Source organism: Chelonia mydas, chromosome 9 (assembly GCF_015237465.2).
Source record: "Chelonia mydas isolate rCheMyd1 chromosome 9, rCheMyd1.pri.v2, whole genome shotgun sequence".
Lineage (NCBI taxonomy): Eukaryota > Metazoa > Chordata > Testudines > Cheloniidae > Chelonia > Chelonia mydas.
In genome coordinates this window covers 72,384,181-73,435,365 of record NC_057855.1, presented here as the reverse complement: position 1 = coordinate 73,435,365, position 1,051,185 = coordinate 72,384,181, and the positions used below count along the sequence as shown (strand labels likewise).

Here is a 1,051,185-nt window from a genome sequence, read left to right as displayed (position 1 = left end):
CTTTCCAATCTGGAGGGTTCAGTAGGCCAGCCTTCTCCTGTCAGTGTCTGCCTGCTGTGAGGGAAGAGATGCTGGTCCCCTTCTCCCAACTCCTTCCCAGTTGATTGGGTGAGTGATGAGTCTTGCCCTGCCCTCTCAGCAAGGCTTCAGTTCCTTAAAAGGTACAGGATTCCTTCCCCAAGCACCATTCATTCCCAGGACCATTAGGTCTCTCTCTGTATCTACTGGACCCTTTCAAACGCTTAAAGGAGTCGTTCCAGGTGGCAGGGTGGTGCTATAGCCCTCCATGGCAGACTACCCATCACACCTTTCTTCTGTTCATTGCAGAAGGAGAGAGTTTAGAGTCTGGGACTTCCTAGACTGTGGTATTACAGACACAATGACCAGATTCAGGCCTGGTGTAAGCAGGTGTGACTCCATTAAAACAAGGCCTGAATCTGACCCAGTATCCCTTTCTGGACAATAGACTATGGCAAGACATTATATAGACCAACAGGTTGAGAATATTTATAGAACACTATATTTAAAATTGGTCAAATTATGCAAAGGGAAATACTTGTAAAAATTACAGTAACTAAAATGAGAGAAAATACAATTAACATTTTGATTTGTCTAGGAGAGCATTTATACCATAGAAGGCATATGTGTAATAATTTACAGAAACAGTTTGAATCACATCATCTTTGCCACTGAACATATTCAGATGCCTGTCTGCATGTTCTCCCTCTCCCTGGTTCAAAGCAAGATTGAAAATCCTGATTTGACATCAAAGACAAGGCTCTTCTGTAAATTAGTCATTTTGATTGGACTATCCATGGTTGCCAAGGGAACTCTTTTTCCTCAATGTTTACCTAATATAAAGAATAACACAATGGGGATATTTTCCCATTGTCCTGGAGACCTTCCTAAAGGGTGTGCACAGAATGCCCTGGGCATTCACACAAATGGTCCTGCTGGCTGAAAAGTTTAGTTTTCAGTACCTTACCAGAACATTCAAATGAATGCTGAACCCCAGGTAACAGCACTGGATTTCTGAAAGCAGAATGTTTCTTTCAGGTGAGACACTGATTTCAAAGAGAAGGGCTTTGTGGGGGTCAGCCTACCTGACTCTGCAATGGAGAATATCGCAAAGAATCCTTTAATCTGCCTCTGGACTGAGTTTCAAATACTGTTTCATGATATATAATAAATGTGAAATTCACATTTCATGTTACTGATTTTTTTTTAAGTGCTGAAACCTTCTTATGAATCATCATAATATTCTGGAGCAACATTTTTTAAATTATAAGGGGGTAGCCGTGTTAGTCTGTATCCACAAAAACAACGTGGAGTCCAGTGGCACCTTAAAGACTAAGATTTATTTAAGCATAAGCTTTCGTGGGTAAACACCTCACTTCTTCAGATGCATGGAGTGAAAGTTACAGATGCAGACATAAATATACTGACACATGAAGAGAAGGGAGTTGGTTCTCCACTTGTGAGGTAACTCCCTTCTCTTCATGTGTCAGTATATTTATATCTGCATCTGTAACTTTCACTCCATGCATCTGAAGAAGTGAGGTTTTTACCCACAAAAGCTTATGCTCAAATAAATCTCTTAATCTTTAAGGTGCCACCGGACTCCTTGTTATTTTTTAAAGTAGTTGCTTAAGTTAAGTAACCATTGCTTTTTTGACAGACATTATGGTATTTAAAACAAAACTGACTGCCAGCTATATTTGCTACCTGGCACACTTTGCCCACCACTCCAATATTTTAAATTGAAATAAAAAGTTGTAAGTCATGAGAGCAGGCCACAACATACCACATTTCTTGTGCACCCAGCACTCATTTTTTCACATGGGTGTATGAGGAAAGCAAGATTGGACCAAGACTAATTAGCCTTTATTTTGTTTAAATTAGTGATGCAAAGGGAAGCCTGGTGCCTAATGGCTGTGTTCTACACTGCTGCCTGGGGAACCCAGATTTCACTGGCATTCCTGGTCTTTCATTTTCCAGATGGCAGGGACTGGGAGCACTGCAGAAGTAGTATGCTCCCCCCTGAACCAAGGGAGTATTTCAGGTTATTTCACATCAACTCCACATGTTTTGGGGCTTTTAAAATAATTATAATAATTATTATTTATATTACATTAGTGCCCGGTGCCTTAGATGAGTTCAGGGCCCCAATTAGGCCATGTGCTGACCATGCTCATAGTAAGAAAGTCCCTGCCTTATAGAGTTAAAACAAAAACTATATGACAAGACAAAAGAAAAGTGCTATTATCTCCATCTTACAGATGAGGGACTGAGACACAGAGATTAAGTGATTTGGCTGAGATCACACAGGAAATCAATAGCAGAGCTAGGAACTGAACCCAGATCACCTGAGTCCAAACCCTGTGCCGTAAGCACAAAACAAATCTTTCTTTCAAGGGGATCCAGCCCAGTATTCCCTAGCCTGAAGGAAAGGTATATAAAATTAGTATGGGCCACATATACCAAGGCCCTTCTTAACCACATCCATAATATTTGCACATGCAGCTATTTGCGAACTAACACATCATTTGTTTGTACAACATGCACTCTTGTATTGACCAGTTTCAAATTATTCAAATCAAGGAGCTACATATAGTGGCTTGCTCACTTAGATAATGTGAGAATCTGGCCAATGTAGTATACACGTGCTGGCAGAGTAGTGCTGTAGATGATTAAGACTCAGAGAAATAAGCCTGCTGCTTTGATATTTTTAGAGAGTGCCACTTAACCACGATATAGTACTCTATTTTTGAAACCTTTTTTTTCCTGACAAACCCTGCAAAGAATAACTCTGGGTTGTTAGTTTAGAAGAGCTCTTAAGCAGTAATGCAGGTGACATATTTTAACATGCTACAGGAGCCCTTTGAAAGACTTAATTCTGTTCCTTTCAATCTATTCTCGTGATTAAGCAAGAGACTGGGAGAGCTGCATTCTGTTCTCTTCTCTGCCAGTGATTCTGTAAATGGGAAATTTTCTAACCACTTTTTGGTCATCTGAGTTGTCTGAAAATCTCATCATATGTTAAGGTACAGGAGGCATCTGGATTCTTAAACATCAGCTGGGTAGCCAGCCACTGGAATTTTCAGAACCCCTCCCCTCAGTGCATCCATGCCATTCTCTGAACACTATTTTGTCTCTGGGCAAAGTGCTCCAGGCTAGAGTACTCAGACAACTTCCTTGTTTGTGCCTAGCCATAAGCTTTGAAAATTGCCTCGCTAGTCAGCTTCCTCTTGTATTTACAGGTGGACAGTCAAATGGTTGTTTGCACCCACAGAAGTTTTTAAAAATGTAGGTGTAACCCTATGCTTTTGGCTCCCCCATCATCGGCTTGAAATGCTTTGACAGACTTGGATAAATGCACAAGATAGGTACAGAGTATTATCAATAAATATTAATCATGATGCAAGTAAAATTGACATTGTAGGTGTTTGTGTCAATTTCAAGTTTTAGGTGGGCGATTCCAGCTAATCACCTTTGAAGGTATTTCTCCATAGGACATTCGGATGACTGTGTCTGTTGGAGACATGTTACTGGCAAGGAATGTCCCCAGAATAACAAGCAGGATTCATCTACTTTGTAGTCAAATGGTGGTTTGGAATTAAGCTTTTAATTTTAACAGTTCCTTTTGAGGACTTTAAGATTACAGAAAATGTTTTATAGAATCATAGAAATGTAGGACTTCAAGGGACCTCAGCAGATCATCCAGTCTAGTCCCCTGCACTGAGGCAGAACTAAATAATTACCTAGACCTAAATATTACCTAAATATTGTCTAACCTGTTCTTAAAAACCTCCAATGATGGAGATTCCACAACCTCCCCAGAAAATTTGTTCCAGTGTTTAACTATCCTTACAGTTGGGAAATTTTTCCTAATGTCTAACCTAAATCTCCCTTGCTGCAATTTAAGCCCATTACTTCTTGCCCAGTCCTCAGTGAATAAGGAGACCAATTTGTCAACCTCCTCTTTATAGCAATCTTTTACATACTGGAAGAGTGTTATGTCTCCCCCACCCCATCTTCTCTTCTCTAGACTAACCAACCCCATTTTTTCCCCCAATTCTTCCCTGTAGACCATGTTTTCTAGACTTTAAATCATTTTTGTTGCTCTCCTCTGAACTTTCTCCAATTTGTCTACATCTTTCCCAAAGTGTGGTACCCAGAACTGGACACGATACTCCAGTTGAGGCCTTATCAGTACTGAGTAGAGTGGAAGAATTATTTCTCATGTCTTGTTTACAACAGATCCCAGAATGATCACTTTTTTCTTTGCAACAGTAATAAGTTGTTTACTCATATTTAGTTTGTGATTTACTATAACCCCAGATCCTCTTTCTGAAGTATTCCTTCCTCAGCAGTCATTTCCCATATGGTATTTGTGCAATCGATTATTCCTTCCTAAGTGTAGTACTTTGCATTTGCCCTTATTTGTGATGATATATTTACAGCTTTTAAACTGAAGCAAAAGATTTTTATTAGACTTCTAAAAACTTTATCCAATAGTTTTTCCCCTCAAGATTTGTTTAAGAGTTTGGAAACAAATTAGTGTAAGCTAAGTTTGCTCCAGTTAACTTTCAGGGCTGAGAGAAGTAAGTTGAACAGTCAAATTCACATAGACTTTACACCATATTAAACAGACATCAATCCTGGTAGTAGGTCCTTGAGGTGGAAAGTGTGACAGGTGGGAAGTTGTGGAGGAGCAAAATTATCAAAACATCTCTTTTTCCTGGGGTAGGGGTGGCCATGGGCCAGTGCTACCCAAATAATGTGTGGCAACTGCTAGGAAGAGGCTCATTACCAAAGCATCTTGGATGTGCTGATTTAAGGTCTGATCGAGTGATTACTGAAGTGAAAGGAAAGACTGCCACTGATTTCCGTGGTCATTGGGTCAGGCCCTTAGAGGCTGCTGAGGAGTGCTCTATTTGTCGGATCCCCAGCTACAAACTAAATCTGCCCAGACAGAAAGAAAACCCCAAGAAATAGCGGTAATGGAAGCAACACTACTTGCTCTCCCTCTTGATGGCTGCCCCTAGGATGAAGGGGCCTAACTGTTACAAGGAGACAGTGTACATATCCATGTGCTACCATTAGTAAGACTGGCCCTTCAGGTTTAATGTCTGTGCGCCAAATGTCTTAACTATGCACACCAGAAAACGTGCAGGAAAACTTAATGCTGTTGCTGCAGCTCACAGCACAAGGCATTTGCCTCAATCCTGTTTCCACGACTCAGAAGCACTCAGCACTTTTCAGGATCGTGCGCTATATGAATACTGTATGGCTATATAACAACTGCCTTTTATATATTTTGCCCACCCCCACCCCCGCATTTATCTCTGTAGGATTTGATCCCTCACCAGTGAAATAAAAGGGAGTTTTGACTTCAGTAAGAGCAGGAGCAGGCCCTATGTCCTCTAGTCTAAGAAGCTAGATTCCAAGTGGTAGATTCTATTGATGTGCATATCATTAAACAGCATTTTGGCCACATCTACACTATGAGCCGGGGCGTGATTCCCAGCTCATGTACATATAATTATGTTAGATCTCACTGAGCTAGCTCAAGTATAAATGATAGCATAGCCACAATAGCATGGGCAGTGGCACTGGCAGCATGGCAAGTACGTACCCATCAGTTTCAAGGCAGGTTGTATTCAGCACGGCTAAGCTATGCCATTGTTGTCACTGCTTATCCTACTGTGGTTATATTACTATTTATACTTGCACCAGCTCAATGAGAGCTAGTAGAAGTATGAGTAGGTGAGCTGGGAGTCACACCCCTAGCTTGTAGCATAGATGTACTCTCGGTGCGTGCTACAACACTGCCTGTCTGTTGGATCTCTATTTATAAAAGTTTACATGCTGTTTTTCTTAATGTCAAAACTATTTATATTTTCATTCTAAAATGTACATTACAATTATAATGAAATATGTATCCCACTGGGGAAGTGCATCAAAAGATATATCAGAAATTAGTTGATTAATTTGCATTAAATTAGCATATTTCAAAATTTATCAGACTGACACTTTTCCATGGCTCAAAATAAAATTGATGGGATTTTTTTGAAATGGAAAATCATATTCGGAGTTTCAGAATAAAACAATATCTGAATTTATGTGATTTTTTCCAAGATATTAAATGAACAGACAAACTAGAAAGACCATCTCCCTAATTTAGTTTTGTACAACTCCCTCCACTCCCATTTTTATGTATAGCCTGGCAAAAAAGTAGCAAAACTGGAAACAAATTACTCTTTTTAAAACAGATTATAAGGCTCTTTATATAAAAGGGGAGAAAGAATAATATTTTTCATCTCAAATACAGTTTAGTTTCACTATGATGCAATTGGAAATAGACAATACAAACCGCGAAATTGTAGTGTATTACAAGTGCTACCGTAACTTTAATTAGAAGACACATAATATGATACATAAATTAGGAAAACTTGGCAACTCATCAGAAAGGGCTGAAGCCAGCACTTAAACAAAACACTATCATAAAAATTGTAATTCTATATGCCTGAGTCTGGAAATACAATGGTGAATGAATATAGAGATAATAGCTGGCACTGATGAATGTTAACACTTTTTATGGATAGATTAAATTACAGTCATTTCAAATAATTTTTCCAACATTTTCAACTGACTTAAAAGAAAGAAAAAAAGAAAGAGGATTGTGTGGTCATTTCCTTTCATCCAAAATGTAAGAAATTCTTAAATGTCTATCTTACATGCTAAAAAAATATTAATGGCTCTCAGGCTAACCTTTGGGGAACTTGAATGAGGCATCAACGTAGAAAAGGCATGTGGCACATTGAAATATGTTGCTGAGTTTTTTACTCAAACTTGATCCATATGACACAGGAGAGAAAGAGAGTGCTTGTAACAAGGAGCTATTGATCCTGCTTGGGAGCGTTAAGTGGGTTCTGCTGACTCACTGAGCCAGGTAGCTCATTACCCTACCAAGATATAATAAGGAATGTGGCAGTAGTTCTTTAGTGAGAGGGGATCGAGAATAACAACTGAGTGAGCAGTCAAGTGGGAGGAATCTTTGTCTCAGTCAAGCCCAGGCAGAAGGATTGAGCTAAATTTTGTGATCTTATTTTTAATTTCTGTGCTAATTAAATCAAATCAAACCCTGTGTAGAAGCGAGCTTGGACTCTACATGTTGTCTGAACTGTATTTGAGAGCAGGTTAGGAATGGTGCCTCTGAACAGTAGTCACCAGAGTCAGTAAATAGCCCTGCCATGCAGCAGGCCCATGATAGCCTTTGTTACCTTCTCCCATGTTGGGTAATTGAAAGCAGGAAATGAATATCAGTTTCTTAACTACACACTTCTTTGTTTCCCCTTTATTGAAGCACCTGGTCACAGTGCTAACCCTGTGAAGAAAGGCTTTTTAGCTGAAAGTGACTGCTGCTGCTACTGCACTCTAAGCTAAATAAAACTCCAGGGGACTCCCTTCCTCCCCCCACCCCTTTCAGAGAAATCCTTTGTGTTCCAAAGATGTGGATTCTGCTGGGAAACTAATAGAGAATTGTCAAGGTTTCTTCCCCACTCTGAACTCTAGGGTACAGATGTGGGGACCTGCATGAAAAACCCCTTAAGCTTATATTTACCAGCTTAGGTTAAAACTTCCCAAAGGTGCAAACTATTTTACCTTTTGCCCTTGGACTTTATTGCTGCCACCACTAGCGTCTAATAAATATATAACAGGGAAAGAGCCCGCTTGGAAACATCTTTCCCCCCCGACAAATCCTCCCAAACCCTACACCCCCTTTCCTGGGGAAGGCTTGATAAAAATCCTCACCAATTTGCACAGGTGAACACAGACCCAAACCCTTGGATCTTAAGAACAATGAAAAAGCAATCAGGTTCTTAAAAGAAGAATTTTAATTAAAGAAAAGGTAAAAGAATCACCTCTGTAAAATCAGGATGGTAAATACCTTACAGGGTAATCAGATTCAAAACATAGAGAATCCCTCTAGGCAAAACCTTAAGTTACAAAAAGACACAAAAACAGGAATCTACATCCCATTCAGCACAGCTTATTTTATCAGCCATTTAAACAAAACAGAATCTAACGCATATCTAGCTAGATTACTTACTAAGTTCTAAGACTCCATTCCTTTTCCATTCCCGGCAAAAGCATCACACAGACAGAGCAAACCTTTGTTTCTCCCCCCCTCCAGCTTTGAAAGTATCTTGTCTCCTCACTGGTCATTTTTGTCAGGTGCCAGCAAGGTTATCCTAGCTTCTTAACCCTTTACAGGTGAAAGGGTTTTTCCTCTGGCCAGGAGGGATTTTAGAGGTGTTTACCCTTCCCTTTATATTTATGGCAAGAATATTAAAAATAAAAAAGAGTGGGAATAAGTGGCTCAGGGAATTGGTAATGGACATGTAATAGGGCTGTAAGTGCAAGGCCAGGTCTGACTAGCACCCCCTGTTACAGGGTCTTGTCTTGATAAGTTTACCATTCTAGTCCTTGTAGTCACTAGAAAGAATGTCCAAGCATGCGACTAGGCAGAGAGCAGTATCTGCTAGGAGAAGAGACTAGAAATAAATAAGGATGGCTGTTGCTCAGTCTGAAGGTAGACCTGGGGAAGAGCAGGGAGCCTCCATGTGGAGATCTGACAGGAAACAGCTATGGTGTTAGATCTCTCCTGGCAAGGACCTGGGAAAGTAGCCTGAGTCTGGCTATGGTCAGAAACTGGTGAGTGTGCCAAGGACTGCCTGGAACTATTGCAGACCCCTGAAGCCAAAAGGAGTGACATGACTATTCCCAGACCTTAGTGGGATGTCTGTGGAGGATCCTTGGGCAGCTGAGGCCTAAAAAGAGTGTTGTGAACCTGACACAGGAAATGAAAGGACTACTTCTGGGCTGTGAAGAACTATGGGGACGCCTGACATAAGGCTGGAAGGGCTATATACAGGTCCTAGTTTGAGGGCTGTGGACGTCTGAGGACAAGCTGCGGATGGCAACTGATTCTATAAAACAGACCTCTGAAGAGATTTTATTTTGGGGCTCTAGTCATGTGGAAGGACAGGAAGCGAGGGGAGAGAAATTAAGATGACTTTGTAAAAGAAACAGTCTTAGCTCTTGGCCACTAGTTCATATTTACTTTCAGCTGATGTAGATAATGTTGTTACCATGTTAAGCAGGGCTAGTCAATTATTTTTTCTCAAGTCCAAATTCTTGGTCAAGGTATAGTCAAGGTCCAGACTCCAGAGAAACATATTTCAAACTGTAATAATAATAATAAATATTATTATTTATTAAAGTAAATAAAACATTTTGTGGCCCATTCAAAAGTGTCTGGCTATCCGGATTTGGCCCACGGTCTGCCTATTGACTACCCCTGGTGTAAAGCCTTGTGGTTATCTGGGTGAGTTTTGAAAAGAGAAGAAAGAATTAACATTACCTGTTTTAGAACAAAACTATCACTACCTCTAAGAGACGAGAGTGCATAGAATGGTGTGAAACTAAAGCAGCAAGCTATGGTTGAAGAATTTGGATGAGGGGAATAGCTGCTCAGCAGTGAAACAAAACAGAAAGGTGCTTGGGTAAGAGAGCAAACGGGAAAGAATGTAGTCCTCTTAATAGCCTGTTTGGATTTAGAACTGGTAAATTCTGGCAGGAAGGCAGAGGGAAAACTCTAAACACTCAATTCTACCACTATCTTTCTCAGCAGTGTTGCAAATGGTTCCCAGGTTACCTTAACCTGTTAAGAAAAGTTCTAATTCTGCATTTAAACCAGAAGATTCAGCTGGCAGCCACTTATAGAAATATTAACACAGTGAGGAGTACCAGCAGTGAGCATGACACAAGGTTGAGATACATGACTAGAGCAAGGGCAGATTAGCAGGTACAAGGAGCCTGTGAGATAACTTTTTACCAACCTAAAGATTATTTACTGCCACATCTTGTCAAGTGACTACTGAATCTGCGTGTCTACATTTCTGAATACTCCACTGAAACAACAAAAATCTCCACTTTAGTAATCTGCTGGGAGAACTTTGTAGGCCAGAGCTCATGCAAAGCAGGGAACAAGCCATGCTGATAGCCTAGGAAAGCTGCCAGTTGCTAAGCAAATGTCTATTCATCCAACAACCCATTTTTGGCCTGACTAGATGTGACTAATGTTTGAGTATAAAGTGGAGGCAAAAATCTTTGGAGGCTTAACTGAGGCACCACAAAGACCCAGTGGTCAATGATTGGAGGATAAGCCAGAACAAAGCAGGAGGCCATCTCAGAGGTGCTTTGAGAGAGACTATAAATACTGCTGTGAACAGCTACTTGGAGACATGAGACACAGAGGTTTGGTCTGAGAGGGCAGGGAAGCAGTGTAGATGGCATAGTTAGGACTCTTTTTGTGCACCTAACACACAAATCTCAGACTTCACTTGCCAGCTGACGCTTATTGCCATCTAAATAATTCCATCAGAAGTCTTTGCAAGACAAAATAGCTGTTTAATTTTGAAGCCACAACTATAATATGGTTTTGAAGTTACTTTACCAAGCTTTGCAACTGACTGACGCAGACCAGGGTGAAAGAACTGAATGTAATTTTCTCTTCATGCTTCTGCAAAAGAACCCTTCTTTACATCAAGGGCCAGATTGTGCTCTCCTGAGTGCAGGGACTGCTGCCAGTTTGTTTCCTGCCCTCAAAGTAGGTTTACAAGGTAGTGTCAAAATCAGTCCCTAATGTTGTCACATGGCCCAAATTCTATAGCCAATATTGGGGGCGATGCTGGGTGTTTCCATTAGGAGGAAGATTTGATAATGAGTCAGGTATCCCTGGTGAAATCCTGTTTATTTACAAAGACTGTACTCAGAGTCCTGTTTTCCTGAACACAGTAGGAACAGACAACAACAGGCAGTTTCTTTTGTTACTGTTCCCAAACCTGCCTTTCCAGCCAGTCCTGTGCCCCAAGGAGCTCTGTCCATACTCCCTCTCAGGGCCATGCTCACGACTGCATTTCTCACTGTCTGCTAGCATTCTGGTTACTTTCTGCCCCTGACACCCATACAGACAGACAAAGCTGCCACCAACCAATGCCCCAGCCCCTGCATTTGCAACTGGTCCTCAAAGAAACCCTTCTTATTCTCCCTGAGTTAGTTCTTGCTCAGGCCCTCCCATGTGGCCCAGTACCCTGGGCAGTGGCCTCTATTGTTTCAGCTATCTAATTCCATAAGAGAATAATTGCTTTTTCCATTTAGCATGATTGAAGTGTGGCTTGCACCCCCATCATCTTTAACAAGGCCTATGATTGCCTATAGATCAAAGTAATGTCTTCTGGCAGCCATTAACATCTTCCAGAATAATACTATTTTCAGACTAACAAACTCCTTGCTCATTATTTAGGAAAGAAAAGGACTGAGGCTTTGATTACTTGGGAGTAACTAGGGAGTTTCCTGTTAATAGTTAGAAGCATTATTAATGTTGTCATTAGTTAATAATTGCAATTGCCTTTTCTGAAGTAATCTGATTGGTTAATCAAATCCAGTGACAGACAATTTACTGATTGCAAATGTTTAAAGTCCTGAGGCTAGGTTAAATGATTCTTGTGTAGTAAATTTACTGATTTTGTGCAAAACCAAAGGGATTAATACTTTCCATTCATTTACGGCAAAGGTAAATGGCATTTATGTTCAAAAATGAATATTGCAATTGATGATAAACAGGAACTGCTGTTAATAACAATGCTGTAAACTTTTTCCTACAGAGAAAAAAGTTAATGGTCAATCAGTATTTAAAATTCAGATTTTAAGGCCAGAAGGAGCCATTATGATTATCTAGTCTGATCTCCTACATAACACGGCAATAGACCCTCACACAGTAGTTCCAAACCAATAACTTCTGTTTTGTTCTAGCATATCTTTTAGAAAGAGATCCAGTCTGCACTTTAATAACTCCCACTTTCACCACCACCAGCACTTTGATCCTGGGACTTCCAGTACCATAAGCAAGAACCCTACCCCCATGTGTAGGCCAACAGGTAAACTAGAGTATGTGAGTGAATCCTTTCCACAGATTTATTTTGTTAACCTAGTTTGGCAACCATCTGCTACTCAAAATAAGTGTGCACATGCTTAGCTGCCCTGGGGGATAGCAATGATGCAAGCTTCATAAATCTCCATGTAACTGGCCTCTAACTCTGGTAAGACTGATAATTGTATAACTGTATGAAATCCAACTCCAGGTTAGTTCCTAGTAGATTAATACCTACATTGTACTTGGCTAGGTTGCAATTTAAAGTAAGAGAGGTGTAGCGGGGTAGTCACCCCGCTCCAGTGTGGAAGGCTTTAAAAACAGTCCTGGGAAAGGGCTGCCCTGGGGAACCAATCAGGAGCAGGCTTGAGGCAGCCAATCAGGGCTGGGCTGGGAGTATAAGAAGGCCTTGGAGGGCAAAGGACTTAGCTGCCTAGGTTGGGAATAGGGTACTTGAAGCAGAACAGAGCTGGGGAAGGCAAGAAGAGCGGGGGATCTCCAGCCGGAGGCCTTGATAAAGGCCTATGCAGGTACTGGGGCTGGGAGGCACAGCCTGGGAATAGGCGAAGGCAGCTTGTCCAACCCCCTAGCCAATGATAAGTGGCCATTACAGACTGCAGTTTGCCCCAGTGAGAGGGGGCTAGATGATGACTGGCAGTAGTCACTAAGGCAAGATGGGCTGACAGGGTTGGGGTTCCCCTGGGAGGGGAGACCCAGAGTGAGGGGGTACTGGGCAGAACCCCAAGGGTAAGGGGGACTGGGGTCTGGGAGGGACACGGGGGCCTGAAGCAGGCGAGACACTGGCCAGCAGAAGGGGCAGCGAGGCTGGAAAAGAGCTAATTACCACACAACTAGCAGGAGGTGCCGCACCAGTGAAAATCTGTGATATGTTACTGGGGGGCGGGGAACATCTGGGAACAAAGCTCTTCCTTCTTCTGCTCAAAGCAGAGGGAGTGCTCTTCTCTCCTCTCCCTTTCTCTGGCTTGGGCTCCCACTTTCTCATTGAATGAGAACTCATGGGGAAAAGGACTTAGGTGGAAGCAGAGGACAAAGTTGTCAGTTTAGATACTGCTTCTCCAAAAATTAATAGGGAGGATGAGAGTCCAAAGAAAGTAACAATTGATTGGAGAAGAGGATATTTGTTCCTTGTTTGCTTCGCTATGTAACAATTCTGCCATGTATTATTGGTAATAACAAAGGCTGGGTTCAAATAGGTAGGGACCGCTCTTAAAACTGACAGACACCCACACAATCTCTGGGATCAATAAATACCTTTCTTGGCATCCTTACTAGGCAATGCTGCCCCAGTGGCAAACATTGAATCTGCGTATGAAGCAATGAAAGCTTTATAAGGGAGGGGGAAGGGAACACAGCAACAATGTATTATAACTTCTGACAGATAATTTCTTGTCTCCATTTTTTCTCCATCCTAACAATTTGTATCTGCTTTAACCACTACACACATTAGAAATCTTAACAGAGTGTCAAATCCCAATTAAAAAGGAAAGCATGTGTAAAATGAATTGGCTTTAAAAAAAATCCACTAAAAATCTAAATTCCACCCAACCTCCCTACCCACTAAAAAGTTATATTCTTTGATGATTTTTAACTTACTTTACCTTCACAATGTTTATCTTATCTTTGGTTTTAAGCTAAAAGCAAGAAAGCCCTATGGCAAGCAGCCATCAGATTGTGTCACATAGAAACGCCGGACCAGAGACTGAAGGACCAGACCAGGAGATCTAGTTAAAGTAGACTAGGAGTTCAGAAAGCAAATACTATCATAGAAAGTGGAAAGACTTTCTGGTGGCCTGGAATGTGATAACTTGGCCCTTTTACCAAATCTGTCTTGCTTGCCTTTTATTATTTGTATGGTACAAATATATGTCCAGACACTATAAGTGACAATAATTCTGTCTGAACTAGTGTAAATTAAGGTGAAAATTGAATCTAAATTGGATGGACTTGTGACTCAGTTTCCCAACTTTTACCCCCAACAGACCAAGAATTAAAGAACTAACCCTGCTCCCATTGAAATAAATGGAAATATTCAAAGGCTGCACATGGGTAGATAAAGTCCCATGGAAAAATCTAGTAGATAGAGGAGTTCAGGAGAACTGGCCATTTCTTAAGGAGACAATATTAAAGACAACTGCAAACTATCCTGATGCCAAGGAAAGATAGGAAGAGTGCTACATGGTCAATATGGCTCCATCCAGAGATCTTTGACCTGAAAATCAAAAAGGAATCCTATAAAAATGGACATAGACAAATTGCTAAGAAGGATTACGAAATCACAAGCATGCAGGGATAAAAGCACAACCGTGGAAGAAAAATCAGAAAGGCTAAGGCACAAAATGAGTTACACCTAGCAAGGACCAAGTTCTTGCTAGGTGTATAAGGCAATAAGAAGTTCTTTAAATACATCTGAAGCCAGAGAAGGCTGAAGGAAAATACAGGTCCTCTACTTAGCGGGGAAGGAAAACTAGAAGACTAAGGTGTTTAATGCTAATTTTGCTTCAGTCTTCACTAAAAAGGTTAATGGTGATCAGACACTCAATACAATTAATATTAACAACAAGCAGAAAAGAATGCAAGCCAAAATAGGCAAAGAACAGGTTTAAAAGTATTTAGATAAATGTGATGTACTCAAGTCAGCAGAGCCTGATGAAATTCGTTCTAGAATACTTAAAGAACTAACTGAAGCGATCTTGGAACGGTTAACAATTATCTTTGAGTACTCATGGAGGATAGGTGAAGTCCCAGAGAACAAGAGAAGGGCAAACATAGTACTTATCTTCAGAATGGGGAACAAAGAGGACCCAGCAAATTATAGACTGGTCAGCCTAACTTCGATACTTGGAAAGATACTGGCACAAATGATTAAACAATCAATTTATAAGTATCTAGAGGATAATAGGGTTATAAGGAATAGACAGCATGGATTTATCGAGAACAAATCATGCCAAACCAACCTAATTTCCTTCTTTGACAAGTTTACTGGCTTAGTGGATGCGGGGGAAGCCGTAGACTTATATATCTTGATTTTAGTAAAGCTTTTGAGACAGTCCGATATGACATTCTCAGAAGCAATTGGGAAAATGTGCTCTTGATGAAATTACTATAAAGTGGGTCCACAACTGGCTGAAAGACCATGCTCAAAGAGTAGTAATCAACAGTTCTCTGTCAAACTGGGAGGACGTATCCAGTGGGATTACATAGGGGTCAGTCCTGGGTCTGGTACTAGTCAAAATTTTCATTAATGACTTTGATAATGAAGTGGAGAGTATGCTTATAAAATCTGTGAATGACACCAACCTTGGAGGGGTTGCAAGCACATTTTAGGACAGGATTAGAATTCAACCAACCTTGACAACTTCCAACTGCAAAGGTAGTTAAACACCAGAACAAGTTACCAAAGAAGGTTGTTGAACCTCCATCATTAGAGGTTTTTAAGAACAGGTTAGACAAACATCTGTCAGAAATGTTCTAGATAATTCTTAATCCTGCCTCAGTGCAGGGGACTGAACTAGATGGCCTGTCAAGGTTCCCTTCCAGCCCTACATTTCTATGATTCTATAAAGAGAGTCATAATCCAGCCTTAACCTTTAGTTTGTAAATTCATGGTAACATAAGGTAAAAGTATTTTGATTAAACAAGCATGCCTGCTAACCCCAATATTGTCAACTCGCATGATTTCACCATAACTCCAGCAATTTGGGGGGCATTTTTAACATGTTTTATGAAAGGCTGCCCACTCACAAATTTTCCCTTATTCAAAATGGCCACCATCCCCTATTACTGTCAATGCGGCTGAAGCCAGCAAGATGGCCACCGTTTCCCTACAACCTATCTTCATGTGGAAGTAAGGCTGACCTTAATAAACCTGGCTGCTACCTCCCACTGTTTTCAGGGAGACTGAAGGCATGCAAGCAGGCAAAATGGCTGCCACTGTATGGTTCAGTAGGCTAGACAGGACTCGGACTGTGAGGAGCAGCAGAGACTCTTAAGGGTAGATGGTAAGAATGAGAGGGAGCTAGGAGGCAGATTTTGGGGTTGCAGGGTAATGAGGTTCAGGAAAATAAGTGCCCTCCTAGCAGCCAGGAAAAGCAAACAGAGCTTGAGTCCTGGGATTTTGGAGTCTGCAGGAGGAGCTCTCACAATGACACAAGAAGCTCCTCCAAAGCCATGTTTTCCAGGGCTGGTCAGAGCTCTGTGAAGGAGCTTCAGGGCTATGGACACAGACCTGCCCTGACACTGAGCCTGGCCTTCGGGTATGTCCCTAGAGCAAAGAGTGGGTCCCAGGGCAGCAGGAGGCAGGGGAACGGGGAAACCAGGGAAGTAGTTCATCTGAGAGCTGGGCAGAGGAGAAGCCCTGGGACAGCAGAAGGCAAAGTGGGGAGACAGGAAAATGGGGCTGTTGGGCCCAAGGTAAGTCCTGGGGCAGTAGAAAGTAGAGAAGTGTTGCTGTGAGATCAAGATAGTAATAAGAAATAGATGGCACTTTCTTATCTTAGGGGTGAGGAAAAGCTAAGTGGAGTCTCCATGTGAATAGCTAGGGAGAGGTGTGCAGAGGAGAGTTAAAAAGTCAAAAGACTGACTTAAAAATGTTTCCTTTCTTTAAAAAAAATTTTTTAGGTCAATCTCATGATTCTTGAGGGTCTGACTTATTTTTGATCTTGTGAGGTTGACAACACTATGGGGTCAATTCTCTGGTAAGCCACAAAAAATGCAACATGATTTTTTTTTCTTCATAGCACAAGTTTTATGGCTCTCTAATACCAAAGATAGCTTTCTGCCCTTCCAGATCTGACACATTCAACTCCTCAAGAGTTATGGGGAGCAGAAAAGATACTGCAGTAAAGAGTAAAGAATGGCACAAAATAGGTCAGGACTGAGCCAAAGGAATAACTCAGCTATAATCCGTTTTTTTTAAAAAGAACATTTTTCCAAAAAGCACTATGTAAGATGGAGCAGAGGCTACAGCCATGAATGTCACATGATAAGAAAGCATTATTGATAGCCGAGAGGCCAACACTGTTATGTCATTACAGCATTGGCTTTATATTTGAATTATTAGAGTAAATAAATATCTTATTTATAAAATGTCTTCATGTATATCATTACATAACACCTTTTCAATAAAACTGAAACAGGGCATTCATGATTACACGAAACTTTAAACAAACATATATCTATATTTGTCATAACAGCTATGAAATAAAGTGCTTGAGATTTGCATGGAATAATTTATTTTATAAAATATGGTCTAATTCCTATAGAGTGATTATCAGGACAACTACTACCAGATGAAATACAGGAGAAATATAAATGAATAGTGTGGGTGTCGTTTTAACGAACTACTGAACTGCATGCAAGCATAATGCTTAATTGGAATGTTATCACCTGCCATGAAATCTACAAGAACATTTAACTAATTAAAGATGTGACCATGAAGACACAAAGAAAAATGTTAACTTCATTAATGACATCATACATACAAGACAGTGTTCTCAAATCAAGGGTGTACCAGTATCCCTGGAGAGATGAGAGGGTCTGAAACTTCTAGACAGGCCTGTGCACTTTGGCCTCTTCACTAAGATTGCTACCAAGGGTGCCAGTGGTGATCTCTGTTTCAAATCCCTTAATCCACTCAGACTCCAATGCAGGCATCACTTGAATAATAATTATCCCATAAACATGACCTAGATATACCTAAGATGTAAAAAGTATTTTCTTGATTTCTCTTTGTTGGTTTGCTATGCTCAGCCTTGAAAAGAAATGTGATGATAGAAGGCACTATTTCTTTTAAATCTGTAGTAGGAAGCAGTGCAAGGCTGATCTGGGAAAGGTTCTTGGAGGAAGCTTTGCAATGAGGTAGACTGAGAGTAACTTTAGGGATAATACTGTTTTCCTTATTTTAACCATTGTTTGTTCAGTGTTAGAAGAAAATGACTCTTCAGCCTTGTGTACATATCATTGCCCATTTCAGGGTTTCTTGCACCATCCCCTGATGCATCCGGTGCTAATATTCTGAACTAGCTGGACCATTGGTGTAATATGATAGGGCACTCCTCTGTTAAAAGTTGCTACAACCAAGTTTTAACCATGGTTACTGAAATGGTGCTGAATATGGCTTTGCCTTGGCTACACTTGCAGCTCAGCCACGTTCAGCTGAATCCATTACTGAAACCTAGTGTCAGCAGTGGGTCACTTTTGTGATATAGCTCTTTCTGTAGTTTGTTTTCCATTCTCACAGGACATGGTGTCAAAAGTCGAGACTTTTGGAACCAGCAAAATAAGAGAGAGAGAAAATGCCAGAGTTCACCCTTCACAGGAATGTCAGCAAATAAGCCCATGAGATGGCTTGAAGGAGCACTTCACCAGGTTCTGAACCACAGTGAAGCTTATCACTGTGGCAGAGTTCAGGTCAGCTCATTAATTTATGCAATGGAGATTGAAGTTCAAATGATTTGTAAATATTTTCTCTTTTCTGAGGAATGAGATAATAACAATGTCATTACTCTTAAAAATTTTAAGCATTTCATTCCAATGAATAGTATGTAAACTAGCATGCTTGTATCAATGGTTGTAGAAACCCAGAGAAAGGGTGGAATCCTTTATAAAGACTTTATATGAACAAAAAGAACATGGTGATTTTGGCATCGCTAAGGAAGATGGCATAAGAGATTATCTAGTAGAGAGGATTTCAAACAAGACACTTTCAGAAAAATTACAGGTATGTCTGAGCTAGCACAAGAATGGGTGGTGCATAGCAATATGAGTTAATGAAAATGCCAGTCACCCAGGAAAAAAGCAGCAGCAGAACAGCGCAAGAATTCCCACGGGGGAAGCTGAAAGTAGCATTTTAAAAAAATGCCTTTGAGGGCTTGATCCAAAGCCTACTAAAGTGAATGGAAAGAGGTCCATTGACTTTGATAGGCTTTAGATCAGACCCTCAAGTCCTTAGGAAGAAATACATGTCAGGTGTGGCAAGGAAGAACACAGGGGAGACAACATCTCTCAGACCGTGGAAGCATGTGTAGGAAATGTAAGATAAAAGGACATTGGGAGTGTCTGTCACATTACAGAAATCAGGGAGACAGTCCAAGCAAGGGTGAGTAATGCTTATTTCCTGCAAACTCTTGTCCAAAGACACCATTCACACACAAGCATGAACTGTTAATCTAAAGTTTTGCAACAGTGCTTTTAAACTGAAAAATGATTCAGGGCAGAGTGACTGATTTGTGCTTTTAAACTGAAAGATGAGTCAGGGCAGAGTGACTGATTTGTAAAAAGACTTTTAAAGAGATGCCACCCTAGTCCCAAACTGGAGCAGCCTGGGATAGCATTTAATAGCCCAAAGGTACATTTATGCTGCTGGGTCATTCTAATTCTGTACTAGGTACACAGACAAGTAGAATGTGTTTAATATCTTTGTCCCCTGTATATAGCTTTCTAGATGGAACCAATGCTATTGAAAGTAGACTTGCAAAACTGATAGAGGAAGTTGAAATAGTGCTCAGTGAAAATGTCCTGCTTGAAGGGCAGATTCTATTGAAAGAAACATCTGTACCCTATGCACTCAATACACATTGTAAAGTGCCAATCCCACTGCTTCCAAAAGTGAAGGAAGAATTGAAGGGGGTGGAAAAGAATGATATAATTGAACAAATTAGTGAACTAAGAGTGGTGTGCCCCTCTGGTGACTATTAATGAAAAAAAAACAGGCATTTCTATGTCTGCATAGACCTAAAGAAGCTCCCTGAAAAAATAAGGAGAGAAAGCTATAGTCTTTCCACTGTGTAAGATACAGGGGCCAGATCATCAGTTTGGGTAAATTAGCATAGCTCTATTGAAGTCCCTGTGCACACACCCCTCCCCCAAAAGAAAACAAAACAAAAGCTCTACAAGGGCAAAAAGAATGCAGGCAGGAGTCCAGCAGCAGAGTGGCGGCTATCCAATTTATTGCACTGAATGCAGCATGTATGATTACTTACTTCATGGGCAGGTGGTATACAAGTGCACGCAGTGCAAGCTGCTCTTGGCCCTCAGAGACACCGTACGGCTCATGAGGCCAGAGTGGCTTAACTGGAGGAGTTAAGGAGACAGATGAGACTTTCAGGAACACAATAGAGTGGTCCCACCCCAACTCTGACAGCCTCTGTGCTGTTAAGGAGGATGAAAGTCTCGGGGAAGGAGAGCATCAGTCTGGAGCAGAGAGAAACTATCCTACAGTGGGGACCCTCCTTTCGGATGATGTCATGGAATCCTCTTGCACTGAGGATATCCCTCCAGGGGATTGAACTGAGGTTACTAGGAAGAGCCAAGTAATAGTAATAGGGGATTTGATTATAAGAAATATAGACATCTGGGTTTGTGATGACCAGGAGAACCACATGGTTAATTGCTTGCTGGGCGCGAAGCCTGCAGATCTCACTAGATATCTAGACTCAGACTTATGTGCAGTGCAGATGAGGAGCTGGTCATGGTTAAGGGTATGTTTTAGTCATGGGTATTTTTAATAAAAGTCATGGACAGGTCACGGGCAGTAAACAAAAATTCACAGCCTGTGACTTATCCATGACTTGTACTATATACGCCTGACTAAATAATGGGTGGGGGGGCGGCTCAGGGGCGCCACAGGTGGGGGGAGGCAGCCTAGGGAGTGCCATGGGTGCGGGGGGGGGGGGGCGGCAGCCTGGGGGGATGCCACGAGTGCGATGGGGGTGTGGCCCGGGGACGCCATGGGTGTTGGGGGAGGGCAGGCAGTGGTGTGTGGCCTGGGACCCCCATTGGTGGTGGGAGGAGTGTGGGTGTTGACAGGGCTGGCAAGCTCTCTGTCTGACTCCACACCTCCCTGGAAGCGTCAAGATCCTACTCCCTCAGCTCCTAGGCGGAGGCGTGGCCAGGCAACTCTGTGCGCTGCCTCCGCCCTGAGCACAGTCTCCACAGCTCCCATTGGCCAGGAATCGATTTAGATAATGGCATAGAGAGTACACTTATAAAGTTTGTGGATGATACCAAGTTGGGAGGGGCTGCAAGTGCTTTGGAGGATAGGATTAAAATTCAAAATGATCTGGACAAACTGGAGAAATGGTCTGAAGTAAATAGGATGAAATTCAAGAAGGAAAAATGCAAAGTACTCCACTTAGGAAAGAACAATCATTTGTACACATACAAAATGGGAAATGACTGTCTAGGAAGGAGTACTGCAGAAAGGGATCTGGGGATCACAAGCTAAATATGAGTCAACAGTGCAATGCTGTTGCAAAAAAGCAAACATATTATTCTGGGATGTATTAGCAGGAGTATTGTAAGCAAGACACAAGAAGTAATTCTTCCTCTCTACTCCATGCTGATTAGGCCTCAAATGGAGTTTTGTGTCCAGTTCTGGGCGCCACATTTCAGGAAAGATGTGGACAAATTGCAGAAAGTCCAGAGAAGAGCAATAAAAATGATTAAAGTTCTAGAAAACATGACCTATGAGGGAAGATTGAAAAAATTGGGTTTGTTTAGTCTGGAGTAGAGAAGACTGAGAGGGGACATGATAACAGTTTTCAAATACATAAAAGGTTGTTACAAGGAGGAGGGAGAAAATCTATTCTTCTTAACCTCTGAGGATAGGACAAGAAGCAATGGTCTTAAATTACGGCAAGGGCGGTGTAGGTTGGACATTAGGAAAAACTTCCTAACTGTCAGAGTGGTTAAGCACTGGAATAAATTGCCTAGGGAGGTTGTGTAATCTCCATCATTGGGGATTTTTAAGAGTAGGTTGGACAAACACCTGTCAGAGATGGTCTAGATAATACTTAGTCCTGTCTGGAGTGCAGGGGACTGGACTAGATGACCTCTCGAGGTCCCTTCCAGTTTTATGATTCTATGATTTTTAAACTAAGGACTGGGGAAAGCTGACAGGTACAGAGGAGCACTCAGTTTGGGTGGAAACATCCCTTAGGGATGAATTTATTAAGGAATGGGGGGGATTCCCTATCCTAATAAAGAGGATAAGAAAGAAAGTAAAGTACAGGTAGGAGCTAGTGAGGAGTAATCAAATGTAAGAGAGTCCCACTTACATATAACACATGAAGGCAAGCAACAGCATATCGATAAATTGTACAGGTGTTTATAAATAAATGGTAGATGTCTAAATGCTAAGATAGGTGAATTAGAATGCCTGACATTAAATGAGAATATTGATATAATTGGCATAGAGGAAGCTGGTGAAACGAATATAATCAGTGGGACATGATAAGATCAGGTTACAAAATATATAGGTATTAGGGCTGTCAATTAATCATAGTTAACTCATGTGATTAACTCAAAAATTAATTGTGATTAAAAAAATTAATTGTGATTAATCGCAGTTTTAATCGCACTGTTAAGCAATAGAATACCAAGTGACATTTATTAAATATTTTTGGATGTTTTTCTACATTTTCAAATATATTGATTTCAATTACAACACGGAATACACAGTGTTCAGTACTCACTTTATATTATTATAACTAATATTTGCACCTTAAAATGATAAAAGAAATAGTATTTTTCAGTTCACTTCATACAAGTACTGTAGGGCAATCTCTTTATCGTGAAAGTGCAATTTACAAAAGTAGATTTTTTTTGTTACATAACTGCACTTAAAAACAAAACAATGTGAAACTTTAGCACCAACAAGCCCACTCAGCCGTACTTTTTGTTCAGCCAATCGTGAAGACAAATAAGATAGTTTATATTTATGGGACATAATGCTGCCTGCTTATTATTTACCATGCCACTTGAAAGTGAGAACAGGTGTTTGCACTTTTGTAGCCAGCATTGCAAGGTATTTACATGCCAGATATGCTAAACATTCATATATCCCGTCATGCTTCAGCCACCATTTCAGACGACATGCTTCCATGCTGATGACGCTCGTTAAAAAAATAACGTGTTAATTTAAATTTGTGACTGAACTCTTTGGGGGAGAATTGTATGTCTCCTGCTCTGTTTTACCTGAATTCTGCCATATATTTCATGTTATAGCAGTCTCGGATGATGACCCAGCACATGTTGTTTGTTTTAAGAACACTTTCACTGCAGGTTTGACAAAACGCAAAGAACGTCCTGTGACGGGATGCGACCCACTACTGTGGAGTCTCCTGCTGGATGTCCCGGGGATCAGCTCTGCTAACCAGTGCACCCTCTTCTGGTGGTGCCTTGCCCGCCATCACCTCCACACCTGGACCCGTGCTTTCCCAAAGACTGTGGCATCCTCTTCAGGACACAGCTCTACAGCTGTGTCACACTCAGTTCTCCCCCGCTTCTGGTGGAATGGCAGTCCACTGTCCAGCCACTTCCTGGGTGGGGATTGGGTGAAAGCGGAGTAACCCAGGCCCGCCCACTACTCTGGGTCCCGGCCCGGGGACCCTGTAGATGTCAGCCATGTGCTATGCCCTTACAGCCCTGCAGTCTACTTCCCTGGGCCACTTCCCCACAGCCCCAGCACATTCTCTGTCCTTATCTTAGGGCCTCAGCATGCCAGCGGTCAGCCGGGAGCTTGCTCTTGCTCCCCTGATCCTGTCTAGCACTGCTCTGTCCAACATGCTAGCTGTGTTCCACCTGCAAGGCAGCCAGACTCCTCCCTTGTTGAGCTCCAGGGAGTGACTGACCTGATCTGCCCTGCTGCTCTCCTTATATGGGTTTGCCTGGCCCTGATTGGCTGCTCCCTGCAGCCCCTCTCCAATAGGCTGTCCCCTGCACAGTCTCCTTAGGGTCCTCTCCAATTAGCTGCCTGTTGCACGGCCTCCCTAGGGTTCTATTAACCTTTTATAGGATAGCGTGGGGCAGATGCCCCATCACAGGCAGTAATCATAAAATCATAGAATATCAGAGTTGGAAGGGACCTCAGGAGGTCATCTAGTCCAACCCCCTGCTCAAAGCAGAACCAATCCCCAATTTTTGCCCCCGATCCCTAAATGGACCCCTCAAGGATTGAACTCACAACCCTGAGTTTAGCAGGCCAATGCTCAAACCACTGAGCTATCTCTTCCCCTTAAAGCTAGCTACTGCACTCGACCCAAGGTTTAAGAATCTGAAGTGCCTTCCAAAATCTGAGAGGGACTAGGTTTGGAGCATGCTTTCAGAAGTCTTAAAAGAGCAACACTCTGCTGCGGAAACTACAAAACCCAAACCACCAAAATAGAAAATCGACCAGATGCTGGGGGCATCTGACTCATGATGAAAATGAACATGCACTGGTTCGCACTGCTGTGGATCATTACTGAGCAGAACCGATCATCACCATGGATGCATGTCTTCTGGAATGGTGGTTGAAGCATGAAGAGACATATGAATCATTAGGGCATTTGGCATGTAAATATCTTGTGACTACAATAGTACCATGTGAATGCCTGTTCTCGCTTTCAGGTGACAGTGTAACCAAGAAGTGGGCAGCATTATTTCCTGCAAATCTAAACAAACTTCTTTGTCTTCACAATTGGCTGAACAAGAAGTAGGACTGAATGGACTTGTAGGCTCAAAAGTTTTACATTGTTTTAGTTTTGAATGCAGGTTTTTTTTTACATAATTCTACATTTGTAAATTCCACTTTCATGATAAAGAGATTGCGCTACACTACTAGCCATGGGGGAACTGAAAAATACTATTTGTTTTTTACAATGCAAATATTTGTAATTAAAAATAAATATAAAGTGAGCACTTTACACTTTGTATACTGTGTTGTAATTGAAATAAATGTATTTGAAAACGTAGAAAACATCCAAACTATTTAAATAAATGGTATTCTTTTCTTGTTTAACAGTGTGATTAATAGCGCGATTAATCATGATTAATATTTTTAATTGCTTGACAGCCCTAATAGGAGTGAGAATGAGAGTAGGTTGCATTGGTGTGTGTGTATCACTATATGTGAAAGGAGTTGAGGCAAATACAGTAAAAATCTTAAATTAATGAATTAAATGTACTACAGAATCTCTATGGAGAGCAATTCCATGCTTGAATAAGAGTATAGCAGTAGGAATATACTACCGATCCCGACTATGAAATGCTCAGGGAGATTAGAGAGGCTGCAAAGGCAGAAAATGCAGTAATAATGGGGGATTTCAACTACCTTCATATTGACTGAGTATGTCACCTCTGGAAATGATGCAGAGATAAAATTTCTAGACAGCATTAATGACTGCTTCTTGGAGCAGCTTGTCCTGGAATTCACAAGGGAAGAGGTAATTCTTGATTTAGTCCTAAGTGGAGCACAGGATCTGGATCTAGAGGGTGGATATAGCTGAAATGCTCAGTTTTAGCAACCATAATGCAATTAAATTTAACATCCTTGTAAGAGAAAAAGTGCCAAAGAAACCCACCACAGTAGCATTTAACCTCAAAAAGGGGAACTGCACAAAAATGAGGGAGCTAGTTAAATGGAAATTCAAAGGAACAGTCTCAAGGGTTAAATGGCTGCAAACTGCTTGGAGACTATTTAAAAACACCACAATAGAGGCTCAAACGAAATATATATCCCAAATCAAAACACCAGTAAGAGGACCAAAAAAATGCCACTATGGTGAATCAGCAGAGTAAAAGAGGCAGTTAGAGGCAAAAAGGTGTCCTTTAAAAAACGGAGGTCAAATCCTACTGAGGAAAATAGAAAGGACCATACATTCTGGCAAGTCAAGTGTAAAAGTATAGTAAGGCAGGCCAAGAGAGAATTTTAAGAACTAGCTAAGGACACAAAGACTAACAGCAATTTTTTTTAAGTACATCAGATGCAGCAAGTCTGCCAAACAGTCAGTGAGGCTACTAGACAATTGAGGTGCTAAAGGAGCACTCAAGCAAGACAAGGGTCATCGCGGAAAAGATAAATGAATTGTTTCCATTGGTCTTCACTGCAGATGATGCTGAGGAGATCTGCACACCCTGAGCTATTCTTTTTAGGTGAGAAATCTGAGGAACTGTCCCAGATTCAGGTGTCAGTACAGGAAGTTTTGGAACAAACGGATAAATTAAACAGTAATAAGTCACCAGGACCAGATAGTATTCACCCAAGAGTTCTGAAGGAAGTCAAATATGGAATTTCAGAGCTATTAACTGTGGTATGTACCCTATTGCTTAAATCAGCCTCTATACCAGATGACTGGAGGGTAGCTGATTTTTAAAAAAGGCACCAGAGATGACTTATAGACTGGTAAGCCTTCAGTACTAAGCAAATTGGGTGAAACTATAGTAAAGAACAGAATTCCCAGACACTTAGCTAAACATGATAATTTCGGGAAGAGTCACATGGCTTTTTAAAAAGGAAATCATGCCTCACCAGTCTATTAGATTTCTCCGAGGGAGTCAACAAGCATGTGGACAAGGGTGGTCCAGTCAATCCAGTGTACTTGGACTTTCAGAAAGCCTTTAACAAGGTCTTTCACCAAAGGCTCTTAAGCAAAGCAGGCAGTTATGGGATAAAGAGGGAAGGTCGTCTCATGGATCAGGAACTGGTTAAAAGTTAGGAAACAAGGGTAGGAATAAATGGTCAGTTTTCATAATGGAGAGAGGTAAGCAGCAGGGCACCCCAAAGATTTTTACTAGGACCTGTGTTGTTAAACATATTCAAAAATGATCTGGAAAAGGGTGAACAGTGGAAAAATTTGCAGATGATACAAAATTACTTAAATAGTTAAATCCAAAGCCGATTGCAAAGAGTTACAAAAGGATCACATTAAACTGGGTGACTGGGCGACAAAATAGCAGATAAATTTCAATGGTGATAACTGCAAAATAATGCAGATTGGAAAATATAATCCCAACTATACATACAAAATGATGGGGTCCAAATTAGCTGTTACCACTCAAGAAAGATCTGAGTCATCATGGCTAGTTCACTGAAAACATCTGCTCAATATGCAGGAGCAGTCAATAAAGCTAATAATGTTAGAAACCATTCGGAAAGCAATAGATAATAAAACAGAAAATATCATAATGCAACTATATAAATCCATGGTACACCCACACCTTGAATACTGCATGCAGTTCTGGTCACCCTATCTCAAAAAAAAAAAAAAAAGAAGATATAGTAGAATTGGACAAGATGCAGAGAAGGGCAACAAAAATGATTAGGAGGATGGAACAGCTTTCAATATAAGGAGAGATTAAAAAGCCTGGGACAGTTCATTTTAGAAAAGAGATGACTAAGCGGGGGAGGTATGACAGAGGTTTATATAATCATGCATGGTGTGGAGAAAGTGAATAAGAAAGTCTTATTCACCCCTTCACAGAACACTAGAACTAGGGGTCACCTGATAAGATTAATAAGCAGCACGTTTAACACAAACAAAAAGAAGTACTCACAGTTAACCTGTGGAACTCAGTGCCACAGGATGTTGTGAAGACCAAAACTATAACTGGGTTCAAAAAAGAATTAGCTAAATTCATGACTGATAGGTCCATCAATGGCTATTAGTCAAGATGGTCAGGGATGCAATTATGCCCTGGGTGTTCCCAATTCTCCAGAAATATCTTGCACTGGCCACTCTCAGAGACAGGATACTGGGCTGGATGGACTGACCCAGTATGGCCGTTTTTCAGGTTTTTAACTCAATGGGATGGAGTATCTTTGGAGAGAATACGATTTTCCTTATGCTAACAAAGCTTCTTGTTCCAGATCTTTGAGAAGAGGGCTGGAGCTTAGAGAAGAACTCAGAGGTGAGGTGTACCTTTCTTTGACTCTTCCTGGAGCCTAAGCTAGTCCCCACCTAGACAGTGTGGCAGTACCTCAGTATATCTCAGTATATCTCAGACATAGCATGCACCCATTCAACCACATGGATGTGGGAATTTGCTTTATGAGATACTGTAACAGTGTTGAAGACACACCGGTGTGGTGCCTCCTGCTGGTCATTTTGGAATTAGCTCATCTGCCTCAGGCCCCTGTGTCCTTCCCAGACCCCGGTACCCCTTACCCTGGGGTTCTGCCCACTGCAGTATCCCCACACACTTTGTCTCCCCTCCCAGGGAAACACCCAACCCTCTACACCCACCTTGCCTCAGTAGCTCCTGCCGGTCGTCATCTAGCCCCCTCTCATTGGGCAAACTGCAGCCTGTAAAGGCTACTCATCATTGGCAAGGGGGTCGGACCAGCCTATTCCCGGGCTGCACCTCCCAGCCCCAGTACCTGCATAGGCTTTTATCAAGGCCCCAGCCTGGGGAGTTGCCAGGCTGGAGCTCCTCTTGCCCTTCCCCAGCACCGCTCTGTTCAAGTACCCTATTCCCAGACATCTAAGTCCTTTTCCCTCTAAGAAAATGTCTACACTATGAAATTAGGTCGATTTTATAGAAGTTGATTTTTAGAAATTGATTTTTATACAGTCGATTGTGTATGTCCCCACTAACCGCATTAATTTGGCGGAGTGTGTCCTCAATACTGTGGCTAGCATCAACTTACGGAGCGGTGCACTGACGGTAGCTATCCCACAGTTCCTGCAATGTCCGCTGCCCATTGGAATTCTGGGTTAAACTCCCAATGCTTGATGGGGCAAAAATATTGTCGAGGGTGGTTTTGGGTACATGTCGTCAGTTGCCCCTTCCTCCCTCCCTCTGTGAAAGCAATGGCAGACAATCGTTTCACGCCTTTTTTCCTGGGTTACCCATGCAGACGCCATACCACGGCAAGCATGGAGCCCGCTCAGCTCACCGCTGCTGTTGTGAGCGTTGTAAACACCTTGCGCATTATCCTGGAGTATGTGCAGAACCGGGCTAAGAGACGCCAGCACGAGGACGATTGTGATGAGGACATGGACACAGACATTCCTGAAAGCATAGGCTGTGGCAATTGGGACATCATGGCAGCAGTGGGACTGGTTGATACAGTGGAACGCCGATTCTGGGCCCAGCAAACAAGCACAGACTGGTGGGACCGCATAGTGTTGCAGATATGGGATGATTCACAGTGGCTGCGAAACCTTCACATTAGTAAGGCCACTTTCCTTGAACTTTGTGAGTTGCTTTCTCCCGTCCTGAAGTGCAGGAATACCAAGATGAGAGCTGCCCTGACAGTTGAGAAATGAGTGGCGATAGCCCTGTGGAAGCTTGCAACGCCTGACTGCTACCGGTCAGTCAGGAATCAATTTGGAGTGGGCAAGTATACTGTGGGGACTGCTGTGATCCAAGTAACCAATGCAATCACTGCTATTCTGCTATCAAGGGTATTGACTCTGGGAAATGTGCAGGTCATACTGGACGGCTTTGCTGCAAAGGGGTTCCCTAACTGTGGTGGGGTGATAGATGGAACACATATCCCTATCTTGGCACTGGACCACCTCGCCAACCAGTACGTAAACCGCAAGGGGTACTTCTCAATGGTGCTGCAAGCACTGGTGGATCACAAGGGACGTTTCACCGACATCAACGTGGGATGGCCAGGAAAGGTGCATGACGCTCAGCTCTTTAGGAACTCTGGACTGTTTGAGAAGTTGCAAGAAGGGACTTACTTCCCAGACCAGAAAATTACCACTGGGGATGTTGAAATGCCAATAGTTATCCTTGGGGACCCAGCCTACCCCTTGCTCCCATGGCTCATGAAGCTGTACACAGGCAGCCTGGACAGTAGTAAGGAGCAGTTCAACTATCGGCTGAGCAAGTGCAGAATGGTGGTAGAATGTGCCTTTGGACGTTTAAAAGCTCGCTGGCACTGTTTGCTGGCTAGGTTAGACCTCAGCGCAACCAACATTCCCATTGTTATTGCTGCTTGCTGTGTGCTTCATAATAGCTGCGAGAGAAAGGGAGAAGGCATTTATGGTGGGGTGGCAGGTTGAGGCAAATCGCCTGGCGGCCGATTTTGAGCAGCCAGACACCAGGGCAATTAGAAGAGCACAGCTAGGCGCGCTGTGCATCAGAGAAGCTTTGAAAACCAGTTTCATGACTGGCCAGGCTACGGTGTGACAGTTGTGTGTGCTTCTCCTTGCTGCAAACCCGCCCCCTTTGTTGATTTTAATTCCCTGTAAGCCAACCACCCTCCCCCCTTCGATCACAGGTGGCAAAGGAAATAAAGTAACTATTGTTTTGAAACCATGCATTCTTTCTTTAAAAATTTTTTAAAAAGTGAGATAACTGACAAGGTAGCCCGGGTGGGGTGGAGTGCAGGAGGAGGGAAGGACAAGGCCACATTGTTTATTGTAGCCACACTACAAATCAAAACTGTTTGAATGACAGCCTTCTCTTTCTAGGGCCGTCCTCTGGAGTGGAGTGGCTGAGTGCCCGGAGCCTCCCCCTCCCGCATTCTTAGGTGGCAAAATGAGAACGGATTCACCACTTGCCTGCTACGCATTCTCCTCCTCCTCCTCCTCCTCTACAAAATCCTCCTCCCTGTTGCATGAGACTTCCCCCTTGCAGGTGTCCATGGACAGTGGTGAGGTAGTGGTAGGGTCCCCCCCTAGAATGCCATGCAGCTGATCATAGAAGCGGCATGTATGGGGCTCTGACCCGGAATGACCATTTGCCTCCTTTGTCTTTTGGTAGGCTTGCCTGAGTCCTTGACTTTCATGCAGCATTGCTGTGTGTCCCTGGTGTATCCTCTCTCCACCATGCCCTGTGTGATTTTGGCATATATTATTAGCATTTCTTCTTTTTGATCGGAGTTCGGCCTGCACAGATTCTTCTCCTCATACAGCAATCAGATCCAGTGTCTCCCTTTTGGTCCATGCTGGAGCTCGTTTGCGATTCTGGGGGGTCTGCAAGTCACCCGTGCTGCTGAGCTCGCCACGCTGACCAAACAGGAAATGAAATTCAAAATTTCCCGGGGCTTTTCCTGTGTACCTGGCTAGTACATCGGAGTTGAAAGTGCTGCCCAGAGCGGTCACATTGGAGCACTCTGGGATAGCTCCTGGAGGCCAATACCAGCAAGGTCGATTTTAGCTCTACTCTCCTCACCGGGGAGGAGTACAGAAGTTGGTTTTAAGAGCCCTTTAGGTCGACAGAACGGGGTTTGTTGTGTAGACGCATTCATTTTAAAATCAACCTAACGTGGCTAAATTTGACCTAACCACATAGTGTAGACCAGGGCTAAGGTTGGAGAGAGACTCTGACCCAGCTCCTCCCTTAGGCCTTCTTATACTCCCAGCCCAGCCCTGATTGGCTGCCTGAAGGCCACTCCTGATTGGCTCCCCTAGGCAGCCCATTCCCAGGGCTGTTTTTAATCCCTTCCACAACGGAGCAGGGTGACTGCCCCGCTACAGATACAAAGGGCCTGAGAAGCACCATTTGGCACATCTGAGTGAGGTGAATCCATGATTGAGACCTCTTACCTTTATCCTTTTTAAAAGGTACCAAAACTTTACCATTATTCCTCTCTCCAATAAAAGGTAAATGAATTAACTGATAGTTCCAGTGCTACCTCTTGGCTGTTTTTATTAGAATTAATGGATTATGGTTAAAAAAGAAAAGAAAAGAAAAGAACGGACCCCAACATGGTAGGCTGGCATTCCTTCACTATAGAAAGGAGAGACTCAGAGGGAGAAGGGTACTGGCCCTGAATGTGGCCAGAAAAAAGATGTTTCTTTAGATAGTGAGTTTTACCTTGGTAAGACTCCCTCTACTGTGTTTGACATTCTGAATTACATGATTATATATTATAAGATTCTAGCAACATTTTGTATTGTAAAGATGGAGATGCTCAGTATTTTGCCAGATGCCAAGTGATATTACGATATTTCTATCTTCTCTTTAATTTGAACGACAGTCAGCATATTTACAATAAAGCCAAGACAATCTGTTATCAAGTTACAGTAGAGATATTTTCCCTTATGAAGATCCCAGAGCTGATTGGAATCAAGCTCCATAAAGCTGTGAGTCTGGAATAACATGAGCCTCGATTGCTCTCAGAACACTATAATTTTATATCAGTCTAATAAGTAGATCATTGGGTATAGGTTTTTGTAAGTAAGTATATACATACTGCACCATTTCCTGATTCAGTGTGCTCCACTGTGTTGCAGGCTGTGTGCAGTGGGGGAGGTGCTAGAGCTGATCAAGCAGTGTAATTTTATACATTACTGAATCAGTGCAGGAGAAACCTGGAGGGACAAAGCATCATCTCGTCTTTGGACTGCACTGTAAAATCCTACAGCTCTCTCATCCCAGCCATGCTCTGATAGATTTCCCCAGTCTTTTTCTGATTTTGGTGTGAATGATAAAGTGATCTGATGATGGCTCTCGTTATGGAACCTATTAGCAAGTGGACCCCCAAGCAAGTAGTGGATTGGATGAAAGGTACGATCATTTATTACCATGTATTATCTATGCTTTGACTCTATGAAATTTACATTTCTTCTTCTGTATTTTTTATTTTGTCAAGAGTTAGTTGAGTTCTAAAAATCCATATGCTGTTTGATACAACTGTTCTCAGAGCTATGACTGAACACAGACCTGGTATGAGCTGCAAAACATGCTGTTGGAATCTCTGCTGAGAACTGAGTAGTGATCTAATGCATTTGTGGATAAATGCAAGCATAACTACAGTGTTTGTGCCTTAAGACTCCATTATGCATTGCAGTGTAATGATATTATGTTTGGGTGTCTTTAAATTTTTCCTGATTAGCTTTGTTTTGCTCATATCAGGTGACTTCATGCAGTGGTTGTGCATGTATGCAGCACTCGTGTGTAGTTTTTAGGGTGATACACAGAGAAAGCAAGGTACCAGTGACCGAACTATGGAATTCTGATTCTTTTATTATATCCTGATTTGTGCAGGCTTCCCGGCTACTCTTGTTAGTATCTCTATGTTTTGTATAATGCATATGCTTCTCTGACAATCACTAGTACCGTGGACAGTGCAGTCTTTGCCATATATGGAGAGAGCAAGAGGAAATGAGAAGGGCTGCTTGTCTGTGCACAGTTTAGAAGAGTTTCCCCAGCAAGATAACTTGACAGGGATCATGATTTCCCTGCACATTTGTAGTTTCATAAACACAGAAATAAGATGTGAAATGTTTTCTTTTGTGGTGCTCTGCTGTGTTGAAAACAGATTGATTTGGATGGAAGAGTGAAGAATTGTTCATGATAAGTGTTTTAAATTTCTCCTGATTAGGAAAAAGTGTATTTACATAGCACAGACATTACCATAGTTGTACAGTTTCTAATGAGGTGTTGGTCTCACAGACCAGCTAATTTCAGCTATAAAATGCTCTCCCATTATGTACGGGAAATAGGTGCAATTTTTATGGTTAAGGTATCTGTGAATATATGTTTTCTGTAATGGGATTTTAAATATACTATAGGGTTAAACTGGATGGCGATAGTTTTCTTTAAAGCCTTCACATTCATAATGAATCTGTGACTGGCTTTGATTTAATGATGCTGAAATATATCTTCACACTTAACTGAAACTGGGCTAAGTGCTCGTCACTTATCTTACAGTTGTAAACACCCTACTCTCTCTACAGCCATACAGTATCATAAGGCAGATGGCATCTATGGAAATGCATGTAGTTTGTTTCTCAGGTGTCTTCAGCTCAGGCTAGTTGAGAGGCTAATTATCATAAATCAGTCAGCAAGGATGAATCTTGAAATCACCCGATATATGATTGATAGCCATGCCCAATTACGTTAATTAAAATCATACGCTGCTGCTGGTGAGAGGAAGAACCAGATTATATAGATCTTTGCCGGTATTTAAATGGTTAAAAAGTCACAGAGAATGTTATGGTATCTAAAATTATGAGTTAGACTGTAATGTAATACAACTGGTAATATTTAAATAATACTTGTTGCTGCATTTCAGAATATTCCCTGTTACCTCTTCATGCTTTTGATATAATCTGACTACATCTTGAGTAACAGACTATGATAGTAGCATCAGCAACTTTTACCACAATGAGCAAATAGTTTTAGTGCATACAAACAGGAGATTTTTTTTAATGTGTTTTTCAGATGTTCACCATGTAGTCTCCCAATATTAAATTGCCTGTTTGATGGGGGACATTTTATATATTTTAAAACCTGCTATGACTGCCAGTATTTTTATATATAGACTGCATGTCACATATCACATAAGAAACACTGGGATATCCTCATGTAACATTTGCCTGGTTTTGTGAATTCAAATATAAATAAGAATAGTGCACCAATGACTGAAATGTGTATAGAACTGAGGGATTTTATTTAGTAATATGAGTGCTGTGTGCATGAAGACAATGCAAGCTACGCGTATATTATTTCCAAACAAATATTACACTACCATATTTTACCTTAATATTTTCCCTGTGCAAATATGTGCTTCAGATATTATTGAACGCCTCATGTAGTCAAAGAAAAAGGTTCTAACAAATAGAATATCATAGCTGACAATGTAATATGGTAACAATTAGTTCAAAATCATCTGGAAATCCCTAACTTCACTACAATTGAGTTCATCATTGTCACTGTTGCATTGTAGCTTCTTTGTATGCTGTGTAGCAGTTTCACTAGCTATAGTTATTCTGCTAAATAGATTTTAATACATTAGTCAGGATGAAGCTGCAGACTGCTAGTGGCGTTCAAGTGATACGTAACTTATCCATATGAATCACCCAAACTGAAGGATTTACCTCAGAAAATGCTCACATGACAAAACCTGACAAGACAACTTAGCTACTTATATTGTTACATATTCTGCACCTCTTGCTTAAATATATTTATTTAAAAAGGACCAGAAATTAGAATTTGTAACAAGGACCGAGATGTGGAATTTAACTATTACTAGTACCCCAGACTGATATTGTACATCTCCTGGACAAAAGGACAGTGCAGCCTGGCTCCCAGTTCCATGAAACCACATCATAACTACTCCTATTATAACACCATCTCTCCGTGACATTTGCAGCAAAATCACTGTGTTCTGAAGGTAGAATTTAACCTGAACTACAGAAAGCAACACATTACAACTGTAGCATTTTAACAGTGTTCAGTAATCAGACCCTGTAAAAATGTACCCCACGTGCCCTTTAAAATACATTCTCAATTAATTTAAATATTAAAGAGACAAGGTGGGTTAGAAATTCAAGCTTTTGAGCTTACACAGAGCTCTTCTTGAGGTCTGGGGTCTGTGTAACCTCAAAAGCTTGTCTCGCTCACTAACAGAAGTTGGTCCAATAGAAGATATTACCTCACCCACCTTATCTTGCTAATATCCTGGGACCAACATGGCTACAACAACACTGAATACAACAGTGTTAAATATTAAAGGTTGTTAGTCACAACACATTTCACAGTAAGGTGACCACAGTAAGAGGCATTTTTTAACTTGTGTCTTTTATAACTTTTTTTTTTTAAATCAGCTAATAAATTTTGCAAACTAATTTGTGCTATCAGCAACATCAGAGTAATGTAAGAGGTCATGGAAGAAAGCCACAAAATTGATGTTAATATTTTGAGACACTTGAATACCCACAGTGCATCTCACTCTATGTCATATTGTTGTAAGAGGTAGCCATACCCTGAATTCCAACCCAAGGACAATCCTTCTTTTCCTTCCCCTTAAGAGGCATTACTTGCTACAATGTATAAATTAATGGCCTCTCAGGAACAGCATTATAATAAGGTGGCATCTTGTATTTATACAAGGATTCTTCCTTAGGAACAGATTCAATAACAGACTGTCTTGATTTCACATTGTGGACACCCAGGGAAGGCTGTGAAAGATTTGAGAAACTGATTTTTGAAGCTTGTTCTGGATCTGGCAATGAGGACTCTGGATAGCTTTGTATTATTGAATTTGTCTTTAGGATACACAAAAATATTCTGAGAGAATTAACAAATAGATTGTAGAAGTAGTGGCTTTAAAGAAAAAGAGGTGTTTTCAAAGAAGGATTGGTATGTGTGATTTTGAAAAAAATATTTTTTGGTATTTGTAGTGAGTTTTTTCTACTACTCTTGATTCAATTATTTCCGTATTTCACTTTCTTTTTTCTCACACAAATCACTGATGCTTTATTTATCCTGATGTATATCCTCTTCTTACCACAGGCAAATACTTCCATTGGAATAATATATCTCTGTGGACTGAAAACATTAATATAAGAGGGTGATCTTTACCTCATTTTATTTAAATTCTTTGGTTGCAATGTTGGGTAAAATATTTTCCACAAGTATTGTAGAATGTAAAATATGTTAAACAACTTGTTTTCATAATTGTTCTCATGTATTTTCTTCTGTTTAGCTATGTGAAAACTGAGCATATTAAAATGAGTACTCGGTGGCAAAGTGTACCTTAATGTTTACCTTAATGTAATGCTACTACCTGGAGGCTTCTAATGCATTTTAACCTATTAACCATCAGCATCTCTGTTTACTGTACAATCCAATGAAGCTTTGCAGTTAAGTCCACATTTTATCAAAAGTGCAGTTCGAAACTGAAAAATCACCCATTTTCAGATGTATGTAAATAGCACAATGAAAGACTATGAGGAGTCCTTGTGGCACCTTAGAGACTAACAAATTTATTTGGGCATAAGCTTTTGTGGGCTAGTGGGTTCTAGCCCACGAAAGCTTATGCCCAAATAAATTTGTTAGTCTCTAAGGTGCCACAAGGACTCCTTGTTGTTTTTGCTGATACAGACTAACACGGCTACCACTCTGAAACCTGTCACAATGAAAGACTGACACTAGCCCTGTACAGAAAACAGTTTTGGTGTCTCCAAGTTATACTTCTGAATCTCTATTGCACTTACAACTATAAAATTCAGGCTGCTTAATTTTAAATTTTTAAATAAAATACAAAAGGGTTTTATTACCTAGATTTTAAAATAACAGCTCTGAGGCTTACTGTGCTTCCTGAATTAAGTAGTTTGCATTAGTTTCTTTAAAACGTTTTTGAATCTAATTGGCATATTGTACAAATAAATTGAAGCTTCTACACAACAATCCACTGTTTTCATAAAACAAAAACACAGATAGTTGAGGCTCTGAGGAGAATGGGATGTTATTAAACAGCTGGAAATTAAAATAGGAAATCAGCTATTTCTTAAGTGTACCTTTAGCAATAACTTCACATGGAGTCAGTTATTCAAAGTCCTGCTGATTGAAAGTAATGTTTGTCTGCCAAAACAGCCTGCAGTAGAGGTTTCTTTCATAATGAATGCTCAGATATAAATATCATTTCACAAATGCAACCAATTTTTTTCCTTAAACTCTTGAATTTCTCCATTCTCCACAGGAGATGCAGACATGAAAAAAATAAAAATTAATTCAGTTGGTAAACTGATTAACTGTGCTGCATTGATCCTGTTCAGAATAATTATATGTTTATCTGAAGGGTTTTCCTTAGCATGTAATTCCCTGATTTCAAGCTGGCTCATAAATGAGAGAGGAAAGATGGGAGGGAGGGGTGAAGAGCAGGGATGCTGATGACGTGACTGTGCTTGTTAACATTCACATCACACAGGGATCTGGCAAACCCCTTTTCAGTCTTTTTGCTTTTCATTAAATCACTACCTGCTTGTAGTAACATGTCAGAAACAGTGAGCCTCCCACATTTACCAAATGCAATATGTAAAATCTTAAAGCATATTGGAGGTACTCTGCTAAATATTATGATCTGTCACAAAAGCAGCCTTGCATGCACTGAGCTGGATGATACTTAGCCTTTCCCCACTAAATCCCATATTTCAAGAACTCTACTTCAAGAAACACAATCTGAAACTTGAGTATATAACTTTGGTGCACATATTATTTACAAAAATGTGGGGTTCACCCCATTCTTCAATTCATCCTGTAGACAAACAGATCTGGAAAAGAAGAGAGCACCCACAAGCACAGACTTCCTTAGAATTAGTGCTGGATTTTCAAGTAGAAACTAAAATAAGTGTCTCATCATTGCCCTTGCAGGCTCACCAATTCCAAAAGTGAAACAATCAATCAATTTATTGTTATGACTCCCAAGGAACCTCTGGGATAACCAAGTCCCACTATTTACCCATTTCAATTTCTGACTCATCATTGGAAAAATTTGAGTTGAGCCAGAACTGTCCAAAATTCCTGTCTGACTCCTCCTAAGGCCTGGGCTACACTGGGGGGTGGGGTGGGGGTTTGAACTAAGATACGCAACTTCAGATACGCTATTTGCGTAGCTGAAGTCGAAGTATCTTAGTTCAACTTACCTGGTCATCCTCACGGCAGCGAGTCGACCACGGCAGCTCCCCCATCGACTCCGCTTACTCCTCCTGCTGAGGTGGAGAACAGGCGTCGATTCAGGGATCGATTTATCACGTCTAGATGAGACACGATAAATTGATCCCTGATAGATTGATCACTACCCGCTGATCCGGGTGGTTTAAAAACTGGTTTAAAACTGCATCTAATGATTTTTGGCAATAATCCTTCTGCAACAACTAATCCAGTAAATGTTGCTAAGGATCCCTATGTTTTCTTGCCAATCATAACAGTAAGTTTTTAAAATTATTATTATAGTGAAATCACAGCAAGGTTGGTCACTATAAATACAAGACTCTGATGAGTAATCTGGCCTCATTGCTAAATTCTTCGTTTTCGTAGAACAATTAAAGTAGAGTTTCTGATTATCAGTGAATTGAACCAAAGCACAAATGCTTTCTCTTTTTTAAGAATTGGTTTACTGAATGGGAGAAGCTGAAGAGTACAGATGGTTGTCCTATATATACAGTAGGTGTAGGCATTGATTGGGACTACCTGCCCTGGGTTATAGAATACCGTCACAGAATTACAAATCATAGTAATGAAGATGGAAAATACCCAATATACCACCTAAATTGACCTTTACCAGTGCAGGATTATTTCCTACAACACACCTACAGAAGTTTTTGACAGTTGTTTAAAAATCAGAATCAGGTAAGATAATTAAAGAAAAGCAATATCTATTATGATTTGAGGACTAGGTTTATCCTCCAGTGGAAATCCCTCCACCCTCCTGTTGACAGAACTAGGGGATTGAATAGTAGAAAGTGAAAAGGGGATGCAGGAGTCTGAGGGTCAAGCCCAAGATCATAATAGAAAGTGGTAGGGACTATGGGCAAAACTGCTGAGAACTAAATATTCACCCATCAAAGAAAAAGGATTATGAACTTTGTATTGCGACAAGAAGGTGGGATTTAAGGTGAAATTCAATCTTGGACAAAGGGCCTGCCCTAAGACTATGCACCACCTAATCCCTCAGACTAGGCCTTGTGCTGGCCCTCTGCACATGTATGAACTTCATCCTTAATACATAAAATGCCAGGCCCAAACCAGATCTTTCATGGTCTTTCCTTCCAGAATGTCAGTATGAAAGGACATTCCCAAATGCAGTGGCAAGGCACTCAGTTTGAAATAGCTGGATGATGGGGGGAACAGCCTGAGGAGGAGAAAATATAAAACAATCCAGATTAATAAAATTTTGAGACTATAATCTGGAAATTCAGCCCACAGCTCCTTAGGAAAAGAAGTCTTGAAATGTTTTCCCCAAAGAATTTTTGATGTGCAGGTAAGTGAGTTATCCCTCCAGGATGAATAAAAATGGGTGGGGTGGTCTGAGGAACATCAATGTATTTTAATTCTCCCTCTTCTAAATTTTTCTGTTTAATTTTTGGTTTTCAGTGTGTCTAAAAGTCATTGGCCAAAATGTCAGAGAGATATGTAATGGTTTTGTAACATTTTACTCTCAGGAGATTGAAAACATTGGTATTCTGTATTAAATAGAAATTAGAGCACTAAAAATTTTTATATATGTGTGCATGGTGCTTATTCATCATTGGTACTGTACATGAATAGATACTACACATAGCATTGAGACTACTTAAAACTCCAGTTAAAGCCTAACAAAATCATGGAGAAAATATTCAAAAGCAAAATCAATACACTGTGCTAAATGCCTTAAGAAATAAACTCTTAATGTCTTGTTATAAGAAGCTAAAATGACAGCCTTTCTGATATCAGAAGGCAGGGCATTCTCTGCAGACACTGAGCAACAGAAACAAAAATATACCCATTCTACTCCTACTAACCCTGTGACCAAAAGCCCTGTTACTTTTAATCTAAAAGATTAAAGGTACAGAGTGTGTCAGAAGACTGACAAGATAATTAAGACTCAGTACATTCAAGGCTTTAAATATTAAAAGCATCACTTTGAATTCAAGTCTATATAACAGCAGGCAGGCAGTGAGACAGCAAAACAGCTGGTCGACTGAATCCCCTCCTCCCCTCTCCACCTTCCCTAAGAACACACAGCCGCATTCTGCACTATCCTTCCCTCTGAGTCGTGACAAGCGGATCATTCAAGACTGACTGGGGCATTCTTAGTGCTGCATCCATGTTTAAATTCAGAGCAATTTTCCATGTTGTTGAGATGTTTCTGCACCTATATCACACCACCATTCTTTTCTAGGACCTAGAAAATAGAAACTACTTTGTGTACCTCCCCAGAGCAAACTGTAAATTTGCACTAAAGAAATGTAAACATAAAGAAATGTAGCACTAGCAAATTAAATGCTCCCTAAACAGTACCGGCAGATTTACTGCTAAATTCTCTAATTTCCTCATTTTGTAAAACATAAATTCAGATTATTTACAGTAAAATGCGACTGTCTGCAGAGAGGAGTATGAGTTGATGGAATATGCCTCTATTAACAGTTGCCAAATGTTACTCACTTTTAGTAGGTTATTATCTATAATTAAAAATATCTGTCCATTGTTTGGAATCTGAACAGACATCTGAATAGGCAGCCAGATCCATGATTAGCATGCATCTCTAGAATAACTTGTTTTTCGCTCTGTAATCTTACCCCGCACATGACTCATGTTATACATGACACATCTCCTTCCTTACAATTTTGGTCACTTTGGATAGTACAGCAGAGTCCTAAAAGGCCACCTCTCTGCACCTCTCCCTGTTGCACTGTTACTTTAGGTGGAGAAATTGGGTTCAGAATTCAAACTTGGACCTTGAAAACCATACTAAATAAGGCAGCTCATACTCAAGGAAGTACAGAGGGATCCACAGTAGCATACACTGCTATCTGGCATATAGAGTGGTAGAGAATGAGAGTATCACACTAACGCGCTTTCATCGGCATAGTGTTAGAGACACTATCTTCCCCCTCTAACCCATGACTCTGAGTCACTAACAGATTTTGTTCCTTTCTTTACAACTGGGTGGGAGAATGTTTTGGCAGGAATGAGATTGGCAGAGGTACAGTAACATTCAGAATCTACATGTAACACCTGACAGTTATTTTTAGAATAGGTTTATAACAGTCTGATTCTCAGAGGAGGAGGTGTAAGAGAAAGTGGGTGCTTTTATAGTTTAATAGTACAGTATTTCTGGTTACTTGGTTTGTAAGTCAGTATTAGAAACAAGATGCTCTACAGGAGAACTCCATTCTGAGTGGCATTTGTACCAATGTGCATGCCAGAAAAGCCCTGAACAAATAGGGGAGTGTGAGGCAATTCTGACTACCTCAGATCTCATGGAGAAGTTGTCTCCAATTCATCCTCAGGAGTAGACCCTCACAGTATTTTTCAGGTACATAGACTCTGGTTCATGGTGTATGATCCACGTGGCTTGGCGTGTAAATGTCTTAACCCAAGTGAAAGCTTTATATACCTTCTCCTGACAGAAATAATCAATCTGCATGTGCAGTGATAGGGGATATTTGATGCTTGTGCATAAGACATGGCTGTGCACAATAAACACTGCTATTCAGTACCAATATATGACAGTGTGGGAGTAAAACTGAATAATCTTAGAATTTGGCCTGAGGTATCTTGCTGGGTAATTCAACACCACACTGAACCTAACAGCAAAAAAATTCAAAGATAAGAAATAGTATTAACAATGTTCCCTTCTAACTCCAGTCTTGTTAATGACCCCTGACGTACGGAGCCTGCAGGAGTGGGACCTGAAGTTCTGTTCACAGCTACTAAATATCTCTTCTGAAGTTTCAGCTTTTTAATTGAGTCTGAGACTTTTCTTGGTTCCAGGTGTGCAAAGATGGGGCTTCCATGAGCAATAGTACAGGATAAAGAGAGTGTGACAAATTGTAAGGCTATGTTTGTGAAGTGCTAGAGTGATGTACCAAAATAAAATTATTCCTGATTAATCAATTCCCCACAGGTGCATCCAGAAGCCAATACAATGCTTGATATGGTTTTCTATTCAAATTCTCAACCAACTGCTTTCTAATAAGTATGAGTTATAAAAGAGATATAGCACTTCCTAGCTATTCTTTGAATGGTTTATTGAAATGAAAACTCATTGTACAGTGACTTTACAGAATAGATTCAGACTCATAGACAGAACAGCCTTTACTCTAGTCTTCTGTGCACGGTGGAGAGATCTGCCTCTTTCACTCTTAATGTCATCTGGGGATTGGCTAATTTCTTGTAGGTTTGGGGAGTCACAGGGATATTATTCTGGGAAAGGAGATTCTGGTCACTCAGAGGTGAAGCCAGGTCAGGATTCCTGCCTGGAAATTGTTCTGCTTGGCTTTGCCTTCCTCTTGACTTATTATTTTTTGCTTTAAGATGTGTAAAAACATAAAAAGAAGCACTTAGCTCAAAGTGTTGTGCTTATGAATTTCACATGGCAGCAGTGTATTGGCCATCTTTGAATTTTGACTCATTCACAAATTCTGGCTTTTAAACTCTTGAATTTTTAGTTTATTATTCTTATAAAGGTGTAATAGGTGTTTCTACAAGTCTATCAAAATCTCCTTGCCATTCTTGTACAATTTTACATCTGCTCATTGTTGTGATACCTGTGTCATCCTCTGTAGTTCCAGTATATCAAAAATAGGTACATGAATGTCATCCAACCATTAGAAATGTTGAAGACTCCTTTGTAGTGGCAGGAGTTGTCTTTTGTGAAGATAACTATCTATCTAGATTCTTATATGGCCCTCTTCACTGCAGAAAGTGCAAATTATGTACAAATTATCTTCCTGTTGAAGACCTCTAAGCTAGTTTCATTGTCTGCACAAAGCTTACTTTTCACTGAATGGTACTGTGCTGGTTGGGTGTGACACACTGCAATCAGCCTCATAATAATAAGAGGCAAAACTGAGGTCCATTGTTGCTTATTAGCAGTTGACCATTTCAACAGATCTCTCAATTATGCGTCATCCTTGAAAGGACCACGTAGATGTACTTCCAAGGATTCTCAGACTATGACCACAGATGCAGTTCCACCATATTCCTTTTTCTCTCAGATGAACAAGGTTTGACATCTTTTCCATGGTGTAATCCAATCCCTCAAATCTAAATTTGGGCAATTTCTTCCATGTGTACCACTCCACAGCATCCATCCTAAAGCTAGTCCATTATCTGATGTCTTAAAGGTGATGAAATAACCCTGATAACAGATGTCTTTCTGACAGGATAGATCCACTGGCTATTATTACATATCTTGAGAGAAATTGAGGATTGGCAATGTAATCCTCTAAAGAAACAAAAAGTATTTTCTGTTCCTCAGTCAGATCAGTGGTTACCACTGCCCAGACTTACAGTGGCTAGTTAGAGCGTACATATTTAGGCAGTTAACCACTCAGGCTGCAGGTAGAGGGAAAGGACCAAATTCATTCTAGACAATTATTTCCCCATATCTCTGCCTCTGTTTCCATAAGGATTTTCATTATACAGATGTGTTTTATGAGAAGGTATGGCATTCAGACTTTCAATTCTACTGAAATCAATTATATATACCTCCTTTATATTATGCATTTCACTGTAACACAGGGGTTCTCAAACTGGGGGTTAGGACCTCTGAGGGGGTCACGAGGTTATTACATGGGGGATCACGAACTGTCAGCCTCCACCCAAACCCCACTTTGCCACCAGTATTTATAATGGTGTTATATATAAGTGTTTTTAATTTATAAGGGGGGTCGCACTCAGAGGCTTGCTACGTGAAAGGGGTCACCAGTACGAAAGTTTGAGAATCACTGCTGTAATAAAAATTTGTGAACAACTTTGGGCAGGGAGAAAAAAAACAATTTTCTGAGTCTGAAAGTAGAAAAGCAGTCACCTTGAACAAGCAGCTAACTTACTCAAAATACTAAGAGACTGGTTATGGAACCATTATGGCTCATTGGGTAGCCATAAGCTAAAAAATATAAGGATGTTCTACTGTAAAGCAGTCTTTGCTCAGACAAAAAATGAGCAGTATGTGTCCGTTACAGAGAAGCTGGTGATACAGAGAAAAGAGGGTAGCATCCATTGTGGAGTTCTCTACACTTGTACAACTAAAAAACTTTAATTTTTTCCTACTTACAAATCATGGGCAGAATCTATTTCCCCTGTAATGCAACTGAAATCAACTGCAGTTACACTAGCGATGAATTTGGCCCATTCTCTTTTTAGTTATTCAGAAAACCATTTTCCATTTGGGTTAAAAAAAAGTGAACTCTAATGGGCAATAGTGGCCGTCAGCCTGCAGCCTCCAATATTATACTAGACCTGCCACAATTACCACTTGAAGCAGAAGTATGCCACATATCTCCCACTTCATTACCCTCACCATATCTCCTCCCAGCTTCTCCTGTCCTCTGTTGCTTATTCAGGCTATTCTCAGCCAGTCTGTTTCTTGCCCTTATTTCTTGATCAGGTGGGAATTGAGCATGAATTCAGAGACTAGTCCTTGCTTTGTTTAGTACTCTGGCCTTGTGTTTCCAGGTGAGTGGAGTGCTCTAATGGTTTGCAGATATGCAGCATTCTGGTACCACCAAAAGAACTAGAGAGAAATAAGGAATGAGGAGAGATGAGCAAGCAAATTCAGTGAGATCAAGGCAGAAAAGAAGTAAAGTAAGAGTAACAAGATCCTTTTCTGTCTCTCTAATGTTCTCCAGCCAGGCTCTTGCCTTGCATGACCATTATTACCACCATATAAACTTTACATTCACTTGAGTATGAAATTCATTTGATACAATCTAAATAACACAAAGCTCAGCTGCTGTGCCCTGCTATCTATCTTTCAGATGCAAATATCTTAGCTATCACAAAACATTTTGTTTTTTAAAAAAAAAAAAGAGAAAAAAGACATTCATATTAAGCATTAGCAGTCTGCAAAACTCATTCATTTTAAATGACATTATCAGCAAGTTTTGCTCTCGTGCTTGGCAAACCATTGATAGTTCTGTATCTCACAAATGACTGATTAAATGAAAATTATTTTTATACAAATAAATTTGCATCTGGGCTGTTATTTCTATAGCATCAAAATTCATTAGAGTGGGCTGAAACCACCACCTGTTTTTGGATTCCAAGGGCCTCCATTGTGAAGCTTTGCCAACTTTGTGATGTATTTGTAGCACAGCCTCACCGACTGTGCTACAAATCACTGTGGATATTAATGATGTGTCTGACTTCTGCTCCATGGGGTCCAAATCTGGCCCCATTGAAAGCAATGGGAGATTTGCCATTGACTTCATTGGGGCTAGGTTTCACCCTTGGTGTCTATTTGTGCACCCCTGAGAGTAGGCAGGAATGTGTGGCAGTGGGCATGTGGCTCAATAGAATACAGAACAGGAAAAACACATATAGGCATCTTCTATGGATTACCCTGCATAGGAGAGTGGGAACGGAACATCCCTGAGCTAATCTTCAGGGTACCCTAAGTCATAGGCCACTGTGGGAGAATTTTACCTGTTCAGATTTCAGCTGGGTTACATTGAAAAACTCCTTAGTTATTCACAAGACAATTTTATGACTCAGAAAGAACATGTACAATATACAAGTAGAGGAGAAGCCATCTTAGATTTTCTATTCACTGGTAAGGAGAACTAATAGAGAAAGTGAGAATAATGGGAAGCTTGAAACCGTGAGCTACTTGAATTCTGAATAGTAAGGAATGGGATCACTGACTATAGCAATTCATAGGTATTATATTTCAAGAAAGCAATTTTTGGGAAATGTAGAAATCTAGTGAGTAAGTTGCAATGGGAAGATATTAAAAATTCACCAACTGCAATAATACAAAAGGACCAAGAGAAATTAGAAACATTGACAGAAAATACCAAAGTTACATTCTCATTAATAAAAAGCAGCTGGAATACTGTGTCCAGTTTTGAGCACAAACTGGAAAGAGTCCAGAGGAGAGCAACAAAAATGATAAGAGATTAAGAAAACATGACCTATGATGAAAGGTTGAAAGAGCCGGCCATGCTTAGAGAAAACTGGTGGGGGAGGGAGAGAGAACATAGCAATCTTCACATATGTAACAGGCTGCCATAAAGAGGACAGTGATCAGTTGTTCTCTATCTCCAGTAGAGGTAGGACAAGAAGTAATTGGCTTAGTTTCAGTAAGGGAGGGTTTAAGTTAGATATTAGGGAAAACGTTCTAACTATAAGGATAATTAAGCTGGAACAAGTTACCTAGAGAGGTTGTGGAATCCTCATCACTAAAGGTTTGTAAAAACAGGTTAGACAAATAATCCTACCTCAGTATGAGGGTATGAACTAGATACTTCTTGAGGTCTCTTCTAAAATTCTTCAGTCTGAAAAATATTTACTCAGTGGAAAGGAAGAAGTCTGCTGACCTAAGAATGACAATGAGCAACAATGAGTTTGCAGTTGAATATGTCTGCAAAAATGTATTTTGGTATTAATGCGCAGATACATGGAATCACAGGGCATGGATGTAATAATTTCTGTCTATAAGAATCTAGAAACAAATTGGCAAATTATAAGTGATCAAGGACTAGAGCAACTGTCCTATAAGGAAAAATTTAAAAGCTAATTATACAGAGTTTGGATGAACAATGATTAAGAAGTTACCTGTCACTAGTTTACAAATGTCTAAATAAAGTAAATACTGAGGGTAAAGATACATGATTATGAGTAGTGGAAAGGGACTATGTTGACTGAATGCCAATGAGATATATCAAATTGTGGAACAGTTTTCCAAGGGAAGTGGTAGAAACCCCACCACTTGGATCTTTGGTTGGACAAAACACTGGTAAAGGAAACCATCCTGCATTGACAGGGAGATAGATTAGATATTCTAATTTGTCTTTTCCATCTCTTGCTTTTATAATTTTATGACGTATAGAAAATTATTTTTGGGCATTCATCAACATCAATATTTTTTTCATAAGTACAATGTAAATATCCAACTCATCATTATTAGCTTTCAGCAAGTGGAGAATGCTTTAACTAGTGACTAAATTGCTGAAATAATAATTTGTTTGGTAGAAGTGTTTTATTTGAATCTCTTAATCTCCATGATGTCAAATGTTGCTTAGGACACAAATCAAACTCTACTATCCCTGTCTATCCTGGGTCACTCTTTGCATGATCTCTTTATTGTTAAGTACCATAAGTTTTCCCTCTCTAAGTACTGCTCGGTAGAGAGATTATTTTGGTCAGCTCCTTTTATGTGTTCCTCCAGCTACCCAATGTGGCACATCTGCCATGGCAGACATTCTGGCTTCATTCTTAACGTGTATCTCAGATATTTCCATCTTCTTTTCTGGATAATTTTAGAGATAAGAAGTTGAACTCTGATAAATCTCAGCATTTTTTATAAATTCATTTAATTTAAAATGTAGTATTTTAATGTTGTGTTTGCTTTTGAAAGCATTTAGACATATATCTATATCTTTGATGGATTTTCAGCTTTCACAGCCAATATTAAAGTGGAAATAACATTTGAGTTGAAGTTTCATAGTTTAGTTTTTAAGCTGTAGATTTTTGATGATCAAATTTTGTTTAAGTTGGTGGAGGTAGCTACAACATTATTTGTAAAATTATTTTCTTATGGATATCCCTACTGGTGTGCATATTAGTGCCAGAGTATGTGAATTGGCACACATCCTGTATTTCTTTGCCTTCCACCTAAAACGTGGGTTAGGAGTTGCTGGAGTTTTCATTAGCTAGCTTTTTTTTTTTTTTTTTTTTTTTAATAACTTACGAAGCCTGTCTTTTGTGCAATGCTGAACAGTCTTTCAGTCTTTGCTTGCATGTTGTTTGAGTGGTCATTTAGAAGAGCTATGTGATCAGCAAAATCAAAAGCTTCTAGTATGTTAAGCTCTGTGATGCTTATGTTGTATTCATCTACACTTGTTCTCATAATGAAGTAAATATCAATGCCCAACAGGAGGGGTGAGAGAATGCATCAGTATTATATTAAACGGTTCATTCTAGTCTGTGTTTACTTTATATCAAGGTGCAGTTTGCACAATTAAAGCCTTGGTAAAGTTAATTATTTCTACTGGAATACCATAACACTTCAAGATGTTCCAGTGAATCATGATGAATCTACAGTGTTTCACAGTTCTGATTTTGGGAACCAATGCCATACTTGCCCATTGCTTTCTCCATTCCATTGTTGTCATCCTCAATCTTGGCCATGAGTCCCCCCATTATTAAGAAAACATCATGCTTGGGAATATTGTCAAGCAGAATTTGTAGGCAATTGTAAAACTGATCTTTGATTTCATCACCAGAGTTGTCTTTTGGTGCATAACACTGTATAATTGTCATTTTTATGTATTATGTTTAAAACCTAGCTTGGAGCAGTTGGCTGTTAATTGGCTCTCAGTCAAAGTGTTTTTTCAGCTTTGGAAATCATAATTAATGCTACTCCCTTTCAGTGGTAACCATTTTGCCTCCTCGAATATGTTATCACTTTATTTTCATTTATGAATATATTTTTATCAACTCCTGGCCCACTGACTTCTCCTTACTCCAAGGATTTCAAGATTATATTAATCCATTTCTTTCACCTCCTGCAAAGCTTTTGTCATTGCAGCCATTGTTCTAATGTTCCAGAAACCTACTTTTATAGTTTGTTTTACCTTCAGCAAAGATCTTCTCAGCCTTGACCTGATTGCTTGCACAAAGATACATCATTCCTGCTGAGACAGAGTCCATTACTTTGGCCTGCTGTTTCTCAGAAGGGCTAACTTGTTGTGTTTCTATAACTTCTTTGAAAAATGACTATAGGCATAGTTCTCAGGGTCTTTGGAGCACATGAACATTCCCACCACAACAAGGTGCAGTCCCCATGGAAAGACATGTTTGATACATGATATTTTGCTGGGTTTTAGTCATTAATAGCTGCAGTGAATGTGTGTTGCTCTCTCTTGGCATAAATTCTTTCTCAGCATCAATGTTTTAAATCCCAGATTTGAGGTCCAACTCGGATTTCATTTAGACTTCTGTAAATTAGGAGTTATTCTACTAGCGCTACTGGTGTTAAGTAAGAGTAGAAACTCCCCTTAATATCTGGTAGAAGTTTACAGGATGAAATCAAATTCTGTTGTTTTCCCCAAAGAAACAGAGGATGTTCCCAGCCTCACTGTATAGGGGTATTTGTTTTACCATTTGTTGTCTTTCTTGCATTACTTGATACTCTCTGAGCTGAGAGAGCCACATCTCTTTCAGTATCAATAAATAGCATAATAAATGGCATATATTATCCTGTAGGTTCAATGAAAACATATTAAAGCTAGCTCTGCAGATACCAACTCTGTAGGCTGCAAACTAATCAGGGTTTCTAAGTTACATACTAAAAATAAGGAGGAGACCATATAGGTAACCTTAGTTTACTTTGTTTCAGCCTGAAGGTCAAGGCATACCACTTTTTATTTCCTATAGGTAATTTTACTCTGTAATAACTTAATTTGCAAGTTTATAAGGCCAAATTCTGCCCTCGGACGAATTCGTCTGACTTCCATTGAAGTCAATTAATGTTGTGTGTGTATCTGAGAACAGAATTTGGCCCTCTTTGAGGTCCATTTGGTATGCTCTAGGCCAGGTGTTTCCCAAGAAATTTTTTGGTGGCCTCAGAGTGCAGCCACCAACTCTTGCTGGTGGCCGCTCTGACAATTTTTCCTAAAATACTTAATTAACTTTAGGGAAAACAAATAAATATGCACGTATACATGTCCAAATCATTGTAATTTATTAATATAGGTTTTTATTGCAGAATCAATAATAAAAATAATGTACAGTTGTCTCTATTCTTTACTGGACCTAAACAGAATAGAAACAAATAATATGCTTTGCGTGTTCTTGTCTTTTTGTTGTTGTTTGTTTTGCTTTTGGGGTTGCTTTTTTTAGACTTGCTAGCAAGGAAGTTTCTGTGAAAAGTGTTATTTGTATGTTTGTTAACTCTGCTTTGCTTCTCCACCCTGCCCCCCCAACACCGCCCTAGAAGCTGTGGCCACAAGAAAAGCCCCTGGTGGCCTCAGATGGCCACGGAGGCGGCATTTGAGAAACACTGCTTCTAAGCATTGACAATCTTTGTCAGTATCATTCCTGAAAGATGCGGATTATCTGAGATTCTTACTTCTATTGTACTTATAAAGATTATGCATGCATCATCATCTATCTTGCCTGCAATCTGAGTGACAGTCAATCGCACTTGTACAATAAACTAGCAGGAAACCAAGACAATCTGTTATCAAATTTTCCATGGTGATAGAAAATTTTAGAACTAATTGAGATCAAGCTCACAACACTGAGGCTTGCATACAGTTAGTTGGACTTGGTCTCTGATCATCAACCTAGTGAGTAGATAGTTATGCATGTGTAAAAATTGGGGAATATGTAGTATATCAGTCTTGATTCAGAAGATTCAGTATATGTTAGAGGCTCTGTGCCATGGATGAGCTGGTAGAACTGATCAAGCAGTGTAATTAGGAGAAACCTGGAGGGACAAAGCCTTATCTTGCCTTTGAGATGAGAGAATTTACAATGCAGCCCAGCCATGCTGTGATAGATTTTCTGCTTTTGATGTGAATGATAAAGTGATCTAATGACGGCTGTTGTTATGGAACCTGCTAGCAAGTGAATGTCCAAACAAGTGTCAGACTGGATGAAAGGTATTCTTGTTTGGAGTATTTATCTTCTGTTTTGCCTCTGTGCAATTTATGCTTTCAGCTTTTGTATTTTAACTAGTTGATTCTGTTCTAAAACTCAATAAACTGTTTCAGCTTGGCAGGATGTTAACATGAGCAATGCAAAATATTCTAGGAATCCCAGTTTAGGAAGAAGTAGTAATCGAATATAGTTAGGGGTAAATGCAGGTGTAATTGCTGATAACATTTAAACAGGGGGCATGCCATTGCAAAAGGCATTGTTTTAAAAAAGTGAAACAGATGCTAGTAGCTTATATACAGATGTTAATGTTTGGTGTCAGCACTGTTTTGCTTAAGTCTTATATAATAAAGTGGAAATGCATTAATCTTGAAGTAGTGATAACTTCGGGTAAATATAATGGTGATCACTGTAGGTGCTTTAGAGAGTTGTGTTGATGATGCAGTCGGTGACAGTTTACCCTCTGAGTACATACTAAACCAACACCTCAGCACAGTCTTTGTGTTGCTGAAAGTGCAATCTCATTTAAATGACCTAAAATCATGGTTCTAATAGTATGCTGTCATAAACAGCACACAAGAACTCTTACTAGAAAATGATGTTAATATTTGTGCTCTCATCAAATTCCTACTCTTTGTGCTTCCCTAAATTTTCACCTCCTTTTCAGCTGGAAAAGGTAGTTTGCACTCCTGTTCTCAGAGGCTGCATTGTGTTGCTGTCTCCTGTTAAACAGCTGTCACATTTCAGCCCAGAGTTGGCTGCATTTCAGTTGAGGATAAAGTTATTCTTGTGTAGATTTTTAATAAAAGGTTTTAAAACCTTTTGAGATCCTTGGAAATGAAAAGGTCTATGTGAATGTACAACTATTATCATCATCCTGCTGGCTGCTAGGTTGTTTTCTTTTGTATATACATACTCAGGGACAGAGTGACAGTCAAGCCATGTAGGGGGCTCTTGTTTCCATGCACTGTGCTGTAGTGAGCAACACTGGTGTTTGTACGTTTCCTTAAGTTTGTGCACAGAGCTGCCCCCTGGCTGGAGGCACAACCACCTCTTTATTACCCTACAGAGCTGATACTCCCACCTTCTCTGATCAACTATCACATTCCAACTGCCACAGAATCTTTGCATTCCAACATTCCATCTAGTTCTCACAAGGCCCAGTGATGACTGAACTGGGTGATATGCTGAACAAAAAGAGCTCTCAGTCATGCTTGTAGCTGTTTCCCTCACTTCACACTGACTCAACAGACATTTTAGGCTTCAGAGTGATACAGAGTGACATTCCTGGAATCTTATTATATAGATAGTAACAATAACAGAAAAGGGGGACAGGGATTCAGAGTAAAAATGGGGGAATGACAACTGGTAACAGAAATACCACTACAACTGGCACTACATGAAAATTATCAAAATTTCATTTCTGGCACTTGCACAAGAACTGAATCACCATCACCATCCCACAGTACATGGAAACTGCTTCAGGAAATTAGAAGGGCTGTCTCTCTGACAATAGCTTCATTGTGGAAATAATGTCTTCAGGATAAAAGGAAATATTTCTGTACACACTTACAGATCACTAAATAAAGGAGAAATCTGGAGTATATTTATTCACCTATTCTGCTATGTCAAGATTTTGATTGATGAAAATTAAAATAATGATCTTGATTATTATTTAGTACTATAAAATGGTCCATATGAAGGGAGAAATTTGATTAGCTAACAAAGGTTGAGACATCTGGTATAACCATATGGGTTGGGAATCATCAGCTAATTGTTACAAAAATATAACAAAAACATCATTTTATGACTGCACTGAAGTCCTTCAGGAAGAGAAGTCATATTAGCTACCTGCACAACAGAAGTTTCCCAACCTTCTCTGTGATATCTCACATTTCACTGCAAGTGTGTGACCAGTGCAGTTATACTGCTTGTCATATTCAGTGCTGCACACGTTTTTAAACATTCAAATTAGGGAAAAATCTATATATCTGTTAGCAGAAGTTATTTACAGAATGTTCATTACTATGGGGCATAGTTGTTGAGAGGCAAATGACTTTCAAACCCTAATTTGAACTATTTACTATTTAACAAGAATTGAACTGATACTTTTGGACTTGCATTGGCATATAATCCATAGTGGATATGTTCAGGTGCACATTTGCCGGATGGAAAGAGGTTAGCAGTTAGCTAATGAATGAAAAAATTTTGTAAGTGCGTGGGAAGATGAAAGGCAGGATAGTCCAGCTGATAGGATACTGGAGTAGAAATCCAGACATCTGGGCTTGATTCCTAGCCTTGCCCGTGATCTGCTGTGTGGGCTTGGGCAAGTCATTTCCCCCTAAAGATCTTACAAGGGGCCCAGATCCATCAAGGGACTTAGGTGCCTAAATCCTAGATTTAGACACTACTGTGATCCACAAAACCCCACTCAGCTGCCACCTAACTTTGTATGCACCTAATTTCTGCCTCTGGGCATCCACACCGTTGCCTCAGGCAGGTGCTTGGACACCTATCTCACACCTAAGCCCCAATGTAACCCTCAACTCCTGTGAACGTAGCTTGTGGCCCACCTATCTCACCTGTGGGCCCAACTGGGCATGTCTAACTCCACATAAAATGGCTGGAGGCCTCTCATATAAGATTTAGCCCACGGGATAGAACGCTCACCCAGGATGTGGGAGACTCTTCTTTAATTCCTTTCCCTGACTGATAAGAAGGTATTTGAACATGGGTTTCCCATCTCTCGGGAGAGTACCCTAACCACCGGACTATATGACATTCTGATGAGAGTTTCTGACTCTGTGCTGTTGAAGTCATGTCTACTTTGTATTAAATAATTACATACATTGGCTAGAACATGAAAATGACTCTATAACCCAGTGGTTAGGGCACTCACTAGAGATGTGGGAAACCCCCCCAAATGCCTTCTCCTCATCAGGCAGAAGGGGGAATGAAGCCAGGATCTCCCACCTCTTCAGTGAGTCCCCTAGCCACTGGGCTAAAGATTATATGGGAGGTGTGAAGGTTCCTTCCCCACTCTGAACTCTAGGGTACAGATGTGGGGACCTGCATGAAAAACCCCCTAGGATTATTTTTACCAGCTTAGGTTAAAACTTCCCCAAGGTACAAACTATTTTACCTTTGTCCTTGGACTTTATTGCTGCCACCACCAAGCGTCTAACAGATATATGACAGGGAAAGAGCCCACTTGGAAACATCTTTCCCCCCAAAATCCTCCCCAAACCCTACACCCCCTTTCCTGGGGAAGGCTTGATAAAAATCCTCACCAATTTGCATAGGTGAATACAGACCCAAACCCTTGGATCTTAAGAACAATGAAAAAAACAATCAGGTTCTTAAAAGAAGAATTTTAATAGAAGAAAAAGTAAAAGAATCACCTCTGTAAAATCAGGATGGTGAATACCTTACAGGGTAATCAGATTCAAAACAGAGAATTCCTCTAGGCAAAACCTTAAGTTACAAAAAGACACCAAAACAGGAATATACTTTCCATTCATCACAGCTATTGTATCAGCCATTTAAACAAAACAGAATCTAAACGCATATCTAGCTAGATTACTTACTAAGTTCTAAGACTCCATTCCTTTTCTGTTCCCGGCAAAAGCATCACACAGACAGAGAGAGCCTCTGTTTCTCCCCCCTTCCAACTTTTGAAAATATCTTGTCTCCTCATTGGTCATTTTTGTCAGGTGCCAGCGAGGTTATCCTAGCTTCTTAACCCTTTACAGGTGAAAGGGTTTTTCCTCTGGCCAGGAGGGATTTTAAAGGTGTTTACCCTTCCCTTTATATTTATGACAGGAGGCCACTGCTGCCACCTTCCCACCCATTTTGTGTGTTGTTAGCAGGGCTGTCCATAGGGGGGAGCAGGGCCTGGGACAAATCAGCCCCCACGAGCTTGGGGGCCCTGCTCTGCATCGGTGGCTGGGCAGAGCCCTCTTTGCACAGGGCTAGCAGCCAGGACCCCAGTCATGTGGGGCTGGCAGCCAGGAGCCCGGGGATGCTGCAGCACCCCCCCGAACGCCTAGTTTTCACACCTGTGTCTTACGGGACTGACTGCGCTGGCCAATCACACCAGCCCACGGCGCCCCTCAAAGCATAGGGCCAGGAGCGATCGCCCTAATTTGCCCTACCCAAGGTACGGCTCTGATTGTTAGGCATGCACCACTGCCTTTCTTGCAAGAAACTACGTAGGTGCATAAGGCGCCTGACTCCTGGAGAGGGTTCCCTGATGTGGATCCCAGCCAGAGAATGTCAGGGCTTAGGATACACCTCTCTCCTTGCATCTGCTAAGGGCTAGCTTTGGTGACTCCCCGCCATTCCCCGGGCGGGCAGGCGGGTGCTCTCTCTCTCATTCTCTCTCTCACTCTCATAGGGAGTCTAAGACAGGATTTGTGGATTCTCCTGGATGGCTAGATGCCTAAAAGTTAGGCATGGCAATGCTGAGCCGTCCAACATCTAAGTCCCTTTGTGGATCTGGGCCATGGACTGTCTCTTACTATGTGCTCATTACTGTACATACACAATGATGCCTTCCTTGATCATGACTGGGGCCTTTAGGAACTACAGTGTACTACTACTACTAATACAGTTGATGGCTTTTTGCCTAACACTGCCATATTTGGTAAGGCATAAGATTAATACTCCATTCTGTAAAACTAAAACATTTTCACAATTTATTCAATAAATCTGACTTGCTGGAGACCTTCTTTATTCTATAAATTTACAGAAAGAAGCCTTGGGCTGGATAGCATTACTGACATTGAGAATGCCTGCTGCCTCTCAGGTAGCTGTCAGTTCGGCATAAGAAAGATGCTAATTATCCTAAGCGCAGGTCACTCAGTGAGTTAAAAATCAGAAATTGCTAGATACAGGTAAGACACCAGCGCCCACTGATTTAAACTGAAATATCACACTGGAGAGGTATGTGGATGGGAAAAAATGTGCGAGGATAAATCCTTATGGTCAATATTTAATATTGCTGTCATGTCAGAGTTGAAATTATAGTACCATGTATAAAGGGTTCAACAAACACTTAGATTTGTATCTAGAGGAGGTTGAAGAGTAGGATAAAAAACAAGAATGTGGGATTAAGAGAAAACAAAAAAGGAAATGTTGGGATAAATGTCCTCTTTCTTGTCCTAAAAATGTCAGATCTTTATACTAAGTAAAATGGATAAGAAATATACACACACTTTTTAATATCATCCATATGAAAAAGACCTACAAAATGAATCAGAGATTTAACCAGAAATATTCTAGGAAATAATTCTAAAACTATAGAATTTGGGAGAATAACATTTCTATAGCTTGTTTTAAAACTTTATAGAATTTTTATCATATAACTTTCTGTTAAACTCTGTGGGAGATATAAAAAAAACCTATAGAAAGGTTGTTTTCATTCTAAGACTTCTCCATAGTAGTAATTATTTGTGATTTTACACCTGTGTAACTCCTTTGACTTTAAATGAATTGATTCTCTTTTTATTGGTTATGTAGCTAAAGTCAGTCAACAATAATCTTTCCATAATTTTTTTAAGGATTTTCACCTTGAAATTCCAGTAAGAATGACTTAACCTGTAATTGAAAAAAGCATTGTTGTTTTTAAAACTGTGGAGTACTTATTATTAGAGACAGATAAATCAAACTAAATCTTCTCTCATAATATAGATTACATCCAGATGGTGGACTAACATGTACCTTATACAGTAACTATCACTCTTTATTCTGATAACTTGTTTGTTTTTTTAAAAGATCTTACTATACACTACAGAGATCATTTAAATTATCTAGTTATTCCTCCCTTCTCTCCGCCACCCTCACTTAGGGAGTTGTGATTAATGTTTGTAACCTGATGAGACTAAACTCGTTCAGGCAAGGACTGTAATTTGCAACACTGAGCAAAGCAGCCCTTGCAAATAATAATTAATAATGTAACACTTATAAATGCTGAGTCTGAATATTAAACTCATTTGTTTTTCATAAGGTATAATTGATAAATTTAGCAAATATTCCCAAACTTGATTCTATTTGCCAAGACTAATTGTTTTACACTTGTCCATACTGAACTATGACTGGTAACCCAATCATGTGAACAATCCACACTGCTGAATCTAGTTACAAGGGACACAATGCTCCACACCGACACTAAACGACCAGAAGGGGACAATCTAATCGATAGCTTTACTGACTTTCTAAATTCACCATAGCAGCATGAAATTGGCAGAAGGCAAGACTTACTGAACATGAGGAGACAGTCTCCACGGGAAAATCATGTCCAAAACATGGCTTGTGCATACACAGCATCCCTTCCTCAATATCTACCATACCTACCCCTTACTGGCAGTACACCTGGCTGCAGGGGACTCACAAAACACCTATTTCTTTGTGATCCTTGTAATGGGGTTCACATGTCATGCATTACAATTACATACTATCTGAAGTGGTATGAAGTGCAATGGTGTCCATTTTTCTCACATGGGCTGAAGTTTATCCCTATGCCCATGAGCCACTCAGGTCTCATTTAAGCCCTATTTTGAAGGCTTAAATATAAATTTCACTTGTTCAGAGTAAAGTAAATAAAAAGAAAGGAAACTCTTGCAGGAACTGCAGCTCCAAACTTCTAGGCTGGCACTATGAACAACCAATACCCAAAGTCGAGACACTGTTGGCAGCTAATTAAAAAACTTAGTTGTTACATACAGTAAATGAAAAAAGCGATCTATAGGTTACTCAGTTTAAATGTTAGCTAGTGATTGCCAGTATTATTACTGAGTTCTTTTACATGGGAATGTGATTGAATGGAAAAATTGCTGCAACTTTTTTCAATTGACTGTAGGAATTCTGAAGTTTTCCCCTCTTCCTCTCCTTCTCCTCCTCCTACTAACGACCCCACAGAAGCCTCTTCCTTTTGATGATCACAATTCCTTCTTGAAGCCACTAATTCAGTACCCTATTTCAGAGTTCTGAATGTGTTTTACAGTTAAATGTAATCTGCAGTGTTAGGAATTATTACTTTACAAGAATTACATCTTTTATTTATAAAAAGGCATTGCTCCTTTGAGGCAGAACCACCATTATATTCTAATTCACTGTTTATATGGAACAGAGAATAGTTAACATTTATATACCTACTGGCACTACAAATACATAAAGACATGCCAAATCCTGAAGTCCTTACTCATGTCTAATCATAAACTTAACTCTTACGTCGCACTTTCCATCCAGGGGTCTCAAAGCATACTGCAAAGGATGGTAAGTTTTGTTCCTGCTGAAGTCACTGCCTGAAGGAAGACTTTAGGATTTTACCCCAACTCCTTTTAATATGCATGAAGATGCATATCCTTACCCTTGACAACGCCCTGGCTGGGATGATTTAGTTGGGGTTGGTCCTGCTTTGAGCAGGGGGTTGGACTAGATGACATCCTAAGGTCTCTTCCAACCCTAATCTTCTATGATTCTAAGATACTAACACAAACACAGAAGAGGAACAGATAAATTTACCTTCCTGACACATTAAAATATCTGACTCCCCCACCCCCAAATGTACTATACTAACATAGCCATCTTTAAAAACTTGCTAGTTGCCTTAGATAACTAAATAAGTATTGCCCAAGTATTTGCAGTATCCAGAAGGTGAAAATGTAAGGAAGTATACAGAATGCTACAAGTACTGAGATACCCTGATCTAAGCAACTGGCAGATTTTTAAGGTCAACCACCATAGGTGCATCCCTTGGGTTCATATGGTAAGGTACCGATTTGGCACTTGGTGCTGAAAAGCTTGGCCAACTTGTCTTTAAAAATATATAATGATGTTTAAAGCTGCAAAATAAAATAAAATAAAAGTAACCGATAGGACTGTATATTGACTTGATTCATGAACACAGTTTTCATCTATATCATTGGGAGGTCAGCTGCATCATGAGGGTCACAATGTCTAATCAGAACACATAGGGTCATCCTGTCAGTTTGCCTTCATTAATGTGCCAGCAAGATTTGCAGGCATGTCCGTTTGCATGCACAAAACACCACATTTATATATGCAGTCCAGGTAGTGAAGCTGTGGTTCAACTCTGAAAGTGACATGGGAGGTGTGGGACAAGAAGTTCCATAGTTTGTGTGTCTCATTGATTCCACATACATTTGCTCAGTTTACAAAAGAAGATAGTCACTCCTGCCAATTCACAAGAAAAGCTGGGGTCTTTACTTGATGTTGGCTGGGGTCCAGCTCCCTCCCTTGGTTGCACTTAAATGAAGGTGCAGTCTGATTATTAGGCCCGGGCCCAGGGTTAGGACTGTGAAGCTTCTCTCCTGTCTCAGCTTCACCCAGCACTCCTCCTTAGACAAAGCAGGCAAGTGTTCTTAATTTGCCTGACTGGCTATATGTCCTCCTCTTGGCCCTTCTAGCCAATGGAAGACCCAGTGTTGTTGGTTCCTGAGCCTGAGTTGCTTTTCAAGGCAGGAGAGTGTCTGGATATTGATGAAAGAAAATTTGGTATACACTATCACACATGCCCTCAGCAACTTCTGTGCTACCCATTTACCCTCAGTGAGCCTAGGAACTGACCTAAACAGCATAGCTATCACTTAGATATCTAATTTAAAATTAAGTTATATATTCTACCTAGTATTAACATTCTTAATATTGTGTGGAAATTTGAAATGCTGTTTGTATCTACCACTCCACAGAGCTGTTACATCTTTCCTCACGCAGCAACACAGGAAGTAGGTGAGTCCTTGACTGTCCCCACAGCACACCTGGCAGTGTAATTACGCCAGTGTGCCAGGAAGTATATGTTGTTGCAGCTTACTCCCTTCTCTGAGCAGCAGGGAGTCCAGGAGGGAGACTGACTTGGGCTCAATCTCCCTGCCAATCTGGTCCAAGGATAGCACAACGTTATGGTACCCCTTATGGGCTAGACTATAATGTTACAATTCAACCCTCAGCAAGATGCTTTTATGGCAAAAAATTTACTTCCCCTTCCTGTCTCCCCAGTAAATTCCTCTGTAGGGCTACTCATAGAGTAAGGTACAAACCAGCATGAGAAAGGTATCAAAATCTGGTTCTTTCAGATTATTCCACTTTTTCATTTTTTGGTCACTCACTGCAAGTTCATGTCAATTATAAAATATTTGAATCAATAAAGCTTGTATTTAACTAAGGTAAACATTTGTTTTTATAGAAACTGTCATTGTTGGAGTGCATATATTTGCCAGAATCATTGTACAATTATGCTCTTAGATTGTATATGTGATGTAAATATTTACATACTAACTCAAGGAAGTAAAAGGAATAAACTTTTACTTATATATGCACCTAGTTTACATTAAAAATGATTACAACATGCACATGATGCAAGGTATTGCATTTACTCATTCAAATGAAAACCAACCAAGTACTAAAGTAGGGCTGTTGGTGGACAAGTGATCTCTGTAGTAATGGCCTCTCTGAATCATCATGGAATTCCCCATGTTCAAGGATTTACTCTCTAATTTATTCGTATGAGTAAGCTTGACAAACAGCCCAACTAATTATACTATGACATCTATATTCTTATGAAATATATTTATTTAAAGGGGCTTAGTTTACACACTGGAGTTTGTAGTTTATGATTATAACATATGCACAGAGGGAATCCAAACAGCTATAATTGTGTGAGTCAATTTACATATGTTAGAGAGACACTCAGGTTCAAAGCTCAAAATAGTTGTATTAAAACATTAATTTTCTGTATCACTAATATTACCTTGGATTATTACCTGTAAAGAATTGTACATATCTGATTTACTTTTCAAATGCTGCATGTTTAGTTTTTGCATGTCACTTAACTTGGAGAATGAAAACAGTTTGAGCGGATTCCTTTTGCTGCAGTGTTTGGCCTGGAAATACTGCAGGGGAATGTTTACATGCAAACTAACTATTTTCATTAGCATTAAAAAAATGGAAACATTTCTGTTCATCTTAGGTTTTGCCGAAGTTTGTTTTAATGAAACCTAAATATGGAGACTGAAATGGCCTGACCGTGTTAGTCTGTCATTTTTATCTACTTATTTTAAATAGGGTTGTGTGAAAATTATTCCTAGGAGTCTGATATAGTCTCCTACTCACATTGCAGATTAGCTTTAGAGGGAAAAATTGCTTCCAGCACTTTTCCATGAATTATTAGTAAATAGGAGTCTTATAGATCCCTACTTATAATAATCCAACAGTCTAAAATGGATCCTAGTTTCTAAAACAGAAAAGCCAAGTTAGATTTCTGGGTATTACACTGAATATGACAGCAAAAAGTATAGATTTCTGCTTTTAAAAATCTTCATTTGACTAGGGGTATATGACAGAATGTAGGCAATAAATCAACTGTATGAATCTTTCACAATAAATGTATCTAATATGTCAAAGCTCTTAAGAACACGGTTATTGACTATCGATGTCTGCAAGATAATAAATTATTGCTCTGACATAGCAATTTCCATCTGAAGATCTCAAAGTCCTTCATAAATATTAATGAATTCAGCATCGCACCAGCACTGTAGTACAGATACAACTTTGTATTTTACAGTAATCACTACTTAGCATTGCTACTGGCAAAAAGTGGGGACAACAAAGAATGGACCCCAACCCATCTTCTAAAAAAGATGTCATCACATAGTGAAGTTAAATCAGCAGTTCATTAATATTCATACATATTCAAGCAAAAATATACTGGAATAGACAGAGATAATCAATACATCCATACAGAAAACCAGTTTTAATAATATAGACTCTGATTCTTCCCTTAACTTCCATCAGTGTAAATCAAGAGAAATTCCATTTATGTCAATAGATTTATACTGGAGCACACTAGTATAGTCAAGAGAAGAATGACCCATAACCTCATTCTGAAACAGAAGAATTTCTCTCTCTCTCTCTCTCGTTAGAGATAAATGAAATTGCACTTTTAATTCCTTGTGCTTCAGAGTTAAACGTCATTTAGTCCCAGACCATGTCATAACTGTATCACTGACAGATTGACAGAGCCAGAAGAGTACCCAGAAGTCACCTACTACAGGACAGGCCCAACAAAGAAAATAACAGAATGCCACTAGCCATCATCTTCAGCCCCCAACTAAAACCTCTCCAACGCATCATCAAGGATCTACAACCTATCCTGAAGGTTTCAGAGTAACAGCCATGTTAGTTTGTATTCGCAAAAAGAAAAGGAGTACTTGTGGCACCTTAGCGATTAACCAATTTATTTGAGCATAAGCTTTCGTGAGCTACAGCTCACTTCATCGGATGCATACTGTGGAAAATACAGAAGATGTTTTTTATACACACAAACCATGAAAAAATGGGTGTTCATCACTACAAAAGGTTTTCTCTCCCCCCCCCACCCTACTCTCCCGCTGGTAACAGCTTATCTAAAGTGATCACTCTCCTTACAATGTGTATGATAATCAAGGTGGGCCATTTCCAGCACAAATCCAGGGTCTAACAAGAACGTCTGAGGAACCGGGGGGGATAAACAAGGGGAAATAGGTTACTTTTTATAATGACTCAACCATTCCCAGTCTCTATTCAAGCCTAAGTTAATTGTATCCAATTTGCAAATTAATTCCAATTCAGCAGTCTCCCATTGGAGTCTGTTTTCGAAGTTTTTTTGTTGAAGGATAGTCACTTTGAGATCAGAAATCGAGTGACCAGAGAGATTGAAGTGTTCTCCGACTGATTTTTGAATGTTATAATTCTTGACATCTGATTTGTCTCCATTTATTATTTTATGTAGAGACTGTCCAGTTTGCCCAATGTACATGGCAGAGGGGCATTGCTGGCACATGATGGCATATATCACATTGGTGGATGTGCAGGTGAACGAGCCTTTGATAGTGTGGCTGATGTGATTAGGCCCTGTGATGGTGTCCCCTGAATAGATATGTGGGCAGAGTTGGCAACGGGCTTTGTTGCAAGGATAGGTTCCTGGGTCAGTGGTTCTGTTGTGTGGTATGTGGTTGCTGGTGAGGACGACCTGAAGGACGACCCATCACTCTCACAGATCTTGGGAGACAGGCCAGTCCTTGCTTACAGACAGCCCCCAAACCTGAAGCAAATACTCACCAGCAACCACACAACAAAACCACTAACCCAGGAACCTATCCTTGCAACAAAGCCCGTTGCCAACTGTGTCCACATATCTATTCAGGGGACACCATTATAGGGCCTAATCACATCAGCCACCCTATCAGAGGCTCGTTCACCTGCACATCTACCAATGTGATATATGCCATCATGTGCCAGCAATGCCCCTCTGCCATGTACATTGGTCAAACTGGACAGTCTCTACATAAAAGAATAAATGGACACAAATCAGATGTCAAGAATTATAACATTCATAAACCAGTCGGAGAACACTTCAACCTCTCTGGTCACTCGATTAAAAGACCTAATAGTTGCAATATTACAACAAAAAGACTTCAAAAACAGACTCCAACGAGAGACTGCTGAATTGGAATTAATTTGCAAACTGGATATAATTAACTTAGGCTTGAATAGAGACTGGGAGTGGATGGGTCATTACACAAAGTAAAACTATTTCCCCTCGTTTATTTCCCCTCCTACTGTTCTTGTCAACTGCTGGAAATGGCCCACCTTGATTATCACTACAAAAGGTTCCCATCTCCCCCCCCCCGTCCAGCCCCGCTGGTAATAGCTCATCTTAAGTGATCACTCTCCTTACAGTGCGTATGATAACACCCATTGTTTCATGTTCTCTGTGTATATAAATCTCCCCACTGTATTTTCCACTGAATGCATCCGATGAAGTGAGCTGTAGCTCATGAAAGCTTATGCTCAAATAAATTTGTTAGTCTCTAAGGTGCCACAAGTACTCCTTTTCTTTTTTGTGAATACAGACTAACACGGCTGCTACTCTAAAATGTATCATTTAGTTTCATAGGCTGAGTAGTCCATTCAGAATCAGGACTACTTACATAATAAGATACTACTCCGTGTTAGTAAGGCAGACAGTATCTGGTTCTCAGTGATTAAGTCTGTAGCAGGCTGGCAGAGTGTGCCTGAATTTTTGCACCCTGTTAAAAGGCGTTCATCTTGCTGGGAAAGGGTTAAGTGAATTCTGCAGACTTACTGAGGCAGAAGACGTGCTGCCATGGGGCAGTCAGGATGCTGTGCTGAGGTACAGACTTCTGAGTGTTTATCTCTTTCTTCCTGTGTATCTCTGGATATCTGTAGGTTTCCGTGGCTGTAATCCAGTGACTGCCTGTTTTGTAGGGAGGCAGACCCTGCCCCATAGGGAATGATCAGGAGAGACTCCTTGAAGCTGATTTCCTTTCACTTGATACTGGTTTTTCACAACTACAAACTATTTATTTCAGGGAGATGACTCCTGGTTTCCTCTCATATAAGGAGAATCAAGCCCCTTTAGTCTAAATTTGCAGTTTTCAGTCCCATCTGTAAAAATAACACACATGAAAGGACTTTTTGGTGCTTAGTTATTTAAAAACACACTCTACATAAATATCTGTATATAGAAATCATAAAAATCTGCTTTTCTTTTGAGTCTAATAATGGAAACAATTTTCCAAATACAAATATATTTTCAGCATATGCTGCATTTCTCCAGTCTCCACAGGAGATGTGGACATGATACAAATAAAAGTTAATTCAGTTAGTAATCTGATTAACTGTGCTGCACTGATTCTGTTTTGAATAATTATAAATTTAGTTGAAGGGTTTTCCTTAGAATGTAATTCCCTGGTTTCAAGCTGGCTGGAGAAGGGGAGGGAAAGCAGGATGGAGAGCAGGGCCGCTGATGATGCAAGAGGGCTTGTTAACATTCACATCACACAGGGCTCTGGCAAACCCCTTTCAATCTTTTTGCTTTTCATTAAATCACTACCTGCTTTGTAGCAGCATGTCTCGAACAGTGATTCTCCCACATTTACATAACATAAATGCTAGCACTGTGCTAAGTATCATTGTTTGATTGACATACATGCACCCTTCTTCAATGTTAGCTTTTTTTAAAACAATCACATTGGCCTAAGACACTTCAGGGTGCGGCGGGGGGGGGGGACGGACGACATCAAATACAAAACCAACAGACAATTCTAGAACATGGTGTTTGAACCGCCTATTCATTTGGAAAGGAACCATCAGGTCTGTGGCAGATATAGTGCATGGGTTTGCACTATCTTTGGGGTCGACTGTTTTATGTATGGTTATGTTCTACTCCATGTGGGGGCGGACTACCACAGCTCCACCAGGAACTAAAAACAATGGGTGGTGATTAAGGCAAATCAGACAGATTGTAAGCCACACCCCCCCTCCCCCAAGAGAGGTACTAGCTCCCGGGGAGGCTTGCGTATACTAGTTCAAACTGAATTCTCCATAGACCAAACAGAGGAAGAAAGGACCTTTAGATAAATAGCCTGAGTTAAAACTGACTCAGGGCCTTTTTTCTGATCCAGCAAATGGAGAGGACCTGCTGTCCGAAGCGGGGTTCCCAATTTTTGCAGAAGTGTTGGAAGGACTTTGGCTTACTGGGGCTCCTAGGACTGACAGGTGAACTCTGGTAAGCTCGTAGCACACGTATAGGAACATTTATTGGTTATGTTTTCTCTGTAATGCTTTTACCTGATCAATAAATGTGCTTGCTTAGAAAGAGCTGTGTTTATGACTGCTGGAAATATACTCTTCATAGCTAGGACCCTACCAAATTCATGGTCCATTTTGGTCAATTTCATAGCCAGAGGGATTTAAAATCGGTCAGTTTCACATTTTCAGATGTTTATATCTTAAATGTCAGGGTGTTGTAACAGTGGGGTCTCGACCCAAAAGGGGGCTATGGGGGAGATCACAAAGCAGTTGTGTGTGTGTGGGGGGGGTCACTTCTGCACTGCAGAAGTAGTAGTGAGAGAGAGAGAAGGGAAGGTTAGAGCCACTCTGCAGGTAACAAAGAAACTGATGCCTAAAACAGCCAGGAAGGAGGAACTACCCCCACCACCACCACCACTCCCCTATGACTGCCTGATGGTCTGTGACAACGTAAATGACCCTAAGCCAGGTGGGAGAGAAAATTCTGCTTACCTTGGCTCAGTGTATGGGGAACAAAAGGCCATCCCAATGAGGGGGTGGGGGAAGGGTCAGTACTCTTCCTCCTCCCCACAGAGAAGTTGAGGTTATGCCACAGGGATTCCGAAGCCACAGCCTTCAAGAAGATGGGGGCAGAGAAGGGTCTTTCTGATTTACTTTGTTACCCTCCAAAATGCATTGGTTTACAATGGTGATGATTTTCACAAATAAAATGCAAAGCTCAAACAGATACAAAATAAAAGGAATATGCCTCAACAGGTGTAAGCGCATTACACCATGTGGGGAAGGAGTCAAGTAAGTTTAGGCATCACAATATAGAGAATCACCGCAAAATGAAGAACCAGCTGCCCACCATTTATCCATAGTATCACATTCCTATGGGGGATCATAGGATACCAAATCCAGCTAGAGGGTTGGTAGTTCTTCCATCTTCTAAAGGTGAACTTCTTCTCAGCAGTATGTTGAATCTCCAGCTAGAAAATCTTCATATATGGGCAACATACTTCCTTAGCCATTGCAAGACACCAAGAACAACTGCTGTTGGGATATAGAGCAAGGGTGCCCAAAGTTACCGACCCTCTGAGCCACATATCACAATCTTCAGAAGTTCGAGAGCCAGGGCTGAAGCCCTGAACCTCCCCCGCTGCTGCCAGATGCAATGTATGGGGGAAGGCACATGGGTCACATCCCCCTCCCCCGATTTTTGCCAGGGTTTGCTGGCTCAGTCACATGGTGCCGCTGGGCCCCATCCCTGCATGGCAACTGCTGGAGCTGTCAAGTTGGGAGCTATGGCTAAAATAGCAGTCCTTCCCTGCAGCTTCCGGCTGTTTGCACCTGCCTCTCCACACAGAGCTAACCCCTGGAAGCTGCAGGGAGTGGCCACTGAGGGTAAGAGGTGGGGCGTGCCTGCAGGGGCATGACTGAAGCTGTTGGGGGTGCCAAACCTTTAAATTGTGCCCCTCCACTCTCCGCAGGCACCAGTCATCTCTGGCAGAAGCACCTAGCCTCCCCTCCCCACCTCAAAGGGCAGAAGCCTCAAGCTCCCCCCTCTCCCCAGTCTGGAAGGCAGAGAATTAGGAGGCTGTGGGGGGCTCTGCGAGCTGCACTTTAACTGTAAAAGAGCTGCATGTGGCTCTCGAGCTGCAGTTTGTCCACCCCATATATAGAGATTCTCTGGAAGATCAAGATATTCTCATTGCAAAAATTGGTTTTAAGATAATGGATTTAAAACAAGCATCAGAGAAAAGGGATCTCAGAAAATATAATTATATAGAATGTTAATATATCCTATCTCCATCAAGGAGCTGAAAATAATTGCTTATTATACATCCACAGTGGATTGGCAGTTTTAGATCTAGAACTGTGTGTGTGCATGCAGTAGTAATTAACAGAATAATTTTTGTGGTATGTTATTAAACAGAGTAAAGGAATATTTTCTATTTTCCCATTCATATATTAGGATCTTCATATGTAATCTTACAACATGAGAATTAAAGGCCACTACTTTAGTACCATTCTGTGTACAAAGATATTTATTGTGTATTCTAGGACATTAATGTTCTAATTGTAAAATTCACTGCTTTATTTCCTTCTAGTCCTGTACTGTATAAATCTCTCAGAATAGCAAATTTGACATATACTGTGTACTGTGCATTTACTGCAGATACATAGTTTGCTTACTTATATCCCCTGCAAATTTACTCTGTCTGTGCTTTTCACACAGTTTATATTTAATTAACCTATGAAATCGAGAGAAGTCGGGTCTTTTACATGCTAATCTAAACCAATGTCACAAAATCTAGCTCTCATTTTTTTGAATTTACACCCAAGAAAGCATGTACAGTTTTTTGTTTGTTATTCCTCTCTTTTTTTGTCTTTGTTTGTGATAAGCATACTGGGGAAGATATTGCCATTTCACAAAGATTACAACAGACTGGACTGGTCATGTGACTACCTCCATGAGTCATAGGAGAACTCCAGGCAATCCTCTGTGTGTCTTCTCCTTTTTCTTTATAATACCTTCAATCACAGAATAGATTTTATGGGAATTTCCATCATCTCTCTCTCTCGTTTCTGTTTTTTCTGGCTGATGTCATTTGAGATGGCCCTGTGCAGATAGGTTCTTAACAGCAAGTCAGGGATGGGAGGAAGGAAAGCTATTTTGTTTTTTGACGGTTTTGTGCTACTTTTCTTCTCTGCTACTAATAATTAGCATATGGTATATACACAGAGTGTATGATTCATACAGTTTTTCACTGTGTTGTTTGAATTTGAGTTTCCAACCCAGAATTTACAGGTTTTAAAAGTTCCATCACTAGAGGAAAAGTAAGCAACAGACAGACAAAACCCAGAAATGAACAAATACTTTAATATATAGCCCCCGTTTGATGCAGGTGCATTACTTCTAATGGGAATATTGTGCCTGAATGAAAAAAGTATATTGCTTGTACAATATAGTACTTATAACAGCTGCATGAAAATTGCTGTTGACACGAATAATGTAGTATTCTTTAAATTATGCACAGCAGGGTCATTATAAAATTGGGTTTAGTGTGCCAGAGGAGAGACTTGTCAAATGCATTACCTTTCCCCCCAAAACATAAAACAGGTATTATCATGTGTCAGGTAATTACTAAAGAGAGTTTATTTTCTTCTGAACATTAGAAATGGGGAAAAATTGCACTGGTTGGCATATATATCACAAAATATTAATTATAGATCTGTTGCTGTAACATTTCACCTTTTACTGCATCCAAAGGTAAATTATAACACAAAGTTGATTCTATTAAGCATAGGTTTCAGAGTAGCAGCCGTGTTAGTCTGTATTCACAAAAAGAAAAGGAGTACTAGTGGCACCTTAGAGACTAACCAATTTATTTGAGCATAAGCTTTCGTGAGCTACAGCTCACTTCATCGGATGCATCTGATGAAGTGAGCTGTAGCTCACGAAAGCTTATGCTCAAATAAATTGGTTAGTCTCTAAGGTGCCACTAGTACTCCTTTTCTTCTATTAAGCATAATTTTTTTTAACATACATGCTCATCTGAGGCCCCCATCTCTCATTGTTTATCGTCTCATAGGACTTGGACATTAAAAAAGTTTCTCGCTTTCACTTATATAAATAACATCGGACCCAGAGGGCAATAGGGGTAAAGTGTTTCCCAGAGGTATATACAATTCCTGAAACTCTGGCATATTACAGAAAGGGAAACACGAATGGAACTATGTATCACCAAACTACTTAATTTTACACAAGGACAATTTTTTTTTAAACTGTTGTTCTTGGAGACTGTCAAGTGTATATATTTCTAACTTATCCTTTAAAATGCAAATAGATGCTTACGTTATGAACACCTGCTCAGGAACAATACAGTCTGACATGCCAGAAATTGTCTTCTGAATCTCTTTGCTGGTTTGCTCATATACTAATGCAGACAGTTGTGGCTATCTCCCTGCATAGCTTGTTTCAGGCTGACAATTGGCAACTTCATGTGAACCTCACTGCACTCCTTTATCTTCTGGCTCGTCAGTTCAAAAATAGTTGCAGGACACTTCTTTTCTAAATAGTTAGGGTCTTCTGCACCAAATTACCTCACCATTTGTCAAGACCAGATGTGCACATTGGCCCTCCTTGTATCTTTCTTGTACCCTGGTCACACCAGTAGGTATTCTCAAACAGGGGTTCTCAAACTTCATTGCACAGTGACCCCCTTCAGACAACAAAAATTACTACATGACCCCAACTGCCCTAGGTTGGAGGGCAATTCCAAAGCCTGGTGGGGCCAAAACTGAAGCCTAAGGGCTTCTGCCCCAGGCGGGGAGCCTGTCACCTGAGCCTCCCACCACCCAGGGCTGAAGCCCTTTGGCTTTGGCCCCAGGCAGTGCGGGCCAGGCTTTGGCCCTGGACGGTGGGGCTTGGGCTTTGGCCCCAGCTCTTGGGCCTCAGCATATCTAATGCCAGCCCTGGCGACCCCAGTAGAATGAGGTCGTGACCCATTTTGGGGTCCCAACCCACAGTCTGAGAAATGCTGGTATAGTGAATAGCATATTTTAAAGTAGCGTTAGGCAAAAAACAAACGGTCTCTAAAAAGCACTATCAGGGGGAAAATATGATGCTGCCGTCTCCTTTAGCTACATCTTACTTTCATTGTGACATTCCCCCTGCATGGTTGTTGTACTAGTCTCGCACACAGCAATCTTGCAATAATGGCAACACACACTCAGGGCTTATTTTCACTCCTGTGTTAACTCGAATTATCTACACTCAAGTTTACTCCTCTCACGTTAACCTAGCTCAAGAGAGAGCTCTCACACTGCAAAACTACACTTCAGCTGCACAGAGTAGCTGAGTTTTCACTGCATTACTAGCTCAAAAGTCAGCAGCACTGGAGCTTCAACCCACAACTCCTTCATGGGACAGCCAGCTTGAGTTTAAAGCATCGCTTAATTCGAGCTAGAGATTTGTGTGTGTGAATGGGATTCAGGGCAACACTCAAGTTATACTTTGAGCTAACAATGCAGTGAAGATGCAGCATACCAGAGCTCCATTTCTTGTGTCTATTGCACTTCTTTCACTTGAACCAATTATATGTTTAATCCTTTCCTGCATATCTTATTGGGCAATAAGGCCTAAAAGTCACCAGCAACTTTCAGGTTTACACCCATATGGAGGTCAACTGTATAAAGACTGCTCCCTACACAGGAAATGTTGAGATTGCCCACTGACTACTCTTGGTGACAGGAGCCATCTGACCCTTCTCATCAGCAAGAGAAATTGGGTAGAATATGCCATCACACTGGCAGACCTCAGAGTGTCTATGATGGATGGGACTTATTTAAAGAGAATCCTTTTCCAGAGAGTTTCACTGAAGTTCAAATGCACAGTTCCAAGAATTGCACATGATTACCTGTTTTGGATAACAGTTTTTACTGTATAATATATGTGATCCAGGATGACTTCAGACTCAGAAGAACTGAGCACCTACATATGTTGTACTTTGCTTCCCAAACTAAATTTAAGTGCCTAATATGTACAAATATTTAACAATCATAATCAAAACTGTTTTACTATTTTACCTACCAAGTATCTTTATTATAGTTAATACATATTTTCATTCCCCATCTCCTATGCTTTCCTAATTTTTCTCATTTGCTTTACATTTAATTTTGGAAATACCTCAAAGCCAGATTCATTGGATGTATAAACTATACCCCTCTACAAGAGATAGTTCTCCTTTTCACTAGAGGGCATCACCTCACTGGTGGTGAGCTTGTGGTGACTGAGGTTATCTGCTTGGGAAATTAAAGCAGTTTTCAGTTATAACTTGGACCACCATGGACACCACATTGATGAGAGCAGCTGAGTTATTATTTCGGTTACACCATTCCCATCCATGTTTGCTGCCATCTTGGAAGGACATCCTCAACAAAGAGGGGGTTACAGCTTATTTCTACTTCTGCAACCTCTTTCCCAGACAGACTTTTCACTGCCAAGAAGTCAGGCTGAATCTGACCTTATTTTTTAAATAATCTTGTACCTTCAAAACCTTTCTAAAGAAACCACTGGTTACATAAATGCTGTAGATCTAAAATTTAAAGTATAAAATGATGAAGGATTTTTTTTAAAAAAAAACACAGCTTAGAAAACAGTGTCTTTAAAAATTTCAGTAGTTCTTGAGCAGTCAGTCAATTTGTCTTGACAACTCTTGCGGTCACATTTAGTTTATCCCCACAGATGTATTATTCTGTGGCAAAAGAAATTATATTTGCCTTATCTACTAACTTCTGGTTTCCCCATTCATGTGAATAACATCAAAACTAGCGTAATAAAAAACAGTCTGGAATAAAATGTTTGTTCTGCCCTGAAGGGCTGCCTGAAAGATCACCTGATGGACAGAGAGGAATCACTGAGTATAAAAACTTCTGACAGCTCTGACCTTCTTACAGCAGTCTTAAAAACTGGAGGTACCTTACCTTGCTTCATGCTCATGCCAAAGAATATTCAGGGGAATAGATATATCTGCATTTGGGCTTTTTCTGTGATTCTCCACACAACATACGGTGCCCCCAGAGAGAGGCAGAAGACAAATGGATATTCATAAAAACTAGCTCTAAATGACTATCACAATCCAATTCAAACTCATGGAGGCAGAATGCGCTATGCCAGGTTTAACCTTCGCCTCCCCCCCCCCCAACACACACACATTGTCATAGCCTTCAGATCCTCTTTTTAAAGAGAAACACATATAACCACATCATGTCTAATACTATAGCTGTTAATTCCTCATGTTTTAAAAACAAACTCCACTACGTTTTAAAGTTAGAACAATCTGAATCCAAACAGTCAGACTTGTAGCAAGAAAGAAAAAAAGAATGGGTGGAAAATGTGGGAAACACCCATTGCAGGGTCCCCCCGAAGTACTGTAACCTATAGTTCACATTTATAAACTAAACTGTTTATTTCAAAGCTCATACACTTTAAAAACTTATCTAAAATACTAAACAGCAAAACACATTGGAGACATCTTTTCAAGGCCCAAGAAGCTTGTTTTTAGCCCAGATGCAGTGGGTTCATACTGAACATCTACCACTACTCACTCTCTTTGAACATGGCAGCCTTTGCTATTACCCTTACGTTTACCTCAGCTCGCTCCCACATCCAAAAGATGGAATGTTCCCCTGAGAAGAGCAAGCACACGCAAGTGTATGTTATGCAGAGCAACATTACCTCAGACACCTCGTCATGTACAGGAAGCTTCAACAAACAATAGTGGAGCCTATCCACAATCCCCAGGCATGGGCCTAGTTTGCAAGGGCCCTGTTGGGGCAACACTAGGGTTACCAACTTTCTAATAGCAAGGAACACCCTTGCCCCGCCTTTTCCCCAAGGCTGTACTCCTCTCCCGCTCATTCTCCGAGGCCCCGCCCCCACTCACTCCAGCTCCCCTCCCTCCATTGCTCACTCTCCCCCACCCTCACTCACTTTCACTGGGCTGGGGCAGGTGGTTGGGATGAGGAGGCTCCAGCTGGGGGTGCAGGCTCCAGGGTGGGAAAAGGAATGAGGGGTTCAGGGTGTGGGAGGGGGCTCTGGGCTGGGGCAGGGGGTGAGGGCTCCGGCTGGGGGTGCAGACTCTAGGGTGGAGCTGGGGACGAGGGGTTTCGAGTGCAGGGGGGGCTCCGGGCTGGGGCCAAGAGGTTTGGAGTATGGGAGCAGGCTCAGGGCTGGGGCAGGGGGTTGGAGCACAGGATGGGGTGTGGGTTCTGGGAGGGAATTTGGGTGCAGAAGGGAGCTCAGGGCTGGGGTAGAGGTTTGGGGTGCGGGAGGGTGTGCAGGCTCTGGGAGGGGGCTCAGGGCGGGGTGCAGGAGGGGCTGCAGGCTCCAGGAGGGGGCTCAGGGCTGAGGTAGGGAGTTGGGGTGCAGGAAGGGGTTCAGGCTCTGGCCAGGCAGCCCTTACCTCAGGCGGTTCCTGGTTGGTGGCACAGCGGGGCTAAGGCATGCTCCCTGCCTGCCCTGGCTCTGCACTGCTCCCGGAAGTGGCCGCCATGTCCGGCCCCTAGGTGGAGGCATGGCCAGGTGGCTCTGCGTGCTGCCTGCAGGCGCCGCCCCTGCAGTTCCCATTGGCCGTGGTTCCCAGACAATGGGAGCTGCAGAGCCGCCGATGGGGACAGAGCAGCACACAGAGCTTCCCTGATCGTCCCTGCACTTACAGGTCACAGGGACATGCTGGCTACTTTCTGGGAGCTGTGTAGAGCCCCCAGAGTAGGCAGGGAGCCTGCCTTAGGCCTACTGCACCGCCGACCGGACTTTAAATGGCCTGGTCAGTGGTGCTGACTGGAGCCACCAGGGTCACTTTTCAACTGGGCGGTCTAGTCGAAAACCGGACCCCTGGCAATACAGTTCTCTACATGTCAGAGGTAGATAAAGAGAATTTGTATTCCAATCTTTTTCTGAGTTTCTCTCTATACTCTGTCATAAAACACTTAGATTTTTAGTGTGTGCTAGGGAAGGCCCCATGGTTTTGTATATACTGATACCAGTGGCATAGGGAAATGTAAAAGAGATCCTGGGTCCTAAATTGAGATTCATAGGAAAAAAGACTTCAGTCCAGGGTTTTACTGTAGCTTTCTCTGAAATGCTTCCAGTCCAAGGGATGGGCTCCAACTCAACTAAAGTATAACCATGTCACACAAAATGATTAGAGTTTTGGGAAAGTACTTAAACGAGAAGCTGGGACAGTAGAGTGATTAGGAGCACTCAATTCAAACAAATACCTCTGCTAGGGATATCAGTGATACTAAGGAACACATCTAAACATAAAACAAGAAATATCTCTATACCAGCAGCTTGTGTTGGTGAAAGAGACAAAACTTTCAAGCTATACATGTTGGTCCATTAAAAGATATTACCTCGCCCACCTTGTCTCTCTAATATCTTGGGACCAACATGGCTACAACACTATCTCTGCAAACAACATATATACCTATATGAGAATCTCAATAGCAAAAATAGGTGAACCAGAATGCCTGGCAGTGGAACCTACTGAGCATTTCTGAAACACAGGAGAATGGCAATCGATGAGATACTGTCAGACTTCACTGTAAATGATACAGGAAGGCCAGATTACACCACCGCGTTGGGACTGCAGTAATATACCTAAAAGATTATATAGAATTAAAAGAGATAAAATTTTTAAGTGGAAAACAGCACATATGGCTACAAAGACAAAAATCTACAATTATACCAGTAGTGTTATATATTACTAGTCACTGTATCGCAAAAATGATAGAGTGCACGATATTGAGGGAGATCAAAGAGGCAACTAGATCTAATAAAGCAGTAATAGTGGATGACTTCAACTGCCCATATAGAGACTGGTCAAGTATCTCATCAGGGTGTGATTTAGAGAAATAATTTCTCAGCACTTTAAACTATTGCTTCTTTGAAATGCCAGTTCTGTAGCACACAGAATAAGAGGCTACTCACAGCTTAGTCCTAAATTACATTTAGGAATTCATTTAAGAACTATATTTGATCCACTAAGTACAAGTGTCTGCAGTATAATTTACATCATCATCATCATCTGACTAATCAGACCAAAAACTGAAAACCAGGGCTGAAATTTTAAAAACACCTAAATATTTTAGGGGGCTTACGTCCCATTGAAAGTCAATATAGCTATGCTGATTTACACAAGGTAAGGATCTAGGGTAAAATTTCCAAAACCATCTAAGGGTACGTCTACTGAGGGATAAAAGACACCTGGCATGGCCACGGCTGGCCAAGTCAGTTGATTCACGCTCATGGGCTCAGGCTGCAGTGCTAACAATTTCTGTGTAGATATTTGGGCTGGAGCCTGAGCTCCGGGATGCTTGGATGCATAAACAGGGGACTCTCAAGTAGGAGTAGAGGTTATTTTACTTCTGTATTTGGCACAGGGGCAAGCACTGCTGCATGTGTCTCAGGTAATGGAAGCTGGGGGAGGTTAACTTCCCCTCCCCACAAACCTTCACTAATGCTCCCTGCCACAGCCCCGGGGCTGGGCCGTGGCAGGGTTCAGAGCTCCTCTGAGCAGTCCAAGCTCAGGACTTGGCTCTGGCTGGCTGGCCGGGGCTAAGTGGGCCAGCTAGGGTTCGGGGCTGCTCCGGACTGCTCCAGCGGGTCAGCTGGGGTTCAGAGCTGCTCCAGGTGCAGGCGGGCCGGCTGGGGTTTAGGGCTGCTCCGGACGTCACCTGGGGTTCAGGGTTCTGCTGGCGGGCTGGCCAGCGAGAGCAAGGGGACAGACGGGGCAGAGTAGGGGCCAGGCCTTGGGTAGAAGGGGTCGGGCAGTGGGCTAGGCTCCCCAAACAGGGGGTGCACGTGCCACCCAAACACTTCTGGAATATTGTGTCCAGTTCCAGTGTGCACAATTCAAGAAGGATGTTGATAAATTGGAGAGGGTTCACAGAAGAGCCATGCGAATGATGAAAGGATTAGAAAACCTCCCTTGTAATGATAAACTGAATAGATTGAGCTCTTTGAGTCTAACAAAGATTGTTAAGGGGTGGCTTGATTACAGTCTACAAGTATCTACATAGGGAACAAGTATTTAATAATGGGCTCTTCAATCCACCAGAGAAAGATATAACGTGTTCCTGCGAGGTTGGAGGGTCCCAGAGCTCAGGCTCCAGGCCGAGTCCAAATGTCTACAGAGCAATTTTTCAGCCCCAGACCCCGAGACCTGTGAGCCGGAGTCAGCTGACCTGGGCCAGCCATAGGTGTTTTATCCCTGTGTAGACATACCCTTGGTGACTTCAGAGCCTAAGTTCCCTTGAATTTCACTTTTGAAAATAGGACTTAGGTGTTTTTGAAAATTTTACCTCAATTATCTTTTGTTTAGTTTTAGGCATGAAGAGCATCTTGCAGGCTTTCTGCTAGATTAAAAAAATTAAAAAGTGTAATTCCTTGAAGTACCTGATCTAGGGGATGGAAACTTGAAATTTGGCAAGGACATAGTCTCCTGAAAATATTGAGATCTTCCAGTACACATGTCTTTTGAATTCACAGAGGCAGGGAACAAAGTGTATTGACTTAAGATTGAAAATTGGTGAATTTTAAATCATTTTGATTTCTTTTGCATTTGTACTTTCTTGTTATTTTCATAAAGAAACATTGATTCTCATTGGTTGCTAACCATTAAAACATGTTTTGTAACTAAACATAGTCTTTACACTATATTTGGTACTTTTTTTTTTTTGCTAACCAGGAGGATATACTATATTAATAAGCTATTTAATTGCTTTAATAAATGTGTAACACACATTTATTAAGATTCTTAATTTTTTTATTGTTAGAAAATTGTAAATTATACTTTTCTTATTTAATAGATGATTAATTTGTTTATTCATGATTTGTGTCAAGCTGTATCTGGCTGGATATTAAAACTCAATTAAAATGCACAAAAACATTTTCAAACTGTTTTTATGAATTAAATAAAAGTATCTTAAATGTGCTGGATACATAAGAAAAAAGTAAGTTTATCAAAACATTACTTGCAGTTAAACTGTTTTATTAAACAAAGGAAATATTATTTGTAGTTAGCGAATTGAACTGATTGTTTCTGGTCATCGTGTCCTTCAAGATTTTAGGACTAGTAGATCTTATTTTTTCACACCTACTTTTTATACATTAAAGCACATTAGGGAACCTTCAGTGAGCATCAGCAGGGTCTACATGGACAAATTGATGGACAACACATTAGTGTGCTTTAGAAATCACACCCCTGTAGAGCGAATTACCCCATGATGTAGACAAATCCTTAGTTATTTAACTGAGCTGGTTGAATAAATTGAAATGAAGAAAATATTCTCTCTGTATCTGCATAAGAAGCTACTGCTGCCAAAAACTGGTTGAGCACTTCAACAAACTCTGATTCCAGGTGCTTAGCCAGTGAATTCTACCAGTTCAGTGGGGTGACTTTCTTTAAAACTTGACAGCAAGTAAGTACTACTTGAATATTATTATAATTGTTTAAAAAAACAAAAAGTAATAAGTTTAGGTCTTAATATAGGTTCTCATAATTTCTGATTTAAATAGATCTATTTTAAAAAGAAAAATCTATTTAATTCAAATTTTAAAAATCTGATTTTTAGTGTTTTAATCATCAGTTTTTATCTACCCTCACAAGGACTTACTGCAACCACTGACTAAGAGGTGAAAGTTATTACTGGCACCAGTAATATTTACATAAAATATTAGAGGTAAGTGTGGAAACCTGCAGCAAAGGAGAAGGAGAAGGTAGAGCTGACAGAATCTACATTGGTCTTTTCTGTCAGCATTCCAGGTTAAGTGTACAGATGTAAAGTCTTAAGCTCAGTAGAGAACAGACTCATTGTGCTGTATTCTCTTTGCAGACTACAAAAAAAAAAAAAAGAATGCATACTGGGTTTTCAAACCTATTTCTTATCGTAGATGCTCTGCACACATTTTAGCAAAATTCAACTATTAACCCTCATTTGTATCCTTCAATCAGCTTTAGCATATTGCATCATTTTAGGTAGCTTTCATAGGTTATTTAAATTCAACCCAATAAGTTACATACTGCTACAGCTTGCAACAGCTCTGTCACATCATAATGGCTCAGCTGTTAGTTTCAGAATGTAGGTAATGACTAGCAATCAGTAATTTGATCAGTGCTCTGTGCATGAAGTGCATTTTATAAATGTCTTTCTAGTAGTATCATGTATTTATACTATACCAGCTGTTAACATATCAAATTATCTGATCATTCAAATTGAGTGGTAAATAACTGAAACAGAGCATTCTAGATCACTTGATAAGCTAGGCACAAGCAAAACAATATGCTAAAAATTGTAATAGGACTAAATGTAAAGGCATCTATCGAAGAACAAAGAACATAGGCCATACGTATACAATGAGGGATTGTATCTTGGGAAGCAGTGACTCTGAAAAAGAGTTGGGGTCATTGTGGATCGTCAGCTGAACATGAGCTCCCACTTTGATGCTGTGGCCAAAAGTGCTAATGCAATCCGTGGATGCATAAACGGGACTGTCGAGTAGGAGTAGAGAGATTATTTTGCTTCTGTATTTCACAGAATCATAGGACTGGAAGGGACCTCAAGAGGTCATCTAGTCCAGTCCCCTGCACTCATGGCAGGACTAAGTATTAACCATTCCTGACAGGTATTTCTCTAACCTGCTCTTAAAAATCTCCAATGAAGGAGATTCCACAACATCCCTAGGCCATTTATTCCAGTGCTTAACCACTCTGACAGTTAGGAAGTTTTTCCTAATGTCCAACCTAAACATCCCTTGCTGCAATTTAAGACCATTGCTATCCTCAGAGGTTAAAAAGAACAATTTTTCTCCCTCCTCCTTGGAGCAAACTTTTATGTACTTGAAAACTCTTATGTCCCCTCTCAGTCTTTTCTTCTCCAGACTAAACAAACCCAATTTTTTCAATTTTCCCTCATAGGTCATGTTTTCTTCTCTGGACTTTCTCCAGTTTGTCCACATCTTTCCTGAAATGTGGTGCCCAGAACTGGACACACTACTCCAAATGAGGCCTAATCATCACAGAGTAGAGCAGAAGAATTACTTCTCTTGCTTACAACACTTCTGCTAATACATCCCAGAATGACTGGGGGGGAGGGGGTTGTGACAGGGTACACTATTGACTCATTTAGCTTGTGGTCTACTATGACCCCCAGATTCCTTTCTGCAGTACTCCTTCCTAGTACTCCATTTCCCATTTTGTTTGTGGAGTACTCTGCATTTGTCCTTATTGAATTTCATCCTATTTACTTCAGACCATTTCTCCAGTTTATCCAGCTCATTTTGAATTTTTATCCTATCCTCCAAACCACTCGCAGCCCCTCCCAGCTTGGTATCATCTGCAAACTTTACAAGTTTACTCTCTATGCCATTATCTAAATCATGGATGGAGATATTGAACAGAACCGGACCCAGAACTGATCCCTGCAGGACCCCACTCGTTATGCCCTTCCAGCATGACTGTGAACCACTGATAAACCATTCCCAGAGAGTAGTTATCAACCAATTATGCACCCACCTTATAGTAGTTCCATCGAGGTTGGATTTCCCTAGTTTGTTTATGAGGTCACGGGAGACAATATCAAAAGCTTTACTAAAATAAAAATATACCACATCAACCACTTCCCCCCTATTCACAACGTTTGTTATCCTGTCAAAGAAAGCTATCAGGTTGGTTTGACACAATTTGTTCTTGACAAATCCATGCTGTCTGTTACTTATCACCTTATTATCGTTTAGATGTCTGCAAATTGATTGCTTGATTATTGGCTCCATTATCTTTTCGGGTACAGAATTTAAGATGACTGGTCTGTAATTCCCTGGGTTGTCCTTATTTCCCTTTTTATAGATGGGCACTATATTTGCCCTTTTCCAGTCTTCCAGAATCTCTCCTGTCTTCCATGACTTTCCAAAGATAATTGCTAATGGCTCAGAGATCTCTTCAGTCAGCTCCTTGAGTGTTCTAGATGCACTTCATCAGGCCCTGGTGACTTGAAGACATTTAATTTGTCTAAGTAATTTTTAACTTGTTCTTTCCCTATTTTAGCCTCTTCTGATCCTACCTAATTTTCACTGGCATTCATTATGTTAGATATCTAATCACCACCAACCTTCTTGGTGAAAACTGAAGCAATGAAGTCATTAAGCACCTCTTTGGCACTGGTCAAGCACTGCTGGAATACTCTGACTAGTTCTGGTGTGCACAATTCCAGAAGGATGTTGATAAATTGGAGGGGGTTCACATAAGAGCCACGAGAACGATTAAAGGATTAGAAAACGTGCCTTATAATGACAGACTCAAAGAGCTCAATCTATTTAGCTTAACAGAGAGAAGGTCAAGGGTGACTTGATTACAGCCGAAAAGTATCTATATGGGGAGCAAGTATTTAATAATGGGCTCTTTAACATGTAACATGTACCAGTGGCTGGAAATTGAAGCTAGACAAATTCAGAGTGGAAATAAAGCATAAATTTTTTAACAGTGAGGGTATTTAACCATTGGAACAGTCTACCATGGATCATAGTGGATTCTCCATCATTGACAATTTTAAAATCAAGACTGGATATTTTTCTAAAAGAGATGTTCTAGGAATTATTTTGGCCTGTATTATACAGGAAGTCAGACTAGATTGCAGTAGTTCCTTCTGGCCTTGGAATCTATAAATCTATTAAATGAACTGTATTTTTTAGTCATCAAATACCTGGCCAAATTTGTGTGTCAAAAATTCCTGCTCAGAATAAGAACTCTTTTAATTCTTGGATTTTTGTTTTCTTTAGTGAAACTGCTCAACGTTTAAAGGTCAGATTAGCCTGATTTAAATGAAAGTGACATAGTAACCTTATTTTTCAATTGCTTTTTATTACTCTGCCCAATGATTTGAGATACTATTTATAATGTAACAAACAATCATGTTGCTTTATCACATCATTCTATAAATAATTCAACAAACTGAAGAGGGGGAGGAGAGGTAGATGGACACAGACAAGGATAACTTAAAAGGAGTGATGTACTAAAAGTATCACTAGCTTTAGCACTTTGCAAGTTCTGACTAGTTAACCACACACTTCATTTCTGTTATTTTCTTCCACCACAATTAATTGCCTGAGGAAATCTTTCTAGACATCAAAATTTCAACATATTTTTGGTCTGTGAAGAGAATGTCACTTAAGTGGTTGCATTTCATAACAACCAACACAGGTTAGTAAATTCAGAATACGTATGTCATACTGTTCCAAAACAAGGTGGAGCTCAAGCTCTGAAGCCTCAGAGTGGGGGTTGGAGCTCCAGCCCAGGCAGCAACTTGAAAACACTGTTTATACAGCAATTTTCAGCACACTTGTGTGAGCCCTACCAGCCCAAATCTGCAGGTTCAAGCTGAAGACTCACCCTCTGTCCTGAACCTCAGTCTGGTGGGAGCTAGGAAGATTGCAGAACTGCACTGAGAGATTTTGCCTCTGCCGGTTGAAGAATGTGAAAAACCTCTTTGCTGCCCTCCAGACCCTGGCCCATTACTTCTCCTGATGACAGGCACTCTCCTTCAGGCTTCTGAGCAGATGCCTGATCTCCTGTCTTTCACTGGAGGAGCCACCGGGCTTTGTGCGGGAGACCCTCTAGGCTGCATGTGAATGGTTAAGAGTCCTGGAGGAGGTGCTGAGCAATGTAATGGATAAAGCAGCACTGTGTAGTATAACACTGCAGCCCTGTATCTTTGACCACAGGCCCACTTGGGATATTGCTCTAAGCCGAGTCTCTAGGAGGGGATCTGAGTGCAGAGCAGAATGACATTCTCGGCCCTGGTCTCCGTATTCCAGTCTGGTTGCTAGGCAGCATGGAGCGAGGCTATAGGGACACTGTCCATGAAGTTGACTGCTCTGCTGTCCTATCATAGCAAACTCCGGTAGAGAAAAGGATTTATGGTGCAGGTCCTTAGGGTGATACAGCTGCCACCATTCTGGATATATAGAAAAGGTACTGCTGCTCCAGGAGGGAAACGGTGGGGATTCAAGGTGGGACAGAGGTAGCCAGATTAGGGATATGGAGAAACACCAGAGGGAAGCCAGCAATAAGGACCTATGGGAAAGCTGAGGGGAGAAGTAATAGACTTGAGGGAATAATCAGTGCTGGCCAGAAAACAACAATGCTGTTTCACAAAAAATGACTGCTGTCAAAATTTGTTTTTGTTCCAGTGCAGAACAAAACTGAAACCTTCAGAAATCTTTTTTTTTTTAGGGGGGAAGTGGGGAGGGGAAGAGAGAGAGAGAAACCCAGCCCGGAATTGGCTAGTGGCTAGGAAACTTGTCTGTGATGTGGGAGACCCACATAAGTGCCCTATGTCCTGGAGCTATTGGCTTTTCTGGGGTGGGTTCACCAGATACACATATTAGGGCATTGGGTTATTTGCATAACATCTCCAGATTACCATACATTCAGCCTTCATAGGTATGCAGACTGTAAAGCCACTGCTCCTTGGTGTTTGTAGATACTGTATTTTGCTCTCAGACAACCACACATGAAGTATAAAAGCTAAAGGACCTTCTGCTGGTTTGGCTCTAGAACTGATTCACAACTAAGACTGGTTAGGTGCAATGGACCTAATGTGTTAGAAAGTCAGGAGGGTAAGTCAATGGAGAAGCCAAATAGAAGTTATATTGGACTGGGAAACCTCACAACTGAATGGAGAGGTTAGCATCTCTATCTTCTGAAAACTCATTAAAGCTAATAAGTAAGACCCTGCTTGTTTGCAGGTGTAATACAGTTCTACAATGAAGCTAAACATGGTATCTCAAATTGCCTTATGTAAATGTGGGAAAGCAAAAAATATGTTTTTGCAGCTGCCTTAAAAATGACATCTTGAAGCTTTTTATGCCTTTTTTATTGCTAAGAACTCTAAATATTGTAATGCTGTCATTAAGCAAACTTGTAAACAAATGCAGTTTTGCTTCCAAACCTTAAAAAAAAAATACCCCACCCCAAACCTACACAAAACAAACAAGAACTGGCAAGTGCTAACTTGTCTTGCACCTGTTTTTCAGCAGCTACATAACCTACAAGAAAACAAATTAGGGACCAAGTACTCTTAATTAAAATAACGTCAATGAAAGCAGTTTGGTGAAAGCTGTTTGCATGGGGGATTCCTCCCCAAATGAAAGACTAAACTTTATGGACAATTAACAGCGAATTATGATGCACGTCCATGTCATTTTGAATTTAAGTTTTTTTAAAAAAGACAAGCTTGACTGATTAAAATAGAGATGGATATCTTCTCTTCCTGTCTATCTTTCATAAGTGTCTCAGAAACAAAACATGAGAAAGCTAAAGCAATGTGGTACACTTGCACAAGATACGTACCACTGAAGAATTACATTTTATTAATTTTTACTGTCCCTTCTTGGACCACCTTCTGCTATATATAGCTGGACAAAACGATTACATTTGTAGAGACAGCCTATGAAGCAGAAAAGGCATAACACAAGATAACAAACAATATGCTTCAAAAGGCCCAAATTCAATGAAGTTCTTAACTACATACTTAACTATTTTGCTGAAATGGAATCCAAGTGAATCCATATGCAGGCCAGAAGGACTAGAAGATCGCACCTGGAAAAGTGCAGCATTATGGAAGCACTACGGAATAAAAGCAGATCAGAGAAACAGTCCAAAATAATTCCTGATATTTCAGTACAGTAAAAAAAAGTTACGAATTTTTGATTCGTAATTTTATGAGCTAAGATCATTCTCCTATGCAAAATATAAATTGCCTGATTCTCCTCTCATTTGCACCAGTGTAACAGAATTGACTCAAGTGGTGTTACTCTTGATTTACAAGAGGATGAGTGAGTAGAGAACCAGGGCTTAAAGCAGTCATCTTGCAAATACACATATAATTTTATGTTGGTGAGTAGTCTCATTGAGTTCAATGGGAATATTCACCTGTGTACATTTCTGCAGTATTGGGGCCAGAGTTTGCAAAATAAATATTTGGTCTTATAATGATGTGAAGCCAGTAAATGCTAATAAGTTAGAAAAGGCTGTACAGTTTAAATGATCAACTTATCCTGCAGTTATGAAATCCATACAGATACCTATACATTGACTCAGAATAATTAGGGGGCATAAACACAGACATGGAAATGCTGAATTGGTGAGGTACAGTAATTTAATCTATTTCTTACTGTATTTTCCAGCTGGAATAATAATATAGAGGGCCCATACATAGGCTCTGAACACCCTGACAGTTATTTGACATCACAAAAACAAATACAAATTTCTATCTGAAAACTTCTAACAACTAGCAGCTCTAAATGCAAATATTAATACCCCAAGATACGTGGCCATTTTTCTAGGTATCACTTCTTGATATGGCTGATCTACTACTTTGCTAATTAAGCTTTTTTGCATGCATGGGTTAGGGATTTCTGGGTTTTAAAAAGTGGTAACAATTAATCTATACTTACATTGATAAAAACAGTTAATAGAAATATTAATGAAAAAAATACAGCCAACAAACTTGAAGAGAAAATGTAGAACTAAAAATCTGTCAGATTTTTAAAATTTGCTACAGCATTCAAATGAATTATTAATGTACAGTTTATGTATTGGGGATGCACAAAGCCCTTGGTAACATGTTACCATGTTAGCCCTTGGTAACATGTTAACATGTTAGACTTAAGCCACTTTGAGGCAAAACTTCTTAAGAACCTTGCCAATCCTCTGTTTTAGAATTAGTCTGTTCTACTTCTGTGAGCCAAATTCTGCTCCCTTTATTCACGTGGTTAGGTGTAAGAACACAGACAAACAGTATCAACTGATGGCCAGATTGTCCCAACCTTACTCAAATTGATTTCAGTGGAACTACTCATGGAACAAGATACTGCTTAGTGTAAGTAAGCATGGCAGAATCTGGCCCATGGATATTAAACACATTTTCACTACCAATTTAGAATGCCTCTGGGTAACTTAAATGAATAAAAATAAATAATAATAATAGATTTATACAGCACTATAGACACAAATAAGAGACAGTTGAGTAGACCCTCAGCTACTGTAAATCTACATAGCTCCACTGAAGTAATTTACCCCAGTTGAGGATTTAGCTTGGTATTTTTAGGGCACCTGCTGCCTTCATATCTAAGCTATCCAGCAGAGCACTTAGGCACATGTATAATATTAAGCACGTGTGTAGTAATATTGATGTCAATGAGGTTACTCAGGACATGCTTAAGTGCTTTGCTGGATCGGGGTGATCCAACTCCCAACTCCTGCACTCGCCACACAAGTGGACACCTGTAGTCAAGGGGCTCAGTGTGGCACACACCTTACAGGATCAGAGCCTAAGTGAAGTACAAAAATAGAGTTCATAACAAAAATGCATTATGTCTCATTTTTTCATGAACAGTAGCATATGGATTTAAGGAAGATGTAATAAGCCAAGTGTAACCTACTGAGAGAGAACATTAGAAAAAAAGGGATGGAGTTGAGGAAGGAGATTAACACAACATAAAATCTTGAAGTAATCTGAATGCTGGTTTCCATTTTTTTAAAAAAAAGGATATTTGTTTTGTAAATTAGTGCCTGGGTTTCACTGTTGGAAAATCTACTTGAAAGAAGTGGGTCTATAGAAAGCTTTTTATATTTGTTTTGATGAAGAGAGAAATTATCTACAGATTGGTATTCGTCATACAGACAGACCAATCTCATTTGCTCAATAATGACTTTAAATTTATGACTAAATGAGAGCAACTCACTGGCATAATATTGTGACAAGAATCATTCCATCTGGGTTACAACAGCTTTGTGCAGCAGGGCTGAGATAATGATGCAGAGAGAAAATTACTAATCTAATTCTTTATTCTCAGTCAGATAATGAAAAACTTTGTTTCTGTTAATGTGGAAATAGCGTTTTATGAACAGACTGGTACTTTGGCTTTGATATACTGTGCAGATATTTTAATTAACTCAGATTGATTGTAATATTAAACTATTTCTTTGTGTTTTGGAGAAGACAAGGAAGTTCACATTTTGTTCTTTTTAAACAACATATTAAACCTGCATGGAGGCAGTGACAGGGGAAGCTATTATGGGTCAGATTTTGAGACACTTGCCTTCATTCAGCTGCAAATAATTGAGGGCATAAAATTACACCTATAATTATCTGTGACCATAAAGACGAGATCCAGCTAAGGCCAGGCTGAAAAAATTGACCCAGTTACATATTCCATAATTCACAGCTATGAGATGTTGGTTTATAAACCCTAGGAAAGGAAGCAAATTAATCCTAACAGTGTCTTATTTAATTTGACCTTTTAAATAGCGTATTCTTTTCTAAAATGACTTTTTAGAAAATCTTTTATCTCTACAAGTTGGCTATTTACTCATGAACTATATTGGGTCAGATTTCTTTCTATTTCTATGTAAGTAAAGTCGGAGGCAAAAGGAGAGGGGGTGGGAGAGGAGAGAAAGAGAATGTGAACATTATTCAGGTGACATAGCCACTTTAAAATATAAATAGAAGTATCTATAGCTTAGCCTTAAACGCTGTAGAAAATTTGAAACAGACCTGTACAGAATGCAGCATACATCTGTGTATGTATTTATATATATATATATACACACACACACACACACACAAAATTCTGATAGATGACATAATTAATCAGATTCATCACTTCATAACAGTCTTTTCAACAAGAAACACTATTTCATATATGAACTGCAAAGTGATATTTTCACATTTGGGTGGAATGGAGTCATTGATATATTCTATGGCAGACCATCAGTATTTAGACAACCAAATCAGTACTTAGGTTATTCTTCATATTGCTAAAATCACACAATCCATTCTCATTTCACATACACACAAATATAGCTAAAGAAATATTTTGCTCATTACTCTGTGGAAAACATGCAACTAGAGGTGAATATTGTTGAAATGGACGAAGAAAAATGGGTTATTTAAGACCACCGTATTTCGGAAAATCACCAGTTGTAAGTTAATGATGTTACTGTTGTTAAAAAAAAAAAAAAAGACTGTGGCTTAAACAGCTTTCTTAAACTACAGTAGGAATTGTGACTAGTAGCAATGCTAAACAAGAAGCTTTGGGTTCTAATTTAGGACTAAACCATAAAGTTTGGCAAATGACTGCACCTTAAGCAGGGGATGAGGGCACAGTCTGGCTTGCCAGTGGAAAGGGTATACCTCTTTAAGGGCAGAGAGACAATGACAGTTGCTGCAGAGGTAGAGCGGGTCACCATAGGGATGTTGACTCATCCCGCCAGGTGACCAGAAGAGAGGGGAGATTACATAGACGCAGGTAGATAGTGAAATAATCATGGCGTTATCTTCACTGTACACTTTTATATGCCGATACTCCCAGACACTTAATAATAAAGTTGCGGCCGAATTAAACCACATCCAGTGTCTCCTGTCGTTCTTCTGGTATAACTGGACAACATGCAGGTGTCACTGTGTTGCAAAGATAGCCCAGAGAAGCTCAGAATGGTCTTTAGGTGACAGAATAGAACACTCATTATATGGGGAAATGGTTGGCTTCTCTTTTTCCCTGTGTCCCATGGATGGCTTTCAAGTGCACAGCACTTTAGAGGATATGTATGAAGTTACTGATATGGAACTGCCTATGTAAGTGAGAAAACATATGGAAAGTATGGGAGCAACTATCTAAAAGCTCCATGTAAAAGCAATTGATAACTACAAAATTGCTCGTTTCACTGCATGAAAAACATTATTGCCTTGAACTTAAAGTCCTTTCTCTGCAGTTTCCTTGACAAAGGGAAAAATATCAAAAACTGTCTGTTTAAATGTATATTATTTTTTTCTCCAAAGTTTCCTTGCAAAGCTAGTAAACGAAGTAAGTAACTACTCCATCTTTGGTTTGATGTAACTGCTGACACAATATAAATGTTGAATAAGCACTCAGGAGGCAGGCTGGCTGGAGAGGAGGTCCAAACACTTACTAAATGCTTGAGCACTCAACTCAGTCTGTGTCTACGCAGTGTTTTACAAAAATCCTATAACAAATCTAATTTACACTGGGCACGCTCAGAGGCTTAACACAGTAATAGCCCAGTCAGAGTAGCATGGGAGTGACATTTCATTTTCATAATCATGCCTGTATTAATAACTTGCTACATATCCTTACAATTTTGGTTTCCCAAAACAGGAACTTTTTGAGTTGGTGCTGAGATATATATACCCTTTTGATGTGTTGTGATGCTGCCACACTGTTTGAATACACCAAACTCAAAACCAAGAAGCTGGATTTTCACTCTGTTACTACAAACAGCGCTGGTCCAAGTGGGTTTGTATTTGCTCCATGCTGTTCACCCATCTTCAGTACATCTATGTACTATAATATTTTATCTTGTAGTTTTTTACTCTTCATCTCTAATGCTGCAGTACAGACCCTGTTCTGATATGCTAGGAAGATGAAACTGAAATTGCAGCTCTTTTTTCCCTTCCTTTCTGTATGTTCCTCTGTCAGCTCTCTTGTGCAGTCTGTTTTTCCCCAATTTGTGTGAAAGCAAATGAAACCATATGTAAATGAAGTAAATAAATGTCAGTCTTCATTGCTTCCTACTTCAGTGCACATTGGGAAAAAAATTATTGTTTTAAAACCACATACCAAATGATGTGATGCGTAGAGACTCTCTTGTTTGGAGTCCAGCAGGTGTCCCAAATGTAAGTCTCCATGTCCAAGTAATGTTATAATTAGAACTAGAAGCTCTCTGGGTGAGGCACTGTCTTTTTCTAGTTCTGTTTGTACAGCACAATGGGGTCCTGACTTCGTTGGCCTGCAAGCACTACCATAAATGTTAAATAATAAGTAGATGTTGGCAAACTATCACAATAGAGAGAAAATACAAAACAGAAATGGATATCAATACAACTAGTCAGATAATGTTGAGCTGCTACAAGGGAAGCATGAGCAACCTACTGTAGGACATCAGATCCCTTTAAGATCCCAGCTCTCTGGCAGGTAGAAAGACTCAGAAAAAGCTACAGAAGGAACAATACTTGCAGGAGAAAACTCTAAGGCATATTAACTATTCTCCACTGGTCCCTTGCTGGGACACCAGGCCCCAACAGCCTCTCCACTCCCCAGTCTTGTGAAGCCCCTTTCTAGTGGCCAGTCCTTTAAAACTCCAGCTTTCCACGAAGCAGGACTCAGCAGCAGCCTCATAGGTCTAAAAGTCCTTTTATGGTTTTAGTCCTCTGTGACTTTTTACCAGTAAACTGACATCAGCAGAACTACCAATATGCACCTGGAGACTATTCATGGACCACATACAGGGGTAAGGATAAGGTGTAGCCTACCTAATAATACCGGTAGTCACTGGTACTGTAGCTCTATTGCAAATAACGTTACAAGTTCTGTTTAACTGAATATATAGGCAGTTAGAGTCCAGAAAAGAAATGTGTTAGTTGGGATGCAATTCTTTTTAGAATCTGATTGTATGACTGGGTGAAGATTATTCCTTGCCTGATTCTCTCTAACTGGAATAACCGATTAGGATCAGACATGCATACAGGATACCCATATAAAATAAAAAGCAGTCCATGGTGTCAAAGACATTAGTGTGAAGTAAGGATATGTAAAAACAAAAATGTAAGCTATAAAAGGGACAGGTTGGGCAGTTTAAATTATAAGCATAAATATGTCAGAAAAAGGCATTTTATTTTGTCCATACTTTAAAATTTAAAAATAATAAAAAAGGCCAAAATATAAATTCAGCAAAACCATAACATTAAAAGACATACAGAGCTACATTGCTTTTATTTTTTATTCCTTCTTCCCCCCTGCCACTTCCAGCCCCGCACCCTTTTTTATTTAATATACTGTAAGATCTTTGGGTCAGGGGCTTTTTCTTCTTTTATGTCTGTAAAGCACCAACTGCAATTTGGATGCAAGATAAACAAACAATATATGAAAATCACCACGTGCTGTGCACAAATCGTATTCTAATGTAGGGAAATATTACCTGCAGCATAACAAGATCTTCCGCTTTCATCACAAAAGAATGTCTCCTACTGTGAGATCAATCTGCTTCCTTGCTACCAAGCCTCATGGATCCCAAAATTCCACGTCTCGGTGTTACTGCAGAGCCTGTAGATAGAACGTGTGCATGTTGGTACTTAAGGTTTCCATAAGGATGCTACTATTACATCACCACAGATCAAACACATGATAGTAGAAGCCTGTTTGAGTCTAGTAGCTATGGCTTCTACCTTGTTTTCACTAACATGTATGAATATTAGGCAATATCATTTTCAAGTAGACCCTTCCACTATCCCATTCAGTCTTAATGATTATCTTATAAAACACTTGAAATGGGCATTTTGCCAAATTGGAGACCAAACTGGCCCCAGGATTGAGAGGATAGGGTGACATAAAGCTATCTTTATGTGACCCAGATGTACTGAGCACCGCTCCAGTGCGCTATAAGTTAAACTACTAGGCAAGTCTTGTCCATACATTTTTACAGATCTGGGTATTTATTTATTTTTTAAAACACAATTATATCAGGTGTGCAGTTGCATATTTTTTTAATGGATTTAAAATATATTCAATATTATTAAATCATTTAAAACATTTTGACTGTAAAATAAGGGGTGTTTTGCTTAAAAATAACATGACCTTTATATATGTTATGACTTTCATTTTTCCCCAGGTGAGAACAATTCCCTTGCTAAACAACTCAATATTAATTGAAATAATCTGTCATGATGTTTCTTTTTGGAAAAAAAATTAAAACTTTTGCATTTTTTTTTTTTGCTATGCCATTTCTGGTCACCTTTGCTTATTGTAAATATAATCCCCTCCATAAATATTTTGTACACAATATACAATAAAGAGATATACCATAGTGCATTATGTCCCAATAGCTTCCCACTATTTGAAAATCTGAGAGCCCAAAGAAACTATTCTTCTGTTTTTTAACTAATCTGGTTACAAATAGTCTAATTAAACTGGTTTAACACAAAATATTTTAAAAACATTATAGGTGATGTAGAGTTTCATTTTTCTTCCCTATAAAAAAGGTGCATTCAGTGTTCAAGGTATTTTACTCCCCTGTGATGTACATACTGTATTATCTCATCTTGCAGTTGGGAAAACTGAGGCAGGGAGTTTATGTGGTCTGAAGTCACAGGTAGCTAGAGTCAGGATTAGAACTGAGAAGTTCCTTACTCCCAGCCCAAAGCTGACACCATGATCTATGTGTCTCCCCTGACAGAAAGTTATATAAAATTCAAAGAGAAACAATTGGGGGTATAGATCAGCACCTTTCTTGCTATATTAATAACATTGCAGTTATTATTGAGAGGAGGTTGTGTATTGATTTCTTAAAAACAGTGTTCTGAGTTTGCCACTTTATGCCAAAAATTCTAGAAAACACTTGTGCATCCATTTGATATTTTTAGCCTTAGGTTATTTTCCTCCCTCTTGTAAGACTTAAAGTATTCATTTTTTTTTAAATAGCTAAAAAAGTTCTAAACATTTTGAAAAGCTTTCTAATTAAACAATTATTCCTTTGGAGTTACAATAGACTCTGCAATGAATCTCTAATTAGGAACTTAAAAAAAAATGTACCACCCAGGAGGTTATGTAGATTACTTTGGTAATGTTTGTAATGTGCGATAGAAGATTAAAAGCACTATATAAATGCTAAATATTAGCATGTATTATATTCACTGTCTTAGGACAATACACTACGAAACAGCTATTTAAACACAGATCTGGTCATGATAGCCATTTACTGCTCTTCAGAGTAATGTACTAACAAGACCTACTTATGAAATGTTTCATGCACATATGATGGATCTGATGAACAGTCTCTTCTAAGTGATTGGGGTCATTCATGCAGTGAGGGTGACAATGTTAAAAACACCTGCATTCTAACAACATTTTAAAACATCATTTTAAACTCATTTCTGGCAAAATTTCACCTTATTTTTAAACTCCTTTCTAAATATTGTGTTTTATAAGGTTAAAAGAATAATACAAAACAAACATATTTCCTTTTAATTCTACTATGAATAGTACCATCACGAACAAGACCAGAAAAAGTGGTGCTTATACTGTCTCATTTGGTGTAGTCCCTTACAGACACAGCGGTAATTAACACAGAACCCCAGGAAGGATTTTCTAAACAATAGGCCTTTATTTCAGTACAGTCACAACTTACATTGCATGGACCACAATTGAATCCAGGAAGGCTGTACTTCCTGCTGTTAACCACTTGCAAGCATATTGAAAGCACAGTTCACCACAGCACTTAGAGGAAAAGAAAATTTATAATTTGTCAGCATAAAATGTAGAGAAGATATGTATAAACTAGTGTAGTAGTTTAGTTAAATAATACCCCTGCCAACCCTAGGTTTTCCCCAGACTAATTAAGGAAAATTCCCTCTGATTGGCTATCCCTTCCCACTCACCCACCTCCTGGAGAGTCACCCACAGCTGCTACAGGGGCAGATAGACACTCAACACAGAGCTCCACCTCCTAGCAGGGTAAAGAAAGGGCTGAACCTAGTAAAGAAGGGAATCCTTTGATCTCAGAGCCTGCAAGCAGCTTCTGTTACCCAGCTGGTTCTGTAACTATTCACGTGCCCCATACCTCTGACCTCTTTCTGCCTTCCAGTGCCTCAAGTACCTTTTGGGTTCTCTTTGCCCATCCCCTGACACCAAACCCCAGCTCCCTCTCTTATCTCAGAGTCTTCCGGGAGGAGTCTTGACTGCCTAACCTCCCCCCTGGCTTCAGGGTTCATTGTCTGACTACCTACCTCTGCATCTGCAGTTAGGGTGACCAGATGTCCCAATTTTATAGGGACTGTCCTGATTTTTGGATCTTTTTCTTATATAGTTTCTTATTACCCCACACCTGCTATCCTGATTTTTCAGACTTGCTGTCTGGTCACCCTATCTGCAGTTGTGCGGTGGGTGGTGAGGCTGCTCCTTCCCCTTATCCACAGGAAGGAGGGAGAGTGTTTGCACACCCCAGAATAGGAGGGGATGCAGGCTCAGATCCACAAAGATATTTAGGCTCTTCACTTCCACATTGCACACCCCCCAGCCCCATTCACAAACAGTTCCATAGGGGTGCATATGAGGGAGGGGTTTGCTAGTGCTGGTGGCAGGGAATTCTCCAGTTTTAGGGAGGGGAGAAACGCTGCCAGGAGTACTAGGAGCCATTGAACCAAACTGTAAATCCTGTATATGATAGAAACCACTTGAAGCCAGGGGGTGCGGCTGCATACCCAGCACCTCTGAACACTCCATAATGTTGGAGGAACTGGGAAGTATTATACTCCCTGACCGGCATGCTGTTTTAAACTGCAGCATTTTATTAAAATACTTGTCAGAATCTGTCATCCACCAGCAGCTTGCACAAGCCCCATTGCTGGAGAGATTTCCAGGAGCACCAAACTCTGCTGTAGACATGTCCCCCTCTCCCCTCTGTAGCAGAGTTCCAAACCTTAAAGAGACCATATGCTGGCGAATGTAGCCTAGTGTTCCAACTAATTCTTACACCAAAAAGTAGTCTACATTTATACTGAACCTTATAGAGTGTTAATGGTACAAAGGGATCAGTCTGCAAATGAGGCTGGGCCCTGCCTGGTGGTGGGAACTGAGTCCCTACCCTGTAGATCATGGCTTGCACCTGGTATCTGTGTAGGGGAGGCCTGTGACCCCGGAGCACTGGAGATGGGGGGCATTCCCTGAAGTTTAGAGTACAAGGGGTGATATTGAGGATTGTGCCTTTAAGGGCTGAGCTTTTCAGACAAAGTTGTGGGTGGGGGGAGGTCTTATGCACAATTGGAATGGGACACAGAGATCTTTTGCAAGCACCTGAAGCATTAATGATCACTGAACACCATGTGGAGCCTTGGGTCCCTTCTAGAAGTCTCTGCAGTGGAAGGGGAAATTGGGGCATCAGAAGGTAAGTGGTGGAGATTGGTATGGGGTTAGAGATACTTGGTGGGAATTGAGAAGGGCAGCACAGGCCTATGAGTGGAACTGAGGTGTATGAGAGAGAGTGTGTAGAGGAGTGGGTCAGGCACATCAAAATTCAGAATGGCAACACAGACACGTGGAACACCTGAAGAGGATGTTCGGAGGTATATGGAGGGAATCAAATGTTGGGGGTACCTGGCACCAGTCACTTCCAGATGGGGGTGGAGGACTCTGTAGGCCTCACCCCCCAAATGTAGAGGCCTTGTTGGTAAAGTCTAAGGACCTCCAGTGTGAAAAGAGTAGAGCAGTGGTTCTCAACCAGGGATACGTGTACTCCTGGAGGTACACAGAGGTCTTTCAGGGGGTACATCAACTCATCTAGATATTTGCTGAGATTTACAACAGGCTACATAAAAAGCACTAGCAAAGTCAGTGTAAACTAAAATTTTATACAGACAATGACTTGTTTATATTGTTCTACATACTACACACTGAAATTTAAGTACAATATTTATATTCCAATTGATTTATTTTATAATTATATGTTAAAAATGAGAAAGTAAACAAACTTTCAATTATAGTGTGCTGTGACATTTTTGTATTTTTATGTCTGATTCTGTAAGCAAGTAGTTTTTAAGTGAGATGAAACTTGGGGGGTATGCAAGACAAATCAGACTCCTGAAAGGGGTACAGTAGTCTGGAAAGGTTGAGAACCCCTGGAGTAGAGAGCAAGGACTTTGTGGAAACTGGAAAGTTGGGGATTTTGGAAGGATGATTGTCTGGCCAAGGACTGGGGAGCCAGGCATTAGAACTGGGGGACCAGGTATTGCAGGAGAACTAGTGACATGAGAAGCAGGGAGTGCTCAGGACTAGGCGCAGGAATTAACTGGGGGTGCTTACTAGGAAGAATGGGGCTTTACTGAACACTTGGAATCCCCATCCTTCCTCTAGGCTTTACCTGTAAAGGATAGGTCATATGGCTGTGCTTTTCCTCCCTGTGTGTAGCTTGGGATTTGGTTTGCCGGAAGTAATGGCTGAACTGTGCATTGGGGTGATGGGATATATGCACAGAATTAATGGGAGTGAAATAAGTGTGTGTGCACACATGAAATGAATGGGGAGAGTGGAGTAAGGAGAGTGGGAGCATAGGTAAGGTGTAGGTGTCAGGATGGGGGTATAATATGAGTGGCTATACGTGTTCAGTATGTGCATGCTGAATGAGTGGCTGGGTGGGTCAGTGTGGAGTGGATAGGTGTAAGTAATGGAGTAGTGGGTAGTATGTGTGGAATAAGCATGTGTGTGGAAAGGCAGGATGGAATAAAAGCAGGTGTGGAATGAATGCATGGAGTGGGCATGAGAAGGACAAATAAGTAATGTGTCTGCCAGTTGATGAAAATGTATGCATCAAATGTATGTAACTTTTTTTGTTTGCAAACACTGGCAGGTAGAAAACAAACCCATAGAGTCAGCCAGCCATGTCCCTTTCCCAGGGACAACTATATGTATCAAGCAAAGCACATCAGTTGAGTAAACACTAGAAATTTAACAACAAAAAACCCCTAACATCTATTTTGGAGTTTCTGACCTAACCCCCACAGCCTGATTTCCAAGCCCTGCCTTCTTCCAGGCAGTCTCATCCTCTTCTTCCCAAAGCAGCTGATTATGTGTTCCCACTCTGGAGCACCTGTGTAAACTTGAGTTTTTATTAACCTCAGTAATTCTGTTTGACTTGGACAAAGTGGTCTCTGTACTATGTCACAGGATCATCTCTCTTTAGCCATCAGATTAGTTAGATAACATGTTTACTGAATCATACTCTCGAGTTCAATAAAATAATAAATTACACATGGTTTGTAAATTTATGAATATGTTTGCTGCACAGCACCTCCTAGGGAGAGGAGTGATGCGGGGATTAACTGAAACTGGAAAAGTGCCCACCCATTTTTCCCGTCATCACCTTCTATAGTCTCTTAAATCTAAGCTGCATCGAATTCAGTTAGGATTTTTGTGATGAATGTCTCTGCAAAGAGGTAAAAGCTTTTTTGGCTCCCTTGCTGCCAGCCAGTTGGGTTTCTGGCAGGAGGGTGTCCTTTTGGAACAAATTTCATGATCACTTTTCACTGAAAATCTAATGTGAGTGCTGGTAAATGTAGGAGTGTTTGCACTGTAGGTTTGAGGGAATTGAGACATTTCATTAGGGATAGAATCTCTGACAATAGCTTGTTAAGAATTCAATTAAAATCTTTACCTTGGATAAATTTGAATGTTGTTGAGCTACAACATGCTGCCACTCACCAAGACATAATGGTGGGAAAAGGTTCTTCTTTACAAGCCAGTAATGTTTACAAATTGTTCTCTTTCCTTTTTTAACTTTTTTTAAATCCTCTATCAAAATAAAAGAAAACAATGTTCTGCAGAAAAAATGTTTGTTTAAAGTAAGTGGGCTATTAATAGGCAGCAGTATGTGTTACTGTGACTGCAGCAAGTGATACAGATATTCCTGGGCTGAATCAGACTTTGTACATATGCCAAGAATGACTTGAGGAGAAGATATGCCTGAACACCTACCTATTTGTGGTACACCATTGTTATTTGGTATCTGCTGTGTTATAGAGGCATTGGTCAGGACTCTTCAGATAAGATTGAGTCAGGATTTCAATTACTAATCCTATTTTTTGCTTTTGATTTGATAACTTCTCTTACCTTTTGGATTTGTTTACAAACTGGAATGCTTAGATTAGGGCAAGAGAAGAACTTTTCCTGAGAATTTGGAAAATGTAGGATAAAAGATGTTTATATACTACCCTATCAAAACTTAGGTGTGAATGTTAATACTTTCCCCCATCTGATGATATTTTGGCCTACATGTTCTCTGCAGTAGTAAGTTTTAAGGGGGTCTGAATGTCACAGAGGTGCGGACAGGTTTAATTCATGGGGTAATTTCAAGAACAGAATTATCAAGGAACATTTGTCTTCCAACACTGGTGGTATGGGTTGCCAGCAACTGATCTAGGGAAAGACCAGGAATTTAAAGACTAATCAGATATGGTCAGACTGATGGTATGACAAGGTACTCTTAGTAGCATCTGGGTCACCTGGATTTGTTGAAGTACTGGGAAGAGCAAATGGAAGCCAATTATACATTTTCTGTTGGGGGGGGATTGTGAGCACCTGGGTGGTAATCGCTGAGCTCATCAGGTAATTGGGAGGATATAGGTGGGAGGAGCCAGCAGCAACAGCAGCTCAGTAAGAAGCTCTGAGGTGAGCCTGGGTTGAGGGAATCCTCCCCTTGCTGTAAGCCTGCATTAGTCTTTGTTTACCACATATCCCAGAAGAAAATTCTGGAGCATTCTGCAGGAAGTCATCAGTGCTCATAGTAATTATCAGTAATGTCATCAGTGGCTGAAAACAAAATTGAAAGCAGATGATATAGAGGTTAAAAAAAAATCTATGAATTAGCCTGTTTTAGGATTTTATTCCTCATGTGTATTCTTTTAGGGCTCCTGATTGCATAGTTATAAAAACAAATTGTGTGCTGTTTTTACTTAACCACTGAAGGGAAAAATTCCTGCAACAGAATTTTAAAAGTCTAGAATAAAAATGCATGAACAATACCCATAATCCTCTAAAACTCCTATGCTCTTTGGTGTTAATTTATAAAAGCGGGAGGAAAAAAAAGAGGGAGGTTGTAAGTCTTCCTGCAAACCATGATTTCAGTTTCTGACTCCCACTCTAACTACAGCAGGTTTTCAGATCTGAGGGCACCAGACAGGGAGCTCTTCTTTGAAACTCAAAGGGATAGCTTTACAGCAGTGATGTGCCTTGAAACTGGAACATTTATTCACAGATCAATGGGTGGCATTACTTGAGAGAAGCTAGCAGCCTTGCAGTCTTATTGCTGTCGGTGTGTTTTGATGTTAGACTCGAGGAGATTTGTCTGACACTTGAAAGGAGACTTGGGAGGAAAAAAGAGAAAAATAAGATCAAACAAAAGCTTTAATTTACATATTGACTAAATAGCAATTTTCAGTGCATACACATTGCTGATTTTATTAGTGAACTCAGCTCCACTAAGGCATTGTCTACAACACACACACCTTGTATCTCTTTACCTGTATAATTAAGACAACATAACCACTGCAGTGTGGTATTAGTGTTATACGAGTATATCTATATAGTGGTAAAAAAGTGTTTTTACTCGTACAGCATATTCCTGAATGGGAATAAGCTTATACCTACCTGTCTAAGTGCTTTTACACTGATATAACTCTGCCCACATTAAGGGTTGGACTAGCATAACGGTTTCATTAAAATAAATCACACTCCTAACCAAAATAGTTATAACAGTTCAAAAGCTTTGGGTGAACCAGGTCTTAGGCTACTCAGATATTACATGTGGTGTAACTGGTCAGCATTTGTCTTGAAACAACCCTTTCAGTCAGGGATTGGACTGAAGTAAGGGCAGTTATGCAGAATTTAAGCATGATTTTTTTTTAAAAAAAGCTGTTATGAAAATCTCCAAAATGTGACTGAATACAGTGCTTTCATACTGAGTCTGTAGCCATCCAGCTTGAAACAATAGCTCTTAGAAAGGTGGAGACTACCCAGTTTGTCTCAATAAAAAGTACTAACTCTGAAGCCTTGTGAACCCATGTTAAATCTCAGTGTTAACTATATCTAATGATCATTTTAGTCATAAAAAATCCAGCTATTCTGGGATTGTGAGTGGAGTTAGAGATTGTAAACAAAGTATAGGTAGCATACTGTGATGCAAATAGTTATATAAATCATCCATGTGTGCTCACATGATAGGGACTCCTGATTCATCAGTTCTTAAAACACAGGCCTCCACCACCTGAATTAAAGGAGAACTCCTTTAGTTTACCATACTAGTAGGTTTCACATCCTCCCCATGGGCTAGTCTCTAGAGCACAATTTTACTCAGTGATGGTCACAAAGCCAGTACATTTCAGTACCACTACTACCAACCCCTAGCTGACTTACTCTTTCCACTTATATAAATTCATTTGGAGTGGAATCTCACTAATGTAAAAATGTTCATGCTCTTATGTAGACTAGAAATTTATCTTGAACAGCATCATTCTATCAGTACTATCTCTCTTTCATCTAGATACTTGTCCTCAGAATCTCCCGTAAGTTAAAAGATGACAATGCTTTCTCTGTCTTCCTTCCCTGCCATCATGTGGTACAATGTCAGAATCTTTGTATAGTATCAACTTTGCATCATGCGACTTGCGTTATCATTTTAGTATTGATTATGGCTGATTGTGATGTAAGTGAAAAATGTGCTTCTTTCATGAACATAAAGAAAAGGAGTACTTGTGGCATCTTAGAGACTAACAAATTTATTTGAGCATAAGCTTTTGTGAGCTACAGCTCACTTCATCAGATACTCCTTTTCTTTTTGCGAATACAGACTAACACGGCTGCTACTCTGAAATCTTTCATGAACATAGTTACATAATAGATGTTTAAAGTCATATTCTGAAATGAACTTTACAGATATTCTCTTAGAGCTAGATCGAGAATAGAAAGATCTTTTGGAATTGATCCAAGACCAGATTTGTGTCAATTAAGGAATAAAATTTGCGTATTCAACATAACACAACATTTCTACTTGCCATGTAAATTATATACTTCCCTGTAAGGAAAATAATGTACATATCTGTGGGGTTGGGGTTTTTCCGTCTCTTAGTATGTTTAAATCCCTTTTGTTGGCTGGAATCATAACCCAATTTTCGTCTCTAGATTTTTGTTTGCCTGTTTCGTGCTGGGGGGAAAATGCATAAATTATTAGTTTTATTTAATTCAAATAAAATTGTACTGTTGGTACTGTTTAATAGAGACACTTAATTGGGACATGTGTTTGGTAAATTATTTCCTGTATTATATCTCTAAATTTTACCCCGTAGTTCAAAAACCATTTGAAGTAAATTTCTAAATGTATAAAGACGAAAGCATTTAGGAAGAAGTTTAGGTAATACAATACAGAAAACTGCTTAGTGACTTGCATGGAGACAAACACAGATCAGAAAACAAGTGGTTGTGGACTTCATACCTATTTTAGGTATGAAATGTACCTGTGTACCAAGATATATAACTGGGCACATTTGATTAATAAATGTTTTAAAATAAATAACTCTAATTAAAAATGTGTATAAAGCAAGCAGCATAGCTGAGGGTCTGATCCAAAGCATGCTGAAGTCAATGGAAAGACTCCCATTGACTTTGGTGGGCTTATGAAATCTGATCCTCAAAGATCACTCAAAGATACACACCTTCGTATCTGAATGAGAACTGAGCCCAACATATTGAGAGAAAGTGAAAGAGAATGGAAGATGGGAAAAGTACCTATTCTTTTATAGGAAAATCCTGTAGAATTTAACAGGGAAGAAATCAGTACGATTCTGTAGAAATTAATCTTCCATCCCATGTAACTTAATAGGGAATTATATCTTTCTATAGAATATTTGAACAAACATATAGAATTGGATAGAGATTTACGTCCTGCTATAGAATTCCATACATTCCTTTAAATATTCTAATTAAAAATAGGACTCTTCCATACAGTAAAGGTGAGTGAATCTTCCCCTCCTGAACAAAATCCGTGATTTTTGTGTCTCACAAGCTTCATTGTGTCATCACTTTGATGAAGTAGGAGCTGTGGCGGAATAGGTAAAGCACAGAGTGGGGGGAACAAAACATTCACAGATTGAGAATCCGCAGGTATAGACAATACAAACTCCACAGATGTTAGCAGTGCAGATTAGCCTTCATGGGGCCAAAGATGACAAATATTGATGATCCCTACCCCACTTACCAACTCAACCTAAAAGAAAATTTGTGAAAAAACACTTCTATAGTCTGCTGGCACCATGGTTGGCAAAGGGTTAAACCTGTGAGTGTATGTGAGAATATTATGTATTGCAGTGTCAAATCAGAGTCTGCAGGCCTAACACTTAGAAAAAACCATATTTTTACTTGTATGGAATTAGTGAGACTAAGCAAACATGGAATCCCATGATGCCGTTGTTGCAGAGTCACTTTTAAGAGCAGACCAGCATTTTAGTTATTCACTAGGTTCCAGGTGCTAAAAAGATTTAATCCTGTTACGTTCAGAAGCACAAACCTTCTCACATTTATATGTGAAGGACAGAATGCATCCAGTGATAAATATGTAACCAGAAAGCCTTTCTAGTTTTCTAAAATAATACTACTAGGTGTTATCAGTCTATTCCTTTATAGTAAATAATTTCACTTCTAATCTTGCAGACTTTTTGTGTAAATTTGTTTTTGAGTGATCTATAACTTGCTTCCAGAAAAGTCAAGTGAAAGGTAGTTTAGCAGAGTCTGAACAACTGTACCCTATGCTGCTTGATGCATACAGCAACCGTCCAAATTTGACAGACTTGCTTTACAATATTTTAACTGGTATCTAGAGGAGCTTTGTGAAGTAAGGAATTGGAAGTCTGAAGGACAGATGCTGACCTATATGTATTCTGAAATTTGCTCCTGGTTAGTAGATGATGGAGATGTCTTAATGGCTTTTTGATTCTAAAGGAGTTATTCATGCTCCAATTTTTTTCTCCTCTGTTCGTGCTAGGCAATGTAGCATAAGTATTCTATGAGCAGGGCTTTTCAGCAAACACAAGTATTTTATTAAATGTAGGTGTGTTTGGAGCAGGACTTCATTGTAAGAGATGAAACAACTCTACATTTTGTTCTGTTTTATCTGTGGTTTTTAAAATATTTATAAGACACATATAAATTTACCTAGAATTATTTTAAATTAAATTTTAAAGGAATATGGTATTGTGTATTTAAGCAGCATATTTATCAGTGAAGGTAACATGGAGAAAAGGATTGTAAATCTTTTTAATTTTTGAGGGTTTTGGACAGTCAGGCAGTTCTTGAGAACATTTTCATTGGCAATATAATTTTTTTTTCTTTTTAGGAATATTTTAATAGAGATTTGTTCTATAATAAATTGAATCTCCTTTCAAGTCTCTTGTGGAAAAAGTACTTTCGATAAGCCTTTCACAATAGTTTTTCATTTCTTGAAGGATCATGTTTGTATATTTTTTAAAAAAGAAACAACCCTTTAGATGTCTGATGATCAATATATCTTTAGATTATCTAGAGCTGTATGCATTTGCCTTGTCGTATTTACCTTTTCAGCATGTAAGGGTCCTGGGGACTTGCTCTGAGTTTTGTACAACACTAAGAAAACTCTTTGCTAAATAAGCATTTCTGTACATCTTTTCTTCTGCCTATGTCCTTTTTGTAATGTCAGTACAATACCAGGAAAGTGTCCACTCTAAGTAAAATTTGTATCTGTTTTAACCAAGGGAAAATATAATGAATTTATTTGCATTGCGATGTGGAAACTTGGGTAGTTTCACTATGCCACAGCTTGGGCAAACCTTTCTTTGGTTTTGATCTGTGTGGATTTTCCCCAATTTTTACTTTGAGTGTCAGGTTTGAACAAACTCAAAATCTCAATTGAGTTCCATACGTTTTCTCATGAATGTTGTGAAAATGCAAACTTCACAGGACTTCAGTATAACACTATAATTTGGTTGCTACCTATACTGAGGTTGAAAGCTTTATAATTCTTAGTGGACCCTTTCTCAAAAAAGGTCTGAATATAAGACTTGTAATGGAATAAGAGACCAGATGAATTCCATATAGCTTTGGGTGTATAGCTTTGTCAACACGTCACATCTCTCTGTTCATTGTACCTGATCCGTTATAGGAAGGGAGGAGTATTCTGTATATTTTGGCTTGACCCTGTAGGTTTCAGAGATTCTGGGATAATAACTTATGAATATGTAGTTACTTCTGTCATTTCATTTTCTGAAAGTGCTCCTATCTAAAACTTAAGATACAAAGCGTAAACAATTTATGAAAAAATATATTCATATCAGTCACCCTAGGACTAATGTCCATATAAAAACCTTCCTGCTCCACCCACATTAAAGTTCTCCCACCACCCTACTTGCTCTCAGTCAAGCCATCTCCAGGGAAATCCTGAGAAAATTGATGGCTTTTGATAATGAAAACAGGACATTTGGAATGTTAGGGGCTTTTGTTGAAAACATGATATTAAAAATTATTTTAAGGTGATGTCTGCTCTTTTAATTACAGTGCACATTTGGAGCGCAGAGCAGATGGCTTACTGAGCCCAGCAGTATGTTGACTGAACTTGAATGGCTGCATTTTTCAGAAAATTCTTAAATACTAGAGCCTAAAAATGTTAGGCTTTGATCTGAATTCCTGGAATGTGAAAAGGTGAAAAAATCCTCAATAGCCATAATGTACATGTGTCCTGAAAGGCTGTTTTAGTCCTGAGCTAAATTGATTTCTGCCTCCACACAACTGTGTTTCTAACTCAAGCATACTAATTTGCTGCAGGCCTTCTATGCACCAGTTATTTCACTTGACTGTTATTATTGTGGTTAAAGACTGTTTTCATAGCAGCATTACCACTGCTCCACTCCAAAGTCTCTAGGATTTATATTTATTAGGACTTACTGTAGGAATTTTTATTTTGTGCTACTGGAAACAATATTACATTTCCTTTGTTTATAAGATTTGTAACACAAGGCACCATCAGTCTTAGATAAATCATTTATACCAATCTGGAAAACACTGCTAACATACCACAGTATGTTAATAGCTCTTTACAAAATAATACTTTTGAGTTCTACCACCTCAATAGCCCTGGATATAAGGTACCCAATATTTCTGTCAGTGTAAATATTTCATACAAATCTTTTGAGTGCCTAGTTACAGACTCGTTTACTGTGGCCCTTAACTTTCACAGAATGTAAGAATGTACAATTTATTTTTATGAACATACATTATACCGCATTGTATTTCCATAGGGCATTGAAGAAATGTTAATTTTACTGGTATCAATTAGTTGTTTTAAAATCAAAACAGGATAGAATAATTATGTTATGTGGTTTTCTTGGAAAAGCTTTATTGGTTTCTTGTAACAATGTTAGCAGTGCAGTATTGTATTTTCCACAAGGTAAAATTATTATAAATTTATATGCATCACTAGATTACTGATTGTCTCCTCCTTTTACATTTAGACATGAGAACTACAAAGCTTAATGACCATGAACAAAATTTTCTTCTTGAAATGTAACTGTAATGTTTGCCTACGTGAATAAATATAAATATGTACAATGGGGACAAAACATACTGATCGATATAAAGGCTATAGGCAGTTTTATAATAGTACTTACAAAAATCATCTGTACGCTGTAGGATCTACAATCGTAACTTGATTAGCTGTAAGTAAAGAATTCTGGTCAGATCTAATGAAATAATGAGAAATTATAGTTGGAAAATCAGTTCTCTTCGAGGCTTCTGAGAAATTGGGGCGGGGAGCAGATAGCAAAACATCAGGAATTTTGCTATATATAATATATAATATTTATTTAAATGGCACAAGATAGGGTTCCAGTGTAATTGATTTTTCATGGCAGCCTTATATGCCATTTTACTACATGACTGCAGGGCCAACAGACATCAGCAGACAATTTTGGCAAAATCCGCTGACATTTATATCCCAAATTTGTGAAATTTTGCTGGACGTTACTTTTAACTCGTAAGTTATAAAGCATTATACTTTGGAGCATTGTACAATTATGTGTATACAATGTTTCCCTCTATAGTTAGGAGGATCCCGTATAATTTACCAATTTATCATCATATTACATATTACTCCTTTCCGTGCTTTTTTAGATACAGAACTGAGCCTTGATTTGTTTTGAATACAATAACCACTCTTTCATGTTCCCATGAACATGTCTATTTTGTCTATTTATCTTAGAAAAAATTGCAAAGTTGGCTCTGCACACAGTTAGCTACAAGGATGCAGCCATAAATACTGCAGCTGCAGAATGCAGTGGTCCATTATTGATCAATCTGCCACTAAGAAAAGAAAAATATGTTCCTGAAGTGTAAACAGAAATAATCAGTTTGCTAACAATGCAAAAGAGAGGCTGCTTGCCAAGTTGATAAACACCCTTTCTATTAGAAGTCTGGGTAGGATTTTTTTAGACCTGTTACTTCATTAATTTTGTGAGAGGTGGTATGGTAATGTCAAAATCCTTTTATCTGCTTTGCTAGGCACATCTCAAATAAAGCAATAGAAATAATCAAGAAGGATTAACTTGTTTTAAGGCAATTTTTTTTGCTCCACTATATGGTTATAAATTACCAACTATGGGTTTAGGCCACCTGCACATTCCTTCCTCATTGCCAGATCACCCACAAGGGGCATCTAGCCTACTGCGTTAAGGGCTCCCACCTGCAAAATGTTGAACAATCTGATCCTGATCTAGCAATGACTGGTGATTACTCAGCGGAGGCAAATTAAGCATGTGCTTAGGTGGACTGGGGCCAGAGTGCTGAACAACTTGAAGTATCTTGCTCTAAAAGTTGACTGAAATTAAAAGTTGTTTCAAGTACAAAGGTACAGTTTTGAAAAGCATTTTCATAGATAATCTGTCATTCAGTACATTTTCAAATCATCTCCTATCCTTTTTACTTATGCTATTCATGGCTGTATTATATAAATTCAAGCTTTAGAATTATTAAGGAGCACACTGCTTTCAGCAGCTTGAAGAAAGTACTTTTTAAACCAGTAACACATGGTAAAATAAAATGTACAATCTAATATGTGAAGCTAGCTATTGTTTTTTTAGGTAATGTAAACCTTTCAGCTCCTCCCAGAATATAATCCTCATTTTAGGTAGAAGAGCATTGGATTAACTTCTGCTGGCCTGATTGTATACACAGATGTGTTCTTAAGTAGGAGATCTGTATTCCTGGGACAAAACGATATAGCTCTTACTCTCTTGTTTCAAATGCTGCAGATGACTTTACCTTAGCTTAGGTGGGGTACTAATTATAAATCTGCATTTAAATGCTTGCAATTACTTCCCAGGCTCCCACTAAAAAAATAAATTACTATATAATACTTCCAGAAAACATTTTGTTTATCACAGTAACCAGTGTATTATTTGTGACAAGTCTCACACACCTAGTGTCATATTTGAGTGCTTTTGCATGGCTATGTGGACCTGTTTTCAATGATTTTGAGTATTTTAACAAATAAAAGTATAATTTGTATTATTATTTTAAATCGTATGCTGTGATGGAAAGATTAAACTGCAATATAATGTTTTGTCAGTAGGTGCCACTGTGTGAAGAATACTGCAGCACATCTTTAGGGAGTGCTGGGGACAGGCTTTTTTGTATATATTTTTACAATAAAGTTGTTGTTTCTAATGTCCATTTTGCCTCTGTCTTTGTGGCTAACCTGACACATACTAACATTACTAAATAGTGCTGTGTACTATGGACAGTTTTACACAATCATATCACAATGGATGCCTACTTTACAATAGGGTTGCCAGGTGTCCGGCTGGTAGCGTATCAGGACTAAGGCAGGCTCCCTACCTGCCTTGCTTCCACGCAGCTCCTGGAAGTGGCTGGCATCCCCCTGCAGCCCCTAGGCGCAGCTGCGATCAGGGAAGCTCCGCACATTGTCCCTGTGGCCAATGGGAGCTCCATGGGCTGTGCCTGCAGGCACGCGCAGCATGCATGGCACAGAACCGCCTGACCACACCTCCACCTAGGGGCCGGACTTGGCAGCTGCTTCCAGGAACAGGGCGGATCCAGGGCAGGCAGGGAGCCTGTTTTAGGCCCGTTGCGTTACAGACTGGGAGCTGCCTGAGGTAAGTGCCGCCTGGCCAGAGCCCACACCCCAAACCCCCTGCCCCAGCTTGGAACCCCCTCCTGCACCCAAACTCCCTTCTGGAGCCTGCACCCTGAACCCCATCCTGCACGCCAACCCCCTTTCCCAGCCCTGGGCCCCCTCCTGCACCCTGAATCCCTCATTTCTGGCCACACCCCAGAACCCGCACCCCCAGCTGAAGCCCTCACCCCCTCCCACCACCCAATGCCCTACCCCAGCCCAGTGAAAGTGAGGGGGTGGGGCTGGAGTGAGTGGGGGTGGGGCATGGGCAGGGCAAGGGTGTTTAGTTTTGTGCAATTAGAAAGTTGGCAACCCTACTTTACAAAAATCTGGTGCATAATTTCTTGATGTAAAATGTGGAAATTTCATGACCACTTAAATTTGAGGATTCACTGTGTCAAATATTATAGTTCTACGGATCAGTAGCTACCTCTGCATTATCAACTAGAATTAATTCTACACAGAATCATTCAAGTGTTGAAATTCGGAACATTTAAAAAACCCAACATACGATATTCTGAATAACCTTCTCAGTTGGCTTGTGACTCAGACAGCTCATCATTTTAATGAACATACAGTCATCCTGCTAAATGGAGACTGTCTGCTCTTTTGATGAGCACACATACAGTAACTCCTTTTGATGCTGATACTTCTCTTTTCTCTACAAGCATAAATAACCTCCTAAAGCTGAGGACTTAAAATAATATCTAAGAATTCTATATAATCACCATTGTAAATGTCATTTTTCAAACCAGAGTGACTGCTGATTTTGCTGATGAAATTAGAAACTGAGTCTTCATTTTACCCTAGGCAATATATCACTGGCACCAAAATGACCTTTTTACTTCAGTAACCTATTCAGTAGCCAACCAATAGTTTTTCAGAACATATATGTGCTCCTTACTGTTAATCTGATCCTTCACTGTGGGAGTGCTTTGGTTTATGTAGCAATTATTAGCAACAAATGGGTGAGTACATCATGGTAAGAAACGATAAAACATTCAACTACTTTCTGGCACCCATCTTTATGGTTTAGGTTTTCCTCAGGAAAGTCTTAATGAAACTTCAAATAATTTTGGCTAAACTTTCTTTTTTTTTTTTTTTTTTGGTGGATGCGGGGGAGGAGATTAAAACTGTGATACATTCTGCTCCCTATTGGTGTTCATCAAAGCACAGTCTGTCTACTTACCATAGTGGAATCGCATGGCATCCTAAGAGCTATTGTTCTATCCCACACTTTAAAAAAAAAAAATCATTTCTGGCATGGGAAATCCCATATGCTGATGTTATCAAATCCCTTCCTTTACAGAGATCAGCAAGTTACATTGGGTCCCTAACGTTTTACACTGGTTACCAATATGTTCTCAGAAATTAGTATTGCATTTCAAGGAGCATCATCAGTACATCACACAATTCCAGCTATGGGGGGGGGGGGGGGAAGAAATATTCTACAGAACCTCCACATTTTTGGCAACACCAATGTTATGACATCTACCTGAGCAAATAATTACAGTGAGGTGAGAAATGGAAGAATCTAATTGCAACTCAATCCCATCCCATTTTCAACCAAAGTTTGGATCTGAATCGGAGTCCTAACTTCACCAGAGTATATCTCCATTTGAAATTATAGTCATGATTGAATAAACAAACTACAGAGTGGATTTTTTTTTTTGGCAGGGGGCTACTTAGCAGGAATTTAGTTTACTTACTAATCTCTAGGAACCAGTAATGGGGATATTATCCACATTCTCACTAACTGCGAGTGACAAGTCAACTGGTGTTTAGAAAGATTGTAACTCCTGACTGTTGGACTTACTGGAATTTATTGTTCAGTATCTTCTGTTCAGTTTGACTGGAGGATTTTATTTCATTTATTGTTGCTGCAAACAGGATATGGCACATAGAAGCATTTTTTTTTCACTTTAGTGGACTGAGAGCTAAATTAAAATGCTGACAAAAAGAAAACCAGCCAAGTGGTGAGAGGACTGATAAAGTAGGTTGGTTTTAATGGAGAAGTTCAGCAGAGTTAGAAATACTGAAGAAGCAAAAATCTGTGATCTGGCACTTCCCTTTCTCTCACCACAAATGAAAATTAATGTGTATACTTACGGTCTAACATGACTCAATGGCTATAGTGTTCACAAAAATAAGACTTCTAGAAGCTTATCTGCTCACTGTCATTTTATATTTTTGCTTTTAGTTGCTCAGGGTTTTTTTATTGGGGAGGGGGCGAGGGCTAATAAAATGCTTTCAAACAATTTTGCAAATTTACAAATCGTAAAAAGATAGGGCTGGATGTGTACTGATACATCATACCTGCCCAGCTGCTTGAAAATAATCTCCCCCAAAACATCCAGCTTTTCTGGCAGGCTGAGGCTGCCATATTTCATCAGTCTCAGAAAAGCCACTTCCAAAAGTATAAATTCCCAACCCTAGTTATCTTTGATGTCATTGTGATGACACTCTAGCGAGTAATACTTCTGATGTCCCAAAAGCAAGATATCCAGAATCCAAAAAGACAGCACCCGCAATTCTCCAGATAAGGTTTGTTTGGATAATAAAAATATCCACTTGACCCATATATTTTCAATTTTTTCTCTGCTTCTAGAGATATTAAAAGCATTTTTCTAACCCATCCAGCCCGTGTCTGATAGAAAACTGAAAGACTTAAATTCTGTAACTGTTTTTCTGTAAACTCATTGGGTTCTATTATGCCCTGACTTAGATCTGGCTCAACCCGACTGTTCTGTTCACACATTTAGTCTTAAGTCTCTAAATCATACATGTAGCCAATTATTTGAATTAACTTTATTTTTAATTTGATACAGTCTTTTAGAAATTATTTTGCTTCCCTGAAGTCCAGCAGGCAGGGTGAGGGGAGGAAGAATACTTAAAGCAGTTACTATTAATAATATGGTGGAAAGAAGTACAAATTTGCAGAGCCAATGTTTTTCAGATGAATTGCCAGTTTGGAATATTTTTGTTGCGAGCTGGAAACATATATCTGATAACAGAAAACATAGGAAATATTTCTTAAGATCTTTCTATGTACAGTATAGCTATTACTCAAATTATATAACTGTCTCAGGGACATCCAAAACCTTGGGGTAATTAGAGAGTTGGATAACTAAAACAAGGGGGAAGATCTTCAGATGGCATAAATTCTCTTCGTTCCAATGACGATATTTGGATCTACACTGATTTCTACCATCTGAGGAGCTGAACCTAGGTGTGTAAATTAATTTGAGATTTAAAGGAAAAAATATTTTGGACAATCCAGATAATCAAGTTTACCTATATAATCACAATTCTTTCATGTTTGCATATGAGAGGGGCTTTTATATCATCAGTTCCTGTGCTTTCAGGGCTAGATCCTGCACCATTTTAAGTCAATGGTTAAACTCTCATTGACTTCAGTGGGATCAGATCAGGCACATATAGAGATTGCAGTGTCTAACATTACATTTTAACCCAGAGGTAGCTGCCTTACTTCTTTGAGAATTAATGCTACACTTTTTTATGGTATTTTCTTGGTTGGCTATGGGATATGTTCATGGCAGATGTGCAGGATTTATTCTACAGAATAAAGGTGGTGCTATAGCAGTTAGATGCTGTACAAGTGAATGACAAAGGTAAGGCAGAAGGGCATTAGAGACTACTGACTTCATAACCAGGAGTCAAACAGTTGCACTGAAGAGAATTTTCTGTTTCCTTTCTCAACTTTTTAATATTTTTCAATTTTTAGACACAGTTAAGATTGATTTTACAGCATAACTTCCAAACCATTCTAAACCACAGCCATTAAAGAGTTTGCTCCTTCACTTGTTCTAAGATCTAAACATTACCAGCATTATAGGAACGGTTGTTTACAACTGAATACGTGTTTCCTGAATCTTTCTTATAAAGTAAAGAAGATCATCTTCCTAGGACTGGCTCTAGGCACCATCAAAGCAAGCACGTGCTTGGGGCGTGGGGGCAGCACAATTCCAGGGGCGGCATTCCAGCCACCCTTTTTTTGTGGTTGGGCTGTTGCGTGCTCGGAGCTTGGGGTGGCAAATTTTTTGCTTGGGGCAGCAAAAAACCTAGAGCCGGCCCTGCTTGTTGCCACTCTTAGTTTGTGACACACACATGCACTTCTGAGCAAGCAGTGCTGTAATCGAGATGATTTTAGGTTTCATAGCCTCCTTATTTACTACACTTATTACTTTCAAGTCTTCTGTGAACAAGTGCAAATCACTAAATCAAACCACTTCATAATAAAGTATGTGTTCAATGTAGTTACATCTAGCTGCATAGCTAAATCTTGCTCATTTCACTCATACTGGTAGTCCTGTATGTGAGTCACACTAGAAGAAATTGGCCAAAATCTATTGTTTGATATTTCAGCATATTTTACACTTTGTAAGTGAAAAATGTGCATATAATGTGATATTTTACTGAGAATGTGCCTAATTATGTTCCAATTGTTGTTGTAAATATTTTAACACTTAGCATTTACACAGTGATTATTTATATCTTCAAACCGCTGTACAAATACTTAAAATGGAAAGTATTTTATACAGTATCTATCGAAAGTAAGATGAGAAATTATGTTGTCTTCTGCATTTTTGTGTGAAATAAAAAAAAAACACCATTAATCATTTTACTATATGCATAGAATCTAAATATTCCGAAGGAAAGTTTGGTCTGCCTTTAAAATTTGATTGGCCAAATTGTGCTGTCACTGACATGGGTGAAGCTAAGCGAAAGAATTTCTTAATATTTCCAAAGCTGGGAACCTGATTAGTTGCCTTTTTTTAGACAGCCTAGTTACTGTACAATAAGAGAAATAAGGCTAAATTCCATTCTCAATTACACATCTATAGCCCATTGTAACTAATGGGTTTTAGGTGTGTGGCTGAGAGCAGAATATTCATGGAAAAGCCTATTGGCATTCTCTTGCTAATAAACAAATAAGGGAAACACATTTCAAAGCATATAACGTTCATTGATCATGTGACTGTTCTCTGTTGTAGTGATATTATGTTAATTAGTTGTTAGAATTACATTAATTTAGACTGTAGGCAACTCTGTGTTTCAGTGTATTGGACTACTTATTCATGGAGTTGGGTACCATCTACAAAGGCAAGGTAATAGTCTGGGATGATAAAATACTCCAACCAGAGTTGCGGTGTTTGTTTTCCCTAAAACTTTATTTGTGCATGGGTTAATGTGGTCTGGATATTTAATAGGAATTTTTTCAATACATTGTGGGAGGTTGGAAAAAGCAGATTTTGCCAGAAAAAACACCATATTTTTGAATCCATTGAAAACATCATCTGACTTTTTTTTTTTTTTTTTTTTTTTTTTTTACACAATTCTTCTTGTCAACTGATATTTCTACACAATACCTGAGGAGTTAATTATAGGGAAGACTGTCCACTTCAGGAATTTTGAAGTCTATGAAATTGCAGGCTGCACCAGCAAAACAATTTCATGCTGCAGTTTTTTTAAGCAGCAGGCTCCAATTCAAACCATATGGTAAATTCTCTCTGAAAAAGTCAAATCTTCAGCAAAGTATGTAAATAGTGTAGATATACTGATATCTGCTTGCTAGAAATTGGAACCGCACTTAGTTAGCATTCTGGGCTCCTTAAGTAGTGGTTTGATAAAAGAATAAGTTTCTAGGAACCAGAATTGGAATAAGCCCCTATTATGTTGGAAAGCAAACAAAGGGACTACTACAATGGTAACACAAGCAGAAAATTCATCTTTTAAAATGTATGTAAATGATAATGAGTGAAGAAAAACATTTTGATTAAAAAATAGACACATTTTATACGGTCTGTTCTTCCTTCTTTGTTCTCATTTTTTCCACACTTCTTTGCTATTTTCTTGTTTTTTGGAGAAGATTTTTTTTGATTTTTCACTTTCACAATCTCTTGACACATTAAATTACAGATTATGCTAGCATGGACATTGAAAATCTAAATTCTTAAACTTATTTAAGTAAAAGAGGGCAGCCTCGGAATATTTCAGAACAGTGGAGATCAAATTGGCGTAAGAAAAGGCTAATATTTTCTGAATTGATTGTGACAAAAGAGGCTAGAATACCAAGGCCTGCTTCTTCTATGCCCTGGTCTACACTAGGACTTTAGGTCGAATTTAGCAGCTTTAAATTGATGTAAACCTGCACCTGTCCACACGATGAAGCCCTTTATTTCGCCTTAAAGGGCTCTTAAAATTGATTTCCTTACTCCACCCCTGACAAGTGGATTAGCGCTTAAATCGGCCTTGCCGGGTCGAATTTGGGGTACTGTGGACACAATTCGACGGTATTGGCCTCCGGGAGCTATCCCAGAGTGCTCCATTGTGACTGCTCTGGACAGCACTCTCAACTCAGATGCACGATTGTTTGCCGTTGCTCTGACGCAGGGAGGGGCGACTGACGACATGGCTTACAGGGTTGGCTTACAGGGAGCTAAAATCAACAAAGGGGGTGGCTTTACATCAAGGAGTATTTCAGGCAGGACTTCACGGAGGGTTCCAATAAGAAATGGTGCACCTAATTTATTGTTCTTATTGGAACAAGGAGGTTAGTCTGGCCTCTGATTGATACATGGCTAGATTTACCTCGCTGCACCTTCTCTGTGAGTGACTGCAGTGTGGCCTAGAGGAATGAGTCCCCTAGATGGGGGGGCGGGGGGGGTTTGCAAATGAGTACAAAACAAATCTGGTCTATTTCTTGTTTTGATACACTCCATCTATCTTTTACATCTTTGGCTGGCAGCAGACGGTGCAGAAGGACTGCATGCCATCCACATCTCATGGCTGCTCGGCAGAAGATGGTACAATACGACTGCTAGCCATCCTCATCTCTTGCCTGCCCGGCAGAAGATGATGCAATAGGACTGCTAGCAATCCGTATCGCCTGCCTGCTCACCATAAAATGATTCAATAGGACTGACTGCAGGACTAAAGAGAATGACTTGATCAGGTCACTCCAAATTTAGTCACTGCGCCCATGTCTGCCCAGGCGCTCCTGATCGACCTCACAGAGGCGACCAGGAGCACCTCAGACATGACGATGACGACTACCAGTCCTATTGCACCGTCTGCTGCCACAAGGCAATGGGTTGCTGCTGCTGTGTAGCAATGCAGTACCACGTCTGCCAGCACCCAGGAGACATACGGTGACAGTGAGCTGAGCGGGCTCCATGCTTGCCGTGGTATGGCGTCTGCACAGGTAACTCAGGGAAAAAAGGCGCAAAACGATTGTCTGCCCTTGCTTTCACGGAGGGAGGGAGGGAATGGGGGCCTGACGATATGTACCCAGAACCACCCGCGACAATGTTTTAGCCTCATCAGGCATTGGGATCTCAACCCAGAATTCTAGTGGGCAGCGGAGACTGCGGGAACTGTGGGATAGCTACCCACAGTGCAACGCTCCGGAAGTCGACTCTAGCCTCAGTACTGTGGAAGCACTCCGCCGAGTTAATGCACTTAGAGCATTTTCTGTGGGGACACACACACTCGAATATATAAAACCGATTTCTAAAAACCCGACTTCTATAAATTCGACCTAATTTCGTAGTGTAAACATACCCTATTATGAAACCCGGAGGCTCCTTTTAGACACTTGAGATGTCCATAGATTTTAGCTAACTGTTTTCTTACTGGGCTCTGTGTCATAACCAGCGACGACATGTGCCTGCCTAGTCATAACTATGTCAAAGTCTGTCAGAGGGAGAAGGGTGTTTTTGTTTTTTTTTTAATAGCATTGGGGGGAGCTTTCCAGAGTTGAGGAAACTGGTCAGAAGCAAAAGTGAGAGGAGAAGACAGAGTTTACTTAACTTACAGGTTATGTAAGCAAAATAAAATGTTTACAAAACTAAAAAAACAAAATCCAAAGTGGCACTAACCAAAGGTGTGCCAAACACCACCACTCAATCATTTATTTGTATGCTGCACCTCTTATCCATCTCCCTTCATGTTTCATCTGTTTTCCTATTTAAATTTTAAGGTTTCCAGGTCTGAGGCATAGATTAATAGATTTTTAAAGCCAGAAGGGACCCATTATCAGTCTGACCTCCCGTATAACACAGGCCATAGAATTTTCCACATTACCCTACTGAGTCCAATAACTTGTTTGACTAAAGCCTACCTTCCAAAAGAAATTGAGTCTTGTTTTGAAGAGATCAAGAATCGACCACTTCCCTTGGTAGTTCATTCCTATGTACCATCACTTATAAAAATATGTACTTTATTTCAAATTTTAATTTGTCTGCCTTTAACTTCCAGGCATTGGTTCTAGTTATGCCTTTCTCCACTAGATAAAAGAGTCATTTATTATCTGGTATTTTTTCCCTGTGTGGGTGTTTATATACTGTGATCATGTCACCTCTCAGTCTTCTCTCTGATTAACAAAACATATCAAGTTCTTTAAGACTCTCACTGTAAGGCATTTTCTCCAGCCCTTGAATCAATTTCTGTGGCTCTCTTCTGTACCCTCTCCAATTTTTCAACATCCTTTTAAAAATGTGGACTCCAAAATTGTATGCAACAGTCTAGTATACAGGTATCACTAGTGCCGCTCACAAAGGTAAAATCACTACTTCTTAGGGTCGCCAACCCTCCAGGATTCTCCAGGAGTCTGCAGGAATTAAAGATTAATCTTTTAATTAAAGATTGTCATGTGATGAAACCTCCAGGAATATGTTCAACCAAAATTGGCAACCCTACTTCTACTCCTATTGCCATTCCTGGATTTGTACATTCAAGTATCCTATTATCCCTTTTTGCTGCAACATTGTACTGGGAGCTCATGTTCTGTTGCTTGAGTTACTACTTTCCAGAATACAATCTTCCATTCTGGAGGTAAAGTCTGCATTTTTTGTTCCTGGATATACATCCTTGCATTTGACTATATTCAAATGAATTTTGTTTTAATGAGCCTAGCTTAGGAAGCAATCCAGATCACTCTATATGACTGCCCTGTCCTCATGATTATTTACATCTCCACTAACATTTATGGCATCTGCAAATTTCATCAGCAGTGATTTTATAATTACTTCTAGATCAGGTTTTAATTAAGGATAGATTAGAAATAAGGGAGAGGGGAGCTTTGCAGACAGGAAGACTGTTCCTAGGGTAGGGTTGCAACAAGAAGGATATGTAAAAATGAGTGTCTAAAGCAGTGTTGGGCAACCTGTGAGACAGTGTTTACATTGACTGTCCGCAGGCACTGTGACCCGCAGCTCCCAGTGGCCACAGTTCGCTGTTCCCTGCCAATGGGAGCTGTGGGAAGCGGTGCAGGCCTCAGGGACATGCTGGCTGCCACTTCCCACAGCTCCCATTGGCCGGGAATGGCGAACTGTGGCCACTGGGAGTTGCGGACAGCCGTGCCTGCGGACAATCCGTGTAAACAAACTCTCTCACAGCCGGCCAGTGGATTATCCTGATGGGCTGCGTGAGGCCCACGGGCTGCAGGTTTCCCACCACTGGTCTAAAGGGAGCAGTAAGAAGAGAGGATTGAGAAGATCATAGTGGGAGGAAAAGAAAATTTAGATTGGTGTTACAAATAGACAAATGTGTATGGCCTTGACGGTAAGAATAAGGAATTTGAATCTGATGCAGTAAGAGACAAAAAGCTTAAATAGATCACGTCGATATTGGAGAGGAAAGCGACTTCAGTGGCAGTATTTTAGACAGACTGTGGAGCAGAGAAGTAATTAGATAACAAACTTGCTCTTTTCTGACACATACTCACATATATAAACTTTATGTAAGCAGCACTTTAGTAAATATGTGAAAAAAAAAAAGAGGCTTCAAAAGTTTGTAGCTCTTGAAGTCCATCTTGTTTCCCTGCTTCATTGTTGGTAGTTTGAAAATATTTTGCAAGTCTTTGTGCATTTTGATTCTATTATTCTGTAGGCAGCATTAGATTATTTGTTCCCCAATAATGAAGGAATACCATCTCCTGTTGGTGGCTTCATCAGCTTATTCTTTACCCTTATGAGTTTGGTAGGTGGTGAAAGGGTAGCTATTTTCATCTCTGAATTTGAATCACATAATGTAGTATATCGATTCAAAATAATTTAAACTAACATACACCTATAACTTATTATCTTACTGATCATCTCATTCTCATTTTTTTTCTTTTTATAAGTTAAAGTAGTGTGAAAGCATACAAACATTTCCCCTGATTTTTGCAAAGAAACTGAGTAATTACATTCTATTCACAACAAAATAGGAAAGCTTTCTGCATTGTTTGGAAAATAGTTTCCTAGAGGTGACGTTTGCATAATGTCTCTGTAATGTTGTCACTCCAACAGGAATCCCCTGGCTTTGTTTTGGAAGTTAATTAGTCTGGCCAGGGAATGAGTCAGACTGAATTGTATTGTTGAGTGTGAATGCTGGTTATACAATTTCAATTCATACTAATGGTTTCTCTTAGTCTTATGGTGAAAACAATTACCATTTGATGTTTTAATCATGAACTTAAAGCTGTGAAATCTGAACTTAATAAATACTTTATATAAAATAACATTATTAAAAGAAAAAAATCTATACAAAGAAATAGCCTGCAGGTAACTGTGATGTATTATAACTGTCCATATTGTGCACTCAGTTACTTCAATGCCTGCACTGGAGTGAGGTCTTTGCGGAGGTTGAAAAAAGATTACACTTCTGAAGTGTTCATAATATGAAGTAGTGGGGAGAGTTTGTTGAAGATTATTGAAGTTGGATGAAAATATTTTGCAGCTAATAGGAAGAAATCTTTTAAAGATACCTACTTACATTAAAAAGCAACAGTCCTCAAACTAGTGGGGACAAGCATTGTGCTTTGAACCATGGATCTGAAGATTGTGCAATTGGGATAAGAGAGTGGACCATAAATAAATAGAGTATGCTTTTGTGATTTATTTTTTCCACTCCTGAAAAAAAGCCCTGTGGAAGCCTTTTTTTACTGTACTGGATGGCTTCGGATTGTAAAAACTGTCAGCAGGAGGTTGCTGACTAAAAGCGGAAAATGGAACACTTTGGAGGTTTCCTCACAGAATGCAGATTTTTTTTTGAAGCAAAATGCAGACAATCCTTATAGGAAGATTTTGCTCACATTAATAATGATTCCCACAACTGAGGCTCTCTCAGTTATTATCAGAAGATTTATTATTTCTCTGATATTTGTTCAGAGATGTTTTACTTTTCATTGTGTAGTGTTTCTTTTTTTGAATTTGTCATTTTCTCCCTGGTATTGATGCCAGCTACCAGCTGTGATTCTAATTACAAGGATTTTTTGGTGTGTACGAGTACATTATTAGAATTGATTTGAATACACTACATGTATCCAAGACATGTTTGTGTTCTCTAGAAAGCTGAACATCTCATTATGTGATATCATTAATATGCATATTACTCAAGTGTTTCTATACCAGTAATTGCTGAACTTTCTTTTTACCCACTGAAAGTTTCTCGTCAACATGTAACTTGAAATATTTGGGCCCGAATCCCTACAAACAGTTGCCTGCAAGAGTTACTTTACACAATCCCCTCCATAATGAACTCACGTGCATAAAGTTATTCATGAACATAGGCGTTTGCAAGACTGAGGTCTTGTGGAGAATCAATACCTTTTAAAAATCCTAACCTACATTGAAGAATAATGCAAAGTGCAGAGTAGTCTAATGTACCTTTAAAATAAGCAAATTAAACACTTTTATACTGTATATTGCTCTCTGTACTTGACATTGTCTCTCTTTCCAGTTAGACTGAATCGCTTGGATGCCATTGGAGCAATTTGGGATATATGGAACATTCCCATATGCTATAAAATAAAAACAGATGTTGATAGTTTTTTAAAAGGCTTATTAAAAACTTCATCATCAACAATTGTCATGGGCAAACTTCTGATTAATGTAATCCCAGAATCCTTACTCAATCCTTACTGTGTATACTGAGGATCAGAGGGATATTTTCTGGCTAATTTATTTGAAGGACATGATCTAAGTTCTCTCTTTTTTATATATGTTAACATACAATCATGCAAATTCTTCTACTGGGAAATATGCACATAAGTCAAGGGGTGCCCTATTCAAGTGTCCAATTGATTTAGGAGCTTAAATACCATTTCAAAAGTGACTTAGGCATTTAAGAGAGTCAATGAGACTTATGATCACATATAGAAAGCTACTAACAGGTCACCAGAAGGGGGTAGTACTCCAGGGAGAATACGGGGAGTTTGCTCATATAAGTTAATTCAATGATATTGTGTTGCCTCATAAATGGACAGCATGTTTTAATTGTTCTCGTAAAGACGGCACCAGTCATATGCTTGTAGCTGCGCACCTGATAGACATTGCTTCCAGTATTTGTATATAACTTACCCTTTTATTATAGTCTTTCCAATTGTGCATTTAATAAATATATAGTACTTTTTTATTCTTATTCCATACAAACACACATTAAAGGAATGTTAAGGTTGCAGAGTCACACACTGCAGTGTTAGGGGATGTCAGAAAGAAGGATGTATATGCAATGTTATTTTTGCCCCCCACATATGTCTAGTCAGTTTTTTAACTACATGGGGTGGGTGGGTGTGTGTGTGTGTATAATTTTACATTTTCACAGGGCCTCTGCCTCACTCATTATGGAAGATGAGGCTGCTGTTGGAGAATCAGGAAAATTCAGAGAAAATTTTCAAATTATCTTTCACCTTCACCTGCCCCCTGGCACTTCTTGTTTCCTTCAGGCAGTATGAGTGTTTTAGAACCCCAAATAGGCTGTTCTTGCAAGGTGTTCAGCCTAAAGAAGGCAGAAAGTGTTAGTAATATCCTGAGAGAGCCTAATCCTTCAAGATTTTCAAACCCGTTTTATGAACTCAGAAGGTTTAGATACGCATCTAAACCAAACCTTTTGATTAATTTCCCCCTGTTATTATGTAGGGTTCTTAATATTCAGAGCAGGCAGTGTTCAGAGAACATAATGAATGCTCTAGTTTCTGGTGGGGTGGGAAGATGGGAGAGTTAGAGCTTTTTGTTGAAGAATGATATGAGGAAATGTTAGACATGCAAAGATCATGTCATTATAGAGTAAAAAGGGCCAGGACCTGGAATACTGCTTTCCACAATACTTGTCTTAGGGTATGTCTACGTTGTCAGAGTTACAGCACCGGCAGTTACAGTGCTGCTCAGAGAGCGCCGAAGGGAAACCGCTGTTATGTGTTCACACTGTCAGCTGCCTGCAGAATAGCATGTTCACACTTGTGGCACTTGCAGCGATATTCGGAGTGGTGCACTCTGGGCAGCTATCCCACAGAGCATCTCTTCCTCTTCTGCCGCTAAGAGTTGTGGGAAGTCGGAGGGGGTTGTGGGGCACCCTGGGTCCTGTCCCAATGCCCCCTGATCCATTGCTTCGCATCCTAGCAATCCCTGTGCTTCCGTCCACATATGGCACCATCTTTGAATGGTTTGTGTACTGTGTGCTCTGACTCTTTGGTCCTCAGGATCCATTCCTGCACTGTTGACCAGAATGCTGCTCGCTCTAACCAACATGTCATGAGTGGCAGTAGAGTTATTCCTTAAACTAGAAAGGCAAGAGGAGTACGACATTGATCTCGCCACGCGTACTAGCTACAACACGAGATCACTTGTGGCATTCATGGAGGTGCTGACCACAGTGGAATGCCGCTTTTGGGCTCAGGGAAACGAGCTCTGAGTGGTGGGATTACAGCATCATGCACGTCTGGGATGATTAGCAGTGGCTGCAGAACTTCTGGATAATGAAAGCCATCATTACACTGTCCCATGAATGAAAGCCATCACATTCATGGGACAGTGTGATGAGCTTGCCCCATCCCTGTGGCACAAGGACATGAGAATGAGATCTGCTCTGCCATTGGAGAAGTGCATGGCGATTGCACTGTGGAAGCTGGCTACTCCAGACTGCTACTGATCGGTCGCTAATCAGTTCGGAGTGGGAAAGTCGACCGTTAGACTCATGTTGATGGAAGTGTGCAGGGTCATTAACTGCATCCTGCTCCGAAAGACCGTGACTCTGGGCAATGTGCATGACATTGTGGATGGCTTTGCACAAATGGGCTTCCCTAACTGTGGAGGGGCGCTAGATGGCACGCACATTCCAATTCTGGCACCAGACCACCTAGCCTCTGAGTACATTAATTGCAAGGGGTATTTCTCAACGGTTCTCCAGGCGCTTGTGGATCACCGTGAACGTTTCACAGAATTAATGTTGGCTGGTCTGGTAAAGTGCATGACTCATGCATCTTTTGGAACACTGGCCTGTTCAGGAAGCTGCAAGCAGGGACTTTCTTCCTGAACCAGAAGATCACCTTAGGGGAAGTCGAAATGCCCATTGCGATCATGAGAGACTCTGCCTACCCCTTAATGCTGTGGCTTATGAAGCTATACACCGGACACCTTGACAGCAGCAAGGAGCGGTTCAACAAAGGCTGAGCGAGTGCAGAATGACTGACTGTGTGTGCTTTTGGCCCATTTAAAGGCCTACTGATGCTCCCTATATGGGAAGCTGGACCTGGCATATTACAATATTCCTATACTTACAGCCGTGTGCTGTATGCTCCATAATTATTGTGAAGGGAAGGGTGAAAGCTTCTCTCAGGGATGGACCGCGGAGGCTCAGTGCCTGGAGGCTGAATTTGAACAGCCAGAGACCAGGGCTATTAAAGGGGCGCAGTGCGGGGCCATAAGGCTCAGGGATGCCTTGAGGCAGCAATTTGAAGCTGAAAGCCACTACTATTTGTTGCTATGCTCAGGAGTGCCATGCTTGTAATGCTAGGAGGCGATTGTGATTGGTGCAGATGATGCAATATGAAGGTTTAAGATAATTGTCTGTTGCTTTGCAGGGCTCTGTTTGCTTTCAATTAATAGAATAAAGATTGCTTTCAAACCAACACAATTTTTTTTATTAAAAAACAACAACTGGAGAAGAGAGTCAAACAAAAAACACATCAGCACAGAGGGGGGTGGGGGAAGGGAAGGTCCCAAGAGGAGGAGAGGTCCTGGGACAGTTAAAGATTTGTGTATGTCCAGGGGTCATATCTAACCTTCTTCTTTGAAGTACAGTGCAGCGGGTACTGTACTTCTGCAGGGCTAAACTGCAGAGGGATGGGTGTTGAGTGCAGTGGTTACTGGGAGTCAGCAGTGCTGGACTGTGACGGGGGTGGAGTGGAATGTCACGGGTACAGACTGGAGCCAGGAACTTGATAAGAGTGTGTTGGTGGTGTCTGGGGGGTGCATGGGAAAGAGTTTTGTGACACTGGCTGCAGGAGAGAGCGGGCACGAAGCTGCTCGGTTTGCAGTGCTAGTATCACCTGGAGCATGTCTGCTTGGCGCTCCATAATGTTTAAGAGCCTCTCTGTGGCTTCATTCTGGTGTGGTGTGTTCTCCTTTTGGTCCCTCTTCTTGCTGTCCTGACACTCCTTCAACTCCTGTTTCTCGGCGGCAGAGTGCATCATAACATCACGCAGAAAGTCCTCCTTAGTCCTTCATAGCCGCTTTCTAATTCTGCGCAGCCATTCAGCTGGCGATAACAAAGAGGGAGGCTGGGCTCCCAAGGTCATCTCAGTGAAACCAAAACGCAATATTTTACAGAAGCAGTATTGTTTGCAACACACAGAACACTGATTCAGTGGTTTAAAACACAGTCACTATTCGCATACCTGACCCCAGGCAAGCACACGTGAGCCGCAAGACCCCCAAAATGGTGAGTAGCCGCAGAGACAGGGTAAACCAGTGTTTCCGGACCCTACTATATACTGGGCACATGGCTCTTGAGGAGAGCCAACACTCGGGGGGGGGGGGGGGAGGCACATGTCCCCACATTTTCCACAGACTGTGTTCATTATGGAAGATATCTTGCTGCTGAGGGTGAGCAGGGAATCAAGGGAGGGTCTTCTCCAAGACTGTGACTTCCACCCTAGCCCTTATGTGGCTTGCCTGTGTGCAGCAGTGGTGTCCCTACCCCCATCCACCCCGTGACGGCAGAGTGGCGTGGGAAAGTTACTGTTAATGGGGCAAAAAACAAGCAGCTCTGCCAAAGAACCTGCGGCAGCAGATTGCCCAGTATCTCCATGAGAGTTTCCTGGAGATCTCTGAGGCAGATTCCCATGAAGTGAGGGAGTCAATCAACAGCCTGTTCCACCACTCAGACTAGGCACGTGGTGGTACGCACATCATACAGACACAAGCCTGCTTTCTGCAACCCTCCTGCCCCCAACAATTCGATTCAGCGATTCCCAAAATCAAATTCACTTATCAGGGGCCTCCTCTCCTGTTTGCGCTTCACCAGCATCTGACAGCTGTGACTGGCTAGCCTCCTCCAAGGTAGAAAAGAGCTTCTGGCTGCTTGCACCTCTGACATCTGAGTCGTCCTCTGCCTCTGGGTCCCCCTCCACATCCTCATCCAAGATTTCCTCCGCCTAGCTCGGTCCACTCTTGACTGCACGCGAGCCACCAACTATCCACAGTGGCCTTCGCAGTGGAGGTGGGGTCGCCGCCGAGTATCACATCCAGTTCTTTGTAGAACTGGCAGCTCGTGGGTGCAGCACCGGAGCAGCGGTTTGCCTCCACGCCTTGTGGTAGGCATTCTGCAGCTCCTTCACTTTGACCCTGCACTGCAGTGTGTCCCAGTCATGGCCACTTCCTGTCATGAAATCTGTCCGTAGGTATCATAATTCCTACGGCTGGAGCACAGCTGGGATTGGACAGACTCCTCTCCCCAAATGCTGATGAGGTCCAGCAGCTCAGCATTGCTTCAAGCAGGAGGTCGCCTGGTGCGTGGAGCAGGTATAGCCACCTGGAAAGATGCACTGAGACCACTGCATGCATCACCGAGCAAACAGGAAGGGACTTTCAAAATTCCAAAGGAATTTACGGGGTGGGGTTGACGGTTGGTCACCTGAGGGCACAGCAGTAGAGTTCAGATCGATGACTAGGGAGGCCAGAACAAGCATTGTGGGTCACCTCCTGGAGGCCAATTGCAGCACTGTAATCAACCAGGGTGTCTACACTGGCACCGTGGCACTGTACCCCCAGTGCAGAAAGCTGTACGCCTCTCGTCGGGGTGTGTGTGTGTTTTTTTTGTTTGTTTGTTTGTTTGTTTTTTTTACAGTGCTGCAACTGCGCGGTTTCTGCTTGGTAGTGTGTACACCTTGGGAGTTACAACGCAGAAAGCTGCTTTAATGTGCCGAAACTTGCCAGTGTAGACAAGACCTCAGATGACACTCAAACATCTAGAGTAGCTCCTCATCTGAATGATGGACATAAACAATTGTCTTGAGTTTATGTGAGAGAAGCAACTTGCACAGGAATTATGAAAAGATCTTACCTGGGAAATTTGTATATTCCTTTAAAAATCCTATCTGAACTTTTATTATTGTGTGTGTATATACACATCCTAATATTTTCGAATGGGATATTTGGACATTAGAGCTGGTTGGATGATGGAAACATCTTTGTGAATAATTATTTGATGGAAAAATGCCTAACTTTTCAAGGAAAATTGCTCACAATAAATAAGCTACAAAGTTCTACTGGGCAGTGAAATATCTTATTTTAAAACCCCTTGATGACTTGCCTCTTGAATTTATATACCCTTGTTATGGTGGATCATATTAAAGAAGTTCTGTATTAATATCACAAATGAATTTGATTCCCTATAGTTTAAATTCAAGGGTATTACTAATTAAGAGGTCTCTTGGTTTTTGGTCTCTTATTTTTACTGTTTCTCTCCCTCTCTGTGCAACTTGCAAGCTGCTAATTGTATTAGTACATCCTAAGACAGAGAGAGACTCAAAGCGATACTTTGTAACAACAGAAACAGTACACAGAGACTCCCCGCCCTTTTGTTGTATTCATCTCGCTTTGTTAACAATTGTGATTAAATAGAGATAGAGGATGTATGTGGATGGATGCTTGGTGTGGATAATAAATGAACGATGAGGGAGGTGCCAGCCTAAGAATCCAGTGTCAATCGGCCGAAGAAGGCGTCAAGTGGAAACAACCAGAGGACCCCCGGAGGGCAGACTGGAATCCACCCAACATCCTCAAGGATGGGAGAACTGAAGAACAAGATAACATCTGGCAGCACAGAGCCGTCAGGAATGTGCCATCTGCTGATTGATTCAGCAACAACATGATGAAGCAATTCCCATAGACTGGCATAGGAATAAATTCCTATAAAAATGGACTCTAGAAACTGAGAACTTTTGGGGTCTGATTCTGCAAACCAACTTCCAAGAGCATCAGATGAGCATCTGACAAGGCCTTGCTCCCTCCTCGTGTCCAGGCCACTTGGCCAGTGGCTTGGCACGAGCAACTCTAAGGCTGGTAACTATGATAACAACCTTGCAGAACCTGTGTGTGTGTGTGTATGAATGAATGTGTGAATAAATATGAAATTGAATGTAATGTTATAGCTATAACTAACTGCTTACTATGATTCTTTCTGTATTCACAATAAATGTGGCATTTTGCCTTATTCCTTTCAATAAGATCCTGCTGGTTTTTATTTTATTGGTATAACACCCTCTCCCCATCTAGGCCCAATCCTGGAGTTCTTATTCAGGCAAAATTCCTGTTTAAGCCACCTAATGCCTAATTTTATTGTTAGTAAATTCCTCTTTGAGGAATCTCCTCCCCATGGGATCATATGTTGCCCTCAGAATCCAGTAAAATGAAAGCTTACATTTTAAGAACACTATGGTGCTTTGGTGAAATTTGGAAAATTGCTTCAGTGTTAGTTTGGGACAGAGGTAGAGATTTCGTTGAGGGAAGTTATTGTCTCTCGATTTTAGCCATAGCACTTGTGTAATGTAGATGTGGACTATGCTGGACTGAAGATTAGTGAGAGAAAAGAGAGTGAAGAACGAGTAATTAAGGTCAGTAACTTTAAGCCACCACAACATAAAAAAGAAGTAATGAAAAATGGAACGTCTCCCAAAATGCAGGTGCACAGTGTGACAGTCTCTTTGCCAAAATGACAGATAGTAGAAGACTGCTGTGAATAGCACCAGCAGCATGAGATTTGTGAGCCATTACTCTCCAAGTACCCATTCATGTCACTAAAAGTGACTAATAAGAACTCATGTTAGCAGTGTGGATGTTTGTTTTTCATACTGACTTTCCTGTTGCTCTGCTTTAGGTGAGTGCACTATGCTGGCTCTTTGTCCCTAAAGCCTCTTACTCCATAGAGCAACAAGATTATATTGAAGGAATGACCTTTGATTGCCCAGAGGAAGTATTTGTGTACCAGGACAACACACATTGAGATGCATACTTTCTTATTCCTGGTGGTGACCTAGTAAAATAATTTGAGGAGTAACTCTTTTGAAATGACACAAGTTTAGACAGGAAATAAATCTTTTCAATGAGCTGTTCTGTGCTTCACAGAAGTATTACTTGTGCTAAATAAATAAGCTGTGATCAGGATGTGACACTATGCCCCATATTCTTCATAGAGATATTGTTATGATATGATTATGGCAAAACTATGATGTATTTTATATCAGATCAGTCATGTGAAATATCACTGAAAAGGTTATAATTTACTGAATATGATTATTCTATTTGTATGCATGTATTGTTTTTGTATCTGAAGTTAGGAATATTGTCTAGGAATCTGTTACAAATGTGTTTACACCTGGGAAACGCCCACTAGACAGAATGCAATCAGTCTGGATGGCCAGTTGGGAAGGGCCATTAGGGAAAACAATAGATCTTTGAAGATGCTAATCAGCCACTGAGCAGTCTTCTGGGGATGCTTCAAACAGCCTCTGAGTTATGGCTGCAGGGTCATGTGATCAAGTCACCTGGGTACTGGACTCCATGATAATTTTTCCACTAACCAGGGGTGGGAACCACACTGGGATACACAGAATTCCCACCATATGCAAAAACTATTTAAGGTCAGGGGAGTGACATCATCATAGTTTGTTCTTCACTAACTCCCCGCCCAAAAAAGAAGGCTGCTGGAAACACCTGAGAAACAAAAGAGACTGAGGTGGGGGGCAGGGGCTGAGCCCAGGCTAGGGGTGTCTGGCTTGTGAAGGGACTATCGGGAGTTTTAAGCTTGCCTTCAAGAATCTCTGCAATCTGCCTAGAGCAACATTTAGAGTGAGAATTTGCTGTTTATAACTAGTTTCTATAGTATATTCAAGTTAGATTGGGTGTTGGTTTTATTTGCTAGGTAATCTGCTTTGGTCTGTTTGCTATCCCTTTTAATCACTTAAAATCTATCTTTTTTTTTAGTTAATAAGCTTGTTTTTGTTTTGTCTAAAATCCAGTGTGTGGAATTCATAACTGGGGGGTAAAAAGCTCTTGCATATCTCTCTCCACATTGAGAGAGGGGGCGAATTTCATGAGTGTACTTTGTACAATTCTCTGTGCAGCGCAAGATGGCATAATTTTGGGTTTGCACTCCAGAGGGGGGTGGGCACTTAAGTAATGGGCTGTTCCTTAGCTGAGCCTTCCCATGCAGAGCTGATCTCAACATATGTGTGTAAAGCTGCAGCTGGGTGTGTCCCTACCTGCATGTGTGCTGGTTAAGTGCAGTTTGAAGCCTGAGGGAGGGCTTGGCTGGCTTGCCTCAGCAATACAGTGTGAAGGGAGACCGCACTGGTGGGTCAGGTGGCCTCAGTGGTACCCCAGTTCCAGGTGGCACTCTGAGGGAAAACCTGTCACACAGGAGTATGTCTGTTAATACAAAAATTAACATTTAGAAAATGATACAATACATAGATGAGCCTTGGAATGACTTGAGTCATGTAAAAGAATCTAATTACAGAATAAATTGGTGAGTAGAGGTCCTTGTTAAATATTATGCAAAGGAAAGATGGCAGGTCATCTAGATTAATTATTATTGGATTTCCCTGCTGGCAATCAGTTGAGCTACCCATTTTTCATTTGTAGATAACAGAGTTCTACTTTGGTAACCAGTTTGTTTAATCTGCTGATGAATCAATTCAGCATTTGGGCATCTACATCTATTTAGGAAACTCTGGCACAGAGAATCTAAAGGAGAAACAAGCATGCTCTTTGCCACTAAGTTATAGCGCCAAGTTTGTCATAATTGTTTCAGGCAATGATTGGCTAATATCAGGATTTTGTATTCCTCTTTTAAACTGCATTTTCACACATTTTTCATTTGTCTTGTCTTGTGCAAACAATAATTTTGAAGCAAATAACTATTCAACACAAGAAAAATCTTTAATAGCTTAGTGGAAGAGTACATGCAGTTTTATTAGGATTTGGTTTAATTAATAGATACATGTAAAGCTGCTTTCTAGCCTCATTCTTTAGGAATGCCAAAAGAAACATTTCTATTTCTTCAAAGCTAGCTCTGAAACTTTAATTTTGTATTTCACATCTTTTATTGATTTTGAATGGAAGACTCGTAAACCACAAGACTCTCTTAAATTTCACTTCCCCAAGGTGTATATATCTATTTGGGGGATTCTTATGTTTAACTTTAACTTTTGATATTTGATATGTTTGTATATGTTAATGAGGTTTGGGTGGCAGTGTGTGGGAGTAAACATGAAATGAGATTAGTACAAGACTTGACAGTATTGTTGAATCTCTAGGCATTTTCAACAGTAGTGCTTCAAGCTACTTTTATCCTAGAGATGAATGGGCATTAAAATCTTGAAAATGAAATATTATCCGTTGTAAAAAAAAAAAAAAGAGTGCTTGCTTTCTACAAATCTTCCAACTGAATCTCCAGTTTGGCTCGCTACTGCTAACATATTATCGGATTGTAACATACTGCCAATGAATGATTTTGGCAGCGCTTCAAAAGGAAATCAGCAGATAAATACTGAAAGGCACATGCAATAAAAGAACAGCTTCAGACAACTGTGAGCTATTGACAGCACCAACCATTTAAGCATGTGTCTGCCATTGGATATTAAAAAAAGCTGCACAGCCTTGGCTTGGAAATAACTGAATTCGCTCATGGAAACCATTCTATAGGAAGGCTTTTGATGTGTATTTGCAGATGGATCACAGCAAGTGCAGTTAATGATTAGCTGTTGGGGGACTGTGCCAATAGTAGTTGAGTTCTTCCCAAATATTTTATACTGCCAGAGATTCATAATTGTATCCTATTGTCTTCCATAAAGATGAAAGGAGGAAAATATGTAGAGTACTTAAGATAGATAGATAGATAGATTGTCATTAAATACAGATTTCTCAGCCTTTTGAGCATTTGGTAGGGTTCACTGATTACTTATAATGTTACATAGCATGGATTTCATAGGGAAGTCTGATACAGAATAGAACTGTTCCCCTCCCTCCCCCCCAGCACTAAACTTAAAGCTTTGCTCCCTGATTTGAGGAGCCCACATTGCAGAATCTCCTAGAATTATATTTCCAGTGGCCCTACTTTCCGACTATGTAGTTACTTTTTGTTGAAGTGAGACTTGTAAGTTTCTGATGATTCTGCATTTGTGTCTAGCTTTCCTTTTATCAGGAATTTACTTTGTCTTTGACTCAGATCATTAGTGCTTGTGTACCCTCTCTGTGATTTATCTCCTTGAGGAAAGGATCAACCTTATTATTGTTACCAAAAAAAATGCTTCCCTTGGAGATGTCTGTGCAGCTATCTGAAATGTACATTAAGTTAAACAAATTATCTTGTTCTCAAAGGAGCAGTCAATGTCACAACTGCATCTCTTTCTGTCTTTCAATGCAGCCAATTACCATGGCAGTAAGTGCCAGTTCCACCCTCTACCAGCTTTAACATTTGGTTCTATGTAAGTTACATTGTCTATGTCTCCTTATCAGTCGAATGTAAAATACGACGGAGGGGAGAATTTTGAGAGAGACAAGGTGAGTAAGATAATATCATTTACTGAACCAGCTTCTGTTAGTGGTAGAGACAAGCGTTCGAGCTTCAGAGCTCTTCTTCCTGTCTGGAAAAGATAACCAGAGCTAAATATAAAGTGGGACAGATTGTTAAGCATAGCAAGTTAACACATGTGGCAAGAAACCGCTTACAATGAAATTGGCAGTTAACACCTCTGTAGTCATAGGGCAGTTAGCAGGTTACAAATTGTTGTAATGAGCCATAAAGCTAATGTCTCTGTTTAGTCTATGAGCTTTATTGTCCAGCAGAGTCATGAATTTAAACTCCCATGCTCATCTTTGGAAGGTGTGGTGCAGATTTCCTGTGAGGATGAGGACTGACAGCTCAGATATGGAGTGACCGCTTTGTGTAAAGTGTTCATCCAAAGGTGTTGTGTTTTTTGTAAACATCTTGGCCACAAGCCTGCTATAGAGTTCACTTGGCTGATGGCTCCAGCCAAGAAAAGGTGTGCGCAGAAATGCAGCAGGGAAATTCCTTTCCACCCCAGGAGCACCTGTTCCAAGTGCCCCAGAGTAAATACACACACATGCTCCAGAATAGCACAATGAAAGTGAAATGAAAATTATTTATTTACAGAGGGATTAAGAAAAACAATGTGGGGACATAGAGGGAGTGGTAAAACAGGGCTACATCCAACATGAGGACCAATAGGCCCAGTGGTACCACAATATGAAAGGGCAGACACTGAGCAGTGTTCAGGAATCCTTAGCAGAGTTCCAGTTCGACAGTGAGTCTCGAGTGCACCTGGTCGTCTTCAGCACCAGTCAACTTTCCCCAACAAATCCCTCCAGTGCCCTCTTGTGCTGCTGTCTGCAAACTCATAAAGAGTGACACCCTCCTGCCATGTTATTCCAGAAGCAAAGTCACAAGCCCCAGTACTCACAGCCCAATACAGCTCTGAGTGACAGTGATATTGGGTCTGGTTCTGTTTTGTCCTTCTTAGATGATTCCTCCACAGCAGGATGCTCCTGCTGACTCCCAGCCTGGGGCATCCCCTGTTGGCCACTCTCCCTTCCAGGCTTTGGGCTGGTTCTTGGCCATTTCACTCTGGTTCTTGCCACTTCACTCTGTGAGGGTCTGCTCACTACAGCTACAGACACCTCCCCTGCACATCTTCTCCCTCTCTGCATTCCCCTCAACAACCATCACTTCCTCTGCCTGGAACAACCATTTTGCTGTACAAGTTCATTCAAGAGTGTAGTGATTGCCTGGTTTCACCCACATAGTTGTTGGGGCATTTGATGCATTGGATGAGGTAGGTCACATGTTGTGGTAGGCATGTGTGGGACCATGAATATTGAAGGGGGTGTGTGGGTAGGGTTGTCAACTTTATATTTCCACAAAACTAAACGCCCTTCCTCTGTCCCCTGCCCTGCCCCTCCTCTGAGGCCCCGCCTCGTCTCCAAGGCCCCATCCCCCGCTCACTCCATTCCCCTCCCTCTGTCGCTTGCTCTCCGCACCCTCACTCGCTCATTTTCACCAGGCTGGCTCTGGGGGTTGGGGTGCAGGAGGGGGTGAGGACTCCAGCTGGGGGTGCAGGCTCTGGGGTGTGGCCGGGGATGAGGGGTTTGGTTGCAGAAGGGGGCTCTGGGCTGGGATCGAGGGGTTCAGAGAGAGGGAGGGGGATCAGGGCTGCGGCAGGGGGTTGAGGCACATGAAGGGTGAGAGCTCCAGTTGGGGGTGCAGGCTCTGGGCAGTGCTTACCTCAGGCAGCTTCTGGAAGCAGCAGGGTTCCCTGCCAATGGGAGCTGTGGAACTGGTGCTTGGGGCAGGGGCAGCATGTGGAGCCCCCTGGCTGCCCCTATGCCTGGGAGTCAGAGGGGAGACATGCCGCTGCTTCCAGGAGCCATGCGGAGCCACTGTGGACCAGACTTTTAATGGTCCGGTCAGCGATGCTAACCAGAGCTGGCAGGGTCCCTGTTCGACCAGGCATTCTGGTCCAAAACCAGACACCTGGCAACCCTAGTTGTGGGGGATATTGGTCATCATAGCAATGGAGATACATCTGCAGGTGTTGCATCTGTTGTTCTGGCAGGTTCTGGTGCCACTTTGAGGTGGTGTGTTGTGGTTTGTGGGGAGCTTGCATCTGATGACGAGCATGGTGAGGTTTAGAGGGTTGTTATGAAGCCCAGAAGAGGGGATTTGTAAGAAATTTTTTTCAGGGTATAGCCCCCATGAAATATAAAGTTGTAGTTGTTTGATGATACCCCATATGGGTTCCAGTGAGGGGTGGTAGGTGACAAGCAGGGTTGTGAGGTCTGTGAGGGGTTCTTTTTCCTGTATTGAAGAAGGTTCTCTCAGGATATTTGGGTGGCACTTTCCAAGATGTGATCTACTTATCTGGTGGAATGTCTTAAAGTGTGTTTCCCCTACTTTTTCCTCGGAGCATATTCTGTGGTTTCTGAGTGCCTGGCTGTAGATTACAGACTTCTTGGTGTATCTGGGGTGGTTACTGAATCTGTGAAGGTAGGATTGATGATCTGTGGGTTTCTTGTATATAATTGTCTGTCGAGTTCCGTTATTGATGCTGGTGTGGGAGTATTCAGAGAGAGTTTGATGAAACTTGCTGAAGTTGTGGTGCAAATCTGTCCAGACGATGAAAATATAATTGATATAGCTCAGGTATATTATTGGTTTTGTGGTGCATTTTTGTAGAAACTTTTCCTCTGAGGTGGACCATGAAGAGATTGACGTTTTGGGGAGCCATCCTAGTACCTGTGGCTGATCTCATGGTTTGGACAAAGTGTGAATTTGTTAAATGTAAAGTTGTTATGGATGAGAATGAATGGATGTGTTTGGGGTGGATATATGAGTATTATTCATCGTCTTGTAGAAGTTTGATGTAGGCAGTGATGACGTCATGGCGAGGGATGTTAGCATATAGGAAGATGACATCTATGGTTGCAAGGATGGTGTTCTGAGGGATGTTAAGAGCAGAGTTTTTGGAGGAAGTAGGTTGTGTCCTGGAGCAAACTGGCCTTGTGTGCAGTGAGTTGTTTGAGAATTGTTTTTATGAGGCCTGATACTCCTTCAGTAAAAGTGTTGTGGCCAGATATGATGGTTCTGTCTGGGTTCCCTTGCCTGTGCCTCTTTTTGGAAATGTGTAGAAGTCCCTGGAGTGAGTTCAGGGGGGGATGAGGTTATAGAGTTTCTCTAGGAGTTGCTTGGGGAAGGATTCGATGATATCCTTAAATTCCTGTGTGAAATGTGCTTTGAAGTCTTCTCTGAGTTCTTTATAGTGGGTGCTGTCAGAGTTGTCTGTTGGCCTTGTTGACAGTCATCACAGTTGATGACTATGGTGGTACCCCCTTTGTCTGCTTGGTTGATGGCTATCTGGTCATTAGATTTCTGGGGCAGTATAGCTATGCTGTCCACAGTGGAGTGATTGTGGTGGATGTGATGTTTAAGGATTTCACAGTTGATTCCCTCCTCCCTCCCTGAAGCAATCAATGTGTGGTTTCATCCATTGGGGTAGGGGGTTGTCCAGTCAGATTTTCTTTTTTTTCTTATGATTGTCTGTGGAGGTGTGGAGGTTGTTGCGGAGTTGGAAAAATAATTCTTTTAGTTCTCCACATGTTAGTATGGCATCCGTTTCTGTGGTAGGGCAGAAGTTCAGTCCCTTGGAGGGTACAGATAATTCTGCTCTTGTTAGAGGTCGTCTTGATAGAATGATGATGATAGGGTGCCATGTATCTGCCCTGTGTTCAGTCCTGATTTCTCCTGGAGGTGGTGTTTTGTGGAGTTGTTTGTAGTTGGTTCCACTTTTTGTTTTTGTGTTGGATGGCTGTCATCAGGGTTGCGGTGTTTTTTGTTTTTGTTTTTTATTTATTTATTTTTGGTTTGGGGTTTTTTTTTTATATTTGTTTTGGGTTTCCTGAATAATCTTTAAGTAGGTTTCCTGATTTCTCCCCCTTCCAACATGCAGGAGGATGTGATGATTTCATGTTTGTTTTTAGCCATTTTGCTTGTGTTTTAGTGGCACTATAGAATTTTTAGCTCTTTTGCTTGTTTTAGTGGCACGGTTCCAAATGTATTCTTAGAAACTGGTTTCTAAACACGTCTCCTTTACTTGGAGATTAAATCAGCATGGAGATCTTTAGTACAGTAACTCTGGTACAGAACCACAGCTGCAGCAACAAAATGTTGCATTAATAACTACTTTTTAACTGCTTTGCATTATTTTCCTTGGCGTGTGTGTGTTTTGTTTTGTTTTTATTTTAGGGTTTATTATGAGGTTAGATATACCAAAGAATGTGATCTATTTTCATTTCCCCAGTAAAATCAACTCCTTTGCATGTAAACTCTATGACTGATCACTCTGTATCTTGAAAAAAATCTATACGTTTTTATCTAAGACCAGGACAGAATCTGTTAATTGTTAAGATTCAGCAGTGCAGGAAAATAAATTAAACCATCTAACATGTAGTTTCCCTATGGCATGCAACCATACCACTTTCGGCTGATACCCCATCAAACTTCGTTGTCTTAGCAGGATTCCAGCCACTTTGCTGGAAAAGTTCCATGGAGTTATTAATTCAATAGGTGGCACTACTCTCTTTGACTCAGTACTGAACTGATGCCTGCACATTGTGCTGGGTCACCCCATCCTGTTGGGTAGAGGGTGCCACTTTCTGGATAACATACAAAAGCTAGGTCTGGAACTCTCCTGTCACTAAGAAGCCTGTCCCAACATTTGAGGAAACGTAATTTCACTGCTGTAATATTTTTAATGAACAATATCCTCTTATTCCAGGACTTGTTTTCACTGGGCTGTGATGATGACTTAAACAGTGATCATTTTTGTTATCTTTTGCATTAGTATGTTTCAGCCTCAGAATGGAAGTCTCCTAACATCACTTCAGTTCGTAAGTTTGTCTGTTAAATCATGAGATGCTGCTCATGGAAAAATGTGTAAATATTTAAAAATATTATATAGAGGCAGGACGTATAATTGCAGATATTCTCCAATGTCTGCAAAGCAAGAAGCACTTTGCCCCGATCCACAAAGGGACTTAGATCCCAGATTTGGGTGCTACTGTAAGTAAAACCTGCTTGCTCTGTAGCCACCTAACCCTGTAGCTGCCTAAACTCACTTGGCGCCTACATTTTCAGAGTAAAAGTTTCCTCGGCACTTAAGTTTCTGCCTCTTGGCTCATGCACTGCTGCCTCAGGCAGGCATCCAGACACGGCTCTCATGTCTAAACCCCATACAGCCTTCAAAGCAGGGGAAGATAAATGGGGGAACATCTATCTATCTTCCCTGCAGGGTCTGATCTGGTAGGCATGAGTAACACTCATAAGAGAATGTCAGGATTCTTTACTGCCAGGGTGATATTTATCTGCATCCTGTCCCTTTAAGGTTATGCCTTGTCCCTTAAAGGGGTTGGAGTGAAAAAGAGAACACAGCATGGGAGCTGGAAGCAGGCCCATTAGGGTTTTTGGTATGCTCTGATAAGACTGACTGGTGTGGGGCCTACATGTGCTCAAAGCATGCCCAACTCCATACAAAATGACTGAGGGGGAAGAGGTAGGAGGAGGACTTCTTATAACCTTTGGTGAGAGTACACACCTGGGATGTGGGCAACACTTCTTCAAATCCTTTGTCCTCATCAAACATCCAGGTGGGTATCCTAATTACTGGGCTAAAGGTTGAAAAGGGAGCCTCTGCTGCTGCCATTTTGTGTGGTGTTGAAGTTAATGCCTGTTAACCTGTTTGCACCAGCTGAGGATCTGGCACTTTGAGTTTTCTAATGAGAAGTCTCAACTTCTGCCTTCTTGCCACTAATACCTACAGGCTGTTATTGTTTCAGTGGTTGTTAGGAGATAATGTCCAGACTTCAGATTAATTGGTCAGCTGTTGAATGTTCTTACGATGTAATATTTCTATCCTGTGTCTTGGTGATTGAGTGTTTAAGTATCCAGTGGAGAGTGGGTGGGTGGAGTCTCTCTGAAACTGGTCTCAGTCAGAACAGTCCAGCTCTCTTCCACAGTTTGTTCTTGTAGTTTATCTCTTAACAGAGAGCAACACTCAGTCTTCAAACTTGCCTGCAGACTCTCATTTGCTATTACCCACGGCACAAGAGGAAATAGCTGTGTCTGGCTGCTCAGAAGTTGCTAGAAGAAAACAAAATAGGTGTGCATGACCAAAATTAATCAATTATGAAGAAAACTAATGTGAAATATTTATTTGTATTTTGAAAAATAAAACCACTTTGGTGTGGCAGAGTACTAAATCACATATGCAACCAAAAGAGTCCAGATACATTAAATATTGATAGTAAAAAAGGTTTTCTGGAGTGCTGTAGCAGTTTGAAAGCATTTAAGTGCAATTGGCACACTTACAAATCATAGGCTATGCTGGACAAATCCGTATATTGTGCCAAACTAAGGCTTTTGAACTTCCCAAGAGAGATGAGTGCTAAATTTGTCTCAGGACAGGCTTCTGTGGAGCTAGTGCATGAATAGCCTTTTTTTTCCCAAGTGAGGTGAATGACCACAGAATATTTTTATCACATCTCCAAGAGAAAATGGAAAGTTGAGAAAAGGAAATGTTCTTGTAAGGTGTTTCTGTTGATAGCTTTGTATCATAAAGATATATATTCAAAATTGGGTCTGTTGAATCAGAATCTAACTTGCTTGTCATTCAACACATTATGTTTCTTCCTCTGAATCTATGTTATGTCTTTACAATTGCGTATGCAGCATTAGTGGCAGCAGATATACTGTTTATCAGTTTTACTGTTAGACAAAAAAGTCATTATTCAGCCATTGCCCCCAAAAGGAATAATCATATATCACAAATGTTCATATTTCAAACTATATTTATGAAAAATGTGGGTAGTAAATAGTGTCAGACACATTTGCCCCTGGGCAGTCTTCCAATCTGAATTAGATATTTACGTATTGACCACATTTTTTCTTTTAGATTTTTGAGAGTTTGTGGTGTGTGTGTGTGTGTGTGTTGGTGGAAGTTCACACTGACAGCTCTGGAGGTATAGACAAGTCTCTTTTCCACAAAACAAGTATGTAGAGAAGCTTGGCAGTGCAAGCTTACCCAGTCATGCTGCCAAAGTGACACAACCTGTTCTAGTGGACTGCCTTTAGAGGCAAGAGTCTCCATGACCACTTACCTCTTAAAGAGACAGACCACTGGACAATTATCTGGTAGTAATGTGTTTTATCATCGTGAGCTGGATTTGAATTGGTAACAAAGAATGAAAATTTCCCATTCTTCACTGTTTTCCTGAACTATCTAATTCATTCCTCCCCCTCATAAAAATGTTAGATTGTTTCTGTGAAACCAGTAGGTAATCATTTAAAGAAAGCAGTTATGATTACAGTAACCTCCATAATGATAGTTCGACTAAACATGGCGCCTTCAAGTGGGAGCTCATTGCTAGATACGTAGTGTTTAGGGAGCAAAAAGGACCCTGCTGCCACTGGGGCATAGACTAGCTGTCATTAGCAGAGCAAAAATGCTAGCATGCTGGGCTGAAGGCATAGAGTTACCAAGAGACACTGATGATGCTAGCAGATAATAAGGTTGGGGGTTTGATACTTCACTTAACAGTGATAGTGAGATGTGCCTTTCCTCCATGAGAGCTGCTGGTGCTCGTGTGTGTGTGTGTGTGTGTGCGCACGTACTGGGATTGTTGCCAGCTCATCGTCCATTGACCGTAAAGGTTCTGGGTAAATACCCCTTGCGCTCATTGGAAGTAGTATGACTGGGAACAGTAACACAATGGTGCTGGTATCAATAAAAACATTTCACTTTCTGTGAATTACTTTCTACAGTAATATTACATTATTACTTTTTTAATTGCTTGACAGCCCTATTAAATAATGATTAATTGTGTGATTAAAAAAATAATTGGGATTAATCACACTGTTAATAATAGAATACTATTTATATAAATATTTTTGGATGTTTTCCACATTTTCAAATATACTGATTTCAGTTACAACACAGAATACAAAGTGTACAGTGCTCACTTCATTTATTTTTTATTATAAATATTTGCACTGTAAAAATAAAAAAATTATTTTTCAGTTAATACAAGTACTGTAGTACAATCTCTTTATCATGAAAGTTGAACTTACAAATGTAGAATTATGTGCAAAAAATAACTGCATTCAAAACTAAAACAGTGTCAAACTTTAGAGCTTACAAGTCCACTCAGTCCTATTTCTTGTTCAGACAGTTGCTCAGACAAACCAGTTTGTTTACATTTGAAGGAGATAATGCTGCCTGCTTCTTGTTTACAATGTCACCTGAAAGTGAGAACAGGCATTCACATAGCACCATTGTAGCCGGCGTTGCAAGATATTTACGTGCCAGATGTGCTAAAGATTCATATGTCCCTTCATCTTTAACCACCATTCCACAGGACATGCTCCCATGCTGATGACACTCGTTAAAATAATAATATGCCTTGAAGGATAAGGGTTTATAAGCCAACCTCTAACAGATGCATGTGAGAAAGAAGCCACTACTATGGAAAGGTTATTCTATAATTGTCCATCATGAAATTTCTTCAAGCTTAATCTGAAGAATCTGGTAGTGGCCACTGTAAAGAGACAGTATTCTGGACTAGATGGACCACTGGTATGCATGGTATGGCAAATTCTGTGCTGCCATGATAATAGATGCAGACAAATACAGATTCTTAGTTTATGGCAGCAAAACATGGCTTCCTGCTTTGAGACATTTATTGCAGTCTGCTCTTTACAGTTAGTGCTGCCAGAGGTGACGTGTGTGTGTGGGTATTGCAGGGGTGAAGTGCCTCCCCAGATTGGCCTACTGGGAGCAGGGAGGGAGAGGGTCTCTGTCCTTCTATCCCTGCGTTTTGCCCCCCCACCCCCACCCCACACACACATACATTCAGCTGCTCTCCCTGGCAGCTGGGCGGGGAGCGGAACGGAGCAGCTTCTGCCTGAGAGAGCCTGGCTAGGAGGTGTGTGTGTATATGAGAGGTTTCAGAGTAGCAGCCGTGTTAGTCTGTAGCCGCAAAAAGAAAAGGAGCACTTGTGGCACCTTAGAGACTAACAAATTTATTTGAGCATAAGCTTTCGTGAGCTACAACTCATTAGCTCACGAAAGCTTATGCTTAAATAAATTTGTTAGTCTCTAAGGTGCCACAAGTGCTCCTTTTCTGTTTGTCTATATGAGAGTGAGCCTCCTAGCCAGGCAATCTCTGGCAGAAGCGGCTCCATCCCACTGGATGGGGTGTGGGGGGAGAGCACAGGGAGACGACAAAGAGCTCCACCCCCCCCCCCCCTTGCAGGTAATGTGGGGTGGGGAGAGCACTGCGGCCCCAGGCTGGGCACATGTCGGGATCACTGGGCAGAGGAGACGTGGGGCAGTCATGTGTCCTCCTCTTTAGCCTACTGGGTAGGCACCGGTCGTCTGTGAGTGCTGCAGAGTGATTATCTGTATAATAAGGTCCAGCAGTATCATTGTGGGTCACTATGAAGCCTAAAATGTCTGAGTCAGTGTGAAACGATCGAGCAGCTACAAGCACGGTTGAGTGCTCTTTTGGTTCAGACTATCAGGTTGAATCTGCGCTGGGTTTTACGGGTCTGTTGCCATCCAATTTTTAAATTCTCAGCCATTTTGCCTTTACAAAGTATACTCCTGTGAAAAGCAAGGCATGTATCTATGCCATGCCAAGAGTCCTATACCATTGTGATATCAGCACGCTTACTCTACAGCTAATTTGCAGGCAACAATTTCATTGGTTGTATGAGGGAGACTGCACAGATGGTGGCTTACTTGGCCCAGCTGCCAGAGTTTTCCAAAACCACCCACACAGCAACGCAAGCTTCAGACACATAACCCCAAGCACACACAGCTCCTCGCTCCAGTCAGTACACACACCTCGTTTGGCACTTGCACTAATCAACATGAATTTCCTAGCACAACATACACGTTCACCCACCACTGCTCTAAACTTGAATGGCAAAGGCATGGGTCCATCACTAGTCTGTTTCATAATTCAGTAAGTTTCTCAACAATGTATATATTCCATTGAATAGCTCATTCTGAAATTCTTCAGGGCAGTTATAAATCTTAACCATAACTTTAATTCTGTATGTGCAGAAAGAAACACCAATCAGCCAAAATATATAACACAGCCTTAGACTCTATAATGCATTTATGGAGTATGCTGTATTTCCCTCTTCATGTGTAATGCTTGGAGATCTACAGCTTTGAATTGTTTAGCTGTCTACAAAAGTCCAACAGATGTATATAATATTTAACTCACATTGGTAAGAGGAAATCTTTTTCTTTCTTCCCCTCCTTCAAATGATTAAAACTAATTATATATAAAACACTTGGTAATTCCCTCTGATTCTTGTTTCACAGCACTCTGCAAACTTTGGAGTTGTTCCACTATGCATGCAAATTGCAAGTCATAAATTCTTAAGCACTTTGCTTCTGTGCAAACACTAAACCCTCTAGTCAAAGTTAATTGCAAACTCAACAGCTTTTGCCTTTGAGTTTGCAAGATCCCACTCTTATTAATGCAGAACCATAGCCACAGCATTACTCACTATGGCCAGATTGTCACAGATATGAAGAAGAGTAAATCAAAGTTAAATAAAATAATATTTGGCAACAGCAGATGGTCTTCTCAGCAGTGGATTCTAGGGATATTTCAAGAAAAAGAGTGTCTGTGTTTGAAATGGCCCTCAATTTGTGGAGAAGTGGGATTCTAGTAACTGGATCTGAACCTATTCAATTGGTTTTGGTTTGATATCAGATGCCATTTGGATGAAGTCCATTATAATAATAATAATAATAATAATTTTTTATTATTATTATAATGTAGTGTTTATGTACAGTGGTTCTCCTTTGAAACCATTGAAAATGCCTTAGATATTTGAATAACATTACCCCAGTATTTGTAACAGTTGCGAGTATTCCTAGGTGTTCCCTATACTTTACATAGTGGTGGATTGTTTATATTGTAGGCGGCCCAACCATCTCTGCCTATAGTTAAGATTGCCTGACACTTCGCATTATAAAACCCTGTTTTCAATTCCTTCTGAAGTTTAACCATTACATCTGAAAATTTGCATGCTGTCTGCCTCAGACTGATTTTTTGTTTGTTTATGGAACATGTAAATAAACATTATTATGATGCATACACCCAAGAGAGAGGGATTATGTTTGCATGAATACCCTTAATTCTGGCATTTCCTACCTTTTGAGTGCTTGACTTAGCAATATCCTTTTACCATCCTGTGTGTTTTTCATGTAAGTGTACGGAGTACCTAAGGTGCTGCAGATGTGCAACATTATCTAGGTATCCAAGCACAGACTGTGCTGCTGAGCAAACAAGCTGCTTCCTTTGGCTGAAGGACTGGTCTGCTCCTTCTGCTACAAGTAGGGTTGCCAGGTGTCCGGTTTTCGACCGGAGCACCAGGTCAAAAAGGGACCCTGGTGGCTTCGGTCAGCACCGCTGACCAGGCTGTTAAAAGTCTGGTTGGCGGCACAGGCAGGCTCCCTACCCAGCTCCACGCGACTCCCTGAAGCTATCAGCATTGCCCTCTGTCTCCAAGGTGGAGCGAAAGCCACGGGGGCTCTGTGTGCTGCCCCACTGCCAGCTCAGCAGCTCCCATTGGCCAGGAACAGCGGCCAATGGAAGCTGAGGGAGTGGCACCTGAAGGCATGGGCAGTGCGCAGAGTCATGTGGTCGCACCTCCGTCTAGGAGCTGGAGGGAGATACCAGCAGCTTCCTGCGAGTAGCCTGAGATAAGCACTGCTTGAAGCCCTCACCCCAACCCCCTGCCCCAACCCTGATATCCCTCCTGCACACGGGCACACACACACCCCGGCCCCACCCCAGAGCCCAAACCCCAGACAGAGCCCTCACCCCTCTTCCTCAGCCTGGATCCCCCTCCCGTACCCTGAACCCCTCATTTCTGGCCCCACCCCAGAGCCCAGACCCCCAGTCCACAGTCTGTACCCCCTCCCACACCCCTGCCCCAGCCCGGAGACCCCTCCTGTACCCCAAACCCCTCATCTCCATCCCCACCCCAGAAGCCCACACCCCCATCCAGAGCCCTCAACCCTTCTCGCACCCCAACCCCTGCCCCAGTCCAGTGCAAATGAGAGAGTGATTGAGGGTGGGGGAGAGGGGGGATGGAGTGAGCGGTGCGCGTGGCCTCGGAGAAGGCAGGCAGGGGGTGGGGCAAGGGTGTTTAGTTTTCTGCATATAGAAAGTTGGCAACCCTAGCTACAAATGCACTAACGGCAAGTTGCCGAGTGCAGCAGGAGTGTACTGCTACTCCTTCTACTCAGTTACTCAGGCTCCATGTAACAGCATTCCTGGTAACATCTATTCATGTGCACTATCTGTAGGGCTGGTCAAAAATGTTCGGTCTTACCTGGTTTTGGATGGAATATTGGTTCTTCAACTAAACATTTCCATGGAAATTGTCTGCTTTAAGCTAAAACTTAGATTTTTTTTTTTCATCAGAAAAACTGAAAATGTGCGGGCTGAAAACCAAAATGTTGGGTTTTGTTGGGCAATTTTCAGCTGAATTTTTTTTATTGAAATTTTCTGTGAGGGAACCCCTCCCAGTTTTCTGCCAGCTGTAACAATCTCACTGCTCACCATCTATATGTGTAGGTTGATGGGAATAGAATGTCAGGGCTCCAGATCTGCAGAATGGAGGAGAGACCCCGCCCCCACCCCCAGATTCTGAGTCCAAATCCTGGAAAATAGAGATTTTTAGAGCTATTTTACCCACTCCGAGTTAAGGTTTTAGTAAATAGAAGTTTTTTACTTCCAATTTTTTTGTTGCACATCATGTGATTAATCATGTTATATTGTAAGCATTACGATTTATTAGTACAATGTGATGACACTGAAAATTGAATATTCCATTTTCCTACAGTTTGTGTCCTCACATTGTATTTGTAATGTGTACTAGCATCTCTTTAGTCAGTACAGAACTCATACTAATAGTTACTTAAGTGCCAAATTCAATAGAAGCCAATTAAATCTGGCCTGAATCAACTGAAACCTGACTTAACAAAGGATAGTCATTATGGAAGCTCAAATAAGCAAATATTGTAGTCAGAAAAGTCATGTTGCCCGCACAGGGCACCTTTCTTAATAAATGCCTCTCCACTTTATGATATAACTATAGGTAAGAAAACCTGCTAATCAACAGTGCTGAAGATTGACACAAAATGCAGCACTTATTCAGTTGTATTTGTTAACCTCTTAGTTGTTAAAACAGGCAGCAGCTTTCTGACAGCTTTGAATTGAAACAGAATTGCAGCTCAGTGAGCAGAAAATGAGAATGCTTTCAAACATAATTATCTAAGTCATTATTTTCTCTGGAAAATGAGAACCTGAATAAAGGTGATTAAGTGATCCAGTGGGGAAGAAACTTAAAGGCAGCACTCATCATTTTTCTAAATGGGATTGTACCAGAGGTAGTCTACTGATTTGATTTTGATCTCAAAGATCTAACAGGTCAAATAAATGTTTCACATCCTTCTACCAAAATCATATAACTGGTGTTAACTTGCGGGGGAATAAATAAATATACGCTAGTAACTTTGCCACTCAAGTTTATAGTTTTATGGTAAGCATAAATGAGGGTGGACGAATGTGCGTGTGTGGTGTTGGGAGATTTGTGTTGATTTGTGCAAGTAACAAATGAGAGGTGTGTGCTGCAGTGAGGGGCTGTGTGTGTTTGGGTTATTGTGTATGCTGGTTTTGAAATGGAGACGTTTGAGCAAGATCATATAGTGCCCTGAATGTGAGAAGGAGCAGTTTTGGTTGAGTGGAAAAGAAGGCAGAGATCATGCTGAAAGATTTAGGAGAAAGTTTGTAGAACGGAAGTTTAGGCAGGAAGGGTAGATAACATATAGTAAGATTTGGGGAACAAAGTGGAGGAAGAGCTAGGGTCATAATAAAAGAAATAGGTGGGGTCACAGGTATGTGTTTGTGTGAGACTGAGGGAGGTGGATGCTTATGAAGTTACAAGGGACAGAAGACTGGGATGGAGGAGAGGGTGGAACTAGAAGTGGGAGACAAGGAGAAAGGGAAAACTTCTAACTGATCGTCACTTCAATTTTGTTTCTTTAATTGAGGAGTTCAAGGACACAGGTGGAAGCTAAAGCAACAGAGGGGCTGTGGAGACTCAAAAGTAGAGAGGATTAATTGTAAATTGGCACAAGAATCATTTAGGGAGTATGTAACTGCCTGGCGGGGCTCTTTGATTGACCTCTGAGGTTATCAGCCATTGAAGACCTACAGGGACATGCTGAATCCTGCTGACTCACCATAGCAGGTGCAACTCATTAAATATCCTGGCTATAAAGGGATTGGGAACAGCGCTTCTGCTCACAGGAATCTAGGTTTTGGGGCTGATTCTAGGAACGGAAAATCTCAGGTGAAGGCATAGGCTGGAGTATGTTTGTGTTGCATTAACCTGTTAACAAAGCCAAATGTTGAGAAGAGGCTGCATTTTGAACTAACCCAGCAAATTCACTGGAGAAAAATGGAAACACCACAGGCTTTCAGAGTGGAATTAAAATTGCATAGAAGGGAATAGAGCAGCCTTGAAAAAACAGAATGAGTGGAAATTGGAAGAAGTTTGTATTGTTACTAGACTCTCCACATGCACTTAGCAGTAGAGCAATAGGAATAGAGGTAGCAACTTCTAGGTGGGAGCAGAGTGATGGACAGTGCGGAATGAGAATGGAACAAAGGAGTCAAACAGAAGAGGGTAGACTTGAAAATAGGGACAATGGAGTTGACAAAAGGGAGCAAAGGCTGAAAGCAGCAGATAGAGAATAGAGATCACAGAATGAATAAGAGGAGAGAGGAGAATGGGAAAATGAGCAATGTTGAGAGAGCTGGTGATTGCTAAAAAGCATTAATACACAATGAATAAAGTACTTGGGGATTTTTTTGCATGAAAGATGCCATTTAGATGTAAGAAATAATTTAATTTGTGCAATTTCCTACATCTCATTTACCAGTTTGGTTGAATTTATCTTGATTATAAACATGTGAACTAAAGAGGCATCAAGTTCTAACAGACCTTATTTAAAAAAAAAAAGTGCTTTTTTCAGCTAGCCTTGTAAATATTTTTACATGACTGATTAAAATTACACTGTCATCATTTCAGGGTAACTGCACCTATATTCCCCTTCCATGGTCCCTCAAGGGTACCCACTTAAAGGTCCCCTGCTCCCCACAATCACCTTACCTGGGTGGAGACCCATGTCTCACTCCTAGGCAGTCTGTCTCTGAATATGAAGCAAGCATCCAGTTTATAACAAAGCAATGCATTTTGAAACTGGCATTGCCTGCCTCAGTTTACCACTAGGTTCAACACAGATGATGGTGAGATATTCGGGAAAATAAGTAACTAGGCGTACGCAAGTACCATATATTGAATGACCAGACAGAGTACATATACCCTGATCCTTGAGGTCTGGTTGAGGTGCAGGATCTGATTGCAGTGCAGGGACTAGGGACAGAAGTGTTTCTCTGCCTACCCAATGCCTGATTTGGCTTCCAACATAAATTAGAGCAGCTTCACGTTTTCTCTAACTTTTGACCGCCTCCAACAGCCCCCAAGGTGCCGCTGCAGCAGTTGGGGATTGCCAAAGCACCGCATGTTCAAGCCATGCCAATGTCCCCCTACCTGAGAGAGCCCCTAAGAGGGTGTGGAGAGGGGTGTATAGCTGGTTCTACGCTCCTGAAGAATTACTCTATGATAGGGGAATCCCTGCTGGGGTACTTAGGCCAGTTTTAAGGTTGCTTTGTGCCATCAGAACATCACAAAGCAGCCACATGAAGGGCAAAGATCTGGCCTATATTGTGCAGGAGGTAAGTTGTCTTATTGAATTCGACAAATAGAAGCAACTGGAAATTCTGTTTCCTTCTATTATGCTTATTTTTTTCAAGCATTGACTTCCAAAGTAGCCCACTTTAAATTAAATGCAACTGTAGCCCCTTTTGGAGCAGCAATTAAATAATGAATCACAGACTACTTCCTGTGCCAGCCGGCTAAGCTAAACATAGAAAAGAAAGCATCTTGAATAAATACTAACCTTCATTAACCCTATTCTGGATATTTTTTCAAATAAATTATCTGAAATGTACTATAAAGCATCATACTTAACATTTTTAATGTGCTGCTTCTGTTGTGAAAACACATCTGCTTGTACCATCATAATAATTATTGCAAAAGGTTTGCTGGGTATTAGATATGTTTTCATTCAAGGACCTCAGAGCATTTTAAAAACTTGAAGCCTCACAATATTCCTGTGAGATAGGTAAGTATCATTATAAAATTTTTATAGATTGGGAGATGCTGGGGGGAAGGAGTGACTTGTGCGAGGTTGCACAGCAAATCAATGGCAGAGAGGAGAACAAACCCAGAAGTCCTGATTCCCAGTCTGCTGCTCAAATTGGTAGAATGCTAGGTTACTCTCAAGATTCAGAAGACACTACTACAGCTCTTTAGGATGGAGCTCCAAACTCAACAACAAACCAGAAAGTTGGCCTCTTGGCTTTTGACATGCAGTTCTGCAACCTTAAACTCCACCGCCTTCCTTAGTTTTCCAAGTCTAGGGTTCTTCATTTTGAAACCAAGCAGGGGGCACCGGGAACTCACAGAATACGGGAGAGTGGGAGGATTGGATCTGCGGTTTTGGCACTTCTTGGGGAAGTGGAGACGCAGGAGCAGGGTGGAGTCTGGGGCTCATGGAACTGCCTGCCCACAGGTAGGGACCCTACTCTTCTGGGTAAGAGCTCAGAGCTGGGATGTGGGGCAGGGAGAGAGCTCAGAGCTGGATCAATATGGGGAGAAATGCTGGGTATGGGGCAGCAAGAGGGGCGTGTGTATGGAGCTCGGTGCAAGGAGTAGAGTGTTGGTCTGGGTGTGAGGGCAGCAAGAAGTGTGTGTGTGTATGTATGTATGTATGTAAGGGAGAAGGAGGAGTGGGGGGAAAGCTTTGAGCCCCCTTAGGAAAATTCTGGTTGTGCCCCAGCATCACCTCTAGAAAAAATAAATGTCCACATAAAATCTGACCTTTTTTGTTTTCAAAAACTTTCTAAAAATGTTTAGTAAAAACAATAGGTAGTTTCATCAGAGAGGCCAAGAACTGTATGGACATAAATGCTAACCCATCATGCTTATAATGACCCAGCCATGCCAGAATTACTATATTGGCAGGGCAGTGAAGAAGACCTTGCAGTCCTACTGCCCATGCTTTACCTGTTTTGTGGAATAATAGAAGACTCCAGGGCTGATAGTCTGGAATTTTCTCAACAGCACTAAATCCATTCCTATTTAAAATAAGGCAATTTATGGACATGCACACCAGTTTCTTTTCTTGTGAAAAGTTTCCTGAAGGTGGGTTTTTTTGCCTTTACCAGTTTGCCTTTATCTAAATTTACCAATACTTCCGAAAATCTGTGCGTTTCCATAAACCAAAAATCAGTAGTGTGAAACAGAGGCCTGATCCTGTCCCCAGTGCAGCCAATGATAAAGTTCGCATTAGCTTCAGTGGTGCAGTATCAAGACCATAGAGAGCAAGGCTCAGAAGGATTATGCTCTCTGATCTATTTCTGATCCTCTGAATGAAATTCTCATTCATCAGTTGGTATTAGGATGACCTAGGGTGACTAGACAGCAAGTGTGAAAAATCGGGATGGGGATGGGGGTGGGGGGTAATAAGAGCCTATATAAGAAAAAGCCCCAAAAATCAGGACTGTCCCTATAAAATCAGGACATCTGGTCACCCTAGTTGGTATACCCACACTGCGGACTCACACAGTGAATTTCTCACACAGACAAATCCAGCTTCAGTGTACGTGGGTGTAGTTCCATTGACTTCCTTGATTTCAGTGTAGTGCCATCCATCCATACACTCATGGCTGAATTCAGCTCTATAGGTTCCAAATGAATAAAGCAAGTAAATAGCATAGCCATTTGCCCCAGAAACTGGAGCTTGTGTTTACTGACCGTTCAACTTGTAATTGTAATTTAGGTTGTCTTAACTGAGAGGCTGCCAGAATCAAATCAAAATGTGTTCACAGTAGATCCAAAATATGGCATAAGTGCCAGGCTTATAGTAGCAAAATGTACCCCCGTATTTTCAAAATATTTGACATGAAAATCTCTCATGGTTTAGGATTGCACCATTGTGACATTTTGGGGATATCACACGCAAAAAACCCGCACAAAACAAATTAAACTTTGGTTTATGATGACTGTTTAAGTGTGTAATTGTCACAGGAACTGAATTATTTAATTTTATTAATGAAAATGTAGAAAATATTAATCTCTTTTGGGTAGAACTTAATGTTAAGTGGCACAATATTGTAATCTTCTATACTGTGGCCGTTTAATCTCTTTTGGGTAGAACTTTAATGTTAAGTGGCACAATATTGTAATCTTCTATACTGTGGCCGTTTACGGTATATCTACACTGCAGTAAAAATCTCATGGCACCAAATCTCAGAACCTGGGTCAATTGACTCGGGTTTATGGAGCTCAGGCTACAGGGCTAAAAATTGCAGTGTAGATGTTCAGGCTCAGGCTGGAGCCTAGGCTCTGAGACCCACCCCACTCACTGGGTTTCACAGCCCAGGCTCCAGCCTGCAATTTTTAGCTCTGCAGCCAGAGCCCCATGAGTCCAAGTCAATTGACCCAGGCCAGTCACATGGGTCTCTTATCGCAGAGTATTTGAATCTTTAGACAAAAATTAGGGCTTCTTTGACAAGGGAGATGGATGTATTTTTTCCCGTTGAATATACTGTCATTGCATTATTTAGGTGCATGGTGTGCTACTTCTATTGGTTGTTTATATATGCCAGTTGAGGATGGAGGGGCTGTGGAATGGATGTTAACAGCAGAAAGTTCCTGCTCTGCCAGTATAAAAAACACAAGTTTTTTTCTTGCTTTGCTGGCTGATTGCAAATGAATTTCTGAGATTTGATTACTGTGGAGTTTCTGGGCCAGAAAAAACAGGCCCATGCTAGAGTCCTGTGCAGGACTATTTTTTTAAATCCCGCTCCCGTCCCGCCCCACAATACCCACTCCCACATTGTTTCTTGCATTTTTATCTTACTCTCACCCACAAAAACCTTAGATCCCCAAATCCCACAAGAGTGACAAATTCCTCCATGCTACTTTAAAATACCCCCCCACACACACACACGTTCGGTTAATATATTAAATGTATAAATGGAATTCAGATACAATTTTTACCACTAAAAGAATAAAACAAATCTTGTAAAATTCCCCCCCCCCCCACAAAACTTTAACTCCTGTTATAATAGACATCAAATCTTTCTATCCCTTATTTAAATTTAAGTATTAAAATCTTTATTTAAAAAAAAAGATTTAGTGGTTTTCCCCAAATCACCGCAATGTTTTTTTTTTGGCCACCCAATCCTGGCCACAACAAAGTACGCTTTCCCCTCTCCCGCTATCATGGCAGTGGGTCCTGCAGGAATCATGGGATCTCGGTCCTGCTGCAGGGCTCTAGCCTACAATTCTGTGGCAGGGCCAAGGGAAGACTCTAATCTCACCCTGGTAGGAGAGATCACCTTGACCTTGTGAAAGATGAGCATAAAAACATACTGTGGCCGGGATTCTGCCCCTCCTATAGCTCCAATGTGCTGCTCTGACATGATATAGTAGCTAAAGACAGCCTGTGAGTGGCCAAAGGAGAATTTCCCCCTTGTGCAGGTACTGCGTTAGGCCTCAGCACTGGGGCATGGTAAGGTGTAGCGCTGCAGTGCATGCAGCTAACTCCATTACAGCTTGTACCGCACTGGCTGTTGTAACTTAGAGTAGCCCTCTGGACTTCCTCAATCATGCCAGAAGCAGCCCAGAGTCAGGACGGAACAAAGGTGGCTTAAAACCTTTCCCTTGGGCTGCATCTTCTGTGATGTGCCTACTGGAGGTATAGGGAATAACCTGATTCCATATTGCCAGTCTCCCTGACCAAATATAGAGCCAGAGTTTACCTGTTGATGTGAGTTAAGTCTAAGATGGCTTTTATTAAGACTTTTCTTTAAAAAACTCACTGTACCAATTATCTTCTTTTTAACATAATTTCTGATAGCTGGTTTGATTTATACTTGAGAGTTGATATTAAGAAGTAAATAATATAATGAAATTTTCTCTCTCCTTTTTATACTATCACAGTGAAAAAGGAGAATATGAATAATACCTCTGTGACGCACTCTATATGATTTTATACAAGTATGCTGATGAGTGTGACTATAATGTAACTAAAATATTCTTCATGCAAAAGGTCTCTTGTAAGGTATCATTACAAATCTTATAATCTACTGAGTGTGGTCATCCTATTTGTATAAATGTATCACTCTTGTATCTGAAACTAGAAATATGAAATATAACTCTGAGGGCCTATTGTAATTATGCAAAGTATGGGCCATTGATGGTGGTTTGGAATCTTTATGGCTCCCATCAACCAGGACAATTGACTGTGGATGGCTCTGTTTGCAGACAGGCCTTCTTGTGAGTCAGGCTGGGAGGAATGAAGGCTTGGGGTCTCACAGGCCATGTGATCATGTCGCCTGAACTGGAATCCATCTTTAACCTGGTGCTCTGAGAAGGAGGGGGTGAGAACCCAGAGAGGGACAAAGGATTCCCGCCTTATGCAAAAGATATATAAGTGGGTGTAACAGAACAAAGGGGGCTGCAGTCATGAGAAATTTCCTAGCTACACCTGAGCTAGAACAAGGACTGTACCAGGGGAAAGGATTGTGCCCAAACTAGAAAGGTGTCCGGTTTATGAAAGAAAATTATTGAAACATCTCTAAGGGTGAGATTTTATCTGTATTCAGTTTTTATTACTGTACTAGACATAGACTTGCGTCTTTTATTTTATTTTGCTTGGTAATTCACTTTGTTCTGTCTGTTACTACTTGGAACCACTTAAATCGTACTTTCTGTATTTAATAAAATCACTTTTTATTTATTAATTAACCCAGAGTATGTATTAATACAGGGAGGGGGGCAAACAGCTGTGCATCTCTCTCTATCAGTGTTATAGAGGGTGAACAATTTATGAGTTTACAGTAAAACAGATTTATTTGGGGTTTGGACCCCATTGGGAGTTGGGCATCTGAGTGTTAGAGACAGGAACACTTCTGTAAGCTGCTTTCAGTTAAGCCTACAGCTGTTAGGGGACGTGGTTCAGACCTGGGTCTGGGTTTGCAGAAGGCTAGCGGGTCTGGTTCAAACCAGGCAAGGCACTGAAGTCCTAAGCTGACAGGGCAGGAAAGCAGGAGCAGAAGTAGGCTTGGGACATCAGGTGGCAACTCCCAGGGGGTTTCTGTGATCCAACCGGTCACAACCTCCAATCCAGATAAGTTATAAAATAGCTTTAAAAATTTATACTGTCGGATGTAATGAGCATCATTTAGCTGACAATAACCCAGCTCATTTCTTCGGTGGCTGGGCCATTTTTCTGGCCGAGCCATGTCAGTCTTTTGGTACAGCTGCTATCTCTGAGGCCTGAAGGGCCCTACTTTGATTCTGAAGTCAGCTAATAGGTAGGTAGCAGTTAGCAACTTTAGGCTTTATATGCTGTAAATTAGTTAAAACCTCTTCATGTGGTTATCAGCTGGTAGACACAGTGGTAGGGATTTGTTATCTATGGACGGAGCCAGTCCTGAGAAGATTCTTTTAAAGCATTTTCACAAAGGAGAAAACAAAACACACACACAACACTTTCTGTAATTCAGTCATGCCTCATAATTTATATGTATTTAATCATTTACATGATCTTCAAAATGTATATGAAACAACCAGCTTATTATGTTTGCTACTAGTAAAATAAGTATATTTATCAATTACGTTTTTAGTAATGAAGATCTGCAACTGTGACCATTTAAAATTATGGTGCAAAATAAATCAGCTAACGCAGCTGGATTCGGTTTCCTGACTTTGAAGTGCTAGGTTTCTTTTTTGGAGTCAATCAAAGTGCAACTTGTAGAACAACAGGTTTTTTTATATCCGTGCTGAGCCAAGCTGTGAAGTATGGTATGCTTTCCAATGATCCATAATTAAAGTGCAGACTGTAACTAAAGCTACCCGACAAATCCTCTTATCCCACCAAAAAAAAAGTGTTTAGGGTCCTGGCTAAAATGAAGATGCAAATTGCCACCTACTCTGCCTATACAAGCCTCTTGGCATAGAAGTACTGGGCTTCCATTTCTGGATAATTAAGAGGCAAGTTGTAACTCACTCTTCGTTAAATCCTCTTAGTGAAGAAGCAGCGTGTGAAATTTTGCTGTGGTCTGTAGAATTAACTACTGTAAACTACATATGTTCTTTGCCTTGCCTTTGCTTGAATTTGCCATGGGCCTGCGGTGTAATTAATTACTTCAACCAGTCCTGCTCATTTAGCCCTTCCCAAGTCTGCAGAGTCCACTAATAGGAGATCTTTGTAACCACCTAATCCATTTCACGCTCATTTCATGAGGATATTAATTTGTGGACTGGAAGCTGCTGTTACAGAAAACATTTCCTTTACAGCTTTGTCACCATGATACTTGCCTAAAAGCTGTTGGTGTTTTCATCCTCTATGATAATATATACGACTGGGGAGGACTGGCTTCTGGCCAACAGGGAGTGGTTATTTGCAGATACATGTTCAGGGAGGTGGAAGCAGCCATGTTTACATTCTAATTCTGTGAGTACCATCACTGGGAGGAAATAGTTCCAATCACAAATGACATTACGCATTTTCATCAAGCCTCAGCCAATCAATAACATCCTGCTTCATTTTGCTAAATGTATTTACTCTCAAGTTATCCCTATTCTGAGCTACTAAAATTACAACATTGCTGCAAACATGCAGCAACTAAAAATACAAATATCAGAGGGGTAGCCGTGTTAGTCTGGATCTGTAAAAGCGGCAAAGAGTCCTGTGGCACCTTATAGACTAACAGACGTATTGGAGCATAAGCTTTCACCCACGAAAGCTTATGCTCCAATACATCTGTTAGTCTATAAGGTGCCACAGGACTCTTTGCCGCTTTAAAAAATACAAATGTTTTAGCACGGGATGGCCAACCTGTGGCTCCGGAGCCACATGTGGATCTTCAGAAGTTAATATGCAGCTCCTTGTATACGTACTGGCTCCGGGGCTGGAGCTACAGGCACCTACTTTCCAATGTGCCAGGGGGTGCTCACTGCTCAACCCCTGGCTCTGCCACGTGCCCTGCCCCCACTCCACCCCTTCCTGCCCCCTCCCCTGAGCCTGACGTACCCTCACTCCTCCCCCTCCCTCTCCAAGCCTCCTGCACGCCATGAAACAGCTGATTGGGAGGCGTGGGGAGGGAGAAGGAGGGGGAGGCACTGATCAGTGGGGCTGCCAGTGGGCGGGAGGTGCTGGGAGCGGAGGGGGGAGGAACTGATGGGGGGCTGCTGACGTATTATTGTGGCTCTTTGGCAATGTACACTGGTAAATTCTGGCTCCTTCTCAGGCTCAGGTTGGCCACTCCTGGTTTAGAAAATATGGAAGCAGCTCCTTTTGAGGTAATAGTTGCAAGACTGAGAATGTGAAACAATTGTTAAGAATAGGAAGAGCCCACCATGCCTGGTTCTCTTTGAAATATATTGATCCAACTTTCCTCCTTTTCTCCTCCTCTTGAAAGAAATCTGTGTTGATTAGCTATTTGTCATTTGCTTTGCTCATCCTCTCATAACTTATTTTATCATGCTTTGCATAAAATAGTTCTGCAAAAGTTTCCCGTTTGATCTATTTTTTTCTTTTTAGAAGGTTCCTTGGATTTTTTTTAACCCCAAAGACAGCATTAGTTATTTTTATTTATTGCTTTCAATCTTTTGTGTGTATCAGTTAGGATTGTGGTCCCAGTTCTGATGATTGTGGTTCCCAACTGCTTGGCCCTGCCTGGAGGTTAGAAGTGTAAGCAGAGTCAGGATGAGCTCCACCCGGACATCTGGTGGTGAGGTGTGGCAAGTTGTGGAAAAGAACTTCAGGGGCTGATCTCATTTGCATAGGCACACCCAGCCCACCTAGAATGAGGTCATAGCTGCCCAAATGGTCACTTTGGCTGCTGTGGGATCCCCAGTGTCTCTGTTATTGGGGCAGGAAGAATAAATTGTTATTACCCTGATTATGGGAATCAAGGACAGTGGAACTGTACTTGGCCTTTTGTTATGATGGAGGGACTCGCCATCAACTAAGAAGCAATCACTAGGCAAGGGACATGGGTTCCAAAACTCTGTGAATTGAGAGAGGCTGGGGACAGGTAATAATACTTGGTGGCATGGGCCCCCTGGTGAGGGCCTTACATGCTAATTGCACTTCCTCCTCTCTCCACTGTGGAATATCAGAGCTAATTTTGATTCCATGAGGAGTCTAGTTACAGGCTGCTGAGCTGAATTCACTTTGGGCTAATGGTGCACCAGCACTGAGGCTCCCCTACTACAAGCTGAAATCACAAAAGAGATAATCTTACGAAGAGCTGAAATCACTGAGTGTTGTGTTAAGTAGTGGGGGAGCCTGAAGATATATGGTGGAGCAGTTTGCGGGATGGCAAGCAGAGCAGAGCGGCTTGTGGAGCAGAGCAGTTTGTGGGACGGCTGGCAGAGCAGAGCATTGCAGTTTGCGGGATGGTGAGCAGAACAGCTGGTGGAGCAGAGCAGAGCAGTTTGTCAGATGCCTAGAGCAGCTCATGGGGAGGCTGGCAGAGTGGAGCCCCATGGAGAGATGGGGCCATCAGCTTTGGACCATGTAAGGTGCCCCTTAGACCCCCTCCCCCCCATCTCCACCCAGGTTGGGAGGTAAAACTCTGCAGATAAACTTTCGAACTCTGGGGCTGCCCTGACCAGGGACAGAGACTTTGGGGTCGTTGGACTTTTGGGACTTTGGGTGATTTTGGGTTGCTGGACTCAAGAACCAAGGGGAAAGGACATGCCCCAATTTGCTTGGGGTGGGTTTTTGCTCATGGGTTGTGTTATGAATCCTGTTGGTGGTGTTTCCCCAACATAATGCCACATTGTTTCTCTCTGTTATTAAAAGACTTTTTGCTACACTCAGACTATGTGCTTGCGAGAGGGGAAGTATTGCCTCTTGGAGGCACCCAGCGGGGGTGGTATATATTTGTCCCAGGTCACTGGGTGGGGGCTTGAGCTGGTTTTGCATTGTGTTATTGGAATGGAACCCCTAGATACTGAACCCGGCCCTTGTTGCTGCCAACTCTGACAGGCAGAAGGGTCACATCAATCTTTTGTGTGTATCAGTTAGGATTGTGGTCCCAGTTCTGATGATTGTGGTTCCCAACTGCTTGGCCCTGCCTGGAGGTTAGAAGTAAGCTAACGGATTTTATAGCATCACAGGATCCAGCATAGTTGAATTAGCTGCACCACACCACATCCTGCTGCAACATGCTGATAGCCTGCCACAATACACCTTTTCTCCTGCTTATGCTGGAGGGTGGAGTTAGGGGCAGCTGCATAGGTTTACACAGTCAGCTTTTCACCAGCATAGATTCCCACTACATCTGTGGAATTCTGTGGGGGAATCACTGGCCGGTTTAGGTTGACTGATTTTTCACAAGTGGCATCAGTATTGTGCTTTTCTGTGCCATCTGAAGGTTCCCATCTGTGGAGAATTGGGAAATATTTGTGTTAACTTTTCTTAGATATCAGGTGCACCTCAGTTTACTTGCATGATATTATGCTGCCTTGACATAGAGTTAAAATCATAGGAGGCTGGAAGGGGGAAACTAACAAGAAGTGAAACAATGGCAAAGATGAGGCAGAGTTCAGAAAATGCCAAGGGTTTTTTGAGGAAACAATGGGGAAGTTTTTGATTGGGGAATACCCCCTGCCTGGCTCCAGCTAGTCTGAGAAGGTGTGTTCCTAGACTAAACCTAGATTCAAAGATGCTGGCCTAAAGAAAAAAGAAGGTGGGGGGAGTTGAGGGCAGAGTGGGTTGTGAGCATGCTGACAGAGACACATACTGGGGGAGAGTCATAGAGAGCATGCCCACCAGCCCAGTTAAATCCATCTCTTCCAGCCAGAGATGGGCTACAGATGGAGTTTACTGGGCTGAGAGAAGCTTAAAAAAGCTGGCAAGGAAAGATTAAGGTGTGAGGTAAGACCCATGTGTCTGTCTGTTTTACCCCTCTGCTCTGCATGTTATGTACTTTTGGGTGAAAGAATAAATGATGATGTTTTTTAATCATTCTAATCAACGGCTGTTACAGCCTTTTGTGTTAACTGCCCTCTAGAGATCCATTCCCAGAGTAGTTGGTTGCAGGGTTCCATTTGTCAGAGAACTGAAGGAAGCCATGTCTGTCACATGAGGGGTGCACTCGAGAGGGACAAAAAATGTGTTTAAGAATGCAGCCTGCTTTGTGACTATGACACACATCTAATAATGAACCATTTCCTAGGCACCAGTAACTTATGCTGTGCCTTCTACATCCTGTGGCATGGTGACCATGACTTACTTCAGACATAAGTCCTTAGAGGAAGGAGACTTTAGAGAACTCATGAATAAGGGATTATTTTCACTATAGAGTTAATTTAGTTATAACTTGGGTGTTGTCCTTAGTGTGTGTCCCATCCCAAACACAAATCCTTAACTCAAGTGTGGTGGTGCTTTTACCTCAAGTTGGCCGGCCTGTCAAGGGGCATAAGTTAACACAATTCTTCAGCTGCTAACCACTCTGTAGTGTGGGCACAGGCTAGCTCCACTCAAGTGCTGTTAGTTCTCTAATGCTTTCCTACAATTCTGCCCCCCATTCCAGCCATGTGCCCAGAAAGGAAAGACAAGTTCTTTCACAACTCACTGGGAAAGATTTCATACAGTGGCTCAGCTTACTGCAGTACAAAGAACCATGGGATGTGCTCCAGGACTCTTAGTGTTGCACCTAAGTCAGTGCTGTGCCAGTGTGGACACAGCAGCTAAAGTGTTGTTTCACAGCGTAAGAGGACTGTTATCCCCTTACTAACATTCAGTGGGGGTGTTTTGGTTGGCTAGCTCCCAGTACTAAAAGGGGAAGGGTCTAAGGGAAACCAGGACCCTGAGAGTCCCCAGGAACAATGGGGAGAGGCCAATGCTCCAGGTCAGCCTGAATGACAGGGCGAGCAGGCTAATCAGGGAGTCAGGAGGCCAGGGAGGTCCTGTCCTCCGTGTGAGCTGGATTGGCCTGGGTCAGACAGAGTGGGGCCGAGCTAAGGACAGAGCAGGGGCCCAAGCTGAGCTGGGGAGCAGAGCTGTGCCAGATCCAGAGGGGCCAGAAAAGCAGCGCAGAGAGAGCAGACTCTGTCCTGGGAGCAGAGCTGCAGCCCCAAAGCCAGAGGCACAGCCCAGAGAGAGCAGACTTGCCCTGGAGGGAGAGCTGCAGCAACCAGAGCCAGAGGGGCCAGAAAAGCAGCCCAGGAAGCAGGTCAGTGCTGGGAGCAGAGTCACAGAAGCAGCCTGCAGAGCAGACCTGCCCTGGGAGCAGAGCTGCAGCAACCAGAGCCAGAGGGGCCAAAGACGCAGCCCAGGGAGCTGGAGGCAGAGCAGCAGCAGTGCAGAGACAGAGTGGTGCAGCTGGAGCTGGGTGCGGTGAGCAGCTGCGGAGAGCGAGGGGGATCCTGGGCAGCGGGCCCAGCACAGGGAGACGCCTCAGCCAAGAGGCTCTGCAGGCCAGGCTTGGATCGTAATCCCGACAGGGTGAGGGCGACACTGGGAAAAAGGGTCCTACCACTTAGAGCCTGAGAGTGTGTGGCCACCACCAGAGCAAGTGTCCAACCCACAGCATCCCTGCGGCACAGCCAGGGCCTGAGAAGAAGGCCTGGGACTTACAAGGAACAGACTGTGAACTGCCCGGACATTCCAGAGACACTGTTCGTGATGTTCCCTGCCACAGAGCGGGTTGATGTGTTTCCTTTAACCTTTCCCATTTTTCCTTATTCTTTTTAAGATTAATTGTTGATTAAATAACTTGCATTTGCTTTAACTTGTATGTAATGGTCAGTGAGTCAGAGAAGTGCCCAGTGCAGAGAGAGTACCCCGGAGTGGGGAAACCCTAGCCCCTGTCCTAGGTGACCACAGCCGGGTTGGGGGTCGAGCCCCCCCAGGAATCCTGGGCCCAGCCTTGTTGGGGTTACGAGGACTCTGCCAGACAGGAGAGTAGAAGGGGAGTCCTCAAGGGCAGGGAGGCCACTGGGTAAAGGAATTGGGAGCGAGGACTGAGATCCTTTCGCTAGCCCACTTCACCGGGGTAGTGCAGAAGCCCAGAAAGTTCCCCACAATGGCGGGACTATTCCCCCCGCTTATAACCGTGTGGCCACTTTCACTCAAGGTAGATAAACTCAAAAGAAGTAACTTAAGGGTAGATAAATCGAGTTAACTCAGCAGTCAATCCATAGCTGCAGTCTGTCTCATCTGTATTATCAGTCAAATAAATAGATTACATTATAAATTTTGGCTTTACAGCTTTATTTAAAGTTTGCAGTGGAGATAATTGTTCTTGGAAAATTTCTACTAGTTAAAATTGTTGTCTTAAATTTGACTCCTCATCTGGCAATGATGGGCTGTCTAGGTTTAGCAGTTTTCACAGTTTTAGGTAGAGGAGGTGTTCTGATATGGATTTAATTTAGGCTAAAGTTTGGTATTCTCATTCAATGGCACCAAAACCTCATGAGCTCTTTTTACAAGATTGCAGCCCAACACTGCAGAAATATCATAAGACCAACTTTATTTGCAAGATTTCTGCCATCTTGGGCCAAAATCTCACAAGTGACTGTTCTTTCAAGACTTCAACTCCTTTTCAACTGGAATTACACCCCTTCTAGTTATTAATCTGATCTGAACCATAATATTGTATATACATGCAATATATATCATTCTTGAAATTGAAAGGGTTTAGATTTCAGATTCTCATTTTAGATTGACTATCTTCTTGTGCTGCTGTAAAAAGCTTCAGTCCTCTGGTGAAAAGTTTAATTGTCTTCGTTTATGAAAATTTGCTATTTCAATGCATCCTACTTGTAACACACAATATTTTTTTGAAGTATTTTACAATCTGTTGACTTTATCCTTTTGTTCTGAATTATACCAGATACTCTCAAAGATTACAGGTCTGGCCCCTTAACTGGCTGAAAATAGAAAGATGAATGCATCTCATGCAGCTGTAAACAAATCCAGATCTATTCAGATTGAAACACTATATACTTTGGTTTTTTATTAGGAAATTCTTGCTAGTTTCTAGTCATTTCCTATAAATATTTAGGCTCATGCAAGGGAAGTTCAGCTCAAACACCAACATATTTACAATCAAGATTCAAAAGACAAATATAAGAATCTAAAACATGCTAATAACACTTCTACATCATGCAGTTTTATTTAGAGGTTTAAACCATGTGAATCTAACGCTGCACTTAAGGTGGTAGGCAATAAAGATTTCTAACCATAATTCCATTTCAATAATGGCAGCCATAACCATTTTCTTTGGCATCAACATATAATATAAACCTGATAGAGTTCAGAATGAAGTACTGGTTTTCCAGAGGCTATCTTGCTTGCCTTTAAGAAGTAGGATAAAACTGGGTCACTGTAAACAGAGCAAAAAAGCGCCTCTCTCTCCATGGAACAGATTCTGGTTGTTTCTTATTTCTTCTGTAATTACTTCATATTGTCTTGATTTACTAATTTCATTCAGTTTATGATAACAACAATAATTACTCCTGGGTTAGGGATTTTTCCTAGCAGTTAATGACTTTTGGAGGAGTCTTGACTCGTAACTAACCAGTCATTAACTGCCAGAACTAACTCCATCAAACTGCTTTAAGTAAAGTATGTAATCTAGAATTACCCAGGCTTTGGGATCTTTTATTTATTATTATTATTTATTATATTTTATCATTTGTGTGGTCATTAGTGACATAACCAGTGGTCTATGACTGTGTGCATTATATCCTTCATATTTCACTGAAATCAGTGGAACCGCATCATCTGTAAGCGAGCATCACGTAGCTAATCATACCAAAATGTTAGCAAAATTGTAGACAAGTAATTATTATAAATAAAATTGCAGGCAGTCTATAAGGACCAAATTCTGGCTATTTGTGCATCTATGGTGCAGATACTACAACAGCTTCCTAATAGCCTCTGAAGATGTATAAGCAAATCTAAGGAATTGTGCATTTGGGGGTGAAGAATATATGAACTGTGTGGATTCCTGTTGCCTCTCCTTGCTGAGGAGAGTCTCACAATTTCTGGCCTACTTGGGCAGCAGGGTTGACGTCTAAGTGTCCTCACGTGAGCTCCTAGATACAGTGGTGAGTGGTAAAATATAAGGATGGATACCTTGTCTAGAGCAGAAGGGCAAAATCTCACTCCCTTTTGGTAAGAACATAGAGTGGGTTTTACTCTCTTTCTGACTTTTAGGGGTTTTTGTAGTAATTGTCAGCAAAGTCAACACAAAGATTTAGTAGTCTGTGGCATCAAAGCATTTATAGTGATGTTGCTTTTTGATCTCTCTGGCAGCTGTTTCTATTATCATACAGCAGAATTTGCCAACTATTGGATTGTTCACCTGCTAATAGAAAACATAAGCTGGGTTTAGACCATCCTGTTAAAGGTTTGTTTTGCCCCAGTGATAACTGGTATTGCAATAGTAAATCCTGCTCAGTGCAAGCAATGCAGGTTCCGATGTCTGTAAGTTCTTGGCTGAGGTGCCAGTGGGCTGAATCTACCATCTGTGGCATTATGACTGAACCCCTCAGCAACTGAATCCCATCTACATTTAACACCGAGCCTCAGTGCAACAGCATCATGAAGACTCAGAAAAATCTGTTAACTGACTGCCCACTTTCCAGCAGGCATGGTGCCATTTTTCTTGGAATTGAAATATGGACAGAAGACTTGCATCTCACCTATATTTCATTGCATGTTTGTGGGAAGGCTGGTGCGGAATCACTTGTAAGTGGCCTGATTCTTGGAAGGCACCAAACTGCAATTTCTTGAGTCAGGTCTCGATGCAGTCAAGCACAACCTTCTCTTGGAATTATGAGGTAGAGAGACAGGCTGAGGCCAGGAGAGGAGAAGCAACCATCAGACCCATCTTATATCTTTAACAAAGGCTTGAATGTAACCTTTCAAGTCTGTTTTCACAAAAACAGCGATGGGATCTTTCAGTTTTTGGGGGGAAGGGAAGGGTGATGGTTTGTTTTAATAAACCAGTCATCTTTCAACTTCTAAGACAATTCTTGTCTCCAAGGACATATAAAGTGCTTCCCACCTCGTATACTGAATGCGTTCTCCCACTCCTTGTGTAACAGGAAGCTGAGAAGAGTGAATAGACCAGTATACATCTCCTGGCTTCCAGTTCTGAAATGGAACTGTCATTTGGGAGTGGACCCGAGGCCCATTGTGCCATGTAACACTCTCCCCCACCACCCGGGTTTTGGAGTGATGGGAGGGAAATGACACGCCTTAACCTTCCCAATTCTTCCTCCTATCCAAATATGACTTTTTAAAAAATACTTTGGTACTTCTCTCACCTGAGGCAGTAGTACAGTGGCTAATGCCATCTCCTTGGCCCCAGGAAGGTGAAAGAGGGAATCAAGGTATGTGGTGGTCAGCTCAGGGAGGAGGAGCGGAAAGTCCATTTACATGAATTCCCCATTGGCAAGGAGATCTACACCTCACTTCTCCTTTCCTCAGGAACCAGGTTCAACCATCCTCAGAACTGGTCAGGTTTGTTTACATTATCATATGGGGTACCAGTTCATTTTATAACAGTGTAAAGAGGGCCCATGATTTTCTTTAGTGAGCCTATGTTTGTGTTGGACCTGACCTGAATCAAAACAATGGATTAAAAATGCCCATAAATTCTGGAGACATCGGGATCCAGGCTATTTCAATTCAATTTACCTTTCTGTTTTGTTTTTTTAAATTTTTGAAAGATTTCAATATCTACTTTCTAAGAAAAGTGTTTGGAGTGTAATCTTAAAATGCCACCTGGGTAAGAAGAAGTGAAAATGGAATAGAGTAGTGCCCAATGTGGCTCTCTCTGAAGAGACAGAGCAGTTGTGTGTTGTGAGTCAGGCGCAGCGTGAGGATACAAGTGTTTGCCTCACAGTTGGCAGAAGCCTTGCCCCTTTAAAATAAATATCATTATGACACAGAGTCAGTGCCAAAGCAGTCTCAACTCTGCCACAATATCTCCTGGAACTTGAAAGCACATAATCAAGTAAATGGGACCTTGGTACGTGCTTGCTTTTAAAATCATGTAGCATTGCTGGCTCATGCCTCAGCTTTCAAATATGGCTGCAGGCTGCTGTTATGGCTCTATCAAAGAGAAAACAAATGTGGCTTCTGAAAGGTTTAAAAACCTTTATTATTACCAAGGGCAAGTGCAGCCCCTTCTGTATTTCATCACTTGTATGGAAAATGCAGCTGGTACAACAGTAGCAGCACTGATCACAAAACTACAGATTAAGATTGCTGTGAAATGTGACTCAGCAAAGGGTATAGACTTGTATCTGAAAATGTGATGCACCCTGTATGTGTCACATTTTTCTTCCAGAGCCAGCTTTAAGATCAGCTCTCATTTCTGGTAAACTTTCTGGAAATGCTATTCATTAATGTCATGATACATCATGGCCCAACAATTCAGAATACCTGTAGCTTCTTCCTCTTGTCATTTTGATTTTAAAAAAGGTAGGACTTCATTCACTTCAGTCTTCATTTTTTCACTTATATAATGCCAGGTAAATCATGTACCTATTAACAAGTGACAGGAAATTGTACAAAGTTGTTTCTTACACAACTTAAAATTGACATTTGTATATATCAGACTATTGAAAACAAATGCTAGATTGTAGGTGGGGCTGGACCCACCCCAACACGTTCCATTATAATCCTGTTTTCAATTGCTTATGACTTTGCCAAACATGGCCATGACAGGGCACTGGAACTGAGAACAGGGAGCTTGTGTTTCTTACACTTCCAATGATGCCTCTGGTGGGCACGGATAGTATGGATGAGGAAGCTAATTCAGATGCAGAGAAGATAAGAGCTAGACCAGAGAGTGGAGGAAGTAGACTGAGACAAGGAGCCTGGGGGTGGGACTAGAGGCTGGCAGGGGGTGGGAGACTGGGAAATGGGCAGCAAAGATTAGAGCTGGCATTGCAAGGGGTTAGGAACCTGTGGGTGGGAGGGAGGAGGAGACCGAGGTCTTGAAGAACTAGGGTCCAGAGAGAGAACTGAGACTGGCTGTGCAAAGAGACTGGGACAGGAATCTGGCATGGGGAGGACACTGAGATTGGATGAGGAGGCTGGGGAGGGCACTGGGTCTGGTTGTCAGTGGAGATGGGGAATGTGGTGGAAACGGAGGGCTGGGAAGGGGGGAAAGAGATCAGATTAAGGGCCAGAGGGGCAACTGGGATTGGCTGGGCAAGGAGATTGAGAATGTGGGGGAGACTTGGACTTTCTGTGGTGGGATTGGAGCTGGAATGAGAAATTGGACTTGTTTTCAAAGAGGACTAATGCACAAAAAGCAAAAGTTTGAAAGATGAAGTTTAGCATGGACATAATCCTCATTGAGGATTTGTGATGTTTCTTTGTTTGGGAAAAACTTATTTTGATTTAATTAATCTTAAAGCCATTTAATATTACAGCTTGAATACTGATTCAGTATTTTTTATTGTTGGGAGGTAAGTACTTAAAGATAGGCACAATGGACCTTATCCACTGGAAGTCTTTCCGTTGACTTCAATGGACTATACATCAGGTCAAATGTTCATGCATTTGTAACTTTGTAAGCATGCACTTAATAAAAATGCATTTTTAAAAAGTCTTTTCTAACCTACTATAGTCTACCCAAATGCCAGCCAATTTATCTCTTCTTGTTCCTCCAATTATCTATTTTTTTAGAAAAAAATTTAACTGAAAACCATTCTAAAGCCTTAAATCAGTTTAAGATTGATCTAATGTTGCAAATTTAAATTGGGGGGAAAAACCCATTAATAACTGAAAAAGGTGTAAACATTCAGTTGTTCCCTAGTACACTTTCCTGAAATGTATTTTATTGAAAATATCTTTTGATTGGAAAACAGTTTTCACTTTATGTAATTGTCACCCATTGGACATTGCTGCCAGATATTATTAGACACTGATCATGTTTAAGGTTGGCTGCAAGAACAAAATGAAAATTAAGATAAAATCAGAAATATGTGCTGAATTCCCCCACTCTAACCAGATGATAGATGATAGACTGCTTTCAGTGACGAAATTAAAATATGTTTAAATTTAGTTTTTCCCTCCTTGAAACCTACTAGTACTTCCTGGATTTCTACAAACATCACAAAATTCACCATTCTGTAAGAACATGCTACAATTGTCCTATGTTACATTGCCCCATGACTTGTACTGGTCTGATAGGCTACATTAAAAGGGGTATTCAATACCTATTTTGGGGCTGAACTTATTATCAAATTGTGGTCCCCCTGAATCAATGGAAACTTTTCCATTGACTTTGATAGCAATAGGGTTAGTCCCTTATTCTGAAAACACCATCATGTGAGTAGTCCCATGGAAGCGCCTAAGTATTTGCACGATTGGATTCTTAATTTTCAATGTAGTGTTACATTTCACCTTAAAATTAAAACAATCAATCAATCAAAAACGTCCTTTTTATGGTTGCTAAACATCCTTTTCACGGCTTGTCTAGACTCTTACTGAGTATGCTCCTGACTTCGGTCATGTCTTGGTAGATTAGTGGTGCTGCATAATCTTAACATATACATTCAGAATAAAGTTAAGATTTATAAAAACACCCTGATTTAGAATAAACACACAATGCAACCATCCTCTTTGTTTCCATGTTACAGAGGCTGGTTTACTTTAAACTGTAATGACAAAAAGTGTGGTGATTTAACAAATGTAGACATTATATTTAATGTTCCATTGAACAATTGGGTATTTCACTGCAGTGGAAAGGCGGCATTGCTAGAATATCTAGGTTGTTTGGTATTTTAGTAAAATAGAGCGTATGGCTGTCTAGACATTTGTGTTCTGCAAAATGTGTTTATTATTGATGATCTCTCTCCTCCCACTGCTGCATTTTGCTTGGATGCTGTAACTGGACTTAGATATTTCCGTGCATCAGTGCTAACTTGGGTAAACCAGAAGCTGTAAATACAGTTCCATTGAGCAGCTTCCCCTCTCTTTAAGCACAGACACTGAATGCAGGGATTTTAATAACAGAACATATCATTTTATAGTCAGTTTTCTGTCTGCAGAATCACCTCCAGTGGGAATTCCTGTTCCTTAAATGTCATACTTTTACTTAGGACTTTGTTTTATAGAGTTGATTTCCCCATCCTTTTCTTCTCAGTCCATCTCCATTGGTGTCCTAGCAGACAACCTAAGGGTTTATTGTCTATAAGAGGACACTCAGGGAAGCTAATCCAAATTAGTTAAAGGTGTGAATTTAAAGTGGATTAGTTAAATCACATTAAACCCCTGTGGATATTTTTATTCAGAATTAAAGTGGCCTTAATTTGATTTTGCTTAACATTAAAATAAATCTAATTTAAGGCAACTATAATTCTGAATAAGAGCATCCACACAGGGGTTTAATGTGGTTTAACTAATCCACTTTAAATTCACACCTTCAGTTAATTTTCCTGAGCGTCCCCCTATGTAGACAACTCCTAATTTCTTTTGTTATGAATTTGCTCCTCCTCTAAGGATTTGAAGATTTACTCCATTCATCTCCTTTGTTTAATGCCTGCAGGAATGACTGCTTAATAAAAAAAAAAAAAGTATTCATTTTAATTGTCTAATTTCATTTTCAAGTTTCAGAGTAACAGCCGTGTTAGTCTGTATTCGTAAAAAGAAAAGGAGTACTTGTGGCACCTTAGAGACTAACCAGTTTATTTGAGCATGAGCTTTCGTGAGCTACAGCTCACTTCATCCGATGAAGTGAGCTGTAGCTCACGAAAGCTCATGCTCAAATAAACTGGTTAGTCTCTAAGGTGCCACAAGTACTCCTTTTCATTTTCAAAGTTCTCTTTAATGCCATCCCCATTAACATTTTCGCCCGTTATTCCTGCAATCTGTTCTGCTCCCTGTTTCCACCCATGTTTCTCACCTGTCATCTCCTATGTATGTTCCTGGTTCATACCTATTTTCATGCTTCCTCATAGCCTTAGAACATGCTCCCTGTTAATCTGTGCGAAGTGCCTTCCACCTCTGCTTTCAAAAATTCCTTATAAACATCTCTATTTAAAGTGTTCCAGCTGAAATACCCTTTCTGCGATTGTTCTGTTTGATTTTATTATACCCCATATGCTGTTAGACTGCAACGTCTTCAGAGCAGGGGCTTATGTTTGGCACATTTCACCTACTGTACAGTGTACAGTCAAGTTTCTAAATGCATTATTTACTGAGCCAGGATATCCCTCTCTTTCATTGGAGCATATCTTCGTTACAGCTAATCTCAGCCTCTGGTTTGTCTCCTGGGCGTAGACAAACCATACTGATTTGCTAGACACTGGGTATAATTTTCAAAGCACCTAATTGATTCAGGAAAGTGAGTCCTATTTTCAAAAGTAAAAGGGCCGTAGGCATCTAAGTGCCTAAGTCACTTTTGAAAATGGCAATCTGGTTCCTAAACCATGCAGGCATTTTTTGAAAAATTTCCTTTGTATCAAAATGTCTATTCTGTAAACCTGGCATCATGCTCATACCTGTCTGAGTTATTGCCATTACATTACATTCCACACTTCCTTCTGAGACCCTGTCTGGCTTTGCTTCCACCATCTGTTTAAGGTCTTCCCTTACAGAAGTCAAAAGCTTATGCTTATAAAAAGGTAGTTTTTGGAATAATTTTTTTCAGTATCCCCATCTTAAGGAACTGTACTTTCCTTCCTGATTTATGTGACCTAAGAATTGTGCATAGGCCTAGTTTATACATAACCCCTAGTGTAGAGAACTAGCTACTGCCTCTCGAGGAGGTGGATTTACTACAGTGATGGAAAAAACCCTTATATTACTGTAGTATCTACACCACAGCAACGTAGCTACAGTGATGCAGCTTTGCTGCTGTGGTGCTTGTAGTGTAGACGTACTCTCAGCTGGAATAAAGAACCCAAAGAATCAAAGGTATTACCACAACCCTGTAACTGTCCAACATGAAAGAGCTTTAAACAAGGTTTCAGGTTTGGTATGCATAGACCTCAGTCTGCTTAGTACCATGGCAAATGCATGGTAAATCCTTTTTAACCTTTTAGTAAAGATACAGAAAAGAAGGAAAAACAGTTAAAATATTTTAAATGTAAAGTGTTAGCTAAGGCTTTCATTTTAACATCCCTTGTTCTCTCCCTTTAGCTGGAGAGTTTTCAGAAGGAAACCAGTGCATTTGACAGTTGCTCAGATGTTAATAACTATCCTTGCTGAATTTCATTTGAGATGGGCTGGAGCTACTAATGTTGCTGTTCAAGTCCAGTCCCATTTCCTAGACAGCAAAACAAGACAAACCCATACAAAGGGAGAAAGAAAAGAATAGCAAAGATAGATGTTACATTTCCTGTCTCTCGTATTGACTCTTTTTTCTTGCAGCCTCACTGCTGGAAAAATATAGGCACAGCACATGGTTTTATCACTCCAAGACCTGGTAAACTTCTACCAGTATAGAGCTGTTTAAAGCATTGCTTTTAGCTGCCTCTCTGGTCACAGGTTACAGCAGTATTGCAAAATACACAGTCTTTTGGTTACGCCAGACTCTTATTTAGACAGAAGGCAAAAGGAGACGGATAGGAAAGAGAAAGAAATAAAGTGGGGAGAGAAAAAGACAAAAGCATGTGTGTCTGTCTGTCTTTCTCACATCCCAAGTTGTGTGTGGGATTTAGCTGGAACCAGTGAAGTGGCAATGTCCCCTGCATCCCTCTCTTTGGCCTGGCTGGGTCAGGACATGTCTAAGGATTAAGATGAATGTAAGGGGACGGTTGCCCCCCTACTAACATTCAGTGGGGGTGTTTTGGTTGGCTAGCTCCCAGTACTAAAAGGGGAAGGGTCTATGGGAAACCAGGACCCTGAGACTGAGAGTCCCCAGGAACAATGGGGAGAGGCCAGTGCTCCAGGTCAGCCTGAATGACAGGGCGAGCAGGCTAATCAGGAGTCAGGAGGCCAGGGAGGTCCCGTCCTCCGTGTGAGCTGGATTTGCCTGCGTCAGACAGAGCGGGGCTGAGCTAAGGACAGAGCAGGGGCCCAAGCTGAGCTGGGGAGCAGAGCTGTGCCAGATCCAGAGGGGCCAGAAAAGCAGCCCAGAGAGAGCAGACCCTGTCCTGGGAGCAGAGCTGCAGCCGCAAAACCAGAGGCACAGCCGAGAGAGAGCAGACTTGCCCTGGGGGGAGAGCTGCAGCAACCAGAGCCAGAGGGGCCAGAAAAGCAGCCCAGGAAGCAGGTCAGTGCTGGGAGCAGAGTCACAGAAGCAGCCTGCAGAGCAGACCTGCCCTGGGAGCAGAGCTGCAGCAACCAGAGCCAGAGGGGCCAAAGACGCAGCCCAGGGAGCTGGAGGCAGAGCAGCAGCAGTGCAGAGACAGAGTGGTGCAGCTGGAGCTGGGTGCGGTGAGCAGCTGTGGAGAGCGAAGGGGACCCTGGGCAGCGGGCCCAGCACAGGGAGACGCCTCAGCCAAGAGGCTCTGCAGGCCAGGCTTGGATCGTAACCCCGACAGGGTGGGGGCGACACTGGGAAGAAGGGTCCTACCACTTAGAGCCTGAGAGCGTGTGGCCACCACCAGAGCAAGTGTCCAACCCACAGCATCCCTACGGCACAGCCAGGGCCTGAGAAGAAGGCCTGGGACTTACAAGGAACAGACTGTGAACTGCCCTGACATTCCAGAGACACTTTTTGTGATGTTCCCTGCCACAGAGCGGAGTGATGTGTTTCCTTTAACCTTTCCCATTTTTCCTTATTCTTTTTAAGATTAATTGTTGATTAAATAACTTGCATTTGCTTTAACTTGTATGTAATGGTTAGTGAGTCAGAGAAGTGCCCAGTGCAGAGAGAGTACCCTGGAGTGGGGACACCCTAGCCCCTGACGTAGGTGACCACAGCAGGGTTGGGGGTCGAGCCCCCCCAGGAATCCTGGGCCCAACTTTGTTGGGGTTACAAGGACTCTGCCAGACAGGAGAGTAGAAGGGGAATCCTCAAGGGCAGGGAGGCCACTGGGTAAAGGAAGTGGGAGCGAGGACTGAGATCCTTTCGCTAGCCCACTTCACCGGGGTAGTGCAGAAGCCAGGAAAGTTCCCCACAATAGCAGGACTATTCCCTCGCTTACATGAAGGTCTGGGGTCACGGGAGACGGGTGTGGCAGTCAGGGAGGGGGCCATATTCTGTTGTAGTCCTCTGATGCCGCAGAAACTGCTCAGACCCACTTTTTTAGTGTTCAGGTTGAATTTTATTCTAAACCTTTCCACCCACACCAGTACAATGCTACATCACAGTTTTAAATCCCTACATCTTTCAGCCCTTCCAGCTCTAGGAAGCTCTTTCATCTTTCCCTGGCCTCCTCTTCCTCATCACAAACATGTCCTTCCTGACTTCTACCAGGTTGTTCAGCTGAGGGCTCATCAGTTGTTTACCTTCCCCAGCCTCTCCTTCTGATTAGCTAATTATTCAATCAGTTGTCACTGGGGGAAATGAGGTGACGGTGATCAGGGTGCTGACCCACCTGTTACATCTCAGCACTCTGTCACACAGCTGTAATGGTAAAACTCGCTGCAGCAGTGTTGGCAGACAGCTTTGTCTGTTGCTAATTTCCCCCAAAAGATTTTGTTTTTTTTATATATATAACCTTTCAGTCTTTTTTGCTGCTTTTCCCATCAGCACTTATTGTGTTAGGTTATTGTGACACTTTCTCACAGCTGAGGCCCAATTATCATAACAGGCCTTTCTTTTGAAACAGCTCTCTTCTTGCTCCCTTGTGTGTGGCTCAAGCAATCACCATTGCCTTAGCTGGAACTAACTAACTTTTTTTTTTTCCCTGTTTCTTCTGCTGTGAAACTCATCCACCTGTCGGACAACTTCTCATACTCACAATTAGTAGTGAACGTGCCTGAGCTAGAATTCTTTTTCCTCTGATTCCACTTCTTTGAGTCAAGGACACAGTGCAGCCCAAGTGCAAGGGAGAGAAAACTTTTTTTTGGTGCAGTTAAAAATAGAGAGGAAGACAGTGCAGCACATTTCAGCACATGGTACTATATCTCATCATGGGCATTAGTCCAATCTTTCAGATGACATGTGCAAAGTTAAACTGTTTTATGCCCTTCACTGATTTTAAAGTGCTGCTAAGAAATATACAGGTCTGTTACAGACTGGAGCCAGGGTGTGAGGCAACAGAACTTCAGAGTACAAGGAGTCAGGAATTGCAATTGTGGGTTTCTTAACGCTGCCCCTAACTCCCTGTGTGACCTTAGGATAATAATTTGATTGTTTTCCCACATACAAAATAGGGATAATACTACCTTCCGTGGGGCATTGAGAGTATTCATAAAATAATGTTCAGAAGGTTCATGGATCATTGCATGGAAGCACTATAGGGCCTAATGCAGCAGTCAGTGAGCATACAAAACACCTGTTTGCTTCCACTTGGCTCCCTTTGGACCAAATTATGTTCTCAATCTACACTGTGTAAGCCTATCATTATTTATTTTATTATTCTCAGCACTGCCATCCCAGTAATGCACAATTTCTTGAAGGAACTAGTGATTACCACAATAATAAAGCAACTAGTTTACCGATAGCTGAATTCTTAATTTTTCTAAAATGCCATGCTCAGAAAAATTCATGTCAGTACAGGATAGAAAAAAATGGAACTCAAACGCCAGTCCCTAGGTGAATGGTTAAAGCAGAGAGCCACCCAGATGGAATTCTTTTTTGTATGCTTGCTACATGCTGTCATGTTATGAGACAGTCTGGTCCTTTGACAGTGAATTTCTGTATTCCTCCATTGTCAGCTGCCATATTGTTTGCACCATTAAGTAAATGTCTTCCAAACCATGCCCCAGGGAGCTATTACAGAGCAGTATGAGTCATAAAAACAGCAGATTTTGCTTTTCTGTCATAGATTGTACCTGGCATAAAGGCACATTTAGTGCAACCAGCTACACAATTTCCTTATCATGACGTGTCACATTTGTTCAGTATTTCCTAGAACAGAGCAAGAACTGTGTGCAAAAAGCAACACCCCCAACCCTACACACCTTTTGGTGACCATTGATTTAATTTTTTTAAATAAATTTGCTTAAACTGCATTCACCTCACTTTTGTTTTCAGCACCTATTTTAGTGACCTAGTTTCCTGGAAGGCTTGTCTGCAAAAAGACAGAGAGGTTTCAGAGTAGCAGCCGTTTTAATCTGTATTCACAAAAAGAAAAGGAGTAAATTGGTTAGTCTCTAAGGTGCCACTAGTACTACTTTTCTTTCTGCAAAAAGAATAAGTTTTAAGCAAATATTCTACTATTAACTGAAAGTTATCCAATCAGGGAACAGAAATATCATGTGACCTATGTTTCCAGTTAAAACAGTTTGAATTTTGAATATTTAATGTTCAGTGCAATATTTGCAGTGAATAGTTTGTGAGCAATCCACAGGCTGAAATACGTTCACATAAAACATTGATCAGATATTTTAGAAAAAGTAACAAAATACATGAGAAATATTATTTGTTTGCAGACATTTCAAGAACAGGAAAAAAAAAGCTTTTTTTGCTACTAATAATTTGTTGTGAACAGTTTACTAACTGTATTTCTCTAGTGCACAAACCCTTCCCTACTTTCCACAAACATGAAAGAACAAATATTGTAAGTCTTGTGCATGCCACATAAAAAATCTGATGTCGCCTAAAATAAACTTTTGTTGAATTTGAATGACAGATTTCATCTAAAGCTTTGTTCAGTAATTACTGTTATTACTGTTCACTAATGGCAGCTACTAGCACTCCTGAACCCAAGGTCATGGTAGCATTTTTACCCAAGATTTCTGGTTTCAGACTTTGCATACCTGTAATTTAGAAAGAGATTTTAAATCGTAAATTAATAGATTCTAAGGCCAGAAAGGACCATTGTGATTATCTAGTCTGAACTTCTTGATAACGCAGGCCATAGAATTTCCCCAAAATAATTACTAGACCATATCTTTTACAAAAACATCTAATTTTGATTTAGAAATGGACAGTAATGGAGACTCATGGTGTTTCGATCAGCCTCTTTCCTAGGAAAATAGTGGAAGGTGTATCTGCTTTCCGTGAACCTGTAACTCCAAGCAAATCCAAAAACCCATAAATAGAACTAGAAGGATTAAGTTTTTGCAGCTGAAACTGTAGCTTTGATTATTGCTCTAAATAGAATTTTTTAGTGATAACTGAAAGTTATTCTAACCTTTGATTCTGTCTATCACAAATTAAGAATAAAGTGTGAGTAGACGTTAAAGCAGTGTCCTGGGAGACCTTTTCCCCATCTGTAAAATGGGAATAATGATACATACCTATCTCATAGAAGTGTTGTTAAGCTTAATTGACTATTATAAACTGGCTAGGGGTCCTCAGATGCATGGCACTATATAACTTTTAAATTATTTTTATCAGTGGTAATAAATATAATTAACTACACGCACTTTTCACTGTTGTGTTTTTCTTCTTCTGCTTGCATTAAAGACAGAAGGTCCCCAAGGAGAGAAAAACAAATCCTACCCACCTTAAACTGCTGTTACCATAGTGCACATTTTTGCTCTTTGTGGGGCAATGTTAAGGTTGCATAATTCTTTCATTATAAATCAGTCTTCAGCTGCCCATTATTTTGATAAACTTTAATTGTTTGTGCTGAAATCTTACCTACCTCAGGTGCATTTTTTATTTTTAAATTTGAGCACAAGATAGTTAAGCCATTTCTATGATGAAGTTAATGGAGAAACAAGTGGCTCTGTCAATAGTTTAACAGGTCTAGGCCCTGATTCAGCAAAGTACTTAGGCATGTTTCTCCTAACTTTAAGCTCATCAGTAGTCCATTTGAATTGAATGGACCTACTCATGTATTAAAGTTATGCTTGTGTGTAAGTACTTTGCTGAATCAGGGCCCTTGTGCCTTCCAGGTATGGAGCAGGAACTTGCAATTTGCAATGAAGATATTGCTAGGGTCAGGAAGGTGCCTTTCACTGTTTCCATGTAAATCCAACTAGAAATCATTTATAAGCCACAGGACACCTCAATTTCTGGCATTTTCTAACCTTTGAGAGCAACTGAACGTTCTCTTAAACTAGTTTTCTGTATGGAATATTATTTATATCCACAATGAAAAAACAACATTTCACTTTGCCTGCCTCCCTGTTCTTCCCCTATGCACACACTTTCTTTCAGTAATGGAGCAAAGTAGCAAGAGATGCCGGTTCAGTAGTAATGTCACACTGAATTTATTTTCCCTATAAAACCACCAATTTAATGAGCATAATAACACACATAATAACATTAAAAAGAAATGTAATTACAAAAAACTAAAATAGGAAGTATTTACAGAAAATACATCACATTTACAAATTATATGAAAGATAGTATATTGCTTCCTTAAAATAGCCTTAGGTAAGATACCATCATAGCACATTTTAATGTTTTTTTTTAGTTGTTATACTGAAAGAAACTATACCTGTCCTTTCCAACTCTCTCGTTTCCCTACATTTCCTCCTTGTGATCTTCAGTGCTCAGAATGCAGGTCAGCAAGCAGGATTATACATAGAGAAAGAAACGTGAAAATGTGCGGTTTGCCTTTAAACAAATTAAATTGCTCATTACACTTAGTTTTCTCTTACAGCTTACTCCACAGGAGGCAAAATCACTGCCCTGTACGATCAAACAAATGGTTTGCTGTATTGCTGAGCTTATGGAAAATATCGCTTTTTCATGATGTACAACATAAACCTGCAATAAGACTGCTTTTATGACAGATTAAATCAATAACGTTCTGTATTCTGAGTCCATCATCTTTTCTTCTATATAGCTTTCAACTGAATAATCACCCTTCTAAAATAGGTTTGATGAAAGCTACCATTTGATTAGCTAAGTGTTCCCATCCATTTACATGTATACACACACACACTGACGATAATTCTGTGTGCATTATTTGATTAGTGACATCTAACCATCATAGCTGAAATTTCAAAAATTGATGATCAGTCTATAAAGATTTTTTTAAAATAATTAAATTTCAATAATAAATCAAAGAAACTGTGATATACTGGCACATTTAGGAGGCAGCTAAATTTGTCAAATATATTATGTCATTAATGATATGCTTAAATTTTGTGTCACCACAGACACATCCATAACAACTTCTCCTGTCTGGTGTCCTTGTTAAAAATTTCACAAGACCAATCATGGAATGTGCAGATGCAGTTCCCTCAGGATCGGCTTGAGGCCTACTGATGTGGCAGTATTGCCAGCAGCCAGTACCTATATTATCCACGCTGTGTGGATAAATTAAGGTCAGTCGCCAGGGCTGTCTCCCATTCACCGTTCACTGGTATTAAGTTTGACTTGAAGTTTTTAAAATTAATGTATATTTGGAAAAGTTCAATATGTTTAAATTACTTAACAGTTACATTTACTGTTAACGTTAAAGATGATTTTTAAAAAAGACTCTGACTCTCAGATCTGCCCCTTTATAACTGCTTGTTTGGGAGGGAAAATTTAAAATTGATTTTAGTCTTTCGGTATTTGAATGCTGGGCTTATCCTCATTTGGTATTTTATTTAGATCTTTGAGGTAAGTTTAAATGTCTGTTTGAGCTGGCTGCCACTGTCCAATTTTCTGAGAAAAATCCATCAATAACTGTCAGGTCTCTTCCTCATATAAACATTATGTAATTGTAGGGCCTCTTCCTCTCTCACTGGTTCCCTTTACTGACAGGGACATCACTACCATCCTGAGTCCTGACCTAACCCAACAAAGGAGCAACAAACTAGACCTAGGAATAGGGCTGCACCTCACACATGCACTACGAAAGAGCAGATAGATGAGGGCTCTGCTCCTAGAGCATATTCCTGGCCATCTTTCTCCCTACCCTCTCCCAGCTCATTAAAATGGGGTGTGGGGGTCACTGGTGAAATTCTACTCTTAGGTAATGTGGGGTAAAAAGGTGTGTTTCAAGTTTAGTATTTTTTATTCTAAAAAATAAAATACTAAAAATGTGTTGTCTAGAGAAACAAGACATGGTAGTCCAAATCTGAATAACCCTCTCAATGTCAATTTAGGAACATGACTCCCACTACTTTAGTCACATGGGGTCTTTGCCATGGGGACACTGTGATTAAAAAAATTCGTTGTTAACTATGACTATTCGGTTAAAGAAAGGAAAAGACAATATTAAATAAAGCAAAACACAAACAAGCAATAATGGTTACCACCGTCACAATCTCTTCTGAATGCTTCTCTGAGGAGAGCTTTAAACACATATTATGCTTCTGGGAGTGGGACTGCCTCTAGTGGGGCACCCTTCTCTTGGTAAGGTTAAGACCAAAGGCTCAGATCCACAAAAGGACTTAGGCATCTAAAGTGGGAATTAGATGCCCAAGTCCAAAATTTAAGCAGTACAGATGTTTTCAGACCCCCAGTTAAACTGCTATCTTACTTTGGAGGTGCCTAATCCCTCAGTGCTTACATTTCCACAGCTGAAGTCCCATAGGTGCCTAAGTTTCTGCATCTGGGAATTGGCACTGCTTCCTCAGTTTAAGTGCCTGGGAGCCTGTCTCATGTCAAACCCCAATGTGATCCTTAGACTGGGTAAAGATAGGCATTTCCCTGCCTATCTTACCTGCAAGGCTCAAGCCGATAAGCATTCTCAAAGCATGCCTAATTTCACACAAAATGGTCAGGGTGTATGTGTGGTGGGCGAGTGGAGGTAGCCTCCCTTAAACCTTTAGCCCAGTGGTTATGGAACTCCTCCTCAGCGTTACAAGGCCGAAGTCCCTCTGTGGGGGTTTTGGCCAAAGTGGATTGAATAATAGTTAATCCTGTTTCAGTGCATCACAGATACTAAAATAGTTTTATAGATAGGCAAAAGAAGAGCTGAGCTCAGGCTAGAAAGGTATCTGGCCTGTGAAAGAAATACCTGGAGTTTTAAGCTGCAATCAAGAGCAGCTTGCCTTCAAGAAACTCTACAATCTCCCTAAAACAACATTTAGGGTGAGAAATTACTACTTATAACCACTTTCTTTAGTGTTAAGATTAGCTTGTGTGTTTGTTTCATTTGCTGGGTAATCTACTTTGATCTGTTTGCTATCCCTTATAATCATGTAAAATCTATCTTTTGTAGTTAATAAACTTGTTTTTGTATTCTCTGAAACCAGTTTGTGGAATTCATAACTGGGGGGCAAAAAGCTGTGCATATCTTCCTCCCAGTGGAGGGAGGGAGCGATCTGTGCAGTGCAAGACAATACTGGGTGTACACTCCAGTTTACACTTGAGTGCTGGGCAGTTCTCTAGCTGAGCCTTCACATGCAGAGCTGATTTCAGTGTCTCTGTTTTTCTGCAACTGGGTGTGTCCCTAGCTGTGTGTGTGCTGGAGGAGGCTTGAGGGCCTGGCTCAGCAGGACAGTGTAAGTGAGTCCAGGCTGGTGGAACAGGCGGGCTCAGTGGTACTCCAGTACATCAGATGGCACGCCGGATGGGGGGGAAACCCATCAGACAACTTTCTCCATCCCATAATGCCATCCCTATCTCATAATTTTCATGCCTTTTTTTTAAAATCGCACACTGTCTGCCATCTCTGAGAGAAGCATGGAGCTTGAACAGCTCTGCACTATTGTCATGAACATTGCAAACATGGGATGAAGAATCCTGTGATATTTGCAGAGCCACAGGACATACCACAATAATGGGGGGATGTGATGATTTCTTCAAGGACAGGTTGGTGAGGGACCTAGTGAAAAACAACTCAAGGTTGTTGGTGGCAATCACGAAGCAGCTGCAGATGGTGCAATGCCACTTTGGGGCCCAAAAATCAAGCACTGACTGGTGGGATGGCATCATAATGGAGGTTGGGATGATGAGCAGTGGCTGCAGAACCTTTGGATGTGAAAGGCTACATTCCTGGATCTGTGTGCCGAGCTCACACCAGCCCTCCGGATCAGGGACACCAGAATGAGAGCTGGATTGATAGCTGAGAGATAAGTGGTGATCACACAGTGAAAACTTGCAACGCTAGGTTGCTAATGTCAGTGGAAAATGTCTTTGGAGTTGAAAAATCCACAGTGGGGGCTGTTGTCATGCAAGTGTATAGGGCCATTAATGGGGACTGGTTAGACTGCTTTGGAGTCAAACAGATCCTGGCTTCGGGCATAGCTGGACCTTCCTGCACTCCACTGCATGTCCCTCCTCCTCACTGTTCACGGCAGGGGTCTCCATCTTGGGCTCCACTGAGGTATCTGCAGTGGTCTGCGGGGTGCTGGTGGGGTCTTCGCCAGCACACACATCACTGTAAAAGTAGCAGGTCTTCAGCTTGGTATCAGATCAACTGTTGGCCCCCCTGCCACAGTTCCTTCACTTTCACACGCTGCTGCTGTTGATGCCTGTTGTACCCCTTCCCCTGCATCCCCTGGGCAATCTTTTCGTAGGTGACCCTGCTTCTATGACTGGTCCATAGCCATGCCTGTGCAGCCTCTTCCTCCACAGATCCAGGAGATCCAACATCTCCTGTCTACTCCAGGTAGGAGAATGTCTAAAGCTTGTAGTCAGCATGGTTGGTTGGGCAGTTGCACACAACAAAGGAGAGTTGCTAAATGAGCTCGCCAAGCTAGGCAATCAGGAAAAGGCATCAGAAAAACATGAGGGCTTTAAAGGAAGGGAATTCTTCCGGGCTGTGTAACCCTGGGCAATGGAGTTCAGAATTGTGACCAGAGCAGTCATTGCCGGTACTGTTGGACAGCTAGCTATTGGAGGACTGTTAGGGTCAATTCAGGACACGCAGTATCTATCGTTGCACTGTGTCGACCATAGTACATCAACCATGGCTTAGCACTGTTCGGGGAGGTGGTGTTACTGCATCACTGCAATGGGGTGCTTATATGGGTAGGAGACAAATTTGACTGTAGACACATGCACAAATAAACTGACGCAAAGCAACATACATTGACCTAACTTGGTGGAGTAGACCAGGCCAAATTTTCAGAGCATTTTTAAGGATGGGGTTTTAACTTTTTCTTCTATTCAGTCCATTTTCTGAGACATCCTTTTAGTTTCATCAGGGTTTAATGCAGCTGAAATTCTGTTTCCAGTAAGTCTAAGCATCCTTATATCATATATAAAGATTTTCCAACACTCAAAATAGTCTTTTTAGGTTTAAAAACTCTAAGAACTATTTAACTTTAAAGAGTCCTCAGAGAACTTTGTTTTATTTTTAACAATTCTTGGAGAGGTGATTCGTGTCTTTCTGTGGTTGGTAAGGAAACTGCTTATGTATTGCAGGATAACTAATTCATTTCCCCACTAAATGTCAATAATTTTATACACAAATGGCTCCTGGTATTGGTAACCAATCTAGCAAGGTTATTCGATTCCATGTTAGTACATAAGGTATCTTTTCATTTATATAACAATGATATTAGGAAGTTCTTATATTAGAAGCTTTGCATTTAGATAAGATTTGCAAATATACATCTCAAAAGAAGTCGGTGCCACCTTTTAAACACTTAGGGAATAAACAAAAGTTTTTTCCAAAATATTTCTCATGTATATGTATTTTTGTTAAATGAAGATTTTAGAGTATTTATAAAAAATTACTTTCAGTTGGGAAATTTTTTAGCATCTTTTTGGTATGTTTACTAAAGACTCTTTTCTTGCAAAAGGGGGGCAAAAAACCCCATTTTTACAACACAGTTTAATTACTTCTGATAACATCTCTATGTTCCTTTTTGTCCTAAACAAAACATCCTTACATTTTTTTTTTAAGTCAGGACTTCTTTCTAAAACAAATATTTTGTGAAGTTTGTTACTTGGGATAAAATCCTGTCTGTACCAACTGATCTCTTACACCAGACTAGTGTGTCTTCAGTTTTTTGACAAGGCTATCATATTGGTTGCCTGCCCTTTGATCAACTGATTTTCATATTTATAATCTACAGTTTATAACATTTACAACTTGCAGTTAAAAATTCCTATCCAATATCTATACAAAGCACAGTTACAATAACTAATACTTATATACGCCTTTCAAAACAGCATAAAAGAAAATCATATATAATGTTAAAGCAAAGTAGAAGTTACAAACTGCATTTCAGAGCCTGCTAAACATTCTTTGGGGTAATAAATATAGTGTTATCTCCCTTTGACACTTGAAGTCAGTACCTAGATGACAAAAAAGCAAATTTCCTAGCAGTTTCTTTAAATTAGCCTGAACATTTCTTTTAACAAACATGTTATCCTCTAAGTATATTGTATATGAAAATACCTATACCTCCTTTATTGAAGGTGCAAGCAAGTTTGTAATGACCTAATATTATCACAATAAATAATAATTTTATGTAATAACCATTCTGGCATCAATACTGAGGTTTTCCACATAGCAAATTTATTTTCATTATTTCATGAATTTTGGACATCAGATCTCCATACTATTTTCAGCTTTTGATTATGAACACTGGCTATACATATACAGACAATATAGCTGTCAGAGGGGATTGATCTGGAGGCCTTTTAGCATCAAAATATATTTTTTTATCTAAGATCTGAAAGATGGTCGATTCTTGACTACTTTGTTTTTGCACTTCAAAAATAGTACGTTTGTTTCTAACTTTCCGGTTTTCTCACTCTGTAGTGTGAGTAGACTCAATCACATATGGTTAAAATAATGTGACCACAACAGCATCCCAAGGCCAGAGGGCAAGGGGCTCCCTGGTATCTGGCAATGAATTTCAGCTGTCTTGACCAGTCTACACCAATTCATTGGTGTCATGATCTGTATTTAAAATGTGCCCTGTAATATATCGTTGGAAAACTAATGACACACTGGTGATTAGTATCATTGTGAAATATACATATTCATACTATATGTGGAGTTATAGATGTTCTCTTATAATGTTTTAAAGTATGTATTTGAAGTAGATAACAGGTTTGCCCAGCTCTTGAATACAAATGAAGCAGGTTTGACCAGTGACAATGGAATTGCAGTTTACACAGAGGGTAAACAGAGCCATGAAAGCTCACAAGGTAGCTACAGAGTCAGTATGTCCAGATCACAAAGGAATGAGTATTTGCTTGTGTGACCAGCCTGGTCATCAGGCAGAGACAATGAAGGCATTAATACAGGCAGGGTAAACAAAGCCATCAGGAGAGCAAGTGGGGAAAGATGGCCACTTAATCTCTATTGGGGATGGAGACAGCACCCCCAGGAAGCCTTCCTCTTGCAGCAGGCTCAATGAACTTTAGTTTTTGAAAAGCATTTCTCACAAAGAGGCCAGAGCTCTTGAGGTCACAGAAGGATGGGTCCTTCAGCCAAGGGGGGTTGAAGTCTCTGGACGTTCATTATAAGCAAGAAATCTGCTTAGGCAAAGATTGTAATTGGCTGAAATTAACTTTTATTCTTAAAAGTGTATTCCTACTTTGGTTTGTTTGTAGCACTTTCTGACCTTTATTCCTTCTGCTTGGTATCACTTAACCTATAACCTTTGTTTAATAATCTTGTTTTACTTCTTACTATAAACCAATCCACAGCTTTGATTAGAATGAAGTGCTAGTTAACTCCAGTGAGGTGGTAAGCTGTTGATGTACTGTTACTTTAAAGAAAACAGCAAACTTAATAATTTCTCTAAGTGTACCAGGAAAGGGCTGCTTTAGGGCAGATGGTTTTGGAGAAATATGGGACTGGGAATGTGTTTGGGATCACCCCTGCGTAAGGTAATTGGGCGATAGAGACTAGAATGAGTCTGTTGTGTTATAGGCAGTTGTTGGGATCTGAGCACTGAATCAGAGCTGCAAAGCATGCAGGTTCTCAGGGGACTGCATGCTTGTTTACTGGCTGTTGGTGTCCGGGCTGTGAGCTACTGCAGCAGAACATTTAGGGCACCCAAGGTTATAGGGCAGGAGGTGCCACAACTCCTCATTAGTCTGGACTGCACCTCAGAGTGTGACAAATAGACATAGAATCATAGAAGATCAGGGTTGGAAGAGACCTCGAGGTTATCTAGTCCAACCCCCTTCTCAAAGCAGGACCAACCCCAACTAAATCATGTTGCTTTGAAGATGACTTTGAGTGGAAGTTGTTGTCTCTTATTGGTAATTCAATAAATATAAGGATTTTGGGAAGTGTCTGCAGTCTGACGTAGTTTGGATTAGGGTTTTTCATTTTAGGAAGAGCAGTAGCTCTTTCTTTTATTTATGGAAGACTCTCCAGGTATGTTTAACATCTAAGCCATACTACAATTGTCTGCATGCATGTATAGATTTCTGGCCTGATTTTTTTGAATTAATTTAGAAGGCCTGGTGTATAATCAGTCTTGCATTTTGACTTTGCAGATTCCTCTTGCTACAATGTGTCTGGATGAGGTCACATTTTTATTTGCTAATAAAATAGTACGCTGTGATCTGGTATGATACTGTATGTGAAACCACTGTATGTGGGGAAACAATGGAGAACATGAGCTGTTTTTGCTGAAAGGCGATATGGAGATGTAGATTTAAACGTCAGATTTCTGCTAATATTTTCAACAGAAGAGCCCTCTAGATCATAACTTTGTTTGTAAATTCTGACCAAATGGTGATGTGATTTCAGGGGAAACGCCTCTTGGTAAGTCAACTTACCCTGATATTTGGTCATGTCTTGGTATTATATCGCACCTTGCAACAATGTTTTATGCTAATAAGTATTGTCTATTAAGATACATGTGGTGCATGGTAAAAATCTGGAAATATGAACTAGAGTTTACTACATGCAATTAGAGCTATTGCTTGAAAGGGCCTGATTAAACAGCCTGATTAATAGACTAGTGGACAGTAATCAATTGCTGGAAGCATTTTAGGAGGTTCATAAAGAAGTGCATTCATCATTCTATTCAGCATGCCTGTGCTGCCACCAAGCAATGCGTGTCTCTGGTTATCATTGCCAAACTGCATCTTCTGATTTCTAAAATAAAACCAATTGCTTAAAAGATGAGTTTGTTGTTTATGGAAAAAAGTGGCACCTAAAAAAATGATACCCAATAGCATGGTATTTATAGTTTTGCATCCCTTTACATGATTACATCATGGAACTGAAGCCTCCTGTAACTTCTTCTTTATTTCTTTTATATTGTGTTAGTTAGAGAGTTCAAAGCATTTCTACAATGACAGATAATGACTCATATTTGTTACTTTGCTTTTTCAGCCACTATTTATGTATGTTTATTTTCTTACCTTCATATACTCCACCTTGATTTTTGTCAGTGCTTTTCCCCTTCTACTTAGTTCACCCATGCTGGTAACACCATGCTTCTGTGGATTCTATAGGACCTGGAAGGTAATGTAGAGAGATACTTTGTCTTTCTTAGATGCCCAGGACCTGCTGGGGTTTTTTGTATTGGCAGGTTTGATGGGTTTTGACCCTGCCTGTTCCATTGTAGGAGGAAGGCATGAGAAGCAAACATCCATTCAACTTAATGGAGAGAACTATGGTAAACTCTGCTGGTTGAAATTGTTTTGTGGACTTTGCGGGGGGAAAAAAAAGATTTGTCTAACATGGGGGCAATGTAGGCCAATGGCAGTGTACCATTCCATCTGGCCGTATTCTAAGTCCAGTCCTTGAGGCAACTCTGATATTTGAACTTTCACTAGATGAGAAATAGGTCTGATTTATATTCCAAGCATTTTACATATGCAGAACAGCTGTCCTGGCCTCAAATTTAAAGCACGTGTTGCTGTGAAACTGTTTTTGGAGGATTGAGAGGTATTTATGCTTAGATTCAGTTATTCATTTCTTGATGGTCTAGGCTTTAGAATACCATGGCTACTACTAAATCCATTACTCTTGCTAGATAAACTCTGAATTTAGAATAGAAACATAATTCTAGGCACATATATTTTCTTAAGTATTTGTGTAATTAAAGAATCTAGGTCTTTGCCAGAGACCTTAACATTGAAGTGTTGCTACGGGAGTTCTGGTAAATGAGTCTGTTGAACTTTAAAGCATTTCTGAACACAGCAGATAGTGACACTGTTGTATAGGCTGAATATGCATGATGGGGTTCTTCCTAACACCGTCTCAGGAACAGAAAGACGATTCAAGTGCAAACTCTATTAGAGAGCCTTAGAAAAGAGATCTCAGGAAGGATATGCCTCTGATTTGGCTTAGCCTTTGGATAGCCTGTTAAGGTCTCTGAAAGCCTACCTTCAGACAGCATTGCCTCCGAATGTTAAATGTTTTCTTTAATAGAATTATCATACTTGAAAATTATACTTCTGGGAGTAATGTAATAGAACTGGCAAATAATATTTTTGAATACTGTGATGTCATTATTGGTTTCCATTAAAATTTAAATTGTTGATTTTTATCCAGGTACCCCAAGTGCCTTTAGGTGAAACTGTGACTCTCCCTGTGTGATACTGAGACAGAAGCAGTTAGCAGCAGCATTGAGCTGGAGCTCTCTTGGTTCATAAGAGAGAGAACTTCTGGCAAGGTGTCCTCCATAAAGGGTCCTCAGTTTTGGAAATGCTTTTCCATCATTTGGAAAGGAAATAACAGTTGGACCTTCAGGACATACTACATTGCCCATCAGCTTACTAAGACACAAGGGTCCTATAAAAGATGATTCATGGAGGAAAGGAATAATTTCTGAGCTTAATTTTTTATTTGGTCATTTTCTTGTTTGTAAGTTAGGTGTAGCTGCTAGTTTTGCTTTTCATTTGATTGTCATTTTAATTTTGGGCTAAGGTGCCTATAGCCCACGGTGGATAATTTTCAATTATATCTAAATCAAAATAAAAATGGTGGAAGTATTACTGGCTGAAAAAAACATATTGGCATCTGGTATTCACCATGCTATAGGTTCAATGGCTCACCTTAGATTTATAAAGCATTTTCATCCTTAAAAATCCCAAAACTGTAGTGTTTCTCAGCACCAAAGCGAATTTGTACGTTGACTGAATTACAGATTTGACATTCTTGGCTATCATTTTCTGAACATATTTCTGTTTTGTTTTTTTAACTAGGCCTTGATGACTGCCTCCAGCAATACATTAAAAATTTTGAAAGGGAAAAAATCAATGGAGAACAGCTGTTGCACATCACTCATCAAGAACTTGAAGAACTGGGAGTCACTCGCATTGGACACCAAGAATTGATTTTAGAAGCAGTTGATCTGCTCTGTGCATTGGTAAGTAGGCTGTTTTTTGGGGACATTCCTTTTAATAATATAGGTTTATGCATCCCCTAACAAAAGCTCAGATAATGAAGGCTGCATCAAATACAGCACCTTCTCCAGTTCCTGCCTTACTTAAATATTGTTCCTTATTACTTCAAAAAAGGATGTATTCACAAAAGCTTCTCTAAGTATAAATGAATTAACCGTTTTCCTTCTGAAAACTTTAAAATTATTTTTAGTCTTTTTCCATAGATTGTCTTTGTCGTCTTCCTTTTAGCTTCTTGAGTGCCGTATTCATGTGCCATGCATGATCAGCACTGGCATCCTTATGGTCCTATGATTGTATGTCATATATGCCCTCATGTTCCACTGAACTTTACCATAGTGCAGTAAACCATGTAGTTCCTGCATGTGCAAGGCATGCCAGCATTCAAGGAGTTAATGCAGAAATTGCAGAGGCAGTGTTAATTAGACTGGAAGATGATTTTAAAATTAATTTTAAACCATTTTTGCAAAAATCACAATAGACTTTACCCTAAACATTAAATACTGACACTGTGTGATCAGGTTACTAGCTTTGTAATAGCACAGTTTTATTGTGCAGAAGAGTCAAGTTTGGAAGCAAACTTATTTTTTGTCTGGTGAAAAGTTACTGAGTTACATACATCCTGTTCAAGTTGTCTGGGTGCCAGTAACGTACTGTCCTTTTTTTCCTCTTAAAATGCCTTCTACCCATTGATAAAATTAAATGCGATGGCACCAATCCTTAAAAAAAACACTACCACCACCACCAAATGTTGTCTGAAGTTGTCCAGGTAAGGCTCAGAGGCAGAGGGACTTGGATACAAGAGAGTATAAATAGTAATTAAAAAGAGGGGGATGTTTTGTATGTAATGAATAGTCTGGGAGCCCAGGCTGCAAATTTTTGGCTGTGTAGCACCTCATGTACAGAAAACAGCTGTTCTTTTGATAGAAGTGTCACTTGGGTACTTATCAAAGCTGGATGTGGAGGTGTAAAGCTGGAGCAAGGTATGCCAGTACGAGATTTTGATGTAGTCTTGATGACAAGTGTCCTAGACATCTTGCTGACGTTCTTCATTACAGTAAAGACTGTACTCCATTTAATAGGTGATTCTGGCACAATTGGATGGTGCTATTAAAATATTTTCATTAGGGCTATCAAACGATTAAAAAAAATAATCAGGATTAATTGTAGTTTTAATTGCACTGTTAATAATAGAATACCATTTTATTTAATTTTTGGGGTGTTTTCTACATTTTCAAATATATTGATTTCAACTACAACATAGAATACAAAGTGAACAGTGCTCACTTTATATTATTATCTGTATTACAAATATTTGCACTGTAAAAAAGAAACAAAAGAAACAGTATTTTTCAATTTACCTCATAGGACTGTAGTGCAATCATTTATCAAGAAAGTGCAACTTACAAATGTATAATTATTTTTTTTAAATAACTACACTCAAAAAAAAAAAGTTAAACTTTAGAGCCTACAAGTCCACTCAATCCTACTTCTTGTTCAGCCTGTCACTAAGACAAACAAGTTTGTTTACATTTACAGGACACAGAAAGTATTAGAATTTCTCCATGTTGTTTCCATCTTAGATATCATTTCAAGGGATAAACATAAATGTTTGATTGATTGGATGCTTAAGTGCCTGTGATTACAATCTAGTTGAATTATCTGCAAGCATAATATAGTTCCAACCAGTAATATTAATTATATATATATATATACACACACACACACACACACACACAACTTTAAAATGACCAATTTCCCAAGCTAAAATGAATTCTAAACAAAACTGAGTGTGAGAAAAAATGTAAACATAAAAATATTAATGATAATTGAATTGTTTAAGAGTGCTTTCATTAGATGTCCAAAATCACATAATTCTTCAACTGTGTAAGAAAGCTTTTTCTGTTAAAAATAAATAGTTAAGAGGGATAGTGGCAATTAAAAATAAAAAAACCCACCCTCCACATATAACAAATCAAAAAATGGGGAAGTTTGAGAGCAATGACTACAAATCAGCAATTATAAAATACAGACAACTGATAAGGGAAGCTAAAAGTGTCAATAAAAATTCAGTGGTGAGCAGGATTAAGGACAACAAGAAGAAATCCTTTAAATATATCAGGAAAAAGTGACATTCTAACAATGATATAGGTCTAATGTGTGCATTATGCAGAAGAGGCTCAATATTCAGTAAATATTTGTGTTCTGTATCGAGAAAGAAGCAATATGATCTATTATCTTATAGTGGTAAGGAAATACTTTAAAATCATTCTGATGGAATAGAAACAGTAACTTTTGAAGTTAAGGATTTTTAAATCTGGCAAGACCAGATAACTTGCTGTATTAAAGGATTAAAGGAATTGGCCCAGGAGCTCTCTGAATCCATTAATATCATGTATTTGTTTTTGTTTGTTTAACAAATTTTGGAACACTGGGAAAATTTAAGTGAACTGAAAAAAACTAATGTTGTGCTAGAATATAAAAAGGATAAATGGGCCAGGATAACTATAGGCTGGTTAGCCTCTCAACTCTCCCAGGCAAAATCATGGAAAAGATAATATGGGATACCATCAGTAAAGAATTAAAGTATTGTAGCATAATTGATGCCATTCCCATGTGATTTTATGGAGAATAAGTCTTGTCAAACAGTATTATTTTTTTTTTGAGATTACATGTTCGGCTGATAAAGGTATTGATATAATATACTTAGCGTTCTATAAGACATGAACATGTGATTTAAAAAGAAAACACCTAGAACTGTACAAAATCAGTGTTTTCCATATTAAATGGATTAAAAATTGATAGATCTCAAAGTATTTTTAAATGGGTGATCATCATCATATTGTGGTGTTTCTTGTGGGGATCCCACAGGGATCTGTTCTTGGTCCAATGCTATTCAGTAGTTTTATCAATGATCTTGAAGAAAATATAAAATTTGCAGATCGCGCGCACATTAGTTTTAAAAAAAGAGGGGGCTAAATAATGATGGGCATAATCAGTGATAAAGACTCATCTGGATCACCTGATAAGGTGGGCTCAATTGAATAACATGCTGGTCATACATCTAGGAAGAAAAAATATAGGTCACGCTTACAAGAAAGGAGATAGTTTCCTGAAGTGCAGTGACAATTGTGATACAGCAAAGCCAGGGAGCAGTGGGAGAGTGGTAGAGGGGAGATATATAAGCCCTACGCTAATTAAAGCATGGTTCCCTGTAGACTAGGGAGGGGTGCTACAGATTAATCGAAGCACCTGTAATCAATTAAGGCCCGGTCAGGAATCTAATAAAACCCCCTGCTTCAGGGAGACAGGAGTGCGAGGAAGGAGAGAGGACTGGAGTTTGGAGGTGTGTTGCTGAGACTTAAAAGACCAGAGGACTGAAGGAAGGGAGACCCTGCCCCAGCAGAGCAGGGAGACTCCCTCCCACAGCGTCAAGGACCAAGGGTAACCCTACTCAAGGGGGAAGAGGGTAAGAAACCCACAGGGTTTGAGAGGGGCTGGAGCTCAGACTGAGGAGCATACCCAGACCCCTTTTCTGCTTCCCTCCTCTACCAACTTCCTGGGACACTAGTGGGGCCCTCGGCGCCCCAAGAGCAGGGGCAAGGGGTGGCTTCCTACCCCCCCCCACACACCAAGAAAAGCGCAGAACCCACCATACCAACATCTGCCATTTTGCCACACAATGAAAATGACTTAGGGGGGTAATAATGGATAACAAGTTGAACATAACCTCCCAGTGTGATGCTGTAGCTGAGGGCAAACATGATCTTTGGATGTGTAATCCAGTAGTAGTGAGGTGATATTACTCCATATAGCATCGGTGGGACCTTTACTGGAATACCAAGTCCAGTTCTGATGTCAACACTTCAAAAAAGATGTTGGAAAAATTGGATGGAGCTCAAGAAAGAGCTACAAGATTGACTTGAGGTCTGATAATAGTGAGAGACTTAAGAAACTCAATCTATTTAAAATGAGGAATCCTTGTGGCACCTTAAAGACTAACAAATGTATTTGGGCATAAGCTTTCGTGGGCTATAACCCACTTCATCAGATACATGGAGTGAAAAATACAGTAGGCAGGTATAAATATACAGCACATAAAAAGATGGGAGTTCCATGGGAGAAAGAATCACACAAGGAGTAAGAGGTTCTATAATGCATCTCTCTGATAAGCCTCAATTCCCCAAGCTTAAACCCTCAGTAATTGTGTTGGCCTTACACGGTATCTTGATTGGCAAACAAAGCAGGTATAGCTACCAGTCCTAGATAGAGAGTTATTTTCTTCTCTTCCGCTCCCAAGTATTTGGTCTGTCAAATGTCCCCCAAAGCAGAGTCTTGGTTACCCTGAGGCCCTCTGGTTCATAAGTCCTTCAAAAGTCTATCAAAGCAGGGTCTTGGCTACCTTGAGACCCTCTGTCTTACAGCATCACAGACCTCTTCAGATGTTAATTGGGGAACTAACTAATTAACTCTGCTTAGCATATATACCTCTTGTTTTCAAAGGAGTCACATGCCCCAGAATTATGCCCTGTTTTTTCTAATTAATATTTTAGAAGCGACTGCAAAACAGAGACCAAAGATCAGTCAATGTTTATCCTCTCATCAATCATTCACTTGAGCTCTTAGCGTGGTGTCATCCAAAAGGGTCATTTTGACCCAGGTAAGCCTGTGCCAAGCTCACTGATAATGTGTTTTTGCATTTTCTTTATTTGGTGATCTGGTCATCGGCTGATATGTTCCGAAGTTTCATATTGAAACACACACATGGATAGAGTCTCAATTAACCATTCAAGTGCAATCTCAGCGCACTCAGTAAATTTCCATATCAACTACCTGATACTTGAATCATAGAATCATAGACTTTAAGGTCAGAAGGGACCATTATGATAGTCTAGTCTGAGCTCCTACACAATGCAGGCCACAGAATCTCACCCACCCACTCCTGTAACAAACCTCTAACTTATGTCTGAGGTATTGAAGTCCTCAAATTGTGGTTTAAAGACTTTGAGGTGCAGAGAATCTTCCAGCAAGTGACCCGTGCCCCACGCTGCAGAGGAAGGCGAAAAACCCACAGGGCCGCTGCCAATCTGCCCCGGAGGAAAATTCCTTCCCGACCCCAAATATGGTGATCAGCTAAACCCTGAGCATGTGGGCAAGACTCACCAGCCAGCCACGCAGGAAAGAATTCTCTGTAGTAACTCAGATCCCACCCCATCTAACATCCCATCACAGGCCATTGGGCATATCTACCACTAATAGTTGAAGATCAATTAATTGCCAAATTATCCCATCATATCATCCCTTCCATAAGCTTATCAAGCTTAGTCTTGAAGCCAGATATGTCTTTTGCCCCCACTGCTCCCCTTGGAAGGCTGTTCCAGAACTTCACTCCTCTGATGGTTAGAAACCTTTGTCTAATTTTAAGTCTAAACTTCCTGATGGCCAGTTTATATCCATTTGTTCATGTGTCCACATTGGTACTGAGCTTAAATAATTCTTTTCCCTCCGTGGTATTTATCCTTCTGATATATTTATAGAGAGCAATCATATCTCCCCTCAGCCTTCTTTTGGTTAGGCTAAACAAGCCAAGCTCTTTGAGTCTCCTTTCATAAAACAGGTTTTCCATTCCTCGGATCATCCTAGTAGCCCTTCTCTGTACCTGTTCCAGTTTGAATTCATCTTTCTTAAACATGGGAGACCAGAACTGCACACAATATTCCAGATGAGGTCTCACCAGTTCCTTGTATAACGATACTAACACCTCCTTATCTCTACTGGAAATACCTTGACTGATGCATCCCAAGACCACATTAGCTTTTTTTCACGGCCATATCACATTGGCGGCTCATAGTCATCCTGTGATCAACCAATACTCCAAGGTCCTTCTCCTCCTCTGTTACTTCCAAGTGATGTGTCCCCAGTTTATAACAAAAATTCTTGTTATTAATCCCTAAATGCATGACCTTGTACTTTTCACTATTAAATTTCATCCTATTACTATTACTCCAGTTTACAAGGTCATCCAGATCTTCCTGTATGATATCCCAGTCCTTCTCTGTATTGGCAATACCTCCTAGCTTCATGTCATCCGCAAACTTTATTAGCACATTCCCGCTTTTTGTGTCAAGATCAATAATAAAAAGATTGGTCCCAAAACCAATCCCTGAGGAACTCCACTAGTAACCTCCTTCCAGCCTGACAGTTCACCTTTCAGTGTGACCCATTGAAGTCTCCCCTTTAACCAGTTCCTTATCCACCTTTCAGTTTTCATATTGATCCCCATCTTTTCCAATTTAGCTAATTATTCCCCATGTGCAACTGTATCTGAAATCGAGGTAAATTAGATTCACTGCGTTTCCTTTGTCTAAAAAATCTGTTACCTTTTCAAAGAAGGAGATCAGGTTGGTTTGACATGATCTACCTTTTGTAAAACCATTATTGTATTTTTGTCCCAATTACCATTGACCTCAATGTCCTTAACTACTTTCTCCTTCAGAATTTTTTCCAAGACCTTGCATACTATAGATGTCAAACTAACAGGCCTGTTGTTACCTGGATCACTTTTTTTTTCTTTTTTAAAAATAGGAACCATGTTAGCAATTCTCCAGTCATACAGTACAACCCCTGAGTTTACAGATTCATTAAAATTTTTGCTAATGGGCTTGCAATTTCATGTGCCAGTTCCTTTAATATTCTTGGATGAAGATTATCTGGGCCCCCTGATTTAGTCCCATTAAGCTGTTCAAGTTTGGCTTCTACCTTGGATGTGGTAATATCTACCTCCATATCCTCCTTCCCATTTGTCATCCTGCCATTATCCCTAAGCTCCTCATTGGCCTCATTAAAGACTGAGGCAAAATATTTGTTTAGATATTGGGCCATGCCTAGATTATCCTTAACCTCCACTCCATCCTCAGTGTTTAGCGGTCCCACTTCTTCTTTCTTTGTTTTCTTCTTATTTATATGGCTATAGAACCTTTTACTATTGGTTTTAATTCCCTTTGCAAGGTCCAACTCTACATGGCTTTTGGCCTTTCTCACTTTATTCCCTACATGTTCTGACCTCAATAAGGTAGCTTTCCTTGCTAATCCCTCCCATCTTCCACTCCTTGTAGGCTTTCTGCTTTTTCTTAATCACCTCTCTAAGGTGCTTGCTTATCCAGCTTGGTCTACAACTCCTCCCTATGAATTTTTTCCCCTTTCTTGGGATCCAGGCTTCTGATAGTTTCTGCAACTTTGACTTGAAGTAATTCCAGGCCTCCTCCACCTTTAGATCCACAAGTTCCTCAGTCCAATCCAGTTCCCTAACTAATTTCCTTAATTTTTTAAAGTTAGCTCTTTTGAAATAAAAAACCCTAGTCACAGATCTATTTTTGTTTATCCTTCCATTTAGTTTGAACTGAATTAGCTCATGATCGCTTGAACCAAGGTTGTCCCCTACAACAATTTCTTCTATGAGGTACTCACTGCTCACCAAAACCAAATCTAAAATGGCATCCCCTCTTGTTGGTTCAGAACTACTTGGTGAAGGAATCCATCAGCTATTGCATCCAGGAAAATCTGAGCCCTGTTATTATTACTAACACTTGTCCTCCAGTCTTTATCTGGAAAGTTAAAGTCTCCCATGATCACACAATTCCCATTAGTATTTACTTCATTAAAAACATTAAAGAGGTCTCTATCCATATCCAGATTGGATCCCGGATCCCAGAATCCTCTAGTAAATTCAGATGTACCAAGCCATACCAAACTCATGTTCACCACATTCATTCGTAACAATCACAGTAATTCATAATAATTTGGCACTGTCCCAACAGAGGACATTCATAATCTTAAAGTTAAAGTGTGATCCACTCTGATTCTGAAAGGTCTACTGTTCAGCTTTATTCATTTGAAAATATTTTCTGGTGACTGCCTGTACATGTATACTGACAAACTCCTGGATGAGGAAATGTCATTTTGTTTCTTCACATCATGTTCCATAAGGAGATGTTTGTCTAGGTAGGTCACAGAGAGATTCAACTGATTTTTTCTCATGTGTCAGAAAAGAGTCAACAATATCCTTGAATTCAGTCAATAGAAAGTAACATTTCTGTTCCCTCTTTATATCTTAATGTAAGAAAGGGAAATAGCTTTTAAATGATTTAATGAATTTTCTTACTAAAACTCATCCAAGCAGCCATATGAATGAAAAACTTGTACTGTGAAACACATTAAAATGTTGATGCTTAACACTACATGAGCTTCAGAAGCCAAAAGCCTCCATTATACACACAGAAATTAATACAGAAATTAATACAAAACTTACACGTTAGGAGGCAGATCACCAATTAGCTGCAGCTATGACAATTTACATTAGTTGAGGATCTGCCCCTAGAAGTTTGGTCACCCAGATACCTAATATCTTCATCCTTCTCCAACAGGAATTTATTGTATTGCTGAAGTTTTAATATTCAGAATTTCAGTTTGGAATTGTGTATTTTGTCTTCCTTCATAACACAAATGTAATTTTGATTTTGTGGATTTTATTTATTCTAACACATCCTCCCTCTTTAGCGCTATAATTTTACGGTGAGAGTGTGATTTTTTTTTTAAAGTGATGGACAAACCTGAAAAGATGTAGTCAGATGAGTATCCCGATGTTGCTCCACTATTTAATCAATCATGTCTGAGCCCTTTTAGTTGAGAAGTCAGGTCAAAACTATTCTGAGAAATAACCGCTTGTGCTTCCTTTTACTACTTCTGCTTAAAGCCAAAGCTAGGAAACAGGCAGGAGAAAATGACAGTTCAATAAAAAGAAAAGGAGGACTTGTGGCACCTTAGAGACTAACCAATTTATTTGAGCATGAGCTTTCGTGAGCTACAGCTCACTTCATCGGATGCATGCATAAGCCGCCACAAACACCAGGAACATTTAGCTTTCTCACTCCTGCTTAAACAAAAAGTATATGGGGCCTGGAACAATGAAAATATCCCCCCTTTCTCCCAGACTCCGATGTGGGTGGGTGGAGGTGGGATGTATGGGCCAACAGGGAAAAGAAAACCCTTGTCTCCTTTAAACTGTTCACACCACTCCCCACCTTGTGGGCATTCAGTGCACTTGTGGTCTTGTGGGGCTGGCTCTCTAGGCTGATTGGTGGGACAAAAGGGTGTAGCAAAGCCTTTTGGCCCCTGTACACTTAATGGAATTATTTATAACCCTTTCTCCAGCCCTGGGCACCATTCTGCACAGGAAGAAAAGCTTCCCCCTGAGGATTAAGGATGGACCTGGTCTTTTGGGCTTTGCTCTTGGCATTGTGCTAGTTGCCTTTTGAGGCCAGGAAATAATTTTTCCTCACTACCAGATTGGCCTAGACACTGTGGCATTTTGGCCTTACTTTTAGGGTCCTGATGGGTAAATTAGGTTGTCAAGTTCACTTTTTTGACAGCTTGGTTGATGCCCAGTACAGGTAATCAATCAATAAGTGTCCAGTTACATGATAAACTGGAATTGGAAGCAGATCAGAGGATGACATCTCCTGAAGAAGGTGGGAATGGGGTTGGTGCCCCTAATGATTGGTACAGTGGAAAGACAACCTCCTCTTCCTTATCCATTACCACTCTGATGAGGCAGGGTGGTGGGATCTCAGAAATGGTGCTGAAACCAGGAGGAACACATTGCAGTAGAATGGACCTGCACTGTATGAATTATTGGCAGATAGTTGCCAGATGTGTTGCTTAATAAAATTGATGCCTAATTAAACCACACTCTTGATGTCTTGTCTTTTTTCATGCAGTGTGTCCAGGACAAATTCAAATCCCCTTATTAGGAGAGTTGGCAGTATATGCTATGCATACCACCACATCACAGTCACATAGTTTTCACTTCATAAATTGTTATCTGAACCTACTAGATTTCACTGCTAGTAGTATTATTTCCAAGTATTTTATATCAAGTAGTCTGTAGTGCATTTTGTAACCCACATATAAAAGGTATTAAATGTGAACAAGAGATTTTACTCAATAAGAAGCTTCTATTATGGGTTATGGGGCAATCTTTAATTCTAATGAACAACTACTGATATGAATTTTTGCCATTCAAGAATGTTATGGGAATGATAGAAAAATGCTTACATAGTCTCTACTGACTTGCCAAATGCCTTTGCTACAATCTACCATCCTTGTTTATTGTAGCTTTTGAGAAATTGTGAATGGTTGGATCAGATGGCCAGCATTGTCTGACAACTCCATTAACATACAGTTGGGCAAGTCTGTGCAAACTGAAGAGACTGATTCTTTCAGCATTGCAAATTGTATTAAGCAAGGGGTGCATCATCCTCCAATCTCTATTTGGCCTTTTCTTTACAGACTTATTATATTAAACAACTTGTAACCTGCCCTTGGGTGTAAAGGTTAGATTTTTCTCATACAAACTCTCTCATGCAGACAAGAGACATTAATCAATGAAGCCGTTGGAAGCTTTTATTAAAGAATTGCTCTTTGCAGATGACTGTGAACTTCTAGCCCACTTAGAGCAAGATAATTACATCTCATTTTGCTGCTATCTCTGTAAATTTTGGCTTGAAAATTAACATTTTAAAACCCGAAGTTATGTACTAACTAGCATCAAACCTTATGTTAAACCATATATCAGAATTAATAGTACAGTGCTCAGCATAGTGACAAAAGTTAATCACCATGGAAATGTCTGCACAAACAGTGTTCTAATAGATAGCTAAAAAGCTAGCTTTGTAATATGCACCTGCTTTTTGAACATGTGTGAAAGCAACATTGACACCTTCATATAAAGATCAAATTGCATAATGCAGCAATACTCTCCATACTACGATAGAACTGAGACATGGGCTTGGTGTAGATTTAATGTTAAAAGTGTTGTACATCTTCTGTATGAGGCATCACATGTGTATACAGTAACAAACGGGTAGCATTAGAAATGTGTTTTGGGTTTTGCACTAGGTGCATGAAGCAAATTAGCATATATTACACTAAACTCTCTTAGTGACCAGGTCTTACAACTCTTTTGGGACCAGAAGGTGTTCCGGCTTGGTCCAGTGTCAACTATTTGGGAAGTATTTTTGAACCAGACAAGTAGCTTCAAAGAACCGGAGGGAGAATGAAAGGCCACCTGCTATACCACATAAAGTTGTGAGGGAGAGTTAAATTCCAACTATATCTCCTAATTAGATCTTTTGGGATGCTGATGTTCTTCCTCAGCCTATGAAATTGGGAAACTGGAAAGTAGCAGGGTACCTAACTAAATCTCGATGTGTAACACACAGGCCAAATGTGTTCTTCTATTGGGTAGTCCATATAGAGCAGTGGTTCCCAAACTTTAACAGCCCGTGAACCCCTTTCACTAAATTGTGAAATCTCCTCATAAAAATGAATATTTCCAGGGATTTAAGTTTAAATTTCCTCTGCACTCCGTGGGGCTCCTGCTGCTGGACCCCATTGACCGCCCCGGTCAACTGAGCTCCACTGAGCTCGGGCTGCAGGTCCTGCTGACCACCGGGGCTCAGGCTGCCAGCCCCAACTGCCCTGCCCCGCTCTCCCTGGGGTTCAGGCTGCCAGCCCCGCGTGGAGTGCTAGGGTTTATGTGGCCGGCTCCCCCGCTGACAGGGGCAGGGCTCGGGCTGCCAGCCCCAACTGCCCTGCCCCGCTTTCCCTGGGCTCGGGCTGTCTGCCCTGCAACTGGGTCCCACCTGCTGTCTCCAATGGCCGGGATCCTCTGGCCGCCATTAGTGAAATTTTTCTGGCGAACCCCCTGTAACATTCTGCGAACCCCTGTTTGGGAACCACTGATATAGAGGAAAAGAGCCTACTGCTGCTACCAACTAAAAGAGGTAATCTTGTAGATTAAGCAATAATCCTGTGCTTTTAGTACTGAAGGTCCAAATTAAATCATTGCTGGCATCTTCTGGGGAACTTCTCCTTAGCCTCACTGGTGTTTGTTTTGAAACCATGTAAGATATGGGTAGCAGCAGCCCACATTACTGGAACCCTATTGCAGGATTGGGGCCTTAATGTTTACATACTACACGTAAATTATCACACATGTTTTTGCCTTAATACACTATTACAGTGTGAGATTGTACACTTCTCTTTGTTCTGTGGTTTCAGTTTAATTGCTGCCTCAATAGAACACCTGTGCATTGATGTATTTTTGTTACGAATTAACAAGAATTTGGGAGCTAAGCTATGCTATGCTATATAGGTTATTATACAGCCTTCGTGACCCTAGTATCTGAATACTGTAAAGGCATAAAGTGTGGACGAGAACACCATCTCCCTAAAAGTGGAAAACTTGTTAACAACCAGTTAAGAGATACCTTGTTAAAAGCAGCCTGAATCAAAATTTCAGGAACTAAATTTTGCAACTTGAGTTATCACTATATAAACAAGAAGTAGGTCAAACAAAAAAGTATAGAGAAGAGACTGAAGGAATGTGGAGTGAGGCCTATTATATAGTACATTATAAGGTAACAAGGTGAGCAGGAGAGAGTGATGGAATTAGAAATGTTGGATCAGATCATCAGCCGCTGTAAATAAAATGAGCTCCATTGAAGTATAGGGAACTATGCTGTTTTATCATGCTGATGATCTGGCCCAATATATGGGGGTTGAACTAAATATTTATGTAGACAGGTAAGGATTTAAAATCATACAGAGGAGCATGGTCTCAAAGGGACAGGATGACATTTTACACTTCAATCATCTGTTTAGGATTTAAATACAAGGCGAATGGTCAAAAGCTACAGCTATGTCAATAATGGCTGGAGGACAATGGAAAATTTGTATTCTGATGGCTCTAATCTGAAATGTCTAGGTACACTTTGCTGTCTATCTTTGAAAACTAAAACTCTCATGACATATGCACAAATACATTACATGATTTTTCTAAATATGCTGCATTGCATGGCTAAAGAGCGTGAATTAAAATAAAGCTCAGAAAAGCATACTTACAAGTGTTATTTCCTGTCATTTATAAATTTAACTACTTACAGGTAAATAGTACCACATTGCTTTTTGAATAATGGTATCTTACACTACCTTGATACTAAAGAACATAGTATATATAATCCTTTAGAAAAGAGAGAAACAGAATTAGAAAAACTAATCAAACCAAAAAAACCCATAACATTTTGTGCATAAAACATTCTTATATTAGACTATCAATTATGAGTACTCCTGTATACTCTTGCTATTTCATTTTTAATTCATGTAATCATCGAGGGACAGATTCTGATCTCAGTAACATCTGTGCATATCTTGAATTACTACATTGACCTTAAAGAGAAAAGGTGGGTGAAGTGATATCTTTTAATACCTTGGAAGTTGGTCCAATAAAAGATATTACCTCACTCCCCTTCTCTCTAATGTCCAGTGACCAATTCTGCTACAAGAACACTGCATACACTGACTTGAGTATAGCTACTCCAAACTAACAGTAATGTAGCAGAGTACAATCTGGCCTTAAAATTCCATGCATCGATAAACATCAGTTCTACTTTATATTCTGTACATCATCCATTCACTGGGCTGTACTGTGGACCATTGATTTTTTTAAAGATGGAATTCTTCATTGATTTCAGTGGGGATTTCTGCTTAAAAGCTGGCAGTGCCCATGCTGTGTGATCCGTAGCTTGCAGTCCGCATTAGTGCGGCATTCCATGCTGTCTCTACTCAGGCACATTGTTCAATATACTAAACAGAAGAGACTCAAAAAATACCTAAATTTATCTTAGACTTATTTAGGGCTAAATTGTGCCTCACAGGTTCAGCTCAGCATTGGCAATGTGGGACACCCAACCAGAACTTTTGCAGTTCCCTGGAAATTCACATTGCAGAGGCATCTCTTCTGCATGCACTCACCCTGGTGTTTGGGCAGCACCCCACCCTTCTCCCTTTTGAATGGCTATCATTAACAGCGAGTGTTGGCTTCCCTCCCATCTATACCATGGCAGGCCCTTGCGCAGGACCATGAGGGGTGTGACACCCTCTTGTGTTCCCCACTTGTTCACCTGCACAGAGACATCTAAAGTCTGGCCTTTAAGTTGTGAGTAATTTAAGGGAGAAGCAGTTTACATGTTTCTCCACTGCCTTGTATCTTGTGGTGTCTGTAATACATGGACGCTCATTCTGATAGAATTTTACATCCACTTTGCAGTTAACAATTATTGCAATAGGTGAAAGGTAATGGGAAAATCAAGCCCTGGGTGGTCTTCTCTGTGTCATCTGTGTATTGCTTAAGATAATAATGTATCGTTTTCAAACCCTAAATTATGTCTGGTTTAAAACTGAAAAGCATCCCTAATATACATGATCATGGAACATATTTCTCCTTTAAAAAAATCTGAACTTCAAAAATCCGGTAACATAGGTACTGACCACTTGTGAGAATCCTACATGTAAAGGTGGAAGGTGAAAATAAGGTAAAGTAAAGGAGGAAATTTAATGGGGGGAGGGGGAATCTGTTTGATACAGTTATGAAGAGCCCATGTGATAATATGCTGATACAGAAGTATACAATCTGTATGTAAGAAAATGAGAGAATTTAAAATACTAGGGTTAGAGTGGTTAGGGGGAATAAATGCATGAGTGAAAGACAGAATGCTTGAAGGAGGTTAGGTGTGCTGGGAGAAATAATAGTGGCACTTTGGCATGGACAACAAAGACCATTTGCGCTGAAGTTAAGTACAGTGAGAGGTGATGAGGTGACCCATGGGCTCAGCTTTGGTTCTTTCTCCATTCTGAACATACAAATCATGAGAGGATTTTATAGGCCTGAAAAACCATGGAGGTATTTTAAATTACTCAGATAACTGGAATGATAGCCAGGGGAAAAAACTAAGGGAATCTGCAAGTTCCTAGAGATGGTGTAGGATTGCTTCCTTATCAGAGCTGGCTGAGCAATCCTTCATAGTCAGGGCCTGCTCTGGACCTAATCACTGGAAATGAGCCAAGTATGATACGTAGGCTTGAAAGTGGAGAGCATGTAGGGCACCGCTTGTAATCTTTGTTAGATGTAAATTGCTAATGAGCCTACGTCCTGGTGGGGACAGTTACATGAAAATATTTGACTTTAAGAAGGAATACAGAGTGTCTTGGGGAAAGGAATTCTATAAAATGTATGAAAATCAGTAGGGGAAAAAATTGGATGTATTTTATCAGCCAGCATAGACTGCCATTAAAATTCATGCGTGTAACGTCTAAGGAAGTGAAAAGATATTGGAGGCCATTATTTTTATGATGCTACAGACAGCCTACATGAGAAAATATAAGCAGTCTATTGAGGAGGAGGATTAGGAGAATCAGAAGTGGAAAAAGAAAATAAATAATACTTAATTGCAAAGAATATTTAATGTAATTAAAATCGACTGTGTATTCATAAACTTCAGCTAAGTGAAAGAAATGATACAGTGAATAATGATTTAATGGCTAGATGGAAACAAAAGTTTAGAAAGTATCAGAAATATATCTAGCAACACTTAATTAGTGGCTTATTAATTCTCTTAATTTTGAGCATTATATTTTTTACAGTGGAAGACCCTATAAAAAGACCACTAGGACCATCAGTTAGTAACAGCTGGCAGTATCTTTAATTTGTACTTTCATTTCCAGTTTTTTTTCCATTTTTAGGATATAGCTGCCAAATTAAATGAAATCCCTTTGCACTCAGCATTTTTTAACAGCCATCTCTTCCTTTGCCATAAATCGTTTTCTAATCTGACCAGTGTAAGGTAACATTGATGTAGTGATTTGCAATAATTACTTCTGCAGTAGCACATATTGAAAATGAAGAATCTGATCCCCATATCTGTTTCCACTCCTCTCCATCATTTCTTCTTCATGAAAATCTATTCTTTAGCATTAAAACTGTTCAAAGCTTTATAGAAACCGAATTCACTCTTTTATGCTCATATCTGGAGTAATACATTTTTCTGTTTTCTAAATATCTTTAAAGTCTTCTCTTTGCTGACATATTCTTTGATCTGAAAATATTGTGAATATTTAAAATCTTGGAAATGTATTTCTTTTAAAATCTGAAATCTAATCAAGTTAAATTTCAGAATAAATCGTTGAATATGTCACTGTAGAGTGGTGGTCACACGCTCTGGCCTGGAAAGGCCTAACACAGCCCTTGGAGAGCGGGGCAGGGGAAAAGCTAGGCTGATTGGCAGAACAGCTGCAGCTGGGGGCCACACCCCAAACAGACCATAGCTGGCCCTTATAAAAGGGCTGTGGGCCAGGCACTGAGAGAGACTCTCTGTAGCTTTTGAGAGGGAAGGACCTGGCCCCAAGGACCTAAGCAGGGTACCTAAGGTGGAGTAGGACTGGGGGCAGGCCAGAGGAGCTGGGGAGGTCAGGCCTGGAAACTCCCCAGCCTGCAGGCCTAGTATTAGGCCCAACAGGTACTGGGGTTGCAGGGGACAGCCCAAGGGTAGAGAGAGGCAGCAGGTCCAAACCCAACCTTGCCTGTGATGAGTGGCTTATACTGCAGTCTGCCCCAGGGCGCGGGGGCTAGCTGGTGACTGGCAGTAGCCTACGACTGAGGCGAGGTAGGGATAGTGGGTGGGGGTTCCCTGGGGAGGGGAGAACCTGCAAGTGAGGGGTTACTACCAGGGGGCAGCACCCGGCGTAAAAGGGGCACTGGGTGTGGGAGGGACATGGGGGCCTGGCGTAAGCAGGGCACTGGCCTGCAGAGGGCGCTCCGATGGCTGGTGAGCTAATTCCCAAGGATGACTAGCAGGAGGCGCCGCCGGGTGAGTCTGAACACTTACAGTCACATACCTGGTGTGGTGGTGTTTTTTTCCCCTAGTCTTCAAAGTTCCTTTTTACTAGCCTAGATTGAAAGCCTCACTTACATATATCAGTGCTAGAAGAGATGGAATCCCATATTTTTACAGTGACAGTAGTAGGACAATAAAACTTACGTAATTTTTATGTCCCAATAGTTTTCTCTATCTTTACAGCAAGAGAAGTCAGGTATTCAATGACTATCCAGAGATGCTTCTTATGGTGTGCCTAATCAATAAACACTGTTAATCATCATGCTTGGAAACTATTTGCAAATATTAGGAAGGGTGTTTCTTTTTTATAGTTGATATATAAATTATTTTAGGCTTACTGTGAAGGCCCTTTTTTTTTTTCCAGACTTTTCAAATAATTCACTTGTTAGTATTGCACAAAAAGAGACATTTATTTAAACATAGGGTTGCTTCTTCTTCCAATACCACCGTCCGACTGTGATACCAATGCTGCCCTTCTGACAACCAGCAGCAGATGTGGGGGTCGGGGGAGAGGTTCTTGGAGCTTGGTTTCGGAGGGGAGGAGAAATCAGTGACCCTTAGTCTGGGTATATTCTAAATGTTACTTGTTTTATTTACAAATAAACACCAGTCCTGGAATGGAGAAACAAACAGCATGCAGGCAATCCCTTCTTCCAGGAATCCCAGCCCAGCTCCAGTGCCCTGTTCCCAGAGAGCAGCTCTGCTTTAGTATTTGAGTAGAGTCAGTTTCTGTGACAGACAGCAAACTTTCCTGCTGCTCACACAGCACCATATCCAAAATCCCCTGCCTCAGAACAAAACCTTGCATAACAAAAACTAATGACGCTACCCCATGTCTTCCCAAGATTGAATATTTGCTTGCACACTTAAGAAAAATAAACTGGAAGAGTATGTGTAGCAGTGCCATGTGGTGATACCAGTTATGACAATATGAAGTGTCTGTTCGTAAGATTTCAAAAAGTGCCTCCAAGGCTTAGAAGACCTTTGTCTTGTTGAGTGTTAGCAAGACTTAGGCTCAATTGTGATAACTGGATCTACACATTTATTTCAATTGTAAACTCAATTACAAAAAGTATATGAAAGTGTATAAGATGTTCTAACAATGTATAATAACAAAAGAAGATGGAAAGTAGGTCAAGTCGCTTTTAATAATATAAAAAGGTAGACTACATTAGTCTCAACAAAAAGGCCACATTAATATAATGTAAGGACTATGTTGAAATTATGTTTGCTAAAACCAAATGATGTGCAACCAGAAATTAATGAATTAAAATTGGTGTGTCGGATATTAAGCCTAATTGGTGGACAGAGTAATGAAGGGATAGGCTATCTTACCCATTACTCCTTTTTTGGGGGTCTTTAAAAGATAGAGAAGAACAGACCGAGCTTTACTAAAGCACGCTTTACCATCCTGGCTGCCACTCCTGCCATTTTTTGGGACCCTGAGCTTTTATTGTTTTCAGTCTGAGAGATGTTTTGATTTCACTGGGCCAGAGAGAGAGATTCAGATGACATCATTACTTCAACTGAACTCCAAACATCATGTGAGATGAAGCAGGATCGGAGTTTAACAGCAGCAGCAACAACTCTAGCTCGTTTTGACTAACATTTTCATTTATTCAAAAGTTCAATTATTTTGATACTATCTAAGAGTCTATTATACAAGGCATTTTAAAATCTTTTTTAGCTAAAGGGAAAGGGAATAAGGGATATTGTTAAAATGAAAATCTTGCTAAATATTTTACTTTTTAAATGTTTTAACTTTTATAGTATTTTATTTTTAATAAAAGGTTAGCGGAGATGTGCCAGAAATTTAAATTTTACTGCTTTTGGGGAGGGGGGGGGTGCACTGGTAGGGGATGCAGAACTCCTCTGGCAGAATGGGGGGAGAGCAAACTCCTCCATTTCCGGGGCCCCGGCAAGGGGCACAGAACTCCTCCTACTCCTGGGTGGGGAGAGCAGACCTCCTTCAGCCCCAGGGCTGCAACGGGGAGAGCACTCTCCCCAACACAGCCCAGAGGCTGGAGAAGTTTGCTTTTCCTGCCACAGCCCAGGGACAGAGCGGGGAGCTCTCTCGCTCTCCCTGCAGTAGCCCAGGAGCAGGACGAGTTCTGCGCCCCTTGCCGATTATTGCAGGGCTTGTGCTCCTGCTTGCCCCCACTTGCGCATGCCCCTGAAGGTTAAAAGGGATGTTTAATTATCTTTGCTATGATACTAAGCAGGCTGAAGATTTTGTAGATTAAACTCCAAGTATTTGGGTTATGTTAACACCTTTGGGCTTATATATTTCATTTAGATCAATACAACAGCCCCTAAGTGCCTAAGTCACTTTTGAAAGCAGGACTTGTCTTTTTGAAAATTTTAGCCTATATGAATTTACTTTTTCTACATAATATCAATTGCCAGAATTTCACTTTTAATATAATTTACTTTTCAAATCAGAAGCTTTTCCAAATTCTTCAATATTTTTTATTGCTAATTCTGTCAGACTTTTGCAGGTCCAATAACATTATAACATCACCCACGTACAAAGAGTTATGGTGTGAATCTTCTCTTTTAATTCTTTTAATTGTTGAATGAAAATTGCGTATGTGTTAAGAACATTTTTGACAAACTAGTGAAAGGCAAATGGATTTCTGTTTTGTATTATATGTGACACATTTGAAAGATTTCCCAGTCTCATAGTCCTTCTTTGAGACAGTTTAAAGAGACACATTCTCTACAAGTGTTAAAGTCTTTCAATAGAGAATGACAGTTTTTCCAAATGAAATTGATGCATTTAAGTAACTGTGAACATGAAGAACCTACACTACCTACAAGTTATGAAGGTGATAAGTCATGTCAAGGAAGAGTAGCCACTTTTGAAAAGAAAATATAAGCTGGACTAACACAATCCATCACTTCATATTATATCCTGTTATGTAGCCTGGTAAAACTCAGTGGGATCTCACTCACTCAGTATGGGTGTCACTCCCATTACTGCTAAGATTTACCTGCACTCATTGATGGGGAATAGCAGACCATAGTGAATGCTTGTCCTGCGTTGCTGCTTTAGAGACGTTCTTGTTAAACCCTGGATTTGTGCTGGAAATGGCCCACCTTGATTATCATACACATTGTAAGGAGAGTGGTCACTTTAGATAAGCTATTACCAGCAGGAGAGTGGGGTGGGGGGGAGGTGTTTTTTCATGCTTTGTGTGTATAAAAAGATCTTCTACACTTTCCACAGTATGTATCTGATGAAGTGAGCTGTAGCTCACGAAAGCTTATGCTCAAATAAATTGGTTAGTCTCTACGGTGCCACAAGTACTCCTTTTCTTTTTGCTTTAGAGCAGGGGTTCTCAACCTTTCTGAGGCCCTCCCCAAACATGCTATAAAAAGTCCACGACCCAACTGTGCCACAATAACTGGTTTTCTGCGTATAAAAACCAGGGCCAGCGTTAAGGGGTAGCAAGCAGGGCAAACGCCCAGGACCCCATGCCACAGGGGGCACCATGAAACTAAGTTGCTCAGGGCCCCAGACTTCAGCCCCATGCAGTGGGACTTCGGCTTTCTGCCCTGGACCCCAGCCAGTCTAACACTGGTCCTGCTTGGCGGATTCCCTGAAACTTGCTTGTGGCCCCTCAGGGGCTTCCAGACCCCTGGTTGAGAACCACTGCTTTAGAGCAATGCTGTAGCAGAAATTTATATAAATGAGTAGGGAAGGGCTGTGTGGTAAAGCCCTGCTGAAAACTTCACATAGGCTGATCCAATATCCGTGTCTAGAGCTGGAGGGAAAAGACTGGATGCATTGAATCCAAAGGCAATGTCTAATGTCTGTATATGTTATAGCTTCTGTGTATGCTTTTGCATATGTTCTGGGGATTTTTGAGGCATTTGTTTTAATATCTGAATTAGGATTTTTAGATGTTTTTGGAAGGTCTAAAAGTAGGTTTGAAAACTTTTTTTTCTTAAGAATTTCAGCTGTTTCAACTGAAATTGCTGATGCAGTAGGCTCCATCTCTGCAGTGTTGGATTAAGGAAACAATGGCCTGGAGTGATGGTGGTCTGGGCATTGATGACTTGTGCTTAGTCTTTTTACAACCACTGCTAGGTTTCACAGGATGGAGATGGTCTCTTCTCCCTCAGGTAAGGGAGGGGGACTGTGAGGATCCTCAAGCTCATGGTCTGCTATTGTATCCACAGCAACACCCAAAGGCTCTTCTAGTGGCTGGATAATTGGGAGCTCTGAGGCCTTACTCTCCTCTAAAGGTACCTCTCACAGGGACCGGAATGGAGGTGCTCCAGAGCCTCTGATTGGAACAGGTACACTATTTAAGCCAGAAAGAGACAAAGGAAGTTGTCTATGCAACAAAGTGGATCCTGGCTTGGTTATGCTACAGACCCTGCCATCTGCTACTTAACTCTCAGCCTCATCCCTGGTTCCTGACTTCAGCTCTGTCCTCTTGCAAGGTCTTGTCCTCAGCCTCATTTTGGTCTCTAAACCCTGTTGCCCTGGTGTCTGACTACTCCAGGTCCAATCTTAGGCTACTCAGCTCTGACCTTCGTCTCCCGTTTCCTGTCTGACCCAAGCTCTGATTTCAGCTCCTGCTCCTGACCCCAGATCTGCCCATTAGCCTGGGGTTCCTGAATACAGCATAGATCACCAGGCCAGACTGCCTATGTCCCAGTCACTGGTACCGATCCTCCACAGACCCTGACAAGGATTGTGTGGAAGCACCACTACCCCCTACTTGATGTTATAAATGTCTGATGGGATCAACAGCCTCACTGCACCACATGCACCGTCATCCTACTGTTTGCTGTCTTTTGTGCTTAAATTTAGTACAGTGTTTCAGATCACCCCTCATTGCACAGTAGAGTAGTGTGCCACATTCAAAAACAGGAAGCTACAGAAGGCAGCCAGTGCCAGCTCCTGCTCCCACCCAAATCCCCATTATCCCTGCCTCAATCTTCTCCAATGCGGGGCAGGGGGTCTCGGATAGCTCTGTGCCATAGGTTCTCGAGTCCTGGGACACATGCAAGCCAGGGCCTGGATCCACAGATCAAAACATAGGCCACAGAGTTTGGAGGGGGCATGGCCCAACCACTTTTGCTGTGTACATTTGTGGCCACACATGCAGTGATCTTGTAACTAGCAGCTGCACACATTACAGCTGGGAGCATGCTGTGGCTGGCACCTGAGTCCCACACGGTGGGGCAGGCCCTCACCGGCCGGCTGTCAGAACTGCAGTGGCTACTCTTAGTGCTGGGGACTGGCTCCGAAGCAAGATGAACCCATCACCTGAGAGTGAGGCTCAACACTAGGGAGGGGGAAGATAAAGAGAGGGATGGGGGAAGCTTGGTCTCCTGGGAGGGGATGATAGTGGGGGCTCTCTCCAGGTCTGAGGCTCTTGGGAGGGTGTATGTGTAGGATGTTATTGGCCAGAGGAGTCGGGCTGTTGGTGGGGAGGGGGCCATTGAGTGGAGAAGAGGAGAATCAGGTGTAGTTGGGGAAATCTGTGCCCTCCTCCCCCCCCCCCCCCACAGACTTTAAATGGTGTTCCACAGCCCCTGAATCAAAGAACCTATGCTTTATCTGCTGCTATTTTGGAGGTATCTTGGAATCTCCTAAAGAAATTTCTCTGAGCCCTGTGGGCCAACTTGAGCTAACACCTGTAATTAATGTCTGTGAATCTCTGTGTTAGCTAGAATGAAGAGTGTATGTTGTAGGAAGGGAGGCACGTATTTCCTTTTTCATTATTTCTCTCTGCCTGGAAGGAGGAAAAAAGAAATACCTGTAATGTTTTGGTGTCCTGTGTCATTAGTTGGTGGATGATATATTGCTACAGTAGTTTGCTTTGTTTTCTGTAGTGATATTGATAGTGGAAGTGATGCATTTGCTAAAGGCTTTCCATAAACAAGACTATGAAAGATTATAGTAGAGCTGGAACAAATATTGGTCACCATGGAGCAAAGCAGTGCTTTATTTTCCATGTTCATATTCCCATACCATATATTTCAGTATTTTGAAATTTGCAGAAGCATTAATGTTCTTATCAGCTCCAGAGGGGAATTGTGAATTTCCTTTACTTTTTGAAAGACATGAAAATGAAAACTTTCTGGCTGTGTTACCTAGAGGGTCTAGCAAAGTACTGTTTGTCCTGAAATGCCTGGGTCCTAGTCTGAATTGTGGTGTATGATTCCAGGCAAGTCGATTGACCTTGTTTAGATCATCCTGGCTTTTGTTATGGCATTGATTGTATTGATTATAGTATTAATTGCTATTCTGTAATGAAAAGCGCATTTACCTAACAGGTCAGCTGCCTTTGTTTGTTATGAGTTCCTACTGTGACATAGGACCCCATGAATATCTGAGGCTACAGCATCTAATCATTTGAGTAAATGTGCTTTTATGCTATAGCGTTGCGACATATGATATTGAAAAAGGAGTGTATCTTTTTCTTTGTTCAATATGCTATAATTAAACAGGTGCCAATAATGTTCTTCCACTCGTGCTATTCTTTTTCTTATTTTTATTTAAAAGAGGAACGGTCCGAATCCTTATCCACGACTCCACTTTGTGCTGCCAGGGCTTTGCAGCCAACAATTCTGATTATGAATGTCAATGTGTATGCCAGAAATATAGCAAATATAGTGGCGCTTTTTATAGCAACTAGTTTAGATAATTGCCTCTTGGCAAATGAAATTTTATGTGAGTACTTTTTCATCTGTGTGATACAGAAATATCATTAAGCCTGGACAGAACAGAAACATCACTCAAGATACAGAGCTATAATTCCAGTTAAGAAAGCACCCGTTTCTGAGGTTTCATGGTGATCTGTTTGCAGTGTATGTGGTCTCTTGATTAGTGAACTAAGGTCTATAGCTGATAAAACTTTAGCAGTTCAGTGTAATGCAGCTTTGGTGCTGTAAGCCCACCTTTCTATTTTTCTTTGTTGGCGGACATAAAACTTGATTACTGTCTGTTGATGCATGTCCAAATTAATTTACTGAGTGCACTTTGCCAGATGTGCACTGACTCATATATAAACCAAGAATTATGTCAATGCTTTAGATAGCCTTTCTTCTTTGATAGTGCTCCTTCTTGTTGGATGCCTGTAAGTATAAAGAGAAGGTGAAGTAGCAGCAGTGAAAAATGATTAAAATGCAGTTTCAGTATTAATAACTATTGTTAAGTTGCATGCTTTATTGGCAGATACATTATTGCATCTTCATGGTTGTTCAATGAATATCAAATAGTGTGCAATTAATGCAGATTGTAAATCATATAATTATATTAATTACAATGAATTTGCCTGAAAACTGGTGGCCTTAGTCATGACGCCTAAAAGTTCAGTGCTGCATTCAATAAAGTATAAAAGTAGAAATCTTTCTGAATGTGCTGCCTTGTCATGCAGAATGAGTTAAATCTCCAACCTTGTGCAGAGCAGAGAAAGAAAATGGAGCAGTGAAGCAACCATATTTATATAGGAGTGGTTCTAAATTCTGAAGTGCTCAAATTACACAATAAAAAAAAATCATTATCTTTTGCCAGAATGTCCAGGTTCCAGAACATCTGTCTGTGCTACAGGTTACTTTTTTTTGTTTTTTGTTTAAATAAATTGGGACTTTTGTGGCTTTTATCAGCGTCCACTATATATTTTGTTAATTGCAATGCTATGTACTGGTAGAATACAATAAAATATTGTTAGATACTAAGTACCTCATTAATTTATCTATGTGGAACAATTTTTATGTTAAAGTTAAAACACTTAGGGCCTGATTCAAAGCCCTTTTAAGTCGATGGGACTCTTACCATTAACTTCAATAGACTTTAGATCAGACCTTTACATTAGATGGGGATCTAAATAATTTAACAGTCATTTCGCAGGCACTAGTGGTATTCTTTTGGTTACTCATGGGAGATAGCCAGACACCTTGTTACAGCACAGGGTGACCAGACAGCAAATGTGATAAATCAGGACAGGGGGTGGGAGATAATAGGAGCCTGTATAAGAAAAAGACCCCAAAATTGGAACTGTCCCTATAAAATTGGGACATCTGGTCACCCTATTACAGTATATATGTGGGAGCTTTATTTAGTTAACAATGCATACTTTTTTATCTCCTCTACCATCCTCCCTCCCCCCCCCCCCCCCCGCCCAATTTTATATAACATGTAGGTATCTGAATTTGGTTACCAGTATACTAGCATCCCTAAATTCCATAATTAGTGAATTCAGTTATTGGTAGTTTAATAAACCAGTGGCTTTTCAGCAATCAAAGGCTCACAATTGGAGTACACAGTGGGTGAAAGTCACTGCATTGAACAGCTCCAGCAAATGGAATATTGATTCAGCCATATGTGTCTATATCACATAGTTAAATGGACTTATTTTTTTCTACTAAGAGGATACAGAACTTGATGTCTGGAACAAAAATAAATAGAGCTGATCTCTTTCCCATTATATCAAAAATAACTCTTCTACTACTAATTGAAAATGTAGTTTTAAAAAGAATATACTTGGTAATAGTATATAGAATATTTCACTTTTTGGTCACCTGTTCAACTCCTTAACCTCCCACCCCCCAAAAAGGTTACCGTATATTGTCTGTCAGGTGGCCTATGAGAAATGAGTTGATGGTTCTTCTTTGAAAGGTTGCAGACTTACTCAGGAATTGCATGTCCAGTACATCGAAGCCAGAGAACTTTTGTTTAGCAGTACCTGTCAGGGTGGACCACATGATCTCTGGCCCTCATAGCCCCTGGCATAGCTATTTTAAGTGTGGTGCCATACTGACTGCCTCAGTTCCTTGTCACCAACCATGGTTTGAGTTGGAGCATTCTGAGTGGTATCTTACCTCACACTTCACTGTCATAGTGCTTTTGTTATGAACTCGTGTGTACAGTTGGCTAGTTCAAGTAGTACCTGGAGTGTTTAGTTAGTTATTTAGTAGTAATTTAGTTCAGCAGGAGTTAGCCTGCTGTGATGTCCTCACTAGGGTTTTAAAAAAAATGGCTCGCCTCTCCCCACAATAGGTCCAGTCCCTCAGAGAACTTTGGAGCTGGTGGAGTCTGTTGTTCCATAGCCAGACTCCGATGTCCCTCTGAGGAGGAAGAGAGATCATTCTCTTCCCTGTGGTCTTCCAAGGAAAAGGACTCTCAAAACAAATTGAGGCCACTCGAAAGCTTGGAGAGATTCTTCTTTCTCCTCCTGTAACAGAAGTGCAGCCCAGCACCAGAAGTCCTTCAGTATGCAGGATAGAGATGGGTCATTTAACTGCTCTCTGGTGCCGAGACAGGAACAAGAGTCACTGTATCATCTCTCTGGTACCCTCCATTGGGCGTCTGTTGAATCCAGTCCAGATGAGAGCAGTGTCAGCACTGACTGTTTCCGCTCCACTGGTGTATTAGGCGGTATCAGATTTGCTCTGATTCTCTGTTCCTGACTCTCCTTTAATTCAGGAGCTGCGGTGATTTATTTTGTGTTCTCAGCACTGCCTGGACTGGTTGCAGAGTATTCACTACTGCCGACACCATCTTCTGCACCACTTAAAAGTCAGAATGCAGACCTGACTTTGGCTTCCTCAGTACTGACGGGCTTGTTGGAACAGATACTGTCTTTGGTACTGATTGCTATTTTTGATGCAGATCACAGCTGCAGCATCAATGCTCATCTTCACGCAGTTACTTTTTCCTTCTTTCCTTTCCACTATGGAGCACATGCCAGAATGGACTGTGTAGCTTTTACTTCCTTATATCATGATCTTTGCTGATAATTATCAATGGTGTGCTGGCATAGTTCTTGAAACAGGATCATATTCTGCTCTCTTTTATATCAGTGTAACCATCACTGACATGAATGGGATTGATCAGTGTAACTGAACACATTTTGGTCTAGAAGTTCTTTAACCTGTGATCTTTCAGCTCCCGTTTTTAGTCTTCGCAGCAATAGCATAAAATTATTTCCAGTTGAAATTGATATATTTTTTTAAATTTAAAGAAAGAAGGGAGAGATACTTCAGAGTTTAGAATCAAGATATATCTCAGGGCTGGTCTACACTACAGCTGTAAGTCGACCTAAGTTACACTACTTCAATTATGTAGATAACGTAATGTAGGTTGACTTACAGCAGTGTCTACACCTCCCTGTGTCCATGGGAGATGCTCTCCCGCCGACTTACCTTACTTTTCTCAGGGAGCTGGAGTAAAGGAGTCGATGAGAGAGCACTCTGCCATCGACTTAGCGGGTCTGGTGAAGACCCCCTAAATCAATACCACTGCATCGATTGCAGCAGTACCGATCTAGCCATAACTATAGACCTAATAATGCTCATGGAAATGCACGAAAATAGTATATACTATTAGTCTTATCTGGAGGCCCTTTTTATTAATGGGAATGGTTTGCTGTTTACAAAACACTAAAGTCAGATTCTTTAAAGTTGCACGCAGTGTAAAATGGCATAATTTGGTTTTAGCAGTGTACATAGAGATGGGCCATATGAGTGGTTTTTTTTCTTTCCTTAATGAAGAGCAGAGCCAATGAGTTTCATTTAATGAATTAATTAACTGATGCACCTGGGTTTTTTGGTGTATTCTGGCACAGTGATCCCAATTTAAGATCAGAATAAATTGAATTGTATGAGTTAGTATATTGGGATTTTCACAACACAATACTTCCTTATGATACTGTAACAGTCATTATAATAATTCCACCAGACAGTTGCTACAAAATGATACATTAAATTGTGTGGTGGTAGGTTTCTGTGATAAAGCCATCTGAAAATTAGGTCATGTTGGGTTCAATTGACTCTTATCTCATTCCTGTGACCAGAGAATATGTGATTAGGATCATTAGTCAATTAAAACACCACTGTGCAGTAATTGCATGAATTATACCTGACATAAGGCTCCCTGAAGCTCACTTTTACTGTTTCTTAGAGTTTTCTACATTTCATTGAGCATTGTCAAAGCCTGCATTTTAATGTAATCATCCTCCCATTTCTGCCATTCAGAAAAGGTGTCAGATTTCATGTACAGATTTCTAGTTCTGAATTTTAGTTTCTGAGTGAATGATCAATGTTGGATGTGGATTTTTTCATTCTGTTTTTGATGGAGGGAATTCTCAAACATCAGAATAAGAGCTCTTACCCAGTTTGTCAGTCTGGGTGTCTTCAGGTCATTCTTATGAATCTGTTGCCATGGTAGTCATTACACAAAGTAAAACTAAGTAAAACTATTTCTCCTTGTTTATTTCCCCTCCTACTGTTCTTGTAAACTGCTGGAAATGGCCCAGCTTGATCATCACTACAAAAGGTTTCTTCCCCCCCACCCTCCGCTCTCCTGCTGGTAATAGCTCACCTTTCCTGATCACTCTTGTTACAGTCTGTATGGTAACACCCATTGTTTCATGTTCTCTGTGTATATAAAATCTCCCCACTGTATTTTCCACTGTATGCATCCAGTGAAGTGAGCTGTAGCTCACAAAAGCTTACGCTCAGATAAATTTGTTAGTCTCTAAGGTGCCACAAGTACTCCTTTTCTTTTTACGGATACAGACTAACACGGCTGCTACTCTGACACCGTTCACCTACGTTGTGTCTTGTATCCTGGTACCGGCACAGCTACGGCACCACTGCAAACATCTTTTTTTAATTTGTCTATTTTGCTAGTTAGTCTTTAATGTTTATCCATATCCTGTTGTGTATTTTGACATTCTTGCAGGGTAGGTCTGGGTGAAAAGAATGCATTCTGTCGCCCAACAATTTGTGTGTTTGGTTTTTTTTTTATATCAGAGCACATTGCAAAAAGCTGACTACCAAGATAAAGTATTCCCTCTCCATTTAGGTTGCAGTCCACCCCAGCAGTTCAAATCCCTTTTCTAACAGTCAACTTTCTGAGGAAGGATGGTCTTGCAGTTAACGAACAGGCCTGGACATCAAGTAAACCTAGCTGAATCTTACAAAACAGTGTTCACAAACATTTGTTTGGATTCCACATGTCTGTTTGGTCCAGACTTCTTTTGTGCTTTTACCCTAGCTATGAAAATTCACACAAACAGGTTTCTGTTCTCACTCATGTTTGGGAAATATTTGTACAAATGTGTCTATTCTCATGCAAACAAGCTATACATTATTAACTGTGCATTAGTATCTGTGTTCCTGGTTTAAAAGTTTGTTTCTGCTCTCTGAGTGGATGATAATGCCACATGACATAGAGGACCAGTCATACACTATACATGATGAATAGTTGAAATTAACAGTGGATAATCAATCAATGTTCTGAAATTTGTTCACAAAAACAGTTTTAAACGGTCCTGAATAGCAAATTAACTTGTAAGAATAAAAGTCTGAATGAATTACAACAAAAAAAAGCTAAATTAATCAGATTATTTGCAGTGAGCAGTTTAACCAGCTGTAGTGTCACATACAAAATGGGAAATGACCGCGTAGGAAGGAGTACTGCGGAAATGGATCTGGGGGTCATAGTGGACCACAAGCTTAATATGAGTCAACAATGTAACTCTGTTGCAAAAGAAGGGAACATAATTCTGGATGTATTAGCAGGAATGTTGTAAGGAAGACACACGAAGTAATTCTTCCTCTCTACTCCATGCTGATTAGGCCTCAACTGGAGCATTGTGTCCATTCAGGAAGGATGTGGACAAATTGGAGAAAGTCCAGAGAAAAGCAACAAAAATTATTAAAGGTCTAGAAAACATGACCTATGAGGGAAGACTGAAAAAATTGGGTTTGTTTAGTCTGGAAAGGAGGAGGGAGAAGAATTGTTGTTCTTAAACTCTAAGGATCGGACAAGAAGCAATGGGTTTAAATTGCAGCAAAGGAGGTGTAGGTTGGAAGTTAGGAAAAATTTCCTAACTGTCAGGGTAGTTACGCACTGGAATAAATTGCCTAGGGAGGTTATGGAATCTCCATCATTGGTTAGACAAACACCTGTCAGGAATTGTCTAGATAATACTTAGTCCTGCCATGAGTGCAGAGGACTGGAATAGATGACCTCTTGAGGTCCCTTCCTGTCCTATGATTCTATCTTATGTCATCCTAAATAAATTAATGTCTTTGACCCTCTATTTCCACCTCTATAAAATGGGAATAATGCATTTATTACTTACCTACCTTGGAGAGAGGCTGTGGGCTTAAATGATTCTTGTGGCTGAAGTGCTTGGAGAGGAAGGACCCTGAAAGGTCAGCTGTTAAATACTCATGATCTACTGGGACAGTTCATCAAGTCCTGACTTGCCTTGATTTTGCTGTGTTCAAGAATTGAGTGAATCAATGCAAGCTGCAGATGTTTCGGCTCAATATTCTGTGGCTTAACTATCTGCTTTAAACATGTTGTGTGATCTATTTTTTTCTTTCTTTCAGAATTATGGTTTAGAGACAGAAAACCTGAGAACACTCTCTCACAAGCTGAATGCCTCAGCCAAAAATCTTCAGAACTTTATAACGGGTAGAAGGAGGAGTGGCCATTATGATGGCAGGGCCTCCAGACGACTGCCAAATGATTTTCTTACCTCTGTTGTTGACCTGATTGGTGCTGCCAAGAACTTGCTAGCCTGGCTGGACAGGTAATTTAGAGCTTTTTAATTCTTACTCCCTCCCCCCCCGCCAAGTAATTCTTTTGCCCTGGTTGTTTCTTTTTCTCTTGCTCTTTTCTCTTTCTCTTGTTCTAATATTAGAATTGTAATTTATAGGTTTTACTTTGTAAATGTTGTTATATACTTGAGTTCCAGGCTGACTAGGCCTGGGTCAGGAGCCAGCTGTGGGATTTTTGGAGTCTCTTTTGGGTCACCCCAGGTTGCCAGGTTGATGGTGACCTCTGTGAAATTAGCAGTTTCAGTCTTGTTCCTAGTGAATGTCACTAGTGAATGTTCCTCGTGAATGACAAAAATTGCCACCACAGATGGCAGGATCATTTCTATTTCAGAAGGGAGTATAAGGGATAAATTAACATAGAAACTGAGTTTCCTTATAACCAGAGCAAAGAGTGGTTCTGACCATTCAGGGCTGATGCAAATTAAGAGGAGTATAGGGAAATTTGACTTGCTGTTATCCTGCTGAATACTTGTTATTGGATAATTTATAAAAGAAATTATACCGCTTGCTTATCCCTGGAAACTCAGAGCTTACTAGTTGACTTTTTGTTAACAGTAGGGGGCAGGTTCATACATTAGTCACTCTTGTCACATTAATTACTGCTTGGTGAGAGAATGCTATGATTTCTCATTGATGAATTAGGAATCAGTTTACAAAGTAACTCTCTGCATGAACTGTGTTTTAAAATATTATGTATGAAATACTATATTTTATGCATACACTGCATTTCTCTCTAGAAGTGAATAGCTTAATTGAAATCTGAAACTATTGTGCATATAAATGAATGACATGACCATTCTTCACAAAGCTTGTTGTGACCCTGATGACCTTCTCTGACCTAATGCTAGCAATCAGGATCTCCTGGGATGTAATCTCATCAGTCCTTATAAGCCAAATGGGTCAGATCTGGACAGTACTTGGAGACTCCAAGGAAAACCCAGGTCCCGCAGGAGTTGGGTTAGTGGCTCAGTAAATGGCACTCATCCCTCTTAGTTAATACTGAATTAAGGCTATAGCTTGCTCTTAAGGAGCAGTGTGCTGCTTGATGTGCTGTCTTTTGGATAAGCCATAAAACTGAGGACTTGACTGCTATACTTATTATATCTGCTCAGTGCTGAGGCATATCAAACATCTAAGGTACTAGAAGCATGCCAGGTACATCCTGTAGTCACACACTGTTCTACATGGGGTTCCTCAGTTTCTGCACAGCCTGCACTGTACATAAATCCGGAGTGTTTCACTCTGTATCTGATCCCCAAAGTGCCTAGTTCTTCATGGTTCGTGGGTTTTTTGTGGAGTTTCTTCCCCCTTCTCTTACCTGGCCCGGAGGAAGGGGATTTGCACTGGAAAGGTGGACGGTTGAAATCCTAGTCTCCTGTTTAGTAGATATATTACTCTACTTGTGCTCATTTGAGAGATCGTGTTGCACTTTCTCCAAAAATAGGGATGTTAACTCTGGTGTCCTGCCCAAAATCCAACTTCAGATAACTTATGTTCTAACTACTTATAGTTATTTCAAATGCATACATTATTCACTTCCCCTCCTAAAAGTTGTTGTTCAGTGTTGCTGGTGCAGAACGGCATGATTATTGTGAGGTGATTGGCATTTCCATGATAAATGAGTTTACCTCTACAACAAATATGTTTTCTAAAGGGCTCTGGGACCCAAAGAAAAGGAAGGGGTATTATAAGCAGCTTCATTTTATATACAATACAATACAATACAAAGAAATTAGCTGACCTGGTTCAGTCTAGTTTAATCAAGTAAAGTTACCAACCCTAACAGTCTGTTTTAAAAGCTGTTTGTCTTGCAAGCAAAAAGCCCAGCTTGAAGTCGCATATTGTCAAATATTTCAAATTGAAATAATCAGAGCAAATACTACAATGACCTGATATTACTGTGTTTTTAAATGGATGTCAAGAATGCCCAGGGCTTTGCATGGGCAGTTTTAGGTGTGACATTTCCTTTAGATGAAATTTTTAAAAAATAAATACTGCTACTAATTTTCAGTTGCTGTGTGACTATAAGATCATTATCATTTTTAGCATCATACCCTCTTTGGTGTAACATCCATTCCAGTAGGTGAAGACAGCAATTTCTGAATTTGTTACCATATGTAAAATACACAGGTTGATGATGACAGCACTGACCAATATGGCAGCTATAGTACAAGTTAACTCACAGAGAATAAAAATCTTAATTCTTTTTAATGTGGTATAGTGACTGTCTAAATCTGACTGACTCTTGAAGTTCCTGTTGGAATTCATTGTTGTACCATTCCAAATTAACAACATCCCAGCTTCTCAACTGCATTATTTAGTGTGGTGTTGAATGTAAATATACATTACAAGAGGTACAGCTCAGTAACACAGATTGATGAGGTCTCCTACAAATTTCTTGTCCCTCTCTGGCAGGTCTCCATTTGTCAGTGTGACAGAATACTCACTGCTGAAAAACAATATTGTTCAACTGTGCCTGGAATTAACAACCATCGTGCAACAGGTAAGAACAGGTTTATTGTGTGCCATACCTAAATCACTTCCACATGGCTGAAGAAATAGTAAAATATTACAAAAATTGTTAGAAATGTGTCACCTCATCAGGAGAATTTGTGTGCGTTTTGGGGAAAGGTGCGGGTGGAGGGAGGAGGTATGTGTGTGCAACATCTCAGTTGCAACTACAGTAATTATTTACCAGTAATATCGGGAAAGAATTTTTGTATTTTAATTGTTTTCAAGGATATTGATGGGTTTTCTCTCCAAAAAGTAAATACAAATTATTGCGGTATCTCCAGTTGATCCTCAGTTCATCTTCACATTTTCCTCCCCCAACATATTCTATTCCCCTCTTTTCCTGATTTCCAGCATATGATTCCTTGCTGTATGCTTTCTTGTTGCTTACCCAACTGATACATATTAGACTTGAAGTTTTTCATCATAAATCAGATGGCCACTAGACCCCTAATCATTTTGTTGTTGTTCTCTGAAGTCCCAGCAATTAGTCAATATATTTCTAATAAGGTGTCTAGAATGTAACACACACTATTGCATATTCCCTGCTAAATGTTGTCAAAGATAAGCTAAAAGTGGATGCATAGACAAGAGCTAGACAAATACAGTAGAAGTATATATTTAGTAAAGTCATTGTAAATGAAACCTGCCAATTCACTTCATTGATATTCATGACCCTTTCATTTGCAATTTGAAGTATTCCTGTGAGCAAGACAAAATTTCCAAGAACGTTCATACAGTGAAAGCATCATGATTACTAATGCAGCATCACCAGAGCAGGCAGAGAGCACAGATAGCAAAGGAGGATGCACATTTTGCCTAGTCCATACCTGATTGGAGAGGGCAAAGCAGCTGCAGAAAATGGTATATAGTTAAAAGATGAGTGTGCCATACTGGCATATGGACAACAAGAGATTGTCACTTGGAGCCTAGTAGTTCAAAAGTGTCTAATCTAAATTAAATAAAATCTGCAGAAAAGATATATTTCTGATGTAAATGTACAGATTTTAGAAAGGGCTCATGTACTCTTAACCTCTGAGATTTATTTAATAAAATGCACTATTGACTTTCTCTCCTTAAAATTCAAATTGATTAAATAAGCAAGAACAGATTTAAAGAGTTGTACTGCTAAAACCACACAAGGAAGTCATCTGACTGGGTGATACAACAGCTTTTCAGACACACTGATAAATTTTGTTGGTACCTGGTTGACATAACCTAGGATGTCATAGCTAGATACAGGAAAGTAAGTGTGTGTTTGTATACAAGAAAAGTTCTACAGTCATTCTGGAAGTGATTAATAAAATGTGGAGATCAACAGTCATTATTTAAGCTTAGAAAATATGTGGATTGCAATGTTGTGCCTTGTTTCCATGGCAATCATATGTTTGCGATTAAATGCTGTTTCCCCTCTGAAAATAATTGGTAACCTCTTGATATACAAGAGCAGCAAGAACACTGAAGCTCTAGAGCAGTGGTCCCCAAACTTTTAACCGGGAGCAGGGACAGGGCTCTGGGAGGGGGGATGTGGATAGGGGTAAGGGGCTGGGGCCACAGCTGGTAGTGGGGGCAGAAACAGACCCTCGGCTGGGAACTGAGGCCTGCAGCCGCAGCCAGGTGTGGAGCCCTGGGCATGGGGCCATCAGCCAGGACCTCAGGCACAGGGCTAGCAGCCGCGGCCAAGAGCAGATCCCTGGGCACAAGGCCAGCAGCCGGGACTGGGGCCAGGAGCAGAGCTGGGTGCTGCTCCCTCTCCACCCCCTGTGGGAGTTGGTCTGGGCCCAGCTGCGCCACCCCAAATGTTCCTCCACACCTCCTAAGGGGGCGTGCCCCACAGATTGAAGACCTCTGCTCTAGAGTAAAGTCTGAGTGCATAAGTCTGATTTAGTGCTCATCTCACTCTTCCTTGGTCTCATTAATTCTCTATTAGCACCAAGGAGGAGGGAGATAGTGGGGAAAAAAGCATTGCACAGATCCACAAAATAATCATAGCTGAATATCTTGCTATTGAGATCTCATGTTGTGTTAATATGTGAAGATGATGCATCAGAAAAACACAATCTTATATAAATATCATAACACACTATTAGGACACAGTGTGGATAATATTTTATGGCTCTCCAGTGACTCAGTAACACTTTATCTTTACAGAGCAGGCTGCCATAGCTCTAGAAAAATGAATCCACCAAATTAATCCAAATCTGTTGACCTGGAAGGCATACTGCAAAGCCTATCTATTTTCTCTAATGTTAGTGAGGGACAAGGGTATAACAGCTCATATTCTTAGGGAAGGAAGGGTATTTATGTATTTTTTTTCAACGTTCTGGTTAGTTAATTTTCCTTTGGGCTTTGTAGGTCCTACTAGATCCAGTATAGTTTTGTTGTTCGTATACAGTAGTAAGATATCTTAAAAGTTGCTTAGAGCCCATGATAGGTGCTTTTCATGTTTATTTTAATTAAAATAAACAAAGTGCTGTTCGAAATAGTATGTTGTTAAAGCACACTAAGGAACTTTTAGTGTACACCAGGAGGGTCTACACAGAACAATTAACGTGCAGCACGTTAGCGTACTTTAGAAATCTCACTCCCATGGTGATCATTACCCCACCCTGTAGTAAAGCCCCTAGATAAGTTAAGTAGATTGAGCTACTTCAGTAACTGGTGTGTGTGTTCCATGTCATGAACCATTCATTTAGCTCATTGTGGAGCCTTCTCCAAGTTGCAGCTTTTACCAAAAAAAAAAAAAAAAAAGGGGGGGGGGGGGGGCTGGATACCAAAACTGGACAAGTATTCTTGTTGTGGTCTCACTGATACAGTATACACTGGTAATATCACTTTTGTACACCTACTTAATATACCCCTATTCTATACATGCAAAAATTTTGTTAACCCTCTTAGCCACAATATCAAAATGGGAACTCCTGTTCAGTTAATTAACAGTGATCCCTAAGTACTTTTTAGAGTCACTGTTTTCCAGGATACAATCCTCTATACCGTAAAAAAATGCCCCACATTCTTTATTCTTAGGTCAGTGACCTTGCCTTTGGCTGTATTAATGCATGCTACTTGATTGTTCCAAGCTTGCGAAGGGTCTAGAGCACTCTCAGTTGCCTGTCCTTATTATTTATCACACAACCAGTCTTTGTCATCTGCAAACTTTATCACCATAATTGTACATTTCTTCCAGATTATTGATTTAAAAAATTGATTAGCGTTTGGCTGAGCATCGATCCTTGTGTGCCCTATGAGGAACCTCCCCCCGCCCCCTACCCCCACCACACACACACACTTGCTGAAGAATCCCCATTAACAATCACATTTTGAAATGAAAAACATTTTGTTCTAAGCATGTGTATTTGTAGATTCAGGACTAAATAGAGTTGTTCATCTTATTTGTAACTTGCCTTTTCTTTTTCTTTCTTTCTTTCAATTCAGTATTTTAATGAATTAGAATGGTGATGGCATGAGGTACTTTGGCAGGGGTATTCTGCATGATGCAAGAGCTGGTTGATACCTTGTTTGAATGTGGACATATAACACTACTACTATTTTGTAGTTCTCTTTACCATTTTATAGAACAGAACTAAATAATGGGTATTCTATGATATAAAAGCCCCAAGTTAAAACTCCACCTTTAAGCATGTCTCTAATCCGTTTTTTGGCAAGAGATAAATGTGACACTTTAGCTATCATTTATTTCCTAAGTAAAATAAATAGACTGAAACCCTGTGCATGTTAAACCTTGTGGTCAAAAAGAAAATAATTCACCATAATATTCTAAGTGTAATGCTCTAAGTGGTCTTAAATGCTTATTTAAACCAGACAGATGTAGAAAAAGCCTTACATTTTAGAAGATATACATATATCCCAATCACTATTAAAAAAAGAACGTCTTTAAATTCTAATATAAACTTCAGTATGCAACATAAGCATAGACTTTTTTTTCTCTAAAATTAATTCATTCTGCTCTACAAAACAGAGAAATTTCAGGTTTACTATACATACAAGTCCTTTAGTCTTTGACCTGAAATAATTGTTTACTCAGAATGAAGCTTACATTGTATTTCTGACACCTAAATTAAAGGAATAATTTTTATTGGAACATTAGCTCTAAAGTGAAACTCTAAGCCTTGCTCTGATCATTTTGTTGTACTGGTACTTGAAGGGTTAAAGGGAGGCAGTATTTAATAAAATGGATAGTCTGTTTGAAGTATGTTTAAACTGGTAGGAAAAAACTGCCTTAGGCATTGCCAGCCACACTAATTGAATACTTTTTGTACCGTAGGAAAAAAAAGCCAGTATGAATACAGAAAAAACATCAAAGGGATACTTGACCATGAAGTGCAAATAGAAATTCTTCTATATCCCTTAGTTCTTTGGTTCTCATCATCTTCCAGTTTTAACCTTTTTTTTTTTCTTGTACTGAAACTAATTTTTTCTCAAAACTGATGGGGGGGGGGGGAGAGGGGAAATAGGGTTGGTATAGCTACATCGCTCAGTGATATGGATTTTTCACACCCCTGAGTGACATGGCTAAACCGAAGTATGTAGTGTAGACCAAGCGTTAGACAGGCCCTCATGGCTGTCCCTACACTTTGCTGGGGTCTGCTGTGGTCCCTGGAGCAGCCCAGAATTGGGCTATCTGTGCTATGGGGTTTCTTTGCTGTGCCTCATAGGTCTCAAGAATCTAGATGAGTAAGAGGTTTTAGCTGTTTGTTATTGGAAAAGAGAAAACGTCAGACTAACCCAATAGAAGAATTCAAAATTTGGAAAGGAAGGAAGTTTTTGATGCTAACAGGTGGAATATTATGTTATTAGCTAAGTTATGGAATATTATCTAGATATTTGGTCTTGATAAAGAATTTAGAACAAATTATTTTGTGTCAGAGCTGGTCAAAAATGTTCATGGAGCAGTCTTCTGTTAGAAAATGAGATTTTTGTGGAAAAACTTCCTCTGGAAACACTGATTTTTGTAGGTCCATAATGACATTTTGCTGTTCCTAAAATTTCTGATGTTCTTATGATGTATTTAGCTTTGTAAACAGAGGGAGTTCAAAGACGAGACACTAAACTGGAGCAAGGCATGGGGCAGTACTAGGCCAGGGAGACCCCGCCCCTCAGCAGTTGCAGGCCTGTTCCAGTGGTGGGACAGTTAAAAGGACACTGGAAGCCCAGGGGCAGGGGGAAAAGGAGTTACAGGCTGTACCAGCAAGTGAGGCTAATACCTGGAGCTATGGGAAGAGTGATTACAGACTTGGTAAGGCACTCTGGAAGCTGTGATCCATATACCCGCCCTCCCCTGCCTCCCGGTTTGAGTTGGGAATCGAAGAACGACCTCAAAGGAGGGGACGTTGTCCCTCTGGCAGACTATGCTGATACTGCAAAAACTGTGACCACACCCCTAAAGGAGCTATAGCCCAGAAGTAAGTAACCCAGGGGCGTGTAACTTGAGATGGACCAACAAGTGGTCCAGACACTGCAACATCTCTTTAGGATCCTGAGTCAGGACCCAGTGGAATGGGAGGGCCCTGCTCCCCCTCACAGTGCTGTCATGACAGAACCCCAATGGCAGAAGAAGGAATACACAGGAGGGAGAGGGTCTCCTGTATATGACTCATCAGGGCCCACTCTAGAACAAGCCTATGGAAAAGAACGGAGGAGCCACTGTGTGATCACTAGACTAGCTGGCTGTTGAATTCACCCACTTCAGGGAGGTATTGAGCTTGATTCTTCTCTGATTGGTTTGACCCTTGTGCAGCTCCATTGAAAATAATGGAGTAATTCGTGATTTATACTCGTGTAACTGAGATGAGGTTCAGTCCCATGTGATTTCTACTTTCTTTGTGCTTCACTTTTAAATGTAGGGAGCCTTCTACTTGCCTGTTGGGAGCAATGCGGAATGCCAGTTTAAGATGACTACTACAGAAAGTAATATGTTGTGTGCTCTCTCTTTGTAACAATCATTTTAAGATGCCTGTCAGTACTGTTTCCCTTCCCCACTTCTGGGCAAGCAAGCAGAAAAGTTCCTGCATTTAAAGGTGTAGCAGATAGAACACAGAATCATGACATTTACATAACTGAATACACCATACTTCCTTCTGAATCTGGTTCTACAGCATAGCTAAATATTGCCTTGACAGCTGACTGGCCATAGCGCTACAAGTTTCAAAACAATATATAGTAAGACAACAGAAATTGTTGAGGGAGAATGAATTTTCCAATTTAATCATCTTGGGTAATATTACAATTCTATTTATAAAGTTTCTGTTGCTTGCTTGCATATAGTGTTGTCGTACTGAGCTCTTTTCATTTCTCAAACAGTACTTGGATTCCCTCCAGAAAAAAAGAGACCCACAAAAGGAAATCTCAGTGAAAAGATGCAAACCAACTGCATGAATGTAATGGTTTGGTTTAAATGCATGGTTTGGCTTAAAATAAGAGCCTCCTAAATTGTTGCTCAGAATTCATAGTGAGCTTTTTTGTAGTTTCAAACTGTGTGGTTGAAATTAAAAAATAATCACTTTCATCTATGTTCACAATTCCTGGTTCAGGCTGGAGCCAGGAGCACATTTAGTAAAGTACAGACCACGACAGGGTGACTGTTTTTGCAGAATTTATGCTCTGACCAAAAGTGGGAAGAGGTAGAATTTTAATGACTGTTTTCATATTCTTTCTAGTCCAGTTTCTTGGCTTAAGAAGCTTGCCTGAGCCTCCCACTACTTAAGTCTTCGTGACGTGCACAGTCATATAAAATCAATGATTCTCATGAGGTTTCTTTCATTTACAGAACTGTAGAGGGCAAAAGCAGTTAAGTTAAGAAAATCACACCAAATTTTCAATAAATATAAAAAATTTAGCAGACCTATTTAAGATATATAAGCAGAGTAAAAATCAAATTTTATAGAAATCATATTGTAAAGTATAGATTTGGGATTGAATGAGAAGTAGGCCATTTTTTTAAAAAGTGCAGTTGATACAAGTCAAAGCAGTTCTCACAGGTGATTGAATCTCACACAGCATTTATGTAATTAACAAAGCAAAATGGTAGATTTCTTTTAAAAATATGTATTCACCATTGCACTTTTAAATGGACAGCACTTTTATTTTCCATAAAAATTCTGTGCAGTTGGTGCAGCCCCATAAAGCCATGTTCAAAACATGTATTTGATTGCCTTCTGTCACACACAAAATTGACAATGTGTGATTATGTCAGGCTGTTGGTTCATTCATAAGCAACGTGCTGACATTTCAACCCAAAGAATATATCATTTAAAGTTTAAGGAAAAGGAAAATGTTATTTAGAAATTTTATGTCTGAGGCAGATGTCTTGGCAGGTATAACTATTTGAAATAACTCTTTGTGTGGAAGTTGAAATAGACTCTTTTGGAATAACTGCATTCACACAAAAGCCTTTGTTGTACCGAAAGGATGTCAGTATGTTTAAGATAGTAAAGTTCAAAGATTCAGTGAATTCAGCCTTCAGTTTTACTGTGCATAAAAAAAACATGCTTGTGACTTCAGCTGGCAAATGGGGGCATCTTCCCCAGGCACATACAATCTTGAAAAATATGTATTTGGTCTCAAACCTTTAACATAGAATTTACAGGCTGCATGAATAAGAATGTAACTTCTCTTGCTACAACCAGCAGTGTCACCACTATAATTAAGGTTGTCCCATTTTTCCCTTTAAATTCTTTATTAGAAGTTAGTGAGTGCAAACACATTTCTGTAGTGTTTTGATTGAAACGTAAAGCTTGAAGCTAAGGTCTATAATGGGGATAAGATTGGTATTTTGTGGAAAGCTGTCATAAGTTACCTAGCTATTGTATTTTTAAGAGAATCAATTGCATATAGCAATTTTTTAAAACTCTGATCTAAAAACTAGACATATAACTTATCTTTTCTTCCTGAAGGATACCAAAGCACTTAATTCCTGATTTTTGACTGGCCCTTGTGTAGGTGCAAAAGGGGAGAGTCCCCAGAGCAGAGGCCAGCCACAGTTGTCATCGCTGCATTTGTAACCCACACGTCTTTTGGGTGTGGTGTTCTGTCGCATCTAGTGGCACCAAGACCACTTAGCGTGAAATGAGTCTGCTCTAGAGCCTTAACGAAGAGTCACTTGGCTTTTAGCTCATGGGGTAGAGGCTCATGTACTAAGCTCCTGAGGTCCCCCGTTCAATCCTGCCCACCAACGACCAGAGTCCGTTGGCATTACACATTCACTAGCAATACAAGCCAACCCAGGAAGGGCAACAGGGAAATATCCCTTTTTACTGCACTTACACCACCCAGGGGAAGGGAGCTCAGGCTCCACCTCCTCCTTAAGGGGTGCAGCGGTATCCCAACATCACCTTCCCACTTGGGAGCTCCATAAAGAGCTGTGCCCCAAAGCAAACTGATTATACGAAGATCCACCAATGAAATACTGCCATCTCTGTCGCAAAATATGGCACAGAGCACAGAAACTCTACACAGCATGTCAGAACAAGAAATGAAAAATAATGTAATTTTCTATGGGGATTTAAAACCTATATTAATACCAACTTGGGAACTGCACAAATTCCTCTTCAGAATAAAGGACACTAATGAATAGTTAATTATGTAGATCTCCCAAGCAAATAACTTTGATTTAAAATATATATATACATTCATTGTTCTAAAAGATGAAAAAGTGACCTTATTTTAGTGTGACGAAGCACAGCTAAAGAAAACTGTTCAGGTCTACTGGGCGTATGCGTAAAATTCTTTTTAAAACCAGCATTTTTCATGGTGTCCATCTGTTCCAGCAAGTCAGTTCATTAATATACATACTTTAAAGGTACATCATTACCTCTGTGAGTCAGAGACGTGGTATATTAAGATATAAGTGTGCATGTGGATATGTACTCCATCCTGCATACTGAATATTTATTAAAGCAAATATAGGTAGTACACACTTGGAAAAAAAATGCTATTGATTCACCAGTGAGTTCCAGCTGCTTTGTGCTGCTCTAGCAAAGCAAAGCAGCCATAAACTCAGTCAAATCATCTAGGCATATTGCTCCTTTGTGACTCCAGAGCATACTGATTAATCTAATCCAACACGGCAAAAAGTATCCACTGTAATTCCAGGTATTCACGTTTTCTGCAACATTAGCCCTTGGGCTGCATTTTTCCATCTTTGGACTGTCACTATTTATTTTTTTTTTTAAGTTTGAGCAAAAGGTCTTGAGACACTTTTTAGTCATAGGAGTGTAGGGAAAAACTAATATTGTCATTGGAAGAGGACTGCAGGAAAAAAATGACTGAATTTTGAAACTTGAAATTTTGCACAATCACACATTGAAGTGTTTGCATTGCTTAATTTGAATAGGGTTGGAGATGGAGATATTGTTATAAGCAACTGAAAAAATAATAGTTAATATACTCACTAGGCAACTGCCGAGTATTTGGGGAGTGAAAGAGGTTATTTATTTGTAAGTATCCTGTCTTCTCTGTGACAGCATGGTGCACATTCTCCCTGCTTGATGTGACCTGTCTAAGGTAGCTGTTTTGCTTCTGGGACAAATTACTTTTAACTTCCCTCATTCATCTTATTGAAAGACACCTAAATCTTGCAAATGTGAAAACCAGCAATGTCACAGATAGGAGAAAATCATAGGCACTGGAAAAAAAATCCCTGGATCCCGTTTCAGGTTTCATTTCATTCTGGCAGTTGTAAGCTTCATTTAGGTTTTTTAAAAAACCAAGCTTTTTCCAGCCGTCGACCTGCAAGACGCATATTTTCACATTACTATACGCCCTATGTACAGGACATTTCTTCAGTTTGTACTGGGACAGGATCATTTTCAATATACACTACTACCCTTTGACCTCTCCACGAACCCACCGAGTGTTTTCCAAAGTCCTTACTGTGGCGGCAGCCCATCTTCGCAAGCATGCGGTCATGATATATCTCTACTTAGATGACTGTCTAATCAAGGCTCACACTAGGGCAGAAGCCGTTGCAGTTACGCACCAGACAATATTGCTCTTCACCAGTCTCGGCCTACAAATAAACTCCCAAAAGCCCACACTGACTCCAGTCCAGAAACTAGACTTAATCGGCATATACGTAAATTATCTAGAAGCAACAGCATCATAACCTCTTCAGAGATTCACTGTTCTAATGAACCTCATCAATACCTCAGTGCACAGCCCAAGGATATCAGCCAGGACCTGTCTTCAGCTACTAGGTCACGTGGCAGCGACCACATATGTGGTGAAACATGCCAGACTACACATATACTGTTTGCAGGGTTGGCTCAAGATGGTGTTCACACCACACAAACACAATCCGAACAAACTTCTGAGTATGCCAATGAAGGTCAAGGACTCATTACAATGGTGGACTCACCCACACAATATCTGTGCTGGTGTCCCTTTCCTTCAACCTCCTCCAGAATTGATAATCACAAGGGATGCCTCTCTACTGAGGTTGGGTACCCACTTAGGCAAGCTCACAGTACAGGGAAGAGGGTCTCCTTCTGAATCAACTCTCCACGTCAATGTACTGGAACGACGCAGTCTGCAATGTCTGTGCACATTTCATGCCTCTGATCAAAGACAAAAACGTACAGATCATGACGGACAATGTAGCCTGCATGTTCCACATAAACAAGCAGGGAGGAGCGAGATCACACTCTCTATGGATGGACTCCATAAAACTCTAGTGCATACAACACAACATAACCATATCAGCCACCTACCTGCTGGGAAATGTTGTACCAATAAAATAAAAACCAGCAGGATCTTATTAAAGGGAAAAAGGCAAAATACCACATTTATTGTGAATACAGAAAGAATCATAGTAAGCAGTTAGTTACAGCTATAACATTCCATTCAATCTCATCTTTATTCACACATTCATTCATATACACACACACACACACACACAGGTTCTGCAAGGTTGTTATCATAGTAAGCAGTTAGTTATAGCTATAACATTCCATTCAATCTCATATTTATTCACACATTCACTCATACACACACACACACACAGGTTCTGCAAAGTTGTTATCATAGTTACCAGCCTTAGAGTTGCTCATGCCAAGCCACTGGCCAGGTGGCCTGGACATGAGGAGGGAGCAGGGCCTTGTCAGATGCTCATCTGATGCTCCTGGAAGTTGGTTTGCAGAATCAGACCCCAAAGTTCTCACTTTTTAGAGTCTATTTTTATAGGAATTTCTTCCTATGCCAGTCTATGGGAATTGCTGCATCATGCTGTTGCTGAATCAATCAGCAGATGGCACATTCCTGACGGCTCCAAGATGTTATCTTGTTCTTTGGTTCTCCCATTCTTGAGGCTGTTGGGTGGATTCCAGTCTGCCCTCCGGGGGTCCTCTGGTTATTTCCACTTGACGCCTTCTTCAGCCGATGGACACTGGATTCTTAGGCTGGCACCTCCCTGATCATTCAGTTATTATCCACACCAAGCATCCATCCACATACATCCTCTATCTCTATTTTAATCACAATTGTTAATACAACAAAAGGGCGGGGAGTCTCTGGGTGCTGTTTCTGTTGTTAGAGTATTGTTTTGAGTCTCTGTGAATTGCTTTGAGAACAGACTCTGTCTTAGAATGTACTAACACAATTAGCAGAATGCAAGTTTCACACACAGAGGGAGAGAAACAGTACCAAAAACCAAGAGACCTCTTAATTAGTAATACCCTGGAATTTAAACTATGGGGAATCAAACTCATTTGTGATTTTAATACAGAACTTCTTTAATATGATCCAACATCAGCCACCTACCTGCTGGGGTCTCAGAATGTCATGGCTGACACATTAAGTCGAAGGTTCTCAAATGACCATAGTGGGAAATCAACACCTGCATTATCCAGAGCATATTTCAATTATGGGGGTTCCCCGCAATAGACCTATTTGCCACAAAACAAAACAAATGTCCAGCTTTTTGCTCCAGCGTGGGTCTTTTGGGATCAGGATTCAGTGACGACGCATTTTTCATACCATGGCACGCACCCCCGCCTATATACCTCACAGGGACTCCACTTGAAGAGAGGGTTACTCAACTTGTGCAGTAACTGAGGTTCTTTGAAATGTGAGCCCCTGTGGGTGCTCCTGTACCCACCTTCCTCTCCTCTACTTCGGAGTTCTAATTAATTCCTCTGCGGTAGAGAAGGAACTGGGGCATGCGGGTGGGCGATGCAGTGCTAGTTAATTGCTGCTGCAGGTCCGAGATGGGGAGAGCGCATGTGTGGCCCAGCCAGTTACTGCTGTCAAAATTATCCAACTAGGGGCGAAGGGTGTACAGTCAGCTAAAGTTGAGAACCCACAGGGACTCACATCTCCAAGCACCTCCATTATTGTACAAGGTGAGTAACCATCTCTTACCTCTACAGTCTGCTCACAAATTTATCTCTATCAACATTCTAAATCACCAGAAGTTTCAAGCAAAGAAAATATTATTTTCCCAAATCATGTTACTGGGCTGAAGTACAGGATGAACAATAGTCGCATCTTGACCAGTGACAGATTTAAGGGCCCACGTTTAGTGAACCATCAATGTTAGTAATAAGGAAGTGGTAATCTCCTCTTTCTAATGGGATACAGCAGTTTGGGCCTACCACTTGTTTACACTGAAGGTCCTTTACACCATCCTCCTAGAGTAAAGGGACCTTGAAGTGGGTGTCAGTGTAGTAAAAGAATAAAGTTTACATTCAAGGAAATATATCTGACTACTTTCAAGAAATTATATGCAGAGCTGATTATGTAGCTGCAGGACTGACTTTTTCTGCTGGAGAATGAAAAATTCAGATGTGTTGCCAGCCATGTTGAGGCATCCCAGGCCCCTTCATGCTTCCCCAGAATCCCTATTGTACTTCAGCTGTGTAGTAGCAAAATTTCTTTCTCTTTCTCAGATTTTATTAAACACTTAAGATACTCTAAAAGAATCTCTTCTAATTTCTGGCTAGGAAATCATAATTAAATGTTATCTATGCCATCTTCATTCCACAATTGCTTCTCTCTCTTTTTGGGGAACCTTAATGAGGTGACATTTTCAAAACTGGTCTAACTACACCGAGGGGAAAAAATTGGTTTTGAAACGTGTATAGTCTTATCTGACCCCAAATGTTTTGCTTGTTCTATCAGTAGGATATAAAATGGTATTTTATGGCTTGTGCAGCATGCCTGTGTCCATATATCTTTATGCCATGCTGTTCAACATTACTATCTAAAACCAATGTCTTCAGCTTCACAAGCTGAGCACGTAACTGCCTGGTATTAATATCGTATGTAACTCTGTTGGGCAGAAATCTGGTTGCTCTGAAGCGTATTGTCATGAAAAGAGAGGTGAAGACAGGGCTGTTTCATTGTTGTGGTGATGGATAATTTGATCTGACCTGCAAATATTCAATATTTTAATTTTTTATAATTAGGGTTTATGTTCTCCCTAAGCTCTATTCTTGGAAATCAAAGTATGTGCTTGGTCTAGTGAAAAACACTTAACAGACCAACCACCTGTAATGGAATACAATCAAAGTGTGAGCTGAGGGAGTAGTAGCCTTTGACCAAGAGTGACAAGTTTCATTATCCTTGCTATGATAAATGAGCTAAGAAGTGTGAATGCATTTCTTACGTATTTAGAAATCTACTGTCAATACAGATTTTGATCTAGATTGTGGTGTTCAGGCATTTGTTAGAGTAACATGGAGCCACTCTGTCACAGGGAGCTTGGGGAGGGATTGCTCTTCAGGGGGCCTGATCCCTGATGTGTGCGCATGTTGCACTAGCCCTTGGGAAGGAGAAGCCTGCTCCTTTCTGTGGGCCCTAAGTGATGGGACTACAACTGTTTTCTGATCGATGAAGAGGCTCCACAAGCCCTTCCTATATAACTGAACAAGAGACAGGAACATTTTGGATCTTTATTTCCTTTTCATATCCAAGATAATCTATTCTCTTCCTGTAAGCAACTCCCATCCACCCCAAAAATAAATAGGTACATTTTATTTACCTCTTTGTGGTCATTTGCAATTATAACATCTTTGCACTGAATAAAGCTGACAGTCCCCTTCTTTCCTATCCATTTACCATTTAAGAGGCAATGCCAAGTAGTTTAATTAGGGTCAGCATTTCACCTACCTTAAAATAAGATGGTGGAGAATTCATGGATTCTATTAGAAAAAAAATCTGTCAACAAGAAATATGAAAACTAATCCCTGTTGTCAATATTTTCAGTGGCAACCTCAATTCCAGTGTGAGCAAATCCTGCTGGCTTTGTAAACCATAACATCTCTGCTGTCAGGGAAATGACAGAGAAATGCAACTCTCTTCTAAATGAAGAGCATCACAAATCCAGGTGCAAGTAATTCCACTGTGCTATGTTTATGGTTGAGTGCATTAAGGATTTTCTTTCTTTTTTTTTTTTTCAGAATAAAATAGGTTACATCAATCATAAGATAGTATGGTTGTGCTACTTTTTGACTTGTAAGAGCAACATTTTCTAAGTAGAGTAAGTGTGTCATCTAAATGTGTGCCCACAACTTTGCCTTCACAAATATTTCTTTTGCAAAAGACAGTTGTTCACACAAACAGTTTTAATATGCACAAACCACATAGAAGATGGAGGGCTAGATTTGGAAGAACAAATATGTTTTCACGCACATTTTATCTTTTCCAGGAGCAAATGATTGAGTTTTAAATGCAAAATTAGAGGCCACTAAAAAGAGTCCCTAAGAGTAATCTATTTTTATGTACTTATTACTGTTATCTCAACAGTGTCACATGTCTTTCCAACATAGTTTGCCTCACTGTATGCTAAACTCAAGCTTAGATACTTACTGTGGTTTGTGAAGAGCTATCTGTGAGACAATCTCTCTATTAAAATGTAGTTCTTGCTAAGAAAAAGGATTGAGAAACCTTTGTGTACCCAAAACTATGGGCAAAAAATTATGGCTTTTTTGAAAAACTGACCTTAGAAGTAATGTGGGGTGGTTTTTATATTGTTACTATAGTATCCATGGTATGAGTTTCTTTGACATAATTAGGTTATAAGGTCGTGGGGGGAGGGGCCATCTTTTTGTTCAGTGTTTGAATAGTGCCTAGCAAGATGTGATCCTAGTCCCTGACAAGGGCTCCTAGCAGCTATGTTAATATAAATAATGAATAACAATAATAATCTGCTTTTGTTTCACAGAAATCTGTAAATATAACTCAAGATGGGATATCTGCCTTTTCACTTGTAAATGTCCAAAAATATAACAAACTTGTTGTGATATGTAATGCATTTGAGCTCAAAGCAGAAGACCCCTGATTGTCAGATATGGTACCTGCAATCTGGTGAAGGTCAAGCAAGACTTAAAAATTAAAATTATATCTATTCCCTGAAACACCTTGTCTTCCCATCATTCAGTCATGCCATCTGGTACATATTTAATAATAAATAAATAAAAAGTGAGCGGGGAAGGGGGTACTCACTGGCTGTGGACCTGACACTATAGTCTTCATTAAAGAAAAAATATTAAAGTCGTCAACTTTTTTTTGCCTGATTGAGAACTTTAGGACTAGGCCATGTCTGTCTAGGTCTAAATGGCCACTAACATTTACATGATGGTGCATTTCTGCGTACATCTCTCTGCTTATATTAATGATCTCTTCTCCCCGATACAGGTGCATAGTTCCCATTACAAAGAACAAAAACTATAGCCCTATAAATAGAATAGATCCCTAAGGTTAATGAGAAGTTACTGCAGTGAAGTTTCCCAGAGAAAACAGAATAACCTTTAGACATTCATGTAAAGCCTGGAGAGATGACTTCGCTCTGTGTGTGTGTGTGTGTGTGTGTGTGAATGAATAGCAAGAGACATATTCTAACAGTGTAAAGTGTTAAATTATTATTAAAAAGAAAAATAATAGTTCATGTGTGTAGGGCTAAGATTTTAAATCTCACGCATTGTTTTTTTTTTCTTTGCTATAGGATTGCACAGTATACGAAACAGAAAATAAAATTCTTCATGTGGTAAGTAATCTTATTGTTCCTGCTTTTAAACTATGTGCAGCTATATACCTCTTCATTTCCAAGACTTACAGTACATTTTTAAATCTAGTGTAGGAAAATAAGGAATTTGGCAGTGGCAAATGGTAATGGATGACACTAGTCGCTAAGTTTTGTAAATTATAAAATCAAAAGGGATCATTATCCTCTAATCTGACCTGTGTAACCCAGGCCATAGGACTTCCCTGAATTTTTGTTTGAACTAGATCATATGTTTCAGAAAAACATGCAATCTTGATTTGATTTTAAAATTTCCATTGGTGGATAATCCACTACAACCCTAGGTAAATTTGTTCCAATAGTTACTTACCTTCACTGTTAAAAATTTGTACCTTATTTCTAGTCTGCATTTGGCTAGCTTCAGCTTCCAGAAATTAGATCTTGTTGTGTTATTTTTGACTCTTGGACTGAAGAGCCCTCGGTTATCGAATTTATATTTCCCTTATAGATCCCTCCCCATATAGATCCTGTGACCATCTCACCCCTTAATTTTCTCTTTGTTAAATTAGACAGATTGAGCTCCTTAAGACTATCGCTGAGAGGTATGTTTTCCAATGCTTTAAACATTCTTGTGGTTCTTCTCTGAACCGTCTTTTTCACCATCATCTTCCTCTGCAGCATGGGCCACGGGGTCACTTGCAGATTTAAACTAGTGTAAATTCTCTGTAACTTGAAGTCTTTAAATCATGATGTGAGGTCTTCAGTTACTTAGCCAGAAGTTAAGGCTCTATTAAAGGAGTGGTTGAGCTAAATTGTGTGGCCTGCAATGTGCAAGAGGTTAAACTAAGGTCAGAAGGCAATATTATGACTCTCTAAAAATCTGTGTCCAATTTATCAACATCCTTCTTGAATTGTGATGCCAAAACTGTGGGCACAGTATTCCAGTAGCAGTTGCACCAGTGCCAAATACAGAGGTAATATAACCTCTCTATTTCTACTTGATATTCCCCTATTTATGCATCTAAGGATCACATTAATCTTTTTGGCCACAGCTCATGTTCAGGTGATTATCCACCAGGACCCTGAAATCCTTTTCAGAGTCACTGCTTCCCAGTGTAGACTCCGCCTTCCCATAAATATGGCTGACATTCTTTGTTCCCTAGATGTGACTTTACATTTGCCTGCATTTCAAATGTGTATTGTTTGCTTGCACCCAGCATCCAGATTGCTCTTTAACAGTGACCTGTCATCTTCAGTATTTACCACTCCTCCAATCTTTGTCATATGCACACTTTATCAGTAATGATGCAATGTTTTCTTCCAGATAATTGATTAAAAAAAAAGTTATAGAATAGGGCCAAGAACTGATCCCTGCCGGACCCACTAGAAATACTCGATAATGATTCGCTATTTACAGTTACATTTTGAGATTTAATAGTTAGCCACTATTTAATCCATTTAATGTGTCTCACTGATTTTTGTATCATTCTATTTTCTTTATCAAAATGTCATGATACCAAGTCAAATGACTTACAATACTCCTAAGTGTTACCTTTATCAGCAAAATTTGTAACCTTCTCAAAAAAAGCTAGTTAGTTTGACAAGGTCTGTTTTCCATAAACCCATGTTGATTGGCATTTATTACATTATCTTCTTTTAATTCTTTATTGAGTCATGTAACAGCCATTCCCATATTTTGCCTGGGACCTATGTCAGGCTGATGGGTCTACAATTATCCAGCTTTTTCCAGTTATCCTTTTTAAATATTGGCACACATTAGTTTTCTTCCAGGCCTCTGGAACTTTCCCAGTGTTCCAAGACTTATTGAAAAGCAATGCTGATGGTCCACACAATTTCGTGGTCAGTTCTTTTAAAACTCTCAGATACAAGTTATTCAGACCTGCTGATTTTAAAATGTCTAGCTTCAGTAAGTGCTGTGTATCACCCTCTGGAGTGACTGTTGAAAAGGAAAGTATTTCATCCACAATATATGATCTGAATATATCCTCTGACTTTTTTCCCAAATACAGAACAGAAATATTTATTGAACAGTTCTGCCTTTTCTGCTTTATTATTGACAGTTCTACCATTTCATTTAATAATGGACCAGTAGCATTCCTATGGTTCTTAACTCTGCTTGCCATAGGTTTCTCTTTGGGTCCTTTTGCTTCCATTGTCAACTTTCTACTATTGCTAGCTTCTGATTTATATTCATCACCATCAACTTCTTTCTTCCGTTTGTTTTATTTATTTATATAAAATTATGAGCTGCTTTCACTTCTCCTGTAAGCCAGGTTTATTGGGTATTTTTCTCCGTTATGGGATCATGCCTGTTTAGGCCTCTAGTAAAATGTTCTGAGACAGTTCCCAATTAACATTGACATTTTTTTGGTTTAAATTCCTTCTCTCAACTGATCTGCTTATACTTGTTTTCAGCTTTATGAATTGACCATTTTAAAGCACCAAGTATATATATTTTGGTTTGGACTTTATTCAGTTTGCACATTGCAAGTGTAACCAAGTCAAAATCACTGGTACATATGCTGCCACTAATTTTTAGTTTTGTGATCAATTCCTCTTTATCTGTCAAGATGAGATCTAATGTAAAAGTCCTCCATGTCCTCATTGTCATACTGGCAGCATGAAATTTACAGCACGTCACTCAGATTGAAGTCTATGGTAGTGCAGCTTTTTTTCCTACCCACATAATGAACAGGTGCTTTATAGATAGATCATCTTATTCTCTAGTGTGATTTAGTGGTGTGTAGCAGACACCAACTAACACTCCATCTTGTAATGTATCAGTTAAAACATTGATCCATAAGCATTCAACATCATTTGTTTCCAAGTTGTCAGGAACTTGGAAACCGGTAATGCCATTTTTGACATAGAGTGCTAGTCCCCCTCCTCTTTTGCCCACTCTTTTCACCCTCCCCTTTTATTGTTAATTTTATGTCTTCCTAACTAGTCTAGCCATCCTGTCTCCATGAAGATTGGTTTCCCTGCTACTGAGATGGAAGCCATTCAAACTTTTCTCTTCCCACAGAAGGTGGACTAATGTTCCACGAAACCAAAATCCTCCACCTGACACTGGTTACCTTGCCAGTGGTTCACTTCCAGAATCTTCTCTCTTAATTCCTGTCCTGGGAGTGAAGGATCTCCAAGAAGATCACTTGGACGTTCTTCTTCAGCACCTTTCTGAGTTCCCTTAAAGTCATCTGTAATCTGTGAGGTATCCTGTGAAGCAGCATCATTAGTATTCATATTCACCATCACCATCAGATTCTTACCTCCCCACACACTTCAGAAGGCTGTCCAATCTTAGTCATGTCTCATGTCTTGGCTCCAGGAAGACAGCACACTGTTCTGTTGTCTGCCTGTCTTTTGCAGAATGTTTTCCCATTCTTCTTGATATAGAATCTCCAACCAGTATTGTCTATATTCTTGAATGGTTGGATATCTCTTTGTGGACATGCTTGATGTTTCCTATAGGTTGGACTGACTAGTCATCCACAGGTGTGCGGCGAACATCTCTCTGTTCCAGTCAAACAGCTGGATCATCAGAGATATCTACTGTAGTTTCCACACTGAGGACACAGTAAGAATTGGAAACTTATGGCTGTTTGGAATTCCTCCTGGTTCTTTTCTCTCTAGTTGTCACAGTCTGCCCATCCTTGTCTGTCTCCAGCCATATAGAATGGTTTAAATGTTCTATTTTAAGTGTTCTGTTTTAAAGGGCTGGAAATAATCAACAGTGTTAACTTGATGTTATTTTCTGGATTGTTTTTAAAAATAAGATAATACCATTTATATAACATTTTTGATACTAGAAGCTCTCAGAACATTTTTATATAACTGCAGCATACAAATGCATATTTTCTTATTAATTTTATGCTGTTTAATACAAAAACATACGTGGAAACAAATTAAAAATAATTAGAGCTGGCTGGATTAGTTAGGAGCAGATAAGAATCAGACTGAACAATTTCCTATTCTTTGAAGCAAATCAAACCCAAACCTTTAGATGTTTTGAAAAGTGTGATCCTAGAACTAATCACCAATACTTAATTTTTGGTGTCAAATCCATTTAGAAGTATCGCACTGCACTGTAGGATAGTGCACTCTGGGGCTTCTGAGCATAGGAGATTTAAACATAGTGTTGTGGAAGCACAGCAGATAATCTGGCACTTTACCTGTTGATACCTTGCCAATTAGCACGTAGAGTACCCCACAGGTTCTACCCAAACAAGTTAATGGCTGGAGGGGTATGGGGGGAAGAGACGTGTGTGAAAGTCTGCTGCTTAAAGAGAGTACATCATCTCCCCTAAAGATGCATGATGCTCTTGTGGTCAAGGGTGCTCTCTCTTTCCTCAAGATATAGGAAAAGAAAAGTTGTAATGGCACAGAAAGAGTTGCATCCTATGGATTAGGGGACATTTTCAGAGGATTTGCAGGCTTTGGTATGCTTTTGAGAGGTTCTAACCAAAAGGTCTGATTTTTTTTTTTTTTAATCCTCTGTTACGTACACTGCTTCCAACCAGAATTAAAGTATGTAGTAAACCATTGATGTGCAGTTAGATTCAGAAATTGTGCAATGACTTCTTAGAAATGAGTTTACTGTTGCAAACCTGTTTCTGGAGGGGGACTTTTAAAAGGACCTGAAGTCTTATGCGGTTTGAAATGTCTCTTTTTGCACGCAATTTGCAATTCCAGCTGCAGGTGCCTTCCAAATATGCTTACTCAGCAGAAATCTTGCACTTGCTGCTTTTGTCACTACTCAGATGGATGCGTGGGCAAGTAGAAAAGAATGCGGAGAAGCCCACAGTCTCAGTATTTACACAGATTATATAATGTCTGCTGCATTTCCACCACCTTGGACTAATTTTCCACAGGTTTTATCTATCTTGGTTAGAATACTGGTCAATCGTGTAAATCCAATCTTTTGTCTTCTACCAGTGGTCAGTACCTGATGAATTGGAGTAAGACACAACAAAAAAGCCACATAATACCCCTAGGCAATTGTGCAGTGCTGTACAATGGTCAAAGGAATTAGCTTTTGCATTGAAATCTGATTTACCCTTATTTTAGTTTGCATAATTACAGTTGTTATAATGGGGTGGCAACACCATTATAGTTAAGGTTAAGATGAACTTGCTGTTTAACAGCTGATTTTTCTGAGTATTCTAAATTCATGTGCTTCCTTGTATTGTCTTGAAAATTGCAGTGCACGAGAGGGGCTGGAGTAAGATTAGTGGCCCAAATGTGGGGTTGTTTGAGCATAGAGTTCCTGAGATACAGCCCACCCTTCCCCTCTCACCCAAAAATCACTGGAGCTAAATGCTAGAATGCAGATCTGTGGAATACAACACAAACAATGGCACAGTCTCTTAGGGTATGTCTGCACCGCAATGTAAGCCCAGGGCATGTAGAATTTGAGTTAACCTCTGGCATGAGCATCTACACTCATTTGTAAATCCAGGTTAGGAATTTTTGACCCCCTGGTTCCCAACCTAAGGCTCCAGCATCTACACTGCATTATGAGGGCTTGAGTCCAACTACTCATATCCCAGATTTCCTAGCACCCTCCTAAAACATGATTGCTCTAGCCCTTTGTTCATGGTGCAGTGTGGGAAAACTTGACTGTCCACCAAACTTGACTGCTCAGAGGACAAAGAAAGTTGGTCCATGGGATACTTTTGGCAGACTCCCAGAGCACAGGTTCAGTACATTGGGAGTGAAGACACATTTAGGCCCGACAGAAGTCTGCTGTGGATTTTAAGAGACTGTTATGATAACATTTAATAGTGTAAGCATAAGTAGAACTGCATATGTGTAAAAATTGCAGAATAATCATGTTTAGTGTTGCATCTGTGTAAGAAATCGTACAGTAATCATGTTTGAGAGAACAAGAAAAGATAAAGTAACTGAAAAGCTAGATTTCAGAGTAGCAGCCGTGTTAGTCTGTATTCGCAAAAAGAAAAGGAAGCTACAGCTCACTTAGCTTATGCTCAAATAAATTGGTTAGTCTCTAAGGTGCCACAAGTACTGCTTTTTTAAAAAGCTAGAAAAGACTGGTTTGAACTAATTCTAAACCTGTACTGACAGACTAATATATATGTGTAAGAAAAGATGACAAAAAGTTATAAATAAGTTTGCATAAAAAACGGAGGTTAAAGCTATTTTGTCCAGTGCTGGAGGCGAATGTGATGAGATCGTCCTGATAAGCTTCCCACTCGTGAGTAATTGATCACTACTCAATGAGTGTTTTGCTTTAATAAATATTTGTTAGATCCATCTGCTGAGTAAGTGAACCCCAATCCAATATTCTGGCAAGCCAGGAAGTTCGCAGATTGGGTTGACAGCCAATATCCCAGGGACCATTACCTAAGGGTATTGAGGGGTTTAAGGCATTTTAAAGAGACAATGGAGTCACTGGTGATCTATGTAGATAATTATCTACATAATGTGGGTCCTCTTAAGGTGGTGGACATGCTAGGAAGCTAGAATCCACTTGAGGTGGCTAATCTGCTGGAAAGCAACTTCCTTAGCTAAGAAAAGGGTAAAAGCTGTGGTGGTTCAGGGTTTGATAGTAGCAGCCAGAGCTTTTGTGAAACAAAATGAAGCAATGAAACTAGAATGTAAAATATAAATATAAAACTGAGAGACAAGGTCGCTGAGCTACAAGTGTGTTAAGTATTCTGAGGCATTGATTGAGAGAGCTCAGGAATGTGAACCTCTCAAGGAGCAGTCTGGTGTTCTGCAAGCACAGCTAGAAGCAGTGCAATTGGAGAGTACAGAACTGACAAGCACTCTTAATCAGACAGTGAAACTTTTGGAAAGAGAGGCATTAATATTGTCTGATGAAACTCTACATCCTTAGAATCCATTTTTCCTTCCTTGAGCAATCTGGACTCTAAAGCTGACCCTATGGAGTTTATAATCATGTCCACAGTCCAAAACAATCAGAGTGCTACACATACAGAGGTGAAGGTTTAAAAACCTTTCACCAGAGGAGATATCAACTATAATGAAAGAAATAGGTCCTTGTCCTAGAAGCAGGGACATAGAGGAAGTGTTAAAGTGGCTTATGAAAAGTAGGGAGCAGGTTGTATTTTGTGAACTGATTAGAGGGGACTGGGAGAGAATTTTGCAGAAAGGAGTTGGCTCTGGGGTTGAGCTGCATATTCCACAGGGCTATATGGGTCAATCCCTGTGTTTCAGATTATCTGAGTTTTATTTGGGTCTGACACAGCAATCGCCAGCGTCAGTGCTGTTAAGCAGAAGCATAAGGAGCCCCCTGCAGAATATGAAGAGTGACTGACTTTTTCTTGCTTATTCTCTAGTCACGAATAATCCAGCCCATGATGATCCAGGCTCCCCAGAGCTTGTTACAGGTGGGCTACTTCCAGAGCGGAGAGAGGCAGTTAAAATAGTGTTTGATTGGGGTTGTCCTAATGTTCAGACTATGGTTGAAAAAGTAGAATGTGATATTCACCATGCCCTGGAGGATAAGAATAAGGACCTAGTGGATGAGGCTAAAGCATTCAGGGTTGAAAGTGGCCAGGAACCCAATTCTGAGGATAGTGCAGGAACCCCTGGGTATCTCGCAGGGGATGTGGCCGAGGGAAAGGAGGAGGCCATGAGCACCCAATGGATTCTCTTTGTGAAGTACAGAGGTGTAATGAGTAGGGTGAGCAGACATCCCATTTTTAAAGGGACAGTCCCATATTTAAGCCTTCCTGCGAGTGTCACAACTATTTTTTAAAAAATGGGCAAATTGTCCCGTATCTTTTGTCTCCCCACCACTGGTACTGGTGGGTCCTGCTGGCCGGATCCCTGCTCACCAGCCTTCCACCTAAGAGTGGTGAGTGCAGGGGTCCAGTGGCTGACAACGGGGGTGGGTGTGCAAGGCTGTGGAGGGGGGGGGAGTACTGTGCGGAGTACCAGCCACTGGTCGGAGTGCTCAGCTCACCTACAACATGGCCAGCAGGCTCCTTCCTTCCCCCATTGCCTCTGGCTGGGCTGGTGCCCTGGGAAAGCCCAAGAACCTCCGGCCCAGTGCACTGGCCAGGAGAAGCTGAGCCCTGCATGTGCCAAAGCCCCACACAAAGCTGGCACGGGGAAGCCTCTCCACCCATCAGCTAAGTTCTGGAGAGGTGGTGGGGAAGCGATTTTCAGCCTGTTCACGCCCCAGCCCTGCAGGTGCCACAGCAGGGGCTTAGCACCCTCTTCACATACGCACTCCTCCCCCAGCCCTGGGCCTGCTGCCAGGGAGCACAGGGCTGCTCTGTTGCCTAGGCACCCTCTCCTCCTGAGGCACATCTCTGGTGGGATTCACTGAAGCTCCTGCAATCAGGTTCCCTGGGACCTGATGCACAATGCATCCTTAGGGCTTAATCCCTTCCTGCCCACCCTGTAGCTGGGGGACAGGAGGCAGCTGGGTTATGTTGGTGGCCAGCAGCAGCCTGAAGGTGTTAGCTGGTTTTCGATACTGTGTGGGCAGGAAGGGACAAGCTGCTTCCAGCCACAGGGAAGGGGCGGGGGAAAGAGATGAGCTCTGCAAAGATATGGGCCAGGTCAGCCCTTCCCCTTCCCCTCCGCTCCTGTAGCTCCCATTCCTTCCCTCCTGCACAGTGCCGAAAGGCTGCTACTGGCCACATTCTGGTGTGAACCCTGGCAGAAAATGGAATGTGACCACATGTGCCCTCTGCCACTACCTGTTGCATCGGGAAGACCACAGTTCCAGGAACAAGGAGTGTGAGAGGTGTACAGGTGTGTGTGTGTGTGTGTGTGTGTGTGTGTGTGTGAACTCTCCCTGTGTGAACCCTAAAGCCTTAAAGATTAGAAGGTAAATAAAAAGAATCAAACTACACAGTGTTTCTTTTTAGCAGAGGCTCAATCAACTTGATGTTAATTTGAACATTTGTACTGCATAATTCTGACTGATTGCCGTTGAACTCGCTTGAATATGAGTAATTTTAGCAGGTATCCCGTATTCAGCATAGGAAAAAATACGGTCATCCTAGTAACAAGGAACTGGGGGAGGAGGTTGCAGAAGCTTCAGGAGCTGACCGTGGGGATGGAGAGCAGTCTGATAGCTAGAACCACTTCCTCCATTCCCCAATAGAGATCGTGAGCCTCCTTCCACTCATCCAGGATTACCTTGGATGACTGGGGACGCCCCATGTGTCATCAGTTATAGTGTTCCTAAGCAAGTTTGCTTGATAGTGGGATGTCTTGTAGAGGGAGTATGTAGAAACTGAGCTTACTGTGCAGACGGGAGGAATTTGGAGGACTCAGATCTAAGGGGGAGTAGGAGGACCCTGTCCTTACAGGAGAATTCAAATGCTTCCAGGCAACATGCTACAACTACAGGTATGCTTAGGCAAAGAATGCCACTGGTGAATACAACGTTCTCTTGAAATGGACCTAGGAAGCCAAACAAACCACTCAGTGGCAAGTACACTATACAGTCAGTAAAAACACCAGTCACACCCACTGAGTCTGTTCCAGCAATTCCCAAGGACCTAGTGATTATACCCAACCTTTAACTACCTCACAACACGCTGGGCTGAACTATGTCTACAACACACAGGATACATCTACACCCAAATTAAAATGTAATTGTAGCATGGATAGGCATACACATGCGAGCTTTAATCGAGCCGGCATGGGTAACAAAAGGAGTGAAGACGTGGCAACATAAGTTTCAGCATAGGCTGGCCACCTGGTACAAGTCAGCTGGGAGCTCTGGTGTACATATTGCAATTGCTAGCCTCTGCTGGGGTCCTTGCTGCCGCATCTTCACTGCTATTGTTATCCATGCTAGTTAGATTAAAGTTAGTGTATACCTGCCCATGCTGCAATTGCACCTTAATTTGAGGGGTAAATGTACCCTCACATAAACACTGAGTAGAACCAAAAGATGCCATACAGGGACAACCTACTCCACAAAAACACGTACCGAAATCAGTCCTTCACATTCTCTTTACCGCCAGCACACACACAACCTGTTGTGCCTTTGTACACCCACTTCAGCCCCCACTAAAACATGCCAAAAATCATTATTAATGCAAAGTTAAGGTTACCCAGCACTGCCTTATGACTTCGTTGAGTGACACCCCAACACACCTATAATACACGTACTAGCACTCTACCCTTACTGATGCCACAAGACACTTCAGGAACAGAGCATATGAAGAATGTAGGATAAAGTCTAACACCTTCTCTTTGCTATGGCAGAATATGGCTGTAAGAACGGGCACTACCTACGCCTGGCCTACACTCAAACACTGAGCCTGCTCCAAACATACCACCCCAGACTTGTTAAATGTTAACACTCCTTCACTTATGCCTTGAGGAAGGGTTCCTTTTGGTATTTTGCCTTTACTTACACCTCACTGCATCCTGGAGACCACTGTCATATCCACAATTAACAGCTGACAATCTCCATTGGCAAGAAAACACCCCGTGGTCTTCTGCTTTAACAATGTACAGAATTCAGTGCAGAAATGAGGCATACTTGATCCTTCAAGATATACAAACACGTCTCTTCATTATCACAGTGACAACTCTGCTAACCTGCTCCAACTAGTAACTCAATTATTCAGTATAGCCGCACCTAACACCATGAATGGCACTTGGAGTGCATGCAGATACATGCTGGAATTCCAATCTGTGGAATACAACACAGTACAAATAATGGCACATTCTCTTAGCCCTGGTCTACACTGGAGGGATGGATATATCTAAGTTATGGAACTTCAGCTACGTGAATAACGTAGCTGAAGTCGACTTACTTAGATTGACTTACCATGGTGTCTTCACCGCGGTGAGTCGACTGCTACCGCTCCCCTGTCGACTCCGCCTGCACCTCTCATGGCGGTGGAGTCCAGGAGTCGACAGGAGAGTGCTCGGGGGTCGATTTATCATGTCTAGACTAGATGCAATAAATCAATCCCTCTGGAGCGATCGCTGCCTGCTGATCCGGCAGGTAGTATAGACATACCCTTTGTTGTTCCTCATGTTGTCTTAATATGGTACCACCCTTACTGAACCATTCTCAGTGGTTATTTCCAGCTCCAGAGGGCAGAGTTAGGTTTATTTTGTGGGGCTGATGTGTACCTTAACTTTGTATGTTCTGGTTTTCAGAGGTTTACATTTGTGCTATGTTAACCGTACATTTCCTGCTTTAAGAGGTTTAAGTATAGGTTCACTTGACATTCTGGAATGGCACAAGGCAGCACTGGGCAACCTTAACTCTGATAAATCTTTTGGACAACTAATTATTATTAGGGCTGTTGATTAATTGCAGTTAACTCACACGATTAACTCAAAAAAATTAGGTTTCAGAGTAACAGCCGTGTTAGTCTGTATTCGCAAAAAGAAAAGGAGTACTTGTGGCACCTTAGAGACTAACCAATTTATTTGAGCATGAGCTTTCGTGAGCTACAGCTCACTTCATCAGATCCACAGTATGCATCCGATGAAGTGAGCTGTAGCTCACGAAAACTCATGCTCAAATAAATTGGTTAGTCTCTAAGGTGCCACAAGTACTCTTTTTCAAAAAAATTAGTCACAATAAAAATATTAATCACGAGTAATCACAGTTTTAATTGCACTGTTAAATAGCATACCAACTGAAATTTATTAAATGTTTTGGATATTTTTCTACATTTTCATATATATTGTATTCTGTGTTATAACTGAAATCAAAGTGTATGTTATTTTTGCTTACAAATATTTGCACTGTAAAAATGATAAACAAAAGAAATAGTATTTTTCAATTCATCTCATACAAGTACTGTAGTGCAATCTTTGTCATGAAAGTGCAACTTACAAATGTAGATTTTTTTTTTTGTTACATGACTGCACTCAAAAGCAAAACAATGTAAAACTTCAGAGCCTACAAGTCCACTCAGTCCTAATTCTTGTTCAGCCAGTTGCGAAGACAAACAAGTTTGTTTATATTTAAGCGAGATAATGCTGCCCTCTTCTTATTTACAATATCACCAGAAAGTGAGAACAGGCATTTGCACACACTTTTGTAGCTGGCATTGCAAGGTATTTATGTGCCAGATATGCTAAACATTCGTATGTCCCTTCATGCTTTGGCCACCATTTCAGAGGACATGCTTCCATGCTGATGATGCTCATTTAAAAAAAGTAAGTGTTAATTAAATTTTGGACTGAACTCCTTGGGGCAGAACTATATGTCCCCTGCTCTGTTTTACTCACATTCTGCCACATATTTCAAGTTATAGCAGTCTCGGATGATGACCTGGCACATGTTGTTCGTTTTAAGAACACTTTCACTGCAGATTTGACACGACGCAAAGAAGGTACCAATGTGAGTTTTCTAAAGATAGCTACAGCACTTGACCCAAGGTTTAAGAATCTGAAGCGCCTTCCAAAATCTGAGAGGGATGAGGTGTGGAGCATGCTTTCAGAAGTCTTAAAAGAGCAACACTCCAATGCGGAAACTACAGAACCTGAACCACCAAAAAAGAAAATCAACTTTCTGCTGGTGGCATCTGACTCAGATAATGAAAACGAACATGTGTCAGTCCGCACTGCTTTGGATTGTTATCGAGCAGAAACCGTCATCAGCATGGACTCATGTCTTCTGGAATGGTGGTTGAAGCATGAAGGGACATGTGAATCTTTAGTGCTTCGCACACATAAATATCTTGCGACACCGTCTACAATAGTGCCAGGAGAACACCTCTTCCCACTTTCAGGTGACGTAAACAAGAAGCTGGCAGTATTATCTCCTGCAAATGTAAACAAACTTGTTTGTCTAAGTGATTGGCTGAACAAGAAGTAGGACTGAGTGGACTTGCAGGCTTTAAAATTTTACATGGTTTTATTTTTGCATGCAAGTTTTTTGTACATAGTTCTCCATTTGTAAGTGCAACTTTCATGATAAAGAAATTGCACTACAGTACTTAGGTGAATTGCAAAATACTATTCCTTTTGTTTTTTACGTTGTGCAAATACTTGTAATCAAAAATAAATATGAAGTGAGCACTGTACACTTTGTATTCTGTGTTGTAATTGAAATCAATATATTTGAAAATGTAGAAAACATCCAAAAATATTTAAATAAATGGTACTCTATTGTTTAACAGTGCGATTAATTGTGCAATTAATCACAATTAATTTTTGTAATTGCTCGACAGTGCTAATTATTATAGATTACAGGTTATAAAACGATGTACAATAGAACATCAGAGTTGCGAACTGACCAGTCAACCACACACCACATTTGGAACCAGCAGTACACAATCAGGCAGCAGCAGGAACACCCCCCCCCCCCCAAAAGGCAAATACAGTAAAGTAATGTGTTTAAATATAAACAACTGAAAAAAAAAAAAAAAGGAAAACCGCTTTATTATTATGCAGAAGAAAAATGTTGCATTTAGTTAATATTCAGCTGTAAACTTTTGAAAGAAAAACCATAACGTTTTGTTCAGAGTTACAAACATTTCATAGTTACGAACAACCTCCATTCCTGAGGTGCTCATAACTCTGAGGTTCTACAGTAGCCTTTTAAAAAATGCAATCATGTTATCTGACTTAGTGACCTTGTGCAGCAATGAATTCCATGGGGTGATGTCCTATATCACTTTCATTTGTTCTACATTTCCCAACCATTCATTTCCTCAACTGATACTTTTTTTTGCATTATAGGCAACATGAAAATGAGGGACTGAAGAGTAGTCACCATAGCTTTCAATATCTGAAGTAAATCCCCTCTAACACTTCTCCTTTCTAGGCTAAATTATCTTAGTTTTTGCAATCTCGCATCATCCATAAACCCTGCCACATCTTAAGTATTTTTGTTGTCCTTCAGCTATAGTTGAAAAAAACAAAGAGGACAGTTTAGATGATGTGGTGGTGTTTTGCAGATGTTGACAGATGCTAAAATTTAGCATGGTTTAGCTTAGGAAAGTAGACCATTACAGGGGTCCCCTCACCCCCAAAACACTTAAGCCCCCATTTGTTTCTCTGCTTCTAAAATGCCATCTCCCTGATCCTTAGGAAGCATCACATGTTCTTTTTTAGTGTGTGGAGGAGAAAAAATACTCTGGAAATATTGTAAATTGAGAGACAGCTAGGCAAGAATGAGAGATGCGGCCCTGGAAGCAAGGGATTAAAATAATTCATTGCAGATAATAAAAGTCAAATACATTACTATCCTATCATTAGGTACATACTTTTATGATATCAAAGAAAATGTGAACATGTCTTATGAACTACAGTATTAGATATTTGTTTGTTTCTTGAATTGTAATCTCTTTAGTATTCAGTTATAATAACTTGGCCTTTGAGGAGGATGCATTAAAGGATAATATCCTGATTTGATAATGGCAGGCCCCCTTTTTTCCTTATGGCTTCACCAGAATAACATCCACAAAATGACAATACCTTTCTAATGAAAATTATAATAAATTTGAATATATAGTTGTTTGTTCTTTAAGCAGCCAATTGAATTCATTTTCTGTATACACTGGCTTTTGCCCATGCATTGTAGGGATATAGTAATTTTGGATTTCTCATCTGGGCTCACAATGTCAGTAAATTATTAGCCTGCAGATGTCCATCCCTTGCTGAATGTAGCTCCTTGCAAAAATATGTAGTGTATAGATAGCCAGATATGCAGTATGGAAAAGTCCTATAAGATTTAGTAGCATGTGATAATTTTTTCCTAGTTTAAAAAAAATAGCTTGTAGAATTCTCTATAGCAGAGAGATAATTATCATTTAAATTCTATGGGATGGTTTAAAATCTTTTCAGAAAAAAATGTATTCTCTTGTTCAATTCAATAGGTTTTTTTAAAGTAATATTAAATTTCTGTGGACCCTATTGTTCTGATCTCAGTGAAATTCTACAGGACTCTTCCATAAGGTGTGCGAAGGCGTTTTTAATTAAGATATTTTTCTTTAAACTGGAAGAAAAAAAAAAAGCAAAGGCATATGTAGATAGAATAAGTCAAGCAGTATGGCAAGAATGAGCCATGAAATGTAATCCGATTACAATCTTCATGCTTATTACTTTGTTGAGGAATAGGACAGGAACATGAAATGATACATAATTCTGATCTTCCGTTCCAGGTGAATAGTTATACATAAAGGTGGAGCTGAAGTGTAAACATTAATTTCAGTGTGCCCTGTCCATCAGTGTGCCCTGACTCTGGGGAGTCAGCAAATTGTTAAATGCAAAAACCAGTACCTTCATTTTTATATGCCTTTTAAATGATAATGCTCAAATTTGCCCTGTTCTTAATGAAAGCTGTGCTAAATCATTCTCTCTTTATTCCCTGTCTTAGTAAAGTGTTTTGGTACTCTGCATATGCCTGACCTAAATCTTAGTATGAATGATATTGTACTAGAGGAAAGACACTAGTCTTACAACAGTTACATTTGAAGCTAGCTTTTCTTTGTTAGCCACGTAACTCCATATTAACATGACCAGAACTAAACCACTCCACCTGGAAATTGAGATGGAATGTGATCATTCAAAAGCAGACATGTGACTGATTTTTTCTAAAGAGGAGATTGTACTGAGGAGTGCACTGGGATGGGAAGGAATCTCTCACAGGGAGCTCAACCTTCCATCTCCAAAGAAGGGTGCACTGACTCCCCTGCCACCCCCTGGGCAGGGCACCCTAACTCACATGATAATTGGACAAGGACTATGCTGTAGCCTGTGCAAGGCAATATGGGGGAGTATCATGGGATTATGGATTGTATAGGGTTGGTGGACAATTGTTAGGTATGTGTTGCATTACAGGGAACAGAAGGGAAGTGTGTCATGTAATAAATAGGGCAAGCAGCCATGGGGGTGCACCATAGGGACTGTGTGGGTATACCAGAGGGCACTGAGGGCATATAATGGGGATGGCGGTGCATCATGGTGTAAAGGGGGCTGACGGCATGGGGGTACATCAAGCCATGGGGCAAAGGGAGCAGAGGGGGTTCACGGAGTGCATCATTGAAGAAGGTATTATGCACCTGAATTGTGTGGGGATAACTGGCTTGGGCCATGTGTTATAACTGTGTGGTAAAATGTACCTGAGTAGTTTTGGTGAAGAGTGTATGGGAGAGCATCATGGTATTGAGGTCAGGTGACATGGTGTATGAGTCTCTTGATGCAATCAAGGGTCAGCAAATCGGGAATGTGGGGTGCATGTGGGTTACATAGTGGAATTAGTGTAAAGTGTCATGACCATAGGGCATTGCAGCATGCAGAGGTTCACATGAGTCTCATGCAGTTTGATGAATGAATCATGGAGGTACAGGCAAGTGCCATGGCTATGGCACATGGTTCAGTAGTGTGCGTGTGGCTGTATTTGTTGAAAATAAAACTGTGTGGAGGACGGTGTATCATGATCAGTGAAACTTGGGTCATGTTCCCTGGATGGGCTATTATTGAGGGGATACCAGGGGAACAGGGAATAGATGAAGTTAGTCTGGAAGCAACTCAACCACATAGAGCAGTGCACAGGGTTTAAATAAATGACCGTACCAATTGAACTTTGCGGTGGTGGATGGTGAGCATTACACAGCTCTCTTGGGGGATATGGCCATACCAGCCAGGAATCTGATCAGGGTGGGGCATCAGAATGTTATAGCTGCAGTGTAAGAAGCAAAAGAGGGAGTTCCCATAGACAATGGAGATAATTTTAAAAGCACACAGGGATGTTTTCAAAGGTGGCCAATGCCTCAAAGGAAAACTGCAACTGGAAATACACTTCACAGTGCAATCTGTTGCTTGCTGTAAAGGAAAATTCCAGTGGCACTATGTAATCCAGTACTCAGGAAGCTCAAAACTCTGCAGAGCAGAGGTGGTATAGTACTTGTAGAGATCAGTACAGCCTGGGAAAGCAGCATAATAATGATAAAGAAGCCATCAGGCAAATTACACATCTGCATAGCTCCAAAGCCACTGAACGAGGCATTGACAAGATGCTACTGTTCACTGCCCACCATTGAAGACATCTTGAAAGAACTTTCCAAAGCAGAATCTTTGCTGTCTGTGATATGAAAAATGGTTTTTGGCGCATAACCCTGGATAAAGAATCCAGCATGCTGACAGCCTTTGCAACACCCATTTGGTTGCTACAGATGGTTGCACATGCAGAAATCCAGCACAGAAGCTATTCTAAAGAAGACTCACCCAAGGGCTGTATGGGATGAAAATAATTGCAGATGATGTCGTCATTGGTACGTGAAGGTAGCAGTGATACAGAAGCCAAGTGAAAATATAGCTGAAAACTACAAGGTTTTCTACAGTGATGCAGGGGCAAGAATATAAAACTCAACCCAGAAAAAATGTAACTCAGTCAGCGTGAGGTGACCATACGTTGAACTCTCAGCAGCGGAACTGCAAGGAGATCCCAACAAGACAAAGGCAGCCAGAGGCATGCTAACTGCAGTGGATGCGAAAGCAGTATAGCCCTTCATAGGAGTGATACATTTTCTGTCCAAGTTCTGTCACACCTGGCTGCAGAAGTGGAATAATCCATTTGTCCACTCACAAGGCAGGATGTTGAGTGGGACCAGTCAGGTCCCCAACCACAAGCATTTGACATGCTGAAACAGATGCTAACGAATGCCCCTGTTCTGAAGTATTACCAGACAGAAGAGCCACTGACACTCCAATATGATGCATCAGAGAAAGTATTCGGTGTAGCTCTTTTGCAGGAGCAGTGGGTAGCTTATGCCAGCAGTCAGAGCCCTGTCAGAGACTGAACAGAGGTATGCCCAAATAGAATAAGAGCTTCTGGCTGTGGTATTTGGAGTGGAATTTTTCCATCAGTTCACCCATGATCAGCTAGTAATAGTGACATCAGACCACAAACCTCTAGAGACGATCAAGGCAAAGCCCCTTCTTTGTGCTCCAAAGAGATTGCAGCACATGTTGATGAACCTGAAGCACTATCAGGTAGAGATAAGATATTGTCCAGGATGATCACTGGTGTTAGCTGACAGCCTGAGCAGGGCGTATAAACCCAGCATCAGCGAGTTGGGAGAAGGGGATCAGGACATAGTGCAGCATGTTAATCGATTTGATCCCCTAGTTTCAACAGCGAAGCTGCTGGAAATCAAAGAGGCAATGGAAAAGAACATCAAAGGACAGGCAGTTAAGAGAGGGATAATAGGAGGGTGGCTAAAAGACAAAAGCCAAGTACCAGTAGGAGCAGAACCATTTTTTCAAATCAAAGATGAGCTGAGTGTGAAGGATGGAATCCTATTCTGAGGACCGAGAATTGAGGTAGTAACCATTACAAAATACTCCAACAAGGGGGAAAACAATGTTTATATGCATAGGAGAATTGATTTTTTTTTTTTTTTTATTTAACTGATATTTGATTCTCTGTCTCCACCTTTATTATGCCACTTTTCCCTCTTTGGCCCTGATTCTGTGAAGTGCACTTGCAGGAATCAGGGCTTTAGACTGCACCCTTTTGTGGCAGGAACTGTCTCATCCTGTTCTGTACAGGGAGGGAGCTACTGAAATAGAATCATTAAACAATATTAATCCAAAACATTACATTTTAAATTTCCAATACTGGTTTCTTTAAAAAGTCATCCTTAAAGGACCATAATCTAAAATAATGGTCTTGGATGTGTGCTGAACCAGTATCACACACAGACAGCTTTGATCTAAAACATGAAAATATACAAGCTTCTATTCCGTCATGTGGCCTAGTGTCTTTTGAGTTCAAAGTATTAGAAAAAAGCAAAACTGCTGAGAAATTCAGGTTTAAAAGTGGCTATTGTAAATGCTCATTAACTGTCTTCTTCATATTATTGCTTACTAGGTTTAAATATTTTCCTTTGTGTTGTAACTAAGTGGATTATCAAACATTTTTAAAGTATACTGTATGTAAATTGTCACAATTTACTTTAGAGGCTATTTAACTTTGTAACATATCAATAATCCACAGGTTAAAACTCCCAAAGTAGGTAATGACTTAGTATAGACTGTAGCTCCAGAGAAATTGTGGATTTTGTCAATCTATGGATTAGGAGTTTCCAAAAACACATCACTTTGATGCTTTTCAGATTGAAAATTCCCTTGGGGATCATTATGTTCTCCTGTATCAAAAATTAATGGGTAGATTTATAATCTCTGATAAATTGTACTGACAGTAGTCTTTACCGGTCTGTCATGTCAGTGATATGAAAGGACTGTAATAGTTTAAATGGCAGTTTCTCATACACACTTGCAATAATGTTTTTCTTCAGTTGAGAACCAAAGCAAAAGAAATTAAATGCTACAAACTTTGAATGGAATGTGAAGTTATGTATTTTTAATAAGGCCAGACAGCATTCTCCCTCCCCACTCCACTCCCAAATTTAATTTGTACACTGAACTCTCCTTTAATGAAGAAATGCTGCTGCCTGCAATTGTAGCCATGGATTGTTCTCACTTTGTGGGATGGATCCATAAATTCAGTAGTGATGGATTCTTCAGTCTCCATCTTATAGCAAGCAGAGTCGGATGTTTTTGATTTGCAGGGCTAAATCTCTAGATAACTCCTCCCTCTTTCCACAAGTTCCATATGGACACTGCCCATGCTCACCATGGAGGCTATCACCCAGGGGATAGCCTCATCTCTGTGGACCTGAAGGAGGTGTATCTCCACATTCTCATCCTTTGGCCACAGACTGCCTCTGAAGTTTGCTTACAGCAGTCTGCACATGCCGTATGAAGTCCTTCATTTTGGCATGGCCACTGACCCCAGGTAGTCACACATCTTGGGCGTAATAGCCTGTGTTAAAGGGGTACATTTGTACCATTTTCCTCAGTGACATTCTGATAGCCCCCTTCCTACAGAAGTCAGTTGGGAATACCCAAGTGATAGTACATATCCTTCAACAACGCGTTCTTATAATCAATCTGGAGGAAAGCCAGCTCGTCACTGCACAGACAATAGCACACCTGGGAGTTTGGCTGGACACCGTGCTCTGCAGGGCCTTTCTCTCCAGAAACAGGCAAACATACAAGATCCTTCACAGTCCACACTCCTGCATGAAGGTTTTACTGTGACTTCTAGGCAGGTTCATTTCATGCATATACCTATTCTTCTGTGCAAAATTTCACTGTCTGCAGTACTACCTACTTACCTTCCCTCTTCACATTTGCAATTTCAACTTACACTGTGAGTCTTCCCTCCACAATAACAGGTCCGTCAGGTGATCGTTACATCCTGGATGATTCATGGACGGTATCTACCTGGCAGAACTATTGAGAGACACCAGCTTACAGGCTGGAGAGATCACACATGGTAAAAGATCAATGGTTACAAACAGAATCTCACTGCACCATAAACTTTTTTGGAACTGTGGGCAATTTGGCTAGCCCTGCAGGCACACACCTTAAACTCCAGACACATACTTTATTCACAGTCAGCATGACTGCCATGGCATATGTAAATGGATGGGGGCGGGACACACAGTTGAGCTTGTTCCAAGTGGAAGCTATAAACTTCTTCAGTTAGGCAAAGAAAACCATTTTGTCAATTAAAACCATGTGTATCAAAATGAAACTGAATGCCACAGTGGATTAGCTCAGCTGCAAAAACAGAGGCGAGGGGGTATGGTGCCTCCACCAGAGGTATTCAACTGTGTATCCCAGACCTCTGGGAAACCAGCTTGGGATCTCTGTGCATCCAGCTCCAATGCCAAGACAAGCAGCTCCTATGCCAGGAGGAGAGATTGTCCGGCCAAGGGAATTGACGCTTTTGCCAGGTATGGCCAAGAGCTCTGCTATATGCATTTCCTCTTTTCCCTAAGATAACACACACCATCTAATAGATGTGAGGGCAACAGACTAAAGAGATTCTGATCGCTCTGCACTGGTGCAGACATCCCTGGTTTTCAGACCTCGGGTATCTCTGTGTCCCCTCCACCAACAGTACGAACCACCCTGGATCTACTATTACAGGGCCACCTCTTCCATTGCAACCTGGCATCTCTCAACCTCGCTCCCTGGTTATTGAGAGGTCACTTAAAAACAATCCTCAAACCTCCTGCCTTAATCAGACCTCCTTCCATTCACAACATAGCTCCATGGGATTTTTTCTAACATTATATGTGTATTCAGGTCCTGTTTTCTAAGCTCTTTCCAAAATGTCACTATATTTCCTAACAATTAAGGTTTCTAGTGGTCATGACTCCTGTGTGAGGGGTATCATTGTTAGGAACCCCCTCTCTGTCCTCCCTCAGAATTGTGTGCATGTGTGGGGGCAGGTATTTCCCCATAATGAAAGGGTGGTACTACAGACAGACCCTTCATCCATCCCTGCAATAATTTTCTTCCACCACGAATCCCAGGAGATTTTGCTCCCGGCTTTTTGCCCAAATCCAGCCCATCCGAAAGAAAGGGTTTGGCACATCTTAGGCTTGTGGAGGGCAATTAAGATCTGCGTTAGAGAACAAAGTCCTTCAGTAAAACTTCTGCTTTGTTTGTTCTAATCCACGACAGGGTTAGGGGACAGAAAACTTCCAGGTGCTCTACATCAAGTTATATTGTGGGGGTGGGGGAAGGTTGGCAGTGCAGGAGGGAATTTCCAAGGCATGTAAAGCTAAGGAATAATTCTCCCCTGCCCCTTCAGGCTTACAGCCCATTCCGCTAAGGCAACAGCAGTCTCGTGGGCAAATGGGTCCAGTGCACCATATGGACAGTTTTGCTGGGTGCATATGTTCACTGAATTTTACAAGACTGATAGTCTTCAGTCAGGTGAAGCAGACTTCAGCAGGCGAGTTCTGCAAGCTGTTGCTCACCCTTAGCCCACCCAACTATTTGATGGCAGGGGTACTGCTACAGAAATCCCATCACTACTAAATTTATGGACCCATCCTCTGAAGTGAGAATGAGAAAATTTGTATCACTTACCAGCAAATTTTTGTTATGGGTAGAACAGGTTCATAAATTCATCCCACTGTGTACCTTTTTTTTATTTCTTCTCTGGGGTGATTGCTCAATAGCACTGTGTTTGTGTTTTTTTTTAGGGAAGAACTGATGGATACCCATATTCTTACAGTTTATCAATGACCTTAAAGGTTATCCCAGTTTATATGTTTGTCAGGTTGGGCAATTCTGCTTCGTAGTTGTTGGGCAGATTTTTTGCTATTGTTAATACGAGAAGGGGTGTTTCATTCAGATATAACAGAAGCTTTGGAAGTGACTTTCTGGAGGGGCTCTTCAGTGAGAGGAGCTATCTGGAAAGTTAGCCAAGCCAATCAAAATATCTGATTCTGCCTCTTGTAGCAGTCTGTATGGAAACTGAAGAACCTATCACTACTGAATGTATGGACCCATCCACCTACCCAGAATGAAAATTTCCAGGTAAGTGAGACAGATTTTTCTCCTTCCTTTGTTGTGGATTAGGGAGAGGTAGGTAGAAAGGAAAGTCCTTTTGTTTGTTCATTTTTAATACATATAAGAACATCTGAATGTAGAGGGAGGTATATCAGTCATATTGTAGTTTAACCAAAATGTCCCTGCCAGAGCTACCAGTTTAATTAACATCCCATTGCTGTATGTCTGGTCTGCAAATATGACAAGTTTGCTAATTATCTATAAATATAAGTGTATTTTAAAACCATAAAGGCCTTCATTTTTTTAAAATGAGTTGTAATTGATTTTGTATTTCAACAAATTAAATAAAAATTAAGTTATTTAATAGAGTATATTTATCTAGCTACATTTTTCCTTTTTAAAATGGTTTGATAAAAATTGACCTATAACCACAGAGAAATTTTACAATGAAATAAAAAGTAGATATGAAATTATATTTAATGTATAATTATATATTTGTTTTGTCAATGAAAAAACATTCAGTAAAAATCTTATCTTATCAGTACATTTTAGCTTTGAGTTGGCAACCATATAAAACCCTACTTAAAACATTCAAGGTCCTTGTTTTTGATTCCCTTTGCTTTTATGGATCCTGTGCATGGTCAGTTGCTAATGTATTCACACTGGCTTCTCTCAGCCTGTTGAAGACTGACTTCATGAGTATGCCAAGCTCCTTTCCATTTTAATTTATATACATTTGAGATCCACAATGGATTTGTTCCCACTCCTGTTGAAGTCAAAGTCAAAATTACAATGGACTGTGAGTATGAGGTTACTGCAGAGTATGAGCAACTGGAATTATTCTGATAAACTGAGGCTTTGTCTACACCAAAAAAATATACCCCTGACCGACACAAGTTTCACCAACAAAAGGTGCTGGTGTGGGCAGCGCTATGATGGTGGGAGAGCATCTGCAGCTGACATAGCTACTGCCACTCATTGGGAGTGTTTAATTATGCTGGTGGGAAAGCTGTCTCCCACCGGCATAGAGCGGTCAGGAGACCTTACAGAGGCACAACTGTGACGCTGTAAGGCTGGTAATGTAGACGTAGCCTAAAGGTTTTACAGATTTTTTTTTTTCTTTATTTCAATGTAAAATGCCAAATTTTACATGGTCATAGCTAGAACAGTGAGAATTTGGAAACCTACACCTGAAGAACAAATTCATTAAAAAGGATAAGGTTGGCAGACTAGCCACAGTTTAATTAAAGTTTAAAACAAATTCACCAAGAAACATAATTAAACATTTAAAATTTCTAAATGCATAGAGTTACTTCAGTCTAGATGCAAAAAGGCTTTCTCTAAACAGTCTTACGCTCAGTTAATATAGAAATGGGCATAGTGTGTGAATATTAGCAACTTTTAGGTTTGCTTTTCATTGCTAACCTGATGTGATGCTATCAGCCTTTGATGTTTCCTCTATATGAGCTTGAATATTCATTGTTTGTCATAAATTACTAGAGAGCTCACTTAAAGGAATATTAACATATTAATTTCTGAAAATTTGAATACATTTTCAATAGCAATTATAGCTCTTGACCCAGATGATATCTACAGTACATAACAATTACAAGTCCAAAGGTGGTGAATGTTTATATGGAGAAGATGAAGGGAAAACATACTTGTGTGCACTGCATCATGCTGAAATGCAAACTAAACTTAAAGGTCTTTTTTCAAAGCACCATAATGAAATAAAACACAAGTCAGGGCATTAGTGACTTTTACATTGATTTTTTTTTTTAAACCCACTTTTACATGAGATCTGAGTGAAAACAAATAATCATTGATCTTTTGAACTGCTTTTTGCTAAGAACTATTTTTAAATCCGAGAACACTTGGGTTTGCATTGAATGTGCAGAATTAAGTGTGTAAAATATTGTGTATACAGAAAGAGGTCAGGCTGAGGCTACTTTGACTATTTATACCATTTCTTTTATAATAGAAAGTCAAGATATTTCATTTTTATATTTTCATTAACTGTATAAAATAATTTGGGGGACAGTAAAATCATAGCTGAGTATAAAGGGAGACTACATTTGAGATACGCTTGTACAAAAATGCATCCTCTGATTAGTATGCTGTTACCTGTCTGTACTTGCTTCGTGGCTCCAATGAAGTCAATGAGAATTTTTCCATTGACTTCAGTAGGGCCAGGATTTCAGTCTGAGTCTCTATGCTGAAATCTGTCTCTTAGAATTATCCCATAGTAACATGTCAGTGCCCTATTAGTGCCAGTGAAGAGCATAGTGGAAGAGAGCTCATACACTATGCAAAGGTGCTAACAGGTCTGGTAACTAGCAAAATGGCCACTTCTGTCAGTATATCACCATTAGAAACCATTGGCTTCAGAGAAATTGCAAAGTATAATCATCCTCAGGTAACTATCCACACATTTTCTGCTTTTGGTACCCATGTGCCCCATGTGTATGAGATTTATTTATTTGGCTAGCAATGTCTGCTGTGGTCATGCCCGTGCAGTCGGTGCCTTCGTACCCCCTATCCAAGGGTATAAAGGGTAGAGTAGGCCCAACCTTCCCTCAGTTCCTTTTCACCATCCCTGGTTCCAAGACAGAACCCTTGGCAGTGTCCAGTTCTCTTTCACACTGTGCAACTTAAATCCTTTTTGTCTATGTAGTTAGTATAGTGCTGAGTGTAGTTTTTCATATTTTTTTCATGTCCATTGGCTCTATTAAAAAAAAAAAAAAGAACTTTTAGTGTTATGGAATTCCCTGGTACTTGAAGCTAGCTGAGATGGCTGAACGCTCCTCTTGTGATGCAGCTATTCCTCTGAACAACAGGCATCCAGAAGTGCCCTGTTTGCCTTGGAGAGGGCCACATATTCAGTATTTGGCTCCATCTGCCATACCATGCTAAGAGGATGCAGAAAGTGAAAAAGTCTCACCTTAGGCTATTTCTCCTGGAGTGATCAATGAAAGCTTCCTCAAAGCGGGAGAGGAAAAGGGTCCTATCAGGCTTCTTCCCTGCATGCACCTGTGAGCAGTGGCTCAACTCTGAGCTCAGTCTTCAAAGAACACATCACTTCCTGAGACCAACAGAGAGTGGGTAAGTCTGCCTCTACTTAGTCATCTGGAAAGGATAGAGAGAAACACCTTTCCCACAGTGTGCACAGGTGTAGATCATGCTCTCTGTGATCTAGTAAAAAGAGGGATAGATTTCCTCAAGGTACTCAACCAAAGGGTTGTTCACAGCCCAGATCAGGTCCTTTTGACATCCTCAGAGAGCCTAGTCACCGAGCAAAAGCACTGTCCCACATGGAGCTCCATACTTCACGTGGTACATTGGTATTAACAGTAGGACAACTGGTGATGTCCTCTATAGAACTTCTGTGCTGAATGGCAGACACTCTTGAGGTACTTATGGAGGTAGCAGAGAAAAAATCCCACAAGCTCGTTGACTACTTATGCATGTCGATGCCTGGAAAATTGTCCATGCCAATTAACGAGGGGTTTTAGAGCCAGTAAGATCTCTTTGGCAAACCCCATCATCTGTGGCTCCTACTTCAAAGAACACAGCCAGGAGCTATCAAGTACCTTAACTGGTTTCAAACATTTCTACACACACCCAGTCCAAGTATCTTGTTAGTAGCCGCTGTACCTGAATAATCCAGAGAGCCAGGGCCACTGAAAACAACTCCAAAGGACAAAGATATAACAAAATTAGTTTTATTTTCAGAAAGAGCTACTCTTCATCAAGTTTACAAATCGATATTGCTAGTTACCATGCACCCCGAGCACAATATCTTCACTGGAACGTAGTGTTGCAATTTGTCTAAAAACTCTGGGTCTTCCACAGAGCCAGATTAACCTTGTGTGGGCCCTGGCACCTGCACTGTACCCATTCTCTGCCCCAAGGCCCCGCCCCCACTCAGCCTTTTCACCCTACGGCCCCGCTTGCTGCTCACATGGGGGGATCGGTGGAGAGGCCAAGTGGAGGCGGGGGCTTGGGGCGGAGTGATGGTCCGGGCACCAGGGCCACCTTTGTTTGTGGATATGGCCCCATTGGCGATCTGATACTGGTCTCTCACCTCTCAAATGAGTTGCATAACCGCTGGGCAACAAAGCTAATTTCTCTGTCTCTCGGCCAACGAGCATTTAATTATTACAAAGTGGAATAGCTCCAATGGAAAAGACCCATCCCAGTATAACCAATAGTGTTGTCATTAGGGCACTCATCTAGTCTGTGGGATACCAAGATATTCAAGTCCCTGGTCTTACTCAGGCAGCAAGCTGAGACCTGGCTGCAGTTGCTGTCTAAGGCAGCAGCTCCCTCCATCCCTGTCCTCCCTTCCCCTGCTCTACGGAAGATGGGGTAAGCGGGGTGCAGGAGCAGGGGGACACCCTGATATTAGGCCCCTCTCTTCTTCCCCTCCCCCCACCACAGCAAGCAAGAGTCTTGGGGAGCAGCTCCAAGGCAGAGAGGGCAGGAGCAGCACATGGCAGTGGGGAGAGGGACAGCTGAACTGCTGGCAATTGATAGCCTGCTGGGCAGCTGCTGCACAGGGAACTTGGGGGAGCTTATAAGGGGGCTGCCTGTCCACCCTGGTTCCAGCCACCCACCAGCTAGCTGCAATGGGCTGCTCTTTTTGCAAGCAGTGGACAAATCAGGCGGGACTTTAGAAGGGAGCATTGCACAACTTTAAACGAGCATGTTCCCTAACTGATCAGCAACTTAACCCAGACAACTTTAAGTTAAGACTTTTAAGTTGCATCCGATGAAGTGAGCTGTAGCTCACGAAAGTTTATGCTCAAATAAATTTGTTAGAGTCTAAGGTGCCACAAGTACTCCTTTTCTTTTTTGCGGATACAGACTAACACGGCTGCTCCTCTGAAACTGACTTTAAGTGAGGAGTTCCTGTATTGTAAGTAGGAAAGGGCGTGTCACAAATCTGAATTAGTGTTTTGGATACCAGACAATTCCACGTAAAATAAAAATACAATTTAATGAAATTAAGATAATTGTAGATACAATTAATTAGTAGTAGAATTTTAGCAATATATACATTTAAGTTAAAAATACTACTTTGAGAATTAAAGCAACAGAGGAGTAAACATGTTTTAATTTTATTTCACAAAACTTAAAATGAAGACCAAAAAAAAAGGCCAACAAAACAGTTCTGTTGGGGAAAAACAAAGTTATGAAGGAAACAATAAATACATATTGTTCCGTTCATCACTTTCACAATTTCAAGGGCAATTTCTCTGGCTGCACCTGATTGGGGATCCTAACTAACTAACTTTTACTCTGTGAAAGCACCTCGCCCACTAAGATGTCAGGCCTGGTTCTTTGAAAGTGCTAAAACAGGAACTCTATTATTTTATTTCATTTCATTTTATTTATTATTGGTGGAGTTGGTAGTTAAGGTTGTCTAACACTTTCTATTGTAAAAGCTTTTCAGTTTGCCAAACTTTAACCATTCAGGCCCAAATTTCCCATGCCAGTCTGGCTCACACTGAATTTTTTAAAAATTTCATATAAAATGCTTCAGCTGTTTCTGAGAACAGAATTAAGGAAAATACTATATTTTGTCCATTTAAAAAAAATTCTTACCATGATTTCAGAAGCTGAAGCACATACATCCTTTGCAGCTGGGAGTTGAAATTTTGCAGGGAGCTCATTCTAGTTTCAGAGATGGGCCTTTTATCGTCCCTATGAAAATCTTCCCAATTTTAGCCAAGTTATAGGCCTATGAAAAAAATCTCAGTTGGCACATGATCAGTAGAGGCTTGTTAGAGTTTGGCAGCAATATTATCCAAAAGGACCACCTGTCAGCCTGAGGCTCCAGGGTCTGAGCAGACCTTTCCTACAATTGCTTTTCCTGGCTGCCTGAGGCCATTGTGGCATTAGGCACAAGAACTGAGAGCAGGGAGATGGACTCTCATGTGCTGTGGTGCCAAGGCAATGTGGAGGAAAAGAAGGAAGCCACCTTACTGGAATGTGAGGGGTGAAGGTGAAAGGGGAGAGGGATAGGAAATAGCAGGGGAAGAGATTTCAGGAGTTATGGGATGGGGCAAATGGAGGGAGACAGTAGCTGGGTGAAGGGGAAGAAAAGGGATAAAGGTGTAGAGGAAAGAACTGAAGCTGAGCTGGGACAGATACAGATAGCTTGGGAGGAGGAGGGTGGTGGTGGATAAGAGTAGGGAGTGGGCCACAAACCAGAGTATGGGGGCAGGAGTGAGGGGTGCTATAGGTGAGTGCTGGGGGCTGAAGTCCTAGGTAGGAGGGGGGGAACAGAAACCACGGGGGCACTGTGACAGAAGAATTATAGCCACTAGAGCCTACTCCCCTACTGAACCTGGAACTGAATCCAAGATTTCTGAATATCAACATTCATTACTCTGTGGTCAGCAAATACTGTGACAACCATTGGCAAAATGTTCAAACTATGCTGGACCACATAAGGTTGTCTGTGCAACCTTAATTCAACACCCCTGTGCATGTGCGTTATGATTATCTTTAGTTACATGATCACATAGGATGTATATAAATGGGTTCAAAAAAGAATTAGGTAAATTCATGAAGCATAGGTTCATGCATGGCTAATGGCCAAGATGGTCAGGGGCACAACCGTATGTTCACAGTGTCCCTATATTTCCAACTCTCAGAAGCATGTGGCATTGGCCATTATCAGTTCTTCCAACTTCTGCAAGAAATGGGGCAAAGGTCTTACAGACAATACATTCACTAGACAAATCTGATTAATTCCTTGGGCATGATCCGCTTCTGGTATTTCTTAACTTTTGAGTGCTTGACTTTACACACAAAAAGCTATATTAAGAATGTTAAGGTTGCAATTATTATTTATATTGTCGTCATACCAATAAGGGAGGGGCAGAGAAATGATATAACCTGCAAGCAAAATGGTCTGGGTGATGATGGCCATATACCTTATTAATTTTTTATTTGTATTGCATATATTTTTATTTGCCCAAGTAGTAAACATAAAGGGAATCCTGTTTGCTTATCATAGATAAATCAATTCACTAATTGCAGTATCCAAAATTTGTTATTTAAATAAGTCACAACTGAGTCACCCAAAAGGTTACAGGCCAGGAAAGCATTCAGTGAGTGTGATCAGAACAGGCAGGAGGAGCTGCTGAGGCTAATGGGGGAGCAAACGGACATGATCAGGCATCTGGTGGAGCTGCAGGAAAGGCAACAAGAGCACAGACTGCCGTTGCATCCATTGTATAACTGCCTGCTCTCCTCCCCAGGTTCCATATCCTCCTCACCCTGACGCCCAAGAACGCGGTGGGGAGGCTCTGGGCACCCAGCCACTCCATTCCAGAGGATGGCCCAAGCAACAAAGCAACAGAAGGCTGTCATTCAAACAGATTTGATTTGTAGTGTGGCTACAATAAGCAATGTGGCCTTGTCCTTTCCTCCTCCTGCACCCCACCCGAACTACATTGTCAGTGATCTCCCTTTATTTATTTAAAAAAAAAAAAAAATGCATGAATTCAAAACAATAGGGACTTTATTTTCTTTGCCAGCTGTGGTCGAAGGGGGTAGGAGGATTGGCTTACAGGGAAGTAAATTCAACAAAGGGGTGGATTTGCAGCAAGGAGAAACACACACAACTGTCACACTGTAGCCTGGCCAGTCATGAAACTGGTTTTCAAAGCCTCTCTGATGCAAAGCATGCCTAGCTGTGCTCTTCTAATCGCCCTGGTGTCTGGCTGTTCAAAACTGGCCACCAGGCAATTTGCCTCCACCTCCCACCCCTCCATAAATGTCTCCCCCTTACTCTCACAGGTATTATGGACCACACAGCAAGCAGCAATAACAATGGGAATATTGGTTGCACTGAGGTCTAACCTAGTCCGCAAACAGTGCCAGTGAGCTTTTAAACATCCAAAGGCACATTTTACCACCATTCTGCACTTGCTCAGCCTATAGTTGAACTGCTCCTTACTGCTGTCCAGGCTGCTTGTGTACGGCTTCATGAGCAAGGGGTAGGCTGGGTCCCCAAGGATAACTATTGACATTTCCGCATCCCCAGTGGTACTTTTCTAGTCTGGGAAGTAAGTCCCTTCTTGCAACTGCTCAAACGGCCCAGAGTTCCTAAAGAGGTGAGCGTCATGCACCTTTCCCGGCCATCCCACGTTGATGTCGGTGAAACATCCCTTGTGATCCACCAGTGCTTGCAGCACCATTGAGGAGTACCCCTTGCGGTTTACGTACTGGTTGGCAAGATGGTCTGGTGCCAAGATAGGGATATGCGTTCTGTCTGTTGCCCCACCACAGTTAGGGAACCCCATTGAAGCAAAGCCATCCACTATGACCTGCACATTTCCCAGAGTCAATACCCTTGCTAGCAGAAGGTCACTGATTGCCTTGGCTACTTGGATCACAGCAGCCCCCACAGTAGATTTGCCCACTCCAAATTGATTCCTGACTGACCGTTAGCAGTCAGGCGTTGCAAGCTTCCACAGGGCTATCACCACTTGCTTCTCAACTGTCAGGGCAGGTCTCATCTTGGTATTCCTGCACTTCAGGGCAGGGGAAAGCAACTCACAAAGTTCAAGGAAAGTGGCCTTACGCATGCGAAAGTTTCACAGCCACTGGGAATCATCCCAAACCCGCAACTATGCGGTCCCACCAGTCTGTGCTTGTTTGCCAGGCCCAGAATCGGCGTTCCACTGTATCAACCTGCCCCACTGCCACCATGATGTCCCAATTGCCACAGTCCATGCTTTCAAGAATGTCTGTGTCCAGCTTCTCCTCACAATCGTCCTCGTGCTGGCGTCTCCTAGCCAGGTTCTGCACATACTGCAGGATAATGTGCGAGGTGTTTACAATGCTCACAACAGTCGCGGTGAGCTGTTTGGGCTCGATGCTTGCCGTGCTATGGCATCTGCATGGGTAATCCAGGAAAAAAGGTGCGAAATGATTGTTTGCCATTGCTTTCAAGGAGGGAAGAAGGGAGGGGAGACTGACGACATATACTCAAAACCACCCCATCAGGCATTGGGAGCTTAACCCAGAATGCCAATGGGCAGCGGGGACTATGGGATAGCTACCCACATTGCACCACTCCATGAGTCGATGCTAGCCACGGTATTGAGAACGCACTCCATCAACCTACTGCGTTTAGTGTGGACATATAAAATTGACTGTATAAAATCGCTTTCTAAAGATCAACTTCTATAAAATCGACCTAATTTCGTAGTGTAGACATACCGCCAGTTTACCAAAAAAGAGAGAAGGGGCCAGATCGTTAGCTTATGTAGGGAAGCACAGCTTTGTTTGAAGTCATTCAAGGATTCCTTGCTTTCTAAGTTAAAGCAATTCTGGATTCACAAAATGAATTGTTACTTAAAATTCTATGCTAATATCAAATCAATATTTAATGAAGCTGACCCTTTGAACAGCATTTAACATCGGTGGTTCAGAATTCCTTTGGCATTTTTCACAACCACAACTTAATTAGCATATCCTATGTCTGTTTGATAGAATGAGATTTATATTTGTTTATAATTTCTATGAATAATCATAGAATCATAGGACTGGAAGGGACCTTGAGAAATCATCTAGTCCAGTCCCCTGCACTCCTGGCAGGACTAAGTATTATCTAGACCATTCCTGACAAGTGTTCGTCTAACCTGCTCTTAAAAATCTCCAATGATGGAAATTCCACAACCTCCTGAGGCAATTTATTCCCGTGCTTAACCACCCTGACAGATAGGAAGTTTTTCCTAATGTCTAACCTAAATATCCCTTGCTGCAATTTAAGCCCATTGCTTCTTGTCCTATCCTCAGAGGTTAAAAACAACAATTCTTCTCCCTCCTCCTTGTAGCAACCGTTTACCTACTTGAAAACTGTTATCATGTCCCCTCTCAGTCTTCTCTTCTCCAGACTAAACAAACCCAATTTTTTCAATCTTTGCTCCTATATTAAAGGTTTTCTGGACCTTTAATTATTTTTGTTTTTCTTCTCTGGACACTCTCCAATTTGTCCATATCCTTCTTGAAATGTGGTGCCCAGAACTCGACACAATACTCCAAATGATGCTTAATCAGCACAGAGTAGAGCAGAAGAATTACTTCTCATGTCTTGCTTACAACACTCTTGCTAATACATCCCAGAGTGATGTTCACCTTTTTTGCAACATACTTAGCTTCTGGTCCACTATGACCCCCAAATCCCTTTCCGCAATACTCCTTTCTAGGAAGTCATTTCCCATTTTGTATGTGTGCAATTGATTGTTCCTTCCTAAATGGAGTACTTTGCATTTGTCCTTCTTGAATTTCATCCTGTTTACTTCAGGCCATTCTCCAGTTTGTCCAGATCATTTTAAATTTTAATCCTATCCTCCAAAGCACTTGCAACCCCTCTCAGCTTTGTCGTATCATCTGCAAACTTTATAAGTATACTCTCTATGCCGTTATCTAAATCGTTGATGAAGATATTGAACAGAACCAGACCCAGCACTGATCCCTGCAGGACCCCACTAGTTATGTCCTTCCAATAAACATAATATTGATGTTTATTTGTAAGCATTTAAAAAATATAACAGTTGTGCAAAATTATGGGGTTTGAACTTTTTTATTTTTATCTATTTAAATGTTTGCAGTTGTGGGAAATTATGGGGGCGATCAGACAATAATTATTTAATGATAGACATTGAGATTCAAAAAGTTAAAGTTTTATAACCATTAAAATATGAACGGTCAACATCACATCAAAATATACAAAGTAAATATCCTTAAAGTTCTCAAGCAGCATTTGTCTGTCTTTGCCTACCTGTAAATTTCAATTATCACTGGAAATATTTTTGTTGATTTGTGTGTGTATCATGAAATTGGCATTTGCTGGAAAAAATCCTTTGAAGCCTAGTCATATGGCATTATTTTCTAAACATGAATTTCTAAGTAACAGATTTATTTCAATTAATTTTTTGGTCTGGGATTTTGATATCTTAACCCTCTAAAATGTTGTTTTTGTCAAATATGCATATGATCATTTAAAGGAAGACTGGTTTTGAAGTTTGTTAAAAATAGTTTCTGAGACATACTTGCTTCTGTGGTCTGTCTAAACTGTGCTAGTTGCTCTAATTCTACAATTTAAAATTTGAATTTAAAATAACTTTTACCAGTTCTTTATCATAAAATAATAAATCATCATATGTAACAGGTACATCAGATAGTTTGTATGTTTAATTTTGGTAGGACAAAGATGAGATGAAAATATATAACTCATTGTCATTTGCTACTGTTGAAGTACATTTCAAACAATGTTTTAAAGCAGTAGTGAATTGTATTAAGTCATATCTGTAGTCTCCGGTTTTAATCTTATGGATGTGATTTAAATTAGCCTGCAATGAAGTATTTTTCTTTTATATACATTAGTTAGCATCACTGACACTAAAATTAATAAAATTTATAAGGTACATTCCTTCTGTAGATTTAGCTACAAATTCTGTGATAAGCTGTGTAGTTGTACCACTGCCCTCTATTGGATGTCATAGCAACTATACTGCTAACACTTCAGGGAGAGTCTCCTCTAACTCTAATAAGGACCTGCCCTTCATCTAGATAGATCTAAGTTCTATTTTTGCTATCTGAGATAAGTTCTGAGTAGCCATAATGTGCAACACTTACAACCATGCAGATCTTCAGTGTCCACAAATTTGTTACTTTATAAACTGTTTTTTCCATTAATCAGTCTGATTGGCTGCAGAAATTACCAACTTTTTAGCTCTTTGTTCTAGTCACAGTGTACGAAGGAAAACAGTTTGGGAAATCATTCATAGTATTTACATTTTGTTCAACAGAAACACAATGTAAAATCCTTTCATGAGAAATAAACTCAAGATATAGAAATCAGACGGCTTCAGCTCAGTTAAATGTTAATTCTAGATGTGTGCTTTTCACTACAAACTTTATGAAATATATCTGCATCAAAGAAAAAGAGATATTACCCTTACTGCTGTGCTTGCTTATACTATGTGTTTTAAAATGAGGAAAGTACAGTGACATCAAGGTACTTCTCTATAGGAGACTGATCTACATTAATAGCTCTACAGCCAAGCTCTACGGTACAACCACATTTGCTCCAACCCCTCAGACAGAGACAAACACCTACAAGATCTCTATCTAGTGTTCTTACAACTACAGTACCCACCTGCTGAAGTGAAGAAACAGATTGACAGAGCCAGAAGAGTACCCAGAAGTTACCTACTACAGGACAGGCCCAACAAAGAAAATAACAGAACGCCACTAGCCATCACCTTCAGCCCCCAACTAAAACCTCTCCAACGCATCATCAAGGATCTACAACCTATCCTGAAGGACGACTCATCACACTCACAGATCTTGAGAGACAGGCCAGTCCTTGCTTACAGACAGCCCCCCAACCTGAAGCAAATACTCACCAGCAACCACACCACACAACAGAACCGCTAACCCAGGAACCTATCCTTGCAAAAAAGCCCATTGCCAGCTGTGTCCACATGTCTATTCAGGGGACACCATCATAGGACCTAATCACATCAGCCACGCTATCAGAGGCTCGTTCACCTGCACATCTACCAGTGTGATATATGTCATCATGTGCCAGCAATGCCCCCCTGCCATGTACATTGGCCAAACTGGATAGTCTCTACGTAAAAGAATAAATGGACACAAATCAGACGTCAAGAATTAAAACATTCAAAAACCAGTCGGAGAACACTTCAGTCTCTTTGGTCACTCGATTACAGACCTAAGAGTGGCAATTCTTCAACAAAAAAACTTCAAAAACAGACTCCAACGAGAGACTGCTGAATTGGAATTAATTTGCAAACTGGATACAATTAATTTAGGCTTGAATAGAGACTGGGAGTGGATGGGTCATTACACAAAGTAAAACGATTTCTCCAAGTTTATCTCCCCTCTCCCCCACAACTGTTCCTCACATATTCTTGTCAACTGCTGGAAATGGCCCACCTTGATTATCACTACAAAAGGTTTTTTTCCACCACCACCCCATCCCCCTGCCGCTCTCCTGCTGGTAATAGCTTACCTCACCTGATCGCTCTTGTTACAGTGTGTATGGTAACACCCATTGTTTCATGTTCTCTGTGTATATAAAATCTCCCCACTGTATTTGCCACTGTATGTATCTGATGAAGTGAGCTATAGCTCACGAAAGCTTATGCTCAAATAAATTTGTTAGTCTCTAAGCCACAAGTACTCCTTTTCTTTTTGCGGATACAGAATAACATGGCTGCTACTCTGAAATCTGTTTTGACAAGTGACTCTGTACAAATGGCATTATCAGGGTCCATTTTTAATGATTTCCATATGCACTCAATTTACAAATAAAATATTTTTCCCTAAGTAATGACCCTGCAAACTCAACTTGGGGCCTGATAGTTAATCTGGGTATTCCCTTTTAGCATATCACTAATAATGAAGGTTCTGCATGCCAAATTATGTCTTTGGTAACACATGTTCATCTCTGACCATCAGTGGGTTTGCACAGGCATATCTTCCTAGAACTTAGAAAACAATTCTATTGATATCATGTGAAAAGGAATAGAAACCAGCTCACTCTGTACTGGTTGTGTTGGTTCTATAGGGTTACAGGACTAAAAAACCAGTAAAAACTAAAATCTGTATATTGTATACGAGTCCAACTAATATATCCAGGGTGAAATCCTGGCCCTATGAAGTCAATCATCAAGATTTCACCCACAGAGAGTATGTCCATTGTGTAAGAGAAGAACATTGTTACATAGTTACTCTTTAGAGTAAAATCATACAATAATATATGCACAGAAATAATATACAATAGCAGAGGATTAATGTTTCTGTTCAGAGAAATTTGCTTTCTTTAATTTGACTAATGAGATAGAGGGGGTGATTGAGTCTGAAGTTGATATGGAATTTTGAGAAGTCGGGACAGGGATGAAATGGGAGCTCTCTGGTATTTGTACAAGGCATAGATCCAGATTTCAGAACTATTATACATATTTTATAAAATAAACAATAGTCAAATTTTGAGTTAAAATTCTGTTTTCTGATGACTGCAGACCACTTCATCTATGTACTTTACTTCACTAGACTCCTTGCATTGAATTATAGCCCCACAAATACCCTATTTTAAAGAGATGCCTCCAGCAGATTGACAATCAATTTGTCCTGACCTGCCAGATCTCATTTGTTATAACCCCCTCAGGAGTTATAGATTTGAACTGAAAGTAAGCAAAATGCAGTTATTACCCATGATGTTGACCGGAAACCTGGTAAAACTCAGAGGTTTCAGCTGAATTTCTGTGAGTTTTTGGTTTCACTTGAAACTGAAACACAAAGCAAACCTTGGGATGGAAACCCCCACTAACCAAAAAAAACCCAACAACAATTAAATCAATCCCCTGTGACCTGAAAGTACATTATCTTGCATAACTCTAGTCATAAAACCATACATGGGACCTCTGAATTAGGGAAGAGGACTGAATCAACTGTATTCAGATTGTGTTTTGTTAAACAAACTTGTTTCCTTAGGTACAGAATTTTAACCTGCGCACATGGCTATTTTTGTATATGTTGCATTCCTTGCATGGCTCAATTTCACAAAAGATACCACATGGTAGAGAGTGTAGGAATGGGGGTCATGACTCTATTTCATCTTCCCTAAACACTTCTGTCTTGTTCATATGAACAAAACAGAAAATTGAGAGGAGACCAGGGAGAAGGGAACTTGGAGTCCAAAAGCTCACTTATAAGTGCTTTAAAAATAAAAATGTACGTGTGAAAAGGGAGGAGAGGGGATAGCCCCAAAACAGCACTTCAAAGTTGTGTAAGTGCTTTTATTTTTATTTTGGGAAAGCAGCCAAGAGAGTAAGAGAGGTACACCTCTACCCTGATATAATGCGGTCCTTGGGAGGCAAAAAATCTCACCGTGTTATAGGTGAGACCGCGTTATATCAAACTTGCTTTGGCCCCCCCTGTTTCTTGTTCCCTGACTGCCCCCTCTAGAGACCCCCATCCCTAATCACCCCCAGGACCCCACCTCCTATCCAACCCCCCTGTTCCCTGACTGCTCCGACCCTATCCACACCTCTCGCCCCCTGACAGGCGCTCACCGGCAGCGGTGGGAAATGGAGCAACACGGCCCCAGCCCGCTCCACTCCGCCACCTCCCAGCCACGGTGCTCTGCTTCCCGCCGCCGGTGAGTGCTGGGAGTTTGGGGAAAGGATGCCCCCCACACTCACCGGAGCTGGGAAGCGGAACGACATGGCCCCAGCCTGCTCTGCTTTCCTTGCCGTGGCCCCAGCTTTGTCACTGGGGGCAGGGGTTGGGGAAAGGTCCTGCACTCACTTGCGTCTGGAAGCAGAGCGCTGAGGCTGGGAGCTGGAGGAGTGGAGCAGGCTGGGGCCGGGCTGCTCTGCTTCCGCCACTGCTGGTGAGTGCCAGGGGGGATCCCTTCCCCCAAGGCCCCTCCCCCGAGCGACACGGCTGGGGCCAGGGCGAGGGAAGCGGAGCGGGCTGCTTCCGGCTCCCCACTAATCCCCGGGCCGCTCTGGGACTGCGGGTCCCTCAAAAGTGCCCCCCCACAGCTCCTGCCTCCCAGACCCTCAGGTGGGGAGGAGTCGTCCCTGACTGCCCCCGAGACCCTCTGCCTGTTATCCAACCCCTAGGCCCTGGCCCAGCACGGCACCCTTAACACACTGCTCAGAGCAGCGTGTCAGAGCTTTACCGCGTTGTATGCGAACCTGCGTTATATTGGGGTAGAAGTGTATATTTATGTAATTTTTGGAGTAGCAGCCGTGTTAGTCTGTATTCGCAAAAAGAAAAGGAGTACTTGTGGCACCTTAGAGACCAATTTATTTGAGCATAAGCTTTCGTGAGCTACAGTAATGTTACTTCAAACGAGAGAGAGAGAGAGAGAGAGAAACTTTTAAAATGCTGAGGCTTGATCAATTCTCAGTGGCTGATTGAAAGTGCATAATGGAAAGGAAAAATTACAAAAGAGAAACCTTGAAACAGCATCTTGGAGGCATGCATCTGCAAAGCAACCCTGAGGGCCAAGTTTTCCCACATTTAGGTAAGTGCTCAGTGAAATGCTATTACCTGGACAGCAGCCATAGTATCAATTCTTAATACCTGATCAAGACACCTACTGATACCATACTGAACAATACCAAGACATCTCTTTCTCTGTGCACAATAACTGCAGATACCTATGGTACCAATCTGAAAGTGGCTATTAGTTAAAAATAAAAACACCCTATGTGACACATGCTGAGTTGTATGTCCAGGGTTTAAAGTGATTTTGAGGAAGTGCTTTTCTTGTCAAGCCCCAGTGATAGGATTTCAATAAATTGTTTATAAGAAAACTAAGTCTTGGACAGCTTAAGTGCATATAGTTTCTCTCTGCAGCAGTTACTGAACTACCTGGAATATCAATTTTTTTCGGACAATTTTGTGGTGATGTTCAATCTAGCTTTCTGTGGTGGCATTAGCCCATCCGGAGAATGTGTCTGTTATTTTAATATAGCGTCATGACTAAAGCACAGGGATCCTAGATCCTATTGCTGGTGGTGTCTGACATGGATTTGAAAAATGACCATGTTCAAGTCACTTTAAATCTGTTTCTCACTCTACAGTGTCATCTCTAAAATGGGGTTAATACTTCTCACTCTCACAATGACTTGTTTGTAAAATGCTCTGAGATTTTTGACTAGAATGTGATATAAGAACAAAGTATCATCATTAATTATAATTTCTTGATGGTAGTTTGGAAAGGTGATCTGTTAGAAATGACAAAATTTGGAGCAAACTTAAGAAACCTTTTCCCCCTCTCTGTTTGCCTTTAATCTCACCTTGTTTTTATCCAAAAGATGCTGCAACAGATGCGGGTACAGTTTGTATTATTGATAGTGCCAGACAGAGCATTATTTACTCTCTCATTATTGTCTCCTGGGTGTTCTCACACAACAAGTCCCATCCTTTGCAGTCCCAGCCTTTGCATCATTTATTATGGGCATCTGGTCTCTCTGTTGTCTGTTGAGCTACTTTAGAGTGGCCAGGTATTTCTTATTATTTTATTTATTGCTCTTTAATATTTTTTCCTGATGTTAAAATTCTCCATTGATTGTAATTAGGTTTCTGTTGCGGTTCAAATACAAGACAGGACAAGCTTTAAGCAAGCAAGCAGGCTGGTCTGCCCACGGACTGGTCTGCCTGTCAGCTTTTCCACCTTCTCCTTTATTTCTCTCTCTCCCCCCGAGCATTACATACTCCAACAGATAAAAGGAATACACTGGCTTTGTATAATATTCTTATTTACCAATTTCTATCTACCGCATTGCTTGCTCTCGGGCCTTGAGCCCAGTCCTGGGAGGCTTCCCACAGTTCATGTCATCTGGGTGAGATTCCAAGGTTCATGCCCTTGAGAGGAGCCGTGTGTGCACTGCTCCTACACAACACTCCGGGTGTGCCCTGAATGTTGCCAAGTGCATGAACCTTGCATGAATGCTACAGGTTTCTGAACTTTGGTGGGGACTTGGTGAGCTATCATCATAATCTTGCTCATGGAGCACTTTTTCCTAACATGTATTCAGTTCTAATGTTTACTTACTAGATTTCTCACCCCACCCCCCCATTAAACATTGGTCAAGAAGAAACCTTAGATGTGTCTCAAACAATGCAAAGGATTCAATGTGAATTGCTTCTGATATCTAGTCTGTATGTGTGGCATAAAAATAATTTTAAAGGGTAGTGGTGGGCTCAATTCTAAACGATAATTGTATAGGGGTACTACAGCATCAAAAAGTCAGGTTGGAACATAGCCACATGGCTAATACATCCATACTACAGATCCCAATGCTTTGATTAAATTTTTATTCTACATGCCAGCCACATATGCATATGTAAAGTATCTGAATACATTTAATGTGTAGGGTATAGGTGTAGTGGACAATGCATATATTCCTCTTCAAGGCCCTGATCCAAAGCCGACTGAAGTCAATGGAAAAATGTGTTTTCTTCAGTGGCCATTTGATAGAGGCTCAAATGCATAGTCAATAGGGAGCTGCATACATACATGTGATTTTGCACATGTTTCAGCTGATACAGAGATCCAAATGCAACATCCAGTACTCCAGAGCTTTACCCTGGTTTCTAAATGAGTAAAGATGAAGTAATTCTGAACACTGTTTATGTATTTAGGCAAAGGAGTTATTCACTGCTTCTTCTGCTTATATATGTAGTGTCAAATGGGATATTAGAATTCATCATGCATTTGAAAATATATGAAGTATAACTTCCCTTAAGGGATTTCACCACCATTTAATGTAATTAAAGTAAATGACAGTGTAGTCCCTGAAGAAAAATGAGAGCACACAACAGAATTCCCACCAGACGAGCATTCTGAAATGCATCTAAATGGATGGTTGCAAATTAAGTACAAATATTTTTAGGCATACTATGTCTGAAAGTAAAATTTAAAAAACATGAAAAAAATATGGGGACAGATCCCTTATTTTGGGCCCTTGTTTCAGGTGTCTGGGTTCTGTTTCCTTCTGTTGTTTTGTTTGACCCGGGACAAATAACTTTCATCCCTTTATCTCACTTCCCCATTCTGTGGAATGACCTCACTATGTTTTTGTATTGTGGAATTGACACCTTAAATAAACACTTGACTTTATAAATTACCCTTCTCATTTGTTGGCCAAAGAAGTAATTAAATTAATGTGTAAAGTAATTACTATTTACATATTTTGCTTTAATTGAATCTGTGTTTAATAATGCCATGTACAGCAACAGGTAAAATCAAGTTTATCAGGCATGTTTGTTAGGGGTGGCCGCTTGAATGAATAAGGTGATTCAAGCGCACGTGCTTAGGTTATTACTTCACAAGAAGATTCCTTTGGGCTTCTGTGCTGTAAATTCATGATCACTTGTTATGGCATTGATAGGAATTTTATTTTCCCTGGCCCTCTCGTAGTTGGCCTTGTGATTAATATAGAACTTCAGCTCTGTGTTCTTGTAACAGTACGAACGAAAAGCTACTGCTGCTCAAATATATATACCATGTAAAGTAAACACAGTGTAAACAATATTGCCTTTGAACTGTGCTTTAATACCAACAGTTTGTCACTTTAACACAAGGGTTTATGATTATTTTTGTTTGCTTTTTCTAGTGTAAAACTTTGTCTGGAATCTGTGACCACATCATTTCTCTCTCATCTGACTCTCTGGTGTCTCAGTCAGCACACCTTGAAGTAGTTCACCTTACTAGCATTATGCCCAGTGAGGGCTTGGTAAGTAAGAATATAGCTAATTCCATTTGAATATTAAACTCAAGCATCTATCCTTTAGAGTGTTGTGTTTTGTTTTGTTTTTACTTGCCAAGAAACCAAAGTGCATTTGTTTTATGCAGTTTCCAGCTCTTTATACTAGTGCAAGCTTCAGCTGATTTCTAGAAGTGGTTTAACTACAGTCTTTATCTGTGTTAAAATAAAATAAAACATCTGCCGTACTTAAAGCACCAGAAATAACCAGAAAACATACTGGCAGCAAAAGCAGAGCATTGTAATCTGTCGTGAGCTGTAATATAGCTGTTTTGGAAACAGCAAAATTATTGATTTTATTTTTATGTATAAAAAATGTTGGGCTCCAATATAGAAGTTAATCAGCTGCACAAAATAAATGTAAGAGATGGTGCTAGAAGTTTAAAGGAAAGTGATCATATTGTTTTTCCTAATATTTAGTTAAAAGGCTTTTATGGATTTTACTTCAAATTTCAGCAAGATTACTTTATTAAGGAAGACCAAAACCAACCAACCAACCAAAAAAACCCTGAAGATTTGTAGACGATATTTACAGAACAGACACTGGGACAGATTCACCCATATGTGCAGCTGCATTGCACCATTCCACAGTTACAAATCAGCTGTAAATCCAGTTTATCTGGTCAGTTAAGCCAGGTCTGTAGCTATCTTGCATCAACAGAGAAGCACAAAAGCAGTCAGAGTATACTAGTGAATCTGGCCACATGTCTCTTTATAGAGATTGTATTATATTTCTCAGTTATAATCCACATTTCTTCCATTTCCGCTAATAATAAAATCTTAGTCTCTCAACATCTTTGCATTTTGAAGCCTGATGCTGAGTAGTAATGATAACCTGCAGATTACATAATGTGATTATTGTGAAGGATGTGGGTCTGGTATATATTCATTTATGAATAATATATGGATATATTGGGTTATGAGAATGTTTGCTATATGGAGTTAATTCACTGTTTGCATGGACTGGTTTAGTTAATAGTAGGGATCTTGGGAATCAAGCAGGAGGGTAAAACAATGAATCCAGATGAAACACCTCCTGGTTAACAGATTAGGAGGTTAAGAAACAATACCTGAGCTATTAGCTGTGAAGATGCTACTTCCAGGCTCCAGCCAAAGTTACACAGCTGTTTTACGAAGGCTGAGACCACACAGTTCAAAAGGATGTAAAACAGTTAAAACTCTGTCAAATCCAGTCCTGCTGTGTAGACACTGAGGCTATAGTCCGAGACCTAGTCTAAGAATGGGAAAATCACAGGCTTCCAAACCCCTCCCCCCCACACCCCCCGCACACACACATGCACAGGACAGGTAAAGGCTAAAGGTCTAACACCTGAGGGGCATGACTCAGAGAGACTTAAGTGCAGCTAGCCCAGTGACCATGACAATTATAATGCCCCAAAAAATTAATTGAAAAACTATATATAGAAGATACCTTATATTGCAATAATGAATTATTGGGAAGGAAACCATACTGGATATAGAAACATTGGCAGCAAGATGAGACCAATTAGCAGACCTCTGGTTGATTTAAGGGTCAGACAGGCTTATCTGACCGCATCTCTTGTGCGAGAAGGCTGCTTATATATCACATGGGTCCAGTTCATGTCCTATCTATAGGAGTGAGCAGGAAAGACCCATGCAGTCTCAAGGTAGGTAATTCTGCTAATTAGTTGAGTCTACTCCAGTATCTGGCTACTAGTTTGCAGGCTAAGCCGCCATTACTTTTTTTGTTAAATGCTTACTTCATGTAGATCTCTTAATGCTACAAAACAGCCATTCAGTTACTCTGTGGCTCCACTGTGCATTACTAGCTTTCTGCTGGGCCAAGATCTACTCTGTGCATTTCAGGCCACCCCTTTCCTTAGGGGGAATTCTTTAACAGCCAAGTTTTTCAAATAAGATTCTTTAAAGTAATAATTTTAACTGGAAGTGTTTTTTGGATACATTGATGATCAGATTGACAGATATGTGCATATTTAATATTTCTCATTCCAAATAAAAATAAAGAACTACACCATTTGGAAGAACTCAGTGTTTTAAATTTTAAAATAAAAAGCATCTCCCCTCATATGGTAATAGTACACAATAGGGAATTTCGGCTGGATAGTTAGAGTTTTAAAGTATCACAAAAATACTTTTTGGTTCATTTTCATTGCAGAAATGTATTTTATAAGAAATTTACATCAGTGAATTGCTGCGGTGTCACAAGTTGATTATTTTCCAGTTGAAGTTAAATAAAAAGCTATTTTAAATAAGTATGATTCTTGTTACCGATGATTTTTGTAGAGGTCAGCATGGACTAACAAATTGGCTTTTTCACTTCTTGAAACCTGAATTCAAATCCTGATTTGGCAGTTTCATTATAATTCCTGTCATTTACCTAAATTACGCAGCCACCTCACAATATTGTAGAATGGTAGTTTCTAGTGAGGAACTGTGCAAGTCCGAATTAACAAATAGCATATTTAAACCAAAATAATGCCAAAGATTTTTTTTTTTTTTTACAAATGTTATAAACAAAAAACACTTCACCCATCACTGAAATGCAGCCTTCTATATGGTGAAATCATTATTGGGCATAACAATACAATACATACTTTAGGTGAGAAGTTGAAGAATTCTGTAATCAAAACAGATAGTGAGAATATAGGTAGGTAAATTGGATGGTTGAGCTTATTTTGCCTAATTCTGAAGGCACTGGAATATTATAGATTTGGAAGTTCCTTGCAAACTTCAACATTCCTGAGTCCATATTCTTATAAAAGATCAGAAAAAAGGAACAGTGAAAGGGCAGAAAGGAAAAATCCTTTACGAAAATATAGGATGAAAAATAGAGTAGAGAATGGATTACAAATTGTTGTTAGAATCTTTAAGTACATGATCACATCATATTTTCCACAGGAGCCCTGTCTCAGTCAATGCACGTATGCATGTGGGTTCCCAGGCACTACTTACTACATACTAACCAAGTTCTGTACTGCAGTGAATTACTAATTTCTTGATGGGCATTTTTATGGCACTCTTCACTGTAGTATCTGTATGCTTCACAGACAGTAATAAGTTTATCTTCACAACACCCTTGTGTGGTAAGGCGGTATTATTATCCCAGTTTTATAGGAAGGGAACTCAGGCACAGAGAGATTAAGGTTAAAATTGTCAAAAGTGTCCATTAATTTTGGATGCCCAGCTTGAGATGCTGAGGGCTTGATTTTGCAGTGTATTTTAAGTTTTTATAGACCTATTTAAAGCACAGCTTCTATTGATTTCAGTTGCAGCTGTGAGTGCTCAGCACTTCTGCAGATCTGACTCCAGGCATCTGAGCACCCAGAAAATTAGTGGTAATCTATGAAAAATATGGTTTGTGAGTTGCTCAGCCTCTCTTAGGACCTCTGTCTCTGAGGCAGAGATGGAATTCTTTTTTCCAAGGTGACTCTGACATTTTGGGGATTCACCCAGACCACTAAGAGTTTGTGTCATTACCTGCCCTGTAACACAGGGTGTTTCTGTGCTGTGCAGCTTTGGCTTAGATTCCTGACACCAGCAGCCTGCTTACAGCACAATGACCTCACCCTGGCTTCCACCAACCTGGTTATTCCTTGCAAGGTGACACCAACAGTTCTTCCAGCCTTGAGTCTCTCCAAAATCATCTCCCCTGCAGTGCTCAGCTCCTCTCACTATAGTTCCTTATCAATTTCCCTGCTCCTTTAAAGAGACAGTACACAGCACCAGTCCAGGCTGAGGATTTTATCCTTCAGTTTGAAACACTGCACTTCTTCTTCGTACGGCTGATGTAGATGTGGAGCAACAACTATAATTTTCTATTTAAATGATTAAGCCAGACAATTGCATGAGGAGTAGCGGAGTGTAACGCTGTGATGCCTCTTTCATATTTGAGAACCAGCCATTGAGTCATTATATGTTCCATTGTCTGTTCTGGGTGACCAAAGTCCCACACTGGAGAGTTTTTAATTTTCCATTTGTGCATCAAGTAGCACTGCCCTGAGATGGCTGTATAATAAAACAAGGTTAAATTAATTAATAAGGAACAGATATTTAAGTGATACCAAGTAGAAGGAATTGAGATAGAGATGGTTACAAACAAACCAAAGTAAAATTATTATTCTAAAACTAAAACCTAGCTTAACAAACCAGAGCTTTTTGTTCAACATAGATTTCTCATGACAATTGTTCTTCCAGCATGGCTGGTCAGTTCTCAGCCAGGGTCCAATACAGACCTTAAAGCGCTTGGTTTCTTTGTCTCTTCAGGTGAAGGATGCCAAAATGGCTTTTTCTCTTTGCTCAGATCCTCAAAGTTTTGTCTCTGTTCTCAAAGACAAGAAGCCCTCCTGAAGCCTCAGCTTGCTATGTCCACCAGAGAACTGATGCCAGGTTAATTTTTGCAGTCTCCTCCCCCAGTAGTTAGGTGGCTGCCTTCCCCATTCGCTAATGTGATGGCTTTAACTTTTATGTAAATGTACTTCTATTGCATCTTCTCAATTTACATAGGAGACCCTTTCAAGCAGGCAGGATCACATTCCTTTGTCTAGGGCAGAGTGACTTATGACATTTTAAGAATATATTTCCAGCACATATTTATAACTTTTCATATATATCATCCATACATACACCACACAGTAATATTAACAGCCCAGTGTGTTACCCAGTTCATATGTGATTCCCTACATGACACCTTGTAGATACAGATTATGACAACAGTGAGTGAGTACACTCAGCTGCTCAGGCCTGCTGAGGCCCAGTGCTAGACACCAGAGAGCCCTCTGCATTGGGGTGCTCTCAAGGACACAGTGATGTTCAACTGTATTAACATGAGACTATCCTTTCTCTTCCTGCAGTCCCCTGCCCCTTTCCCTAAAGGGCTTTCAGCTTCTGCACCAAATGAGACAAGGGTCCTACAGACAACAGCCTCCTTCACAACACAGCCCTGATTTATCCCCAGAGCAGGTCCATGCTGTGCACTGAATGAGGCAGGGGTTGTGGGAAAAATAGCATGTGCTCATGTAATTAAAAGATTGTATCATAATGCACATTCACAAGGAAGCTGAACAAGACTCACAGACTTTAAGGTCAGAAGGGACCATCATGATTATCTAGTGTGACCTCCTGCACATTGCAGGCCCCAGAACCTCACCCACCCACTTCTGTAATAGACTCCTAATCTTTGGCTGAGTTACTGAAGTCCTCAAATTATGGTTTAAAGCAGGGGTGGCCAACCTGTGGCTCAGGAGCCACATGCAGCTCTTCAGAAGTTAATATGCGGCTCCTTGTATAGCACCGACTCCGGGGCTAGAGCTACAAGTGCCAACTTTCCAATGGGTGTTCACTGCTCAACCCCTCACTTGCCACGGGCTCTGCCCCCACTCCACTCCTTTCCTTCCCCTCCCCATAGCCTGCCCTGCCCTCGCTCCTTCCCCTCCCTCCCAGAGTGTCCTGCACACCACGAAACAGCTGATCAGGGGGAGCAAGGAGGGGGAAGCACTGACTGGCCGGGGTGCTGATGTATTACTGTGGATCTTTGGCAATGCACACTGGTAAATTCTGGCTCCTTCTCAGGCTCGGTTAGCCACCCCTGGTTTAAAGACTTCAGGGGTCAATAGGCACTTTAATTCTGGTATTTCCTAACTTTTGAGTACTTGACTTTACAACCTTAATGTTCTTTTAACATAGTTCTTTTAAAAGAAATTTCCTACACTTCTTAAAAAAAGCAAACTGAAAAAGAAGTGTTCTCGTTTGGAGCCATATTGACTCCTGCTGGGTCACCAACGGAGTTGGAGCTTTTAGATCCACAGCATAGACATTTACCACTTGAAATAATGGAGTAACTGTAGTAAGCTCTGTGGGGTTTTTTCCTTCTAAATGATATTTAGCAAGAGAGACTTTTTAATGGATGTGCTTTTTTGTTAATATAAACCTGTTTTTGTAGTATTTTAATACTCTGATGTGTGTAAGGGGAAGAGTATTTTAAAAATATACATATCATAAAATCCCGTTTTGCTAGCTTTTTCTTAGCAAAGGTATTCCTCATATATAATGCAATTGGAGAATGGCTTGGTAGTAATTAACTAGCTAGCACTGTGAAGAAGCTGTCTCTAGTTTCTGGATCAATTTTTTAAAGATGGCATTTGCAATTCCCATTTTAGGAATTATGCATCTAACTGGAGTTCTCCTCCTGCAAACACATTTTTCTTCCCAATTTTCTTGACCACTAAATTGTCAGCAACCTGAAGCCATATTTTACATTGTCAATAAAATTACACCATTGTCTGCTGATTTGGGGCAAAGAGCCAGTCATCTTCTGCCTCTCCCCATGACGGTTTCTTCACTGCCAGCTTCACTTTCTCAGAGGTTAGGGGTCTGTTAGAGGAGTGGGAGGGTGAGGTTTTGTGGCCTGCAATGTGCAGGAGGTCAGACTAGGTGATCATGATGGTTCCGTCTGGCCTTAAAATCCATGAGACTATGAGGGTGGGACCAGGCACTAAAACTGGGACCAGGGAGAGCCTCTCCTATGCTGAGTGACCGCTCCTCTGGCTCGCACCCTGGCAGCATGGAGGAGGAGACTGTCTGATTTGAATAAACAAGGGGAAAAAGCTAGACTGGGAAATGAGTAGATTGGAAAAAGTTGTCTGTTGAGCTTGGGAATGGCTCGGCAATGAAAATGGGATGGGAATCCAGTCAGGGGGAGTGGAGACTGGAAACTGGTGGGGGTGGGGAGGATGTGACTTGTTGATTGGTGGGGGCTGGAACTTGAAGCCTGTGAGGGAAATGACAGAGCGGATTGGAAACACTGAAATTGGATGAGAGTTGGCACTGGGTAGGCAAGGGGAATGGGAGTGGAACCAGGGATGGGGAAGAGACAGAACTAGGACAGGGACGGGTTCAGGGTGGGACACAAGGACTCAAGCTTAGGGAGGACAGGCAGAAGAGACTGTGCCCAAAACAGTAAATTATCCTTCAGAACCTGAAATGGAACCATTAGGAAAGGGATAGATATTATGACATTTTCTATTTTATTATCACTATATAAATCCATGGTACACCCACACCTTGAACACTGCATGCAGTTCTGGTTGTCCCATCTCAAAAAAGATATATTAGAATTGGAAAAGGTATAGAGAAAGGCAACAACAATTATTAAGGGTATGGAACAGCTTCCATATGAAGAGAGATTAAAAAGACTGGGACTTTTCAGCTTGAAAAAGAGACAACTAAGGGGGGATATGAAAGAGGTCTATAAAATCTTGAATGGTGTGAAGAAAGTATATAAGGAAGTGTTATTTACCCTTCATATTACAGAAGAAGTGGGGGTCACCAAATGAAATTAATAGGCAGCAGGTTTAAAACAAACAAAAGGAAGTACTTCTTCACACAACACCCAGGCACCCTGTGGAACTTGTTGCCAGGGGATGTTGTGAAGGCCACAAGTATAACAGGTTTCAAAAAAGAATTTGATAAGTTCATGGAGGATAGGTCAATCAATGGCTATTAGCCAAGGTGTTCAGGGATGTAACCCCATGCTCTGGGTGTCCCTAGTCTGAGTGCCAGAAGCTGAGAGTGGACAGCAGGGCATGATGGATCACTTGATGATTGCCTGTTTGGTTCATTCCCTCTGAAGCACCTGGCATTGGCTGCTGTTGGAAGACAGGATACTGGGCTAGATGAACCATTGGTCTGACCCAGTATGGCTATTCTTATGTAAATGGAAGTCAAGATTCTTGAGTACCACCATTCTTCTACGGGCAACTTGTGGGCTTCATCCTCATCTGTTGCTGGTCAGCACAAAGGATGACAACCTACTATGTTAGCAGTTACTCAGTGAGCTCAGTGTCAGAGGTTTGTGTGGTGGATCCAACCCTGCTGATGACTCATGTGGGTGTCAATATGCTACATGATATTTTTTCCAGTTTTGATATTTTAAAAAACAAACAAACATGGGAAACAATATATACAAAAGCTACATTAAAAGAACATTTTTAAGGTTGCAAAGTCAAGCACCCATAAGTTAGGAAATAGCAGAATTAAGGTTACTTATGCAACCTTAATTTGTCACCCATGTGCATATACATTATGATTTCAAGAGCAGTGTAAGAATGCCTTAGTGTGAATGAGGGCATCATAACAGTTTATATTTTGTTTGTTTATGTTTATATCTATCTATCTCAAGCCCCAAATGAATAGTTGGGAGAAAACCAGATTTTCTGAAAGATTTATCAAGCCTGCTTCTTCATTTTTATTGGATCTGAAATCTCACACCAGCGGCCCCCAACAATCCATCCAGCAAAGGCAGGGAACACCAGACTTAACAATCCTTATAGATCTATGAAAAAACCCAAGCCTAGCAGAAACATATTCTATGGGATTTTAGGCTCTGCTGGAGGGCATGACTTACAGATCTAAATGCTAGTTTTGGAGCATTTTGTTTTCCTGGAGCACAGGTTCAAAGCTATGGAGGATTTGCTCAGTTCTGCATTCCTCAAAGGTTAATAAACTGAACTCCAAGCTGTTTACAGTAGATTTTCAGGCAAAATCTCAACTATAAAGTACTGTCTGCTCTCTGTGGACATTAATGAGCCCATGATGCATTTTGAAAGAACAGGGATTTGCGCCAGTGTCATATGAATATTCCCTTCCTGTTACTGCTGTGAAGCGTCCTCTATTCTGTAAGGATGTGATGCTGCTTCCATTAAAATACATAACAAAACTTCTATTAACTATAATAATGCAGGACTGGGTGCCTTCTGTATGAAATTTATAAAGTGTTTTAAGATGAATGTTTTTCTGTATAAATGTAAAATATTATTGCAGTACACTCAATTTTGGGTTACTGAGTCAATATGGCTGCTTTAAACCTTGCTTACAGTAGAAACATTTTACAAAGAATTTCCACCATTGTTCACACTTCTTCAACTCCAAAAGTATTAGCAAGAGTTACAGTGAGATCTACAAAACAAGCAAGGTCGGGGGGGGGGGGCAGAGGAGGGGGAAGGATGCTTGATGGTTCAATTGCTCAACTATCATATTTCATTAACACTATATTTTGGCATGGGATATATAGGTATTAATTGTAAGAATTTTTTTAGAAATATATTTCTATTTTAACTAGGCTTCTTCATTATGGAATGTGCTTTATGTGGGAACGTCTCAGTGGTAAAACAGTGATAAACTCAATGAAAACAGATGGCCTGTTACATCTAAAGCAAGGTCCAGCTGTTCTGCCTAATTCTACCTATGAATGTCAGTTTAACTAGGTCCTTTTTATTGGGTTTACAACATGTTAACAGAAGGTTTCTCAGCAGTTCTGGAGTCCTTTAAAAAAAGAAGTGCCTGAACACAGGGCAGTCAGGAACCCTCGGAGGGAGCAAGCAGGGGGGCTCCTGCAGGAGGCCCATGGGAGCAAAGAATGACTCCCTGTGGAGACCACTTCTTCCTTGCCTTCTCCCTAACTGTGTTTGGCTCCTGCTTCCCACGTAGGACAGAAAGGAGCCACCTGTCCCAGGACCAGCAGAAGTACTGGAACACCATTGTGGCTCGTTAAAAAAGCACCGGCACAGAATTTCAGTGTGTTATGGCATGATTCAAGCACTGTGTCTAAGAGACCAAAAATTTTGCAGTCATATACAAACTTTCAAATGGAGCTACACTCAGAGCCAAAGGTAGATTATTCTGCTTTTAGTAGATAGTGGAAAGAAAATTCTCTCTGAAAACCTTTTGTTTATCTCTGGCACACTTTAGGATCCACGTTATAAACAGGAAGTTTGGAGGCTTGGGCTAAACATATTTCAGTATCGTTTAAAATTGAATTTAGAAGTTCAATTCTTCCTCTTTACAAAACTTGATTTAAAATAATGCAGCGCAATCCCTAAAGAGTATCGCCTTAAATTGTCCTTTAGAAACAATATATTTCTAAGTCTCAGTGTCATTTTACACTGAAGGGTAAATTGTCTTTTGAAGATCTTCCTACCAGAGAGAGCAGCCGAGAGCTGAATTGAACTATGTATTCACTGCATAACAGGACAGACAAACACTGACAGTCTGCATATCAAGGACAGGGTATTTCATGAAAAATGTTTATAGTACTGCTGATTTGAAGTGCCGTCTTTTAAGTGGAACACATTTGACTTCTACAATACATGCCCCGGACAAAAGAAAGAGACAATTACTACAAAAAGTGCTGGTGTTTTTCAGTGTTCTAGTCAAAACTTTCTCCCCAATGCAAAAATACAGTTGCACCTATCATATTCTACATACCAAAGTATGTAAAAAAAAGAAAAACTGAATAAAAAGAGGAGTCTTTTATGGCTTTACTAAATGAAAGCCCTTGTTGTCATAGGAGTGTAATTTGTAAAGTGTATAAGCTGAAAATGGCTGTGAACTTAAACATTGGACCGTAACAGACCATGAATCCCAGAGATTATTGAACCTGGTGATGTTCTAAACAAAAAGAGCTCTCAACCATGTTTGTAGCTGTTTCTGTCACGGATTCAACAGACATTCTAGCCTTCAGAGAGACATATACAGTGACAATCCTAGAATCTTATTATGTAGATAAATAGGTACCATGTATTACTATACACAAACTTATAAAAATAGATTGTCATGATAAAAGTGTTGTTCTTTGTAGTTTAATTTTATTCACATTTGTATTATTATTTCTGAAGTACAATTTTAAAAATTCTCTTTGTCTTCACATATTGTGATAATAGTTTACAAAAACAGGTGCAAGCTCATTTTTCTTTTGTGGAGACAATGGATCAAAACTTTTTATAATACAGCCTCATTTCAGTGTTTGGGGGTTCATGCATGTAACTCCTCAAGCACAGAGAAGAGCCTGTATTCATTTTTTTTATTCCCAGACTCACCAAGTTAAAGAGAAGTGCAGATATCAAAAGATACATTCTTGTTCTACCTAGCCACACAATTAGTCCAAATTTGTGCAGATTTTGTAGCAAGAACAGTATATGCAAGATATAAAAAAATCAGTCAAACAAATTACATCTCACTCACATGGAATTGATTAGATCTAGGTCATAGGTATGGAAATGTAGAGGTGCAGCAGGCATGTGCATAATGTCTGATGGTTGTATTTGGGAGTTTGACATACAAATTTATTCAAATTCTGGAAGAGCAATTTTTTTTAAAGACCCAGATCCATGAAAATAGAGGATAACAACAAGATTTTGTGATGCCTTACTTAATGTCAGGCAAACATTGGCATGATAAAAACAGTATCTACTAACTTTTAAATCTGCAAGGCTGAATAACTTGTACCTAAGAGTTTCAAAACAATTGGCTGAGGAGCTCTTTGAACTATTGATGCTGATTTTTAATAAATCTTGGCATGCTGGAGAAGTTCCAGAGGAGATATAAGCTAACATTGTGACCATACTTTTTAGGAAAAAGCATAAATAGGATGATCAGGGTAATTATAAGCTAATTAGTCTGACTGATGCTGGGAAATATCATGGAATGACTGATACAGGATTCTATCATAAAGAATTAAAGGATGGTAACATAATTAATGTGAATCAACAGTCAACAAATTTAGGCTAGAAATAAGGCACACACTTTAATAGTAAAGGTAATTTTACTTTTGGAACAGCTTACTTAGGAATGTGATGGATTTCCATCACTGGAAGTCTTTTAAATCAAGATTGGATTCCTTCTTTAAGATGTACTTTAGCTCAACACAAAGTTATGAGTTTGATGCAGAAAATGCTGGGTGATACTTATGCTTTATGTTATGCAGGAGGTTAGCCTGATGATCAGAATGGTAGGGGCTGGCCTTTAAATCTGAGAGTCTGTGGACATAGTTCTGTGGGAAGTAGGTCTTGTCAAACAGATTTTACTGTGTATCATTTTTTGATGAGATTACAATTTTGGTTGATAATGGTGTGTTTAAGTCTATTATGTGTTGACAAAATATACTGAGACTTCTGTAAGACATGTGACTTTAAACTTCCTGATCTGATTTAAAAAAATTAGCAGTATACAAAATCAATGAAGCACTTCCTAAATAGATTAAAAACTGCCTAACTGATATAAAAATAAAGTTGTTAACGGAGAATCATCATAGTGTTTCTAGTTAGGTCTCTCTGGAATCTGTTCTTGGCCCAATGATATTCATGATCTTTTCAATGATCAGAGAGGAAATTATAAAGTCTTTGCTGGTAGGGTTTGCAGATAACACAAATATTAGTAAGGTAGTAAATAATAGTGACAGGTCAGTTATATAGAATGATATGGATTGATGATAAACTGGGTTCATTCAAACAACATGCATTTCATATAGCCAAATTTACAGTCCAACATCTAGGAACAAAGAATGTGGGTCACACATACAGGATGGGGGACTATATCAATAAGCTCGCTTATTGAGCAGGGCATCTCACTGGGAGCACATGACACCAGTGCTCTGGGATCTGTACTGGCAGCCCATTGGTCTCCGGCAGAGGTGATCCGTGGGGGGCATGCTGGGTCATGTGCCCTCCAGATTCGTTGCTTGGTTTGTACTGAGCATGCTCAGTAACACTGCTGAAGCCAGCTGCCCTTACTCTGCACCACCATTATCAGCAGGCACGGGTCATCTCTGGTCTCTGGATGGAGTTTAAGATGTTGGTTTGTGACCTATAAATCACTAAATGACATACAACTGGCCTTCCTGATAGACTGCCTCTCTCCTCAGGCCATACTACTCAGCCACAGTCAGGAGGGTGCACTTGAGCTGGATCTCCCTAGTTATCAAAGAGAAGGGGCAGATGGTAGGGAGTTTTCTGTGAGAGCTCTGAGACTCTGGAACTTGCTCACCCATCATCAGGAAATGGCCGAGGGTATGTCTTCTAGATGATGAAGTGGATAGGTGGCTGGCTGACTGTATTCCTGTGGAAATGATTTCATTTAATTGTATTTACTGTATAATTAATTTTGTTAAGGCACCTAGTGTCTTGGATAGGCATCTTGAGTAAATCTAAATAAATGGAAAAAAATCCTAAAAAGTAGTGACTCTTAAGAGGACTTAAGGATTATAGCGAATAAGCAACTGGATATGAGCTCCCCGTGTGGTGATGTGGCTAAGAGAGCTAATGTGAAATTTGTAAGTAGAAACAGGAGAATATTGAGTAGAAGTATGGTGAAGTTATTACCTTTTTACGTGGCATTGGTCTTTAAATCCTTATTTCGTGTCTTTCTCAAAAGTATGCTTTAGTTCAACCTGATCAACCTTATAGGCTTGATGTAGAAATTAATGGATAAAATTCTGTGTGTTATGCAAATAGTCAGCTTAGAATAGATGATCATAATGGTCCCTTCTGGTCTCTACATCTATAAATCTTTGTAGAAAATGTCAGTTTCCATTAATTATATCAAGACTAAGCTTGGCTTTTAAGCTTTAAATAAGTGCGGTCCAGTAAAAATACATGATGCTATTCATAAAGAAAAAAGAGGAAATAAACTTGTTCTTATTTCCTAAGAAATACAAGAGTATTAGAAGTAGATAGGTTGACCTGTCTGCTCTTGCTTCTGAAGCTATCTATCTAGCTGCCCTTTGTGAGGTGGTGTACTGCCCTTCCAGGTTTCAGGCACAGAAATCGTATGGCCTTGAAGTACTCCATACCAAACTGCTCTCAAGAAAAACAACGCAAAACATTACAATTATATCTACAATACGTATATAGTCAGATTCAACAGAAATTAATAAACTGGGTGACGTAAAAGATTGTCTTCATTACAATGCCTTAAGCTCAACAGCCTGCTGATCTTCTCGTGGAAGGACAATGGGAGGTCAGAGGCACAAACTTCAGAGCCTAGAGGAAGGTGTCTTGTCCAAATAGGTGGAGGGAGTATATCTTTATCTCTTTTAACACTTTCTTTCTTATTTTTCTTTCTATTCTTACTGACAGAAGGAAGCACTAAGCCTTGACCTAATATGTTTTAGTTGCATTTTGTTCTTTAAGAGATCTTTTAAATATAGAACCCCAGAAATAGGAAGAGTTGGCTGTAAACCAGAACCCAGAGTTCCTGGTGTCTGTGGGTACATCTCCCTGGCGATAAAAGCCACACGGCATGGCCACAGCTGGCCTGGGTCAACTGAATCGGGCTTGTGGGGCTTGGGCTGTGGGGCTAAAAATTGCTCTGTAGATGTTTGGGCTGGGGCTCACAGGGTTCCAGAGTTCGGGCTTCAGACCAAGCCTGAACATCCACATAGCACTTTTTCAGCACTGGAGCCAAAGCCCAGTGAGCTCAAGTCAGCTGACCCAGGCCAGCTGTGGATTTTTTATCCCTGTGTAGACACACCTTGTTTGTACAGCTAACCCAGGCAGTGCTAAACCATCCACCAGGGAACTTGCAGTATCATAGCAGTTTTTCTTGGGTACATCAGTGGTCTGCAACCTCTGCTAATAAGGATAGGGGTCTCAAAATCACTTTTTGGAGCCCATCAATTGTCGTCATGTTTTAACAGTATGTTGCAACATGTTGACATTTATGCTGTGATGTTCCAAGGGAAGAATTGGTCTCAGTGAGAACTGATCCTGAAGCAGAATTCCAAATACCAGAGCATTCTTTCTACTTTTTCTGTTTGTCAGTAGCCAAGCAGAGGAGTTGACAGTCTATCACAAACATGAAATGGAAATAGTGTTTCTGTGAATCAGAGTGTTTTGCAGTACCATATCCATATATATTTAACCCAGTTAAATTAACCTATTTCTTTCATTTTTAAAGAAAGTTTAATACAACAGAATATCATCCTTTTTGTGGTGCTCATTTGTAGTTTGAAAGTGAATCCCTAGTTCCTCATCTGACAGTCTTTACTATATTGAGTAATCCTTACTAATGAGATTAATTCTGTTGAAGTCAATAGGACTACATAAATCAGTAAGAATAAGGGCTTGCAATAGTGGATATTGGATAGCAAAGAAACTATAATTGTTAGTCTTCCTAAGCAGGACATTCAATGGAAAAATTGCAGTGTCAGGACCCTAGCATTGAACCCAGGTCTCTCAGATGGTATCTTTAGCCATTGTGCCATGGCAATGCATCAAACTGCTGCCCCAACCAACAGCCTTAGTCCTAAAGGCTTACAGGCCCACAGCAGCCAGGCCTCTGATTGGATGGACAGGCACTACTCTCATTGGGTGCCTGGGCTATATAAACACCCCAACAGGAAGAGGAAACTGTCTGAGTGACAGACCATTGCCTGCTGATTAGACCACCTTGCCATGCTTCTCTGCCTGAGCCAACTTGTTGCTTTGCTGTTTTAAAGAACCATGTTGCCTGACCTCGACTCCCCAACTCACTGACCCAGCCCCTTGGATTGGATCTTCTGGCTGCTGACCCCCATAATGTCACAATGTTGGTGTTGTATAGAGTGGAATAGAATGGTTTTCTAGGTTGATTTTCATACTCTGAAAGAACTTTATGAAGCAGTAATTTTGTTAATGGTAATGCAATAGTAGTGTAATACACCCAATATGGCAGCTATATATTATGCATTCAGCAATAACTTAAAAACATCCTTGAAAACTGGAGCCTATTTATTGGGACTGGAAAGAGGGAATATAGGCTAGAAGGACATACAGGTTATCCCTTTTCAAAAAATGTGAGACAGCTCGTTGAAAATTATCCATCTAAGCTGTTTATCAATGGAAATTTGGAGTTTGACTAAATTAAATATTTTGGCCAAAAAAACCCAACATATTTTAATTCGGGTGTGCTGCTGCAGTGCCTCATGGGACTTGTCCTCAGCTGTCTCATAGTCTCTATGGGCCAGGTTTAGCAGACAGACACAATCTCCTATGATGCACATTGGCCATGTGACTCCCATGATGTGCTGCTTCCCCTCACTAAGAGAGAAGACCATTGTTCATCTTGAGAGATGTAGTCCCAACAGGGAGTCCAGCCTATAGGGAAGATCGGGGATGAGGGGGAGGCATGAGGGCACCCGGACTTACAACTCTTATGAGGCAGTGCAACAACATATTGGAATAAAATTTCTTGCTAAAGTATTCAGATTTTTATTTGTTTGTTTATTTAAACTGGCAAGTCTAAATTTTCGGGGGGGGGGGGGCATTTTTGACCTCCTCTGGTTATGAGGCTTTTAACTTTACTTGGACAGCAGAAGGGACTTCAGAATCCTTCAAAAGAGGATGATTTAACAGCACATTTCTACCTTGTCAGCATTAAAATGAAAGCTGAAGTCTTGGGATGGTATGTGACACTTCTATTAAGAGGCAAGAGTGCTAGCTGCTGAACCTTACTGACACACCAGGCTTTATCTAGTTTTATTTTTTACTGACTCAATAGACCTCTGGAGTATGAGCTATTTAAGTTTAAAGCCTCTCTTTCTGTACTTTACCTAGGTTCTGACAACTTTAGTTCTTTTTTTGAAATTAGTAAAGTAATAAACATCTGTGCATTTCAGATGCCAAAATGAGTCCAGCTTCTTCTATCATGTTAGTTGTTAAATCCTGTCCAAAAGATTTCTTATCTGCTGATGCTGGAATTAATGGAGGTGCATCCAAAGGAAACATGTATTTTTATATTGACTCTTAAGATGTTTTCGTTTTAATTTTGTTTTGCAAATTTTATTCAACCATACTTTGCTCTAATCAGCTGAAATGCCTTTGACTTTAATCCAGAACAAGCGTTCTTCCAACGTCACTAGTTTGTTTACTGCAGTATTAGAGAGCTAGTTTTTTGTCGCAGTAACTACTCACAGATGCTAATTATTCCTTCTCTTGCCATTTCTTTAGGGGATGTATATCAAGTCAACATACGATGGGCTGCATGTAATCACTGGGACTACTGAAAATGTAAGATGCTTTATTCCAATATTACACCTACAGTTCGTAAAAGACATGTATCGACGGTATATTTCACATTATGAAGATTTGTTTTAAATCAAGTCACTTTTTATTAATGCTTTAATTTTTTTAGTATCTTCATTATTATGTAAAAAATATATATACAGCAGATGCTGTTGAATAGCAATGCTGATATCAACAACTTCTAGTTAATAGCAGTGTTTTGCTGAGTGCCAGTCCTGTCCCATTGACTTTAATATTAGTAGGATTTGGATATTGGCAACAGGCGTGCCACTTATTGACAGCTTTTTGACATGTCTTCCCTGGCTGCCGCCCCACAAACCTGTCTGCAGCTGGGAGGGGAGGCTTCAGTGAGGGGGCAGCAGGAGGGAGGACACTGCAGCCCAGCTGCCAAGACTTTCCATGGAGAGCAGGGGTGCTGGGGGCCTGCAGGGCTGCAGGGTACCTCTCCTCGTGCTCTTCGGGTTGTGCCCTGTCCTGGCACCATCTCAGTGCTTCCTTCCTTGGCTGGAGCCCCACAAAGCCCCAGTGTTGCCATTCTGCAACCAGGGTAGGAAGTGCTAGGATGTGCTGAGCACCATCTGTAGGCAGGTTTGGAGGGCTGCAGCCTAAGAAGGCACTTCAAATAATAGCAACTCTTTTCTGAGAACCAACAGGCTGCTAATAAGCAGAATCCACTGTATTTCTTCCTTAAAAGATGTACATCCTTTTAATAGTATCTATTTACTGATTTTAAAACCATTAACATTATATACATAGAAACAAAAAAAAAATGAAGAGCAACAAAGGCCTTAAAAAACCAAAATCCCACACGTTGACCCCACCACACTTCCCTAATGAGCTCGTGTACACAATTTCCCACTTGCAAATTTTTGCTTTTATAGGAGATAAATTTTTCGCACATGATATTGTTCATTGTTGTCATTAATCTTATATAATTTCTGTCATGTCAAAATGTCAGTCTTCTAAATCATGACTAAAGAGATCTTCCACCTGTTCTGGATCAATTTCTATGCATAATCAAAGGCAATTGCTATCAATTTTTAAAGACTCTTTTTATCTCATGTGTTGATAGAAAAGCATGTAGTAAATATAAGTCAGACTCGGTAATTTCTGATTCTATATTTTATAGACTTTATCAAGTTTGGTAGAAATGTCTCTTAGGTCATTTCTTAATGTGTCCAAATACTAACCTGCACTGTTTCTTAAAAAAAATATAATTTTAATATATTATAACTGTCCAAGCACTGTCATCACACACCTGGACTACTGTAATCACCTTCTCTGGCCTTAATGCCTGCATTCTTCCCCCCATCAAGTCCATTCAACAGGCTGCTAAAATCATTTTCCTAGTCTATCATTCTGACTCTCACCCCCTCTCTGTCTTTCACTATGTCAAACACAATTTTTTGTCCCAACTTACAAAGCCCTCCACAACTTAGCTCGCCCCTTGCTATCCTACCTTTTATATTATCATAAGATTGACTCCTGCCTTCGGTTTATTAATGATGTGAGCCTCTGATTCTCCATTTCTCTTACAAGCACCTTCGCATTTTCTCCCATGCTGCTCCTTACAAATGAGAGAAACTCCCAGTCAAAATCGATAAAGCCAGCACATAAGCCTCCTTCATGTCCCTCCTCTAAACCTGCTTCTTCCATGGTGCATCAGGAATGGCTTGGCAGGTGGAGAGTTGTGATTGTTGTTGCTGATTGTCTGAGAATCATTGCACACATCCTCTCTTTTTTAACCCTTTCTCTCCTGCTCCACAACTTGACCCACCATTTGTTGTTTCCACCTATTATGTGTTGTCCTTTCGATTGTAAGCTCTTTGAGGCAGGGACTTTCACTTTCTATGTTTGTACAGCCCATAGCACAGTAGGGCCATAACCAAACACCTAGACAATATGGCATTAAAAAGGTTAAATATTAATAATATATGAAAATATTCTACTTAGTAAACACCATTATATTCAGAGAGTTAGCTAAAACAGAGTGGAGTGTATCACAAACTTTTCATATTAATATTTAGTACATTTCTTACATTGTTAGTTAATTTTCCCAGTGAATCTCTCCTGTGAGTTTTGTGTAAGTTGGCTATTTTTATATAGAGACTTCATGCTAAGAATTTGGCATATGTCTTACTCTATATTTAGTAGTGATGTACTGTAGGCTAGTATTAATGTATATATTAGATCATAATTATTTCTAAACTTAGTAATGATATGCTGTAGACTAGGGTTGCCAAGTCTGACTGAAGCTATTCTGGGAGATGTTTTCCCCAACATGACATAATGTAATTTTATTAAAATATCCTATTAAAATCTCCAAGATTGCTTTCAGTAGTCACTGGGAGATCGATGCTGATTCTGGGAGATTGTAGGCCAATCCTGGAGGGTTGGCAACCCTACTGTAGACTGGTTTCAGAGTAACAGCCGTGTTAGTCTGTATTCGCAAAAAGAAAAGGAGGACTTGTGGCACCTTAGAGACTAACCAATTTATTTGAGCATGAGCTTTCGTGAGCTGTCTCTAAGGTGCCACAAGTCCTCCTTTTCTTTCTACTGTAGACTGGTATTTCCTAAACTACTGAAAAAAGATAAATGAGTATCTCTCTTTTTCACAACTAAGATGAGGCACAAATATATCTTTTCCTGGTCTTTAAGAAGGCCAACTGTAATATGGGGCAGTCACAGGGTGACACTGGCCCTTTAAGAGGGAGCAGCACCAGAGTACCTGTGCCTAGTTAGCTGACCCCAGTTCGGTTTAAAAGCGGGCATCTGGGCCAGAGGAAGATCCAGTGAGAGAGAGACTGTCACCTGGTGAGTCAGAACTAGGAAACTGCAGGGTGTAGAAGCAGCAGGACTTCCAGAATTTTCTGGGAGGGCAGGCAGTGAGTGCCTGGGAAATACTGCAGAAAGCAGGAGCAGCCTAAGAGGCGAGTGAGTGAGAACCTGAGAGGAACTGTTCGTAAAATGGTATCCAGGGAGAAAGGCCTTGGATGATGGTGCTCAGGGAACAGGGCACAGAAGCAGGCCCACCTGCCAGAGTCCCTGGAAAGGGGAGGCAGTGAGAGCCTGAGAGCTAAAGGGGGGGAAAGTCCCTTGGGGACTGTAGCCAAGGATGAGTTGAAAAACTGTTTTTGTTTGCTTTGCCTATGTTTGAGAAATAAAACTCCCCAGAAGAAACTGTGGGCATGCCAGTTGATGCTTTGCCAGCTGAGGAGAAGCCCTGCCTTTTTACAGGCAGTTTATTTGTGAATGTATATCCACCTAACACCTGTTTAGTTGTGCTGCCTCAGACACAACAGGAAGGTTTTGCATGTACATACAATGTCCATGAATGATGCTGAAAAGTGCCAAGCACCTTCAACTGCCAGAATTGGGTAGAACAGACATTCATAACATTACAGAGTCAAAGATGAGAGCATTTGCTGTTTGGCAGCCCTTAATATACTACAATGGTGCTATATATATACTAACATTGCTATGCAATGGTGAATAATTTTCTGTTAAATGTTCTTTTGCTTCCTTGTGTAATCAGAATGGATTGTAAAAATGTGCTAGAACTAGTCTCAGCCAACCTAATCTAATCTAAAGTTTAACAGGCTTTATTAACCACGGCAGAAAAATGACCATTGTTAACTTTTGGAGGAGATATTAGGCAAATGTATACACCTTTCACTCTGTCATACTACATTTGCTAGGATTGACTCATAGAAACTGTATCTTAAACTCTCTACAGAATTAGGTCATAAGAGAAATCTAATTGTGTGTGTGTGTGTAGTGGTATAGATAATTGAAGCAAACAGACATATGCGCAGAAGAAAATTTGACAGGCATAGGCAATAGTGGAAGATACATTTAAAGAAGAGATTTGAAAAGTAGTCAGTGATGCACAGATATAGAAGGAGGTCTGAGGTGGTAGGCACTGCTGAGGAGAAAACTATCATGCTAACAGTGGAAAGATTGTGGGAAAGGGAAAACTGAGACGGGGACTATATGAGAAGGGAGAGTTGGAAAGGAATAGGAAGACAAAAATCTATGGGGGAAAAATAAAAACAAGGCAAGGCAATTTTGAACTCAAAATACAAAAATAGATGGTTAGCTAGTACAGTTATTTGAGGATGGAAGTGGGAATTCCCACTCTTTGGTATATGTGAGAAAGTAGCCTGCAGAATTCTATACATTCTGGAGTCTGAAGAGCTGAGGCCTGTGGAGGGCATTGAGGAGCATATTACATTATCAAGAAGAAAGGAAATGAAGTCATGAACTGGGATTGCGGCAGGGAGGGAATCAGGTCAGTTGTGTATCCAGGCAATGTTGTGAAAATATTGAGGCATATTTACAGATAGAGGAGAATAAGGTAAAGTAGAATACTAAACTAGTTGATGTTTAGTTTAGGGTTGGTAAAGGATAAAAAGGGCGAGACTTGGTGTATGTGTCTGTATGGGAGGGAGGTAGAGAGAGTAGATGGAATTTGTTTTGCTCCTTTTTCCTGAGAGAAGTATTTCTGTTTTTGAGAAATATGACCGAGGGCAGTTGAGATGAAGCCATAGTTTCTTTGCAATAGACAAGCAGAAAAGGTGTATAAGAATGAATTATTTAAGGCATTTAAAGATATGTGAGGGGAAAGCTATCCATGTACTCAAGGTATTTAAAGTTTGAAGATCAAAATAAGATGATTTAGAGAGAAGGTAGACTGAGAAGAGCAGACATGTGAAAACTGAAATTTATGGGACTCCAAAAATCTTTACACAGTTTATGAAGTCACCGACTGAAGACTGATAAAGAGTGCATGATAGGAATGGAACTATTCAAGGAGGGATGCAGGAGATGTTATAACAAAGTAGGATGATTCTGAATTGAATGCTGGAAATTAATTCCTCTCATTTGTCATGGGAAAGGCAGTGATAAAATGACAAGTTGTATGGGTGGAGAAGATTGTTGTTTAATTGCTTACAGAAAGTTCCAAAGAAAATTTTACCTGCAGTAAGCTGTGTGTAGTTCCTTTATGAAGTGAACCATTCCTGATAAAACTGGATTAGGTGGAGGTGAAGTTAAGCTTGCCCTCAGATAGGCACCATTGTATCCTCACTTTGTCCATCAACTGCCATAAAGATATGAGAGAGGTGAGAGGGAATGTTGTAATGAATTAATTAAATCTCATCTTACTGTATTCTCAGCAATATTAGACTCATCAGAAAAAGGTACACAGAGATATAGTTGAATGCTTTTGAAAAACACATCTGTGTAAATCAATGGAACTAATCATGGAATGAGACACTGTTGAACATGACTAAGGATGACAATCTGGCCTGCAATAATTAAGATGAAATCAGAAAAATTTGTAGCTTCCAAATTCCTACCTGTTGCTTACCTCATAATTTATAATTAAAGGTTTCAGAAAGGAGCATGGTTTCAACCATGAAATCCTAATGAATGTGATAGACCTTTCGAATTATGACTGATGAGGAGCCATCTCTCCCGTTGTTCAGTTAGTTAATACTTTAGAATAGCATCAGTCAGAAATCCTTCTGCCGACATACAGCTGTGTAAAGCCCTGAACAACAGTATTCAAACTCTATAGAGCAATTATTGAAGTTATGCCTTACTAGTGCTCAGACTGGAAAAATAAAAATGCTGCTAATAATTAGCTGAAGACAGTAGGGCAAAGGCCAGTGTGGCACACTGTCCCATACCAGTGTAATTCTACACAGCATTGGTTAATTTTTAATGTGACATTAAGTAGTGGATTGTCAGAGAAATCCACAAGAGCAAAGAAAATTGTAGTTTAAAGATTAAATTTTCATTGTTTACCCATAACAGTACTCTGTGTACTGTGCACCTATACCAGTCTCCCCCATTACCGCAGCATAGAGGGTGTGTCAGGAGGATAGTTCTTAGTTGATGTGTGGTCCCTTAGGAAGCAGAGCCAGCTGTTGTCTGAAAGCTGCATGAGACCTGAGGTCAGGGCAGCTTGAGAATCAGGCAGCTATAACCAGCTTCTTCCCCATCCAGGAGCCCTTGGCAAAGGGGAGAAACTGACTCCTAAAATAGGGAGGAAAAGCAACAGAACAAGGAATTAATACAGTGAAAATGAGCAAAGGAAACCTTTGATTGAATATCAGGAAAATTTTCCTAGTGGTGTGAGATTTATTCTAACATTGGATAATCTCCCAAGGGAACTAGTGAAAGCCTCATTGCTTGAATCATTTAAAACTGGACTTAACAAAACTGTAGGAAATTACTGTACTGTGCACTAGTAGGAAGATAGACCAAATGAACTAACTGCACTTCTCCATCTCTATTTTCTATTACTCTGCATTTTATGGATTAATTTTATATTGCTGTTTAATTGCTTGGACCTAAAAATGCTTAGTTAAGCTAAATTCAAAGACTGAGTTTCATGACAAATAAAATTAGAATAGATTTTAGAGCTAAATTGTAGGGTGTAGGGAAATCATACTAAGCTTAAATGATCCCTGTCATTTTGGAATTTTTTAAAGAAAAGCCTTTTATATTTAAAATACATTTGTTAATGTAAAATTAGCAACTTTCTAATAAACAAAAGGCTAAAGAGAAAATTTCTCTGTAAGCAACTTGTTTGTGGTATAATCGGGGGGGGGGGAGGGAAGGGGAAGAAATAGTAATGAAGTTTTCAAATCCTGCTCCTTGTTTCAGCTCTTTCCTCGTGATAGTAGAGTAACTTGCTTCAGACCCTTACACTTCACTAGTTAATGATTTTTCATTAAAATAAGTTTTATATTCACACATACACAAAAGCAAAATATTATTGCCCGTTGGCTGAACAAAGGCAAATTTCAGAGGCCTTGCAGCTGCTCAGTTTCCATTGTTGGAAAGATATTGATATCATAGAGTCTGTATGGTGTAATTTATTTATACAGTGTTCTAATCTACACTGTATGTATGAATTCTATATGCAGTGTTATTATAGCCATATTGGACCCAGAATATTAGAGAGACAAGGTGGGTGAGGTAATAATTTTTTATTCGACCAATTTCTGCTGGTGAGAGAGACGAGCTTTTGAGTTTGCACAGAGAGCAACCTGAAGAAGAGTTCTGTGTAAGCGCGAAAGCCTGTCTCTCTCAACAACAGAAGTTGGTCCAATAAAATATATTACCTCACCCACCTTTTCTCTACATATGAATCCTGTAATTCTTAAACTAAGAAAGACCAAACAGCATGCTGGCAAACTCTGAATCTAACTCTGAATCTAACTAATGGGAGGTCATTATTATTTTGAATAACTTTTAATTTATTTATTACTTGTCAAGTTCCAAAAATTGTACTAGGCACCTCACAAAACAAAGATTTGGACCCTACCTTGAAGAGCATACAGTCTAAATTTGATATGATACAAGAAGTGGGAGTCATCTACAGACAAGGAAGAAGGGCATAAGAGAGGGTAAATGTGACAGTAAGATCACATTGTGACTCAGGAGGTGATTTGTTTTGATGTTTTATTTATATTTTCTCCTCCACACACACACTTCAAAGAGGTGAGACAGCAGAGTTAGTCTTTAGGTGTGATTTAAATAGGGCTTGTCAAGCAGCATTGAGCAGAGAGTCTAAATCAAAGGGACAACATGAAAGAGGGACAACATGAAACTGCAGAACTGGAATTAATTTACAAAATTGACATCATCAAATTAGGCCTGAATAAAGACTGGGAGTGGCTGGGTCACTACAAAAAATCATTTTCCCTCTGTTGATACTCACACCTTCTTGTCAACTGTTGGGAATGGGCCACATCCATCGTAATTTAATTGGCCTCATTAGCACTGACCCCAACACTTGGTAAGGCAACTCCCATCTTTTCATGTGCTGTATATTTATACCTGCCTACTTTTTTTCACGCCATGCATCTGATGAAGTGGGTTATAACCCATGAAATCTTATGCCCAAATAAATGTGTTAGTCTCTAAGGTGCCACAAGGACTCCTCGTTGTTATCCCTGTTAATGAATTTTACTCTAAATTACTGATAAGTTCTCTCAGCCTTTACTTCATCTTAACATAGTATTGGTATCTGAGAATATGTGTAAATACACAAAAACATTGTTGTTAAACAGTTTAGTTTGCCACACACACAACATGCTTGATACTGAACTAAAAAATAAGGAAATGAAAAGTTAAGCAAATACATACTCTCTACTGGCAGTATATAACCTCCACTCACAGGCACACATCTTACCATTACCACTTGTTGAACATCCACAACAACCTTAACTCTGCCCCCTGAGGGTCTCCTTTACCAAACTACCCTCCCATCACACCAGACTACTCCTCAACTTTCTCTTGCTCAATACTCCCTTCACTATATCACCATCCCACTAATTGTGGATGTTTGATGTATCTAATCAGATGTGCTGTAGTCCGGAAGCAGTGAGAAATAAAGGAAAGTGGAGGAGACTCTTATCTAAGGAGACTTTGTAGACTAAAGACTACGTACATGTTACAGAACAGCTGAACACTGTGAAAAAGGTGCCCTGTCCAAATCCACTCCTAAGAATCAGAGAAAGATCCTGGCTCATTTGTTCAGTGACTGCTATTTGGGGTTGACTTTATGTAGCCAATAAGATGTAATAATAAAGGACCGGACAATCTCTGAACATAAAAAGAGATATGTTCCCATTATAACAATACCAAACCTTTAATTTAGTCTAGGTTAGATGGTTTGCCATATCATATGCCTAGACCTAATAAGAGCAGATATTTACTGAAGTAAATAGGAGACTGGACAGCTTCTGAAGCAGTGGCAACAGTGCTGTAAGCTAAGTCAATGAAATATACTTTTGTAAAACAATGGAATTATTAGATGGCGAGTGGTAGTCCGTAGGGCTAATATAGTGGTATTATGCAAGAGGTTTCTGAGCTGGTGAAGTGCTGGTTCAGCAACAAATTGTTGTCAGTCCACAAATTTTCTCCTCAAAGTTTATTTTTGGGGGTTTTTTAGAGCGCATCGATTATAATAATAGCGTTATACTGGAGCGCATTGGTGGCTGCCAGGAGGCAAATTTTGATCTTTAGGCAATCACAGACCTTGCTGAAGCTGATGCCGGCGGGGACTAGCCATCCTTTATTCAGGATAAATGTAAGAAACCTGTAAACTCCTTTCTGGAATAAGATAGTTTGAAACAATAGAAAACAATACCAAAGAGACTAAGCCACATGCAAGGTTGATCAGAACCTGAATTATCTGGGTGGAGAGGTTTTCCCTGGGGGCTGATTGCGAATGCAGGGTCTGTGTGTGTCAGAAGCATCCAGAAAAGAAGGAGAAATTAGCAGAAAGCCAAGAGAGAGTTGCCAGAAACTTCAGGAGACATCCAGAAAAGTACTGGTAACATAGCTCTAGGAGGAAGCCGAGAGAGAGAGAGCTTCTTTTGGGCAGCTGAAAAGAGCCTAGAAATTTTGAGCAAAGAAACTGCCTCCTGTTGTTCATTTCCGCTGTGTTCAGGGTAGCAGGACTTTGTGTACAGTCTTTGTAGAAAATAGGTTTGTACCAAAGAAATACTTGACTCTCTCATCAATTTCTCCTCTTAACAGAAACAACCTGCAAGGCCCTGAATATTGGTTAACTGCTCAGGCCTAAGGGGGGGGGGGAATAGAAATAAAAAATAAATTAATTTACATAACCAAAATCCTCATCTCCCAGCATCTCTTATAACCCATTCCTGTAATAACTAGGTGTGGTGAGTTTTACCTTCTCAATAGTCTTCCACTTTCAAAATATCAGGTAGCTGTTCTAATGGAATATTTTGTTAGTCCCCAGCTATGCTATATTGCTTGCCCTCATCACTTATGGATACTGGATACTCAGATATTATGGTGATAAGCATGTTGTAAAAACTTGAATAGAAAGTCTAAGTTAACAAGCAGTTAACTTTCTGTTTGCTGGAAAGCAAGTATGGCTTCCATATGCTAGCCAATTCCTGTAGTGATCACCGTTTACAAAATTTCCATTTTCACCTTAGATGGATAAAGTCACCCATTATTTTGCAGTATGAGCTTAAATTCTCAACATATACTATAGAGAATACTACAGATACTGAGGTAATGCTATTTTGTTATTTAAGGCAATTGGCAGGGTTATAAGTGATGACTGTAGTATCTTGAGTAGATCCTGTATCTCTTACAATGAGGCCAGCCTAAATGACACAAATACAAAGCCTTTTGTCATGAGAATTCATACTGAATGAAAACCACATGCATATGCACATACAAACTCTGGCAGGTGAATTTCACCACTACAATAATGGAGTTGAATATAATGAATTCTCTCATGTTTCTTAAGATTTAATGTTGCAAAGAGTCCCGGTCTTCTTGCCATCCCCACCAGTTTTCCTCTAGGGAAAAATTGAGAGTGAATGGATATCCCGTAGGATTTAATTAGAAAGGGAGGAAGCCCTGGTTCAAAGAACAAGATCAGTCTACAAAAGCACCCTGGATTATGTGGGGATGGGAACCACCTGAGTGCCTGTGAGCCATTAACTAATGAATAGATAGATCATCAAGAGCTGTATGGAAGGATACTAGTTACTCTAATTGGCAGCACATTGCTGATGGGCATGGGGGGATATAAAACAGCCAAAAGGAGTTAAGAGGGAGAGAATGAGATGGACTGATTAATTGGTGTAGTTTTGAAGACAGACAGGTGTTTCCCCATACTTGGTTAAGTCTGTCTTCTTCCTATCTGAATTCTAATTAGGCTGAAGCATAGGTGAGAAAATTACTCATTTCTTACTTCTTCACTGGGACTTTAGATCCTGCTTAAATGTTCAAGACCACTTTGATTCCTCATTTAGAGCTTATTGCATCATCCAGTGCTTATACTCCTTTTTTCAGTGAGTTGTATCTGTGTTGGCCCCCAAGAAACTGAGGACACAGAACTTCTCTTTTCAGTTGCTTGTGTTCTGACCAGACTATCACAGGTTGGTTTTTATAGGTATTATATTTTGTGAGTCGTTTCTCTGAGTCTTTAGATATTGTGATACAGCATGGCCAGAGGGCAGCAGGAGAGTTGTTTTGTTTTGTTTTGTTTTTTGAAGCAGAAAAGAATTTTATTTGTGTAACACTTACAAGAATCACCAAAAAGGATAAAGCAAAACTATGCAACAAAACAAAAGCAAACACAAGGTATAACACAGCAGCCTTCAGGAGGGAGAAGTGTTCAGGCTAGCCTGGGCCCAGAGCGGGGGCTTCCTCGACACTCGTGGTCTTCCACCCTCCTGAGTTACCTGGTGGCCTAGAGCGGGGGGGCTTCCTCGACACTCATGGTCTTCCACTCCCTCGAGTTACCTAGTGCCACGCCCACTGTCACCGATTATTCCTCTCTTGAGAGTGCCCAACGAGATGGGCACGGCTGCGGGGTGACGGTTTAGGGGTGTGGGGGGACCTACACCCACGTGTGATAGGATCCTTCCTAGGTGACAGTGATGATGGTATCCACAGCGGCAATGGCTGGGGCTGGGGTCTCTCGCTCTTCCCCTCAATCAAAGGGTCAGATGGAGGGAACCGGACGGGGTCACCGAGCAGAGAACCTCGGACAGCGCCCACCGCTCCTCGAAGGCGTCAAGGGAGTCAGTGGACGCCGCCCAGAGGAACTCCGCCAGGATACGTGAATGTACTGAGGATTGGAAAACAGCCCTACAATCGCAGGACACGTCATTAGCCAACCTCCCCTCTCTGGTTTTATAAATGGCTGTTTTAGCTAGGGCTAGGAGGAGGTTAACCAGGAGATCTCGCGATTTTGTGGGGCCACGGATGGGGAGTGTGTAGATAAAAAGGTGAGGGGAAAAGTGTAGCCAAAAGCGTAATAAAATATTCGTGAGGAGCCGGAAAAGGGGCTGCAGCCTGGCATACTCTATATATACGTGCGCCAGGGTTTCCCTCACGTTGCAAAAAGGGCAAGTTTCTGGGATGGGGGTGAACCGCGTCAAAAACACGCCCGTGCTCACAGTTCTGTGAAGGAGCTGCCAACTAATGTCCCCGACGGGCCTCGGGACCAAGGTGGAATACAGGCTGGCCCACCGGGGTTGCTCACCCTCTAAAGGTGGCAGGAGGTCCCGCCACTTTGTATCGGGGCGGGACACCAGGGTGTGGGCGTGAAGGGTGTGAAGTGTGAGTGTGTATAGATATTTCCGTGGCGCGATTTGGAAGCTGACCGGCTGCAGTTCATGCAGCCGGCTCGCAGTGAAAGGGTGAGGGGTTTGTTGGGATCTACGGGGTAGGGGCCCAATTGAAAGGTCCAGCGGGCCTGGGTTAGAGGGTGGGCGGGGTGCGCCCTCGCACAGGGCTCGGTTGAGATAAGCCCGAGCAGCGGGCGTCAAGGCGGCCTTCACCTCCTGAAGTACGCGCCGGGGGTTATGAGGTCTGGAGAGCCCCATGCACCGAGCAAGCATCAGGGGATCCAGCCAGTCTCCCCAGTCGTAGTCCAGGAGGTCTCCGACTCTCATGACTTTCGCCAGGACCAAACTCTGGCGCACCGAGCGGGACTCCGCCACCTGCACATGGAGCTGGGGGTTGTGTAGCAGGGGCTCCGCGAGGAGATCTGCTCCCACGGCGGCCACCACGGACCTGGTAGTTGAAAACAGTTTCCAGGTCCGGAGGAGGTCCTGGTAGAAGACCAGCAGCCCGGAGAGGTCTCGCAGAAAACCTCTCGGACAGAGGTAAAAGAGCTGCCGGTCGTATCGGAGCCCTTGGAAGCGGTGCAGGAAGGCATGCGCCAGTATGCACCACGTCGAACTACCTGCATTATAAAGGAGCCTCTGCAGGGCCTGGAGGCGGAAGACACGGACCTGAGTGTGTAGACACTTCAGGCCCTGCCCTCCGTCCTTCAGGGGTAGATGAAGAACCCCAACAGGGGCCCAGTGCATTCCTGACCAAAAGAACTCTAGAATCGATGTCCGGAGGTTGGTCAGGAAACCCGGGGCCGGGACCAGGGTGTTGAGCCGGTACCAGAGCTTGGACAGGACTAGTTGGTCAAGCACCAGTGCTCTCCCTCGGAGGGAGAGACATCGGAGTAGCCTCGTCCGTTTCCGGAGCCGCTCTATCACCCCGCCTTCTAAATTTTTCCAGTTCTCCGGCGGAGAAGGGTGCGTGGCAGAAAGGTAAACGCCTAGGTAGAGCAGTGGACCCACACTCCACCGAATGGTCTGAAGCGCGGGTGGGAGGGAGCTCACCCGCCGCCAGTCCCCCACCGCCAAGCCAGAGCTCTTGACCCAGTTGACTCGGGCAGAGGAGGCTGTCGAATAGATGGCCTGGCAAGCCTCCACCCGCGCCAAGTCGCCCGAGTCCTGGACCACGAGGAGCACGTCATCGGCGTACGCCAAAAGGACCAGCCACAGCTCCGGCTCCCGTAGCACCAACCCTGTCAACCTCCTTCGGAGGAGACAGAGGAAGGGCTCGATCGCCAGAGCGTACAGCTGGCCCAAGAGGGGGCACCCTTGCCGTACTCCTCACCCGAAGCTGAGCAGTTCGGTCAGGGTCCTGTTGAGCCTAACCAGACACTCCGTGGAAGCGTACAGCACCCGGAGAAAACTCACAAACTGAGGTCCGAATCCAAACGCCTGCAGAGTGCCCAGGAGGTACCCATGGTCCACTCTATCGAACGCCTTCTCCTGATCAAGAGACAGGAGGGCGAACGGCAGACCGTCTCTACGCCCGAGTTCCAAAAGATCTCGGACTAGAAATAGATTGTCAAAAATGCTGCGGCCTGGGTCAGTATAGGTCTGGTCTGGATGGATCACGTCCGCCATCACAGACCCTAGCCGCAGCGAGATTGCTTTCGCTACGATTTTGTAGTCTGTGCTAAGGAGCGAGACGGGACGCCAATTTCGTAAATTGCGGAGGTCCCCCTTCTTCGGCAACAAGGCGAGCACTGCTCGCCTGCACGAAAGAGGGAGGACCCCGCCCTGCAAAGACTCGGCCCAGACAGTGGCTAGGTCTGGGCCAAGGATGTCCCAGAACGCACGGTAGAACTCCACGGTCGGCCCGTCCATGCTCGGAGATTTATTGGTGGGCATGCGACGGAGGGCTTCCGAGAACTCGGCCAGGGTGAGAGGCAGCTCTAGTCGGTCTGTTGCCCACACTGACCGTGGGGCGTTCCTCCCAGAGCACCCTGCAAGCGCCAGGATCGGTAGGATCCGGGGAGAAAAGGCTTGTGTAGAAGTCACGGGCCCTCCCACACATCTCCTCTGGATCCGTGAGGGGGGTGCTGTCTTTTGCTAGAAGGCAGGTGACGTGTTTCTTGGCCCCCCTCGTTTTCTCCAGGGCGTAGAAGAAACGGGAGCCGCGATCCATCTCCCAAAGGAGGCGGATGCGGGATCGAACAAAGGCACCTCGGGCCCGATGGTCCTCCAGGGCCCGGAGCTCCTCCCGCTTCTCCCGGCACGCTCCACAGAGGAACGGGTCCTCGGGGCTGGCGGCCAGACGCCTCTCCATCTCTAAGACCTCCCGTTCCAGTTGCTCTATCGTTGCATTTCTCCGTCGGCTGGTGCCCCGGGTGTAGTCACGGCAGAAGAGCTTGGCACGCACCTTCCCTAGATCCCACCATCGCCGCGCCGAGGGAAAGGCGCGCCGCTGCTCTCGTCAGGCCAGCCAAAACTCCCGGAAGGACGTCACGAAGCCCTCATCCTCCAACAGGCTGTTGTTAAAATGCCAATAGGCCGGGCCCGGCCTCTCTGCGCGGAGGGAGGCTGTTATGGTGGTTAGATGATGGTCGGAAAATGGGGCCGGCCGAATGTTGGAGGAGTGGGCTTGTGAAAGATGGAAACGGGATAAATAAATACGGTCCAGCCGAGAGTGGTGTGACCGATGGGCCTCCACCCGGACAAAGGTGAACGTGGAAGTGTCATCTGGGTGATGATCACGCCAGACGTCCACTAGGGAGTGATGTTCGACTATTCCTCAGAGAATGTTCACAGCGGCCGGGCTCAGCTTGGCCCCTGAGCGGCCCTGTTCCTCGAGGGTGGTGTTAAAGTCCCTTCCCAGGACTAAGCACTCGTGAGAATCTAGGGTGCTGAGAAAGTCGGACACCCGCTGATAGAATTGCGGCCGCTTCGGGCTCGTTGTCGGGGCATAGATGTTAACGAGGTTGACCACGAGCCCCTCCATACGGACTCGGAGATGCAGCAGGTGGCCCGGCACGGCCTCAGTGACCCCTAGCACCTCGGGCCGTAGGTTGGGGGAGAACAGGGTCGCCACTCCAGCTTGTCGAATTGTGAAGTGGCTGAAGTAGACCCCGTCCCCCCACTCCAGCCGCCAGCTGTCCTCAGCGGTCGGATCCATATGGGTCTCCTGCAGGAAAACCACAGAGTACCCCCCTTCCCGAAGGTAAGAGAGCACCTGGGACCTGCGGAGAGCCATCCTACAGCCCCTGGTATTCAAAGTTGCAATAATGAGAGGCGTCATGCGGAGGGCTGGGGGGGGTGGGGGTTCCTTGTTGGCGGGGGTGTTTGCAGCCCCCGGCGGGTCACGCAGCAATCCGTGACCCATCCCGTAAGTGAGTAGATCGTCACGGAAGCTGTGGGCTCGCCCGTAGGCTGCAGCACCGTGCCTTCCTTTCCCTTTACCCTCCTTTATAAGGGCCCTTGTGGCCTGGAGGATTTGATCAAAGTCCCCCCATAGCTGGAGAGCCAGCTGTACCCTGTTGCGGGAGCCACGGATGTCTTCTAAAAACTCTCGCAATGCTTTTCGCAGCTCATGGGGGGGTGGGGTTGCGATTTCTGGGTTATTCCCTGGTGGGGCTCTTGGTGCAGCCTCGTGGTCCGCTGAGGCGGGCAGGCAGGGTGCAGACCACCGACGGTGCGTCTGACAGACTAAAGTTATTAGGTCCGTCTCAAGCCTTGGGATAGAAGAGGATGGCGGAGGGAAAATTGCAGCTCCTAATAGGTCGCGGCAGGAAAATGCAAAGGCTGCTCCTTGGGGGGAATCTGCAAAAAACGGGAAAGAAATAACCCCAGGGGCGGCAATAGCATTGCAGGAGGAGGTGGATTGGGCAGGGACAGGGGTGGGGGTGGGGACGGGGGCAGAGGCGAGGCTCTGGGGTTCGGGAGGCAAGCAACTGAGAGGTGGTGCCTCCCGAACAGATTCGAGGGTTAAGGGGGTGGGGAGGAGGCTCCCAGTGATGCTAGGCGCAGGCTCTGTGGTGGATTTGGCAGCCATGGCATCAGGTGGTGGACCACCTTCTGCAGGGTGCTCTCCCGGGAAGGCGGTTAGGGGGAGGGAGCATGGGGAAAGGGGGACTGGGGTAAGGTTGCCCAGATCGAGGCCAGCCAGCAGTAGGTCATTCTCTCCCTGGGTGACCGGGGTCAAACCTAGGGCCTCGATCTCCTCAGACATGGAGGAGAGGTCGTCTTCTGCCACCCCGGGGATCTCCCCTCTGGCGCCTGCTACGACGGTCGCTTCGGGGTTCGCGGGGGGTTCGGGTGATATTCGGGCAGAAGGGGCTTCCTCAGGGGTCTCGGAGGGGAGGGTCTCCCGTGGGGGGGAGATTCTACCTTCCAGTGCTATTTTGTCTTCCACTCCCAACACCGGCGGATGGATCTCACTCGTGGGCATAGCGGAAGGCTCCGTGTCAGTGCCTCCCTTCCTGGTCTTCCGGGGGGCCTCCGAGTCGGATGGGTGCAGCGGAGCTCGAGCCTTCCGCTTGCCTCGCTTTCCCTGGACTAGGGTCCAGCCCCCCATATCATCGTCTGGGGGCTGGTTAGCAGGGGTCGTGTCGGGGGACAGAGGCGATGGTTCAGGGGCTCGGGGGGGTAACGGTGAGGCAGCATGGGGGGGGCAATTCTCCTTGGGGCGGGCCCTCTCCTATGCCCGGTAATATCTTTGCTGCACCCTCCTCCATAGGCTCTGCTGGATTGTTAACAGCAAGGGCGGGGCTCCCTCGCTCGTCTGGGTGTTGCAGAAGAGGTATCTCTTGGGCCCGGGCAGGAGCAGAGGTGGATCGAGCAGGAGGAGAGGTGGTTTCAGATGTCGGGCGGCCAGATGTGAAATATCTTGGTTTATTATCTAATGCTTACCATCCAAGTCCAAAATGATGGGAGAAAATCTCTGATACGTGCTGCTGCTTCATCTTCAAGTGAGGCACATCCTTTAAGAAAGAGAAGTTTAGGAGCAAACTAACCTTTGTATAAAGCACATTGCTGTCTCTTGGGGAATTGCAGCTTAAAGTGCAGGCTTTTGCAAAGCGATGCCAACAAGCTTTCACTGTCTTCATTAGCTTTTAATGTTTTGGGAGACAAATCCATGAGGAAGATGGAGGTAGATGTAAAAGAAGCACAAAGATGGAGATTTCACACTTAAGGGAGATTTTTGGGGGGTGTTATTTTTCAGCATAGAAATAAAAGGAACATTTTCACTGGAAATGTATCTAGTTCACAACAGTTGTTTCTGTATTTTTATGTAAAACCACGTTAATGTGCATCCCATTGTACAGTCAAGAAATTAATAGCATCAGGCCAACTTCAGTCTTCCTTGGATGGTTCATAAAACATTTAGGAAGTATTTTTAAATTTTTTAGGAGGAACATGTATAGCTAGCTATGCAGAAATGACACAGTTGCACTTTTTAGTACAGAAGGTCAAAATGATCTTTTTATTTTCAGTAAACATTATATTTAATAATATGACTATCAACCGTCTAAGGGAGAAGAATTATTTACAGCAAGGTGCTTGATTGAGGTGTGAAAAGCTGAAAGAATTCGTAATACTTTGAGTAATGAAGTAAGAAGGCTGAAGGTTGCTATCACAGTCATTTTGAAAAATAATTCGGTAACCTCTCTGAACATAGGAATGCAGGGTAAATGAGGAATTAGTGTGCAAGAGTTTTCTACGCCTGCTGTTTTCATTCTGCTTGATGAACAAGAATTCTTGTGATTGAATTAGAACACACCCTTCTTTCCTTCCCCTGAAGTTTCCCCCTTCTGTGTCCTTGAAGATCCCCTTTTCAAAACCCCTAAAGATTCTGATTCCCTCTCTTTCTCCTCTTAGTCCCATGAGCTCCTCCTTTTTCTTCCCTGCCTTTCTAAAGTCTAGTTCACCTCTGTGTGCCCACAGAAGGGGAAAGAGACTGGTGTGCAAGAACAGAAGATGGACACGGAAGTTGGGTGGGTCAGAGGGGAATTCATAGGAAAGACACAACTGCGTTGGAGACACAGAAGAAGGAGTTATAGTGATAAGATCATTAGAGTACTTAACTTCATGCACATACCATGGGGAATACAGTTATGTTTTCTTTAGTTTAAAATATAGTGTAATACGGTGTAATGAACTAAAGTGGTTAATGGGCTTTATTTGGGAGTGCAGGAGGTATTGGAGGACATGAGCACCTGGGCATGGAAAGAGAATGGACAGCAGTGCAATGGAGGAGTTGAATAGAGGAAAAGCAAGGGATGGGGCAGAGATGGAGTGAGGATAGTGAGGGAAGGGTGTGAGCAGGGTGAAGGAAAGTGAGAGGCAGATGGAGAATAAGGGAAGTAGGAATTGGGAGAGAAAGAAAAGGAAGTTGTGAAAGAGGCACTTGTTTGAGTCCAAGAAGAGAACAGCCAAGAACAGATCTATTCTGATGTTAGGAGGCTGATGTCAATATCAAAAGGTTGATTCCTGCCTCTGATCAGCCTACAATGTCTGCCTCCATTGCTCACTTTCAAAAAAGCACCTTTGTGTTTCTCCCACACTGGCGCTCACCTTTGGAAGAAGTTCCCCATAATCATCCACAAAACTAATTCACTATCCTCCTTCAAAACTCTCCTTTGCCATGAGGCCTACAAAATGCTTGACAATAGGTAGGTAGGCTGTTGGTGTGCGGAGTCCACCGCCTAGCATACTGCCCAGTATTGTTTCAGTGTTCTCTTGTACTCTCCTGTTGTTTGTCTGTATCCATTTGTTGTCTCTTGTCATCTACTTAGGCTGTAAATTCTTTGGGGCAGGGGGAAAAGGAGTACTTGTGGCACCTTAGAGACTAAAAAATTTATTTGAGCATAAGCTTTCGTGAGCTACAGCTCACTTCATCGGATGCATTCAGTGGAAAATACAGTGGGGAGATTTATATACATAGAGAACATGAAACAATGGGTGTTACCATACAGACTGTAACCAGAGTGATCACTTAAGGTGAGCTATTACTAGCAGGAGAGTGGGGGGGGGAAACCTTTTGTAGTGATAATCAAGGTGGGCCATTTCCAGCAGTTGACAAGAACATCTGAGGAACAGTGGGAAGTGGGAGGGGGGGATAAACATGGGGAAATAGTTTTACTTTGTGCAATGACCCATCCACTCCCAGTCTCTATTCAAGCCTAAGTTAATTGTATCCAGTTTGCAAATTAATTCCAATTCAGCAGTCTCTCGTTGGAGTCTGTTTTTGAAGTTTTTTTGTTGAAGAATTGCCACTCTTAGATCTGTAATCGAGTGACCAGAGAGATTGAAGTGCTCTCCAACTGGTTTTTGAATGTTATAATCCTTGACGTCTGATTTGTGTCCATTTATTCTTTTACAGAGAGACTGTCCAGTTTGGCCAATGTACATGGCAGAGGGGCATTGCTGGCACATGATGGCATATATCACATTGATAGATGTGCAGGTGAACGAGCCTCTGATAGTGTGGCTGATGTGATTAGGCCCTATGATGGTGTCCCCTGAATAGGTATGTGGGACACAGTTGGCAATGGGCTTTGTTGCAAGGATAGGTTCCTGGGTTAGTGGTTCTGTTGTATGGTGTGTGGTTGCTGGTGAGTATTTGCTTCAGGTTGGGGGGCTGTCTGTAAGCAAGGACTGGCCTGTCTCCCAAGATCTGTGAGAGTGATGAGTCGTCCTTCAGGATAGGTTGTAGATCCTTGATGGTGCATTGGAGAGGTTTTAGTTGGGGGCTGAAGGTGATAGCTAGTGTCGTTCTGTTATTTTCTTTGTTGGGCCTGTCCTGTAGTAGGTGACTTCTGGGTACTCTTCTGGCTCTGTCAATCTGTTTCTTCACTTGAGCAGGTGGGTATTGTAGTTGTAAGAATGCTTGATAGAGATCTTGTAGGTGTTTGCCTCTGTCTGAGGGGTTGGAGCAAATGCAGGGACTATCTTTTTGTTCTGTGCTTGTACTGCGCCTCACACAATAGAGTCCTGGTCCAGGCCTAGGCTCCTAGGCACTATGGTAATACAAATAATACCTAATAATTATGCTGAAATCAAAACAAACACAAGCTATGCAGGGTTTTCTTGGCCATAATATAGACCGTTAAGCTTATCCCAGGCCCAACTTGCTTTTCATCATGGAAAAGGCAGAATAAACAGACTTTGTATAAGAGAACTATGTGAGGTTTTGGGGGATATAATACATACCCCAGTGTGTAAACAGAGCCTGGGTTAACTCAGCAGTCCTCTGCAGCCACTTCTGCATCCCCTGTTATGAAATGGGGGCTATGATACCTCTGTGCTATCTATATAGAGGATTAGTGGACATTTGGATATACATAATCATGTACGTAGCAGCCCTTCATGGAACTCCTGTGAAATACCTCTCCTCACTGGCCATTGCAACTGGAATGAAACTCAATTCCATTGTGTACAGTGGCTGTGGATTTCCCCTGCAAGCCTGCTGTTCAGCCACCTGCTCCCAATGTAGCCCTTATTATGATGGATGAATTTTCAACCTATGTGCCTAACACATCTGTGAGCTAGCACTCGTAAGCCCTAGCAATGCAGCCAAGGTGGATAAGTGGAGAAATAGGACTGTTCCTAGTGCTGTTCAGCTGAAATCATCAGACTTCTCATTTCTGTAGTTTGGGCCATGGCCTGTAATAGTGTATACTTCTAATGTGGCAAATGTCCTAATTCACATAAAATATTTGATATTTCTCCTATTGCTCTGATGCAGTTCCTTTCTCTGATTTATTTTCAGTTAATTCAGTGCATCTGTATGTATTGTTTCACTGTTGTTTCAATATGATCATTCAAGTCAGTGGTTTCTAGTCAAGTATTGTACTGAATTTAAAAAAATCCCTCGTTAGTTAAAATGCCTCAGTGATCCTGTTCTTCTTTCATGTCTCTTTATTCTTTATGACTTGGTGTTTGGTTTGTGAAGCTTGGCTCAGAATTTTTTTTTTTAAGAGTCTGCCTTTCCGAGTTTAAGCTGTGAACCAATTTTCTGTGTCTTCTGGTTTATGATAAACATAATAGCACTGAGATGGCTTCTCAAAGCATTTCCTGTTAGTGATATGCTGTTGGTGGCTGAATGTAGTGCACATTGTCTTTCATGTTCAGAAACTAACTTTGTAGTGAACTAAAAGAAATCATTTGTATATTTCCTTATTAAAGATTTTTTAACAAAAATATACTTTTGAAGGGGAAACGTGTTTCTGATTAAAACAAGGCACAAGCTCTTTAAAAAGAAAAATTGTCAGTAGACCAAGTGAAAACCATAAATATTTTAGAGGCTAATTTCCAATTTGCAAACTGCTGTGTTGCTAGCATAAGGAAGCAGGACACCACTAAGAGTTAGTTCTTTATTTCTGCTAAAAAATGTTTCATGAAATAAAGCAATTTCAAAGACCTTTATTCCCAGCATTTCAGTAAATTGATTTATCATCCCTTTTGAAGGGATCATTGACCCCAAAGCCACAATTTAATTTTAAAAGATAATAAATAACTCAGCTTTTTCAAAGTCAGAAAAAGAACTTAAAAGGAACAAGAGCCAAATCTTAACTTTTACAGCTAATGTTAATTGAAATCTAACAAATTGGGAACAACAGTATTTCTGTCTCTTCCATATCCACCTCCTATTCATTGTGGGTGTAGCAATTTAATGCACAATGACTTTATGGTCTAGAAATGGAGATGAAATACCCTGTACCTGCAAATGTCCTAAAAGCACTTATGAGTGACCCAATAAGTAGACTAATAATACTGTTACCCATTTTGATTTGAGTAGTTAGCCAAAATCCAGGATCTAGCACAATGGTTCTCAGCCAGGGGTACGTGTACCTCTGCGGGCATGCAGAGATCTTCCAAAGGGTATTTTAACTCATTTAGATATTTGCCTTGTTTTACGACAGGCTACATAAAAAGCACCAGCGAAGTCAGTACAAGCTAAAATTTCATACAGACAATGACTTGGTTATGCTGCTCTATATCAGCATGTGGCCCATCAGGGTAATCCACTGGCGGACCACGAGACAGTTTGTTTACATTAACCGTCCGCAGGCACGGCTGCCCACAGTTTCCAGTGGCCACGATTCGCCGTTCCTGGCCAATGGGAGCTGTGGGAAGCAGCGCGGGCCGCAGGGATGTGCGGGCCACAGGGACATGCAAAAGCTCTCTCGCCTAGCAATTTGTTAGGGTCATGCTTCCCAGGGCTTCTCTGGCTGCATCTCAGGCTTTGCTCCTGTCTGTGTGCTTTCGTGGTGCTTCTGCCTCTTTTCTCTCATACTCACAGCTTCAGTCAAATCAGTCCTCTGTTCTTGCTTTTACATTCAGTCCACAGTAAAACCCTTCCATCCATACAGTTCAGATTCCTGAGCGGCCTTGCATACCGTCTGTGTTTTGGGTGGTGGCTCTTATTGTTTCAGCTATCTTTAAACAAAGTGTAATTTAATTATTTTCTTGGGCTTGTCTTCACTACCGGTTTAAGTTGACCTAAGTTACACTACTCAAGCTACATGAATAATGTAGCTGGAGTCAACGTAGCTTAGGTCAACCTACCCCAGTGTCTTCACTGCACTGTGTCAAGGGGAGACGCTCTCTGGTCGACTTCCCTTACTCTTTTTGGAGAGGTGGAGTACCAGGGTCGACCGGAGAGTGCTCTGCCGTTGATTTAGTGGGCCTTCACTAGACCTGCTTAATTGACCCCTGCTTCATCGATTGCAGCAGTGTCAATCTCCCTGTAGTGAAGAACAGCCACTCGTTTTGCCTGAATGGCAGGTGCCTGTTGTATCCACCAGCTCTAGCAAGTTTTTTCCAAACCCTCAACATAACAAGATATAGAAACTGGGATAGTTGAGTACTCCAAGTAATTACTAGATAATGCCTGCCTAGAGATGGATTACATTTTGCCTCAGCATTCAGAAAGTGGGAAGACTGGTTGCCCAGCAGTTAGTGCAGTAAGAAATCATGGTATTCTCTCCTTGGCTGCTATCAACTTGGTATACAAGTTTTTGGTCAAATTTGCTTACAGCCGTTTTCTGTCACCCTTATTAACTCATTGAGTGGCTTCTCATTCCTTTAGTAGTCCCACTGAAACCAGTGCAACTACACGCCGAATAAGCTACTGCCCAGTGTAAGATGCAGAATAAACTCTCTTTCCATTCCACATTTGTAAAATAGAAATATTTACCTACATCTCTCTCCAGGATGTTGTGACCTTAATCCAATAATACTATAAAGTGTTTTAGATCTGAAATATTATATACTAGTGAAAAACAGAAGTCTTAATAAAAACCATAAACTTGTTCTGTCAATATTTTAACAGTGGGCTCCCATAAATATATCCTCTTTTAGTTTGTCTTTAACCTTGTTTAGCCAGCTGTGCATGTGGCTGCAGAGAGGAAGTGTGAAGGACTGGGATATTAATTCATTTGTCTTCCTACTTAAATCATTTTCTTATAACTACAACCAAAAAAGGAAGTACACCATATGACAATCCCTTATTAAGTACACTTCCCTTAAATGATTATTCTTCACTCCTGAAAATTATATCAAGTGTTTTATCAAAAATAACCGTCATAATAATTGCTCATGCCTGTAACTCCCTTGACTGATGAATGGAAATGCCTTTTGTTTATTCACAATAAAAATATAGATTTGATCAGCTTTCGCCACACCCTGCAGTAACACTGAAAAGGTGGCTATAGACAGCAATTTTTTAATCCATGTGCTGAATATGTCACTTAAACCATACAATGTCTACCTTAGTTAGGATGTTTAGTTCACAAGAATTTTACTGAGAAAGCCTGTTATGCCTTCTGGTGACATTAGATCAAAGGCCAGCTTTCTCAGGGAGAAAGGATTGGGATTTCAGTGATGTTTGAAACTCTGTATAAATTATGGATTTTCACATTTTCTGAACTCTTGGCTGCTATTTACCATTACTCTCACTGAGGTCCAAGAGCATGTGACTGTCAACACCTGAAGCATGCAATGGTAAGGAGGGTATGGTAAAATAGGGCAATTTTAAATTGTTGAATGCCAATTAATTTTATTTTAAAAATACTGAAAATTTAGCAAAGCAAGGAATGGTAAGCCAGCTCTTACTAATTGTTTCTCTAACTGCCAACTCAGGGGTGTAACTCCTAGTATTTTAGTGATGGGTTCTTTTCTGTTCCTGTTCCACCTCATGGGACATCATGATTGAGATCAAGAAAAATAATTACAGTTAACAGCCATGGCTATTTTAGTATTAAAGAAAGAAAAAGAAAACTTTAAAAAAAACACAACACAAATGGCAAACTGGTTACTTCCATTACAATGTCTTCTGTACATCTCTCTGTGCAGAGCTTTTTAACAGGGTTTATACTTCTGAGAGTGGGCCTGCATTTCCTGGGGCACTTTTCTTTTGTTAAATGGAGACCAAGGTCTTATTTCCCAAAATTATTGGGAAGCCAGTCTTAGTCTGTCCCTTAGATAACTTAAAATATTTATGAATGGGCAAAATACTTTTGTTTAAGGAAAGGTGGCTCTTGTTAGTTATTAACAAGAACAACCAGACAGTTTATAATTAGGCAAAGCTATTTAATTAAATTCTGTGAAATGGAAGAAAGTATCTAAATCAGTAACTTGGAAGAAGCCATTTGCCATTTAAGGAGCTGTCTTAAAACAGACCAATTAAGGAAATTAAGAATTTTTAATCAAATTAGTTAATTTACCAATATTTAACTTTCTATCATCTCTCCAAGAATACATGCTCTAATCATTTGGTGATTAACAGGAGATTAACATATTTTAAGTTAATTTTATTTCAATATTCCCATAAAATTATTACAAGAGCTTTTAAATCTAATCTTTAAACATTTTACTGTTTACATAGGAATGATATTAGGAGCTCTATTAGGAATTGTGTGTTTATAGAACGTCTTTGCAAGTATGCGTTTCATAAAGGTATTTGCCATTTCAACATTTAAGAAATAAAAGGTTTAAAACATTTCCAACTACACGTGTCCTCTGCACTTTTCTGAATGAAGTTTTTAGAGTTATTATACGTTATTATTTCAACAAGGATATTCCTAGTGTTTTTTAGTAGGTTTACTGAGAAGTTTTTCTGGGAAAGTGAAAAAAGTTCACTTTACTTCTAGATTTACTGCTCTGATAACACAACACTACATTCCTTTTCATAATCAGGGCTCTTCTGAAAATAGCCCATCCCACCTCTTTGTTTTAATTTATGTATTTAATTCAGAAGATCTGGGTCACAACATGCTGGTTTTCTTTGTAGTTTTAGTGTAGTTTTAATGGTAGAATTAATCTTGTTTCTGTTTTAGGGCCTGATTCAGTAAAGCACTTACATGGGTGCTCAAGTCCCTCATTATTTCTCAGAGGACTGAGGCACATACTTAGAACTCACTGGAGTCCCAGTGCTCTGTCCAATCCAGAGCCTGAGTCTATATTTGCTTTATTGTAAACTGCTGGGTTACATTGAAATAAAGATTATGGTCCAGCCCAAAGCAACCAAAGTTATGACAATTAAGGATATTTCATCTTGAAGGTCTAGACTGAAGTAGATGAACTGCTCTTAAATAAGTTTAAGAAAATCACCTATCAGGGCCATTATCCATCACTGAAGAACAGAGTCAAACGCTCGAAGGATACCTTTAATTTCAGATCACCCTTGTCAAATGAAAGGGGCAAATGTATTGATATTTCAGGTTTCATACTGGCTGCAAACCTAAAATTTCAGTGGATTGTTTATTTGGCTAGTTGCTTTGTTTTCTTGGCTATATTTCTGGTGCTCTCCCACATTTTTGGATAACTGTATTGATTTAACAACTCAAGACCTCAGCTGTACCTGCTGGTGCCTGGCACCTTCCATTCAGCTGTGTGCACTCGTACCCATACAGTTTGGGCTGCTTGACACCCTAATCTCATATTTGCAAGAACAGTAATACAACTGCAAGTTAAATTGCATGGGAGGTGGGCAATAGAGTGCACCAGGGCTCAGTGGAGAAGATGATCACTAGTGCAGGGATAGGGAATCTAAAGTACCCAGTCACAATACTAATATGTATACTGTGGTTGGGAAAGGTAACACAGCATCTTATAAATACAATTTACTATTGTTATTAGAATTGAGTTTCCTTGGGTAGGGCCTATTGTATTTTTTTCCCTACTAGTTCTTGGTCCTTCACAGTTGCCAAATTAACTGTTATCTCTTGGCTTTAGTCTCCTGCAGACCAGTGTAAGAAGATCCATGCAGGGGATGAGGTGATCCAGGTCAATCATCAAACTGTGGTGAGTACTTAGTAGATACTGCGGTGTGGGTTTGTTCTGTTCCCAATACTATGAAAAATATTCCACTTAGTGGTTAGCTTTGTGCAATCTAAATTATTTATGCATTTAAAAAAGTTGAAAAAGTAAAAGTTATCCAGAAAATATTAAAGCTGTGGTCTGATTGATTGATCAACTGCTCTTCTAGGTATTGAGATAAATTTGTATATTTCTGTATTTGCTGTATGCTGTCATATTATATAAGGAGATCCAGAAACATATTATCTATAAATATATTCATTGCAAAAACTCTAATTCTTACACTTTGGTTTTCATAATAAATAACCCACTAATTTAATACAACTTTTTAAAAATGGAGTTTAAATTGTTTATAATCTAGTATTTATACTCAAAATGCAGAAGTACTATAAAAGTGAGAAAGTGAATAATCTCTTCCACAGGAGCCAGTGACCAGCAGCTGGCTAAATAACTAACTCAAAAACATCTTCAAAACAAAGCTTTGATTATTCACTCAAGCAGAGAAAAGGGATAAAACACCAAAAGGCCTGGACACCAAGTTCTTACATAAACTTTAGTCTTTCTTTGCAAGTTTTGGGTGAATTCTACTGAGCTCAGACACCTTGCTCCTGGCTGGGAGAGTCAGAAAGCCCTTGTGGCATTCTTGGTCTATCAGAAACTCATCTCCAGCTACTGCTGCCCATTCAACCTCCATTCCTCCCTAAGTTGGCATATTAGGGTTTTAATATCCCCTTTGATCCTAGGTTTGGGCCTGGGAAGAATAAACCTTGCTAGCCTAGCTGGAGCCAGGCAGGTGGCTATTCCCCAATTAATAGCTTCTCCAGTGTTTCCTCAAGGAACCTTGATATCATGTGTGTTAGTACCTGATTTGTCATTGTTTCATATTTCTGTTTTTCCCTTTAACAATCTCCTTTGATTTAACTCCTTGCAGCCAGGCAGGATAATATTAAGCTGGTAATCTGGGGTGCATATGATATTTATAAAAATAGACATAACTCCTCATTCTTACCAGAGGTTAATTGAGTTAGTGCTGCAAATGGCTGCTGGAGTCAGACAACCATCTGCTCTAGGGTTTCCAAGGTTGGCAATTATATGGGTGTGGCCTAATATTGCCTAGTTAAATTAACTATTCCACCTCTGCCATTGACTTGCTGAATGACCCAGTGCAAGTCACTGCGCCTCTATGTTCCCCATTAGTAAAATAAAGATGCTATTTCTCCACCTTTGTAAAGTTTGTTGAGATCTACAGAATAAAAAGTGTTGAGTGTTATTTTTTATTATTAAAAAGTCATAAAATGACCCTGATGTCATGGTGACTCTAGGTCTCTGGATTGCCTTTACCTGGGCTTGACTACAGCACATACAGGATGTGTAATGGAGCAAAGTTAACATTGCTGTTGGTACCTTAACTTTTGCATTTCCTGAATTTTTGTGATTGTAACTGAGCAACCTTAACATTGCAGTAACTCAGTTGTATGTCTTTAGTTAAGTTCAATACATAGATTTCTAATTAGTTAGAACAGCTCATTCCAGTAAATGGGAAGCAGTCTCCAGAAATATCAAAGCCTTCTGTCAAGTACAGTTTGAACAGTTCAAGCTTAATTTTACTAATTAATTCACCATCCACATTTAGGGAAATTCACTAACCATAAATTGGTATAGTTTGGAGTGTTCTCCAGATATGGTATTTTCCTTCCTAATTGGTGGTTGTTACCCTTCATTAACAGATCTGTTTGAGCTTCAGCGTAATGATTTTTTGTGGTGTTTCCTCACTGTATTTCCCTACACAACCAGTCTTTTGTTCCAGTTTAATTTCTGTTCAAATAATCAAAATATGGGTAGCATCCAACTTCTGTTCCAGCCTGATAAGGGCCAAATATGGAGATTCTAGTAAGACCTCCCCATGCTGATTGTTAGTATAGCGTGTCATTCCAGAGACACTTGCCTTTGGAGTCTGTGCCACCAATGTCTCTTTTGATATCATGCTTTCTGCAGTTGCCCAAATTTGAATTTCCATGGGTGCCTATTACAAGAGAGGTGAAGTCAGTCTAAAGAACTAGTTTTGCACTGCTTTAAGTTACTTAATGTACTGGGAAAGGTTTAATCTTCTGTCTTTCATCACTTTACATTCCAATAATAGCTTAAAATTTTTAATAAGCAAATATATTTGGAACAACAAAACGCCACTAAAGATTTCAGTTCAACACCCTGCTGTCCAGGATAAGTTGTATTATATGGAGCAGTCACACACATCTGCCAGCAAGCATACATTGCCTTCCACATTGGTTTATATTTTAAAATACAAAAAAGTTCCAGTTTTACTGTAAAATAGATATTGAATCTGGAAAGGATGATCTCTCTCAGGGCTGATTATATTGCAGTGAGTGTTTAGCAGTGTGTATTGTTCAGTGTGTATTGTGCTTGTTTCCTGGATAATACAATGGGTCTCTGTTTTCTAATTCTTTAATGAATGCTATAGTTAATCATTTCATTCTTTCAATGGATACTAATAAACAAAAGGAATGATAATCAATGGAGTGATGTGAAATAATGTGCACAGCAAAATCTCAGTACAATTTATTTAGTAACTAAATATAGACAGCTAAAATCGTATTCTCTTACTCTGTGCTTCACTGATGTGGAATGGATGATAGTCTTAGGCCATCTCTAAACTAGGATCATTTTTGCTAAAACAGCACTGTAAGTCTGTGTCCATACTTGAGATTTTATTTTTATACTAACATATCCTACAGTTGCTAATACCAATGCCACTCTACTGCTGGGAGCAACATTAGATGTGCTAATGTAGACAAAGGAGCTAGTAGATGCTGGCATTTTAAGCACCAGGGGCCAGATCCTCAGATGGTGTATGTTGGCATAGTTCCATTTTCTTTGGAGGAGCCGATTTACACCAAGTGAGGACTTGTACCCATATCATGTAGACCTACCCTGGACAGTGTTAGACAATAAGATGACTGAAATGTTAATGGCTGTCTGGAGCCTTTTCTGCTCTAGTGCACCCGCTATGGAGTAGTAGCATTGTTAGCAACTATGGGAAATTTTAGCAAAAAAAACTTACTGGTCACTCTTAAACGTTTGACAGTATTTTCTGCTGCTGGATAACCAGTTCTGAGGAAAATGCACACCGGCCTAAATAGGATTCCATATTCCTCAAATAAATTTCTATGACTGAAACCAGATTATTTTGACTCAAATACTTCTCGTTACAGTCCTGAGCAAAAACCTCAAATCCCCTGTTTTAATCTGGTTTGGGATTTTCTCTGAATGGTTTAAAGCAGAGGAGAGGCTCATGGCAAAATTTGAATCTGTATTTCAAATGTCACAAAGTGTGAGGTGGTTTGGATGTGGGATTTTGGATTGGGTCATCTGTATGTAGTTTAAAGAAGCAACAGCTCAGCCCTAGCACTTCTCAAAACCCTGGGTTCTTCTGATGGTTCTGATTTTGGGGAGCAGCTTCCAGGTTCCTGCATTGGAGTAAGGCCAGATTAAGGCAGGGGTTTTAGGGACTGCAGCCCAGGTCCCCGGCTCAAGGGAGGCCCCACAAAAATAAATCACAGGCAGCAATCTCCAACTCTGGGCCACTAAAAGTCCCCAGCTGCAGGGGTGGTGCTTGTGGATCCGGGCAGCGCATGGAGACACACTGTCTCCCTCCCCTCAGGGGCCATAGAGACATGCTAGCAGTCATCCACTTCTGGGAGTAGCGTGGGGCCACAGCATGCAGGCAGCCTGCCTGAGCCCTGCTGCGCCGCTGGCTGGGAGCCACCTGTGGTAAGTGCCTCCTGGCCAGAGCCTGCATCTCACACCTCCTCCTTCACCCCAGCCACCTGCCCCAGATCATAATTCCCCTCCTAAACCCAAACTCCCTCCCAGACCCTGCACCTCCTCCTGCACCGCAGTCCCCTGCTCCAGCTCTCTCCTGCACCAAACTCCCTCCCAGGAAAATGACTTGTATACAGGGGCCCCACAAAATCTAATAGCACTGGGCCCACAGGAGAGTTCAATCAGGGCCGAATTGAGTTGCCTGTTCATGGATTTCCCAGTTGGCTGCAGCATAGGGATAACAACCATTGTTTCACTGCTTTGCTTTTTCTGATTGAGAAAGATAAATCTAGCTGAGCACTCTTGTACTGATCAGTGCTCCTCTCTCTCTCACTTGCTCTACATTATTTCTTCTTTTTGCAGCATTGGCTGCTGTCCCTGGTAGAATCAGGAAGAAGCACTGGCTATCACAGGATACATTTGGCTAGTGATGGGGCTGATCAGGAGAAGAGAACACCTGCTATGCAAACAAGGAGACGTAGGAGAAATTCTGGGATTGCCACATGTACAGGAGTACTAAACTGATGAGAGTACAGGGAGAAAAAAGAGATGATGGAAGGAAAAGACAGAGTTGGGCAGCAAGAGGTAGAGAAGAAAGTGTTAGGGAAAATGAAAGAAGACGAGAGCAGGAAATAAGAGACTGTGTTTTAAGGGATGTCCTTTATTTGGTGCTAGAGGAAGCATGAGTTGACTGTTTTTTTAAAGCTGCTAAGAAGTGTTTGGTCAGATGAAAAATGTTTCTAAGCAATTATTGTACAATATACTCATGTATGCATTCTGACACACGTGATTTTGTGCCAGGAATAAAACATTATAGAGTGCAGTAACTTAAACATGTGCTTTGTCATTTATATTTCAGATAATTCCTTTTTTATCTTTGAAACATGAATGGTCACCTTAATAGGCACGAAACCTCTGTTCATGTTTTTCTGGTGAGAAAAGGAAAGGGGGAGGCCTAGAGAAGAAGAGGATGGACGTGAAGAATAAGAGAATAGTACACATGAAAAAAAATGCGTATTAAAGCAGTTAATGTAAAATTAAGAGGAAAAAAAACAGTGGGGGCGAGAGATGAAAAAAATAGGAAACTTAAGGGAAAACAGAGGGAATAAAAAAAGAAATCCATAATAAGTGATGAGAAGAATGGAGTTACAGTTGACAAAATCCAGCTGTTTTAAACAGTTATAGAAAACATATCATAGAAGGGAAGAGAAAGAAAAGAAGACAGGCTTTTGTTTTCATTTTTTTTATTAGAGCTGATAGAATTATATTTTCTTGATTTCAATTTTGCAAAACAATAAATCTTTATACTTTGTGTGTATATTTATATGTAATTGGTTAATTACATTGTATTAAGAGTTTGTGAAGCATGCACCACTAACATTCCAGGCATTCTTTTTTTATATATTGTCACATATTTAGCTATTTAGGATCCTGAGAGTAGGTACTCTGATATGATGTAAAGTCTGCTGCATTAACTGTAATTGGAAACACAGAAAAAAGAACGAGGAGTACTTCTGGCACCTTAGAGACTAACAAATTTATTTGAGCATAAGCTTTCGTGGGCTAAAACCCACTTCATGCATCCAGTGAAGTGGGTTTTAGCCCACGAAAGCTTATGCTCAAATAAATTTGTTAGTCTCTAAGGTGCCACAAGTACTCCTCGTTCTTTTTGTTGGTACAGACTAACATGGCTACCACTCTGAAACCAGAGGAAAGAGAGATCTCTTTTTGCAATACCATCTGTGATTTATAGTGGATAGTTTTAGACCAACACCATATGTACTCCGAAGCAGACTTTTGTTTGGTACTAGGAATTGTCTGAGCCAGTTCTGAAGATCTGTAGTTGCATATGCAATTATCCATTTTTGTGTGCACAGTGGGTGTATGTGTGTTTTGCATACACATTTATAAACTGCTGAAACTGGGAGAAAAAAATCCACTTCAATAAACTTTCTGTTTTTACTTCTGTTGCATAAGAGTAATGAAGTTAGAATTTCCTCCACTGTTTAAGACACTGGCATAATTTCTTTTAAAGTTTTGTGGCTTTCTAGACCATTAAAATTCTGATGCTAGAAGCTAACTAGAAACAAACAGGACCAAATTCATGCTTGATGTAGTTTTGTTGACCTCACTGGCATTATGCCTGTCATAAATATAAAGGGAAGGGTAAACACCTTTAAAATCCCTCCTGGCCAGAGGAAAAACTCTTTCACCTCTAAAGGGATAAGAAGCTAGGATAACCTCACTGGCACCTGACCGAAATGGCCAATGAGGAGACAAGATACTTTCAAAAGCTGGGGGGGGGGCGCGAGAAACAAAGGCTCTCTCTGTCTGTGTGATGCTTTTGCAGGGGACAGAACAGGAATGGAGTCTTAGAATTTAGTAAGTAATCTAGCTAGATATGCGTTAGATTCTGATTTCTTTAAATGGCTGAGAAAATAAGCTGTACTGAATGGGATGTAGATTCTTGTTTTTGTGTCTTTTTGTAACTTAAGATTTTGCCTAGAGGAATTCTCTATGTTTTGAATCTGATTACCCTGTAAGGTATTTACCATCCTGATTTTACATAGGTGATTCTTTTTACTTTTTCTTCTATTAAAATTCTTCTTTTAAGAATCTGAATGCTTTTTCATTGTTCTTAAGATCCAAGGGTTTGGGTCTGTGTTCACCTATGCAAATTGGTGAGGATTTTTATCAAACCTTCCCCAGGAAAGCGGGGGTAAGGTTTGGGAGGATTTTGGGGGGAAAGAGGTTTCCAAACGGGCTCTTTCCAAATTATATACCAGTTAGATGTTTGGTGGTGGCAGCGATAAAGTCCAAGGGTAAAAGGTAAAATAGTTTGTACCTTGGGGAAGTTTTAACCTAAGCTGGTAAAAGTAAGCTTAGGAGATTTTCATGCAGGTCCCCACATCTGTACCCTAGAGTTTAGAGTGGGGAAGGAACCTTGACAATGCCATAGATGAACTTGGTACTTTTACATTTTTAAAATATTTTTGCAAGACTTCATTGCGACAAACAGGAATAAAATGCATGTATGTAGTGTCCTTCACAGGGATATCCTGGGATGCTTCACATAAACATAACTGACATGGGACTGGATTCTGTCTTTTTAATTAACAGCTGCATTAGATACAGAAAAAATAGGTTTTTTTTTTTTTTTCCAGAAGTGATAGAAACCCTCGTGCTTAAGGGAACTACTAAATTAGGTGGGTTAGGAAGTAACTTCTGCTATGGGTGGGTGTTGTGGGGACTAGCTGCCCTGTAGAGCCCCCTGCTGGCAGAGCATGCAATGGCTGGGGACTCCCTGCCTCACTTTCCTTGCCTGAGGTTTGTCTACTCAGCTTTGCAAACACCAGTGTGTGCTGGAGATGTGGCTTAGTCCTCCGGCCACGTGATAGACAAGTCCCAAACTAAAAAGTCACAAACAAAAAGGTTCTTCTGTCCTATAGGGCTTCTTTTCAGCCCACCCTTTGGGCCCTATTCCTGTCCCTTTTCTGAGCTACCTATACAAGTCTTTCTGGCTCTGGGGTAGAGCACTGGACCCCCAGGCTGGTTCTCCTGGAGGACCCTTTCCCCTGCAGACTGTGGGAGTCATGGCCTTCCACAGGAGCCTACTCACACCCAGAATTCTTTGTACTTTTATAAGGCCCAGGTGTCCCTTAAGATATCACCTGATCCTCCTCAGTCCTGCTGCCTTAGGCTGGAATCAGCTAATTATTTATGGCAGAAGTATGGCTGGCTCCATTTCCTCTTAAATTATTCCATACTTGCTGGTAATGAAGTTTATCCTTCTTTCTTTGGAACTGGTGACTATCAGAGACAGGATACTGGATTAGATAGACCACTGGTTTCAGCCAGTATGTCATTTTCTATGTTCCAGTGCAGAAATATTCAGTATGTGGCAGATGTCCTTTTAGTTTAGATTTGCAGGTTGCAATAGACTGAGCACTTGGCAAACTTGAGGGTCTTTCTGAAGGGCATAGTATAAATTAGTCCCTCCATTCAGTCATCTTATCTCCACTCATTACATAGGGGATATTTTCCTTACCAATTAGAATACTATTCATGGTCCTGGCTGTAAACCTGTCTGCATGCTGAGCAAATCTTCATAATGCTCTCAATTGTGACCCTTCAACTGTCAGATGTATGGTTGTTCATAACAGTAGTGCTTGAATAATATTTACCTAATATTTATCTAATTATTGAATAATTTATCTTAAAATGTCCAGGCTAAAGATATGTAATAATTTGAAACCTTTTGCTACTTTTATGAGTTTAATTATCAGTATCATTATTGGACCTATCTTTAAATCAAATGTGAAAAATGTATAATATGCCTCATAAATTGCTACTTGAAATATTATAGACTGCTGCTCTTGCTTGTTTATTTAGCAGCTCACTTTAATGGCCACTTAAATCAGTACCCTTCAAAGCTATCTATTTTTCCTAATTTGGTTGATATTTTACCCTTCGAGAAAGCTGAGGGACATAGTTACCACAGATGTCTGAAAACTAAAATGACCAGATTTTTTTCATATAATCCTTCTGTGGCGGTTAGCCCTCAGCCTGTGGAAGCTTTATGGAGCCATTTCTACATTTTTAATTTCATTTTTAGGTCCTCAACATAATATCCTCTGGTGTATTTAGCATAAAATATTGCCCACCTTTTCAGATAAGTTCTACATTTTAGCTACAATACTCTGTTTACTATGTCCTAAAAAAGTTGTTTTGTAAGTATGAGTTGATATTCACTGTGTAGCTAGCAAAGGTACCTTTTTTCTTAAACAGTAATATAAATTGCAGCAGAATGATACTTTTTCCCAGAAGAAAAACTATGTAAGGGAAAATCTTAAGAATACAAGAGAGAGAAAGGATACTCAGTGGGTAAGGTCTTTAAGAGCTAGATTGTGCTTTTAAGGGCACAAACCTTACTTTGGTTTACCTACTTTCCCTTTTCATGTTGTAGAGTCCTCCTTATTCCCTTCCTGTGGAAAAGGGGGAGAAGCACTCAGTGTGGGAGACCCTGCCATCTTGGTTAATGAAGCTAATTTGTCAAAGGTCCAAAGGAGGCTAGAGAGACCTTGCTGACCTCTATCAGCTGCCCCTAATTCTCAGACACCCTTCCAATTCAAGTTTAGTGCCAAGTCCTTTTGGTCTGTGAAGCATTCCAGCCAGACGAATCACTCCCCACGCTGCCTCTCCTGTTTGCTTTTGGATGCAACTGTACCTTCTTGTATCTTTAAACCAGTAAGCTCTTTTGGACATGGACTCTGTCTTATCTTTAGAGCACTTTACAACACTTCTGTATAAGTACTGAATAACTCCCCTGATGCAGGTTGTTTTATTCCAGTTTTCAAATTCAGCAATTATTACTAAAATTAATAATTAAGTGTGTCTATTTGAATATTAACAAACAAGAATGCTACTTCCCTCACAGAAATCTGTAAAATAAATAAATAAAACCTACCTGTTACCTTTCAGATGGATTTCTCCCATGGTTCAAATCCTGCATAGATAACAAGTATAAAAATGAATGTAGTGGTTTTTGTCTTGTGCCCTGAAAATATTTATTCACATAATAAAATGACCATATATCTAATTTATTTAATCTTTGTATTTTAATGCACCTATCACTGTGGTAGCTGAGCACAAACACAGTTACATAAAGTACTTGGTAGACTTTTTTGGCACTATCTGTGTAGGACAGTCATTGACAGGAAGCTAATGTAAAGAGGGATGATTTATTACGTTTTATTTTGAAGGTGGTGAGATCTGTGGTCAGTCTGATATCATTGTGGAAGGGAGTTCAGTAGCATAAGCCAGCTGCTAAGAAAACCTAATTTCAAGAACTTGCAAGTCTTACACCCTTTGAACATTTAGCTCCAGTGTCTCGGAATATTTCTGCTTCACTCCAGGCATGACAAAACCCCATGGGAAATCCTCTTCAGAAGCCCTCTGTGAATGCAGCTGCAGAGGAGCGTTCTAGAAAGGGCCTAGAAATCCAGGCCAAATCAGCATGATTTTGCTGATATAGTCAAAGGCACCTACACCCAATCCTAGGCAATTGTCTCAAGCTCCTAACAGGAATAATCTGCATGGGGACTCTGTGAATTTGGTTTTTGCCAGTCTGAATGTAGTTGCCTATTAACGTTGTTTATACAAGGACCCATTTAAGGACATTTCTACACAGAGGCAGAATTTAGCCTTGTGACTGGTTATCGCTGGTATTATTAACCTCTCACTTCATGAGCATCCATGTGAATTTGTGTAGAAAGTGTGAGAATTGCCCAAGTGGGTTGCCATTTTCCCAGCACATGTGATCCCTGCCCCAGTTAACCCACCTCTTTATAATTAGCTCTTCCTGCCCCCACACCCACCCATCATCCACTTCTCTCCCCACCACTCATTCATTCAACTCTTAAAAACATCCCACTTTCTCCTTCAGCCACCCCATATACATGAGGATTTGTAGGTCTGAGCAAGGGGAAATCTTCAGTTCCTCTCTTCTCCCAAGCCCAGAGGAGGAAGGAGGGGCATTAGAGGGTAAAAGGAAGGGAACATGGATACTTGGACACAGGCTAAACAGATAACTTAAGGCCAATTCTGGGAACAAAAGCAATGCTTAAGCTTTCATTAAATGTATATATGAATTCATTCTTCATTATATATTTAGCATTTGTATAAAGTAAGTCTATCTTCTGAATTAAAGTGCCATGATCATGTACCAGCTTCAACATCATTCAGTATCTAATTACCTAATTGTAAAAAAGCCAGGATTTGGTTATTCTTTTTAATAATGGGACCTAATTTCAAGCTGTTGTACCCATATGTATTAAAATTAATAATCTATTTCCTTTCTTGCATAGATGCAATTGAAAAAGCCAGTACATGACCTTCAGAAAAGCTTATTTTTATCTTCTTAGAGCAAGCTCCAACTTCACTGTTAAGTAAATGGAATTTTATCCTTGACTAGTTTGAAGGACAAAACATTCTATTATTTACAAGAGTGTTGCTGAACTTCAAAACCTCAAATAGTACTTTATTACTTTTTTAGATATCCTAAGTTGGCATGAATCAATATGGTCCTTAAAATTACTATTTCCACTAGTAAGCTAGAATAATTTGTTGGTTATAGCTCCGTAAATTCCTATATAATCAATATATTCACTAATACTGGCATGAGCAATTCACCTGGTGAACTGCAGCTTTCATATAGTGCAGAAGTGCATTTGAAGTAAGAACTTGGTTGTTGTGAATACATTATAAAAGGGAAAACTACATATTTTCTTAGTAGTATCTATATATGTGCAAACAGAACTGCCAAGAAAATGTCTGACATCAAGGAACAGTAGAAAGTCCTGTGCCACATTTATCTGTCTCTTTTAACTCAGACCCTAGCTCTTAACCTGCGGTCTCTCTCTCCCTCCCACTTCCATTATGATCCCAAAGTCTTTTGTAAATCTCTTCATTTGTCTTCCCCTTGTTGTGATTACAGGGCCTACAAATTTACCCTAATTGGGAGCTCAACTGTAAAAAGTGAGTGAAAGTTTATAAAACGTCATAAATGTTGATGGGGGACAAGGCGGGAAAGTGCAAAGGCAAGACAAAAGGTCTGAATTAGTCCAAACAAAAAAAGCCTACTGATATAACTCAAGTGTTAAGATCATGCCTGGTAAATAAGAAAAGTATGAAACAGAAAATAGGTGAACCAAAATTGGTGTGTCAGAGAATAGGCCTAATTGGTGAACCAAAAATAATGAGAGGACAGACTGTTCTGCCCATCATTCCCCTTTAGCAGTCCTCAAAAAGAGGTTGGTTACACTGACTGAAAGAAGGGGAAGCAGTGAGCTTCAACACCATGGCTGCCACTGTCTCCTGGGTTCCCAGAACTTTTGTCCTCAGCCTGAGAGATTTCCTGGCCAGCCCAGGCCAGAAAGAGGGACCAAGATGACACTGCCACCTTCACCTGCTCTGGTTAAATCCCAAACACCATCTGGGATGTGAGACTTCATCTCCTCTCTTCCACCTCATGTTTATCCTTTTTCTTCCTTTCTTTATTACTTTTCTTTCTTAACTCACACCTTTTGCCTTCTATCTAATAAGAGTCTGGCTTAGTTGGCCAAGACTGCCTATTTTGCAATATTGCTGTAAGCCTGTGACCAAAGAGACAGCTAAAAGCAATGCTCTAAACAGCCCGATGCTGGTGCAAGTTTGCCAGGTCTCAGAGTGGCTGATCAGACCATATGTTGGGCCTATATTTTTCCAGAAGTTAGGTTGCAAATGAATGTCAACCCCAGAGACAGAACCTGCACTTTTTATCTCCACTGTTCTTTTCTCTCCCCTTTTGTGCATCTCCAGTCCATCTCAATTAACTTCTTCTCTTTTACCCAAAAAGAATATTTATTAACATATTTAATATTAACATATTTCCCCCTTTTTCCTGTTTTAATCTTAATAAAAGGTTAAAAGGATTTTTAATGGTATGTTGGCTACAGTATTAAGCATGTATACCAAACCTTGTTTAAAACGGTTTTTAAAGTTGGACAGTGACTGGGTTATGTTAACACTTTTGACTCTTTTGATCTATATATTCCATCTAAAGTAATACAACACATCTCATGCTCTCTTTTTATACACCTCCCAACTTTTTCCATTTTTTTTCCTGTACTCCTCTCTCTCTTACCCTGTTCCCCTCCGATTTCCATTTACCTTCTCCCTCTCTTCCTTCTCCTGCTTCCTCCTCCATTGCCAGTGTCTTGCTCAATTCAGTTGAAAATTGAGGTCTACATTCTTTCATGAGAGAGGCAGGACAAATCTGAGAGAGTCTACAATAAGTCCCCATCTTTGTTGCAATGCAGAAATGTATTTTCTTCAGATGCTTCTGTGCTCTAAACAAAGATTTCTATAGCCTGCACTTTGTTGGTCTGACCATGTTTGTTAAAACAAAGAGATTTTTTTTAAGGGTTGGGAAAATCCAGTGTTGGAGGATTCAGCAACTGCACCATTAAACTTATTTAGCAGGCCACATGCTTGTAAATAAAATGTGGTGAGAAGACAGGCATCAGATACTGGTTATTCATAAATCCAATAATAACAAATATTTTAGTGATTAGAGGGAGTTTTTTCCATATTGTCACAGATTATAAAACCAGGCCATAGGACTTCGTTGACTTAATTCCTGTTTGAACTACAGCATAACCATTAGAAAAATATCGAATCTTAATTTTAAAATTTGCAGTGAGGGAGAATTTATCACAAACCTTTTTAAATTGTTCCACTGGTTAATTAACCAGCACTATTTAAAATGTTCACCTTTTTTCACATCTAAATTTGCCTAGCTTCAACTTCCAACCATTGGCTGTTATACCTTTGTCTGCTAGATTTAAGTACCTGATATTATCAAATACCTGTTCCCCATCTAGGCACTTGACCATGTCACCCTTTATGATTAACTAAATAGATTGAGCTCCTTGAGTCTTTCACTAAAAGACACATTTTCTTTCAAGGGTCTCTGTGCATTCCCACTTCTGGGACTTAACATCTGTAGCTGTGGAGCTGTGCAGCAAAGCTATGTCCACTGGTAGGTGGCATGTCACATGCACATCTTCAACTCCATCTGTAAAAGGGAGGGCAATGCCCAGCCACCTCAGTTCCTTCACTGCTGCACAGAAAGCTAAGTGGAACTACCTGTCATGACTATAAGCGAGTTAGCCTATCGTGTAATTGTTCTAGTTACGTAATTATTCATAGATGAGTGAGTTAGAATAGTTGGGACTATGTGCTTCAGGTTATCACTGAGGCTGCGTCAGGTCCTGAAATCCATACATGGCTCAAAAGGTGTGCAACCTGCTCAGCCATTTTTCCAGAGACAGACTCTGACTTTCAGCACTTAGGGTGCCTGGGAGAAGCTCATGTAGCGTCCCAGTGCCATGACTTCACTCCTCCATTGAGGAAGGACAGACAGTAGAGACTGCAAATGATCCCTAAACCAATCAATTATATCCTCACTCTCGTCAGGTGAAGTCATCCACTAATCAATCTACTTGAGTCCTGTCAGCATGCCAGATGTGGTCTATACTGCACCAAGGCTCACAGGAACAAGAAATATTTAGTGTATGTATTCCTGCTGGACTGAAGCAATTACCCTGTCCATACCGTCTCTCCCCTTCCCCTGATTCCCAGATTTACAAGGTAGATCAGCAAGGACAGAGCCAATATCATACTATTAGCACTGATGTGGCCTCAGAATTATTGGTACACAAATCTTCTCCAGCATACCAGAGAAATGTCAGTTGGTCTTCCACTGTGCCCAGACCTCTTCTCTTGATGGCAAGGGAGTATATTTATCTGAATCCAGAGACTATCTCATTTAGCTGCATGGGGGATAACTTGCTGACCACGCACCACTTCTGTTCATAGAGTGCTATAGCCCAGAAAGAACTCTACCTTTACAAACTGGACACAGTTTATGTGCTGGGTAACAAGTAAAGGGTTGACCTTATCTTGGGCAGGAGTCCCTGTTGTATTAATGTATCTCTTGCATTTAGAATCACAAGTTTATTCAGTAGCTTCCCTGAAAGGGCATTTAGCAACTATTTCTTCCTATCATAATTTTGTATTCTCTCACTCCATGGACTCCAAGTTTCCTAAGGGAATGACTAATGCCTTTCACATTACTAGAGGACCTTCACCAGTTTGGGATTTTATTCCAGTTTTAATATGGTTCCACCGTCAGAGCCCCTGTCTCAAGCTTCCTCAAATTCAAATGGAATTTTGAATAGCCATCCCTACTTCTGGGAGGTTTAGTCAGCGCAGTGGCATCTCCACACTCAACAGTAGTACATAAAGACATAGTGATCGAGACCTTACCCCTGCTTTATGACTGAGATGGTTGCAGATTTTCATCGGTCACAGTATATTTACTCTCCCCATTTTCTGCCCCAGGCCACATGCTCACCCAGGGGAGTCCTGCCTGCACACCACACATGTGAAAAGATCCCTGTGCTGTTACCTGGGCAGCACTAAATCCTTCAGAAAAATGAACAGGTAGCTTGTTACATACAGGGAGAGGCTGTTAGTAAACTCTTTCCGACTGAATTAAGAGATGTATTGAGCATTGGTCTACTTTAGTCAGAAAACCAGTACCTCTTTAGTTAGACACACTCTACTAGGGCCACAGCTACCTCTGAAGCTTGTCTGAGACAGGTTCCCATTGTAGAGATTTGCAAAGCAAAACATGACGTTTTGTTGATACTTTCACAAAGCATTGCCCATTGGACTTGACACTGCTCTGATGCTCAATTGGGCAAGATGGTGCTACAGTCCATTTTTGCCTTGCACACCGTCCTCTGATGGGGTCACTGCTTGCTAGCATCCCATAAGTGAGAATGCACAAAGACCCTCAAAAAAGAAAGAAGGGTTACTTTCTCATAAATGTTGTTCTTCAAGACTGATCTGTGTGCCTTGACACTACTCACCTGCCTTCCCCCAACCTTGGAGTTCTTTGTATTTCAAGACTTTGTGGGCTAGGGAGAAGGAAGTGATGTGGCGGGGGTAGGGGGGAGGAGAGAAGGTTGCGCTCCTTTATATAGATGGAGATAATGGCATTCCCTTAGCACAAGAGCGCTGCTGCATCCCCCCTCCCAGCAGACACAGGTTTGCTATACATTTCTGCAGCTCAACACTAGAGGTTCTAGGTCCTATAAATGTGAATGCACAGAGGCAACTCTGGAGGAATAGCTATTCATGATAAGTAACCCTTAATTTTCCAATCATTTAATCATTCTCTTGGTTCTTCTCTGAATCCTTTCCAGTGTACAACATCCTTCTTGAATTGTGGACATCAGAACTGGACACAGTATTCCAGAAGTCAAATCAATACCGAGTACAGAGGTAGTATAACCTCTGTACTCCTACTTAATACTCCCCTTTTCATGCATCTATGGATTGCATTAGCTACTGTAGTCATAGGATTGTACTAGAAGCTCATTTTGATGGACATACGATGATTTCTCGCTCTTTCAGGCACTCTGTGCAACTGAGCTATTGTTCAGTTGTTCCTTGGAGGAGTATGGTCCTGGAGTGCCTGGAAGCCCTGGGCTAACTCTCTCGGTACTGGAGAAGAGTTTTTTCTATTCTCATGATCAGCTTTCTACGCCAGAAGAAAGACTCTCCTCTGAATGCATTCTGTCTGACTGCACGGTCAGGGTGGGGATAGGGTGTAATGCTTGGATTAATCTGTCTGATACCGTAATAACAAAGTAAAATAGAAAAAAATATCAGTCTAGTTCTTGCTATTATGATGCTGCTACCTGGATTTTTTTAGCCATTCCCATTCACAGGTTCTGCTTCAGCTTTAGATTTAGTTGGGGATTGGTCCTGCTTTGAGCAGGGGACTGGACTAGATGACCTCCTGAGGTTCCTTCCAACCCTGATATTCTATGATTCTATGATTCAGCTGCATTTACTGAACTTATGCAAATCATGCCCATTTACCAATATGCTTCTGGTCATCTTCTGTTCATTCCCACTGTTACTGTTCTCTGCCTGCTCAGGCCTGAGTGCATCTGCGACTACTGCCATGACTATCTCCTGAAAATATATATCTCCATAATACAAGTGAGGAAAAATTGAGTTGTTGTCTCCTCTCAGCCTGCTCTTGTGGTGGTGTTTTTGCTGTCAGTCCCCTGTCCATTGCTGTGAACTCTTCAGGTCTACTTCCATTGTATGCAGCTTCCAAATCTGAATATTCCTGAAAATATTCTGAATAATAGGACCTCTGATTATGGGAAGGATCTGGCCATCTGTCTCAGAGTCCAAGTTCACACACAATTAGTATTTTATAAACAATCAATATGCAATTATAGTTATGCCTGTTTTACCAATGGGCAGAACTTTCAGCTGCTGCTCATTTTCTTCTTTGCTTATAATGACCGTTGTATGAATGAAAGGAAAAGGTACAGTTAGGAACTGTTCTCACAGTACAAATGAGACAGAAATAGGAATGAATATAGCTGATAATGAACAAAAGGTGGTTGCTAGTGTGCAATTTAGAGCACACAACCTTTTCCCTGTTCTGAACATATTTTTCGTGTACAGCACTGTATCTAACATAGGTTCACAATGTGTGTTTGGTGTGTGATCCAAAATCTCAGAAAAAAGGGAATTAAAAAGTTGGACTTTATTAGTGCATGCAGGTTTCATGCTTACTAGCACCATACTTCGTGCTTTAAATACTCTCTCAGAAAATTTGTGTTTTATGCCTAAAGAAAGGGATATTTGAAAACAGTTAAGAAATTCATTCAAATGGATTTTGTTTGAAAACAGTTGTATTAGCTACATTATGCATATTGGGTTTCTTAAATTTTACTTCTATCGTTTATCTTGAAGATGTACTGAGTTATGCAAAAGTAGCATTCATTGTGTGCCATCTGGCACCACACTCCCTTCGGAGGTTCACCAACTGCTAGTGTGGCCCAGTGTAACAGACCGTAAACGAATAAAGTGATGTAATGAAGCATGACTGCCAAAGTTTAGGGGGCATATTACTTTCTTCTGATTGGTTGTCAGTCATTAGTCTGAGCTCTAGATATTCATTCTGTGCTTTTTATAATAAATAAATGCCACTAAATTCACTAATTCTCAAAGCAGCCCAAACCAAAATAATGTTTTTAAAACAATTTTAGAATACAGTACACTTTTTAATCTCAAAATATTAACAACTTTAGGAAAAAGGTGTTGAGAAGGGAACATAAAGTGCAGTTTTAAACTCTGAACCCAAATAAATAAACATGCTTCACTGGGTTTCTTGTAACTAGTTACAGAAATAGATTTACAAGTCCCATTTCCTGTCTGCACTAGAAGTATTTTTATATAAGAACATAAGAATGGCCAAAGGTCCATCCAGCCCAGTATCCTGTCTACCGACAGTGGCCAATGCTAGGTGCCCCAGAGGGAGTGAACTTAACAGGAAATGATCAAGTGATCTCTCTCCTACCATCCATCTCCACCCTCTGATAAACAGAGGCTAGGGACACCATTCCTTACCCATCCTGGCTAATAGCCATTAATGGACTTAACTTCCATGAATTTATCCAGTTCTCTTTTAAACCCTATTATAGTCCTAGCGTTCACAACCTCCTCAGGCAAGGAGTTCTACAGGTTGACTGTGCGCTGATATGTTTTAAACCTGCTACCCATTAATTTCATTTGGTGGCCCCTAGTTCTTATATTATGGGAACAAGTAAATAACTTTTCCTTATTCACTTTCTCCACACCACTCATGATTTTATATACCTCTATCATATCGCCCCTTAGTCTCCTCTTTTCCAAGCTGAAAAGTCCTAGCCTCTTTAATCTCTCCTCAGATGGGACCCATTCCAAACCCCTAATTTAGTTACCCTTTTCTGAACCTTTTCTAGTGCCAGAATATCTTTTTTGAGCTGAGGGGACCACATCTGTATGCAGTATTCAAGATATGGGTGTACCATGGATTTATATAAGGGCAATAAAATATTCTCTGTCTTATTCTCTAACCCTTTTTTAATGATTCCTAACATCCCGTTTGCTTTTTTGACTGCCGCTGCACACTGCGTGGACGTCTTCAGAGAACTATCCACGATGACTCCAAGATGTTTCTCCTGATTAGTTGTAGCTAAATTAGCCCCCATCATATTGTATGTATAGTTGGGCTTATTTTTTCCAATATGCATTACTTTACATTTATCCACATTAAATTTCATTTGTCATTTTGTTGCCCAATCACTTAGTTTTGTGAGATTTTTGAAGTTCTTTTATCTTTTTTCTATTTATTGCTTTAGATTGTAGTTACTAAAGGACTTATAATGTTTGAACCCAACTCCTATTTTCTCATTTATTAAGAATGTTCTGTTTTGAATAAAGATGGGCCCAAATCAAAGTCCCATATCCAAATACCTTTGAACTTGTGAAACTTCAGATTCAGATATGAGTTGTGTCTTGGGCCCATGTCTAACTTTTAGTGAAACATGAAATGCAGTGAGTATAATGTTTTGTGTTTAGGGGTACATAGGACAAGACAATAGTGGTTGCAGATGAGACAGACGTTTTAACAAGGTGTTATTAATAATATATTTGACAAATAATATATTGCACAAAATGCTCTGCCTAAAGGAAAAGGATGAAGAGTTTTTTCATAGTTGAGGGAAGGCTGGATTTGCTGGCTACTAATTTTTAAACTCACTTGCTGTTCTTCAAGCAAAATATGGTGATATGAGAGAACTCTTAGACCTAGGTATCAAATACATGTTCCATGTTTCTCCCTGCAGGCAAGTGAAATTGACATCCTTCCAGATGGGCACCCAGGGAGCTATTTCGACAAAAAAATCAAAAATTTTCAGCAAAATTCAGCAGAATAGCTGAAAACTTAGTTTTACAAAAAGTGCATTTTTTCCATTAGAAAAACATTTTGAAACAGAATTCCTGAACAACTCTTCATTTGAAAGAAGAAAAAAACCTCTCAAAAGAATGGAAGGAGGATTGATTAGAGGGAGGATGTGTAGAAGTGGTGATGGCGGGGGAAAGTGGCTGCACTGCTCTGCAGTAAGATGGAGGGAGATGGCTATTCTTCATCATTTGAGAGCATTTCTCTGTGGTTGTAGGGAAGTCAAATTTGGACTCCTGCATTCAAAGCAAGGGGGGGCAGCTTTCATGTATTAGCAGGGGACAGGAATCAGGCACCAGTACTCTGGGGAGGCCGGAGATATCTGGGCGGTACAGAGGAATGCTGCAAGCACCTCAAGGAGCCACCCCATTCTCCCCACTAACTGTATTGAAAACTCCACCAAAGAGCCTTCGTGTTCAATGGCAGAAACACCAGTTCTAAATCCCTCTTCCTGCCCCTAAAAAGCCCACTAGTCCTACCCCACTGGCAGAAGGTCAGACCCGCGCTGTGTAAGGCCTGGCCAGTACTCTTATGCATTGTAAAGTCCAGCCAAAGAGCTGAAAATTGCAATGGCAAACGAGACAAACATCAAACCCAAATCCATTTCAAAGATTGGAATACCAGAGGGAACCCACAAACAGCTAGCCACACACTGTATCCCAGCCGAATCCTAAACTCCATCACAAATGGAACAGTAGTTCACCTCTGTGATATGTGGGTCAACTGCACCAGACACATGCTCTCCCAGTATTCTTGGTAACACTCATCCAAATATGGAACACTTTATGGCAATATGTGACAAAACTCAGTCACTAACCAAAAATTGGAGTGCTCCAATCACAAGTTACTGAATGGAACAAAGAATTTGTTTTGTGAAATTGAAAAAAGTCAACAAATTATACTGAAAGTTTTTTTTTTTTAACAAAAAAAATTTGATCAGCTCTAATCAGAAGTATCTGCTGAAATCAGGAGTTACTGTGAAGACTTGTGTGAGATGAAATTGGGCCAAACTGTATAGCCAGCATTCTTTGTGAGCACTAAATTTACATTTATGCTTAAAAGGTGTCTAAAACACTAAAAGTAGCTTAAACCCCTGCACCTGTGTGGAATTTCACTGAAGTCAGTCGGACTCCACGTGGGCACACGGGTCCATATTAGCACATGTTTGCAGAGTTTATAAATTTTATATTCTTTAACTTTTCATGTAAAATCTAATCTTACAAATTTCTTTATTATTAAACCTTTCATAATAAGCCATTGTTTTCTATATTGTGCAGCTTGGGCCTGATCCAAAGCCCGTTCAAGTTCTTCTTGACCAGATTGTCTTGCCTATAGTTTTAAGAATATCTATTATTACTTAGCACTTACATTGTTCTTTATGTTCCGAGCACTGCCTACACTAGCTAATTAATCCTTACAGTAACTGTGAGGTAGCTATATTAGAATTGTCCTCACAAAAACAGCAGTATCTAGAAATAAGGAAAATTAAAGATAGAGCAGCTGTTGTACTGTTCAAAGCAAATAATTTGTCAAGAATGTTTGAAAAAAACCTGTTTCTAAGAAAAGCACATTACTGAATCCCCATTTTGAATTGTATCCTCAGTTTCATGACCCTGTATATCCATATGAAGCAACAACTGAAATAGCTGGGGTGGGAAGGGAGATATTAAGCTGTTCTATTGATCTGACTAAGGAATTTGCTGTAATACCATTACAAGGATCAAAGAAAGAAAAAGTAATATTTTAGGCTAGAATTTAGGTTCAATATCTGCTTTTCTATTCATCCTTCTTGCTAATTAGATTTTAATAGAACACCCTAAAAGCTGCATCCAAAGATATAAACTGTATGTTCCAAATTTCCATTGTGCCAACTCTGTTTACTGACAGTAGCAACAGGATGATCAGTTCTGCCAATAATGCTGAGAAATTCCACCTCTTTATCCATTTCTACTTCAAACCATTCTCAGCATTGGTACCAAAACTTCTCTGAGGCATTGAGCTAGGATTGCTAACTATGTCACAATGTACTCCGCTAAACATTATATTAATAGTTGTACCAGGCCATCCACAGTACTTGCTATTTTTGAATATCATTTTATTTTGAATATAGTCCAGTTACAGATATAATCTCACAGAGATACATCAGGACAGAAAAAACAAAACTTTTAAACATAAAATATGTTTTTAACAATAAGTAAAGAAAATTAAATAACCAAAGAACTGTCTAAAGCATTCCGTTAAATGCTGCCTTCTTTGGTCAGTTTAACAGAAAAATCAATAAAAATGGAAATGTAAAGGCCATTCTGCCTAACCCCAAACATTAAAAAGTCATAATACTTGAATCCACATGATATAAACCGTCTTAAAATCATAATTAAAAATAATAAATTATAGGTTTTTCTGCCTTCTAATTTTTGAGTCTACAGCCCTTCTTCAAAAATTATCATTTCTGGTTCAAATTCAACCTTTAAGCATGCATGAAAATGTGAATCTTTCCCATTGGCTGTTTGGAGGGAGAATTCCATCTGCCCTTTCTTATGCCTGGGATTGAGTGATATCATTCTATCCTTTTCCTTTACCACTATCGTTTCTCCTTTCCTTCCTAGTCTCTCTTCCCTCCCCCCACACCACCTCCTGCGCCACTCACTTTCTCCTTATATGCTCTGCATAATTTCTTGTCATCCACATGTCCCCATATTTTCCCTCCCTTTTTCTCTCAGTATTCTGCCTCTATCACATTCTCCTTCTGTCACCCTTAACTCCCTGTGTCCCACGACACCTTCCTCTTATTCACTTGAACCCGTCTCTGTCTGCCTCCTGTGTTATCTTGCTGACACCCTGTGAGCCAAGAGTGTCTAACTTTTATTCTGTGGAAAGGGTCAAATTCCTTTTTTACTTATGATCAGTGGGCCAGGGAGTAAATTTAGGCCTACATATTTCTCTGTCATCTTGAACCATTTTGAACTTGAGAAAATTATCTAATGGATTCACTCAATGGCTGGGAAAACTGAGGTAAATCATGGCATATTTGTATTGCAGCTTTGCATCAAAACGAAAACGAAGAGTCCTTGGTGTTTTGTTTTTTGTCTGAGTTGATGTTGTATTGAATATACCTGTTGCTTAAAATGCTGTAAATCATGAGGCTTCCATTACAGGCAGCTTCTGTATTTAACTTGCTACATCTATTTTACATAGATAAATATGGCCTTTTTATCATATGTTTACCTAGAACTAACATACAAAGTACAGTTAGGAATTTCCTTCATTTTCCCTTTGGGATTATTTTTTTTCTTTGTAAGGGTCCTTCTTCTAAATACAACTTTTCAAAGTATTTTAGCAATTAAATGGGTGATTACAGACAAATAGGTCATTACAGACATTTCTGCTATAATTTACAATAATATTTTAAGGCAGATTCTTTTAATCGTGGGTTACAGTGGCATGAAGTTCAGATTCCTGGAGTATCGTTCACCATACTCCAAAATGCAGACCAAATAAATTGGTGACACTTATTAATTTTCCATTTGAAAATACTGATATTTTGGCCACAAACTGGATTTTAAGATGGAAGATAAATAACCTTTGCAAACTCGTTTGGTTTGGTTTATTCTATTACACATGTCTGTCAAGTTTTCTTAAAGAGCCTATGAGAGGCACTGGCAGATACATTTTTTTAAAGTCTATTTAAAAAAGGTGTTTTTATACTGCCAGTCTTTGAGTCTTTTAAACTCCCAGCTTCAATGGAAATTGAATTTGCAAATATGCCTTGAATATTTCATTTGAATTCTTAGATTTGTAGTTCCACCAATTTTTGCAAAGCGCTGAACTCTTCTTCTTTTTCTTAGGTCTTGACTGTATGGACAGTAGTGCACTGTAACTGAAGTGTAAATCTACCGCACACTACCTGGCTGCATGTGTGGACCCAGCTACTGCACACTGAAAGTTCCCTAATGCACTCTGCTTTAACATGGGAGTAGATCAAAGTGGACTGTGGAACTTTCAGTGAGTGGTAGCAGGGTCCACATGACCAGTTAGTATATGGCAGGCCAGTGCACTATAGATTTGCACCCATGTTATTGTGCACTGCCCATATAGACAAGCCCATATTCTGTAATTTAGTGAATAGTCTGACACTCTATAACCTTGTGCTGTCATTCAGTAAGCAGGTACTACTGAGAGAGGTGATGATCATTCAGTAGGTGACACTCTTGCCTCTTAATCAGTATCTTAATTAAGACAGAGGTTAGACCACTGTGTTGATGGGTAAGATGCAATAGCAAGGTTCTGACTGTTGTGGTCAATGAAGATTGCATGGTATGTCTACACAGCAAAGAGAAACCCACAACTGGCCCACAACCGCTTACTCAGGCTTGCGAGCCTTGGGCTGCTGTGTAGACTTCTGGGCTTGGGCAGCAGCCTGAGATCTGAGACACTCCCACCTCACAGGGTCCTAGAGACAAGGCCCCAGTCTGAGCCTGGAAGTCTACAGAGCAATGAAACAGCCCCACAGCCCAAGTCCTGTGAGCCCAAGTCAGCAGGCATGGGTGCAGCAGTGGTGTCTACTGCTGTGTAGACATATCCTAGATGTGTTTACCCTGTCTCCTAGTCTAATTCCAACTTAATTAATTAGATTCTCTCTACCTAAATTCATTTTCCTATAGTTTCAGTTGGAAAGATGTTCTTTGCTTTTTGTTCTAAACTTTTGTGTATTTATAAACAACTGCTGTTTTCACCTGAGATAGTTGTGTTTTCATGACTGATAGAGATCCTTGCTGCTGTTTGTGAAGGCTTTGGGATTCTTTCGGATGAATCAATGCAAATCAAATGCAAATGCAAGATCAGCTGGTTAACACTCTTTCTTAATATTCATTGTGCAGCTAATTGCATACTTAAAATTACAGTTCAATGTAGGAAGAACCCTGACTTAATGAAGTAATTGTCACAGTCTTAACATTTGTTGATATGGAGTTTGTTGCATTAATATGAAGTATGTTTAATGAACTGTCAATTTGAGTCCTAATGAGTGTTCAACTTAAAAGTAAAGATAAAACTATAAATGTAGCACCAAACTGCACCATTTGCAGAGCTGTTTCATAGTAGCTCATCTAACAGGACTTTAGCTTCACTTTGGGTACTGGGTATCAATGGAAGAAAGGTAGGAAAAGGAAAGATAAAGTCAAAGGGGAATGGAGGGGTTGGAGGGGAAGGGAGCTGGTGTGAGGGGCAACATGGGATCTTATTACATTATTAAACTGCTTAAGATAGTTGGTGAATTTTACTCTGCTGAATAAAACTGTGCCAGTAAGTTGAGAAGCCATGGAAGGCGGTGTGCATAGATGACTGTACATATCTCTAACACCATCCTCAGAAGAGGCAGGAAATAGTGTTTTACCACTATGTTGCTATATTTGATGTTTTTCTTTAAAGCTCCAACTCTTGGACTATTTTGATTACATTTGATTGCTTTGTAAGAGCTAGGTAATAATAATATAGTATTATATGAGAATTTCAGCTTAAAATTAAAGTGAGTTTCTAGCCCTCGTGGTTGTGGAGAAATGCTTGAAAACATGAACCTTACAGCTCAAAATCCAGAAGGCAAATAACAAGATCAAAATGTATTATTTTTTAAAATCTCATGATTTTTCAGGGCTTAACTCATGAATTTTGATCTCTTAGATTTGGCAATGCTGAGTAAAGAACAGATGGTATTACAGTTCCACATGATAGGAAGCAAGGAGGGAAAAGAGTTCAGAGTTAGAGCACCAGTCAGATCACTCCCAGATCATTTTATCTTCTTTACAATCAAATAAGCAGGGAATCCTCCTGCACTGTTCCTTCCTCCTCTATTTCTTCTAAACCCTTTTCTCCACTCGTTATTAGGCCCCAGAGGGAGGAAAAGAAGAAGACGGACATATTGGAAAAGACCAGGGCTTTGATTATCCCTTCCCCGGTGGTTCAGGCTCAGGTGAATTTCTTGCAGAAAGGATGTGGATGACAGAGCTTTAAGCTCTGCCGTTGAACCCCTTGCTGATGGCAAGGCTGCTCCTGCATCTCAGGAGAGACCTCTGGATCCAGCTATCTCCACATCTCATGGACCTGATACTGGCCATCCTAGAAATCTGACTTCATATGTATAGGAAGTGGGTTTCACTGGGCCCTCTTCCCTCAGTATTATTCCTACTTTTTGCTATTTGTCCAACCTGTAGACAGCAGGCATTTCCCAATAAGCTCCCCACTCTGTCTCTCCTGCCAAACTGTTGGTATTTGCAGATGCAGCTTATTTATGTTCCTTGCCTGTCAGCCAGACCCATCACCCCAGACTGCTGGTAAGCTCAGCATTTTGGGAATTCTCTTCTCCCCACCTCACCCTCCCCTGCATAGTAGCCCTTCTAGCACTATAGTAGTTCCTTTCTTCTCCAGACTGCTACAGTCCTTGGCACTAGCATCAATTCTGCTCACTCTGTCCTCTCTATCTGGGCTTCCAACAATCTCTTGGGTGCTCAAGCAAACTCTGTACCTGCTTTTATGCAAACTTATGACTCTTGGAATTGGGCTTCCCTTTTTTCTGTCAGAGTCTCTCCTCCTGGATGTAGTCTCATTTGCTTTCCCTACAAGTAACAGTGGAAAGACAACTCTCTTGCTCAGTCATCAGCAGTTTGTTGCCTGGGAGTGGAGCCGCAGTATTCAGGTTTTTCAGTTAAATATAGTTAAAATTTAATTTCAACTCAGTCTGACAAATGCCAAACTTCCTTGTTTCTGATAAAGATATACCAAACCCAAAATTCTGGGACTGGAGCATGAAGCAACATCTTGCCTCCCCCAATCTCTCTCCACTCAAAATGTCACAGAAATAGCAGGCAAGACAAGGAAGTGATGATTATGCTAGCTTCTTAGAGGCCCATGGCCTTTATTCTCCTGTTTAATTAACCACTTCTCAAGACGTCCAACCTTTTATCTTGGAGTTCATTTGTTCCAGGCCTAATCCAATCACTTGAGATGAATATGGAAATATGAGTAGTGCTGGTTCCAAGAAAAGACTGCCATGGAGGTTGCAGATTGTTTTCTTGAATAGGAAACCTTCTACTAACATGATGGCTCATTCTATGGTTGTGCTTCTGATCAAAACATCATGAACTGTTCCTCTTCTATAAGGAATATTTTGGATTTTTATATAAGCAGGATTTGAGGGGGCTTTAAGTCAGAGTACTCTGGGTATAAGATTCTGCTATTTTGGCCTTTGAGGGCCCTATTACTGACATGGATTTTATCTTATTTCAAATAGCTTTTCCATTTCTTTCTGTCACAGAGACCTTTACTTAATCCTATCACTCCAAAATGTTCCTTAGTTTTCCAAGTTCTCACAGAACCTCCTGTTGATTCTATAAGCTAGGTTTGTTTCATATTCCTGACTCTGAAAGCGACTTCGTTTATAGTTATTTCTGAAAGGAGGACTGGAGAATTAAGTTCTTTGGTTATTTTTCTTCCTTCCAGTTTTTCTCCAATAAACTCTGAACTCTGGCTTCCTTTGGAGCTTATTTCCACAGTTTTCAGAGTAACAGCCGTGTTAGTCTGTATTCGCAAAAAGAAAAGGAGTACTTGTGGCACCTTAGAGACTAACCTAATTTATTTGAGCATAAGCTTTCGTGAGCTACAGCTCACTTCATCGGATAGCTCACGAAAGCTTATGCTCAAATAAATTGGTTAGTCTCTAAGGTGCCACAAGTACTCCTTTTCTATTTCCACAGTGAACACCGAGTACATCTTATTTGTTTTAGCTACCTTTTTTCCTCAGGACAAGTGTTTACATTCTTTTAGCTGTCAAAAGATTTCAGATATTTTACTTGTATTGTTCCTAAGACTTCAGGAAAGTTAACCAGTTATTCTTTGAAAGTGTTGCCACTGCACTTGTGGGGCTGGTGCCTGGAATCAGCTGACAAGCAGTCTCAGTTTGGACCATTCGCTAACCCCTTCCCCTCCTCCGTCATAGAAGATTCTAAGGTTATAAAACCACTCCAGCCATAGTTGCCCTTCAGTTCCTTCTTAATAGATGATCATGCAGCAAGCTCAGATTGTATGCAGTGGTTTGGTTTGGGATTTTTTGGTCAGTTACTCACCTTTCCTTAATTTCAGAAAGGAGAAAAAGTGACTGTCCGGCATGGGCATCATGTGGATCTGCACAGAACGGTTGCCACACTCCTACTGACAAGAAGGCTCCTTAAGCATGGTCATAAATGTGTAAATCCAGCATTGTCTTTGGAGATTGACTTGTAGGAATGGGCAGACCATCTAATACACCTTTACTGACATGGTGGCTGTTCAGGCCCAGTTGAATAAGTCTGGTGATGTAAGTCCAGCATTAACTTTTGAGATTGGCTCTTCAAAATGGCTCTATGCCTTGCTTAAACAGAGTCCAGGTTCCTGGTATCCTCCGTCTGATTAATTCTGGTGCTGTTGACTCTGAACTGTGAATGAAGTAGTTTGATGATCAGACTAACTAGTAATAAGATCATAAATACATCTGGATCAACCTTGTCCAGTGGTAAGGATTGAGCACCATGGACCATGGTGGTTTGGTGCTCCAAAATAATCATCATGAGTGTCCCTGATCTGATTAATTGAATATGGTGCTGAGGACCCAGCATTACTGACTCAGGAGAATCATATCAAAGTCATTACTGCATACTGCAGTTATACTATTATTGGCAAGTAACCCTTCTTCTGTCTGTTTTGAAGGCTGCCTCAAGGGGACTCTGTCTTCAAAGACTACCATTGCTAGATGGATTAAAGAATGTATTTGTATAGTCTATGAGCAGGCCAACTGCTTTTTAGATGGTGCCACTAGTGGGCAGACTGAGGTGTCTGTCTCTGAGTTGTACAAGGCTGTAACCTGGCCATCTCTGCAAATGTTCATCTCAGTCTCAAATGAATGTGCTGTTTGCACAGGACACCCAAATTAGTAGAAAGATGTTGAAAGTGGCATATTGAAGTACTGCTTGCTACCTTTGTCTTTAATGCTTACTCCTAGAAAGGAAAATGAGAGAGATGTATAACAAAGGGGAATTTCTTGCAGGTAGTTCTGTTTGTTGTGGCTAACTCTTTTCTTTTTCTGTTCCTCATTATTTTCCCATCTGAGGAAGGAGTGGAGTGCTGTTTATTCTTTTCTTTCTCTGTTATGTCTATCCTTATTTCTGCTTTGGAAGTATCGAAGGGAGGGGTCTGAACAGGTCATCTTATATGAAATGTTCCAACTCTCAAATCTTTTGCTTCCTTGCTTCTTAGCAGTGGAGCCTTAATGTCATTTGTTCTTTACAGAAGAAACTATGTCAAACAGAATTACTCATAATTCTTTTCTTCCCTAAAGAATTTTAGCTGAAGGGGAACTCTGATCCCGAAAAGTACCCGAAACAGCTAGTAACCCCTTTAGCATGTTGGGAAGTGGGAAGCTCATAAGTGCAGTAAGTGACTTTGAGATCTGATTTTATTGTCTATGTAATAATAATTATTGATTTAATTGTCATTGGTAGATTCATAGATTATACATGTATAGGTCCATACTCCAAGGAAAAACTAAGGATGGCCACATTGTTGATGGTGGTACAAATGGGAGGAAGTGTGGGAGTAGATTAGTACTTGTGTTTTATCATAGTCCGTTTGAGTTGGTGGCTGGATATCCAACAAGAGACAACTGAGAGAGAAGCAAAAATGTTGGAGGGGAGTGATAAGACACTGGGGAAAGATACGGGATGAGTCAGAGTAGAGATAGTAATTGGAGGACCTTAACCACTCCCATGCCTCCAGAGATGCAGTATAGAAGAGGGGACCCTGGGCACCCACAGAAAGAGAGAGAGAAGAGGAAGGGGACACATTCAAGGAAAGATTGGAGAGGTAGAAGGAGAACCAATTGAGCACAGATTCATGAAAATTAATTGTGACAATCCTATTTAGTTCTTCAAGTAAGTGTTTCCGAACAAATAGGTTCCTTACAAATCTCTCCCATTTTCTCCAGTGCTAAATTTGAAAATGAGGGATTTTAGGTGCACAGAAGTGGCACAACATTTAGATCACAGTATCTTCATATTCACAAATTTTAGTTTTTGGGGAAGCAGTATTTTTAGAGCTGCTATTTTGAGAGTTACATTCCTTTGCCACTTACACCAGCTTTCTGAAGTACTTTCATCCCATGTGTCACACACACACCATCTTATGTTAATATAACAGTCAAATCACTGAATAATTTGGCCTTTTAAGTCTCTTTATTCCATTATTATTCACACTGAATATGTATGAGCCTATAGAATTTGATTCTGAACAGTTTAAATGTGACCCATGAAAGAACCTAAAAGTTTTGCCTGTATTTTACCATTTGTGGGATAGTTTTTCCATGTTTTTATAGGATTTTCCATGTTTTTACTTTTAAACATGCAGAAAATGTTCTAGTTAAAAGTACAAGATGGTTTGAATACTTTTATCCAGCAAGGCTCACATTACTTAAAATCATGGTGTTAATATGATAGCAGTTCTCACTACTGCCACCTCAGTATACCTTGCATGATCCCTGAATTGCCTGTGAAAGCAGCACTGCTGCTTGTATGAGGCTGTCCTGGTACTGGGCTCCCAACCAATGCACCCTGATTTTGGCATCCTTTTCTCCCATTTGTGAAGTGATAATTTCTGCCATCCAATAAAGATGCCATAAAAGGGCAGATCCCCAACCAGTGCTTGGTGATTGAGGTTAGAGTGTTGGCTATAATCATTAACTCTGAACCCTAATGGGAAAATTGAAATGTCAACATTTTTAATACTTTCACTGTTAAGCATCTCAGCAGGAAGACCAGTCCAATCGGGGATTGTGCCTGGTTCTTGATACTGTGGAGGGATTCTGAATAAAATACCTCAGCTTTTGTCTCTTAGTCTTTACCTACTCAGATTTCTTTTTAGGAATGGGAAGAACACAAAGATAGAAAGTTGGTGCACAGTATCATAATATATAGATATGTCTAGCTGAGAGCTTAACAAAGGCTCAGTTATGCTGTGCAAAACAGATACAATACTGTTCTGCTATATTTGGTGATATGAGCTCAGTGGTGGTTCTAATTGCTCTATTCTCATTTATGCAGACAGACAAAATTCAACATCCTCACTGGTCTTTTCTGTTCCATTAGAATCATTTTAATGTTAGCGTTCATTATTGTGTGAATTACCTTTTGTCTGTATTATTAACTGAACATACACCTTAGAAAATCTAGAGGAGTAGCATCCCCTCATAGAATATCAGGGTTAAAAGGGACCTCAGGAGGTCATCTAGTCCAACCCCCTGCTCAAAGCAGGACCAATCCCCAACTAAATCATCTCAGCCAGGGCTTTGTCAAGCCTGACATGAAAAACTTCAAAAGAAGGAGATTCCACCATCTCCCTAGGTAATGCATTCCAGTGCTTCACCACCCTCCTAGTGAAAACGTTTTTCCTAATATCCAACCTAAACCTCCCCCACTGCAACTTGAGACCATTACTCCTCGTTCTGTCATCTGCTACTACTGAGAACAGTCTAGATCCATCCTCTTTGGAACCCCCTTTCAGGTAGTTGAAAGCAGCTATCAAATCCCCCCTCATTCTTCTCTTCCGCAGACTAAACAATCCCAGTTTCCTCAGCCTCTCCTCAGAAGTCATGTGTTCCAGTCCCCTAATCATTTTTGTTGCTCTCCGCTGGACATTTTCCAATTTTTCCACATCCTTCTTGTAGTGTGGGGCCCAAAACTGGACACAGTACTCCAGATGAGGCCTCACCAATGTCGAATAGAGGGGAACGATCAGATCCCTCGATCTGCTGGCAATGCCCCTTCTTATACATCCCAAAATGCCACTGGCCTTCTTGGCAACAAGGGCACACTGTTGACTCATATCCAGCTTCTCGTCCACTGTAACCCCTAGGTCCTTTTCTGCAGAACTGCTGCCTAGCCAAGTGGTCCCTAATCTGTAGCGGTGCATTGGATTCTTCCATCCTAAGTGCAGGACTCTGCACTTGTTCTTGTTGAACCTCATCAGATTTCTTTTGGCCCAATCCTCTAATTTGTCTAGGGCCCTCTGTATTGTATCCCTACCCTCCAGTGTATCTACCTCTCCTCCCAGTTTAGTGTCATCTGCAAACTTGTTGAGGGTGCAGTCCACGCCATCCTTCAGATCATTAATGAAGATATTGAACAAAACTGGCCCCAGGACCGACCCTTGGGGCACTCCACTTGATACCGACTGCCAGCTAGACGTGGAGCCATTGATCACTACCCATTGAGCCTGACAATCTAGCCAGCTTTCTATCCACCTTATAGTCCATTCATCCAGCCCATACTTCTTTAACTCGCTGGCAAGAATACTGTGGGAGACTGTGTGAAAAGCTTTGCTAAAGTCAAGGAATAACATGTCCACTGCTTTTCCCTCATCCACAGAGCCAGTTATCTCGTCATAGAAGCCAATTAGATTAATCAGGCATAACTTGCCCTTGGTGAATCCATGCTGACTGTTCCTGATCACTTTCCTCTTCTCTAAGTGCTTCAGAATTGATTCCTTGAGGACCTGCTCCATGATTTTTCCAGGGACTGAGGTGAGGCTGACTGACTTGTAGTTCCCTGGATCCTCCTCCTTCCCTTTTTTAAAGATGGGCACTACATTAGCCTTTTTCCAGTCGTCCTGGACCTCCCCGGATCGCCATGAGTTTTCAAAGATAATGGCCAATGGCTCTGCAATCACATCCGCCAACTCCTTTAGCACTCTCGGATGCAGCGCATCCGGCCCCATGGTCTTGTGCTCGTCCAGCTTTTCTAAATAGTCCCAAACCACTTCTTTCTTCACAGAGGGCTGGTCACTTCCTCCCCATGCTGTGCTGCCCAGTGCACTAGTCTGAGAGCTGACCTGGGTCGTGAAGACAGAGGCAAAAAAAAGCATTGAGTACATTCGCTTTTTCTACATCCTCTGTCACTAGGTTGCCTCCCTCATTCAGTAAGGGACCCACACTTTCCTTGACTTTCTTCTTGTTGCTAACATACCAGAAGAAACCCTTCTTGTTACTCTTAAGATCTCTTGCTAGCTGCAACTCCAAGTGTGATTTCACTCCTACATGCCTGAGCAATATTTTTATACTCTTCCCTGGTCATTTGTCCAATCTTCCACTTCTTGTAAGCTTCTTTTTTGTGTTTAAGATCAGCAAGGATTTCACTGTTAAGCCAAGGTGGTCGCCTGCCATATTTACTATTCTTTCTACACATTGGGATGGTTTGTCCCTGTAACCTCAATAAGGATTCTTTAAAATACAGCCAGCTCTCCTGGACTCCTTTCCCCCTCATGTTCTTCTCCCAGGGGCTCCTGCCCTTCAGTTCCCTGAGGGAGTCAAAGTCTGCTTTTCTGAAGTCCAGGATCCATATTCTGCTGCTCTTTTCTTCCTTGTGTCAGGATCCTGAAGTAGACCATCTTGTGGTCACTGCCTCCTAAGTTCCCATCCACTTTAGCTTCCCCTACTAATTCTTCCTGGTTTGTGAGAAGCAGGTCAAGAAGAGCTCTTCCCCTAGTTGATTCCTCCAGCACTTGCACCAGGAAATTGTCCCCTACACTATCCAAAAACTTCCTGGATTGTCTGTGCACCGCTGTATTGCTCTCCCAGCAGATGTCAGGATTCAAAGTCTCCCATGAGAACCAGGGTCTGCGATCCAGTAACTTCCATTAGTTGTCGGAAGAAAGCTTCGTCCACCTCATCCCCCTGATCCGGTGGTCTACAGCAGACTCCCACCACGACATCACCCATGTTGCTCACACTTCTAAACTTAATCCAGAGACTCTCAGGTTTTTCTGCAGTTTCATACTGCTCTCTTACATACAATGCAACTCCCCCAAATTTTCTGCCCTGCCTGTCCTTCCTGAACAGTTTATATCCATCCATGACAGTACTCCAGTCATGTGAGTTATCCCACCAAGTCTCTGTTATTCCAATCACATCATAATTCCTTGACTGTGCCAGGACTTCCAGTTCTCCCTGCTTGTTTCCCAGGCTTCTTGCATTTGTGTTTTGGCACTTGAGATCACTCGCTGATCATCCCTCTTTTTCAGTATGAGGCAGGAGCCCTCCTCTCTTGTGCTCTCCTGCTCGTGCTTCCTCCCGGTATCCCATGTCCCCACTTACCTCAGGACTTTGGTCTCCTTCCCCCGGTGAACCTAGTTTAAAGCCCTCCTCACTAGGTTAGCCAGCCTGCTTGCGAAGATGCTCTTCCCTCTCTTCATTAGGTGGAGCCCATCTCTGCCTAGCACTCCTCCTCCTTGGAACACCATCCCATGGTCAAAGAATCCAAAGCCTTCTCTCCGACACCACCTGCGTAGCTATTCGTTGACTTCCACGATTCGACGGTCTCTACCCAGGCCTTTTCCTTCCACGGGGAGGATGGACGAGAACACCACTTCCGCCTCAAACTCCTTTATCCTTCTTCCCAGAGCCACATAGTCTGCAGTGATCTGCTCAAGGTCATTCTTGGCAGTATCATTGGTGCCCACATGGAGAAGCAGGAAGGGGTAGTGATCTGAGGGCTTGATGAGTCTCGGCAGTCTCTCTGTCACATCATGAATCCTAGCTCCTGGCAAGCAGCAGAATTCTCAGTTTTCCTGGTCAGGGCGGCAGATAGATGACTCAGTCCCCCTGAGGAGAGAGTCCCCGACCACCACCACCCGCCTCCTTCTCTTCGGAGCGGTGGTCGTGGAACCCCTATTCCTAGGACAGTGCATCTCATGCCTTCCAATTGGCAGAGTCTCCATCTGTTCCCTTCCGTCAGATGTATCATCTAGTCCACTCTCCACATTAGTACCTGTGGAGAGAACATGAAAATGATTGCTTACCTGTATCTCCGTTGCTGGTACAAGGACGCTCCCCTTTCTTCTGCTGGAGGTCACATGCTGCCAAATTTCTTCATTGTCCTTCTGTCCCTGCTGCACAGCCTGCTGTGAATCTTCAGAATGTTGTGTCCGTAGAAGCATATCCTGACATCTGTCCAGGAAGTCTTCAGTTTCTCTTATGCAACGCAGGGTCGATACTTGTTTCTCCAGACCTTGAACCTTCTCTTCCAATACGGAGACCAGCTTGCACTTTGTACAGACAAAGTCGCTTCTGTCCCTGTGTAGGGATGCATGTCTTTTAAAATGGCACTACACCATAGAAGCTACACAAGGTTTTTTAACGCTGACTACGTTAAAAAAAATGACAAAACCTTTCTCAAGGACCAGTTCTTAGCTAGATTTTCAATGATATTTTTAGTAGTTCAATTTATAATAAAATATCCATATTGCTAAGAGCTTTTTATCATTGTCTACTGATAATGATTGCACATTGTCCTCAATAACATATATTCTCACTGTTTTAATGGGTTTGTCATTAAGATTTCTCCTGCAAATAATTTATCATTAACAAGTTAATTATTTATCATTCTTCTCTAAGGAGCTCATGAAATAAGAGGTTTCTGAATTCTAAAAATATACCCATTTATGAAAATCAAAAGTAATTAGTTTTTCATGACATAACCAGGTGATAATAAAACTAGCCTTTGTCAATTTCTAGGCAATGCACAGAGATATAGCAGTTCATATGGAATTACAGTTAGTTTGCATAGATATCAAGTACAATATCTGGTTTTAAAAAATGTTTAAAATGTCCTTATCTTTATTATTTTTAAAATGTAATTTACTCAAGAGCTCTGTCTACTTTGTAAACTGAGCCCAGTGGTTTAGTTTGCAGGGGTTGAAAGTGAATCAAACAGCTAAAGGGTCACTTGGAAGGTTCGAGTTTGACCTCAAACCACAAAGAGAAATGCCCAGCAACAAACTTGCTTTTTTTGCAATGATCCTCTCTATCCACCCTTGCTCTCACAAGCTCAAAGTCACTCCAACAAGACCCTGACCCTATTCTCTGAAAATAGCCAACACAGTAAGAAGAGGAGACCACATGGCTTTTTGGGGACAGGAAGGAAGTGGCTGTTAGAGAAAGGGAGGGGAGAGTACTATAGGAAGTTTCCTTGCTGTGCAAGCCACCTCCACGCAGGTTGCAGAATTTTTTTGAGCATAGACTGACAGTCACAGACTCAGATGTCCAACCCAATACTCAGTTTGAGTAGCATGAGATTTGATGTGAGTAATTAACACTAACACAGCTCTAGTGTAACTGTGTAGCCAGTTGCTCATTCAAACTTTTGATTCAGTGTTAAAAATGTTCAAGACCAAATAACCAGGCTAAATGATACAATACAAAAAAGAGATATATATACCCTCTTTCTGGGAAGCAATTCGTATCTCACCATGTTCACCTTATGCAGGTGTGCTTCAAAGATCTGTCCTCAAAACCACTTATATTTCAAAGAATCAGAACTGAAAGGGACCTCAAGAGGTCATCTAGTCCAGCCCCCTGCACTGAAGGCAGGACTGCGTATTATCTAGACCATCTCTGACAGGTGTTTGTCCAACCTGCTCTTAAAAATCCCCAATGACGGAGATTGCACAACCTCCCTAGGCAATTTATTCCAGTGCTTAACCACTCTGATAGAAAGTTTTTCCTAATGTCCAACCTACACCGCCCTTGCTGCAATTTAAGACCATTGCTTCTTGTCCTATCCTCAGAGGATAAGAAGAACAATTTTTCTCCCTTCTCCTTGTAACACCCTTTTATGTACTTGAAAACTGTTATCATGTCCCCTCTCAGTCTTCTCTTCTCCAGACTAAACAAACCCAATTTTTTCAATCTTCCCTCATAGGTCATGTTTTCTAGAACTTTAATAAATTTTGTTGCTCTTCTCATTTTGAATTTTAATCCTATTCTCCAAAGCACTTGCAACCCCTCCCAGCTTGGTATCATCCACAAACTTTATAAGTGTACTCTCTATGCTATTATCTAAATCATTGATGAATATATTGAACAGAACAGGACCCAGAACCGATCCCTGTGGGACCCCACTCATTATACCCTCCAGCATGACTGTGAACCACTGATAACTACTCTTTGGGAATGATTTTCCAACCAGTCATGCACACTACCTTATAGTAGCTCCCTCTAGGTTGTATTTCCTTAGTTTGTTTATGAGAAGGTCATGCAAGACAGTATCAAAAGCCTTACTAAAGTCAAGGTATACCACATCTACCACTCCCCCCATCCACAAGGCTTGTTACCCTGTCAAAGAAAGTTATCAGGTTGGTTTGACAAGATTTGTTCTTGACAAATCCATGCTGACTGTTATTTATCACCTCATTATCTTCTAGGTGTTTGCAAATTGATTGCTTAATTATTTGCTCCATTATCTTTCCGGGTACAGAAGTTAAGCTGACTGGTCTGTAATTCCCTGGGTTGTCCTTATTTCCCTTTTTATAGATGGGCACTATATTTTCCCTTTTCTAGTCTTCTGGAATGTCTCCCATCTTCCATGACTTTTCAAAGATAATTGCTAATGGCTCAGATATCTCCTCAGTCAGCTCCTTGAGTATTCTAGGATGCATTTCATCAGGCCCTTGTGATTTGAAGACATCTAACTTGTCTAAGTAATTTTTTACTTGTTTTTTCCCTATTTTAGACTCTGATCCTAACTCATTTTCACTGGCATTCACTATGTTAGACATCCAATCGCCACCAACCTTCTTGGTTTCTTTCAAGTGAGAAAGAACGTTATATGTCACCTTAAGATCCAAACCACCAGTTTTACCAGTTCCTTAGCTTGTTGTTCTGTACTTTCTCTTATCTCTGTTTCAGATACTACATTTTAAATCAGTTGCCCTTGAAGGTACCTGTACTGGGATATAGAACGAATATATCTTGCCTTTGACAATTTGTCTACTTTCTTTACAGTCATTAATATACAATGGTATTCCACCTTTACCTTTATTTCTGTCTTTCCTGAACAGCACATGCCCTTCATTACCTGTATTCCTGTGATGACTGCTATTCCACCATGTTTCCATTATCCCTTTGGTGTCTGATTTCACTTCCTGCACCAGTAGTTCCAGTTCCTCCATTCTGTTACCCAGGCTCCTTCCATTGATGTACAGAAATCTTAGTTGTTTCCACTAGGCCTCGCCCAGATGTTTCACCCTATTAGATGCAGTCATTTTACTGCCAGCATCACCTACCTGACTGTTACTCCTACCCTCTGTTATTCCTTTCTCCATTGTGTATCCTCTTTTACTTGATTTTTCCTCCTGCTCGGAATTAGAATCAGGTGTGAAGATTACACGTGCATCTCCCAACTGTCTCCCCTGAATTCCTAGTTTAAAGCTCTTTTAATAGGTTGTGTCAACCTCCATCCCAGAATTCTATTACCCTCCCTCCTCAGCTAGAGTCCATCCCATGAAAACAATCCTCTGTCCATGAATGTCTCCCAGTGGTCAAACATCCCAAAGCCTTCCTTAGAGCACCACTGCCTGTTGATCATCAGAATCTTGTCTCGCCTTCGCTTTTCTTCTCTAGGGACAGGTAGAATCCAAGTGAAGATCACCTGAGCCTCCATTTGTTTAAATGTCTTCCCCAGCCTGGTGTAGTCTTGATGACTCCTGGCAACCATCTAGTATTAGTAGTATCATTTGTTCCCACATGATGGACAATCAGTGGATTCTTTCCTGCTCCCATTATTATCCTCTTCAGCCTGAGGTCTACATCCTGTATCTTAGGTCCCAGCAGACAACAGCTCTGGTGACAGGCGTATCTGTTCTTTTTTTGTAGGGAGTCCCCAATCACATAGACCTGCCTCTTCCTGGTGTTGGTGTGATTCTCTGGCCTTCCCCTTTCTGTTATTTCTTGCTGCAAGTCATCTAGTCTTCTGTTCTCACTGGCAATCTTCTGAGTCATCCTCTATCCTTCTGGGCTCCATACAATGGCTTTCTTGTAGGACTAGCTGTTCTTCTCTTCGTCTTTGTTCTCCCATCTTCTGTAACTGCTTCCTCTCCCCTTCATTTTCCAACTCAGCGAACCTGTTCCTCAGTTCTGCTTCTCCTTCACTAACCAGTCTTTTCATCTGCCTTGTTCTTGTAGTCAAATGTTTCCACTGGCTGCTTTCTCATCCAGCCATCCAACTCTCACCGTTCTCTTGTTCAGCATGCATCTGCAAGTTTGAGGTTTCCCTTCAGCCTCCTCTCTCCTTCCCTCCATCATCCACTCAAATCCCCTGTGAAACTCAATCATAGTTCCTAGCTGCATATTCAAACTTCTTCTCTTCTATTCCATCAGCTCTATCAGGCAGCACTTCATACAAATGAAGCACCTTTCAGGTACCCTATCCAAAATAATGTACACCCCGTGGCTTCCACATCCAGTCTATTTAATTGTTTCTTCCATTCTTCAGATCACTACCTTTGTAGCTGGCATAGTCTTTCCTCCTGAACTCCTGTTAAGAAGAAAAAAAACACCACCATATCCATCTTTCCACAAACTCCCACTCAAACTCCCTTGTTTTCAACTCTGTTTGCTGGCTCTTGTGCTGCTGACTGGCCAGCTGCCTGCTTTTATAGCCCTGCTGATTAGGGATGCCCTGCCCCTAATCAAGGTTCAGCTGTGATCAAAATGTCTGATTCTTGCACAATACATTGCTCCATATCAGACTTTGCAAACTGAAAGCAAACCAGCAAGCAAACACATTGACAAACTGAAATCCACAATCATTCGGCACAAGTTGGATGTTCTTTATTTTGTGTGTGCATATGTGCGTGTAGAAATTCAACAATACTAAAAGATTGTTTAAAGAAAAAAGAATTACTGCTTTTTCTAGCGAGATAGGAGAGCAGGTAGTCATGCTGAACTGCCTTAATGCTTAGAGCTTCATTTGTGCAGCAGGAATAATGAACTAAGAGGCAAACAGCAAGGTCCTGTGAAGCTAAATGAACACTTAGCAGGTGAGTCATAGAATAGAGAAATGGAAAAGTCTCCAATTTATTATCATTAAAACAAACAACAGCCTGCATTCTAATTTTAAAACACTCAGCACTGTTGACACTGTCAACATGGAAAAATAATCCTATTTTTAGGCCCCCCCTTTGCTGAAATTTGCATGCTGATGTGATCAACATACAGTAGTTTCCAGGTGTATGAGATTATGTGATGATCCATGCTAGCGTGTGCTTTGCTTGCCTTGTAAGATAAGGAGAAGCAAAGTTTAGAGAACAATGTTGTGCAGAAAAAGGTAATTTTGAGTATAGAATAGATGACTATACCAAACATTTTCCTTCAGAGTAAATAATGGTGAGTAAATACTCAAGCTAGCTAAGGAAACTTAGGAGATAATTCTTGAAGCTCTCTCTTTATTTCAAGGATACTGTACAAATATATGAAAACATGGTACAAGAGTCTTTTCTGTAACCTATGTATTTTCTTGGGCCTTAAATATCCCATGGTCTGAGAGTCTAGGTCCTTGCTCTTCAGAAGGTCCCTGCTCTTTTCTGCTGTGTTGTTCAGATACATTCCCCTCCAGCTCTTCCCCTGAAGAATACTCCTAGGATTTTTAAGGAGATTGTTTCTACAGATCTGTTTTTTGATGAGGAACACAACATGTGGCTATCATGGGAATGATAACACTGACAGCGAAGACAACAAGATTGACAGTGTCATGGAATTTGGAGATTTTTAGCCTTTCCTGGGAAGAAAATATGCTCAGAATCTCATTTTCTTCTAAAACGCTTACACTATCTAACAGAAATGATAGAATAACACACTATGGTAAATGTGGAGTGCTATAGTACCTGTTACCCAAGCGTCTCAAACATACATGCATTATGTTCCATAATATCTCTCTGAGGTAGGTAAGTATTGTTACAACTGTTTTACAGATGGGAAACTAAGGCCCAGAGAGATTAACTGACTTTTGATTAGCTTTACACAAGCAGGTTGGTGTCAGAGCTGGGAATAGAACCTGATTTAAAGTTGCGTGTGATAACCTCTAGGCAATATTCTCTACTGATCTAGTCTGTTTGATATTCATTAAGAACTACTAGGAAATAGAAAACCACTTTGGGATTTTTACCCATGAAAGCTTATGCCCAGATAAATCTGTTAGTCTTTAAGGTGCCACCGGACTCCTCGTTGTTTTTGTGGATACAGACTAACACAGCTACCTCTGATAGGAAATAGAAATTCATCAAGGGATATTTACAACACAGTACCAACCTTCAACATGAATGACAATCATATAAATTAATGCCATGCAGGCAAAGGTGCCCAGTACATCAGATATTAGTTACATTTTGTAATGTATTGGAGGAAAAACAATAGCTTATACTGTATATTTGGACCTGAAACCACAGCCCTATATTTGGCTTCATCCAATCTCGTATTTTCATTCCTTTATGATACTTCATGTAGAGGTCCCTGCTGGCAAACAGTGGATATTGATATACTGATATACAAAAAAAAATGTTCTTTACTCGTGGCAGAATTCATGCTTCTTTTACTGCATAAAATCTACTAAAAATTATGTAAACAATACATAAATATTTCAAAAATTCTATAATACACTTTTTTTTTTGCACATTGAGACCATTGTTTACATTATATATAATTTTTTAATCCCTTTTAGCATTTAGCTTTATAGGATGATAGAAGGTATATTCATAAATACAAATTGAAAATTCATAGCTTGTTTTTTAAACTTAAATGCTCAAATGGAAAAGCAGAGAAAAAAATGTATGCAAAATAACCAAGAATCCTGAAAAATATCTCTAAGCAGTTTTCAACAAGAGACACAAGTGAAATCCCTTCAGAGTTAGTGATACTGTTCTTTGTGTTATAATTATCATTTATAATAATTTGGGAACTTCAGTTCCTCTCAGTGGAACTATTGGTAATTCAAACAAATGATATTTTATCTTTAATTAATCCCTCAAAGAAGTCCCATTATTGTTGTCCAATGATATTGTCTCTCCTATCCCCCTGCCCCCGAAAATTAAACAGCTGCAGTTATAACACTGAGGATGCCGTTTGTAATTATTCCATGACTATTATTTCTCTTCCTACAGAGAAATGCAATGATAATTCAGTGGCAAGGATAATTAAAAACTATCAATTTTGTTTAGAAAACAAGAAAAATTATAGAATTACATTAGTATTTTCAAATTTCTCTGGTTACTCTATATCTTTAGGAATAAAATAAGCATTTCATCTCCATTATACAAAATAAGCAAAAAAAAAAAACCTGCATCAGCAGCATCATTTCTGTCCAAGAAAAATCAAATATAATTTATAAATAATGCTCCTATTTGCAAGGAATGGACTGTAATGCAGTTCCATTTTAATAGACCATCTCAGTTTAACACAAGACTTCCTTCACGTTTAAGTAAGTTACGTGGAAATCTTTCAAAGTTCCATTATGGGCTGTCTCCTCAGGTTGGCTGGCAGTTAAAGAACCTTGTAAATGCATTGCGGGAAGACCCAAATGGAGTGATCTTAACCTTGAAGAAACGTCCTCAAAACACCCTGGTTTCTGCTCCTGCACTTCTGAAGAATGTGAGGTGGAAGCCTCTAGCACTTCAGGTAAGAAGGTTGTTGAAACTGTAGTGTTTTGTAGTAAATGCTATCTTTTGTTAAAGAGCAAGGTGGTAGAGTGGTTATTCCTTCCAAACAGAAGCTACAGTTATAACTATAGTACATTTCATAATGACATAATGACTGGTACTGTAAGCCTGTGACAGACTGAGAAAATTAGTGAAATGGTGCTGGGTCACACTCATGGCCCAAAGATCAGCACTCTCGAACAACCAGGCTAATTGTTTTTCCTCCACATCTTTGTATGAGCGGGGACCAAAGGAGTCAAAAGAGACAGAGAACAGCTGCAAACATTAATATATTCAATATATCTAACCGTTCTGACCCAACTCCAACTCAGTTGCTTACTGTCTCCAGCAAAAGCAATACAGCCCTTCCAATTATTCTGCATTTCCATCATATCCCAGCAAGTCTTTTGTAATCTTTTTAAGAGGGGATTCCAATCCCTTTGGATTTCTGACATGGTCTATTTATTTTCCACATTTTTGGCCAACAGGATTATGGTTCATTTGCAGAACCAGTAATACTTTTATGCTTACTTGTTCCATGGAAGCCTGCCAATATGAAAATAAGCAGTTATAAAGAATAATGGTTGGTCTGCTTGTCAGCTTGGTTTTCCTCAACATGCTAAAAGTTTCCTATGCTTTCCCGTGATTTGTAGCTGCAAAACATTGACATATGTGGTAGAAACTGACCCACCAAAAAACTTAAAAGGAAAACTACTAAAGGCAACTTTCCTGAATAAGCAAATGGATATGGCTGCTTATCTCTACCTTTTAAAATTGTAGAAGATTCACTAAGAAGTTTCTGCACTTTTATGATGTGCAAACCAAGTTTGGAGATTTTGCTGGATCATTCAAAAAAAAAAGTGAATAGTTTTCTTAATCCAGTCTGAATAAATAAACTTGTTTATTATGTCCCATATTTCTCTTTCCTTAATCACAACCAAAGAGCGTGTCCTCCCTTCTGCCTCTACATCTTTCCCAACTTTTATTCTCAACAATGATCACATCCTCATTAGCTCTCTAGCTGATCCTCACAGTCTGGAAGCTCTGACATTTGTTCAGTTCCTTTCTCCCTCTCAAAGCTAACACCTGGACTGAGTAACCTGCCCCTAAGAGGGACTTTCTGACACATAAACTATTCAAAACATTGCAGATTTTTCTAACAGTAGGTCACAAAAATCAAACTTTCCTATCCACTAGAATGCTTGAAGACCTAAAGAGAAAGGCAGCTATTCATTTAGTTAATCTGGAACCTTCTTGGACAGCAAAATAGAGTTGACAAGTAGAGATCCCTCCTTTGTGCCAGCACATTAATTATGTTGTTAAAGAACCTGAAAAGAAACAGAACACAGGTCCAAGAAGCTCTGTCAGAATGGAAGTGATCAGTGCTATTAAATATAGCATCCAATTTCCTCTATGTTACAATGGGTTGCTGCATTGTCACCACAGCCATGATAGTTGGATCAATGGGAGCACATTAAGCTAGTTCACTAGTGATCAGTAGTTTCTGCTTTTGTGGTGCGCCTCATTGAGGAAACCAGAATTAAATATTTTATATTATGTTATTCCATGCATTTTCTTCACTTAGGGACCAGCAAGGCATGTTGTATTTATCCTTGTCTCCACTAGACCATGCTTCTCCAATAAGGAGGAAATATTAAAAATGAAGGAAACTGGTAAAATTGTACATTGCTATTTCTCACATTTTTTCCAGAGTAATGCCACTGTTCTTCATGAGTACCCTCTAAGAGCAGATTTTTGTCAAACAAGATGTCTGAAACCATTGAAGCTAGATTTAGCTTTTTTTTTTCCTCCCAGTTTCTTTCTTTTTTTAGGCACTCAGATGCCACAGTGATGAAGACTGTATAAGAGCCTAGATAGATTTCAAGATACCAGTTTTTTATTTCATCTATCTCTTACCGCAAGGAGACACCAAAAAATGCCAGACCTAACTTGTGATATATTTTCCAGGCATTTGATTTATGCACATGCAAATATTTTATCCATGTGTAAATTAGGTAATTGTGCCACCAGAGTAACTTTCCAATCTGAACATAAATGATTACTTTTGTGCACAGATGCAGGCTTTAAGTGCAGAAGTGAATTTTGAGAACAAAATATACGGTACACTGGCTGAAACTGTGGCCCTGTGCACTATTTCTTGTGAATTGACTCTCTCATGAACTGAAGAATTCTTTGTTTTTTAAAGAATACCTTGCTTCCCTCCCGAGATTCACGGAAATTAAATATTATGCAGTGAGATTCTACTGTAGAGGTAATCTCTCTGCCAAGAAACTGTTTAATGGAGACTCATGGTCATGTTAACAGGAATTCAAACAAACCTCAAGGCATAAAAGAGATGATTTGTTTATAGAATCCTGTGACAGATCCAGATGAACACTCTCCCTGTGGACACAAACTGCTGTGAGGGGATCTAGCAGCTGAATCCCTCAGTGTTTTAAGCCTCTGGAGTCTGTACAAAGGCTCTGCCCTGGCCTTGGGCTTCTAGACACACTCTTGAGGTGCAGAGTATCCCTTTATGGGAGCTGTGGCTACGTGGCCCACTGCCTAGCCCCTGGCATCAGTGCTGACTCCTCAGACTCCCTTGTAGCTGAAACTTGCCTTCTCCCAGAGCTCTGTCTGTAAGCATGTTCTGGGCCCATGGTTTATCTCTTCCGGAGGCATGTGGTGGTAGGTGTAACACATATCACACACAGACTTATTTCACACAGGATTCTAAAACAGAGTTCCTCTTTACTAAATCCAAGAAATACACAAATCATCACAGAGCCCTTTTGTCAATCTCACAAAATGAATCCTTTTGGGAATCCTTTTAAGCTACTGTAGTGATTTGCATTTCTATCATGAAACATTATGAAACCATATCATGGATTTACCTACACTTGGCCCAGGTACTACTCCTTTCACAGTGCACAACAGAAAGACAAATATTGCAGTATTACCAACTCTCAAGATTTTCTTGGGAATCTCACAATAACTGATGTTTTTCTTAAAGCCTGAGCTCCTGGAGGCATGTGGTTAAGTGAAAAAAAATCTCTTCTTACATTTTAAAAAAGGAAGTTTGTAGCCCTCGTGGTTGCGGAGAAAAGCTTGCAGACATGAACCAAATTTTTAAAAAAAAAACAAACTTATGATTTCAAATCATATCTAAAGATTTTGGGGAGCTTTACTCAGATTTTTGAATGCTTGAGGTTGGTGACATTGATATTTAATCTACATATTCATTCTCACCAGCTCAAATCATCTCCTTCAGAAATATTTGATGTAACATGTGCATTTACCCCATTTTTGGTCACAGTGGGAGCTGGATCAGGCTCTACATGAATGAGGTAATATTTGGTAGGTTGGCATTAGCTGAACAGCTTACTGGCTAACACTCTTTATGGCTGCAAGTGGTGTAAACCTGCTGCTTGATGCTGATATGAAACTACTCAGAGAAAGAGAAACATTTTTTTTAACTCGTATTGTTGTTTGTTGGTGTCATGCAGCTCTGATGTCTTCTTCCACCTCATAGATTAAGGTTTAGAAGTGGGGGGCTCAGGGTTCCTATCATATTCTGAGGTAGATAATTTCTGTTGCTCCCATACCTCTCTCTCTCTCAGAATTGCCCATGAAGACAATTTTTCCCCATGGCTGTGAGGATGGAAGGCTTTATCAAGAGCTGCTGTTCATGATATCCCATTGTTTATCTAGAAGAGATCAATATAAGTGTATAATTTAGTTGCGTTATTCCCTGAAATACAAACATACCATCTCCATAATTTATAAATCCATGAGACCAGCAAATTAGAGTTCCAGTACAGAATATGAACTTTAATCTCCTATAGGCTGTACCCTTGTTAATCTGCGAAATCACCAGATCAGTTAGTTGTAATGAGTGCTCTTTCTTTCTATGACTAGAACAAGAACTTCATATTCACTGAGATTTCAGACATGCTCTCTTCAGTGAGATAAACATCACCATGCTTCTAATCAGGTTCTGGAGATGATAGATCAGAATAAAACAGTTTCAACATCCATATAAATAAAAAATTACATACCTTCCTCTTGTTCTTTTCCGGAAAAAATATATTATTTGTGGCTCATTCTGCCACCTTCACTCACCTTAGTAGTACCTTACTTCTGAAAGTAATTTCATAGACTCCAATGAGACTATTCACTTCAGTGAGGTTGGTAGGCTTTGGCCCTATATAACTGAATCAATAAAATTATATACATGTAAGTGTATTGGCCCATATTAAACATAAATAAGTCACAGGACATGTCAGAACATCTAAAAATGTTAGAAATGTTAAAACCTTTTTTAACCTAAACTTCCATTAATTTAAAAGTTTTATATTTTATGTTCTCATCACACAGCCACGCTCCCATTGAAATCACTAACAAAATTGCAGGTGAATACATTGGGATCGGAAAGCTGTTCCTTAATTATTAACCACTAGCAAATGGGCTAGATAAAATGAAATGCCACTTAAAAAGTACCCTTTATAATATATAATTTATGCCATATTCTTCTGTTTTCTGTAAGCACCAGAGCCTTTTCATTGAGTAGTACAGTAAAATAAATATTTTCTGTCTATTCTCCCAACTTTTCTAAGGGATAACTACTTATATTTGATGGGTGGAATTGAACCTTGTTGTCTTGTTTATTTCTGTACATCTGCAATAAATAAATGATGTAAAAATTTGTGAGCATTTTTAGTCACCTTTAATGTAATGATCAGTGTAAGAAATCAGTGAAACCAGAGGCCTTGAATTTAAAACTTTTACTTAGACTAAGTATGTGAAAAGTTGAACATTTATAAAATAAACGTTGTGTACTTTTAAGTTCATCAATCAGTGCAGTAGCTATCTCTGTCTAATGAGTCACCCATCACTGTCATATCTGAGTGCCTAACATACTGTTTTCATATTTTCATACTGTTGGTTGTTTACATGTATGAAATGTGTTTATTTTGGGTTCGTGTGACCCTTAACACAGTCCTCACACACAAGTTCTGTTTTGATTGGTTGAGCTTTTAATAAATGTTTGTTTTGTGTAGAGAAACATTATCATGCTAATTTCCCATAGCTTATTCCCACAGCTGTTTTAGCTGTCCTTGTTATAGAATGGCAGGAGGTTCCCAGTACACCAGAACCTTTGCAGTTCTGCATAATGGACACAGAGGGAGATTCTGTACTATCTGCAACCAGTTCTGCATAGGCTGTCATGAAGAGGATTGGGGAAATTGTTCATGATCATACAGATCCAGTAGCCACATACACTCACATACAGGACAAAGGTGGTGATTTTTCTATACGAACCCAGGGTCTGAATTAGCGAACGTGCAGGAGTGTGTGATGCCTTGCCGATGAATTAAAGGGCTGGATTCTGTCTCCCCAACCCTTGTTCATTTTCCAGTTCGCTATTGTTTTATGAGTAGTGGACATGGTAGACATTACATCTTTAATGCACTGAAGAATCCTCCAAGCAAGAGGTATGCTTTTATAAACTGACCACTGGCTTTTGGAGCCAAGAAACCCTAGGCTCTAATTCTGGGTCTTGACACTAACTCTTTCTGTGGCTGTGGCTGATTCATGTGACCTCTCTGACTATGTTCCATTTCTGTTTGGGGCATACTAATACCTCTGACACTCAGAGGTGCTGTAGTGGGATGTTATGGAGAGTAATTAATTATTGGAAAATACTCTGCAGGTCTAAAGAGCTATATAAGAGCTCATTATTTAAAGAATGGATATACTGATGGGGAATTATTAAAAACTCATTGTGGAGATCAGTATTTTCCCCCTGCCAATGACTACATCAGCTTTATTCAATGAAAAAAATCAAAAGATGATTTTCTTAAAACTGCCAACAATGCATATTTAGCCTAGTATCTAAAATCTAAAATGTTTATTTTTCATCATCGTAGTTATTTTATCATAATTATAATGGAATCATATAACTCTTGTCTATTTACATAATGTCATGTGCACATAGTACATCACAGCTGTAAACAATGGCAGTGTTCTTGCCCAAGGAATTCATGGAGTCATTCATACAAAACAATGACAAAAGTGAGGGCAGATAGCACCACAGAGGCATGGACTGTCTCTCGCTGTTTGTATAGAACCTAGTATAATTAGGCTCCAATCTTAGGTAAGGCATCTAGCCAGTGCTTTAATACAAATAATAATTCCTCTTTCAATTTAGTAATACAGATTCTGTAATTAGAATTTAAGAACATAAGAATGGCCATACTGTGTCAGACCTATGGTCCATCTAGCTCAGTATTCTGTCTTCCAACAGTGATAAGTGCTTGATGCTTCAAAGGGAATGAACAGAATGGGGAATTTATTGAGTGATCCATCCCCTGTCATCCAGTCACACCTGCTGTCAGTCAGAGGTTTAGGGACACCCAGAGCACAGGTTTGCATCCCCAACCTGGCTAATAGCCATTCATGGGCCTATCCTCCATGAAATTATCTAATTCTTTTTTGAATCCTGTTATAGTTGTGGCCTTAACAACCTCCCTTGGCAATGAGTTCCACAGGTTGGCTGTGTGTTGTGTGAAGTACTTCCTTATGTTTGTTTTAAACCTGCTGCCTATTAATTTTTTGGGTGACCCCAGGCTCTTGTGTTCTGTGAAGGGGTAAATAACACTTGCTTGTTTGCTTTCTCCCCACCCTTGATGATTTTATAGACCCCTATCATATCCCCCATTTAGTCATCTCTTTTCCAAGTTGAACAGGCCCAGTCTTTTTTAATCTGTCCTCATATGGAAGCTGTCCCGTACTCCTAATAATTTTTGTCACCCGTCTCAGTACTTTTCCAATTCTAATATACCTTTATTGAGATGGTGAGACCAGAACTGCATGCATTATTCAAGGTGTGGACGTACCATGTATTTATATAGTGGCATTATGATTTTTTTCTATCTTAATATCTATCCTTTTCCTAATTGTTCCTAACATGCTGTTAGCTTTTTTGAATGCTGCTGCACATTGAGCAGATATTTTCAGAGAACTATCCACAATGATTCCCAGATCTTTATCTTGAGTGTTAACAGCTAATTTAGACCCAGTCATTTTGTATGTATAGTTGGGATTATGTTTTCCAATATGAATTACTTTGCATTTATCAACATTGCATTTCATCTGCCATTTTGTTGCGCAGTCACCCAATTTGATGAGATTCCTTTGTAATTCTTTGCAGTCTGCTTTGGACTTAACTATCTTGAGTAATTTTGTATCATCTACAAACTTTGCCACCTCATTGTTTACCCCTTTTTCCAGATCATTTATGAATATGTTGAACAGCACAGGTCCCAGTATAGATCGTTGGGGGACCCCACTATTTACCTCTCCACTGTGAAAATTGTTCAATTACCCTTTCTTTCCTTAGTTGACAGTTTTGTTGGTGTTGCACAAAGCATAACTGAGTCCAGCTTACTCTTCCATAGCACTGTTACATTGGTCAAAAAAGATGCAACCCCCTAAATTTTTACCTGATGTTTTTAGACAAACAACATGTAAAATGCAGTTTTGAGATCTTATATTTCTTGACTATAAAACATGAAACAGTGACTTTAGGCCTAAATTGTCCCCAATAGGCATTGATGGTGGAAAGTTCACCTGCAACCCAGTGACGCTCAACAGTGTAGTCTGCAAAGCAGAGAAGGCCAGGCTCCAGCTTTTGTCTTAGGCAGCTTCTGTCAGGACTGCTCCTATAATGCTGCTGCTTGCCATTCTCCCTCACACACCGTTACCTACATACAGGTACAGGGGAATGCAAATTGCACCCATTCTGCCTTCAAGGCTTAATCGAGCCCTAAGTCTTGTGCACTTAAAATGTTTTAAGTGCTGTATAAACAATAAGCATTCTTATTATTTATCATCATTAAGGGTTTTCCCTATATATGAAGGAATATGTGTTTTTAAAAGCAAAAATGCTAGTTTCTCAATTAGCATAACATTTTAAAAATCCACATCTCTCTCATATGTCTAAGAGGAAACCAAAGTTATCAAAACGTGCCTCTTGAGTCTCGGTTTATTTCAGTAAGATCTAAAATTTCACAAACTAATGAAGAATTTGTCTTTGCTTCCACATGTTGTTTCCCTATTTGACCCAAATTTCAGGTGCTTCAGCTCTGTGTTTATCAAGAAAGATAAGACAAATATTTCTCTATTTTTTCACTAAAAATAAACCCTGATAACTTCACTCAGTTTTAAAACAATATTTTATATATATTTTTTTAAATGTAGAGGATTATTTCTAAGTGGAATCATCCTTCCTACTGCAGGCAGTAGGCCCAGCACACAGACCTTGCTGTCAGTTGTGCTTGAAATATAGAACTCCATATTGCAGCCCATTTTCTGACTAGTAAAACTTTCAGCAACAGGGAAAGTTACATAATGAAACTTCTGTGTTACAAATAGTTAGTTCCTATTCTATGTAATATGGTGAGCACTTAGGGATATTCTCTGTCATATGGCTTAATTAGCTGAATATCCTTAACCATATGAATTTGGCTACAGGGTGCCTTTTGTAATGGATAATTTCTGCAATGTTGTAAGAACAGGCTTGGGAGCAATGTGGATGGGCAAATGACAAGTTGATGGTTCTTGTGCAGCTCTCTGAGATTACTTCTCTTTGTATTAGAGGGTTTTTTAATTCACTGTTCAGATACGGTGTCCAGACAGCTTTACTTTGCAATCATATATTCTGTATATTTGCCCAAACTTCTCTCAACCAAGATAAGTAGGCAAAGACAGAAAAAGCAAAGAAAAGCCTATTCTACATAATGTTACTATGCCTGAGAACTCTTGCTAGCAATTGCGTTAACAAGCACAATGCTGATTACCATTTAGAAGTCAGTGTGGACTAGGATGAACCCTGTTCAGCATTGTGTCACTTGACATGACTGTTCTGAGCAGTATTCAGCCCCAGTAACATTTGGTAGTGGAAATTTGACCCAAAGAAGATACTACTACATTAAGCACTGATGCTTGGGTTTTTTCTCTCCAGATGTCCTCATAAATTTCCTCTCCTCCAAACTCTCCCTGTTTTATGATGATGCAAGTGGAGAAATTCTTTCTATGTAATAAATTTTTAAACTGTGGCAGCATAAGACAGGAACTATTTTCATTCAGTGGCTGCCGCAGTGAGTTTAATACAACTTGTCAGGACACTGGTAGTGCCGCAGTCATACTTAGTGTGGCACTGTAGATTATTTTACAATAGAAAATTTATTCTGTCTTCATCGTGAGACAACCTGGGCTGTGATGCCAACTGTAGAAAATGGATGAGGACTAATGGATATACCTCATTAAACGTATCTTAGGTGAAAATATTTTTAGGGAAATCTTGCAACTAATTGAAAGTGGTTGCTTAAAGGAAAGCTCCAGCATAATGAAAATGAATTTTAATTACTGCACATAAGAAAAATAAGGAGTGGTTTCAACTACAGATTTCATTCTGTGTGGGTGGATGGGTGAATATGTGCCACGGTAGGGAAGAGATGGGTTTGCTCTCTTTGGGTTCATAGTTTGGTCTCATTTTTGTTTAAAGCTGAAGCACTGTTAAGCTAGTTATGTTTACTGTTAATTCACAGAGTTTCAATAGTGGTGATAGAATTTATTGAAGACAGTGACTAGATCATCAGCTGATGTGAATTAGCATAACTCAGTTGATATTAGAACACTAATTTACACAAGTTGAGGGGTTGGCTCAGTTTCTATCATTTATTTTATCAGCATAAAAATATAAATGTAGAAAAAAGAACTAATTAAAATAAAAGTTTGTGTTTGTTGAAAGCCACATAGCTACATGGCACCTCAGCAGTGCTTAGAGCCCTAACAGCCAACTGTTTTTTTTAATACTTGCTACACAAGAGGGTGGAAAGGGACCCACTGTTTTAACTTCCATCCTATTGGACATTTGTAACTAGCGAGACTCACAATAAAAAGTAGTTTTATGCCTTAACATTTCCTCTACAGGAAAGCCTTTTTTTCTAATTTTTTATCAGTGGTTTCATAACTGGGTCTGACTCTGTAAATCCTTACTTCTATGTGTAGCTCTTATCCAAGTAGACCCATTCAATTTTCAATGGGACTACTCACATGAGTAGGGTTTACTGGGCCAGGCCCCATATTAATAAAAGTAACAAATAACTTTACAGAAAGAACACCCGTGAGAAAGGATTAGAACACCTTGTGAATATTGCTGAATCATTCCTATGAAGCTGGTAAATATTCATTGATGTAGTACATGACTGAAAAACAGCAGGTATAATTGTAATATTTGCAAGTCCTATGCATTTATAAATCACTTCAATTTTAAGTATATGCCTTTTTATGTGTAAATATGAATTTGGTCCCTAGATTACTTGGCACTGAGAATGCAATGAAATGCAGCAAGTAAATAAAGTAATCAAAGGAAAAAAAGTAAATATTCATGAAGTGCTGGAATAATTGTTTGATTATTTAATTGAAATGTACCAGTAGACTCTGAACATATTCCCAGGAGAAACAAAAAAATTATATTCTCTGTGCAGAAACTCTCTTTAAAAAAACCTGCAAAGAACTTTCCATCTCAAAAGGTTTCAGACACTCAGTCACTCTGTCAAGTAAAAAATAATATTTTTAAAAAACAAATTATCTTACCTTAATAGCCCAGATAGAATTTTTAAAATCTAATCTAGGTCTCACCATTTGTGCTGCTTCTTTTCTTTTTGCTTTAGTTGTGGTATGAAAACTTACAGATTCCATTTGAGTTAAGTTTCACAAATCTTGCTGTAAGTTTGCAAAATTTGAGCATGAATATTTAAAGAAAAACCTAAAAATGAAGTAAAAAAGGAGGGTAGTTTTGTATATCTTTTTGCTAACATAAAATTAATTAATAGGAAAGAAAATGGTTGATTAGGAAGTCTGTACTGAATAGTTTAGTCCTTTGTATTCAATAATACAGCATAGGAAGTAAGTCCTGGCATCAAGCAGTCAGCATTTTTAAAACACAATACAATATGTCAGGTGAGATCCATGGCACTTGGACAGTGGGAACCCAGTCTTTCCCTCCATCTGGGAAAGAATCATTGATCAAAAATTTAAAATGGCCTTCCTGTAGAGGAAGTATCAAGGCATGAAGCTACCTTCTCTTGGGACCTCATGTGTAAATTATCAGAAAACTCACCACTGCCACTCCTCTACATTGGGTAATTTACTCATGAAGGAGTTATGTTTACTCCCTCCAGGGAAGAAACCAGAGATTCAATACCCCACCCTAAGTGTTCATAACCCCCCACAAAAGATAAGGGATAATCTCAAGGTTTTTTTCTCTGCACTACTGGGCTTTACCAGCTTCCTGCTGACCCTACTCTGCAGTGCTCTTGCTATAAGGTGGATGCACAACTGATAGAAAGACTATACTCAAAGAGTCGTTATCAATGGTTCACTATCAAACCATGGGAGGATCTAGTGGGCTCCTGCAGGGGTCACTCCTGAGTCCAGTACTAGTCAATATTTTTACTAATGACTTGGATAGCAAGTAGGCTTATAAAATTTGCAGAGGACACCAAGCTGGGCGTGGTTGCAAGCACTTCGGAGGACAGGATTAGAATTCAAAATGACTTGGAGAATTGGTCTGAAATCAGCAGGATGAAATTCAGTAAAGACAAGTACAAAGTACTACACTTAGGAAGGAAAAATCAAATACACAACTACAAAATGGGGAATAACTGGGTAGGAGGTAGTGCTGCTGAAAAGGATCTGGGGGTTACAGTGGATCACAAATTGAATATAAGTCAACAATGTGATACTGTTGCAAAAAAGGCCAATACCATTCTGGGGTATATTAACAAGAGTATTGTATGTAAGACATGGGAGGTAATTGTTTCGCTCTATTCAGAACTGGTGAGGCCCATGCGTATTGTGACCAATTCTGGGTGGCACACTTTAGGAAAGATGTATATAAACTGGAGAGAGTCCAGAGGAGAGCAACAAAATGATAAAAGGTTTAGAAAACCTAACCTATGAGGAAAGGTTTAAAAATATGGGTATGTTTAGTTTTGAGAAATGAGGACTGATGGGGGACCTGATAATGCTTTGTCAGATCAGGGTATAAATAACTGAACTGACAAAACTGTTTAAATTTGATACAACCACTTGGTTGTAATTATAATTTCCAAGTTTTCTCTCATTTAAATTCCTATACAGTACGTTTTTTCATTGTATAGCAACATATGCTGAGAAGCAAATTCTCATACTATAATTTTCTTTTCAGCAGATTTTATTAAAGTCATATTAGTTACAGGAAGGCAAATTCTCTTTTGGTAGTTCCAGAGATGGAAACACTGATTTCATAGGAAAGAATCAAAGAGTAGTGTGGATCGGGGAAAAAAACCTCTATGGGGGTATCTACATTGAAATCAGGAGTTGTGATTGTAGCTCATGCAGACATACCTTAGCTAACTTTGATCCAGTTAGATCACAGCTAGCGTAATAGCAGCAGCATGGCAGCAGCATGGGTTAGCCTTCTTTATACAAGCCCCCACCAGGATCCCGGGTAGCCCATGCTGCTGCCCATGCTGCCATGGCTACACTGCTGTTGTTACTAGCTAAATCAAACCTAGCTCAGGCATGCCTACACAAGCTGCAGTCACACCTCCTGATTGTAGTACAGGCCTGCCGACAGCAATTCCGGGCCCCAGAGCAGAACAGTCAATGGGCCCCGTAGAAAGGGATGGCTGAGGTTTATGACACTACTTTTTATCCTATTGATAACAAATTAGAACCCAATATATGTAAGTGGTGGCGTTGCTTGATGTAGTTAAATTTTTTTCCAGTTACAGCACCAGTATCAAACAAATTGTGAGCCTAAATATAAGATGTAGAATTTGTTATTTTGAACTATATATTTAAATTAAATAAATACATTATGGATTGAAATTGGAGAGATTCCATCGGAGGGCAACGAAAATGATGAGGGGGCTGGAGCACATGACAAATAAGGAGAGGCTGAGGGAACTGGGTTTATTTAGTCTGCAGAAGAGAAGAATGACGGGGGAGTTGATAGCAGCCTTCAACTACCTGGTATGAAATTAATTCTTTATAGGATACCAAGGATCGCCTACAGTACATATGCTATGGAAGAGGAAGTTGAAATAAAACATACAACACAAATTTTCATTGCTAGGAAAAATATTGGACTTTATCTGATCTTGAGAGGAAAAGTCATTTGTATGCATGTGCTAAATGTGGGGCTTTGTATCTTTGGACAGAGACCAGTCTTCTTGAAAGTGATATACTGAACTGCCTGAAAACAAGCCAAAGATGCCTTCCTGAATATTGTTAGATACTTTTTAAGATACAATTATGTGAGGTGACAATGGCATTTCCCTGAATTGTGTGTGTGCGCCTGCGCTGGCTGGTGGCCAGCGAGCTGCCAGCTGCACTGCTGGGTGCTCCCTTCCGGCACTGCCAGGGCTTCCACATGCCCACCTGGCTGCCTTTGCCACTGCTGGTGTCATAAATATAAAGGGAAGGGTAACCACCTTTCTGTATACAGTGCTATAAAATCTCTCCTGGCCAGAGGAAAATCCTTTCACCTGTAAAGGGTTAAGAAGCTAAGGTAATCCCGCTGGCACCTGACCCAAAATGGCCGGGTCATTCTTTCAAATCTGGAGGGGGGGAACAAAGGGTTTGGGCTGTCTGTGTGATGCTTTTGCCGGGAACAGATCAGGAATGCAAGCCTTACAACTCCTGTAAAGTTAGTAAGTAATCTAGCTAGAAAATGCGTTAGATTTTCTTTTGTTTAATGGCTTGTAAAATAAACTGTGCTGGAGGGAATGTATATTCCTGTTTTTGTGTCTTTTTGTAACTTAAGGTTTTGCCTAGAGGGATTCTCTATGTTTTGAATCTGATTACCCTGTAAAGTATTTACCATCCTGATTTTACAGAGGTGATTCTTTTACCTTTTCTTTAAATAAAATTCTTCTTTTAAGAACCTGATTGATTTTTCATTGTTCTTAAGATCCAAGGGTTTGGGTCTGTGTTCACCTGTACCAATTGGTGAGGATTATATCAAGCCTTCCCCAGGAAAGGGGGTATAGGGCTTGGGGGGGGGGGGATATTTTGGGGGAAGACGTCTCCAAGTGGTCTCTTTCCCTGTTCTTTGTTTAAAATGCTTGGTGGTGGCAGCATACTGTTCAAGGACAAGGCAAAGTTTGTACCTTGGGGAAGTTTTTAACCTAAGCTGGTAAGAATAAGCTTAGGGGGTCTTTCATGCAGGTCCCCACATCTGTACCCTAGAGTTCAGAGTGGGGAAGGAACCTTGACAGCTGGTACCATCCCTCATGCACCTAGGAGTCCTGCGGCCTGCCTGGGCAATTTAAAAGGGCCAGGGGCCCCCGGGCCCTTTTAAATCGCCCAGGCCCCTGGGCAATTCCTCCCTTTGCCTCCCTGCCAGCGGGCCTGCTGTAGCATAGACATATCCGATCAGATTGATTCTTCTCTTGCTTACACAACTTCTAAACCAATATAACCCCATTGATTTCAGTTGAGTTTTTCCTGATTTACACTGAAGTGAGACCAAAATCAGAGTCTATATTTATAGATGGTCTTTTGGAGATGTGGAAGCATGAAAATATTGGCTGTCCATCAGTATTCATGAGTAACCCCACAGTCTCTGCATATGTGTGATGACTTCCTTTATTAACCCATCACTGATAATTATTGAATGTACAACACCTGGAAAGCAGTTCTTCAGAGCAGTCAGTTTTCTAAAGCTAGAAGATCAGTTCTAAAAGTATGGCTCTCGTGGTGTTAATTCTCCTTATGACATAAAAAACCTGATACCTCTTGCAGATAAATATTAATTACATCTGTTTGTCACCAGAGATCCTAGAAATCAGTTTGTCACAGAAAAACACAGAATTTGCATTTTTACAGAGGAAAAAATAAAAACATGTATTAAATATTAACTAAATTTTACTGGAAGTACCAGTGTCACTTATTCAATGCCTGGCTGGGGCTCGGGCGGTCAGCCCTAGGCAGCTCAGGCTGGGACTGAACACCCAAGCTCTGCCAGTGTCAGCTCCAGGTGTCTGGTGATTCATTTAGTACAAAGAGCTCGATAATGGAGACTTTGATAAATGGGGTTCTACTGTATATCAATAAAACATTGTGTTCAACTGATACCTATATATATTGTGGCTAGCGAAGGTAAAGTTCAGCATTTAATTTTAATCATGGAAAAACGTGGATTTTTATGGGGGTTTTTTATCAGAATTTTGGGGGGGTTTTATCACAGAAAATTAGGATCCTTGTTTATCACCTTTCATCCTGAAGGTTCGTAACATACTTCACAATCCTGGAAGAATTATTGATCATAGTGTGTACAAACAAAGCTATTGAAATAATGGTGGAGTAGTAAACATAAAATCTGGTCGTGTTTTAGGCTGCACAGCAGTTGGGGTGGGGGACTTTTTGGCTAAGGACACTGGGTGAAATCCTCACTCTTGTGAAAAGTGTTATAGGATCTTTTATGTTTACTAATGGGGGATGGAATTTTTAGCATATCATTGAAAATACCCCCACAAATGAAACTGCATGGTGTTCAAAATATCTGCATCTGAAAGATTAAGCGCTTAGTCAGGATTCAAAGATGTGGTTCTAGATAATTCTGGTATTCCCCACCTGATTCCTAGATTCACTTGGTTTTCCTTCTAGCCTGCTAGAAAACTAGCTGCATGTATTTAATCACATTTGTGTGTCTTCAAACTGGAGGCTTCCACATAAATAATCTATACAACCTGCCCAAATATATATATATCTCCATGCCCTAAATACATATACAATGGTCAATAGATAGAGATACTATATTGCATCTATGAAAAACACAGTTACAATGAAAATGTATCCTTATATCTAGGAGCCAGTAATTGTTTGATTAAAATATGTCCTTAACTTTTTGTACTTTAAAATTCATTTATATAATATTTACCTTTTTCATAGCCCTTCTTTATTAATTAATTACCTATAGCAACACCCACAGGGTCAGTCTTTGATGCTTCTATATGCAGGTGTCATATAAGGTTAGGACATTAACATAATATCTCAATTCAGCATGATTAGCTCATTCTAACTACTTGTAATGATACCATCCTGTTAATAGTAATATTGCAGGGCGTGGCTCCCAAAACAGATGTGAGAAGACAAGTCATTGCTGATTACTGTGACTGGTAGTAACCTGTACCTTTTTATATTGTGAATAAAAAAATCTAGCTTGGTTTCTCAAATAGTGATTTATATCACAACATCAGCTCAATAATATCACAACTGTGAGTGGGACCTTTGCATTGACATTTGTAATATGGTCAGCCCATTATTTAACATATTGTTTGTTCATTTCTATATTTCCCCTATTTCTGTGTTCTAATATGAGTCAAATTGTATTAGACAAGAGCTTTGTAGTTTACTGTGTTTGCTGGCTTCATGTTACATTTTTGCCCGTGTTAAATCATTTTGCATCATCTATTATCAGTGTATGTGAAACAGGGGCAAGTAGTGTAAGTAGCCAGATGTCCTAATCCTAAAAAATAATATAGTCCTAGAAAAGCTAAAATTAGAAACAGAAAAAACACTTCGAGAAAAAATTACAAGTTTAAAGACTGCAGGTTCCACATTTTTTTTTAATTCCCCTCCCATCTCCAGCATTGCTCTAAATTAACTTTTTGAGAGAGAACTGACAAGAAGAATGCTGACATCTTCTGTCTATCTACATAAAGACTAGTATGAACAATCATAGAGTTTTCTAGAGTATACCACCAGTATTCCTGAACACTGAGCTGGAGGGGCCATTCTTTTAGGGGTGAGAGGGTAGTTCAGTGTCCAAGATAGTGAACTCTTAATTTCTCTGCTGATACTGCCAAAAAGGTTTATCAGTTATGATGGTGGTTTTAGTTACGCGCACATCTGTCCACTAGCAACTGGAGTGAAACCATCAATAGATTACTTGAAGCAGCAATCTGCTAGCAGTAACCAACAATGACTAGTGATCTGGGTTAGCTGTGAATTAATGAATAACCACACAAGTGACTGGTGTGTATTCCATTACCAATCCCTTGAGCCATAAAGTTGTCTCTGAAAAGTTCTGTGTAGTGACACATCTCAATAGTGTACAGATCTATATAATGTGTGTATTTCTCTTCCCTTTTTATACTTTAATAAAAACATTTGCATGAAAACAGTATCTTGGGCTCTATCAATTTCATCCAAAGTGTCTGGGCTCTATGCAGACACAGTGAAGAGCGGTAAGGGAGGTGTAATCCATCTCCCCAGCCCTTAGGCTGGACTAACAGCTGTAGACCTTCCATGCCAATTGCATGGGATACAGAGGCCACTGGATCAACATAAACACAAATCCAGGGATCCTTCTCTGGCTCATCTTGAAATGCCCTTGGACTGCTAAATGGCCTCTCTGCATCAGTATAATGCAGGGGTGGTGCTGAGCCCATTTCTGTGTCATGCAGGAAGTGTGCAGTGCCCTGTATGGGCATGCAGACAGTTGACCTCCCACAGAGACCCCATTCAGAACATTATCTGATACTATCCTTCCAACCAGGGATGAACTTCACTTTTTTTAAATAAGATGTGTACTGGTGGTGTTTCTGCTTATTCCTTAGATTAATTTATATTTCATTAATTGTGGCCTCACAATCAGTTGGCATGGAGCCATAAATGTCACAGACAGGATTATGCTTTCAGATAAGGAATAAGGAGCAGCTGGAGTGGATGGGCCAAAGATCCGGTTTCCATAGGAATCCTGTAGTTATGTCCCAAAGGGAGAGGTAGGAGTGGTAAGAAGTCTTTCCTCCCATCCCCCAATATTATGGTTCTGAACTCTTTCATTTAGCATCCGTATTGTACAGTCTATAATTAAATACAATTAAAGCATGGGATACACTATAGAAATTCCCTCTTCAGATACAGCCAAGAGAAAATCCTATTTGGAAACAACTAGCTTCTGTATATAATTAATTCCATTCCCACTGACAAATCTCAACTTTTGGAGCAACTCCACCCCTTTTAGCAGGGAATAAATACTATACATTAAACTTATGGGTGTTGTGTTCCCACAGGAATAGAGAGGAGAACTATTGAAAGTGCAGAAATATCTGCTTGAATTAGTAATAGGCGGGCCATTTCTCCAGTTTTAAATCAGACAGTCCTGTTTTTTCCCCCCAAGTTTGTCCCCTGTCCAGTACTGGTATAAAACTGTATTTGGTTTTGCCTCGTAAGATGGAGGCTGTCATTTTGAAGAGCATGCCACTCTGCCCCACTGGTGTGACCTTGCACGAACCATGCATGCGAGATCATGACAGCAGGGGTGGGGTCATGAAGACAGGAGAGGGTCAATGCCGTTTTCAGAAGTACCAGAATGTCCAGTGTTCTGGGCATGCACCAGTGGCCACCCTAATTAGTACGGGGGAGTGGTCAGTCGGAGAACATAAACCACGTGCAACTTACTTGTATTTTAATAATGGCTATCCCGCAGTGCAGCACCGGGTGGGTTTAACATACCCCAGTGTTCTAAGTATTCTCTAATCTGTTGCTTGTTGTTTTGAAGTTTAAAGATCATACTTTTTTGACTTACAATTTTTAAAACTTTCCATAAGACATCTTGAACACTAATACAGTGTTAGTCTCTAAGGTGCCACAAGTACTCCTTTTCTTTTTGTGAATACAGACTAACACGGCTGCTACTCTAATACAGATATGTTTGCTTTAGTTCAGCCTCTTCCACCAAATAACTTTGGCCTTGCAATGCTTACAAAAGCAGGGGGAAATTTCAACAAACATCCCTTTTGCAAGAAGCTGTAATTATGGCTAATACAAAAGAGAGAGCAGCCAAGAGAATGGTGATCCCCGCTAAGAAAACACAGTTTACCTTTGTTAAAGCACCACTGAAATGTAGCATGGAAATGATGAGTTTCATTTTTAATTTGTTTGTTTCTCTTTCACAGCCTGTGATTCCAACCAGTCCAACAAGCAGCTCCACAACTCCAACCAGCACAATGGGCATGTCCTCAAAAATTGACAGCTCTGCTCTCCAGGACATTTTCATCCTCTCTCCCATGTCAGGACTTTATGGTCCAAGGTAAATCTCCCAGTGAATCTGAGCATACTCAAGCAATATTAAAACAGAAACAATTTACTCTTTCCTTCCACTTTATGTATAATCAAATATTTCAAGATGTTGTACAAGGCATTTAATTAAAATAAAAAGCTGTAAAGGAGTGGCTATATATAGGAAATGTCATAACTATCATCCTCCATGCAGCCATGAAAGTCTAGCACTATTCTGAATTGCTAGCTAATGTGCAGTAGAATTAAGAGGAAGGAATATGTTAGCCAGGATACCAAAATTCGGAGTGACTTTTGTTTTTAATAATGTCATAGCACCTTTTGTTTCCACTTAAACATCTGACTGGGAGATGACACTAAAACCTGTTTTAGACCCTGGTCCAGAAAAGCACTTAAGCAGGAGCATAGGTTTAATCATGTGAGAAGTCTCATTGACTTTGGTGAGACTACTTATGTCTTACTCAGAGGCTTGCACTTTTAGTAGTGATGTAGTAGTCCCTCAACCCCTGTCTGCCGCCTTTAAGGAGGCAGCCAGATAAGCTCTTTCTGGCTTTTCAGGGATGGCCAGCTGGTATGATTCCTCATCTTTTGTTTTCAGGGGACCAGGAAGGGTAAATCTCCCTTTCCCCATCAACAGAAAATACCTTCAGATAGTACCAGTGCATTCTAAGGCATCTCTCAGCTCTAGAATGAGTTAGAAGCCAGCTCAGTCATTAGCAGAAAGATAAACTTGCAGTGTTGAGGACCCCACTGTTTCTGAATTGGACTGGGCAGGATATCTGATGTTCTGCAGAGGTTTCCTATGGATTGTGAGAACAACAGCTTTACTTTGATGCTCTTCCTGAAGATAGAAGATAGTGGTAATATTGGGAGTAGGTCACCTACCCATGGCTTGAAGAGTGAGAAGCGTGAGAGAGTTAAGTGAACTCTGAAGATGTTGGAGGGTATGGAGTGGACATGACAAACCTGTGTTTTGCGGGGAAGCAACATCTGGGAACATCCTCTCTGACACTGAAACCACTGAGTGCCACACGATGGGAAAGTCAAGTGGAGGCGATAAAGCCTATCAAACACCAAATTGGGAAGATAGATGATGCCATAGTTGCCATTATGGAGGATAATGCTATGACAGGAACTGTTCATGGGAGAACAGTGGCAGAGGGAAATGGAATCACCAGAAACATACATAACTTCAAATTTCTGTGTGGCTTAGTGTTGTGGCATGACATACTGTTTGAAATAAATGTTGTAAGCAAGAGACTCCAAGGTGTTGACCTTGATATATCTGGAGCAATAGAACAACTGGACAAAGCAAAGTCATACCTACAGTCCTACCGATCAGATGAAGGATTTCAAAACGTTCTGAAGAGTGTACAGAAGTTGACAGAGTTCACACTGAAGCTATTTTCCCACCCATTCAAGAATATAAGAGTCACCGAAGAAGAAGACATTTTGATTACGAGGCAGGGGATAATCCCATAAGAGACCCCAAACAATAATTCAAAGTTGAATTCTGTAACCAGGTGCTAGATTGTGCAATACAATCAGTTGAAGAACGTTTCATGCAGCTCAAGGAACACAGCAGTATATTTTGATGTTGTATGATATTCCAAAACTCCTCACTATACCAGAAGAAGACCTATACCATCAATGCAGGGCACTAGAGAGAGTGTTGACACATGATGATATGATCGATATTGATGCGAGTGATTTAGGTGATGAACTGAAAGCCCTTTCAAGATACATTGTTGCTCTGTGCATACTTCTAACACTTCCTGTAACAGTTGCCAGTGGAAAACGCAGCTTCTCCAAGCTGACGTTAATAAAAACACATCTACTCTCCACAATGACACAGGAGAGGCTGGTTGGCCTTGCAACCATTTCAGTAGAGCATGAGCTGGTCCAGACTGTGGACCTTCAGGAAGCGGTTCAAATCTTTGCAACAAAGAAGGCACAGAAAGCACCACTTTGATTATTCAAACAGATAACAATGCCAGTGTTTACTATGCAGACAAGAAAAGTTACATTTGCTGTTCAGGCGGTTGGAAGTTAAGAGTTACTTAAAATTTTTGAACAAGGCATTTTAAGTTGTTAGTTCTTCTTTATTGGGGTAGGTAGCAGAGCAGTACCATGTGAGGAGTAGAACAGGAAGAAGGCAGAATTGAGACTTTTCAAAGTTTTGGCCCAAGTGAGGGAGCATGGGGGCATCATTTGAGCTCCCTGCCTCAGGTGCCAAAATGTTGTGGGCCAGCCCTGCAGGACCTGCCCTTTGAAGGATGGAGTTCTTTAGTAGCAAAATTCATGGAACATTCCATTCACTAAAAGACTCGTAGGCCACTCTGCAATCCTGGGGATCTACAGAAGTTACATATGCTGTGTGTTTTCAGAGGCTTACATCAACAGAACCCCATTGCACCCAGCCCAAAGCATTCCTCTGCGCCCCCCAGTTCAGGGACCACAGCACTATGCAGTGGACTTACCCACCAGGGTAGATGCCAAGTTCAGGAGTGTGGTACTACAATATCTGTTTGACTAACGCAGCTGAAACTCCTCACCCATCATCCAGAGGGGACACTACTTGCCAGTCACCTACAGTAGGATCCACACTGACATACACTTGAAGAAGAAAGAACTACTTACCCTACAGTAACGGGTTATCCAAGATAATGTCAATGTGAATGCCTTGACCCACCCTCCATCCCCACTCTCTGAATCCTCAGCTGTCATAGGAATTGTGAGGAACCTGAGGAAGGGTTGCATCACTCCACCTTTTATGCCCTCACATACGAGCGTGAAGGTGCACATGTTGCACGTATGGCCACAACAGATCCTGCTGTTCAAAATAATTTGATCTCGGGTCTTCGAGGCACCTGCAGATCTTTAGTGGGATTCACACCAACTGCAATATCTTGGAGAAACACGGTTAATGTAGGGTAAAAAACTATTCTTATTCCACAGTGACAATGTTGAGATTTGTTGCCTCTTTAACTTGGTATAAAATTTAAGTACAGGGTCTTTGATGATCAGCACATTAGGAATTTATATTGGAAACAAAGTTTTTTCTTTTATGATTATAGTCAATGCCTATGCTATGTTTTGTAAAAATGAGTACTTCTTGTCCCATAAGTCTGATAAACACGAAAATAATTAGCTGAAATGAATTATTTTGCTTTCAAAGAAAATCGAAAAAAATGGTCAGCACCGCTTTCTATTTTGGCAGCAGGTACAGTCACTTTCTTTTTCAGTTACTGCCAAATAGTGCAAAATATCAAATTTCTCATTCACATAATAAATAGTATCCTAATGACAACGCACCATTGTTTAGAACAGAGTGGGAAGTGGAACGTCCACTTTAGGTCTTCATCATTAAGTGATCCTTTCCCCATATCTCTTTGGATTATTGTTTTATGTCAATATTTTTAGGGATGAAATTGGAATAATGTCTTGTGATGACATCAGCAAATATGGAAAGTCTGGAATGAAAGGCTCCGAGTCACCTAGCTACTTTCTGGAGCATGAAAGTGGGAAGTATTACACATTAATTGAAGATGAGGGCCATCCAGTGGTCTCTGAGTATGAGAGAGGCAGAACCACAGGAGTTCGGAGAAGAGAAAAGACACCAACTCATGGTATGTTTGATTGCTTTGGTCTTCAGAAGTTGACTGGATTAACAAATTGTATCACTTTATTATTTACCAACTCACAATCACTCTGTGACCTGTTTGGGACCAAAAGTTGATAGAAATATGCTTTTGCTTTGAATAGTAACTGGATGTTAGTATTATTAAATGTTCAGGATCAAGGTACAAGATTTTTTTAATACATTATCTACTTCAAAGCCACAAGATTGGGTGTAAAAATTATTTTTAAAAAATTTAATGGATGGGGAGATAGATCTTACTTTTACTTATTAGTCTCTACCTACAATCTCTTGGAGAGATTCCTACCTGCAACTTGCAGAATTACTAAAATATTATGGAATTGCCTGAAAAGGCATTGTAAGAAGATGAAAGCATCTGCAAAATGAAATGTTATCCCTAATTTAACCTTGTATTAAAGTAAATAATCACTTAGTACCTTGAAAGGTATTGTGCGGATTAATTAGTTAATGCTTGCAATGCAATTTCAGATCCTAGGATGGTTAGTGCTAAATATGATTGCAGGATATTGTAACAATAATAAACTCTAGTTTTTATGTAGAAATCAAGTATTGTACATAATACATTGTAAAAGAGTTGCTGAGCTATAAATATATTTGTATCTATTAAAGATGAACATTGATGATCAGTGAACTTTAGAATAACATTACTGAAACATACTGGAAGCCAATTTACTCTTGTATTTGTGGTATTTTTCTTTTCAGTGCAGTAGAGATTATTTTCTTGTTGGGGTCACACATCTTTAAGATGGTATGTGCTGAGCATATTTATAAATAGATACATACTTATATGTAACTTGTAATACTTTGTATTGATTTTTATTTTTGTTTGGTTGAGAGAGTGACAACATTTCCCTGTCATTGTCACCAGTGAAAAGAATTACCCTTTCTGTCAGACAGGGCACTCCCTAAGAGACTGGTTCTGTCCTCTGAGACATGCATACACTTCCCACTGAAGTCAGTCAGCAGCCCATATGAATGTTTGGGGCTCAATTTGATCCTTAGTCTTTTGTTTCACTTGGAATAATTCTAAATAGTTGCACCGATTACTATCAGGAATTAATCACAAGTATCAGGTTTGTCCCTTCTGCTTCAACTTTCTGACCTCCACTTCCCATCATACATTTGAATTATTGTTGAAAGAAATTATGATAAATACTGTAAGAAATGGCTTCTGGCAAACTCATTAAAAGCAGAGTTGGAATCTGTGCAACGTACTTGCATTCCTCTGGGAAACTGTAAAAACACAAGAATCTTCCACTAATGACTTTTTTAGGTGATATATATAACTTTGTAAACCTAAGCACATGCTATTCTTTACCTGATGACAATTTTGCTGCACAGGAACTAACTTTAATAGTAAATAAGGTGTACACTGTGCATCTTGGAGAGGTTCTCTTCTGTGTTGTTTCTCTCCTACTGTACTTATCTTATACTACTTTAGTTTGTGCAGCCCCCATGTAAAGCACTAGCAGAAACTAACAGCAAGGTGCTGAATTTTAAATGAGATTTCGGAAAGATGTATTTCTGGGACTTAATGCTGCCACCTCTTCTTCTCCATAGAAAGCATTAAACCAATGCCACTCATGAAGATAATCCCAAAGTTAATGAAAGAGGAGAGAGGATCCAATATGGCCTGCTTTCCCTAAACTCCTGGCATTCCTGCATGTTTGGGGCTTGGTTGGCTGTTGGGAGGACACAGAGCCTGGATGCAGCCACTCTACATGACTTACTCCCATAGGAAAAAACATTAGAATTGCCAGCGAATTTGTTTTTGGAAATTAAGGGTGCTCACTGGTGAATCTGGTTGATATGTGGCATTTATGTGTAATATATGAACAAAGGACTAATAAGAATATGACCGCATAACTGGCTACACTACAGAAGCAGGATTTTTGCTACAAAGTCAGTGGATACCACAAGCCATCTATGGTTAAGTATAAGAACTGGTTTCTATGCAAGTCTGACTAACTGCACAACTGGTATTTCTAAAAACCTTAAAATGGGACTGGCATATCTCCAGATATGTACACAATCTCTTTAGAGACAGGACTAGGCAGCACAGAATTTACTAGGCTGTTGAGGGCAACCTTGAGAAATTTCTCTTCTTGGACTTTCTCAAAGAGAGCAAATCTGGAAAGCCCTTAAATCCAAGATATTTGGAGGAGAAACTTAAACCTATAGAATACTACTTTTTTAAAAGACATTGTTTCATGTTCTCGTTTTTCCTTCCCTCAGAGAAGTATTTCCATATCTAAGTTAGTCTTCTAGGATAATAGGAAAATATTGATCAAAATGCATCTCCTTTTCTGTCTCACTCTTAATCTTCGGAAAGTGTCTTCACTTGGTTCCTCAAGATATTTCAGAAAATATCTTAGTACTACTCAGATTTTAGACTAGTGGCAGAAGTCCAGATGGAGATTTCAAACAACTTTAAGTTTGGAGATAATTGGACTTGAGGTTTTGATTTGGCTCATTATAAAGATAGGGTTCATTTGCAAAATTAAGTTTTGTATTAGAAATACCGCCCAAAGAATAGGGAACTTGATCTAGGTTTGTAATATTTTGTGAAGTAAACTTACAAGCACTTGAGAAAAGCTTGTTTCATTTGGTGTATTGTTGTAATGTGAGTGAAAAATTCTTGCAGAATTCAGATATGTTCTGATAAAGATTTAAGCATCACATCCAACTTCTCAGTGGAATAAATTCTGTGGTCACAATTTCTGCATAAGTAAATATGCATATGCTATATTTTTTCTAGACTACACAAGTTAAAAAATGAGAGGGGGGGATTTTGTATCGTGCTTTGAGACACTCTGATAGAAGGCAACAGTTAGAGAAGAAAAGAGTATTAGTATCAGTGCCTCTCTTTCTGTTTATGTTGAATCCATACCAGCAATTATTTATAAGCATGATTTTCTCTTACCAATGTAGATAGGGTATATTTTGCCTCTGAAGAGCATGTTACAATCATGTTATAACTCCATTGTATATTATACCTAGAGAAGCAGGTTTAGGTCCTTAGCTGCATCAGTGGTCTTCTGGGTGGAACTGCACAGAGAAGAAGACAAGCCATCTTTGCATTCCCCAATGATTCCTGGAACTACAAAAGTCAGATTGAGGCCTTCTCTAAATTATGCCACACTGCAATGATGATCGTCAAAGGGATTTCAACAGCTGGGACTTGCTGAAGTATATGATGTCATGACCACACCCCTCCCCAGAAATGTTCCCAGTATGCCCCCTACATCAGGACTGGGAGTGGGGAAGAGACATAGCTTGCTACTCTCTGCAATCCAGAGATCTCCCAGGCAAGGGGCATTCAGGTTTCCAAATGCTTTGCATTGCTTTTGTTTCAAGAACAGTCCTCAAAAAAATTCCCAGTCCATGCTAATCAAGTAAACAGTACTAGGGCTTGCCAGCAACAATGGTATTTAAATATGGTGGTAGGTGGCACAGTTTCAACCATAGTATGGACAGGGCCTTAGTTAAATATCATTCTGTTTCCTGATAAGATTGGAGAAACCTTAGTAGATCATTTGTCTCTGTAGCATATTTCCAGTATACTGTACAATCAGACACTATAACCTGCACACTGCTCGAAAGAATAGTCACCACATTAACACTGAAGAGTAAGACTCTTATTAATACATATTAATACTGTTATCATTCAGTTTTTATCATCTCCCTGAGCAAGTAAATCCCACAGGCTTTTACCTTAATATAGAATCAAAGAGAAACCTGAATTGTGTTTGAAATGTGAGCCAGTAATATGGATTTGGCTTGCTTTCATAAACTCATACTGTTCAATGACCTGTAGTTAGAACATCAGGCAATGTGTGTGTGCACGCCAGATTCCAGTACCATTTAAACTTTCTTCTTAAGCTCATGATGGGACCATTGTGTCTGCTTTCCACAGCTTTGAGAAATTGTTTGAAAACTTAGAATGAAAATTTTAAAAAAATAAAAAATAAAGCAGCAGCACAGGAAAAGGCCTTGCAAAGTAAAGAAAAAGTGAAAACAAACAGAAAGCACATTTATATTTACCTCTGGTGCTTGTAGGAGAAATTAGTAAAGCAAGAAGTTTTAAACAAGTGTTGTTAAAAGGAAGCTAAGCTTTCTAGCCCTGAGAAGAACTTTTTAGTTCTATTTTTATAGTGTGTTTTAAATCTCTTGTTTTAAAGAGCCACTTTTGCAAGCTTCAAGAGTTATGATAAATGATTGTGTTTATGCTTTCAAGTTATGGTTTATCTTTGGTGCAATATCTAGAAGCTTGGGACTGTTGCTGGAGCTGAATACCCAGGCTAAAGAGGAAAAAATAATATTTAAAAAATTAAATATATTTTAAATCACTTTCCTAGTTGAATAGTCTGTTCTCAGTGTTTGTGGGGTTCATACAAACTGCAGTTCAGAAATTCCTACAGGGGATTTGCCAAAATACGAATGATGGTCATAATCTAATGCCTATCACAGCTGGTAGATTTAATGAATCTGCCAGAAGTCCCTGCAGATGAGACTTCCTTGATATTTACAGCAAGTGCAAAAGCCAAGCAAGAAAGTAGAAAATCACTTCCCTTCAATTTTCAGAGTAACAGCCGTGTTAGTCTGTATTCGCAAAAAGAAAAGGAGTACTTGTGGCACCTTAGAGACTAACCAATTTATTTGAGCATGAGCTTTCGTGAGCTACAGCTCACTTCATCGGATACATACTGTGGAAATTGCAGAAGACATTATTATATACACAGACACCATGAAACAATACCTCCTCCCACCCCACTCCCTTCAATTTCTCATTTTCAAAACTATTTGTGAAAATACAGCTTAGTACCATGATGAGGCTCTATTCCAGGTACAATATATTTGCCATTTGCTTTTTCTAAGACTTATGGATCATAGTTCTGAACTCTCATGCTGGCAGATAATCTCATCTCTACTTTTGACTGTGTACTAAAAACACACATATGTAGTGAAGTTCAGTGGGTTTTCTTGGTATTAAATTATTCTTTTACAATATCTATTTTACTTGGGTTCAGTAATTTTCCTGTTCAGTAATTTTTCATGATGACAAATGGAGTTGTAGCATTCCTAGATGTTGTTCCTACATGTAATGGGTGAACATGAAGAGGGAGTTCACAGGGTGTGTAAGGATGTATAGTAGAGAAAAGGAATGTGTAAATATTGCAACCCAAAAAAAGACAAGATGGAAGTTTTCTGTACTTCAGTAGCAATAACCTTCTCTGTATTGCTGTTACAATAGCTGTATCTGAGCTATACCTTTACATGCCTTGCTTTGCATTCATTTCATTATAAAACACTCTGCAACCTGGCAATTTCAATGAAATTACAAAACGCATACAATTAACATCTGAGTCATACCCTTTTATACATCAAAATAAGGTAATCATTATATATATACAGGTGGGATGTTCGTAGACACATCTGCAGTATTTTTATGTGGCACTTGTGCCTTTTCTCCCTCTTGTCTTGCAATGGTTTACTCCCAGACCAGAGGACTCAGACCAAGATTTCTCTTTTGTGGGGCTTATTGATTAATTCTTGTAGAGACTGTAATGGAATGCTAACCTATATTATACTGGCACCATGTGTAATATACTTTATCTGTTTGTCATATTGTAGCCATGTTGGTCCCAGGATATGAGAGAGACAACGTAGGCGAAATAATATTTTTTTTACTGGACCAATTTTTGTTGGTGGAAGGGACAAATTTTCGAGCTCCACAGAGTTCTTCAGGTATGGAGAAAGTAGCCAGAGTGTCGGAACTAAATACAAAGTGGGAAAGGTTATTAAGCATAAGGGTTTCACACATGCTGTAGGACACCACTTCAAATAGAGTGGGTAGCTAAGGTTTAGCAGGTAGTATGATATATTCCAAATTGTTGTAATGAACTGTAAAACTGGTGTGTCTTTTTAGTCAATGGTTTTTAGTGTCCAACACAGTTCATAGAATCATAGAATATCAGGGTTGGAAGGGACCTCAGGAGGTCATCTAGTCCAACCCCCTGCTCAAAGCAGGACCGATCCCCGACTAAATCATCCTAGCCAGGGCTTTGTCAAGCCTGACCTTAAAAACTTCTAAGGAAGGAGATTCCACCACCTCCCTAGGCAACGCATTCCAGTGTTTCACCACCCTCCTAGTAAAAAAGTTTTTCCTAATATCCAACCTAAACCTCCCCCACTGCAACTTGAGACCATTACTCCTTGTCCTGTCATCTGCTACCACTGAGAACAGTCTAGATCCATCCTCTTTGGAACCCCCTTTCAGGTAGTTGAAAGCAGCTATCAAATCCCCCCTCATTCTTCTCTTCCGTAGACTAAACATCCCCAGTTCCCTCAGCCTCTCCTCATAAGTCATGTGTTCCAGTCCCCTAATCATTTTTGTTGCTCTCCGCTGGACTCTTTCCAATTTTTCCACATCCTTCTTGTAGTGTGGGGCCCAAAACTGGACACAGTACTCCAGATGAGGCCTCACCAGTGTCAAATAGAGGGAACGATCACGTCCCTCGATCTGCTGGCAATGCCCCTACTTATACATCCCAAAATGCCATTGGCCTTCTTGGCAACAAGAGCACACTGTTGACTCATATCCAGCTTCTCGTCCACTGCAGGTCCTTTTCTGCAGAACTGCTGCCGAGCCATTTGATCCCTAATCTGTAGCGGTGCATTGGATTCTTCCGTCCTAAGTGCAGGACTCTGCACTTGTCCTTGTTGAACCTCATCAGATTTCTTTTGGCCCCATCCTCCAATTTGTCTAGGTCCCTCTATATCCTATCCCTACCCTGCAGCGTATCTACTTCTCCTCCCAGTTTAGTGTCATCTGCAAACTTGCTGAGAGTGCAATCCACACCATCCTCCAGATCATTTATGAAGATATTGAACAAAACCGGCCCCAGGACCGACCCTTGGGGCACTCCACTTGATACCAGCTGCCAACTAGACATGGAGCCATTGATCACTACCTGTTGAGTTATGAATTTAAGTTTCCAGACTTGTCTTTTGAAGGTGCTCTGCAGGTTTCCTTTGAGGACGAAGACTGAGAGGTGAGATATGGAGAGCGATCATCTTGTGAAAAGTGTTCACCCATGGGTGATAGGGTGTTTTTGTGTCTTTTATCATTTTATGTGTGAGTTCATTCGAGAACATAGTGATTTTCTGGTTTCACCCACATAGCTGTAGCTGAGGCATTTGATGCACTAATGCGGTACACCACATGTTATAATAGGCATGTGTAGGACCCATGGATCTTGAAAGGTATGTTGGGGTGGTGTTGATCATCACAGCAGCGGAGATATGTCTGCAGGTTTTGTATCTGTTGTGATGGCAGGATCTGGTGCTGCTTTGAGTTGGTGTGTTCTGGTCTGTGTGAAGCTTGCTTCTGATGATGTGCTTGGTGAGGCTGAAGTGTTGTTTGAAGGCCAGAAGAGGGAGTTCAGGAAACATTTCTTTCATGACATGGCTGCTGGATCTATGGAGATTGTGTGGTGATTTGTGGGGGGTTTTTGTATATAGTCATTTATAGGGTTGTTGAAGCTGATTGTGGTGTCAGGGAAGTTTACACTGGTGAGGGAATGTTCAGAGAGAGTTTGGTGGATGGGTAGCGATTGTTAAAATTGTGGTGGAAATCTATGAGGGAGCTTAGGTTGTCTGTCCAGAGGACGAAAATATCATTGATGTACCTCAGATATATCATTGGTTTGTGGTAAGTTTTTCCAGAAATTCTTCCTTGAAATGGCCTTTGAAGAAGTTGGCATAATGGGGAGCCATCCTAATACCCAAGGCTGTTTCCATGGTTTGGACAAAGTGTTTGTTGTTAAATGTAAAGTTGTTGAGGGTGAGGATGAAATGGATGAGTTTGGCGATGTGTTTGGGGTAGATTTCTGAGCATTGTTCATTATCTTGTGCGTATTTGAGGCAGGCATCGTTCCTGTCATAGTGAGGGATGTTGTTGTGTAGGGAGGTGACATCCATGGTGGCAAAGATGGTGTACGGGCGGGGGGGGGGGTTGTTAACGTTGCAAAGTTTCTGGGGGAAGTTGGTAGTGTCTTGGTGGAAACTGGCCTTTTGTGTAGTAAGTGGTTTGAGGACAGTTTCTATGCCTCCTGATATTTCTTCAATAAGAGTGGCCTGATGTGATGGGTCTGCCGTGGTTCCATTGTTTGTGTATCTTGGGAAACATGTAAAAGGTCCCTGGGGTGAGTTTGTGAGGAAAGAGGTTGTAGTGTTTTTCTTGGAGTTACTGTATCTGAGCATACAACAGATGCATAGAATCTATAAGCTGTGATGCTGGGGTCTGTAAAAGAGTGTCTGCTACGAATAGATTTTTCCCAGGAATGTAAGTTAAATCCATTAACCTTATCAATAGAGATTGGCATCTCAGTAGCGCTTGATCTAGGTCTTTTCTGTTGGTGAGGGCTATAAGTGGTTTATGATCTGTTATCAGTGTAAAAGAATCCAGTCTTCACAGATATTTGTAAAAGTTCTGACATGTCCATACGCTTGCCAGGCACTCATTTTCAATCTGTGCATGTAGTTTTTCTGTTTCTGTGAGCATGCAAGAGAAAAATATAATTGGCTTCCACTTAAATCCTTGTTGCAGCAATATGCCACCTAAACTATAGATGCTTACATCCACCCTGACCATTGTGGGTTTGTTCACATCACAGTACTTGAGAATTGGAGCTGTTGAGATTATTTCCTTCTTGAAGTCAATTTCTTGATGTGACCCCATAGCCGCACTGTGTTGGACTTTAATAGTTCATTCAGTGGTTTTGTCACTATAGAAAGATCTTGTGGGTATTGACCAAGGTAATTTACCCGCCCAGTACATGTCTCGGTTCTAGTATATTTATTGGTGCTTTCAACTCCTGAATTGCTTTTACTTTCTCAGATGTAGGACTGATTCAATGTATTTTTATTGTCTGTCCCAAAAACTCAATTTGGTGTAGACAGAAAACATACTTATCCTTATGTAGCTCCAGTCCAGACTGACTGATTAAATGTTAGAGGTTTTGTTGTGTTCTTTGGTTGATGATCCATTTATCAAAATATTGTCCATGAAAACTACAACTCCATTTGAAAAGGAGTACTTGTGGCACCTTAGAGACTAACCAATTTATTTGAGCTTATGCTCAAATAAATTGGTTAGTCTCTAAGGTGCCACAAGTACTCCTTTTCTTTTTGCGAATACAGATTAACACGGCTGTTACTCTGAAACTCCATTTGAGTTTATTAACGGTTATACCATCTTTCTTTGGAAAATTTCAGGTGCACTGGTAAACCCCAAAGGTAATCTTCAGAAGCAAAATATCCCAAAGGTTGTGATAAATGTTGTCAGTTTAGCACTTCCTTTGGCTAAAGGAATTTCCCAAAATCCACTCGAAGATGATGGAAAGGTATACATAGATGCTGTGGATGCATACCGACCAGTGTCAGAAAAGAGACTGCATCAGTTACAACAAGCAACCATGACAGATACACAACTTCAAGAAGTTCTAAATTACTTTAGGGCCAACTGGCCCAAGTATCTAAAGGAGACTAAGAAAGTGAAACTAACTAAATGTCATTAACAGGCTAACCAGTCAGTATGGTGGCTGGGCATCAGCAAGGACTTAAAGAATAAAAGTTCTGCCATGTTCACATGAAGATATATCAGACCAACACAATGTAAAGATCCTTTAATAACAAAACCTCTACCAGACAGACCTTGGAAAAGATTAGCTGCAGATTTATGTGAATTCAAAGGACATTATTACCAGGTTGCAGTGAACTATTTTTCCAAGTATAGAAATAACATATCTGAAAGACATATGTCTCACAGTGTTATTGAGAAACTGAAGTGCACTTTTGCCATTTCTACCATTACAGAACAACTAGTGAAGGACAACAGACCACAATTCACTGGAGTGGAATTTGTCATTCCAAACTAAATATGATTTTGGTTGTATTATTAGCAGCCCACAGAAGAGGTTGAGAGAGCTGTACAGACAGCCAAGGAAGTCCTACAGCAAGAAGATCCATTCTTTGCTATTTTGAGTTACAGATCATCACTGATAACAGTTACTAGATACAGTCTAGCCCAACTCCAGATGGGAAGACAACTCAGAACTACTGCTTCATCTTTGGAAAATAGTCTATCTCTAAAGTAGCCAGATGTGAACAGAGTAGCCAAATCAGATAAAAAGGCAAAAAGAGCTTATAAACACTTGTACAACAGACATCACTCAGAAAACTGACAGGTCTAGAATATAGTGACAGTGTTTGTGTTCAACGGGATGGGGAAAAAGGATGGAGAATGCCACGTGTTGTAAAGAAAAATAATTGATCACCCAGATCATATGTAATTGAGACCGACAGGGGAGAGTTCAACAGAAACTGTCACATCTATAGTTTGTTCCTCAGAAAGAACAATCAGCAGAGCAAACTCTACAGATGGCGGATGCAGAACAAGAAGATGACTCAAGGATTCCAAACCAGCCACAGCCTGTTGTTGTAACTAATGGACAGACAAATGACCAAATTGTTAGGCATTCAGATGGTGTAATTAGCAACTCAGTACAATTGAGAGACACTAAACTGACTGGTCCATACTGAACTTTTATTGGACCAACTTCTGTTGGTGATCAAGACAAGCTTTTGAGCTGCACAAAGTGTGTCACAGCTAAATACAAGGTTGAACAAATAGTTTAGCTGTGACTCCCTGAATACCTTTCCTGGACCTGAGGAAGAGCTCTGTGTAGCTCAAAAGCTTTTCTGTCTCATCAACAGAAGTTGGTCCAGTAAAAGATATTACCTCATTCACCTTGGGTCTCTAATATTCTGGGACCAACACGGCTTCAAGCAACACTGCATACTTTGTTTGAGCATACAACAGCTATACCTGGCAGTTCATTAAAGGATCTTAAGAAACCAGATGTGTTTCCCTCTGGGTTGGAAGCTCTGTAACCAGTCCATATCTGGTATATGACTCCATGTACAAAGTTTGTTGCCCCTTCTGATGAGAGCCTGTGTGCTAATTCAGACAGGCCTAAATTCTAGAGTCCCACAGCTTCCTTCTGGACCTGTGTAATAATTCAGATAGGGTTTTATTCAAGAGTTCCACGACCCTCCTTCTGGAGCCTGTGTGCTATAAGCCACACAAGTTTCTTCCCCTAGGATCAGGATTCCCTTAACCTTCCTTCTGGGGCTGTGCTAATTCAGGCCAGCTGCAGTCTTAAACCAGCATCTCTCAGCTGGCTATTTTTTCAATTCAGTTCTTCCATCCTTGCATTGGGAAAGCTCAGCAGGAAGCAGTCCTTCTCCTGCTAGCGTCTCTCCTTTTATGAGGGAGGATTCAGCCTATATGCAGCCCTCCTTCCCAGGATTTGTGCCAGCTTTGCTCTCACCCTGTTCTACAAGAGTTCCTGGGACTTTAAAGAAGCCATAGCATGAATTTTCCCCATATAATAATTCCCTCTTTCCCAGTATCTGGCTCTGCCATTCACTAGGCTCTCAAGTACCCCAAAACTCCTGGAACCTTAAAGGGTCATGCTATGGAACATGGGTTGACTCACACCTAGTTTCTACTGCCCTTGAAGGGGACAGACAATCCGTATTACATTTACATTTAAACTTGCCTCTGGTTGTGCCTAATTGCCTCTGGTTGCTCCTTAATTGTCATCTGTCTTGAGTTCCAGGGCTGCAGCCCCATACAATATGCATAAAAAGCATGCTTAACAGCTGCAGGGGCCAAGTTTGAGAGCTGTTTTCTTCTGCATTGATCTTAGTCTAACTCCTTTAATGTAATTATTCTGCAGTTGCTGAATGCTTAGTTGCTGACTCAGCTTATGACTCTGGAAGGTTGTGTAAAGCAGCCTGACTGTCAAAATGCTGCTTTTCTCCACATGCTAGATGGCTTTTCTAGATGCAATTTTCCTTTCACTTTTAGTTTCTCTATTAAGATATATATTATACTTAGGAATAAAAACATGAGTATTGTATTGTTCCTAATATCCCTAGACAATCTGAACCGAATTCAGAATGGAATCTAGGCAGCCTTAACTGGTGTAACATGCACCTTTTTCCAAACCCTATTCCAGCAATATGTATTTTTGCATTCATTCAAACTCCTTCAGACAGACTGATTTATTTACTTTGTGCTAGCTAGTTTTCAGGCCCCTTTGTGCTGCCAACTGACACAAAAGGGCCAGAGCAGATCTGGCCCATGGTCCTGAATGGCCATTTATGTCCTTTTTATAACTCTCTTGGAATTCAGAGTAAACCAAATGTATTCGAATCAGAGAGACTATGGCAGTACTGCTCCACACCAGAATCTTCCGGATAGAAGTTTGGCTTCGCTATGGAGTTTAAGGATTTTCATGGCTTCCTAGCCACAGCTGTTTCATCCAACAAAAGGTTAGAAACAACTGCCCCTCAATGTATAAACTGAAAGAAACTCAAAATTCAACCTTGCATTTTCAAGAGAGGTTTTCCCCATAGGAGAGGACAATCCAGGCCTCTTTTGCAGACCTTCTGCATAGGGCCATTTTTATGTTGTAAACTGGTATGCCACCCATACCAAATAGGAGATCTAACCTAGGTAAAAATGTGGAGGTTTTATAGTAAATTGGTATGCTTTTTGCCCCATAAACAAAAATCTATAAGTATATGACTCAGAAGCATGAGCATGTAATTGTTTTTTCTTGTATTTGTCATGATTTGAGAATCAGCTATAGCAGAGCATGCCCTTTTACACTGTCCGTTTATATCCTATTCTAGCTCATTATTGGAGGATTTTTTCAATAGGTAAATGTCCTTTTTATGGGGAAAAGTATGTCTCACAATTTTAATTGTCTTTAAGTACAGATTTTTGCCCAAAGCATTTTACCTGACATGAGAATTCTAGTATAAAAGTTACAATATTTTAAAAATCTTTCTATATATTGAGTTGACAAAACAACTGTAATCAGACAAAAACGATCACTCTTTCCATCTCTAGTTTAAATTTAAATTTCATTTTGTTTAAACCCACATTGTATATCCTTGAAGTAACAATATAGTTTTACAGTTCTTTTATAGATAAGGGGTAAGCCAAAATAATTAGATCTGAACCCCTTATAATTTCAGACAAGAATCCTGATACAAATTTGATAACAGCTGATATGGTGAAATTTCTTCCATTTTGACTCCAAATTTCATAATATTTCTGTACTCTTGACTCTGAACCCTAGTTATGACTTGTTTACCAGAACAGATCTATATCCAACCACCTCCTCCTGGCCAAACTGTTAAAATCCAAAATGTATGAGACTCCTAAAGTCCCTAAAAAGGGAGTAGGCACATATTTGGAAGGAAGAGGAGAAAAAATTAAACTAAGTATTGTCCGGTTCCATTTTAAAAGCTGTCTAAGGAACAATCAGCTCCTTCATACAGCAGCCTGGTGTCCTGTCTAAATCAGGAAATGTCTGATTTTATTTTTAACTGCAGAGCAGTGCCGTAACACCTTTGTGAATGGCTAATACTAATGTTGGCTGATAACACATGACATACATAAGTGAAGCCTTTTTAAAGTCATAGCTAGGATTGCTATCAATCCAGTATTGACTTCTGGTATTCAGAGAACATTTCAGCATGACTTTTTTTGTACACCTTTACAGTTTTTGCTTTTGTTTGGAGCTTTGTATTCTGAGAATTAGTATGCAAAATCAGCAATTTGTTTTGTTTGAGCTGTGTTTGTCTCCCATCACAAGTTCCTGTCTTTTATGCTGATTGCTCTGTGCTGGTTCGCACTAATGCTCTCCAAATCTCAGCATGGGCTTGCTCAGCAATAAATTGGAAGGTCAGAGTCCTTTCCTCTTTCGCATTCTCTCCAAATCTAAAGAACTTATATTTAGTGAAAACTGAGAGACCATATTGCACAAAGTTTATACACAAGTAGAAATGAGCAGATCTGCGGTTTTATGTTCTGCCAAATCAACACTCACTATTATTTGAATATATTTTGCTATGGGTGCTGTACAGACATTAAAGAGAATAAGGTCCTGCCCTATGATATTTACAGTCTCGTGTGGCAAAGATAATACAATGAGAAATGATAAAATAACATAAGTGTGGAGAGGAAAGAAGAGAAACAAAAAGGAAAGAAATTCTGTTATTGGGAGACTATATAGGGATCCTCATTTTAATTTAGCTTGCCTGCACCTAAGAAATTACAATCTGTCTTTATCAGTATTGTAAAGTACGTGCACATTGTGAGAGAGTTATCTGGTGCTTTGTGGGGTTGGATCCATTACAGGAGGTTTCTGTAGTTTATAAGACTCTTGTGTTGTAGAATGATTAAGGGACTGAATGTGATACAAATAGAGTATGAAAAGATTGTCTTGTTTTGTCTTCCCCCAACCCTATTATATTTGTTTACGCTGCAGGATTTTTCTATTCTAGTTCCTTTCATGCTTTCTTCCTCTCAGTTGAACAGAGCAGCAGAGAATGCTGACACCTGGGAATCAGTTGGGTTGCCTTAACAACAATTAGGTAGAAAACTCAGGGGATAATTGCCCTGATTTACTCTTGCAGGGTTGTGGTAGCCATGTTGATCTCAGGATATTAGCGAGACAAGGTGGGAGAGATATCTTTTATTGGACTAAGTTGTTAAGAAAGCAGAATCTGGGACCAGTCAGAACAGGAGATGGGCCAGAAAAAACAGTTCCTGAGTTTGAGTGTGGGTAATTTATACACTGGAAGCTTCAGGTGGCCTGAACCTGAATGCTGAGCTCCATGTGCTGGGGCTAAACCTGCAGTGTTTTGTGCACATTCTTTTCCATCTCACGGAAGGACAAATAAAACTTTTGTTTAACCCTCGAAAAAGAGAGGTACCTGTGAGTCTGTTTATGAAAGTTAGATCTACCACTGGAGCAGGGGTGGCAGGTTTGTATAATTTTTGGTGGTGCCCAGAACAGGTCCAACTCCATCCACCACCACCACACACACACACACCTTCCTAAGGCTCTGGAAAGGAGTTTGGGTAAAGGAGGGAGTTCAGGGTTCAGGCTCTGGGAGGGAGTTTGGGTGTGGGCTCTGGGATGGAGTTTGGGTGCTGGGTACAGGCTCTGGGCTGGGGCAGTGGGGCTGTGTGTGGGGGGTGGGCTCTGGGAGGGAGTTTGGGTGCAGGAGGGGGTTTGAGGTGCAAGCTCTGGGAGAGAGTTTGGGTGTGGGAGGGGTGCAGGCTCTGGGAGGGGGGTTGGGTGCTGGGTGCAGGCTCTGGACTGGGGCAGAGGGTTCAGGTGTGGGGTGTGGGACTGGGCCGGGGATGAAGAGTTTAGGGTGCAGCAGGCAGGCTGCCCCAGGCCTGGGGCAGGGGGTCAGACAGGAGGACTTCCCTCAGCCCACTCCCCGCCGGCAGCAGCGAGCCGAGGGGGGGGGCCTCTCTGGCCCCCCCAGCATGACACTCACCCAAGCCCCCCCCGGCTGCTGCTCAGGAGGTCCAGCCAGGATAAGTCGCCCCCCAGAGTTGACTCAGAGTTGCCTGCTGAGGTGGGTGAGGGCTGCCATGCACCTCCTCCCTCCACAGGTACAGCAGCCATCTCAGCCTGCCCCCAGTGCTGCTCCCTAAGTTGTAGCTGGCAGCAGCAGCAGCAGCTGTCGAGGGAGCACAGTGCAGAGCTGCAGGGGCAGCCGCCTGCTGCCCAGGGCAGGCAGGGATGGTTGGGGGAAGCACGCAGGGGTGGAAGGCGGGGCTGGGGGAAAGACCTGGCCCTGAACATTGGTAAAACCAAACCCCCCGGGCCCTGAATTTTCTGGAGCCCGGGCACCACGGGCCCATATAATTCACCGCCCCTGCACTGGAGGATTACCTCTGACATATGGTACTAGGTAAGAAATAATAACTATAAAGCATTATCACACAAATTTGACACTGCATTCATAGTTATTATGAATCAGTTTCTAGTCCATTTTACTTTCAGGATCTTATACACTTAGCATAGTGCTGCCATGTTTGAGTTGCAAACCCTGGAAGAGAATGATTATTTGTTTTTTTTAAAATGTTTGCAGTTTGAATGATTTCTTTTAACTTCACAGAAGGATTTTTATTGATCTCGAGTTTTGTAAAAGTTTATTGCTACAAAATCTAAAACTTGCTGTCAAGTCTGGCCTACCTGTATCCTTTTAATTAATTTTGATGGACAATCTTCTTAATCTTGTTCAGTTCTTCTAAGGTGCAGTGCCCAATCCAGTCTTTACAAATGTTGAAAGGCATTACACATAAAACTGAAACCAAAGGTATTTAAGAAAATATAACAGGAAAAATCCAAGTCAGAGAAAATCCAAATAAGAAATACTAAAAATGCCTTTTATTATAATTATATTTTTAAAAAGATGGTTAAGGAAAAGTGCCATTAGAACAATGGAACAAGGTAAATAATATCTTATTATTTATAGGACAGGATTATTATGAAAGAAATCTTCCTATAAAAATAAATTATGTTGTAATATTATAAATTAATGACAGCTTAGTTAATATAGACCATTCAGTGAAGATGTTTCACATATCCATAAATAACAAAGTCCGTTCATCCATCAGTACAGTAGCTATGCACCATAAGTGTTTTTTTTCAGTAATGAACAGTAGAATTGAGGAAATGAGCTACTGGAAACAAGAAAAGAAACTTTTATGTACAGTGTTTTCAGATATGTGATTATTTTAAGAACAAGATAGTTGGGCAATGTTTAATGTTTCAGAAAATAACTTGATTCTGAAACAAGCAGACCACAGAACTAGACTCAGCTTGGCTTTTGGAATGTTTTTTTTCATTCCATGATGTTAGGGGGCTTATTCCTTCACCCACTTACTTCCCTGGTCCTTCTCGCATGAACGGAGAGCAACAATAACCGAAGTCCAAAGGTGCAAACAATTCAACGTTTATTGGGGTGAACTTCCAGCAAGCACGATTCCAGTTTCCTTCCTTAGTGTCCGCCTTCCCAGCTCTGACACCACAGAGCCTTACTTGTGTCCCTGTTCCCATTCCCCCCCTTAGCAAAACATGATTCCAATTTCCCCATGCCCATTCCCTGTTCCCATCCCCCCCTTAGCAAAACATGATTCCAATTCGCCACTCCCGTTCCCTGTTCCCATTTCCCCCCTTACTTCCTGATTGACTGCAGACCATATAGTAAAACTTGAGTTCTGCTTAGCTATACCTTAACCTATCATTTTACTGAAATTTAACTAACCAATCCTAACATATTGTAACATGATTATTTAACCAATTATATCCCACTACCTTAATTAGTTTACACCCAGCAAAATTAATTATACAGCAGACAGAAACAATCACAGAACCAGACAGAGACCATGCAAATAAACAATAGCAAAGTCGGAACTATAATGACAAAGCAATACAGAAGTGAGGATTTCACAACTACATCTATAAAGACATAAGGGTTTCCCAGCTGTGTCTATTGATAAGTGAGTTCTTGCCAGACACGATGCTATCAAACTAAGTTTCCTTTTACATCTTCTAGGCACTTCCCTTTCTCTGGAGGTGATAGGCATTATCAGGACAGGATTGTATTCCTAACAGCCCAATAGCACCTTCTTTCAATGTGACTAGTTTGGAATGTGAGGATGTGACCGGTCGCTTCCCAGCTTACGGCTGCCTCTGCTGCTTAGCCAAAGATCTTAGCCTAAGAACAGGGCCTCAGACTGTCAGTGAGAAAAGGCCTTTACACCGGCAGAGAGTGATTTTGATTCTTTCTTTTATACTTCTAGAACTAGCTAAGTGATAAGAATACACCTAAATTCTTAGAGTATAGGCCTTTACAGACAGGCGTGAATATGTATATCCTAACACATGAGGAGTTGACTCATGATCTAGAGCAGGGGTGGTCAACCTGAGCCTGAGAAGGAGCCAGAATTTACCAATGTACGTTGCCAAAGAGCCACAGTAATACATCAGCAGCCCCCCATCATCTCCCCCATCCCCCGCCAGCTCCCAGAGCCTCCCACCCGCCAGCAGCCCCACTGATCAGCACCTCCCTCTCCCTTCCCGCACCTCCTGATCGGCAGTTTCGTGGCATGCAGGAGGCTCTGGGGGAAGGGGGAGGAGCGAGGGCATAGCAGGCTCAGGGGTGGGGGTGGGAAGGGGTGGAGTGCGGGCAGGGCCTGTGGCAGAGCCAGGGTTTGAGCAGTGAGCACCCCCTGTGGCACATTGGAAAGTTGGCACCTGTAGCTCCAGCCCCAGAGTTGGTGCCTATACAAGGAGCTGCATATTAACTTCTGAAGAGCTGCATGTGGCTCTGGAGCCACAGATTGGCCACCCCTGATCTAGAGGGTGGTTCTGTGTGTTCAATGATGATAATCAAGGTCAAAAAAGATTATCCCCCCGTAGTCAATATTCCTAATTTAATGGCCTTGCTACCATAACTACTACTGGTTCCATAGTATAGAATAAGGCCTACTGGTTCATTCAGCATGGTTGTAGTGCAGATATTACAGTAAAGGTCAGACTAGTGGAAACCATCATTTCTGAATCTCTGTTTTTAACAAGGTGTCCTTTGTTTTCCTCAAGGTGTTTGCAGTTAGTCCACTTTCTATGTAGGTAAAAGATGCCCGCATCAGCCAGCATGTACCTTTCAGAGTCAGATATGTGTTACAAGATTGATGTTACTGTTTTTAGATTGAGAGCTCTGAATTATTGTGGGTGAATCAGTGACCTTTCTAATTTTATCAAAGCATGTTAGCCACTTCAGAAAGCTTTTTTTCCTTCATTCAAAATCATCTGCTTGCTGAGCTGGGAACTCTCTTGCAGGAGATAGCTATACAGCAAAACTCTAATCTCAATTACAATAAGGAATAACTGCACTGAAATCAGTGGAGTTTACATTTAAACCATCATAACAAAAAGCAGAATCTGACCCATGATATTTAAAAGCTTCGGGGAGCTGTAACCTTAATAAATGGATGCTAATAAAACTGGAGGGTGATTTTTTTAACCAGTTTACAGGCATTAATTATTCTATCATACAACAACTTTTTATTAATGAGTTGCAAAAATTAAAATGGTTCCTCTTTGATTGTTTCCAGGTGACTTGAGGCCTGTTTCTATGCCTACAGAGTTCAGCTGGATCGGAGAGTCAAAAGAACCAAACATGTACAAGAGAGGCAGTCGAGGTGAGTACCTTTTCCACTGCTGTGATCCAAGATTTTTCTCTCTGTTCTTTAAAAAAGATGAAAATGTGCATCACAGACACCTGCTATAGTTCTCATGAGTGCCTTGGAGAGTATGGAAGGGTCTACTAACTGTCCTGTTACTTCTGCTTTCCTGAAAATTAAAATAGAATTCTGTCAGTTAAGGCGTTCTATTCTCTTTAATGGTAATAAAAAATAAAATACCTTTCCAAATGCCTGAGTGACTATATGGCTCAGATAATTGCGAATGATATATAAAACTTTAAAATATATTCATTCAGTATGATTCCTTACCCACATTATACATACAAACTGATGTACTTAGAGTCCACTTTGATGACCTAGTCATGAAACTGCAACATCAAGGCTCAGTCTGGTAGTCCCTGAGTGTTCAAGCTGCCACTGATTTCAGTGAGTGTTTTGGAGAAAAAAGGATTCAGGGTTGGGCCTTCGGGAAGAAGGTTGGTGGTAGAAATAGTACCAATAGATAAAAGAATGTATTTGTCACATTTCAGCTTTGATTGGTGGTGGATGAAGCTTGCCGACTGTTCCTCATCTCTCTTAGCTGTTAGTGGTAGGGTGACCAGATATCCCATTTTTAACAGGACAGTCAAATTTTTAAGCCCTCCTGCAGGTGTCCCAAAGTTTCTTAAAAGTGGACAAATTGTCCTATATTTTCTGCTTCCCCGCCATGAGGATCCGTGCTCACCAGCTGCTCACCCACCAGTAGTGAGTGAGGCGGTCCAGTGACTGATGATGCGGGTGGGTGTGCAAGGCTGGTGGTGGAGTGAAGCTGCAGCATGCGGGACTGGGCCCCTCCACCTGCCAGTCTCTCAGCGCAGCCCCTGCTGCATGCGGGCTCTCAGTAGGATTGCCAACTTTCTAATCACACAAAACTGAACACCTTTGCCCTGCTCCCTGCCCTGCCCCTTTCTGAGGCCCCACCCCTGCTCACTCCATCCCCCCTCCATTGCTCGCTCTCCCCCACCCTCACTCACTTTCACCAGGCTGGGGCAGAGGGTTGGGGTGTGGGAGGGGGTGCAGGCTCCAGGGTAGGGCCAGAAATGAAGAGTTTGGAACGCAGGAGGGGGCTCAGGGCAGGGACAGGAGGTTGGGATGAGGGAGGGGGTGAGGGCTATGGGAGGGAGTTTGGGTGCAGGAGTGGGCTCAGGCCTGGGACAGAGGTTGGGGTGTGGGAAGAGGATGTGGGGTGTAGGCTCTGGGAGGGAGTTTGGGTGTGGGAGGGGGCTCAGGGCTGGGGCAAGGGGTTGGGGTGCGGGAGAGGGTGTAGGATGCTGGCTCCGGCCAGTTAGTGCTTACCTCAGGCAGCTCTCAGAAGTGGCGGCATGTTCAGCTCCTAGGTGAAGGGGCCAGGGGGCTCTGCACACTTCCTGGACCCACAGGCGCAACCCCCGCAGCTCCCCTTGGCCATGGTTCCTGGCCAATGGGAGCTGAGGAGCCAGCACTCAGGGCGGGGACAGCACACGGAGTCCCCGTGGCTGCCCCCTGGCCAGAGGGACGTGTTGCCGCTTCTGGGAGCCACATAAGGATGGGAGCCTGCTTTTGCCCCACTGCGCTGCCGACTGGACTTTTAGCAGCCTAGTCAGTGGTGCTGACTTTAGCCACTAGGGTCCCTTTTCGACCATGCATTCCGGTTGAAAACCGGACACCTGGTAACCCTAGCTCTCAACCAGCAGGACCCTGTCCCCTTTCCAAATGGCTCTGGCTGCACACTGCAAGCTGGGGCATCTGATGAGTGCCAGGCAGTGGTTGGTTAGGTGTCATCTCTGCTGCCCACCCATCAGCCCCTTATGTGCTCCCCCTCTTGCTGTTCTCTCCCTGCTTTGCCCCTTCACCCCCTCCTCAGCCCCGCTGTTCCTCCATATCCCCCCAGCGGGGCGCGTCCTGCTCCCAGCGCTGAGCAGAGAACCAGCCCTGGGTTCGAGCGCTCAGCTCAGCTGGCTGGCCGGCTCCTTCCTTCCCCCACTGCCTCTGGCTGGGATGGCACCCTGGGAAAGCCCAAGACCCTCGGGCCCGGTTTGCTGGCCAGGAGGAGCTGAGCCCTGCATGTGCCAAAGCCCTGCGCTAAGCTCTGGAGTGGGGGTGGAAGCAATTTCCAGCCTGGTCCCACCCCGAACCTGTGGGGTCCACAGCAGCCCCCTGGGCAGGGGATTAGCACCCTCTTTGCCCGTCCCCATCCCCACCGCCCTAGGTCCTGTCCCCAGGGAGCGCAGGGCTGCTCCATCCTCTAGGCACCTTCCCCTGCTGAGCCACCTCTCTGGCCAGGCTCTGTGGCTGCTGAAACCTCTGCAGTCAGGTTCTCTGGGCCCTAAGTGTTAACCCCTTCTTGCCCATGCTGTAGCTGGGAAACAGGAGGCGGCTGGGTTATGTTGGTGGCCAGCAGCAGCCTGGCGGTGTTAGTTGCCTTTCGACACTGTGCGGGCAGACAGGGACAAGCAATGGGAGGGGAACTATGATGGAAGTCTGTGGAAGCCTATAGAATGATTATTTCCTCCATGCACAGTTATCTTAAGCTCAGTTACTGTTCTGATTTACTTGTTAACTTTTATTAATTACTGTTGATCCAAGTACAGGAAGCCATACTTTTCCAAAACACTAGAGCTGGGCAGGCATTTCAAAGGTGAATCTGCATCATGAAACACAATGAAAACAAAAATATTTAAAATTTCCTGAAAAACAAAATTAAAAAAATTCATTTGGGGTTGATCGAAACATTTTATTTTGATAAAAATGAAACATTTCATACTGATTTTGACTTTTTTCATTTTATATTATAAATTTAAAAATATTGAAATTAAAAGTCATTTCCAAATGGAAAATAGAAATATTCCATTCTGAAGAGGTTGAAATGGAATATTTTGATCTTATCACAATCCCATTTGTCTGTTGTTCTTTATCAAAATTGACAATTTTTTCCAAAACATGTCATTTTTGACCTATTTGCATTTTCCAGCAGAAAAACATTCCATCAGAAAACTTCTGACCAGCTCTACCAAATACCCTTCTCAAAATCTTGTCGTCAAATGTCTTCATGACCAACATTCTAGAATCCGCTAGGCAGGATTTTGAATCTGTCAGCTATACAAACCTAAAAAAGAACCATCAGAGAACCTCATTGCTAGGTGATGGCACATTTGCTTTCATTAGAGTATCTGTGGGCATATATTATGCTGTACTCTAAAATGTACTGAAAGAGTTAACTAAATTGCATAGCCAAAAAAATTGAAAAAGATGGGGCTCCAGAATCGTGCAGCCAAGAGCTGATAAGGGATTACAGTTTGAGAAAAACTATCGGAGTAGGAGTCTCAGTGGTTCACAGCTTTAATGCACAAAGTCCAGCGTATTTGTTAACTCAAAAAAAAGTCAAGATTTTTTGAGGCTTTGTGCTGTAAATGAAACCGCAGAATCAATTACTGTTGTCTCCATCTGTTTCCAGGGGGAAAGAAACAAGGTAATGTTCACTTGTAGTTACCATGCCATTATAGAACAATGGCTTTATGTGGCCCCCTGTATGCTAGTGAACTCTGACTTAGTAAGGACTGCTTTTCTCAAGAGCAGCAAGCATTTTGGATCAAAGCGCTATGAAAGATTGAGATAATAGCTGTGTTCCATTTACCATGTCTTAGTAAAACACTCTCTAGACAACACCCACGTGAATAAAAGACTGCGGGTTGTAGTCTCCATTTGAAATGTCATATTGCAACACCCATTATTACCCTGTTTAAGGTGCAGCTTTATTTTTGCACAGACGTGTGCTTGAGTGGGTAAGTATAAAAGTGTAGCCTGGTTATATTTTGTGTGTTTGTTTTTTTGTCTTATTCATATTTCTTTTCTTCTTCCTTCAACAACTGATTCGGAGAATTCACTCCTGCGATACCTGAGTGATGACAAGATCTTGGTGATCCAAGAAGAGCCTATGACACAGAAAGACAACAAGAGAGACACAGGCCGCAGGTCAAGGAAAAAGGGCAAAAACACAAGTAGCCCGAACTATCCAATTAGCCCATCTATGTTGACATCTACTGTTAGCGTTAGGCTGGAACCTGGGCAGCAAGATGTCTTGAATTTCTCACTAGCTGAAAGCAACACTGTTCCACTGTATCACGTAAGTTCATAAAAATTTGAAGTTTTAATTCTTTTTTCTTATAGCCATTGGAACTAGGATTGGCATAGCAGAAATATGACCTTATATCTTACAGTATCATGTTGCATGGCAGGGTCCTACAGTTCATTTTTCACATCCATACCATAAGATACAGAGCTCATCTGAAAACCATCTGGATATTATGAAAAAGTTCAGTACATACACAGAACACTTGTCCACTATGGGTAGGTCTACTCAAGCACACAGCATGTAGACTGCAGACAGTGCTCACCCAGCTAGCATGGGTATAAATAGCAGTGTAGAAAGTGAGCCCCAGCTTAGGTGAGTATAGTAGAGATAGGCCAGTACCCTGCATGGATCTCTGCATCCTCAGTAGTGCCTCCCATATCAACTCTACTGTTTTTAGCAGTGTGGTGTCCTGGTGCAAGAGCCTTTCCATGCCACAGTGAAAGACTCTGGCAAAGGGAGGCAATGAACGAAGGCTTTGACAACAGTTCCCTGAATCAAAGGTCACATTCTCCTGTATCTTGATTACGGTTAGTGAGTTGTAAGTTTTAACATGTAAGATGGAGAAGGTAAAGCACAGAGGAGAGTCCAGGGTTTCCTTCAACCAGCTAACGTGAAAAGATATTAATTGCCTTGTCTTCACTAAGATTTTAGCACATTAGTTGACTTCTATCAGTTAACACATATTAAAAACACACCTTTATTCCTTGTGAAGATGAGGCCAGTGTGACTCACTTGGTGGGATCTCTTCATTTCCAAGTGGATTGGCTAAATCCCAGACTCTGCTCCCAGAACAACTGATGCCGAACCAGGAGATCCTCAGTTTGGCCTGTAATCATTAGGTGAATCCAATAATGACTTTTTGCAATATCAGAGAGTGTAAGCCTCACCATGTTCTGAGTTTCTGCAGTCGATACAAGGAGCTCATTGCTTGGACCATGGAAGCATTCTCAACCATGGGAGGTTGAGGGGCATGTCCCCTCACATACACGTTACCTATCTTTTGAGGAAGGAAAAATTGGTCCTAGGATCCCTGATACTAATTGCCTACTCAGGTCATGATTACTTACTGCTGTTAACCTTGTTGGCTGGGTCCCTTTGGACCTGCTCCAAATTGCAGCTCTGCTCTCCTGAGACCCAGTGGTTCAGTCATTCAAGCAGGCTCTTTCTAAAATCTTGGGGTGTAATCGTAGTCCTGTTAAGTTTAACGGAGAAATTTAGATGTATTTAAATGGTGTCCGGATTTCACCCTGGAGTTTAAGTACAAGAAACATATGAATTGTCATGCTGGATCAGACTTGGAGTCCATCTAGTCCAATATCCTGTTAACAACAGTGGCCCGTACCAGGGGCTTCAGAGGAACATATAAGAACTTCAGAGTATGCCCCATAATAGATCTCATGCTTATTTTTTGTAGTCAAAGATTGGCTTACTCCCTATAACATGGGGTTTAATACGCTTTCCACAACATTTTTGTTGCCATTAATTATGGTATATCTGAATATTCTTGATATGTATATGAATGCCCAATCTCTTTTCAAATCTTGTTAAGTTTCTGGATTTAATGATTTCGTGTGGCAATCAGTTCCATGGTCCAATTACACATTGTTTGAAAAAGTATTTCCTTTTATCTGTTTTGAATTTCTCACCTTTTTATGTTATTGACTGTCCCCTTGTTCTTATATTATGGTGCAGGAAGAACAGGGTACTGCTGTTTATAGCCCATTTCAGACGGGTTTCCAGCTTAGCAAAAAAGGCATTTTGGTTCTTAACTGAATTTCTGCAGAATCGGACCAACAATCTGGAAGCCTCAGCCATGTAGATATTGCTCCAATTGTGGTTGTTTTTTTTCCGGAGTTATTTGCTTACTTAATATAGATGCAGAGAAAGTTATCAACTTGTTCTTTAGTCAGGCTGTTCTACATTGGAGGAGGCTAGAACTGAAAAGCCTAACAACCATTTGGATGGGGCTCCCTATTAGGAGATAAGGAGGGAGAAGCCCATTTCAGACTAGTTAGCCCACTATGCAGAAATTCAGTATTCAAGGTAAAACCAAAATCTCCTTTGTTGTACATGTGTCTGAGAGAGAAATTAGTACATATCCAGAGTGGACAACTCTCATCACTGATTTAACCTCACTGACATCAGTGAGGGTATACCAGGGACAAATCTAGCCCTGTGTTAAGTAATGTTGAAAGTGAAGTTACTGTGGCATTATAACTTTTTTTTTTTTTTTGGTAAAACTATTCTCCCAAAACACTATTTTAGTTAATATATTTTTATTTTTATTTAATCTTAACTCCATTACATCTACCTACTTTATCAATTTCCCAATATATTACTCTGAAGTGCTCCAGCAGAGTATTCGGTATTAGTGGACCGTTTTTGTCAGCACAAATAAATACTCTTGCTCACTCAAACTGGGCAAAATGGTTACCTCTGAGACATAATTAAGTTGTTGTGCATTGGATTTAGCTTTGTTACACTTCATTAGTCTTGGTAAACAAAAGACATTTAATTAAGACTATAGTGTCTACATGCACGAATATGCAACTCAAAACGATATTTTTGTTTTCCACTGGAACATGTAATTGTAATCTTAAAATATGTTCTAAGTTGTTAAAAAATATTTAGAACCAGAGTACAAATAGCTTTGTTTATATTTTGTTTTGGGGTGGGTTTTTTGGTTGGGGGAGGGAGGAGGAGAGTGGTTACCACTTCTGCTCAAATGCAAAATTGACCAGGATATTTTTGAGTAATAAAAAATGCTGCTTTTGATGTTTGCAAACAGCTATTTCTACCTGGAAGAAAATGACATCAAGGCCTGACCATGTGTGCTTGGGCCCAAAGAAAATAATATGAAAGATTTTCTAGAAGGCTTTGTATTGTGAGGTTCGACCATTCACTGGGATCCCACCATATTCATTGTATATGTTTCCGTCTACCTCATGGCTTAATGGAAGACTTTGACTGGCCACTATAGAATCATAAAAATGTAGGGCTGGAAGGAACCTCAAGATGTCGTCTAGTCCATCTCCCCATGATGAGGCAGGATTAAGTATACCTAGACCAGTGGTTCTCAACCTACTTATCATTGTGGGCCACATATGCGGCCCACAGTGTGTTGCCTGGGCCACAGGTTGAGAACCATTGCGCCCCTCTATGCCCAGTGCCTGCCCCAACCCAGAGACCCCTCAACAGAGTGGGGCCAGGAGCGGACTCCACTGCAGAGCTGGGCAGCAGAGCAGCCCCAGGCCCCACCATGCGGCAAGGCAGAGCAGCCCCAGCAGCCCTGGGCCCCACAACACCAGGCAGCCCTGGCGGCCTGGACCCCAGTCATGTGGGCCCTGTGGCCTTTAGCACACAGCTGAGAACCACTGACCTAGACCGTCCCTGACAGGTGTTTGTCCAACATATTCTTTAAAACCTCAACTGACAGGGATTCCACAGCCTTTCTTGGTAACTTATTTCTGTACTTTTCTATCCTTAAGGTTAGAAAGTTTTCCTAATATTGAATCTAAATTTCCCTTGCTGCAGATTAAGCTGATTACTTTCCCCAGTGGACATGAAGAACAACAGATCCAGGATCAGATTCGCACTCAGGAATTGGATCCAGTAATGTTACCCAAAGTTCAACAAACTTCCCTGAGGCAGGGTTTTCTTCCCTAGATGGACACTCCAGGACCTTCTATGCAACAGGCACATGATATGATGCTGGACTGGAGCAACTGGCAGAACTGGCACATGCCACTATGGATGCCTTGGCCATACTGACCAATTCCCACTTATCCTTGCCCTATAAGAAAGTCTGACTGTTTGGTTCCTGATAAAGGGCAGCCTAAATCTGTGAATCTGAGGTGATTGGGTCCTATACAATCAGAACCAATAGATACAGAACATTCTTGTAACTTAGTACAAGATACACTTTTGGAAGAAGAGGGAGATACATCCCCTCCAGTTGAATTTCAAAAACAAGAAATTGAATTAGATAGTGGTTCATCTCTGGTCAAGAATGTAGGAGTGTGTTCTCCTTCAGAAAATGCTATTCAGTTCCTTGAACTAGTAGACAGAATAGCGTCAATTTTACAATAACCATCCTGGTTTTCAAAATATTAGGTTCTACAAGAAATAAAATATCTTTGCCAATATTAGAAGGGCTTTGACAACCAGCAAAAGCAGTCTGGTCCAATCCATCTTTGTGTCAGCCAATTTCAAAAAAGGCTGACAAACTATACCAGATTCCATAAACAGGGTTTTCTTGTTTTCATGTTCACCTCCCTCTGATTCACTTGTTGTGGTAGCAGTGGTACAAAGATCTCTTATATTGAAGGGGCAATAAAAATTCTTCAGGTATATTCTCATTACCCAGCATCAGACCAAGGTTTGACATACCAGTCGAGAGCTTTGAAGCAGTCTTAGAAAATGCTATCCATATCTTTAAAGACCATTTGTCTCATATTTACAATGTATGGAAAACAGTTACCTTAGATAGATGCATTTTAGACACAAAGAAGGAAGGTTATACCATTCAGTTTGAATCCCTTCCTCCATACAATCCCCTTCCCCTCTCCTTCATTCTGCAAGAAGATACCCAGAGTAAAATAAAAGCTCTATTACAAGCAGGAGCAACAGAGGAATTCCCAGTAAGTTCCCAAAGCAGGGAATTTTAATACTCATTATTTTCTGATCCCATTGGACGGAGGACTCAAACCACTTCTGGGTCTCAGAAGACTGAATAGATACATCAGAACGTTTCAGTTCAGAATGCTAACCTTTGTAATCAATTATCCCCCTTCCTTTCTACTCTAGTTTGGCTTGCTGCTCTCGATCTCAAGGATGTGTACTTCCTTATTTCTACAAGACCTTCTCATCACAAATATCTTTGTTTTACACTTGGTCAATATCATTTCCAATACAGAGTGTTGCCATTTGACCTCTCCCCTGCACCCAGAGTCTTTACCAATGCCTGTCTCTTGTAGCAGCATATCTGAGGAGACAAGGAATTTTTATTTTCCCATACTTAGATGACTTCTAAAGACTGGCTCCTAAAGACTTCCTCTGAAGAGGAATTGAAAAGTGTCACTCAAATTACTGATTTTCTGTTTGAGAAACTGTCTTCTAATAGATTAAAAGAAGTCTCTCCTATCTCCTTCTCAAAAAATCTCCTTCATTTGGGCAATTCTCAGTTCAAAAAAAGGAAAGATTTCCTCCCAGAGGAAAGGTTCATGAAGCTACACAACAGTATTCAGAAACTTCATGAACCCTCTCAACAACTTATTCGACTAGGTCTCATGGCCTCAGCAATGTATATGATAATCTATGTCAGGCTCAAAATGAGGCCGCTTCAACATTGGGTTTCAAGAAATCTCAAAGCCAGCCTGGGCAGTGTGTTAAAGATACTCACTGTTCTGAGAAAAATATGAATATCTCTAAGGTGATGGCTGAAACCAGCGAATGTTATCAAAGGAGCTTTATTCAACCCTGTTTATCTCCTACGGTGTCAAACTCTTCCAGAATGGCTAGGGAGCACATCTAAAAACAGTTTTTTCATTTGGGGTATTTGGAGGCACCAAGAATCCCTTTTTCATATAAATGTGTTAGAACTGAAAGCTATTAATCTTCCTATCCTTCCTTCCACAATTACAGAATTCAAGTAGCAATAGACAATATGTCTGTAATGTACTACATAAACAAACAATGTTGCCTCGACTCTGCAAGGAGGTAATAAAACTTTGGAACTGGTGTATCTTGTATAACATTTATTTGATTGTTGAGAGTGTGGATCAGATGAGCAGGGATGCTCGCAGATACACAAATGGTTTCCAAAACATTTGGTGATTCAGCACTTTTTTTTAGCTTTAGGTCTTTCTGGCCATAGACCTGCTTTGCTATCAGGTTCAATATCAAGTGCCCTCAAGTTTGTTCAAGATGTGTTCCTCCTCAGTTGGAGAGAGGCCTAATGCATGCCTTTCCTCCATTCCCACTACTATTAAAGGTAGTTAAGAAAACAAAACAGGACTCGGCCAAGAGGATCTTACTTGATTCTGCGTGGCCAAAACAGCATTGGTACCCAGAACCCCAGTCATTTCATCTAATGGTCTGGGCGACAGAAATATGACAGGTTTAGAAAATTCTTGTTCTGTTGAGGTGCAACGTGTTTTAATTCTAGGAAGTAGACCGCTAGAAAATGTTATAGCTTGAAGTGGAAAAAAATGTTATATGGGTGTCTAATAAGGGTTGTCCCAGTCTTGGCTGCTATTCATTACACTTTAAAATATTTATTGCACTTAAAAACTATGGGTTTGTCTGTCTTTCCACGTAAGGTCCATTTAGCAGTGATAGCAGCTTTTCATATTTGTATTGACAGTAAATTTGTTTTCTCACACTCCTTAGTCAAAAGATTTTTTAAAAGTTTATTGAATTTGTACCCGCCACGATGAAACCCAGCTCCTTTAAATTTGTCTCCTCCCTTTGAACCTCTCTGAGTGTTCCTGGTTTCATCTTTCTATAAAGATAGCATACATAATAGCAGTCACATCTGCTAGAAGGATTAGTGAACTACATGCTCTCATGGCCACTCCCCCCTCTCCATACTGTTTTTGTAAGGACAAAGGTCTTTGGGCCTCACTCGATTCCTTTCTACAGTAATTTTGGACTTTCATGTAAATCAGTGTATTAATTTACAAGTATTTTTACCCAAACCATGCACATAAGGGTGAATGCAGGTTACCCAGCTGTATCCATAATGGGCCAAAGCAGAATCCCAGAAACAATTCCATACTTTTTGGAGTTTGAAATTCAGATTTGGTGGCTCAGGAACTTGCCTTGTCATAACCAGTGCTGTAGTGGTCCTCCTGCCTTACCATAGTGATGGTATTTTGATCTATTCTCCTTTTCGCAGTCTTTGACAATCTTTAGGTTACATAGCTCCTGTTGCTCTCTTCCTGCCCAACCCCTGAAATGGAGCTGGTTGGTACTGTAACCAGTATTGTGTTGGTACATTAGCAATTCCCTTTCCCAGCAGCACAGTCCCATGAATGGCAGTGTGGTAGGGAATTACATGAGTTTTACCTGATTATGAGGGGAAATAATTAATTGGCAATGACTTGTTTGAAAAGTTTGCAAGCCGTACAAACCCTGTAAAGCAACCAGGGCTGAGTCAGTAAGGACCCTTGAAATATGCTGTGTTCTTGAGTCATTTATTCTAAACACAAATACCAGAGTGTTCCCAATAAGAGAGCTATCTTATATAATGTCTTGGATTAGCAGGTGTGTTTGTACTGCTGCAATCTGCTCCATGGGAACAGAACTGTGTATCTATGTGACACAGGCCCACTCATACTTATATCTAAAAGCTTATGGCTTTAGGGGTCAGTGTTTATGGAGCAGGGAGGAGTTCCGCATTTCATTCCACTTTGAAGTTCCTTGTGTCCATAGTGTATAGGAATGTGACAGCCATGTTATGGGTTTAAATTAGACGCATGTTATTTGAAAATAGGTTTTTATGTTTTAATATTTCAATAAGCATGTACTGGAAAAAGTCATATGCAGGCTGGTACATCATACTAGATCTGGAAGGCTTTAAGAAAAGCTGTCACTTACAGCAAGTCATTTTAAGTGAATGACCAGAAGTAACTGTCCACTAGAAAGCCTTCATATTCCAGCTGAGTTTCTTTTATTCCTTCCTCTGTCTCTTTACAGTTTGGCCTTTTGGAAATCCCCATTTTCATTATATTCATAGTGAGACATGTTCTGTAGTTAACCAAAGCTGGGCAATAATATAATAAGAAAATACACTGAGTAAATAAGTTTACAGCAGTTGGTTAGAAGCAACTGTGCATTGCATTTGGAAGCCACAATTTCCTAAATTACACAGGTTAAAAATTTAAACAGCTAATTTAACAATGGATATAGAAATCCAAGAGTTAATTCATTTTCACAGTATACGGTTGTGATTTGATACAGCTTGAAACCATGGACAAATAACTGCTTGTCACTAGTATGCATGATAGTCATCTTGTGTGGCTTCAAACCTAAAGGGACTACATCATTTTATAATCCTGCCACACTGTGTCACACAATCTGTTTCATATATAATCTTACCAATTACTAAAATAAAAGGAAAAGCATCCACTGTTTATAAAATGATTATTAGCTAATGGCCTGTAACACTATATAGCAAGCTATAGTGTTAGATGGTTATAGTGGAATATTCTTTTACTTCTAGGGCCAGAACAATAATTGTTTGAGTTATATGTACAGTAAAATGTCCATTTTCAGTATCATAACATTTTTGCTGATTGACTAGCTGTCATTTTTATAGCATGCAGAACTATGAATTCCTGTGGCTTAGCCCCTGCAGCCTGGTCTACCTTAAAAATTAGGTCAGTCCAACTACATTGCTCAGAGGTGTGAAAAATCCACGTCCTCAAGCGACGTTGTTAACGTGATCTAACCCCCCAGTGTAGACAGCACTAGGTTGGTGAAAGAATTTTTCCATTGAGTTAGAACCACAGGGCTCTCCCGGGAACCACAGCATTGAAAGAAGCAGAGTGAGGGGCCGCCGCTCCCAGGAGCCAGTGCCCTGTGCCGGCAGCTCCTCCGGTGCGGCTGTCCCACCTGTAGCCCTGCCCCCATCCCTTCCACACAGCTCTCTTTGTCTCTTGTCTGGGGGCATGAGTGCCACTTGAACACAAGAGTGCAACCAGGGACACGGTCTGCTCCTCTCGCCACTGCAGATCCTGGGACAGCCCTGCGGTTCTACAGATACCAATTTATATCTGCGGATATCTGCATCCACAGATATAAACTTTTATCCACGCAGGGCTCTATGGATTACCTACACCAATGGGAGAACCTCTCTCATCAGCATAGGTAGTGTGTACACTGAAGCGCTACAGTGGCATGGCTGCAGCTTGTTGCTGTAGCATTTCAAATGCAGACAATGGCATGAAATTTATGTTAGACATGGAATTCTGCCACACCTGCTTGGATTCACTATGTGTGAAAACTATCCAGTTCACTCTATCCTGGCCACTTTAAAAGCTTTCAATGGCTTTATTTTAAAATTATTTTAAAAAACCTTTTAGAATGGTAACAAAATTATTTTGCTGTGACTGACATTTTGGATTCATTCCACCTAAGGTGTGAGTCTTCTGAAGGCGTTCATAGCTTTACAAGTCTTGATTTGCATTCTAAAGCATATTTGACATTTCCAAAGCTCACATACTTTTTCAACACAAAACATTTTTAAACATTTAAAAAAGACATGGGGATTCACTCCTTGAGTAAAAAATGGTGGCCTGCATTTTGTACTGCATGGCTACAACAATTTTAAATTCATAAGATGATAAGATAACATTTTGTCAACTGTGAGGTAGAATGGGCTGGAAGAAATTGAGGAAATTATGGGCAATCATACTACATACAGCGCTCAGGTCTATTCATAAGAATCACAGTAAGAACATAAGAATGGCCATACTGGGTCAGACCAAAGGTCCATCTAGTATGGTATCCTATCCTGTCTTCTGACAGTCACCAATGCCAGGTGCCCCCGAGGGAATGAACAGAACAGGTAATTATCAAGTGATCCATCCCGTTGCCCATTCCCAGCTTCTGGCAGACAGAGGCTAGGGACACCATCCCTGCCCATCCTGGCTAATAGCCATTGTTGGACCTATCCTCCATGAATTTATCTAGTTTTTTTTTAATACTGTTATAGTCTTGGCCTTCACAACATCCTCTGGCAAAGAGTTCTACAGGTTGACTGTGTGTTGTGTGAAAAATACTTCCTTTTGTCTGTTTTAAACCTGCTGCCTATTAATTTCATTTGGTCACCCCTAGTTCTTGTGTTATGAGAAGGAATAAATAACACTTCCTTATTTACTTTCTTCACACCAGTCATGATTTTATAGACCTCTATCATATCCCCCTTTAGTCGTCTCTTTTCCAAGCTGACCCAGTCTTATTAATCTATTCTCACATGGCAGCTGTTCCATAACCCTAATAATTTTTGTTACCCTTTTCTGAACCTTTTCCAATCCCAATATATAATATCCACATACAGAACCTGTCATAATGTGAAGAAAATATCTGGAAGATAAACATTCTAGGACTGATATAGGAGTGTAAATCAGCATTATATCAATGTAACTCTCTCCGTGAGGTACTGCCTTCTAGAGACAGAACTTTCCATCACTCAGAGGTATGTACATGAATGAAAATATCCAAGCCATCTGTAGCTCTGTTGATTCCCTCCTGTTGTGATGTTCAGAAGTAATTGAATTCTCTGCTGTATCATATTATGTAGGTTCTTACCAGACAGCATGGTGTGGGTCACCCTGATCTTGCCACCTTGACCACTGACAAGAACCCTGGCAAGAACCTTTTGGTTGACAAAACTGCCTGGAAATATAGCTATCCAAAGGGACCTGAAAACATTTAATGGCATTTTGGTGTCAAAAAGAAAGGGGAAATTACACAAGGTTATATTTCTGAATAGAGGCTTAGTTTCTCTGAGCAAACTGTCTTCTTTCCTTATTGTACAATAATGTTTTGTGAATTTTCCTTCTGCTTTTTAGTATGTATGCTACCCACAGCCATCTATATAATGAGACTTCAGGTTAGCAAGACTTAGCGTTTACAGTAGACTGTATGAAGAACAACCAGATACTGTGACTTTGAGGTTTTACCAAACCAAATTTGTTGTGAAACTAACATGTGCTGCTGGCTTATAAAAATACATAAATCGTTGGTTTTGGATACTGCTAAGTGGTTCTTCTCTCTTTCATTTGTCTCTCTGTCTGTGTTTTCCCTGGTGTCTGAAATGTTTGAAGGTAGCAGGATCAGGCCCTAAATAACATTTAGAAAAAATAGGAAAGGTTACTGAACTCAAAACTGCTGAAGCAATTTTGATCAAATTTACATTCCTGCTTTCCCCCTCCCTTCACCCACGCACACATTCCAAAATCACTTTTAGACAAAGACCCAGATTTAGAAAATTTCAGTCAAGGTAAATATTTTGGAAAGTTGGAATGACAGTGTGATAATGGATACTGTTATGCACCCTTAATGAACATGGGTGATGGCCGGTGTTCGGTATAATAAAATATAGTATGATCAAATAAGAAAACAAGGGACCCAGTATTATTTGGCTACCCCATTACTACCTCCTTACTACATTTACATAGAAGTAAACAAAATTACACTTATTTAACAGTAGCTGTGACTACTAAGCATAGATGTAGTCTTACAAAACTGATAATTACACAGGCCGATCATGCCAGATAGATGTTTACGAAGCTATGTGGAACTGGAACCTAAACATTAAGTGGTTTCGTAAAATGCTGTGAGGATGCAGAGTTAGCTGTATAAAATGGACAGGTAAGTAATATAATATTGTAGGATACCCAGATTATAAAATGGTGCACAGGATTGTGCTAACTGGAATATGTCAGGAAACACTACCACTTCAGTGTAAGTTTAGAATTCTAATTTCAGGGTTTTAACAATGTGTGCTTGGATGGAGGTTTTTTTGTTGGGTTTTTATTTGGGGTTTTTTAGTGTCACTGTATTCCTCCTTCAATAGACCTAATTGATTTCTCTAGATCAGTGCTTTGAGAAGTTTCAGTATCTTTAAAGGAAAACTGCTATGTGAAATAAAATACTTTCTAGTCATTACAGTTAATTAATTATTAATATTAAATGCCTAAAAAATGTTTGAACCACCTGCTATAACAATGACAATGAAAGAGGAAGTTCCCACGTTGACAGTATGACATAGTTTGAAACAGAAAAATGTTGAGCTAATTGTCAAGAACTGTCATCACCCTGGACTTCCTGGAGAGAATTACAAAATGGAGGCAGCACCATTTCTAGCTATGGAGATATTTGAAAAGGGGGCAGGAATTTCTGATTTTTTTCTGAAGAATGATTTTAAATTATATTCTTATTTATTAATTAATTTTATTGATTCTTACAATTCTACCAGGAAAACTAAAAGGAAGGTTTGTCTCAGTGGGAAGTCACTCATTGCGTATCTTAAAGTAGTGATCAGTTCCTTGATTAATTGGATCAGTTTTCAAGATGAGCTAGTTTTGAAGGTCTGAGTACTTCATATTACTTAATTATTTTAAAACTGTTTCATCTCGTTTACGTTAAAGTGGGTTTTAAGAACACACTGGTCATGCTGTGGGTCTGCAGCAAAAAGAGTAGTAATAATGGGACTGGGCTCCAGAGACTGGGAGAAAGCAAAGATATGCTGCAGTACAGAGAAGAATAGTGTGGCATCAAGAAACAGCAAGTAAACAAACAGCAGCAGAAAGAAAAAGGTGCTAGGCAAAAATTTGAAAAGTAAGACAAGGCAAGAGAGACCACAGACAGAAGGTTAACCACAAAGTGAATGAGTACCCTTTAAAACATTTATATTGGAATTGCTGAAGTTTTTTTTCATAGATTCACAGTTTAAGGCCAGAGAGCACCATTATGATCGCCTAGTCTCATCTCCTGCATAACAGAGGCTATAGAATTTCATTGAGTTGTTCTGGCATCAAGCCCCTAAATAAGAAGGTTGAGGGGTCACAAGTTTTCATTTCACAATACAAGATCTGTGCTCAGTATCCACTGAGTAACAATATACGTGTATTTCATAATAAAGAAACCAGCTCCTAAAAAATGAAAACTTCCCATGTTTTTGATTTATATATGTAATGTGTGGAAGATGATTTTGGCTACTGACAGATTTTACGACAGATACTTTCACTATTCTCCCTACACAGTGAAATTGAGAGTATGTCCATTCTAGGATAGAGTCACTGTAAATCAGTGGTTCTCAAACTTTTGTACTGGTGACCCCTATCACATAGCAAGCCTCCTGGTGCGACCCCCCCCCTTATAAATTAAAAACAGCTTTTTATATATTTAACACCATTATAAATGCTGGAGGCAAAGCGGGGTTTTGGGTGGATGCTGACAGCTCCTGACCCCCCATGTAATAACCTTGCGACCCCCTGAGGGGTCCCAACCCCCAGTTTGAGAACCCCTGCTATAAAGAGTACATCAGAAATGCCTTTGTTAATTTTTTAAGTGTGTCACAGTATTAAAATGGTTTAGGGCTTATCATTGTTTCACTGCACTTGCTTAACTTCCAATTTATTTTCTGTCTGCTGACCAAGCAGAACTGTTAATACATGCCCATTAGCACAGAGCTTTTATAGATGAATGGAGTAAAAGCTACAAAACTATTTCTGGAGCTGCCAGAAGCCAATTTGACAAATGGTATACAGTTTAACGGCACATGTTGAGAGCAAAAAACATGTACAGTAAAATAGTTGAACAAAAAAATTAGAATTCGGTCTTGTCTTCACATGTGCAATTTGGGATGTCCCAGCTGCTCCAAACATCTCTTTTGGGTGATGGGAACCCTGAGCACTACCATAATATATATTATAATAATAAGATGGGCTAAGGAAATCACATATTCGTGTGTTCAGCTCCATGTGATTGGAAAAGTGCTGGCCCTTCATTTCTTACTTCCTGTTTCACAAAAGAAGTGAGAACTGTCTCATTGTCAAAGCTTGGGACTGAGAGTCACTTCTAAGTTTTATTTCAAGTTTAATTGGGAACTTGTTTTATGGCCTCAGGTAACCACTTAACCTTTCTGTGCCTTAGTTAAACTCTCTGTAACATGGCTAATACCACTTTCCTAAATTGCTGAGATTTTGAAGTTCATCTATCCACCATATCCCATGTGTTCTAGAAGGTGGTTAGGAGCCTGATCTACTGCCCGCTTAAATTAATTTGAGTTTTTCCAGGCCCTATAACTACAAGGTCATAGAATCATAGAATATCAGGGTTGGAAGGGACTTCAGGAGGTCATCTAGTCCAACCCAATGCTCAAAGCAGGACCAATCCCCAACTAAATCAAAAGGTGACTCTTACTGGCTGTTTTGACTATGAGATGATGATCCTATTTTACATTTGTAGAGCACCATGACTGTGTCAATGAGAGCTTGAATTAGCAGGAGTACAAGCCTTCAGAGATTTGGCTCAATTTAGTAAGGTGGTACCTCCACTCAGCCTGTTCCATAACATAGAGCCCCCTTGCAACTTAGCTAAAAATGTCATTTTATTAATCAGACTCTGCATAAAATTACAAATGCTTAGACGTGAAAGGGAAACAATTTTCACCCTTTATAATATTAGGGAAAGGAAAGAGAAAGAAGTAAAGTGATTAGGGCTAGCTGAATACAATCAACAATCTTTAAATGTCTGCATGCATTCACTTTCTTTTGGAGATCCTGATGACTTGTATGGCAGAAGTGAAAAGTATAATTTTTAATCAATGGCAATTACCGTGATATTATATCTGTAAAATGGTCAGAAGTTTGATCATCATTATCTGTCTAGTGAGAGAAAGCCCTAGACAATGCTAATTCAGAAATATACCCATCCTTGACTTCAAAAGAAAATAGTTTATTTGGACTGAGTTACTTTCTTTTGAGCAACAAAATGGAAGGTCACCTGCTTTGGCCACTTTGCTACAATAATAGAGGTTATTTAGTTTTCCTTATTTTCAGCCCTATATGATGTACCTTGTTTATCAGGCAATGCTAACTTGGAAAAATGCATTGCAACACATAAAATGTGAATCTGCCTTGATCCAAACTTATGCCATATTTTCATAAGTAATTTTGCTGTCTTATTTCATCTTCAAGACATTTAGTGTTCAGTTCTTCTAAAAATCTTTGAAAGAAAGCTCAAAAGGATGTTAAGAGCTTTTGCAGGAGACAAATTTGACCTCAAATGAGGCTGCTAAATTAGAATGTGACTGGGTAGGAAAAGCAGTGTCTTCTTGTTGCTTATCATCCACATCCAGAAGGTTAGCCACCCTCTTCCATAAAGCATTGATGGTAACAGTCCCTGAGTGAATTTGAAATGATTAGGGCAGATTTTTAATCCTTAAAGTCACTATAAATGGATTTTAATTAATCATTGTGAATATGTGTAACCTACACACCTCCTGGATGTGGCGTTCTGTCCCATCTAGTGGCGCTGAGACCATTCAGAGTTATATGAGTTTGCTCTATATCCTTAGCTAACAGTCAGTTGGCTTTTAGCTCATGTGGTAGAGGTTCATGCACTAAGCTCCTAAGGTCCCAGGTTCAATCCCATCCGCCACAACTGGGGTCTGTCGGTGTTAGAAGTGATGGCTCAGCCAGGATTTCAATGGGAAGTCGCTGAAGCTCGGGACGCTTCCAGAATATAGAGGAGCCTAGGCACTTCGTGGCAATCGGGGGTGGTCCCGGACGATTGAAAAAAGGCAAATATAGTGCCCAGATTTTTAAAAGGGAAGAAAGAGAACCTGGGAAACTACAGACTCACTTCAGTCCCCGGCAAAATCATGGAGCAGGTCCTCAAAGAATCCATTTTGAAGCACTTGGAGGAGAGGAAGGTGATCAGGAAAGTCAGCATGGATTCACCTAGGGCAAGTCATGCCTGACCAACCTTCTATCATGAAATAACTGGCTCTGTGGATATGAGGAAAGCATGGATGTGATATATCTTGACTTTAGCAAAGCTTTTGATAACAGTCTCAAGCGGAGTGCCCCAGGGGTCGGTCCTGGGGCTGATTTTGTTCAACATTTTTATTAATGATCTGGATGATGGGGTGAATTGCACCCTCAGCAAGTTCGCAGATGACACTAAGCTGTGATGAGAGGTAGATACGCTGGAGGATAGAGATAGGGTCCAGAGTGACCTAGACAAATTGGAGGATTGGGCCAAAAGAAATCTGATGAGGTTCAACAAGGACAAGTGCAGAGTCCTGCACTTAGGAAGGAAGGAAGGATATAAGTCAGCAGTGCGCCCTTGTTGCCTAGAAGGCCTACGGCATATAGGACTCTATTAGTAGGAGCATTGCCAGCAAATCGAGGGAAGTGATTATTTCCCTCTATTCGGCACTGGTGAGGTCACACCTGGAGTATTGTGTCCAGTTTTGGTCCCCCCACTACAGAAGGGATGTCGACAAATTGGAGAGAGTCCAGAGGAGGGCAACGAAAACGATTATGGGGCTGGGGCACGTGACTTACAAGAAGAGGTTGAGGGAACTGCGGTTATTTAGTCTGCAGAAGAGAAGAGTGAGTGAGTGGGGATTTAATAGCAGACTTCAACTACCCGAAAGGGGGTTCCAAAGAGGATGGAGCTAGGCTGTTCTCAGTGGTGGCAGATGACAGAACAAGTTGCAGTGGGGGAAGTCTAGGTTCTGTTTTAGCATATATTCTTTAGATTCCTTAATGCAACTATTGCAGTCTGAGAAAGCTTTCAGTCTCCACACTCTTAGAATTAAATCTTTTTTAAGCAGAAAAATCTTTTGGTAGCTTTTGATAAATACTCCTTTTTTGTAGGGGGGATAGGTGATAAACTTGTTTTTAAAATTTGATTTAATGTGCTGGGGAAGTCTACATTTTAAAAATGACTGTGGCACCAATTCAGCATAGCACTTAAGCATAGCACTTTGCGTAACTTGAACATTTAAGTAGTCTAATTGCTGAATCGGAGCATTAAGGACTAACTTGAGAATCAGAGAAATACAGTGCAATACAGATTGAGAAAAGATCTTTCGCTTTTTCTCGGTTGAACACAAAACTGTTTTTGTGAATGCCTATAATATGTTGATTTCTTAAATGGTGAGAGAATTCTGTGGCAGATCTGATTTTATAATTGTTCTTTGCTTCCCATCCCAAACTGTACAGCAGTGTTGCTGAGCAGTGCCAACAATTGTTGTATTCCACCCTAGAGGTGGCAAGCATTGTAGAGCCCTTTGGGATGAAAGTGTCTATAGATCTCTGAGCTTTACTGTATATTATGTTAGCAGGCTAATAAAATGTTTAATCGGTTTTATTATTTCCTACCTCAGGCTACAAAAGGCAAGCTGAAAGTGAAAGTATACATTTGAACTTCACTATCTATAAACAGGCTAAAGGGCAGCCATAAGCCACATGAAGTAATCTAAATGTTTGTTAATAATACTTAAATTACAAGTACAGGCACACTATCATTCCCCTGTAGGTCTTATTTTACATATGTACCTAAAAATAAAACCTGACATTGCAAGTGATGGAAGTCTAGACTCTGTAGTTCTTTTAAAATTGTCCTAAACCTTAAAATCGAAGAAAGCAAATGCCAGCTATCATATGGGTCTAACAACAAATTTCAGCTTCATATTTTGTCGACTGATTAATTCATGAAGCATTCGGCAGCAGGGACAGCGTACACAATAAAATTAAGCCGAACTGGGCCCAATACCCAAAAGAAACACAAGTATGACTGCTGCATGTTTGGCTCTTGTTAATCCCATTCACAAAGTAAAACGCATGTTTCTTGCGAGTGTGATTGTGTGCAGGTGCAGTTCAGGGGCTTATTCCATTTGTAACAGTAAGTATCAGCAACATCCCACGTGGCTGAGCTTCCAAGAGCAGTCTTTACTATATGCTTAAGGTTCCCATGTATGGCAATAATTTCTGTTGAAAAGCTCTGCACTCCATTTTCCATGTGTAATATCTCTCTTCCTTCAGCTTGTGTGTTCATTTTACTGCATCTTACCAAGGGACACTAAATTCCACCTGTTAACTTTTCTCTGATCAAGCCACAGCCTGTTCTCGAAATTCTGATGAATATTTCATATGAGCACTATAAAAGTGTCTTTTGGCTTCCATTTACAGATTCAGATAATTTGTTAGGTTTTCAATTAAATGCAAACATCCATGGCTTTCACCAGGGATGAATAATCTTTATTTTTCCTTTCCTCCTCAATCTTTGCAGGGATTTATTTTGATAATATACTCTATTGATAGACTGTGAATTTCACAAAACACTGGTGCATTGCTGAATTTGCTGTAACACAAACATGTCTCTTATCTGTTCCAATCATGTTAAAGAACAGACTTGAGACCAGGTTACAAGTTCTTGTGCCATTTCCAGCTGACCAAAACAACCCAGCCTGGCATGTCTGTTATTTGGGAATGCATTCTTTATCATTGGTCCCTGAAGAAGGGAGTCAAAACTCATGTTTCCAGACCTCAGATGCACATGAATTTGTTTAAAACAGTGTTTCTGGTTATCAGTGACTAAACTAGGCTTTTGCTTACTGTAAAATGAAGTTTAACCATTGCTGGGAAGTATCCTGCCTGTTCTCTCTGTCTTATTTTAGGCATTTTTTCATGATCTGCATATATTCTACTGATTTGGGTAGGCATTGGTGTCCACTCCTCCTTTAACCCTTTTTTAATTATTGTTTCATTTTCCATATCCATACTTATTATTTGAGATAATATCTATTTGTTGCCCATGTACTGTACCAACTTTTCCTACCATGAAAAAATATAGCAGGTAGTAGGGTGGATCATGATGTGATGTTTCAACATAAAAACTATTAAGGGGAGATCTAGATGTGTCACAATGGCTTTGCATGTTAGAATCAGTGGATTGAGGTGAAGAAAATGCAATATAATTCTAGCAATGACCTTCCAAACCAAGTGTTATGAACTCTCAATGCACACCACCCCCTTCATAACGAAGGTTTGAAATACTTTTGAGAGCATATTCTGCCAGAAGTGCAATCTCCAGCCATAAAACAGATGCTTGGAATCTTCAGGTACATCTTAAATCAGAGTAAAAATGGAACAGAGGTGGGAAATTTTCAAGGATCTCCCTAGCCCAGAAAAATATTTATTTATTTTGTGGGAAGTTCTGATGAATAATAGAATGTAATCAAAACCAGGCATATGAGATGATATTTTGTGGTGACAAAGAAAAGTTTGACTCCATTAGAGCAAAATTATTTTAAAATGTTTTAGATGAGTTGCATCCTGATTTCTTCAGATCCCATCTGTATCCCTGTGAGAGACTGTGACGATTGCCATCATCTGGGGCAAATTAATCCCTAGTTTAAGTGTGATAATACTGGATAAGGTTGGAAGCTGTGTGTTCTCAGTGAGGGGTCCTTGGCTGTGTAATGCATTTCCTTCTTTGGTTCACCAAAGCCCTAGTTTGTTGTTATAGATCACATTGTGAATCCCATGTGTTCTTTCATGTTTTTCCTGAGAGGTAGGGGAAAAAGGCTGAGCTAGTGGATGGGGTGAAATAATTTTGGGGGGAGCAGGAGGGTTATGGGAGATAAAGTTATTGGGAATAATTAGTTTGATCCTAAATAGTTGCTATGCTTTAAGTGTGAATTTACCCAGAGAACTGGATGGAGTGCATTTTTAAAAATCAAAAGAAATTAAATATTTCTTTTTTGATGCTTCCATCTGGTGAATCTATTACCTACTGTACACTAACATAATATGTATAAAATATCTGATAATGAGGAATTTTTAAATGATCCTTTTCTTTTGTTCTTTTCTTAATTTCTACGCTAAAAAATAGAAATGTAGCAAAAAGAACTAAGTGCCTCTTTGAATTGTAGATATATGCAACTTGCGGGAAAGTATCTTCCTGTCTCCACCCCAACCCCTCTACATGAGCGAGTAGAAGAAAAACCTCAAAGGCAGCTTTTATTTTTAGCTGAGCATAATACATTTGCCAGTGTTGTATCTTTGATGGGTTAAGCATCAGCTTACTGAACCAGAGAGATATGTAAAGCCTCTGGGACTAAGGCTGCTGCTTCACTTTAGAACAAGTCTACTGTAGAAAATGCTTAGGAGAAAGAACACACAGGTTTCAAAGCAATAAAAAAAGTATTTTTGTAGAGCATGTATTGCCCAAGTCTAGCAGAACAGTGAGTATAATAAAGATGTAGCAAAGCTACATCTGCATCTAAAGCAAAGGACATATCTAGATAGAATATATTGCATTTCAGATTGTCTGTATGGCAGATCAAGATGCTTTTTGCTAGCAAATTTTCATTTCCATAGAATTCTAGTTTTTGTGAGCAGGGAATGGACCATGGAAGATTTCATGCCATCTCCAAGGTTCAGCTCTTTATTTTATGATGGGGTTACTTTTTTATTTCTTAGCATGGACATTTATTTTTTTCATAAAAATCCTTGTAATTTACGTGATGAATGTAAGGGATGTTAATAATTTACAGACGTGTCGGGCAGATTAGAATTCTCACAGGCTTTGACTAGAACACCACAAGCAACTCTAGTTGCTAGGCTCGCATAGAGGAAAATGTAAGGCCTAAATCTCCTCTCACTTATAGTGGTGTAAAGGAGAGGTAAATTCACTGAAATCAATAAAGCGACACTGATGTGAAACTGTTGTGAGGAGAGAATCAGGCCTGTAGCTGCTGTACCAGTCATGAGGCTTTTAACCAGAGGTTGTCCAGAGCAGGGCTGTCTTTTTCATTAGTGTCTTTACAGCATTCAACACAATGGGACTCCTAGCCTGACTGGAGGCATGGTGCGATTCCATATCAATTTACTATTAATAATAATTAATATTGTGGGAAGGAAACAGTTCATTTATTTTGATATAGTAAGGGTATAGTATTTTGATAAGTATAGTAAATGTTATCATTTTTGCAGAACTTTTAATATTTATTAGGCCTGTTGATTCATCTCAGTTAACTCACACAATTAACTCAAAAAAATTAATCGCCATTAAAAAAATTAATCGTGATTAAAAAAATTAATCGCAATTAATTGCAGTTTTAATTTCACTGTTAAACAATAGAATACCAATTTATTAAATATTTTGGATGTTTTTCTACATTTTCATATATATTGTATTCTGTGCTGTAATTGAAATCAAAGTGTATATTATTTTTATTACAAATATTTGCACTGTAAAAATGATAAAAGAAATAATATTTTTCAGCTCACCTCATATAAGTACTGTAGTGCAATCTTTTTGTTGTGAAAGTGCAACTTACAAATGTAGATTTTTTTTTGTTACATAACTGCATTCAAAAAACAAAACAATGTAAAACTTCAGAGCCTACAAGTCCACTCAGTCCTACTTCTTGTTCAGCCAATCGCTAAGACAGATAAGTTTGTTTGCGTTTACAGGAGATAATGCTGCCCTCTTCTTATTTACAATGTCACCAGAAAGTGAGAACAGGCATTTGCATGCCACTTTTGTAGCCAGCATTGCAAGGTATTTACATGCCAGTATGCTAAACATTTGTATGCCCCTTCATGCTTTGGCCATCATTTCAGAGGACATGCTTCCATGCTGATGATGCTCATTAAAAAAATAATGTGTTAATTAAATTTGTGACTGAACTCCTTGGGGGAGAATTGTATTTCCCTTTCTGTGTTTTATCCACATTCTGCCATATATTTCATGTTATAGCAGTCTTGGATCATGACCCAGCACATTGTTCATTTTAAGAACACTTTCACTGCAGATTTGACAAAACACAAAGAAGGTACCGATGTGAGATTTCTAAAGATAACACTTGACCCAAGGTTTAAGAATCTGAAGTGCCTTCCAAAATCTGAGAGGGATGAGGTGTAGAACATGCTTTCAGAAGTCTTAAAAGAGCAATACTCCAATGCAGAAACTACAGAACCTGAACCACCAAAAAAAAAAAAAAAAAATCAACCTTGTGCTGGTGGCGTCTGACTCAGATAATGAAAATGAACATGCGTCAGACTGCACTGCTTTGGATTCTTATCGAGCAGCACCTGTCATCAGCATGGATGCATGTCTTTTGGAATGGTGGTTGAAGCATGAAGGGACATATGACATCTGGCACATAAATATCTTGCAACTCCGGCTACAACAGTGCCATGAGAACCCCTGTTCTCACTGTCAGGTGACATTGTAAACAAGAAAAGGAGTACTTGTGGCACCTTAGAGACTAACCAATTTATTTGAGCATGAGCTTTCGTGAGCTACAGCTACATGCATCCGATGAAGTGAGCTGTAGCTCACGAAAGCTCATGCTCAAATAAATTGGTTAGTCTCTAAGGTGCCACAAGTACTCCTTTTCTTTTTGCGAATACAGACTAACACGGCTGTTACTCTGGAACATTGTAAACAAGAACCATCAGTATTATCTCCTGCAAATGTAAACAAACTTGTTTGAGCGATTGGCTTAACAAGAAGCAGGACTGAGTAGACTTGCAGGCTCTACAATTTCACCTTGTTTTATTTTTGAATACAGTTTTTTTTGTACATAATTCTACATTTATAAGTTGAACTTTCATGATAAAGAGATTGCACTATAGTACTTTCATTAGGTGAATTAAAAAATGCTATTTCTGTTGGTTTTTTTACAGTGCAATACTTGTAATAAAAAATAAACATAAAGTGAGCACTGGACACTTTGTATTCTGTGTTGTAATTTAAATCAATATGTTTGGAAATGTAGAAAACATCCAAAAATATTTAAATAAATGGTATTCTATTATTGTTTAACAGTGTGATTAATCATGATTGATTTTTTTTAATCGCTTGATGGCCCTAATATTCATATTAAAATGTCACTGCCTCCCTATCACCCAAGGGTCTTATCCCACAACCATTAAAGTCAATAGCAAAACTCCCATTAATTTGGATGGTGAGGGATTAGTGCCCTAATCCTCATGGCAGCATGATTTATGCAGGAATGGTGTTCCCATGGGCTTCCTGGTGGCACTGATCCCCAGACTGGCCTCTTTGGAAAGATGGGCGGAGTTCAAAATACAGTGGGGGAACTAGGATGAGCTATTTCTTATTTTCAAAAGATCAGAAATGTAGGACCACAAATAAAAACTGTGCTCGCAGTTGCTCACATAATATGGTCATACAATTAGACAGATTTCTAATTGGTCATTAGTATGTACAAATACCAAATTTCTACATGCTGTTGCCATAATTGCACATGCAAATTAAGTGTACAATTGTACACACACATGTCTGTGAAAATATATTTGGGTGGATGTATGGACATGTGTAATCAGAGCCATTTCTTTATATGGTTAGTAGTTTGTGGGTTAGCAACTGAATCAGAATCCTCTCTTCAGATACAGAAATATAATTTCAGAATCCTCTTAAAATACATGAAAATATAGTGTTAGAAATTTAGAAGCCAGTAAAAAAAGTAGAATCAGTTATGCAAATATCAACACAAATACAAGGGTATACATATAACAGTCACATCCACCATATGTAACATCTATTGATTTATGCATAGTCTTTGTCTTTTAAATGGCAGACGTCAAATGACCAGATATTATGTAGTTTATACCATCAATTCCTTGTTCAAGAACAATCCCTGAGTTTGTTTAGGATCTCTTAAGAGCAAAAATGTAAGTTACAACAATTAAAGTGATTTTCTGCCCCCTTCCCAATATTATTATTGTACAAAAAGTAGGCTTCAATTAGAGAGGCAAAAATTTGGGATTGCAATGAACTAAACATTTTATTTTGTATGTGTTACAGTATTTACAGGACAAACAGCAAGACTTTATAATTACGTGGTCATGTTTAAAAATAAAACTTTAACTTTCAATAAATCAGAGGAAACAAACTGAGCAAACAAAACCAAAGAGAATACGTCCTGATTCAGCATCCGAAAACCTATCAAATTACAGCAAGCACCAATGAAGTACAAGAGGCAACTATCAAAGATAGGTGTAGTAAGCCCTTGTAGATGGGGGCATATTCTTGTGCTTTACTTTAATCCATAGTGTTACCATTGAAGGTCATGGTTCTCTTATTTTCTTTGAAGACTGGCTATTAGTTTTTCCAAAGGTTACCTTGTACCATTGAACTCAATGGGATTTTTGTGATTGCCTTTAGTGGGAGCAGGATCAGAGCCCAGGTCAAGTCTCTGTCTCATAGAATAGAGCTATTTCTAGTTCCATGAATTAGCTGAGCAGTAAGCCCTTTATTCCAAATGGCAGAACTCTATTCTGCTATTATCCTGGCAATAATATCTTTATCTCCCTTCTAATCTTACCTGATTTTGGGACCAGGATGAACCAATGGTGGTGTATACACATTTACAGGCTTACCAGTAAGTTATTGGGTAATTTTGATTAAATTTTCTTGAGCATACAAGATATCTGAATGCACTTTGCAATACACAGAGAAATAATTACAGGTTTCAGAGTAACAGCCGTGTTAGTCTGTATTCGTAAAAAGAAAAAAGAAAGTGAGCTGTAGCTCATGAAAGCTCATGCTCAAATAAACTGGTTAGTCTCTAAGGTGCCACAAGTACTCCTTTTCTTTTTTCTTTTTAGAGAAATAATTGTGCTTCCAAACACACCTTCTTGAGCATCTTCCCAGTTTCTGGACCAGTCTCCTCAAATAAGAATTAAGCTCAGGGGTGAAAGTAATTTAAAGGATTTACTGGGTATGCCGGAGTCCTGAGCAAGGGGTGGGGCCTTAACCGGAAGAGGTGGGGCCTTTAGAGCCCCAGGCCCTTTAAATCGAGATTTAAAGGGCCAGGGACACCGGCTGCGGTAGAAGCAGCTGGGAGCCCCAGGCCCTTTAAATCACCACCGGAGCTACCAGCCCCGGGGGTTGGGGGCCATTTAAAGGGCCCGGGGCTCCGGCTGCCGCTACCACTGTGGAGCCCCAGGCCCTTTAAATCGCTGCCCGAGCCCTGCTGCCAGAGCCCTGGGGTAGCAGCGGCCGCCAAAGGCTCCGGCGGTGATTTAAAGAGCCAGGGACTCCTGGCCGCCGCTACCCGCAGTGGAGCCCCAGGCCCTTTGAATTGCCAAAGGAGCCCCTGGGCTCCCGGCTGCCACTGCGACAACCCCGGACCCTTTAAATCACTGCTGGAGCCCCACTGCCAGAGCCATCGGCGATTTAAAGGGCCTGGGGCTCTGCTGTGGTAGTGGCAGCTGGAGCCCTGGGCCCTTTAAGTCACTGCCCGAGCTCCGCTGCCAGAGCCCTTGGGGTAGCAGCAGCAGCCGAGGGCTCTGGTGGTGATTTAAAGGGCCAGGGGCTCCCAGCCCCGCTACCCACAGCGGAGCCCCAGGCCCTTTAAATTGCTGAAGGAGCCCCGGGGGCTTCCGGCTGCCACCGCTACCTCAGGGCTCCAGCAGCGGGGCTCGGGCGGCGATTTAAAGGGCTCAGGTCTCCGGCCACCGCTACTGCCCAGGCCCTTTAAATCGCTGCCTGGGGAAGCCGGTCCGGTATGGCACCCCGGCTCTTGCCGATACTCCGGACCAGACCGGGCCGGCTTACTTTCACCTCTGATTAAGCTCTGTATTGTATTTTCAGATACGTGTGTGAAGACTTGTGCTCTTAATTAACACTTGGACAAGAATTATCCTAATGTTGGCAGAACAAAAAAATTACAAAATGTCATCTTGTAGTCATTGCGTGAAATTTTGATCTCAGCTACATACCTGCATAACTCTGTTAGAAGAGTTACTCTCAATTTACACTAATGTAAGTGAATTCAGAATCTGATTCATTATTTGAAACTGGATTTTTTTTTAATTGTACACATCTTGGGTTCACTCAACTGCCAGTTAGAAACTCAGCAATTTAAAGCTTAACTGTGTAGATCTTTAATGCAAATAGTATTTGCTTTTTCATGGAATTCTTATCTAAAGCAAGAATGACCTTGCTATACATTTTTAAAATAATTTTCCTTTTTGTAATTGATATGAAAAAACTGGTTGAAAAAAAACATATTTCCTTCCACTACTTCTAAAAACTCATTTCCTTATACTAAGTCTGTGATCAATGGTCAGATCTGAGAGAGAATATGTTAATGCAGAAGGCTATTAGGTACACATGAAGAAGTCCTTGTGGTGTATGTACAGTGTTGCTTATTCCATTCAGGAAATTCTGCTTAATTTTTTCTCTGACCACATATAGCCTTTTGTGGCTTTTTAATGGCCTACGTACTGGTGCACCCACTCCTGAGCAGTAGAAGAGTGGAGTCTCTAGGCCAGGGGTTCTCAAACTTCATTGCACCGCGACCCGCTTCTGACAACAAAAATTACTACATGACCCCACGAGGAGGGACCAAAGCCCGAGCCCTGCCACCCCAGGCAAGGGAGGGGGGCAAAGCCCAAGCCCTACCGCCCCGGGTGGGAGGGCCAAAGTCAAAGCCCAAGGAGTTCAGCCCCAGGCAGGGGGCCTGTAACCTGAGCCCTGCCACCCAGGGCTGAAGCCCTTGGGCTTCAGCTACAGCCCCGGGCCCCAGCAAGTCTAACACCAGCCCTGGCAACCCCATTAAAACGGGGTTGCGACCCACTTTGGGGTCCTGACCCACAGTTTGAGAACCACTGCTCTAGGCTTTAAGAACTAGTAATCTTTAAATACTCAGATGTATACAGATTTGGACCCCAGTCTGCTCTTAACTTTAAGCACATTGAGAACTTTTAGTTGGCCACATAAATCCATTTTTAGGTCCCTAAATACATGTTTTTCAGAGGCACTGAGACTCTGCATGTCCTATTAAAATCAGTGCACATTGTGAGGGCTCAGCACTCATATATTTAGGTGGAAAATGTTGACTTCAGTACTTCTCTAGTACAGCCAGTTTTTAATTAAATTACACTGTTCAAAGCACCAAACATTTTAAAAATAATATTTGATCTTCACTATGAAAAAGATTACAAAGAGTTCAAGGAAATACTTACAGAAATAAAAAAGTATTGTTAATATCAACACATTTCATATTACATTCTGTCTTCTGCATGTCTAAGTTCTGTTACTTTATCCAAAGAATTGGTTAATTATCCTAAGAATTTAATATCTTTAGTCAAACGGGAGCCTGGAACTGCTATGTGTAGGTGCTCTTTGTAATTAAAAAGTGAACTCAATAAATAAATGGATCAATTCACAACAGCAATGAACACTTCTTCTGTGTAAATAGAGGAAGCTGGCTAGCCCTGTACCAAGGGAGAGGAGCAGGTTAACCCTGTCTGAAGAGTGGGGCTGGAAAAGTTCTGTCTGGGAGAGAAGGGGAGGCAGTCAGCCAAGGCTACCTTGGAAAGAATGGGAGCAGATTCACTGGGTAAATATGGGTTAAAAGACTGTTGAAGAGAATCTGTCCATAGGAGGGAGATGAGCAGTTAAGGAAAGAATGTTAGTGGTGTTAGGTTATCAGGTTGACAGCTAGCAAATAGTGTTCAAAATAGCCAACTCACAGGTGATACATACATACATACTGCCCCACTCATGGGCTGACATCCCCCTGGTGAATACAACCTTGGAGGGTCAATTATTCCAGCTCTCTTCTCTTTCAAATTCTAAACGGGGAGTAAAACATTCACTCTAAATCCTTTTGAAATGCATTAACTTGTATCTGGAAACCTGGATCAATCTGACTTGAAACCCCTTGATCCCTCAATGTAAATCTCAGTATTTTTGGACTAAACTCACATAACTGTAATTATTTCCTGGTACAGGTGATACTCTTTCAATTTACTGCCATGATTTACAGATCAAAGTCATACTGCTTAGATCTGATATCAAAAGACACTGTTTAACCTTTTTCAGGGTAACAGCCGTGTTAGTCTGTATTCGCAAAAAGAAAAGGAGTACTTGTGGCATCTTAGAGACTAACAAATTTATTTGAGCATAAGCTTTCGTGAGCTACAGCTCACTTCATCGGATGCATGAAGCTCATTACCCTAGTAAATTACAATTTAGGCTCAATTCTGCCCTTACTGAAGCAAAAGGTTTTATGCCATTGAGTTCAGAGAGAGCAGGATCAGGTCATTACATAATTATTTTAAATGCCAACATTTCTAATGTTAATGCGCTGTCAAAAACTTTTAGTGCACTAATCTTTCTCAAATGATACATTAATATGAAAAATCTGGCTTTTTGTATCTAAGCACTACAAGAACTGTCATTCTACTTTATTGACGAGATCACCCATGTTTGGGATGATTTCGCAAGACATGTGGATCCAGTTGCACTTCACTCCTTGAGTTTGGTCCATTTACTCCATAAGACCTATAGGGCATCTAAAGAGGACTTGATCAAATACCTGTGAGTCTAAACTATATATACTGTTGCTGGTTGGTGAAAGAGAGTCAGAAGCAACTTTGGTCACTCATGACTGAAATAGACAGTGCCTCATTTTTTGAAGGAATCTTCCTTCCTTTCTTCCAGCAATAATCTGACCAACACTTAAGAAATTCACCCTGGATATATTTGACCTGGCTAATTAATGCTCACAAACCTCCCATTCTTGAGCAAACTTGCAGAGAAGCTGAACAAAAGCCACTTTCAAACTCATCTTGCTACAGCAAATATCCTAGAACCAGCACAATTCAGACCAGGACATGGAATGGAAATATCATTGGTGGCACTAATGGACAATTTCTTATATCGGTGGACAAAGAGCAGAGATCAGTTCTCATATTCTTGAACCCCTGCAGCATCTGATACAGAGCATTATGAGATATTGCCTTCCCACTGGAGATAGGTAGCAGGGTTTCAGAGGAATGTGCTAAGATGATCTGAGTCCTTCCTGTAGGCAGATACCCAAGGAGTAGTATGGGAAACTCCACTATTAGACACCCTTATCCCCTCCACACACACTGTTGAGTTTTACAAGGATCAGTTCTCTCTCTGGCTCTATTCATAAGAAAGGTCATACCGGGTCAGATCAAAGGTCCATCTAACCCAATATCCTGTCTTCCAACAGTGGCCAATGCCAGGTGCCCCAGAGGGAATGAACAGAACATGTAATCATCTGCAAATTTAGATCCCATCATTTTATATGTATAGTTGGGATTATGCTTTCCAATGTGCATTACTTTGCATTTATCAACATTGAATTTCATCTGCCATTTTGTTGCCAGTCACCCAGTTTTGAGAGATCCTTTTGTAGCTCTTTGCAGTCTGCCTGGGACTTAATTATCTTGAGTAGTTTTATACCATCTGCAAATTTTGACACCTCACTGTTTACCCCTTTTCCCAGATCATTTATGAATATGTTGAGTAGGACTGGGCCCAGTACAGACCCCTGTGGGACACCACTATTTACCTCTCTCCATTCTGAAAACTGTCGATTTATTCCTACCCTTTGTTTCCTGTCTTTTAACCAGTTACCAGTCCATGAGAGGACCTTCCCTCTTCTTCCATGGCAGCTTACTTTGCTTAAGAGCCTTTAGTGAGGGGCCTTGTCAAAGGCTTTCTGGAAATCTAAGTACACTATATGCACTCGGTCCCCCTTGTCCACATGCTTGTTGCCCCCTCAAAGAATTCTAGTAGATTGGTGATTTCCCTTTACAAAAACCATGTTGACTCTTCCCCAACAAATTATGTTCATCTTCTCCAAGAAGCAGTCATTTAAGGTGTCAAGAAACTTAATCTCTGCATCCCGTCCTGAGGTGACTTGTACCCAGTCAGTATGGGGATAGTTGAAATCTCCCATTATTATTGCGTTTTTTATTATAATAGCCATTTTTATCTCCCTGAGCATTTCACAGTCACAATCACCATCCTGGTCAGATGGTCAGTAATATATCCCTGCTGCTATATTCTTACTATTAGAGCATGGAATTACTATCCATAGAGTTTCTATGGTACAGTATGGTTCATTTAAGATTTTTACTTCATTTGATTCTATACTTTCTTTCACATATAGTGCCATTCACCCACCAGCATGACCTGTTCTGTCCTTCTGATATATTTTGTACCCTGATATTACTGTCCCATTGATGATCCTCATTCCACCAAGTTTCTGTGATGCCTATTATGTCAATATCCTATTTAATGTGAGGCAATCTAGTTCACCCATCTTATTATTTAGACTTCTAGCATTGGTATATAAGCACTTTGAAAACTTGTCACTTTTTAGCTGTCTGCCATTACATGATGTAATTGAATAGGACTTTTTTTCATTTGACTGTTTCTCATCAGATCCTACCTGTATTTTATCATCTTCCATCCTCTCCTCCTTACTAGGACATAGAGAATCTCCATTTATAGATCCTCCCCTAAGGGATGTTGCTGTCTGAACCATGTGCTTCTCCGCACCTGTTGGCTTTCCCCCTGCCCTTAATTTAAAAACTGCTCTACGACCTTTTTAATTTTATTTCAACATCTAAATCCAGCCACTGAGAGAACTGGGGAGATGTTGTGAACCCAAGAGCCAACAATATGCAGATGACTCATCGTTATACCTATCCTTCACAGCATATTACAGCACCACTAACCTGGCATAGTGCTTAGATGAGATCAGGTTATGGATGAAAAACAGCTGGCTAAAACTGAATATAAGCAAGATGGAAGCACTTTGAGCATTTTTCAGATGTGGCACAGTTTCCATTGGTTGAAGATGCATAACCACAATTTGTCAGTTCAGTCTGCAGTTTGAGTGCTCCTGCATTCCTCAGCGATGTGTATCTGCAAGTAATGCATTCTGTCATCTACAGCAAACCAGGACACTGCATCCCATCCTGGCAGATGATGACCTAACCTCAGTTTATATCCACTCTTGTCACCTCTCATCTGAACTAGAGCAATGCTATTTACCTGGTCATGAAACCAGCCGTCCTCAGAAAACTCCAACTAATACATAGATTCCAAAGCCAGAATGGACCATTGTGATCATCTAGTCTGACCTCATATGTAACACCAGTCATAGAATGTCCCCAAAATAATTCCTAAAGCAGATCTTTTAGAAAAACGTTCAATCTTGATTTCAGAATTGTCAGTGATGGAGAATCTACTGTGATGGTTGGTAAATTGTTCCAGTGGTTAATTACCCTCACTGTTAAAAATGTATGCCTTACAGAACATGGCAGCCTAGTTCCTTAATAACTCAGGCTACCATGAACACATCATATCTGTCCTCTGCTTTTTACACTGTCTTTCCTTCCCAGGTCAAATTCAGGGTGTTCATTCTTATCTTCAAGGCAGGCAGCTGTCTGCGTCCAGGTTACCTAATTGCTAAAGCTCCATGACAAGGACCACAGAAGACAACTGTGCTCCTCAGGCACATTCCCCCCTCCCTAAAATTTGTCCACTGTAAGGACAAATTTTGCCTGTGCAGGAGACAGAGCTTTCTCTGGGAATATTCCAAGACTGTGGAACAAACTCACACTGGAAATAAGGACCATCACAAACCTCATCACCTTTTGCTCAAAGTGCAAGGTGCACTTCCTGGACTTTGCTTTTGCTAATGTAAACAGGTAGCACATGGTACATATAATATATTAAATTATAATTTAAGAAAAATTTTATTGAAATAAAACTCCAAACAAACTCTACACAATTTCTTTTTGGGGAGAGGATGAGGGAACAAATGTGTCAGCTTAGTCATATTGCTCAGCTTGGTCATATTGCTTCAAGACACAGAGTTGTTACAGTGCTGGGGCTGTATAAGAACCTGATTAGAACAGAAGTTTACATTTTTAATTAATAATAGAACAGTCATATTAATATTGATCAAGACTAGTAGTAGTTTATTAAAAAATCTGAACGTATGTTAAAAATGTAGTACCGTATTTTATTTTTTCAGTGGCTGAGATTATATGAAATAAAAACAATTCACTTGCAGTGGAGTGGAGAAGCCAAGTTATGCAAAGAGTCAATCATCCATATGAAGAAGTGATATCTAAAATGTCAGCAACATTAAACAAATGGGAGCCATTTAAATTATGAGGTACAACCAAATAGAAATAGACTGATTCTTTTGACAATGAGATAAAATATTGGCTTGATTTTCAGAGTTGTGGTGTGCCTTTGGCTCTGACTTTGGTGTGTGTGGTGAATTCTCAGGACCTTTTGAAAATTAGACAATATATGAATAATATAAATATACGACCCACCACAGGGTTTGAAACCACTTCTCTTGATCCCCAGAATCATAGGCCCATGTTCTGCCAAACCACAAGACAATTATGTTTCTACTAGCATGCATCATTTTTAATTTTGACTTGTGGGAAATTACATATGTTAAATGAGTTATGGGAGAACTACTCTGTTCTCTAAACTCAATAGAAACATAAATAAAATAATCAGGATAAAGCTACCATTACTTATGTTTTAATATGTGGTCAAACAAAGCCTATTTCCTCATTCATACCAATGGAAGAAAGGTAGACGTGTGGGTAAGAGACAACAGTGGGAGGCAGGAGGGTTCTTTACCTAGCTCTGCCTTAGCCTTCCTCATAATCTCTTTCTGTGTCAGTTTCTTCACATATAAAATTGGAATACCTTCTTCACGGGGCATCCTGGGGTTAAATTGCTGGTATCAATAAAATGTTTTTGAATGTAAGATGGAAGGTGCTCTAGCAATGCAAATTATTTTGATAATATTCATGTGCATACAAACTTTACATATTGAACTTAGTTTTTTTTCTCATTTAAATAATAGAAAATTAAAAGCCTAATAATAATAATAAAAGCCTAATCTATGGTTTTTGTCTATTTCCTAACATTTTACCTATTATTCTCCACAAATAATGCACTTATTAACATTAAAATGATTTCTTTATGTAATGTTCAAGTGATTAGGACTATGCAGAACAACTAAAAAAGCTTGGTGTTTTGAGTGTAATGTCCCAATATCTGTTACACTAATCTCTCTTTAAAAGAGAGTTTAGTACTTGTGAAAGGTGACAGATAGTGCTGGAAAATGAAATCTGTTAAAAAAAGATTACAGCACAGGTAGCTACAGTGCCATCTACCTTACGCTGAACCATCAATGTGTCTCCATCTTGTTCTGGGAGGACTATCTCTAAGCATATGTTTCCAATGCAAAAAAAGGTGTCTTCTTTACTCAGGTTAGCTAATCCAAGTTAGCCAAATCCAGTTAAAATAGCAGATTAGCAGTGTCAGAGAGAGCCTATATGTCAGCCTGAGGTGAATGCATGTTGCTAACCCAAATTAAAATCTGAGTTGACATGTCTTCATTTCTGTTGTAACCCAAATTAGCTAATTCAGGTTAGCTAACCCAAGTTAATAACTCACGTTTTTTTGCAGTGTCAACACACCCTGAAATGATAGAGGGTTCCAAATTAAGTCAAACCGTAACCAAAAAGGGTTCAAGTTAGTGCCAGCTGTGCTGGTGGATGTGACCAGATTAAAAAACCACTAAAAAATGGACTGAATTGTATAAACTACCAAACAACCTTTTGACTACAATAATTTTTAGGCCCTGATCCTGAAAGGCTTAAGCAAGTGCTTAACTTTACATACTGCTCACAGCCATGTAAAGTTAAGCACAAACTATGCATACAGCTATGCAAGACGGGGCCCTAATCACCATTAGCTGTATTTGAACTGGTGACTGCAAGACTAAAGACTGTATTGTTACCAATTCTGTTCTATCCTATTCCCCATGCTCATTTTCAAACTTGGTTTAATTTATCTCATTGACTGCTGACTGAATAAAACTGATGGTTTTCATTTGCAGACTTTTCTGTAAGCTTGGGTACTATCTACTATTTTGTTCCCCAGAATTTAAAAACTTTAAGTGTGAGCTGTGAAAAAGTTATTTGTACTCAATTCTAGTTTAAAAGATTGATTAGAATTAGCTGATAATGTGCCCTTTAGAACATTTGGTATCTCAAGGTAAAGTAGTAGAGTGCATTTTAAAACACGATTTTCCCTGCACAGACCTGCTTTCCCTATTGTCAGTCTTGATCTTTGATCTGCTGTAGAGAAACTTGCATGGGATTAAATTTTCATCATTGTGATTCTTATTTTGTATATGCTTTTTTTAATAATTGTGAAGCAAACATTTAATAGCTCCTACATTTAATAGCTCACATGAGCATTACATGAAGTTTTTTTTCTGGTTGCTATAGGTTTAGCTAGTCATATCTAATTTTACTTCAAAACACCCACTCTTGTGAAAAGTAGGGCTTTTTACCTGGATTGTCACCAATTCGATTTGGTTTTGTGCACATGGAGAAAAGGGGTTTCATATGCATGCAGCATTTCAGTGCAAGTGAATTATGTGTTAGATTGGTACACATCCATTGACTTCAATTTTACAGTGCATTCTTGTATCTGATGTAAAGTTTGAATGTCACCAGTTAGATCACTAGTTCTGGATCATGGAAATAAAACATAATTTATGCAGGGTTTTTTTCAAAATTTTAGACCAGGTAATACCTGGGTGAGAAATGTATGTTATGCTAGAGGATGCATCCTCATTGTCTGGCTCTACCAAAAGAAGGGCAGGAAACACTAGATATGGTTTTAATCAGGCTGCAACTTTATTATTAAATGTCTGGTGCTACTTGGCAGATAAAAATGTACAGTGCAGGTAACTCCATGTTCATTCAGTATCTAGCCAGGGGGCTTCCGCCACCTCCCCTCTTTTTGCATCTAGGACCCCAGCCAACCCATTGCTAGGACCTTACCATTCCCACCCCCCAATCCCAAACAAGGTTTAAGGTAGACTATAAGAAAGGGAGGTTGGCTCCTTGCTGTACCAGACATAGGAGCCCCAACCCTGCCCCCCGCCTTCCCTCCTCCCATTCCGCTCCTTTAACCAACACCTCCTTTTGAAGTCCTTTAATCAAGCCATTTATCCAGTCACTGTATCCCTTCCCTATGGAGTACCTGCACTGGACCTCTGCCACACACTTAAATAATGAGCTGTGATATCATAACTTAACATCCTTCCCTACTCACTATAACAAAGCTCTCCCTGAACCCACTATGGGAAAAGCAAAACAAAACAAACAAAAAAAACATTCCACCTAGGCCAATCTAGTGGTGAGGGAAAAATTCCTTCCCAGCCCCCCTAGAAAGGAGTGGCTAGCACAGTGCCCACAGCAGGTCCTTACCAAACCTGTTATTTTGACACCTCAAGGGGAGGGAAGGTGGGTGCTGCTCCTCCTGGTCCAGGGAAAAGGGGTTTCTCCCGCCTGGCCTTGTCCCTTTTGAACTCCCCAGCCATTCCAGTCCCGGGGGGTTGCAACGCTGACCCACTCCCCCATTTTGCATCACTTCTGAACCTCACGCGCCTCCTGGCTGTAAGGAGCTATTGCCTCTCCCCTGAAATCCAGACAACGCCTCCCTGCTCTGCTTAAAGGTGTGGTGTGGTCTAGTGTACAGCAATTTCTGAAAGTTTAGCCTGGGCTGCAAAGCTCAGATGCAGATTCAATTTTCCAAAAGTTCAAAGGAGTTCTAGTTAGGGCCCATTTATACATGTGTTTATTTGTAGTGCACAGTACACCCAGCACTTCATTGTACCATCATTTTCTGCGAACTGAGATAGATTGTTCATTTACAGTTTAAAGCAGTGCTTCACCAAAATGACAATAAATTCTTATCTCAGAGTAACGAGAGACATCGTGTAGTGATGTGGTGCTTATGTTGAAAGTTAGGTGCATATTTCATATGTAGATGTTGATCCTGTACCCACTGACATCAACAGGAGTGTTGTCATCAATGTCAATGAGCGTATGATGAGCTCCTTATTATTCTAAAAACCATATGAATACTGAAATAAATAAGAAATACATACATATTGCAGGTGCAGGAAGCATTGCTTGTGTACAGCGATATGCTCTTTGTAGGTATGTCAGCAGCACACCCCACATACCAGTTGATTTATCAGAGGTGGTTTGCTCCAGGGTGATCTATTTCACTGAGGCCGTCCTCATTACTTGTAATATTCTTAATTTTTTGTTCAATATTTCAATGTGTTTCTAAATCTAGAAATGCAGATACCCCATGTTCATTCATATCTAGCCAAGGGGCTTCCACCAGCCCCCCTCTTTTTCCATCCAGGTCCCCCAACCAACCCATTGCTGGGACCTTACCATCCCAGCATGTACATGCTTTGTGTACATTGGGAACACTTTGGAAAATATGCTTCATTGATTATTATATAGAGTAGGAAACAGTTAAACGGACTGAATGAGTTTTCCATTTTTCAGTGTCTCGAATTAATAACTCCAGAATGAAGAGGCATGTGAGGAAAAAAAATCGTTTCATCTTTTAATATGAATAAATCATAGATGGATGGCAGTAGTATGGTTGAAATGATGATGCGGCTGTCTCTAAAAGTTCTTTTACTAGGTTGCTTTAGCTGTCCAGTATAATTCTAGGGAGATCAGCTTGGTTCATTCATATTTTAATAACACTTTACTGCAGTAGAAATTCTGACATTTATTAATCAGGATTTTATTGTAACCCTTTTAACTGATACTGTGCTGCTGACCGGTATGGTGTGCTGAATGGTTTTTCACATTGTTTCAAGAAAATGTAGATGAATACTTTACTCTTCCTATAGATAGCTCCAACATAAGTTTTCTTTTCTTGTAGGCACTGAGGCTTGTGCCTCCTAATTTACTTGGGGTGGGGGGGGGAGGAGGAATGAAGTCACTTTAGTATTCACCTGCTTAAAATGGAAAACCTATTAAAGAATTTTATGCTGAGTGGCAGCTCATGCATTATTACTAAGCCTGAAAGCAATCATTTCAGACAATGAAATTCCCTCACTTCCTAGGGCAAGGGTGCAACATTGTTATCATAGACATACTTTTCATCCGCTATAAAATCTTATTTGAAGGGAGGCCGTCTTTGATATCAGCATTAGATAAGTTACTGTAACTGGATCAGTGAGAGAGAGTGGCATTGTGTGCAGCAACAAGAGGAAACAGACCCATCACTCTGAACAATATATAATGCAAAATGGCTAGGAAGCTAAGAGGGGGGAAAGGGTATAAAATAAAGATGATACTTACTGTCTTGCCATTTACATTGTATTACAGATGTTGTTATACTGGCATGTATTCTGGTTTTGATTAAAAATACATATTTACCATGGCAACATTTTAATCCAAAAGACATTCCATAAATCAAATATGAAAACTAATGTATAATAATTACACAGGATCTCCTCAGAATATTTGAAACATCTTGGCAAAGTATGCAGCTACATTTGTCACTACCATGTATTCTGAATGTCAGTCAATCACATCTGAAGCAGAATGTGCAGTTGAAATATAGAGTATCAATACCACTCACTGATTGCAATCGTCCTGCTTGTTCTCTCAAAGGTGGTTGTGTCAATCAGTGGAAATAGATGTGCAAGAAATTAACATTTAAATTTAACATCTTCTTTTCCATGCAATTTCTAGAGACATTTACATGTGACTTGGCGTCTTTGGAGGGTTCAGCAAAATTGTCTCTCTTGCTTTACTGAACAAAGATTTAAGACTTTTTAAAATGCTTTATACATGTAGCATGCAGGTGGCAAAAAGTATCCTTCTGATCACCATAATGCACTGCCTATGTAAAGGTAAATAGCACAATCCTCACTCTCATTTTGTGAAATGGACACTTTATCAGAGGGTAAGTATGATTTCTTATTTAAATGTAGGTACAGAATGACAATAATACTTTGCAATTATGTATTATTTTTCATCTGAGGATCTCTAAGCACTCTTTACAAACATTAATAGAGTTTAATAACACCTTTGTGAGGTAAGGAGGTCGGTTTTTTGGCTGCACTTTAAAAATGGGGAAAGCAAAGGACAGAGTTCAGGGCTGAAAACTTAACATTGTGTACTTATAGTTAAGAACCTAAATAAATGTCTTTCTTTTTTCAGAGATGCTGATCATCTGCAGCTACCATTGAAGTAACTGAAGTCACTGTAAAAATCAGGCAACTTATTTTGGTGCCTAAATAATGTCTTAGGTGCTTAACTTTATACACCAAAAGTTTGATATTTTTGGCATAAGTAACTTATGCAAGGTCTTAGAGTTCAGCAGTGGCAGATCCAGCAATAGTGCTCAGGACTCTTAATTCCCGGTCCTATGTGCTAATCATTAAGAAAACATTCCAACGTGGAAAGATGTAAATTTTCCAAGATGGATTCATTTTATTAACCCTGATAACCTTTGTGCGACCTTTGTGAAACTTCACATGCTAATTTAGAACCCCAAGCATGTCTTTGGTATGGATTGTCAACTCTCCTATTTTAAACAAGTGCAATGGCAATGTCGTTAATGCCTTCGTGATAGCAAGTGCCATTTATATGTGTATTCATTGCACACTTTGCTCTTGAAGGAGACTGTCTGTTTGAAGTATTATGGACATGACAAGAGGAGTAATTAAGAAAAATGGTGGTGAGTAGAGCCACTGCAAAAAATATATATCTAATGCAAATATCTCCCAACCGAAATCTTGCAAATCTTACCAAGGTAAACAGTCAGAAAGGAAAATTAATGAACCTAATTGGCACCCAATTCCAACAGATATAGTATACAAATTCTTACATCTAACATCAGGATAGCCTCAGACTGATATCTTTCTAGATAGTGACAGCTTGCAATACATGTCTGGAATATTTAAACCTTACTTGGATATCACTAGAATGAATGACTTTTTTGAAAGTGTATACATAGGATGTATTTGAGCTTTGGTGTTCCTTTAAAAAAATAATTTTACAGATCTGTAGCCTGGATCTATATTGGATTCATAACGTAATATTAACACATTCCTAACTCAGGCTCAAGAATCATATTTGATTTATCATTTCCATTTCTTAATGTTTCATTGAAATTTAAAACAATATCATACAGGGATGAAGGACAGTCTTGTAGTTTTTTATTATTTATTGCTATTTATTTCTTACATAGAACGATAGATGAACATGGTGCTTTACAGATAAATAATAAAAGAAAGTTCCTTTTCCTGAGCAACTTCGTCTAAAATTTACTAGTAGAAATGGCACAGAAGGGTAACAAACAAAGGATGGTTGGGTGGGTGGATGGATGATGATGGGTTATATGAACAAAAAGAGTTACAAGTGTAAAGGATTGTGTTACATGATTTTTTTACTTGAACATTTTAGAATTTTATGAGGGTAGATATTGTAGTTTCCTATTTTTTGTACATTAATATAATATGTTTGTAGTTTGAGACAGTAAAGTGGGGCAGGAGCTGTGGAGAGGAGGTTAGCTTTGGAAAGCTAAGTAAAGTTACTCTTGAAGAATGAAGGAGAATGAACGGTACAAAGGATCTGAAAAGATTTTACCAGCTTAGGGAATAGCATGAGAAAGTTGTAGTTGCTGGTGGGAGGAGTAGAGCAATGTGGCATGACAAGTTAGGAGAATGTGGGACATGAGATGTAGACAGAAGAGACTTAAAGGTGAGAATGAGAAGTTTTGATACCTCAATTTTATTCCAGTTTTTGCAAATCACTTAACTTCTTTGTGGCTAAGTTTCCTCCTCTGTAAATTGGAAATAATACTACCTACCTCACTGAAATATTGTGAGCTTAAATTATTTAAAGTCTGAAAAGAATATGGAGATTCTCAAATGGAAGGTGTTACAGAAATGCAAAACATATTAGGCATCCAAATCCATTTTGGCTAACTTTAGACACTCAAGATTGTAACACATTGTTGCAAACTCTCACGATGTTTTTCTGAGTGTAGTGATGTTCGGTTGTTTGTTTATCTGTCTCATGAAAACGCAATGAAAGGCTGCCAAGTTGTGGATTTTCCTTTATTCAGAATGGCTGCAATCTCCCATTACTCTCAATGAAGCTGAAGCCAGCAAGATGACTGCTATTTCCTTACAATCTATCTGTATGTGGATGTGAGGCTGCCCCTAATAAAGATAACTGCCAATGACTACTCTTTTCAATGAGACAGAAACCATGCCCACAGGCAAAATGGCTGCCACTCTATTTTTGTGAGGGCTAGACAAGACACTGTTAGGACACAGGGACTGTGAGGAGCAGGCTGAGCACTGTAAAATGTGAATGGGGAGACTGAGTGGGGAGCTGGAGGCAGACTTAAGGGCAGCAGAGGAATTTGAGGGGCAGGAAGCCAATGGGGATTGTAGTGAGGTGGAGTGGCCTCCCACTGAGCCGTGCCTGCCCCTCGGAAGTCAGAGAGCGGAACAGGAAGTATTAAGGGTGGGGCCTGGAGCTCAGTCAGGCTGCAGCTGCCAAAGGAGACAGACGCCTTCCGGCTGCTCCCAAGCTGGGAGACTACCGCAGACCTCTGCGCTACTGAGGACTGGCCAGAGCTGCCAGAGCCACCCACTGGCCAAGCCACGGAGGAGTTGCCAGGACTGCCATGGGCTTTCTACCCTGATGACCCAGAGGATCCCCTACGGATCCAGGTACATCCCGAGTGGGAGATAGGAAGTGGCGCAGGGGCAGCTGACCCTAGTCTGGCTGCAGCACTGCCTGAGATAAGGTCAGCACGTTGTAGTCAGGATCCCGCCACTGTTAGGGCCCTGGGCCGGGACTCAGTGGAGTCGGGTGGGCCTATGTCACCCCTACCTCTACCACTGCACCCCTGATTGTGCAGTTTTGTATGCTACTGTTTCCCCAGGTAGACACTAAAACTCCCAAAGTCTTTTATCTAATTTGTAAGAAATTATTTTGGGTTAAAAGTGAGTTATTTCAAAACTATGTACTTCACTTAATCACTTCTGCATCTGTGTAAGTGTGTCAGAAAGATGAAGACATATTAATGTGGGATGAGAAATAAGCTAAGTAAATAGTCTAATATAGACAATATGTTCAGAGAAACTTAAGGTGGACACCAAAATGGGATGCCATAAAGATAATTTTAAGAGCTGGACTTCCTTAAAAGAAAGGCAAGGGACAGCTTGTGTCTTTAGCAGACTCTTCTTCTTCCTTAACTTTCCTGTAAAGTATTAAAATAATTCTTGTGTTCATCTTATACATTGATTTAATTATTGAGTGTACTAATTGACAAGCCAGATGAATTGAATCATTCATTTATTGATTGAATTTCAGTTGTAACCTTAATTTGATCATTTGATTAGTTCAGAGAAATTAGAAGGAAATTAGTTAGTGACATATTTGTTGGCTTATTCTTTTAATAAATACATAAATCCTGGTAGGATCCTTCCATATTCAAAGCAGCAACAGAGTAGTGGAGAGTCAGGCCCAAGTAATTCCTTAATGTAATGAAGTGGGTAATTATAGATCTCACCAAGAACCATCGTCTCTCTTTGAGCTGGTTTACACTCACTTTTTATACGAGTTTAACTATACCAGTTTAGAAACCCATTTAGCTAAATTGGTGCAACCCTCATAGTGTGTGTGCAGTAATACCTGTATAAAGGTGCTTTTACTAGTATAGCTTATTTCCATAAATCTACTGAATTATATTTAATCAGTACAAAAACTGTTTAGAATAGACAAGCCCATTTTTAAATATCAAATTGACATTGGAACTCAAATGGCAATCCCATTCGTTATTCACCTACTTTTGAATTTAAGCAAATCATTAGAAATTGCAATAATATAGAGCTCTCTCTGTGTGTAGGTGTAGCTCAGTCAGACTAGCATTATTCCATTTGACATAGACTGTGTAAGTGAGATCGGAACCATGCCCCTTTCTGTGTAAATAATGGCACAATTTGCTGTTTGTTAAATACAATTTTATGAACCATAAATTATGATGTTTTGTAACATTTTAAAATAATCTGCTCATCCATTTTTGTAAATTCATCTTATACTGTGTTAGGTACTTATAAAGCTATAAAACTACTGATAGCTGGGTGTAAATGGGGAAACTCCATCACTATCCTCTGATGTCCCAGAAACCTCTTAGTCTCTCCAGTAAGTGGCAACTTCATGTGAATTTATTTATATACCCATCTCCACCACCAACACAGTCTCATGCAGCAAAGTATTTATAGTGTTTTTGTCCTTTAGCCCTTTTGCACACGGCCCGGGGGGAACAGAGGTCTCCCTGCCTTGAGGTCTCTTAGCTATTGGACTCAGCTAGCCCAGATTCTCCTTTTTATACCCCCTCAGATGATGGCTAATTGGTTCATCAGCCCTCCCAACCTGATCAGCTAATTAGCTGCATATCACCAATCAGCCTTCTCCAGTGGAGCTGACTAATGCTTAAGAGATCAGAGTGCAGGCTCATCTGTTAGCTCCCAGCACTCTGTCACACTGGGCTCAAAGATGTTAATAAAGATCTAAGAGCCTAGTTTTATCATTTGTCCCACCAATTTAACTGAGGACAGAATTGAGCTCTTATGGCTATATTAAGTCATTATCAGGCTGTGTTGCACTACAGGAGAGTCAGGGAGAACATAAGAATGGCCATACTGGGTCAGACCAATGGTCCATCTAGCCCAGTATCCTGTCTTATGGCCACTGACAGCGGCCAGTGTCAGATGCTTCATAGGGAATGAACAGAACAGGTAATCATCAAGTGATCCACTCCTGTCATCCAGGCACAACATCTGGCAGTCAGAGGCTTAGGGATGCCCAGAGCACGGAGTTGCATCCCTGACCATTTTAACTAATAGCCATTGATGGACCTATGCTTCATGAACTTATCTAATTCTTTTTTGAAGGCAGTTATAGTTTTGCACTTCACAATATCCCCTGGCAATGAGTTCCACAGGTTGACTGTGTGTTGTGTGATGAAGTACTTCCTTTTGTTTGTTTTAAACCTGCTGCCTATTAATTTCATTGGGTGACCTATGGTTCCTGTTAAGAGCACTTTTCCTGTGGGAGCCTTGGTAGGCATTGGCCCAGATTTTGAGCTGCATCCAAAGAGTGCACAGCCCAGCTCAAGGTGGTAGGGCAAAGTTGGCTGTATGTCACCCTTGTATCCCTTGGATTCTGTGGGTAAGTTACAGCAGTCTGAAGGCTCTTTTAATTTGTGCTTGGCTGCCTCTGGTTCCAGAAGGCCATTCCATCAGCTGGGAATGGCTGGAGTGCAGAGGCACTCAGGCAGTTCCCCTATATCCAGGGACAAAGACAGCCACTGTGTCTGCTCTGTGCTTCCAGGGAAGTCCCCTTATGTAGAGTTTAAGCAGAGCAGACCTAAAGGAATATCTTGACATCTAAGATACACCCGTGTAAATCTGGAGTAACTATTAATTCAGTGGAGTTACTCCAGATTTATACTGGTGTAACAGAGGTCAGCATCTGGTCCAGCATAGCTAGGTGAAAAAGAGCAGGATTTGTTCCTTTAGAATTTTGTATCAAAATCCTGTGAAACTTTGTGTAGTTTCAACACAAAACTAGATTCTCCTTCAATGTGGTATAGATTTTATAACTTGCACAAATTCCTCAACTTTGCTTCTACATATAAACCCTATATATATAGGATATATATATAGGAGCAAGGTTATCATTCAAAAATTCTCTTTGATAGTTAAAGAAAACCAATAGACTTTGTTTTATTCTGTGTAGATTGTTATGCGGTGCTCATGACCATAGCATGTGAGTGCCTTCCAGTAAGGCATTTAGCAACATGACTACACATCTGTCACTTGTTGTTTGTTCTCTCTTCTTCTTCCCACTGCATATGCAGTGGAATGTCTTGTCTTGGTAGGTTAGTTTGGTTGGTTTGTTTGTTTTTTAAATATTCATATTGCTATGTATTTACGTTCAGGAAGGCAAGGTCAAAGAAATATGCCTTGCACTTGAAGACTTCCTGTCCCTACACTTGAAATATGCACACAGGACTGATTAAAAATTTCTTTCCTCTCTGAGCCCATGTATGCTTGATATCGTCATGGTAAAACTTTAATGTAGTGGTATTAAGATGCATACACATCTTCCTACATAGGAAATTCAGAGGAAGAAAACTAGTACATGCCTAGGCTCTTACAGTATACTGTTTGTCACCGTTGCTGACTAAATTGTAAAAGTTTTCAGGGTTCATTTTTTAAAACTTTCACATATATATCTGTGTTTCCAAATACATAAATGGTATGAAAAATTTAGAATGTATATGTTTGTGGTTTCAAGCTGTTTGGTTGATTTCATGAGAATAAATTATTTTATTGGTTTCTTAACTGGTGAGAAAACTTCTTCCCCTCAGGGAAACTTGGTTTAAGTTCTACTAAACAAAACATTTTGCAAAAGGTGTTCTTTTTAATCCACGGATCACTTACTTCTGGAATATAAATAGTTATCTAAATCCTCATATGGATGATTTCTATGTAGCAAAGTAAGTTAAATTGACAGTTTCCTCCTTTTCCTTAAAATCCCCACTCAGTTAATTGGAAATGCAAATATTATAGTATATGCCCTATTCTGAAGAAAATACAATTTCTTAATCCTAAAGCACATTATGTATTTTAAAGAGCCTTCATTACAATAACCTCATCAGCTGAGGTTCATTTGATAAATGCAGAATTTTTTAACATTATATCTCTGTGGTGAAATCACTTTTAGTTGAAATTTAACTAAGTTTTCAGTTTCCTTTCTCTTAGAGTTACTGAGCTGCTATTATGGTTTATATCTGTGACCTCATTTTCCTACAGATAGTGTGGTTTTGATCACAGAAGGAAGTATTTTTTTCAAACCAGATACTAAATACTACTTTTTATTCTTCTCTACAGAGAGCAGGGGAGACAATCGGTGGAGATTCTGAAAGGTAATTTCTTTTTTGTCATCTTGCATTTGAATGTACAAAACTGTTGTGTCCATATTCATTATATTTTAAGCAATTAGTTGTGCTTTTCACTTTTGTAGGGGTATTTTTTGTTTTGTTTTTCTGAGAGACTGAAGTAATTTCCAGATTTTAGTGAGAAAAACATTGATCTCAGTGAATATATGTAATGGCTTCCCCTGCTGATTGCTTCAAGTATGAACATAGTTTTTAGACGTAAAGGGTTTCTTGAACTTTTTTTTAAATTAAAATAGTATCAGATATAAATGAAAATAAATTAAAGCTGTAATACAAAGTTGAGAGAGCAAATGTCTTCCCCTTTCCTTTCTTTTTCTCATTCCTTATTTATAAGGATTAACATTTCAAAAGCACTTTGAAGATGAAAAGTGTCACATAAATGTTTAGTAGTAGTATTTTTGGAAATCAACAATGAAATAGTCCTTTCTGTGAATATTTTTGTTCCATCAACATTTTTAAAATGCTAACCCCATCTGCACAAATATGTAAACTAATGTTTATCTTTCTTAGTATCTATTTAATAAATATACTAGGGCTAAGCAATTATTGTTCAATTTGCTCTTTAGTGTTTGTATTTGGTCAAATAGAATACAGAGAAACACAAATAATACTGGCAATATCTCTGATTCATTTACAATTAGACTGATTATGCACAAAATATATAATAGATTACATCCAGTAAACTACATTAAAATAACACTATTTGCAAAGTCAGATACTTGAACATTAGAAAATGCCAGAATTAAGGTTGTCCATGTGACATTAATTGAGGTCCCCTTCTGCATATGCATTATGATACAGTCTTTAATTACATGATCACATCCTATTTTTTTCCATAGAAACACTGCCTCACTCAGCCTATGGATAATTATTCAGTGTTTCTTTTTATCCTTCTCATTCATTGCGTGGCACTAAGCCTTTTTTAACCATCCAAACCTTCCGCTGAATAAAAAATAATTAATTTTCTCATGGGTGTTTCAATGGTGCTTTCAAAATAGTATACAAATGCTTCACTAATAAGCACTAAAGAATTTATTTTCACAACACCCGTGTTAGATTTGGTGGTATTCCTAACCCATTTTACAGTTTGAGTACTGAGGCACAGAAATATTAATGTCAAAAGTACCCACTAATTTGGGGTTCCTAACTTGAGACACTTTTCAGAGATCTTTTTAGCACTTTCTCTGCTCAAAGCACAGCTCCAAGTCAACTTCAATGGCAGTTATGAGCACTTAGCACTTCTGCAAGCCTGGCCTCAGCTGTCTCACATTATGCACTCATAAAAGGAAGAACGCATAATTTGTTACCAACTGTGGTGTAAATGTTTGGCATAAGTGGTTAAGTCTAGCATCAAATAGGAACTCTGTGGCAGGGATAGACTCCAGTTCTCTAAGGTGGCATTCAGCCTCCTTAATTAGGAGGCTGTCCTTTCTCTAGTGCAATCCCCTGCCTCATTGCCTTCCAACTTCTGCAACAAATGGGACAGACAAGAATCTCATTCACTACATACCCTGCTTCATTCCAGAGCACTGTCCATTCTGTGCACTGAATGAGACAGGACTTGTGATAAAAAAAAACTATGATCATGGAATTAAAGACTATATCATAATGTATACACACAAAGTGGCCAACTTAAGGTTACACAGGTAACCTTTATAGTGGCATTTCCTAACTTTTTGGTGCTTGACCTTGCAACTTAACATTCTTTGAACAAAGTTTTTTTTTTTAATGTGATTTTTTTAAAACAAAAATAAAACCTCTGTCACATGGAACTATACTGACGCCCAACTTGAGTCATTTTATAATGGAAAGTGTCAGGCACCCTTACCTTCCAGCAGCACTACCAGCTCCTCCAATAATTATTACAAAGACAAGCCCATCCCCAAATATATTCAAAACTATCTGCTCATCTGCTATACAAACTATGGGTCAGATCTTTCAAAGACAACTGCGTGATGAGACCCAGGCTCCTTGGGAAAGCACCATCGACTTCACTTGGGCTCTGCGCAGTCATAGACATCTGCCCAGGCAGATCTTTGACCTTTATAACAAATTGTTTATAATATATAACAGAGTAGGTACATATTAAAAAACCCACATGTAAATATGTTGAAAAACACTCCTGTTATGTGCAAAATATGAGACTCATTACAATATAGTGCACTATATATCCATTAAAGAAAACAATTTCAAGTAAATAGGCTGTCAAGTGAGCCTAAGTTGCTGATTTCCCTTGACAAGAAGGGCCTGGGAAAGTGCTCTGACCCTTTTGTTGCTATTTCTTGTAGCTTTGGAACCCTATGTGTGGATATCTATATAATAGCCAATTTGTGGAAGCCAGAGGCCCAAGGGAGAAGGCTGCAGTTCCTTCTGGTTGATCCTGGGTTGCTCTTTTTTTCTAGCTGTGATTGTTGACAGAAAGAGGCTGATGCAGACATGAGGCCACAAAATAATCTCCCTGGGAAAAAACTGTAGGAGGGTAAAAACCCAGTAGAAAACACTGAATGTAACTCAGAGGTCCTACCTAGTTCTTTTTTCAAAAGGGAGAAATTTGCATGTCCATTGAGAGGATAGGGAATGGAATCCTCAGTTTCTGTGTATCCTAGTGCTCTGTGAGCAATGTGACCACAGAGCCACGCCATCATCACTACAAAGAATATAGGCAAAGAGCCCCTCAGAGCTATTCTGCTTGTCTCCCCTGTTAGGGTTATAGAAGGCACAGAAGAACAGTTATTTCTACTTAGAGAAATAAAAACTATAGAACATTTCTCACTAGGAATTCCTTCTTGTCTCCATTCCCTCTTACTCCTAGCTCTACCATTTCACCTAGCTCCCCATTCCACCTATTGAGAGGCTTTCCTGCCACATTTTGCTGCTCTTTGCAGAGTATAGTGGAAAGTTACATATGGTCTCGTTTTCTTATGTCTGGATCGTTGAGACTATGATTCTCCCCACCCCCCATCATCATTCTCCTCTGTTTCTTCATGCTGCTAAACACCCAGATAGAAAAGCAGAAGATGCTCCTTTATTTGTTGCCCAAGTATTCAAACCAAAAGGAAAGAAAATTGTATTGTCCATGAAATTGCATGGGGATGTTACAGATCAATGTAGCTGCAAACAACAAAAGTGCAGTGGAATCCCCATTTTCCAATTTCAGCCATAGTATTAGATGCCACAGTCTCCAAAGAGCTCTCATGAACTGTCATTCCACACACAAGGAATCTTGTTTATTGGGGAAAGGAATGCTCAGTTGTGTTGGAAAATCATTGCCAGCACGAAGTTCCATAGCAACTGTTCTTAGTGTTTGTATTCAGTGAATATCAGTAACTACTCACTGGTGTTCATCTAAAAATGGTATTAATCATATCCTCAGTAAATATTGCATGCTTAAAAAAATAAGTTATTTAAATCATTGTAGTTAATGTTCAGGAGAAAAACAGGGAGAAATATTTTGTAGCCTTTTTTTACATGTATTTTCTTATATTTGCATTTTAAAAATGAGACACCTTTGCTATTTTATGTTCCTCTGAGCAAGAAGTAAAATTTCATACAGTACAGTATTTCTCATTACAAACATTTATTTGTATAATGAAATTTGAAGTCAAGGGAGTCACACCAGTGATGAATTTGGTCCCTTTTGTCTGTACTTTAATGGGTTCCACTTCACCACTTTAGAATGACTGGTGCAGTCAATCATAGATCCATTAAGGCAGAAAGAAAACATTTGGTATCAAGTGCTGTGGGCAATATGTTACTACTTACGTTCAATGTCAAAAGTTGAAAACCTGAAATATAGGCTGCAATGAAGGTTTTAAATGACAAAGTTGTATCTTCTATGTCCTTTCAGATATTTTTAGCAGTTTTAAATTATTTAAGATTGTGCTTGTGACCAGGGCCCTAGACCAAATGGTGCCCCAGGTGAGGAGCATCTTCAGCGCCTCCCCACTCCATTTGTTAAACTTTTGAATACCTTATTTTTATTGCATTTGTAGCCCATTTCATGACTTTGATGCACTATTGGCATGCATGATCTATCCCTGTCATATAAGACGATAAATTTACACTTTCACAATTACACAATAAAATAAGGTTCACAATATCGCAGCTGGCCTCTCACTTCACTTCACTTCATTCTTATATCTCACTGACTGAGTTCCGATGCCCTGCCCCTTATATACCTGCGAGGGCATGGATGACAACATGTTAGAAGGTTCGAGGAAAATTTAGTTCTCCAAGTCTGGAAGGTTCCACAAGACTTAATATAGGTCTAGAAAGTTCTAGAAGGATAGTGAAAAATTAATCCACATATGGAATACTGGAAATATTTTCCTTCAAACATTCTATTTTCCCTTTTGTCGCTAACAACAAAAACAGCACTCCAAGCCCTGCTCCCAAAGCGGTTGCCTTGGTCACCTGCCCCTAAATCCGGCCCTGCTTGCGACTTCTGGCACAAATAAACCTAATGTTAAAAGGTTAATTTTTCTTCTTAGATCCCTTGTCAGTTTTATATCTGACTAGAGCAAAGTTTACACAGGAAATGAAAAACTGAAAGTGCATATTAACCTATCTGTACATCTCTTAACTTAAATTTAAGGGTCTTAATCTTCAGCTGGGACCAAACTGCACTTGGCATAGCTTTGGAGATGAGGCACAAAAGCTGGAGAATGCTTTTGCACACACACCCTTATCCTGGGGCCATCTGGTCACAAGTCTGGTCCCTTGTATAAAAGAGAACACTCAGAGATGCACAATTTTACATTGGTTTCCGATAGCCTCAAGGGACGGGATATTCTGGAATCAGCGGATCACCAGGGCTCAGGGACAACTCAGCCATACCCATCTTATGGTGACTGTGTGCCACTTAGGGATTCCCATTGATGGGGAATCCTGAACTGCCAGTTAAGCCAGCATGAGTGTTGCCTTTTGCTCTTGGAACAGCACAAGCAGCCTTACCAAACCAGAGGATCTGGCCCAGAGATGTATATTGTTCTGCCAGTTTTAATGCAGTTGAATTTTTCCACATCGTATATAAATAGGTGCTCTGATTTTCCTTTGTTACAGTTTGTTTCCTGTCACTTGATTTTAATTTTCATATCAAGTTAAAGGGAAAAAACATTGATGTTCACAGTTAATATTGGTAAACTCTAACAACTTCCCATTGCCAGATCAGAAGTCACATTGCACCATTTTGTTCCCCGATTTGAAATTTAAAGCCTACCTTTTGTTGGTCACCAGCATTTAACTTGCTGGCCATCTGATATATATTTTCAGATCAAAAGGCAAGTTTTTATTTCCAGCTTGTATTAGCCATTGATATAGCTGATCTCTTGTAGAGAAGGAAGACACAGAACAACAGGGGTGAAAGTAACTTAAAGGATTTACTGGTATGCTGGAGTCCTGAGCAAGGGAGCGGGGCCTCAACTGGAAGGGGCAGGGCCTTTAAATCAAGATTTAAAGGGCCCGGGACTCCGGCTGCGGTAGCGGCGGCTGGGAGCCCCAGGCCCTTTAAATCACCGCCGGAGCCCCATGGTAGTGGTAGCTGTGGCAGGCAGGAGCCCCGGGGCTCAGACGGCGATTTGAAGGGCTTGGGGCTCCCGGCAGTGGCCCAGGCCCTTTAAATTGCCGTCCGAGCCCCGGGGCTCCCAGCTGCTGCCACTACTCCGGGGCTCTGGCAACGGGGCTCCGGTGGCAATTTAAAGGGCCCAGGGCTCCAGCCGCCACTACCGTAGTGGAGCCCCGGGCTCTTTGAATTGCAGCTGGAGCCCCGGGGCTCCCGGCTACCACCGCTACCCCAGGGCTCCGGTAGCAGGGCTTTGGCAGCGATTTAAAGGGCCTAGGGCTCCAGCCTGGGGAAGCTGCCCCATGCTGGTACAGTTGGCTGTGTACCGGCTCTTGCCAGTACGATGTACCGTGCCGGCTTACTTTCACCTTTGCATAACAGCCACCTGCATACAAACAACAGGAACATGTGCAGACCTGTTCAGCAAGGACCCATGAACGTCTTCACTTAGTGAAGGCCTGTAGGTGGAATGTACTGAATCCACCATTGCCTCTCTTTGGGAGAACAAGATGCCAGCATCTCTTAAAGAAGCAGTTATTAGGTCTCTTCTCAAGAAACCATCTCTTGACATTAGCTTTTGATTGGCTCTGATCTTTGTTTTTTGATTGATCCCAGAGTAGTTTTAGGCAATTAGTCACCTGCCCTAGGAGTTATCTTATGGTGGGTTTTACAGGAATCTGTTCTGTAACCCTTCCAAGTCATGACAATATGAGGCTATTATGATATAAGGAAGTAGTTCTTCTGCCTTCAGTGTGTGTCTGTTACCCTTTTCAACATCTCTATTTTGTCTGTCCTAGATGGTGGTCACTGAGTTGAGACTCAACCTGGATTAGACCGTGATAAAGCTTGTAGTCTTATTTTACCTCCATTGTTTAAGGAAGTTTGCCCTCCATATTTTAGTTCTTTAAATGCCCAGATAGCAGTAGTGGCCAAGAATGCATATTCTTTTGGGTGCAGCCCTCACTACAGTCAACCATATTTTATCAATAATATCTAAGTTTTCCTCTGAATCATCCATATCTTACCATTGTGCTATGACTCTTCCTGTGAAACCAATATTTTTGTAGCCAATTCTATTATCAGAGACTGGTCTGAAATGATTGCCTACTTGTCCATGAGAACTTGAACCCCCCCATACGCTATCAGATCTGGAAAATGTTTAAAAGTGCTCACTGACTCCATTTTTAAAAATTACTGAACTCTCTTAATTCTTCTATTCAAAAATCTTGTCAGCTTCTATCTGAAATTATTGCAACCACACCCATATATGATACATCTGGCTTCAAGAACATAGAATTGTGTAAATAAAAGCTAGAAAGGTGATGGGTCCACTGACCCAAGATTGCTTTTTCACCAACATTGCCCTTAGAAACTATTTCAGTTTTGTGTGCCAATTTTCCATTCTCTTTCTTCCAACAGATGCCCCCTGTACTATAGTGTCGCCATTCAGAAACTATGCAACAAAACCAGTCTCTTTAAAAAGCTGCTCACTTAACATTTAGTCACCTCCACCTCCAGTAGCAGCTTTTGACAAATGTAAAATCCCCTTTTTTTTCTCCTTGTGACTTTCATAAATAAGAGAAAACTACAAGCTGGAGTCATCAGCAAATACTTTTGGATCTTGCTCATTGGTCAAATAATTTAATAAAAATAAGAGAAAGGATTAGCCTCCAGTTTGATCCCAGAGTTAATGGAGAACATATCTTATCTGTTTGTAATGCACCATAGAAATTTTTTTTTACTACGGACAATAATTAATAATCATTTAACCTTCTATCCATTACCAGTGGAGTAGGCAGTAGCTAACCAGAGGTATAAAAAAATGTATATTTCAACAAGATAAATTGTTACCATCATCCAATCTACATACCAATACTAGATAAATGGTAGAACTGAATTAGTAGTAGGGATGTTTTTCAGACTTCTGCAATATTATGTGGAGAATAAGATATAGTAGAAGAAAGCTAAAATCATGCTGACTTGACCCAAATTAGGCTGTCATTTTCTCTTAATCACAGAAGCTCAGGAGGATCCTCATAACTTTTTCCTTTTTATTAGTCCCTTTATGGCTTTGTGTCACTAATTATTCCTTCATCTCAGAAGGAATGGAACACAACTGAGGCCCATCAAATGTTGTTATTTAAGCAGCCAAACAGGTGCCTGTGGAGTGATGTGATGTCACAACATTCAAGGTAATGTTCTTATCTTTTAGACCAAACTCGTGGCCATTATTTCAAGATTTGTTAATTGCAGCCTGTCAGCTGCGGAGAAGCCAAAATGATAGCAGTTTTACTAGGAGTTAGAAAGGGGGTTAGGTTGTTCTGACACAATTGTGACTTTTACTTTAATGATCGATAACCTTGAAGGTGTTACAAAGAGAAATAGGATGATAAAATGAGGTCAACTAAACTTTGTTGCCTAGTGTGTGTGAACAGCAGCTATGAGGCTCCACTTCGTCAGAGGCTAGTCACGTGACCAAGGAATACTTAACTTATTAGCACAGATCCTCAGCTGGTGTAAATCAGTGCAACTCCTTGGATTTCAATGGAGTGATGCTAATTTATCCCAGATGAAGAGCTGGCCCATAATATTTATGGGGCAGTTTAAATTTTTTTTTTAATTTTTCTCTATTGAAAAATGAAAATCATGTTTCTAAAGAGGAATCCGAATGGACTATGAATTTATCTGAATGGCACCACGTAGAATGGCTCTTCATATAGCCCTTATGTGGTAGTTCTGTATTAGGAGTTGCACTCATTTGGTGATATCTAGTACATGCTGAAATAACAAATTATTTCAATTTGTTGGAGGAATTGTAAGTAGGATTTCTTTTTGCATAGATAGAAAATGTGGGTTAATCACTGTATCAGTGATTCTTCACTCATAAATGGATATACTTGTCTTTGACATCAAGGATGATTGGATTTTTGGAGTTCTACTAGAAAGATCTGGAATTTTAGAGATCCATTTGTATCAGCCACTTAAGACAAATGGACTATTTTAATCAGCACAGGTGCACTTCCATTTTTTTTAATTTTTTTTTTTAGGCTTGTAGGGTGTGCGAATGAGGTTGAGGAAGTCTGTGCCAGTTGCAGAAGCACAAGTTGCGGAAGCTATGTAGCACAACTACTGGAAATATTTTTAAAAATACGTTTATAAATTCTAGTTCTTCTCCTTCAGACTATTCCAGCTATACAATCAAATACAGTTTATCAGGTGGACCAAGTTTTGTGGATTTCCTGTACAACACTGCACTGCCATTCCTGAGATTCCTGTATGATTTTCAGATACATCATTTCATTTCCTAGTGATTCAACATGTTGCAAAGGCAATGCATCTAGTTCCAGAGGTTGCAATATCACATCACTCCACAGGCACATTTGGCTGATTAAATAACAGCATCAATGGGCCTCAATTGTGTTCCATACTTTCTAAGATGAAGGAATAGTGTCAGTGACATAAAGCCAGAAAGGCACTAATGAAAAGGGAAAAGTTTCTGGGGATTCTCCTGACAATCTGTGGTTAAGAGAAAATGACAGCTCAATTTGGGTCAACTACGCATGATTTTAGCTTTATCTACTATATCTTATACTGCACATAATATTGCAGAAGTCTGAAAAATCCCTACTACTACTAATTCAGTTATATCCTAAATTTTACTAGGTGAAAGCTCAGATGGCTGGAGTCATTTGAGCTAATCCTGTTAGCAATTTACATAACTATTTGTGACTGTTTACTTCATTAACCTGCCTCAGGGATGTGCTAACTTTTGGCTCACAAAGCAACAGAACTGACTTGGTCACTAGCATGGATTAAAGAGGACACAATTGATAGAATAGTTTTTAAATCATCAGCATTAAAAACTGCAGATCCAATCCTGCACTCATTACTTAGGCAAAACTGAAACTGAAGCCAAATGTAATTGTAGCATTGTGTCCTGTGTGTTTATAGAAGCTGTGGACGAAGTTACACCCTTCCTTTATAGGAGAGCTGCATGTAACTTGGTCTGTATGAAAACATCTATATCTAAAGTCGGCAATCTAGCTCCTGGATTCAGTATGTTTGGGTATATTTATTAGCTGTGGGTGAAAATCACATGGTTTGGATGTATCGTTCTAATAGATCCTGTAAAATTTTGGGTGCTTATCCAGTAATATATCTATATCTTTTGAGGCCTACTCTCTGCTTTTTCTCTTGTTTTTGACATAATTATTTGTATGGCCACTTATCACTCGTCCTCCTCACCTAACCACTTCCTTCTTCCATCCCTCTTCTTTCCTTTGCTCCCATAACACTTTTTTTAAAATGCCAACAAACACGGTTCCTAGAACTCTATTGCCATCATTGATGACACTGGTGTTGTCTACAAAACTGGTGGCAATACACTAGAATAAACTTAATGAATTAGTGGAGTTTCCTTTACGACTAGCCTCAGATCCATGTTTCAGGGGGCTTTCCTGTACTGAACATTCAAAACATTTAAAGCTCACCCAACAACTTGTACTGAAAGATCTCACCATTGCCTGAGTTTTGGAGGATTATGTGAAAAGTGTTTGTGGTCTTAGTCCAGTTTGTAGTGGACAGGGGTCATCACCAAAGCCGACGGTAGGCAATAGCAGACTAAGCAATTGCTTAGGGGCCCCAAGCAGCTCATTGGCCTCCATTAGCTTTTTATTATAAGAACTTGCCTGTTTTAGTATTAGGGGAGCAAAAATATTCCTGCTTAGGGCCCCCCATGGGCTAGCACCAGCACTGGTCATTATCAGAAATAGTACCCTTGTAAGTCTCAGCAGAGAGGCCCAGTAATAGAGACTGAACAACAATCTGTATGGAGAAGGGATTAGGCACATTAGTGAGCTATGGTAAGGGAAGCTTTTATTGCTCCTGCCCAAGTTGTATTAGGTTCTGTGAATACGTGGAAGATTTCAGTCCCCTAACTAATTAATTCAGTATCTTTCCATGAGTATTTGCTATAAAAATGAAAGATAAATTTTGTGACTAAATGGATTTAGGACATTTTGTTTAAAGTTACAAAATTCTGTTCCAAACCATTTACTTTAAAAATAGTACTTTGTAACTGGATGTAATGTTACTATATGACTTTCTAATAAGGATTATCCTCTGCTTCTGTCTATCCCAAGCTGCTGTTAGTACATGTATGAGTCAAAATGTTGTTAATTTGTCAAATTTAAATATCAGAAATAATTTTCCTTTGACCTTTATTCCTCTGCTTTTCTATTTTCTTCAGCTTATCTATGGATGTTTTGGTTGAGAGTATGTGAATTTTACATACTGTGAGAGTTGTCTCTGCAATTTGCCTTACACGTGCTTTCTTTGTAAGCTACATTTATGTTCTATGTAGCTAAGCTTCTGCCATTTCTATTTATCTCGCCAATACATTACATATGCTTTCAGTTTCATTTCCAAAGTGTAGGGTTTTTTTCTTACAGGGCTCTCTACACTTTGATATTGACTCTTCTATAGCTACTAATTACTTTTAAGCCTCATAATAATCTGACTTTAGGAGAGAAGATAGTGCTGTTTTCACTATAAGCAGTGTTGTGACGAAGGAACAGTTGCCAAAAGAAAAGAAAAAACAATTTGAAACTTCACCTACGTAACTGTACGTGATGGTAAATTTTCAGGACTTATGTAGAATTCATGCTACATATATTTTTGAAACTGTTTGCCCTAGTCGTTAAAGTGAATGAGTCTCTTTGCCACTGAATGTCAAAAGAAATTACTTTTATTCAGTGACGTAGCTAGAAATGGAAAATTAGGTGGGCCCCAATTTATGGTGGATGGGCAGTGACCAAAGGTCTGATGTCACAGCAAATCATTTATGTTGTAAGTGACTTAAAACAATTAAATCTCCACATGCATTAAATATTGTCCATGCACAGCCATTTAACATAACATAAAGTAGCGTCTATATAAATCTGCAGTAAATGTACTTAGAAAAATCAAGCAAGAGGTGTCATCAGATCAACAAGAACGTAATAATTTTAAATTTTAACCAATTACTAAATTAAATGAAAGTCAATAAAGAACTTACATTGCCTAGCTAGTGTCCCTCCCACCACATCGCAGAGATGGACAGGGACACACATGCACACACACACACACGACACACACATACACAGGAAAAACACACACAGGGCAGGTGGCATGCACACACGTACAGTGAAAACACATACATGCACACAGCTGACACACGCATACAGGGAAAACATGCACACACACAGGGACAGCTCTGTGTCACATGCAGGGAGAATGCACACACAAATACATGGACAGCTCATACACACATACTTACAGGGACAACGCATGCACACACGCTGCCTACGAGGGAGGAAGCAGCTAGGGGCTGCTGCCAAGGTTCTAGCTCTCCCTGGGCTCACGCTGCCAAAGGATTCTGTGGGTAGGAAGGATCTGGCAGAGCTGCCAGAGAGTAGCTTTCCAAAAGACTGGAGCATAGCTCCATCCTGGATTTTAGGTGCCAGAGTAATGCTCCAGACTGCTTTCATAGCACTGCACCCCAGGGTGCATTGTTCAAAAAAAACCTGTTAATGAATGGCCCACCAGACATACTCATGGCTATACCCTGCTTTTAACATGGACAATATAAACTATTAAGGAGTGGTTAGTTCATGTGTGAATTGACTGTTTTTCAAAGTATTTTATCACATTAAGTTTTCAGATGTAAAATAATTGTTACTGTAGGTGAAAGCAAAATTACAAGACTAAAGGTTAGCAATGCAGTGTGATGTAAGACTGACTTCAGTTGTGAAAGAGGTGTCCTTTATGAGATCTCAAAGAAACATCCCTCAAGAATAGTTCTACTCTGAAAAGTAACTTTATTAAAAACCTGCTCCATGAAGAGATGTTTTTTCTAAATGCCAGTTTTGCAGGTTCAAGCTATAATCTGAATGCCAAAATGAGTTGTTTCTGGTTCATACATTACCAACAATAAAGATTTTGCAATCAGAATTTAGTTAGAAATATTGTTGATATGCAAGCCAAAAGAGAATCTAGGTCAGTCTGTAGAATTAATTCGTAGTCAAAATTATCTTAATCATAATACAAATAATTATAAAATAGGTAGATATATTTCTAAGTATGCACAGAGAGCAGATTGATTAGAATGGGGCCATTTTTACATAGTCACTTTTTCAGGGAAGAACTGTACTTTCAAATAACAGAGTTTCTTAAACACTTTCCACTGAGATCATCAAAACTCCAAAGTCAAAAAGGAATTAAAGGAATGGAATAGATCCAGGACTCCATTATCAATATACTCCTGAAGGTATAGATTAGATCCACACAAACTGTCTTCAAAGGCGTCACGCAATTAAATGCATTGCAACATGTAGAAACAACTCAATGAGATAAAGGTGAAGGGTCTAATTCTGTTCTCACACTGGTGGAATCCTACTGAATTCAGTAAGAGTAAAATTTGGCCCTAAGTTTTTATTCCAGTTTCTTATATAACTTGTGAGGCTGAACATGATCAAAGATCTTTCAAGGAGTTCAAGCTGAATCCAGTCAAGAATCTAAGAAAAGATTCTTAATATCCACATAAGACTGTGTTGCAGGATGGTATTTTTCCTGTGTAAGGCAAATTTATGTCTGTGCTTTATGTAGACAAATTGTATTAAACATTTTTAATAAACATTTAATATAATAACAATAATTAATAAAGTCACTATTTTGGAAACCAAATTTAACAGTACAACCTGTGGGGAAAAGCCACAGCATTTACTGCTCCAATTTTTCATGCACAGAAATCCATCAAATTAAAAGCCTATAGTCTGTCTCCTCAGCAACATCAGACTCAAGAGGAGCAGAAACTAACTTGGAGGAAAAGAGCTGTGGCAAGCACATCTGGGTTACCTCCACTAATGCCTCAGGCTCATAACCCGAAAGAGCATTGGCTGCAGCCAAGTCAGCATCAGGCCAGGTCTTCAGCTACTGACTCCTTGCCAGGGGAGAGAAGTGGGATGCAGACTTCTTGCATTGGCAAACCAGCTCCCCCTCTTAAGAAATGTCTAGCCTATTTTGTCATAGTATGCCCCAGTACTCCCACCATTGCAATCAATGGACCCACTTAAAAGGGAGACATTTTTGCTAGTCATAAGTAGAGGATGTGCCTCCTGCAGGAAGACATTTACTATTGAAGAGTCTTTCTGGAGCTTCAAGACCAGGGGTATGTGTCTTGTCCTTCATATCCCTTCTGAGGCTTCAAGATTAGGTCTACCTTTTACCCCTGTGAGCCTCCATCTTTCTCAGCATCTCCACTCTTCATCCCATCTCCAGTTCCTTCCACTTTATCACAACAGATCCTTAGCTGGACACCACCCCTTCTGTACCATTGGTATGCTGGCTAGAGCTAGTTGAAACTCAGAATTTCCTGGGAAATTTGAAATTTCAATACAGTATTTGTTTTTGTTCAGAATTGGAACCGAACAAAATATTTTTGAAATTTTCTGCAAAATAGAAATTTTAGAAAATGTTATTTCAGAAAAATGTGGAAAATTCATTTTAAAACCATTTTTATTTTCAATTTTTTTATATTTTATTTTTATATTATTTAATGCCATACCAGTAGTAGTAGTGCATAAGGAGATATCATATGATGTTCTGTTTATTTTATTTTTAAAATCCATAAAAGCAGGTGCTACTTACAACTGGAACATCTGATGTTCTTTTCTAGATCCAAGTGTTTCCTGTTTGCATTGTAATTAAACAGTTTGACACTTTGAACAAGAAAGGAAGTTAAGCACTCAGTGTACTGATTAGAAAAGCAGCTGTTTTCAATACGCTAGAAAAATGATTCCAGGCTAAAATAAGGATATCTTCCCCCTCAACCCTTCCTTCTTCTCTTCTTTGACAACTGTCCTCAGAAAAAGGAAGACTAAGAAGAACTCAACCAAAATGAGATTATAACGATTACTTGAATCTGAACTAGTTAACATAGTAGGTCTCTTTCATGTCTAACTTCCTTGATTCCCTAACTTGTATGGAGAGAATTTCCTCCTCTGAAGTGGAGGAGAAGTTAGGCCACCTCTTCTTCCAATGTGATCACTGGATAAGAATGTCTGAGGAATCATTTTAATTGGAGGAAAATTATTTCATACACATAAGACCTTAAATAATTATCCTGCAGATTATTAAAGCCCTAGAAATTGACTCTGAAGGCAAATTTGATAAGGTACCAAAGAAGACCCTTCAAAAATGAAAACAAAAGAAAAAAAAGGTTGACCAGCCAGAGGCACTGACTTTGTGATTTGCCGGGGGGTGCTCAACGTCCCCAATTCTGCCCCAGGACCCAATCCCACTCCACCCCTATTCCTACTCCTTTCCCCCCAGTGCCTCCTGCATGCTACTGAACAGCTGATAACAGCAGGCAGAAGACGCTGGGAGGGAGAGGGAGGAGCTGATCAGTGGGGCTGCCGGTGGGTGCTGAGCACCCACTATTTTTTTCCATGGGTGCTCTAGTCCCGGAGCACCCACGGAGTCGGCACCTATATGATGACCAAGTATTCCTGAACCTGAGAGGATATTGTAGACCCTGGACAGCTAGCACCTAAAAACATCTGTTTATAGACTTGCCCTAAAACTTCACAAGGTGCCTTTAGATAATATTCCTAAAATCACCCTAAGAAAGTACAGCTTTATTTTCTGGTTGTATGACACTGTAAAACTTTACTTGAACAGGACTCCTCAGTTCAAGAAACGGATTCATTATTCATATTGTATGTTGTCCATAAAAGAGGAGATAAAATATTGACACTGACATTTTCCAGATGGGTCAAAGCAGTGACTTTAAAAAACAGTCCAGAAGTCAGGGGAAACTTTTCCCAGCAGGACTGAAGTATTTTATAGCAGTCTCATGGGTAGAGAGAAGAGAAGCATTTTAAGACAAAATGTGCTGTGTGCAGTTTGGGCTCCTGCACATTCCTTTATCAAACACCACACGTTGAGCATTTCCTCATTTCCAGGTGCCTCTTTCAACCCCCAAAATCTGCAGGCTGCTCTGATCTCCTGAGTCTTTCCTTTAAACTTCCATTTCTTTTTATCAAAAATTTTGTTCATATTCAACCTTCCCACTCATGGGAGTAGTTTGGCGGGAGCGTTGCCCACCCTAAACTGCAATCTTTGGGCAAGCGCAGAATTTGCATCCCTGCGTGCAGCCCCATTGTCCTGACCGCAGCCTTCCTCTCCCCACCCCCACCCCCGCCGAAATATAGAAGTGATGCTTCCAGGAAGGGCATGAAAACATGGCTATTTAAAATGCCCATGTATATGTGGATATTTGAGGGCACAGACCACTAGGTATTGCATATTTTCAATGCCATCCCAAGTAGTAAAGCATGAGTGACTGACAGCATGCTTAAATCCTAATTCTGTGAATGATTTGGCTTTGTTTGTTGTTGCCAGATCCTTGTCAGGATCCTAACTGATACTGAATACCAATTAAAAAGAAAAGGAGTACTTGTGGCACCTTAGAGACTAACAAATTTATTTGAGCATAAGCTTTCGTGAGCTACAGCTCACTTCATCGGATGCATTCAGTGGAAAATACAGTGGGGAGATTTATATACACAGAGAACATAAAACAATGAGTGTTACCATACACACTGTAACAAGAGTGATCAGGTAAGGTGAGCTATTACCAGCAGGAGAGCGGGGCGGGGGGGGGCAGAGGGGGAACCTTTTGTAGTGATAATCAAGGTGGGCCATTTCCAGCAGTTGACAAGAACGTCTATTCCCCCCCCCCCAGATGTTCTTGTCAACTGCTGGAAATGGCCCACCTTGATTATCACTACAAAAGGTTCCCCCCCCCCGCCCCGCTCTCCTGCTGGTAATAGCTCACCTTGAGTGATCACTCTCTTGTTACAGTGTGTATGGTAACACCCATTGTTTCATGTTCTCTGTGTATATAAATCTCCCCACTGTATTTTCCACTGAATGCATCCAATGAAGTGAGCTGTAGCTCACGAAAGCTTATGCTCAAATAAATTGGTTAGTCTCTAAGGTACCACAAGTACTCCTTTTCTTTTTGCGGATACAGACTAACACGACTGCTACTCTGAAACCTGAATACCAATTAGTCCTTTTACTTGTTCCTAAGTATGGTAATGTCAACTCAGCACACCAAATTGTTCACATAAAGCACCTTATAAAGTAGCTAACATTTCTTTATTCAAATGTGCTACCTATAATTTAGCAATGTGTGAGTGCATAGGGAGGTTGTGGGGGGAGGTCGTCTCCTCCTTTTTGTACCAGGACCAAGAACAATAGTGATCTCTCTGAGCATGGATTGGTAGTCTTCCTCCATCTCTTCACTGACTTGCCAAGCAGGATCAGTGCATCAGGGCACTAACTGATGCCATCCTAATGGATGATGCAAAGCATGCACTAGCCCCAGAAAGATTCTGCCTCTTGAAAGGCTGATCCTCCTAATGCTTCCCCAGTGTGGTGTGGCTCCAAGCTGCACCCTACAAAAGGCTGTCTGCAAATTGTACCACAGAACCTGTGGAAAATAACGGCAATAGCAAAAATCTCAGTGAGTTCAATACCAGCAGGAATAAGGCCCTAAATAGAGATTATGTTGTAGTAGTTAGTTCAGTTTTCATTTTCTATCTATAAGTGAGTCCCCAGTTTCCCTATCATAGGCAGCTTCTGGGTCTAGAAGAACTGGACATGATGACCCCTGTTTTCTGAGGATAGGTGTGACAGTTGCATACCATGTTTGCCAGCCAAGGATATAATGCTAGGTCATCAGTGGTAGAGTACGTTTAGGGCTTTCTGAATCTCTAGATTTTTCTTCCCTCTCTGGACTTCCTTATTCTGATTTCTCTGTTTTACATTATTGCCAATTTCTCTATCAAGGAGTTGAGAGGCATACACAGATTCTTGTTTATTTACTATGAAAAGGGAAAGAACAGAGAACCTATTTTAGGTATATGTCAATGCTTTTTACGTGTCTTCTTGGTGTGATAATATGATTCTCTGGAAAACTCAAACTGAAAGATTTAGAAAAAGTCAGAGAGGTCACCATCTGTGTCATTACATATCCTACTAAGCAGTGGTTTAGCAGCTATAACGTGAAGGAAGAGTTGCTGAATGGCACATTAGAGAAGTATCGACTCTCTAACAGATTATGAGGGCTCATGACACAGGATGATACGAATGAGAGAAAAGGTTAAGGATCTCCTCTCAGTGACAAAAGTGGTACCTACCAATCCTGTCAGATTAGTGTTTTGGCACCACAATCGCTAGTATCAGTGTATATGTAAGTGTCCTTACATGTTGCTAAAATAAAGGCACAGGAAATAACACAAATTATCCTTGTTATGACTGTATAATTATACGGGAGAAAATGACAAATTTACACAGATTAGTGTGTTGAATAAATTACTTGTACAGGGCACAATTCAAACACACGTCTACAAACTAACACGTCATAAAACATAGGTGACATTTAAAGCAAAACTCACAATTTCAACTGATATTACTGTATTTTTTCTGAAGAAGCCAAGAAAATGCTGCTTTATGTGAATAAAAATGTTCTATCTACCTGTCATGATGTCTGGAATAGTTCATAACTGAGAGTGCCAACCTCAGGGTAGACTGTCAAAAAGCAGGACAGACACCCCAAACTGATTGCATGTTCTATAATTAGATTTCACCAACCCAGTAACAAATGTGAACTCCTGAAGTACTACAATAGCCTTATAATGAAGTCACAGACAGTCCCCTTTGATACTCCAGGCTATCTTGCCACCCAGGTAAAATGGACTATGTGATAAATTGTCACTTACACCAAAGACCACAAAATGTTCAGATTGCTCCCAGTCCCAAAGATCAGTCACTTATTCCAGCTCAATTTGATCTCTTTAGATCTCACAGCAAAGACAACACTTGTAGCCAATCCTGTGGTAAACTAAGTAAAAAGTTATTAACTAAGAAAAAGAAAAAGTTATTTATAGGTTCAAGCAAGCAAGCATATATATACAATGAGTTTCAGTCTGTGATTCTAAAGGTAACAGTTGTAGTAATCTGTCAGTTCAAAATTTATTTCAGGACTAACCCATGCCAAGCAGCATGGGGATCTCTTTGCTTATGTCTAGAAATCTTTGCCCCTCACAGTACAGACAGCATAAAAGAGATTCAGTTTATCCTTGTCAGGGATTTTTATCCCCTCCACGCCAGGGGCAAAACGGATGGGATGAGTTCATGCATAGGTCTGTCCTCCTTGGAGGTAATTAGGAACACAGTCAACAGGGACTCTCTTCTTTGATGCTACACCATCCCTCATTTGCCTTCAATAGGCCATCTTGTACGACGGATGAGCCCTTTACATTAATGCTTCTTTTCCTGTTTGGTGAGTTACACAATATCAGAGGTTTACAATGCAAACTCTCAATATAATTTTATACCATGGGCTATAGAGGTTATAAATGAGATTAATACATGCGGCATCCTACAAGTATTTTATCAAGTCTAAACGCTGTTACATGGATCAGAATGTGTTTATCTAATATCTATTTTGATAATGCTAACACACAGGTAAGCAATGCATTTGCAAGTGTTCAGTGAGGCCTGGAGCCTTGTCATGAGCTGGAACCTGGTCTGCCAGCATCACACTAACCTACCAACTATATCTTCTGGTGCCCTCTTTCGGCCTGAAGGTTGCAGTGGTTGGTATGGCCCTCTTCCAGGCATATAAATTCCCATTGATACACTTCAGATATCAAGGTGATGCATACTACAAAGAACTTGCAACCTAGGACATACAAGACTCACTAAAGACACAGAGGAAAGAATCATTTCAAATCATTTTTTAAAATCTATTTTTGTCAATATTTGCATTAGCTAAACTTCAGCTAATTAACTTTGAAGATTGTTAGGACAAAGACTTGCAAAGGGATCAGACTTTCTTACACTGAATTTGTCTATTTGTAAATCAGAATGTTGAAGATGGACCTGGATCCATTTTTAATACTTCAGTTGTATAAAGTGCACATATTAGGTATATTTTCAAAGTGCTGCACAGGAATTTAGCTACATGATTTGCATTTACCATCATTGGGAGTCATTCAGTTAAATCACTAAGCATGCCTGAATATATGTCATTTTTATTCGGATTCTATTTGTTTTCTTTTATATTCTAAAATCTTCTTCATCTCCGTCATAGGTACGCTAGTTCTGCCAGTGACCGTCAAGGGAGCACATCCATGAGGAAGGTAAATAATTATTGCACTACTTTAAAAACAAAAAAAAATGCCAACCAATCTAGTTTCATTATTATGTAGTATTTATTTGTTTGTTTGTATTATAATAATGCTTAAGAGCCCCAGTCATGGTCTAGGACCCCATTGTTCTAGGCGCTGTACAAACCCAGAACAAAAAAGACAGTCCCTGCCCCAAAGATCTTACAATCTAAGTTTCACAGTCATATCTTGATGTAAAGGATACTCAGGATATTATAGTCTTTGAGTTTTGTGTATCCTGATGAAAGACCTGAAAAGTCAAGATTTCTCAAGTAATACAGAAACAATGGGCAACATTATATTTACAAAAAAGAGTAGTCCAAGGCATGCTTTAAAGCTCAAAGCCTTGAAAGTGCATTCAAATTACCTACAAAGATGGTGGATTAGGCATTGGAAGGAATCTTGTAAATTTTCCAAGGCATACATGAGTATTGGGAGAAGGGTTTACTTTATTTTGTCCTTATATTTCTAAAAATCTCCACTGTGTATGATTTTTAAACAATGCCAGGATTTTTATATCAAAATGTGTCTCTTCCCTTCTTTAGGCCAAAGTTTTGGCTTGCCCTATATGCCCTGCCAGGGACTCAGGAAACAAAAAACGACCCCTCCGTCCCCTACACTATCTATCTGCCTTGCAGATTACTGTGCAGGGCTGGGGAGCAGCTCCTGCAAGACCACTATTCACCACTCCCACGCCATGCAAAAGAGGGTTGCGAGTAAGAGGAACCCTAACTCTTCCTCCTAACACACCAGCTGGCACATCTGTGCCCAGTTACTTCCTCCAGGAGCAATGAAGAAGAGGAAATTTTGACTTTGCATCACAATTCAGTTCCAAGTCTCTTTCTGGGTTAACGTAATTATGCTGCCCCAGACCTTGTGGTAACTATACAATCAAGCCCTACATTGTTTATTTTGTTTATTAATTACTTAAATGTAATAAACAGATAATAGGGTTGAATTTAAATAATGGTACTTACTTCATCTGTAAATCTCAAAGTGCTTTATAAAGGAGGTCAGTATCATTATCCCATTTTACAGACAGGGAAACTATACAATGGCATAGATCAATGAGGCAACTTGACCCAGGTCACCCAGCAGATTAGTGGCAAAGCCAGGAATAGAACCCAGTTCTCTTGATTTCTAGTCCAGTAATCTGTCCACTAGGCTACATATATTCTTTTAAAACACTTTAGTTTTAATCCACCTATGTAGCTTTAAAATTATGTCTACATAAGAGAAAATTATATTTGATTTTCTTTGTTGATTTTTGTCCATGGTTTCTTTGGACAGAATTCAACCTTCATATACAACATGCAAAAATGCTGTTGAACTCAATGGAAGTTGCATCCACATAACTGAGGGCAGAATATAGTCCTCTGACAGACTGCTATGAATTTCCATTTCCTTCTGGTTATGCGCTGCGTAGCACACATACTTAATAAACAGAACTGAAATGCGCTGGACAAAATGCCTTTGTGTCCAATCACTTTTTGCTTATTACCTGAATTTGCATTCTGTTCAAATTAAGATAAACATTTGTATCAAATTGTATAAGCAAGTGGATTTGGTGATTAAAGTTCTCTTAAAGCTTTGAAACAAGAAACAGACTTTTAAAGGCTCCTAAGAATTGATTGATAATATCACACCTTTAAATCTGAGTCTAGATAAGGCCCGTGAAAAGGTATAAAGGGCTAGTCCCTGTAAATGGGATTTTCTGTAAGAATGTTGACCATTTATAACAATGAAAGACTTCCCAATTAAACTCATTGTTGCTTAATATCTGTATCTCAGAATGAGGATTAGAAAAACCTGAGAGAGGACATGCCATCTGCAAGGATAGGCATGTATGCAAGTAGCTAGAAGATTATAAATAGATGACATGTTTTTTTGTGGCCAGATTTCCAGTTTTTAACAGTATAGAATCAGGGTTTTGCAGACAGGTCCTCTGCTGAGTGTAAACTGGTGTAGCTCCAGTGAAGCTGAGGAGCTATATCTGAGTATCTGTCTAGTTCATGACAGAAGCTGCTCAAGCTGTTCCATGTTGGTAAGATGTAAACATAATTGATAGTTTACTGTCTGAAATTCCTAACTTAGGCAGCAATCCTGTGCATATGGTGAATGTGTATTTGACTGAGTGTTGTTATATATCTGCTCATAGTGCGTAAAGTTAATCACGTGTAAGTCTTTGTGGGACTTACTCAGGCACTCTTGTCTCTAGTACGAATGAGATATTAACTCATGAATTTAGGAATAATAACCCTACATTAAACTAGCCATTTTAAAAATTGTGTAAAGCCTTAGCCTCCAGCATGTTCTTGACACTTTATGCACCAGAGAAGACACTGGGAGAGAAGAATACTACCTCTTCTGCAAGACAAAATTTTAGTTCCTCAAAAGAGTATTGAATAGACAATCAGAATGGGAAATTATATCAATTTGAACCCACTCCACATTTTTCAAAAACTCAGTGCTGATTGGCTTTCACAGTTATGAATGAAATTGCTTACATTTGACTTTGGACAGCATCATACTGGCCTCCTCTCACATGAAGATGTCCAGTGAGTCTTTCTCTCGTCTGTTAGAGGTGAGATGCCACTTGTGGTAAAATAGGGGGAAAGCTAGGAAAACTGATCAAACTACTGTACTGATTGAAAAGTTTTCATTACATCTAATTGTCCAACTGAAGGAAGAAGTAAACAAATAGGTGTTTGAAATGAGATACATGTGGAGCAAACACTGATCTTTCATGAAACACCTATTCTGTTGTCAGATGGCAGATAAATATGTGATGAGAGGTACTTGCTGTGATTCCTGGACCTGGTAGGCCACTTGAACTTCCTCCAAACAGAACTCTCTCAGCATCATATGCCTGGCCCTTGATAAATGCTGGAGCACTTCTCACCGGTACTGATCTGTCCCCCGAGTAGCTGTGCTGTTGCTGATATAGTAGCAGTAGAGGCTCCCTTGTACAGTGACAGCTGTGCACAAGCTATTGGTACTGTGACAAAGTTCCTGCTATACCTTGGTGGGTCTTGCGCTTATTGGCGGATTTGCTCACCTTGGAGCTTCACGGCAGCCCTCAGCTTGGCCGTTTTTCTGAATTCACAGTCCAGGTCAACTCCTCCTGTGTCTGACCAGGAGTTGGGAGAATTTGGGGGGAACCCGGGCCCACCCTCTACTCCAGGTTCCAGCTCAGGGCCCTGTGAAATGCAGCTGTCTAGAATGCCTCCTGGAACAGCTGTGCAACAGCTATAACTCCCTGGGCTACTACCCCATGGCCTCTTCCCAACACCTTCTTTATCCTCACCATAGGACCTTCCTCCTGGTGTCTGATAATGCTTGTACACCTCAGTCCTCCAACAGTCCGCATTCTCACTCTCAGCTCCTAGTGCCTCTTGCTCCCAACTCCTCACACGCACACCACAAACTGACGTGAGCTCCTTTTTAAAACCCAGGTGCCCTGATTAGCCTGCTTTTATTGATTCTAGCAGCTTCTTGATTGGCTGCAGGTGTTCTAATCAGCCTGTCTTAATTGTCTCCAGAAGGTTCCTGATTGTTCTGGAACCTTCCCTGTTATCTTACCCAGGGAAAAGGGACCTGCTTAGCCTGGGGCTAATATATCTGCCTTCTATTACTCTCCGATAGCCATCTGGCCCGACCCTATCACAGTATGCATAATGAAACATCCATTCCAGTGACTGAGATAGTACACAAATACAGGAGGAGAACTAACTGCTGTGATTTATAGGCCTCCCCTTGAAGTACATGTTCTTAGAAAATCTTTCATGTGGAACATGTTTGAGATGGGTGGGAATGATGGGTTGACCTCTTGCACCCTCTCTTTTTTTCGTTCTCTCTTCCTGGCCCAGAAGCCCATTCCTGCTGCTACGTACTGCACTGAGGAAATTAGACCTCTGCTCACTAAAGGCATAAAACTGTGCTATTGACAAATTGTTTCCAGCTGTCACTTCCACCTGCTTGCTATCTCCCCAGTCAAGCTAAGGAAGGTAGGGAATGCTGGAAGGAGCTTCCCTTGATGGTGCATCACTACCTTCCATACAGTCTACGAAGAACTCTCACTACACCTCCTCCTTTCTCACCCCTACCCTCCAGCTTAAATATCACCACTGCTGACAAATACTTGATCCCCCACTTAGAATCCTAGAATATCAGGGTTGGAAGGGACCTCAGGAGGTCATCTAATCCAACCCCCTGCTCAAAGCAACCATTACTCCTTGTTCTGTCATCTGCTACCACTGAGAACAGTCTAGATCCATCCTCTTTGGAACCCCCTTTCAGGTAGTTGAAAGCAGCTATCAAATCCCCCCTCATTCTTCTCTTCCGCAGACTAAACAATCCCAGTTCCCTCAGCCTCTCCTCATAAGTCATGTGTTCCAGTCCCCTAATCATTTTTGTTGCCCTCTGCCGGACTCTTTCCAATTTTTCCACATCCTTCTTGTAGTGTGGGGCCCAAAACTGGACACAGTACTCCAGATGAGGCCTCACCAGTGTTGAATAGAGGGGAACGATCATGTCCCTCGATCTGCTGGCAATGCCCCTACATATACATCCCAAAATGCCATTAGCCTTCTTGGCAACAAGGGCACACTGTTGACTCATATCCAGCTTCTCGTCCACTGTAACCCCTCGGTCCTTTTCTGCAGAATTGCTGCCGAGCCATTCGGTCCCTAGTCTGTAGTGGTGCATGGGATTCTTCCGTCCTAAGTGCAGGACTCTGCACTTGTCCTTGTTGAACCTCATCAGATTTCTTTTGGCCCAATCCTCTAATTTGTCTAGGTCCCTCTGTATCCTATCCCTGCCCTCCAGCGTATCTACCTCTCCTCCCAGTTTAGTGTCATCTGCAAACTTGCTGAGAGTGCAATCCACACCATCCTCCAGATCATTTATGAAGATATTGAACAAAATCGGCCCCAGGATCGACCCTTGGGGCACTCCACTTGGTACCGGCTGCCAACTAGACATGGAGCCATTGATCACTTCCCGTTGAGCCCAACAATCTAGCCAACTTTCTATCCACCTTATAGTCCATTCATCCAGCCCATACTTCTTTAACTTGCTGGCAAGAATACTGTGGGAGACCGTGTCAAAAGCTTTGCTAAAGTCAGGGAACAACATGTCCACTGCTTTCCCCTCATCCAGAGAGCCAGTTATCTCGTCATAGAAGGCAATTAGATTAGTCAGGCATGACTTGCCCTTGGTGAATCCGTGCTGACTGTTCCTGATCACTTTCCTCTCCTCTAAGTGATTCAGAATTGATTCCTTGAGGACCTGCTCCATGATTTTTCCAGGGACTGAGGTGAGGCTGACTGGCCTGTAGTTCCCAGGACCCTCCTCCTTCCCTTTTTTAAAGATGGGCACTACATTAGCCTTTTTCCAGTCGTCCGGGACTTCCCATGATCACCATGAGTTTTCAAAGATAATGGCCAATGGCTCTGCAATCACATCCGCCAACTCCTTTAGCACTCTTGGATGCAGCGCATCCGGCCCCATGGACTTGTGCTCATCTAGCTTTTCCAAATAGTCCCAAACCACTTCTTTCTTCACAGAGGGCTGGTCACCTCCTCCCCATGCTGTGCTGCCCAGTGCACTAGTCTGAGAGCTGACCTTGGTCGTGAAGACAGAGGCAAAAAAAGCATTGAGTACATTCGCTTTTTCTACATCCTCTGTCATTAGGTTGCCTCCCTCATTCAGTAAGGGGCCCACACTTTCCTTGACTTTCTTCTTGTTGCTAACATACCTGAAGAAACCCTTCTTGTTACTCTTAACATCCCTTGCTAGCTGCAACTCCAGGTGTGATTTGGCCTTCCTGATTTCACTCCTGCATGCCCGAGCAATATTTTTATACTCCTTCCTAGTCATTTGTCCAATCTTCCACTTCTTGTAAGCTTCTTTTTTGTGTTCAAGATCAGCAAGGATTTCACTGTTAAGCCAAGCTGGTCACCTGCCATATTTACTATTCTTTCTACACATTGGAATGGTTTGTCCCTGTAACCTCAATAAGGATTCTTTAAAATACAGCCAGCTCTCCTGGACTCCTTTCCCCCTCATGTTATTCTCCCAGGGGATCTTGCCCATCAGTTCCCTGAGGGAGTCAAAGTCTGCTTTTCTGAAGTCCAGGATCCGTATTCTGCTGCTCTCCTTTCTTCCCTGTGTCAGGATCCTGAACTCGACCATCTCATGGTCACTGCCTCCCAGGTTCCCATCCACTTTAGCTTCCCCTACTAATTCTTCCCGGTTTGTGAGCAGCAGGTCAAGAAGAGCTCTGCCCCTAGTTGATTCCTCCAGCACTTGCACCAGGAAATTGTCCCCTACACTATCCAAAAACTTCCTGGATTGTCTGTGCACCGCTGTATTGCTCTCCCAGCAGATATCAGGGTGATTGAAGTCTCCCATGAGAACCAGGGCCTGCGATCTAGTAACTTCCGTGAGTTGCCGGAAGAAAGCCTCGTCCACCTCATCCCCCTGGTCCGATGGTCTACAGCAGACTCCCACCACAACATCACCCTTGTTGCTCAAACTTCTAAACTTAATCCAGAGAAACTCAGGTTTTTCTGCAGTTTCATACTTGAGCTCTGAGCAGTCATACTGCTCTCTTACATACAATGCAACTCCCCCACCTTTTCTGCCTTGCCTGTCCTTCCTGAACAGTTTATATCCATCCATGACAGTACTCCAGTCATGTGAGTTATCCCACCAAGTCTCTGTTATTCCAATCACATCATAATTCTTTGACTGTGCTAGGACTTCCAGTTCTCCCTGCTTGTTTCCCAGGCTTCTTGCATTTATGTATAGGCACTTGAGATAACTCGCTGATCGTCCCTCTTTCTCAGTATGAGGCAGGAGCCCTGCCCTCTCGTGCGCTCCTGCTCGTGCTTCCTCCCGGTATCCCACTTCCCCACTTACCTCAAGGCTTTGGTCTCCTTCCCCCGGTGAACCTAGTTTAAAGCCCTCCTCACTAGGTTAGCCGGCACTTCTACTGCTGCTCCCCAGGAATATGGCACTATAATGTACACATACTTACTCTAAGGCTGCACTGCAGGTGGGAGCATCTACTTGTGTGTTTTCAATGTTTTTATTGCGCTCAGTTTTTGGATTAAGGTAAAAACCCTTGAGGGTGAGAATAGCTGAGGTGTATATAACCAGATTTTCTTCAACGTATTAGTTTCCTTAAATCTTTTCAGCTAGTCTAAATCACTGATCTCTGTTGTATTATTTAAACATAGGTGCAACTTTTCAGTTAGGTAATTTCGTGTCAGCTAAACATGTTCCCCTCTGTGGTTATGCTGAGGTTTGTGTCGCTGCTGGAACTTCACAAATGCAGACTGTTGTCAGCCTATGTTTTGTGCTGCTCTTTTAACATCACACTTCATGCTGTGGTTTTGAGAGGAGGCCATAAATGCTGACAACCATGGTACATTCTCTCATCTTCCGGCTGGTTCCCATAGCCACTCTATGAATCATTTTGAAGTTGCAAGTGTAAAATGTTTACTTATACTGTAAAAAGAAAAGGAGTACTTGTGGCACCTTTGAGACTAACAAATTTATTTGAACATAAGCTTTCGTGAGGTACAGCTCGAAACAATGGGTGTTACCATACACCCATTGTTTCATGTTCTCTGTGAATATAAAATCTCCCTACTGGATTTTCCACTGCATGCACCTGATGAAGTGAGCTGTAGCTCACGAAAGCTTATGCTCAAGTAAATTTGTTCGTTTCTAAGGTGCCACAAGTACTCCTTTTCTTTTTGTGGATACAGACTAACATGGCTGCTACTCTGAAACCTACTTATACTGTGTAGCCTAAAGTGGATTATTTGGTTCCATTGCATCTTAAAATTTTAATCTAGAGTTTTGTAAGTTACCAAAGCATTCATTGCTCAGTGTATTCACTCATGCCCTTTTTTCTTTGTTCTTTTGACCAACATAATTTTATATGCTGTTCAGCACACAGAAGAAGGAAAATAAGGCTGATTGACTCATAATTTAAAATTGCAAGTCTCTTCTGTTCTCTGATCTATTGTGCTTCTATTCTCACCATTTTTATGTTGAATCAGATCTAGAGATTTGTAATGGATTATGAATAATTTGATATAGGCATTCTCCAGCTCATTCTAAGGAACTGCTACTCTACTTCTCAGCCTGTTCTGTTTGAATTTTTAAGGAATTGTAAGCAGCCAAGCTATTTCTAAAAATGTTCTGACGATATCATTTATTCATTTTAAATGTCATGTCTTATCAATGTACATTTCAGCTCAAACTGTAACCTATGCTTACAGAGTGTGGCTCTTCCCCCCGCCCCCCCCCCCCAACTCTAGTGACTAGACCACTTACAGATTTATGTCTCTGCTACAAATTTTGAGATAAAAGATTCATTCCTAACTGTATATGACCCACCCAGGGTCATGATGTCACCGCTACATGGCTATGAAAAGGCTTCTATAAATAGCAGTCGTGCTCCCAGCACTCAGCAGATTGGGGATTGCACACTCTGGGTCCTGAAAATGTGATGGAGAGGAGCAAGGGCCATGAGACAGTCACCTGCAATGGCCCACAGAGAAGGGACAGTGTATTAGAGCAGGAGTTCTCAACCTTTTTCTTTCTGAGCCTCCCTGCTATAAAATTTCCACAGCCCACCTGTGCCACAACAACTGTTTTCTGCATATAAAAGCCAGGGCCGGCATTAGAAGGTAGCAAGCAGGGCAATTGCCTGGGGCCTCCATGAAGTTAAGTTGCTCAAGCTTCTGCTTCAGCTCTGGGTGACAGGGCTCAGGGCCCTGGGCTTTGGTCCTGCATGACAGGGCTTAGCCTTTCTGCCCTGGGCCCCCATGAGTCTACCACTCGTCCTGCTTGGTGAACCCCCTGAAACCTGCTCATGGCCCCCCGGGAGATCCTCGATCCCTGGCTGAGAACCACTGTGTTAGAGGGAGCAGCCTGCTCCATCCTGATTCATCCCCATTCACAAGAAGCATAATCATTCTTTGGGCAGTCTGGTTGCACAGCAAATCTTATTCGCTGCTCTGGTTTAAAATAAATACATAAAAGCCACAATACATTGTTTAATTTTTTTGCCACTTTTTCCCATTTAACATCCATTCTATGTCCTCGTTTCCAATATTTCTCCTACAAACAGCAACAGACTGCTGGCCTTTCTCTCTTCAATCTTCCATGCCACTGCATAGGCTTGAAATACAGGTCCCCCATCCAGCAGATGGAGAGAATTTACTAAGTCTTTGCATGATATCATACCTGTTACATTTATGGATTTTGTCAGTCTCAGAGTTCAACTCTGTCTATCTGCAGCACGTCAAACATTGTACTGTTGTTGGCTGGGAGAGTGGCCAGAACAAAAGAGAGAATGGAGCAGGCCTAGAAAAATGAGAGAATGACTCAGAGGCTAGAAGAATTTCTAGACACACGTTAGTGTACAGCTGCCCCTGGAGCATTGCTATAGACAGTGGCAGTCTGTGGGTACTCGGTCTGGTGTGCAGTGAGCCAGGCCTCACAGGAGTACAGCGTAGCTGATTCCTGTGAGAGATTCGGGGCCAGAAAGTGCTCATGCTGCCAAATATGGCAGGTCACTTCTGGCTGAATTTTAAGGGGACAACGAGCAGGCCTACGATGATACTGAGACAATCCCTCCCATCCACCACTGTCTTTTAAAATTATGCCTTGCTTAAGCCTCTCCAGCATTCAGAGTCCTATCTTCAGATGCTCCTATTATGTGGTATGCTTGTGCAGTGTTTAAATTATAACGCTCGTTACATATCTTTAAATGAATTACTGTACATTTTATAATCTATACTCCACATTCAACCCTTACTCAAAAGAAGGATGTTCCTTAATGAATAATAATCAGACTATGCACTTATTACAGCACCTTCTCTCATAGAAACTCAAAGCCCTGCACAAAAATAAGTAAGCATTATTCTGATTTTACATATGGATAAACTGAGACACATAGAAAAGTGACTCGTACAAGATTACACAATGAGTCACTGGTAGAATCGTCAGTTGAACCCAAGTCCCTTATGCCCAGTCCTCTGCTCTAACCACTAAATTGCAGTTGCCTCTGTTACCAAACCCCTGTCTAATGAATAAAATCATAAATTTTTAAAGTAGTAAAATATTGTTGCACTTATTATAACACTGTAACTGCACAATTTTTTTCAGGTTCTCATTGTTATTTCATATCTACAAAGGACTGTTGGTATTTACAGCTTCCCTCTGTGGCCCAAACTATAGTCACAGTCTAATAATGCTATCTTGTTGGGATTTATACTTAATCTTTGCTTTATGCTGAGCTAACTCAGAATATCTGATGTATCTGCAAACAGTCTTGCACTATTGAGTAACTTTTCAGCTATTTTTGTCTCTCATTTCAGGCTAGACTGTCAGGGGAATTTCTGATGAAAAGAACAGCATAATGGGGTGTATTTGCAGTGGTATTTGTTGGCCTTTTATGTGGTCTTCTTATTCAGAAAAATGCTACTTTTACAGAATGTCCTCCCTGAACAGAAAGATCTTGCTAAGCTAATAAAAGCACCAAATGCCCATGTCTCATTTTATACAATTTTTATAATAGAGAAGAAATGGTAATGGAAGGAATCTGGGCCATATAGTTCGAGTTCTGCCAATTTTCCTGTAATAAATGTCTATTTTCAGGGGCAAATAACTGAACAGAAAGAATTTTATGAATACTGAAATTCAGCACAAAGTTTCAGCCCAAAAACAATATTTTTGCAACAAATTTAAGAATACTCAGTTTTGTATGTTTAAATTGGTTGTGTGGAAATAAAAATATAAGTTCACCAATTTAGAGTACTATCTTAAACTTTTCACTGTGGTCTAAAACATAAAATGGCAAGCAGTTAATCTAAATTAAACATTTGTTTATTATTATGATCTAATATTATATTCAGAGCTTTGTGTGTTCTGCAATTCATGGCTACGGAACTTGCTGTGCACAATTGAGCTTCAGAATTTAAATTTTCTTTTTAAAAAAACCCATATTTTTAGCCCATATTGGTTGCAGAGATAACATTGAAAACAGGAATGGAGTACAAACTGGTGTCTGCCTGCATATGCATATAGGCTGAAACAGTAGTCTTAGGTAATATTTGCCCCATGTATTCCACTTGGTTGTTAACTCTGAAGCTTAAGGACAACATTTTAATATTAACAATAACTGTCTCACTGATTATCATTTAGCAGAAATATCCAGTTAATGTGCTTTTCTCACAATCTCAAACTTCTTCCTATACTTGTCTAAGGACCAGAAGTCATAGCCATGTCCTACCCATCTGCAAAAATATCATCTAGCCCTATGATAATATCTGAGATGAAATAAGGCATGATCAATTCAAAAATATTCACGTTGAAAATGAAAATGTGAAGACATAAAATTAATTTAATATCAAAATAAATAACTGGGCTGGAATACTGTACTAATTATATTATTCACGTCTAGGCATGCATATCATGGTCATCATCCTGATGTCTGAGTCTTTCTTCCAACCCATCCCCCTTCTCTCCCTTTAGCCTTCAGCAGATCTTTTTTCCTCTCCTCACTCCCTTTTCTTTCTGTGTTCCAGCCAGGCTCTTTGCCTCTCAGATTGTAGTATATTTTGTTTTCATTTTGTTCCAGAATTAAACTAGGAGGAAGAGACTATGTAAACCAACAAGAAGAGCCCTGCTGACCTGTAGGGTGAGATAGGAATAGAAATGAGATGAAAGACCCCAAACTGCTCCCATTGAACAGTAGCAAAGTTCCCACTGACTTCAGTGGGAGCAGAATGCAGCCTGAGGGAGGGTAATGATTCAAAGGGATTGGGGTTTGGTTTTTTAAAATATTTAGAAAACAGTTTCCCTTTAAACCTTTTCTCAGCCCCCATTCTCTTTGCATTTGAGTGGTGTCTTTGATTTGTTTTTGGAAAAGGTGAATTTCTTTGTTTTTTCTCCTTTTCATATTAGTAGTGATGTTTTTCTGTTTCATGTGAAGGAAATAAAAAGCTAAGGTGGTGTCATTTTTGCTGGTAATCAGCTTGAAAATCCTGAGAACAAGAACCAGTCTGGGCAGAAAGGGATTATAGCAGCAAATCAGAGCAAAGAGCAGTGCAGTGTGGTCACTGAGAAATAACTGCAGTGGGATTATGCAAATACCTGCACAGCTGACAGGAAGGGGTTTCACCCAGTACAAGAATTCACACACTGTGTGGTTATTGAGAAATAGGCCTACAGAGACAAATCAACCCCTTGGAGGCAAGCAGAGCACAAAGAATTGTACTAAAAGGGAAACAACCACTGTACAGTTAAGTCTCAATAGCTGTAGAGTTTCTTGTACTCTGATTTGCTTAGATTATTGTATCTATTGCTTATGATTATGATCAACTTCCTTAAAAAAAACTGCTGCTTAACCACAGTAACTTCTAGTTACTAGAGTGTTACAGATAGATGTTTAATATGGTAAAAACACCTGAAATACTGTGTACATTTATGTGATGGATGTAGACATTATATTATTTTTTTATTTATTTGTATTATGGTACCAGCTAGAACCCCCTGTTAAGGATCAGAACCACAGTGTGCTAGGCACTATACAGACAAATATCAAAGATGACAGTCCCTGATCCAGAGAGCTCACAATCTATATGTCAGACAGGACAAAACAGATGAAAAAGTATGCCTTTCATTCACCATGCGACGCTGCCCTACATTCAAAAACCAGTTGGAGAACACTTCAATCTCCTTGGTCACTCAATTACAGACCTAAAAGTTGAAATATTACAACAAAAAAACTTCAAAAACGGACTCCAATGAGAGACTGCTGAATTGGAATTCATTTGTAAACTGGACACCATTAAATTAGGCTTGAATAAAGACTGGGAGTGGATGGGTCATTACACAGAGTAAAACTATTTCCGCATGCTTATTCCCACCCCCCCACCCCCCCGTTACTCTCACCTGCTTGTCAACTGTTGGAAATGGGCCATCCTGATTATCACTACAAAAGATTTTTTTTCTCCTGCTGATAATAGCTCACCTTAATTTGTTAGTCTCTAAGGTGCCACAAGTACTCCTTTTCTTTTCACCTTAATTGATCACTCTCGTTATAGTGAGTATGGCAACACCCATTTTTTCATGTTCTCTGTTTATATATATATCTTCCTACTGTATTTTCCACTGCATGCATCCGATGATGTGGGTTTTAGCCCACGAAAGCTTATGCTCAAATAAATTTGTTAGTCTCTAAGATGCCACAAGTACTCCTTTTCTTTTTGATGATACAGACTAACACGGCTACCACTCTGAAACCTGCCCTACCTATGTGTCTGCAATGCCACAAGCTCCTTGCCTTTGCTCTGCTAATGACTACAGCCTCAGCAGCCAGCAGTCCACTTCTCCTTCACGCTGGCCTGTTCTTTTTCCCATGCCATTCCCATGCATAAAAAATCTCCCCACTCTCCATTAAATAATACTTATGTTTTAAAATGTATAAAAATGACTTACTTTCCATTGTTTTCTGAATTAATGGTATATTCTGCGGTCACAAAAGAATGTTACTAAATTTTGGGTGTAATTTCATTGCTACAGCAGGCATGTACCTGGATATAATTAGAGGACTTGTATATGAGTTCCCACTAATATGGCATTAAACAAAGACTAAAATCACATATTAACTTTATAAGATTCAGGACAGAAATTTCCCCTTGAATTGATTAGTTGTGTGTTACAGTTTAATTTATTCTTAAAATGAATGATTATGTGACTTTTTGTTATTATATAATGCCTGTGAAACCCCCATGAAATTATCTCCTCACTACTTCATAAGGATTCAGTCAAGAGCTCCTGTTGACTTGATAGGGAAGCATGTGGCTAAATACCCCAGGTAACTCTGTGAAAATACAGATGTTAGTTTATTTATTTAGCATTGCATTGTTCTGCTTGTTTGTTGTTTGTTTTTATCCTCCTATTATTATAAAACAAAATAACACCAAAGGAGATTATTGTGATTGCTCAGTACCACCAATTATTACTACCGTTTTTTGCTGCCTAATAACTGCAATTTGTGTTACTTTTATTACAATATTTTATAATATGATTATTAAAAATTAAGATTTTCTCGTGCTTGAAATGGCAAAGGTAGGAAGATCATGGACACAGACAATCATTAATGAAGAGATTACTGTATATCAACAGAATAACATGGTTTAATACTGCATGGACTGGTACTCATCCATATTTTTTTCTCTCCTTATAGTCTTTCCACTACGCTTCCCTGAGGGTAAAAACCAAAAAATGGTCAAAAGGTAAACTATTTCAGTTGATAAGTATTCAGAATTTAGAAAATGAAGGCCCTATTATGGCTTTAGAAAATGAAGGCCCTATTATGGCAATGGGAGGAGTGTGGGTCACGTATACAGATCCACTGTCGGGATCAGACCTAATTCATGTATTTCCAGATATATACATTTATCTGCAAGTTTGCTTGTAAATACTCAAGGGAACTTGATTTCAGTGGCAGAAAGACATATATTATGCCATTTCTTACTACTTTATTCTTTAAAAAAACAAACAATTTGTGAATATCAAGAAAACAATCTTTTGATAAAAAGTTATAAAATAAAAAGGCACTTCTTTTGTCATTCTATAATCTGGTATACTTTATACATAGTACATGCAAACTGGTCTTTTTATTCTGTTCGCAGTTTTAACTCACTGCCTAAAGACTTCTCCTTTACTCAGTCAATAAGTTTATAGTATTTCTAAAGCTGTATGCAGGATGCAGTAACTTCTTTTGAAAAGAAGAAAATGTTAAGTTCAATGGAATACTATCAAGAAAAGAGTAGTAATTTAATGTGATCTAACCTTCTGGCACTGCGTCACAGCTGTCAGACAAATATAATGTATGTAACAATGTAAACTTGATTTTTCACAGTAAAGCATCTAATGTTTTAATTAACTTTGCTGTAGGCTTTTAAGGAAAAATTATACAATATTAAGAAAAAATTCTGTTTGATAGTGATATCTGTAAGACAGAGTGACATTTCAGGGTTATCAACTAGGATGTGTTGAAGTAATGAAGACAAGGTATTTTCCTGTTACAGTGCATTTAAACTAAGTTCAGTAAATCTAAAATATTATTGATGAATTAAAATCAGAGTACAAGTATTGTGGGCATATACTGCTCCATGATTCTTATGGAATGATGATGCTCCCTTTTTCTTGACAATAAACTTCCTTACCAGAATTTGACTTATTTTAGGGCAGCTAAAATTAAGAGCTAAAAACGGACTGAGGAAGTAGTGTTTGGATTTGGATCAAGATTTAAGTTTATGCCACTTAAAGACCAAATCAGGGCTAGGTTTTTGGTTTGGATTTGATGATGCCAAAATATCACAAACTATTTTAATGAGATTTTGGCCCCATATGGCAGAACTCCTTTGAGAATAAATAATTGGATAAGATTTTATTCAATCCAAACCAGAATTACAAACCACGCCTCTTCTATCTTTGCATCCATCTGGAAACCAAAATCATAGGACATGTCTAGATTCAGGAATTATAATCTGAACCACTCTCCACCCTGAAATTTGAAGGGTTTCAGTTTAGAGGTTCCTGTTTTGGCTCACCACTAGTTTTAAAAAGTAAGTTATTGTATTTATTTTTATAGCAATAGGATCCCTCAGTCTCTCACGTTATCTTCCCATTTACAGGGAGCTCTCTGACTAGTGGGAGCAGGAGGCGGATTTCCTGCAAAGACTTGGGCCATGGAGATTGTGAGGGCTGGCTGTGGAAGAAAAAAGATGCCAAAGGATACTTTACACAGAAATGGAAAAAATACTGGTTTATTCTGAAGGATTCTTCATTGTACTGGTACACAAACCAGAATGTAAGTATATGCTACACTGGAAAGAAAGAAAAAACAGCCTAAATTAAATTTTGCTACTTTTTAAATAAAGGAAGCTAATATTTACCAATTAGTAGTTAAATACGCAGAGTTTCCTTGGACATGGGTCTGTGATACATGGGTCTGGATAGGAAAAAATTCAGTTGCAATGATTCAGTTGAAGTCTTCAATCATCTATGTGCAAGTCTAACAATAAAATAGTTACATGGCATTCTTCGAGAACTACAAGTGTCAGCAATAAACAGTACTTCTTTTCCATATTTGTTATTCATTAGGTTAACAAGATGTTCGCTGTCATCTTGCCCTATTATCAACAGTGTGGGGAAATTCAGCCATGTGTTACACCTGGGATGAGTTCATCCCTACAGTCTAAAAATTAAACCAAATGTGAAAACCTGACTCAGGAGAGCAGTTGATTTGAGTCATGGAGACTTATTTTCTTAGATTATGCTGAGGGTAATAATAAAACAGTTTGAATGTATGCTTGTATGTATGATTATGTTGGGGGTAATAATAAAACAGTGTGAGAGTATGCTTGTGTTGTGTGTATACCAATATATTTATTGATGTGTCTGCAAATGTCAGATGGTACTCCTTATGTGTGCCAGTGGTTCCCAGGCTGTGTGGTACATAAACCATCAGTGATCTGCGCAGCACTTATGCGTGGTCTTCAGAAAGCTGGCCGGTCATATTGTGCTGGTTGTCTTCTTCCACTGTTAAATCACATTTAAGGAAATGAAAATTACATGAAATATTTTCCTAATATTACTTTTCCATGCAAACAATTGTTGAAATTGCCACAGTAATGTTTTCAGTCACCATTAGGAAGGGAGGTGTCCACAATACAATCACTGGTAAGATGTAATATACTCTTTAAACAAATGGGTTCAGATTCCTGCTATGATGTTGAAAGTAATTTTCACATTTGAATGTGCTCTGTATTGTCTTTAACACAGAAGGACTGGTGTTACTGTGGCATGGTTAGTGAACTGACAAGTCGGTCACTTTATAAAAAACTGTCTACAGCATATGTTTAAGTAAACTATCTTCATGAATTAACAGTGGGGAACAATGTATTCTTTATCTTTATTAATTGGACTTGACCTGGCTTTTGACCATAAGTCAGAGCTGTCCAGTTTTCATCTCCCATTTCTCTCTTCCTCGATAATGTACTCATCTTCACCTGCACTTCCTCTTCTCTTGTGATAGGATGAAAAAGCAGAAGGATTCATCAGTTTACCTGAGTTCAGGATAGATAGAGCTATTGAATGCAGAAGGAAACAGTGAGTATGAATCAAACTGTTCTGCAAATGAAAGGACCACCTTTGTAAGGATATCGTGTAAAGTATGGCACTGGGGAAAGCGGATTCTCTGTCTTTATCTGCAATCTGTACTAAGAATGCAAAAAGTTCCAGAAAAGGAGTTATATAGAAAACCCTAAAACAGACCGATATTGTTTTACAGCCTCATGGGAACCAGTGTTTCTTATTTACTTAAAAAGATTAACTTGAATTAAGTGGCATAAACTGTAATGCAAATACAAACAATTAGAAAACTCTTTTCTTAGCTATCCAGATACCCAATTCCTATTTTAATGAAATGAAAGACTCCCAGGGGAAAGTCTATTAATTAGGAAGTAGATAAAGATTTCTTACTGTGATGGGATTTACAGAACATAAAAATGGCAATACTTATTCAGACCAAAGGTCCATCTAGCCCAGTATTCTGTCTTCTGACAGTGGCCAATGCCAGGTGCTCCAGAGGGAATGAACAGAACAGGTAATCGCCAAGTGATCCATCCCCTATTGCCCATTCCCAGATTCTGGCAAACAGAGGCTAGGGACACCATCCCTGTCCATCCTGGGTAGTAGCCATTGATGGATCTATCGTCCATTAACTTATCTAGTTCTTTTTTTAACCCTATTACAGTCTTGGCCTTCACAACATCCTCTGACAAGGAGTTCCACAGGTTGACTATGCGTTAACTATACTTCCTTTTGTTTGTTTTAAAACTGCTGCCAGATAATTTCATTTGGTGACCCTTAGTTCTTGTGTTACGAGAAGGAGTAAATAACACTTCCTTATTTACTTTCTCCACATCAGTCATGATTTTATAGACCTCTATCATATCCCCCCCTTAGTCGTCTCTTTTCCAAGATGAAAATACCCTGTCTTATAGTTGGGATTACGTTTTCCAATGTACATTACTTTGCATTTATCAACATTGAATTTCATCTGCCATTTTGTTGCCCAGTCACCCAGTTTTGAGAGATCCTTTTGCAGTTCTTCGCAGTCTGCCTGGGACTTAACTATCTTGAGCAATTTTGTATTATCTGCAAATTTTGCCACTTCACTGTTTATCCCTTTTCCCAGATCATTTATGAATATATTAAATAGGACTGGGCCCAGCAGAGACCCCTGGGAGACACCACTATTTACCTCTATCCATTCTGGAAACTGACCATTTATTCCTACCCTTTGTTTCCTATATTTTACCCAGTTACTAATCCATGAGAGGACCTTCCTTCTTATCCCATGACAACTTACTTTGCTTAAGAGCCTTTGGTGAGGGACCTTGTCAAAGGCTTTCTGAAAATCTAAGTACACTGTATCCACTGGATCCCCTTTGTTCACATGCTTGTTGACTCCCTCAAAGAAGTCTAGTAGATTGGTGAGGCATGATTTCCCTTTACAAAAACCATGCTGACTCTTCCCCAACAAAGTATGTTCATCTGTGTGTTTGTTACTATAGTTTCAACCAGTTTGTTCAGTACTGAAGTCAGACTTACCAGCCTGTAATTGCCGGGATCACCTCTGGAGCCCTTTTTAAGAATTGGCGTCACATTAGCTATCCTTCAGTCATTTGGTACAGAAACTGATTTAAATGATAGGTTACAGACTACAGTTAGTAGTTTGGCAATTTCACATTTGTGTTCCTTCAGAACTCTTGGGTAAATACCATCTGGTCCTGTTGACTTATTACTCTTTAGTTTATCAATTTGTTCCAAAATCTCTTCTGACGACACCTCAATCTGGGACAGTTTCTCAGATTTGTCACCTAAAAAGAATGGCTCAGGTTTGGGAATCTCCCTCACATCCTCAGCTGTGAAGACCGATGCAAAGAATTCATTTAGTTTCTCCACAGTGGCCTTATCATCCTTGAATGCTCCTTTAGCATCTCGATCATCCAACCCCACACTAAACCAGGGCAAGGCACAGAACAGCAGTGGGCTTGGGATGCCCCATTCCCCAGCTACTGCAGGGCATGCCCTAGGTGGAGGGATAGCTTAAAAGGGAACTGGTAGCCCAGGGGAAGTGGGAAAGGAGCTACAGGCTGCACCAGGAAGTGAGGCTGGTGCCTGGTGCTATGAGGAGTGGCTACAGCATTGTTAAGACTTTCCTGGAAGCGGTGATCCAGATTCTTCCCCTCTCTTTGGGAGTTGAAAACTCCCAAAAGACTACAAAGAATGGGACATTGTCCCACTGGCAAATTAAGTGGCTATTTCTAAGTCTGTGACCATGCCCCAAACAGAGAAGAGACAGCCCGACAGGAAGCAACCCAGGGGATAGTATAACTTGGGGTGGACCAACGAGTGGTCCAGACACTGTAATGCTTCTCTGGGGGTCTGGGTTGAAACCCGGTGGAGTGGGGGGACTTGGGTCCCCTAACCTTGCTCCCCTGTACTTCTGCTATGACAGAACACTAAGAGGAGGGGAAGAAACACTCAGGAGGGATTGAGGCCCACTGCATATGACCTGGATGAAGCCCCTTCAAGAATGACCAGGACAGGAAGTACTGTGGAGCTACTGCCTGACTACTAGGCCAGCTGGCTATCGACTGACATTCAATTTAGTCTTTAAGGATGGGACCACCTTCTGCAGAGCAAATAGTGTCCCAGAGTAGAATCATATCACTTGCTATCCTTGTTAATTTGGAGAGGGTGCTAATATGCTGAAAGTGGTAATTTTTAACCCTATTTTAGGGGAGAAAGGTATTCCCAGCTGTTATAATATTTAGGTTCCAAAGGTTAATGGGTTGAAGCTTGGGTATCTCAGCCTCTCCACTGGCCATCTGTTCATCACTATTAGTGGCTTGTGCTCCTGGCACAAAGCATATGATAAATTTACCCATCTTTGTGGCATATTTAATGCTAGATACTTATTGACAGAACTTGAAAATTCTATCTGGCCAGCAGTGCTGCATTTGGAACTAACAGCTGCTGAATACAGCAGGTTTAACACAACAATTCTAGTGCTTTGAGACTAACACATCCTCAAGAAGTCCTGATTTATTCCCATCACTTTTTTTCACACTCCCTGTAAAATATTGAAAATCCTCTGTCTTTGGGAATTGAAGAGAGCAGCATTAATTATATTCTCTTACTAAAGCTTTCCTAGTTATAATTTAATGTTCTGTATTGTTTGTTTGTCATGCCTCTTCAAATGATGAACATGGCATTGGTCTCTCAAAAGCAGGCTTCATACAACTGTGATCATATGCATAATAAACCACTGGTAATATTCATTAGGACAAGGAATGTTGATCAGGATAAAAGTTTTCCTTAGTCACTTTTATTATAACCTCATGATATTATTAAAGTCTCATAAACAGAAGCCAGATCTACAACTTGCACTTTTATTTCTCCTTTCCTCTGAGGATCTCAGGGTGCATTAAATTAAAATTTAGCTGAGTCTCACAATTACAACCAGGTATAATAGATTTTTCAGTTTGCTGCCAATTCTGAAAAAAAAATTACGTTTCAGGTTGAACCAGAACTTTCTTTTTTGTTGTTGAGATTTTCAAATGATCTGAAAAGTTGAAAAAAAATGAATTCAATTTTGAGCATTTTAAACTATTTTTATTCTTTTAAAATGCAATTAAAGGAAATTTCTAAACAAAAAGTTTCTTTGAATGGAAAAATCAAAATGTTTCATTAAAAAGTGTCAACACATAATGTTTCAATTTTGGGGGTGAGGTCTCAGAATGAACAATTTGGCAAAATTGACATGAATTTCAGTGTGATTGAATCTGCTTTTTTTCACTGAAAAAAGTTTGGATTGAAAACTTTTGCCTAGCTCTACTCATAATACCCCTATGAGAGAAGATAGTAACTACTAACAACAATACTTAGCCAAAATATGGGCAGGATAATACCCAGTTTACAGATGGTGTCAGTGAGTCAGTGTGCAGAACTGGGAATGGCTTCCAGCCCCCTGGTCTAAACACGAGAACACTTCCAGAACATTTCCCAGGGAACAATTCCCACAGAAAAGAGAGAGAGAGATTCTGACTCTAAATTCTAGTTTTCCCCATATTTTTATTAAATTAATCAGATTTAGGGTCTATTCCTGCCTCAATGACATCAGTAGCAAACTGTCTTTGTCTTCAGTAAAAAAAGCAGAAGGCTGGTCCTTCATGTCCATCCAGATAGTAGTGCATGCTTGTAAACCTGAAGGGTCAGAATCATTTCTCAGTATTTCTGATTGTGTGATAACATCTGTCAGCAGCTAGAAGCTGTTGTTAGTTTACAATCTGAAAATTATTCTGAAATATTAAATGAAAAAGATTAAAAGACAATAAGTCCCAGGCTCCACAGGGTGCCAGTAAACTCTGCTTTCATGGCTGACTTCCCTTCCTTCTCCTTCTGGAGCATGGATGGTTCAAGCACATTGAGGGCCTTTAGCAGAACCAATCTATTGTGGCTTCCCATATAATGTAAGCCTGGGGAAAGCCTCCCCTCTGAATATACTTATCCAGAGTGGGAGGCCCCCAGAGCACCCACCCACTGAGCCACCATCACACATAGGGATGCAGTACCCTACAAAGCCCCATCTTGGGGGTGTTGTCATCAAAAGGATAAGCCCACTTGTTGTGCCAAAAGCCCTCTATACCTTCCCTGCTGTTGCACTATTACTTTCATAGAGCACGAGTTTCAAAAATGCCCCCTTTGGGGTCACCATCACCCAGGGGAGGCCTGGAGGAAGCTAAGGCACTACCTCATACGCCCAAATCCTTTCCCTTCTTGTCTATCAGTGGTGACAGACACGTTCACAGTGTTGAGTCCACCACTGAGGACCTGCTTCTTGCTAAGGCTTATGGCTTCAGCTCCAGCATAAGGTCAGCATCTCACTCAGGAGGGATTAAGGAAGGTTGCCCTCACAGGACTTGCTTTTGCTTCCCCCTACTTCAGGAGATCTTTTTCACTAGATGGGGCTTTTTTCACGAGAGATCTTTGAGACTTCTTTTAAGTTCAGCCCAGAACCAAGAAACCTGAAAAAATCAGGACCTGATCCTCCTCTCACACTGTTGTATTTCATGAGTAACTCCAGTGAGCATATTGGAACTACACTACTGCTAACTGTTTTAAGTAAGAAGAGCATCAGGCCTATGTGATGTAAATAAGGACAGGGAAGAAGAAAACTAACTCACCTTGATCAGCTTGATCAATCGGTCCTTCAGCCTTCATATAGATTATGCCAGTCACAACACATCTTCCATTTTTCTCTTATACTTGCCTTCGTTCTTCATGTGCAGCCATGCCTTTTCACAATAAAATCTTCCCATCTCTTTGGAGGTCGGCCAAGTGGTCTTTTCAGTTTCCGTGGATACCACTCAATGACAGCTGTAGCCCATCGATTGTCAGTGAGCCTAGCTATATGCCTAACCCATCACATTTTACTGTACGTGCTTTCAACAATGACATCTTGCACGCCACTCTGCTGTCTGATCACTTCATTGGGGACTTGGTTGCGGATTGAAAAAAAACTGTTACTCAGCTTCTCGTAACTGTTGTTCTTCGAGATGTGTTGTTCATGTCCATTCCAACTAGGTGTTTGTGTGCGCGCATGCACAGCAGCCGGAAATTTTTTCCCATAGCTGCGTCTGTCATGTTGGCCCGGGCTTTCGCGGGAATCACGCCTTCACAGCGCTCAATATAGAGCCCTGCTGACCCCCTCAGTTTCTTCTTGCTGACTACTCCAACAGAGGGGTAGGTATTGGAATGGACATCAACAACACATCTCAAAGAACAACAGTTACAAGAAGGTGAGTAACCATTTTTTCTTTGACTGCTTGTTCATGTCCACTCCAATTAGGTGACTTCCAAGCCTAAATTCTGGAGGCAGGGTCGGAGTTGACTATTGATTGGAGTACTGCTCTACCGAAGGCTGCATCGTCTCTGGCCTGCTGGGTGATCGCATAATGTGCAGTAAATGTGTGTATGGAGGGCCACGTCGCCGCTCTGCATTTGTCCGGGGTGGGAACCTGTGCCAGGAATGCCGCCAAGGAAGCCTGCGCTCGGGTAGAGCATGCTGTGAGCGGAGGAGCAGGCACCCCTGCCAAGTTGTAGCACTCCTGGATGTAGGATGTGATCCACGATGAAATATGGTGGGAGGAGACTGGGAGACCTTTCATCCTGTCTGCCACAGCTACAAAGAGTTGAATAGACTTCCAGAACGGCTTTTTCTCTTGATGTAGAAGGCTAGTGTTCTGTGAACATCCAATGAGTGCAGCTTCTGCTCCCTGCCGCTTGAATGTGGTTTAGGATAGAACACTGGGAGGAAAATGTCCTGGTTGATGTGGAATTGGGAAACCACCTTCGGGAGGAAAGCTGGATGTGGTCTGAGTTGAACCTTGTCCTTATAGAACATGGTATAGGGAGGCTCTGATGTTAGGACTTTGAGCTCAGACACCCTCCTGGCTGAGGTTATCACCACCAGAAACGCCACCTTGTACAAGAGAGAGAGCAGGGAGTATGTCACCAGTAGTTCAAAGAATGGCCCCGTCAACCTGGAAAGGACCAGATTGAGGTCCCAGGTTGGGACCGGCTGTCGGAAATGCGAGTATAGCCTGTTGAGACCCTCGAGGAAACGGCTAACCATAGGGTTGCCAAAGATGGACTGGTTCTCAGCACCTGGATGAAAGGCCAAGATAGCGGACAAGTGAACCCTTATTCATGACATGGACAGCCCCTGCTGCTTAAGGTGGAGAAGTTAGTCCAATATACACAGTATAGAGGTGAGAGTGGGTGACAAACTATGTTGCATCGATCAGATTGGGAATCTCTTCCACTTGGCTAGGTAGGTAACCCTGGTGGAGGGCTTTCTACTGCCAAGGAGGACTTGTCTGACTGGGTCTGAACAGGAAAGCTCCATTAGATTCAGTCATGGAGCTTCCACGCCATGAGGTGTAGTGACTCGAGGTTCAGGTGCAGGAGACTACCGTGATCCTGGGTCAATAAGTCTGGGAAGAGCAGCAAGGTGACCGTGGTTTCCACAGGCATTTGCAGGAGTGATGCGTACCAATGCTGGTGGGGCCAGGCTGGAGTTATCAATATCACCAAAGCTTGTTCCCAACATATCTTGAGGAGTACCTTGTGAACGAGCAGAATGGGCAGGAACGTGTAAAGGAGATGGTCTCCCCATGGGAGGAGGAATGTGTCTGCGATGGAACCTGGACTGTGACTCAGGAAGGAGCAAAACTGCTGACACTTCCTGTTGTGCCATGTGGTGAACAGGTCTATCTGGGGAAAGCCCCACAGATGGAAGATGGAATTTGCGATGTCCAGGCGTAAGGACCACTTGTGGCCGTGGAACGACCTGCTTAGATAGTCCGCCAACTCGTTCTGTATCCCTCGGAGGTATGATGCTTGCAGGTGTATTGAATGCTCTGTGCAGAAGTCCCACAACATGAGGGCTTCCTGGCACAGGGGAGAGGAGCGTGCACCCCCCCTCCTTTGTTGGTATAGAACATTGCCGTGGTGTTGTCTGTCATCACCGATACACATTTCCCTGGCTGCATGCCAGGCACACTGCTCTCAGCTCTCTGACATGGATGTGGAGAGCAAGCTCTGCCCAAGCCCAGATGCCTTGAGTCCTGAGGTCCCGCAGATGTGCTCCCCAGCCCAGAGCTGATGTGTCCATCACTAGGGAGAGAGGCGGCTAAGAGCTGGAGAAGGGGACCTCTACACATACTACCTATGGGTTGAGCCACCACAGAAGGGAGTCGAGAACCTGGTAGGGCAGGGTTATGACCCGGTCCAAATTGTCCCAGACTGACTGATACACCAATGCTAGCCATGACTGAAGAGGCCAAAGTCTGAGCCTGGCATGCTGCACCACATAGATACAGGCTGCCATATGTCCTAGAAGTTTCAGGCAGTTCCTTGCTGTAGTGGTGGGGAACTGCCTGAGACCTCAAATGATGTTGCCGAGAGCTTGCACCTCACCTCTGGGAGGTATGCCCTGGCCTGGGTCAAGTCTAGCACCACTGCACCGGGTTCTGCCGCTGCAGGGGCCACAGTGCCAGGTAAGCTCATCTCTCCCGTCGTGACCTGGACCTCCTGCCCCTGGTTGTGCTGGAGCAATAGGAGTTGGACTCTGACCCTGAGGTCTCCAAGAAGGAACACCACAGAGGAGCTGCACTTCGGGGCACCGAGCATCAGGAGGTAGAGGACCGACTGGCCTCTCATTCCCGAACGACTGGTGTCAGAGGGCACTGTGGAGAATGCGAGCACTGGGACAGCATAGCCGGTTTCCTTCTTGATTGTACTGCAGGGCGGACCAGTGCTGTCGACACAGGTGGACCAGTGCTGTCGACGCAGGTATGAGGTGCAACAAGTCCTGAACCGCATTAAACGCCTACGGGGTTGATGGGAGCTGCAGCTGCTGACTCCTGAGATCCGCCAAGCAAGGTGGGGCCGGACTCAACCGCCCTTCCAGGTCAGGAGTCGACAAGGCCCTCACAGGTCGGCAGGGCTCTATATTGAGTGCCATGAAGGCATGACTCCAGAGGGGGCACATGCCAACCAGGAGTGCAAGTAGGGTGGTACCCTCCCGTACACAGTACAGGCAAGAAATTTTTAGTAGGTACGGGGTACCAGAAAGAGTTGGGGCTAGCTCTCGCCCCCCACTCCAGGGAGGGTGTGGGGCTGCGCTCTGCTCCTTAAAGGAGCAGAACATGTCTAGGGAGGGCATTCATTCTTTATATGGCTTTAACAGCACAATACGTATGCTAACAAACTTAAACAAAGGCTTTGTTTAAGTTTGTTAGCATATGTATTATGCTGTTACCTTGGTCAGGAGTCCTCAAGAGGGGAGGGGAAGGGGAGACAGAAGGTGTTTAAGCAGTGTTTTTTTATTCTGTTTCTCCCCATTGTTCTGAATTATCCATGACATCAATACTGCATCACATCAAGTCCAAATCATTAGAAGAATGCCTCTGCTTGCACTGACCAGAGGATGTTTGGATTCTGATGTCAGCTCAGTTCTGAATCCTGGTGGGAATCAGGTATTGTCCCCAGTGTGCACAGAATTATTCTTTGCAGCCAAACTAGTCTAACATGCATTTTGTTAACTGGAACTGGAGCAGCAAAACAAAGAAAACAAATGCCTCATTTTCCAGCTTCGTGGGTGAGAGAATTATAAGTGAAGATTATAATGCTGGACACTGACAGCCTTAAACCAGCTGCCTCCGGAATCTGCCAAGAACTTTGCTGAAAATATGTTTCTCATCTTAGCAATGGAGCTAAGACTTATCACACATCTGCTCACCTTTATTTGAGTGAAGCTCCTTCTGATCTGACAGCTCAGACATTGTCAGTTTCGTCCAGAACAATTTCCAAACGTGGAACCTAATCCTGTAAACCCTTAATCATTTGATCAATCCCACTGAAGACAATGGAACTATTTGCATGACTATGGACCACTTTTATGGACTGGTAAGAGTTTCAGGAGTCTGTTCCTATAAAGGAAGTTGAATCCCCCATTAAAATGAAATGTTTGGGTACAATACCATAAAGAAGTTTAGGATATAGTTCTACTTAAAATTTGTCTTTTAATAAATCATATGTATGCTGAAATGGCTCCTCACCTAACTCTCATATTCCATATAGACCGACTGAATATTACATATTTAGGAGGAAAGTGAATAGTTAAGCATGTTGATGTTTGTATATACAAAGGGGGGTGTCGGAGGGGACAGGGAGAGAATGGATGGCCCGCGCTGGGGGCAGGGCAGGGAGGCGTCACATGGGGAGGTCACGTGCCCCCCCTTGTGTCTCTCCCATGAGGGCAGTACCAGCAAGAAATGATTTCTACTTGCACCATTGGTGCCGACCCAATGGATGCTGCTATGGGAAAAAAATTCTGGCTGCCGTGCACACACGCACACCTAATTGGAATGGACATGAACAAGTGCTCAAAGAACTATTTGATCAATTATTTGTTTTGTGGTTTCAATTTATTTTATTTTATTTAATTTAAACAGAAGAAAAATGGTCTAAAAAGAGTTCTTAGTGTTAGTGTATAAATCGCTCTAGCTGAGATAACACTAATTTTGCTTCCTCTATCTCAGAGCACAGCCAAAACTAGTAGGGTCAGTCATGTAGGGGCTGATCCTGCACTTCTCTCAAAGCACCTATTGCCATAATGCAGAGTTTTCAAAGAGTAAGGAGTGCAGGATTTGGACCTTTGTTACGTGAACAAAGGAAACTTGGGTCCAACAGCAAAAATAAATAGGTTTTTCTCTTTCCAATATTCTTATCAATCATGGGGAAGCTGCTTTACTGAATAATTGTTACTGCTGCCCATGTTACACATTGAGCGGAATACCCTTGAGAAACTTTGACAAAAATGCCTAATTGTTAGACTACTATGTCCTATGTGATTTGAATAGTTGTCTCACTCATACCATTAATGAAGGTACTTAATTTTATAAATAGGAGTCATGGCATTATCTCACCAAGGTGTAGCTCTCCTCCAGAGTAAAAGTAATGATTTCAGGCGCTATATTTGAGTGCTAAGATGTCCTGGGTGCTACCAATGGAGGTTGGATAGCTGATGTCACTGAAAGATGTTCCACTGATTTTAGGCAGTATCGCCATCACCATATTTAAAAAAAAAATTTTTTAAGAGTAAGCAGAAATATAAGAACCCAAACAGAAACCGAAGTAGTTTAAATCTTCATATGAGGTAGTACAAATATCGCTTGTTTAAATGCTCTTTTTTCAAAGACACTGTCAATTCTGTGGTAAATGGTAAATGCATAAGGCTGCCTGATCCTTCTTCCATTAAAATCAATGACAAAAAAGTTAAACCCATTGCCTTCAATGGGGGCAGGATCAAGTTCTAAAAATTTAATAACATTTAATTCTAAACATAATATATGCTAGTATACTAGTCATTTTGTTTGCCAGGTATGTATCATTCATATATTCATGTTACTTTTCCAAATATAAGCACTTCATCGGATTTATTTTGCACTTTTCCCACCCAGTTTAATAAAAAATGTACTTCTATGTTCACATAAGACATGAAGTTTGCCAGTGTGTTTAGTAGGCTTAGTGTCAGCAGTTTCTCAGTTATTATAAGTTTCTTGTAAATAATCTAAATATGCTGCTACTTCATGGTGGCCTTTGATAAAACTAATTCTGAGAGCTGGGATTAGTGGGGATCCATCTGTAATGAATCACTGTTGATCAGAATAATGCTAAAACATTGAGGTCTCAAACTTACATTCCCTGTGGACCCAAAAGTCCCGTTCAATTCAGTATGAGTTTTGAATATGTAAGAATTACAGGTTTGGGCATTTTATCTAATGGAAGTTTATTGCCAGAGTATTCTTGACACCTCAAAATGAAACAGTACAGTCAAAATTCTATTTAAAATTCTACCTATGTAACATAATAAGTAAAAATATACACCTTGGATGCCACACCAAGAGACTCTGAACACAATTCTAACAGATACTGACTTCTGGCACTGCACTAACCTGAAGCCACAGAATGAAAAATACCCTTCTGCATTATTCAAACCCTGTTCTGAAGACAATTATTAATTTCCTCATGGGCTTCTCTATCGTGCTCACCACTAGAATATATGAGTGCTTCTAAAACCTGAAGAAGAGCTCTGTGTAAGCTCAAAAGCTTCTTTCTCACCGACAGTAGCTGGTCCAATAAAAGATATTATCTCACCCACCTTGCTTCAAAAACATTAATTTTTCTCCACATCACCCTTGTGAGGTGAGGGAGTGGCATTATCCGCATTTTAATGGTCCATTAATTGCAGATTTTTGAGCACCACTATATATATACACATGCATTTGATATCTGGACCCCAGAGAGGTACAAGTCCCATCTATCTTACCAGAGATGCATAGGAATTCTGGTAGTCATTTGGCATGGAAGAGAGTGAAAGATATAGCCAAAGATTAATAACCTGGACACTTCCAGTGCTCTGAAGCTAGGCCACCTACCACTAAAAATATTAAACTAAAAACACCACAGCAGTCAACAGATGGATCACAGGCCACCTATAATTTCTTATATGTAACGAGAACCAAAAAGCCATTGCACTGGAACCTTATTTTTAATATACAGGGAGTCCTCGGACTTACGACACAATTCGTTCCTCAGAATTGCTTTGTAAGTCAAAAAGCTGTAAGTCGAAACTACTTTTCCCATAGGAATCAATGGTATGAAGGTGGGATTGGTTCCTGAACCAAGGCTCGATACACTGTTTTCACCACAGTAACCCAAAGTTTTGTACTAAATGAATTATAGATGACTAATGTTGTAACATCAATGTATTTACTGTACACTGTGTTTTGTAAACAGCATTCAAATAAACATATAAACTCACATATGCTGCTCAGAGAGCTGGCAACACAGGCTCAGAAAGCCAGGGAGAATGGCACACATGCTGAGCCTCAGCCAATCACTGTTCAAGCTTTCTGATTGGCTGAGCCCAGGGCCAGGAGCCAATCAAAAGCAAGCAGCAACCCTATCTGGCAACAAGCTACCCTGCTGCCTAGAAGCCAATCAGAAGCAACCCCTTCCAACTGCTTACCAGTATAACGCAATCAGGAAGTGATTTCAAGCGAACTTTATGCAAATCGATTCACCTAGGGGTGAAACGCCCAGTCAATTGAAAAGCGTCGTAAGTGGCATCCGACGTAAGTCTGGCATCGTAAGTCCGAGGACTTATAATACATATAATTAGTTGGTGTGCGCCATCTAGTGGGGCACCATAAGAATGTTCCATTTCTTTTCAGAGGTTGTCCTGGAATTCACTATTTACATTTGCAAAACAGAATTTTTCCAGTTAATTCAATTCGCAAGTAATATTTATAACAATTACAATATTAACAGTATTTTTGTCCTTTGGCTTATTTACTTTAACTTTTACATCATCTCCCCAACTGGTATTAATAACTCGTTTCTCTGGGCTGTTTTGTCCTCATAACTTCATTAAAACATCAAATTCTGGTAATAACAGATTGTGATACAATTAAATCATCAGCAAATGATCAAAAAGAAAAGGAGTACTAGTGGCACCTTAGAGACTAACCAATTTATTTGAGCATAAGTTTTCGTGAGCTACAGCTCACTTCATCGGATGCATTCAGTGGAAAATACAGTGATGAGATTTATATACACACAGAACATGAAAAAATGGGTGTTACCATACACACTGTAAGGAGAGTGATCACTTAAGATGAACTATTACCAGCAGGAGAGCGGGGCGGGGGGAGAGCAAGAAAACTTTTTATAGTGATAATCAAGGTGGGCCATTTCCAGCAGTTAACAGGAACGTCTGAGGAACAGTGGGGGGTGTGGGGGGGGGGAAATAAACGTGGGGAAATAGTTTTACTTTGTGTAATGACCCATCCACTCTGAAACCAGTAAACAGTCAGTGAGATGAGAGTATAAAATGTCTGTGGGTGAAATGAACACTTACTTCAAGGCCTGTAAATCACTTAAGTTCTATTTCATAGGCTGAAGTGAGACTTAAGTTGGCTTTATGCTGAGCCATTGCCCAGTCACCCCTAATGAATAATTAATTTGCCAACAGAGAGGAAACTGTACAGGCAGAGGATTTTGTATTCTTACGCTGTTTCCACATTTACCTCTTTTGAATGCATTTGTCTTGAAAAATTCTGTTACTGTATGTATTAATGTTAATGATGGGGTGTAAAAGAAATCAGCCAAACTGGGATTTTCATAGCTATGATTTGTGTCTCTGAAAGTCCGAATAAATCATAACGGTAAATATTACAGTGTGATTTACATTCAGGATATTAATAGCACAAGTGTTCATTTCTGCTTTTTTCATAACTCTATGTTTACTGTTTCCTGATCCAATTCTTACATCTATTAATTATCATGCAAGGCTGGGTATTCTAATGTAGATATTGCAAAATATTATTAATCAGGGAATACGATCATAAACAATCAAAATAATAGAAGCCTTCATTCCCTGAGGACTTGGTTTCTTTGTCAAGAATATCCCCTATCGTACAACTATAGAAATGTGAGCTAGACAAACCTAGTATCGCTCTCAACAGCTATTTTATTGCAGTTCAAAAGAGGATGACTCAGGAAAAGCAGAGGGTTTTTTTTTAAAGATGCATACCTATATGTATTATATTGGCCCAGTCTTGCAAGGTGCTGAATGTTCACAATTCCCATTGGGCCTGATTGTGACCTCATGAGAGTTATTCCATTTAAATCAATGGAGTTAAATCCGCCTGATGCCAGCATGATATGAGAATCAGACCTACTGACTACAGTCCTTGCCTAATATAAATCTCTCAGTCCACTGAAGTCAATGAAGCATGGCTGACATACACTAGCCAAGGAGCTGGGGCCATTTTCTTTAATGGGAGTTGAGAGAGCTCTAGGAATATAGGACAGAGCCTGTAATCTTACAGCTGCTTTTCCCTCATGCCATCTAGGCATCTCACAGTAAAACAGTGCAGCCAAAATTCTATTTAAAATTCCACTTATATAAAACAAGTACAAATATTAAGACACTCCTTTGATGCCACACCAATGGCTTTCCCAAACAAAAGAGTTTGGCACACACTTCTAAAAGAAACTTGTTCTGTAGTTCAGTAAAGACCTGGAAGTTGCACACTGCACAAACCTGGAGCCAGAAAAAATACATTCAATCTCCCTCAGAGGGCAAGAGGATGTCTGTGATACCAGAAACTCGGTAAAAAGACATGAAACTCACTATTATGGTAGTAAATTCTGTGATAAAGCCCGTAATAAATTATAATGTAGCTATAAAGTAATAGTAATTTCATTTTGTTTGCTTGGCTTTTTACCATACTTATTAAAGGAACTTTTTCTAGATACACTACAGTACAGATTATGATGAACCATTATAGGAGTTCAACAATGAGCATATATATTTGCTAAAGAAATAACACCACATAAATAGAGTACAGTAAAATGTACACATGTGCATACACTAAAACCCACACTGATACTGGGAAACTGTTAATAAAAGAGGCTAAATATATCTGGAACCATCAAAATGCATCATAAGTGGCATTATTGCAAGGCCTAATACAACTCCCCTTCGTGTCAATGAAATAACATTGGAAGTAACAAATACGATATCAGATATAAGATCAAATTCTGAAGAGGACAGAAGGAAAGGAGATTTCCTCTTGTTAAAAGCAAAGCAGTCTATTTATACTTTATTAAAAATTTTATTCAGTTAATTGTACAAAATACATATGAGATAGTGGGCCAAATTATTCCTTGGGGTAACTCCATTTATTTAAGTGGTAATATGAATTAGTCCCCTTGTGTGATTTTTGGTTTCAGCCATCTTTCCACATGTGCAGTATTACTGGATCTTTTAATCAGGCTAGGCTTGATTAATTTCACATGCATTTTCCTGCATATCTTCTAACATTAAGTTTGAATACATACAGGAACTGCTGGTGTTTGTGAAGACATAACCTACAGACATAAAATCAAAATCATGTCCTTGGACATCTTACTAAAAATAAAAATGGGGAGCCTAAATATAAATTAATTAAATATAAAATTAAATTAAATATAAAATTAATTCTGGTCCAGATGTTGTAGAAACAATTTCAAAGCCATTAACCCAGAATCCAGCTATTAACGATAATCAGTAATGAAAGAATTATCCGGTAATATGAAGGAAGTGGGACAATATGGAGGTATGACTATGATAAGAACACTTAGGACTTATATAACACTTTACAAATATTATCTAATTGCAAGAACCAAGGGGTAAATATCCCTTTTTTGTAGACAGAGAAACTGAGGCAGAGAGGTTTGTGATTTGCTGAAGGCTGCATAGTAAATGGCAGAGAATGAATTAGAGCTAAGCAGTCTTAGCTCCTAGCCTTGAACACCATGCTACTACCAGGGTTTGTCACATTTTTTCGTTGTGTGAATGACAGTGTCTTGTGAACCACCACTTCTCCCATTCGGATGGGCACCTCAGATCAATATTGTGCAAGCCACCTGCCCCTTAACTTGGGCAGACTACTTGCCTTCCAATTTTTACTGTGCAACACGCCTGTGGTAACAAATAATAGAGTATTTAGCTAATTATTATTGTCCCACGGGTGTCTTTGCTTCCTGACGGCAATTCCTCTTTCTTTGTATCCTCTTACACAGCAACAAATACGAGGACTCCTTCTTCTTTCCAACTCTTTTTTTAGGCATCTAAGCTGTTCTTTCAATGAAGTACATGGACAAGTGAAGTGGGCCACTTTTAGCCTGTAAAAGCAGCTAGAAAAAAGGAGCTCCATGTAACCACCCAGCTCTCTGCAGACCACCAGTGCTCCGCCGACAACAGTTTGATAAATGCTGTTCTGGAGCATGATGCTTGCCTGTGACTCTGCTGGATGGATCAGGACATTGGCAGAAGAACACTTTTCAAGTTAGGGAGCATATCCAAAATACATCATTTTAATGGGTGCTTTTAGATAAGAATCCATTAACTTTGAAGGACTAAGCCTCCCCATGGTTTTCCACATAATTGATTTTGAAATTAATAATAGGATACAAAGCCATTCATCTCTAGGTTCATAGTCTACTTATTTTTATCAAATACCTGTGTTAAGGACCTGCGTGAAAAATAATTTAGGGTTCTCAATCCAGTTCCCGGTGGACAGCTGTCCATATCATTGGCACCCACGCTGGCAGTGTCCAAACATAAGCCAAGGGCTGAATAAGCAAGAATAATGATCTACTGTCCCACTTCAAGAGATGATCCCATAGACCACATCTGAGACATATTTTTAGTGCTGGGTGCAAGAAGCTTGTCTGTTCTGTAGATAATTAGAGGGTGTCAGTCTGTAACATTGTCAGTCTTGTTTCTTTCACAGCACCACATTAACTTGAGTTTCTATTAAAATAGAGCTAAGATAATGTTTCAAAAATGAAAATATCAGCATGATTCTTTTTTTTCTAAATCAACAGTTGCAGTCTCTGCCTCTACACACACTTTTTTTTTATAGGGGGAGGCACATATTTTAAGGGGAATTTTATGGAGTAACATACAGTATATAGTATTGTTAAGACAAACACACTTCTTACATTTATTAACTATCATGGACAAAATGTTACTTCCACAGTTTATTGCATATGAAGTCCAAAACAGGATTCACAGAAGTCCTCATAAGCTGAATCCAAGATCAGTGCTTGCATGGACTGTTCATAATGATGCCTAAGGCTAGTGCAGATTGTATTGATAATAATAAAATGAGATTATTATTTCTGTATGCAAATCCCACATGCTTTAAGCACATAATACTGTCAGCAAAGTATGTAAACTCAACAAGCATATCAATAACTGAAGATAGGGTTAATAAATTATGTAAAGTACAGAGTTTTGTCTCTGTAGTCACATACTCACCTGCAGAATCATCACCTATTCTACCCTCCAAAGTTATTTTGCTGGTGGACAACTCTTCATCTTATCCATTTTACCAGTGAAAACTACAGACTAAGATATTTCTTTCATTTTTCTGCTAACTAATGCCAGAGCAATTGTAACAGAGGAAGTGACTTTTTTACAAAAAATACCCGACACGAACATGGATATCTACTCTGAAACGACAGCCTTTCAGGAAATGAAAGATTACAAGTTGCGGGATATTATCTGTGGCTCTGCAGTGACCTGGGATGAGTTCTTTAGTGAAAGAACAGAAAACTGTTGGCTGAATGCCTTCCCAGGAGTTTTACAAGAGAGTGATGCTACAATAGATGCAAAGAGATATACACATCCTGAACCACTAGCCAGAGGCTGGTCCCAAAACTGAAGAAATGGTAAATAATCTAGACACTAAGCACAGCAAGAAAACTCAGCTATGAAAAAGTTGTATGTGAAAGTTAAGACATTGACCACACAGCTGATGATAGCTTCAGAAATCAAGTCAGATTCACCCTTGATGTAACTCCATTGACTTACATGAAGTTACACCAGCGGTTAATTGGGCCAATTGTGACTACAAGAAACAAACAAACAAAAATATCAAAGTTAATAAATTACAAACCCCAAGACCACTTGAGGTTTGACTGGTTTCAGTTTCACTCTTAGAAGCTGTTTCTGAACTCAGGAGTGGGTAGCCCCCACTAATGAGAGCTTCCACATTTTTGTTCACTTGTCAGTGAAGCAATTCTATGTCTTGATATACCCCCAGAGTGACAAGGTTGCTGCCATCATGTTCAATATGAATGAAAAGACCCTGATTAGAGAGACAGAACAAATGCAGAAGTGAATTGGTAAATTTATTCTGGGTGCTACCGGATCTGTTTTGCAGTGTTGTTGTAGCCATGTTGGTCCCAGGATATTAGAGAGACAAGATGGGCAAGGTAATGTATTTTATTGGACCAACTTATCTTGGTTAAAGAGACAAGCTTCCAAGTTTACACAGAGCTCTTCGTCAGGCCTGGGAAATGTACTCAGTGTCACAGCTAAATATAAGGTGGAACTGATTGTTTAGTTCCACACATTGGAACCATCAGCAGTAGTAATACATATTGTAGGAGACCATTCAAGGTGAAATGGCCAGTTAATACCTCTGCAGTCATAGGGGGAAAAGGGTGATTAATGATTTTACAGATTGTTGTAGTGAGCCATAAATCCAGTGTCTTTATCAAGTCCTTGGTTTTTAGTGTCTATCAAAGTTATGAATTTAAGCTCCCAGGCTCATCTTTTGAAAGTGTTGTTCAGGTTATCTTTGAGGATGAGGACTTGAGAGGTCAGTTAAAGAGTGAACACTTTGAAAAGTTTTCATCCATAGATGACAAGGTGTTTTTGTCTTTTATCATTTTTCATTGAACTCACATAGAAAAATGTACGTGTAACTCTAAAACATTCTAAAGTACCCAATAGCAAATAAGTCTAAGGAGGACTTTTCAACCTCATCATGTAAATTTATCAACAAAGGGGAATAAAGTCATTATAGACAAACTATTTGAAAAAAAAAACTACATTTTTCTCCTTTGCTTGTTTTACAGTGCCTTCAAAGCATGCCACCCAAAAATTAAGAGCTTTTACTTTGCAACTGACTGTCTTGAAGAAATGAATAGGTAAGTTACTTCTATTCTTCATTTCTTCATAGGACTACCCTAATAATTTTACTGAGATATGTGGAATAGCACAATGTAAGGAAAATACTATATCAGCTCTTCTAGGAACACACATGTCACTTAGGAAACATCATAATATGCAGATTCATAGCGCTTTTAATATATGCTCCTGACTTTGCTACTGATTTATGTGACTTCATGCCTTTGCCTGTAGTGTTATAATGTATGCCTCATTCTTCAGTTTATTCTTTATGTGGTGCTTGAAACAATACATGTGAAAGGGTCTTTGCAATGCCACAGGGCCTGATCCTCTAAATATGCATGTTAGTAACTTTGCTTCGATGAGGTGATCTCATTTAAGTTCATGAACCTTCTCACATGAGTAAAGTGTCTTCTGTGCATAAATTTTGCAGGATTAGGCCTATAAATACTAAGGCCAACATTTGAAGGTCAAATGCTTCCAGTGCCCAAGAACTGTATATCTTAAACCAAAACTGCACACTTAGTGACCATACCACTCCATAACTGTGCTGCTATTATCACAATTATAGAAAGAGTCTGGAATTTTCATATTTGAAAATTTCACCTATAGTGTTTAATGTTTTACCTAAGTCTTAAAATACATAGGTGTGTATCTGAACTCAGCTGTCAGTTTCATGCATACAACCCCATAGAGTTCAGTGGGGCTACAAATGTGTACCTGAAAACAGAATTTGCCCTGTGCATTAAAAACCACACATTTCAGATCATTTGTCAGCAAATGTGATTGCTTCCCCAACAAATGCTATTTTATAATTGTGTTTAATGTCACTTTTGTCCTCCCTAATCTTTACAGCTGACACTTAACAATTTAGAACAACATATTTTGATCCAAACTCTCAAAGGTGAGTTTGCCTTATGTGTGTGCAGACCTTGGTGTACACATCCCTGGTGCATGCACAACAGCTGGGGATTGTTATTGCACATTCTGTTGTGTGTGTGTGTGTAATCCCTCCTTGTTTGCATACAATAAGGATTCATATGCCCAGATTGGATGTGGCCACTTAAACATGCACATCTTTGAAAACTAGGGCCATGTATATTACAGATACCGACTCTTCCATTAAAGTCCATAGACCAGGACTGGAGCAATAATGTATTATACCTTTATGTGCCTGTGAACTATGGATATGGTGTACCCCAGGTTCTTCTTTGAGTGGCCTCTGCATATTCCCACTCATGGGAATGTGCCACCTGATTCAGACTAAATGGTAGAACCTTCTCTGTCTTATCACGTAAATAAAATGGTAATGGGATATGACGGCCTGGTACTGTTTATCAGATTTCTTAGAATGGCTGGACAAGAAGCTGAATGGGCCCAACTAGATTTTGCAGGCTGTTTTTTGTTTGTTTGTTTTTTTAAATCCAAAATAGGGAAAGAAACTATTTTTGAGGAAGTTCCCAAAATATCAAATACAAGATGAGAAGCTTCCTCCACAGCCTCAAAAGGTAACTTTATTGTTGAAACCACACTAGCTTACACAATTGGAGAGTATCTTCACAAGGAGAAAACATGGAGGATAGGCCCCCGTTTTCATTTTGGGAACAAATTGGATTCCATCTCAATCTTAAACTGCTGATGTTCCATATGCTCAATTATTTCCTCATCTTCCTCTGACAAACATCACCTATTACGGTAGCAGCAGACTGTAAAGAAAGACATTTTAAAAAGGCAGTGAGCAAGACATTTAAAATAATGCAATAATATTTGAAAACCTCAAGAGTCAGGGATACAGACAGATGAATGTATACTATATATATTGTGTTATAATTCAGCGATTTTTTTACACTAATATACTGCATAAGACTTGCACATCGGTAATAAGAGAGGTGAGCACCAACCTGGTTCCTGGTTCCCACACAAATGTAGGCACTCCTGTGCCAAAACTGTCTCTCAGTTCCAAAGTTAAACATACACATGAAATAAATATAAAAATATACTCCCAGTTAGATAATAGTCTGCAACGGGCAAGTACTAACAGCAGAGCTCTTCTACATCGGCCTGCCTGATGATCTACTCTCATTGCAAATGTTCAGAGTATACTGATAGGTTCTGCCATTGTACTTCCATTGTAATCGTCACATTCTTAAAAGTAGTGTCTGAAAAATCTCCTTTTGTTAATGAATTTTTAACAAAGTCATCCAAATGAAATTGTGTGTATTTGATTAAAATTGTCTATAGAAAGCTCCAGCTAAAAGGTCAAATGGCACTTTTTGTGCAGGAGATTAAAATAATTTAAGTGAAAGGTATACATTATATTAACAGAATTCTCTCTAAATTGAATATGTCTTAAAGTTTCCCATGAGGCTTTAAAAAGTCTCTAAACAGCTGCACTGTATAAGTTATTAAAATGTCAAGCCTTTCCTTTATTTCAAGATCTTTCCTATCCTCATAATTCCCAGTATAATTCCAAATTTTGTGGCTAGACAAGACGTTGTTTTGTTTTCTTGCTTTACTGCTATGTTTTTGTTGGTATTAACACCAAAATTCTAGTCTCACTTTAACAATCATGCTTAAAATATAATGCTCAAGGAATCTCTGCATGCCATGGTTGAAATTTTATGTCAAAACTTGAATTCACTGTTACTGCTTTTGTAGTTGAAACTTCAGACTCAGCTCCTTTGATAAAAGCAGTGGGATCAGTTTTGGGGAGGAAAATGATAGTACTCTGCTCAAACTCTATCCATGTTCCCAGAATAATGCAAAATTTCAGCTGGAGTTAACAACAATGAAATAGTTAACAATGTTGACATGTAACTCATCTAACACTTAACTGCCTTCAGAGTTGATGCTCCATTCTTATGAAAGGAGCAGTTATTGGATCACATGCTAACCCTAGCTCTGTATGTTTTATGCCAGGTTGGGAATTCCAACTATGGACAAAAACTGGCTTAGGTGACTCTATGCCCACACACACACACACACACTATGGACAAAAACTGGCTTAGGTGACTCTATGCCTACACACACACACACACACACACTCTCTCTCTCTCTCTCTCTCTCCCCCTCCCTCCCTCCCTCCCTCCACCACAGACTTAGAGGGTGTTCTTGAGAGGGCTTGGGGCTGACTAAGGTCAGTGCACAGCAAATACCTATCCCCTCAGCTCTATTCCTTCATCAACAAAGGGGCTTCCGTGAAATATGAGGAAGTATTATCTTACAGAGTTGTCACTACCCACTCCTGCTATACCTGTAGGATTCCATTGAGTTTTTCATGGAGGCAGAAGGAACAATCTAACCATATCATTTGAGATTCTCTTATTTGAAAAACATGAAAATAGAATTTCTATATCCAAAACATAGAAAATACATCCACTTTAGTCAATGGCTGTTAGCATGGGCTCTCATTGACAGTTAATTTTACTTCAGGTTCTCACTACAGATTCAGTATTTATTCACTTGAAAAGCAATTAATGTATTTTTTACACACTGCAATTATTCAATTTCTCTTTAATACCATGTCCTAATTTCCTGAAAGAGTTATGTACTGATCAGTAATGATTGACTTGTTTGCAGCACATAGAGTTGTTCTGTTGCTGATTAATTGTTCCTGCTGTGTCACTTGTTACAGACAGACTTTGCTTTGCAAAATTAATGCGTACATGCAGTTTTGTCAGGTCTACATGAGTACACTTGTGTTCTTAAAAATGAATTAATGAAATTAATTAACGCATCTCTCACTTGGCTTGGTTACTTGGTGGCTTATAGATTGATAAAAGCCTCATGCCACAGTGATGATTCAAGGGTGCAATCCAGATCAGTGAGGGGGTTTTGTCACCACTAACCCTGTAGCCTTGGATGCCTCACAATGCTTTGCTCCTGTAGCTCCCAGCCTGGGATGCTCAGAACTAGCTTACAAGTGTCTGTGTGCTTAGACAGCCCTGGTTCAGCAGCTCTGACCCAAGCAGCCTGTCTACAACCCCTCTCTGGCTTCCACTAGCCTTGGTGACAACCAATGAGGTGACCAAACACACTGCCAATCCCAAATTTTTCAAAACCATGCACTCTGTAATGTCCACCTCTTTCCTGGACAGTTCAAAGACATATGGTCCATTTGTTCCTCTAGAGTCACAAACTTATTAACTTAACTTTCATTTAAAAACAGCGTTGACTTGGTTTACAGTAAAAATAAAACAAATTTATTAACAATAGGACATAGTTTAAGTCAGAGGTTCTCAAACTGTGGTCCGTGGACCACCAGTGGTCCATGAGTTCCATTCAGGTGGTCCGCGGATAGTTCTCTCTAAGGTGCGCACCTGGGTGGCCACATTCAAGAGACTGAAGGGCCACCCACCTATTTAGTGGAGCCGCGATTGTTCTGTTTCCTGCCATCTCTGCCCACTGCTATCTTGATGGTCCTGTTTACATGTAAATTGAGGGGAACACACATTCCTTTGTTTTGGATAGACATGTTTACCAACTCCCCCTCACATACCTGGTTTACACACACTTGAGTCATAATGCCAACATATATTCATAACTCTTAATATACCTTGTGTGATGTATGTGTGACGGGTTCCCCTCAGGGTGCCACCTGGAACTGAGCCCCTCCCTGGACCACCAGCTTGGGCTCCCTTTACACTGTACTGCTGTGACCAGCCTGCCAAGCCCTCTCCCAGGCTCCAGCCTGCACTTTACCAGCCCGCATACAGGTAGGGACGCACCCAACTGCAGTGCATACAGATGCTCAGCTCTGCATGGGGAGGCATAGCTAGAGCATCTCCCAGTTCCTAAGGCACACACCTCCTTTCTGGAAAGTAAACACAAAATTATACCATCTTGCGCTGCACAGAGAACAGTACAGCGTAAGCTCATGAAATTTACCCACTCCCACAGTGTGGAGAGGAAATATACAACAGTTTTCTGCCCCAAATTATGGCTTCCACACACACTGGTTTTACGCAAAGCATTGAGCAGCATGAAAGGTTTCACTTGCAAAAAAGCCTGTTATTGATGTATCTTCTTTTTAACTCTAAATTTAGTGTATTTCATTTAGATGTACTGTCTTAGTAGCCTGCACATTATGTAACACCTGCAGATATTTATTAGTGCTCCATTTAGCCCTACTATATTGGAACTGAGATTCTCTTACGTTTGCTAAATGAGCTATTTTCTATGATATTTCATTATATTCAGGATGTATCCCTGTGACCAGGATCCCAGGGAGCCACGCTGATGTCACTCAGTTAGGATGAACTGCAAAGAATGGGGCAGGCCATCCACCCCAAAGCTGGTGGATATTCCAATACTTTGATTTACCAAGCCAGCACAAAACAGCTTCTATAATACCTCACTGGTTATCCAGAAGCCAGCAACACAGTTCCCTCAAAGCAACCCAGCCTGAGGCCTCCACCCAGACACCCAAGTCAAATATGATGCGGATTACTGAAAATCTTATTGATCATATAAGAAAGTTCTACCAATCCCAAAGAATCGGACATATTACCTCACAGATTAAAGAGTATTCCAGATTTTACCCAAATACACGCTTACAGCCAATTCTTACTAATTAAACTAAAATGTATTTTAAAAGAAAAGAGAAAGAGATCAGTATACATACAGACATGAGTACAGTTCTGAGATCAAATTCATAGTAGAGATGGTGACCTTTGTAGTTCCAAAGAGTTCTTTCAGAATTAGTCCATAGGTTATAGTCCAATGTTCATATTGAGGGTGATCCAGATTAGGACTGGAGATGGCAGTCTTAGGACTTAAGCTTTCCATGCATAAGCGTCAGGCAGATCTGAGATAAAAAGGATCAGGACCCAAGACATTTTTATACAGTTCCAGGTCTTCTTTGACAGCTAGAGTCCTTACGCGACAAATAGGTAATCATGGAGACTTTGAAGTAGACAGACTCCCAGTACATAAATATTTAATGTTGTGGGAATAAGGTCCCTTCTTAGCTTGTAGAGAGGAAAGAAGGATTGTGTGTGGAAGTAGGATGACAAGAAAGGTCCTATCCTGCTTCCATATGAGGGCTGAGCTGCTTACAAAACTTGCACTAGTTTAACCAAAATTGATTTAATTAAATCACCATGTATCCTGTTACTGAATTAAGCTACGTTGATTTCACTCAGTTTATAACTGGCTTCAGTGTGTCATAACGGGGTTTGCACCAGTTTTATGTGTAAACAAAACTCCCATTGACTTCACATGAAGTGTGATTAGGCAGGGAGAAGGGAAGTGAATAAGTCTGAGTTTTTGAACATTGTTTTATAAACATTTTTCTTTTTTATGCAAATATTGGAGTCTTTGCTGCTTCAGCTGAAGGCAATGAGAAGCTGAGGTAGCATCTTTGTTGCTGGCAAACAGTTTTAAAGAACTGAATACAGGAAACAAAGCTGAGCAATTATAGTCAGAGGAGAGAAATGTGTATATTCAGAGTATAGTTACTGAGTAGTAACCATCGAGTTATTTTGCGAGCCAGTCATAGTAAACTGCATAGATATTGAGGAATTAACTGAAAATAAAACAAAGTGATTATATAAATAACACGCTATAATGAATGAGAGGGCACAAAATTGCATAAATAAGGGGAAAATATAGCTATGTTTCTGTAACTAAACAATATCTCTGCATTCTGAGTGCCTGAAAGTGTTTCATGTCAGTAAAGTGAAAAAAAACATATGGAAGAATTTTGTGAAAGGGACTGTGTCAAGTACCTTAAACCCAAAATTTAATTTTGGTGCTTTGGTGATATAAAATAAAATGGGGTAACAGAAATATTTAATCAGGTGAATGGTGGTGATGTTTGTTTTTACTTGCATTTTAAATTAAGCATTTCCCCTATTGTGGTAATGAAAATCAGAATAGAACTGGCCAATCTAATCAAAGTGAAATGCAAAACCAAACAGAATAAATGATGGGTTTTTTTCATTTTTAAAGCTGCTGTTATTTAATTTCAGGTTTCAGATTAGCAGCCATGTTAGTCTGTATCCACAAAAGAACAGGAGTACTTGTGGCACCTTAGAGACTAACAAATTTATTAGAGCATAAGCTTTCGTGGGCTACAGCCCACTTCATCAGATGCATAGAATGGAACATATAGTAAGAAGATATATAGATAGATATAGATATATATATACAGAGAAGTACAGAGAAGGTGGAAGTTGCCATACAAACTGTAAGAGGCTTTTATCAGCAGGAGAAAAAAGCTTTCGTAGTGATAATCAAGATGGCTCATTTAGACAGTTGACAAGGAGGTGTGAGGATACTTAATTTAGGGAAGTAGATTCAATATGTGTAATGACCCAGCTACTCCCAGTCTCTATTCAAACCCAAGTTAATGGTATCTAGTTTGCAAGTTGTTATTTAGGAGTACAGATAAGGACTTTTAAAAATATAAAAAAATTATCTTAACAAATTCTTTTTAAGGAACAGCTCATGTTTCTTAGAGTCCTGCCCCATGGGGTAGTGACCATTCTTTCTTGGATGTCCTGAAAGTGCACAGTACATTGTGAGTTCTACCAAAACAAATATTAATATTAATAATAATAATAATTATGAGATCCCAGTTGATTTAGTGCCACGTGACTGTTGTCAAATTTTTAAAGCCACAATTTGTTATAAAATTACTTTTAGTGTATTTTCTGTGGCACACTTGTGATTTTTGTGCAATATGAAGATGTTTTTGTGCTATCAAAGCAGTGATTTCCCCTATAGAGATAATGGGCTTAATAGTGCCAGCAGGGAAGGAAAACAATATAACTGTGCCTTCATTTGTTGGGTGAAATTTAAAAAAGATTCCCATTTAATGCATAAAATAGATGCGCACACACAAAGAGACCATGAATTGTTATGGTTCACTTGTCATCTGTTAAGCTGTCTAGGGCTTATTCATCTGTTGCTGGCCTGACAAATTTAAGTAGACACTGCATGAAACAAGATCAACAGACTCATGTGAAATTATCAAATCGGTGAGAATACTTAGTTTTATCCCATGAGTGACTTTACTTATCAAAATCCAGCAACTGTGACAGACACAATAGCAAAAATGCTGCATACTGAGAGTTGATGTATTTGGATAGATGAGCTCATTAATGCGAGTCTGTTTACCCTTTTATTTCTGAGTGGAAAGTCAGTTATGATTTTTTTTTTCCTTCAAGGAAAACAAAGGACTGAATATTTGTAAGACGTGTCCAGGTTAGCCTTACATATTACATGAATGCTAATTCAACCAAATGTATAAACGACCTGTACTACCTTAGAAAATGGTCAAAATAATATTTGCCTAATTTCCTGACATGCATTTGTTGAATGTATATTTTAATCTCAAGTAAAAAAAGAAAAAAAGAACATTTTAGTGACAAGCCAGGACACACAATACACAATCAATTATTTTAAAGTGCTACTATATCATATAGATCATTGTAGTTAACACCATATTGTACTTAAGTACCTTGCTGTAGTGCAAGGATGCAATATAAAGTTTAGTCAAAGTGGCAGTATAAAATGTATAGAATAAATTACAACTACTAAATAAATGAATCAAGGGAATCCTTATGATACTAAAGATGTATTTATTTGGTTTTACTCATGTTTATTTTTTTCCATTCTAACTTTCTGTGAATTTTTTTAAACACACCAAAGCAGGGTAGGCACTTCACAAACAAATAAAACGGATGTATTATCTTCCCTAAAGAGCTAGTTTACAATGCAAATACGAGATAAGCCACACAAGTGAGGTGCAATCAGTGTAGGGGGAATTGGGGAACAAAACACATGGGTTGAGAATATACAGATATGTGGTTACTTAGGTATATCATGTGCATGTCCTGGAATCCCATGATATGTAGCAATATGTATATAGGTACTTTTACCAATTATATTGGTTTTTAGATGTGTACGTTTTGGGAAGAAAGAATTATGGTGCTATGAGTGAGGCAGTAGGGGGAATGTGCGAAAATAGGAGATAGCAGACAGAGAAATGCAGCAGGTGTGAGGAGGAAGAGAAGGGTGTGGAGGGTCAGGGTAGATGGAGATGTAAAGGTCAGGAGGATGAAGCTAGGAGGCATGATGATGTAGAGGTTTTTAAGGCTAGTGAGTTTATCCTTACATTACATACCCCAAAATTTGATAGACTATTTATTGACTGAAATTTTATTTGCAGGCTTCCATTCTGAAGCAATTAGCATTCTAAAAGCAAGAAGCAATTAAAGGAGGAAGGGACTATTTCTTGAATTTAGATCTTTCTTTAATTTATGTCTACTAATTCCTTTTTTTAGCTGACTTAAACTGTTTCTTCTATATCCCCACTATCCATTGTTTAATGTAAGTACATCCAAAATTGGAAAAAATATAAAATATCATTAATTAAAATTGTTCTTTGGTCAAAAAATTGCTTGAAGCAGGGACTAGATGGTGTAATTGTTAGTACTTTTAGCCTTTCAGGACCCAAGTGTCAACTCTGGAAGCAATACAAGTGTGCAGATTAGGACTGATGGGCAACGACAGAACAGTCTTTAGGAGTTAGATGGACTGACTCAGGTTCACTCAAATGTAAAACTTCTTGGATACTCTAAACCATGCAGTTTGGAGTCTACATGACCGCTCCTCTGTCATGCCCCTGTCCCACCCAATTTATAAATCAAGACTGGATGTCATTCTAAAAGATATGCTCTAGGTCAATCAGAAGTTATAAATTAGAGCAATAATTAGTGGGTGACACTCTAGATCTGCATTATACAGAAGGTCAGAGTAGGTGAGTGTATTTATCTCCTCTGGCCTTAAAAATCTATTAATCTGTGTGCAAATGTTTACCGGCTCAAGCCCTAAAGCCTTGTTTATACAGACTTTTTAAAAAAATTCCCACAGTTAAATTCCACCAGAGATAGCAACTTGAGAAGCCCTGGTGTAGGCTGAACCCTGCTGCTGCCACTGTAGTAAGCACTGTGTCAATTAAACCTGCTATGAACTGATCCACTGTTAGCAATGGCAGAGAACGCTTAAAAAATATCTCTAGTGTAGACAAGAGTATACAGAATCACCTCACCTTTTACACCTGAAGTCAGCAATTGTTTCAGAAATGTTAGTAACCACTCTCAAATAGTCTGTTCTGTTCATAAATTCTAAATTATAGCCTCCTTTAAATTCTAGTGAGATAAATTCATATTCAACAGCTAAAAATATCTTTGAACTTCGGTTTTCTCCTGATTTTATTACAAACTATGGTAAATATGGTGTAATGGAAACAAGTCTTTCTTAGTTTATTGATGTATCCATAGAAATTGATGTTTTGTGATTTAACTATAGATTTTTATTTGAGAGTTCTGGACTCTTGTATTTGCTGTAGGGATTTAAGATGAGACTGCAGATTAAAAAAAATTCCTTCTTAGGGAAACAAGAAACGTGAGCTTTGGCCAGGTAAAGGCTAATTAAATGCTTACTTAATTTGTTTAAATAAAAAAGCTTTTATTTATTTTTATTGGATTCTACAAGTTTTCAGCAAAGCATAGTAGGACTTGTGAAAATGCTTACCTCATTTTGATAACAGTTTAACATTTTCCCCTTCTTACAACTAAATACTCCACAAATGAATTTAAACTTGCCCTCTGGTTCAGCTTATAGCATTGCATCATACACAAACATGGAGATTTTGGGGAAACTGCTCCTCAGTTCAGTGATTGGAGGTATCCAGAGATGACTCACTCTCCAAGGGCAAGTATATGGATTATTGTCACAACTAACTGCACTTCTGACCACTCCTGAACTCTTTAATGCACCTCTCAGGTCTCTATCCACCACCAATCTTTGGGTGAAATCACACAATTCTCCCACTCTCAGACAAGGCCTTGGCTGCAGTGCTCTGGTACTAACCATGACTAGCTCAGCAGGTCTAACTTAGGTTCAGACCCTGCAGTTGTTGCCTCCATGAGCTATGACAGTGGAATCCAGTAACCAAACAGCCTTCTTAAAGCAAAATGTTATTTATTTAGAACCAAGAGAAAACAAATGTAAGAGAAAACAAATCTTTAAAACAATAAACCAGTATATGTGCATGCCTGGTTTCCCTAAGGCTTACTGTTCTCTGGATCTGGAGGGGGGGAAGTTCCAACTTCTTAAGATTCCCTCCACAGATTCTCTGTGTGAGCCTGTCTTCTTGGACAGCTCCTGACAATTGACCCCCGTGCCCTCTTTCCTTACAGAAAAGGGCTTTTTAACTGTTTAGTGTTCCACTGGTCTCTGGGCTCCCAGGTTGGCAAAACAAGGCATGTATCGTCATTGGAGACAGGATATACAATCATCATAATTTTGTTGTTTTGGGGAAAGATTTTATGTATTGCTATCTTGGGTAATTTACAATAAAACATTGCAATTACATTGGTCTTGACATGTATAGATACATATCTTAATACAGAATTACCAATATTAAGCCACATATTGGTAATGATATAACAATATATGGTCAATATACATTTTCCTTTTTTCACAAAATTATTTAAACACAGCCTATATATGTGTGTATATATATGTATTTAACCAACTCATGTTAAGGTAGGAGGATTGGGCGAGGGAAAGCTGAGAGTTTTCTTAGGGCTGGGGGAAAGGAGGAGGCAGGAAGAGTCTCAGGAAAATAGATAGAAAGGAAAGCTAAGGGAAGAGGGGAGATGTAATTCAGTTATTATCAGTTAATTCAGTTATTATGTAATTCAGTTATTCAGTTATTATCCTCTGTGTATATCTATCATAGTCAGGCTGCTCCAGTCAGGCATGCTGCTGCTTGATGAAGCTTGCCTCAGTTTCCCTTCACTCCAAGTATAAACAAGTCCAAGCAGGCTTTAGAAATTAAGGAGGACCCTCTTTGGAGGGTCTTATTTATTTAACAGACAGTCCACCACAAAGCTTAAACAAAACCTTCATCCCAGCTTCCAAGCTGAGAGACCAAATCAGTCCCAATCCATCTACTCCGCTACTCATCTCCATCCAGGCTCTTCACCTGGGGTTCACTCAGCTCAGGTCACCAACTCTGGAGTCAGGTCTCTTGCTGCTTCTGGGCTAGAGTCTTCATCCAGAGTCCAGAGGGGTTTATGGAGGTCTGTCAAGAGTAGTTCTTCCCCAGGACAGCTCTTCCCCATGAGACCTCATACCTCTGGCAGGTCAGGCTTCTGGCTGTTTCTTGGGGGTTCCAACTGCAGCTCTCTCTGTAGAATTCTCCCATCTCTAGGAGCATCCCTTCTAGGTGCCCAGAGAGCTCGCTGTCTCTTGGAGCATACCTTCAACTTAGCTCCCCTTCTCAGAAGTTTCCTCTCTCCTCAGGAGTGCCATCTCTAACTGAACTTGGGTGACCTTTATTAGGTCCAGTGTACATTTACTAATTAACCCTTAATTGGCAACCTGGGCAGTCTCTTCCCCTACGTGGGCCTTCAGAAGGCAGACACAGCAGACTGGTGACCTGAACACAGACTGTATGACACAGAGTGGCATAGACATAAATTCTCAGTAGCATAGAAAAGTGTGTGCCCTGCATGGTACAAGGTGTATGTTGAACTCTGTCTATCCTGTGGGATGAAAAGCGAATCAAAGAGAACAATAAAACCCAACTAGCTTTTGTGGAGGAAGAGAGGTGTATGGTAACTCCCTTCTCTTCGTGTGCCAGTATATCTATGCCTGTATCTGTAATTTTCACTCCATGCATCTGAAGAAGTGGGGTTTTTTACCCACGAAAACTTATGCTCAAATAAATCTGTTAGTCTTGAAGGTGACACCGGACTCCTCATTGTTTAGGTGAACGTCTGTACTTCAGAGAGCTGAGATTCAGACAGACACATGTATGTTTGACATATGCAGACTGTCAAAACACTTCTCTTCTTCCTGTGATCACATAGAATTCTGGGCCCAGTTGAGAAGCACCCATATTAAGCAAGTGGAATAAACTATCTCCTGGTTTTTTATTGTGGCTGTTTGACAGGTATAGCATAGATAATTTCATTGCCTGATCTTTGATTAGACATGCAACCAGCTATCCCCTAGAGATCTGAATTCTGACATATATTCCCTCTGCATTTTTAAGACCTGCCATTTGTGTACAAAATGTGCAATGAAGAGAGTTCGAAAACAAGACCCCATAGCTTCCAAGTTTCCAGAAAAGTTCAAACTTCAGTAAGGAGGAGAGCCAACACAGCTGTCAAAACCAAAAGATAAAAATGACAATGAGATCATTATATCCTGACTTCATTCTGAATCGTGTTTTATGTTCGTGCTTTAGAAGGGGAGGAACTGATTTTACATTCACAACTGGGTTGTGTCAGAAACACAAAGGAAGTAATGAAAGAGACTTTGCATGGAGCAGAACTCCAAAGGGAACACTTTTTTGGAACAGTGTTTCCCACACAGAGAAGCAAGAATGCATCTACTTCCTCCTACTTTACCTGTGACCTGTACCACAACAGTAACATGATGGTATTGAATCTGGGATTCCCCTGTTACATTTTTCCACCTGTTTGAAGGGAAGTACACATAGGAGCCTGAATTTTGCCCAGAGTAAACCAATGATTTATTCAGTGAATTTTTTCCAAATACAGTTTATTTTTTAATTTCCAAGACACATCAGCCTCTCTAAATTCTTCAGAATTCTATCGTTTTCATGCTGTGGATTCCAGTGCCCTGTAGGTAACTAACATTACAGTGGAAATACACAATACTGGGATTCTAGGAAAACTTTAATACCATTCACATTTATTGTTTCCTGTAGAGGCCTGTTCCTGTATCATCTCTGTCCAACATTGCAACCCTAGATTTACTGACTGAATTCAATGGACTAAGGGAATGAACTGATCCTGTCAAGAAGATTAAAGGCTATTCATCAGCTGTGTTACATAAAGGGCATTCTTTAACATTGTTAGGAAAAAGCAAGATGCATGTGTGAGGTGAAAGAGAGTTAAAGAAGCTCTTATTGACCTATTCAATAGGTTGTTTGAGCTGATTTTGATTTATATTTATTGTGAAAGAACTAACAAATGTTAGCAGTAAGTCAAATTTTCTTTGCAGCATTTGCCCTAACTTCTTATATATGTTTATCTGTTTAAGGTATTAGCTATATGCTTTATAATAGGTTAAAATACTAAGGAAAAACAAAGCATGTACTACTTTTTATCCCTTAAGAGTTTGACAATTAATTATTTATAATGAAAGACTGATGCTGCCATTATGTTGTAAAACAAGCTATCATCTGTGCACCATATGTATCTGAAAAAATAAATGATAAAAATCACTGTGAACTGCTGTCAGGGACTTTATAGTTTAGAAATCCAACAATGACTAGCACAGGGTATTTTTTACAAATTGTATATTAGTACACTATATTCTCCAGTATTATTTTACAGCTTTGTGTTGCAGAACTTGAATCTTTACTTAGACTGAAATAAGAAATTTACCACACTAAATTCATCATGTTGTATAAGCTTTCCTATTACATAAATGATTCCATCTTAAATTATTTATCTTTGCCTTTCATATGTGTGTGTGTGTTGCTGTTGCTTTGAGAGCCTTCCGGTGATCAGTTATTCTCTTTGTTTTGATTCACTGGCTGCTGCTTTCGAAATATGCAGAAGGTGCAATATTTTGTTAATTTATATTGTTGTCTTGAAATCACTCAAGCAGCATAATAGGTTGTAAGCTAAGCTTCAGAAAAAACCTTGATGTATTTTATAGTTTTTTTAGTTATATTCCTTTGTGAAGGAATTATGTTTTGTGATTATATGCATTCAGATTTTGGGTTTTTTCGGATGACTTACTATGTTATGCAATATTTTAGTCAATGAGTCAAATACAGCCTACAACCCATTTTACTCTACTATAGTGTGATGTATAAATAATGCTTTTGACAACAAATTGTTTCATTACTATGAACCTTTAAAAATAAGAACCTGGACAGAATCAGTTAAATCACTTTACTCTAAGCCCTGGTCTACACTGGGGGGGTGGGAGGGGGGGCAGAGGAGGAGATCGATCTAAGTTACGTGAATAACGTAACTGAAGTCGACGTACTTAGATCTACTTACCGTGGTGTCTCCACCGCGGTGAGTCAACTGCTGCCACTCCCCCGTCGACTCTGCCTGCGCCTCTCGTGGTGCTGGAGTACAGGACTCGACGGGAGAGCACTGGGGTGGGGGGGGCGGCGATTTATCTCATCTAGACTAGACACAATAAATCGATCCCCGCTGGATTGATCGCTGCCCGCCGATCCGGCAGGTGGTGAAGACATACCCTAAGTCTCTCTAAGATAGTGGGGGATGGGGAAGATTTCCAGGAGACTTACAATGTGGAATATATATTTCTATAATAAGAAGGAAAACTTCCAGCATCTCACATTTCTTAGCAACTGTGTAATTGGCGTTGAAGGAAACCCTTGTAATCTAAAAATGTTTGTTTCTTCTACAAGTGATTATCCATATATATTCCACTCTTGGTTTGCATGTGGCCCATGCATCAAGAGCAGAATCTTTTGGTCAGCAGTGTCCATTGGACCACACCTGCATACAGAGTGCCTTTATGTCATTCACCTGCATAAAGGGTAGAGCAGGGTCAACATCCTTCCATTCCTTCTTACCACCTGTGGCCATGAGATGGAACTGTGAGCAGTGTTTTTACTCTTGTGCACTTGTGAATTTAAAAAGTTTTGTAAACAGTTGTTCCTTTAGGCTAGTTTAGTACTTAGGTTAGTGTAGGATTTTTTCTTAAGTTTCCATTTTTTGGTTACCAACTTCTTCAGCCTTCATAACTGAACAACAAACTCCAGATTCTAAGTATCACGCCTCATGTGAAGCAGGTATGACCCTCAATGACAGTCACTCAAAATGCTTATTTTGCCTTGGTAAGGGGCACATCATGGACAAATGTTCAATTTGCTGTTCATGTTTTTTTAAAAACCCACAACAGAGAAGAGAGACTCTCTTAAAACTTTTTCTTCTGGACAAGTCTATGAAACCACTTCTAATCTGGGTAAACAAAATCTGCCCAGATCTGAACAGTCCTCGAGAATTGCTGTGATGAGCACTGGCTCTGCAGCCAGTACCAGGATTCCAGCTGCTTCAAAGCATTCCTTTACGGTTCCTGGTTTCAAGTCCTCTTCACTGGCTGACGGGGTAAGGCTCAGCACCACTCTTCTAAAAAGAATAATCACAGGTCACCATCTGAGGTACCTAGCAAGAAAAAGAGGGAGGCATTGCCTCATCCTACCTCAGTTAAGGGCAGCACAAGGACGACTTAGGTCCCTCAGGCACCAAAAAGATCCCCAGTGTCCACACTTCAGTACCAGCTAAAGACCAGCTTCACTTGGTCTCTGGTGCAGATCCTGCATATTTTTCTAATGAGTAACCTAGAAACAGATTCAGAAATCTAGTAACCAGAAAGGTAGTTTATTTTATAAAGTTTCAAGGAACACATTATTTTTTAAATTTTTTAAATTTTTAATTAGAGGTACTAGCTGCAAATTTCAAACAGGTCATTATAGTTAAGAATACCACACCTTCTTCAAATATAGTAATACTGTTCTTGGAAGTTAGTTTTGTTTCTCAGTAGATGGTTTGTCATTTGGAAGAATTATTATTTCCATTTTTAAAACATACCTAACTAGGAGTGCCCATCCCATGATCTGTGCACTTCTTCCAGTTTTGAAAACACAATAACCAGCAACTACACTGAACCACTAACATTCACTGCCAAATACACTCATCATTCCTTTCTACCCTAATGAAATTGTCACAGTCTTCCATGTTATAAAGTGACTATGAAACATAAAAATGATGATTTCAAAGGATAGAATTATCTGAAGAGGACACCGTGTATAGTACTCATAGAGTCCTAGACCATATTTATTCATTATGTTTGTCAAAATTTGCTGTTAATAGCTCTTGCTATTCAAGTTTAAAAGAAAATAGCTCATGTTCAGATATGTACCATTAAAATATTTGTTTTTTAAACTTCTAAAATGTTAGCCCAATGTTTGTCTCTTCCCAGACCAAAAGGAACCATTTCTAATAGTCAAAAAGAACATTTCTAATTATTCAGATTTTATTTCCATTCGCTTATTGGCTGCTATTGAGAAAATGCTCAAAAGTATGACAATTAGTCCCAGTGGTGATGGTCATTTTTATGACAACTTTCTGGTGTTTTATTTGGTTTTAAATTTTCTATTTTATGATCATTTACCTTGTATTGTACCAGGAGTATTGCATTGTATCCGGTGCTCAGATACCATAGGAATGAAATTTATTAAAATGTAGAGAGATGGATTTTATTACTAATGTAGCATCTTGAGTGCACTTGAAGTAAAAAGTGAAGAATATATGGATGCTTTATTTATAAAGCTATCAACTAAGAATTGGAATGAGACCATCCACTCATTGTGGCCCACTAAAACAGCTATCAGATGGCAATGGCTATCGGTCACTACCAGCTGGAGCCAAATATGAACTAGTGACCCATACATAGAGGACTGTTTCGTCCAGTCCCCTGCTGACAATTTAATAGCTTATATAGTGAATTTGTTCAAACCCCAAAGGAAGAAAAGAGGATTCTAAAAATGTCTGTGGTAGTTTGTTTCCATGAGATTGCAATGGTAATTCTGTATGTCAGCGACTTTCTCGTACTGCATTGTAACCTGAAGGTGGGATTTATCCCACCAGCATTAAAGCTCCAGGTCACTGAGCTTTTTTTTTTGAATCAGGAGAGAGAACCATCTTATAGTAATTGATTTTGTCATAACTCCCCTTAAGCTATAAAATGACATAGTAAAATTTCTCCTTAATTCTGATATCTCCTTTACGACTGAATAATTGGACTTACCAGAAATTGTTCATTAAATGTCTCTGATTTTCTCTACTTCATTGTTTTCTTTTGATTGTTGGCAGGGCCATTCCTTGCAGTCTTTTTATGACCCTTAACTTAGAAATTGAAAAACCAGCTGCTGAATTAGTGTATCTTAAAAGCACTGCTCTTATATCAAGGCAAGTGGTCTCCTCCAGCAGAATTGAGGAGCCTCAAGGGGATGGATCTGAGAGCCATAGGGATCACACTTACTCCTCTCCTCTTTTCCAACTTCCTTGTTTTCTCTTTATCTGTTTCTCCTCTGGTGGAGCATCATTAAAACTGAGCCAAAAATAATTTTTAAAAATGGATCTCTTCTGCTCCAGACACCAGAAGAAATATCTTGCAACTCCTACATCTCATTCAGATGGACTGGCCATCTGATTCATGATTTGACTTTCTGTGCCAGAAAAGCCAATAAAATCAGGTGAGGTAGGGCAAGGTAAATTCTTATAGCTCTCTTTTGGCTCTGGTTCTCTCATCTACAAGAGATGCCTCTGTGTGTTCCTGGGAAGCTGCACCTCAAAGACGATCTTACTGTGCAGGGTCCAAAAGTGCAGGATCCAGTCAAATTCCTGTTGACAGATTGGAACTTGAGAGGGTGAACCTCCAAGAGTGTGGATCATATCTGGAAGACCTTCTGTCTCTTTCAATCTAGGTTACTTTTTAAAATGCAATCATCTTCACCAGAAGGGTCCATGAGTTGATTGCATTCTGTATCAAAACGCCTTTTTCTTTAACTTCCTTTATATCATCTAGTACTCGGGTCTACCCTAGAATTCCTGCCGAAAGCAGTTTCTCTTTACAATTTCAATCAAAACACCTTTTGTCTAAACCTGCTCATCCTCAAGAGTCCCAATGGCTTTGTCTGGTTGTCTACAGAATCATCAAATTCTTTCTAGACAGGACAAAATCCTTCAGGAAGTCAGATGCCATGTTCATCTCTTAATCTTGGCATGAAAAAAGCCTCAAAACATCTAATACAACAATTTTCAAATGGATAAGATATGCTAATTTAGAAGGTTATATAAAGGCTGGAAATACACCATCTTCAAGTCTCAGAACACATTCAACAAGTTTTATCTCTATATCTATATCTTTTCAAGAGATCTGCAAAGTGGCCCTGGGCACCCTTTGCTCTGGGGGAGGAGTAAATTACTTCACTTATTTCCATGGAGCAGCTTGCTTTCCTCTGAGCTATTCTAGTTGGCAAGTGGGCTGAAAGAGGGAATCTGGGCTCCTCCCACTTCCTGCTTCTCTTCTCCACCACCCCTCCCCACTTGCTTGCTGAAAGGAGTAGAAAGCAAAGAGTCCCTGCTCTCCCCATCATGGCCAAAGTCACAATCAGAGCAGGGGGCCTAGCAAAAGAGTAATGGCAGCCTTATTCACCCCTATTCCCCTCTGTAGCTAAGTAAAGGCTTTGACAGACTAGCCATGATAATCTAATACTTTGTGTCAACTGAGGAAAGTTGTATTGTTTATAAGAATAACTGAAATACCTAGAATATTTCAGATGTATGCATTTTGCACCTTTGTTCCTAGAATTTACTGTATTTACTGTTCTTCTTTTCACCCACCTCAGGTTATATTGTATTATGAGGCATGGACAATGTAATAAATTTGGCAAGAAGAATTTTTAAGTGATTAATAGATTCCAAGGCCAGATCGGACCATTGTGATTATCTAATCTATCTGACTTCCTGTATAACACAGGCCATAGAACATCCCTAAAATAATTCTTAGAGCATATTGTGACGTTACACCCCATATTCTTCATAGAAATATGGTTATGATATGAATATGGCATAACTAAGATATATTTTATGCAAGATGGCTCATGTAAGATATAATTGGAATGGTTATGATTTACTGAATGTGATTATGCAATTTGTATACATGTGTCATTTCTGTATCTAAAGTTAGGAATATTGACTATGTAACAATGACAACTGTCTGTGTACTTGGGGGAACACTCACCAGGCCATAGGCAACTGCCTCCTGAATGACCCATTTAAGAAGAACAATAGAACTCTAAAGATACTAATCTCTCTCTTTCCTGAGAGATGTCCTCGGATGTAGCTGTGACACTACCAGGTCAGGTGGTCCTGTCACTTGATACAAAATACCACCTTGGACATTGCTGGAACTTTTTCTCTGTAGGCGGATGGGGATGAAACAAAGGTTTCCCACCTTAGGTAAATCCTTTTCAAGGCTGGGGAGGGGGTAAATCTGGACTCTCCTCCATTGCCTAACCAAGAAGAAGGACTTTCTTAAAGAGCCTGAAGGGACAAAGGAACTAACCTGAAGGGAAAAGCAGGGGTGAGTCCAGACTGAGACGGGGGTCCAGTCTATAAGAAAATAACTGCAACTCTAAGCTACTGAAACTCTGCAACTTACCTAAAATAACATTTAGGGTAAGAAATTACTTCTTGAAACCAGACTCTTTAAGATCTTAAGCTTAGTATGCATGTGTTGTTTTGTTAGCTCAGTAATCTGTTTTGTCCTGTTTGCTATCCCTTATAATCACTTAAAATCTGCCTTTTATAGTTAATAAATTTGTTTTGTTTATTATTAAACCCAGTTTGTGAAATTTCTAACTGGGGCAGGGGTAAGAAGTTGTGCATATCTCTCTTCACTTTGAGGGAGAGGGCGAATTTTTATGAGCTTGTGCTGTGCAAATCTTTTTATACAGCACAAGACAGTATTGTTTTGGGTTTATTCTCCAAAAGGGGTGTGCACAATGAGCGCTGGGCGAATCCTCTCTCACACAGATGACTTCAGTCTGTGTTTGTAGTTGAGTGTGGCCCTACCTGTGTGTGTGCTCAAGAGGCCAGAGAGCCTAATTCAGCAAAACAGGAAGAGGGAGTCCAGGCTGGTAGAGCAAGAGGGGCTTAGTGAAACCCCAGTACCTCAGGTGGCAACCCAGAAGGTGGGGGGTCTAACCTGTCACAGCAGCATAGTCAAGCAGGGTAATGTGTACAGCTTATTGCTTTGAAACACTGGTGTAGATTTTAAGTGAGTTTTAAGTGTGTTGGCTGGAGAACAGACAAAGTGGTTACTGGTTTGTTATTTTCTGTTTGCTTATTTTGGGTAAGGGAAATAGGGGCAGAAAAGTAAGAAGAGTGAAAGTCAAGCTACCAAAAAGTTGGAGCTCTACAGATTGCAAGTAGAAGAAAATGAGGAAATGCATAAGAGACAGGTGGAATTAAAACAGATGGAAACTGAAGCAGAAGCAACCAGGCAGAAGTTAGCTTACGAGAGAGCCATGGAACTGAGACAGCTAGAGGCTGAGGAAGCCCAAGAGTGGAGAAAGCTGGAGGATGACAAAGAATGGGAAGCAGAAAATACCAGACAAAAGACAGCACATCAGAGAGCCCTGGAACTGAAAGACAAAGAACTGGAGGAAAAAGAAAAACAGGAAAAGCATCAACTGGCTATGAAGGAGTGGAAGAGACAGAACCCTACACCAGCGAGCTCCACTTCTCCAAAAATCCCCAATGGGAGAAGTTGTGCCCTCCTTTGATGGATGGCTGCCCGTCACTGGTAGGTAAGGGGTTAAGCCACCCTGGGGAGGCTGCACAGGAGGCAGCCAATGACTAAAAGACTTATAGTGCCAGCCAATCAGAAGACGCTTTATTGGAACAGCCAATCAGGGCCAGGCTGGCCCATATAAGAAGGTGCTGCTGAGCAGAGCAGAGGGCAGAGAAAACTCCCTGGAGTTTGAGGGAGGAGGACTGGCTGCTGAGAGGGATGGAGCACCATGGACAGAGCAGTGCTGGGTAGGGTCAGCAGAGTATGAGACAGCTCCAGGCTGACGGCTGCCAAGCTGAGGCCCTGATACAAGGGCAGAGTTGGTTCTGGGGCTGTGGGGGAAGTGGCCCAGGGAAGGAGACAACGGAGTTGGAGGAGGGGCAACACGTGGTGGCCAGCTATAGGGTCCCTGGGTCAAGTTCCAGAGTAGCGGGTAGGCCCGGGTGTCCTCCCCCCCTTCCCTGTTGCCCCCACTTGCCACTGAGGGGAGTGGCCAGTAAATGGACTGTAGTTTGCCACTGAGACAAGCGGCTAGAGTTGGAACTGCGGTTTGCCACTGAGGCAAGTGGTTGGACTAAGGACTGTCGGTCCCCTGTAAGGGGGGAAAGGACCGACCTGGACACCACTGGAGGGCTGTGTCCAGAAGAGGATGACGTGGTCCGGGGAGTGACACTGGTCTTGGAGGTGGAGACAGATGAGATGATGGGTGAGACACCACCTGAGAAGGGCGTACTGGCAATCCCCAAGCTAATTCCCCAGACGGCCAGCAGGAAGCGCTGCAGTGGTGAGTCCAGCCACATTATACCTCCGTACAGTGAGTCTGGGGACATTGCTGAATATTTCATCACCTTTGAGAGACTGTGTATGCTCCATGCGATTCCTGAGGATCAACAGATGATCACTTGGGTTGCAAAGTTGACTGGGAGAGGTCTGGACATAATCAATAAGATGCCAATTGGTGATGCTGCGGATTATGGTAAATTTAAGGAATTGGTTTTAAAATGGTTTCAGATTACACCTGAAACATATAGAGTAAAATTTAGAAGACTTAAGAGAGAGTGTGGATTAAGTAATGCGGTTTATGTGAATCAAATGAGAGATCTACTGGATAAGTGGGCAAGGGGAAAAGGTATTACAAGCTTTGAAGCAATGTATGATTTGGTTGCGCAGGAACAGTTCCTGAATATGTCTAATGATGATGTAAAACAGTGTTTATGGGATAAAAAGGTAGAGATGATTGAAGGTCATCAGGTTGAAGAACTTGCAACTTTTGCAGATAAATGTGAACAATCTCAAGCACCTCGTAGGAATAAATCACAGGCAGAGGGGTTTAAGTTTGGTGGGAAGCAAGGTTCCCAATTTTCCACTGGGAAGAAGGAGGGTGGATGGGAGGCTGGACATTCACCTCCCCACGTTAACTCCTCCAGTCCTTGTCCCAAATCTCTTGTAAAAGCAGAAGAGCCACAGAAGGTGCTATCATTGTAATTCCACGGAGCACCTGAGGAATAAATGCCCTATGCTGAGTGAGAACAGGCAGCAGGTAACTCATGGAAATGCTGCTACCATAGCACAGAGGCACCTCAGGCAGTTGCCACTTATCATACACAGTTTGTAAAGGTTGCCACTGCACAGCCAGTTTGACTTAGTTGCAAAGTTTTGGAACTAGGGATTTTGTGGTGTAATAAATAAATAGCATTCCACTAGTTCAGTAACCTTTTCTTATTGTGGAGGATGGGGGAGGTTGATAAAATCAGATGCTGGAACACTGTCTCATTAATAAGAATTATGGAAATTCCCCTTCACGATTATCTTTGACACTTGTACACACTGCATACTAAGGAAGTTAATCAGACTGAAGCTATAGTCCACTTTCACTAACATCATTTTTACCACAAATCTAATGCATGTAGCTAGCAAATGATAGACTACTCCTTGATAACTTTTTATTCTAATTCTTTCAATTTTGTAATTCTGTAGTACAAATAAAACTGAATTGTTTAAATTGTCTAAATTTTCTCTTTAGAAATCTCTCAATTTTCTTTGGAATTATATATAGTGATATGGTCTGTAATAGAATATATCTAAATACAGTACTTTTGATAAACTTGATGGTCATACTGTCTTAATTCAAAATTAGTCCCAAAATATTAAAGATAAATTGATATATTCTATGATATCAAATAATGTAAGTTGTTTCATATCTACTCGTATTGAATCTAAAAACCTAATTTTATTCAGACTACAAAAGAATAAAATGGCAGTCCTTCCAGTGTTTAGATTATTGAGGTAGAATGGGGTAACATCTGTATACAAATACAGTTTTGCTTCTGTCAATTTAAGAGAAAATTTTTCAGTTTTCTTACCCTTCTTTTGGAAATTTTAATGCCTCTGCATGATCTTCACTATCATCATGTTTGTAGCCTATGATAGGGCCTTCAGTGGCCGAGCAGCCTAGCATTTGGATAGGGGCTGGAGGGCAGAAGCTGCCCTCCTTTCCCTCAGGTCCTGGCTTAGAGTCCTGGGCCACTCACACCCCTAGACAGGGGAGCTGGATCTTGCTCCCAGCCATGAGGGGGAGGCTCAGGACCTGTTGTAAGTCCTTTAGTTTGGGGCATGGCCCTGCTAGTCCAGTTTCCCCACAGTTGGCGATTGGCAGTAGATCCCCCTTGGCAGGGGAAGACTTACTTGCTTCCAGTGGCTGCATTGGCAGGGAGGTTGCATCTGTGCCTTCAGGCAGACACACAGAGAGCTCCTACCTCTTCACCAGTCAGCCCCTAACTGAGCCAGGCTACCTTCTTTTCTCCCCCTTCCAGGCCTGGCATTGGCTTCAGGTATAACGGGTGAGGCTAGCTGAACGCACAGGTTTTCTTTAATCCCTGCTGTGCCTGGCAGCCGCCTCTCTGCTCCTTCACATAGCCAGTTTTGCATAGACTCTACATATTCATATTAGTAACTTTGTTCAGTACATTCATGGTGTTCCTGTGAATTTAACGTAAGTTTGAAGTTTTGGTAAATGTCAACAAAAATAAATTATTATGCATTTGTGACTGAATAATCTTCCTTCTCTGAGTCGTATCAATTATATTTCCTGGTCCTGCAGTCCTTATTCAGGTGAAACTCCAACTGAAGTCAGTGGTCATTTTGCTTGAGTAAGGACTGATGAATGATAATTTATACTTAGCTAGCAAAAAAATGAGATCAGTATCAGGTCATAAGTGTCTAAAGACAAACAGTAACAGTATTTTTCTAAAGCAAGACACCAATAAAATTTTTAAAGAAAAAGAAACGTGACAAACCTCTCATATAATTACATAAGTGAGAACTTTTATATTCACAGTCAGTGCCATATTATGATATGTAATTTCGCGATTCAGGAACACAATTTTAAAATTACCAACACTAATTATTAGTAAAGAACAAGGGGAAATGTGATTTCAGTTATTGCAATAAATAATAGCTTTTGTCAAGAAAAGCAAGTATCTCACAAATTATAAACATGCCTTTTGTTGAATGAACTTGTATTGCTGGGTATTACAGTGGAGAAAATGTTAAAGAACTGTTCACTGTTTAAAAATAACTTCTGTATGTTCTTGAGGTCAGTTATTTGGGATGGCAAAGCAAATAAATTAGATCTCTGTAGGCAGTTTTAACATTTGCACCTGATGTTTGTGAAAAGTGATCTGCATTTTCATTCCTATTTCTAAATTTTCCACCTTTTTTCATTTAATAACAATAATACTTAACGTTTTAGTAGGTAGTTTTTCATATCTTCACAGGTCTACAAACAAATTAATTTTCACAATACCCCTGTAAGTCTGAAAATTAAGTTGGTCATTGTCCTTATTGTATACCTGAGAAAGCTGTGATTCAGCTAAATTAAGTGGTTGCTGAGGACCACATAGTAAGTCAGTGACAGATCCAGTATTAGAACAAAAGCATTCTGACTCACAAGTCCTTGCTTAAACCATTAGACCATTTTATCTCACTTCTACATTGCCTTCTTTTTATGGTAGCAATGACTTTTCCTTCATTTTATATCCCCTTTCATATGCTGTACCATCAGAATACTCACAGATTCAGTGAGTTAGAAATTTATTGTTGAATATTGTTCACATTTAAATAGGAAAGAAGTATATTAAACTATCTTTCTTCATGTAACTTACACAAAAATCAACGTTCTTGTAATACATATGTTATTCATGAACGTTTGTCTTATGAGAAGCCCTTGAAGGGTAATCTTGTCACATGGCTAATAATTTTATCCTTGGTTGATTAACTGTGTCAGCGTCAAGTTGTGCTATTTAAAAAAAGGGCAGAATTGCTTCCAAAAAGCATGTAATCTCACTGTATAAGGAAACTGCTATCTTTTAGACAGCTGTTAAGTCTTTGTTGATTAAGGAAATATTTGAGGCTGCAGCCTAATTGTTCTCAATTTCTATTATAAACACATTTTTAATATTTCTGAATGAGAGAATGCTTTTTAGTTATCAAGAGAAATCTGGCATAGAAAACGCTGACGTTCATATTAGGGTTTTTGCTTCATCCATTGTGATCCTGATGTTTCATTATTGCTGAAAATTGGCTGATTCATTTAGTGTAACATGATCATTCTATGTGCAGGCAAAAGGAAATGAATTACACTTGATAGAACTCTCCAGAAGGAAGTCTATTTCAATCAAGTATCTTTACCTTCTCTCTAAGTCTGTTCATTTTCTTCTTTTTATACGATTCAAGTAAATACATAGTATAAGTACAAACTTAGTGTATTTCAGCGAGGATGGAGTTTGGAGAATTAGTCCCAAAATAGGCTTTATCTAATGGTCTGGTTTTGAAAATACCAGATCATCTTGTTAAATAAGGAGCTGCTCAGGGATAAAAGAGTAAATGTGTGTGCAAAATTGTAGCATGTTGTCAGGGTAATATCCCTTTATAGATTATATTATTATTGATGCTGTCAGGGTATATTTCTTTCTGGATAAAAGCAAAGCCATAATCACAGAAGATAACAGAGATCAAAATTTGCTTCCATGACTCCAGTAGCATGTACACCTAGACTGATACTTCAGAAGTCAATCATATACTACAGTCTCATGTTCACTTTTAGCTTTCTGATTCTACAAGTACAGAATTTTCTTTCATAATTGATGTCTGTATGAAATCATGAGCATCTTTCTGTTTTTATTTTAATACTGTCTTGTATTATCACCATGAATGTACAATGGATGTCACCATGGAAAATACTGTTGTTGGTTTCTGAAGTAATTATTACTTTGGCAGTAGGTGCACCAGCAATTGATCTGTTTTTGAGCCAGTTCTGTGGGGCCATAAAGGGATGCAAAGGCCCAGAAACAAGCAGAGGGGGCCTCAGAACCAATGTAGTATGTTCCCCTCCCCGAAACCATGGAAGTCCTTCCACACAAGCACTATGCAGTTAGGATTCAATGGATATTTGATTGCACTTGAAGGTGGGCAAACTTAGGAAGCCTCTGCTCTATACAGCATGCTCCCCTAAGTATCCAATGGAAATATGTATAAAAAAGTAGGTGTTAATTAATTCTGCTATTTGCAGTATTAGCTGGTGCGCTGTGTGTTTGCTGCTCCATTTTGGTGGCGTGAGAGACCATTGGCATCCTGGCTCTTAACAGTGCTAGGCTGGCACAGATTGAGTTACAGAGAGACGCATAGAGGCTCTGGTTCTCCATGAGCTGTGGATTGAGATCAGATTTCTCCATGGCTCCTCGGACTCTGTGTACTTCAGGGCTGCATCCTCCATGTAACCTCATTACTCTGATGAACGTATAAGTCAAGTTTTTCTCAGTTTGAAAACCATTGGTTTTTACACTACTACTTCTCTTCACTCTGTTTTTTCTACATTATAAGAGAATGTAGGCCACAGCATTTACCACTGAAGAGTCCTTTAAATATTCTTCTTCCTTGTCTATTATTTTATTAGATGGATGAACCGTCTGGGACTTGCAGCCATTGGTTATACACCTGATGACAAGGATATTCGGCCAGATGAAGGTACGGCTTCTGTGATTTTAATCAAAATTGACTTAGAGAGGTCGGAGAAGAAAGAAAGGCTCCAAAAATGCTTCTGTTTACTGAGTCAACTCATGATTTGGTCATAAATCACAGATATCTCACGAGTTCTTCATTAATGTAGGCAATACCTTTTAACTATTTGTTTTCATAGATATGTGCAACCCCTTAGAAAATACATTTAACTGTGCAAACAGAAGAAAAAATGAAATCCAGAATGATCATTTGAAAAAGCAAAGAACACAGTCTTAAGGCAGTCTTTAGGAAAACAAGCATGATTAACAGAATTACTATTTTACATTTAGTATAAGAATGCTAAGTGAAAGCAGATGGCTCTGCATAGGTCTCTGTTAGTGCCATCAGCTGTGCTAATCCCTAATGGGAGAGTGACATGGGCATAGGGCAAGTTGCACTTTAAACTCCTTTTACTTCCTCTTGAGTGCACTCTTCAGGTGACTCCTTCACCTCTCTTGGGGTGGAACCCCAAAGTCCAACCACCCTTGGACTGGATTTCTGGGTTGCAGCCCTGATTCCAAACTGTGTAAACACAGCAGGCCCAAATGTACTTGGCACCTGCAAGGAATTTCCTCTTTAGGAGTCTGTGATCAGCAACTGATTAAAGAGGCTTAAAAAGTTGCATCAAAACAAACATATTTTTGTTCACCCAAAGGTACATAGTAAGAAGGATAAAACAACAAAAGGTCTATATACCTCATTCTTACATCACTTTATTCTTTCCTTGCAAGTGCTGGGTAAGATCCACTCAACCCAGCCATTCCTACTCCTGGCTGGGAGTGATAGACGATTGCCTTTGCAGTATTCTCTGTGTGTGTCTCTCTCTCTGTCAGAGGCTCACCTCCTGCCACTGCTGCCGCTCAGCCGCCCCTTCCTCCTGAGGCTGAGAACATTGGTGGTTTAGTATCCTCTTTGATCTCAGATTTGGGCCTGAGAAGAATAAACCTTGCTCTCTGACAGTACCTTATTTTTGCCATTGTTTCATTTCTTGTTTGTTTCCCCCCTAACAGTCTTCTTTAAGTTAACTCCTCAAAATTAGGCAGGATAATATCAAGCCAATAAACTCAGATGCAAGTGCATATGATCTTCATTAAAAATAATACAAATAACTCCCTCATTCTCCACAGAGAGACAGGGTAGTAGCCCTGTCCCCCATTTCTCCATCAGCCAGCAGAACAGGTCACACACAGATGGGGTGAGGAGAATGCACTCATTTAAAGAGAAAATAGTAAACAGGAGAGAAAAATGAACTGAGAAAAAGTGTACTTTGTTTTTACATTATGCAGTCCAGATACAGTCTTTTATATCATCACGTACAGATTATGATAAAATACCCAGGAATGAACATTTGGACAATAGAATGACTTGATTGATTAACTGAATATTTTGATATTGCGGTTTGTAAATGCTTTTGTCTTCTGTGGAGGAATATAGAACTCCTTTCTGATTATTACTGTTGGGGAAGAGAATTCTACTATAAGTACAACATGGACTGCCTGATTTGACAGGCTACTGGTATACTCCTTGGGTGAGTTTTGAGGCATTGGGCTGAAAGTGAAGTGCCTTTCAACTATCCATGAAGTATGTCCATAGCCAGCTAATGAACACAGTGATACACACAATATGGCTCATTCATTATAAATTGCTTTTTTAAAAGAAAAAACTCAAGCCAGCATTTTTAAAAAACACTTTTGAAATGTTTATGCTTGCTTGTATATATGTCTAGGGGTAAAATTTTCAAAAGTACCTAAGTAACTTAGGAGCTTGAGTCCCATTTTCCAAAGCGACCTAGTCACTGCAGGGCCCAAGTCTCACTGGAAGTCAGTGGGACTGAGGTTCCTAAGGTTATGCCTACACTGCAAAAGAAATCTCATGGCAGCAAGTCTCAGAGCCATGGTCAACTGACTTGGGCTTGTGGGGCTTGCACTATGGGGCTAAAAATAGAAGTACAGACATTCCTGCTTATGCTGGAGCCTGGGCTCTGAGACGTGTCAAGGCAGGTGGGTCTCAAAGCCCAGGCTCCACTCCAGGCAAGAACGCCTACACTGCTATTTTTAGCTCTAAGTTCAAGCCCCCAGAGCCCAAATCAGATGAACCAGGCTCTGTGACTCACTGCTGTAGGGGATTTTTTGCAATATAAATGTGCCATAAGTGTCTAAGGACCAGATTTTCAAAGGTACTTAAGGGCTTGAAGATGCAGATTGGTAACTAGTGGGATTTTCAAAAGTGCTTAAGTGGGTTAGGTACTTAACTCCCTGTGAAATCAATGGGATTTGGGGCTTAACCTGCTCAGGCTCTTTTGAAAATTGCGCCAGGCACCTATCCATATCTTAAGGGAGTGGTCACCAACTGGTAGATTGTGATCGACTGGTTGATCCTGGAGCCTCTGATAGTCGATCACAATCTCTGGTCGCTAAAAGTCCGGTGGTGCAGCGGGTCTAAGGCAGGCTCCGTGCCTGCCGTGGCCCCGCGCCACTCCCAGAAGTGACCATCACACTCCTGAGGGGGGACAAGGGTCTCCACGCGCCGCTCCTGCCTGCAGGCACTGCCCCCTCAGCTCCCATTAGCTGAGAACGGGGAACTGCTCCCATTAGCCAAGAACTGGGAACTGCAGCCAATGGGAGTTGCGGGGGCCATGCCTGCAGAGACGGGCACCATGTGAAGACCCCTTCCCCCAACACCAGAGGCCACAGGGGTGCGATGGCCACTTCCGGGAGTGGTGTTGGGCCGAGGAAGGCAGGGAGCTTGTGTTAGCCCTGCTGTGCCGCTACCTGAGGTAAGTGCCACCTGGAGGGAGCCCGACTCCTCCTGCACCCCAACCCTCGGCCCTGAGCCCCCTCCTGGAGCCAGCACCCCATACCCACTCTTGCACCCCAACACTCTGCGCCAGCCCGAAGCCCCCCCTGCACCCAAACTTCCTCCCAGAGCTTGCTCCCTTCACTCCTTCCTGCACCCCAACACCCTGCCCCAGGCTCATCCCAGAGCCCCTCTACACTCCGAACCTCTCAGCCCCAGTCCAGAGCCCACACCCCTGCCCCAGCATGGTGAAAGTGAGTGAGGGTGGGAGAGAGCGAACAACAGAGAAGTGGGGATGGCCTGAGTGGGGCGGGCCTCAGGGAAGAGGCGGGGTAGATCCTGGGTTGCACTTAAATTCAAAAAGTGATCTTGTGCATAGAGAGGTTGGAGACCACTGTCTTAAGGCATCTAAATATCTTAGAAAATCCACCTCTTAGACACTTCAGAGAATGGGACTTACCTTGTCTATATCAGAGAAAAAGTGTGTCATTTATGCTTTGAAAATGTTGCCAATACTATCTTATGAGTAAATATTGCAATGAAACATAGAACATTTTGTTACCAGATTACTGGAGTGAAAGTGACCAGGATGATATTGATGGCTCTTTAACCCTGAAACAGGAAGGTCCTTCAACACTATGTGACACCTACCATCGAACACCCTCAGTAAGTCATGAATAGTACATGCTGTATAAGGCCAAGAAATACATTTCCATGCTTCTTTGATTAGTATTTTGCTTGCTTTGTAATGGCATCTAATTACATTATAAGCAGAACAGAGGTGGTTCTCAGCTGTAAACTATGAGAATATTATCATTTCTAATGGCTAAGAGCTGGAGTGAATGTTCTGAAAATAAGAAATGGAAGCACATAGAAAGAAGAGGCTACTGCCGTCTTACTCTGCTGTGTTTACCTAGTGTGTTTAAGTCATTTTTTTCTTAAAAAAAAAAATCCAATACGAAAGGAATATATAGATTTTGACTCCATTATGAATAAAATGTTTTGTACTTGGGTCATCTCTATTAACTGAGAGTTTATACTGTATCTACAGTGTTCCATATTTACTGGAAATTAAGATTTTTAGATTGTATTCATACAATAGTCATCTGGAGGAAAAATATTTTATTTATTAGAAACATATCTTTAAAGACAAGTTTCTTTCAATATATAGCATTGTGTAAATACCCATGGTATTTGCAATATTTTTCTTAAGAGGTGTTTTAAAGCAAAAAATAGCTGATAAAAGTTGTGTACAGTGTATGGGCAGGTTCTGGTAGCTGATAAAAGCATTGCTGCTATACAGTACATGGGTAGGCTGTGATATTTAACCTTTGTTTCTAAGTGCAGATAGGACTGTTCTCTATTTTTCTTTCAGATTTTTCTTCAGCGTGAATGACATGATCCACACACAACCAGAACCAAAGAAAGAGTGACTGAGGCAACAGCATCACATGGGTGAAGTTCAGACTGATTTTCACCCATGTGATGCTGTTTTATCAACCGGGATACAGGTTAAGCCCCTCCCTTTCTGTTTTTCCACTTTTTTGCCTTTCTCTTTTTTTTAAATTAAAATAGTACAAAGACCAAGCAGAATTTAATTAAAATAATTTGGATAAGCTCAGCAGTTCCCTAAAATTTAAATGTTTTCTTGGATGCTGAAGTGTCTCTTTTTTTTTTTTTTCCCTGTTTGGCTGGAACATCTGCCCTTTGAAAAGAAAGGAAATCCAGTTATGATTTCTTTTGAGGGCTTCCATGTCTTTCTCACAACACACCGCTGGACTGGGTGTAAGCTGGGTAGGTCTTTGCAAAACCTATACCAGTGCTATCCTGTCCTTTCCAGCAGGAGTTGCTCTTGGGCAGAGAATGTGTCAAAACAAGAATAGGGAGTGGTTAAAAATGTAGTGCTTACATAAAGTATTACACAGTTAGTTATGTCTTGCTTGCTAAGAGTTTATAGTGTGACATACCAAAATATACAAATCAGATCATTTGGTTAGTACTAATCATATACTGAACTGTATCTGTTGTGGTTTGCCAATGTCTAGTCACAATTATGTCTTTATAATCAGATATTTTCATTCCTTCTTAGGTGAATTCTTCAAGTCCATTCCCTGAACTGAAACATGGTCGACACTTTTCAAGTGAATCTACCTACTCCTATTCTTCTGCGGAGGATTCCCGACAAGATGCCACAGGAAGTACACACTCATCAGGATGCAGACCTCCCTATCGAGAAAGGCGCTCATGGCAGGACCTGATAGAGACCCCTTTAACCAGTTCTGGCCTCCATTTTCTTCAGACTGTTCCTCCTGACCCAGAATATGTGAGTGGCCGACCTGGAATGTCACCAGAGAGGCGAAGACAGGCAACATTACCAGTCCAAAGACGTCACAATCATGAACGAGATGGACCTTTCCCTTTGGTGGAGTGGCAAAGGGGATATAGTTCACATAACAGGCCCCAGAAGCAACGTAGTCAAAGCCTTCCACGAAACAGAGATGTCAGGGGCAAAGGGCGTGTAAAGTCTTCAGGCATAACAGAAGAGAAGCCTGAAGAGAAACTTCTTATAAAAAAGCAAAATAATTTCTGTGAAGAAGGTAAGATTTTGAAGGGACTCTGGCACCAGTACTCACCACTGACCTCAATGGGAGCTTTGCCATTGACCTCATTGATGAATGATCAGGCTTTATATGAGTATCTTTGTGGCAGAATTATAATTCCCAAGAAAAATGAAAATATGGAGATTGCATTAGTTACTACACCGTAATTTTGGTTCAGAAAGTGTATGTACATTCTGATTCCAACTTTATTGTTGATCAGAATGTTTTGATTTTATCAATTCTCAAATCGGGAAAGGATATTAGGTGGTTATTCCATGGGCAACTTTCAGAATTCTTGAGCTTTTCAGGATCTTTCATTACCCTCCCATCCAAAGTTTCCTGGATTGTTAAAAAAAATTATAATTTTTTTTCCAGAAAACATAAAGGAAATCAGGGAAAGTACAGATGGTCTGCAAGAGCTGTACAAGTCTTTGGAACAAGCCAGCTTGTCAGCCTTTGGAGAGCAGCGTCCTTCTACCAAGCAGGAATTCCGGAAGTCTTTTGTAAAGAGGTGCAATGATCCAATTATCAATGAAAAACTTCATCACATCAGAGTTCTCAAGAGCACTTTAAAAGTAAGCTGTTACCATTAATGTTTATGTTCAACATGAAATTGTAACAGTATAGCTTCTTAAAATTTTCAGTGTATGGACTTTTATTTTAGAGAGAGAATTAGGTCACAAGGAAACTGTGGCAGTACTGAGAGAAACAGAACATAGGGGACAGTTGCCAACCTCACAACCATTGCCAGTATTTGGCACTCTTGTTTCCTGTGTCATGGAGGATGCCAAGGACTGAATTGTCAAGAAGACCTAATTTACTACACTTTTACAATTAGAGATGGTCACTGAAAGCCACTGTGGAATCATGCCAATGGATATAGGGAAGATTGCCTTGCACTGTGTGAGCTGTAACAGTTTTGTGTATAGATAAAGGACCTTAGTGTGCATTGCAATTGCTCTAGCACCTTTTGTTAGCACTCAAGGACAAATAAAAGGCCCAGTATAACATGTCACTTAAATTGTATTTCTGAAATGTGCTGTGGTTTTTTTGGCATTTGACAGGCAAAGGAAGGGGACCTGGTAACTATCAACAATCTTCTGGATGATCCCAACTTGACATCAAAGAAGTTCAAAGAGTGGAAGCTAAAGAACTATGAATTTTTCCTGGACATTTGTGAGTACAGCGCTGCTCTGAAACTTCAAAATGGAGCCTCTGAACTTGTAACCCCTGCACCACTGCTGACACACACACATTCATTCATTGAAACACATGTCTGACAGGACTAGCACCGTGAACACTTGCTGGGTGCCATGAGAAATCCAATATGGCAAACACTGTAATATTTGTAAATGTACTCAGCAGTATTGTAAATAACTTGGATAAGAGAATAGTGCCACAGGATGCCTACTACATTGCATGAGAAGTATTATTCTGTTCTGAATTACTTTGTTTGCTATTATCAACCAACATGCTTATCAAGTTCTGCGTTAGAAAGAAGCAGTGCAGGAGTGTAATGGAAAATATATACCAGTATATTTATTTAAGGACTGTACTAAAGCTAAGCTTATAGTAATGAGTTCTTACAACCATTTTATATATTTAGATATATATTATATGTAAACATATCTACGTATATAAAAGGTAACATAGTAGTTTATATTTATTTTTTAAAATACCCTAAAATTCACCTTTTCACAAGTTTTTCTTGAAGGAAATACATAAAAAAAATACACTGGCCACTCTTAGGGGTGCACATTTTTTTCCAGCCTTTCCAAGCAGTGGTAGCTACCATCTTTATGAAATTAGAGAAGACCAGAGTAATAAAAAAAGTAAACTTAACCACTTTTGTGTGCCTTACAATGTATAGTGTATATATCCAGCAAATAGACTCTCCTTTGGCCCTATGAGCATACTGTACATGCCACTTTGATGTTGTGCTTATTTTTAAAACAATGAGCTTGCCTTTAAAAGGAGTGGCCATAGGCATGCAAGCGTGGCACAGAAGAGGTTAAGACACAAGTAGAACAAAGCTGGTTGTTCACCGATGCTGTCACTTGAACTGACTTTTCTATCTACTTTGAAGTGTTTTATGGTAAAAGAAAAACATCTGCTTCTGAAGATGGTAGCTATGGCAGTTTTCAAAATCACACCACTGTGAATTTAGTGCCACAAACCTGTGAGTCATAAAATTATTAAAATATTGTTATCTGATGCTTCAAGACTGAGAATTAAGTAAAAGATTCTTGAACTGATCAGTTGTTTGTATATCAGACTGTCATACAGAGTGGGTAAAGAATTAATATTGTTCAAAATTATTCACCATATAATTCTTTATCTGTAGATACTTCATGAACAAGTTAATTGCAAGTGTTCAATTCAGAATTTGAAACTCAATTTGTATTAGTTAGTTTTAAATGGATGCATAAAATCACATGGTTTCTTTCTGTTCTCTGCTTAGAAACTTGAAGATTCAGGTTTTTGGAGTGAATATTTGCATTTATGAAAACAAAATCTGCTTTCCATAAATATTCTCAAATATGCACTTAAAACTCAAGTTTCTGCAAACATTCCTGCTAGTAAACTTATTTATTAGAATATTCTCAGAAAGCAATTTCTTATATACATTTGAATAAATATTTGCAGAAAAATGTATTTGCCCAGTTCTAGTTTCACAGAAAGAATCAAATTGTAAAGTTCAAATTATTCGTTGTGATATGAAATGGAAAAAGATGGCTCTAGGAGATAAATTTACTTTATAGAGACAAGAATTTAGTGAGAGAGCATCCTTTTGTTTGGTTCATTTATGATACAGTATCTGAAAAAAAGGAATGCTACTCAGACTTATTTTTCTATCACTATTATACCACCATTTATTTGAACCATAGTGGACACAGTGGTAAAAAAATTCACCCCGAAATAATTCCAGGATATAGTTATATTAGTAGAAGAATATTACTGACCTTTATATTGGGTTCTCTGCATCACACCAGCTCTTGAATCATGAAATCATTGCACTACAGTTATAATTACATTTGGATAGAACATACAAAATAAGTGCATAGCAATTAAGTCCATGCTTGGTCCGATTCAGGTCAATGGTCCCGTAAGCATGGGCTTAAAAGGGTATGATTCTGCTCCTGTTTAAATTAATGGCAAAATTCGCATTGTCTTCAGAGGAGCAGTATTAAACCCTAAATGCTCTGCTGAATAGTGATGGATTTAAGCATGCACTTAAAGTTAATCCTGTGCCTAAGTGCTTTGCTGAATTGCAGCAATAATGAAGGTGCAGGGAATAGACAGAGAAAAACTTGCCATCACACATTCACCAAAATCAGAGTTGTGATATTCATGCAAACAGTAAACACAAATCTGAATGTATTTACTATGTGAACATTTTAATTAGTGCACCACTGAATAGAAAGAGCATGAGAAGAGAGTTCTTATCTTTCTAACTTTTGTTCATATCAGATCTATAAATATTATAGATATAAATATATATCTCACTATTTTTTTATTCCTGTCCTCCATATGGTGTGGGAGGAGTATTATATATTGAAATAAGCAATGGTGTAAGGTGGAAAAGCCACTTTGAAACTGTACTGCATACTGTACGTGCATTAACAAGAAGCTATAGATGGTCACAAAATACTAATTAAATGGATTGTGCTTTTGGTGTTCTTACTGAGATTTTCTCATCTGCATTTTGGTGCAAACCCAAACCACAGTCTGTGCTTTTGTACTAAGATTTTAAAACAATGCTCAAGAGGGATTCCATTGTATTGTTACCCAAAGATCGGAAAATGCCACTTGACTGGAGAACATGTTAAATGAAGTCTTTGGTAAACATTCAAAAGTGAACTTACACTCTTCTTCTCAAATATTAATTGGATACAGCTAAAATAGAAAAAGAATATTTTTTTCTGTGGATATGTGCCTCCAAAAATAAACAAAAATGGTAGCTAAAGAGACTGGATCGCAACCTTCATTTCTCAGAGGGTTTAGTATAATTAAAAGAAAAATAATCATAGGTATTTCTGAAAGCTAATGAGTGGCTGAGATTAGTCTGGGCCATAAAACTAATCCCTCCCATGGCTAAGAGATCACAACTTCTTTTGATCATATTTTCTTAAAAAGCTTTCCTTGGCATGAGTCTATTCGTTTTGAAGTTCCAGTGATATGAGTCTGTATTTTACTCTTGGAGAGCCATCCCCATCAAAGAAGCTAAAATGTGTTTTGGTTATTCAGGATAAAAAAAAAAGTGAGCTAATAAGGAAAATGAACTATTTTTCCTTTTAGTATACATCGGAGAGGTTTCTCATGGCTGGGGTTGAGACAAACTGGGAGATAGGTTTGGAGCAAAGCTTAGCCCCTAGAACAACAAAAAAATTATTTCTAAGTCTAAAACAGTATTTTTATTCTTTTAGCTTTTACAAATATCACTAACATGTCAATAGAGACAAAGTATTTCCAGAATAATTTTGACATATTTACTTACATGCATACAAAAGTCTGTACAATAAATAAGAATCAGTTAAAGCTGATTTGCTAAGAAAATGTCAACCAATGTATGCCCCTCAATTTCTGTTTAATATTAGGAGAAGCAGAGTTTAACTTTCTAAACCAAACAAGACAAGACTTTCTGTATTTAGGTTTAAAAAAAAAAACACTTGAGAATAAAGATGTGGAGTTCTTTAAGTTAAAACAAGAAATTGGTTTAAAAATGTGAATTATACATCCTACATTTTAAAAATAGCCTCCATCTTTTCTAATGGATAAAATAAATGAATAGGCTGGTTAATCCAGACATTTTGTTTGACATATGAGGTCAGATATTTGGCTCTGTTTCTGCCTATTTTGCCTTCTCAGGCTGTGCAAAAAAGTCAAAAAGCTGCCCAAAAAGAGGCTGTTAGAGATTTATCTTGGCATAGAAGAATCTCGGAAGAAAACAATATAGACAGATCTACTCCACCAGCTCTTGCTCCCAGTGTGAAAGGTGTCATAAGGGCAGGGCTAGGGAACACAGCATTTCAGTGAACCTTGTGGCATAATGGCACTGAGGCTGTTCAAATTTGTGCTCATAGTTGGCTTAGCTCCTAGCCAGCCGTGAGGTTCAGGGAAGACAAAAGATGCCTTAGACTGAGCTATGTGCCTCCCCACTGCTTCAGCTGTGCCAAGCTCTGCTCCAGTGCAATGAAGTTTGGAGTCCATAGTGTCTCTCGGATGAATAAATAAATCCAGCTTCCACAGTATCCATCTATAGATACTGTTGTAGATCTTATATATTATACAAATGGTGCACAAACCTGCATTAGCACAAATTGTTTTGGGGTTTGTGACCTGTAAGCCAATTGGAATGCAAGTTGTGATCCAAAGATTTATTTATAAACAATGGTCCTGATCATATTTTCATTGAAATCAGTGGCAAAATTTCCTGATCCAAATTTGCCCTAGCAGCCAATATAGTCCTCCTGAAATCAATATGGTTGCACATGAGTAAGGGCAGGAATGGCGCTCCCTTGACTTCAGTGGTGGAGCAAAATCAAGCCCAGAATAAATATATAATATTTATTAGTTCAACAGAATTCCTGCCTGAATACTCAGATAAATCCTGTATTTTTATTATCTTCAACCACATAAACAATGTGTTTGGATGTATTTTATTTATTCAAATGTTTTCAAAGTTATTCAAACACTTTGAGCCTTTATTCAGACTTTCTGCCAGTAATATTTTTAACCAAAGACGTCACTCAATCAGCATGGCTTTCCTGCAACTCCACAAACTTCAGTAAGTCTTTTTGTTGCTAGATGCTCTTTCTGCAACTGATTGTATGCTTTTCACCAGCTACCCTCTTTTTTTATTATTGTTATTCTTCCATTTCCTCTAAATACAGTCCTTTGATGATCCCAATATCTATCTCAGTAGCACTTCCTGAAGGGTTTGAGACATTTTTTATTTTGTCATATTATTAAATGAAATGTCCCTGAATTCATTCTATTTAATGAAAAGAAATAATCAAAGGAAAAGAGAAGCTCTAACAAGTTGCAGCATCAGTATTCTTTATTATCATCATGCGGCAGAGATGCTGAGTCAGATTCTATCCCTTATCCCAGTTCCTACATGCAAAAGCAAATACGGGCCATAGCTGTGACACAAAGGGTGGAGACAACAGTGTAGAGCTGTCATCATGAGTATCAGAGGCATTATCTCCATAGTGCAATGAAGATTCTGGGCTGTGACACAGCCACTAGACAAGCCATCAGGAGGCTGCTGTAAATTAGAGTAGCGCTTGGCAGCTCTAATTTGCTTTGGGGCCTGCACTGACCCCAAAGTAACCTGCAATCCTGAGGGTTCAAAGGTGATTTAAAGTCATCTTTGCCCCCACCTTCCCCTGGGCTGCACTTTCTCAAACACTGACAGGAGATTTTCTTTCTTTCTCTTTAGGATTAAGAATCATCTTGCTCTTGTGCCAACTTTATGGTCCTTCTTTCCCAAATAGCCCGCCCATAAGCAGCTCTTGGATTAGGATAGGTCTTATTGCCACAAGGCAGCCTTGATCATTTGTTATCAAAAGACTCAGGTGGCCACTGTGCCAAACAGAGAATTTTGAACTTGGAATGTTGATCATCAATCCATTGTCAGAGCTGGGCCACTACCCATTAAACTGGAAAACTGGTGCACCATTTGTCTTTTCTTTTCTTTCTTTTTTTTTTTTTTGAGCGGAGGTGACAAGAGAAGCAGGGGAGGGAATAGCATCCATACAATTGATGCAGGGAGTTCTCAGGTTTTGAAGAACCTTAGATGAAAACTTAACTTTACCCCAACTCTCCTCTTTAATTATAGTTTTCTAGATCAAAGTATTGCAGTTTGGGGAAGGGTACCATTTGAAAGTTTTTACTAAGGAAGTTCTCCAGTTATTCTCCAGAAATCTTGAGTCCTGACCAACCTCTCACTGAAGTCAATAGGTGTCTTACTATTGACTTTAAGGGAATTTAGACTGGACTGTTGATAGCATAGAGACTGGGAATGTTATCAGTGGTGACGAAAGTGTTGACATCAAAATTAAGATTCTGGCAGAAACTCCATATCATGTGCCTAAAGCACAGTACATCTCTGAGGAACATTATTAAACTCCAAGGGCCATTAAACTCAGATCCATTAAATCTGCTTTTGTGCTTCTCCAGTGACACAAAGCACACTTAAGACCATCTGATCTGGATCTCTGAGTACTATCTCAACATGCAATCTCCTGCAATCCTCCAGTGGCATGAAGGATGTGTAAAGCCCTCTCACTTACCAACACAGTGCATGTGCCTGTGAGAAAGGGAACATAGCTGGGGCTTTCTTACATCCTGGAAAACCCTGGCTGTCAGCCTCTTGGAGCTGTTGGAAGTCACTGTGAGACAGAGCTGAATGCCTAAAGTTTGAGTCAACATTTAATGGCTTTAGGGTCAGGGAGTCACAAAGGTGACAAAGCAGTTTTCTCCCTTTAAACATACTGGACTTGTGCCAGATGCCACTCAGCTGCTCCAGAGAATCTGAGCCCAAAGGCTTAACTGTCCCATGACACAAGTGTCCCAGAAAGACCTGTGAGACTTGAGACTGTATGAGGTCAATTGACCAATGGTATATGAAGTATAATTTAATTTTCAGACTAAACACCAATTTACTGATGCAGGTAAATCAGAAAACTGGGCTACTATCATGAACCCAATCCTGAAAAGGGTCAGCAAGGATATCAGGGATCTGCCTGCATGGTTTCTTCTGCAGGACTGGGGACCTGTGCCTCTAAAATGTCCGCCACAGCACACCACAATTCAAACTGTGCAAATGTTAGTGTAATATCTACAAGGGAGAACTTCCTAAAGTGGCATTTAATTGGCTTAAGTTTCAAAATATGGAAACTAGGCATTTGTAGGGAAGACATAAGAGGTATGGCCCATGTCAACTGTGGCTGGCCCATGTCAACTGACTTAGGCTTGTGGGGCTCAGGCTACAGGGCTATAAAATTGCGGAGTAGACATTCGGGCTCGAGCTGGAGCCCAGACTCTGGGACCCCACAAGAGGGGAATGCAAAAACTGGATAACAATGGCGATAGCAATATTAACTCAGCTCGGGATAACTTGGGCAAGGTGCTGAGCACTCTGGCCTTGATCTATAAAAACATTTAAGCAGGTGCTTAACTTTTAGCACATGCAAAGTCCCACTGGAGTCAGTGGAACTACGCACTTGTGTAAGGTTTACCCTGTGGTTAATCGCTATGCTGGGGCCTTAGATTTTTTGTGGACTGTTACTTTTATGTGAGGAGAGGCATTATAGCTCCTTTTTGACCCATCAGATCTTATTAAACTGCCTGCTTTTACTTCTTCATCAGATTTTTCTCATTAAACCTCAGCTGCGAAGAAGCTTTCATAGGTGTCCTAGATTTCTCTTTGCTTTTGTCTTTTATCTCCTTTTCCACCCAAATAAATTTACATACTGTAGTTTAGGCCCTGCAAAGATGTTGTCTTAACACATACCACTTAGTATCTAAATCTAATCTCAGCCATGTTATCCATTAGTGAATGGAAATTTGTTTTATATTTCTTATTATTTAAGTAACTGCTATTGAAATGTAATATTTTTATGGTTGATTTTTAAAAGATTTTATTTCCTTAGCTTCTTATAAGCAGAACCAGTATTTTAATTATGATCAGCTCTATTTATTAATGTATAGGCATCTGATTCTCTAATCTTAATATAACTAATAGATTAAACTTATTTTCTACATGTTACAATTTATGCCATACTTCCATATTTGGAAGGAAGATTAAAATTAATATTGTTTAACTTTTGTCTGATTTTGAGATGGCTCATATACTACTGCAATCTGGTGTTAATGAATATGTTACACACCTCATTAAAAAGATACTGACTATATTCACTCTATTCAGAAAATATTTATAGTCATTCTTAATACAGGCCAGTGCTGGAATAAACAAATTGAACTGTCTGTTTTTATTAAAATATGTACGCGCACTGCATGCACTAAATGTGACAGTTGAGTACTGTATAGTGTGCATTACAGCCACTCTATATGCAGTACTTGATGTAAGTGCTGATGTTATAGGAGAGAGAAAATAGGTAGAGAACTATGTTACTTGACTGGAAATGCCCAATTAACTTCTGTCCCCAAGCTTCTAGAGTATTATACCGTCTGAGGCATTTGTGGGGTCTCAATACAGCTGTTTTTACTTATTGTAAATGCATCTGGCAGAATGTTGCAAATAACTTACATTTCCGTATTATCTTGAGTCTCTCTTGCATTTTGTCACTAGCAACTACAAAACACGTCTTAACCAACAAATTCTGTTCACTGGTCAAAGTAACAGTGAGACCTGTTATAAATGCTAAATTAGGCTTAGTATCGAGTAAGAACTTCTGTTTCACCAAGAAATTGAAGCATTTCAGTCTAAGAAGCTAGGAAGAGAAAAGTATAGACAATAAGAGGAAGGCAGTAGTATTAAGGTTCCTTTTGCATTTGACACTGACACTGTATTAATTACAAAGAAAATATCCTTGTAACACCATTAATTGCTGGGTCATAGATGACATCTGTCTAGTTTACTAAAGTAGATATTAAAACTTGTACAAATAGAGAGCCTATTTTAGATAATGCTTAAATGTATGACACCCTTGTACTATGGCTTGCACTTTACTTGCATATAAACTGTGAAGTAGGCTGTAGTAATAATGTCTTTGTATATTCAGGGGTTGAAATACCAAATCACTAGAGTATTATAATGCTGGTGTTCAACCTGTACTGTTAATCTAATCTGAACAAGCTCACAAAGTGTATTTTGAAAATCCTGCTAACTTATGATCATTAGCAAATAATGCTATGGAGTCTCCATGGTCTTTCTTTTGTAAATATGAACATTCTTACTATTTCTGTAGCAATAGGAGGGTATAAACCAAACTTTCACTAGGACTGTTTTCAACAACAAAAAATTCTATAGCGCCTTGTATAAAAATCATGGAGACTACATGATTTGTGGGCATTTTTGTTTACAGACAATGTATATATATGTATTAGAGGCAGAACTGTTATTTATCACAAAGCTATGTTGTGGTTGATTATTTCTAAAAGAAAATGTATGTTTTCTGTCATAAAGAGAAAAAAAGTATTTTATGGGAGCCATCCTGAAAAGAAGTTTGACGCTTCAAAGCTTCAAATACCAGTATGTCCACATTACAGATGTTTCAGCCTCACCTGCTGTATGTTTTCATAATTAGCTGTGAAATAAAACTGAGAGGTGATGATAAAATGTCTATCTGAGCCAGGGAAGAATCCTGGATTGTGTTACAGTTTATACATGGTTGGATATTTTGAGACTGCAATATAATAATTATCATCATATTTATATCTGAAGGTCCCTTTTATGAGTAGACACCATTTAGATTCTGTAGTAGATAAAGTCCTTCAGCTCATTGATGCTACAGAGATAGAAAATGAATTACTCTGGACTCATACAGGTAAAACTAAATTTCAACCCCTGGATAATACAGTATTTTTCCCGTTTCCCAACAGTATACTTAATTTTATACTTGTCCTATGTTGGGAAGTGATCCACTAATTTATATAGGCTATGAATGTTAGTTTATTTTTCTTTTCTCTTTTCAGATTAGTTCTGTGTGAATTATTGTAATTGGCTGCATTTTTTCTATCACAGGTTATCTTTTTGTGTGTCTACAATGAGAATTTATGAATGGAAAATTTCACTGTGTGTTGCTCACTGGGCATATACCTCATGGTACATTGCACAGACATGTAAGTTGTAAGTTGCACTGCAACATTAAAAAAGGAACATATTGCTCTTTTTTCAAAGATATTAACTTATTTAAAAGATATAGTCTGTACATTATGAAAAGGACATTTATTCCTCCTAAATTCAAAAGTAGCTTTTGTTTTGGGGGAAATAAGTTGTAAATTTCAGTTGTAAATTTGGACTTCAATAAACTGAATTCTCTGCACTTAATTTTGTGCTTCTCTCTCCTTTTATCTTGGTGTCCTATAATGTAATTTAAATGGGTTACTCAACCTAGGTCTCAGTCCCGCAAGAGGATTTGTGCAGGCATAAGGATCCTGTGTGGATTCAGGTGTAGCACTGAGCCTCATTTTGTTAGCTATTATCTGAAACTTTGTGTGGTTACTGTTAGGCACCCTGAGGCGGCTGTTTAACCAAGCTTTTTGGCCAAAGCTATTCTAATTTAATCAGCTTTTCCATTCCTTTGAAGTGAGAGATACTACCCACTTACTTAAATTAGTTCAGAAAAAAAGTCATCAAACAGTCTTATTGCATGCTCCAAAACAGAAGGGAAGAAATTGTATGTGAAAAATACACCTTAATGTTTACTTTGGTGTTATCTAAGGGCCTGATCCTGCAAACACTTATGCAAAAGAGTAGTTCACTAAGTACAATGGAACTATTCTGGTGAGTAAAGTTACCCATGATTGTCAGTTGTTCGCAAAATCAAACCCTATAGCTGTTAAAGGAGAAAGAGAGAAGAATTTTTTTAAGTATGAGTGATGGTGGGAAGAGACCATAAAAGCATATTAGGTCTGCCACCTTAAAGGTCATTGGGGAATACTAAAGCATATTTTGGTTTGAGTATTGGCCTGCTAAACCCAGGGTTGTGAGTTCAATCCTTGAGGGGGCCATTTAGGGATCTGGGACAAAATTGGGGGATTGGTCCTGCTTTGAGCAGGGGGTTGGACTAGATGACCTCCTGAGGTCCCTTCCAACCCCGAGATTCTATGATTATACTATGATTTTCAATTTTACACAAAATTGCATCTCACATTAATCAGTTTCCAATTAACTTTGATACTGATTAGCATATGACACCAGATTCCTCTCGTAAACAAGGTGAGTTAGCACTTTATTATTTATTGTTATTTTCTATTTGTATTGCAGTAGCAGCTAGACACCCCAGTCAAGGTTGGAGTCACATTTGGCTATAGATTCATAGATATTTAGGTCAGAAGGGACCATTATGATCATCTAGTCTGACCTCCTGCACAACGCAGGCCACAGAATTTCACCCACCACTCCTACAAAAAAACCTCACACCTATATCTGTGCTATTGAAGTCCTCAAATTGTAGTTTAAAGACCTCAAGGAGCAGAGAATCCTCCAGCAAGTGACCCGTGCCCCATGCTACAGAGGAAGGCGAAAAACCTCCAGGGCCTTCCAATCTGCCCTGGAGGAAAATTCCTTCCCGACCCCAAATATGGCGATCAGCTAAACCCTGAGCATATGGGCAAGATTCATCAGCCAGATACTACAGAAAATTCTTTCCCGGGTAACTTGGATCTTACCCCATCTAAAACCCATCACAGGCCATTGGGCCTATTTACCATGAATATTTAATTACCAAAGCCATGTTATCCCATCATACCATCTCCTCCATAAACTTATCGAGTTTAATCTTAAAGCAAGATAGATCTTTTGCCCCCACTACTTCCCTCGGAAGGCTATTCCAAAACTTCACTCCTCTGATGGTTAGAAACCTTCGTCTAATTTCTAATCTAAATTTCCTAGTGGCCAGTTTATATCCATTTGTTCTTGTGTCCACATTGGTACTGAGTTTAAATAATTCCTCTCCCTCTCTGGTATTTATCCCTCTGATATATTTATAGAGAGCAATCATATCTCCCCTCAACCTTCTTTTAGTTAGGCTAAACAAGCCAAGCTCCCTGAGTCTCCTTTCATAAGACAAGTTTTCCATTCCTCGGATCATCCTAGTAGCCCTTCTCTGTACCTGTTCCAGTTTGAATTCATCCTTCTTAAACATGGGAGACCAGAACTGCACACAGTACTCCAGGTGAGGTCTCACCAGTGCCTTATATAACGGTACTAAGACCTCCTTATCCCTACTGGAAATACCTCTCCTGATGCATCCCAAGACGACATTAGCTTTTTTCACAGCCATATCACATTGGCAGCTCATAGTCATCCTATGATCAACCAATACTCCAAGGTCCTTTTCCTCCTCCGTTACTTCTAGTTGATGCGTCCCTAGCTTATAACTAAAATTCTTGTTATTAATCCCTAAATGCATGACCTTACACTTCTCACTATTAAATTTCATCCTATTCCTATTACTCCAGTTTACAAGGTCATCCAGATCCTCCTGTAGGGTATCCCTGTCCTTCTCTAAATTAGCAATACCTCCCAGCTTTGTATCATCTGCAAACTTTATTAGCACACTCCCACTTTTTGTGCCCAGGTCAGTAATAAAAAGATTAAATAAGATTGGTCCCAAAACCGATCCCTGAGGAACTCCACTGGTAACCTCCCTCCAACTTGACAGTTCACCTTTCAGTAGGACCCGTTGTAGTCTCCCCTTTAACCAATTCCCTATCCACCTTTCAATTTTCCTATTGATGCCCATCTTATCCAATTTAACTAATAATTCCCCATATGCCCTGTTCAGAAAGAATGACAGACTCCCTAGATCAGGGATGGGCAAACTTTTTGGACCAAGGGCCACATCTGGATGGGGAAATTGTATGCAGGGCCAGGGCAGGGAGTTGGGGTGCAGGAGGGAGTGCAGGGTATAGGAGGGGGTGCGGTGTGCAGGAATGGGCTCAGGGCAAGGGATTGGGGCAGAGGAGCGGTGCGGGGTGTATGGGAGGCTCAGGGAAGGGGGTTGGGATGCAGGAGGGGTGCGGGGTGTGACAGGGGGCTCAGGGCAGGGAGTTGGGGTGCAGGAGGGGTGTGGGGTGCAGCAGGGGGCTCAGTGCAGGGGGTTGGGGTGCACAGGGGTGCGGCGGTGGCTCAAGGAAGGGGGCTTGGGTGCACGAGGTATGGGGTGGAGCAGGGGGCTCAGGGCAGGGGGTTGGGGTGCAGGAGGGGTGCAGCAGGGGGCTCAGGGCAGGGGGTTGGGGTGCAGGAGGGGTGCGGCAGGGGGCTCAGGGCAGGGGTTGGGGTGTAGGAGGGGTGCGAGGTGCAGGCAAGGAGTTGGGGGGAAGGATGCAGGAGGGGTTCGGGCTCCGGCCCAGTGCCGCTTACCTAAAGTGGCTCTGGGGTGGCAGCAGCGCACACCGAGGCCAGGGCAGGCTCCCTGCATACCTGCCCTGGCCCCATGCGGCGCCGCTCCGGAAAGCGGCCAGAACCACGTCCCTGCGCAGCCCCTGGGGGTGGGGGGACACAAGGCTCCACATGCTGCCCTTGCCGAGCCTCCAAGTACCTTCCCCGAAGCTCATATTGGCCACAGTTCCCCGTTCCCAGCTAATGGGAGCTGCGTGGGGCGGTGCCTGGAGGCAAGAGCAATGCATGGAGCCCTCTGCCCTCCCCCCCACCCCAGGCCGTAGGGACGTGGTGCCAGCCGCTTCTGAGAGTGGCACGGGGCCTGCGGCATCGGGGGGGCAATCCCACAGGCCGGATCCAAAGCCCTGAGGGGCTGGATCTGGCCCGTGGGCCGTAGTTTGCCCACCCCTGCCCTAGATACATTAATTCAAAACAAAATGATACACAACTTTTATTGGCGAGAAGGAAGCAATCTCCCAAAGCAGTGCCACCAAAAAACAATGGGAATTAGAACATCTCAAAGGCTAATGAAGCACAGAATGCTGTCCTTAAAATGAAGAATGGTCAAAGAATCATAATCTGGGTGAATAATAACTTATAAATGTAGAATTATGAACAAAAAATAACTGCATTCAAAAATAAAACAGTGTACAACTTTAGAGCCTACAAGTCCACTCAGTCCTATTTCTTGTTCAGCCAATCGCTCAGGCAAACAAGTTTGTTTACATTTACAGGAGGTAATGCTGCCCACTTCTTGTTTACAGTGTCATCTGAAAGTGAGAACAGGCTTTCGCATGGCACTGTTGAAACCAGCTTCGCAAGCTATTTATGTGCCAGACGTGCAAAGATTAATATTTCCCTTCATGCTTTGACCACCATTCCAAAAGGCATGCGTCCATGCTGAGGATGGGTTCTGCTCAATAATGATGCAAAGCACTGCAGACCGACACTTGTTCATTTTCATCGTCCGAATCAGATGCCACCAGCAGAAGGTTGATTTTCTTTTTTAGTGGTTCAGATTCTGTAGTTTCCGCATCGGAGTGTTGCTCTTTTAAGACTTCTGAAAGAATGCTCCACACCTCATCCCTCTCAGATTTTGGAAGGCACTTCAGATTCTTAAACTTTGGATTGAGTGCTGTAGCTAGCTTTAGAAATCTCACATTGGTACTTTCTTTGCATTTTGTCAAATCTGCAGTGAAAGTGTTCTTAAAATGAACAACATGTGCTGGATCATCATCCGAGATGGCTATAACATGAAATGTATGGCAGAATGCGGGTAAAACAGAACAGGGGACGTACAATTCTCCCCCAAGGAGTTTAGTCACAAATTTAATTAACACGTTATTTTTTTAGGAGTGTCATCAACATGGAAACATGTCTCTGGAATGGTGACCAAAGCATGATGGGGCATATGAATGTTTACCATATCTGGCATGTAAATACCTTGCAATGCCTGTTACAAAAGTGCCATGTGAACACCTGTTCTCACTTCCAGGTGACATTGTAAATAAGAAGTGGGCAGCATTATTTCTTGTAAATGTAAACAAAGTTGTTTGTCTTAGAGATTGGCTGAATTTCTTTTACCTCTCATTTTTACAGTGCAAATATTTGTAATAAAAATAATATAAATAAAAAAGTGAGCACTGTACATTTTGTATTCTATGTTGTAATTGAAATCAATATATACGAAAATGTAGAAAAACATCCAAAAATATTTAATAAATTTCAGTTGGTATTCTATTGTTTAACAGTACAATTAAAACTGCAATTAATTGTGATTAATTGTTTTGGGTTAATTATGTGAGTTAACTGCAATTAACAGCCCTATTATCAATATTTCAGCTTCAGTCAATATACATTATTGAGAAAAACTATACCAAGAATTGAAGCACATTTTTATAATTTCTAAGAATGCATAAGGGACCATATCTAAAATGTACTCAGTTACTTTTCAGCTGTGTGTGCACATGCAAGCTCACACACAGCTTCAAGTTCATGACCAGCCTCATCATAATTTCTCATTAGTTAATAAAACTCTATTATTTCAACATTCTCTCATTTATGTAAAACAGTTTTATTAGTTTACTGCATACTCTTTGGAATGGTATAGTATAAGGTTGCCAACTTGGCATATGCACAAGAAAGACTCCATAGCCTTGTGCTGACAGCACCCACCCAGCATGTGGGAGACCCAGGATCCCATCCCTTGGCTACAATGATTCTCCAATTATTTGTCCAAAGTGGAACAGATTTAACAGCAGAGACTGAGGGCACCGTCTTCTCCCTTCAGAATATACCATACCCCAGTCATTAAGGTACTCTCCCGAGAGGCAGCATCTTCCTTCTCCCTCTCAGGCAGAGGAGGGAATTGAAGGGGGGTGGGAGGGTCTTCCACACCCCAGGTAAATTCCCTAATCACTGAAAGTTATGAGGAAGGTCCTCCTCCCCCATGGCTTACTGCAAGAAACACCTTAGGCACCTGGCTTCGGGTTCACAGCTGCGAATCCTAACCAGAGACAGGCAACTGCTTCCAGGCTAGATTTAGGGACTGAACCCCGTGAGAGTGGTGGGGTTGATCTGACACTCCTCCCTTTGGCATCTCATAGATATTAAGGTCAGAAGGGACCATTACGATCACCTAGTCTGACCTCCTGCACAATGCAGGCCACAGAATCTCACCCACCCACTCCTGCAATAAACCTCTCCCCTATGTCTGAGCTATTGAAGTTTAGGCATGGTGCCCCCTAGCATTTTGGTTTTTATGAATCCCATTCATCGGTGCCTATCTCCGGACATTTATTTTGTAGGAAACCTAACTCAGGCTTTGTGAATAGTATTGATTTTAAAGGTGCCTAAAAGTTAGGTATGACAACACTGAGCATTGTTATGCCTAAATCCCTTTATGCTAGAGGCTGGGAAGGGGAGTGGCATACAAACCAAGTCATTACAGCAATTTTACCCCATCTCAGGATTCCTACACAGATTAAGCTGGTTTCCTGGCTGTTTTGCTTCATTGTCTCAGCACAAAGCAGCCAGCTCAGACTGGAACACCCAGTTTCCTTTTTCTCTGATTAATTTCCTCCAGAAAATCGCCCCCTTTGAAATGATGCATGTCAGTAGCACATAACTTCTAAGAAGCCTGAAACGGCTTTTTCTACTTTATTCCTTCCCAGAAGCTTGAATTATATTTCCAGCTCTGTTGCTCCCCAGAAACATGAATGATTAAAGTTTCCTACTTCAGTGGGAGAAGACACGCTGATATTAATCAGTCCAGTCACTTTCAGAGCTTCTGCCACCATGTCTCAGAGTCATGAGGGACTCGGTCGACTGTTCTAAAACGTATCCCTGCTCTGGGTTCCCTTTCACAGAGGACATACGTTTGGTAAATAGATGACCTTTTCTTTCCCACGCCTGTTTTTTTTTTTTTTTTTGGTCACAAGCTGCCCTTCATTTTCCCGTTAGCTTCTTTACCTCCGCTGGAAAACGTTGTAGCAAAAACCCCTCTATTTTTAGGTGTCACTCTGAGCCCCTGCGGCTAGTGCATGAGCGTGTTGTGTTGCTACATAATCTTTTGAAGTTGACACTTAGGTGGCGAACTCCAGGCTAGTAGATGAGGAACGGCCAAGCGATTAGAAACGATGATCAAAACCTGATTACAGTCTCTCGAGACGAAGCGTTTAGCTCGTTGCCTTGGGCGCGCTTCACCTCCAAGTCTGAGAGGGAGACTCTGAAGAGCGGCGTCTCTAGCCCCGCCCCGCCCCGCCCCCGTCTCTCACGCTCAGGGGGTGGGGTGCCAACCCCGCGGAAGACGAGCACTGGTTTGGCCTCCTCGCGTGCCGTACAAGCTCGCTGCTGGGGGACAGGACAGGAGGAGGGGTCACTAAAATGGCGGCTAAGGTGAGCGTCCGTCCCCGCTCCAGCTGTCGAGGGGCGGGGGCAGCTGTTCTTCCCCCGGGACACGTTAGAGGCGAGAGCAGATCGGGCGGGGACAGCAGTACCCCCCGACTCCCTCCCACAGCCGTTGTCTGCCGCCAGCTCTCCCCTCAGAGCCCGGGGGCGCGCCCTCCCGCCAGGGATCCTAGCCGGCCTGCTCCGCCGACGCTTCCTCTCGGGGTTCCTGGCTGCGCGGGGAGCCGGACGCTCCTTCCTACGGTGCTGCGGAATGGGGCCCCCAATCGACAGGGGCGTGCGGCTGGGAGAGGCATTGCCATTGCCCTGGCTGGTCTGCACGGCACCGGCCTGGGATGCTCTCTGAGCCTCCAGCACGGGCGGAAGAGGCACATGGGGGCTAGTTCGTACCGATGGCCCAGAGCCTGTGGCCGGGTGGAGTACCCACCATGGGGACGGTGGGGCCCTGCACTGTAGGGCGCGCAGATGGCACGACGTGGGTCTGTGTAGTCATAGTCACCTCACTTCTTCATTGGCTCTCTCCACGTTCCTATTGTGTCTCCGCCTTGGCCACTTGTAGCCCCTGCCTTACGGTGGTTAACGTTGTCTTGATGACAGATGTATGGGGTTCAGTGTTGTAGACTTGTCCTGCTCATTCATGATTAAGGCTATGATTTTGTCATGGATATTTTTAGTAAAAGTCATGGGCAATAAATAAATTCTCGGAAGCAGTGACCTGTCCCTGACTTTTACAAAAATGCCCATGACAAAATGGGGAGGGAGGAGGGCCCAGCACCCTGCCCTGCTATGGCTGGGAGTTGCGACCTGTGTCCAGTAGCTGGGTGGGACCCCCTCGCTGTGGCTGAGGACATGCCAGGGATCCCCCAGTGCCTGTGGGGACTGGGGAGCTCTGGGGGATTCCTCCCCCCCCCCCACCCCCCCCGCGGGCAGCAGGGGTATCCTGCATCTTCCGACCAACATGGGTGGTGGGGATAACCTGAAGCTCCCAGTGGCTGCAGGCTGAAGTCATGGAGGTCTGCAGAAGACATGGATTCCTTACTCATGATTACCTGTGTATCTCTTAGGGTGTGCCAAAATTATCTGTTGGAGTCACTGAGTCACATTTTTTCTTGACATTTTAAAATGTGACTCTGCTTGTAGGTGTCTTGTATTGAGTTTATAGCCTTAGGGAAATAGTGGCTTTCCTCTTATGTTCTGTTTAATAATGCATTTAATGCAGCATTTGTACACACACCAATTTTAAATATTAGTGATTAAAAATAACAGCTGATAGTCATTTCAGATAACCTCCCCCCATTGCCACAAGAAAATAAAAATCAAACTTAACACACTTATATTGCATCATTCGACCAAAGCCCAATTAAATGGCTAGTGGAAACCAATGTTATAGTTTTGTTCCCTATGAAAGCTTGTATACTAACTTTAAAATAAAAAAATACCTCTGATCTTGCACACCTCTCTGTGTATGCTTAAATTGGTTTGTAAGATATTGGGTGCTAAAAGCATGTCACACAGTGAAGTGTGGGAATTAAGATGGCCTTAAAAATGTTGTTTAAGGTCTAGTGTTTAATGGCTGGTCAGGTGTAAAAGCAGTAGGTGTCAAATACAAATGTAAGCCCTAGATCCTGCAGTATATTGCATGGGGATGGACTGCTATGCCCACATGGAGCCCCTTTGACTTCAGTGTGTGTTGAATGTGGGTGCCGCAGACTCTTCTGTTGTCTATGTCTATGGCTCAGCTCCTAAGGACTAATACTGCTAGATAATTGTTTCTTTAAAAATGCCCTACCAATTGAAACTTCCCCCTTCACAAGTGGGTAAGGAACTGACTCTTGAGTGTGAAGTTTTAATCTACCACTACTGTGCCAAAAAAGCTTGAGGTACTGAGGAAGAATGTAAAACATATTAATTTTTTGATTAAATAACAGAAAGACTCCTTCATTTTTCAAATTCTCCAAAAAATAATTCTACCCTCCTTTTTAAACATTCCAATTTGCATACTAATCAGTTACTTCTATCAAAACTTAGAGGGCAATGCAAAATAGAGCTTAGAACAATGTCTAAACCTAACCATTAAGTGGAGTTGAGACAGAAGCTTCCATAATGACATCATGGAGCATCACAACAACCTGTAAAGTAGATAAAATATTTCTAATGCTGTTTTTTTAAATTGAGGCATCAGAGAGGTAAAGTGACACGACCAAGGTATCACAGCAAGATAATGGCATCTCTGGGTATAGACACACGAGTCCTGATTTCTAAAAATTTAACTCAACCAGTATATACACATTCTAAATGGAGGGCAGGAATAAAGTTATCAGTTGATGCACTATTGTATATAATTAATAATGCTGATGTTCTTGCATCATAGATGTTTAACAGAGTAATATTCCCGATACTCTGAATTTTTTTCTTTTACTAAATTACTTCATGTTTTCTCTGTCCTCAGTTATAGAGCATACATTGCCTGTCATAATGTTCCCTTGTTACAAGTATACAAAAGATTCTCTTTTGAATTACAAAGGTAAAGTTGAAATAAAGGTTTTAAAAGAGTAATATCAAAGTGATTCTGAAAATTCTTGAGGTTTAGTGCTCATATCTCTTTAAACACTTTGTATGTTTTAATGTGGAAGAGAACAGGAATTTTAAGAGAGCTTAGAAATACTATTTGCTATTTTGGAATCTACTCCTTGATAATTTTGACGGGCAGGTTTCGTTTAATGGATTATTATTTTTAAAATTTTGTTGTTGAGAAAATTGAAAAGAAAAAATCCTCTATATTAAAAATATAATACCTTCATCTTGTCAGCCATGTTTCATATAATCGTATCTAGCCGTTAAATTATAATTATTTTTAATAAAACTTGAAGCAAAGTACACTTATTGGAGGAACAGTGGGAGGAAATGAACTTACAGTGTGCAGTCTGTTACTTAAAATGGGAATGTAATCTGACATCTGATTGTAACTGAGGCACTTGCTTCAATGGAGTTATTCCGGCTTGACAGCAGTAAAACTGTGATTACCCTTCCCCTCTCAAGGGTAGAGTTCTAGCTATTAGCTAGCCCCTCTTATCTGCTCAGTAACATTGGTTTCTGCACTCTGAGGGCTGCTAGCCTTGCTTTTTGACAAAAGTGAAGTGGTGTCTGATTAAAATATGAAAAAAGACTGCAGAGAAAATTAGCTTTGTTAATAATTATTCTTTTACAGTCCTTTTCACCTTAACAACATTTTGCAGATGTTGACTAAATTAATCCCCACAACACCCCTGTGAGATAGGTGAAATCAAAGCAGAGGTTAAGAACTTGATCACGCAAGATGCTGATACTTGCAGTCAAACCCAATATGCCTTGCCCAAAGCTACAGAAGAAATCATTCTAAGAGCCAGGTTTGGCACTCCAAAGTTCCTGGCTCCCACTCGTGTGTTGAAATAACTAGACTACACCCTTTTTACTTTGAAATTAGAACACAGAGTACAGTGATGTATTAAGAAATAAAAACATTATTTTGATAAAATGCTTGATAAGTAAATAACAAATGGACTATCAGCAAATTTTAAACCTGTCCGTATGCCGTTGAGCAAGTATAATCACACATAATTTTACCAGTAAGATTGTCTGTTTTACACCCTGGCCATTCCCAACCTGTTATGCATGCCCTGTGCAGCTTGACTTTTACTTAATTTAAAAGAGATGTACAGTACCATGGAATAACTACAGCATTTCACATAACATATTCACTTTGCATTCATAAAAGTATACAAACAAGATTAATATTTTTATGAACAGCCTATAAGTACAATAGAAATGGATTCCTTATAAATAGTTGAAGTAATGTTTGGAAGATGCAATTACACATAAGAAAACATGACATTAAAACATGCTATATTATAAGTAATTAAATTAATGTTTTAAATATATACAATATATTGTAGACAACAGATGTTAAATGCTGCCTAATTTTACATGAGACATAAACTATACCTAAAGGCCTCAACTAGGCTTCCATTCAGGTGTGCAAACAAATGTGTGAATGCTTTTTTTAGTACAAGCATGAATCAAACTGTTGCATAGTTCTTGTACCTGCTCACATGCAAGGGTTGTTTGATCCTACAAAATCATTGAAGCAAATGTGTGCACGCATACATGCACGCTTACTGTACATATTCATACAGGTTGAGTCAATGGGATGAAAATCAGGTTTGTTACCTAAATTTCAGTTAAGATGCATTTTCTTAAAAAGGATCTGTGTACAGCTAGCCTGTGTACATGGGTCGCGTTGTCTCAACAGTATTTGGTATATGAATATGACTGAGGTGCAAAGTCTGCTTATGAGACTGACAGGTTAGTGGTGCTTTATGGAAGGATCCACATTACATCATAAGAATAGCCATAGTGGGTCAGATCAGTGGTCCATCTAGCGTAGTATCCTGTCGTCCTGCAGCGGCTAGTGCCAGATGCTTCAAAGGGAATGAAAAGTCAGGGCAATTATCAACTGATCCATCCCTTATTATACAGTCCCAGCTTATGGCAGTCAGAGGTTTAGGGATACCCAGAACATGGGGTTCCATCCCTGACTGTCTTGGCTAATAGCCATTGATGGACCTATCCTCCATAACCTTGGAGCATCAGTGCTCCAAAGTTTGCTCTACTTTCTGATTTGTTTCCATATGGAATTCAAGATGTTGGTTTGAATCACAGAACACTAAATCAATGTTTCTCAACCAGGGGTCTGGGGCCCCTTGGGGGACAGAAGCAGGTTTCAGGGGGTCCACCAAGCAGGGCTAGTGGTTTAGACTTGCTGGGGCCCAGGACAGAAAGCCACAGCCCCACCACATGGGGCTGAAGCCCAGGGCCAGGGCCGAAGCCTGAGCAATGTAGTTCTGCAGGGGCCCTTCTGGCTTGGGGCCAGACTGCCCTGCTTGCTACCCCATAACACCAGCCCTGGTTTTTATATGCAGAAAACCAGTTATTGTGACGTAAGTGGGCCATGGAGTTTTTATAGCATGTGGGGGCGGGAGGGGGGAGCTCAGAAAGAAAATGGTTGAGATCCCCTGCCCTAAATGATCTGTCTGTCTGAGAACCGTGGAAGAGCACAAACTTTCAGTCCCTTGCTTTACCTGGCTAGGATTGTAACTGAAGGTCTTTTGATTTCTGCTTCTCCTGATCCTCTGCCTTTCCTGTTATCCCAGGCTATTTAGAAGTGAAAAGGTTACCAGGGTGTTTGGGAGTAGCATGTACTACTAATCTGGATGGATTATTGTTCATGCTAAAGTCTTTCACTTTTTATTAATTTACTTTCTATAATATTTGTAGTAGTTATATTGTACAGACACACACAAAATGTGGATATGCATAGTTTGAGAATCCAAATATGTAAATAGTATTTTGGTGGATGAAAAGATTCATTATAAAGGAAAACGTTTGCTTTGAATTTTATTTGTCAAAGACCCATATAAGAATGATAACTTTTCAGTTTTTGTCAGTGGACACTGTGCCTCTGACTTAATTTTTCCAACACCCAATTTCGCAGGTGTGCTATGGTAATTAAATATCTAACGGCTGTCATCTTCACCTGCAGTTAATTCCAGATGCAAAATTGGAGTCTTTCTGAATATAAAATCCTCTGGGCCAAATTCTGCCTTCATATGTTTGTGTGCGTGCACAGTGCATCTTTCATAGAAGTCAGAGGGTGGTATGTGATTGTGTGTAAAGGCAGAATTTGGCCCAGAGTTCTGTTTTCTTTATTTAAAAGAAAAAGTTAATGTACAGGATGGATTGATTTAAATCAGTTATTTAAATCACTGATTTTAATCTTGTTTAGCATTAGTCAGTTTTGCTATTTTCGTAAACAAACTGATTCATAACAATTAAAATATATTGATTTGCAGCTAAATATAGATTTTACACTAAATTTGCTTCTTTTTGCCAACCAGGAGGATACACTATGTGTATACATATTTATTTAAGCCATTAGATTGCTTATGTTTATTTGGATTCTTAGTTTTCACACTTTTATAATGTTTGAAAATGGTGAAGGATGCATTTCTTGTTTACTAGCTGATTAATTGTTTTGCTAGTGTTTTGTGTCAAGCTCTGTTTGGATGGAAATTCAATTTAAATGCACAAAAACAGCATTTTAAAGTGTTTTTATTTGTTTAAAAAAACTGCTGAATACATTAAACAAAAATTATCAAAGCATGTTTTGAATTTAAAACTAACAGATTTATTAAACAAAGAAAGTATCATATGTTAGTGAACTAAACAGTTTGTGGTCACCATGCCCTTCAGGATTTTAGAACTAGCAGATCTCATCCTCTCACATCTTGTTTTTTTTCAGAGATTAGAAAACAATCTTTTTTGCTTTTTTTCAACTCCCACTAGTTTCTTAACTTCAACGGAATGAAGAAAATATTCACTGTGCCCCTATAGAAGAGGATATTGCTGTTAAAAGCTTGTTTAGCACTCCAGCAAATTCTGGTTCAGCAGCTCAGCCAGGGACTTCTACCAGATCAGTGGTTTGGCTTTCTTTAAAACTTGGTAGCAAATGTATTGCTTAATACTGTTTTATTTATTTATTTTATTACAGTATAGTAAGTTTAGGTCTTAAAACAGGTCATAATTTCAAATTTAATTTAAATGGGTTTATTTTTTAAAAGTTAAAAAATCCAATTTTTTTTTTTTAAAGAATTGATTTTTATCCACCCTGTTAATGTATTTTTGAAGAGCTTGCCACCATAGTTTTTAGGCGTGTCCTATCTATGGCTTACATGTGTCTGTGTATTTTGTTCATGTAAAGTGTTTGTGGAGCAGGTTGAATGCATAGACTGCAGGCGCTCTTAGCACTTAGCTCTTAGTTTACTGTCTTAACCAGAGGGCCTCAAGTAGTGTGGTGTGCAAGGACTACTTGAATGCATGGTAAATAAGCTGCCGAACTTTCTAGTTCATTGTTTGTTCTCCTGTCTCTGCCACTCCCGATTCCTGTAAAATTTGCTTTCTTCCACATGTACGGCTTGTGTCCATATGCATTGTATGGAGATGGGAACATTCTGAATTGATTTGCCTTCAAAAACACAACTGCTGTTGGTAAAATAATAATAAATCATATCATTTGTTTTTTTGCACTGTAGTTATTAAGAGAACCAAACAGACCTCATATGGGTGTGGAATAACATCTTTAGTCTGTTCCCCTGAGATACTTTCAAAAGGATAAGGGGTTTTGAAGTGTTAGTGAAAAAAAAAAAATCTAAGGCCACTACTCTGCAATTGATCAAATTGTATAATCCCTGTTTAAAGCAGCAAGATATCTGCACAGAGTTTGAAGGTAGAATATGGCTATAGGTTAGATATAGAAAACTAAGTGGTCATGGAAGGCATCTGTGCTTGATATAAAGATATGCCGCTTTAGGAAGAGTTCACCTATGTGAAATTATGACCCAGGCAACAGTTGCTAAAATTAGACCTATCTTGATCTGGTTGTTAAGTACTGGTTTTGTGAGAGAGAGCTCCTGAAGGCAACTTTATTAAAGACCGACACTTTTTTAAAAGTAACGTTTAGGATTTCAGTGTGTAACCTGCTTATTTGAGTCTTTTACCTTTTCTCACTTGAGATTTATCCCCACTTGCTGGGTATGTTTCCTTAGCTTTACACCACATTTTTGGAGGGAGAACACCAAGTTTGCAGAGTTTTAATGAGAAGAACGCTCTTCCAGGAGAGTCGCATAAATGTGGAACATAGATTAAAGCATAATGGAGTCCTAAGTCTTTGAGTGCAAGGCACTGTATGCTTTGTAGTCCTGTAGCTCTTTAATTTTCATACTTTTTGCAGAATCTGTATTTTTGATCTGATATTATTCCAGCACTTGGAAGTAGATTGTTTGAAATGCAAAGACTTAAAGCCCAAATTATCTAGGTATATTTTGACAGCTTTATTATTATACTTTGATGTGTTTTACCCCAGTTCTTCTATTATAGAAATTATGCTTTTAACAGTTTTTTCCCCTGGAAAATATAGCTATGCCAGAATTTTTCCACTTAAGCAAAATATCTGCTATTCATGGTTCTGTGACCAAAAATAATGTCAAGACTGTCAGTCTGTTCTGTTTTATAAAAATAGTTTAGTCCTTTGGAATGAGATGGCTGATCTGCTTTTTATCTATATAAGAGATATCTAGAGCCCTGTGGTTTTTTGCAAATGCAAAATAACACAAAATGAAACAAAAACAACCTATAAAAAGGAAAAACTTAGCCTACAGCAGTAGCTCCTGTCCCACAGGGCTGGGCCCGGTCCCCCATTCCAGGCTTTGTGACCTGGTGCACAGAGTCGCAGTACCACTCACTCAAATTTGGCCCATCTGACCCCCGCTCCATTGGTGATGAAGGAGAGGTGGCTGGGCCAAACTTGAGCAGCGCTGCAACCCTGTGCATCAGGTGGGGATAGTTTTCCTAGCCTATGTTTGCCGGAAGCTGGGAATGGGTGACAGGGAATGGATCACTTGATGATTACCTGTTCTGTTCGTTCCCTCTGGGGCACCTGGCATTGGCCATTGTTGGAAGACAGGATACTGGCCTAGATGGACCTTTGCTCTGACCCAGTATGGCTTCTCTTATGCAATACTCTATGTTCTTATGCAATACCTGGAGCAGGAGGCTAGGCCTAGCCCTGTGGGACAGGAGCCATTGCTATGGGTTGAGTACAGGCAGGCTCACTCTGCAAACCCCTCCTGCCCCCTGGGCACAGGACCCAACCACCTCCTCTTCGTGGCCTCCTCCCAAGTCCCCTCGGAGCAGGACCTCATCCCCCAGGGATTCCCCGTATCTCCTCCTAGGGACGGGACCTGCCTCCCAACTCTCCCCCCTCCACACACACCACCGCCACCAGGGGAAGGACCCTACCTGATGCCTCCTCTGGGCCTCACACACACATCCCCATAGGCATGACCCTTTACCCTCCTCCAGGGTCACCCCCTCCACCCTGGGAGCAGTACCTGATCCCCCATCCCTCGCACCCACCCCGGGGGCCACCCAACTTCCTTCCCATGGCCTCCCACAAGCCCCCACTCCTAGAGGCAGGACCTACTGCTGCCCCCAGCCCTCCCACAATAAAACAAAATTCCCCCCAAATTAAAAAATTTAAAGAATTTAATGCAGGCTAAGAAGAACACTGTGATGTACTGCACAGTACTGAGATCTCCTTTTGCCAACTTGCTGGATGGCATTGTAGGGAAACACTTTCTGATTGTTTTCAGTGACCAGCTTTCAGTCTAGAATGCCAAAGTCACTGAGAAACTCAGGTACCAAAAATAGTGGCTCTGAATACCCTATAATCCTAATGAAATTTGGATCAGTACTCACCCTGAATTTATCTCTAGAAAATAGTGTTTGAATTCATTCCTTTTATAAAGTGTTGCTTTAGGAACTATTAAAAGTTGTTCACTGTGAGCAATACTAGATGCTGCTTTTCATTTATGGCCTGATTCCATTGAAGCCCGTGGGAAGATTTCCACTGACTTTATTTGTGTTGGATCGGATCCTTAGTAAAAATAAAAAAGAGCACACAAAAATGCATTGCAAATGTGGAGTAACTGAATTCTTATTTTAGAATTTCATGCTCTTCCATGACAAGGGATATTTTTCAATATAAATGCATTTCTTGCAATTCTTGTGATTAGTTCTTTGAAATAGAACAAGACTGGCATAAAATCAGACACAGGCACTTTACTGCTTTTCTGAAGTCATTCTCCAGATTAACAATGAAATTCCAATTTGATTTTTATGGCCTTGACTTGTGTACAGAAGTTTCCCTCTGTACTGCTTTTCGCAAGTCTGCAAGAGATGAAGAGACTTTATGATCATACTTTCTTTCTATTTTTAATAACTTATTATAGGAGAAGATGTAAAATCCTAAAGAAACCAGAAATGTATTGACTTTACCAGTGTCATATGAAAGTTCTAGGGCTCATTTGCATATCTTACTCCATTTCATCTTAATTGTGTTTTACTTTGTTTAATTATGCTTTGAAATTATCAATAATTTTTATTTTACTATATTTGACCTAATTATTAGGCTTCAAGAGGAGGACAAACTAATCAGTGGATATGGTGAAGTTTCTTAAATATAGCAGAAGCATGATGTTTTTTTGCTGTTGTCATTTGATTCAATTATTCTTCATAATAATTTATTAGACAGTAAAGTGATTATCAGTTACATTTTGTGAGTCATTATACAGTTGTCTTTAATAGGCATCCAAAGTAAAGCAGTTAGTGCCATTCAAGAATTGGATTATTTTCACTATTCACTATATAACACTCTCCTTTTTAATTTACCACAGTAAACACAATGGTATACGTACTGAATTAAACAAAACTAGCTTTATTTAATGAACAATATCCTCTATACACCCTTCTCACTTACGTTAATATTTGACTGTGGTTCCACTTTCCTTTGTATTGCAACCTAGTATCGCTAGCCCTGGAATAGAATGTCACAATTAAAACAAAAAGAAAAGGAGTACTTGTGGCGCCTTAGAGACAAACCAATTTATTTGAGCATAAGCTTTCGTGAGCTACAGCTCACTTCATCGGATGCATCTGTAGCTCACGAAAGCTTATGCTCAAATAAATTGGTTAGTCTCTAAGGTGCCACAAGTACTCCTTTTCTTTTTGCGAATACAGACTAACACGGCTATTACTCTGAAACAATTAAAACAAATTCTGAGAATGTTCCACTGGTAATAATAAATATAATAATAATGTAAAGAAAGTTTGTTTTAGTGTAGCATATCTACAAATGGCTGAATAGAAATATGTATACACTTTTTAGAGGTTCACATCCTTTCATAAACTATCTTCTGTATCTCAGACCATGGCATTTTATTCCAGGACTTGTTATAACAAAGACAGTTATTCATGTGGTGTTTGTTTCCTGTTTTGATTGCTGCCACTCTTTCTCTTGATAGTCTCCCTAAATCTTTACTCTCAAAACTTCACAAGGTTTCAGGAAGTGAGACCATATTATTTTCTCCTCCACCACCACCACCACTGTCTGTCATTGGAACACAACTGAAAAAGGCTTACCATTTTTTTTTAAATTTCCTTGAGCTTTTACCATCCTTTAGCTCTCTAGCCTCATATCCTCTTCCCTTCTCTGCTTACTATACACTTTTAACCTTTGCATTCTTCTCTTACATTTGTGCCTGCCTCATCTGCCTAGCAGCTCTTTACCTGTCTTCCAATACAGTGAGTCAATTCATGTCTTTATCTGTTGGCTTATTACTTTGCTTTTTGTTCTGGATATATTGACTCTTTCTAAAGTGGTGGGTGTAGCATACTATACAAAAATAGATTGTGCTATATTGTAAGCACTGTGTTCTGTATTTGAATAAACAGTTGTCCAAATTAATTAAGATTGTTGGCTTTGTGCTCACGATCAATGTGAATTCTTAAACTGTTTTTCCAATAGCAGTTCAAAAAAATGCTGTGGAGCAAATCCATGCTATTGAAAATAATTATGTGTTGAATTATGCCATTTGGAATTCAAGACAACAGACTATGTACTATTAATTTATTTAATAGTATGTACTATTAATTTATTTTAGGGAATTGAAATCAGACATTCTGCCACTACTCACGGCATCCAAGCATGTATCAAATGTCTTAGTTGCCCACTTCATTTAAGTGGTCTCCTACAGCATGTGTGAATCTCTTGTGCTTAATGATCTGTCCCACCTTGTATTTATCTCAGACCCCTTGGTTACCATCTGCACACCTAAAGAAGAACTCTGTGTAACTCAAAAGCTTGTTCCTTCCACCAACAGAAGTTGGTTCAGTAAAAGATATTACCTCACCTGCATTGTCTTTCAAATGTAGATGTCAGGAATACTGTATATTATGTTGTCATATTTTTCTTCATATTTATAAAGAATCAAAAATGCTTTTGGTGAACGCTTTACAGAGTTGGGGAAAGTGACTGGTAGGAGAAAAGGAAATGGAGGAGAAGTAAAAAGATCAGACACAAACAAAAGTATAGTAAATATTATAGCAGACCGTTTACAGTTGGGTGACAATGAAAGGATGCAATAATGAAAAAGAAAGGGAAAGATAAGTTAGATTTAGAGTTAAAATTGATTAAATAAAGTGTGCTATTACAGTACCATCATGATCTAAAAATGTCAGTTTTAGAATCAGAGTTCTTGCTGTTCCTTATATTTTCCTCAGCTATCTTATATTATAAACAGCTTGAGACACGGACAGTGTCATTTTATGTTTGTGCAGTGCTTAACATAATGAATCCCGAGTCCTGATTGTATCCTTTACGTGCTATTGCAATACAAATGCTAAATAATAATACTCTTGATTATTAGAATATTCAGCTGTATTTGGACTTAAGCTGAATGCAGTATATATTTTTCAGAACAAATCGTCTTGCCATTCTAATCATATCTATGAACAGTATCAATTATATGGTAAGTTTCATAATTTGGAGGGATGAGCATGAAGTTGGAAATCACACAATCCTAAATTCAAATCCTTGCTCTGTCGCTCATTTGCTAATAAAAGGCAGCTTCTTTAAACCAACAGTATTGTAGTTCATTGCACAGTGGTGTGAGGAGAAGAAGAAATTTTGGCCAATGACATGAGAGAAATCTCCTGTTCTTACAAATAATGCTGTGGAAACTTTATTGTTTAAACAGAATAGAGAGGACCTCATGCACTTGAAACATCCATACAATAAATTGCATAGGACATAATTTACCTCACTCAGAAGTCTAAAGGAGAAATCAACCTTGTTTTGATTTGATTATGATGATCTGAGAGCTCTAGATATTTCAAACCTGAGCATATGGTTTTCACTGATGACATTGAAAAGGATATTACAAGCTTTTCCTCTATCCGTGATTTCTAGAGAGATGCTTAGGTCAGAAATATGTATTTACTTGCAAATTATTGTAAAATCAGATTATGGGCAAACTAATCAAAGAACAGTGGAGTATGAAAACTTCTATTAAGGCACTAATGACTGTCCCACTTGTAGTATTTTGATGACTAATTGCAGTTTGTCATTGGCTTGTTATATATCAGAAATACATGCTAAATTTTAGTCAATGTTAAATTCAGATCTACCTTACGATTAATCTAGTAGCCATGACATTGCTTTTATGTAGTTCAAAATATATATTTTTCAGGACTATTTTTACAACGACTGTGAGATTTGGGAGTATGGAAGGAACATTTTTCTGATGGTTTTCAGTAGTGACAGCAAAACTCTTGGGCCTTTGGATTGCTCTGCTAGGTGAATGCTTTTAAGCAGAAAACCAGTGATAGGTAGGCAGTGTGGAAGTGGTACTAGAAGGTTACAGGCTGCACTATTTTTCAAACTACTTTTCAATGAGTATAATATTGATGGTGCCTTTGGGTAAGGTCATGCATTATACCCTCAATTCTGGAAGAAAATTGATATGATCATTAAAAGCAGAGACGGGGGAAGAAAATTAATTTATTTTAAAAAATCAGGAACAAAAAGATAGAGTATTTAATTCACTTCCATGCCAGATTTCTGTTAGGATTGGGGGGATGGGCATTAAGGAGTTGGTTACAGCTTTCCAATCCTGTGTTGCATGGCCCTTGCCTGATTATACCACTAGCATAAGTGTATGCCTACACAGGGATAAAAGCCCCCACAGCATGGCTATGGCTGACGGGGGTCAGCTGCAGGTATTTTATCTCCATGTAGACATACTCTAGTGACCTTAAGCCAGTGGAGGATAGGTGTGGTTTTGCTATGCTAAGCCCCATTTGTCCGTCTACTCCAGAACTGTGGGAAAGGGTTGGCACAGGAGGTGGCTATGCCAGCAGAGTCTCTTAAATGGGAGAATTATATTATGCCCAGGCTTCAGGAACCACGTCTTCTGCTGCTTCTCCTTTTCAGGCAGCAGTGACACCAGGGCTGCCTGTACTTCCTCAGAAAAGCTCATATCTATGTTAAATTCAGTGTCTGCCTCGCCTTCCCCAGCTGAACATGGCAGGCATAAGAAGGTCAACTTCAAAAGCACCTATGGAACACCATGAGGCCTCACTCAGATCCAGGTTACGGAGATCCCCCCTGTACCTTGGCCTGAGCCCTAGAGGAGTACTCCTCCCAATTTGATGTTTGACTCAGGAATGTAATGACTAGACTGAAGGACCCTTCATCTGGGCTTTCTCATACGAGTAAGGGACACTCGTAAACAGAAGAGCAGATCCTCTGCTAAGAGAAGAGATCCCTCCCTGATCCTGTCCAGGTAAAGCAAGACTTCATGCCTAGAGCACAAGGATTTAGGTCCTCCTAAGCTTCATGACTGTTGATTAGAAGGTGCACAGGAGCAAGGCTCTATCAGTGCTATTCCTTGCATCGCCACTGATGCTGACCATAGTACCAACTAAAACAAAGCATCGGAGCTGAGGGACCGGGCATGGTTGGTACAGACAAAGACCATGTAGTCAGACACTTCTTTACTGGAGGTACCATCACAGCCCTATAAGGATTACTAAGAGTCCCTTTACACTGACTCTGATGGCACAAGTTGATGTGATGCAGCTTTCAGAGGTTCCAGTATCTTGCAGAACTCCAGAGGATATCTTCATCCTTCCAGACCTGCAATCTGCCTTGTTGTTGGGATCAATCATAGCAGGGAGTTTGTATCAGTAGAGGACATGGATTTAGGGAGAAGCCCATCTCTCATCCCATCCATGGTACCAGTGTTGATTCCATCCCCACCTAATTCCGAGATATGCTGTGGTGGACACCTAGTACAATTTACCCATGACTGAAGGGGAATGACTGTGGACAGGTGGATGCTGGATATCATCCATTCCGGCTATATCATCGAGTTTCCTTCCCCACCGCCTCCAAACCCCCTTTCTTGTTCCTCTTCACGGACCACTCTCATGAGGAGGCCCTCCTTCAGTAGGGAGACTCCTTTCTCCAGTCCCTGCAATGGTGTGAGTTCATCTACAACATCAAGGAAAAAAGGATTTTATTCCAAACATGTTCTAGTCCCCAAAATGACCTCTATAGGGTGACCATAGATTCAATCAGAACAACGGGGTATCTCCTTATGTATAGATTCCTAGCCATGGGAAACCTGGTAGATCAGGTTATATACAACCTTTGGACATGGGTCTGGATCTACCTTACTGTACTGGGTCACATGGTGTCGTGTACTTATGTAATGCCATTTGCCACATTCCACCTCTGCTGCCTGCAGGCTTGGCTTCGAACAGTACACATACTGAACAAACCCAGCATGAACATTATAGTGGCACTTCCCATCAAGATAAGGGATTCTCTGACTTGGTGGAAAGCTCCTGCACAAGTTCCTTTCCTGTGCTCCATGCCTGACAGGACAGTAATCATGGACTCTTCCTTGTTAGGTTGGGGCACTCATATGGACAGTCACACAGTACAGGGTGATTATATGCATTCTAGTTTCCTAGGGCATCCAAACATCCTGGAATTCAGAGCAGCCCAAGAAAGATTCAGGGCAGTCTTACCATTGATCCAGTCTCAGCACATTCTCATAATGTCAGACAATATGACAACCATATCTGATGTAAACAAACAAGAAGGAGTAAGATCCATTCCTCTGTGTACAGAAGTGGTCAGTTTATGGAACTGGTGTATCAAGAACCACATCAGCATTGTACCTCCCAGGAACCCAGAATTTGCTGGTGGACAGCCTCAGCAGGCACTTTGTCACTGACTATGAGTGGAAGTTACACAGCTTAGTGATGAAGAACATATTCACTCAGTGGAGAACATCTACCTGGGTTCTGTGGTCAGCTACTCACTCAGCTTTTCCCAGCCGCAGCCCTCTCCAGGGCTGCTTTTAACCCCTTCAGGGCCGGAGTGGAGTGACCACCCCGCTACAGTAAATTAAATGTCTGTTTTTCTGTTCTGGAATGCTTTATAACTTTTATGGACAATTTCGATAAAGACATTGAAATCAAAAGCCTTTTCCTGTTCTATATTATGGTCAGTGTAGTGTTTCTTGTATAGAGTAGGTTTCTACTGGTAGAGCTGCACCCATATTTGAGTGTGTGTTTGTATAGTGACATCTGTATTTTTTTCAAACTGATTTTTCAAAGAAAGTACATAGGCTGACTGAACCAGACATCAACAGAGTCATGTGAAGATGAATATCAAATGAAACAAATGCTAAAATGAAAAGGATAGTTAATAAATTAAGCCAGTGGCACTGGGAGTAAACTGGGAGTATATTCAAGATGCTATATGCACATTCCTTTTTAAATTCATTTTTTCTTACTGTAAAACAGTAAACGGACTATACTATTATCTCCCAAGGGTCAGTTGAAAATATATTGTAGTTGAACAGAATTATCTAATATTATCAACAACATTTGCAAAAAGAAAAATGTTATCTGTTTGCTTATGCCACCTTCCATATTTTACTTAAGCATTAAACAAAACCAGGCTGGTAGGCTACTGGGAGTGGAGATTACAGCAACCCACTTTGAGTTACATAAGTCAGTGTTTAACATGTATCTAAAACATTAAGCAACCCAACACAACTGTGAGACAGGCAAGTATTAACCTTTTACTGTTAGAGATTTAAGGCCAAGATTTTCAAAGTGGCCAGTGACTTTTGGATATCTATCTTGGATATACTGGGCCTAATTTTCTGAGGTGCTAACCACTTGCAGTTCCCATTGACTTACATTAGAGATGTGGGTGTTCAGCACCTCAGAAAATCAGGCCTAAACTATAAATTTTGGCACAAGTGACGTGCCCATGGTCACACAGCCAGTATCTGGCAGAATCTGAAATAGAACTCAAAGATAAAACGTACCTTCTCCATAAAATTCTTCTTAGTATTTACTTGTGTATGTATTGTAACACTGAGATTTTACTAGTAAAATCCAATATTTGAGAAGCAGAGTTTATTAATATACATGGTATGAGCTGTCTTTAAATAGAAAGCCTTTGCGGTGAGGGAAATATATATTCTTGAGCACCACCTCTTTCTTCTTTGTTTATACAGCGCGTAGCAAAATGAGGCGGAACCATGACTGGGTCTCCTACATGCTATTGCAATACATATTCTTTCTGATGTATTATTGATTTTGTTTGACAAAATCATTCTGTCAATGTTACTTTAAATAAGATGAGTATAGTCAGAAGTACCCAAACACAGCATTATGGTACTGGCCGTAATAATAGCTGTGGGAAACAGTATTGCTGCTTTCTGAAACTGAACTAGCTGATATAACAATGCAATCTTAAACTGCATCTCAGAGGTAATTCTGATAAATAAAAAATTGCTAAAAAACTAGTAGTAGGGCCGTACCAATACAGTGGACTGCACTTTTCAGGCTCTGGATCTCTTTCAAAGTGAATGCTCTTGTACTTTTGTTGTATCAAAAAGGTTTCTGATGTTTTTTGTGTGATAGAAGTGGATTTTAAGGGGTACTTTCTTAATATGGTTTTTAATTTAAAATCATTTGACATGCTTGGTCTGTTATTAGATCAGTCACATCAGTGTTACTAGAATGAGCTCTGGATTTTAGTGAAGAGGAGAAAAGAGTTTCCAAATAAAGATATATAGATATATATTTTAATCTTTGTCTCTCTCCCAGATGGCAAAGCTAGCAGCTATCCCTGCTGGTCTGGCATTTGTGTCTATTAATATATATGCTGCAACAGAAGAAGAATCAAAAGCCCAGTCAGTGAAGCCAAATCAGGTAAGATTCTTGCTATTGTCTCATGCATTTTTTAACAATAAGTGGATGTATACAAACACCAGTGAATCTTTATTGTACGCTATATCCTAGAGAAAACATAATAATATTTAGAAGATGTTTTGGAATGCTATAGCACTGCTTTATATGCTACTACAAATGGTCAAAATATAGCCAGAATTACAGAAAAAATAGTTTTAAAGTTTAATATAATAATAGATTTTACAGATGTAGGCCAAGCAGGCGGGAATACAGTTGTCACAGATCCTATCAAGTGACCCCTCCTGGCCACTCACTAGGATTGCTGTGAGGGGAATCCAAGCCTCTCTGTCCTTGGGTCCCCAAGTTGTGTTAAGCCCCTGGAGTCTGAACAGAGTCCAGCCACTGCCCCAATCTTGGGAACTTTAGTCGCACTGTCAGGGCACAGACCTTTTATGTGGCATCCCTTTCAGAGAACTGGAAAGCGTTGTCCATCTGCCTGGCCCCTTGGACTAATACTGGCTCTTCCAAACTCCCTTGTACTTAAACACATCCTCTCCCAAAACTCCACCCAAAATGTGTGAAGCTTCTGGTTCGTGGTTAATTCTCAGGGGGATGCAGCAGTTGTGAAGCAGTTAATTTGCACGCACACTTTGCACAGAGTCTAACACATTTGTTTTTTTACTTAATCATATAAAACACAGACGAGTACAGCTCATACAGAACAATAAACATCTTAAACTGCAGTGTCCTTCACTTTCTAGCGGGTCATTGGGGATCACAGATGTTCAGAAAAGCAGGCAGGGTGTCTCCTGCTTCATAGAGGCGCTCTCTCTCTCGTGAAGTCCCTTACTCAGTTTCTGTGACCTTGCTGTTTCCTGCCTCCCTGCTTCCTCTTCTCATTTGGCTCGTTATTTAACCTCCCCCGCCCCACTGCCTTTGTTTTGTCTTTTGGGTAACTTTCCACTGCTCCTATCTTCCCTCTCTCCTCCCCCCCCCACCCCCCACCCCCCCCACCCTCAGAGGAGTCCACTAAACTTGATTTCCAAGGATACAGCTGTGTTTCTCTATAACATTTTGGTGTGGCTGAAATACTGTCATTAACCTCAAGTATATTCCATTGTCCGTATCTGGTGTGTACAAGCTACAGGACCTGTCAGCATTGATGGAACTACGTACATATAGGCCCCCATTTTTTCATAATACAACTTCACAATCAACCAGAAATCATAAGTTGCACAGATGTAGCCTCAATTCATCACAACAGTATTTACTGAGACTTACATGTTACTATTGCTCTAAAGTTCAATTTTAAGTAATATCACACATTTAGATATATCTGTATTAATATTAAAAAGACTGGTTTTCCAATTCTTGCCCTCTCATTTTCTAAAGTAGGGGTGTGTGTGTGAGAGAGAGAGAGAGTGACTATATCATACTCAGTAATAAGGCTACTAATTAACATATATAATGCTTCTCATCTCCAAGAACTTTATAAGAATTAATCCGCACCACAGTTTTGTAGGTTTATAGGTATAACATGATATGGAGGCTTTGTTGTATTATGGGAAGAAAGAGCATTTGCTATTTTCTTTAAAATTGTTTCTAAAATTTAGTATTTATATCTAATGACTTTTATATGTTTCTGAAACTAGCTCGCTAGAATAGATTCTTTTTCCTTTCAGCTTCCCATTTATTGTGTGCCGCCTCTGAAATCTAGATACGTTGAAGAAGACCCTGGTCGTTTGCAGGTGGGGTTTTCTACATTAAGAAAGACAACTAGTCATTATGTTGAGTGGTGCAAGGTAAGAAATATAGTTTGATTAATGCTTGAAGACAAAATCTTCTGGAATTCCTGATTTAACACTTGAGTACAACATTAAAGTACAGCATATTCCGTCCAATTTGTTGGGCACTTCATTAAATCAGAATTGCCATGGTATGTAGGGGACAAATATGAATGATATTCTTGGCTTAAGCTTAGCAGGGAGCCAAGAAAGGTGTGCAGAGAGTGAGATGACCTATTCAGTCTCCCTGCAGTCCAAACCAAACAGCAGTGACCCCGAACAGGTCCCTTTCCGTCTGCCCCTGGATTTCACAATTATGACAGCATCTAATGGCAGCATTCAGAATCACTACTTGGTTGAAACAAGAGTGGAATATGTTAATATATTGTTTTTCCAATGCTATTACATTTTATTTTTGTCTCTTTAATCTAAATGATTTTTAAAAATAAAGTATTATGTCCACCGTCACTGAATAGGCATATTCACTGAGGCATAAGTCTTTGCTGGAATGGGGCCCAATTTTGAATTTACATTGTAACTTTACTTTTCCCCAACTGCATTGGTTGAAGTGGATTTGTGGAAAAATGGAATGCCTGGGAATATGCAAGTTCTAGGACTTCCAATGGTTTGCTTGATTAAATCATTCAAATAGCAATATTTTACACAATGAACACAGTCATTAAATAGTAATACTAACTCCTAAGATCACATGGTCAGTTCCATATTTTTAAAAGTTCACATCTCAAACTACAGATGTCAGTGTTAAGAAATTTAGAGTAATAAGAGTTACTTCATAAATGATCTGGAGAAAGGGGTAAACGGTGAGGTGGCAAAGTTTGCAGATGATACTAAACTGCTCAAGATATAGTCAAGACCAAAGCAGACTGTGAAGAACTTGAAAAAGATCTCACAAAACTAAGTGATGGGGCAACAAAATGCCGAACGAATTGTAATGTGGATAAATATAAAGTAATGCACACTGGAAAAAATAACCCCAACTATACATACAATATGATGGGGTGCTAATTTAGCTACAACTAATCAGGAGAAAGATCTTGGAATCATTGTGGATAGTTCTCTGAAGACGTCCATGCAGTGTGCAGCGGCAGTCCAAAAAGCAGACGGGATGTTAGGAAAAAACATTTAAAAAGGGGATAGAGAATAAGACGGAGAATATCTTATTGCCCTTATATAAATCCATGGTACGCCCGCATCTTGAATACTGCATACAGATGTGGTCCCCTCGTCTCAAAAAAGATACTGGCATTAGAAAAGGTTCAGAAAGGGGCAACTAAAATGATTAGGGGTTTGGAATGGGTCCCATATGAGGAGAGATTAAAGAGGCTAGGACTTTTCAGCTTGGAAAAGACTAAGGGGAGATATGATAGAGGTATATAAAATCATGAGTGGTGTGGAGGAAGTGAATAAGGAAAAGTTATTTACTTGTTCCCATAATATAAGAAGTAGGGGCCATCAAATGAAATTAATAGGCAGCAGGTTTAAAACAAATAAAAGGAAGTTCTTCTTCACTCAGCGCACAGTCAACCTGTGGAACTCCTTGCCTTAGGAGGTTGTGAAGGTTAGGATTATAACAGGGTTAAAAGAGAACTGGATAAATTCATGGAGATTAAGTCCATTAATGGCTGTTAGCCAGGATGGGCAAGGAATGGTGTCCCTAGCCTCTATTTGTCAAAGAGTGGAGATGGATGGCAGGAGAGAGATCACTTGATCATTACCTGTTCAGTTCACTCCCTCTGTGGCACCTGGTGTTGGCCACTGTCGGTAGACAGTTTACTGGGCTGGATGGACCTTTGGTCTGACCCAGTATGGCCGTTCTTATGTTCAGCATTACAGATTGTTTTAGCTCAATAAAATAAAAGGAATAAAAACATTTTCTCTTGTTTTTTTTCATTAGAATAAAGTCTGTTTTTACAGTTTAAGAAGCTAATAATTCAGATTTCTAATTGGATCCAAGGAACTATATTTAATACCATTGTTAGTACAGTTAGGCTGTGTGATTTCTTATGATGTCTACCTTGGAGCTCTTGACATTTTAAAATAATTTTTCGTCCATTAACCTCATGACCTCACTATTTAAAAAATCTGTGTTATTACTGTGTCTTTGGTATGGTCCTCATCAAACTAAGATATATTTTTTGCACATTCATACACTTTATGTAGAAGATTGCCTTGGTTTTCATTTTCATGCACACTCTAGCCCCATGCTAGATAAAAGTGCAATGTTAGCTAACGAGGAAAAAAAGATTTAAGAAGGGAAGGAAATTCAGTGATGCGGAGATTGGATGAGCTGAATGATCAGTGGGGTAGGTAAGAGGACAGTACAGTAAGACCATGGGACACACTTGAGGGGTTACTCAGAGTTAGCTAAAATTTCATTACAAGATTTGTTAGTCTACATAATATGGAGTTCTAGCTTTACATTTCCTAAATAGTTTTGTCTTGGTATAGCATCACAGGAGGACTGGTGGTGCAAGTTATATATCTGAGTGCCCCGTTTTCCCACAGTCACTTTTGTTTGTGTGGCGTAGGGATGTTTCTTTGTCTTGTTCTTTTCTATATGTTAGTGTCCTTTGTATGTCTCTTCAAGGGACACTGACTTAAGATTTATACTCTGGCTAATTTTAACACCTCGCTTATAACAACTGAGAGTTAGCAAAGATGTATCTTTTTTGGACTCTAGGGTTGCCAACTTTCTAATCACACAAAACCGAACACCCTTGCCCTGCCCCTTCTCCGAGGCCCCGCCCCGCTCACTCCATCCCCCCTCCCTCCGTTGCTTGCTCTCCCCCACCCTCACGCACTCGCTCATTTTCACTGGACTGGGGAGGGTCCCTTTTTGGCTGGGTGTTCCGGTTGAAAACCGAACACCTTGGGGGTTGTTTACTTTATGGATTTGACAGCATTTTGTATATAGCCAACTTCACAATTTCCCCCTATATAGTCAATTTGTTTTCCTTTTTGTTTGCGTGGACCTTTCATATAGAAAGAGGGAAGAGAAAATATTTACAAACAGGAAAACATGATTATAAAATACAAAAACTGGCAGATTTTAAGGATGAATGTTGTACGTGAAAATATTTCAAACACTTTTAAAATTGGTTAGATTTCAAGCTGACTGTCCCTTTAAGAGGCGTGTCATCAGTCACCGTGTAGTGCTTTTTTGTATTAAAAATAAAACAAAGACTTCACCCTTTTGGAAGGAATCTGGAGAAGGCATGTTATTTCAACAGACGATAACAGTGATATTCTGATTTGACTTGATCACCTTGTCATTTTCATCTTTAACACTTAAGAGCAACTGCATTTCACATACTCCTCCTGAATAATTCTCTGTTGCTGCCAGTCAGTATTACACTGGTTTATGTAACTTAAGAAACAGTGACAGAAGGGGTTAAGTTGTTAGAATCCCTGAAACATGTAGTGATTTCCAAAACAAAGTAATAATTTGGTGATAAATACCAGATAGTTACCAGAGCTGCTTAATATTTTAAGTATAGAGTAAAACTGTAGTATCTTAGCTATGACGGTCTCCCATTAACAAAAATAATAACTCTTAATGGTGAACACTGTTATTTTGACATTCGTTATCATGTTTTACCTTTTTTTTTACCTTAATAAGAGGGCTTTCGCTCGCCACTTTGAGACTTGCCTCTGCTGTTTAGAATCTAGATCAAAAAGGAACAGACACTTGTGCAGCAAGACATCATATATATATAACTCTATCAGCTAAAGAATAGCCTGCAGGCATTTCAAGTGAGTGTAGTGCTCATAAAATACATCAGGTTGATATTCCTGGAAATTAAAGTCCTCTCATCAGTTAATCCATATAACATTTATAGCATGGGAGGTACCTCAGTATGAGTTTCCCCCACGTCCTTGCAACCACTTCTAGAAATGAAGGTGTCAATGAACCACAAAGGTGACAATTTTTATGGTAGTTTTTCTGAAGTGCACCCTGGTCCTTTAGCAGGTATACTGAAACCACCAATTGATCTTGGATAAAGATACTGAACAACTGTCAGAACTCTAATATCTTTTCAATAACACTGACCTGAGTTGGATCTAGACTAGTGACCCAGGCCAGGTGTATGTTTAAGGTTTTGCTGCTATAGAAATGTTGCTTGGGTTATTTATTTTTTTATTACACTTCTGGACTGGAAAAACTCTACTGTAGATGCAGTTATTCTGGCAAAATGTGAATTTGCTGGCATAGTTTATTTTGCTTGGGAAATCAGCATAAGCAATACCATCAGAAGCACTCGTTTGCTGGTATAAGCTGCATCGCCATTAGGAGGTTTGCCAGCATAAAAATGTAATAAAAATAATCACATCCCTAAGCAATATTACTATACTGGCAATAGTTCCTAGTGTACACCAGGTCTAACTCTCAGTGAATCCATGTAATCCTCCATAATTTGTAGTTTTCCCATAGATATAGCTTTAGGATATTTTGCTGAGCACTTTGTAGAAACCACAGCACTCCTTGCTTTCAAGTTTTGTACAATGCATGCCAAAAGGTAAAAAGCTGCTAAAGCTTTAAATTGGTTCCCCCATGCCATTTGATGTGGGAGTGTGTACTGTGACGGGGTTCCTGGGTTGAAACCTGTATTGTGGGACTACTGAGCCCTGTGTCCCACCAGCCTGGGTTGCTTCTCACACTGTGATGCTGATGTCAAGCACAAGCCTCTGATTTGCACTGCACTTACAGAGACGTCACAAGCAGGGACACACCCAACTCTGTTACATGAATGATCTCTCAGTCACTCATGAACCATCAACAGAGAGGCTCCAGCCAATTTCTTCCTGTTCCCCAGTCTTGCACCCCAGAATTGTTCTGTCTTGCACTGGTCGGAAGCATGACCAGTGTAGGTTCATGACTTAGTTTGCCACTTCTTCATAGGAAAGTGGACATGCACCAGCCTTTGTAATTTTGAGCTGAAATTTCCCAAGCACTTTAGACAAACTCACAGGTAAGATAAAACTTTAAAATAAGTTTATTAACTGCGGAAAGGTAGATTTTGAATGATTATAAGTAGTAGGCATAAAGGTCAGAGATCATTAACTTAAGAAAATAAAAAGTAAACACGCATTCTAAATCCTAAACTTTCAGTCTAAGGGAGGTCTGACTCAAACAGCTTTTCTCGCTCTGACAGATGGTACAAGTAGGTTATAGTTCCTCAGTACACAGACTGGGACTCCCTTCCAGCCTAAGACCAAACTTCCCCAGTTCAGAGTCTTCGTCTTCCAGAAGTTGAGTTGGGGGGGAGGCCAAGTGATGTCACTGTGTCTCTTTTGTACTTCTAGCTTGCTGAAAAGATTCTTGCTCTGATGTGGGGGTCAGGCAATCCCCATTGGTCAAGCAGTCTCTATTATGTACATGCCGCCTCCAAGAAGCCTCTGGGATAGCAGATTGTGTACTGATGAGCCGTTAACAACTGTCTGGCTATTGATAACTATTCCTTTGTATTTAAAGGCTGGTTTTGGGTGTTCCCAACCTCATAACATATTTCAATAACACACACAGAAATGCTTCATAACTTCACATACAATGATAGTATGTACAATTCAACAGTTTATTATTATTCAACATCTCAAGACTTACAAAATGATACCATACAAGGCATACTTTGTTCAAAACATAAGATAATACTATTACAGCGGTGAATATGGGGGTTCCAGGATGCTACTTTGAGGTTCAGAGTGTCACAGTGTCCCTTAACCAAATTAACGGTGGATGTTAACTTTGGCAATATGATATGATCTCGTGATCTTCTAGTGTAAATATACATTAAATATCAATATATTGCTTATTTTATAAAATATGTTCCATTTTCTCATCACCACAGAGCTGTTGTCATGAGGATTTTTAATTAATATTTATAAAGTAGTTCAAGATTATTTTATTTAAGGTATATAAATTTTGTTTGCATTTATAGCACAACATGAACTACCTCTGATATGGTTTAAGTATGATTCTATTTTAAGACAAAGAAAGATTCCACAATAAGTAAATCAGCCAAAACAATCTTTGATACTAAATAATCAGGTTAAAGGAAGGGAAGTAAACAATCTGAAGAAACTGTGCAAAGTAGAGTTTTCTTACATTTCATAAGCGTTGTTACTTTTAAGCCCCAGTTGTGTAAACACATACACCTATGAGTACTACTGAGTATGGTTATTCATGTACGTAGGGATAATTCATAGATTCCAAGGCCAGATTGGACCATTCTAATCATCTAGTCTGACCTCCTGTATAATACATGCCTAGAATGGCCTCAAAAATCGTTCCTAGGGCAGAGGTGGGCAAACTATGGCCCATGGGTCCATCCTGCCTGGCCCCTGAGCTCCCGGACTGGGAGGCTAGCCCTGGCCCCTCCCCTGCTGTCCCCGCTCCCCCGCAGCCTCCACTTGCTGCGCTGCCAGTGCTCTGGCCCACCGCTCCTGCCGGGCACCGCGGCGACGTGGCTGGCTCTGGCTGGGTGGCACGGCTGTGAGCTCCTGCCACTCTGAGCGGCATGGTAAGGGGGCGGGGAGCGGTGGCATTGGATGGGGGGCAGACATGGGGCGGGGAACGGGGGGGGTTGGATAGGCGTGGGAGTCCTGGGGAGGGGGAGGCGGTCAGGGGATGGGGAACGGGGGGGGTTGGATATGTGTGGGAGTCCTGGGGGGGGAGGGCTGTCAGGGGTCGGGGCTTGGATAGGGGTCGGGACAGTCGGGAGGGGGGGTTGGATAGGCGTGGGAGTCCTGGGGGGCCAGGAGTGGGTGGTCAGGGGACAAGGAGCAGAGGGGGTTGGATGGGTTGGGGGTTCTGAGGGGGGCAGTCAGGGGTGGGAAGGTGGAGGGGGAGGATAGGGGATGGGGGCCAGGCTGTTTGGGGAGGCACAGCCTTTCCTCCCCGGTGCTCCATACAGTTTTGCAATCGCAATGTGGCCCTCGGGCCAAAAAGTTTGCCCACCCTTGTGCTAGGGCATATCTTTCAGAAAAAATCCAATCTTGATTTAAAATTTTGTCAGTGATGGATAATCTGCCAAAGCCCTTGGTAAATTGTTCCAGTGGTTAATTACCCTCACTGTTAAAAATGTATGTTTTATTTCCAGTATGAATTTGTTGATCTTCAGCTTCCAGCCACTGGAACATGTTATACCTTGCTCAGCTAGATTGAAGAGTCCATTATTTAATATTTGTTCTCCACGTAGATATCTATAAACTGTAATCCAGTCACCTGTTAAACTTCTCTTTGTTAAGCTAAATATAATGAGCTCCTTGAGATGGTCTGTCAGGGTTCCTCCACACACACACTCTGAACTCAGGGGGTACAGATTTAGGGACCTCCATGAAAGACCCCCTAAACTTATATTCTACCATCTTAGGTTAAAACTTCCCCAAGGCAGAAATTCCTTTCCTTGTCCTTGGACAGTATTGCTGCCACCACCAAGTGGTTCACACAACAATTCAGGGAAGGGTCACTTGGAATCCCTATCCACGCAAGTCCCTTCACCCCTTTTCCTGGGGAGGCTTGAGAATAATATACCAACCAGTTGCCTTAGCAGTGTGAGCACAGACCAGACCCTTTGTCTTTAGGACACTGAAATCAATCAGGTTCTTAAAAGAAGAACTTTATTTATAAAGAAAAAAGTAAAAGAATCACACCTGGAAAATCAGGATGGAAGGTAACTTTACAGGGTAATAAAAAGATTTAAAACACAGAGGATTCCCCTCTGGGCTCAGCTTCACAGTTCCAGAAACAGGAATGAAACTACCCCTGTAGCATAGGAAAATTCACAAGCCAAACAAAAGATAACCTAATGCATTTCCTTGCCCTACTCACAGTTTCTGTGGTTTTACATGGATTATTCCAGGTATATTTTTCAGGAGATATTGTACCTGCTTGGCTTCTCCCTCCACCCAGAGAGGGAACAACACACAGAACAAAAACAAATCCTTCCTCCTCAGGTTTGAAAGTGTCTTCTTTTCTCATTGGTCCTTCTGGTCAGGTGCCAGCTAGGTTCTTTGAACTGCTTAACCCTTTACAGGTAAGGCAATCCAGTACAGCTGCCAAGGATACATAAAGGTTGCTATCCTTCCCCCTATATCCATGACACTGTAACTATAAAGCTGGTTTTCTAATCCTTTAATCGTTCTCGTGGCTCTTCTCTCAACCCTCTCCTATTTATCAACATCCTTCTGGAATTGTGGGTGCCAGACCTGGACTTAGTATTCCAGCAGCAATTGCCAGAGCCAAATAAAGAGGTAAAATAACCTCTCTACTCCTACCTGAGATTCCCCTGTGTAAGTATCCCAGGATTGCATTAGCTTTTTTGGCCACAGATTCGCACTGGGAGCTCATGTTGAGCTGATTTTTCACCACAACTCCCAGATGTCGTTCAGAGTCATTGCTTCCCAGGATAGAGTCCCCCATCAAGTAAGTTTGGCGTACATTCTTTGTTTAGATGTATACATTATATTTCACCATATTAAAACACGAATTGTTTGGTTGCACCCAGTTTACCAAGCGATCCACATTGCTCTGAGTCAGTGAGCGCTTCTCTTCATTATTTACCACTCTCACAATTTTTCTAATCAGATTTTATTAGTGATGATTTTGTTTTCTTCCAGGTCCTTATTAAAAATGTTTAATAATATAGGGCCAAAAGCCAATCCCCTGCAGGATCCACACTGGAAACAATCCTACTTGATGATGATTCCCCATTTACAGTTACATTTTGAGACCTATTAGTTAGCCTGTTTTTAATCCATTTAATGTGTGCCATGTTAATTTTACATCATTCTAGTTTTTTAATCAAGATGGTGCACGGTACCAAATCAAACCTCTTAAAGAAGTGTATTATGTCAACACTATTACCTTTATCAACCAAACTTGTAATCTCATTTAAAAAAAGATATTAAGTAAGTTTGGCAGGTTCTAGTTTTTTTAAACCCATAATGATTTACATTAATTACATTACTCTCCTTTAATTCTTCATTAATCGCGTCCCATATCAGCCTCTCCGTTATCTTGCCAGAGATCAATGTTAAGCTGACTGTCCGGTAATTACCTGGATCATCCCATTTACCCTTTTTAAAAATGGGTACAACGCTGGCTTTCTTCCAGTCTTCTGGAATAACTGTGGTGCTGCAAGACTTATTGAAAATTAACGTTAATGGTCCAGTGAGCTGCTCAACTATCACTTTTAAAACTCTTGGATGCAAGTTATTTGGACCTGCTGATTTTAAAAAGTCTAACTTTAGTAGTTTCTGTTTAACGTTCTCCAGATATGCTGGTGGAATGGAAAGTATGTTATAACTATATGATGAAACTGTCTCATCTGTGTTTCCCCAAATGCAGAACAAATTTGTACTGAACACTTCTGCCTTTTCTGATTATTATTGATAATTCTACCATTCCCATCTAGTAATGGACTAATGTCATTGTCAGATTCTTTTTGTTCCTAATATATTTTAAAAACTCCTTATTGTCCCTAAGTCTACTGGCAATAAATTTCTTCTTGTGTCCCTTGACTTCCCTTATCAATTTTCTGCAATTCCTAACTTCTGATTTATATTCATTACTATCAACTCTCCCTTTCTTCCATTTGATATATATTATTTTTTTATTTAGGCCCTTGGGGCAAAATTTTCAAAAGCATCTACATGACAAGTCCCATGTTCAAAAAGCCTCTAAATCACGTAGGCACTTTGGAAAATGTAACCATAATCGTTGTCTTGAGTACTTACTCAAGGTCAAATCCCCATTCCATTTAAATCAATGGGAGATTTCACTGAAACAAGGATTTGGTCCTAAAGCATTCACAATTAAAATATCAAACTTTTTCTATATATTAGATTAAAAGGTTTCTAAAGTGGTTTTTAATATTTCAGCGCTTGAATAGCAGTGACCTTCTGTGGTATAAATTCAAAAATTGATTGCAACAAAATTTCTCATAAAAGAAATAGAATTATACCTTACAATCTGAAGTTAATCGATGTTCTGAAGCATGTGCAGTATACTAATTCTTGCTATGCTTAGTTAGCATCACTATGATGATTCAAACTATAGGCTATCGGACTATATTTTCCTTTATTACTTCAAGAAAAATCTTAAATATGACTTTTGACCAAGCTGAAATTTTGCTGTGGACTAGTACATTTGAATTGTTCTCTTGTTGGATGTCAACAGAATTAACTGGTAAATTACTTTCTGAGGCTAGGTTGCACATCTGACTAGGCTATATCACTGAACACAAATAACTCAATACGAATCACTATATGTACATCATATCATCTTTAAGTTTATAGAGGAGTTAAACATTAGGTATAACTGCACATAGAAAAGGTGGACTTTTTCCCTACCAGCATAATTTTACTATATGGGGAAAAATCAATTTTGAATAATATTATATTAAATAATATTACATTACATATTTCAAATTCAATGAAGAATAACTTTTTACAGTTGGGTGCTCTATTTTTTGCTCCCTAGATTTTTTTTTTTTAATTACTGTATAATTTTTGCTTTTTAAAGAATGCCTTGGTTGTGGTGAAATTTGGAAAAACTTTCAGTATGTACAAGAGCTATTGTGTGTGTATGTGTGTGGGTATTTTAAAAGGTACTATCCGTCGTGGTTTCAGGGAAACTGCCTGTGTATCCCCCTCTGTGGTCCATTCCATGAGTGCCCAGTCAAGTCTCCTGTTACCTATCTCTGGGCAGGGACGTTTGTCCCACTCCTTTCTGACTGTGAAGCTTTAAGCTGCACAGCTCCCTGCCTTACACTGCAATATCCCTAGCAAGGCAGTCAGCCTAAAGGCCAGCACTTGTGTGTTGGTTTCTCTCTCAGGGCTATGAACAGGGTATTGCCAGCTGTCACAAGCTACCACACCACTCTTTCTAAGCAAGCACGTTTATTCTTAAGGAGAAAGCATAAAAAACCCAACAAATAGATTTAATCACACACTAAACATACCAATAGTCGCCCATCAGCATTTTGGGGCCTGCATCGGCCAAAGTCTTTCTAATCTTACTACAAGGATTAGGGCCCCTACAGGACAGTAGGTCCTGTCAATTTGCTGGATCAAAAAGAAGGCCCTGAGTCTGTTTAAACACTGCCTTTTTATGCCCAAAACTCTTTCTTTCTCTGTGGGACTCTGGAAAACCCAGTTTTAACCAGTATGTGGAAGCCTCCCAATGGGTGGTACCTCTCTGGAGGTGTTTATAAACTGTGTGATTCACCTTTAAACCCCCCCCCCACACACACACACACTGTTCTTAGTTAAGAAAATAAGAATGGCCATATACTGGGTCAGAGCAAAGGTCCATCTAGCCCAGTATCCTATCTTCCAACAGTGGCCAATGCCAGGTGCTCCAGAGGGAATGAACAGAACAGGTAATCACCAAGTGATGAATCCCCCGTCGTCCATTCCCAGCTTCTGGCAAACAGAGGGTAGGGACACCATTCCTGCCCATCCTGGCTAATAGCTGTTGATGGACCTGTCCTCCAGGAACTTGTATAGTTCTTTTTTGAACCCTGTTATAGTCTTGGCCTTCACAACATCTTCTGGCAAAGAGTTCCACAGGTTGATTTCCTTTTGTTTGTTTTAGACCTGCTGCCTATTAATTTCATTTGGTGGCCCCTAGTTCTTGTGTTATGAGAAGGAGTAAATAACACTTCTTTATTTACTTTCTCCACACCAGTCATGATTTTATAGACCTCTAGCATATCACCCCTTAGTTATCTCTTTTCCAAGCTGAAAAGTCCCAGTCTTATTAATCTCTCCTCATATGGCAGCCGTTCCATACCCCTAATCATTTTTGTTACCCTTTTCTGAATTTTTCCAAGTCCAGTATATCTTTTTTGAGATGTGGTGACCACATCTGCATGCAGTATTCAAGATGTGGGCATACCATGGATTTATATAGAAGCAAGATGATATTTTCTGTTTTATTATCTATCCCTTTCGTAATAATTCCTAACATTCTGTTCGCTTTTTTGACTGCCGCTGCACTTTGAGTGGATGTTTTCAGAGAACTATCCACAATGACTCCAAGATCTCTTTCTTGAATGGTAACAGCTACTTTAGACCCCATCATTTTATATTATAGGTGGGATTATGTTTTCCAATGTGCATTAATTTGCATTTATCAACATTGAATTTCATGTGCCATTTTATGGTGACAAGTATCAGAGGGGTAGCTGTTTTAGTCTGTATCCACAAAAACAACAAGAAGTCCGGTGGCACCTTAAAGACTAACAGATTTATTTGAGCATAAGCTTTCATGGGCATCTGAAGAAGTGGGTTTTTACCCACGAAAGCTTATGCTCAAATAAATCTGTTAGTTTTTAAGGTGCCACTGGACTCCTTGTTGTTTATGTGCCATTTTGTTGCCCAGTTACCCAGTTTTGAGAGATCCTATTGTAGCTCTTCGCAGTCTGCCTGGGACTTACCTATCTTGAGTAGTTTTGTATCATCTGCAAATTTTGCCACCTCACTGTTTACCCCTTTTTCCAGATCATTTATGAATATGTTAAATAGGACTGGGGCCAGTACAGACCCCTGGGGGACACCACTATTTACCTCTCTCAATTCTGAAAACTGACCATTTATTCCTACCCTTTGTTTCCTAACTTTTAACCAGTTACCAATCCATGAGAAAACGTTCCCTCTTATCCTATGACTGCTTACTTTGCTTAAGAGCCTTTGGTGAGGACCTTGTCAAAGGCTTTCTGAAAATCTAAATACACTATATCCACTGGATCCCCCTTGTTCACATGCTTGGACATGCTCTGTTCCTGACAGAGCTGTAGCAACCCTTTCCCCCTGGAGCTGAATTCAGTCCCTGGCCCACAGTGATATATATAAACCATTCATATGCTTAATACAATGTGGTCCTCAAAGATATTCCACATGGTTGCAATATCTGTCACACCATCCATATATAATTTAAACATACATTTCTACTTTGCTCCCAGTACATACAATGTATCTCTGCATTTTTTTGTTCTAAAAGCTTTTTGAGTGATCTGTTTCTTTTATGTGTTATGTAATTACTCAATTCTCTTTGGCCAGAGTGGAAAAGTATGTAGTCCAGTGTGTTAGTGTTGTATCAATGGCATTGAAGACTTTGACTCAAAAACAGAGTTCACTTTATCTAAATTTTCTTTTGTGTAGGATGCCTATGTCTTTGTTAAAAATGGGATAATGGATTCAATACAGTTTGGAAAAGGTAGGTGAGTCATATAGTCAAAATTTAAAACTAGTCTCTTGTTGCTCATTGTTTGGCTATGAAAGTTACAAAGCTGGTTTATACTGGAGAACAGCAAATTCTATCAAAAATATTGACATTGTACTAGAGCAAACACAAGAATCAATAAAACAGAAGGGGCACATATGCCTTCCATAGAAGCTGGCTTCATGCTATTTACCATAGTCTCTTGTTTGAAAACGAAAAGGAAGTTCCGAATGTCGTTTTGTATTTATGACTCAACCAACTTAGCTTGTCTGTAATTCCTTTGATTTTAATATTAGATGACATTTTGAGGCCAAATGCTACCCAATCCCTCAGTAGGTTCAGAAGCTTCTAAATATCATAGAACTTTCTTGATTCTACTGCAGGGTTGGATAAAAGGGGAATGGAGCAAGAAGCTGATGATACAGTGTGTCTCTACGTCCCGAGTGTCTCTATATCCCCAGTGTGCTACATGCTGAAGAACTTTTCTTCCTAGTGCTTTCTCTTAGCAGCACAGAGCATGGTTTGGGGAGTGGCATCACATGTGTAAACCTCCACATAGGTGGTGTATAAGTAGTCCAATTCTTATTACAATCCATAGCAGTGATAGCAGCAGTAGGGTTGCCAACTTCCTAATTGCACAAAACTGAACACCCTTGCCCACTACTTCCCTGAGGTCCCGTCCCCCACTCACTACATTCCCCCTCCCTCAGTGGCTCGCTCTCCCCCACCCTCACTCACTTTCACTGGGCTGGGACAGAGGGTTGGGGTGTGGGAGGGAGTGAAGACTCTAACTGAGGGTGCGGGCTCTGGGGTAGGTCCAGGAATGAGGGGTTCAGGGTGCGGGAGTGGGCACCAGGGTGGGGTAGGGAGTTGGAGTGTGGGATGGGGTGCAGCTATGGAGTGGGGCTGGAGATGAGGGGTCTGTGGTGCAGAGGGGGGTGGGGGGCCTCCAGGCTGGGGGGTGGGGCCAAGGGATTTGCAATAGGAGAGGCGGCTGCGGGTTGAAGCAGGGGGTTGGGGTGTAGGAGGGGGTACGGACTGTGGGTGTGGGCTCTGGGCTGGGGCCAGGGATGAGGGGTTTGGGGTGCAGGAGAAGGCTCCAGGGTTGGGGTGCGGGCTTACCTTGGGTGGCTCCCATCAGTGGTGCAGTGGGGCTAAGGCAGGCTCCCTGTCTGTCCTGGCTCTACGTTGTGCCCCAGAAGCAGCCAGCCGGTCTGGCTCCTTGGTGGGCAGGCCAGGAGGCTCCCCGCACTGCTCTCGCCCGCACACACTGCCCCACCAGCTCCTGTTGGCCACAATTCCCGGCTAATGGGATTGCGGAGCTGGTGCTTGGGGCAAGGGCAGTGCGTGGAGCCCCGTGGCCACCCTGCCTAGGAGCTGGACCTGCTGGCCACTTCTGGGATGCAGTGCGGTGCCAGGACAGGTACAGGCTAGCCTGCCTTAGCCCTGCAGCACGGCCGACTGGACTTTTAATGGCCCAGTCGGTGGTGCTGACTAGAGCTACCAGGGTCCCTTTTCGACCAGGTGTTCCAGTCAAAAACCGGACACCTGGCAACCGTAAGCAGCAGGGAAGAGGCTACACAGTTGGTGTACACCAAACTTCTGTATAGGTGAGAAGAATTCCTTTCCCTTGCTTCCTTATTTTAGTTCTCATTTACACTTCACAATTTGGTCCTAATTCTGGCATTGAAGATAAAAAATACTCTTTGTATTAAAGATGCATTTCTGAAATTACCAGTGGAAAATACGTTTCATTAAAAAGAAACAAAGGATGGTCCAGTGGTTAGGGCACTATTAGCATACGCGCCAACTTGTGCTGGCGCCGGTGGATGCTTGACTTTCCCCCGCCCCCGTTCCAACCCCTTTCCCAACGTCCACGCCCCAACTCCGCTTACTCCCTGCCCGTATTCCAACCCCTTCCCCAAATCCCCGCCCAGGCCCTGCCTCTTTCCTGCCTCCTCCCCTGAGCGTGCCACATTGCCACTCCTTCCCCCTCCCTCCCAGAGCTTGTTATGCTGTGGAACAGCTGTTTTGCGGCGGCAAGCGCTCCGAGGAGAAGCAGGGACGTGGCACGCTTAGGGTAGGAGGCTGAGGTGAGCTGGAGCGGGGAGCTTGGCTGCCAGTGGGTTCAGAGCACCCACCAATTTTTCCCCATGGGTGCTCTGGCCCCAGAGCACCCACGGAGTCGGCACCTATGGGCACTAGCTTAGGATTTGGACGAGCACAGTTCAGTTCCCTGCTCCACTGGAGACCTCCTGTGTGACCTTGGGCAAGTCTCTCTGGGCTTCAGTTCTGTAAAAATGGGGATAATGAAACTTCCCTATGTCAAAGAGGCATTGCAAGAATCAATACGTTAAAGATTGTGGAAGACTTTGAGATCTACTGATGAAAAGCGCTCTATACAAGTAGTAGTATTATTTAAAAAATCAAGAAACACCAGCATAGTGGCATCTCCTTTCACCAATTTTTAAATACATTTTTAACATGCATTGAAAACTAGAAACTCTGTCACTTGCATTAGAAACAAGTGCTAACATTTTAGTAAATACAAAAAGGTATCTAAAGAGCATGATTGTGAACTTTGTAAAATGTATATTTTATGAATGACACATCGGTATCCTGATACTGCAGTGCTGACTCCCATGTGTGCACCTGCAAAATAAGTCAGTGGAGCTTGACACGGATACACGTATCCGCAGTAGCAGATCCAGTTGTGAGATGGAGCTACCTCAGCATTCAGATTTTCATAGACGTGACTTTACTGCTCTCTCTTAAAATGAGGGGGGGGAGAGAGAGCAAATTGACTAATCTTCAGTTATTATATCATAGCTGTTTTGATTTTTTTTTTTTAAAGATACGTACGTTTATCTGAAGAATCCACCTCCAGAATTTCTTCCAAAAGTTGCTGTAATTACAATTTCAGGTCTAACTGGTTTAGTTCTGGCAAGAAAAGGTATGGTTTTTGGTTTTTGGTTTTTTCAAACACTGTCAGATTGGTAATTGTATGACACGTCTTTAATTTAACAATACTTTATTTTGTGCTTTCTGAAATTTTCACTTAAGTTTTGGTAAAAAACCTTTTGAACATTTGTGAACAGTTACGTAGTTTTAAAAACAAACAAGCCAAGATTTCAGATCATTATATTATGTAGAGGGGATGCCAGCAGACTTTTTTTTTTCTTTTCTTTTTTCAGCTTTGTTTAATTTATTCATTTAAAATAACAATTTTATATTTAATTATATCATTTAAGAATTATTTTATTGGAAATATAGGATCCTATGGTGCCATCACAAATGCCTTAATTTTCTTTGGTAATTTATTATTTGATAATTAATTTAAATCAGCACACAATGTAAATGATGATATTCACAGTTTCTACAGTCAGGGGAAAGGTATGCAAATCTAGAGCCACATGAAAAAGATTCAATACTCTCTGCATCACATAGTACCTCCCCCATTCCTTAAAAGGATCAGCATAAGTTGTAGGTGTCTTCCTGGAGGAAGGAGCACTTCAAACTTCTCAGTGAACCTCCTGGCCAATAGAGAAGTATTTCTAGTGAACACTGAAGAGTCTTTCTCAGTGCTCCTGAACCGGAGTGATGGTAGTTGTGGTATGGAATGTTGAAATGGATCTGTATAAGACAGTGGGGAATTGGGTGCTCTGACACAGGAACAGAGATGTGCTTGAGAAAAGTGATGTATTCAACAATCATTGGATTTAATTTTCATAAAATTATTAAATATATATTCAAAATCACCAGACTTAATTTTTGTAAAATTATGAAATAATATTGTAGGCTTTGTATTTCATTATAGTACTGTAGAATTTACAAATCTTTCCTTTTGAAATTTTCATAAGAATAATGTCAGGGAAAATAATGATTTAAATTGTAGAAATTTACAGCAATGTGATTTTTAGGTAAAGCCACCAACAAATTAAAAGAGAATACTGGGCATAACTGGAACATCACATTTGCAAATGATCTTTATTTCCTTGGATTTTTAAATAGCCCCAAATCTAAATCATTCCCCACAGTTTGGATTATACAATGGTAGTATAATAAAAAAGAGGGATTTAAATGCATTAAGCACCACAAAATGAATTGGGGAAAGGACAGCCTAGACCTAAGGGCGGGATTTCAGAGGGGAATCAAATATGTAGAGGTTAAAAGCAAAAACTGGTGAACCAAAATGCTTGGCAATGGAGGATGACCTTGGAGAAAAAAGGCATTTTTAAAACATAATAGAATGACAGGTAATGGGTAATAAAAATGAGCCACTGTGAGTGTTTGAAGGGTAAAAAGAAAAAATGCTAGAACAAACTGATGAATCAGACCGTGTTCCACGTGAAACAGCTGGCAGGATCGAGCCCTTAAAGGACAACAAATCACCGGGGTGGACAGTGTAGATCCAAGGGTGAACTGAAATTGTTAAGCTGCTAGCTAAAATATGCAGCCTCATTAATGTAATGTACTATGCACTGAAGGGTAGCAACTACTTACTTTTAAAACAGGTTTTGGGGTGTGTTACTGACAAATTATTTTTACTTCAGTACCAGGTAAAATACTTGAAACAGTACTTACATAGAGTTATATGACATCTACAAGTAGGTGAATATGATACAGACAAAACAGCACAGTTCATTCAAGAAAATGTTGTCATTCTGTTGTCTGCTAGATTTTAAGTGTGTCAACAAAATAGTGGGTAAAAGAGAACTAACAGATATAATTTATTTGGGCTTTCAAAAACTCTTTGTCAAAGAAACTTAAAGTAAACTTAAGTAGTCCTGGTATGAAAGAACTGTCATGGATTAGAAATTGGCTAAGAGACTGTAAACAAAGAGTAGGAATTAGTGATCAGTGTTAACAATAGATTGCCTCAAAGATATGTAATAGGACAAATGTGTAATACATTCATTAGTAACCTGGAAAAGGTGGGGGAACAGTGATGGTGGTAAAATTAACAGATAACACAAAATTATGTAGGATAGTGAGGAGCATAGAAGGGTATGAGTATTCACAGAAACCTGAGAGAGCCTGGCAGTTGGGTAGCATGATAGCAGAGGAAACTCTTTAATAAATGCAAGATAATACACATTGGAATTTGAACTAGTTATATAGAAGATTTTAATAATATTTCATAATTGAAGATATATCCTCATTTTTTTAATTCAGTAAATTTTACTGAAACATCAGTTGGCCCATTGGAATACAGACACAACTCTACTTCAATCGTACCTGCGATAGATTTTGATCTAGGTAGTTGCCAAGAGTCGGAGGTTAAAATTATATAGCTATCCACTACTATGTTCCATTTGTATCTAGTACCTGTTTAAATTATTTGTGTGGTTTACACAGGTTCTAGAGTTAAGAAAACTGCTTACCCGCTGGGGCTTGCCACTTTAGCAGTATCCGTTTGTTACCCAGCTCAGTCAGTAGTACTTGCTAAGGTAAGTTTTGTTTTGTTCTTTCATAGGGTGAAAATATCAACATTTTAATATTTAAACTGAGTGAGACTGAAATGTTCAACACATCTGCAGTATTTAATTTCCAGGGTTATGGAGCTGGCATCAGTTTATACGCTATGTGTGTGTGATGCATCACAGTTGTTAATTACATGTCCATCAGAAACGAATAATATGGCTGAATTTACTTGACCAATACAATGCTATTTTCCATATTTAATTCTTAGTTGGAGAAAGGAGAGTTTCATTTTTAGATACAATACAATAACATTTTTAATTAACAGAAAATTGCATTTTTTTAACATCTACTCATTTCAGTGCATTAAAATAATACTGTACAAGAAACTGCCCAGTGGATACACAGGTGACATTTCTGAAGCTCTTTCTTTTAATGTACATCCAGAGCTGGGTCCATGTGAAACAGGGAATCCCCCTCACTCTTTTCTTGTGACTGTGATCTTGAAGTTAGCTTGTTGGCTAGCTACTTAAAATACTGATTTTATGGGCTTAACTACGCTGCCCCGCAGTTCAGCTACAAGGGTGTGAATAGCAGTGTGCACCAAAGTGCTACACTGTGATTCCCCTGCATGGATGCTGTAGGCGTGAACTAAAATGTTCCTAGTTTGCATAAATGTCCTCTTTAGACAAGACTATGTTAAAGCGAACAAGGAACCTTTTAGTTTGTGCACTCAGTGACCACATGGGGGAGTTTCAGCACAGCACTTTGGTGCACACTGCTATTTACACTCTTTTATAGTCCGAACAGCAGGATAGTGTATACATAGCCATAGTACCAAAACTTTGTGCATAGCTCTCTGTGAATGAGGAAATAGAATCCTCCCTGGCTGCAGCTTATCTACAGAGCCACTCCACAGATGTTGCTGCAACCTCACAGAGTTTGAATAATTAAGGGCTAATAAGAATTTACAAATTCAGACCTTTGTGAAGCAATTCAGCAATGTTCGCTACTTTCAGTCAGGTCCTTTTATTTCTTGGTTGTATCTTTCCTCATCATGGGATTTGTTTTAACGGGGCATAAATTTAGCTATGATTGTCTTTGCATGAATGAAAAAAATCTAGCTAAATGAGTCACGTTTTTGTTTCAAGTTTGTAGCATATGATATGTCTGACTTTTCTTGCTTTTCCAGCTTCCAGTGTATTCATTTATTCAAACCACTATTCCCTTGTTAAGTTTTAAATCCATTTTGTGTAAATGGATGCACTGCAGCAGATTTACAATTTAAACATGATTTATAATATAAGATTGGGAGTGGGGGGAGATCTGAGATGCATCAAATTTGTGACATGCAGATTTTCTGTCTTCCAGTATTGGAGCTAATATACAGTTTATTAAAGGAGAATATTTGCTTTACTTGAAATGTTCTGTGAACCCTACCATTTTTAAAGCTTCTTGTTAAAATAATACATTTTAACTAATTAAATTAGATAACAGGAAAAAAAGTATATGTTACAAGCCATCAAACCTATGAAGCAATAGGATCACTATGGACAAAAAACTCCTCTATGAAAGAAGTGCTACTCACACAGAAAGAAGATACCAAGGTAGGTTTTTTCCAAGGAATGATCACTTAAGTCATTCAGTTCAATACCTTGGATTGATTTTTGAAATGCAAATTTAAGCAAAAAGATACAGGTGTGTTTGTTGATATTATTTAATATCACAATGAAGTGTGTTAGGAGGCACAAAGGTCCTCATATTTTATTGCCATTGTTATTTATTTGTATTATTGTAGCACCTAGGAGTCCCAGTCCTGGACCAGGACTCCATTATGCTCGGTGCTGTACAAACACAGAACAAAAAGACAGTCCCTGCCCCAAGAGCTTACAGTCAGAGTGATTTTTTTTAAAAAAAAATTTTGTTTGACTGTAGTGTTTGTGACAAATCTCAGATTGATACACCTTGAGATCTGTTTACTCATACAACATATTCAGCATGCACAACAGCTAGGTGAGCTACCCTCCACTGCCTTTTTAATATACCTCATTGATCTGGAGATGCAACCATAAGAAAATAGTTAATTTTCCTTATTTAGGCCATGGACCTGCAAACACTTAGACATGCTTATCTTTTCTATCTGTAAGTGGCCTCATTGATTTCAGTAGGACTACTCATGGTAATATAGTTAAGAACATGTGTAAATGTTTGCAGGATAAGTCCTTGGCACCTAGAGTGACCAGATGTCCCAATTTTATAGGGACCGTCCCTCTATTTGGGGCTTTGTCTTATATAGGCACCTATTACCCCCCACCTCCACCCTGTCCCGATTTTTCACACTTGCTGTCTGGTCAGCCTATTGGCACCTCTGTTGATATTGTTAACATGATTGCCAGTTTATGAAAAATGTGATGCTTTTTAGCATGTGGATGGCAATCAAGAAGCAGCTGGCGAGAACACACCTATTTTATTGTGATTACAAAGTATAAATAGGACATTTCATTTTAGTGAATAAAAAGATATAGATTTTTCCATTGGTTCTCAAGATTCCAGGTATTTGTGAATTTGACTTACTCTAGTTTGGAAACATGAGTGTTCTGAATGCCAGTTTACAATTTAAAAAATCTTATGAGAATATTTCTGTATATCTTAATAATAATAATAATTAATAAAGAATTAGATGTGAGCAAAAATTGGAATTTCTATCCTGAGGGAAATGTTGATATTTCAACATTTAAAAAAAAAAAAGAAAAAATCCTGAATTAGGATGAAAAGTTGAAAGCAATATTTTTCACAAATGAAAAGTTCAAAACAAATTTTTGATTCAGAAATGGTGAAATATTTCATTTCAGCATTTTTGATAGAAACAAAACATTTTGAATCAGTTCAACATGAAACTGCATTTCCCTATGAGAACACAGACACAGGAAACTTATAGTTTTGGACATCTCGTGCTCCATTTTCTGCAGTGCACCCAGCTCACTGTCCAGACTATATTGCATCCGATGAAGTGAGCTGTAGCTCACGAAAGCTCGTGCTCAAATAAATTGGTTAGTCTCTAAAGTGCCACAAGTACTCCTTTTCTTTTTGCAAATACAGACTAACACGGCTGTTACTCTGAAACCTGTCCAGACTACATTTCTGCTGGTGTACCACATGGCTCAGTCAAAGGAGGAGACCACACTGCATTATGGGAGATGTAGTCTGGTTAACAAGTATCAGAGGGGTAGCCGTGTTAGTCTGTGTATCCACAAAAACAACGAGAAGTCTGGTGGCACCTTAAAGACTAACAGATTTATTTGGGCATAAGCTTTCACGGGTAAAAAACCCACTTCTTCAGATGGTTAGAGAGTCAAGCCAGTAGGAGAAAGTGAGGGAACAAGATGCCCAAACTACAACTTCCATGAGGCATCAAATTACTATATGGAAATACAGTTGAATGTTTAATCGATTAGAAATAAAACATTTCGGTTTACTCCAGCAAACAAATATTTTGATATATCTATTAAAACACTGATATATTTTTGACATTTTTGTTAATCCTCAGTTTTATTTCCATTGAGAACCATGAGCAGAATTCTGACTGAAGAGTATTTTATTTCAGTTGAATAATGAGAAACTGTTAGGGAAATAAGAACTGGGTGGTAAGAAGAATTATAAACTGACAGAGTTTTGCTAAATAAGGTCAGTTGTTTCCTAGGCTATGTCTACACTACCGTGGTAAGTCGACCTATGCTACGCAACTCCAGCTACGTCAATAACATAGCTGAAGTCGATGTACCTTAAGTTGAGTTACCGTGAGGTCTGCACCGTGGGCGGGGTCGATGGGAGAAAATCTCCTGTCAACTTACCTTACTCTTCTCATCGGGGGTAGAGTACAGGGGTCAACTGGAGAGCGATCTGCAGTCGATTTGGCGGGTCTTTACTAGCCCCGCTAAATCGACCACCAGTGGATCAATCTCAGAGCGTCTGTCCCTCCCATAGTGTAGACCTGCCCCTAAACTAAACAGTTGCTCATCACTAATCAAGAATAATTTGCAGGAAGTTTGTTAGTTATCTTGGTCAAAGTGGTTAGTCATAATTCAAACTCCAAGTCTCTTAATAACTTTGGTAAGGCTGACAATTATCCTGTAAATCCACCTATTGCTTTAACCTTGTTCTGTGCTTCAGTTTCCCCTTCTGTAAAAGGAGATAATGACCTGTACCCTTCTTTGTAAAGTCTTTTGAGTATCTTGGATGAAAAGAGGTATATCAAAACTTAGTAGTATTATTCATTAACCATTAAACAAGCTTCTATACGTCCAAATTGAAGTTCCTTGTATCTTGATAGTATAAGGAAATGCATCTTCTGTCCCCTTATTGTGGTGCCTATTTTATGCAAACAATCTCAACATCATCAGAAAATATTGTCAATTATTTGAATCTAACATGAAGTGAATTGAGGCATATAGTACACTAATTTCTTCTGGCATATTTCTGTGTATCCAGTATGAAACTTTGTACACACTGAATGAATATCTGGAAATCATTTATTAAAATGTGACAGCTCTTTTGTAGTTTCCTTTATCAACAATGTAATAAACATACACATAAATACTGTTCTGTTTTGTTTGGTTGGTTCATTTGCAATTTAGCCTGGTTCACACCTGCAACAAGTTCCAGAACCAGCTGTAAGAGACGATAAAAGTGCAGAGATTCATAAAACAACCCCTGAATCTGAGGTTAAGTCAAAACCACTTGCTGTAACAGATTCTTCTGTAATGAAGATTCAGAGTTCGAAAGATCTGGTGCCTTTGCCAGCAGAAATAAAAGTGCCAAATGTCATCTCAGGTACGAAACTCAAATTAGCATCAACTGCAGTGAATTGTGAATTATTTAATGTTATTTTTCATTATTCTTTTTTTAAAAAGCAACTCTAGCAGGCCTGTCAAATTTAGCTTTAGAAATCTAGCTGTCAAATTTAGCTTCCTAGTGTGGTAAACTCCATACAATTTAGTATGCTATATTAAGAGCCCAAAGAGGTGATAGGGATCCCACACTGTAGACCACACCTCAATAAAGAATATGTATTGTGGACCACTTATCTTCCCATTCCCAATCACATGGATCCTTCTTGCTGTCAGTTGCACATCTTCTGTATGGAAACTGCAGCATTTGCTTTTGTTAAAGGATCATATTCCTTGAAGGTAACATCTGTTTCCTCACATATAGCATCAGCTTACTTGTGAAGGCAACTAGTGTGGCTTCTCCTTGTTTCCAGTTGTTTTTACAGGCATCCTGGCTCTCCTGTAGTGAAATATCTAGGTATCTGTAAAAGCAGCTGGAAACAAAGAGGAGATCCAGCACCAGGTGATCAGCCATCTGTCTAGGGGCCACAGGTTTGAGAGTTACTAGCCCAGGGCATTGACAAAGCACACACAATTTGTATGTGAAGCACTGTATTTTATTTTCACTAGTTCTTTACTGTGTTGCTTTTCATGCATCTTAAGTGATCAATGAGGGATCCATTGCATGGCATGCTGATAATGAAGAATCCTTGAATGCTCTTAATGCTCTTAATTAACAACTTAATCTATATAGTGACATTTAAGTGAAATTATCATGTCCTTCTGTCAGTAACAATCGTTTCCCTAGTAATCACGAAAAGTGGTATTGGCCTTATCTAGTAAAACAGAGCTTCCCCTACCACTGATAACATTAATTTTAATTTGAAAATATTATATTAAGTTCTTCCAGTATCCTCCTATCACCTTTTATGCATGCCCATCTGTCTTTATATAACCAAACATAACATGTTAGGGGCTTGCTATTAAAGTGTATTTTTGTTGTTTGTTTTTATCCCCATTATATTCCCAGGGATATCCATGGTTTTGAGGCACGTTGCTATCAACTGTCCTCAGTGTGAGGAATCCTGGTCTGTGACTCCTGTGGTTCAGCCTCTCGCACCACAAGTACTACCTTCCAGGCCTCTGCATGACCCACTCTTTCTTTACAGGTTAACAGTAGGCACACTCCAACCTCTGAGTCCTCCGAGCATCTCCCTGGCGTGCCCATCCCCTGACCCAGTGGACACTTACAGAATTCCCAGATCCTCTGCTACCGAAAGGAACAGTACACTCAGCTTAACAGTTATACCCTATCACAGCTCTGCTTAACACACAGCACTTAGATATGTTTATGGTAAAAACAAGACGTTTATTTAACAAAGAGCAAAGATTCAAGTGATAGCAAGTAGCATTATTGGAGAGAAATGGTTACATATAAAACAAAATCCTAACATGCATTCTAGAGCCTAGATTTAATTAACAAAACACACCCTTGTCAAATCAAGTTTAGGTCACCCTAAAGTCTTTTCAGCCAGACTTGGTTGTGATCCTTTTTTCATGAAGCAAATACACTGTCAGCCTAGGTGAAGCATAATAGGGTGTACCTCTGCACCCCTAGACATGTCCAGTGATCCATTGTCTTCACTTGTAAACAGGGTATCCCCTGCTGCTTATTTTTTCCTGTCTAGCATCTCCCCTGGAGCCTTTTCTTCCCTTGATCAGACTGCAAATAGGCTTTCATTGTGAAGTATACAATACTCAATCCTATAAAGCCGGACAGGTAGATAAGCATCTCTGCCTGAAAGAAACTTATTTATCGTCTTCTGGTGACCAGCTCCAACTTGCATACCTAAGAGCATAACTTTGCTTGTGTATATATACATAAGTCTTTACATGTTATCTGTACGTACATTCCACAGTGATTACAGTGGTCAATGTGACATAAGCTTTCAATAGAGACTTTACATGACTCCCTTTGATGAACTGTTATGTAGAGATTTGGAACCATGGGATCCATGTACTCCTGTGCACCCCTATGCCCTCTGTTAGTTGGCACCAGGAGGTCCCTGGGTGATATCCCCCGCTATACAACCTTTAACATATGAATCCTTTTTTTAATCTCGTTGCTCCCTTATTTTTTCTTTTTTAGTTTGTGGAATTATTGGGTCTCTTTATATATAACTTTCTCAGTCCCTTCAGCCCCCACTTCTCCTTTCACATTAAACATAAATACTTACAGAAGGTAAAATAAAGTTTTTCCTATTTGTCACCACATTTCCAGGTGAAAGCCGTTCCGTGTCCCCAGTGGAGCCAACAGATTTCTATCTTTTTGGCTCAGAGGGGCTGGATGGGGTTCACTTCCCATAAACTCTATACATTGTTTGGGAGAGTCACTTCAGACAAGGCATTCCCTTTGCCTCACCTCCCTGTACTGTGTGTGTTGCCTCCACATTTTAATAAACATATGAAATCACCAATAAAGTCAAATGGTGTGAATTTATTTGCACTAATTTAGGCCTAGATAATCCATCTGTGATCTAGCTCATAGTATGGTGCAGTGAGTTCAGCTTGCCCCCTGGACCAGCTGTGAGGGAGATAGTGACTCAGTCACTATCTGCTTCTCTGTCTCCCCACTGCTCTGGAAAGGTACTAAACTGTGATCCTGTCACTGCATACTCTGCACAGTGTGCTGATCTAACTGTGCTGCTGGGGGGAGAGTCAAGGTTCTGCCTGCTTCCCAATTTCTCATTTATTACTTCCCACCTGCAGGAGGGAGGGATGTAGCAGCTCTGCAGAGCCTGCTGACCCAGGAAGCAACAGTATGGTGTAAAGGAGAGCCTTACGCACTACCCCCTTCTCCCTTGTGCCAGTGCTCAGGGCATGCCATGATCAGGCTTTTAATAGATTACTTTTTAATTGTGAAAACAATTTAGTGATGAGTTTGTCAGAGGTTGTAGATCTTTCAAATGTTTTTCTTACTTGATGCGACTTTTCACTGCGCAGCAACAACTTGCCTGCACTATTCCCACCAATGTAAATTACAGTTAATTTATAACTGTAGAGCACTTTATTATAATGCTTGAATTTTCACACTATCAGTATGTATAACTTCTGAATAAGCATTAGCTTTTTTTTAAAAAAGCTTTTATGCCTTTATTATCATTTTATTTCATTTTAATATCTTTAACAGATGTAGCGAAGACAACAAAATTTAAGCTTGACCCCAGACTTATGGACCATGGTCAGTCCAACCCAGAGGATGTGGATATGTACAGTACTAGAAGCTAAGGCACCAATTTACAAATATTGGGAAGTACTAACAATAGCAAAGAAAAATGGATTATGCAATGTATGATTGTACCAAATGTGGTATAATTTAATCAGGTATTTTCTTAAATCCCAATATGTACAGTCAATCTGCTTTGTCCTTGTTGTTTATTGTGTATTGTTTCTTACTACCTATAAGCAATTAAATATTTTAATTTCTTTGAATAATAATTAGCTGTTTGACACTGAGAATTATGTTTCTCTCAATATGTGCTTGCAGTGGGGTGTATCAAGATTGTCAGTGTCAAGTTGTTAATAAACATAAATCACCTTTATAAGGGACTGTTTGAAAGTGTAAATGTATTTCTGTCCTTCAGGTCCTTAGTTGTTCAAAGACAGTAAAAGAGAAATCTGGTCATCTTTTGATTGTTGTCCCCCTTCTCACTCACTCCCAGCTCTGCAATGTTATGGGCAAATGATAGTATTTGGCATCTATGTTGGCTCAGATATCTTATTAGTCTGAGCGCTCATAAGATAAAAGAAACCAGCTGTGATAATTGTACTCTCTCAATTTCAGTTGCTTTAAGATTTATGTAAGATTTATATATGCTAACTCTTTTTGTAAAAATCACTGCTGTTAACCTCTTCCACCAAGGTAACTAGAATAGAAAATAAATTTTGCTCTGTATGTGTGTAGCTTTCCTAATTTAAAAGTAACATTTAAAGTGAAAAGGAAAAATTGGAGCTAGTCTTCAAAGCATCCCTTGTAGACCACACATTAGTTTTCAGTCAACCTTTAATAACATAGTTTATTTAGTTTCTTTTCAGCTCCATCAGCTCTAACCCATGTTACTGGTACTGTTTGTGCTAATGTTGAATTTATTAGCAAATTATGGCAGGCAAGTTGGGCATTTTAGTGACACAGAGGTTAAAGCAGGCAGTTATACTATTGGATGAAAGTGCTCTCATAGCTTAACTTAAAAAAAAGAATAAAAAGTTGTGGAGGTTAGTAGGGATAAAACCAAGGTCCACAGTCTGTCTTGAAGCATGTATACCCAGAGCCCATTGCCTTCAGTGGGATTTCTGTGAACATAAGAATGAACAAATATTTAGATTTCAGAGTAACAGCCGTGTTAGTCTGTATTTGCAAAAAGAAAAGGAGGACTTGTGGCACCTTAGAGACTAACCAATTTATTTGAGCATGAGCTTTCGTGAGCTCATGCTCAAATAAATTGGTTAGTCTCTAAGGTGCCACAAGTCCTCCTTTTCTTTTTGCAAATATTTAGAGTGAATTTTTCATTCTGATAAAATTTTGACATAATAAAGTGCTTTGAGACAAACTGGAAATCCTTTTTAAGGACTGTTTGTTTGACTTTTGAAGAATAGCATGTTCTGGCACAATACCGCTATTGCTATCATTTTTGGAGCAGAACATATAAGCAATTCTTTGCCTCTTGAACTAGTTATTAGTAGTTATGGCAACGTCACGTGTGTCTAACATCAACATATAGTTTTAAAAAAATGTGAAAAGTAATTTGTGCCTGTGGATAGCAGCCTCTTTTTAAACAAACAACATGGCTGTTTCAGTAAAGAAAACAAAAATACCTAAAATACTGAGTTACTGTTAAGTGACTAAGGTCTCAATCCTGCAAGCTGATTTGTGTGCATAACTTACAAACCATGAGTATTCCCATTGAATCCAACATGAAAGTGTAGTGATTTCAATATCTGGCTAGGCAAGGATCAGATGAATTTATTGGGACTACTGAAAGTCATAAAGTTATTCGTGTGTCTTTTGCATGCTTGGGCCCTAAGAGTCTACATCAGTGGGATGATACAAGATATATATTATTCTTGTTCTTCTGAAATTGAATCTCACCTAACTGAGGGAAATAATAGATTAGAAGGGTGCTAGAAATGCAGTTCAATTTTCTATGTGAAACTTAGAGTTAAATTTTTAAAGAGATAGTGATTTAGCCGCAAGATATCCATTAGTGTCACTGGGAGTCATATGCTTATGTCTCCAGGTACCATGTAACACTCTCAAAAAAGACACTTTGAAAGTTTACCCTGAATCAAATTAATGGCTTATGAGGAAAGAATCTGTATTTAGATTCTACACAATTCACCATCATTCATTCACTTCTTAATCCTTTTGGTTATGAAAAAGTGGGAAGCTAACACAAAGGATTACAGATTGCCTTTTCTCTACAGATCTTATTTTAAAATAAACTAAGTTGTCTTTCCTACTAAATTCAATGCATTATCCAATTGTAAAAGAATTATTTAAGTGTTTTGTAGAATTAGGTAAAAGGGGAAAAAGCAGAAAGAGATCAATGTCTTCCTGTTGTCATAGCCACGGAGTGGCTGAGATGGCTCCTCAAAGCTAGGGATTTCCGACTGGTTTTGTGTTGCCTCATCTATTCCTGAAAGAAGAGTGGTATGTCTGCTTATAGCTGTATGGTCTATCTTTTTCCTAGTATTGCATATCCAATGGGAACTTGACCAGGAAATCCAATATCCCTTCCAATCAGGAATTCTTTCAGAATGGGTTTGACAAAAGGTTCTCTACTCGCTGCCCTAGGGTCCAGGCCTCCTCCTGTAGTGTCCTCAGAAGTTCCATCAAAGGGTTCCCAGTGGGGTCCCACCCTGTGTTAGCCAGTTTCCTGAAAGCAGTCTCTTACTTTAGAGTCTGCAGTTCCCCTCCATAGATCATCTACTCTGACCTGTTGGAACATATCTTTACCATTCTGAATGGTCTTCCTGACAAGGAAAGTGGCCTTTATGGTTGTCCATGCTCTCAGCCCAAAGAGTCAGGAAACTTGCAGCCGTAGCTTGCAATCCCTCATATGTAATCTTCTGCAGGGGGAAACATTCTCTGAATGTACCCCAGTTTTCTCTTCAAGGTGGCCTCTCAGCCTTCATCCTTAGCAATGAGATCTTGCTTCCCAACTTCTGCCATGACTCCAAGACTTGGTGTGGTGGCAGTACCTGGGTCTCCCTAGAGTTTGAGATACGCATTACCTTATCTAAAATATTCCCCAAGTCCAGGTCTCCATTCATGCTGTTCAGAGGGGCTCATAAAGAGGAGAAGGTATGTAAATATATATTTTTCTGTAGGATCCAAACTTGCATGCAGCACTTCAGCTCCCTTCCATGCCTCACTTCTTACCCCAGAGAAGCTTTGAGTTCACTGTATCCTAACTGTGGCCATGTCCTGGGCAGAGTTGCGGGAGGCCTCAGTTGAGGAACTTTTTCATGCTGCTACCTGTTTGAGACAGTACTGGCTGGAGTTGCGTCTGCTGAAGAAGCCTTCGATCAGCAAGTTCCCATAGGGGTCCTTCCTCAGCAGTTTCTAAAAGGTTACCTTCAGGAGGTTTGCTCATCTTAATAGGCTCTTCATGATTATCTTCTCCTCTTGTCACTTTAGCCTAGTCTATCTTAACTTCTCCTTAGTTACTCCTTCCTCCCTGGTAACTGGATCCATTCATCATTCATTAATGGTAGCACCAGCATCACAAGAAAAAAAATGTCTCTCGCCTTGCTCTCTGTGATGTAGCAGCACCAGTATGAAAACCGACCATGAATGCCACAGTGAATGACCAGTTTCAGACAAAGCGACTAGCTTAGATGGTGATCATGTTCTCCAGCTACATTGCTCATTAACAGGGGATGCCTACTTGCACCCCCTAGATGAGGAAGAACTGGGTGAAAAATTCTAATTCTGATTGGCTACTACCTGCCTGAAAGATGAGGACACAATCCTTCATCAAACTGATAATGTCACATCATGGAAAAGGTTAGTAACTTAAGACTTGTTTTTGTAGCAGGCAGGATCACTTTAACATATACATCTATTTGTTAAAGTGTTACTGTACTGTATGCATTGTATCACAAGCTTATTTATATTTAATGTGAGGTGGGGAGATAAAACATGGGGTCTCTTTGAATAGTGTCCAGCTATGTAACAAACCAATGAAAGAAACTTTAGTAAATCTAATAGTACCTAACAGTAATAAAGGCTTCTGGTCATAAAACAGAGAACTTACATAAACTTGATTAATCTTGTTAAATGCATAACAAACTAGAACTTCAGGGTGTAAGCAGCGGATGTTGTATTGTGCCAAACCAAAAGCAGGACAAACTGATTGCAGATTAAAAATCTAATCTCTCACAAATCTTGGAATGGTGATTGGGAACTTCCTTCATTCTCCAGATGCCATTCTGAGAAGATTCTCTTTGTTAAATCTGAAGAGATGCCAGCCCTCTTCAGTGGAAAGGTCTAAAGCTCCACGTCTCATATAGTACTCTATAGATGGCTTGTTCCAAATGACTACAAGGAAATGCATGCAGCTACAGTTTGTTTGGATTGCTATCTGTTGAAAAGTAAACATTCTGTATTACTTGCAAGGCATTATTTTGGGATGCCTTCTCCAATACTAGTTCACATACTCATCTACAAATAGAAAGAGCAATCTATGAAAAGGGCCAGTGGTACCATTGCAAAAGGCCACTGCACACACAGTAGGTGCCAGAGCAGTTCATGTTCTCTAACAAGCTAGTGCCTTTTTGCACATGTTATAGTGATGAACTCAAGAAAATAGCAACAGTTTGAGCCAAAATTCTCCACAGAGATGCCTTACCCTCTTTTGTCATCGTGACATTCACAGGACCAACAAGCGAGTAGTCTGCTAGATTAGATCACTCTTAGTTAAACTGAGGGAAAAAAGGCAGTGTAACTAGTCTATGGTCCAATTCCTGGAAACTCTGCAATACACTAGTATATGGGCTTGGCAGAGGGATTCTCAGGTGGCCAGGGATGGCAACTCCAAGGGTATGTCTACATGACAGCTTGGAGCAAGTCTCCCAGGCAGCATAGGCAGACTTGTATTAGAAGGGCTTGTGCTAGTGTGCTAAAAATAGCTGTGTGGATGTTGCAGCACTGGTGAAGGCTCAGGCTAGTCGCTTGAGCTCTCATGGCTAGCCCGTGCCTCCATTGGTGCTGCAACATCCACATACCTATTTTTAACACGCTAGTGCAAGCCCCACTAGGACAAGCATGTCTACCCAGGCTGGGAGGCTTGCTCCTAGTTAGTGTAGGGACATATTCCAACATAAGCCTTGGAGCATATCCACATCTATTACTGCAATAGGAAGGCTGCAGCTGCTCTTCTGATTTCCACAGGGGTGCTTAGTTTACCCATTAAACTCTTCCTAGTCTGCTCATTAGACACATATCTAAGACCCCTCTTGTTCTGCAGACCAGGTCATTGGAACACAATAAATGGAGACGCCTTGAAGGGCTTCTTGTATTCCAGCATAATCACACAAGCTCTGCTGCCTACTGGGACCTTTTTACACACTGAGCAGGGGGTAAGATTTTTCCCCTCATTATTTGAAAGTAAGTATGAAGGCCAGAGAAGAATTACTTAGTGTGTTCCTAAAGAGGTACAACAGGGTATATAACAGTGTGAAATTGAGCATAGGGAAACTTAAGCAAAATATCAGAAGGCTTGTCCTAACTGAACTGTGAGAGTCTATTAAGTTAAGGGAAAATCTCCCTGTGGAAGATGTAGAAGTCCTACTGCTTTAGGAGTCCATTTACCACTAGATCAAACAAAAAAATCACTTGATAAAATTTTGCTGAGAACAGACTTGCATTGGCAGGAAAAGAAATCTATATGAAAACAAGTTTACATGTTTGTGTTACATTAATTGATCATATGTAGTAAGCATACTCTACAGTGACTTTATGAATCAAAATCTTACACTGTCATAGGTCATAAAATGAGGGAGATGACCATTTAAATTATGTAGTGTTTGTAAGTCTTTGTTTTAAATGATACATACCTGGCTTAATCTCTTTAAGATTTCCGAGCCAATGCCCAAGCCTATTAAATAGTGCAAACATTAAAAATATCAGTACACACACACAGTTTCATAGCAAGATATATTTTTATGAAATTGTAGTTGGACATTTTAAAATACTTAACTGGAAATTCAAATTAATTTAACTTTTATATTGAAAATAGAATTACTTTTCTAATAAATGTCATTGGAAGTGAGCAAATATACATTTTTGTATCATAATTTTATATTTAATATATATAATATAAATATATTGAACTAAGCTATGTGTGTTTTGACTGGATCATAAGGAAATGTTAATTTACAGTGAAGTAGTACTACTTTTAAACTATTGCGTAAAATATTTTCATTTGATATTACTTGTACTTCTATGAAATTTTGGAATTTGTTTAAATTTGATTTTTTTTATTTGTGAGTAATTATGATATATTTTAGCACCTTCATAAGTACTTGAAATAAAGGGTTAGCATGAGAAATTTTTTAAAAAGTTAATTATTTTATATTGTGTCAATATCACTTCTATTGCAGGTCAAGCTCTTAATCCTTTTATTACATTAAATTTAAAGGCATTAAAATTTACTTTTAAACATGATAAGAAATTAAAATATACTTTTTTCACTGACATTAGAAAACAATATTAGCTTCACCTTAAAAGTTTCAAAATTCTGCAACATAATTTCTTTGAAGAGTTCTCAGAATCATGCACAGAATGTATTAATAATAGTATTCAAGTATATTATGTTTCAGAAGACAAAGTCCTCTAACGGTTGGAAACACATTCATGCTTTGTTCCCTTATAAAACTTGCAGGATATTTATTTACAGAACTGTATTGCCTAGAGGTATTGAGAGAGAAAGCTGGAAGCTAATTCATACTGAAAGAGTAAACGAGTAATTATTTGTTGTTGTTTTTTATCAAGAGTGAGGCTTGTTAACGAGCTTGTTTGTTACCTCTATACGGTTCCATGACATAGAAGTCTTCCAGGTAAAGTAACTTGCCGATCCAAGGGTCATACGTAAAGTAATACATAGCATAGCCTACAATGCAACTACCTGAAAAGAAGAACATAAAAAGTGAAATAATTGGCTAGCTTAAAGAAAAGGAGTACTTGTGGCACCTTAGAGACTAACAAATTTATTTGAGTATAAGTTTTCGTGAGCTACAGCTCACTTCGTCGGATGCATTCAGTGGAAAATACAGTGGGGAGATTTATATACATAGAGAACATGAAACAGTGGGTGTTACCATACACACTGTAACAAGAGAGTGATCACTTAAGGTGAGCTATTACCAGCAGGAGAGGCGGGGCGGGGGGGTGGAAAAACCTTTTGTAGTGATAATCAAGGTGGGCCATTTCCAGCAGTTGACAAGAACTTCTGAGGAACAGTGGGGAGTGGAGGGGGGAGGGAATAAACATGGGGAAATCGTTTTGCTTTGTGTAATGACACATCCACTCCCAGTCTCTATTCAAGCCTAAGTTAATGGTATCCAGTTTGCAAATTAATTCCAATTCAGCAGTCTCTAGTTGGAGTCTGTTTTTGAAGTTTTTTTGTTGAAGAATTGCAATTGTAATCGAGTGACCAAAGAGATTGAAGTGTTCTCCAACTGGTTTTTGAATGTTATAATTCTTGATGTCTGATTTGTGTCCATTTATTCTTTTACATAGAGACTATCCAGTTTGGCCAATGTACGTGGCAGAGGGGCATTGCTGGCACATGATGGCATATATCACATTGGTAGATGTGCAGGTGAACAAGCCTCTGATAGTGTGGCTGATGTGATTAGGCCCTATGATGGTGTCCCCTGAATAAATATGTGAACACAGTTGGCAACGGGCTTTGTTGCAAGGATAGGTTCCTGGGTTAGTGGTTCTGTTGTGTGGTGTGTGGTTGCTGGTGAGTATTTGCTTCAGGAACACACACTTTGCTTCTCTACAAAAGAAAAAGGACACTAAACTCTCTAAACTATTACATGCCAGAAGGGGCCACAACAGTGGTTCCCTTAACCCACCCAGCAATATTGTTAATCTATCCAACTATACTCTTAGCCCAGCAGAAGAATCTGTCCTATCTCGGGGCCTCGCCTTCTGCCTCTCCACCCCCACGAACATGATACAGTTCTGTGGTCACCTAGAATCCTATTTTCGATGCCTCCGACTCAAGGAATATTTCCAACACACCTCTGAACAACATACTAACCCACAGAGAGCTTCCTACCAAGCCTACAAAAAGGAGGATTCTGGGTGGTCTCCTCCTGAAGGTCGAAACAACAGACTGGACTTCTACATAGAGTGCTTCTGCTGACGTGCACAGGCTGAAATTGTGGAAAAGCAGCATCACTTTCCCCATAACCTCAGCCGTGCAGAACACAATGCCATCCACAGCCTCAGAGACAACTCTGACATCGTAATCAAAAAGGCTGACAAAGGAGGTGCTGTCGTCATCATGAATAGGTCGGAATATGAACAAGAGGCTGCTAGGCAGCTCTCCAACACCGCTTTCTACAAGCCATTACCCTCTGATCGCACTGAGGGTTACCAAAAGAAACTACACCATTTGCTCAGGAAACTCCCTGAAAAGCACAAGAACAAATCCGCACAGACACACCCCGGAACCCCGACCTGGGGTATTCTGTCTGCTACCCAAGATCCATAAACCTGGAAATCCTGGACGCCCCATCATCTCAGGCATTGGCACCCTGACAGCAGGATTGTCTGGCTATGTAGACTTCCTCCTCAGGTCCTACGCTACCAGCACTCCCAGCTATCTTCGAGACACCATTGACTTCCTGAGGAAACTACAGTCCATCGGTGATCTTCCTGAAAACACCATCCTGGCCACTATGGATGTAGAAGCCCTCTACACCAACACACAAAGATGGACTACAAGCCGTCAGGAACAGTATCCCCGATAATGTCACGGCAAATCTGGTGGCTGAACTTTGTGACTTTGTCCTCACCCATAACTTTTTCACATTTGGGGACAATGTATACCTTCAAATCAGCGGCACTGCTATGGGTACCCGCATGGCCCCACAGTATGCCAACATTTTTATGGCTGACTTAGAACAACGCTTCCTCAGCTCTCGTCCCCTAATGCCCCTACTCTACTTGCGCTACATTGATGACATCTTCATCATCTGGACCCATGGAAAAGAACCCTTTGAGGAATTCCACCATGATTTCAACAGTTTCCATCCCACCATCAACCTCAGCCAGGACCAGTCCACACAAGAGATCCACTTCCTGCACACTGTGGTGCTAACGAGCGACGGTCACATAAACACCACCCTATACCGGAAACCTACCGACCGCTATTCCTACTTACATGCCTCCAGCTTTCACCCAGACCACACCACACGATCCATTGTCTACAGCCAAGTTCTACGATACAACCGCATTTGCTCCAACCCCTCAGACAGAGACAAACACCTACAAGATCTCTATCAAGCATTCTTACAACTACAGTACCCACCTACTGAAGTGAAGAAACAGATTGACAAAGAGAAGAGTACCCAGAAGTCACCTACTACAGGACAGGCCCAACAAAGAAAATAACAGAACGCCACTAGCCATCACCTTCAGCCCCCAACTAAAACCTCTCCAACGCATCATCAAGGATCTACAACCTATCCTGAAGGATGACCCATCACTCTCACAGATCTTGGGAGACAGGCCAGTCCTTGCTCACAGACAGCCCCCCAGCCTGAAGCAAATACTCACCAGCAACCACACACCACACAACAGAACCACTAACCCAGGAACCTATCCTTGCAACAAAGCCAGTTGCCAACTGTGTGCACATATCTATTCAGGGGACGCCATCATAGGGCCTAATCACATCAGCCACACTATCAGAGGCTTGTTCACGTGCACACATCTACCAATGTGATATATGCCATCATGTGCCAGCAATGCCCCTCTGCCACGTACATTGGCCAAACTGGATAGTCTCTATGTAAAAGAATAAATGGACACAAATCAGACATCAAGAATTATAACATTCAAAAACCAGTTGGAGAACACTTCAATCTCTTTGGTCACTCGATTACAATTGCAATTCTTCAACAAAAAAACTTCAAAAACAGACTCCAACTAGAGACTGCTGAATTGGAATTAATTTGCAAACTGGATACAATTAACTTAGGCTTGAATAGAGACTGGGAGTGGATGTGTCATTACACAAAGTAAAACGATTTCCCATGTTTATTCCCCGCCCTCCACCCCCCACTGTTCCTCAGAAGTTCTTGTCAACTGCTGGAAATGGCCCACCTTGATTATCACTACAAAAGGTCCTCCCCGCCCCCCCCCCCCCCCCCCCCGCTCTCCTGCTGGTAATAGCTCACCTTAAGTGATCACTCTCTTGTTACAGTGTGTATGGTAACACCTACTGTTTCATGTTCTCTATGTATATAAATCTCCCCACTGTATTTTCCACTGAATGCATCCTTTGAAGTGAGCTGTAGCTCATGAAAGTTTATGCTCCAATAAGTTTGTTAGTCTCTAAGGTGCCACAAGTACTCCTTTTCTTTTTGCGAATACAGACTAACATGGCTGCTACTCTGAAACCTGGCTAGCTTATGTAAAGTATATCAATACAATTCTTTATAGCTGTCCTTCAACCTTTTAAAGGAAACTTTTGATATAAACTCAGATAGCTCTCAGTGAAAATTCCTGTGTACTGAATCATGTTAAAATGCAACAAACATAGATTTCAGACCAAACAAGCACCACAAAGCCATTATTTGTTTTAATAGTATCGAAAGGCATGCACTCCAAACTGCAGGGTTTTTTAAAAGTCTTGGGTATTTTTCACACAGAAGGCACTTGTAAAATCTGAGATACTAGGAAGGAAACCTCAGATACTTACTGATACTAAGGTGTAATCAAGAAGGCAGAATGTATTATCAAAGGTAATGGAGGTACTGGGTGAAGGCGTTCTTCATAAGGAACAGGTTTCAGATTAAATTCATTTGCCTTAATAACAATACTCTAATCTCTATTACCATTTGATCACATTCACAGAATTAGTACCACTAACTTGCACTCTTGTCAATCTCTAAAGACCAACAAAGTGGAATGTGGATTGTGGATGAACATCACATCACCAGTGTGCCTCAGCTATGACCGGCGGGGAACACCTTTTAGATAGAGAAGATAATTCAGTCTCTGTTCATTCATCCATTGATGGCAGTGAACTTTTTATTAAAATATCTAGAAGAAAAATCCATGAAGTTCCCTTGCTGTGGTCAGATAATGGGTCCATAGGCAGCCTCAGCTGTCTCAGTATTGTTATCCCTTATGTCACTCTTTGTGTAATCAGGGATTGCTAGAGGTAATCAATTGATAAATATTTAAAACATGTTTAGCTTACTTCCTGTTTGTCCCTCCTTTGGCACTTCTGCTATTAGACAGTGGTAGAAAGGATGTTCTCCAAAGCCATCTTCAAGCAAATCTAAAATTAAAATTAAAACCTGTAAGTTAATGGCAGGCTTACCGCATAAAAAAAATAGTAAATAAGAATATTTGTAAAGTAGCTTTCCATCTGAGGGAGTACTTGGAAATAGTTACTGCTGGCTGTACAATTACAGTCCATCAGCCTTTTCCGGAAAAATGCATGGAGTGTTCAAAAGGGGTAGCTTGGAATAAGAGAAAAAAGAAATAGGTATGGTAGGGTGAGAATAAAAGCTATTTAGGAGCATGAGTCAAGATATTAATGCACTAGATTGTATTTGTAAAAATCTTTAATAAAAAAGCATAAAGCTAAAGAAAAATTTAAGGTTGTGAAATGGAAAATGTTCAAACATCAATATTTGGGGTGGGAAGTACTAAAATGTGTCTGCTCTTGGACTATCAAAACATACATATGAGAAACTATAATTTACAGCTGAACTGGCCCTTCCATGAGGCCTGATCCAAAACCTATTGAAGGCAATAGGATTCTTTCTGTTGACTTCAGTGGACTTTGGATCAGGCCCACGATGAGCAGTTCCAATACTGCTGCAACAGTGCTTCAAAGAAACATTAAAGGGTCATGGTTTGGGGTAGTTTGTTTTAGAGCAGTAAAGTGTTAAATATAAAAACTCAATTTTTGCACTTCACTTTTGATCTGGAACTGGAGCTTTAAAAGTAGTTTGACTATTTCACCTACTGTTTCAGTTAGCAACTAAGTTGGAAGATATTTTCCTAAACTAGTGTTAACAATGTTGAGGGGACTGATCCTGCACCCCTTGCTCGTACGAGTACTCTTGCTGACTTCAGTAGAACTCCTCACATGAGTAAAGGCTACAAGATCAGGACCCTAGTTTGCTGTCCTCTCCTTTAATCAAGGCCAGAAATAACTAGGCTGAGGCAGATGAAGAAATGCCATTTGTCACACAACATAAAACTTAAATTTCTGTGTTTTAAAAGTTAGCATTCAATTTTTATTTGCAGTTCTCTCGGTACAAATTCAGTATGGAACCAGACAGGGGAAACAAAGCCAATTGCAAAAAGAAAAGTACATGGAAGGGATAAAATACTTTACACTTATGCAGCACTTTTAAGAATCTTGCAGCTGAGGATCTTGCAGCTTTTAAATGAGGTAAGTGTTTTTAACAGATCAACAGATGAGGAGACAGACTGTGTGACTCTAAGGCTATGTCTACAGTAGAGAGCTTACAGTGGCACAGCTGTATCGATGCAGCTGCACTGCTGTAAGATTTCTCATGTAGCCGCTCTATGCCCACGGGAGAGAGCTCTCCCGTTGACATAATAATCCACCCCCAATGAGTGGCGGTAGCTATGTCAGCGGAAGAAGCTCTCCTAGCGACGTAGAGCTGTGCACACTTGGGCTTATGTCAGCGTAACTTATGTCGCTCAAGTAGGGTGGAATATTCACACCCCTGTGTGACATAAGTTTTGCCAACATAGGTGTTAATGTAGACATAGCCTAAGTGTAACTGCAAGTCGCAGTAAGCTAATGGCAGAGATGGGAATAGAACTCAGTTTTTCTGTCTGTCCTAACTACTATAACACATTGCCTCCAACAGCAATATTCATCATAATCTTTCAAAAATATACAGTACATAGTTCTTTTATATACAGTCAAACTTCAGAATTACGAACACGTTGGGAATGGAGGTTGTTCGTAACTCTGAAATGTTCATAACTCTGAACAAAATGTTATGGTGGTTCTTTCAAAAGTTCACAACTGAACTTTGACTTACTACAGCTTTGAAACTTTACTATGGAGAAGAAAAAAATGCAGCTAAATCTTAATTTAAATTGAAACAAGCACAAAAACAGTTTCCTTACCCTGACAAATCTTTTTTTAAACTTTCCCTTTATTTTTTTTTTAGTAGTTTACGTTTAACCCAGTACTGTTGGGGTTTTTTTGTGGGGGGGCGGTGTTTCTCTGCTGCTGCCTTATTGTGTACTTCTAATTCCAAATGAGGTGTGTGATTGACCGGTCAGTTCGTAACTCTAGTGTTCGTAACTCTGATGTTCTACTGTATAATGTATGGGTTTCCAGAGGTGTTTTTATTTAGAGTATAATCTTACCTTTTTCTGTTAGTTTTACTGCATTTGGCATATTTTCATATGCAGCTAGTTCCTGTCAGATGAACAAATTGGAGTTTGAGGTTTCATCAATAGTTGCAGTCTTTACAGAATACTATGCAAAATATTAATGTTTAGGCTACACTTGGGTTTCGATGCAAAATGCTACCTTAGGCCCCAATCCTGCCATGAGCTCTGCAAATGAGGTAGGCAGAAACTATTGTTCTATATCTGCTATGTTCTAATTCACTACGGAAATGAAAAAAACTGCAGCATATGTGTTATCCTGTAAACTGAGCACAATCTGACCATAATAATACTTTTACACTTACATAGCACCATTTTATCAGAATAGTAAAGCACTTATTATTATTAAAGGATGTCAGCTTGAAATCTAGTCAACTTTAGAAAGAGAAGTAGTTTCATGGAGTACCCCATCCCAAATCCCCCTTCCAATTTTTGTGATTTTACAATTCCATTTTTATTTTTTTGTTAAACAAAATCTCCCTTGTTTGAAAGACATAAACAAACAGGAGAACTACATATAAGAAATAGTGATACTGACTATACACTACCTGGGAAAATAAAGAAAATATTTTTCTTTAGTTTGTTTTATAGTAACTTTAGGTGTCACTTGTACGGCATGTAGGTGGTAAAAACTTTGTGACTTTTTTTAACTTGATGATGTCCCTTTGACTAATGATTTTTCTCAACACTTGTGAGACAGATAAATGGAAGCAGAGAGTAGTTGTTACATCCAAGACTTCAACGGTCTTGAAGTAAGTCTGATAGTAAAGCTAGAAACACAATACAGGGGTCCCAGTTATCACTAGCAGTTGAGCAGATTAGTGAAACTTTTTGTTTGTTGTTAGAAAGAACATTCCTAAGTATTTTGTGAAGGATGTAGCATGCTGTCTTATCACATCAGCAGAACTCTATAGATGATGATGAAAAATTGCTGCTGTTAAGGGTGGCTCAGTATTTTCCAGAAACCTGCTGCCATATTAGTGAAAATTAACTCCAAAAGATGGCAGTATTTTAGCTACCCCTGCAGAACACCTGAATTTCAGAACTGATTAGGAAACTCTCCTCTTGGACCATTGAGGAATGAACACTTTATAAAGGTGGCGAACTTTTATCTGTGGGAAGGATTGCTGTATCACTTGCGCTGACTTCATAAGTCTGATTACTGTTCCAACAGGTGTAGAAGCATATTAGCTTAGCCTACAAGTATCTGGGCTTATTTCTTGCATAGAGGAATGTTATATCATTCCTTTGCATGTTAACCTTACTAGCCCTTCATTGTTTTGTGGGTACGTGATGTAATATCCTCCCTGGCTTGCAGGTGAGATGCAGTCAAAAACTAGAAAGGGAAGACAGGGAATAAATACAAAAAGTTAAAATGGCAACTGGAGGACTCAGTTGGGAACAAGATCAGGTTTTTTTTTTTTTTTCTAGATGTAAGTCTTAGACACATCACCTCTGGAGAAGAGGATGTCGTTAAAGGCCTGATAGGAGAGAGAAATATGAACAGTAAGGGCCATATTGTGCCTGTAAGCCATTGGCCACATTGTGGGGATTGTACTTGGGCTATTGTGCAGTGGTTGTCACTGTGCGAATTCTACCTAACTCCTTCTGTGTCTAAGGGGTATTACACACTGAAGTTGAAGTTACTCTGGTCTTTGAAATGGGATAGTATATGCTTTTGCACTCACAGTGGGTCAACTCAACTGGCAGGAAGGGACAGGGACATGGTTGTGTCCCCACCTCAGCTCTTCCCACAGTGGCCAATTCTATCCACAATAACTGTGACTAGCCCCTCCAGAGGGGCACAAAGAGGGTGGGGATATTGCAGGCTCTCATTTCTTAATGCACAGTCAGGACCTGCCACAATCTTAAAGTGAAACTCACCACTCCATGCCCAAAGCCAGAGTGTTAGTACTACTAATTATTTATCAGCCAAAATGTGTTAGGAACTTTACAGATGAGGAAGAAGACAAGGTCTGTCCCAAATAGTTTGCAATCTAGTGAGAAAATGTGCAACTGAGGGATGGGAAATGGTATGAAACAAGAAGAAAAATGGTTGTGTTTGAAGCTAACCAGGACTCTTGTTAGTGCCCCTTTTGCCCTTCCTTTTTTCCCTTTTTTTTTTAATGTTTCTGTCAGAAGAACACCATAGCTTTCAACATGTTGAAAGGACTTTTAAAGAGGTCTGTGAAGAGAGTGCAGGCATTTCCGACCAGATATGGGAGGTAATTGCAGGTGTCATGGAGTAAGGCACAGAGAAGGAAATGAAGGGTAGTTTGTTGTGCAGCATAGGTAGAATAACCATGTTCAGGAGTGATCAAAAAGAAAGGGGAACAGAGAAGTAGTCAGGGGAACATATTTTTTGTGGGCATTGGGTATTTTATTTGAGAAATATTTTTATGGCATTGGTAAACCTGTATAGATTTTATAAATATATATAAAGCACAGATCTTAGGAAGGGCAGTTAAAAAAATCAAACTCTGAATTAAATTGAGTACATTGTGCAGTCTTGTAAAGAAGATCAATGCAGAAGGTGAGTAAACAAGCTTTTTAGGGGGAGCTAGGTGTAGGATTGAGGACATGGAATCTATCATCACCTCCAGCACATGGGCAAGACTCAGAGCTGCAGTGCAATCTGTTGGCACTTGGTAATTGGTCCTATCTACTGGTCCACATAAGTGTGGATCCAAGAGACACGCCCAAACCCTAGGCTGCTTCTCTATTCTGGTATGTTTAGAGTTGTCATGGAGCCCATCTGCATGGTATACAGCAGATAGAGAAGGACTCCTCTGAGTCACTTTGCCTTCACACACTTGGTTAACATGGGACATTGACAGCACAGAGGGGCTGGTATAGGCCATCCGCGAAGAAGTGAATTCCATCCTAAGGGCTTTATCCAGTCTGCATTTTAAAATGCCAAGTGATGAGGTTTGTATTACTCTCCTTGGGAGACTAACAACTAATGAATCTCACATATGTAACCTTTGATGTATGTGTTCATAATTAGTAATTTAAAAATAAGGAATAAAATCAAACTGAATTCTTTAAGGTTCAAGCCTCCAGGGTGGTTACAGAAAATATAATTTAAGGGCGGACTGTGAATGGCACAATGAGTGATAAAATTAAAAACTTTATTTAATATAAAATAGTTAAGCAAACAGGCATTACATTATAACCCTGCAATGCATTTATACTCGTATTCTAAAATTAAATGATGCATTTAGGGTGATTAGTTCCTAAACGAGGCATAATCCTTTCTGTAACCTTGATGGAGGATGGGCACCTCTAATATAAAAATAGTGTGCTATCCTTTTCATAATCAACTATAATAATGGCACTTAATTAATTAACATTAAATCCACCTTTTACCATATCTGTATTTCCGCTACTATAATTAAATATTTTCTGCTTTCTCATTGGCTAGTTAACATGAAGCATCGTTTTAATTAATATCTGCGTAAATACTATACCCATAACTAACAATATAGATTGCATTGTTCAAAACATTAACAATTTATCTAAAATACTTGTAAAAACCAGTTGGAACCAAAATACGTTTACAACATGACCTAGGTTTAGGCCATAACTTATCTCTAGCTTGCTTTTCTAAATTGTCTCACTTTACTTCACGTTACTCGTATTTTACCAGGCCTTGCCGAACTATCAGCAAGTGTATTTTTAGGAAATAGATTTTTCGGCCAACTTACATTTCAACAAATTTCTATATCAACATAAGCGAACATCATCTCTATAATCTACGTGTCAGGGAAAACTGAATTTCTTCCCATTCTTTATTGTAATTGATTACAGTATTTGTACAGAGCCAACAGTCTGCTAGGTGTTTAGAGACGAGGTCCCTATCTCAGAGTTCACAGTGTAAAGATATAGCATAGTAATCATTGTAAGGGGCCGGATGTAATGAAAAGCAGTATGAGTGAATGGGTGAAGTTTAGCATAGGGCTGTATGTCTTGGTAGCTCCATGATTATAGTTTGATTTTTTTTTCCAAGGTCTCATGAACAGGTCACTTATCTTGTAGGGAGGATTATGGTTTATGGTCTTTTGGAAGAAATGAAAGGAGCTGAAGGCAGAGAGGATTAAAGCATGGCAGACCAGGATCGGGAGGGTGCAGCTTGGAGGAAGGATGGGAAACATGACCGAGAGAAAGACATGAAGGGGGCAGGTGGTCATGTGGTTTGGATGGAGTGAAAAGGGAAAATGGATTGGGGGAACAAAAAGACAGTGTATCAGAGAGGATAGGCAAGAGTTACGTCTACACCTCATGCTTCTACTTCTAACTGTCTGAGACATCTATCTAATTTATCTTATGTACCATTATCCACCAGCACGTTAACACAAGTAGCTAATAAAGATGCTCACTGGGGTTTACGCCTAGCACAGGAAATAGTAGTAAGCTTTAAAAAGGAAACTTGGAAAGACACTGACTGAGGGAAAGATGCCTGCACACTTCTGTCCCTCTCTTACTTTGATGAGGCGCAGGATTTCAGGACAGTCCCGGGGCTCTGCCGGGCGGATTCGGAAACAGCTCATGACGCCAGCGCCAAGGCCAGACCTGTGGAGAGCAGGAGGCAGAGAATTGATTACTTCCCAGGAGGGAGATGGAACACTGCTGGGCCGCTGTTTGGGAGATATTCCTCCTCATTCACCATTTCAAAAAGCACTTTGGGACAGGGAAGAAACAAAAATGTTTCTTCCTCCTCCTCTTTCTTTCCTTCACTAAAGTGGTAATTTAGCCTCCACTCCTTGCTCTGCCTTAGTTACATCCTACTCCTACTTATCCTTGTGACCTACTACTTTCGTTTAAACCAGCAGCCCCTGAGCAGATGGGTAGTCACAATGGAAATCATCATCACAATACTCACATTTCCCCTGCCTCAGGTTCATGGCCATAGTAGGCTGTTGGGATCACTGAAATCAATCATTGAGACTGGAAAAAGAAAGACACAGGGAAGCTAGACTCAGTTGATTTACGGGGAGCAGTTGCTTTCCATCATACCAGCTCTGTGTTCTCTGCCCAGAAGGGGATACCAGAGGGCTGTCCCCAGTGTTCTCTCCTGTAATTTCTTCGGGTAGGGGATAGACTCTATCACAAAGATAAGTGAATTGGGAGACATGCCAGTATGTTGGGAGCATTAGGCATGAGGGGGAGAGCAGTGATGTCTTGGGTGTGCAAGATGATTCAGGGCTCAGAGGGGAGGAGATGTATGGAAAGTATGGCTGGCCAGGAGGTGTGGGAGGAAAAGGACAATAAGGGCAGTCCAACATCTGTCTTTCCTCACTGCAGCCTGATCAGGCAATTAGCTTTTCTCAGTCTTAAAGTTCTCTGCTTGTTTTCCTCTCTTTTCTATTTCATACTGAGTATACATCTTTCCATGTGTCTTTGTGCAGATTTTTAGCTTCTGCTTCCTCTATTTGCTGCAGTATGCACATCTCTGCAACTTTTTTGAATTAAGAGAATTTGCCCTTCATGAGATTTTTTTTCAGCCTACCAAAGGGTCTCTGCCAAGTTGTGATAATTCTTTGCACCCCACTTTCCTGGTTAGAGCAGCTTGTATCATCGGGCCAAAGTAAATGTATTTCTGAATAGTTGCTAAATTTTTTTCCCCATCAACTATATATTTTTTTCTTCTTTTAGAGAGACTTTAATTCCTCAAATTTAGAAAACAAACTCAGTCTAGAGGACACCCAGTCAATTCCCATTTGTGTTGTGATCCCATCAGATCTCACATGTTAAACCACATTAAGCTGGCTCAGTTCTTGGATAAGAGGCCTACAGGAATGCCGGGAAACTGCAGGAAGTAGTGTTGGTACAGTCCACACTATAGCTGGCACATTTTCTCTTATTTGCTATTGAACCAATGTGCTGGGATGGAGGTTAGGAGGCATTGCGTAGCAAGAGGTTCTGTCTTGCAGATGGGATTTATGAAATCAAGTTCCTGACCACTTGTGACCATTAAAGATTCCATGGCATTTTTTTTATCATGTAGGAATGTTAATCCCAGAGTCCAGACCAAATTTCACTTAAGGATGTTACATTGGGTCTGATCAGACTTCTTTAGTTATGTCTACTGTGCAATAAAACACCTGCAGTTGGCCGATTCAGCTGACTTGGTCTCACATGTCTCAGACTGTGGTGCTATCAAATTTCAGTGGGGATGTTTGGGCTCAGGCTGGACAGAGGGTTCCAGACCCCAGGTTTCAGCCTGAGCCCAAACGTCCCCACTACAATTTTATAGCGGCACAGTCTGTGTCCTGTGAGCCCAAGTTAGCTGACATAGGCCAACCGCAGGTGTTTTATTGCAGTATAGACATACCCTATGAGAACCCTTGCATCGATACCTTTATCTTTCTTGGTACAACTCCCCTTGGCCCAAACCCTGCATTAACTTTTCCAAAAGAGCAACCCCAGGAAAATCATGAGTGTGTCCTTCCAGTGTTCCTGCAGGTGTATCTGGTTCCATTCTGCCTTGGTCCATTCTGCCTCCCTGCATTCCCTCTGCACTTCAGGCTCAGTAGTGGTCTACTATCACACACTTTTATATAGTGTCTTTGTATGCTGCTAAAATCGTGGCTGCTTTTCAGTGCTGGATAAATGATCCCTCTCTATAGTTTGCATGTCAGTTTAAGTGCTATGTGAACCTGTGGGATGCAAGGCATATTATAAGTGTAAGATCTTTGTTTATTCCACCTGAAGTCAATAGGGCTACAGTGTTGTGACAGTGACCTGAATAAAGCTAAAGTTCAGTCTGAAATAAATCTAAGTTTATTTCCTCATGTACAGAAAGAACAAAGTTCAGGGGAAATTCTTATGCAACAGAAATTATCAACTTCTCTTACTGGAAACTTCAGGGCAAAGAACATGGAATTGTAAATACCTCCCTTCAGAAATAGAATTGAAGATGTATAAACTTGGACAATAGTATGTGCATTAGAAAGTAAAGATGTAGGTGTTTCATTTTAAACTTTGGGAGAAGTGATGGTAAAATTGAAGTGCAAATATTGTCAGCCATAGAAATCGTAGCAAAAAATTGAACATGTCATGAACATGTTTTATAACCAAACTATGGTGGGTGAAGGGTTAAAATCCATTGCTGATGTAATAACCTGGTATATGGATTTGTGTACAGGCCCAAAGTCCAGAGTTTGGTCAAGAGGTCAGAGGCCTAGCAATAGCTAAGAGAAAGCAGAATAACTAAAGATAACCTTGCTTTTGCTAAGATATGCCTGGTCAGCAAAACGCCAGATGTTGGGGGCAATAATTGTGTCTTATTCAAAGTTGCAAATAGAACAAAGAAGCCCTGTTTCTGTTGTGTCAGTTTCTTCTGTAGGGAGATGTTCTTCCCATACATCCAACCTTGAGTTTATGAAAGGTTCAAGCATGTCAGTATAAGATATGGCCTCCTTCCACCTCCCTTTCACATGGCACCAATGCCTGCCTTAAAACACAAATAAGCAACTTGAAAGACAATCTTTATTGCCATATACTTTCACTTTTTCTTTGCTTTTACCCCTAGATATGTATCTTTTGGACAATCAAAGGAGCTACTTCGTTCCTATGGACCCCAAATTGAATCCAACATATGTAACCTTTTGACCATTGGTTACTGTGCTATCATGTCTTGCAGCTAAACCTATCCGGGGGTGTGGGACAGCCTACCCTGTCACTTTCCCCACCCATGGAAAATCCATATATTCCATTGTAATCAATTGATTGACGGTGTCTCTGAGCCTAATAAGTGAAGTGACACTCCGTCAGTGCTGTACATAATAAACTCCTATGTTTGACCTCAACACGGTGTGGATTTATGTCCTTCAGTATGGCCAGGGGAAAGAGATATGGAAAGAGTGGTACTATACTCCAACAATGCTTGGCATCCAGAAAGGTCCTTTAAGGACCATTACAGTAAGGTACATATGAGAGCAACCTTGAGCTGCTCTAAGTTGTGCTCGGGGCCAAAATGAGCCCAGCCAAACCAAGATTGAAAGGAGTGTGCTTTAAAAGATAAAGTAAAGCCACCTTTATTTCCACTGGGTACTGTATCAAGCAGAGCTCAATTGCACCTAAAGAGCTAGCCCACTTCCTTTAAATATAATTACATGAAAATTTCTCAGCATTTCTAAACTCCAAATGGGAAAATGTTTGGAACCCATTATTGGCTTGACAGCAGTGCCATGTTAGTGCATTTATTCCTGAGTAAATGGCTTTTTGATCAATGACCTGCAGAATCACCTTAGCTCTATAGCTAACATCAAGATGTCTTGATAGGTGCAGGCCACGATATTCTTTCAGTGTTCTTCTTCTTCCAGTCCAATGAAATTAAATATTACAGACTTTTTGGGTGCCTTTGTGTCATGAAGTAAGATACATGAATCTTTGCCATACAAATATTAATCATAAAATGAAATATTGTATACTAAAATGTGTTACTGAATGTTTTAGGTTTGACATTGTTTTTTTCTTTTTCTCTTCTCTTATTTGGTAACTGTTAAACAGAAGTTGTGCCAAATAGGAAGAAGATAGATTTTTTTTTTCCTACAGTCGTTATACATCTTTTTGTCAATTCTAAAAATGTTTACTAATGAAATGCTTTATATTCATGGTGTTAATAAGGCTTCAGTTTCATAGATTTCATAAAGTTTAAGGCCAGAAGGGACCATTAGATTATCTACTCTGACCTCCTGCATATCATAGGCCATTAAATTTCACCCATGGTATTTCAGTCCTCAGAAAACTAAATTGTTGTGAAAAGCTACATTAAAGAAAGAACAAAGCTAAACAAATAAATGTTCTTATTGAATCTCTTTAACCCTTTATGCCACTAACGTGATTTTATTTACATATGATTTCAAGAGTTCAGAAAGAAAGGGGTTAATAGTAAAGATTTTTATTGACCTATTTAGTAACCATAGAAGATGTATGTGCTAGAAAAAATGCCAGTAAATTTATTAGAGAGAGGTTAATTAGTAATTATGTACAGGGAAGGATGCTGTAAACCAAGTTTAAAATCCATGATCTTTGATCTGCTAGATATAAGCAAAAGTAACAGCTGTTACCTTTAACAGCTGCTCAACAAATAAAGGAGAAGAATTTGAGTCATCTCTTCCTGTAACAGCTTCACAATGTCCAATTTCAGCGACTTCTTACCTCTCATTGTCTTACTGTCGAGTGTTTTGCTGACGGAACAGGCTTCAGAACGTAAGAAATATTTGGGTTTCTTTGCAATATAGACAAATTATGTTTTCAAGCAAAGTCCTGCTTACCTATTCACACTTTGTCCTAGTGGACAACATTCTTCTCTTGTGCTAGGTGGAAATGAGGTTGAAATAAGAAAAAAGTAAAGATGTAAGGATGCTTTTATGGTAACTAACAATGTGTATATGTTCTTCTTAGACATTTTAAGCTTTTTGAATTCTGCAATGGCAAGGTTATGATAATCTATAGAAAAGTACGCACATGAGATGTAAGAATACCTGGCATTTTTGTTGGTAAAACTTTTGTCAGTCAGGGGTGTGAAAAAGCACACCCCTAACTGACAAAAGTTTCACCGACAAACGTGCCGGTGTGGACAGCACTATGTTGGAGGGAGACACTCTCCCGCTGACATAGCTACTGCCGCTTGTTCGTGGGGGGTTCATTATGCCAGCAGGAGAGCTCTCCCGCAGGCATAGAGTGGCCACAAGTACTCCTTTTCTTTTTACACAGGAGATGTTACATGGTCTCAGTCCTACAAGGTGCTCAATACTATGGTCCCTAATCCAGCAAAGTGCTTAAGCATATATTTGTTTTTAAAGGAAACCCATCCCACCTCTATCTGCATGCTAATGGAACTGCAAATCAATGTGTGTGTTTTTGTTTATTTAACTCCCTTAATGTTTTCTCATGACATCTATAAAAAAAAAAACAAAAAAACAAATGTAGCTTCACCTTTCTTTTTTTGTTCTCTAGCAGTTGCTTCCATTTGTGCTTTGTCGACTGTAAGTTTGCTGTAGAAACAGTATTAGTCTTCTCTTTCATTCAAATGCTTCCAAATTACTTCCAACCCTTCTCAGAGATCTTTGATGAGAAATTTCTGGTCTGATCATGTACTTTGATGCGGGACCCTCCCTACCCTTTGTGTCCCCCCATATCTTATGTCCCTCTCTCTTAATTTCCTCCTTACTTTCCCTAAAGCAACGGAATAGATGTTCTTATTGCCTCTCTGGAGTCTGGAGTCTAAGGGTATGTCTTCACTGCAGTTCACCTGGGTCTGAGCAGCAAGATATGGGAAGCCTGGATGTGGCGTGTCCATGCTGCTAAGTCACACTTGAATAATACCTACATATCTGTGTCCACATTGGCACTGCACTAACCCAAGCTAGATGCTAGTATTTCTGGGGGCATATCCCATGGGTCTTAGTGCTGCCCTAGTCTGATCCGCTTTATGAATTTTTTCCCAGTGTATTGTGAGAGGACTTGTATCCTCCCTGGGCTCCTGTGCATAAGAATTCACCAATGCAGTAACTAAAGTACTTCCACCACTGTATGATCCTCACTTCTGTCAGCAGCCACCATTCCAGCAGATGCCAAGTCATGGCTCCAGCTCAGGACCATGACCTATTCTAGCTGTTGGCATTAATGCAACATCTGTTTTTACAACTGGAGGCAGAGAGAAGGCATTTCTGCAGTGACTTGTTGCCTGAGAAGGAAGCAGCAAGTCTTGATTAGGAGATCATGCGGGCTGCATGCAGACATGGTGGAGCAGAGACATCTAATGTGAGCTTAATAGCTATGGAATTCCCATGCTGACCCGTGGTTCTGGGGCAGAACCACAGGCGTAGAGTGGTGGGAATACCTTGTAATGCATATGGGGATGACCAGTAGTAGCTCCAGAACTTCTGCATGAGGAAGGACACCTTCATGGAGCTACATGAGGAGCTTGGCCTGACCCTTCAGCACCAGGAGACACATGGGGGCACCCATACCAATCCAGAAGTGGGTTGCCATTGGCATCTGGAAGCAGGCTGCCCCAAACTTCTAGAAGTTGGTGGCTAACCAGTTGGATATTAAACCAACCATTGGTGGTGTGATGGATGGCTGTTTGTGAGGCGACGATTGCTGTGGTCTACCCATAGCTGGTGAAGATTAATATCCCTGTGTCATGGGGTTTATATACCCCACGCTGGACCAGTGACCAAAGGGTTAATACAGGCACTGCTGGCCACTGCTGATTGGAAGCCTCACAGTAGCTGAGAGGCTAAAAGGGCTGGGAAGCAGAGAGGCATGGTGGCTACCAGAGGAGTGAGCAGACTGGAGAAAGGAGCTCCTGCCAGCAAGCTACTCGAGCTGCCCAAAGACAACAGCGCAGGAGGGGACAGGCAGGAGAGCTTGCAGAGATTCAGGAGAGGATAGGGAAAAAAGCTCAGGGCATTGTCAGAGTCAAAGAATCCTGATTCTGCTTACCTAGCTCGAGAGCCCTGAGTTGCAACCAGGAGTGCAAGTAGGGTTGTATGCTCCAGTACGCAGTACCAGCAAGAGATTTTTAGCAGGTATAGGGTACCAGAAAGATTTGGGGAGGCTAGCAGCCCCCCTCTGTGGGGGAGTGTGGAGCTGCACTCTGCTCCTTAAAGGAGCAGAACAGGGCTAGGGAGGGCATTCATTCTTTATATGGGTTTAACAGCACAATACATATGCTAAAAACTTAAAGGCTTTGTTTAAGTTTGTTAGCAGATGTATTGTGTTCTTAAGTTGGTCAGGAGTCCTCAAGAAGGGAGGGGTTGGGGGGACGCAAGGTGTTTAAACAGTGGTTTTGATTCCTACTCCAGCCTCTAGACTATGAACATATACTGATGGGAGCACTCTAACCAAGGAACTGAGGACTTTAACGTAATCTGGAGCCTTCATATTTCCTTGATCCTTTGCAGATGGACTTATGAGATGTATATGGTACAAAGACTGTTCTAGCCTCATTGATTTCTGATTTCTCCCTTGTAATGGACAAAGACCAGGTCTCTGCTGACTTTCTGACATGAGTCAGCAGTCTTTGATGCCAGTGGTATAAGCAATATAGCCCTTGCTTGAGTGGTTTTGTTCTTTCCTCTTCAAATGTCAAAGCCTGTTCCCATTGAACTCAATAGAAAAACTTCTTTTGAGTTCAATGGGAACAGGATTTGGCCCCAAGAGATCAGAGAATGTGATTTTGATCAATTGCTTGTATGTCATGCTGAGGAAAAAAATAAAACAATTTGGGCTGTAGTTCTGTCAAAATGCACATGGCACACACAGTTCTATGCCTCTTTTCCATCAAACCCAGATGGTGCAGCATATTTGCTTTCCTAGTGCCTGGTGGAGAGCAATACTTAGGCCTTGTCTACACTGCCACTTTACAGCCCTGAAACTTTCTTGCTCAGGGGTGTGAAAACACACACACACACACACACACACACACACACACACTCTCTCTCTCTCTCTCTCGAGTGATGCAAGTTTCAGTGCTGTAAAGTGGCAGTGTAGACTGCACCAGCACTGGTAGCTACTCCCCTCGTGGGGCTGGGTTTTTTTATAGCGCTAGGAGAGCTCTCTCCCAGCGCTGGTGCCACGACTACACAGCCATGTTAAAGTGCTGCCACGGCAGCGGTTTAACACTGGTAGTGAACATACCTTTAGATAAAGGTTAGCTGGCAGAAGCTTAGTTTGGACGTAAGGGGAGGCACTGATAGTGTGTTAAGTGAAAGTGGGGTGATTGTCCTTCCTATCCTTCTTTCATTTAAGAAGTTTTCGATTTGAGGTACTGCTGGATCCTCAATGACACCCGGAAGTACAGGTGGCACCAGGGGCCAAAAGCATCATTTTACAAAATATTAGACACGTAAGGGGGATGTCGGAGGGGATGGGGAGAGCATGGGGGCCCCGGGCTGGGGGCGGGGTGGGGAGGAGTCACATGGAGGGTCACATGGGGAGGTCATGTGCCCCCCCTTGTGTCCTTCCCATGAGTGCAGTACCGGAGAGAAATGATTTCTACTTGCACCACTGGCTGGAACCTAGTGGAGTGGGCAGGCTTTGGTTCCCCTACTAACCACCTGATGGACTTGGGAGTATAGAAAGGGTTTTCAGACTCCTGGGGCACCAGAAATAGACTGACAGCCCTGCTAGGCTCTGTGGGCCCAGGGGCTGTGCCACACTTGGCCAGAGGGGGTGCCGTTGCACGGACACACCACTCACACCTTGAAATAATAGCTGGCTTTGAGAGAATTGGATTCTCAAACTGTGCTGGGACCATCAATAGCATGTATCCATTGGTGCACATGAATATACCCACCACAAGTTGCACAAGGATACTAACTTGCTCATTATGCAGCCCTTGGTCAACCGCAGAAGGAGATATATGAAAACCAACATGAGCCACACCAGCAAGATACATGATGCCAGGGTGCTCAGGAGATATGACATTTACCTACCTGGACAACAAAGGACATTATTCCCTCCTAATAATATATATATAGGGATGTATCCTATCCTCTTGCTCTGACTCATGAACCCATACCCTGATTTAAGGACACCTAGCAGAAGAAGGTTTAGTTACACACTGAGTAGTTGCAGGATGAGAGTAGAATGTGTATTTGCCAACCTGAAGGCAAGATGGTGCTGCCTACAAACCTGTTTGGATGTTAGCATGCCCAGTGCTATTCATGTTGTTGGGTATTCTGTGCACTGCACAGTATATGTAAGGATAAGGAGGAGAACTTTTGCTACAAGTGGGTCAAAGACCGAGCTGGTTTGCAAGTCACCACAAGCAACCAGATAGTATGCCTCTGATAAGCAGGGTATAAACTTCCTTTTTTCTGTTTCCCAGGCACTCACACACTTTATTAAAAATAAACACAGGCAGCCTAACCACAATTGTTAATAAAAGTGAAAAGTGCCAACAAAACAAATTGTAATGCCAATCAGTGTAGCGTCACTGGTAATGGACCAATATACCTGTTCTCATTCCCTCTTGGACATGTCCTCATAGAGGTGCTAGGTTTGGATACATCTCCCCAAATCATGGACTCTACTAACCTTGCACGAGGTTTCCGAAGGAGGAAACACTGAAGGAAATCTGGATGGTGACACAGCCGGAGGGGTGAGTTGCAAAGAGGACGCTGCAGTTCTGCGAGCTGAGAGAGGAGCCATAGGCTGGAACAAGAGACAAAGTGCCAATGTGCAGACAATGGACCTGGGTGTTGGTCTCAAGTTAATCCTCAGCATGACCAAGAGGAGGCGCTAGTCCAGCGATGAGGGTGACACCCCATGACACCATTACTTCCGTAGTCAAGACATATCCTAAGTGGCCATTCTCATTGTGACATCATTTCCTGCCATTGATTCTATACTTAGATGTATTTAGTATGCTATTGCATACTTGATTTTGTCAGCTGTCAGCCAAAAATCTAATTAAAAATATTCTGTAATAAAGGTAAAAGTCTGATCCTCTAACGGGTTTTGCAGGCCTCATGATTTCTGCTGTCTAGCAAGGTTTAAATGACATTGAGAGAAATTCAGGTATGGCAACACACACATTAAATCATAATACCTACATATCATGAGTATGATTTACTGGTTAATGGAGGACAAATGAGAATGTAGGGTACAGATTCAGAATAAAATAACTTGTGTGGGGTAAGGCTTCTTGTTTAAAAGGAGGAAATAATGAGATTTCAAAGTGGTTCAGAATTATCAAACAGCAATTCTTATTCACTGGGGGGTAAAACTTACAGTTTAAAGATTATTTCACATAAATCCTGAGTTTCTGATGCAGACAAATATACAGCATGCTCATCTGCATTACTTTACAGTTGAAGTGTTGGTTTTGGTTTTAATTTACAGCCAATTGCAGTGGCATTGCCGACTTTGATAATTGCTTGGGTAATACAGAAGGCTTCTGTCCAAAGGATATTGTTTGCGGATGTAAAGGCAACAAACCTTTTTGCAAGTAAGTATTTTGGATGTGCTATGTAAGTGAGGCATCAACAAGATATTATTGCTGATAAAGTAAACGAGGACCCTGCAATCTGATCCATGAAGGTGGACCCCTGTCGTCTTTTGGGCTCTGCACAGGAACAGATGGCTGTTCACAAGAATCAGATTCAGGATCAGGTCCTAACATTGCTATTTTTGTACAGCATATGTAAGCCATAAATTTTATAGTTAAAGTTACATAGACATATAACCCTCCATTTTCTCATGCTAATAATTGTCTCAAATATATTCTGTTTTATCTTAAGCTTGAGCAAAATCTGTTTAAGTACAAGAATTTAAGATGCTTTTTTTGTGGGTGGGTATCTCAAAAACAGTAGAACTTGAAGGCAGAGGATTTAAAAAATAGGAGCCTACAGTTAGGTTTTTATATCAACATTTAGGTTCCCCCAAGTGGTCTGATTTTTCAAAAGTGCAGAGCAACTGTTGGAGTTGCTGAGTGGTCAGAACTTTTGAAAATTAGGCCACTTATTTGGGAGCTGAATGTACTTATAGAAGCCTAAGTTTAAGTTCATATTTTTAAAAATATTGACCCAAACTTCAAATGCCACATGTGTTTAGTCTTAATTTTCTGGGATATTGTAGTAAAAATAACAACTGAATCATGCACGGTACAAAATTTCTGCTCACTTAGGAATGGTGTTACAATTCTGTCACGATGGAGTACTGTAAATGCATAGTCAGGAAGGCTCTTTGTGGGTGCAAGGGTTTGCCTGTATAGAGCCAGTTGTCGGACTGAAGCCTTAGCTTCCTTTTAATTCTGGTTTCTGCCTGCTTCCTCTAACCCCACCCCCAAAACCAAACCAACACAAGAAAACACTACCTCTCCCCATCCCCACAAAAAGGCAAACGACATGCCAAAACATAGGTTAATGCAATATTAGTTACAATTTTAAATATCTAGGAAAAAAGAAGAATGCTTCTCATACAGTAATAACATTAACTCGCCTGTTTTGCATCATTTTATTTATGTTCTTAATTTATTTTGATTTATAATTACATCACACAAAAGTGTGTATCTAAGGTGCTAAATGCTTTTTACATCCATTAAAATGTACTCTTTAAATGAGAATAAAACTAGTGCCCTCTCCTCATCCTCAAAACCGTCTTTTCTTTTTAAAGAGATCTAGCCATTTGAGCTGAAAATATAAGTACCAAATTAATCTTTTGTATCCAGCATATTAGTCCTTTATGTGGCATATACTGCAGTCAGTCTCTGAAATGTTCTGCTACAGGAAGTTGTCAACTCAGATACCAGGGTAGGATAACTTTATGGCCATGCAGATTGAGTTACTAATAATGATAATCTAATGCCATGTATTAGGGCACAATCTGATCACCTATAGGATTTGGGAAAGAATTTCTCCCTTATACAGTCACAGCATTGCCCAGGTGATAAAGCAAATGAAATGGGGCAATTCCTGAAGGTAAAATACCTAATTAGATGGATCAATATGGCAAATCGGTATGTGCCTACGTTTCAGCTCAATGCAATTTGAAGATGACAATATACTACATTAGAGAGACAGGATGGCTGAGGCTGCAGCTAAACACAGGCTACAGCTAAACACAAGGTGGAACAGATTGCTTAGCATAAATAGTTAACACATATTTTACATATTTAACTACTTGTGCTAAACAATCTGTTCCACCTTGTGTTTAGCTGTGACACTGAGTACATTTCCTGGACCTGAAGAAGCTGTGTAAGCAAAAAAGCTTGTCTCTCTTACCAACAGCAGTTGGTCCTATAAAAGATATTACCTCACCCACCTTGTCTCTCTAATATCCTGGGACTAACATGGATACAACAAGACTGCATATAGTATACTACATTGTGAAAATTGATATTTATAATGAAAAATACAAATCCACTTTAATATAAATTAAAAAGTATGGCTGAGCAAAGTATTCTCAGTGGAGAGGATCCAACTATGGAATAAACTTCCAGAGAGCATTAGGCAAATCCAGAGTCTGACTCTCATTAGAAAATGCAAAATCTTCAAAAAGACCTTTCTATCACAAACATGACATTCATCACACTGACACACCTCCTACAGGGAAAAAGTGTAAAGAGCAAACAAAACCCTGAAAGAAACCAGCTTTAAAAATAAAAGTAAATTAATTTAAAAAAAAAAACTTTAAAAAACCCTACCCCAAGCAGAGTTTTTACCCTGAAAAGGCAGAAGAGCCAGAGACTCCATGAAGTTCACTACGGACTTTGCTATTGCTGTTGATTTTACATGGAAAGTGCACAGATACAACACTGGTGGACAGCAGTATAAAACTTTAAGATAGATAATGCTTCATGAAAGTAATGGATCTGTGGACTCCTGACATACTTCACTCAATAACAGAACAAAATGTTTTCTTTTTTCTGAATTATTGGAGGGGTTTTTTTTAATTAGAATATTGTTCCTTTAAGAAACACACTTCTTTTTTTTCTTTTTTTTTTTAATTGGCAGATGTCCTTACTACCGAGGCCTCTGGGGAGATTACTGGTACATGGGTCACAAATGTGAACAACTCTGGAATACTTTGGACTTGATTTTAGTAACTGTACTTCCTGCAGTAACACTAGCTTTCCTAGTTGGTGTAATAATACAGTGTGTCTACTACTGTAAAAACAAGTCAAATAAAAGTGTTAAAGGAGCTAGGTAAGTTATTTTTTTACATAATTAAGTTTTTTGCTGATCAAAGAAATGAATCTAGAAATAATTAACTCCTTTATTTTATGTGTATGTTGGACGACGTCAATAGAAGATCATAATTTTTTACAAATCAACTCAAAAGAATTGTGTGGAAGAGTTGGTCTCAATATAATAGAACAGATACCCAAACTTTGTGTGAAGTGTAAAGCAAAGAAAATCCTAGTATTTGAATGTATTTGCAGCCTCTGGTGATTTAAATTAACAGTGTTTACAGTCCAAAATCTCCACCCACTTTGTATCTGATATAGTTTAGGAATAAATCAAAACATCGTATCAAAACTAGAGTTGTCAAACTATTAAAAACATTTGTGATTAATCGCGAGATTTTAAAAAATCGTGATTAATCGCAGTTTTAATTGCACTGTTAATAATAGAATACTATTTGTTTAAATATTTGTGGATGTTTTCTACATTTTTAAATATTGATTTCAGTTACAATACAGGAATACAAAATGTACAGTGCTCACTTTATATTATTTTATTACAAATATTTGAACTGTAAAAAAAGTAAATGTAGTATTTTTCAATTCACCTCATACAAGTACTGTAATGCAATCTATATTGTGAAAGAGTAACGTACAAATGTAGATTTTTTTTTGTTACATAACTGCACTCAAAATTAAACAATGTAAAACTTTAGAGCCTACCAGTCCACTCAGTCCTACTTCCTGTTCAGCCAATTGCTAAGACAAACAAGTTTGTTTACATTTACAGGAGATAATGCTGCCTGCTTCTTATTTACAATGTCATCTGAAAGTGAGGACAAGCATTCACATGGCACTGTTATAGCCGGCATTGCAAAGTATTTACATGCCAGACATGCAAAACATTTGTATGCCCCTTCATGCTTTGACCACCATTCCAGAGGACATGCTTCCATGCTGATGATGGGTTCTGCTCAATAACGATCCAAAGTAGTGTGGAATGATGCTCGTTCATTTTCATCATCTGAGTTAGATGCCACCGACAGAAATTTGATTTTCTTTTTTGGTTATTTGGGTTCTGTAGTTTCTGCATTGGAATGTTGCTATTTTAGGACTTCTGATAACATGACATCTTCCCTCTGAGATTTTGGGAGGCACTTCATATTCTTAAATCTTGGGTTGAGTGCTGTAGCTATCTTTAGAAATCTCATATTGGTACCTTCTTTGTATTTTGTCAGATCTGCAGTGGAAAGTGTTCTTAAATTGAACAACATGTGCTGGGTCATCATCTGAGACTGCCATAATACGAAATATATGGCAGAATGCGGGTAAAATCACAGAGCAGGAGGCATGCAATTCTCCCCAAAGGAGTTCAGTCACAAATGTAATTAACACATTAGTTTTTTTAAAGAGCATCATCAGCATGGAAACATGTCCTCTGGCATAGTAGCCAAAGCATGAAGCGGCATACAAATGTTTAGCATATCTGGCATGTAAATACCTCGCAATGCCAGCTATAACAGTGCCATGTGAATGCCTGTCTTCACTTTCAGATGACATTGTAAATAAGAAGCAGGCAGCATTATCTCCTGTAAATGTAAACAAACTTGTTTGTCGTAGCAATTGGCTGAACAGGAAGTAGGACTGAGTGGACTTGTAGGCTCTAAAGTTTTACATTGTTTTATTTTTGAATGCAATTACGTAAAACAAATCTACATTTGTACATTGTACTTTCACTATAAAGGGATTTCACTACAGTACTTGTACAAGGTGAATTGAAATATACTATTTATTTTGTTTCTTTTTTACAGTTGTAAATATTTGTAATCAAAAATAATATAAAATGAGCACTGTATGCTTTGTATTCTGTGCTGTAATTGAAATCAATATATTTGAAAATGTAGAAAAACATTCAAAAATATTTATAATTAATTTCAATTGGTATTATTTAACAGTGTGATTTAAAACTGCAATTAATCAATTATTTTTATAATCGAGTTAATTTGTTTTGAGTTAATCCCTAGAGTTGACTGTGATTAATTGACTGCACTAATCAAAACACTTAAGTTATTAGGCATTTTACCTAATATAATCACATCCACCCAAACAAGACCTTTGTTTCCCTCCCTCAAGACTGACCATGCAAGCTCCTTTAATAAGTCCCCTTAACTGACTTGCTAGGGTGAGCTGAAGCTACGATATTTGTCCTGACTGATTTATGAGAGTATGCTTGGCTGCCTTTCCTCAACCTCAAACAGACTAAAGAGAGAACTGACCAGGATCCTGCCAATTAAGCACTATTTATCACAATCATTGGCATTTTGAGCAGATGCTTGTGCTCTGTACACATCCCAACACTTTGTGCGCTGTCTGTGAGAGCATCCCCAAGCATTTAAAGAATGAGGGGCATCTCTGCCCTAAGAAGCCATTTGGCTCACACCTTCTGTCACTAAGGCGTGTATATGCATCCCAAAACATAGCAACTAAATCTCACAATACTATGCAAGAGCTAAAATTTTTATATGGCTGCCATGCTAAATTACAGAGCAACACAACCCACTGTAGACTATCCTCAAAATATCTACAAATTCAGTACAAGAGCCATGATCTAAGGAGATGTGGGCAAAATCACACCAAAAAAGCATTACATATCCTGCACTGAAAAGAAAAACACTATGAATTGCTAAAGGAAAATTATAGCAAGTTAATGCTGCACTAAATAAAACCTGTTTTGGATGTCTAAGCACACAGGGGCCATCTGCAACCACAGGAGAAGGGGAAAGTGGGCTTCATTTCAGATTATAAGGGGCTTGGAAAAGTTAACTATACATTTTGTATGATATGGCCCCTTACTGCAGAGTCTCCATCTTATTTATTATTAATCATGTGTATAGTGCTGTTGACCTGCACAGTGCTTTATAAACTGTATAACACATTATCTGCTGTAATGAGTTTCTAATGTAAGGTAGACAAGACAAATCAACAGCTGAGGGAAAGGAGGGAATACAGAGATTACTTGGGAGAATGAGGAAGTTTTGAGGAGGAGCTGAAGCATATGTGAGCTTGAGATAGAAAATGGGAGACTGTTCTAGGTATTGAAAGTGGAAGAAGATGAAGGGGAGGAGGGTGAGAGGAGAGGATGGGAGGAGACTTTCATTAATGCAACATTCTGTATCTCCACAATACAGCGGGCTCAATTTTGGCCTCAGTTAAGCCTCTTCAGCACAGTCCGTGAGGTTGCACAGGTGTAAATGAGGGGGAAATTTGGCCCAACATCTGCAATTTATTTCAGCAATTGTTTTTAGTTAACATCCACGGCCACTGAATACACTTATATCATGATTAATTGGCATGGTACATACTAATCTATGCAGCTAAGGATTGTAATAAAGATTCAGTGTTCTTAGTCTATATTGTACCTGTATATAATGGAGAAGGAGGATCTAAGTTTTTCATAAAAGACATGTTCATGAACATACTCCACAGCATGGTTTGTTTTTAATTTCAGGAAACCGGCAAGACAAACGGAACTCGAGTCACAGCATAACCATGTGTTTGTTCCTGAGCTGGATGATAACTCAAGATATGTTTCTCAACAGCGGTGGGCTAAGGTAAAAAGTGAAATATCTGCCATCTAGATTGTCACATGCTCCCACTTCAAGTGGAAATCAGATGTGATTTGTAATGCTTCAGTGTATTGGTGAATAGTATTTGTAACAGTATACATTCTGTAGGCCAGTATGTTGAACAATCAGGGCTTAAAATCTCAGTTTGTCTTCATTCATCCAGTGCTGCCTTGCATCCAAGCAGTGCAGGTCAGAGGAGGAAACAAGCCAGCATTAAAAGTGCAATGAATACAGGCAAGTATGTATGGTATATGTGAATATAGTGCTTGTGAAAAACAGATTTTGAATCTGACGTTCTCAGTTTATCTACAGAACAGGTACTGCGTGGACAGCCGTAATGCAGGTTTCCACTGCTGTGGTCTGTCAGCGTGTCTCAACACTGACCTCTAACAAAAGTCAACTCAGGTTGCTGAGGAAGTGGTTTGCTTTCCAATTCACTTAACTTATTGCTTTCCTAACAAACATGAATATACCTATATGCAGTGTTGTTGTTGCCATGTTGGTCCCACAATATACCCGTCATGTGGCAGTATATGGCAATTTAATTACTGTAAATTAAGTAAAATTGTTCGCCTGCAAATTTTAAAAACATGTAAAGTTTTGCATGTACAAAATGGATATGTTCACAGATTTGATGGGCACATTTAAGGAAGCCTAGCAAGGATTTGTTCCATATTATATCTATGGTCGTGTTCTGTTGTAATGAAGATATATCAGGGAAGATTCTCAGCTGATGTACTAGCATAACTGCTTTGAAATTAATGAAGCTATACTAATTTATACTTGCTGGGGGCCTGGCTCATCATGAAAAAAGATAATATAATGCCTTAAAATTTGATACAATGAAATCTTGGACTAAAGCTGTATATAAGCTATGAATGTAATTAGGGTACATCTACACTACCTGCCGGATCAGCTGGTAGTGATTGATCTATCAGGGATCGATTTATCACGTCTAGTGTAGACGCGATAAATCGATCCCTGATCGCTCTGTCATCGACTCCTGTACTCCACCACGGCGAGAGGCGGAAGTGGAGTCGACAGGGGAGCGGCAGCAGTCAAACCCGCACCGTGAGGACGGGAGGTAAATCGACCTAAGATACGCCAACTTCAGCCACTAGAATAGCATAGCTAAAGTTGCGAATCTTAGGTCGATCCCCACCCCAGTGTAGACCAGGCCTAAGTATTTCTTCCAACTGTATTTAGTTTGCCTTTCAGTTTGTTGTAGGTGAACGGCTAACCTCTGGGTAAAACTAATAGCATGGCCCTTCTTTCTCCTTCCATGTATGTTGTGAGACTTCTCATCTACAGACGCTTCTGTGGGTGGATTAGTTGGTTTCGGCTGGCCAGCAGAGTATGCTTATGCATAATGTAATTTTCAGTTTCTCTGTTCTTCATTCCCTAGATGAACAGTCAAGCTTGTGATAGGACATATGTACCTACATACTAAGAAGTTTTGCCATAATTCGTAATATAAATTCAGTTAAAATACACAGTGTGCCACTGAGTTAATACTGAGGCTGGAATACTTTAAACAACCTCTTCCTGTTTTATTATTTTATCTTTGGAACAAGGATGAGTCAAATCCTAAATTCACATTGTAGTGAATATGCAGCAACCTCTTTTACTAGTTGGCTAAACTGACCTGAAGCACAGAAGTTACATAAAACTGGTCCAAGGTCACACTGTGAGTCAATGACGGAGCCAGAAAAAGAGCCCTGCCTTCACGCTGGGATACATTCTTTAGGATAGTATCTAAACATTTATATGGCACTCATCACCAAAACGCCTCACAATCATTTTAATGAATTTTATCTTCACAATCTCTCTGTCAAACAGGGTAGATTAAAAGAGTAGCCCAAGGCCACAAAGGAAATTTGTGACTGAGCTGGGACTTAAACTCCTGTGTGCGAGTCTATAGTGCCCTACTCACTAGACCATTCTTCCTATGCCAATTTCCCACTCCTGACTCTCAACTCTGTTCTCTGACCATAGACAACATATTTTCAGTAACAGGGATCACCACTAGTACTAGCCAGCAACATAAAGAAGAAATGGCTATATAAACTTTAATATGGACATACAGTGAGTTCATAGGAACTCACTGTATGTCCATATTCTCCATTTCTTCCATTTGGACCGGTGCATGCAAGTCATCTCATTTACAAACAACAGATCTGGCTACCTGAGAAATGAAAGCAGATAGCTGCCGTGATAAATACATTTGTAAAATATTTTAATAGAAAATTATCACTTAACAGAAATACATAAGGCACAGCTTTTCTTTCACCAGTAGATGGTGCTGTTTAATTTTTTTATAATTATTGCTGAATTTGGTACTACAGATGCTAGCTTTATCTTTTCTTACTGAAGTAGTAAATAACCTACCTGTCAAATGAAAAGTAGAAGTGCTACAAACTAGGGGTCCACTTCTGCAGCCCTTACTCGTGTGAGCAGTCCCACTGGACATGTAAGGGCTAATGCATTATGCCCTCATTCACCTCCACATTATTCTCTTACAATGAAATATTTCTTCAAATTGTTAGTTTCTAAAAACTAAAAATATAACGCTAATGCGTTAAACTATTTTTAATTAAGTTGTTATAGCAAAAGAAGGCCAGATCCTAATCTATGCTATGGCCTTGTTATGATACCAAAGCAGTGAAATGGCCCTAAAAAACTGCCATAAAGGAGAAGCTAGCTGGTGAGTTTCCCATTGGGGGGAATACGCAGGTGGTGTAAAGATGGGATAGGGGGCATGGCCAATGTGCACTGTCGTCCTAAAAATCCCTGCTACTGTAATAGCCCTATTGCCCTGAGCAATTAGCCAACATTTTGGGCCTTTTGTCTTGTTTACAATAGGAGGAGAGAGTGATGATATAAGTCTGGTGTTTCTTTGGTGCAATCCTGTTTATTTACAAAGAATGTACACAAAATCCTGTTTACCTGCACACAGTAGGAACAAACAACAGGGGCAGTTTTCTTGCTTATTATTTGCAAGCCTGCCTTTTCAGCCAGCACTGTGCTTAAAAGAAGCTCTTTTGGCTTCTTCTCAGGGCCATGCTACTTGTGCTTCTCTGACTTTCCTGACTGCTTTCAGATGGCTTTCTGCCTTTGAGAGAGAGAGACACACACACCCTTACCTACATATCTACCTGCAATCCAGTCAATGCCCCAGCCCCTGCATTTGTAATCAGTCCAATGGAAATCCCACTTATTCTCCCTTAGTTCATTCGTGCTCAGGTTTTTCATGTGGCTGATGCTTTGGGCAGTGGCTTCTATTGTTCCAGCTATCTTATTTCATAAAGGAGCTTAATTGCTTTTTCCATTTACCCAGAATGAACGATGGTCAGCATGCCCATCAGCTGCAATGAGATATTTTATTGCCCACAGACCAGACTCGCTTCCTGGAAGCTACCAACACCCTCCAGCACAACAGCCCCATTGGGGTTACGAATTAGAGTATCCCTAAGTAACTATGCCTCTGGGTGGTGATTCTGCTGCAGCTGCTAACACTCCAATAAAGATAATACTTACAGTCCTAAGAAATAGAGAAAACTAAAAGAATGGTGCAGCTGACGTTAGTTGGATATTTGTCTAAAAAAGGAAACCAGAACCAACCCTTTCATGTGTTAGACAAAATTGGGCTAGTCAAAACACTAGAAACTGTACACTTAGGGACACTGGCAGGGAGGTGGGCCATATAATTCTTCCCTCCAGATGCTAGTTTGTTAAGCTAACAACTTGCTGATGATCCTGACTTGTTGTAGCTTTAGAAGAGGAAACATAATTTGAGCTTGGTTGCCACTACAGAATACATATTTTGATTCTTCAGATTGCTCCCTTTCCTGCTGCATGAAAATGATGCTCTGGTGTTTCATCATTCTCTTTTTAAGAGAGGATCTTGCTGCAAAACAAAAAGATACTGCATTAAAAAACAGCACCTCTACAATTACTCACACATATCAGAAGACCTCCACCCTACATCCTCTTCCTTCTCTTTCTCTCTCTCTCCTCCATAATGCAAATGATGAAAAAGAGAAACAAATGTTGTTTTTTAAAAAACCCAAACATTAAAATGACCTTCGCTATCAGAGTCATTTTGTTGACTTTGTCTTTCATTTATACTGGGTGTAAATTAGGAGTAACTGATATCAGTGGAGTTGTATTGTTATAATACTGGTGGAAGAGGAGCATCAGGTCCATTGAGCCTTATTTGTTATGTGGAATTTACACCTATTATAATGTTAATGAATTGATAGTGACAAGGGTGATTTATACTGTCTTCACAACAAATACACCAAAAGGGAGTTTTATAATTGGTAAATGAATTGATACATATACAAGTGTAAATACTAAATTTTTAAAATCAAAGTCAAGTGCTAGCAATCTGCACCAGATGAGTTACTTTTGTAAACATACTGTTGTGTACTTGGTGTGTAAAGCCTTCGCTTCTCATCTTTCTTATACAGGATGACTGGTCCACAGAGAATATTAGAATGCCAAAAATTCAACTGCAAAGCCAAAGTTTTGTGCAATCACAGTCACCTGGTGAAGTAGAAGGTTTCAGGTATGCTATGCTTTTGTCAGACCTTCTTTTCTCACTTTCTCTCCAGACTTGGTCCTTGGCTTAGAGGGTGAAAGAATCACTATATAACTTTCAGTGGTATAGGAATTGCCATACAGGATCAAATCATTAGTCCATCTAGTCTAGTACCCTACCTCTAACAGTTGCCAGTACCATATATTTCAGAAGATGCAAGAAACCGATAGTGCACAATTTTGGAAAAACCTATCCAAAGCAGAAGTTTCCTCCTTACTCCCATCCACCCAGGATTGGCATGTGCCTTGAAACCTAAAAGTTTCTCTCTTTTAATAGATTGGAATAATGTGACCCTTCTTTCTCTTGTCCAGTGTATAAATGTCCAGTGCTTTGTTGAATCCTTCTAAGCTTATGGCCTCAATGGCCTCTATAAGTGATAACTGCCACTTATTTTTTTTATATAACGCATAATTAGCATTTCCTCTTATCAATTTAGAACCTTTCAATTTCATTGAATTTTCCTTATTCTTGTATTACAATAGGGTAAACAGAAGCATATGATTTACCTCCTCTAAATCATGTATTATTTTGCATACCTCTTTTTATTCATCACTCCTCTAAATTAAATTCTCTCTCATCATACTAAAGTCCCTCCATGCCTCTCTAATCATTTTCAGTGCCCATTTTAGAACCCCTTCTAGTCAACTATTTGATCAGATTAAAGTTGTACTAAGAATTGATGTAAACTAAATACATTTTATTTCTAATCATAGTTGAATTCCATTTGCTCAAGTTAGGGCTTTGCACAAATATCTGAACAACTATTCTTCATTGTTATAGTCCTTCTTTTACATCCTCATTGTCTGGTCCAGTTGCTCTTTCCATCATTACTCTGCTACTTGCTTCTTCCTTCTACTCCCAGCCTGCTCTCTCCCCCTCCCCTTTTTTTTTAAGGCACAAAGCAGAATCTAACTGTTCTGTGACACTTTCTTTTAAGGATCATTGAAGTTCTAATATATCTAAGTGTATTCAGGGGTTGTTATTATACCTGTTGCATTAGTATTCATTGTACTTTTGAATCTTTATATGCATATTATAATTTAGCAGCTACTCACTAGGTTGATCAGATACATTATTTTAGAATTATGAGACTATGGGAAAACTGGTGAGTTTTTCTCCTTTTGAACAATGTTCTTTGTCCTCTCACAACTCAAACACTGTTGTTGCAAATACTTCAGGATTGTTCTGTGCATTAATGTTCCATGAGAAATAGCACATAGGACTAAATTTACCAAGTTAGTCTAAATCTTCAATTACTAGGTGATCTTAGTGTTTTTCATAAATCTCTGAGGTTTGTCAAATGTTAGATTCATAGATATTTAGGTCAGAAGGGACCATTATGATCATCTAGTCTGACCTCCTGCACAACGCAGGCCACAGAATTTCACCCACCACTCCTGCAAAAATCCTCACACCTATATCTGTGCTATTGAAGTCCTCAAATCGTAGTTTAAAGACTTCAAGGAGCAGAGAATCCTCCAGCAAGTGACCCGTGCCCCATGCTACAGAGGAAGGCGAAAAACCTCCAGGGCCTCTTCTAATCTGCACTGGAGGAAAATTCCTTCCCGACCCCAAATATGGCGATCAGCTAAACCCTGAGCATATGGGCAAGATTCATCAGCCAGATACTACAGAAAAGTCTTTCCTGGGTAACTCAGATCCCACCCCAGGTAATATCCCATCACAGGCCATTGGGCCTATTTACCATGAATATTTAATTACCAAAACCATGTTATCCCATCATACTATCTCCTCCATAAACTTATCGAGTTTAATCTTAGGGTTAAATTCTGTTCCACCTAATCTTAGCTCTCATTAAAAACAAAAAGTTAAGTTTCTAGCCCTTTTCTTTCTGAAGCTAAATTTCAAAATAGGTGACTAGGCTTGTAAATTAATAATGGTGACTTTTCTCCAAAAATCATAGGTTTATTCATTTTGATTTTTAGGGAGGAAAAAACCACAATTCCCTCAGTTAGCTATGCTCTCTCCCCTTTTTATTCCTCCCCAACAACTGCCAGACACCAGAGCTCCTACCTCCAGGTTCTGCAGTAATAGAATCTTCACTCCCTTAACAGGAGGAAGGCAACTGGCAGCACAATATTCTCCCTTTGCAGGATTAACAGATAGAGATATCCCTTTTCTTCCATCACTAATGGAGTGGAAAGACGAGGAAAGTCAAAAGAAAAGCATAGAAAATCCATGACACTTGTGAGCATGATGACAAATTTACTTCCTTATCCGTCGCTTAAGATTAGGGTGTATCTGGATTTAGAATACAGCTGAATAGGATGAGATGATAGCAGTGCGTTACCAGAGCCATGCATAACTCCGACTTCCTTTAAGGAAGAGGAGCATAGCTATCAGCCTCTTGGCCCTTGGTATAGGCTTGTTCTCATATATAAATATACCAAAATAGTCAAGATATACTAATCAAAAATTTAACACCTAGCTAAAACAACCAGCTACATCAGCTCATTCTGTGCCCTGAGCAGATTTATGATACGTAAGAGAGTAAGAGGAGACAGAGAAGCTTCCAGTACAAACATTGTCAAACCACATAACCCAAATTTGTGGTGTATAAATTTTACGTGGCTAGACTTGCATTCATTTGAAAAATGTTGTGTGGTAATGGCCTACAATATCTCTAGCTGTCCCCATTTCTTCTCAAAAATTTCATCTCTAGTCTCATTTTTGGCTAAATTATGTATAACCTGTATCTTCCAGCAGAGAACCTCCTGTATAACTTTTAAACAACATTATCAAAATATTAAGAAGAATTATTCCTGAAGGAAATTTATTGTTGAAAGCTGGTTTTGTAACCAGAGACATTGCTTCGGAAATTGAATGTCACAAAAGGTTATTAGTTATTTGACTTGATAAAGTATAATCTGGCAATTTTAGATGAAATATCTTTCCATTCAAATGGCAAATGTGAGGAATACAGAAAGATTTGGTCAGTGTTTCTTGAGCCCTATGGTTAGTATTCTTGCTTTCATTTATTCTGATATGGACCATATTTAATAAGTATTATCTTTGTAAAATTGTTATTGTGTTGATTTTTAAAATGTGATATTAATAAATCATTATATATATCAGGGGTGGCCAAACTTACTGACTCTCCAAGCTGCATATGACAATCTTCAGCTGAACCCCAAGACCACCCTCGCAGATAGGCAGAAGCCAGAGGCAATGTGTGGGAGAGCCCATCAGGTCATGTCCCGTCCCCACTCTGACCCACCCCAGATTTTTGCAGGGTTTGCTGGCCTTGCTAAGTCACATGGTGCCGCAAGGCCCCTTCCCTGCAAAGCAACGGTTGGAGCCAGCAAATTAGGAGCTGCAGCTGTGGGGAGAGGCAGCAGCAAACAGCTGGGAACTGCAGGGAAAGCTGTTGCTTTTGCTGCTGCCTCTCCCTGCGGAGCTAAAGCAGCAGCCCCTCCCTGCAGCTCACAGCAGTTTACCGCTGCCATTCCACATAGCGCTATCACCTGGGAGTTGCAGGGAGGGGCCACTGAGGCCAAGGAAGGGGCATGCCTGGGGGGATGGAAACCTTTAAATTATGGCAAACCCCTCCCCCCCCGCACACTCTCAGCAGGCACCAGTCATCGCTGGCAGAAGCCCCTTCTCACCACCCCGCCAAGGCCAGAAGGCCTGAGCTTCCCCCATCCTCCCACAGTCTGGTAGGCAGAGAATGGGGAGGGTCTGGGGGGCTTTGTGAGCCATACTTTAACGTAAAAGAGCTGCGTGCAGCTTGTGAGCCATGGTTTGGCCACCCCTGGTATGTATTATGGTAGTACCCACAGGCCAAAATTGGGATTTGGGCCTCATTGTGGTAAGTGCCAAATATAGAGGTAGATATGGTCTCTGCTCCAAAGAGCTTACAGTCAAAGGGAACTACTCACATCCACAAACATACTTATATGCTTAAGTGTTGCCAGGAATGGAAGAGTGAAGTGAAATGTCAAAAATAAAGCTTTTGGTGATTGTTTTAACTCAACACACAAATACTGTGTCATCATTTACAATTATTTATATTTTGTTTAGACATTGCAAATATTTTTAAACCCTGTTTGTTTAACTCTGATAGCTATATACCACATCGGCCATCAGGAAGAGCAGTTCAAATAGCAGACAGTTCTTTCAGCCTCCAGTCTCCTCAGCGTAACCAGTTTGGCTATCATAACAGTCATATTCCTAATGTGGATTATGCAGAGGACATCCCCATTCCAGCTATGTCTGGGAGGCAATTTCCTGTACGTATAAACTATCTCAAGCACACATGAAAGGTGTCCCTTATACAATCTTGCAACCTGACACTTGAGAATAAACTGTCATAATCCTGTATACATTTTATGTGGCTAGACTTGCATTCATTTGAAAAATGTTCTGTGTGCTAAAGGCTTACATCTCTAACTTCTGTGGTTTTTATCTCAGAAATCTCCTATCACTGTTCAGTCTAGGCTAGATTGTGAAAGCCCCATTTTGAGGGTTTTATCCTTGTGTGAGCCCTCTACATATGGGTAAATTTGACATACTGTGGAGGTCAGTGGGACTACTCATATGAATAAGTGCTTAATAAAGTGAGTAACAGTTGCATAATCCAGGCTTCTGATAGAGAATCTAGAAGACCAAAAGCATATCCATCTGCTCTATGGAAACTATAATTCTATGTTGCTGATACAGTGAGGGGAATTTTTAAAATTTATGTGAAACACAAATACCTAACAAGCTGATTCACCAATGTGTTACACTTGTTTTGTGCCAGCATAATTTATTTATTTGGTTGGAGTTACACCAGTATGAAACTAGAGTAATGTAGTGACTGTTTCTAGAGTCATGCTGAAATCTTCGGTGGGGGTGATGTACAAATCTAAAAGGAGTGCTGTAGATACAAAGCTCTTAGTATCTAACTATGGTATATTGAGCAGCTTACAAACTGACTCATTATTTACTGTTTAACTAAATTTTCCCTGAAGTGTCAAATGTGTCAAACTTTCTCCATCACTTTCTGCCCTAAAATGTTGTGTTATTGCTAGCACTGTTAAACAGCTAATAATAGTAATAACAATAGTGCTGCTAATATTTAACTCTTACATAGCACCTTTCATCCAAGGATCTCCAAGTGCTTTACAGAAATTAATACAAAAGCTTCATGGCATGCTTGTGAAGGAAGGTAGGTAGGTACACATACTATAAAAAAGTAAACTTAGGCACAGAGAAATTAAATCTCTTTTTCCAATACACAGAAAGCCATTTGTAGAACTGAGTGTAAACCATGATTCACAGTTCCTTGCTCTAGCCACTCAATCATTTGTAAATGATTATTTAAAACAATGTAAGGACTGCAATTGCTTCAGCAATTAATGTCAATAAAAAATTCTAAATAAATAACCTAACTAGACTCCCTTCCTGCCCCATAGTTGTCTCTTTCAGTGGTGCAGTGTAGTGATTTGCATGTACAAACAATTTGGGGTCTTTCCATATGGAAGGTCCTATGCAAGTAAAATAGGCACAGCTTTTCATAATAGTCAACCCCCACCCTCACCCCCCAAAAAAAAATCAGTAAGGGAAGAGTTTACTGTAAAGATTCTAAAAAACTTGTTACAAAAAAATTAAGAAAAATAAAATAGTCAGAAAACCTCAAATATCTAATTGTTTTCCATTAGACACTCCACGTACTCGTCATTTATGTATATATTATGTATGGTTTCTTAAATCTGACAGAAATCCCAACATGGATCAGGCCTTTAGAGTAGGTGCAAAGTAGAATTAATGACATAAAAGGGAGCTGGGTTGCCACCAATCAAAAGTTTCCCACCACTATTCTTAAGGACACAAGACATTTATTTTGCTGTATACATTTGTTGTCATCAATGCAAAAAATGAGGGTCTGAAAGCTGTTTCAGCCAGTTTGAATTCTGGAAGAGTTTTTCTTTCACTTAGGCATAAGTTTCGTATAATTCCCATATAAAAAGTTGCAGACATCCCATGAAGTCCATTTTTTTCAGAAGCCTGTGATCCTATTCAAGTATTGTCTTCAATTAGTTGTTCAAAGGTTGATTGCAAAAGGGCAAAATGGTAAGAGAATGAAAAATAAGATGCCTTTTCCTCTCGAGTTTAAACTATGTTTTAAAACAGTTCTTGCTAGCCGAGTGATGAACTAATTTACCTCACCCTGGCTGGGGAAGGTAGGATCTATTCTGTAGCATGATTTTGTGAAACTATGTTGCATATGTGATCATGAGTACCATGTGAAATTGTGGAACTTCGAAACAGACAGCATTTTTCGTGGACTTTTGACCAGACTTACACACTGCCCAATAATCAGGGCCCTACCAAATTCACAGCTGTGAAGAATGCGACCTGGACCGTGAAATCTGGGCTTTTGTATTCTTTTACCCTATACTATACAGATTTCACAGGGGAAACCAGTGTTTCTCAAACTGGGGGCCCCAACACAAAAGCAAGTTATGGGGGGGTTGCAAGTTTATTGTAGGGGGGTTGTGATATTGCCACTCATACTTCTGCTCTGCCTTCAGAGTTGGGTGACCGGAAGGCGGTGGTTGCTGGCCAAGGGCCCAGCTCTGAAGACAGCACCACAGAAGTAAGGGTAGCACTACCATACCATGCCATCCTTACTTCTGTGCTGCTGCTGGCAGTGGCACTGCCTTCGGAGCTGGGCTCCCAGCCAGCAGCTGCCACTCTCCGGCCACCCAGCTCTGAAGGCAGCGCCATCACCAGCAGCAGCAGTGCAGAAGTAAGGGTGGCAATACTACGACCTCCCTACAATAACCTTGCGACCTCCTCACTACCCACTTTGGAGTCAGGACCCCTACAGTTACAACACTGTGAAATTTCAAATTTAAATAGCTGAAATCATGAAATTTATTATTTTTAAAATCCTATGATCATGAAATTGACCAAAATGGACAATGAATTTGGTAGGCCCGTACCAATAATCTATCTTGGCAGGATATAGTGTAACATTCCAAGCTTTTGGAGAGCTTCAAAAAGACACACAAAAGGAGAAAAAAAACCAACCACTGCCAGAGAAATGTTTTCTTCTTTCCCCAAGTGTAGAATTTCCTCCCTAAAATTACACCAGCCCAAGGTCAACAACAGGCAACATTCAGTCCCAGACCAGTGACAGATTTAAGGTACAATATCGCAGAGCCTTGCAAGAACAGAAATGGGAGGCGCTGGAAAAGGTGATTTCTAGCTCTCCAGTGGGACACACCGCAGTTGCTTCAACTCCTGAAATTTTCGAGGATATCAAGATATTAGTAATTTAATTAGTTCTTGAATTCTTTATATATACTAGAGCAATTAAGTAATTTTTTTATTCTAAAAAAAATAAATGTTTTTTTTGTCCTCTCTCTCTGGTCTATCTGTAGAGCAGGACTCATGGTACTGAGGGAAACTTTTTTTTTATTCTTTAAAACATTTCTAAAAATAGTTTTCTCTGTTAAGATGGTGACATAAGCATAATACACAATGATGTGGTCTGCAGGTTTTATTGACCCTTTTTTTGGATAACCTACTTGTAGCCTCACCAATGATGAACAATACAGATATCCCAAATTCATAGTGATAAAACCTTTACATCATACCATATCTCTATTAGCTCTTACTAACATGGTTTGGATCCTGTGTGCACTGGAAGTCAAATCATTTGTAATTTATATCAAAATGATCTCCAGACACTCCAGATGGCTAGTGTTCACAAATACAGAAACTAGTACTTAAAATGTACTTAATGAAACCTAATTTGACATATAAATATGAACAGCCACTTTTAAGAGGAAACAGTAGGAAATGTCTTGTTCAATTACCTTTATTTACATTTTAACTTCAATCTCTTTACAGAAATATGGCATACCGGAGTTTTCTAGGTCTGACAGGTTTCAGAGTGTTGCTCAACCAATGAACAATCCAAACGCTGGAAGACCTTATGAACTAGGACGCTCACAAAAATATATGTAACTACAAGAAAGCTTTATAAGAAAGGAATCATCTATGGAATATTACTCATTATAAAACAAAATTCAGGTTATTTCTGAAAATATCTTATTTTGTTTCCTATCTGATTGATATAGTCCTAACCTTCTTTCTGAAGACTTGATTATGCAGTTGGATATCTGTTTCTAAGTAGTGCCCTAACTGTTGCATATCTGTCAAGACAAAAGGATTTTTGTGTTCACTAAATGCATTTTGTGCATGTGTGGCAGGAAAGGCCACATAAGGCCACATGCTCCCCTCCTACAGAAATACTCATGAGAAGGAAAAAGGTGCTTTTAGTTTAACCTAAAAATCCATGGGAAATCCAACATTCTTTCCTTTGAGAGGAGAATCTAGAGTCACATGGAGGAGACGGGTCATGGCGACCAATCAGCCCATTGTTCCACAAGAAATCCTGTCACTAGCTAAGGGAGGTTGGAGCAGACTCACAGTGGTCTGCATCTCAGTGCTGTTTTCCATCCCTCTCTTTCCTTTGTAGAGTTTGTTCCACAGCCATGGTGTCATAAGGTGCATTTCCACTCCCTTAAGGGGGACTGAAGACATTGAGCAAAACCCATAAGGTTTTGTTTTCTGAAATTACACAGGTTCCTCAGGACAACATGGCATGTAGAATGGCTGCTCCCAGACTCCCTCCACATTCCTCATTTCCCTTAAAGCAAAAAACCTAATTACAGCTTGGGATTGTAAATTAAGCCTTTAATTTTGTACATACTGACTACTTACAGAATTGGAGGGCCAAATTCTGTTCTTAGTTACCGTGATGCAACCGCAATGACTTCAGTTAATTTTGCATGCGTGTTTGCGAGAGCAGATTCGGCTAGAGGTTCCAGTAAATGCAAGAGTGAAGTTCCACCAAAATTCTGTGTAAAATCCCCACTTTGTTCCATGTTTATGGATACACTATTCCTTTCCTGGTCTGTCAAAATGGGCAGACGTTTCTATAATCCAACCACTGCTGTGATCTTAGGGCCATATTCTTCTCTCCACCAACATGAAGCTATTCATTTCAGAATCCCAGGCAGAGTTTCCCTCTACTCAAAATCAGTGATGTCAGACCTCCAAAGTAATTTGCGCGTAGGACAAGAGGATAGAGTTGGGGAACATGTTATGCTATAGACTCTACAGCTGTCTATTTGGAAGTTAATACTATTTCAGAGTTGACATTACCTCTGTCTGGCTCCTCTCTATGGTTGCTACTGCATAGCCATGAAGGAGGCAAGTAATTATGGTCCAAATGCATGATGTCATGAGGAAAGCATTGTGCTGAGATACTGAGCTTCCAGGTGTCCTAAGATACAGTCAAATCTTGGGACGTCCACTAATTTAGAGAGCTGAACCTCTGCTGTTCCATTGTGCTGCCCAATCTCTCTTGTACTTGGTCTCCCTGACATCAAGTCAATTTCCCTGATCCTAAATGTTCAACTCAAAACTCTTTAGTTTCCCCTTTAAAATATGGTTTGATTTTTATTTGTAACTTGTATGAAAGACATGAAAATATAGTAGTGTGATTTCAACCCTTTGTTTTACCCTTTATAATAAATCATGCTCTTTATTAACTTTATGAAATCAGTAAAACCATAAGGTAAATAAATAAACTGCAGATAAAAATGTTGACATTTCTTTTGTGTAGGTATAGTGTTTTTTTCTCAACAGCATACGCTTGTCTATATTCTGGCATCTTGCATGTTCTCTCTCAGCTTTCAGTTATGGCCCAGTTCGTGTGCATTTCCCTGCAACTGCATAAGCAACAAAGCCAGAGGCATATTCAGAGCCCCTCACTTCATTTCCTGCTCGCTTGAAAGAGTTTAGCTGAACAGGCATAGCTTCCTGTAGGGGGAAAAGAAGAGTGACCATGAGGTTGGCAGCTTTTCCTGTCCCTGTGACGCCTCTCCCCTTTTAGCTGGCAATCTCCCCTGCTGCTATTGTTTTCTCCCTTCCCCCAACACTCTTCTGTGCTCCATGCGCCATCAGCCGGGGCAGTGTCAGTTTTGCTATTCCTGCTTCTGCTGGTAGAGCAGACAGGTGATAAAGGATATTTAAACACCATCTTTTAAGCATCACCTACCTCTGGGAAGCAGACTGGCTAGTGCAGTTGAATCAAGTCATCTCATGGCATCTTAGTAAAGCCAATACTTCTCCCAGGTGGCTGCAATCTCATGCTACAGAATCTAAGATTCCATTAAAAAGAAACCAAAGTCTCTAGCCATTGTGGTTGTGAAGGAAACCTTCCAAATGTGACATGAATGTAAACCAATGCTGCAATGTCTGTTTGAGATTACAGATAACCTGAAATAATAGCTTTGCATGTCAACATTAACAATTTCAATCACTGCTGCTCAAAGTACACAAGAACAAGAAAGGATCATATTGCTTAGATATGCATAGACTTTTGAGAGAGGTATTTTGTATTGGCATCCCTAAAGGGCAAAGCTTGGTGATGGAGAGAGCTTGAGAGAGTGTCGCTGCTTTTAGTTTTGTTTCCGCTCTTTGCTGGTCACCATGTATAACTAAAACATACTGATGTTAGCCACTTGCACTCCCAACTCCTCTTATAAATAAGAGAAAAATAGACATCTTTCAGAGCTATCAACATTATTCTTGGATGTGTACAAACAAGGCAAGGAGATTTGGTTTTGGTATATTTGTTGTCTGGAAAAAATAATTTAAAAAATAAGGCGATTTGGGAGTCCTCACCACATAGATTTAGGTCAAGCAATAGAAACACAAATTGTCATGACCCTAAAAAGTCAGGTCCTAATGTGTGGATGAGTTTCACATCTGTTTTACCCCTTTTTTCCCTTTTTTCATTTCTCTAAACCAGTGGCTTTCAACCTGTGGTCTGTGGACCCCTGTGGGTCCGCAGACCAAAATTTCCAAAGGGGTCCACACTTCCATTCTAAATTTTTTAGGGTTCTGAAAATGAAAAAAGGTTGAAAACCACAGCTCTAAACAGTAGAGCGATCTGCCCATTAGCCTGCAAGCAGCCAATTGCTATTCCTTAAAATCATAAACTCAGAATGCCTCCAACTAATGAGCTGTTATTGGCGTTCAGATCCATCTACCTGTTGGTAACAGCTGGGACAGTCAGGCTGTTTCAGCCCCACCACTCAGTTGAGAGAGAGACTGACTGCGTGGGAGGAGGAGACACTGGGTAATCCTGCCAAAGGAAGGGTAACAAGGAACAAATCCTGAGGGGTTAATGCACATGATGATCCACAAGGTCGGGAAAGAAAAAGGGCTAGGAGTAACAATGATGGAAGGTATCTGGGACACAGTAGTGAGACTGTTAACAGGGTGAATGTAGTTTTCCTCATCAGACTTCATCTCTTGTCCAACATCCTTAGGCAGATCAACAATTGCAGGACATCAGTCCTGTGTGTAAGTACTCTTCCAGTGAAATTTAAATACTCAAGGATCATCATGGGTGAGAGAGACATTAGTTTGAAGAAACTTCATGAAATACTGTGACTGTCCCTTTTAGTACTGAATAATAATAGTTGTGGAAAGATTTCATCCACTGAGAATCTCACTCTTGGTCTTTGCTTCTCACTTTGAAACCAAGTGAAATGCCATAATTCATTAGGTGTTTTGTACCCCAAGTAGCAGGGTGAGGTGCGATCTAGGACCTCTAATGGCTTTTATATGCCACATCCCTGCCAACCATAAATCCTGCACACCACACATTACTGTCAGTTACTTCTTGACTAGGTTGGTCAAAAAGCTTCCTGAAGGTAAGTAGTTCTCATTGTTCCTGTTCATCCACAGATTTCAATGAAACAAGCAAGCTATCCTTTTATCTCAGTACCCAGCCATCGAACCAGAACTGCTTGGTTGTTGAGGTGTTTACCTCAGGCACTTTGTCACATTTCCCATGGCACTCTGACTTGTTTTTTCTTAGGGTGCTTCAGAAACTATTTTTGGTATTTTGATGCCTTTCAGTGCTTTTTCCTGTGCCTCTTGCCAATTTTTGCATGGCATTTTCCTGTTTGCTATCTGACTCTGCAAACTTGAATGTTGTCTTATGTTGTATGTTGTGTCACACTGTTGGCAGTAGCCTTGTTGCTGCTGCTCATTGCAGCTTTATGCTCATTTTGCTTTTGAGGCATCCCTTGAGCTACTTATTCTCCAGAAGTGAGAATACCGCACAGATGGAATTATTTTAGAAAGAGATAATTAATCATTTTGTAATTGTGCTCCTCTGAAAATATCCTCTTGCAGGATTCTTATTCACCTGCCCAAATATCTTCAGAATTTGGAGATTTACCTATTTTTGAGGTGTTTTCTTTTAAACCTCATTTGCTGATCACTTTGAATTGACTTTCCTTCTGGGATTTTTGCCTTCAGTCTAGGTGACTGGAACATTTGTAAGGCAGGGTATGTGATGGTCAGTAGCTCTACCCCACCACTGCTACCCTCAAGAGTCAAAACAACTTCAGAACTAGAAGAGTTCTCCTAGATTTGCACTAAGAAGCTAAGATCCAGAAGTGAGAATCTTGCCTGATTCTCATCTTCAAAAAAGGAAAAATACATAGTAAGTAATGTTCCCATTTATTCTGTAACTATTTTTATTTAATTGTAAATTAAATTAAAGGGTAGTTTTTTAGTAAAATATTAGAGATATTAAAAACTTACATTTGTTTCAAAATATAAGTTTTTATAAAGACAAGCTTTCACAAACCTTAAAACCCTTACAAATGTTTCCGTGATTAAAAACAAAAGCCACCTCTCCCCTCCCCCCATTAAAACAGTTCATTAATAATTCCTTCTGGGTTGAAAAATAAACATTGTACCACAGGGCTGGTTTATACACAGTTTGTGTACTGATTTTAACTAAATTGGCTTAAGCAACTGATTTAGTTAAGTAGGTGTAGCCCTTTTGCCTTAAATAAAATTAAGCTCAATCATCATAAGGCATTTTTTAAACTATCACCGTTTCTGAGATAAAGGTACCTCTGACTCTTTTGTTGCCTCTAGCCATCACCTTGTTCAGGACAGAGTCCCTCGATTCTCTCCTTCTAGGCTGGGGATTTAGGCTGCAATTTTCCTCCCACACTTCACTGTGATCACAGTGTCTGTGTCTACTAGACACAGGTGCTGAACTAAGTCATTACATTTAACTTCGTTCAGCATCTGCAGTCCTGTTCTGTCAGTGACAATGCCAGGGCTAACCAGTGACCAGACAGCCTTTATTAAGCAAGTATTATTTATTCAGAACAAAAGCATTACAGAGGAAACATTTCTTTAAAATAATATACAACTTACATGCAGGCCTTAGCTTACCAGGCAGTCACCTTTCTTCCATATGGAGATCCTGATAGGGACAAAGGCCCTTTCCACAGGATCTCTCTCTCTTGGTCAGTTTCATGTCAGTTCTTGAGTGAGTGTGAGCTCCCTTTCTATGTCAGGCTGGTCACTTTTATACAATTTTCAGTTCTTTGGGTATCAGATTTCTTGAATCAGGTTAAATAAATACATCCAATTTCCTCCAGGAGCTAAGACTCCTTCAGACTTGCTGCCTGCTAAGGGATTCACATCCCCCATCTCAGTGATTTTAGTTCCTTCTGGAACCACCTGTAAATCCCTCATGGATCTAGAATACAATCCCTAGCCCATAATGATACTTACAACATTTATAAAATGTATACAATAGCCTTTGATTATTCCATATTGCAATAAAATCTGTCATATAAACCAATTTAAAAGTGTCCACACAAAAGGGGTTGTTCCAATTAACTGAATTGGTTTCTAAACCAATTTAGTTAAATCAGTGCAAAAAACTGTTTATAGACTAATCCTAAAATCTACGCTGAACAGTTTTATCAGTATAGTTATACAGTTATGAGAGTGGCTGTTTTTTTATTTTGCTTAAACCACTTCTCGAATGACAAAACTGAAACGAGAAACTCCTGTATTGGAATAAGAATTTGTACATGAATTATGGCTACGTCTACCCTATGAGCTAAGGATATGATTCTTAGCATACATACACATACTTGCACTAGTTTGATGAGAGCGAGTGTGAGTATAAATAGCAGTGTATGTTCCGATAGGGTTCAGGTGGGCGTGTAATACGGGCATCTTCCCTGTGCCACTACTGCCTGGGCTGCAGAGGCTACACTACTATTTATACCCGTGCTAGCTTTCATTGAGCTAGTGCAAATATGTGTACATGAGCTGGACGCAAAGCAGAACTTTCACTGCTGTTAATGGGAGAATATGGCACTTTCTATAATTAAAATATTATTTGTTCAGTGCCTTATTTAGTATCACTTGATGGGAAAACAGGTTCTACTTTAGGCCTATCACTAATTTGGCCCTTTGTTTCTCTTTCCATATATGATTAAGTGGGCTTTAGCCCATGAAAGCTTATGCTCAAATAAATGTCAGTCTCTAAGGTGCCTCAAATACTCCTCATTTTTTCTTGTTAAATTTACCTTTGTTCTTTTATCTGTTTCCTTCTTTGCAGCAATTACACGTGTGCTTCACTTTTGTTACATTTTTTGTTCCATTTGTTAAAATGATCAGCAAAAGGCTGATCTTAGTGTGGACGAGGAAGTGCCATTACTAGGCGTTAGAGATGACACTATGGTAAAATGAATAAGGATCAGGGAAGTTCACACAGACTCTGAGATGCTATTTCACGTTGTTTGCATTGTCAAGTAGACATCACTGAAGTCACACATGGACTCCCATTTGTTTGCAGAGATTTGGAAACTTAAGTTACCCAACAAAAGCTGAGGTGCGGCAGCATGTGCATGCAGCCTCCAGGCCATAAAAATGCATCTTTGATACCCCTCTGTGTGTGTGTGTGTGTGGGCGGGGGCCTGTGGCTGTGATACCACATCCCTGTGGGGGGCAGCACAGAGCCACACTATCCACCCACGACCACAAGCCTGCTCTGCATTGGCCCTTTCACTTTGTCCTCCGCTCTTGCCCCTTTCCTGGCCTCTCCCATTTATCCCCTCCTGCCTTCTCTCCGCTTGACCCCTCCGCCCCAACTACCCTTTCTCCCCGGCGGCTTCCAGCTCCCCGCTTTGCTCTCGGGGCACGTTTGAGAGCAAAGTAAGGGCAGCGACTTCAGCTGCGGTTGCTGCGCATGCTCGCAGCTCTGGGGCACGCTCCGGCTCCCAGTGACGTGCGGCAACAGCGGCAGGGCTGGTCGCGAAGCCGGTGGGGGGAGGGGGAGAAGGCCGCGCGCGCTCGCGCCCCGTTTCCTAGCCCAGCGCCTGTGATTGGTGCAGGCCCCGGACCTGGCGGCCCCGAATGCAAGGCCCCGGCGGCGGCGGAGTCCTGCGGCCCGCCCGACCCTCAGCCGGACCCGACCCCGCGGCGCGGCGCAGGGACCCGCACAGGTGAGCGGAGGTGCGAGAGCTGGGCCGGCGGGGGCTGGGAACAATGGAGGCGGCTAGGCCTTAGCGCAGGCCGCGCCCGGGGCCTGTGCGTTTCGCCGCCACCGCCGCCGGGCTTGACCGCCGGCTCCTCGCTCTAGGCGTGTGGGCTCCACCCGCCGGCGGCTGTTCCTCAGCTGGGCCGGAGCAGGGCCCGGATCCCGCCGCCGAGCGGCCTCTCGGGCGGCCATAAAATGGCGGAAAACAAGATGTCGGCGGCCAGGGCGGGAGAGGCTTCGCGCGCGCCCCGGGGTGGGCTCTGCCTGCCCATCCTCCCCGCACCCTGGGCTGGGGGCTGAGTGGCGGCGGCTCCGGTCCCGCAGCCGCCGGGGCTCGGAGCCTCTCGGCGCTGCAGGGGAGGAGTGGGCCTGGCGGCCCGGGTGTGTGGGGCTCGGCCCGGGCCTGGGGAGCGCTGCCCCGTCCCCTGCGGCGCAAGGGGGAGTGTGGCTGGGGAGGTGCGGTGCCTGCCGAGCTGCAGCCCTGAGTCATCACGAGCTCCTTTGTCTTCACGGCTTTGCGCTCGCCCCCTCCCCCCCTTCCCGAGCACGGCAGGGGGCGCTGGCGCCCTGCGTGTAGCCGCACTGGCACAGTCTCGCGCATAGTGCGTCCCGCGCCTGCACGCTCGCGAGCCGGGGCTGCAGTTCCCATTCTGAATGTCTGCTGTTGGCTAATAACGTGCCGGGGTCCAGGGGCGAGAGCTGTGGACAGGTCCCCTCTGCGCTCTCCATCTATTATTGCGGCAGTGTGCGCGCCAGGCCTCTGCGCGCGCACTCCCGTCTGTGGCTGCAGTGCCCTCGCAGTTCGTCTCACGCGCTGCCGCTGTTCAGCGCGCACACTGTTGTCTGGGATGCACATGCATGCGCCATTGCTAGTGCCCACCGCGCACCCGTGCCAGTACTCTGACCACACACTGGTGACTCGTCTTTATGGTGTTCATGCGCACGCCTTGCCAGTAGTTAGCACACATACCTCTGTCATTCTGGTGCCTAGGCACATGCCCTGCCAGTGTTTAGCAGGCATACTCCTTTCTGTTATTTTCACGTGTGCACTTTTATGTCCTCCTGGTACTCTCACAGTCAATCCCATGTGTAATTGTGGATTGTTTTATGAACATGCCTGTCTTCTTTTGTGCATATGCACACAGCTTTCTGGTTTTCAGCACTTACACGGTGCTCTGTCATGGTCTGAAGTTTTATTATTTCTTTAGTTGTCATATATATTTAAAATATTCAGGAACTATATGAAAAGGAGTACTTGTGGCACCTTAGAGACTAACCCATACTCCTTTTCTTTTTGCGAATACAGACTAACACGGCTGTTACTCTGAAACCAGGAACTATATGTAGACCTAAAATTAAATTTCTAGTATTTCTTGCCCAGGGTGGGCAATTTTTTAATTTGAATGGATAATACAGTATTTTTTTTCTGATTTTGTTATGGTAAATGAAGGTGAGGGAAATAGATTTCATACCTAACTGGTAAATTTTCATTACTATTTTGCAGGCTGATATTACATACTATATTATATCCACTACTAATTTTTATACTGCACTGTACATTATTGGGTAAGGTTTATGTTAAGCTATGCATTATTTTCTAGTTTAGACTTTCCTTTGCTGGCTTTTTGTCTAGACAAGTTAGTTCTTGCTACATTTACATTTTCTTAATATGCTGCCATGTTGTAGATGTTTACAATACGCACAAGGAAAAAAGAAAATGAGTTTGGAATGTGTGTTAGAGCAGGGGTTCTCAAACTTTGGTAGTGGTGACCCCTTTCACACAGCAAGCCTGTGAGTGCGATCCCCCCTTATATTAAAATTAAAAACACATTTTTGTATATTTAATGCTGTTATAAACGCTGGAGGCAAAGCAGGGGTTGAGGGTAGAGGCTGACAGCTCGTGACCCCCCATGTAATAACCTTGCAACCCCCTGAGGAGTCACGACTAAAGCTGCATTTCAGTCAGGAAGATCATCGAAGTCACGGTTCCACGATCTCCTTGACTTTCGCAGCTGGTGCGGCTGATCCTAGAGCAGCTAGCCCCAGGGCCAGCTGCTCGGGCGCCCCGCAGTCAGCTGCACTGGGTGCAGCTGGAGCCATCCCAGGGCGTAGCCACACCAGCCGTTCCTTGGGCAGCTGGCCCTGGGAGTACCTGAGTAGCCTTCCCAGGGCCAGCCGCTGCTTGGGCGGCTGGACAGGGGGAAGCAACCAGGCAGGGTTCCGGGGAGTGCCCGAGCAGCTGGCCCCAAGGCCTCGGAGCAGGGGTGGCGGGGGTCAGTAAGTCCCCATGGCCAGGGCAGCTGTCAGCCCCCAGACCCCCACAGCAGCGGTATCTTGGGGCCACCCGGAGCAGCAGCGCCCAGGGCCTCAGAAGGTGCTAAGTTTTAGTCAGGGGGGTGTGTGTGTGTGTGTGTGTGTATATGTATGGTAAAAGTTACGGACAAGTCACCGGCCATGAATTTTTGTTTATTACCTGTGACCTGGAGCCTGGCCTTTAGCACACAGCTGAGCTGGGCCGCAGCTGTGTGCTAATTGGGCTGCCTGTGTGTTGAGAACCAGTGGTCTACACTGAAGTGCTACAGCAGTTCAGCTGCACCACTTTAACATTTTAAGTATAGATCGTCTGTTTTGGAAATTGCTCCAGTTTCAACAGTTGATGTTGTAGTTGTGCCAGTGAAAGCCTCCAAGGGAAGATAAGGAAAACTGTAATTTGCACCAGCTTAAACTCTTTCACAGTGCACATTGGTGCAAATCACAGCTTGTATACAATTAGTACTAGTGCAGCCACATTGTTGGCTGGACACAAACTGCTGAAACTGGAGCAAAATACCAACGTACTTAAGGCCTGAGTGTCATCAGTTGTTTCACTGGAATCTAAATCTTACTCTTCTTAATCTTTCCCAACTATTAACAGCATTGGGAATTAGTTTGTCTAGCCTGGACTGTCTTCTGATTTGTCTTCGTTTCATTACCTAACCTAGTTCTAGGCAGTATTTGTACTTGGGAAGTTTATGTATGTGTGTTTGTTTTTAAGCACCTTCCCTATAATCGAGTCAGCTGTAATTTAAGGTAATTGGTGATTTTTCATCTAAAACTTTTCAGAAGGGGCGGGGGGGGGAGGAATGGAAAAGTGTGGTCAGGAAATTGCAGGATATTATATTTATTGTCATTGCCATTCCATTGGCAAATGCCAATTGCCATTTATAGTCTAGAATTAAATCTGATTTAGTTATAGCAAGTATATACTGTAGCGTCTGTCATAAAAATAGATTGTATGGCTGTAGCTTAATTTGACAATTTTTTTTCAGTCAAAAACTGGAAGGTGTAAGATTCCATATGTTTTTTTAGTTAGATAATAACTAAAGGACCTAATCCTGCGGTTATAACATTCAGAATTACCACTGAAGTCAGGAGAAGTTGTAGTGTGAATTGATTTCAGGATTGGATGCTTGATGCTTAAATATTTTAATTTTTCCATGGAGACTCTGTGACTTTTAATTTTTGATAGTATTGTCAGTGGTGCTAGGACTCTGGGTGGGGGGAGTTATGGGAGGCCAGGCCCGCTCACTAATTTTAGGGGCTGCCTTAGTTGTGTTTAATTATAAGGCATCAGGGTGCTGTGTTTTGGCCCCCTTATTTCTCACCTGGGTCTAGTGTTGCTGAAGAACCACCCTGACACTTGAAATCCAGGATAAAGCTACACTGCCGCCAGTGAGGGGAGGCTGAGGACATTGAATTCCCCCTCACACCCAAGGCTTTTGCATTTGCTCAGAGTTTAATGGGAGGGAATGTGTGGCCAGATCACTTTTAAACTGAATCAGTACAGCTGATTCCAGAGTGGTCTGAAGCATCACTCCAGTTGTGTGCTTGCAATGCCACTGAAATTTGACCCATCTGCACCTTTGAACAGATGGAGGGGTGGCCTGGCCAAGTTTTTGTCAGTGGTGTTGAGATTGGGCACATGGGGTCACAGTACCACTCAAATTTGGCACAGCTGCCCCTCCTGCTAGATGAAGGGGTGGCCAGGCCAAATGGTGTTGCAGCCTGGCGCACCGGAGTCTGTTTCTGTATGGTGGACTGCAGGTGAGTCTGCCAAGAGCTCAACTTCTGGTGTCACTGGCTCATGCAGTGTGTGGGTAAGAGAGGGGGCAAATCTGAATTGGCACCATTGCTGCAGGGTGTTCTTTCCTGTCATCTGTGATTGGTAGGGGGTGAGGGTGGGAAGGATTGAAGCTGAAACAAGCGGCTTCAACCCCTGATTCGTGAGGTAACTGGTCCAGGCAATATTGTTCTCTCTCCTCCTCCCCCCTTCCCCCCCCTTCCCCCCCCCGGCACAGGGAATGGGATGGGAGGCATGGCCTACTGCCTGTGGGGTGGAGCGGGATTCCAAAAGGAGGTAAATGTGTGTGTTCCCTATGAGGAGGCCCCCTTTTCACTGGAGTGGTCATTTGGGGAAGCTATGGAAATTCTCCCCCAGCCTCAAGAGAGCTCATGGTGATGGGTGTTGATGGGAAGTATGTTGAGCCCCTTGAGTATCCCCCCTCATCTCTCATCTTGGAAGGGGGGATGTATGGGGAGACCCCTGGAATATTCCCCCTCACTTCTGGTCAGGGAAGTGGGGGGAGACTTCTAGAAATTCCTTCCTTCCTTGTCCTTTCTAGGCATTGGAGTGTTTAGGAGGGATCCTCTGCAATACACCCCTTTGCAAACATGCACACCTTTTTCTAGGCTGGGGGAAGGTGTGTGACATGAATACAAAAATAAAAGCAAATAGAGAAGTGTTATACACCCCCTCCCCAAAAGACAAAACAGCCCAAAAGCTACAGGTGGGAGGGGGCATCAGTTCAAATGTTAATACTGGCACACAACTTTTTGCTGTTTTGTCAATATTGGCACACAACTTTACTGTTTGTAAATAAAAAAAACCCAAAACACATTCATTGAAAGTGGAGTTAAACAAGCTGGGAACGAGTGTCCCTGATCATTCCCTTGGCTGCATCCCTCTCCCTGAGCCTTCATCTGTGTCTCTGTCAATTTAGATGGGAAGCTCTTCTGTCAGGGACCTTGTTTTTCCTACATAAAGTTTAGCAAGCTTTGGGCATGATAAAAATACCCCTCTTTGACTTGAGAGACCCACCCCTTTTCTGAATATATTTGGGGGAAAGCCTTTAATCCTGGGGGAGTTGACTGTCGCTTTTAGGGGGGATATGGGTAGGTTGTAACTTGAGGGTAGCATTTCTTTTTTTGTGTGTGTGTGGGTAGCTTCTGCTGAGATTGTAGATGTTTTGTTCCACAATTTAAATAAAAAATGATGGTATCCATTCTAATGAGCAAGAAATCCAGGGTAGGATCAGAGCAAATTCTCAAAGGCCATTATTCTTTGCTACAGGAACTTGAGCCTTTCTTCTAAAAATAGTTCCTGTCTTTCATTAAGGGCCCCTCTAAAATTCCCCCAAAATTCAAGCACTGATTGTGGGCCTATCAAAATATTATTTCTATTATACGCCTAAAGTTCCCAGTCAGGATTGGCATCCCGTGTGCTAGAAGTTGTACAAACAGAATACAAGAATGTCTGTGCGTTTGAGACCTTATAATCTAAATTTAAGACCACATGCAACAAGTTGATTTGAACAAACAGTAGGAGTGTTAAGGGAGAGAAAGGATATGGGTGACATTGTTCAAGTGATATGATTATATTCAATTGGCCTCTGCATATTCCCACGCGTGGGATTGGTGCCTCCTGGGGTTGAGCTGCAGAACCCTCTGGTAAACACTCTCTGTGGGGCCACTTATTCCTCCCTCGCTCTTCACCTTAGTCACCCCTCAGACCTTGGCTACACTTGCGAGTTACAGCGCAATAAAGGAGCCCCGGGCGCACTAGCTCACTACGCATCCACACTGGCAAGGCATGTAGAGCGCTCTGACTCTGCGGCTACAGCGCTGCTGGTACTCCACCTTGGCGAGTGGAATAATGTTTGCTGCGCTCCTGCTGGATCGCCATGGCACCAGTGTGGACGCCCTGGTCCTATAGTGCACTCTGATTGGCCTCCAGAAGTGTCCCACAATGCCTGTGCTAGGCACTCTGGTCATCACTTTGAACTCTACTGCCCTGCCCTCAGGTGACCAACCATCAGACCCACCCTTTAAATTCACTGGGAATTTTGAAAAATCCCTTTCTGTTTGCTCAGCCAGGCGTGGAGTGCTATCAGCGAATCTTTCCAGGTGACCCTGCCTCCGCGCCAGGTGAGCCCCAGTATAGAGCAATGGCGAGTTGCTGGACCTCATCAGTGTTTGTGGGGAGGAAGCTGTCCAGTCCCAGCTGCACTCCAGCTGTAGGAATTACGATCCCTTCAGGCAGATATCCAGAGACATGATGGAAAGGGGCCACAACCGGGACGCACTGCAGTGCAGGATTAAAGTGAAGGAGCTGCGGAATGCCTACCACAAAGCCCGCAAGGCAAACCGCCGCTCCGGTGCTGCCCCCACGACCTGCCATTTCTACAAAGAGCTGGATGCGATACTTGCAGGTGACCCCACCTCCACTCTGGGGACCACCATGGACACTTCAGAGCCCAGTGCAACAAGGCAGGAGGAGGAGGAGTAACGAAGCGGGAGCGAGAGTGCTGAGGCAGAGGAAGACACCCTGGAATCCCTAGATGCATGCAGCCAGGAGCTTTTCTCAAGCCAGGAGTTCTCGGCCATCTGTGTTATCACCGTCTGAAAGACTCTAAAGAATCAGAAAGAGGCCACGTAGAAGCAAGGAAGACATGTTGCATGAAGTAATGCAGCATTCAAGTAATGAAAATCAAAAAGTGCAGGAGTGGCAGGAGCGTGAAAGGAGGGTCCGCCAGCAGAATGCGGCTCACCGGCACCAAAGCACGGAGCGGCTGCTAAGCATCATGGAGCGGCTGCTAAGCATCACGGAGCGCCAAGCGGAGTCGATACAGGCACTTGTAGCAACGCAGGCGGAGCACTACCGCGCCCGCCCCCCCACTGCAGCCATTGTCCCAAAATTCTTTCCCTTGTGCCCCCATGTCACTTCCAACCCACTTTCCCCAACATCCAGGTTCTTACCGCCACCAGCTGCCTCCAACACCTGTAGCTTCACCACCCAGCCCTGAAAACTACGACCCTTACTCGCTGCGCTCAACCCCCCTCACCATGCAGTATAGCCATCCTGAAGTGCAGCACTCATTGCACAGCACTCCAGACAGGACATACGCAAATCTGTGATTGTACCGTTCCACACCCCTTTGCCCTTTCCGTTTCCCAAGCAGTTGTGTCTATTTTCAATAAAGGGATTTTCTTTTCAATAAAAGGATTTTTTGGCTTTGAAAACATTCTTTATTATTGCATAAAGTAAAAGATACCTTAGCCCAGGAAAGAAACAGGCACTGCAAGTCAGCGTAGCAAACACAGATTCCTACTAATATTGGAACCACTGTACTTCACTCCCGTGCAGGGCACCAGACATTATTGGTGGCTTTCAGCCTCAAATTGCTCCCTCCAGGCATCCCTAATCCTTGCAACCCCATGCTGGGCCCCTCTAATAGCCCTGCTCTCTGGCTGTTCAAATTCAGCCTCCAGGTGTTGAATCTCTTGAGTTCCATGCCTGAGTGAATCTTTCACTCTTCCCTTTACAAATGTTATGGAGGGTACAGCATGCAGATATAACCACGGGGATGATGTCATTGGCCCGGTCCAGCTTCCCATACAGAGAGCGCCAGCGGCCCTTTAAATGGCCAAAAGCACACCACAGTCATTCTGCACCAGCTCAGCCTGTTGTTGAACCGCTCCTTGCTGCTGTCAAGGCTCCCTGTGTAGGGTTTCATGAGCCACAGCATTAAAGGGTAAGCGGGGTCTCCAAGGATCACAGTGGGCATTTCGACTTCCCCTATGGTGATCTTCTGGTCTGGGAAAAAATTCCCGGCTTGCAGCTTCCTCAACAGGCCAGCATTCCGAAAGATGCGTGCGTTATGTACCTTTCCGGGCCAGTCTGCGTTAATGTCAGTGAAACGCCCATGGTGATCCACAAGCGTCTGAAGAACCATCAAGAAATACCCCTTCTGATTAACGTACTCGGAGGCTAAGTGGGCTGGTGCCAGAAATGGAATATGCAAGCTATCTATCCCCCCTCCACAGTTAGGGAAACCCATTTGTGCAAAGCCTGCCACAATGTCATGCACCTTACCCAGAGTCACGGTTCTTCTGAGCAGGATGCGATTAATAGCCCTGCAAAGTTGCATCAACAGATTCCAACAGTTGACTTCCCCACGCCAAACTGGTTAGCGACCGATCGGTAGCTGTCTGGAGTTGCCAGCTTCCAAATTGCAATAGCCACCCGCTTTTCCACCATCAGGGCAGCTTTCAATCTCATCTCCTTGCGCCGCAGGGTGGAGGTGAGCTCCTCACACAGTCCCATGAAAGTAGCTTTTCTCATCCGAAAGTTCTGCAGCCACTGCTCGTCATCCCAGACTTGCATGATTGTGTGATCCCGTCACTCAGTGCTTGTTTCCAGAGCCCAAAAGTGGTGTTCCACGGTGGTGAGCATGTCCGTGAATGCCGCAAGCAAGCGTCATATGTGTTACTCTAGTTGATATTATCATCGGAGCTCTCCCTGTCACTTTTGATCATAAGGAATAACTTGACTGCCAAAAGTGACATGCTGGCGAGACTAGTCAGCATACTCCTCAGCAGGCCAGGCTCCATTCCCGCAGACCAAAAGGGAAGACAGAGCGCGCAGTACAAAAAATGTTGAAAGATGGCGCCAAATGTGGACGGAACCAAAGGGAATGCTGGGATGCGAACCAGTGCATCACGGGGCGTTGGGAAAGGACTCAGAATGCCCTGCACTCCTCACCCCCTTCCCACAAGCCACATCACCAGAATGGGCGGAGGTGTTCTGTGGGATAGATGCCCGTAATGCACTGCTCCCAATGCCCTTGCAAGTGCCGCAAATGTGGCAACGCCAGTGACTTGCAGCTGTTAGTGTGGACAGACTACAGAACTTTCCGTACTGCTCTCTACGAAGGTGGGTTTAACTCACAGCGCTCTACATCTGCAAGTGTAGCCATGCCCTCGGTTCCTTCTTAACCACTGAAAGTGCAGTAAACTCGGGTTGCATGTGGTGTTCTCAAGACTTTTTGACATTCTTTTTCTTCGGCCCTTTCATACTATTTTTGGTTTGGTTAGTTTGCCAGTTAGTACAGATTTCTGTATTTTAAAAGAACAGAAATACATGTTACCATCTGGGCATAAGTATCTGGACCTGCTTTGAGCAGCAGAGCTGTGTTACCCAGCTGAAGGGGAGTCTCCTCACATCTGGTCAAATAAGTCTGGCAAATGTAAGTCCAGATTTGACTTTGGAAGTCTGCTAGCCTACGTGGCTCAGTGCCCAGCTTGGGCTGTATGCATTTCCCCAGTTTTAATTGGCTTATAGAGCTTAGTGCCAATGGTCTACCACAGTAGACACAGCACTGCTGCCCCTGGATCTTTCTGGGTTTACTTAATCTGACACCAAGGTCTCTGGATTCTTCCATGTTAACCCAATTTAGTGCTGAGGTCCTGGCATTTTTGACATAGGACTGAGTCCCTGGATCCCTCCAAGTCAACCTAATCTGGTGCCACGGTTCCATCACAGTCAGCTCTGGTGAACCAGAAGTGGCTTAATGCCTACTCTAAATTGCATTAAGGTCCCCTGATCTATCCAGGTTGACTGAGTCCATTTTCTTTGATCCGGTAATGTGGTCTCTAGTGAACCACTTGATGAAGAGGTTCAGTACCTATTGTACCATTAGTGTTTCCACAGTAGTCTGAGTCATTTGAGGGCTTGGCTACACTTGCGAGTTAGAGTGCATTAAAGCAGCCCCGGGAGCCCTAGCTCACTCCCTGTCCACACTGGCAAGGCACTTAGAGCGCTCTGACTCCACGGCTAGAGCGCTCCTGGTACTCCACGTCGGCGAGTAGATTAACACTTGTTGCGCCTTGGCTAAAATGCCGGGGCATCAGTGTGAACGAGGTGTTGCATTACTGCACTCTGATCAGCCTCCGGAAGCATCCCATAATCCCCTTAAGTCAAGTGGCCACTCTTCTCATTGTTTTGGAATCGCCGCAGGAATGCGGATATGCCTTTGAAAGCTCCATTTCTGACAGCCGGCACGCTTATCTGCTCCAAGACAAAGCAACCATTACTGTGGAATGCTGTATGTGTGAGAGAGAGAGAGAGGCGGCAGGGAGGGGGGATCTGCGGCTGTCTGAACTTACAAAACAGCATGCTGACATGTTCTCAGCCCCCCCAACCCACTCTCTTCCCTCCCCGCCATATACACACAACATACTCCCTGTCACACTCCAACCACCCACCCATTTGAAAAGCATGTTGCAGCCACTTGCATGCTGGGATAGCTACCACAATGCACTGCTCTCTGTGGCCACGCCAGTGCGCTTGTAGCTGTCAGTGTGGACAGATTGCAGCGCTTTCCCTGCTGCTGGTTTAACTCAAAGCGCTCTACATCTCCAAGTGTAGCCGTGCCCTGAGTCCAATACCCAGGTGGCTACACCATTGACTAGTGAACCACTTGCTTGAAGTAGTCCAGTACCAATGTAAGTGGTGTTAAGTTCCTGGTTTAATCTGTGTCAACAAAGTCTGGTGCTGAGCATCCAGCACAGTTAATTCTAATGAGCCACTTGCTTGAAATGATTCAGTGCAAAGAATAAGCAGGGCAATGGTCCAATCTCCTTGATGAACCATCAATTTAAGTGGTTCTGTACTTAACCCAAGTGGCAATAAGATGCTTAGATCAGTATAAGTCAACATAGGGTGTGATGAAATACATCCTAGAATACTTAAGGAACTGGCTGAAGAGATCTCTGAGCCATTAGCGATTATGTTTGAGAACTCATGGAGGATAAAGGAGATCCTAGAGGACTGCAAAAGGGCAAATATAGTACCTGCCTGTAAAAAGAGGAAGAAGGACAACCCAGGGAATTATAGACCAGTCAGCTTAACTTTGGTACCTGAAGAGATAATGGAGCAAGTAATCCATCAATTTGTAAGCACATAGAAGATAGTAAGGTGATAAGTGTCAGTCAACATGGGTTTATCAAGAACAAATTATGTCAAACCAACCTAATATCCTTCTTTGGCAGGATAACAAGCCTTGTGGATGGGGGGAAGCTGTAGATGTAACTCAAATGTAGGGTATGTCTACACTTACATTTTATAGCGCTCTAACTTGCTGGCTCAGGGGGGTGAAAAATCACCCCCCTGAGCACAGCAAGTCCAAGCGCTTTAAAGCGCTAGTGTAGACAGGCTCTAAACACTGGGAGCCAATCCTCTTGTAGAGGTGGATTACCAGGAGCGCCGGGAGACCTCTCTCGCACTTCAAAGTGCTGCTGTGGGAGCGTTCCCGCAGCAGCTCATTGAAGTTTCCAGTGTAGACATACCCATAGTATCAAAAGCATTACCATCTCACATTACCTTCTCATAAACAAACTAGAGAAAAATTGTCTAAATGAATCTACTGTGAAGTGGGTGCAAAATTGGTTGGAAAAGCTGCTCTGGAAAACTCAGAGAGTAGTTATTAATTGTTCACAATCAAACTGGAAGGGCATATCAAGTGTCCTGCAGGGATATGTCCTGGATCCCAATTCTGTTCAGTATCTTCATAAATAATTTGGATAATGCCATAGAGAGTTCTGTTCAGTATCTTCATAAATAATTTGGATAATGCCAGAGGGAGTACGCTTATAAAGTTTGCAGATGACACTAAGCTGGGAGAGGGTTGCGTTTTGGAGGAGAGGATTAGAATTCAAAATGGTCTTGACAAACTGGATAAATGGTCTGAAATAAATATAAAATTCAATAAGGACAGAGGCAAAGTACCACACTTAGGAAGGAAGAATCAGTTGCACAAATAAAAATGGGAAATAACTGCCTGGAACAGAGGTAGTGCTAGCCGATTGGGTGTCCTAAACAGGAATACTCCCCCAAAAAACATAATAAAAAGTGAATGGGGACCCCCTTGAGCTGCTTAGGGCCCTAAGCAATTGCTTAGTCTGCTTATGCCTAGCACTGGTTCTGCCTGGGAAGGAATACTGCAGAAAAGGATCTGGGGTTTATAGTGGATCACAAACCTAAATATGGGTCAACAAAGTAATACTGTCGGAAAAAAAGCAAATCTCGTTCTGGGATGTATTGGCAGGAGTGTTGTAAATAAGACACAAGAAATAATTCTTCCTTGCTACTTAGCACTGATAAGGCCTCAACTGGAGTCCTGTGTCAAGTTCTGGCCACCACACTTTGGGAAAGGTATGGACAAATTGGAGAAAGTCCAGAGAAGAGCAACAAAAATGATTAAAGGTCTAGAAAACATGATATATGAGAAAAGATTGGGAAAAGTGGGTTTGTTTAGTCTGGAGAAGATAAGACTGAAGGGGGACATGATGATAATCTTCGAATATGTAAAAGGTTGTTATAAAGAGGAAGATGTTAAATCGTTCTCCTTAAACTGAAGACAGGACAAGAAGTAACGGGCTTAAATTGCAGCAAGGGTGATTTAGGTTGGACATTAGGAAAAACTTCCTAACTGTAATGGTAGTTGAGCACTGGGACAGATTACCTCGGGGAGGCTGTGAAATCTACATTATAGGAGGTTTTTAAGAACAAATTAGACAAACAGCAGTCAGGAATGGTCTAGATAATACTTAGTCCTGCTTCAGTGCAGGGGACTGGACTAGCCGACTTGTCGAGGCCCTTTCCAGTCCTACATTTCTGTTATAGTTTGATGCCAAAGATCCAGCGCTGTTTATTTGAATAAACCACTTGGTTTTTATATTGCCTCTTTTTTTTTTTACAGGGCAAACTCTAGACCTGTTACATACATTTTAAAGTAAAAAAAATAATAGAACCCTGTACAACAAGTTCCTTAAAAGCGTAGCTGGATGATAACTATCCACACTTTTTGTGGCCTCCATAAGACTAATTACAGATACTACTCTTTCTTGACACTTCTTACACCTCAGCCACTTATGTCTCCGTTCATACAAGATGCAGAATGGCAAAGTAACAACGTGCCCATCAGAGAATTCCAATCTCACTTTTCTTACTATCTACGGTAATATTTCAAAATGTGGATTCTAATGTTCACCTTATTTTCCAGACTTTCCAAGGTTTGTGGATTCTGTGGGAAATGAAATCTCCCCATCAGGGCTCTAGGGGTGAGAGCCATTTGTGTAGCCTGAAAAACTTTAATCATGGCCAAAGACTTATCTGCCAGAGAAAGTGTCCAGGCAGGTTCATGGAAAAGAGGTTTTGTACAACAGCACAAATGTCTTTCTTAGGTCTTAGTCTGGCCTTACGTGTTAAGCAAGGAAAGAAAGTTCCAACTAGGACTGTTTATTAGAGAACGCTCCTTATGTCCAGTGTTGATCCTGAATCAAAACAGGACCCAGTGTCATTGGCAGACTGCCCTATCTTGAACTGGAATGGGGAATTCCTACGTGTTCCCTTATTTTGTTGGCGTGAGATATCTCTCTCTGCAGGGCAGTCGGGATGGAGCCAAGATGTTGACAGTAGTTGTAACCAGGTCTTTGCAGTTTTATCTTCAAACTACTTAGGTCTCATGCTAGCATCGCTTTCCAGTTTACTGGGTCTTGTGTGTTCAGGTTAGAGTAAGAATGTCCCTCTGAGCCTGAATCTTCTCACTTTGACACCCCGACTTCTAGATTGCTGAGATGCTTGATAAGAGTGTTCTTTAGAAGTCTAATGGATCTTAATGAAAAGCGGAAGCTTTTTTTAACCAGACAAACTTCTTTCTTTAATGTTGCTCTGTGTTACAACTTGAACATTAAAAACTGCATTTTGAATTTCACCAGGCTGCATGGGTTTTGATTTCAGCTTCCACCCTCACAAGCTCTGGCAGCAGTCTTCATTTGCCTTAAGATAACCTAGTTTATGGATGGGTTGTTCCACGTACTGATAGCTTCATGGCTGCACTGAGGGGTTTTCCTCAGGTGCATGTATTTCTTGTATCACAAAACTCTTGGGACCTCTCATCTGCTATTTGCAGAGTATCATCTGTGAATAGGGCATTCATCTTAGCCATAGATATCTTAGTGAGATACAGGCCAAATAACTAATTCTCTATATAAACGGTAGCCCATATAGGAAATGTGATTTGGTCAGTGTCGTACTCTCCACTTTCAATCTCAGGTCATCTCTGTTTCCATTTTATCAGGCCTCTATTATGCTTGTGTTTCCACAGGTCTTTCCTACATCCTTGTTATGACTCATCTGGTCTTCAGTCACTTGGAACTATCAAAAGGTATTCAGCTAATTCAGAGGTAGCATCCCTGTCTCTTTCATGGAATTTGTAAAGCTGTTGCTTGAACAAAAAAATTGTCCTTGGGGGAGTGAAATTGCACTTGCTTCTAGGTCTCTCTTAACTTTCCATCTAGAACTCATGCTTGCTTTTGTAGTTTTTGCAGTCCTTGTTCATCTAGAACTCCTCCGCCAACCTTCCTAACAGTTGTACTGCTCTAATCTCTAACAGGTAGTACTGTACTTGGGGCCACTAGAAGAAAAAAAAGAAAAGTTACTTACCAATAGCTGTTCTTCAGGTGTGTTGCTGCTACATATTCACACTCCTCACCCATCTTCTGAACCTCTTTGGAGTCTCTGGTCAAGAATTCTGAAATTAGGGAAAAACTGATGGGCAGTTCGAGCCCCTGCCCCCTTCTATATTATTAAAATCCTCTGCAAAGGAAGGGGAGAAAAGGGACTAAGTGACTTCAACAGGCACTGTTCTCCAGAAGATTTAGCAGCTCAACACCAGAAGGGGCCAGCCTCATATCTGGGAATATGCAGGGCAACACTCACGAAGAACAAGGCTGTGTCTACACTGCCACTTTCAGTGCTAAAACTTTAGTCATTCAGGGGTGTGAAAAAACACCCCCCTGAGCGACAAAAGTTTTAGTGCAGAAAAGTGCGAGTATTGACAGCACTTTATCATAAAAGCTACCACCCCGAATGAGGGATGTTTATTTTTTATTGCCGGGAGAGCTCTCCCCTGGTGATAAAGCATGACTACACTGCCCATGTCACAGTGCTGCCACGGCCACACTGTAATGTGGGCAGTGTAGACATACCCCAAGTTACTGGTAAGTAACCTCTCTTTAGTACTGCACAACTTGATAGCTTCTGATTATGGTTGTTTTTAAGACTTTTGCCTGTGATTATTTGTATATTTATAACTCAGCTGTTACTGAACTTTGTAATTAGGTGATAACTCCTGATCCTTGAGAAGGGGTTACCACCTATCCTCGAGTTAAATGATTACTTTTAAAACAAACACCTATAATGAACAGTAGTGAAGGCACTGGGCTTCTGAAGCCTCCTGCTCTCCATCAAAGTCCCTTACAGCCAAACGCTTCCATCAGCAAAAGTTCAGAAAGGGTGGAGTATATGGGCAACACAGGGTTGTGAAGGTAGTTTCTGCGTCCAGAGTGGTAGTATTGGGGCCCCTCACTACGACAGTTGTCCTACCCATGGTACTGCAGTTCTGGAGGAAGTTGTCCAGTATGGCACTGGAGGAATATGCTAGAAGCCTACTGCCCCATTGCATTTCCCCTTAGTATCTGGATCCAGGAGGTCTTGGCTGGGGAGCTCCTTTTCCCTTAGGTGCAGCTGTCTGACTCTAGCTGCCTATTAAAAGGTATAATTAATGGCATTGTGGGCAAAAAAGTACCTAGTCTAATACCGAAGTTGTGGTGCACACAAAATGCTGTGGATCCAGATTGCTAAGCAGGATCAGTATTGTCATTGGCCCAAGTACAAATTTCAGGAATGACAACGTAGCACTTCTGATTTTTGCAAAGCTTCAAATGAGATCCTGTCCTCAAAAAGTAAGAGAGACTTCAGTCATAAGATTTCAGCTATCCATGCCCACAGATTAGCCTGTCTTGAGATCCTTAAAATGTTCCTAACTTGGACTACATCTGCTCAGTTTCTGCAATGTGTTCCAAATGGGTGCTAGCCAAATTATTTATTTATTATTTGTATTACTATAGTATCTAGGAGCTCTAGTCATAGATCAGGATCCTGTTGTGCTAGATGCTGTACAGACCGAACAAAAAGACCATCCCCACCCCCAGGAGTTTACAGTCTAAATATAAGACAAATCAACAGATGGGTACAGACAGACAGAGTAGAAGGAGTCAGCACTGATAGGTTTTAGTCTCAACACACTAAAACCATTCTCAAGTTTTTTGTAGACTTTATAGCAAAGGAGATTTGAGAAGGGACTTGAAGGTGAATAATGAGGTAGCTTTGTGGATGTTAATGGTGAACATCTCTCAAGTATATGGCAGCAACAGAGAAAGCACAGGGGGGTTGTTTGAAAATGTAATAAGGGGCAGTGGAGGCTGGCATCATGGGTAGATTAGAAGTGGGCGTTGATAGTGAAGTTGATAGTGATAGTTGATAGTGATTGCTTTGTGCCCTGACTGTACATGGTGGATGACTGAAATATCTCAGAGTTGAATCAATTGCATCAGCAGGGGATTGTAGCTGCCATCATCTTTTTGAACTTAAACAATTAAATTTAAAAATGTTTTCCAAATAAAGTCCAAATTTAAGATTGGGTAATATTTTTTTGAGATCCAGAAGTCCCAAACCCCGGCAGGTGCCTCCCATGAGGTTGAAGCCCCGAGTCCCAGCAGGCGCCTCCCACAAGGCTGCAAGTACGACCTGGCTCTCAAACTTCTGAAGATTGTTGTTGTAGCCCGGAGAGTCAGTAAGTTTGGCCACCCCTGCAATATAGCTACATGAAACAATTTGAGAATCTATTTGAACCAAACACAATCCTTCAAAATTTGGAAATCTGACCCTAGCGAATATAGGAATAACCAATAGAAAGGACACAAATTACAGCAGACAATAAATGGGAAAATAGAAGGGCCGAAATGGATTTCAAAGAACAGACAAAGAGATTCTTAAAGTACATTGGAGGCGAAGCCTGCAAAAAAATTGATGGGTCTGCTGGATCACCAGGAGCTAAAAGAAGCAATTAAAGAAGACGAAGACTTCGCTGAGAAGCTAAATTATTTCTTTCAGAGTAACAGCCTTGTTAGTCTGTATTCGCAAAAAGAAGTACTCCTTTTCTTTTTGTAAATTATTTCTTTGCATCTGTCTTCAGTACCAGAAACGTTGGGAAGATACCTACCCCAGACTTGTTCTTTGCTGGGAATAAAGGTGAGGTGCTATTGGAGATTGAGATGTTGGGAGAAGGAGATGTCTGGAGGAAATTGATAATTTAAAAAGCAGCAAATCACCATACTTAAATGATCTGCAGAATTTTAAGCATTAAGTAGCTGAGCCACTAACAAAAATATGAATTCTCTCATTAAAAACAGCATTGTTTCAGAGGATTGGAGGCTATCAAATATACCTGTGTGTTTAAAAGTGTGAAGTGTTGAGCAGTGAGATAGAAAATTTGTAGACAACACCAACTTATTTAGGTTAATCAGAGAAGATGGTGAGGAATTTCAGAGACCTAAAACAAGCTAGGTAAATGTGCAAATTTAAACTACTTGTACAGCGTACAGGATTCTAAATTAACTGAATCAGCTCAAAAGAGGAATCTGGGTGTCGTTATAGACAGCTCAATGAAGAGTTCCTCAATGTGCAGTGGTGGTCAATAAAGCAACCAAGATGCCTTAGGAATGGGATAGGGAATAATACAGAAAATATAACGCCTTTTCTATAAATCAGTGGTGCAATCTCGTCTGGAATACTTTGCAGTACTGGTCATCCCAGCTCAAAAAGATACTGTAGAATTGAGGGGGTCAGAGACAGGCAAGAAAAATGATCAAGGGCATGAAAAAATTACAAATAGAGATTGAAGAGGTTGGGATTATTTACTTAGAAAGGAGGGAGATTGAGAGAGGATATGATAAAAGTATATAAAATAAAGAATGTAGATCAAGAATGTTTTTCTCCCTGTGTCATAACACAAAAACAAGGGAACATTCAATTAAAAGGTAGCAAATTCAAAACCAGTGCTTCTTTTTTTACACAACATATAGTTAGACTGTGGAACAAATTGTCATAGGAAATCATTGAGGCTAGGAATTTAGCAATATTCAAAAGGGATTGGACATTTGTATAGATAATATCCAGAGTTGTTACAATTAATTATAATTTTGGAAGAGATATTAAAGATTATGCATTAGTGCCTAAACCAGTCTCTCATTATTGGAAACCTAATGTGGGAGGCAGATTCTCTGATCTGCCCACAGAAGGGTTCTTACACTTTCCTCTGAAGCATCTGAAGTGGCCATTGTCAGAGAAGATGTCTGTTATTTAGATATATTATTGTAGCACCTAGGATCTGTAGTCATGCATCAGAATCCCATTGTAGTAGGTGATGCATAAATATGGGCCTTTCCCCCAATAGTTTAACAGACAGGAAAGTACAAGAAAATAATGAGACAGAATTGGTCGTCATGATAGGTAGTGGTATTAGCACACTAGTGGCCTAACCATTGTCAAATTTTTAGTATGCATCTAGTTGTCAGCTCAAACTCTAATCGGCTAAAACAGCTCTTAATCCTCCCTTCCATCACCACCATTCAACCCCTAGGTTATGGACAAGAGTATCTTCAACTAGGACCTCTCTAGGTACTCACCTCCAGGCTATGTCTAAGTTTTGCATATTCTTTCTGCATACCTTCTCTAAGATACAGCCTTTCCTGTTTATCTACAGAGCTAAAACTGTTGTCCAAATTCTCATAGTCTCTTCTCTCAATTATTGTAACATCCTTTTCTCTGATCTTGGCAAATGCAATCTTGCCCCGCTGATATCCGTTCAGAATGCTGCTTCAAAGATCATTTTTCTAGCCTGTCACTTCAACCATGTCACCCCTCTCTTTGCATCACTTCACTTGTTCCCTCTTTATTATATCAGACTTGTCTTCGTTTTCATGGTCTTTTGTGACCTGTCCTCACCCTACTTATCTTTCATTCAATATCAGAAAACTGACTCCCACCTCTGACGAGCCCATGATGTCAGCTTCCATAGCTCACTTGTTTAAATTTTCAGACACCTTTGTGCTTTCCCATGCTGCTCCCCATGCTTGGGAGAAACACTGTATAAACATCTGCAAAACTAACTCATTATTCTCCTTTATAATTCTTCTTAAAACTCCTTTTGACATGAGGCCTACAGAAAACTTAATAATGGGTTGTCTGTTGGTGCGCTCAGACCATTGCCTGTCATGCCAACTATGAAGGGGCACACCCACACACTGACAGAGAGGGGACTAAGGAGTTCCTCTGAGCCTGTTCAATGCCAGCAAAGCAAACCTGCAAAGCTTGTTCTATCTGGGGGTGGGAGCTTAAAAGGGAAAACCTGCCACAGGAAGCCAGCCTTCCCTTCCAAACAGGCCCAGTGAGGAGACAGCAACAAGGCTCACTGCTCCCAAAGCTACATGAACCAGCCTCCAAGCAGCACGGCATAGAGCAGGGGCGGGTAAACTTTTTGGCCTGAGGGCCACATCGGGTTTCCAAAACTGTATGGAGGGCCAGTTAGGGGAGGCTGTCTCTCCCCAAACAGCCAGGCGTGGCCCGGCCCCCACCTCCTATCCGACCCCCCCCCTCCGCCTCTTGCCCCCAACGGCTCCCCGGGACTCCTGCCTCATCCAACCCCCCTGTCCCCTGACGGCCCCCATGGGACTCCTGCCCCATCCACCACCCCCTGCTCCCTGACCCCCCCCCCCCCACCCTATCCAACCCCCCTGTTCCCCGCCCTCTGACCACCCTGACCCTTGACCACACCCCCAAACTCGCCTGCCCTCTGTCCAACCCCCCCCGACCCCTTACCGCACTGCCTGGAGCACCGGTGGCTGGTGGTGCTACAGCCGTGCCGCCCAGAGCATGGGTCAGGCCGCGGCTCTGCAACTGTGCTGCCCAGCCACCCAGAGCGTTGTGCCAGCGGCACAGTGCGCTGAGGCTGCGGGGGAGGGGGCAAGCTTCCCAGGAGCTCAGGGGCCAGGAAGGAGGGTCCCTCTAGCAGGCTGTGGCCCGCGGGCCATAGTTTGCCCACCTCTGCCCTAGAGTAAGGGCTGGAGGTGGACCCTGTGTAAACTAAGCCAAAAGGGCTGACCCAGGAAGACTGCCTGAGTTCCAGGTCCCCCTTGCTTTTTTTAAATTTCCCACAGGCTCCCTTCCCCCATAAGGGAGGAAAGAAGGGAGAGTACTTTTCTTGTTCGTTTGTTTGCTCCAAGTCTCCCCTGGGTGTCTGCCGGTGTGGGGGGAGGGCAGGGCAGGAGAAGAGACAGTACAAGGGCCTGAAGCAGGGATCTGGGGGGACCCTGACCTATATTGTGTTATTGTTGCCTTGTGCTCCCCCATCTGCTTTTATCCATCTTGTGTCCCTTGTCATATACTTAGTCCCTGTCCCTATGAACTTTCAGTCTGTCTTTTTGTTCTGTTTGTGTGGCACCTGGCACAGTGGGATCCGGTCTGCAACTGGGGCTAGACGCTGTTGCAATTCAAATAAAAATAATAATGCCTGTTCAGCTGCTATTCGTGGTATAACTTGTTGTCTTCCCTGCAACAGCTAAAAAGTTAACTCCAGTTGGTACACTAGAGTTACTCCCCTGGAGCTAGCAAGCTGGAGTGAGAGCGACCACACTACAAAACAACACACTGCAGAGTGATTTGATTAGCAGCACAGAATGATTGAATTAGCAGGGTAGTTGGATTAGCCATTGAGCTGTTATAACTTCATCCCCACAGCATTACTAGCTCCAACTTCATCACCATTTGAACTTCAGCCCCTCATCCGACCCCTCTCCAGCCCCCTCCCACATCTCTGATGGATGAGCTAGCTTACATCTTAAAGAACCACTTAACTCCAGCTAGAGATTTTCTTTGTGGACAGAAGTTGGGTTGGGGCAAAACTTGAGTTATACCTCCAGCTAACAAAGCAATGAAAACAAACCCATAGGAGCTACAATTTGTCAGATTTTATCCTCCATCAGAAGGGTTAGTGTACAGCTACTGACAGATTTTTATTTTAAAAAATCCCTAAGAAAGTTATATATAAAAATTTTTGTAAAGCACACACAACCTACCTGGAAAACTCTCAAAAGCAAAGACATAAAAAGTCTTCTACACTACAGCCTCTGCTCCACCTTACTAATACTACAACTACAATATGCCACAGACCATGCCCTGATAACTTAAACCAGGTATCCACCTGGGATGTTAGCTTCCATCATCCCCTTTAACTGCCTTTACAGCCACAACCCTTTCCCAGACTACCCTCTCTCATCACAGCCTTCTGCTACACCAGATGTCTACATGGCTAGTATTGGGGAAGGGAGGAAATAATCAGGTAAAAAGCATGTACAGAAGGATGAAAATGGGACAGAGTTAAGGTTTTGGTGCATGATCTGTAGCGTACTGCAGTTGTAATGTTAAAGTGCATGCTTGTGGATTGAATGTGTGTGCTTGTTAGGTGGCTTACCTTTGATTTCCTTATTTTTGTGGGTAGGTAAGTTGTATGTGTAGCGACTCAAACTGCTTCATAACAGATTTTTGTGTGTCTAATAAGATCTAGGTTACTGTCTTCTGTTGCTAACTAATACTTGGCACATAATTTGTTGCTGTTGTCAGTAGTGCTTTAGACATTTTAATGATCTGTCATTAGTCATGTTATGGGGAGAATTTCAGAGCATATTTTTATATTCTACTCCCAACATAGATACAAAAGGTTTGGGGTCAGTTAGTACCCCTTGAGGTAAAGCTATGTGTCTGTCTGGAGTTCTGAGTGTTAAGGATGTTCCAGTAGCACATTCTAGGTAAATTTTTACAAGTTGTAACGTAAACAGTGCATCACAAAGTTTTTACTTGTTTGCTTTTGTAACTAAGCCCAGTCCAGCAAATACTTGCACTTGCTTAATTTTGCACACTTAGTGCTTTTTGACTTTATCAGGCTACTCATGGATGTGTTTGCAGGATTGAGATCTAATGCAGGATCATAAAATAATATGACAAAGTGAATTGTGTAAGGTAGCATCTATTTTTTTTTCCTTCCGTTTTTCAGGGACACATTTCCATGTCTGCACGCATGGACTTATACAGAGTGAATCAGACTTTAGTCCAGTAGAGCTAAACAAACATTAATATGATATGCATTTAATATAAATTACAATTTTGTTTTTACAGCTATTTGTGAAAGAGCTTAGCTGACTATGGATCCAGGTGGTGGAAGTCTTGGATTGCAGACACAAGAGTCCAAAATGCCTCACACTATGATTATGCAAGATTTTGGTAAAACATTTTATTTTTAAACACTAATGCATAAAATGGGAGAGATCTTTTTAAATAAAACGTATTTTCTACATCATTGAATGTAGCTCAAATGTAAGGTTAACTAACGGTTTATAATAATATTTAGTATGTATTTAATTTTGTCTTCACAATGCCATACAGAGGCAGTCCTTATACGTATCTGAATTCCCACTTTTATCATGTGGAAAAAGTCTGCATCGGTTTTAAAAATTGCAGCGTTAATTCTGGATGAAGTAGAACTTCAGTGAGTTGACTAAAGGGCAGTTTGTAAAAAGTGCTGAACGCCTCCTCTGTAGTGCTGAGTACCCTCAATCCTCATTGATTAAATGGGAATAGAGGCTTTCAATAGCTTACAGTCTGAGATCCTTAAACAGAGAGGTGGTTCAACAAGATCTTTATCTTAAAAGGCACTGTGACGATTTTTTTTTTCTTATGTATGCTCTTTTTTTTTTTTTTTTTTTAATTGCTGTTTCCTTTTGATATGTTAGGATGGTAGAAGGACAGGATTTAGCCTGGATTTAGCCTTTCTCCTCCTTTTGGAACAGGCAAGGCCTCTGGGCTCCATGAATGGCCAGCAATCTGAGAGATTTTCTGACAGATCTTGGGCTTCCGCATTAAATCTTAGGCTCTCCTGGAGCATAATGGCTTGAGTCCCTTTAGATCCATGTTCTTATGATCTCCCCACTGGCTGCTGACTGAATTCCCTCTGCATGCATGCTTGTGTATAGAGAGGAAATCAAAGGCCTTGTCTATGCAAGAAAATTGTATCTATTTAGCTAATTATGTTTAGAAGCTCCTAAATTGAAATGAATGTCCAGCCAAGATGTTGCACTGATTTAACTAAAGCAGTTTCTAAACTAATTTAGTTAATTTGCTACTGTTTTCTCATGTAGGCAGGGCAAAAGTAAGATAATAGTGACTGCACCAGCCTCCAGTATTTGGGAGGAATGGTACAGTGGGCAGTCATGACTATCTCCTGGACCTGCAGGTCCCTAACTCTGCCATCTATCAATAGAGAATTGTTTTTTTATTTTATTTATTTGTATGGGGACGACCATTCTGCAGAGCTAGCATTAATGGCATAAGTCCTTGGAATGTGCCAAATTAATTACAATTACAATAAAAATGGAAAATATTATTTACCACCTTCATTTTAAAAGGGCATATGTTCTTGAATCTTTTATTCATAACAATTAAAATTATTGTTTTTATTTAGGCTTTAAAATAATTGGATATTTCTAACGTGGCTTCTCTTGTAGCCCAGATCCTTGTCGGCTATGTTTCCTAGAAAGGAAAATTGTTAATATTTACTAGAGTGACTAATTGAAACCTCTGCCATAATTTGATACGCAAGTAAAACAAGTGATATTTTTGACAGTTTGAACTCTCCAGTTTTTGATGTTTAAAGTGTTAAGGATGTTCCAGTAGCACATTTTGATGTTTAAGGAAACTGTTATCTTGTGTGTCAGCAAAGCCAGCCAGCTTCATGCTGTTTAGTCAGATTTGCTGTTGGGCTCTGTTGCACTAACAAAATAATGCAGCCTTCAAGTTGTTAGCATAATAGAAAAATGTTTTAGCTTTTTTGGAATACATATAATGGAATCAGCTACTGACCTTTTGTCTTTTAAATCTCAGTTTTATTAAACCTAAATTGGGGGGCAGATTTGACCTAATGTTCCTTTTAAAGAAAGATTTGGGGGATTTTGTGCTTTTGTTTTGTTTAATTTTAAAATCATAGACTATTACAAGATTGTGTTCATTCTTATCTGGAGGTATGTAAAATGTAATGAAATTTGTTAGAAGGCAAGGGAGCACTCTTCTGTGCATAGCCTTTACCTTAGTTATATTCCTTACATACAGTACATGTGATACCGTAGTGTGAATGTTAACATTTTTTCTCATTCACAATTGTTTCACAGTGGCTGGAATGGCTGGCACTGCTCATATAGATGGTGACCATATTGTTGTATCAGTTCCTGAAGCTGTACTAGTTTCTGATGTTGTCACGGATGATGGGATAACTCTTGATCATGGCTTAGCTGCTGAAGTTGTCCAGGACCAGATATCATCACTGAAACTGATGTTGTAACAGAAGGTTGTAATTGTTCCTGAATTGTGTTGAAGCTGATGTTGCTATTGAAGAAGCTTTAGATACCAGTGATCATGTTTTGACTTCTGATCTAATAACAGAAACTGTTAGAGTTCCTGATCAGGTTTTTGTGGCTGACCTTGTTACGGGTCCTGATGGACATTTGGAACATGTGGTGCAAGACTCTGTGTCAGGAGCTGACTCACCCACAATGGTTTCAGAAGAAGTTCTTGTAACTAATTCAGATACAGAAACTGTGATTCAAGCAGCCAGTACTGTTCCTGGTTCTACGGTTACAATAAAAACTGAAGATGATGATGATGGCAAGAGCACATCTGAAGACTACTTAATGATATCTTGTAAGTGAAATAAAGGTAGATATGAATAGGAGATTATTTCAGCTAGAAGTAGTCCAGTAGGGAGAAGTTAACACTGAAATCTTGCTACCCTGTGCACCTGAACTCTCTGAAAAAACAGTCTCTTGCCAAATTAATGACTTGGTGCCAAGAGTTAGATTTTTCGTGTGTGTGTGTAATTTCTGAACAATGGGTGTTTTTTTAAAAAAAAAAAAAAAACCTTTTTAATATACTGTAATTTAACCTTGCAGTGATACAGTAAATTAAAAAAACCATAATTATCAAATTATGGAAATATGTGCAGAAAATAGCGTTTTTCAAGTTTCATCAATAGCATCAAGCTAGAAAAAAGACATAATATAAGAATGGCCATACTGGATCAGACCAATGGTCCATCTAGACCAGTATCCTGTCTTTTTGATAGTGGCCAGTGTCAGAGGAATGAACAGAATGGGGTAATTCCCCTGTTTATCCAGTCCCATCTTTCTGGTAGTCAGCGGGTTTGGGGACACCCCAGAGTATGGAGTTGTGTCCCTGACCATATTGGCTAACATAAAAACGTTAAAGGCTATACATTTGTCTGACAATAGGTTTGTTTGTAAAGCAAAAACATAGTAGCCAGCTTTATGTCCCACTGCCTGATCTGAACTAAACTTAAAAAATATGCGCATTTATTGACTGACACCTCTGATCTGAGGCTGAAAATGAAAACTGGCTTCTTGCCCTGTATTGCACTGTGGGGAGTGCACATAGATTATTAGCTACCTGCAATTAGGGTACAGCTGGCTGAGTGAGAACAACTGTGGGAAAACTGCAAAGTAGGCAAATAATCCTTTTTTCTATCAATTAAAGTGATACTGACAATTAGATGTCTGGTACCAGTTTTCACTCTCACCCACAGGACTTCCATGTAGGTTAATTAGTATACACAATATTTGTCAGTGCAAACTTGCAGCTTTTCTGAATTACAGCTAGTGAAATTTGACTAGGCCAGAATAGGTTTTGATTGTCCAATAACCATTTTATATAGCTGGTAGTAACCCATCTCAATAATGATGAGAATGCCAAGTGTGTAAAAACTTCAGAGATCTACTTTCAATAAACTGCTTTTTATTAAAATTTTTCAGGATAAATACAAATCACTATATTCAAATATATCTTATAAATTCTACATTTTGAAACATGTCTGTGATGCTGTTTTCCAAAACATTTTTAGGAGTATTACATGTTTAGATTTTTTTCCAAAATTGTGGGAGAGACAGAGCTATAGTTTTCATCAGTCTGTCCTTAATGTAATGTCATGTGCTGCATGCAAGGGCACTTTAAATATGTCACTTAAACTAGTGAGGGTTTTTGAACAAGAACACAAAGAAACCATTATGAAAGCAAATCAAACTTTCTACAGCAGTGGTATTCCTGTGTATGTTTTGTGAGAAAAGGAACACCATATAATGCTCAGTTGTTTTCACTGAAAGAAATTCCTACCCTTTCTAACAGAGTACTTATGATGAGTTGTGTTCTGTAACATGCGATATTTCCAACTGCATCCTTGTAATTGTAAGTAAAGTCATCTTTGGAATTCCTTCTAAGGTAGATAACTTTAACTTGAATGGTAGTTGTTGTGACTGTGTTTTAGGCCCATCATGGTCTGAGTAAACACAATTGCAACCTGAGTTATAAGAAAACCTGGTTTTTGAAGTGTCATTATTAGGCTTTAAAGTCATCATCTCATTTAGACCACTAGGACAGTTCTCACCTCTCATGGGGCTTGATCCTGTAATGTGCTGAGCACTCCAGTCCTGGTGCAACAAAGTATATGCTAACTTTAAAATTAACCGTAAAGTTAAGCATATACTTAAATGTTTTGCTTGATTGGGACCAGAGTTCTCATCACCTTGCAGAATCAGTCCTATGGAGCTGTTTTTTTCAGATTTTATAGATGGCGCTGAATTGGTTATGCTTCTGAAGATAATATGTACATTTTTTACAGCTAGATAGTGGTTTTTTGTTTCCTTAAAGAAAATGAGAACTTGTTTTCCACAGAATCTGAATCTGTCATGCTGGGACAGATAAATATGTCTAGCGAGCCAGAATTTGAAACCTCGGATTAGTATAGATTGTTTTACTGAATAGTCAAATATGCAACATATCTTAAAGGAGTATAATTGTATGCTTGATTCCCCATGATTAATTACCAGGGTTGTCAAACTTTTTTTTGTCATGTGGACCACTTCTGAACAGAGAGATTATCGCATGGACATTTTTCTGATTCATGAACACATAACATCCTTTGTCAACAACAGCAATTGTTTATATGGAACCATAATCTTAGAAAAGTATTTATATTATTTTTAGCTGTCTTTTAATGAAGTATAACATCTTGAAACAAAGATCTTACTTCATATGACCTGCTAGCTCTTCATGGATCACCACCAAGTGCTCTGTGGAACACAGTTTGGGAACCCCCTACAGTATACAATGTTCTGGGACAAAAAGCTGGATTAAAGCTTGGAGCTTTAGTTCAAAATTACCTTATCTTGCTCCTTTGTGTTACAGTGTTAATACTGCTTAAATGTAGTTTTCACAATTTTAAGTTTGTATCTCCTCTGGCTATCCTATAAATTTATAAGGAAAAATCTTTATTTTAGTGGTAAATGTTACCTGGAAACTAATAAGTATAGTCTGATCTTTTTGCTCAGAAGTTTATATGCACAGAAAACTTTGTAATAGTCAAAGTTTTCACTAGAAGTTTGTCACCATTGATCTGTTTTGTTTTGTGCAGATGAATTTAACTTCTTACATTAATGGAAGCATTATGAGCATATCAGGTAAAAATCATAAGGTTGAAAACTCAATTCTTAATATACTTACAAATCAAGCGATGGCATATTGGATATGTCAAATCACAGTTTCTGGAGACTTAAAATGACCCAATGGGATACGTTAACGCAGGGTTCGGCAACCTTTGGCCCGCAGCCAACCAGGGTAAGCCCCCTGGCAGGCCGGGCCAGTTTGTTTACTTGCCGCGTCCGCAGGTTCTGCCGATCGCAGCTCCCACTGGCCGCGGTTCGCCGTCCAGGCCAAAGGGGGCTGTGGGAAAGTGGCGGCCAGCACATCCCTTGGCCGGCGCCGCTTTCCACAGTCCCCATTGGCCTGGAGCGGCGAACCGCAGCCAGTGGGAGCAGCGATCGGCCGAACCTGCGGACACGGCAGATAAACAAACTGGCCTGGCCCCGCTAGGGGGCTTACCCTGGCAGGCCGCAGGCCATAGGTTGTCGATCCCTGCATTAGCGTCACCACAAAAAAAAAGGGGAAATTTAGAAGTTAAGATAGTTATATTTAAAACAACTTTCTACCTTTTAGATTATTTAAAACAAACAAAATGAGATTTTAATCTGTATACTGTACACACCAGATAACCAGGGTAAATGGGACAATTGTCACACTTGTAACTTAAAACATACTTTTTGTTTTTTGTTTTTCAGGTTTGCGATATTCAGACCCACAGGGGATTGCCAGCTTCTGGTCTATGTGTTGGCCTTGTATGTACTATGCGGGGGATCTCATACCCACCAAAGAACAACACTGGAGCTGGCCTTTAGGGGTAAGGTAATGTTCCACCACCACCTCCTTTTTAGTATATTACAATACAGTGTTGCATAGTTTGCTAAAATATTTTAATATATATTTCCTATATTGTACCATATGGTATATAAAATAAACATATTAAACTTTAGAAAACTTTGCAAAATTGTAAAACCATGGGACTTCTTTGGTGGGTGTGATATCACCAGCATAGTGCATGTTGAGATATCACATGAATTGGGAGCTGGCAATCCACAGTGAATCTAGGACATCACACACCTGAAAACAACTCAAAAAGGTAAGATTTAAGTTATAAGTGTGCTGAATGCTCCTCTTCTTGTGCTTATTTGGGAGGATTCAGCATATATTTCTAAAGCAATCTGGTTGTTGTTTTTTATAAATGAGGAAACAGCATTATCTTATGTTTATAGTGGAGAACTCAGAGCCAGGAGACTGGTGTTCTGTTCACCATTATTTTACTGACTTACTGTGTGATGTAGAAACTTTTATTCCTGTCTTAAAACAAATACTTTACAAAAATGTGAATTTAGTATTCCTAAAGGCACTAGATTAACAGCCTATGTAACTGGAGTCCTCTTAAGAAGTCCATACAGTATGTATTGTGTATGGGTGTTGTTCAAGCAAGCATCTGGACACTGCCTATCGTCAAAGAGGAAATCTCTGGGAATTAGAAATTACTTCAGTTCTCAGTCTCTCTGCTAAGACTGTGGACAAAAACTAATTAGTGCTAACTGTGATGATTTTATTTCTAATATGACTCTCTCTGAAAAGTGGACTGAGATCACCAAACTTATTTCATATAGACTAGCGAAGTAAGTGGTAGAACTTATAGTTAACTTTTTAATTGCTACTGAGGGTGAGCTAGATATGTTTCATCATTCTAGAAGTGAAAACAACTATATTCCATTACCATTCCCTCAAACCATCCAGATTTCCTAAATGTATTACATTGCAGATTTATTTCAGGAGTTGACTTCAAATTTTGTTATATTCAGTTTAAACATTTTGAGTATATTTCAGCTCCACTTATTAAAAGAGGAGCAGCTTAATTTCAGGAGAGTCTAGGGTATATATAGTTTAGGACAAACTTGTATGATTTCGGTTTCAGTTGTATGTGCTTAACCTCTCTCAGAATCAGGCTGAGGATGTTTGTTGGTTTAGAAATACTTCTAATATTTTAGTTATTGCAATAATGTTGCCTGCCAGAGCAGGGATTTAGAATTTTTTAACAGATGTGGTAAAAGTAAGTTGTATATTAAGCGATAAGATACAATATACATCAATATACACTATATGAAGAAAAGTAATGTAATTGATTTATCACTGTTCCTGATAGGAGAAGGCTTCCACTTTTGAACAATCTTTAAGTTATTAACATGTTATTTGTTGTCATTTAAATTGACTGTGTGTAAAATCTGTAAATTAAAAAACAGAAAACTGGATGATGATTAAAGTCATCATGTTAAAATCACTTTACCTCAGTTTTTATATCTATTATAGTACAAGTAACCCATTAAATTAGTGTAAATTTTTTATAGTTTTATTTTGTACATTTAACAGCACTTTGTGTAGTCAGTTTCATTCTTCTCCGTATAGTCGGTTTCCAATACCGCAAAGATTTACGAATGGAACTACTCACTTTGGTAGAACAAAAGCATGTACATAAATCTTTGCAAGATTGAGGACTTAATTGGAAAGACATCAAAAATGGAACAGAAAATCCTGTAATTTTTAAGGATTTTTTAAATAAAAGAATCAGGTAATTAAAGATGCTTTAGCAGAAAATTATGTCCCGTTCCAAGATATTATAAAATAGTCAGATTCAAAATATTTAAGTTGATAGCACCCTTTAATAGACAAAACATTGGTTGTCTTAGCTCTCCCTTCCTTTCCTTTAAAAGGCACATGTATAGTTGGATTTAGTCTTATCTGTGGAAACACCATTCTGATAACATGAGCATGCTCTAATAGTACATGCTATAGCTGCTTCATATATAAAATTTGTATTAACAGCCTGATACTGGTAAACTTATTAATCAAAGGTATTTGTAGATTCCTTTCTAGTTTTGCTATTCTTGGTGTTTGTTTTCTTGTTATGTTGGATATCATGCAGTCATCTTAGGTGGGAGGTGGTGGATGTTATACAATACAGTTATTCAGGACATGTTTAAGAAATAAGGGCTTGATCCTTGATCCTGCTCCCATTAATTTCAATAAAACAAGATCAGCCATAAATTCTTTAAATTAAAAGGAAAAAGGTTTAAGCTCATGCAGAAGAGGAGAAATTTACAATTGCTTTCAGTGATCCGAGTTTGTCTTTTACAAACTCCCTCCCCATTTACAACCCAATCTTTTTTTAAAAAAGCTTGAAATATGCAAAAGATTATGTAGTCTCCTATTCTTTCACATTTTTTAATCTTTATTAAATTACAGAAATTTAATTTTGTAATACTTTACATTAGTATTTGTTGATTTTTTTTAATGTTAATCAATTAGCTGCTTTATGTCTATTTAGTTCTGTTTTCAGTAGCTCCAGTATTGTTCTGACTCATTCAAAGACTTCTGAGATTCACAAGTTTCATCAGTGACACCAAAAAAACCTGCTGCAGTTGAGTAGGTATCATTAAAATGACTTTCAGAGTAGATTATGCCAAGTCATAAAGAAATAACCCATTGTCATCTCTTTTTAAAAAAATTCTCACGGTTTTTGTATGTCTAATATAATATACATATTTTTGAATCTGGAAAATGATCCAGTCTGGGTTACAGCTTATTTCAAAGTGTGGAATTCATTCCTCATTTGAGGGCTTCAGTGGATATTCAGTGTTGCATTAACCTTATGCTGCCCATGTGCAAAGGGAGTAGGTAGTGTTCTGTCAATACGTGATTAACAAAGGGCACACAACAGCAAGCATTTTCTGATCAGGGCTTTTTCAGTGTCCCTTTGCTATGAAATCAGCCCCATATATGTTAATGTTTACTTTATCAAAACTCTGCTCTTCCACTTAATAGTAGTTTGAATGTAATGATTTGATTGTATTGATAAAAGTAAGTAGATTGAGTAGTAGGTGACTTAATCCTTTAGTTATAGACATGAAGGATGGCAGGTAGCTCAACTTCGAATAGTTGGACATTAATCCAAATATTACTATCTCAACTTTTAACTAGCAAGAGACAAAATCTCAAAAATATACTTGCCAGGATAATAACTGACCCCAAAATCTCACAGCCAGACTAAAACACATTTGATAAGAATAACAGCTGTTAGTTACTAGTAATAGATATTGTCAACAGTAGAGCATTTTGAAAATCTCAGAAGAATTAAAATAGCAGGTTCTGGGTTTGTTTTTTTTAATTATATTAGATATGTCTTATGTTTTTACTTTTTGATCCATCTATACCTTCTAGGCTTAATAGTTTACAATAGAATAAATATCAGGTACTTTTAATTACTTAATGAGGGTGCTCTCCTGTGTGATTCATTTTACAACCATGTTTGTCCTTCATTTACTAAGTTTTGATAATGAAATTGAGTACTGTACTTTACTAAAAATAGACTAAGATATAAAAGGAAAAGGAACCGTCTGTATAACTGCTTTTATAATAGTAAAAAGAAAAGGAGTAGCTGTGGCACCTTAGAGACTAACAAATTTATTGAGCATAAGCTTTGTTAGTCCTCTAAGGTGCCACAAGTACTCCTTTTCTTTTTGCAGATACAGACTAACACAGCTGCTACTCTGAAACCTTTTATAATAGTAGTTCCATTGGATCTTACATATTGAATATGTGAGGAAAACTTGCTAGAGATCACTTCTTGAGTCCTAACAAAATTTGTGCGTGAAACCTCACTGTCCTTTTTTTATTTTTACAGTGGATGATGTTGGAGAAAAATTAGACCCATATTGGAAGCACACCTTTAAAAATCAGCACTGAGGTTTCACACGATGATGTTTCTAAAGATGATGGATTTGGTTCAGAAGTTATAAAAGTGTATATATTTAAAGCTGAAGCTGAGGATGATGTGGAAATAGGTACGGTCTTACGTTCTGTTTATTGATTCAGGAGTTTGAAAATGTTAGTTTTGTGTTCTTTAATAAATCCACTGTTTTGCAGTATTGTGAAATAACATCTTTGTAGTGGTCTGCTGGTTATGTCACACAATTTAACTTCCTTCTCAAGGAAGAATCTCAAGTCTGTTTTTTGCCAGCACAATATTCAAAACACAGCATAAAATAGAAGCTTTGGGGTGACACATAATATTTCTGTTCATATTTAACACCCTACTAGCATGCAAAAACTGACACGGTTTATGGCTATGATACCCCCCGCGAATAGTACTATCCAACCATTCAGCCCTGATTTTTGTCAGTATACTAGTGAGAAAGGAGGGTTTTGTCTAATGTGCCACTGATGAGTAACAAATTTGAAATTTATAATAGCAAGAAAACATTTATTTCAAAGCATTTAATCGCGGTTTTACTAAATGGCTGTCTAAAACAGAAAAAAATACTGATAAAACATTTTTCTAATTTAATTCTCATGAGATGATATTCTAGATTATCTTGTTTACATTGACTGTGTTTTTCTTTTTTAAGGAGGAACAGAAATTGTCACAGAGAGTGACTTTCACAATGGACATTCTGTAGCTGGAGTAATTGAGCAGGGAGCTGTAGGCAGAATGCAGCGAGAAAAGATGGTTTACATGGCTGTTAAGGACTCTTCTCAGGAAGATGAAGATATTAGTAAGAATTCTTTTTTTAAAAAAAGTACATTTAAAAAATACCAGAAATGAAAACTGTATGCATAATATTGGTCACTTTCTAAAAGGAACTTTTTCATGTTTGTGAATGATTGCTCCCAGATTTATAGTAGTGGAAATCATACCTTGCCTTGCCCACAAATAAGAGTAGCCTATAGTTATTATAAAATACATATTGTGCCTATCATATACAAGCAGTTGATTATTTGTATTGAATTTAATGTGATCGTTGATTAAGTCAATAAGTAATTGATTTTTGCAACTTGCTAATTTTTCAGTTTGCCTAACAAACTACCATGCTAAAATCTTGTTTAGCTCATTTAAACAACTTTGTTATTGAAAGTGTCAAGACCCTTTTAGATCACTTTTTAAATTTTATTAAGTAGAGCAGTACTTATTCTGGCAAAGTGGCAAAGAACCATCAACAGTTACACACTTATAAGCTTCTTTTGGTCGATAGTTATTTTTTCTGTCTCAGGTCTAGCAATATATAAAACAATATAACCCTGTACAAGTATTTTGGGGAAGGAAGAGAATTGTGCAGTGGGTACCCCTACTAATCAGAATAATAATATGAAAATAAGCAAAGGAAAATTTAGGCTGTACATACAGTAAAATTAATTCAAGAATCACAACTTCTCCTCCTTAAATGTAGGTTGTGCTGAAATAGCAGATGAAGTTTATATGGAGGTCATTGTAGGTGAAGAGGAAGCAACATCACTTCCCGACACACAACTTGAAGACTCTGGTGTGAATAAAACTTTTGTTCCTGTTGCTTGGGCTGCTGCTTATGGTAGGATCCTAGATTCTTCTTTTCCTGGGAATGCCCTCCTCTTATTTTTCCCCTAACTTAGCTCCCAAATCTTTTAGAGCATGACTTTCCTACCTCTTAGCTCTGTCTAAGGAGAATTGTAAAGAGCTGTGTCTGTAGCCAGTCATTAACTTACAAGAGTCAGACATTGAAATATCAAAGTGATATTTCAGCGGCTGTGCATACTTTCTCCAGAATGCCCTCAGACTCTTGGAACTAAGGAATGAAGAAAAATGCTAGTCCCAAACTCTAGTGTTTTGTTCACTAGCCTGCCAGACAGCCCTTAAATTATTTTAATATCTATTTTTTCTTAATCATAATAAATACCTTGCTTAGTGTTGGGTTTTATATAAGGGAAAGCATTGTAGTTTGTAAGGTTTAGTTAAAGTTGTTCCAGGTACTAGTTCAGGGATGTCTAGCATGCAAATTTCCCTTGCATATCTTGAGGTCAGCTACTGAGCATTATAGAATCTTGCGTAAGCTAAAGGAATTTGTTTAAAATACATGAAGCTGGCTGGTGAAAGGTTCACACAAGTTTTATCTGAGAAAAGAAGAATGAGTGTGAGAAAATAAGCTTAGGGTTTGTCATGCAGACATCTTCCTCTCTCAGTCCTAGGCCATGTCTGCACTAGAGAGCTTAAGAGTGGCGCAGCTGTATCAGTGCAGCTGCACCGCTGTAAGTTCTCTAGTGTAGCCAATTTATGCGAATGGAAGAGAGGTCTCCTGTCAACGTAATTAATCCACCCCCAAGAAGTGGCGATAGCTATGTCGGCAGGAGAAGCTCTTCTCCAGACATAGCACTGTTTGCACTGTCTGTGTAACCAGTGTCGTGGAGATGGGGGGGTTATTCTCACCGCTGAGCAGCATAAGTTATACTGATATAAGTGGTAGTGTAGACATAGCCTTATACTGTATAATCAGACTCTTCACCCTCTGACGGAAAACAAATTGTGTGTTGGTTGTTTTTTTTTTTTTAAAGGTCTTAATAAGTTGATCTTCATCTTTCTCTGTGATGGGGATTGAATAGTATGAACATTTTATTAGGAAGTTTTAATGGTGCAAATTCTGTATATTCTATGAATATCATATATATTTACTATGCTGTAGGGTTTTAACTTGTAAATACATCAAATTTAAAGGAATATCCTCTCAGATCATCTCTGACTCATGAAAGAGAGAGTCAGTTGTTTAAGGACGGAGTTCTAAATGGAGTTGGCTGCAAAATGGAAGTCCCTTCCTGTGAAAAATGCAATTTTGAATTTTTTTCCATCCTGAATCAGGATGAAAAGTTAAAAATGATTTAAAAAAAAAGAAGTTGTGGGCAGGGATGAAAAATTCAAAATTTTTCTGCTTGCGAGCAGCTCGCTTGGAAGACTCTTGTTAATTTAACTTTCTCCCTGCAGGCTGAAAATGAAATTGATGAGTGTTCCAGGCAAGCAGCCAGAAGAGCCATCTCTTTGATTTTCCTCATGGAAAATCGATTTTTTGTGGAAAAATTTGAATGTTGTGAAAAGGGCATTTTCATCAGAAAATTAATCTGACAGAAAAGTCCTGGCCAGATATACTTCTAACCCCATTAGCTGTTCGACAAAAATGTGTTTGAACCACAGAGTCCAAAATCATAGGAAAAACTTTTTCAGTCCAGAATAAGAAAATGAGACTACTACTAAGATGTAGCCCATGTCATTCCATAGAGCTTCAGCGTTCTTTGTGCAAGTGCTGAATGACCACTGTATCAAGACATGGAAAAGTAGTCCAAAACTTGTCATGCACCAAGTTCTTGATAGGAAAGTAAGATATTTGGACTTGCTCTCTTGCAAAAGAGGATCGTGGAACTTGGTTATTTCGTACTAGGTGTTGTTTACAGTACCTAAGAATGAAAGCAAATTTGTAGAGGTATATGTACAGTATGGTCATTGTCTGGTTTGGCATCTCTGTAGAGAGCGGTCAGGATGGGGAAGACTCTGCAGTAAATAAAATTTGCTAGCTAGCTATTCTCTCACACAAGGAGTTTCAAACAATCATTGTCAAATACAATTTCAGTTTATGAATTAGTAAAATACTGTGTTCTATAGGAGATGAAAGACGACTGCCCAGAAGGTATGAAGACTGTCAAGCAGCAGGTGAGAACGTGTAATTATATTTGATACAAGAGCAAGAGATTCATTTGCTTTCATAATTTTTTGAAAAAACACAGTTGTATATCAGATTTTCCATTATGAAATTCATGACTCTCCCTTATTTCATGGAATATTGACAGATTCCTAATCCACAGCTTTCCTGATCAGTGAATGCCACCAAACTATTCAGAATGCATATGTGTAAGGGTTCCATACACTTGGAACTCATTTCTTCAAGGAATTTCAGTTACATAAACATTGTAGAAATAAGAACAATCCTATATACAACAGAAGCCCTCAGAAATGTACATCAGTATCTTTTAGTACAGTTTTGGGTAACCAGGGAAGGGAAAATGAGCTCACTGGGGAATAAAGGACTGCTAGGTTGAAGGAAAGAACAGGAATAATCGGCTGAATGTTAAGGGTTTGGGAGTGGAGGAAACAGAGTTCAGAATGAGTCCAAATTGAATTAAATTCTTATATAATGCCTTATCAATAACTATGGTAGATACTGACCCTTTGAAAAAAAAACTTGCCCATTCCTTTCTGCAGTGAACATTTATTTTTTAAGGTAATGTAAAGTGACTTGCTCCCATGTGATTCCAGTCATCTAGTCCCAAAGAAAAAACTTGCTTATAGTTTTTATGGTGTCTGATCTTTGTATTCAGGAAATAACTTGGATACACGATTAGAAAACAAAAATGGTAATGCAGCACAGTACCTGCAAATCTGTGATAGCATTAACACAAATAGAGCGCTTAAACAAAAAGCCAAGAAGAGGAGGAGGGGAGAAACCAGGCAGTGGCAAACAGGTAGAATATTTTTCATTGTTTATTGTATTGGTTTAATATGGAAAGATCCTTTTTCCTGCAACTAGTTAAAAGAAAACCAACAAAAAAAACCCCTACCACCACTGAAGTTGTGTAGTGCAACTGTTCTAAAACTGTTGTCCCTGGAGAATTTGCTGATGGTCCACAGATTGCTGGCTGGTACATCATGCTGACTCTCTTAATTTCCAGCTGGCAAATTGCATTAAAAGACATCTAATACATTTTTTTCTAATACTTATCCACATAAACAATTCCTGTAGTTGTCACGGGGATGTTACATGATCATGAATGGGAGGCGAGATATACACAATTGGGAATGGGAGAAAGGTTGATTAACAAGGCAATCTCTCCATTAATTTGTGGTCCATTCAGTAAACGAGTGTCACCAGTGCCCATGCATTGGGGTAGCAATGGGGTTTTATGCCTTGCTTCAGTCAACTCTTTTAACAGTATTTAAAATTTTAGATGTCTGGGATTTGGTTGTTTCAAGCTACTAAACTATTTGCTCTATGTGTGAAGTTCAAGTAAATGTTCTTGAGCAGTTCTTTTAATTCAGCACTTTTAACAGTTTTCTTCATAACATCTTCTGTTTGTTTGAAAACAGCTGTTATAATAGGTCCCTGACGGACAGCCCTTAACTGTTTACCCTTGTCACATATGTGGGAAAAAATTTAAATCCAGAGGATTCCTGAAAGGCATATGAAGAACCACCAGATCATATGATTAAGAAGAAATACCAGTGTACGGATTGTGACTTTACAACTAACAAAAAAGTAAGTTTCCACAACCATCTGGAAAGCCATAAACTTATAAATAAAGTTGACAAAACCCATGAGTTTACAGAATATACAAGGAGATACAGAGAGGCAAGCCCATTGAGTTCTAATAAACTGATATTGAGGGACAAGGAGCCTAAACTACACAAATGCAAATACTGTGACTATGAGACTGCAGAACAGGGACTGCTGAATAGACATCTGCTTGCAGTTCACAGCAAGAACTTTCCTCATGTTTGTGTTGAGTGTGGGAAAGGATTCCGTCATCCATCTGAGCTTAAAAAGCATATGAGGACCCACACAGGAGAAAAGCCATACCAGTGTCAGCACTGTGTCTTCAGATGTGCTGATCAGTCCAATCTAAAAACACACATAAAATCCAAACATGGGACTGATTTACCATTTAAATGTGAGCATTGTCCCCAGGCATTCACAGATGAAAAAGAACTTCAGCAGCACACAGAGTTATTTCAAGGACATAAGACTCATCAGTGTCCACATTGTGACCATAAGAGCACCAACTCAAGCGACCTGAAACGACACATTATTTCAGTTCACACGAAGGACTTTCCCCACAAATGTGAGGTATGTGAAAAAGGCTTCCATCGTCCATCTGAGCTCAAAAAGCATAGTGAAACCCACAAAGGTAAAAAGATACATCAGTGTAGGCACTGTGACTTTAAAACTTCAGATCCTTTTGTACTTAGTGGACATATCCTCTCAGTTCACACCAAGGACCTGCCTTTTAAATGTAAAAGGTGCAAGAGAGGATTTAGGCAGCAAAACGAACTTAAGAAGCACATGAAGACCCACAGTGGAAGAAAAGTGTATCAATGCCAGTATTGTGAATATAGCACTACGGATGCATCAGGCTTTAAACGACATGTAATATCAATACACACAAAAGACTATCCACACAGGTGTGAATACTGCAAAAAGGGATTCCGTAGACCATCAGAAAAAAATCAACATATAATGAGGCATCACAAAGAGGCCATAATGTAATATATGATGTTGAGAAGGAAGCAATTTAGAAACTGTGATATGCTAATTGGGGAAAAAAATCTCATGAACTGTTTCTCCTGGTTTCAAAGCTTGATATTAAATCATAACTTTACATTCTTTGTATTAAAAGTCTTAAAAGTATTAAGGTTGACAGGGATCTCATAGTCCTATGATTGTGGCTTATCAGAACCTAAAGAGCACTATAGAATGCAGAAAGATGGATGAATGTCTGAAAGGTTGCAGAAGGATTGCTGAATGTCTTCTATTTAATAGTATTATACATTGTTAAGCTATAGAAGAGAAAACGAAGATGATTGTGTTATCCATTTCATCAGTAACAGCATTTGTCTCCAATATGAAAACTGTTCAGTTGTGGTGGGGTTATTTACAAACTTTTTGTCAAAGCAACCAATTCTAACTTCTTATGCAGTTTTGAAAAGAATATAAGTCAATCACTTGGTCATTATGTTTTTAAATTGTGCCTGGAAAGTGAACTTCCAGAATTAGTCAAATTTTGGGGTTTCTCCCCCCTTTTTTTTAAAAAAAAAAAAAAATTTCATTGGGAAACCTTTTTGTTTCCTTCATTAGCCTAGGTTCAGTGAGTAATTTTTTAAAACTATTTTCAGAGCTGCCTAACCTCTTTTATGGCAGGATATGATGTTAAAAATATTGCATTATGTTATGAGCTCAAAGGTGGTGTTCCGGTGCTAGGGTTAAAAATATGTATGTATATAATTTCCCTTTTTTATCTGAAACTGCAGTTGAATGTTGTTCGGTATGGCACATGACAAATACCTTTGAATCTGTCATTTTTTTAAAAGGAAAAAATGAATGCAGCTGATAGTGTTGTCTCAACACTTTTTTTTTTCTTGCTACTTTAAGATCTTCTCTAAAAGGAGTATTAAAAAAGATTCAAAGAACACAATAGTTTTCTTGAATTAAAATACAAAATACTTAGAGGTTCTTTAGGGCAGTGTTTATAACAGGTATGGCTATTATAGTCCTACCTGCTAATATAAAATTTTCAGTATAGACATAAAATTGCACCTTTTAATCAATTCTTTAAAAATCTCTACCATACTATAAACATGCATTTTCAATCTGTAAGAAAGTATATATGCAGTATTTAACCAGAAAAATATGCTGCCACTCGAGTTTGGAGGTGGATCTTCAGTTTACAGTGTATACATTTAAAATATGCATCCCTTTAAACAATGCTTTGTGTTAGCATGCTGCAAATCAAATGGCGCTTAATATAACAAGCTGGTCTAGGGCTATTTAATGAAAAACCTGTTCAAAAATGTTATGCATATAATGTGTACTTTTTTACTTTTAGTTGCTTCATGTTTGCACAGAGCTGTTCACATGATAAATTGTAACTTTACTTCATGCTATATTGTGGCTTTGTGTTTCAGATAATGTTCATATTTTGTTTTTGCACCAGATGAGAATCAGTTCCTTGAGAATAAATTTTTTTTATATTTCTAAACTTCAGAAAGCTAAATTGGGAAATCTCTTAGAAAAATAAGTGTTTTATGTGGCTGTAAAAAATGATGTACACGCTGTAAAATAAGATTGTCACTGTTACGTGGGATTATTATTTCTAAATGTGTTACTCATCGTAATGAGCATACAATAAAATGCATCTCTTGCACTCCAAGGTTCTTTGGAGTCTTTGTTTCTCATTTATGCTGATTCTGGGAATGTTCTCCTTCACTGAAAGTGTGCCTAATATTTTAATTTCATCGTTCTTTTCAGCTTTGTATGAGTTTAATCATCTGGACTGCGGTAAGCCAATTAACTGACAAGTGTCTTTCAAACAGGCTACCACTTTTTTATTGTTCAGTTTAATTATTTTCATTGTGTAGTGTTAGCGCTAAAGCTGGGTGAAATTTTTTTGGCTAAAACTTTTTCGCCAAAAAATGCAGGTTCATATCAGCCAAAACATTTCACGACTTTGTGTTGACTGTGAGAAATTGTTTTGGTTGAAACTCCTCCCATAAGGCCTCCAAAAAATTTCTTAAAAAATAAAAATGTTTTGTTTTGACATTTAATTAATCAAACCATTTTAATTAATCAAACCATTTTCCTATTCAAAATTTCTTTTTGTTTATAAGTATTCAATTTTATTTTTCTTTAAAAACTCAGAAATTAAGTGTTTCATTTCATTTTGGGTCAAGCAAAACATTTTGCTCAGCCCCAAACAGTTTTTTTGTTTTTTTTCCCCAACTTTTATAGGTTCACCAACAATTGAGGGGGGGAGGGCGGGAATTTTTTTGGTTGGTCTGAAGTAAATTTGTTTTTAATTTTTTTGGATCAGCTAGTAAACCAACAGATCAGTTATTTGTGCAGCTCTAATTAGCAGTGAGACTTTGCAATAAATTTAATTCAGCATATTTACTAAAACTGTCAACAAATATGGAAAGTAATTGATGTTCCTTTGAGTTTCCTTGTTTGGATTCTGCAAAAACATAATTTTCCACACATTTTGGAAAAACCACAAGTAGATTTAAATTTTTCATAAGAATAAGAACAGTTCACAATTTAAAACACTAAACCCTTTTTTTTCTTATTTGAGTTTCCTCCCTCTAACTTCATGTTTTTTCAGTGGAATTATGTAAACTATAATCAAATATACAAAAATATATAATTGAATCAGAGTTTCCTGTGTGGAGATGTTTCAGAACAAAACAAAAGCCTTCAAGTAGTGGTATGCTGTAAATATTTTAAAGGGATTCCCACCAAAATTTTCCCCTTTGGCTTGTTACAAATTCAGTGTACCCTGTGGGCATGCACTCACAGATATAAGAGATGGGAATGTGTTTTCTTTTTCTTTCCCATTTAAACCAAATACCTTCTTGTAACCATTCACAAACTAATCTAAGTTAAAATCTAGTTAATTGAAAATGTTTATATTTTTTGTTCCTAAAAATTATACTGACTATATTGACACAGCATAGGTTTCCCTTGTACCGGGATTGAAGATCGACACCCACTAGACTGAAGATCAGAGCAATCTTGCCACTGTCCTGGTCTGACCTTCTCTTCTACCAGCAGATATCAGCGCTATCTCATCTAAAAGATGGACCACTCAGGTAACTTGGAGTGTCATTGAATTTATACAATATAAAACTTTACAAAGAGATTCAGTCCCATACAGGAACAATTTTTTGTAGCTAAAAATGCCACAAAATTAGTCTGGCATCCAAACAGGGCATTAGGGCTAGAAATAGCACTTATCCCCATAGAAAGAAATATTTCCACCCTCCCAGTGGAAGCCAGCACTTACATCTTGCATATAACTCTGGAAGGGCGTAAAATTCTGGATTTTAGCATTGTGACTTTTCATATACAGAAAAGGTATTTGAAGTCATTTTTAGAAGTTTTTGTGTCTCCCTCTAATCCTGTACAGTAGCACTGTTGGTAGCTAAAACATTTGGCTTTACAAACAGTGTCCTTTGGTGCACACCTGTGCCCATACTCTCAGTGCAACACATGAGGAGAGCAGAAGGGGTGGGGCAGACCAGCCACTTCTCCTGTTCCTCCTTACTGGTGCATGGCCTACATTGGAACCAAATCTGTACATATTTAACTTTTATCTTTAATGTAGCTAATGTAAATAATTTTAATAATATAAGTCATGTTTAATTAGATTTCCCACCCCAGAGAACCCTTCTGGCTCCCTTTATGGGAATTAGATTGTGCCCAGAACACTGGGCTTTTAAAATTGTCTCTTCATTCCCCGCTCGTTCTTGGTCAGAGACAGCCACCAGCACTGCTTTTTCTGCCTTAGGAAAGTGCATATGTTGAGCAGGTGAAATATTTGTCATTCCTTCCCTAGCCATGCCCAGCCTGTGCAGGACTTCTGGCTTAAAAACCATCTCATGGAAAAGGCTGTGAGACGCCAGGCAGACCCAGCCTGGGGGACCCTCTCCCTGCCCTGGTACGTTGGCCAGAGTCAGTGAGGTGCACTCCTACCACACGGCTGATTTAGGAGCAAGGGAAATCAAATCTCCAGAGTTCATCAGGAGAGCAAGAAATGTTCTCAGAAACACAAGAGCAGATCCCCCTGTAAGTCCACTCCAAAGAGGACAGATTCCACCATGTCCAGGTAGTACAAGCCTCCATGCGCAGCTCCTAAAGATTTAGAATGTCCTAAGTCACAGAACCATGATAAAAAGAGGGCTTTATCGGAACCAGACTCTGCACCATCAGTAACAATGGCAGCAATACCACCTAGGCTGAAAGACCAAGAACTGCTGGGCTATGGGATAAGTCCATCTCCCATCCTGTCTATTAGCTGCAGCTTTGGTCCGACAGAACTGTTGACACTGCTGATTGAAGTGGATCTGGCCTTTTTGTCATTGAGGAAATGAATCATCATTGCCTCCTCCAACAGAGATGTTCACACAGGCAATCAAGAGCTTCATGGAACCAACCTCTACCCAGTCACCACCCCTTGGGATTGGTGATACCCCATGCCTTGGGGCTTCCATGATGCACCTTTGATCCATCCTACTGGGGCCAGTGGGCCCCATACATGATACCCATGGTTGGTGGGATCTAATAAGGAATCATTCCACTCCTCCCTTCCAAGAGAGCAGCCAGACCTTATATAAGACTACAAGCTAGATCCACTGGTTCCACCAGTACTGGCAAGGCTATCCTTATTTCCCAATGAAGCAGTTACCCCAGCTTTGCCATCCCCTCCAGATTATTACAAGCAATTTCAAAAGCTGCTACGCTGGGTGGTGGAGAAGCTCCTAATCTCCCTTATCAAGGTCCAGGATACACAACGCAAGCTCCTAAACATCCTGCAACTCACAGGGTTCAGCCCGATAGGACTCCCGATGAATGATGCCACTCCAGAACCAGTAAGAGCCATATGCCATAGACTGGGAACATGCGCCCCTACCCCAGAGGGCTGAGGGGTGTTACTTTGTCCTGGTTAAGGGAGTGGAGTTTCTATTTACCACACCAAATTCCCTGGTTGTTAAGGCTGCCACAGAAAGATCTAGGCAGCAATATCCAAGAGCCAACCCCCTCAAGGAAGCCAAGCATCTGGATGTGCTGGTGAGGGAAGGTATTAACATCTAGTAGCCTCCAGTTCAAAATATATAATGATCAAGTGATTTTGGCTAAGTATGATTTTCTGAATTATTCAAAGTTCTTAGATTTAAGGGCAAATTACTTCAGCAAGACGGGTTCTATTTCAGGCCCTTATTGATGAAAGCAAGTTGGGGCCAGAACTGCATGACAATTTACTGCTGATGCAATGGACGCTGTATCAAGGGCAACACTGACATGGTTACGCTTAAGGTTTCTCAGGGAGGTGCAGAATGTAATGGGGGACTTGCCCTTTAAAAAGAACAACCTTTTCAACTAAAAGACTTCTGAGTCTTTGCATTCACTAAAGGACTCCAGGGCAGCCCTCGCTCCCTGGGAAAATAAACACCAGCTCCAAAGAGGAAATACCACAACATCCCTACAAACCCAGGCCTATACCTCAACTATTTTACCATCAGCAATCCTATGAACTGTCTCATAAAGGACAGTAGGTACAAAAGCCATAATACCCTGCACCTTACACATTAACCACATGAACCTGGATTCACCCCCTGCCAAAGATACTTTTGATGGGATGCTCAGGAGTTGCAAAGCATTGTTAATGACATCTCCACCCAATCCTCAAATATCCTTTGGTGGTTGTCTAGCACTCTCTTTCCCACAATTGAAGTGCAATAACAGTGGACAAGTGAGTGCTGGAAATCATCCATTCTAGCTATGCCATCGAGTTTCTTTCCCTTCCCAATCCCTATTCAGGGACCTTTCTCACAAGGAGATCCTCTACGAGGAGGTGTAGAATCTCTCTTGCAATGGGGAATGTTGAGTGGGTGCCTCTTCATCATTAAAGAAAAGGGTTCTATTAAAAATATTTCCATATGGTTATGCTGGCATCAATACCATTCCTGGAAAAGAACACATGGTTCACAGCTCCTAATATGAAAGATGCGTACTTTCACTTGGGCATTCACCCTGCTCACAGAAGATGCCTCAGGTTTATGGTGGGTCATGACCACTGTCAATACAGGAGGCTTCCATTCGGTCTAGCAACTGCACCTAAGGTCTTCACAAAAGTTTCTAGTAGTAGCAGCCCAGTTCAGATGAAGCTTCTTCACTGTCTTTAGATGACTGGCTTCTCATTGGCAGGACACATGTAGAAGCCCTCACATCAACATTTTAGCTGCTTCAGCTTCTATCATCCCTAGGAGTCTGTGAATTTGGAAAAGTCTATCTTGACCCCAGTGCAGACTATAGAATTTATAAAAGAAACCTTTTGACTCAGTCAAGGCAAGATCTTATGTCTCAATAGAGAGATTTCAGACCATAGTGACCAGCCTGCTAGACCTGGTTATTTGCATTAGTTGGGATTTACCTTTCTGTTTTGGGGCACATGGTGCTGTGTGCTTATGTGACACTGTTCACCAGACTCCACCTCTGTTGCCTGGACGTTTGGCTCCAAAAAGTATATATAGACCAAGCAAACCTGGTATGAACACCATAATGACAATCCCTACCAGGGTGAGGACCTCAGTAGCTTGGGGGAAAGATCCAGGCCAAGTGTGTGTGGCTGTTCCTTTCTTATCCCACACACCTGACCACATGATAATTATGGGTGCCTCCCTGACAGACTGCGGAACCCACATGGATAGTCACACAGCACAGAGCAGTTGGACTCTTTGAGATACCAGAATGCACATCAATTTTCCAGAACTCCGGGCAATTCAAGATGCTTGCAGAGCTTCTGCTTCATTCGTTCAGTTTCACTGTTTACTTGTAATGTGAGATGTTACAACTGTATTCTGCATAAATAAACCAGGAGAAATGAGGTCCATCCCCCTGTGTATAGAAGCGGTCATCTTATGGAACTGGTGTATCAAGAATGATATCACACTATTGTCAGTGTACCTTCTAGGAATCCAGAATTCGCTGGCAGACAGGCAGCAGGCATTTCATCATCAATCACAATGAGTTACACAACTCAGTATTGAACAGCATTTTCACTCAGTGGGAGCCCACCACTTGGCACCTCTTTGCCTCGACAAACAGGAAATGCAACATGTAATGCTTCAGGGGAGCTCAAGGAAAGTACTCCAGAGGCAAAGCTCCCCTACTACATTGGTCAGATCGCTTGAACTATGCCTTCCATCTCATCCCACTATTACCTCGGGTTCTGTGGAAGATTCAAAGACGGCGCACAAGCCATTCTCATTGCCCCTGGGTGACCAAGGCAGTTCTGGTTTCCAAGGCTCCTACAAATGTCATCCTGTCCACCAATCAGCCTTTGGTCCTTCCTGAATCTCTAGACCTAGAAGAATGGCAGGGTCAAGCACCCAAACCCCGAGGCACTTACCTCACGGTTTGAATTTGAAAGGACATCAAGCCTAGAATCTTCCTGCTCTGAAGCCACAGAGAACATTCTTAATAATAGCAGAAAGGACTCCACCAGAAGATGTTACCTAGCCAATTAAAATTTTTTCTTTATCTGGGCCTAGCAAAATCATATATCTTCAGAGACCATGGATATTCTTGCTCTTTTAGATTACCTTCTTACTCTCAAGGGGACGGGTTTTCCCTTAGCTTGCTATGGGCTCACCTGGTGGCAATCAGTGCATCATCTGCCATTGATGGTTATATGATCTTTACTCAACCAGTTTTAAGAGACAGATTCTTGAAAGGCCTGATCAGACCCTGTCAACCAATAAAGGAACCAAACCTGCACTTAGGACCTTTACTTTCAGTACTCACTAAGTCAACCTTTCTAACTGCTAGCTATGTGGTCTGCATCTTACCTGTCAATGAAAGTTGCCTGCCTTGTTACCATCACCTTGGTCAGAAATGTGAGTATACTCGAAAAAACTTGCAATGACTACACCCAAACTTCACTCCTACGATAGTTTCAGAATTTAACCAGTCAGTTCACTTACCTGTTGTTGGTTTTTTTCCAAATCTCCATCCCTCTGACAAGGAGAGGAGACGACATTCCCTTGATGAGGATTGGCATTTTATCTGCTAAGAATGAAACCCATCAGAAGTGCCCTAGACTGTTTGTTGCCAGAGCAGAATGAGTGTGAGGTCAGGTTACATTTTCTCAGAGGATCTCTGAGTGGCTCTCTAGCTGGATCCTACTCTATCAGTTGGGCACACACTACAAAGGCACAAGGGGCTTCAGTGGCATCACTTCAAGAGGTACTCCTGCTTGATATTTGGGCAGCTACGTGATGTTCTAGCCACATAGTCATGAGACATTATTCTTTGGTCCAAGCCTTTTCTGCTGACACATCATCTGGGCAGCAGTTCTACAAGCAGCCATACCACCTGCAACCTCACTCCATCGTCCTCTCTGAGTACTGCTTGTCAGTGGAATACACGCAAGGACAAGCACTTGAAGAAGAAAGGAAAGTTACTTACCTTATTGCAGCTAGAGTTCTTCTTTGAGTGCTTGTTCATGTCCATTCCAGTCAGGCACGTGCATGGTAGCCAGAAGATTTTCCCATAGCAGCATCCATCGGTTCGGCCTGAGCGCCCCCTGGAGTCGCTCCTTTATGGCGCTCAATATAGAGCCCTGCCGACCCACCACCCCTCAGTTCCTTCTTACCGCCAATGACAGTTAGCTGGAACTTCCCTGTGCTCTTGTCTCAGCAAGTGCATTTAGCAGTCTATATACATAATTTTCATTAGCTCTGCGGTGTTAATTAAATAGTTAGTAGCCCTTAGTTTCCTTTGGAATGGGGGGGTTCCCCTACTACGCTCTTTCAACGCCAGGGCATGCCGGGGTCTCCGGGCTTCAAAGTCTGCGGCAAGTGAATGCCGAGAAGCGATCCTCACACTTTGTGTTTGATGTGTTAAGGAGAGGCCGAGCCGGGAGCTGCACCTCCCTTCGACTCCAGAGGCATTCGTGGCAGCCCAAGAACTGCTCCATCTCACAGCACGGTTCTCCCCTGCTAGATGGGGCTGGCACCGGTTGCTCCCTGTGCACCTTCAAGGGGAAAGCCCGCCATGGTGCCCTGCCGATCTCCAACCCCAGCGTGCCACTCCCCAGCACCTGAACAGACCCAGCAGCCACACCGGTCCCCAAGCCCTTGGCGCGAACGGTCAGCACCTAGAAATACCGCTCCCCATGGTCCTCTTTTTCAGACACGTCGGAGTCGGACTCCTATCGGTCTCATAGGAGTAGGAGCAGACAGTCCGCATCAACGCGGGACCAGCACCCTTACCCGGCACCATGGCCCATGCAGTGGCAACCCCTTGCGCAACTGCCCTTTTGGACTCCCTGGGCTTTTCATCAAACCCAAGGTCAGAATCAAGGGTCGCATTGCAGGGTGATGTTGGTGGCCTCGGCCCTGTTCGTATCCCCTCCAGCACGCTTGGCATCAGCAGGATCAGGAGTATCCCCATTGCCACCCGACACCTCCATCCCAACACCTCCGGCACCAGTACAGCCCGCACCAGCCCCAGTTGTTTCAGTTCTGACGTCTCCAACAGGCAAGTCCTCCTGGGCAGTAGAAAGCCCTCCACCAGGGCTATTTACCTTGCTAAGTGGAAGAGATTTTCAATCTGGTCGGTGCAGCATCATCCATCCCCGACACTTGCCTCTCGGCCACTTATATTAGACTATCTCCTCCATCTTAAGCAGCAGGGGCTGACCATGTTGTCATTAAGTGTTCACTTGGCCACCGTCTCTGCCTTTCATCCAGGTGCAGAAGGCTGCTCAGTCGTTGCCTACCCTATGGTCAGCCGTTTCCTTAAAGGGCTCAACAGGCTATACCTGCATGTCCGGCAGCCTGTTCCCCTTCGGACCTCAATCTGGTCCTTTCCAGACTCATGGCACCGCCCTATGAACCTTTGGCGACATGCTCCTGCTCCATCTCTCATACAAGGTGGCATTTCTGGTAGCGATAACCTCAGCCAGGAGGATGTCTGAGCACAAGGCCCTGACTTCAGATCCCCCTTACACTGTTTTCCATAGGGACAAGGTCCAGCTGAGACCTCGCCCAGCTTTCCTTCTGAAAGTTGTCTCCCAGTTTCACGTCAGCCAGGACATCTTCTTGGTATTCTATCCTAAACCACATGCAAATGGCTGGGAGCAAAGACTTCAACAGCATTCCTGGCACAGGTTCCCACCCAGGAAATCTGCAGAGCAGCGACATGGTCCTCCATTCGCTCTTTCACCACACACTATGCAATCGCCCAGCAGGCCAGAGACAATGCAACCTTTGGAAGAGTGGTGCTCCAATCTGTGGACGACTCCGACCCCACCTCCTGAATTTGAGCTTGTGAGTCACCTGATCGAAATGGACATGAACAAGCACTCGAAGAAAAAACGGTTACTCACCTTCTTGTAACTATTCTTCTTCGAGATGTGTTGTTCATGTCCATTCCACTACCCACCCTCCTACACCTCTGTCGGAGTAGCCAGCAAGAAGGAATTGAGGGGGTGGCGGGTCGTCAGGGCTATATATTGAGCACCATAAAGGCGCGACTCCCAGGGGGCGCTCAGGCTGACCTGATGGATGCTGCTATGGGAAACTCTTCCAGCTACCGTGCATGTGCGCGTGCGCATGCCTGTTTGGAATGGACATGAACAACACATCTTGAAGAACAACAGTTACGAGAAGGTGAATTACTGTTTTTTCTTCGAGATGTGCAGGCCTTATCTGTATTTCACTACCTGCTCTCCTTCCCCACTGCTTCGCATAATGACTAGATTTGCGGTAGAGAAGGAACTGGAGAGGTGATCAGTCTGCCCCATCCCACCCCTTGTACCCTCCATATGGAGCATGAGGAGAGCAGGGACACAGGTGCAGACCAACTACTTTTAAGAATTCTCCAGTCTTAGGTCAGTGGAGCGCAGGAATACCCACAGTGGAATACAGATAGGGACCGGACATCTTGAAGTACTCCAGTTACAACAGGGCAAGTCACTTCCCTTTTCCATTATAACCCTAATTTTGACTCTGTTCCTGAGGGGGTTGGGACTCTTCATATGTACTCTTAATCAAGAGGAAAAATTTGGGGGCAAAAATTTGAAATCAATCTGACAAGCAAATTTTGAATCATGACCCCCTGAAAAATGGAAATGATTTGGGGCTGGGGTGCGGGGAGGAATTGACTCTAGGTCTTATATTAGTCTGTCATTCTGAGGCTGTGTAGTCCAAGGAAAAGTATAGCAGGTATATTCCATAATAAAATGTTTTTGTTAAAGACTGTTGGTGAGACCCAAAAAAGATATGTGATGTTTAGAATATATCTCTGGTCAAAGGAGAGCCAGAGGATTGATGATTGACAGGATCCAGTCACAGCTTTTGCAAGTTGTTTCTTGACTAATTTGACATCAAGAAGGGACTAGCTGGATAGTTCGAGGGGCTGAAGGTGGTGGAAGTTTTTTCACAACTAGCCTGTTGAGGTAAGGGCCCGGGTCCTCAAAGGCATTAGGTGTTTTATTTCTTTTGGGAATGGGAGTTAGGTATCTAAATAACTTTGAGGATCTAGGCCAAGATGTCTTGCTCACTAGCCATCACTCCTCAAAGGGCCTGAAAACTTTCTGCAATCGGGGAATTCTGTCCTGTCTCATGCTGAGAGCACCAGACTCAGCTGAATGAAATGGTTGTAGTGGATGTACTTTTAAAGGGGGAATTTTACCACCTTTTGATAATTAGTTGGCCCTAATTAGGGTGTTTTTAAGTATTGGCTACTTTGGAGCAAGGCTATCCAACTGGATGGAACAGTGATTTGCCCCACTATGTTCAGTGTTGTGTAAATTGTTGAAATTAAAGTTAATTTCTTAAATCTTTTAAAAGTTATTTTACCAGGTGTAGTAGTATATATTTTAAGTATATTTTAAGCCTTTAACATTATTTTATTAGGTATTCTATGTATGTACAGGTTCAGCTGCAGCTATTATTTGATCAATATCCTATGTCCTAAACAATCTTTTCTGGCCTGAATACAGTTCTTCCTAAATATTTATTTATGCTTTATAATATCCTCTCCTGTATAATCTAGGCTCCCACTATTTGTAGATGGGATAAAAAACTGCAGTTGAGAAGCAAAGTAACTAAATTAAAGTTATATCTAATTATTATTTATTTAACAGGGAGAATTCAAAGGAAGGAACAGAGCTTATGTCCTGGGATTCTGAGGTGAGATTCCATATACAGTATACTGATGCTCAGTTGTCTTAACTATAAGATTATTACAACTAAAAAGGGAGTCACCAATCTTGTCCTATTGTCTTATGATTAAGTGAACAACATAGTTTTTTCTTTAACTATTGAAGTGTGTTTATATGAGAGAGAGAGACAGAGCACAAGAGCAAGCTGAAATAGTCAAAATAGAGCTGCAAAAGTGTTGAGTATAGTTCCTGGGTTCCTCACTAGAAAGGAATGGGTGCAGTCTGCTGATTAGCTAGAGGTATAAGAAAGTATTTCTTTTTGTGTGACTTAAATACTTTTGCAAAAATAAAATATGAAGTATCTAAAAACTGTCAAAATGTGATGAAGCAAATAGCTTGCAATCTAACAGGCTCTTATGTTCTCAGTGCCTCAAATTTCTACTTTCGAGTAGAACAGTGATCGAGTAGAACTCCTAGTAGGAGATGTTAAAATGCTATGTTAAAGTAAATAAACAAAACCTATGTATCAAAACTGTCAAAAGTAGGCAATGGTTTATTACTTTAGCAGAAACATTACATAGCTAATAAAACTTTCAATTGTTTAAATTTCTGCACAGATTGTAACGTTCACTTGCAAATATACACTCCGTGATTCATAATGTATGTGGCCATTTTGCCACAGTGAGCATATCATTAATTGCATTTAACACAGTGCAGTTTAAAAATACCAAAAACAGATTATTGATCTTTATCTAAACATTGACACAATTACAATAACTAATTTAGGGTTTTGTATAGTCAGTGTCATCTACCAAAAATTAGATTTAAAATATGGGATTATGATGAACAGAAACATTGAGAGGACAGATATTCTGTTCATCAGTTTAGAGAGCTGAGTTTTGCATCTCAAGCTAATCCCCAAATCTCTTTATTTTAAATGTCTTGCAATTTCAGCACTTTCTTCATGTGTTAAAGTTTAAAAAAATAAAGCATAACACCATTTTTTGTAGTGGGAAACCATTCAGTCCTTCATATATTATATACAAGCAATTTTCCCCTTGGCAGATCAACATTAAAGAACCCTCAGCGATCATCCTTAGTTATTCTGTCATTCTCCCAGTGGCAGCTGGGCTAGCGGTGGGGTCTGTCAGTAATACTTGCTGCAGAAGTAGTAAGTCTGGAGCAGGTAACCACTTGGGTTATTCTGGGGGAGTGTAGCCAGACTATTTTATGAATATGCTTGTCAGGGTTCCCTTCCCACTCTGAACTCTGGGGTACAGATGTGGGGACCTGCATGAAAGACCCCCGAAGCTTATTTCTACCAGCTTAGGTTAAAACTTCCCCAAGGCACAAATCCTTTCTTTGTCCTTGGACAGTATTGCTGCCACCACCAAGTGATTTAGACAAACATCCAGGGAAAAGGACCACTTGGAATTCCTATTTCCCTAAAATATCCCTCCAAACCCCTTCACCCCCTTTCCTGGAGAGGCTTTAGAATAATATACCAATCAATAGGTTAACCAAGTGAGCACAGACCAGACCATTGGGCTTTTAGGACACTAAAAATCAATCAGGTTCTTAAAAGAAGAACTTTATTATAAAGAAAAAAGTAAAAGAAGCACCTCTGTAAAATCAGGATGCAAGGTAATTTTACAGGGTAATAAAAAGATTTAAAACACAGAGGATTCCCCTCTCTCAACTTCAAAGTTACAAAAAACAGGCATAAACCTCCCTCTTAGCATAGGGAAAATTCACAAGCTAAAGCAAAAGATAATTAAGCGCATTTTCTTGCTATTACTTACCATTTTTGTAATCTTTTAGATGCTTATTTCAGGTACGGTTTTAGGAGATGTTTTTTTCCTGCCCTGGTCCCTCTCTGTCCCGGAGAGAACAACAAAGAGAACACAAACAAAAACCTCCCCCCACAGATTTGAAAGGATCTTCTTCCCTTATTGGTCTTTTTGGTCAGGTGCCAGCTAGGTTATTTGAGCTTCTTAACCCCTTACAGGTAAAGGAGGGATTTTATGCTACCCTTAGCTGTATGGTTATGACAGTGCTTTACAAGATAAGTTTTAATTTCATCATCTAGATGTACTTTTACATTTAGTCCTACCGTTTATTTTCTACATATCCCCATAATAAGATGCATAAACGGTGCCAAACATTGTATGATCTGCAGTACTGCATATAGACTGTAATGGGATATCTGCATCAAATAAATTGGCCTGATGGCAGAAAGTATGCTATACAGCATATCTTCAGAAAAGTAAAACATGTTTCATAATAGCTTAAATGAAATACGAAGTGGCAGGACAAATTTCTAGTTACAGAAAATGAAATCAGAACTAGAATTTAACAAATAATGAACACTCCATATAAATTGCATTGTGACTAGGTAGCAATGAAGAGAAAGTTCTAAAACTGTTTTTGTTAAAGCCAACAAAATTTTAAAACCTGGTTAATGAACACATTTTTCAGCAAGAGAGCTTACCTCAGGAGGAAGTGGTTCTCAATGTTATCAGATCATTTTATTTGCAAATTGAATTCCTACTGACTATGAAATGCAAATATTTAGAATGGGGTGGTGGGCTGGTAGAGTAAGTGCTGACTGTGATACTCCTTTGTGTGTGGGCTCTCATATGAGGCAAGGGTGGTGGATGGAGGAATTAAGGTGTGGTGCTTAGACCGTGGGTGGAGGAAGCTTCTCCTGAGATGATGGCTTGGTGACCCTACTTTCTCCTATTTCTAGGTTAATTTTTTAAAAGTTGGGGCATTGCTTTCCCTGTACCTGTTGGTGGCTGATTGATTCCTGGCTGTGCCTGAAAAAAGGAAATCGGTTTAGAAGCAGGCTTGTGCAACTCTATCCGACCGATAAATGTGTTACCTAGATTCTTTGTCCTCACAGTATTCTGATCAATATACAGGGTGTGGTCAGATTTCAATCATATGAGAAACCAAGCTACTGAACGTTGCATTGCTTTAAAAAACAAACAAACTAATACCAAAAATAAGGGTTTGGAGCATGTCCACTTTAGCTGAACAGCTTTTTAGAAACCAGGAGACGATTCTTATTTTAATGTGAGCAAGTTAATATTGTCATCTGACCTCCCAGGCTCACAGCCCACTTCCCTCACCTCCACAGGCAGACTCTGTCATTGCCCAACTCTGGCCAGCAGAGCACACAGTGCTGCTGCTCTCCCAGCGCTACCCTCCACCAGCTCCCTGCCATCTGGCTGTGAATGGACACGGGAGCAGCTTCTGTCTCCTCCGAGTTGCTTTTTGGATGCGCAGACATTCTCACGGAGCAGCGAAGGGAGGGGACCCCCAACCCCAGTAGAGCAGGGACAGAGGGAGACAGGCACAGACCTGGGGGAGGGTGGGAAGTAAATGGAAGGACCACTTGGAGAGAGTAGGAAGGAGCCAGGAGAGAATAGGCTCCCAGGGTGGGTGGGAATCCTGCAGATTAAGGGAACAGAGTGGGATTCTGGAGGGAAGACAGGGACTGCTGGAGTTGAGCTAGGAGGATGGGGGTTCGGGGTGGGGCATGGTAGGGCTACAAAAGAAAAATTAGCTCTGAAGATAAAGGAACAAGCAGAAAGAAAACACGGAAGAGAGAAAAGAGAAAAATCCAAGAGCTCAGTTTCTCTTTAAATTCATTTATGGAAATGTTTCAGAGTAACAGACGTGTTAGTCTGTATTCGCAAAAAGAAAAGGAGGACTTGTGGCACCTTAGAGACTAACCAATTTATTTGAGCATGAGCTTTTGTGAGCTACAGCTCACTTCATCGGATGCTCAAATAAATTGGTTAGTCTCTAAGGTGCCACAAGTACTCATTTATGGAAATGAAGATGCCAAAGTATTCCAGAAATTACATGGACAGATTGCTTCTGTAGGATGAGATGGGGGCATTGGCAGACCAAGTTGTGAATAGGGGTGAACAGAACAACCCCACAGTTCACTGTATGGAAAGGAAATAAACTGCTCTTGTTTGCTGCTTATTTTTACTCTGCTGATTGTGGGCATTCTGGATATTTGTACGTAACCTTTGTGTACTACTGGAGAGTTTTGTTGTTTTTGCTGGGGTTAGTGTGCACACTTATTGCTTGTCCAAAAAAATGGTCAGCTGTTCGACTTAGTCCAGAATTCCAAGTAAGTACCAGGTGGGGCGTTCACTATTTTGGGCATAAACGTTTTGCTATAAATTGTTTTAAAATGCAGGATCCATGTTGTTACTCCTAATAGAAGTACTATTCATTAAACATCTTTATCTTTCAAGAAACAAAAATAGGGAAGATTAAGCTTTTTTTAAAAAAACACAAAAAGGAGTTGTGAACAGTTTGACTAGCAAGGGAACATGGATAATGTGCAATCCAGGCATGTCAAAAAGTTCTTGGTGATATACAGTATTTATGCTTTCTGCTAATTCAAGAATTGCAGATGGTATTCTTAACAAACTGTCAGTGAGTATCACACAACAAATATGGTGATGTTTTTCTAAGCAAATTTGATATGACGCTATCCAAAGTAGCACACTGTGTAAAGTGAGCTCTGCTGTAAAGCTGTACTCTGTCCTGTGTCATACACTAAAGTGATGCAAGTGTTATTGGCCACATATATGCAGCTTATATGCCTGTTAATATGATGTTTGCCCATGCAAGAAAGGAAACTTATAAATGTGCAGATGGGGTTGCTTTAAAATGTCAGACTTTTTTATTGCACTTCATTGATTAACTGATGTAAATTTAAAAGCTACAGGCACATAAAAAATAAGTGATTTATGTTTATATCATAGGTTTTATAGGCGGTTAACTATATTCAGAGAACTTTAATATTACATGATAAATGAAATGTCGAATACTATAATCAAAGGTGGAAAGAGTCACAGTAGAAAAGACAAAAGTCCATATTCCCATTTCCCATGCTCATGGTAGTTGAACAATGGCTTGAGTACTTCCTACACCTTTTACTGTTAACAATATTGGCATATGGCCAATACACAACCAAGTTTTATGTCTGAATAGAAGACGCTCCTCATAAATAAGACAATAGCTAGTAACTCTGGTTCAGTAAACAGCATATACAAACATGGTATTTTGCCACCAAAACTATGAAATTTTGTTTAAATGAATTTTTGTTTCACAAATTTTAAATGATGTAAATAAGGGAAAAACTAGAAGCTTGGTGGCATGATAATTTTTCTTGGCCGTGTACTGTAATTTAAAATGGGCTTCATAATATAAAGTTAAATCTGGAAAATGATTATCCCAGTATTGCATCTAAACATTTGTGATCTTTTTTAATAAACTCAACAGCTATAGAATTAACTAAAAAGTTAAATAAGTGAAAAATGCCTTTTTTGGCAAAAGAACATAAATTTATTTTTAATATGTACTTCCTTTTATCTACTGTTGTTTCCTGTACATGGAGAAAATACATATTAGCTGTTTTAAAATTCATGTTTTAATAAAAATAGTTCTGTAAAAATATAACAACTTTGGGTGAATTATATGTATTTAAAATAGACAGTGCTTAGTTATCAGTGGGGCTGTCAATCACAGTTAACTCACACGATTAACTCAAAAAAATTAATCACGATTAAAAAAATTAATTGCGATTAATCGCACTGTTAAGCAATAGACTACCAATTGAAATTTATTAAATATTTTTGGATGCTTTTCTACATTTTCAAATAAATTGATTTCAGTTACAACACAGAATACAAAGTCTACAGTGCTCACTTTATATTATTTTTTATTACAAATATTTGCACTCTAAAAATGATAAACAAAAGAAATAGTATTTTTCAATTCACCTCACACAAGTACTGGAGTGCAGTCTCTTTATCATGAAAGTGAAAGTTAGAAATGTAGGGTTTTTTGTTACATAACTGCACTCAAAACCAAACCAATGTAAAACTTTAGCGCCTACAGGTCCACTCAACCCTACTTCTTGTTCAGCCAAACGCTAAGAGAAACCAGTTTGTTTACATGTACAGGAGATATTGCTGCCCACTTCTTAATTACAGTATCACCTGACAATGAGAGCAGGTTTTCGTATGGCACTGTTGTAGCTGGTGTCGCAAGATATTTGCATGCCAGATGTGCTAAAGATTCATATGCTTCTTGATGCTCTTGATGTATTGCAGTTTTAAGAACGCTGGATAGAGATTCTGTAGGTGTTTGTCTGAGGGATCGGAGCAAATGCACTTTACTTAGAGCTTGGCTGTAGACAATGGATCATGTGATGCGGTCTGGATGAAAGCTGAAGACATGTAGGTAAGTATAGCAGTCAGTAGGTTTCCGGTATGGTGTGGTGTTTGTGACCATCGCTTATTAGCACTGTAGTGTCTAGAAAGTGGACCTCTTGTGTGGACTGGTCCAGACTGAGGTTGATGGTAGGGGTGGAAATCATTGAAATCCTGGTGGAATTCCTCAAGGGCCTCCTTCCCATGGGTCCAGATGATGAAGATGTCCTCAATGTAGTGCAAGTAGAGTAGCGGTGTAAGGGGACGAGAGCTGAGGAAGCATTGTTCTAAGTCAGCCATAAAAGTGTTGGCATACTGAGGGGCCATACGGGTACCCATAGCAGTCCTGCTGACTTGAAGGTATAAATTGTCCCCAAATCTGAAATAGTTGTGGGTGAGGGCAAAGTCACAAAGTTCAGCCACCAGGTTTGCTGTGATGGTATCGAGGATGCTATTCCTGATGGTTTGTAGTCTGTCTTTGTGTGGAATGTTGGTGTAGAGGGCTTCTACATCCATAGTGGCTAGGATGGTGTTAATTGATTTCTTGTTAGACTGACCTCACACTTGGTAAAGCAACCCCCATCCTTTCATGTATTTATACCTGCTCCTGTATTTTCACTCCGTCCATCTGATGAAGTGGGTTCTAACCCACGAAAGCTTATGCCCAAATAAATTTGTTAGTCTCCAAGGTGCCACAAGGACTCATTATTTTTGCTGATACAGACTCACATGGCTACCACTCTAAAACCTGTACATGATAAAGAGATTTCCCTACAATTCCTGTATTAGGTGAATTGAAAAATACTATTTCTTTTGTTTTTTACAGTGCAAATATTTGTAATAAAAATAAATATAAAGTGAGCACTGTACACTTTGTATTCTGTTGTAATTGAAATCTATATACTTGAAAATGTAGAAAACATCCAAAAATATTTAAATAAATGGTATTCTATTATTGTTTAACTGCGTGATTAATCGTGATTAATTTTTTTTAATCGCTTGACAGCCCTAGTTATCAGTTATGCCTTGTTATTGGACAGTCTCATTAATTATTCATTTTTAAAATAAAAATACATATAAAACTATAGTAACATAATGAGGAGTGTTAATAAAAACAAAGGTATTCAGAGAATGATACATTTTTATCCATAGCTCTATCTCTTGTGGATTCTGTACTATAAGTAAGTGTGGCTGCATATTTGCAGAGACTTCTGCAAATAAAGAATAAATAAAGATTAAGGAAAGTTTCTTTCTTTAACTTTGAATTTTCTAATACTATCAATTAGTTTGATGGGAGTTTCTTTAACCTCTGAATTATTTTTACATTTCTGCTGTTTGTATCACTGTGGGGAAGAGCATTCAATGGATCACAGATTGGCTTTTGTAAACCTGAAAGACTTTTAAAAGTTATTGCTATAAACATGTCAACATCTCATATTCAATAGAGAATTTTAGTAATTTTGCATGTCTTTTTTTAAGGTGCTTCCTCTCTACATGAAGTATTCAACAGAGGAGTGTTGCAAAAGTCTGGATGTACTATGGAGCCTCCAAAACCATTTTTACTGTAAGTTTTGAATATTTTCTGTTCACTCTCTTGCACTATTTGCTGTGGTGTCTACAAGTATTTGGTCTATTTATGCTAATTTGACAATCTTTTGAGAATTGTTTTGTTCAGTAGTTTTTAAAGGTTCCATTACTGTAGCATCTGGGCACAGTTTATATAGATAAAAACAATACCATACAATAGCTTCTCCAAAATGAGGAAAATGTACTTTGAATATATAACAGTGAACCCAGTAGCAGCAGTAGTCTATGAGGAGATTTCAAGGACAGCGTTAATGGAACGCTTTGCTTCTCTGTGGTCACTTTTGGCCTCAGGCATGTATCTTGTAGGACTGAATTTCAGGGGTGAAGTTCTGCTACTAGGAATGCCCTATACCTGCAGATTTTACCCTAAAGATTTGATAGCCAAAGCTTTCCTTCCAAATGCTTTTATCATTGTTAGGCACTGTGGGAAGAAAGAATGCTGATGACCACCAGGAGTCAGGAAGGCAAATTTCTTTCTGTATAGTAATGCATGGTTGGATACATGCATAATCACTGTGTCAAGCTTCAGCTATTGGGTAGTGCTGGAGGCAGGGTAGCAGAGCAGACAAACTTATTCCTAGATCTTTTAAAATTATTTTAGCATAAAATAAACTGGCAGTAAATCATGGTTTTAAGAGTTTTTTATCCATAGACCACTGACACCACTCAATCAGAAATGTTTGTCCAAATAATAAACTATATAATCTTATAGTATTTGTACTCTTGTTCTATTGTTATGGGTCAGAGTAAAAAAGGAAGACTTGATCAGTTGTCACTCTGCCTCTAATTAGCTTACATCTCAGTCATATCTCCTGTATCCTATTCCAAGAGAAGTGCTTTTGGGCATGTGTGTGCGTGTGCAATATTTAGCTGTTGTATGGTGCTTTTCATCTGTAGAGCTTGAAGTGCTTTGCAAAGAAAGGAACTCTATCTCCATTGTACAGATGTTGTAACTGGAGCAAGGTCATGCAGCAGGTCAGTGGCAGAACTGGAGATATTTGGCTCCAAGCAGTTAGAAGATTTGCTGCGACACTAAGTGGAGCTTACAAGTTTCTTGAATCAGACTTTGTCTCTTTGTGTTGTAATCTCTTGAAAATAAAATGTATTCATATATATTTTTCAGAGCATAATGGATCTGTAAAGCTTCTATAATGCAGATAATTGGGAGTACTGTGATATACCCATAGGGATGATACTCCCTAAACAACATTAGATGGAAAGGAGTTTGAGGAAAAAGCATTGGTTTTGCAGGATAAAAACCTCGTTCTTTATGTGTCATACAATTTACTAGAGGTATAGATGAAGAGAAATGTTGCTTATCCACATCCAGTGTGGTTGGGTGGAAAAAAATCACCCATTGCAGTATGACCTTTGGAGAGAAATAACTTAAGTTTTTTTTAGTTTGTTTTTGCCGCTTTTTTCCCTCCCCCCCCAAAATACCTTTAAAGACTGAAAAATTGGTGGGAGCTGCTTCTTTCTTGTGTTTCACATTCTTAGGTAGTTCAATCAATACATAGCATCCCATTATGAGCTACATGGTAGCAGCAGTGTTTAAATGTGCAAGTAAATGGTTGCAACTTGTCAACAAAGACAACTCTGGTCCCCACGCAAATAACATTAATGGTGGTTAGATTTCACATGCCCCAGATATGTTCTATGTTGTTGCTGATGTGGCAGTGGCTAGGGATCCACATCAGTGATCAGCCCTTCTACTAGATCCTGTACTAAGACAATTCCTGCCCCGATAGCATCCTCTCGACAAAATCCTCAGCATCCCCTTGTCTCAACTGTCATATCCTCCCTTTCCAACTCCCGTCCAGTGTTAGGGGATTAATGATAATCCCCTTTTGAGAGGGCTTTTGGAATCAGCAAAAGGAGCCTTCTGATCGTAAATAGGAGGCACACTTTGGGTGGTTCTGACCAGCCAAGATTTACTGCTTTTGTGGATGAATTGCATGTGGTTACACTATTCTGGGCAAACACGGACACCTGTGATAGGATCATTTGAATTACTTTCATGAGAGTAGTTCTTTTGGGGAAAATGTGGCCCTTAATTATTACAACTGCAAGTCAATAAATCCTACATGCTTTAAAATGTAGAATACACCTTTCTCTTTAGATATAGCTAGCTATACATAAATAGAGATGTACAGCTGTACATACAGTGCTCATTATAGACATAGCAATCTTTTGTATCTAGAGATACACTGTGGATGTCTGCAGTGCTAGATATAGATAGAGATCTCTGGCTGTAGCTGGCTATCTAAAGATATAGCTTGCTGAAGCCAGGGATAGTCATCTTTGTCTATGCCTATAGAGAGCTACAGCTAAGAGATGTTAGATATTTGTACATAGCTATAACCATAGCAATGCAGCTATATCGTTATGGTTATAGCTTTGTACAAATATCTATGTACAGAGATTCAGCTACAGATCCAGCAGTCAAATGATAACTCAGTCACAAGGCATACTTTGTACAAAATTTATCATAGCCCCATAAACACATTGTGACAGTCTGTACCCTTATTTTCACCTTTTTTTATGTGATTCCTTCCCCCCAAAAGCATTCTTCCTTTACGTGTGCGATGCCTGTTGAATTGCTTCCAAGGTAGTTGAGCCAGAGAGAGACAAGACTAAGATGATGCCAGCAAAGATAGTTAGCCATTTTAAAAATGGCGTTTTTTTCCCTTGAGTCAAAGCTCCCCAGAGGTGGTGTTTTGTTTTTTAAAGAAGGCGGCATTTTATTCAGTCTTTCATTTTACTAACCCTATGGTACTGGCTGTTTTGCACCAACAGAGTTCTGCCATGGCCATTAGGCAGACTACATTTTTGACAAACAATTTCCCACCTTTTCATGTGAATATCTTCTAGCATCACCACTCACTCTGGCAGGGAAGGAGCCCTGTGAATGTCATATTTGCATAATAACTAAATGAGAATTATTTTAAAATGGTGTAAATGTCAGTGTTGTTTAATAATGTGCAGTCAGCCATAAGAAATTGGGGGTTTAAGCTAATTAAAGAATGTCTAACATATGCATTAGAAGTCACCTTATTCCTGTTTTAATTTTCAGGAGTTTGAGACCAGGGTCTGATCCTACTCCCCGTTAAGATAAGTGACAAAATGCCCATTGGATTCAGAAGGGCAGAAACAAGCCCCTAAATAGGAAAATTGTTTTAGAATGAAGGAAATATTCGAGTTCTGGCAAATTAAAGTGTCAGTGGGCAGTTTGAGTAAGGATGGATGGATTAGTCCCTACTGAACATTTGAATGGTAAGTTTTGAAGTTGCCTTCAATGTTTGAGAAATTTTTGCCCCCCATGACTGACTTTGGGGTGGAGAACGGACAATAACTGTTTTTCTCAAAATTAAAAATATTGATAATTTCTTTGCTTACTCTGGTGGTGCAAAGGGCCATAAACCGGCAGCAGTGTGGAGGACTATAGAGCAAGCATAGCTTTATGCCTGGCTCTCTCCCCTGAGTGCCCTTCAGCGAACTCTGCCCCCCCCCACTCCTGAGATCCTGCATAAAGGATTTGGGGTCTAGTAACAGTGTTAAATAAAAATGTAGCATCAAGTAGCCTAGCTGTTTAGATAAATTAGTGCATCTAAAGAATTAAAAGATAGGCCTTAGATGTTTTCTAAAGCAGATGGACACATGGCTGTAAGGTTTTGTTAGCAGAAAATTAAACTTGCACACTATATTTTATTAATAGACAAAGAATGTTTATTTCCCAGCTGTTTATTACCCATAGGTCACAAGTGCTCCCACCAACATATATATTGTATCTGTATGGATATAAAATGGACTCCAAGTGCCTCTAATATAACTAAAATATAGAAAAGAAACCCTTTACAAAAGCCAGCACCTATTTAAGTATTGTAGAACCCTTAATTCCTCTCCTCCCAGTATCTTCTCTATATTTTTTTTCAAACCCCACCACATTGCTTCAACTTTCTATTTTATCACTTATACCAAAATGATTGGGACACATTCTGTGGTCCTGAATCAAGTGGGAATTTTGCTCCATTAACAACAGAATATAGCCCAAGAACTATTTTCATTTTACTTTATAAAAAAATGGATATGCCATATTCTTGAAATTTTGATTTACAAGTAAATTTCAAGAATCTTAAACTATGCCTACCTAGTACAGATAGATAGTCACAGCTGGTTTTCAGTTTATAAAGGTTCAGTCAAAAACTTATTCATGTGATCGCTAATGCACTTTTTAAAACTTAGTTGTCTTAAGTTTAGAAGATTATTTTGCCAAATTATAGATGTTGTTTTTCATAAAATGTATCTGCTAAATTAGCACTCATCACTTTATCCAGCTCCTCAGTGCTGGGCCATGAGGGAGTTTGCTTGCATGGAGTTGCTCCCAAGTTAAAGCATTTTGGTTAGTTTATGTACAGAAATGCTGTAAATGTTTTCAGAGAGGTAACTTTTACTTTTAGAATTTCTTATGCCATTTTGAGATCAGAATTTTTGTGTGCTTTTTTTTTTTTTAAATGTAAACTTCACTGATTAAATTTCCATTAGTTCTAGTGGCTGCACTTATCTTTTCTCATCTGTCCATACTGAGATCAAATGCTAAGTGCAGGATTAGAACCAATCTAAGATCTGTGAAGTAATAAATTAACACTCTAAACAGTAGAAACTGGTACCACTATTTTAAGTGTATCAAAATCATGAGCACCATCCTTTCAAGAAATGCTGATGTGCAGACGTATATGTCAAACTTTACCAAGTAATTTGTAATTGATGTAATTTTGCCTCTACTGTTCACGATTATTATTCTTCACCAGGCATGCAGACTAAATAAGTGGGGTTTTTGGTCCTCTCCTCAGTAATGCAGCAAGGAATGGAAAATACCCCTTTACTCAATGTGGTCTGGAAGGACTGAACTTCAGAAATGGTATGGCCTGTTGCTTTTCATCTCTATGGAGAATGTAGCGTCTGGGATTTAACTGCATGTAATGCTAGTATTGTGTGTGTTATGACTCAGTAGTGGTGGTAATGGGCAGACTATGAAAAATGCGTGTTCTTCATCAGATAGAAGTTAATTTGCTTGCTTTGAGTAAGGCCAGCCATTGCTTTTCACAATCCATTATTTCCCACTGCGTGTCTTTAACACATACACCTTTGACTGGGGTTCAGGGAAAGGCCTGGTTCTAAATATTAGACTAATGATGAAAAACAGCAGAACGTTAAAGCCATGATACAGTCATTTGGTATGAGCTCCTTTAAGCAGCTGGGACTGTCACTGGATCTGTTCATTCCTAAAAGAAATAAGCAGTTAATTGAGTGGAAGTTATTCCTGACACAAAACAAACATCACATTGGATTTCACATATGTAACAATTTTGCTGTACATGTACAAGTGCTTACAAATAAGTCTATGCAAGAAACATGGTTGTTTTTATATAATAGGTATCTGACATTCCATGGGACTCAGATACCTAAAGTGAATAGCCTTAGTTCCCATTCAGTGTCTAACTTTAAGCACCCAGGTTTAAATATTCTAGTACTCATGGTAGCATGCTACTCAACGGCTACTTATTTTTAAAAACTACAGTAATGAGCACATAGGTGCTTCTGAAAATTTTACCTATACACACCACCACATTTCAGTGACAAAAACTTGCTTAAATACTGATAATGTTTTGTGGTAACTGAAATACACTGCCTCATATGTTGTTACAGGTGAAGTTAAAAAACAAAACACTTCTAGTATAAACCTATATTGTCATAGGTTTGTAACTTAAGTAAAATAATTTTTTCAACTGAAACCTGCTACAGTGGAACCTCAGAGTTATGAGCACCTTGGGAAGGGGGGAGGTTCGTAATTCTGAACAAAATGTTATGGATGTTCTATCAAAAGTTTACAATTGAACATTGGCTTAATACAGCTTTGAAACTTTACTATACAGAAGAAAAATGCTCCTTTCTTTTTTTTTTTTTTTTTTTAAGTAGTTTACATTTAACAGTACTATATTTATTGGTCTCTGCTGCTGCTTGATTGCATACTTCCAGTTCCAAATGAGGCATGTGGTAGACTGGTCAGCTCATAACTCTGAGGTTCTACTGTATGAAGATCTTGGGTGAAAACCTGGTGCCGCTGACTTTAAATCCTGCTCCCATTAAGGTGTAGGAGGGATTTTTCATTTTGGGAGCTGTCCTGATGCTTGCAGGAGATAAAACCTCAAAATTTCTCTCAGCTTATAGTACTCGCTCTCTCTCCTGTAGTGAAATAAACAAACGAGTTTAACTTTCAAACAGGCTCCAGCTGCCCCTTGTGACTCCTACACCTCTACCACCATCTATCTCCTTGTACTCAGAATTGAGTATGCTCCTATGGTGTCCCCTACAGGAGGAACAGCCTCCCCATTCTCACCTACATGCTCCCCACTCTCTCCTTAAAACCCACCAATCTTTCCTACATGTCATGTTTGTTTCTTCAGTGAAAGGAACTGGTTTGTCTGTGTGAAGTGCCAGCCAAGTTTACGAGGCTCGATGTATATTTATATTCAGGGTTAAAGTACTGCTCCCCAGAAACCTTTGTCTGCAAACTACTTGTATTCAAAAGCAAGCCTCTTTGTGCTGCTCTGCCTAGTGTAAAAGGGCCCTAAAACCAACGCTGATTCCAACTGGTGGAGGACTCCTCAGGCACTATGTATGGCTGGCTGCTGAGGATCCCCTCAGAAGCCCTGGAGACTGCTTGCTGTAAACTAAAGCCCCCACCCCTCCAACTACAGGTAGAGATTCCAGGCAATGTTGTGGGGCAACCTTGAAACTGCTTGTAACTGTCTGTTATACCACAGAGCCAAAGGAGCAGCCCAGGTTTCAGAGCAGATAAAGGTGGTGATTTGAAGCCACCAGCGTCCCTGGGCTTTGAATTTTGTATGAGAGCCTCTTATTCACCCACCCTACTAGTTTATTGAGGGTGTGGTACATCCTATTAGAGATAACAAAAAATAGGGCACATTTTCAGTGCTGGGATTTAACAGCTGATTTGGCTTAATCTTCATTTACCACATACCAGTACTACTTATGGTGTAATATCAATAAAAACTGTAACCCTTTCAAAGGCTAAAGTAGGGTTGTAAGATATGAGGTACAATAAACGAGAGGAAAAAAGTAGAGGCTATTCTACTTATTATTCTTCACCAACATGCAGAGACCATTTTTAGTACTTGTCTATTATGAAACATTCTCTAGGCTGTTCTTACTGACCTATTGCTCATTTTGCTATTTTATTTACAGAAAAGAAGTCTCCAAAATAAGTTTTGTTGCCTTAATGCTTTTTACTAGCCCATTTTTGGCTTCTTTAGAGTACTGAATCTGCACATCAACAACAAATGATATATAACTAACATGGATAACTTACATGTTTCTACATTGCCTCAGTCTTCTCAATTACAATAGTCTCTGTTTGTCTAACTGGTGATGAAGCCATGTAGTCATCGGACAGGAGACCAAGGATTGGATATTGGTTCATGTACCTGTATAAAAAGTTTTGCAAAACTGTAAGTGGAATACTGTTTAAAAAGCTCAGCAGAGATAAACATCTATGTCCAAAGCAGTATCTCGTCTTGGAGGACCAAATTCAACCTTTCCCCCACAATACTCACTTCTAGATTAGTTATTGCGCCCAGATTTGTTTAAAAAGAGTTAAGTAAATATCTGAACCATAGTTTTTGAAAGGCTTTAGTTTACCAACCGAAATTTTCTCTCTCCTCAAAGGCATCCACTTTAGAAGTGTGTGTTTCCACATGTATTACTTTTTCTTTTAAAGCCAAACACTCATTACTAACTATATGCCATGATTCTGTCCAACACCCATTAATTAGCATTAAGGGATGCTCAAAAGACACAGGCATACAGTTGCAGAGGACCAAAAAAAAATGGCGACAGTATGGACTGTTTTTTACTGTTCTTTTGACATGTGTGTTCTCAGCCCAGGACATGTCTACACTACAATCTTAAGTCGACCTATGTTAGCTCGACTTACAGCCACCACAGTAATTACTGCGATGGCTGCTGGACACACTACCGTTCTTCTGTCAGTGGTGTGCATCCTCACCAGGAGCGCTTCCACCAACTGAAGAGGGGCAGTGGGGGGGTGGGGCTAAGAGACAGGGATTTCAGCTCCACACATCTCCCTGCCAGGAGCAGGGGGAGGTCAGCCACCTGGGGCTTTTTGTCTCTGGCAGGGAGATCCAGCCTGGACTCCTGTCAGTTGCGGAGTCAGCTTTCTTGTCAATTTCATGGCTTCAAAAGGAGCTGTGAAATTGACCAGACAGCCAACTTCTTAACTACACCAGCATAAGTGGAGGTGTAATAGGGCCCATACATTGGTGGGAGCAAGGCTGTAATATAAACACTAACATAAGCTGCCTTATGTCAACCTAATTCTGTAGTGTACACCAAGCTTTAGTGTTGTTAACTCTGAAGAGCAAAATGGATTAAGTAGTCCATATTTTTTATCCCTAAAGCAAGCAAATCTAAATCAGCATTCACATACAGAGATTGCCATATTTATTCTGATCGTTTTCTGGCCATAAATACAAATGTTTTGAATAAAAAGTGCAGTAGGATAGATTTCCAACTAAGTCTTAGAACACTGGCATTTCTCAGACATATACAACTTTCTAAGGTTTAGTTTATCAAGTGAGATTCAGAGGAAGGAACACCCTCATTTATCTTCACATCCTCCAAACACTTCATTAAAATGGTCAGTGGGACTATATAAAGCACATCTTCTCCAGACATTTTTCTTAAGCCCAGATATTAAATAAACATTTTAAAAGAGAATCTTGTAACCTGACATTTGCAGGCCACTACTGCTGTGAAAACCAGTATAAAATGAAAATTAAAAAAAAATTAAGAAAATTATATTGCTACATTACTTTTTTGTGATGATAGACTTTGTTACACCTGTGGATTGATTGCATGATAATCTTTCTTGCTTCAACCTGAAGAGTTCCTAAGGAAACCAAAAATAACATTTAGTGAAGAGTTCAGAATTATTATTTTTAACTCTGAAGTCACAAGAAAATAATTAAGGTTAAACTCCTTTCAGAAGACAAAATGGAATCAAATTTGGTTATTCCAATAGACTGGGTCAGAGGAAGGCCTACAGGCTCTACCTAACAGTCAAGGGTATTACTAGGGGTTGGGCAAAAATTACTCCTTTTTCAGGAGAGACAAAGGTTGAACAGGTTGCAGAACTCCCCTCTCTATGAAGCATGCTCATAAATTCCTCTGGCATCCACTTAGCATGGAGGAAAGGAAGGGGCAGCTGTTGATAAGTATTAAAGATTCTTACAAAGGAATTTTATAGTAATAGATGGAAGAAGTGTCCTGCAAACCAAAGACTTATAGTTTTACATGTAGCAGAGCAATTAAAGGAAACAGATCAGTAGTGCTGTTATCTTGGCAGATCTTCTCTACCCCACCTGCTCTATCTTCCACCTTAAATTCTAATGATTTACACAGTTAAAATTTGAATTTTCTTATGGTCCTCAACAGGGTAAGAGTAAATAATAGACTTTATAAAACTGCAGCACAAATGAACACTGTTTTTACCTCTTGCTGCTGTTTAATAAAAGTCTCCTTCTCTTCTAACATTGAAGTAAGTTCATGCAGCCTCATCTGGAAGTCACTGTTACTTCCATCTCTTCTTGAAATATCTTGCTGGAACTGGTTTATCTGGGACTTTAAAAAAAAAAAAACAGTTATGCACATGGTAAGGAAAATAATAGCTCTGAAGTCGACACATCTTAAATAAAGCTGACCTGCAATGAACAAACAATGGAGTTGTGCCCCTTTTTTTGCTGCTTTGTGTTTCAAAAAGATCTGAATTTTAATTTTTTTTTTTTTTGGTGGGGGAAGAAAAGAAAAGAAAAGAAAAAAGGAGGAAGTTCAAGTCTTTCTATGTTGTTTTTCCTGAAACATGCTACAGGCGACAGGAGAACCGGTAGAACTCGGATAATTAAAAACTTGATTGACAGGAGAAGCCAATTTTATTCATATGTTTAAAACTGTTGGTTTGTTTTTAGTTAACACCTATTTCTCACACACACCTGAACAGGAGAAAAGATGGCTTAGTTAAAAGTTAAATATACATCTAAGACCCCCAACGCAGTCTTCTATCAAAACTGTGGAACACTAAACTTGAATTACTGATATTATGGTTAAAAAAAAACAAAAACACAAAGAAAGCTTTTCAGGCCTTTTTAATACATAATGAACTAAAAAGGCAAAAAGTCCAACTTTTCCTCCTTTGCTGGTCTCCTTTAAACTAGAATTAAGCTAATTTTATCCAGTTTGTGGATTTATTTTATTTAATGCACTACTTCTCCCATGTTTTGCTGCTGTTTGTTTTCTGTTACTTTATAATTATTTAAGATTTGTATTATGGTAGTGTGTAGAAGCCTAAATAACAATCATGACCCTGAATATATGAATACAGAAAGTATGGTCCTGTCTGTGTGACTAGTCCTGGACATGACTCTGAAAATGAAGGATTTTCATCAAATAATAGAAGGATAATTTTTTTTGATTCTGCATCCTACTGGCATACACTTAAAAATCCAAATTTTATTTAAAAGTTTTATATCTGCTATTGGTACAAAATTCCAATTTTATTTCTTTCAGGACTCCAACTGAAAGAAATAAAAGGGAAAAGATATTTGTATTTCCAGTTTGTCCACTTGGTACATTTGTCAGCGCTTTAGATCTCATCTCCTTATGTTTGTGTGGATTCTCACACAGCAAGAAACCACATTAAAATAACCAGATTAATATAAAAAAAAAATGTTCAGGGAGACTCAAGAATAGGTCAACTTCAATTAAATGATTTTAGCGCCTTTTTGGTGCAATGGAGTGGTTCCAAGTTAACATTATTACTTTAGTAGTTCACTAGTGCTTTGATTTTGTTTGCTATCAGTAAGTTTATGAAACTCAGTATGCTCTGATAAATTCTTTTGGTTACCAATTATAGCACAAGTTAGAAAGATCTCTAAGCAGGCCAAATATAAATACAGTACCCTTGTGTGACAGAGGTTTTATAGGTACAATTTAAATCAGGATCTGTCTTATTCTGTGAAAGCTGCCTTTCTGGTTAGTTTTTGCACGCTCCCAAAATACATGAATCTTTTGTTTATGCTCAACTCACAAGTCTCTAATGTGTAGTAAAACTGCCAACCCAGTTTTGGAGTCAGAAAAGATTCTGTAAAATCTGCTTCTGAAGGGTGAATTATTAGTTTTCAACCAAACACAACGTGAACAATAAGGCGAGGATTTCAATGGATACAAAACAGAGACCACTATCTCTAATTTCAAACCACAAAATAGCTAAAGTATGTATATTTGGTTGGTATAAGCTTCTTCCATTTTGTAATTTTGAAAATGGAACCTGCCACTTTCCTATATCCATACTTTGCTCAGAAATCTGTACATGATTATGAATGTATACGTTATAAGATAACCAACATACCCTAAGATTGCGGATCTCTCTATCTTTATCCTCTCTCAAGTTGTTAATCATCTCCACGTAACGACTAGAGAGCTCATCTGTGCTGGTTTGTATCAGTGGATTAGAACAGGTCTATGCAAAACAAAATTATAGTACTCTTAATTATTATGCAGTGTAATACAGTTATAAGGATATAAAGTATGTATCATCAGATGAGAAAACAAGAAAATTATCTTTACATGTCACCTTCCCTCCACCCTATGAATTCTAAATCTAGTGTAGCTGGATTTATGAGTGAAAAAATAGTGACAAGAAAATAAAAAACCATTACCTTCATTCTCAGGTTCTGGATCTCCTGATCCAAGGCACGCTTGCAGTATTCCAGTTCTTTTAACCGACAGTCCTTCTCTCCCTCAGCACATCGGAGAGAGATGATCTGTTCCTCCAGTGAACGACATTTTGCAACACTGTCTCTGAGTCCTTGCTATGAAAGCAGCAAACAAAAAATTCTTAGATATGGTCATTGAGGTAGTCTCAAGGTTTGTCTTTGAGCAAAGCTCAGTTTTGGGTATACAGTTACTTATGATGAGCCATTTTTTAACTTATTGTCCTACATAACTTTATTCATAGCTGATTCATATCAGCTGGAGAGCCGGATGTTGGGAGATGTTGCAGATATTCAGCTTCTGTTAAATCAATGGAAATTAAAGGCAGTCAGCACTTCCCTGTGCCAGGCCTTTAGTGTATATATTGTATCCAGTGTTGGTGTAAGCATGTGTGGAAAGAGGTTGGGCATTCTAGGAGGTAGGCCAAATTCACTCTAGAAGCTGTGAAACTTAGCACTGGATTTTTCAAGCAAGTAAGTTCTTCAAATCACTAGTTTTGGACAAAATTCCCTACCCCCAAAAGACTGCCCAATGTTTATTTGATATAGTGGGCTAAATTCTTAATAGGCTTTCACAGGTGGACAACAACTTCAGTTGTACATGGAGCATTACTAAAAAAAATTTAAACAAATTACTAGCAGACTCAATTTATTGCTTCTGCTAGAGTGGCTATGAATTATGATATTTTTTGGCAATTACCATATCCTACACAGAACACATTTCCAGATCTCATTCACTTGCAACTGATAAATACGATTTTTAAAAACACACAAATGTATTTTTAAAAATTAATGTAGAAAAAATAAATTGGATCCATAAGGCTCCATTACATGGACAGAGCAGCATATGGGGCCTTAGTATAAATGAGAATTGGCCCCTTTATTTTCCTAGCCAGAACCCTATGTATTAGATCAGGGGTGGCCAGCCTGAGAAGGAGCCAGAATTTACCAATGTACATTGCCAAAGAGCCACAGTAATATGTCAGCAACTCCCACCGGCAGCTCTGACAATCGGCACCTCCCACAATCAGCTGTTTCTTGTTTGCAGGAGGCTCTGGGGGGGGAGAGGGGAGGAGTGAGGGCATGGCAGGCTCAGGGGAAGGGGTGGAGTGGGGGCAGGGCCTGGGGCAGAGCAGGGGGTTGAGCAGAGAGCACCACCCAGCACATTGGAAAGTTAGCATCTGTAGCTCCAGCCCCGGAGTCGGCATCTATACAGGGAGCCACATATTAACCTCTGAAGAGCCGCATGCAGCTCCAGAGCCACAGGTTGGCCACCCCTGTGTTAGATGTCTGAACATCTCCGGTAACAGTACTCGTATAAAGCGTTCAGAACAACACATTCACATGTTACAGAGAATGCTGATCTCTAACCTCTCTCTTTTTTGTTGGAAGCTGTTCTACCAAGAATAGATTTGTGAAAGTTGTTCATAGAGCTCAGTATTTATTTTAAGTGTGAATTCTTGAAGGATAGTAAATTTGATCATAATAAAATATATGAATTTACCTGCTGTTGGCGATTATTCTCTCTCACGGATGCCAACAGTGCTTCATACTCCTTCACCTGAGATTCTTTAAAAGCCAGGTCTTTCTCTAGTAACATCTTGTCAGTTTCCAATTTCTATGAGACAAAAGTACTTGTTATGAATAGCTACTATAATTTGTCAGTATAAATAAAAAATGGATCCCCTTATTTTTAAAAGAAACAAATGAATTAAAATGACTAATTTATCAGCTCATCATAAAGGCAAACTAAATGAAACAAGACCCCAAAGTGTATACTTAATTCTGAATCAGTTTTGTTGGATATAATTTAAATTCTATCTGTGATTTGTTTGCTCTGTTACAATACTGCACACTTAGCCCAAAGTGTCCGTGGTTACATTATTTTCTATATAGATTCTTACATCATGATAGTAGTGCATTAAGCAACATGACTAACATCTGTCACGTTTGTTCTCTCATCCTGGTCAGGTTAAGCACCATCAAGTGAGGGTAGATATAAATTCTCCACAGTATATATAGTTCTATTATTTTGCTGTCCTGTCTTCCTATGCTATGCACATCATCCTGGTATCAGAGTATCCTTCAACAAAACAGGCAATTACCTATACAGCTAATCATTAAGGGAAAGTCATCATGCAACAGTAGTAACTGCAGTGGAGTTTGCTGCTGGGACAAGATACTAGTCTAGTCTAAATTTTTCTTTATGGACTAAAGCTGATTCTTGCAAATACTTGAAACAATGTAATGTAAAAACTCAGATCTGTGTTATGCAGGAGGTCAGACTAGATGATCATAATGGTCCCTTCAGGCCTCCAAAATCAACCAACCAAAGAGATCAGACAATGGAAACTAAATTTTGCAATAACCTACCCCTAAGTCATCTTGTAGATGGCAAAGCTCCCCACGCAAACTGCCAAAAGTGGAAAGTACAAGTCGCAGTGATTTATCTGATGTCACTCTCATCTAGGAAAAAGAAAAGGATTGATTTCAGATTCTTTGTGGGATATAATCTTTGACAATAACTGAAAATAACCAAACAACAAGAATAGTAAAACTGATTGTCCTTAGTTTAACAGTTATGGGATTTATTTGAAATCTGTTTAGAGACACATGTTAGATAATTTCAAACTTGGACATTACATTTACTCTGCAGCTAACTAATTCTAGAAACAGAATTGTAAGAGCTGCTCATGTCACTTGTACTTTGAAATCTGAATCCATGACTACAAGGATGAGACTTTCATTCACTAAAAACAACACTGTCAGTTACACAAAATTATTTAGATTATTGCCTCATAATATAGGACAAAATAAACATTCTAACTAAGAAAGAATAAGAGAAATAAAGAAGAGTTTCATATTTGTACACAGTGGGAAGGGAAAAAAAACATTAATATTTCCGATTTTCAGCTATATTGTGAGTTTACAGCATTCAGAATTAGAGCAATTACAAAAAAACCAAAACCATTAGTCATCACTCCTGGGAAAGCACACACCAGTGAGTCCATTTCTTTGAGATCTGCCAAACTAAGCTTTCACCCCAAGGACAAAAACCATTAGATAAAAACACCAGCTCCTCCCTTTAGTGGAGAAAAGCAAAACAGATTTAAAAGGAGTCAGTAGTGCTTAGTAATGCTGTATTGGCTGTCGTCTTTTTCCACTGTTAATACACTGAAGTGGCGGTGCGCTGGGCCTGTTCATATTAAAACAATATGTTATTGTAGTATCTCATGGTACAACAAGTCTGTTTTAAAGTTATGGCGAAGAGTCAAGTTGTTTTCCTTTAAAGGATACAAAAACAGCTCTAGTTACTGGTATGATCAGTGACTCTTGGGATTATCAGTGAAGGCTTGGTATTTATATAGTAAAGATTGTAATCTGATCTTTTTATGTCTGGATCAAAATGGATCATGTTTCCCTGTCTACTTAATTTTCTTATTAATATGCAGCACTTTTGAAAGCTTCTTTCACAGGATTCCCAACATCTCTTCTTAGTTCAAATTAACAGAAGTGTTTTGTAACACACAAGATTAACACTAACAATTTTAACTGAAAGAAATACCTTTGTGTAAAATATAAATCAGGATCGGCTGTTATTTTGACTACAGGGGTATCAAAATAGTATTTTAAAGCAGCATCTACGAGCTCATGGTACTCCCTCATTATTCCACCTGCTGCGCCTGCAGCAGCTAGCACTAGAAGGGGGCTTCAAACATAACATTTATACTACAATTCCTAAGCAATGCCAGATGAACGAAGGAGGAGTTTCAGTTCTGACTGAGCACATTTCACAGCAGTGACCAGAAAAGCATACCACTAAAATGTATAAAGGATGGGGAAAAAAATACTGAGAATAATACGCCTTCATTTGGAACCTTGTGTTCTTTTCTGATCACCGCATATCCAAAAACATCTGGCTAAAGGGATCCAAAGATGTGTGACAAAGATTACTAAGAGAGAACATGATTGAGATATAAAAAGCGAGGCACACTTTATATTAAGATTCACTTATAAAGTGTTAAGTTATTAATAGATGTCATAAGGAAGTTACAGACATGAGTTATATGTGTTATAGGTAGTCATCAGATGATGTTATAGATGGTTACACAACATGGATTGTAAGCTATCAATAAGATCTGCTGAACTATAACAATTAACAATTCAATAAAATATCTACTAATCACTTCTTAATATAAAATTGTGACCAAATAAGGAAAGGTACAGACAAGGTAATCCAGATGCTCCTATTTAATCCATCCTCATAATGTGAGGAGACTTCCAATCGAACTGAAAGGCGAGAGATTTAAAACGGGTAAGAAGAAATGTGAATAGTGTAAAAAAAGTAATTAGTTTGTGGAAATGACTGCCACAAGACATCAAGGCCAAGCCCTTAGGAGGATTCAAAAAAGGATTAGATGTTTATAGGAATAACATTCACAGTTACATTAGATAGAATAAAAATGTGTAAGACATCAGTGCTTCCAGGTGTAAGCCAATCACTAACTGCCTTAAATTAACAGTGTTTTTTGTAGATTTGCACGTAATATTTTTCATTTGCATACCTGCAGGAGATAGCGAATCTGCTGCTTTGTCAACTCTGACAGTCCTTTGGGAATCAAACCTTCAATATCTTCTACCTAATAATGAAGACAGAAAAACAAATCAATTTGTTGGCTTTGACATCTCGAATAAGAATTCTTCCTGTATATGACAATGTGATTTCTTCATTAAATTACTCTGCTTGGAAAACATGAGAAAGACAGAAAACTGAGAAATGGAATGCACACAGATCAAATTATATCCAGAAAACTTCCAAAATGTATGTCTTACATTGTATATAAAGCTAATTTAGATGGAGACATTAGTTTGAAGCATATTTATTTTTTGCTGATGAATAAGCAAAAAGTCTGTCAATTTTAAATGTGTATGTTTTAGAAATAATAAACACTTAATTATGTTCCTATTCTGGAGACATAAAAGTTACACTGAGTTGCAGCTACACTAGCCTGTGATGTGATCTGATCAAATCAAATCCTACATGCTAAGTATGGACAGACTTGGTCAGTAAGTCATTGGAGACTAGAATGACCTACATGCTGCAGGACATGCTATACATGATTTAGTAAGTGGCACATTCCAACAGGATCACAGCAGTTAGAGATTGTAACTGACTAATCTGTTTGCATTTGTCAGTCTAAATTCCCTTCAAGTTTCATTTGGAGGCAATATTGTACTTCACTTCCTGTGGAGAAACAACTCTGTGCAGTGTTGTTAAAAACAGCTGCTGCATTTGTGGGAGAGTGAAAGTGCTATATATTTAAGTATTTACAGTAGGAAGCTTTTTAAGTGACATACATCTTATCCATGTTTTTACCTATCTTGTCAGTTTTACAGACAAACACACAGGAAAAAAGTTTTAATGTTTGCCCCTCATAAGCTACTAAATAATGGTACTACAAATCATTTAAATGTACATGTTTAAAAACATCATATTTAAACCATATTGCTATAGATATATTTAGGAATCCTACTGTTTCTGAGGCGTGCACAACTATCAAAAATTGTCCTCCTTATATTACAGATTGGGCTAGATCCTCAGCTGGGGTAAACTGGCATCATTTCATTGAGTTCAAAACTGAGAATCTGCCCCATTGTTATTACCAACAAATAGTGACCATTTGGACTGGATTGCTCCGAGTGCTTACTTGACTTGTAGATTCATTGTCCTGTGTCCTGTAAAACACACACACAAAAATGACAGATTAACAGCGTGCCTCTTGCTGATGTGAAAGAGGAATGAAAAAAACCTGCCCAATCATGAGAAGAAAAATGGGCAGGCTTCGGCTCTCCACCACATTTTTAATTTGGGGATCAGAACAAAGGAGGGTTAGCTTCAGCCCAACTGGCCTCTTATATTCCTCGAGGTGACAAGCAGCATCAGAGAGCCATTACAATTGCTCTAAGCACTGCCAATGCCTTAACCAGTATCTTGATGAGTTAATTCCTCGGTATTATTAAAATCTTACTATTTTCTACAGACTGGACCAAATTCATTCCTGGAGAAACTTTACTGCCTGAACAGAAGGCAAATCTTTTCCTGGACTCCATTGAACATAAGTGGTGGGGAGGAGAAGAATGAGGAATTTTAGAAAAACTTGTAATTTGTTTTGAAGATACAGGAACTCCTCACTTAAAGTCGTCCCGGTTAACATTGTTACGCTGCTGATCAATTAGGGAACATGCTCGTTTAAAGTTGTGCAGTGCTCCCTTAGAACTTGTTTGGCAGCCACCTGCTTTGTCCACTGCTTGCAGGAAGAGCAGCCCACTGCAGCTAGCTGGTGGGGGTTGGAACCAGGGTGGACCGGCAGCCCCCCCCATTGGCAGCCCCCCATCAGCTCCCCCCTATCAGCTCCGCGTTCCCCTAAGTTCCCTGTGCAGCAGCTGCTCAGCAGGCTATCAATTGCCTGCAGTTCAGCTGTCCCTCCCCCCATGTACTGCTCCTGCCCTCCGCCTTGGAGCTGCTCCCAGGAGCCTCCTGCTTGCTGTGCAGGGGAGGGGAGAAGAGGGGGGCTAAGGTCAGGGTGTCCCCCTCCCCCCTGCACCCCACTTACCCCATCTTCCATAGAGCAGGGGGGACACACAGATGGAGGGAGCTGCTGCCTTAAATCAGCTTGCTGATCTAATTAACAAGGCAGTGTACTTCTGACCCCACTCTTCATACTTAAAGGGGAAATGCGCATCTCTATCTCTCAAACACACACAGGGTGTATGTGTCTGTCTCTGTCTCCCTCCCTCCTTTCCTGCTGCCTTGTAGAATGTGAGTGTTAACCCTTGAGGGCTCAGCCAACTGCTAGTTCATCATTTAGCAGTAAGGCTTTCCCTGGGCAATATCCCACCCTCTGACTCCTCCACCTCAACCAAGCTTCTCAATCATCATCACTGTGTATCAGTATTAAACTGTTTGTTTAAAACTTACATTGTGTGTGTGTGTGTGTGCGCGCGCGCGCACGCACGCAGTCTTTTGTCTGGTGAAAATAATTTCCCTGGAACCTAACCCCCTCATTTACATTAAGTCTTATGGGGAAATTGGATTTGCTTAACATCGTTTCGCTTAAAGTCGCGTTTTTCAGGAACATAACTACAATGTTAAGTGAGGAGCTCCTGTACTGAATCCTCTCAGATGGCAGCTATCAAATTATTCTTTCATAAGTGGTTTATAATACATGTAGAAAGCAGCTTAATTTGCTTATAGATGCTGTGCATTATGGTGCACATAGCCTGTCTCCGAATCCGGAGCATGTCACTTAACCTTGGCATCAGGGTAGCTTCCTTCTTTGCATCTTCAGATGAGTACAATAATTAATTGTGTCTTAAAGCAAAAAGTCACAGCGTTTAGTATATTCACTGCAGTATGCACTATGTGCTGTCTAAATTATCTTGGCAAGGGAAGTACATAGTTGTTTAACTCTGTAAAGTGCCTTGACCATTAGTCAAAACAGTTTGAAATACACTTGTTGCATTCAATAAAATAGCATGGCTTCTGACATCTTGAGACATTCAAGGAGATAAGTTACTATGCACCACACTCTATGTACTTTAGCTGTCTGCAGAATGCAGCTCAAACAAACAGCACTGCTTTCTCTAACCCTGGTATACATTCCTGGAACACCACAATGAGGGGGGTCTACAATACCTTCTTCCTATCTTTTCCACATGCTGCAGTAAACAGCTGTACAGGTCATTGCTCTTGCGGTTCACTTCAGCAAGTAGCTCGCCAAAATATCTGGAGTCCAGCTGGTCATTAGCTTCTTGAAGACACTGTACCTGGAGAGGAAAATTTTTTTAAAATCAAGGTTAACAAGAAAGACTGCTTTTTTTTTTTTTTTTTAAGGTGACAACCATGGGAGTGGAACCCAGAGACGGGGTTGGGCCTGTAACTTGAAAGGGATAAACCTGGGGGACTGAAAAAAGTGTCTCAGAAGAGCAGCTTACCCAGGGACCATGACAGAGGGAGGGGGAAGTAATCTGCCCAATTTCCCCCTAGTTGGCAGCATAGGATCCATAAAGAAGCAGAAAGCTGTGAGATTTCAACTTAGGCATGCAGCCCCTTTAAGGATCTTTACTAGCGTACAACAGATCCTTTCACTGCTTAGCTATCTGGGTAGGATAAACTGAACAGCGTCTTGCCCAGCATTCTCCCCAAGGCACTTGCCGCAGGCACTCTGAAAAGGCAGAACAGACACTCTGCTTCTGGGAAGATGGGCTTGAATGGCTGCGTAAAGCTGAAGTTGGCTTTAAGCAGCTGTTTCTAGGAGAAAGAATCCCCTCAAAATACAAGGCAGCCTCTGTAATTGTGGAATTTGGAAGACACTCAGGATGGGATTCACAAGGGAGATTCAGGCTGAGCGTTACAGCAAATAACTTTTAGGTGCGCTGCTGCCAAGTGGAATTCACAACCCCAAAGACAGGCACCAAGGCTCTGGAGACAGGTGTCCCAGAATGGGATTCTCACAAGCCAGTAAGCTGAGTGGGGAGCCACCTAGGCTAGCCAACAGGAAATGCTGAGAGGGATGTGGGCTGATCCTCGCCCCTCAAATGAATGTAGACACTTCCCTTCACTCAGGATTCATAACTGTTAACCCTCTCCTGGAGTTAGGCAGCTAAGCCAGGTCAGCTGTTTTCAAGAAAAATGGTGGTGGCACTTATGCTCCCCTTACAACCTTTAGACCAGAGGTCAGCGCACTCCCGAGGATGTGGGACATCCAGGTTCACGTTCCTCCTCTGCCTGATGTGGAGCTGGGATTCAAAACCCAGGTCCTCCACGTCCCAGGTGAGTGCCCCCACCAGTGGGCTAGAGACTAGTCTCTCTCTCGCCCAGCCCTGGGTGAACAGTTTAGCCCCTGGACTAAAAGTCATAAGGAGGGGGGATGGCACCATCAATTCCTCTTCCAGTTGTGTTTTGTGTGGGGCTTGATCTGGCCAATAGGTTCTAAGGCTGCCTCTGAGCATGTCTACCAGTTTTAGGGTGACCAGATATCAAGATTTTATAGGGACAGTCCCAATATTCAGGGCCTTGTCTTATACAGACACCTATTAACCCCCCAACCCCATCCTGATTTTTCACACTTGCTGTCTGGTCACCCTAACCAGTTTGTGCCCCACAAGTGAGGCAGTCTGGGGAATGCCTATGGTGAACCCTGCTTGGAGCTGCTCAGTTGTGTCAGGACCGAGGAAACCGAGCAGATGCCCAACAGCAGAAATTTAGGGCCTAGCAGACTTCACCCATTGAAACTTAAGCACCTACAGGGATAGGTGGCAGCAGCATAGGAATTTTGTGAATCTGAATTTTGGACTTAGATGCCTGAATCCCCCCTTCAGGACCTCAACGCACTATGTAGTCACAGACAATTCAAATTCAACAGCCCAGTGGGAGAAGGGGAGAGAAAAATTATTGGAAAAAAACTTTTCAGCATTCATTTGGGGCAGGGGAAACCACACCAAAAAAAAAAATATCACTGAATGAATAAAAAAAACAAAAACTGTTGATAACTTCCAGATTTTCTTAATGATTTTTGCTTCCACTGTATTGTGTATGGAAATGTCTTTCAAGTATCCATAGCTACACTAACTCAAATCATGCATTTTAACACACACATGGACATTCTGGAAGATATGCTTTAAGGATTATAGGTTCAGGACCCTTCATCAAGCAAATTAAACTGCAATTTAGATGGAGAATGATAGAACCAGGATCTCAAATAAGATCACTTATTCCATCACTGTGGTTTACAATACACTTGCAATCTGGAGAAAGAGGAAGCTAGTGGTGCTAACGTATGGAGAAGTAGAACAAAAGGCAGGATCCACCAAAGTAAGCTCTAAACAACAAACAAGTAAACAACAAAACAAGAATGATATACAACAGACTAGAACTCTCTCTAAGAGCACAAAGGAACAGGAGTTCTGACTCAGGCCATGCGGCAGTAAGAAGGAACTGGAGAGGTGTTGACCCGCACAGCCTCTTATAACCTCTGCTGACACACATACAGGCCAATGGACACTGCTAAAAAAACCTGGCGGGAATGTGCACCCACGACTGGAATACTTTTCTTTATTGCAGAATTTAGTACACATGACTACAGTCACCTAGACTGAGGCTGGTTTCCATAGACATCTTTCATTTATTCTGTGGAGCAACCAAATAACGTTTTTGACTGCAGCAGCATTGCAAAAGCAGTCTTAATTGAATGATACCTCAGCATTCCATAATGTCTTCCTAAGCACAAATGAAATGTGTCTCAACCTCAGAGATGCGGGTTTCTTTTTATATACACACAAATATTAACCTTAATGTGCTATGAAAAAACTTCTCTAACTTTTCAAAAATTCTCCATAGGTTCTGATTTCACTCATTACAATTGGCATGCTCCTATCTAACTCTATATACGAAAGCACAGCACGTTGAAACGGAAGTGGGAGGATCTGGAGGAGTAGGAGTGAAGGCACCAGTGGCTAGGGACAGGTAAATTCTCTCTAAAGCTGCAGATTAACAAGCAAGGGTTAACTTTCATTACTGTCCTAAAGAACTGTTTCATTTCCTGTATAATTCTAGTGAAAAACATGAGTCACCAGAGTAAACTTCTTCCTTTTAAGTTTATCTCCCTCCCCTTGCTTTATCTGTTCCACACATCTTTGTCATGTTCCCTGCTTATATAATTTGTACTCTTTTTTTTCCCTACTCACCTTGAAGTTGCCTGAGCCACTTATCTGTTCTTGTTGAAGTGCTAATGCTGACTATGCATTATCATCACAAGATAAAACTATTATGTAATAGACCATTAAAACTAATTTTAATACCTACAAAAATATGTTAAAATCACTTTAAACTGGACATTTAAAATGAAATCAATGAAGGAGATTAAGAATGCAGGGAGTCACTCTGTCCTTACTTCCTTAAATTCAGCCTTGGAATTATAAGCAACTCAGAACAAAGAGCACTCTTACAGCCCAGAAGGTAATAAAATGTCTTGCCACACAACAGGTGTTGGCCTACTTAAGCAGCCCTGGAGACCATTCAAACAAGGACTATTGCTCTTTTTTCTTTACAGTAAAATGAGTTAAAATATACTGACCTTGTGTGACTAAGACTGTGGTGCATTTTTAGGCTCTAAAAGTGAAAATCGGATTAAAAATTACTGAATGTTAGTTCTCTTTTCTTAAAAAAGAGTAGGATCTCTATTGGATCACTACTAGAACTCATCTTGCCTTTTCCTTTTGTGGCTAGTTATTTCTTCTCATTTCAGCTTTCTGTTAACTAAAGCTCAAAAATCACACAAAGAACATCTGAGAATTTAACACCTATGCTGCATCAATGAATTGATTATGTTGAATCAAGATGTATAATATTGCATTAGAACTCCCTGAGTCCTGCCAGCAACGATACAGAAGCAGGAAGCCTGCCAAACAGTCAGTGGGGCAACTGGACAATCAAGGTGCTAAAGGAGCACTCAAGGAAGACAAGGCCATTCTGGAGAAGCTAAATGAATTCTTCACATCTGTCTTCACTGCAAAGGATACAAGGGAGATTCCCACACCAGTGTCATTCTTTTTGATAACAAATCTGAGGAACTGTCCTAGATGGGGATGTTGATAGAGGTGGTTTTGGAACAAATTGATAAACCAGTAATAAGTCACTAGGACCAGATGATATTCACCAAAGAGTTATGAAGGAACTCAAATATGAAATCACAGAACTACTAAATGTGGTATGTAACCTACCACTTAAATCAGCCCCTGTACCAGATGCCTGGAGGATAGTTAATGTAATGCTGACTTTTAAAAAAGGCTCCAGCGGTGATCCTAGCAACTACAGGTTGGTACGCCAAACTTCAATACCAGGCAAATTGGCTGAAACTATAGTAAAGAACAGAATTATCAGACACATAGATGAACATGATACGTTGGGGGAAGAGTCAACACAGCTTTTGTAAAGGGAAATCATACCTGGCCAATCTATTAGAATTCTTTGAGGGGGCCAACAAATGTGGACAAGGATGATCCAATGGATATATAGTGTACTTGGATTTACAGAAAGCCTTTGACAAGGTCCCACCAAAGGCTCTTAAGCAAGGTAAGCAATCATGGGATAAGAGGGAAGGTCCTCTCATGGATCAGTAACTGATTAAAAGATAGAAAAAAAAGGATAGGAATAAATGATCAGTTTTCAGAGTGGAGAGAGGTAAATAGTGGGAGCCCCTCAAGGATTTGTACTGGGACCAATGCTGTTCAACATATTCACAAATGATCTGGAAAAGGGGGTAAACAGTGAGGCGGCAAAGTTACTTGATATAGTTAAGTCCGAAGCTGACTGCAAAGAGTTACAAAGGGATCTCACAAAATTTGACTGGGCAACAAAATGGCAGATGAAAGTCAGTGCTGATAAATGCAAAGTAATGCACATTGGAAAACATAATCCCAATTATACATACAAAATGAGGGGGTCTAAATTAGCTGTTACCATTCAAGAAAGAAATCTTGCAGTTTCTCTAGATAGTGCTCTGAAAACATCGGCTCAATGTGCAACAGCAATCTAAAAAAGGTGGAGTTTGGTGAAGACCGAGAGCCAGTATTTACACTGGGTTATACTAGTCTTTGGCCTTTACTGATTTTTCTCTGATTACTATTATATGTTGCTATGTTTTCTTTGTACCCTGTGCTCACTTACGGTTCGTATGGTAGTTCTGTAAGGGCCAAACCCTGGTCATGTTAAAATCAACTAGTGCTTTGCCACTAATTTTAGGAGGATAAGGGTTTGGGCATAAATGAATAAAATGTAATGTACTTTGCCTGTTGGATGTTTGCATTTGTTAATTGAGTTGCAGCTTGTTGCCTTTGCCAAATAGAGGCATCGGTTTTCTTGTCTGCTCTCTGGCAGAACTGGTAAACAAGGTGAGGAGTAGGTAGATACTCTCTTCCCATATGTTGCCATCTTTTGCCAAATGAGTAACCATGGGAACACAAATGTTTCAGAAATTTCTGTGAAACAAAATTCTCTTTTGGTTTGCCACCTCAGTTTTATAAGATAATAAAAGTTACACTTAGCAGCTCCACACCCCTCTATGTCACCAAGGTGCTACACAAACATTAACTGACATTTAATTACTGGAAAAAAGTACATTTTAATACTTTTAATCATTCTGATAGCGTGTCGAGGAATATGAATAATGAGTAGGGGCCCCATAAAATGTCTAGTCCACGATTCATGCCTAGACATAGCTGCATTTCTTTGTCTAATTGTTACAGCCAAAGTTTTGAACAATAAGTAAAATTGTAATGGTGAAGCAAGACAGCCACTGCATTTGCTTAGTGGGTAGGATGAAGAAATACAACTTCAGCTTTATTATGTGTATATAAGTGTAGTTTGCTCTATAAGCAAAATCCAGAACCAAATCCACTTTATATATACAACAAGTAGTAAATAATTCCAACCTACTCTAAAAAATGCTGTCTGTTTAAAAATAGTGGTGGTTCATTTTGATTTTTACCAAATTTAGAAGATCTGTTGTCTAATCTTTCAGACTTACCTATTTGAAAAAAAGGCCTCTCTTTGTTTTATGAAGAAAAAGGTATGATGGGGGAAAAGAGAGAGAGAGCACGAACACAGGACCACAGACAGAACCTTAGAACCTGCAGCAATAGGAAAAATGTTAAGAAACTGTTCAGCCATAGCACTAGGTCTTATTCTTGTTTAAGAATTATAGTGATATTAGGCAAAGTATCTTGAAAGCACAAAGAGTCCAGTCCTGTAAGATGAATGGAAGTTCAGGGCCCAATCCTATAGCTCTTACTCAACTGAGTACGGACAATGTCCTCAGCGGAATTACTAATATGAATAAAGATTTCATAATCAAGTCCATAACTGCTCAGTGAGATGCTTTTTTTTTTTTTTTTAAACGTACACACTCTATTATGTTACATACTTTTACAAGCCATGAGCCAAATCCTGATGGTCTTAACTCATGCAAGTAGTTCCACTAACTTCAATGGAAGTTAGAAGTGTAGAATAATACACCTTTCCTGTTGTATCAATGTATACACGATATTCTTATTTAAAAACAGAAACATGGAAATATATCCAAGGAGCTAACATTCAAGTCTAAACAGCAGCTCAGTTTGTGATTTGATCCTGGTTTGTGTCAAAAATACAAGATAATATTCTAAAATATAACCAAAAAAAGAAATAATTTAGTCCTAAAACTTTAAAGAAAACTAAAATTTAAATTTATATTAAAAAACTACTATTATCAGACCTAAATGCAACACTCTTATCTATGAATGGATGGTTCATCTCTTCAGAGTATTTTGTTTACTATATCTTGGGGAAATAATTCCAAATAGTTCTCAGGTAGTGTATGAAACACAGATGTCTCAAAAGTTGTTTCATTCCTTCTCTTTGCTCTGGGGTATTATAAATATAGTATAATACTAACTCAAGAGTAAAACAGAATCTGATCTCTGTTAAAACCGTTGGCATTTTAAAGAGGTACGAGATATTACATTTTTAAAAATTAATTACTATACAAATTTGCCAACTAAGTCATAGAATATAATAGTGTACACGCCTCCACATTTAATTTTAAATGACAGAAACTTCTTTAGTACTTTCTGGAAGGGTGAAAAACAAATACTCTCAAAATGAGTACTATACCTTAATTTTAAAAAAGAACATGAAAAAGAAAAGTATTCCAGCTATAAAGACCACTCCCACTTCTGTAATGTTTTATTATTTTGTACCTTCAAATGTTTTTAGATGCTATATTTTTAGGGACAGGAACTGCTACATATATCATCCAGCAGAATCTTCTAAGGGATTAAAATTTTGCAGGCAGTCCAAAATAACCTCTGGTCAATTTTGAGTATTTCTCAAAAAAGGAAATGTGATACACAATGCTAAAATAATTGTAGAGGAAGTTGTAGAATTTAACAACTCCTTAACTATGTTGGAAGAGCATGTTTAACATAGTAAGTTTAGTACGTGGTAATTTTTGCTACTAAATAAACAATTCAGTATATTTCCACATTAATTTAACAATTTATTGGTAAGTGCAGACAGAAAGTAATCCTGATAGGGCACTATAAATAAGCCTCCTTCATGGAGAACTTCTGACTGTTTCAGAGGTGAGGATGAATTAATTTCTTGTTTATTCCTTTAGGCAAAATATTGATTTTAGAGGTATGACTGCATGACTGGTTAAAACCCCAAAAGGATAAACAGTGACTAAACCAACAAGTCAAACTTTGAGACACCTAAGTTGCAACAGAAGAATTATCAGTTAATAAATGAAAGATCTGATTTACAAACTAGAAAGATAAGTAGTAGTACACAGTACTAAATAAAAAGACACGTGTTTGGGAGTAATGTGATTTAAGGTGTGAAATATATATAATGAACAAAATAACTTTCTTAGAATCCATGTTTAAAAATTAAATGGTTGAAAGTCTAGAAATTTAGAGTTAAGGTTCCACAGCTATTTAACTCTGCCCCTCTTATGCTTCATGGAACAGACACATTATAGAGTTTTGTGAAGAAGGAAAGGGAGGGCACCTGACATATGTTGAGAGGCTTTTCCAAATGGTATGGGAAAAGGTATGAAGTTGGCAGTGCAAGGGGACAAAGAACAGTCCCAAGGGGACAAAGAACAGTCCCAAGGGAAGCTAAGTGAATGTTAGGAACCACTAGGAAAGGGATAGATAATAAAACAGAAAATATCATAATATCAATTTATAAACTGGTCACGCACACCTTGAATACTGCATGTATTTCTGGTCGCTTCATCTCAAAAAAGATATATTAGAACTGGAAAAGTTACAGAGAAGGGCAACAAACAAGACTGGGGAATGAAACAGCTTCCATATGAAGAGAGACTAAAAAAGACTAGGGCTGTTCAAGCTTAGAATAGAGATGACTAAGGGAGGATATGATAGAGGCCTATGAACTCATGAATGGTATGGAGAAAGTGCATAGGGAAGCGTTATTTACCCCTTCACATAACACAAAAACTAAAGGTCACCCAATGAAATTAACAGGCAGCATGTTTAAAACAAACATAAGGAAGTTTTCCACACAATGCACAGTCAACTTGTGGAATCGTTGCCCCGTGATGTTGGACAAAGGCCAAACGTATAACTGGGTTAAAAAAAAAAAAAAACAGATACATTCACGGAGCATAGATCCATCAATAGCAATTAGCCAAGGTGGTCAGGGATGCAACCTCATACTCCAGGTGTCCCTAAACCTCCAACTGCTAGCAGCTGGGACGGGATGACAGGGGATGGATCATACAAAATGGCCCTGTTCTGTTCATTCCTTCTGAAGCATCTGGCACAGGCCACTGTCAGAGACGGATACTGGGGTAGATAGATCATTGGTCTGACCCAACATGGCTATGCTGAATAGCATGTGGAAGATAATGTATATATTGACCGTAGCTGTTAAAGAAAAATGAGTCTCTTTATTGGTTTCTCTGTAGGAGAGGATGATCAAGTGCATGCAGTCTCACTGATGAGGAAAAACTACGATCAATTCCTACCAGATGTTCAGAACCAAGTCAATCTACCTACCTTACGCCTGAATATAAAGAAGGATTCACCTATTGAGGCTGAATACATTTTCTAATCTTTTCTATTTTAGGCATAATACTGTACTCAAGGTCAAAATTTTCAGCTGCTTCATAATGATTGTGTTCCTCCTGTAACTACCTATTGGCATATGCCAACATGGGGTTTTGCAAGTGCAATGGCAACACACAATTTTTCGGAGACATTCACTCCACACACAATTGAAAAATTAGCCTCCAAATGCCATAATCTGTATATTGAGAGGAAAGTATCTATTTAAAATTCTCATCTCCATCTGCAGGTGACATAATTATAAAGATGACAGACTTTGAAAACTGCTCTCTTGCTCAGATTCCAATCAAAACATGCCTCCATTTGGGCCCCTAGAAATTACAGGGTACCTGAAACAATGTTACAGCAGGACCCTTTCTAGGTCAGAACATTGCCAGTTCTAACATTCTTAACCAAACATTTCACATTCTGTGCTGACAATACAAGAAAATGGGAAAGTTGAGATTTGCAGCAGTAATATCTATACATATACATTTTGGCTCTTAAGTTAACTTATTCTGAGCATTTTCAAAAAGGATATATAGAACGTAATCTCCACACTATATAATTTAAACTAAGCTCCCATGGACCGTTAGTTTAATTTCTCGGTAAAATGCTGTGCACCGTATACAATATTAATATGCTGTGAAAAGTAAAATACTAAACAGGAATTCTTCTTACCGGTTCGCAGCACTGGATTGTTACCCTCTGCACTGTGTTCGTTCCTCTTCCACCATCACTCACAGAGATTGAGCTTACTTCGCAGGGACTGCAACTTTGTGTTTCTTGGCATTGGTGGATGACTTGGGGCTGTTCAGATTGCTGGCATACATGGCTAACCTGGGATTGATTGGACGGGTAGGAAAACTGGTATTGTTTCTCCTTTAAAAAAAATACATAGGAAATTCAAGATTATTATAGAACCAGAGAACATTACTCTCCCTCGTACAAAGCCTCCGTATACATGAATAAAATGCATTCTTGCATGGGAAAACTCAAATGGTAGTTTATGTTGATCAGTTAGGCAAATATTTTAAATTATATTATTGAAAATTCCACAAATAGATGCTTGTCATTTGGCATAGTACAACATTAACACACATTAACAGTTGTTGCAGCTGTGTTGGCCCCAGTGTATTAGAGAAACAAGGAGGCAGTGTTGCCAACTCTTATGATTTTGTCGTGAGTCTCATGAGAATTACTGCTTTCCTTTAAGACCCAGCTTCTAGAGTCAAGTGGATATGTAATGATTTCAGCCTTCATTCTTAAAGAAAAAGTAAGTTTCTAGCTCTTGTGGCTGTGCAGAAAGCTTCAAAATGTGACCCCCTGTGCACCTTAAAGGTTCAAAAAGCAGAAGACAAATAAAAAGACCCACCACGTCTATTATTTTTACATACTCGTGATTTTTGGTGAGCCTGACTCATGATTTTTGAGCATTAGGGGTTGGCAAATATTGCAAGATGGGTGAGGTAATACCTTTTATTGGACCAACTTCTATTGGTGAGAGAGAGACAAGCTTTTGAAAGTTTACACAGAGCTCTTCTTCAGGGCTGGGAAACACACTCAGAGTATCACTGCTACATACAAGGTGGAACAGATGGTTTAGCATAAGAAGTTAACACATTTTTCAAGGGACCATTCAAGGTTAACAGGCCACTTCACGCTACAGAGTTTACGCTACAGAGTTAGGTTGTCACAGAGCAGCTTACGCAACGTCTACACAGGCAACTGAACGACAAAACTTTTTGTCTTTCAGAGGTGTTTAAAAAAAAAACAACCCTGGAAGACAAAAAAGTTTTGCTGCGCCAAGCGCCAGTGTGAACAGCGCACTGTTGGCAGGAGTACTCTCCTGCCGACAACGCCAACGCTGCTCATTGGGAGTGGAAGTTTTTTGTTGGCAAGAGTGCCGATGAACAGCGGCTACTAGGCACAACTTTTAGCTGTAGGGCTGTAGCGACACAGCCATGTCGCGAAAAGCTGTGTAGGTGTAGACATAGCCTTAAATTTTGTTCCCGCTAACGTAACTGCCCTGCTACACCGACTTAATAACTCCACCCCCACAAGCGGCGTAGAGTCAAGGTTGACGTCATTAGGTCCATGCAGTCTCAGCGTAGACATGCCATTTCACGACATGGTACTTCCACTTGTTTTTTATATTTATATTTAGATTCTATTACTATTCTAACATATGTTCCTTTGACATATCCTGTTATAGTCAGAAACACCGACGTTAGGAAATGAGATCGAGTTTGAAAGACATATTTCTTGGCTTTTTCACTGCAGCACAGTTCAGTAAGAAAAGTATTTGGAACTGAATTTAATCTGGAGATGGGTCAGTAAATTTGCTTCATGAATTTTCAAGTTTTGATTTTCACAGTGAACAATGCATAGTGACATCTGCAACATTTTTCACACATTATGCAGACTACATGATGCCACATCATTTATGTTTTTATAATGCAGGAAAAATGCAACTTTTTTTAAGTTATCAAGCATATGAGAGTGACAAGGAAATTGTAAGTAATCTAGAAGCTAGTTTAGGCCATGACTCAACAAAGCACTGCAGCATATACTTAAGTCCCATTGAAGTCAATATACTTCAGTGCTTTAAATAAATAAATAATTTAAATAAATAAATATTTCCACATATAATGCATTTTAAAGATCACCAGCCCTAGATTCTATGGTTTGTTGTTGTTTCTTAGTACTTAAAATGGAATATTTGAGTTGGTGAAATTTTTTTTGTAAAATATTTTTTTTAAAATGTCCAGTTTTTGTTTTCCTCCTTTTTTCTAGTTTTCCTCTTAAAGTATGACTTAAAAAAAAAAAAATGTCCAGGCATTCCCTTCCCGTTTTCCACTCAAAACTTCTCCAACTTTGGAAAAGTTATGCAGGGAGAGGAGACCCTTTATACATAGTTTATTCTTCTGCATTCAGTGGCAGACAGAGGAGGAAGAAAACAAAAATCAAAAATTTCACAATTTTTTTTCCAGTTTTTGAACAAACCAAACATTTCATGTTTTAATTGTCATCTTGTTGCAAAGTTTTCTGAGGAAAAATTAAATTAAACCTAATCAATAATTACATTTTTCAATGAAAAATAAGTTTTTGATCAAACCGCAAATTTTGGTGGTGAATTTTTTCAGTTGAAAATGTTCAACCAGCTCCATCACAATGTAATTAGCCAGAAACAAAGTAAAATTCCAAACAATACCTTTCCTTATAGTCTTGTTTTTCTAAAAGCCTGGGTAAATAGGACAACAAATTCATACAATTTGGAATTATTTCTAGAAGTCAGTGAGACAATCCCCATGCAAATGTAGTTACCAATGAGAGTAAAGGTTCCACAGTCAGGGCTTGTTTACATTACCCACTGGATCGACGGGCAGCAATTGATCCAACGAGGGTCAATTTACTGCATCTAGTCTAGACGGGATAAATTGACCGCCAAGCACTCTCCCATCGACTCCGGTACTCCACCAGGGCGAGAGGCGCAGGCAGAGTCGACGGGAGAGCGTCAACCGTCAACTTACCGCAGTGAAGGCACCACGGTAGGTAGATCTAAGTTAGTCAACTTCAGCTACGTTATTCACATAGCTGAAGTTGCATAACAGACTGATCCACCCCCCAGTGTAGACCAAGCCTCAGGCTCAAAATTACAGTACTAGCAAATAAAGAGGCACAGCAACTCTCAGCTTCAATTTAAAAGGAAGTTTTTGGGGAAAGTATAACTAACAGGCTGCACACTTCGTAGTTTCTGGAAGGCCAAGCTCACTGCAAACCCCAAGGGCACCTTGCATTGCTCCTTCCCCCCCATAAGCTCCCCACATGCCATCCCATCATCTCCCTCTATTTCATGGACTCCCTGCAATTCCCCTCAATGTCCTTCCTGCCATGGGTTCTGTGTGCTCACTCCATTCTTTCCTCCTCCAATACCAGGGACCCCACTCTCTCCTCCATGTCAGTTGCTGTGTGCCTCTTCCCCCCGCCCCCCATTCCCTCATTGGCAGGGGCTCTGTTTAGCCCTCATTCCATTTCCCCCTCCATGCCAGGAGTTCTGTGTGCCCCCCACTCCCTCCATTCCAGGGTCCCTTCACCCCCCTCTCTTCCATGATAAGAGCTCCCTGTAGGCACCAATTCCCCCCACCATCTGGAAGATAGGACATTCACTGGGTCAACATCTTAACTCTATACTGGAGTATTGTTATGATGGAAGGCATTAATGGGTGCCATCAACCAGTTGTTTGATCTATAGACAACTGCAAAGGTGCTTGAAATTGTGGATCTGCTAAAGAGAAGATAGGGGTTCCACGTGTACCTTATTTCTCCCCTTTTGATTTCCCCCAAAATAAAAGGGTTCTGGCCACAACATTCCCTGAAATTTTGGAACTGATCTGATGTGACATTCAAAAGTTATTGCGTTACATATTGACAGACATAGAAATGCCATCAAGTTGAGTGTAGGCCATTGCGAGCTTGGCCAATAGATGTTCCAAATCCTGCTCACCTTACTCATAAAAGAAATTCCATTGATTTCAAGTAAGGATTTGGCCCTTACATATACCAAAACAATTCTATCAGATTTGCTTTAATTTCCAAGAGAAGCAAAAACTTGAGAAAATAGTAGAAAAGTGTTTGATTTTTTATATTATTTATATTAATCTGCTGTGCAACAAAACGTTTACCTGTTCAGGATTTAGCAGCTCATATTTTCTTATTGTCTTTTCATAGATAACATTATTCCCTGGGCAATAACTTTCTCCTCTCAGAAATGGAGACAATGGCTCCTGTAACTGTAAAGCATTAAAAAAAAAGTGTTAATATACAATCTTGTGGATATACCACTCCTATTTAGAATTAGCACTATTCTGAATAAAAAGTGCTGGAGGGTTTTTTCAAATGAAAGGACAAGAGCAACATATTTAGGCATGATACGGTACTGTGTACACTGAAGTAGTAGTTGAGACACTAAAAGGTCATGTTAATTTTACATGGGGAACAAATATTTAATAATGAGCTCTGCAATATACTAGAGAAAGGCATAACACAATCAAATGGCTAGACGCTGAAGCTAAAAAAAAATTTATACTGGAGGAAATAAGGCATACATTTTTAACACTGAGAGTAATTAACCATTAGAACAGTTTACCAAGGGTCCTGGTGGATCCTCCAGCACAGACAATTTTTAAATCAAGATTGGATGTTTTCCTAAAAGATCTGCTCTAAGAATTATTTGGGAGAAGTTCTCTGGCCTGTGTTATACAGGAGGTCTGACTAGATGATCACAATGGTCTCTTCTGGCCTTGGAATCCATAATTTGAGCTCCATAAGGAAGCAAGTTGAATCAATGGGGCTCAGCTTGTTTCCACTGAAGTCAACAAGACTCCCACTGACTTCTGTGAGCCTTGGATCAAGCCCTTAGAGAGTATACAAGATTGGGCTCATTATTATTGATAAACTACACAACGGCAGGCAGATTATAAAGTGCTAAATCAACTCTGTAGGAACTGACCTAAAACACATGTGTTAAGATGACCACAACTGTTCAGAGTAGACCAGAGCAGAGCACAGATATATAAGTAGGAGGAAGGAAACGAAATATAGCATAGTGACATACTGCCTCAGCAGAAGGAAGTCTGATTTTGGTTCCTTTGGATGGTCTCTTGAGATGCGAGCATTAATCCTCAGAGCGGCTTGGAGGGGGAGAGCAAGCCAGAAACAAAAGGCATAACTCAGACGGATCCAAGTATTGACTGGTCACTGGGTTTATCTGTATAAACACCCACTTCGTGGCAAGCTGGAGTGTAAATCTACCTCACACTAGCCTGATGCACACTAGCAGTCCATGCTCCACAGTGTGCTCTAATCTACCCCGCTACAAGTAGATCAGCATGTTGGAACTTTTAGTGCATGACAGCACGGTCCCCATGGACAGCTAACGTGTAGCAGGCTAACGCAAAGCAGATTTACCCCCCAAGTGTTTGTACAGGATATGTCTACACTGCAATGTAAGCCCAGGGTTAGCAGAATCTGAGTTAGCAGTCCCTGGGTTTGTTAATCTAGAGCTTGAGCATCACTTATTTGACAGGTTTCAGAGTAACAGCCATGTTACTCTGTATTCGCAAAAAGAAAAGGAGGACTTGTGGCACCTTAGAGACTAACCAATTTATTTGAGCATAAGCTTTCGTGAGCTACAGCTCACATCCAATGAAGTGAGCTGTAGCTCACGAAAGCTTATGCTCAAATAAATTGGTTAGTCTCTGAGGTGCCACAAGTACTTCTTTTCGCAAACACTTATTTGTAAACTCCAGGTTAGGAATTGTTGAACACGTGGCCCCAAACTGGAGCTCCAACTTCTACACTGCATTATGCAGGCTCGAGTCCAACCACCCATATCCCAGACTTCCTAGCACCCTCCCAAAAGTGGCCACTCTAGCCCTTTGTGGTGCAGTGTGGGAAAACTTGGCTAGCCACAAAACTTGACTATCCAGAGAACAAAGAAAGTTTGCCTGTGGGATTGTGCAATACTTTTGGTGGTTTCCCAGAGCACTAGTCCAAAAGGGCTTGAACCCTGGGTCCAAATTTGACTCAGATTCTCCACCCCCGTGGGATCCTGGGAGCTGGGTTAGTGCAATGGGTGTGTACGTGGAAGGTGGATTACGTCTGAGCCTGAGTTCAAACTCTGGGCCTACATTGCAGTGAGTAAATTTGGGCACTCAACAAAAGGCCACTTTTGAAAATTTGAACCTATACAACTTGCCCAAAGTCATAACAAAATTCTATGCCAACGCCATTGATAGAACACAGATCTCCAGTCCTAATCCAGTGCTTTGCCAACAAGATCTTCCTTCCTTTTCCGAGCTAATAAAAAAAATATGTTGGGGGTTCCCAGGCTTCTGGGCTAGCAACAATACTGTGTCCGGTATATTTTAAAGAACTGGCTGCAGAAGATACTGTTTCATATAAAGAAGCAGCATTTCTATGTCTGCGGCAGCCACATGAGAGCCAGCCACAGACATTCTTTATCCTAAACACAACTCTTCCACATATTTAGGTTAAGCAGTACTTTAGGGTGGTCTTTAAATAATGAAAATGGCTACATACATTGTGCTCATGGTAAAACATCTAGGTCCTATTGCCACACTAGTGCACATCTGCTTTCACCCCCAACCACCAGTGATCGGTTTCATGCAGGTAATTAGGTTTATTTAGCATTATTGAACCTTGTGCACATTTCCCCACATTATACAGAAGACTCGGGGGCGCGGCATACATCTGCTCGGCAAAATTAGAATGCTCAGTGCCAGCATTTTCTTTTTTTCACTTCTTTCATTTGCATATAACACACCAATGGGGTTAGCCTCTGTGCCTTGTCTGCAAAATGGGGATAAGAATCAAAGCTTATGCAGACTTACCGGGACAGAGCCTCAGCTAGTGTAGATCAGTATAACTCCACTGTACTCAACAGAGCTGCACCAATTTATACCAGCTGAAGATATGACCCATAAAGTACGCTCATCTCTACAAATGAAAAGCACTGTAAATACATTATTTATTTTCTCTTCTCAGTGCTTCCCTTCTGAGATGAGAAGCAAAGAAAATCTGTATTTTATTTAAATAGTGAAATGATTGAAATATAAGAATTGCCAGACCAGATCAGACCACTAGACCACCTACCCCAATATCCCATACCTGACAGCACCAAGTGCTTCAGAGGATAGTGCAATGACAACTGTGAAATAAGATGTTCCTGGGAGAAGTTTCTCCTTTTAATTCGATCATTTTCATTCTCTAAATTCTATAATTAAAAAAAAAAATTCCTGCCAACTGTGTTTGCTTTCATTTGGCAAGTATTTGTTTCCACTTCTTCTTCTAGTGTAGCATCCACCTAAATTGACAACTTAAATTCCATGTGTGCACCAGCAACATTAACAACATCCAGGACAGAGCTACAGCCCAAACCTACATTCCTCAAGTACAGAGACAAGGTGGGTGAGGGAATAGATTTTATAGGACCAATTTCCATTGTTGAGAGAGAGAAAGAAGCTTTCGAGCTACACAGTGTTCCAAACCGGACGAAGAGCTCTGTGTAAGCTCAAAAGCTTGTCTCTCTCACCAACAGAAGCTGATCCAATAAAAGATATTACCTCATGCATCTTGTCTCTCTTAATATCATGATACGAACATGGCTGCACCACCGTATTCCTCAAGTAAGCAGAATTCCCACTGAGGTCAGTTTGAAGATTGGGTCTTTTGTTTGTTAACGGTTATAGAGCAGCAGGAACAACTCACAGGTCACGATCACTTTCTCCCCAAACAACTCAGCAACGCCAGGAAGATCTTTGTTGCTGTTATCAAAATTTTATATCAAGGGGGCATTCATCACTGGATAAGAGCAATTCCAAAGTAGGTCAGATATCCAGTTTGGAACTGCCACATCTGTGTTACACTGTAATAAGCAGCCTGCAGCAGTTTTTCAATCCTCCTCCTAAAAGAGTGAATCATAACACCAGAAAAAAGAAATCAAAGTAGAAAAGACTCTAAGCATCAATTATAGTAATAAAAGAATGTCAAAGTTAGGAGTACTGTTGAAGACTTGTCATAGTCTTGATCACATTTTCTCCCCTTTGCATAATTAGGGCCTGATCCTGCAAACTTTCATCATGTAAGTAATCCTATTGAAGTCAAAAGGACTCCCTATATGAGTAAACAACATTCAAAAGAAAAGATGATATATAGCTTATAAAGCATAACTATGTTTCTAAATTATCCTAATTTTTAAAGGCTCTGGACTATAAACTGAAACACCTACAAATTAATATGCGACTGATTTCTTCACACAAATTTCACTTCCCAAAGACTGCATTTTATAGATATAGAGTTTTGTTTCTCAGTCTTTGGCTCAAAATAATTACTTAGAGCTTCTTTTTTGTTGTGTGTTTTCACAGAACCCTGCACAAGGAATCCTGGTCCACTCCTAGGCACTGTGGTAATACAAATAAACAATCGGGAAAAGCTTTTTGTTTTTTTTTTTATTCAGAGGTACATACTGTAGTATGGTGCATTGAAAAATGTATCCTTTTAAGAAACTGGATTATATTTAAAGTAAATAATCTGTTAAAGAGACTTACAAACCTGCCTAAACTAAATCCACTGCCTCAGGGCTTTGGAATACATAACTCATGCTATTAAGCTCTCTCGCTTGTAACCAGACATGCCAAACCCGCAAAAAAAAAAACACAGAAACTGGGCTTGTTTTTGGCTTAATTGGCTTGTGTGTTGCTTGTTGGACAGTTTTTGGCTTTTAGCTTGTTTGGCTTGTAGCTTGTTGCCTTTTTTTTTTTTTTTTTTTAAATCAGCTCCTGGCAAGCAGGGGCAAGGGGGAGGAGAGAGTCAGGGGTGCAGAGCAGGCCCATCACAGTCCCAGACTGCACGCCAGGGGATCTAGTCACACAGAGTGTTGGGGTTCTTAGGGACTGGCTTGTTTTGAAATGGGACTAGCTTGATTTTTTTTTACTTATTGTGGAAGTCGGGGTGCATATTTACCACGTGAAAGTTGGCAGCAGTGGTTGTAACTTGTAAAACTATTTTACTCTAGTAAAAAGTACTCTCATAGGTATAAAGACCAGGAGACTATTAAGGTAGAATACATTTCTCATCTTTTAAGATTTAAGGAAAGATTCTAAACTCTATGTAGAGTAATATACTTAGAGCTCAGGGGGATGTTTTACTTCCACAAATCGATGTTCACTTTCAAGATACATAGACTCTGTTTTTTACCTCAAAGCATGTACCCAGTTACACCCATTTAAATTCACTGCAATGCCACTGACTTAAACGTGGTTACGCTGGCCCAATCACCTCCTCAGACAGCCTGAAGGAGGGGACAAAATGAGACCTCTCCACTGAGGTTCTGCTTGTTGAAATTGCTCCTCACTTGTTCTGTCAGAGAGGTGGCATTTGCCTGCACTTCTCCCCACACCTGCAGAACAGGTTGGAGTCACACAAAAACCCTGTGTTTCCACACCAGCTTCAACTCCCCAGCAAAAGCTCTTCGTTCCCTGACACTGCAGCTCCAGTGGGGCTGTGTTGCCAGGATTTCTGCAGCCAGCAGCTGCTCCTGGAACCCTCTACTCTCAAAGAGTGATTCCCATCATAGGACAGTGGATGCAGGGAGGGAAATATGTAACACAGCCTCAGGTTATATTACATTTCCACTTGAAACTCAAGTTGGTGAGTAGGGGTAAAATGATGTACATCTTCCCCTCAGCTCTCCTCTTCCTACAATGTACCAAGGAAAACCTTCTGCAGTGCCAGGGGGCAAATGAATTCCTTTCTTGCAAGAGACAGAGGTCAGCGTGGAGAACATCCCATTGCTGGACAAATTTCAGTGACAAGATTGGGCCTTGGATTTACACCAAGGCAACAAACCAGATTTGGGCCCCATACTATTAAATTTAGGAGGACAAATTTAAACATGAACTGGCAAGCAGAAAAGATTGTGGCTTTGACCTCTAAGGTTTATTTAATATGTGTTAAGGTGACTTCATGGGGTTTTGTTTTGTTTCGGTTTTCTCTCCATTATAATTATTTCATTGAACTACTCAGCCAAGGAAATTTGTTGTAATGGGATTCACATCTGGTTTAACAGACTGTAAAAAATCCCTCTATAAACAGACAGATAAATTGTGGAATAGGAACCAGTACTGAATTCTGTACTGTTTGGTCCAAATTCTTGAATATGGGATCTTGAATATGGGACTAATTCACAGGATTAAGTGCAATTTTCCATCTGAATGTAGGTTGCAGACTCATGCCTTTAATTAAGAAACGATAGGAGTAGATCTCCACACTAATGTGGTGAATGTGTAATGACACCAGAGCACCACTGGTTCAGATAAAAATAAACTATGAAGAATATATACAAGGCAAGCAAAATGCATCTGAAGAGTATCTTAAATACGAATATTGCCATTCTAAAACAATATTAAAAAAATCAGAAATAAGAACTCCAGCAACAGATTGGTTAGCGGAATTTATAAATGACCTAACAGTTTGCAAATACAATTGTTAATTTATCACTATAGAATATGATCAAAGAAATAAAATCATGACAGATAAGAACTCTACCTCTGAACAGAGATAATAAACTAGATTCTGTCATCAGTTAAATTGGGGTAAATTGTAACTCTGTAGCCTTCAGTAGAGTTACTCTTGTTTACAACCAATGCAAACTGAGAACAGAATTCATCCCGCTATCCACAGAACCAAGAAAGAACACTCAGAAGAGATCATGAAAAGTAAAAGAAAAACCTGTTATAAGCATCAGACTGTGAGATTGCCTATAAATGAACAAGACTTACAATTTATCTTTTTTTTTTTTTTTAAATAATCTGGTTCTCTAATTGTCACTCCTCCTCCTGCATGTTAATCTACTAAATTTGGGAACTGGGAGGAAGGGGGTTAATGTTTTGGCTCTTGGTCCCAAACAAAACAGACAGATCATAACATTGGCTAATATTCACTGGCATCAGTGGGAGTTGAGGGTGCTCAGCATCTCAGAGGATCTTGACCCTGCAAACCTTCACTCACTCAAGTACGAACTCTTCACATGAGTTTTCAATTTGCCTTGAAAGACTCCTCTCAGACAACCTCACTGAAGTCAATGGAATTATTCCAGATATACCCTGATCTGACACAGAGTAGCATTTGGCCCACAATCTCAAACAGGAAAGAGTAAATCAAAGGCTGGATACAGCAAAAAAATTACTAAGAACAACATATTAATGAAGTAGCTGCTTTCATCTGTGACAAGGCAATACAGACAAATAGATCATAAGAGACATTATCCATTTCCAAATTTTCTTACTCTATAATGTAATCAAAGTATACATAAGAATAATCATAGTGGAAAACACTGATTCACTGATAGAGTAAATGCTATACGAAATGTTTGATTCACACACACACACACACACACACACACACACAGTGTATCTTTTATGGCTTTCATGAACATATAGAATCTATCCAGAAATAATTTTTTAAAAAGTATCACACAAGAGAATTCTCTTGGCCAATCAGCAGTAGCAAACAATATAATATTTCTATATCACTTTATCTGAGAACTCAGTTAAGGTTCAGAAATCAATGTGAAGTAGGTATACCCATGGGATAACTGGATAAACTGAGATATGCAGAAATTAAGCAATCTGCATAAAGTCAATAGGAGAGTCAAGATAGGGCTCAAGAGTTCTTACTTCTAGTCCCTTGCATTTCCCATTGGACAACTCAGCCTCCCAAAGAATTATATACTTCCAATGTAGGGGACTGAACAAACGTTAAATTCCACCTACTCTCCCTGTCACTCTTAATACTCCTTCCAAAATTCTTGCCAACCACTTCTTTTGTTTCTTTCATCTACTTCCAACTACACGCCTTCTCACTTGCTGACACTTGAGCTTGAGAAACCGCCTAAATTAATGTTTATTAAACATCCTCCCTCTCCACCTTCCAAAAGTTTACAACCAGTATTCCAGCCACAGAAACCACAACTCACTCCATGTCTGACCTTTTTGTGCCTTTAGAGCCTGATTCAGCAAACATTTAAGCACAGGCTTAACTTTAGGGACATGTTTTCTAATACGTCTACAATACTACATGGAGAGACAACGTGGGTGAGGTAATATCTTTTATTGGACCAACCTCTAAAAAATACCACCTTACCTCTCTAATATCCCGGGACTGACACGGCTAAAACTACACTGCGTAGTAAAGTACTACATATTAATTAATGCTTAACATTTTCATCTCTAGATTTCAATGCACATTACCAGTTTGGGCATATATCTCCATTTTACAGACAGGGTCACTGAAGCACAGAGAATTTAGCTGACTTGCCTATGATCACAAAGCACAGTCAGTGGTAGAGGCAGAAGGGGAACTCTTGCCTCCTAATTCTCAGCACAGAATTCTGTCTAAATGCCACTTGTAAAGTTGTGACAAGCAGCGTTAATACTTGCTTGTCAAAGTTTTCCTTAAATTTGTTCAGGATTAAAATTTTCATTCCATAAACTGGAGCTAAAGACACAAAAAGGAATTTTATTTGCTCAATGGTTATTTAAAAAAAAACAAAACAAAACAAAAACAACCACACATACACCCCTCTCACAAGCCTGATTTTGAAAAAAGTTAGCTTAAACAATTATATATTTAACATGCTCACAACTTATCACCACTAGTAATGGAAACTAGATAACTGTGCACAAAAAATTAATTATAATAATTTGTACAGGCAATAACCTAATTTGAATGCATAATCAAAGTAAGTGCATGCACAATGAGGCACATAGCGGTGAGCACATTGTGTGTGAAAATCTGCACATTCACTTATCTGAAAATACAGCCCTATAGCAGGATATTGTACTATGAAGATAGGGATTTTACAAATGTTTACCTGTTGAAACACATATTATTACTGAGTTTTATACCCTTTTGTTCAGTCTTAAATAATTTTTCAAGGTCATACCAAATTCAATTTTTGAAAAGTCATTCTCATTGTAGCAGTCTATGAAAAACTGCAGATGCCACAAAAATAAAGTTTTCCTCAGCTTCCATGAAGCAAAACACTGGAGACTCAGAGGGAAAAGTCCTCCAGAGAGCATAACAGGGATGAAATCAATAGAGTGCTACAGAAATTTCCCAGCAATCCTAAATACTTTAATAGAGAATGATATCATTTCTCAAAAAAAAAAAAAAAAAAAAAAAGGGGGGGGGGTAACCGATAATCTATAAACTATCCTGTGGCAGGATATATTTTCTATTAAAAATTCTAAATTCTATATGATGGTTGAGAAAGCCTATACAAAGTCTATCATTTTCCATCTGGTACAGTACTTTTCTGTAAGGTCATTTTTTAACTGAAACAGACACATAGGTATTAAAATAGTTTAAAAGTTAACATGATTACGGTTAAGAGATATATCCAAGACCACCAAAACCCCTATCTAATATCCTAGATACATTACTTAAAAAAGTTATTTTAACATTATACAAATAAGTCAAATTTGACAATTATTGTACTGCAGAATTATGGAGAGGAATGCGTGCCACTATAGTTTAAGTGTTGTTAGTGTTTCTATTACAAACCATAGATGAGGCCTGATCCAGTTCCTACTGATCCTATTAATATTCCACCTATTGCAAAACTTGATCATCCATCAAGTTACTTAGTCCAGGAACATCATTCTTCTATCCACCTTTGAAAACATGATTTGAGATGTTTTAAAGTTAAATGAACATTACAAACAACATGCTCATCTCAAATGCATCTTTAAGGCTTTGATATGTAAGTGAAATTTGCCAAATTTAGTTAATGTTGTGTAAACAATTTTAAATCTCTAAAATACTGAAGTTGAAATTACCTGCACAGACACTTGTGTAATTTTTATAAGGACTGTACTGTCAGCTTGCATCCTGTTTATACTTCTCCTATTTGAGACATAGAATTAGATTCTGAGGCCAGAAAGGTACACTGTAATTGTCTGATTTCCTGCATAATACAGTCATCGAAATTCCCAAAAATAGAGCATATCTTTTTTTAAAAACATCTAATGTGGATTTAAAAATTGCCAGTAATGGAGAATCCACCACAACCCTTAGTAAATTGTTCCAAAGGTTAATTACCCGCACAGTCATAAAAAGTATGCCTTATTTCCAGTCTGAATTTGTCTAGCTTCAACTTCCTGCCACTGGATACTGTCGTACTTTTGTCTGCTAGATTGAAGAACCCATTATCAAATATTTATTCCTCATGTAGGTACTTACAGACTGGGATCAAGTCACCACTTCACCTTCTCTCTTTCTTAAACTGAACAGATTGGAGTCTATCCCTATAAGGTATGTTTCCATTCCTTTAATCATTCTCATGGCTCTTTTCTGAGCACTCTCCAAAAACATCCTTCTTGAATTCTTGACTCCACGAACTGAACACAGTATTCCAGCAGCAACCATTCCACTACCAACTACAGAGATAATATAATTGCTATACTCCTATTTGAGATTCCCCCGTTTATGTAGCCAAGGATTGCATGATAGCCCTTTTGGCTAGTGTCACACTGGGAGCTATTCACCCCGATCACCAGGTCTTTTTCAGAGTTACTACTTCCCAGGACAGAGCCCCCTATCCTGTAAGTATGGCCTAAATTCTCTCTTCCTACATGTATAACTTTACATTTAGCTGTATTAAAACATAGTTTGTGTTTTGCTAGGGTCTATTGAGCATAATATGGTATTTTAGAAACTTATTTAAATATGCACCAGACGTGCCTACGTATCAGGTGCAAATAAATTTGCCAACCCTACAGGATTGGCCTGGAGTCTCCAGAAATTAAAGATTAAACTTTAATTAAAGATTATGTCATGTGATGAAATCTCCAGGAATACATCCAACCAAAATTGGCAACCATAGGTGCAAAGGGCCATTCGAGCAGCCAGGGACTGCCAGAGCAGGAGAGTTCTCCATACACACCACCTCCTTTTCTTAGCTATGCCCCCTAACACCAGAGGCTATAAAGGGAGGAATCCCTTATGCAAGAGGAAGCTTCAGCTAGCTGCTTAAACTGGATTTAACTCTGCTTTGCACTGTCAGGAGTGACAGAAAGCAGACCTGAAGAGGGCAGGCTCTAACCCAACAAGTTCACATTTAGGCAACCCTAGATCTATTCTCTTGTACCCAAACAAGTTATTTACACTTTTGGATAAATAGGCACCTACTTTAGCTTTAACTTATGCATTTGATAGCTGACTAGGTAAAAAATTAATCAGTAAAAATTGAACTATTCTATATTTTCCTAGGGACATGTTTTCTAAATTTAAGGACTGACACTATGATTGGCAAAAGGGTAACCTGAACATTTTTGACCAGATTCTGCCAACACTGATGCACGCAAGTAATTTCATTCATGGACGTAGTCCCACTGAAGTTACTCAAATACTGTACATCTGCGTTTGTGAGATTGGGCTTTTACGCATGTATTTAGTTAACCCATATATTCAAATATTTGGTGCAAAAATCCTGTGAGAATTTATTTGCAACACTATTTATAAACATAATCTGAAATATTCCATCCAATCCATCTCCAATATTCATGGCTAAATATTTACCTGCACACCATGGATATTCTATGATTTTGTTGTGAAAAATTATAAAAGATATGATTCTGTGGCATAGGAAGCAGTCTGTAGCAAACTGACTGCATTTGCTAAAGATCAGGCTGCCTCTGGAACTGGCCTAATACATATTCAGATTGAAATCACTTTACAACATATACATGGTGAGGCAGCTAAAATCTGTCAGTTCTTACACATCCCAATCTAAACTATTTGTGAAATACCTGTCAATGAGCGGGCAACTAAATACATGAAGAGGGGCCCTCTTTATTTTAAACTAAAATCCTATTTAGATTAATCCTATGCTCCAAATGGAAAATTGTCCACTTGCTATGAGAGAGTGAGTTTGTTTGTGGGAGGGCGGAGGGTGAGAAAACCTGGATTTCTGCTGGAAATGGGCCAACTTGATGATCACTTTAGATAAGCTATTACCAGCAGGAGAGTGGGGTGGGAGGAGGCATTGTTTCATGGTGTCTGTGTATAAAATGTCTTGTGCGATTTCCACAGCATGCATCCGATGAAGTGAGCTGTAGCTCACGAAAGCTCATGCTCAAATAAATTGGTTAGTCTCTAAGGTGCCACAAGTACTCCTTTTCTTTTTGCGAATACAGACTAACACGGCTGTTACTCTGAAATATGACAACAGAAGGATTACAACCAGAAATTACCCAGAAAAAAACTAACGTTAATTTTCTAAGCACTGAAATCTTTTTTCCATCACTCCTAGAATCACACTTCCGTAATTCTTACCCATGAATAAAATGAAATAAGGTAGAATAAAAAAAAAAAAAATCACATGCATGCTGTATCTATGTTATGAGATTATGCACAGGCATAAACAGATACTTCAGATAATTGCCACACTTCATACCAGACCATCCTGATCCTGAAACACTTGCTCAGGAAAAACTCACACTAAAGTCAATGAGAGTTTTGCCTGAGTAAAGACTGTAAAATCAGGCCCAAAGACTTTTAACTCAAACACAAATCTACAAATTCGTTAAAAATGAGATGTGTATCCCAATGCCATAAACATTCTGAACAGGATGACATCTAAAACTCTTTTGAAACTCAAATATTAGTAAAATTATCCAGGAAGGTGTGAGCACACTCATTCATTCATGCAGAGCTGAGGGTAATCGGCATTATATACACATTCACATCCATTGTTGGTAAAATGCCCTGTTTTCCAGAGTTTACAAAAGCCCTATCCCACAGCAATGACAGATATTATACTAAGTGAAATCACAATAGATAGATTAAACAATCCACAATAAGAAGTTACACAAACAGAACAAATTCACAATAGGGAAGACATTTCACTTTTAGTAACATCTCATCAGCACTACAAAGAAATTATGAAACAAATTTTTATTGCAGCTTGTCATAAATATAAAGGGAAGGGTAAACACCTTTAAATCCCTCCTGGCCAGAGGAAAAACCCTTTCACCTGTAAAGGGTTAAGAAGCTAAGACAACCTCGCTGGCACCTGACCAAAATGACCAATGAGGACACAAGATACTTTCAAAGCTGGAGGGGGGAGAAACAAAGGGTTTCTCTGTCTGTGTTGTTTTTGCCCTGCAGGACCAGAGCAGGAATGCAGGTCAGAACTCCTGTAAAGAGTTAGTAAGCAATCTAGTTAGATATGCGTTAGATTCTGTTTTGTTTAAATGGCTGATAAAATAAGTTGCGCTGAATGGAATGTATATTCCTGTTTTTATGTCTTTTTGTAACTTAAGGTTTTGCCTAAAGGGATTCTCTATGTTTTGAATCTGATTACCCTGTAAGGTATTTACCATCCCGATTTTACAGAGGTGATTCTTTTACTTTTTCTTCTATTAAAATTCTTCTTTTAAGAACCTGATTGCTTTTTCATTGTTCTTAAGATCCAAGGGTTTGGATCTGTGTTCACCTATGCAAATCGGTGAGGATTTTTATCAAGCCTTCCCCAGGAAAGGGGGTGTAGGGCTTGGGGGGGATTTTGGGGGGAAAGACGTTTCTAAGTGGCTCTTTCCTGGTTATATTTGTTAGATGCTTGGTGGTGGCAGCAATAAAGTCCAGGGACAAAAGGTAAAATAGTTTGTACCTTGGGAAAGTTTTAACCTAAGCTGGTAAAAATAAACTTAGGGGGGTTTTCATGCAGGTCCCCTCATCTGTACCCTAGAGTTCAGAGTGGGGAAGGAACCTTGACACAGCTCCATGAACTTCTGTCGCTAATAGTATCAACAAATGTTAACTTTGCTTTTGTAAAAGACAAGACACAACATTTCCACAGAAAATGGATGTATTTGCTGAAGTAGTGAGAAAAGAAGGTTGATGGAATAACTAATACTTGCTGTGTAGTGTCACTCTATGCTACTGTGCTGTTCCAATTGTAGCTATAAATTAAGAAGGCATCTGCTTCTTATATATCAGGATCCACTACAAAATATTTAAATCAGTTTAGCTGCACAATAAAAACTACATCTTTCCTCTGCTCTTTGACCTCATTGAAGACCTACTGGTCTTTAATATCATACTGGTATCTGTTCTGCTATTTTTTTTTATAATCAACTTTTCTGGAAAGAGGGCTACCACTACTAGTCTGATCTATTTAAATTGATTTGTGCATTTTCAACTTCAAGTAGAATTCCTTTAGAGAGGTCATCTAGTCCAGTCCCCTGCACTCATGGAAGGACAAAGTATTATTTAGACCATCCCTGAGAGGTGTTTGTCTAACCCACTCTTAAAAATCTCCAGTGATGGAGATTCCACAACCTCCCTAGGCAATTTATTCCAGTGCTTAACCACCTGACAGTTAGGAAGTTTTTCCTAATATCCAACCTGAACCTCCTGCAGGCTTCTTGTCATATCCTCAGACATTAACAACAATAATTTCCCCCCTCCTCCTTGTAACATCCTTTTATGTTCTTGAAAACTGTTATGTTCCCTCACAATTTACTTCTCTTTTCCATACTAAACAAATCCAATTTTTTCAATCTTCCCTCATAGGTCATGTTTTCTAGACCTATAATAATTTTTGTTGCTCTTCTCTGGACTTTCTCCAATTTGTCCAAGTCTTTCCTGAAATGTGGCACCCAGAACTCGACACAACACTCCAGCTGAGGCCTACTCAGCGCGGAGTAGAGCAGAAGAATTACTTCTCATGCTATTTTTTTACAACACTCCTGCTAATGCATCCCAGAATAATGTTCGCTTTTTTTGCTGCAGTGTTAAACTGTTGACTCAAATTTAGCTTGTGGTCCACTATGACCCCCAGATCCATTTCCGCAGTACTCATTCCTAAGCAGTCATTTCCCATTTTGTATGTGTGCAACTGTTCATTCCTTCCTAAGTGGAGTACTTTGCATTTGTCCTTATTGAATTGTGTTGAACTGAAATATTGTGGGGGTTTATTTGTTCGTAGTCCTGTAGTCAACAATAGTAGGTAGGAATTACTAAAGAAAGCTTGAACAAATACAAATGTAGTTCATCTATTCTAAGATAGGAAAAAGTGGAATTTAAATTGAAAATCATAAAAAACCTGGATTGTGAAAATACATTACAGTTACATATAGCTTTTCACACATAGATAACAAACAGGTTGCTTAGCATAATTTCAGCAATGCCCTGTGTATAATGCTTTTCTTTAATACTTACAATGTAATAAAAGGTTTCAGAGTAACAGCCGTGTTAGTCTGTATTCGTAAAAAGAAAAGGAGTACTTGTGGCACCTTAGAGACTAACCAGTTTATTTGAGCATGAGCTTTCGTGAGCTACAGCTCACTTCATCGGATGTAGCTCACGAAAGCTCATGCTCAAATAAACTGGTTAGTCTCTAAGGTGCCACAAGTACTCCTTTTCTTTTTAATGTAATAAAAATTACTATTGGGACACAAAAAGGTATCTTAATGTACTGTTTGGTTTTGATCTCATTCCAAAAACAGTCACTAGCTTTTATGAGGTCCATCTATCCATTTCATAATCCGTTTATCTTTACAGTACAGAAATTATATATAATTTCTTATACAAGAACAGAAATCCCAGGACAAACTGCAAAACACTTCTAAATCTAATGATTTTGCCTGTTACAGTTCTCAGCTGCAGATAATCATCAGTGCTCATACTTTAAATCAGTCCTGTTTACACCACATTCATAAAGCTGCCACACCCCTACAGAACTCTTTTGTAAATTACCTTTTCTCTGCATGTCAATAGCTCTATGGTGAAAGCTAAACACACCTCTCCCCTACTGGTGAATGCCAAAAAAGAAAATACTCTCCCATGCAACTTGCAAATCCGTTTAGAAGCATAGTAGCCCTTGTATGACTCACTTCAGGAATAGCCATATACAGGAATTTTGAATTTCAATGATTCCCTCAGCAACAATTGTGTAAATGGGCCTGTGGATCAGTGACCTCCCACCCACAGTGTAACCAGTCAGTGACCCCAGCCCAACACACACACACAGAGTAACTAGTCAATGCCCCCCAACACAGTAACTAGTCAATCACTTCCCCCCATTCACACAGTGACTAGTCAATGAAACCCTCCCCCGCACGCTCGGTCACGCACAGCCACCCAGGCAGCAGGAGGTAGCAGAGGCCCAAGTCTACAGAAGCACAAGAGGCAGCCGAACGAGCCGCCAGCCAAATCCCGAAGGCAGGAGGGAGGGAGACCCACCTACCTGCTGGGGCGGGTCGCGGCTCCAGATGACATGCTGGTGGCCTGTCGCGCTCTCCAGCGGGGACACCGCCCTGGGGGAGCACGGAGGGAGCCTGCCCCCGGGGTAGCTATAGGTCCTCACCCGCTCGTACACAACCTTGCCGTCCTGATGCTGATGGTGGGGCAGCGGCTCGGGGCATGGCTTGGGCAGCGGCTCGGGGCACTGCTGGGGCCAGCACGGCAGGGGCTCGGGGCACGGCTTGGGCAGCGGCTCGGGGCACGGCTTGGGCCAGCTCGGCAGCGGCTCGGGGCACGGCTTGGGCCGGCTCGGCAGGGGCGGCGGGTCGTGGCACGGCAGGGGCGGCGGGTCGTGGCACGGCCGGGGCCGGGGCCGGCTCTGCACGGGCGGCGGGTCGTGGCACGGCAGGGGCTCGGGGCACGGCCGGGGCCGGCGGTGCGGCAGAGGCAGCGTGTGGTAGCAGGGCTGGGGCCGGTGGTGCTGCGCCCCGTGCTGCTGCAGGTGCGGGGGCAGCGCCTGGGTCTGCAGCTGCTGCTGGTCGCCGTACATGCTGCCCGCGGGGCGCCCACCCGGAGACGGGGAGCTGGGCGGAGCGGAGCGGCAGCTGGGACGCGGGGCAGCAAGTGCGGGCGAGCTGGGCTGGGGCGGGGATTAGTAGCCGCGCGGGCAGCGCCCGGGACTGGACACGCCTTGGAGCGGTGGAGGCTCACCTGACTCCCCCCCCCCGCCACTGGGAGCGGCCCCGCTGCCTCCGCTGGCAGGCTGCCAGCTCGGCCTGGCGCGCGCGGGGGGGGGAGCAGCGCAGGCAGGTGCGCCGCGCCCCCACCGACTGCAGGCCAGCCGCGGGCAGAGCGACAGAGGCCTGGAGGGGAAGCCCCCCGCTCCCCACCCCCTTAGCGTTGTTCGCTCCAGAGGGGGGAAAGTAATGTCAGCCTTCAAAGGCGCTGGAAACAGGGTAGGGCTATCACCCATTCCCCTTCTGTTAAAACCAGACTGTACGATTGATGCCAGTATGATTGTCCTGTGTTTATCAGGGTGACAAGGAAGGAATTAGTATTAGATAATGAAAATAGGTGGAGTGAGGGAAAGCCTGAAATACATTAACATTACTTATAATAATTCATGGCCTAAACTAATTTCTGTTACAGGCACAGCTTACAAAGAGAGATGTTAGATAAACATAAAAATACTCTTGCTGGAAAATGCCAGGTAACTTTATTTCTTGGAATTCAAAATAGTAACACATGCACAAACCAGGGAGATTCAAAGCAGACCACAGCTTACCTTGGTCTGGCTGCTGCCTGGCCCAGATCTCATGCTTCACTAGGAAGACCCATAGGGGCAAGCAGGAACAGGAAATTTGAAGACCTTTGATCGTTTAAAGTAATAAATCACAATTTTAACACAACTTTCAAAACACCACAGTTTCTAATAGAGACAACCACCATATTTTCAAATAGGAGTTTATGTATATTTGTGCAGAATAATCCCTTTATATACTCATTTTCAGTTGTCATCAGCCTTGGTTTGACATTTCCTGCAGCTGTAATAAAGCAAAATGAATTAATTTCATTCCTGATGTGAGTGCACTTACACTTCCCCTTTGGTGTCTTAATGTGTTCCCAGGTTGGGTTGAAGGGACAGGGGAGTGTAATCTGCTACTTAGTCACAGCCAGTTAAATCACTCAAATTCTATGCCAAAAGTAAGGGGTTTGCAAAACTTTCTACTGCATTGCAGACCACTTCCCATTTGTAATCATAGGGACCACTTTCTCACCCATTCACATTAACAACCCTCTGGCTACTACAGCAATTGCTTATATAGAAAAGTGATATTAGGCAATCATTTTAATATATTTGTAGCTATTTTTAATACAGTTTGGGAGTTGGTGTCAAGGAGGAGAGGCAACATCATGTGACCAGGTTGCTCTTTAGGGACAGACCACCAGCAAGTTCTCTGTTGATTGTTTGGGAGGCAATAACCTAAAACTTCACTCCATAGGAAAGAATATATGTTCCACTGAATTTTTCAATCCAGAATACTTTCTTTGGTGCTCCCTTGTCACATTCAATAACCAAATGGCCCTGTCCCCTCTTCTTGCAAGTTAGTGCAAAGTATAGTAGCATTACTATGTAAAATATTGTATAAAATCTCAAACATATATGTATATGATATATGTATCATCCTCTGATGCTCCAGATTGGTGCACCGTCACCCTATAAGCTTACTAGTTGCTTTCGGGTCCCACAAGATAAAGGTTGTATTATTACTAGTACATACTGATGATGATTTTATTATTAATATTAATTGTAGCTAGGAATAGCTAAGAGAGGCTTCAGTCACATGAAAGAACAGTCAGACAAATTAAAATAACTGTTTAAGAGGCCTTTACCTCAGGAACCCTGGCTTACAAGCTCCTAAACTCAAAGTCCCCAAGCAATGTCTCTGAGCCTGGTCAAGCTAGTCTTCTGGAGCCTGAAAGAGAGATGAATGTTCTGATAGTAATCAATACAGCCAAGAGGAGAAAACAGAAGGAGCAAGGATTTAGCAGCTGGTGATTATCCCACAGGAAGCACTTGACAGAGCTAAGATTGAGTTATCCACAGAACTCCCATTCTTATTAACAGGAATTTTGTCTAACTTCCTTCTTAGTTACCGTATTAAGTGACCTTTTGCACTAGAGGTTATGTTTATTGTAGAAAACCATTTCTATTGTTTCTTTTGTTGGCTAATGGAGGAGGATGTTTTCCTTAGTTTCTCTAAAAGCTAAAAAAATGAGCAGCAGAAAACGATGTAGAAGGGCCTTCAACTCCAAAATCTACAGCAGAGTTCATCATTTGTGAGAAGATAATGGAAGAGATTTGGAGTTGTGGCACAATATCCAATCTGTACTCATAGGACTGATAAAAAATGTTAAGACAGCAATCACCATTTGAGTGCTACTGCCTCTAACAGTGGCCGCTCATAAGTGAAGCTATAGTCACTTTGCATTGCTACAGCCCTATGTCCCCATTTTCCACAGCCGGGCACTCTGCTGTTTTTCACATTAGCTAAACCAGTAAACAAATATGCCCCAATGTATTTAAAAAAGCAGCAATACATGTCAGATGCATAATTCTGAACTGTAATTCTTCAGTTATGATTAATAATGCTCTTTGTCAAAAGTGCAATTATAATTGCTGTTCTGCCTCTCCTGGCAGCTCCTTGCACCACCTCTTAGCTCAATTTAATGTATAAATAAGCAAAGCAGTGAGTCAGTACACCTGGAATTTTGCTTTCTTTCATCCCTGCATATGTAGTAAGTAGTATTTGTTCCTTTGATTCCAGACCATCATAAAATCTAGTCATTAACAACTATTTCTTGTTGTCTTTCAGATGTTGCCAGACATAAGGAGGTTGTTTAAAAAAAGATTTAGGGCCAAGTTCATTCCTAGTGTCCAGTCACTGACTCCCAATTGTTTTTCTGTTGAGGCATTTTACTGAACATTTCTCTGTGAATCCACAAAAATGTGAACCAGATATTGTGAAAGTAAGCTTGAGTATAAAATCAGATGCCTTCTAGAATGTTTACTTATAGAAGAATTGAATAGGACACACATCATATTGATATTCCTAATTTCCCATATATCTGAACTCTATAAAACCACCATTTGCGATAGTCCTGCCACTCTCAATAAAATAAAAATAAAACATTGGTTCACTTGCAGTATAACAAAATTAAGACTCTTTATTCCATATAATGAAAGAAGAGAAACGGTACTGCGAAAAACGGGATTTGCATATTTTGCATATCTTCACTAATATCCAAGCTGAGCATAAAGAACCTGGGTTAAGGTCTTTGCACATTTATTAATTAACATTGGTTAGTTAGCTATCCTTTAGCATTAAATAAAAAATCAACATATGAGGGTTATGTGAATCAAACAGTACACAATTTCTTCCCATCTCCCCCTCTTTTTCTCTTCTGTCTCGTTATTTTTCAGCAGGGTTTTGTCTCTTTTTGTGTTTATTATTATATATTGTCTGTTATGATGACTTAATAGCAAATAATAAACACCACAAGCATAGTAGCTAATGTGCATACATCATGCCTAGTGTTGGTTTCACCTTTCTCCTTTTGGGATGGGGATTCTGCAATCACAGATGAGGATATCATTTCTTGTTTGATTTATATGTTGATTCTTAATCCAATAAAAAGTGCGTGTTTGCAGGAGGTGGGAGGAAGGAATCCTTTACTATGTAACTGATGTAACCATTCAGTTTCTAACAGATTACAATACTGATTTCAGAGTTTTAGTAATTTTTAATGTTCTCAGAAGAAAATGCACCAGTTGGGGCTCAAATCAGAAAGGTACTGATCACCTTCTATCCTATGAGCACCCTCATCTCCTAATGTCAGTGAGACGTGACACACCTCACATATAACATGTGCAGTAAATACTCAGCATTTGAGGGCTGAATCCTAGATTTCTATGAAAAATTAAGTACCATTATTTACCAAACCTGATAAGAGCAATAAATACAGAACTTTATATTCCACATCTAGAAAACAGAACTTTATCTACCTTAAACCTTCAACATAAATTAAGTGGTAAACATGTTGCTGAGTCTTCCTTATTTTATGGTACATGAATGTCATTTGAATACATACCACTGTTTGTTATGCCACCTGGTTTTAATTTACAGGCCCAAGCTGTCCTAGGAAAACTCCTAATGAAAAAGGGCCTGCAAATATCTGGAACATAGTAGGGCAATTGTTAAGCTAAAAAGCCTGGCACACTTTGGGGGAGTTTTGTGCCACAGAACAGTATTATGCTTATTGTCACAATAAGACAATAAGAGAACAGGAAATGAGCTTAACTTCACAACAATAATTTGCTTTTCCCCTCCCAGACAGGTTGTTGGATGAGCAATTCACATATTGTTGTTAGAGTTAAGGAAGATGGAATCATTACATGTTTTGGCACAGATGCTGGTGCCATTGATTTCAAGAGGAACAACATCAAGCCTTTACAAATATTTTGTATACTTTTCTTTTAATTTATACATTACACAGGGAGGATTATGTCAAAGAAGCAGCTCTAGTGTCATTTTTTTTTAATTACTCTTGAAATCATTAGGCAAATATCTTTTACTATGATCCTTTTGAATGTACCTCAAACTTTAAAAGCTGGACAAAACTACCAGAATGACGTAAACAAACAAACATCTAAGGTGTTATTTTTATGTAATTTTGCTTTTTATTTTCCCAATAAGTGGAAAGAATGGCTTAAAATACTTATTTTACATGCTTCTCTGTACTGCTGCATTCACATGATTCAACACTACAAAATCAACATGGTCCTATATAACAGATAGTAGTCATTTAAAATCACAACAGTAGAATTAATGGGCCAGATCCTCCATTGATATAAATCAACTAATTTACAACATCTGAGGATCTGGCCCAATATATTAAACAGGTTATGGGTTATAGTAAGTATACATATATCTGTTATAAGAGTTATAGAAATGATTAATTTTCAAATAGTGCTTCCCACTTGGAGTTGCATCAACTTTGTTGTATTCCTTTATCTTGTATATCTAATGCTTTTTAAAAAAACAGCTTATGTAAGATCGTTTATGCAATTCTGTTTATCTTTAATGTTTCAGTCATTAATTTTATTGTACTGAATGTTTTTCCAGGGTATATACTTTTTCATTCTCATATTTAACTGTTAAAAGTAAACTAATATATTTTGACAAATAATGGAGACATTTTTGTAGTAAATTTTCAAAGATCAAAATTCACTCATTTTGTTTTATAATTCAACAAGAGTTAGGGGTAAATTCATTAAATTCTCTAATTAAAAATAAATCTTTGCCCTTTCCTACCATCTGGGGGTGAGGGGAAGAGCAAGCTCAGATTTAGGGTCAGCGGCTGATTGATGACACAAGAAACAAGGGACCAACTCTTGTTAGTCTATAGTTAAACCACAAAGAGACGGCAGAAGATGCAGTACTCATCATGATGAGCTGTCTAATCCTCCCACTTTAATACACATCTGTTTCATCAGCTGATTGAAATTAAGATCTACTGCAACAGAACACAGTTTTGGCATATGGGAGTTGCTTCAGCCAACACCCTTTAGCTGGGGAAGAACTTTATGCAAGATTAGCAACTTGACATCATAAACAACACAAAAAAAGAGGACCTGACATTTTGTTTATGAAAGTTCCTATCTGATGGAAGAATTTATGGCCTTGAAAAAGCCTTTAAGAAGTCTAGGTTTTTGTACCTTTTAAATTATCTTTGCAGCAGGGAATCTATCTCCATATGTGTTTGTGCATCACCTAGGACAATGAAGTCCTGATCCTAACTAGACTTTAAAATAATAAAATAATGATAGCGGATAATGTAGCATTCTCCCAGATCGAGTGACAGGTTCTGTATATGAAATCTGCAGAAAAGTCTCCTGTTTTTAACTATTTTCCCAGCCCCAAAATACTTTAGGCCTTTCAACTTGTTTTGAGTTTCAAAAAATCAGGTGTGCTGCTGCTTGCATAGTTTGCAGATGCAATTACCACAAGTTCACAGGCAAATTGGTATTTGCATGCACAGTGTAATTGCCTGCACAAAATTATTAACAGTAGTAGTACTACTTCTGTAGCACCAAGGGCCTCCAGTCAGGGCCCCATAAATGAGTTGGCTGCCCTCATGCCACCTTGTGACTGGAGTGCCTCTGCACTGCCCTGACCTTTATTCTGTCCTCCAGGCTCTTTTACAGATGCCACATGCTTGCTCATCCAATCACCACCCTTATTGGGGACTGGGTTTATTCAGACAAAATGAACTCAAAAGTCAGGCCATGTCTACACTACAAAATTAAGTCAACCTAACTTAGGTCAGCATACTGCCAGCACAGTAATTACTTCACTTGTGTGTGTCTACACTTTGCTCCTTGTGTTAGCCATGAGCATCCTCACCAGGAGCACTTGTATCAATTGTACTGTTAGTGTGGGGCATTGTGGGAAGGCTTCTGAAAGTCAGTAACAATCAACATAAGCAATGCAGTGTCTACACTGACAATGCATCAACCTAACTACATTGACCTTGACTCTATGCCATTCAGGGAGGTGGAGTTAAGTTGGTGTAGCAGGGCAGTTACATCGGCAGGAGCAAAATTGAAGCGTAGACACTTCCCAAGGTTGATGTAAGCTTCCTTGTGTTAACCTAACTCTGTAGCATAAACCAAGCCTAAAACTCAAAATTTCAAAAGTCTGTCCTGGGGCACGGCTCTGACCTCAGAGCCTGGGTGAGTGAAAGAGATTCTTCACAGGCTCCTTTTATCAGTCCTTCAGAGATGATCCACTCTGGGTTCAGCATGCAGCTGCCCTACTCAGAGCTGACTCCCTGACAGACTTCCCAGAGTCAGCCCTCTTCAAGAACTGCTTCTGCTGTCTTATAAGGTACCAGCTGCTTGATGTTCCCTCCTTGAACCAAGTGTCTCTGGTTAACTCATTTAGCAAACCTGCTCCAAGCTTCAAGACTTCTGTAGGTAGCTCCCTCACTCCCTCTGCTCTTTCATCATATGTCTACACTGCAATTAGAAGCCCATGGCTGGCCCATGCCAGCTGACTTGGGCTCACAGGGCTCAGGCTGTGGGGCTGTTTAATGGTAGTGCTGTCTTGGCTTGTGCTGGAGCCCAGGCTCTAGAACCGTAGGTAGGGAAGGTTGTCACAGAGCTTGGGCTAGAGCCCAAGCGGGAACATCTACACTACAGTTAAACAGCCCCACAGCCAGAGCCACACAAGTCTGAGTCATCAGGCATGGGCCAGTTGCAGGTATCTAATTGCAGTGTAGACATACCCTCTCACATACTGATTCTGCTCTGCGCAGGCCTCTCAGGGAACTCACTGTGTGGCTCGCCATCTTCGTTCATCCTGGACAGAAAGTGGTTCTTGCCGGGACTATGCTCTGTATGAAAGCAATAGTGCTTGAAGGCAAGGTACATTACAGGTAACCCAGACATTTGAATTTTTCATTGTCTGGAGCCATTGGAGCATTGCGTGGTAATTGACAAGAAGAAAGGAAGTCCCAAACAAATAATAGTGCAGGGCTTTCACCACCCACTGTATTTCTAGACACTCCTTCTGGAGGACCAAATACGAGGTTTCACAGTCTAGGAATTTCCTACTCATATTCAGAATAGGATGTTCTTGAATGTGGAATTACTGGGACAGTACCACCCCCAGGACCTGGTGTAGGGCATCCATTTGTAAAATAAATTCTTGTGAAAAATCAGGTACTGGCAGTACTGGTTTATTACAGAGAATCCTTTTAATGTCTTGGAATGCCTGGTCACATTGGAGAGATCAAGTGACCTGCCGAGGAGCTGCTTTGTTAACAAGTTTCAGAGTAACAGCCGTGTTAGTCTGTATTTGTAAAAAGAAAAGGAGTACTTGTGGCACCTTAGAGACTAACCAGTTTATTTGAGCATGAGCTTTCGTGAGCTACAGCTCACTTCATCGGATGCATAGCATATCGTGGAAACTGCAGAAGACATTATATACACACAGAGACCATGAAACAAAACCTGGGAGGAAGTTTTGTTTCATGGTCTCTGTGTGTATATAATGTCTTCTGCAGTTTCCACGATATGCTATGCATCCGATGAAGTGAGCTGTAGCTCACGAAAGCTCATGCTCAAATAAACTGGTTAGTCTCTAAGGTGCCACAAGTACTCCTTTTCTTTTTGTTAACAAGATCTGTAAGGGAAGCCACTAGAGATGTAAACTTGGGTACAAAATCACCAATACCACCTCGCCAGCCCCAGAAGTGCCCAAACTTGCTTTTTTGTTTTCAGAATGGATGTGTTGGCTAGGGTTGCACTTTGACGGCAAACAGTTGCACTTTATCGTTTCCCAAAAGATACCTTAAGTATGTGTTAGCTTACTTCACTAATGTGCATTTCTTTGGGTTTGTTGTTAAATTGGCATCCTGTAGGGCCTAAAGGACTGTGACTAAGTCCCTGAGGTGGGTTGGCCAATCCCAACTATAGCCTACCATGTCTTCCAGGCAGGCCACTGCGTAGGACTGATGTGGCTGCAACCTGGTCCATTAGTCTTTGAAAGATGGCTGGGGCTCCATGTAAACAAGAGGGCATATTAATAAACTGAAAAAGGCTATGCGGGACAAGAAGGCTGTCTTAGCCTAGGGATCAGAGGAGAGCAGATTTGACAATAGCCCTTAGTTAAGTCTAATGCAGAGATGTGTTGGCCTTAGCTGAGCTGATCAAACAGGTCATTAACTCGGGACATCTGGTAGGCACTGAAGTTAGTTTGCACTGATTTGGTGGAAGTCTATGCAGAACTGAATAGTCCCCTTCGGTTCAGGGATGAGGACCTCTGGACTACACCAGGGACTTCTCAATCCTGCAATCATGCCGAGTTTTAACATCTTCTCCTGCGTGAACTGGGACTTCAGCCCCTCCAGGATTGGATAGATCTTTTAACTGGACTTGGTTCTAGGTTTTATATGAATTTGGTGGGTCACTAGGAAGGTTTGTCCTGGAAATGGGAAAAAATACATCCTGATATGCTCACACTAGGGTCTCTAATTGACCTCTCTGGCCTATTGAAGCCCCTCCCTAAGTGGGACCCCTTTCTCTCCTACCTCAACCAGTTCCAGGAGTAGGGTCCCAAATCTTTGTCTTCTCCTTCTGGATGGATAAAGTTTAGGCTTTAGCAGACTTACACAGTAGATCTGCCTTGTTCATCACTGCTCTGGGCAGTAAACACCATAATCAACTGGACCTACCCTCTGAACGACTTCATAGGGGCCCCGTCACTTGGCTAGACATTTTTCTCTGAGCTAGGAAGCAACAGGACAACTTGGTTACCCAGCTGGAATACCTTCATCCTAACTCCCTGATTATACAGCTAGGCCTGGCTCTATTGGGCCTGGAATAGGTTGGCCCAGACAAAGTGACCGAGACAATCCAGCCTCTCCCTCATTTGCAGGACTTATTGGAGGACATTCAATGAGTTGGTAGGCTAGGTGTCCCATGACACCTTGACCAGATTAAAATATCCTGGGGTTGTCTCCTGAGAAGTTCAAAAAAGGAGAAGCCAGTAGATGCCTACAGTACTTCTTGTACCGTAAATAAAAGGTACAGCACCAATTGATCCAGTCTCTGACTTCTGTCCTAACAAACTTTCACAGCATTGACTTAAGGGTTTTAATAAACCATTTGACTAGGCCATTGGTCTGAGGATGACAGACTGAGATCCAGAGTGGTCAAACCTTTAAGAGGGACCAGACCCATTGAAGCAGTTGGGACAAAGTTTGCGCCCGATCAGTGATCAGTTCTGAGGGGAGACCACGTGAGGATGGGCATGAAGGTGTTCCATAAGTAAACAGCCTCTGAGTGCTTTGTGGCATAGTCAACTGGTACTAAAATAAGTGTGGCCCCAAGCACTCTTCTCAAAGGGTCCTATGATGTCAGTCCCCACTCTTTCAAGCAGGGTTGTTATGAGGGGGAGAGAAATCAAGGGACCCCGGCCTTTGTCCTTTAGGGGCTACATTCTTGCAGTCTGAGCAGGACTGGCAAAAATCTGCTATTTCCCAAAACATTCCTAGCAAAAGGAATTGGGCCAGTAGACTCTCAAGGATCTTTGCCTTACCCCAATATCTGGCTATCAGGACAGAATGTGCTAGTCTCAACGGTTCTCGTCTAGCAGGCTTGGGAACGTGGAACTGGATTCTGACTCTTTCGCATAAGGTTGTTACTCCACCCAGTAAGTAATTTCATTGCATAACTCAAAATGGGGAAATTGTTGGGTGGAGTGTTCCAAGGTGACTTCCCCATAGATTACAGCTACCTGGTTGAAGCATTCCTGGAGGTCTGATCCTCATACTGATCAAAGATGTCATCTGGAGCAGGGTTTCTCAATCCGTGGGTTGAGACCCAAAAATGGGTCACCAGAATGTTTCAAAGGGTCACGTGGCAGTTCCTGTGGTTCCTGTCCCATGGGGCTGGCTGGGCTCACCTCCTTGCTCCAGGCACGGGAACCTCTGGGGTCCAAGCACCACTTAGGTTTGGCTCAGTCTTTTTGATGACAGCAGTCCAGATAGGCCAAATTTTGAGTGAGTGGCACTGCAACCCCGTGAGCCAGGTCACAACTCCACTCGCAAAGTTTGGTCCAATCAGGGAGGTAGAGCCAAATCTGAGCAGCACTGCAACCCCGGAGGTTGCAATGCTTGGAGCGGAGAGCCAAGCCCGGAGAGCCAAGCCCAAACAGCCCCATAGTACAGGAGCTGCCACTGTGGGGTGAGTGCTGTGCAGGACCCAACCCCTCCACCTCCAAACTATTTACTGGGTCGCAACAGGCCATAAACATTTACAAATGGGCCCGGAGCTCAAAAAGGTTGAGAACCATTGATCTGGAGGATAGTAGTCTGGGATCAGTAGGGTCTTTGCCTCACTTGTGGGAGGAGATTGATCAGAAGCCTTTTGAGAGGTCCTCTCCATGGAGTCCTCTTCTTGGGATGGACTCTCTTCTGACCCCATGGGGGCACCCCCAGCACAGGCCCAAAACAGACTCAGTCCTTGACAGTTGCCTTTTGAAAAAAATTCAAGCCTTTAAACAAATACATCAGTAGTAACAACACTGAGTCAGGTGTAACTAGTCAGTACAGGAACTTTCTGATTAAAACAGTTATTAAAAAAAAATCTCAAAATAGGGAAACAAATATAGTCCATATAAATACATTAAACAGGTTAATGTAACTATAATATGGACCATGATACCCAGACAAAACGGTTGCAATATAAACAGATATTTTAAAACAACTATGGTATACAGCAAACACTAGGATGTGATAGATAAATGAATGCTTTTTGTAAAATCTCTAGCCAAGACAAACCTCGGTGCCTAGAATTAGGCACCTAAATCCATGTATAAACCTATGGCCTGAACCAGCCCCTGCTGAGGTCAATGGAAAGAGTTCCTTTATTACTTTTTTGGAACAGAATGTTTGATTTTCAATTTCAAAATGACATTTCATTTCAATTTTTTAAAATGTATATTATGATGCAATATAAAATTAGGTCAAAATCAGAACGAAATATTCTGACCAACCTGAAATACTTTTTATCTAAAAATCTGCTTCACAGAAAACATTCAAATTTGTTTTCATGCCATTCCAGAACAGAGATTATTTTTTAAATCATTGAATTTCTCATGTGACAGAAAATCCGTTTCCTGCCCAGCTCTGCCTATTTACTATTCTTAGGTTTAGTTTGCTCTTACATTTTCTGTTGCTACATCTGTGACCTTTTATTTTGCCACTCTAAACATACCAGAATTCAAGAATGAATAATGGTCAAGACAAAACTAATCCCACACCAGGTTTGGTATAAAACTAGTCATTGCCTCTGGCCATTAATTTGTATCCATTGTTAAAGATACAGCTTTATGAGGTGGGTGGAAGGCTTAAAACCCAAATACTAGCATTCTATCTTGCTTCATTTTTTCCTCAGTATCTTGCCTTCAGCATGAGCTTATGAAAATAAAGATCAAAGGCAGGATGATTAATTACTGTAGTGACAATATGGATTAGAGATGTAAACACATGTGTATCACAGAAGAAAGAATCAAAGCATCCTCAAGAGAAAGGCAAGAATCTATTCTGCTATGATACCATGTACCCAAATGTCATAAATTTGTTTTGGTGTTACCACTCTGGGAAGAGCACTAAATTTCAGAATTTATAATAAATTTTACTGGATTATCAAACCTAGTCTGTCCCAATAACATTTCAGAAATTATGTGGAAGCCCTACATGTTATCAGAGGATTCACCACTCTGATAGTACTGTAAACCTGACCAAGAGACAATTTGCTAAATTGAAATGTCCTCAATCAGTTCTTGAATTCTATATACTCCCTTGTAGGTCACAGAATGAAATATGTCATACACAATAGCAATACTTATTTAAGACCATAAGTGCTTGCAACTTCCCTCAGATACCTTCTTTTAAATACCTAAATTCAATCTGCTGGTAAATGATGGTCTTAAAAAAATAATCACAAAGGCATAAAGGTTTACTTTTCTATAGAACATGATATTCTATTTCCCTTTGTTAGTCCTATTTCCAAACATATTCATTCCAGTTCCCCCTGCCTCCCCATATTCAGCTGTAGAATATGAACAAAACTCACAAAGCAGTTAAAGGTTATCAGTCATGACGTTTGCCATTGTCATTTCTATTCCCTCGTTTAAAAAAAACAAACTGGTTAGCAGATACATTACACATTTCCTGAAGTCACTGGTAATAATATTAAACTCTGTAAATACCCATCTAAAGGGGTCTTATGTGGCAAGAGATACTTATAGTTCTGGGATTGCAACCTGACCATAATGATGATCTAATGGATGTCTTATGTGCACAATACTAAAAATAAATAGTGTTGTTACTTAGGCCTGTATGAGCTGCTGCTTCTATGGCTATTTCAGATTCTACCCGACCTGCAGAGCTCCAAAATCCATTTTTTCCATATCAACAGAGATGCAGTTATTTATTTTAGATAGATAGATATTCTCTCTTCTACATTCGTTTGTTTAGCTACTCCTCTTTTAGCTTCAGTTTCCCTGCTCCTTCTCTGCTCTCAGGCCCATTTCTCCATATGACTATGTTCCTGCCTAATCTCTCTTTTACAAGTGTTGTATTTGTGTTTTATAATGTTCTCTGCATCCATTTACTGCTGCTCATTTTTTAGACTTTAGAAATTTTTGCTTCAGTTTGTGTTCCTTTTTGGTCACAGATTGCATTTTGTTTACAAATTAAACTGAACGGAATTTTTAAGGACAAGGTTTAGTTATGGGACTATTTGCTATGCATGGCACTTTTTGCATACAAAAGTGAAACTAAAATGACAACTGCAACCTGAAGGGAAAGTGATGTAATTTTCTCCCTTTCTTGCCCGAGTCTGCATCAGCGCCACATGCAGAACTCCTACTACAGTACACAGGGGCAGCTTCAGAATCAAGCTCTTAGTTTTATTAGCATGCACTACTTAATATGTCCTCTTGCTAAAGCCCATCACATAGAGCATTTTCATTCTGACTTTTCTAACAATGAGCCCCAAAATGGACCTTTATAAGAGATTTACAGCCTTTTCTCTCCACAACAGCAGGACATGTTACTGAGAAGGAACTGGCTAACACGCTGGCTGGTACGCCTGACCTCAAAGGTCTGCCAGTAAGAATGTGTAGCTAGCCCTATGCATCTAGCACACAAGCTGTTTCTTGCAGCTGACACTAGCTAGGATAGCAATACTGTATGCCCCACCACACATCCCCCAAACCATCTCCTGTGAACCCTGCCAATGTGTGAAAGATCAGAACTGAATTTCCCCCTAGACTATTCATAGAATATAAAACTAGATGGGACCATTATCATCATCTAGTCTAACATCCTGCATAACACAGGTCTTTGGACTTCCCTGAATTAATTCCAGTTTGAACTACAGCATATTTTTTTAGAAAAACATCCCATCTTGACTTAAAAATTCCCATTGAGGGAGAATCCACCACATCGCTTGGTAAACTGTTCCAAGGGTTAATTACCTTCACTGTAAAAAGTCTGCATCTTATTTCCAGTCTGAATTTATCTAGCTTCAATTTCCAGCCATTGGATCTTGCTATACATCTGCCTGCTAGAGCTAGACTGAAGAGCCAGTTATCAAATATTTGTTCCCCAAGTAGGTACTTATGCACTGTGACCCTGTCACCCCTTAATCATCTTCTTGTTAAACTAAACAGATTGAGCTCCTTGAATGCAACACTATAAGGAAAGTTTTCCCATCTTTTAATCAATCTTGTGGCTGTTCTCTGAACTCTCCCCAATTTATGAATGTATTTCTTGAATTGAGGACACCAGAACTGTACACAGTATTCCAGTAGCTGTTAAACTGGTGCCACATACAGAGGAAATATAACATCCCTAGTCCTACTTGATATTTCCCTGCTTATACATGGATGTCCAGGATGTCCAGGGAGACAGGCTGACACAAAGGCCAGGTCTACACTACAGACCTATATCAGTATAACTACATCGCTCAGGCATGTGAAAAATCCACATCCCTGAGCAACGTAGTTATACTGACCTATCCCCCCGTCTCGATAGCGTTATGTTGGCAGGTCAGCTTCTCCCGTTGACATAGCTACCACATCTCAGGGAGGTGGATTAACTATGCTGATGGGAGCAGTTCTCCTGTTGGCGTTGGAGTGACTTCACTAAAGCACTACAGCGGTAGGTGAAGTCAACAGAGTACACCCACTGTGGGAGAAATCTGAAGGAGCTGGGCCTTCCCAGATACAGGGAATGGTAAGCCTTAGGGAACGGCATGCACACATGTAGACTGGTTTATTGTTTTTAAGATTTGTTTTCTCTTAAATGCTTTGATTCTAACTAAATATTTTGTTTTAAGACGACTGTCTGGTTATTGGATACCACCGTCACAGCTTCCTGAGGGAACAGAGCTGCAGGGTCTGAGCCTAAGTCAGACCTGCGGCGATAACTACAGTTAGTACCAGGGGGAATGGGAGAATCATGATCCCACCCTAAAACAGGTGATGGCTTGAGACCTTAGGGGTGCGCTTGGAGAGACGAGGAGGGGTCCGAGGTGCAGTTAGCTGCAGTAACTAACTGACAGTGGGAAAACTCTGTTCTTAATTTACAACTTTGAAGCTAGGTTTTCAGAATGTTCCAGTACGTGTTTTATCAAATTGATGTGTGATCTTGTTTTTACTAACAGTTTGAAGAATTCAGTATTACAAATGTATCATGATAACCACTCACAGCATGTAATTAAGAGACTATAATTCTTCAAAGTTATAAAATTGAACATTAAAGAATTCACAAGAAAAAAGAAAGGAGTACTTGTGGCACCTTAGAGACTAACAAATAAGGTGCCACAAGTACTCCTTTTCTTTTTACGGATACAGACTAACACAGCTGCTACTCTGAAACCTGACAAGAAAAAGGGGAGCTGATGGGCTGAGGACTAAACTAAGGAGCATTCCCACCACATCTCCCATAGGTACTGCTGATCTCAACACAATAAGGTTCCACATTCTTTCAACTGCCTCTGTCCTGACTTAACAAATATGAACATAATTCTTCACACTATAAGCACTATAACAGCACTACAAGAACATCAGACAGCCTGTACTTCTCATACAAAAGGTCTTTAATCTGTGTAAGATTTGCTGGAAAATATCTGTACTCAAAAGAATACAAATTTTTAAACAAGCCTACATTTGATTAGTCCAAATTTTGCTTAGTGATGCAAGTTCCAAAGAATCTGGGCTTTTGACTACTTTCAGTTTCTTTTTCCCCACAGTTACAGACACAAATAGGTAATGCTCTCATTCAAATGTATCAGAATAAAACAGTTAAAGAGCTTCAGAAGCCTACTGTGTATAAGATAACACTTCTTGAAATGCACTTTCAGTACTCAAAGTGAAATTTGACTCTTGAATCTTACACACACAGAAGTTCACACACAGCTAATAAATAATAAATCTCTTGGACTTTATAAACAATCTAATTTGGTTAACCAATCCTAACTCCAACATGGAAACAAGGCAAACCCTGGTTTGACTGTTAATACCAATGTTCTGAACAGTGTTTAATCCAGTAAATAAATGGTAAGGAGTATTTCAACTGACTTCGTTAAGTTTTGGGTAAACCCATGTGAGCTTCTGTGCAACTTTTGGCTACAAATGTCTCAGAAGAAGGTCTGAGAGATGTCAGTATGGACAGCTAGTATTTGTTCATTACAATCAGGAGATCATTGACGAAGAAACCAGCACCGTCTCTGTACCATATACAGGTTTTAAACCAGATTGAAAAGGGTGATGTCCAAGGAAATCTAAAGACCCCAGATAATACCTGATGTGATTCACCAAAAAAGGACTGTCAGACAAGTTGATATTTGATGAGTTTATCAGTAAAAGAGAGAGGTTCCTGCTCATGAAATTATCAGTTTCTCTTTTGAGAGATGCTGGGTCTTTCTTCTTCTCAAGGGAAGCAGTGATGATCTTCAGCCATAAAGGGATTCATTCTAGAACTCTGCATGGAGATGCAAACCTATTTTGCAAACTAATCCTAGCAGCTGGACCAGGGTATGTCTCAGAGAATAAAAAAGCAGAGTGTCTGTAAAGCAGGAGCGAAGCTGGGGGGTGAAACAGGTCATTTTGCAAGGAAAAACAGTTGGAAGAGTCATTTTAGGAGAAAGCTAAAGTTACAGGGCTAGATCTCCAGTTGGTGTAAATTGGCATAGCTCCTTCGAAGTCGATGGAGCTATGCTGATTTACATCAGCTGAGAACCTGAGAAAACATATTTAAACTAAGGTTTAAACTAAGAATACTGGAAAAGTTTGTGTCTTTAAGAATAAAGGAACAAGTTAATAATGAAATGGACACAAACAGGATGTGTGTGCTCGTGCGCATGCATGTTTCCTGCATCAGTGGGACAAGGATTCCTCCCATTCCTACTAGTTATATTTTTCCTGCCATTGACACAATTCCCAGGTTGCATGTTGACGCTCCCCAAGCACCTCTGTGAGTGATACTTGCCAAATTTCTAATCAAAAAGATGTCACATTACCCCTCCCTATCACAGAAGAGCAACAACAGAAACAGCCCATTCTCTGAATGTGATCAAGAGTCTCCAAAAGTAGAATGAATGTTCTTCATAATGGGACACAACTCTGTATCAGAGTGGAGACAATAACCTAGATTATCAACACACAGAATAGCTGATGGAGGTCTTGTAGACATTACAGCAGAGAAGAAGAAAATTTTCTCCCCTTTCACCACAGAGATGACATACGAATCCACCAACTATTTATACTGCCATCAATCAGATTCATAATGCCATTTCCAGCATTCTAGCCTTCATTCATGTGCCTCATTTATCAGAGGTCAGCTGAATATCCAGATGACCTATGAGGATGGCACAGAGCAACCTTTCGTCCCCATAGTTGAAGACAAAACATGATCATGATGTTCCTCAAGCTAGTGTTAGATGGCCCATTGACTGTATAACATTAACATTTTTTCAGAGAGTTTTGAAATCCTAGTGGGGCCATCACCATCCAGGTTAAAGCATATGAGAATCAGGAAGCACATGACACAATCAACAATTGTGTTACTAAGAAGTTTTTCCAACTGTACGAGCAGGAGAAATGTAAACAGGAGTCACCAGCTCAAACTGGTTTCACAGAAACGCCACCCACTAAAGATTAAGGAATAATACTAATTTGCAATCATTATACAGACTAAGGGCCTAAACCTGATCTCAGGTATGTGATGCACGTTTCTTGATTTATATCTAGTAAACTGATTTCTCTACACCCACAAATTAGCTGAATTAACAATATAACAACACACTACTGCGCTGAAATTGAAAAGCAACTCATCTGCTGTAAGTCAGGACAATATTTGGACTGAGTAGGCCGTTTTGCATGTTGCAAACTTAACAGAATGTACTGGTATTTGTATTCCACAAAAGCTGTTCAGTAAACACAGAACAAAGACCTCTGATTTCACTGCTAATTCTGGAGTCTCAGACCTGAGATATACTCAAAAATCCTTAGCCACGAGAAAAAAAGAAAAAAAGCTTCCTCAGTTCAGCAAAAGGCTATGACAGTCTTCATGGGTGAGAAGCTAGAGCTCTGAGGGAGAAGCCCTAAAATTTACATTTGGAATTAAATAATTCAGGGGAAAATATACTTTAGCTCCTTAAAGTCAACAGTTTGTTTTTTTCTTTTAAAGAAGAGAGGTAGGACAGTTTTTGAGGCACAGGACTCGGAGTTAGGGCACCTGGGACTTGCTCCCTGCACTGTTACAAGGTTGCTGTGTGACCCCACAGGCAAGTTACTTAACCTCTTTCTGTGTCTATTTTCCCATATGTAAAATAAAGATCATATTTCTTCGTGTCATTGTTTGTAAAACACTTTGCAATTTGTGGACAGAAGGCACTAGAGAAATTCAAAGTATTATATTATTATTAAAACCCTCTTGGTTCTGTATGATTGCAGTGTCAGCCACTGTGTGCTATACCCAGAAACTGAATGGGAAACAAACCCAAACACAGAATAAAAATAGGTGGACTCAGATCATCCCTTTTGTCTTGATGGCTGGAGGGAATGAAAATTCAGAGCACCCTTACCCAAGGACAGGTGGAGGGGTGGGGGGGAAGAGGGAGTGCAGAAGAGATGTGCTGTCTCTTAACATTGTTTCCTGCTTCCGCTAGACCCCGCCGTTAGCCCCTCAGCTCTGCAGGACTTGGGATTCACATGTGGGAGACAGTATGTTGCTACTGTTGGCACATTGCCATTCCCACTCCCGTCCAACCAAATCCTAGGAGAATTCCTTGGCTAAGAGAGTCTTGAAGTTATTAATTTAGGTACCCTCATCTGTGATGCAGACTCCCCCACATGCATCTTTAGGGAGGTGCTGAGGTGTGTGGATTGGATGGATTGTTTAACTGAAGCCATGTTGCAACAGAAGCAAGGGTGACTTCAGAAGCACTGCATGCCCCAAACCTCTGCACAGATGGCCTTTGCTTCTAGAGGATCCTCAAGTAGAGCTGTGCAAAGAAGAGATATTTTGGTTTGCTGGCAATTCCGATTAATGTTTTAAAATCTATTTTGTGTCGAATGAAAACTGAAATTTGTCCAAATTCTTGGTGACTCAAAAAGTAAAGACAAATTCATTTGGGGTAAATGAAATGTTTTGTTCAATCCAAAGTAAAATTCTTGTGTTCGATTTTGAGCCTTTTAAAATTTTTTTGATTGTTTTAAAAATAAAATGAAAGGAAATTTTGAAACAAGTCATTTCAAACTGAAAAATTTAAACATTTCATTTTTTAAATATCAAAACAAAAAAGTTTCAATTTCCTTGGATTTTTTTTTTTAATAAAGATTGAAACAAGTTGGCAAAATCAGCACTAATTTACAAAATGTTTCTGTGGCACCACATCTGCATTTTTTGCTAAAAACAAACAAACAAAAACATCAAACAAAAAATTTTGCTCAGCTATCCCCCCAAGTTTGAAGTGAATCTCAGGAAAGCTGTGTGTCTGGTGGGCCAGATTTCTTGGTTGTTCTGTAGAGGAAATGCAGGGAATGATCCATAAACTGTAAGGGAAGCTAGTGGTGTTTCCTAGCTCCTACATGGGAAATTGGGCACTGGGCAGATTTTGCTTGCTCACTTTTTGCTCCCCTTTAACATGCTACATTCAAAGGGAAGCATTCAGACAAAACTTCTGTTTTAGAAATTTGCTCCAATTTCTTTTTTGATGGAGCACAGAGAAAGCGACTATGTTTGTATTCCACATTATATTCCCGTATCTCCTTCCCCGTGATGAGAAAACACAACAGCATTTTCTGGGTGTAACCCCCAATGTTCTGAGAAGCCTGGGTTTACTATTTTCCCTTTCTAACAGATGCTGCCTGGACTCTCCACAGGGCCAGCAGTATCCATGCATACCCTTCACTAAAGGAAAATCAAGCAAACAAAGTTGCCACCAACATGAGTCCTGTTTGAATCAGTTGCTTCATGTCTCCCAGGCACATAAAGGTGTGAAATGCAAGATACTTCCTTTACTTCCCCAAAGGCATAGGACTTTCTCCATGCTATGCAAAAGAGATTACAAATAATTAAAATTTACTGTTGGTTTCATTGCTATGCACTGCCATAATGAAGCTCATTCTCATGAAGTACAACAGACTAGCTTATTCCTCTGGCCTTGGAAGTATCCCTGCATTTAAAATGAAGAGTAAGAAAAGAAAACTATCAAGAGCTTTTCTGGAAATATCCTGGAAGAAAGTCTTCCTTATGAAAACATAAGAAGAAGAGGGAAAATAGATAGATAGCAGTTTTGCTGACTGAGTGAGAGGGACAGGGAAAGAGTTTCAGAACTCCTGTTTCACGTTCACACCCATACAGCTATAGTAAGATTTCTCTCTTGCTCTCACACCCATCTCTTACAGGTGGTTTAACAGTAATGAACGAGAACAGTGTTGCTGCGGCACCAGTTAGTCTTACCATTTCTTATCCAAGAAGAATAATTAGACACCTTTATGGATATTTAAAACAAAGCCTTTTCCTGCACCTATTGAAATCAGTACGAGCAAGAGCAAGCCTGTGCTCTGTGAAACTCCATATAGTTTATAACAAAATACATCTTTATTACTAATGCTTATATTTAATGCAGTGCTAACCATGCTATGGCCCACATAACATTTGTCAGCCTGATCTAACTGGTGGGCGGTATACATTTACTGAAAGAGGAATGCTTTTAAAGATAAATCTTAAGAATATCATTATTATAGAACATAGAAGCCATCCCTCCAAAAGTAGTTGAGTCAGTAAAAACTTTACTCATGCAGTAATTAATAATTTGGCATCTTTATTATAATTTCAACATTTTATAGCTCTGCTTATGTTATTGGTATTACAAAATGAACAACAAAGTATAAAAGCTGTGGATCGCAATGTTCCTTTACGCTCGCTAAACACTACAAATTACAGCTTATGCTTTATGTTCTGGGCCTTATTTCTCTCATTTGGATCAATTTTCCATTACAGTCTTCTGAAATTATCTGGCTTTGTGGTAGCTCAATATAGGGACAAAATTTTAGCCAATAATAACGTAATTTTTAAAAAAGATCTTCATTCAGAAGTGGTCTTATCACTTCATGTTTTTTATTGCCTATAGCTGACTTGAAGTTACAATATAAGGGGAAAGTAAGTGAACCAAAAGAAGAAATAATAGTAAAGATAAGCACTTTATATAGAAAACAGAACAGTATAATATCTGCAAAATGAGAGAATAACTCAATATGTTGAAAACTGTGTTCAACTGAATAATTTAACCAAGATATTTTAATTTAATTTTGTAATTTCAATTTTATAGCCTAATGACACTGGAATATTAACCAAGTCAAATAATTACATTTCTCTTCTTGTTTCCCATGAAAGAATGTTCAATAGCAGGGTATCATGCTTCAAATGTTACTTTGGTATTAATGGTATTAATAAGTAATTAGATAATTTTGGTTTGACTCAGATTGACACAGTTCTGATATGTGGTCTTCTGTTAATTCCCCATTAATTTTGTGCAAATACTTTATAGAGTGATTTATGAGCTTAAGTCAGGAAGAGGGTGCTTTGTAAGGCAGAGCTAAACTTCATTGAAAGCAGAGCATGGCAGAGTATTCTTCTAGAGTACAGTCATCACTACACATAGCCTGAATTTGCTTTGTAATTAAACAGAATATTCATTTGCAAGTATTATTATTAGAATACATTAATCAAAATAATTAAGAGGACACACCAAGGTTACATACCTAATATTCAATTTACTTTATTATATGGGAAGTCTTCTGAACACCAAACAAACCATTTTGGTGAGAGGTAGGGTGGTTTCCTGCCTATATAGAACAGCTCACTATGAAACGTTTCCGCTTCTGGCTTATTACCTTTCTTTAATAATGAATAAAACAGTGATGATGAGAAGAATGACATCACTTTGCATTTATACAGCACCTTTTACCCAAGGACCTCAAAATGCTTTTTTAGAAGCAGCATTTAATTGATTAAGCCTCACAACACCATGCAAAGCTGGCATTATTACACTTTACAGATGGGCAAATTAAGCACTGGAAAGTTACGTAACTTGCCCAATGTCATAAAGCAAACATTGTAGTTGCAGATGCAGAAATGGAATTTATGGCTTTACAGTCCTGAGTCTTATTCTCTCATCACTAGACCAAGTCTCTCTTCTCCACAGAACTTGAGTGGAGTGGAAGGAACTACTAGTGGCTCACGTACTACTTTCTTCTGCATTATGGTAGGATTTATTTTGTCATTCGAAAATCCACCCTTAATAAATGGGCATCTAAAATCTCTACAATCCCTTTAATTAAAACCCCCTACTAGGAAGTTTTAAAAAGATGAGTAGAAGGCGACTTAGACAAGCACAGCTGCTGTAGAACTGCTGCCAACCAGAGGTCACATATGCAGGAAAAAAAAATCTAATAAGTACTATAGTTTAGGGTTTTGCCACATGGCCAGTGCTTTAATGGGCCAAATGGAGATCCTTTCCCATCTCCATATTTTATTTTACTTACAAAACATGTGCCTGATTTGCCCTAGGAGAAAACACTACTACTATTACCAAACTCAAGCATTCAGACCTCCCCAAGAAAACTCTCATGATTTCTAAACCAATTAATAAACTTGGGGTTCTTATTATTTGCCTCTGCTTTCTGAGCCATGAAGGTGCACACACTTTATATTTTTGAGCTTTTCTGCACAACCACAAGGGCTAGAAATTTACTTTAAAAAGAAAGCTGATATTCTTAGACAATCTCTTGATTCCAGTAGGTGGGGCTTTAAGAAGAATACCGAATATCATGTAACATTTTAGAGACTAGTTTAATTTCACAGAAACACTGGGGATCATAAAAATTAGAGATGGAGAAGAGCTATCACAAACCTGAAAGGCTGACCTGGGGTGGTGGTACCAGACTTCTATAGGAGGGACAGGGAAGAGGAGAGGAGCAGAGCAGTAGACACAGGAAAAAAACAGGTGCACCTCACTATTCACTGCAAACATGTTGAAAGGTGTTGCTATGCTGGGGGGATCCTTAGCTATCTGTTTGAAGGAGTTTTACGTCCCTTTTTTGCATTGCTGGAGTTGTGTAAAGGGGATTGAGGCAGGGCTACAGATTTGGTCCTTCGAGAGTACATTAGCTGCATTTGAGAAGAGTGAACAATCCTTTAGGCCACCACGGGGAGCTCATGCCTTTGAAAAGGAAGGTCTGACCAGACTTCTTAAGAGGGTGAAGATAATAACTAGGATATCAATCATTAAAAGAAAACAGCCCCTGAACTTTATTGACAAACATGAAGATACAGCATAAGCAGCCTTCTGAATCCTGATAGTTACCTCACAGAGGAGAAAATTCAACCCTAGAAGCAGCAGTGAGTGCAGTCACAGTGAGTTGTACGCACATTCATCTAGACTGAATTTGGCCCAGAAAACCTAACAGAACAGTCAAAGCAGACAGGAAGCTTGCCAGTCAGTTCCAGGGTCACAAAACACCAACTAGTTCAACAACCAATAAACATTAACTCCTAATCTTAACATTCTTCCTTCCAAAATGGTAAACTCTTATCAGAAAAGATTTTTCTCCTATAAAAGCTAATTAACATCTCCATGGACTGTTCCTGACAAGTGGAATGAAAAAGATATTGTCTAGTGAGGCTGGTCTCTTGTCTTTGGGCTACTCAATCAGCCAATTATCACTAGCCCCTTCCTAACCATCTCCAGGTCATTTAGAATTATTTCCTATTTTATTATGTGCATAACACCCACATGACACTCCATTGATAGACAACATTTTTGCTGGATGCTATTTCTCACACTTTGCACTGATGCTGTATTTGTTAATTAGAACAAACCTATATTATTCCTGGAATTGTGCCTATAGAAACCAGTGCAGTAGTTTGTTTATGTTACATATAATTATGTGCATGGTGTAACCTGTCCACAGCCACTGCAGAACAAGTTGCAATATCAAAAACATAAATCACCCCCTCAGTTAATCATTCTTTTTGGCATACCTCCCTGTCCTTAGTGGCTAAACCTCCGAAGACAGACTGGATGTACAAGGACAGATAGCTAAACTTATATTTAGGTTCCTAAGGGTATGTCTATACTGAAACAAAAGACCCACAGCACAAATGCAGCTGGCCCAGACCAGCTGACTCAGGCCAGCAGGGCTCCAGGCTATAAAATTGCAGTGTAGGCATTTGGCCTTGGGCTGGAGCCTGGGATCTGAGATCCCAGAAGGGTGGGTTTGGGTAGAGTCTGGGCTCCTGCCCAAGCCCAAACTTCTACATTGATATTTTTAGCCCTGAATCCCGAATCAATTGACCCAAGCTCTGAGACTCGGTGCCACAGGTGTTTTTATTGCAGTGTGAACATACCCTAAGTGGCCTGAGATTCAGAGTTACTGAGAGGTTTCAAACCCAGAAGAGACATATTTTGCAATTCTGGCTTGGATGTAGCTAACACATTACAAGAATGTTCTCACTAAACTCAGTTAAGGATGGCAGAAAACCTGCAACAGCAGATCTCATGAAATTTTGAAGAGAAAGATATATCACCTTGGATCTTCCCTGTCAATCCATTGCGAATGTATTCCTGCAACTCTGGGTTTGCAGTTGACTCCTGCTCCCACACAGCTGTCAAGTTCTAAGTTGCTACATAAGTGAATTTTTTGCAGATGTGTGTGAGAAAAGTAAGCTTTTTCTGACTTAGCCTGTCTTCTCTTTTCTAATAGCTCATAAGGTGCTTTCACCTTGCTGAGAGGTATGTCAGAATTGTCCCCATTTTACAGATGGAGTAAACTGAAGCACAGAGAGGTGAAAGTCACCTAAGATCTCACAGCAAATTGATGCAGCACCGAAAACATACAGGCCTCATTTTGGAAAGGAGGCGGCATGGGGCTTAGGTGGGAGATGTGCTGATGAAGTGCCTCACCTGGTTCGTCACCACTAGGGAGCGCTGTGGAACCCTATTTGGAATTTAAAACTACTCTAGGAATTTAAAACTAGGAAATGGAATTCCTAGGGGAGTGTGCCAGCAGTACTGCTGCTTTCCTTCCATGGGAGTGAATCCTCCTCTGGTGCAGAGATCCCAGTGGATGCAGGGGAGTGAGAATCACACTCCCTTGTGCCTGATGGGGTGAATGTAGTCCAGTATCAAAATATTGGAATTTAGATTTAATTTGCAGCTCACTCCTGGAACTCTCATGCAATTTATATAAATTTAGCACTGTCTAGACTAGGCTAAAAAATACATGCTAATTAAAAGTTACCTGAAAGTCTGGTGTAGACAATACTCTGTATAATTTAACAATCTCATCTAATCAAATTAAGACCTGGCTTCCCCCAGACTAGCTTAATACTTGCAGAGAGCAATGTGCATTGCCCATCTTCTTCTTATGTGGCACCTCCATTATTGGACGTTTGCAACCATAGTAGCCCATTCTGTATGGTCCTCTGATAACCTCTTTGTGGATGAATAATCCTTTTGATCCACCAGCATACCACATGGTTCATCCAACATCTTCTTTTTCTGCCTCTTGTTCTTCTGCCATCGATTTTCCCTTCCAGTGCCTGTAAACATGCACTGCCCCCTAAACCTTCTAAAAAGTGCCCTGTAAATCAAATTGTTCTTTACATAAGATCCCTGACAAGCATTTGCTGAGTTACAATCATCTCTAATAATTTTTTGTTGGTTAATCAGTCTATCCAGGATATTTTCAAAATTCTGTTACAACACCATAATTTGAAATAATAGAATTCCTTTATTATCAAGTATTTGAATGTCCATATTTCACAGCTGTAACAGACCAAATATAGGACAATATAGACCAAAGGAAAATTTTCAAGAGTTGGAATTTAGTCGTCTTATTTATGTCCCTTCTCATCAGATGTTTATTTTCCAGAATGTCTCTTTTGCCCTAGCTGTTCTGGTGCTGACATCTGTATCCGATCTTCCATAATGATGCTTCCTAAGTAGCAATAATTTCTCACTTGCTGAATGGCTGTGCCATTCACTGGAATCTTGCATGTTTTCCCAGGATCCTTACATACCACTACAATTTTTATCTTGTATACATTTAACTCCAGACCATATTTTTTGCCAGGTCTTCGAGAGGTCTGATAAAGTTTGTAAAAGTCTAATGCTGACAATACTCCACTGTTTGTTAGTTAGCAGGTTAGCTAACATGTGCCAACATCACATCTTTAAATCTTAACGTCAATAAATCTTAAATGTTTCCTCTGCTTAGACCATTATGGTCTGGATTGTCATACCCTAACTCACACTTAGTACCCCACTCTGCAAAGTAGCCCCACTGAAATCAATAGTAAAATACTAATCAACATGAGTAGGGGTCAGCCTACAGTGAATTATTATCGTCAAGCTATAAACCACTGAGTGCTTACACACTCATCTTCATTGCTTGAATGACACTCTCCTGGAAAGCGGTGCAAATATTCCTCTACTCTGTAAACATATAGGGCTAAATTCATCCCTGATGTCATTCCATTGCTACCTTCTGCATTGGGAGAAGGTACAAAAACAAACATCATGCTGGATTCATTTGAGATTGTATTAGTAGTGAACTGAGCTGAGAACTGGTACTCAGGAGATTTGGATTATATTTGCAGCTCTGCCACTAATATGCTTTGTGACAATGGGTATATGGCACTTAGCTCTTCTGCTTCACATACCCTGTCTAAAAAAACTGCATAATAGTGTTTATTCTCTTTTGTAATGTGCTTTGAAATCTATGGATGAAAAGTGCTATATAAGGGCTAAGTAAAAATAATGAAGTCTGCAGTTATGTCATATTCCTTTGCCTGTTAGTTAATTTAGAATAATTCATTATTGAAATTAACCCTTTTCATGTTTGAAAGTTATAGGAGAATCCTAGATTGAAATTTTTGTCTCTTTGAAACAGACTAACGGACACATTTTCAAAATGTGAACTCTTCCTGTGTACACAACTTTAGATGCACAATTTTTTTGTGCACGTGGCATGTTCTCTCCCATCTAGTGGCACCAAGACCACTTAGAGAGAGAAATTAATGAGTCTGCTCTACAGCCTTAGCTAATAGCCAATTGGCTTTTAGCTCATGCGGTAGAGGCTCATGCACTAAGCTCCAGAGGTCCCCAGTTCGATCCCGCTCAATGATGACCGAGGTCTGTCGGCATTACACTAGCACACACAAATGATTCACAAATGGATGCCAGGTAGAGCCTTCTGTTGAAATTATCCTGAGAGCTGTTGAAATTATCCTGAGATTTGGAGCTGTCTGCCTTCCTTTCATCAACACAATCAGTAACTATGGTAAGAACATGGAAGGAGAGTTCTCAAAAATTTAGCTTAAGAGAAAATTTCCAATTCTGGTAGCAAATAGTTTTTTTGTCTGGGGAAAAAAAATCAGAATTTGTATTTCAGGGAGCGCGGGGATGAGCAGAAGGGAAAAAGGAAATTGAATTCATTGTAAGTCCTTCTGCCCATCTTTAAAAAAGGGAAGAAGGAGGATCCTGGGAACTACAGGCCAGTCAGCCTCACCTCAGTCCCTGGAAAAATCATGGAGCAGGACCTCAAAGAATCAATCCTGAAGCACTTAGAGGAGAGGAAAGTGATCAGGAACAGTCAGCATGGATTCACCAAGGGAAGGTCATGCCTGACTAATCTAATCGCCTTTTATGATGAGATTACTGGTTCTGTGGATGAAGGGAAAGCAGTGGATGTATTGTTTCTTGACTTTAGCAAAGCTTTTGACACGGTCTCCCACAGCATTCTTGTCAGCAAGTTAAGGAAGTATGGGCTGGATGAATGCACTATAAGGTGGGTAGAAAGCTGGATAGATTGTCGGGCTCAACGGGTAGTGATCAATGGCTCCATGTCTAGTTGGCAGCCGGTGTCAAGTGGAGTGCCCCAGGGGTCGGTCCTGGGGCCCGTTTTGTTCAATATCTTCATAAATGATCTGGAGGATGGTGTGGATTGCACTCTCAGCAAATTTGCGGATGATACTAAACTGGGAGGAGTGGTAGATACGCTGGAGGGGAGGGATAGGATACAGAAGGACCTAGACAAATTGGAGGATTGGGCCAAAAGAAATCTGATGAGGTTCAATAAGGATAAGTGCAGGGTCCTGCACTTAGGACGGAAGAATCCAATGCACCGCTACAGACTAGGGACCGAATGGCTAGGCAGCAGTTCTGCGGAAAAGGACCTAGGGGTGACAGTAGACGAGAAGCTGGATATGAGTCAGCAGTGTGCCCTTGTTGCCAAGAAGGCCAATGGCATTTTGGGATGTATAAGTAGGGGCATAGCGAGCAGATCGAGGGATGTGATCGTTCCCCTCTATTCGACACTCGTGAGGCCTCATCTGGAGTACTGTGTCCAGTTTTGGGCCCCACACTACAAGAAGGATGTGGATAAATTGGAAAGAGTCCAGCGAAGGGCAACAAAAATGATTAGGGGTCTAGAGCACATGACTTATGAGGAGAGGCTGAGGGAGCTGGGATTGTTTAGTCTGCAGAAGAGAAGAATGAGGGGGGATTTGATAGCTGCTTTCAACTACCTGAAAGGGGGTTCCAAAGAGGATGGCTCTAGACTGTTCTCAATGGTAGCAGATGACAGAACGAGGAGTAATGGTCTCAAGTTGCAATGGGGGAGGTTTAGATTGGATATTAGGAAAAACTTTTTCACTAAGAGGGTGGTGAAACACTGGAATGCGTTACCTAGGGAGGTGGTAGAATCTCCTTCCTTAGAGGTTTTTAAGGTCAGGCTTGACAAAGCCCTGGCTGGGATGATTTAACTGGGACTTGGTCCTGCTTTGAGCAGGGGGTTGGACTAGATGACCTTCTGGGGTCCCTTCCAACCCTGATATTCTATGATTCTATGATTCTATGACCCTGGCATTGGCCCCATCTGTCTGCCAGCCACTACTCCACAGTTCTCTTCCATTTCATCTCCACCACTGTCTAAGTCTGTAGCTACCTCATATGACCTACGTCCCACGGCAGCTTTGACTGTTGTCTTTTGCTACTGTGTGGCTATTTGATAGTTAGACCCAGACCTCCTCACCTGTGCATAATGGCATCAGGTCCTTGGATCTTCTTTTGTAGAGTCCTGCCTGCTTAGCTTGGGATTCTTCTTAACCTCATCTGTGTACTCTCTGTCATTACTCCACCAAGTTGCAGCAGACTATCTCTTGTGGGAAAGCAGAATTGTGATTCTCCAGCCCATTAGTCCATGTGCTGGGCTTCTATCTAGTGCCTGGGTAGATTTATTGCAGTGGTGTTTTCCTGTCTGTTTTGCTTTTATCATCATCAGTCTCTTTGCTGTCTTTACTACCAACTTTGCCTTCCTGCTGCTTTGTGAGTACCTGGGTGGAAGATGTTGGTGCTCAAATTCCCATTTAGTGCTGAACTTCTTGAATTCTGCCACAGTGTACTGTGACTCATTGTCTGAGGATAGTGTATCAGATATGCGATATCTTGCAAAATGCGCCTTCAGTTTTCTGAACACAGTTCTTGCCTGAGTGTCCTCCATATAGTCCACCTGGAGTAGTAATGTGCTGTGACCATGTAACACAGGTCATTAAAAGTGATCAGGTCTGTTCTGACCTTTTTCCAGGGTCAGGTAAGGATTTCATTGTAGCATCTCCTTCTGTTGTAGATTACTATGCTCTTTGTACACGTCACACTGTTCCATGTACACTCTCAATTGGGCATTCATGCCTGGCCAGTAGATATACTTCCTGTCTCCTGTCAGTCAATTGGCTTATTTAAGAACCAATTGCTGTATAGCAGGAACTGTCCATGCATTGTCTATGCTCAACCTCTTCTTTCCCACCTCTCTACATTCCTGTCTTATCTTGTTCATTGTTATCTTGTTTGTAGTAAATGGCTCCCTGGGTGTTGTCCTCCTTATCGTAGCTTGTTCAGACATTCTGGTTTTTTAGCCCAATGATCTATTTACCCGCCAAATTCCATCTTTCAAGAATGGGGCCTCCCTCCATTTGTTAATCACTAACATCAGGCCAGGCCCCAGCTACAGCTGATAGACTCTAGCTACTGTTCCACAGAGCCACCCACATTGTACTCTGGAAGGTATGCCCTGCTCAGTGTACCTGGGCATTACCTTAGCCTCACCTCACAGTGCTACAGTCTCAGCAACAGGCATTGCAGTTGCTTGGGCGCACTCTCCAGTGCATTCTTCCTAATGCTTTCTGATGGCTTGTGATCAGCCTGCATGTCCACCTTATGCCCAAAGGTGAACTGATGGAATCATTCCACTCCAAAGGTCACAGCCAGTAGCTCCTTTTCTGTCTGAGCATATCCCCTTTTGATAGCTGTCAAAGCTCTACTAGCAAATGCTGGTGGCTTTGCATCAATGGTGCTCCTGGGGCCACTGCCTGAGGCATCACACCGCAGCACTAGCAGTTCTGCAGGGCTATAATGCTTTAGGATTGGTGTCTCTTTCTTTCTTACTTAGTACTTCATTCTTCCAAATGCCTGTTCTTGGGTCTCTGACCATTCCCATACTACATTAGTGTGTTAAAGGTCTCAATGGTTCACAGGCTTCTGATAGGTGTGTACAGAATCTGGAAAGACAGCTGGCGCTCCTTATCAGTCACTGCACTCCCTTCATATCCTTTGGTTTGGGCACTTCCCTAATGTTTTGGCCAGAGTCCCTCAGGAGTCAACAAATATCCAGTGTAGGTGACTTCAGTTCTCCTCAGCTTCAGCTTGTCTGCATACAGCCTGGCATTCCACTCCTGTCATCTATTTAGGAGTTGCTACAGCCTTGGTATTGTAGTCCAGGATAACATCTTCCTTGTTAGCTCCTTCTACAACAAGAATGTCACCAACAGCAACCTTGATGCCTGGGAATACTTCTAGTGCCTGGTTCAGTTTCCACTGGAACACCTCTGGGACTGAGCTGATGAACATTGCAGGGTATTCATACTCAGTAGAACCTGGCAAAATATGTGGCAGAAGTTGCCAGGTGGCTGCATGGCTCATCTAGCTCAATATGCCAGAATCCATTCTCGACATCACAAAAAGCAAATGCTTTTGTGTTGAATAGATTGGATAGAATATTCCTCAGTCATCAGTAATGTAGAGTGACTTCTTTTCAATGCTCTGTTATGTGGTTCTGGATCAATGCAGATCCTCGGTTTTTGTAGGTTCTCTCGTAACTACTAGGCTGCTGTTCCACTCTGTCCTCATTTCAACAGCTGTTGTGATGCCTCTTCTTTTCAGGTTTGTAAGTTTTTCTTCAGTGGTTCCACCAGAGCTAGTGGAACTCTATTTCTGTAGCCTCACAGACTGCACTCCATGGTTTATTTCTCACTTCAGCTTGTCCTCTAGGTGTCCTTCCTCCTTCAAATGTGTCCTGAAAGAGAATATTGTGGTATTGCACTGCAATCAAATCCATGGCTCTCACTAGCCTGCTGCCCAGCAGTGGGTGGTACTCCTGTGTATCAGCTACTATAAACTCCAACCAATCACATCTCTCTTATTCTGTGGGGGTTTTATCGGCAGCCTTTATTTGCCCACTAGTGTCAGAATGATTTTAATGTACATCAGCAGCACTTGGTCACATTTCTCCGCAGTCCACCTGGGCCTGAATTGGTTGTTGATCCAGTAGCATGGCTGCAACCATGGGAATGGAAGGACGGTCTGCCTTTTTCTGCAGTGTATTTATATGGAGTGTCTTTGGATCTGTTAGCCATATCCTCCATCACGGCATGTGCTGTGACTTTTTTCTTCCTGGGCTAGCTGCAACATTGGGATATAAAGTGATTCTATTTCCCACACCCCTTGCACTGTTGCACAGTGGCTGAGCATTTTTCTTTCTGCCTTTCATAGTACATCCATGGGACCACGATCCCCCCATGCCAGCATTCTCAGTCAGTCTGTCTCCCTTTAGTTTCATCCTGTGCATTTGCTCTGTACTAGTGGCTATCATTCTTGTGATCCTTTCCCTAAACAATTCGCTGCACTTCTTATTTGGAGACAGTATTCTAGGGATACAGGGGGGTCCCTGTATACATTGGGGTTGCGTTCTTGAAAAGGACAATGGATACCAAAATGACGTATACCGGGGAATTTTCCCCCACAAGAAATAATGGAACAACTTCACCATACTCGCCTATGACAATGCTCTTTTCGCCTAAACAGTGTACCTTGTTACACTGACAGGCTATACAGTACACATTTTACACATAAAACATTGAATAAAATAATGTAGAACCCTACTAACACCATTCAAACACATTTTAATACAATAAATATAGTACAGTAATACAGTATAAAACACTGTCAATTACACAAAACTTAGGTGGGGTGGCGGCTGGGATTTCTTGGGTTGGCATTTTGGTTGCAGAAGTCTTAAAAAAGGATTTTATCGACGTCTGTTCTCCTGCATGAATCTCTGATCGATAGATCTCCCTTTACCAAGCCTCTACATCATTGAGAGGCCTGTAGTCTTTGGCAGACCGTTCACAAAAACCGCTCTGTACGATTTCCATCATCTCATCCAGCAATCCAAAGAAATGGGAGAGAGTCTTTGTTTTCAGACTCCTGGCTTCCTGTCCTACATCGTCCTTGCTTTCTTCGGATATCCATAGTTGGTCCAACTCAATCAGTTCCTAATTTGTCAGTTGCTCAACATCCTCCGTAGGTAATAAGCCTTGAATGTGGCTGGCGGACGCAAGTACAGAACTGTACTGTACGATAGGGGAACGTGTTCCAATTCACGTCGGTCCTGATCCATGCAAATGACGGATATGCTAATCAGAACCAACGTAAATTAGAACGTATTCCCCTGTTGATGAGCGACAGATATCTGAAACAATGGATAAGGGGGAGATGTATAACGGGGACCCCCTGTAGGTCTGTTTCTCTCGACAACCTCTCCTGTAAGCTGGAATCATGTGTTCCTCAAAGAATCCTGTCTCTAATTAGTGAGTCTTTTACGTCTCCAAAGTTAAATGTGGATACCAGAGTTCTCAGCAATGTTAGTTTCTATACCCTCTTCTGTATCTTAGTTTGGGGTTTAACAAAACCAGTATCTCTCTACAGTTTCATTCCTCCTGGAGTCACAGTGCTCCTGACGCACCTTTATGAGAGGTGTTCCAGGGTTTCAGGTATTAGTCCTGGCCATAGTATCTCTCTCACTTCTCAGTCTTTTTTCTCCAATGAAATAGTAAAAAAAAAGCTTTACTATCATTTTTATCTGCCATGGTCAGCTCTATGTACAGAATTTCTTGCTTCCATGCTTATGCAAGGTTTTTGTCTGAAAATCCAGCAACTCTGGTGGTCTGATTCCCTCCTTGCTGCCTGTTTGCTCTGTTTCTAGCTGCTGCTTTGTCTTCCTGTTAATCGACACTCTTCCTTGCTCTGAGTCTCACTGCTGCCTCCATGTTTCACATACCACATCCTGGGTAATAACATGAGAGGACCACAGGTGCTGACTTTTGTTTTTGCTGATGGGTGCTCCTCTCCGCTCCCTCCCCTCTGTGCAACTGCTGGGCAGGGCCTCAGGGGAAAGAGGCTGAGTGGGGACAGGGCTTCAGGGTGGTGCATGGGCAGGGCCTTGGGGAGAAGAGGCTGAGCATGGGAGGGGCTTGCGGTAGAGCAGCAGGTGGGGGCAGGGCTTCAAGGGGAAGAGGCCAAGCGGGGGCAGGGCCTCAGGACAGAGTGGTGGGTGGGGCCTCTGCAGGAAGAGGCCGAGAGAGTGGAGCATGTGCAGTGGGGCCACGGTCCAGGCGTCAGGGCTCACAAAAGATTAATCTGGTCTTGTGGGTGGTAAGCACCCACTATTTTTGTCAGTAGGTGCTTGAGCCCCAATGCACCCAGAGAGTCGGTGCATATGGAGAGGACCAGGCCCTCTCAGAGGTCCAGAGAGGCCGGGGCGAATTCCAGCTTTTGAAGCCCCTAGCTATAATAAAAATAAAAAAATGACAACACATAGTCTAATCTTGTGCCATCAGAACCGATACATTTTAATAAATATTTATGAACATTAACAACTCTTTAATATGACAAAATCTATGTCAGTTAAATAGTTATGTCTTTTACCAAATCACATCTCTTATTTGCTTAAATTTGCAGCTCTTAGCTGCGAGTGTGTGTCACATTTTGGTCAGATAGGGATGCGAATAAAAAAAGTTTTAAAATGAATGAAATGCCAAAAAATTAACAAGTGTCTACATTTAAGGCCCTCCTTGAGCTTGAGACCCAGGCCAAATGGCCCTCCTGGCCCCCTTCTTACTGGTCCTGGAGAGGACTCCAGGCTTGTAAAATTAAATGGCTCTTTATTAAGAGAACAATTTACAAAGGTGCTGCTCCTGCAGCTAGCATTCAAGCCATGTGCAAACAAACTAACTTTCTGGTGCCTCCTCCAAACTCTCTTGCAATCTGTACTCCTCTCTACAAGTTCCATGCAGTTGCTACAATAGTTACGGATATAATGTATCTCACTCTGAGAAACCCCTCTTATAAATCACTTTTTAAATTTCACTTTTAATGTGTATGACGACATGGTGTTCCTTTGAAAATGGCTCTCAACTTTCCCATAATTATAGTATATTCCTCACAATGACAACTTATTTAATCTTAAATATGTAGAAAAAATGTAATGTATATACTTTTCACTGGAAAAATGTATTTTTCAAAATTACTCTCAAACATAATATTGTTTGCTAACCTCCTGGGGCGTTTTGAGAATTATTTTTATAGCAATTAAAAATGTAAACACTATGTACTTGCTAAATATTTTTCTCCATATTTTGGGTATAACCAAAACTGTTGGTTTCTTTTGGCAAAAATCAGGATTACAAGTAAAAGGTTCCATCTAAAAGGAAATATATTTAATTGAATGTGCAGGTCCTTATGAGGGATAGATCCATTAGTAAAATGTTAATGTACATGTGATTCTTTTCCTAGGGTGAAATGGCTATATGTGATGATCCACCTCTCCCACTGAGGTTTTCATTGTTACAAATTTTAGTTTACCCAAAGGCAGACTTTGGGCTTCATTGCCTATATTTTATTGCCAAGATCAGTATTTTGTGTCAAAATGCTTTAATGTCATATAATTATGTCTCAGGTCAGATACACACCCTGCATGTATATATAATTCACAAAATAGACTGCAGTTAAATACATTTTCCTGAAGTATTCAAAGGTTAGGATCAAAATCACTTACGCCTGGCAGAATCACACATAAAACTCTTCCCCTTATGAGTGAACCATACGGAGGCTTGTACAGCAGCATTTAGTAGTGAAATAGTGTATAGGATGTGCCATATGTTAATTTTCAAATAAATCATCTTAATTTGGCTTTGTATCGCAAGGTTTATTAAGACAGAAGGTAATTCAGGGTAATCATTCTACTTACGAACAAGTAAATAAAAGGCTGTTCCGTTGATTCTACACTTTTCATAATTATGTATTAGTTTTAATAAGATGTGTTTCTGGAAGTTATTTTCTTTGATATCTTCATGACTTGTGGTTCTACTGTTGATTAAAGCAAGCTAAGATTTGCTAATGAGGACAATACAAGTGTGTACAAATTTGAAACTAGTTAGGTTGGGTGTGTCTAATATCTATGAAAACAGATTTCTTGTAGTTTGCAATTAATTTTTGACCCCAAATTATCTGTAGTTAGGTCCCATATGAAATGAAATTTGTTCCATGTATAATCTGGACTTTCATGGTTTAAAAATCCATTCCATGAAGACTGTGCTGGCACTGGGGTCTCAGAGCATCAGGCAAAGTTTTATAATTTCTGAACAAAAATATCACAAGATTAAGCAGAAGTATGTCTTGACCAGGCCATGTCAATATGTTATCAAATCAGTGTCAGCTTGTCCATGCCCTTGGCACAGGTGATGAATGAAGCATATAAGGAAAGTTACCTTACTCTCCTTGCACATCCCATGCTAGTACCAGCAACATGATTTTTAAAACTTAGTGCTTGTAACTTAATTAGAAACTTTACAAACAAAAGGCAAGATATTGTAATACAAAAACATAACTACAACTCAAACTCATACATAACTAACTCAAACGGGGAGTCAATTATATCGATACATATTTAGATGGAATTGGTAAATAAATAGAAAAAAATCTTATTAAAAACTGTGTTTTCGAACACCACTACCTAAAACATTCCTCTTTAACATATCTTCAAACAATTATGTCCCCTTTCTTTAATTAATCTGACAGAAAAATATGCCCACTTCTGAAATAGTAACACTATATAGCAGACGTGGATGTATGTTTGCAAAAGCTGGGATTGGGTGACAGGGTATGGATCCCTTGATGATGACCTGTTCCGTTCATTCCCCCTGGGGCACCTGTCATTGGCCACTGTCAGAGTACAGGCTACTGGGCTTAATGGACCTTTGATCTGACCCAGTATGGCCGTTCTTATGTTATGTTCTTATATGAAAACAACAAAATAAAATACTAGCTAATTTCACATGCCTAAGTGTACCCATTTACCCACATCATGGTTGGTGCTTCCAGGAGCCAGGCTTCCAGAGCAGTAAAGACAAGAACACTTATAATACTCTTGGATCAGTCTGTCGCCTCTCTCTGAATGTCAGAATGTTCACTGGGGGAGCGGGGCTGGATGGTTCACAAGACTGGAGACAGGATATGGAGCCAATCAGATCAAACCAGCAGTAGTCACCAATAATCAAAAAATATATTATTTAATGGCTGATAATTATCTGTGTGAACTGAGCAGAGCTGTGAAAAAGATGTACCTTTTTCAGGAAATTTCAAGCTGAAATGTTTGTCCTATAACAGATCCATCCTTTCAGTTAATTTAATGCCCATCATTTAATTCTGAATAATGGTTATTTTTCACTTCAGAACATTTAAAAATGAAAGCAGCCCCCTTTGCTTTTAATGTTATGCTTACAATATTTTGAGTACAAACAGAAATGGTACCATGTAATAACCATTTTCAGAATGTTGGCAAGGCATGGGAAGAGAAAGAGAAATGTATCACACTGCTGGATGATGCTATTGAATCTAACCCCTACCCTGTCTACGGTTCTTCTCCCAAAGCTGATCTGGTCAGTGTTTACACGCATCACAGGGCTAGCATACATTAGAAAATGTTTGCCAGTATAGCTGCCAGCATAGATGTAACAGGTACCGTCTTTTGCCAATACAGCTTATACCAGTTCCCATTCAGAATAAGGTATACAGGCAAAAGCATTTTTTTTGCCAGTGTAACTGCATCTACACTAGGACTTCTACTGGTTTGAAAGTGTTGTTAAAAAACCAACCCACATTCCTAACCCAGCCTTACTATACTGGCAAAACTTTTAAGGGCAGATTTGATCTAAATCAGTGGTCTCATTATTAGCAAACATGTCTGGTGCATGTGTGCATTACCAGCATTTTTGCCAGTTCAGCATTCAGGAAGAGGACCATGGGGTGTATTGTGGAAATTAAGGTAGGCAACGAGAACACAGAAATAAACAACAGTCAACATCAATTACTAGCAGCAAGATAAAAAAAGGCAGAGTTTAAATAAGTACATTTACAACTATATGCGGAGACCATAATCATCAGCAGTAGTAGCAGAAAAGACACAGGGAACCCAAAGCATTACTGATTTATGACCAGTGCACCGGATACTGAAAGTCTTGGGAGTGATAATCCTCATCACCCATAACAGGAAGAGCAGAATGAAACCGACTTCCTGGCTTTGTTTCCTGCTAGGATCCAGTTAACGATGTAAAGTTACAGCACTACTTAATTTGACCTCTATTCTCAGTCATTGATGAGCTGTACTGAACTAACATCTTAAGTACATACTGAAGGTTGAGTAGTTTACACGCCCCACAGAGCTACTTTTATTAGTGCTGGCTTTAATATTTCCTTGCTCAATTTTGCGTTCCATACTGAAACATGATGATGCTGAATGGCACAAATGCCAATACAATAAATAATTTTTAATTTTCCTTTTCTCCCTGGTCCTATAGAGGCTCTCACCAGTTCTCTCAGCTCTCCATCCCTTAAAATCTCAGTGCTTTTCCAGAACTCTATGACAGATCTACCTAATGACAACTTCTGTCACCCCTCTGAGTTGTCTTGTTGAGAAGGACCACTGACTGGCCTTTCTTTGGCAAATGGAAAGCCTGCTCATACTTTCAATGTTTCTCCATCTCCCCCCGCCCCCCCCCCCCCCACACACACACACAATCAACCCTCAAGGGCAACACCCAGTTTACAGCATGCCCTGAAAGACAACAAACTCTGCTCTGACAGGACCTACGGAGCAAGAAAATTCCAGCGCATAAAATCCCATACTGAGAATTCTCCAGACATTCAAATATAGGGGCTGTTACTAAAAGCAGTCCAGCTCAGCTCATTGTGTTGTGGACTTCTCAAGATCCTTCTACACTAGAGAGAAAAGCTGTTATTTCCATCAATTTAGGGGCCTTCAACACAGGGAAAACACTTTGGTCCATATGCTAAAGTTAATGGTTTCACAAGCATTGCCAGTCATCTTTTGAATGGATCTTTTTAGACCAAGACTTGACAATGACTCCACCTGTACTGATTCAGCTCACATTAGTGCAGGTATGCACCCAAGAACAACAGTCATTGCAATTAAATAATTTCAACTGTTCACATTCATCCTACAATACTGGGATCCATACCTTTTAGGGGACTGCACTGTCCCTGCTGCACTCAGCAAATTCCAATTCTCTTCTCCTGCTTAAGCAGAACTGGCACCAACTAAAGCACTCAGTTGTTCAGGTCTCATCTTCAACATTACTCTAAAAACAGATGTAATGCACGGAATGTAATATAACATAAATGTTAATAAAACATAAACATGATAGGTAAAGAGATGATTAAAAACTCTGGCCTTGTCTTCTCCAAAGGAAAAAACAAATTATATTATATATATTAAAAATATAATATTATATTAAAAACACCTCACTCAAGAAATGTTTTACAAGAGGAATATAGAAGGAAAAATATAATTAATGACAAATCAACTACAAATACATACCCTAGGCCAATCTACCAATCCCCAAAAAAGAAATCTGGAACCTCAAATTTATCAAGTGATGCTCCATCTATCATTAGCTTTCACACAACTTCTGAATAACTGACAAATGTACTGCAGGAACAACTGCCACTTACATGGCAGGGGAATGTGGAAAACTGGTTGTGTAAAGGCCCTTTCCCAGAAGGAAATTTTCCTTCTGGATGCAAATTGATAGTACATAAAAATTGTGTACAATGTGTGCAAATGCAAATACTTATTTGTGTATGCAATTATCTGACTTGAGTAGAGCATCTGGTTAATGCATGCTTAAATTAAACACTCTTTTGCACACCTAATTTGTCTGAAAATCTAGCCTTGGTGTTTAACCAATAATCCTTGTTTCACCAGGTCACTTGGCAATCAAAGATTGTGGGAATTTCTCTGGTTTCTCTAATGGTGTGAAGTTAATATAATTCAATGTTCTAAATATGATGACACAAGCATCCACTCCCAAAGTGGTACTTTAAGTTCAACAGGAGACTAAGCATGGCCTTCAATCACTCATGGATATTAAAAGCAAAGGGACAACAAGAAGAAAACCCTTTTCTGTACAAACAATACCTTGCACATGCAACCCTTTGCAAGTTTCAGAAAGTTTGCGTATTTTTATCCTGGGAAATGCATCACTAACATTTCGCTCTCACAAAATATGAGAGAGATTTGTTCAGATTTGCTCTGACTGACGTATACATCTGAATGTCAATTAGAGATAATTCATAGGGAGTCATTTTTAAATGTGATTGCACAGTGAAACTTTATGCTGATTTTACATTTTTTGATCTTAAAGAGAATGAGAGGTACATTTGTAAAGGAAAGTGGGGTGGGGAGAGGTATTTTTTCATGCTTTGTGTGTATAAAAAGATCTTCTACACTTTCCACAGTATGCATCCGATGAAGTGAGCTGTAGCTCACGAAAGCTTATGCTCAAATAAATTGGTTAGTCTCTAAGGTGCCACAAGTACTCCTTTTCTTTTTGCGAATACAGACTAACACGGCTGCTACTCTGAAATTCGTAAAGTGGGATTTCTATACCTGCATGTCTAGAAAATAGGTAGGAGCACAAAATCCTATATGAATGTGTTCAAAAGCCATTCATATGAGAAGTGATTCCTTTCAGCAAACCACCACTTTATAACTAGGGATAAATATAATAGCAAAATATAGTTTGATGAATAAATCATAGCAGCCTGAAAGAACACTAGCATGGCATCCACTGAAAGAACTAAGCAATGATGATAATAATTTGGTAAATATGTGACTAGAATAAGTACTTCCATAAGAAATCCATTATAATACTATAGACCATTAGTGAGCTACTACAGTTGTTACTGGGTAATTCAGTTAGATACCAATATGACCTAATCTTTTGTGTTAATCTGGAATAAACTGTTTGCCATGATCAGTTACTTGTAAAGAAGAAACTATAATTTTTGTTGAATGAATTTGGAAAATAAAAGATGTAAATGATCAGTTAACCGTCATTCTGTGGAGTGACATTAACACATACTATCTGATTAGAACTCATTTACCTAATCACAAACCTCGGGCCTTTTTTAGACACCGAAGTTGCACCTGTTTAAGTGGTTTAAAAATGCTTTTGTTAAAATGGTACAAACCCGTGTGGGCACTTTTACATTAGCCTAAAACTAGTTTAATTAGTTTGTACTGTAAATGTACAGATTCTGGCTACGCAGATATAGGTCAGGCTTAAAAATGATTTAAGAGCGTCAACAGACTTTTACACTGGCTTAAACTAAATCAGTTTAAAAACAGAACTTTGTAACTAGTGCAATTCTGTGTTTCGACCAGGTCTATGGAAAGGAATTGATATTTCTAATTGTGGATACACTGATAATTGGTCCATAGTTAAAGTTACATCAAGCTTTTTTGCCTTTGATGGGAACTTAAAACCTCTCTGGAGCTGAAACATTAGCTTGATTTAAAAAATGAAAATTGTAGCTACTTTTTAAGAGGCCTGAATTTTATTTATTTTTTTTTTTAAAGCGTATTTTGGTTACTGGCAAGTGTTCTTGGAAAACGAAGTAAATGATCAAAAGTCACTTTTCAGAAATGTTGCATGGTGTATCTCATGAAATTTTGTATCCATTTTACACAAAAACCTAGGCCTAGGCCAGCACTGAGTACTTTTGAAAATCTCACCGTTAATCTATTTCTATTCTGTTGCCCTTAGACAAGGTGGCCACTACTTCATCTACAGTGCTTGCATGTGGAAGTGATGCTCCTGCTCCTGAGATGCTATACAGCCTCTTACTTTACCCATTAGGACAGAAGCCAGGTTGCCTCCTATGCTTTCCATTAGAAAACTGAGGGAGAGAAGGAAATACAGAAAGAAGAAGGGAGAGGAGAGAATATGAATGGGTCTGACTGAGACTGAGGGGGGATCACAGGAGTTTCGGAAGTCATGAAGAGGCTGAGAAATGCAGTGGAACGTGAGGGAGGACAGACTGAGAAAGGCAGGTGAATATAAAGGTACGGGGACAGAGTTGAGGAGAGAACAAGAGGAAATGAGGGATGGGAAATGTGGGGATGCAAAGCAATGTTGGGAGCAAGGAAATAAGGGTGGGAGAAAGGGGAAATATAGGGGCAGGTTAAAACAGGGGCATGTAGAAGAAGAGAGACTGTGGGGGGGTATCAAAAAGAATGTTAGTGGGACAATTGACTGGGTAGGACAGAGAAAAACAAGGAGGGGAGAGAGACAAGGTAGATATAAGGAAGAGGAATATGATAGCTGACTACATCATAAGGAATAGCAAAAGATAAGCAGAAGGCGGCCTGCATTTTTGTGTATGCTTATAAAGGTTGAACTTGAACCTGAAATAATCTCACATAAATTGAGGGTGAGTGAGTGCATTCTTCCTGGAGGCTCAAAACTAAAAAAGCAGGCCAAAAATACATCTAATAAAATATGATTTTTAAGATAATCTCAGCATGATTTTTAAATGTGTAGAGTTAAAACTATTTTTTCTTCAGTGTGCCCTCACTGTAAGTGACTAGGAAGCAATCCATATTCATATAAATGAATAAAAGTTGAATCTCAGAATATATGCTAAGCATATTTGACATTTTAAACATACACTTTCAACTCATCTGCCTTCAAATCTCTCTTAAAATGTAAATAATAAAACAACTGATTGTCTTTAGTTATCCTTCAAATTTTAAGAAAACAAATTATTTTTATATCTGGATATTATGGAGCATATCTGTTCTACCATGCAAGAAACAGAGATGTATGAGGCATCATGCTGTAATAACTGCAGCTAAAAGTCTACTGGATAACATTTCAGAAACTATTCAGAGAACAATTTCCGTGTGTGTAGGGGAGTGGAGTTTAAGCCCCTCCTAGAGAACATTTTTTTATTTCAATAAGTTACTGTCTATTCAAATTGTGCATTTTTCAGCAATACATAAACAATCATTTTGGTTCCAGATTTTTAAAATAGCAACAGATAGCAAGAAAGTAAGAAAACAGCTCCCTCTGCTGTTTCTTTTTTGTGTGTTTTCAAAATGTGCCTTTTAATAATTTTCTCTTGTATTTGCAGCTTTTCACCTAAATGTGTTCAGGGCCACATCAAAGTACTCTACATTGTTCATTTGAAATATGTTAATGGTGAAAGTATGCCTTTTTAAAGCAACAACACATTACAAACGTTCACATCTCAGGGTCATAGGTTAAAGTAAAGTTAGGAAAAAGTGATCATAAAGTGGGTTGAAAAGTGTAGGAGGGAGAAAAAAGATGAACCTCTGAGAAATGGTGAGGAGTGTGTTTGGAATGCATATGTCTATTAACATAGCATAAATGATGGAGATTCCCAGATAAGGCTTCAGTTATCTAGTCTGTATTTTATTTCATTAGTCTCAGCCTTTCCAGACTACGGTAGCCCTTTCAGGAGTCTGATTTGTTGTGTGTACCCCCAAGTTTCACCTCACTTAAAAACTACTTGTTTACAAAATCAGACAAAAATAGAAAGTGTCACAGCATTCTATTACTGAAAAATAGCTTCCTTTCTCATTTTTACCATATTATAAAATAAATCAACTGGAATATAAATATTGTATTTACATTTCAGTCTATAATATATAGAGCAGTATAAACAAATCATTGTCTGTATGAAATTTTTGTTTCTACTGAGTCCGCTAGTGCTTTTTATGTAGCCTGTTATAAAACTAGGCAAATATCTAGATGAGTTGATGTAACTCCTAGAAGACCTCTGTGTACCACCAGGGGTACATGTGTGATATTACACCCCATATTCTTCATAGAAATATGGTTATGGTATGAATATGGCATAACTAAGATATAGTTTATGCAAGATGGCTCATGTAAGGTATCATTGGAAAGGTTATGGTTTGCTAAATGTGATTATCCAATTTATATGCATGTATCATTTCTGTATCTGAAGTTAGGACTATTGACTATGTAACAATTACAACTGTGTGTGTACTTGGGGAAACGTCCAGACCGTAAGCAATCAGCCTTAATGGGCCATTAGAAAAAGACAATGAGTCTTTGAAGATATGGATCTCCCATCTGCCTGGAGTTCCTTCTTGTGAGCATTGCAAATAAACCTAGTTTCATAGTTGCTTTGACACTGCAAGGTCAGGTGATAAGATCATCTGATACAAAATACCACCTTGGACACTGCGGTATTTTTCCTCTGTATGGGAATGGGGATCAAACAAAGATTTCCTGCCGTAGGTAAATCCTTTTTAAGGCTGGAGAGGGGGTTAATCTGGACTCTCCTCCATTGCCTACCCAAGAAGAAAGACTGCTGAAAGTACCCAAAGGGAAAAAGGAACTAATCTGCGGGAAAAGGCAGAGGTGAGTTCAGACTGAAACAGGTCCAGTCTGTAAGAAGAAATAACTGGAACTCTAAGCTACTGAAACTCTGCAGCTTGCTTAAAGTAACATTTAGGATGAGAAATTACTTCTTGAAACCAGTCTCTAAGATCTGAAGCTTAGTATGCAAGTTTTGTCTTATTTGCTCAGTAATCTGCTTTGTTCTGTTTGCTATCCCTTATAATCATTAAAATCTGCCTTTTATAGTTAATACATTTGTTTTGTTTATTATTAAACCCAGTTTGTGCAATTTCTAGTGGGGGGGGGGGCGGCAAGAAGTTGTGCATCTCCCTCCTCACATTGAGGGAGAGGATGAATTTTTATGAGCTTGTGCTGTGCAGATCTTTCTATACAGCGCAATACAGTATTATTTTGGGTTTATTCCCCAAAGGGGATGTGCATGTGCATGCTGGGTGAATCCTCTCACACAGAGCTGACTTCAGTCTGTGTCTGCAGCTGGGTGTGGCCCTACCTGTGTGTGTATGCTACAGGAGGCTGGAGAGCCTAATTCAGCAAAACAGGGAGAGGGAATCCAGGCTGGTGGAGCAGGTGGGGCTCAGTGAAACCCCAGTACATCAGGTGGCATCCCAGATGGGAGGTCTAACCCATCACAACTTGTACCCCTGAGAACTACTGGATTAGTCCACACCCAGCTAAACTGTTACAATGGTTAAGCACTCTCACTGCTAAAAATTTGCACCTATTTCTAGTCCGAATTTGACTATCTTCAGATTCCAGCCATTGGATTCTATGGGTCATTTCACCATCTGTACTAGATCACCATGAAAACAATGCTCTAAGAAATAACTAGTTCAATCCCCAGCTGGGTCAGGTGGAAAAGTAAAGTAGTGTTTACATTGTACCACACAAAAAATAAACCCCACTTATCAAGAGAACACAGGTAGGTGCATGTTGTAATGTTCCTAAACTGAAGATGGCAGGGCTTTTTTTTGTTCTTTTTCCTAAACATTTGGAGCAAATTTTATGCCGGTGACAGGTGATGGATAGAAAACTCTGTTTTCTTTATTCATACCCAGAACAGGTATAGTTATTTCAATAGTCTGGTTAAAAAAAATGTGTTTTGTTCGGTTTTTATTTATTTTATTTTAAATTTCACCTGCCTGAACTTGAGGTATCTCCAGGATATCTGAAATATAAGCTTTTATGGACACATTAATAGAAGCTAAGCAGTTAAGCAATCAAAAATTTTGTTTCAAATTCACAAATTCTTATGTGAATCTGAAATTATTAAATTTTGTCTGAATCCAAATCCAAATTATTAAATTGTTGGAATCCAAATTTATCAGCCAAAATTCAGTTCCTCACTTAAAAGGAAATTAAACCATTCCAAAATCTCCTATCAAAGTTATACAATAGCCTGTTCAAACAACCTTTTGTAAACCAAAACTGCCCATTAAATGAAGGATGATATCCCTTTGATAGCAGTGTTTATTACTGTGTGTTACTCCCCTGTTCATTTCAAACCTAGTTTTTCTTCAGATCTCTTTGGTTAAATAGAACCATACTGTTATTAGTAACCTTCCCTTTTCCAAGCATACTGAAACACTTCTACTACTGTAAAACCACTCTGGTGGGGGTAAACTGAAAAACTGATATCACCCAGAGAAGCTAAGTTATAGAATTATGTTGCCCAGCTCAGTTCTGAACATAAACTAAAACTTAAATTTGCTAGTACAGTCTCAGAAAATTCATTCTGTTTTCAAAGAGTTAAGTGTCGTAAGCCCTGTGAGGGTAGACGATATTATTCATAAATAACTGAGAGGTCCAAATATATGATTTAAGAGAAAAATCTATGCAACTTTAACTATGGAGCTACTACTGCACATAAGCAATTCAAAAAGAAATACAAACAAGTGAAAGTAATTGCTGCCTAAAGAAAGCACCAGTGAAGAATGAAGCAAGTGTCTACACCATCCAGCACTACGCTGTGCCATGGTAGCACTTGTAGTGTAGACAAACCCTAAGAAACTGGAATTGTAACAGCAGCTGCTGACATTTGGGAAGAGGTTTTGGCAGACGTTTCTCCTTCTGGGATAGCACCTTCACAGGAAGGGTTTCAGTGCTCACCTTGATTTGCTTTATTTATATAATGATGAAAATGTGGACTTGTTGGAAATATGCTGACGGGCAAACCATTTCTGATAAAATGAGAAACTTTTAAAAATATTGGTCATTTCCCTTCCGCCACTCAATACTTCACACACCATTTTTAAATACACCTGCTTGTATCAGAAACAATGAATTTCCTTGAGTGTATTTCTGCTCTCACTAAAAGCAAGTAGTTCCAGAAATCTCAGATAATATAAATCCCAGTTTTATAATCCATTGAAGTGAAAGGAAGTTTTGCCATTGACTTCAGTAAGGCCAGGATGTTATCCCAGAGATGAAGATAGTTTAAAATAAAGTTTGGATAAAATATCACAATGCTTTGGGTGATTTTCCAAATTAAATTAAAGCTTGAAAAATAAAAAGCTTGAAAAATAAAAATTACAGCAGTAATTTCTTTCTTACTGAAAGGCTAGGACATCTATATATCTCATAATCAACGTGGGGCATTTGTTCCTTAAACCAAGATTCAAACATGTAAATTCAGAAAAAACTACCCTAAGCACTACTTAATTTCTTGCCTTTCCTGGTGTTAAAATGACCTAATGAAAATTATGTCACATGTAAAACTATATTTTATCTTGAATCACATAAAATATGTAAAAAGACATTCCAGAATTTTACATGTTGTGAAATGGTTTACACATTCCAAAGGGGAAAATTATGTTCCCCCCCAATGCAATTGCAGTTCCTACTCAGGAAAAATTCCCTTTGACTTCAGTGTGAGTTTATCTTGCATTTGGATGGCAGGAATGATTTTTTAATATTTTACATGTAATGTTATTTTGGAATCCCAGTCTCCAAAGCAAAACTTTGCACATGAGATGAGACAAAGGTGAGCTTCCTAGTCAGCTATCTTCTCTCTCCCCCTCCTTTTAAAAAATTTTGCAAATCCATAAATGCTACACATGCAGGTTTTAGCTCTGAGAGATCTGTATCCAACATGCCTAGCGTGAACGCCACACTTCCATCAGCTGCAATATCTGCAATCACTCAATTATGCTACTAACTAGTACGTCATAAAGGAACAGATTTTGTTTAAACTGAAGTATAAGCATTAAGGTGACATTACTTCCACAAGTGTAAGGAGGCTGATTTTTGCTGCTCTCAGTTTTCCTAAAGTAATTTTAAAAAACAAACACAAAGTCATAGGATTTGCATTGCACATTCAAGGGTGGGAATGACTTATCTGAAGAGAAGTATCGGTAGTAGTTATATAGGTGGTTCTCATTCTGCTCGATAGAAAACTTCACCTCTGGATAGCCCCCACCCACTGAAGTCAATGGTAAAACTCTCACTGATCTCAATGGGGACACAGTTAGGCCCATCCTTGATTGCTTTTGAAAATTTCACCTTTAATTTATTTCTTTACATTCAAGAAATATGTTAAAGATTTTCTTTTGCTGCTACACTTTTCCTGTTTTCTTGGCCAAGTTACACAGGGAGTGTATGTCCAATAATCTTTGGATTTATTTGTCCATGAAGCAATAGGGAATCTTTTCCAACACCATTATGTTCAATGAGTAGCATTCTACAAACGCGCTTTTTTTGGGTCACTTCAAAGCCAGAATCAATCATTGCTGCAATAAGGGCCAAATTCCATCATCACAGGCATGCAGTTCCCACTGACCTCAATAAGAGCTGTATATGTACACCTAAGGGCAGAATTTGGCTCCATTTTGTAAAATACATCCAATACCTTTTATCTGTGACAATTACAGAGAAATCTTAGGCCTAGTCTACTCTGGGCCTTTCATGGAGTTGCTAGAACCATTACAAATTCATCTTAAATACAGTTACTGAAAAAAAAAAAAAAAAAAAAAAAATTTAACCCTATCCATACTGGCCAGCTAAACAGTATCAAAACCATTTAGCTGGAACTATATGTAATGTGAGCTTTAAAACAGTGTGTCTACATTGGTTCAAGGCCCAGTGTAGACAGTGTGAAATACTCCAGGTTGTTCCTGATCGCCCTAGTGAATTCTGCCAGGTTTTTTTTAAGAAACTGCCATAACCATAGCAACCAGTCACTCTGATTAAGTGGGATATAATAAAGTTCTTCATGTATCCAGTAACTGGCAAATTGCAAATATAGGTCACTCATAATTAATGAATAATTATCACAACTTTTACACACTGAATTAAAATGTAAACAAACTGATCTATAAAGATTATCCAAAAAAACCCTAAATGCCTCACAAGAACTCTAAAAACTTCATAAACATCAACAAAGTTAAGCCAGCAGAGAATTTGCCTCCTATCTGTAAGCTTCCATGATTTTCCATACATATAACACATATAGACTAATGTTTTCTTTCTATTTATTTTATTTCTTTGGACTTTACAGGAGAAGCCAAAAGCTACAAACAGTAATAGAGTCCAAAAGAAAAGATGGCAAAATTCTAGAAAATTCCTGTGTACTTATTCTTCTCTGTCACTGAAAGGGATGTAAAGCAAAGCAGTGGGCTTACAGTAGAAGTTAATAGTATGCATAGTATGAGTCATAAACAATCTGTTTACTTAAGACAGGTGCTACAGAATGACCAGACCGTACAATGTATGCAGTGTTGTTGTAGCCGTGTTGGTCCCAGGATATTAGAGAGACAAAGGCGGAGGGGGCAAGATCTTTTATTGGATCAACGTCTGTGGGTGAGCGAGAAGCTCTGGAGCTTACACAAAGCTCTTCTTCAGGTGAAGACTGTACAAGAAAGTGAACATCCAGCCCTTCCCAGCAGGTGTCAGTATAAGGCAGTATAAGGTAGTGCTGGTTAACACAGGAATTAACATTAAAATTAAAATACAAACCTCTGAATCACAAAATGTTTAAAAGCTGCTTTTTGGCAACACACCATGACACTATTAAGGATACAAATGAACAGAGGCATTGCCTGACTGAAGTGGGGGAAAGGAATATAAAGAACTCCTGTAGGAGATCTGCATCTCTAAGTCAAAGATAAGTAGTACAGATCATCCAAAAGATATTGTTCCAAGGATGTATTTAGGGCCAAATTTTCAGAGGGACTCAACCCAGCCTCTATAGTTCTGTGCAGAATCCTCCAAGGAATTCAGTCAGTGAATATTTTATTTATTTTAAAAACAGGAATATGAGGCCCTGAGCACAGGAACACAATTATTAAAAACACACATTATTGGCACATGCCAGCTAAATAGACCTACTACTAAATAGTAATCTAAATGAATGTCACTTGCTCACAATCAGACCCCTCTTCAGCTTCTTATCTTTGTACCAGAAAAAACAGAGGCAGTTTAGTGACTCCACTTTTTGAAATTAAAGGAGTATAAGCACTAGGCTCCGCTATCCTTGTTCTATATTATATTGCATAGAAAAATATTGAAATAAAGTTAAGCTGCAGAGTCAAGCGCTCAAAAAACAGGAAATATCAGAATGAAGGTTGTACACATGCATCGTCATTCCATCTTTAATTGCACAACCCATATTATTTTTTCACAGCCCCCCTCCTCATTTAATGCACAGTGATGCTCAGCCAATGCGGTAGCTATTAAATACTTTTATTTTAATCCTCCTCATTCAGTGTGTGGTCCCATTCTTTATTTTCTGCAAACACATACACTGAACTCAACAGATTTAGTCATTTCCTCAGGGTCTTTTCTATGGAGCTCATCACCACATTTTCTACGTGTCTCACAAATGATAATGAATCTATCTTCTCAACTCCCATTGGAGATAAAATAGCGTTGTTGTCCCCCATTTTAGAAAAGGGGAAACAAACAGAAACAAAGTGATGTGCCTGAGACCAGAGTGAATAAATTGCAGCGTTAAGATTAGGGGTCAGGATCTCCTACCTTCCAAGTCTGTGATCAACCCTCATTCCAGAGGTGCTGATCATCCATTACTCCTACTGACTTCAGCTGCAGTTGCAAGTGCTCAGCACCTCTGAAAATTCAGCACCATGCATCTTAAAGTTAACCAAGAACTGTGTTCCTCTTCCTGGGTGACCACCCACCAAAGTTTTGGTTTAAGTGACTTGCTCAGCTTCATATAGGAAGTCCATTGCAGAGGCAAGGCCAAGACTGAGTTCTCTTTTATCTTACCGCAGTTCCCTGCCTCATTCTTTACACCCCTTCCAACTCTTAGAGTAAATAAGGCAGGGGTCCTAAAGATAACAGCCTCACTCACTACACAACCCTGATTCATTCCCTGTGCATAGTAAATCTTGTGTGCTGAATGAAACAGGAGTCCTGTGGAAAGTAACATGATCAAGTAATCATTCACAAATGGGCAGATTTAAGGTTGCCTGTGCAACTTAATGCTGGCATTTCTTAACTTTCTAAACTCAACTATGCAACCTGAATAACTTTTGTTTAACACAATGTAATTTACTACAGGTTTGGGTTTTTCAGTTAAGGAAAAAGACAATGCATGCATTATCAGCTCTGCAGCACAGGCTTCAACAACTTTAAACTACTGGACACTAACTACATTAGGAGTAGCAGAAGAAGGCTTTGAGCCTCTGTGAATCAGCCACTAGAGAATACATAACACACAAATAGTGAGTAGCCCTATTTTACAATATACCCAAGGTCAAAGCTATGGGCAAGTTCTGTCTGAGAGGCAGTGGGGCTGAGTGATGCAATTTAACTCTGCTTCCCTAATCTTAGAGACCTCGGTTCTAGTCCCAGTTTGAGAGAGTGAGAGGAGGCATTGCTTAATAATAAGCAATAATAGTAATGTGTAGAAAGAAAAGGAGTACTTCTGGCACCTTAGAGACTAACAAATTTATATGAGCATAAGCTTTCATGAGCTACAGCTCACTTCATCGGATGCATTCAGTCGAAAATACAGTGGGGAGATTTATATACATAGAGAACATGAAACAATGGGTGTTACCATACACACTATAACGAGAGTGATCACTTAAGGTGAGCTATTACCAGCAGGAGAGCGGGGGGAAAAAAACCTTTTGTAGTGATAATCAAGGTGGGCCATTTCCAGCAGTTGACAAGAACGTCTGAGGAACAGTGGGGAGTGGGAGGGGGGGATAAACATGGGGAAATAGTTTTACTTTGTGTAATGACCCATCCACTCCCAGTCTCTATTCAAGCCTAAGTTAATTATATCCAGTTTGTAAATTAATTCCAATTCAGCAGTCTCTCGTTGGAGTCTGTTTTTGAAGTTTTTTTGTTGAAGAATTGCAACTTCTAGGTCTGTAATCGAGTGACCAAAGAGATTGAAGTGTTCTCCAACTGGTTTTTGAATGTTATAATTCTTGACATCTGATTTGTGTCCATTTATTCCTTTATGGAGAGACTGTCCGGTTTGACCAATGTACATGGCAGAGGGGCATTGCTGGCACATGATGACATATATCACATTGGTAGATGTGCAGGTGAATGAGCCTCTGATAGTGTGGCTGATGTGATTAGGCCCTATGATGGTGTCCCCTGAATAGATATGTGGACACAGTTGGCAACGGGCTTTGTTGCAAGGTTCCTGGGTTAGTGGTTCTGTTGTGTGGTTGCTGGTGAGTATTTGCTTCAGGTTGGGGGGGCTGTCTGTAGGCAAGGACTGGCCTATCTCCCAAGATCTGTGAGAGTGATGGGTCGTCCTTCAGGATAGGTTGTAGATCCTTGATGATGCGTTGGAGAGGTTTTAGTTGGGGGCTGAAGGTGATGGCTAGTGGCGTTCTGTTATTTTCTTTGTTGGGCCTGTCCTGTAGTAGGTGACTTCTCGGTACTCTTCTGGCTCTGTCAATCTGTTTCTTCACTTCAGCAGGTGGGTAATGTAGTTGTAAGAATGTTTGATAGAGATCTTGTAGGTGTTTGTCTCTGTCTGAGGGATTGGAGCAAATGCGGTTGTATCGTAGAGCTTGGCTGTGGACAATGGATTGTGTGGTGTGGTCTGGATGAAAGCTGGAGGCATGTAGGTAAGCATAGCGGTCAGTAGGTTTCCGGTATAGGGTGGTGTTTATGTGACCATCGCTTGTTAGCACCGTAGTGTGCAGGAAGTGGATCTCTTGTGTGGACTGGTCCAGGCTGAGGTTGATGGTGGGATGGAAATTGTTGAAATCATGGTGGAATTCCTCAAGGGCTTCTTTTCCATGGGTCCAGATGATGAAGATGTCATCAATGTAGCGCAAGTAGAGTAGGGGCATTAGGGGACGAGAGCTGAGGAAGCGTTGTTCTAAGTCGGCCATAAAAATGTTGGCATACTGTGGGGCCATGCAGGTACCCATATCAGTGCCGCTGATTTGAAGGTATACATTGTCCCCAAATGTGAAATAGTTTTGGGTGAGGACAAACTCACAAAGTTCAGCCACGAGGTTTGCCGTGACATTATCGGGGATACTGTTCCTGACGGCTTGTAGTCCATCTTTGTGTGGAACGTTGGTGTAGGATACAGAATATAACATCAGTTAGTAAAAGGAGTCGAGAAATTAATGCTTTCCTGTTTCCCTGCTATCATCATTTGCCTCTGCTCCAGGCACTCTAATTTTGTCCCTGGGAGATGGGGAGGCTTGAGCTCCATGTGATGCCTCCACAGAGCAGCGAGATTGGTCACTGGGGCTACGTGGTATGTCTGGGTCTCATCTGGGTTGCCTGCCAGTTCTCTCTCTTCTCCCTTCCCCAAATGCTGTAGCTGCTCAATCAACAGCTGGGCTGGCTCTACTCCTGATCCATAACAACACAGTGTATGCTGCTGATGCTGCGGTGCCAACCCAACTTTACAATGGTTCTGAGATTTTGACACATTACCAAAATTATATTGAGAGATGCAAGTAGGAATTGGGAAACGGTGATTTTCAACACCTTATAACTCAGTCAAATCTGAAAAAAAAATCATGGAACAAACAAAAAGCAAGATTCTAAGTCCCAAGGCTATCACCTCAACATATTTGAAAGGCCTGTTGCAAACCACAGAGGTATGAGAGCTCCTCAAAGAAAGATCACAAGAATCTTTCATAATGGGAAGCATTAGGCAACCTAAATAAAGAGATTGCTACCAGTCCCCCCCATATAATCTGCTTATGAATTTCTAACCTGTCCATCATACCTAGGTACCATATTAAAGGTAAGAGTAAAACTATTTCTGTTTGAAAAACAAACATACTTTCTACCCTTCCCTCATTTTATGCTGCTCTCTTAACTGGGCTCATTCTTGGTGGTTGCTTTTTAGTGTATGTCAGGCTATTTGGCCTGAGGGAAAACTTTCCAAAAAAAAAAAAAAGAGGCCTAAAGAATTAATAGAAACACACAAATAAGTTATCATCATCTGTCTTTTTTACCCAAGGCTATGGCCTAAAGTAACTCCCTTACTTGGAGCCTGCTCCATGTTGGGTGAGAGGAGGGTGAAGTACAGAAAGTTGCTTTTCACTACCTGAAAATTTTCGAGAGCAACGCTAGACATTTTTAAAATGAAACAGAACTGAAAACAACAGACATTTCAAAAGGCATCCAGCAGGTTGTTCAGTTCAACTAGAGTGACCAGATGTCCTGGTAAAATCGGGACTGTCCCAATATTTAGTGGTTTGTCCCGTGTCCCGACCGATGTACAGCAGCACTCTGGCTTTTTTTTTTTTAATTTTTTTTTTTTGCTTGGGGCTGCAAAAAACCTAGAGCCGGCCCTGGTGGGGGGGTGAGCCTGTGGCTGCCCCCCGATGTGTCCCGATATTTTGTTCTTGTCATCTGGTCACCCTATTCAGTTCAGATGATCCTGTCCAAACCAGCAGTGCAATAATTTCCAACATTATTTGAGGAGGTGCATAGAGAGTTTTTGATCTCAAAGAATATGATTTGAGAGGTTTTTTTGTGCCCTGATTTTTTACTGTTAGTACCAAGTGTCGTGGTTGCAGGGCTAGCTGCACCTCTGTCCCCTTCTTGGTCCCTCTGAGTGGACCTCCTCACATGTCCAGCATCATGCATTTATCAACCTTGAGGTGGAATCAGATGATTTTCCCAGTCTTAGAACAGGTTCTGGTCTACAGTACTCTGTATATCAACTATGCTTACCCAACAGGTCTGCCTGGGTTCAGCCTCTGTAGTGCTTTCCTTCGGCAGTCTGAGAGAACGGGTGCATACAGTGACAGACAGCCCTCTTAAAACAAAACTATTGTTTAATTTTAACAGTAGGAACAAAGCCTTTAGAGAAAAAGGATTTTACAACAAGAAACAGTCTACGCACATCTTGCCATATCTTCTTGTGATTGTGGCCTGAGCAAGTCAAACAACGGCAGACGTCCCAGCAGGTGCCTGGGTCCAGTCTGGTTCCCCAAACAGCACTCAAACTATCACTTCCCCACCCTGACCTTCTTTGTTCCTGTCAGTACCCAGGCTTCAACCCCACTGCTCAAAATCAGTTCAGAAAGTTCTGTAGGAGCTCGAACCAGATCCTCAAAGCCAACGGTTCTTCCATATCCCATCACCAACTTAACTGTTTGCTGAGGGGTGTCTTGAGTCATTGTTCTGGCTTTCTGGTTGTTTCTTACAACCCTCGTATTTAACTAAACCAACATTTTCATGCAGTAAACATCCCAATAACCAGGTCACATACAATATTCATAAATTATTACAGAGCAGCTCCACTTACTTCTGTCACACCAAGTATGGAATTATTTGGCCTGAGATGATATAGCCATATTGATCTATTTATAATATTATGAGATATTGCTATTACCAACTTTACACAGCCCATTGAATTTTACTGAACTTTTACAAGTGATATGCTTTTCAAAAAGCTATTTCAGGTTTATATTAAACTTTTTACATATTATTTTGACAATATAATTTAATTAGTTCACAAATTCTGCATTCTTAAGATCTCATTATGTTCCATGTTAAGGTGATTAGCACTTTGACTAAAGGAAAATTTATTAGCAAATATTTGGAACATCATTTGTAAGCATAGTTTTTAAAATGGTAATATATTAATTATTTTTAAATGAAATTATCATGTGTGTGATTACATTTGGGAAGAAAATTATGACATAGCTGATTTTAGGTATTTTTGTGATATATATCTTTTGTACTTCTCCGTGTTAAAGCTATATTTAATACATTGCTCTTGCAATATGAGATTGTGGTGGTGATATTCTAGCCTTCATTTTCATGGAAGTGTTGATCATTTTTGCTGAAGCCTGTAAACAAAAATGATTTTTTTTTATCTGAAACGTACAGCATATATTAATAACGAACAAAATAATAATGTAATGTTGTGCTCCTCTTTTTTCCACTTAAAAACCTAATTCTATTACTTAAAATTCAGGGCAAATTAAGTTTTACAATGTTATTTTAAATTTATGGAATATGAGCTAACATTACCCACTACTTGCCACAGGTAGCAGATGACAGAGTGAATCTAGTGACATGTTCATTCCTTTAAACCTTATAAAGTGAGCTTGGTTTCTTATTTTAAAATGCCAAGTTTTATGTAACATTTGCAATAACTTGTGTGTAACTGACTGTTTTTGGCATTATACTGCAATAAAAATCTAGATACACGTTGTAGACCAGACTTTCAGACCAATTAGGGATGCAATTACACGTGCAAAAGGCATGCACAATTGTGCAGTTAATTTGTGCATGAAATTACTGTGATTGCACATACTAATTGAGTAAATGTGTGCGCAAATGCCAGTAGTCATTTGTGCTAGCAATTATCCAATTTGCATATACAGTCATGGCACTTGCATGAATAAATTAGGCACACTCTTGCACACCAAATGGACCTAGTCTGTTAATTGGTAATCCTTGTTTCATTAGGTCACTTAGCCAACAAATTTGGGGGGAATTCCTTTGCTTTTTTGCTTTTCAGACAAAACAATGCAATGTTCTACATAAATGAAGTAGGTCCTTTGATTTCTTAATGAAAGGCACAGGACAAAGAAGGAGAGAACCCTTTTCTGTTATGTACAGCAGTATGGTTCTTCAGTGAACGAAGGATAAGCTGCGGAAAGTTTGCATATTCTTCATGCTGGAGAATGCATTACTTTAATACCTCTCTCCTATAAAGCATGAGGGAAACTTCCTCAGATATACTGGGACTGACACGCTCATCTGAATATCAATTACAGAGATAATTTATAAGGAGTAGTTTTTAAGAGTGATCATGGACTGAAAAATGATCCTTATTTTACATTATTTGTCTTCATATAAACAGATTTGCGAGGCATATCCATAAGGTATGATTTCCACGTTTGTATGTCTAACAGAAAATGAAGCACTTACATCATAGTTCTCAGTATATTCTGCTTAAAGAGAACCTTTTCTACTTATGGACAACAGGTTTCAGTTAAAATTGGTAGCGGGTCAAATCCTAAACAAATCAGTTCACAAATCATGTAAATAACGGGTTTTTTAAAAAGCATCAGTTTCTTTGATAATCCCAGCCTAAAGAGATAATGAGCAGGATGAAGAAAGTCAAAGAAGTCCAGGCAAATTAAGAAGTGAAAAGCTATCATTAATACCATACAGAGTGGCTACAGATCAGAGTCAGGAAACTTAAATAGAATTTCTTTCTATGGTAAAACAACTTCTGTTTTGTTATGAGAAAGAAAATTATAATTCTATTATGTACATCAATAGTATACCCTCCCATGAAAATTCTGTTAAGTTCTGGTCAAAATCTCTCAACAACATACAGCAGAAACCAAAGGGGTCCAGAGAAGAGTAACAAAAATGATCAAGGTGTGGAAAGACACATATGGGGAGAGACCTAAAATAATGGGGCTGTTTGGTTTACAAAGGAAATTAATTAGGGAGGACATGATAAAGGTAGATAAAACAGTGAATGTTCGAAAGAAGGCAAATTCAGTGTTTCTATTTACTTTCTTATAATACAAGGTTGGGGGGCTGTCTGTAAGCAAGGACTGACCTGTCTCCCAAGATCCACTAACCCAGGAATCTATCCTTGAAACAAAGCCCGTTGCCAACTGTGTCCACATATCTATTCAGGGGACACCATCATAGGGCCTAATCACATCAGCCACACTATCAGAGGCTCGTTCACCTGCACATCTACCAATGTGATATATGCCATCATGTGCCAGCAATGGCCTTCTGCCATGTACATTGGTCAAACTGGACAGTCTCTACATAAAAGAATAAATGGACACAAATCAGACGTCACGAATTATAACATTCAAAAACCAGTTGGAGAACACTTCAGTCTCTCTGGTCACTCGATTACAGACCTAAAAGTGGCAATTCTTCAACAAAAAAAACTTCAAAAACAGACTCCAATGAGAGACTGCTGAATTGGAATTAATTTGCAAACTGGATATAATTAACTTAGGCTTGAATAGAGACTGGGAGTGGATGGGTCATTACACAAAGTAAAACTATTTCCCCATGTTTATCCCCCCCCTCCCACTCCCCACTGTTCCTCAGATGTTCTCGTCAACTGCTGGAAATGGCCCACCTTGATTATCACTACAAAAGGTCCACCCCCCGGCTCTCCTGCTGGTAATAGCTCACCTTACCTGATTACTCTCGTTACAGTGTGTATGGTAACACCCATTGTTTCATGTTCTCTATGTATATAAATCTCCCCACTGTATTTTCCACTGAATGCATCCGATGAAGGGAGCTGTAGCTCACAAAAGCTTATGCTCAAATAAATTTGTTAGTTTCTAAGGTGCCACAAGTACTCCTTTTCTTTTTGCGAATACAGACTAACATGGCTGCTACTCTGAAACTTAGCTAATATAGAATCCCGAAGGCTAAAGGACTCCATATTAGAGGGGAAGGGGCCCAGGTTGTGGGATCTGTGTAGTCAAAGCATCTTGACAAACCAAATAGTTACTATAAGGTAAATAATTTTTATTTCTTTGAGTATTTGTCTACATGGACCCCACTCAAAGTGACTGGCAAGCAGTTGTCTCTCTTTCGTAGTAGATGGCAGCAGTCCTATTTAAACAACTACTGTAAGATTGCCCTGCCAAACTGTCCATCACATCTAGAGGCTGTTACTAGAGAATAATGCTTTATAAAGGTATGCATGGAGCTTTAAGGTCTTGTCTATATGAACAGTTAAGGTGAGGCAAACTGAGGTAGAAATCTACTTCACGCTAGCCTGCCAAGCACTAACTGTCCATGTGGACCCTGCTGCAATGCACTAGACATTCCCTAATGCACTTAGATCTACTCCCTTTTCCAAGCGACGTAGACCAAAGTGCACTAGAAACCTTATAGTGCACAGCAGCAGAGCCATTGACTTATAAACTTTAAGGCCAGAAGGGACCATCATGATCATCTAGTCTGACCTCCTGCACGTCGCAGGCCATGCAACCTCACCCACCCATTACTGTTATAGACCCATAACCTCTGGCTGAGTTACTGAAGTCCTCAAATCATGATTTAAAGACTTCAAGTTACAGAGAATTCACCATTTACACTTGTTTAAACCTGCAAGTGACCCATGTCCATGCTGCAGAGGAAGGAAAAAACACCTCCAGGGTTTCTACCAATATGACCCAGGGGGAAATTCCTTTCCGACCCCAAATATGGCAATCAGTTAGACCCTGAGCATGTGGGCAAGAGACAACAGCCACACACCCGGGAAAGAATTCTCTTTAGTTACTTAGAGCTCTCGATATTTTCTGCTAGTAGTCACAGATTGGCTATATTCCACTGTAAGCAGGCCCACTATACCATCCCCTCCATAAACTTACCAAACTCAGTCTTGAAGCCAGTTAGGTTTTTTGTCCTCCTGCCCCCAGTTCTCCTTGGAAGACTGTTCCAGAACTTCACTCTTCTGATGGTAAGAAATTTTCATCTTATTTCAAGCATAAACTTGAAGGCCAATTTACATCCATATGTTCTTGTGTCTCCATGGGCACTTAACTTAAATAACTCCTCCCCCTCCCTGGTATTTATCCCTCCGAAGTATTTATAGAGAGCAATCATATCTTCCCTCAGCCTTCTTTTGGTTAGGCTGAACAATCCAAGCTCTTTGAGTCTCCTCTCATAAGGAAGGTTTTCCATTCCTTGGATCATCTAAGTAGTCCTTCCACATGGACAGTTTCTGTACCAAATGACTGGAGGATAGCTAATGTGACGCCAATTTTTAAAAAGGGCTCCAGAGTTGATCCCAGCAATCACAGGCCTGACTTCAGTACTGGGCAAACTGGTTGAAACTATAGTAAAGAACAATATTGTCAGACACATAGATGAACATAATTTGTTGGAGAAGAGTCAACATGGTTTTTGTAAAGGGAAATCATGCCTCACTTATATACTAGAATTCTTTGAGGGGGTCAACAAGCATATGGACAAGGGAATCCAGTGGATATAGTGTACTCAGATTTCCAGAAAGCCTTTGATAAGGTCCCTCAAAGACTCTTAAGCAAGGTAAGCTGTCATGGGATAAGAGGGAAGGTCTTCTCATGGATTGGTAACTGGTTAAAAGATAGGAAACAAAGGGTAGGAATAAATGATCAGTTTTCAGAATGGAGAGAGGTAATTAGTGGAGTCCCCCACAGGTCTGTACTGGGACCAGTCCTATTTCAACATATTCATAAATTGTCTAGAAAAAGGGGTGAACAGTGAGGTGGCAAAATTTGCACATGATACAAAATTACTTGAGATAGTTAAGTCCAAAACTCACTGCGAAGATTCCAAGGGGAGCTCCCAAAACTGGGTGCCTGGGCAACAAAATGGCAGATGAAATTCAGTGTTGATAAATGCGAAGTAATGCGCACTGGAAAACATAATCCCAACTATACATATAAAATGATGGGGTCTAAATTAGCTGTTACCACTCAAGAAAGAGATCTTGGAGTCATTGTGGATAGTTCTCGGAAAACATCCATTCAATGTGCAGCGTCAGTCAAAAAAGCGAACGGAATGTTCAGAATCACTAGGAAAGGGATAGATAATAAGACAGAAAATATCATATTGCCTCTATATAAATCCATGGTACGCCCACATCTTGAATACTGCGTGCAGATGTGGTCGCCCCATCTCAAAAAAGATATATTGGATTTGGAAAAGGTACAGAAAAGGGCAACAGAAATTATTAGGGATACGGAACGACTTCCGTATGAGGAGAGATTAATAAGACTGGGACTTTTCAGCTTGGAAAAGAGATGACTAAGGGGGGATATGATTGAGGTCTATAAAATCATGACTGGTGTGGAGAAAGTAAATAAGGAAGTGTTATTTACTCCTTCTCATAACACAAGAACTAGGGGGTTACCAAATGATATTAATAGGCAGCAGATTTTAAACAAACAAAGGAAATATTTTTTCACACAACGCACTCTGAGGAACTCTTTGCCAGAGGACATTGTGACGGCCAAGACTATAACAGGATTCAAAAAAAGAGCTAGATAAGTTCATGGAGAATGGGTCCATCAATGCCTATTAGTCAGGATGGGCAGGGATGGTGTCCCTAGCCTTGGTTTGCCAGAAGCTGGGAATGGGCGACAGGGAATGGATCCCTTGATGACGACCTGTTCCGTTCATTCCCTCTAGGGCACCTGCCATTGGCCACTGTCAGAGACAGGATCCTGGGCTAGATGAACCTTTGATCTGACCCAGTATGGCCGTTTTATGTGGTCCTGCCATTAGTGCTTGGATTCTCACACAGCATGCAGTGGTTACAGTCACCAAGAATGCTGTCCTAATAGACAAATGATACAAAAACCAGGAGCGCATAGGTTCAAACAGAGGCTCCATCAGAGATAGGAGGACCACGTTTAAGTCCCAGGAAGGGAAAAATTCTTAACAGGTGGAAAAACATATTGAGCCCCTTCAAAAATCTGGTTCCTGTAGGATGGGGAAAAGTCATGTGTCCTTGAACTGAAGGATGGAAGGCAGATATTGCTGCTAGGTGAATCTTAACAGAACTATTTGAGAGAATGCTTGAGTAATAACAGGTAATCCAGGATAGCAGGAACACATGTATCTACAGTGTGAACATTATAATGAAAAACCCATATTCAGAACAGTGTCCTGGCTCAGAATGAGAATGTTGTATACCTCAGCAGAACATCATGTGTCTTCCAGGCTTGCATCCAAGCTGTGATACATAGACAGATACTAGAGGTGGGTGTAGAATTAGACCATTGTCCTGACATATATCTGGAGTTATTGACAGCTTGATCTGTGGTTGAATTGATAGGTGCACCATCTCTGAGTACCAAAACTACTGTGCCCTCTCCGGGGCTGTTAAGATGACTCGAACTCTCTCCCATCTTATTTTCCTGAGGAATCTAGGCATTAGAGGGATCAAGGGAAAAGTGCAGAGAAGATTCCTGGTCCATCAAATCAGAAATACATCTGAGAGGGAGCCTGGAATTCCTTCCATGAAGGAAAACATGAGACATTTGTGGGTTAGAATCGTCGCAAACAGGTTTATCATTGGGGGAGGGGCACTTCTGAAAAACTGTCTGAATGTTTGAGTCCTTGAGGGATTATTGGTGAAGAGAAAAGCATTTTCTGATGAGTTGAGCTTCTAAATCATTCTGAATCCAGGGTAAGTACAGGCTATTAGATTAATGTGTTGCTGAAAACATCATTCCCAGAAGAGAATAGCCTCTTGCTCTTCCCTATCTGTTGACACAGTGCATCACCATTGTGTTGTCTGTCACAATTTGAACTGTGGTGTCCGGAATTAGAGGCGGATACACCCTGCAACCTACCCAAATGGCCCTGAGTTCTAGTATGTTTATATTTAGTTGGAACTCTGTCAGGGACCATAAATCTTGTGTCTGCAGATGAGCCAGACGTACTCCCCAGCCTTGTCTGGAGGCAACTGTAATCCAGGTATTTGAGGGAGGTGGAGACAAATGTTTCCCCGACAGATGTTCTGAGGATCTTTTCCCCAGAGCAGTGAAGAAAGGATGTTCCTGGGAACAACCATGGGCAGATTCATGCTGCGCCTGGCTGGCTGGCAGACTGACTTCAGCCAGGGAGAAGATGAAGGCAGAATCTGGCATGTTCTGTCACCTAAGTGCAAAGGACATATGACTCAATTGAGATACAAAATATAATCTTGGTCAAGTCTGCAGCTCCGATAGAAGATGACTCATGGTGTCTAATGTTTCACAAGGAAGCTATGTTCTTATTGACATTGGCTCTAGAAGCATTTCTATGAACACTATTTACTGGGTAGGAATAAGGGCTGATTCATTTTGATTTATCTACTGAGGAAAGATGAAGTATTCTCACATGCATCCAATGAAGTGAGCTGTAGCTCGCGAAAGCTTATGCTCAAATAAATTTGTTAGTCTCTCAGGTGCCACAAGTACTCCTTTTCTTTTTGCGGATACAGACTAACACGGCTGCTACTCTGAAACCTCTCACTGTTTAGTGACTTATTGCAACAACTCTTCTCATATCAGCAAATTGTTGACTTAGGGATAAATGTGAAGGCCTTGCCTGTGTGGGTGAGCTGCCATGACCAAGAGCCATGTCGTGAACACCCTTGGAGCTGTAGAAAGGCCTAAGTATAATAGTCTGAATTGATATTGAATTTTCCCCCCTACTATAAATTGCAGATTCGTCCTAGGAGATTAAATAATGGAAATAAGGAAGTATACAACCTGTAAATTGAGGGCTGCAAACCAATCCATGGGATGTGGGAGGGGATTATAGAAGCATGGTTGACCATTTGGAACCAGAAATAATGAATGACGTTGTTTAGTTGTCTGAGGTCCAGGATAGGATGCCATCCACCTTTCTTCTTTGGAATAGAGAAGTGGAAATATAAACCTCTGCTCAGGAATCCTGAGGACACCTCACTATTGCACCTATATGAAGGAGAGTCTCTATCTCCCGCTGAAGAATGCTCTCATGAGTGGGGTCACCAAAAGAGATGGGGCTGGAGGGTGAGGAGTAGTCAGAGACTGGAACTGACTCATGCAGTATAGGCGCTGACTCCACTGGCAGCCAGCTCCCCCTCACCCTCCAGCACCTCCCACCTGCCAACTCCTCTCCCTCCCTCCCACCTCCTCCTGCCTGCCACGGATCAGCTGTTCTGTGGCATGCAGGAGGCGCTGGTGGGAGGGGAAGGAGCAGGGACGGGGCACGCTCGCAGGAGAGGAGGAACTGGGCAGGAAGAGGTGGGGTGGGAAGGGGTAGAGTGGGGATGAGGCCTGGGGCTGAGCAGGGGTTGAGCACCCCCAGAAAAAGGAAGACGTCAGCACCTTCAGAACACATATATTGAACAAGGAAGACAAGCATTTGCCAAATGGAGGGAGAAAACTCTATAGATTTGAACGAATTTGTCCAGGACTCTTGTCAATATCAAATCACAGTGGAATGCAGTATTGGAGCAACTGAAAACAGAAGATGACAGTATTGATAGACATAGAAGTGATAGTAGTAAAGGTGGAATGGTACTGAGTTGTCACCAAAGTCATCATTCGATTTAGAAGGCAGAGGCTTCCCTCAAGTAGATTTTCCCTCACTTTGTAGCTGGTGCCAGGGATAGTGATCAGTGCCAGAATAGTTTTAAAACTGTGCTCTTTCCAACTATGGGCAGCAGGAGTCCCTGACAGTCCAAAGGGGATCTGTACTGGAGGATCAGCAGCGTTGACAAGATGCTAGGTCTCTTTGAACCCGAGGAGACTGGGGATCCATTAGTGACCTTGTGTGAAGGCACCCTCTCTGCTGCATCTAGAGTTACATAAAAGCTATAGGTACAAGGTCGCAAAGGACAATGACTCAGTTCCTTCTCTCACCACTCATAGCAATGAGATGGAACTAAGTGGCAGCTGGGGAGGCCTCACCATCATAGTCTGAGGGGAGGGGATTGAGGACACACAGCGCCCCAACAGACACTGCTGGTCAAAAAGAATCCAATTCTGTGCACATGGGGCATATGAGCACCTAGAGTAGGATCCATGTGGACAAAGGAAGCCTCAGAAGAACACGTTTAAAATTTCTGTGTGTCACTTTGCAGCCTGTGTAGACAGAGACAAGTCATGTTTAACATCATGTGAGGTGGACAAGGGGGTTTATCCATAATTATGAAACATGATGTTAAACATGACTTGTCTTGGTTTATGCTGACTGCAAGGTCAGTGGCTGGGTATATCTAAACTATGAAAATGTGTGTTTAACACGTGCTAATTAAAACGTGTTTGCTATCATGTTTCAAAACACCATGTATTGTTCCAGTGTACACTGCACCTTAGTTAACACTAGTCTTCATGGTCATGTTCGAACATGACCTTATTTTCTAGTGATGAGAAACCTAGTGATGGAAGCTAGTAAAAAAAAGTCTCCTAAATGCCACCCACCTGCCTCAATGGGTGGGTGAACTTGATGGGTCCAGCCATAGGCGCTAACTCCGTGGGTGCGCCAGGGCTGGAGTCCCATGGGAAAAAATGGTGGGTGCTGAGCACCCACCAGCAGCCCCCCTCCATCAGCTTCTCCCTCTCTTCCCCAGCACCTCCCGCCCACCAGTGGCCACAGAGATTAGCTTCTTCCCCCTCTCTCCCAGCACCTCCCACCCACTGCGTATCAGCTGTTCCGTAGCATGCAGGAGGCGCTTTGGGGGAGGGAGAGGAGTGAGGGCGGGGCACACTCGGGGGCAGAATGGGGCAGGGTTTGGGGGAAGGAGTGGAATGGGGTTGGGAGAGGGGGCTTGGGCAAAGGTTGGAGCAATGGCAGGGCCTGGGGCAGAGCCTGGGGGCTGGGGTTTGAGCACCCCTCGGCACATTAGGAAGTTGGCGCCTCTGGGTCCAGCAGTGAAAGGGGACAGTCCCAGCAGCAAGGGAGAGAGAGGGAGGGAGACTCACCAAGGGACATGAGGAAGCTCCTCCCCTCAGAAGTCCCTGGCACACATTGTCCAGCTGGGGGAAAGGGGTGCTGATTGGCAGGCATTCCCCAGCTCCCAGGATTTAACCCAGCGTGGAGGCCATACGGAACCTCTTTTGCCTCCATTCCAGCAGCCCACCTTTACCCACCTGGACAGGAAATGGGAATCTGACCTGACAGATGCTACTGGTCTAGCCAATCATCTGTTTGAGGGTCAGGAAGGAATTTTTTCTCCCATGGGCCAAGTGGCAGAGGATCAGGGAATTTTCTGCCTTCTTTGCAGTACCTTAAAGCCACAGACCATTAAGTAGGAATGCGCTTAGTACCTAGCCGAGATACTTGGGTGGAGTTGTTTATTCATTGCAATTTATGGCCAGTTTTCAGTGCAGTTAAAAAGGATAAAATGAACAGTTCCCAGAGGTAAAAGGGATTGTGGTGATGGGCCTTGGGCCCATGGATGAGACCTTGTGGCCTTCATAGACCAAGGTCCCCACACTTCTGCACCCTCTGTCCCACTCACAGGGAGGATGGTACTAGAACTCAGAGATGAGTCCTGGGGAGTAGGCTGAGGAGAGCCTACCCCATGTTATGCGTTATATGGTAAGGAGCCCTGTAACCCTCACACTTGAACCAATTAAATGCCTGGTATAGGAGCAAATGGGTGATGGGCAGGTAGTGCCCATCCCATGTTAAAGTTTAATAAAAGTTGAAGCCTGCCATTTAGTTCTATGCAAGTGTCTGCCCTCATTTGTCCACTATGTGTGCATCAAGGACAGGTTGTTCTATAACTGCCCAATGTGAGGTTTCTTGCCCCGTCCTTGGAAACATCTGGTACTGACTATTGTTGGAGACAGTATACTGGAGATATGAACTCCTAATGTGGACAGATAAGGTAATTCCAATGGTCTGCTAGCAGTTTCCCTTCCCAGGTTATTCTATTGTATAAGTTCCCTCTTCCATTTTAGAGTTCCCTTTCTGGTCTTGGGATTTTTCTGTAACTTGCCCGGCAGAATCCAACTGTAAGATTTTTCCCTTTGAGAAGGAGATCAGAACATAAAATTTCGCTTTTGGAGCTTCCTCTATGGATGGAAGAGGATCAACAAGAGAATCTAAGAAAGATTAGGTGAGGTTAGCTTGGGTTACACTTGGACATCACAAGATCCTCACAAGACTGGATAGCAAGAATCCTAAAGTTATGCCTAATTCTTGTGGCAGTTTCAGAGGGAATAACAAAGGGCAACAGATTAGATTATTGTGAATTTGGTATATTCCACCATGATATAAACTATACCTTTGATCATTCACCTTCACTTTAAAGAAGATGGAGATAGATGTGAACTGAAACAAAGTCTTAATCTTCTGCATCTCTCTCATGAAATACAGAGTTTAACTAAAAAGTCCTTTTAGCATTAAGCAAATATGTAGAGTGACTAAAGAGCCTAAGAATTCCATGTACACACAGAAAGTCTTTGCCTACATGAAATAAATATGCCACTCATCAGGACAGAGTGACTCCTTTGCCACTTGTTGACACTGAACTTCAGAAGTTTGTTTTTTTCATAGCCTAGTTTAATAAAATAATGGTGACATCATGCTGGCAGCCACTCAAAAAGCAGTGATCAGAATCAATTTGTTTGGTAATCAAGTGGCTTGCAATAAATATTTCCAGAAGAAATCCATTATAATGCTATACACCATTAGTGAATTATTGCAGTAGCTAGTGGATACTTAAATGAATTAGATACCCTAGTGGCCTAATTTTGTGTTAATCTGGAATAACCATGTGTCGTAATCAGTTACTTGTAAAGAGGAGACTGTCATTAAATGGATTTGGAAAGTCAGATTAGGTAGTGGTCATTCAGAGAAGTGATATTAAGATATCACTTTATATCTTAACTAAATAGTTAAAACTCAGACTTAATCACACAGGGTTCCAGTCCTGCACCAAGTGAAGTAAAAGGGAATTTTACAATTGATTTAAATGGAAACAGGTTTGAGTTCCATGGTGTCCTTCCCCTTGTACCCTCCATCCCTGCTCCTTCAAAAAAGGTTTTTATATATAAACTTAAACTCCTGATAAAAATTATTTAAAATTGGTTGAAAAGGGAAAAAAAGGGGTATGTTGCTGTCTAGTGTTTCCTTTAGCTCATGCCTCAACATTTTATTCCTAAAGGAAAGAATGGCAAAGGGGGGAAAAAAACAGCTCAAAAATAAGAATTAGCAAAATACACAAAATAATCTGTATGGACAACACTCATTTCCAGGTTCAGACAAGAACAGACCAGAAAGACTTAAAAGCCTCTCTGATCATATCCTCTTGCTTAATCTATGAACATAATAGCAGACACTACTTTTCAGGAAAGCTCACTCCAAAAAACATTTTATCCATATGAACTAAATCACACTGACTAGAAATATTTTTTCAGAAGTCAGTATATTTACCTCTATCTAAGAGAGAAAGGATTGGTGGTCTGAGTTTATTGATGGCCCATAAATATATACATCTGTTTTGCAGGCACACAGTAATTTACCTCAATTCTTTATAATTAAAGAACATATCTACAGGACTATATCTCTAAAGCAATAAACCCACAAGTATGAAGTTATAATGTAATCACACTTCCTCAAGATACTACAATATTGTTATTTATTTGGATAGGTTTAGTTTATCCACATAAAAGACCCCAAATGAAATGATTTGTTGTGTAAATTTTATAAAAAATAAAAGAATCCATTAATATCTTGCAGAGAGATAAGAACCTCAAGAGGAAGGATGATACAGTGGTTAGCCTGCTAGTCTGGAGACCCAGGTTCAATTCCTGGCTCTGCCATAGGTTTCCGGTGTGACAGTGTGCCTTAATAACCCACCTGTAAAATGTGAGTAACAGTATGCCCTACCTCACAGCATAGTCATGAGGCTATACTAAAGACTGCAAGGCACAGATCATGCTATACTAAAGACTGCAAGGCACAATGGGAATCATGTAAGTGCTTAAGATAGATAGCAACCTCTATGCTCAGTTTTAGCCAGAAAGGGTTTTCCCCCCGAAGTTATAAGTTCCTGATTTTGTAGAGAAGGCAGTGGCAGGTATGTGGATTGAGCAATGCTCTGGGAATCAGAAGATTCCTGATGCAGATTCCTTATATGACCGTGGGCAAATCACAATCCCCTTGTCCAGTTCTGTAAAATGGGGATAATACTTGCCCTACGTATGGGTCGTGCGTGTACAATTTCTGTCACAGATGTGTACTAGCAATAGTGTTATAAAATGCCCTTGGACAATTTAAGGCCATGGTTTGCAACTAAGCTCCTTGGAGTGAAGGGGATATTTTGATTTTCTATGACAGATTATATATGATAGCTAAAGATGGAGGGACTGTAGTTTTGGTATTTGTTGATATGCATGGAACTTCAGGATCTCCTGTTATTTCATTGCCTTGCATCTATCACGGCTATTCTCTTCCAGGGCAGAGAAAAATGATTCAGCAGAAATTGAACTTCCTCATTGCTATGCTGCAAGAACTCATACTCATTTTCAGGGCTGTTCACAGCTTCAAAGATAGTTATTGTTAGCTTGGACCCTTCTTGAATCCTGATATGTCCTGGTGACGACACTCCATCAACAAAATCACAGTTGTACTGGTCTCGTGTAAGTGATGCCCTGTTGTCCTCATATCCTATTAGGCTGCTCCAGGAAAATGTGTCCAGTGTCACTTATGCCTTCACACTCTGAATTTTTACTTGTCTGCTGTCTTCAGTTGTAAGAAGTCCCTCTATTTTGCAGATGGCAGTGTTCTCTATGAATAGTAAAGAAGCACCCTAAAATATTCACTCTATTGATTACATCGCCATTTTTAAGAAATAAACATTACTATAAAAAATCCCTTAATGCTCTTGTGTCTGATTGCCTTGTCTTTTTGTTTTGATCTTTAAAGCAGCATGGCATTAGTCTCTTGGTCCAGCAGAAGTAGTTGATGATGAGAGAGGAGAGACTTTATTGCTCATCTTAGATCACAAGCAACCGGTTGGTTTTCTGCCCATTGAGTACTCATACTCAGATTCCTTTTACTGAAATGATGAGCAATAGATACATCTAAAGTAAAAGAGCTCTGTTCTAGTGATCATTTACAGCTACAGCTGCAGTGAGCGGTTTTCCTGGGAATTTGAACTCTAAAGAGAGTCCTGATAGTTACAGATAAAAGATTTGGACTAACCCCTTAGGCTCAATCAATCTTTTGCTAGGAATTCAATCCTTTGCTTCAGTCAGAGGATACAGAGGTTCCTGCCATAAGGGAATATAGTGGGAACCTGTCATACTTAGAGGGCTAACTGCACCTCTGTCCCCTTTGTGGTCTCTGAGTGCATCCCCCTCAGAGGTTTGTCATTGTGCCTTTATCTATCCCTGCGTGGAATTTCACAGTTCTCCCACTCCGAGACCAGGGCCTGGCCTACAATACCCTGTATATTAATCATTATTAACCAGCGGTCCAACTGAGTTTGGGCACCTATGCATCTTCCCCCTGGGAGTCCGTGATCAGTAGCATGAAGTGATAAAAACAGCCTTCTTAAACATGAGTACTGTTTATTTGAAGTAGAAACAAAGCTTTTAGAGAAAGGATCTTAAAACAGCTGAGTGTCTGTTTTACCACCCCAAGATGGTAACTTCGGTAGGCCTAACTTCTACAGGCACTCTCAGTGGGGTCCTGTATCTTAGCATGTTCCCCACAACCCCCTAAAAAAATGACTACCACCTTTCTCTTTAGAGAGAGTTCCTTTTAATTCTGCCAGAGTTCTTTCATTCTTCTGTGTTCACTGGTCTTTTCCTGTCCTGGCCAAAGTCACTTTTGCAGGTTGGCTGGAAAGCAGGCTAAAATCATCAAAGCTAATAGTTCTGATATTGTCCCTTAACAACTGTTAAGTGTTTGCTGAGAGGGGCTATCTTGAGCCATTCCTTTCCTTTCTGATTTCTAAGACAACCCTCTACTGAATCAAACCAATATACTCATACAGTATACATCCCAACACCAAGTATTCATAAATCATCACAGGGCAGCTTCAAATCTGTCACAGATCCCCACTACCAAATACACCAGGGGTCTCCAAACTACGGCCCGCAGGCCACATCCGGCCCAGGGCTTCCATTTGTCCGGCCCTCCAACCAACAGGGAAGAAGCGAACAGCTGAGTAGGCACGCTGAGCAGGCAGGGGGAGGGGCCGTGGGCAGCAGCTCACATGGGGCAGCCCTCTGAGCTGTGCAGAGAGGCGAGTGTCCCCACAAAAGGGGAGCCAACTTAGGGGAGAGTCGTTGCTGCAGCCGAGCAGGTACAGGGAGAAGCAAACAGGCAGGCTGCAGCTGAGTAGGCATGCCGAGCAGGCAGCGGGAGGGGCTACCAGCAGCAGCTTGTGCAGGTGCGGGGCAGGTAGCTCAGCTAAGCTGTGCAGAGGGGTGAGTGCCCCTGGGAGCCAGTGTCCCCCCAAAAGGGGAGCCAACTTAGGGGAGAGTTGCTGCTGCAGCCGAGCAGGCACGGACCCCTGCCTTAGAGTAAAAATACAAGACAGATGTTTAATTACATCTCCAATAAATGGAGTAAAGAAGATGGAAATTAACAATTTCATAATGGTTAAATTTTAACTACAGCACTAATAGAACCAGTCCCAACCGACTGAGTAGAGTAGTGTTGTTGTTGTTTTTTAAATGATTTTGCATATATTTAATTGCTTTCACAGTCACTTCAGCCCGCGAAGCCCCTTCAAAAATCTAATATAGCCCTCATCTCAAAGTTTGGAGACCCCTGAAATACACAATCACAAATTAGAAATAGAAGCTGGCAAACAAATAAAAGCTGGAACTTGCATACTATATTAATCACTGGTCAAATACCAAAATTAGGTGATAAAGTCAATACATTATTTAAAAAGACAAAATGTACAGAACAATGAATAATATGTAACAAGCTTGTCATGTTGCAGCGACTCACCCCTGCGGTGCCTCCACTTGGTCATTCTGGGAATTAGCTCTTTTGACCCGGAGCCTCCTCTGCAGGCTGGTGTCTCACTGCTGCTGGCCCCCGTGTCCTTCCCGGACCCCAGTGCCCTTTTATCTGGGGTGCTGCCCCTCCAGGCAATAACCCACAGATCTGGGTCTCCCCTCCCTGGGGAACCCCCACCCTCTATCCCCACCTTGCCTCAGCCTATGGGCTACTGCCAGTCACCATCTAGCCCCCTTTCACTGGGGCCGACTGCAGTCTGTACCAGCCAGTCATCATAGGCAAGGGAGGTTCTGACCTACTGCCTTTCCCTGAAGCCCAGTACCTCCAGGAGCCATGAACAGGGCCCTGCAGCCTGGGGAGTTGCCGGCCTAGAGCTCCTCTGGCCTTTCCCCAGCCCTGCTTTACTCCAGTACCCTTAGGCTTCCCAGGCAGCTAGGTCCATCCTCCTCCTCAGCTAGAGGGAGAGTGTCTGCTCCTGTCCCACTGCCCTCTTATAAGGGCCAGCTGGGCCCTGATTAGGGCATGGCCACAGCTGAGGCTGCTTCCCCAGCAGCAGCCCTCTCCCAGGCTGCTTTTAACCCCTCCGGGCAGGAGCAGGGGGACCACCCTGCTACAAAGCTGTAAATAGCATAGTGATAAAAATGCATTCAAAATACCATAGATTAGAGAGATTAGGTGGGATTAAAGAAATGTCACTATGCAAAATACCAAGTAATATGTGAAAAGAAAGTACCATTAAAAATTACAAATGACTTCCTGCTAAAAAGTGCAGAAGAAAAACTCTCTATACATTTCAGAAGTATGGAAAGGCATCAGAAACAGGCTCTCAAAAAGCAGCGGCCTGCCACAGAATCAGACACCAACAACAACTGAAATATTGGATCAACCAATAAGAACTGGACACCAATAACAAATGAAATATTGGATCAAAATCTACTTTCAGTCACTCGTGTAAATAAGAAAAGAATTTGAACCTTGATGTATTAATTCTTACTTAACTTGTACACACCCAAAGTAAGGTTATCGTAATTGAAAACAAATTCAACGTACTGAGGAAACGCTGCATTATATTTTGAAACAAACCTGTTTCTCTCAACCATACATTTATCCCATTGAGCTACTATTGTTGTTTAAACCGTTTTATGCAATGAAGCAAATTTGTCGATGTGTACTCGGCACTGATGGATGCTGTTTTGCTACTGATGAATAAAATAGTCCATTTGTGTTTGAGGATTGTACAGTATTTTCCTACATTTAAAAATATTTCTTATTCACTTATCAGAATACATATGAAATTTCAGCTGAAAAATGTTGTTAGCCAAACCCCACCAAGATGCCAATAAGCATCCACACATTTTTGTCATTCCCTTTGATGAACACCATGCAGACAACATAGCCATCTGGCCAAGGAGAGAAAAATTGTGTAAAAATGAGATATGCGTGTGTAAATAAAATATGGATGAATGAAGCCCTGGAAACTGAGATGAAAGTGAAGCAGAACAGACAAGTAAATCATTCTGATACTTATGTTCGTGCTGAAATTATGTTCCTCTACTTTGTTTTTTTCCGCTGACAGCAGTGCAGGTGATAATACTTTCAATTTTGCTGCTTGACACAAGTGTTGGGGATTTGCAAACAGTTTTAGTTTTGCTGCTGAGAAAGCAAGCTTCACTCAGGAGAAAATGGAAGAAATTTTGTTACTTCCTTTTTAATTACCAAGGAGGCACTCAAATACCATGGTAATGATATCCCTATAAGTACAAAGATGAAAAGCTTCAACTGCAGCTTCATTTACAGTGGAATATGGGATGGTTTGTGTTTGAATTGAGTGTAGTTAAAGAGAAAGAAACCAAACTTTCCTACATATCTCAAATGGACGTCAACTTTTTGAGGTTCAAAAAAGTTTAAGCTAACACTCCCCCTTCCCCTCCATAATGTCTCTATACTTCCTGGTCTTAGGCATGGGGAGACAATAACAAAGAATCTCATATTTCCAGGCTAAATAAAATCAAGAAGTAGAAATCCCACAAGAAAGTCTTATCATGCAAGATTCCGATCCCTTTTTTACATACCAAGAAGGTATGCTTGTTTCTCAATTTCCTTTTTAGGGGTAGTAGGAAAAACCTTCAAAATCCTTCTATTCTCTTCTTTTATTCCTTCTTCAAATGTCAGTTTGTCTTTTCAGCCAGTTAAGACTGACTTGAGGGAGAAGCTGTAATCTATTTTCATTTTTCCTGTAACATATTTACTGCTGTTTCTGTAACAGAAATATAAATTCAAAGATAAAGGACGGAAAGATAGAAGAAGAACGGTATAAGATTGTATTGCAAGTTCTCTGGAGAAAAGAACGATACTTTTCCTAGACTTTTTCTGAACAGGTGGATTAACGAAGGGCAGGGTTTATTTAATGGATTGGTAGTACTTTACCAGTGGATATTGGGTTGAGATTCTTTATATGTATTTTCAAAATAAATTTATGTCCACATATAACTAGAAGAGGTAGATTTTACAAATAAAAAATTAAATACAAATAACGTAAACAAAAATGGGATTTTAACAATTGGTAATATCTAACTGTGAAATGTGAAAGTCTCCGAATATGCAGTACCACTGGGTCCATATTTCCCAAAACTCACCCCCACAATTTTCCACATGTAATATCCAAATGAAAATTACATACACAAACTGGTAGTTAGACATTGCACAAACAAGTATATGCTCAAAACTGTGGGCTTATCTATATGGCGAGTTAGAGTGCAGAAAGCCAAGGTGTGAATCTACAGTGCACTGGCTTGCTGTGCGCTAAGAGGCCACATGAACCCTGCTACCGCATTGTCTGGGTACACTGCAAGAAGGACAGGAGACTTGTTATGGGTTTTAATCAGGCCGCAACTTTATTATATAGATGTCTTGGACTACCTGGCAGATAAAGTGTACAGTGCAGGCAAATCCATGCTTATTCAAATCAATCCTTCAGAGCTTCCACCAGCCCCCCTTTGTTTCCATTCAGGTCCCTCAGCCAACCCAAGGCTTGGACCTTACCATCCACCAGCCTCGTAAGAGGATTAAGGAGGGCTATGAGAAGGGGGGGGGGGGGAGTTGGCTCCCAGCCGTACCAATCATAGGCGTCCCCAACCTCCTCCCACTTCTGTTCCATTATCCAGTACCTCCTTTTAAGTCCTTTACCAGGCCATTTATCTGGTCACTGGCTGCCCTCCCTATAGGGTACCTCCACTGAACATACACCATAAGGAGGTGTCAATTTGCTTGGCTGCCTCCCCCTCAACCCTGCTGGGTTCCCAAACATCTCCAAATGGTCTGTTGCCTAGCAGCCCTACTGGGGAGAAAGAACCCATTGTTCCATGTGTGATCGTCAATCACACAGCAGCTGCATTGTCCTTGACCCGGTACTGCAACAACCTCCCTCTGTGCATAGGCGACCCATTCTCTGGATCCTGGAATTGACAAGACTCCTTAAAAGAAAACAAAATTAACAACTTGAAAGCTGGAGCCAAAAATCTCTATTCCGCCGACCACATCACATTCCAAGGTTCCAGAGAGCCAGCAGCATCTGCTCGGGTTCACTGCTAGCCCCTGGTGCAAGCTTACGAAATCTGTCAAACTGGAAACGAGACAAGGTGTCTGCTATGCCATTATCCATGCCGGCACGTGCTTTGAAGAAGAACAGATGCTGAAGGTTAAGCATTAGAGAACAAACATCCTTACCACCTTCATAACCCTGGGCAATCTGGAAGTTTGGCGACTGATAACCTGTACCACTGCCATGTTGTCGCACCAGAAGCACACCCTTTTATTATCCAGCTCCGATCCCCAAATTGCCACTGCAACTAAAATGGGGAAAAATTCCAAGGTGGTCATGTCACGCACAACCCTGTTGTGTGTCCAAGTGGTGGGTCATTTTGGTGCACACCATTTGCCTTGATAAAACACCCCAAAACCAGTGCCGCCTGCTGCATCTGAGTGGATTTTTAACCCCCCCTTTTAATAACCATTCCTCCCTCCACAATGTTACCCCATTAAATCAACTCAGAAAACTTTTCCCACACCCCCAAGTCTTCCTTCATCTCTCTAGTGACTTGTATGTAATGGTGTGGGCTGGCTATGCCAGCCGTTACCAGGGCCAGCAGGGCACAAAACGCCCGCCACAGGGCAACAACCCTGCAAGCAAAGTTCAGGTACCCCAAAATAGACTGCAGTTCCTGCAGACTGAGTTTTTTTTAGCCCCCAGTGCTCTCTGGAGCAACCCCGATAGCTCCTGAAGCTTATCCTGAGGGAGCCGAGATATTCCCTCCCTGGTGTCCAGCTCAATGCCCAGGTAGGTCAATGTAGTGGAAGGGCCTTCTGTTTTCTCCTCCACTAGGGCTACCCCCAACTTTTCAGCCAGGGCTTCAAATGTGTCCAACCAGTGAACACACTCATTTGACCTGGCTTGCTCTGCGAACAAAAAATCATCCAAATAATGCACCACTCCACTGACCGCACCACTGCTCAGTGCAGCATTGTACTGAAGTTCTCAAAAGCTGCACAGGATACTGAACAGCCCATGGGCATAGCCTTGTCGCAATAAAATTGCCCCTCAAAACAGAAACCCAGCAGGTCAAAGTCCAATGGGTGCACCAGGAGGAGTCAGAAAGCAGACTTGATATCACATTTAGCCATTAGCGCTCCAGGGCCACACACCCGAATGATACGAACAACTTCATCAATGGAGGAATAGCGTACAGAACATAGTGCCAGGTCTATCCCATCATTAGCAGAGCCACCTTGCGGGTATGACAGGTGAGGAATTAATCGGTATATCCCTGGGGTCTTCTAGGGGACCAACCCCAGAGGAAACTGTCAAATGTGCTATAGGCAATTGATTAAATGGCCCAGCTATCCTGCCCTCCTTTAATTCTTGAGCAATGTTTTTCTGAACAATATGTCCCATCCCAGCTACTGACTTTAAATTTTTTGACATCAAATGAAGGGATCCAAAATCCTGCTGTAAACCCCTTCCACAAATATGCCCCATCTGCCCTGTTAGGGTAATCCCATAGGAGAACCCTTAACACATCCGGCCTAATTGGCGTTGGTGCCCGTGCCCATTGTACCACCCTCAGCTCGTCCCCCTCCCCAGCTTGTGCTCTGTGTCCCAGACCCTGTTCCACCCACGCCAAACCAGCAGTTGATGCTTGTGCCACTCCCACTCCTGTTTGCTTCCAGTGATCTTCCCTTTCTTCTCTGGCAAGAACGGGCTACATGGGTCCCAAAACATGTTTAGCAAACATGCCTGTATCTACAGGGGTTGTGAAAACAACCATCATCATTAAATGCTCAGCAAATACTATTACGTGCCTGGGGCCCCTCCCGAGCTTGTTGCAGTATGAACAAACCACTGCCTCAGCCCACGCCGCTTCCTGCAGCCCCCATTGGCCTGGAGCGGCGAACCTCAGCCAGTGGGAGCGGTGATCGGCCGAACCTGTGGATGCGGCAGGTAAACAAACCGGCCCGGCCCGCCAGGGGCTTTCCCTGAACAAGTGGCGGCCCTAGTTTGAGAACCACTGCATTACACTATAGTTTCAGGAGGAGATTTTCAATGGCAGTAATAGGAATTAGGTGCCAACTCCACTTTCAATAGGAGTTGGGGCACCTAATTCTTTTGGGCTTTGGGGGAAAAAAAATCTCTCCCCTTCAATGTGTATGTGTTAAATGATCCATTCACCTATTAGATTATTAAACTACAGTCTCACTTGGACTTTGATCATGATGTCACAAACCAGTACCAGGAGCAAAGCTAAAAGTAGAACTGAGGGAAAAAGCCCACTGAGCAATACCACATACCAACAAGGAATAGAGTCAGTGTGCCTTGTGGTCAGGAAGAGACAGTACACTGTTATGAACACAGAATATTCCTAATAGAGGAAACTGAAGACAGAATAGTTATCCCTGGATAACATTACTTACTTAACATAGCCTGTCACCAAACAAGGTGACTAAGTTGTTAGGAAAGGGATAGCTTTATACAATAACCAGGATAAGTATTTGCCAGTTGAAGAAATACACCAGATTTATCTGTAAGATAAATCTATGTATCAAAATATCAATGTCTTAGCTATGTAATATCAATATATGTTCACATCTTACGTAGAGAGAGGAGACATAACTGCTAAAAAATTCTAGGTGAAGAGATAATTTGGCATGTTTGATGGCAGGTGTTTAAAAGAAATTATGGAGATAGGTAGAAGCAATAAGAGATTTTGACAGAGTGCAAAGCAGCCATGCAGTAATAGCAGACATTTTGTATGGGAGACGAGGCCCATTTTGGGAGTTTACCAATATACTTGTTGTAGGTGGAGAATCAAATCAGGAAAGCACAATAGATGGACCATCGAACATGGCAGATAAAGTGATGGACATCAGGTGGTTTAAGATGTAGGTCAAATCCAAAACACATTCATGTGTCTCTAGAAAGTAATATGAACTTGGCTGTAGCCTGAATCAAATTGTCATCTGTGGCATTACCTATCAAAGAGAGAACATTGCATAATCCTGGAGCAGTAAAAACTAGCGATAGGAAAGTGGACCCGATGCAGTACCGTTGCTACTGATAGGAAAGCCTGGGCCGCAAGGTTCAGATATGAATAAAAATGTAAGTTTACCAGAACTTGGGAATGTTCAGATCTGGGATTTAGACTGACTCAAAATGTAGAGATGGGAGTTAACAGTTAAGTTTGCATGTGGTTGCAAAACTTTCCCGAAATTTGAAGGTGCTCTGTGCCAGGATTTTGGTTCATGCCCATTTTTAGTAAGGAGAATTCTACCAGTATTAGAAGAAACAATTTAAGATTTTGGCCAGAAATTGAGAAACAAACTAAACTACTGCAAGTTAGAGATACTATGCCTTGGCTCAAAAAGATACCCAATAAATGACAAATGCCCACATGAAAGCGTGGATAATAAAATTAGATATTTAGGCATCATTGTATCACCTAGATTGGGGGAGATGTTTAACTTAAATATTGAGCCACTAATACAATTATTTACAGTAATCTAGAAAAGTAGACATTATTGTCATTGACTTTGATAGGTAGAATTTCTGTATTTAAAATAAAAAGAAAAGGAGTATTTGTGGCACCTTAGAGACTAACAAATTTATTTGAGCATAAGCTTTTGTGAGCATCCGATGAAGTGAGCTGTAGCTCACGAAAGCTTATGCTCAAATAAATTTGTTAGTCTCTAAGGTGCCACAAGTACTCCTTTTCTTTTTGCAGATACAGACTAAGACGGCTGCTACTCTGAAACCTGTATTTAAAATGAATATCCTGCCAACGGCTTTGTATCCTATTTCTGTGATTCCCTTTACATGTCCCAAAAAATTCTTCAATAAATTAAAAAGTTAGTCAAATATTCTTATGGTCAAATCAGAAGCCAACTATCAGAAAAGAATGGCTGCAAAATCCAGTGCAGATGAGAAGTCTGGTGCTACCAGACTTCAAGAGTTTTGTTACTATAGGGCAGCACAAATTAGAGTGGTACTGGAATGGATTGCTAATGGAGAGATCCCTCATGGATATTGATAGAACAGAAACTGGTAAACCAAATATCATTCTATAATTCTGTGCTTGATTCATACCCCCACAAATTTGGCACCCATGAAACATCACCGGCTACATAAAACTGGTTTCATTAATTGGGCATCCATGAGGCACCTGACCAAACAAAAAGAGCAGATCCTGGTAATATAAAAATTAACAGTAGTACTTTCAAACCAGGGCTGAATAAGGAAGTCTTTAGATGTTGTGGCAAATATCACTATAAGCAGAAGAATTTCTTTAGGGATGGATAACCCTTAAAACAAACAGATGTAGCTAATATATGGGAAAAAATAACCCAAAGAAAAGTATGCTCAATGTGAGTTTACACAGATTGCTTAATTTATTTAAAAACGCTGGAAAGGAACAAACAAAGCTATCAAGATTCCATCTAGAATGTATAATCTTGTGACTGTTTTTAAAGGACAAACTGCATAAAGCTATTAAGTTTCAGCACACAGACTGTAGATAACAGCCAAAAAATGGAATCAGATAATGCAGACAATAAATACCGGCTCTAAGACTAATTAAATAGTGCAAGTTTAGTACTATTTAGTTCACAGAATGTAGGTTTCTCCATCTTTACATAATAAAATAGATAATATTGCCCTGGATATCTGTATGAAATTTAAACAGCCAGGACATCCTTTATACACGTGATATGGACTGCTGGATAGCAAATGAAAAAATGGAAAATTTATACTATTTATAAGTCAATTTATAATATGGATAAATACATCCTAAGATCAATGAACTTGTGTTTCATCCACTTCAGTTTACTGAATCCTCCGTGTAGATTAGCGAGGTTCAGAGAATGTATCAGTGTTTAGGGATAGGTTTGATAGTTAGCAGGGAAAATAAATTGACACAGGCTACTAAGCACACCTAACTCCCAAGCCATCACCTTTTTATACAGCTACTTAAATTATACACAATTAAATTTTAGGATCCACAGCTGTAAATCTTTCCACTTTTGTAGCTTCTTTTACTTGGATACTCACTAGACATCAATGTATTACATTTACGGAATGGCATATGGCTAAATTGTTTTGAAATATAGACTAGTGGACAGAATTAGTAACTTTCAAGATCTTACAGTTTATAATATTGGTATATTTGTTAACAATAAGTAGAATTAATGTGATCAAAGTCACAAATGCATTGTTGCAGCAAAAATGGTGGATTCATAATAAGACTACCTGGAGGATCTCATGATTTTGTCATGAAACCATGACAAAATAATTTAAGTATTTTTATGTGACCAAATTGGACCAAAAACGCCAAAAAGAAATATTGTATATATAAAGGAGGATTAACTAAGCATGTTTTCAACATAGCAATTCCAGTTGCATCCATTATAAAGGAGGTGCACTACATTACACACTTCTAGTGACAAAGCATAAACTTCAGGACTTCAATCTAGTATTTCAGTCTATCCTAACTCAAGCTATTTTTGAACCAGTCAACTGTATGCTAAAATAATTAAATTTGAAATTACTGTTGGCCTATAGGATAGCTAGTGCTCTGGATTACACACCATCTTTGCCCAGTTGAACTCTGCAGAAGCCGAGAACAGAGTTAAGTGTTTAGAGTGCTTAACTATAGAGTCCACTGCGTGCACACAAATTAATAGGAACCACATTTCCTTACTGTGATATTCAGACAATGCAAAGGACTCGTGTAAGACCCAGTATTAGATCTTAAATAGTGCATGTAGCCTTACTCAGGGAACTCACCACTGGAGTGAATTCCATCCTTAAATAGAATTACAGTAACTCTTAATTATGTACAGTTCCTTATGAGTCAATGAAATCACAATGTACAGAAGCTTTGCTGAATAATTTTACTCTATAGAATAGTGAATCAAAGCCATCATATCATATAACTGACACATACAGCAGATAGTTGTGGATGACATCAATAGAATGCATCGGCTGAAGTGAGCTGTAGCTCACGAAAGCTTATGCTCAAATAAATTTGTTAGTCTCTAAGGTGCCACAAGTACTCCTTTTCTTTTTATCAATAGAATCAGTTTACCAATGTGTGAAATGCCAGATCCACAAAAGAAAAATGACTTGAGCAGATGTCTGTCAGTTATTCTGTCCGCTCATTTGTATATTCTTCTTTGGATATTTGTGTATCCACAATGCTACATTACAGTAAATATCAAATATTCCTTTTTGGATGCTACATGCATATTCCATTTATACTGCAAAGTGTTACTAGAGAACACATGTAGAACATGGCAAGGTGATCATTAGAAAAGAAACTTGTGTCCTCATGAAAATGGTCATCTCAGAAATTGAGGATGGACAGCTATCAGGTGTGAGAGAAGTCTAAGCCATTTTTGTCAAAATTCTTTACCAAGTTCTTTAGTTCTTTATGTATATCTAGGACAGAGGAAGTGTGCACTCATCCAAATACTCTCCCTACCCAATGACAGACACTTGGAAAACCAAAGTGCTACACTGGGTTTCCTATTGCCTCCACAATCCTTATACATTAATTCATTTTTTTAATAAGCCTGTGAGGTAGAAGAACTGGATTCTATTCCCAGCTATCTCTCATACTGTGAGAGATTTGGGCAGCTGCTAATTCTCTCTGTGCTGAAGTTTCCCCATCTGTAAAAATAGGATAATGATACTTCTCTATCTCACAGGGTGTTAGGAGGATAAACTATTAGTGTTTGTAAAGTGCACCATAAAAATTATAGAATCACAGAACTGGAAGGGACCTAGGGAGGCCATCTAGTCCAGTCCCCTTCACTTATCACAGGACTAAGTATTATAGACCATCTCTGAAAGGTGCTTGTCTAACCTGCTCTTAAAAATCTCCAGCGATGGAGATTCCACAATCTCCCTAGGCCATTTATTCCAGTGCTTAACAACTCTGACAGTTAGGAAGTTTTTCCTAATGTCCAACCTAATCCTCCCTTGCTGCAATTTAAGCCCATTGCTTCTTGTCCTATCCTCAGAGGTTAAGAACAATAATTTTTCTCCCTCCTCCTTGTAACAACCTTTTATGTACTTGAAAACTGTTATGTATCCTCTCAGTCTTCTCTTTTTCAGAATAAACAAACCCAGTTGTTTCAATCTTCCCTCATCAGTCATGTTTTCTAGACCTTTAATAATTTTTGTTGCTCTTCTCTGGACTTTCGTCAGTTTGCCCACATCTTTCCTGAAATGTGGCGCCCAGAACTGGACACAATACTCCAATTAAGGCCTACTCAGCATGGAATAGAGTGGAAAAATTACTTCTTGTGTCTTGCTTACAACACTCCTGCTAATACATTCCAGAATGATGTTCACTTTTTTTGCAACAGTGTTACACTGTTGACTCATATTTAGCTTGTGGACCACTATGACCCCCAGATCCCTTTCTGCAGTACTCATTCCTAGGCAGTAATTTCCCATGTTGTATGTGTGCAACTGATTGTTCCTTCCTAAGTGGAGTACTTTGCATTTGTTCTTATTGAATTTCATCCTATTTACTTCAGACCATTTCTCCAGTTTGTCCAGATCATTTTGAATTACAAATCCTATCCTCCAAAGCACTTGCAACCCCTCCCAGCTTGGTATCAGCCACAAAAATATTGTTCATTGTACATAAAAATAATTACTACAAAGGGCCTTCAAATATTCAGCAGCACTAGATGTTTACTGTGTTGGCCATCCCTGTGCTCCTTCCAGCTATGTCTCAGCATTCAGATCAGTACAGGGTCCAGCAGAGAGGCAGCCAACTCTCTAACTTCAGAAGGAAGGACAGCGCGGTCTTACGGGGTGAACAAATTCAAGAATGTTTTAATGCGCTCTAGCACATATGCCTTCTGACCTTGGTGAAGTCAACTAACCTCCTTTCCTTGTTTTATGTGAATACTTGTGCTGACTACACGGAGGCAAATTAGATAATGATAAATGTAGACAGCAAATAGTAGCATTATTAATCTGGTAAAATGAGAAAGGAAGAGAGCACTCCCTAATACCACAAAACAGGTATAAAAAGGATAATTTCCTTAGAGAAATGAAGTGACAAGGTGTGCCCTTGGCTGGCCTGTGATTAGCTGTATGAAGAACATAAGGCATATATTATTATTTATCACACTACCCAAAACTTTGCTGGACACTACCAAAACAGAAAAGGATATGATCCCTTCCTTGAAGAGCTCACAAGCTATTATCAGACATGATGTAAGAAAGAACTAACAAGACATAAGGCAGGGTGAGAATGGGATTGGAATGACAGGGTAATATCCGTAAAACAACAAAGTTACTTAGTGAAGGTTTGAACATAGCATGGAGGAGTAGAGAAGTCTTTTTTTCTATTTGAAAATGAAATAAAAATAAAGTTTTAGTTGGCTAATTTATTGGGTCTGGAATGGGAAAAAAAAGCATAGCAGCCTTGCAAAGTAGCTCAGGAAGGGTGTTCCATGTATAGGAATCTGCATGGAAGAAAGCTCAGAGATGGTGTGGAAGAAATGGACAGAGTAGCAAGCTGCTGTCATTAGCAGAGAGGCAAGAACATGGAAAAAAAACAGAGAAGAAAGGGAAGGGGAAAGTTGCGAAGGGTCTTCAAGGGAAGTATAAGTAGTTTGAACTTAATGCAGTGAAGAACAGGAGCCAGTGGAAGGACTGAAAGAGGGTAATGATATTAGATCAATGGGCAAGGAATATGACCTGTTTTGCTTGGACTGCTGTGAGTGACCTGGGCATTGGGGAGGCCAGAGAAGAGGAAAAGGTTAAGTGATCAATCTGAGGGCACTGATAATGTTTTTTATTGTTTGGACAGACAGAACAAGTCAGATCTAAAACTTGGAAGGAGATGTAGCCATTTTAACACATCCTGGATGTGAAGGGCAAGGTTCATGTTCATGTTCTTGTAGCACTTGAGGTCTCAGTGTGCCAGATGCTGAACAAGCATACAGAAGGACATGTGGTCACAACCCAAAACCTATTAGCATCTATGTGGGCCAACAGCTTATGAGAAGGGAAGGGTAACCACATTTCTGTATACAGAACTATAAAATCCCTCCTGGCCAGGGGCAAAACCCTTTCACCTGTAAAGGGTTAAGAAGCTAAGATAACCTCGCTGGCACCTGACCAAAATGACCAATGAGGAGACAAGATACTTTCAAAGCTGGAGGGGAGGCGGGGAAACAAAGGGTCTGTCTGTCTGTGTGATGCTTTTGCCGGAAACAGATCAGGAATGCAGCTCAGAACTCTTGTAAAAAGTTAGTAAGTAATCTAGCTAGAAATGCATTAGATTTCTGTTGTTTCATGGCTGGTAAAATAGCTGTGCTGAATGGAATGTATATTCCTGTTTTTGTGTCTTTTTGTAACTTAAGGTTTTGCCTAGAGGGATTCTCTGTGTTTTGAATCTGATTACCCTGTAAGATATTTACCATCCTGAGTTACAGAGGTGATTCTTTTACCTTTTCTTTAATTAAAATTCTTCTTTTAAGAACCTGATTGTTTTTTCATTGTTCTTAAGATCCAAGGGTTTGGGTCTGTGTTCACCTATGCAAATTGGTGAGGATTTTTAATCAAGCCTTCCCCAGGAAAGGGGGTGTAGGGCTTGGGGGGATATTTTGGGGGGGAAGACGTTTCCAAGTGGGCTCTTTCCCTGTTCTTTAACACGCTTGGTGGTGGCAGCATAGGGTTCAAGGACAAGGCAAAATTTGTACCTTGAGGAAGTTTTTAACCTAAGCTGGTAAGAATAAGCTTAGGGGGTCTTTCATGCAGGTCCCCACAACTGTACCCTAGAGTTCAGAGTGGGGAAGGAACCTTGACAGCATCTATGTGGGCCAACAGCTTATGAGCCTGAATAATCGGGAGGATGGTGATATGACAGTGAAGGGAATGCATGGAAAGGATTTTTGAAGGAAGACATGGAATTCAGTTTTGGTCATATTAAGTCTGAACTGATGGAAGACGTCCAGGAGCAAATATTGGAGAGACAGGCTGATATGCAAGACTGGATAGAGGAAGACAAAAAAAAATTAATTAATGGAGACTTAGCCTTTTTAAAATCATGCGATATCACATCTTGTTATAAAATCATGTACAACAGTGAGAAATATTGAAAAATGGAACCACAATTATTTGAATCATAGGTATAACATCCCCCTCTCAAATGGCGTGTGTAAAAAAAACACTAGTGTAGTGAATGAGATGTAAATAAAGGACATGAAAAAGGAAGGAAAGCATGGTTTGAACAGACAAGCTGCAAACAGATTATTATTATGGGAAAAAGCATGTAGGTTATCATGGCAATAAAATATTTTAAATTTAACACTGATATGAGAAAGCAAATATGCGTTTAAGTAAGCAGAAAATTTGGTCTTGTTTGCTTACTGGGATATCTTTTTCCTCCAAATAACAATTAGCTCATGTGCAAATCTTTGATGCCATAGAACTTCTCAAACCACATTTTTTTTTTCTTCAAAGAGACTTTCCTTACTATTCTTTTAACTTGTGGGCAGTCATGAAAATCTGACAGAATACCTGTACGAATCAGGCCTTTCATCTCTTTAGTGTGTGAAAAGTAGATAGCTACGTTTGAGGCAGAAGAGGAATGAATTAAGTCTGGTGGACTAGTGGGCAGAAGACCAAATAAGGAGATGAAATCACTGACTTTCACTTCACTGGACCAAATAACAAAAACTAAACAATTAGTCTGACAGCACACATTACACTGTTAGATACATGTTTTGCTGACTTCAGGAAATTGCTCTAAATTAAAATGCATAGCTGCAAAGGAGATTGTAGAAATATAACATTTTACATTGAAAGGTTTTGTGAATTTATTTATTCTAAAAACTGAGAAGTTTGGCCTCTGCTTCCTTTCTTTCCTTCTCTTTCTTCATAGTTATTATTGCCCTATTATACAGTCATTTGTACAATGTTTTGGCAGACATTTACTATTGCATAAATTAAACTCACTGAATCTAGTTTTGCCTACAGGTCTTTATGAAAATACCAGCAGCATTTTTATTTGAATGTCAGAGTTTGTCAACCATTAAACGGATTGATTTTTCATTATACAATTCAACAGAAAAGGCAATCTCCAGTCTGTATGCAACATTACTCTGAGAAAAAATACTCATCTTTGTAAAATCCTTCCTGCTTACACTTAAAAAATTATATTCTCTTCACAGAAGAGCTACATGTTTTTAAGCTATCTTTACACATTAATTGTTCTGTTAATATGCCAGAGAAAAAAACAATCCTGTAAGTCAATGAAAATGAATGAATTCACGTGGTACAGGCCCAAAATTCACTTGTCCTTTAAAATACTTTTTATGGGGTTTTAAAGGTAAAATGTCTACTGACTTCAATAGGTACAGGATCAGGCCCTTAAACTAAATATACCATTGTGCTCATAAAATGAGCCAAACTAACAGCTCCAAAGAATTATGTTCTCTCCTTTTCACAGAAACAGCATGGACAGCAACAAAGTTTTCCCCTCAGTGATAGTTTGTCTCAAAATCCTGACCTGCCAAGTTGAGAAGATAATTTAAAATTCCATGTGTATTTAGTTCTCCGCCTCTTTACTGGTACTGCCAATAAGGAAGGCAGTAATGGTGGTGTTTTGAGATATTGATAAAAGTCCTCTAGAAAACACACTAAGATCAAACAAATTTAATAACTTCCTCCAAACATCCATCTGATGCCAAAAAAGTGACCATTCACTGACATCGGCCAGATTCAAGCCTCGATGCTCTTTAATGCTGCCTTGAGCCAGGCCTGACAGCAACAATGAATTTCTGGAAACAAGTTCCAAATTTCTAGCTTTTTAATTGTAAGCATTTGCAAACCCACAGGAACACTTCTGGTAAGTGACATCTGTCTGTTTTTGAAATATGTCCCTTCTCTTCATGATTTAAAAAAAAGTTTTACTGTGCCAACCCTGCTACTTTCCAGCAACACTTTATGTGGCCACAAGGAGATCCACCGATGGTATCCCGAACTCACTCCTGGCTCTCTGGAATAGAAGCATTGCAGAGGCCATACCTCACATTTAGGGTTCCCACCTTGCCAGTATTTGACTGGCCTGGCCAAGTTTTTTGATGGATTTGCCAGTTGCCAGAAAAATAATTTAATCCGCTGAGTTGTTTTTTTTTTTTTAACATGGGTCTAAAGATTTGCATTATCATCACAATTAACTGGGATAGTTAACATTAAAAGTGTGTCCAGATAAAGATGCTGCAGTGTTCCCACTTCCACAGTTTAAGCAATAACAGATCAAAACTGTTGAAAATACAGAAGCTGTCTGCCCACCAACGCACAAGCGCACTGTGCATGTATGTGAGATAGGGTTTAAGTCACACAAGAGTGAGGAGACATGCGATATTATCAATCTTATCTATAAGTGGCAGTTGCAGAGTTGCCTTGTGGTTGGGGTTGTGGTGGGCTTGCCTTTTGGGGGAGGGGGCGGTTGGATTTTTTGCATTTCAAAAGGTGGTAACCCTACTCACATTGAACCTCAATAATTCTCCATGTCCAGAAGGGGCATAGACAATTTTTATATGGGAGCACGGGGGAGCAACATCTGTTCAATAACTCTGGGCTTATAACTTTCTTTTTCGTGTATAAAAGACTAAGGAGGACAAAATGAAGTAATAATGGAGGAAGAGCCTAAGGGAGTTTTATGTTTGATAAGTTCTCTCTTACCTACTGCTTTTTCATAGTTGCCTGATCAAGAACTTATGGAAACCGCGGCATATCAAGTTCAAACCTATAAATAATGTGAGAAGCTCAAGTATTCTTTAAAGTATTCCTATACTTACAAGTAAAATAAAGACTCATCTTCTGAAAAATGTGTTTCTGCACATCGTTGTGGTTGGAACTACCATAGTTCCAAAACTAAATAGCTACAAAGAAATAAGCACTTTAAAACTACTAGTGGTTATCTTTTACCTGTACTTGATAGCATTCTGTAATTTCTAAAGCTACTGAAAACTGTTTTCCAATTAAACTAAAGTATCCTACATCAAAAACTGCCATCATTTGTAAGGTTCATGTAATTTAAAGAATATTCATGGGATTTATAAATGGCAAAAACTCATTTCAGCCAGTCTTCTACAGAGTAGGAACACATTTATTCAGAAGCAATAGTGTTTTAATCTTTATTTATGTGCTCTGATTAGGAGGTTCATGAAAAATAAAGGGAAACTGTAAAAGAGAAAGTGTGTGTAAATGTATTTCCAATACAAAAAGAGCAAACAGTGTGCACAAGCACTTGTCAGTCTGATATATGGATTTGAACATTTATAAGCAAGCATAGCCCAATCTAACATGTAACCATTTTTTTGTAAATTCTGCTAAGATATAGCTGTTAAATATTTGTTTCTTGGCAATAAAAATAAGTTTGTATTAAGGAGAGCATGTATTACAATGAAGGGTAAAATCTGGCTACATGATCCAGTGGATAAGGTACTGCACTGGGAACCAGATCTGAGTTCTGTTCCTGGCTTGGCCACTAACCTGATGTGTCATCTTGGGCAAGTCACTTTTCCTCTCTATTTATTGTCTGTTTAGCTCGCAAAGTCTTTGGGGCAGGGATGGCCTCTTACTATGTGTTTGCAGAGCACCTAAGACACTGGGATTCCATTGTCAGGGTCTCTAGAAGCTACTTTAAAACAAACAAATAGTTGCCATGCATACAGTTACTTGTACAAAGTCAGCTCTGTTTAAGAAACAGCGCTATATACAGCTTCTCCCCTGAAGAGTTCACAATCAAAAGGAAGGCAAAAAGAAGAAAGGAGAAGAGAAATATCTGTTAGACCTGTGCAACCCATTGGCTTAGTAAAGCAGAGTGTTAGACCTACAGTGTGCACTGCACACCTTATCTGTATGGACAAAGCAACTGTACTTTGTGAAACTCAGTGTTCATGATTTTTATTAATAAGTACGTTCAAAGGTGCAAGACAGCAGGTATCAGTTTGTGCGCAAACTAAGCACTTTGACTGTGGGACCAGTGTCTTTGGCTGTGAAATATTTACACAGTAAATTACTATAAAGATTGATGTCACAGCCAAAAAATGAAGAAGTCAATATGTTGTTAAGAGTTTCTCCCAGTCCTCTTCCCTTTTCCTTCCTCCCTCGTTCCCCTGCTAGTGTCGATGGAATTGCCTCTGTGACCCCAAGCAGATGAAACCATAAGTGCGCTATCCCTCACCACTCTCGCAGGTCAAACCTCTCCCTTCTCCAAACAGGGTCTCTCCCCCTACCCTCACCTTTGGCAGATTCTGCAGTTCAGTGGCAGGCCTGCTCCTGGCTTGGGTTTAGGGCATCCAGGAGCTATGAAGCAAGCAACAGAAAAAACGTCCAGATGGCGCTCTCCTTCAAGGTCCAACTCTCCCTGAACATGCCCAGGTCACATCCCCCTCTGCCTCTTAGCACAGGCTCTCTGAAATAAAGTCTGAAGCATTCCAGCAGCTATATTCTGCAAACTCTGAACAAAGCAGCTCACAGGCAAGACTGCTTTGCACTGACACAACCACCACCCTATCCAAAAAATTCCCTCCTCCCTCATTGCCCCCTGCCTGAAGTCTGTTCTCTTCTCCTTTTATTCCCACCCCAATGCTATTCCTCTCTCCTCTCGCTCCTGAAAGCTGCTCCCTCTCCCTCTTATTTCTTCCTCTCACTCTCTTCCATGAAAACTGTTTCCTCATCTCACTCCCTTCTCCCACCCATTTTCAATTCTCCAGCTGCCTGCCTGCAGCAGGGTGCTGCTGCAAAAGCACCTAATTAGCCCCGGCTCAGCCAGCTCCAATCAAGAGAAATAGATTGGGGCTGGTGTAACAGGCATGCTGCTTGGCCTGGGGATTGGCGCCACCTGTGGGCCTGACAAGCCAGCAGTTATAAGGGCTGGGAGCCAGTAAGAAGGGGGGCTGCCAGGACAACAGGCAGTCTCCTGGCTGACTGCTAGCCAAAGAGGGAACTAACCCTGTAAGCCTTGTAAATAGCTCAACACTGATGGTGGGAGAACTGTGCGTGTAAATAAAGCCACGGGTACTGCATAACAGGAAGCCTCTCTGAGCTTTATTGGGACAGTCAGCAGGCCCCAGAAAGAGGACCCTGTGACACATGGGGGCTTGTCCGGGATCTGAGGCCAAAGATACGATTTGGCGACCCGGCAGTGGAAGGCAGCCTGCTGTGGCTCACGGAACATCATGGAGAGATGCAGAAAGCACTTCAGGCGTTCCAGCAGTCCCACCAAGTGGAGAGGCAAGCTCTACTCGCATGGCAGGCAGAGCAGCAGGGGGCGTTACAGGATTTTATCAAGGAGCAGTCTAGGGTGCAGCAGCAGCTCCTGCAGAAGTTGGTGAGCCCTGCAGGCGGAGAGGGCACTCGGACCCCGGGCCTCAGCCTTTGTAAGATGGCCCCAGCCAACGACCCAGATGCCTTTTTGGGCACCTTCAAGTGGGTGGCCTTGGGCACAGGATGGGACAGGGCAACCTGGGTCCTGCGGCTGGCCCCCTATGTGGCTGGGGAGGCACAGCCAGCGTACATGGCCCTGACGGAGGCCCAAACTAGGGACTACGATGCAGTGAAGGCAGCGATCCTGGACCGCCTCGGATTTTCGGCCGAGAAATATCGGCAAAAGTTTCGGGCAGCCCGGTGGGCGGGGCTGTGCAGCCCTGGGCCTTTGCCCAAAGGTTAACGGAGTGGGCAACGAGGTGGTTGAGGCCCGATGCCCACACCGTGCCACAGATAATGGATCAAGTGGTCCTTGAACAGTTTGTACAGTGTCTACCCGATAGCGTGCGAGTTTGGGTGAGGTGACATCAGCCGGCCACCCTAGAAGCCGCCGTGCAAAGAATGGAAGAATATGCAGAGGCCGACTTCCCGCCGAGGGAGCATCGGGCCCTGCAGGACACAGAGGGGGGCAGGAAAACCCACAAGCACCCCGGGGTGAAGCCGGTAGACAAGCGGCAGGAGGAGCCCAAAGGGACCCCTTGCTGCTCGGGGCAGCTCATATGCTGGCGGTGTGGACAGCCAGGACATAAGAGCTGGGACTGCCCGGTGATGGAATGTGGGGCTGCTGAATTTTGTGGTTTGACTAAGATTAGGGGGCGGAAAAAGAACCATGGGCTGGCCACTATCCCAGTGCAGGTTGGAAAAAGACCCCAGAGGCGTCTTGTAGATACAGCCTCCACTTGCTCCCTTATACAGCGGTGCTTAGTGAAGCCACATTGGCTTATCCCTGGGGCAATGATGCTAGTGGAATGCATCCATGGGGATAAGGAGTATTGTCCCATGGCCCAGATACCCCTGGAGGTGCAGGGGAGATTTGCCTGGAAGCAGGTGGGGTAATAGGGGGGTTGGCCTACCCTGTGGTCCTGGAGGTGGACTGGAACCCTCCCCAAAGGGGAGAGGGGGCCCGAGGAGGAGATCCCCAAAACAGGAGAGAGCGAGCGCCCTGGAGACAGGGGATGAGGCCCGTATGGAGGTGGGCCCTGGGAGGGTGGAGTCCCCACAACCTCCAGGGGAAGAAATTGAGACTTCTAGACAACATACCCAAGGTGGGGATCCTACGGGAGTCCCCAAGGAGGGGATGGAGCTTCCTGGGCAGGATCCATCAGGGGAGGGGATCCCGCAGATTGAGATGGAGAAGAGGGTACAGAAAGATTGGAGGGGGGAAACCCAAAAGGGGGAGACCCAAACTCCAAGGAGTGGAGGGCTCGATCCTGAGATCGGGGCCAGACTCGGGGTAGGGGGCTCTGACCTGTCTCCCCCACCAGAGAACAAAAGGGAGCGTCTGGGGCGGCCAGACCAACCATGTGACTGGTGTGAAGATCTCTGGGTGACGTAGATCTGTGGGGTGCCCCGCCCCCTACCCAATGCGCCTTTTGTGGATGGGGCATGCCAAAACCCCACGAGACAGGGGGACGATCCCCAGAGTAAACCCCCCGGCCGAGGGAAGCAGGGCCAAGGAAGACCAGGCCTGGCATCAGCTTAAGGGGGGAGGTGTGTAGCAGGGTGCTGTTACAAAAGCACCTAATTAGCCCCTGCTCAGCCAGCTCCAATCAAGAGAAATAGATTGGGGCTGGTGTAACAGGCATGATGCCTGGCCTGGGGATTGGGTCCACCTGTGGGCCTGACACACCAGCAGTTATAAGGGCTGGGAGCCGGTATGAAGGGGGCTGCCAGGAGAAAGGGCAGTCTCCTGGCTGCGGGCTGACTGCTAGCCAAAGAGGGAACTAACCCTGTAAGCCTTGTAAATAGCTCAACACTGGTGGTGGGAGAACTGTGTGTGTAAATAAAGCCACGGGTGCTGCATAACAGGAAGCCTCTCTGAGCTTTATTGGGGCAGTCAGCAGGCCCCAGGAAGAGGGGCAGGCAGAGGACCCTGTTACACTGCCCATTGTGTGTCCTGATCCCACATAGTCTCCTGGAATTTCATATTGCAGTGAGCTCTCTTGAAATTCCTGCACTGCAGCTGGTATGAAGGAAGAGAAAGGGGAATGAGGGACAGCAAGCACTTCAGTAAAAATTTCAACAAAATTATTTTTACTGGTTCTCTTATTACTTAAGTATTATTATTTGTAGGTTGCCTGGTATCATTAGACAATCCCCTTGATCATCTTCTGTCTGAATCTGAAAAATTAAAGACTCATGGAACATGCAATCAAAGCACATGTTTAATCAAGCTGGGTCATGTTACAACATGTAGAAAGTAAAGTCTTAAAACAAAAATTTATTCAGGACATAAGAAATATGAATTATGAAGAGAACTACAAAAATTTGACCACTCTGTGGAAAGAGGTCAGGAAAGTAAGGATGTCAGAGATAAACCACTATTTACAACAGGCTCCTAACAGAGCTTCAAACACCTTGTAAATTACAGTTATTTTATTAATAGGCATATCCATCCTGCTAATGACCACAGTTACAGAGTTAGCAATGTTTTACGGCCTTCAAGATATTAGTTTAAAATACTTGCTAAAAAGAAAACAAATGATGTATGCAAATAAGATGTTTACAAAGGCTACTCATTCTAAACCATGCTCAGGAAACAATTGTGCAGAAATAGTAGAAGAAAGTCCCGGCAGAATGTCTTTACAGAGATGTGCCTAAGACAGGGAACAAAGTCAGCAACAGAAGCAAACTCTGCAAGTCAATTCCAAACAGATATCCATGCTTGTAGTGCGGGATTGAATGAAGGGGCACAGATATTAATTCAGAATGTATGGTTTAGATCAGCGGTTCTCAAATGTTAGCAACCTGATTTTGATTTAAAATTTTTCGCAGACCCCCCAGCCAGCTTTTAATTTTCCAAGGGGGGTGCTCAATGCCTGCTCAGCCTCACGCTCCACCCTTCCCCCGCCCCGTCCCTGCCCTTCTTCTTCCCCACCTCTTTCCACCCCTCACTGCTCCTCCCTCTTCCTCCCAGCGACTCCTGCACAATGCTGAACATACAGGAGGCCTTGGGAGTGAAGGGGAGGAGTTGATCAGCGGGGCCAGTGGCCCCGGGCATGACTCGCAAACCCCCTGGAGTACCTCCGCAGACCCCTGTTTGAAAACTGCTGGTTTAGATGATTAAATATTGGTTGATGGGTATTATCTGGATTTATAAGCACTATCCTAGAATAGTATGCATTGGATTAAATCCTCATTCTAGAGAACTCAATGGCAAAACTCCCACTGATTTCACTGGTGCTAGGATATTATCCTTTGGTTCTCAGTTTTCTGAGATTTCTGTGCAATGCAATCCATTTCCCTATTCTTCTTTGAGGAGAAGTTTTACAGAAATAAAAAAAAGGATTTAGTGCAAATGGCAATAATTTTCAGGAAAACATTTGGCCGCATTTAACACAGATAAAAATGAATATATCAGGTTAGAACAACTTTAATATTTTTAATTAATTTACAGTCAGAAGTTCTTGCTACAAAAAATGATTTTCTTCGTTACCTTGCCATAAGTAGGCGACTTTATGGATTATCACACAGAATGTTAATGACTTTAGCATTAAGTCGTAACTAAACAATGAAGCAATACACATTCCAATCTGTCAGCAAAATATACCCACAAGCAAGACATGTTTCAATAAAATGCCATTTTGTTACACTTAAATTACTTCTGTTTTTATTAAGCACCAACGTAGAGTTTCAGGAGGTCAGTGAAAGCTACTATTAAGTACGGAACACGTTAATGTTAGAAAATGGAACTCAGCTTGCTGAACATCTGCTATCCCATCACATATTACAGTTATATTTGATTTTCCACACAGAAAATTGTTTGCACCTGTCCTCATCTGTTTACTGTAAATATTTGCAGGTTATCAATAGCACTTACTCTCCTAAACAACACTTCATGCTGTTGAATTGGTGCTGCTATTTTTGTCAGAAGAAGTACTTTCCACCATTTATCACTGTTTTAGAAGAGTACATATACCCAGTGATGAGCTGCCAAAATTTTAACAATGGGTTCCCTCCTCACCCCCGCCCCCCAGGATCCCTGCCCCATCCACCCCTGTCCCCTGACTGCCCCCAGAACCGGGCAGGAGGGTCTCGTGGACCACCGTAGTGGGTGCCCACCCCACCCCTAAGAGCCAGAGGGACCTGCCGGGGGGCGAGGTGGGGAGTCCCGGCGGTGCTTACCTGGGGCAGCTCCCAGGAAGCATCTGGCAGGTCCCTCTGGCTCTTAGGGGCGGGGGAGCATAGCTAGGAGGGGAGCAGCCGCTCCCCCACTGATCACATCAAAAGTGGCACCTTAGGCGCCGACTCCCTGGGTGCTCTGGGGCTGGAGCACCCACGGGGAAAAACTGGTGGGTGCAGAGCACCCACCGGCAGCTCTCCACCCCATGCCCAGCCCCAGCTCACCTCCGCTCCACCTCCTCCCCTGAACCCACCGCCCCGCTCTGCTTCTCTGCACCCGCCCCCCGCTTCCCACGAATCAGCTGTTTGGCGGGAAGCCGGGGAGGACTGAGAAGCAGGCCGCGGCTTCCTGCTCAGGCAGAAGGTGGCGGAGGTGAGCTGGGGCAGGGAGCAGTCCCCCTGCGTGCACACCCCCAACCCCCCCCGGGTTACCTGCTGCGGCGCGGGCGGCCCTCCTCACACACCCCCGCCTGAGCTCACCTCCACTCTGCCTCCCTGGGCCTGAGTGTGAAGCCTCCGCCTGCTTCTCAGCCTGCCCCGGCTTCCCGTGCGAACAGCTGATTTGCAGGAAGCTGGGGGGGGAGTGGGGGGAGAGCGGAGAAGCAGAGCGGGGTGGCACATTCAGGGGAGGAGGCGGAGGCAGAGCAGAGGTGAGCTGGGGCTGGGGGTGAGGCGGGGAACTGCCAGTGGGTGCTCTGTACCCACCAAATTTTCCCCTTGGGTGCTCCAGGGCTGGAGAACCTGTGGAGTCTGTGCCTAAGGCGCCACTTTTGGCCGGTTAAATTTAGAAGCCCTTTTAGAACCGGTTGCCCCTCACAGAACAACCGGTTCTAAAAGGGCTTCTAAATTTAACAACCGGTTCTAGCGAACTGGCGCGAACTGGCTCCAGCTCACCACTGCATATACCTACGTTCAGGTATCATTCAAAGATAACATTGGAGTATGCTACCTGGACTAACTGTTGTCAGCTAGATTTTTGAATTATGCTAAGTGTTGTCAACATTCTGGAGCTCACCCTGAGATCCTAACAGAGCTGAACATGCCATCTGCAGATTCCCAGTCAGGAGACCTGAGGTTCTTTTTCCCACTTTGCCAGTCACTCACAGTATGATCTTGGACAAGGCACTTGAGCTATCTTGGCCCCAGTTTACCCATCTTCAAGTAAGGGTTAATGGTACTTACTCACCTTTGTAAAAACCTTGAGATCTTCAGGTCAAAGTGGAAGAAATATTGAAGTAATATTTTAAAACCTTTGTAACAAGTATATGCATGTTCTATTTTTTTTTCAGAAGGGACCATACAATTTCAAAAACTAGTTGTGCATTATTTTGCTTGTACAACTAATTTATTGTATCATACACATACACAATTTTCTTCTTTCACTCATTTTTAATTTGCCTCTCATGGCTCTTCTGGGTGAAATTGCCATTGCAATACAGGAATATCAGGTCATTGAACATCACAGGTTTTCAAACTCTGCACAGAAAAAAGTCTAGCATCTACAAGATAATAATTCAGAGTATAATTTATGAAAGCTTTACATGGGCTCTTGGTAAGGTATTTCATTCAGAAAAAGGCTTCATTTATGCATGATTTATTGATATTACTATATTTTTTCCTGCTGACCTCATCTACCCAATAAATGCACAGTTTCTCCCAACTCATGATCTCAGAGGAAGGTGGCCAAAAACAGCATTCCCATTCTAAAAGGCATTTCATGCCTACTGCAAATAATTTACAAAAACAGAAGGGTAGCATTTGCAGCATACTGTTGCCTTGTGCAGCCATGCATACATTTTACTGTGGCAGTGAGAATAAGTATTGGAAGCTTCAATTTGTGTTTATGGAAGGGCTATTCTGCTGATTAGAGATTTTAAGAAGGCTGTCTTACTTCCCCTGAAGAGCTGTCATGCCTAAATGTTTACCAGATGCAGGAAGTGGAATAGATTTTCAAATTCAATCATTGCCATGATGAAACAGCAGTTCAGAAGTCACAGATTTCCATATTCTTACAAATTCTACAGAGAGACAGGTTTCAGAGTAGCAGCCGTGTTAGTCTATATCCGCAAAAAGAAAAGGAGTACTTGTGGCACCTTAGAGACTAACAAATTTATTTGAGCATAAGCTTTCGTGAGCTACAAGCTGTAGCTCATGAAAGCTTATGCTCAGATAAATTTGTTACTCTCTAAAGTGCCACAAGTACTCCTTTTCTTTTTACAGAGAGACAGTATACCATAGCCTACAAATGCCAAATCCAATTCTTCTGCTATGGCTCCTTTAATGGAAACAAACATGACCTCTATCAACCATAAAAGCATTTTCTCTACCCTTTTGTCATTAAAATTATTCAGACTATACCTAGTAAGTAAAACAATAGAATAATATTGTTTTGTACTGTGACAACCTTTAATCCCTAGCCATACATCAACAGAAAAGTAATAAGGATAATTTAGTAATAACAAAAATGTAAATTTAAGAGTTTACATTTTCCAGTTATCACCCTGGATCCCTCTTGTTATATTGGATGATATGCTTAAAAGGTGGTCATATCAGACTATTCCTACTTTTTAGAATATTACTACTGTTATCTTTAATGAAGTAAATAAACTTCCATCCATGGTAAGGGAAATCAGCCTGTGATTCTTATACAAATTTTATTTTTCTTTCAGACTGGTTTACTTTAGAAAAAGCTAAAATAAATGTGGCTGAAAGAAAAATAAAATGTATATAAGAATCACAATTTAAGCATATAAAGGGGGAAAACCCCTAAAATGTTAATGGGTAATCAGGTCCTTAAAGAAATATTAACTCCTCTCTCTTATCCAATGTCTGCTTTAAGAATTGGAGTGTCTATTTATTTGTAGTCTCAGTCAAGCCCACAGCCTAACTTGAGTTTCCTTAGCATTGGCATGTGACCAACAAAATGTTTTCTGACACCTGCCTATTAAAACTTCTGATGCACACAGTACCATAATACAATAACTATAACAACCAATAATACAGGAACACACAGGCAAATGAAATAGATATGTTTGTTTAACCCAAAAGTAGGAGTCAGGAGAGCTGAATTTCAGTTCAGACTCTGACACTGACTTGAAAGACACTAAGGTCTGGGCAAATCATTTAACCTTTCTCAAGTCTAGTTTCCACATTTATAGAATACATATCCACAAAGCATTTCAAGATTTTTGGAAGAAAGATGTTACGTATGGGTAAAGAATAATTACTAATGATTTCAGAAGAGGGAAAGCACAAACCAGAAAATATTATTAGTCATTCCCCTATTCATCCCTAAATCCTAGAATAGACAGATCATGGAAAATGTGATGTTCAATGAAAGGGAAAACCATCCCAGATTCTCTTCTTTATTAATGTTAATTATAACAGGTACTAGAGCTGGTGGTTTAGTGCTAAAACAGAAATCACAAACATTTGTTTCTACTCTGGACCACTGTCTAGTTCCACCAATTTTTTTCCTTTTATTAGTTAGACATTCTTGTTCACACAAATGTTTGGAAAATGGCTGTTCTCCATAGGAATACTCGTATTTACATATCAAAACGATTTCTGTACAAACATTCTCTATTCATTATTTACTATATGTTTTTCCACTATTCTTTATTCATTCTTTGTCTGCTTAAACTTTTAAGCAGGCCAGGTACAGCGGAGAAAACAACAACACGAGAGTCAACTAACCAATCATGTGCAACAAACAACAGTCATAGCAAACAGTCTACGATTAATCTATAGGCTAAAAATTATCTGCCCAGTCTATTCAGCAAACGCTTATGAGTAAACACATCTACAGAAATAAACAGAAAAAAACCTGGCTAAATTCACTGTCTAGTTTATTCACAATAAATGATTCAGCCATGACTAGCAGTGATTTTCACCCTGCTGAAAAGTTCCCAGTGCCGAAAAATATGTTTAGCTACAATGACCTGTCAGCAGGCATCTCGTCATAATTAACTAGTCTTTTCCAGAGTGAAGTCAAGGAATGCTTGGGCTGGAAGCAGTACAGCATTTAAATCTCACAGTGGCCACTATGGAGCATCTAAGGCAATGGTTCTTGACATTTTGGGACTCAGAACCCACTAGTAAACCTTGATGGCCTATTGTGGCACAGTTAATAGCTTTAGTGCAAAAAACATTTGCCTTACTACATATTTCTTACCAACAGTATACACATTAATGTAATAGGCACTAAATAAGTACACTGCACACTGTAGCGGGGGCTCCTGCAGCTGCTGTCCTGTGGGGCTGGCTGGGTTCGGTTTCCTGCTTCAAACATTGAGACTACCTGAGGTTTGGCCTGGCTCTCCTGAGGGGGAGTTGGCCAAGCCAAATTTGTGAGAGCGGCATTCCAATTTGGCGGATGGGGACGCAGTGCCTCTTATTCAAATTTGGCCCAGTCAGCATTCCCATGACATCATGACAAAGGGGAGCAGTGCTGCAGCCCCGTGCACCAGGTTGCAAGGACCAGGGCTGGGAGTCAAACCCTAGCCAGCCTCACAGGACCAGATTGCAGGATGGGTTTTGCAACACACATGCCCTAGGGCTTCCCACGCAACCCTTGGACACATTCCCATAAACCAAATTTGTGTCACAACCCAAAGGTTGAGCAACCCTCATCTAAGGGGACATTGAGCCTAGAGAAAAGTCTAGACAGGACCAATACAGAAATAATTACTTACCTGTAACTCTGCTTTCTGCAGATGATCTCTCACAGGTTTCTCCCTCTTGGGATCTCAAGTGTCCAGCACGAAACTCACCAGAACTGAGGCATCTGTGCAGCAAGATAGGGACTTGACTGAGGTATTGCACCAAGTTGGCATTCTCACAGTGTAACTAGCTGACGGCCTCTGAGCATGGTCTTGAGGCATCAAGGCACACAACTATCCAGATGCTCTGTCGCTGCACAAACAGGTTGTACTGAAGTGGTGGATCACAGGACACAGGGTTAGACACACAGATTGCATCTGACACTAGGGTGACCAGATGTCCCGATTTTATACGGACAGTCCTGATTTTTGGGTCTTTTTCTTATATAGGCTCTTATTACCCACAACCACCTGTCCTGATTTTTCACATTTGCTGTCTGGTCACCCTATCTGACACAGTATCATTAACTGGCCTAACTCCATGTTCAGGAAATCTAGAGTGATAGAGCAGAACATAAATGTAAATCTGTGTGATGCTCCCAGGCAACAACAAAATGAAACCTTATGTCTCTAGGGAGTTGGAGCAGCACGGACTGGAAGTCTGTAGCTGAAAAACATGCACATTCTGGCATCTGGGAAAAATTACTACCATTTGTACTAGTAAATGAAACCTGGTCTCCTGGCTCTCCCCATCCCTGCTTTAATCACTAGGCTATGCTGACTCTAATGGAAGTATTAGTTTCTGCCTATCCTTTATTTTAATAACTTTAAATAAATATTTGCATATTAAGAGAAAAACAGAGACCAGGTAAAAACTAGAAATCCTAATAAATTAACCAGTTTAAAAGAAATGAAGTGTCTGTAAACAGTTTCTCCCAAAGATTGAGAAGGCATCTCCATAAAGTCACCATTTGAGCATCATTATAAGCACTAAGAGTCAGCCATTGTCTTGAAAAATGTTTACATAAATACATACAGTTGGGTTTGATATACATTCAGGATGACATCTTCCATCTTTTTTGTCAGTGTATGCAACTAGCTTAAAATTTGTCTGTTAGAATTATGACATGAGGAGTATTTTCTATTAAAGTCTCCTTTGATTAGTCCTCCCATGCAGTCAACAAGTGTATCTTCTTGATACTTCACTGTCAATTTTTTAAATCTCAGATGCTACTGAGATTTACAGTATACTTGCAGGCTCCCCATGAAGATTTGGAAGAACCTGACCCTGTTATAAACAGGGACTGGCAGTCTGTAAATAAAAAGATAATGGAATTGCTAACAAGCTCTACTTCCACCAAATGTAATGTTATTGCTCGATCTGAAGCTGGATTCATGAATTCCATATGGTTGACAATTTCCTACTTCTTATAAGACAAGATGGAGGTGTCAAAAATTTGTTTGCAATAAAAAAAGTTGGTTTTGAAGTCTGCTCATAAATAACCGAGCATTTAGTTTCTATATCACATTTTCCCCCTGATCATTAAACCACCATTAAAAAGGGTTGGAAAATATTAACCAATTTCTCATGTTGGTCAGCCACATTTTCAATGTCACAGATGCTCCCACTTTTCAGTAAAAAGGCTTATTACTACCTCTTTTAATGAAAGCACAAACATTTTTCCCCTCCAAATATATTTCACAGTTTTGGTGATGAGAAGAACTCCTTGTCTTTAGACCTTTAACAGATTTTTAAAGGTTTGCTGCATTTTACCGATTGCGATATTTTTTTCTTTAAATTATTTAATAAACTTTCATGAGGACCCAAATGATGAAAGACAAACCACTAAAGCTAAAACTAGTACACATATTGATGTAAGCAGGGTCTGAATAAGTGACGAGCTTGGGGAGAAGACTTCAGGAACTGACCTTGTTTGCATAAACACACCTACTCTGCCTAGGTGTGCAGCATAATGGAGTTGCTTGGCCCAAATGATGATTTTTGGCAGGTACTGGATTGCAAGTCACTTTGTTATCAGGTGCAGGGCTACTAAAGTGGTGTAATCTTTGTTGTATGAATAAAGGGCAGCAGACCTTTTCTTGGCATGGCCTGGTTGAGGAGTTCACCCTCAATTGAACTGTGCTCGCTAAGGAGAGACTTGTAGGGGTGCCAAAGTCCAGTGGAGACAAGAGAAGGTGAAGACAGGTGTTGCTATCTCATGGTGTGGGCTCTAGTAAGAGCCCTAGATGCCATTTGACCCTTCTTCCCTGTACTGTTTAATGGCAAAGCTGATTAGACTCAATTGAGAGTCTTTTGTTATGGATCACTAGAGCTGAAATCACTGGTAACTATGGCCTTGGCTACACTTGCAAGTTAGAGCACATTAAATAAGCCCCGGGCACCCTAACTCCTGAGGTGTCCACACTGGCAAGGCACTTAGAGTGCCTGGACTCTGCGGCTGGAGTGCTCCTGGTAATCCACCTCCACGAGAAGTATAGAGCTTTCAGCGCCCTGGCTGAAATGCCGGGGTGTCAGTGTGGACAACGTGTTGCATTACTCCGCTGTGATTGGCCTCTGGAAACATTCCATAATCCCTTGAAGTCAAGTGGCCACTCTGGTTATTGTTTTGAACTTGGCTGCAGGCATGCGGATATCCCCTTTCAATGCTCCCTTTCTGACAGCCGGCTGCTTAGCTGCTCCGGGACACAAAGCAAACCATCACTGTGGGATGCTCCTGCTGCAGAGGCAGGCGTTTGTGCGTGTTGTGTGAGAGAGAGAGAGAGGCGGCGGTGGGGGCTGATGTTGGGGTTTCCCCCTTCACGCTGCCGCTGTCTGAACTTACAAGAGAGCCTGCTGACACACTCTGCCCCCCAAAACAGTGTCTCTCCCCCCACATACTCACAACACACTCCGTCACACTCCATCCCCCCTCCCCATTTGAAAAGCACGCTGCAGCCACTTGCACACTGGGATAGCTACCACAATGCACTGCTCTCTGTGTTGTTGCAAGAGCTGCTAGTGTGGCCACGCCAGTGCACTTGCAGCTGACAGTGTGAACACACGACAGCGTTTTCCCTGCTGTGGTCTCCAAGGCCTGGTTTAACTCCCGGCGCTCTACATCTGCAAGTGTAGCCGTGCCCTAGGTCTAAGTGCTAAGCCTTAGGCCTGCTGCGGGACAGTGTCTCTGGTGAAAAAGAATGCCCAGCCTGCACTAGCAGAGAGCCTCCCCCGCGGAGAGCTGAAATCACGGAGCGCTGTGGTGGGACCTAAAAGCATCCCAGAGGTTGCAGTAGAGAGGGCAGCGGTGGAGTGAATGACAGTGGAGCAGCTGGCAGCAGAGTGCGCACCACCGGTGCGGCCTGCGGCAAAGCAAACCGCGGCGGAACAATCCACAGCAGAGCGAGCGACGGCAGAGACACAGAATGAACAGCACAGCAGCCCCTGACGCACTGCTCAATGCTTCCTCCCCAGGCTAGGAGTTGAACTCACAAGAATGCACGGTGCACCTCCAAGTCTTTGCTGACCAAGGACAACAACTGTGAGTGGGGTGGGGGGAAGGGAGAGGGGAGTGGCATGTTAAACAGACATTTGGTTTTCAGACTTTCACACTGCAAGGCAAGAGACTGAGGAAAAGAACAACGCCCAAAGTACTCTGGGATGGGTGTTTTGCTCATGGCCATATGTTTTTGAACCAGGCTTGTGGTGTTTTCCCAAATTAATGCCAGGTTCCTTTCCCCCTTTATTAAAAGTTTTCTTTTCCATACGCATACTCAGTGCTTACGAGTGTGGTTGTATTGCCTCTTAGAGGCACCCAGAGGTGGTGTGTAATTCTCCCAGATTACTGAATCGGGGCTTGAGCCAGTTCTGTTATCCCTTGTTGCTGCCAACTCCATCAGACAGAAGGGTTACACTAGGATATCCCAGATATAAGAAAAATATTTACCTAGAATTCTGCTTTGACAGTTTCACCTCACAGGATTCTCATTCTTGGTCTCAAGCCTCCAGCTTCTCTGCAGTAGAGAAAGTACAGTGCTATAGTACGAGTCAGCCTTTCTGCCAGAGAAACTCTCAAGCCAGGAGAGCGGACACAGAAGTGGTCTCAGAAGGTATTGCAGCATTATGAAGGGAGGGGGAGAGAGAGGAGGAAAGATGAGGCTTTGCCTAGACTATCCCACCCTCCCAGTGTCCCCTGGACCCACAACTGTGCAGGGGTGGCACCCCTCCTCTCCAGCGGGACTAAGACCCATGCAGGCACCCATTCCCACTGTGGCTGGGACAAGGGCACTATTCCAGAAAGGAGACAGCTCCCAGGCAAGCCAAACTCTCCAGTGGGCAGAGAAGCAGCCTCAGCAGGTTTCTGCAGCAGGGACCTATGAGCGCTAATGATGTCATCAGACTGTGTTCCACAGAATTCTCTGTTTTCTCTGCCTGCACCCTCAATCCATGTGGAGCCATTCCCACCACAGCCCACGCCAGGCTCAGCTCCTGCCTCCCAGCCCAGCCCACCAGGTGCAGCGTCACTCCCCCTCCCTGAGAGTGGACATAGGCAGCTGGAAGCAGGACAAAGCCAGGTGGGCCCCTGGGGAGAGCCTGGTACAGGAGCTGGCCCCACAGCAGCAGCGGGGAAGATCAGCCCTGGCTGCCACACTTCCCACTTACTTTTGGCCCCGCCAGTGCTCTGTCATGATGGGGAGCGTGGGACCAAAACTGAGGGAGTTGTGTTGCAACCTGGTGTTTGGCGCTGCAACTGGATGTGCACCAGGTTGCTAAATTTTGGCTCCAAAGCCCCCATGCCATAACAGAGGGGCCACAGAGCCAAACCTGAGCAGCGCTTGGACCCCCGGTCGCAACGCCACTGACTCATGGCCCCCTGATCATGACAGCTGGACAGCAGGGCCAAATCTGAATGGCAGTAGGGGGGGGGGGAAGGCGGGGGGGGGGGAGGGCAATAGTGCTGCTTCTCCTCACTGCTACCAATAGTACTCACAGTGCATAACCAACACGGTCTTCAATGTTCCCTCTCCCTTCCCTTGGCTTTCCATTTAGCTAATCTCTTCCTCACTAAACTCCACCCAAGAAATTAACAAAAAACAAAATAAAATCAATGAAGTAATATACTGTTTACAAATCATCACTCTGCTTGCGTGTTAGATCCCTTTTCCCCGTCCTCTATCTGTCATCTATTTAGATTGTAAGCCCTTCAGGGCAGGGACTATCTGTTACTCTGCTTGTACAGTGCCTACTAGCATAAAAGGGCCCTGGCTGGTCTCTAGGCACTACTGACCTAAATATAAGAAATAAAAAAAATAATCACATCCTCTGAATTACTCTCTTTTAATTGCCTCAGTGAAAGTGTGTGCCTAAGCCTGCCTTCAGAATGTTATGTTTTATAGCAGAGAAGTTAGAACAAAACATCAAATACTCTTGCTGGAAGGTTGCAACATAACACTACATAATTTCTGAGAATTCAGGACTATAACACACACAAGCCAAAGAGACACAAAGCAGGCAGCTTCCTTTAAAACTAAAAAAAAAAAAAAGGAACCACCTCTCACTCCACCTTAGTCTAGACTGTCTGTAAAGTGACTCTTATTAGGCCCGATTGCATGCTTCCCCATAGAGCCCCCTAACCTGCAAGCAGGACCAGGAAAACCCCCAGGGTACGTACAGTGATGGAGCACAATTTTAACACAGGTTTCAATACACTACAAAGAGCAAATGAGGCTCTTGTTCTCTGCTCTTGTAGCTGAGGTCTTTTGGAGCCCACAATATAGATAGGGCTTCAGAGTACAGAGATACCGAAAACTTCGCAGGGTCAGAATCGGGCAATGCAACCAACCCAGGCTGCCTTCTGTCCCATGCCAGCTGGAAGTGGTGAATCTGGATTCATTCTAGAATCCACTCAACTCTGAGAACAACCTGTTCTGAGAACAACCTGTTTAAATCTGGCACCAGTTGTATTTAGGTTGTCATAAAGGTAAGAAAGCACAGGCTAGGGGTCTAGAGAGCCCAACGAAATATCAGACTGGCCTTCTTAACACTTGTTAACATTAGACATTTTAAACGTATGCATCTTTCCTTCTATTGTAAATTCTACTTTACTAATGTGTTGCTCCATCTCAGACAGTGCATTTGAGAGCTTCTGCACATTCCTGGAACGAGCATTGGTCAGTTTGACATTGGTCACTCTTAAATTACATAAAAAAATTATGTTACTAGAATGTTATTTAGGTTGCAAAGTCAAGCACCTGAAAGTAACCCAGTTGCCCTGTGCAAATTATTCTGCCCACTTGTGGATCTATCCTGTGGCACTGAATGAGACTAGGATCCTGTGGAAAAATAGCATGCGTTCATAAAATTAAAGATTATTACAATACATACACACAAGGGGGCAGTTTAAAGGTTGTATGGACATGCATAAAACTAGCATTTCTTAACTTCTGAGTGACTGATGATGGAACCTGAATATTATTCTTTTAATGTATTGTAATTTCTTAATATTTTTAAATGAAAAAAAAGGTGAAAACAAAGTTATGTACAACTAACAGCCCCCTCCATTCATACATCGTCATCAGAGTGCGAATCCTGATCCTCCAGCACCACAGCGTCGGCTGACACTACTTGAGCTACATGATGAACTGCTTTAGCTGGCAGCAGCAAAGGGCTATTATCCCAGAGTGGAGATTGACTGCTGGGTCCAGCTACAGGGGCCTTGTGGTGGCCTACACCTGTCAGCTCTCTCCTCCCCCAACCTGGGAGTTGTGGTAGCATTAGTTTCATGGTGTGGGGAGAGAACAACTGCTGGGTCAGGGAGGCGTTCGCAGAACGTCGATCAGACCCAGTTTCTACTCATGTGTTATACCCAGAGAGGGTGGAGGCCATGGGGGCCAGATGCTAGGTTGGAGGAGGGGAACCCAGCCCGGCTCCCTTTCGCTTCCCACACTACAGGTTCTCTGATGGCTCCCCGACATTCCCCCTACAATGGCTGCTGCTGCAGGAGCAGTGGTTGTGAGCTCAGCGTTAGAATGTTGGTAATCAAGTTATTTTGGAATGGTGACAAAATTTTCCTGATGAACACAAACCAGAGAAATAGTAATTGTTAACAGTTTATATCTCAGCAAAAGCTGAACAAAATTTCATAGTAAAAGGGCACTTGTATATTTTGAGGTTATTCCCCCTGTTGAATATGAAAGGCCTATTGTAAGCTAGGGAGGTGAGAATTTCTGAAAGGAAAGATTTATATATAATAGAAAGTGTTAGGCAATCTAAATATAGGATTTGGTAGTACCTTCTCCTACAACTACTTCCTTTATGGGGGCACAATGTACCAATGACTGGAGGGCATTCACTAGCTGTTGGACCAGCTCAGAAATTCCACTTATTCCTGAGAAAACAGAAAGTCCAGGTAAGAGCTCTGATATTCCTCAGAATTAAGTAGAACACTGCAGCATGTCAAGTCTGTCTCCCCATGGCTAATGTGAAGGATATAAGAGCGTCATGGATTCCCAAAAACTACGAAAAAGCTGCAGTATTTAGGAAATTACTTTTTCTTAGTTGTGGGATTCACTTATTTAAATTGTCCATTTTGTTAGCCCAGTTCCATAGCTCCACTTGCTTCCACACACACTTCTGAAATGCTGGACTAGTTGAGATACTATATCCTCTTAAAAATAAATTGTGTGCCTTGGCCTTTTATGCCTACTTAAATATAAAATCAGGTTTAAAATGTCCATATTTAAAGAGACCAAATATTTTGAATAGCTAGCTCTAAATTTTATTTTATTTTATTTTATTTTTTTTAAAGATCACTGCACTGCTGATCATCTGGAAAAACAAAATGGCCAAAACTTCTGTAGATTCTACAAAAACAATGTTTAGTGCTCCTTGTGCTTGCTAGTCAATGGATTACTTACACACTATTCCTAAAGCTCGTTTTACACAAATGACATTGCTCAGATACAAAGATATTTTGGCAGGATATAAAGCACCAAGAAAGTTGAAGCTATTAACTAAAACCAGGAATTTTAAGATGCATAGAACAAAATCAATGTTAGCTACATGGAAAAAAGACAAAATTGTTAGAGGAAATCTGTCAGTATGCTACAAAAGTATAACGGAAAATTAAAAGTAAACACACAACATTCGAAATTCCTTACAAGCGTCTTAATTCCCCACTTCCTACTCATGGCATTCCTCTAAGAAGGCAGAGTGGTGGCACGTGTCTCAAACATAAGGACTTCATGGAAATTCTTGAACACTTCTGCATCAGCAAGTCTAATACAAAGGGGATTTCTTTTAGGGGTCAATTTTCCCATTGATACAAGAAAGATTTACATATGCAAGGACATTAGCATTAATGGGAGTTACCCACATAAATCCCCTTGCAATGATAGGAGGAAAGACCCCATAGTCTGCAAAGATCCAAGTTCTAATGATTACCTGTCAAATGGCCCTAAGCATCATCATCACCAAAAAAAGCAGACACAGCAGCTTCTTGGCGGAAAATACTTCCCAGGAAAGGGTAACTGATTGCTGTCAGAGATCAAGCAATACAACATCAGGAAGGAAAAGTGGCATCAAATTGCATGTTTGAATATTAAGGGTTAATCCAATTAACCAAAGTTAAAAAGAAAGTACTCATTAAAAAAGGAATTCAAACATATCAAAGCACTTGTTAGAAAAAAAGGTGTGAATATTGTATGAGCTCCAAGGTGCTTGAAGGATAATACAGCTACTTGTTTAAAAATTCAATTAACCTTATCTTTCTTTAACGTGATTTATTAATAATCCCACAGATAAATTGCTGGTTCTTAAAAAGTCATGTTATCTTTTGAATACGTCCTGTCTGACAAGCCTTAAAAACTACTTCAAATAAACCTAACCCTCACTTTGTAGGCTTAAATCATTTAATTTGAGAACAAACCACAGTTCAATACATGATTTCCATATAATAAAAGATCAACAGTCTCGTCTATTCCTATTCCAAGTGAGCTATTGGGTACTCAACTACCACAGGAAAACACATTTAAGATTTCATTCACTATATGAAGACGACATGAAAAGAGTTTTTATCCAATCAATGTAGTGGAAAATCATAGTTTATGACTTGTAAGTTGCACAGCCCTTGTTTTATCTAAAAATCAAATGTGTAACATTACAAACCTTTTACTTTACATTGACATGAATGCATGAAATATATTTATTAAATATATATTAAGTAAATTTCTGGGGATGCATGTAAATTTTAATCACATTACAAATAGCAATGTGACAATAAACTGACATTAACAAACAGTACAGCAAAAGTTTAGAAGCTAGCAGTAAAGTGCTTTTCTTGCACAACTGAAAGAAAATACAGAAAGAAATGCATGTGCAAGCAAACCTTTAATTTTCAAACAACAAATGTAATTTCCTTGTAAACAGAAAAGATGAAAACTCAAACATGATTCCTGTTACTGAAAGGCAAATAGAAACCAGGTTCTTGTCTTAGTTCCTTTACAGATCTGTAGATGTTAACTATAATTAACCTACATTCATGCTTTTTGGTATATACACAGCAATGGTAGCTGAGAATGAAAAGGCAGGCAGGCAATTTGTTACCATCTGTAATTAGCTGCTTAATTGCAAGCATACCAAAAATCACTATTATTTAGCAATCAAAATGGATTTCATCTACATTTTTTCTGAGGACTTTAAGATTACACAGCACGATGCCTATCTAGTAGAAACAAATGTGACAGAATGTAAACATTAACACACATTTAATAAATGCAATTTGGATATTGTATGATGATGCATGACAGAAAATAATGTTCTACATTGTGTTAGCTGTGTTGTAAAAAAATAAATAAATCGACCTTTATGGCACAAAGCCATCTCCAAGGCAGGCACATTTACTGAAAAACTGTAGAAAATCCTAGCTGTGTCAATAATTTCAGTCAATACCAGACATCAATTATTTGATGGCATTATTTGTATTGATGTACGGTATTTAAAACAGTACTATAATTTGCTGTATAATGGTATAATCATATCTAAGCTTATGTAGCAGTTTAAACTCTGACCATCATCAACATTTGTTCACCATGTATATGTATAGATATTGGTGATTTATACTATATATATTTGACTTCAGGTAATTTTTTAGATTTTATGGTAAAACTTCCACCACTCAAATTTCAGTTTTTTGTAATTAAAAGTCCATATGTACTTATTTCTTTCTTTAGCTAGAGTGTATAATTTCAAAATATTATTTAGAAGAGAGGTGAGAGCCTATTTACTATCATTAACCTTTTCAAGATTTTTCTGCTTTTGTAATTCTGTACACAAACCAAGTTTATAAATACATTTACAAATTCTCTTGTATAAATATGCTTTATGATTTATCATTACAAAATGCATAATTTACAGCTATCTCACGACTTTTAGACATATTATCTGGGATGAAGACAATTGTAATTATAACCAGTCCAACATTTTCCCTCCAAAACTATGGCCAAAATTTTCTATTTTAACTATTTAAATTTTTCAGACCTTAGTCCTGCAAATCCTTATGTATGTGCAAGTTTGGGGCCTTAATATTGTTTAAACAAAATATTTACAGGGACTCAAAACATGCTTATTTCTGGTAGTTCTTAATTATGTAAACAAGTCCAGCAGTAATTAAGTAATTATATTTTCTTCCTGACTAGACTGTAAAAGTCACTGGCAAATATAGTTAAATTCATGACACCAACCAAAAAAGGAGTGTATTAAATGTTTATAATGTTTTAAGTACTACTATACATGGTTTCAATTGAGACCAGTATATTTATTACATACAGTTTATTTCTGCTTAATATGAATAATGAACTTATGACACCAATTTCAAAAACTAGTATAGAATATTTTTCATAAGCAAAGTAAATGTGATATTAGCTATTCTAAAAGCAGCATTCAAATGAAGGACTTGTATCAGCAAACATAAAAATTTATCTCCTTGAACACTCTAGAACTGTCAATACTGTCTAATGTTCCCTCCTTATATGCAATTTAGAGGGAAAGATTTTGGGGCAGATCCTCAACTGGTGTAAATTGAAGTCAATATAGCTATTACAATTTACATCAGCGGATGATTTGTCCCATTGTCAATTATATTTAACTAACTCACAAGTTTTGTTGCTATTGATAATCTTGAAGTGTGTCTCTGTTTGTAAGGTGGAGGAATCATTACTAAAAACCAAAGTCTTCTCAAGGAAATTAAAATCAGATTTGAAAATGAAATGTTTTATTTTATGATTCTGGATCCAGCTCTGTGACAGGTTGAGTATTACTCAATTATAAGCGGTCTCACCGAAATCAAATGAGGCTACTTAAAAAGTAAGATACTATTCAGCCTAAGTAAGGAGATCATACATAATAAATACAACGGTTTGTACTCCCCCACCACCACGTCAGTCAAACTCTTTCACTGAAATGATAGTGATACTGGGTTCAATCTCAGTACGTTCTATTCTTCATGATGTTCTTCTGAAACTTTACAGCTATCTCCATCACCGCTTTCCTCAGGCGAGGGCTCTGTTTTTGCATTGGATGAACTACTGAATCCAGGGTCTTCTGGCTGAGTCCCATCTCCATCATAGATAATATCTTCTGGATTTGGTGGTGGTGGACAGAATTCCTCCTTAGGAAACATTTCTTGAAAAAGTGTCTCAGCCTATTCAAGGAAAACACAAAAAGTTAACTTTAGGTTGACGTTTAATATATTGCAGAAATATTTTACTGACATTTAAGATTAAAATTCTATCATTGCAACAAATTATAATGATCATTTGACAGAATTACTAAAAACAGATCAAAATCTGAAAGAAAACCAATTCAGATTGGTCAGATTCTGTAGTTTTTAGAGTTTCTCAGCAATTGTTGGTGCATTCTACAGTATACTGCAAATGTAGCTTTCATTTACAAAATGTATGAATCTTTTTCCACTGAGAAGACGCACCTGGTTCCAGTTCAACAACAGAAGCGGCAAAGGAAGGAAGTAATCTCTTCCCCCTCAGAAGGTATAAACTTCACAGGGCCATTGGAGCCATTAAAATGTTAACATTTAATATAGATCATCTATCCCCGAAATACCTCCTTTTTAAATTAAAAACCGCAAAAAAATCATAGCTGTATTGCTTGTATGTAGTATTTACTACTGATGTTTTTCTCATTAAAGGCATAGCTCAATATTCATTACTATTCCTGTAAAATGTACTATTTTTGTTGACAAATGTATATGTATTTTTGCATGATTTATTTTTATACTTTACAAAACCAGTTATAAATGCTTATATAGCTATAAAGTTTGTGTTTGCATGCATGTGTACCCAAACACACAGACCACTTCTCTGAAAAAGGTGTCTATACACATAATATGTTATATTTGAATAAGAATAAAGTTGCTATAAGAAGTAACACAATGATTTCCTTATTAAATAATTTATTCCAGACACTGTTAAGGTTCAGTAATTAAGTACTTAAAAGTGACAGTGTTAAGCTGGCGACTGTCACAGTGATTGATGTTAAAAAAATGCTTACTGTAGGAAGAATCAGGACAGATGCTATTATAATGCATGGATTACAATTGTAAATACACTACATTCTGGGTAAGCATGGAACTGCAAAGGAACAATAATTCCTGCAAATCATACATTTTGCATAGATTCAAGATCTTGGGGACCAGGGGCAAAATCCCAGATAGCCATAGCTATGTAAAGATGTCATTACTTACCTTATTCAATTTAAATTGCTTTTCCCAAATTAAGCAATCTCCTTTTATAGGCCATTTAATGATTCTGATTTACAAGGAGAGCTAAGGAGTCTTACAGTTTGGGGATTATTATGTAGAGAACACCAAATGATACACACTGTACAGACAAACTGAAGACAAGTTCCCTGTCCCTAAGAGCTTACACTCTAAGGCAAGTGGATCTGGCACTAGCACACGGCCCCACAGAAGTCAATGGGACTCTACAAGAGCACAGGGATCCACCTGAGTGCATCTCTTTGCAGGATCAGGGTCTAAATAAAGTCTGAAATGAGATGAGATTTGTACTCTCCACTCCCACTTCCCACCTCCACGTGTGAAATTAGGGGTACGCAAGGGAGCTGGATTTTCAGCTTGGAAATGGAGACTGAATGGGTCTATTTATTCACAGAACAGATACAGCATGGACAGCGGCAACAGAAGATTCCCCCACTCTCTCCTTTCAATATACCTCATCCTGACGTGGAGGTATCACTTCAAGAGATTAGAGGATAAACTTAGTTTCTGTGCCCATCCAATCACTGGCATTTGCACTGGCCAACAATGAGGTCAATTAGTACCAATTGCAGACATGGGTTTTGTGGTGGGGGTGCCTGTCCACTCAGGAACTGTTCTGAGCTTCACAAGTTCACATTAACCAAAGAGTATTCTAATGATGAACTTCACTCACCTCTGACCACCAATGGATTTGAACTGAGATTCCAAGGATGAAGGATTCCATTAGTAAGCTTCTATCAAAGTGACACAGACTCATTTCCGTATCATTGTAAAATTCTGGTTTCCCTAATTTACATTTTTTCTCCTCTTTCAAAACTGTTTTCAGTTCCTAATCAGGAATATAGCATATCTAATACACAAATTCTATTTTACAATACAAACCATGCCTTTTCAATTTGAAAATCAGCCAAATTGATTTTTTGATTGGGGGGAAGAAAGAAAAAAAAAAGGCCCCAACTCTTTATATCAAGTCTCAAAAGAAAATTTTAAAGATAATGTAAGAAAACACTTTAAAAAATCCCCAACATTTCTATTTTAACCCACAGCAAAATTTTATCAACAGTTACTCTGGTGACATTGTTATGATGAAGAAAATGCAATGGCATCTTACATTTAAAGAAAAGCACCATCTAAAACAGACCAACATTTGCAGTGCATCTGCCTTTGATAGTCAGTATCAAATTAGCCAGCAAATACCCACTCCAAAACTTGGTCAGATAATTATGAGATTGAACATGGACAGCATTTCTCAGTATGCTATGTAGGACAGCATGACTTTGATTGTAATTGAACAATTTAATAGTACAGAGTGCTTTCACATCTACCAATTGAAAGTTAACCGTATTCAGTTGAAATCATGCAGAATAACCAACAATAATTTAACAGCCTCATGGTAAGTAACTGATATAGTAAATAGTTTCTTTGATATTTAGTGGTTACAGGTAACAGCATTCCAGTCTGTAAATTTCTAAGTTAAGCACCATACACTATTGTGTAGAGAAGCTACAGAGATATTCCACTGAATGCATCCGATGAAGTGAGCTGTAGCTCACGAAAGCTTATGCTCAAATAAATTTGTTAGTCTCTAAGGTGCCACAAGTACTCCTTTTCTATTTGCAAATACAGACTAACACGGCTGCGACTCTGAAACCTACAGAGATATTGTAGTTTAACAACCATTACACTGTTTTAAAAAAAATTAAAATTACAATGTACTTTATAGTGGTTTTCTGTATTCTGGACATCTACCTTTAATAGCTTCCACAGAAGCCATATAACCCCTTTCTATTTAACACATATACAGAATCCTGTTGAACTAACAACCGGATGAAATACAAAATGGCCAATACATTTCATAAATCTCAATACTTCCAAATACCACCAGATAATGGGGAAAAGGCATGCAATGCCACAAATGTTGACAGGATCTTTAGTGCATACTATTAACTTGAGATGAATAATATCTTACACATTTTAAATATGGTGCAGGTAATATTATACTAAATATGAAACCTTGGATTCAACCAACACACTGACGTACTACACTATAATTCATCTATAAACAGGTTATGCTGTTGAACAAATACATTTGGGAGCCAAATTCTGCCCTTGATTTAAACTCAGAGCTCCTGTTGTCTTTAGAGAGAGCTCCAAATAGCACTAATTCCTCTCTTTAGCCTTATCCCAGAGGAAATTAAAACATCACATCAGATTAAAACCCAATATGATACACTAGAAAATTAACCAATTAAAACTGAGGTTAAATAGCCTGTTTACTGGATTTTTGGCAGTAAAATCATCTGCAAAGAAACTGTGGTACTGTCCTATAGACCATACTACTAGTTATACAAAAATCAGACCACATGATTCACAAGAACTGGTAATACTCAAAAGTAGTGCAAGTGGAACTCATGGAAAGCAACACTAAGAGCAAACATGGAATCAATCACCTATGTTAGAGAGAGATAATCCAGATCATCACCATGCTAATATAGCATGTTCCCTACAGTAAATTTTCTAGTGGTTTTGTCCTATGCAGTTTAAAAGTATCCTAAGTGAGGGAACTTCCACCACATTCCTAGGAAGATTAATCCATAGCCTCATTTTAAGGAAGTCTGCCTTATGTTCAGCCTACATTTTCCCAGTCTTAATTTAATCCCATTACTATTTCTAGTAACATCCCTGTGTTTCATACTAAAATGTTCCTCTCTCTCCTTGCTGTTTAAATCCTTTTTGTATTTGTGAACTATGTTCCACTGAAAGCTAGTCATTGCTTAGGTAAACTAAATATATTATTTCCCTAAATCAACCCCTCCAGCTCCTGATCATTTCTTCGGCTCTTCCTCTGAGCTCAATGCAGTTTACAAATAGCTTTTTCAGTGGTCACTTGCCCAGAAGAGAATACATAATTTTAGCTGCAGTCATTTCAGAGCCATATAGAGGAACTACAGCAATCTGAATTTTTAAATTTAAAGAACAGGAGTAGCTTCCATTTACAGTAATATCACTCATATTGAAATGGAATGGAGGGGAAAACAATGATGGTCCTAGAAAAGGTGGTGGATAAGAGGGTGTGGACAGAATGGTGTGAACATGGTATACCACAGCTCATCACTGGGTAAAAAGTGTACTGTAAATATGCCCAAAATTAACTTTTAAATGTAATTTAAGCAGCTTTTAATTTGCACTCAGTTTAAAATGGTAAAACAGTTTAAAATGATCTTTTAAACAAATCATTTACAATGTAACAGTGCTATCCTAATGTTTTTCACTATTTCTCTCTGTATAATCCTTTATCCTCATAGTTTATCATCTTGGGAAACAAATTATTGCCTTGTAAAACAAAGTGAAGGATACTATTTAGCCCTTAATTATACTGTTCTGACACTACAGTTCAGGCTGTGTCAGCCATTCCATTATAAAACCCTATTTTAAGGAGTTTATGCTTGGCCATAAAAAACTGCAGCTGGATAAAAGTTTTCCACTCATGTTCTCTGGCCAGAGCCACTTAAAAATAACCCAAACTTTTAAAAAATACTATAGTCACTTAACATTATGTAGGTGTAAAAAGAGTTCATGTGTGCTAGCACTGAAAGCACTCATAACATGGTGATAAGTGCAATATATAGGTCTAAACTGCCAGCCTATCTTACTAGGGTGGATGCTTGAAGGGAACAGCAAAGAAGAGACACCTTTGAGGGTCTTTTTTTTGGGTGAGTCAGGGCCTGGACACAGTAGGATCCATTCTTCCTCTGCTGCACATTAGAAGGGAGAGCAGACAAAGAGGAGCTAGGTGATATAGTAGTACTAGAGGGGCATCCTACTTGCAGCCTGGATGATTGGGCTGCTGTTTATTCCACCCATAGTTAAGGTTATTTCCACGCCTCTCTGCTGCTCTGATAGGCAAGTAACTTTTTTTTTTGTGGTCTTCTCCAAAGCATTGGGAGGCCATGTCTTCAGTTGAGCATCGCTGTCTTATATCTTTTCATAACGCAAACAGAACTTGCATGATTACATTCCATTGTACTTTGAAAATTTACTCTGCAGTGTGAACTCTACTTTTAATTTTTCTGGCTTTTCTTGGTTAGTGTTGCTTTCTTCTCTACAAAGACACCAGAATTCACCTTATTCTCTTTATCCCCACTGCCAAAAAATTGCCTGTTCTCTGGTTACTTCCTGTGTGATTAAATCTATCCTGTGTTCTTTGGTCTTCCCATCTTTCACCTGTAATATAGCCAAAAATCTTGATACTGTACGAGGATCATCCTTTTCAGTTATGTCTGCTGCCTTGATTCTATAACTTCCCTTCCCCACCCCCATTAAGTTTAAACTTTCCCTCTATTGTCAATTCATATCATAGCTCTGTCCATGTCTAAATTATGCCCCTATCTTCTGTTATAACCCAGTGTTCCACCACAGTGTCTTCTAATGATCCCTTTCTTTTTATCCCACTCCCACTTTCAAGTCTTCCATATTGCATCTTATTAGCTGACTTCTCTATGAGCCTCAATTTTTCAACTTGTTCTCTTCCAAAAAATTTCTCAACAGTCACCAGTTCTATGAAGCACATTACAGCTATATTGCCAATGCACTCTGTTCTGTTTTATAACAAACTGTTTTATACTCGGCACCAGCTGAGGTCTTTAAACTGAAAGCTCTTCAACCACAAAGTTGAAAAATAGGAGTTCCCTTACCTGTTTGACAGCATAGTCATTTCCTAATGCACAATCTGGCCCAGAACAGACATAGACGTTTGAGGGTAAACAGTCATATGAATTCCTGTCAATGCCTGAAGAATCTCTCATGTTGAAGTATACTGCCCACAGGACTCTGGGCTTTTCCAGTCCTCCTCCATTTTTGGACTCTAAATGTCAAGAAATATTTTCAGTGACCAGCATTCAAATATAATAAGAGACTTATATAATTCAGAATAATAAAACAGTCAATTCAGTTATTAGCATGAAATTGCTGTAATAGAGTATAAATATATACATTTTAAAAGGCACTAAAGCATACTGATAGTACTTTTAATGCATTCTTACTCTAAGGTTTCAAGAAAGGAATTTCCTAATTCGCCAATTAGCATTTTAAATCTTGCTGGATTATTACAATTTTTAACTTTTGAATAAAGATTTCAGTGTTAAAGTAAAAAAATGTAAGTTAATTTGCATCCAACAAGCCTCATATTGCTCCTGATAGACCCCAGCAGGGTCCTATTACAGTATGTGTTAAACTGACCACCTCATTCTGGGGTTGCGGATTTTGACGTTCAATACGTTTTCCAACCCTTTTCACTAACTGGTATTACCCTCAGTGTTCCCTTTTTAATTTCAAGAACAAATCACATTAGATGTTTTTCCATGACTGGTTTAGAAAAGGGCTTCTCTGCAGGAAAAAAGGTGTAGTTATAGACTGTACATTCTCCTATGCCTAAAAACCAAAAGCCAAATTTTACATTGATATGACATTGTACATAACAAGACAGGTGTAAGTAGTAAAACAGTCTATCTAGCCACCCCCTTATTTCATCTGACCTTATAACCACCTCTTAGTTGCTTTTTCTGTTTCACTTCCCTTTTCCATCCCTTCAGTATGTATGACCGTTACACTTGTTTTGTACATCAACCAAATGCCAAATAAATGCAAATTACGCTGCTTTTCCATTTAGACCTATTGTTTTGACCAACTGATAAAGACATATCACTGATGAGTTTCATTCAGTGATTTACATAGGAAATATACATGCTTGTAGAAGCTCTGAATTTGGCTCCCAAGTGCCTTTTCACCTTACCCCATTTGTGTCCACTGACCAGGGGAATGAGAGTATGGAATTTGTTCCTGAACACAGGTCCTCCGTATAACAACCTGCTGCTATCAAGCAACAGTGTCCATCTCAAATGTTGCTTCACAATATACATTTTATTTTGTCATTTCCCATTTAAGAATGACTTAGCAGTTATACAGCCTCTTTCAGAGGATAAAAGAGTGTTTGACAAACCATAAAGGGTGAGATTTTTAAAAGGGACCTACAGAAATAAGGTGCCTAACTCCCAAAGCAAAAGGGAGTTCTTATGAAAGAACTGGGAACAAATACAGAAAATAAACTACAACCACCATGGATAATGGAGAACAACAAAAATAATAAATTACTCCAAATCAGATAGCTTAGTCATTCTATTTTTGTCTTTTTTGTTGTGTCGTTAAATGGAAATCAAAGGTGAATTTCTATTTATGTCTGCTTATCAAAGAGTGCACGTTATTCTTAATGCATGAGAAACTACCATAAACTAATTCTTCCTCATTTACTATCTGTATCTTCTTCCTGTTACTCAGTATATGGTTTGTCAACCTGCACAAATCCAGCAACACATCTTAGAAGACGGGGGTAGCTGATTTCGATAGTGCAGCAATGCAAAAGCAGAATGTACAATACTGATACCGAGATTTTTAGATGTTATTTTGTTTGGCAAATTCATTCTGTCCCTTTTTGGTATTCTACATCCTCTATAATAATTGCTGCCAGCATTATCGTCCTGCATAAAACTTTACTCCTTATAAAATAATGTTAGATTTATTCTTTTTCAAAGAACCAACTGTCCTGCCAGATAATGCTGACATTCAGAAAAACATAAGCAACATAGTACTGTAAACAAAATAGCAAGAACATAAGGATAAATCTATATCATTCCATCAGCATCTATTTTTTATGACTATCAAACAATTTATTTTAAAAAATAGGTGTTAACCCTACTGAATAATTTGAAAACAAATTAAATCCATCAGCCTGTGAAAGCATGAACCTTAATACAGAACAAGATGCACTTTAATATATTAAAAAGTTCATACTGCTCATAAAAGTTACTTCTTCCTTATTTAGGCAGGAAAATAAATGGAGTCCTCTTCTCCAGGTGACTTTCCCTCTTTGACCTGCCATGGCCCAGTGCTCCCTTTATCTAGTGATTCATTTTCAATAACTCCAACAGTATTTGTTCTGACATTTTAATTAAAATACGACCACTACCTCATCCTGATGATAAAAAGGCCTATGTGTCAGTGAAAACTAGCTTTTCAGTGCCTCAGTGCACCTGAGGACCCCTTCTGATCAGAGTTCTTATAGAAGAATTTCAGTCAGGTTCTAAATAATACATCATTTCAAAACTGGATAACTTTAAACATTAAGATTAATGTAAAAAAAAGACACTGAACTGCAGGCTAATCATTTATTTACCATTTGATACTCTAAGAGGCATACAACACTGCTTTTTAAAATGCAAGCTACAGATATGTTTAAGCTTAGCTCTCTAGCATACAACTTTGTGGGCTTTAACTGAATGAGCACATTAGTAACAAAATATCTGATTGAAAGAAATAAAACACACAGGTAACTCCCTATTTTACAGACGTGTATTTACAACCCCCCCTTTTTTGTCCAAAATCTGTCTTCCAAAGTCCAATAGGTAGGTAAATGCATTTTCCTCAAATTTTACAAAAACCTGATTTTTCAACTTCTGCTGTTCTCCTTTTGTAAAAATGAGATTTGCCTGTACTGTAAACTGAAAAGAAAGAAAAAATATTTTTTGAAGATATATGTGCTTCTCAAACCAAATCAGACCTTCTGATGAAGGCAATAATAGCTTTCCCTCTTTTTATTATCAAAAAGAAAGTTTATCAATGAGCCTTGAAGTTGGAAAAGAGAAGAAACAGGAAAAGAGTGAAAAGTTAAATATCAACTAACTATTCACAAAACATGGCAAATAGGCTGTGAATCCTTAGCTACACAGTCAGCATTTTGCAGTTAGTAGGTTATCAGCAATGGCTATTAGAATGATCTTCACTAGCTAAAAGAAAAGGAGTACTTGTGGCACCTTAGAGACTAACCAATTTATTTGAGCATAAGCTTTCGTGAGCTACAGCTCACTTCACTAGCTAGTTTGGGTGTTTGGTCACAAAGTAATACTCCAGTTGACAAAAGAAGTTCTCATAGCAAAACATTGGAAGGCAATTCACTATAGTTGAGTACGAGTACTCCAACATTAAAAAAAGCTTTAATTCCTTCAGAATGCAGCAACCACCAAGAGTACCTTACCCTGCTGCTCCACTCTCTACACTGCCTCCACATAAAATACAAGGTTAAATTCAAAATTCTGCCATTGATTTTTGAGGCCCTTCATTGAACTGGCTTAAGATACCTCAGAGACCAATCCTCTCTTTGCAACAACCACTTTCTTCAACAACTAATTCCCCAGGCACTATGAAGCTGTCCATGTCAAGGGCGAAGCTCACGAAAACATCTACCAGGGCTTTCTCAGAAATAGGGTCAAGGCTTTGGGACTCATTACTGGGAATAAGAGTGACTAGAAATCTCATTATCTTCAGGATGAAGTGTACAATTCACTTCAACTTCGAGTTTGACAACTGCAGTTACAAACAGCAAACAAGAGGAGAAGTGGAGGAAAAAGATGAAGATGAGAAAGACAAGAAGCAATGTAAGAGGAAGGATAAGAAAAAGGAAAAGAACACCACAAAAAAAGCACACAGCCCTGACTGCTCTCGGGAATCAGATTGGAAAAGTAAATCATCAGCCTATTGGGATTTTATTTTATCTTGGGAGTGCCAATACTAAAATGATCGGCAGCAGTATAAGAAATAAGGAAGGATAAGAAAAAGATGGGATACAGGTAATGCATTGGTAATTGCATTCATGTTTCAGCAGTAGTGTAAGTGCTTTTGAACAAACGTTTCCCATGCAAGGAAACATTTGTTAGAAATGAAAACACCAGAAAATGCTTTCTGGCCTCCCATGCTTTCTTCATTGCTGGACATTTATAGCCAAAGTCTTATTCTGCTCATTCAGAACTGCTGGACCTAAAGCTGTCTGAAGCTCTATCCAAGACCATTACATCATAGTCAAGGAAAGAGATAAGTGACTTATCTAATTATGTTCTCTCACTTTTTTGAAAATATATTGAATCCATTCCTTTACTTTAGAACATGGATACCCAAACAGCCGACCAAGCGGAAATCACTGTGTTTTCATCTTGATGGTGGATTCAGATGGTCAGTAGAAGAAATGTTAAAATTCAAAAGGTAAACATATTTGTAAAATTTTTGCATAATACTTTTCATCTATTTTTCTTACCTCTCTCTGTTTCAGCATTTAGGGAGAACAGCTTCTGTACAACAGGCTCTAAATCTTCTTTAGCAGTTTTAGTTGATGAGCAGGTAAAATGGACCAAGTCTGTTGGAAGGGGAAACAGATTGATTATGATTATTACCACTCCCTTACATACAAATATTGATTACTTTAAAAAACTTTAAAAAAACACCAGCACCAAGAAATGACTTCTCTAAACAGATGTCACTTCTCTCAACTAAGAGAAGAGCTGCATTTTTGGAGCAGAGAAGTTCAGTTTAGAAAGAGTAATGATAAATTTCTGAGAAAGATCCCCAAACAAAGTGAAACTGTTTGAGGGTAGACTACATTTTTATAAACATTACTGGAACCAGTAGCTCCGCTATCCACGTCTGATCCTTACAGTGCAAAAATTTAGCTTTCTCCAATTCTTATACAGCAAGTCAATTAAACATTTAATATCTGCTTTTTAAAAACTTATATTATACAGCATATAAAAAAATCTACCTTAGAAACAGATCCACAACAGTACATTTCCTTTTCTAGATCTTTATGAATAATTTTCAAGCTCTTCATTCAGACAGATTGGTATTTGTACCGGAGAGTCTTTAACTTCCAATTTCCTCCCTTTCCTAAACCTAACAAAATAGCATGCAAACTGCCTGCAAAACCTCAAAAGGAGTTCAGAGAGTGAATGTGTTTTCAAGCAATTTAATCTAAAGCCTAAGGCAATGTTTCCATTCAACATTGAACTTAAAACTATTGGATCATTTTCTTAACAAAGCAATACCGAGATAGTAGTTCACTATGAAGGTGTATGTGTAGCTCAGTCACATGTTGAACAAAGAGGTGGGACTACAATCATTAGCCCAGCATTGCCTGTAATAGGTTTAACTTGCCTCTTGAGTAACAGTCTTACTAGCATGAGTGGAAGTTGCAGACAAACAACTTTCAATATAATTCTGATATAATAGTTTAATATCCAGAATTATCTTAAGAGTTTTGTCTGTAGCAACCTGCAGGGAGTTTGAAGGGAGGAGCACAGGCTGCAGGAGGAAAAAGCTTGGAAGAGGCACCAGACAAATCAGCCTGAATAGAAGGCTAGAACTCTACCACAAGTTGCAGCACCTCTGTAAACTATCCTCTTTAAAAAAAAAAGTCCACTTTCGTTTTATGATCTTGGAGTCCTTTCAAATTATTACCTAGCACATGAAACACTGTCCATTCCAAAAGAAGCAAATATTAATTTTAGGGGCAAATTCCCTCTCAGATTATGTGACATATCTGTGCACTGTAATCTGTCCTGTTTACATTCACAGATGTCATGTTCATGTCAGTAAATTCTCTGTGTATATTGGGAGAGCAGAATATCATTTGAGATCCATGGGGTAGATATAGAGAAGAGATTTTACACTTACAGAAAAGGCTTCCAATATCAGGATGTGGCCACATAAAAAAAGCAGCAACAAGAAAAAGCGATGCAAATACTTGTACACAATGTCAACTATGGTGTTGCTCCAGATACGAAAAGTACATCACACCAGCTTGTACAAGTGGAGGATGGATCAGAACATGTGTCTGAAGCTTACTGAAACTTACAGTAAAAAGATATGTTTCAGAGTTTTCAACTTTTAGAGTAATTGATGTCAACAAAAATATATTCACAACCCAATAATTTTGGACCAGATTTTCAGAAGAGCTCAGACCCCCAACAGGTTCTTTTTAAGTATCTACATAAGGTTCTGTCTAAACTATTGCATCAGGTTATATTTGAAAACACTTGCTAGTCAACATTTTAAACAAGACCTATTTCCCCTTGTCCATGACTTCAATGACTGCTTTGTCCCTATGCTTCCCAAAGAGATTACCAACAGAATATTTGGAAAGGACGTCATCAGATGTTAGTCTGCAAGTCCGAATTCCACAGATGGAGCTGCCGTTCCTCCAGGATTGAACAGCAAATCTTAGTCAGGTGAGATATCACTTCTGAAAGATGCTGAGAGGGAAAATCTATTTTAAAGTAGATTTTATGTAGGTCTTTGTTTGATTTTGTACGCCTAATGGCCCCCCAATTGAGAACAGCCATGCAAAAGACGTTGCAGACAATACTCTCAGAGCTGAGGTGACTATCCAAGTTTTGTCTCAGTGAAGATCCTATTCTCTTGCCTGTGAGGTCACCACCCTTTTTGTTTGTTTTTTAAAAGCACAAAAGCATGTGAAATTAGATCTCCTCCATCTTCTTTGATTCCAGTCTGTCAGTTCAATGGCAACAATGGGGCTGAATAAAGTCTTTCCACCACTTTCTGTTTTGTATCAGCTTCACTCATCTTTAAACCTTTTTGTTCTGTGTCATTATTTACTGTGTCTATCCAACACATCCCTGGTATTCCTCTGTTTTTAGTTCCTTGCACAGTGGCATGTGTTGCTCTGTATGGTATCCTTTCCAGGTCCATTCCTGACATGTCTCCAAGCCATCACAGAGATCTTTCTTTAGTTTTCTATGACAGTGTTAATTCTTGCCCTAGACTTTTTCTTATCTCTTCAATTTTTATTTTCTGCAGTCTTGAAACTTTCGGTATTCCACTGAGCCAGTTCATTTCTGCAGTCAAAATCTTTTGTTCATTGGCTGTCTTCATAACTCCAGCATTTCAAAAACAGTACCAGCATGAAAGTTGTCTCATTTATGTTGACTTTTGTTTTTATGAAATGTCTTTTATCCTTCCAGATCTTGCGCTTTTCTGAACCCAGCAGCATAAGTCTGATACTTCTTTTTATGTCACCTTCACAATTCTTATTCTTCGATAACAGTCCTCCAAGGTACACAATTTTTCCACTTGTTCTAATTATTTGTCAGAGTTTGATTTTACCTCTCATTTCTTCCAGTTGCCATAATTTGTGTCTTCTACATGCAGTTCTTCAATCAATTTTTCTGCTTTCCCAGTCTACATTGTCAGTTATTCTCTGTAAATCCTCCTTGGTCAATGGTATGATGTCAAAATCATCTGCAAATCTAAAGTTGTGCACTGTCCTACCACATAACGAGTCTTCTGGTTTCATCTCAGTGCCACAGACATTACTTCTTCCAGTACCAAGCTGAACAAATCTGGTGACAGTGCGCATCCCTGTCTCACTCCTATGGTCATTCTGAATCATTCCATCAGCTTTCTGTCTATGATCATTGTACTTATCTTGCTACTATCATTGCTCTTGCTGTAGATTTTTTTTCTTATGAGCTTTGTCAATTCTATGGGGACACCATATGTTCTCATAACTTGCCATAAGCTTTGCATCAAATGCGATCAAAAGCCTGTTTGAAAATTTATAAGTCAATTCAAGTTTAATTCTGAGGTTTGAGTCTGAGCTATCTTGCTCAAAACTCCAGCTTTAGAGTTTTCTTCTTATCTTTAGAGGCTCTGTGAGGGGACACTATCTCCCAAGAGGTTTTAAAGACTTCAAGAGGAGTTCTGAAGGCAGTGGGATAGCCTGTTTACAGGTGGTCTGGAAATTCTATTGCTTCTTTAAGAGCAAGCTGTAAGCAATATATTCTACCAACAATCCCTGGGCAATCCCCCGAGAGAAGTGGGGCTCTATAATAGAGAAGGAGCGTTACTAGGGAAACAACAAGGACAGAGGGTGACATGTATCCTGCACACTGCGTAAGTGATTTTGGGCTATGGAGAGGACTTACAGATCAGAGAGAGGCCTCTTTATGGGCACTGGTGGAATTTAGATTATAAGTAATTCTGGGCAACTCAAATTTGAGGTGCCACATTTCAGGGTACAATCCAGACAAGTGAGGGGCTGTGTCATCACCTGCCCTGCAACCTTGGGTGCTTCACAATGTTTTGGTGTTGTAGCTCCAGCCAGGCCCACTCACAGACAACCTAACAGCATGCAGATCACATCCTGAGTGTCTGTGTATAGCTGTAGCCCTGGTCCAGCAGCACTCTAGTCACACACTGGCTTTCACCAGCTTTGGTAACTACTTGCAGGGTGACCCCAACACACTCCCAGTACTGAATTTTCCCAAAAACATATGTTCTGCACTGTCCTGCCCTCTCATTGACAGTTCAGAAATTAAAGGTTCATTGCCCATGTAAAGAGTCAATAATCAACAGTTTGCTATTTTAACTGGAGTTACCCAAACAGTTCAGTTTAAACACAAACACTTGATTAGTTTAGATTAAAAATAAAACAAGTTTATTTAAATACCTACAGATAGATTTGAAGTGACTAGAAGCATAAGGTGTTAAAGGCAGGAATGGTTACAAGAAAAACCAAAGGTAAAAATTCATAGTAGCTAACTTCACCAGTTAGGCTTGGTTCAAGGTAAAATCTTGATCACGGGATCCCAGCAACATGGCTGACCAAATTCTCAGGTTAGGTTCTCCCACCAAAGTCAAAGGGCTGGTTGCTAAACAGTAAAAGCGGCAACATGGAGTCAAGTGGTGAAGGACACTCCATGTTCTTTCTTCTCACCAGTGTTTGCTGAAATGCAAATGTGCTTTGTCTCCAGCCATCTCATCTCCCTGCTGTCTCAAGGACCTGTTTACTACTTGTATGTAAATTGAGGTAAACACAAATGCCTTTGTTTAGCATAGAGCTGTTTAACAACTTTTGCCTAGTCAGAGCTGGGTGGTTTTGAACATGGGCTATCATCATCACACAGGGAGACTTCATAACTTTACATATAATGTTGCTACATACATGTCACCATGATATTATTGATAAGTGAGTTATTAGTTTTCAAATGATACCGCACAAGGCATCTTTTGTACAAAAGTTTATTACAACAGTATGTAGGGTGTGAATACATGGGTGCTTTCAGTCACAGGAGGGAATTCATAGAAGAACACCAAACTGTTAAGGATGAGAGGAACTGGCTTTTGATTCAAGTTTACAAGAACTAAATACATACATATATGTGATTAAATATCAAATACTGCACTGCAAAAATTTGCCCATTTTTTAAACATGTGAGTAAAATATCATAAGTTGCCATTAATCATCATGATAAAGTGGGTGTGTGGGGACAAACAGATTTTGCTTGCAGTCTGGTAAATATTCATGACAATTTTCAAGGCTGTACTATGGGGATAGCATGATTTCAAGTATCTAAAAAAGAGATTGTACGAAGCTCTGAGAAATACACTGTAGAAAGCTATCCAACATTGATAGTGGAAGGATTTGACTGTTAGAGATTTTTTCCCATGTGGAAAGTATATATTTATGGTCCTGTATAACTAATCAAAACAGAAAATGCTACATACTGTGTGGGCGAGTCAATCTTGCTACTGAACACAAAACTATACACTTCCTGCGTGTGATCAAATTTGCAACCTTACTGTATGAATACAGGTTTAGCATTTAATTTTCTTGGTTGCTGGATATTTGTTTTTTATGAAAAAAGGGCTGGATTTTTTCACTGATCTCCCATGGGGCAGCTACGTGGTCTCTTGCTCTGCTCCCCAGGGTCTTCTTTTTGGATGGAGCCAGGCACTGTACATTGTCCCTATTGGACTCCATAGATCTCTGTTCAGTATTAAAGATCTTGAAGCAAGCATTAGCTCCTGCTGGACCGGACCCCTCCACTGGTAAGCAGTTACAGGGCAACTCATGGATCACACAGTTCTCAAAGAAGCAGTGTTGCTATGACTGGAACCCTTTTAGTGGTACAAGACTTTTGCAGCAATGGATGGAGAGGATATGCACTCTGTTCACTATCTCCAATTCTTCCTACCCAAGTGGATAGTTACCTCGAACTCTCAACCACACAGTATTTTCTGGCCCTTTTGCCCTCCCAGTTTCATCAGAGGACAGGACAATTTGTCTCAAGGTAGGATAGGGAGCAGGTGGAAAGTAAAATGCTAGTTGCAGCACTGTGGAGATGCATAACTGTGCTGTGAGCATCTCCACAGATTTTCAACTCAAACCAAATAGGTTTTCAACTTACCATTCTCATGTCACTATACATTACATACAATTCTGATCAAACAGTGCAAAAGGCAATTACTTAAAATTGAATAAAAATGTTACTGCACATATACAAACCTTATTTTAAGAAAACTGTATACAGCTTTGTAATTTAAAATAGTTTTAAAAAAAACACAAAACTCATGGCACTTTTTTTTTTTTTGTTTGTTTTTAAAGCTGCAGTCCAGGATAGCATTAAACTTAAGTTATTTCATTTACAAGTGTATCAAAAACATTTTCAGTGAACTCATAGCCCCACCGAAGTCAATGAGAGTTTTGGGAAAAAAAAAAAGTACATCTTTTCTTGGGTAACAAAAACCAAAAAACCCAACATTTTCTTGAATATAAAAAAATAATTTATCCTTTGGCTCAACCAAGAATGGAATGTTTCAGCCACAAAAAACACTATGTCACAAAGTAAATTAAAACATGTGGTGATAATGAAAGTCATCTTGCAACTTTAACTAAAATGTTTTACTATCTCAAATGTTGTAATACAATTAATTTTTCTAAAAAAAAAAAACCCCAGCTATAAATCACTGAAGTTCACATCATTTACTTTCTATAAAATCATTTTTATTACCTTTGAGGTTATGGTTATGAGTCATGAAGTCTCATCAGTATACATTTTGATTATGTTTGATTTACTCAGGTATAACTGCATTAGTTACAGTGGTTGCCAACATTTGTCTTCAAGTAATTCTTCTAGTAGGAAGAACGATGAGTTTAGTTCATGATTTCATCATTACAGTCTCAATTTTTAGGGCAAGTGAAGGAGTTTGGTTCCACTCAGCTGGCAATACCGATTATGTGCCTGTCATTTATGCACTATGATCAAAGACTAGATGTATTTGTATACTTATCTTAAGTAATTGTTTGAGGGAGAAATCAGTCAGGTTAAAACCCATTTACAGATAATGATGTAAAAATAAAATAAGAGATTTATGAAATGTGCTCTGCTACTAGAATTTAGCTCTACCCAAATGCCACCACGTTATTTCAACACTCTGATAAAAAAAAATTACCAGTTCATCACTAATTGAGTATAAGAACAAAATAAGTAAAGTATCAAAGTGTGCAATTTAAATCCATCAAAACAAGTACATTCTGAAGAAAAGCTAAAAAAATCCTGTGTGAAGTGGAAGTAATGTGGAGGGGAGAGATGGAGGAAATGTTTAAGATTCCATCATGCTCTTGTGCTAGATTTTAGCCCAATTTAGAATATTGCTTGCATATGGGTTTATACCCCACTCTGAACATTAAATGGTTTCTAGGTTTGACTTCCTGTTGTGTTTCATAATATATTGAAGAAACCAAGGCAAAAAATCTATCATTTAAATGAATGAGCATTAGCAACACAACTGACCTAAAGTACTCTGTTGTATAAATACATAACATGATTATTAAAATGAATTTTATTTATTCTATACTGTAAACAGTTTTAAGGGACTAGGTGGCTCAGTGGATAAGCTCACAATTCTTTCCCTTCTGAAGACCTGAGTTCAGATGTAGGTTACAGTGCATGAGCTGGTTATTATTCAGTATCATTCTACTTATCTCCTTGAAGGGTCTCAAACTGGTAAACCCTTACAACAGAATCTAGAAAAGACCAACGGATTACTGAGAGATTCAATAGGAACAATTTGTTCACTTTTTCAGACCACATCAAATGTTAACATTTCAGATATAAACCCTTGTAAATAGGAAATTTTAATGGAAACACTGGAAGGCCCCTTCTAGTCATTTAACTCACACACATATATAAAAAAATTAAAGGCTAATGCAGAAATATTTAATATAGCAATAAAATTCTGATAAAAATCTCATTTCCCTTATAATGTTATTATGATGAAAAATCCCATTATCTAATATTGGAGCTGCAATCTGTAGCTACAAAGAGAAAAACTTAGTATGTGCTGGACACAATATTTTTGCCATAGCAATTTGTCCTTTCAAGAACAAACTCCAAAAAGAGGTGACAGATGAGATTCAGATGATTAGTGCTTTATTGACTGACAGAAGGAAGTTTGTTATGCTGGATTAATTGTATATATGAAAATAAATCAAATAGAATTATATTAATTGCACAGTATACAAAGGAATAAAGGAAACAGATGGAGATCAACAGGACCACATATTTAAAAAACAACAAAGACTGTTTCCAAAATATTCTGTGAATAAAATCCCTCCTCCTAAGTATATTTGCTACCTATGTTGAAAAGCTGTGCTTATGAAATGAAATATTTGTAATCCTGTATAGAGTACAACATATTGCAGTACAGGATGGGATTTATGTTGTTAGGCTTAAAGGTAATCTAAAAGGGAAAAAAAGTTACACTTGTGCCATTCCTTGCATCTTTATGATGTATGAAGAAGCACTGAATTTCATGTCCGGTCTTCCTATTTTGCTGGAGGATTGCTTAGATGAGTCAGAAGAGGCTATTGGAAGCAGTTTCAGATTTAAAATCAAGGGTCCAGGGTGCTTAATTCTTAAAAATTTTCTCCCAAGTTTTAATTGTAATGCACACACATCTCTGGAGACTAAGACTAAACCTAACTATTTGTTATTGAGTTTTAATAACAGTGTGTAAGTCTAAAGTGGCAAACAAACAGATCCATTATTCTACTAAAGATAAACTTGTATTGTTTTTATAGTTCAACTGCCCCCTTTACAATGGAAAGATGCCCCCAAAATTTTTCCTCATTTTTTCTCATCTTATTTGTTAACTCAGAAATATCAGGTTCTGACTTTCTCATTTGACAGAGGACTTTGGCAATAATTTAGCACCTGGAAAGTTACATCATAGCTTCAGGCTGAAATTGAAATGCGGCTCTCCCAACTCCAATTGGGAGCACAGTAGGTCAGAGAGCTAATTAGTGACTTTCACTGAATCGGTGACAGCAGCTGTACCCTCAATAAATTACCAAGTGCTGGAGTATGCAATGGTATTTACATTACACCATTCCTTGGTGGTGGTGGGTGCCCATTAGTGGAGGACAACTAAGTTGCAGCTATGGAGCTCTATTTGCATCAGTGGCAAAAGCTGAATCAACACACCCTGACCATGTCCCATCTTTGGCCAAACCTGGCCACATTTGTGGCAGTGCTAGCTGGCTGTTGTGCCACTTGGGGAGCAGGAATTGCAGATGCATTACCCCAGAACACTGGCCTACTAAAGGCTGGTTACAAAATAAAAAAGTCAGGACTAGAGCTTGTTGAACATTTTGCATTGGAATGATTATCCTATTAAGAATGCCCTTTTTGCAAAACTGAAATTTTCTTTAAAAAAATTTCAGGTTTTATCCACAAGTTTTGATTTTCCCTCAGTAAAAATCAAAGTGATGCCTTCCTGGCTGCCATTCTGAAAAAGCTTTTTTCAGTTTTACTTTCTGCCAGTACTCTGCCTCCCACAGCTCCAGGGGACAGAGAGGCAGAGCACCTGGCCTCTGTCTCCTGAAGCTGCGGGGGCAAGCTAAATACAAGGGTGCTCTGCTTCTTTGGCAGCCAGGCTGGAAGGCTCTCACAATTTAACAAGTAATTTGATGACAGCCTTCTCAGTGGGCAACCTGGAAGCTGAAAAATTCCATTTTGATGCTTCTGAAATGGATTTTTTTTTTTTTTAATTCCCTTCCATGAAAAAATTCACATTTTTGGCATTTCATCCGAATATGGGACAATTCAAAAAAACCGCAAAATTTTTCCTTGGAAGGGGATTCCCTTTTCTCAGCCATCTCCATTCAGGACCTGATATTTCTGAGAGAGAAAAAGAAAAGTTAGGAAAAGGGGGATTTTGGGAACATCTTTATATCATGAAGTAGCCATGCAACATTTTAAATATTGTAATTTACTTTTAAAATCTCCTAGTACATAAAAGAATATTTTCACTAACTGTGTTAAAGAAATAGGCAAGCACTATTTTATAATTAAACCGTCAGGGCAAAATCCTGCTTGCCTTATTCACATACCATCAGTGACATCAAACTTAGTGATAGTAATTATATGAGTCAAGAAGACAAGATTTGATCTTGAGTATTTTCTGTAGCAGAAAATACACTATAATGTACTACACTACATCTTGTTAGTTAAATGGGATAAAACAATATGTGGTCCTAACTGAAACTGGATGTGAGGACTATACCTGCCTGCTCTGCTCTCCCCAGGGACTCTTCTGGAAATAAGGAACATTATAGCAAGAATTTACATAAACAATTCTGGTACCTGAGTTTTTCAAACATATCTTTTTAGATAACTAAAAGCAGCCCACAAAAGCCCATGAAATACTAGGTACATGGTACTGGAATAAGATAAGGGTGAGTGGAATTATTTCTCTTTCCTATTGACAGCAGTAAGATATTATAGATTATTTTGCTCAAGCAGGAATCTGATAATTGTACAACAGAAGAATGATTCAAACAAACATTTTAACAATTTGTTTTCATAACTGATGGAAGCAAAAGAAAAAGCAGTCAAACTACAACTATTCTGTACTTACAGGTGTTTCTCATGCACGTCATGGTTGAAGAACACAACTCAATGATTCGAACTGCTGGCTGCCCTCGTTCCACTGGTGGCACTGTCAAAATGGAAATCTAACAGAAAGGAACAGAAAATTCTGAATATCAAATTATCCAAAGCAGCAATTTGATCTTTATTTCATTATTCTACATTATAATGGTGAAACTTGTCACACTGTTAACAGACTATTGACTACCTATATAAAAATGCCTATTGCCACAAGGTATCAAAGTGGGAACAAATCTTCAAGCACCCAAAAAAGTAAAAAAAAAAAACAAAAACAAACCAAACACCTAATATTGATATTATCATATATAACTATTTCTTTAATATATACACAACATATAATCTTGAATATATAATACATATTTTAACATTAAATATACACTTGCAAATTCTTATTCAAACCTGATGCTGTTATTGACTACCAACTTTCAAAATAACCGTATTTTCTAAAATAAGATAGCTTGATCTGAGTCCCACGAATAAGTTTTAAGAAGTTCATACTTGAGTATTTATATGGTTACAGAAAGAGCTGTTACAGACTAGTGGGTAAATAAGTACGCAATCTATGAACCCCAAAATATGTATTTATGCAATAGGCTTAGAAAGCTCCAGAGAAGCTGTTGTCAACTCCCATACACACTGTACAGGACAGATTTATTTCCTTTTATGCACTGCTTTAAAAATTCATAAACAAGTCTGTTAAAGTAGAGTAACATGAAGGATCAGACATCCCACAAAATCAAGGCAATTCCCAGTTAAGGTAAAAAGTAATTGGCGACACTTAATACTACTTTCATTTAGTTTTATTTTCTGGTGTACTCTTAAAGCTCCTTTCAGAAAGAAATCTATGAGATCAACCCTAACCTTACTCACATGTATCGTGCCAAAGACTACTTTTGCTAGTAAGGTCTGCAGGAGAAGATGTACAATAATAAAAAAATCTACACTGTAGCCATTTTTAGAAAAATGGTTCTTAACCTTTTCCCACATGGAATCCAACTAACCTAAGTATTTTCTTGCCACAACTGACAAACACAACCCTTTGAATTTGGAAACTGACATTGGTTCATGAGGATGGAAATAAGTGGGGAAGCCAATTGTCTAGTGGAGTCTCGATTCTATGTAGGCAGCTGTTGGTTTTGAGAGGAGTTGGAAGAACTGGGAGTCTATAAAACAACATGCACACAAAATGAATGATGTAGAGAAAATGATAGAAACTTCGATTCTCCCCTTCTCATAACAGAAGAACATGTGGACATTTAACTTAATTGGAGGATAAAGGAAATGTTTTAACCACACAGTCGACAGATTGGCAGTAAATTCCACAAAGAACTTATCCATATAAACATACAGTCCTCTATTGTTCTAATAAAAATATTAGAGTTATAATAGTCAACATTTAAAAGTTTTGGAAGGGATATAAAGAAACCTTCATGCTTCGTGGCCAATCATTATTATGGATTAGAATGAGACTTCCCTGAGGGACAGATTATCCCAGATCTGTCTACTGCAGGTTCTCTTTCACTTTCCTATGCAGGATTTGGTGCTGGCTGCTGTCACAAATAAGATACTGGACTCTGTGGACCTGGGTCTAATACCTATGTTCCTGTGACTGGAAGTGATAACTGGCTGTTGTGGATGCTTCTCTTCTCTCCTATATTCCACTTATGTAACACTTAACTCTGGGCAGGGCTGCTGCAAGAGACTGTGAAGCTGGCTCCACAGCTTCTAGAATTGTGCTTCACCTTCCCCAGAGCTGACCACAGTACAGGTGAGTTAAAGGCTGCACTGTGATTAGATTTGGGAACAGAGGAGCAGCAGGATGGAGGAGGGAGAAAGTCACTCCTTTCTGCCTTCCATTGGGTCCTAGCTACATGGTTCTACCAATTTTGCTTCAACCCTTGGGATTTGATTCAGTGAGCATCCGAGGTGACCAAGTTGCACTCTATGGGCTGCAAGTTGCACTTTATGGGCAGAGAAGCACTAGTATACAGTATCGGATTTAAACTAAATATATTATGCTATTTAAAATGTTTTTTCCCTTAAACATTAAGGGTATGTCTACACTGCAATTAAAAACCTATGGCTGACTCTGGCTCACAGGGCTCAGGCTGAGGAGCTGTTCAAGTGCAGTGTAGACGTTCAGGCTCGCTCTAGGACCCTGCGAGGTGGGAGGGTCCTAGATCTTGGACTGCAGCCCAAGCTCAAATGTCTGCACTGCAATCAAACAGCCCTGCAGCCTGAGCCCTGCAAGTCCAAGTCAGCAGGCAAAGGCTATCTGCAAGTGCTTAATTGCAGTGTAAATATACCCTGAGTGAACAGATCATGAAAGGCACCAGATTAACAGTGCCAAGGACTATGCAAACTTCCTCAAATAGCTCCACAAATAAACACCACTCCTGGCCTAGAGGAACCTCTTGTAGGGATAAGCTTGATGTTTAGTCTCAATTCTGATTCAATTCTTAGTCTCTCTCAGACTGCTAACAAAAGGTGTCAGAGTGTGACTAGCAACAAACACAGAAATATGCCAGTCCCATTGCTAGCTCGTAGTTTTCAATTTTAACTGATTTTACATTTAATTTGCTACTTTAAGGAGGAAAAATGGGATTAAGACAATATCAATAGAACCAATTAACTGGAAAGTTAGATTCAAATAGAAGCAAAAATACAAATTAATTCTTCACAGAAGTTTAATTTGATCATATACAACTCTTTAAAGAGATTATAAATTCAGAATTGATATATACCTGTTGGTCTGAATCTGTCTTTAGTACGGATTGATCTGTAATGAGCACTGCTCTGGAGATCTGCCTGCAATTAAATAAAGCAATTATGGTACTTCACAAAAGAGAAAACATAGCTATTTGGATTCCGGCCTTCTGAAAATAATTTAGTTATAATATTACCACTGTGGCAAATTATTTTTGTTACTTAAATATAAGCTATCATGATTACACATCATTAATTACATATTTCATGTTACGAAGTAAGCTCACTTCTACAACCTCAATTAATGCATTATAGTCATTACCAAAATAAAAGCACTAATGTGAAAGGCTGCAAGACCAGGGCTTCAGCTTCTATTAAATGAATAAAAATGTTTTGTAACCAGAATAATAATATAGAACTCTACATTTCAGAGATTCTATAACATTCTGGTTACAAAATAAATAGCATTTTGAGGCAATTTTATATTTTTATGCACAAGCACCTATATTACTGACACATTTCATATCCAGTCAGTGGGAAAAATGAAATGATCGCGTAATAAAACATTTTTAATTTTAGAAACACGCAACTCATCAAGAATCACATGGCCTCGATGAATCATATTCAATGCCTAAAAACTGTATATTTGAGACATTTCAATTTATTGCCCTTTCTGCAGCATCTGGATCAAGCTTCCTGGCTCTTGTGCTACTTGGTCAGGCTGGTCAGCAACAAAAGCCAAGGTACATAAAGCAAAAATGGTACAAGAATAATGTTACTTTTAAACACTACACCAGGAGCACCAAAAGGCTCCACGAAACAATGTTCTGACAGAATTTTTTTTGGGGGGGAGGGAGGGAAATGATGCAACAATCATTACCAGCAGGGCTACAGTTCTCCTACTGGCTGCCAGCATCATATGAAGATGCGAGCTAAACAAGAAAAATCTCAAAAGGAAGAACAGTAACTGCATCTACAACGTATTTAGGGCAAAAAATACCTAAAAAAGGAAGTAACAACAAAGACTGACGTTTTTCAGTTTGTAGAGAAAACAATTGGTGTTTGGATTGGAAGAGTGACCCCAGGTGGGCACTACTGCCTGAAGCTATGTTGTCAGTCACTTTTTCAATCTGAAGAGCAAGTTTTCCACTACGAACAAACACGTGTCTGTACACAAATACAGAGATAGACATCACTGCACAGGATAGATGGTGCTCAGGGAATGAGGTATTTAATATTTATTTTTATACTCAAAGCATGCCCCCATTCCTTATTTACTGTACACCATCCAAATGCTGCATGAAACAAAGGACAATTAATTTTTCTCATCTCCTTTTTTATAGTACTAATTACTGTAATATGTGAGCCTAACACACATATCTTCACACCTGTATGAGATTGGGAGAGGTTTCACAAATGGAAAACTGTACCATAGGGAAATTAAAGCCAGAATTTGCAAAAAGTCTCCACTAATTTGGTGTATGTCAAAAATTATGTGCCCAATTTGAGATACATATGGCCTGATTTTCCAGAGTTCTTAGCAGGGCTGGTCAAAAACTGTCAAATAAATATCTCCCCTCCAGCAAACAGGGTTCAGTCTACATTGTAATTTTGCCCAGGGAAATATAGTTTTTTGACAGAATTTTCCATTGGGAAAATTGAAACAAAAAGTGAAGCATGATGGCAGCTTGACTACAAGGAGAGACGACAACACATATTGTGAGATATAGTTTGGCCAGGGAAAGGACCAAGACCCACAAAGGAGAATGGGGGCATCAGAGACCTGGAACTACAATTCCCATGAAACATCATGACAGCTCAGCTGGACACAGAGATGAGTATTAAAACAAACCTGAGATGAAAACAAATGTCAAAATATTGGTATTTCCTGTACAACAGAATTTTTTTTTTATCAAGTCTCGTACTTAGCATTTTTATAGCAATTTATATGTTCAAAACATTCTAGCAAAGACTCCAGCCTAAAGAATGGTGCACTGGGCTGGGAAGCAGGAGATCATGAACTCAAGTCTTAATTCCCCTACTGATTGAGGTCAATAATTCGATATTGTACCCGATACATTTTGCCTGTACCCCATCTGGAACGCATTGAATACAAAGGCAGTATATGTGCAAGGCTAAGAGAATGACTTTTTTTTTTTTTTTTTGGGCGGGGGGGGGGTGACAAGAAGCCAGTAATGAACTCTGATCAGCAACATGGAAAAAAGTGATGATTTTCAACACTCATCCAAATCTGAACAGGCACCTCTCTAAACCAATTAATATCCCCCTGACAAATACTAAATTCCTGCTGCATGAACAGAAATGTTAAGAGTTCTTCAATAAAAACCCTTCAGAAAAAAAAAATATATAAGGAAAATACGAGGGGAGCTAAATATAGACTGCATAGTGTCCTCTATAATATGCACACATAAGAGAAAAAAAACAACACAGGATTAGGCTATATTACCATGAGGCTGACCTCTGCATCAAGTTGTGAAGTTTCATTTGCAATGTATTTTATATATTGGAGGTTTTAAAAATAGCACTTACTATGCTTCTTGCTCACTAATTACCTGTAGCACACATTTGCACATGTTTTCTCTGAAAGGTAACTGTCTTCCACCACAAAATAGTTAGCACTTATTCTTTGCCCAAAATGATCGATGAGTGCTTTACATCTGTAAAAGAAGCACGACACAATAGGAAGAGATTAATTTCATAATATAATTTTTATAAGTAATTCGTTAGGCTCATGAAGTTGAACATTATTTGAGGAATTCAACTGAGTTTCCAACAATTAGTAATAAATGTTATGTATTTTACCTACAAACAGCTAGAAATGACTCCTTAAGACAAATCTGATAATTTATAACAAGACCTTCCAAGAAAAGAGAAAACATGTTCTGTAGTGCATGCGATTCTTTGTTCTAAATTATATCGAAAATAGTATTAGAGCATTAGATAATGATTTCACAAACAAAAATCATGTATTACATCCACATTGCTAACCCTGGCTCTTCATGACAACTGCAGACAGCGACAACTGAAAAAGTGAAACTTAAAATGATTTCCTATAAGAAACCTCCAGTTCCTACTCCTACCGCGAGTCCAAACCTGTATCACCACAGTATGTTTTCCATTGGTACCCTTTATCAAAGCAAGGACAAGGTTACTGTAGTAATAAAGCTTTAATGACAAGTTAGAAAGAAAGTTATTTTGACTGTTATAAAGGAGTAGTCTTGAGAAATGTGGGGTTGTAAGAAGGGATAAACTGAGTGATCCAAGTGATCTTTTCTGGCCCTACTGTCTATGATTCTACCAAGCATTTGTGATTTAACTCTTTAGTTGTATTGATCGTGTTGTTTTAAGAAAGGGGTGGGCAAACTACGACCCATGGGCCGGATCCAGCCCGTCAGGGCTTTGGATCCGGCCCGCAGGATTGCCACTCCTGTGGTGCCGCGGGCCCTGCGCCACTCCCGGAAGCAGCCCGCACCATGTCCCTGTGGCCTCAGGGACATGGTGCCGGCCGCTTCTGGGAGCGGCGTGGGGCCAAGGCGGGTAGGTGGGCGGGCAGGCAGGCATGCAGGGAGCCTGCCTGAGCCCCGCTGCGCACTGCTGCCACCCCAGAGCCGCTCAAGGTAAACAGCACCAGGATATGTGAAGCTAAACGCTGCAGTAACAAGCAGGCTGGGTCTACACTGTGGTGTGTACATGCAGCAGTGAAAGTTTCTTGTGGGGGGAAGCAGGATACTATGCTGCTAAAAATAGCAGTATAGACGTGGGAGGCACTGCTGGGGCACGTAAGGTATACACCCTAAGGTTTGGCATGCCTTTAATCATCTAAGCACTGCCTTGTCGTTTACACTGCTGTTTATAGCTATGTATCTACTCTGCACAGCCCCCAAAGTGCGAAGAGCCTGCCACCCAGAAAAAGATGGAAAGAATTAAGCGGTATGACAATTCAGACTGTCCCTTACTATGAACATGTTCATAGCCTAGCACTATAAGTTTTGATCTTGACTGTGGCGTGTAGATGCCACTATAATATCAAAATAATGAAAAATTAAATAATAATTTACAACTAAGACCTGGGATCTCTTGGAAGGCACAACACAGATTCAGCCTCTACGAAATATGCTCTAACTACCTTTTTGCGAAATACTTCCATACTAGTTATTTTCTAGGAAATGTCATTGGTGTCACTCTTCACTCATTTACTAAGTAAAAAACAGCTGCTATCTATATAAAAAAATTGTTGGTACTATTGTTTGGCAATATCTGAGGCTATAATAATCCTTTATATCTACTTGTAAAGTATAATGCAACAAAGTCATGTTTCTTTATTTATCAAGGCTGATAATGGAGTCCAAAACCCAAAATATGTAACAAGAATACTAGTGCAGAAAGCTAAAATGGTGGGGAATATGCACTGAAGTTTAGCTATTTTATTGAGATATTATACAAGCAGAGAAAAAGGATCTGGTGCTTATGTACCCATAACTGGAGGTTTTTTGAGATGTGTCGTCGCGATCCGTGTTCCACACATGGGTACACATGCACTGCAAATGCGCCACAGCTCTCCTCATGTTCCAAACCGAGCGCATACAGGGTGGTGCAGGCCACTGCCTCTTCAGTTCCCACTCTTACTGCGAGTCCAAACAATCCATGGCAGAGGGGATGGAGGGTGGGTGGAGGCATACAGATAGGGACCACACATATTGAAGAACCTCTGTTTAGAGATAAGTAACTTCCATTTCTTCTTCGAGTGTTGGTCCCTATGTATATTCCACATGGGGGAGACTAAAAAACAGTGGTCAAACTGATGGTGAGTGCAAGAAAGCAGAAGCGACAGCTGTCTGCAATAATGCAGTCCCCACAGCTGTATACGCAGTAGACAACTGGACCCAAGCATAATGTCTTGTGAAGATATGCAAGGATCTCCAGGTATCTGCTCTATTTACCTCTACTAAGGGTATGTCTCTCAGAGAAGCAACAGAGCCTGTTTGTGCTCTTCTGGAATGAGCCCTCATCCCCCTTGAGGGGGGATGTGATCTAGCTAGAAAAGGATAATACAACCAGAAATCTATTTTGAAACTTGACCCTTTGATCTCTCTGCTATGGAAACACGTGGTTTAGGTATCTTTCTAATGCCTCTTGTTCTTTGTAGATAAAAGGCAAAAGCCCTTTGGACATCCAGAGAATGCAGGCTCCTCTCTTCATCTGAGGCATGCGGTTTAGGAAAAAATTCTAGTAAGTTGGTTTGACTCATAAAACTCAGACACCACTTTAGGGATGAGTCTGGGGTGGGAGCAAAATCAGGCCTTTTCCTTATAAAAAAGTAGGTATATGAAAGGTCTGCCATGAGCACTCCCAGCTCACTGACACTTATGGATGATGTTATAGTGATTAGAAAGGTCACCTTCCTAGACAGATGGGCCACAGAACACATGACCAGTAGCTCAAAGGGAGGTCTGGTGAGAAACAACAGCATGAAATTAAGATCCCACTAAGGTGTGAATTTCATCAATGGTGGAAAGGATCCAAGAAGTCCCTTGAAAAAATCTAATTGTGACAGGATGACTGAAGATCATATTATACCAGGGGTGGGCAAACTTTTTGGCCTGAGGCCACATCTGGGTATAGAAATTGTATGGAGGGCCATGAATGCTCATGAAATTGGGGGTTGGGGTGCGGGAACGCTCTGGCTGGGGGTACGGGCTCTGGAGGGGGGGCAGAGATAAGGGGTTCAGAGGGCAGGAGGGGGATCAGGGCTGGGTCAGGGGGTTGGGGCACGAGAGAGTGTCGGGGGGCAGGCTCCGGGTGGTGCTTACCTCAAGCAGCTCCCAGAAACTGCAGCATGTGCCCCCTCCGGCTCCTATGCGGAGGTGCGGCCAGGTGTCTCTGTGTGCTGCCCTTTCTGCAGGCACTGCCCCTGCAACTCCCACTGGCTGTGGTTCCCAGCCAATGGGAGCTGTGGGCGCAGCGCTTGGGGCGGGGGCAGTGTGTGGCGCCCCTTGGCTGCCCCAACACATAGGAGCCAGAGGGGGAACATGCCGCTGCTTCCAGGAGCCGTGCAGAGTGGGGCAAGCCCCAGACACTGCTTCCCAGCAGGAACTCGAGGGCCAGATTAAAATGCCTGGAGGCTCGGATGTGGCCCTCGGGCCGTAGTTTGCCCACCCCTGCACTATACTATAAAACCAGGAAAACAAACTATATACAATATATTTACAGAAGTGATGCAATAGAAAGGAGCTGAGGGCACCAAAGATTTTAACTCAGACCATGCAGTGGTAAGAAGGAACTGGAGAGGTGTTCTCCTACATCACCCTTGATGCCCTTGGTTCAGAGCACAAAGAAAGCTATGGTGCATGTATGGGTCAACGGACACTGCCTGTAAAAACAAATTCTGAACTTAGGCTCATGCATATCCAAGTGTGGAATACACATAAGTACCATCACTTGAAGAATAAAAACAAAATAGTTACACTTAGCAACTAAAGATTAAAACATTGTTAGAAACAAATTAAACATGTTTCCTAAGGGCAATAGTTAAAACTTGCCACTACGGACCAGCTGACATGCTTTGAAGCCATGTTTGTTTATATTTTCTCAAAGCTGAGAAGTTGAACGTACTGGACAAGACCACAATTTCAGAGGATACCCTTCTTAATGATTGCTGTTATTAGCTCAACTTCAAGTAGGATACACATTCTACAGTTTCTTCCTTTGAGGCTTTTTTTTTTTTTTAAATGTCAAAAGATCTTTAAGGTTTAACCCTGGATTCTCAAAAGGATTTTTAAGGCTCTTTATAATGTCAGATCATTTTCTGTATAAAAACATTGAACACTATTTCACTGAACTTTTTGGCTGATGTGCAAAACATCTCCCACTCAGCAGAGTGAAGCCTTTTTGAATCGGCTACCCAAATAAGTGACACAACTCACTTGCCTCAATGGAGCACACTCCAGAATGTATTACTCATCTACCGATAAAATATCTGATTATAAATTAAGCATAAACAACATTTTCTATAACATTAGTTATTAGCCAGCTTTCATACAGTAAACAAACCTAAAAATCCCACAAAAGATGAAATCCTGGCCCTATTTAAATAGATGATAGTCTTGGCACTGTCTTCTGTGAGACCAGGATTTCACCCCAACTTTCTATGGAAAGTCGGTGCTTGAAATGAGAGAGAGAAGAGAAACACAGATAGAACAGACTCATGAGTTAGTCAGAATGGTAGCAAGAACTTAATAGTGACAAAGTTGTAAAATCTAACAATACTAATTTCATAATGGACAATGTGCGATTTGCATACCACCCACCTAACATTCTAACTCTGTCTACATTCAACAGCTTCAGTGCACATCATAGTCCATTTAATTTAAAAATAATATTAAAATTAAATATTATTTAAAATAAATGTTTAATATTTTTCTTATCAAGTTTAAACATGAAATACCATATACATATAATGTAAATCCTTCTGCTCAACATGAATTTCACTTGTTACTTTAATTTTTTTAAATGTGAGCTGAACTAATTTCACTCCAAAGCACTCATTTAAATATGGCTAACAAGCAAGCAAGTCAAGCTGGCACAGTGCACATCTAATTATAACCTTTTGTATTGTTTATGAAACAAGTTCCCCCCATTCCCCCCAAATGTTCTGGAGGGGGACAGGTTGATTAAATGTCATGTTGCATCACTCAAAGCCAGCAAAAGCAACTATATAGGCTTTTTATTTTCCTGTTAAGTGTTGTTTTCTCTCCTTTGCTCAGGAATAGTTATCAAGTCATAGGTCTGATAAGGTTTTAAACAGAAAAAAAAAGATAGTGCTTCTTTTAATATCAGTTTCCACTTCACTTCAAAGAATGATCATGAGAGGATTTCTTTCCAGCGCTGCTACCAAATAAGGAAAACACTTGTGCACTGACATTATCAGGTCTCTGTCATCTGATATGTGTTGGGACAATGAATCATACAGAACCCTCCATTGACCTTCTTTCAATGTGTCTAGATAAAAGGATGAAAATTAGAATCCATCTCCTTGCAGTGCCATGAGTTATAAATGTACTTTATAGGGCTCATTATCCAAACTAATGGACTAAGGGCGACATCCTTGAAATGGACTTACCAGCACTGACAAAGCCACTATGCAATATTTCAGGAAAAATATGTAAATTACTATGTGTTTGCTATATCTTTTTATTATAGAAATATAAATTTACATGTGTCACATCTTTTCAGATTTTGGGGCCAGAATTATTTTAGTAGAAACGCATTTAAAGTAGGCTCAACGTAAAGTGTTAGCGATTATTTTTAATGTAACCATACTTGATATAAATTAAAATACCTTAAATCTTATCAAATTAAGCTAAATGAGCAATCTCTACTAAGCATACAGGAATTAAAAGCAAAAAAGACAATAAAAGGATAATAGTAATGAAATTCAATTTGCATTTCCCTTAGGGCAAACAGCATGATCCTCTTTCAGTTGCTAACACACAACACCAGAGTTATGTCAAGTTTATAGTATCTAGCAACATGGTAACTTTTTACTAAATTAAACCTTTTTTAAAATTGGTGATTTACATTAGGTTGCTTGTTTATGTAACCTTTTCAGCTTCTTTCCTTCCTTTCTTTGTTTATGTTTAATTGAAGCAGATTTATTTATACAACACCTGTTCAAACAAAGATACATAGCTACAGTGAAAAACCTTTTAGTTGCATTATTCACGTCTTGGAACAACTACATCTAAAAGATTCCAGCTTTCTATAACCTCTTCTTTGCATATTATTATAATAGTTCATATACGACAAACTACATGTAAAGGGCTATATTTAACAATTACATTCAAGAAAGCCATTCTATTATATAAGATATGGACAATAATCTAGTGAAGATGGAATTTCATTGGTACTGTGGAAGGGAGTATTGATTCTTATCTGCCCTGCTCTGGTAAGATGTTAGATGTGCTTCAGAGAAGGTGGGTAGTGGCCTGAGAACTTGTTTTAGTGATAGAGAAGCTCCTCGTGTGTATCCTTAAACCACTGTGACAAACAGGACCAACTTTTGTTACAAACTTTGAGCTGTTGGCCATGTCAGATGATAGCCAACCAGCAAATAAAATCACTTTATTAAACTTCAAGGACAAGTCCATTTTATTCCTTGTTCTTTGAGTGGCCACTTTGCTGGTGAACTTGCACTAATTTGTAGGGGAGGTATACAACTTCTCTTGATCAGCTTGTGGCCATTACAAAATCTGCCACACATAAATCTAGTGCCTGATTATCTAGTGCCTGACTATATTAGAATAAGCCACAGAGTACATTAACAGAAAACAGCTGGAAAACAAAGCTATGATGTCAATGAGCTTTAAAAATTCATTTAAAAAAATGGTGTCTTCCCTAAATTGTAGAAGAATCATAACAGAGAGGTCAAATATGCACCCTGCTGGTTGGATCTAGCCTCTCTGATGTATTTATGAGCCCTATGGGAGATATAATATTTATCAAATAATAGTTTAAGTTCTGTACAATCTGAATAAATTTCTACTACTCAGGGATGTGGATAAAGCATATGTAACCAATACACTGTCTTCCTGAGCCTGCATGTAGCATGAAACTATGGATGAGAGGTGTAAACTCTTCTGCCCCCTATTACCAACACTGGAACACTGACAGAAAGCCCAGTGATGAAACATCAATATCAACATTAACTATTCCATAGCAGATCATTTAAGTCACTAGAACAGGAAGGAGGTGAAAATGAAGCCATGGAAAAATGGGAAGTAGAGCTTCTGCACAGAAGGAAAGGCACAGTGAAGAAAAGAGGAGGCACAAAGGAAGGAAGAAAAGAAAGGGCCAAAACAGTGGTGTTTCTAAAGGAAGAATGTTTTCTCACTGAGCGATACTAAATGTGACAAAGTTACTGAAAAGATTATTATATCATCTGAAAGTTTAGTTCCTACATAAAGGCCATATTACACCCTTGATCTATGTACTAGCTTCCTTAGTGCATCAGTAGGAGATCTGTAGTCCAAATTTATAAAACTAGCCCACAGATCAAAATTAAATAGACTTTGGCTCTCTGCACCTAATTAGTTGGATGCCACAGCATTAGAGGAAGAAGGGTTTGGATAGTGTGCCTACAGAAGACAAAAAGAGGGGAAAATATGTAAGTGACTCTTGGACTGGATTTGTAGTTGTACTATTTAGATAGGGAACAAACAAAAATGAAGAGGAAATAATGCTGGCATGGGAATTTACATAGACAATATGGAGTATATTGATTAGTGGCTGTCTATTTGTAGCTATGACTCAGTGGAGGATATTCCCTGTGCCCAGACACCAAAAACATAGTGAAGAAAAAAATTCAGGAGCTACGGGAACTAAGACCTGGCTGAAAATTAAGAGACTGTTTCTTATGTGATATACAAATTAACATGTAGACAGTTGCTTTGGCTCACACGTTGAACGTGAAGCACTTCTGGATGTGTGCCTCAAGTGTGAGACTATACTCATGTGGATGAATACAAAGGTGTTTGTATGCTAGTACAGATGTGATCCAAAGGCAATTATTTGAAAATGAAAATACCCATGAACTATCTGGGTATGCTTGGAATGATAGTAGACGAGAAATGCTGGTATACAATATACACCGTATGTTTATACTCAGTGATACTGAAGCCCTAAACTGAACTGCTAATAGCAGTGATAGGTAGCTCAAAGTGGAAGACACGTGTAACTCAAATCAAAAGAACAAAAATGCCAAATGTGAAAGTTTAACAAGGAAAAGGGAAATTTCTTGAGGGAGATTCAGAAAGGGGTCCTAGTTTTGAGAATGGCATTCTTGTTATAGTACAATGGCTCTGTCACAAAGAAAGGCTTTGCACCATTTCCTTTAGATGGTCAGGTTCTGGATTCACCTAGCCATCCCTGGAAGTTTGTTCCATAGCTGTATTCTGCCAACCAAGAAAGCTTTGTCCCCGTCTTTTACACTGTCTCAGTCATTCATAGATTGAAATTTAGGTTTTATTTTTAATATAGCCTGGACTTGGTCAACTGATGGCTTTGAAAATTAGGATGAAGACCTTAAAACTGGCATCGGAAGCAGCCTGGTAGCCAGGAAAGGGACTGGAACACGGGCTTAATGTGTTCATGATGGCCCAAACCATGGAAGATGCAGGTAGCAAAATTTTGGAAGCTGGACTTTATGCAATATTTTCATATAAAGGTTCAGATAACACACTAATTAGATAGCTGTTCAAAGGTGAACTATTTCAGGAAAAAGGAGTCTGGTAAGACAGTCAGTGAAAATAGGAGCAGATGCCCTAAAATGGCATGAGTGGGCTAGTTAATTATGCAAATGGGCTAATCCAAGCACATATAAGAAGTATGAAGACTCACTGGAACTCTGATGAAGTGAATAGATTATTTATGCACGTTATTTAGGACACACCCAAAGGACAAAGAGTGGTAACTTCAAGAGTCAAGTTTCTAAGAAGAGTTTGAAATGCTTAGCAGTATGATGCTGCATGGATTCTCTTTCCATGAAAAAAAAATAATACAGAGAACAGGAGAGGTGCAATAGCAGAAATAATTGGCAAGACAAATAAATTAGAGGAATGTCGTGGCCATAAAAGAGGCAAAGATGGCACCAATGGTGGATAAATTCTGATAATACACAGCATTTGAGCCATACTGGAAAGAAAAAAACTGCATTGTGTGAAAAAAGAGACTAAGATAGTAATTAAGAGAGAGATGAGGAGAATATATAAAAGATGAGAGGTCAATTGTATAGGAAATGAGGGGGCAAAAATCAGAAAACCGAGAAAAAAATTACTAGGTGACCTGAGCTCAAATAAATGGGTTAAAGAAGAAAGTTTTCCACAGAATGGACCACATCTGAACAGAGGAGTGGACCAGGAGATGTCTCCCCTCCTACTTGAAAGCACATATTACATTTGTTATCACATGTTGCCCAGCCAGCTGTTCCTTGTCTCCCCTGAACACTGCTCTCCTTTTGGTGACTGAGAGTCATAGCCCCACTGGAGGCTTTGCTCCCCAAAAGTGGTTTTTGTTTCCTCTTCATTCTCTTTTTTAGCAATAGCTCTGTCAGCTTCTCCTCCTCATTTCCAGCTGCTTCTACATGCACACAAGGCTTGAAACTTCCTGGAAGCAGGCAGAAGCATCTGGTAGCAAGGAGGAGAATCAGCACCACTGGACCAGTTAACCCTCTGTGGATTACTAGTGGTCCATGGACTGAAGTCTGGGAACTGCTTTGTTAAGCAAATAGTACTACTGAATCAACTGTGGAGTAGTGAGCACTGAAACTGGCAATTCTGTATGTTCCTAGAATTTCAGTGGTCCACACAGAATTGGTGTTACGTGCATATCTAAGCACAATATGGTAAGATTCAGTTTCGCTGTGAGAACCATGCGAGGTAAGTGAGTTGTGCCAATTTCAATTTCAATACTAAACAATTATCCTTATTAAAATATTATTGCACTAACCCATCAACATTTTCTAACATAAACAAGAACTGATTTTCAATATCCTCCTTACGGACTCTGAAATATTTGTCAACAGAAACTGAACAACAGTTTAAAAACACAGTTATAAAAGCTCACACAAAGCACCTGGAAACAAAACAAAACAAGAATTCCAAAGAATAAAAACCCCAAAACACAAAAAACCAAGAATTTCCATGTACAGCTTCTTTCATCTGAAAAGAAATCAAAACATTTTACAAACCACTTACTGGAATCACTTCAACCACCACTAAGTTACCACACCTCTGGGTTAGAAGTCAACAGCTGTTGAATGCTGCACAGCAACTCTAAAGCAGTAACTTACACTAGTTTCTGTTTCCATTCCAATAACTTAAAAATATCTAACTTAGAAAAAATATTCTAACTTTTTTTTGTTTTGTTTTTAAAATTAAGTTCACTCTCAGAACAAGATTTAGATCATCAAGTTTCAGTTTGTGGCGTATTTTGACTTTTAAATCCTTGAAAAAAAGACACATAGTGGTAACTATAAAAATTCAGAGAGGTGCAACTAATGTCACGGGGGGGGAGGGGGGGGGGGGGAGGGGGAGGGAGAGGAATGTGGGACGATTTTTCTTCACTCAACTTTAAACCTGCCTGTAGGCCTGATACTGCTGTAAAAGAATTTATCCTAGGATAAGAGGGCAGCATAGTTTATGACAACAATCTACCTAAAAACTCATTAAAGTCTTTTCTCTTGGAGTGACATGCATTATCAGCAAAGATTAATCTGATGAGTCTTTAGGTGAGCTCCATTTTTAAAAATGCAATAACAGAGGGCTTTGTTGTCATCTGATGAAAATCAATTAGAGTAGGTAAGGCCACAAGGAAAACTAACATCACTCATCACCAGCCCCCCGGCAGCTGAAATGATTTGTCTTCCAAGCTTGGGTGATCAGGAGCTGTAGTAATATCACAGGGAAATTAATTTAGTTTCTATATTCTAGACCCACTTTCCTTGTTCTGGAGGACCTATACACAAATTACTTTTAATCAAGGTTGATGTGTTCTTAATACCAAGGAGGATCTTTGAAGAATAATTTTTTAAAAATCGACTTCAGCATTTTTTAACTGTGTTTTATGTATAAGCGTTACTTGTACAGTATTACCCTTACCGTCCAGATTCTTTGTCCACTACAAGGCACTGTACTGAATGGCGAAGACAATAGATTCCACCAAATACGGCACACATCCTAGAAACATATTAGAAAAAAATAAAAGATTAATTGTGACTGATTGTAAACAACTTCTATATTGTGATAAGGGAAAGTGAATTAAGTTCAGCAATATACCAGAATTTAACATCCTGAGAGACAGAAGTCTGAACCCCAGAATCAGAGAGATCTCTCTGTACCACATGAGCCAGATCATATACTTTCAAAACTGTATTCAGAACCATGCAACTGAATTATTACTAGTGCACAGAGACATTAGATCAGAGAGCAGTGTGCGCACACATGCTAGTACAGTCAAAGGGCTTGATCTAGAAGTGAAGGGTGCTAAGCACCTCTTACAATGTGGTCAAAAGTCAGACCATGTTTCAAGCTCTGCTGCAAAAGCCTTGTTTTAGAATATAAGCCATATCTTTTGTTGCGGCTGAACACTTAAAAATGAGTATCAAAAGACTATTATAAAAAAAAGACAGAAAATTTAATTTAAAAGATTCCCCCCAGAAACCAGTATCCAAATCCAGATATTCTTTTGACAAACATGAACCTTCCTATCTCGGATCAGAGCACCTGCTATTCTTGAGGTTCTCTCTAGAGGACTTGGAAATGAAAGCTACAATAAAGTATTTGAAGCTGAGAAAGTCCTGGGGAGAAAAATGTTTCTTCTAAGCGTTACCAAGAGCTTAATAAGGCTCTTTACAATTCTGCGGCACTCAGCAGGCTCTCTGCTATTGTTATTTAAAAGAAAAAATGCCTATTTCTCTATTATACATGACCAAAGAGTCCCTTCTTTACTGCAAAGATATACCAACTGTCATGTACTTTCTTACAGAGCAACAACAACAACAAAATGCTCACACTCTTGTGGTTAATTATGCTTAATCTGAATTGTATTCAATATATTAACCATATAAATTACAAAGGCCAGTAAAGAGGATTACATCTTTTTTAATTAAAAGGAAGTTAACACATATTGCTCATTATATGATAGTCATTGTATTTATCTTACATTTATGTCAGCTATCTGACTCATAATATGGTAAATTTTTCTCTTAACTTTATTACATTCAATGTAAAACACATTAGATCTCTGTGGGAAGGCACAATGATACTAACATAGAACAGAACTTATGTTTAACTGTTAGTAGGAACAAATGACACATTATGAGGAAATCAGAAAATTATGTAAACTTTAGTTTTGCATTTTATCCAGCCACACAATGGCACAATTAGGTGTTTACTAAGACAAAAAAGAGTGCCTCCAACTGAATTAACACTTCCCACCACAGACCTTTTTGACACTTTCCTTCCAAGACCCTGCCAGACCTTGCTTAACGCATAACTACAAAAGGTGGCATAAATGATCATGGCAGGAATTTTCCCCAAAAGACGAACGGAAATTTTCAAGTGGCCATGGGGATCAACGATTAAATACTACAGAGTTCCAAACAATGCAGTATCAAGAGGTTTTCCTTTAAAAAAAATGCTACCAATAAAAGCAAGTTAAGAAAATTAAACCACCAAAATCAAAAATATTAAACCAATATTACTAGTCCACTCTAAAACCATGAGAAGTCACAGCTTAGAGAGAAACTCTAAAACAATTCCAGTACATTTCTAAAAAGTTTCTTAAAATGTGAAGGTCCCAGAATAAGCCTATCTTAAAGCAATGCACTGTAAAAACTTCAGAGCAATTTGTGATCTTACAGCATCAGTATGTGCGTGATGGAGATTTCTTTGAAGACAGTTTGATGTTACCTAAGAATTAAGGTTTCAAAATAAAGAAAGGTTTTAGTTATCACTTTTGCTCATAGTGAATAAACATTTGGTATATATTTGGCATTTGCTTCACAGTAAGGTTGCAAAATATTCATATTTTAGGACGAAGTGTTCCAGGGTCTTGATCTGTGTCACAGAGGAATTAAAAATAATGACCTTTTGATCTTTGAGAGAGAAATGAGCCCCGTCTGCAACTGAATTATTGACCTGCATGGCAAAAGATGTGCATACAGAGCAGATGGTGGGGAAGAGGAGACAGGACTGAGGCTTCTTCCTCTTCTTGTGTTTCAGGCAGTTTTGCTCACTCAGACTCTGGAAGCATTCAGAGCTCTAAATTACAACCGACAATTTGGACTCACATCCTTCTTGGGATATCCAGCATTTCTTAAGAAGATTGTTAGGGCCCTGATCAAGAAGCTATATGTGAGACTGATACCTATTAGGCAGGATGATTATTCTCTTGTTTTTAATCTTCAGTTTTTGTGGGGAAATATAGTTAAGGAAAAAGTAGAATTCCTTGATCTCTTAATTTGGTTTAAAGATTTGGTTTGCTAGTGTGAACAAACTGATCAATATTTACCTTCAGTAAGTCATGAATCATCTGATTTTTTTTTTTTTTTTTTTTTTTAAAAAGATCAGCAAATTTTGATATGACTGACTGCAAGGTTCTTTTGACATGCCTGGAAACCACAGCAGGAAAAGCTACATTGTGCTTATGTAGCTCAATCCTTTTCTCTCAAAGAGAACTCAAAGTAATACTGGACAATTACTCCTATGTCACATGGGCTTTCTTCTGTTATATTATTCAGCGGGTACAAAAACCTCTAAGAAAGATCAGACATTTGCATTGCAGTGCAACTGATACTTTGATGACACTCAGGGGTGGGTGGGTGGGTGTGTGTGTCAGAATGGCATAGTCAATGGGTTTTCCCCGTGTCCAGCGTTCAACCAATTCTTGGATGATATATAATAATCTGAGGCTCAATCCAGAAAAGACCAAGAAAACATTAGTAGCATAGGGGAATAGATATTAGAAACAGAAACAACATCTTTCCCTTGATTAAAGCAGTCTGCCCAACCTTTTTGACTTAAAAATTAAAATTTGGGATTTATTAGGTCCTCAACCTCTTCTTCTATATTTCCAGAAAGCAATGGCAAAGAGCTTCCCACCCTCACCTGCTCCTGTCAGGAAAGTTGAGATGTTTCCTTTCTGATACAAGCCTCAACAACCTTACCTTTGTCACCTGCAGCCAGACTCAATTACAGTAATCTGCTTTGTTTGGGGCACCAACTGAAGAAACATCAGTTGAGACAGAACTGCCTGCATATATAAAAGAGGGTTGGCCCTTCCCAGACAAGCCAAATTATGGGTTGAGTCTGGGGGTGGACTTACACCCCTGGGTGGATGCTGGGACTGTGTCTGACAAGCTGCTTGCCTATATATGAACAGGAGCAGACAGAGGTGGCCTTCTGCAGATTCATTGTCCACAATCACAATTTCTTCTTCTTCTTGGGTTACTGATTGCATATGATACCAATTTGTCACACTGTATGTATGGGTTGTTTGCTGTATATTGGGTTAAGAATTATGGCATTGATTGGAGTTAGGGCAAGGGGACCAGACATCTGGACTTTGTACCAATTATGTTGTTTGTATTGCATCGGCAACTTCAGACTCTGAAAGGTCATCACAGCAACATGGTAGAACTCATCTATCTTCCTCTCTTTTGATAGCTGGTCCTGGCAGTATTAGAAACAAAATTAAATGGGAGGTGGGAGGCAGGAAATTGGTATACCCAACCCCAGAGGTCAAGAGTTAGGGGTTCTCTTTTTCCTCTGAATTTGGCATCAGTCCAGCTTCACCAAGCCCACCTGTTGCCTCCAAATTTCTAGCGTAATGGCCCCTGACACACACAAGCATACAATTCTTGACCAAGAAATAGAAAAGAAAACCACCTGGAAAAGCAGTCTTAAACTTGAGGGGTTTTCTATAAGCACATAGGAAACAATGCTAAAAAAAGTAACAAAGCTAAATTTGCAAAATACAGCAATCAAAGAGACAGGCAAGAAGATTAAGGTTGTGTTTCCAGCTTTAACTCTGCCATTTTGAAAGTATAAATTACAATACAGGCAAAATTACATAACCACAGGTTCTAAGTACACATGTAAGTAAGGCAGTAGAGGAAAAACTATATTACATAAGTTTATATTATTCCCTTATTCATATGTTCTCATGACCTTCTACTGCATTACCCTTTTGTGCTGCTTGGTCTCCGACTTCAGGTGAAGTTACCTGCACACTTGGATCAAAAAAATCTTTCATCTAAAGTTTTCAAGTTATAGAAATATTTTTTAAAGAAGTCAAGTTAGTTTAGATTCCTTAATCCACATTGTGTGGTATAATTTTTTATAAACAGTATTTCAGTAAAACACTATAGTCATAGCACTATAGTTAAGGTTATGCCGAGTTTCATCAGCTTCTTCTGTTAAAAAAGAAAACAAAAAGTCACCAACTCCTAATACCTTCCACTTCATATTGTCCACACCACTTTTCTGTTCTATGTTAAGTTTAATGAATTCATTGTTACACTGTATATTCTAACAATCCTACAGCAATAGTTCCCTTTCTGGAGAATGGGACAGACTGAAGACAGACATATTATATGGGGAATGTGGTATAGAGGCAAAACATTAATAAGGCATACCTTGTATAAGGGATTTGTGGAAGACATTAGTTAAAGTGATTTTCTGTTCAATAAAGGAAACGTGGTGGTTGTGTGGTCTGGTATCCACCCGAGGATTTGAATGGAAGATAATGATACACATATCTATTAGCCAAATATTGCCTCCAGATCTAAAGCATCTACGAAGGGGATTAGCATTTTGGCAATGACTTCCTATTCTGAAACCTGCTTTCACCTCCTTTAAAAAAGGTATTTTCTTTACGTACAGTTGAAGAGTCTTTTAAGGATTTGAAACAAATTCAACTGCTTTCAACCTAAAGAAATACATGGAGGTCTAATTTCCTTTCATGGCTTAGAAGCTAGTGCATAGGACTGGGACTCAGGATACCCACCTCTGCCAGTGGCCTATGGGATGACCTTGGGCAAGTCACTTCAACTCCCCATGCCTCATTTTCCCCATCTGTAAGATGGGGACAATGATACTTCTCTCCCTTTGTAAAGTGCTTTGGGGTCTACAGATGGAAAGTACTATATAAGAGCTAGGTATATTATTAAGAGTCTATACTGTATATTTTCACATATGACCATGCCTACAGCTCCAAGACAGAGGCTTCAATGCCCACTTGGTCTTATGTATCTATTCCAGCTACAGCAATAATAGCATTGGGAAATTCAAGATGGCAGGCTGCCATGTAGTGTTCTCCAACATTTCTTGGAGGATGGCATCAAACTAGGTTGCTGTTCAGTCAAATATAACTACAGTATAGTTCCAATAAATTAGATGGAGTAGATTCAAAAGAATAGTATTTTTCCTTTAACAAGGTTATCGATAAAAAATGGACTACTCCATTTTCCTTTAGATCTACAATAGCCTCTATTTCCTCATTCAATTTCTCTTCCTCTTTCGGAGCACCATCCTAAATTAGAATATATGTTATTGAAAAAAAGAGTTTGAGAGAACTATACAGATAGCATAAAGAATAATTTCTAATTGTTGAACCAACACATTTTAATCTGCTGTTAAAGATTTCATCTGTCATAAAATCTTCCACATATGTCAAAGCGAAAACAAACTAAAGCATGAGCCTTTGCTTTTGAAATGTTGTATTTATTCTCTTTGCAAATCAAAATTTCTATCATTCGTAAATTTCAGTATTTGATGTATGGCAGCAACTGACAACAAACAGAATGATTACTGTACGATATATAACTTTGGTTCTTTGAGATATAGTTATTGTGGACCTGAGATTTTGAATAGTTACATCCATATAGGCTACACATCCACCTCCTCATGCTTTCATATGAAGGCGTAAGGGGTGGGGTGGCTATGACCCTCCCTCAGTTCCCTCACAATTCAAAGCCCATAGGCACCGAGGACTTCAAAAAGCAGGGACGGAGGGTGGGTCATGGGAGCCACACTAACTGCAACATCTAAGAACCATAGCTACAGTAATAGTAAGTAAGTAGTAATAGTTCAGTCCAAGTATTTGTGTGAATCTCACAATATGGAACTTGTCAGCAGTATCCTCACTGTATGGTGGGAATGAGGCATTCTAGCTGTATTAGTCAAATAACATTTGAAAGCACTGCTCCCCCAAACTTGGCATCTGATCTAGCTGGTAAGTCAAGGGCATAATGTTGGACAAAGACTAATGAGTTGCTTGCTCCACGTTGATGCTTGCAGATTGAAGATAATCCAAATGTTTTTGAAGGAGGCTGAAGATGTTGCCTGCCTCCTGGTGGAGTGAACCTTGACAGTCAGAAGGACAGGCCTTGCCTGCCACCTGAAAAAGATGGAAATATAGCATGTGATCCACTGAGTGATTCTTTGTGATGAGATGGCCCAGCCTTTTGAAAGGGCAGATATGGCCACAAAGAGGTGAGGAGAAAGCCTAAAGGGCTTGGTCCTGTCAAGAGCAACAGAGTGAGGCTCTGGAGATGTCCAGAGTGTGTAACTTTTCCCCTTGCAGTTTCAGAAGGATGATTAGATTGACTGGTTCTGAGGGAATTCTGAGAACTATCATAGGTTGGAACTTGAGATGCAATGGACCCAGCAACCCTGGGTCTCAATGGAAGAACATACAGGGAGGTTCAACCAGGAGGGCTTGGAGTTCATTGACCCTCCTTGCCAAGATGACAGCAATCAGAAAAAATGTTTTAATGGTTAGATGATGAAATGAGCAGCCTGAAAGTAGCTCAAAGGAGCTTTAGGAGGACAAAGCCTTCGAGGAAGTGGATACTGTTAGGCATAAGAAATGCAATTTCACCACAGTATGACATGCCAATACTGCTATAAATTGGACCCTGAGAGCTGAATGCTCAAGGGCAGCATGTAGTTGAGGATCTTGGGTACTGCGAGCTCCACTGGGTCTAGATCAGGTTAAGGCAGCCCATAAAGCAAACCTTTTCAATTTTGAGTAGATCTTGCAGATGGCTTTCTGATCTGTGTAAGAATTACCTCAGTATGTCAGGAGAAGTCTGCCAGTATTGTTCAAAAAGCCAACATCCTAGCAGTCAGGTGCAATGACTGTGGATGTGGGTGCAATATCTGACACGATTCTGGGATATTATGTCTGGGAGATGGATGGGGACTGAATGGACATTTGCAATAAGTCTGTTGGCAAGAACTGGAGCTACGAGAATCAGTGTGCCTTGTTCCATCTGACCTTAACCATCACTGTGGGTATTTGAGGAATAGGTGGAAAGGCACATAGGAGGCCTTGAGCCCACTATAGCAGGAAGGCGGAACAAAAATGAAGACATTTGTCATAGTCATTGGTAATGAAAAGGGCTATTGTGGGAATCCCTCCATGAATTGAACATTGGCTCTATGGTGGATTGCTGCAGTGAGCACCATAGTTGGTTACTGCATGCCTGCTCAAGAAGTCTGCTAGATAGCTGGTAACACCTGGAAGGTATGAAGCCAGCTGGCTTCTTCTCTGTTGATGTCTTCCTGTTCATAGCTTAATGGCTTCCTGGCAGAGGAGTGATAAACAAGCTCCTCCCTGTTTATGTAGTGCACTGCAGAGGTGTTGTACATCAACATCTACATTGTGCAGTTTTGCAGGACAGGTAGGAATGCCATACAAGACACTCTTATGGCCCTGAATTCCAGGATGTTTACATGGAGTTTCAAATAGACCTGGGACCAAAACCCCTGCATCTGCAGATGGTTTTGGCCCCAGCTTGTTGCTGATGCATCTGTGAAGATTCATTGTTGGAGAAGGGGCACAGAGTTGAACCCCTTTTCATCCATTCGTAGGATCTATCCAGCAACCTAGGTCCCTCAGGACATGAAACAGTACTGTGACCTTCTTGTAGATGTGGTGTTCGGACAAAGAGTACACCAGCCTCAGCTAGAGTTGTGGAGGCCGTAGAAGTATGGTAAAGGATGTCACCTACATGCATACTGACATGTGACCTAGTTGTCCTAGGTAAGTTTGCACCATCATTGTTGGAACTTGACTTGTCATGTATCTACTACAGGATTTAAAACCAGTCCTCTAGTAGGCTTTTGCTGATTGCAATAGCAAATCCTCTGAACTACCATCTGTGATGAGATGTGATGCTTTCTTGTAGTTCACAAAAAGGCCTAGTTGGGAGAATAAGGAGAGGCTGTCATGGTCTCCTGCTAGGACCTGCCTCTGACTAGCCAATCGTCCAGGGACAGATAAACATGAGTAGCTCATCTCCTCAAGTATACTGCTACCACTGCGAGGCATTTTATGAAGACTCTTGATGGAGTGGATAGCTCAAACAACAGTACTTTGTACTACTATCTGTTGGGCTCAACTGTGAATCTTAAGTACTTGCTGTGGGTTGAGTGGATATCTTTGTGGAAGTATGCATCCTGTAAGTTATAGAGCTATGAACCAGTCTTAAGCTTAAAGAGATGGAATGATCTAAGCAAGCATTACTGCCCTGAATTTGAGACAGCGTATGTATATGTTCAGAATCCTCTGGTCTAGGATAGGACAAATCCACCCTCTCTTCTTTGGAATAAGGAAACAACAGAGTAGAAGCCTCTTACCCTGTGTTCAGGTGGTACTTCCTTGGTGGCTCCTAGACAAAGCAACAAGGCCACTTCCATTTTCAGTAGGCTCTCATGAGAAGGGTCCCTGAAGAGGAGGGAAAAGGAGGGTAGGGGGTAAAAGGATGAAATAGGATGGGGATAGCCATGAGCGATGATTTCCAGCTCCCACCTGTCCGATGTTATGATAGACCACACTTGGTGAAAAAGAGCAAGGAGATTCCCAAAGGTTACATGCTCTGAATTGACTCCTGGCAGTCCTGTCAAATTTGCTGACACTCTCCTTATGCAGGGTGAGTCGCTGAGGAGGACAATAACTGACTGACTAACTTTCCCCTTGTGTTATTCGGACCAGTGATCTGCTAGGTCACTCCGATCCTTGACTCTGGGAGCCAGCCTTACCCTGCTCTGCTGTGAGAATCCCCACTCCTGGGCTGTTCTCACATAGCCTCTGGCACGTAAGCTGCTCCTTGGATTGTGCAACTGAATGACACTAGCCAATATCTCTGGTCCCAGACACAACCCTAGGAACCTCCGTCTTGTAGTGTCCAGTCATGCCCTCTGAACACTGCAAGCTTATATGGGTTCGTCAATTTAACAAAGAAATTGATATGTACCAGGCTTGTTATCCCAAGGGGAGTCTCTGACATGCTTCAAACCAAACACACTGCTTCAGGTAGAACAAACAAACAAATTTATTAACTACAAGGAGACATTTTAAGTGATTAAGTGATAGGCAAAAAGTCAGAGTGGTTACCAAAAGAAAAGAAAATATAAGCACGCAGTCTAAACTCTCAACCCTATTAGACGGGACAACATCTAGATTAAGCAGTTTTTCTCACCCCACTGGATATTGCAGTCCCTAATATACAGGTTTGTTCCTTAAACCTGGGCCAATCTCCTCTGTTGGAGTCTTTTCTTCTCAATGTCTTAGTTGCTTGCAGTGAAGGTGGGGGCAGGAGAAGGGCCCAGTATGTGTCCCCTCTGTCTGTTTTATACCCTCAGTCCATGTGCTTGAGCAGCACAAGTGTAGGCATGTCTGGGGGGCATTGCAGAATCTCTCCAAGCAAGGTTGAGCAATTCCCCTGGTGTGGCCTCATGCAGGTGAGTCATTGCATTGTAGCTCCCTTGCTGGACAACGGCTGTTGATGGTTTGTTTGACACCCGGCCTGGGCATTGGTTACTTTCCTTGCTGTTACATCTGGCTGATTCCCCAACTTACAGCATGTTTTAGTGACCACCATACAACACAATTCTCATAACTTCATATGCATTAATGACAGGTTTCAGAGTAACAGCCGTGTTAGTCTGTATTCGCAAAAAGAAAAGGAGTACTTGTGGCACCTTAGAGACTAACCAATTTATTTGAGCATAAGCTTTCGTGAGCTACAGCTCACTTCATCCACAGTATGCATCTGATGAAGTGAGCTGTAGCTCATGAAAGCTTATGCTCAAATAAGTTGGTTAGTCTCTAAGGTGCCACAAGTACTCCTTTTCTATATGCATTAATGATACACATAAACGGATAGAGAAATGACTTTCAGCAGATCATAACCTTTCCCCAATACCTTACAAGGCATGCTTTATAGGTAAGATCACAATTATATGAAAATGAGGAATATGGGGGTTACAGTACACTCCCCCAAGGTATAGACTGTCACACTGACATCTCCTGATATACATGGCTTTTTACTTAGAAGGATAATTGGGCTTTCTAGTGCGCTATGACTGGTTTCACCTAGGTTGGTAGTAGTATAGTTTGCAGTAATGGTCAAGGATACAGACTCCCATGGAGCGTAAGATAGCTTTTGAGTTCTTAAGGGACTGAAGAGCATTGTCACTGTACTTGCTGAACAAATCCATCCCCTCAAAAGGTAGGTTATCTCTTGTGAGTTGTACCTCCTTGAGAAGTCCTGAAACGTAAGTCACTGCGTGGCAAGCTGTCATGTTGTAGATTCACAGTTTGCTGTGCAGTCACTTGCCATGTAGATAGGAAGAACTTTGTCAGGGCCTCTGTGCACTTTACAGGTTTCAAATAAAAAAAAAGAAGAGGACACCTGAGCCTTTTCAATGGCAATAGAGTTTAATCACTGAGCTGGGCAGTTTGTCATTCTTGTTTTGCCTGAACTTGGTTGGCTGTGTCTGACAGTGAAGAATGAAAGAATTCCAGCCCTAGCATCCCAAAATCCAGGTTTACATTGGAAAAAGAGTGGAGTCAGGCAGGTATCAGTAACATTACTTAGTGCTAGGCCCAAAGTACAAAACACTGGCCTTTTAGGGAACTGATTCTCCTCAGAGGGAGTAAGTTGGGTGAAGAGACAATTTGTACCCCATATCTGTTTGGGAAGTATGCTGACTTAGCGGATAAACATTGACTGAAGGATTGTAGGGACCTAGACCACTGGGTTATTAACCCTCACAAGTTTTATTTAACAGTAAAATTGCAACCAGTGACCTTTAACCACTGTAAAGCATGTGTTTTACTTTAGGGCTTTACATGGTGGAGCTTGACAATATTTCTTTCATAAAGGTTCATGTTAGAAATTAGTTACATTTTAACTTAATTAAAACAAAGCTCTCTTAGTAATAAATTACATAATTTTTTTCTTTGACTTCCACCATAACCTGAGGAGTAAAGTGTTTTTTGATAAATGCACCTTACTTTCTAAACATGGCTTGACAGAATTGTGCTGCTTGACTGCACAAAAGTGTGAATGGCTCTTATTTCCAACAGTAGTCTGCTACCCAGAGGAAAAGGACATGACCTGTTTTCAAAGCATGCAGGTGGAAGCCAATTAAAAAAAATCAAAATAGCAAGGAATTCTGTGTGTATCATGTTAAACAAGTACAAAGAACTGGAATTCCTATTAAAATAGCCATGCGTGAAAAATATGAATTTGGAAGCAGTCCAATATTATTTAAATACCAAAGCTGAATTAAACTAAATGAAGTCCCAATAATTTATGACAAACAAGTAAAAATCATCATGCCAACATTACCTTAATACAATACACCATTCAAGATGATTTGACTATACTAGAAGTACAAGGTAACTCTTTGATACCATTAACCCTAAACGACAGACGTTTAAACTGATATTACTCTAATTAACTGGCTACTGCCTCCACCAATAATTCAAGTTTTGCTGAAAGATAGCACCAACACTGTACTCGACTTCAACTTTGCCCTGGTGACATCAAATCATATTACAGCTAAATTAACAGTTGTGAAAATTTTCGGCCTGGTAGACCCCATCATACATAGCCTTTAAATGCCATTTCAGTTCCTATCAAGGCAGGAATCAGCAGACGTAATTTTTAATACAGCTGCGAAACAATAGGACCCATTAATAGCTGAACTTTTGACAGCATATTCATGATGATTTATGAGTTTGTATATAATTTGATTATTCTATTAATTCTACTGATTACTGTTTCAGCTAATACAGTGAAGGTCACTTCCAAAATAAATCTTCATTACATTTCACAGAAAGTAACTGCCTCCAACTAGCTGTTTTCTTTAATTAAACACTAATGTAACAAGAAAGAAAATAGGCTTTAGGGTTGCTGCATCTGTTGCTACAAGAGGAGTATATTGCTTTGATGTAATGCTCCCTGATCCTAATTTTTTAAAAAATAGAAGGGCTCTTCATCTGACATCTTGATTTTCAACATAGAAATATCAAACCAACACTTACATTTACAGATTTATGTAGTTTCAAAATGAACTGAAGGTAAACGACTAAGAAAAATGCAACACAAGATTGCAATGTATCCTTCACCACACAGAAAAGCTTTCATTTATAGTATATGGTCTTTTTTATTTTCTAAAATTTGTGTGTAGTGATTACACAAGAAAAGTCCTCGCCCTAACAGTTTTTCCTATAGCAGGATATACAATTTTTTCCCTCTTCCTTAAAGATGACTACTCTATGACCATGAGAGGGAAAGCTTTGGAGAAAGATCTAAGACAAACATGCCAAAGCCCAGAATTAACGCATTATCCTCCTTCAATTTATTTTTTACACACAGGGCAAGCTGTGTCCGGGATCTGATGTTATATTCTTTGTTTCCTCAGAGTCCCTGGAACTTCAACATTTCCTGAAGTACAGTATTATGTTCTAAGAGAACCCTGGAAAATAGGCTATAGCCAACACAAACATAATTCAAACAAGGCCATATCTCCATAAATAGATTAATTGTCTCCATCAGAAAATTTCAGTATACAAAAGAAAACCTTAGTATGCTTACAGAACACCTGGACATTTAAAAAAAAAAATCTGCTCTTTCAGTGAATAATTCTCTCTAGGAAGACCATCACACCATCTGTAACTCTCTCGTGTCAAGGGAATTATTGGGAAGGGTAAGGTATTCAAAGATACCAATCACCTACATAGCAAGCAAATGAATGGCAGAGTCAACTATTTGTATTGTTTTTCTGATTTTTGAAGGATTATGTTGGTCTTGCCAGTAAAATTTTAACTAGGTCTTCAAGGATTGTCTCTAAAACTTGGTGTATTAGCATAAGTAGCAAAATGACAATATTTAGATTTAAAGTATAATCTTACATAACCAGCAAGTGTCAAGGTAGACTCATCTGGAGGACTGCTAATTTCCAGGAGAGTGTGATGCAGGATCCACTTATCTTCATCCATCTATGTTCCCGCTGCAAGTTATCTTCTTGACCTTTCACTCTCCCATGGAATCAGCAAGGAGTGGGAAGCCAGAGGTATACAGATGCGACTAGGTGAAAGGGACATCCTGGCCAAGAGCCAGGAGGAGATCCATGCTGAAGAATAAGATACTGGATGAAGAGTATTAGCCTCTTCACTCATTTTGGTTTGTGGTGGACTTTTTTCACAGTAGGCACACAGGGCAAGGAAGAAGCTTAATAGATACCAAAGGGGGAGAGGGGTGCAAGTTGCATGGCGGCGGGTGGGGGGGGGGGGGAGGGAGGGAGGGATGTCTGGGGGACAAAGTAATCCAGCAAAAAGCAACACTGAGCAAATTACTACATCTATTCCTCCCCAGGATCCTAAGGGTATTATTATAATCTGATTATAATGGTTAAGAAATAACTCCTCCCCTCTATATAAAACCAAGTCTGCTATTTAGGTAAAAATTTATGGTACAGTACTGTGCACTTGATTTTAATTGGGAGCAGGTATGGTTAAAACACAAACCTGGGGGTAAGGCAACTGGGTGCTATGTCTGGCTTTGTCACAGACCCCTTTGTGACAACCTCTGTGCGTCAGTTTCCGCAAGTATAAAATGTGCATAATTCCAACATACCTCCCATGGATAAAAATAATGCATTTCATATTTGTGGTTTAAGATCCTCAGATGGCACAATCTACACCAAAGTGCAACATTTTATTAGGATTTACTAGGATTAGTAAAGAATGATGTAAAATTTTTAACATCATTTCCAAATTTTAATAAAATGACATCAATTTTAACAGCATAAATATGAAACTCTGGCAACAAAACTGAACAGTTTAACTCAGAAACTTGGATGGCCATGAACTATTTAAATTCCATGTAACTTTTGCTTTTAATGATAAAAAATAAAGTTTTCCAGTTCATAGGATTTTGGCATATTGCTTGGCTCCAATCCTGCAATAAATTCCACACAAGTGTAGGATCTTAGGAGCTATCCCAACACCTAACATTTAACAACAGCAGAGTTGTGTAACACAATGAAAACACTTATGATAAGCTCTGTATTTAGCATCGTATACTGTTAGTTCACAAGGATAATTGAATAATATATTAGTAAGATTATTAATATATAATGTAACTCCTGCAGAACGTGGCTGATAATTCAGAAGACTTAAGGGGGAAAACGATTAGTTGCATCGATTAGTACACAGTGCTGAAAATATAAATCCCAAAACATAAAAAAAAATCAATATGTATAACTATCCTTTAAAATAGTCATTTAATATAAAAGGTGGCATTGCAGTAACAATTTTCTATAGTTAAATGTACTTATTAGGAATGCTTCATTACAAACATTTTAGAATATATTTCCCCCCCAAAATTTAAAATAATTTGATATGCCTAATACACACACGTTGCACATAGGAAATTAACATTGCATCTGTACATTTAACAGTAACAAGTAAGGTGCAAATGTAATGCAAACACTGCTAGTTCTACAGTATGCACAAATACTCATTGTGGGGTCATCTCTTTTTCCAAGTGTATGAATCTCAGCACAAATTCTTGGAAGTCAGAGATAAAATTGACAGACTAGCATCACAGTTCACAATATCACTTTGAAATGTATACAAGAGGAGTTGCTATTTTAGTTTCCTAGAGGGATGTCTGAGCAATAGTGATAAGGAAGGAGGAGGGGCCCTCCTAGATTAAAAGGAGGGACAAGACTGGGATATTCACGGGGAAGCAAGCTTCACTGCAAAAAGGAAACAAGGTCTCCCCTACAGTAAACTGATGCTTAACCCACATGAATTATGAAAACTACCATCAGGGTGCTTTCGTGTAAATCTATCCTAAGGATTGCCCCTACCATAGGCCTAACTCTGTATGTCTTCCTCCTGAACTGTTTATCAGAAGGCACAGAATAAATGTGACATCCTAGGACTAAAACCATTTAAGGGACAGAGAAAGATGTGTGTTTCAGGATCCCTGAAAGTGATAAAACTCAGGCTCAGAAAAATAAGATGACAGAAGCTTGTTCCATAGCTCTGAACATTCCACTAGCTCTGCCCCATACCTGTGAGGTACGTCCTGGAGATTGTTCAAATTATGTGTTCTGTTTTACCACAGCTGCTGTTTAGGCATATAGTATGTCCCTCTGAAAGCTGGGGTCCAGACCATTTGGAAGCTTTGCATGTTAAATAGAGGACCCTGGTCTCAGTATGTGGCCCATGGAGAAAGTGAAGAAGTTGTGCAATATACCCTTGCTGCTCTGTCTTGCTTAGCAGACAGGAACTGCACATTATACTGGCTTTAATTTCCAAGTGGCCTTTATGGTTACTCTCCAGGTAGAATGTGTTTGAAATAGTCTCTGCAAAAGCAGAAGAGAAAGATTTCTTAATTTTCCTCACTGTTTTACAATAGAATTTATGAGGAATTCACTCAGGTACTGAAGACAATAGAGTTTTCAGACAAACATGGGACACTTAAGTTACAAAGGATTCTGAAAACTTATGGTAAAAAACTACGTGGAGTAAGTCACAAAAATTGCAAGTATTCTGTCATTTGTGTAAGTATAAAGGGATACTAATAATCTAGGCTTTATTTCAAACCAGAAATTTATTTGCGTCCATAAATTGCACAGTAAATCAAAACTTGGTGCAGAGGTGACTAAATACGACAGACTCTGCAGCATCATGAAAGGTCTTTTGAGCACATCTCAAACACCCCAGAGAAAGAATTTTGGAACTGGGATAAAATCATTTGTTTAGAGAACACACTGGATTTCTTGGCTGTAGAACTGTCTATCAGCCCCCAATATGAAAACTACTCAGTCTTAAAATAACTTAGGAATAAGAACTGAATTTATCCTATAATAAGGATTGGCATAAAACAGCTCTTTAGCCATTTTACTGCCACTTTACACACCTACATTTAAGAAATTCTCCAGAGGACTCCACAGTGCGAAGCACAGGGTGACTAACTCGGATTAGAAGTACACAGCACATTTGGCTGAGTTTTGGGAGAAGACCAGAAACAAATTAGAGAATGATTATTTTAGATATTAATATCTATAACATGTAACATTTTGTAACTGGAGGAAAATTAAGCAGAGTTTCAAAGCAAAAATTGCTTAAAATAAGCTTGCTAATGGGCAAAAAGATGTCCTTCCAATGCCCGAATATAATACATTACGTTCTGTATCAAAATGGATATTGGCTCTTAGAGATGCTGACTCGAAGAGATCTATCTTTAAAATGGTACAACCCTGAAAAATGTCATGACAAAGTAGATCTTTCCCAAACAATGCAAAGCCAAATGCAACAAGAAATGCATTTATTCTTGATTTTCCTTTGCCTCTTCTGCTCATATTGATATACCTTTCCCAAGCTCCTCCATACTCTGCTTCAGGATAATATTGTCAATAGTTAGAAAGGTGACTTAAATTTACTTTAGTCGCACAAATTCTTCTCTAACAAAGATCTATTTGGATCAAATGTAGTACTTTTGTAAGCAGATGTAACTAGTAAACTCAACAAGGTTACTCTTGTGACCCAGGGAGTCCTTTAATGCCAACTGACAGAGGGCGCACCATACCATAACTCAGGCATTGCCCCAATACACTTGTCATAATCTGTATCTGAAAGGTGTCTTGTAAGGTATCATTTGCAAACCAGTAACACGCTGATCATTAACATTATTGTGTAATGTACGTATGGGCAGTGTATAAAGAATTATAGATGTGTGCCAGAAATATGTTCTAAAAAGGTGTTTGCAAGCAATGCATGAGCCCAGCCTGTCCTAGACAAAGGAATGTTGTTTCGCCTGTGTCTTCAATATAAACTGAGCCAGGTAACACCTCAGGAGGACAGTGAAAAGCACTTCTACATATAAAGCACACAAAGTTATAAATAAGCATGGCAGAAGACTGCTTAATGATCACAATAGGGGATGGAGCCTGCATCCCTCGGAAGCCTTCCTGGCTCTTGAAACAGAGACAATAGACTTTGGAAAACAGAAGCAGAAAGAGAAAGTCATTTTGGCATCCACCAACTGGGGGACAAACAGGGAGCAGTGCCCTTTGAGCTCATGAAAACCAAGAGCAGCTAGAACTGACTACAGGGGAGAAGATGTAACCCAAAGATGGTAACTTGCTGAAGTTACGTTTTAGTCACTAGAAAGCACGTTTTGTTTTACTTGTAACAATGTGTCTTCTGTTCTGTCACTTAAATATCTGTTAATAATAATAATAAAATCAATTCTTTCAGCAAACAATTCTCTCTATGAAGACCACCACACCAGTAAGCTTATTCCTGTTTTAGTACAAAACCATCTCAGTGCTGTGTATTAAACTGAAGGATGAAGTCCTCAGCTAAAACAACAGGCTGGGTGTACTCTGTCTCTTTGGAGGCAGTGAACTTAATTTCTGAGAGTATCTACTGAGAGGAACTGCACGCTGCGGGGGAGACTGTTTTGGAGACTCGGAACTGGAAAGGGTGTTGGTGTCACTCTTCAAAGAGTAACTTGGCTGGTGGAAGCCAAGATGAGGCCTCTGCGCTGTGAGCAGGCTCATGGTATCAGGGCTCTGAGCCAAAGCAGCACAGCACAGAAGCACCCAGGGTTGCAGGGCAGACAGTGACAAAACCCCAAAGCATCATACCTTCTTCCAACAGGGATGCATTTGGCCCACTCTCTGCAGCTTGTGCGTTTGTCTGGACACATTATTCTAACTCTTGAGGTTTAATAAACACTGGAACAAGGAATGAATGCAATGCTGGTTTAAACAAGGTTAGCCTCAATAGGAGGGGAAGATTATTATCTTCCATTTTCCTTTATCCTTTGAAGTCAGGAGAAACAAATATGGAGTAAAGAAAAGTATTCTGTAAAACATTTTAAAACAGAGTGGCAAAAATATGGATGCATTCTCCCCACTTTGTCCTTAAACGAGAATCAATGTAACAAAAAATAGGTTGCATTTTTATTAAGTTACAAGGACTAAAACAATGATATACACTATTTTCACTATGACAAACATGGAATAGGTAAAACTGTGTTTAAATTAGAAATTAATGAGGGGAAATATGGAGGTCTGTATTCCTCTCAAACTACATGCCCCATTTTCATTATGGGCTATATTAACATATTGAAGATGAAAATAAACACCTTCAAAGTAAGATTTTTGGGAAAAATCAGAAAACATGAAGGTAGAAGTGGGAGACACTTGGAGCCCCTGACAGCACTTTACTAAACCCAGCTTCAAGAACCCCTACAACTGACTCAGATAAAACCACTACAGTAGTTGATAGCACTATTAATGTCTACTAACATAATAGCTTTATCTCATGTCCATCTAGCCTCCCAATAGAGTTTAACATATTGACACACTGTATAGAAATAACTATTGTCCTTGTCAGGAGCCACCTAACACTCAAGATGCAGATGCTCAACCAACAGAAGCAGCCAGAGAGAGAAGGCGGCTTCACCGATTCTATCCTCCCTCCTGCCACCCTTCCTCCTCAATTGTGTGGGAGAGGGATCAGTTGCCATCCACCAATCCCTTCTAATCCCAGTGGGAAGGAAAAGGAGACACACAGAGCCCCTGGCATGGTGGAGAGAACAGGGACCCTGGTGCAGGGGAGGAGGAGGGAAAGAAGAACAAACAAGAAGGCCCTCGCATGAGGGAAGTAGTGTGGAGTTGCAGGGAGCCCCTGAACAAGAGGGGGACAGGAGGGATGCAAAGAGCTCCTGATGGATGCAATGAACTCAGCCTACAGAAGCAAAGTGTGCAACCTAGTATATTTTTATCATGTTTAATTGAATATTTCAACATTTGGTAGTAATCACAAGATTAACTTCTATGCACAGATAGATTGATGTTGACCTCATAATGGAGAATCCTTTTCCAGGATTTGACCCTTAGGCCTCAAACCTGCAAGCAGTTCTGCCCTCACAAAGGAGCTTGCATGAGTGTCCCCTTGTGGACAAGCTCTTAGTCTTTGCTAATACTATTTTAGAGCCCTATTAATCACTCCAATGGAAATGGGAGTTTTGCAATGGTACTGAATAGGGTCCTTAAAGAGGTGCTGACAAGATAAAAGTAATATTTTAGAAACAAGATAGCATTGTTAATACAAGACAGCCTTAATTATTAAATAAATTGTACTTTTTGCATTTCAGGTTCATTATTTGTATTCAGAGTGGTGAAACTATAACTATTACTACTGTCTGTTTCACTCTGCGTGTTATGCAGTAGAAATGCTATTGGTGTTTCCCATACTGTAGGGAAATATTTAAATCCTCTCTCAGTGCAATAAACTGCTTGCTTTTATTGAAAACATTTCTATTGGGTTACTAAATCTATACACTTTTAGCCTAAACCCCTTGACAACATCCTTATAACCACCCAAAGCAGGATTCCATACTGTATATTCTAGTATTCTGAAGAACACCAAGTATTCAGCCAGTGAAGTAGTTAGTAATTACTTAAATAGCTCCAGTGCTTTCAAATAACTTATTTAAACAGACATACAAATAGCACAGTTTGTGAAGAGAGTTCACTTCTAAGAGGGATACTATTATTCACAAAGGTCTTCATATACTGTACTTAGGATGTATGTTTCAACATAAAGGTTATTTCCAAATTAAAAGTTCTCCTCCTGTCCAAACCTGAGAAATAATGTGGGCAAGGACACAAAAAAGCATTTCATAGCTTTATTAACGACAATGCTCACTGATCTGTGAATAACCTGAAAAAAACGGGGATTATTGAGTTACTTTACCAATCTATCCATCCATCACAAGAGAACAGGCCTCAAAATGATGGATTATCTCACCTCCCTAATGTTTATTCCAAGGAAGACTCTCTCCTCAAGGGAAAAACAAACAGATCAGACAAACAATCATGCTAACTACACTTACCCATTTTGCATCCCTATGCCAATATGAACTGTAACTAAAGAAAAATATGTCTTTTTTTTCAAATTGCTATGTCGAGCGCCCCATTATTTAAATTAAATGCAAGTAAAAAGTTCAGAAAAGGGGAGCAAGGTAAGTATTGTTCAGATTTAGAACTTAAAGAAAATGTGCCTAAGTATTGACTTGATTCATATTTACAGTACTTCCAAGATGAATTTTCAGGTCAAAAAAATGAAGTTCTCTTAAAAATTGATACAAATCTATACAAATATGCAAATTACACATTTTAAAATTTAGGACTCAACTCAGATCTTAGATATGGATAACATATCCCATTATCTGATAAAATCAGCTGTCCTGTTTTCACAGATATACTCCATAGCTAATTTCATAAAGCTCAATGCTATCTTCCCACGTATCTGACACCATGTTAAGTTAACATGTCTTAATTTTCCATATTTTATTACCTTGCCAACTTTAATGCTTGCAAAATTTACAGAAAAACTATGTAAGTTGCTCAAATCTGGAGTCAAGGCAGTTATTCTATTCCTTTACAGCTACAAATTAAAAAAAAAAAAAAAAGACTTACTCAACATCAAATTCGTTGCAAGTCTTGGGACAAATCCAAACGTTCTCGGACAAAATCAATCATAAGCATTGTTCTAATCTACAGACCTTGGGAAAAATATAGGCTTTCCAGAAGACATGACACCAACACTATTGGACTCATCCTGGAAGGCTTGAACAAATCACATGGATGTCTCAAATGCAAGAGCACAACTTCTCTTATCAATCTCTGAACCCTTGGTTTCTTACAAGAAGTTTCTAGATCCATCCTACAAAACCAACTACACCCTAGACTAGATTCTCAGGCTGCATATAAATTTTGGCAATGCATCTTAATCAGAACTTCTCCCTCATCACAAGAGAAACAGCTACTATCATTATTTTCATGATCGGACTCTAATTTTAGTTAGGATTCCTAGGGACCACCTGTATTTTCTCCTGGATCTCTTAATGACAAACTGAGATCAGAGCCAGAATGAAAAACAGATGGGTGAAGATGAACCCAGATAAGATTAAGTTGATGTTGGTAAAAATAAGATAGCACTTCAAAGAACTCTCTTCCTCCACAGTAACTTCACCCAGTGTAATCTATCCGCAGATCTACCTTAATCCACAGCCTTGGGGAGCTCTACACTCCACTCTGAAATGCAAATAGCCTTAATGGCAAAAAAATACCCACTACTGTCAGCGGCTGGGCCAGAAAATTGCACCCAAATCCCACTGGTCTCAGGATCTGGCCATAATGATCCATTTATTCTTAACATCTAGGCTTAACCAACACCACTTTCTACACCATTACCCTCTGATCCCTCTGAGAGTTACCAAAAGAAGCTACAGCACTTGCTCAAGAAACTCCCTGAAAAAGCACAAGATCAAATCCACACAGACACACCCCTGGAACCTCAACCTGGGATATTCTATCTACTACCCAAGATCCATAAACCTGGAAATCCTGGGCGCCCCATCATCTCAGGCATTGGCACCCTGACAGCAGGATTGTCTGGCTATGTAGACTCCCTCCTCAGGCCCTACGCTACCAGCACTCCCAGCTACCTTTGAGACACCACTGACTTCCTGAGGAAACTACAATCCATCGGTGATCTTCCTGATAACACCGTCCTGGCCACTATGGGATGTAGAAGCGCTCTACACCAACATTCCACACAAAGATAGACTACAAGCCGTCAAGAACACTATCCCCGATAATGTCACGGTTAACCTGGTGGCTGAACTTTGTGACTTTGTCCTTACCCATAACTATTTTACATTTGGGGACAATGTATACCTTCAAATCAGCGGCACTGCTATGGGTACCCGCATGGCCCCACAGTATGCCAACATTTTTATGGCTGACTTAGAACGCTTCCTCAGCTCTCGTCCCCTAACGCCCCTACTCTACTTGCGCTATATTGATGACATCTTCATCATCTGAACCCATGGAAAAGAAGCCCTTGAGGAATTCCACCATGATTTCAACAATTTCCATCCCACCATCAACCTCAGCCTGGTCCAGTCCACACAAGAGATCCACTTCCTGCACACTACAGTGCTAATAAGCAATGGTCACATAAACACCACCCTATACCGGAAACCTACTGACCGCTATTCCTACCTACATGCCTCCAGCTTTCACCCTGACCACCCACACGATCCATTGTCTACAGCCAAGCTCCACGATACAACCGCATTTGCTCCAATCCCTCAGACAGAGACAAACACCTACAAGATCTCTATCAAGCATTCTTACAACTACAATACCCACCTGCTCAAGTGAAGAAACAGATTGATAGAGCCAGAAGAATTCCCAGAAGTCACCTACTACAGGACAGGCCTAACAAAGAAAATAACAGAACGCCACTAGCCGTCACCTTCAGCGCCCAACTAAAACCCCTCCAACGCATTATTAAGGATCTACAACCTATTCTGAAGGATGACCCAACACTCACAAATCTTGGGAGACAGGCCAGTCCTTGCCTACAGACAGCCCCCCAACCTGAAGCAAATACTCACCAGCAACCACACACCACACAACAGAACCACTAACCCAGGAACCTATCCTTGCAACAAAGCCCGTTGCCAACTGTGCCCACATATCTATTCAGGGGACACCATCACAGGGCCTAATAACATCAGCCACACTATCAGAGGCTCGTTCACCTGCACATCTACCAATGTGATATATGCCATCATGTGCCAGCAATGCGCCTCTGCCATGTACACTGGTCAAACTGGACAGTCTCTACGTAAAAGAATAAATGGACACAAATCAGATGTCAAGAATTATAACATTCATAAACCAGTCGGAGAACACTTCAACCTCTCTGGACGGGCAATTACAGACATGAAAGTTGCGATATTACAACAGAAAAACTTCAAAACCAGACTCCAGCAAGAGACTGTTGAATTGGAATTCATTTGCAAATTGGATACAATTAACTTAGGCTTGAATAGAGACTGGGAGTGGCTAAGTCATTACGCAAGGTAACCTATTTCCCCTTGTTTTTTCCTTCCCTTCCCGCCCCCCCCCCCCCCCGACCTTCTTGTTAAACCCTGGATTTGTGCTGGAAATGGCCCACCTTGATTATCATACACATTGTAAGGAGAGTGATCACTTTAGATAAGCTATTACCAACAGGAGAGTGGGGTGGGGGGAGAGAAAACCTTTTGTAGTGGTAAACACCCATTTTTTCATGGTTTGTATGTATAAAAACATCTTCTGTATTTTCCAAAGTATGCATCCGATGAAGTGAGCTGTAGCTCACGAAAGCTTATGCTCAAATAAATTGGTTAGTCTCTAAGGTGCCACAAGTACTCCTTTTCTTTTTATCAGTTCTCTGTATCTCTGTATCTACAAAATGAAGTCTTATGTCTTGAAACAGTATTCGTTATTTCAAAATGCAAGAGCCCACTTGCTTATCAACACAGCTCATGGGGAACAAATCACTCTAAATTACTGCTTTTTGTACATGTTCCCCATTGAAAATAGGAGTCTTCCTCAATTTTAAAAGCCCTGCACGGAATTCCTCCAGGCTACCTGAAAAAGTCTCTCTCTCCACAACCTCCTATGACAGCTTTGTTCCAAATAGGTCAACCTTAACAGGAAACAGAGACTGTAGAAGTCACCACCAGAAGTAATAAAAAATCATCAATAGACTCCACTGCATTCAGACAGAATGCAAAACATACCTCTTGCCTAAGCTTTCTAGCAATGGTATCTTTTTGCACTCCAACAATCTCACTCTATTTTCAATAATAATTTAAAAGCTCAACCTGGCTTTTGTGGTCAGGAAAAGTATCACCATTTTTTCCTCTTGGAAGCTGCTCAGACACTTTGGTAATGGGTGCTAATATGTGAACATAAATAGGCATAGAAGTACACAATATTTTAATAAAGTTAGCATGAAACAATACAATGCTATTCCTACACTGAGTATTTCTCTAGGTAATTTTCCTCATTATCTTGTAAGTATTGTAAACCCACTCACGTCCATCCTGCAAGGATAGAATAGAAGCTTTCCGTGAAAAAACACATTTCAGAGTTGCTCGCTTTTATATCAGTTATAGTCAAGGGTGCTGGAACAATTTGTATTGTGGGAGTACTGAGAGCCATTGAACCAAACTGTAAATCCTGTATATGATGGAAACTACTTCAAGCAGGGGTTATAGACTATTATTTCTGAAAAATTTGGGGTTAGAGGGAGGCAGACAAGCTAGAATAGAAGTCTTGAGCAAATTGTTGCTCTGAGCCAAATCTCATGTCTTTCAAAAAAGTCTGAAATAGAAAACAGTAAATTACTGGGGAACATGAAAGGCCAAAGTAAGTAAAAATGACTCATCAGGACATTCTTCTAAAAACCTAGGAATCAATGCATACCTCACTCCTCTCTTTATAACATAGTTAGATGTGCTTTCCAATCCTTGTCTTCTCAAAATAAAGTGTCCACCTCTATCAAATCAATGTAAGCCTCCTTCCTTCTATTGCTGCCTTCGCAGTTTAATATTTCAACTATTATATGTAAAGAAATTCTGCCTGCTTCAATTACAAACTAGCCCCTCACCTCTAAATCATGTTCTCTGGTTCATAAATGAGCTACTACACCAAACGGCTAATTAACATACATTCTGGATTTTAAGATGACCATGAAAATCTCCCATAACCAAGTTACTGTATTGGCCAAGTCAAGCTTTCTTGCAAGTTAAACCTCCCAACCCAGGAAACATTTTGGTTGTCCTTTAATGGTTTCCCTACAATGCAAAGATCAAAATTATACTAAATATTCTGAACGCTCAATCACTAGTGCCTTATACAGTGTAGTGCAAGAATAATTTGTGCTGCATGTTGATTGCAATCTTGGCACTCACTCTCTCTGTTTCCCAGAAGATGCTGAAGTGCTGCATTACTTTATGTATTGTATTTCCAAGGTAGCTGAGTTACAAGTAGGCAAAAGCATGCTGGTGCTGTCTTGCTAATAGAGAAGTTTTCCATATCAATTCCCTATTCTTATTGCACATACCTCACATTCAACTGGTTAGGAATATAAACAGAACTCCATTCTAGAGGTGTGAGAGGCTTTTCTTCAAGGTATGGGATATCTTTTTTTTGTTCAAGCATAATTCCAGATACTGTCTCAGAAGAAAGGAAGAATGATTTTGGTCTCATATCAACATGTTAAAAACAAAAGAAGTTATAATAAAGGCTGGGAAACGTTCCTTTGCTCGTAAGCATGTGAACAATGCGAATTCCAATGACCTTTCCTGTAGCACAAATCCAATTTATAGAGATAGAAATCTCACATCTGTACCTTGGCATACTGGAAGGTTCGTAACAGTGACATAAAATAGTTTAGTTTTCTCTATTAAAACATACCTGTTTAAACCAATAAAGAATTAATGCTGTTTTTATTCACTCAAACGTCTTCAGTACTTATAAAGTGTTGTACTGTTTATGCAGAATCCATTTAGAACGCAAGGATGTGACTTACAAATGTCTTTGAATCATTCACATAAATATGCATGTATGCCATTTATAACAGTAGCCTTGATGAGAACACAGTGTAGCTGGCTGCAAGAAATGCTTAAGAGGCTTACATTAAAACAGAATATAGAACGGTGGTTAGAAATCACAGAACAGGTGACACCTTATTCTGATAACCTGGTGATAAAAACTGTAGGATATGATGTATAGGCAGTAGAGTTACAACTTTAGTATACAGACTGAACAATATACTTCAGATATTGTTCAGTTTTAGCAAGACAATACCCATGGTAGGTCATCTATAACAGTCAAAATTAATTTAATATAAAAAATGAAGCTGTGACTGCTTTCTAAATTGTTTCAATATTCATTTAAACAAGAAATGTTAAGATTTCAGGTTTTTATTTTTATTACAGTGGTACTTTAAATCTTTTTAAAAACGGATACGCTCACAATTTGACATAAAGCAATTAGTCTCAAGCCTCATACACAATCTCCTTTCTCTAGCTATAAATGTTGACCATTACTTGAAATAAAAGTACCCAAAATAGTGGAATACCATGGGCACAATCAAAGAGTTTGTCCAGTCTGAAGAATTCTTATAGTCCCAGGGATATTAACTAACAATGATAGATAAAAATTTTCCAGAGAGAAGTGTGTTTAAGACTATGCGGTCTCTTTAAACCTATCACTGGTGTAAAACAGAATACTGCCAGTCTGGCCATTGAGCCAGCAACTCCTTAGGTCTTCTGTAAACGTGTGCCAGTGAAATTGTAGTGAGGAAATTCCACCTTTTGATGGGAAATGAAGAAAACATTTATCTCACTGTTTGTTTGAAAATAAAATCTCTTCTGCTTGAAGGTGGTTAGTGATTTAGAATATCAGAAGACATCACAGTGAGACAGATTAGTAAGCAGAGTATTAGAGTGGTTAAATGGTGAGAAGTCACCATCACCGCGGTCTGATTCCCATGCACAGACCTCTCAGCCCAAGTGAAGTTCTGCTGAAGTAAAGTGAGCATAACAATCCACCCACACTGATGCAGCTATAGGATTGGGGGCCATAATGTCTAAAATACTAAATATTTGCTTAGTTAAGAAGTTGGTGAACTGTGTATTTTGTCATCCAAGATTATCAGAAATTAAGAATAAGCCATTTTGTAAAGAAAGGCCTAAAAGCCTATTGCACTCATTAAGTTACTGAATTCTCATTTGCAATTCAGAATTGGATACGTGCTCAAGACATCTGATGAAAGAAACAAATTGCAAAAAAACAGCTGACAACAGTAAGCCCCATAAACAAAATTTTACTGACACAAATCATTGAATTGAAATCAAAATCAGAATTTAGAAATTAGGCAGAGGGCTGTTACTCCTAAAGTATACAGACATGCTCCTGAGGAACTCAACCCAGAAATGGTACAATGGAACTTATTTTTCATATTCAGTGTTTATGCAAGAGAAATACGTAACTACTATCTGGTCACTTGCTCAAAAGATGTTGCAAACTCGTTTGTCTGATCTAAATGAAAAGGTCTCAAATTTAACTGAAATTGAATTTATCTGCTTCGGGTGCGGAAATCCTGGCACCTGTAAAGAAGTACACTGTTTACCTGTAATGGCTGCTGCCTTTTTCCCCATGCATTTAACCACCTGTCAAGGAAATCCACAGGGTTTTCACATAGTCACAGATGTTAGGGATAAATCAGGACATTCTATACTGACGCTAGCTATCAGTGCCAATACCACCATGTTCTTTCTCTGAGAGAAGAGGCCCCTTCAATTCAAAGCAATGGTTGTGGCAATGTATATTCAGAGAGAATACACCTCCCTATACCCCCACCACTGTGGTACTGAGAGATCATGTCCACCCTCTAGACAGCCAAATTTGGACCCCATGCTGCTAGGATGACCCTTCCAGCTGTGAGTGGCCTAAATCCTCTTATCAGAGAAGAGAAATTAAGAGTCCATTGTTGAGATTAGAAAGGAGGAAAGTGATTATTGAACACACACAAAGGAAACAATGGCAAAGCATGTGTAAAAATGACTACACCCACTGCAGTCTAAACAACCCCCCACATCAGACCTTGTAACGACATTTATAGAAAACCCACTCTCAGATACCATCACAGATCAAAGCATCCTGTTGGTCCTATACTAATAATTACAATACACATAATTTTTCCTTCAAGTGCACAAGTTAGCACCTGCACAGGGTGGGTGAGAAAGTGGCTTACCAGCCATGTAAGAGGAGATTCCTCTATAATGTCATGCTTCCAAAGGCTATCTGAACTATCAGGGGGAGGGAATAATCTGGTGCTCAGTGGTGCCCATTTAAGAACATAACGGCCATACTGGGTCAGACCAAAAGGTCCATCTGGCCCAGTATCCTGTCTTCCAAGAGTGGTCAATGCCAGGTGCCCCAGAGGAAATTAACAGAACAGGTAATCACCAGGTGATCCATCCCCTGTCACCCATTCCCAGCTTCTGGCAAAGAGAGGCTAGGGACACCATCCCTGCCCATCCAGGCTAATAGCCATTGATGGACCTATTCTACAGGAGCTTATCTAGTTCTTTTTTTAGTCTTGGCCTTCACAACATCCTCTGGCAAGGAGTTTCACAGACTGACTGTGCATTGTGTGAAAAAAATACTTCCTTTTGTTTGCTTTAAACCTGCTGCCTATTAATTTCATTTGGTGACCCCTACTTCTTGTGTTAGGAGAAGGAGTAAATAACACTTCCTTATTTACTTTCTCCGCAACAGTCATGCTTTTATAGATCTATCCTATCCCACCTTAGTTGTCTCTTTTCTAAGCTGGAAAGTCTCAATCTTATTAATCTTTCCTCATATGGAAGCCACTCCAAACCCCATATCATTTCTGTTGCCCTTTTCTGAACATTTTCCAATTCTAATTCATCTTTTTTGAGATGGGGTGACGACATCTACACACCGTATTCAAGATATGGGCATACCATGGATTTATATAGAAGCAATACGATATTTTCAGTCTTATTATCTATCCCTTTCTTGATGATTCCCAATATTCCGTTCTCTTTTTTAACTGCTGCTGCACATTGTGGATAGTTCCGAGAACTATCCACAATGATTCCAAGATCTTTCTTGAGTGGTAACAGCCTATTTAGGCCCCATCATTTTAGATTTATAATTGGGATTATGTTTTCCAATGTGCATTATTTTACATTTATCAACATTGAATTTCATCTGCCATTTTGTTGCCCAGTCACCCAGTTTTGAGAGATCCGTTTGTAGCTCTTTGCAGTCTGCCTGGGACTTGAGAATTTTTGAGTCTGCAAATCTTGCCACCTCACTGTTTAACCCCTTTTTCCAGATCATTTATGAATAAATTGAATCAGACTGGGCCCAGAACAGACACCACTATTTACCACACCTGGGGGACACCACTATTTTCCTCTCTCCATTCTGAAAACTGGCCATTTATTCCTACCCTTTGTTTCCCATCTTTTAAACAGTTACCAATCCATGAGAGGACCTTCCCTCTTATCCCATGACAGTTTACTTTGCTTAAGAGCCTTTGCTCTAGTCTGACTCCCTGGCCCCTCTAGAAACATGTACTCTAGTGTCATACATATAAAGGGAAGGGTAACAACCTTTATTTATGCGGTGATATCAAATCCCTCCTGGCCAGAGGTACAGAATCACTTACCTGTAAGGGGTTAATCAGTTCCATTAACCTAGTTGGCACCTGACCAGAAGGACCAATGGGGAAAAGATACTTTCAAATCAGGGGGTGAGGGGGGCAAGGTTTTGTTTGTGCTTTTTGTGCATTCCCTCTCGAGACAAAGAGAGACCAAGCAAGTAATCCAGCTTCTACTGAAATGATACATCTAAAATTACAGAAACAAAAGAGGCAGCCAGTCACGAAAAAAACCCTGCTTACGACCTAAGATATCTGCTGGAACTAACAAGGACTGTACCAGAGGAAAGGACTGGGCCCAGACTAGGAAGGACTCTAATCTGTGAAAGAAGCTTATTGGAACATCTTTGAGGGTGAGATATTACTTGTAATCAGTTTCTTAATGTATTAGGCTTAGACTTGCGTGTTTGGTTTTATTTTGTTTTGTGACTTACTTTGTTCTGGCTGTTATTACTTGAAATCACTTAAATCCTACTTTTCATACTTAATAAAATCACTTTTGTTTATTAATAAACCCAGAGTAAGTGATAAATAACTGTGGGAGTAAACAGCTGTGCATTTCTCTCTATCAGTATTATAGAGGGCGGACAATTTATGTATAAGCTTTCTACAGAGTAAGACAGATTTATTTGGGGTTTGGATCCCATTGGGAACTGGATATTTGGGTGTTGTAGACAGGTAACCTGCTGAGCTGTTTGCAGTTAAGTCTGCAGCTTTGGAAGCGTGGACTAGACTCTGGGTCTGTGTTGCAGCAGGCTAACATGTCTAGTTCAACAAGACAGGGTTCAGGAGTCCAAAGCTGGTAGGCAAAACAGGCTCAGAGGTAATTTCAGCACATCAGGTGACAGTCCCAAGGGGGTCTCTGTGACCGAACCTGTCACACTACCAACAAGTGCAATGGGATCCCTTTTAGGAAGGCAGTGTTTTAAGTGACTTAATACTGTTCTGAAAAGGTAATGTAGCACATTCACAATGTAGCAATGTACTATTGCCATGACTGCCCATCATTGATAGCCAGTCAAAAAGTTAAAGTCATCGTTAAATTTATGCCATATTATTTAACTTAACAGAATCTTAAAATTTCTGCTTTTTAAAATTAAAACAGATGAACTTTTACTCCCTTCTTCTAAACAGTCACACTGAAATGGCCAGTTGAATGCTACACTGCTCTAAAAGCAATCTCTTTTCTAAAAACTGTAAGAACGAGTTGAGAATTTTCTAATCTACAAAAATACAAGCCAAACAAAAGTGATGTTATTACAAGTCTACAGAAATGTGTTAGCATAAAGTTATCAAATATTTCCACTTACTATAAAAAAATATAAAAAATCCTGCTTACCTGCAGAAGCATTGTGGGATCTCTCCTTGACCATACAAAGGAAACAAAAAGGGTGTATTGCCATAGCGGCCAAGACACTGAAGGAAGTGCTTTGTTGCCCTCAGCCCATCTATGGTGCCACTGTCAGCCTCCGACACCATTGAAATAGAATGCAGAATAAAGTGCTGCAAGTTAGACGTTAATTTCTGGGTTTTCAAGTATTCTGAAAATTTACGTTCCTTGTAATCTGTTACAGAAAAAAAATAGAATTCAAGTAAAGGATGCAATTTAACACGGCAATTTCTCCCCATTACAATTCCAATTAAAAATATTTAAATGTAAGAATGTTTCTTTTAAAGGTGAACACAAAAGAAAATATTACAGTTTAGTAATGACAACTTAATTTTTCAATGTGTCTAATTGGAAATGGGTAAGCCAAAGAGACAGAAGTTAAAAATGGACTGTCAGCCTTGACTTTGAATTAAAAAAAGAATCTCAAAAAATTTACTTTTAAGAATGACAGAAATCCACTGCCTGTGAAGAGACTCCAGTAGTCTGGCAGGTTTTAGGAGAACAGAGTAGTAGTGACACATTTAAAAATGTTTTCATCTATTCAGTGAGTTAGGCCTGATCTAAATATAATTTTTGTACAATTTAGCTATTTCTATTAGGGATGCAGTTTTCTACCAAAATAGTGACATCCCCTAGTGTGGACAGTTATATCAGCATAAAGGTGCCTTTATACTAGTATAGCTTACTCCCAGAAGGGAAAAGGATAAGCTCAAGTGGGATGAGGCATCTTGAAACAGGTTGCATCACTTGGGAGACACGGGTGTTGTAACATTTTAATTATATGGGTGTAGTTAAAGCATACAAGCTCTTAGAACAGCATCCTGAACGCTGAACACTTGGAATATACAGACGCTCCCCAGACGTATGTAAATTCGCACTTACGGAAAAAGTTCCACAAGCCAGAAACAGGATTTTCGAGTTGCGGAAATTTTTGCGTAACATACGGGTATACATTTCTGACTTACACAAAATTCGAGTAATGACAGGCTTTCCGGAACAGAACGATTGCGTAAGTTGGGGGGCGTCTGTATTGTAAATGGCTGACTTATTATTCATAAAAAACCAACAATTGAGTGGAGATGGGATGTACCAGGGAATGAAGAGCAGATGATTAGGATTTCCTTTCCTTTTTTCAATATTATTGTTGATGCACTTGTAGATACATAAATCCTTAAGAAGCTATCTGAATGCAGATATTGCATGTCTGCAACACTTCACATACTTAAAACAGAAAATGCAAATACTGTGTTAAATTTAATTACCATGGTTAATAAATTTTTCTTTTTCGTTTAAATGGCACCCGCTGTATTTCAGCTACTCATGTCATTCTATATAATTAAGAAGTCTCTTTTCTTAGGCTTATTCTGGTCATTTCAAAATTCAGGACTATAATTCAGACATTTCCTACAGTGCAATGACAAATATTACAAAAGTATATTTTCTATCTGAACTTCAGCCACTGTTTTATTACAAATATATTTTACTACCTATGTACAGCCATGCAGCAAATCATAAAATACACTACATTTTCTTTTATTGTATTGTCTTTATAAAAAAGGTAGCTCAGCCTTTCTCCATTTTAGGCTTCCTATATAATATTACATTTTAGAGAAAAAGCTTTTGAAAAAATTCACTGCCATGCACTCCTCATTAGAAATCTGCCCTCCCAAATGAATATAATGGTCTCAAGAGGAGCAGCTTTAAAGTTCTGAAAAATTTCAATTAGTTAATTAAGTATATTTTTAGTTAAGTTTATTTCAAGGGTGGCTTTAAATCTGGTAACAGTCTGTGTAACTATCTCTGGAAGTAAAATAAATCTAATGTCATGCTAGTATATGAATCAATGAATTGCATCTAAAATTGATGTGGTGTCTCCTTTTTGGTACCTAATAAATTTTCTGAATACCACCTTATATTCTTTCTCTGAGCACCTCTATTTCTTCCACCAGCAGCAAACCTGAAATTGCCTGTAATCTATAAAGCACTTTGGCCTAATGAGTTTTTAGCTTCAGGATCTCTCAGAGTTCATCACTAGTCCGTCACATACTTCCCTCTGCTAGTTTTATCATTTCATTATCTATATTGACCAATTCTCTTTTCTGACACGTGCTTGGCATCTTGCCTGCTATCATTTCAGCCACCCAATCCAATGGTCATATTCAGCCAAAGCAACTCCATATTCACTTACCCTCCCTTAAACACATTCCAAGACGATAACTAATGTACTCAAATACATCCTTTGCTCAAAAGCAAAGCCATTTTACATTTTCTGTCATCTATTAAGGCACCTGGATTCTTCAGTCTCTGAAATCTTTGTAATGTCTTAACTTCCTCTCCTCAGTGTGTTGCCATTTTATTTTCCACATATTTTCTGACTCAGACCCTAAATTTTAGAGGGCAGAGAATGCCCCAGGCAAACTACTCTCTCATTCCAGAATTGGAGAGCACATCACTACATCCTTTGACATCTTCAGTAGCTTCCAAATAGTCATAGGGATGATGATGTACTCTATGCCTACCCAGAGGAACTGCTTCCAGGTATAGAGTTAAAACACCTTTTTTAAGGTATAAGACGGACTCATTGTACATGAGTACTCATTGTACATGTACATGGTTTACAGCAACATCTGTTAAGGGTATTAAAAATAAGATGTAGTCATTATCCAAAAGAGAAAGAAAACCATGTATATCATATCATATCATGTTAGCAAATACTTCAGTAAAAAATAGTTACTTTATAACAACATTTTGCAAACCAGCAGCAATATACTATGGAAACAAGGAGGGGGGGAGTGAAATTGAGAAAAATAAAGGAGTGGGAGTTTGAGAAGCAGAATTTAATATCGAAGTGAAAAGGTCAGGAAACGGTCAAAACATACTTTGAAACTGAATTGATAAAAGTAAATAGGGTGAAAACAGAGGAGCACTATTAAAACTACAGGTAACTGAATGAACACATGGCTGTGCAACATTTCAGTGAAATGCACTACCTTGGTATTCCTCGGGATGTTGTTCATAGTCCAAACAAAACGTCAAAAATTTCATTAGCATTCTCTTTTCCACCATAGTGAGCTGTTTGCTGTTGAAGACATCCGCTCTGGAACAAGGTACCTGGAAAATAATATTTTAGTAGTTTTTCAAAGGGAAGAAAGGAAAAAGATTATTTGTTACATTGATTACCTGCTGAGCATTTTAATATTCATCTATTTCCAATAACCAGAATATCCTGATACCTTGTTTTTGTTTTTCTTTATTTTCCATCAGCTTCAACAGCATCTTTGCTGACTGCAGAGATAGTTAAATATGAACAACTCTTCTTAACTTTGCCAAATAACTCCTGTTGCCATTGGCCTAATAATGGCATTTCCTTCCTAACCAGGAGCAAATGACAGATCAAGTCTACCTCTGTCGTCTGAAAACTACAAAATTAGCTTTTTTTTTTAGATTTAAAAAATTGCTTAAAAATTGCTGAGTCAACAGTAGTTTGACATGATCTTAAGGTCTAAGGCAGTAGTCTACTTAGTTCCACATGCTTCTTTCAGCGGAACAATATCCTAACATTTAATTTATGAAGTGAGACAGCAGAATTACCTGCTTATCACGTCAGAGAGCAAATAGAGACATTTTCCAGGAAAAATACTAACAAACAACTGCAAAACGTCTCATGAATATCAATTTCAACTCATTTATATTTCAGAATCAATTCAACTTATATAGTGCATTCTTCTACAGTACCTGTTCCACTCTTCCTTCTTGAAATGCAAGAATCCTGGTGACATTTTTGAACTCCGCATATCGGCTAACATTAGACTTAGTTAAGAGGTCAATTAACAGTCCCTGGGAATAGAGTAGCTGTAGAAATCAAGAAAATAAAATAATTGAGGATAAAGAAAAACCAAGCACTTACATCAAAATGAAACAGTTACTTCAGTCGTATTAGATTTATAGGCTCTTTCCCATAATTGCTTATAAATAAGTACTGTGAAACAGGAGGATATGAAGAAATACAAAGACTCCAGAATAAGACAACATTTGGTCAGTGAGAGGGATGAGACACACAAAATAGCTGAAGGATGGCATCCCATAAGAAAATATGTTCCTACCCATCAGTAATATGGTTTTATTGGTTTGGCAAAATCAGCATATTAGGTTCAGTGCATGGGGAAGAGGGGAAGCTCTCATCTGTACTACACAGGGACTGCTGGCTATCAGATAACACTGCTGTATGATTTCAATAAAAGTTCTGGACATTCCTTTGTGTTTTGTTTGCCTTTCTACATCATCAGAATGGCTACAGAAACGGTCTTCTGCTCTAGTCACTTGAGATTTGAAAGATATACGAGGCTCTGTCCAAGACCACCTCTTTTTCTCCCTTTATAGCCTCTCCCTGGGAGATCTTATCCACTTATAGAGTTATCTGTATACTGGTTAACAAAACAACCCTTTTTCTGGCTCCAAGTCCATCTTCTTCTGTCCAGCCCTGCACTTCAGGCTCACCTTTCTAATATCTAATGAATGGCCAGTGAGCAGCGCAAAAATCAACATGGCCAAACATGAGCACCTGTTTTTTCTCCCTTTAAGCTCTCCCTTCTCTCCTACTACCATGACCAAAAACGTGCTCCACAGCACTCAGACCTGTAACTTGGGTGTCATCTTAAATTTAACACTCTCTTTCGACCCACACACCAAGACCATGTTTTATATGTCTGTATAGCACCTAGCACAATGGGCCCACTTTCTATTAGGACCTCTACTAACACAATACAAATAATTAGCAATTTAGTACTGCATTGCTTCTTTCTGTAGAAGAGGCTATGCTCTCATTTGATGCTGACCACACATTTGTCCTGATTTACTTGTATTTTCAAGCTGTTAAAATATTGTAAAAACCTGATGCCTAAATTAAAGGTACATTTCTGTAGGTGTAAATTGTAAAATGATAAAAAAGTTTGTTTCTTTCCTTTTCCTCCTCTTCTGAAGATGGACAGCCACAGTTATCTTGCTTTATGTAGATATTATTTTCCCCTTATATCAGGAATTATCAAAGAGCCATGAGAATTTTTTCAATCTTAATCCTTTCGGTGATATTGAGTCAGGAGTCAGTTAGTGTCAGGGTGAATTTTCATTTATATGTAGGACATATAGGCCCATAGTAACGCAGACATTAAACTTGTTTAAAAATGGCAAATTAAAGTTATGTTAACAGGATTTACAAGTAGCTTTTGAGGCAGCTTCGAGCTTTGATAGAACAAAATAACCTTTCACACAATTCCCCAGAAAGGACAGATCTGTAATTTTTTTATTGTGGTCATGAGATCTCATAGGTCTTGAGAAAGTGTAATCATGAAATATGTGAATGGATAATGAACAACTTTTCTAAGTCAAAGTTATGACCAGGAAAGTGGCCAGGCCTTAATCGTCAAAAAAGCCATACAGGAGCCCTTACTGTTCACCAGAATTACCTCAATTCCCCTTACCTGGGTCAAGTCATCATCTTTTGTTATTCCCCTGTTATTGGTTGCTTGGGAAAAATATACAGATTTGTGGACGTGACAAAGAAGCAGTATCGTAGAAAGGAGGGCCACAAGATGGACCAAGGTCAGAATGACCTCACTTGACCAGGATTAGATAATGCAATTGGGGTTTGAAATGTCTGATACACAGAGGTCTTGTGGGATGATACCAGCCTGAATTTCACCCTTAAAAGACTAACTAAACAAGGAAGAAGTGTGCTTTCCAAGGTCACCATAATGATAACCAGATGGCTTATTTCCCTACTTTCCCTAAAAAAAAAAAAAAAAAAAAAAAAAAAAAAAAAAAAAGAGAGAGACAGACAGACAGACAATATCACAGACCAGCCAGTTGACCAGAGGAGGATGCCCACAAGCATGATTGTACCTGAGTGAAAAGACAGGTCCCCAAAACTGCAGTTCCTAACTGACCCTGAAGCTCCACAAAGCAAGTGAGCTGAAGAGAAGACCCCCTTCTCCCCCCGCCCTCCAAGTAACTTATCTTTTTGTTTCCTTAACTGGATACCTATGCAGGAATGCCTGCCAGGAAAGACCTGTCAACTGTTTTTTGGGGGGAATGGGGTGGAGAATGTATGTGTGGCCAGTAAGAGTATGTCTACACAGCACAGTTATCCTCAGACTGTTTTAAGCCCAAGCCCCCTATCATCCACACACAAATCAATCTGACTCAGGCCAAAAAGCCTTTAAGACTCGGGCCTGCAGTCCCAATGCAACTCGGGTCCAAGCCCTGTCATTCTGCAGTGTTAACGAAGTTTAAGCAGCAGACCCGAGACAGACTTTCTGTATAGTGCTGTATGAACATGTTTCCATGGTTATGAGACCTGGGTCCAGCAACTCTAAACCTAGGTTTACAATGCAGTGTAGATGCCCAAGTGTAGGCTTGGCAACAGAGTCCACAAACACGGGCCCTATAGACTCAGTTTACAATACAGAACAGCATGAACATATAATCCTACAGTACAACCTAGGCTGAAAGCAAATCTTCACACATCCCAGGCAACCTGTAGTAATCTGTGGTAAGATTCCAACCTTAGCCTCTATTGTATCCCCAAGAGAAAGTAAATGCTAAATAAACTGCATAGAGATTGAACGATTTACTTAGCTTATCCTTGGTGTTATCTTAATTTTGTGATTTTATTACTGATTATGCACATGCAATGATTTGACCAATTATTGTTCTCAAATTGTTTTCTTTTAAATTAAAGAATTTTAATTTGTATTATGGTTAACTCCTTGATTTGACTAATTTGATTTACGTTGTACTATTAATCTGTTTCTCATATTATTTACTGCTTTAGGGAAGTATTATAAATCAGTTAACTTTCCAGTTCCTTATGTTCTTGAATAAAAGTAAAAAAAAATATGAAATTGGTTTTCTCTGATCAAATGTTGATTAGGTAAATACAACCTTAAAGGAATTTTTAAGTAAACATTATTAAAACATTTGACTCAGGTTCTGAAAAGTCTATTATTACTACATCGAGAATGTGCATTCTCTGTATCATGCTTCCCTAAAACTTTATTTAACAAAATATTTCCAAACATAATTTGGCTTTTCTTCCTTTTCTTCAGTAAACAATTGTTATTTGTATGTCTCTCCTCTATGAGTTAAATATCATTATGTCATATTCCCTAAAATGCATGTCCCCTCTAATTAAAAAATTCCTGGAAGTTTTTCAAAAGCTTAGTTCCTGCTTTTATTGCATTCAACTGGTGAATGAAACTAGCCATATTTAGCCATAAAACCTTATAATCCGCTTTGTTTTACTCTTTGTATAACCTAGAAATTTATTGCACACTGTTGGGAGGACGTGAATGTAACCACTAGTACAAGATGGATTACTGAATTTAAAAGTAATGCCTCACTGGAGAAAATTACATATATAGTGCTATCATTCTAAAAGTTGTGTGTCCCTGAGTGCAGAAGTTTGTCAAGTTCCATAGGAGATGCAAAATCCTGGCTGCCATCTAGATTTCAAAGTTCTGAAGAGCCACGCCTCTGAAGTGAGTTTTAATGATTCCTTTTCAAGATAAAGGTCTACTGGAACACTACCTAGGGCAGCATGGATCAGTCTTAAAAAGTCTCAATTCCAGACGTGAACAGCTGTGATTTACTGTAGCCTTTTGTTGCTCTTACCCCTTATGTCTCCCTCTGCCAGACCATTTCTTCTACCTTTGTTCTGCCCCTTCCATTCTACTTTCATTTGTCCTACACTGTATCCTAGCTTTAGATCATTATTGAGGAGTTATCTGTTCAGGTGTTTCTCCCTTGCCTGTGTACGTCCCCCTAGAGATCCAATTGAGACAGTTGGGTGCTCTGGTGTGCCCACTGCCTGTCAACTAAGAGCTCTGGAATTTTGTGGAATTAACATTATCTGCAATATATTTGCCAATATTGGTCTAGGCATTGGGATATGTGACATAAAATGTGCTCTATAACACAATATTCTCTATTTTAGCTACTGTAAATTGTTAATCATAGAACCTTAAATATCATTGTGACAGCACATAATTGGAAAAATCTGTATTTGAAGTGCTGAGAATCTAGCAAAAATGGTTTTTTTGTAATTTTAACTCTAAGCCTTTAATATGTTATTGAAGAAATTGCTTATTTTCCAGCTCCCGATAATAAAGTTCAGTTTCTGAATTTGAAAACATCTGTTACACACGCTATGGATGTGATCCAAAGCTCACTGAAGTCAACATAGAAGCAGACATTTTTCTATAGCTTTTGGGACAAAGCTCCAACCTTGTCTCAGTGGGTCCCGTGCTTCCTAGAGGATTTTGCTAGCCTCAGAGGCTCACTGTGACCCTCCACATAGCCCTTCTCTCTCTAGAGGCAAGGGTGACAGCCTACTGAGCCATTTTCATTATAAGCCAGCAAGGGAGGTGAGGAGAAGCTATCCTCCCTCGCACAGTCTCTGTTGTCTCCCATTCTCAGTGATTAGTCAGGGAGAGGAGCAGGGGGAGCCCGGGCCACCCTCTACTCCGGGCTCCAGCCTATGAACCCTAATAGTAGCAGCTCTTGGTAGATGACTTTTTGGAAACAGGACGAGTACGATTTCCTGGGCCACTTCCCCACAGCAGCCCCTACTTCCTCAATATCTACGTCACCCTTACCTCAGGGTCTCATTTCTTGTACCTGATAGTGTTTGTACTGCTCCGTGTCTCCAGCAGCATGGCTTCCTCTTACAGCTCCTGACAAACGCCCCCCACCTGACTAAGTGGGAGGCTTTTAACTAGTTTCAGCCAGCCCCTGATTGGCTTCAGGTGTCCCAATCAACCTAGCTGTCTCCACTGCTTTCTGGAAGGATTTTAATTGGCCCCAGGTGTCTTGATTAACCTGGAGCAACTGCCATTTGGTTACCATGGTAACAGGAATATGTTTAGCCTGGGGCTAACGTACCTGTTTCTCACTACTTTCCTGTAGCCATCTGGTCTTGCCCCCTCACACTTTATGTATACTGTACATACACTGTGAAGTAGCCAAAGAGCAAAGAACCTGGTTTTGAGAACTCTGTGCTCTAATTAAAAACAGCACAAGAGTAGGAATTCAGAACAACGAACACACACACACAGCTTCAATCAGCTTAATTGTTATATTAAGGACTAATTGCCTCTGATATTTTTCAATAGGCAAGTTATTACAATCCACTGTGTCAATGACACGGAAACTAAAAATTCTCTAATAAATACTTGTTAATGAAGAACCATGATGGCTTCAAAGGAGCAATTTCTTGGGTTCAGGAAAGTGTGCTTAAAAGAACTCCCTAAATATATATATGGTTGATATGAAAAATACCCTGCATCTTGAAAAAAATCTGAAGTTTTCATTTAGATGAACTTCTGTTGCTAAATATAGTTTTGTTCCGTTTTATCTTAAATATTGTAGTCAGAAAAGAGTTTTAGACCTCTGACCGAAGCTCTCAATTGCAGGGAAATATGCTATTACAGCTGTACTTCTGAGCTGATATTTTTTGGTTTCTTTAGTTTAAAACACCCAGGCCTTCAAGACCACACATTGTGTTGTGACGCTGAACAGACATTTTAAAAAAGTATAACATGCACACCACTTTAGAGCACAAATTTTTTTCCCCAGTGAGGTTATGACCGCCTTGTTAAACCTTAAATGTCCACAAGGTATTTTCAATTTTTTTTAATGAAGTAAATGTATTTTTATGAAGAAAGTCAACTAGTTCCTACCTTGGAAACTAAATCAATATTAAATCTCCTGCCTTCTTTAACAATTTGCGTGTAAGTAATTTTCTTTGGTTCCAAGGCAGCAGCTTCTGCAGTTGATACATTTTCTGTTTTTCCTGTTTCCAAAGCAGATTGGTCAGAAGTTGCATCACAGAGGTTCTCTCTCTCAGAGGTCATTTCTGCATCCTTCCTTTCTGTCATACTCTCCGGATCATTGCACGTAACACTTTCTGGAGATATTTCACAGCTCTCGGTCCCTAATGACTGGCTTTGCACCGGCAGGCACTCTTTTTCAGACTCCTGAGCAGCCTCACGAGTATCAGAAGCTTCAAAGGCTGGCAGCTTTGGCAATGCACCAGCTTCTTTAACGTCTTCAGCTAAATCCTGACTGATTAAAAAAAAGAGTCTTTAAAATAGCCTTAAAACTGAACTTATTTCAAGCAACATTATGAGTTACTGCAAGGAATGGAAAATGTCAGCAGCCCTTTCATGAAAGCTGTTAGATTCATCTGCCTGGTCCAAATCAGGCGTCTTATTTGGATCAGCTGAACTACTCTGGTTCTCTGACTATAAAGCTATTACTCATGTGGGTTACTTTAATATATAAAATAGTAGACTTGCAAACTCCGTATCTGTATTTTTATTTTCCATTAAAAAAACACGAGAGACCAGGCAAATTAACAGAACAACTAACTCTTACAACTCTCAACATGATAAACAATGCAGCAGATGTTAGTTGCCAAAATAGAACAACAAGGAGTGTGATATTAAAAATAAACAGATACTAAAAGGTCATTTGAAATGTTTTTATATGGATACAAAAACCTGTTGGAAAGCCTAAATCATTAAGTCACTGAAGATATTTGAAAAGCAAAGTAATTTAAGACAAAGGGACTACTCTCAGAATAAGGAATACTTGACTTGAATAAGAATATTATGACTATGAGTCTATCAATTGTTCAAGAGAAATACAAAATTGTGAACTGAAGTTTTGGCACATAAGAGCTTTCAATATATTTTTTGGTCTTAATCCTGCAATCTGATTTACGTAAACCAGCCCTTATTCCAGTGTGGAGTCTCACTGAAGACCCATGTGGTTCAGATTTCAGTATTCAGGGCTTATGTATGTACAATTCAGTCACTTTGTAAATAAATTTATAAATGAGACTTTAATATACAGGATTAATGAATAAATAGTTAATCAATTGTCAGATTCTTATGGAATCCAATAAATTGCTTATAATCGTGATTTATAATAAGCTATTACCATTTTTGATGTGCTTATAACCATCTATAATACACACTACTTGTATATGTTACACATTTATAACATCTATTAATAATTAACCCTTTAATAACCATATGAGACCCATATAACCATGTAATTTTCAGGATATGTGTATTCTGTAAACCTATAGGGCCCCAAGGAAAAGTTCTACTCTTGCTTCATGCATACCTTGGGCCCCTGTACTTCCTGCAAAATGTGGCTCATCCCCACCTCCACAAGAGTTTTCTCCCTGTTAGCACGTGCTTTGATCTTCTGAAGGGCCACCACCCATCCAAGCAAGCATAGAGCCTCATTCTCCCAGCCTCCCTGCTTTCAGCTGTTGGCTACTGCTAACGTTAGATTTAACCCACCACGACCCTGGCTCCTACTGCAAGCTCATTCTGCTCACTACTACTTTATGGGTTGAGGATAAGGTGGGACCTAGAAACAGAGTAGGAGAGACTCACTAAGAACACCAGTGACCAGCAACAAGAAGGTTCCTGGCAGAGAAGCAGCATGATTAAGTAAGACTCACTGCAAGCAGAGTCCCAACCTGTCCCTGCCTCCCAGCAGCCATAGATTCTTCCTCCTCAACATCTCTTTAACAAAATCCTGGAAATTAGCCACTTAGGTGATATGAACATGGGAAATGGCCAGTCTCCTCAAGTATCAAAAACTTTTTTTTTAAAGCAGCATAGTTCACTTGTTAACCAAATACAAACATACACCCAGAATGCCATTAAACGTAGGTTGTATCTAATCATCAGGAAATAAGCTTAAGTAAAATATTATAATGAAGGCATGTCTTTGTGCAGTTCTGATTAATCTGTAATATGCCTACAGTAAAGGCTACCTGGTCCGAGAAGGGAGGTCACCCTAAGTAGCAAGTATTTTGCTCAGTCCTCCTCATTTTCATAATGAAAAAATTCTTTAAAATTCCCCTTATAAAGCAGAACTCCACATTTAATCTCATCTGTCTTTTTCATCTTGGACTTCAATGAAGTCTACCTCAGCAACTAGTACTTTTGAACTTGAAATTTTAGTTTATGCTACCAACTGAGATGAATCAAATCAATGTCATTATAAGTGAAAGCAATTCAGCAACAATTTTGCATTATCTTTTTATCTTTCTACCACAAGCCATTAAGGCACTGAATAAACATTTTAAGCTCAGCTGAAAACTAATGAACTGTGATTTTAAAGGTGATCTGCAAGGGTACAGTTTATAATTCCAGTGGCTATCAGTACATATAAAATTCTCCTAACAGCAGTGTTACCAAAATGCAACCCTTTCCTCAGAGGCAGGGGCACTTTGTCAGAGTCATCATTGGAAGAAAACCCTAGACGCCTTTAAGGATTGCAACACCCCACCCTACAGGCTTGATGAGGGTTCTGTGTCTGATTGGTTGTACAGAAGTGCAGCATAAACCTACTGGCTCCTGCATACGTAAGGGGATGGATAATAAGCCCTTCCCCAAACCAGGGGTGCCATTCTGGATTGGGAAGAAAAGGTTACTACAAGGAAGCAGCAGGCAGAGGAGCTGGCATGGTTACATGTGGTCGCATCTCTCCTGACTCCCCACCTCTGGGTTTGGGAGTACCCAGGAACCTCATAGAGACCCCAGTGACCCAAGCCATAAGGACTGGCTCACAATCATCCCCAGCATAGCAGCAAAGGCAGCAGTGGCGAGCACATTAGCAGTAGGGTTACCAACTTTCTACTCGCACAAAACCGAACACCCTTGCCCCATTCCTTGCCCTGCCCCTTCTGCGAGGCCCATGCCCTGCCCCTTGTCTGAGGCTCCACCCCCACTCACTCCATCCCTCCCTCCCTCTATGATTCATTCTCCCCACCCTCACGGGCTGGCTCAGGGGGCTGGGGTGCAGGAGGGGGTGAGGGCTCCGGCTGGGGGTGTGGGCTCTGGGATGGGACTGGGGATGACTGGTTTAGGGGTGCAGAGGATGCTGTGGGATGGGATTGAGGGATTCACAGGGTGGGGGGAGGGGAATAAGGGCAGGGACCCGGGAGGAGGTCAGGCTCTGGGCGGGGGAGGGCATGATGGCTGCTTCCCGGAAGCCATGCAGCACAGAGGCGCTGCCAACCAGACAGTTAACGGCCCGGTCAGCAGTGCTGACCGGAGCCTCCAGGATCCTTTTTCAACCGCATGTTCCAGTTGCAAACCGGACACCTGGTCACCCTAGTTGGCAGGGGGAGGGGAGGTAGCCCCTTACACACAGCAGGAACCGGAACTTTTCCCTTCTGGAAGTGACATGGACCTAGTTTGCCACAAGCATAAGGAGAGGAAGATGGGAGCATCTGTGAGTGTTCACTTATTTACTTATGCTTTTTTTTAGACCCTACTAGTGCCATCCCTGCTGTAGCTGGCCAGATCATACTGAAAAGGGATATGCCAGCAAGCACCATGCGGAGATCTTTAACTGTTTAACCCTGTTGAACCCTGATCTTTAACCCTGCTGAAGCCAGTCCACAGGGAGTTGAGTAAATTGGCATTTCAGTAGAGAGTATATTATTAAATTTTTATTACTATTCATTTATATTCTAAATGGAGTTTGCTTCAGATGGGATAGAGGCTGCGGAACCTGAAAGAAAAAAGTTTAAGGATAATATGCTGAATATTACAGTTAAAATTACTACAATTTAGAACTTTACTTTTGTTGGTCCCGTGTAGATTTTTTCCAAGTATAATACACCCACTTCTCCCACCCAAAGTAGAGTTGGCTAAGTGACACTGCAGAACCTTGTGGTATATTATTATATACACCTTTGAATAACTCATGCTAAAAAACTGAGCAGATTTCAAGCTGTCATTTTTATTTAAAATTGCTACACAAACATTCACGCTCCTCCCGCCCCAGGCCATCATGGAAATTTTCCCCAAAGTTACACAATGGAGCATGATAGTGAATATTCAGTCCTGGACCCATAGACAGGTTTATGGTTCCACAAACATAGGAACAGTCAGTTCTAGAACGAGGTTTTGGAAAGATGGGAATACCTCTCCCTCTGAAATAATAATTGAGGCTTCATGCCATAATTTTATAGATTATGTAATTTTAGAAATTTCTGATTTACTTTTCTGTCTGATATCTATACAGTTGGTATGGTATTAAGGTGCCTTATGGTATTAAATCACGTGACTTTGGTAAAAACAACAGCTAATCACATTGGAAACTCCCCAAAATTTGTGAAAGTTTTTCTAGTAAATGGGGCATAATAAACACCAGTATGGTTTGGTAGAAAGGCACTCATTCTGGTCCGTTTGTAAAAGTCACATATGACTCTAGTGCACACGAGCAATGCAGCTATTCTCAACCTATGTCAATAAAACTTTTATACCATAGCATTACATATTCAGAATCCATCATAAACATACAATATACATAAATATTTATACATACACTTATACTGGAACAGTCCAATGAAAAATAATTCACATATAAGTGTTCACACAAAAAAGCTGAAATGATCACGGTTTTGCTGTGTCATTTTTATTTTGATTTATATTAACTTTTTATACATTAATGTTCTCTATATAGTGTTAATGTCTATCTACAATATCTTAAATGATATAGTATGACTACTTTTTTCCTTAGAAAATATTTTGAAAATTAATTTCGGCTAACCTGTACAATTAGAAATCAATTCAATATTGTTGTGGTATTTATTTGTATAATAGGATATAGTGTTTGTGTAAACTTAATGTATAAGCTATACATATTTATTTAAACGTTAAAATGAAGGTCTTACTTCACCCTGGCTGTATCCTTACATACGAAGTTCTTCTCTGTCAAAATGCAGATGTTGTGGAAGCCTCAAGTTGAATTCACAGAACTATTTCACTTTAAGCAGAAATTCATTACAACCCGAGTTCAATTTGGACTTTGCAAAGCATTCCACCTCACTGTAAATGGAAGTTTATTTTATCAAACTTTCACTATATAAGGAAGTTCCACTGTACTAACGTATTTCTATTCAATTCCCCCTTCATGAACATCTCAATTTGTATGATTTTCAGGTCTACTCATTTTATAATAGAAGTCCAGCCCCTTTTTAAAACCAAAGTCATGACATCTTTCCTATAGGAATAACCATCCCTGAATAATGTAACAACTGTGTCTATAAAAAAAGAAAAATCACTCAAATTAAACCTTTGGGCAGACAATTTTCTACTAATTCACAAAAAGGATACATCTGCAGGCAAATTGTTGTGTAAATTTTGAATATTATCTACCACCATTCATCAATTAATGGTAGTAACAAAGGAATATCTCAAAGTGAATGTGTCTTATTAATGCCTTGTAACAGCCACCCCTTCAGATAGGTCAAATGAAAAATTGCCAACCAGCTGGTTAATTTATTCAGCACAGGTGTTCACTATTTATTTTTCAGCCATTTGCCTTTTTTCAATACAGCTTGTTGCAGAAACAGTATTCTTCTCCTTTGATGGATGCACTTTGTTCTGAGGCCATTCATTTCAAATTTGCACAGTATATATTATACTGCTACCCAGCTGTTTATTCTTTCAAAATAAATGTTTAATGGTTACTTCATAGGCGTTATAAAGTTAAGAAACAACAACAACAAAATCCAGACAGAACATGTAAGCTGTCAGAAGTACCATGATCAACTCTCTCAAAAAAAGTTTAAGTTGTTTAGGCAAACTTTTTGTTTGCTACTTTTATCCAACTACCAGTTCTTTTTGGTGGCAGAAAGCAGAGCAAACATGATGTTATTAAATGACCTAGACTTAGTTAGGTGCTTAAAAGAAAACTAGAACTAATCTGTAAATTCAGATTAAGACTCTCTTGTACAAATTGTAAAATATTTGAAAATATTTTTAGTTAACCCATTTTTGAGTCTGCTTTTGGTCAGAGCCATTTTTCAGCATGCAACCCCTTTGGCAATTAGTTATATCTGAGAGAGACTAAAACTTTTAATCCTACTTCAGTACTGGTTTTGAACATTTATTATGATAAAGTTATGGCAGTGATTATATAACCAGGATTAGCCACAGTAGTTTTAAAAGACAAATGGAACCTTTAAATTTTATCTGCATCATAACCTAGTGTGCAAACCTCAACTTTTGAATATCCTGATTTCTGTCACCTACAGGGTGCATAAAGCTATTTTTTACATTCAACTAACTTTTTTCCACATTTATTTACAAAAAATGAATGGAATATTCTTTTAATGCTTTGTCTAGTCCAGTTTGAAGTAACTTGAGAAATTGAGGCTAAAGTTGAGGTGTGTATCCACTATGACCTCTTAAGAATAAAAAAACAATTGAATTCAATGCAAAAGCTACAAAATATAAGATTAAATGCACGTAAGTTACCCAGTTTTGAAACTGAGGTTTGCTAATGTTCACTCTGCATTGCTGTGCTTCTGTACCACATAGCATTGCTGTTTACCACCATTATGTTTAGATTTTATTTTATATCAGCAATTTTGCTGAAACTGTTAGTTTTTGAACTGCCTGATTTGTGTATTTAACCAATATTGTATTAATATAGGATTTTGAAATAATTGTATTGGTTTTAAACTAAGGCTTACCCTGTTAAACATTTTATCACCTTTCAATGCTGAACCAGTATTAAAAAGGTACATATGGACTGGTTTCTGATACTTACATTAGGCTCCCAAATTCACAAAGTAGATATACCACAGGAATGCTTAGCTGAATTTACCCTACATTAAAAGGGACCCTTCATTCATGACAATTCAATCTAAAATATCACTCCAATCTTAAATTTGTTTATTGTCTGAATTGTTAAGAACTGAAATTGGTTATCACTCTTGCAATTTTTATATCAATGTTAATTATATTACTGAAGTACTGTTTGGACACATTCATTTTACCTATGTTCTTCTATTTAGAACTACCATAAAATGGGAGAGATTTTAGTTAAGAGTGTAAAGATAATTCTCTAGGGCATCTTCCTGGTCTGCATTCAGGTAAAGTACAACAAATAAATATAGTAGTTCACAGCACCTCTAAACACCCCCTATTGCTGGTTTCCAATCAGAAATGAACTATTAGCCTTTTATTCACTAAGTTGCCCAAAATGTTTATTATATCAAATCTGAAGCAAAGCCAGTAAAGGATCAGCCACCTTCAACTAAGTACAGGAGACTTAAGTACGGGACTTTCGGAGAGCAATTTTTAATGCTACATTTTTTCGTTAACCCAAAAGGATATAGATGAAAGAAGAAAAAAATCACTTTTACTGACATTACAATGTAATTAATTCGCAATATAAAAAGCTATACCAAGGGATTTTGTTTATATATCTTCCATACTACTTATACTTACCAGGCATAGCAGACATCTTCTACATGCTGAATGGTGTTATCCTGCCTGTTAAGAGAAATAGCTGCTTCTGTTTCAAGGATCAATTTTCTCCAATCTTCACTATCCTCTCTGACATCAGTCTTTTCCTTACAAAAAAATATAAGATAGGAAATTTTCTGAACTCTGCTTCACGAGAAGAGTGCTTTAATTTTTTAAACTTAAAATGTTACCAACTTGGATGCTATTGTAAATTGAAATAAACTTCAGTTCCATCAAATCTAACTTTCTAGTGATGTTTTTGAAGAACATTTCCTTTTTATGCCACTGTACAGCTTAAAATGTATAGTTTCCCATAGCTAGATATTCATTCAGTTTAGATAGGAGCACAGGTGTGCACTAATAAAAGTATTTAAAATGAGAGCTGGCATTTATAATTCATGGTGAAATACAAGACTTCAAAGTCCGATAATACATCTTTTGACTGATGTAGTATTTGATGACTTTCTACTGGAAGTTTATCAAGCAAGTTAAGGTAAAAACAGAGACTATTCGTGCATTTTCTTTTTCAAATTTGTAGACCTATTTATGTCAGGCAGATGTTGACATGGTACGTTAAAGTGAAAATTCACTTTGCTTGCAAGCAATATCAAATAGGCTATTTAAAAAAGAAACTAGTATTACATCTGACAGGTTAGTTCCCATAACTGTAACTCAGTCCAAGGTGGGATTGCAGAATAGGTTGGCATATCCACACAAGCTTTAATCTAGCTAGTAGAGGTAAAAATAGCCATGAAGATACAGCAGCACAGGTTTCAGTGTGGGCTGTACAGGCACGATGGGAACCTTAAGTATGTACTCATGTTGCTAGCCCACGCTGAAGCCTGTGCTATAGCAGTGAAGACGCAGTTTTTGGCCATGTTAGCTAGATTAAAGAAAGCACTGCAGCACAGGTTGGCACACCAATCACACCCGAAGAGTCTGATCCCTCAATTCTGGCCGAGAACTCCTGTATTAGAGACCACACCGTGGAATGAAGTGATTTGAGAAGTGGCTAGTCAGGCTAGAAATTTACCTAGGTCAAATGATGAGATTTTAGGAAGAAACCTCTCTCTGGAAAGAAAATGAGTGCAACAGTCAATTCCCAAGAGGTTAGCTCTTGCTAACATCCTGCTTGTTTAAGTACAAGAGCCATTAGATTATTTTTGGAAGAGCACCTGAAACAAAACATTTGTAAAATGCCTCAGTGGCAAACAGACACAAACTACTCAGAGAATAAGAAAGATTCCTCTTGATCTTCAATCTGGGCACGTACAAGTTCTCTTTTAGCATCACAGAGAAGGAAGAAACTCATCTTTCCATACAATTACCAAAAGCGGTTAAGAAATGTACAAAAAACATTTGTCTTATTGTTAACTGAGCCCCTATGTGACATCTTTCATCACTCCCCCAACTGCTATTAATAGGTTATGAAAGATCTAAGATATGACGAAGCATCTTCACAAAACTAAGAACCCCTTATTGGCCCTTCTAGTGCAAAGTACTCACTCAATCTACGCCAATGATTTTCAACCTGTGGTCTGCAAACCGCTGGGGGTCTAAGTCTAAGATTTCCAAAGGGGTCCACACCTCCATTCAAAATTTTTTTTTTTAGGGGTCCACAACTGAAAAAAGGTTGAAATCACCGGTCTGCACAATTGTCTCCAGCATAATAGTAAATCAGGTACGATATACTGCTGATTGTTTAGCATGCTGTTATCCTCATAGTCGTGCTGGCTGTTTTGATGATCTCATTATAAGAAACAGTGCTAGCATTTCCTTTCAAGTCTTGGTAACTCATTTACTTTGTGCAGTTTGTATGTATATGTCAATTTATTTATAAAGTGGAGCTCTTGGAGAGAGCACTGTGGCTTCTGTTGCTTTATTTGGGGGGGGGGGGGGGTCATCTGATCTGTTGATGTAGCATATTTATGTACTTTGGAGGAGAGGTAGGGTTTTTTCTTATAGGAGTACCACCCCGCCCTCTTTCTAAGAGAAGCATTATTGTGGGACAGTATTTAAAAAAGAACCTACCTGCTCTAGACACTTTGTAAAGCTTGCTTTTGTCAAATAATTAAGAGTTTACTCATCTTACAATCGGCTTTGTGAAACAAAGAATTTGAACAGTCACATAGTTAAAGTGAAAGGTAATGGAGAAATAGACTGTGCTGTCTGTGCAAAAGGATATGGCCAGTACAACAACAGAGAATGGGGCAACATGGTCTTGTGCATAAAATGGGAGTTGAGATCAGCCATCTCTTCCTAGCTGTGCCATGGACTTCCTGGACAACCTTGAGCAACAGACTTTTTCTCCATTTGTAACTGGGTGCACTTAGAGTGACACAGAATTTCGGGTCTTTTCTTGTATTCAAGGTTTTAGATAAAAGGAAATCAAGTAGCAGCTCTGGATCCACAATGCTTGATCCACAATTCTTGAGCCACACTGTTTAGAAGAGATGCTGGCAGGGCCTTCTCTCATGGGGACATGACCTTTAGAATTAACTCCAAACCCTTGGTCTAAATGAGCCCCAAACCACTGAACTTTAGCAAATGCTGAAAGGCCATCTTGATCCACATGCTTTTGTAGAAGGAAGGGTGTTCCAGTGTCTGTAATGTGTACATTGAGGACTGAGATCTGCTGCTCATGCCCTCCCCCAACTTAGTCTGATTGTAGGGCAGAGGTATCTACAGACTATGTCTGATTGAGGTGTGGGAAGAGAGCTAGCTCAGAAATAAAAGAAAGTGCACCAATAATCATGCTCACCGTAAATAAGGTAGGTTGCAGAGGAGATTCAGAAGGGACTGAAAGAGTGTAAAAGGAAAGGAAAATATACAATTATGCTTCTCAATTTCTTAAGCCTGATGGAGAATGCATGTAAATAGTGATTGCATTCTTACACAATACCCAAAGCATTTGGGACCGTTTTTTCAGTGATCTGATGCTATAGCTCTGCACAAAGTGCAATTCTTAATTTTTTTCAAAAATACGGAAAGCACAGAACAAATAAAAAATGATAGTCTCTCAAGTTAGTCTCAAATCTGGGTAACCTGTGTAACTTTTTCAGTGCCTGTTGGATAAAATGCAGTGTCACAAGGGGGCAGTCTTGCAGAAGTTCTTGCAGCTACAAGTAGTATCTAGTCTGTAGTTGCCAAGTAGGGGGCAAGTGAAAGAAAGTGGATAGCAAACATTGTTAAAAGGCAAATGTATTAAGATATTTGAAGTCATAAGGATAAAATTTTGAACAGATTTCCATATTAAAATAAGGATATTTTTACATTTCCTGGTAACCCATGCATACCAACTGCCTTATCTATTTGATGTGTAATTTATGTGTTACTTTAAAACATCGTGTAAAATAAACTGGAATTTGATTCCAACATTTTAAAAATTACTGAAACATTACAATTTCAAGTTTATTTAGAATTAAAGAAAAAAGCTACTACATATAATTTCTATTAATATCTGCTAATGTTAGAGGGTACTAGAGTCAGGGACACTTAAAAAGCAAAAATGTCAAGTAAAAAGTGATTGTATTTGTACTTCATCAAAAATGAAAAAAATGAAAGGGCATTGTCTGTTTTCCAAATTAATGCACCAAAATTCCCAAACAGGACTTTAACTACAGTAATATTAAATAACAGATTTAGTCCAAAGATATTACCTCACCCACCTTGTCACTCTGATTGAAAGCAGAGCATTACCTTTTATGGAAAGTTTTAATATTTAGGATCTCTTATTGTTCAATGTACACTTCCTCTAGAGAGCTCCTGCAAGAACTGAATGAATGGGAAGATTTTAGGATTTGCTAGGTAGGTTAGATAAAGCTAAAACTTAGCTAAAATGGTTATGCTCTCCGATATCTATATTACTTACTCAAAATCACAATGTATTGTAAGTAGATTGAAGTTTGAGTTAGTTTGTGCACTATTATGACTGGATTTGGATGAAACCTAACTGAAGCTAATGGACATAACAGTCACCATGAGATTCATGATATGTCTACAAAATAATTAAGCTCCTTTATGGAATTAAAAGCTGAAACAATAGAAGCCACCAGCTAAAACACAGGCCACATGCAAGAATCTAATCCAGAGTGGAGTGATATCAATGAATGCAAACCAAGGGTGGCTGGATATTGTTAAAATTGAGGTATGCATGCATGTACAAATGAGACAAGCTATAGAAACAGACAGAGAAGGCAAAATGGAAGCACCTAAAACAGTCAAGAGGAAGACTTGTAGCATGGCCCTGAGAAAAAAAAAAAAAAAAAAAAATATATATATATATATATATATATATATATATATATATATATATAAAAATAAATATAAATATATGAGAGAGAGAGAGAGTGTGAGTGTGTGAGTGAGAGAGTGTGTGTGTGTGTGTGTGCGCGCTGGAAAGAGGCTTGGAACTGCGAGGAAAGAAACTGACTCCGGCAGTTTAACTCCTCCTGTGTTAAGGGAAACAGGAATTTGTACAATCTTTGTAAATAGACACGACTGTACTTAAATACCTAACTCATCATCAGTTTCTCCCCCTAATGGAAACAACCTGCTAGATCCTGAATTTTGGCTAACTGCTTGGTTCAGAAGGAGTAAGTGTTCAGGAAGAAAACCATGAAACAGACAGACGACTGTGTGACATATATGAAAGTGGTGATCTCACTTCCAATTTTAAGTTCTGATATTGAGCAGCCCTATTCCTTTTAGTATAAATCAATATAAATAGGCACACGTGACTAAACTGGAGCGGTTATTTCCTATGGATTAGCTGGCTTCACAACACTTCAGTAGATAATCCCAACAGGAATTTAAAAGCAATAAAGCAGTAACTGTGCATATCCATTTGCTAAAATAGTTCAAATGCCCCCTTGTTCTAAATGAGTGCCCTCTTTAAAAAGCTTTGAATGGACGGTCATGAATTACATAAGCCCTGGTTATAGAAAAATGCATTATCTGCATTAAAATTAAAGTGTTTGTCTTGGCTACATGACAACTTTCAGAGGCAGGATCTGATAACTATACCAAAACCATGGCAATCTGTCCAGAAATAAATTATACCAACAACTGGGATTACACAGTTTATTTGTGTGTATACATTAATATACATATACCCCCTTCCCCCCCCCGCCTCCAATATCACACACAGGACACAGAATGAGCATAAAGAGCTATGTTCCCACATGACCCCCAAAAGCAGATGTGGACTGTATTCTTAGCTCTGCCACAGCTTGTCTATATGGTGGTTTTATCTGCATCAGAGGAGCGTAAGATTTTTAATCCGTGGTAACATGTTGTACACTAACTGGCCCGTGCAAACCCTGCTGGAGCACACTAAAAGTCTTACAGTGAGCATTAACGTAGTCCAGTTTCAAGCTACGTAAGCATATAAAATAGTTCTAATATTCTGTAAAATACTGATAACACTTTTCTTCACTGCGGTGATGCGAGGCATAATTCATTAGTATCAATAAAGTGCTTTGAGATCCTCACTTGGAATATTCCATGTAAGTGCAAATTAGTATTTTTTTAATCCATTAATGACACTGAAATGGAACAGAACACTTCTTACAAACAGATAAAATGAATTCAGAATATATCCATGATGGGTGAAGTCTATAAAAGCTCATTTAATAAAGTATACCTATTATGTGGCTGTATAGTCTCATTTATACTCATAAAAGAATTCAGTAGTACTGAAAACTAAGGTACTGACATGAAATACATCAAAACAGTACTATCTTATTTTAAGATATACCTCAGATGTCTTTTTGGATAATGTGTACTACAGTCAACAGTTATAATACTGAGATTACCAGATGTTTAGTTTAGGAGCAGTGGTGCAAGTGGAATTCATTTCTTACCAGTACGGGGGGCGGCAAGGGGGGACACTGAACTCCTCATGTGATCCTCCACAGGATTCCTCCCCGCCCCGCCCCCAGCCCGAAGCCCCCACGCTCTCACCACCCCCTGCCCATGATCCACACATCCCTTACCTTGTGGGGGGGGGGGAGTGAGAAAGACTGTCCTCCCGCTGTGCCGGAGACTTCGGAACTGCAGCGATGAAAGGAGCAGAACGTGGGGCTGCTGGGTGGCCCCACGCCAGCAGCTCCTCTGTCGTGGCTCTACTACCCCAGCCCTTCCACACAGCTGGGTCCGTCTGGGGTCTGTACAGCAGCCCCGCCAGAGGACAGGGGTGGAGGCGGGGCTGGGGCGGTACAGGCACACCGGAGGAGTTGCCAGCATGGGGCCACCCAGCGGCCCCATGTTCTGCTCCACCTGTGTCTTTCAGGTACGCCATACTGGCTATAAATATGCTGGTATGGCATTCTGGACCGGACTGCCCTACTTGCACTGCTGTTTAAGAGTTATCTATTTTAAATAAAATGTTCCAGTTTTGTCCATGTATAAAAATGAGATGCATGGTAGTTCTGTTTTTCTGGCTTTAATATTTATTAAATATGTAATACCCAAAGAGTACTAGGCACTTCCTAAGTTATTTGTTATGTACGAATGTTTTCACAAAAAATAGAATACTAGAAACCTGACGAGAGAGAGAAAAAAGTCATTATAGTTCCTTACCTGGTTTTCCTTAATCCAGGACAATAATCCTGAAAAGCTAAAACTGGCCCAGTTTCCTCCATAGTAACTTCTCCTGCAATGAAAAAAAAAAAGAAAAAAAAAACACCTTGGTTGAAAAAACTAAAAAATATAGCTACTGGATATCTATAATACTGCTTATGGGACTCTGCAGAACTTCAGGAAAATTATTTTTTATTCACAGAATTACATATTCTATATTCTGAACCAAAAGAACCAATTTCTGCTGATTTGTCACTACTCACTGAATGCTTCCCAGTATATTTGCTCTTTCCCACTTGCAAAGGAGGTTGTCAATTTACTAATTTCAGCACAAAAGTCAGTCAATAGTTGTGCTTTTTTCCTTTTAAGTAGCTGGTCCTCTGGCTTCCCTTTTTAAGTTTTTCCTATTGACACTTCTCTAAACATCACACTAACGAGTGAGCTTTTCCATTATATGGATAAGAGATTAAGTAAAACTTAAATATTACTTTTATGGGAAGGAAGCAAGAAAGCAAGCATAATATAAACATACTGATAAAATGAAAGGATTCTACCACACCTAGAATAAAAGAGATGCTACCTCACAGGATTTAACACTAATACCAATTATCTAAAGTATGTTGGGACTTTTCAAAAGTGATCAAAGCCAGAATGTGTTCTTCAATGGACCGGTAAATTTACATGATAAATTAAAGACTCACGTTTGGGAAGAAAGATAAGGTTTGAGCTTAGAATATTGCCAAAGTTGTTAAAATCAAGCAAAGGGAAAACTATTACCTATAGAAACCTGAAGTGAAGTCTGTTTCTTTAATTGCACTTTATTCATTTCTTTTGTGTTTTTTTTTTTTTTGCCATGTTGGAGTATTTTAAAAATTTCTATAACAGAAGCTTAAAAACACTGAGTAATAATTATTTAAACTTTTGAGAAAGATAAGAAAAAAAGGCAGGTTGCATTTTGCACCAGATGGGAAAAAAATCATAATTCCTCCTTGATTAATTCAGAAATGGAAAAGTTTAAGATGAGGGTTTGAGTTCAACTCATGTGTTTAAAGGAGGATGTTTTTCACAAGAGTTATATGTACTGACAAAGACTTCATTAGAACCAGAGGGAGATGCTCTACTCTGTTGCTTAGTTAACACATGAAAGACAGATGTCTTCTAAACAATGTCTAATTGTTCATGACTAGAAACTGACCTACAAAATTCCTTCAGTTACTTCAGGGAAATAGTAAGGAACATAAATAGGACATTTTCCCTCAAGATAACAGAAAATCCTGCTATCAGTGAAATAAAGTTGCCCTCATTTAACAGAATCTAAAGTTTAAGATTTTACGGCCCAAGTGGACTAGGTCTTTTTTCTAAGAGACCTCACGGTGCTGTACAATTCCTCCACCACGCTTTTCATTTTAAGTAGAGGAAAGAGCTGCAGTGCTGTCACCATTAGCACTCATTAGGAAAGCCAACACATCTGTAAAAGGAAGCAAATATTTTATTTGCCTCACTGGGGTATAGAGAGAATTCATAATCATAGAAAGCTTTAAAAAAGTGAAAACTTAAGTGTATTTATTATCTGGAATCAATAGAATATAAGCATGAAAGATGCTTACTTGATTCAGTCAAGAAGCAGTTTGACTCAGATCTCAGCCCTTTATCAAGTTATCAATCAAGTATGCCCCAATGGTGCAGAGATAAACTGGTTAATTTTGTTTTTGTTCTTTCCTGAGATACCAGAGAAACAAATACCTGAAAATGATTTAATCTGCCTCTTCTGGGATTATAAAAAAATGTAGCCACCAAGATTTATTTTGCCAAGGGAACCTGCCACCTTAGCTGTAAGTTTCCCTGAATATGGAACGCAGTCTGGCTGTCAGAACAAGCAAGGGCAGCGGTCACAAGAAATGTGCAAAAAAAACCCACCTATGTAAAACTGAGTAAGACTGGCCTTCCTAAATTTAAAACTAATCTAACTTTATGCGTCCTTTATTTTAAATACATTTTCAGCAAGAACTACCAGCAGTATTAACATGCTGTAATAAAATGATGGGACATTCTGTGAAAAATTGACAACAGTGGTCTAATCTTTCTCAGTAGGGTACACCTTTGACACATCTAAAACTAAGATAAAGCTTCCTCTTTTTATTGCCAGTATTGTGCCTTGTACTTTAATCAAAAGTCTCTATAATGGTCTCTTATGTCCCAAACAATGTTTACAGGAGCGTATGATTTCTTTAAGTATGCATGCCACTATTTCTAAATGAATCACGATAGTCTTGTCCTCTGATATGCCTTTCCCAAGATCTTATCACCTAAAGTCTGAATCTTTTCTAAAAGCATGAATATGCTCCTTTCAGAATTTATAATACATCTATGTATGACTTGCATTATGTGACAGTAGAAACTTGTCAATTCTTCACTCAAAATACTCTGAAAAGAATGTTGTCCAGATACAGATAGGGATGTAATCTCAGCTGTGACAAAGATAGCAAAATTCTTGATAAAAACCCATGAAGAGGTAGAAAGTCTGAAAGGAAGAGCATTAACTATCAGGATTTTAATAAATTTAAAAAATGGTCATATCAGATAGAGATATTCATGTATTATTTTGTAGAGCAATCAAAATTAGGAAATTCTCTGGGATTAGTGTTGATCGCTCAATGCCAGAGGTCCAATCCTGTGTAGTACACTACTCTTAAATTCTCAAGGACTAGAATCTTCCCCTTTTACAGCTGTCCTAGCAGACTACAAAAAAAGATGGATTGATAATGGGGAAGTCTGTACAGTATTGGAATAAGTTGAATTATCTTCTGGATATGGACCTGAAATATTACATATATACTACCTGCTTGTTTCAATATATATTTTGTTGTTACAGATTTAATTTTCTCATACAAAACTGAAGACAGGAATAACTTTACTTCTAGAAGCAATTTCATCTGTTGTCTGAATGCCATTTGCTCACAGCTCCTGCTATGGAATCTGGAATTCTGGGTAAAGCCTTCAAGTAGTCAAACGAAATTTCTGTCTGAGGCTAAGGGAAAAATCTGAACAAAAGTCTGATCTTCAAACTCTTGAATTTGAAGTCATGATTACTAGTAAAAAACCCAGAATATCTTCTTTAAACTCTAGGTGATCAAGCCTGGCAAAGGAATGCTTTGGCTCTGGAAAGGGTTTGAACTCTTATCTGCTAAACCATGTATAGGATATTTTCTTGGTCTGCCAACTACCATTTTATCTAGGGTCTCTATGAACAGTTTTAACAAATCCCTGACCAAAGACACCCCCCAACCTGAAGCAAATACTCACACGCAACCACACACCACACAACAAAAACACTAATCCAGGAACCTATCCTTGCAACAAAGCCAGTTGCCAACTCTGCCCCTCTGCCATGTACATTGGCCAAACCGGACAGTCTCTACGTAAAAGAATAAATGGACACAAATCAGACGTCAATAAATTATAATATTCAAAAACCAGTTGGAGAACACTTCAATCTCCCTGGTCACTCGATTACAGACCTAAAAGTTGCAATATTACAACAAAAAAAACTTCAAAAAACAGACTCCAACAAGAGACTGCTGAATTGGAATTAATTTACAAATTGGACACCATTAAATTAGGCTTGCAAAAAGACTGGGAATGGATGGGTCATTACACAAAGTAAAACTATTTCCCCATGCTTATCCCCCCGCCCCCCCAATGTTACTCACACCTTCTTGTCAACTGTTGGAAATGGGTCATCCTGATTATCACTACAAAAGGTTTTTTTCTCCTGCTGATAACAGCTCACCTTAATTGATCACTCTCGTTCTAGTGTGTATGGCAACACCCATTTTTTCATGTTGTGTGTGCGTGCGCGTGCGCATCTTCCTACTGTATTTTCCACTGCGTGCATCCGATGAAGTGGGTTTTAGCCCATGAAAGCTTATGCTCAAATAAATTTGTTAGTCTCTAAGTGCCTCAAGTACTCCTCGTTCTTTTTGCTGATACAGACTAACACAGCTACCACTCTGAAACCTGCCACTGAGAATGTAAATGATTTCCTGGGCCTCAATCTAAAGGTAACACCAAGCAGCATCATTCCAGGAAATGGATCAACTCAAGAAACTCAGAGCACCTATGAATACACTCAATACAAAAGCAGCAGCAGGTAACATCTTTTGTAGAAGATGTCTCTGTTAGGCTGGCTGCCTTTCTGAATGTCATGCCACAATAGCTGAGGTAAAACAAGTCAAAGCTGCTGATGCTTCATGATTTCTCCTGAGAGCCCGTATGTGTCTATCCTTTATTTGATTTCTCAGGGAAAAAAAGTCTCCTTCCATCAAAATAGTTGTCTTTTGCAAGGGAAGCTACTGCCACATTGATTTTAGGGAGCTGATTATAAAATGACTTATTTCATGTATTACCTGTTGAAACTCTTGTGTTTATTAGTTCCCGTTCTGCCATAGTTACATGCTCCACAACACAGTTAAATAGAACTGACTCCTCCTTGGTTCCCAGAACCACTCATTAACCAGAACCACTCATTTCTTTCGGTAAAATTCTTGCCATTTAGTCTTAATTATCAAGGTTAAAAGATATTTGAATTAAATCTTTTGACCCAGAGAACAAATTTCCTCACTTTTCTTGGAGAGGAATCAAAAGACCAATGCATTACTGAAGAGTCCTTTTCCCTCTCTGGTTTACTATTAAATATTTATTAGCTTCATAACGTCACCTAAGTGAAAGGGTAAAGAGGAAGGATGGGAGTTAAACACAAATAATGTGAGTGGTATTATATTATAAAACTTAATAGTTTTATAATATAATACAAACAAACAAAATAGGAGCATTTGAGATGACTATCACAGTCCCTTTACAAAGGCAGAACATTTTTGGTATGTTCCTTTACCTATCCTTGACTGACAGCTTTAGAACTGCCTCTAAATCTCAACAGGAAGAGAAGCAGCATCTTATCTCTTACTCCAGCCTCTTACTCCACTTTTTCATGTTCTCTGTATGTATAAATATATTTTCTTACTATATGTTCCATTCTATGCATCCGATGAAGTGGGTTGTAGCCCACGAAAGCTTATGCTCAAAGAAATTTGTTAGTCTCTAAGGTGCCACAAGTACTCCTGTTCTTTTTACCTCCAGTGTGTGTGAAGTGGTGCAAACGAATATTAAAAAGTCTGAAATTTTACACAACCCTTTCTGTGAAAGACAAGGGAGCAATTTAAATTGAATCTTCATTCCAGAAACAGAAACAAAGCTAGTTTGAAGAGTTTCCCCCTCAAGACTTCTATCTCCACCATCCACCCCAACATGCTCAAAAATTAAACATAAAAGAAGTAGTACAATAAAAATAGAACACATGCTAAGAAAAAAAGTCCCATATGCATGAACATTTATTGTGGGAGATACATTCAGTTCACAAAGTAATCAACTTTTAGTCTTGATATACCTCTCTTTAGCAACTTCAAGTTTAAACTAAATGCCGATCTCCTCATTTTGAATTGCAAATTACTTTTCTAAATCACTTAACATCTATCCTTGAAATTTCACATGTCAACAGCTCATTAATATCTACAGTAAATGTAGCTCTCTGAAAAGAACCACGATTTTACATTTATTGAGACAGATAGCTGGCACACAGAAATAGGGCTCCTTCAATTACACTTTGGCAGAAGCTAACTTGAGTTTAAAATCTGTCTACAGGAATTTATGGCAACACTGCAATGACGTGACTATTTTGAATAAGATTAGCTGCCATTGATGGTGATGCTTGGACAGTGTTTATAAATCAACAGAGGCGAGTATTTAGGATTTTATAATAGTCCACTTCAGAACCATCTACCATTATCACCTATGCAATATAGTATGATCAATACAGACAGTGGTTGGAGATTAAAAGTGGTACAGTGATCAACATATGGTAATGAATGCAAGCAACACACAAAATACTTCAAAATTTTACTTACACCTATTCCATATTTTATATCTAACTTCTTTAAACATTTGCAGAGAAAGGCAGACAGAAATTCATCATAATAGTGTAGATGATACAAATAAGCATTTCAGTAGGCTCAAATTCCCATCTTTAGAAATAATTTAATCCATAATCCTCAAAGCATTAACTCAAGATACAAAATACAACATTTTGAACATAGCAGATTTGAATAAGATTAAATAATTTGTAAATTCATCTAGAAATGAAGATCATAGAATATTGCACCAGAATAAAATAAGACTATTATTTCAAGTCAGAAAAAATCTTGAAAAGTTTAGCAGAACTATAACTCCTCCCAAATAAAATCTATAATGCCCTTGACAATGGCTTTTTACAGTAGTATTTAATTTAAGATTAAATAGCAGATGACCATTGTAAAATTTGCCTATTAATTTTTTTTGTACAGTATAAATGTGTCAGATTCTCCTTCCCCCCAATATATGAATTCTAGTTTATGATGCATTGTGACCTGGCAAGCCTTTAGCTTGTACAAGATTTGGAAAATTTACTCCACAGCAGAAGAAAATGAGAATTTCCACTTCTAATGATACTCATCATTAAAATGAAAGCAAAATCATGTATGAATGTAACTAAACAATTAAGGAAACAGTAATAAAAATATGCATTCCACAGATCTAATTGCTGCCTACTTATGTGAGATTGTAGGCTGTATTTGCAGGTCTTTTACCATTACCAAAAAGACATGGATACTCTAAATCGAAGCTACAGTAGCCAGCTATTATTACATAGCTTAATAGACCCCTGTATACTAAAGTAGGAGAAATAAGATGAGAAGCAATTAGCAAATTCAACAAAGAACCGAATAGTAAATTCAGAATATTGTGTTTCTGTGGGAGGTGAAATCTAAAGTCCAAAATTAACTGATCATAATTTAGTAATTCTAGGTCTTAAAAGGTGCTTATTAATGGTCAAGTTTATTTTTTTAAAATACATACCGTATTCCCCTACAAATTTAGTATTTTACTATTCTTCAAACATTGCATTTTTCCATGCTCCAAGTACTGTTTGTAATTAACATGGCTCCTGTTTAAAGTATTTATGGATGCCTCATGCACAGTAACGAGATTTGCAGGATTCAGCACCTCTTAGGATTCTACCCGCTCTTTGCTGGCGCTGTTGCAGATTCTCTACCACATACTTCTTGATGAAGTACTTCAAGATTCTTAAAGAAAAAGATATTTTCTATCTACAGGACATTCTCCACCCAACTCAGTTTCAAAATTACATTAAACTTGGAGCCTGAAGTATTGAACTGTGATGTCCTATAACCTTATAATGTAAAAAGAAAAGGAGTACTTGTGGCACCTTAGAGACTAACCAATTTATTTGAGCATAAGCTTTCGTGAGCTCACAAAAGCTTATGCTCAAATAAATTGGTTAGTCTCTAAGGTGCCACAAGTACTCCTTTTCTTTTTGCGAATACAGACTAACACGGCTGTTACTCTGAAACTTATAATGTAAAACACCTTCGGATTAACCAATTTCGGGACTGGCCAGTTCCCAGAGTTTTTGGGATACCCTAGGGGATGGTCTCTGGTCACCGTAGCAAGGGCCAGGTTGATGCACATCACCTCCCACTGCTAAACAACCCTATTCTGTTCATGAAGCGTCCCATCTCCCCTCACTGCACGGTACGGTCCCCTTTTGCTGCTCCTGACTGAGGCAAGTTTTGTGCATCTCCATGTGACAGTTTTGGCATGTTTAATAAACTATTTTTGAATATTTTCATATAATTTGCATATGACCGTACATTTCAGTTTATGGACTATGCACACTTCCTCAACTAGCTATGGGCGGGGGGAGGATGAGGACAGGGAGCTCTACAAAGCTTGGCAGCTACATGGCTAGGGCAGGAAGGGAGGAAAATAAGTATCTAAGAGTGCTGGATTAGGTGGAGGTGCTGGCAGATGTCTGGGACTGCTAAATTAGGGGAGTGCTGGAAGATCTCTCAGGTAACTGGGAAGGCTCAAATACCTCACCGTTGCCTGGGGTAGTTGGATGGAGAGCTGGGATGTCTGAGGATCTGAAATAGCTGGGTGGGTGCTGGTTTTTGTCTGGGCCGTGGTAGCTGGGGAACTCATGGATGTGGTCTCCATGGAGGGAAAAGGACTGGAATCTGGCTGAGGTTTCAGGGAGACAGAGCTAGGGTATGGCTATTAAGCAGTGGGTCTTCTTGGGGGGGCAGAGGTCTGGCTGCAGATACAAAGGGCCTTACTGGGGATTGCGGTGCACAGTGTGGACCCAGGGCATGTGCTAATACTGAGCCCACCAGCAGACCAACTCCTATGAGTTTTCACAATTTTTAGTATTGTCTTTAAACCCCAACTGCTGGAATCACATTGCATGAGAATCTCAGCTTTCATTTAAAAAAAAACAAAACAAAACAAAAAAAACACCACGCATCTAGCCCTAATGGTTACAGAGAAAAGTTTGCAAAATGTGAACCATATGCACTCTCAAGACGCAAAAGCTAGAAGGCAAATAAACCCAACATTCATTATTTTAAATGTGTGATTTTTAAGCCAATTTTATGATTTTTGGTGGATAGATTTATGATTTGAACTTTTGGAATTTGCAGTAGTGCTGTTCCCACTTCCTCCCCTGCTCTCACTACAAGCTGCTATTTCGCTGCATGAATTCAGGAGCAAAGCAGTCAAAGGAGAAACAGAACTGAAATCATTTTAGTAGCACTTTTGGATGATCTCCTGTCAATGGATATCATCCTCCAGGACCTCTCTGCAGTACGCAACACTGTCAACCATGAGATACTGCTGTCTGACCGGAAAGAGGTGGTATGGATCGAGAATAATGCACTAAAACAATCCGGCTCTTTTCTAAAGGGACATACCCAATAAGTAGTGATGGGAAACTACATCTTTCCTATCAGACCCCACACTTGTGAAGTCACAAGGATCAATTCTCTCCCCAATTCTTTTCAACATGTACGTGCAGCAACTAGATGAACTGGTCAGATGACATGGACTCGATGCCAGATAACACATAGCTCTATCTATCCTTCACCACCTACCACCTCAGTACTACCACCAAAATGGCCTACTGCTTGAATGAGATTAGCTCATGGATAAACAGCTGGGTGAAAATGAACCCAAGCAGGACAGGTGATACTGGTGGGCAGAGGATAAGCGAACACATACAACAGATGTTAGTCACAGTCATGTTGCTTAATGTACTGTCGGAAGGCATTCAGATACTACGATGATGAGCTTGGTATGAGAACCTATCTAGAACAGAACAGACAATCCACTAGAAGCCTGCCTCCGCAGCAGCCTTCAGTGTCCACAGGTGGAATTAGACCTTCTAGATGAGTGAGGCTGAACCGCAGGTGGCAGGCCTACCAAATACACATCACAGTAAACTCATGACACTTGGAAGCTCTTGGACAAATGACAGCAGGGAAGAGAAAAGAACTGTAAAGCAACAACAGAAGGCTGGAAACTAGGGAGGCTGTGATAAATGAAGGGGGGAGGAAGGAAGAGCTCCCTTTTATGAACCCAGCCAGCCAGTTAGCTATAAAATCCCTCTTAGTAGTTGTTCTCTACTTGCTTTACCTGTAAAGGGTTAAAAAGTCTCACTGCTACGCATAGGTAAAGAGAAGAGAGTGGGCACCTGGCCAAAAGAGCCAATGGGAAGGCTAAAACTTTTTAAAATTGAAACAAGACTCCCCTTTTGTCTGTTTATTGTTGTTCTCGGGGACAGGCAGACAGGGAGCAGTTATGCTGTGAGAAGCTTGAAAAATTATCAGTATCATACCTAGAAACCACTCATTTAAAACCCCAGATATTTAAGTAGATCAACAAATGTTTAGGAAGATGCAATTAGGTTTATCCCTTTTATTTCTTTATGGCTTGTGGATTCCTCTGTGCTAACTCCAGGTGCTTTTGTTTTGCTTTAAGCTGGACCTCAAGAGAGCTATTCTTGATGCTTAATCCTCGTAATTTTTTTTTTTTAATCTAGCAAAAGCCTAAATTTTTTCTTTTTTTTCTATTTTTTTCTTTTTTTTTTTATTAATAAAATTTACCTTTTTTAAAAACAGAATTGGATGTGTGTGTCCTAAGAGGTTTGTGTTCTTGTTTAATTAGCTGGTGACAACAGCTGATTTCCTTTGTTTTTCTTCTCAGCTCTTTCCAGGGCGGGAGGGTGGGGGAGAGGGCTTGAGGGTATCCCATGAGAAGGAATTCCTAAGTGTGCCTTCCTGGGTTCTCAAAGGGGTTTTGCACTTGGGTGGTGGCAGCATCTACCAATCCAAGGTCAGAGAAAAGCTGTAACCTTGGGAGTTTAATACAAGCCTGGATTGGCAAGTATTAATTTTTAGAGTCCTTGCGGGCCCCCACCTTCTGCACTTGGAGTGCCAGAGTGGGGAAATCAGCCTTGACAGAGACCAAGTGGAGAGTAATAAAAAAAGTGGATGAAAGGTAAAAAAAAGGCAACTTGATGTAGGGAGTTTTCAGGATAGTTTGACCAAAATTTTCCAGCTTGGGTATCTAATGGTAGTCACCTAAAATGTGACCTGGCGTTTCAGGCTGGGCACTCAACTCCCATTAAAGTCAACAGCAGCAATCTGTGCTCGGCACTCTGAAAACCAAGTCACTTTAATTTATGACCTGGTGTACAGTAGGAAATTAGGTCAGTTTAACTAGGTCATTCAGAGGTGTTAAAGGTCCACAACCATGAGCGATGCAGTTAAACCGACCAACCACCACTGTAGACAATGCTAGGTCAACAGGAGGATTCTCCCATCGACCTAGCTACCGCCCCTCGGGGAGATGGATTACTTATGCCAATGGGAGAACCCCTTCCATTAGCATAGGTAGCATCTTCACTGAAGTGCTACAGCAGCACAGATGAGACAGTGCCACTGTAGCAGTTTGTGTGTATACAGGCCCTTAGTGTCTCAGTTTGGGCTCCTACAGTTGTACTCAGTTCAGCAACTCATACTTGAATCTAGACACTATCTTTTGCCCCATAAGATTTGTAGCTGGGTAATGGTTCACGGTGAGATTCTCACAAAGCTCTCCCTCACCCCTGCCCCCAAAAGCTGATTTGCAACAGTAACTTTGGCTACAGGTTTTAGAATCATAGAATCAGTCCAAGTCAGAGATTGTAATCTATTTCCGAACATTTAAATGATCAATGAAGTATATCACTGGAGTAACTTACGAGTCAACATGTAGAACCCTCTGGCCACTTCTTGAGCATGCAGATGCAATGATAGATTCTGGCAAACCTATAAAATAATTTTATTAACAGTTAACAGTTTATAAAGTACATGCATTAAATAGAATAAGAGAGTTACTAGGTCAGTGCCATATAATTTAGCCAAAAAGGCTCACATCTTTTTAGATTAAGCCTTTACACATTCATGCTAAAATATCAAATACAAAATTTTAGGGTCAATAAGAGGTTTTTTAATATTATCCTAAGGAACTTACAGAACATAGCCACAGAATTTATTTATTTATTTTTAGATTACACAGCATTTTGTCTTTGCAAATGTTATTAGCGTCTCTTTGTGGAATCTTGTCACCAGCCTCTCTCTTAGATGACTTGATATCAGCATTTCCTACGTGATACTGCCTGAAGCTTTAAGGGATGCTCAGAAGGGTCTACCTCACTGATACAGACACTGATATATTTGAAAATAAAGTTATTTTTACTGTACTTCAGCCCAGGAATCAAAGTTGATAAATAGTAGTAGAGTTCTACTAAATACTCTGCCTACATGAGACGCCACTTACGGCAGATTAGGTAGATGTTTAAAATAGGACTATGCATGTTCTCTAGACTCTACTCCCCATTCAGCAGGTACTCTGTACACAGCTAGATTCCTTTGAGCACCCAAGTCAGCACTAACTGAAATGAATGGGGCAGTTCACACCTCTTACAGCTATTCTTCGAGGTTTTTCAAAAGCAGGAAGATGTAACTGCAACAGTTAGCTTCAAAAATAAACTGAGGCCAGGTCTTCACTAGCAATGTTAAAGTGCTGCGGCAGCAGCGCTTTAATGTGGCTGTGTAGTCATGGCACCAGTGCCGGCAGTCCCCACACCAGCGCAGCTCTCCCAGCGCTAAAAAAAAAAAACCAAAAAAAACCCCACTACACCACACACACACCCACCCCACCTCCACGAGGGGAATAGCTCCCAGCGCTAGTGCATGGTCTACACTGCCACTTTACAGCGCTGTAACTTGCAGTGCTCGGGGGTGTGTTTTTCACACCCGAGTGAGAAAGTTGCAGCGCTGTAAAGTGGCAGTGTAGACAAGGCCTGAGTGCATCTCAGCCATAATAGCTATGGACTTAAAAATTAAAGTTAAAGCTTTGGAGAGCAAAGTGGTAGCACAAAAGACACTGGTATACCATACTGCCAATACCAGCCCAATCAAACTCTCTTTCAAATATTTTGATTGTCTAGTTACAGGGGACGCAATAAGAATGGGTGACGGTAAATCTTAGGAATCATGACCTGACTTCTGTTAGAGCTGCCTAAACTACATATTCAGCTAGAGAGAGAAACTAAGGAGAACTATAGGTTCTCTATCTTCTCTATTTCCTCAGGAACAATACCACTTCTACTCTTACTAAAGGACACAGTAAGGTTTCTTCATCTTGCCAACCTGATAATTCACTTCAAATACATCCTGTAGCATCTAAGGACAAGTAGTTACTAACTTTAAAAGTGTGCTAAGGAAATTAACATCAGTCCTCCTTGAACTCATGTGAGGAACTCTCATGTCTACACTACAAAGTTAAGTTGACTTAAGAAGTTAGGTCAATCTGCAGCCACCACAGTAATTAAATAGGCTCTGTGTGTCCACACTGCACTCCTTCTGTTGTCTGTGCACATCCTCACCAGGAGTGCCTGCACTGACTTAAGTTGGGCACTGTAAGGCACTGACAATCCTGGGGCACCGGGGCTCCAGCTGTCAGTCCCGGGACAGCGGGACTCCAGCTGTCAAAGGCAGCAACAAATGATGTAAGCATCACAGTGTCTGTACGGACGCTACGTCAACCTAACTAGATTGATCTAAGCACTATGCCTCTTGGGGAGGTGGAGTTATTAGGTCAGTATAGCAGGCGAGTTAAATCCGCAGGAAGAACTCTACAGGAGGCTCCCCTGTATATACTGGGGTTGCGTTCTTGAAAAAGGTGATGGATACCAAAACGACAAACTGGGGAATTTTTCCCTATAAGAAATAATGTAATAAGGGTGTAATAATGTAATAATACGTTCACCACACTCACTTATGACAATGCTCTTTTCACCTACACAGTGTACCTTTTTATAATGAGAGGTTATATAGTACACATTTTACACATAAAACATTGAATAAAATAATGTAGAACCTGTGACGTTATATGATTAAAATATGACCACGTAGATCATTGTTGCTATAACTGTTATATAATTGCAACAAATATTGTACAAAGGTTGTCAAGTAAGGTGTCTATGGAAAGGTTAGGATTTGTTGAATATGATTATTCTATTTGTATGCATGTATCATTTTTGTATTTGAAGTTATGAGTATTGGCTCTAAACCTGAATTTCAAACGTTTGCTCCTGGGCTAGCACCCACAAGCTAGTTAGCCAGCACATCTTGGAAGGACTATTCAAATTGAGTAGCCCATCAAAAGAACATTTAACTCACAATGAAAGACATTTTATCTCGGGGGAACACCCTGCACCCCCATTTTCATCCTTATAATATGATTGTGTGGTATCCAGTGCAAAGTTTGTCATGTCGGGTGTCTTCGGAAGGCTCATGACGCACTGAACATTGTTGTTATAATAATGTTGAAGGTTGTAATTTACTGTATATAGTTATGAGGCTGAAAATGTGTCCTCAAGGCTTAAAACAAGCCCAGGCAAAAAACTTTCCAGGAACAGAGGGGCAGTTCACACCTCATCAGCACATGTATGGGACAAACCCAACCCAGCCCAGCCTCACAGGAACAAAGAACATGGGCCAAGGCAGCAACAAAGGAGCTCTTGGACTCCTGAGAGAGTCACCCCTCTTCCCTTATCAGTCAGGGACTACAAGGAGGTAATGCTCACCTGACCCTGAAGGGGAGGCGGGAGGGAAGGCAAAGCCAAGAGGGAAGAACATGATAAAAGGGAAGAGACATTTGCTGTGCTCTGCCTCTCTCCTCCACCTCCATCTACAGACATCACCACCAAGCAACTGAAGCGCTGATCAAAAGGGGAGAGCCTAGCTGAAGGGCAACCAGCCAGGCTGTGGTGAGAAGCATCTAAGTTTTTAAGGGCACTGAAAGCGTTAAGATCTTAGAATGTATTTTGCTTTTATTTCATTTGGCCAAATCCAACTTCTTGTGCTTTGACTTATAATCACTTAAAATCTATCTTTGTAGTTAATAAATTCTAAATTCAGCCTGAAACAGTGCTTTTGGTTCGAAGCATGTCAGAACCTCCCCTTGGGATAACAAGCCTGGTGCATATCAATTTCTTTGTTAAATTGACACACTCATATAAGCTTGCAACATCCAGAGGGCATAACTGGACACTGCGAGATGGAGGTTCCTAGGGCTGTGTCTTGAACCAAAGATATTGGCTAGTGTCATTTGGTTGCACAATCCAAGCAGCTGACTTGCTAGAGGCTGTGCATGAACAGCTCAGGAGTGGGGGTCCTCACAGCAGAGCAGGGTAAGGCTGGCTCCCAGAGCTGAGGTGCAGTGGAGTAACCTAGCAGTGGAGTGGTGCAGATAACACCAGGGGAATGTCACACATACCTACCCTGAAGGGACTTTCCTGTGAATGTACTGTTTGAGATATAGATAATGATTTTCTGCTGTGACTAGGCGAATTCATGCATGGACATATGACTTGCCCACGTGACTCCAAACTCCATCTTTTTCCTGTAATTTTCCACTAGCTGTGCTGAGGGCTTTGTTTGAAACAGTGAATTTCCCTCCACATGGCAGAAGCTATAAAAGGCCCTGGAAACATCTCTATTTTGCCTCTTTCCTGCTCAAACCTCTGGACTATGGACTTATATTAATGGGAGCATTCTAACCAAGGGACTGAGGTCCTTCCAATTATTAGGAAGCAACCAGAGACTTATCAAGCCAGCAGTTTATTCCATCATTGCAACCCTGAATCAAGAACTTTGCAATTACTGTATGTATTTGATTCTTTAACCAATTTTAACTTCCACCTTTCTTTTTTGTAAATAAAGCTTTAGATTTTAGATACTAAAGGATTGGCATCAGTGTGTTTTTGGGTAAGATCTGAGTTATATATTGACCTGGGTGTGTGGCTAGTCCTCTGGGACCAGAAGAACCTTTTGTTTGATGAGACTGGTTTCAAGGAACAACTCATCTTTAAATCCAGTGTTTTTGGTGGCGATACAAGGACTGGAATATCTACAGAAACTGCTTACCTGACTTCTTGTTAGCCAATGTGGTGAGACTGAAGTTTACTTTGTGCTGGTACAGCTTATGGAGGAACAACAACCAGTTTGGGGTGTGTCTGCACTCTCTCAGCAGTTTGTCCTGAATTTGGTATTGTCAGTTGTGACCCACTAAGCACGGTTACAGAACCCTACTAACACCATTCAAACACATAGAACATTTTAATACAATAAATACAGTGTCAATTACACTAAACTTAGGTATGGGTGGTGGCTGGGTTTTCGGTTTCAGAAGTCTTAAAGGATTTTATTGACAACTGCTCTCCTGCATGAATCTTTGAACTATAGATCTCCCTGTAGCAAGCCATTGTATCGAGAGCCCTGGAGACCTTGGCAAACCGTTCACAAAATGGATCCCCACTCTGTATGATTTCTGTTATCTCATCCAGCAATCCAAAGAAACGGGAGAGATTCTTTGTCATCAGACTCCTGGCTTCCAGCCCTACGTCATCGTCATGATCCTCCTTGCTTTCTTCAGATATCCTGTCAGTTGCTCAGCATGAGACTCCAACAACTCCTGTACATCCTCCTCCTCCTCGAAGCCAACATTCTTCACCAACTTGACATTTTCTTGCTCGGGAGCAGGAACAGCATCAAATCCCATGAAGCTGTGGACAGCATCTGGCCATGCACAGTGCCCAATGCTGTTCATCCATTTCGAAGTGACCTCTTCCCACTACGCAACAATGTTTTCCACATCATTCAAGATGTTGTAGGACTTCCAAAACTCCTTTACAACGGGCTTTCCTTCACCTGCCATCTCCTTAATCAGCATGGAGAACGTCCTCTATAGGTAATAAGCCTTGAATGTGGTCAGCGGATGCAAGTACAGTACCGTACAATAGAGGAACGTGTTCCAATTCACGTCAGTCCCAATCCGTGCAAACAACGGATATGCAGATCAGGACCAATGTAAACTGGAACATGTTCCCCTATTGATGAGTGATAGATACCTGAAACAACGGATAAGGGGGAGATGTATACCGGGGACTCCCTGTAGAGTGAAGACGCTTACATAGTTAGGTAGACGTAAGGCAGTTTGTCGACTTAACTCTGTAGTATAGACCAGGTCTCAGACTATCAAGTGATCATTTGTCTAGCTCAAACCCTAGGAAAAACTGAAGACTTGTACTAGATTAAAAAATGCTAAAATATTAAGTATTATGTTTAAAAATGTTTTGCCTAGTCCTGGTTAACCCTAGAACCCAAGACTAGATAACACTAGGAGGATCCAGACATCAAATGCCATATTCTAACGTCTTGAACTCAAGAAAGTCCACACTTAAAATCTACACTCAAACGCCATGGCTATGCCAACCTAACCCTCAATATAGAAGCAGCTAAATCAACAGGAGAATGCTTCCATTGACCTAGTTACTTTCGCTCAGGAAGGTGGTGCTCCTACACCAATGGAAAAACCTCTTTCGTCACTGCAGGCTGCATCCACATTATGGGGTGGTGTCATAGCTATGCCACTATACTCCCCAAAGTGTAGCCATGGCCTCACGTTCTTATTTAGGGCTCGTTCACATTAAAGTCAACAAATTATTTGCCAGAATAAAAACTGCTGGATTTAGAATGCAAACTCAATTGCTTCCTTTCCCCTGGGTCCTAAGACTTTGATCGGAACAACGCTTCTACCCAGCTCAGGTTCTCTAGGGCAGTTGAAAATTCCTCCCCCCTTTCCCCCAGAATTAAATTAGCATTATTATCCACTTTATTCACATAAAATTACAAATTACAAAAAAAAGCATTACAAAATGTTTAGCCAACCTAAATAGAAAAATACTGACCTTTCAAACCGCTTCATTTTCTTTGAAAAGTTTCCTTTGTCCAGTACAGTTAAGTACTAAACAGTATGCTGCGTGTAACTTTTAAAATACTCAGTTGCAAACAAATGCCTACACCAAGCCTTAAAGATTATCAAATTAATGACTTTTGTACAATGTCAACAAAATATGAGTGTCTTCCTTATTCAGAAATCAGCGTGACCCATGGGCTATTCTATTTCAAATCATCATATGCACTAAGGTAAAATTTCAGATTTTCTTGCAACTTTTTCATTTTTAAGACCTACCACTTTGAGGGATCGTGAAAATTGTCATCTCAACTAGCAAAATACAAAAAGTTATGAAGATTCAGTGCAACTTTGTTGTGTCACTGACTACTTTACTACGATGAAATACCATGCTACACATGGCTTTTATCTTAAAAAAAAACAAAAAACGAACAATTGCATCCATTCTGGGAAAGTTCATTCTGTTTGCTAGACAATTCCATAGGCAAAGGGCACTTCAAATAGGCACTGCGCTTCCCTGTAGCAGTGTTTCAAACTTTCAAGAAATGTTCCATTTCTATGTGCACATTGAGCCAATTGATGTTCATTTACGAATCATATTATGCATAGGCTTCAGCTCTTTTTCACTGATATACCATGCAATGTACCAGAATATCTTATTTCAACAGACAACACCTCTAGTTTGTGCCATTTGGCCCCACCACCAGTTTCAGAAGCCTCTAAATCTTAAAGCAATACATACAAAGATTTCAAAACCAGTATTTGCAATGTAATAATCTTATTTTATGTTTATTACCTTACACAAACACCCCAAACATCCAAAAACCATTTTACAAACTATAAACATGCCGGGTCACCACTGAAGTGCAGCAGCCTCTAAGGATGAAAGTAACAGCAATACTAGGTAACTATTTAGCACAGCAGATGACTACTGTATTCAATTGAAAATGCAGGGCTCATAGAAGCACATAGAAGATCAGGGTTGGAAGGGACCTCAGGAGGTCATCTAGTCCAACCCCCTGCTCAAAGCAGGACCAATCCCCAATTTTTGTCCCAGATCCCTAAATGGCCCCCTCAAGGATTGAACTCACAACCCTGGGTTTAGCAGGCCAATGCTCAAACCACTGAGCTATCCCTCCACCCCCAATAGAATATCACGGTTGGAAGGGACGTCAGGAGGTATCTAGTCCCACCCCCTGACCAATCCCCAGTTTTTGCCCCAGATCCCTAAATGGCCCCCTCAAGGATTGAACTCACAACCTTGGGATTAGCAGGCCAATGTTCAAACCACTGAGCTATCTCTCCAGCCGGCTAGTTTATGATAGACAGAATGTAATTATCCACATGAAATTTGGCTAGAACAGCTGTCCTAAATTGATCTTGAGCAAAATGCACAGGGTTCTTTCATAATTACAAGTGGTCAAGACCTTGGTTTTACATCTTTTCCGAAAGATGCTACACCTCCAGAAACAGTGCACCTAATGCAATACCAGGGGAACCTCTTCAGAGTTTAATCAAAGGAAGAAGTACCATCTAAAGAATCATGAACCAAGCATAATCTAAAAGAGTAAAATTTCCCATCCTACTACCCACTAAGCCTGAAGAGTTTTCAAGATTTGACAAGATTATAATTTGAGGAGGTATGGCAGGAGTGTTTGTTCTGTAAGAAAATCTAATTATGGTAATATACCCTAAAGATGCCAGGATCCAAGCCTCCTAAGTATCAGTTATCATGGCTACTTTCATAAACAATTTAGGTGCTTCCAATTCCAATTCAAGTACTTAACACCTTAAATTACATGACTATGTCACATCATGTGTTTAAACTGTTTTAAACACACTGACAAACTTGAATGACATAACTGACAAATATGCTATTTTAAATAATTGGTAGTAGTAAGTATATTTTATTCCTAATTAGTAACACACATGTAGATTAAAAATCTTTTCCTACTTCTTTTGTCCATTTTACATCATTTAAGTGTCTTTTCTCTTTGGTTTCCAGTTAACTAAACAATTTACGTAATTTTTCCATGCCAGCTGTGCAATTTATGGATAGCCAAAGTGTATCTCATGAATCATCTACTGTCCTGTTACTGCATTTAACATTGTCCGACCTAGATATAGTCTCATAAAAACTTCTCTCTATCAGCTATTCCAGGGTGCTGCAGTTAAGTATCCAATCCACCTATTGCTACATACTAGTAGTGACAGAAGATGAGGCCAGCACACGGCTTCATGTTTTGCTTCAAGAGACAAAGTGCTATAAGTAGATAATTTGTGGGCAAGAGTAGTCGCCTGCGGACAGTTGTGGAAAAGATCAAGTTACAAGGGATGCAAACCCACATGAAAAAAGAATTAAGACATATTCTGTTAAATATTGATTGCTTAGCTCTTTTTAAATTCTCTCCTTATGAAATGGTGGATTTTGTCAAAGATGACACTTCTATATACAAATGGACACAATAGGAAAGATAGTGAAGAAAAAGATACATCATGAGCTATGAAATATTTGAAAATAGCATTGGTAGATTATTAAATGTAAATTTAGCAAGATCTCAGAGGTTAGGATTACTCCCCACGCAGTGCTTTAGGTTTTAGAGGTATTCTCTCCAATTTCTATGTGCATCATTGGCCTCATCCAAATCCTGTTGAAGCTAATAAAAAGATTCCAGTTGACTTCAATGGGCTTGGGATCAGGATCCATGTGACAGGGAGATCAGCTGAGATACTTCCCACACTCCCAAGAGTCCCTAGATCTCCCCTCTTGAGAATCAGTAAGTTAATTTTTGATGGCGTGTCTCTAGCTGTGGAATTTGCACCTTCTGTTGTTAAGACAGAAAGAGGTTTACTTTGAGTACAGCACACAACACATCTGTTTGATCAAGCATTTGTTTAACTGTGAAGTATTTGTCTCACTGAGATTTTAGTTGTACTGCACTGGGGCTACACATAAGAGTGGAATGGTTATTTGTGCTGTCTAATGCATGAAACAATGTGATATTGTTTTTGTTTGTCATATACCTAAATGTCGGTACTGGCCACACACAAAAAAAATAATTAAATGAACAAACAGTTGCAAAGGAAACAACCTTGAACTCTGAGGAAATTATTTTCAGCTTTTTAAAATGTATTTACCTATAAAACTTAAGTCTTACACAAACTCTGTTAATGATTTGGTAATATACTATTTAATGTGTTTTTAACAAGCTTTTCAATTTATCTTTAATACTACATTTCAGATCTACAAATTTTAAAATCTGAAATCTGCCTACTTTTCAGGGCCATTTATACCTTTCCACTTCAAATTTAAGTAAAAAGCATTGCTTCCTTGTAAACTATCCTGCAATGAAATTCTAGAATTAAAAAGTGAAAATAAGAAATTTTCATGTAAGTTAAGATGACCATTTTCTTTATTATAGGAGAAAAGTCTGCAGATCCATTACAGCAAGTTTTTCCCCAGCTTGCAGCGCCTTGGAGGCAGAACCAAACGTGTCAATCACAGCAGGCCGAGAGCAGCCATATCAAAGAAGATCCAGATAGTTCAAGGTACTTCCAAAGTTGCTTCATCAAGCTAATTCTTTTAAACTTTAATCTACATATTACTGAATAGAAGAAATTCATATAAACACTTTATTCCTGGGGGGATTCTGCAGGACTGCGCACCCGCAGAAAACAGCCTCCGCCCCTCCAGCCTCCCGCAGATTTCCTGTGTTTCCCTGCATAAAACAGCAGAGAAGCAAAGGGAAGCCACTTGCGGGGGGGCAGTGGGGAGGGCAACAGGGGGCAACCATGGTGCTGTTTTTGGGGGGCAAGGCCTGGGGGGCACACAGGGTTACATGCCACTGCCCTGTCATTCTGCAAGCAGAGCTGCCCAGGAGGCTGCATCTCTGCTCCGTTGACTTTGCGGCTAAATACCGCCTCCTGGTCCTAGTGCCAGTCGTGCTCCCCTTCTGTGTGCAGCGAGCCCTCCTTTTTTCTGTACAACAGTGAGTACCCACGGTGGCCCTTGGTAAGGGGAGTGGAATAGGGCAAGGGGAGGGGAATGTGGGAGTGGGGGAAATGGAGAGTAAAAGGGGACAGGGGAATCACAGGGAGGAGCAGGAGCCAAGCATGCAGCATCCCCTCGGCAGCAACTGGGCTTCCCTGTTAAGCAGGCCCATTGAACTCTCAGTCTGACAAGTCATACCCACCTACACCTGGACCCCTCTGACAAGCCCCCCACATCACTGATCCCCCAACCAGCTGCACCTGGACCCTCACCCCATCAAGTCCCACTAAGTCCCCCACACCCAGACCCTCCCACACCAAGCCCCATCTCCCCACACCCAGACCTCCACCACCTTCACCTGGATCCCGAGTCCCATTGCCGTGCCCCTGCACCCGGAACCCCACCAACGAGCGTCTGTGCATCCAGCTCTCCCCCTGAGCTACCCGCACCCAGATTGCCCCACACAGAAACCTCTCACCCCACACCTGGATCCTGCTGGGCTGAGCCTGCCCACCCAAACTTGATGCACCTGGCATGGAGCGGGAAGGCCCCAGGGTATTTCTAGGGCAGGCCCAGTCCTTGCAGTGTGTCAGGGGCAGTTTGGGGGAAGTGGGGACTTCAGGGTGATCTCCCACCTCAATGCAGTCAGTGGCCTGTGCTCCCCACTGCCATGCTGGAGCCACATTTATTTATTGACAAATAAAATTTGTAGAATTTTAAAAAATTGTGCACATAATTTTTAATTTTTTGGTGCAGAATTCCCTCAGAAGTAATACTTCCTTACTTCAGAGCAACTTTGACTTTCATTCCAACCACAGGAAGACTGACTTAGATTATAAACTCTTTTGGAGCAGGGACTGTCCTTGTTCTGTGTTTGTACAGGGCACAAAGCAGGGTCACATAAGGGCTGACTCAGACCTTGTCAAGGAGGATAGGCGCAAAATAGTCTGAAATAAATTGTGGGCCTTATGCCCTTCTTGCTCCTATTTACATCCTTCCAAAGCGGATTGTTTGGAGCAGAGTGAGAAAGTGATGGGACATGGCCAAGTTGCAGCAATTGAGCAAGTTAGTCCAGATGCCATGGCATGGCTGACCAATGGGCAAGTGGGTTTGGGCCAGCCCAGACAGGTGTGTGCTTTCCTGACAACTCTGCCATTTCTATGGTTGCCTGTGCGGTATTCCTGACAGAGAGGCCTGCCCAGACATGCTGTGTTGGAAGCTGCAGCAGCCTATACCAGAGAATCAAAAAGGGGTGTTTTGAGCAAGCTTGCCACAAACACCCCCAAGGCTGAATAAGATGCTAATAATGCTTGTTATCCATTAAGCCCAATACTAAGAAGAAGAATCTCTTTTCGGTTTTGTTTTCTTTTGCTCTGAGCAGGAGGACTGGTAAAGCCTCCTGCAGCTCCTGGACACTGATTCATCTTGCTGAGTCTTCAGAGGTGTGGCCACACCCAGCCTGCCTAGATTGGAGGCAGAAGCAGACTAACCAATCACCTGCAAGCAGGGATTCAGATTTATTGTAAGTGTTTTGGAAACTTTTCCTGAAAGAATCAGCCTAAACTTCATTAATGGTAATGTGATCCATAAGTAAAAATACAATAAATATACAGGTATTATGTAACTAGATTACCTCAAAATTATGTATTAAATATGGCATGGTCATTAAGGTGCCAATATCAACTGTAGTTCCACTTACATGAGAAATAAAAGTTAGGTATGACTAAATTTCAATTCAGTGAGCTCTCACAGGTCAATTTTCAAAGCTGGCCAGTCAAAATCTAGTGCTTCAAAGAGGGGAAAAATTAGGGCTGTCAACCGCAGTTAAGTCACGTGATTAAATAAAATTAATCGCGATTAATCAGTTTTAATCAGACTGTTAAACAATAGACTACCAATTGAAATGTATTAAATATTGTGGATACTTTCTACAATTTCAAATATATCAATTTTAATTACAACACAGAATACAGAGTGTACAGTGCTCACTTTATATTTTTATTACAAATTTGCACTGTAAAATTATAAAAAATCTTATTTTTCAGTTCACCTCATACAAGTACTGTAGTGCAATCTTCATCGTGAAAGTGCAACTTACAAATAGATTTTTTTTTAATACATAACTGCACTCAAAAACAAAACAGTGTAAAACTTCAGAGCCTACAAATCCACTCAGTCCTACTTCTTATTCAGCAAGCCACTAAGACAAACAAGTTTGTTTACATTTACGGGAAATAATGCTGCCTGCTTCTTATTTATGTCACCAGAAAGTGAGAACAGGTGTTCAACATGGCACTTCTGTAGCCAGCATTGCAAAGTATTTACATTCGTATGCCCCTTCATGCTTCAGCCACCATTCCAGAGAACATGCTTCCATGCTGATGACGCACGTTAAAAAAATAGTATTAATTAAATTTGTGATTGAAATCCTTGGGGGAGAATTGTATGCCTCCTGCTCTGTTTTACCTGCATTCTGCTATATATTTCATGTTACGGCAGTCTCGGAGGATGACCCAGCACATGTTCGTTTTATGAACACTTTCACTGCAGATTTGACAAAACCCAAAAATGGTACCAATGGGAGATTTCTAATGACAGATACAGCACTCGACCCAAGGTTTAAGAATCTGAAGCGCCTTCCAAAATCTCAGGGGGACTAGGTGTGGAGCATGCTTTCAGATGTCTTAAAAGAGCAACACTCCGATGTGGAAGCTACAGAACCCGAACCATCAAAAAAGAAAATCAACCTTGCTCTGGTGGCATCTGACTCAGATGATGAAAATGAACATGCATTGGTCCGCACTGTTCTGGATCATTATCGAGCAGAACCCATCATCAGCATGGACACGTGTCCTCTGGAATGGTGGCTGAAGCATAAAGGACATATGAATCTTTAGCACATCTGGCATGTAAATATCTTGCAATGCTGGCTACGACAGTGCCACGTCAATGCCTGTTCTCACTTTCAGGTGACATTGTAAACAAGAACCAAGCAGAATTATCTCCTGCAAATGTAAACAAACTTGTTTGTCTGAGCAACTGGCTGAACAAGAAGTAGGACATGGTGGACTTGTCGGCTCAAGTTTTACACTGTTTTGTTTTTGAGTGCAGTTTGTTTTTTTTACATAATTCTGCATTTGTAGGTTCAACTTTCATGATAAAGAGATTACACTACAGTACTTGTATTGGGGGAACTGAAAAATATTTCTTGTGTTTTTTACAGTGCAAATATTTATAATAAAAAAATATAAAGCGAGCACTGTACATTTTGTATTGTGTTGTAATTGAAATCAATACATTTGAAAAAGAGGAAACATCCAAAAATATTTAAATAAATGGTATTCTATTGTTTAACAGCCCAATTAGTCGAGATTAATTATTTTAGTCACCTGACAGCCCTAAAAATAATTCTACAGCAAAAATATATAATTGATCTTAATATAATCCAAAATTTACTTTTAGCTTTCCCACTTCACTGTTTGATTAGCAGCCATTTATTATTACACAATGCCCCACATGTGCAAGGCTCTTTCCAGTAATTACAATGGACAAGTTTCCTGATCCAAGCAGCTTATATAACATACAGCTGCAACTGTTTGTAGGAAGTGTCTTAGTTCCTGAATTACTCAATGGAAATTGGATCTTTCCACTGTACAACTAATATGCTTGTGGCAAATTACACAGGACTTTTGTAGCAAAAGGTTAAAAAACATTTAATTCTGTTAAATATATCTATTAAACAAGCCATGAGAGGCACTTAATAAAAAAAGTGTTGGAGGGAACCATTGAGCAAAGGAATGCAGGAAGCAAGCAGGCACTTTCAATACAGCAGTCTTCTGTAATCACACAGCTGACCCACTGTAGTAAGTTTTACTTGTATTGAAACACAGTAACTGCTAATTCTGGGGGAGTTCACTGGATAGTCCTAATAGCAAGATCCCTGCAATAGTTAGAATTTGTAAGGCATTCATGTATTGTGGTGACAAGCAATGCATGAATGCCTAGATTCAAAGTGTAACTAGCTTGTGGATTTTACCAAAAATATATATAAAGCAGGGATCGGCAACCTTTGGCATGCAGCCCTTCAGGGAAATCTGCTGGCAGGCCGGGGCGGTTTATTTACCTGCAGCGTCCGCAGGTTCAGCCAATCGCGGCTCCCACTGGCTGCTGTTTGCTGTTCCAGGCCAACGGGGGCTGTGGAAAGCGGCGGCCAGCACATCCCTCAGCCCACACTGCTTCCTGCAGCCCCCGTTGGCCTGGAACGGCGAACCGCAGCCCGTGGGAGCAATGATCAGCTGAACCTGTGGACGCTGCAGGTAAACAAACCGTACTAGCCCACCAGCAGATTTCCCTGACGGGCCATGTGCCAAAGGTTGCCGATCCCGGATATAAAGTAGCAAAAAGGTTTGGGTTTTTGTTTGTTTGGGTTTTTTTTGGTGGTAGGTGGTGCTACAGAACACTAAAGCAAGATATTTCTGGTACTACAGCAGCCGCAAACTGAGTAATTGAATGAAGTACTTAGAAAGGAAAGACGATTCTTGAATTTAAACAAGACGCTCTGATTGGTCAAAGGAAGAAGCAGCACCACATGCCTTTTTAGCTTTTTACCTGATTAAACAGAATCAATCAGCCTCACCAAAGGCTCTTACGCAAAGTAAGCTGCCACCGGAAAAGAGGGAAGGTGCTCTCATGAATTGGTAACTGATTAAAAGATAGAAAACAAAGAGTAGGTATAAATGGTCAGTTTTCAGAATGGAGAGAGGTAAATAGAGAGGTTCCCCAGAGATCTGTTCTGGGACCAGTCCTATTCATAAATGATCTGGAAAAGGGTAAACAGTGAGGTGGCAAAATTGCAGATGATATAAAATTACTAAAGATAGTTAAGACCCAGGCAGACTGTAAAGAGCTACAAAAGGATCTCTCCAAACTGCGTGACTGGGCAACAAAATGGCAGATGAAATTTAATGTTGATAAATGCAAAGAAATGCACACTGGAAAGCACAATCCCAACTATACATATAAAATGATGGGGGTCTAAATTAGCTGTTACCATTCAAGAAAGATCTTGGAGCCATTGTGGATAGTTCTCTGAAAACATCCACTCAATGTGCACCGGCAGTCAAAAAAGCGAACGGAATGTTGGGAATCATTAAGAAAGGGATAGATAATAGGACAGAAAATATCATGTTGCCTCTATATAAATCCATGGTATTCCCACACCTTGAATACAGCATGCAGATGTGGTCGCCCCATTGCAAAAAAGATAGTTTGGAATTGGAAAAAGTTCAGAAAAGGACAACAAAAATTATTAGGGGTATGGAACGGCTTCCATATGAGGAGAGATTAATAAGACTGGGACTTTTCAGCTTGGAAAAGAGGCGACTGAGGGGGGATATGATGGAGGTCTATAAAATCATGACTGATGTAGAGAAAGTAGATAAGTGTTGTGTACTCCTTCTCATAACACAAGAACTAGGGGTCACCAAATGAAATTAATTGGCAGCAGGTTTAAAACAAATAAAAGGAAGTATTTCTTCACACAGTGCACAGTCAACCTGTGGAACTCCTTGCCAGAGCATGTTATGAAGGCCAAGACCATAACAGGGTTCAAAAGAGAATTAGATAAATTCATGGAGGACATGTCCATCAATGGCTATTAGCCAGGATGGGCAGGGGTGGTGTCCCTAGCCTCTGTTTGCCAGAAGCTGGAAATGAGCGACAGGGGATGGATCACTTGATTCCCTGTTAGGTTCACTCCCTCTTGGGCACCTGGCACTGGCCACTGTCGGAAGACAGGATACTGGGCTAGATGGACCTTTGGTCTGACCCAGTAGGGCCATTTTTATGTTCTTAATGTCATGGAACTATCAATGAAGGAACATCAGAGGGAAAAATATACAGACAGAGGTTTTGTTTGAAAGTGACTAAGATGAATACACATGCAGGGTAGAACAGACTCATACCCAACTTCAGTTCATCGACCAGATAACCTGGCAGGGTAACATGAGGGAAAACTCCACAGCTTCAGTAATTTGCTCTTTTGTTCCCAATGTCTGATCTATTAAACTTTAAAACTGAAGTGAGAAACAGTCCAAGTATTCAGGAATATACATATATCAGCTTTCAAACAAAACAAAAAAAATCAAGTGTCAGACTGATGACTGAAATCATGATCAAGTATTATGCAAGGTTCTCCCTCAAGCAGTATCATAAAAACTTATTTTACAGTGATCATAATAAGCATATTTGTCCATTCCACTCCTCTTTTAGAAGAGTCTCTGGGCCCATTTACCCTGTAGAACCAACAAGCATGGTTCAGTTCCACTAAAATACTACTCACAACTTACTTTTATTTTAATGATTTCTTCTTAAGTATGATTTAATTCTATTGCTGAATAAATACTTATTCTCTTAGCAGTACCACTTTTTAAAAACTCACTAGCAATTTATAACATTTTAACATGTCGTCTCTGCATACAACTTTTCGGTCTTTTGTGTAGTTCCAAAATTATTTCTCCTGTGATTTACATTATTAGGTTTTATCCAAATAACTCACCAGAGCATATTATAATTTCAAAGGAATTGGGGAGATGAGCCACTATAACATGTACACATGCCCCCCACACAGAAAACTATCAATATATACAGTTTTAACTATACTAAAAACTTTTGCATAAACAATTTGATATCACATAGATTAATGATGCTGAAATTGTCTTGAATGGCCAGTTTTCTGAGTACTTACAACTACAAGAGATTAACAGTACTATTTATACACCAAGGACCAGAGGGGTTTGATTAAGGACAAAAATGTCCTGGGAACACTGGATTTGTAGGGATTCTATATAAAGCATAACAAAAACAAATACAGACAATATTAAACCAACATTTCCCAAGATATGAAAAGAAAAGTCACACTGGACAAAATCCACAAAGACGGTTTAGGAGAACAAACAAAGATGCAGCTGGTTCTGTCTGACTGATATCTGAGTCTTCCAAGACCTCTCTCCCTCCTTTTTCTTGTTTCCTTGCAGAAAGGTGGTCTAATCCTCCACTATTAATGAAGTTATGTGTTCATCCTGCTGCTAATATAGACATCTTTATATAATTCACAAAAAAGGACTTACTTACACAACACTGCCACATTTTTAGGCACAGGCAATGCATCAGTGACTTTAAAGTGGACAAGTTCTTAGTAATCTGTCCTGTTTCAAACTTTAAATCCTCTTCCTATTGGAATCAAATTTTCTACACAAAAACTACAGAGGCATATCTTTCAGATTAGACATACTCAGATGACCAGATAGGTGTTTCCCAATACTCTACACTGGGATTTTTCTCATAATGCTCAAAGCGATTTCAAAATAAAGGCAAACAGGAGTTTAAATAAAACCTGATAGGCTCCCCATTATGCTGGACAGGAGGTCTAACATTTGACCTTGAGAGGGGAGGTCTTCTCAACAGAATAACCAATCCATTCAAAATACTCAGCACAGAACTTTGCTCTGGTGTCTGACAATCTCTGATGTGTAGTAGTCTACCAAACACATTCCATGGGGCTGGAAGCAGGGTTGCAGATTACTAGAGCCTTTATTTTTACCCCACTTCAGTCTTGGTAGCATCAGGATCCTAAGCAAGATGATCTGAGAAGTGAAGGGTTCACAGAATTGCAAAACACTCATACTTTACATGAGGCAAGTAGAAGGAGCAGTGCAGAATATCTGTGATGGTGTCTTGTGTTAAAGACATCTGGAGCAGAATCCTGTCAATTTTTAAAGGACTCTGAAGAGGCTTCAATAGCAGTTGCATTGTCTGAGCAGCTTTTCGATTTGACATCCAAACTAATCAGGAATTAAATCAGTAAGGACAAGCACTTACTCCGAGCAGAGACAACACTTGGAAGGCAGAAAGAATGACACCTCCAAGGCAATCAGGTGAAAAAGTCACCGAGAAGGCAAAGAAAAGGGATACCAAAAACTTTAGGTGTGGCAGTGAAAATCAGCTTTGCTCACTTGATACTTAAAAGGATAGGGGATTACCCATTCACAAAAAATGTAGCTCTGTTCCCTAATTTATAAACATTAATACTACAAGTCAATGCCACTCTGCTAGCCTATGAGAGTAAACAAATATCTTTAGTTACATTTATTTACAAAGATGTCATCATGAAACTAACATAATATTTCAGAAGCTCACAGGAATATCATATGGTCTTATAACAAACTAACCCTGTCCAGCTTTTCCCTATCATGTGCCTAAATATTTGTGTAAAATGAGACTGCTTATTTATGAAAAGGAGAGTAACCAAAATATAAGCAGAGAAAGCAAATCATCAACTTACAGAGAAAAATTCCTGAGGTACATCCTAAAAATATCTTGCAGCAACATTAGGAATTATTCATTTTTCAAAATTCTCTTTTAGATCAGAATCGCTAATGTTCTGCTTCATAATTCACATCTATAATTTTTAGGTTAGTTTTCCAGGATATATCTTAAAAACTGTATTAGTATCTGGAATTGATTTTTTCTAACACTATACTTACATAAGATAAACATAAAATAAAGTACTTACACCACTCCCAGCATATCGAACAATAAATAATAGATTCCCCTGACAGGCCTTTGATGACCTGGCAAAGCCCGAGTGCTTTCAGCCAAAATCATATGAAACCATAAATCACTCTTTATTTTATAGAATATTTCAAAATGGATTCCTGCTTTCTACCTTGAAAGTCATTTCATGTGTTATTTATAACCAGTGAAGACCAGAATGGAAAGAAAATTGCATAGAACTAGAAAATTTACTGTGACTGCTTTTATAAAGAATAAACTTTTTTAAAAAAATTAGAATTACTGGCAGACAAAACATGTGAATACAGCCACCTTTTAGAGAACAACATCCTTTATTTTATAGCTTAAACAGAAGCTAACACAGGCCTTCTACACTATCAGACAAGTTTAAGCAATGTTAATATTACAGTATATTCCAACCGAACAAGGCAATTCAATTTAGGGCGGACACGGCATCCTTAACCTGTGCTGTTACAATATAAAGGCACTACATTAGAGATAGCATCAGTCTTAACTCAGAATGGTTTCTACCGTGACTTCAACGTTATTAAATTGGTTTGTCTATGATTTTCTCTTTTTAATCACCGTTTGAAGAGAAGTGTATGAGCCTGAATACTTGACGGTGCCATTCTACCATGTAAATCAAGTAAACAACCTTTTTCTGAAAAGGTGCAATTTTATCTAAGAGCTCATAATGTCCTCCCCCAAGTCTAATAAGTATAACCAGTATTTTAATGTGTCTTAATTCAAAGACTGATCCTGAAAACACATATTAATGTGAATAAATTTACTCAAATGGATAATCCCATGGCCTTCAATGTATTACTCAAGTGAGTAAAGTGTTTGCAAGATCAGGCCCTCTGAAATTGGATATTATTATTCTCAGACAGATTAGGAATTCCTACTCGTTCATTTAAAATACATTTTTTTAAAAAGCAAAGACTGACCAAATTGGCAGTGATGGCTTATGGAATTAATGACATGTATTATATCTGTTAAACAAATCAGGTTTTTCAATTACTAGATATTTTAACCAAAATAAAGCTATATACTGTATTCAAAATATAAAGATATATGAGAGGCTCTGATAGGATGTTAAAAAGCCTGACTTCTGAAATGTTATGACTAAAAAAACAGAACGCACAAAAAAGATGTTGCTATAGCAGGACAAGCTTGCTTATCATATCTTAATTTCCTACCTGGGAAATTCAAGATGCAGTTAGCAGTTTTGCATTCTATCTGTTGTTCTAAGGAAAGGGGGATTAAGTTTACCTTCACTATGACAATGAAAGTTTTGTTGCTGATTTAGACCTACAATACAGCCAAAAATAGAGCATACATTCTTATACTACACAGCTAATTTATTACCGGTATATAATTTCCTTTAAAAAAAATGAAATTATCTTTCCATTGTATCAGGACAAAACCCCCGCTCTATTTAACTGGTGATCAGGGAAGCCAGTTCCTTCAGTAAATGCAACAACATTTCTCTTTATTTATGAGTATCACGGTATTAATTCAGAAGCTATGAGGAGGAGGAAGAAAAGAAGTGAAGTATTAGATGGAGAACTGATGACCAGAATTTAGCGTAAGGTTCCATTTTAATTAAGTTCACCATGGGGAAAACAGTTAAATGAACCTGAAATAAGAACAAATTCAAATCTAATGTCACCACTTAATTGAATCACTAAAATTACCGGATGCACAAATTATATAATCAAAAACAGGAAGAGACCATGCAAGGGTAAAAGGTCTTAATTACTAATATGCATTAAAAAGTCAGCATAAATATTTTAATGTTTTACAAAAATCACGTTTGACAATGAAATGCCAATGGCTACACATTAAAAAGTTAACATTAAGTCAACACCAAAAAGCAGAGAAACCCAGAACTGAGGCAATATACTAAAACTGACTACCCACAACAGCCTCTCTCTTTTGCATCTTTTGAACAAGAGCATTTTGGTTTGATAATGTTTAGTCATACTGCTATTGCAAAGATTCGTAGATTCATCTGATGCAAGGTTAATAGGGATTGTTTATCTAATCTGATTTCCTACATAATACTGGCCATAGAATTTCACCCTGAAATTTGTGCATCAAATCCAGTAACTTGTGATTGAATTAGAGCAGTGGTTTTCAACCAGGGACTCCTGGGAGTCTGCAGACTATGTCTAAGATTTCCAAAGGGGTCCACACCTCCATATGAAATTTTTGAGGGGTCCGCAAATGAAAAAAGGTAGAAACCACTGAACTAGTGTATCTTTTTTAGAAAGACTTTTACTTTTGATTTAAAGATTAAGTGATGGAGAATCTACCACATTTCTTGTCAGTTTTTCCAGATGCCTTATTACCCTGTTAAAAATATGTCTGTCTTCCAATATGAATGTGTTTAGCTAATTAAAATACAATGTGCAATATCTGATTGCTTCTAAAGTACAAGAAAAAGGTAACTAAAATAAAACACCCCCCCCTCCAAGCCATACAAAATGCAGCTGCTAATCTCTTCCTTGTCTTTTGCCCTGACCATAAGGCTCACCTCACTGAATCCTTCCACTGACTCCCTGCTTTCCACAACAACAAACTGCACATCTCTTCAAGGCCCTTCACAACTCTGCCCCTTCCTACTAACCTCTTGTTTCTTACTGTTTGCCCCAGCATGAAAGATGCCTGCCTTCAGCACCCATTTTGTCTGCCTCTCACTAAATGCCACTGTACATTCTTCAGTCCACCCTCATGCATATACTCTTTCTCCTTCTAACCCCTCTTCAAACCCCCATTTCTGCAAGCAGTCAGCCAACTAACAAGTATGGTGAGGGGGCACTTAGGGATAGATTATGGTTCTGAACTACTTAAATATTTTATTGGAAATAAAAATAAGTTTTATAGAGCTAATCTAAGTAATTTATCTCAGTCCCCTTATCTTCCCCTATCTCCATGTTTGCTAGACTATAAACTATTCAGGATAGGGACTGAGTCTCTGAGTGTTTGTAGGGTGCCTAGTACGCTATGGCCCTAACCCTACTTCGAGTCTTTGGGCACTAGAAATATACAGGCAAATAAGATGACCTTGATTTGCTTTGAAAAGCCCATGAAATTCTATTCCTACATAATATCTAAACTTCTGTATTTGATTGTTATTTTAATTTTTGTATAAATGCCTATGGCTAAGGCTCTTTTATAAATTGAAATAGATAAGATCCAGCATAAACCCTCAGTTTAGAAGATGAACAGAGTGTAACTCCTCCTTAATGGCAGAGCTATTATATCACTATCTACAGGTAAAAGCTTCCATGCAGCAAGGACTAACCACTCCAAAGGGCATAGCCTTTGTCTTAGAGCACGTCAATTCCTAATTCACAAAGATTAACCTTCACAACATCAAGGTATTACAAAGATAAAAATCCTTATTTACCCAGTAATATAGCAAAACTATAGCTATACTGTCCTCAGGCAGTCTTCATCTTTTAATAATTTCCAGCATTCAAAATAATCTCCCTCGTACAACCACAAGTGAAAGAAATCGAGACACCTTAATATTTCAGTCTAGACATGGCAAATTGTAAAACAAATTATTTGCCATGTACAGCAAGTCAATCATAAGGTTTATACGTGTTTCTGTGTACTGGGATTTTATGTTAAACATGAGAACGTAATGGTGAGCAGCCATAACTGATTTTAATTATTGAAACCTGAGTTATCTGAAACATCACAGAGTCACATGAGAAAATGACATGAAGCTTGGGAGATCATCATGATGATGTGGAGGGAACTGCAGAAGGGCTGTCTGGAACTTGTGATTTATGGGCAGGAGCTAGCCGCTCCCTGAAGTCGTAACTCTGCTCTTCTGGGGTCTGAGAACAGAAAAAACAGACTTCCCCTTCAATGCCAAGCTTTAGAAAGCACTTTTCAGAGCTATACAACATTCTAGACTTCTTGCATTTTTCTGGCCTTTGCTCAGACAGAGGAAAGAACTTGTTACTTGTAACCTAACTAAGAAGAGCTGATAGGTTAAAACCTGTCAGCAACACTTTTCTTCAGAAAGTAAATTCACCTCTGCATATTTCCCTAACAAACTGGAAAGTCTGAAGCAACATGAGATGAATGGGAAAACATTTGGAAAATGAATACATACAGGAATATTGATTACGCGTGTAATTTTATTTACTATAAACCTATAGACAATGACAAATTTAATTTTATTACTATACCTTTTTTTTTCTACCTATATCATTTAGGCAGACATTTAGTCTATGTATTTCTTTTTAAAATATTATATTTATACTATGAGATTTTTAAAGTCAATAGTGCACATACACTTGCATGTGCCTAACCTAAGGGTGAGAGAGATACCTAAAGCAAATAGCATCCAACTGGCTGTATTCATGCACATTGGGTATCTGTAAGTTAGCCACAACAGAGTAAGAAAAATAAGAGAAACCCTTAGGCTTCAGAGTATAAATCAGCCAGTAACTTACTAGAGTCAGGAAGTCTTTCCCTATGGGAAGATTATTCCATAGTTGGCAATTATAAGGTATTTTTGCACCTTTCATCAGAAGCATCAAGTACTGGCCACCACTGGAGACAGGACATTGGCGTAGACAGACAATTGATCTGAAGCAGTGAGGCAATTGCTTTTTATGTGACCATGAAAAGCAATAAAACTCCATCATAGGTTTATACTCTGTCCTATTTAGTTTCTTATACCACCCTCAGTACTCTGGTGTCTGAGAGGCAAGATGGGTTAGCTTGGTCAAACACTGATTTGACTTTCAGAAAGGGTTTTTTTGTTATGTTTTGTTTTTTTAATTGTTTATACGTCACAGATATGCAATTAATAAGATTAAGCTTTTTCACTATATGTAAAGAAGTGTGTAAAGTGAAACTGAGGCTTGGCTGCTTTTTAGTCACTAAATTTTAACACGATGGAATTTTGATATAGCCTGACTACCACTCCCTCTCATTCTTCTTCACACTATCTGACAACCAAGAATTGAATGGCCAGGGAAACTATTACAGTTTCTTCATTAGGGCCTCAATCCTGCTACTGATCTACACGAATAGCCCATAGGTGTCTCTTGGTTCACCCAAGGATCTTGATTTGGTACCTATAATAGCAGTTATGTTCACAAGTGGAAAAATAGCCAGCTTTTACTATTTTTTGCTAGCCCCTACATTAACTAAGAAATCTTTTGAATAATGCACACACTATAGGAATGTGTTTTTTCAACTAAACCTTTTAAAGAGAAAGTATTCCCAGAATATGCCATTTAGATATGTCTATCAATACAAATCTCTCTCTGATTCTCTCATACCCCCAGTTTAAAGGTTCAGAAGACTGCAAGTTAATTTGAATGGCACACAAGAATTTAATAAAAACAGAATGGATAGAAAAAAATTTTTAAAAAAAATCTGATTTTTTTATTTAAATTAAATAGAGGCTTATTTTTAAAAAATAAACATTTAAAATTAAATTGGAAATTGACAGCGTATGTTAAGGCCTAAATTTATTATGGTCTATTAAAATAATGTAAATTAAATAAAAATAATACTAAGAAGTATGTGTTTGCTGCAAAGTTTTAAAGAAAGTCAAATCCTGAACTGGTGGAAGTCACTAGCTAAGCACTTGGAACCAGAATTTGTTAAATAACTAAACCAGTTTGTGATAGCAATAGCCTCTTCTGCGTGTGCAGAAAATATTTTCTTCATTTCAGTTTATTCAACTAGTTCAGTTCAATCATTAATTCATTTAAAGTTAAGAAACCACTGTAAGTTGAAAAAGCAGTAGAGCTTGTTCTCTTCCAATCTATGAATAAAAACTAGATGCGAAAAGATGAGTTTTTCTAGTTCTAAAATCCTGAAAGGCACAGTGTCTGGTCACTATCAGTTCAATTCACTAACTACAGTTAAATAGTTTAGATAAAACATATTTTGTGTATTAAAACTGTTTAATAAAACTTTTTTTTAAACTTATCCAAAGCATTTAAGTTAGTTTTTTTAAATGCTGTTAATTGAATTTGAATTTCAATCCAAACAAGAACATGACAAATTGAAAGTCAAAAATTAATCTTCTAGTAAATAAGAAAAGATCATTCACCATTAACATAAGAAATGTAAAAAATATGAATCCGAATAGATGTAAGTCAAGCTATGTACTTGGTTAATAAATATGCATAGATATAGCGTATCCTCCTGTTTAGCAAAAAGAGGCACCAAGTTTAGTATAAAGTCCATATTTAGCTGCAAATCAACATGTTTTAATGCTTACCAACCTAGGAGAGTCAATTTTAAGTACAAATGCAAAACTTTATTAAAATTTATTTAAATCAATGTTTCCTGTTGGCTCCTTTAAATCACTGTTCAAAAAATCAGTTGTTGCTCCGATTTAAATCACTCCTCCCCGATAAAAAAAAAACACAAACATGATTGCTTACATCAAAAGAGAGAGAAAAATTACAGAGATAGAGAGTTCTGATTGAAGAACTGGGGTCAGAGCAGATCCCAAGAAGCTCCACCAAGGTGCCTGGATCCACCCAGCCAGACCTGATTGCATGATTGGGCTCAAAAGCTGGTGACTCTCAAGTAAAGAGAATATATGGGATGGGAATAATCTTAGTTTTGTACAAAATACAGGAACCACCACAATAGTTCAAGGTTTTCTATAATAAGAGCTGTTTCAGCTAGGCCAAAATCAGCATGGAGTTCTATGAAACAACAAATATTTAAACACACCTGCCTGCTCTCAGTTCAGTTATTTGGGCAGAAAATCCTCTTCAAAATGAATACAAAAGGAGAAAATTTTAAATTTGTTTTCCTGGTAAATATTTGCTGTGTTTCAACCAGATATTTTAAAACTACCATAAATTGCCTCCAACTAAAACATCAACTCTTGTTTATGTGAGTGAAATTTAGAGAGATTGTCAATATCTACTACATACACTACCTAAGATCCTGTCACCTAAGATTAAATTTTTAAAAGCTTTAAATGCTTAAGGATAATATTTTAATTCAACCAGGAGGAACACCACTTCATATAGGTCTGGTCACAGGTGTATGAGAGTCTATAAAGGCTATAGATACCAAAGGAATACCTGGCCCTGACACCAAGACTTCAGCTCCCCTCTTCCTAGGCACAATTCATGCCTTTTGATTCCCGGTCGCTGGCTCCAACCCATGCCTCAGATCCATAGTCGACTTCCTTCTCCACCTTCTTGTTAAAATCCCAGTCCCATCCTTACCTCAGCAACATGTCCACAGCCTCATTCCCTTGATCTCTGTTTCCTAGCAGCAGCACCAGTCCTTGGTCCCAGCACTACAGTGTCTAATTCTCACCTTGCTCCATGACCCCCTCCAGCCACCTGCTAAACCCCCCTATTTCAGCCTCATTGCTCCGATTCCCACCCCATAAGCACAGACCTGGCACCCAGTCCTCCCTCCCCCGTAGCCTCAACTCCTCCGACCGTGCCGGCACAACTTGTCTCCTACCACCGGCCTCGGTCCCCCGAGCCTCCACGCACAGCTCCCGCCTCTCCGGCGCCACCTCGCCCCTGCAGCTCCACACAGCCCTTCCGACCCCCTGCCTAGCCCCCACCTCTACTGCCCCGCCCACACAGCTCTGCCCCGCGTCCCAGAGCGCTACAGGCCAAAGCCACAGCCCAGATCCGACCCGAGGGTGCGACTCTCATACCGGTTCCTATCACCACCACATCAAACTCCGAGGGCAAATTGTCCGCCATCTTGGAAGGGGATCGATCACGTGACCTACGCTGGCGGAAATAAGCCTGCAATTCAAGGCGGGCTGCTGGCGGAAGCTGCTGCGGCCTCCGCTACGGCTTCGTGCGCCTTGCATTATGGGGAGTGTAGTTCTCGCGGGAGGGAGGCTTCCCTCAAAGGGACGCTGGCGATTTAACGTTCGGGCTCCTGGCTCGCGGATATGCAGCTGCTGGACAAAGCAGGGCAGCGGAGGCACCGGGGGGACAGAGCTCTGTCTGCGGTGTGCCCAGGGCACTTAGCCTCATGCTCCTCCTGCACCTACTGTACCCTGATTCCTGATAGGTCTATAGCATGGCTGGGGGCCGGGAGGGTCCCCCAGCGCCGTTCGAAACCCGGAGACCTGCCCCTGGTGGGTCCAGCCCTACAGCCTCATAATCCGGAAGACGGGTGTGTCGCCGCCTGCGTCTTTCAGAGCCGGTCACCAAAAAGCGAGGGTCTGTGTGGCTCTTATTAGGAGTCAAGATTTGCTGTACTATCCTTAGTCTAACCGTCCCCTCGCTGCTGCTTTCACTCAGACACTTCCCTCCACAGTTCTGTCCTTCTGGGGGGAAAGAAAAACAATTAATCTACCGTGGGAAGTAAAAAAGCTCGAAAATTCTCTCTCTAAAAATAGCTAGTCTCCTCTGTCCACCCTAAATTCCTCAGGGTGGCTCCTGATCTACAGTGACTCCGGAAACCACCCAAGTCATACAGTCACAGACAGTACCATCTATCCCATGGAATATTCTGCCTGCATTTAAATCATCCCATTTCATTTAAAAAGAAAAGGAGTACCTGTGGCACTTTAGAGACAAACAAATTTATCTGAGCATAAGCTTTTGTGCGCTACAGCTCACGTCATCGGATGCATTCAGTGGAAAATACAGTGGGGAGATTTGTATGCATAGAGAACATGTGTGTTCTCTATGTATATAAATCTCCCCACTGTATTTTCCACTGAATGCATCCGATGAAGTGAGCTTCTCCCCACTGTATTTTCCACTGAATGCATCCGATGAAGTGAGCTGCAGCTCACGAAAGCTTATGCTCAAATAAATTTGTTAGTCTCTAAGGTGCCACAAGTACTCCTTTTCTTTTTGCGAATACAGACTAACACGGCTGCTACTCTGAAACCATTTCATTTAGTTATATGTTACTTCAATATCTTAAATCTTTGTTCATTAACATCATTCTTTCATTATTTCGCATGGCTTAGCCATATTTAAGCATTTTGGTCTTTCCTTGTAGGCTGATTCCTCTAGCTCCACAACAATTGTTATTCTTCTGTGAATTTTCTCCAAATTGGCAATATCTTTCTGGTAATGAGATGCCCAGGACTGAATGCAGTATTACAGAGGAAAACCCTTACTTCCTCACTTCATGATTTTATACTTATGCATATGCAACCCAAAACTGGATCAGCCTTTTTTGCTGCCATCTTGTTCGTAATTTGAGGCCTAATTTGTTGTCCAATGTCACTCCTATAGAGACTCTCTTTCAGCATTACTGTTTTCTAGCTTTCTTCCTCTTTATGTGCTTTGGATTATTTTTCCAAGATGTATCTCAATTTGTTATTTTCTTCCGATATTGTCTCTTTATGTAGGTCCATTTGTATTATTTCTTTTTCCTCACTGGTTTTTGCATCTCCTCCTAATTTAGTATCAGTCGCAAATGTCATTGGTGTGCTGTTTAGTGCCTTTGCTAGATCACTTACGAAGATACTAAATAAATTGGACAAATCACTGATCCCTAGAGCTAGTTCAATAATGGAAAAATATATGAACATTTTGTGAATGCTATGGCTTCAGATCAATTTGAGTGTACTCAAGCCCTTTAGTATTCATACATTTATGAACTTCTAAAAATGGTCAGTATGAATCAATAATATACACAAATTCAAAATTAAATTCATGTACTTACTTGCAAACGCATATTCTAAATACAATTAATGTATTTTACAAATTAAAATACTTGGGTGACCAATTCCGAAGTCTGAGTATTAAATAACCGCACTGGATAATTCACAAAAACTCTATAGACTGAAGTTTGTTTGTTTGTTTGTGATACCAAATCAATTTGCAAATAATGGGACTAGTCTGTGTTGGGATTCCCTCTGATAACTCTTTCCACTCAGCTTCCCAAAAACTCAGTTTGACTCCAGATTTCATCATCCAGGTATCTTTATGTAAGGGGACTGTTCCCCCCTTACTAACATTCAGTGGGGGTGTTTTAGTTGCTAGCTCCCAGTACTAAAAAGGGGGAAGGATCGATGGGGAATCAGGACCCTGAGACTGACAGCCCCCAGGAACAATGGGGAGAGGCCAATGCTCCAGGTCAGCCTGAATGACAGGGCGAGCAGGCTAATCAGGGAGTCAGGGGGCCAGGGAGGTCCCATCCTCCATGTGAGCTGGAATTGCCTAGGTCAGACAGAGTGGGGCGAGCTAAGGAGAAAGCAGGGACCCAAACTGAGCTGGGGAGCAGAGCCGTGCCAGATCCAGAGAGAGCAGACCCTGTCCTGGGAGCAGAGTTGCAGCCCCAAAGCCAGAGGCACAGCCCAGAGAGAGCAGACTTGCCCTGGGAGGAGAGCTGCAGCAACCAGAGCCAGAAAAGCAGCCCACCAAGCAGGTCAGTGCTGGGAGCAGAGTCACAGAAGCAGCCTGCAGAGCAGACCTGCAGCAACCAGAGCCAGAGGGGCCAAAGAAGCAGCCCAGGGAGCTGGAGGCAGAGCAGCAGCAGCAGTGCTGAGACAGAGTGGTGGAGCTGGGGCTGGAGGAGTCTGGAGCTGGGTGCGGTGAGCAGCTGTGGAGAGCGAAGGGGACCCTGGGCAGCGGGCCCAGCACAGGGAGACGCCTCAGCCAAGAGGCTCTGCAGGCCAGGCTTGGATCGTAACCCTGACGGGCCGGGGGCGACACTGGGAAGAAGTGTCTGACCTGGAGCATTGGCCTCTCCCCATTGTTCCTGGCGGCTGTCAGTCTCAGGGTCCTGATTCCCCATCGATCCTTCCCCCTTTTTAGTACTGGGAGCTAGCAACTAAAACACCCCCACTGAATGTTAGTAAGGGGGGAACAGTCCCCTTACATAAAGATATCTGGATGATGAAATCTGGAGTCAAACTGAGTTTTTGGGAAGCTGAGTGGAAAGAGTTATCAGAGGGAATCCCAACACAGACTAGTCCCATTATTTGCAAATTGATTTGGTATCACAAACAAACAAACTTCAGTCTATAGAGTTTTTGTGAATTATCCAGTGCGGTTATTTAATACTCAGACTTCGGAATTGGTCACCCAAGTATTTTAATTTGTAAAATACATTAATTGTATTTAGAATATGTGTTTGCAAATAAGTACATGAATTTAATTTTGAATTTGTGTATATTATTGATTCATACTGACCATTTTCAGAAGTTCATAAATGTATGAATACTAAAGGATTTGAGTACACTCAAATTGATCTAAAGCCATAGCATTCACAAAATATTCATATATTTTTCCATTATTGAACTAGCTCTAGGGATCAGTGATTTGTCCAATTTATTTAGTATCTTCGTAAGTGATCTAGCAAAGGCATTAAACAGCAGTCCGACCACTTAGAGCCTGAGAGCGTGTGACCACCACCAGAGCAAGTGTCCAACCCACAGCATCCTTACAGCACAGCCAGGGACTGAGAAGAAGGCCTGGGACTTACAAGGACTGTGAACTGCCCTGACATTCCAGAGACACTGTTTGTGATGTTCCCTGCCACAGAGCGGGTTGATGTGTTTCCGTTAACCTTTCCCATTTTTCCTTATTCTTTTTAAAATTAATTGTTGATTAAATAACTTGCATTTGCTTTAACTTGTATGTAATGGTCAGTGGGTCAGAGAAGTGCCCCGTGCAGAGAGAGTACCCCGGAGTGGGGACACCCTAGCCCCTGTCCTAGGTGACCACAGCAGGATTGGGGGTTGAGGCCCCGCCCAGGAATCCTGGGCCCAGCCTTGTTGGGGTTACAAGGACTCTGCCAGACAGGAGAGTGGAAGTGGAGTCCTCAAGGGCAGGGAGGCCACTGGGTAAAGGAAGTGGGAGCGAGGACTCAGATCCTTTCGCTAGTCACTTCACAGGGGTAGTGCAGAAACCAGGAAAGTTCCCCACAATAGCAGGACTATTTCCCCACTTACATTTATTTGGCATATAGCAAAGCCACGCTGAGTTGATCAGGTCAGGGCATACCACACATCCAAAGTTACACAGAAAACCTCTTCCTTTATATACATTTACACACTACATTACACTTATTATATGTTGCATTATATATTTTGGCACGGCTTGGTTACTTTGTAGGAACTTATCCCTGTAAAGTGTGCTCTGTCCAAGTGCTGTTCATGCATAATCTGACCTCTAATTTACATTTAGGTTTGTTTACTAATACCAGGATGTTCCTGCTGATCTTAGCTAGCCATCTTGATTCCGGAAGACTGCTTGTTATGACAACTTAACCTTCCATTCACTTTCCCAATCATGCCCACTATGAAATTGGCAAGTTACTTACGTCAAGTTACTTACATCAAGCCAGGCCTACGGTCTGTGAATGCTTAAAAAAAAGTCAAAATTCATTGAATTATATATTCTGTTAATACAATTTGACTAGCAGAATATCATTCAATTCTTTCTAACTCACCTCTCCCCAATTTAATACTTTGCATTTGTCATATATTATAACTTTTACACATTTGTTTATTATCCTTTGGCCAGTTTCAAATCTATGTGACAATGTTCATATCCAGCTGATTTTATTTAATGCAGAGAATAAGATTTCATGGACCACTCTGCTGAATGCTTAGTTAAATTACAAATATGCTATTTCTATGGTGCAACTTTATCTTATCCTCTAATTTAGAAATTCTGTCAAAAAGGTTGTCAAATTTGTTTGGTGAGAGGTGTTCTTTAAAACTAATACTGTCCATTTCTTATACTATAAAGTTTAGGGCTAAATTATGATACTCTTACTCAACATATCTTGCCATTTGCAATATTTAATGATTTTTCTCATGATATTTATTTCATTATTTTATTAATGACAAAATGTATTTTATAAAGTCTATCTTAATTTTAATTGTCCACAATTATTTCATTTATTTTGCTTGTTGAAGATAGACTTTAAAAGGGAGCTTAGACTCTCAACCATTTTTAATAAGTAATTTAATTCCTTTCCACATTTATTAACAAGCCAACATTACTTCCATTACTGGTATTACTTTGCTCTCTGTTATATTTAAAAATCCCTTCTTAGTTTCCTTAACCCCTTCAGCTAGCATTCACTCCTTTCTTTCTGTCATCATCTCTTCCCTGAAAATCTTAACAGACTCTTAGAAATCATTTTGTTTCCTCTCTCCTTTTCAAGGGAGATATAGGTAAAAGAGTGGTGAAACAAAAAAAAATGTGGCCAGTGCACTATCAGGGTCCCACTGTTGCACCAGGGTGATGCACCAGGAATGACAGGAGATATAAACAAAAACCTTAAGTAGATACAGCTATAGTGATTAAGGTGGGATCCACAAAGAGACTTAGGAGTTGCCATGCTAAGTGCCTAATTTTTATGTGTCTTGGAAAATCACAGGAACAACACTGTGCATGATCCATAAAGCAAGCAAGGAGTCTATACAATGAACTCGGAGAGATGGGCAGCTACGAATGCAATCCACAAAAGCCAATATGCTAGGCGGCGAGCCACCTAAGCTAGCCAACAGGAGATGCAGATGACAGGCCCAGCCCCTCTCTCGGAGATAGGCAACTAAGTCCAGGCTGCAAAGAGGCATCTATCTTTCCTGAGTGATGCACGAATAGGAACCCAGTGCCTGAAGTCAGGCAGCTTAGGCATCTAAGCCACTTCCGACAGGAATGAGTTAGGTGCCTGAGTTGTGCCACACAAAATGGCTGGCGGACTAATTGGTGGTTATTGTGGTGGCCATCTTATAACTTTTAGCCTAATGGTTAGGGCACTTGACTGGGATGTAGGTGACCCAGGTTCAATTCCCCTCTGTCTACCAGAGCGGGAGAAAGAATTTAAACAGGGGTCTCCCCTTTCTCAGGAGCGGGCTCTAACCACTGAGCTCTGGGATATTCTCTCAACAACTTCTGTTGAACCTGTTCTACTGTGCATAAATAAAGAAAGAGAGATTGGAACATGGGTACTGGACTTAGGGTCTTCCACCTCCTGGGGGAAGGTGTCTAACATCTGGACTACAGAGTCTCTCCCTTTCTCTCTCTCTCTCTCTCTCTGGAGGTTAGGCACTTACAACATTCAGCAGCAGTTTTGTGGATCGCAGTGGAGAATGGGACTTAGGCACCTAAACCCAAGTCTTAAGCACCTAAGTACCTTTGTGGATCTGGGCCTAAGGGCCAGATCTTCAAATGCTCAGCACCCATAATTGGAACCAGATTTTCAAAAGAGCTCAACATCCAGCAAATCCTATTGTAACACTTTTGGCCAGATTTTCAAAAGAGATTGGTATCAAAATTGCTGAACTCTTTTGAAAATCTAGTATTTATTATGGTGCCTAAACGAAAGATGAGCAATTTTGAAAACCCCAGCCTTAGTAATTTAAGCGAGACTAAAAAGAGCTAGGAATACCTACCTTAAGTACAAAAGGATAACATTTAGACAGAGTTTCATTTTTTACTATGCGTTTATTGCTTTGTGAATGTTTAAGCTAAATTCTTAATGTTATTCAAATGTGTGTGTGAATATATTCAAGTCTTAACACCTTAAATAATAAGTAATAATAACCCAACCAGTGGCCTATTAACACCTTATTACAAGTCCCTTGCTCACACAGAAAAATAATGGAAAAAATAGTAGAAAACAACTAATGGAAACCAGAGACCACCTCAGCCCTAAAGTTCCACCAGACATGGTAAAATTCATACACAACAGAATCCTCGTTAATAGGACACAGGCCAGAAAGCTTAAGAACACAGTGTTCTAGTGGAAAACTTCAAACAACATTAAAGACAAATATAAAATATGTTCACATATCAGTACTTCTCAATAGGCTAAGAAACAAATATCAGATGAAGAAAATTAATAGTTATAATATTTAAGGCTAAACAAACAATGATTGATTCTAATGATATAAAAGTAGTAAGACCAAATCTTATGTCCCTTATAATTATCCTAGCAGCTGTTTTGCAAAAACTTGTTTACAGTTTTCCTGTCCTGCAGCCCCTGTAGCCCTATGCTATTAATAAAGGCTATCTTTTCCTTGTTTTTCACCCTCAACAGCAACTGTTCAACCCCAAATACTTCAGAATGTTGATCATCCCTGTCCTAAATGTTTTGAAATGAGGAGCAAATACCATCATATCACTGAGAATTTTATAATCTATAATGTAATATTTTCTGAAATGTGACAGAAAGAGATTATAAATTCTCCTCTCAGACCCTTTTCTTGCTAAGAAAAGGAAGTGTGCATGAAAACATTATTTCACGTATTTAAACTTGAGACTATGTTTTGTGATTTAACACCATTCCAAAAGTGCACAGGGGGAGAGTGATTTCCCTATCAATGTCTTCCTGTATCCAAAGTGCCCAAGTATTTATCCCATCACAAAATGCTGTTGTTTGGTTCTCTGAGCTCCTGCTAGCTTCATTCATAAGATGGCAATCAGTACAATACTATTTCATGATGACAGTCATTATCCACTGGACCAGAAATTCTTCTTAGTACTAGTTTATTTGACAAAATGCTCATCTAAGATCCTTAACTGCTGGATTTCTCAAGCTCTGCAGTGAAAAAATCTTTCTCTGTACTGTTCAGTTTTAGTATTGGCAACTGTAAAAACAAATAAAAGAGAAAAATAATATATAAATATGAATAATTTTATGGGAATGTCATGGACCTTTAGAAAATGTCTTACCATGTTTTTCTCTTTAGCTATTTAATTGCAATGTCATAGTAACAGAAAGCAGCATACCCAATTCTGCATGGATGAATAACCACATTCAATAAAGAAGATTTAACAGAGTAAATCAAACACTGGATTAAACATTTTCTGCATAACAGACCACAAAATGGGCATTCATTTTACCAATAGATCCTCTGCATTAGAAACAAATGGAAGTGCACACCAGCATAATTAAATTGCACATTCAGTGGCCTCATTGCAGAATTTCCCTATATTATATTGAACTAGGACCCAGTCAATTAGAATTGCCTAAACACATTCAAGAATACACATTGACAAGATTAAAGGTAAAAACTGTACCTATTTACAGTCAATAAATTAATTTGTTTTCTTTGTTCTGAGTTTTTATTAACAAGGTTTGAACTAATTCATAATCCAGCACAGCATTTTAACAATTGATTCAAACCACATCATTAAAATAATAAAAGTTCAGAAAGACATGCAAATCTGATGTTATGATTTCATATTTAGTCTTCTGATGTTCATATTCTTCCATTTTTATCAGTTTCCATATTTTTGTTAACTTCCAGCAAAATATGTTTTTTTCTTTATGCCTGATATTCGAGCATTTTCATGTATTTGCAGAATTTAGCTTTTGACTTTAAAAGTCTGCCTCTCACAGGTAGCGTAAAATAGATATACTTAGTTAGAATATCAGGGTCGGAAGGGACCTCTGGAGGTCATCTAGTCCAACCCCCTGCTCAAAGCAGGACCAATCCCCAATTTTTGCCCCGATCCCTAAATGGCCCCCTCAAGGATTGAACTCACAACCCTGGCTTTAGCAGGCCAATGCTCAAACCACTGAGCTAGTTCTTAACCTTTGTCAAACCACTTTACAAACACATACTTATCCTTGCAACAGCTCCGTGAAATAATTATGTATTTTTGTCTCCATTTCACAAATGGAAAAAACTGAAGCAAAACATTTAAGTCACATGTCTAGAACCACAGAAGAAGTCATATCCACAAATTTTGCTTTTTAAATCCTTTCATGTTAACTACAGTCAAAAAGGATTTGGATGCCCCCTTTTCATTAGGAAACTTTCCTTAATGTAGGCTCCCAATCTTTAAAGTGTTTTATCCTTACAGCTCTCCTTGGAGGTACTATTATTCCCCATCTTAGAGTTGAGGAACTGAGACACAGAAGGACTGATCCAGCTCCCACTGAAGGTAATGGGAGTCTTGCCATTTACTTTAATGGACTGAGACTTAAGTGACTTGCCCAAAGTCAGAAAGGACGTGGTGGTAAAAATAATTGTACCTGGATCTCCCAAGATCCCAGGCTTAAGGTTAGAGCACTAACTACTATCCCATCTTTCCTGCCTCTAGTTCACCTGCACCTGATGACTGTCATAAAGACTCTTGAGCCTGAATCCAGCAAACAATTTGACCATGTGTTTAGTTTTATGCATGTGAGTAATCCCATTGACTTCAATGCCTTGGCAAAAAGGCTTTCTGGTCATTGGTCCAAGTCAGAGGCACTTCTATCCACTACATTCGTCCCTGCATTGATGAAAAATTATTTTATTTACTTAAGAATTGTCATTCTAGAAAGTTTAGTTGATCTGCTAAAAGTCAATATTTCCCTATTTACTGATAGGTTAAAAAAAAAAAAACAGCTGAAGGGGAAAATCACCCTCTTTTGCGACAGATGGGAAATTATTATGATGTCTCCTATGTCTCAGTTATTTACACATGAACTGTGATGCCATACTATATTCTAAATACTTTTTAAAAATTCTTTAAAAAAAATCGTCCAAATTATGAAAACTTTGAAGCCAAGATCAAAAGTATTTTTAGACAAAATCCTCAAAGAACTTCTTTAAAAAATTCTGTTACACATTGAAAAGGTCTTGAAAATATCCCAGGTGAACCATTCAATGCATCAACAACAAAAATAGTTACCTTCCAAAAGAAGAAGAACATCAAAAAAGATGCAAACCATTGCAGTAATGCTCTTAGAGACATAATTAACTTTTTCTTAAAAAGAAAGAAGCAGATAGGGAATTTTAAAAATTTTATCCCTATCACAGACGGAGATAAATTAATGATAGAAGTGCTTTGCCTATTTTCAAGTTCTCTTTTATTTGACTGAGAGAACAAAGAAACCTTTTGCTAGCTTATGGCGAAAGGCGAAATAGGCAAGAATTAAGCTAAAATCCTTATTTTTAATGCAAAAGAGCGGCTTAAACATATCGACTGCAAAGCCTCATCATCAGTGTAGAGCTTTGACCTGTATTTTTTAAGAAAAGTAAGCTCTAATGCACTAGGCTTAGTTCTGATAAATCAATGGCTGAAACTTATTTTTTAAGAAGAGGATAGGTGATTCATGTTCCATTCTCCTATTAAGGCTCACATTCACCAAATAAAAATAGCACTTTTCACTACTCAGGTCTGAGGTAAATTATGGGATTTTTTAGGAAGATGGGAAAACCTCAGAACAGAGCTAAATTGTGCTCAATAGTCCCTATGTGAGCATGCAAGGCAAGGAATCTCTTTCCTCCATCCCTTCTACTAATCACATATGAGCCAATGTGTAAAGGACTCTGCAGAATTAGTGCTATAATCAATGCTACCCTATACAAAGTGGGTACAGAGGGGTGGGAAAAGGCAAACTATAGCCTTGATCAATCTGCACTTGGCCAGAAAAATTGGCAGGATATGGAGGGAAGAACACACTGTGACGTCTTTGAGGGTGGTATAGTGACTGGTTTCCTTGGCGTTCCAAGAGGTAGTGCCTTCTAGAACTCCTTCTGTAGGTGTGCACAGGGGAGGGGAAAGGGCTTTGCAACACACCCAGAGCTTAGCTGTAGTTTACGCCACAGTGTAGTGCTTAATGTTTAAAAGGAAACCACTGAGAAACCCTAAATGATAACTACAAGGTGTTATAAAATAAAAGCTGCATTTTTAAAAAATGGGAAATTGATGTCTCAGAGATCTGGCGGAGATTAATTTTAGATATTACAGACAAGTAAACTTTTCATAATGGACATAAGAGGCCCTGCTTTAGTTTTCTAGAACTATGATGGCATTGCATATTTTCTAAAATTAACATTCCAGTTAATCATTCTGTGCCAATGTTTTATTCCTTTAAGAGACCACAGTGGAAAAGAGGAGTGGGAAAAAGAATTAAAATTTAATAGTGGTGATAGTTTACAGACAGAGAAGAAAAGTGTGTAACAGAATCATCTGAATGCAAGTCCAGTTCAAAATCATTTTCCTTTAAAAGACACTAAAGGTAAAAAATCATTAGGGCAGAAATTGGTGATGGAAGGACATTCACTGGTAACTGTAGTTACATGCAGAGTAACAAAATCTTTAGTTATGTGTATCTATCGAAAAAAAAAAAAAGTCTCACTGAAGAGCCAGCGTTTCAGTAATGGTGTTGATTATGACCTCCTTTCCTTGACACTGTTGTTCTGACTCCTGGTACTCAGTAGTTATCTGAGGTTTATAACCAGGATCATATAGCAACTTAGCAAGCAAGGTCTCCAGAATCACACATAGTATATCCTGAAGTATTTGGGTTGATTAAAAGTCTCTCATCCAATTTCTGACCAAAACTCACCTTACTTAATTTGTGAATGAGAGGCCAACAGCAAAAGATGTGAAATGTGATATAATTATAGCACAAGATGATATGACTGCAAGCCACTGAAGATCAATTACGAATGAATTAGGAATGTCGTGACTGTACAATGCCTACCACAATGGGTTCCTAATCCTGATTGGATGTTGGAAAGACAATGCATACCAATATAAATGCATTTTTAATGCATATTTTTTCAATTGATATGAGTGGGACAGTGAGTCTGGAAATTCTTTTAACATTAAAATGTATAAGTCAGATCCTTAGTTTGTGTAAGTCAGCACAGCTTCATTTACAGCATCTCAGGACCTAGCACTATATGCAACCAAGAAATGAAAAATGCTGTGGATCTTTTTGTTTAGCTTTAAGGAATTTTCAGACATATTAGAACCTAATCACAAGAACCTGGGAAGGGTTGATACATTTCTGCCTATTCTAACTGGAGCTTGAGGGCTTCCCACTGAAAATGCATTATGTGCCTCTTGGAGGGTGAGGTTTGTTGGTTTGTTTGTTTTTCCATTTTAATAATAAATAATAATAACTTTCAATTTTTATAAATACCCCTATACCAGCATGGACTGGCCGACATACAGCACTCATGTCCAAGACCTATAACAATTGCAAAGACCCGGAAAAAGAAGGCCATTCTCTGTGCAGTTCCAAAGAGCCTGGAGATAGACAAGTCATAGCATATAAAAGAGAAGCATATGTCCTCCAAAATTCCACACCCCTATCTCCACACATTCATGGAGAGAATGCCAATGAAAAATAATCAGTCATTTATTTTGCAACTCAGGGATCACCATCAATATGAATTCAACAAGACGTAGTGTTAGCTTTGGTATACACGGGCAAGTAGGGTATTCACATACACGTTTTCTGAAACTTCCCATAGATTGAAATAATTTGGTCTCCTGTATGTAAAAGATCAGAGATTAACTCACTTTTTGATTAAAAAAAATTTTGATAAATTTTTTATCTAAAAAAATTTAGATAAACTGTTTATCCCAGAACAAAATATATTTATATTTAACATTCTACATATAGTTATTTAGAATGTTAATAATAGCAGCAAGGAAATGCATCATCATGTTATGGTTTATAATAGAAAATATGAGATCTGGAACAGTCACAGCTCAGATTAGAGAGTACCAAAGACTGATTTGAACAACAATGATGTTCAGCTACTGAGCTATTTGTAACATGCTATGTACAAAAATTGTGTACCAATTGCTCGTGATAGAACAATATTGCACCATTGGCCTGATCTAAAGCTCTGTGAAGTCAGTGGAAAGATTTCCATTTATTTTGATGGACACTGGACTAGGCCCTATATGTCTGTGTATAACAATTTTACACTAATTTCTTTTTTTTATGCAGAACAAAAGTGCACCAACTGCACCTTAATTTGTATCTGTACATAATAGCACAACTAAAACCAGTATAACTTCCTGCATTTTACATATCTATATTTATCCATATGCTAACCTGTAAATAGCCCAATAAAACACAAAACAAATGATTAAAAAGAAGGAAAAACAAAAGAAAACAAAACAAAGAGATATTGTCAGGTGAAAAGTCATATATTAAAAACATATCGCCTTACCTGAGTTACTTTTATCTTAAATATTAAGATAGTGAGAATTTTAAAACTCCAATATACTTTTCATAATTTATGCTAATTGCTTGTTTTTTTCACTGTATTCACAATGATTGATGAAACTGGATGATCCATTGTTATAAAGGCTTTCCACCATAAATCTTTCTTTAATATAGAAAGATTTTATTGATACTAAATATTCCTTTCCTTCCTGTGCAGATGAATGCAAAAGGAATGGAACTGATCTTCACACCTTACTGACCTAATAACACGAAAATGTGCCACTGGGTCTTCTGCAAATAGACTTTATTTTAATTCATCCCTTTAGTCTGTGCAGCACCACACCTCACTCAAGATGGCCTATAACTCATATCATAAAGCTTTGAAAGTTACATGCTCATTCTGAAAGTTCATCCAGCTCTGACCTGGTTTATTTACCAGTAGCAAATGAACTTTTCAATAGTTTCACAAGCTTTAGGCCAGACAGCTTTTTAAGTGTTATCCAAAAATCATGCTCTCTTCACATACATGGTCTCTTGCTACTACCGTGGTCTCTTGATTGCCTACACTTATGTCCATCTGTTTAGATGACATCAGTTCACTGTACAAGTTTATTGGATTGGATTGGACCCTAGCAAAGACACTATGCAATGGAGGGTTAAAATAGTCTTTATAACACAGCAAATGCCATCTCTCCTTTTACCGCAGGGAAACATTTGCATCACATGTAATGGATCACAGCTGTTCACACTCAGGCACATTTACAAATCAACAAAAGGCTCTCTCTTGCCTTCCTCATTTTTAATCTGCATCACTGTTGTTTTCATTAGAAAGTATATGCATGATAGTAGCCACAGATAGAACTAGAATTGTGAAAATAGTGTCTAAAGTTGCAGTTTATGGAAAAAACCGAAGACTTCTTTGACTAAGCTCTACCTGAACCTACTCACCAGAGAGTTTGTGTCAACTTTTGAGTTTATGGATACACGCTTTAAATTCCGCCTCAAAATATCCTTCAGATCCCTAATGGATTAATAGTGTGTTCTCCATAGGGTGACCAGTTAGAAAGTGTGAAAAATCGGGACAGTGGGTGGCGGGTAATAGGAGCCCATATAAAAAAAAATCCCCAAATATCGGGACTATCCCTATAAAATCGGGACATCTGGTCACCCTAGTTCTCCAGTATCTCTTCCACTTCTGTGATATTTTAGGCTGTAGCATGTGAATAAATCCCACTTTTCTTTCAAATGAATGAAAAAACATTAAGGAGCTTAATGGCCACCATCAAAAGTATCACAGACAAAATTAAGAGATGGTACTGCAACATAATGTCAGTGCATTTAAGCACCATGATCCTGAACTTGACAATGACTTCACAGGGTAAAATGTCCAAATCTCAGACTGCGGCCAGACAGCATGATAGATGAAGCTACAGCAGGGGTGGGCAAACTACGGCCCAAGGGCCACATCTGGCCCCCCAGACATTTTAATCTGGCCCTCGAGCTCCTGCCGTGGAGCAGGGTCCAGGGCTTGCCTCGCTCCAGTGCTCCAGCCAAGGAGCAGGGTAAGGGGCTTGCCCTGCTCCATGCGGCTCCTGGAAGCAGCAGCATGTCCCCCCTCTGGCTTCTACACGTGGGGGCAGCCATGGGGCTCCGCACGCTGTCCCTGCTCCAAGTGCCGCCCCCGCAGCTCCCATTGGCCAGAAACTGTGGCCAATGGGAGCTGCAGTGGCGGCGCCTGCAGATGGGGCAGTGCGCAGAGCTGCCTGGCTGTGCCTCTGCATAGGAGCTGGAGTGGGGACATGCCGCTTCTTCTGGGAGCTGCTTGAGGTAAGCACCGGCTGGAGCCTGCACCCCTGATCCCCTCCCATGCCCCAATCCCCCACCCCAGCCCTGATCCCCCTCCCGCCCTCTGAACCCATCGGTCCCAGCCCGGAGCACTCGCCTGCACTTCCAACCCCTCATCCCCAGCCCCACCCCAGAGCCCGCACCCCCAGCCAGAGCCCTAACCCTCTCCCGCACCCCAACCCCCAATTTCATGAGCATTCATGGCCCACCATACAATTTCCATACCCAGATGTGGCCCTCAGGCCAAAAAGTTTGCCCACCGCTGAGCTACAGGAAGCCCTGCTAAGGTACTGATGCCAGATTTCGCTCTGAGCATGTGAGAGCCACACTACATCAGTGGTGAATTACGGGGAGGGTTGGGGACTGAGCTTCCTTATTAATTTTTAAGGGCTCCCCCCTTCTGACTTATTCAAAGGCACAGTGGCCCTGCGGGGGACGCAGCAAAGCGACTGTCTGGAGACCGCAGAAAGAGGAGTGGGCTGTGGGACAGTCAGGGGCTCTGGGTCTAACCCTCTATGGGGAGGGAACCGACCACAGCTTAGAGGCGCTCCCCAGTGCCCTGTAGCGTTGCCACCAAGCATCCAGTTTTCGACTGGAATGCCCGGTCGAAAAGGGACCCTGGCAGCTTTGGTCAGCACCACTGACCAGGCCGCTTAAAATCCACTCAGTGGCGCAGCGGGCTAAGTCAGGCTCCCTGCCTGCCCTGCCTCCGTGCACCTCTGGGAGCATATGGCATGTCCAGCTCTTAAGCGCAAGGGTGGCCATGGGGGTTCCGTGTGCTCCCCTACCCCAAGCATCAGCTCCAGAGATCCCATTGGCCAGGAAACGTGGCCAATGGGAGCTGCAGGTGCAGCACCTGTGGGTGCAGTCAGCACTCAGAGCCCCCTGACTCCTCTGCCTAGGAGCTGTACATGCCAGCCACTTCCGGAAGCCGTTTCCGGGGGCAGAGCTAGGGGAGGCAGCAAAAGTGTTGACATTCCCTATCCTCACTGAATAATCCACTGATAAATGCAAGATATTAGTCTGTTGCTATGCTGTTTTGTTATAGATGCTTTTTGACTTAGGCACAGCAAGAGAGAAGACAACGCACAGTACATTTGGTTCAAGAGGAGGTCATAACCAGAGGCCTATTTGGGGGCCCCTGGAAAAATGGATGACCTGAGCCCTCCCATTTTTAAAAGTGATGGAGCCAGGGCCTCTAAGCTCCCCTGTTCCAGCGCCCCTGAGCTTAAGCCCCGAGTCTGGGCACCCTCTTCCCAAGCCCCGGCAGAAGCCGCAGGGCTGAAGTCCCAAGGCTGGGTGGTTCCCCTCCCCCCAAGCAGGGGAGCTAGATGGTGTCGACAGAGCAAGGAGGCAGGTTAAAGGTGGGGGCAGAAGTCTGATGGGGTGTAAGGGTGGGAAGAAGGACTGTGTGCACTCCAGGGGAGGGTCCTGAAGGGGGAATTATGAGTCAGGCAGAAGGCATGAAGCAGAAGGCATGTTGGGGGGTAACAAATAGGGAGATGGGGGAGTTAGGGATAGGGCAGAAGGAGCGATTACGTGTCCAGGAGGCCGGGGCAAAAGGAAGGAGTTAACAGGCAATGGATAAGGAGGGCCGTTGGAGGTAGGGGAGCAGGCAGGGGTAGAAGGCATGGGGTAACAGGTAAGGGATATGGAGACAATTAGGGATAGGGGTAGAGGCAGGGGCAGAAGGCATGGGGTAATAGGTAAGGTAGGAGGGGCAGTTAGGGTTAGAGGCAGGGACAGAAGGCATGGAGTAACATGTAAGGGAGGAGGGGCAGTTAGGGGTAGGGGAGGAGGTAGGACACAAGGCAAAGAGTAAGTGCAGAAGGAAGAAGACAGTCTTTCTGCAACTCGGCAGCACAGAGGATGCCAGCCCAGGAGCTGGCCAGTGGATACCCTGGCACTTTGCTCAACACTGCCTCTGGAACTGTTCATTAAGGGCTCCCTACATTTCCCCCCATAATTCAAGCACTGCATTCCATATATGAGAATGTGCAGCAGAATCACCTCCTGCTCTGCAGTAATCAACAAGTTGATGTCCAAGCCAGAAATACCCTCTCCATGAAAGCTGTCCAAAAATCTGTTAAATTTTCTTAATTAGGATCAGGCTTTATGACAATTGAACCATAAAAGATGTGAGGAAGTTCTGTGACAGGAACCATATAAATCGAATTGTGATTTAGCTAGCAGTGAGCAGATATGCAATGAGCTATAATTTGATTTTCTTACAGCTATCAAGAAAAACATTTCTTATTTCTTAGACCTCTCGTTCCCAAACTCTTTAGTAATGTGGCTCTTACAGATATTTTCAAACTTAGTGGCTCCCAAAAACCAAATAGCATTTTTTTAAACTAACTCAGGACAGTAGATTAAAGAGTTCAGGACACTAGATTCAAGAGGGACACTAGAGTTTGGAGTTTTGCAACCTTATTCAACTACTGTTTGTTTAATTATATAATCTGATCTGATCTGGCTTTTTAAAACTATCATTTGAAATTATGGATTTTTCAGTGTGTCCGGACACTGCCTAAGATTTTAGTGAGAAAAATGAGCCTGTAACAAACTGCATAGTTGCACAGTGTTTGGCTGAATTTCTGATAAGCCACAGATGTAAGTCATTTTCCAAGTTTAAATATTTCTTTGCTTAATTTTCACAGAAATCATTGCTAAAAACCCAGACATAGAGATAACGTGAAGTGAATGGAAGCAGCATTTTCATAGCTGACTTCTTTGTACTCTTCTTTAACAGAAATCTAGAATTCCTGGTATTTTAGATATGAAAACTTGGCCTTCAGCATGGTGATCACTTGACAAGTCTATGAGATTTTGTTGAGCCATACTTAAGGTTGGAGTGGTGTTAACTGTTATCAAGAATGGATTTAGAATCCAATAGGCATCTGGAGATTCATGTTAAACACCAGGAAAATATCCATCATAATGGGAATATGAATCCAGACAAATGAGTTATTATTTGGTCTTTAGTAGCATTTTGATCCCTTTCACTCTGTTCTTTTAAAAAGTCTAATAGCACTAGAAACATCTCAGTATCTCCCTTTCCATGTAGCATCTCCAAAGACAAAGCTTCTTTACGACTCCCTTAATTTTATCTTTCATAGCTAGTATATTTGTATTCCTATCTTGAAGTGTTGGATTTAGTGCATTCAATTTGCCATATATGCCCACCAGATAAGCTAACATAGTCAAGAAGTCCACATTAAACATGTAACCTTCAAGATCTATTTTCCCAAGGAGGAAAATTCAAAGACATGTTGTAATATTTTCCCACATGACAACCACCTGACTTCATTGTGAAGCAGAAGCTGAGTGTTGTCAGAGCACATCTCAGCACAGCATACTAAAACAATGTGTGTTCACTGTCCAGGATTTTATAAAATTAACAATTTTAGTAACAATGTTGAGGGTCTTGTGTACTTCAAGTTGCAACTTCTTAGATGCCAAACCTTGGTGATGAATCACGCAGAATGTCCAAATTGCTGCTGGTGCCATTTTCTTTACTCACACAGCAACCTCACTGTGCTTTCTGGTCATGGCTACTGCTCCATCAGCACGCAGTCTTATACACATAACCAAGTTAAGATCTCATCCACAATGAATTTATTGTGGATCTTGAGTATTTCCTCATTTGTTGTTTGGGTTGGAATTTCACTACAAAAAAAAAAAATATAAGAAAAATCAGCTATTGTAGCTGCTTTGATAATTCTCACATAATGCAGAATCGGAGCCACGTAGGCTATATCTGTGGATTCACCGAGATGCAGTGCAAAATATTGATTCTTCTTAACTTGTTTTATCAACTAGTCCTGTACATTTTCTGCAAGGTCATCAACGCATCAACAGATGGTATTATTTGACATAGAGAATGGTTTTCAGTGCCATGCCTGCTTGTTCCCCAGTCATAATTCTACAGATGTCTATTGCTGCTGGAAGTAGAAGCGTCTTTCAAATTGTGTGTCCTTGTTTGCATTTTTCAGTTCGCATGGCCACAATATATGGTTCTAAAGCTTTTTGAGGAACAGTTGCTTCTTTAGACATGACTTCTTTCTGCCACTTTAATTCTTCTTGTTTCCAAAGGAAACAAAATCACACTCTTGTTTATGAATTCCAGGTCAGGTGTATAGTTTCTAAATGTCTCTGTAGTTTCCCTGGCCTCATACTTTCACTCACTGACACTTGAAAACAAATGACACATTGTGGCTGTGGACTTTCCTCAGTGATATCGAGATATGAAAATCAAAATATAAAGTAACTATCATCATATTGTCTACTTTTCTTTCTTTTGTGTTTAACTTTATTAAAATGGCCATCTTCTTCAGCCAAACGTTTTCTACATGTAGGTGAAAATCATTCTATTGTAAAGATTAGACACACTTGTCTCTCCCTCAGGACTCACCTCCCTCCCCCCCCCCCCCCCTTCCTTTATCCACAAGTGCTGGTGCTGCTGGTACTGGGAAACTCTCTGTTCCCTCCACTCCAGCAGGGACCTTTCAATAGAGAGATTTCCTGATGAATGCTTCCCCCAGCAGGAACTCGCTCAACTGAAGGCCCCCTGCAGGAACAAAAAGCACAAAGGCACAGAGCCTGAATGTCTCACTGAAATTTTATAGCCAAGCCCCGAGAGCCCAAGTCAGCTGACACGGGATAGCCACGCATGTCTCATTACAGTGTAGACATACCCAGAGAGGCTCCCAGCCCAGGCAGCAGCAGCAGCAGCAGCAGCAAAAGACACAGACACATAGATAAGATGCAGGTGACATTTAAGGCTAGTTTAATAGTTTTTTAATTAAAAAAAAGATAAAAATGGGCATATTGATTAAAAATTTTCCCCAGACTTGTGGCTCCCCTATGAACCTATCGCTGGCTTACAGTTTGTGAAGTACTGTCTTGGAGGGAGATTGTCAAGTGCAAAACAACCAAAGTATAACATGCCCTCCAACAAATAATGTTTGTTTCTTTAAAAGAGAAGCCAGCAACCCTCTAAAATAATGGCAGCAAAAGTGTTGAAATCTCCTATTTTCACTGAATGATCCACTGATAAACCCAAGATATTAGTCTGTTGCTATGCTGTTTTGTTATAGATGCTTGTTGACTTAGGCACAGCAAGAGAGAAGACAATGCACAGTACATTTGGTTCAAGAGGAGGTCACAACCAGTGGCCCATTTGCGGGCCCCTGGAAAAATGGATGACCTGAGCCCCTGCAGAAGCTGTGGGGCAGACCCCTAGCCGGGGAGCCTGAAGCCCTGGCAGAAGCCATGGGGGTGCAGAAGCCCTCCCATTTTTAAAAGTAATGGAGCCGTGGCCTCTTGGCCCCCCCATTCCAGCGCCCCTGGGCTGAAGCCCTGAGCCTGGGCACCCCCTTCCCAAGCCCCGGCAGAAGCCACAGGGCTGAAGTCCCAAGGCTGGGTGCTTCCCCACAACTCCCCCGCCCCCGCCCTAGCCCTGGCAGAAGCCACTGGGCTCTCGGGGCAGCTCTTACCATGGCCTGGCTCTGGGTTCTAGCCTGGCCAGGGGGAGGGGCCTCAGGGAGAGTAGGAGGTAGGGCCCCATCGTGGGGGAGGATGTGAGGGCTCAAATCTTCTTTGTGCCCAGGGTCCCAATAAATCTTAATCTGCCTCTGGCAGCAACATTATTGAACTTAAAACCGGGGGTGGGGTGTTATTTCCCAACAACAACTAACCAGCAACAAAAATGGTCAAGTGAGAGGTTTCATCCTAACACCAACAGGGGAACTCAGTCACTCCTTTCTTGCATAAGGGCTCAGTGCCTGGAAGGAGCTTTGGAAGAGCCAGGGAGAGTCTTGAAGAGAGCTTCAGGGTTCTCCAGTAAAGGGACCAGAGCAGCTGTGGAAAAAGGACTATGGGGAACATCTGGGAGGCTCTGTGGAGGAAGTTTGGAGAGGAGGCCTAATAGGCAGGTGGCAGGCAAACAAGCTTGTCATGAATCTGCTCAATAGCAATAGTTCTGCTGAACAGCAGAGGGCATTGTGATGAATTGCTAAGGGTGAATCTGTGGCTAGTCTCACTCCTGACTGGAGGGTGATTGGTCAGCCAGAATGGGGCGGGGCAAATTCCATGGCAGTTGGCAAGGAGTGGGTCACAGAGGCAGGGGGTCTGGGAGAAGTGTGGTGGTTGTAGCCATCTGACAGAGTGCTATTTGTTACCCACCAGGAGCTAGAGCCTTAGCCTGAAGTGCCCACAGCGCTTGCCTGATTAGTGGTACAGAGAACACACTACCAGGGACTGTTCCAGGACAAAGGGTGGTGACCACTGCATACCAGAGACCCCAGGAGGTGGCAGCGATTACACAAGTATAGCAGTTAGCCCTGGGAGGGAAAGTGAAGTGGGAATGGTGAGGCTGGAGGAGACAGTTGTTCCACTGTTTAGGTCCTGAGGGCTAGAGCCTGTGGTAGAAGAGGGAGGACATAGGTTCCATTATGATTCAATAGTGCCACCTTGAGGTTGTGTGCTGACACCCCCTAAGAACAGAGCTGCATCCCTCCAACCCAGGGTTGAAGACCTAGTTTGGGATGCACCACGGGAAAAAGTTTCCACAGACCCTTGAGGCATGGTTGTGGCTGTGGCCCAGAAAAAACTGGTGGAAGATTTTTTGGTTTGGATTGTTGTTGCATTGGGCTAGTGTTTAACCTGTCTGGAGTTTTTTGGTTTGGCTGGCGGACTAAACTAATCAATCACTGAGAGGAAGACTGCCTAGCAGTAGGGAAACTGAGGCAGCTGCCAACCCTGATGATGGAAAGGTAAGCCACCTTTCTACAATGATAATTTGACATTTATGTATTATGAATGATGCAAGAAAAAAAATCACACACACCAGAAATTAAAATAAAAAGATAACACTGAGGACTAGTCTAACTAGAAAATGTTTACCAGTATAGCTATACAAGTATAAAAATACTAGTGTAAGCACAGCTTATATTGGCAAAAGAGTGCGTTTGCTGGTGTAGCTTATACCAATTCCCTGAATGAAATAAGCTATACCAGCAAAAGCACCTTTTCCCAGAAAACTGTCTAAACTAAGGCTTATACCAGTTTTAAAATGTTGTAAAAAATGTATACCCCTAACCAATGTTGTTATACCAGTAAAAGTTTTAAGTGTAGACCTAGCTTAATTTATGCAGTGAGGTCCTGTTCCTGCTTCATACCGATTAATGTTTTCTGCTCCCACTAGCCTATTAGGAATAGATTAGGGAAACAATGGAATTTAAAAGGTCACAAATAAGAGGACTAAAATATGAAGGACTTTAAGTGCTGAAAAGCAATTACATTTATTTTCTTTTAAATACAAAATAACTATTATGAATTGCCATATTTTCACATTACTTTATCAACATCTATTTCTTGGAAGGTACGTTACTGTAATTTTCTGGCATGTTTTCTGTAAGGATGTTTTGTTTTACCATATATAATGGGTACATTGGCATGTAGTGCAAACAAAAATTTTAAAATCTGTTTACTTTTTTGGATTTAGCTAATTGGTTTGCTCTCACTTATATTTAGGGCTCTACCAAATTCACAGTCCATTTTGTTCAATTTCATGGTCATAGGATTTTAACAATCATAAATTTCATGATTTCAGCTATTTAAATCTGAAATTTCACAGTGTTGTAATTGTAGGGATCCTGACCCAAAAAGGAGTTGTGTGGGGGTTGCAAGGTTATTGTAGGGGGGATTGCAGTACTGCTACCCTTACTTCTGTGCTGCTGCTGGCGATGGTACTGCCTTCAGAGCTGGGCAGCTGGCAAGTGGCAGCTGCTGGCCGGGAGCCCAGCTCTGAAGGCAAAGCTACCACCACTACCAGCAGCACAGAAATAAAGATGGCATGATGTGATATTGCCACCCTTACTTCTGTGCTGCTGCCTGCAGAGCTGGTTTGCATTAATGTAACTTTTCCACTTATATATAATGAACTCACCCACAGAGGTAAGAGTTGAAGTTCAAGGGTGGAGCATTGTGGGAATGTTGGAAATATTTCTAATCAAGCTGTACCTGTTCTGTACAGTGAAGTCCTCCATCCATAGAACAAGTAGAGTGTGGCAAAAGTTAAACCAAGATAACATTGGTAGGGCAGTATATCTTAAACTTGACGGATCACCCTTAATGTTGACCCTATCTCCAGATCCAGGTAGTCCTATACTCTCTGTTGAAGCTGTCCAAAAAATTGAATTTGGTGTCAGCTGGGGAAGCAGGGGAGGGTGTTTGTAGTGCACCTATGCAATAGGAACATCAGCACTGTGTATGGCTATGTAGCTCAAAATTTATGATCCTGTTTTCTGTGCACTGCATCTCTAAATGTAAAGAGTCTCTGCTTGATTACTGTGTGAGTGAAAACATAACATAGTGCAGAGGGCACTTAGATACACCACTATGAAGGGTATGGTATAAATGATTGATACTAAATTGAAGATTTCCCTCACACAGACTCCTAATGTAGAAAAAGTCAGTAAAATTTGTGGAGTACCCCAAAGAATCATCTCCCTAGTCCTCTTCAAAATCCTCAGGCTGGCCTTCTGCATAGCAGCGTGATCATTGTGGAGAACAACTGGTAACCTTTGGAGTGAAGTTGACTGACAAAAACATGTTTTGCAGACCCACCAAAAGTCAGTAAGGATGATTCTAAACCGAAAAGAAATGAGAGATCTCAGCTCCTGGGAAGGTTTGGCGGGCGGGGGAGACAAGTCAGCCGCATTCTCCTAAATTTTCTGCTGTAGAAGATCCTCATAGCACAAGCCACCTAGTTTATATTTAGTCATGCTATGCTATTAGAGTGTTGCCTTGGAAAGGACAACCATGTAATAATAATGCTACAGTAATTTAATTAAGAAGTCCTTCCAGTTTACATCTCACCAATGAGCTTTTGTTAGCATGTACACAAGGGATCATTTGGTTTAATTTACATTAGCTGTCAATACCATGCAGAATACACAGTATTTTTGTTCAAATCATGCAATATATATTTTGCTAAATTTCATACAAAAATTGCTTCAGATCATGTTAATATTTCAGGAAATGTAATTGTGATACTGTTGTTTTATAATTAAATTGATAATTACCCTTCTATATTATTTCCATTTGAGAATCTCAAAGTGATCCATGAATCAATTTAATCCTCCAAATTGTCTGTGTGATTTGATATTACTCAATTTTACAGGTGAGGGAACTGTGGCACAGGCATGTATAAATGAGTTGCCCCAGAAATAGGAAGTAGAATCAGAAATAGGGCTCAGCTCTTCTTGACCACCCCTGTGTCTTAACCACAAGTCCATTCTTCCTCTCTGATGCTGTACATCTGCTGGGTCTTCAGATATTTACTTGTAGTTATCTTTAATGCTGTAGTTGAAAACCATACTCCAAAACCTTATGAACAATTAAGATCTGAGAGAATACATGTGTTTATTATTTCTTAGGCAATTTTTTTCTCATTTCCACATGCTCAGTGCATCTGCTTCACTTTGTATATGTTTTTCAAAGAGACAAAATTGCTTTATGCCATCTGGAAAAAAAAGGGAAAATATCTAAAACTGCTTAAACATTAATATTTGTATATAAATATATATGCAAGGAGTGAGAAAAATATATTACACAATACAGTTGGCTTGATCCTGCTCTCATTTAGGCCAACAAGAGCAAGGACAGATCTATTATGTTATTAGTATCTGTTAATGGTATTTTTATTCATTGGATTTCTCTGTATTCTACTGTTTCCAACTTCTTGTCAACTCACCAGTAGTGATTCTTTAGCCATTAAGGCCTAGTCCTGCACCATTAAAGTCAATAGAATTTTTGCCAGTGACTTAAATGGGAGTAGACTTTCAGTGCTATCATGTCTTTAAAAAAACAAGCAAATAGAGTATCCTGGTCTTTTCTGCCTAATGGATAAAAATGAATTAAAATAAGGTTTCAAATGTTTATTGTTTTACACATGATATAAGAGGCTTTACAGTATTTGATTGCATGTGTGTATTTAAAATTATGTATCTATATAAATATTGCAAAAAGGTGTGCTTTGTCCAGAAAATGGATAATATGGCATAGCAAACACACAGATATTCTCAGATTAGAAGACTGCATCTTTCATCTGAAGAAAATGAGTAAATATAGGAATCTGAAGTATTTTATTACAACAGAAAACTATCATACATTATTCATGGCTGAAAAGGAAAGTAAGCTGGAAAAAGAAAATTTGTTAATCTTTAAAGTTCTTGAAACTGAGAAAGCTCCTTTAGGAATCTTATCATAAATATCATCATATAATTAAAAGGGTTTAAGGTGGTCCATAAAGCTGAGTGAATTGATGTCTCTCATATGCAGTATTTTAACCTGGACTTCAGCAGAGAAACCATAAACAAAAGGCTATAAAGGCATCAGATGAAATGAGTTCTTGCAAGCTCAGATCCTGTGAAGACACACTTATCTTAAACTCACCAGGGACTCACACATGAAGCCATCAGCAACAGAAACCTGCAAAGTAAGAATGAATAATGATGAGAACCCAATTTACAGGTTAAACAATCTCTGAGTACTTTCAAGAAGCTAACACTGGTATAAAGTCTAATGTCTAAATTAGAAGCAGCAAAAGTAGAAAACAGAGAAAAGCTAGCACTAGAGCAAGTTAAAAATATTATTTTATTTTTTTTAAAGCTTTGACAATCTGGATATGTGAGTTAAAGCTACCTTAGTCTGAATGCATTGTCTTTTAGTGCTCTCATCAGATGTCTGTGGTGAGGGGAGAGAATGAGTCTGGACTTTACAGCTAGCACAATGAGAATTTCTTTTTAAAGTTTCCTAGTGTAGACATGGCCTGCAGGGGAGCTGGCAGTCACTCCTATTGTGTTTTGCCTTTGAGCAAAAAGGACATATATAAATGGGTTTGTCACCAGACAGAAGGTGACTCTGGGAAGATTGGTAGTATCAATGGGGCCACAGCCAAAAAGGAAGACATAAGACTCTGTTGTCATCTTGCCTTGTTTGCAGAAAACAGGGACATGTCCATTCTACCTCTTGTTTTCAACAAATAAATACACTGAAGCCTTACAAGGAAAATCTACTCATCATTAAGTGTTTCCTTTACAACACTGCACCTTAAAGATGAAAATAAAATAGCAATGTTTTGTGCATGGTTTAGAGGAGTTGCCTTTAGAATTTTAGGGCCAGAGTAGCAATGGTATTTCATTCTTTTTTTAAAAAAGGAATCATTCTACTTTTTGTAGAAGGTTGAAGGGAATTATCTTCAGCTTGACACATGTAGACCTAGAGTGTGCCCTTACTTCAACTTTCAGAAATTGTGAACTGACACCAAAGTATGTGGAGTGGTGACTTTTGAGGAAATGAAATGGACATTATTAGAAGCTCCAGAATGAGTAGACCTACCACCTATTTTTCATTAATCCAAGCCATACCAGTACAATACACCTCATTTATAGTGACAGCTTCTCTCTCATGCAGAAAATTGAGACATGTACCCTGTAGTTTATTAAACTTTTGTTGTGTTTTATCTGGTTAGAAAGGGAATGCCCATGCCATAAGCAATTTATGCACTGGAATTATTGGTTATTTTAAAATGCATTACATTTTTTGTAAAAGTTTGTAATTTAATCTGTGTTGTGGGATAGGCACAATTGAAAAATTACAGAATTTGAAATCTCAATTCAAATGCACCATTGCCATAATACTATGGTGTTCTCTAGTCTGTATATTCCACAGATAGAATGATCATGAATAAAGTAAATAAACAATAATGGGTCAAATCTGTAGACCATAGGCAAAATGGGAATTTTATATAAGTTAGGACTGCAGCTGCATGCTGAATTGTAATATATAGCACTAATTCAGGGCCATCTTCCCCCAATACGCATAACATCTTCTTGTAATTCTTCTATTGATGTGGGGTGTAGAGTTTGGTATTTATTTGGAGTTTGCCCTCCCCTAGAAGAAGGTGAAGTTTTGACATCCTAAATGCAACATATCCCCAGTTTCATACGCCTCTCAGTGGTCCCCAGCTGTGTCTATTCCTTCAGGACCTGTTCTGCTAACTATTCCCCAAAATTTGGTTGCCTCTAGAACCACCCTTGCCCCAACCAGAGCAAATTACTGCAGACTCTGCTAGGTCTATATTTAGAGAGGGAGAAATTGGCAGAGACCTGTGGTCCCTTTAAACTCTTCCATCTTATTTAGGGAGACACACAGAGCCCCCATAAAAGAGAATGATAGGAACACGCTGTTAGAAGCCACTTTTGCACCTACCCAGTCTATATTAGCAGGCACAGGCAATCCTCTTTACTTGTGGAAACAGAGGGGAAGGTAGGGGCCAGAGTGTTTCACATTTTTAAAGATGAAAGTACAAACAGTAACACCACTTAGTTGATATATCCTCTCTTTCACATAAGTTAAAAGCCAGGAAGGGGCTTTCACTTTGAAAGAATAGCTGTAGTTCTTAGTGTTGAAGCAGATTATTAGAGGAAGGTTTGCAAGAATAACTGCTTAAAATGGTCACATTCAGATTAGACAAAAGAAATATAATTTGTATTTGTATAGAAGAAAATGGATGAATTTAAATTTTAGCTGATTATAATTATTGTCATCATAATCATCATCATTATCTTTGTATGTCTAAATGACTGATTCAAAGAAGAATTTTAACATATTTCACATGTCACTGTAATTCTTTTCTGTTTTGTGCTCCAGTGCTTCAGTTTTTTTATTTGCTTTCTTCAGCCTCTGAACTTTTCATGGAAGCTATTGTCATTTTTTCAGCATACAGGCATTTAGAAGAAAAAAAGCCCTTTGCAAATAAAATAAAGACAAGAAGAGATGTTTCATATTGAGTACATTTTTTGCATTTTTGTCAGTAAAAAATAACCATCTTGTATGGATAAAACTGATATTATGTGACAGCAGCTCCATATGCATTCCATAAAGAGGTTCAGAATAGTAGGGTTCCACCCTGAGCCCAGTCTTTGTGGCAAAACAGAAAGGTGCTTTTAACAATGACTCAAGTCTGATACAGATCAGCAGTAGGACCAATATAGACTTTGCTTCATTCAGGTTAAGGCAGAATAAAGTATAATCTCCTATTTTAATTAGAGTTGCAGGAAATCAGGACTTGTGAAACAGGCCCAACATACCCAGCAGTTAAGGCATGTAAAAATGGAGGCACCCAAAATCAGTGGCCATCTTTGAAAATGTTGGAATAACTATATTTATGGAGTCAATATTTAATCCTTGGTCTAGTGTGCAATAGCAGTAAGGGACCTAATAGGGAACTGTCGTGTATTAAGTATCTTGTGTTATAGGAATATTGGGCTATTACTTCATAACGAATATATTGAATCAAACCTAAAAATTTTGTATAAAAACTAGTTGAGGTTGCTAAGTGCAAATGTACTCAGTTCTCACAGCTTACAAAATCCAAGCATATTAAAGTATGGAAATGAATAGTTACAGACATCATAGATCCTATATCACCAACAATGAATATAAACACAAATTTTGTTCTACTTTGTATTTATAGACTCAGACTCATAGACTTTAAGACCAGGAGGGACCACCATGATCATCTAGTTTGACCTTCTGCACATTGCAGGCCACACAATCTCACCCATCAACTCCTGTAATAGACCCATAAACTTCTGGCTGAGTTACTGAAGTCCTCAAATCATGATTTAAAGACTTCAAGATACAGAGAATCCACCATTTACACTAGCTTAAACCTGCAAGTGACCCATGCCACATGCTGCAGAGGAAGGTGAAAAACCCCTAGGGTCTCTGTCAATCTGAGCCAGGGGACAATTCCTTCCTGACCCCAAACATGGTGGTCAATTAGATCCTGAGCATGTGGACAAGTCCCAGCAGCCAGACACCTGGGAAAGGTTTCAGAGTAACAGCCGTGTTAGTCTGTATTCGTAAAAAGAAAAGGAGTACTTGTGGCACCTTAGAGACTAACCAGTTTAACAGTAATAAATAAATAAACTGGTTAGTCTCTAAGGTGCCACAAGTACTCCTTTTCTTTTTACACCTGGGAAAGAATTCTCTGTAGTTACTCAGAGCCCTCCCCATCTAGTGTCCCATCACTGGCCATTGGAGATATTTTCCACTCGCAGTAGCAGATCAGTGTGGTGGGGCAGTGCCCCACCCCCATGCCATATTGGGCTACAGCAGGCCAGAGCGGCTGTGCAAGGCGGTAGCCAATCAGGGAGGGCCTGTTAGAGAGCCAATCAGGGTGAGTATTACAGCCAGCCAATAAAGGCTGCCCAGGAAGGAAGCTGGTAGTCTCTTCCAGGCCTTCAGAGGCTGAAGGTGTGAGCAGACTAGCGCAGCGCAGCGCCGGCCGGGGGAGCAGAAGGGAACTCCTGCCCGGTATCTGCTGGGCTGCGGGCCCTGAGAAAAAGCCCCTAGCCAGTGCAAAGGTGAAAAGGCCCAGGGAGAGAGACAGACAAAGGGAAAGAAGGAGGGCCGGCAGGAAGGCTGCTGCCAAAGGGTCCCTGGGTCAGGACCCAGAGTAGAGGGTGGGCCTGGGTCCCCCCCTTCCCTCTTGCACTTCCACCTGGCCATTAGGAGTGGCCATCATGGACTGCACCAGACCCCTGCCAATAGGGGTTAGACTTTGGGGTGTGGTTGGCCATTGTGGCTGTGGCGAAGAGAAGGACTGCTGATAACACCAAATCCTCAGAAGGGGGTGAGACCGGAGCAGTGGGCACTGCTGGAGGTCAATGTCCTGAAGAGGACGCTGGGAGCAACGTGGGTCGAGACACCAATCTAGGGCGAGAGATGGACAGGACACCACCGGCAGAGGGCACTCTGCATGAACTGAGCTACTTCCTGGAGTCAACAGCAGAAGGTGCTGCGGTGGTGAGTCCCAACCCCATCACAATCAGCAACATACCATTGTAGGCAGTCTCATCATAATATACCCTCCATAAACTTATCAAGCTCAGTCTTGAAGCTAGTTAGGTTTTTTGCCTCCACTACTACCCTAGGAAGGCTGTTCCAGAATGTCACTCCTCTGATGGTTAGAAGACTTTGTCTAATTTCAAGCCTAAACTTATTGATGACCAGTTTATATCCATTTGTTTTTATATTAACATTGGCACTTAAATGAGTCCTCTCCCTCCCTGGTATTTATACCTCTGATGTATCTATAGAGAGCAATCATATCTCCCATCATTCTTCTTTTGGTTAGGCTTAACAGACCAACTCTTTGAGTCTCCTCACCAAAGTTAGGTTTTTCATTTCTCTGATCATCCTCAAAACCCTTCTCTGTACCTGTTCCAGTTTGAATTCATCTTTCTTAAACATGGGAGGCCAGAATTACACACAGTATTCCAGATGAGGTCTCATCAGTGCCTTGTATAATGGTTCTAACACTTCCATTCCCAACACTCTACTGGGAATACCTCACCTGATGCATCCTAGGATTGCATTTAGCTTTTTTTTCATGGCCACATCACATTGGTGGTTCATAGTCATCCTGTGATCAACTAATACACCTAGGTCTGTCTTCTCCTCTGTCACTTCCAACTGATAAGTCCCTAGCTTCTAGCAAACATTCTTGTTGTTAGTCCCTAAGTGCATAACCTTGTGCTTTGCACTATTAAATTTCATCCCATTTCTATAACTCCCATTTTCAAGATCATCCAGATCTTCTTGTGTGATATTCTGGTCCTCCTCTGTATTGGCAATACCTCCCAACTTTGTGCCATCCACAAATTTTATTAACACGCTCCCATGGGTGGTGCATATAAGAAGTTAAGGGAGGCTAAGCCTCCTGAAAAAAGTCTGGCTATACAGGGGGGAAATCCTGCAGATGTGGCGCGGGTCACCCCTCTGGAGGTGCACTGACCCACCACCGCCTTTGGACCACCAGGAAGCAAAGTTCCATAGAAGTGGAAGGGGCCACTGGTACTCGGACCATGGCCCCACCCTCACTCCGCCTCTTCCCGCCCCTGCTCCACCTCTTCCCGCCCCTGCTCCATCTCTTCCCTTGAGGTCTCCCTGCCCACCATCACTCCTCTCGATGGCCCCTTGGTCCCCTGTCTCTCCCCCCTCCTGTTCCGGGAAGGGGGCAGAGAGGAGTGAGTGGTGGGTGGGAAGACCTTGAGGGAGGGGGCAGAGAGGAGCAAGCGGCAGGTGGTGGGGCCTCAGGGGGAAGAGGCAGAGAGGAGCGAGTGGCAGGTGGGTGCGGGGGGAGCTCAGGGGAAGAGGCAAAGAAGAGTGAGTGGCAGGTGGGCAGGGCCTTGGGGGCGGGAGAGGGAAGAGGCCAAGGGGGGATGGTGCCACGGTCCACGTGCTGGTGGAGCTCCCCACACTTCTAGGGAACTTCCGGCACTAGCTTATTAGCTTCCCCAAATGGAAGACTCATGCACTGCCTATGCCACTTTTTATTGCAAGGTCGTTAACAAAAATGTTACTTTCATTGATGACTCTTCCATAATGATTTAAAACCAACATTGTATTTCCCTAAAATCTTTGAAGTTGTTATGGAAAGAAGACACTGTCTATAAGTAAAACATCACACCAACATGCAGCTGCAGCTCCTTAATGAACTTAATGAAATTAATTGGAGTCGTGGATGCTCACCACCTCTGAAAATCAGATCTTAGGTGTCTCATAAATTGGTCTTTAATGTTAATTCATATAGGGTGTTTCAAAATAAATGAGAATTAGTTCTTTCAAATTAGAAATCACAATAGCTCCCTATTGCAAAGCAAAAGATTAGGGGTCTGATTCTCCACCACCTTGCATATAAGTAGACCTTTACGCTTGTATAAATCAGAATAGTAGCATTTTACATCTACTTTGCACTTGTGTGAAGGACTGCCAAGTGCAATTGAGAATCAGCTCTAGTCATTTATTTATTCTTTCAAGTTTAGGCCTCAGTCCTGGAAACACTTATGAACATGTTTAACTTTTCTCAGAAGCATAAAGTCAAGCATATGCATAAGTGTTTGCAGGAATAAATAGCAAGATGGTTAAAGAAAGACAATGGGATTGAATGCAATCCTCATATGATAGTATGGAGGAGATTAATTTCAAGAGCGCACACTTTCCCTTGAGTAGGAGATACAGAATAGTAATTTGGCAGGCTTAAATTCCACAGATGCATGTTTATTTTCTCAATCTTGACTGGAAATATGATTTTTTAAATTTACGTTAATCCATCTTCTGTTGATGGATGTGTACTATGACATGTAGAGGGACCTTCCAGAAGGACTGGGTAACCCAGGGGTTAAAAATGTGCTCCAGGCTATCAGGGGCTCCCTCAGCCATTATTGTGGCTGCAGAGGACAATTGCTGCTCGCAGTCCCACAGATAACCTAGTTATTAAACAGCAAAGGTTTCTGAAGGGAAATGCTGCTCACATGTCTACAGCCTACAGCTGATTCTGCAGAGGAAAAGTGATCTAAACTGGCATAACTTTTGCTTTTATACTTTGCCTGATGGAATATTTACCTTTTTTGTTTACACTCTGGCTGAAGCAAGCCTTATTTTTTCCATTTAGACTAAATTTGGTAATACAGACTTCTTTTTTAATGAACTGTAATTATTAAACTACTAGCCCAGAATATTAATGTTGAAGCTTGTTCTTGCTATACCACTCTAGGGTAAAATTAACATTGTTTTTAAGTTTAACTCCTAATTGTTTTACTTTCTCATATTTTTTATTTGACTGAAAATTAAACAATACCTAAAATATAAGGGACTTCCCAGCTTAAATGTCTGTGTATTTAAAATTATCGCTCACATTTACATTTTCTGAAAAAGTTCTTTAAATCCGATGGCCTAAATGAAACTATGAACAGGACTGAATTAAAAAACTACAAGATATAAAATGATGACAGATCTTGTCACAGCATACTTAATATAATGAAAAAATATATATGCATCCTTCATTAAAAAGATATCAGGAGGTCTGTTTGAATGCAATATTCTATAATTCTGAAATAATATCATGAAAAGCTAATTGCCAATCAATATTAACAATCCTTTATTTTGCATTTAAAAGAAATACTATAATGAATGTTATAATAACATGTATCACATTCCATTCTTCTCTGTTTTCAGTGTGCCACTTATGTACACTCCGCAGTTTGGACACAGAGCTCTGAACAGAAAGACAAAAAGCTTTCAGAGCTCCCTGGTTGGGTAGCGGGGAGCAATCTGTGAGATCTTTTAAGGGCTGCATTATACTGTTGCCAGTGGGGGACAGAGCCATAGCTCCCCCAAATCATTATCCCTCCCTGCCCCCTTTTCAGCACATTGTTCTCACAAATGGTAGCAATCCCTCTGCTTCCCCAAGCTCAGGGCTGTACTTCAGAGCAACCCTGAGATAGGCTTAGAAAGTGGGGAGACTTCTTACTCCTTCCGTCTCCATTTCATGGCCACATAAGGACTAGCTATAGTGTGCCACACTATAGCCAAATTATTTTCTAAGTTAATACAATTTGAAATGAGGAGTAGTGGTATTGACTAGTTACAGTACAGAAACTGGAGAATCTAGTCCCTTACCTTTAGACATCTCACCACTTGGTTTAGAAAAATATCATCTCAGAACTCTTGCATTTGAGGCTGAAAAATGCAATCATTATAGCCTCAGAATTTCTCACATACTTTTTATTTCCCTCTTCCCTCCCCCATGAATCCACTGACAATCCTTGGCTATATGAATTAAAAAGAGTCCTTACAAATAAAGTACTCGAGGAATCACAAGATTTACTTTTAATTTAGAAAGAAAGGGTTAATGCTTTCTGTCATTTGGGTACCTAAGTCTCTTTTTGTTGAAATAACTCCCTTTTTTAGTAAAAGTCCTATGTATGTTAGTGGAAATTCCTAATAAAACCTGAGTAACATGATCTTTATATAGACTATTTTTTCATATCACTTTGAAGCCAAGCCTTGTGTATTGCTGAGAAATATGTTTACATGACCTTGATGTATTTCTGCAAAAATATTTGCATCCTATAGCATATCCATGGCCACATCACACAGTAGAGAAGGACCTCCACATCATAGGTGGTTAATGATCATTTTTACAGAGACAAACTGAAGGAAAGAAATAATTTCAACAATAATTGTCATGTATTACAAATAATTTAACCTGTGCTTCTAACTCTGGGCCTGATGCTGATCTCACTTACATGAGTGTAAATCAAGAGTAATTTCAGTGAAGTCAGCGGAGTTACTTTAATGTAAAACCAATATAAAATCAGAATCAGGCATTGCATGTCTTTATAGGATATAGAAAAATGACCTGTGTGTAGTGTGTTCTTCACATTAATCTTGGTATGGAATAGAGGAGAAGGAATGCATAATGCTGTTCCTTTTCAATGTAGCTGTTTTTGACTCTGTTTTTAAAAAGTCATTGAGATTAACTGTCCAGACCAAAATTGTGGGTGCATCAGCAACCAAAGTTACAGTAAGGGTTTGATCTGATCTCACTCTATACTTGTGTAACTCCATCGGCTTTAGTTGACTTAGTCCCGATTTATGTTGGCATCAGGCCCAATGGAGTTACGCCTGTGTAAAACTGGTGTGAGTGAGAATGAACCCTTAAGTGGCATGCTTTTCTCTCCACTCCCTGCCAAGAACTGGTGCACATAAACATATAGTTAATGTTGCTTAACACAGTAAGTCCAACTGCATTTTCTCTCATTTATCTTCAGAGCTGTTATAGTGCACAACCAGGAGAGAGCAGACAATGTAATACAGCTTTCAAACTACCCATACAACTAGGGTTGTTGAAGGGGTAGGTGGGAGCACTGAGAAAGAAGCCCTTTGCATAGCTGAATACAAGTCTGGGAGCTCAAAGTCCTGCAGATCACCGGTATTCACTTCCTGGCTAGTCCTCCATGGCAGTCTTTGGATTTCTCTGTTCTTCTCAGTAAGCAAGAGGCAAAACATATGGTCCCTTCTGGAGTGCAAATGCAATAGGTATCTTCCTGTAAACCTGTGTAAATATGTTAAACTACACATTGGGCTATGTCTCTAATGCGCAGCTTCTCAGCCATGTGTTTTAGAGATCAGAAGGGCAAAATAGCAGGCACCACTTTGAGACTCTTAGGACCATCTACTGACATTAATTTTTATGCAGCGCTCCATATTGATTTCAATATGGAGTTCTGAATGTGTCTTAATGTAGCAATATGGCTCTTAGAAGATATACAATATAAGTCTAACCGGCATATCCTGGCATTGATCTAAAATGCAGAATACCCATTGATGCCAAATTATATCAGTCGCATTTCCGTACGTAAGTTGAGGATAGTGGTACTTAACACCGATGTCTGGTCCAGCTCCCACAGAAGTCAGTGGCAAAATTACCATCATGTAGGTTGTTAAATATTTCAAAATATTTTCAGCATTATTGGACATCTAACTCTTAATTATTTGTTATATTTATTAGACATACTAAATTTAATTAAATATTTATGGGAGGAATTTTCAAATATTTAGACAAAATCTTAACATTTATTCTAGTGTCAATGCACAACTATCTTTATGTATCTATGAATGATGTAAATCAATTGTGACAGTGCATGTGCAATGCTGAGACAAAATCAGTGGAGCTGAATATGCAAGGAGGCATCTTAAGATAACAGCTGCATATGCATGCATACTCCTGAAACAACACAAAAATAATTGCTATCTTTGACAATAATTGGTAAGCCAATAAAAAAGAAATATAATCATGTAACTCAATCCAATATATCAATATAGTCAAACTACAGTAAATGGACACTTTTAAAGCCTAAGGAAAAATGTATTCTTCCATTCAGAACTTTAAAGTTTGCATTTGATGTGACTTAATGGTTAGAGTATAGTTAAAATACTGTATGTTTAATGGCTCTATATAACTCTACAAATAGGTATCATTGGTATTGTAGATATATATTGGTTTTAAAACTGATCTCAAGTTTACCACTCCTAAAATATTAATTATTTTGACAATTATATTTCACAAAAATAGATTCAATGAAATGTTAAATTTGATACATTCATTAAATTTATACCAGAATCTGTTTATGTAGAACTTCTTTTCTCATTATCAGTTTCTTCTTATGGAAATTTATTATCACATCTCTTATATTTTCTTGTCATAAAATACTTTGCACTCACAACACAGGATATGAAAATTTATGAAGGGTCTACAGAAGATATTTTTGTATCTTCCGATATAAATATAAATCAACAAAAGATTACTTTTTTGTTGTTGCTCTAGATAGTTTAAAAAGTCTGTTTCAAAAATGCAAAAATCTACAAAGAAGAAAAATGAAATACCTTCTCATCCCACTAGATGGTGGTGCCTTCAGGTCAGGGCTAGAGATACTGCAACAGACAGTGCAGGGGAAACTTTTGCTGTATTTGGCTGCCTGGCAAACAAAGAGAGGAGTTCAGCCTATAATCTCATGGATATTAACTTATCTGTATTTAAAAATGTGAGTAGATATACATGATTACACAGTGTAGAGATTTAAATGTGTGTTAACTTTGATACGTCTAGTACCACTAGCCTATCTCCACTAAGAAAAATGCGTTCGAGAAAGATTATATCGTAATGATTTCATCCTTATTGATGATTTTAATAGGATCCTGACTTTGCAATTTTTACCACTGCAGATCCCCAGTGGAATGCAAAATTGGGCCAAAGATTAAAGTGGTGAATCATATGTTTAATGTGACAGATTCTGAGTTGATTCTTTAGCAATGATGGTTCATTTAATTAACAATAACATCACTGGTATTTATGCAACACTTTTCATTGTGAAATATATTAAAGTTCTATACAAATTTTCTTATACAACTGAAGTGCAGATACCTCTGGGGTGGAGGATGACAGCCAGCTGAGGCACAACACATTTCACATCACCAGAGAGAGAGAGGAAATTTTGGCTAAATGCATAAGAGTAAAACTCTGCTCTTATAAGTCCCATAAAAGCTTTAATTACCATGAAGAGCAGATATGGCCTTTGTAGATAATGGCTTTGGGTCATTCATTTGTTTTTTTTTTTTTGTTTTTTTACAAAGTTCTTATGGTGAATGTCTAAATCCTGAAGGTCTTATTCAGGGAAGATTCTGATTGAAGTCTTCCTATTGACTTCAATAAGGAGTACAGCATACAGAAGTCAGTTTTCTTGAGAAAGGACTCCAGAATTTGGATCAATTATTTTAATTAAAAAGGGAATTTTGGAACTTCCTATTGACAAGTGAGGTAATTTGTCTGGAACTAAGAAAACCTAATATAAAAGATTGTAAAATTGTTTTGATTTTGCTTGAATACTGTTATAAGAAGGGGAAAATACTTTTATGAAGTAATAATAAAATATTTAATTTTAAAATACATTTGACTGAGTTAACAAATTAAGAATTCAGAGAGCATAAACACTAGATTACAGTGTATCACATCAGAACCTACAATTGGCCGTGTCACAAATCATGTAATTTTACAGCAAGATGAAGAGCGCCAACCAGAGGTTCAGAAATGCTTATCTTAAGAATGTCAGATCCCGTGATGCTGTTCTTTCAGAAGCTGTACACAAACTGACTTCAATGGGAAGTGCACATTGATGCATAGTAACAAATACACTTCAGCATGAGGAATTACACAGCACTGTATGAATACCGATTACTTTTAAAGTTTAAGGGCCTGATCCAGCAAACACTTCTACAGTAGCATAACTTAACTCACATGAGAAGTCTCATTAAAGTAAACATACCACTCATTTAAACTAAACTACATATTGCTTAAGTGGTTGCAGGATGGTGCCCTCAGTAAGAAATGTACTGTAGCCAGACTAAAATGTAAAGCTTTCTTCTGTCTAAGTTTTGGGTTTTGTAAAATATTCCGAGTACATTAAAATTACCTTGTTTTCTTTTTACATAACCATCTGACTGCCAAAGCCCTGATCCTCCAATGAGCTTCATGTGGGGCAGGCCCTTGTGTCCATATAGAGATCACTGGGGCCTGAGGCAGAAAAAACACATATAGGTGGTAGACTCCTATTTCAGTGTCTACTATTTTGTGTTCTACTGAATCTTCCCTATTATATTGATGGAATTTAGCTAAAAAGAAGGTGTCAGGGCTCAGTCTTATTCTCTGTAAAAAGAGTAGAAAATTCCACTCTTTTCTTTAAATGTCCAAAGAAGCAAATTGACTCTAACCTTTGTTATTCACAACCATTATTGGGTTAAAATGCAGCACTTTCTAGGAGGGTAAGTTCCTTTATTAGACCCCCTCAAATACCCCAGTATAACTGACAATCACTGGAAACATCTCTAATAACTCTTTCTTTTACTTAATAAGGGATACCACATCTTTAAAACATTAGAAACAGATGTCACTGCATTACTTCACTGCTGATGTATGTAATAGAAATGACACACTAATTAATTTAATGCAGTATAAATGTACTGATTATTTATCATGGCTGACAATAAAATTATGAAAACATTCAATTACAATCAGTGGTAATTCATTATTTATTGATTTTGCATTATGCACACATTAATACAATGCATTTAATTACACAAGAGAAGGGATCATTTTTCTATTGGTACTCAGACATTTAGTTTCATTGTTTTAAAAAAAAAATCTTGCTGTTTAGGTGAGAAATTTTAATCCATGCTTCAATAAAAATTCCTGAAACATCAAAAATAAATTGAATTCAAACCTCCAGTATTAGTGCACTACAAAATCTGGGCAGTAAAAATGATCATTTCAGTATCTTGTTTCTCACGTGCCAGTAGCCTACATTTGTTAATATAATCATAAATATAAATAAATAAATATAAATTAAGGAACTAAATTTTAGACTAATTTTGGAAAAATTATTTCATAATTATTTTTTTCCCTTCCTGTCCCAGCTTGTGTTCATAAAATTAGTGATATGAATTGCTCATTTACTAAGGGCCTGACCCAAAGCCTAGTCAAGTCAGTGGGAATATTTCCACTGACTTCCATGGACTTTTGTTAATGTCAGAAAGGAGAACATCAGCATTGCACTAAGCGCTCCTCAAATTGGAAAAAATGGAGAAAAAGTGGTGTCTCCGATAGCTGAAACTGAGTAGGATATGCAATTTTCAACTATCCTTTCATTCTTCATTCTGGGCCCACATGTACCTCATCACTCACAAACCTAGTGTTATGTTCATTACTCACATATTTGATGTGAACTCCATCTCATGTGTACTTATGTCCTTCACTAAGCTGATATGAACTTTTATTCCTGCGTACTGCTGGCATCAGACATGCTGTGTCATGATAGAGTTTATAGAATATGTTATTCATAGAATTAATCCTGCATCATTTTAATCTCCTATATTACAACTTTTCTTGAGTCACTGCATTTAGTATCTTTCCCCACACTTGGCCACTGGCAAATTGAAATACAGTTAATTGTACCACATACGGTCACTACTGAATTTTCCTGTCATTTAGCAAAAAAATTCTTTTTCTTTGTGACCTTGGGCAAGTCACTTCACTGCCCCATACCTCAGTTTCCCATGTCTAAAATGAGGATAATGATTCTTACCTCTTTTGTAATGCACTTTGAGATCTACTTGGGTGAAACGTGGCATATACGAACTAGGTATTATTATTGTTAATGAAACTTCCCTACTGTTTTCTTTAAAAGGCTGCTAATGTTTTTATCGTTATCCCCTCCTTGTTAATTTGTGTCAGTCAGCATCTTCTCTATAGGATGAGCCAGTGGTCACAATAATGCCTACTGGTAATAGGTAATTTACAGGGAGCTGTGGATTAGCCCTCTCTACTGGGGCTTGAAACTGACCAGGGCTCTGCTCTCTCTCCTCTGGCATTTGTGAAGAACTTGTCCCTGCTTTTACTCCAGCAGGCTATATACCATAAAAAACACAAGCAAGCCCCTTTGCTTGATGTTTTGCAATCCAACACCTGGTGGTCAATTTTTATATGTAATTAAAACTGCACCAACATTTCACTGGCTGTTAATGTCAAGAAAAATGGAATATTTTGCCCTCAGGGCTGAAATGGACAAAAATATTGAATATTGGATTAAAAATAATAATTCTAAAAGGCTAATTACTACTGTATATGGAGAGTTAATAGTTTGTACACATTCATATTACACATTTGGACCCCAGTCAATCAAACCAGCTGACAAATGCAGGATACTTTACAACTGACAAGATATTGCAGTATGATTTTTTGGATTTAGCATCTTTGCCTTATCTTGGGTAAAATTATAAGGAAATAATATCTACCGATATAGTTGACTCTTATACGCTTAGTTGAGCTGGGCTGCTGCATGGTATTAATTCTCAAACCTTGAGCATTTTCTTAGTCTAAGTGCAGTTCTTTTCTCCATGGATAGTCACCTTTCAAGGGTACTGTTTTTACTACAGTCTTTATGATTTTATATTGCTTCATGCCACTCCAACTTGCAGGGTGTTGATGCGCAAGGCTTCCTCTGGCCTTGCAAAAACTCAGCCTTATTTAGAAATATGTTTAGTTTGTGGAAGACATTAAAGTCAAAAAGGAAAAAAAAATCCTGAGTGGAATTTGATTATCTCATTAATCTCAAAGCAAAATGTCTTTAAAGGGAGTAAAGGAGAAAAACAATGAGAAACCTTTTAAATCTGATTTATTAAATCTTCTATTAGCAATTATGTCCAATAAATTACCCAGATATATTTTCTGTTTGAGGGACTTTTCATATTTGTATTATGATAGTACCTAGCCCCAGCTGAATACAGGGCCGCATTGCATTAGGCATTGTACATAAATACATAGGAAGTGACAGTCCCTGCCCCAAAGAACTTCCAATCTAAGGTTCTGATCCTGGAAAAACTTATGCACATTTTTTATTGTCTCATCATTTTCAGTGGGATTACTCACAGTGTGTAAAGTTAAGCATATGCATAAATCTTTGCAGGATTGGGCCTAAATAGTCAAGGCTGACAAAGGGTGGGAGAAAGGGATGCAGCATACAAGGAGAGTAATCAAGGGGATGTTTGGAAAATGCCACGTTAGTTTCACTTTATTTTTAAATGTTTATATGTTTTTTTTTGGTGGTGATTTTTGTAATATATAACTGAATTGATTTGGATAAGTGGGAAAGGCAGAAGGGGAGAGATAACAGCATCAATGGAGTGACAAAGTCTAAGTGGAAGTCGAAGGGGAAGAGTGACAATGAAGTGGAGATGAAAAGAGAGGAGGGAAGGATGATGACTAATGGAGGACAGGGGGAATGAGGCTGGAAACACAGGGACAATGAGGAGGCTGTAGGAGGTGATAAAGAGCAAACAGTGAATTAGAACACTAAAAATAAAATTCAGCCTCTGAACTGCAAAAGTCAGTAAGATGATATTCCCCATGTGCAGGTGGCTGTGAAGGTTTCTACTTCCTTGCTGTTGCTGCTGTGGTTGCTGCTGCTAGCGGACTATCTCTGACCTCTAACCTGGGACTCTGACCTGGGACTTCCCTATGGGTTTCTGCTTCGCATTCCTTTGAGTTCACATGGCAGAGAGACAGGAATCACATGGAGCTTGGTACTACGGAGGATGCCACCTGATCAGGTCCAGGTTGAGTAGGCAGGAGTCCTTGGCTGGATCTCTTCTTTTCCCTTCTTTTAGTGCAATTGCTGCTGGAGGAGTCATTCTCAATTAGTTTTACTTTCCATGAGCTCATGTGAGTGAGCCTGGGGCCACGTGGTACACAGTGTCCCTGGGGGGTGCTCCATTCTCATGGGGGCATAGAAGGTCAATAGGATACCAGCTAGACCTCCTTCTGGCTAAGGTGCTGTTGATGCTTCAGTTGCTGCTGGAAAGAGTGGCCAATTATATTGAAGCTCTCCTGAAAATTTAAGGTGTTTAACATCTTAATGATCACCAAATTTCACTTCTTTCTCAGTCCACTCTCACACTGCTAATATAATGCAGCTCCAATTTCTGGAGGATTTTGCTCTGCAGTAGTCCTAGATCATTTGCAGTAAACAGTCATTATCTTAGCTGTCTATTTACAAAAATGGAAAAACTACATATTGATTGTTCCTCTAGTAACATAATGAAAACCCCGATTTATTATTTAGCCATGGAAAGGCTTGTCCTTCTTTTTGGAGATCTCCTATTTCTTTCTGCCTTGTGCAGGGTCATAGATGTTTTTAGGACTCAAGAGAGTGTCAGATGATTGCAAGTGCTGCAGTCACCTTTTGGATAAAGAGGTGGAGGTCGGGAGCAGGGAGAGGGAGAAGTGGGAGACTGTTAACAGTGGGCTGCCCTTCAGATCTACCTCCCAGTTTGAACCTGCCCTCTCTGCCTACTGCCCAGTTCCTTTTCCAATCTCAGTTATTTATTTTGCTAATGTTATCACGAGCTGATGAAGTGCTACTGAATGGGGAAATTCCCCTGAAAATGGGTGAATATAGGTTCACAATTTTTCTCACCATAGCACAAAAAAAGTGAGAGAATATCTGTTTTTTAGCAAGAGTCCTTACTATCCTGAGTCAGAGGGAAGAATAAGTCCAGTAGACTTTTCTGATCATCTGCATGGATAAACTAATTCTATCCTAACTAGTCTGAGAGCTGTTTGCTGGGCACCCAGTGCGTGTGTATGTGTGTGTCCGTCTCTCTCTCTCTCTCTTTGGACTGCTCTAATGTCAACTTCTGTTCATAGGCAGAGCACTTGAAACTCAGATATTATGGCCAGAGATGGACTCACCCAGCTCCACTATCCTATCTATTGTGGGTACTAGTATCCCGGGGCAAAACTAAAGGCCCGTCCCCTCAGCCAAGATGGATGAACTGCTGAGCACTACCACAACTCAGTTTGGGGGACAACAAATGAGGAAACCGGGACAGGAGTGAAGGTCATAGGGCTACAACAAGGGATCCAGATGGGGACACTGAGCAGAGAACTTTGGACAACATCTACTGGTCCTCAAAGAAGTCCAAAGAGCCAGTAGACATTACCCAGAGGAACTCTGACTGGATGCGTGAAGTGACAAGGGGTCAGAAACAGGCCCCACAGTCACAGAGCACTATCTCCCCCACATCATCAAGCTTCCTCCTCCTGAACTTGTGGATGGCCACCTTGGCCAGCATCAGGAGAAAGTTGATGAGGTCTCGTGACTTCGTGGGGCCATGGATGGGGTATGCATATACAAGGAGGCACAGGGAAAAGTGCAGTCAGAACGTCAACAGGAAGTTCTGGAGAAGCTGGAAAAGGGGCTGCAGCCTGACTCACTCTATGCAGATTGTGCCAAAGTCCCCCTCTTGCCACACAAAGGGTACCAGAGGCGATCCAGTTACAGGCCAGTAAGCCTAACTTTGGTACCAGGCAAATTGGTTGAAACTATAGTAAAGAACAGAATTATCAGACACATAGGTGAACATGATTTTTTGCGGAAAAGTCAACACAGCTTTTGTGAAGGGAAATCATGCCTCACCAATCTATTAGAATTCTTTGAGGAGGTCAACAAACATGTGGACAAGGGTGATCCACTGAATATCATGTACTTGGACTTTCACAAGATCCCTCCCCAAAGGCTCTTCAGCAAAGTAAGCAGTCATGGGATAAGAGGGAAGGTCCTCTCATGGATCAGTAACTAGTTAAAAGACAGGAAATAAAGAGTAGGAATAAACGGTCAGTTTACACAATGGAGAGAGGTAAATAGTGGTGTCCCCCAGGGATCTGTTCTGAGACCAGTGCTGTTCAACATATTCATAAATGAGTTGGAGAAAAGGGGTAAACAGTAAGGTGGCAAAGTTCGCAGATGATACAAAATTTCTCAAGATAGTTAAGCCCAAAGCAGACTGCGAAGAATTCCAAGGGGATCTCCTAAAACTGGGCGACTGGGCGACAAAATGGCAGAAGAAATTCAATGTTGATAAATGCAAAGTAATGCATATGGGAAAACATAATCCCAACTCTACATACAAAATGATGGGATCTAAATTAGCTGATACCACTCTAGAAAGAGAGCTTGGAGTCACTGTGGATAGTTCTCTGAAAAATCAGCGCAATGTACAGCAGTAGTCAAAAAAGGTAACAGAATTTTAGGAACCATTGGGAAGGGGATAGATAATAAGACAGTAAGTATCAAAATACCACTATATAAATCCATGGTATGCCCACACCTTGAATACTGAGTACAGTTTGGTTGCCCCATCTCAAAAAAGATATATGAGAATTGGAAAATGGCAGAGAAGGGCAACAAAACAAGGGTATGGAACAGCTTCCATACGAGGAGAGATTAAAAAGACTGGGACTTTTCAGCTTGGAAAAGAAACAACTAAGGGGGCATATGATAGAGGGCAGTAAAATCATGAATGTGTGGAGAAAGTGGATAAGGAACTGTTATTTATTCCTTCTCATAACAGAAGAACCAGGGACTAACCAATGAAATTAATAGGCAGAGAGTTTAAAACAAACAAAAAGAAGCACTTCTTCACACAATGCACAGTCAACCTGTGGAACTCATTGCTAGGAGATGTTGTGAAGATGAAAACTATAATTGGTTTAGAAAAAGAATTAGATAAATTCATGGAGGACAGGTCCATCAATGGATATTAGTTAAGATGGTCAGGGATGCAACCTCATGCTCAACCAGAAGCTGGGAGTGGCTGATGGGGCATGGGTCACTTGATAATTGTTCATTCCTTCTGAAGCACCTGGCATTGGCCACTGCTGGAAGAGAGGATACATATCCGTGCTCATGATTCCATGGAGGAGCTGCCAGCTGAGATCCGCAGTGGGCCTTTGGACTATGGTGGAGATACATGCTGACCTACCGGGGCTCCCTGCCCTCCACAGGCAGAAAAAGGTCCCGGTACTTGGGAGCATAGGTGCCAAC

General features: G+C 40.2%; 7 protein-coding genes and 2 long non-coding RNA genes across 22 annotated transcripts; 6 read left to right on the top strand and 3 right to left on the bottom strand.

Annotated features, from left to right (window-relative positions):
- The first annotated feature begins 93,760 nt into the window (after nt 1–93,760).
- Nucleotides 93,761–550,024, top strand: LOC114019421 (connector enhancer of kinase suppressor of ras 2). The gene is made up of 25 exons (XM_043522361.1): nt 93,761–93,897; nt 183,825–183,988; nt 214,181–214,383; nt 216,827–216,914; nt 232,881–232,922; nt 255,183–255,260; nt 274,424–274,543; nt 291,334–291,393; nt 317,775–317,843; nt 359,489–359,635; nt 378,675–378,808; nt 382,219–382,424; nt 401,526–401,612; nt 405,503–405,756; nt 449,966–450,000; nt 469,797–469,845; nt 484,151–484,199; nt 485,607–485,782; nt 487,010–487,083; nt 506,098–506,169; nt 533,505–533,575; nt 536,970–537,070; nt 538,494–539,001; nt 539,380–539,579; nt 540,069–550,024. Exons 1-25 carry the CDS (start codon nt 93,834–93,836, stop codon nt 540,282–540,284), a joined length of 3,267 nt encoding a protein of 1,088 aa, XP_043378296.1. The 5' UTR covers nt 93,761–93,833; the 3' UTR covers nt 540,285–550,024.
- A 6,736-nt stretch (nt 550,025–556,760) lies between these two features.
- On the top strand, nt 556,761–603,937 carry APOOL (apolipoprotein O like). Of its 5 annotated transcripts, none has more exons than XM_043522092.1 (10): nt 556,827–556,978; nt 574,622–574,726; nt 576,388–576,507; nt 584,505–584,543; nt 589,675–589,729; nt 592,590–592,688; nt 595,094–595,185; nt 596,647–596,763; nt 599,791–599,986; nt 603,173–603,937. In XM_043522092.1, the coding sequence occupies exons 1-10, from the start codon at nt 556,967–556,969 to the stop codon at nt 603,268–603,270; spliced, it is 933 nt and encodes a 310-aa protein (XP_043378027.1). In that variant the 5' UTR covers nt 556,827–556,966; the 3' UTR covers nt 603,271–603,937. The 5 variants fall into 5 exon arrangements, with proteins under 5 accessions (XP_027677714.1, XP_027677715.1, XP_043378027.1 ...); XM_043522093.1 differs by lacking the exon at nt 556,827–556,978 and adding an exon at nt 571,010–571,266; XM_027821913.3 differs by lacking the exon at nt 584,505–584,543 and having other exon boundaries at nt 556,761–556,978.
- Nucleotides 603,938–607,448: 3,511 nt separating this feature from the next.
- On the bottom strand, nt 607,449–621,231 carry SATL1 (spermidine/spermine N1-acetyl transferase like 1). Its single transcript, XM_043522097.1, has 6 exons — nt 621,127–621,231; nt 616,658–616,709; nt 614,490–614,570; nt 610,068–610,169; nt 609,100–609,140; nt 607,449–607,625 (listed from the first exon to the last, which is right to left on the bottom strand). The coding sequence occupies exons 1-6, from the start codon at nt 621,229–621,231 to the stop codon at nt 607,455–607,457; spliced, it is 552 nt and encodes a 183-aa protein (XP_043378032.1). The 3' UTR covers nt 607,449–607,454.
- On the top strand, nt 607,613–650,824 carry LOC114019422. Of its 2 annotated transcripts, none has more exons than XM_043522095.1 (9): nt 607,613–608,650; nt 615,551–615,698; nt 625,765–625,897; nt 631,547–631,652; nt 634,159–634,350; nt 637,837–637,939; nt 642,427–642,524; nt 646,642–646,807; nt 650,421–650,824. In XM_043522095.1, exons 3-9 carry the CDS (start codon nt 625,822–625,824, stop codon nt 650,535–650,537), a joined length of 858 nt encoding a protein of 285 aa, XP_043378030.1. In that variant the 5' UTR covers nt 607,613–608,650; nt 615,551–615,698; nt 625,765–625,821; the 3' UTR covers nt 650,538–650,824. The 2 variants fall into 2 exon arrangements, with proteins under 2 accessions (XP_043378030.1, XP_043378031.1); XM_043522096.1 differs by having other exon boundaries at nt 624,216–625,897.
- A 6,751-nt stretch (nt 650,825–657,575) lies between these two features.
- Nucleotides 657,576–698,333, top strand: ZNF711 (zinc finger protein 711). The gene is given in 15 exon segments (XM_043521642.1): nt 657,576–657,925; nt 680,192–680,296; nt 682,237–682,368; nt 682,371–682,414; nt 682,416–682,429; nt 682,431–682,765; nt 690,240–690,265; nt 690,267–690,399; nt 690,964–691,110; nt 691,783–691,920; nt 694,014–694,061; nt 694,727–694,870; nt 695,493–695,506; nt 695,508–695,581; nt 695,583–698,333. Coding segments are annotated over 14 exon segments (2,415 nt in total). The 5' UTR covers nt 657,576–657,925; nt 680,192–680,217; the 3' UTR covers nt 696,670–698,333.
- A 16,739-nt stretch (nt 698,334–715,072) lies between these two features.
- On the top strand, nt 715,073–733,545 carry LOC119567075. 2 transcript variants are annotated; one of them, XR_005226791.2, is made up of 5 exons: nt 715,073–715,120; nt 716,569–716,653; nt 719,750–721,594; nt 723,943–728,677; nt 733,115–733,545. It is a non-coding gene; the product is annotated as an uncharacterized LOC119567075 (long non-coding RNA). The 2 variants fall into 2 exon arrangements; XR_006283530.1 differs by having other exon boundaries at nt 715,075–715,120; nt 721,485–721,594.
- Nucleotides 720,380–767,382, bottom strand: POF1B (POF1B actin binding protein). Of its 2 annotated transcripts, none has more exons than XM_037909049.2 (14): nt 766,051–766,754; nt 749,900–750,007; nt 745,896–746,096; nt 736,240–736,370; nt 734,252–734,279; nt 733,109–733,183; nt 730,917–731,009; nt 730,048–730,161; nt 728,490–728,642; nt 728,180–728,290; nt 726,268–726,396; nt 725,589–725,665; nt 724,067–724,181; nt 720,380–721,958 (listed from the first exon to the last, which is right to left on the bottom strand). In XM_037909049.2, the coding sequence occupies exons 1-13, from the start codon at nt 766,594–766,596 to the stop codon at nt 724,073–724,075; spliced, it is 1,875 nt and encodes a 624-aa protein (XP_037764977.1). In that variant the 5' UTR covers nt 766,597–766,754; the 3' UTR covers nt 720,380–721,958; nt 724,067–724,072. The 2 variants fall into 2 exon arrangements, with proteins under 2 accessions (XP_037764977.1, XP_043377578.1); XM_043521643.1 differs by lacking the exon at nt 766,051–766,754 and adding an exon at nt 767,332–767,382 and having other exon boundaries at nt 721,128–721,958.
- LOC122461574 lies at nt 766,819–769,743 on the top strand. Its single transcript, XR_006283531.1, has 3 exons — nt 766,819–767,002; nt 767,558–767,627; nt 769,424–769,743. It is a non-coding gene; the product is annotated as an uncharacterized LOC122461574 (long non-coding RNA).
- A 104,475-nt stretch (nt 769,744–874,218) lies between these two features.
- CHM (CHM Rab escort protein) lies at nt 874,219–1,006,765 on the bottom strand. Of its 7 annotated transcripts, XM_037908078.2 has the most exons (15): nt 1,006,287–1,006,765; nt 979,976–980,042; nt 968,788–968,860; nt 962,188–962,312; nt 954,589–954,973; nt 948,590–948,706; nt 947,845–947,965; nt 944,804–945,029; nt 914,124–914,201; nt 903,024–903,128; nt 900,489–900,552; nt 897,713–897,809; nt 887,253–887,351; nt 882,808–882,977; nt 874,219–877,021 (listed from the first exon to the last, which is right to left on the bottom strand). In XM_037908078.2, exons 1-15 carry the CDS (start codon nt 1,006,333–1,006,335, stop codon nt 876,815–876,817), a joined length of 1,983 nt encoding a protein of 660 aa, XP_037764006.1. In that variant the 5' UTR covers nt 1,006,336–1,006,765; the 3' UTR covers nt 874,219–876,814. The 7 variants fall into 7 exon arrangements, with proteins under 7 accessions (XP_037764006.1, XP_037764007.1, XP_043377857.1 ...); XM_037908079.2 differs by lacking the exons at nt 874,219–877,021; nt 882,808–882,977; nt 887,253–887,351; ... (2 more) ...; nt 903,024–903,128; nt 914,124–914,201 and adding an exon at nt 924,202–927,458 and having other exon boundaries at nt 1,006,287–1,006,431; XM_043521922.1 differs by lacking the exons at nt 874,219–877,021; nt 882,808–882,977; nt 887,253–887,351; ... (2 more) ...; nt 903,024–903,128; nt 914,124–914,201 and adding an exon at nt 932,057–932,081 and having other exon boundaries at nt 1,006,287–1,006,431.
- Between the last annotated feature and the right edge of the window lie 44,420 nt (nt 1,006,766–1,051,185).

What these genes read in the sequence shown, in the direction of transcription:
- LOC114019421 (XM_043522361.1), top strand. Translation starts at nt 93,834, where the DNA reads ATGTGGAGCCTTGGGTCCCTTCTAGAAGTCTCTGCAGTGGAAGGGGAA. An exon ending in TTGCTAGCCTGGCTGGACAG is followed by an intron (nt 214,384 to 216,826) that starts GTAATTTAGAGC and finishes CCTCTCTGGCAG; the next exon opens with GTCTCCATTTGTCAGTGTGA. An exon ending in GGATATTCGGCCAGATGAAG is followed by an intron (nt 533,576 to 536,969) that starts GTACGGCTTCTG and finishes TTTTGTTACCAG; the next exon opens with ATTACTGGAGTGAAAGTGAC.
- APOOL (XM_043522092.1), top strand. An exon ending in AGTCAGTGAAGCCAAATCAG is followed by an intron (nt 574,727 to 576,387) that starts GTAAGATTCTTG and finishes TTTTCCTTTCAG; the next exon opens with CTTCCCATTTATTGTGTGCC. An exon ending in AGTCAGTAGTACTTGCTAAG is followed by an intron (nt 595,186 to 596,646) that starts GTAAGTTTTGTT and finishes TAATTAAATTAG; the next exon opens with ATAACAGGAAAAAAAGTATA.
- SATL1 (XM_043522097.1), bottom strand. Translation starts at nt 621,231, where the DNA reads ATGAGCTGTTTCCGAATCCGCCCGGCAGAGCCCCGGGACTGTCCTGAA. An exon ending in AAAGGAGGGACAAACAGGAA is followed by an intron (nt 610,170 to 614,489) that starts GTAAGCTAAACA and finishes TCTTCTTTTCAG; the next exon opens with GTAGTTGCATTGTAGGCTAT. An exon ending in TCTTAAAGAGATTAAGCCAG is followed by an intron (nt 607,626 to 609,099) that starts GTATGTATCATT and finishes ACTTTTCAACAG; the next exon opens with ATAGCAATCCAAACAAACTG.
- LOC114019422 (XM_043522095.1), top strand. Translation starts at nt 625,822, where the DNA reads ATGTCCAATTTCAGCGACTTCTTACCTCTCATTGTCTTACTGTCGAGT. An exon ending in GGCAACAAACCTTTTTGCAA is followed by an intron (nt 631,653 to 634,158) that starts GTAAGTATTTTG and finishes TTTAATTGGCAG; the next exon opens with ATGTCCTTACTACCGAGGCC. An exon ending in TGTCTGGGAGGCAATTTCCT is followed by an intron (nt 646,808 to 650,420) that starts GTACGTATAAAC and finishes ATCTCTTTACAG; the next exon opens with AAATATGGCATACCGGAGTT.
- POF1B (XM_037909049.2), bottom strand. Translation starts at nt 766,596, where the DNA reads ATGTACGGCGACCAGCAGCAGCTGCAGACCCAGGCGCTGCCCCCGCAC. An exon ending in AGAATAATCGCCAACAGCAG is followed by an intron (nt 728,643 to 730,047) that starts GTAAATTCATAT and finishes CTGCTTTCATAG; the next exon opens with CAAGGACTCAGAGACAGTGT. An exon ending in GAGAGATCCGCAATCTTAGG is followed by an intron (nt 726,397 to 728,179) that starts GTATGTTGGTTA and finishes TTTTTTTTAAAG; the next exon opens with TCCCAGATAAACCAGTTCCA.
- CHM (XM_037908078.2), bottom strand. Translation starts at nt 1,006,335, where the DNA reads ATGGCGGACAATTTGCCCTCGGAGTTTGATGTGGTGGTGATAGGAACC. An exon ending in ATATTGATTTAGTTTCCAAG is followed by an intron (nt 948,707 to 954,588) that starts GTAGGAACTAGT and finishes TGATTTCTACAG; the next exon opens with CTACTCTATTCCCAGGGACT. An exon ending in AAATGCTGAAACAGAGAGAG is followed by an intron (nt 882,978 to 887,252) that starts GTAAGAAAAATA and finishes CTTGACATTTAG; the next exon opens with AGTCCAAAAATGGAGGAGGA.